This window comes from Lissotriton helveticus, chromosome 6 (genome assembly GCF_964261635.1).
Source record: "Lissotriton helveticus chromosome 6, aLisHel1.1, whole genome shotgun sequence".
NCBI classification, from domain to species: domain Eukaryota; kingdom Metazoa; phylum Chordata; class Amphibia; order Caudata; family Salamandridae; genus Lissotriton; species Lissotriton helveticus.
In genome coordinates this window covers 1,104,602,407-1,105,755,839 of record NC_136067.1, presented here as the reverse complement: position 1 = coordinate 1,105,755,839, position 1,153,433 = coordinate 1,104,602,407, and the positions used below count along the sequence as shown (strand labels likewise).

At 45.2% G+C, this 1,153,433-nt stretch overlaps 1 protein-coding gene across 1 annotated transcript; it reads right to left on the bottom strand.

Moving 5' to 3' along the window:
- Nucleotides 1-181,876: 181,876 nt before the first annotated feature.
- Nucleotides 181,877-1,150,927, bottom strand: ACOXL (acyl-CoA oxidase like). Its single transcript, XM_078648763.1, has 19 exons — nucleotides 1,150,711-1,150,927; nucleotides 930,401-930,497; nucleotides 833,063-833,146; nucleotides 757,430-757,516; nucleotides 730,580-730,678; nucleotides 698,861-698,975; nucleotides 681,989-682,075; nucleotides 662,094-662,166; nucleotides 652,501-652,633; nucleotides 635,400-635,434; nucleotides 533,733-533,849; nucleotides 532,214-532,367; nucleotides 528,879-528,968; nucleotides 502,934-503,043; nucleotides 477,979-478,090; nucleotides 397,859-397,946; nucleotides 308,915-308,985; nucleotides 279,115-279,216; nucleotides 181,877-183,364 (listed from the first exon to the last, which is right to left on the bottom strand). Exons 1-19 carry the CDS (start codon nucleotides 1,150,836-1,150,838, stop codon nucleotides 183,173-183,175), a joined length of 1,974 nt encoding a protein of 657 aa, XP_078504889.1. The 5' UTR covers nucleotides 1,150,839-1,150,927; the 3' UTR covers nucleotides 181,877-183,172.
- Nucleotides 1,150,928-1,153,433: the final 2,506 nt, after the last annotated feature.

Sequence of the window (1,153,433 nt, the reverse complement as noted above, 5' to 3'; positions counted from 1 at the left end):
GCGTGTGTCATCTCACTCTGTGCATGCCCCATCTCTCTCTTTGTGTGTGTCATCTCTCTCTTTGTGTGTCATCTCTCTCTTTGCGTGTGTCATTACACTCTCTGCCTACGCTATCACTCTCTTTCCGTGTGCCATCTCACTCTCTGCCTGCACCATCTCTCTCTTTGCGTATATCATCTCGCTCTGTTTCTGCCCCATCTCTCTCTTTGTGTGTGTCATCTCACTCAGTCTCTGCACCATCTCTCTCTTTGTGTGTGTCATTTCTCTCTTTGAGTGTGTCATCTCACTCTGTGCCTGCCCCATCTCTCTCTTTGTGTGTGTCATCTCTCTCTTTGTGTATGTCATCTCTTTCTTTGCATGTGTCATCTCACTCTGTGCCTGCCCCATCTCTCTCTTTGTGTGTGTCATCTCTCTTTTTCTGTGTGTCATCTCTCTCTTTGTGTGTGTCATCTCTCTCCTTGCGTGTGTCATCTCACTCTCTACCTGCGCTATCTCTCTCTTTCCGTGTGCCATCTCACTCTCTGCCTGCCCCATCTCTCTCTTTGTGTGTGTCATCTCTCTGTTTGCATGTGTCATCTCAAACTCTGTCTGCACAATCTCTCTCTTTGTGTCTGTCATCTCTCTCTTTGTGTGTGTCAGCTCTCTCTTTGTGTGTGTCATCTCTCTCCTTGTGTGTGTCATCTCACTCAGTCCCTGCACCATCTCTCTCTTTGTGTGTGTCATTTCTCTCTTTGCGGGTGTCATCTCACTCGGTGCCTGCCCCATCTCTCTCTTTGCGTGTCATCACACTCTCTACCTCCGCTATCTCTCTCTTTATGTGTGCCACCTCACTCTCTGCCTGCGCCATCTCTCTCTTTGCGTGTGTCATCTCGCTATGTTTCTGCCCCATTTCTCTCTTTGTGTGTGTCATCTCTCTGTTTGCATGTGTCATCTCAATCTCTGTCTGCACGATCTCTCTCTTTGTGTTTGTCATCTCTCTCTTTGTGTGTGTCATCTCTCTCTTTCTGTATGTCATCTCTCTCCTTGTGTGTGTCATCTCACTCAGTCCCTAAACCATTCTCTCTTTGTGTGTGTCATTTCTCTCTTTGCGTGTGTCATCTCACTCTGTGCCTGCCCCATCTCTCTCTTTGTGTGTGTCATCTCTCTCTTTGTGTGTGTCATCTCTCTCATTGCGTGTGTCATCTCACTGTGTGCCTGCACCATCTCTCTCTTTCTGTGTGTCATCTCTCTCTTTGCGTGTGACATCTCACTCTCTGTCTGTGTCATCTCACTCTCTGCCTGCGCTATCTCTCTCTTTCCATGTGCCATCTCACTCTCTGCCTGCACCATCTCTCTCTTTGTGTGTCTCATCTCTCTCTTTGTGTGTGTCACCTCTCTCTTTGTGTGTGTCATCTCTCTCCTTGTGTGTGTCATCTTACTCAGTCCCTGCACCATCTCTCTCTTTGTGTGTGTCATTTCTCTCTTTGCGTGTGTCATCTCACTCTGTGCCTGCCCCATCTCTCTCTTTGTGTGTGTCATCTTTCTCTTTGTGTGTGTCGTCTCTCTCTTTGCATGTGTCATCTCACTCTGTGCATGCCCCATCTCTCTCTTTGTGTGTGTCATCTCTCTCTTTGTATGTGTCATCTCTCTCTTTGCGTGTGTCATCACACTCTCTGCCTGCGCTATCTCTCTTTCCATGTGCCATCTCACTCTCTGCCTGCGCCATCTCTCTCTTTGTGTGTGTCATCTTGCTCTCTTTCTGCCCTATCTCTCTCTTTGTGTGTGTCATCTCTCTGTTTGCGTGTGTCATCTCAATCTCTGTCTGCACGATCTCTATCTTTGTGTGTGTCATCTCTCTCTTTGTGTGTGTCATCTCTCTCTTTGTGTGTGTCATCTCTCTCCTTGTGTGTGTCATCTCACTCAGTCCCTGCACCATTTCTCTCTTTCTGTGTGTCATTTCTCTCCTTGCGTGTGTCATCTCACTCTGTGCCTGCCCCATCTCTCTCTTTGTGTGTGTCATATGTCTCTTTGCTTGTGTCATCTCTCTCTTTGCGTGTGTCATCTCAGTCTGTGCATGCCCCATCTCTCTCTTTGTGTGTGTCATCTCTCTCTTTGTGTGTGTCATCTCTCTCCTTGCGTGTTTCATTACACTCTCTGTCTGCGCTATCTCCCTCTTTCCGTGTGCCATCTCACTCTCTGCCTGCACCATCTCTCTCTTTGCGTGTATCATCTCGCTCTGTTTCTGCCCCATCTCTCTCTTTGTGTGTGTCATCTCACTCAGTCTCTGCACCATCTCTCTTTGTGTGTGTCATTTCTCTCTTTGAGAGTGTCATCTCACTCTGTGCCTGCCCCATCTCTCTCTTTGTGTGCGTCATCTCTCTCTTTGTGTATGTCATCTCTTTCTTTGCGTGTGTCATCTCACTCTGTGCCTGCACCATCTCTGTCTTTCTGTGTCATCTCTCTCTTTGTGTGTGTCATCTCTCTCCTTGCGTGTGTCATCTCACTCTCTACCTGCGCTATCTCTCTCTTTCCGTGTGCCATCTCACTCTGTGGTATATAAATAAATAATACCGGATCTAGGTTTGACTGGACATAGCAATAACAGATAGCTCAATAAATAAGAGTCAAGATTCGAGGTAGTAGGAGTTTGCAGGTTTAATACAGCATAAGGACAGGAACAGGACAACCTGCACAGGAATAGGATGGCAGGGCCCTGCAGGGGGGACAGGGAATGAGCGCGCTAACTTTAATAACAAAATACAACATATATATACTAAAACAATTGCATTACAGTGAATACAGTAGGCGGAGCAGTGGGTGTAACAAGAGGCGTATACATAGACATGTGATGTAAACGTAACAGAATATGTCATAAATGGGGCGGAAACATGGAGGGGGCTACCTAAGGAGCCGGGACCTCTAACCTAATGGTGCGCGCAAACTGACAATGACTTGTTACTAGGAGAAGCTGGGGGCTATGAACTCTGTACTAGGAGCAGAGACTGAAGTCTGGAGAGTCAGGGCGACATGTACCTAAACCCTATCTAGTATCTAATGTTTAGAGGACATGTTGATATAAACTAAGAGTCAGGAGGGGAGAGGCTAACAAACTCTAAGACTGGAGCATGCATTATTCTACATGTAGTGCGTGTTGAGGAATATTAAATGACCATAAATACAGTATTTCTCTTACAGGGAGACGTAAGGGCTAGACGATGACGGAAACTATTGATGCGATTCAGTAGTTTAGGAATGCAGAGAAGGAGGGCTGGACTGATAACTAGAATCATAACATACTCTTGGTAGACTCGTAGGCAGGGCCAGGCTGAACCGGGCACTGCGAGGCAGGAAGTAAGTGAAGGGTCGAGGATACAGGTGGGGGCTGTATCGCTCCTCAGCGAGGGCTCAGGAGACAGGAGCCGAATCTGGTGTCCGGGCCCTTTTGAGGCCTAGAAACGGGGACTTTTCAATGAAATAACGTGCACATTGAGAAACGTGGCAACGTAACTTTACATAGGCCTAATACTCGTAGCTTTCACGAGAACTGGAAACTGGCATACTAGAGATGGACACAACTGTAATTGCGTCTTTAATCGAACATGGGGAATACATATGCATATTAATCATGCACACATAACATAAGATGGGGAACACGTAGGGACACAGAACATGGCAAAATTTACTTTTCCACATTCCCTCCTTGTCACTACGTTTCCATCAGGAAACATCAATATTCATGATACCATCTATTATTTCATACAGTATCATTTGCTCGTCTCGAATTTTCTTGGAACGGGATTTAGAACGGGACCTGGGACTAGGAATACAAGAGGTAGCACAAATGCCACAAATCGCAGGGCCACATTGTATACAGAGGCAGCAACTGAATATGATCGCTACTGCAATACCTAGAAAGGACAATACTTTCCATCCCCAGGCGGAAATTATATTCCAGAACCAACCGGACCATGTCCAGGTGCCTGGATCTTGGTGTAACATATGGGCAATTTTATGGAGTCTGGTTATAGCTGAATAAACAGACGGCGCGTTATTAGGAATGAAAATGCAGCAACTAGATCCGATGACTCTACATGCCCCTCCCCTATCGGCCAGTATGACGTCAAGGACGAGACGATTCTGGAGCACGACAATTCTCATAACGGATTGCTCCTCGGTTAAATTACCTAGAGCAGAAGTAGTCTCAATCACTACTGCTTTGAGTGTTCTGGTTAATCTACGTATCAGTTTACTATTCACAACAGTACCTAAATAAGGGAAGACACCTTTATTGATATCTATATATTGTTCTAGAGCAGTTTCAGTATAATCGACAATCGGGAGGTCTCTCTTGTGTCTAGTATGTACTAGGTGGGAATTCCTATGGTAGTCAGGTGGGGCTAGAAAAACTGGTGGCAGTAGGAAGGCAATGTAACAGGTTCCCTCCCAATCGAGGGACAGACGAACATATGCGGTCTGACCACAAACAAAATAAGAATGACGTGAAGCTTTGAAAATAGATTTCCTACTGTCACTATACTTGACAATAGTAGTACAATCACTATGGCCTACATGTACGGAACCATTCTTTCGGACACATAATTCACCTTTTACTGGTAATACTGACATAGCAGGTAAGTCTGGAGTAGTATCAGACTGAACATTCAGGACCATAAAATTCGAAGAATAATTACCCAAATTATAAACTTCATTTTCTAGATCTAACCCTGTTCTGTGGGGGAGACCTTGCTTGTCTGGAAAACATGTACTGTTAAGAAAAGACATATCTGTTGAGGATGACGTTAACGTGGACCATGCTCCACACGAACCATTATGTGAAAATGGATAAGGAAAGAGTGGCAGAACTCCCTTCGGTGTCTGGAAAGGGGGGAGTCGACCACACACCCAACAATTAGTGGCATTGCTGGTCTGGTGTGAATAATGTAACATGCGGATAAAGGAATTATTACGCATAGCAAGACGATATGAGAGTTCATGAGGAGGTAGATCACTAAACGTGTGCTCTACTGTAGCATTAGCAGACTCATTTTCATGAGAAACTGGAAAACACAAATAAAATGCATAACTTGTGCAGGTAATCATAAGGCTGAGATATAGCAGAAAACATAAAATAATAGTGCAACTTTTAGAGTTCTCACTAACTCTCTCTCTGTGGGGGTCTATTATATACATGTCAGAAACCGGTCTAACCGTTTCACCTAGGGGAGGACTTAGACAATCAAACTGGCTGACTTATTTTACTAGACCTTAATTTTAGCTTATACTCCTGTTGCGGAGTTTTCTCTAACAGGGAGGGATTTGTATCATTGTCTTTTGCGGGACAGTCCTTAAGAATAGTACTTTGGCAATCCTTGAAATCCTCGGAAATGTTCTTGGAAACAGTCTTTAGTCCATAAAACTTTTTCACATGAGACAGGTGGACCCAGCCCTTCCTGCCTTCCAGCTTGACGGCAGTACGGGTGGCCAGGAGGACCTGTTTTGGCTCCTTCCAGCGAGGCTCCAGCGGACTTGAACGATCAAAGTTCCTGACAAGAACCAAACATCCAGGAACGATGTCATGCGGTGCCACCTCGATATTGTCTGGAAATGCGGCAGCAACCTGTGAACGACAAGAGTGTAGGGCAGACATCAAGGAAGCTAGGTAATCTGTCAGCATATTACTTGAAACATCGGTAATACTTCGGGGTCTAGGTGTACCCCACATATTAGGGGGGCGGCCGAATACGACCTCGTACGGGGACAGACCTGATCTGGAATGTGCGACCATGCGCATATAAAACAGAGCGACTGGCAGAGCTACTAGCCAGTCCACACCTTTCTCTTTACATATTTTGGCGATGCGGATTTTCAGGGTCTGATTATGTCTCTCTACGAGACCGGCTGCTTCAGGATGGCGTACACAATGGAACTTCCACTGGTACCCTAACAAAAGGGAAATATGTTTCATGAGCTCAGATGAGAATGGCTGGCAGTTGTCAGAATATACGACCCTAGGGAGTCCGTAGCGGGGGAAGAATTCACGAACCAACTGCTTGGCAGTGGTCGTGGCTGTGTAATCTGGGACTGGATATGCTTCTGTCCACCTGGACAAAGCGCATACAACTACAAGGACATACTTGAAACCTCGACATCGCTCCATCTGAATATAATCCATCTGGAGGACTTCAAAAGGGTGGTCAGGGGGCTGGAATCCACCTTGTTCCACCGGGACACTTTTACCTGGATTAAACTGGCAACATATCATACAGGTACGGACTTTCTGCTTGGCTGCAGCTCGTAAATGCTTGTTGAACCAAATGTTCTGGATACTGTCTAACATAGCTTTTTCTCCTAAATGTGCTGGACTATGTGCGGTATTGATAATGATTTGAACCATAGAGTCGGGGAGAAACCATGTGGCTCTACCCTTCGTTACCCATCCCTGATCTGTCTGGACCCCTCCTTGTTCGGACCATTTCTGGATTTCATCGGGAGTAGCATGTAACTGGATATCTATGACGTCTTGAGTAGGGTCCTTAACTGTCATACAAGTAGTCGGATCTGGAGTATGTGTCTGTGTCGGATTAACTGAAATGTCTGGAGTCTGTGCTGTAAGCTTGGCTGTGCGATCTGCTAGATCATTACCTTGAGAAATAATGTCAGTAACTTTCGTATGTGCTTTGCATTTCATGATAGCAATAGATGTCGGTAAGTGTATGGCATCTAACAGAGCTTGAATAAGGAGACCATGCTGAATCTTGGTTCCATGAGAAGTCATGAAACCTCTCTCCTGCCAGAGCACTCCGAAGTCGTGTACGACTCCAAATGCGTAACGTGAATCTGTGTAAATATTAACTTTCAGGTTCTTGGCGTATATGCAGGCTTGTGTCAGAGCAACTAGCTCTGCTGCTTGAGCAGACAGGGTGTCAATACGGTGTGTTTCTATAACTTCAGTGTCAGTAGTCACTGCATACGCGGCTACTAGTTCTCCTGTACTTGTTCTCATACATGAACCATCCACATAAAGTGTCAGGTCGGGATCTGGTAATGGAATATCTGTCAGATCTTGTCTTGGCTTAGTCATAGTGTTAACTACTTCCACACAGTCGTGTGTGGCAGGATTCGAAATAACTGACGGTAACAGTGTAGCAGGATTTAGAACGTTGCAGCGTCTGATTTCTATGTGTGGCTGGAACAGTGTCAGTTCATAACCTGTTAAACGTGCAATTGTCAAGTGCTGAGTCTGTGTTCGGTTTAAAAGAACTTCCACGGAGTGTGGAACTTGTACTGTCAAGGAGTGTCCTAATACTATGGAATCACTTTGTCTGATAGCTAGTGCTGTGGCTGCAACTGACTTGAGGCACGCAGGCAGAGCCTGGGCTACAGGATCTAGTGTGCTCGAAAAATAAGCACAGGGCTTGTATTGTCCTGCTTGATCTTGTGTAAGAACAGATAATGCTGTACCATCACGTTCAGTGACAAAAAGTGTAAAAGGCTTACTGTAGTTCGGTGTAGCTAAAACTGGAGCTTGGCATAAAGCTTTCTTTAACTCATTGAAACTAAGTGTATGTTCAGATGTCCAAGGGAGGACAGTCGATACGGCTGCCTCCTGTGTCGTTAACTGTATCAGTGGTTTAGCTAGAAATGCATACTGAGGAATCCATTGTCTGCAGTAAGAAGTAAGGCCGATAAAAGCACGTACCTCCTTCTGGGTCTTGGGCTGAGGAAGACTCGCTATTAACTGGATACGGTCTGGTGTCAACTGCCTACCCCACTTGGACAGTAAGTGGCCTAAGTAGATCACTTGCTGGACACAGAATTGAAGCTTTGAAGGGGACACCTTGTGCCCCATCTCGGCAAGGAAATACAAGACTGTAAGTGATGCTCGCTCGCAAGCACGTTCAGAACGGGCTGTGATCAGTAGATCATCGACATACTGGAGCAGGGCAGTGTCAGTTGGCATGTGAATGTTGTCTAGTTGTCTCTTAAGTGCTTGACTGTAAATGCTAGGACTTTCCGTGAAACCTTGAGGAGCTCGTGTGAACATATAGCTCCTTCCATTTAAACAAAATCCGAAAAGAAACTGGCTGTCTGGATGAATGGGGACACTGAAAAACGCGTTCTTGAGGTCTATGACTGTAAAAAATGAGGCTTCGGAATCAATGGCTGTCAATAGGGAAGAGATATCTGGGACAACTGGGTACTGGGGAATAATACATTTATTGAGTTCTCGAAGGTCAATCACTAATCGATATACTGGGGGTGCATTTGGATCAGTACGCTTCATGACTGGAATGATCGGAGAATTACATACATTGGAGTCAGTTTCTACAACTACTCCTTGAGCCATAAGCTCGTCAATAATTTTGGATAAGGCTGCTACAGCCTCAGGTGGTAATCTGTACTGTCTGATTCGTGGTAACACTACACCTGGCTTGAGAGTCACACGATGGGGTGTGATTTGCATATAACCTACATCAGTTGGACCTTGCGCCCATAGATGCTGCGGAACATTAGACAATCTCGGATCAAAATCTCGTAATACATAGTGACCCTTGAAGTCACGTAAAAACAGTCGTATTCCCTCGGGGGAACAAGATATGACTGCACCTAATTCTTTCAGTGTTTTAATACCTAACAGATTTTCTGGACATGACTTCGTAAGTAACAGATCAGTAGTGCGGGACAATGGACCTACTTCTAGAGTAACTGGCTTAGATATCTCGTTTACAATAGGTTTTCCTGAAAATCCAAGGGAAACATTTCTAGAGCCTGAGAGCGGAGCCCCTGGAACTTCGGCGTGACTGATGGTCGTCCTACTTGCCCCTGTATCAATCAGAAACTTTCTGTCTTTCCCTAGTACTTGACTATGAACATAGGGACCTTCTTGATCTACAGGAATCTCGATGAGAGGCAAGCCTACCTCCCTCTCTAGGCTGTTTCATGAATACTGTTGATACTCTGGATACTCAGACTGGGCATACTGGTACATCTGCTGTGTAACATGCTGTGTTGCAGCAATAGGCTGCGGTGCTGGAACTGTCTGTTGTGCATTCTGTGGCTGAGAAGTCTGTGAAACTTGTTCTTGTCTAGGCGGACGTGGTCTTTCTTTAGTCTTACCAGTAGCTATATTGTGTTTCAGAACTGCACACTCGTTTATGAAATGACCTGGCTGTTTACAATAATTACATGTCCCTTTAACGGGAGCTGCAGGATGACTGGCTTGATTCGGACCCCTCTTCTGACTGTCTTGTGGAACAGATTGTGCAACTAGTACTTTCATTTTCGTGTCTTTCATACGTTTTCTCTCGTTTTCTTGCTCTTCTCTGATTCTATTCTGGTGATACTGAAGCATCTGTAACATTTGGGACGGGGTATTAGCTTGCCAGGTACTTTCGACTTTCAAAACTCGATTCTTAACTTGTGGACTTGAATTCTCGACTAATTTAGTAACAAAGAGATGAGGGTATGACTCGCTACTCGTCTTCAAGCCACTGTTTATAATAAAACATTTTTCAAATCTAGAATAAAAATCACTAGTGTCTTCGTCTTGTTTCTGTTTACAGGCTGAGATTGCATCCCAGTCTTCCTTTTTAGTGGCTAATAATCTGGGCAAAACTTGTATTAGCAATTCTGGTAATTCTTTACATTTCTCTCCAAGACCGGTACCTGGTACTCGTATCTTATCTTCAGCTTCTAGAACTGCCCAATCGATCTTTTTCTCTCCCACCTCCCATTCTTTTTCCTTGAGTTTCTCGTATACCCCTGCGGGCAACAGGACCTTTAGCATTTTAATAATATCTGGATACGTGTATTCTCCCATACGGAGCATGTCTTTTAATTCTCGGTGGAACCCTGCTGGATCTTTGTCATGACAGGGAATTAATTTCTTCATTTCTAAGAGTTCCATCTTTGTAATTGGGGTGTAAACAAATACTCTTTGCATTTCACCATCTGCTGTCCTGACTGGGTGTACTTCTCGTAACGGATTCTGTCTATCTATGTAAAACGGTTTACTTTCTGGGGGTGAGACATGAACAAAATGCGGGTTCAGGAACGTTCTATATTTGTGGCGCTGTTCTAGAATGACACTAATTAAATCGGTACCTAAACCTTTCCATCTATACTGGAGTAACTCGTTCAGGACATCATGTAACGGACCTGGATCAGAATGTTGACCCTCATACAATGTAATGAGGTGCTGAATCATATACATACCCACCAGTCGTTGCTCGGCTGGGGGCAGTTTCAGAAACATTTGTGCCACTATTTCGTCTGGAAAAGTGGTAGAATCAGTAGTCCATCGGACTGCTGATCGGACTAGTTCTTGTTCATGCATAGTACTTAATTCACTGTAACCGATTCGTGATTTCAAAATGTGATCGGTAGCTTGAAATACTTGTTCTAGAGAACCTTGTTCTGGTGCTGGGTGATGAAAAACGGACTTGTGTTCTAGGCGTAAATGGCGGTCTGGAAATCTAGATTTTCCTACATACGCTATTCTGGCGGGATTCTCGTCGTCTACCTCTTCAGTAGAAGAGTCATTCTCTTTCTCGCTTACTTGTGCTGCTTTACGTTGTTCGTGTAACTTTATTATTTCCTTACGAATTCTCTTGTACATACTCTCTATACTACTGATAGTTCTGTGTTTACCCTCGGCTATATTATCACTCCACCTTGTCAGGATTCTCATTTCGGCCGGATCTTTGGTCGGATAATCTTGTTCCCTTATTAAACAATTAATCAGAAACTTTAATATCATGAGCTGGATCTCAGCTTTCCTTTGAGACATGGCTTCACCAATACTTTCTGGATCATCCCCTGTACGGATGAAACGATAAATTCTGTCTAGATCTTCTTTCATATTCGGTAGGGTGTCCAAATACCAGGTCACCCGTCTTACACGGATCGAATATATAACTGTGCTATCATCACCTGCAACTGGATCATAGCGGCATTCAGTAAGAGCTCGTCGGATATCTGCAACGGACTTATATTTGGGCGTACGCTGTAACGCACTTTCATGTAACTCGACTAACGTTACTCGTTGGTGTGGTGGCGGGGTACCAGGAGGACCTCCTCCTGCGGCCCCTATACTGGAATCGTCGACTGATACTCTTCGTGCTGGCAGAGTGGGAAATTGTAATGTAGGCTGGACCGGGGGTACCGTGGCAGGTACTCCGGTGTCTGGAGGAGCAGGAATTGCATGATTTACAGGGACTGACGGAACAGGATTTGCATATTCTGGGACTGTGTCGTCCAAGTAGGACGAGATAAAAATATCGGCTGCGGTCGGTTTGTAACGTAGCTTGGTCGGAACTAATGGTGGCGGGAAATTACTGGATGCCTCCGGGGTCGCTTTTGGCAAGCCCTCGGCAAGAAGAGGATACATACCCTTAATGAGGGCATTCCTCTGTCTGTCTGACTGTTCGGTTTTAACTCGTTCACCTATCTCGATTAATTCCCTTTCTTGGGCTCGTTCTAAGGATTCTCTACTTAATTCTGACTTTCTGATTTCTTTTTCGGTTCTTTTATGAGATTCTTTGCGCCATAACTCGATGGCATCTTTCTGTGACTGTCTGGCTTTCTTTTTCCATAATGCTTCTTCTACTCGCATGATGCACTCGGCATCCCATGTACCCGATACGGGCCATCTATACTTTTCTTCTAACTCTTTGGTGTACTCTACCCATAAATCTAGATATAATATGGCACTTATGCCATGCTTCTGATACATAAAATGACCTGGACTGTCCCTAGGCGGGACAGGAACTGCTGCTTCTAACAGACCTTTTCTAGTTCTTAACTGACGTAGTCTGGAAAACAACGGCATGACTGGACTGTAATCTAGACACAATACAATACACAATGAACACGATAATTACACCACTCTCATACCACGACATTAAAATACATGAAGAACATTTGAAATAACAGTTCGGACAGAATACTACCTGGAATACGGAAAACAGAATACATGAATTTTCTCGAGAACAGAACTGACTAGAACAGAAACTAGATGCACTGCTGAAACAGTACGAAACTTACCGGTCTCATAAAGAGACACGTCAGGACCCGCATCCACCGAAGTGGACACTTCGTTTTGGGTCTGTGTACCACCAAAACCCACGGACCAGAGTCAATTAGATTGACCCTGTCTAGATACTACCCCAGCAACGGTACTCACCGGGCAGCAAGAACGGAAGGCCTCGGACTGGACTGGACTGCTTTGACGCCGGACGGACGGACTTCGGACTTGTCCATCTCTCTCTTTGCGTGGGTCATCTCGCTCTGTTTCTGCCCCATCTCTCTCTTTGTGTGTGTCATCTCTCTGTTTGCATGTGTCATCTCAAACTCTGTCTGCACGATCTCTCTCTTTGTGTCTGTCATTTCTCTCTTTGTGTGTGTCATCTCTCTCTTTGTGTGTGTCATCTCTCTCCTTGTGTGTGTCATCTCACTCAGTCCCTGCACCATCTCTCTCTTTGTGTGTGTCATTTCTCTCTTTGCAGGTGTCATCTCACTCTGTGCCTGCCCCATCTCTCTCTTTGTGTGTGTCATCTCTCTCTTTGCGTGTCATCACACTCTCTGCCTCCGCTATCTCTCTCTTTCCGTGTGCCATCTCACTCTCTGCCTGCGCCATCTCTCTCTTTGCGTGTGTCATCTCGCTCTGTTTCTGCCCCATCTCTCTCTTTGTGTGTGTCATCTCTCTGTTTGCATGTGTCATCTCAATCTCTGTCTGCACAATCTCTCTCTTTGTGTTTGTCATCTCTCTCTTTGTGTGTGTCATCTCTCTCTTTGTGTATGTCATCCCTCTCCTTGTGTGTGTCATCTCACTCAGTCCCTAAACCATTTTTCTCTTTGTGTGTGTCATTTCGCTCTTTGCGTGTGTCCTCTGACTCTGTGCCTGCCCCATCTCACTCTTTGTGTGTGTCATCTCTCTCTTTGTGTGTGTCATCTCTCTATTTGTGTGTGTCATCTCATGGTGTGCCTGCACCATCTCTCTCTTTCTGTGTGTCATCTCTCTCTTTGCGTGTGACATCTCACTCTCTGTCTGTGTCATCTCACTCTCTGCCTGCGCTATCTATCTCTTTCCATGTGCCATCTCACTCTCTGCCTGCACCATCTCTCTCTTTGCGCATGTCATCTTGCTCTGTTTCTGCCCCATCTCTCTCTTTGTGTGTGTCATCTCTCTGTTTGCGTGTGTCATCTCAATCGCTGTCTGCACGATCTCTCTCTTTGTGTCTGTCATCTCTCTCTTTGTGTGTGTCATCTCTCTTTGTGTGTGTCATCTCCCTCCTTTTGTGTGTCATCTCACTCAGTCCCTGCACCAGCTCTCTCTTTGTGTGTGTCATTTCTCTCTTTGCATGTGTCATCTCACTCTGTGCCTGCCCCATCTCTGTCTTTGTGTGTGTCATCTCTCTCTTTGTGTGTGTCATCTCTCTCTTTGCGTGTGTCATCTCACTGTGTGCCTGCACCATCTCTCTCTTTCTGTGTGTCATCTCTCTCTTTGCGTGTGACATCTCACTCTCTGCCTCTGTCATCTCACTCTCTGCCTGCGCTATCTCTCTCTTTCCGTGTGCCATCTCACTCTCTGCCTGCACCATCTCTCTCTTTGCGTGTGTCATCTCGCTCTGTTTCTGCCCCATCTCTCTCTGTGTGTGTCATTTCTCTGTTTGCATGTGTCATCTCAATCTCTGTCTGCACAATCTCTCTCTTTGTGTCAGTCATCTCTCTCTATGTGTGTGTCATCTCTCTCTTTGTGTGTGTCATCTCTCTCCTTGTGTGTGTCATCTCACTCAGTCCCTGCACCATCTCTCTCTTTGTGTGTGTCATTTCTCTCTTTGCGTGTGTCATCTCGCTCTGTTTCTGACCCATCTCTCTCTTTGTGTGTCATCTCTCTGTTTGCGTGTGTCATCTCAATCTCTGTCTGCATGATCTCTCTCTTTGTGTCTGTCATCTCTCTCTTTGTGTGTGTCATCTCTCTCTTTGTGTGTGTCATCTCTCTCTTTGTGTGTGTCATCTCTCTGTTTGTGTGTGTCATCTCAATCTCTGTCTGCACGATCTCTCTCTTTGTGTCTGTCATCTCTCTCTTTGTGAGTGTCATCTCTCTCTTTGTGTGTGTCATCTCTCTCCTTGTGTGTGTCATCTCACTCAGTCCCTGCACCATCTCTCTCTTTGTGTGTGTCATTTCTCTCTTTGGGTGTGACATCTCACTCTCTGCCTGTGTCATCTCACTCTCTGCCTGTGTCATCTATCTCTTATCCAGCATTGAATCCAACCATGAGAAACAATATTAAAAAAAAGAGTACCCTATAAGCAAAGAGATGCAAACTGTGAGGAGACACAGGTGACATTATAGAAAAAGGTGCAAATATAATTCCTTATTTCACACAGACACTCAGTGTGATCCTTGTCAAAAATGTTAGTCATACATTTTTCCCAAAAACATTTAGCATAGTAATTCGTTTAAGACACAGAGCACAGCCTATATCAATGACCACTACATTACAATGCAGAAACCTAACTCATTTCCAAAATACATTTCCAATATGCACCATTCATTTTTTTGGCAGCATTACATAGAAACATGAGACACAATGCAAAATGAAACAGTACCCTATAAGCTAAGAGATGCAAACTGTGAGGAGACACAGGTGACATTATAGAAAACGGTGAAAATATAATTCCTTAATTGACACAGACACTCAGTGTGATCCTTGTCAAAAAAGTTAAAGCCATACATTTTACCCAAAAACATTTAGCATAGTAAATCGTTTTAGACACAGAGCACAGCCCATTTAAATGACCACTACATTACAAGGCAGAAACCTGACTCGTTTCCAAAATACATTTCCAATATGCACCATTCATTTTTTTGGCAGCATTACATAGAAACATGAGACACAATACAAAAAGAAACAGTACCCTATAAGCTAAGAGATGCAAACTGTGAGGAGACAAAGGTGTCATCTCTCTCCTTGTGTGTGTCATCTCACTCAGTCCCTAAACCATTTCTCTCTTTGTGTGTGTCATTTCTCTCTTTGCGTGTGTCATCTCACTCTGTGCCTGCCCCATCTCTCTCTTTGTGTGTGTCATCTCTCTCTTTGTGTGTGTCATCTCTCTCTTCGCGTGTGTCATCTCACTGTGTGCCTGCACCATCTCTCTCTTTCTGTGTGTCATCTCTCTCTTTGCGTGTGACATCTCACTCTCTGTCTGTGTCATCTCACTCTCTGCCTGCGCTATCTCTCTCTTTCCATGTGCCATCTCACTCTCTGCCTGCACCATCTCTCTCTTTGTGTGTCTCATCTCTCTCTTTGTGTGTGTCATCTCTCTCTTTGTGTGTGTCATCTCTCTCCTTGTGTGTGTCATCTTACTCAGTCCCTGCACCATCTCTCTCTTTGTGTGTGTCATTTCTCTCTTTGCGTGTGTCATCTCACTCTGTGCCTGCCCCATCTCTCTCTTTGTGTGTGTCATCTTTCTCTTTGTGTGTGTTGTCTCTCTCTTTGCATGTGTCATCTCACTCTGTGCATGCCCCATCTCTCTCTTTGTGTGTGTCATCTCTCTCTTTGTATGTGCCATCTCTCTCTTTGCGTGTGTCATCACACTCTCTGCCTGCGCTATCTCTCTTTCCATGTGCCATCTCACTCTCTGCCTGCGCCATCTCTCTCTTTGTGTGTGTCATCTTGCTCTCTTTCTGCCCTATCTCTCTCTTTGTGTGTGTCATCTCTCTGTTTGCGTGTGTCATCTCAATCTCTGTCTGCACGATCTCTCTCTTTGTGTGTGTCATCTCTCTCTTTGTGTGTGTCATCTCTCTCTTTGTGTGTGTCATCTCTCTCCTTGTGTGTGTCATCTCACTCAGTCCCTGCACCATTTCTCTCTTTCTGTGTGTCATTTCTCTCCTTGCGTGTGTCATCTCACTCTGTGCCTGCCCCATCTCTCTCTTTGTGTGTGTCATATGTCTCTTTGCTTGTGTCATCTCTCTCTTTGCGTGTGTCATCTCACTCTGTGCATGCCCCATCTCTCTCCTTGTGTGTGTCATCTCTCTCTTTGTGTGTGTCATCTCTCTCCTTGCGTGTGTCATTACACTCTCTGTCTGCGCTATCTCCCTCTTTCCGTGTGCCATCTCACTCTCTGCCTGCACCATCTCTCTCTTTGCGTGTATCATCTCGCTCTGTTTCTGCCCCATCTCTCTCTTTGTGTGTGTCATCTCACTCAGTCTCTGCACCATCTCTCTTTGTGTGTGTCATTTCTCTCTTTGAGTGTGTCATCTCACTCTGTGCCTGCCCCATCTCTCTCTTTGTGTGCGTCATCTCTCTCTTTGTGTATGTCATCTCTTTCTTTGCGTGTGTCATCTCACTCTGTGCCTGCACCATCTCTCTCTTTCTGTGTGTCATCTCTCTCTTTGTGTGTGTTATCTCTCTCCTTGCGTGTGTCATCTCACTCTCTACCTGCGCTATCTCTCTCTTTCCGTGTGCCATCTCACTCTCTGCCTGCACCATCTCTCTCTTTGCGTGGGTCATCTTGCTCTGTTTCTGCCCCATCTCTCTCTTTGTGTGTGTCATCTCTCTGTTTGCATGTGTCATCTCAAACTCTGTCTGCACGATCTCTCTCTTTGTGTCTGTCATCTCTCTCTTTGTGTGTGTCATCTCTCTCTTTGTGTGTGTCATCTCTCTCCTTGTGTGTGTCATCTCACTCAGTCCCTGCACCATCTCTCTCTTTGTGTGTGTCATTTCTCTCTTTGCGGGTGTCATCTCACTCTGTGCCTGCCCCATCTCTCTCTTTGTGTGTGTCATTTCTCTCTTTGCGTGTCATCACACTCTCTGCCTCCGCTATCTCTCTCTTTCCGTGTGCCATCTCACTCTCTGCCTGCGCCATCTCTCTCTTTGCGTGTGTCATCTCGCTCTGTTTCTGCCCCATCTCTCTCTTTGTGTGTGTCATCTTGCTCTCTTTCTGCCCTATCTCTCTTTTTGTGTGTGTCATCTCTCTGTTTGCATGTGTCATCTCAATCTCTGTCTGCACGATCTCTCTCTTTGTTTTTGTCATCTCTCTCTTTGTGTGTGTCATCTCTCTCTTTGTGTATGTCATCCCTCTCCTTGTGTGTGTCATCTCACTCAGTCCCTAAACCATTTTTCTCTTTGTGTGTGTCATTTCTCTCTTTGCGTGTGTCCTCTGACTCTGTGCCTGCCCCATCTCACTCTTTGTGTGTGTCATCTCTCTCTTTGTGTGTGTCATCTCTCTATTTGTGTGTGTCATCTCATGGTGTGCCTGCACCATCTCTCTCTTTCTGTGTGTCATCTCTCTCTTTGCGTGTGACATCTCACTCTCTGTCTGTGTCATCTCACTCTCTGCCTGCGCTATCTCTCTCTTTCCATGTGCCATCTCACTCTCTGCCTGCACCATCTCTCTCTTTGCGCATGTCATCTTGCTCTGTTTCTGCCCCATCTCTCTCTTTGTGTGTGTCATCTCTCTGTTTGCATGTGTCATCTCAATCGTTGTCTGCACGATCTCTCTCTTTGTGTCTGTCATCTCTCTCTTTGTGTGTGTCATCTCTCTTTGTGTGTGTCATCTCTCTCCTTTTGTGTGTCATCTCCCTCAGTCCCTGCACCATCTCTCTCTTTGTGTGTGTCATTTCTCTCTTTGCGGGTGTCATCTCACTCGGTGCCTGCCCCATCTCTCTCTTTGTGTGTGTCATCTCTCTCTTTGCGTGTCATCACACTCTCTGCCTCCGCTATCTCTCTCTTTATGTGTGCCACCTCACTCTCTGCCTGCGCCATCTCTCTCTTTGCGTGTGTCATCTCGCTCTGTTTCTGCCCCATCTCTCTCTTTGTGTGTGTCATCTCTCTGTTTGCATGTGTCATCTCAATCTCTGTCTGCACGATCTCTCTCTTTGTGTTTGTCATCTCTCTCTTTGTGTGTGTCATCTCTCTCTTTGTGTATGTCATCTCTCTCCTTGTGTGTGTCATCTCACTCAGTCCCTAAACCATTTCTCTCTTTGTGTGTGTCATTTCTCTCTTTGCGTGTGTCATCTCACTCTGTGCCTGCCCCATCTCTCTCTTTGTGTGTGTCATCTCTCTCTTTGTGTGTGTCATCTCTCTCATTGCGTGTGTCATCTCACTGTGTGCCTGCACCATCTCTCTCTTTCTGTGTGTCATCTCTCTCTTTGCGTGTGACATCTCACTCTCTGTCTGTGTCATCTCACTCTCTGCCTGCGCTATCTCTCTCTTTCCATGTGCCATCTCACTCTCTGCCTGCACCATCTCTCTCTTTGTGTGTCTCATCTCTCTCTTTGTGTGTGTCATCTCTCTCTTTGTGTGTGTCATCTCTCTCCTTGTGTGTGTCATCTTACTCAGTCCCTGCACCATCTCTCTCTTTGTGTGTGTCATTTCTCTCTTTGCGTGTGTCATCTCACTCTGTGCCTGCCCCATCTCTCTCTTTGTGTGTGTCATCTTTCTCTTTGTGTGTGTCGTCTCTCTCTTTGCATGTGTCATCTCACTCTGTGCATGCCCCATCTCTCTCTTTGTGTGTGTCATCTCTCTCTTTGTATGTGTCATCTCTCTCTTTGCGTGTGTCATCACACTCTCTGCCTGCGCTATCTCTCTTTCAATGTGCCATCTCACTCTCTGCCTGCGCCATCTCTCTCTTTGTGTGTGTCATCTTGCTCTCTTTCTGCCCTATCTCTCTCTTTGTGTGTGTCATCTCTCTGTTTGCGTGTGTCATCTCAATCTCTGTCTGCACGATCTCTCTCTTTGTGTGTGTCATCTCTCTCTTTGTGTGTGTCATCTCTCTCTTTGTGTGTGTCATCTCTCTCCTTGTGTGTGTCATCTCACTCAGTCCCTGCACCATTTCTCTCTTTCTGTGTGTCATTTCTCTCCTTGCGTGTGTCATCTCACTCTGTGCCTGCCCCATCTCTCTCTTTGTGTGTGTCATATGTCTCTTTGCTTGTGTCATCTCTCTCTTTGCGTGTGTCATCTCACTCGGTGCATGCCCCATCTCTCTCTTTGTGTGTGTCATCTCTCTCTTTGTGTGTGTCATCTCTCTCCTTGCGTGTGTCATTACACTCTCTGTCTGCGCTATCTCCCTCTTTCCGTGTGCCATCTCACTCTCTGCCTGCACCATCTCTCTCTTTGCGTGTATCATCTCGCTCTGTTTCTGCCCCATCTCTCTCTTTGTGTGTGTCATCTCACTCAGTCTCTGCACCATCTCTCTTTGTGTGTGTCATTTCTCTCTTTGAGTGTGTCATCTCACTCTGTGCCTGCCCCATCTCTCTCTTTGTGTGCGTCATCTCTCTCTTTGTGTATGTCATCTCTTTCTTTGCGTGTGTCATCTCACTCTGTGCCTGCACCATCTCTCTCTTTCTGTGTGTCATCTCTCTCTTTGTGTGTGTCATCTCTCTCCTTGCGTGTGTCATCTCACTCTCTACCTGCGCTATCTCTCTCTTTCCGTGTGCCATCTCACTCTCTGCCTGCACCATCTCTCTCTTTGCGTGGGTCATCTCGCTCTGTTTCTGCCCCATCTCTCTCTTTGTGTGTGTCATCTCTCTGTTTGCATGTGTCATCTCAAACTCTGTCTGCACGATCTCTCTCTTTGTGTCTGTCATCTCTCTCTTTGTGTGTGTCATCTCTCTCTTTGCGTGTCATCACACTCTCTGCCTCCGCTATCTCTCTCTTTCCGTGTGCCATCTCACTCTCTGCCTGCGCCATCTCTCTCTTTGCGTGTGTCATCTCGCTCTGTTTCTGCCCCATCTCTCTCTTTGTGTGTGTCATCTCTCTGTTTGCATGTGTCATCTCAATCTCTGTCTGCACGATCTCTCTCTTTGTGTTTGTCATCTCTCTCTTTGTGTGTGTCATCTCTCTCTTTGTGTATGTCATCCCTCTCCTTGTGTGTGTCATCTCACTCAGTCCCTAAACCATTTTTCTCTTTGTGTGTGTCATTTCTCTCTTTGCGTGTGTCCTCTGACTCTGTGCCTGCCCCATCTCACTCTTTGTGTGTGTCATCTCTCTCTTTGTGTGTGTCATCTCTCTATTTGTGTGTGTCATCTCATGGTGTGCCTGCACCATCTCTCTCTTTCTGTTTGTCATCTCTCTCTTTGCGTGTGACATCTCACTCTCTGTCTGTGTCATCTCACTCTCTGCCTGCGCTATCTCTCTCTTTCCATGTGCCATCTCACTCTCTGCCTGCACCATCTCTCTCTTTGCGCATGTCATCTTGCTCTGTTTCTGCCCCATCTCTCTCTTTGTGTGTGTCATCTCTCTGTTTGCGTGTGTCATCTCAATCGCTGTCTGCACGATCTCTCTCTTTGTGTCTGTCATCTCTCTCTTTGTGTGTGTCATCTCTCTTTGTGTATGTCATCTCTCTCCTTTTGTGTGTCATCTCACTCAGTCCCTGCACCAGCTCTCTCTTTGTGTGTGTCATTTCTCTCTTTGCATGTGTCATCTCACTCTGTGCCTGCCCCATCTCTGTCTTTGTGTGTGTCATCTCTCTCTTTGTGTGTGTCATCTCTCTCTTTGCGTGTGTCATCTCACTGTGTGCCTGCACCATCTCTCTCTTTCTGTGTGTCATCTCTCTCTTTGCGTGTGACATCTCACTCTCTGCCTCTGTCATCTCACTCTCTGCCTGCGCTATCTCTCTCTTTCCATGTGCCATCTCACTCTCTGCCTGCACCATCTCTCTCTTAGCGTGTGTCATCTCGCTCTGTTTCTGCCCCATCTCTCTCTGTGTGTGTCATTTCTCTGTTTGCATGTGTCATCTCAATCTCTGTCTGCACAATCTCTCTCTTTGTGTCAGTCATCTCTCTCTATGTGTGTGTCATCTCTCTCTTTGTGTGTGTCATCTCTCTCCTTGTGTGTGTCATCTCACTCTGTTTCTGCCCCATCTCTCTCTTTGTGTGTCATCTCTCTGTTTGCGTGTGTCATCTCAATCTCTGTCTGCATGATCTCTCTCTTTGTGTCTGTCATCTCTCTCTTTGTGTGTGTCATCTCTCTCTTTGTGTGTGTCATCTCTCTCTTTGTGTGTGTCATCTCTCTCTTTGTGTGTGTCATCTCTCTGTTTGTGTGTGTCATCTCAATCTCTGTCTGCACGATCTCTCTCTTTGTGTCTGTCATCTCTCTCTTTGTGAGTGTCATCTCTCTCTTTGTGTGTGTCATCTCTCTCCTTGTGTGTGTCATCTCACTCAGTCCCTGCACCATCTCTCTCTTTGTGTGTGTCATTTCTCTCTTTGGGTGTGACATCTCACTCTCTGCCTGTGTCATCTCACTCTCTGCCTGTGTCATCTATCTCTAATCCAGCATTGAATCCAACCATGAGAAACAACATTAAAAAAAAGAGTACCCTATAAGCAAAGAGATGCAAACTGTGAGGAGACACAGGTGACATTATAGAAAAAGGTGCAAATATAATTCCTTATTTCACACAGACACTCAGTGTGATCCTTGTCAAAAATGTTAAAGTCATACATTTTTCCCAAAAACATTTAGCATAGTAATTCGTTTAAGACACAGAGCACAGCCTATATCAATGACCACTACATTACAATGCAGAAACCTGACTCATTTCCAAAATACATTTCCAATATGCACCATTCATTTTTTTGGCAGCATTACATAGAAACATGAGACACAATGCAAAATGAAACAGTACCCTATAAGCTAAGAGATGCAAACTGTGAGGAGACACAGGTGACATTATAGAAAAAGGTGAAAATATAATTCCTTAATTGACACAGACACTCAATGTGATCCTTGTCAAAAAAGTTAAAGCCATACATTTTACCCAAAAACATTTAGCATAGTAAATCGTTTTAGACACAGAGCACAGCCCATTTAAATGACCACTACATTACAAGGCAGAAACCTGACTCGTTTCCAAAATACATTTCCAATATGCACCATTCATTTTTTTGGCAGCATTACATAGAAACATGAGACACAATACAAAAAGAAACAGTACCCTATAAGCTAAGAGATGCAAACTGTGAGGAGACAAAGGTGACATTATAGAAAAAGGTGAAAATATAATTCCTTAATTGACACAGACACTCAGTGTGATCCTTGTCAAAAAAGTTAAAGCCATACATTTTACCCAAAAACATTTAGCATAGTAAATCGTTTTAGACACAGAGCACAGCCCATTTAAATGACCACTACATTACAAGGCAGAAACGTGACTCATTTCCAAAATACATTTCCAATATGCACCATTACATTTTTTACCAGCATTACAAAAAAACATGACACACAATGCAAGAATAAAGAAGCCCAATATGCTTCTTAATCTTCCCCATAGTGCATACAGCACCCTATTTACATTAAATGAATCATTACTCACCTTTAAAAATGCTTTTGGAGATTTAGAACATTGTCAGTCACACACACCAGATTTTCTTAAGCAGAATCTCTGAAATGCACCTCAGACACTGCAACCACAAATGGCCCCGATTCCCTGTAATTCTTCACACATATCCCTGGACTTAACCAATCAAAATTCTTCCCACTCTATTTCAAAACCAAACTAACATTTTAATTGGTTCTACATTTCAACACTTTCAAACTCACATAATATTCACCCATCCCCCCCAGTGCTCATTCAGCCTGTTACCATGGTAACTCCCTCCTAACTGAGCACACAGGTGAAAAGTTCATGATACTATGTTGCAAATGAACCCAGCAAGGGTGTTTGACTTCTCAATATAGCAGCTAATCCTGTGTAATGTTACTTTCAATGACTTTTTCTCAACCATTAGAATTACTTCTTTCAAAAAACAGAAGCATGCACCCTGATTTTCAGTGGAGAATTTTAAGAAACCATCAATCATTTCTTATTTTTCAAGTGCACTGAATCTCAACCACTTTTTTTTCATAACTCCTACTTTCAAACTGCCATTTCATTTCTATAACTCATCTGAATACAACCACATCTACCTTCAAGATGCCTAAAGTCTGGATTGTGGGTCATAGCTTTGTTCACTGGAGTGAAAGGTATGCAGCAAACAGAGGTATTCTCAACCTTGATTTACCAAATGTGGATATTATGTGAATTGGCCAGAGAGGATTGAGATGTCACCAATTGATACCATTGGTAAAATCCTTTATGCATCTACCACACCCTGACCTCATAATTGTGCACTGTGGTGGCAATGACCTGGGCACTTTGACTGGGGTAGGTCTGGAAATGCTTTTAAAGGACACCTTTGGGCAATTTATGTCACTTTTTCCAAAAACTGCCTTGGTATATTCTAATATATGCCAAAGGCAAAAATGGAACTGGTCCAACCAATTTTGTCCACAGATTGAGAAAGCAAGAAAACATGTGAATAAATCTGTTTCTGCTTTCCTCAGAGACTATGGTATGGGTTCTATATACCACAACAACTTGCGTTACAACATGCAAGGCATCTATAGGAGAGATGGTGTACATTTTACAGATGAGGGGAATAGAGTCTTCCTCTTGAATTTTAGACTCTGCATCGGTACCTACTTGTAGGTACAAAAAACACCCACATAACACAACAGCTCTTTTCAGAGCTACCCTACCTCTAAGCACTCTAAATTCTTTTTGTACTCTAATTTTTTTCACTGTTTTTCCCCGTGGTGCGCTCAGGGTACGCGTACCCGTAAACGCCCATGTACGCGCACCCTGAGCTTACTCCGTGAAATTTACACTTTTTTTTTTTTGCCCTTCGTGGTCCTTCCAGGGCCCCCTGAGAAAACCTAGGGTACAGGGGGTCTCTACCCTTCCCCCTTTCAACGTTTTCCCCTTTTATTTTTCACCTCTTGTCTTGTATCTCAGTTCTACCGAGACACAAAATGGCGGACTATCCGGACTGTTTCGAATGTTGACAGACACCCGAGAGCCAATCAGCTTTCCGCTCGCGCACTTCTGTGGCACGCCGGGTGCGCTTACCGGTACGCGTACCCAAAGCGCTCGGAGAGCGCATATAGATATATATGTGTTTTTGAAGTTAATTTTCATAAAAACCACTGGAGCGATTTTAACCAAATATGGAAAAGGCCCTACTATGTACCAGTCCCTACCATTTTGCCAAGTTTGGTGTAATTCCGTTCAGCCGTTCGGACTGTAGCCGTGTCTAAATGTCCCATGGAAAATTGCATGGGGAAAACACATTTGAAAGTGTTGAAATTTAGAACCAATTAAAATGTTATTTTGGATTTGAATTTGTGTGTGATGAAGTTTGATTGGTTATGTATATATGAAAAATGAGAGGGAAACACGGCCATTTTGTGATAGTACTGTCTGAGGTACATTTGTGAGGAATTTTTGGTGTTCAATTTCTGGTGTGAGATTTACACAGTACTAACTCTTCTACTGCTTTCTAAAAGGTGAGTTGTTAATTTGTAAGGGGAACTATGTTGTACACTTTAAGTTCATTGGAAAAATGTTTTCTGTTAGTTATTTACTGTCCCTTTGTTATAGTAATGGATTGAGTTAGGCTTCATCACATGCAGTGCTTTATATTTTTAGTTCCTGCCTGATACTATACACTGCCCAAAGATAACTTCACTGTTAAAAACTCAGAAGTACCTGTCTCAACTTGACCCCTACAGTGCCCTAACCCTACTGATATAGTTATATAAAGTATTTGAAAAAATGTGTGCATATTAATTTTAAAGAACTAAATACTTGATAAAGCTAGTTTTATATTATGTATTACTAAAAACGATAAATTAAAGTGATTATTTTTTTCTGCAAACTACAGCAAGAAATGTCAAAATAAAATGGATCACAATGAAGAGACCGTTGAAATTTCTTTTGAATTTTCCACTACTTTTATTGAGATTTTGAATGTCCCGGTTATTGACAGCACCAGTAATGAAGAAGTTTCTGTTGGAGGAGATGACATGAGGAATTTTTTTGATCAGTCTCTGGGCGGCGAATTTCTCGAATGTTTGGAGACCATAGAGTTCCAAGAATCATCTTTGCAGACTTTTGATGAGGAGATTCCTGATGATATGATTGATGAGGAAATTCCTGATAATGACATGTTACTAGTTCTTTTAAATTATGAAAATTCAGAAGAATACATTTATATTTAGAAATTAAAAATTGTTTGAGACATTATTCATTTTTATTTGTAATTTATGAGGTAGTAGCGAAGTGATTGTAGTATAAAGTGAGACTTATAGTATAGAGTGCAACATTTTTGTGTTACATAGTAAGTTTACTCATAGTTACTTCCCTTCTCCCACTATATTTTCTCCAATGTGTATTTGACATCTCTTCTTCATCTCCTGCCTCCTTTCTCTCACTGTCTGTTTCTGATGCACCCTATCGCCGCCATTTTGTGTAGTTTCAGAAGAGAGTGGAATGTAATAGTTGAGAACATGAAAAGGGGGCAGGGTATAGTGCCCCTGACCCCCTAGGCCTTCTCAGGGGGTCCCTAAAGGATCTGTTTCTGCTTTCCTGAGAGACTATTGTATGCGTTACAACATGCAAGATATCTACAGAGGAGACGGTGTACATTTCTCAGATGAGGGGAACAGAGTCTTTCTCTTGAATTTTAGACTCTGCATCGGTACCTACTTGTAGGTACTTAAATCACCCACATAACACAACAGCTCTTTTTAGAGCTACCCTACCTCTAAGCACTCCAAATTCTTATTTTACACTATTTTCTTTCACTGTTTTTCCCTGTGGTACGCTCAGGGTACGTGTACATGGGAACGCACCCAGCGCTAACCCCGCGAAAAAAAAAAATATATACATTTGTTTTTTTGCCCTTCAGGGTCCTTCTAGACCCCCCTCAGAAAACCTAGGGGGTCAGGGGGTGTCTACCCTGCCCCCTTTTAATCATTTCCCCCTTTTTTTTTCACCTCTTGTGTCTCGATTCTACCGAGACACAAGATGGCGGACTCTCCGGACTGTTTGGAATATTGACAGACACCCGCGAAAGCCAATCAGCTTTCTGCTTGCGCACTTCCGTGGCACGCCGGGTACGCTTACAGGTACGCGTACCCCAAAGCGCTCGGAGCGCGCATATAGATATATAACTTTCTTTGAAGTTAATTTTCGTAAAAACCACTGGAGCAATTTTCACCAAATATAGAAAAGGCACTTCTGCGTACCAGTCCCTACAATTTTGCAAAGTTTGGTGTAATTCCATTCAGCGGTTCGGGCTGTAGCCGTGTCTGAACGTCCTATGGAAATTAACATGGGGAAAACACGTTTTGGGACCCCCCTTTTTTCTTGGCCCCGCATGACGAATCCCCGCGAAACTTCCAGGGAAGGAGCGTAGCGGAGCTGGCCTACATTTTGGAAAATGACACGCAAATTCCTCAACCGGCGCCAAATTTATTCCCAATAGAATGTTGCAGATTTCCTGTGGAAACTAGGTCCTAACTACCTACTGGCGACCGCGTTTGGGTTCCGGACGCGCTGGCCTGCCTCACGGCGCTTTTCAAAATCCTTCAGATGTGGAATCGTCTGGGATCCGCCCCCCGCACTGAAAGAAGAGAGCAGTGGAGGTATTGTACCTCTCTTTTGGGCATTCTGCATTGCGGTTTAGTCCTTGCACTTTGGACTTCAGCTTTGGGAGGCTGTGGTGGTACGAGGTGGCCTGAGGGGGGCCTGGATGGACTTGGAACAATTGTTTGCTACAGCGCACCCTGCTCCTTGAGTTCCTGTTAACACGCCATACTGACTCCCCAAAGACAGTACTCACCGTCCTGTGCTGCCAGCATTACAAGGCACCCTGGGAGTGGTAATCCAGAGAATGGAGAATGGACTTCACCTGGTGAGACGTACCAACGTGGGGGAGGAGCGAACTCGATCACACCTAACAAGTGGTAACGGGAAGTTACTCTGCTGATTAGGCATTCTGGTGTTGGGCGCTGATGAAGGTACACACCGAAATGCATTCGCCGCCATCAGGGATGTTTGCAGGTCAATAAAGGCTCCCTACCTTGATCCCCTCTGGGCTTCCGCTTCTTCATTTTGTGGGGGAGCATTGTTTGGACACAATTGTGCGCTGGCCAGTAACACACGTTGGAAGCCCCTGCCACGTTTGGGTTCCGGACGCGCTGGCCTGCCTCACGGCGCTTTTCAAAATCCTTCAGATGTGGAATCGTCTGGGATCCGCCCCCCGCACTGAAAGAAGAGAGCAATGGAGGTATTGTACCTCTCTTTTGGGCATTCTGCATTGCGGTTTAGTCCCTGCACTTTGGACTTCAGCTTTGGAAGGCTGTGGTGGTACGAGGGGGCCTGAGGGGGGCCTGGATGGACTTGGAACAATTGTTTGCTACAGCACACCCTGCTCCTTGAGTTCCTATCAACACACCACACTGACTCCCCAAAGACAGTACTCACCGTCCTGTGCTGCCAGCATTACAAGGCACCCTGGGAGTGGTATTCCAGAGAATGGAGAATGGACTTCACCTGGTGAGACGTACCAACGTGGGGGAGGAGCGAACTCGATCACACCTAACAAGTGGTAGCGGGAAGTTACTCTGCTGATTAGGCATTCTGGTGTTGGGCGCTGATGAAGGTACACACCGAAATGCATTCGCCGCCATCAGGGATGTTTGCAGGTCAATAAAGGCTCCCTACCTTGATCCCCTCTGGGCTTCCGCTTCTTCATTTTGTGGGGGAGCATTGTTTGGACACATATATATATATATATATATATTGTTGCAAATTCTGTTGCTTTCGGCGATTTCCACACCACACAGAAAGAAGGACCTCCAAAAGCAGGCAAATTATCAGTGAGAAGATTTAATAGCTCGCATAAAATGGTATTCCAGGCATGACGCGTTTCGGTTATCCAGTAACCTTGATCACATAGCGACACTGCAGTTTGTCATGGTTTTAAATACTCATTTTTTCAAACATTTCGATCATGTGATTATAAACAGTGAAAAAATACTTCTGTCAACGCTATGTCTTCATACATCAATAATGTTCAGTTAAAAACATTGGATAGGTTCTTCTTGATGTTATTAAGTACAAATTTTCTGCATAAATGCATTCTCTCAAGATTTTTAATTTTGCATATTAATAATTTGTTTAAACATATATAGATGCCTATTAAGAGATTCAATTTCCATTCTCATTAGTTTTGGACCATTGCTTTTAGATGATAATATCAGCATAAATGCATTGAAATGGTTATGTGCATTCTGATGCATAGTTTATATAAGCATCTCATATTAAAATTTCTATGAAAATATTCAATATGAATTTTAAACATCTCGGCTTAAATGCCTATAAAATTAATATGTGCAAAATTACGCTTGTTAGTGCAAATCGAGTTTCTGTGCAAATTGCTGCAAATGATTAAATTTGTACCTTACAAATTATTACAATCAGAACCATTATCCCCATGTAAACTGTAATGATTATTTTCTATGAGCTAACACTGGGTTACATGATACTGAAGATCCAAGCCTGGATATCCAAGAGTCACCCCCCCTATAAACTCATAAGATATTAAAATTCATAAACTAGACAGAAAGTGCATGGTGCTGTACAAAATGAAAAAATAAGTGAATTAAATCAGAAAAGAATTCATTCGGACGTGGATGCTAATCAATGACACTCTCTTTCACGAACTCATTTTGCAAAAATGTCAGATTGAGTTATTTATCAGGAATTTCTCATAGAAATGTATGCATGCCCTCCGTGGTGTTTAAACCATTAGGAGACTTGCTATTGAGATTAAGTATATACTTAGTCTCCAGTTGTTTTAACAAGTTCTCTCTGTCTCCACCTCTTCTCGGGGTCGGAACCGCATCAATGACATAATATGATAGACACTTAAAGTCTTTGTTATGTCTCGCCTTGAAGTGTCTAGCCACCGGATAGGTGGAGTCACTGTTGATGATTGCTCTGATATGCTGCAATATTCTCACGTGCACCGGCTTGATCGTGCTGCCCACATATCTTAGGCCGCAGGTGCACGTGAGAATATAGACAGCAAACTCAGTGCGGCAGTCATAATTCCCCCTTATCTTTAGCTCATTTTTACTGAAGGGTGTATTGTATTTGCTGGTATTGACACCAATGGTACAGGCTCGGCATGTGGAGCACTTGAAAAATCCTTGCTTAACTGGCATCCACGTAGGAGCAGCTGCCCCTGCCCCCAGAGGTTGTGTCAGTTGAGCGGCCATGTTCCTACGTCTCCTAAATGTCACCTGTGGCTAATTTGGAAAATCTTCCTCTAGGGTATTGTCTGCAAGTACAATTGGCCAATTTTTGTTTATTATGGCTCTTATTTTGCGCTCCTGCCTGCTGAATGTGGTTATTAATCTTGGCGCATCTTTCTCTTTACCTGATACTACTTCAACAGTAGGCCTTCTTTGTATAGGTAATAATTCAGATCTTGATTTTGTGTCAGCTCTGTTTATGGCTTTGCTAAGTGTGTCTTCTGAATATCCTCTGGCACGCAATCTTACTATGCTCTCATCTCTGCACCTTTCATATTCTTTAGGAGAACTACAGATGCGCTTGAGTCGCAATACCTCACCATAAGGTATGCTCGATATTAGATGCTTAGGATGCGCACTTGACGCATGAAGAATTGCGTTGCCTGCTGTCGGTTTCCTATAGGCTGTTGTTGTCAGTTTGTTATTGAGGTACTGGGTTTTTAAGAACCGGCACAGAACCGGTAACCCAGCGGTGCCAGGGAATCAACACCCAGAGACCTCGGGTTCTCCTGATCCAGACCTACAGAAACTTCAGAGTCTTCGAGGTGAAGTCAAAGATTAGTTTATTGGCTGCAACCAAGGTAACAGGTGTCCTAGAAGTACAATACGGGTATGTTCTCAGGAGACTGCACACTTTCATGAAGTCAGGCTTCTCTTCTTATACACAGTTTTAGGCCCTAGACAAAACATGCCTGGTTGTAAAGTAAATAGTTAACATATTCTGGTTCAAAGAAAAAGGAGAGTCATGATGACATGTCCATATTTCACTTCGTGCTGCCGACAACAAATCATTTGGCAAGGCCCAACATTTCATCAGATAACACTGGACCCCTAATAAAAACGGGCACCTCCCCACCATAAAGTAAGTGAAGCAAAGGAGTGGAGAAAGATGTGAGCGAGATATGGCAGGTGTGCGTGCTGAAATGGTTTTATGGCTGGTTGAGCCTAGATGCTATCTTGCTCGGCCACTGGGAGGGAACTGACCTAACGAGTTCGGCCTGGGGCAATGGTTCTAACTTGTACTGAGGTCAGGGAAAAGTCGATTAAGGAGTATGTGTCCTTGTGGAATCAAATTCAACTGGATTAAGGCCTATGTAAAGGGCAATTTATAAATGGGAGCCAAGGGTTCAGAATGTAAATGACGATTTCGAGGTGAAATCGTCACTCGAACACGCCGAAAATACATGTACATGATGTACTCGTCATTCTCGGTCTTTTGATACCAAATTCGTCATATTTCGACGAAGTTTTATTTCTCGAGTCCCGAACTTATTATATGTATCCAGATTTTCAGAACCACATTATCAATTACAACAACCTGAACATCGAGAAACTCAATTTTACTAGCACTCTGATGTGAGGTAAAAAATAGGTTGTAATCATTTACATTGATTCTTTCTACAAACTCCACAGCACTTTGGGTATCTCCTCTCCAGATAACGAAGACATCATCTATAAATCGTAGCCACAAGCAAATCCTGCTAGTCATCTCATTTTGGTATTGGGCCATGAGGACCTGCCTCTCCCAGAACCCTACGTGCAAGCACGCATAGCTCGGGGAGAAGCAGGCCCCCATCGCCACTCCTCTCTTCTGTCTATAATATTCCCTGCCAAAGGCAAAGTAGTTATTTTCAAGACACCATTTGATTAATGACAATAACATTTTGTTGTGTGACACATATTCAGCTGGACGACTTTTAAGAAAATATTCTACTCCTTTCAAGCCTTGTTCGTGATTAATGCTTGTATACAAGGACTCTATATCAAGAGTTAACAGTAGCAAGCCTTCTGACCATTCAAATTCATCAATCCGAGATAAAAAGTCCCCAGTGTCTTTTAGGTATGACGGCAAATCTTTTACTAGTTCTTGTAAAAAATGATCTATATGTTCACCAATGTGCTCTGTCATACTTTTGATAGCTGATATTATAGGTCTTCCAGGTACAGGGACTTTCTCTTTGTGCAATTTGGGTAGCAAATACAAAAATGGCATCACAGGGTGGGTATTGTGCAGGAATTTAAATTCCTCAGTTGTTATAAGCCATCTGTTTTCCATTTTGATAGTTCTTTTTTGATGTTTTCCTTTGCTTTATGGTACATTTTAAGTGTTGTCTTCTCATAACACTCACCATTTTCCAGTTGCCGCTTGGCTTCAGCCTCATAGTCTATTTTGCTCCACAGCACGATATTCCCGCCCTTGTCCGATTTTTTTATTATCACATTTGGGTTCTTTTTAATTTTTTCCATCAGATTGTTGTATTCGACTTGATGCTGGTTTAAACTCAATTTCTCACGATTGGTTTGACAATGGAGTTTCTTTATTTCCTCAATTATGCGGTCGTGAAAAACGTCTATTACATCCTTTGGCATTAAAGGAACAAATGTAGATCTGGGCTTGAAGGGGCTTTCTCCCGCACCCTTCTGAAGTAGATCTAATTCTCTTAATTGCGATTGAGTTGATCTTTCAGAGTTGTTTTCTTCCTCATTGTTTAACTCATGTAATGCCCATAGTGTGGGTACATCAGAAGCTTGCAAGGTTGATTCAGCCACCGTTCGTGTTTTTGTTTTCTTATCTTCCCAAACACTTTTCATGGCAAAAAAATGTTTTAACTATAGTTTTCTTATAAATTTAAAGATGTCTATCCTGGTTGTCGCATAGTTAAAGTCTGTATTTGGACAATAGTTAAGACCCAATGCTAACAATTGTTCTTCAGCTTGTGTCAGAGTCATGGTGGTGAGGTTTATTACAGTTTGTTTATTGTTTAGTTCTTTTTGCGCCAATAGTTCTTCATCTTTTTGGATTTTGCGCCTGCGTTTCCGCCTGTTTGCACGTCTGACTGTGTTGCGCTTTTTCCGACCTGATTTCTGTCGTTGCGAGGTCTCAGGGTTTTCAGCCTCGCTTCCACCAAAAAAATCAACTTCTTCTTCCAAACTGAAGACCATATTGTCAGTGTCTTTATTACTGTTGTCACTTCTGCACTCACTGGATCCACTAGACAGTGATTCGCCATCAGTTGTATCCTCGTGTTCAGTTGCATTGGGCGCGCCGGCTTGCAGCGTATTAGGTTTTATACTCCCTTTCCCTTTCACTTTGCGAAGATTGTCGTATTTTTTAGAGAAGGTGTATATTCTCCCTCTTTGATAATCATCTTTGTCACTTGCAAATGTCTGTACCTTTCTTGTTATAATTTCGTCCTCATGCTTTTTCAGACGCTCTTTTATTTCATTCTTCTTTGTCGTTATCCAGTCTTGCTTGTCAGATTTACCTAGTTCTTTCTCAATCTCTTCAATTTCCGCTATCAAAATTGCACGGTCTATGTCTGCGTATCTTATCAAAAGGTGAATTAAATTCATTGATGCTTGTAAATTCAGTTCACCCCATTCCCGCAGCATTGCTGGATTAGGCTTCTCAAGACTCGGAGCCAGAAGTATTCTCAGCCCACGTGGGACCCTCCCTGCCTCCGCGTATTTGGAGAGGGACTTATGTTCCCACCATTTTGTAATTTCAGCCCTCATTTTTCTTTCCAGATTCTTCAACAAGGTATTTAGATCACCATTACCTCCGGCGTTCGGTTTGCTCGTGTTTTTAATTGAAGTGCTCGCTTCATTTGGAATGTCAAAGAACGCATCCGCGTTCGCCTCTCTTTCTTTAACTGCGTCGTTCAACCTTATTTTGCCTTTCCCGCAGCTGTGGGCTGCTAATTATGCCGGCACGTTATGTGTGCAATTCGGCTTGTCATGAGAGCCGACTTCCCTTTCTCAACTGCCGCTTGTACCCCTTCCTGCAAATAGCTTTATGCTTGTTTCACTCACCGATATCACGAGAACAACTTCAGCGGGTCCTCCGACTCAAGCTTCCGCGTCCTCGATTCCTCGGCTCGATGTGTTCCTGCTTCAGCTCGCTAGCAGGGGGTTTAACCAGCCAACATTTTCCCTTCGGATTCAGATATTTTCTTTGCGCTCAGCAGCCGCCGAGCAACGCCATGCTTCAGCCTCTTCCGACAGCGGTTCGTGAAAGGTGGCGATTCTTATAAATCAAGTCCAAATACCTTCGCTTTTGACGGCAGTAAAACACGAACACTCATAAACTCCAGGAAGCCTTTTTATTAAGCAGATTAAAAGGCAATCTTGCCTTTTAATCTGCTTAATAAAAAGGCTTCCTGGAGTTTATGAGTGTTCGTGTTTTACTGCCGGCAGATTAAAAGGCAATCTTGCCTTTTAATCTGCTTAATAAAAAGGCTTCCTGGAGTTTATGAGTGTTCGTGTTTTACTGCCGTCAAAAGCAAAGGTATTTGGACTTGATATATATATATATATGATATATATATAATACTTTCCACGATCACTGACAAATCTCTTCCAAACTTTATGAAACAGACACAACTGCAGGATCGTTGTTGGTGTTTCTTCCGTTTATTTGCCTTCCTCCATAACGCGTTTTGGCCGCTCAGCGGCCTATGTCATATGACATGCATGTGTCATGTCATTCATTTAACGTTCTCCAATTCATGAATAACAAAGCAAGACTTACATCATTCTAAATCATAGCGGTGCTTGTCAACGATAATTTAACATTAACCACAATTCTTTCAAAATATATACCCTTTTCATATACATAAAGTGCATAGATCACAGAGATTTTTTTATCACATTGTGTGTCGTTTGCAGGTAAAATAATTCTATAACAGTGCACATGCTCTGATATTCCTCTACATGGCCAGTGCCCCGGGGGAATTGTCATCCCAGTTTCACTGTGATACCAATTTTTATAATAAATTCTTATAATACATATTTGGGTTCATTGTTTCTCATATTGATACACATTATTTCTTTTGTTTCATTCTTTCATTCTCACATGTTTATAGTACCATTCTCTGGGGCATGGCTTGGCCACCAGCGGGAATGGACGTGTGAGCACGAAGCTCCATGCCCACCTCCTCAATTTATCCTGAGGCACCCGGCCCTGATGTCCCTGGAGGGCAGCTACTGACCGCCCCTCTCAGGGTGAGCCCTGCGGTGCGGTCCTGTGGGCTGGGCGGCGGCCTGCGGCGGTGGCGCACCGGACTCCTGGAGGACTCGCCCTGACGGCGACGGCCATTTTCCTGCGGCCTAGATGGCTGGGCGCGTCCCCGGCCTCGCGTGTTCGGTGGGCCGGGTTGAGGTGAGGGCTGCTCGGCCTTGTGTGACGGCGGACTCGGAACGCCGGAGCTGACCCGGGAGTTATACACCGGAGGCCAGTGAGACGTCGTGCTGGCAGTGCCCTGCTGGAAGCCTGGTGATACTGGATGACTGCCTTCCCCCACTGGCAGCGGACCTGTGAATTCCCCCGGCACGAGGATGGCGGCTGGTAGGGAGCTTCCCGATTCTCCCGGCTGCCCTGGTTCTGGCCCCCCTGGATGCATGGCGAGTGGCTGAATGCGGACCTGTCCGGCTGGCAGAGAGGATATTACCCTATCTAGGGTCCATGTTTGTTGCTCCCCCACCACACTGCTGTCACTGAGCCCGGGGGCCGGGTGGGGATAGTGGCAGAAGAAGACTCTGTGCTTGGCGCTGCCGGCGACGTGAGTTTGCCCACGCGGGGAGCCTGCGGACATAGTGTGCTGCACACCTCTGGAGCCAGAGAGCGTGACTCCGCCACTTGATCTGGGACACGCAAAAGGTGGCATGGCGATGGTGCTTGGCTGACCAGCCTGAAATTACGCCTGGAGTGACTGAAGTGCTGGTGGGCAAGAAGTTGGGCCTAGCTGTGGATGCCCTAGTGTTCTGTAGGACGATCTGCACGCCGCTGGAGGGGGCCTGCTGTCGCAGCTGGGGCCGCTGCTTCTGTGACCTGTGGTGGGTGCCCCCGGCGCTGGCGGACGCCTCCGACAGACCTGAGTTGGAGGGGACCCTCGCTGCCACGAGGCTTGCCCACTACCTGGGGACCGACGTCATGGGGAAACCGCGCCAGAAACCGGGGCAGGTACCTCCTGATCATGTGGGGGACCAACCTGGGGACCGAGATCCTGAGCCAATCGGGGACCCCGCGGCGGGACTGCAGCAGCACCAGATGGACCAGATCTTGAAGGCCATCACCGACACAAGAGAGGCACTGCACCAGGACATCACTCAGGTGTCCACAAGTTTGGGGCTGCTGCGGGCGGACCATGGAAAGCTGGTGGACCGAGTCAAGCAGGCCGAGGTTACGTTGGAAGTGCTGGAACCGGCCCAAAAGGCGACGGACGCCGCCCTGGAGGACTTGCAGAGGAGAGTGCTAACGCTGGAGAAGAGGGACGAGGACGCGGAGGGTCGTAACCGGCGCAACAACATCCGAGTGGTGGGCCTGCCGGAAAAGATTGAGGCGACGGATATGATCTCCTACCTGGAGACCTGGCTGCGAGAGGTGGTTGCACCAGAGGGGCTGACGCAATTCTACACACTGGAGAGCGCCCACAGGGTTCCGGCCCGTCTCCTGGCTCCTGGCCGACCCCTCGGCCTGTGGTCGCGTGCCAGCTACACTTCAAAGACAGGGACCTCATCTTACAGAGGGCGCGGACGATGGGCCCCTACCAGGTGGACAACGCTAGGGTCTTGTGAGGTAGCAAGGACCCCCTGAACAGGATAAGTTTCCTGGGTCAGGGTAAAGTAAACATTAATAAGGGTAAAGGCCCAGGCAAAGAAAATACAAAGTCTGACAAAAGCATATAAAGTTGCACACCATATGGAGAAAAGGACTCAGAAGAATTTTATATGATAAATTGAAAAATTTAATTATATTGATAAAAACTTTTTGATGTAACCATATTCATGATTAAAATAAATCAATTAAAGAAACATTTCTTTTGTTTTAAAAAAAAATGTCATACACTGTTGCTAAAATAAATATACATAGATCATAAGATTATTGTCAAAAAATGATAATGCCCAGAATTTTGTGGAGGATGCTGATTCCTGTTGACGCGTTTCGACACACCCTTTCGTGTCTTCCTCAGGACACTATCAGCAAAAAGTTCTAAAGTTTAAACAAAAAAGAGTCACTACATCTCCTATAGACACACTATAGGAGATGTAGTGACTCTTTTTTGTGTGCAACTTTATATGCTTTTGTCGGACAACGCTAGGGTCTCCATCTACCCTGATTATTCTTTCGAGGTCCAGCGCCATCGCTCCTCCTTCCTGGCGGTCAAGAAGGCACTGCGGGAGGAGGGTATCCGATACTCTCTCCTGTACCCGGCCCACCTGCGGATACTGCTGGACGGCACCTCCTCCTTCTATAACAGCCCTGAAGAAGTGTGGCACTGGTTGGAGTCTTACAATGCTGGGACGGACGGCCGAGCGGCAGTTGGGGGCGGCGCGGGAAGATGCGCCGAAATGAAAACGGGGCCAACGGCCCAGGAGACAATCTGCTACTTCTCGCGTCACCTCTGTGTCACAGACTGAGCTGGAGCGCCAGGAGGCCCTCAGGGCGGTTTCCACTATTTCAGGGGCGGCGGCCTCTGCGTCTGCAGCGGACTCAGGATCCCATGGGGGCTCGGGAGATGCGACCTCCGAGGGCTCGGACGGCGGAGGTCCAGGGCCGCCTCATGTCATGTCACTCCTGGGACTGCAGATGACCTTCTGGGCGCATAACCCCTGTGCCATTATTTTGGTGGTAATGTACAGGAGTGTGATGTCATTTGATGGGCGAGAGGAGATGGATGCATGCTGCGTCATTGGTGGCTTTTGGGGGGGTGACGATGATTGGTGTGCGTTTGTGGCGGCTGGCTGGGACCGCGGGACATCAGGGGGAATCACTTAGGAGGTGGGGTCACATACTTGCACTGACTTCGTAGTCTGCCTGTTGTGGCTCTGCACCCCCTCGATCTCACACTGGTTGTGAGACTCCGGTGGCTACCAGAGACTTTCTTTAACTGGGATTTCGAATTTGGGTGGGTTTCTGCGGTTTGGTGCCTGTTCTGGGGGTGGGTGGGATGTGGGTTGTTTGGGTTGTTTTGAAGTTCCGAGGGAATGTTGGTGCGCCTGGGGTTTTGCCAATGACTCGAACTGTATGTGTAACTTTAAATGGGGACCCTACCTGAACTGAAATGTATAACTTGGAATGTACGGGGACTGAATTCCATGCTGAAGCGACACAAAGTGCATGCCTATCTTGTTCGCAGGGGGGTCCAAGTGGCTTTCATGCAGGAAACGCATATTGACCAATCAGAGGGGAGGGCATTGCAGCGCAGGTGGCGGGGCCAACTGTTTTATACTACCTACTTGGCCTTTGCTCGGGGAGTCTTGGTTTGGGTGAGAGCAGGGGTTCCGTTTCAGCCCTTGACAACGCTGGTGGATCCTGATGGGAGGTTTGTGGCTGTTCAGGGCCGGCTTGACGGGAGGGATCTGACGCTTTGTAGTGTTTACGCTCCGAATGTAGAGCAGTCTGCTTTCTTCGCACGATTATCTGGGAAATTGGCAACAGTTTTAGCAGGCACGGTCCTACTTGGGGGAGATTTTAACTCTGTAGTAGATGTGGAGTTGGACAGATCGCACCCACCACTAGCTCACTCTGCAGTTCATAGAATAGCGAAGGGGAGACGGGATTGGCAGTGTATGTGGGGATTGGTTGATGCTTGGCGAATGCAGCACCCTACCGAGAGGGATTATTCCTTTTATTCCCCCCCGCACGATCTGCATGTCTGGCTTGACAGCATTCTAAGCTCACCAGATGTTCAGAGTTTGGTCCGCCACAGCGAGTACCTGGCAAGGACGATCTCTGACCATAATCCTTGTTTGGTGGTGGTCCAGTGGACCCGGCAGCGTCAGGCTATTCCCACTTGGCGGTTGAACACACTGGCGTTGGAGGACTCGGCTTTTAAGACCACGGTGCAGGAAGGTGTGGAGGGCTATTTTATTGCGAATGAGGGAACGGCGTCGAGTAGGGCCCTTGAGTGGGACGCCTTTAAGGCGGTAATTAGAGGGGTTTGTATCTCTGCTACGGCGGGGGCCCGCAAGACCCTCCTACATGATCTCGCGCAGAGTGAGGATCGGTTGCGTTCTGCGGAGCGGGCTAGCCATGAGGATCCCGAGTCTCACGAGGCTGTTTCGGCTGCTCGTGAGGAGGTCGCGGTACAGATGGAAAAGCTCCGCTGCTTCGACCATAAGGAATACCTTGTGCGGGCTCATGCAGAGCGCGATAAGGTGGGCTCCCTATTGGCTTGGCTAGCCAATCCTGCGGCTCGTGGCACCCCAATCTTGACCCTATCTACTGCAGAGGGTCGCTTGGTCTACACTCAGAAAGAGATCAACACCCAGTTCTTTGATTTTTATGAGCACCTGTACAGGAGTACGATGCCCAATGTGCCTGAAGAACTCGGTGACTTTCTGGACGCAGCGCAGCTGCCGCGTCTTGATCCGGACCTGGCGGACAGGTTGGGTGGGGAGATTTCAGTGGAGGAGATACGCACGGCCATTAAACACATGGCTCGCCGCAAAACCCCTGGCGTGGATGGCTTGCCGATTCAGTTCTATGCGGCTTACGTGGATGAATTGGCCCGCGGTTGCATGCTGTTTTTAGGGAGGCCTGGGATACTGGGGTTCTGCCAGCGACCACCCGGGAGGCCATTATAATACCCTTATTGAAGCGAGGGGGGATGCCAGTTCTTGCTCGGCCTATGGCCCATTATCTATGCTCACGGTTGATTACAAAATCCTGAGTAGGATCCTCGCGACGCGACTCCTTGCTCATATGCGAGCTCTGGTTCACCCGGATCAGGCGGGCTTTATTCCCCAACTCACCACTGCCACTTGTGTGCGCCGACTGCTGCGGGTCATGGGGGGCGATTTCGGAGGACTCCCGGAGGCCTCCGTACTCTCGATTGATATCGAAAAGGCCTTCGACAGTGTGGAGTGGCCGTACCTGTTCCGGGTTTTGGAAGCGTTTGGACTGGGGGAACAGTTTGTGAAATGGACTACCTTGCTCTATAATGCAGCCACGGCTAGAGTGAGAACGGGAACCATGATATCAGCCGCATACCGGGTTGGCCGCGGGACGCGCCAGGGATGTTCGTTGTCCCCCTTGTTGTTCTCGCTGGCCATTGAGCCATTGGCAGCTCATGCTCGGATGGGACGGGCTTATGAGGGACTAGTGCTGAAGTGCGAGACTCATTATATCTCCTTATACGCGGACGATTTGCTGATGTTTTTGGCGAACACCGACGGCTCGCTTCACGGAGCCAAACCCCTCCTTCATGACTTTGGCAGTCTCTCGGGATTGCGGGTCAATTGGGGGAAGTCCTGCCTTTTTCCGGTGGCCCCAAGGGATCATGGGCCCCAGGTGGAGGGGAATCTTCGGTGGGAACACCTTTGCCTCCCCTATTTGGGTACTCATGTATATCACTCTCAATTGCACTTGTTGGAGGACAACGTGAATAGGGCGATCAGGAACTTGCAGTGTTCCATGGGATTTTGGCGTGCCTTACCTTTGTCAGTAGCGGGACGGGTGGCATTGCTGAAAATGGTTGCTCTTCCTCGGTTATTGTATTTGTCCGCACACTGCCAGTATGGATCCCGGCGTTGATCTTTTGCAAACTCCGATCTTTAACCACGGGGTTCATCTGGGGACCGGGCAGGCGTCGTGTCGCTCTGACTACCTTGATGCGCCCCAGGACCGATGGAGGGCTGGCAGTCCCGGATTTTGAATGGTACTATCTTGCGGCGCAGTTACAATGGCTTACTCAAGCAGTGGCACGGGAGTTTCGTGGGCCGGAGGGGCCGCAGGGCAGACTGATTCCTAGACACGTCATCTCTTTTATAATACTAGGCCAGAAGATTGATTTAGATCAACTCACTCTCGAGGAACGCACTCTGCGTCTTTGTTGGCTTCGAAGTCACAAGCGCACGGGTACCATTCGTCCGTATGCCCCGGAGATCCCTTTGGGGATGTGTACGGCCCTCCCACACGGTGGAGATTGGTCAGCGCTGGCTACCTGGGAAGATCTCGTATGATTGGGGACCTCTACGGAGACGGGGCACTGCTGACCTTCCAGATGTTGCAGGACACCTACGGCCTCCCGAGAGGGGATTATTTGTTGCATGCCGCTCTAGTAGCCAGTATACAGAAACACTGGAGTGGGGGGCTCTCTGAACCGCCGACTTCCCTGGGTTGCCAGTATGTGGTTATGGCGGCTGGTACTGTCAAGGCCGTTACCTGCCTGTACCGGAGGCTCGCGACGGAAACCATGTCGCCCCTGGATGGTCTGCGAGTCAAATGGGAACTGGATATCGAGAAACCCATCCCTGAGACGACGTAGCCCCAGTTGGTTCGGCGCACCTGGAAGGGTACGCGGAACGCCAGATTCCAATTAGTCCAGTTTTTCACGCTTCATCGAGCGTATTTGACGCCTGTTAAGATTTCACAATACTTTGCGGGCACTACATCATTCTGTCCGAGATGTAGGGCGGATGGGGCTGATTTCCCCCATATGTTTTGGTCTTGAGCGGGGTTGATTGATTACTGGAAGGCAGTGGTGGCTTGTCTGAATGCTGTCATGGACCGGCAGATAGAAGTGGATATGGGTGTCTGCCTATTACTCTGGTTTCCTCATACCCCCCGAACGAAAGTCACTAGCAAGTTCTATGACCTGGGCTTGATTCTGGCCAAAAGGGAACTCACCATGCACTGGAAATCGAGTCAGGGCCCTAGTTATTCACGATGGAAAGCGATTCTCCGGCGCTGGCCACGGGCTGAGAGCACACTCCGACTACAACAGGCCAGGCGCCTAGATAATGACAAAGCCTTAGAAGTGGCCAGAGCGTGGGAGGCATTGGTGACAACGCTTCAGCGACCAGCAGATGGTTCAAGCGAGGGGGAGGAAGATCCAGCATAGGGTCTGTCACTCCGGTGGGTAGACTACTGCAATGGGAAGAACTGATAGTGGTGCACGGTGAAGGTAAGATTCAGGGAAGATGTCCCCCTAAGCTACTTGGCATGACGAGAATCGCTGATAGATGGAGGATACCTGATGATACTGAGTTTCTTTATGTTGGTAGTAGGCGCACCGACGGGGTGGGTGGGACTGGAGGGGGAAGGGACTAGGGGAGTTTTTCGCTTATTTTTTATAAAAGGCATGAGTATGAATGTGATGAATACTGTCGTTGACATGATCTGAAGTAAAGTACGAAATGATGTTCATTTTTGTTACAATTGCCAATAAAAAACTTGTTTACAAAAAAAAAATTATAGGACCATTCTCTATTTAACAATCTTGTCATTTCTGTGCCAAGGTGTATATAAACAATAATGTTCACTATTTCAGTTCTGGCTCATTGATAACTGGCAATAACTGGCAAGTGCTATACTACTGTATTGTTCTGCACATCACAATTTCTGTTATTACAGGCTAGTGCCTTATTCCACCAGCATCCGATCTCCCCTTTCTAAAGGAGCTTAAGTAACTGCCTAATGGGGTATAATACACCTATAATAGTCACTGACATTATATATCATTGTCATACCCCCATAAATTCTTACAATCTCCACATAATTGCTACATCTAGAATACATGTCATGAGTCCGATATAAACACTTTCCCTGCTTTCCAGAACTTTTCACATTCTAGTGTTTTAATGTCCTGAAATCTTCATCCAAATTGACCCATACTATCCAAAGATAGAAAGGACAAATACATTTCTAAATAAACAATAATTTTTAAATTAGCAGATATACCACACTAGGGGCAAAAGAGATAAAGTGGAGGACGGTATGGGAGATTGGTTGTGAACCTAACTAGATATACCAAATATATAATCTGTTTGACCATGTATTCCCTTTATCCTAATCTGTCCACCTCATTAGAGGTTTGAATGTAATTCTTCGTCATGATTCAATCCATTTGGTGTTTTGCTGTCTAATTTTATAATATATCTCATCTCCAACTCTCTTAATGGTCTTGTCCGGTCTCCTCTCCTTCCACTGGTGGGTACTGTATCTATGACAAAGTACTTGATTTATTTTGGGTCGTTCTGGTGGAACATTTCACAGTGGCGTGCCACTGGAGAAGTATCAGCACTGTTGGTAATTGCCCTCATATGTTGTAGTATTCGTTTATGCACTGGTAATGTTGTGCTACCGTCATACCTTAATTTACAGGTACATATTAGAACGTACACTGCGAATTCTGTTTTACAGTTGTACGACTCTTGATTTTTATTGCTCCTGTCACCACGGTGTCACCTACATTGAAGTGTTTTTGTCTTTAGTGCAAGTCCTACACCATGTGCATTTCCCGACAACCAGGTTGGGGGCATAATCAACTTTGTTCCTGTCATGTCTCCGGGCTACTGAGTACCACTGCATCCTTCAAAGATGGCGCCCTCCTGTATGTTATATGGGGATTCTTACATGCCAATTTGCCAACTACTGGGTCTTATCTAACGACATGCCAGTTTTTCCTCATCAATGTTCTTAATTCATTCTCTTGGATGTTGTAGGTGGTTTTGAATCTTATTGCTGCTGCTACTTCATTTATTTACTTGTTATCTTATTTAGAGAACAAGATTTCGTCTTTGGTTTTTCTAATGGCCACAATCCGCACAGCCTTCACTGCTGCAGCATTATATTCCCTCTGCTAAAACATACTCTCCATTTCATCCTGGCCTTTTTACAAATCAAAACTTGTGCTACAATTTCTTCTGTAATGTGTCATTTCACCATATGGTATACCTAAAAGTGTGGGTAGGGTGAATACTGGAGGCATGAAGGGTTGTGTTTCCTGCAGGATCCTTCCTAAGCAATCTTGTTTCCAGTTTCCCTTTATGTACATATACCTCATTGTCAAGAAATGTGACCATAGATGTACATCTATCTATCTATCTATCTATCTATCTATCTATCTATCTATCTATCTATCTATCTATCTATCTATCTATCTATCTATCTATACAAAACGTTCTCCCCAAAAAAAGGGTAATCCCCTTTCGCTCATTACTGGCACGTTACTGGAATGTTTGAAACCAATTATACTGGAGGGGCCTAGAAAAAGAGGCTGTTTCAAAACATTAATTCCGCAATGAATTACAATAGGAAAATTTCCTTTCCAATACGGAAAAAAACAGTTCAACTGAATTACACCAAATTTGGCAAAAAGTTAGAAGCTTTGTGATTTCTGTTCAGCCGTTTTTGAGACATTCACATTTAATGAGGTGCTTGAGTTGGGCTTGATGGTGTTAATAGAACAAGTTACTTACCTTAGGTGTCGCTCTTTCTGGTTCAGACTCTATCTAACTGCATATTCTTCACCTTTGAATATTTCCCAGGCATCAGACTTGATCAGTAACATTTTTCTAGCAGTAATTCTGTGCACTGATAGGTGGTGTTTGTGGCTCCGCACTGAAGCTGTACTGCTCCGGAAATGATGTGCAGAGCCCATATAGGTTATGTTATGTTAAAATTTCTTATAGAGCGCATGTACACTGATTGGTTTCTTGGCGCTGTTTCTAGGAGTTGCTGGCGCCCTATTGATTTAGTCGCATGCTTGAGTGAATAACCATGTCTTGAGAAGTCTTCCGAATCTCGTAAGGTGAGTGCAGGATCTGATGTCAAGTGGAAGGGTGTTCCAGAATCTAGGTGCCAGCACTGTGAACCTGCATCTGCCTTGTCGCTTCAGTTTGTAGGAGGGTCTGACCAAAAGGTTCATATGGGCTGAACGCAGGTTGCGGGTAGTTATATGCCTTTGAATAAGGCCAGAGATCTATTTTGGCTTGTGCCATGCAAGGACCTAAAAATAGAGCAGCCAACGTTAAAGGTGCATCGTTGTGGTATGGGTATAGGTGCCACTCCCGTGTGCTGATGTCAGTTGCTTTTGGGGCTTCTGCGCCACCAGGCGCAGAGCCCCAGCAGCAAATTGACCAGTGTACACATTCCTAGACTTGGGATTTTATTAGTGTGTAGAATTCAATACACAGAACGGGGGATGAGAGGGTTGGTGAAGAATTTGCTGTTAGATAGAGTCTACCAGAAAGAGCGTTACCGAAGGTGAGTAACTTGTTCTTCTGATAGACTTCTAACCGCAGATTCCTCACCATTTGAATAGATAGTAAGCAGTACCTATTTGGGGATGTGTCTGTGAATGGAGTCAAACCTAAAAGTCCTGAAGACTGAGCAACTAAAATGCCCCTGCCTGCAAGCCTGGCTGTTTAAACAATTGTGCTTCATGAACACATGGAGTGACGCCCACGTAGCTGCCTGGCAAATACCTAGGACAGGAATTCCTTGGGCCAATGGAGTAGCAGCAGCTTTGGCTCTGGTGGAATGAGCAAACAGTAGTTCTTTAGGTAGCTTTTTGGCTAATACATAACAGATCTTAATGCAGAGCACGATTTAGCAAGAAATGATCATTTCTGCATGGCCTTGAATTTATTCAATCCAGCGAGAGCCACAAAGAGCACATCATCCAGTCAGTGGTCTACCGTATGATTGATGTAAAAGCTCAGTGCTTTTTGGGGGTCCAAGCAAAGGAGTCTCTCTTCCTCTTTAGAAGGGTGAGCTGAAGCATAGAAATCCCACACTGCCATGGATTTGACCAATGTGAAAAAGCATCACAATTTACGGCAAGAAGGATGCTCACGTCCACAGAACAAATTTATCTGGGAAGAACGTAGTGTACGGCAGATGGACACTGAGATCTTCTAGCTTACTCACTTGCCTTGCAGATGTTATGGTGAAGAGGAACACTGTCTTAAGGGTAAGAAGCCTCAGAAGGCAGTTGTGAAGCAGCTCCAAGGGAACACATATTAAATATGTGAGGACTAATTTAAGGTCCCCATGCGGCATGACAAAGGGAGAGGGAGGAAGCAAGTGTAAACCTTTCAAAAATGCACCACAACCAGTGATTTAAATATTGAGTGTTGGTCCACCCACCATAAAAAGACAGAAAGGGCTGAAAGGTACCCTTTGACTGGGTGATGGGCACCACAGTCATGGCAGCAGGGCACCTTGCTGGGGCTGAATTGGCTGATGGTATGCGGTACCTCTATCGATGATTCAAAAGGAACAGTGCAAAACAACAGTTGATGGACAGAATGCAGAACAATGTCATACATTCACCCCAGTACAGGGATCTGGGCCTAAATCAATCATTTTTGTGCACTCCACACCACCCCAGTTCAGACATGGCCATATGCAAATCAGCCTTGACCCTGTGCCTCATGGGAACAGTCCAGCCCGAACTGCCAAACCATGTCTTTCCTGAACCGGAATCAAGCATCCTAGGACCGGTTTCTGGCTATCAGCCGTCTTCAGCCAGGATAGCTTGACTCCAGTGGTGTGGGGGCATGGGACTCACGTCTGAGCATACCCATCCCACTCGGGGTGACAAATGCAAAACAACAGTTGATGGACAGAATGCAGAACAATGTCATATATTCACCCCAGTACAGAGATCTGGGCCTAAATCCATCGTTTTTTTGCACTCCACACCACCCCAGTTCAGACATGGCCATATGCAAATCAGCCTTGACCCTGTGCCTCATGGGAACAGTCCAGCCCGAACTGCCAAGCCATGTCTTTCCTGGACCGGAATCAAGCATCCTAGGACCGGTTTCTGGCTATCAGCCGTCTTCAGCCAGAATAGCTTGACTCCAGGGGTATGGAGAGCATGGGACTCACGTCTGAGCATACCCATCCCACTCGGGGTGACAAATGCAAAACAACAGTTGATGGACAGAATGCAGAACAATGTCATACATTCACCCCAGTACAGAGATCTGGGCCTAAATCCGTTGTTTTTTTGCACTCCACACCACCCCAGTTCAGACATGGCCATATGCAAATCAGCCTTGACCCTGTGCCTCATGGGAACAGTCCAGCCCGAACTGCCAAGCCATGTCTTTCCTGGACCTGAATCAAGCATCCTAGGACCGGTTTCTGGCTATCACCCGTCTTCAGCAAGGATAGCTTGACTCCAGTGGTGTGGAGAGCATGAGACTCATGTCTGAGCATACCCATCCCACTCGGGGTGACAAATGCAAAACAACAGTTGATGGACAGAATGCAGAACAATGTCATACATTCACCCCAGTACAGAGATCTGGGCCTAAATCCATCGTTTTTTTGCACTCCACACCACCCCAGTTCAGACATGGCCATATGCAAATCAGCCTTGACCCTGTGCCTCATGGGAACAGTCCAGCCCGAACTGCCAAGCCATGTCTTTCCTGGACCAGAATCAAGCATCCTAGGACCGGTTTCTGGCTATCAGCCGTCTTCATCCAGGATAGCTGGGACTCACGTCTGAGCATGCCCATCCCACTCGGGGTGACAAATGCAAAACAACAGTTGATGGACAGAATGCAGAACAATGTCATACATTCACCCCAGTACAGAGATGTGGACCTAAATCCGTTGTTTTTTTGCACTCCACACCACCCCAGTTCAGACATGGCCATATGCAAATCAGCCTTGACCCTGTGCCTCATGGGAACAGTCCAGCCCGAACTGCCAAGCCATGTCTTTCCTGGACCGGAATCAAGTATCCTAGGACCGGTTTCTGGCTATCAGCCATCTTCAGCCAGGATAGCTTGACTCCAGTGGTGTGGAGAGCATGGGACTCACGTCTGAGCATACCCATCCCACTCGGAGTGACAAATGCAAAACAACAGTTGATAGACAGAATGGAGGACAATGTCATACCTTCACCCCAGTACAGAGATCTGGGCCTAAATCCATCGTTTTTTTGCACTCCACACCACCCCAGTTCAGACATGGCAATATGCAAATCAGCCTTGACCCTGTGCCTCATGGGAACAGTCCAGCCCGAACTGCCAAGCCATGTCTTTCCTGGACCGGTTTCCAGTCCGGGGAGGACCTGGCTTGGCAGTTCGGACTGGACTGTTCCCATGGGGCACAGGGTCAAGGCTGATTTGCATATGGCTGGGTGCAAACTGGAAAGGCATGGTGAGCAAAAAAACAATGGATTTAGGCCCAGATATCTGTACTGGGGTGAATGTATAACATTGTTCTGCATTCTGTCCATCACCTGTTGTTTTTGCTTTTGTCACCCCGAGTGGGACGGGTATGCTCAGACGTGAGTCCCGTGCTCTCCATGCCACTGGAATCAAGCTATCCAGGCTGATGAGGGCTGAAAGCCCGAAACCGGTCCTTGGATGCTTGTTTCCAGTCCAGGGAGGACCTGGCTAGGCAGTTCGGGCTGGAATGTTCCCATGGGACACAGGGTCAACACTGATTTGCATATGGCTGGGTTCAAACTTGAAAGGCATGGTGAGCAAAAAAACGAAAAAAAACGATGGATTTAGGCCCAGATCTCTGTACTGGGGTGAATGTATGACATTGTTCTGCATTCTGTCCATCACCTGTTGTTTTTGCTTTTGTCACCCCGAGTGGGACGGGTATGCTCAGACGTGAGTCCCGTGCTCTCCATGTCACTGGAATCAAGCTGTCCAGGCTGATGAGGGCTGAAAGCCCGAAACCGGTCCTTGGATGCTTGTTTCCAGTCCAGGGAGGACCTGGCTTGGCAGTTCGGGCTGGACTGTTCCCATGGGGCACAGGGTCAAGACTGATTTGCATATGGCTGGGTTCAAACTGGAAAGGCATGGTGAGCAAAAAGATGATGGATTTAGGCCCCGATATCTGTACTGGGGTGAATGTATGACATTGTTCTGCATTCTGTCCATCACCTGTTGTTTTTGCTTTTGTCACCCAGAGTGGGACGGATATGCTCAGACGTGAGTTCTGTGCTCTCCATGCCACTGGAATCAAGCTATCCAGGCTGATGAGGGCTGAAAGCCCGAAACTGGTCCTTGGATGCTTGTTTCCAGTTCAGGGAGGACCTGGCTTGGCAGTTCGGGCTGGACTGTTCCCATGGGGCACAGGGTCAAGACTGATTTGCATATGGCTGGGTTCAAACTGGTACGGCATGGTGAGCAAAAAAACGATGGATTTAGGCCCAGATCTCTGTACTGGGGTGAATGTATGACATTGTTCTGCATTCTGTCCATCACCTGTTGTTTTTGCTTTTGTCACCCCGAGTGGGACGGGTATGATCAGACGTGAGTCCCGTGCTCTCCATGCCACTGGAATCAAGCTATCCAGGCTGATGAGGGCTGAAAGCCTGACACCGGTCCTTGGATGCTTGTTTCCAGTCCAGGGAGGACCTGGCTTGGCAGTTCGGGCTGGACTGTTCCCATGGGGCACAGGGTCAAGACTGATTTGCATATGGCTGGGTTCAAACTGGAAAGGCATGGTGAGCAAAAAAACGATGGATTTAGGCCCAGATCTCTGTACTGGGGTGAATGTATGACATTGTTCTGCATTCTGTCCATCACCTGTTGTTTTTGCTTTTGTCACCCCGAGTGGGACGGGTATGCTCAGACGTGAGTCCCGTGCTCTCCATGCCACTGGAATCAAGCTATCCAGGCTGATGAGGGCTGAAAGCCCGAAACTGGTCCTTGGATGCTCGTTTCCAGTCCAGGGAGGACCTGGCTTGGCAGTTCGGGCTGGTCTGTTCCCATGGGGCACAGGGTCAAGACTGATTTGCATATGGCTGGGTTCAAACTGGAAAGGCATGGTGAGCAAAAAAATGATGGATTTAGGCCCAGATCTCTGTACTGGGGTGAATGTATGACATTGTTCTGCATTCTGTCCATCACCTGTTGTTTTTGCTTTTGTCACCCCGAGTGGGACGGGTATGCTCAGACGTGAGTCCCGTGCTCTCCATGCCACTGGAATCAAGCTATCCAGGCTGATGAGGGCTGAAAGCCCGAAACCGGTCCTTGGATGCTTGTTTCCAGTCCAGGGAGGACCTGGCTTGGCAGTTCGGGCTGGACTGTTCCCATGGGGCACAGGGTCAAGACTGATTTGCATATGGCTGGGTTCAAACTGGAAAGGCATGGTGAGCAAAAAAACGATGGATTTAGGCCCAGATCTCTGTACTGGGGTGAATGTATGACATTGTTCTGCATTCTGTCCATCACCTGTTGTTTTTGCTTTTGTCACCCCGAGTGGGACGGGTATGCTCAGACGTGAGTCCCGTGCTCTCCATGTCACTGGAATCAAGCTGTCCAGGCTGATGAGGGCTGAAAGCCCGAAACCGGTCCTTGGATGCTTGTTTCCAGTCCAGGGAGGACCTGGCTTGGCAGTTCGGGCTGGACTGTTCCCATGGGGCACAGGGTCAAGACTGATTTGCATATGGCTGGGTTCAAACTGGAAAGGCATGGTGAGCAAAAAAACGATGGATTTAGGCCCAGATCTCTGTACTGGGGTGAATGTATGACATTGTTCTGCATTCTGTCCATCACCTGTTGTTTTTGCTTTTGTCACCCCGAGTGGGACGGGTATGCTCAGACGTGAGTCCTGTGCTCTCATGCCACTGGAATCAAGCTATCCAGGCTGATGAGGACTGGAAGCCCGAAACTGGTCCTTGGATGCTTGTTTCCAGTCCAGGGAGGACCTGGCTTGGCAGTTCGGGCTGGATTGTTCCCATGGGGCACAGGGTCAAGACTGATTTGCATATGGCTGGGTTCAAACTGGAAAGGCATGGTGAGCAAAAAAACGATGGATTTAGGCCCAGATCTCTGTACTGGGGTGCATGTATGACATTGTTCTGCATTCTGTCCATCACCTGTTGTTTTTGGTTTTGTCACCCCGAGTGGGACGGGTATGCTCAGACGTGAGTCCCGTGCTCTCCATGCCACTGGAATCAAGCTATCCAGGCTGATGCGGACTGAAAGCCCGAAACCGGTCCTTGGATGCTTGTTTCCAGTCCAGGGAGGACCTGGCTTGGCAGTTCGGGCTGGACTGTTCCCATGGGGCACAGGGTCAAGACTGATTTGCATATGGCTGGGTTCAACCTGGAAAGGCATGGTGAGCAAAAAAACGATGGATTTAGGCCCAGATCTCTGTACTGGGGTGAATGTATGACATTGTTCTGCATTCTGTCCATCACCTGTTGTTTTTGCTTTTGTCACCCCGAGTGGGACGGGTACGCCCAGACGTGAACATTGCCTAAAATTTTTTTTACTGCAGCCAAGCATGGGTGCAAATGGCGACACAGGTGACAATGGCTCGCCCAATGGATTTGATTGTATCCAAGCCACAATGAATCAGGAACTTGGTTGCATCATGACCATCCTGTATGGCTTGAGTTAGGACAGGCCTGAGGTCTTGGGGATACCTGGGAGGATCTAAGCCACCGAATCCCAAAGAGCATGTAAATAACGGCCCAGTGGGCAGCTGGAGTTCACAGATCTAGGGGCAAAGCTGGTGGAAGAAAATGCTCTCTTCCCAAAGGTTTTCACATGTTTGAACTCCCTATTGGGGAGTAGTCAGAAAGGTTTTCAGGTTTGTCTGACTTTTAGATGGCTGACCACCAAACTGTCAGGGGAGGGGTGGCGTACCACGCACACTTGCATATTGTGCTACTTGAAACAAATAAAATAAAAAAATGAAAGGTGGTGTGGGTGTTTGCAGAGTGATGGTAACCCCTGGGAGTTGGGCGCAGGATATTATCAGACACTAGGCCTTGCGACCATCCCATCCCACCGTGCATGGTCAAAGGCTGTGCATAGTCTCGGGTTAGTCACCCACAGCAGGCTTGGGTGCAAAGCCTGGCCAGAGGCCCGTGAGAAGTTGGCCTCATATGGGGGTTGGGCACAGGGCCTGGCTTTGGACGGCCCTGTGGCCAACCCTCTCTACGCTTTGCTGAAGGCCGGTGGGGTGTTGGCAACTTGCTGTTGGTTGGGCGCCGGACCTGGCCTGAGGCCATATTCTGTGGCCATTCCCCCTGCTGGACTGAGTTAATGGCAATGAGCAGCAGGCATTTGCCCACCTGTGGGGTGTGGTCGGATGGGGTGGGTGTGAGTGGGCTGAGCATAGGACTTGACCAAGGCCATGCCCAAGGCCATGCCCTTCCACCTAGCCCCCACTGTGCATGGCAAGCAGCTGTGCACAGCAGGAGTTTGGCCGCCACTGCCCGCAGGAAACTTCCTGCTGCGCATGGCCACAGGCTGTACACAGCTGGGGGTTTACTACCTGTGGGAGTTTCGACGCAGGGCTTGGACTAATGATGAACCCCTGCTGCACAGGGCCAAAGCATGGCAGCGGGCGTTGGCTGTCCGAGGACTGGGTTGAGGCGGTGTGTGCTTGGGGGTCGGCCATGGCCAGAGGCTAGGCTCTGTGGCCAACTGTACAAAGTAGATAGCAGTGTGCAGTGGCGAGTTGGGGCTGGCCGCCAACAGGGTGGAATGTGTGGATAGGTTATGTTATGTTATGGATATTTGTAGAGCGCATGGCTACCCGAAGGCGTCCCAGCACTAGCCGAGAAAGAGGCAGGTCAGGACAGCTTAAGTTTTCAGAAGTTTACGGAAGGGAAGGAGATTTGGTTCCGATCGTAGGTGGAGGGGGAGCCTCTTCCAGAGCTTGGTGGAAGTTAAGCGGAAGGAACAACCACCACTTCTCCTCCTGTTTATTTTATAACTTCTGCTCTCCATGTTGCCAAACACTAAGCATAATGGGTTGTTGGCAGTCCGCGAGAAGGTTTAGCATAGGGCAGTGGAGGGCTGGCTGACTGTGGGGCTGGGGTGTGGTGGGGGCTGGGGCAGGGCCTGCTCACTGGTTATCCCTCATCTCCAAAGGCCTCAAAGTGGACAGCTGGGGTTGGTGCTTAGTCAGATGGAGGGAATGAGGGTAATTATACCGTAGTACTCTGCAGTGCCTAAAATGGAATTATCCCAGGAAAAATGGACCAAACAGATATTTTGCCAGTGCCAAAAAACTGTCTTAAATAGAAATAACACATGTAACAATGATCATAGGATAGCTCTCATAAGAGCCTTTCTGTTAATAGTGTGTTTATCTTGTTTAGGAAGATGCCGTCTCCTTCTGCTGTGAAATGTACTCCGTCCAGTCTGAGAATATCAAGCATGTCATAGCAGACTTTATTGTGCAAATTTAAGCCCATACCATAGTCTCAGGGAAATGCCAAAGTTACCTTATTGAAATGCTTCCACGATTTCTCTGAACAGAACTGGTTGGGCCACTGCAACTTTTGCCTTTGACATATGTTCAGATAGACAAAGGCAGTGCAGGTGAAGGGATTCATCAACATCCTCAAGGTTTCTTTCATTTGAGTTGATATAGCGCCCCGATGATTGTGCCCAAATAATTTCCTCTACAGTACACAATCATGGAGTAAGTGTGCTCACAATTTTAAATACTTCCCACGATAGGTACTAGTTGATGCCATTTCAACACTATGGGGCCAATCCAAGTAATGCCACTGTGGGAAACCCCAGATCTTTGTCAACTACCACACTTTTGGTCATACAAACAATCTCCAAAGACAATGGAGTGGCCCACAAGTCAGATGCTAACTATGATGCTCATATCCTAATGCAAGAGAGAGGATGTGGCCTAATGGCTAGAGCGGTCGACCTCAGAGCTGGTGAACCAGGTTCAGGTCTCGGCAGGGATGCTCAACATCCTGTGATTCTGGGCTATTCACTCAGTCTCCCCTGCCTAACAGAAATAAATGTGTCCATCTGTAACGCAACTGCTGCTCATGTGAAGCGCTCTGATACCTTTGGGTTTCGTTGGCGATATATAAAATCCCCCCCCCCCCAAAAAAAAACACAGAGAAAGAGTCTGCAACACAACAAGAAGTGTTCTGGAAGAGTACGTAATTTGAAGAGAAAAAAACGATTTTACAGTCCTAGCCTTGTGATTAGTTGCTGAGAGGTAGGAAAATTAATTAGGTAGCTAGTAACTGCAATTTATTTTGTGAATTGTCACTGGAAAATAAGTATGCTTTTGGGTTGTTTTTTTTTGTCCTCATACGCCATTAAATCTCTCCAGAGCTAGATCGATTTACTCTGCTGTCGCCCTTTTATTGGCAGCAGCAAAAGAGCTCTAATGTTAAGGGTTTGCACTTAACACAGAACCTCTTGTGATTGGTCTGTTCCAATCTTCTATCTGTAAGGCCCAAGAACTGACCCGAGTGGTTAAGTAATTCCATGTAGAGGCATAATTGTTGGACAAACATACCCCTGAATGTAAAGATTGTCTAACCAACCTATACATGGTGACCAGAAGGCCCTCTTCTTGCTTTTTTCTTTTCTTGTGGCCATGTCCAATTTCATTACATATTTAATAGAGTTTAGCTAGTCTAAAAAAGTCAGAGCGGTACATTTGATCCAACATTTACAAGTTTCTCTATGAGCTAGTAAAATAAGATAAAAACACAGCTTATTATTATCTAAGGGTAACAGTTCATAATCCAGGAGGATACCAAAGAATATTAAAGAAATGCTCACCTGAATATCAAACCCAAATATATCTTGCATACCTTTCATTACAAGACCCCAGAATTGCTGTAATCTAGGGCATCTTATAAACATATGCTCCTCGTTAGTTTTATCCTTCCGGCACTTTGGGCAGCATGGAATAGTACCCTTTGTAAACTTTGACAGTTTAAAAGGAGACCAATACACTCTGTGAAGAGAAAAGAGATGATTTCTCCTTAAATTGGCAGCTTGGACTGAAGAATCTAGTAGATCAAAAGATACTTGCCATATAGCTTCTGTGCTGATGCCGGGCAAGCACTCTCCCCACAGCTGTGATGGAAGGATAAAGTCCCCGTCTGCCAGATCCATCAGGAGCCAGTAAAGCATTGCCACTTCTTTCTTGTTCCCTTGCCTGGTTCTCAGAGCAGTCTCAAGATCATTTGTAAAACCAACCGATATACTAACCGCCTGGGACCAACTTTTTATTTGTATGTATATGAATTTAGATAATTGATTGTCTGTTATAAACTTCAAGTCTTCCCAGGCTAGCAGACATCCCTCTGGAATAAGTTGGGCCCAGCAATTTCCTCTGGCAAATTTTAAAGGTGTTACTAATGAATCTTTAGTCCACTCGGGGGAGCCTGGTGTATCTCAAATAGGCGCCATAGCGCTATAGTAGCTGATTTTAAAAAGCTTTCTGATTTTGCACCAAGTGTTTGCAAAGTCCCTTAAAGATTTCAGTCGAACTTTCTTAAAGAAGTGTGGATCTCCGATTTGTGTAGATAAGCATGTTCGGCTCCTTTTGGGTCTTGCAACATTTCCCAAAACATCCTTCCTATATCTGAGAGATTGGGCTCATTCATATGCATTTTGCCTGCCTTCATTAGGAAGAACCATGCATAAATAATGATATCAGGCACACTTAGCCCTCCCTTGTTCTTCCTTCTCCGAAGTTTCTTCCAGGAGATTCTAGTACCCTTAGAAGCCCATATAAATGAATTAATTTTTGACTGTTTTTTCCTCAAGCTTTCTTCTTTAAAGGCTAGCGGTATATTTTGAAATATTAAGATCAGTTTAGGTAAAAACATCATTTTATTAGATTAACCCTTCCTATTAGTGTTAAGGGTAAATATGCCCAGCTTTTTAGAGAATCTGAGATTTTGTTGTCAATTTTGCGTAGATTTGTGTTGGGTATATCATTGATATCCTGAGTGATTTTTATTCCTATATATCTAATTTCTTTTTTCAGTTGAAAGGAAAAGGATGTGGAATTCCAGGCCATGCACTCAGTTTTTGACTGATTAATCTCATACCCTGAGATGTTACCAAATTGTTGGGCTAGGCTATATATATTGGGAATGGTTTTCTCAAGATCTGACGTATATACCATGATATCATTGGCATATAATGAGACTTTTTTTTACCCAAATCTAAGTGGGAGTATGTCCTCATGTCTCCTGATACTTTCTGCAAAAGACTCTATATATAAATTAAAGAGCATTGGTGAGAGGGGGCATCCCTGCCTTATCCCTCTTTGCGCTTGTATTGAAGGGGAGAGATTACCATTTATCAATATTCGAACTGTCGGAGCTTGGTAGATTGACGATTACCCTACAACATTTTTACCCCAAGTTGCATTTCTCCAATACCTTAGTTAAATAAGCCCAATTAACCCGATCGAACACTTTTGTAGCGTCCATCGTGATAATGGCCAATGGTAGTTTATATGATGTTGCAAGATCAATAGCGCCAATGAAATTATAAGTTAGATCTTGGATACCTCTCCCTCTAACAAAGCCCTTTTGGTACTGATGTAATAAACCACTCATAATACCATTCGACCTCTCTGCTAAAACCTTAACAAAGATCTTATGATCAAGGTTAAGCAGAGAGATTGGTCTGTACGAGTCACACTGATTCGCAGGCTTGGATGGTTTTAAAATCAAAGCTACCGTGGCCTCATCCCATGAGGGAGGCATATTCCCGCCTTTTTTAAAAATGTGAGAAAACAATTTATCCACTACTGGAATCAAAACTTCAGCTAAAGATTTATATAGCTCGGCTGGGAGACCATCTGGTCCTGGCACCTTGTCTTTCTTGCCTGATTCTATTGCCTTCTTGATCTCAGACTGAGATATAGATTTGTTTAAAGTACTTGAGACCTCATCACTGACTTTTTTAGAGGGAAAACACTAAAGCCAAGATTCTATTATATTTTCCTGTGGGGTGAGTTCTTCTCTATAAACTTTCTCGAAATGTTTTCTGAAAGCTTCTTTGATGTCTGTGGGAGTCTGACACACTTTTCTGGTAGCATTACATACTACTTCCCTTATATTGCTTCTTGCTAGTTCTTGTTTAGTTTTCCAGGCAAGGAGCTTGCCGGAGCCTTCCCCGTATTCAAAGTGCGCCATCTTACTGGACTCCTACCTCTGTTAAGGCCTCACATCAAGTACCCCTGCCAAATCCATTCTAAGAGATAATAATCTATCAGTGATGTTCTCTTGTGTTCCATCTCCTTGAACAATGAGGTCCTGCTCTAACTCCTGAGTTTTATCCTCTATTTCCTTTATCTCTGTTTTATGTTTCCTCTGTCTAACAATCTTGATAGAAGTTATCCAGCCTCTTAAGAAAGCTTTATAGGCATCCCATGCTATTTCTATAGGCGCGCTATCAAGGTTAGTTGAGAAATGGATCTTAGTTTCTACTACTAATCTTTCTATTATTTCTTCCTCAGACAAGATAGCTCGATCTAATGTCCATCTTTTATTTGTTGGTTTACTAGGAAGTTTCAACGTTAATGTTACAGCCACATGGTCAGATAAATTACCCCCATGATGTTTCATTTCTGTCACCCAACGCCTTAGCATCACACTGATTAGAAAAAAATCCAGCCTGGACCTGTGACCGTGCTTCTTGAAACGTATAGCCTTTTCAACCTCCCTCTCTTTCTCTCGATATGTCCGTCCAACCAAGTTGTTTCATTGTATTTTTCAGTAGGTATCTTATTTTGCAATTCTGTGGTGTTTTACTAATCAGAGATCTATCCATCACAGGGTCCAGGACTAAGTTAAAGTCACCTGCCAGTATTAAAGGATCTCGGAATGACAATAACTCAGCAAATAGGCCCTTTAAAGGAGCTGGATTGTCTAAATTGGGACCATAATATCCTGCTACCGTGAATTTATGAGAGTAAAACCTTATATTTGCTATGGCCCATCTTCCCATCATATCCACTTTAGACCCTTCCACTGATAGAGCAGGATGTTTCTTTATAATTATTGCTACCCACTTAGTTGTTATTTGTGGTATAGTGCAAATAACCTCCTTGATCCAACTTTTGGTTATGCACAGACTCCTCATCTCTTTCTCAACTAGATGTGTTTCTTGGAGGATTAGGATTTGTTCTGAGACATCTTTTAAATACTGAAATATCCTTTCCATCCTGTGTTTCACCCTCAACCTGTTTAGGTTCCATGTCAACACCCTCAGATATATAGCATGATCAACTGAGGCCTGTGTCATCACTCATTAAAATAAATGGTAAACTTTTTATAATATTTTGCATGGTGAGTTGGACATTTTTTTTGGTTTTTTTCCCTGTGCTCCCCACCCAATGACCTACCCTGCTCCCCCTTCCTCCCACTCTTGTGCTCCCCTGGAGACCCCCCCACTATTTCTCGTATGGCCCTACCCTGACCTTTGAGACAACCCTCTCTTTGGTCGGGATGGTTGTTACTTTCTTAAGCTCCTTAAAAAGCTGCTAACCTATATTTATCAAATGTTAGTTTAAAGACGAGCTTCCAGATTTCCTGGTGGAGTTGCGCTGAAAACTCGAAGTGAAAGCAACTAAGTTTTTTTGTTTTTTTTCCTTTATCGAGCCATCAGTTCACTGTTCTTCACTGTGATATGGTACAAAAAGGTTTATGCCTCCTCCACCCGTCTGCATGTATGCATTTTGTTTTTAAACATCACTTTTAGTGTGGCTGGAAATTTGAGTTGAGCCGTTGCGCCTGACTGTCTAAATGGTTCTAGTAGCTTTCCTGGCTCCCACTGTTTGGATGTGGTTATAGAGGAGACATCAGACCGGATTTGAAAAGTAAACCCTTCTGCACTTAATGTGTTTAATTTTAAAGCTTTGTTTAATATTTCACCTTTCAGAGTGTATGTCAAAAAGTGAATAAAATATTTTTCTGGGTCTAGTCTTATTCGGACTCAATCTGAAAGGATCTCTATGCACCCTTTGGATGTCAGCAAGAAGGACCTGTTCTGAACATTCAATATTCGTTGTTTGCTTGATCAGCTTTACTACAAATTCTTTTATATTATCACCTTTGACTCCCTCAGGCACCTTAAGTAAGCGGAGATTGTTCCTTCATTGGGCATTCTCGATAGATTCCAGCTTATCCTTGAGGCTAGTTTCTTGTTCTTTTATTTTGTTGAGATCTTTTACATTTGCATCCACTTTTGCTGTTAACTCGGCCACCGTCGTCTCTAATGCAGTGGCTCTGACTGTTAGTGAATCCAGCTTATCTTCCATTTTTCCACAGAAAAGCTTAATTTCAGCTTGATTTTTTTCTGAGACCTGGAATCTATTCCTCATCTCATCCTTTAAAGCCTGTAGGAGATCTAAGGTTGACCGCTGAGTATTTAAGCTTCCCGCCTTTTCACTTGATGTTTCGTGTTAGTTCTTCTCCTTTCCCCCTTCTTAAGTTCTTAGGAATTGATTAAAGAGGTATCGTCTTTTTCCAGACTTGACATATTATTAGCTGTATCTTACATCCTAGAACGCCCTACTCCCTTTTCTACTGAGAGGTCTGCTAATAGCTGAAAATTGTTAGGGGTTAATATACCGTCAGAATATTGAAGCCACTCAGTAGCATCGCCCAAATTACTGCCAATGCTTTCTTTAGACATGCTCTCCACCTGTTTAAGTATCAGTGTACTTGGCACTGACTTGAAATAATCTCTTAATGAGGGTGTAGGGTTTATTATTTTTTTCCTCTGATGCTGAGTTAATAACTTTGCCTTCTTTTTTGCCTTTTGTTTGGGATTTAATTTTGCTGAACTTGTCTGGGTCTTACGGTTGGGGGACAGACTCACAAGGGGAGCTTTGCGGGCTAAAGCACTAAAATCGCCTGCTTCTGAGTCCTCTGGTGACCCAGGGAATAGGTCCCGTCCTGAACTCCTTAGAATGTATTGCGGTGGTGGTTTACCAATTAACCCCCTCTTTTTCCCTAATGGCCCTCTCTTAGACCGACCTCCCCCGCCCTGTTCGACAGATGTAACACTTACTTTTTGTTGCAAACGTGTGTCGGTATCCTCCAAGGGAGTCACTTGTGCTCCGCTTCTCCTTGTGAGTTGGTTGCTTTTAAAGTTATCACGTTTCCTGCATGTACCTCCTCTCCCCCTACCACCGTGAAGTTAGCCTTGCTGCCGCCCTCCGTCCTCGATACAATTCCAGGGCCGCCTGAGACCAGAGAGCAACCTGCTCCTCTCAAGGCTTCCCCACTCCCTCATCCAAAGAAGATGCCGCGTCCGGGTAGCTACAGCAAGCCCCGCCACCTCTGCCTCTCTCTTGGGGGAATACACTGCAGAGAAAATGCCGAAGGGCACACAGCTCGCCTCCGTTCCTTCGAAGGCGAGACCCGGACGAGACCCGATTGGAGACCTGCCCACGGATTTCGGGTGAGGTGCCTTGCAAAATTTCTCGGTTTCCTTCCTCAGAATAGTTATATTACATCCCAGATTGTACCCGCAGCTTCAAAAGAAGTTTCCACATGAATTACAGCTACTGTGCTCCACTGCGCAATGTAAAGCCCGTCCCGACCTCAGGAACCTCCGCGACCCGCTAACCGCCAGCCGCCAGCCGCCATGTTCTCCAAGAATCAAGTATGGGGTTTGTTGCTATTCGTTTAAACTAATTAGCTGAATAAGAGGAGAAGCCAATCTTAATATTTGGAGCATACTGTGCTTAGAAAAGTTTTGACCTGGAGTCAAGCTTCTAAAATGGTCTTATTCGGTTACCTAGGAAACTGGTGTACAGTAGAGTGAGATGATTGGGTATTGGTTGAATATGAAACACTCACTATAGTTTAATGAGTTTGTTTCTTTAAAGTGAAATTGCAATGTAAAGATTTTTTGAACTACATATTCATAATGAAAGTTTGAAAATGAAATAAAAGTTGGGTAAACACTGACAAAAGGAAGCCACTATTGTAAATATATCAAAAGATAAACTAGGACAACAGAGTAAGGCAAAATGGCTCTCTTGTGCAGCTACCTGAATGTTTTTCCAGTTTAACTCACCATGTGCGGTGCATACGTCCTCTATATGGCAAATGTGTATTATATTGTGCTGTGCTTATATGGCAAAAAGCTCATCTATGGTCCCTGTGATATCTCTTTGAAAACCCCATATTTTAACAGTGCACCCAAGCATGGGAAAGTGTTCACTTTAGAAACTGAGCGTACGATTGAGTCTGGTATGAAATAGCTTCAAAATTTGAGCTTTTGAGAGATCTTTACTTTTGTGTCCTGCATCTTGAGAGTGAGACTGGAGGTTAACCCACATGAAACCCTTTGAAAATATCCTTGGGAAAGTGAGTGGGTTGGTGCAGGTGTATTGAACGGCTGTAATATGAGTTTAGTTCTCGTCGAACTCCGCAGCACATCCACTCCGCCAGAACCAACAGATGCCAAAACCACAGCAAGCAACCTTCACAAATGTATCTCCAACTGTGCAGACACTCTGGCACCGCTCAAGAAGACACCAGGCAAGCAACACTCCAAGAAAGCCAGCTGGTTCATTCCCACCGCTCACAAGTCCAGATGCACCTGCAGAAGACTCGAGAAGGGATAGAGGAGCAACAAAACCCTGGAAACCCACGCAAGCTTCAAAAACGACACCAACCAACACCACCTTCTCCTCAAAACCACAAAGAAAATTACCCTCCAAGATAGAATTAACACACACAACAGCAGAGATGTCTTCGCCTACGTCAAGTAGTTTGCCAGGCCCAACAGCGGGACCACAGATGTCCCACCCTCCCAAGACCTCTGCAACAAACTCAGCACCTTCTTCCACCACAAGATCAGGCAGATCTACGACAGCTTTGACATCCAAGACCGTGCCACAACGCCCACCACCACTGCAAGCAACCATATCACACCCCAACAGATTGTGTTCAACTGGTCTCTGCTCACCACAGACAACACACTCAAGACCATGAAGAGCATCCACTCTGAAGCCCCATTTGATCAATGCCTTTACCCCATCTTCCACAGAGCAGCGTCTCTATCGCTCCGAGCTTCGCCGTACCATCAACTACTCCATCTAAACCACCACCTTCCACGATGACTGTGAGGTACTGGGTTTTTCAGAACCGGTACCAAACCGGTAACCCAGCGGTGCCAGGGTACACCCAAAGACCTCGGGTACTTTCCTGATTCAGACCACAGAAACTCAGAGTCTTCTAGGTGAAGTCAAGGATCGATTTTATTGGCTGCAACCAAGAAACAAGCGTCCTAGAAGTACAACACACAGGATGTATATTCTCAGGAGACTGCTCAAACTTACAAAGTCAGGCTTCTCTTTTTATACAAAATATTGTGCTTTAGGCAAACATTCTTCGAATTTACAGTACACTATTCACTTTTTTGCGTTACAAAGGAAAAGCAGAGTCATGATGACATGTCCATATTTCAGTTCGTCCAGCCCACAACAAATCACCCGGCAAGGCCCAACATTTCATCAGATAACGGTGGACCCCCAATAAAAATGGTCACCTCCCCTTCATAAAGCAAGTGAGAGAAAAGAGCAGGGACAGGTGTGAGCAAGATTCGGCAGGGTGTGTGCGATGAAATGGGTTTATGGCCTGTTGTGCCTTGATGCTATCTCATTCGGCCACTGGGAGAGGAACTGACCAAACAGGTTCGGCCTGGGGCAATGGTTTCAACCTGCCCAGGTCAGAGAAAAGTCAATTAAGGTGTACGTGTCCTTTTGAATTGAATTTAGCTGTATCATGAGCCTATGTAAAGGGCAACTCACAAAATGGCTGCCGTACACAAAATGGAAGCCAAGGGTTCAAGACGAAAATGACGATTTCGAGGTGAAATCGTCACTGGAATATGACGAAAATGCTTGTACATAGTGTACTAGCCATTTTCGGTCTTTTGATATAGAAATCGTCATGCTACGATGAAGTTTTATTCACGAGTTCAGATTTTTCAGAACCACAAACCCTCCTTTTGCCCTTACATAGGCAATTTAACCTAATCTCATGCTAATCTGAGTCCAGGTCTATATTCCTAAAGTCATTGAGATGTTGCTGTAACATCATTCTAGTACTTAGCTCGTCTCTTGATACAGGTTTCCTTACACATGATGCAGCACAGAGGCCACATATTGCAGGAGCACACTGCACGCACAGACAGAACAGGAAAAGAATGGCTAAGACCATCCCAATGACCATCCGAATTTTCCATCCCCAGGCGGATATCAGTTCCCAGAACCATCCCATTAAAGACCAATCTCCTTTATCCACATGAATAGATTCAGAAATCTTATGCAGTTTAGAGATGGCCTGGTACACTGTTGGAGCGTTATCTGGAATGAAAACACAGCAACTCGATTGGATCAATCTACATACCCCCCCTCGGTCTGCAAGTATGACATCTAATGCGACCCTGTTCTGAAGGGTCATAAGTCAATCCGACTGGAGCTCAGCAGTCAAGTTACTAAGGGCACCAGCAGTTTCAATCACGGTGGATTCAACCACCCTTGTCAATTGCCTTATGTTCCTGCTGTTAGCCATCGGTCCCCAGAACGGCAGAAAACCCTTTACGAAGTCCCAAATTCTTGTCCTGCAGTGTCTTCTTGACTCAAGGCACCTCTAACTATCCTTGTCTTGTGGTAATCTGCCGCTGCTGTGTAGGTGGGAGGCAACAGGAACGAAACAAAACATGAGCCCGAAAAGTCAGGGGGCAACCATGTATAGGCTCTATCATGGCAGATGAAATAGGTATGTATATAACAAATGGAGGAGTATCACCCGAAGTTGAATTGAAGGTTTACCAAGAGGGGGGTGGGGAGGAATAGTTATTCCTTTTGTAAGAAACCCCTCACTCACCACCTAGTGGTGACATGCTTCATCATCGGGGTCCACCCTGATGGCCTAGTGTCACCAGTGTGTGCTTCGACACCTGTGGTACAGTGGAGCAGGTTGTTAGTGTGGGTGCATAAAAAAGAGTGTTAAAAATTGTCCTGGTTTAACTTAAAAAATGATTTTTATTTAGAAGCAACTGGACAATATTAAAAATAAATTGCGAGATACTGGTAAGGGAGTTATGACCTAAGTATCTCTATATGTGTGAAAGTGAGTTGGTCAACATGTTTCTACCAATTGGGTTAGTACCCGGTATTCGTCAGGACCATGCACGAGAAAATGGACGGTATGGGCCCCCTAAAAGGCACACCCTATCCTAAATCCTTTGGTGCCTACTGACAAACTTGCCAGTGGCAGTGTGCTCAAAAAAGAATATAAAAGAGCAAAAATCCAAAAGAAGCAAAAACCTGTGGAAAAGAGAAAAGTGAGCAGGCGTCAGGCGCAAACATTCTTACTGGCCTGTTACGTCGTGCAGTCTCTCAGTGCTTACATACGTCATGCCACAGTGATTGTAGATGAAATTCTAGAGATCAGTGGCGTGGTAATATCGTGTCCATGCTGACTTATTTATCAGTAAGTGCGTGCTTATTCGCATGCAATATTGTTATTTTTATCGCAGTTTCATACTGTAGTTTTTTAGAAAAAAGTTTCTTTTCCAGAGTGCGATTCGTTCATAAACCAGGCAGTTGTGGTCATTCATAATAAGGGTGCAAACTATGCTCGTTGTACCAATAAAAGGGACGCACAAAGACTAACAAACATGTAACATCAAGAGGAGCTTTAGACACTGCATGGTAGGGGACAGGCTTACTTATTAAAGTGCTTTCAGATGCTTCGGCGGGCAGGGGGCAGGTTCACCTCAGGGTGCAACATATTCTATAAAAATAAATAAATAAATATAAAGCGACGTATCCCCGAGATTCAGACATAGTTAACTGCCGAAGGGCGGTATGCCTGGCCGCATCAGTAATATTTAGTTGCATAAAAAACGCCATCAGTGGAGTTCTGTGGGCGAAAAAGATGTATACTACTTACAGTTCATCGCTGAGGAGGTGGCCAAATGACCTACTACTACCTTTCGCTGCGCGGCTGGGATAGCCGTGCATCTAGCTGCTTGTTAAGCCGTGGCGATGCTTCCGGGTCTGGTCACGTGGTGACGCTAGGGAGGTTGAAATAGGTACCCTTAGATGCTAAAAACGAAGGGGAAGTCTGGGCTGCAAAAACATACGTTTTAGTGCAGATACTCCCCTAACTGAGCTCTGGGATTCGTGCCATTACCTTGCAGACACAGATGACCCTGATGGGGTACAATCCAAATCGGGGAAGATTTCTTAGCTTGCTGTTTCTCACTCAGAGTAGCTCCATATCCGGTTACATTCCATCCTATGTATACTAGTGTCTCATCTCTCGGGATAGTCTCATAAGAAATACCTTCCTTAATCATGTCTACTATACCCTTAACTAGAGCACTATTCTTAGGATTGTCTGTTACAGAACGTAGGGGGTAGACTCCATGTGCGTATATGAACATTGTTCTGTATGCCCACACAGAACCATTGTGGCTGAAAGGCAGGACCAGATAAGGGATACCTTTATCCGTTGTGTGAGGCATAAGACCACACACCCAACAGTTAGTTGTGTTCATTACAAGTTGGTGTTGGTGCAAGAGCTGAACAAAGGAGTTATTAATAAACTCTAATCTCCTAGCTGATTTGTGTTCAGGAAGGGGTTGAAAAGAGTGTGGCGAAACAGTAGAAGGAGGATGTATAGGCGATGTAGTGGGTGCAAATGTTACTCGAAAAGAGAATAACACATAACTTATTAAAAATATCATCACACTGAATAACATGAAAATGCACAATATCAAAAAGCTTTTTTTGTCATTATTTTACAAATCTTGTGTTTAAAGTTCATTTCCTTGGCAGCAGCCGCGTAGCTAGGGGGGGCGGGGGGGGCGGTCCGCCCCAGGCGGCACCTTATCTGAGGCGGCAGAGGCAGAGGCGGCGGGCCGCGGCCGCGCGGGCGGGCCGGCACTCTCACTGACTGAGTGGAGAGCCGAGGCCCGGCCCGTTGCGGCCGCGGAGGCCTGCTTCAGTGACCTGCTGTGTGTGCCTGTGACTAGGGCGGCCGCGGCGCCGCGGTCACGCGGTGCTCAGCTCTGCTTGCCTGCCTTAAGTTTACGCTGATTACACGCACCGCATACATGTCAATCATCAATCATGACAGTTACACAGAGGCACAGGCACTGCACTTCCAATTGAGACAGGGCGGCAGGCCCCACCACCACGTACCACCTCCCTCCCAGTCCCAGACTCGCTCACAGGGCCGTCAATTAGGTAGTGTGCGCGGTGCGCGCAACCAATGACATTGACGGCCCTGTAACACTTTTGGGCCAGCCCTCGCTCTCGCCGCCGCCGCGGCCGCCGCACTGGTGACGCGTTACGCGCGGCGCGCACGCCGGCCCCTCCCGTCGTGTGGAGCCTCGTGGTCCGGGTGTGGAGACAGAGACCAGCACCATCCATTTTTGCCGCCCAGGCCCAACCCAACAACCGTTGCCTGCCCTGGGGCCCTGCTGCAGGCAGCTGCCCTGTTGCTTCCTAGTGCTACAGTAGTACTGTAGAGGAGTACAGTACAGTACAGTACTGGGCTGTGGCGGTGCCGGTGGGTGGCTGCGGGCACAGGGCGGCACTCTCTCTACTCTGCGCGACTGGAAGCCTCTGCTGCCTGCTGCCATCAAGGCTCCTATCAGAGGTCAGGTCGTCACGCACAACAGCAACTACTATAATTGAGGTGAGCATCTACAATACAAAGTGTGTCCTGCCTGTCCCTCCTAAATATGAAACCCTAGCTACAAATACCTTAATTCTTTGGCACAAGAAAAATTGGGACAATTGTTTGCATGGATAATCAGAGGCGTATTTCCTAATCCCAGTAAATACTGTGTGGTCTGGTTTGTTGCAAAAGCAGATGGAGGACTGAAAGTGTTGATACCTGTCCTTCGTCTATGACCTCCCTGCCCGCAGGCGTCTGACGTCGTCACACGTGATTGCTAGGGTTGCCAATCAGATTTCACTGAAACTCTATTAAGGACAGAACCGAGAAGTGTAAAATGTCAGAAAGCCCTTGAAGCGATCAAAAGTCCCGAATTTGACTGAACCTGGCCATCCTTCATGAGTCTGAAGGACAACTTTGAAGGCTGACTTTGATTCTGGGGAACAGGGTTCGAGTCTCGGCAGAGGCCCCAAACATCCTGTGATTCTGGGCAAATCACTTAATCTCCCATTGCCTGAAAAATGAGTGCGTCCGTCCGTTGTGTGTTCAGGAGTAGGTGAGCGCCCTTTTAGATATAACATGGAGACAGGAGAGCAGTCTGTGGAAGATCATGGAAGCTTATGAGGGACAGAGCTGGGGTGTGTGGTAAGCAGACTTTGAATCATATGTATTATATCATTATTTCATTGTTTGTGATTCAAAGTGTTTTCAGCAAGGTCCTAGATTTAGTTCTTTTACGCAATTCCGGCCTAGTTCGAGACCACCACCAGCATGACTCATATTCGAGCTGTCAGATTGTATGCTGTGTAACTTGAGTAACACCGTTATTTGCGGGCAGGGTGCTGGGCAGTTAGACCCAGCTGCTAGCCTAGGGAATGAACAGAACGAGGAGAAATATATTGTAAGCCTTTGAATATATAAAGAGACAGGCTGAGCCAGCCAGCATGTGTGCTGTTGGCGAGATAACCTTTCTGCTGCAGAGGTGCCTTGTAAAACAAGCTGCCGTCTGCCTGCTTTTAGGGTAAATCAGATTGTTCGAGTCAGCAGGTTGTCAGCTGTAGACTTCCGAGTAACTAATGAGGCGACCTCCCCCTTTATCATTACTGCGTCATTGTTTTCTGTTGCTCTGTAAGGCTTGTGTGTAGGCATTGCTGTTCTCTTTACTGGCATCTAAGTCTGAGGCAAAAGATTTAAAGACATATTTTACATATTGCTTTTTTTATTCTTCGCTTTCTCTGCTGTATGCGGATGCTCTGCGACGTTGCCATGATAAGGAAAAACGCGCGATATGTTATTATATGTGGGAACGTAAAGCATTGAAGAAAGAACCAATGAAACTCATTCTGCATAAATTCAACCGAATTATGGGAAACACAATTTTTTTTGTTGCTTAAAGTGGAAATATATAGATATTATTTTTGCACTCAGTACGTTAATTCATTATAAACGTTTTTTAAACCACACATTTTCATTTGCTTTTCTGATTTCTGTTCATGCTAGATACCAGCCGTCTAGTTTAACTGTCTTTAACTATTTAGGCCATAATAGTTCAATTCTATGTCTGTAAAATTCACATGAGACGATAGATGTCACAAGCACTGGTGCTGATGCAATTTGCATAGCTGCTGGCCAAGGTTTCAAATCGCTACCTATGCTATGTGTAACAACATCTTCATAATTTCAGTATATGAGTGGCATTTCAACTACTATGAGTGACACACTGTCTTGAAAGCCATACAATGATGACAAGGGAAACGTATAAATATTTCATTTGAAATTAGACTCACTTGAGCATAGCTGCCAAGGTTTCAGATTGCATTGCTATGTGTGACATTTTCTTAATTCCAGTGAAATTATGAGTGACATTTCAATGACTATGTGTGACACTTTATAGGAAACAAAATCAAGCAAGGAAGACTAGGAAAACATAAATAATAGCAATTGCACCCATTTGAGCAACAACACTCTCTAAGAAGATGTTTAAACTGTTGGAGAAGCAAGTTAGTAGATCTTTTATGCTTAATTGGTTACAAAGTCTGCATTTCCTAATATTTTTATAGGGTTAAGGCATCTGCTTCAGAGGTGCCCAGTAACTATCAGGTAATAACAATTGGTACGATAACCCTGGAGGTTAAAGTATTTCTTGGAGAAATTTCTGTTTTGTGTAGTCTCAGATCTGACTCGAAGTAGTATAGAAGGTTAATGTGCCTGCAAAGCACATCTTGTAATATGCAGGTGACATATTTTGTTTTAATGTAGCTAGGTAAAGTTACTGTTTTTAACACAGCCAGATCCTTTTGTTACTTGCAGTTTATAAATAGTAAGCCTTTTATTATAGCACAGTGAGCTATGTAGGATATATGACTGCAACTACTTTTAAACCTCACTGACTCATGCAACAACACATCTTGTTCACTGATTTACACGCTTGCATGATTTATTTTCAATCTGTATGTGTTATTAAAATCACTCTGACACTCTGCATTGGGATGTGTAGCGTTATAAAAGACAGTAAAATAGTACTATTTAAATTGTGTGTACATACTGGGACAGACCAACACATCTGAGATACTTTCAGTACATGCACTTACATAAAGGGGCCTAACAAAGTCACTGTCAAAAGCATGCCTCTTGAGTACCTGTGAAGAGATACCCAGCTGTATGCTTTTATCTCCGTTGTATTTACATTTAAGTGTGATGTTCCAGGCCACTCGATCAGAAGGAGGCCTAATGGCCCCTTAACCGAGCTGCGCGCTCTGATAGCTGGGATGTGATGTGACGCCCCCCTCTGTATGGTACTCAACGTACAGACTGTGTCAGATAACAAGACAGTGAGGGTTACAAGGTGTAGGAGTCACATGCCCTTCTTGTCTCACTTTATTTTATTGCAATTGAAATGGAGCAGACTACAAGCTAACATTTTGAAATTGGATGTATTTATCCGTTATTCTTTTTATTAAGAATATCTTTTTCTTATTCTTTCAAGCTTAAAGATGAAGCGAATAAAAGAAAGCGGTGCAGCCTTTAGAAAAAAGAAAAAGGCTAGAGAGGAAGAATTAAAAAAGTATGAAGGTTCACTACTGAAGTACCTCAGTCACGAAACAGAAAGTACTAGTACTACTACTACTACTGTTACTGAAGCAGAAACTACTAGTACTACTATTGTTACTGAAGCAGTTTCTGATTTTGAAGTCAATCCATCATCAAAGACAAGTGATCCTTCAACAAGTGATAAGGGGTCTGATGGACAACAAATTCCAGCTGTTGACTTAAAAGTTGTTGGTCTTCGGCCAAGTAAGAAGATTAAAGATGACACACGTATCTTGCTGGTACAACAAGGGTCGTCTGTGGTTCAACATCTAGATTCTGATTTTGGTGAAACAGAAAGTACTACTAATACTACAGTTACGGAAGTAGAAACTACTAGCACTACTACTGTTACTGAAGCAGTTTCTGATTTTGAAGTCAATCCATCATCAAAGTCATGTGATCCTTCAACAAGTGATAAGGGGTCTGATGGACAACAAATTCCAGCAGTTGACTTAAAAGATGTTGGTCTTTGGCCAAGTAAGATTAAAGATGACACACGTATCTTGCTGGTACAACAAGGGGCGTCTGTGGTTCAACATCTAGATTCTGACTTTGGTGAAGTCAATCGTGAGGGTGCTTTGATCAAAGGACGAACCAGAAAACTTACACGCGAGTGGTTTTATCAAACTCTGCCAAATAATGAAAAAATGTTGAGGTCATGGTTGGTGTACTCTCCTTCAAAGAAAGCTCTTTACTGCTTTTGTTGTAGACTATTTGCTGACAGAAGTCATTCGAATTTTGATTCTGCAGATGGATTCAACACGTGGTGGAAACTGAATCCCAGAATTTTCGATCATGAATCTAGTGTTGCCCATGTTCGATGTTTCACACAATGGAAGGAGTTGGAGATTAGAATCCGATGTGGAGCTACAATTGATAAAAAGGCACAAGAACAAGTTGAAAACGAAGTAAAGAAGTGGAGGGAGATACTTTCAAGATTGTTGGATATCATTAGATTCCTAGCTAAACAACATTTGGCTTTACGGGGTCACCGAGAAGGAATTCATTGCAAGACTGATGATGAACCTGAATCAACAGGAAATAGAGGACATTTTCTAGAATTAGTTCATTTGGTGGCAAAATACGATCCAGTGCTACGTGAGCATACTGTAAGAATTAAGCTGGGAAAAAAGTATGCTAAATCATATTTGTCGCCTACTATTCAGAATGAGTTCATAGAAATTTTGGGAGAAAAGGTAAGACGCAAAGTTATCGAGCAAGTGAAAGAAGCAAAGTATTTTTCTATGATGTTCGACAGCACCCCTGATATTTCTCATAAGGATCAGATGAGCCAAGTTTTACGCTACGTTATGATCAATGGAAATAAAGTGATGGTTGTGGAATCATTTGTCGATTTCATTGAAACTAAAGGTAAAAACGCAGAGAATATTTCAACTATGATTTTGCTGAATTTAGAAAGCAACAGAATTGATATTCAAAATTGTAGAGGACAGGCATATGATAATGCTGCTGTGATGGCTGGTCAACATACTGGCGTTCAAAGACGCATCAGAGAAATTAATGGAAAAGCAGAATTTGTCGCATGTACAAATCACTCGCTGAATTTGGCTGGTTTACATGCAGCTTCTGTTGCTGTGAGTTCTGTTACCTTTTTTGGAACTGTGGAGCGTTTGTTCACGTTTTTTTCTTCCTCGACCCATCGCTGGGATATTCTGACTTCAGTCACTGGTCAGAGTGTCAAGCGTGTAATAGAAACTCGGTGGAGTGCACGTGGAGATGCTGTGAGTGTTGTAAAAAAGAATTACTCCAAAATCTTAAGTGCTGTAGAACGTTTAACTGGTGAAGAAGAAAATAGAGTTACCAGGTCAGATGCTGGTGTGCTGCTTGTTGCTTTACAATCTTTTTCCTTCCTGTGCTTTCTTGGACTGTGGGAATCTGTCCTTGTAGAAATTAACGACACTCAGGTCTACCTCCAAACCAAAGGATTGAATATACAACAATGTGACATAAAGCTCAATGCTTTAAAATCATTTCTAACTGAAAATAGGAGTGAATTAGTTAACAAATCAGTAGCTTACGCCAAAGAAATTTGTGATGATCTTGGAATAGTCATGGATCGTCGGTGTAGAAAGAAGAAACTAATGGCAGGTGAAGAATCACGAGATGCTGAATTGTCATACGAAACTGAGTTGAGGAGAGAAATGTTTTCTTCACTGGACAGAGTGATCCAAGAAATCACCACAAGATTTCAACAACTTCATGTTCTTGCTGAAAAATATGCTATCCTTACTCCATCAAATCTTTTGGATGATAAATACGAATGTCAACTAAATCATTATCATGATGACATTAACGAGGAAGAGTTCCTGGTGGAGAGAAAAAGACTTCAGAGTTTTATTTCTGTTGCTGCTACGCAAGACGAAACTGAGACATGGAAGGACAGTCCCCTTGAACTTTTGCAGTTTATACTAACATACAGTCTTGAGTACTCTGTTCCAAATATTGTAATACTACTGCGAATTTTCCTTACTATTGCTCTAAGTGTTGCTAGTTGTGAAAGGAGTTTTTCTAAATTGAAATTGATTAAGAATTACCTAAGATCTACAATGAGTGCCTTACGTTTAAGAAATCTTGCCATACTGTCTATAGAACAGCAACTGAGTGATGAACTAGACTTTGATGATGTCATCGATGATTTTGCTAATAGAAAAGCAAGAAAAATAGCAGTTTAGAAATTTTGGATTTAAGTGTTATTTGAAAATTCAACATGGTGTTTTCATTTACATTCCCATACATCATTTTGAATTTTTTGTTGTAATTTTGATGTGTATTAAGAGGGGCTGCAAACTAAACCAATATTTTTTATATTATTACAAGACCGAAGAATAAAGTCATATTAACCTTATGTGTTCTTTGTGCTGAGGCTGCTCTGAAGGAGAGATGCACTATTACAAGATGGTTTTGTGTCCCAAGAGCACACAACGTTTCATTCCCAGGGAGTTGGTTGCTGCTGCTTAGAAGTAATGACAGGGCGCGACCCCTGGTTGTTGCCTTTGGCCCACCAGAGTGGGCTGTTTATCCAGTCTGTGTTGGCAAGGTGGAGATGACTGACCCCTTTGTGCTGTGTTTAGTTCTAAGGGCGCACACAGTGAGTCAGTCCCTGTGATAATAATTAATTTGCTGTTTTTGAAAGGTAAAGAAACACAGGCTTCGACACTGTTAAGTTGGTTTTGGGTCCCCAGAGCACATCACGTTTGTGCAGATCCACACTGCTTTAATGGGGGGACTATGATGTATGGTCATTTAATGGTCAGCTGTAGATGATGGATCCCTGAACAGTGTCATGTATGTGCATGTTTGCTTTCTGCTGAGGGGTAATTGTTCACACAGCTCTCTGATGGATGTCACATGTGGTTTTTCTGAGTCCCCAGATAGATCATGCACTCTTGTGTGTTCTGTTTTGTACTGCCAGTCACCGGTGTATTCAATTGTCTAACCTTTGACCGTGTCATGTATGTGCATTTTTGCACACTTTGAACTATTTTTCCATCCTCTCAAGAGCATCCCTAGTTTACAGTATTGTTGCATTTTATGGTTATTGGTCTTGTGTTAAGTCTATGCATAAAGATATGTATTTTTTTATAACTACTTGTGTGGTGTCCCTTTGTAGTGTTCTTCACTGTGTTACTGTGTATGATCATAAATGCTTTACACACTGCCTCTGAGATAAGCCTAGCTGCTCGTGCTACGTTACCACAGGGTTGAGCAGGGGTTATCAAAGGGTGTAGCCCCCTTACTCTGACTTAGGAAGAAGGGTCCCCAGTTGGACAGTGGCCAGCCATTGCTAACTAGAGACCCCCATTTCTAACAAACAACCATTCCGATTTTGAGAGGAGTAAACATCTCAATGCCCATTAGATTGCCCATGTTACACTAATGTTCCGATTTGTTACCTTTGCCTCAAATTGTAAAGCGCTCTGATTTCACGCTATATAAAACTTTATAAATTACTAAATGTAACTTTCATGATCGAGCTAACTGTTAGCAGCAATACTACGTGTCTCTCCTCGGAGACTCTGACATCTTTCAAGTGCTCACCGTCCTTTTTCCCCAGTAGCCGCCCCCCAATTCCCCCCCCCCCCCAGGGGCGGCACTCTGAAGGGTAGCCCCGGGAGCCAGACGCTCTAGCTACGCCCCTGCTTGGCAGGTCTCTCCATCTCGAGAAACTCCATCCTCTCTAAAGTGCTGCCCGCGATGGGAGGTTGATTCTGCTAAGGAATGCTTCTGTCAGTCCAGGGCAACTCCCTTAGACCAACCAGAACTGCCGACCTAACGTCGTCAGCTGCACCCCAAAGACTTTGGGCAATCGCGGCCCTAGCAGCGGAACCCAGATGGCGGTTCGAAAAACAAAAATAAGCAAGTTTCTCAGATGGGAGAGCTGCACTTTCAAAAATAGTACTTGGAGGTGAAAATAGGTCTCGGCCTCAAATTGTAGAGCTTTTTCCCGGGTACTGTCTGATCCTGAAACAGGAGTTCAGGCTCTGTAGTGTTCAATGGAATTGACGGTGATACAGCTGGTTGCAAAAGTTTATCGCTCTCTTGTTCAGTAAGTGTTCCTTTTACTCGTGCATCACTGAAGGGCAGAAAACGTGGCACAGTTTCAGTTTCTGAGTCGGCGACACCCTTCTGGACCCACTGGTCATATGGCAGAGGCAGAGGGATCCGTTTGCAATGGATCCCGTGGATCCAGTTTGCCTTCCCCTCCACTCAAACAGCTGATCTTGTGGAAAGAAGGACGAGGTGCGGTCCGGTCCACCTGGGCTGGTCGTTTTTGGTTCGCTGGAAGTTCTTGACCAGCACCCAGGATCCAGGGTCGATCTGATGTCCTGGAGTCTCAGAGACCGGAGGCAGGGTGTCGTGAACCTGTTGATGCAAAACACGCAATTTAGCCGTCAATTCGTACAGATAATCAAGCAAAACAGGGTGTTCGAGTTCGCTGAACTTAGTGGGCCTTGGCACTCCCCATATGTTGGCCGGGCGGCCAAAGACAATCTCATAGGGACTAAGTTTCACTCATGAATGCACAGTCATTCTGGTTGATAGAAGTGCTAAGGGTAGAGCATCAGGCCATTTAAGACCTGTGCTCGCTTGAATTTTGGCCAGTTTTAACTTAAGCGTGCCATTATAACATTCTACTAATCCAGCTGATTGGGGGTGATTTGCAGCGTGGAACCTTTGTTGAATGCCTAGCCCTTCACACACTCTCTTCATCACTCGACCCACAAATTCACTCCCATTATCACTCCAGACCATTCTAGGCATTCCAAACCTGGGGAAGAACTCTTTCACAAGGGCTTTGGCTGTGGATAAGGCAGTGTTGTCTTTTAGGGGATATGCTTCCACCCATCTTGAGAAGGCACAAACAACAACGAGTACGTATTTTAAATTGTTGCACCTCTCCATGTGAATGAAATCTAGCTGCAAAACCTCGAACGGGTACGTAGGAGGTGCAAAATGACCAGCTGGCGTTGGGGTTCCCCTACCAGGATTGTGTTTCAGACACACCATGCAATTCTTGACGACATTCTCTGCACACTTGGGAATTCCTGAATTTTGCCATACTGGAGCCAACAACTTGCAAATCCCTTTCACGCTGATATGAGCCATTCCATGAGCCATTGTAACCACTGCAAGCACATATGCATCAGGTAACAACCATCTCTGATGCTCTGACAATTCAATCCAACAGCCATTTGCATCCATTCTACCCGTACTTTCTCTCCACATGCTCAACTCTTTCTCAGTAGCCTCAGCTTGAATAGACTTCACACTCTCTATCGTGTCCTCACACATTCCAACATCACCAACCCATCTTGCAGGGCCTGCAACATACATTCGGCTCATCACATTCCTTGCAGTTTCTTTCGCGATTTCGTCAGCAAATGCATTTCCACGACCAACATCATCAGTCACCTTCTTGTGAGCACTACATTTCACAATCGTCACTTGCAGAGGCATGGTCAGTGATTCAAGAAGCTCATTCACCAACTGACCATGCTGAATCTTAGCTCCATGCGAAGTCAGGAACCCACGTTCTTTCCACAATCGTCCAAAACTGTGAGCCACACCAAACGCATACTGACTATCGGTATAGATAGTCACTTTCATTCCTTTAGACAACACACATGCTCTTGTAAGTGCAATCAATTCTGCTGCTTGAGCTGAATTATGTGGAATACGTGCAGCTTCAACAATTGTATGCAAAGTCGTGACAGCATATGCTGCAGTCGTGTCACCATTCGGAAGCTTGAAGCATGAACCATCCACCCATAATGTACCATCACATTCAGCAAGAGGAGTGTCCCTAAGATCTATTCTCCCTTTCGTTTCTTCTTCTGTTCTAAGAAAACAATCATGCTGTTCTGAAGCATCTAATTCCTCTACAATTGGCAACAACGTAGCTAGGTTTAAAGTGTTGCACCTTTTTATGTGCACATGACTAGCTAACAATGTTAATTCGTAACCTGACAATCGAGCACTAGTTAAGTGCTGTGTCTTGGTTCTATTTAACAACGTGTCTACTGCATGTGGGACCATCACGACTGCGTATTGTTCATTACTAGAGCAGCAGACTGTCGAATAGAAACAGCTGCTGCCGCTGTGGCTCTTAAACAACTTGGCAACGCTCTAGCTACTGGATCCAAAGTCGACAAAAAATATGCACATGGACGCTGTTTGTCCCCAAACAACTGAGTCAACACTGACAATGCACAACCTTCCTTCTCATGGACATACAATGTAAAGGGCTTACTGTAGTTGGGGGTACCCAACACAGGAGCCGAACATAATGCTGTGCGCAATTCAGAAAAACTTTTCTGACACTCTTCAGACCAAGGAATGGAATTGGATGTATCTTTACACGTTAATGCCACCAAAGGTTTGGCTAATAACGAAAAATTTGGTATCCATTGCCTGCAATATGATGTAATGCCCAAGAAAGCACGCACTTCTCTCTGTGTCCTTGGCAAACTCAATTTCGCTATTGCCTGAATTCTTTCTGGGGTCAGTTTCCTTCCCTCCTTCGATAAGAGATGACCTAAGTAGGTCACTTCTTGTCGACAATATTGCAATTTTGAGAGGGACACTTTGTGGTGCAAATCACACAAATGACGCAACAATGACAATGTGGCTCCTTTACAGATTTCCTCAGTATCTGCAGCAACAAGTAAATCATCCACATACTGAATAAGGGTAGCACCTTCAGGTAAAACAATCGTATCAAGCTGTGTTTTTAAAGCTTGACTATATATTGATGGACTTTCACAGTAGCCCTGGGGAGCGCGTTTAAAGCGGAAGCTGCGACCTCCTAAACTGAAACCAAAAATATCCCTACTCTCCTCAGCAATCGGGATGCTGAAGAAAGCATTTTTCAAGTCAATCACCGAAAACCAGGTGGCAGAAGCTGGAATCATAGTCAATAGGGCAGTAATGTCAGGAACAACTGGAAACTGTGGCACAACTATTTTATTCACCTCTCTAAGATCAATCACAAATCTGTAAACAGGTGGCTGAGAGGGATCAGTTTGTCTTTAAACAGGGAGAACAGGGCTATTGCAAACGTTGCCTCTTGTCTCTTCAATGACATCTTTTCCAATTAGATCGTAAACGATCGCTAGCAAAGCTTTTTCACCTTCACTAGAAATTCTATATTGGGGAATTCGCGGTATTTTAATATTGGCTTTCAATGTTACAACATATGGTGGTATTTCCAAAAGACCTACATCATTAGGACCAGTAGCCCAAAGAATATTAGGGAGAGATGACAATTCTGTTGGAAGTTTATCTCTCGACAAATACATTGGAGAAACCACTTTCTTACCCAGTGTAAGTTGTACTCCAGAAGGAGAACAGTACAAAGTCGCATACAATCTTTTTAGCAAATCTAATCCTAGCAAGTTTTCACCACAACCTGTTGTCAGAATAAGTGGTGCTTCGAATTCACAAGGTCCAACAGAAAGGGACAAAGGGTCAGAAATCGGATTTCTAACTGGGGCGCCAGAAAAACCTACTGATACATTCATTTCGCCAGACAAAGGTGCGCCAGGGAGTTTGGAGTCCATAATAGAACTCTTTGTAGCACCAGTATCCAACAGAAAAGGCTCTGACACACCTGATGTAATCACCTCAACGTAAGGTCCACTCTGATCTACTGGAACTGAAACAACTCCCTCTCTTTGTCTATGGCTGTCCTAGTAATCATTACCTTCCCAATGTTCATCTTCTGCATAGTAATCATCAGCATAGTACTGGGCTGTCCTACCAGATGCGTTATTCTGCTGATCGAACCTGTTTATAGAATTTTGAGGTGGAAGAGACTGTGTGTTCTGGGGGAAATTTCCACGTCCTCTACCTCTAGACGCTTGCTGAACACCTCTACCTCTTGTGTTTGAAACACCATTCGCGCGCTGTAACAGAATAGGGCAGCTATACTTAAAATGACCCTCTTCCTTGCAATACGAACACTGGTTGGGGCCTACAGGAACACGTGGCTGAGTATACTCGACTCTTTGCGAGTTCCTCTGATACTGTTGAGGCTGCTGATAATTATTCTGATAGTTACTCTGACCACTATTATTTCGACCACCACTATTCTGGCCACCACCACCACGTGGCGGATATGCTTGCTGTAACAAAACCTTTGTTTTCAACTCTTTAGTTTTCTTTTCTGCTCTATCTTTCTCGTCTTTGTCCCGATTTTCATAATACTGTGCAGTAGCCAATATCTGTGCTGAGGAGGAAACTGCCCAAGAACTTTCTGAGTCTTTTAACTTTTTACACAACTCTGGAAGCAGATTGTGTACGAATTTATCGACGAACAAACGCTGACCACCTTCTGTGCTCATCTCTTGACCACTGTGGTCGACAAACGTCTCTTCAAACCTGGTGAAGAAATCTGAGACTGTTCATCTTTCTTCTGCTTACATGCAGACAACTTATCCCAATTTACACGTATTGCAGGCATTATCGTTTTCATGTAATCAATTATTTTACCAGGAAGTTCAGCTACTAAAGGCTCAGGCTTAGCACCACCAACTTGTCGGGCATCTGCAGCAGTAATATTAGCCCATGAGTCACCTAACTCCTGATCATGATCTGTATGACGAATCTTACCCCATAAAGGCTGTGGAACAACATTCCCAAATAACATATCGATATCGGCTAAATTCATGATACATGACCCTGCAGTCTGTGACAACTCTTTGTAATACCCTGCGGGATTTTTACGGGGATCAGGTAATGTCTGTTTAAGGGCTAAAACTTCAGCTCGCCTCCATGGGACATGTACCCACACCCGCTGGAAATGAGGCTGAATAGGTGGGTTAGCTTGTAGGTCCCCTTCCCTCCACTGTGGGGGAACCTCTCTCATGGGGTACTGTCGCGCCTTTTTCCTACCGGATGTGCCATGCTCAAATAGCGACTGAGAAGTGCCCCCCTTACTCCGAAATGACAACAATGTCTCAACCGCTCTCTTGACATCTGGACCTACGATCATGCCCTCTGCGAACTCGAACCGCACACGACACAACTTGGGCGGGTTGTATTCCAGATCATTGTCTTCCAAATCCTCACAGAGCAAAACACACATTTGTTCAAAAACATATCTCTGCTTCGGTGCTTCCCATTGACGGAAGACTTCCATGACAGACTCTACATCATACCTTACAGTGTCCATAACCCATTTATGCGCTAAACGATTCAGTAAATCTCGCTCTCGATAGTCAGGCAGTTGACTTCGCAACTGTCTTCGTTCCATGTTAGGGGTCGTAGTAGGCGACCCGAAAAGAGGTGAGAAAAGATTAGTAACAGTGTTGGCCATTCTCTGTCGAACGGAAGGAGAAACTGACGGAAGAACGGGTGGAAAAACAGGGTGAGATAAGGCAGGGGCAGAGGCAATAGCAGAGGGATCATTAGGAGAAATAGAAGGTGCACTAGGCAAAGTCGTAGAAAGCACAGGTGAAGCAGATGTGATCGGTGGGCCTTGAGGAGGCTGCACCGAAGGAGCAGGAGCCAGCTGAAGAACAGCTGGTGGGTGCTGTGGAGGAACAGGAGGCACAGGTTGCACAACTAAAGGTTGCGGAGGTGCCGTGGCATTTTGCGCATGGGGGGTGGCGAACTTAATAAATGCGACATTAAGGGATCTTTTTCAAGCCCTTTTGCTGCATCTTGCTGAGGAGGTGGCAAAACTGGATAGCATTTATCTATTACCATTTTACGTTGCCTGTGCAACTGCTCACTCATCTGTTCTTCTTCATTGTCTTTAAACTGCATACCAGCTTGCATTATCGAAATTCCCCCTTCTCTCTTATTTTTCTTCGCTAATTTAATTTCCTTCTGTTTGGCTTCCTTACGCCATAGGCGGAAAGAGTCAAACATCGCCGGCCGGGCTTTCTTTTTGAAAAGTTTAACTTCGAGGTTATCTAAGATTTTGGTATCAAAGCTACCATATTGGGGCCATTTTAAAACACCATCTTTTCTGGTGTATTTGATCCACACTTCATTGTATGTGATGGGGCCTACTCCATGTTTCACATATAACTCATAAGTTGGAGTTCCAACCGGAGGAACCGGACATGAGTCCTCCAATCGGGAGTCCCTATTATTACAACCAAGACAAAACAAATGTCCAAGTCTGCTAAGACCAGGCATCTTCGCTCACTAGTCTAGCTTCAAACTTCAAAGGATTATCGATTACGATATTTCTCGTGAATACACGAGTCCTTTGGCTTTGGCACTTGCAAGTTCCAAAAATGATCCCAAAGGGAATACCCAAACTAAGACCAACTAAGGACTGGGAGACGCTCCACTTATACTTAACTGAGATATCGATGACGTCACCAGAAGACTCGTCTTATCGTTTCGCTCTACCAAACTTCAAGGGTCCAAATCAGGGCGATAGCCAGGGCAGCAGTCCTTTGTAGCCGTCGGGAAGCGGGGAACCTCGCAGCAAAGACCTTCGGACCACGTCGACATGCAGGGGTCGATGAAGTGGTTGGCCGTCCTCCAGAATTTTCACACGAAGCTCCTCACGAACCTCTGGCTGGACTGGTACCGCTGGTATCGCCCCACGTTGGGCGCCAACTGAGGTACTGGATTTTTCAGAACCGGTACCAAACCGGTAACCCAGCGGTGCCAGGGTACACCCAAAGACCTCGGGTACTTTCCTGATTCAGACCACAGAAACTCAGAGTCTTCTAGGTGAAGTCAAGGATCGATTTTATTGGCTGCAACCAAGAAACAAGCGTCCTAGAAGTACAACAAACGGGATGTATATTCTCAAGAGACTGCTCAAACTTACAAAGTCAGGCTTCTCTTTTTATACAAAATATTGTGCTTTAGGCAAACATTCTTCGAATTTACAGTACACTATTCATATTTTTTCGTTACAAAGGAAAAGCAGAGTCATGATGACATGTCCATATTTCAGTTCATCCAGCCCACAACAAATCACCCGGCAAGGCCCAACATTTCATCAGATAACGGTGGACCCCCAATAAAAATGGTCACCTCCCCTTCATAAAGCAAGTGAGAGAAAAGAGCAGGGACAGGTGTGAGCAAGATTCGGCAGGGTGTGTGCGATGAAATGGGTTTATGGCCTGTTGTGCCTTGATGCTATCTCATTCGGCCACTGGGAGAGGAACTGACCAAACAGGTTCGGCCTGGGGCAATGGTTTCAACCTGCCCAGGTCAGAGAAAAGTCAATTAAGGTGTACGTGTCCTTTTGAATTGAATTTAGCTGTATCATGAGCCTATGTAAAGGGCAACTCACAAAATGGCTGCCGTACACAAAATGGAAGCCAAGGGTTCAAGACGAAAATGACGATTTCGAGGTGAAATCGTCACTGGAATATGACGAAAATGCTTGTACATAGTGTACTAGCCATTTTCGGTCTTTTGATATAGAAATCGTCATGCTACGATGAAGTTTTATTCACGAGTTCAGATTTTTCAGAACCACAACTGGAAACAGGCCGATATCAAACCCCTGCTGAAGAAGCCATCCGGCGACCCAGCAGACCTCCAGAACTTCATACCCATCTCTTTCTTCTGCTTCCCAGCCCAGGTCAATTAACAGACCATCAACGATCAACTCTCCGGGTACATCGAAGAGAACCATGTCCTGGACACCTCCCAATCCAGCTTCTGAAACAACCACAGCACCGAGACTGCACTCCTCTGCTCCACCAAAGACATCCGCTCCCTCCTCAAGTGGGAAAAAACTGCAGCCTTCATCCTACTGGTACTCTCAGCCACCTTTGACAACGTCTCGCACTGCACCCTAATCACAAGACTCCATGACGTCAGCATCCACGACAAGGCACTGAACTGGGTCCACTTCTTCCTCTCTGGCCGAACATAGCGAGTCAGACTACCCCCATTCCTCTCAGAACCTACAGAGATCAGCTTTGGAGTGCCCCAGGGCTCCTCCCTGAGCCTCATCCTCTTCAACGTCTACATGGCCCTTCGTGGCCATCACCACAAACCATGGACTCAACATCGTCTCCTACGCCGATGACACCCAGCTGATCCTCTCCTTTAGCTGCCAGAATCAACTTTCACAGTGGAATGAAGGCCTGTGCAACCTGACTGAAAGACAGCTGCCTCAAGCTCAACTTGGACAAGACCGAAGTACTCATCCTGGAAACAGTCCCTCAGCTTGGGATGACTCCTGGTGGCCTGCCTCACTTGGAACCCCTCCCACCCCTACAGACTACGCATGCAACCTTGGCATCATACTGGACTCCTCGCTCACAATCAACCATCAAATCAACTCAGTATCTTTATCATGCTTCCACACGCTCCGCCTGCTTCGAAAGCAGAATTCAGAAAGAAAGTCACGCACACACTTGTCACCAGGAGGCTTGACTACGCCAATGCACTCTACGCCGGCATCACCCAGAAACAGCTCAGGAAACGGCAGAATGTCCAAAACACAGCAGCCACCCTGGTCCTCGTCATCCCCCACCGCAGCCATATAACACAACACCTGTGTCAACTCCACTGGCTCCCAATCAAAAAGAGAATCACCTACAAGCTCCTCACACATGCCTAAAAAAGCTCTCCACGACGCAGGACCAGCATATCTGAACCACAGCCTCGCCTTCCACACCCAGACGGATCAGCAACCCCCTCCCACTAGGCGGCTTGAGACCGCCATGGATGAGTAACCACGCTATACAAAATCCTGATTAATTGAATAATTCAAGCTCACTTTGAACCTTAGTCATCTATTTAACAGGACTGTGATTTAAAAGTACTACAGCTAAAGTAGTAGAAACAGTACGTTTCACCTGAGGAAAAGTATATGAAATACTTTGCTTGTGTTAGACCTGGCATCCTTGGTATGGTTTACCCCACTAGTTTTTTTTCCTACAGACCTCCTGTTTTGCTGACTTAGCTTTTGCCGGCTTTATGATTCTGAACAACTGCTAACCAGTGCTAAAGTGTTTGGGTTCTCTTTAAACAAGGCAGAATTGGCTTATCCCCAATTGGCCTATTTAATTTACTTGTGAGTCCTTAGTAAAGTGGCACTACCTGTGCCCAGGACCTGTAAATTAAATGCTACTAGTGAACCTACAGCATTGATTGTGCCCCCTACTTAAGTAGCACTTTAAACATGTCTGAGGCATGCCTATTGACGACTGTGTGAGCAGTTCAGAACTGCTATTTTGAACTGGCAAAAGGACTGGTCACATGACTGGGTGTAGTTGACAATTGGGTTTTGTGTATTCCTCCTAGACAGCCAGACACACTAGAGAGCTTAGGTGTGCCTTGGTGAGCCATCACTGGCAGGATGGGAGGGTGGAGCTGGACACAGCCCTACATATACTTGAATAGGCTGTCCTATCTCTACTCAAAGGGCTGCATACCACCTATAGTTTGTTTGGAGCAAGGGCAAGGAAGGCAGGATGCCTGGGGACTTCAAAGGGAAGCTTCTAGAAGCTTCTCCAACTTCAATAGCAAAACTGGGTATAAGCATTGAACCTCAGGTGCCAACTCTTCAGTACACGTCTGGACTTGTGGATACTCTGCAGGAAGAAGGACTGCTGTGCTGCTGAAAGTTCTGCCACCCTGCTGGAATGCTGCCCTGCTGCCCTGCTGCCCTGCTGTGCCGCCTACTTGCCTGGGTGAGGAGGACTATACCTGCATCTGTTGAACCCAGGACCCCAGAGGGACTCCAAGGGCCAGTTGGCTGGCCTCCTAACTTGAGACTCAGGGACAGAAGGTACCAATAACCTCTACTCCAGCACCTGGAGTCTGCTGTCTTTAAGTCTACCCTGACAAGTGGTGCCACCCTAATCCTGAACCATTGGAAGTGGGCCTAAGGTGCTCTACCAGCCTGTGAATCCAGCAGGACTGACACATTCCTCTGCTGCTCAACACAGAGCAGAACCCACGCATCACCAATGTTGCGTAGGTGTCCTCCATCGCAAAGACCCACATAGCATTGCATCCCGCTGCCTCCTCTTAACAGCTGCTGTTCAATGCATCCTTGGCGCATGCCCCCGCATCCCTCGTGGACGGAGCCTTAACGACAGACTGCATCTCAGCCTCGAAGCTCCTCAAAACCAATGCATAGCCCCAACTGGTGACACATCCTTGCTGCCTGATTTCCCATCACAAGTCCTCATAGACGGGATCCTTGATGACGACGGAGGACTTTGCATCACAGCCACGGTGCATCTCGGAACCAATACATAACTTCGGCAGTGCGACGCATCTTCGATGCGGACCATCGCAATGCTCTGCAAACCAGGATTTAAGGTACTTTATGTAGTGGACTTAACTGGGTGTCTGTAGCAGCACCACACTCCATCGTAGTCTGCCTGAACTTGTGACCATTTCCCGGTCCAGCATACCCAGATAGCCACAGTTGCCACTATGTAGTTTTTGGCCCTATTTTCACTGAAATCTTTGAAATTGCATACCTTCAGTTCTACCAATTGGATTTTTGTCATTTTGATCTGGTAATATTTACGAAAAATACATCTATTTTTGTACTTGGTGTGGGATCCTTTATGTGTAGTGTTGAAACCTTATTAATGTTTGAAGTGTTGCACACATACTTTAAACATGCCGCTGATTTAAGACTGACTGCTCTGAGCCAAGCAGGGCTTGCTTGTGCCTTACCCTGACAAGGATTGTGGTTGCTGCTTGACCAGGGCTCCCACACCAGTCAACCAACAACCTTATTTCTTACAACTAGTAACATTCAAAATTATGCAAAATAAAGTTTGAAAATAGGTTAAAGAATTAGTTTATAACATATAATCTTTATATAGCTGAAGAATGTTAACTTCTAGTGTACACATCACAACCTCGGGTCTAAACATTTGCACATAAACCATATATTAAGAAAGAAGTGCGTTGAATGTATGGACTCTCTCAAATTTGTAATTAAGTGCAATAATAAGAGGGAGAATTATCCCTTAAGGACTAGAACCCCTCACTCGCCCGAAGGTGACATGCTTCATCATATGGGTTCCTCCTCCCAGTAGGAAATCCTAGTCCTACTGGGGGCTACAACTTCCTCACTGTGAGGAAGGAGCTCAGGGATGTTTTCAAAGAGGTTTACTAATGGGTCTAGGATGGTAAAATCACATATGTGAGCATTAAGGTGTAGTGAAAGTGCAGCGCAACAAAAAAAAATTAATAGTGACTATAAAACTGCCTAGGAAGATGCAAAAAGACTATTTTTATTGACTTGCTCTCACTGGCAGGATTAAAAAGCAGTGCAGAGAGTGGTATAGATTTCAAAACTACTCTAAAATCAGGTCAACATGTTTCAGCCTTGCGATCAGTACTCTGTATCAGTGGCTTTCTTCAGGACCAAAAAATTGTTACTAGTGCTGCTGCTGACTGAAGTTTAGTGATAAAGAAAAAGATAAAAAATAAGCGATACAACACCAGTAATCCTGCGTGGCAATGTCAGCTATTACTGGGAATATCTGTAAATATGAGAGAGAAACAAAAAACCTCGCACAAAATCAGTTCCAGTGCAACGCTGTTGACATATTCCTGTACAACATATTGTAAATAGCCATTAATATCGTATTTAAAGTTATCAAACTTACCCCCAAAAGTAGGATAATGTACCTCACCTCGACCTGGCACCAGCTCAGGGAAGGAGGCCCCGCTCTGTGGGGAACAAAATCGAATGTCACACCTGACCATTTATCTAGATGGACATTTCTTTAAAAACATGCTCTAGTGTGTGCATAACCAAGAACTGTGTCAACCTTCACCAAGAATGCAATCTTTCACATAGGGTATCAGGTATTATCATCAATAAGATATTGTGTGATACGAGTAAACTACTCTGCTTACAAAATAACCGTGGGGACTGGGAACCTCAAACACAGCTGTGCTCTTATATCCCTTACTGTCACCCTCACAAGTTATTTGAATTATATCACTCAAATACTTCAAACACTTCCAAAAATCAGTATCAAAGGGCAAGGGTCTAAAGCCTGCCTAGGAAAGTTAGTTTAAAAAGGAAGCTTAGTAAAGTCAGAAAGAGATTGTTCCCAACCCGCCTTACCTGTCCGTCGGTACCTTGTCGCGGTACAGAGCTGCCACTGGAGGTAATGGTCGGACAGGTAGGCTTGCTTTAAATAGTGTCTCAATTTCCAAACAAATCGCTCCTTCCAGGACCTTGATGGGTCTAACTCAGTGCCTGTGTTATAAATGCGAGTAACGTTACGCGCCTGTGTGGGAGATCACATTGCTTCTGAACACAAGAGCTCGTCAAAGCGAAAGCGCAAGCGGGAGATGCTAATTCCCCACCGCTGCGCATGGTATGATATCTTAAAATCGAATTTTATTTATAAATTCAAATTACTAGAGTCCAAAAAATGTTGGTCTTACCCCTGCGATCATAGTGATCTTTTTCATATGTTTTTTCACTGCCCAGTGGTCAAAGCCCTTTGGGCTCGCATTTGGTCTACACTTAACTCAATTTTGTCAACTGATATCCCCTTTGAGATTGTACATATTTTCCTGGGTGGCTCCTCTCCCATTTGGAATGTCCCATGTAATGTCCGCAAGTTTATTGACCTTTTCATTGCAATTTCTTTTCAAGTTATCACTACTAATTGGAAAGACACTTCAAAAATTGCATATAATGCTTGGTGGAACCTGCTCTGTCACCATCACAGACTTGATCGTGCATATGCCACAACTGTACCGTTATTACTCAAAAGAGATTTGTTATGGTTACCTTTAACTGATTATCTCTCTAGACATACCCCTTGATTTGTTTCTTTTTTCTTCTCTTTTTTCTTTTTGTTATTAGATACATATATATTCATATAAATATAGATTTTGAAGCTACTGTTGCTTTTTTTCCCTTTCCTTCCCCCTTTCTCCCCACTAAAATTACGCACAAAAAGCTTAGTTTATTGGTATAGTTAATGACCCTTTTTGGGGTTAATTGTCTGCTTTTTTGTTTTTTTAAAAAATGTTTTATTCGTTTTCTGCATAACCAAACCAATTACATTAGGTGTCCCATAACTGCCATTTCGCAGATGGTTCATGCCGTTATAGGATAATAAACCAGTATCAAAGGATTGGCTCTTTCTCCCTGCAGTCCAACAGCCCCTACTCCCACCCCCAACCCCCTGCCAGCGTGCCCCCCATCGGTCGAACTTAATAAGGGCATCTACCTACCCTGCTGCACATCCCACTACACAAAGAAGATGCAGGTGTAGAAACAGATCAGAGTGTCTCCATGAAGACAAATTGGTCCGCATATTCACAATGCATTCCACAAACAACACCATCCCTGGTTCGTGACAGAACGCCCCATCCACTCGTCCGTTCGTCACATCCTTGCATCATACAGTCTCTACCCGTCTGGCGCTGACGCTTGGTCCCCCCGACTAGGCCCCGTGTGTTCTCCCCCTTCCTCCTCCTCCTCAGACTCTGCAGAAGGGGCGTGGAGCTCGACCACCAAAGCGTCCCATGCCCTAACTGCTTCCAGTGCTTTTACATTAGCGGAACGCCTAGCGAGTTGCAGGCGGAGCGTCCCCTCGCTGCTCGCCCAGGTCAAAAAACGTGTCCGCCACCTCCGATAGCTAGGCCCCGATTTGGATTTCCAATGTATGGTAAGTTCCCTTTCTGCCATGATTAGTCCCAGGTCGTAGAACTTACTAGTGACCTTAGTTGCAGGAGTGTGCGGGAACCAGAGCAACAGGCAAGTCGCCATCTCCACCTCCAATGTCCGCCCCGTCGCTTGATTCAGGCATAGCACCACCCCCTCCCAGTAGGATCCCAACCCTGCACACGACCAGAACATATGCATAAAATCAGCACCGTCTGTGGCACACCGCGGGCACGTTGAGTGGGAAACACCAAAATACTGCGAGACCTTGGCCGGGGTCAAGTACGTCCTATGCAGCGTAAAGAACTGTACCAGCTGGAACCGTGCATTACGCGTACCTTTCCAGGCGCGCCGCAGCAGCTGAGGCCACGTCGTATCCGGTATGGGCCTGCCGATGTCCGCCTCCCATTTGCCCTTCAGGGTATCCAGGGGCGGAAGCTGTACACTCGACAGACGTCGATAGAGGCACGTAACAGCCTTAAAGGTGCCCACCGCCATAGTGATATATTGACAACCCGGCGAAGTCGGCGGCTCCCGCAGACCCATCTTCCAATGGCGCTGCAGCCCCCCCACCAATGCGGTGTGCAATAAATAATCTCCCCGCGGGAGCTCAAAGAGTTCCTGCAAGTCCTGAAAGGACAACAAGGAACCATCTCTGTACAAATCTCCCACCATATGGAGTCCGAGGTCCTCCCAAGCCATGAGGAAGGGCAGTGCACATGCCCAGAGGTATCTCTGGGGCGTACGGGTGAGAGCAACTCACCCGCTTCTGACTCCGATTCCAGCATAAGCGAAGAGTGCGCTCTTCAAGGGTGAGCTGGTTAAGATCAAGCTTCTATTGAAGGACTATAAATGACAAGACATGCCGAGGAATCGCCCTGTCACATGGACCTTCAGGACCTCGGAACTCACGAGCTATTGCCTGTGTGAGCCACTGCAGCTGCGCCGCCAAGTAGTACCACTCGAAGTCGGGCACCGCCAGTCCCCCTTCTGCACGCGATTGCGTCAGGGTGTTCAGTGCCACCCGTCGCTTGCCCGAGCCCCAGATAAAACCTGTGACCAAGGCCCTGAGCGTCCGGAAGATGGAGGCTGGAATCCACACCGGTAAAGTGCGGAAGTAGTAAAGCAAGCGCGGCAGCGCCACCAATTTCAGCAGTGCCACCCGTCCAGCCACCGACAAGCGGAGGGCGCTCCAGAAGTCCATGTTCCCCCGGAGGCCTCATCGCCTTGCCCACGTTACCCTCCAAAAGATCAGACTGTGTGTGTTAAATACGCGTGCCCTAATAAGATAGACAATGGGGTTCCTATCGGAAACCATCCTCCTCTGGAGGATCCCGGTTGTCTGGGGCCAAATGGAATAGAATAAACAACACAGAGGAGTACCACCAATGAGAATTCACCAGTTGCTGTAGGGGTGAATGGTTTTCGTAAGGTGGAGAAAAACTCTTTTTATTAGAAACCCCTCACTCATCACCTAGTGATGACATGCTTCATCATCGGGGTCCACCCTAATGACCTAGCGCCATCAGGGTGTGCTTCGACACCTGATTACAGTGGAGCAGGTTTTTGAGTGGTGGTGCGTGAAAAAATGAAAGGTAAGTGTGTTAAAAATTGTCCTGGTTTGAACTTAAAAAATAAAGATTTTTTATTGGTAAGCAACTGGACAATGTTAAAATCGTGGCGAGATAAAATAAGGGCAGTGATGAGCCCGTGTATCTCTAGGGTTTATGTGTTGGGTCTACATGTTTCAACCTTAGCGGTTATGGTCAACCAGGTTTTCGTCAGGACCTCAAAACCAAGTTGGTGGATGGTCTGCGTCCCCTAAAAGACGCACCCAATCCTACCACATGGGACCACTGGATGGCAAAAATGTGCCCGTGGTTTAAGCTCGCTCCACACTGGGTGAGCTGTAGAAAAATTGTTTAAAACACCTGTAAAAGAAAATGCGAACATTTGTCACAAATTGAGCGTATTTACAAGCCTGTAACGTAGTGCAGTGCTTTCAACGTTGTGTCTGCATGCTGTCACACCCCGTTACATGGTGAATTCAATGGTAGCATCCTACGTCTAGTGTTACCGCTGTCAGGCTCTACTCCAGCATACTTCTAGAGGAGGGAAGTGATAGTGAACAATGTGGGGCTGTGAAATTACCCACAACTTGCACACAGAAAGGGTGTTGTGATTATTATTCTATTCACAACTTACACGCAGTACAATGAGTCATTCCCGCGTGATACTAGCTCGCATACTGACTAGTTGGTGCGAGGCTATATCCATATGGATAGTGCATGCATTGTCAAAGTCAACTGTACAACACAGAACAAAAAACAAACACAGTACAGACACATGACTGACACAGAATATATATAATCAGGGCTCACTCTCAGTGGAGTGTTCAAGGACTTCATGGGGCAGGGGAGGTTACCCTCGAAAATAAACGTGTTCTGTAAAGGAATGGTATTATAAAACAAGATATTAATGCGGGCGAAAAAAGGCTTATGCGCATCAAAATCGTGTCCTGTGTGCGCTCGTGAAGGCGCTAGTTGAAAAGACACGGCCTCAGGGAAAGAGGGGTCCTCTACTTACAGTTTGATGCCGAGGGACTCAGCTTGTAACCTACTGCCTGCACCGCCCCGTTAGTAATGGGCTCGGTGAAGGCGGGAGTAGATAAGCTGCAAACGCTACCGTGATGGGCGTGGTTAAGCCCCGATCACGTGCGCGGGAGCCCGGCAGAGGCACTGGGACGGTGGCCTCATTAGATCAAAATGCGAACTGCATTATCGAGAGTTCGAATCCCGGGCTGGAGGCTAAAGCGGATGACGAACTCAGAGTTACTATATTGATAAAAATCAGAGGGCTAACGCATTTAGATTATATAATAACCACTAGCTAAATCCACTATCCAAATGTCAGTGATTGACTCATAATCAGAGTAAGTACCCAGACAGTTAAAGGGTGTTCTGAATTAGGAACCCTCAATGTGGGATTGTGGACGCAGCCTAATTACGCGGCTAAGACTACCAGGGAGATTGGTAAAAAGCCTTGGCTGATCATCATTATAGGGGTGTCAGGCCACTCAAATATGTACATATTCGCAGAAAGATATACAGCCCATTGGGTGGTCATAGGTAGGCAAAATGTTGTTGCAAAGACAGTAGGTGGCATCAGAGTACTGAGGCCCAGGTTACAACAGATGACGAACTCAGAGATACCACATTGATGGTAGTCAAAGGGCTGAAACATTAAGTGTTTAAATAGTAACCACTAACTCAATTCACTGTCCAATTGTCAGTGATTGACTCATAATCAGAGCGAGTAACCAGACAGCTAGGGGGTGTTCGGAAATAGGAACCCCAGTAGAACCCCCCCATGTGGGATTGTAGATGCAGCCTAATTACATGGCTATGTTTACCGGGGAGATTGGTAAAAGCCTTGGCTGATCAACAATAAAAGGGTGCCAGGCCATGTTAATTTGTACATATTTACAAAGGGATATATAGGCCAGTCGGGGGTCATAGGTAGGCAAGATGTTGCTTCAAGGGCAGTGGGTTGCATCAGAGTACTGAGGCCAAAGGGATATTATCACAGTACTGAGGCCCAAGGGATATTATCATTAAGGCCAGTGATATGAGTAGAGAGTCTATAGACCCAACGTTGTTCTTTTTCGTGTAGTACTTTTTGGGAGTTGGGTCCATTTGGAATCTGCTCGATGATGGTCCATCTCATATCGTTTAGTGTGTGGCTCGCACTCAGGAAATGGTCTGTTAACTTGGTGGCGTTCTTTGGAATAGACAAGTTTTACTCCAATTGACGCGCAAGCCTGACAGGTCCCCAAACCGCTGAAGCAGCGCTCTGGCACCTCGCAGTGACTCTCCCACTCCCGACAAGAACATCAGTAGATCATCAGCATACAGGGAAATATAATGGATCTCTACCCGCAGCGACAGCCCCTCGTACGACCTCCCCAGTCAAGCATGTGCGGCCAGCGGCTCAATCGCCAGAGCAAACAAAAACGGGGATAGAGAACAGCCCTGCCGGGTGCCCCTCCCCACCGGATATGCCGACGATATGGTCTGCCCCGTCTTGACCCGAGTGGTAGCAGATCTATACAGCAGCATGGTCCATTGTATAAACCGGTCTCCCAGGCCGAACTCCTTCAGGACCCGGAACAGATAGGGCCAATCCACACTATCAAAGGCCTTTTCTGTGTCAACCGAGAGCACAGCGGCGCGCAGGGCGGTATCGCAACCTCCCCCCATAACTCTGAGGAGCCGTCGTATGCACATCGCCGTGTTCCTAGTGGGAATAAAGCCCGCCTGGTCCGGGTGCACCAAGGTCGTCATATGTTCCAAGAGCAGGGTCGCAAGGATCTTACTGAGAATCTTGTAATCTACCGTAAGCATCGAGAGCGGCCGGTATGCGGATCGTAAGCAGGCATCCCCACCCCTCTTCAACAGCGGTATAATAATCACTTCTCTGGTGGTTGTAGGCAGCCTGCCCAATTCCCATGCCTCCTGGTATATCAATTGCAGCCGCGGCGCTAGGAGATTGACGTACTTTGCATAAAACTCTACCGGGAGACCATCGGGTCCCGGTGTCATACGTCGTGCCATGCTTTTAATCGCAGCCCTAATTTCACTCAAGGAAACAGCCTCGCCTAACTTGTCTCCCTGCGCTGGGTCCAAGTGAGGAAGCTGGGCCGCCAAAAGGAAATCATGGACCCCCTCCGGCAGATCCGGCATCGTGCTCGGGTACAGTGAAGTATAATAGTTAAGGAATTGCTCATTAATCTCCTTCTGAGAGTACACCAGGCTCCCGGTTGCTGTGGTCAGAGACAAGATCGGGGTACCCCGGGCCGCCGGGTTCGCCAGCCACGCTAGTAAAGACCCCACCTTATCCCTCTCCGCGTGCGCCCGGACCAAATTTTCCTTGTAATCAAGACAGCGTAACTGCTCGACCTTAGCAGCCACCGCTTCACGCGCTTCCGCGACCACCCCATGGCTTACTGCATCGGCATGTCCCGCCTTCTCCGCCTGATGTAACCGATCCTCCTCCCGGCCAATATCCCGCAGTAAAGTCTTGCGGACGCCCGTGGTAGAGGAGATACATACACCTCTCACCACAGCTTTGAACGCGTCCCACTCATGGGCTCTACTGGACGCCGTGTCCACATTTTCAGTGAAGTAGTGCTCTATACTATCTTGGATCTCGGTGCTAAAGACGGGTTCCTCCAGAGTCAGAGGGTTCAAGCGCCATGTGGGGATCACCTGACGCTGCGCCGTCCACCGCACCGCAATCAGACAAGGGTTGTGGTCCGAGATCGTTCTTGCTAGATATTCGCTATGGTAGGACATCCCCTGGGCTTCCGGGGAACAGAGGATACTATCAATACGCACATGCAGATCATGTGGTATCGAATAAAACGAGTAGTCTCTATCAGTCGGATGGTGTAACCGCCAAGTATCAACCAGGCCCCAAGAGGTCTGCCAATCCTTCCTCGTCTTAGCTAGACGACGAACCGCCGATTGGGCCAACGGAGGGTGCGAACGGTCTAAATCTATATCGGTAACAGAATTGAAATCACCCCCCAAGAACACTGTGCGAGTCAGGAGGGACGCCAGCTTTCCAGACAAACGTGAGAAAAAGGCCGGCTGCTCCACATTCGGGGCATACACATTGCACAGGGACACATCTCTTCCATCCAATCTCCCCTGCACCGCCACAAATCGTCCCTCTGGATCAATCATGGTAGTCAAAGGCTGGAAAGGAACACCCGCCCGCACCCAGATTAAAACCCCTCGCGCATATGCAGAATAAGTAGTATAAAACAATTGACCCCTCCATCTACGCTGCAACGCCCGCCTCTCAACCTCAACAATATGGGTCTCTTGCAAAAAGGCCACCTGGACCCCTCTGCGCACCAAATACGCATGGACCTTGTATCGCTTCCTCATGGAGTTCAGCCCCCGCACGTTCCAGGTGATGCATTTTAGTTCAAGGCGGGTCCCCATATGTAAATCCACAAAGACACAATCGTCCCCTCCTCCAAGTAGGTACGCTGGCAGTGCTCCTAGATCCCAAACATCCCCAAACAAAAAATGCAAAACATCCCCAACAGAACCTCAACCCACCCTTCCCCAGAACAGGCGCCAAACCATTGTTACCCATCCAAATCCCAACCCCCATCCAACAGGGAACACCCTGGTAGTAACCAGAGTCTCGCAGTTAATGTGAGGTAGAAGAGGTGGCTCTTCACCAACCGAGCCGAACTACAATCTCAGCGTCTCTGCGTGTCGGTTAAGCCTCGCATATAGCTCATCCCCCCCTCCCTAGCAGCGTCCCGCCCCATAGAGGCACCCCTCTACCGGTCGATCACCCCCTCCCCTCGGGCAAAAATCAAACCACCCAGCATCATCAACAAAGCCAACGCCATAACCCTCGCCAGCCCAACACAGTGCTAACTATATACCCCCTTACTGTGTACAGTCCGGAGTTCACCAAGTTCACTCGTCCAATAGAGTATCGGCAGTTCGTGGGGTAACCTGAGGTAAGTGTCCGGAGTCCTCTTCAGAACCCTCAGACAATCCTTCTTCCGATCCCCGCGGGGTTCCAGATTCCGCCAGCGAGGCCGTGTTCACAGCCCCCGATATAGCGGAGACTACTTGCAATGCTGCCTGCCTCTCCAACTCCGTCTGTGACGTCGGTGGTGATCCGTTGTTCAGTGTGCGTTTCCGGGTGCGACGGTTCCTTCCAGATCTCGGTCGAGGTTCGACCGTCTTTTCCCACTTCCTAGCACCGTCCATGCCAGCACAATATTTTTCAAGCCAGTGCCAAGCATCTTCCGGTGTGTCGAAAAAGGTCGCGGTCCCATACACCATCACCTTCAAGCGTGCCGGAAATAGAAGAGAGTACTGCACTCCCTCCTCTCGAAGGGCCCTCTTGACGGCCAGGAATGAAAAACGGCTCCTCTGGACCTCCTGCGAGTAGTCAGGGTAAAGAGAGACTGAGGCATTGTTCACTCGATACGGGCCAGATGTCCGGGCATTCCGTAGGATAAGATCACGGTCCCTGAAATTAAGCAGGCGTGCGACTACTGGGCGGGGGGACGACTCAACGCCGGAGGTCGGGCAGGCACCCGGTGGGCCCTCTCCAACGTATAGAATGACGTCAGACCTTCGGGGACCACCACAATGCTCAGACTGCAGAACCAGCGGCGTCGCACCTCACAGAGCAGTCATCCAGGGAGCGAGGGCACAAGGGGGGGCTTTGCTCCAGTGCGAGTAGGGTACCCGCAACACCCATGTCTCCAGGGTGTCTCCGCTGCCGCCCAGCCAGGTCTCCTCATCTCACGGCCAATACACAATGGCCCACCTATCCCCGACTTCCCATCAGCGCCGGGAGAGTCCCCGCAGTCAACACCGCCAGGCCCCGGCAGTAGGGCGCCGGCCCCCCAGTCCTCCTCGGCCCCCGGGGCCGTCGGCGTCCAGGAGCAGAGGCGTTCGCCCACCGCAACGACAAAGTCCGGGATGGACTCCCCGGTCCGCCGGGATTGCGTCACCCGGTCACCGCGTCTCGGTCCCTCCTCCAGCGGTCGTCGGCTACCTCCCAGTTCTGCTCCCACCGGAATCCTTACTCCTGGCTCCTGTAGCCCCGCGCCACACTGCGGCGCCGATTTCCGCCGTCCCAGGCAGTCGCTCTCCCATGATGACCTGCCGATCACGCAAGGCCGGGGATGTGAGGCCTACCGCAGGTCGTGGGTAAGATGGCCGGCTCCCTCAGGGCGGAGCTACCACGATCGTCCGCTGGGCAGCCGATAGAGTCCCCGCAACTCAGGACAGGCAACGCAGGCGCCCCACAACGCCGGGGGGCCCGTTCAGAGCGGCCACCGCCGCCAGGGGGGTCACTAAAACAGGATAATGGACGAGGCCGACACGGAGTCCTTCGCTCACGCGTCCATGCCCGGTGGTGTCCAAGCCACGCCCCCGGGGTTAATTGTCTGCTTACTATTATTTTTCAAATGTTTCTTGCTTTTTTGATACTATTTTCTTTTGTAATGATGTTTTACCTGGTTTTATCTTCATTCAACAAAGCTTTTTAAACAGAAAAATCGAATTTTATTTGAACAAACCGCGGTGTTGCTGGAAGTGAAAGTAACTGTTTCTCAAACTGGACCTGGACTAACTCCGTGCCTGTACTTTAAGTACGACTAGCAGTATTTCGTGCATTATATGAAGATCACATCGTTTGGAGAAAAGCATTCGTCAATGCTCATGCGCTAGCGGGAAATGCTAATTCCACTCCGCTACGCACGATACGGTGTCATTCAATCAAGGTTTTTTTAAACTAACTGTATTTGCTGCAAATAACACCAATCGTTTTGTTAACCTGGACATGGCAGTTCATGCAAGATAATGGCCAAAAAATGAGTCTTATTTATTGTGTTTACGGGGAGAGGTGGGGTTGGTGGATGCTGGCTCCAAAAATAAATAAATCTTGTTTATTGTGTTAAAAAGGGGAGGGGAGCAGATGTGACTTATCTTTACTTCTAATCCCTAGTTTACTGTTGTGGACATGATGTTCGAGTTCACCATATTGGTTATGTCTTCCACTTCATAAGAAGACTAAATGAATAAATACATAGAGGCAGAAGTGCATGAGTGACCATGTTTATTGATAGAAATGATGTGTGTTTGTATCCCTGCGATACATAGTATGGACGTTTAAATTCAGAATACCAGGCAGATGTTATCAGGTTCCATATTTTAGAACCAAAATTGCTACTCTTATCCAAATTCAATGGGCTCATTATTGTAATGCTAGCCAAGGTATCTCATCGTTCAATCCATTGATGTCCCTTTTCAATCTGAACACCCATCGTTGTTCACGTCGATCAGCAAACCACCATGTCTGTGTTTGGTTTTAAATAAAGCAATCTTTTTTTGTAAAGCAGCCCATTTTCCTTAAAGGAAAACGAGATGCTTTACAGAAAGAAAAATGAAAAGTTTTCTTTTCATTTTTTAACAGCAGGCAGTGGTCCGCGGGACCACTGCCTGATCTTAAAATGCTTTTACAAACATTCATAATGGGGAAGGGGTCCCCTCCCTATTTGCGAATGTCTTACCACCTACTTGAAGTAGGTGGTAAAATGCGAATGTTTTGTGACGTTATTCAGTGTCACAAAACATTCATGCATACTGTTAGGATTCGCTATTTGGAAGGGATGCACTAAACACGCCACTTCAAAATAGTGAATCACAAACCCATTTTTCGATTCGGTAACAGGTTACCGAATTGCAAAACTGGGTTTGATGCATTGCAAAAGCATTTTTTGCAATCACAAACGGGACAATTCTGCTAATCAGCCTGTTTGCAAGGAGAAAAATGCTTAGTGCATCTGGCCCAAAAAGTCCTTTAAACTATTTAATGTGTAAACAGCTACATAGTCTTAACTTCTAGTGAAAATCGCAGCAAAATTGCGTATTGAACTACTTTTTATTATTATGGCCAACTTTCCAATGCAAATCTAGATATGTGTTGGAAAGTAAATACAATAAGAACCTTTTTCTCTAGGTTTGTGTAATGAAACTAGAAGTCAGTTCTCAGAACGGGGAGGATGGATGGGGCGGTAAGGAATCTATAACTAATAAATGTCTCTTACAGATATATCATTACCGAAGGTAAGTAACTTGTTCATCTGAAAGAGACTATTAGTTATAGATTCCTTACGTTAGAATAGATACCCCATTAATGCCAACTCCGGAGAAGGGTCTGCGAACCAAGTTCACACCAGAAAGTCCTGGAGAACAGAATGGCCAAAATAGCCATCTCTCGGGATTTGGCTATCCAGGCAATAATGTTTGGTGAGCGTATGCAAAGCTGCCCAAGTGGCTGCCTGACAGATGTTAATGAGCCGGACTCCACGTCCCAAAGCGTGGCTGCCGTCGCCCTGGTAGAATGGGCGCGCAGTCCCACTGGAAGTTCCTTTTTCGCTAACGAGTAGCAAATTGTAATGCATAGGACAACCCATCTAGAGAGGGTGCATTTTTGTACAACCTGACCTTTCTTTGCGCCCACATACCCAACGAAGAGTTGATCTTAAACCCGGAAATTTTTAGTGCGGTCAAGATAGGAAAGCATACGTTTTGGGTCAAGACAGCGAAATCTCTCCTCCTCTTTGGAAGGGTGAGGGGTGGGAAGCAGGTGGGCAAAGTGATGGTCTGACCTGTGTGGAAAGAGTTAACCACTTTGGATAAAAAAGAGGGCCTAGTGCGAAGGACCACTTTGTCCGGATGAACTGCAAGGAAAGGAGGGTTTGAGGATAGAACATGAAGCTCACTCACCCTGCGAGCAAAGGTGATGGCGAGCAGATAGGCAGTCTTCAAAGTAAGGAGTCGAAAAGGACATGTATGTAGTGACTCAAAGGCAGCACACATAAGGTAAGTGAGGACAAGATTAAAGTCCCATTGGGGCATTACGAAAGGAGAAGGAGGAAAGAGATGAGTAATGCCCTTTGGAAATCTATTTGTGATAGGGGACTTGAAAAGAGAAGGCTGATCAGGAAGGTGAAGAAAGGCAGATATGGCCAAGAGGTTGCCTTTAAGAGTGCCCAAGGCAGAGCCCTGCTGGGCTAAAGCAAGGATGAACAAGAGAGCCTCAGAAAGAGCGGCAGAGAGGGATACGCAGCCTTAGCTGTGCACCATGCCACAAACTTGTTCCATCTACAGGTGTATACCTTCTTAGTGGAGGGACACCTGGCTGTCAAGATGACGTTACAGACTTTGGGTAGAAGGTCAAAAGCTGTCAACTGCCATTGCTCAATCTCCACAGCAAGGAAATGGAGGCTGGACAGGTTGAGGTAGAGCACCGTCCCATGCTGCTGCAAAAGAAGATCCTCCCGAAGTGGCAGTCTGATCAGATGATCGATTGCCATGCCCAAGAGCTCAGGGTACCAGACTCTTTGTGCCCAGTCCGGAGCCACAAGAATGACTTGGGCCTGATCTTCTTCAGCACTTGGGGCAGAAGTGGTACCGGCGGAAAGGTGTACAAGAGGCCGCAGTACAACTCGGGACAAAAAGCGTCGCTGAGAGAGTGCTGCTTTGGAAATTCCAATGCGCAGAACTGCTGACATTGCGCGTTCTCTGTGGTGGCGAACAGATCTAACTAAGGCTCTCCCCACCACTGAAAGAGACCTTGCACCACCTCTGAGTGAAGTCGACATTGGTGATCCATCATGCACCGATGGCTGAGCTCGTCTGCCCTGGGGTTCAGAGAGCCCACCAGGTGTTGAACCACCAGGGACATGCCCTGATGTTCCAGCCATGTCCAAAGGTGAAGAGCCTCTTGACAAAGGGTCCACAACCCTACCCCACCCTGTTTGTTGGAGTACCACATGGCGGTGGTGTTGCCTATGAACACCTGCACTACTTCTTTGATATAGGGAAGGAATGCTCTCAGTGCCATACAAGTCGCCCGGAGCTCCAAAAGGTTGATGTGGAGTCCAGGCTCCACCAAAGACTAGAGTCCTCTGATCTCCGCCTTTCTCATGGTGGCCGGCACCCATCCCAAGAGTGACACATCAGTCACCACTGTCACCTCTGGTTGGGAAAGGGAGAGGGATCTGCCCCTGGCCCACTGTTGGTTCGACAACCCCTCCTGCAACTGGTGTGCAGTTCCTTCTGAGATCTGGATGTAGTCAGAGAGATTCCCATGATGCTGTGCCCACTGGAACTTCAGGTTCCACTGCAGAGCCCGCATATGCCATCTGGCATGATCCACCAGCAGGATGCAGGAGGCCATGAGGCCCAGCAGCCTCACAGTCATTCTACCCTAAATCTGGGATAGAGTCTGAAACATCGGTATCATAGCCCGAATATCCCGGACTCGCTGTTCGGGAGGATAAGCCTGACACTGTACCGAATCCAGAACCGCTTTGATGAAAAGGAGCTTCTGAGAGGGAGTCAGGTGTGAATTCGGCACGTTGATAGTGAACCCCAGCGAATGCAGGAGGTCCGCTGTAGTCTGGAGGTGGGAGACGATAGCCTGGGGCGAGCCCGCCTTGAACAGCCAGTCTTCGAAACAGGGGAAGACTTGAATCCCTGATTGGCACAGATGAGCCTCGACCACTGCAGTCACTTTCATAAACACCTGAGGGGCGGTGGAAAAACCAAAGAGGAGCACAGTGAAATGCTTGTGGCCTACCGTGAACCGTAGGTGACGCCTGTGGGCTGGGAGGACGAGGATATGAAAATATGCGTCCTGCAAGTCCAACGCTGCCGTACAGTCTCCTGGGTCAAGGGCACACAAGACCTGAGCCAACATGAGCATCTTGAACTTCTCCTTCCGGAGGACGCTGCTGAGGGCCCTGAGGTCTAAGATAGGATGCAGGCCTTTGTCCTGCTTGGGTACCAGAAAGTAGTGGGAGTAACAACAACAACCTACTTCTGGAACAGGGACCCATTCAATAGCTCCCTTGGCCAAGAGAGCTGCAACATCCTGGCGGAGAAGGGCAAAGTGATCCTCCGACATACGATGGAAGGATGGTGGCATGGAGTGAAGGGGTAATCTCAAAGGGGAGGGAGAGCTCCTTCAGACTATTTGTACAACCAAACTGTCTGACGTGATGGTTTGCCAGTGGGGGAGGAGATGGCAAATCATGCCGCCCACTGGCCTCCGGTGGCCCTGAAAGTCCGGACTAGGAGGGCTTGGAGGCTGCTGCAGGGGGATATGGGTGGACTGGCCTGCCACTGACCCCTGATCCACGTCGCTGGGTCCCACGTCCGCAGCCATGCACAGGCTGGGCAGCGTGCGTGAACCGGTGGCTATATGGGGACGAATGTGGTGGGGCACCCCTTCTGTAGTCACAAAAGGGGCAAAAAGCTTCTGCGTGGGGCGAGAGGTCACCCGAGGCCCAAGGATCTGGCCATAGCCCTGGAGTTCTTAAAGCGCTTGAGTGCAGAGTCTGCGTTATTACCAAAAAAAACGTCACTCAACAAAAGGCATGTCCAGCAGTGTGAATTGGACATCCCCACAAAAACCAAACGTCCTCAACCAGGCATAGCGCCTGACGTGGAAAACATTCTGCCCAGTGAGTCGGCTGCATCCAGCCCACAACAGATTGTGAATTTTGCTGCATCTCTACCCTCAGCCACTGCACAGGAGAGAACGGCCCGGGCCTCCTCCGGACACTGAGGCGGCACCTGCGCCAGTGTATCCCACACTGTATGGGAATAACAGCCCCAGAGGCATGCAGTATTCACTGACCGCAGCGCTAAGCTGGCGAAGAAAACATCATCCCAAGATGGTCCCGCTTCGTGGATTCCCTAACTGGGGGAGCAGTAGGGAATGCACCCTTAGAGGGCGAGGCTTGGACCACCAAGCTCTCAGGGGTTGGGTGTTGGGAGAGGAAAAGTGGGTCGCCCGGGGCTGGGCGGTGGCGTCGGGCAATCATCCTGTCCACAGGGGCCCCTGTGCTGGGCTTGGACCGAGTGCCCAGAAGGACGTCCGTGAAGGCTTCATTGAAAGGCAACAGGGGTTCGGAAGAAGCTACTGCAAGTTGAAGTAACTTTGTCAGGAGGTTAGTCCTGACTGCCACTTTAGAAAGTTCCAGGCTCAAGGCCTCAGCTGCCCTACGCAACACTGCTGCATAAGACGCTCTCTCCTCCGTACCCACCATAGGGTGACAAAGCATGCCAAGGTCCAGGGAGGTAACCAGACCACTGGTGTCACCCAGTTCATCTTGCCAGTTTAGCTGGTCAGCTAAAGGGTCTACAGACCCCTCCTAGTCCTCCTCACCCCCCCTGGCTGCTAATCAGGCCTGTAGGGAACCCAGGATTAACAGTAGCACAAACGTGCCCTGTGGTGCCGGTTCTGACGTTGTCGACGTCGGCCTGGCACTGTGTCCAAGTCAGGGGTAATGCTGGGGTCGGCGCTGGTTGGGGGCGCAACCAACTCCAGGGGCATCGTTGTCGGGATCAGCGTCGGGGAAGGTACCGTGAGGTTGACCGGCGTCGATCCAGATCCAGGCCTTGATCCTTGAGGGTCCGGCGGGGCCAAAGGTGCCATCCTCGAAGTACCATGGCCCTCAACCGAGTCAGCGGGGCCCAAAGGCATGCAGGTGTAGTCAGGATGCCCAAAGATGCTATGAAGCGCTTCGTAAAAAGCTCCAAGCTGGGCAGTAGACGCTCTGGTATGGGGAAATGAAGGATAGCGCAGAGTAGTCCCTGGAGCAGGCTTTGAAGACGGAGCTGGAGAGTGATGATGCTCCGGGTCGACGCACGAGGAGAAGGCGAAGTGTGACACTGCTTCTTCGCCTTCTTCTTGTGCTTCAACTTACCTGAAGATTTCAAAGACTTTGAAGAAAAGTGGGGGTCTGTAACCAACATCAGGCGGTTACAGGCCTCGCACCACTTGAATCCGTTCCATCGATGTGATGCCCCTCGTGCACCAGCAGTCAGAAGACTCAAAAAGAAGTCGGCAAAAGTCAAAAAAAGGTTTGTCAAAAAATTACTAAGGGACAAGCTCTATCCGGATCTGTGCAAGGCTGGCGTGGAAAAAGAAAGAACCGACGTCAGCGGGCAGGGGAGGTGTCTAAATAGACACCGTTATGTCATCCCGGCAATCACGATGCCTACGACGGACGCAGAGCCGACCAACGCCACCTACCGATGCGCAGGGGTACTGATAGAGAAAAAATTATTCTCCAGATCCAGTCTGGCACCTGGGGGTAGTTCTAAGGTAAGGAATCTATAACTAATAGTCTCTTTCAGATGAGTGAACAAATTAGGCAAGTCATAAATATATCAGGAAAATAGCAGGGGGTGATAATAAGTAGCCTTGCTTTAAACCATTCTCTGTTGGAATTTTTGAGGAAAGCCCACGATCACCCCCAAGCAGGATATGGCACCATATGGAAGAGTGTAACGCTCTTATAACACTAAGTAAGGTATCTAGTATTCTCAATATACTGAGCTTGCCCAACAAGGTAGTTATCTAAGCGGTGAAAAGATGTTAAAAAGTCTATAAAAGCCACGTAGACTGATATACCCCACGGTGCAACATATTTCTCTAAAATCACCTGAAGGGCAGTGATATTGTCAAGAGTCAAACTATTTGGCTTGAAACCTGCTTGTTCCATCAGAATAATATTGTTATCTTCAGCCCATTTTTGTAGATGGTTAACACTCTTACCAAATACTTTCCTGAATGAATTGAGGCAGCCCTATCTTCTCTCTTTCTCCTTTCTTGCAGGGATATGTGAATTTTTTAGAGAAAGGGATACGTAGAGTCTGTGGACGACAATACACAGCAAGCCTTACCCCTTCCTCCTACTCTTGATCTGTTTCACTGGAGCCCCCGAAGGAGGTAATGCTGAATTCTGCTCAGCTCCAGTCTACCTCTGGTCTACCAAATGATAAACAATTGTTTGCAGAGACCAGCAGCAGGGCACTGACTGGTGCCCACTTTCCCAACTTTTACTGAGTGTGTATGTGCTAATACATGTGAAGCATACACAGCAAAAGCTGTTACAGGTACTCACACTCGAGTCTTGGAAACATGAAGGGTCGTAAACCCCCAGCGTCTCCCAGGGGGATTTTTTCCCCAATTTAGACCTTCCACTCTTACAGGGAAGAATGTTCTAATAGCCATGTAGCATGTTGTTCCCTTGGTATAGGCCCTTGACTTGGGCATATCATTCTGTAGAAGGTCTTTAACAGCTAGTATAGTTTGCTATTGCAGAGTATAATGTTATGTTTCAACATTCTGCCCTCATGGAGTGGAGTGTTCTAATAGGTTTATACCCCACTGTAGCTAGCTATTAAAGCCCTGAAAGTGTAAGTTTATGTGGACACCTGCTTCTCTCCTTCAGGGATAGAGAAGAATCCTACACTATAAATTGAGGAGTGGGCTTTTCTTCTTTATCCTAAAGCTCCTGAAGTTTGATTTGGTCTCCTCCTGATGCCATAAGTATTTCTAAATGTAATTAATCCTATCAAAAATCAAAAACTATCAGAAAAAAAGAGCAAAGTGCACTAAATAAGAGGGCTGTCAAGACTAGATTTGTAATAAGTGTAATGAGGCGGGAACTACTTCAAGATTAATTAAGGCAGTGATTGCAACCAATCATAAAAAGTTTAACTTTGAATCAAAGGTACCAAGGTACAATTTTCAGGTAGTGCAACACCTAAAACATAGAATTTCCCCAAAAACCTGCAAGATCTTTGGCTTATTTGTGCCTTAAAGCAAATCCCTAGGCTCAACGTTTAAATAAAATTACCCCTTGATAGTAAACAGACCGTTGTTTAAACATCTGGGTCCAGTGGAATCTGGAAAAGGATGTAAAGACTTGTAGTTGTGGAGTGGCACTATTCATTGGCTGCATGGGTACAACTGGAGTACCGCACTAACTATTGGAGATTAAAAAAGCGAGTTGATTGGTCAGAAATAGAATTAAGCTTAACAAGCCCACAGGTATAGAAATAACCAGGAAAAAGCTTCCAGAATAACACTTGCTATTGGTTTTTCACTGAGGAAAATAAAATCCCACTCCATCATGGCTTCTAGACAAACTGAGGATAATCACCCATCAACCAGTTCTACAATATCCACAGCACTACCATCCATTAGGCCTGAGAAATGAAATTTAATGAAAAGAACATTTATAAAGCGCATGGCTACCAGAAGGCCTCCCAGCGCTAGGCATGACTAGTGATCAGCTGGAACAGCATAGTTTAGGGGAACAGGAAGGTTTTGAGTTGTTTCCAGAAGGGAAGATGACCAGTCTCTTTCCAGAGGTGGAGGGGCATTCAGGGAGAATACTCTGCCGCCACTTCTGGCTCGTTTGATTCTAGGGGTGTCGATTAGGTGAAGTTCATCCGAGAGAAGCTCTCTCCTTGCTTTATAAGGCTGAATTACAGCAGAGAGAAGGGGAGGACCAATCTCCTGCAGGAATCTGTGAACGATACAGAGAGATTTAAAGATATTTCGCTCTTTCTCTGGAAGCCAGTGTAGGAGGCGGAGGGCAGGTTTTGCCGATAGCAATTTGGGTGTTCCCATCAACAGTCTGGCTGCGCAATTCTGGGCCATCTGAAGTTTGTTGATCACAGGGGTGGGGGCTCCCAGGTAAAGCCCATTGCCATAGTCCAACCTAGACAGTAGGAGAGATTGGACCATCATTTTCTTGGCTGGGGGGGGAGCAGGGGAAGTACTTTCCTGGCCATTCTGATCAGGCCGAAACAGGTTGCGACTGTCTTTCTAGCTTGCATTTTGAAAGTCAAAATATGGTCTAACCAGATGCCCAGACTCTTTATTTCTGGCTTGGGTGTAAGTACAAGGCCCATGCATGCTGGCCAGATGGTTTTAAGTGTCATATTGTCAAAGTTGCCCAGAGTCATAATCTCGGTCTTTTCTCCATTAAGTTTCAAATGGGATGACCCCATCCATTTAACCACTTCCGTCAGGCATGCTTTCAGGTCCGTGGAGTAATATGTAGGTTGATTTAACGCTACGACCAGTTGGGTGTCGTCGGCGTAAGTGACCATATGGATCCCAAAAATAGCCACAATCGAAGCCAGAGGGGCCATATATGCGTTGAAGAGCGTAGGGCTCAAAGATGAACCCTGCGGTACACCACACCGGAGAGCCTGAGGTTTGGAACACACGCCTTCTCCAAAAACCTGAAACGATCGTCCTCCCAGGAAGGAGCGCAGCCAACTCAGAGCAACGCAGCCAACGCAGAAGAATTCAGTCCTGTGAAAATTGTTTACACTTCCACCAGGGGAAAAAATAAAGCACCTTCTTTCACTTTCACCTTGTGCTGTCAGGTGCTGCATAGAGGAAAGTTAGAGTAGTACCCAATAGGGACATCAGAAATGTAGAAAATCTTCTTTCCCAGCACCCAAACCACATTACCTGGGCTGAGATGGAGAGACAAAAATATACTTTTATGTAAGTTAATAGTTTAAACATAATTACAGAAGAAAATACAAAAGAGGGTTCATTTATGGAAAATTGCTTGGCTATAGAGTGTGAGTATTTCATCAAAATGAGGGAAGAGGAATGGGTGTCCTATCTGTTCCCCATAACTAGGTAAATTTCATCAAAAAGGATAGGACACTTGTAACCACTTACTCCAAGAGATATATTGAAATATGATGAAAAAAAACCCTCATAAACGTTGTGTTTTTTACGAGAAGCGGTATATGTTGTTCTCCGCCCCACACAAACGTTATGGCAACAGTCATTGGGTTTTTGCATTCAGTATCTTGCCAGCCTCACCCGAGGCGATCTCTGGTTTTATCGTGGTAGTGTCCAGAGAAAGTTTGAGTGACCCCACTGAAGCTGAAAAAGTGAGTAAAATAGTTTCCAGGCGATACTGTATTTTATTCAAATCGCTGGTCCACTAATTAAAATATAAGGGTATGCTCTGGGGATAATTAGGAATCCTTAGCATAGGTCATTAGGACAGAAAAAACGTCAACATGTTTCTGCTCTCTTGGCCCGTGGGTCTAAGAGCATTCGTCAGGACAACAATAAACACACACAGTTAAAAGTATATTGTCACTATTTTGTGACAATAGTGGGTCTATACAACATAATAGTCTTACCCATGTAGGTTCTGAATAGTCACCTAGAGGATTAGAAAGGAAAAAGGGGGGGTGACAGGTGGCATTTTAACAGTTTTCTGTTAAAAAACATGGTTATTAAGAACATGCATTGTGTTTTTTCAAAGGTTATACGCTCATGTTAGAGACATATGCAAGTTTTAGGAAACAAAACAACATAAATGACATCATGGCGAGTTAAATCAAGGAGTGGTGTATCAGCGGTACGTAGTGCACAAAAAGCTAAATCATTTGTGACATTGTATAACTATTTTTGAATCATACCTCTATTTAGGGTGTACACAGAATGAACCTGGATAGGGAAAACGGAAGTATTATGAAAATACTACTCGTGCCGAGTGTTTGGTGCTCAATTACCTCATGTGAGGTCTTACCTTTAGGTAATTGTTACCAGGTCCCGTCAGGAGGTACGGACTTTAAGTCCCAGGCTCTTTACATTTGTTGCACATTTTTTCAAATAAATTTTCAAATTTTGTGCTTCCCATCTAGCGTTATGGTAATTACAAACACTTTCCCCTATTAACGCTAAAATGAAAATTATTACACTTGAAGAAAGTTAAACCGCTTAATTTTGAGTTTAATCAGGTCACTCGATCATTTGCAAAGCAGTCCTCTTTCTAGCGCAATGGCCGATAACGAAGAAAACGCCATCGGAAGCGTGCTCCCAGCGTCCAGGAGGCAGAGCCAGCACAAGACGCGGAACACGCTTCCAACGCGGGTGAGTGTTTCTCCTACCGCTCGCTGCCCCAATGCCACCGGCAGACAGCAACCTCACAATTACCCCCCTCTTGGTATCTTTATAGCCTGGGACTTAAAGTCCGTACCTCCTGACGGGACCTGGTAACAATTACCTAAAGGTAAGACCTCACATGAGGTAATTGAGCACCAAACACTCTGCACGAGTAGTATTTTCATAATACCGTTTTCCCTATCCAGGTTCATTCTGTGTACACCCTAAATAGAGGTATGATTCAAAAATAGTTATACAATGTCACAAATGATTTAGCTTTTTGTGCACTACGTACCGCTGATACACCACTCCTTGATTTAACTCGCCATGATGTCATTTATGTTGTTTTGTTTCCTAAAACTTGCATATGTCTCTAACATGAGCGTATAACCTTTGAAAAAACACAATGCATGTTCTTAATAACCATGTTTTTTAACAGAAAACTGTTAAAATGCCACCTGTCACCCCCCCTTTTTCCTTTCTAATCCTCTAGGTGACTATTCAGAACCTACATGGGTAAGACTATTATATTGTATAGACCCACTATTGTCACAAAATAGTGACAATATACTTTTAACTGTGTGTGTTTATTGTTGTCCTGACGAATGCTCTTAGACCCACGGGCCAAGAGAGCAGAAACATGTTGACGTTTTTTCTGTCCTAATGACCTATGCTAAGGATTCCTAATTATCCCCAGAGCATACCCTTATATTTTAATTAGTGGACCAGCGATTTGAATAAAATACAGTATCGCCTGGAAACTATTTTACTCACTTTTTCAGCTTCAGTGGGGTCACTCAAACTTTCTCTGGACACTACCACGATAAAACCAGAGATCGCCTCGGGTGAGGCTGGCAAGATACTGAATGCAAAAACCCAATGACTGTTGCCATAACGTTTGTGTGGGGCGGAGAACAACATATACCGCTTCTCGTAAAAAACACAACGTTTATGAGGGTTTTTTTTTTCATCATATTTCAATATATCTCTTGGAGTAAGTGGTTACAAGTGTCCTATCCTTTTTGATGAAATTTACCTAGTTATGGGAACAGATAGGACACCCATTCCTCTTCCCTCATTTTGATGAAATACTCATATTAAGCAGCGTACAGCTGCGGGAAAATAGTCTCTGACTTTTCCGTCAAGAAAATCAAGACATCCTTCTGGAAAGTCAACATGGAAGATATGAGTGGCTTGAGTTTTACGGGGAGCGACATCAGCGAGATTCTAGCAGCACAATCCTTAATTCAAAACACAGACTTTGTTCAAGTACTAGCCCAGACTGATGATTGGGACACTCTTACAACAAAAAAGCAAGAACAAATAAGGGTCGCCATCCACGGAATAATCATGACAGAATACTTACGTGCAAAAATAGCGCCTCGAGGTCTTTGGATTACCAATGCACCACGAATTTTTCTCCACGATTTGGCTTTCAGACGCGACTGGTCCGCAATCTCTTGGAAATGCACCCTTGACTATTTGGTGTTAATAGTGAAAACTGCAAAGAGATTATCAGAAGCCCTATTAACAGAAATTCAAGCCTGTGAAGCCGAACTGAAAAAAGGCATACAACCAGCAGTCTACAAAAAAAGACTAGAGGATTTAAACAAAGAAATTTCGGAGAGCGAAGATTTCCTGATGCAAAATAAACTACAAAAATTAAGCAAAGACATAAAAAAGTTCAGTCACGAAAAAATGCATCCCTACACTAAAACTGATTACAAATCAATGGATTCAAAAACAGATAACGATTCCGATGGTTGGGACTCTTCTGCAAGCTCAGACACAGGATCTGAAGATTCGAACCACAGACCAGGCAGAGGACACCTCCGTTCTCGACCACAGAGAAGAGGCAATAGATGGCCAAGACAACACTTCATGGGCCCACCCATGCCATTCTTCCAACCCTTTATGCAACCGTATACCGGATGGATGGACCCGTATAACCAAGGGTCACAGCAAATGCAGAACTTTATGGGCATACCACCACAGGGGATCAATAATCAAAATCAAGATCCTTTTTTATTGAGGGGCCAGAACCAAAGAGGAAGAAGAAGAACTGTGTCATGGCAAGACCAACAGCCGAATGTCCAAACCAGGAGCATGACATCATCCAAACCAGGAACCAGCAAAACGAGCCATTAATAGTGAACTTGAGTTCAGTCACTCTAACAAAGGAACAAGAAAAGGTCCTTAACAAAGGGCTCGGTTATGTCCCTACTCCTAACCTCGACCCCTTTAAAATCAAATGTGAACTATCAGAATTCTGTCGCACACTCAAACTTAAAGCACATTTTTCCGATTCTACACCTTCTACTAATCTCGGAGACACTACCCTCCGAAAAAAGTCGAATTTCACTCCACCGAACAACACGGTACCAGTAGAGATATTGACCTTCGAAAAGGCCCTCTTTACAGGCATTGATAATATGGCTAACAATGTTAAAAGACCCTTTCAAAACCTAACCAGGTTGGAAAGAGAAGCTTTGGAAGAACTACAGTCAAACACAAACATTGTGATCAAACCCGCAGATAAGGGTGGAGGAGTAGTTATTCTTGGAAAAGAAGGCTACAGAACCCAATGCCTTGAACTACTGGCGGATGATAAATTCTATACTAGAATTGACACGGATCCTACACCTAGATTAAAAACGACTATCGCTATGATGGTGTATGAAGCCGAAACAAATGGCTGGGTAAGCAAGAAAGAAGCGGATTGGGAGGAGCCTAGCTCGCGACCGAGATGGCCGCGCTTTAGCTCGGCTCCGTTCGCCCGCCTGGGTTTTCACATTTATCCTGCTGTAATCCTGCCCCGGGAAGCCCTGTTTGCTGCGTGGTGGTGCTACGACGCTTTGCAGGCACTTACCTCTTGTTCCGGTTCTCCTGGCTGCTGTAGATCCGGTGCAGTGCCCCCGATTGTGCTGAGGTGTCGGAGGCGGACTGGCCTGGATCTTCTTGCCGGCTCCCGGGCCAGACGGAGCCTGCGGATCTGCCCTCCGGGGCGCGGAGGAGGTGGTCGGAGGGCCGTTGTTCGTGTGGGCCGGAGGTCCTTCCTGGCCGATTCCTGTGGGGAGGAGGCCTATGGTGGAGGCGCTGCCTTCCGTGGTCGAAGCTCCTCGTGTGTCCGGCTTGCTCTCCCTTTGTTCTCCGGTCCGGCCATTTTGATTTTGCCGCCCGGACTCGGAGAACGGGACCGGCGGCGTTGGGTGGCCGGCGAATCCCTTTCTTCTGGTGGCCCCCCTTCCTGCCCGGGGTGCTCTGTTGCCGGTCAGCGGGACTTTGTTTGCCTTACTGCCGCCTCGGCGGAGATTTACAGCCGCGCTGCCTTGTCGGACTCTCAAAATGGCGGCCGACCCCGAGTGTCTTGACCGGGCCTGGGCGAGCGCTGGGGGCCCGCCGCATGGCCCGGGTGCCCGATACTGTGAATGTTTTCCTACACTTAAGGAGTTACTGGACACCCTTCTCTCCTGGCGGCTCTGTGTGACCGCGCCTATCCTAGCTTCGGAGATGGTTCCTCACGGCGGGCCTCCTGAGCCCCCACGGCCAGACGTGATTGTGCCGCCGCGGGGTGCGGCTGGATTTATCCTGGCGGAATTGGCCCCGGCTCCGACCGCGTCTGCTGCTGTACGGAACTTGATGGCGCCTCCTCCTCCTGCGCTACCTTCGTTCTCTCGGGCCCGGGAGCTGGATTTTACTTGGCCTGGCCTTCATGACTCTCCCGCTTCCTTTCGGTCGCTGCTGCCCGGTGATGTCTCCTGTGCTGGCCCAGATGGGTCGGTTCTTCTGGACATATCCTTGGACTTGTGCCTGCATCGTTTGCTACACTTCGTGACTTTCCTGGATCGTCCGTGTTCCACTTTACGTGCCTTTTCCGGACTGCCGTTGGATCTTCCTGCTGTCTGTCTCCTGTTCTTCGTAACCTGGTCCTCGCTGGATCGGACCGTTTCCACTTTGGACAAACAAGGACAGGGCTAATGTATATTGGCATCTGTGTGCGGTAGTCTTGCACTGGTTTGGATGGTCAACCTGTCCCGGTATGGTTCTGTGTGATTGACTGGTGCCCCTGGACTCTAACCCGATGTTCTTTGGCTTCCCGGGGACTTGGCTCCTCGACTCAGGCGGGTGGCTGGGTGCGTTTACTCCTGTCTCCCGGCCCTCCCCCGTGTATGTCTGTGTGTGTTTCCCATCCCTCGTTTCCTTCTCTTCCCTTCCCATTTTTGTCTTTGTTTCCGACTTAACTTTGCTCCGCTATATTTCGGGTTCTAATTAGGGCGACAGGCACGCTGCGGGGGGGTAGGCCGTAGCCTTCTGCAGGGGTGCAGGGTGGGCTTTAGGGGTGGGTTGGGGGGGGTCTGTCCGTATTGGGGGGTCTTTTTCCTCCCTTATTTCCTCTCTTTTTTGTTCTATGGCTCTTGTGTGTTCCCTTTTTCCGGGACTCCGTCTCCTCCTGTATCCCCCTGGGGAGTTTCTGTGACTTTCGTATTCCGGTATGTCTCTGATTGTAGCTCGCTGGGTAATTCGGTATCGATTTTTGCTATGTCGCTTGCCGGACTCTATTATCCTGCTTTCACTCCTGGGGGTGCGTGGTTTGGTGGGAGTCCCTTCTTTCGTTCCCTTTTTCCCTCTCCCCTTTTTCCTCCTTTATGGGGGTCCTTTTATTTTGTTGGGATGCGTATCGTATTGTCTTTTATTATGTGGGCCTTTTTGATCATGTCTCCTCATTTTGGGTGGGGGCGGCGACGGGTAGGTGCGGTTTGATTGATGCCATTGTCGTTTCTTTATATTCCGATTACGTTTATACTCTTTGATAGCTATGTTGGTATGGCCTCTTTTGTCATTCTGTGACCGTAGGATGGCGGCTTGCCGCGGCCCCTCCCTGGTTGTTTTTTGCACGGCCCATGATTCTTCTGTTCCCCCACCCCGCATTGGAAAATTAACCTTTTATTGTCCTGTTCTTGCTGATTGCTCGATGCTCCTATTGTTTCTCCTGTGCTCCTGGTGCCATATCCTGTTGAAAATTTGTTTTTCATTTACTACGTTGTCTACCATGTGGTGGCCAGCCCTCGTGGGTTGTAGGCCCGTATTTGTGAGCTTTCTTTGTAAAATAAAGGTTTTCAAAAAAAAAAAAAAAAAAAAAAAAAAAAGAAAGAAGCGGATTTCTTACTGACAGACAATCCAAAAACTCCATACTTTTACTCGCTTCCCAAAACACACAAAAACAGAACACCACCACCAGGCCGCCCGATAGTTAGCGGCATAGGATCAGTACTAGAACCCCTCTCCAAATTTGCAGACCAATTCCTCCAGCCTCTGGTCAAAAAAACTCCTACGTATTTACAAGATACTAGAGATTTGTTAAATCAACTTAAAGACCAACCTTTTGATCCCACTACGATGCTTCTAGTGGGATTAGATATTGAATCCCTTTACACTAGTCTGCCCCAAAAAGAGACACTGGAAATGTTAGAGGATGTTCTCTTCATGGAAACTTGGGATTTTAGGACACCTAGACACTTTGTCCTAGAGTGTTGCCGGATGGCACTCACCGAGAACTACTTTGAATTTGAAGAACAGCTGTTCTTACAGAGTCACGGGACTTCAATGGGGAGTGCTTTTGCCCCCTCGGTGGCAGGACTCTACGTGAGCAACTTTGAAACTAATCACGTACTGACACAAACTAACCCTTACGTTTCCAGTATACTCTACTGGAAACGTTATATCGATGACGTTCTTTTGATCTGGCACAATAACCACGACCTGAAACTATTCGTGGAGTGGCTGAACACACGCGATCCCTGGCTTCGATTTACATATATAGCTGATAAAGAAAGCATTGACTTTTTAGATCTGACTATATACTCAAAGGATAACAAAATTGAGACAAAAACATTCAGAAAACCAACGGCCAAGAACAGTTTATTGTCTTATAAAAGTTACCATCCCCAACCATTAAGGGACAATTTACCATACAGCCAGTTTTTACGTCTCAAAAGAAATTGTAGCCAAAAAACTGACTATCTTGTCCAGTCAAAGGATCTCAGCATCAGATTACAACAAAGGGAGTATAAAACATCAACCATAAAAAAGTGCCAAAAAAGAGCCCTGAACCAACCGAGAGAAAATCTACTGACTACATTTGAAAAAAGAGAAAATGCGGACCTCATGACCTGTGTGACTACGTTTGGTCCAGCATCATACCAAGTAAACAAACTCATTCAGAAGAACTGGCACATTGTAAATACAGGACAATTCAACTGGCCAAAACCACGCTTTGCCAATAAACGAACCAAGAACTTACGTGATATGTTGGTCCATACTCGCCCCAGACAAGCCATCCTAACCAAACCAATTAGGAATGCCCACATGGCCCCTGTAACAGGACATTACCCATGTGGTTCATGTTTGGCCTGCAAATCAACCACCAGCTCAAAAACATTACAACTTTCCCCCACATTGAATTGGACACAGAGACAACATAGCAACTGCAATTCATCCCATGTGATCTATATGGTCACCTGTCCATGTGAAAAGAAATACATCGGGATGACTTGCAGGAAGGTGAAATTACGAATAGGGGAACATAAAAGTAATATTCGCCTAAAAAAGAACACCACTAAACTCTGTTCCCATTTCGTTGAGCAAAATCACAGCATTGAGGACTTGAGATGGACTGTCATCGAAAAAATACCAGAAGGGACACCCAATGTTGAAAAGGTACTGTATGAAAAGGAACAACGTTGGGTTGACCGTCTGAAAACGAATCAGTATGGTTTAAATGATGAAATCTCATGGCACCACTTTGCACGTTGAAATACAACATCTAAGTGCAAGTCCAACACGAGATAACGTTTCTTTACATTTGTTGCACATTTTTTCAAATAAATTTTCAAATTTTGTGCTTCCCATCTAGCGTTATGGTAATTACAAACACTTTCCCCTATTAACGCTAAAATGAAAATTATTGCACTTGAAGAAAGTTAAACCGCTTAATTTTGAGTTTAATCAGGTCACTCGATCATTTGCAAAGCAGTCCTCTTTCTAGCGCAATGGCCGATAACGAAGAAAACGCCATCGGAAGCGTGCTCCCAGCGTCCAGGAGGCAGAGCCAGCACAAGACGCGGAACACGCTTCCAACGCGGGTGAGTGTTTCTCCTACCGCTCGCTGCCCCAATGCCACCGGCAGACAGCAACCTCACAATTACCCCCCTCTTGGTATCTTTATAGCCTGGGACTTAAAGTCCGTACCTCCTGACGGGACCTGGTAACAATTACCTAAAGGTAAGACCTCACATGAGGTAATTGAGCACCAAACACTCGGCACAAGTAGTATTTTCATAATACTTCCGTTTTCCCTATCCAGGTTCATTCTGTGTACACCCTAAATAGAGGTATGATTCAAAAATAGTTATACAATGTCACAAATGATTTAGCTTTTTGTGCACTACGTACCGCTGATACACCACTCCTTGATTTAACTCGCCATGATGTCATTTATGTTGTTTTGTTTCCTAAAACTTGCATATGTCTCTAACATGAGCGTATAACCTTTGAAAAAACACAATGCATGTTCTTAATAACCATGTTTTTTAACAGAAAACTGTTAAAATGCCACCTGTCACCCCCCCTTTTTCCTTTCTAATCCTCTAGGTGACTATTCAGAACCTACATGGGTAAGACTATTATGTTGTATAGACCCACTATTGTCACAAAATAGTGACAATATACTTTTAACTGTGTGTGTTTATTGTTGTCCTGACGAATGCTCTTAGACCCACGGGCCAAGAGAGCAGAAACATGTTGACGTTTTTTCTGTCCTAATGACCTATGCTAAGGATTCCTAATTATCCCCAGAGCATACCCTTATATTTTAATTAGTGGACCAGCGATTTGAATAAAATACAGTATCGCCTGGAAACTATTTTACTCACTTTTTCAGCTTCAGTGGGGTCACTCAAACTTTCTCTGGACACTACCACGATAAAACCAGAGATCGCCTCGGGTGAGGCTGGCAAGATACTGAATGCAAAAACCCAATGACTGTTGCCATAACGTTTGTGTGGGGCGGAGAACAACATATACCGCTTCTCGTAAAAAACACAACGTTTATGAGGGGTTTTTTTCATCATATTTCAATATATCTCTTGGAGTAAGTGGTTACAAGTGTCCTATCCTTTTTGATGAAATTTGGCTATAGAGTGTACCTAATAGCAAGTTGCTAAAAAAGGTTAAAAAAAGCAAAGACAGCGGCGTCTAGTGCATCACACTGGCTTCGGCACATTGTTGAGGTTGCGGGCCCGTGACTTTTGAAGACCTGCATACTATACTGCAGGCGCCGAGACGTCCAGACCCCGGCTACCACTACAGGCCGCAACAGGAAAGCTCAAACAAACCCACGGGCTACTGCCCCCAGTGAACTGAGCAACAAGGATATTGGGGCACTCAACTGCCGTACATTCCAGAGACGTCATACCTGATATAATCTCACAAATCACGAGACCCATCGAGACGGATAGTGGTGCGGAGGGAAAACTGACAGGCCGTGCGGGACCGAAGGCCTCGCAGCAGGCGGCGGCAATTACCAGCAGACGCAGCACTGCCAGGTCGAAGATGGGGGGCAGAGGCCTGCGCACAACCTCTCAGGTTAAGCTAGACAAATTTGCGTGTGGCAAAGACTTCCCCCCGCTGCCTGAACGCAAAGTCCTCTCTGACAAAGCCCCAGAAGAAGCAGGAGCTCCTAAGGTAACGTTGGAAGATATAATGTCAGCCCTCACTAATGTACAGTCAACTGTGGGGTCGGTCTCTGCGGATGTCACTTTCCTCCGGGCAGATTTTCAAAAGATGACCGCCAGAGTCACAGAAGTCGAACAAGTGACTAAATCTCTGACGAAGGACACTACCACTTTAATCAAAAAGGTGACTCAGCTAGAGGTAGAAAACAAATGCATGGCGGCAAAACTGGACGACCAAGGAGGGCGTTCCCGTCGTAACAACATCAGAATCATGGGCATTCCCGAAAGCGAAGGGGGCCCTGCCATGGACCTGTATGTGGAGGACCTTATAAAAACTAGATTACAACCCAGAGGACTTATCACTTTCTTCTCTGTAGAACGTGCGCACAGGGTGCCGGGAGGAAAGCCTAAACCTGGGGCCCCCCCTCAACCGGTTCTTGCTCGCATTTTCAATTTCCGTGACAGGGATGCTATACTACAGACGGCGCGGGTGGCACCGCCATTACGCATCCAAAACTCTGCAGTGTCCTTATTCCTGGACTACACAGCGGCCGTCTTGGCGTGTCGCAGGAGCTTTCTGGAGGTTAAAAAAGAACTGAGAGCCCGAGAATTGCCCTACTCAATGTTGTTCCCAGCAAAGCTACGTGTTGTGGCGGATGGAAAAACTTGGTTTTTCGAGACACCTGATGAGGCTCACGACTGGCTCGAGGGATGGCGACGAGTGGAAGGATCTAGGCGGTCAGACCGACGACAGCGACATCATAGGAAGGAGGCAGACTTCAGAGACCGAGAACAGGAGGTAGAGAGGGACCACCCGCAGCAAGAGGAGAACGAGGAGTCAGACGTTGTATGGCAGTTTCAAACCACATTATGGCAGTATGCGGAGGCGCCCAAACGGACTCACTATCGCTGAGAGATGGTAATAGAACTTTAAGTTAAGATTGTCTTTGGGGAGGGGAACGACTGCGACCATCCTCGGACTTCTCTCCCCCTACACGCAAGTAACGTTCTTAGGGTTAGGGACTGAGCACTCTGCTGAGTTGGGGTGGTGGGCAGTTTCGAGTCCGTCTGGCAGGGAGGCAGGGTGGGGGTGATGGGGATGGGATTGTTCCAATGTTTCTGTCTGTTCTTTGTTTTAGTTTCAAGTACAGCACTCCGATATGTAGCACTCGGGCACGGTACACAGCACATGCATTGCACTTACGACTCCGCAGTATGTCTTACAAGTTTCACCAGATATTGCGTTGAATGACCCACTGCACCTTGCACCAGGAATGTGTCCCTTGACTCAGGTGGCACCTCTTTGCCTGCTAAACACACAAGATGATGGGCGGAATGTTGCACAATGGCAAATCATTCACCCCCAGTCACAGACATGGGTTTAATCCATTGTTATTTTGCTCACCAAGCCACCCCAGTTCAAACATGGCCATATGCAAATCAGTCTTGACCCTGTGCCTCATGGGAACAGTCCAGACCAGCCCGAACTGTCAAGCCATGTCTTCCCTGGGCCGGAATCAAGCATCCTAGGACCGATTTCTGGCTACCAGCCATCTTCAGCCAGGATAGTTTGACTCCAGTGGCTTAGTAAGCACGAGACCCAAGTCTGGGCATACCCTTCCCACATAGGGTGAACAGCAAAACACACAAGATGATGGACGGAATGTTGCACAATGGCAAAACATTTACCCCCAGTCACAGATCTGGGTTTAATCCATCGTTATTTTGCTCACCAAGCCACCCCAGTTCAGACATGGCCATATGCAAATCAGTCTTGACCCTGTGCCTCATGGGAACAGCCCAGCCCGAACTGCCAAGCCATGTCTTCCCTGGACCAGAATCAAGCATCCTAGGACCGGTTTCTGGCTATCAGCCGTCTTCAGCCAGGATAGCTTGACTCCAGTGGCTTAGTTATCACGGGACCCACATCTGGGCATACCCTTCCCACATAGGGTGAACAGCAAAACACACAAGATGATGGACGGAATGTTGCACAAACCTCTTTCCCTGCTCACATGGAATGTACGTGGCCTGGGAGACAAAATAAAGAGGGGCTTGGTTCTGCAGTGTATCAAACGGGGCTCTCTGGCAGTAGTCCTGCTGCAGGAAACACACCTTAATGGCACCACAAGCAAAGCGATGGTCAGATGGGGGTACAAGATGATAGCGCACTTGGAATTCTCTTCAAGATCCCGGGGGTAGGCGTACTGGTTAAAAAGCAGTCCCCACTGCTAGTATACAAAACCAAAACTGATGGTCATGGGCGTTTTGCAGCCATAATTGGTCAGTGGGGGGATGATCTAGTAATATAGTCTCAGTTTACATCCCCCTGCACTACATGCGGTGACACTTCCGGCTCTTAGTGAATTTTTGCTTGACCTCCCGGAAGGGGAGCTATTGATTGGCGGGGACTTCAACACCATTATGGACGGGACTATTGACCGATACCCTGCGAAAGCGGGTGACTCGGGCGTGTCTCGCCTTAGGGGTTTTATGGATGCACATGGGCTTACTGATGTGTGGAGATGGCACCACCCAATGGCACTACAATTCACATTCCACTCTAGGGTACACAATAGCCTGACAAGAATAGATTACTTCTTGGCTTTGGCGGGTAGCATTAAAAATATTGAAAGCATAGAGATTAGACCCAGAGGTATCTCCTATCTTTACCCATTATTATTAAAATACACATACTACCACAGGACATGGCGTCGTGTCTATCCGATTTATCCGGGCTACTTACAAGTTCCCAAGATCAAGAAGGCCGTCATTAAGGCGACATACCACTATTTCCGAGAGAATGCCACGTCGGTTAGCTGTCCGACCACTCTATGGGAGGCGTATGAAACTGTCCTCAGAGGGCAGGCCATTGCTTCAATTACGGGGCACAAGCGGGAGAAGCAGCTAGAGCTGCAGAATTTAGAGCTAGAGTTACATGACGCGGAGACCCAACACACCGACGACCCTACACCTGCTACGTCCCAGAACCTGCATCTTAGACAGCGACTAAATAACAAAATGATCACCAATACTGCCACCTATTTGACCTTATTTCTTCGGGGAGGAAACGTATTAAGTTAAACAATATGTTCCATAGACCTCTTTTTCCGCCTGGAATAAATCAATTGTTTTAATTTTTCAAATCTCAAGACACAATTTTCAATTTTTTAACAAAATTCACATTTTACATATATATTGCTTACACATACCAAAAATACAGAAAATGAAATCACACATTCTAGCTTCCATTCATCACATTCATTCCATCATCCATACATTCACTATACAGTTTCAGAATAATCACAACACAATTCTATACAAATATTTACAACAACAGCATTGGGAACAAATTAAATCTTTTTCACTGAATTCACTTCATAATTCATATATTCCTAAGCTGTGCGAAGAGGTGGTCTACGCGTTTCAAAATCCCTTAGTGGGGGGAGTTCTCATCAGGACCTCGTATCTTCTACTGTTTTTACTTCTTATGTTGGCTTCCATGAGCCGTTTGTCCTCAACGTGCCTTGAAATACTAATGGGGTGGGAGTCTCTACCCTCGCCGTGATATACTGTTTTTTGATGTATGTATACGCTGTCTCGTTTCTTTTAGCAGCCGGTCATTGGTTGAATTTCTTCGGCGTTTCCAACTAAGTTGCACTCTTAATCCACCCGGGCGGAGCAGCAACCGGTAACAATCTCGGCGTTCGCTGCGTCAACGCCAGGATTATTACCGTATTTTTGATATGTGTAAGCAATATATATGTAAAATGTGAATTTTGTTAAAAAATTGAAAATTGTGTCTTGAGATTTGAAAAATTAAAATAATTGATTTATTCCAGACGGAAAAAGAGGTCTATGGAACATATTGTTTAACTTAATGCGTTTCCTCCCCGAAGAAATAAGGTCAAATAGGTGACAGTATTAGTGATCATTTTGTTATTTAATTTAGTGAGGCTTGTCCTTATTCCCATTGAGCCCAAACCCTGTTTTGGTTTCAGTTTCTTAGACAGCGACAGCACAGAGAGTATCTTAGGGAACTGACCAATCAGCAGCTAACGGCCACACAACACAAGATATACGAAAGCGGTGACAAAGCCGGAAAACTCCTGGCATGGCTAGACAAGAGGAACCGGGGTACTAGATGGATAGCGCAGATTTGAACGGAGGAGGGACGGGCGACAACGGACCGAAGGACGAAAGTGCACACACTAGTGAAACACTTTCAGAGGGTGTACACGTCAGCCTCTGAGATGACACTGGAGGAGGCGTTGACTTACATAAAAGACATTGATATGCCCAAGCTCACCCCGGAAGCGGCGCTTACGCTCGAGGCAGATCTTTCGGTGGAGCAGTTACAAGTGGCTATTGGGTCACTGCAATCTGGCAAAGCAGTAGGACCGAACGGAATACCTATTGAACTCTACAAAAAGACTGTGGGGACCATTGCACCACACTTGCTGCGCATGTTTGCCGACAGAGTAAAGGCAGGCGAACTCCCATTAGATCAGCGATTGGCCACCATAGTAGCTATTCAGAAACCGGGAAAGCCTGCTGATGAGTGCACCTCATATCGCACAATACCGCTGATTAACGCGGAAGCTAAAATCCTTGCTAAACTATTGGCGATTAGACTGACACCACACCTTGCAACCTTGATACATCCAGACCAGTCTGGTTTCATGCCAGGCAGAAATACGGCCCTAAACCTGAGGCGCCTACATGGGGTGATGGCCCATACTGCATATCTTCAGGAGCCGGCTATCATACTATCTCTAGATGCGCGAATGGCATTTGATATGGTCGAGTGGCCCTTCCTGTTTGCTGTACTCCGTCACCTGGGTTTCGGACCAAACTTTTGTGCATGGGTCCGTCTTCTCTACACTAAGCCGATGGCTCATGTTGCGGCTAACGGACACATCTCTGATGACTTCCCCCGGTGCGAGGCACGCGCCAGGGCTGTCCCCTGTCACCGCTGCTTTTTTCCCTGGTGCTGGAGCCACTGACGGCGTGGATAAGGTGGGAGCCAATGATACGGGGAATCAAATGGACAGAAGGTTGGGAGGATCGCATCTCCCTGTATGCGGACGATGTTCTGTTGTATATGGCCTCTCCTAGGTGCTCCATACTGACTCTTCTAAATATCTGCGAACTTTTTGGGCGGGCGTCTGGTTACACTATAAACTGGTCCAAATCTGTCCTGTATGTGTTACACGGCCCCCCACCGCAACTACCCGCTCCCGATTTCGGAAGGTGCATTTAAATACTTAGGTATATATGTAACAGTCAACTCTGCGGATTTCTTTAAAAGAAACCTACAATCCCCCCTATATCGCCTTAAAAGAGATGCACAATACTGGGGGCTCTTGCTATTGACACTGTTGGGAAAATCAGCACTTTTTAAAATGATGGCCCTTCCTTACTTTCTGTATGTGCTGGAAAATACACCGTACACAGTGCTGCCGAGATACTTCACGGCGATAGTGGCCCAGGTCCCCACCCTACTATGAGGCAACAAGCCGGCGCGCATAGCGCAGTTTAAGTTGGTCCGCGGTTGGTATGATGGTGGGATTGCACTCCCAAACATACAGTTATATTATTGGGCGGCGTAATTGAAGGTCATTAACCAGTGGATACACGCCTCGCAGTTAGACCCAGCATTTAAAGCAGATAGATCTGTATTAGGTACGAAAGGCACGCTGTCTGCCCTCTACAACCGGAAACTAACCAACCCCAGCATTAATAGGACCCGTGAGGCACACTGTTACCATATGGCACGCAGCACAGGCTAAATTAGGATGGCAAGGGGTCATAACCCAACTTACTCCGCTCTGGGACACAAAACGGCTGGGTAGGCTTAGGAACAGTAAGGGCAATATGAACTGGCCTCCCTCTGAACTTTTTAGATACACACAAATAAAACACGCACTGACTACGGTATTGCCACCTGGTACTGAAGTCCCGGAGGCGTCACCTCTGGAGGACAGATTATTGACAGACTGCATGTATAAGAAGGCGACATCACTTACCTACCGCAAATTGGTAAACAACCTGCCGGATCCCACCGGGTCCCTTATGGAAAATTGGTCCCATGACGTGGGTGACTTTGACGACTTGGAATGGCAGGAGGCATTGGCCTACCCACGGGAGGTGGGTATACCCTCACGACTCAGACTAGTGCAGCTAAAAAATGTACACCAATCATACTACACTAGGCACACCTTACACAGGATAGGTAAAACATCGAACCCTTATTGCTTGCGCAGTTGCGGGGATGAAGGTACCTTTTTTCACACCATATGGCAATGTCCCAAAATTATGGAATACTGGACACATGTGATGAGGACGATATCACAATCGGAGGAAGTATCACTGATACCGGAGCCAAAGAGGTGTTTGCTAAATGTATGGGAGCCCAATGACCTTACTCACCAGGCTCAGGACTGGGCCACACTAGGGATCATGGTCGCAAAATGAAACATTGCACAAAAGTGGGGGTCGTGGGAGCTACCGACACTTGCCTTGTGGTGCAGGGACATGGATGCTACCATGATAGCCGAGAGAACGGTGTTCATCAATCGTGGGTGTCCCCGGAAGTGGAGTAAAATCTGAGGGGCATGGAACAAATTTAGGGGAGACATATGTGAGCGATCACGAGACCGGGATGATGAGGGTTCTGAAGTGGACCAATAAGAATGGTCGGGTGGATAATATGTGTGGGTTTCAACAACAGCTGTGCTGCAATGCATGCTAATGGACTAATTGTGCTGACTGTGCATGATTGTATATTGAAGATTTACAATGTACTTATAAGTCACCCTGAAATTCTGTACTGTGACAATACTGAAAACAATAAAAAGTTCTTCACAAAAAAAAAGCAAAGACAAAAAAAAAAAACAATCAATGTCAGGTAACAACATGCATAAAACTAACTCTTCAGACACCTTGTTATACTGTGCAGAAGGGGTATGGTCAGGGCACAAGTAGGGGGTACACGAGGGTATGAGCCATTCACCATTTTCACAGGGTGAACACTCTCCTCCATGCCAAGAAGTTGAGCTCCATGAAGTATGGTGAACTTGTCACGGTATAATTTCGGGACACGTTCAGCAGTGCTGGCACATAGTCTGCTTTCATTGCAAGCAACAACATGCAAGCAGTAAGGGTGCAAGAATGCTTTGTAATTCTAAATTTCTGCTGGGCCCAAAACAAAGGCAGGATCTAAAGGGCCATCTTGGCCTCCTTTTGTTTGAGTATCCTGGCTGGGAGCTATCTAGAGCCTAAGACCTAGATGCAAATCTAATGGAGGAGTAAAAAAGGCACACATCTTGTTATTACTCTGCAAGTACTTAAAAGAAGGGTAGATTTTTCTTTGTTCAGTCCCTGTATATAAGAGATGTGTATGCACTGTACGAATCTCAGATGTGTTGGACTCTCCCAGTATTACACAAATAACAATTTACATACCAATATTTTGTTTTATTTCTTTTATAGCACTACTCATCCCAATGCAGGTTATCAAAGCGCCCAATGAAGGCAAAAAAAAGTGCATAACATCACACATATGTTGACAATAAATCATACAAGTGTGTAACTCAACTTACAGGATGTGTTACAAAAGACAGTGATAGTTACAAGGTAATATTATTCATAGTTCAGTGTGCTATATTAGAAGGATTACAATTTATGAACTGCATGTAACCAAAGGAACTGTGTTCAAGTAGTAACCCACTTACCTATCCACATAAATTAAAATCTGTCATCTGCATGTTACATGATGTGCTTTTCAGGAGACCCATTCACCCTCTATGCCACTTTGATTCAAAACTGAGACTAAACAAAACACACATTTCTCCTGCAAATGTGTTAACCTCAAGAGTTATCTCACCATTATTATGATTCTCTGAGACTTTCTGGGCACACAAAGAGCTCTGCAGCAGGTGCTTTAACCCATATGATATTTTAAAATGCAAACTTTACAGCCAAATAAGCAGAACAGATTTACTGCCAAATTTCTCTTTGGTGCCAATTTCTTTGTGGCATAATTTAAAAAAATGTATTGGTTGAAGCGAATATTTTGCATCAGGATTGCGTACATTTTTTGGAAGAACACTTTGTTAAATCTCGTAATGCGCTAAAAAATTTACTTATAATAGACCTGTTATACATATGTGTGAGATCTTAAGATCTGGTGTCACTTCTTGAGATGTCACTTCCTGTGCGGTCATGGGTTGTGATTCCACTTCTTGTGAAGTCACATCTTGTGATGTCACATGCGATGTCATGCAATCTAATGTCATGATGTCACTTACATACTGCCTAACTTAGTAGTCCTCTCACTTCTTTTTAGGACTTGTGCCCCAGGTATGATTGATTGCTTTTAATAGATGTAGTTAGAGACTGTTGGCCAAGCTCATTACACAGGGATAGGCCGCGTAACATGGTAGCAGCCTATCATACAACACTTCCACATTTAAAAAAATTTAAAATACAATTACAAAACCTAGTAATTTACAAAAAATGTTTTTTTAAAGTGACGCTATAGTTAGGTATAGAAAATAAACATTAGCTTGTGGTAAAAAACTAAAATCCACTAAAAAAACTAAGATGAAAGTACCTTTGTTGTTAGCTATTGTAAAAACAACTTTATTTTAAGTAGAAAGAAAATCTAGAAATGTGATGTCATAGTTGGGTGACAAAGTCACACAAAAGTTAGCATTTATAAACTGAAAAACAACTGAAATTTGACAGTTATAGTTTAGTGAGATAACTATAACGTGTCCCTCGATCATGCACTGCTTTTATCCTCACATATTACAAAACACAACATGTTAAATAGCATCCTTGAAAACATCACTGATGATATCACCAAGCTATTGATACTCAAATTACTCTAAAACATAGTTGGTTGTAAAGGAATAACACTCACATACAGCATAGATTGACTATATGCATTTATATGCATGTATAGAATATAAACAGAGTACTGTTGGAGACAAATCTGCTTCAGTTTAGCAAAAGTTATATGGTGAATATTTAACTACCAGTACAGTTTAGGTACAAACACACTTCATTTAAACAAGGCTGAAACTGAGCCCAACTAGTGTGATTTGCAGATGTACGTTTCAAATATGTCGTGGCTTAAATCAACGGCCTTTTGCCAAAAGTATGGGAGAAAGCTAAAGTTTCTGTTTACAATAAACTAATCACCTGTGGATGTCTTGGCACAAACTGACATTAAACAGTTGTTGTATAGTGCTATGGACAATTTCTATATAAATTGAAGATTTATGAGGTGCAAATACTTATTTCTAGAGGTTCCGTGAAAATTCTGAGACATTGTACATAATAGTTGAAGAATATATAATTTATGGATGGTTCACTTACTGATAGTTTACGTCGCAGTATGATTGTAAATGTTATTCTAATGGTGCTCACCATTCTGCTCATTTCAGGAATGTGTAGTGTATTTTTACAAACTACAGAGATTGTCCATATGGCCTTGCTTCAAATGCCTTATCTGTGGCTGGTGCATAGATGTGAAGCTGTTAACTTCAAATTCTATGTCAGATGGTGTATTTAACAAGCATATCTCATTACGGTAAATAATGACCAAAAACGTTTTTAGCTGGAATGTAATGCATAAGTTACTGACTGCATTAATGTTTTTAGAGCCATTTGGATTTTTACCCATTTGGAGAATTTTTTTATTACGGTCAAGGTCATACAAGTAAGTCAATGTACAAACAAAACATAGTTAACAGTGGATTATCCGCTGACTTCATTCCCTCTAGGCACATAATTATATACACATTTAAAACAATACACATTCCATTGATATGACACCGGTCTAATTCAACTACTGCCTTCGTCTAATCAATGGTGTTTCACAGATCATTCCTCTATAGTCACTCCATTTGCTCCAAATTTGTGTCTATTGGTTAGGGCAGCCTCTAGATTCATAAATCGTCTTCTCAGTAAACATACAATGGTCCATGTCCTTTTCCCATATCCCCAAGGACGGAGATTTGTGCACCCCCCCCTACATTCTGGCTATGTTCCTTTTGGCTATCATCAGCACAAGTGTCAACCATATTCTTTCTTTAGTGTTGAGGTCAGTAGGGCCCCAGATATTAAGAAGACACACCTTTATATTGCTATCTATTTGGGTACCCATTACTTCCTCCATGCTTCTAGTCACCTCAGCCCAATACCCTTGGACTACCGAACATTCCCAGAGTATATGTACAAAAGAGCCCTCCTGCCCACAATCCCTGATACAGTCCGGGTCAGTCCGACAGCCCATTTTGACTAATGTTGGTCCTGCGAGATATGCTCTGTGGAGTATTTTGAGTTGTACAAGTCTGAGCCTGGAGGAAATGGTCATTTCCCTAGGTGAAGCGAGGGCTCCGACGTCAGGTCCAGCCACATCATGATCCCATTTGGCTCTAATTCGGAGTAAAGAATCAGGCATATTATTAACTAGTTTTATATATATCAGCAAGATTGCCTTCTCAGGGCGATTCCCGTCCAAAATCCTGTCCTCGAATGGAGAGGACTCTGGTGGCACCGCCCCCTTCGCTATTACCTCATGTAACGTGTGTCTAATCTGTAGGTACCTAAATTGTTCAGTGTCGACCATATCATATTCCTCTTGCAGTTGGGTAGAAGAAATTATTCCTCCATCCCTCCATAGGTCACCGACCGTGGAAATCCCTATCTAGTCCCACCGGTCGAAGCCCTTAGTATGGTGTAGATTGCCCAATAGCGCAGCATCTCAAAGTGGGATGGCTAAGGTTATCTTATCTTTCCAGCCCAGACTCGCTGTGGCTGTTCACCACACAGCATGCCCCGTTGGTCCCGACAGCTTCAGTTTGGAGGGCTTGTCATTTAGAGCGCCCAGAAAGCTGCCCCCTGGGAGCAGCCATCTGTCCATATTGAATCCCGGATCTCCCTGTGGTCTATAATGACATTGATTTATAGCTTTGAGTTGAGTTGCCCAGTAGTATGGTTTTATATCCGAAAGGGCTATTCCCCCATCGTACCAACATCCCATCATCTTTTGTATCGATATTTGAGGAGGTTTCCCCTCCCATAAGAGTTCTCGTAGGGTACTGTTGATATCTGTAAAATAGTCTATCCTAACTGGGCATGGCGTGTTCTGCAGTGCATAGAGGAAACACGGGGGGACATCATTTTGAATAAAGCAGCACATCCCAACAAGGACAACGGAAGCGATTTCTAGTGCAAAACATCGCTCGAGAGGGGGAGAAGGGTACGTTCATAGAAGAGAGTCGGGTTCTTGGAGACCTGGATCCCCAGGTACTTGAATCCGTCTCCTGCCATGCTAATTGTGAATTCCTTAGGTAAAGTTGGCATTTTCCCTTAAGGACATACAGAACAGACTTGGACCAGTTGATGGTGTAACCCGAAAACGTTCCAAATGCTATTAGCATATATAGTGCTCTGTTCAGGGAGGCCATATATAGCAGGATATCGTCGGCATATAACGAAATTTGATCCTACCATTCTGCGGCTCGCCTGAGCCCCCTAATAATTGGGTCCCTCCGTATCCACATTGCCAAGGGCTCCAACACCAGAGAAAAGAGCAATGGGGAGAGAGCACAGCCCTGTCTGGTTCACGTCCCAGTGTAAATTTCGGGGATATTCGATTGTTAACTACTATGTGGGGATTTTTACCCATTTGAATACCACTAAAAAAGAGCACAGTATCTTCAAACTGTGGATTTTGTGACAGATGTGCTTAATCTCCTGCATGTTGCAAAATGTTATGCCCATTACCATTTGAGGTGATTGAAAACTGGGTCTAAGATGGCTTTCTGCGTATCTTCTAGTCCGAAAGGTGTACAGCCAACATTCAAATTCATTCAATGATGTTATAAGTGATGTTATCAATCATGTAATTTGAGGTGTCATCAGTGATGTCATCATTTATGTAATTTAGTAGGTCATGAGAGATGTAATAGGTGAGACCAGTGCATGACGGGGAGACAAATGATAGTTAGTTCACTGAACTATAACCAGGGCCACTGGAATTATGTGTTTCTCCAGCAGCTGCATTTTTCACATAATTATGGATTTGCTGCATAACCATCATCTGCTGGATATTTTGGAGATTTAAACCCCCAAAAATTGTTTCTAGCTCAAACGATTCACACATTACTAAAAATCTAGCCATGTGTTGCTGTGCAGCGGAAGTCACTTCTAAAGGCTGATTGCACACCTTTCAGTTACATATTGCTAGATTTTGGTGTCACACTAGTATTAATGAGGAGAAACCTTTTTCCAGACAGTGTTAAAATGTGTAAAAACAACAAAATAATGAACGGATACTACTACAAAGTGTACCGCATTATGCCGCATAATTTGCATTTTCTTGCTGCATAATTTAGTAAACCCTGATGCATAATTTGGTCCACCCTTGTTCCAGTGGCCTGACTATAGCTACTAAATTTCAGTGATTTTTCGTTTTTTAAATATCACATTTTGTGTGACTTTGTCATCTAACTGACATCACACTCCCCTTTATATTTTACAAGGTTACCTCCAATTGAGTAGAAGTTACTGGCACTTTGAAGCAGGTTGTGATGTTCAATGAAAGTTACCAGCACTCAGACGCAGGATATGCAGTTCGGTCCATTTATTTAATCCATCAACATATTTTAGGCGGTATTAAATAAATTGAATAAACTGCATATCCAGTGTCTCAGTTTCTGGTAGCTTCTATTGAGTTAGCGGTAACTCCATAATTGGAATCTGGAAATCTGTGTCGCAGCTATGACAGTGCAGAGGTGCATTAAGGAGAGGCTTAACAGAAACGATGGCTAGAAAAAATGATGTAAGGCTTCATAGAGTAATCTGATTAGCTGTATCGTGGATGATGTAATTTGCGATGTCATCAGTGATGTCATCAATGATGTTATTTTAAATACCATAAATGATTAATATGTGTCGTCATAAACCATACACAAGTTATAGTTAGTTCACTAAATTATAACCAATTAATTTCACTGTTTTTTCATTTGTTAAACATTAGTGCTTAGTGCTTATCCTACTTCACCAACTAACTGTCACGTCATATTTCCTATAATGCTACTTTAACCTTTGGTTTTTTCAGTACATTTTTAATCATATTGAAAGTTAAGCATAAACCCAACCACTTTGGACAACCTTCGGGCAAAAACTGCACAGCCTTTCCCTATGTGCAGTAGGGCTAGGGCGCAAGGGAAGACATCTGGTCATGCCCTGCACCCAACCCCACTGTAGGTGGCTAATTCACACTGCACACAGCCTTCGGACAAAGGCTGTGGCCAGCAGCTGGTTAGCCTCCTGCGGCAGAGTTCTGAGTGGTGCACAGCAGAAGACTATGCAAGGGAGGTTGGACAGCTGAGGTGAGGGTTGTCCGAAGGCTGTGCAGCGTAAAAGTTGGACACCACTTGCAGAGTTTGTTGTGTGCAAGGTCGTATGCAGTGGAGGGGCGTGGGGGGTTTCCATTTTTAAACTTTAGTTCTTATCTCAGTCCAACACCTAACATCGCTTTTTGCAGTGATTTTCTGCTCTTTTTTTTATCATATTGAAAGTTGAGCATAAGCCAAATCCTCTTGTGCAACCTTTGGCTAACGCCCCGATGTGCACGACCTCTAAAGATGAGTCATGGGGATTTGTCTGCAGGGCGATCCTCAGCTAGGCTCCAGTCCCAAACCAGACCACAGGTGCCCAATACCCCACTGGCATGGCCTTGGCCATGCGCAACAGGCACACTTGGCCAGGCCAGAGGTCAGTCCTTGTGCCCAACCCCAACACAATCAGCCAACACCCTGCTGCACGCAGCCTTCAGCCATGCTCAGCAATGGTTTGGTGACAGGGGGCTGTGCACAGTGGTGGGTTGGACAGCCGAGGTGAGGGCTGTCCAAAGGTTGTGCAGAGTGGAAGTTGGACACCTGTTGCAGGGTTGGTTGTGGCACAGTGGTTGGGTGCAAGGTTGTTTGAAGTGGGGGCAGGCTGGGCAGCTGCAGTGTGGGTTTTCCATCTTTAAACTTTAGTTCTTATCTCATTTCAACACAAACAATAACATTGCATATTTTTTTAAGTGAATTTCTTTAAAAAAAAATCATATTGAAAGTTGAGCATTTGCCACACCCTCTTGTGCATCCTCTGGCTATCGTCCCAACTGTGCACAACCTTCGCAAATGTGCAGTAGGGATTTGTCTCAAGGGCCATCCCCAGCCAGGCCCTGGTCCTCTAACCAGACCACCGGTGCCAAATGCAGCTGGGGTAGTTGGCCAGAGGACAGTCCTTGTGCCTAACCCATCACAAGCAGCCAACCCACTGCTGCACACAGCCTTCAGGGGAGACATTGTTTACTACGAATGTGCTACAACGCATTTCATTACAACGCGGTCGTTATTGGTGTCTGGGTCCCCATATTTATACTAGCAAATCCTTTGTCTCTGGAGGCAGAGAGTGTCTATGCCTAGTACAAACCAGTTCTGTGCAGTCCTGGAGGACTTTGTTGACAAGATTCCTTCTTTCCTTTGACAGTGTGGGCCAGGGACATCAGACGCACCACAGGAGTTGGAGCCAGCATTGTGGAAGGCAGGTACAGCCCTATTCAGGTCCCATGTGCAACTCCTCCCACCCATCTACATGCAGATAGCTTTAGTCAGCCCTGTGCTGACTCACCCTGTCTCTAGGAATCCCCCAGCCCCTGTCACTCAACCTCCAGACAAGGAATACACAACCTAGCAGAGGCAGGCTTGGATAGTTAGGCAAGAACATACCTACTTTCTAAAAGTGTTTTTTTCCAACACGGAATGTTAAAACCAACTTCACTAAAATATGTATTTTATCATTCTGAGTTCAGGCATACTAAACTCGAATTTCTACCTAGTTCCCTAAGTCAGTTAGGATTATAAGATGTTATAATCAAACTGTCCATTCTGGCCTATGGGGAACAGGTAGCCTTGCAATAGTGAAAAACGAAAATGGCTGTAATTCACTATTAGGACATGCCACACACACCAGGGCATGTCCTATCTTTTACCTACAATGCACACTGCCGTTGGGCCTACCATAGGGGTGACTAATATGCAGAAAAGGGAAGGTTTAGGGACTGACAAGTGGGTGCACTTGCCCAGTCAACATGTCAGTACCAGACTACACACAGGCTATGTGATAGCAGACCTGAGACACACTTTTACAGGCTGCTTCTGTGGGTGGCACAACCAGTGCTGCAAGGCCACCAGCAGCATTTGGTTTACAAGCCCTGGGCACACTCAGTGCACTGTACTAGGGTCTGACAAGTAAACTACACCAGCCAATCATGGAATCACTAATCCATACATCAATTTACCATAGGGAGAGCATCAGGGGTGTAGCTAGAGCTTGTGGCGCCCGGGGCTATCCCTCAGATTTCCGCCCCTTGGGGGGGGGGGGGAATAGGACGGTGAGCACTTGAAAGATGTCCGAGAGACTCGTAGTATTGCTAATAGTTTCCTCAATCATGCACATACATGACACGGTCAAAGGCTATACAGTTGAATACACCGGTGACTGGCTGAATACATCATATGGGACAGAATCCTCCTTGCTATGAGATAGGCAGTGTATCAAATTTCCTAGGATTCTCAGTGCTGGTGGGCCATTAACACCAGGGACGACGACCAGGCATTCCGCCGCGTCAGCCTGATGTGGGCGCTCCTTGGAGTATTGGAAAGAAAATGTAGGCACTTTATAAAATTAGGTGAACGTGACAACAGAAACTAACAAGTTCCAATAAACTCAATTGTTTTGATGTTTGGATCTAGAAATATTTTTATGTGTTGCAACAACTATGTTTTGTGTGGTATTCAGACCTATCCAGCCGGTTTCTCTTATTTCAGAAATGATGAGAGAGAGAACATAAGAGCTTATGGAGAGCGTAGTCCCTTAAAGATTTCACTTTTTGACATTTTCCCAAAAATTGCTGAATTAGCATTTTTGTAAAAATTCTGTTTTTATAAAAAAAATCCCTAAAAAGTAAACAAACAAATAGGCCCGCCCGCCCTCCTTGTATCTGCACTGCTGCTGAGTCAATCAAAGGAGCGCTAGCAGCAGGCAAGAGAGTTGTGACCTGATTCACCTCCTTCTGTCCTGTTTTACTTCTGGCCCCCATTTCTCTGCCATCACTTGTCACCTGTGTCCCACCTCCTTTGGTATCCTGTGTCTCCTCTGGCCTCCTTTCCTCTGATGTCTCTTGTGAAGTTTGAAGCCCCCCACTGCTGTCCTGTGTCACCTCTGTTAACCCTTCCTCTGCTGCCTGGTGTCTTCCATGCACAGCTCTTTGCCTCCTTTGCCCACATCCCCTGGTGGAGAAGTGTGGCTCAATGGTTAGAGCGGCAGACCCTGATGCAGAGGTCTAGCCCGGGACCAGGGTTCAATTCCCCGCCACGGCGGGTCTTGGGCTCAAAATTCCACGGACCTGATAATTCTCGCCTCGGTGCCTATTCCAATCATGGAGTCCCACTCTGCAACTCTGGGCAATAGCTTGCTTAATCTCCACAACGGCCCCCACAATGCCTCCACCTTGGGGGTGCCCAGGAGTGGACACCTCATAGGGAAAGCCAGGATGGGTTCCACAGCGGTATTCGTACAGGCGCCTTGAGACCCTTGCGGGTGAGTAGTGCGCTATACAAGTATCAATTTACATTTTTGCCCAATGCCTCCTCACCTCCTGCCCCTTCTCGACACTAAATTGTGTCTCTAACACCACCTACCCGCGTAGTTGTGTGTCTCTAGTGCCCACTTCCCATGACTCCAGTGCCCCACCACCCACCATTGCCCTGTATTTCCTGTGCCCATGTCTCTAGTGCTCTCCTCCCCCCACTGCCTCATCTAGCTCTGGCCCCGTGAAGCTCAGAGCCACAGCTGGAAAGCGAGATACCTGGTGCCCGAGAGATTGTAACCTTTAAACTGAATTCTGCCCTTTCCCTGGCAACTTACTGCCCTCCTATTGCAAGGTGTGGTGGTCCTGGAGACTATGCCAGGACATACACAGACCAAGCTGTGTTTTTGTGACAGACACGTTTTTTAGCCTGTTGCAAAAATATTGCCAATGTTGGGGTTTGTGGCCGCTACAAATTTGCAAAGTCAGACTTCAACATCCTGTGAGGTCTGTGTGGTACACATCAGGGAATGGAGCCCGTCTCACACTTTAACGACTGTGCCACAACAACGGGACTTTATTCTGCAGGAGACCGATTGAGCCAGATATCTCATATCAGTGCGCATGTAAATTTGATGGGCCAAATGGCCATTGATTTTATCCACCAAGAAAGTTTGAAGATAGTACTTCAGGAAATTGCACACCAGAGAAGGGCTTCCTTTGGGCAAAACACATCAGGCAGAGTACTTTGGCGATTACACATCAGAGAGATCAGGGTGGCGGTCGGTGGCGCAGCTTTGGGCCCCTCAGCTGCTGTAGCGCCTTGACTCTGCCCCCCAGGCGCGGAGGACGGACAGGGCGGGCCCGACACTAAGAAATGGGGAGGCTGGGTCTCCTGTCCGACCGTGGTGATGGCGGAATAGCCTCGCTGGGGTAGAGCGCTCTCCGGAAAATACATGGTGGCGGTGTGAGGGGGTCAGTACCGAGCCACGGAAGTACGATCGAGTCAGTACTCTACCAGTCGGCAAGCAGAGGACAGCACAGCTGGGTTAAGTCCACATTCAGCACAGTTTGGGTCAAATCGGGCATTTTTAGAATGAGAGAGAAAGGCCTGAGCAAAGTGTGCTGGAAGGGGGCACGAGTGGGTACAGTTTGTCATTTTCAGTCTGCGGCCACAGGACATTATAAGTGGGTAAAGTCAATACTGTTCCAGTCTGCGGACACAGGGCAGCACAAGTGCGTAAAGTCAATACTGTGCCAGTCTGCAGACAGAGGTCATCACGAGTGCGTAAAGTCAATACTGTGCCAGTCTGAGGTATCAGGACAGCACGAATGGGTAAAGTAAAGACTGTGGCAATCTACAGGCAGAAGTCACGGTTGAGTGAAATGGGTCATCACTTCCAGTCTGTTGACAGTGACTACAATGGAGTGAAATCAATCCTGCACTGTCTTGAAAACCCATGATGTCTTGCGGTCGGTTGAAAGAAGACATGATTGATAAAGGACACCATTCAATTAATATCTGTCGCTACATCAGAGGATGGACAACAGGGGTGGAATATTTATCAGTCTGTGCAGAAGGGCAGGATTAGAGACAACATCACTCCAGGAATGCAGCTTGAATGGATGATAGGGCAGCAATCACTCCCAATCTGTGGTGAGAGGGCACAAGAGAGTGGAGTTAGTCACTCCCATGGTGTGCATGCAGAGGACGTGATTGGGAAAAGTCAACCGCTTCAGTATTTTAATAAAGGAGTCCTGGGGACGAAGCCTGTCATTTCCAACGTGTGATCCTCGGCATAGACAGCTGACACACTATTGCTCTAAGGTGAGGTGTGTCATTTTCCTTGTTTGGACAGAACTCACAGTCATGATGGCCTATAAATATTGATTTCTGTATTCCCCAGCGCCTTTGGCAAAATGATGTGATGAGCTCGTCCAAAGCACCCAAAGGAGAGTCAAGTTTATCCCAAGAACCCTTTGTCCCAGGTCGGTCTGTGAATTGTAAATAGAGAGGCGCCTAGAGATCCCCTCAGGGATGATTCGTGCACCTAATAAATGAACAAATTTAACAAAAAATAAAATTGCTGGATTTAGGGTGCGGTGGAATCTTGGCTAGGAGGACCCTTTCTTTTTTACTGCTACTCTGCCAGGGACGTTTTCATGGTTTCCATTTAAACATGCACGTCTGGAAAATGAAACATGATTTTTCAGTAAATTATTATACTTGGTAGTCTACAATATATTTATTTAATAACTCTCTTTAGGCGGGAGCTCGAAAAAACAAGGCTCCTCCGCAGTCGCAGCTCGCATGACTCGCGGTTGGTGAGGGGGGTCATGCAGGGGGAATTTTGAAAAGAAAAAAGAAAATACCATACGGAAGTCGAGGCTGGGTGGGCAGGGCTAAGGAAGGGCGTCTGTTCGAAAAGGAACAGATTGTTAGGACGAACTACACTGTCCATTTGAGGATATTCTCACCATATGTGCAAACAGTGCTGTCCAAGCCAGGTAACAGACCGCGTCCAGCAACCGGCACAGGATACTGCTAACAGTCACGTGAGAAGCACGTCGTTCTTTTAGCCGCGTGCGCAATTTCTCTACTCTCAAGCCCGTCCCGCTCCGCCCCCGCCTGCCCTTACGCCTCTGATATTTGCTGCGCGTTTGTCTGGTCTGCAGAAAGATGGAAGCTGCAGGAAATTTAAAAGTCGTGGGGTGCTGGTGACCCGTGGTTGCGGCGGACTTTATAATTTATTTGGGGACACGGACTGACACTACTGTAATGACTGACAGTAGTGTCAGTGTGTCCCCAAATAAATTATAAAGGCAGTTGCAAGCAGTGCCGCGCGTCCGCCGCCCCATAAATGGTGCCGCCTGGGCCGGACCGCCCCCACCGCACCCCCCTAGCTACGCGGGTGGAGAGCATATGCACTTTAGCACTGATCAGCAGTGGTAAAGTTCCCAGAGTCATAAAACAGCTAACAACATGTCAGAAAAAATACAGGAGGAAGGCAAAAAGTTCAGGGATGACCCTGCAAAAAGGGCCAAGTCCAGCACAAAGCCTGTTAAAAGTGTTACTAAATCTGGGCCTATGTATGCCCTATGCACAACACTGGGCCCAAGTATGTTCAATTTGTCCATTACAATATTCTAACACAATTGAATATTGAGAGACAGACATGACAAGCAACACACATTTTTTCCTAGTTTGAATCAAAAAATGTAGGTCTAACATGAACATTTGTTCTTTTTTTGTTTTAAAATATTTTTATTTTTCTATAATTCTTTAGAGATTCAACTAAAAATAAAAAAAGGGCATCTGAACTTTGATCCACAAAAGAAAATATATTTTCCGCAGTTAGCAGCCAAAAGTTAGTTTCGAGCTGCTCTACTCTGTTCCCCAACACATGCAATTTTTACACATGTTGTGCAATATGAGCATATAGAGGGTTGGTATATTTGGTGAGCATGCCAACGCCTTCATCAGGGAGTGAATCACCAGGCTGGAGAGTTTGGAGCTGAGCAAACAGCCACATGCAGGTAAGACCAGTGGGGCTGGCTGGGGGAGGGAGGGGGAGGGTTTCGAGAGACGACCAGAATAGAAAATTAATTATTTATTTAATGTTCTCTCATGGTCGTCTCTTAAAATCACCACCCAGCCGGCTCCACCGCCTGAGAGCAAACAATGCTGAGACTCACTTATCTTCGTGACTTCTTCTATTGACAGCATTGTATTGAGTGGTGTGACATGCATTTAGATGCATGAAGATGCCCAACATCCCCAATTAATCAATTTTTCCAGTATACTGGGAAACGTCTCAGTGTCAAATGGTGCAATTAACCACATTGACCAACATGGTCTAGTCTCCTGGAGGTACATAAAAGAAGTCCCAAACAATGGACTGTGAAGAAGTCCTTGGCTCTTTCTCTTCATTCTGGGACTTCTCAGATTCTGCACGGACTACTCCAAATGCTGTTTTATCAACTGTAGTTGAATCCCCCCCCCCCCCAAAACAAATGGTAAAAATTACAGACATAGATAGGGCAAAGGAGGTCAAAACATTCAAGTACCACTCTCTAATAACAGTAATTGAGCGGGACCTCCTTCAAAACACATCAATACAGTGATATCAGCCAATGAGATGTAGTTTCACGGTCACACTGTTTTCAGGTCCAACGACACCTTCAAATGTTGAAATTTTACTAAAAGCTACAAGAGATCTTGGCTACTTGTGCTTGCGATGTAACCCTTAGGCTTAAAGAAAAAATAAAATGACCTCTTTATAGTAAGCACAGCTTTTTTGTTAAAATGTCCGGAAAAGGAAGTAAAGGCCCCACAGGGGAGATTCAGCACTCTCACATTGGCTCTATGGGTCCCATAGAGGTACAGTGGTTCTGTAGAGGACATACAAAAAATTCAAAGCAGCCATTTGATTGACCATTCAGGGAACCCTACCCAAAAAATAAACACATAGCCAATAGAAACACGCTCAAATGATTTTCATGAACCCCATTATCAGATTGGTGTTGAAGAGTGTCTGTTTGGTGTAAATGCATTTAAAGTTCATCATGTCCTCTGACAAATCTAGACACGAGACATCAAGCTCACCATTCAACCGGCTTATCTAAGGGGTAGTGTAAGAACATTACAACATTATTATTAGCAAGTAATCAAAGGAGAATGACTCACTCGTCCTGTTTATAACCAGGGTCTAGGGTTCTTGACATCTTTAAGCAATCCTCATTCACGTGAAAGCCTTATGTGCGGTATATCTTGATTGTCCGCAGGGATTGTTATGTGAAAAGCATCATTATCAGGTCTTTTGTTTTGCTCTCCTCTACCAGGAGGAAGACCAACTGGTATTCACAGTAGTGATCAGGGATGGTGAGGGTGAGAGTGAAGTGAGTTTAAAATATCCTCCTTCTATCGAAGTTAGGTTTTATTATGTTGATGATGTGGTAAGGCTAAAAGAGAAAGGTGGTGCGTAAATAGAACAGTCAGGTGCTGCTTAGAAAGTGTGAGTGGTTGACATGTTTCAGCCCGTGGGTGCCCGGTTAGGTTGTTTGGCTTTCTTCAGGACCATGTGGTTGCACTTTTACTGTTTTGTAATGTGTGCAGGTAATTAGTGTACTTACCCTTCTTCTTACGATTGCTTAATAGCACTGTGACTGGTTAAAGGTGTGTTGTACCTGTAACTTTTAAAATATTATCAGTCAGCTCCGTCGGGGGATGGGCAGGGGAGGATTCTCTCTTTGAGACGTCTTCCAGCATCTTGTGCTTGCTCTGCCTTCCGTGCCCCAGTCGTGCCTCACCATTCCAGATCACTACTGTGAATACCAGTTGGTTTTCCTCCTAGTGGAGGGAAGCATAACAAAAGACCCGATGATGATGCTTTTCAAGTAACAATCCCTGCGGACAATCAAGATATACCGCACCATGGCTTTCACATGAAAGAGGTTTTTTTAAAGATAGCAAAAGCCCTAGACCCTGGTTATACACAGGACGAGTGATTCATTCTCCTTTAATTTCTTGCATCGTGGTTGGAAGCCGAATGAATCTCAGCTTCTCTCTTGCTCATTTGCTAATAACATTATTATTAGTACATCAACTACATCGGCATTACAGAAACCGAGGCCTGGGAAAAACTCAAAGGTGTGGCAGTTTTTTGAGCTTCCAGCTGGCCTCCCGCCAAAAACAAATAAAATAAGGGAGTAGGAAACAGCATTTTGTGCAATCTGGTGATACATAGAGGAAAAGCTGGACAATTCCATGAAAACCAGGGGCATGTGGAAGTACCTGAGGGCTATACATGGTACAGCAGAGCTCATGCTGAGATGCAGAAGAGTCAAGCAGCTGATGATGCACAGAGGAGGCTGTAACAACGTGAGGAAAATGACGAGAAGCTGGAGCATTTTGCAACACATTGCCAGCACTGACTCAAAGTAGTGGCCTCTGCGTAAACTAATAAAATAATATTTTCAAAGGCTATAGCAGGCCATCTCCTTAGTGAACACAAACATGTGTGGAAAAATAACAATAAATACAAAATATATAAAAATTACATTTAAAAATATTTGAAAAGGTTTTTCAAAAAGTAGTTCTAAACTGTAAAAAGAAACTCAAAATAGTGTCAATAAACAAACCAAAGAAATTGGGAAAAACAGCACAAAAAATCATAAAGCAAAACTGCATCCAATCTTTTCTACACACAACCAGAGGTTGTATGCAGACAATGTGAGGTTGGATGATTTGACAGAGTTGGGCAAAGTCTAGAACTTTTGTCTAATCCTGTACTCCAAATGGCATATCCTAAATGTAGAATAGGATTAAAAAACAGAAATTCACTGAAAAAACAACGGGGCATATTATCAAGGGGGTTTATCTCTGCTTTTTTGGCTTTAAAAGCCAAAAAAGCGGAGATAAAATTATCTCCCTATTACCTAGCTGTCGCTAGCACCAGTTAGCGACAGCTAGTAGGAGATAGCGACCATCTTGGGCCCCACTTTGCATGTCAGAGAAATTTATCACTAATGACATGCAAAGTGGGCGTGCCAAGATGTTAGCGACTGGAAACAGTCGCTAACATCGCTATCTCCTATTACCAACTTTTGGAGATATTCGCGCTAAGCGCGAATATCTCCAAAAGCTAACACCTGCCCTGAGCAGTTCTTAGCCATGTTATCCAATGGGAGGTGGATAACATGGCTAAGAGCATTAGCTCGGTAATGCCTGAATATCGCTGACTTTTCATCGATATTCATGCATTGCGGCTGATTTTTATCGCATTTGCGATAAACCTTGGTAATACCAAGGTTTATCTGTGATAAAAATCGCCGCAGGTCGGCGATACATTTTTGTCTCTAACCAAGCAATAGCGATAATTATCGCTATTGCTTGGTAATATGCTTTAAAGTTTTAAGTGGTATTATAGTTACGTATGGAAATAAGACCTTAACTTTTATAAAGAAGAAAAAAAAAGAAATTTACTGAAAAACCAAAGGTTAAAGTGACTTTATAGTTAGGTGATGCAGTCACACATGATCAAGGGCCATATGTATCACCAAACTATTTTGCATTTCCTAAATAGCGAATTTTAAGGAATCGCTATTTAGGAATTGCAAAATGGTATGTATGAAAAAAATCGCTTTTTATTAGCGATTCCTTAAGCTTCCTTATTTGCGAATTGGCATTTTGCAAATTCGCAATTAAGGAATCATTTCCAATGCATTCCTATGGACCAGGAGGCCCATAGGAATGAATGCAAAATAATTCTCAAATTGCGAATTCGCAATTTGCTAATCGCAATTTGAGAATTATTGCAAGGGTGCAGGGGTGTCTCAAAGACACCCTGCTGCACCCCTGAAAAGAACATGTGTGTGCATATGGCGCACATACATGCCCTATGGGCATGTGTGTGCATCACATGGCCTCCTTTAAAAATGCCAAATTGTGCTTTTTTGGAAGAATTCGCAAGTTACCATCAACTACAAGTTGGTGGTAATTTGCGAATTCTTAACCAAAATTCGCAAGCCAAAAATGCTACATACATAGCATTTCAGGAATCGCAAAATTGCGATTCCCTAAATGCTATGGAAAAATAAGGATTCGCACAAGTTTGCAATTCCTTATTTTGGGAATGTTTCATACATCCCAAAACATGCAAAAAGGCCGTTTGCAATTCGCAAAGGCCGAAATTCTGCGAATTTCGGCCTTTGCGAATCACAAAAGGCTTGATACATATGGCCCCTAATGTTTAAAAACAAAAAAACACTGAAATGTGCCAGTTGTAGTATAGTAAGCTAACAGTAACTTGCTTACTTAGCTGATGACATCATCCAGGACAGTGTTGCTAACATTACTCCACAAACCCTTCTGTCATTCTAAAATAAGAAATTGGTAGTAAAGAGCCTTCAGTGAAGTAGAGCCTAAAATTACTCTGTATACATGTGTCAGTGGTTAGAAGCTCAAATACATTTACATTTAGAATGAACTAAGGTTACGTCCTGGCGCCAAGTGTGGCCCTGCATTACAAACGTTATATGGTACACAAATTAACTATAAGTAAAGATTCAACTATATGCAGTATCGTCTCCTTAAACAGGGTAATGACTGAATGCACATTGTATTGGTTGCAAAGGCACATATCAAAGTAGGTTTGGGCTTAAAGGTAAACCCTGCTGCCAAACATCTGCGAGAAAGTTTCTGATCACAATAGATTATCCATTTGTGGATGTCTGGGCACATGCCCATGTTAAATATATGTCATATACCTCTGCACACAAATTAGATGTAAAGTGCAGGTTTATGAGTATATTTACAGGCAGAATTTCCATAAAGATTTTGACTGCACCTCTTTGAAGGTTGATACATGTAGAAGTGACCAACTTAGAAGTGGTTTAGCTCACACTGGGGTTGTAAGCATGGCTCTATGGTGGTATGCCATTGTGTTCATATCAGTATTTTACTAAACAACAGATGAATGTCCTTGGAGTCCAGCTGAAACTGCCTTATCAGTGGACAGTGCATACTTGTCAACCTTTTGTCCCAAAATTGTGGGTCTAGTGAGGCAAGAGGGTGAACCCATTAAGCTGTATATTGAATGAGCACTGTTTGCAACAGTGTTCAAGGATTAAAAGCAAGGAGACCTCTCTGAAGTCTGTTGAGGCATTTTACTTGCTTGCTGAGGGAATACCAGTAAAAAGAGGGCAATTTCAATCAAATGTGGTTGACGTGACAGATAGGAAACCTCTCCTGCACATTTCTTTAAATATGCCCATTATTAGTTATTCCCTTTTACAATTTTAGGCACACGTAGGTTGTTGAAATATTACCATATCTCAAAACCGATTACACTACCTCAAATGATGAATGATGTCATCAATTATATCATTTCACATGTTCTGAGGGACATAATGTGTGACGTCCTAAGCAGTACATGATGGGTGTGCAGGTTATAGTTAGCTCACTGAATTATAACTTGTGAAATCCAATGTTTTTAAGTTTTTTAAATGTTAGGTCTTGTGTGACTTTATCACCAAACTATATGGTCACTTTAAACACTTTAACCTTTGTGATCTCAATATCTCTTCAGTATGAGGATATGGTGGTGCATTACTGTGTACTGAAGAGCTCTGCTCAGTCTGTACTGCCTTTTCCGTATGGACTTGCTGCTGCGTGGACAGCTGTGTACTGTGTAACTGACCTCCATACAACTGTTGTTACTGTTTAAATAACAACGTGGTTGCTATGGTAAATACAAAAATAAAAAAAACTTTAAAAAAAGCCTTTACCTTGTTTGACAAATGGAACCTATTGAATCCTGGTTTGGTTATTTATCATCTGTTAAAACAAATACACATGAAACAATAACATTGTAATTACCCCTGTTTTATATCATTATGTTTTGTACTTGTATATCTATATGTATATATTGTTCCCGGTGTAATCCATCTTAAATATGCTCCTCTCTTTCACCCCCACTTTTCCTTCCTCTTCTCAATTTCCATCACTCGCGTGCATCATAGGATGATGAATTAGGTTTCAGTGTTCTCCTGGTCCTTCAGTAAACCACAATTGACAGGTGTATCGGCATCCTTAGTGTTGCCTGTGGGGTACGTAGTTTGCTCCAGGTCGCCACACTGGTTTATGCTTCCTTGTCTCCTTTCTCTGTCTGGTTGACTCACCCTTTGCTGCCTTCCCACTGCATCCTTTTCTCCTGCCAAACTCTTTTCTTACAGTTTCCTGGCATTGCCATTTGGTGTTTTTTTGTTGATTTGTTGATCTTGGCATCTCTCCTGGTGTCACTTTCTTGGTGAATTTCCTCTTCTTTCCCAGGCATGGGCTCACGTCTTTCTTCTTCTATTTTGTCTCCATATGTTGACTCCCCCCCTCTTCCTCCAGACACAGGTTTCTGCAAAATGACCTTCTTAGGTGAAAAGGCTGCCTTTTCATGTCGGTAAGTGTCCCCCAGACACAGTTTTGCTGTAATAAGGAAAACCGAGGGGATTTTGACATGAAATACCAGAAGGATATTAGAGCTCCTGAGAGATACCAATTCCTCTGATGAGCATTATTCTTACTTTCCACAGGATCATTGGAATAGGAGATCTGACCCACACGAGCATGCTTAATCATTTTAAGGATAAATAAAAGGACAAGCTTATAAGCTAGGGTGAAGGGACAGAAAAGGATCAGGACAGAAGCAGCTCCTCCAGAAGAAAAAAGTGGCCACTAAAAACACTCAGTATGCCTCACAGAAAGACACTAGGAATGGACAATGGCCATCCCAGACAATACAGTGAAAATCACAGTAGCTAATCCGATATTCAAACCCCTCTTGAACATAGAAGAGACTAATGATTTCATCCAAGTTGAAACTCCAGATGTACATTTGAGTAAACCAGATGTCATTATGAATTTCATTCTAGGGGCTATTGGGCAGACCCTTTCAAGGACATCTGGGCTCCATTGATAGATTCCTGTGATCCAATATTAATGAAGAAGATTGTCCACTATAAGTTGTAATTAATGCTCTTGTTGGAGAAGAGGCTATAATGGGAACCTTCGCTTCACTAGTGCCCCAGCCACTTAAGGGCTACAGTTTTATATAAAAAAATCAAGCGGTTGGGCTATTGTGAAATGAACTATAGGTTTAGTGGAAATACTATAGGAGGACAAAGGCAACAAGAGACATAAAGCAAATTAGAACATTGGAATGTGGAATATGGAGCACTTCATTGAATACAATGGAGTGCTCTGTGCTTCTACGGGCCGGTAAAGGACGGCAGAGCAACATTCCAATGTTTTTTTAACAAATTTCAATCCCCCCGGGCTCGAGAGGCCTTTGTTTTATTTGTTAGAACAATTTGCCCTCTAGTGGCAGAATGTTCTAATAGCCTTTCTTAACTGGGCTATACAGGCTATTAAAGTCCCGCTCCCTTGAAAAAGGCCCTTGCCTTCGGCTTGGACCTTTAATGCTGGAGCGGGCATTTAATAGCCGGTATAACCCGCTACAGGGGCTATAAGGCCATAATATGGATGAATTGTCCAACAATGAAAACACAGACTTTTCATGTTTTGAGTACTGGCAGATCCTGGAGATTAGCTAAGGTTAATGTCACCTCAGACAACACTGTAAAATATATGCAGTACAAAGTGCTAACAGTACAGGTTTATTTATGCAACAGATCTAACCAGGGCATGCCCCTTTAATTGAAGATGCCCCAGGCCACCTCAGGGTCACAATGGCACTCATCATCGGCCAGCCAATGCCAGCATAACTCATCTGTTGTGGCATTCAGACATGCTGCTAAATGGATGGCTCCTATCCAGAAACGTAGAGCCTCCTGATGCAAGCTCTATGGCCCCTCCCTGTCATTCGTCTTGCAATACCAAAAGGTTGATGTGGAGCTGTATCTTGGCCAAAGACTAAAGGTCACTGATCTCCACCTCCCCCTGGTGACCACCCACACCTAGCCCAGACATGGATGCATCTGTCAGAACCGTGAAGTCTGGGTGGGAAGAGAGGGGCCTGGCGCAAGTCAAATTGGTGTCACCACAAAAGATCTTGAGCCATCTTCTACGAGAGTTAAAGAGGCAGTGCTGATGCTGGGGCCACTGAAACCTATGGTTCCTTTACAGCGTCCACACATGCCATCTGGCGTTTGAGATAAGGTATATACAGGATGCTAGGCATCTAAGAAGTCTCAAAATCGTCCTCACCAAGACCCAGTATTGGGCCTGCAACATTAGGATCATATCCTGAATGTGCTGAACTCATGTTGATTGCGGAAAAGCCATTAATGCCATTGTGTCTAAAACAATGGACTGGAATGTGGCCCAAATGATTGACAGTGCTTGGGGTTAATTCAAGCATCCATCCATCACCTTGTTGTTGTTGTTGCAGTTGACGCCCTCAGTGCAACATGTATGCCTGGACGTGGGGCCCTGGTTCACTGTGCCACAGGACTCAAGCTACATCTTACAAGGATGGCGAAACCGGGCTGGGGTCGCTTGTGGTCTCTTATGGAAGGAGCCTCATCTGGCAGTTTGGGCGGACTATTCTCATGACGAACAAGGTCATTTTCTGTTTTGCCTAAGGCTGGTCACTATCTAGTGTGGCATGGACGGGAGGAAAAGATGGACTGGAATGCAGCACTGAGCGATTGCCAGTGGCTGAGATTAATGCAAGCCTTCCATCCATCACCATATTGTTGTTGTTGTAGTTGATGCTCTAAGAGTGACAGGTATGCCCTAATTTAGGCCCTGTGCTCACTGCTCCGTGGGACTCAAGTTACACTCTACTGATAAGCCCCATGTTTGTTGAAACTGGTCTGGAGTTGCGTGTGGTCCCTTCTGGAAGGAGCTGCACCTGATTGTCTGGAACAAAGTCTTACCATGAGAAGCAGGGTTGGTACTGATTTCCAAAAGGAAAGTCCTTGTCTAGGGTGGCATAGTGGGTGAAAAACGATGGACTGGAATGTGGCATGATTAATTGCAAGTGGCTAAGATTATTTCAAACATTCCATCCATCTCCTTGTCGTTGTTGCCAATGTGTCTAGGACAGCCACAATGAACGACTTGCCCAGGAGAGCTGGCCGGGAGCCCACTGGAGCTGACGCCAGAGGCAAGAAGACCGGAGCGTGCAGCCCTCCCTCCCCGCAGCCCCGGTAAGGATAGGCGTTTCCGGACTGTACTCACCGAACCCAGGGGAGTACCGGAGCGGACCTGGGAGTGAGTGTGGGACCAGGAGAGGTGCGGGGGGGGCGGAGACCCTCTCCGGAGGCAGCCAGAAGAGCGTCGAAGTGCCGCGAGGATGGGTTCGACCCCTTGATGGAGGAACAGTCAGCAAGGCAACGTAGATTCGGCAGAGGAGGAGACGGTAGCAACCGACCTCCGTCATGCACCACCGCACTGGGGACGCCTGTCCTCAAAATGGTGGCCTCCCCGCAATAGTCCCAGCAAACTCGGTGCTCTCCCATTTTCAAAGTCAGCAAAAAGCACCGAAACAATGCTGACATGGAGTATGACCCCCGTGGCGGGCTAAAAGGACGTTAGGACTTGGAAAGCCTCATCGGAGGTTAAGCCCCAACTCCCTCGACTGTTAAGGGGCCGCCGGTCCACAAAATGGCCACCAATACAGATTAATCACAGAAACAAAGGACGCACTAACCCAAGATTTCCCACACATGTTCCAATCAAGGTAACACAGCCCCAGGCAGAAGTGACGTGCCTCTGGCGGCTCAGCTCTTAAGGCCTCACTTCAACGGAAAACACCCAAGCTGGACAACAGGAAAGAGGGCGTCTTTACCACAATTACCCCCGAGGACGCAGAGCCCCTAACCCACATTATTGCATAGGGGCCGCCTGACCGCAAAATGGCTGCCCATTTGTTGAAATCACTGAATACATAGATATGCTGGTGCCCGGCACATAGATATACTGGTGCCAAGCAGCTCATACACTTAGAGGGGAACATAACCATACCGCCCGCTCCCCCCTTCAGGACAATACATCCTCCTAGCAGGAGGTTTGTACCTCCGTTGGACCTATCTAGCAGGCCTCACTCTAGATTGAATACCCCAAAACGCGCCGCTAGGAAGGAATAGCCTATTGGAGCACCTGGTCTGGAAGCACTGCCCAAGTCCTGTAATAACCTCAGAGAGCAGACTCACCTCGACCCAGCAAGAGCAGGTTAGTGGGACCCTCATCACGCGGTGACCGGGGACACACAAAACTTGGAACAACTTCTGGAAGCACTGCCCAAGACCGAGAATAACCTCAGAGAGCAGGCTTACCTCAACCCAGCAACTCAGGTGAGCAGGACTCTCATCACGCGGTGCTCCCCAAAGAGGTGAGACCGAGGGCACACCACAGTAGGAATAACTTCCTCTAGAGAGTCCTCCCCTTTAACTACAACTCCCTCCACAGCATCAAACAGCTCCCCCCCTTGCACTCACCCCCCCCCACACTCGAAAGCCTCATCTCCTCCCTCAGCCTAGCCAAGATGCCACCGGCCATGCATTCGGACGACTACCCATGCCCAACCCCGAACTACCCAACGCCCCACGGTCAAAACGCTTTCGCTATAACTTGCCCCCAAAGACTCTCTGTTAAAGCGAAAATACTCCTTAAACTCAGAGTTATCAGACAATTCCCCGAAACGCTAATCGTTGATACGTACCACTGCTCATCTAGAGGGCAGCCTGAAAATGGACTTCATTTTTTACACAGACAGACCCGACCACTGGGTCAACATCCTTAACTCACACCTCCTCGTCTCCAAAACCACCATCACAGCTCACAGCCATAAACTAACTATCTCCCTACAAAAACACCAGACCCTTGCCGGCTACATCACCAGAACCATTTTCGAAAATGGCACCATCCTGATACAGGCAAATAACGATAACCCGCGAGTTCTTTGACTCCCTTTTTCTCACACTGAAGAGGACCACATCCAGTATCACACCACCCGCGCGGACATCCTAACCGGGTAAACTCCAACTCCCAGCAAGACATGGGACCCCGCACAAGCCCTCTCCTCGAGCCCCTCCATCACCTCCCAATGACATCTACCACCAAATGTCCCCAGCAACGAAGGTGCCAACCGCCGCCCAACTCTACTCCACCACCAATCATAGTCAGCACACCACAGTAGAGCCCCATTCACATTCCCACTAAAAATGGCTCCATGGCCCGCCCCCTCAACCTCCCACAGCGCAGCCTATCACCCAGCTAGAGATAGCTCTATCACTTCCCCTGAACCCTACTAGAAATAACGATACTTGCAGCTCGCCCTCCCACATCCTTCAAGACGGGTCCGTACACTCCTCCCCAATGCAGAACAACACCCTTCTTCCCCCTCCCTCCCACACAAATAACCTGGCGCATTGCTCCAGCCTTCTTGAAGCTCAGCCTGAAACCACAGAGTTAGTTCCCCCACCTCCTCCGAACCATATTAGAAACACCGATACATGCGGCCTGTCCACCATCTTTCAACAAGACAGGACCGCACACTCACCCCCAACACAGAGCACCGCACACTCACCCCCAACACAGAGCACCACCCACCCTCCCCCTCCCACTCACACAAACAACATGTTGCATCGCCTCAACCTTCTGGAAGCTCAGCTCGAAACCCTGGTCCGAGGCCTGAAAGAAATCCTATCCTCCCTAGCTAAAATGTGTTTGTCCACCCAACAGCCCACTGAACCACCTACCCCGCCCTTCCTAGAACGCCCAAATCGCCTCCCCCCAACTTCACCCCCGCTCCCCCCAGATCTCGTCCGCCCGTCACTAAACCAGAGACAGAAAAAAGAGTGGACAGACCGAGAAGAATGAAATCCTCCCTCTCCTCCCAGGAAGCGATCACACTCGCCTCATCTTATGACCACCCCACGAACCCCGACCACATCACCCCACAGCCTTCACAGAGAGGGACCCCACCTGCCTTAACACAGGACCCCTGGTTGACCTCCTCACCCAAGTCCTCGATTCAAGTAATTACAGGAGTGGGCAGGGACCATCCCCCCCTAGAATCCCCAGACCCCCGGCACACCTAACCTCCCTAACAAGAGCCCAACCCAGCAAGTCGAGGTCCGAAGAAGAACCCCTCATCAAATGCATGCTCATCAACAGCAGATCTGCCTCCAAACATGCAACAGAATTAGAAAAAGCTATCCTCTCCCATGACCTAGATGTAGCTTTTATCACGGAAACCTGGCTCAACACCTTGTCCGACCCCATCATGGACATGCTGGTGCCGCCCGGATTTTCAATAACCCACAAAGATCGACATAAGCAGAGAGGTGGAGGCTTAGCTATCATTCATAAAAGTATCTTCTCTATCACGGAAAGCTCTTCGTGCCTGTATAGCTCCTTCCAATGCCTCTCAATCAACATCAAATCATGCGCGAACAGATCGATACTATGCCATCTCTTGTACCACCCTCCAGGCAATTCCAAGGAATTCGGAGCGCAGCTCTCTGACCTAATCGCCCACTGTGCGCTCAACAACGCCAACAGCATAATCCTGGGCAATCTCAACATAAGATGGAATGAAAAAAATAACCCGCTCATCCAATCCCTCAATAGTCTTCTGCTAGAAAATTATCTGATACAACACTGCTCTGAAGAAACGCACCACAGAGGAGCGATACTGGACGCAATCATTGCGGACAAAAACACTATCACTATTGACTATATCATTCCAGTAGACTGATCAGATCATTACATTATTCTTTTCCATATCAACCAACCGGCCCTAACTCAACTCATAAAACAAGCTCCTCCCAAATGGGTCAGGAATACTGCTCAAGTCCCATGGAACAACCTTGAAGAAGAGCTAGGCACGCTCCTCCTGAACACAACGGAGCACCTCTCAACATTTGATCTCACCTCTCTCTACCATTCCAACATGACGGCCACCTTAGACCGCCTGGCGTCCTTGAAACTTAAAAAAACCAGAAACACCCCCTCCTGATCTTGGTTCACCTCTGACATCAATGATGAAAGAAGACATCTCAGATCCCTAGAAAGAATCTGGAGGAGCAATCCCTCCGCCCATCACCGTGAACAACTAAAGGCAGCACGCAGAAACTACAACAAACACATCAAGGAAAAAACAACTTCTTTCTTCTGCTCCGCTCTAGACAATGCAAAAAAAGACCCAAAGAACTCTTTAACATCATCAGAAGCCAAACATCCAAATCAAATTCATCCGAGTTAGTGGCCTCGAAAGATCAATGTGACTTTTTCAACGAAAAAATCACCAAGATTGATCTCTCTCTCAGCACAAACCCCCTTTTCATAGAGAGACCAAGACGCCAGCACTGATGGTCAGCACCCCAGTGAACCCACCCACTCACTGGTCCGTCTTCACACCCATCCAGGAAGCAGAGATAGTCAATCTGATCGCCAACGCCAAACCGTTATCCCACTCCCTAGAATAGCTTCCTACTAACGTGGCCAAAGACCTGAAACACATCCTAGCCCCAATTTGGTGCAAGATCATCAACAGCTCGCTGAGCTCGGGAAGTATCCTTGACTGCCTCAAGGTCGGCCAAGTCACGCCACTACTAAAAAAAACCTGGGCTAGACATGAAGGATATGAACAACTTTAGACCCGTGTCGAACCTACCTCTCTTATCCAAAATACTGGAAAGATGTGTTCTCCCACAGTTAACCCAGCACTTGGAGAACATAAAGCTCCTTGACCCACACCAATCGGGATTCAGAAAGGGATGCAGCACTGAAACTGCAATCCTAAACATCATAGACGATCTACACAAATCACTTGACTCAGACCAATGCTGCCTTCTCATTCTCCTTGACTTATCGGCCGCTTTCGATACAGTTGCTCACACACTGCTCCTCAAAGTCCTTCAAGAAAGAGCAGGCATGGAAATGACGGTACTAAACTGGTTCTCCTCCTTTCTACACAACCGCTCGCAAAGAATAAAAATTAAAAACTTTGAATCCGACCCACTACCCGTCATCAGAGGAGTCCCACAAGGGTCAGTACTCTCTCCCTAACTCTTCAATATCTACATGGAACCCCTCACCACACTTCTCAGGAACTCCAACATCCCCTTCCACCTCTACGCGGATGACACGCAGCTTTATCTGGAAACCACCTCCATGGATGACATGCACAAACGAAATGACACGCTCAAAGAGGTTCAACAATGGCTTTCACAGAACCACCTTAAGCTTCATCAAGAGAAAACTGAAGTTCTACTCATCTCCAATAGAGACGAAAACCCCCAAATCGAAGAATGGCTCAAAGCCGTCGAGGCCCTCAATGGCACCCTCACGCCAACTGACACGGTAAAGTCCCTAGGTATCACCCTAGACCCCAAACTAGACATGAAAAAACACATCTCTTCCTCCGCCAAAAGCGCGTTCCTCAATCTGAAACTTCTCTACAAAATAAAACCCTTCCTTCCTCTGAAAGACCTTCAACAGGCCACACAAGCACTGGTGCGCTCCAGAATTGACTATGTAATCGCAGCCCTGACCAGATCAGCCAAATCACACCTAGGCCCCTAGAAAACCACCCTCAATGCCACAGCTAGAATGATCACTGGAACCAAGAAATTCAATCACATTTCTCCCGCACTCAAGGAACTGAAATGGCTCCCAATTGAACAACGAGCCAACTTCCGAACAGCATGTCTTACGCATAAAGCCCTTCACACAGGCAAACCAGAATACCTGGCCGGGAAACTCAAAAGGGCCGGTTAGACCAGGAATCTCAGAAGCTCCAACAGGCTCCTTCTCATTCCATTGAAATCTCGGAAACGCAAAAACACAAGTAAATCCTTTGCGGGAAATGCACCCAAGATCTGGAACTCCCCCCCCCCCCCACATTAGAATGACCTCCTATTTCCCAAAATTCAAGACCCTACTCAAAGCCCTCTTCCTTGAGCGCACCAGATCTTAACGGGAAGAACACAAGACATGCTGGAAAAGCTCGACATCGCCCCACAACCCTTTTGTGGACGAAAGAGCAGTTGTCTCAGAATTTTAACCACAGAGATTCTTCCACATCTAGTCCGACTTGATGGACTCCCCTCTCACAAGCAGCAAAGGATCTCCTCCGTCTCATACCCCGCAGCCGCAACCCTCCTGTGGACCACAAGATCTGTAATGTAATGATATTTGGCGCATTATTGTACCTGATGTGAAGCGCTGATACCCTTGGGTCCAGCTAGCGCTATACAAAACGTATAATAAATAAATAAATAATAAATAAATAAATAATAAATAAATAAATATGTGGGGCATGGTAAATGACATCCAACTAGCAGTCTGCCAGATGCCCAAGACTGGCACACCACAACTCAGGGAAGTGGAAACAGTTTTATCCCTGGTACACCTTCTGGGAGCTGTTTCTTGACTGATCCAAGGAGAGTAGAATCCATCTAGAGATGGGTCTGTTCCGCAGAACTTTTCCCTTGTCCCAGAAAACCCCACAAAGATCTGATTGTCCATTGATGGTCAATGGTATAGTCATAATAAAAGCTCAGAGCTAGGGGTCTAGGTGATTAAGTTTCTCCTTCTCCTTAGATGGATGAGCGGGACAAAGAAAGCTAGCTGGGTAATGGGCTGTCCAACGTGGCAACAGCTTTTGAAAGGAAAGTCCCTTTAGCCAAGAACACCATCTTATACAGCAAGAAGGTGGTATACGGTTCCTGAACAGACATTGCTTGTGGTTCACTTATATGATGAGCTGAACACAGTGCCATGAGGAATGCTGTCTTTAAGGTGAGCACTCTAAGATGGCAGCGGTACAATCACTCAAATGGACTGACCATGAGAAAATGGGAACTAGGTTGAGGTCCCACTGAGGCCTCGCAATTGGTGTTGACAAGGACAAAGAGGTCCTCCCGAAGTTGGCATCCTCATTGGGGTAAGACAGGTCATAGTGTAGTGAAAGTGTCCCTGAATCCGAATATGCTAGCGGGTGAGATGGGAGTGACTTCAGTCGAGTTAATGCACATTGCAGATTTGTTTCTGAGACTGAAAGGACCATCAGCTTTTTTTCCGGCGCCAGCATCAACTGCTACGTCTGGAGTTATAGCATTGATCGTGGTGCTGTTTGGGGTCAAGAGTTCGGGGTCAGCCCCGGAGAAGAGACTGAACTTGGGATGGGGTTGAGGGGCACACTTGGCATTAGAACCGGATCAATCATCAGTAGACTGATTCGAGGCCCCTCCGGATCCTTAGGTCAGGAAGGGCCTCCATAGGGATCCTGTACAGTACTGAAAATTCAAAGCATGGCCTCTCTGAAGGCCTGTATCTGCTATGACATCGTCGAAGGGCCCAGCAATTTGTGCTGAATGAGCATCAAAGCAAGAACTGGCTCCTGAGTCTGAGACGGACATCATGACTTTTAGGTTCACTGGGCGTCATGTAACTCCCTGTGATGGGAATGGTGGGACAAGGGGGAACCGTTCTTCGACCTCTTATGCTTTTTCCTCTGACTTACCTGGTGATATTGATTGGGAAGAAGACCATGCATAAGATCAGCCTAGTGTACAAGAAAGGGACTGCACCCTTTTCTTTAGACGGGACTGGGCCTTTTGCATTTTCTGGCAATGCACAGTGAAGCAAAGCTTGGATGACTTTCTGATTCATTTGAGTGCATTTGTCACATAATGCCAAGTTGTGCAAAGAACACACTTCCAGGCCAATCACCGGCATTTGCTTGTGGCAGTTCCTGCAGGGCCTGAATCCTGTTATCTTAGGGGGAGTTGAGTCCCTTGCACACTGGAAAAGTTTGAAAAATCTTAAAAGTTAAGCCTGTTAGGTCTTTCAGAATTTGATGAAGTGAGCTTCAGATGCGTTTCCGAAGGTGCAGAAAGAAAGTAACTGATGTCATTGCCTGGAGGAGACGATTTTGTAGTGGACCTGACATCACTTCAGAGGCTGGATGGGTCTGAGAAGGAGCAATACGATAACCTACAGAAGCACGAAGGAATTGCTGAAGACATTCTCCAGATCCAATTTTAAGCCATGGGGAATTCACAAGGTGAGAAATATGGGGTTAGAAGTATCCAACTGAATGTGTGGGTTGCATGTTACTGGGACACTTGCATGGCTGAAAAGTTTACATGTGCACAAGATAGTGCATAGAGATATGGAGAGAATGTACAGGGAGGTTCTGATGAGAGTCTACTGTAATCAATGTGGTACTATATTAGAAGGAACTTGCAACAGGACACAGACACATACAGTGGAAGGCACAACCTTGCCATTTCATTGGGTAGATATAGTGGTAAATTTGGGTTGCTGTTACACAGGCGAAGCAAATTCAGAGATGTGTGCACATCGATCCAAGGACCACTCAACTTCAACCCTAAACACCATCCCATATACCCATTATTGCTTCACTTTGGCCAAAATAGCGTTTTCTGGAGCACACTATTTTCCCCCATAAAGGCCAATGGGTGGGAAACTTTTATCAAATGCTAAAAGCATTTGCAGATGCATGCCTTCCCACTTTCTATGAGAAAGTGGGAAGGCATGCATCTGCAAATGCTTTTATAAAGTTCTGGCGAAAAGTATCCCATGACACAAACTGGTCTGTTCACTCAACCTCCCTCACAAGCACCCTCATCATTAAATTGCATTGACCAAGCTGGAACAAATAGAGACATCCTAGGAAACTGTAAACTGTGGAACAAACCTTGATCAGAAGATCATGAAAACCCAGTCACTGCGAAAATAGACTACATTTAATTGTGATCCTCTTTCAAAATCTTTAGGACTCAATTACAAGTGCATCCTAGGGTGGTGAGCTATTTAGCACACTCTTCCCCCAAAAATATTCTGGGGTTTGGAAGTTAATGTTTGTGATAAGTAGCACCGATTACAAGATGAGGCGTCAGAAATGGAGCATAAAGTGGATTTGTGGACCGTCAAAATGTGCATGTTCTGGTATTTATGGAGCTTTTCCCCCGAATAAATTTCGACAGGTTCTGCCTGCTAAAATGTATTGGAGATGATTTGGAAGGTGTGGTCCCTATTACTCTGTAATTGCCAATAAACATTGAACCACTTGTAACTGATATCACTACACAAACCGGTGTACTCTGAAAATGTACCCATTTGCCTATAAGGATACACTTTCCTCTATTGTAATGAAAATATCTTTCCTACAAAAATATTTTACATTTTAAAAATATCTTCCTTTAGATCACAAATTTCAGCTTTTCTTTTAGTAAATACACTAGCTTGATCTCAACCCCAGTTTTTCAGTTTGATTTGTACTTGCATTTCCTCCTACCAAAAGGACAGTTACTGCCTCCGTTGCTTATGTGTCACCACCATGAGCCAGAGAGGTCCACCATCTCAGCAGTTGGCCTGAGAAGGGCACAAGATCATACACAGATAATGCTTAAATGGACAAGTTACTTACCTTTGGTAATGCCTTATCTTGTAGAGACATAATCTAGCTAGAGATTCCTTACCTTGGAACTAACATGCTGGATTCGGAAGATTTTCTTAGCAGTACCCCTGCGCGCCGGTATGTGGCATCGGTCGACGTCGCCGGCGTCGTGTTCGTCATGACGTCTGCATCATCGATATACCTGCATAGCCAGCGCGCTGACATCAGTTCTTTTCACGACTTTCCATGCCAGAAGCCCGGAATCACGAAGTGACAGACCATGGTGTGTTAAAAAGAAGCTAGGGCCCTGAAGGAGAACAACCCTGACACTAAAAAGACAATAAAAAGACAATTCCACAGTGCAGGGCGGATGGGTGAGTCGGTAAGGAATCTGTGGCTAGATCATATCTCTACCAGATAAGGCGTTACTGAAGGCAAGTAACTTGTCCATCTGATAGAGATATCTATGCGCAGATTCCTTACCTTTAAACAGATACCCAAGCGATGTCTTCCCCGGAGGTGGGACTGCAGAAAAGCTTTAAAATTCTGTAAGACAGACCGGCCAAACAGTCTCTCCCTGAGAACCTGAGAATCACGGCAATGGTGTCTGGCAAACATGTGCAGAGATACCCACGTGGCAACTTGACAGATATCAGAAATAGGAACACTACACTATAGGGCTGTGGCGGCTGCTTTCTCCCTGGTGTAATGGGCCCAAAGGCCTTCAGGAGGCTGCTTCTTTGCCAAGGCGGTACAGATTTTTATACAGAGGATAACCCAACTAGCGATGGTCCTCTTTTGAACTGCAAACCCCTTGTTTGCTCCCACGTACCCTATAAAGAGTTGGCCATCCACCCGGAACGCTTTACTGCGATCAAAGTAGAATGATAATGCTCTTTTTAGGTCCAGATGGTGGAGATGCTCCTCTTCCTTGGAAGGGTGCGAAGGTGCATAGAAAGTGGGTAGAATAACAGACTGTCCCAGATGGAAGGGAGTTAGAACCTTGGGCAAAAATGATGCTCTAGTTTTCAGTACCACTTTGTCTGGAAAGACTGTCATGGCGCGGTGACAGCGCAAGACTTGAACCCCAAGGTCTTCTTGCTGGACATCTCTAGCACACCAAAGGAGTCGACAAAAAGTCTGTCCAAAATCGATAGGGGGTAAGCTTTATTTGACGGATCTGAGCTGGATGGTGCGAAAAGAAAAGAACTGACGTCGGCCCGCCAGAGTGGCAGTTATATTGACGATGCCAATGTAAGACAACGACTAACATGACGCCGATGATGTCACGCGGAGTCGACCAACACTACCTACCAGTGCGGAGGGGTACTTCTAAGAAAAATCTTCCTGTTCCAGTCTGGGAGTTTAAAGGTAAGGAATCTCCTGCTAGATCATGTTTCTATCAGATAAGGCATTACTGAAGGTAAGTAACTTGTCCATTTACGCATTATCTGTGTATGATCTTGTGGCCTTCTCAGACCACTGCTGAGATGGTGAACCTCTCTGGCTCATGGTGGTTACACATAAGAAGGGGAGGCAGTAACTCTCCTTTTGGTTGGAGATAATGTTAGTACAAATCAAACTGAAAAACTGGGGCTGATCTCAAGCTAGTGTATTTACTAAAAGAAAACCTTACATGTGTAGTCTAAATGAAGATCTTTTAAAATGTAAAAGTAAGGAATCTGCTGCTAGGTGTCTCTATCAGAATAATATTAATATCAAAATCATTGTTAAGATATTTAACATCAGCGCACCTGCCATTAACATCTGAAAGTATAAGGGGAAAAAATGATGTCCTTCTGCCAGCTATTTCAACCTCAATATGGTAAAAAGATTTCTGACCTAGGGAGCTGGACACTAGGCGCCCACCCATTACCCATTACCAAACTTGCAGGACCTGATTCACAAAGGTATTTTACAATATTGAGGAAGTTTCCACTTTTGAGTAAAATGTGAGTTACTATTGAAAAAAAAAACAGAAGTAAGTTTATCGCTACATTTGGTCAACCACTAGTACTGCAACACCCTCCTATAGAAAATAATGGTGATAGGGACATAAAATAAAACCGATAGAAAATAATGTTACATGAATTAAATTATTTAAAATATTTAAACGTATAAATATAACTTAATGTTAAAAAATATATATAAATAGTACATATTTATTATTTAATTATGAAATACTTTAATAAACTATTTTGAATTAAAATAAATATTAAGAATGCATTTTATTAAAAAAATAAACAAATAAAAGTATTTTTATAGGTTACTTTTAATGATAATGCTTTTTACTGAAATTGTTTTCTATAAGTGGGTATTTACTTTTTAATTTAAACTTCTGAAAAATATTTTTACATTATTTTAATTGTTTCCATTATTTAAAATGTTAACTAAAAATTATTTTAATAGTGCTTATTTTGTTCTACATTTCAGGTACATATAAATAATTGATTTGTTATTATTTAACATATGTTTTTTTTTTTTAATTCATATTTATTTTTGAGTTAACTAAACGTCATTATTTTTTTTATATACTTTACCATATGGAGGGTACCAACTAGACTGTGGAGAATTGGGAACACTGAAAAATGTATTTAACAAGAAAATAAATATCAAAAATATGTTTTGCAGCTGTGTGTGCAATAAAGTATTTTTTATTTTAAACAAAAAGCACTGTCTAGACATTGGTTTACTGAGTGTTAATGTTGTGTGCTGCTGTGTTCTGAGTTTATAGCCCACAGCACCTCCCTAAGTAAACCACTGGCTGTTCATCCTAGTTACCCTTAGAGACAAGTGCTAAAAGAGACACTCTGTCCCTCTTCAAGGTTCCGGCTTCAGAGGCCCCAAGTAGAGGTGGCAGACTGCAATTGACACAGTTAGGGCAAGCAACTTCCGACTTCCTCTGGACTTCCTAGAACTGATTACTCAAATACAAGAGGAAGGAGCTTTACTTTGAGAATCCTCTGAAAAGTGTAATAGGAATGAGTTTATATCATTAACACCCTGACCAATTAATTAAGGGGTGTGTCAACTAAAACAGTGGGGGGTTTTAAATGTGAACTCTAACAACTTCAATAGGGAGAGATTTGACATTGTACACTCTCTGACAAATACAACAGGAATGACATTTACACTGAGAGCTCAATAAAAACTCATTGGGTATCGGCTTTACATTGTACACTCTCTGACAAATAAAATAGGAGGCTAGTATTAGCTTATGAACTCTGACAAAGCAACAGGGTAGTTTTACACAGCGAATTCTCTGCAAATACAGATGCTTGATCCAATTTGTTTCCCGCGCTTTCCTAGACGGCCCTGCTAGGGCTGTTGCACCTGAACAGACACAACAGGCAGTGGGATTTGTTATCAGTCTGGTCATTGTACATTCGATTATGGGCAAACACCCAACTATAAGAGAGGACATTTCCTTTTGGATTGCGCAGAAAATTGATCAACTTGATGCCGTGTTTCCACTTATGGGACCACAAGAAAAAACATAACATTTTAACTATTTGTTTACCCAATGGTTCTGTAGTCGACTGCAACACCTAGGGGACTGTTTTTGCCACAGTATATATTCTCGGTTTTGGCACACCCTGGATGGGCATTCTGCCGAATGTCCTCCAACAAATACAGAATGAACATGGAGCAGGTCCTGCCCTAGATTTGGGGATGAAACTTGTGGGTAATTTTCCAGTTGTCTCTGAAATGATTCTTTCTAATGTTAAAGGTAAAGCAGCGTCTTTGGTTATATGCCAGCGACTCAGCGTGGTGGCTATAGCAGACCGCGAATGTGAGTTTACATATTATCGTAGCTCAGGTGTGTACTTCCTTGGGACGTAATAGTTTGGGGACCAGACCTTCCATTCCACCTCTTGTCAAACCTGTTTTGGATAAGGATGCCTATCCGCGCAGTTATTTTCCTAAAAAAACATGGGATAAGTCTAAACAACTACAACAAAAAAGTAGACCTCGAGGTGGTTCGCCACCCCTGAGTTTTCTGAACAGCAATATGATTTATGTGATGGCTCTAAAATCAAGACTCCTGATTAATATTAGATTCCCGATCCCTGTTCTCCTCATTCCTTTCTGGACTCGTCTGACCAGCAGTACGACAGAGGAGGGCGATCTGTTTGCAGACCAGGAAAGTACGTGCAACCTAAACGGGAAACACAACGCTCATCTGACGCGAAGATAAAGAAAGAGGATCAACCACCTCCATATAAAGCCGCTTGTCAAAAGAAAAAAGTTGCAGCCTTGACAGCCAAATATGCCCCAGATGGTGAGAACCCTTCTCCTGGACAGGAGTTGGGCGATGACTCGCCTCTACAGCACAGCAAAAGGCATTATAGTTCGTTCAACACTCTGCCGGTCTTCTGGAGGTGAGAGCAACTGAAACTTTTGTCACTGTAGATGTAAATGTAAATGTAAATGTAAATGTAGTATACTTGTAAAGCGCACAGCTGCCCCAGCAACGGGGCGTCCCGGCGCTGTATAACTCTGGGGAACCCGTCCTGGCTTTCCCTGTGGGATGGTCCCTTGCTGGGAGTCCCCAAGGTGGAGCCAGGCATCCCCGGAATTGGTGGGGCCGTTGTGGAGATTAGGCAAGCTAATGCCCAGAGTTGCCAAGTGGAACCCCTGATTAGAGTAAGCACCGAAGCGAGAATTATCGAGTCCGCTGACCAAGGTCCACGACCCTGCCGCGTCGGGAATTGAACCCTGGTCCCAGGCTGACTTCTGCTCTCAGCCTGCCGCCTCTAACCAGTGAGCCACACTACTCCACAATACCATGGACACCGTTGTTGCACTCCCAGATAAGCTCTATCAGTTAGATATTCAAATTGAAGGTGACGTTTAACGCACCATTAAAGCTATCTTTTGATTGGCCTCCTCCTTTTTTTTTTTACTTGTCCCCAGGGTGTGGACATTATCCTCCCTTCCTTTTCGCATCTTGTCCCTTACAAAGTTAACAAGCATTTGCAATGCAACAGGTCTCGCCTCCGTTAAGAGTTAGAGCTTTTGGCATTGCAAATGATAATGCAACACCAATAGCTCTAATTTTCAGTAATGGGAGACCCAACTATGCCACTATGGCACAAAATGCACACACAGATGACAGAACAATGGGAGTACGTATTTGGTAAACAAAAGATATGTGATTATGAACTAGGCCATAGAGACAACACATATAAAAAATTACAAATACAACATAATAGAGGGTCGAAGTGTCCTTAATTATAATCCGAATGTTAATACGCCAAAGGCAGAACAGACTGCAGAAAAAAAACAGAATACATTTAATATATAAGCAGAGGTGAATGTGTGTTTACACAAATATGTATAAAAGAGGAAAACATTGCTCTCTCGTTTTCACAATAATGAGATCAGTAACACAACACAAAACCATGGGTCTTCCCTGCCTAATATGTGGGTTCCCACAGCATCCCATATCTCAAATATCTATAGGCTTTAAAAGGAATGGGGGCTCCCTGATGGGTTAGCTAAAACTGGAAACGCGGAGTCAGCAGAGGACAAGGTGCTGAAGGGATGAAAACCAAATGGTGGCATGTCATGTGTGCCACCTTCAGCAGGTGCAGGCCAGAAGGCAAATCATACCAAGGCAAGCATACTTTACAGGGTGGGGTACACAGTGCCACGAGCTAATGGAAAACGTGAAATTGCAATACCCAGGCGACAGGTGATGGTTAGAAAGAAAGACAGCAATGGCAGAAGGTGTGTACATGCCACTGCATTTGGGGCAATGTACTGGAAATACATAAGAAAAAAACACTGCATGGAATGATTAAGAAAAATCAAACACAAGCAGGGGATTGTGGGGGCAGGGAGGGGCTGTTAGACTCTGCAAATGACAAAGGAAAGGACAAATACAAAAAGGGAGTTTTCAATGTGACAAACTGGCATCAGCAAAGGAAAAAAAAACATATGTGTAAGGGCCAGTGAAACCATGAATACAATACACATTGATATTATAAGCAGGTGCGGCTGGAGAGAAGGCAGGAGCGAGATAGGTACCTGGGTAGGGGGGTGGGACAAAAGGGTAGAGTGGGTCTTGGGTAAGAGGAGCGTCATGTACCTTAAGAGGATGCGGAAGGCACAAACAGTATAGTGAAAGAGGGCGAGTGTGCAGGACTTAACAGCTGTGTGGACAAAGTGACACAGGGCGGAGGGGCAGAGAGCGAGTTGGTAAGAAGAGCTAAATATCTGGGACAGCCAGGTGAACGATAATGTAAAGTAAAATACACAACCCAGGAACGGACAGGGAGGCTGGGTGGTGGGGCATAGTTTCTTTGAGCGCAGTAGCAGATTGAATTGTCTGAAGGGTGGGCGGGTTGATTTTTAGTAGGGGACAATGTCTACTGAGAGACTCCCAGTGGCTGGGTTGCTAGCAGTGTGTGCAGGAGGGATGGTCAAGTGTGGTGAGGCACAGGCGCCAAGGGGTTCGGTGTTCTACGGAGGTGTATACAGGTCAGGTCGAAGTGCGACGGTGCATGGCAAAGAGAAAGACAGAGGTCACATTACGATGCAATAATTCCAGCCCTAGTGACTGGGGCCCAAGACAGGAGCAGTGCATGGATGAGATGGAATTAATCAGGGTCCTGGAGGGACGCAAAGTAAGGGGCAGAATCTAGAGTGCAGGGGACATTGCCTGGGGATGGACAAGCCTGGTACAAAAGGGGGTGGTGATGGACGGAGCATCTGAATCAATCAAACACTCACCCCCAGTCAACTGATCTGGGTTTAATCCATCACCGTTCTTCAGGCTGATGAGGATTATAAATCCGAAACCGGTCCCAGGATGCTTGTTTCCGGTCCATGGAAGACATGGCTTGGCAGTTCGGGCTGGACTGTTCCCATGAGGCACAGGGTCAAGACTGATTTGCATATGGCCATGTCTGAACTGGGGTGGCAGAGTGGGCTAAAGAACGGAGATGGATTAAACCCAGATCAGTTGACTGGGGGTGAGTGTTTGATTGATTCAGATGCTCCGTCCATCACCACCCCCTTTTGAACCAGGCTTGTCCATCCCCAGGCAATGTCCCCTGCACTCTAGATTCTGCCCCTTACTTTGCGTCCCTCCAGGACCCTGATTAATTCCATCTCATCCATGCACTGCTCCTGTCTTGGGCCCCAGTCACTAGGGCTGTGCCTCACCACACTTGGCCATCCCTCCTGCAAACGCTCCGTCTATCACCCCCTTTTGTATCGCGATGGACAAGCCTGGGTAAGAGGGGCCGAGCAGAGGCCGGTGAGCAGGGGTTCAGTTCAGCATCTGGGTGAATGAAGGACAGTCGGCAGCTGCCGTGGGTAAGGAGGGCGGGGCAGAGAAGAGCTGTGCATGCCAGACATACTGCACCCACCTGGATAAACTGAATGGTGAGAGCAGACTTGCCTACGCCGCCGCCGCCTCCTACCACCACCAGCCGGTACTTCTCCTGCACCAAACTATTCTTCAAGCCCACCATGCAGGAGGGAAGGCAGCCTGGTGCTCCCGCATGTGCAGGGGGATAGAGGAACGATTCTTGAAGCTGAAAAAGAAGCCGTGAGCGTGCACTTCAGCTGTCCAGGCGCACGCTGAAAGAGACGCCGTGAGCGTGCACCTCGGCTGTCCAGGCGCATGCTGAGATGCCGTGAGCGTGCACATGGGCTGTCTGGGCGCAAGCTTGAAGAGACGACATGAGCGTGCACATCAGCTATCTGAAAGAGACGCTGTGAGCGTGCACATCTCCTGTCCCCCTTCGGCAAACAAGTCTACGACAATAGAGCTCGCCAAGGAGAGAGCTACAAATGCATATCTTTTGAATGGCCCTTGCTTTGGCCCCGCTTTATAGCGCAACCACGTTGGTTGAGATAAGGGTTCCCCTTTCCATGTTATTCCTATACCTTCCATTCCACAGCCTCAGCCGCCATATCCTATTAAACGTGATGCCAAGGCATTCGTTAAAGACTTTCTTACCCAGTTAGAGTACCAGGAAATACTTGAATCATGTGTGTCTCAGATGAATAATCCTTTACTTCTGGTATTGAAACCTGTTCACTTCTATTGTGTTGTATTAGATTGAATCGTTTTGGCCACCACAAGTGTGGAAGGGTATGCTCAGATGTGAGTCCCTTGCTCACTGCACCATCAAAATTCAAGCAAGCGGGGCCGAAGACGGCTGCAATGCCAGAAACCGGTCCCCGGAAGCTTGTTTCCTTTCCAGTAAAGAATTGGCTTGGTAGTTTGGTCTGCCCTGTTCCCATGATGCACTGGGCCAGGGTCAGACTAATTTGCATGTAGCCAGGTTCTGAACTGGGATGGTGCAGTGAGCTAAAAAACGGTGATGGATCAAGCCCTGATCTTTTGACTGGGTAGGAGTGTTCTGCTTGATTCAGATACTCTGTCCATCACCACCCCCTTTTGAATCGTTTTGGCCACCACAAGTGTGGAAGGGTATGCTCAGATGTGAGTCCCTTGCTCACTGCACCATCAGGATTCAAGCAAGCCGGGCCGAAGACGGCTGTAATGCCAGAAACCGGTCCCCGGAAGCTTGTTTCCTTTCCAGTAAAGAATTGGCTTGGTAGTTTGGTCTGCCCTGTTCCTATGATGCACTGGGCCAGGGTCAGACTAATTTGCATGTAGCCAGGTTCTGAACTGGGATGGTGCAGTGAGCTAAAAAACGGTGATGGATCAAGCCCTGATCTTTTGACTGGGTAGGAGTGTTCTGCTTGATTCAGATACTCTGTCCATCACCACCCCCTTTTGAATCGTTTTGGCCACCACAAGTGTGGAAGGGTATGCTCAGATGTGAGTCCCTTGCTCACCGCACCATCAGGATTCAAGCAAGCCGGGCCGAAGACGGCTGTAATGCCAGAAACCGGTCCCCGGAAGCTTGTTTCCTTTCCAGTAAAGAATTGGCTTGGTAGTTTGGTCTGCCCTGTTCCCATGATGCACTGGGCCAGGGTCAGACTAATTTGCATGTAGCCAGGTTCTGAACTGGGATGGTGCAGTGAGCTAAAAAACGGTGATGGATCAAGCCCTGATCTTTTGACTGGGTAGGAGTGTTCTGCTTGATTCAGATACTCTGTCCATCACCACCCCTTTTGAATCGTTTTGGCCACCACAAGTGTGGAAGGGTATGCTCAGATGTGAGTCCCTTGCTCACTGCACCATCAGGATTCAAGCAAGCCGGGCCGAAGACGGCTGTAATGCCAGAAACCGGTCCCCGGAAGCTTGTTTCCTTTCCAGTAAAGAATTGGCTTGGTAGTTTGGTCTGCCCTGTTCCCATGATGCACTGGGCCAGGGTCAGACTAATTTGCATGTAGCCAGGTTCTGAACTGGGATGGTGCAGTGAGCTAAAAAACGGTGATGGATCAAGCCCTGATATTTTGACTGGGTAGGAGTGTTCTGCTTGATTCAGATACTCTGTCCATCACCACCCCCTTTTGAATCGTTTTGGCCACCACAAGTGTGGAAGGGTATGCTCAGATGTGAGTCCCTTGCTCACTGCACCATCAGGATTCAAGCAAGCCGGGCCGAAGACGGCTGTAATGCCAGAAACCGGTCCCCGGAAGCTTGTTTCCTTTCCAGTAAAGAATTGGCTTGGTAGTTTGGTCTGCCCTGTTCCCATGATGCACTGGGCCAGGGTCAGACTAATTTGCATGTAGCCAGGTTCTGAACTGGGATGGTGCAGTGAGCTAAAAAACGGTGATGGATCAAGCCCTGATCTTTTGACTGGGTAGGAGTGTTCTGCTTGATTCAGATACTCTGTCCATCACCACCCCCTTTTGAATCGTTTTGGCCACCACAAGTGTGGAAGGGTATGCTCAGATGTGAGTCCCTTGCTCACTGCACCATCAGGATTCAAGCAAGCCGGGCCGAAGACGGCTGTAATGCCAGAAACCGGTCCCCGGAAGCTTGTTTCCTTTCCAGTAAAGAATTGGCTTGGTAGTTTGGTCTGCCCTGTTCCCATGATGCACTGGGCCAGGGTCAGACTAATTTGCATGTAGCCAGGTTCTGAACTGGGATGGTGCAGTGAGCTAAAAAACGGTGTTGGATCAAGCCCTGATCTTTTGACTGGGTAGGAGTGTTCTGCTTGATTCAGATACTCTGTCCATCACCACCCCCTTTTGAATCGTTTTGGCCACCACAAGTGTGGAAGGGTATGCTCAGATGTGAGTCCCTTGCTCACTGCACCATCAGGATTCAAGCAAGCCGGGCCGAAGACGGCTGTAATGCCAGAAACCGGTCCCCGGAAGCTTGTTTCCTTTCCAGTAAAGAATTGGCTTGGTAGTTTGGTCTGCCCTGTTCCCATGATGCACTGGGCCAGGGTCAGACTAATTTGCATGTAGCCAGGTTCTGAACTGGGATGGTGCAGTGAGCTAAAAAACGGTGATGGATCAAGCCCTGATCTTTTGACTGGGTAGGAGTGTTCTGCTTGATTCAGATACTCTGTCCATCACCACCCCCTTTTGAATCGTTTTGGCCACCACAAGTGTGGAAGGGTATGCTCAGATGTGAGTCCCTTGCTCACTGCACCATGAGGATTCAAGCAAGCCGGGCCGAAGACGGCTGTAATGCCAGAAAACGGTCCCCGGAAGCTTGTTTCCTTTCCAGTAAAGAATTGGCTTGGTAGTTTGGTCTGCCCTGTTCCCATGATGCACTGGGCCAGGGTCAGACTAATTTGCATGTAGCCAGGTTCTGAACTGGGATGGTGCAGTGAGCTAAAAAATGGTGATGGATCAAGCCCTGATCTTTTGACTGGGTAGGAGTGTTCTGCTTGATTCAGATACTCTGTCCATCACCACCCCCTTTTGAATCGTTTTGGCCACCACAAGTGTGGAAGGGTATGCTCAGATGTGAGTCCCTTGCTCACTGCACCATCAGGATTCAAGCAAGCCGGGCCGAAGACGGCTGTAATGCCAGAAACCGGTCCCCGGAAGCTTGTTTCCTTTCCAGTAAAGAATTGGCTTGGTAGTTTGGTCTGCCCTGTTCCCATGATGCACTGGGCCAGGGTCAGACTAATTTGCATGTAGCCAGGTTCTGAACTGGGATGGTGCAGTGAGCTAAAAAACGGTGATGGATCAAGCCCTGATCTTTTGACTGGGTAGGAGTGTTCTGCTTGATTCAGATACTCTGTCCATCACCACCCCCTTTTGAATCGTATTAGATTACAGACATTTTGATAGTCACACACGCACATTTGCTGTGCAGAATACACATCGTACAGGCTTAATTAATTAATAATATTGTTCATAAAAAGTTAAAACTACATTGGATATTGCCAATGGTTTTTTCATTCACAATTTGGCTACAGTAGCCGTGATTGGGCTGCATTTTCTGCCCTTGGCTCCGAGAGGCGCTATGCACATTGACCTATGGCCTACAATAACAGCCCAGGTATCTTTGAAGCACGTATTGTGTTGATTCTGCATGACATTGACCCGGATGCTCTGTCCTATGACAATGATATATACTAACAGATTAATTGAATCCTCATTTAGCTAGAGTGGGTTGCAATATTACGCAATTGGCTGACTTTGGTTACAAGTTTAACTTTAAGAAATCTCACATTGCTTTTTTTTTCAGTGCCCTTTTACTTGGTTACGAATTAACCAATGAGGGTAAAAGCATAGCCCCTCACTTTTTGGAAAAATGCGCACAGTTGCAACCTCAAACTACACTTAAAGTGTTGCAATTTTGAAAGTTTCGTAGGACTTATATTCCCGATTATGCTCAACGTATGTAACCGCTCTATGCCTTGATACGTCCGGATTTTTCTGCATCCTACTGGATGCCTGATTACACTAAAATTCTCACATCTTTACGGTCTGAATTGTTTAAAACACGACATTTACATCCATGAATACAACAAATGTGGTTATCTGGATTTTACCTTGGGTTTACTTATGTCACTTTTAATGAGGTTGGAATATTTTCCATTAGTTATAAATTGCATGTATATTACCTAGTGGAAATGCCTTGTGCTTCCACTGAGAAAATACTAACTGCTGTACAGATGGTCATCGTTAAGGATCAGCCTTTTGCTCAAGGTAAACACATTGTTCTCATTTCTCCTGTGCCTGCCTTGGAGGCGGTCACAAAAGCTAGTGTTCCAAATTCTAAAGCCCTTCATCCTCTATGTATTCAATGGGCTACATCCTTAACAGCCGCTGATGTTGACTTTTTCTTTGACCCTTCTTCACAGATGCAGGAGTTTTTGCAATATGAACACGTTTATCCTATGCCCTCTTCTGTTCTTCCGCTTGAAGACTTCGAGTGTATTATTTACACTGATGGTTCAGCACAATCGCCTGTAGGTTATAAACAGCAATATTCTGCAGCATGCGCCATCGTTTAGGTCACCATGATAGATGGGGTTTTTCACCCTACACTTACTCGCACAGTCTCTGTGAGACTTGCGCAGTTGGCTAAACTGAGAGCTTTGCTTCCTGCACTTGAACATGCAGATCCCGATTCCCCCACATTCAGTATGTGATTCATTTTACTGTTTACATTCTTTTAATGATAATTTTAATTTCTGGCAACTAAATGAATTTAAGGATTCCAAGGGTAGCACAATTAGGCACAAGATGCTTTGGGTTAAGGTGGCAAATCTTAAGGATAGGTTGCCACAAACTCAGGTTATACATGCATTGAGTCATCAAAGTGTAGGAGCACACGTGGTAGAGAATTCTTTGGCTGATGAGGCGGCCAAATCTGCAGTAACCAAGTTTAAAATAGCAACAAATTACACCTTTGAAAATAATGACCTTTTGGCTGCCGTCCACGCTTTTAGAGCGGGCACCACATTACCTAAATGATATCCTTCAAAATATTCTTATTATCTAAATCACCAACATATGTGACTATTCAAGGGGTTGGAGATCGTAATATCCCCATCCTTGACCACAGATGTTCTTTAATAGTTGCCGCGCATGAAGGCATTGCTTCAACACATGCAGGAGTGGCTGCCACTATTTACCTTTTACAACAGCGTTATTGGTGACAGGGGTTGGACCAACAATTCAGAAAATATGTCTTATGTTGCACAATTTGTCAACAAATTAAGAGATCTACTGTGTCTCGTCCACCACAGACACGTGTTTATTTCTAATCAGGTTTTTGGCTGTATTTACCTAGATTATTGCGGTCGCTTGATTTCAGATACTGCTTTCAAGTTTATTTTGGTTGCAGTTGATTCTTGCTCCAGGTTCCTCTGTGTTTGGCCACAGCACTAAGCTGATGCTCAAACTGCAAGTCTTCATCAGGACTTATGCATGTCATGTATTCTACTCGGACCAAGGTCCAGCTTTCGCTTCTAAAGTGTACCGTGATTCGATTAAGCCCATGGGTGTGCAAGTGTTTTCGTCTCTGTATAGGCCCGTGGGCAATTCTGTTGAGGAAAGAACCATGACTTAAAGCGGTCCTTAATGGCTAGTATTTTAGGTGCAAGGTGTGGTTGGTTGAACAATCTCTACGGGACTCAAGGAGCAGTAAATAATCTCCCTAAAAGATCTGGGTGAGCAGACCCAGTATAAAATGCTCTTTGGCATTAAGATGTATGTTCCAGACCTCGATGGTCCAGACGCTGTGGCGGGTGCGCGGTCTTTGGTATAGATGACCACTGAACTGTCTAAAAGGATCTACAAAAGTGCAGTGACTCCCTGGTTCGTACACATGCGCCTGCAACTCTCTCGTAGAATCCTGTTACTCAAATTCCTGTATCTGGTTGACTTCCCAAAGTTGAATGCCTGGTTTGCAAAAAAGTGTCCATCAAGAAGTAATTCGGCCCAACATACCGCGCTCATGTTCCAGTCCTTGACATCCAGGGTACACAAACTGTGATTTTACCACCACTTCCAGGATATACAGGAAATTGCTTTGTACGAATGAACACGTCAAAATACACCATATGGCCGACTCTCCGTAGTATGCCCAGGAGTGGTCCCCAACAAGACCCACCTTGGCTATATGTCTGGATCGTATTTCCCTTGACTTTTTTTATTCATCTGGATTGGACTTGTGCCTGGTTTTTTTCTTTTGAACAATGACCATTACCTCCCAGAACGCACTGCTACAGAGCTGGTCGACGGGGTATTGGCCTCCCCATTCCTCCTCACATAAAATAGAGACTTGTCCCTTGTCAATATTTCTGTAGTTGCAGTAACTGATGAAATTGTCCGGGATAAAGTTCCATTTTATATTTTTGGTCCTACAGAGACCCTGCAGATACCATATGTGTTCAAAGTTTCCATGGGTGATGTAATAGTACCAGGGTTACAGTCAGATGATTGGGATGTTGACATTGTGAATTTAATGCTTTCTTAATTAGAATATTATACTTTGTTTGAACCGGAAGACCTATATCTTAATTCTGCTAATTATGTTGAGATTTTCTGCTACCCCCATTATAGACATCATTTTCTACATAGAGCAAGTGGACAGCCTCCCCATTACAATTATACACAATGTGAGCATTGTCCAACTCCCGTACAAAGAAGTTCAAAAACACAGACACACAAATTTTACAAACAATGACATATCAGAACCAAGTCATACTATTTACAATTAGTCCCAAACCCACTGAAAAAAGATATGCTTACTCAGACCAAGCTGATATATGCAGCTTCATTTGTCAACCAGCTTGCCCTTAAAGGCTATGATTATTGGAAAGATAACATTAAACTGAAATCAATTTAGGGTACAAGATGATGGCAGGTCCAGGGCACAGAAACTTTATTTTGAACCTGCCTCAGCCCCAAATTATTTTGTTAAACAAAATGATAAAACAGACTACTTGTCTGGGATTGGCAAAAATGTAAGAAATTAATACTGTGATAATTTCTTCAATTGCCCACTTTGATGAATGGCAGTCTTACATAAACTATACTGAAGCCCAGTTAAATGGTATGATACAAAACGGTACATTTAAGTCGTCATTTTGGTTATTGTGGCCAGTGGAAACAAATGGTTGTCATGCTTGTTTTCTTAACTCCACACCCAGGTTCAAATCAAGCAGACCTGGCCCACAGTATTCGCAGTCAATCCCATTTGAACATTTTTACCACCTATTCAGTGGGAAAGCTATGCCAGCAATGGTTGGAACATTCTAAGCTATTTGCAGTGAAACATCTTTCTCTTTTGTCTGAGGACATGAATCTATAAGATTTTGGGGTGGGTCCTAAGTCTCCTCGCTCTAAAAGGTTTATATATGCAGCTTATAATGACATTTGGAAACTGGGGGGCGTGGCTAAGCAAGCCACGATGGCGGCTGTGTCTAGCTGAGGCTCCGCGATCGGGCTAGCATCCTGCCCATTACCTGAGATCGCCGGGAGCCTCAACTTCCACGCATATCACCTGTGCTGACCTGGGGCATCCCCTTAGCGACCTACAGTAGCAGCTGACGGACGGCGCGCCCTGGAGAGTCTCCTACCGAAATCGAGCGCTGAGGTGACAATGGCGGACGCAGCCCCGTCTCCCGGACGCGGAACCCGCTAAGAGCCGACACCTTCAGCGACGGCCGCAGAAGATACTGCCAGCTGGCGACAGTGGGGAATCCCGGGGAAACTGTGGGTCCGACCCTCGAGGGTCCACCTTGGACGACGCTCAGTCCCACCTCTACACCCCCGGTGCGCAAGATGGCGGCTGCCTGCACCAGGGCTCCGCAACCCCGGCGCTCCTACTGCATCGAAGGCCTGATCAGGCCGTGACACCGACCGACCCGCCACAGCGAACCACGAGGGGCCGGCGAACGTGCCGCCAGAGCGGGGCTGTGCCTCCGGGGGCCCGCAACACTCCTCGAGGGCGGTGAGTGCTACCCGCTCCTCCCCCCCCCGACACCGATACCTGGCGGGACCCCCCCCAGCCTATGCGAGGCCCTGCAGGGGTGCGCAGCCCACATAGCCACCGGGCGGAGGGACCCGGAAAAGATTACGTTGGGAGCTGGGTGGAGGGCCCGAGTGCCTGACCCTAACATGGCGCCCGCGGAGGCCTAGGCGCCGGGGACGATCCGAACCTCGCCCCCCCCTGGGACGCTACCACCTGCCCCAGCCGACCGGACACTAACTCTGCAATATACATTAGCGAGGGAGAGGGCGCTCCCACGACCTCCTGGCGCCGGGCGCTGCCGGCCCTGACGAGCCACCTCTGACACCCCAGGCCGGTGGGGAGCCCCACTTGGAGCCCGGGTGGAACTGGAGAGGCCTGCCAACATCGGGATACCACCTACCCGGACGCGCGGCGAGGTGAGGGAGCCGCCCCTGCGAGAGCTGGAACGCCGAACGGGGCTTTCTTTCACCCCGGAGCCCCGGCTCCCAAAATAGCGGCCGCCACCCCGGGGCCCCGAGGCTGTGTCCCTGCCGGGAGCCTGACCGGCCCTCAGACCCAGACAGCTTGCCACCGCGAACCACAGGAGGACCGTCATTCGCACGGAGCTGAGCGCTCTGGAGGCCCCGCCATTACCATCGGTGAGTGCTGTGCTGCCGTTTCCCCTCCTGCTCCCTGAGGATCTCGGGTCAGCGCCCCGGTGGCCCCCTCTTCACACCCACCCACGAGGACAGTCACAGAGCACGCTGTCACCCGCCCGGAGCACCCAAGACTGAGCAGGCCCAACTTCAGGAACAGCCACGAGTCCCGCTCTGGGGACGAGAGCATCCCACTTACATTGGAGACATTGTCAGCGCCTCCCCCAGCTTACGCCGCCCGACCTACCGGTCGGCGCGGGCACTGGACCCCGCCCTGTGAGGTGCAGAGGCCCCCACACGATTGAATCCACCGGCCCGGTAACCGCATACCACCCTCAACGCCCTTGGTGATGGCCCCCCCAGGGTGAAACGAGCCTCGCCTTGGATCCGGCGGAACCGGAGTGGTGACCCACTCATCCACCGATACCACGTGGCGACGACCTACCACCCACAGGACTCGAGACGCCCGAGGGGAAAACCCCCCCCCTCCTCCCCTCAGCAGCACCCATGGGGAAACCGAGGAACATCCAGGGGACGGCAGTCCCAGAAACGGCTGTCGAGAAGATGCCCCAGACGAGGGCGTGGACACAATCCAATACGTCGCAAACCGACCCTACGCTATCAACAAAGCTGGACCAGGTGCTGGCAGCAATAGAAATGTCTCGCCTATCGATGGAGGAGAGGTTAGGCACCCTGGCAACAGACATTAGCCTGATCCGGGATGAACACCGTAAACTGGCGGACAGAGTGAAGGAGGGTGAGCGGATCGTGACTGAATTGCAACCAACAGTGCAATCGCAGGCAGCAGATATGCAGGAGATCCTACGCCGCGTGGCGACCCTGGAGGAACGCACAGTGGATTTGGAAGGACGCTCGAGACGCTGCAACATTCGCGTCCTGGGCCTGCCGGAAGGGATAGAAAACTCAGACCCTCTGACCTACATGGAATCCTGGACTAAATCATTCACCCCGGACTGTGACCGGTCGCCGTACTTCTCCATCGAGAGGGCACACAGGGTCCCGGCCCGGGCACCCAAACCTGGTCTTCCCCCGCGGCCTATGTTGGCCAAATTTCTGCACTTCCGGGACCGAGATGCGGTGCTTCGTGCGGCCCGGACGGCGGGCCCCCTGCAGGTGGAGGACCAACACGTTATGGTGTTCCCAGACTATGCCAGGGAGATTCAACAACGTCGATCCACGTTTCTAGAAGTCAAGAGGCGCCTCCGCGCAAACGAACTTCAATATTCCCTGCTGTTCCCTGCCCGCCTCAAGGTGATCCACAAGGGGAAAGCCCTCTTCTTCGACACGGTGGCAGACGCACAGGACTGGACCGAATTTCACTGCCCATTGCTCCCTAAGCCCGGACCCCGGAAGGCACACAATAATGACTCCAGACGGCCCAGGAGACGTGGCGCTAACCGTGAGCGATCTGGCCACCCCAAGAGCCAGGCGTCCTCCCCAGCGGGCTCGCCCGATCTCACCCAAATCATGCAGGAACGACGAGACGCCCTGCGGGCGGTCACTGAACTGCATTCGTCACCCCCTGCTTCGGACTTGGAAGGTCAGCCACACCTATTCACCCCGGAGAAAGATCGAGACAGCGATGGGACCATGTCGGGATTTGGCCCGATCTCCTCTCCCCTTGCTGTGGCGCGGCCTCTGGACGCTGCCCTCATCAGCCAACCTGTCACTTCCTCGTGAACAACTGAACTGACACCTGACATATCCTTTTCTTGATTGCCTGTGATGATGCGCGACGTCTAGAAGCCTAGACTGACCTACTAGATAATTGTACGCGCCAGCGAGCGATAGATATTTCTCCTACTAGAGCCCGAACCGCGCACAGGCCCAGCGAAGACACATGCTGCCACCCCCGCAAACTACTGTTGACTTTCTCCCCTAGTGGGACACTAGTTTGGATATGCCACCCCCAGTGACGTATCCTCAGTATTGGGACAGTTGCCCACCCGAAGTTTTAGTTCCTGTTCACACCCCCAGTTCCCCCCCCACGTTTAAGGAAGCTTGGCGCGCAGGAGCATACACGACACACACACATAGGCGACACGCGGGAACTGTGGAGGGGCCCCTCCCCCAACCAAGTCACCCTAGCAATGGCTGTCCCCCACTCTGACATTAGTATCCTTACACTAAATGTACGGGGTCTACACACACCCAGCAAGCGCTATTCTGTATACTCCTACATACGGCGCATGTCGGCCAACATAGCGTTCTTACAAGAGACGCACATTAACGCTACTGAACTCATTCGCCTACAAGCCAAATGGCGAGGGACCATCTGCGCCACACAATATTCAGCGTTCGCACGCGGCGCGTTAATCTGGGTGAGGCCTGGTACTCCCTTCCGGGCGCTCCGACGAGTAGTAGATAGGGAGGGCAGATACGCGCTTCTGGAGGGAATTCTGGATGGGCAAGGGGTACTACTGGGCAGCATATACGCCCCTAATACAGATCAGGACCGGTTCTGGGATCACCTTACGGGCGTCCTGGCCCAGTTCACCACTATCCCATGGATACTGGGAGGCGACTTTAACTGCACACTAGACCCCTCACTGGACCGTTCACACCCTCCCCCCACGCACTCCCCGGCTCCGCGGCAGGCGGCCCTCTTCAGGGCATGGACCACACACTGGGCGCTCACTGATGCATGGCGACACCTACACCCACTGGCTCGCATTTACTCCTTCCACTCGATTCCACACAATCTTCGGGTCCGCCTGGACCGTTTCCTCTGCTCTGCTCCGATCCTCCCTAAGGTTACGTCTACAGATTATCTGGGACGGATCCTCTCGGATCATGATGCCCACATACTGCGGCTTACCTGGCGCCCCCCGCATCCACCGGTCCCCACCTGGCGCCTCCCCAGAGACTGCCTAACAGACCCGGTCTTCAGGGACGCGCACAAAACCAGCATAGGCGACTACTTTATGCACAACGAGAACACTGCGTCATCGGTACTTGTGGAGTGGGACGCATATAAAGTGGTAGCGAGGGGAGAATGCATCAAACAGATAGTGGGGGTCCGCCGCACCTTAGAACGGTCGCTTTTACAGACGGAACAAACTCTAGCTGCTCTCACTAAACGGCCTGATGACTCAGAGGAACACGCCGTGCTCACGGCAGAGGCCAAAACGGAATACCAAACTGCCTGCGCTGACCTTCGTAAGTATAACTTCAGGGCATACGCCTCTCGGGTGCACAAAGACAGAGACAAAACCGGGGCTCTTCTGGCCTGGATGGCGAAACAAGACACCGAAAACAAGCCGATCACGGACATTCTCAACCCGGAGGGTGTACTGGTGCAATCGCAAGCGGAGATTCTCCTAGAATTCCAAAGCCATTATGCACGAGTATACGATGCCCCGACATGCTGTACCGCGTTTACCGTAGATCAGTTTCTGGACCCCCTGACGCTGCCCACGATATCGGATTCCGACAAGCGCACACTAGATTCCAGGATAATCCCCTCGGACATAACCCAAGCGATACGCGCCATGTCCCGAAATAAAGCACCAGGATTGGACGGCTTCCCACTAGAATACTACGCAACATTCTCTTCCCTGGTGGTTCCCCGTCTATCACGGGTGTTCGGGGCGTCACTCCACTCGGGGAAACTACCCCAGTCGCTACGGGAATCCGTGATTGTCACCTTTCCTAAGCCCCACAGGGATCCACTGCACATGGGGTCATACCGACCTATCACACTCCTGTCGGCCGACTGTAAGATCCTGGGGAAGATCCTAGCTGATCGTTATGCACAGGTCATACGCCCGCTGGTCCACCCCGACCAATGCGGCTTCGTTCCCGGGAGGAATACCTCCCAGAACCTCCGCCGGGTCTTCCATATCCAAGATCAGGTACGCGACAGATTTCCCCGCGCTGCCTGCCTCATTATGGACCTAGAGAAGGCGTTTGACACCCTCACCTGGCCCTACCTATTTTCGGTCCTGCGGCGCCTCAATCTCGGCCCGACGCTCCTGGCATACACCCGCCTCCTATACACCGACCTCACTACTCGAGTTCGTATCGGGAAACGTATCTCGCCGGCGTTTGCAGTCCGACGAGGCACAAGACAAGGTTGCCCCCTATCGCCCCTCCTGTTCGCGCTAGCGGTCGAGCCGCTGGCGGTTCGACTGCGTCAAGGGGGGATGGACTGGGGAGTGCCGCTCGCAGACGGGACCCACTGTGTGTCCATGTACGCGGATGATCTCCTCATATTTGTCCGAGACATTGAAATGGACCTAACCCCCATAGGGGCCACATTGGCGGACTTTGCAACTGCCTCGGGTCTACAGGTCAACTGGGACAAGTCCACGGTTTACCCCCTACACCCGGACCTACCCCCCCCGAGACATAGACCTTGGACCGCATAGGCTTTCATGGTCCACGGAGGCTCCCCGATACCTCGGCGTCCGCTTATACCATTCTCCGGCGGACATCTTTGAGGGCAATCACCGCAAGGTGCTCGAGAATCTGCGCCCGACGATCGCCTTCTGGAATAAGTTGCCACTGGCCCCGATTGGACGGATAGCCCTTGCTAAAATGGTGATGCTCCCCCGGCTCCTCTATCAGTTCACAAACCTGCCGGTGATACCACCCAGATCCTTCTTCCGCGACGTTGATTCCCTCTTAGGAACTCTCATCTGGGGAGCGGGCCGCCACAGAGTCGCCCTGAAAACACTTCAACTCCCCACCACACAGGGGGGACTCGGAGCTCCATCCTTCGAGGCATATTTCCTCGCAGCACAGCTCCAGTGGCTGTCCTACTGGACGGCGGACCGCTACCCTCAGGAGACGGTTACCCCTACCGGTAGAATCGTGACTCCGGAACTCACCCGTCTGCTCCTCCCGGGCACCAAACCGCGGCGCACTTACCCCCTCCAGGTGACGGTAGCGCGCCGATGTATGCTGCGGATTCACCGGCTGTCTCCCGCTAGACCCCCATACTCCCCGCTGCTGCCCCTGATAGGCGGCCCCAAGCAGGATTCCTACTTTGCGGCCCCACTACTCGCCGACTGGTCCCGCTGTGGCATCACAGATCAAGGATCACTCCTCGAGGAGGGTCAACTGAAACCGCTGGACCGCCTGGTCGCTGAATACGGGCTTCCCCCAGGCCAGTTCCTCCGGTATAGGCAACTGCTCGATGGATACCGACCCCATTTCAATCTCCAAAATGGCGAGCCAGACACGCATCCAGTAATACATACTATCCTACATATGGGGGTGGGTCGCCACCTGGTCACATGGCTATACAAATCCATCCGGGAACTCTCATTCACCCCCCTGACGACCCTGCGAGCCACTTGGGAGGAGGACATAGGTCGTGATCTACACGACTCGGAGTGGACTAAAGCTCTTGAGGCCCCTAAGCGTGTTTCTAGAAATGCCCGCTTCAAAAATATTCAATATTATATATTACACAGGGCATATCTCACCCCAGCGCGATTACAGAAATACTACCCCTCCACGCCATTCCTGTGCCCCAGATGCTGTTCCCCAGCTGCGAACTTCCGTCACATGTTTTGGGACTGTCCCAATCTCCAATCTTTCTGGCAGGAGGTACACAACACACTGCTGGAACTCACGGGTCTCACTACACTAGCCACCTGGGAATCCAGTGCATTAGGCATCCTCCACATCTCTAAACGTAAGCCGGTGCATAGGCGCTTCGTGTCCTTAGCGCTCCTACTAGCCAATAGATGTATAACCATGCGCTGGCGCTCCCCAGAGGGTCCCCCCATAGCACACTGGCAGGGGGCAGTTAAAAAATGGGCGGCAGCGGAGGAAGACGCTTTAAGGGAAGAAGAAGCCAAAGGCGCGCGCAAGCTTCCCATCTCCATGGAATGGGCCATGCTCCTCCACAGCTTCCGCCAGTCCACGCAGGCTGGAGACCCGCCTGACCCTTCCCCTCCCCCCACCCGAGACGACCAGTAGCCTTCACCGGAAGTGAGCCACCCCAGAATCGGACCCCAATAACCCCCTATATCCTAAGCGACCTCTCGCAGGTCCGGCCATCCATGGGTTTCTTTCCCCCCCCCCCCTCCCATGACACCCGCCGCCATTATCTCCCGACTCAGACCCTGCTAGCGCCTACATGCTTCCCTCCCACAGTTTTGTTACCCCCCTGGTCACTGGTAACACTGCTGTGTGCACAGTACAGATCTAGATCCGGCGCTGTAACGGCATGAAAGTACCCATCTGTTCTTATTCATCGCCCCTATGACGATACCGTCCCGTTACCTTTCAGCCTACAGGAGCCTTTACAAGATTGTAATGCACTGATTCACCGAAGTCATGTTTATGTATACCAGTTTTATATAGCAAGAAAAACGTTGCACACATAGCTGTACGTGGCTGAATGTTGAAGCCACGCCGGCGGTCTGCTTCTTCTGTACTGAAATACTTTACTGCAACAATAAAAACAAATTTAAATAAAAAAAATAATGACATTTGGAAACTGTGACAAATGGAAGCTACTCTACGTCTGAGACAAATTGATCAAGATAATTTGGAAAACATGCTTGCTGTAGTAGACAACAGTATTAAAAGTTGTCATCCCATATTTATAATTTGAATAACATTGTGTTGTCTGTTATTAATATTGTGCAGAGTGATATGTCAACGTTGTATCATGTTCAAAGTTAGCTCAGATCTATTATGCAGTTTAGCAGGATGCTTCAAACACTCAAAAATGGACATGTTCCTTGGCATTACCTGAACTGTACTGCTTAGTTTATGCTGTCCAATTTAACACACAAACAACGAACAACGGCTATGAAAGAAGCCACTTACACTATGTTACATTCAGAAAAGTTAGAACAACTCCCATTTACTCTAGCTGAAACGCCTTCAGCAGTGTGGTTAATACACTGTGTTATTTCATTGCCCATTTTGACTTTTCAGTTCACAGCTTGCATAAAATATTTTCCAATAGGTAGATAGGAACCCCTTGGGAGCAGCTACATACATGAGTTATGGTCCCTATCCTTTACCTATCGCTGTGAACGAGCTGATAGGGATGTTTTTCTTATGGAAGAGGAGTGTGACTATACTGCCAGATATTCACTTGTTTGTCAGCATGTTAAACTACACAGAGCCTGCAATGCTACAGTACCAAATTTGGCTTGTTATTTAAAAGGAGCTCCAGTTCCCACAATTCTGCCCTACGTTACAGTACTTTCAAATGGAAGCTATCTCATACTTAATAATCAAGACTGTTGTGGTATGCGGGTGGGAGCCCTGTATATTTTATCCATTTACCAGTTAGTTATGTTATGTAATGTTATTTCCATTTCTAAAGCGCGCAGCTGCCCCAGCAAAGGGGCGTCCTGGCGCTGTATCAGGAGAAGAGACACAACTCAGACAGGGCAAGAGAAGAAATCAGATGAAGAAACCCTAAGATCCAGTGGGAAAGATAAAAGTCTTAACAGCTCTCCGAAATGATAATAAGTCATCCATAGCGTGGATATGGGCAGGAAGAGAGTTCCACAGCTTGAGTGCCAGTACTCTAAAAGAGCGAACCCCAGCTCTGCTTCTCTTAAAGCGTGGGACAACAGCTAAATTCTGCCCCAAGGACCTCAGCTGCCGATGAGGAACATAAGGAGAGATGATATGCTCCAATATCTGAGGCGAAGATTGTTTCAAAATTTTAAAAGATAGACATAAAGTCTTGAATTCGATCCTCTGAATCAGGGGTAGCCAATGAAGCTTACGAATAGTTTCCTTGGCCGAGCAAAATCAAGGAAGACCCACCAGAGCCCTAGCAGCCGCGTTCTGAACGCGCTGCAATCTGGTAATTTCCGCCAGGTTAGCTCCGAGCAAGAGTGAGCTCGCATAATCGAGTCTAGACAGTATGGCAGCCTGAATAATCAGCTGTCGGGTGGGGGCGTCAAAAAATTTCAGAATCGGCCTTAGACCGCGTAAAATCCCAAAGCAGGTGGCTGCTACTTCTTTTGTATGGATGGAAAAACTAAGGGAGGGATCAAGCCACACCTTGTTGCAACGTCTTGTTTCCCCTCCTCATGGGATTGTAGACAGCTAGTTGTGGCCTTCCATTGCAACTTTGAAAGCAGAGTTTTACAAGCTAAGCAGACTCAAAGCATTATTGTTCCAACAAGAAGTGGCTCTCACATCTGCCCACAAAACCTTTAAATTGCAGGTGGCTAGAACTTCCAGTGAAATACAATCATTGTTAAATACAAATCTTCCCCTACATTTCAGAGAACTGAATGAAATATTAAATGCCTAGCCCACTTTTTAAAACTTGTTTGCTCCGGCCTCGTGACATCTTTCCAAACTATCTTTGGAATAATTCTGGCTTTTAACGCTCAATTTTTTCAGCGTGTTTGGGGGGGTTCCCATTTCTGCTGTTCCTCATTCACTGCATTCTCGGTCTGTTGCTAATGTTCCATAATGGTTGTTCCTTCTGAGGACGCCCGGGAGCTGGCATCGCTCCAACATTACCGTGAGCGTAAGCTTCAGATCTTTGGGATACTTCTGCTGCAGGCTTTGGATGAGGATTGGTGTTTAACATTTCAATATGCTTACTTCACCTGCGTGCAACCTGTGTTTCACTGCATCTGGTGCCCCTTTCAATGGGCACTGGACATATGCCTGGCTTTGCAGACCCCCGCTGCCCTGGATTTCCAACTGCTGATGAGTCCCTGAGTGGCCCATTACCAAGACTGTTTCTTGGGTTTGCAACTTAAACATCATCCAAGACTGGAGCCAATGGCCAACGAGGATTTCTGTGCAACGGCACAGCGATTACTGGATCATTGAAATCATCCCGGGTTGCCTGGTGACTGGCTCCACATTAGATGAAACTGAGGATTATTTATGCTCTTTAGAACTTTTGAATTGGGCAGTCAACCTATCCTTCTATGCGGAGTCAGACTTCGTCATAGAGTCCTTCACAATGACTGAATTCATACTGGATGCCTCCGACATGCATTGGTTGGATATTTTCATTATCAAATTGTCTTTCACATTCCCTGTTTTTTTAATTAGTTCTTGAGAACGGCTTTGAGTTTGTTTATCTTCCAAATTAGGTTAACCCTTTCCGTGCTACCTAACTGACCAAGGGGAGGGTGTCATGTGTTCAGTGAATGGCCTATTGTAGTTTTCCTGATGTTAGCCTTACTGTGCACGAAACAGGACGCATTTGATTTGTGCACATTACTACATAAACAAGTTTTCTTTGTGCCTCATTGTATTTTTACACAGGACTTGCAACAGTTTTCACGTTCTGTTCTTTCCTGGGATGGAGTTTGAACACAGCAGACAAGGTCAAACTATAATGGCCCTTGCTATTTCGTTAAGGTCAGGCACTAGTACCTAGACACAGCACATGAGTGCAGCTGTTTGTGAGCATATGTGCCTTGTCACATAGGTATGCACAGTAATGTAACTTACAAGAAAAGAGAGAGACTTTCTGAGAAGAGATCACACCTGTACCTGAGATGTAGAATGTCCATCTGTGTCTACTAAGGTACGTGGTACACTACTAGTCCTAGAGATCTTTGTAGTATAATCATTCAGCTTTTGTAGAAGTAGGCTAATTTGTCTAATAATTTGACAGGGCTTTGCATAATATATGGTTTACTGACTATGCTGATAGTATTTATGTTAAGCATTTATTATCTGATTGTGGAACGAATACTACATTCTAGAGCACGATAATTCAAATAAACATTTTAAACTTCCTTCGTGTGTCTGTTATATCTTATTGTGAACGAGTAGGAAAGGGGGTATCTGGTTACCCCATCCCTGAGAGGGTCTGGAGTGTTGTGTTCTGAGGTGTCAATTAACTTGTCTCTCTGGATATGGTTATAAGGGCAAGTGAGACACTAAAGTTAATCGGACTTGTGCTCATGGGTACAGAGGTGGTATGATGACTCAGTCCCTACCTACTCACATAATTATTTTCCTGATCAGAATCCATGCAACAATGGCACTATTAGGGGTTACAATAGACATGTCCAAAACAATATGTGCTTTGCCACTATGACACTATTAGTGGTGAAAAGGAGGGCAGTTATGACTTGGATACAGAATGCAGCCCCTGATCACGATTAGTAGTTTCAAGACATGGTGGACTGTGGAGATTAGATTGAGATATATGCTGCAACCTGCACCCTAAGGCTTGACCCACGGATTTTTGGGGCCCTCTCCAAGCATACTTAGGGCAACAGGAGACGGCTGATGATATCCACAAGGCTTAATGGATATCGCATGATGTGCCATAAAGTACATTAAGAGTTGGCTTAGGAGTAAATCAAAAACAAGGGAGACTGTGGCATCCAAACAAAAAAACAAAAACATCTGAAACCTATCATTACACTTACCTACCTTTAACGCCTTAAACGCGGCGCAAATTCCGCCGCGGTGCGGGCATTCTAAAAGGTGGGCGGGGCTGCGACGGCCGTTGGCCGTTCGCAGCACCAGGGAGGGAGTACTCCCCTCGGCCGTTGGCCGACAGAAGCATGGAACGGGTCAACACTATCTATCCCTAAACCCTAAAATTAACCATGCCTCCCTTTACCACTCCCACCCCCTAAATTTGTAAATATTCTTACCTCCCTTTATCACCGCTCACCCCTTAAAATTACCCTTACCTACCCCTATTCCTCGCTCCACCCCTAAACCCTATATTTACCTGTATCACCCTTTACCACTATCCATCACTAAACGCTAACATTGGCCTTACCTCCTTTTACCGCTTCCCAGCACTAAACCCTAAAATTACCCTCACCTACCTTGACCAACACCTGCACCCAACCCCTTTTTTTTTTAAATAACATATTAATTATGTTATTTTCAAAAATACTAACCTGTGTTGTTAAGGCATGCATGGTAAAACTACAATACAAATACCTATGGCATAGGCATTGCATGGTAAAGAACGTTGTTGCAAATGCTGTTGCCCCCTAGCCTCTATGGTACTCTGGACACCACAAAAGTCCCTGCCTCCCTTCCATAAGGCAGCATGGTCTATAGGTTTCAGTAATCATCAGGGCGAGACGTAAGCATGGGTCCAGGCCGCCGACCTTCAGAGGGGCACCAGAGCTGTTTGCAGTCATGCAGCAGACTCCCTCCGCCCTAGCTCCAAACAAAAGGATGTTTAAATGCGGTTTCTGGAACCTGTTGGTGCTCCTCTCCAAACCCTTGCTTTAAATCCCATACAGGCACTCCTTTCTTTTGTCCCCTAACCCTCCCTCTCCCAACTCCTCCACACTTCCGCCTGCCATCGTGTTGGAGACAGAGACCGACCGCAATACATGCGACGGTCCCGCACACCAAATCAAGATGCGACCCCCAACATGGCGGTCACATTTAGCATTTTAACATTGAGGCAGGTGCTCCTGACAGCAGCACCCGCCGCGAAGGCAAAATGGCCTGTAGCGCATTTCACTGTACTACGTGGCAGGCACCACATGGAGCCTGCCACTTGGTACAGCGAAATGTTCCCCCGATTGCTCCCACACCTCCCCCTAACACAAGGGGGGCCCACAACAGGCCCCAAAACCAATCTCCACCAGCCTTTCAATGGTGCATTATCCACCATGGAAAGGCTGGCTGGAGACAGCATCGTGCTCTGGCAGACGGTGCCTGCTAGGCACCGCTGCCATTTCATTGCTGCAGACCGCTCTGCCAGGCAATCGCAACAATTGCATGATGCGGTTCCGTGGAGGATGGACTTTGCGTCCGCCGCGGTCGCAGTCTGGATCCCACTGCCATCGTAATCTGGCGGGGGGAAAATCGCGGTTGGATGTGGGAAGGACCACCACCGCTGGGTTGGTGGTCCTTCCGCCACTCTAATGAGCCCCATAGTTTTTTCTGACCAGTGCTTATACCAAAAGTGGATGTCCAAAAATGGAAATATACATGTTCATGTCTCCCCTCATGAAGAGTCAGGCAGTAAGGAAGGTTTAGGAGAAGCTCAATCTCATAATAAGCAGAGTGTATTGGGTATTTTTTACCTGAAGGGTTGGTGAAGTACCCAGGGTACTAACTTATCAAAGTATAGCCCTGTTTATCATGCAGTATAAATCTTTTTTAACATTCTCGTCGTTGGAAGGAACATCTTAAAATACAACACAACCATTGGTCCTGATCCTGCAACAAAGAAATATGGTCATTCCATTTTGTATCCGCAGACACCTTCGAATATTTTTACAGTGTTGGGTCAACAGAAAAAGTCAAGGAAGAATTTGTGAGGCATGCAGGTTTCAGGAGCTGAATAGTATTTTTTTTATCTGATTTGTTACTCTTCCTTGCTGAGTGGTGGGAACAATTATAATTCTGTGGGAAACCCTCATATCAGTCAATTTAATCCCAAAATGATCAGCTGTTTTGTACACTGCTGCAGAACTGGCACTCTCGGTCTGGAGGATAATCTGAAAACAGTACAATTTGTTTGTCTGGACCAGAACTGCCATTATTTTTTATCATTTATACACAAAAGCAGAATACAGTGGTTAGAAACAATCAGTGACTTTCTGTCGATGGGCTAGGCAGGAGAAGTGTAAACCCTGCAACATGTTCCAAATATTACAACACATATATTAAAGATTTGCACCAGGGTAAAAATTGAGCAGGTCCATTTGGCACTATTTTTGGTCTCGCCCATTAAGGAATGAAAAACGAACCGGAATTGGTCCAAATATTAATGTTGTAAACCGGAGAAAATAAATATGTTGATTGATGTTTTACTATTTTTACTATATGTGTAATAAATGATTAAGAAAACAGTTTATTATTTCTTTTACCTTAGTCTAGGTAAAATAGCAAGGTTTTGTAGTGTGCGGACAAGGCAACAGACTGATTTTGCATTAGCTTGGTGTAAATCAACGGTGTGCATTTTCTTTTGCTTCAAATAGATTACATAAGACATTTCTACAAATAGATTTTACACTCTTTGAGTTCCTTATGTGACAAACACCTGATATGTGTAAATGTACACATAAGATACGTGGAATTTTAAGTCAAATTCACAAAGCATTTTTGTTAATAGGTACGCTGCAAAAATGCATACTTGTGATTTAGCAATTTTGTATAGGTTTGTTTTGTACAAATAAATAGCACTGCTTTGTAATATCGCAGGGAAAGTGAGCAAAGTCAATATCACTTATAACCAATGAATGATATCCCCATGTCTCCTCTATGTTCACCTACATAACATTTTTAAAAGGTCCAATAATGCTTGATCCATATTTTTGGTGTGCTCCCCTTCTTCAAAAATACGTTTTGAAAATTGATTTTCCCCACTTTTGCCCTGGTGTAAAACTCGGTTTAAAAGCGCTGCAGTGCAGTACAATGACCATTGCCCTGATTTGTTGTGTATAATTCCCGACAGAAAAATCATCATTTCCATGCCAGTTCATCATGATTCAGTGGTGAGGCAGGAGGCCTGGCTGGTGTAGCTTGTCGCCGCCACCTAAGAGACTCGCAGCCCGTGTCCTTTCCCTCTCACCGAGGGCGCCGCCTGGTGGTGTATGAACCGTGGCACAGGGGCATCAGATCTCAGAGCTTGGAGGCCGGCCTGTGTTGTGGGCAGCTGCAGTCTTGGCTCACAGAAGGCTGAGGGTAGTAGGCCCACATGGCGCGGGCGTTGGGGATGCCGGCAATGGGGGCCTGGATGGAGCTGTCGGGGATGTTGAAGGCAGCCACCACCCTGAGAGCGTCGTCCTTCACCGAGTGGCAGAGCTCCAACAGCTGCAAGACACAAACAGACAGAGGATTCAGGTACTCCTTGTTGCTGTGTAAACAGATCCAACTGTGCACGCACACACACACAACTGTGTCCTTCACAGTCATTAATGAAAGGAAACATACTCAAGATGTCCTCTAGCATGAGACCACCTTTAGGAAGGTGTATCTGTTGGGAGTCGAGGCCATGACACCACAAAACCATATTTCTAGCCAGACTCATAACAATAGCCGGAGTCAAGTTCTGAATATAAATATAAAACTAGAAAATATGAGAGCTACAACACGAGACAATTCAGTTGATTTTCGACATAAAGCAAGGGTATTAAATTACAAAATAATCTGTGTAACAAGACAACCAGTGTGCCTCTGTTAGAACAGATGACCTCGGAATGAAGAGTTGCAAAACAGAGGCACTTGATGACAGTGTTTGCCCAAGACCACAAACGCATGAGGAAGCAAATAGGACTTGAATTCCTTTCCTGTGAATCAAATCCAGGTGCTTCACAATAGGCTATTGCTTGTAATACTGTAATGCAATACATTGTAGCAGTGTATAAGAATGTTGTGTTAAAACACTGGAATGTTGAGAGTGCCACTGAAGACAAGTGTGTCCTGACAATAACGGCTAGTATAACCTTCTCCTCCAACATTCCAATGCTTGTCTCTCTGTTTCTCCTTTTAAATTTAGAACAGTCAACCTTGAGTGGAGGAAAGGTTCTGAAGCATAAACAGCCCCTCGCCCTTTGGCCATATTGTCACTTGATCTAGGCCTTCACTTGCTCTATGCCTTCACCTGAAGCTCAATCCTATAACTCAAGTTCAGGGCCTTTAACAACCAGAGTAACCCTCGGTAATGAACCAAAATCATATACTGAACATTGGATTGCGGAGTACTACACTGACAACAATGAAGTGACAAGGGGCCAATAATGGCTGGTACAAGACTTCTGTTTCAAAATTCCCAAATTTTGCTTTATGCTTCTACCTGTTCACCATTCTACTCTTAGTGGGTTGGATGGTCTAATAGCATTATAGCCCTTCTGTCCTCTGTTATATCAGTTGTTCAAGTCCCTGGCCCTCAGTATTTGGCCCTCAGCTGCAGCTGAAAGTTAGAACTCAGGTTGAGGGTTTTTAATGACGGTGTAGCCATCAGAAGGAGGTTATAATCCATTAATAGTTTCTCAATCACAGGGTAGTTACTTCTCATAAGAGAATACTGAAGAAAACAGGAACACAACCCTGAAGGACCAAAGACTTAAAGGGAAGATGGGCCCAGTCTGTGGTATTAGATGTAAGGACAAGATGGGTTTTGTGTGCCACGCCCTTAGGAAATAATAGGCAGGAGCAGGGTGCCAACTGCAAGTTGGCTATAAGGGACAGAAGGCTGATATGAACAACTACGAATGCAGCATAGGTTCACATTGATTAAGTACTCAATATTTTCATCATTTTTTTTACACATTTTTATGAAGAGATATTTAAACGGAGAAGTGTTAGCACACTGCACGCGCAACACCACATAGATGAAGGATATCCTTTAGAGAGAATAGAGTAGGAGGCTTCCTCAAGATAAATTTACCTTGAGCCATGGTCAGCATAGCCTACAGGACAATCAGGCAGTGCCAGAAGTGCTGGTCTGAAAGGACAGAGTGTGGGCAGATGTTTTGGCTGTTTGTGGGTCTGTTTTGCGGTGTGATGGGCACCAATTTTTACTGTTGACTTCCCTGATATTATCACAAACAATGCCTGCAACAAGTACAAATGCATGCATCCCATATATTGAAACAGCCCGTTTTCAGAGATTTAAAACTGCCCCAGTTTGCAAATGCGGACCACTTTTTTTTATTCTTAGCTATCTGATTTGCTAATCGGGTCCCCTTTAATTTTGGATCCCGGGCCTATGTCCTGTCCCAATCCGACTCTGACTTCAGCTCAACACAGTTAAACTCTGTCGTACAGTCAATAATATTCAGAGAAGAGGAAAGTGAATGATGAAATGAAGAGAAGAGTTTGCTGGGGGGTAGAGACAAGCGCGTCGGTGGAGAGAAAAGGGTGAAAAGAAAGGAGAAACTGCGAGTAGAGCATCTGTGGGATCCAATAACGAAGGGAAGAAGGGGTATAGAGAGTTATAAGACTAGGTATAAGCAGGGAACAGCAGCGAGCAAAAGGATCGGAGAAAACGATTCAGTTCAGATGGAGTTTGGACAAATGTTTTCAGTTTTCTTCGAAAAAGCAAATGGGTTCTGCATATGTCACATAGGCGGGGAGAGTTCTAAAGGAAAAGTGTTGGGTCAGCGACCAGTGAAGACTTCAGTTGCTACTTAAAGAGTTCGGTTTCTTTAGTTTCTAGACTCAGGTTATACAGGCTTCTAAGGTTGCTGAACATGCGTTGCTTTAAAGATATGCTTTTTTAACACTTTAGTCTGGCTTCAAGGGGGAGCTAGCAGAGATCCATTCAAACACAGCCTGAGTAAGGCACAGCAGGTACACAGACCTATTCCTGGCAAAAAACGAGGGGGCAGACTTCTCAAGCTGTCCCAAGTTAGGTTTCAGCTGAACAGCCAGTGATGTCTTTGAGCTCAGAGAACCTAGCACTGTTGATCATGCAACATTTATTATGGGAAAGGTCAAACTTCAAAGACCAGAGTGCAAAGGGATGAGAGGTGAAACGTCAGGACTAGCTAGAGAACTCAACTCAGAAAGTGGCCATATTAAACTTGCCTGACCCTTGCCTAGGCTGAATATGCTGTGCGTGGTGCAGGAAGCACCCTAAAATTGCACTACAATGCAATCTAAGGGCTTTTCTCTCCATGAACTATAGCAGTTTAGGGGGCTTTGTCTACATAGTGCTAAGACATCAAAGAAATAATCCAGAAAACATGAGCGGGTGGACAGGAGTGGAGGGGCATTGTTTAAATGGTATTCAACGATCTGACAGAACACTTGTTGATCCACATCGCTCTCAGCTCCTCGGCTCCCAACAGACACCCATTTCTAATGATGGGGCTCGGGCCAGAGGAGCCCACTAAAACACAGAGTAGACCACCTCTCTGCACTTGTCTCACCATGTGTGTGTAACCATTGGAAAGTCACTGTATTTCTTGCTCCTCAGTTTCTTCATCTCTCAAAAATGTTAGCTCCCATTGCTGTGTTTATTTTGTTTTATTGTAACCACACAAAACAATAAAGGAATGTAAACATAAAAATGTTAGCTCCAGTAGCCCAGCTAAATGCTGGTATGAAAGCAATTTATAGATTTGGAAAAAAAAGAGTGGATATTGCTTTTCTGGGAGTGCGGAAGAGCCAGCCTCAAATAAGGGTTTCACATAACTCAAATTTACAGTTGGATGGTGTAGCAGAAGGAACAGTCTTAGGAGTTTGGCACTTGCCCCAGAATTCAATTTTGCCTTCCTTCCCCAACAATGGGCGGTAATTTGCAGGTCTCAGCTTTAATCTGCAAAACAACCAAGGTGATGGATGCAATGCTTGAATTGATCACAGCCACTGGTGATCGCTCGGGCCGCGTGCCGGCTCATTGTTTTTCGCATAGCATAGCATGTCACTCTAGAGAAAGGCCCGCCTTATGTTAGTCAATACAGACGCATCTACTCATGGAAACAGTCTGTCCTCGGCTGCCAAACGAGGGCCCCTCCAGGAGGGACCACAAGCAGCCCCAGACCGGTTTTAGGACTCATCAGTAGGGTGTAGCTAGATCCAAATGACACAGTGAGCGCCGGACCCATGTCTGAGCATACCCGTAACACTCGGGACATAAAAAAATGATGGACTGGGATGCAGCCCAAGTAATTCCTGTGGCTGAGATTAATTCAAGCATTTTATTCATCACTTTTTTATTGTTCACTGCGATGCCCTATGGGTACGTCCACTGTGCCACCAGGCCTGAACTGGCAGTACTGGGCATCAGGTGTTTCACCAGGAGACTGGAAGGGTGGGGGCTGGCTTTATTACAGGGGACTGGTTTTGCAAGCCACCACCAGTGTCGGACTGGCCTATAGGGCAATCAGGCAGTGCTGGTCTGACAGGTCACATTGAAGGCATTTTTCTTGACCGTTTGTGGGCCTTATTTATGGTCTGGTGCAACAGTTTTTAATATTAATTTCCCAGAATTGCCACAAAGATTGCCTGTAGCATGCAAAAATCAATGCAGTCTCCCATTCCTAGCAGAAGACCTATACAGCGTGTCTTAAAAAGTTCAAAACTGACCCGATTTGCAAATGTGGGATGCTTTTTTAGCTATTTGATTCACTACTAGGTGCACCTTTTATTTTGGCACCCGGGCCTATATTCTGTCCCAGTCAGACACTGGCCACCACACTCTTTTTTTTTTTTTTTTTTTTTTTTATTAGGATTTTTATGAGTAGTACAGTAGTCATATACATCTCTTGTACCGGTCTGGAAGGCCACCACTCTATTTGCCTAACTTCCAGCCTCCCAGGGTTATTTAGTGTCAGTGCTATGCCGCCTGGCCCATTGCGAGTTACAGTCCGAATCGGCGCATGGATTGTGCAGTAGACCCAGTGAAGTTCAGATGGCAGAGAACCTATGCAAGCAGTGCAGCTACAGTATGTCCAGCGGTTCGGGTGAGTATAATTGGGTGCTAAATAATCTGCACAATCACACTCTGCTAAATATTCCCTAGGTTTGCTTGGAGTAGTGTCAGTGTCTGCTATGACTCCATGGGCACGGCTAGCACTAAGAAGCCAGACTGGATAGAGAGAGTGTATGCTAGCAGGGGCCTACGGAGCCAGACGAGCCGCTGACCAACGGTTTAATAACATGTCTGGTCATAGTTTGATTGGGTTGCACGGCAACGAATTACAGAGGGTGTCTGGTCTGCAGGGTGGTGTATGGCACTTGCTCTTCTTGGAGTGCTACTGGGGGACTGTACTACTAGACCAGAGTGAGCACACCACCTGTTTTTCTGAGTTGCGCATTTGCAGTATTTCAACCCTAGCATTCTGCACTGCACCCTGCTGGCCCATCCAGTGCATGTGCCAGTGCGCTAAAGAATGAATGGCAGGGATCCAGTCTGCCAATCTAAACAAAATCTCACTGTGTGAGTGAATGGTGCAAGGAGGGGTAGAACCTGGGGAGTGGGTGGGACCTTGAACTTATTGTCCTGCAGCAATGAAAGAGATTCGGAGGGGGGCATAGTCAGTGAGAGGGGGCGAGACTCTGTGCAGGTCACTATATGTGACCCTCGTAACAACGCCCCAAAAAAAAGCCCACAAAAGGCGGCTTCAAAGGTTGCCGCTGATGTCCCAGGGAGATTGCAAACACCCCATGGACATCAGTTGTGCGCAGCCTCAAAACAATGTAAGTTGGAAACACTCTCTATATGGGTTTCCAACTCACATTGTCTGCCACTATGTGATATCGGCTCCTCACCGGGTGGCTGAGTGAAGGGAGCCAATATCGTGCAATACATGGTGGCCCTGTATGAGTTGGCAAATCTGGTGATCTCGTGTTTTCACATGAACGCAGTGGGCACCTCATAGCGGTGTGTTGTGCCAAGGACCAAAATACTGACTATCTGATACATCATTCTTTTGAACTTTAACTGTTGCAAGCCCTCACTGCCTCCATGAGGCCTTAGCAATGGTATGCCAATTTAGAAAACAAACATGTTTTTTTTACCGGTGATGTGTTGATGCAGTTATATTTTTCGTGCAAAGTGTGAGTTGCTTATAGGTCAGTTCAGGGTGTGCCTCGGTGGGTGAGACTAAGCTCTCTAGGGTAGGCTGACGGCCATGCTAACTTCTCACAGTTCCTTTCATGGGTTACAAATATAAAGCTCATTCAGTCCTTGTCCTCTCTGAAGAGTGCACACAGTGATGGTGCTATACAGGCTAATAGCATTACAACTGTATGGGGCAATTGGGAACACTGGTGGCTTGTGTATTTTCAAAGTGGTGGGGTGGAACTTTTAAACCCGAGTATAATCAGCGAGCGAGCCCAAAGTGCAAAAGGAGGGTGCGGGGCGTTCCCTACCCCCCCCACGAACATTTTGAGAAAAATGAATCAAAATAGAAGATTTTACACCACATATACTGCACATTTTGGAATAAAGGGGATCCAAATATAGCATTTAAAGGACAAGTGTGAAGAAAACATTAGAAACAAGTAAAAAAAAAGTGCCCAAACCAGCCCACATTTGATGTTGGTAGCCCGTCCATTCCCCCCACCCCCCCTTCGCTGCTTGCCATGCTGAAATCCATTGCACAGATCCCCTCCTCCCCATACTCTGCTTTTCACTTTTTTTTGGGTGAAGTTGTATATAGCGCTAACACCACCGGAAAGTAGTGCAGCGCTTTACATTAGCACCAGTTCCTTTACACAAGGACTTATTCATTTTTATAGGCACATGGAAAATAAGTGATTTGCCCAGAATTAAGCATGTTAAGCCGACGTCGAAAGTCGAACCCGGTTCTCCCAGACCCATAGTCGGCAGCTGTGGCCCTTACACCACACCCTCTCCCAAAAGGACGCAACATCGTCTCCCTACTCTCGGCCTACGTTCCACATTTTGTGACTACAGACCAAATCAAATAGGGTTAGATGTACGTACAACTGGTCGCAAAATACTGGTCACAATTTGAGACCAGTGTGCTAATTTGTGAAGCGGTCTATGTACTAATAGGTCGTTTAGCAAGTTACTGCCTGTGATTGCTTTATATTAAAGCTATCTTTTTTTTTTCAATGCAGCCCGTTTTTAGTTAAGGAAAACAGGAGGCATTTAAAAAGAAAAAAATGAAATTTGCAGTATCATTTTTTAAGAGTAGGCAGAAGGACCACTGCCCGCTCTTAAAAAATATTTTTATTTACATTCTCAAAGGGAAGGGTCCCTGTAGAACACCTTCCCCTTTGCGAATGGGTTACCACCAGTTTTAAATGGGTTCTTAAAGTATTACTGTTTTGTGACTGTAATTTGGCTGTAAAATAGTATGACATACCACACCGATTTGGTATTAGGAAGGGATGCCCTAAACATGCCCCGTCCTAATACCAAATCGGTAAGAATTTGCAATTCCAACCTGTGATTCAGTAACATGTTACCGAATCACAATTTGGATTGAAATACACCAAAAAGCATTTTTCAGGTGGCAATAGTCCGCTCTTTATCATGTTTTATATGGCGCAGAGCTACCCAAAAGGGTTTTATGCACTAGATAAGATCTTATAAGGTTTTGGTCATAGAATTTAGACAGGTATGAAACTAGTAATAGGTAAAGAAAGAGAAACCTTAAACAGTGAGCGAAGGAGCAAGGTTAGTTCATGTAAATGAGCCAAGTCATTTCCAGCTAACTCATTTATCACCCTACGGAGTGCATGGAGGCAGCTTGGAAAAAGGGAGATGTTGAGGCTATTAGAGACAGCAGAAATTGCTGAAAAGTGTGCTGCATCTCATGTTCAAGATTAAGCAAAGAGATCATGCTGCCTGAAAGTATGACAGGAATTGTTTGTTTCGGTGCATACTTACATGAATCATGATAATATGTAAAGGGCACAACATAATTGTTTCCTAGTGCTTAACAATGGGTGGGAATTACCTTTCAGCTCAATGATACTCATGTTACCACTCGCACGAGATGGAAAGCTAAGTTTGTACCACCATGATTTGAAAGTGTCAACCTACAGCAGGTTAGACAGACCCTGCAGGAAATGTATTAAAGCCCTTAGCCATCTTATTACAATGGAGGACTTGCTTCAAAAGGCTTGTGAATACCTCAGCTCTTCAATAGTGGTGCATATGTCAGTATTTGGAGAGCTCGCTGGTGGGCTTGGTCCTGTGGTTAGATTTATAGTGGTAAATAAAATAGAGCAACATTTTGAGAGCTCTGTGGTTGTCTCAGTAATGGTATAGCAATGGAGGTCAATATAGAGGTGAATCATGAGAGCCCTGTGAATGTCTTATTCTGAGATATCTAGAAGATTAGTTTAAATGTATCTCAAGAGACCACTGTTGTTCCAATTGTTGAAAAGTATAGCAAGCTGGAACTGCTTCTTATTTGCCACTGTGGAGGGACGGGGGGAATATGGCTTCGGGCGCTTTTAGTTTTTTGGTATGTTGGCTTTTATTCAAGGATGTGACATAACAGGAAATTGGGTATATACACAAATCTAGTCTCAAATCCTTTTACAAGAGAAGCTAGGTGCCATTTCCTGGGGTGGTTAGAAGGAGGGGTACTCTGTTAATCTGTTTTCTCTCTCGTCTTCACTTCTCCTTATAGGTCTTCTCGAGGTTGTCACTGGCAGAACCCTCTGGGAAAGTTTGGAGAACAGTTGTAATGAGTATATTGTGGGTGAGTGTCCCCTATGACTGACTGCCCAGCCAAGAACCACGCATCAGGCGTAAGACTAACTAATTTTTGTGCAGGTGGCTGCATCACTGCACTAATATGCATTAGTCACGCATATAGAGCTCACTGACACACCAGGGATCATGAGGCACTCCAAAAGCAGCCCGTGCACAACGCTATTTGTGTGCAATGCTGTGCGCCTCAGCTCTGCCTGGTAATTTTGCCTGCCGGCGCTTGGGTTATCAGGTGCTATAGTGACCTGGGGCCGTGAGCTACATTGTTTCAATAACCATGCTGCGTGACAAATACAAAGTCTTCTCTCTCTGACAGCCCTGTTGGCCTCCCTAAAACACACACAGCAGGTTGCTGGGTCATCCAAGGATGTTGCAAGTCTAACCCACATCTTTCACAGGCAGGGCGCAGCAGGCAAGACCAGATCGTTCTTCGGTCTTGACCTATACTGCCACCGCACCTGCCCAGACAGCTAGTGGGGGTGCCATGAAATGGGTGCGACCCCTGATAGCATCATACAGGTGGTTGTAGTACTTAATGCGTACAAGCCGGAGTTAATTACCACTAAATGCAGAGATATCACATGATGACACTCTTAGCTCTCTACTGCTGGCTACTCGCCAGCTCGCGCAACCAGGCAATGTGTACTACAGGACCATCCAACCAGACACAGCTGACCGAGCCAAGGAGAGCTGTGCACCTGCACCGGACATTCAGAAGACCTTCATCCCAACCGAGGAGAGAGGCCGCAGGATGCAGGTGGGATGGCAGACATTTTGCCAAGGGCCGCTGCCCTGCTTATAGTGTGCTCTTTTCACTCTGGGAGGATCTGGCGGGGGCTGTTGTGGTGAGAGGTGGAAAGGGAGATTAGAGTATATTACATTTTCGAGGGCTCATGAGGGAAGGGTTATAGACTGGTGAGGAAGCATGGTGTGTGAATGAGCACTGCTGTGATTGTTTTCGTTTTATCCCAGGATTACGAAATGCCTGTTGTCAGGGTGAATCTCTGCTGAGTTTCCAGGCCCAAAATACTGTAGAGGCAGCTGTGCATTTACCAGCCACTATGTGTCAATCTTAGCTCACAACCGCCTACCGCTGCTGCAGTCTGGGCCTCCTACCCCGCCCCGCCGAAGACGGAGGTTCAAAAGGACATTCAATACATGTTCCCAAGCCAAGAGGTCAGCTGACAGCCGCAGACAACTCCTGAGTCACAAGACTTACTGTTATACACAAGGAGTGAACTTACAGTGGTAGGCAAGCCTATAATTAGCAACCAGTGCCTATCTAAGATCGATGGGGCTAGGCAGTGTCAGTGTATGTCAGTCTATGGAGCCTGACACTGCTCCTATTCTGCCTTCATTTTGAAGGTCTGGCTGAAAAGAAGCGTAGCTTGTGTCTAAATAACTCAGCCCACCAAATTTAACAGAGTCTGTTGGGCGCCATGTTTAGTTATGCCACGTGCCGCCTTCTCCTCCATAAGTTCATGGGTCCATGCAGTGCCGTCCCCCTATACAACACTCTTCAGTGAGCAACAGCTCAATGAGTAACTTAGTTCAGTAGTGGCATCGCAACGGGAATCTGTACTACCAAACCCTAGTGCGTAGACTGAGGGAGTGTGCCAGTCAGTGGGTTGGGGGGAGGGATAACGGGGAGTTGGGGGCGTTTTTCGTGTTTCAGGCTGGATTGCTTATTACAGAGTCATTACGTATGTGTATAAGCACAACACTTATAGGAATAACATTAATTGCACATGCAATAGTGATTGATTATAACAATTATAATGGAAAAATGTGTATGATACTGACCATGTTAATAGAAGACCAATTGCAGCCTACCTGTGCCCCAGATTGCAGTGAGCAGAGTCCAGGAAGTGGTAAGGAGACAGACTAGTGCTGTCTCTTCCCAAAACAAAAGTTGTTTAAAAAACGATTTTCCCTTTCTGTCATTACTGTCTTTGCATGTGGTTGTTACAGTTTAAAATTGCAGTTTTGACCTGCCTGTGATTGCATATTTTATCACCTGTTTTGTGTTTTAGACTTGTGGTTTTCCCTGCCCATGATTGCTTGCATTTAACGTGTTGAATTGTGTGATTTGCAGTCCAACCTTTGTAGTTTGTCCCTCTCATTCCTTGGTGACAAATCTGTTTCCCTCCAAATTTCTTCTTTGCTCTGTGCTAAGACCTGTGTATTAAAACAGTGCACCCCCAGCCACCATTTTGTCCCCCAGCAGGGGGAGTAAAGTTTCATTCAAACACTATTGTTAGATTTCGAGTTAGTTAAGCCTTTTCCTGCAGAAGTCCAAAGTGTGGATTGAGCCTGTCTGTCTCCTAGGAGATTCTGAATAGGAGGAGCAACTTCCAACTCCCTGGCCAGCAAACCTTGTCTGAGGTCGCTGGGACCTTATATGGTCAGCTAGTTGTTGGCACATGTGTACACTGATTGGTGGTTGTATCTGGTGTTTCTATTGGGTTAGGGTTAATGTCCTCATTGGTTGGGTATTTGAGGGTTCTGATTGGTTTCTGGGTCTGTGATTCAATCATTGTAGGGTTGGGACTAGAGCTAGGGTTAGGATTTCTATTGGAAATAGGGACTAGGGCTACCTGTACCATTGGCTGCTTGGACTTGGGTTGGGACTACTGGTAGGGCTAAGGCCTTTATTGGACGTAGAGATCAGGGTTTTTGAACTGATTGGGTGCTTGGACTAGGGCTAAGATTGGCAGTAAGGTCCTGGTCTCCTGTTGGTTCTAGATTTTAGGGCTAGTGTTGTGATTGGATAGTGTTAGGGCTAGGGTTCCCATTGGCTGAAGGGGTCACCTGATTACTAGGGGTACACAAGGCCAGGGTTAGTGGGTCTCAGCCCGGGCATCGAGGCTAAGGGCGGAGAGGACAAGGGTAGTTGCCTGTTTCAGCCTGTTCGGGACTAGGGCCAGAAATGCTGCCCTTTTTCTCATTCCTCTTCCTACTGCTAAGACCTAAAAAAAAAAAACTTTCCCTCTTTTATCCCTCCACTATCCTTTTCAATCAAATTTAACAGACTAACATGTTCACTTCTCAAATTCCATATTCAACTATACTAATATAATGCCCAAATAACCGAATAACATATCTACTACTCAAATGACTTCATATTTATACTACACTAATTTTAAACACAAATCCTGTATGGGTTCTGGAGTGGCTTGCTACTCGCCAGAAAAGCGCTTCAACACCCATCAGGGGTCCCTCTTTCTTGACAGGACTGATCTAATTTGTAAATATTTATAAAAGTCTCTATGCCTTAAATTATAGAGCCTTTGCGCATTTTCATAAGTGATGATTACCCCTGTCGGCCCTACTAGGTCTCCTATGGTTTTTACCCCTTGCCTATCCCAATCTTTCATTATGGAGTCATGGAATGTTCCTGGAAACGATGGGTTCCCATATAGTGGTGTATAACAGTTCATTCTACCCAATTTTAGCTTCTTTTTAAGGATAGACCATATGGTTATGGCAGCCCCCAGAGTTTTAAACCGTACCTTCTTGTAATAGCTTTTCTCATCATATTTAAGCAGCCAACTATCCGAGTCCTTGACCAAAAGCTCATATACATCCGGAATCGTATCCCTCCCTCTCCATTTATCTGTTATATCTCCCCCCAGCATCCCTCTTATAAATTGTAAAACTGTTGCCCAATAATAAGCTTTGAAGTCGGGGAGTGTCAGCCCACCACGTTCTCGGGGCAACGACAGAAATTTTTGGCTGCGTCGTGTTCTTCCTCCTGCCCATATGAACCTGTTTGTTACCCCTTCTAGCTCTCTGAACCATTTATTGTCAAATAGTAGGGGAATGGACCTAAAGAGATAAAGTACTTTAGGCAAGAAGGACATTTTTATCAAGTTGCATCGGCCAATTGTAGTCAAATGTAGGTTGTTTAATCGGTTAAAATCAGTTTTAGCCTTGCGTATTATAGGTTGTAAATTCTTCTCCACTATGGTTGTAATATCGGAGGAAATTGAAACCCCTAAATATATCGCAGTCTCAGTGACTCTTTGATCTACCAACGCTATTTTATTATTTATTACAACTTGTGTTTTATCTACATTTAGTTTATATCCTGATAATCTTCCATATATAGCTGCCTCTGCTTCAATTGCCCGTAATGCAGCTTCAGGGTCACAGGAGGTGACCGCCAGATCGTCCGCATACCCCAGAATTTTTGTTTCGTGTCCGTTCAGGACAATCGGCCGTATAACTATGTTCTGTTCTATTTTCCTAATAAATGCATCTATATATAGAGCGAAGAGTAGTGGAGAGCAAGGACATCCCTGTCTAGTTCCCCGCCCAATTATTATCTCATTACTCAATTCACCCATAATTCTAAGTCGGGGAGGTTGATATGCAAAAGGTAGATCTGATGGAAGACTTAAGAAAGGAGTCAGGATGCTCCATATCGCAGTTGTATGTTGAATTATGCAAATATAAGGAGGATGATTCTAAAAAAATGTTTGAGAAATGGGGAACCAAATTAGGGTTGACGGGGAATGAGGCTGAGAAGTCGTTAACAATGTCAAATACGGTGCTGAGAACAACAAATTTGCAAACCCAGCAATATAAAACATTGTATGAACTGTATCATACCCCCCACAGGGTGGCACAGTGGGGCGGAACAAGCGGGATAATCTGTCCAAGATGTCACTCTACCCAAGCTGACACGATTCACATGTTTGCTTCATGTCCTTGTTTAGATAGCTATAAACAGGATTTAGAACAATTTTTTCATACATCATTGGGAATGAATATATCACTGACAGACGAAGTTATGATTTTAGGAGTAGCTAAGGATGGCATGGTAGTTCCTCACTATGAGTTTTTGTATATAGCCATGGTATTAAGTAGATTATGTATAGCTTCGCTATGGAAAGATCCCAGTCCACCTACATTATATCAATGGATTTCTAGGCTGCTGGCGATCTTTACCTTGGAACAGGCTTTATATGAAAAAAAGGGAAGGGTAAGAAGAGAAGTTGCGAGACGAATTTGGGCTCCAATAATAGCATGGAAGCAAAAGCTGGGGGAGTTATAACTATAAGCATACAGTAATATAATTAATAATTTGCTTTAAGTATTATGTTGAATTTGTAAGAACTCGTATGTATAGAATTTACAAAATGGAAGCATGAATTTATGAACTTGTTAAGGAATTAATTTATGAATGATAGTTATCTGATTTTCTTATCCTGATGAAATACATAATGAAAATGTAATTGTAATCTTGATGATGATGAATAAAAAAAAAAAACACCCATCAGGGGTAACAAGTGCTATATGAATGCTAATCTTTCTTCCCCTTTTATCCTACCTCTATCCTTCTCACTCCAAGTAACAGACTAATATCCACCACTGAAATTACCTCATATTTCACCATAATAATTCACTTCTAATCCTTTATAGGCTTCCGGAATAGCGTGCGTCAACAAGCGATAAATAAATACAAACCTTTGTCCTCCTCTATCCTTCTGCTATCATTTCATATCCAAATAACTGACTAACCTATCCACCACATAAAATGTACTTGCATGTTTCTCTATACTAATTCAACACTAATCCTCTATGGGTCCCGGAGTAGCGAGCTACCTGCCGAAAAAGCACTTTGACGCCTCGTCAGGGGTAGTAAGCGCTATATAAATGCAATTACAATACAATACAATACTTCTGATGTGTAACACAAAGACATAATAGCTTGTACTGTTTATACGAACAACATCAATAAAATTATGTTTGAAAAGGAAATGTTTAGTTATGTTTTCTGAGCCTCACCCTTACATGTGTGTTCTGTATCTGAAGCTAAAGGATATGTTGTGGAGTTCATCATAGGGTATACAGGGAATCATCTGTGAAGCTGACAAAAGTGCAGAAAAGTAACTCTTCCCTTTCTAGGAATTTGCTACTGGTGAGCAAACACTGATATATCTGTTTGACAGAAAGATGCAAATCTGCTGTTCTTAGGGTTTTAGTCATCGCAATGTAATTTCTTCTCTTTTGACATCTTACTGATTCCTCCTTTCAGAGCCTTCTTTATGGTTCTACTCTACTATAACTATTATTAGGTGTGACTCTCAGGAATAGCCAGTTTAGACAGGAGCCAGGCGAGGTGGATCCCACGCTCTCACTGTTTCTTATCCTGTGCACAGTTCACTCAATTGATGATCTCTACAGTATGTGCCGTCCTAGGCTACCACCATTTAATTTCTCTTAGAGGCATGTTTTTCATAATTATTATTTCTGACTGACACAGGGCATGGGCTAGTCACCCCCCATGCTCCTCCAGGCCTGATGAAGACACCTTAGTTATGATTTGGGTCAAAATGGACTGGAACAGGCCAGTACTGTCACATTCTGCAAAGGCCCAGAAAAATAATATGGATTTAAAACCAACTGGTAGTTGGTCTGAATTCCTTGTGTGTCCAGAAGTTTTCATGCAACAATAAAAATGTCAAGATAACTCTGGTGAATAATGGAGTGCTGGAGCAAGATCAGCGTTTTATCTAGTGACAGTTTTCACAAAAGACCATGAATCACACATATATCCGCAAATCTGTATTTTATGAGGATTAGCTGTGGTTTTCTATTGTTTACTAGCTTAGTGCCCTTCCATTTCTGGTGCTTTGCAGCAGTTTAAATGATCTCAAAGTTTCTCGTTGCTCCAATGGGTGTAATTTTTGATATGTATATGCTTCCCTCATCTTTACTGCTTGATTTTGCTCGCAAGAAAGTGTAACTCATAGTCATTGAATGTCACTCATAATTACACAGAAATTATGAAAATGTCACACATAAGCATCTGAAACCTTAGTATCATGAACTGACATACTTTTCTGCCTTCTCCCCCCTTTTCCCTTCATCGGGCAGGTTAGTTATTCCATTCACCTCTCAACCGTGCGACAGAAGAAGTGAAAATATAAACAACTACATCCAAAATATATATATATATATATATATTCACTGAAAAAACCATAGGTTTCACACATGTTATAGTTAGGAATTAGCATTTAAAAACCCTTAGAAATTCACTGAAAAAACCATAGGTTTCACACATGTTATAGTTAGCGTGACATTTCACTCATACAAAACCTTTGAAATTCCCCCGTTGTAGTTAGTTCAGCTAACTATAACTCGCGCGCCCGCAATTCACTGCTGATGACTCGCGCGCCCGCAATTCACTCATGACATGGTCAGTGACATCACTCATGACATCAGGGCCGGACTAGGAACCAAAACCGGCCCTGGCAAAGTGCTAAGCCGGCCCCCCTGGGAGGAGGTTGGGGGTGCGACCAAGCTCTTTGCCGGGGCCAGTTTTCTGCCGATTTTGTAACAGGGCCGATTTTGCAGCTATGATGCAAAAACGGCCCTGTAACAAAAGCGGCCCCCACCCTTGCAGCCCACTGGGGGATTGCTCGGTGCCCGATACGGCCAGTCCGGCCCTGCATGACATCACTGATGACATCGCAAATGACATCCCTGATAACATCACTGATATATATATTTCTTCAACTTTCTTGTTCCCTCTGCCTTCCCCCGCCCTTTACAGAGGATCGCACAGAGTTGGCGGAGGTGTGCCAACGTAGACAACCAGTTTTCTCAAAGAATAGTAATACAATCACTCCGAGATAGATACAACACCAGTGATGGTATTTATTTCAGGTTACGCATTTCGCATTAAACGAACTTGGTCAAACAGTGAAAACGGGGTATATATATATATATATATATATATATATATATATATATATATATATATATTCACTGAAAAAACCATAGGTTTCACACCAGTTATAGTTAGGTGGAAATTTTACTCGCATAAAACCATTGAAATTCCCACGTTATAGTTAGTTGGACTCACTATAACTTGCGCGTGCAATGCACTGCTGATGACGTCACATATTACATCACTCATGACATGGTCAGTGACATCACTCATGACATCCCTGATGACATCTCAAATGAAATCACTGATGACAACATCCTTGTGACAAAGTGGCAGACCTCCTATCAGCATAAAATAACCTTTGACACACACATTCAAAAATAGAAACTAACATTTTCTTAAAAAAGGAGAAACCGATACCAATTACAACAACTTATTAGGTAATTCCAACATCTACATAAACATCCACTCATTCACCAACAGTTCTATATAGTCACTCATGCATGTACTTACTAATCATATGTACTCATACACCTATACATCCTGTTACACACTAATCCTCATCCATATAGTTACTCACACACAAATTCACACATGCAAATAAACTATCAAAAAACCATTTACTTGATTATACTGCTATATACACACCACTACACATACTTCTACAGAAACGGAAACATATTTACTCTCTTAAACAATCAATTATAAAAACACATACTCACTAACCCACCCATACACACAATCATCCACCCATACAGTCTTGCACACATGCTGTCTTCAAAATACATACAAATAGTGAGTCACTCATTCATGCATCTGTGCTCTAAGTAATATCCCCCACCGAACCATACAGACACTGATACTGATACTCAAAAAAACAACTAATAACCCATATACACACTCATGTAGCTACTCACCAACCCATGCAGCCACTTATACACAAAGTGAGACACAGATACAGATATTTAAATATTTAAACATTACTCGCTAATATGTATTCACTAAGATACATTTAATAAGTCAGTTAACCAATCAATTTTACACAAAAAAACATCCATTTAGACATTTATTTACCCATTTATTCTTCCATCAACCTTTAGATATACATATATAAAAAATATTTATTTTTCAGAAAGATACACATTCACTGGATGATGTCATCAGTGATGTCATTTGAGATGTCATCAGTGATGTCATGAGTGATGTCATTGACCATGTCATGAGTGATGTAATATGTGACGTCATCAGCAGTGCATTGCACGCGCAAGTTATAGTGAGTCCAACTAACTATAACGTGGGAATTTCAATGGTTTTATGCGAGTAAAATTTCCACCTAACTATAACTGGTGTGAAACCTATGGTTTTTTCAGTGAATATATATATATATATATATATATATATATATATATATATATATATATATATATATATATATATATAATTTCTATGGCACAATGAAACCCCTCATTTTGTTCCTTTTCAAATTAAATGTATTAAGTGTTACCAATTTATTCCAATCAAGATGACTTCAGGTGTGCCATACTTTTGTCATAAGTAAGACTGTTAGCGTTCTAGTTGTTCTTTAGAACACTCTGGGACATTCTGTCATTGGGCTATAGTTGGGCTACATCTGGCTGATATTTGGGCTACATTTGGGCTCTTTTGTCTCTGGTGGCCATCTTGGGAGACTGCATATCAGAATTTGTTTAATGAAATATAAGAGGATTTGAGAAGTCACTCAAAATGTGCCCTAATTTTTCTTTCTTCAGCACTAATCATAATTTCTATGGCAAAATGAACCCCCTCATTTTGTTCCTTTGCAAATTAAATGTTTTAAGTGTTAACACTTTATTCCAATCAAGATGACTTCAGGTGTGCCATACTTTTGTCATAAGTAAGACTGTTAGCGCTCTAGTTGTTCTTTAGAACACTCTGGGACATTCTGTCATTGGGCTATAGTTGGGCTACATCTGGCTGATATTTGGGCTACATTTGTTTTTTTTTGTCTCTGGTGGCCCTCTTTGGGCTACATTGGGCTACATTGGGCTACATTTGGGCTCTAACATATATATAGCCCAATGTAGCCCAATATATATTTTTTCAAAGTTAATTTTCGTAAAAACCACTGGAGCATATATATCTTGAGACATAGCAAAGGCACATCGGGGTACCAGTCCCTACAATTTTGCAAAGTTTGGTGGAAATCCATTCAGCTGTTCGGGCTAAAAGTGAGTCCAACCGCCCTATGGAAATTAACATGGGGAAAACACGTTTTGGGACCCCCCTTTTATCTCGGCCCCCGCTTGACGGATCCCCCCGAAACTTTCAGGGAAGGAGCAGAGCGCAGCGAGGCAAAGTTAAGGAAATTACAGACAGATCCCTCATTTGGCGCCAAAGTTATTCCCAATAGAATGTTGCGGATTTCCTATGGAAAACGATCCTAACTATAACTACCTACTGGCGACCGCCAGTAGGTAATATATATATATATATATATATATATATATATATATATATATATATATATATAAGCAAAGGTCCTTGAAGTTAAGTATACAACTTCAATAGTGATAGTGAAGTATTTTTGATATAAGTGCTTTCAGGTGCTGTTTCTAGGTTCCATAGTTTAAGTGGGTTGCCTCGTTTTCCCCAATTGAGTTTCTTTATACCAAGATTACTACGAGAAAAAATAAATGAAAGGAAAACAAAATAAAATAAAAGCAAGGAAAAAAAGTCAAAGTTTTATCACTCAGGCTTTGGGTGTAAGTGCTTTCGTTAGTCACTCAGTCGCGATGCCACAACTCTCCTGAGTTGTGACAGGCTGCTAGGCACAGACTAGCGGTGTCCACCACTCATCGCTCCACTCACTTGGGTCCTCATTTACTCCTGCATCCCCGTCAGGATCAGAAGCTACAAGCCTGTCAGGTTCCCTTTTTTACTTCCTCGGTTTTCCTGTTCGCCGTGTGTTGGTCGTTGTCCTCTCATCCCGACCCCGGTATGTTTCTTCTTTTTTCAGCTTCCTTCAACACAACATCTTCTATTGACTCCGTTCTGCTACCTCTCTCCCTGCCTCCAAGTTAGCGTCTCCCCTACCCTCCCCGTCTCCTCTCTGAGGTCCTTCTTTTCTTTGTCTCCTCGCTCCTCCCTCCACCCCCTGTAAGATAGAGCCCTTTAGTGTAGGTGTCTGACTGACTCACGGACGTCAGCCCTGCCCCTCCTCTAATGTTTTGTTTGTTCTCGCCTAGGCAGCGCTTGTACTGTTTCTTCGAGACATGCCCCACGAAGTGGGCGTGGCTTAAGAGTCCTTTTGTGAGGGCTTCGAAAATCGTACCCATGAATTCCAGAAAGCTTGTGATTTTTGCTGGTTATTTTTGGCAGCTGCATGGCAATTGGGCCTCGCATGCGTGTGTTTTTACAAGCCAGCACGCAATAGGCCATAGGCGTTAGAGTTCCTCCGCCTAGTGCATATTCCGTGCAGACACGCGCAGCAGGAGGGCAGAAGGGCATATGTCTTCAATTACCAGCTGTCAGGGCCCGCGGTAATTGAAGACAGATGCTGGGCGCGCGTGCACCAGTCTCCAGTTTGTTTTTATTTCCGCTGTGTGTGTGCGCATGCTGGCTCCCGTCCCGGCCAAATCTTGTTTGTGTAGTGGGAAGCTGAGCACGATGACTGCGCTTTCTATCCTTGCCGTACATTTTCTTTTTAATAATTAGACATACCCTTAAGCATCTCGAAAACCCGGAAGGCGCATCTACAGAGCCCCGATTTCAGGTTTTTGACCCATGCTTTACCGAGACATCTCACAAGCCTGCCCACGATCACACCGTGCACGCTCTCTGCCGTCTCCCGGAGGCCCCGAGACCCACCTGTGAGGCTTCTTGCACCGCACACCGGGCCCTCCATGAATTAAGTCGACATTTCCTTCCCAGGAGCTTTGCTGCTACAGACATTGCCTTCACTCCAGGACTTGTGCGAGTTTGTAGAATTTTCTTTCACGTAGGTACATGAAATGCAAATACATAATTTTGTGCAAAAAGTACAGAATTATGCATAATTTACAGAAGCAGAGTATTAAATGGTCTTTAGAGGTAATGGTTCGACATCATTTTGGTGTCAAGTTCTCACAGTTCAAGTGAAGGAGGCGGGGACAGCGCGCTCTCGAAAGCATCCCTCAGGGGCGTTGTAATAGGAGTCTTCCACGTGCCTCCCATTACACAGAGCGCTACAAAACTCGGCGCTATGCCCCCCTAGCCCCGTCGGGACCCCCCACTCGCAGAGTATACGGCGGTTTCCCTGGTGATAATCAGCGGGCGCGCGCTTGTAAAGTGACAGATGAAATAAACCCGGATAAGCGCGAGCGAGAGGGAGCCGCCACCTGTGAAATAATGCCCATATATCATGCGCGAGGAGCGACACCCTCCTGCCGGCCGGGGATAAAAGGAGGAGTGACGAGAAAGGCCCGGTACAGGGGATGAAACAGGTACTGACCACGAAAAGATGCAGCTGACAACCCCACAACCATCCTCTGTACACGTCCACGATGAAAGGTGATGCTTTTCTTGAAATTAGAAATGTTTAATTGCAGGAAGAAAGGTCTGCACAAAATGTTGTAAAGAAAAGTAATTCAACAGAGCTTTTGGAAATGTTTTTTTCAGCAAAATAAAGTGGGATAGAAGTGTTACGTTTTTTTTTAGCTGAAAAAAGTGCAAGTAAAATTTACGATTTTCGGAGTGAGTGCAAGTGCAGAATGACTGCAGAGTGAGTGTGACTGCAGAGTGACTGCAGCGTGAGTGTGACTGCAGAGTGACTGCAGAGTGAGTGTGATTGGAGAGTGTGTGTAGAGTGAGTGCAGGTGCAGAGTGAGTGCAGGTACAGAGTGAGTGCGAGTGCAGAATGACTGCAGAGTGAGTATGACTGCAAAGTGACTGCAGCGTTAGCGCGACTGCAGAGTGACTGCAGAGTGACTGCGACTGGAGAGTGACTGCAGAGTGAGTGTGACTGCAGAGTGCCTGCAGAGTGACTGCAGAGTGAGTGTGACTGCAGAGTAACAGTGACTGCAGAGTGACAGTGACTGCAGTGTGTGAGTGTGCAAGGTAAACAGTGTGTGAGTGCGGGGTGAACAGTGTGTGAGTGTGCAGGGTGCACAGTGTGTGAGTGTGCAGGATGAACAGTGTGTGACTATGAACAGTGTGAGTGTGCAGGGAGAGCAGTGTATGAGTGTGTAGGGGCACTGTGTGAGTGTGCAGAAGACGAACACTCAAACTAAGTCCACCACACACATACATAAGACCACACACAAAACACCACACCACACACACATACCACACTCACACACACCACACACACACACCAGCCTCTCACCAGCACACACTCATCACCACTCACCACCACACACTCACCACTGCACACTCACCACCACACACTCCCCCCCACAGACTCACCACTACACACACAACCACACACCACCAGCCGTCAGTGCACCCTTTCACCAGGCGCAAACACCACCAGCCATCAATGTACGCTTTCATCAAGCACAAACACCACCAGGCGTCAGTGCAGGCTTTCACCACGCACACAACACCAAATGTCAGTGCATGCTTTCATCAAACACACACACACACACATCACCAGCCGTCACTGCACACTTTCACCAATCACACACAACACCAGTCATCAGTGCATGCTTTTACTAGGCGCACACACCAGCAGCCAAAAGTGCACAATTTCTACAGGCACACACAGCACCACCCATCGGTGCACATATCAATTGTTAACGCATCCACAATTAACTATTGTAGCAATTGCGATATGGTGCCCTTTACTTTTATACATATTCATCTAAAGCGCAGCATGCTACCATTCCTAATATTCCAATCCAACACACATATTTCCACTACACACCACATGCATACACTCCATAACCCACGGCTAAAAGACATTGCCATTTACAATTCCATTAGCTCTAACTCAAAGAAATCCGAGACCTATTGCATTTCTAATACTTGTTTCTTCTTTTAACCTCTCATGAGGAAACCCCGTTACATGTGCTGTTACTCAGTAAGGTTTAACTACAACCTCTCAGCCCAAATTTGTTAAATGTCTTTCTCCAGCCTGCTGTTGCAGGCAGGAGAGTCTCCCACAATGCTTTTTTTTTTTTTTTCTATATAACCAGCGGGGCACGCCCCAGCTGATAGAATGGTGGCCGTGCCTTTATTTTGTTATTTGCGGCCGCATGTTTTTTTCCATCTATTTACTAACTTTTGTTACAATCTCGGCACCAGCATTTTAGCTTTGAACATCTTAAGCTAAAGCACGGGGAACCGCAATTGCTTCAAAAATAAGGAGATTTAAAAAAAATCTAATTTGTGTTTCTAATATTTTACTTTTGAAGCATTCGTGGCACCTATGCTTTAGCTTAAGATGTTTAAAGCTAAACCGCGGGTGCCGCCATTATAATAAAAGTAAACAAATAGAAGGAAAAAAAAGTCCAGCCGCCGATTTTTTTCTATTTGATTGCTTTTGTTACGCGAAACCAATGCATTACCTCTACGTCCCTCGTCCTCGACCCAGTCATCACACATGAGGTATTCCACACGACAGGAAACAAAACAGGAAACGCTTTTAGACTCCACCCAGCCTCCTGTCAGGTGCTATAATACACCTCACCACCAGAAGCATATCCTGTTTTGTTTCCTGTCGGATGGAATTCTGATGGGTGACGCTTGGGTGAGTGCCGGGCACTTACCTGCTACGCCTGTCCTGTGGTTTCCTCCTTTGCTGGGCATTGGGGGTGCTCGTGGACCTCCGTGGGATTTTGGAAGCCGGGCTGCTGGGCTTCCTGTGCTTTCCTGGATCGCAGGGGACCTGGGTTGCGGGGCCTCTCAGGTAACCAGGGATTTCCTCTTGTCTTTGGACTCCCTGGCTTCCTGTGCTGGTCGGACGTGTGTGTGCGTCCCGGGGCCGTCTCTGCTTTCTGCTGTGTTGCCTGAGGGTTCCGGTTCCTTCTTCTGCCCTGTGCCTTTAGGTGGGTTTTCGCTGCCTGGCACGCCGCGGCTCCTCGCGTCCCGGCCGTTCCTGCATCCGGCTTGTCTGCCTATAATTGCCGGGCGTGCTCGGCTCCTGGGACTCGGAGCTCGTCTTTGGGGCTGTCCGGTTTTGCCTCTGGTGTGCGGCGGCCGTTTCTGCTTGGCTGCGGGGGAATCTGGAGGCTCCGGGATGTGTCGGACTGCGGCTGGGAGGCCGCTTCCGGTTTCTGCCTCATTTGCCTGTGCAAGCACCTGGGTGGGCTCCGGGATGCTTGTCTTCCGTCTTGGATTGGACGGTGGGGGTGACGTCATCGTTTCCTTTGGAGTCGGTGCCTTCTGGGGTGTTTCATACGTCAGCCGCTGCTTCGGCCCCTCCTTCCCCCTCCTTCTTCCTCATCGGTTCTTCGCTGTGGCTCAGCTGATGGGTGAGTGAGTCTTCATTTATTTGGCGGGAATCTGCTGTTGTTTCCTTCCTTTCTGCTACTTGTGGTGCCGCTGTGTGTCCCAAGTCTGCTCTGTCTGCTGGTTTGCTGTGGCTCGTGGGTGCTGCTTTGCTATGGGGAAACACCACGGGAAGAGAAAGCATGTCTCTCCTGTTCGGTCTTCCTCTTCCTCCACGGACAGTAGGGATTCTGCTCCTGCTGCTAGGAGTGCCAGTTTGGGTGGCACTAAGCGTCTGAAGCGCCTGATTTTGGAGACGCTGTCTGATCTCAAGGCTTCCAGGAAGGGTACTGGGGGTCGCTCTGAGGCTGCTGCTTCCCTGTATTCGGATATTTCTTCCTCTGCTTCCTCGGATGAGTCTACTTTGGGCGCGGTGGATCTGAAGGGAAAGTACATTTCCAAGGACCTGATGCCTACTGTTCTTTGTCATGTTAGGGAGTATATGGGATTCCCTGAGGACTCTGTGCCCAGCACCTCCCAGGACGCTGTTCTGCGCAGTTTCGGAAGCCTGTGTCTTCTTCCATGCCCATCCACCCCTTTGTCATGGATGTCCTCCTTAAGGAATGGAAGGACCCGGACCATATTTCTATGCCCAGATTTATGTCAAAGCTTTATCCTTTGCAGGATATGGAGGTTGCCCTGCCTGATTCGCTGCAGGTGGACTCTATTGTTGCTTCTCTGGTGGGTCGGCCTTCCATGGCGAATGATAATATCCTGAAGGATGGCGTTGATAAGAAGATGGACTCTGCTCTGAAGAAGTCCTATGCTGGCTCTCACCTGGCCCTTCGGTCGGGGGTGTATGGTGCATATGTTGCGCAGTCTTTGCTGGCTAACTTCAAGACTTTGTTTTCTATTATGCAAGAGGGGGGTGCTTGCCCGGAGTTGCTGGAGTCTATGGAACGTCAAACGAAGTTCCTTTCGGACATCGCCTTTGACTCGGTCAGGGCTTCGGCTGTGTCTTGTGATTCCTCTGTTGCTGCCCATCGGAACTTGCTGCTCCGGGGTTGGAAGACGGATGCTGTGCAGCGATCTATGGCCTTGAGATTGCCGTTTTCTGGTACTCATCTTTTTGGGGACGCCCTGGAGGACAAGCTCCATAAGGTCTTCAAGGAGAGGAAGCATTTGTTGTCCTTCCGTCATACTCCTTCTCATAAGGGGTCCTCCTTCTCGAATGCCCGGTCCTTTCGCCAGCCTTCCAGATTTCAGCAGTCCTCGTTTAAGGGCCAGCGTGGTGCTCGTAGATCCTTTCCTCGGAGGTTCCAGAAGAAGCCCCCGCCGGATGGTGGGTCTGGCACTCCTCGTTCCTGACTACGCCGTTCCGGTGCCCGGTCTCGCTGGTGGTCGGCCCACGGTTGGTGGGAGACTGCGGCTGTTCCTCCATGCTTGGATGCCGACGACCTCCGACCAGTGGGTGCTGGATGTTCTTTCCAGGGGTTACCGGATAGAGTTCCTGTCTCCTCCGCCTCCCTCGGGTGTTGTGGTGACCCCTTTGCCTTCGGACCCGTCTCGCCGTCTGGCGTTGCTGGAGGGTGTTCAGGTGCTGTTCGACAAGCGGGCGATTGTCCCGGTCCCCCCCCCTGGAACGTGGGCTGGGGACTTATTCCATCGTCTTTGTGGTTCCGAAGATCACGGGGGGTTTCCGTGTTGTCATCAATCTTCGGGCCCTGAACTTGTTTGTGCGGAAGATCCCTTTCAAGATGGAGACTTTGCAGAAGGTGATTCCCCTGATCCAGGAGGGTTGGGTGTTCACCTCGCTCGATCTCCAGGATGCCTACCTTCATGTTCCGATGGCGTTGGGGGATCAGCGGTTCCTGCGCTTCTATCTGGAGGGTCGTCACTGGCAGTTCTGCATCCTTCCCTTTGGTCTCCAGTCCGCCCCCAGGGTGTTCACCAAGGTGGCTGCTCCCTCGGTGGCTCATCTCCATCTCCTGGGGGTGTCCGTGTTTCCATACCTGGACGATTGGCTGCTGCAGGCTCCGTCTCCAGAGGTCATGTCTCGCCACCTTTCCTTGACCATGCGTACGCTCGGAGATCATGGTTTCCTTATCAATCTGCCGAAGAGTCACCTGGACCCTGCGACTCGGAGGACCTTCATTGGGGCGGTGTTCGACTCTGTTCAAGGCAAGGTCTTTCTCCCGGAGTCCCGGATTCTACGTCTTCAGTGTTTGCTGAGGACCGGGTTTCGGCTCCTCTCCTTCAGTGGCTGGTGGTTCAGGGCCACATGTCTGCCACTGTGTTCACGGTGACCTGGGCCAGGGTTCATCTTCAGCCTCTGTTGTGGCATGTTCAGAGTTGTGTGCCCTTTCCTGTCCTGGACTTCTCGGTTCCTGTACCTGTGTCTCCGTTGTTGGTGTCTGATCTTCAGTGGTGGCTGGATTCTTCGAATCTGTCGAAGGGCATGTGGTTCCATCCTCCGCCCCCTTTGGTGTTGACGACGGATGCCAGTGCTTCCGGATGGGGTGCGACTCTGGGCCCTTGGGCAGTGCAGGCACGTTGGCTTCCTTCGGAGTCGCGCCGTTCTTTGAATTGGAGGGAGCTGTCTGCGGTGGAGAGGGCTCTTTGCGTTTTCAAGGATCGTCTTCTGGGGTGCAACGTGTTGGTGAGATCGGCCAACACTGTGGCCGTGGCCTACATCAACCACCAGGGCAGTACCCGCTGCCTTTCCCTGAACTTGGTGGCGTGTGCAATTGCGAGTTGGGCCGAGTGTCATCTTGTGGCCCTCTCTGCTCTGCACATTCGGGGTGTGGACAATGTGGTTGCAGATTCCTTGAGTCGGAGGTTCCCGTCCTCTCTCTCCCTGTGTCTGGCCCCTCGGATTTTCCGGTTGCTCTGCCGGAGGTTCGGGACTCCTGTGCTGGACCTGTCTGCCTCCCGGACCGATGCCCTTCTTCCCCTGTTCTATTCCAGTGTCGGGGGCTTGAGGACTGGATGCCTTGTCGGTCCTTTGGCCTCCTTGGTTCCTCTATGCGTTTCCCCCCTTTCCTCTGATCCCTGCTTTCTTGCTGACGGTTCAGTGGGTGGGGGCTCAGGAGGGGGCTGTTCTCCCTTATTGGCCTCGCCGCTCCTGGTTTCCTCTGCTGCTGAGTCTGGCGGTGGGCCCTCCGTGGATCCTGCCCCGCTACCCGTCTCCTCTGGGTTCCCCGTCTTCCTCCCTGTTGGTTCCTCTCACCTTGGAGGTCTGGAGGTTGAACGGCTGTCTCTTGGAGTCCGGGGTTTGCCCGACCACCTCATCACTGTGATGCAGGCTTCTCGTCGGAAGTCCACTCTTTCCTCCTATTCCAAGCACTGGGTTTCCTTTTCTTCTTGGTGTGCTGCCCTGGGCCTGTCCCCTGCCTCCTGTGATGTTTCTTCTGTTCTTCAGTTTTTTTTGGATGGCTTTCAAAAACGCTATGCTTTGTCCACTTTGAAGGGTCAGTGGGCTGCTATCTGGTCCACTGCCTGTTTTTTGAAGGCCGCCTTTAAACGCACTATGCCCCGCCTTTTGCAGGACTGCCCCAAAGTTGCGCGCTCCCGATGGGTTGTAAATAATTGGAATAACGGGTTCATAGGTCAGCGCAGAGATTAAACTGGCTTTAGGTTCCTTTGCAGACCATGCAGTTTACTTCATATGTAAATTTAGCCACTGCTGCACATGTCTATCCTTCCATTTATATTTGATGTAAAGAGTTTGACAGGCAGTTTCCTTACATCGGAGTACAATACAGCCTCAATGGTGCCACGTGTTACCTTTACAAATGTGACGTTTCTTGCAGAGTGGCCGCTACAGTCCTTAGTTATGACTCGTTATGTAACACACAACAACTGTGGTATGCGGGCATCTTCCATTCTGTTTACTTAAGTATCTTAAATGTAATGTTTTTTACAAACCAGCTCAACGTCATATGATCAACCAAGACCTTTAAACCTGCGGCACTAGGGGTCCTTCTCCTAGGCGCATAGCGTCAGCGCTTTAATTTGTGTGAGACCACACGGCAGTGGGAGGCCCAGAGGCAAGGATTTGGCACAAGCCGAGTCGGGCAAAAAAGGCGGGTAAATACTTTCCGACTTTCTCTAATTCTCCGTCATATTGTAATCAATCTCTCACTCACTCACTCACTCTGTTTCTCCCTCTTTTTTCTGACTCTTTACTCTTTTACATCAGCTCATGGAGTTATACATGTTTTATCTCATTCACGCTAACTGCATTAATCACCCTCTTGCAAGCGATGCCATTAATAAATGATGACACTTAAATCGCCGCACAAGGAAATGTGCATGTTAAAGGCTCCCGAGTTGTTCACGGGGGAAGGATGAGATCCGCAGTGCAAACTCTGGGCGTTAAACAAAGGTGTCTAAGGCTTGAGTGTGCCTCTAATCATTAGCAAAAAAAGTGTGGTGGTTAATGTGAGAGAGACTGTGCTAAAAAAAAATAAGGAACACAATTGCGAAATTCAGATGTAAGCTGCTAAACACGTTTAACATTCTCACTGCTACAAGCTAATGCAGCATCAGTAATCTAGCACTTTGAGGCGAGTGTAAAAAGTAATTTAGCGCTTTACAAAACATTGTAAAGAATCGAAATAAGTAACAGGCTCAGCTCCTGTCCCAAAACAACAGCAACAGGTCATAAAAGTGAAAGAGTGAGGCAGTAAGTTCCAGTCGTGGTTGTAGATGTTTATAGTGCGTTGTGTGATGACAGCCAACAGCCAGCCCCAAGTTTAGGATGAATGGTATCCTAACATCTGTTTTGCAAAGGACTGTTTTCACATTTCATTTTCGTTCCTTTGCCAGGGTTCTCTTAACACACCCCTAAGTCTTTTTTAAGCAATAAGCGCAGGTGCTTAAAAAATAAATCAATAGAAAAAAATACACTTGCAATGCAATAGCTCTTGCATTGCTGAAGGTTTGAGCTATTGCTGTTGCATTATTATTAGCAATGCCAATAGCTCAAACTTTCAGTAACGCAAGACCTATTGCACTGCAAATGCTTGTTTTTTCCTCTCTTTTAGGTGCTGCCTGCTCGAATGGAGAAGTGAGGTTGTAGCTGCCGTCAAGATGTCAGGTAAGTGTATGGGGTGGGTCAGGGCCACTTCACTAGCTTTATAGTAGACAGGCTCCCTTGTAACGCCTGTGTACTACGCACTGTAGGGAAGCTGGTCTGACAAATTTGCCAGGGCTGCTTTGGGTTTTCAGTCCGTCCCCTTGTACCACTAGAACTAAGTTGCACCCAACTAAAGACACCAAAATAGGATGGAACTGATCTTGGGTTGCTTGTGTTTTGGTTCAGAAAGAATTATGTTTAGCCGTATGGGCTGGACTATTCCTACTGGAGCAAGACCGACACTGATTTGCATAGGACTAGGTCTAATCTGAGAGGGCATGGTAGGCAAAGAAAAGACTATGATGGTTTCCAAGCAGCTACCAGTAGCTGAGATGAATCCAAGCATCCTACCCGTCAATTTTTTGTATTGTTCTCAGTTGTAATCTATAGCCTTCTGGTAACCCTTATGGCATCTCCATTAACCCCTCTTGGGATAGTGGTGGACTTGGTAAAACTGAGGAGGGTGGTGAGGTGAAGTTAAGGGTATTACACTTCATTGTGATTTAAGGACACAGAGCAGACCTCAGAAGGGCAGGGGAGGAAACAATTTAAAGCTGCCAATTTTTTTAATGCAATGTTTTATTAAAGGGGCCATCCAGTCTAAAGAAACAAGCATTTGCAATACAATAGGTCTCGCATTAGGAAAGTTTGAGCTATTGGTATTGTAAATGACAAATATTTTATTTATGTGTTGGTTTTGAAAATAGCGAAATGAATAGCTTTGTCATTTACAATGGCAATAGTTTTAACTTTCGTAAATGTGACACCTATAGCATTTGTAATGCAATTTGTGTTGTATTTACGTGACTTAGATGTATTGATATTATAAATAACAATGGCTTTTTTAAACAAAAATATTTAATACTCAAATAAAGTTATTGTAATTTATAATGGCAATAGTTTTAACTTTTGTAAATAACTTTTGTGAAGATTATGTTCAGTATATTTTATTGTGACGAAAATCCAAGAACAGAAGTGAAATATTAACATCTTTTTGTGACATTTGTAACAAAGCTTGAATCATTGAGAGAACATATTTGAACCAGTTGTTGTTGAATGGTTGCACACATTGATGCTGTGGTGGAACTGAGTGATGTGGTCGCGACGAGTGATGATGTGGCGTTCAGTGATGCTGTGGTAGCGCATAGTGATGTTGTGGTGCCCCTGAGTAATGTTGTGGTGCCCCTGGGTGATGGTGTGGTGCCCTGAGTGATTCTGTGTTGGTGCTGAGTGATGCTGTGAGGATGCGATAGATAGATAGATAGATAGATAGATAGATAGATAGATAGATAGATAGAGGGAGGGCGATAGATAGATAGAGGGAGGGCGACAGAGTGAGGGTGATAGATAGATAGAGTGAGGGCGATCGATTGGTAGATAGAGTGATGGCGATAGATCGAGTGAGTGCAATAGATAGACAGATAGTGAGGGCGATAGATAGATGGACATATAGAGTGAGGGCGATAGAGTGAGGGCGATACGATAGAGTGAGGGCGATAGATAGAGAGAGGGCGATAGATAGAGTGAGGGCGATAGATAGAGTGAGGGCGACAGACAGATAGAGTGAGGGCGACAGATAGATAGAGTGAGGGCGATAGATAGATAGATAGATAGAGTGAGGGCAATAGATAGATAGAGTGAGGGCGATACATAGAGTGAGGTCGATAGAGTGAGTTGATAGAGTGAGGGCAATAGATAGATAGATAGACTGAGGGCAATAGATAGATAGATAGAGTGAGGGCGATAGAGTGAGGGCGATAGATAGAGTGAGGGCAATAGTTAGATCGATAGATGGTTGTGTGTGGGGGGTTGTGTGTGTGGGGGGTTGTGTGTGTGGGGGGTGTGTGTGGGGGGGGTGTGTGTGGAGGGGTGTGGGTGTGTGTGTGTGTGAGTGTGTGTGGGGTTGTGTGTGTGTGTGGGGTTGTGTGTGTGTGTGTGTGGGGTTGTGTGTGTGGGGTTGTGTGTGTGTGTGGGGTTGTGTTTGTGCGGGGTTGTGTGTGTGTGTGGGGTTGTGTGTGTGGGGTGTGTGTGTGTGTGTGGAGTGTCTGTGGGGTTGTGTGTGGGGGGGTTGTGTGTAGGGGGTTGTGTGTGTGGGGGGTTGTGTGTGTGTGTGGGGGGGATGTGTTTGGGGGGATTGTGTGTGGGGGAGGACGATCAACAGATGAGAGAGAAAGGAGAGAGTGAGAGAGAGGGAGGAGAGATAGAGAGAGAGAGAAAAGGGGGGAGAGAGAGGAGAGGTATAGAGGGAGGGAGGGAAAGAGAAGGAGGGGGAAGAGAGAGCGGAAGAGAGAGAAAGAGAGGAGAGAGACAGAAAGAGAGGGAGGAGAGATGAAGAGAGAGAGGGAGGGAGAGAAAGGGAAAGAGTGAGAAAGAGAGAGTGGGGAGGGAGAGCGAAAGAGGGGAGTGGAGAGAGCCAGAGAGGGGGAGAGAGAGAAAGAGAGAGCGGGAGAGACAGAAAGTGTGAGGAGAGATAAAGAGAGAGAGAGGGAGGTAGAAAAAGAGAGATAGAAAGGGAAAGAGTGAGAGAGAGAGTGTGAGAGAGGGGGAGAGAGAGAAAGAGAGCAGGAGAGACAGAGAGAAAGAAAGCGAGAGGAGAGAGAGAGAGAGACTAAGCGCCCTGGTGGGAGCTGTGGCCACGGCAATATTTCTAAAGAATAAAGTAAAGTAATTTTAATTTCCTTCCCTATTTATAGTTATTTTGAGAATTTCCCTCTTTTTTTCTATACCGGTATTTTTCGCTGGCATATTTTTACTGTTCGTGGAGGAAGAAAGAGCTGGCGGGGATGGATGGGTGGGGAAGTGGAGAGACCGGGAGGGAAGTGGAGAGACCGGGAGGAAGGGGAGGATGAGAGTGAGCGAGCGTGAAAGGAAGAGAATCGGCGAGCGAGAAGCAGACAGACAGAGTGGAGATGGGGGTGAGGAGGGGTGAACACAAAAGGAAGAGACAGAGGATGGATGCTGGGCTGAAGGGGGAGGACGAGTGAGAGACTTATGAGGAGGACACTGGAGAAAGCGGGACAAAGTGGAGAGAGAGACTGACAGTGAGAGATACGCGATGTGAGGCTTCAAGAAGGCCATATAGTGAGAGTGGAAAGGACACATACGGCTAGGGAGTGAGAAGTGAATACCATGGGAACTGAGAGTAAGCTGCGTGCTTCGTGAACTGCGAGCCCCCCAGGAGTACAGACATCCAAGGAACCTACGACCAATGAGACTGCTGCGCACAAAATAGGAAGTAAACGACGCGCGCAGCCAGGGCACTGGCGCTGATTCAGTAGCGGGAAGGGAGCTGGGTGATGCAGTCCTTTTGAGTTTCAACAGACAGTGGCAATAGAGATACAAACCATGTTTCCCACAGTGCATTGCGCATGACGTCACCACCAATGGCTGAAAACAACTTTCGGTTGCTGTTACAGCTGTTCCTTCTGGGACTGTTAGTTTTATATTGAGTGTTCAGCCTTATGATTCAACGGCGGTTGAACTTTATTTCCCGGAAGGCAGTGACACGCTATAGCCATTTGTGGGCCTTCGGCAGTCTTAAATACTAAGGTCAAGTGGCAGTGGCAGCTCGGGTTCGTAGGTTATTAGTATACGTGTTTCCCATGCGTCAACAGCAGTCGGAGCTACTACAGTTATTATCTATGGAAGCAGTAAACACAGCAAAAGGATGATGGAAAGAAATGTGGCGGCTCCTTTGGTCAGATAAAAGTTTTGGATTTCAGTGATCGCGATCACAAAAAAAACAAGTCGGATGGGGTGGGGGGTGGGGGAGAAGGGGAGTGAGCGAGTGGGAGGGAAGCGCTGGTGAAGCGTCGTGCTTCAAGAGCCTGGTGGGGGGCGGGGGAGCCAGCGAGTGGGAGGGAGGAAAGGAGCATATGGGGATGGGATGTGGGTGAGGGGGAGCAGAAGCCTTTGATGGTGGTGTGCGAGGCCAAGCGCGCGCCTGGGGAAGCTTCATGCTCAACTGCACAACATGCATTGTAGGAAATCCGGCTTGTTCAGAGAGTTTGTTCTAACACAATAGGTTTCGAGTAATGAATTACTCAACCTAAAAAGGACAGTTCTCACCCACAACTGCACTGCTACAAGTCCCCTTCGGTTGTTGATGTCATCTTGGGTTTTAAGACATACTGTGACAATAATCCGTGGATGGCCTTTTTAACATTAACATTTGCCAGTCAGTGGCAGTAAATACTGAGAGCATCTCTTTTAGAGTAGACAACACAACATAGAAGATTACTGATCACTAACTACATGATATAACAGGATATATTTAATTATACTGAACATTTTCTAAACAAGTTAATTCTATAAAAGTTAAGAATATACTGCGAAAAGTTGTTACCAAACACCCTCCGGTGCAACACCAACATATTGCACTTTATAATGCCATAGTTTTGGATGCATAATATAACGAAACACAGCACAACCTAATTCGTCAAAAGGTTTTTTCTGACCAGGGAGTACTGGTTTACCAGGTGATGCTGCTTTGTCTGGAACTCCAATGCCTCCTTGCAGTAACAAAGAGGCCTGCCACTAAATACACGTTGTCCAATTTTATGTAATAGTACATTAAGTCCAAGGATTTACAGTAGTTTCTCATTACCATTGTCATTCAGTTAAGTGCCCTTAATGGAGAGAAGCCTGTATATGTGTTTCATCCCTAAACCCAAAATATAGCCTTAACAGTATTAGGGTAGAATTTGGTAAATGAGTGGGAATAAGTGATCAGTTTAGATTATTCTCTACAAATCTATTTTATATCTGAAGCAGATAATCTTTCTCGGACATTAAGTGTCGTAATATCTGCCCCTGTTGGGTGCCAACCGTATCACAAAATCAAAGCAATAGTTGGCGCAAATTTTCAAAATGTACTCTAGTACCGTTTGGACGGCGGAATTGCAACATTCGCAAGCTTAGTGTTAAGTGAGAGGTTGTGGGTGTTTATCTATGGGCTACCTCTACAAAAGTAGGTGAAAATCCACAAATATGACATTTTCTAGATAGTCACGACCTACAATCCCTAGAATGTAGTTTTACATCTTTAAAATATATGCACCGTCAATCCTGTCAGTGGGAGGACCAGTACACAAGATTCCAGGTTTGGAACTGGGCAGCAAAACCCACATTTTACAGAATACCACTAGAACATTTAGATGATTCACAAATATTTTGTCTCTATTTGTAAAGTGTAATTTCTGAATCTTAAAGTGCCTCCTAGTGAGACACTTGCATATTAAATACATAATCTTCATTACTTTTTCTTAAGACCTGTTTCTTGTAGTGAAGATTTACCTTAAAAACAAAGGAAGATGACACGAAACTAAAGACGAGTTCAAGAACATAGTTAGGATTATAAGAATAAGGTAGGTGACATTTTTATTACAAGAAGCACGTACTGTCAGGCTTCCTTTCTTCTGTCTGAAACGTTTATGTTTATGCGGACTGCTTTCTTTTACGAGTTAGAAATGGCGGTGTTAATAAAATCGGGTTGTTATGCTTACATGCAAGACACAGATCATGAATTGTTTATGAATGAGATTTGAAAAGTATCTGTTTCGAGTATATAGTTTTCTTTTTAAGAAACCTAAATATTCTCTGTAGTGTTGAGGCCCACTCCACATTAATGTGTACTAAAAGATAATGCCACAGATTATGCTGCTAAATTTTAACTTAATCGGATAATAGGCCATATAATTTGCTTTTCGCTGATGCAAACTTTGGCCAGCCAAAGGTGCATAATTCCAAAGGCTCACTCATGGTGAAATCACTGTGAACTCAAGCAACACCAGCTCTAATCCATATCATAGCTTGGATCTGATTTCATAGCAAAACATTTTCATAGAATACCATTTCTGAAAAAACATTTCAGCTAAACTGTTTAATGCAGTTTTTTCAGTTACATGGCAATTTACCATTAATGTAGGTATCAAACTAGCAGGTTACAAATGAGAGGGGATGTATGGCTTTTGGTAATTTGAGACCAAATGTAGTTTTGAAGGGGCAAAAAACAGTTAAAGAGACAGAAATTTGCAAAACTTCACCTTTCAACATCTCTTTAAAAGCTCCCTAATTCTAAAATGGTAATATATACACAAAAAAACTTCCCTGCCAGCACTCTTGTGCTCAGGGAATGTATGGTGTTGCAGGAGTTAGAGTCCCTGGAGCACCACAAAAGAGCCAGCCCCGGGGGCTGGGGTGTCCGACGCCACAAATAGCTCGTACCGGGGGATGGGGGAGTAAGGGGGGGGCATGCCCCTTCCCCTCAGTTTGTTAATTGGCCCTGTCTTACAGGCTAGGGGACAGGGGTCTCTCTCAGGCTTACCTTATTCTGACATTCACCACCGGGGATGGGGTCACTGGGGCCTCTTGCAGGCTCAGGGTGTGAGGCTGCATGCCGACTCGCTTTATGTGAAATATGGGCCCAGAGTATGGGATCTCCAGATCCTCAAAGAGGCTGAGGAAGGGGACTGCACGCCACCTCTCCTTATTAAATGTATCAGCTCTGGGGGATTGGATGCCAGAGTCTTGAAGGAGGCTAGGGGGTAGGTGTGCCACATGCCTTCCTCTCCTACCATTTCCCTTGCTCAATTTGCCACTGGATTCAAGCAAGCCTGGCTGAAGACGGCTGAAATGCCAGAAACCGGTCCTAGGAAGCTTGTTTCAGGTCCAGGGAAGGCATGGCTTGGCAGTTCGGGCTGGACTGTTCCCATGAGGCACAGGGTGAGACTGATTTGCATATGGCCATGTCTGAACTGGGGTGGCAGAGTGGGCTAAAGAACGGTGAAGGATTAAACCCAGGTCTGTTGACTGGGTGTGAGTGTTTGATTGGTTCAGATGCTCCATCCATCACCACCCCCTTTTGTACCGCCTAGGAAATTCCAACGCACAGAATTGTTGACATTGCGCGTTCTCTTCGGTGGTGAATATATCTAACCAAAGCGCTCCTCACTGTAGAAAGAGACTTTGCACAACCTCCAAGTGAAGACGCCATCCGTAATCCATCATGCACCTGTGGCTGAGTTCGTCCACCCTGGCGTTCAAGGAACCTTCCAGGTGTTGAACCACCAGGGAAATGCCCTGACGTTCCAGTCATGCGTAGAGGTGCAGGGCCCCCGGACATAGGGTCCATGACCCCACCCCGCCCTGCTTGTTGCAGTACCTCATGGCGGTGGTGTTGTCCGTGAACACGTGCACTACTCTTTCCTGGACAGAGGGAAATAATGCCTTCAGTGCAAGACGAATTGCCCAGAGCTGCAGAAGGTTGATGTGGAGCCTGGACTCAGCCTGAAACTAGAGGCCTCTTATCTCCACCTCTCCCATGTGGTCGCCCCATCCCAGAAGGGATGCATCCTTCACCACTGTGTAGTCTGGTTGGGGAAGGGAGAGGCATCTGCCGTTGACCCAATCCTGGTTCTATAGCCACCACTGCAAATGACGTGCAGTGCCCTCTGAGATCTGGACGCATTCGGACAGATTCCCCTGATGCTGCGCCTACTTGAACTTCAGGTCCCACTGCAGAGGCCGCATATGCCACCTGGCATGATCGACCAGCAGGATGCAGGAGGCCATGAGGCCCAGCAGCCCCAGGGTCATACTGACCGAAACCCGGGACAGAGGCTGAAAAATCGGAATCATAGCCTAAATATCCCGGACTCGCTGTTCGGGAGGATAGATCCAAAAGTGCATCGTGTCCAGAACCGCTCTGATGAAGAGAAGCTTCTGAGAGGGAATCAAGTGTGACTTCGGCACACTGATGGAAAACTCCAGCGAATGCAGGAGGTCGGCCGTAGTCTGCAGGTGGGAGACGACTGCCTGGGGCGAGCCCGCCTTCAACAGCCAGTCGTGGAGATAGGGGAAGACTGAAAACCTGATCTGCGCAGATGAGCTGCAACCACCGCCATCACTTTCGTGAACACCCGAGGGGCGTTAGTAAGGCCAAAGGGGAGTGCGGTAAACTGAAAATGCTTGTGGACTACCGTGAACCGTAGGTAACGCCGGTGGGCCGGCAGGACAGGGATGTGAAAATAAGCGTCCTGCAAGTCCAACGCTACTATTCACTCTTCCGGGTCGAGGGAAGACCAGACTTGAGCATGCATCAACATCTTGAACTTCTCCTTCCGGAGGAAGCGATTGAAGTCCCTGAGATCTGAGATAGGACGCAGGCCCTTGTCCTTCTTGGGGAACAGAAAGAAGTGGGAATAACAACCACAACCTACTTCTGAGACAGGAATGCGCTCAATGGCTCCCTTGGCCAAGACAGCCATAACTTCCTGCAGGAGAAGGGCCAGATGATCCTCCGACATGCGGTGGTATCGCGGTGGCATGGCTGGAGGCTTAGTCTCAAAGGGGAAGGAATAGCCTCTTCGGACTATTTGCAAAACCCACCTTTCTGCCGTGATGGTGCGCCAGTTGGGGAGGTGATGGTGAATCCTGCCACTCACTGGCGCTTGATGAGCCTGAAAAGTCAGACTAGGAGGGTTTGGAGGCTGCTGCAGGAGGCGGGGGGTTGATGGACTGTCTCGCCTGCTGGCCCCCTGAACCACAAAGTTGGTTCCCACGTCCCCGGCCATGCGAGGGTTGGCCAACCTGCTGCGGCCTGTGGCTCTGGGTGGGACGTAGGGGGGCACCCCTTCCGTAGCTACGAAAGAGGCAAAAAGCAGACTGTGCTGGGCGGTTGGAGAGGCCCTAGGACTTGGCCGTAGCCCATGAGTCCTTGAAAGACTCTAGAGCACGGGTACTCATAGTACCGCCCGCGGGCCGCCAGCGGCACTAAAAGGTGAAATACAACACTGCCTCATTAACATGCAAATGGTCTTTTAAAGATGTGTTAAGTGCTCGGGTCCGGCTGTGTGTGTGTGTGTGCGTGCCCGGAAGCTGTCTTAGCCCGGGCACACACAGGCAGGGTGAGATGACGGAGAGGGAAGGAGAGAAAGGGAGACAGAGGGAGAGGGAGGGAGGGAAAGAGAGGGAGAGAGAGGGGAGGGAGGGAAAGGGAGACAAAGGGAGGCAGAGGGAGGGAAAGGGGGACAGAGGGAGAGGGAGGGAAAGGGAGGCAGAGTAAGGGAGGGAAAGGGAGACAGAGGGAGAGGGAGGGAGAGTGAGGGAGGGAAAGGGAGTCAGAGTGAGGGAGGAAGAGGGAAAGGGAGACAGAGAAAGAGAGAGGGAGGGAGAGGGAGAGTAAGGGAGGGAGAGGGAGACAGAGGGTGAGATGACAGAGGGAGAGGGGGGAGGGACAGGGAGAGTGCGGGAGGGAAAGGAAGACAGAGTGAGGGAGGGAAAGGGAGACAGAGTGAGGGAGGGAGAGGGAGGGAGACAGAGGGATAGTGAGGGAGGGAGAGGGAGACAGAGGGTGAGATGACAGAGGGAGGGAGAGGGAGGGAGGGAAAGGGAGGGAGAGGGAGAGCGAGGGAGGGAAAGGGAGGGAGAGGAAGGGAGGGAAAGGGAGGGAGGGAGAGGGAGTGAGGGAGGGAGAGGGAGACAGAGAGGGAGGGAGAGTGAGGGAGGGAGAGGGAGACAGAGAGGGAGGGAGGAAAAGGGAGACAGAGTGAGGGAGACAGAGTGAGAGAGGGAAAGGGAGGGATAGGGAGACAGAGTAAGGGAGGGAAAGGGAGACAGAGTAAGGGAGGGAAAGGGAGACAGAGTGAGGGAGACAGAGGGAGAGAGAAAGTGAGGGAGGGAGGGAGAGAGAGAGAGAGAGAGAGAGAGAGATAGAGCGAGATAGAGAGAGAAAGCGAGCAAGAGAGAGATGTGTATATACCGGGTCTGGTGGCTCAGTGGATGAAGGCGTCCGCTGCAGGGACCAGAGATCAACCTCATGGTCAGTTTTTTTTGTTGCTCTAGCCCTCCCCCTCCCCCACTGGTGCGGCCCTGGGACACAAACCACACTGTAAATTTTTCCCCCGAGAGAAAGTTTGTGAGTACCCATGCTCTAGAGCGTTGTCCGCTTTGTCGCCAAAAAGACGACGGCCATCAAAGAGCATGTCCATCAAAGTGTTCTGGACATCCCCTGAAAAGCCAGTCAATCTCATCCAGGCGTAGCGACGAAGTGCTACTGACGTTGAAATTGTCCTACCAAGAGAGTCGGCGGTATCCAGCCCACAACGGATGGTAAACTTGTCCGTATCCTTCCCGGCGGCGGCAACCTGAGAGAGCACTATCGGGGCTTCTCTGGACACTGGGGCAGTGCCTGTGCAAGCGTATCCCACACAGAGTGGGAATAATGGCCCAATAGACATGCAGTGTTTACCGACCGCAGTTCCAAGCTGGCGGAAGAGAAAGTTTTTTCCCCAAGATGGTCTAGCTTCTTGGATTCCCTTTCCAGGGGAGCGGTAGGGAATGTGCACTTGGAAGAACTGGAGGCTTGGACCACCAAACCCTCCGGGGTGGGGTGTTGGGAGAGATAGGTGGGGTCACTCAGAGCCAGGCGGTGGCGTCGGACAATCATCCTAGCCATGGGTACCCCAGTGTTGGGCCTGGACCACATGCCCACATGGACGTCTGTAAGGGCCTCATTAAACAGCAGCAGGGGCTCCAAAGAGCTCACCGCCGGTTGAAGCACCTCTGTCTCGGCCACCCTATGCAACACCACTGTGTATGCCGCTCCGTCCTCCTTAGCCATGGTAGTAGGAGACAACATGCCAAGGTCAGGAAAGGTGACAAGACTGCTAGCATCCCCCAGTTCCTCTCTCCAGTCCTGCTCAGATCCCATCTGAGCAGTTAAAAGGTCACCTGACTCTGTCCAGTCCTCCTCCTCCTACTCAGGTTGCCAATCTGGGTAAAAAGGGACCCTCAGGAGTGAACAGGGGCACAAAAACCCCTCTCGGCGCCAGATCCGGCATCGGGCGATGCCGGTCCTGCTCCGGGTCTACATCGGGATGGAGGCCTGGGTCGACGCTGGCTGGGGACACGACTGGCGTCGGTTACGGTGCCGGAGGTAGCGGCGCCGGTGGAGGTGTAATCAAGTCAACCGGGTCCAGGCCTGAATCCACGGGGGCCTGGTGGAGCAGGGGCCGGAGCTGACGGCGGAGAAGGCCTAGGACCCCCAACTGAGTCAGCGGGGCCCGAAGGCATGCCGGCGGATTCGGGTCACCCAAACATGGCATGCATCGCTTCGTACAACGTACGAAGTTGGCCGGGAGTCGCTCCGGGTCCGGGGAAGGAAACCCGGAGCAGACTCCTCGGGCTCGGTGCGTGGAGCCACTGAGGGGCACTGCATGCATCCCTTGTCGTGCCCGCCAACCGACGGGGAGAAGTCGAAGAGTGACGATGCTTCTGCGACTTCTTTTTGTGCTTCGACTTACCCGACCCAGAGTGCAAAGACTTCGATGGCTTGGACGAGTGGTGATGGCTCCGCGACCGGTCCATCGACCTCCCTCGCGACTGGGACCTCGAACGGCGAAGAGCCGACTGCCAGAGATGAAGCAAGTTTCAGGACCGCTCCCGCAAAGCTTTCGGCGCCACAGACCAGCGGTCGGAGCACGACTTGGGGTCATGGTCACATTCCAGGCAGAATAGAACCCTGCCGTGTGGATCCGTAACCGACATCAGTCGGGTACAGGAACCGCAGGCCTTGAAACCAGGCATCCCTCGTGCACAAGGAGTGGGTAGACTCAGAAAAGAAGACAACAAAGTCGAGAAAAAAGGCCAGTCATAAAGTGACTAGAGGTACTGCTCTCTCTGGATCTGCGCTGGCTGGCGCGGAAAAAGAATGAACTGAGGTCAGAGCGAGAGAGCGGCGTCTAAGTAGCTACCGCAACGTCATCCCAGCTACACAACACCAAAGACAAACACGGAGCCGACCGCACCACATTCCGATGCACAGAGGTACTGCTGACGAAAAACTTTCCGGATCCAGTCTGACGCCTGGGGGGTATTCTAAGGTAAGGAATCTATAACTAACGTGTTTCTTTCAGATATATTAGTTAGGCGTTGTAATAAAAGACAAGCTAACATTCAAAAAAACAAAAACACTGAAATACATCTGTTATAGTTTAGAGAACTATATGTAAACTGTACCCTCATCAAGCACTGCTTATGACACATAAGAGAGTGGGATCTGCGCCCTGGTACACATCTGAGTTGAGGACATTGAGGAAGGGTTGCAAGAGGCTGGAGCGGACATGGAGGAAAGATTGGAGCGAAACGAGCCGGAGAGAATATCGGACGGCTCTTAGTACCTACAAATCTGCTATTCGGGTAGCTAAATCTGGATTCTTTGCGGAGAGAATTGGCTCTGCGGCCAACTCTTCGAAGGAATCATTTCGGGTCATTAAAGAACTTTTGAAAGCCCCCAAACCTCAGGTCATTCACGAGGACCCACGTGAGAAATGTTCCGAACTGGCCTCCTTCTTCAAGACAAAAATTGATAACATCCTTGCATCTCTCCCCCGGCTCACCGAGGATGTTGCCTCGGATGGTAGCCCAGGGCTTCAGCCCATGGTGCGATCGGTAGAGCTGGTTTCTCTCGGCCCTGTCACTGTGGAAGAAGTTCTCGCAGCTTTGATAACCATGAAAAGTGGTTCTTCGAAAGACCCTGCACCCATGAAGTACTTGAAGCAGGTAGCCCCCACCATCGGTCGGCCAGTGACGGACCTTATAAATCTGTCTCTTGCCCAAGGAGTGGTACCCCCTAGCTGGAAGGGAGCGGTTGTGAAGGCTCTGTTGAAGAAGCCTAACCTGGACCCAGTCGACCTCGCCAACTTTAGGCCTATCTCCCTGCTCCCCGGCCTTAGCAAGGTGGCGGAGAAGTTGGTGAATAGTCGCCTATCTGGCTTCCTGGAGTCCAACTCCCTTCTGGGCAAATCTCAAACTGGCTTTCGTCCCGGTCAGGGGACCGATACTGCCCTGCTGGCAGTCGTGGAGAGTGCAAGGAGCATTTTGGATTCAGGGGGATCGGTGGCAGTGATCCTCCTTGACCTTAGTGCTGCCTTTGACACCGTAGACCATCAGGTGCTTCTCCGTCGGCTGTCGGGGGTGGGGGTCTCCGGGATGGCCCTCAAGTGGTTCGCCTCCTTTTTGGAAGGCCGGACATTTGAGGTGTGGGAAGGCCATGAGAAATCACCCTCAGTACCTCTCCAGTGTGGTGTGCCACAGGGCTCATCGTTGAGCCCTACCTTATTTAACATTTATATGGCCCCCCTGGAGAGTGTGGTACTGCCTCTGGGTATCAAGATCATCAGCTATGCTGATGACACCCAGCTGGTGGTAGGTCTTCCCCAGGTAACTCACCATCCTGACCGGCTGCACACGTGCTTGGACAAGATCTTCACGTGGATATGTAGCTCAGCTCTTAAGCTCAACGGCTCCAAAACGGAACTGATGTTGCTTGGGAACTCCCCTCCCTCCTTACCACCTAGCAGTTGGCCCAGCTGCCTGGGACCTGTACCCACCCCCAAGCAGGAGATCAAGAGCCTGGGGGTGTGGCTTGAGCAGGACCTTTCTTTTAAAACACACGCTAAAAAGATCTCAGGCGTGTGTTTTGGCCTGCTCCAATCAGCCCGGAAGATCCTACCCCTTCTCCCAGCGGCCTCTAGGAGGTTACTTATTCAGGGGCTTATCATCTCGCGGCTGGACTTCAGTAATGTACTGTTTTTGGGCGCCCCAGAGTCCACCCTAAACAAACTGCAGCAAGTGCAGAATGCGGCCGCCAGGCTCCTGACGGACATTCCTAGGCGCCAGCCGGCTCGTCCTGCACTGAAGGCGCTACATTGGCTTCCCGTCAGAGAGAGGGTGAAATTTAAGGCACTCTGTGTAGCCCATAAGATACTACAGGGGAAAGGCCCACCCATTCTCGGGGATATGGTCCAGTCTTACAAGGCCTCCCGCTCTCTTCGCTCTGACCATCAACATCTGCTGCTGGTCATGAGGGCGAGGAAGGCAAGAACAGGTGGTAGAAGATTCTCTATAAATGTGGCCATCCTGTGGAACTCTCTCCCCCTGTACCTGCGCTCGGAAGCGAGTTGTTTACGGTTTCGTAAACTCTTAAAAACTTTCCTGTTCCCTGTCTAATTCTGGCGCTTTGTGTGGTAGTGGCCTTTCTCTGGAAGAGCGCGGGGATGCCTATTGGTAACCAGGCGCTATATTAAAACTTGTTAATAATAATAATAATAATAATATTACATCCCTCCTAAAATCTCATTTGCAGCCTCTAGCCATGCCCTGCACACAACCAGCATCAAGACGTGGACTCTGTACCTAGGCTTTGGCAAGGCCCTGCACCTAACTGTCCTCAAGCGTCAGAACTCCACTGCACACGATCTACAGCCATAATTAGGGTGCGTATTGGTGTGCAAAAGGCAAGCGTGTCTGAGGCCAGGCAAGGTCAGGAATTCTGCCTAATTTTTTACCAACCAACGTCCATCTTCTTTTGAGGCACTCCAATCCTAGAGGCCTATCTGCACTGCTCCTTGTGCGCTTTCTATCAACCCAGCAGATGAGGAAATTACATGCAAATATTGCAAATGTGCTCCTACTTTTAGACCCAAGGCAACAAACTATTCCCTAACTCAGCAGGCTGCAGCAGTATTCATCTTTTTAGAATTAACTGTGGCTCCCTGCTTAGGCACACATTTGAAATGTTCAGTTTTATTGAGGATAATGAACAGGAAGAACACGTTGCTTACCATCAGTAATGTGCTTTCTGGTAGAGATTCCTCACCTTTTGAAAATTTCTCAGGGCGTCAGACTGGATCCAGAAACTTTTCAGCAGTACCTCTGCGCGCATACTGGTGGTGCCATGTGGCTCCGCATTGATGCTCTTTCACTCTGGAAATAATGTGCATAGCCACTATAAATGCCACTCCTGAGCGCGGACGACCGTTCCTTCCTTTCCGCGCCACCGGATGGGGATCCGCAGCTATTTCTTATCTCATTCAAGACTTAGTTATCTCAAATTTGTGCAGTGTGCAAGGGAAATGTCATCTCACAAAACAACAGATTTCAACCCTTTTAGCGTTTATTTGTGAGACTCTATAGCTCGTGGTCCTGGATTACAAAGTGATGATGTTCTCTCTTTAGGTCTATTATAATTTTACTTTCTCAAGCTCCATGATATACCGTATCCTGGCCCAGACGCATATCATTGCTCCATTTTTTCTGAAATCTGCCAATTTGGCAATTAAATGCTAGTAACTACAACTGGCACATTTCAGTGGTTAGGGTTTTTTTAACGTGGGCTGTTGTCTCATTACAACATCTAACATCACTTTAACTGTTGTTTTGTGAATGGGTGGATAGCTAGATAGTGTTGAATGAATTTTCATATAAACAAAAATGTTCATTAAACAGCAATTACAAAGAAACCATTTAAAATTTTAAGTAATTTTAGATTTCGTTGTGTTTCCTTAAAACTGTTTTCCCTTATTTTCAGATCTCCTCGATGGGAATGTCTCTGGCTAGGGCAGGAGTGATGGCTTTAACCACGGCAGAAAGGTCTCTAAAACCTTTTGGAAGATCTTTCTTGGCCATAGCATAATAGGTCTTGATGTAGAAGATGATCCCTCTCAAAAGGGTTAATTTATTACACTGCTTTGTCTTTTTTGGCACCACAATATCTGATGAAGAGCTGATCATCCCGTCATATGTCCTTGGTGCGTTCGACAAAGTAGTTGACACATTTGATGTGACATAAGGCCTTACTCAAGAAGCAAAGAGGAGGAAGCAAGCGGATCAGAAACAGACTCTGCAGCTTCCGAAGCCTAAAAAAAAAAACCAGGACAGCTGTTGCTTGGGTTCTTTGCCACCACCGGCAGGGCAAAGCTGTAGGGAGTCAGCGTAGACATATTCCCAGCCTCCCATCTGCCAGTATCAGATGGATGGATTAATGCTGCTGGGGAGCTCATGCTGCGGCACAGCCTTTTATGCTCATTCTGCATGTTGTAGCCACGCCCACATCACCTGGGCACCCCAGGAAGCAGGTTAACTCAACCAACTGCTGAGGCACTGGTGAATCCGGTGGGGAGGGCATCCGCGTGGTGTTGGGTGTGGTGCTGTGAGGGGGTTTTCCCGGCTATAGAGAGACCACAGGGCCATAGGGCAGGCCGGCTGGCGTCCTCAGTGCAGGTTCAAGGACATGTTAAAAGTTGGTTTTAGCGACCATTTGACAACCACATTAATTCCAGAAGAGCAGCTGGAATGCTGGAGAAGAAAGAATCTGAGAAACACTCCAAGAAGATTTTTTGGTATTGCATTCAAAGCCTGTGATTGCCATCGATTATTGGGAAAGTTGTCACTGATGCTCGTCACAATGATAGCCAAAAGGCTACGATCAGGGAAACCGGTGGTACAGAAAGTGTATAAAAATAGCAAAATCTAACCCTCTCTAGAATGAATTAAGCCATGTTGGTATCCTAAAATGTACTGCCCCCATTCCATTGTTTTTTGTGGGAAACAAATGAGGGAATACTCTGTGCCTGACTCTAATAAACAAGATGAGTCTCTGATAGAGATGACCTCTATAATGAACAAAGAAATCTTTAAGCAACACATCGGAGAATCCCTCACACAGGAGGAACTACCTTAAGTACGCAAACTAGCAATGTAGCCATTATGCCCTTGCTTGGTAAGCAGGTTGCCCTGGGCACTCTATCTATTAAAGATTATTCATTGTCTGACATTAATGTTGAAATTCCAGATGTATTCTTACCCGAGGAGCTAAAGCGTCTTTGCAAATTAAGGCTACCCAGCAAACACCGACTAAACCGGTTTTACTGCTTTTTAGCAGCCCCCGGTTCAAAGACTCCCATGCCTTTTGTTCATTCTTCTAGCTCTGATTAAACTGTTGTTGTCTCTGTGATGTGCCTGGCGATAATGTTCAAGTCTCTGAGTCATTACAGTGCCTAGAAAGAATTCTTTCTTTGATTTTAGCAGAGTTAGAAAGATCTATGGACAACTCAGATCACGTATTAGATACTCCATCGTCAATTCTCTCATGGCTGTCTCCAAAAACGGGAGTCGTTTCTTACAATTGAAAGTGCAGCTTTGTCGGGTGAAGGAAAGACCGCGTAAGAGACCACCAGAAGTAAGGAGACTCTGATGTAGTACCGAAAAATGCAAAAGGGAAATCAAGGGGTAATCCTAAAACGGGGTGTAGACATAGAAACTAACTACTCGCATTGCAAGAAAACTGACAACAATAAGGGTAAGAAAACAAAGTAGAGCATTAGAACTTCCTCGATAAGAAATCTATTCAAGAAACCTGACAGCAGAAAAGTGAATTAAGTGATTGAAATGGAGGGGAATCTAGCTCTTTATTCCCCATTTCCCAAACAAGAAAAAATAACGCACCCCGCCCCTGGTTATTCCTGGTAAAGACGTTATTCCTTCTCTCCTTAGTAAATAAAAACATCAAAGTCGGAAGTGAAAAGGAAGAAAAAGAAAGATCACCGAATCAACAGAAAAGAAAGCAAGAAAATTCACTTTGCACCGATGTCTGCTGAAGACCCAAATAATTCTCCATCGGCTACACATGTTCTATCTTTGTTGCCTCAGCATATCTCGGACGGTGCTGACAATTACACCTCAGTAAATGATCAAGAGGAATAGCCAATCATTGTCCCCAGATGTTATATTAGGGAAGTAGGTCATGCTCTAGTAAAAAAACAAACACCTCTTCAAGCTTAAATCCCCTTATAACCCCTTTTAAGCCAGTTAAGATTGCCAATATTTCTAATAATTTCGATGCAAGGATCATTGGGAGAGACAGTTCTCATTCAATAATCAAAAGTGATACTTAAGACATCAAGACTGCCTATATTTGAGATATTATCATGTTATTTACTGAGGGAATTGGGCCGATTAACAGATTGTTTTTATTGAATTGCTTTGCTGAAATGGAAGCGTTAAGTTGGTAAAAAGTGGAAGAGTTAAAGTTGGTAAAAAGTAATAGCTCATCTCATCTTACAATACAGTGGTGGTGGGAGATCTAGAGTATATTTGTATACACTGATGGTGGCTAATTTTGTGCTTGCACATTGTGACAAAACATTTTTGTAGAGGCATCAATGTTATCCCTTTCATGCCAAAAAGTCACTAGAGCAGTTATTCTCCTAACAGATATGAGCTCAGACCTATTTTTGAAGCAATACTTTGAAAATAAAATTCATTGCTCTAGGGATTACCCCATCAATATTGCATTTATTATTGTATCTACACAGCTCTACCTGGTGGCGTTTCCTCCTGGAGGTATACTCAGGACCTATCCTCCAGAATTGCAACAAATTACGAGCTAAAACTGGGCTGATCATTATCCCCAATATTATTTTCTCTTTACATCTTTGACCTGCCAGGTCCTTTATTGAAGATTTCTGGTGACCTCTCCTATGGTTGGGGGCCGGAAACTCCCAATGTTAATGATATAGTAATTTTTGGTCTGTCCCATAGTGGTCCACAAACAAAATGAGACAGTTTAACGAGCTTCACTGAAGGCTGTTTTTAAAAAAATATACAGCTAAAAAAATAGATTTTCGTTTTTAGAGGAAAGTGCAATCAGAAAAAAATAACTTCACATGGCACCTGGGAAATGACAATTGTGCATGAGTGAAAACATACTGGTATCTGGGAAAAATGTTTAGCTCCATTTTAAACAAAAAAAACGCACATTGTACACAGGGTTCATACAACTCAGCGCCATGCGAACGCATTACAAATATTGTATAACACACATGACTGCAGATATCTCTCTTCTGTTAATGCTGTATCATGCAAAAATACCATCTTGTATTTATATGCGTCAGAGGTAATGCATAGCAAGAGTTGCCCTTTAATAGATACAAATGCGGGAATAATTCTTCATAAACTTTGCAAACTGAATACATTACTACCGACTTATGCAACCTGATTAGAATTGGGAATAATTTGTGCATGAGCTGGGAATGGCAGCTGTCTTGCAGTGTGTGTGTGTGTGTGTGTGAGGGGGTTGCTCCATGTTGATGACGATTCAGCGAGAAAACTTTTATTTATTGATATTTTCATCCTAGAGAGAACAGACATATTCCATAGGAATTTTACAGTTGCTTTAAATATACTCAATTTGCAACAGGATGTTTTTGTCTCAATGCCACGACCTGAACTAAAATAATGTCTTAAATCCTCCTGCCTAAGCCTTAGTATTCAGCGGGATATGACTTTATGTATTAATTTTCTTTTTTGTTTAAATTTGTTTATTGAGATTTTTACATTTTGTGTTACAAGTTGCTATTGCATCATTGACATGTTATAGCATACATTTATAGGCATTTAGTTATTATTGTTTTTACCTGTGTAGTCAGTGATCTCATCATACAGCAATACAACTTGGAAACGGTAGCTTACAACAGTCCGGGAGTTATCTTCTAGTTTGACTCGACATACTTTAATATGTTATGTGATGTCTTGTTGAGTACTCCCAAAACGTTGGGTGGGAGACACCAAAAACCTAGACATCAACAAACTTGAGATCCGCTGCAAATCCGACCTACCCCCCACCCCCACATCACCTTGGTCAGTGACCTCAATGATCACTACCCTGCCACAATGTCGAGCATCTTGGATGACCTAGCCCCTCTTAAACTAAAAAGAACTCAAGTCAGAGATAGAAACCCATGGTTCACTGGTTCCCTCAACGACGAGAGAAGATCCCTCCGGCAATATGAAAGAATCTGGAGACAGCACCCCTCGGCAGAACACCTAAAAGTTCTCCGCCAGGCCAGAAATACCTACAACAAGAACATCGTCAACTCAAAAAAATAATTCTTCAGAGCGGAATTAGGAAATGCCCAGAACAGACCTCGCAAACTCTTTGAGATGGTCAAACTCCAATCGAATAAACTGTCCAAAACAGCGAAAGAACCCCCCAAGTCGCTCATCTCCTCTGAGGATTTCTCCTCATTTTTCGCAAACAAAATCAAAACCTTAGATACTGAACTCAAGGCCGCCTCCTTCCCCCCTTCGAACTTTGACCTTCCGCCTCCTCCCTCCTTGCCGTCATGGTCCTTACCGAAGAATTTAGCACACTGGTCCGAATTTGCACCCTATGATGAAGTCGCTGTCGTGAAAATCCTTTCCTCCCTGAACCCCAACAACAATTTCAATTACCCGCTCCCTTCAAACTGTCTCACGACCGTTGCCAAATCCATCATTCCTAGCTGGACTGCAATAATCAACGCCTCCCTACGACAAGGATCAATACCGACCTTGCTGAAAGCAGGCCAAGTCCTACCCATTCTGAAAAAGCCATCGCTGGACCCAGCCTCCCCAGACAACTTTAGACCAATTTCCAACATTCCGCTCCTGGCTAAAGTGCTGGAAAAGTGTGTACAAATACAGGTAAGTCACCACATCAACACCTTCCATCTGCTCGATGACTGCCAATCCGGCTTCCGACCGGGGCACAGCACCGAAACCACCATGCTCCACATCGTAGATGACGCTCTTACTGGCCCTTGACCAAGACTGTCTCCTGATCCTCCTTGATCTATCATCGGCCTTCAACACGGTCAACCACGAGATGCTACTCAAACGCCTCAAACTAAGGATGGGATTAGATGGCACAGTCCTAGATTGGTTTAGCTCCTACCTCCAAAACCAATCTCCGAGATTCCTAATCAATGGCGAACTGTCCGCCCCCTCCGTTGTCACGGTGGGAGTACCTCAGGGATCAACATTGTCCCCCACCCTTTTCAATCTCTATCTGGAACCCCTTGCCGAAGTCCTGCGCACTGCAAATATTTCCTTCCATATGTACGCTGATGACACTCAGATCTACATAAAAATCTCATCTCTTGCAGAGATTCTCACCCTGAATGAGGCCCTGAAGCTGACCGTCAGATGGCTCTCCTCCAATCAACTCAAACTCAATGCTAAGAAAACGGAGTTCCTCCTAATCACCCCGCCCAAGAGCAACCCTGAGATCCAGACATGGATTAACGCTATCACAGCCTTAAACTGTTCCCTGACCATTGTGAATTCGGCCAAATCTCTGGGAATCACCTTGGATTATAACCTAAATATGCAAGACCACATCAACGCAATGGCCAAATCTGCCAGATTCCACCTGAGCTACCTATGGAAATTGAAACCCTTTCTAGACGCTCCTGACCTAAAACTCGCAGTCCAATCATTAGTTATCTCTCGACTGGAATATGGTTCCTCCACCCTCTCTGGCTTTACCCAAGTTCTCGCTGCCACACTTAAAAGCCTGCCACAACGCAGCCGCCAGACTATTTACAGGCTAAAAAAAAATTCGATCACATCACTCCTCACTTGAAAGCGTTGAACTGACTCCCCTTCGAGGCGAGGATTCACCTCAAGCTGGCATGCATCACGCACAAGGCCCTACACTCCAACTCCCCAGCGTATCTCGCACAGAAGCTTGTGTTATCCGGAGGAAACAGAAACTCACGATCGGCCAATGCCCTCCTAGTCCGGCCTGCACGCTTTAGGAAAACAAAAACCTATCGGGCTTTCGCCGGGGCTGCACCAAGAATATGGAACTCCCTCCCTCCTGACATCAGAAAAATCCCCTCCTTAGCACCTTTCAAAAAAGACGCCAAGTCCTTCCTCATGGGTAAATTCCTTGGCTAAACCCGTTCCCACATCCACCTGAGAGACTATTGCCTTATCCTGTGACCTTTTACATTACTCTTGTGATTATTGTAATATTTTGTCCCATTGTACAGCTTATCCTATCCCTCAATGTACAGTACTGTAGGATATCCTGCCCTCCTACGACCCCTTGACTCTGTAAGCTCTCTGATGTACAAATCTCCTGTATTTTGTTTTGACCTTGTATTACTTCTATGAATCTGTAAAGCGCTCTGATACCCTCACGGGTCAAGTTCGCGCTCTATAAAACCTTAAAATAAAATAAAATAAAATGTATCCCGGGGGTGTGGGCTGGTGTTTCGCCCTCACCTCTACCCTTGTAAGTTATCTCTTATAGGGTTTGTAACTGTTTTCCCTGGCTGTTGAATTTGGTTTCGGAAATGCCAAAGGGGGTAAACAAAACTGTAAACTGTGGGAGGGAAACCGGGTGTAAGGGAGAAATGGGTGTGGTCGGTTTATGCGCCGTGGCGATCAGTGATGTGACTGGCTGTGATTCAACGTGAATGGCTTTATGTATTAATAGACATAAATTAGCAGTGATTAGCTCCACTTGTAGAGTGCAACGTCACACCATATCTGGAATGGAGCCTGGAGCATGGGGTTTGAAGATCGATCCTCCTTACGAGAATAAACTTTCCCAATAAGGAGTGTACCTGAGGAATGGAAAACAGAGTATGTAAGCTAAATAACAGGGGGTGGGGTGCAAGACTTTGGCCGTGTTGTATTTGTCTAGCTTTACATGCTGCATATTCTATTAACTTAAAGCCTCTTTCTATGCAACACGGCCTGTTTTCATTTAAGATGGCATTCTCTTTTTTAACTTCACCTGAAAATGAATCTAGGAAAGCATTTTTACATTTTTTTGATTTTTTTAAAATTATATTGATTTGTGCATTTTGGAACAATTTTATATTATGTATGTTTTATGTTAAGTATACGTGAACCTCATTAAAGTTTCTAATCTTATATAATAAAAAATCAATCTAGTTGACCACCCGCCCAGAATCCAACCTAGGCTGCCGCTCCTCCTTCTTATGGGGATAGACCGGGATAAAAAGTTGAAAGGGTGATGGACTAACCCAGATGGAAAGGGGGTAATCATTTTGACAGGTAAACAGACCGGGTTCACAATACTAATTTTTCTGGTTAAAACGAGGCAGATGGGGGATGGGAGCTAAGAGTCTAACCTTTTGTCTAACAAGTCAGTATTAATAACAAGTTAACTGCCAAGCACCTCAGGCTTTAAATCCATTGAAACGTGGAGTGACGGATACCTGTGAAAAGAGTGCTGTCACCAGGTGCATGGTATGGTAGTGAAAACATGACAAGACTTTCCACATACCAACAAAATTCATAGCTGCAGGGTGTCCCATTGTTATGTGTGATACCTTCAGCTGATTCTGTGTTTTTACCCACCGACAAGTTACTGCTGAGGTTTTTGAGCTCATAGTTATAACTTTAACAGTAAAATGTCATGTTCCAGAATACAATGGGACGTCTGTTAAGTGTCAAGACTCACTTAAAGTGAAACATTTGCCATGGGGATACTTGGCCGCTATGAAATTCCACACAACAGCAGCACTAACTTCATGTAGTCAGGTAAAAGTGCAGAAAAGTGGTGAGCATGGTTAAAGCATCAGGTTTCAGGTGTCTCAGAAAGCAGAGCTACAATTTAATCTGGTATAATTCAAAATGTTAATGGTTCCACGAGCTGCTATGCCTTTGGCAGGTTGACCACCCCTACAATGTAATGATATTCAGTAAGGAGAAGGTGAATTATCCACTGCTGTGTCTAAGAAGATGTTTATGAAAACATCTGAATATAGTACTCTTACTTTTTAAATCCATTAATAGTCTTATAAACCAGACAGAGTCCAGACAATGTGTGTGCAAAAGGTAATGCAATACGAGTGTGAGTAATAGATTACACACACTTTCTATATTTAAAATAGTATAAAATACGCCTCGAACGAGCTGCGGCCTGGTCCTCAGATGCTTCGGACACAAGACTTCTGACCCGGCTCAGGTCAGAGATCAAGCAGCTATCGCTGGACGCAGCTAAATTCCTTTGGCGCTCCTCCGTGGCCAGGGTATACGGCTGGGGCGACAAGAATGGTGCACTCCTTCATAGCCTGGCTACGTACCCAAAGGCAAATCGTAAATCCCTGAAATAACGGCACCAGACGGGTCACAGTGCCTTGCCCCAATGGAAATGGCACAGGCCTTTGCCGCCTACTACCACAGGCTGTACGAGGCCCGAGCCCCAACCCTATCCCTTACGGACCTGATGGACATGGAGGGTGGCCGCCTTCCACGTGTAGATGCTGCCGTTCAAGCCGATCTGGACCGTCCCATTTCCCGTGAGGAAATTGGAGACGCAATCGCCCTTGTCTCATCTGGCAAGACACCGGGCCCAGGCGGCCTTCCTCAGGAATACTACGCCCACTACCGGGATGTTCTCATACCCCATATAGAAGCACTGTTTCGCGAAGCGGTGGAGAAGGGCTCCTTTCCCCAAGAAACTGACATAGCCACTATTGTGGTCCTTCCGAAATCTCAGCCCCCATCGCCGCAGTGTGCAGACTACCGCCCCATCTCCCTCATTTATTTTATTTTTTATTTATTTTATTTTATTTAATGCGATTTTCTATAGCGCGAACATTACCCAAAGGTGTCAGAGCGCTTTACATAAGAACTAGTTGCGATACATAAGGACTCAGGATTACGTGCGTTGCATAAAAGATACAAACAGAAAAAAATTGCAAATGTACAAGTTATCAACACTGAGGTCAAACTGTATGCCACCCTTCTGGCCCAGCGACTCAAACCCCACTTATCTACGTGGGTCCGCCCCGACCAATGTGGGTTTATGCCCTCCCACGGCACCAGTCACTGTCTTCGCAGACTGCACTCCGCCTTGGCCCATCGCCACCTCCTCACTCCTTACCTTGCGCTTCTCCTGGTAGACTTTGAGAAGGCCTTCGACTCGGTGGACTGGGGCTTCCTTCAAGATGTTCTTGACATGAAGGGACTTGGTCCCCGCTTTCGGGCCATGGTCAAAGTTCTGTACGGCATCCCGAGGGCTCACATTCTAGTTAACGGGGTCCTGTCAGAGCCCTTCCGGGTCTGCAGGGATACGAGGCAGGGTTGTCCCCTTTCCCCCCTGCTTTTTGCTTTAGTGATGGAACCCTTGGCGTCCTTGATGCGGTCTTGCAACCGGATGCGGGGATGGGAATGGCCCAGCGCTGAACCGGATAAAATCGCCCTCTATGCGGACGACGTGTCATCTACTTGGCAGACCCTAGCCGGTCTGGCCCCCTTTATCTTCGTATCTTGCAGTCCTTCGAGCGGGCCTCAGGCCTACGTTTGAATCCCAACAAATCGGTCCCGGTTTCCCTTCACCTCTCTCGGGAATGCTTTGACTGGCAGTCCGAAATACCTCTGCGCCGTCAATCATTCAAATATCTGGGGATCTGGGTGACCCAGCTGCCCGAGCTCAGCTGGGCTCTCAATGTCACTCCACTGGTGAAGCGACAAAAGGCGGATCTCCAGCGGTGGCAGTCGTTGCCCCTCAACCCCATGGGGAGGGTGGCCCTTTTTGAAATGATGGTGCTCCCCTGCTTCCTTTATATGCTTCAGAATACCCCCATGTGCTTTCCCAGGGCCTGGTTCCGTGAACTTGACGGCTTAACCAGCAAGTTTTTATGGGGAAGGGTAGGTCCAGATTAGCGCTCAGTACCTTGAAGGATCCCCTCGTTCGACGGGGGTTTGGAGATGACTCACCTTTATCTATACTACTTGGCCACGCGACTCCTCTCCATACATGACTGGTTCAATGGGGGGGGTCCGACCCGGCCTACAGGCTCGAGCTTGGGGAGAAGGGCCTCAACAGGATACAATCCTTTCTCTATAGCACCCCGATTCCATCCCGTCTTCCGGAGGTCACGCGCTCTGTATTACTGGCCTGGCAGGCTGCACTGCGGCACACCAACTGGACACACACACAGTCCCAATGTACACCCCTGCGGCACAGGACCTGGCTCAGGGAGGTGACCGGGCTTCGCGGCTTCGAGGCCTGGGACCTTATAGGCATCACACAGCTTGGGGACGTTTGGGTGGGGGATCATATGCTCTCCTTTGAAGATCTCCAAACCAGGTACTCGCTGCATCCCTCGCAATCCTTTCGCTACCTCCAGCTGCGGCATGCCCTGCACTCACACCTTGCAACAGGCACGCGGCTGCCAGATCATAGCCCGCCTGAAGCACAGATTATGTTGGGGACCTGGGGAAGGGTGGCATTTCCTGCATTTACAGCACACTGATTAACAACACCCCGACTTCCTTGGACCGACTGCGGACGCAATGGGAGAGCTGGGTGGGCCCCCTGGAAGAAGAGGACTGGCAGGACACCCTTATGACCCCTAGAACGGTCACCGCCTCCGCTAGGCTGCGCTTAGTGCAGCTCTACTATCTACACGCTGCATATCTTACCCCCGTACGCCTTCACCGCGCGGGGCTTAGTCCGTCCTCAGCCTGTCCCAGGTGTGGCCAAGACCCAGCTGACTTCCTCCACATGGTTTGGACCTGTCCCCACCTGGCGGGATTCTCGAAGGGCATCGAGGAAAAGCTCTCTGAGGTTCTGGGGTGGGGGGTTCCACACAACCCCAAGCACGCGATTTTGGGCCTCACTGATGGGCTAGACGGGTCGCGGAATGAAAAACTGTTCTTCACTACAGCCATGGTTGTAGCCAAAAGAGACATTGTAGCCTCATGGAAGTGTCCTGATCCCCCAACCATGGGGCGTTGGCGAATTGGGGTGGACTGGTGCGCCACACAGGAAAAAGTTATGTACACGGCACGTGGGTGCCCCAAGAAATACCGTAGAATTTGGGGGAAGTGGTTGGGAGGAGGGGTCAAATCACGGGGGGGGTTTAACTGTTTCCAACATATCTTTGCTTTACTAAAGTCTGTACACTGGGTGGTGGGATTCTGTGACTGTACTTTCCGATTATTGAAATATGGTGCGATCTGGCTGGTGCATTCCTCCTGTAAAATGAATAAGATTTGTTTATAAAAAAAATAGTATAAAATAAGTCCACCTGACACACTGCCAATGGGAAGACATCACATACCATACGTAACTTCGCCTTTAAATTAAATATGTGCATTATAACAATCCCTGCAAAAAAATACCATGTTTAGTAAACACAGGAAAAACAATTTTTGTGAGTGTTGGAATGGAGGCAGCTGAATAAACACTGATTTCAAAAAGTTTCGAAAATACTGAGCACTGAAATCCACAAAAAATAAACACTAAAAACAGGACAGTCTCAGTATGGCTAGATGGACTAAGTGGTTTTGGGGGCACAAACTAGTTCTGCTTTCCCAGTGAGTTAGGGGCGGAGGAGCAGGATTGATGGCTGGAGCCAAGCCTCTGAAGGGTTGATAGGTGGAGCCTTGTCTCTTACTTCTGGCACTACCCTTCACTGCCTGACCAAAGGGTTTGATTGCTGCTGGTTCTGAGGCTGGTATTGTTTCGGCTGGGGAAAGGAGAATCTTCTTGAAAAGCCACAAAAACGCTGAAATTGGCAATAATTTCAGGAAAGTGGTGGAAGCTGAAGACCGAAGGAGCCTGCTGTAGCTTTGCTGGCCATGGGCCCTTCAAATGCCGAATCTGCGTTGCCGCAAACAAGCGTGCCCCATCAAATGGTAAGTCCATTCGATTCTCTTGGAGGTCAGAAGAAAAATTAGAGATTGAGAGTCAGGCATGCCTCAGGATGGAGACTGGGGTGTCCACAGCTTGGGCCACCAAAGCAGCAATATAAGGTCCTGATTGTGATGATAAGAGGCATTCTGTCCATACTGGATCACCTCCTTGAAGTGACCTTTTACGTCATCCAGTATATTGGACAATACCATCTGAACCATTTGCCAAGGGGCTTGGGAGTAGAATGTGAGGAGGCACTTGGCGTTGATTGACTTCAGGGCCACATCAATACCAACATCTTCCCCCAAGGCTGCAGACGCTTTGATTCCCTAGCTCATTGCTTCAAAGAGCTGAATGCCTGAATGACTAAGCTCTCAGGCGAAGAATGAGCCGATAGAAAGTGTAGGTTCCTAGGAGATGAACGAGAATAGTGAGCCACAAGTCTGCTGACTGCAAGGGCAGAGGTTGGCTTTTCCCAGACTGCCATAACTGGATCTAAAAGAGCCTCACTGAAGGACAACAGGGGTTTCACAGTTGGTGCTTATGGTAACAAGACCTCGGTGAGAACGTTCGCTTTGACTGCCACTTTTGGCAACTGTAAATCTAATACCTCCCCATCTTTTTTCAACATGGCATGAAATGATTGGGCCACAAACTGAAGGAAGTCTTTGGGGCGGAAGTCTTGACCACCATTGTCACATCCCCATATGGGAAAAGATCCAATTGGCCTGAATCAGTTCCAGGCAGGTCATGATACCTATCTCTGTATTCCTCTTCTTCCAGTACTCCTTGGATACCTCTACGCGACCTGTTCTGTAGCAAGACTTCTGAAACCGGAACCTACGGCAGAGTCTGCGCAGGTGGGAGCAAAGCTGTCTAGGGCATGATTGGTTGCGGCTTCGTATGGCAGAGCACTGGGTCAAATGGATGTAAGGCTGGCATTAAGTCAGTTGGCGCAGCAACATGAAAGGTCGGAGCCATGGGCAGGAGCAACAGGAAGCTGTATGGAGTGGCAGGGCCCAGGGTACGCCAGATACTCTTGCAAAGATGCTGTGCCACGAGTTCAAGAACGCTGCAGAGTATGGGTCTGGAACTAGAAATCCAGTGAAGGCTGTAGTCTGTGCAGGAAATGGTCTTGACGCTAAAGGATCTGGGAAGGAAAATGATGGCGCCCGTGGAGGTTGATGTGGATCCTGGACTAGGTTCAATGGCGTCACCAGAGTGGGTATTCACAACAAAAAAATGTCTGAAGGTCAAAAGAAATGGGTTCAACAATGTGTGATGTGATGTGGCACAACGTACAGAAACAAAATAATGCTAGTGCAAATGTGCAACAAAAAAGCACTAAATTCCTTGGGTTGGAAAAAGTGCCCATCAGTTCCCACTCTGTACCGCCCTAGTCATCATACGGGCTCTCCATAACCCAGGAGAAAGTGCCGTCTGTCAATGGATGTTGTTGTGACAGACAATCAGTATAAAACTGAAAAGATGAGAACTTGTATTACTAGTGGGTAGTATCAAAAAGAAGTCAATACACCGGGGTAACTGAATTGCAGTGCAAGAGTGTATGGTGAAAAAATAGTGAGATTAGTAAAATTGGATAGAATTGAGTAGAGGTAAATAGTTTTAATAGTTTCTCTCAACACTCCCAACATTAAAAACAAGCATTTGCAATGCAATAGGTCTCGCATTAGGAAAGTTTGAGCTATTGGTATTGTAAATGACAAATTTTTTATTTATGTGTTGGTTTTGAAAATAGCTAAATTAATAGCTTTGTCATTTCCAAAGCCAATAGTTTTAACTTTCGCAAATGTGACACCTATAGCATTTGTAATGCAAAATGTGTTGTATTTACGTGACTTAGATGTATTGATATTACAAATAATAATGGCTTTTTTTTTAAATAATTAATACTTAAATAAATGTTATTGTAATTTATAATGGCAATAGCTTAAACTTTTGTAAATTACTTTTGTGAAGATTATGTTCAGTGTATTTTACTGTGACGAAAATCCAAGAACAGAAGTGAAATATCTCTGGAATTTTAGAAACAGCTGCGAGAGGGTGAATTCCTTATCGCCCAGTGCACACTAGACGCTGAATCAAGAATGTACGGATCTGTGAATTTTTAAGATGTAGACTGAAATCAATTCTTCACCTTAAACAAGGTACAGAGATCTCAAGGTATCGCGTGTCAGGTGCAAGTACCTCATCCAGTTTTTTCTCCACACATTTACATTAGTCCTTTACATTGTGAGAAGTGAAATGGCAGGTTTTAGAATACGGAGGCAAATTCAGAATAAAATGTTCTTCTCAGACTGGAAGCAACATTATTTAATAATTTTGACGTTCTAAAGCTACTGACGGGCAACACCAAAAACCCCTTAAATTGACATTCATCACAGATGCTCTCAATCCAGCATCCATTAGGTCCTCAAAAGCACCCAAACACCACTTAGGTGCCTTAAGATGACCAATCCTCCATTCCACACTATCCAATGCGAATATCCAAGAAGAACATCTGGATTCAATATCTAAGCATTCAGAGAAGTCTTACTAGAAATGCCAATTTTGTTTACGAAGGCTCAGGCTATAGTTTGACACAGCCCTTTGCTCTCATTGTGGTCTCTGTTTATTTATGTAGGTTCTGTTGAGAACGACTAAATAAGATTTCAGTGAAGTGCATAAGAACGAATAATTAACATAATACAATCTAATGTTGAATAAAAATAAGGCCTCATAGGTATTTTCGTTTTTAAGACAGGTGCTGTCCGGCCTGATTTAGAGCAATTGTATGAAGTGGTTATCTGCCTTTGCATGGCTCCAGGTAACTGTGCTTATATCGTGTATATATGTATATATATATATATATATATATATATATATATATATATATATATATATATATATATATATATATATATATATATATATATATATATATATCTATATCTCCTATTCATTCAAAATATCGGAAGGGCTGAGATTCTAAAGACTGCTGTTTGGCCAGAATAGATGATCTCAAACATAGAGGTTTGTTTCCTCTATCGGATGACACTGTGGTGTCCCCTGGGCTTTCAAAACTTGTAAATCTTGGCTTTCACTCTGAAAACTGGAAAATGGCACACGTGGAACGGTTTCCCCAAAAACAGCTTGGCATCTAAAAAAGTAAAAACACTTACTACTTCCCTTGTGTTTTCCCTGAAACTGGCCACTCTGACAAAGAAGGAGTTAAACTGCACTTGGGAGTGAGTTGCTCTGTTTAAGTGGCTAGCCCATGGAATCTAGTCCTAAAAAGGAAAAAAATAATCATCTCACTCAAAAATAGTATATTCTGCGGCTTTAATATTTATGAACGTTTCGTGCCTGTGTGCAAATAGGAAACAGTGCCAAACCACACTGCTCAGCACAAAGAGGCATTCATTTCCCAAAAATCATGTCACTTAGTTGGAGAGGAAGAAGAGGTGCTGTTTGCTATGAGGACCGAGAGCCTTGGTGACCTTAGGGGCTTATTTGTATGCAAGACGGCTTCCCTCTGGGCCACCGCTAAATTTGTGCTTCAGAACAGCAACAGAAAAACAACAAACCAAACCATTTAATATTTCATCGAATCGATGGAACAGCATCATCATGCATACCTCAGCCGGGAGCGTACAGATTATGTGGTAAACATGGCGGGATTATCTAATCTCACTTTATACCCAGTTCTGGATTTCTTTGCTCGGCATGCACCTCTGTAAAAATCCATGGAAGCAACACTTGCAGCAGCAATTTGGGGTGGAGTGGGGTTCATTTAACAATACCGATGCCGCAAATCAAAAGAAAATAAAGCTGAAGATCCGCTATGAAAATTTACTCACATTGTATTTTCAAGTTAGCAATTCGGAACTTCTGCTCTCTGAGGTGCAGAAACTGAAATCGTCCAAAAGTAGGTAATCCAAGAACAAAGCACTACACGAAAACATTGACATTTAAATTAGCGAGGCTTCCAATGGTTTTACTGTGGCTCAAACCATAGCACAGACGTCAGTCTGATCCATTATCGTGCTAAATGAGCGTGCTCGTTTTCAGATCGGGGCTGGGACATGGCCCTTTCTGGTCACTGAAGTTTGCGTTTTTAAGCTTTTGCGAAAATTTAAGTTATTAGGTTTGCCGCCTTCTGTGCAAAGTTTCTCTTTGCAGAGTAGGCTCATTTTCCATGGAATAGAGTGCAACCAAGTTGGAACAAGTACTAAAAACAAGTGACGTCAGGCGGTCGCACGCACTTCTGCGCAGGCGCAGAGTGTTCTTGGCCGCGTCTCCGGCTCTGACAAGTGACGTCAGGTGGGCGCACGCACTTCTGCGCAGGCGCAGAGTGTTCTTGGCCGCGTCTCCGGCTCCGCCTGCTAATGGCGTACAAGAGGTGATGGACGGCACTGGAGTACCTGGCCGTTCCTTGCCGCGTCGCCCCCGCCCGCCGTAGCAGCACTGGAGCCCCTGGCCGCATCGCACCCGCCCATCCACTGGGAGCCAGGCAGAAGGAGCCCGCAAGAAAAGAGCCTGGTGAGGTAAGGGGGGGGCGTGTGTGTATGCAGTGTGTGTGCGCGTGGGTCTGCGTGTGTGTATGCAGTGTGTGTGTGTGTGCGCGTGGGTCTGCGTGTGTGTATGCAGTGTGTGTGTGCCTGTGTATGGCTGTGTATGTGCGCATGCGTGAGTGTAGAGTGTTTGCGCAAGGGAATGTGGCACAAGAGGGGCACGGCGCCGTGCGCGCTCACGAGGTCAAATCTGAGCAACTCTGCGCTCGTGCACCCTCTTGTGTCCACATTCCCAGAAACGGGTGACAATAGATGTCTTCGCTGACTAAGCAATGCTTCGCATTGCTTATGTCTAGCTCGACCTAACAATAGAAAAAGCTAACAGATTTAACAAAATATCTGTATGCTAGTAGGGTTGACCCCGGTGTATTGACTTATTTTTGATACCACCCACTAGTAATACAAGTTCTCATCTTTTCAGTTTTATACTGATTGTCTGTCACAACAACATCCATTGACTGACGGCCCTTTCTCCTGGGTTATGGAGAGCCCGTATGATGACTAGGGCGGTACAGAGTGGGAACTGATGGGCACTTTTTCCAACCCAAGGAATTTAGTGCTTTCTTTGTTGCACATTTGCACTAGCATTTTTTTGTTTCTGTAGGTTGTGCCACATCACATCACACATTGTTGAACCCATTTCTTTTGACCGTCAGACATTTTTTTGTTGTGAATACGTACTATTAGGGCACGTGTCTGTGTTGGTCGTTAATCTCGCCCTTGGACCCTCACCTTTCCGTTTGTTTTTCGTCAAAAGAGTGGGGTCACTCACAGCAGAAAGTGCTCTCGCTATTTCGATCAACTCCAGCTCCGAGGATGAAGATTCTGTGGGAGTCAGAGGATGAGACTTACCCTTTGGAATGTTTCTTATGATTCTTGTGTTTCTTTTGCCCGCACCTCCCCAGAAGAATGTGAGGAAGGCATGCTGGAACAAGGTCTGGAACGTCTCCTACTACGCTTCACCTTCTTGGTCCTGGCCATGAAGAGTTTCACCTCGTGTTGCTTGATGGCTTTATGGAGCAAACTCTAGCAGGAGTCACAGGCACAGGAGTGGTGGTTCAATCCTAGGCACCAAAGACAGAAGGAGTGGAGATCTTTAATGAACAATTGTCCCTCACAGTCCCTACATGGTTTGAACCCTGATTTCTCGGATATAAAACATGGTAATGCATTTAAAAAAACATTTGGTGAGGAAATCTCCTCAGAGGGAGCGAGCTCCATATCAGCACCAAAGGCTCGGAAAAAAGGGAACTGATGTTGTGCCGGGTAGGTGTTATATGGCTTTGGTGTTGTCACCTGACACCACTTCCAGCATCCTAACAAAGCTAGCGACCACCACCGGCAACGTCAAAGCTTTGAAATTTCTGGATCCAGTCTGATGCCTGAGAGTTGTTCTACAGGTGGGGAATCTGCAGGTAGAAGTATCCATCAAAAATATATTGTTTAAGAATAACTTCATATCCCATGTCGTGTGTGCCTAACAGTAGGCTGGCAGGATGGCTGAGGTTGTAAGTGATTTAACGTCCTGCCACCTACTCCACTGGGAACATGCCAAATGTATTTTATGCAAGGGGAACCTGGTGTACCCCAGTAGTCGTCCCTTAGGTGGTACTGCCTACTACCTCACTAAGCACCCAGCTTAGCTTGTGTGTGTAGTTCATCCGGTCCTGTTTTTAGTATTCTGGTGATTGTGGCTTTGCAGATACAAGCATACCAATCACAGCTCGTTTGCTCTCGCCTACAGATAGCTTTAACTACTTGTCAAATGCATATTGTGGACAATACAAATACTGACAGTGGGCTTTAGGTCACCTCACTGCTAGCCATTGTATGGCGTTCTCGTCAGTCTCATTTGCTCACTTGTAATTCAAAGGCTTTCGTTCTTCATATGTTTGTCGCTCCTTTGGAACATAGCTTCTTTACCACCTGTTTCTTTACCACCTGTTTGACTGCATGACTTGCACCCTTCCATTATTATGTTTCGGGGACCATTTTTTTCTTTTCATTTCAGCAGGAATGCATGTGTGTTCTTACTCTCTTCCTCGTGTGCAGCTTCCTGCCCTCAAATCCCTACCCCTGTGTTTTCTGTTTTATTTTTCTGACCTAGCTAATGTGCGGCTTTCTCCACATCTGTGCGTTCTTTTTTTAAATTACTTTTAACCCCTTCACCCTAAACTGCCACCAGGTCACCCTGATCCCAGCTCTGGCATTGACTGCTTGCCACTATCCTCGTTCGGCTCCTCCTTTGTTTTCCCTAATCCACTACATTCTTTAAAAGAACAAAAAACTTTATTTTTTATTGTGGGAGGGCCCAGCAGCTGCAATTTCTGCAGGGCCAGCCTTTTCTAAAATAAATAAATATATAGTTAAATAAATGCTGTTTGGTACCCTTTTTAATTGTTTTAAATGTACAACTCCAAGATGGGCATCCACTATCTAGGGACTTTACAATAAAAAATAAAAAAAATGTAATGGCTGCTGCAGCATTACACAGATGTAAGTATGCATGGTGATGTTGGGCCGCTGTTGCATTATGAAGCATAAGTGCATGTGCATGGTGAAACATATGTGCCTCTGCATCATGTTTTTCATGTTAATAGTGCTGTTCAACACTGGTAATACAGCAATAATGTTTTTTTTGTTTCTGCCGATGCGGCACAAAGTTAGCAAAAAGCACTGCCAAAGTTAATAAGTTTGCTTTGGAAGGGCAGGAGTCAAGAACGCGTGTCTTTGACAATGTTTGATTTTTTATATAGCGCTTACTGTTTGGTAGCACTTTAAGCTACATATGTCACAGTTACCCAGTACCTAACCCAATGGCACTCATTTTGCAAATATCCACATAGGCGTTAAACGTGAGTCTAAATACGCATTTTCTATGACCATATTAATGTGATTGTTCACCTTTCGGGCATGGTTTCCACCACTCATCACAATGCGACAACCATCCGCGATGCTGTGTGATTTAGACCCGAATACTAGGTGTTTGAGCGAGCTGGTAGATTTGAGCTGTGAACAAAAACCCTGTCATCGAGGCGCTGCAAAGCAGACTCTTGTTCAAAGAACGTCAAATAACATAAAACTGCACTGACGTGTTGGCAATTTCCTCGCATTTCAGGTGGAAAGAATTCGATCCACGTAATTTTAATGAATGTGTCCTTCGATAATAAAAGTCTGGCATGTTAGAACTCTGGAATAATTTCAACGATTTAAGTAAGCCTTTTTAACAGCTGCTTTCTAATATTTACATTTCATAACAGTAAAGTTTGTACAAACTCGGAAGAAAAGCACACTGAATGGAGTGTGGGCAGACGCTTGAAGTGGGCTGGGTCCTGCCTGGGCTCAGCACTGACTGTTCTAAACAAGCATTGGCATAGCCAATAGGTCTCGCCTTGCGGACCTTATAAGTGTTTAGCCATGCAACAGTCAGGCGCGCAACACCCATTGGGCTCATGGGGCTTCAGCCCCCCCCCCATCGTGTGTGTCAGCCCGGGCTGACACGTCTTCGCGGGCTGGCGAGCAACTAATTGCAGCCGCACCCGAGTACTTAACAGGTCTTTAAAAGACCATTAATTGTAAATGAGGCTGTTGTTGTGTGTTCACCCATTGTTACAGCCACTCTGTCTGTGGTTGGAAGAATTAGCAACCCCCCCCCCCCCCGAAATATTGTTCAGCCCCCCCCCCCCTCTCCCCCCTCCCCCTCAATGTGGCTCTAGTTGCCCGCCTGGCAACAGTTGATGTTGTTGCACCAAGGATATTGTGCTGCATAACTAAATCCTTATAAGGTCCCAAAAGCGAGACCTATTGGCTATGCCAATGCTTCTTAATTTTCAATGTCTAACTATATAGACCAACAAACCTGCATGAGTTGGCCTAAATTTATATTTATGGCCTGGAACACAACCCAGTCATTCAAAACCATTTAGTATCCAGAAACTTATTTTGCTCCATGTTTCAAAATAAGTTGCGTTTATTGTAACTTAATATAAAACTCAAAGATACAAAATGATGTTTTATTTATGAAAGCAACACGAACCTTCTCACAAACACTGGTGTTGGCGTAAACTAGGCATGCTAGTGAAGCAAAGCAAACTAATGTCAAAGCAATCATGCCACCAGTCCCCAGCTGGGTTAACCACACACCAGTTTTATTTCACTCGAAATACTTCAGGAATATTTGTAAAATGTGATGTGCATCTGACAAAGAAAATGTTTAATTTGCAGCATACATCGAGATGTTAAACGCCTCGAATGAGGAAACGGAAGGGTGCTAAAAACCGGCATATGGATAATTGCAGGTAAGTACACAATTTAATTAATAAAACGAATTTCGTAGCGCGCACTGCATCGCAAAATGAACAAGATCTCAGTAGGAGATTGAAACGCGTTGGTGTTTTGGAGTGTTTGGAGTTGTTGAAAATAAAAACTTTGGATTAACTACAACGGATTATTGGTGTGCGACCCAACTTCTTTTCATCTGGGAAGAGAGTATTATATATATATATATATATATATCCAAAGCTTCCAAACACCAGCCGATTGCACTTGTGGGCGGGTGCACGCCAAACGGGGGTGTGCCCGTTATACAATGTCAGTTACACACATCCAAGGATCGTACATCCAAAAAGGAAAGCAGCACTCGCAGGAGGTAGTTCCAAAACCAATTTATTCGTGGCGGAACTGAACAGCAACGACGCGTTTCGCCGTAGGGCTTTGTCAAGTTGTGCGAAGAGCAGAGACGCACATGAACTTTAAAGATGTCAAAATACCATAAAGAGCAAAGAAGGACTGCATAATTTTAGGCGAAAATGGCAGCCATGTTGAAACGTTATACATTCATATTACTGCGCGTATGTTACTACCCAATAGCAGTTTACGAGTGTGCCATTACTCGCCCACTGATCAAAAGATTATAATCCAAACATAATATAGCCCTGTATGGGCAAAAGCAATCCAACTAACATGCTCAATTCAAACGAGGACTAATGTAAGCATACACTACAAAAGAAGAGAAAGTCACATAATAAAACATATGTTTAACCCCTGATCTAGTGTTACAATCGATCTAAGCGCAAATGCTTTTTGGGTGCTTTATAAACATTGACACTCTCCAAAATAGTGATAATCATACACTTGAATTACGCCCTGTATGGGCATGGGTGCATAGCCTACAAAACAAGTCCAATGACATCTCTGCCTGCAACATCTATTGGCTAGGTTAAATATTCAAAAAAGTCAAAGTTAAAGAATTCAAAAAATCCATCCAATGAATCATCATATAGAATCAGAAAGACACAATTATAATAACATGATGCAAGACGATTTATGGTAAAAAACAGACAAAGTGAATGCATTTATACAAGAATTCAAAAGGGGGGCCTATCCCAAATGTACTGATAGTTCTTCATGCATGTTCAAGCCCCTCGGGTTCTTACTCTGTAGGTCAATTATGTACCTAGATTCCAGGCGTCTGAGCTTTAAGAGGCGATCCCCTCCTCTAATATTGGCTGGTACACTATCGAGACAGGTGTATGACAACAGGTCCCTGTTGCTATTGTGCATCTTCTCGAAGTGCCTTGCCACAGGATAAGATTCATCCTTTTTGGCAATGGCACGCATGTGCTCTAAGATTCTTAATTTTACTGCATTGGTGGTGCTGCCGATGTAGTTTAGACCACACGGGCAGGTGAGGCAGTAAATCGCAAAAGGGGTGGAACATGTCAAGAATTTCGTGATTTTTTTCGGTGTAGCTAGACCAGGTATCTTAAATGTAAGCGTCCGCTTACTATACTTACAGGCCTTGCACCTACCACAAGGGTAAAAACCACTGAGAGTAGGTAATTGTGGGGCACTTGCAGGGGGAGAGAAATGACTGGAGACTAAATGATCCTTAAGGGATTTAGCCTTCCTGTAAGTGACCAACAGATTGGTCGGCAGGTCAGCTTTGATGATGTTATCAGACATGAGAATACTCCAATTCTTTTTAAGGATTTTCTTGATCTGACCAGCATTGCGCGAAAAGGTTGTGATGAGACGGAATGCCCCATTTTTAGATACCCTAGTGTGCTTAGGTTTCAGCAAATCTTTCCGCTGTGTCTTTTTTACTCTCTCAAAAGCGCGTATCAAAACCCCGTTTTTGGACCCTCTTTTCTTGAATCTTTGAAGGCTAGCAGCCATCTCAAAGTCAGCATCATTGGAATTGTTACGTCTCAACCTTAAAAGTTCTCCATAAGGGATACTTTCGATTAATTGGCGTGGATGACTGCTGGTTGCAAAAAGCGTAGAATTCCCAGCCGTCTCTTTCCTGAACAATTTAGTCTGTAAGGAACCATCATCATCAATATATACAGTAAGGTCTAAATAGTTGACAGCACTCTTGCTGATATGCCCTGAAAATTTCAGATTCATATCGTTGTTATTGAGTACCTCAACAAAGACATTAGCTGTTTCAATCGGGCAATCTAAAATGATAAACAGATCGTCTATGTAACAATGCCATCCTATAATTTTGTTGGTCCATTCCTGATTGTAGCACCAGGATGCCTGTTCTTCCCAATGACCTACAAACAGATTGGCAAAGCTAGGAGCAGAGCAAGCTCCCATAGCTACTCCGGACATCTGCTTATACAATTGATTGCTGAAAAGAAAAATGGTATTATTTAAGCTGAAATTCATAAATTCCATCAACATTTTATTGTGCTCGTAAAAACGAACAGGACGTTTCTCCAAGAAACTGGCCATAGCTCTAAGACCGTCGCCATGAGCTATACATGTGTATATATATATATGTTGAAAAATAAAATCGTAGCAGATATTTAAAGGGTTTGCAACCACAACGGGACTAATATGCACCACCCACTGGAGGGTAAAAATTAGATCAGCCATGGGCAAACCACAGGTCCCACAATGCAACCAACGAAAAAGGGAGTGAATCCAAAAGGGGTGGAGACCATCAGAAGAAAAAAAGACCTTGAAATTCTCACCTGTGGCAAACTAATGGCTGATTCGGTGGCAGGCACACCTTAGAAGAAGTTTCAAGCAGAAACGAAACATGTTGGAAAAAAGATGCCCTGTCCTGTTGCTCTGCACGAAATAAATTATTGAAGGCAAGTTGGTGTTGCGACTCGTTCATCGCCTGAGGGGGATTTGTTGTAATAGAAGTCGGCTTGGTTCTGCCGAGGAGAATAACGCACAGCCAAACGAAGCGCCAGTCAACCCCGCACCTGAACCACGAATGTTGGAACCGCTTAAACGGACTGAGGGGATTGCGGTGCTCCCGGGGACTGGACTCCGGTATTGGCCCTCCGTCAGTCCTGAAAGTTGGCTGACAGGGAGGCTACTTGAAAAATAAAATCGTAGCAGATATTTAAAGGGTTTGCAACCACAACGGGACTAATATGCACCACCCACTGGAGGGTAAAAATTAGATCAGCCATGGGCAAACCACAGGTCCCACAATGCAACCAACGAAAAAGGGAGTGAATCCAAAAGGGGTGGAGACCATCGGAAGAAAAAAAGACCTTGAAATTCTCACCTGTGGCAAACTAATGGCTGATTCGGTGGCAGGCACACCTTAGAAGAAGTTTCAAGCAGAAACGAAACATGTTGGAAAAAAGATGCCCTGTCCTGTTGCTCTGCACGAAATAAATTATTGAAGGCAAGTTGGTGTTGCGACTCGTTCATCTATATATATATGGATTCGATGACAGAAGCAGCAAAACAGAAGTTAGGCAGCACACTATGCTAAGCACAGATTCTCCGTTTACGTGTTTTTAAGCCACAACCTTAATTATATCGGAGACCCTCCAGTTTTTTCATCCCACTTAAAGCCCTGAGTGTAGGGTCGTATTTTCAACTTGCACTAATGCGACAGATTTCAATAACCTGCCACCAACTCATCTGACCAGGAAAGAAAATAACCCGTAAGAGTCTGTCGGCTCCTCCCAACAGCCTAAACAACAAAAACCAGGGCCGGACTGGCTACCGGGCAGATGTGCGTGCTGCCGAGCAGGGGGATGATTTAGTTGATGATGACAAAAACGCAAAGTAATGTGGCCCCCAAAAAAGGCACAAAAATTGACCGTAGTTGAAAACTATGGCTCTGTGAGACGCAGGAAACCGATTGTTTCTAAATGTTACAGCCATTTTATACTGGCCTTTCATTTGCCCTCGGATGGAATGCGCATCAGGAAGAGATCCCTCTAGTAGACTGCACAACGCGCAGGGATGCGTGCATGTGGAGGAAAGGGTGAACCCCGTCTAAGCAAACAAAGTCACTAGCAGGACCCAGAACACAGTCGCGAAAAAAACAAGCATTGGAAATGCAATAGGTCTCGCATTAGGAAAGTTTGAGCTATTGGTCTTATAAATGACTTTTTTTTTATTTATGTGTTGTTTTTTTAAATAGGTAAATTAATAGCTTTGTCATTTACAATGCCAATAGTTATAACTTTCGCAAATGTGACACCTATAGCATTTGTAATGCAACATGTTTTGTATTTACGTGACTTAGATGTATTGATATTACAAATAACAATTGCTTTTAACTTTTTTAAATAATTAATACTTAAATAAAAGTGATTGTAATTTATAATGGCAATAGCTTAAACTTTTGTAAATAACTTTAGTGAAGATTATGTTCAGTGTATTTTATTGTGACGAAAATCCAGGAACAGAAGTGAAATATTAATATCTTTTTTGACATTTGTAATAAAGCTTGAAACATTGAGAGAACATATTTGAACCAGTGATGCTGTGGTGATGCTGAGCGATGCTGTGGTGATGCTGAGTGATGCTGTGGTTACGCTGAGTGATGCTGTGGTTGAGCTGAGTAATGCTGTTGTTGCGCTGAGTGATGCTGTGGTGATGCTGTTGTGGTGCTGAGTGATACTGGGGTGGTGCTGAGTGATGCTGCGGTGGTGCTGAGTGATGCTGGGGTGTTGCTGAGTGATGCTGGGGTGGTGCTGAGTGATGCTGTGGTGGTGCTGAGTGATGCTGTGGTGGTGCTGAGTGATGCTGTGGTTGCGCTGAGTGATGCTGTGGTTGCGCTGAGTGATGCTGTGGTTGCGCTGAGTGATGCTGTGGTTGCGCTGAGTGATGCTGTGGTTGCGCTGAGTGATGCTGTGGTTGCACTGAGTGATGCTGTGGTTGCACTGAGTGATGCTGTGGTTGCGCTGAGTGATGCTGTGGTGGTGCTGAGTGAGGCTGGAGTGGCACTGAGTGATGCTGGTGTGGCGCTGAGTGATAATGTGGGGTGCGGAGTGATAATGTGGTGTTGCTGAGTGATGCTGGGGTAGCGCTGAGTGATGATGAGTGGTGCTGTGGTGGTGCTGAGTGATGCTGAGTGATGATATGGTTATGGTGAGTGGTGCTGAGTGATGCTGGGGTGGTGCTGAGTGATGCTGTGGTGGCGATGAGTAATGATGTGGCATTCAGTGATGGTGTAGTGGCGCATAGTGATGTTGTGGTGCACCTGAGTGATGCTGTGGTGGTGCTGAGGGGAGCGGGACAAGAGGAGAGAGGTAAGAGGGTAGAGAGTAGATAGGAGAAGAGAGGTGAGAGAGAATAAGAGAGGGGAGTGAGGAGAGTAAGGAGAGGGGAGAGTGAGGAGAGGGTTGAGTGAGGAGATGGGAGATGGGAAAGTAAGGAGAGGGGAGATGGAGAGGAGAGAGGGGAGTGAGGAGAGAGGGGAGTGAAGAAAGAGGGTAGTGAGGAGATAGGGGAGTGGGGAGAGAGGGGAAAGAGAGGGAGGGGAGATAGGGATTGGAGAGTGAGGAGAAGGGAGAGTGGTGAGAGGGGATAGTGGTGAGAGGAGAGTGGTGAGAGGGGAGAGTGGGGTTAGTGAGGATAGTGAGGAGACGGGATATTGAGGTGAGAGGGAGGTGAGAGAGGGAGGGGAGAGTGGTGAGAGTAAGGAGAGCGGAGAGATAAGAGGGGCCGCGCATCCCTCATTTCAGTTCTTCTGTTGTGGGCAGTGGAGTATCTTTACTCACTATTGTTTGGTGAGAATATTAGAGACAAAACATCTGACTGAACGATGGTCCGAGGGGACTGCATCTCATGCTGGCGAAAAGGCAAGATTTAGTAATTGAATGCTTCAAGGAAATATTGTCTACACAAGACATCTTCTACCATAATGTCGACAGTCTGAACATTGTCCACCATCTCCGAGGATTTCATTAAAGGAAATCGGACATGCTAAAGTGCTTGACGGGCACTGGCACGACGGGACTGATCATACTGTAACCAACGGACAGCAGAGGGTGACGAGACGCACGGGGAGCAGCAGCCTTTGATGTGCCGGGCAGTGAATAATTAGGGGAGGAGAAATGCCAGAGCGCACGCTGGGGGAAGCTTGCACAAAGACAATTTTCACGGACCCTTCTTCCATTTATTAAATCCGATTTAGTTCCCCAAACCTCTGCAACCCTCGGAGTGTACGACACTCCTGCGGATTCTAAGGGGACACACTGGTTTATGTTTTACTACTCCTACGGATTCCAAGGGAATACACAGGCTTATGCTTAACGCCCGAAGACAATAGATGTTCTGGTCAGTTTTTAAACTAACTAAAAAAACATACTGAAAGGTCGCACTGAAAGAACGCGTGTTTTTACGCTTTATTTATTTATTTAGAAGTGTCTTCGCTTTGGCTTTAAACTAACAAACAGAAAGCAGATTAAACAGAAAGCCTGACGCCTCGAGCCCGACTGCACTGCGATTACTCAGCAGGTCGGAAGTCTGTGGGAATAATGACTATATTTCTGAAGTCGTTATTTCATGCTTCCAATTCCCGCTCACAGCTGAGAGCCAGAGCCACCTTTCGGGATTGAAAGATGTCGGTAGCAAGGGAAGTAGAAGGAGTGGGAAAGAGCGAAATTCCACCCAGTTTGAATTTGTGCCCCTGGCAATCAGTGCCAGTGAGGAGAGGTAAAATTGCGGGCAAAGGAAGGCATCGGGATTATAAGGGAAGGGTGAGCGGTGGAGAAAGGACACGCTTAAATAGGAATAAGCAGAGGGCAATAACAGAAGAGGGTTGGGGGAGATGGGAAAAATGTAGGTAAACAATGATTATGGAGTAGTTCGGAATTGAGGTTTGGGAAACAGTGGGTGAGTCTGGGAAAGCGGACAGGATCGGGAAACAAAGGTGGTGAGGGGAGGGACTGTTAGTGAGGAGTAAAAGCCCCAATGGGTAGCATTAGCAAATGTATAGCGAGTGATTGGTGAAGAATGAGGGGGTTCATAATAAGGAGGGGGAGCGACTAACAGACAAGTAAAGTGAGGGGTGAAGAGATGGACTAATTGAGATGGTAGAGTCACTAACAGAAAACAAGCCTTGGCCACTTAAAATAAAATTTTAAAAAAGGAGACACGGCCTGTCGGCCGTGAAACTGAAAGCACGGCCGGCCGGCCGTGAAAATGCCTTTGATGCAGCAGGGGGCAATTAGGGGAGGAGAATGGCTGGCCTGAGGCAGAGCGCAAAGCCTTTGATGCAGCAGGGGGCAGAGCGGGAAGAGCTGCTGGCGGCACCAAGCTGAGGATTTGATGCTGTGCACGCGCATTTTAACTCATTGCGCTTGCGCATTGAGCTAAAAGCTCACATGCACTGCATCAAATCGCCAGTCTAGTTAAAGTCTGTTTAAGCATGCGCATTGACAGGCGAGACCTAACAACCTCCCTAAAACAGTCTCCAACCCCTAAAGCTGCGAGAAGCAAGAGGTGTAGATTGCGCAATGGCAAACTCTTTATTTTGAAATGAATATGCGAGCCTCAATTTTACAGCTTTCACGGTTTCTGCTCAGAATAAATATTGCATACATTAGAAATCATTTGAAAAACGATGGTTCGCATTAATTATTTGTTACGTTTTATCCCTTGGAAATCCTTCCACGCCCCTGTTCTTATTTCCAATAAAAACAACAACGTCGAAGACGCTGCATAAATATGGGACCATTCAGCTGTGTTTGAAAATCACAGACACACGTCCTAACCACACTTTCCAAGCTAATTTATAAACACATCTTGCGGGCCACGCTTTCACACCTCGCCAGTAAGCCAACATAACACGCTAGGAAAAATAATTATATTTTATCGATCACTGTAGGAGTAAACGTTGCATCTGGTCAAATCCGTGCCTTCACTTTAGACGTCTATTATCTTTAAAAACGGTATTGTACGGAGGGATCTTTCCAATTAGCTACCATGGCGCATCACTATATGCGGAAGGGGTTGTACAATCCGATATTTCAAACTTCAAACATGATGTTGCAACTACGAGGATCAGAGGAGTCATGACACAGCAGAAATTGAGGAATGAAGACGAACAGACACACAGGGAAGGTGAACCAACAGGGGTGAGACATAGAGGCAGGAAGTAAGTCTGTGATTAAACACCGAAGAATGAGTTGGAATCAAGACCAGGCAGCCGTCTGGCTTTAATTAAAAAAATACTGAGCCCTGCGCTAACTAACCTATTTATTTTACAAATTAATGTCAAACTACTAGATACCTTTTCTCTAGCTACAGAAGTTACCGTGACCAATAATAGATCAGAAAGAAAACAATACATTTTTTGAAGCTCAAAAGCTCATATCTGACTAATGGTTTCATCAGAAGGTGAGTCAGTCAGTGAGGCTTCCGGTCCGAGCGCGGATCAACCGGAAATTACAACAAACAGGCGCGGCCGCATGCCAGCTGGGTAATAATCAGAATCTTGGAGAGACGTGTGCAATCAAACTACGACTAAGGTGACAGTCGCGTTTATGGCCAGAGCTGGAAACTGTGGAACCATTAGTTCGAGTCTCGGCGTCTTGTAAACATCCCGTGATTCTGGGCAATTCACTTAATCTCCCGGTGTCTATAAAAACGCATATTCGCGTAATGGAACTCGTCTCCATGTAAAGAGCTCTCCCACATATTAAAGTGTTAGAAAAAAATAACAGCGATCCAAAGTTATTCTTTGATTCCAGATATGGGAACAAATAAATACGGGATTGGTTAATATAAAGATTTATTAATCTTCATCCCACCGTTCATCATGTACATCCTGTCTTTATCGCCTTTTTGTGGGCTGTTTTCCATCCCTGTCTGTTTTCTGTCTTTCTCTTCCATTCTCCCTTTTTCCGCCTTTCTCTCTCTCTCTCTCTCTCTCTCTCCACCCCCAAAAGGAGTGTGCACCTGTACTCATTAAGAACTACACCAAACAGGACAAAGACACAGAATATGCACGCAACCTACACATTCCATTCCAAGTCTCCCTATATTAGCCTGGCGACCCCCGGTTTTTTTTAACATTCAAGTGACAATATTTTATATTTCCCCCTCCTAAAAACTCACTGCATTCGAATGCAAGTTAGAACGTAAATATCTACCGGGTTCTGCTTCTAATCCTCTCTTTTGCAATGTAAACAATTGTGAACTTACCTCTTATACATTTGCATTCTTGCTAACCGTTTCTTGCATGGCGAACCCTGTTTTTCTCCACCGTGTCTATTTTGTCCCCTGGAAGATACTGCCTAAAAATAAACGTTTTGGCGGATTCAGCTAATCAAACATGTCGAAAGGCATGCTAGCGTACAGGGAGGTTAATTAATTAAATGCAAATTGGCAGGGTACAGGGAGGTTAATTAATTAAATGCAAATTGGCAGGAAACGAAATCAAACTCTAGCACGAAGTGTATTCGATAGAATACAGGGACGGATTACGTAAATTATGGATATTAACATCCCAGCAAAACCAGGATTTCTCCGTAATAAATGTTATGGTTAATGTAACCAATTTTGCAATAAATTGCCATTTCGCATCGACGAGTGGGAACACGTGGCCGCTACGGCGTCGCGTGCCTGTTTCTGTCTCGTCAGAAAAATAATAACCCAACTGCAAACAATTCACCTTCTAGTTTGTAATCGTTCATGCCAATAAAAAACGTGTCAAACCTGAAATAACGTCGCTAAAGCTTGTTCCGCGCCGGGTCCGGCTAAACGGCATTCACAGAAGCTGAACGCAGGGGCCGGTGACTAATAACCCTGGGCAAGAACGTCTTGTTCCGCGAATCCGTGAGCCTTGAAACAACTTCAAACCATGACCAGATAACGAGGAGAGATTTAATGCGCGTTTGTGTTTTTTTTGTAATCATACTTTCTTTAGATCCTGGTAATTTCTACATAATGGTTTTGTCCCGACTGCTGCGATAATAAACACTTTAACAATAAAATACATAATATGGTACAGTAATAATTAGAATTGTGTAGTAAAAGAGTTCAAAATGATCCTAAAATTACATTGTATGATGTTATAATATATTGCTAACTGATATATTTTGGGCAAAATGTGCGCACTATAGTAAACTATTACATAATCCAAACATGATGCCCAGGAATACTATATTATGTTTGCCTAAGGTAACTGTACATACACTAATGGTTCAAAACCAGAACTTCATGGGAATAACGTTTTACTCGTGAATTCTTTTCTCGAAACCACAGTAGCGTAAACCTAAAAATAAATTATTTCCACGCCTGGGAAGTCTACACAACTGTTGTTGACAAATAATATTGAAAATGCTTATAACTGTGACCAATTAGGTGTCTTCCATATAACGAAGCAAATACAGTACAATAGAACGTATCTTATTCTTTTTGCTTTGCTGAAACTTGTCCTACACGTTTCAGCAAAGCAAAAAGAATAAAATTATATAATATACTGCATATTATAAACTATAATCACAAATCCTTAATATTTTGCCTCGTGTTGAGGAGCAAGCTACAAATTGTGTTCAATGTTGCAATACAGCCAGCCATTCAGGAGCAAAGATAACTGTAGTTGGTAGGCCAGGCAGGTTTATAGAGATAAACAATTGCACACAAAAACACATAAGAAAAGTCATATCGAATGTTATATAAAATACGATAAACAAATCCCCAAAAAGGGAAATATAATTGAGACACTTAAAAAAAAAAACTTCTTAAAAATGACTATTCAGAATTTAGTGGGTGAATTAAGAACACACATAAGAGTTACATCACTAAATAAGACTTGATACAATTTTCCAAGATACTGTTGCAAGAAATCCCACTCTTTTTAGACAAACAGTAGTGTCTATTTTGCAAGAAACTGCCTTTAGTAATTATTTTATTTATTTAGGCGTGTGCTTCATTTTGACGGGAGGTTACTTCACAGGTGTTCCATGCACAGAGGAGTACTGTAGCAATTTAGGCTATCCCCTTGTCACCAAAAGACCTAGACAACAACCGTGTTAGTGTGGGCAAGGACACCTTTCCTCATGCCTCTGTAACACAAAATTAAAACCAACATGAGGCAAGTGACAGCTTTAAAACCAATAATTTTTTTGTTTTGTTGAAAAATCAGCCTTCTTGAGTGAAAGATCAGTTCTGTCTCTGCCCAAAACGTTCAGTGACTTACTTGAAACAAAATCCCTTACTTGATGAACCTCTTTTTCGTTCCACTCCTCTATTATATGATTTGGCATATTTCAGCCATAAAAGCACAAGTAAATTTGAACAATACATTAAAACATAATCAATAGCAGCATAGACGATTGCAGTTTCATTCCATTAGTGACTCAAACATTCTGGACAGGGGTCGCAATAGAAGTACAAGGGAATCGATTATAATGATTAAAATTAGTATTAAACTTAATTTAAAGCTAAGACCATAAAAACATTTTAAGAATTAACAGACAATGATTTAAAAAGAAGAAATGGAGCATCCCACTTTGATAAAAAAAAAAAAAAGTTGTGTCCAAATGAAAAAAAAAGTCACCAGTGGCTACATAACTTCCTTTAGCAAAAACGTACGTTTAAGCCACATAGAAAAAAAAATGTGAACACACCACAGCATGTACTAATGCAGTATCAGATTTCAGGATCCTTAAAAAGTCTCGATAATTTCTAATGCCCATATTTCTGCACAGTTGAATGATCCATTTTGCCCTAGTCAATTTATACTCAGGGTAAAACAACATTACGTGGGTCACTGTTTCCTCCTCAACCATGCATCCTGGGCATAAAGACTTTATACCCCCAGTCCACTTCTCTGTTACTGCAAAGAGCCGGAGTGACCCATATCTGAATTGCAGATACAGCTTCCTTGCTAGAGGAGGCTGGATCTGATCTAAAATCAGCTCGAATTGATACACTGACTTAAAATCAAGGAACACGTGTTAAACTAGTCGTTGCTACTCCCTGGATTAAGCTAGTGAGTTTGTAAGCGTTCACAGCCTTAGCTAATTGGCTTTTGGAAATCGCTGGGCATGATTTCTCAGGGGTAATCCATAGATCCTCCCTGTCCATCGCGCGAAAGGAGTCCCTGACAAACAACAGCCAGGGTATGCGACCTACAACCCCCAGTAATGACAGTACCGCTTTCAATTTGTCCCTGTAATGTCTCAATTCCAGTGTATTCCACACCCGCCGCCAATATAACAGCGGCCTTGCCGAGGTTAATTCCTCTATTGGGAGAATACCCAGATCAATTCTTAGTGGCACCAGGGGCGTACTTACTGGTAAAGCTAAAATATTTCTAATAAGCTTATTTCCGTAATTTGGAGGGATTTGGGGGAACAATGACCCCACAGCTCTGACCCGTATGTGGCAGCTGACCTAGCTTGGACTTTATAAATCTCAATCAACAGGCTTATGATCTTTGTTGCACAAGACTTGCGGACTTTCATTAAACCCCCTATAGCCTGAGTTAATTTCAACTTGGCCTTCCCAATTTGAGGGCCCCATCCCATCTTATCGTTTAATGACAGACCCAGATAATCAAATGATTTGTCTTGCTCTAATGGTCTATCATCCATCAAAGGATGTGGGCAGTTAGTGGTAGTGGCATTAAAGACCATATATTTTGTTTTGTTGATATTAACTACCAATTTTCGCTTCATACAGAACTGGGCAAACTCGTTCAACACCCTCTGCATCCCCATTGATGACTTAGAGAGGAGCAGGGTGTCGTCCGTGAACATTAGCGCGGGGAATATAGATGATGCAATTCTCGGAGCGTCCAGATCCTTGGCGGCAAGCAGATCCTCTATTAAACCATTTAAAAATAAACAAAAGAGGGTCGGGGCTAATACACAGCCTTGCCTGGCCCCCTTTCCAAGGGGGAAGGGCGCTGTTAATGAGCCGTTCTTAGTGTATCTTACCCTAGCGTATGTATTTTCATGAAGGTGTTTAAGTTGTTGGCAAAGATATGGCGGAACTCCTATGTCCAGCAGGATATTCCACATCTGGTCACGATTCACCATATCAAACACAGACTTCAGATCTACAAATGTAAGATACAAACTCCCCCCTTCCAAGACTACATGCTTCCAGTAAATTAACTGGATCCTAAACAGTTGGTCTGTAGTCGAAATTTTAGATCTGAATCCTGCTTGTAATGGGGTTAATATGTCTCGGTCTTCAATCCACTCCTGTAATCTATCCAATAGTATCCTTCCATAGATTTTCCGCGTAACATCGATAAGACTGATTGGCCTGTAATTCGCAGGCTCAATCGGTGACCCTTTTTTAAAGATGGGGACAATCTCTGCCCCTGCCCATGTCGGCGGTGCAGGAAGGCCATGGAGTATCTCATTAAAGAGTAATAGGAGGTATGGTGCACATACTATCTGTTCGTTTTTAAACAAATCCCCTGGGATCCTATCCAAACCGGTCGCCTTATTAGGCTTCAATTTTGCTAGAGCTAATAGTACCTCATCGATTGTGACTGGGGGTGTTTCCTGTATCAATTCCAAATTAAAATGATATTGGGATAAATTGCTAACATTCATGGGAGGGGATGAACCGGAATACAATTCTTTAAAATATAAGTACCAGGATTGTTCATCAATATTAGGATCAATAGTGGTCCTTCCCTCGGTTTTTCCGGTATGGACCAAATTCCAAAAAGATCTGCTATCCTTAGCATTTAGAGCAGTCTTAATGGCCTGCCATCTATCTTTCTCCCAGTCCAGTTTTGCTTGTTTAGTTATTCTTCTAAAATCAGCCCTTGCCTTCCTAATGCGATCCTTATTATTCCCCTTTAGTGCAAAGAGCAGAGCCTTTTAGCTGCCCTGCAATCCCTAACATAACAGGATTTTTTTTATCAATACCGGGTTTCTCTTTTTGTGTGCTGTTATTTGAAGAAAAAAAAACTCTCCTAAAATCTGGACCATTTCCAGGTGTATTTCCCCAAATTTAATAGTGGGGCCTAAGCTCGATCTATTCTCCATTATACCGCTGACCTTCTCCAGCAGTGGAGTAATGCTTGTGTAAAGCTTGGACAAAGTTTCCGGGGACTGATTCATTTTTGCCCACCTGATACGTCTCCCCCCTTGAGCAACTTCCAAGTTGTTACATTGCACAGACTCTCGATGAGTACCCACTCCCACCAACTGGAAATCCAGGTTCGTGATTAGTGGATTATGGTCACTTTCAGGGCGTAAATTGACTCTAAAGTCAACCACATTGTGCCAAAGCTCCAAGCTGAGCATTAAGTAATCAATTATTGATGCTACATCACCTAACTTAAAGGTGCAATTACCCGGGCTGTCTCCGGTAAACCTCCCATTACATGCCCTTAGGGAGTAGGTCAATGTTAAAGTTGTTAACTTCAAGACCAAAGGTGTCCACCCCCTGGTAGGATAAGTGTTAGGAGGGGGGATTGACCATACCGTGTCCTCATCGCTACTTATGGTTTGTGCCATACCATTAAGGGGCTCGTAGTGACAGTTGAAGTCCCCCAATGGTAAAGTGGGTGCCCCCCTCAAATGTACAGAGGAAGTTTGTCAAGGAATCTATCGTAGGGGAGGTGGCACCGTACTGTGCAGGCCTAGAGGAGACATTAATAACAGCTAGTCTAGGGAGTTTACTGTGTGACAAAAGGATGCACATAATATCAGGAGAATGCGTGTCTACACGCCTTATCTTGTATCCCAAATGGGTACCCACCCATATACAGAGTCCTCCTGATGGTCTACCCATTGGCCCCTTAGAAGCTGATTCACAGTATGCCACGTACCCTACTCTATACTGCGGGTCAATTGCCCACGTTTCCTGGAATAGGCAGATCTCGTGTCCCTCAATGAAGGCCCCCCCAGTCGGATTGGTCCATTTTGGGCACTAAACCTGCGATGTTCCAGGATAGGATTCTTAGGCCTCCTGTATCTAGACTTTTCTCCGTTGGGAATTTATCCCATACATCTCAGCCAGACCTTCAAGTATAGACACTTTTAAGCGACACAAAGAAATGACAGGTATGAAATCTATGTTTAATTAGCTGCTTGATCTGCACAGAGTATGGGCAACGCCTTAACGATCCCATGGCTCCGATTCGTAAGAGACACATTCCAAGAGACAGGACTGGGGCACTTTTATGACAACCCTGAATGTGTGTGAAAACCATTATCAAAGAGGCACATCACTCTAGGGCCATTATGCGCTACTCACAACATGAGGAGCCGGGCCTCTCATGCTTGCCTCCCGTCCCACAGCAATTTTATCTAACCTTTACTACCAATGTACAGATCGGATTTCTTTTAACCAGATTTCGATTATGCCCTTTGCACTTTCTAGTGGCATTCCCGCTTCAAATAGGGTGGGCCGATCAGCTCATGCCTGGCTCGTGTGATAATTCAGCAAACCAGAGCGCTATGCACTTTATCTTATTCTTCCCCCTACACAAAGAGGTGAGAATTTTTTTTTAGCACTACTTTTAAGGGAAATCTGTCACTGTACATATATTGATGGTTTTAACTTTCTGCATACTTTGGGCACTCCTGTTATTTGCACTGCGGTATCCGTTTTTTTTATTTTTATATTTATTTTTTATTTTTTATATATATATATATATATAATATATATAATATATATATATAAATATATATATATTTATATATATATTAAAGTTACTATGGCTATCAGAAAGCGTTACGAGCTTTAGAGGCTGAATAAGATTGTTGGAATTGCTCATTGTCCAGATTTACAGTCCTGGATTTTTTTTTTTTTTACGATCTGTTTAATACTATGTTGTCCTAAACTTTTTAACTTTATCTATTGAAATTTGAAACCACAGAATTGTAAGAATTCTTTCTTTCTTATTTTATTTCCGGTGATGTTTTACAAAGGTGTTATAAATTTCTTAAACTGTAGTGTTTTTTGTCAAACTTTTATGGGTCGCGGAACCAAAATTAAGTTATTCTTGATTTGACATTGAGTATAGTAACTATACCTTTTTTTGGGGAAATTTTGCTTATTTCAGAAATACCAGGAGATCATTTCTCTAATAATTTTTATAAGAAAAAAATTAGCATAGAACTCCACTTTGTGGTAAGGCTGTCTAAAACAGTTGCTTGGTAGTAAAGTCTGAGATGAGGCAGAGCTAAACCCCCAGCTCCTTATTTAATTGAAAAATTGAAAATTGGATGCATGGATGTTTAACCATTTGGCTGCTGTCGGCCAACTGCTGTCGCGAGCACTACCTCGGTAGTGCTGCGCACGTCCGTTGGCCGACGCGGCCCCACCCGTTTCTTAGAACGTTCCGCACTGGCACGGAATGTTCAGCGAAGCCAACGGGTTAATATTCCTAATTAATTTACTAAATAATGTATCAATATCCTGTAAATAAGTGCAATTAACCTTAATTTGACCACTGACAAACAAAAATAAGAATAATGGTAAAATCAACATTTTAATGAGGGTGGTGACAAATTAATGATAGCGGTATGGAAGACCATCTGTTGAGAGAAATTCCAAACTTTTTTTAAGCAAAACAATGTAATTCAAGTAATGTAGATCTAAAAAAATTGAGGTGATAAAAATCCCTAGATATTGAATGGCATACTGGGGAAAACAGCTATCTTAAAAGTTTCAGAAGATCACTCTTAACAGTTTTAAATAATAAAATCTCAGAATGATTAAAATTAACTCCCCACCATGGCAAACTCTTGAATTCTATCCAGGGTTCCTTGAATATTATCTTTCTCCACTTTGAAATAAAGAATAACATAGTCCACAAACAATTTAAGTTGGAACACCCACTCCAATGGTGGTAGCATTGAAGGACTGTTGCATTTTCTTAATGCCAGGGGCTTCATGAAAAATGTAAATAATATAGGTAACCTTGGACACTCCTGGTGGGTACCTCTTTTGATTGCAATAGATCCTATCTCATTTGAACTGACAGCAATTATAGCTACAACATCTTTGTAACAATTTGGATGCATTGTCAAAAAATGATAAAAAATTGCATGAGGAATTCATATTTTGCGAAAATCCAAAATATGTCCATCCATAATGAGATCAAAGGTCTTTTTGGAATCTTTCATTGCAATCACCGTTTTCGCTTTATCAGCTGAGAAAAGAGTCAATTGCCTGGACCGAAAAACGTGTATTCGCTACAATTGATCTTGATGGTAAGAACCCATTTTGGTCCTTAAGAATAATTTTCTAAGCAATGGGTGTCATGCGTGCCAACAGGATCATTCTGGTAGGATGAGTCAGTTTACCTATCTGACTGTTAAGGTACTGTTTAAGGACAAGATTTTGGGGGTCAGGAGTTCGTATAGGTTTTGATTCAAAATTTGATTCCTCTGAATTGTATGCTCGGGAAAAGCACCCAGACTAAAGCATGTCAATCATTGTTTGGGTATTCTAGAACTACACACGGCCTTCCGAAATCTACACAATATTTTATTTATAATGCTATGGGAATTGCTTCTTTTCGTTCTGCAGTGGTGGAAATCAGAAGAAACACGCACTGCTAAGCACTGGTATACTAACATGACTTGGATAAGGTTGTTTGAATATCTATATGCTTTAAGAAATAATAGCTTAGCAAAATGTCATACTATTTGAAAAGTTTCTGATCAACATTAAGGGTAATAACATCGAGATTTTGTGGATATTCGTGGTTCGATGATTTTCTAATTTTAGAAAATAACAGTGGTTTACCATTTTGTTCTTAAGCTTTTGATTGATGTGTTTTACTTTTCTTTTTTATTATTTTATTGCCGCAATGCACTTTTTCTTTGCATTTTTATACTTAAGCAGCTAATGTTTGTATTGGACTTAATAATTGTTTTTATGTTTGATGACATATTTGATTATTTTGACGCTGCTCAACAAAAATCATATTTCAAAAAAGTGTCGAGTGACAGCTTTTGTGTCTTCTGTGGTGACAAGTTCCTGCACACTTACTGTGCTAAAACTGGGTCACGTGTATTCATCACAGAAAATGGTTCCTGCTAATCTTAAAGTGCAGCTGTGTTTACATTCCCTCACACAGAAATGGGAGGGACTGGAAGAAGGATGCAGTGGATTGCCCACTTACTCCAAGACCCCATTAGAAATGTTTTTCAATGTATCCATGGCTAACCCGTGCAGCCATGGGGATTCTAGCTGATTGAAAAGTGTGTTTATTGAACATGATCGGTCAATTTGTTGGAGATCTTCAGCCTCTGAAGACCAGGCTGTGGCTGTGTTCTATTTTATGGCCTGATCAGGTTGTGCAATGGGTCATTCAGCCAGTCTAAGGCTATATAATGCTCATACTATCGACTGGCAGCTCGGGATGAGCAGTTCTTATTGGAGCAGGATCGAGTTTGATTTGCATACCTGTGATCTCTTTCTTTAGGCAGCATAATGGGAGAATATTGGCCTGGAATTCAGTCTGAGTGAGTGCCAGTGGCTGAGACTTTTGCAAACATTCTACTTACAACCATTTCGATTTCTCAGTGTGATGCCCCTAGTACAACAGCTTGGCCCAGATCTGGGTCTCGTGGTCACTGCGCTACAGGATTCATGCTAAACCTAGGTCTAAATAGGACAATACCAGTCTGAGGTTGGGTGTGTTCCCATTCAGAGGGGACCGGACCTGGAAGTTCGGGCTGGACTCTTCCTACTGGAGCAGGACTAAGTCCAATTGGCATAAGGTTGATCTGCGTCTGAGGTGGCTTTGGAGGGCGAACAACAAAGGTCTGGAATGCAGCCAGAATAACTGCTAGTAGTTACGACTTCTGCAAACATTCCATGAGTCATCTTGGTGATTTCCTGTGTGATGGGTACGCCCAGATGTAGGGCCAGTGCTCCGAGCGTTCCAGACTGAAGATGTGTAAATGATGAGGTCTAATTAGATGAAAACCGGTCTTCGGTTGCTTGTGTTTCCGGTCCGATGGGACCTGGCCTAGCAATTCCCTAGACTGTTCCTGTTGGAACAGGGCCAGGGCTAATTTGCCTTCGACCGGTCTAAGTCTGAAATAGCAGAGTGGACAACAACAATGGGATTTAATGCACCATAGCGATTGCCAGGTGTTGAGATTTAGGCAATCATTTGAAGTATTACCTCTGTCTTTTCCTCTTCATACTATGGAAAAGCTATTGCTGCACAACATTTTTATGGTAAATTATTTAATTTGGCTTATAAATGTGAGCGCAAGAAAGCATTTGACATAAAGAACTCTGAACATACAAGGACTCTTTAATCTACATCGTAGTTATAAACAACAGCAAACTGCAAGACCAAGTCTCAGCTCCTCACTGCCACCGATTCTCCTGCTTGTTATCATAAACATCCCAAGAAACAAGGTAGTAATTAGAGTTAAATAAACTGCATTGTAAATAACAGTTACCTCACACTGTTAGTTCAAGAATACGTAAACAGCCAACATCTAGTCACGCATCCTATATTGAGATGTTCTCATATTCCACACCCACCCCGCCAAGCAGTACCTCGCTCACACAAACATGCAATGCAGCTTTGTGATTGGTCTGAGCACCGTGGTTCGGCACTCAGCCAGGGAATGGGAGCCTGGGCATGTTCTCCATCCTGGGTGTAATGCAGCCTGGGTGGAGAGCATGCAAAGTGCGCATGACTAGTTGGCCGGCCCAAGACTGCTGGCCAGTCATGCACACTTAGTGTCCTCACCGCTTCTCCCCCTGCTCTGAGAGCAGAGAAGCCTCGCCCGCTCCACAAGCTGCAGCAGCATGAGAAAATAAAATGATACTAGCATCAAGTTATTATCATTTTCTTCTTCCTTTATTTTACTGTTGCAAAGCAGTGGGGCGAGTTGCCACTGTTCGACAGGCAAAATGGTACCATCAAGCTGAATCATTGAAGCAGACTACGAACAACCCCTCGGATGAGCTTGGGTCACATAGGGGCTGTACAGGTGTCAATGTTGGAACACGCACTTGGCCCAGTGCTACTCTGCCCTGCCCTTTCAAACTTCCGGATTTTATCCAAAAAACAATGCAGTGAGTTTTTCCATTGCATAAATGGACCAAACCTAATGCCACCAAATTTGCATTGTGGGGGAAGCCTAACAGCGCTATTTTCTGGTTAATGTTAATCTGGCTGCTCAAGCAAACGTGTAATAAGCTTCTCCCCAAAGTAGTCAATGGGTATTCAAAATTTTCCACTGCATCAGGACCATATCAAAGGGTCAAATCTAATTCCAGGCCAACCAACTTCTAGATTTATGCACCTGTTTCTATCCAGAACTTCTGAACCATTTCACATGTCCAATACATGTGGGTCATTGTGCCTCCCTCTGTCTCACACCACCAGCATTCGGGCGGCAAGCCAAACACTACATGAAGACGAACAAGGGTCAAATACCATCTACCATATTATATTTTATAACTATTTTTTTCATATATTGTGCATATATGGAGGATGACATAGCTCGTTCCCACATGTGGGTCTAGGAAGTTTTTATCTATTGCCGTTCCTAATCTGGTTTCTCATTTAAGGGCATAGATAGGGTGGCTTAAATTCTGCTGGCAAAATATCTACTAGCTGACAGACCTGAGTGATACCTTTTACAGTCATGTATTCCTTCAGAAAGTTTTTAAGGGGTAAGATTCCATGTGGAACCTGTCTTGAAGAGGCTCCGACTGCATACGCCACATCAGGTATAGTACTCGAGTGCTATTTAAGCCCAAATGCTGGGCGATCTCTTCAGATTGTAGAAGTTTCCCTTTAGAATATATATCCACTATGGTAGCCGTTTCACTACGGAACTCGCTATTTATAAGCCCTGGAATAAATCTGGATTAATTAGTATTGGGGTCAGCAGGAAGGATATCTTTTCACCCTATGTCTTCTGATACAAGCTGAGTAGTGAGTAGAGGTAACCTGTGTGGATTCCAATAAAACGTTATAATCTCTCTGCCTTGGTTGCAGCCATTGGAGTATGTGATTGGTTGCAAATTATCACTCGACCCAGATCTTTTGATTATACATAGTCACTAAGTCCATCAAAGGAAGGAGTTGAGCTGCACTGATATAGCGATCTATCTGTGGAAATCTCACTCCCTCCACATATTCACTTAGGAATATAATTTTGGGGGACATTCATGGAGTCTTTTCTTCCCATTAACAGTGCCAGAGTTTGGACGACATAGAGTAGTCGAGGGATGAAATTCATCTTTATGGAGGCTATTATACCAAACCAAGCAATTTCCATTCTCCCCATTTATAAATATACTTTAAGAGGACACCCAGGATGGGCGGTGTATTAGCAGTGTATAAATCTTTTCTACATGTAGAGGTAGTGACCCCCAGATGATCTATAGAATCGGATACAACCTGAATTTTTAATTTCAGCATGAGAGGTCTTCCAGCATCAGTCTTGTGGGGTAACTTCATAGCTACTACCTTAGAACCAATTTGTAGACATTTTTTCTATTGATTAACCTGAAATCGATGGGTTTGGATTTTTTTTGTACTAGGGGTCCTAGCCCCTTGGAGAAACTACAATGAGAAAGCAGACACCCCGTGTGCCTGCCCTCCTCAGGTTGATCTCAGCGTGAGTACAGTTATTTATTTTTAAACTTGTCTAGTGGGAGATTAAATTGGCCTTAATAAATTTCTTAATCCTAAAACCAATATTGGTTCTGTCAGGGACCTTGAAAATAAATCACCAGCCCAACCTGTTGAATGCCTTTTCTGCATCAAGGAGGAGAAGGATCATTTGAGCGTTCGTGTCTGAGGCCATCTGACAAATGTCCATTGCTAATCTGATATTATTACTCGTCTCCTTACCATGGATAAATCCTGACTGTAGTTTAGATTATAATGGGCCAAATTCTAAGTGTTTACAGGGAATTTTCATTAGCATTTTAGAGTCCGTGTAAAGCAGGGTAATAGGGCTGTACGCCTCACAATGTTACAAATCTTTCTTTGTCTCAGGGATTGGAATTATTTCGGATTCCATCTTAAAAACAGTTAATTCTCCCGTTTCCAGGTAAGACTAGCCCAGGTCTCAGCCAATTTCCCTCTAAATGTTTCATAAAATGTTGTCACAAACCCATCCGGGCCCATGATCTTATTGCCCTAGACCTATTTTATCACTTCCTTATCCTCTATTAGAGTTATCAGCTCATCCAAAGGGTCAATAAGAATGTCTGAGATATTTGGGACGGCCCTCCCAGCTAAAAATCGATCCAGTTCCATTCCATTAGTCAATTTAGCATCATACAGTAGAGTGCATTAGTCATGAAACACCTGTACGTGGTCAAGTGTATAATTTAGTTTAATATCTAAACTTGACTGACTACTGTGGCTTTCTGTTTCTGTTTAGGGTAAGTCTAATTTAATAAGCTAGTAATCAGCCCACTTTATTACTCTTTGTCGTATTGTTTGTTTTGTATATAAATTCTGGTGTGCCGTGTTACCCATTAAAATATGCTCCAATTCGCCTTGTGACGTTTGTAGTGATCTATGTGCCTTTCCTTATCTAGTGGCCTCATGTCTGCTCCTTAAGTAATGTATTTTCAGTTCAAGTTTTCGTTTTCTGGCCTTGTTCCGTCTAAAGAATCCTGAGAAAAAGTGGTAGATTTAGAACTAGGCAGCCAGGTGTCTGCCCACCCCTTCTGAAGCTGGTGTTTTTGGGGGGTAGGCCCACACACTTGAATCGGTCGCAGGCAGACACTGTGGGTGACACTGAAACTAATGGCTGGTGGCGGGGGTTGAGGAGACTAGCAGTGGGCCAGGCTTTGGCCAAGTTGGGTGGCCATCTGGTGCTGGGCATTGAGGAGGCTCTACTGCGGCACTTTGTTGGGACCACCTGATGAATACTGGCAGCATTCACGTGCCTTAACCCTGCTCGATAGTGCCTTATTGACTAGTGGAGTGTGCAAAAAAAGTGATTAAAGGAATGCTCGAATCAATCTCAGAGAGTGGTGATTACTCGGTGGATCTCAATTCATTGTTATTTTGCATACCATGCCACCTCACTTTGGACCCAGCCATATGCAAATCAGTCTTGACCCAGCTTTAATGGGAGCAGTCTAGCCTGAACTGCCAGGCCAGATCCTCCCTCAACCGGAAGACAAGCAACCCAGGACCAGTTTCGCTCCTATTAGTGCTCATCAGCCGGCTCTAGCTTGGTTCCAGTGGAACAGTGTGCACAGGAGCCATGTCTGGGCATAGCACTCCCACTTAGGGTGACACACTGATGTATACAAAAAAATGACGGATGGAATGCCTGAATTAATCTTAGCCAATAGTAATTGCTTGGGCCACATCCCAGTCCATCGTTATTTTGCACTCCATGCCACCTCAGTTTAAACCCAGTAATATGCAAATCAGTCTTGATCCTGCTCCAAAGGACACACACAGTCCAGTCTGCTCTGCCAGACCAGATCCTCCCTGAACCAAATACAAGTCTCGGCAATAACGCTCAACATCCTGTGATTCTGGGCAAATCACTTAATCTCCCCATGCCTAAAGAAAAAAAAATGAATGTGTCAATCTGTAATGAAACTGGTGCTCATGTAAAACGCTCTGATACCCGATTTATTGGGTCTAGTTCGTGCTATATAAAACTCTAAAAAACATAAAATAAAGAACAAGCAACCCAGGACCATTTTTACTTTTACAAGGGCTCATCAGCCAGGTATAGCATGGTTTCAGAGACACAGTGTGCTCGGGACCCACCTCTGGGCATATATGTCCTACATAAGGTGACACACTTAAGTATACAAAAAACGAGTGGGCCATGCTTGGGACACATACCACTGCATTGGGGATGGTTATTTATTTCCCCTTGCACCTTCACCTTCAGGGACTGCTTAGTTTTAAAAAAGCTGTTCACAAGTGAGGTACCAGTGTGCATTTATTGCCTTAGTTAAAGATAAGGCAGCCGCCCCACAATACAAACAACAAGCATTTGCAAAGCAATAGGTCTCGAATTTACGAGCGTTTAAGCTATTGTATTGTAAATGCAAGACCTATTTCACTTCAAACAAGTGGCCGTAATGTCCGCGGAGGCTTGAAAGTGAAAGCGTACATGGCAAGGATAGCACGTTGTGCCTGCAGAAAAAGAAAGAGTGCTTACAGATTAAATAAGACATACCGTGTCGCAACAGAGGTAAAAGGGCCAACCGCCATGGAGGTTACAAATGAAGACAAGGCGGTACCAAGGAGGGACTAACAAGCCTAATAACGACTTGCAAGCTATCATTTACGAAGGACAATGACAAATATGGGCGGAGAGTGGGCGGTGCTTTAACCGCATCGCTGCTAGAGCGATTCACCTGCTGTGCTGGACAGCAATAAAAACGGGTGTGGTCATGATGAGCACAGGAGCACTGTACTGCATGACGAGCTGAGCTCGTCATGAGCATGGAAGGGGTTAAAGCCAAACTCCAATACTGCATGCCTCGTAGCAGCGCATGCGCTGCCCGGTCTCGACCTAAAAATTGACAAATATGCTAAAACTGCAGTAGACAGTGCTACAGAGTGTCTTGGTCCTGTGCCATCCAGCGGGTTGGACCCAAGTATTGCAATGACAAATAGTACCCTGCAGCAGGGGCGGCTACGCCCTTATGGGGGTAAAGCGTCGCCCCACTGCTGATAGCCAACAGATGCAAACGTGAAAAATAAAATTATAATAAAACAATTTTAATATCATTTTCGTTTTATTGAGCCAGCCAAGTCATAGGGTGGAACAGGGCTATCCTCAGCTTCAAGGAAGAGTGGGGGGAACTGTAAGTGTTTGGATGGCTGTCTTAGGATGGCCAAACCGACGTGTGCACTTAGCATTTCTCCAACAAGAGCTGTATTGCAAGCCAGGTGGGAAACAGACACAGGCTCCCAGGCCTGGTCTGATTGTCACCTCCTGCATCTCGAGCGCACGCACAGCTGCCCCCTCCCCACACCTCTGATTAAGAAGTCAATATGTAATATTGCATGTAATGTACCATCTCTCTAGTCTTGTCCCATTTATCCCCACCTGTCTTTGTTACAACTTTGCAGCCTATGTCCTTCAACCCCACGATTTAACTAGGTAAACCCCTTCTATTCCAAAGATTGTACTGCAAATAAATACAAACAAATGACTGTCAATACATTCAAGTTCCTGAGAACTTCTGTCATCGACGAATTGGGAACAGCAATAAACGCCGAATACCACTTGCGTTAGTAATTTGAAACGCTCGTAAAAACAAACATTTATTTCGCCCATTATTCGTCCTTTCCGATGATAGAGTCTAATTGGCTGATAACACATTTAACTGCTATACCAGAAACAATGTACTGGTTCCTTGATTTTGATAGGATTCCTGTCAGTGGAGCTCAGAGATGAATTTTGCTTAAATGGCTTTTCTTTAGAATGAGGTAATTCGTTTTCAGCTCGTTCTTTCGTTTCGGGTTATAGATCGCAGCTTTTCAAAGACGGTCGCCATTTTCGCTGTGACTCAAACCCGCCCACTTTATTGGTTCCCACGAAGCCAGCGGTCACTTTTGGCTCCTATATCGACAAGCTAGATGAGGAAGAGGCGGGTGGACAATGGGAGCGTGACTGCTCCTGTCTCTAGGAATGCTGGGAAAATCGACGCACAGATGCACAAGGCAGGACGCTTTCTTATCATATCCCAAGAGACCTTGTACATTAACAGGGTAAGTCTCCGAGGCATACTCTAATATTCACAGCCTATGGCCCTGCATGCCTCGGAAGGGGAGGGGCGAGGGGGGATAATGCACACTGCGCACCTGGGGTCAGCATCACTCACAATCCCAGCGAGGCAAACTCTTCAAAGGAAGCAACGACAGCCAATCAGTGCTGGCACTGCAAACGTTATAACAACTTCATGGTTGTACAGTAATGCTTCCGGTACGACTAAACTACTTTAACTGCGTTGAAAAATACTGCTTGGGCTTTAAGGGAATTGGCGATTTGCACGTCTTCTCTAAAGTGCAGGATCACACTATTCCCTCAAAGTGCAGGATCTCACTATCCCTCTCAAAGTGCTGGATCACATTATTCCCTCAAAGTGCAGGATCTCACTATCCCTCTCAAAGTGATGGACCACATTATTCCCTCAAAGTGCAGGATCACACTATCCCCTCCAAAGATGTGTATCTGACTATCCCCTCAAAGTGCTGGATCACACTATCCCTCTCAAAGTGCTGGATCAGACTATATCCCCTAAAGTGCAGGACCACACTATCCCATCAAAGTGCTGGATCGCACTATCCCTTTCAAAGTGCAGGATCACACTATCCCCTTCAAAGATCTGGATCTGACTATCCCCTCAAAGTGCTAGATCACACTATCCCTCTCAAAGTGCTGGATCACACTATTGCCTCCAAAGATCTGTATCTGACTATCCCCTCAAAGTGCTGGATCTCACTATCACTCTCAATGTGCTGGATCACACTATTCCCTCAAAGTGCAGGATCACAGTATCCCCTCCAAAGATCATGATCTGACTATCCCCCTCAAAGTGTTGGATCACTATCCCTCTCAAAGTGCTGGATCACACTATTCCCTCAAAGTGTAGGATTACACTATCTCCTCCAAAGATCTGGATCTGACTATCCCCTCAAAGTGCAGGATCACACTATCCCATCAAAGTGCTGGGTCACACTAGCGCCTCAAAGTACAGGTTCACACTATCCCCTCAAAGTGTAGGATCACACTATTCCCTCAAAGTGCAGGATCACGCTATCCCCTCAAAGTGCTGGATCACATTAGCGCCTCAATGTGCAGGATTACACTATCCCCTCAAAGTGCTGGGTCAGACTATTCCCTCAAAGTGCAGGATCACACTATCCCCTCAAAGTGCCAGATCACACTATTCCCTAAAAGTGCAGGACCACACTGTCCCCTCAAAGTGCTGGATCACAGCATCCCTCTCAAAGTGCTGGATCACACTAGCACTTCAAAGTGCAGGATCACACTATCCCCTCTAAGTGCAGGATCAACTATCCCCTCAAAGTGTGGATCACACTATTCGCCCAAGGCGCAAGATCACACTAACCCATCAAAGTGCAGGATTACACTTTGCCGGAGAGGTGGTGCACAGTAGTGGGGAATCTCGTGTGATCAGAACTGTAGAGGACGTGCATTTCAGCACTTTAGGGGGATGGAGTGATTCTGCACTGTGGGGAGATGTGATCCAGTAATTCAGACGTGATTTGTGACATAACACTTATCACATCATGTGTGGTCCTGCACCTTGTAGGTGTGGGTGGGTTGTAGCAGGGGCAGTTTAGTGTGATTCTGCAACTTAAGAAAGACATGTCACATGGTGCGGGAGGAGGGCATTGTGTAATCAACACTGTAGAGAACGTTTAATCAAGCCTTTAGGGAGATAACGTCAACCAGCACTTTCAGGAAGTGGTGTTGCACACATAATTGATAGCCTGGGAGTCAGCACTTTGAGGCAGAGATGTTGCCCTGCACAACACAGCTGATTTGTAAAAGGAATAGTATCAAGCACTTTGGGACATGGGGTGCTATGTTGGGGGGCGCTTATGAGACTTAGCACTTTGAAAAAACGGTGGAGCACAGCTACTTGATGTGTAATTCAATATTTGTGACCCCTGTCCTCCGTGGAAGCTGTAAGACCCATTCTGTAGGGCGGATTCTGGGATATGGCATTTCTAGTGAAGATGAGAGATGCAGCGTTTGGTGAGTACTTATGGAGGGGAACGCAGTTATTTCTCTCACTAGACTCTGGACTTCATTTGAGCTAGAACGCCTAGCACTTGTTGGATAAATGTGTAATATAGCACCACGGGGAAGCTGTGGAGTCCAGAATGTATTGGATCCTGTGCAAAGAAGTGATTTGCAAATTATCAAACAGAATGCAGTGGCCAATGGGAAACTGTGCTTTTTATACTCATCAATTCAAATAAGAGAATGTAATATTGTAGTAGTGATTTGAAGAAACACATATCAGGTATGGAAATGTATAGCCCACGTTACAGATGTCACATCAATGAGAATGTTATGGTATTGCTAACTGGAGTGACTAAACCCACATGCACATAAAAAGCTGTGCACTAGAACCCACCGACTGGGCGTTTGACTCATCCATGTCACCAACACAATACCACAATCAAGAATCTCCATGGCCTGGCTGGATTCGAAAGGGGATGTACACAAAATAGCGGATCAGGAGAAATTAAACACAATTTCTTGAGATTTTCCAGCATTAGCTCTGCCTTATTTGGCTGTGAAAGAAGCAGCATTATTTCTAACGTTTTTTGAGCAAAGAATATTAATACATTTCGCATTGCCAATAGCATTTTTTTCTGAATTTGTTTGTTGTAGGTCTTTTGCTGGCAAATCTGCAACGTCAGCAAAGAGGAAAAAGATTAAAAAGGGCGTCGGAGAAATACAAGCTGTAACAGCCTGAGATGCAAATGGCAAAACACATTACAATACCATTTTATTTTCACGTTTTTTTCCAAATCCACTGAATACATAGAAACTTCACAATGCCTATGTTTATGATTAAGGGAGTTTTGGTCTACAACAAACATGCAGTTGCAAAGTCTGCAATTAGCAGAAACACAGGGTTAGTGTCACGAAAAATACCTTTTAGCAACGTATCCAAACCCCTAAACGTCTTTCTGACTCATAAAAGGGTTTTCGTGATCCATTAACACACACAAACAGGAGGAGATGTGAAAAAGGCACCTACCTTCTGTTTGGTGTTACAATAAAATCTATCATTAGTTTGTGACCGCTGTTGCATTTGCAAACTATTGAACCTGTCCCCAAGTTGAGGTGGAAAAGGATCATGTTGGCGGACTTGGGGAGCAAACAGTGATACCACTGCCGACCACAGGCAGTTCTCCCGATGTGTTCCTAAACAAATTACATTTTAAAACCAGCATCTTTCCCTTTAACTGATACAGGTTGCTTTTGTAAAAAAAATATTTCCTTTTCAAGAACGCCTGTATTCTTTCCCAAAACTGTACCTTTGTACCCACAATTGGCACATCTCTGGCCACAGGTAAGCCCCTTGTCAAAGGTAAGCTGGGCCTGTGCACTGAGAGCTCCTGACTGGGTCCAGAGAGTGGGGGTCCCTCTCCATATACTTTACAGGGGGGATCCCTTACTTTTTGTTACGCCACTGGTTGTACCTGGTGAAATACGTGAGGAAACCTGCATTGATGTTTTAGTTATCACACAACTCGAAGGGAACTACGTTAGGGCCTGATGTACTATTCCCATTCGGACACCAGGAAAGTGCAGTTGCACACCGACTGGTTTCAAAATGTTAATGCGATTTGCATTTTGACTTATGTACTAATAGTTTGCGTCACAAACTGTCCAGTTGCAGGGTTGCCATATAACTTGTCTGAAGAACATTAATAAGACAGGTCATATTATGCCGCCCCTTGTAATTGGTTGCGTGTTTTGGGTAAACAACCTTTACAACGAAACTTTTACAACGCACTACCATTACAACGCGGTCATTACAATGCAAACCATTACAACGCATTGCGCTGGGGGGCGCTCTAGGATAGGGAATAAGTTTAATTTACTATCCAACACCTTCCCTGGTGTCCACGGAGACTGGAGTTGGAATAGTAAATTAAACTATTCACTATCCAACACCCAAAAGCACTATGCGTTGTAATGGATTGCGATGTAAAAACCGCGATGTAAAGGCAGGCGTTGTAATAGCCTGCGTTGTAACGTCATACATCCCGTGTTTTGGTGCAAAGAAAAGTGAAGAGTCGACATAGCACACATCCCTGTGTGCCATGCCTGCAAACCACTGCCTGGGCCTAGATAAGTCACCTGTCAAGCAGGGTGCACTAGACCACATGTGAGGATGCTGTCGCAGGAGGAGTGGACTCCTGTCCACCCTTTTGGGTATAAAAACGACTAGTCCCAGATTCTCGTTCCTACACTTTCAAAGGAACTGAATACCTGGTTGATATTACTTGTATCAATGCAGAACCTATTGCTTTCAGAGGGGAAAGCCTTCTTTTCGAGATGGCTTCTGCATCCCCAGATAGTCCTTACCACATGCTGAAACAATACACTTCATGCAATGTAAGAACTCCCTAGGAGGCGGAATGATACAGCCAACAGCACGAGGGTGAGAAGAAATACTCCTGTGCGACGATTCATGATGTGTTTGACAAAGTCTCAAAGTAACGGCTAAAGGCGGCTGGCCCAAACAAGCAATGGCAGAAGGCAGATGACCCAAAGCCCACCCCATTTATATTGAAAAAAGCTATCCTTCATAGGTAGAAATATAGGCAATGGGGAGGAATGATTCTGAGTTGCGGAAAATTACTTAATTCCCTTTCAGAAGAATCATGGCCAGGTAGTTTGGGCTGGACTCTTCCTGATGAAGCATGTCAGAAGCTCTTTGCATAAGGTTTATGATGTCTGAAGTGACACACAGAGCAAACAATGATAGAATGAGGCCTTAGTAAAAACTAGAGCTGAGATTAATTCCATCATTTCATCCACCATCTTTTTGCTTTTCGCAGCAGCTGGTTGAGACATTCTATGAAGGCTCCTTAAGGAGAAGCTTCGATGGCGCCATCTTTTTTTAAACATTTTAAAAATGTGTCCAGAATTTTAAATGTTCAGCACAGATATTTGGGAAAAACGTTATGAGTCAAATGCTCGTCAATGATGTGATTGTAGATGCGGACGACTTAGATACTAACCACCCTGAGAAATTGACACTGCTGTTCAGTGATGGTGCTAAAGACCTCAAAAATGTAGTTGGGCCCACACTAATATTTCTGTTGGTACAGGAAACTTAGAATGACTGGTAAGTGACAGAGAACCATGTACACATATCTAAGCAGGGTACGTTTGGCATGTACAAGTTTGCATAAATTAAGAGACTCCAATGAGGTGTTTGTAATTTACTCTACCATTATCAAATGGAAGTTCATCTGAGACATGTAATAAGATGTCATCTACAATAGCATTTTGAAGTTGCACTCTGCAGAGGCAATCACATGGATAGAAAGCAACGTGAAGCTGAGGATACAAAAGTGAGATTTAATGCAGCAGCATTCAAATGACCTCATGCTGTAAATAAAATATTACCTGATTTCTAATTTTGGTACTGGTTGCTGGGGTTAGGTATTTGTGTTCTAAGTACCAAGCCCTTTCTTGAAACACCAGCTTTGTTCCATATAAAAGACAGAACTAAAGAAAAAACACAGATACAAATACATAATTAGCATAATAGAACAATAATGTATTTGGAATGGCACGTCAATATTACTGAAGCAAATTAAGGCAGTTAATCTTCTAAAATATAGAATAGAAAATAAACATTCTCCAAGATCATATGTATTCTTCCCTCCCATTGCGCAACCCTTTTAAACGGTGTTTCATCACGGAATCAAAGTACGAATAAAAGGCGTGGACAAGGATTTTCAGTGAGAAACTTCCACTTTTTAACTGTAACAGTTTCAATACAAAAAATTAAAAGGGAATGTTTCCCCTAAATATGAAATGCAATGTGGAATCTAATACAACACTGCTACGGGCATTTATTTTCCACCACCACACCATACTACAGAAATAAGCACTGGCAAAGCCAATAGATACGAAGGCAGCAATGAGAAGATGGCAACAACGAAAACTAATTGTAAGCGGCCATTCAAAAAAATAAAAAACGTATTATTGCTTTGATTATACAATGCACAGATGAGATAAAGAATTAAACATGTGATGGCAGTGCACCAAAATGGAGGCGGAACAATATACCAAAACAGCAACAAAAATAAGGCTAGACTTAATTACTCTAGTGAGCTGGTCTAACATAGATTGAAAATGTCTCCAGCCAATGGTAGAAGGTTTCTGAGCCAAAGAAGCCAATGGCTGAAGGTGGCGGAATCAAAGCCCCTTATGGTATGAACGGAATATATTATGTTTGCCATGAAAGGTACAAGAGTCATTACACCCCAAACATTTCAAGTATTAACAAGGTCAATGTCTGGCTTGCCTTTGGAGCCCTGGCTAAAACATTAAAAAGAATGCTGTGGTCCCAAAAAAAAAACCTGATTACTTTCTATATTGAGCGCATGTATGGGATAAACAATTGAAGATGTTGCAATGCAGGCACTGCAGATACGGTGGAATGATGCACACCAAATAGCCAATAGCACTGCGCATGTACAGCAAACCTGGCTGGCTCATGGTGGTAGTTAAGTAAATCCAATCAATCTTACCTCAGAGGCAGGGCACGTTCACCCTTTTTTCTTGCAGGCAGTACAACGAAAAATACGCACTGATCTCAAATCATTGTTAACATTGGCATTGTCGTCAAAGGGTTTGGGTCAAGCCAACCTTAGACGTGTAATATAGTTTTGTTTTTTTTACTTTGCAGTATTGTAAAGCAGGACTATACAGCTGAGGTTCCAGTGAGCCTTCCCGAAACCCATGGATGAACCAAATGGAAATGCAAATAAACTAAGACAGCAAAGAAATGTGAGCGCTAAAAGTAGGTAGATTTTGCAAAACAAAAGAAGAAAGGTAATGGGGAAGATAAGTGTAGTGAGGGGTCACAGGAAGAATCAAATCAAATCAAATTTTATTGGAATAGACCTCATCAGTGATCCACAATATACAAATATCATATATACATAAAATATTGTTAGTCATAGTTCAAACATTTCTAAAACAGCGATACAGTTTTAAAAAATGTAAATACTTTATAGCATACAAATTCATCCAGGGGAACTCTTATTAACTCAAACAGATCTATGGTTCTAGAGATATTATACTTAGTGCAGATAGGTTTTATAAAAAAGCTGCATGCTTCAACCAGATGTATGTTGGGAGAAATTAATAATACACGTTCCAAGTCTTAGGTTCCTCCACTACAAAGATCGCAGAGGCCAGATTTGTCAAATGTGCCCCCCAGTTTTTATTTGGATCTTTTAGTGGTAGTGTCCTCAGTCTTAACATCAGAATGGGATGCCTGACCTTATGTTCTAATGAGAAACTCAGATATTTGGGTCTGACTTTACATTCCACTGCTGCTACAAAAGGCTTATAATGAGACAGCTGAAGGCAATGAAACTTAACTACATCAAAGAACAATCTTGGGCTGGATTTTTTTCAGGAAAAGCTTCAAAAGAGCTGGTGACCAGGATTGGAGGAGTTTTATGGAGCATTGGAAATACTTCAGAGCAGTCGCTAAGTTCTCTTTATAGATATTTTTCCATGAGTCAGCCCTAAAAGTTTATTGACGTTCAAGCGCTCTCAGAGAGCCTGCGGGTGCATGTAATGAGTTATAGGCCCATCTGATAAGATTTGCCAAGGGTCTTGTATGTGCGCTAACTACATCTAGTTCTAGTCGAAGTAATTGTACAGGTGTGGCTTGGCTTGTAGATGTGATCGTACGCAGATTTCCTTCTTTAAGATTTAAAAAAAAATAATTTGTAGAGATGTACTCTAGTCCGTAGATTAGTATATCGAGTAATCTTTGTGCGATAAATTTCCAGGAGGGCAAGAAAATGTCATCTCCTCGAGGACTGATAAAACCTTTTTATTGCACTAAGGTGAGCTACTACTTTTAATGCAGTCAGTTGGAAATGCAAAGCAGTTAAAGAGACTGAGAAAAAACTCCCTCTAGATATGTATAAGTAGATACTAGTTCGACTGGTGTTCCTCCTAATTTCCAGGTGAAGGGTTTAACCTTTTTCCTTCCCCATAACGTTAATATTTTCGTTTTTTAGATATTTATTTTAATTTCTTTTATTTCTGTATAATTAAAAAGTACCTCAATGTTATGCTGAAGACAAGAAGAAGGAAGAGCCAGTCAGAAGAGAGGTAGAAAATAATGAAATGAGAGAAAATACAGGATTGAGAGTGAATGAGGTGATTAGAGTTAGATGCAGTCAGAGGAGAGTTTAACATCTCTTTTGAAATATTAATACTTTGGTATACTTCTTAGGTTTTATTACCTCTCAAGATTTTTGAGGAGAAAAACAGGCACTTAAGTTGATGACGATAGAGGCCGTTGACTGTTATACACACTAGTTTGATTTTTCCTACAATGGATGTGAAATGGTCAACTTTTTCATATCTGAAGCCTCGCAGCTGAATGAAGTAGCAGCTTGAGAGAGTCAATGTGCATTAGGCTTTTTCCATAGTCCATGCTCGAGAAGACGAATGAGCTACTAGTAGAAATTCATTTGAATGCAATAAGAATGTATATATCGCCAGTGAGTGGATAGTGGAGCTCAAAGTTCAAGTTGAACAGTCATAACGTGAAAGGTGAGTGCCCATCAAGAAGGGAAACAGCCTTTTACAACGAGGTAAATACATCGCATGCCTTTGCCTCGGATTTTTTAGCACCCATATTTTTACCGCGATTATGCATTTACAGAGCATGTCATTACTTCACTGTTGAGGGTTGCCCTGAAGTGAGCAGTAAGTGATCCCGAGAGTCATTTTTTTATTACATTTTGATTTATTTTGTCTGTGTAGCAAGCTAAATTCTGTATTTATAGTCTCGCTGTTCAAATCAGATGAAGTGCCAGCCGGAACTTGGGAGGAGTTGGCATTAGAAGTAATCGATCTGAAGAAAGTTACAACAGATCTAATCATTTAATTACTGGAAACATTCTGACCAGAAGGCTGGCGGTAACTGACAACGGTTTTGGAATTCTTCCCAAGAACCGGCAGTATTTTCTAAAGGTATATGGGACTAAGTATGAGTGCAAAGCTGTGTAAGAACTTTGCAGTAAAGAATTTGTGGTATATCATGTAATTCAAAACATCATACCATTTTTGACTAAATGCAGGCGTTACCTTTGTTCAACATTCAGTGAATGTAGTCAAGTATTTAAGTTGTTTTTTTGCAAAAGACTATGGAATTGTGCTAGCATCTTGACACCTAAACTGAGGTAATAGCAGGGCTTTAAGTGGGCCGGGTCTCACCGGTGCTGAGCACCGGCAGTTTTTTAAAGGGGGCATCGAAACGGGTTTCTATTGGGCTCTGTTTTGTGCCCTGGCGCAGGCGGTTCGCTTTTTTCCAGACTGCTGTGACCGCAGGCACATCGATGTGCGCGTGTTCACACTGCTCACTTCTCGCTAGTGGAGAAGTTACAGCATGACGTCATGTCAGGTGAGCGTTGTAGGGGAAGGGAAATCCTTTTAAGAGTCATTTTCTCCTCTGGATTTCCCTTCTCTTTTTGAAACTCAGGAGGAGCAGCATTGTCGTGGTGTCAGCAGGGCTTTAAGTGGAAGCTTTTTCAATATTATATACAAGCCATAATTGCTGTTTATTTATCTTGTATAACTAACTTTCAATGACAAAGCCAATAGTCCTGACTTGTTGTAGGTATGATGTTACTTGTTGTATCATATATCTGGATGGAATGGCAAAAACAGCAAAATATAATTCGGGCGGCTCACTATGCTAAACACAGATTTTTAGCTTATGTGTTTTTAAGCCACACCCTTAATTACATTGGCCACGCCCCTTTGAGAGCCCCCCAGTTTTTGCAACCCACTTAAAGCCCTGGGTAATAGGATCTTATCTCACAATAGGGGGGTTGGGAACAGCCAGCAGTTGGAGAGTTGAATGGGGGCAGGCTGCGGTTTCCTCAGCAAAGGCATAATTTGAACGTTTTTTGTGTGCCAGGGAAAGAATATTCTTGTAGGAACACCAGCTTTTGCCGGAGAGCTCAACATTCTTTTGGCAGTTCTTACAACATTAAAGTAATCAAGCCAGAAGTTGGGCACTATTGCTCACACCTGCGAGTGAAATTGACTGTTGATTAAACTGAATGGGCCTGATCACCATGTGGGGGTCCGCCAAGAGGGATGGGTAATTAAAAACCATTAGCACCATGCAAGGAAGGGAAGTAAGGCTGTTAACATCCCTCCCTCCCAGAAGGTGAATTCAGGAGGTTCTGTCCGGCAGCAGAAGCACAACACATGTTGGATCTCCCCTTACTTCGCGAAGGGGGACTACAAACACAAACGGCAAGCATAAAAAAACTAACATTGTTTTGTTATTGTGCTCCTTTTCAAGGCTTGTTAGGGTTTGCTTCCCCTTGAGTGAAGGAAGGGTCGTGCCAGCACCGCATGGATGAGAAAGCAGCTTCTTGTGATAAAAATAGCTGGGACTGCATTGGTCTGGTGGCCCAGCAAAGGCGTTTGTCTCCTTCCAGAGCTTGAATGAAAAAAATAAGCTTAAATCGAAGGGGAGATGAAACACCTGGACAGGACATATCACCCGTTCAGAAAGGTGGGAGCTCGGGAGCTACGGCCCACAAAGGGAGCTTTCTGAGTGGTTAGACAGCTCCTAACATTTGAAATAGAATGGTCATCTTGTTTAGGTGCTCCGTCGAGTTGGCTTGAATTTTGACCGTAAGGTACCAGGGTATTAGATAAAATTTGTCTTTGTGCCCATAGCAAATGCGTGGTGACTTCCTACGTAGTGAAAATTTGTTGATAAAGAAGTTCTCAAATTGTATGCAGATCGATTTAGAGTAAATTGGCTGAAGGTTTGTTGGAGGATTGGATTTAAAGATTACTATCTGGGCTAGTTCTTTGGGTCTGTTCATAGAGAACTGATTCTTAACCTGCAGATGTGGTGCTCTGGTGTGGATGTTTTTGAGCTTGTATTTCCTTTTTGCTTTCAGGGCAAAGAGGGTAGTGAAGGTTTTAGTTTTCTCTGCTTTGCCTCTATTTTTCAGAGTTCCTTCATTTTGAAGAACATAAAATCAGAAAACCAAGAGATTTGACTCTTCGATCTAGGCATAATTGCATTTTATGACAGACATTGGGCTGAAGTGTATTAACTTAGGAGCACCGGGCAGGCACATGGAAAGATAAAGGGGCTGATTTGGATCTGGGTGGATGGGATACTCCATCACATAAGTGTTAGATATCCCGTCTGCCGTATTACAAGTGCCACAGAATGTAATGCAGTTGTAATTCAGCGGATGGGTTTCCGTCACGTTTGTGACAGAGTATCCCATCTGCCAAGACTTAAATCAGGCCAAAGTTATCAACCACCAAATTATCATCTCCAGCCTTAGTCTACTTGAAACCTGTGTTAACTTTCCCATTATCACAATCAAAAATCACAGGCCACCTCGCACTTTAACTATACCTAATCGGTGAAACATAGTAACCATACTCAGGTAACTATTGAACCACGAGCTACTCCCACATCATCCACTCCTCTCTACACAGTCTGATGCATAACTGCAGATCTGCAATAAAGCACTGTGTGGATGTATCCAACACCATTGTTAGTATCGATCTAGATATTGTTGTTCTATAAGAATCCTAGCTTTTAGATACATTACATAACATTCTGGACGTCCTCCTTCCTCTGCATTAGTCCTTTCTCCATAGTTAAGAACTCAATTCTCTGTAGAAGACTTCCCAATGACCAATACTACTCTTTTCAATGCTTATCCCTGGAAGTTACAGCTCTCAATGCCTCAGCGATTAGATTAGATATTATCTACGACCCTCCAGGCGACAATACCACATTCATTGAGGAACATATTACGAACGATCTGACAATCTCCAAGTCAGGCAGTTTGCTTGCAGACTTAAATGTGCAATGAGGAAGTGCTAGAGAACCTGGGATTAAAATGCTCTCTTTTTCCCTTAGAGGGAATAAGGTTCTACAATACTGTCAAGGAGCATACCTCTTCCTTCCAACACCATGGAAAAAGCCGAAAGTTGGATATCTAATTATATCTTATTACTTCGATCCCCTGAAAAACAGTTTTTGCTAATCTCTCCCAAAAATGATCCAACCTGCCTGTACATTCATGCATCAATTCCTGTACTCTCCAGTACTGCAAACTATCAATTGTAGATAAAGTGAAATGCCTGGGTTTTATCACTGACAAAAGACTAAACCTACAACTGCAAATCCCTACTATGGCTAGAAGGACACATTACTTACAGTAACAACTTAACTGGTAGAGACTCTATCTAACCGAAGATTCACCATCTTAGAATATTCTCCAGGCATCAGTCTCGATTTGGAAAATCTTGTGCAGTACCTCTATGCACTGGTAGGTGGTGTCGATCAGCTCAGCGACGCAAGAGATGTTGCGGTGCCCATATAAACGCCACCCTGGCATGCAGATATCCATTTCTTTTGTGATTGTTTTTGCACCAAAAACATGAAGCCACGTTAAAACCAATGTACATGTATCAACCGGTGTGCAGAATCTAGCGGGATCTTTTGAGAAAACAGCCCAAGTCACAGAGCATGGAGGATTGGAGGGTTGGTGAGGAATCTGTGGTTAGAAAGATTTCCTACCAGATAAGGCATTACCAAAGTTAAGTAACTTTTCCACTTGATAAAGGCTACTAACCAGAGATTCCTCGCCTTCAAATAGATACCCCAGCAATACCTTCCCGGAGGTTGGTCTGCAAACTTGCTAGACCAAAAAGTCCTGGAGGACCGGGCTGTCAGGGCAGTAGTGTTTGGCAAACTTGTGCAGAGATGCTCACGTAGCTGCCTGTCAAATGTCCAGGACTGATACCCCGCATTCTAACGCAATAGTGGCAGCTTTGTTCCTATTGGAATGGGCACATGGCCCTTTTGGAAGTTCTTTTTTCACCTGATACAAAGGCCAATTCATTGGGAGATGGTGCAGTTTTGGACGGCCTTACCCTTCTTTGCTCCAGTAAACCCAATAAAGAGCTGATCATCCACCCAGTGATCTTTGGTACAATCAATGAAAAAAGGGAGCTCTTTAGGGTCTAAGCAATGGAGCCTTTTCTCTTCCTTGGAAGAGTGAGGCGGAGCATAGAAAGTAGGCAGTGATACTCAGGGTAACATGAAAGGGGGTGATCACTTTCAGAAGAAAAGAGGCATGCATCCCGAAGACCAGCTTGTATCGAAAAAAGGTGGTGTATGGAGGGTTCATGGAAAGAACTTGAAGCTTGCTCACTCTCCTGGCTGATGTGATAGTCATCAGAAAAGCAGTCTTGATTGTGAGGAACTGTAAAGGACAAGAATGGAGGAGTTCGAAAGGAGTACACATGGGGAATGTATGGACAAGATTCTGATCCCATTGTGGCATGACAAATGGGGCAGGAGAAAAAATATATGTAATCCCTTAAGGAAACGAGTCGCAACTACTGAAATAAAAAGGGAAGGATGATCCGGCTGCCGGAGGAAGGCCAAGATGGTTCACAAATAACCTTTAACAGTGCCCAAGGAAAGGCCAGGCAAGGGAAAGAACAAACAACAAAACCTCTGACAAAGGTGCAGAAAGGGGATCCACTAGGCGTGTGGAACACCATTCCATAAGCTTCTCCCAATGGCAGGTGTAGATGAATTTGGTAGATGGAAGCCTGGCTGCCAGTATAACATCACAGACTTCAGGAGGAAGAGCAAACACTCTCTATTGTCACCACTAATTCTCCACGCACAAAGTTGAAGAGCACGCAAGTTTGAAAGTAGCCCCCTACCATGTTGCTGAGGCAGGAGGTCCTACCAGAGGGGCAGCCTGATCGAAGGAGCAACGCTCATGCTCTGGATATCACACCCTATGAGCCCAATCCTGGGTCACTAGGATGACTTGGGCGAAGTCAGTCCACGTCTTCTTGAGAACTCGCCGCAGTGATGGTATTGGCAGATAGGCGTACAGAAGTCCTGAAATCCACTCAATAAGAAATGTGTCTCCGACTGAGAGCCACCTTGGAAATTCCAAAGAGTAGAAGCAATGACATTGTGCATTCCCGACGGTGGCGAAAAGATCAAGCAAAGACTTTCCTCACTCTAGAAAAAGAGTGGGTGCCATTTCCTGGTGCAGATGCCATTCATGGTCTGCCAGGCACCGCCGCTTCAGCTCATCCACCCTGACATTCAAATAACCTGCAATGTGCTTAACAACCGGAAAGATGTTCTGCCACTCCAGCCAGGTACAGATTCTTTTGCCACAGAAGTCACGGCCTCACCCTGCCTTGGTTGTTGCAATACCATTTGGTGTTGGTGTTGTCCCTGGACACCTGAACCAGCCTCCCCTTGATGGGTGGTAGAAAGACTTCCAGTTCCAGGCAGATTTCTCTCAGCTCCAACAAATTTATATGGAGCCGAGACTTCGCTGGAGACCAGAGTCTTCTGATCTCAATCTCTTTAAGATGGCAGAACAACCCAGCAGCAACACATCTGTCACCACTTCGAGATCTGGGAGGGGAAGGGAGATGGGTCTGTTGCTGACCCAACTGCAGTCAATCCACCATTATTGCAGATATTTTGCAGTTCCTCTTGATATATGGACCAGGTCGAAGAGGTTTCCCTTGATGCTGCGTCCATTGGGACTTCAGGTCCCACTGCAAAGCCAGCACATGATTTACTAACAGGATACAGGAAGCCACGAGGCCCAGCAGCCTAAGTGTCAGTCTCACCAGAATCCAAGATAGAGGCTGAAACATCAGTATCATAGCCTGAATATCTTGCATTTACTGCTCCGGAAGAATGGTCTGAAACTGCACTGTGTCTAGAATGGCTCAGATGAAAGGAAGCATCTGAAAGGGAGTCATGTGTGACTTTGGCAGGTTGATGGAAAACATCAGTGAATTCAGGAGATCTGCCATAGTCTGGAGGAGGGACGAGCATGCTTTCAACAGTCAGTCGTCAAGGTAGGGGAAGACTGGAACCCCTGACCTCCACAGATGCAATGCAACCACTGCCATCACCTTAGTGAACACCCCCGGGGCGCTGGTGAGGCGAAAAGTGACCACAGCAAACTGAAATGTTCATTTCCCATCGTAATCCGCAGGTAACGTCTGTGGGCAGGCAGGGCAAGGATATGAAAATAGGCATCCTGTAAGACTAACGCTACCAACCAGTCCGCGGTTTCCAGGGTAGACAAGACCTGAGCCAACATGAGCATTTTTAACTTCTATTTCCTCAGGAAGTAAAGGAGAAGGCACAAGTCTAAGATAGGGCAGAGGCCTCCGTCCATCTTCTGTACCAAAAAGTAGCAACCATGCCATCTCTCAGGCACCCTCTCAATGGCCCCCTTGGCCAAAGGAGCCTGCACTTCCTGGTGGAGCAAAGCAAGATGGCCCTCTGACAGCTGTTCTTGGGTTGGTGGCATGGAGCACTCACTCGTCCGATGTAATGGTGGCACATTGGGACAGGTGATGTCTGATCCTGCCGCCCACAGGGTGCGTGTGCCGGTTGGAGAGCACACTAATGAGGCTTGGGGGTTGCAGTGGCCAGGTGCAGCGTACTTGGCAGCTCACTGGGTATGGTCCCCGTGTCCTCTTTGGGCTCAGCAGCCCCTCACCCAAAAGGACTTGGCAGGCTGTTGTACCAGGTAGAGCTGGTGCTGTGGACACCCACAATTGCACCTTCTGCTGCTGCAGTGGGGATGAAAGGACTGAGGTAGGGTTAAAAGGAAGAGGCCCTAAGATTGAGCCATGACACTACTCTGGTGAAAGCATTTGGGTGCTGCTTTGACCTTCTTGCCACACAGGCAGGACCCATCCAAGGGCATGCCAATCAGAGATAACTGAACATCCTGCAATGCAAAGGCTGGTGGAAGAAAAGATGTGCTTCCTGAAGGTATCCAGCCTTTGGGATTTCTTGTCTAGTGGTGTGATAGGGAACAAGCTTGGGTCGATTTTGTCCGCATAGGCCTGGACCTCCAGGCTCTCTGGGAAAGGGTGCAAGGAAAGGAAGGCTGTGTCCCATGCGGTGGGGCGAAGCCAAAGGGCTATCATTTTTTTTAACACATTTTTTATTGTTTTACATATAGTATTACATAGGTATTTCCAAATCATGTATTGGCTTAACGTACGTACGTGGTGAAGAACAAGAACATTAGTATGTTCAATACAGAAGCTATATCTCAAATATACATAAGTATTCGTTTTTGTTACAAAGGAATCATGTATTACAGGATTAAACATATAATGTGCAGTTTGTCATCATCCGATAGTCTAATATAGCCCTATTCTCCTAATATGTCTAATCAACTACGTCATTGGGCTATCACGCAGTGCACATGGGTTCCCTATTGGTGATGTGGTAGGGAAAGTGCTTGGGTGGATTTTGGCCATGAAGACCTGTGCCACCAAGCTCCCCAGGAAGGGGTGCTGGTGAAGGAAGGCTAGGTCCCTTCGGACAGGACAATGCAGTTGGGCAATCATGCCATGCAGAGGACCCCTGCACAGTGTTTAACCCAGGCCTGCAGGAGTGTCTGTGAGGGCTTCATTAAGGGTCTGCAATGGTTCTGGGGGGTCTGCCGTTGTCATTGTTATACAGTTATACATTTTGTGCTTCAGTGAACTTTGATGAGATTTCATTGGACTTTAATTTTGTTAATATTCTGCTGTACTTACGATGGTAATGAACTGAGTTTGTATTTTAATGTGCTTTTATGTAATAATTGTGCGTATATCTTATATGGACCTATTGGAGATCCAAATTCTTAATAAATATTGAATTGAAATTGATTGAATTCTGGGGTGCCTGCCCTGGCCTGAAGAACCTTGGTCAAAACATTTCTCTTGACCTTAACAGTAGGCAGCTGAAGGTCAAGAAACTATGCAGCCCTGCGTATCACTGTGGCACATGATGCACCTTCCTCCAAAGCCTGGTCTGAAGGGGAAAGTATGCCATTATCTGGTGAAGTGTCTAGTCAATTGGCATCTCCCAGCTCATCATACAGTTTTCCCGATCAGCAGAGTCCTCTTCCAAAGGACCATACACCTCCTCCTCAGCACCTTGGAGGTCATAGGGTGACTGTAAAGGAGGAAAGTCCAGGGGGTGCTGAGCGCAGGGTGACGCCGGACTCTGCATCGACAGGTCCAGGGCAGGCACTGGGTTGACTTTGGGAATGACGAATGGCTCGGCATTGTGGTAGACACTGAACAGAATGGAACCAGGGTTGGTGGTGGTACCCAAGGCATTGTTGTCCTGGATTGGGATGGATCCTGAGGGCGCAGCAGGCATCAGGGGAGAACCCGCTGGTAGTAACCCAACTGGGCCACCTCTCGGCTCCATGTGGGCCCGAAGGTGCAGCAGAGGGAATAGGCACCCCAAAGATACCATGCATGGTGTCACAAAATTGGGCAGATATTGCCCTGGTTCCAGGAAACTCTGGGAAGTGCAGGGTGGGCAAAGACACTGGCTCCGCAGGTGGAATGAGGGAGCTGGACTTAAAAGCACGAGGTCAAGCAGATGAAGCCAAAGAACAATTCAACAACTTCTTTATGTGCTTCTTGGACATACCCAACTTCGACAAATAGGTCTTGGAACTCGAAGACGACCGTCCGAGGGAACGACTCCTGGAACGGTCTCGAGAACATTCACAGGAATGAGATCAGTACCGAAAAGGAGCCTTCTTCTGCCACGTTGCCAGGAGCTTTAGCGCCTGCTCACAAATAGCTTTCGGGTGCATGGACTTGCAAGCTTAAAAATAGAAATTTCAATGAAAAGTTAAAAATAAGTTGGCCAAAAATTGGCCAAGGTAGCTTTCCAGATCCACGCTGGTGGCACACAAAGAAAGGAACTGATGATGTCAGCATGCCCAGTGGTACTAATATGACCAACACAGCATCACTTCCGACATGTTTGACTCTGAAGCAGAGCCAATCAATGCCACTTACCGACATGTAGAGGTACTGCTCAGAATGTTTGAATATTCTAGGGTGAGGAGTCTGCAGTTAGAAGCCTTTGCAGTATCAGGCAGTTTATTTCAGAGCAAGACCTAAAGAACTTAGTTCAGGCTCTTGTAACCTCTAGACTGGGTTACGGAAACTCACTATTCCTTGGCCTACCGGTAGTTAATCTCACTCCCTTAGATTTCTGTTACATAGTACATTTCTAGAAGCATGAAATCTGACCACATCTCACCTGCTCTTTTAACAAGAGTACAATTTATGATGAACTGCATCGCATCATAGCCCTACACATGTCTCACCTTTATATGTGGCTGAGAAACTGAAAAAAAATCTGGCGGGAAATAAAGATTACGTAGTGCACAATTTATTTTACTTAAATCATCCCATAGAGCTGTCTATAAAGCAATCTTTCTCTGCACTCTAGGAGTATTAGAAATTCACTTGCACCGGCTCTATGTGCGACTCCTAGTCTTGCAACGTTTAAAAAGGAGCTCAAAACGATCCTGTTTCAAAGACATTTCGAATGAGTGAGAATAAACTCAGGCCTCTAATTTCTATGCCATCCCCTCTATGTTCTATTTTACGCTCATTTCTGCCATGGGCCCTCCCTTTTACTCGCTCTCTCAGTGGTCCAGCCTTTTCACTACACTTTCTTTAGAACATTAGTGCAGATACACTCTGACAATCCCTGGTAGTTCTTTCCTTCTTCACTGACCCTACACTGACATTCTACATCTCACCACTGGTACCAATGACCTTTTTCTGCTTGCTGTTTACTATCTAACTGCCCTCCATGGATTTTATTAACTCATGTATTAGATGTCCATGTGAGTGTGCATGATTTATCTTGTTGTCCTGTTGTCTTTGTTCCTCCTGACTGTTGCCTCTTTCATTTTTTTACCTATTTTTCACATGACTGTTTGTCCCACTGTTGCCCCTATTTGGTGGTATTCTTTTGTACCTCTGTTTGCTGGTTGTGGTTAAATATTACCAACATAGCTTCTGTAAAATGTAGTTATGTTTATTATAGGTAACTTAAATGGAACCATTGTAAAACGCATTACTCTCTTTGAACTAAGTTTAGCCATAGTGATCTTCCAGGGGTGTGTGATAAACCACATAACTCAGTAAGAGATTACCAGCTCCAATGCCTTTCTTTCAGAGTATTAGGAAAGTTTTGACCATTGTTCTACATTATGTTGACTTGATATGTTCTTTATTAAAAGGGTATGGGATAATTCTAATTACCCATTTTAGGGTGAATTCTCCACAATAAATATTTTTTGTTGGGCAGGGTTTGTTGTGCTGTGATGAAGTCTGCGAGTTTGGCATTTACGTTTTGTAAAATCTAAATGGTTGGTAGATGAGAAAAAGGCAGAGGGCTTCCCATGGAGAGGATGTCCCGGCAACCTTTAAAGGTTTAAAAGGAGCTAACATAGAAGGTGTCTTTTTCACATGAATGAGCTACAATAAACTAAGATCCATCCCCCGCATGCACTGTTTTCACTATCTTTTCTGATGATGCAAATGTGTGGTATTAAAATGTCAATTATTGTTTTTGTGATAGCTACTAAGCTAGGTCACTCTAATGAAGACAAAGTCCATATTTAAGTTGGAGGCAGTGTCACAGATTAAGGCAGGGTGGACATTGCAAGAGCAAGAGCTACAACAATTACGTAAAATCTTTATGATTCAAAGATTATCTGTGTGAAGGTTTCTGAGGTTATAGGTGAGTCTGCTATAATGTGTGAATTTTTAAAGTGTATGTGTTTATTTGGGATGAAAATGTGTTGAATATGTTTATGAATAGACATTTTTCAAATTTGAATCATTTAATTTCATTGGGGATAGAGTGTCTAAATCACACAAAACATGTGGAAGTAGATTTTCTATCATTAAGAGAGGAGCAAGCAAATGTTGATGAAAGACCCGTTGGGATGGAAGAACATATTGTACAGGTGACTGAAAAAGAGAGATCAAGAAAGAATTGATTACAGATTGCAGCACTGAAATTGAATAATGAGTTGAACATGATTATGAGGGTGTTTTGGATGATTGATCAGTCTATGTGATTACATTTAAGAATTATTTGTTCATGAGGGAAGAGTTGAGTCTGGGACCAATAATCACCAAAGAATGCTTGCAAATACACTTACCACTGACAATCACTCGGGGTAGCATTGCTACCCACAATTTTTTGTCCACTGTGCCATTGTAGAATTAGGTCTGCGTTATGCAAATCAGTAATGGCCTTGCTCCTCATGGGAACAGTCCATGCCAACATGCCAAGCAAGACCCCTTCCAGAAGGGAACAAAAGCAACCTCAGACAGTTTCAGCCTTGTGAGGCCTCATCAGTGAGGTGCCTTGATGCCCTTTGGGCTTAGTTCGCGCGTTATAAATTTCCTTTCATTTCATTTCATTTCAGGTGCTCCTTGAATCCTATGGCACCATGAGTGAATGACCCATTTAGGATGTTACATCAATCACTTTAAGGTTGATGGGAGGAATACTTATAAACAGTCAAGTTCAGATTAACAATAGATAAAAACTGTTATCACAAACATGCTCAAGAAGAGTAAAATTGCCCAATAAAAGCCAATAAAGGGCATGTTATAAGTGTTGCTTTTAGAGCTCAAGATGGGGCTTGAGGCTGGGAACAAACCAGTTCAATACTCCACCATAGCTGAGATAACCCAAAAGTGCATATGTTCCAAAGAGAGCCTGAAAAGTTAGCAGCGGCATGTATCTTACAAAGAAATAAAGTGCCTTCTGGTGGCTAAAATGCATACAAAAAACGATTTGACTGGTCATGTGCTAAAACATTCAGCAATAAAAGACATTAAAAAGCAATGGGTAAAAAAAGAGGATTGGTAGAAACCGTTAATATGAAACAAGTAGGTATTACATATTACGCAAAAAGAGGTCATTGCTTGCGTCGAGGCTTAGCTGAAATGGGATTTGTCTTTCCATACTGAACCTAGCGAGTCTTATTGAGTTCTTCAAGGGTTTCTTGCTGTAGGCTGACATATTTGCCAAATGTAGCCGCATGGCATGGCATGGCTCCATCATAGTGAAGACAGAATTTATAGTCTCATGGCAGGCTCCTAACACAATAAATATTTAAACAACTCGGTTTTATGGCCACAGAGCCTACAGTTGACTATCATGGAAAGGGAGTGCCATTTTGGATTCATTTATTTGATCTGGAGGCACATCAACCTTGCAGCCATGATTTTATTTCCAATAGAACACTGAAGGTATGGTTGTGGCCTAAACAGGAAGGGGTGCTTATTAACATATTATGTGGCACCGCTTCAATTATCGGTGGTGCTCTTTAGCTTGCCCATATCGGTTAGCATGGACAGTGAATTTGTATGCCTTTTCAAGATGGTTTTAAGAGCTTTGTGCAATGGCAGACATTTGTTCATTTCAAACCAGTCTATTTGGAGGTTTTCGAATGATTTATTTAAATAGTTGGCCCGAGGGCTCTTCTTTAAATCAAAGATGTGGCGGAGAACAGAGTTCAGTGTGTTATGTGGGGCCTTGATGATCCTATAGTAATATTGTTGGAAGGCGCCCATGTTAGACCACATTTGATCCTCCAAGCCGAGTTCTAGTCTGGTCATACAGCCTCTTGTGTACTGGGGCAGCCTAAAAATTCTCTTGTACGCTTTAAGCTGCAGTTTAACCATTATTTTACAGAGTTGCCCCAGGAAAGCTTTGTGACCATCGTTGATCGCGGGTGGAGGGAAGCACTGAGTACCCATCGTACTGGAACTGAAGAGGGGTTTTCTAAAATTGTGTTGAGCTGGCTGAGTCTGCTAATAATTAGTTTGGTCTTTGCTTTTAGGTGGCCCAAGTGAGATATAGTTCCTCCATTTGCAGTCAACCACACACCCAGATAGTTGTATGTTTTTGTCCTTTTGATTTTTAGGTGGCCCAGGCTCCAGTCTTGGTTTAATATCTTGGTTGTCCTCCTAAAGACAATAACTTTTGTCATTGTCTTGTTTGCCGTCATTTTGCTTACCTTGTTAAAGGAGGGCATTTAGAGCTTCTCCGATTTTTGGCAGGATCAGGTTGGCATGTTTTAGGGCCAAGGACATGGTATATAGATTGAATAACAAGGGAGCAAGGACACAGCCTTGCTTTAGTCCACTGTGCGTTGGGATTTTCCTTGTTGTCACCATCTGGGATAGCTTGACCTTCACCCAAGTCGAGGTGTATAATGACATTATTGCTCAGAGCAAGTTGTTCAAAATGTCCCAGTTCTGTACTTTACTCCATACATTATTCCTATCCACCAAGTTGAATGCGGTGGAATAGTCGACAACACATGCATAGAGAGGGAGCGACTTCTAGCTGGAGGCTTGGGGAATTAAGTAGGATATTGCAACTATGTTGTCCATGGTTGAGTTTGCCGTGAAGCCAGTTTGGTAGAATGGAACTATAATGCTTATAAATAGTCTAACCACTGTCAATCACTTGGGGTTGGAATGCTACCCTGAGCGATTGCCAGTGGTCAGACTATTTCAAAGCATTCCTCTGATCACCTTTGGTGTGTTAGTCTGGAACCAATTCGTCTAATGTGAGGGAACGGCTCCAATTGGAATGAGATGAAACTGAAAGAATTGGCAAAAGAAGAACATCTGGAACATCTAAATTATTATTCTAGTAAGCATAAGGTGAGTGATCTTTACTGGTGACCAGCATAGAATAAGGAGATGGCCAAACAGTGTGGCATGGGCAAACCATACCAAAGTGCAACAACCAGAGTCTCATTGTTAAAATCAGGTGAAGTTCCAGCAAAAACTTTGAATGAAGTTCTAGGAAGTTGCAGTTGTTTTACGATGTAATTGTGGATTATTGCTCAACAGGGATAGAAAAAGAGTATGTGGATAGAGTTACAGTAGATGTAATTATTTAACTTCTGGAAAGGTTATTCTGTAAAGAAGACTTTTCAGAATATATGACATCAATGTTTTTGAGTTTATAATATAATATGCAGTATTTTCTACATGTACATAGGACACAACCCACAACCTTGCGAGAACTTCGCTGCAATGAGTTTTTAAAGTGGCCATTGGTGTCCTCTAGACACCATACAAATGGTGTATAGTGACAGGATGAATTTGTATTATTCTGTAACAGATGGTAGGGGCTCCTAGGACTATCAATAATACCACTATGGGGCAGATTCTGTCTGAGGTGATGATGGGAATTATGATTTGGTGATAAGACAATCCCTGATTAATAGAGAGAAGAGGTAAGGTTGAAATGGGAGCTTCATATGCAAATATAGGCCATGGAATATGTGATGTTTACCAAGGATTAAGGAGAAAGGAGTTGAGGGAAGATGCCATGGTCAAGATTAGGGGTGTGTGAAATTTGTTTCATTTGCAAACTCAAGATTTAGTGCTCCATTTTAGAAAAAAACATGCCCTTACATCCACCTTGGAAGAGATGATGCATTTAGTGCTAACAAAACAGACTGAACAACGGCTGCTCATTTTCTGTTTGTTTGTTTTGTTCGTGTGGTACTGTGATAGCATCTTTACCACAACAGACTTGAAACAATGCGACATGATGGAAAAGTCAGAATTTAGCGTAACAAGTTGCGAAAGGCAGGAAATTTTGCCCGGGCCTGGTCAACATGTGACGGACTAAATATCATCGCTGTGGAATGTCTCATTGCTCAGGTCACTGGCCAGTAAGGAGTATGTGCAGAACAGGCGCTCATGGCAATTCGACTTTACAGGTCATGGACAGAATAAGCAGTCATTTCTCACTGATTGATACCATTACATATTCTAGTAACCTAGAGCTTTCATTATGGAGGTGACGTTTACAGTGGCACATATTTTTTTCCCGAAGATGTAGTGTGGCCCAGACTCCACTTGGCTGCTCTGTGTCAGGGCCAGACACCTCTGGCTCCATTTTAGAAAATCCCCATTTGGTTCATTAGAGATCAAAATGTTGAGGTCTCATTGTAAATCGTAGATTTCTGCCATGAGCTCCCATTAAGCCCTCCTCTTACCTTGATTGACAGACAATGTTAAGCCACACATCCACTCCCTGCCTCTACGTCAGAGTAGAACAGCCACCTGAAGGACTAAACATGGACTAATGTTAACGTTGCCTGCATTAAGGGGCAAGACCATTGCACACTTGCCCCAACTTGAGCCTATTGTCTTCTTCCCCTTTGAATGTCCCAAACTCCTAACAAGCCCACTTGAGCCTAATGTAAATGTGTACCAATGACCTCCCTTGGTAACAACTTCTCCAGTAAACTCTGTATCACCCTGTTATGATTCTTGTCATAAACCTGCAACAGCATCTTACTTCCACCATTTTACTTGTCTCCCACTATTTTCAGGCTCACAGTTTTCCCACCTCTCATATGCTACACCCCAATCTACACTCACGTCCTTACATTACAGTTTTGTATTCATCTCCCCTTTTGACCCACAACCATTCTACATTCTCCAAGCTGTCCATCCAGCCTGTTAAACGTATAACAAATCTGCAGTGTTCTGAACTACCTGTCTTTTCTCCAGATATTATATTTTTCCTCTGAAACACAAGGTGTATCCATGTACAGCAAGGACTCCTTCATCACAGACTACCAAATCCCAATCTCCAAACCTTCATCACCATTACTGTAACTTGGATCTAGAACAATGAGACAAAAAATGAAAGACCAAGACCAAACATACTTACTTAATATCTTTTATCTAAAAGAAGGCAACATCAGCCATTCTCAACAAGACCATCTACACCACCCACAGGCCCACTTCTTCAAACGACCACCTAACTCCTAAGCATCCTCATGAGCGCTCTATACTGCGGCTGGCCAACAATACACCTTTTCGGAAGAAATATACTTTAGTGGACATTCTCCTCACCAAACCACTAGCCGTCCTTGTGAAATTCGTCGCAACACAAAGGGCCCAGAGCTATCAAGGAGTGAATTCCTCATGACCTCAACATCAACTACTATTTGCTAACTTACTCTGGTGCAAAAGCCTTGATCTAACTGTCATCCTCACTCCCCTTATATAACCAACCCTTCCTCTTCATATAACTTTGTATACTAAGTTTAATTCTCCTTGAGTAAAACCAGTCTCCTTATCCACATGTCAAAGCACAAAATTCCCAACCTACATCTGATTATTGTACACCATTCACTCGCTCTGCCATCCCCATCATCTCTGAACTACCATTCTCTGAATCATTCACTACTTGACGCTGCCTACTATTCTTTTGAGCTCAACGCTAGTTCCCGTTCTGGCTTTTTGTTATGTTATGTGCATTTGTATAGTGCATGACTCACCAGGGAGAGTATCCTGGCTCTGAAAGCAGGAGCTGCATGGGCTACGCCCATATCAGGTCTCGGTGAAGAGCTGGTCTTCAGTTTCTTGGGGAATTCAAGTACTGATGAGGCTCTGGTATACAGGAAAAGGACATTCCAGGTTTTAAGAGTGAGGTAGGAAAAGGCAAGACCCCTGGATCTGGTTCTACATATGCGGGCGGTGTGTGCGAGTAGGAGTCGGCTGGGCAGAGGTGTCTGGTAGGTTTGTGGAAGTTTATGCTGTTGTTGGGGTATGGGCAGCCTATATTGTTTATGGCTTTAAATGTGTGCATGAGGAGTCTGAGAAGTGCTCATTTGTCAATTGGGAGCCAGTGGACCTCTTTGAGGTGTTCAGTGATTTCTGTGTGGGGAGGGGTGAACCTGGCCGCTGAGTTTTGCATGGACGGAAGTCTTCAAATCAGCTGAGCATTGATTCTGATATAAAGTGTGATGCCGTAGTCCAGCTTGCTGGTGATGAGGGTTAGGGTGACAGTTTTGTGGGTGTTGGTGGTGAGCCATTTAAAGACCCTCTTGAGCATGTTGAAACAGGAGACGGAGACATCGATCACTTGGCCAGTCTTGGCGAATAAGTTGCTATTACTAGATGAGGTTGTTTGTGTGGGTTTCCGGGAGGGGTGTGAGTCTGAGGTCAGCAGGCCAGCAGCTGGAATCCCAGAGCAAAGTGTCTTTATTGATTACTATTTCAGTCTTGTTTGTGTTGAGCTTGAGTTAGTTGGCTTTCATCCATCTGGCGGCTTTAGTCATTCGGGCTGAGAAATTGGTCCAGGTCTTGTTGGATATGGAATGCATGAGCTGGGTATCGATAGCATAGGATATGATGATGTTGATTTTGTGGGCGCAGATGAAGCTGGAAAGTGGCTTCATGTTGGTGTTGAATATCGTCCAACTGACTGATGATCCATGTGGAACTCTGCAGATGAGGTTAACAGAACCCAAGATGAAAGGGGTCAGGCTGACTGACAGGGCGCAGCAGGTCAGGAAGGAGTAAATGAAGCAAAGTGCGGGGACTTGGATGCTGATTTTATGCAGTGCTTGAGGGACGTAGTGTCACCTCTGTTCATGATCATCGGATGTCGTCCGTGGCAGCAATAAGGGTTGGCTCTGTACTGTGGTTGATCCTGAATCCAAATCAAGTGGTGTCATTGAGATGGCTGTTGGAGTGGCTGGCTAGGTGTTTGTTTATCATATTTTCTATGACTTTTTCCAGATTGGTATTAGGGAGATAAGCTGGTAGTTGGCTAACATCTTCGGGTCCGCTGTGCATTTGGTAAGGAGGGGAACTGCATTCAAAACTCTTCATAAAAATGCCCAGTCCCATCCAGAAATGACAATTTCTTTTGCGCACACAGTTGACACCTTTGAATCTTTCCCTTCATCACCTCATGGTCTGTAGACCTTCTGCAGCACACCAAGATTCACACCAAACCCTTTGCTACTGCCATTTCCTTGTAGTTTTTATCGAGTTGTAACCTGCTTTCTCACATTGGGGGCCAAATACTCCAGCTACATGTGATTATGTATACACCTTCAGATGAGAGGGCTGCCTTACCGGTTGTTGCACACAGCATAGTGTCACTACCAAACAGAAGTTGGGCGTCATATTTGGAGAAATCCTATGGTTGCCTTCTACAGGACGATGACTGGCAGTTGGACTGACAGCACAATCACAGTTAAGCATTCCTTTTCGTGTAGCCAATGTTGTTGATAGAAGAAGTGAGAAGGAATATGTCTGCCTCCATGGCACAGCACTGTGGTTGGCACCATCTTGCCAAAAATGAAGGGCTGTTTTGTCACATGGGGCAAAGTCAGGCATGCATTCACCATGGGTGGATATAAGGTCTTGTATTTGCACGGGGACAATGTTTTAGACCCAAGAGTATTCAAATAAAGCACAACCATACATGCATACTTCTCTTTTTTTTAATGTTTTTATTATCATTTTGTACTTTTATTGCAAGCCGTACAAGATTACTGCAACATAGCTAGTACAACAAATATACAAAAAAATAAGATTTAGCAGCAAAACAACAAATACAGGGGAACAAAAAGACACATTCCAAAAAAAACATCGTAGAATATATACTGTGACAAATTAAAATAATTAAGCCAACTCCCCCTGAATCCATTGCCGAACCGGGTCCCAGATTTTCATTCCAAAGGATCTTTTCCTTCTACCTTTTGTTCTATATATAGCTTCCTCTATATTATAAGAGGCTAAAAGACGTGCTCTCCAAGCTTCAAATGAAGGAGGAGAAGGGCTGATCCACTCTTGCGTAATAGAGACCCTAGTTATGGCCATAGATATAAATAAGAGAGCTTGTTTTCCCTCTGGTAACGTATCCGAACTTACACCAAATAAAACAAGTTCCCCCGTTAGAGTAAGTGAAAACCCCAACACTGTAATCAAGAATGTCTGAATTGCCTCTAAAAAGGGAGCTAACAGAGGACAAGCAAAAAACATATGTATCGAGTCTGCGGCCTGACAGCCACACCTATTACATGCTATGCCAACCGTCGCGCCCCATTTAGAAATTTTCAAGGGCGTATAATATAAATCATATAGGGCCATGTAGTGCTGAGTGCGCGATCTGCCAGTAATCAAGACGGTATTAGCCAAAGCGATTGATTCTTCTAGGCGGATAGTTTCAGTACCTAGCCTCTCGGCCCATCTTGCTGCATAAGCAGCTAAATCATCTGGACATGTAGCCAAAGGAACTCTATAATAATGACCGATCCGTTTTTTAATAAACAGATTGTCAATAAGTGGGATCCTGACAATGCCAGAAACTTCCAATGATGACAAAGAATTGAAGAAACTATGGATCTGTAAATATTTAAAATAGTCCTGAGTCGAAAGATTATATCTATCTGTTAATTCCGAGAAGGTAAGTAACCGACCATGATGCCATAGATCGTTCACACAATAGATTCCTTTATTTCGCCATCGAGACATAACCGAATCCTGAAACACAGGTGGAAATATTTTAAAGGCAGAGAGGGGTGAATAGATCAAAAGTTTCATAATTCCCAGTTGATGCCTAACTATCTTCCATACCCCAAAGGATGCTTTCAGCGTCTTAAATTTTGTTTTTTTGTAGTAGCTTGGTTCTGTATTTTTGAGGAAGCAGCCTCGACACTCTTCTCCCATTATAAGTTCATATATTGAAGGTGAATGACTCTGAAGAATCCTTGCTTTTTCCCCAATAATCAAAGGAGAGATAACTGTAAAACAGACGCGACATAGTAGTACAAAAAATATGGAATTCCCCACCCCCCCTAGATTTTGGTAGAATCATCTTTTTAAATGATCTACGATGTTTTTTGTAGTTCCAAAGAAACCTAGTTGTCATTCTTTCCAATTGCTTAAACAAGACCAAGGGAAACTCATGAGGGATAGATCGAAACATATAAAGAAATTTGGGAAGTATAATAATTTTTAGTACATTATTCCGGCCAAATAAGGATAAATGAAAATGATCAATCCGTTCAAGTGTAGTATTTGCCTTTTGAAAAACCAGGTTAAAATTTATGGCTGGGATATCTGATACAGGGGATGTAATTTTGATACCCAGATATGTTGCTACCGGTACTAGCGGAATCGACGGGGGAGGAGTCTGACCTATAAATAATTTTTGAGTTTTCGCTATATTCAACTTATAGCCAGGGAAAGCCCCGAAGTGAGTGGCCAAGTCCTCTATCACTGGGAGAGCTTTCTGGATACTAGTTGTAAGCACTATTATATCATCGGCGTAAGCGAGCGCTCTATAATTGGTATTGGCAACAGAAACAGGTGGTATTTCCGATGCTGAGTTCAGTTTGTTTAAAAATATATCTATATAAAGGGCAAATAAAAGTGAGGAAGAAGGACAACCCTGACGGGTACCTCTGGAAATGGAAAAAAAGGCCAGATTTTTTGGAACCGATTTTTATACAAGATGTGGGTGTCAAATAAAGAGACTTTAAAGCTAAAATTATCTGTGGGCCAAACCCTTTCATTGCTAGCATCTCCCACAGATATGACCAGGCTACCCTGTCGAATGCCTTCTCGGCATCCAACAGGGTAATGCCAAGATCGCATCTCATCACTTCGGCCCGGTCCATTAAGGTGATTACGCGCCTAACATGGTCCGAGGTATCCCGGGATGGGATGAAACCATGCTGGAGAGGCGAGACTATTGTAGAAATTGCCCCCGATATGCGGGATGCTAAGATCTTCGAAAAGATCTTACTATCCGCATTAATGAGCGATATCGGTCTAAAGGATGAGGGAAGAAGATGGGGTTTACCTTTCTTGAGGAAGGCCATAATTGTTGATTGACTCCATGATGGAGGTGCTACCGCATTTTGAGCCTCTACACAAGTCTGAAGGAGATCTTGTTTCAAGAGATGTCTAAACACCCTATAAAACTCTAAGGGTATACCGTCTGGCCCTGTAGCTTTCCCGGTGGCCAGCGAGAGAATGGCCACCTCTATTTCATCCCATGAAATTTCTGCGTCTAGTGCTGCAGATTGAACATCAGTTAACTTAGAGATATTATCAGTCCCACAAAAATTTAGCAGGGACTCCGATGAATACAATAGATTTTCCTCCGTATAAAGTTTACTATAAAATGAGCGAAAGACCTCCAGGATTTCTTCAGGTTGACTATAAATTAGTCCCGAGTCATCCTGAATCTCATTCACGGTATTAAATACTTCCTGCTGCCTGAGCCTCTTGGCCAAGATCCGTCCTGTCATTTCCCCCACTTCATGAACTTGGGAGCGAAACACTGTAGCCTGCTCAGCCAGTTTCCTCGCAAAGACTTCATGCAGCCTAGACTTATGTATAGCCAGTCTTGATTTGATATGCTCAGTGTCTTGAGCTGCAGTGATAGCTGAAACTAATTTAGCCTCCCATTCTTGTACTGCCTTATAGTAAGTAGCGAGTTTAACCAGAGAGGACCTTTGTTTATTAATAGAGTATAATAGAGTCTCTCCCCGGACCGCGGCCTTAAACGAATCCCAAACCATTTGAGTAGTAGCTGTACCTCGATTGATATCAAAAAATTCTTTAATCCATTTAGACATGTGTTCGATATACAATGAGTCTGCCAAAAGTTTGCGTTCGAATGTCCAGGAAGTTATAATCGGGGATCGGCCAGATCCTTGCTTGATCTCTATTAATATAGGATTATGGTCTGAGATTATTCTCGGGAATATCTCATAGGTGATTTTTTTTAAAAGTGTCGAAGAAATAAAAAAATAATCTAGACAAACCATTTTCTGATGTGGGGCTGAATAGAACGTATACCCAGGTGACATATCTCTTTTAACAAAACCCACATCCGATAGGCCAAACTCTATAGCTAAGCCTCTTAGTGACTTGTAAATCTTCTTCTTAAGCCCAGAATAGGGAGTCTCTGAATTTATATCAAAATCTCTATCAATATGAATATTGAAGTCCCCACACAGTACTAATGGAGTGGGCCATCCAGCTAACTCTATACTTCGAAAATTTAAAAGATCAGGATCATCGGAATTTGGGCCATACATTGAACAAATAGTTAACCGTTTACCATCTATAGAGAGTTCTATTATGACCCATCTTCCATACTGATCAGTTTTAATACGATTGCAAGACCCTAGCCCTTTCCTAATAAGCACTGCCACTCCCCTCGTAGTAGTACCTTGACTCGTGCATCCCAGGAGATGCATACCCAGATCATTAAACCATTTTCTATTATTCCAGATCAGGTGTGTTTCTTGCAAACACAAAACATCTATCTTCATACCATAAATGATTTGAGCACACATACCCCTTTTTTGCTTGTTATTCAAGCCACAGATGTTCCGAGAACATATCCTTAATTTAGCCATTTACAATTCTTTTTTTTTTGTGTGCATTTTTTGTTTTCCCCACTTCTTATATGTCTCACTTTTAGTTAGCAGCCCCCGCTTTAAACCTGTCTGATAATAACAAACAAACATGTCTTCTCCAGCTATCTTACAATGCCAATTACTTGCAATAAACCTGTACTTGCTTGCCCCACCACCACACCCCCTCCCCCTAACCCCCCTCCCACCCCCAACACCAACCCCACCCAAAGAAGGCAAAGGGACTGAGCAGTCCCTAGTAAAGATGGTCTGAGAAGCATAATGCGTCTCGCTGCGCACTCCCATCTGCTAAACAGTCATCCAAAAAAGAATTAATTTATAGAAAGAAAGAAAGGCCTAGCCACTGGAGAACCAAAGATTATAAGTCCAAGCAGGTCAGTAAACACAATAAACCCCCAATGGTTCAGCCTTGCAATCAAAAAAAGACAGAATAAGTTTGAGACATCACATTTTGGATAATAGATCCTTTGCTGCGCTCTCCGAAGTTAGAAAATGGGTTCTTTCCTTAAATATAACCTTAAGTTTCGAGGGATTAAGAAGGAAGGCTTGGGCTCCCTTTGCCTGAAATGAAGGAATAAGTTGGCGAAACTGCCAACGTTGTTGAAAATGACAGTAAAATGACAATAGTCAGGACGAACAAAGAAATCCAGACCCTTTCCCCTTCGTATACGATCTGGCCGAGCTAGATCGTACAATACTTCACGTGCCAGAAAGGTGTTCAGAGAGATCAGAATGGCTCTTGGTTGGTTGTTAGAGGCACCGCTAGAGTTCTTATTGCGTTGTAAAGGGAATCTGTGAGCTCTCAGAAGCTCCCGGCCCCACTGCCACTGGGTTAACTCCGGGAAAGCTTCAGTAAAGAGCTCAATAATAAACTGCCTGACATTGGATCCCTCACTTCCTTCGGAAATACCCAAAACGCGCAAATTATTGCGCCTAGACCTGTTCTCTAAGTCCACCAGCTTCCAATTGAAGTCCTCCTTTAAGTTAGCAAGAGTGGAAAGCTGAGAGCCTTGCTGAGTCAAGACATCTTCAATAGCAGAAATCCTCCCCTCAGCCTCCTGCACTCTAGCGGATGTTTCATTGCAAGTTTTTACTACTCGCCTTAGATTGTTTTGAAGTTTGCGTACTGCTGCTTGCGTACGCAAATTCTCAGCTCTGGTTTCTTCCCGGTGCTGCACCATCACTTGATACAGCATATCCAGGGTAGTCCCGGATGTCTGAGAACTCTGAGACGAATCAGCCAAGTCTGGAGGAATGTTCTCAGCAGAGGTAATGAGAGCAGGAGAGCCCAAATTCTTGTCAGCTTCAAGTTCTGAGGGGGAGATCCCGCTACCTGTCCCCCTAAGAACCGTGTTCTCCTCAGCCCCCCACTCCATTCGAGCAGAAGGAGAGTCGCCATTATCTGCTCCCTCTTCAATGGAAGAGCTGGATCTTTCTTGAGCCCCACCAGTTAAGCTAGAGGTGCTAACGTCATCTCTCCACTCCCCGTCCAAACTCTCCAGCTCCAATGCAGTAGATAAATCCAACATTGAGTAAAAATTCCCTGCCGAGTCAACTGATTGCGTGTCCCCGATAATATCAGCCTCCTCCTGAGAGTTAGTGTGAATAGTGCTGCCAGCAATAATAACATCCGAAGTCACGCCTTGAGGGTATGATCCCTGAACAAAGAGAGTAGCTGTGCCCTTGCTAGCAATGCTTGCGGTTTGGATGGTAGCAGTCTGTGAAACAATGCCAGAGCCAGAAGGAGGAGCCAACGCCTCCATATTCGCGCTGCCACTGACGGCCCCGGCAAGATTATCTCCAGAGTTTATCGGCTGAGATTCAGAATCGCCCAGTTGGTCGCCAGTAGTCTTCTCCTTCTCCTTATTCAATGACTTATTTCCCTTTTTAAACATGCCAGGTATTTTTTTAGGAGCAGTACCACTACAGGTCCCAGCATGCAATGGATCGGTTTCGGGCAGCTTGAGAGGAGTAGCCGGAATAGTCAGAGTACTGTCCTCCTGCACGGATTCTAAATCGATATTTACAACTTTTAAGGCAGTTCCAGGATTACCCGGCTTACCGGTAATAGTTGCTGCAGCAGTCACTGCCCGTGTTTTTGGTTTGGGACCCATCACCGGTCCTCGTCTCCGTGACCGTCTCCCCAGCGCTCCTTCGACTTTGGACTGCCCGTCAGTAACACCTGGTTTCGCCGAGGGAATCCGTGACCGACTCCCCAGCGCTCCTTCGCCTTTGGACTGTCTGCCAGTAACACCTGGTTTCGAGGAGTCCTGAGCCCAGCACAGCAGTCGTCCAGCGCCCAGCTGACTCCGCCTCAAAGACTGCCCCGAGGTACCGGCCGCCGAACGCCAAGCAATTTGCAAGTACCGGCGATATTTGTGAAGAAAATCCTGCCGCATGCTCGTGAAACTTGAGATGAAAGATCCGCCCAGAGCACTCAAGCACTTCTGTCAGTGTCCGAGAAAGGAGAGCGAGCGCCCGACAACAGCTACAGGTGAGAGCGCCTTACAGCAAGCACGGTTCTGCTGCTCACTCGGATGCGCACGCATCTGCCATCTTGCCTCCAAAAAAATCACGAGATACATGCAAACTTCTCAATTACACTTACGTTGAGTAGCTGTTCTTGTTCCAGCATCTCTAAACATGACCACTTTTGTTTGATTAACCGATCTATTGACTTATTGATATAACATGCAACCTTATCTGTCTCACCTTGTTGTAACTTCTGTGTAGTGACTAGGCAATCAACCTTCTGTATTACTGATTGCATGCTTTCCCAGAAGGCTACTTATACTGACCTGGTCACATCTCGGCCTGCCTTTCGTTGACTCTCTATTGGAAATCTGGCCAAACATCCTACCGTATGTGCCTTGTAGACATGCACCTTCTTTCCATTTGGCATTACTCTTTCTATTTCTCTCCTGCCTGCTGACCCAGAGTGTTAGGATGTCCATATCCTGGCACACTACTTATTCAGAGTATGACATATGTAGGATATCTGCCGAAAATTGATAGGTGTTCCTATTGAGAGTATATAGCTAGGTATACACAATATATTGGGCGGACAGGACATCCACAAATGTTTGGCAGGTGTCTCGGGTACGTCAAGCTTTTAATAATCCCCTTACTCGATTCCCAGATGCAACTGAAAACAACTGAGATCAAGATGCTTGACAAATTAATAAACAGACATTGCAAAATAATACTAATTACTCATGGCTGTGGGTATAGCGCGTATGAAACATTTGCGAGGTTCTCGTGACAAGCTCATTTTTAACTCCTACACCTCATAGGTGGAGTTGTTTATGTACAATTTCCCTAGGCACAATGATCTCTTCTTTTCACCAGCCTTCAGACCTGCAGTCACTTAATGTTAAGTGTCATGTAATGGTGCATTGCATTACTTATATATGCTTAATATCAGACGATGCATTATTAGACGGTATCAGTAACTAAACAAAATCTACACAGTGAAGTAAACAGTATTTCACTTTTAGTCTCTGACAGAATCTGTTTTTCATTAGCCTAAGAAAAATGGGCATTCATTTTTCTAGCTCAACAAATACACTTTAATTGTAGAAGAAAATAAAGATGCTACATAAACGTGTCAGTATGTAATACACCATAGTTCCTTCAGAATAAGGAAACTCTGAACGAAGAAATATGTGGTCAGGAAACCTGATCTTAATTTAAAAACGTTAAGGGCATAAAAAAAAATCTAAACCCACACAAACCAGCTTTAAAAAGCAGTCACCGAAAGAAGGAATTAAAAGAAACTAACAGGTGCGAGTCAAATATATTTCAAAGCAGAACTCAACACCCACTTTCCTGTCACTCTCGCACACACTGTAAACTGCTCAAGGGACAGGATTCCTCCCACACACTGCAGACAAATATAATCATGTGTTGTCAGGCGAAAAATATGTTGAAAGTACTCTTGCCCACAGTATACAGCTGTCACTTGAGCAATTAAAACAATGATCTCAGCAGCAATTAAATACATATTTCTGACATACCTCCATTAATAAAGCCTGATCCTCTGGCACAGGACAATTCTCCACAGCCAAGGCGAACTGTTCTAATGTCACTGAAACAATTACATCAAAAGGGTTAATCAAATCTCTTTACAGTATAGTGTATGCACTAACATTTTGTTTTTTATTTCCAAATATTTTATTGGCATTTAAAAGCATTAAACAGCCATTCAAATGTTACATTGCCCTTGCAAGGAATAGAAAGAAAAAATACCACAATACACAAGTCATAGAAGGAAAATATGCAGTGATCATCATGAGAGTTAGCAAACAGTTTTAGGGTATACAATATAGATCCACCTACATCGAGGATATATATATTGCCTCAGTGAATAATCACCCTTTGGGAAGTTAAGTTTCCCTAAGATAACAGACCAAGAAACAGTATATCTTATGTATTGGGTACATCTGCAATACAAAACAATATGCAAGGTACAACTAATAGCATCGGGGAAGTGGGGATTGGGCAAAACAAAGGAGAGAAAGAGGAAAGGGTAGAGGGAGAATCCAGTCCATAGGTGGTGATTTGCCTAAGGTCCTGAATGTGCTGGAGAGAAGTGCCCATGCTTATGTCCAGACTATTGAACTTGTCTAGAGAGTGCCAGACAGCGGTGGAAAACTGGAGGTGCTTCGGCTGGTTAGATTGAACCTATGAACCTCCTACATTGGACCCCGGATAAATTGCATAAACTTAACCTACGAGAAAATAATACTTGATGGAATCGCAAGGTGGGGTTGGTTCTCAACAACACGTTTTTCCAGTGCCCTCTCCTTACTCAATATTGGGATCAAATTCAGATTCATTTATCAGCTATTTCTAACACCCTGATACTGTAGGGTTTTCCCACCATGATTCTTGGCCCTGGGCTTCGAAGACTAAGCTCAAACTTCGTCACATAGACATGGCTCTACTGAATCTCCTCCTCGCGACAGCTGTAAAGGTCATTTTGGCTGAATGGAAATCCTTCAATCATCCCTCATTTCATACAAGGTGGGCTTGGGTCTCTTTCCTGAGAGGGGCACATGATTCATAATCCAACCAACTGAACTATTTCTAAATGCAGGTACTGCAGTCTTTAAAAACCGTCAACAGGAAGGAAAGGTAGAACCACACACAAACCATATTTTAGAGCAATTCTCAAGGTCATTTAGAACACAGAGATCTGCCATAATATGCCAGATGTGGACCGTGGATGCCAGAGGTGGGCCCAGATTCCAGGGATGGACTCTGCATGTCCTTGAGGATCATCCCATGGAAGAGATGCTCAACTGAAGCCAGGGGTGGGGAACTGCCTCCAGGAGTGGTCACCAGATGCTAAAGATGACCTCCAGATCCCAGTCCAGTGATGGTTGCCATATGCCATGGCATCCATATTAGAAAGTTGGGATGGGCACAATATGCCAGAGACACCCAGATGTCTACCAGACGTCACTGATGACCACTGTATGCTTAGGGTGCCAAGTAGAAGATAGAGGTGGCAACTTATACAAGGATTGGCTACTGGTTGCTAATAATGTCCACCAAAAGCCAGGTATGGAAATAATCTGACAGCGATTGTCATCATGTGCCTGGGATTTATCACATACTAATCAGTAGATCATAAATGTGTGTCATTTGCTTGGCCTCCGCACAGGCATAATAACTTCCCAGCAACCCTGCTTCCCGCGAACTGGTTTGTAATTGTATCTCCAGAGGAAGAGAACGTCAAAGTGGGAAACATGGAGAAGTGTTGGGACATGGAAGGTCAGTGTACACTCATTAATGCTCCACCCAATAATCTCCTTCCTTATCTCATTGACCATTGGCTCTTTGAGGGAAGGAGGAAGTGATCTAGGGGCTGTTCTGACCTCTTTTTAGGGTTCAAACAAGAAATGTCATTTTCTTAAGTTCTCCTGAAATGGCAGTTCTGACCGTGGTCTCTGTCCTTTGACTGAAAAACAAACACAAACATGTGCTCCTGGTGCTTCGCGAATGTGTCCTCCATCCTCCAATCTTGGGTGAGGACCTTTTTGATTGGGTGAATGCTGTGTCTGGATCACTGGGTGCTCCATGGTTACTGTGACGAGGGAGACGGACGAGGTAGGTAATAACAGATCTCACAGAGCGTTCTACAAAAACACTAATATCACAGAGCCAAGAATTGAATGCATAAGGCGATGCTAGATTGTTGTGATTATTCTGGCACCATAGCCATTCATGGTGTCTAGATAGGTCTCGACACTACTATATTAATTAACATTGTTCTAACCCGGTATTTATTTCGTTATTATAGTTTTATATTTGATTTCTCCCTGTTGAGGCACTTATTCTTAGGTTCATGTTAGTTTTCCCCTTATCATTTTCTACAAAGTTTAATTGAATAACAGAATTTCTCTGCTGTAGGGTGTCTTCGTCGATCAAATTTAGATATTTGACACACTAGCTGCACAGATCTAAGACACAGCAGTCATCCCCTTTTTCTGACATTTGTAGTTCTGTTATGTCAAGTATAGTTTTAGTCTCAACCTTATTTCGTTTTACGCCTTTATTTTTAGGCTCGTAATAATATATCTCCTCTTTTTAATAAAGTTCTATTTAAAAATGAGTCTTTCTTTTGTTGTAGTCTGTCTTCGCTGTTTGACCTTATATCAATGGCATACGCGCTCAATAAAGTAGGGACAGTAACGTCATCACGTTCGTTTCGTTGTTACGATTCAGGTACGCCCATGAGGGAGTCACATGACTGAATCCTCGTAGATTTAAACTCGGCGTTTTTTCACAACACGCTACACCTAGGAGGCCCGTTGTGCCCCAATCTCTTGGTCACTACGACGGAGTATATCAGGTATGTTTTTTGCCAGCTCAACAATTTATAGATTTCAAGTATTTTTTAGAGCAACCCCCGAGTTATTAATACCATTTATTTGGTTATTTTTAGACGTACCGTTCTCTGATGCACCAATTTTACAAAGAAACGCTACAGCAGAATATCGTCTGCTCTGTTAATCTTATCTATCAAGTAATTCACTTGTTGAATTTAGAAACTAGCGCACTTTCTTTGTGCATTATTCATTATGTAATTTCGAGCACATTTATTCATACTCCCTTCTGATTTTCGTTCTGTTTTCTATTTTCCTTATTAGTTGTTCCGTTTCGTCACCATTGTTTTTATATTTACAAGAATAGACTTTGAAGCCTTGTCTATTCAGGAGGGTCCTCTAGCGTCACTTACAATCATCTAATGGACTCAGTCTAAGAGGTAATTACTTTGGAGTCTGTTATGGGTCCCTTAGGGATATCTTTAAAAATTTTGTAACAGAACCTTACAAGATATATATGTTTTCTCTAGTCATGGGTCCTTTGTTTTGGGATTGTTGTGATCCCATTATTACTAGTTTTTAGCTTTCGTGGTTTTATACAGAATACCCTTCATATTGTTTCGCCTTATCAGTATACCAATGTAAGTGTCTATTTACTTTATTGAACTCACTTTATAAGAATGTTCAAATCGCATTATTAATGTATACGACCTTAATCGTATATGAATTCGTATATTGTTATCTATATTACAGATTATTCACCAGGAGTAGAAGGACCTATCTTAACGTCTGTCCTCTAATCTTTATAAGCGACCAACACACTACTGCGATTTAACTTCATATATGAAGTAAGTGTGTTGTCCCTTTATGCATGATTTTTGAACACCAACTATCAAATGGGGTTTTCATTTTAACCATCTGACTATATTATAGTCTTCTTTCTCTCCTTTCTCTTACTTCGACTTGTTATGAGCACTTAGACGTATGTACTATTATTTGCAGGTAATAATGTCCTGAGTTGTCTGGGACATGTGATTATATCAATTCAGGGAATTGGGTATGTACTTGGAATAATGTTTTTTGGATCATTCTGTTTAAAAACACTTTTTTGAAAAAATGGTAGCTAGTATTGTTTTTGATAATTTTATGTTGATATTTTCTTGTATTTTGAATGAGATTACTTGTACTGATGTTATTGTATGACTTTTTTTAAAAAAAAAGAAACGTCAAATATTTATTGAGTCTGAATGTTCTTTATTATGTTCCTCAGGTAAAATCAGTGGCTTGTTCCTGAAGAAGGCATTTTATTACGCCGAAACGCGCGTCGGATAGACATTAGTGATAAAGATTGCCACCTTGATACATTTGTATATTTTATCGAATGACAATGAAATGAGTGAATCTAATTGTGAAATGTATAATTATTGTTGTTTTTAACTTTGTTTTTTTATAATTAAATACACAACATTTTTCTACATGATTGTCTTGTCTACTTTTCCCTGTACTATATATTTGCACTAGTATTGATTTGCTATTATTGCCTAGGAAGTTTTTCTCTCATACTTCCTGCCGGGCGACCATCTTGGGTGAGGACCTTTTTGATTGGGTGAATGCTGTGTCCGGATCACTGGGTGCTCCATGGTTACTGTGACGAGGGAGACGGACGAGGTAGGTTATAACAGAGCTCACAGAGCATTCTACAAAAACAATAATATCACAGAGCCAAGACTTGAATGCATAAGGCGACCGAGAACAGTGGGATACAGTTTTCAGTTTCAGACCAGGGGCAGAGCACTTTTGCACTATCACAACGCGTTGGTCGAAGAACGTGCCTTTCGCTCAAGAGTCCGTGTTTACTTAAGGGAGTAATGTTTTAGACGCCTTTCCTTTATTTGCATTTATTGCCCGTCGTTCAACACATACAGCTCAAGAGTATCCAACCGCTGCGCTGCACTGCTAAATTAAAAACCGTGCATATGCACAATGTCACAGTGTGCACTGTAAACTAAGTTCACCATTCTGCGGATGCAATACAGGCAGCCACACTGCACCTTTTCCATGCATAGAACTCCGATCCAAGTGACTGCCCGGTAGTATCTTTTCTTGAAAACAAATGGACGCCCTTTGGTAAGGAGCAAATGGTCCCAAAAGGGAGGTAGTCTATGACTGGACTACATCATCACCATGATCACGGCATGAGATGGAAACAAATTGTTTGCAATACATGACTGGTGTATAACCTGCTGTCAACAAATAAAACGGAACGCTCCACCAGAATATTCTGTAATGCCCATAAGATTTCAGAAGGGTTTCACATGGCAGAGCCTTGCACTGAGAAGAATGAGTGGGTGTTGCCGTTTCACATTCCTGGTAGGAAATACGGAGGCAATGGGTCCGATGTACTAAGGACTGGGTTGCAAAGCAGTCACTGCTCTCCCTGCCCCTGATAACCCAGCTCAAATGTACACAGTGACAGCGGCCCCGTTCGGACAGCTTCCACTTTGCAAGCGGATCCAACCACTTTTCAATGCATTGCATAGTGCGAACTCCACCCGAAGGTTTACACAAGCACCAGTTGCATTACAGACGGACACGTTAATTTTTAGGCACGGGGAGATGAAGTGATTTGCCCAGAATCACAGGATGTTTGAGCGTCCATGCCGAGACTCAAACCTGATTCCCCAGCATCAAAGTTGGCCGCTCCAGCCGTTAAGCCACGACTGTAATGTCGCGATATATGATGGCGTGACTACGTCGTGACGTAGGATACACGCACTGGCCAGTTAATAAAAGGGCAGGAGCACGTCCACGTCGGCCTGTTGGCGACGGAGACAGCTACTTGCAGTTACACCTCATCCAAGGCTCCTGTGATCATTAATGTGCTAAGCCCCCAGCCCCTGACCGTCACGTCCACTTCATAGTGTCCGCACTACCCAAGTGTGGGACACAACACTGGCAACGAGGGTGGGCGTACCTTCGTGCGGTGGCGCCGCAAGTGCGCTGTGCAGCTCGTGGTGCTCGTGCCCTTCGGCTGGTGCCTGTTGCGGCCCCGGCGTGTTGCCTCCTGCTCCGGGAGCGTGATACCCCTGTGCGATGGCCCGGTGTGGCCCCGAGGTGAGGCCGCTGCGAGCGGGAACCACTGGTCACAAGCGCGACTCCCGTGCCTGCCCCTAACGACGCTCCTGCGCCCCGCGTGGTGCTCTGCCATGCCACGTGTCCCCGCCTCTCCTCACCCGGCCAAGAGTCGTCCAAGTGCGGGTGGGACAGCGCACGAATCGGCAGCGCGACAACGCACGTGGAGACGGCATTCACCGCCGCGCACCCAGTAGCATTAAAGTGGAGGCCTGGATCGGGCCGCAAATCGGCCCGCCCACTTCCGGCTTGCAATTCCTCACGCATCGGGAGGAGAGCCCGGGAGCCACGTGGGGGAAGAACTGCACCACACTGTGCTCTGCCCAGAAGCGAGTGCAGCAAGCCACACCCAACAGCAGCACCCGGGGAAGGCGACACTGAAGGAATACACCCCAACACCAGCATACAGTACCGTAGAACAAGAGCTCCTCATTCAAAACTGCCATTACCCCACAATTGCCATTGATACCTCAGGCACAGTGAGGTGCAGCGCTCGCTCAGGGCGTCATCGGCTACAGCGCTGCGGGCACATCATCCATCCTAGGACAGGAAGGCAGTTTACCTGGCAGCATGCCGGACCGACGGTGTAGGGTGCGTGTACGCAAGACATGTCGCAAATTCCCCCCATTGAGCCCTTCATAGTCGAAGGATCCCCGTCATCCCTGGCGCCTAAATGGAAGGATTGGGTCGACCGCCTAAATATCTTCTTTGAAGCCACTAAAGTGCACAAAGAACAGAAAAGAGCAATGCTGCTCCACTTAGGAGGGAAAGACATCCACAATATTGTCAAAACGTTAGTGGAAGCGACGCCAAAGAATCACCACACCTTAATAAATGCCCTAAATGCTCACTTTGAGCCCATGGCCAACCAGGACTACGAGAAATTCATTTTTCGTCAGGCCCGGCAACTTCCGGATGAATCCCTGGATACCTACCATGCCCGACTGAAAAATCTGGCCTCATCATGTGGGTTCCAGGATGAAACGGAGGAGATAAGAGGGCAAATCATTCAAGGATGTGCCTCTGCCAAGCTTAGGGAACGAATCCTTGAAGAATCGGGAAAACCGCTAGCAGAGATTCTCACTCTTGGACGCACCAAAGAGCTATCCAAGGCTCGCGCGACTCACATGGAGGCAGCCCTCCAAGCACCAGTGAAGACTGAACTGGTCAACGCAGTCACCACCAAACCAGCGTCGAGAGGGAACAGGAGAGGCCCATGCGGTGCCGCAGCGGCGCCCGCCACCACCTGTGGATACTGTTGTGGAACACCCCATCCGCCTGCGGACTGTCCCGCAAAAGGAAAGAGATGCTCAGGTTGTGGGCCATTCAATCATTTTGAAAAAGTGTGTAGAGCCAAGAAATTTCGTAAGCCGCGACCAAGGGTCAACACTGTGAGAGAGGATGACAAATCGCCAAGTGATATGGATGATGATGAGGAGGAAGAGAGGGTAGTGCAAAAGTGCACATGATTGGGACCACGACCCGCAAAGCATGGCGTCTGCCCCAATGCCATCTTCAGGTGGGGGACCAAGAGATCACTGCGGTGGTTGACACTGGAGCCACTATTAACATCATGGCAGCTGCCCTCCCCGCACCTTACGACCCACACCTCCGCTTCAGCCCTCCACAATCGTAGTGTTCGCATATGGACAGGACACTCCATTGAAGATCCTAGGGCGGTTTAAAACGGCAGTGACGCATGGAAACCAGAAAGTCCACACAAACATCTACGTCACGGAGGACGGTCAAGGCATGCTCCTAGGATGCCGCGCTGCCGAGGACCTGGGGATCGTATCCTTCTCTTTCAGCGTGCATCAAGAATCCATACAACATCTCCTGGAAGAGTTCGCAGAAGTATTTGAAGGGATCGGCAGATTCAAAGGGAAGGAAATACACCTGCATGTGGACCCCACCATCCAACCGGTGGCCTTACGGCATCGAAGAATTGCCTTCCATCTGAGACCCCAAGTGGAACAAGAACTGAAGAAACTTGAGGCTGCTGGTATCATTGAAAAGGTGACGGGACCCCCCCATGGGTCTCACCCATTGTGGTCACTCGAAAGCCCAAGCAGCCAGGGGCGGTGTGCATCTGTGTTGACATGCGCCTTCCGAATGCCGCCATAAAGCGCGAGCGACACATTACCCCTACCATTGACGACCTCATCGGAGAGATGGCGGGAGCCTGCTGGTTGTCCAAGCTTGATTTGCGATCAGGATACCATCAACTGGTTCTCGATGAGGCGTCACGCAACATAACCACATTCTCCACCCATGTGGGACTGAGACGATACACCCGGCTAAGTTTCGGAGTATCCAGCGCTGCCGAAGTGTTTCAACATGTCATACAAGAGCTGATTGCTGATTTTCCAGGAGTCATCAACGTCAGTGATGACATAATGGTCCATGCCAAGTCTCTACCTGAACACAATGCCCGTCTCACCCAAGTACTCCGAAGACTACGCGAAGCTGGTCTAACGCTCCATCGGGAGAAATGCGAATTTTTGAGGACCAAGCTGCAATTCTTTGGATATACTTTTTCCATGGAAGGCGTCAACTGGGATCCCGGAAAAGTGCGTGACATCAAGAGCACCGTTGCCCCAGCCAGTGTGACCGAGGTCCGAAGCTTTCTGGCGATGGTCAACTACTGCGGTAGATTCATCAAGGACTTGACATCGCTCATGGCGCCGCTCCGAGAACTGACTAAGGCCCAACGAATTGCAGCTTGGTCCTCAAAAATTCGCATTTCTCCCGATGGAGCGTTAGACCAGCTTCGCGTAGTCTTCGGAGTACTTGGGTGAGACGGGCATTGTGTTCAGGTAGAGACTTGGCATGGACCATTATGTCATCACTGACGTTGATGACTCCTGGAAAATCAGCAATCAGCTCTTGTATGACATGTTGAAACACTTCGGCAGCGCTGGATACTCCGAACAAGCCTTCAAGAACATCAAAAATACCCTCTCGGAAGCGACCACACTAGCCTTTTTCGATCCGGAGAAGATGACACAAATCGCGGTGGATGCTGGCCCGGTGGGTCTGGGTGCTGTCCTGCTACAGAAGCGATGATTGGAGGAAGACTGGGCACCAGTGACGTTTGCAAGCCGGTCTTTAACGGTGACCGAGCAAAGACACTCTCAGATAGAGAAAGAGGCTATCGCCATTCACTGGGGGTGTCGTCACTTTCACCTCTATGTTTATGGCAAACCGTTCACCGTCACGACAGATCACAAGCCGTTGGTGGCCCTCTTCGCTGGGACATCCACTCAACCTCCGCCGAGGATTGAAAAGTGGATGCTCCAATTGCAGGACTACAACTGCCGTGTGGAGTATCAGCCGGGGTCCCGCAACCCGGTGGACTATCTATCCAGACACCTTCGAGAAGCCACTGACAAGGAGGATGCCGCGGACACGGAGGAATACGTTCGATACATCACTGCCAGATCCTGTCCCATCCCCCTGTCGATGCAGAGCTTAGTAGAAGCCACGGCACAAGACGAGTGTCTCCAGTGGGCCAGAAGTATTCTACGGCAAGGGAACTGGCACAAAGCCAAGGAAGAGTGGAAGATCTTGACCATTCCTGCTCAAAGGATAATGGAAAGCCTGCATCATGTGAAAGACGAACTCACTGAAGATCCCACAGGTTGCTTGCTACGAGGGCACAGTCTAGTCATACCCACTGCGCTCACCACCAGATGTGTGTAACTTGCCCATGTTGGCCATCAGGGCATAGTCAAGACTAAATCACGTCTTCGTTCTAAAGTTTGGTTTCCACTCATGGATGAGCTGGTAGAGAGCATGGTTCGGTCTTGTTCAGCCTGTCAAGTCACCGGAGACCTACCTCGCCCTGCCCCGATCATGACGGAACCTTGCCCGCAGTCTCCCTGGTCCTGCGTGAGCATGGATTTTGGCAGTCTTCCAGATGGCCGGCACACCTTAGTGGCCATAGATGACTATTCCAAATACCCGGAGGTGGAAATTGTTGGGACTCTCAGTGCCAGTGAGGTAATACCCAAAATAGAGAAAATAATGGCCACTCATGGTTTGATAAAGGAACTACGGACGGATAATGGACCACCGTTTCACGGACAAGAACTATCTGAATACCTCACCAGTCTTGGAATACAGCACCGTCGAATCACGCCCCGTTGGCCTCAAGCTAACGGTGAGGCCGAACGATTCATGAGAACTCTCAATAAAGTCATACGAATTGCCCATGACAAAGGACAATCCATTGAGTTCGCCATTTTCACCTTCCTGCGTGGCTACCGGCAGAGCCCTCACACCACTACTGGGTTGGCCCCTGCCCACCTGCTGATGGGTCGGGTCGTCATGGACACCATCCCTCATCATCCTCAGTGGCAACCAGAGAGGCTCAATGACTGCCGGATTGACACGAGGCGGAAGAAAACCCATGCTCAGGTGAGCCATCGCCGCAATGCCCAAACTAGCCTGATCAAGGAAGGTGACCTGGTCCTGTTGAAAAATAGATGCCAAGGGGGAAAGTTCCAACTCCCTTATGAAAAATTGCCCTGGACTGTGGTGAGCGTTAAGGGAACCCGAGTTATTGCGACTAGGGGAAGAGAGACTGTGACTCGAAACATTTCCCACTTCAAACGAATTCACGCCACGACAATGGATCCTGATGCGACTCCCATTACTCCCCCTGTCACGAGTGTCCCCAGTGAGGACCCTGATTTGAGTGATGTCGGAGTTGGTGAAGCTGAGGCGGAGGTGAGCACTGACGCCCCCGCCGTGCCTGACTCTCCACCATCTGAAGAGGTTCCAGAGGCGGCTGATCCCTTGCTGCCTGGTCGAGGTCTGTCCCAGTTCAGTTTGCGGAGAAATCCTGCACCCTCATCACGACTGCGAGGCTATGTTATGTAAGACTGTTCCTTATTGTTTATGTTGTTCACTGAATGCCCCTGCTGCAGAAGTGGGGAAAGGATTTTTCCCTGGGACAATCATAAGTTTGGTATCTGATAGAGTAAAAAGGCATAATGTCATGTTGTTTAAAACTTTGTTGGGGAGGAATGTAATGTCGCGATATGTGATGGCGTGACTACGTCGTGACGTAGGATACACGCACTGGCCAGTTAATAAAAGGGCAGGAGCACGTCCACGTTGGCCTGTTGGCGACGGAGACAGCTACTTGCAGTTACACCTCATCCAAGGCTCCTGTGATCATTAATGTGCTAGGCCCCTAGCCCCTGACCGGCACGTCCACTTCATAGTGTTCGCACTACCCAAGTGTGGGACACAACAACGTCCTTGCAAGTGAGGAGGCCGTGTTCATACTAACCCCTGGCGTCCTTGTTTTACAATATGAACCTGCTATGTGAACATTGGAGTCACAAAGATATCTGTGGCTCACAGTGTCTCTTTTGGACACTGCGGTTGGAGTTATATACTTGCAAAGCCTGCAACTTAGTGCACCGCTCGCTCTGAGAGGAAACATCTTCCACACACCTAGCTCAAAATCATTATAAATAAACGTTAATTGGTGGAACAATATTGCTAAAGCGTATATTTTCCATTTCTCGAAGAAGTTTGAAATTCGAGTGGTATTTTGTGGAGGATTTGGTTTCTAGTTTATTACGGATTTGCCTGTTTAAAACTGGACATTGAATTATTTTCTGTTAAATGCAACCAAATCGTAATTTATGTGTTTCAGATTAAAGCTGCATAAACGATACGAAGGTGGCTAATAGGGGTACGCTACTACGCTGTTTAATTCTTATATTCGTGTATATAAGTAGTAACTGCCTGTTAAGAAATGACGCCTGAATGCTAACCATTACACATTCTGTTGTCGCTCGTGAAGACCATTTTATGTCATGATCAAGCAACGAAGGAATGCGGAAATGTTATGTTATACAGGGGTTTGTTATGTTATACAGGGGTTTTATATAGCGTGCGGCTACTCGAAGGAGTGTCCCGACGCTTTGAATTGCACACTAATCACATAACACAACAGGGAAAGTAAATAAAAGAGAAACCAGAGAAAAAGAAAACCTAATAGGGGCCAGAACTAAGAAGTAAAAAGCCAGGTTTTGAGCCCTTTCCTAAAGGCCAACAAATTAGGAATGCTGCGCAGGGACACAGGCAGTTTGTTCCACAACTGAGGCGCTAGTAGTTTAAAAGAGCGGCCACCGATGCGAGATCTCTTCACACGAGGAACCGCCGCAAGGGACAGGGCTTCAGACCTAAGCGACCTGGCAGGAAGTGACCTTGCTCCTGAAACCTTCCTGTACTTGTAGTAATTAAACCTACAAATTATCCGAAGGCTCCAGTGCGGAAAAGGATAGCTAGACTGTGGTCAAGACACATTTTTATGGATTTTCCCTTAAGCTGCTTTTGTTGAGGAAGCTTTGATCGAGGCCAGCATGAAGCGGTGGGGGGTGAGCGTGGGGGGGGGGTGGGGGGGTATATTAATTATATTTAAATTATAGACTGTGCTTTTAATGGGAATAAATAAGTGCAGGTACTCATCAAAATGAGCTTGAGGTCTAGTGAGTGGGCGGGGCAAAGAGCAAGACATGATGATACTTAACGACTTCTATTATAGTTGCAGCACACATCAACACACAAGAGAAATGCGATAATATGTTAACAATTCCTTTTGTGGCAATAGTTGCACCTTTTTAATGCCATACTGTTAATTGCTGTTGTTTGACACAATACTTTATATTTTTGAGCATGTGAGTAGGAAGAAACTGAAAATACCCCCTGTTAGATTTGGGGGTCTCTAGGTGGCACAGGTAGTTACTTGTGACAAATAGAGACCCTCTCCTCTAGTCAGGACAAGGGGATAACACTCCTAAAATAACCCCGGCTCACCCTCTAGGCTGCGTGGCGCGAGCACTCAAGGCTTATTTCAGAGGCCTTGTAAATTAAGCAGTTGTGACCACATACAGCAACCCAGTGACAACACTACAAATGGACACCACACAGGTTTTATATAAAAAATAAATAGACTTTATATAGAGTTACCACAAGACCATAAACGACAAAAATACACACTATGAATACTTTAAGATGGTAGATTTAAGCTTTGTTCAGTTCAGTTCTTAGATGCGTCAATGTACCTTAAGTTGTGTTGCGCTTCCACGACAAGCAATGTCGCAGCGATGGGAAATGCGGCAAAGTTCAGATATAAGGAAATGAAGACGTGAAGATCTTCCAGATGCGGCACGCTTCTCGGGGATGTGAGAAGTTCTCAGTTCGATGTGTGGACTGCAGCGGCGCCACCCTTACGATGCGAGAGCAACAGCTCCAGCGGTGACGCTATTCTCCACAATACGTGAAGCTTCTGCTCAATGCGACAACTACAGCGGCGACATCCAAGATGCGACGGCAGCAGCTCCAACGGCGGTACGCTTCTCGGGGATGCGAGGTGCTCTTGATCGGTGTGGTGCAATGTGACAGTTCCAGCAGCGACACCCTCCTTCCGAGTTGCGACGGCAGGGTCAGCGACGGCGACACGCTCCGACCTCGTTTCGAGATTCTTCTCCTGATCTGGTGCAGTGTGACAGCTCCAGCGGCGACACCCTCCTTCGGAGTTGCGACGGCAGCAGTAGCGATGGCGATACGCTTCCTCTTAGTTGCGGCACGCTTCTCTCCGATGCGGTCCAGTGCGACAGTTCCAGCGGCGACACCCTCCTTCGGAGTTGCGACGGCAGGCCCAGCAACGGCGACATGCTTCTTGTCGTTGAGTCGCGCTTCCAGCTCCTAGTGACACGCAGTTCCTCAGAAGGCCCAAAACAGCAGCAGGCACTTCCAAAGAACTCTGGGGAGCTAGGGAGTGAAGTCTGTTGTCCCTGAGACTTCAGCAGGAGGCAAGCTCTTTTCCAAGCCCTTGGAGATCCTTCACAAGTTGAAAGCAAAGTACACAAAGTTCCTTTCTCCTTCCTTTGGCAGTAAGGCAACCACTGCAGGCCAATCCCCCAAGCAGCACTTCAGCTTGGGAATAGTCTCTCCTCAGTTTCTTCAGGTTCCTCTCCTCAGTAAAGGTTTCTTCTTGTAGTCCAAAGTGATCTTACTTATACCCAGAAATCCTTTGTTCTCTGAGGGGAGAGGGGCCTTTGCCCAGTCCAAACCAGTTCTGAAGCACTCTGTTTACCAGACTTCTCCTTTCCTTTCACAGTGCAGGGCAGAAACATCAGATGCCCCGCAGGGGGAGGAGCCAGCATTGTGGAAGGCAAGTACAGTCCTGGGGCACTTTGTTTACAGGATTCCTTCTCTTCTTTCACTGTGCAGGGCAGTGACATCAGCCGCTCCCCAGGGGGTGAAGTCAGCATTGTGGAAGGCAGGCACAGCCCTATTCAGAGTTCAGGTGCACTCCTCCCTCCCATCTAGATGCAGATCTCTCTATTCACCACTGGGTGACTCAGCCTGTCTCCTGGAATTCCCCAGCCCTGTCACTCACAAAACCAGACATAGGAATACACAAACTAGCAAAGGCAGGTTTGAATGGTTAGACAAGCAAATACCTACTTTCTAAAAGTGGTATTTGCAAACACAGAATATTAAAATAAACTTTACTAAAAGATGTATTTTATTATTCTGAGTTCAGGCATACTACACTCGAATTTCTACCATGTTCTCTGAGACCGTTAGGATTATAAAATGTCATAACTCTAACAGCCCATGCTGGCCTATGGAGAACAGGTTAGCCTTGCAATAATGAAAACGAAAATGGCCTTAATTCACTATTAGGACATGCCACACACATCAGGGCTTGTCATACCTTAGACTTACAATGCACCCTGTCCTTGGGCCTACCATAGGGGTGACTGATATGAAGAAAAGGAAAGGTTTAGGGACTCGGAAGTGGGTGCACTTGCCCAGTCAGCATGACAGTACCAGACTGCACGCAGGCTCTGCAATGGCAGACCTTTAGACACATTTTACAAGGTTGCTTCTGTGGGTGGCACAACCAGTGCTGCAGGCCTACCAGCAGCATTTGGATTACACGCCCTGGCACACTCAGTGCACTAGACTAGGGTCTGACAAGTAAACCAAATAGCCAAACATGGAACCACTGATTAATACATCAATTTACAATAGGGAGCACTTGCACTGTGGCACTGGATAGCAGTGGCACAGTGCCCAAAGCACCTAATACCAGCAAAAACACATGAGGCAACAGCAAAAATGGAAGGGAGACCCACGCCAATGGTGCCAGGTCTAACACCCCCACTCGAACCAAAGCTCTATAGCACCAAGCAAATGAAGCAAATCATCATGACCCACCCCAGAAGATATCTCTTGTCTCTTCCATCGATCTTTCCATTCATCCTACCATTTACCTGCTGATGTCCACCAGTTACCCTTTAAATTATGTTGTCTATTCAGTTTTTCATCCATCATTCAGTTTTTCACCATTCCGTCTGTCCACCCTTCATATCCAAACCTATCCAAACCTATCCCTCCATAAACCTATTCATTCATCCTTTCACTCATCCATCTCTTCACCCACCTTTTCACTCATCCATCAATCCTTACGCTCATCTGTACATCAACACTTTCACACTTTTATACCATCCACCCTTTCATTCCATCCACCCTTTCACTCAATCCCTCCTCCTTTCACTCATCCATCATCCACCCTTTCATCCATCCTCCCTCCGTTTCATTCATCCATCCAATCTTTCACTTATCCACCCATCAGCCACCCTTTTATCCAATCATCCACCCTCGTTCACCCATCCATCCATTCACTCATCCATCATCCATTCATCCATCCATCTATACATCCCCCTGCTCACTCATCCATCCACTCACACACTCACCCACCAACCCTCCCTACTACGTTATTTATGAACCTTTGGCGCTGAGCAGATATGTACACACAAAGTGCCACCCATTTTCTTTAAAATACCTCCTGAGGGTGTCTTAATTCTCTCTCTCACTATTTTCTTACAAAAAACAGGCATATAAATTCAGGAAAACACACACACACATAAGTAGACACACAAAAGACTCTGGTATGTTAAAAGCCATGTTATACTCTTTACCACGGCTTTCGTAATTGCCATTTCCAGGGGACTGCCAAGATTCCTGTGTTTGTGCAAATGCACAGGATAGTGTGAATGTGATTGACAGCACAGGGTCTGAACGGACCCTGCTCCGTCAAACACAGCATGATGATGAGCACCAGACATTATGCAAACAAGCCCTGCTGAATAGCTCAGCTGGGGCTCAAATCAGGGCTACAGAAGGGGTGTCTTGGCTGCCAGACACGTTCCACTCCTGCTTATTAGCACCATCAGCCAATGAGCCTACCGTTTCATGAGTACTGGTACTCTCCTCGGCAGTAGAGAAGTGTCGGTACTCAGAGTGATACATTTCAGAAGTGCCGGTACTCAGTACTGGTGAGTACCGGCCCATTTAACCCCTTGCACGCTCAGGACAAGTTCAGCTCATCATGAAGTACACCTCTTGCACGCTCATGACTAGCTGAGCTCGTCATGAACCGTGGGGTTTTGAATTCTTTAGCGCACAGCGGGAAAATGAGCCGCACGCATGTGGTTAAAGCACTGATTATAGAAAAATAACTTACCTTAGCCGCCCGCTCTTGCGCAGTCTGTGCTCCTGGGCTGGGTCCCGCGCCGCCTCTGAACAGGAACAGGCTTGCTCCCTCCCCTCCTGTAAGCCAATCACAATGCTGTAATGGCAGCGTTGTGATTGGTGGGGAGTCCCAGACAGTGCCAAGCCGGGAACCTGTAGGGAGGCCATTTTGTCTATGTAGGCAGCCTACATAGAGAAAATGTAGAGTGCGCATGACTGCTTTGGGCGGCCCCAGGGCCGACCAAACAGTCAGGGCGCTCAGAGTGGTGCAAGCCACTCCTCCCCAACCCGCCCACCGCCAACCAAGCATACCCTCCTACCCACCCCCAACCAGGCATACCCCTGCCTTCTGCTTTCTCGCAGCGCGAGAAGCAGAAAATAAAATGGTATTTAAAATACCATTTTATTTAATGCTTCTCACACTGCGAGGAAGCAAGTGAGGCGTCGCTCCTACGCCCTAATGGAGCGGCCGCCACTGAACATTACTTTGCCATATTGACAAGTTTCGCTAGTGGAACCAAATAGAATATGTCATGTTTTAACTGTTTAAAACATTAGTAAAAGCTGACAAAGGAATTTGTCTAATGAGAGTAACTTGTTGTCTAACTGTTAACGTTGTTCTTTAGTCTTTTGAAACATGGAAGAGTAACGGCCCAACCTGATTGGCTGTTATTAAAAGAAAGACACACACGATAATCATGCTGCACTTTCTGTTTTTCCAAGTGAGGTAAGTATGTACCCAAGTAATGTCAATTACCTTTAGTTTAAAAAATACAGGCTTTTGCACACACATCAGTTTTGCATAGGGATATACTTCACTCCTAAATAGCACAAAATACTGTCTTTCGTTTGTAGATGTACTCTAAAAGAAATTGGGAAATACTCATGAAAATCGACCGCCAATGGACGTAATCTTTGACGACTCTACTTTTCAAATATAACTGCCCAGCTCTAAGAACAGTTAAATCATGATCCCAGGCGTGGATGCCGCAAGAGGATTGGAGCCATGGACCACATGGTAACACTGAGTAGGAGCTAAAAGAGTCGGGGGACAGGTGAAGTGGTTAAACAGGACTAACACCACAAAATAGAAGCGGTGTTGCATTGTAGCAGAGGCAGTCCGGGCACAGTTGTTTTTCTGTGTTTTATATTTTGGACATTACTAATTTTTTGCAGTTTAGTGTAGCGCGAACTTGGCAAAATAGATGTAAAGCGCTCAACATGAGCACTAAATTAAATTCACACAAACGCATTCTTTTTTTTAAGGCAGGGGTAGATTACGTGATTTGTCCAGAATCACATGATGTGTTCAGCCGACGCCAGGACTTGGACCTCCCTTCGCAGTTCCAAGGTCGGCGGCGCTTGTTGTTAGGTCATATGAGATCAGAGGCTGTGCAGCAGGTTACTTTAAGGGAACATAGCGGGGGTGTTACCGTGTAGTTTAAGGTTTATTATTGTCTGTGAGGTACGGGCATCTCAGGACCCTTATCCTATTCTGCAAGGGTCCCATCATGCTGCGTTACATCACTAATAACTGGGATGGGTCAGGAGGATTCAGAGGTTGTTGCCAAAACGGTGTAGCAGTGATTGTGTGTCGAAATCCACGAATACATCACCAGAGTGAATCTTCGCCGCGAAGATTCACCTTGGTGATATATTCGTGTAGTCTCTTAGAGGACCCCGCCTCTTGGACAGCACAGCCCCAAAGCCAGATGACCTGCCTCCCCCTTCCTGCGCGCTTACCTGAAATCCTAACGGGGTCAGTTGGATCCGCCATGGTGAAAATATATTGCTATCTGTCAACAAACGTACAATAGGGAAGAGGCACTGAGACTCCGGAGCAGAGGTACACAGGGCCGGGCCACACGGCTTTGCAGCAGGCCACACATACACTCACACAAACTAGAACAGGCGAGACAGCTGCCTGTACTAGCTTTGCAAGTGCTGCCCCGGAAGTGGATTGTGCTAGCCCTGCCTGGGTTTACTGAACATATAAAGAGCACAGCAGGAAACATCTGGGTCATTGTCAGATTAGTGGGAGGGGGGAAGGAGTACGGGAGAGAAGCAGCAGGGCTGCAAAAGATCAAAAGATCAATGCAAAGGCTTATAAAATGTATGTAAAAACAGTGATACCAGCGTGTTATTCTTCCTGAGGCGAAAAGCCGGGAAGCATTATTAATTGCACATCGGAATAGCGTGTTAAAGTGTGACTTTATTTTTCAACTGTGTTCTCTGCTTTTAAACTTTTAAAATTTGCCTATTTGCACATACTTAATTGCGACACTGTTCACACTGTTTTCTGCTCCCTCCTCGGACCGCACAGCAGATTGAACGCTGTGGCGGCTCGAACCGGGGTCAGCCGCCATCTTAGGGAGGTGCAGGGATCGCGGTCTAGGCTTTCAGACCCTCCCGCCCTCCCGGGGTATTTAAACGCTCTACTTGCACTGTCTGGTGATTGATACCAGCGTGTTATTCTTCCTGAGGCGAAAAGCCGGGAAGCATTATTAATTGCACATCGGAATAGCGTGTTAAAGTGTGACTTTATTTTTCAACTGTGTTCTCTGCTTTTAAACTTTTAAAATTTGCCTATTTGCACATACTTAATTGCGACACTGTTCACACTGTTTTCTGCTCCCTCCTCGGACCGCACAGCAGATTGAACGCTGTGGCGGCTCGAACCGGGGTCAGCCGCCATCTTAGGGAGGTGCAGGGATCGCGGTCTAGGCTTTCAGACCCTCCCGCCCTCCCGGGGTATTTAAACGCTCTACTTGCACTGTCTGGTGATTGATACCAGCGTGTTATTCTTCCTGAGGCGAAAAGCCGGGAAGCATTATTAATTGCACATCGGAATAGCGTGTTAAAGTGTGACTTTATTTTTCAACTGTGTTCTCTGCTTTTAAACTTTTAAAATTTGCCTATTTGCACATACTTAATTGCGACACTGTTCACACTGTTTTCTGCTCCCTCCTCGGACCGCACAGCAGATTGAACGCTGTGGCGGCTCGAACCGGGGTCAGCCGCCTTCTTAGGGAGGTGCAGGGATCGCGGTCTAGGCTTTCAGACCCTCCCACCCTCCTCCCGTATAAATGTGCATCATTTCCCGTCCGCGCAGCGGGCGGGCGCAGCGGGCGCGCCGATGGCGCGCCAAAGGCGTGCCCGTCTGCGCCCGTCCGCGCCCAACCGGGCCCCGGGGCCATAACCCCTGGTCCCTTTCCATCGGCTTCGCGTCCATACTCCAGAAAACAATTACTTGACTTAAGATCTGTCAATACGCATATAACGCACTCCTTTGATTTGCTCGGTAATTTTCCTCTGCACTGCCCTGATTGTCCTTTCCTATTGAATACTCCTGACTTATGTAAAAGTCAACAACACTTAGTCACCAATCCTTCTCCTGGTTTTACCTTCATCAGCCACAACTGTCGCTCTCTACCCAAACATAAACGCAATCTCTTCGATTTGCTTACTGATGAGGCGCCTGATGCACTATTCATTACTGAGTCTTGGCTCAACGACAATTCTGGCCCTGATATCGCCGAAGCATTGCCCAGTGACTATGCTATTGTCCGTTGTGACCGACCTGTAAGGACAGGTGGCGGCGTGGCAATAATTTTTAATAAAAAATACCAATGCCACGCTGATTCTATTACTTTGAGCAAATGTGAGGCTCTCCACTTCAAGCTCACTTTAAACCCCAATTTTACTATTACTGGACTTTTAATGTATTGTCCCCCTGGCACTACTAATTCCTGGTACACTCAATTCCTGGATTATATGGCTTCTGTGCTCGTATCTTCCAGTAACTTTTTTGTCATTGGGGATTTAAACTTGCATTTGGACAACCCCAATGATAAGGCTGCTGATAGCTGCATTACTGATCTTGCTGCTATGAATTTAACTCTACATAACACGGGCCCCACCCACAGGGATGGTCATCTTTTGGATCCTATTTTTTCAAACTCCTCTTTTATAACAAGTTTTCCTGCCTTACCTGTCCCTTGGTCAGATCATTATCTAGTTAAATTCACGGTAGTTTCCAATAAGATTCAGGCCACATCCAATTCCTCTTTTAATCTTAAAAGGAGAATCTGGAAGAATTTGGATATTACAGCGCTCAACGTAAAACTGCTTGATCTTTTGCCTAAATATCAACTTAACTTAGATAACATGAACTTAGCTGCTAATTCAGTGAATTCTTGGCTCTCTGATGCTATAAATATTTGTCTTCCTCTCACAGACAAGAAAAATGTTGTCCATAATTCTCCTGCCCCATGGTTTAATGAAATTCTTCGCCTTCACAAAGCCCAATGTAAGAGACTAGAACGGGCTTGGAGGAAAGATTACTCTATTGCTGCTGGGCTTACGTATAAAGCCGAATTGAAGTTATACCACAAGGCCTGTGCTCACACCAGAGCCACCTATGCCACAAATTTGATTACAGAAGCCATGAACAAATCGAATGTTTTGTTTAAAGTGGTAAAAGACCTTGCTGGCTCTCAGACAGTCGCTATACCCCCTCCTCTTTCGAGTAAGAAATGCGACGAACTTGCTCAGTATTTTACATCTAAAATTGACATAATCTATAGAGATATTAAATCTCTTGAGGAATCTACTGACTGCCCTGGGCCATCCCCTGTTAGCACTATTCCTCCCCTGGCCTCTCTGCAGACCTGGCCTGATCTTGTACCTGCCACTCTCTTAGAAATTCTAAACAACATCAAATCTGGCTCACCCATGGATCCCGTACCTATTTCGGTTCTACGCCAGCTCGAATCCTCCCAACTTGAAGTGATCTGCTCTTTGCTTAATGCTTCCCTTGCTTCTGCCACGGTCCCCCATTGCTGGAAGCATGCAATGGTTACTCCGCTCCTCAAGAAACCCACTGCAGATCCTAATGTCGCTGCCAATTTCCGGCCTATTTCATTGTTGCCAGCTTTTTCTAAAATTTTGGAAAAACACATTCATCTACATCTCTCACGTTTTGTCACTTCTAACAATCTTCTTCACTCATCCCAATCTGGCTTTCGCCAAGGCTTCTCTACAGAAACCACCCTATTAGGCGTTACTGAGAACATTCGCCAATTATTGGATCAGGGTCAAACAGCTGCACTGATTCTGCTTGATCTCAGTGCAGCTTTCGATACTGTCTCCCACAATATCCTCCTCGATAGCCTTGCCTCCTTTGGCATTTGTGACAAAGCCTTACTCTGGTTTTCGTCCTTTCTTTCCGATAGGACTTTTCAAATCTTTTCAAATACTTCCACTTCGAACATCCACTATTCCCCTCACGGTGTCCCCCAGGGTTCTATTCTTAGCCCTCTCCTCTTTAATCTGTATGTTGTTCCGTTAGCCCATGTTGCACAGCTTTCTGGTCTTAATCTTTTCACTTATGCTGATGATTCTCAGATTGTTTTTTCTTTATCTCAAGCTGATCCTTCTTCACCTTCTTCTCTGCAATCCGGTCTCAGCGACATTTCCCGCTGGATGAGCCGTAATTTTCTAAAACTTAACAGTGAAAAGACGGAGGTGCTTGTCTTCGGTAACAAGCCTGACCTTTGGAGTCCGAGACACTGGCCATCAACCATGGGCGTTTTACCTACTCCTTCTGAACGTGCTAGGAACCTCGGGGTTCTCATTGACAGAGATCTGTCGATGAAAGACCAAGTTAATAAAGTCTCAGCCACCTGTTTTACTATTCTTAGATGGCTGAGAAAGATCTTCTGGATTCTGCCATCTGACACCCGGAGATCTGTTGTGACGGCCTTGGTGACCTCTAGATTGGACTACAGTAATGTACTCTATCTGGGGGTTACCAAGGCGGTCTTGCGTCGTCTCCAATTGGTCCAGAATGCTGCTGCCCGACTCCTGTGTGGATGTCGGAAATATGATCCTATCACGAAACGAATTAAGCAACTTCATTGGCTTAATATCGAAAATCGTGTAAAATTTAAGGCACTATGCTTTATGCATAAGATTAAAACTGATGTTGCTCCTACTTATCTTCGAGCACTCGTCAAGCCTTATTTACCCATCCGCTCACTCCGTTCTTCTTCCCAACATTTGTTCTGTGTACCTAGATTCAGACTTTCTAGAATAGGAGGCCATTCCTTTGCTGTACTGGGACCCAAATTGTGGAACTCTCTTCCTATGGACTTACGAATGGAGCAGTGCCATCTCCGTTTTCGAAGAGCCTTAAAGACCTGGCTATTTGCCCAATAATTCTTCTCCTCAGGATCAACTATGTGCTTACTGTTAATCAGCGCCGGGAAACCCTTATGGGTAGCTGTCGCGCTCTATAAGATTAATTAATAAATAAATAAATAAATAAATAAAAACAAGCATGTGCAATGCAATAGGACTCGCATTTACGCAAGACCTACTTCATTGCAAACAGGATTGTGCTGGCGGGCTCCAAGACGGGGGGGGGGTGGGGGTGGAGTGGTGAGCGAGAAGGCATCGGACTGCGGGAAGAAGGAAGAAAGTAGTCTGTGCAGTAAAGGGGTCAGTAGCCATGGAAGGACACAAATGATGACATGGAAGTCATAAGGAGGGACTAACAAGCCTACAACCAATCGGAAGGCAGTATTTGAGACATAAGCGAATGAAAATGATGGACAGAGAGTGAGCGGAACTTCCACAAAGCTTCCATGCTATACTGAATACTGCATGCTTTGCAAAGCAAGCAGCGCATGCGCTGCAACGCTAGGCTCGACCTAAAAAGATATTAGTAATGGCCATTACAGAGCAGCTCACTGCCACTCTGTTGTCTTTCTCTAAAAGTACAACACAGTTTTAAGCCTGAAGTGTCTCTTATTTCCCTAGGGGCATAATATATGTCCCTCCTGACTCCCAAGCACTGGACCTCCCTTTCCTTACCAAGATCAGTTCAGGCCTCCCGAAGGAGGAAGGGGGCTGCCACTCAGTTTGATTAGCTAGGCATAGCGAGGCCCTACCCAAAACAGCCTACTGGAGGAGATTCTCCCAGTCGAAGAATTTAAACTACAAAAGCAACCAAAGTCTAGTTTCAAGAACAGACCCCACACAGTTGTTCGCAATGCTGTTTGCCTGCATGGAGTTAAACGCCATTAAAGCAAGTGTCGTCTGTAAGGTACAAATAAATGGTTATGGGCAGTGCAGGCCTCCTCGCTTAGAGAGCATGAACCCAACAGATGGGGTGCACCAGTGAACACGACTTACACACTGAAGATGTACTACATCGGGAGTAACTGTTAATTCTTTCTTGTGCATGCAGACCAGGTATGGTGTTGAAAATAGAACTTCAAGCTTCCTCAGACACAGACAGCTGCTGTGGAGGCAGCAGAAAGATACTTCCAAAGAAAGCTGTCTCCCTGTCTAACAAACAGCTTGTATAACTTCCCCACATCGCTGTAGCTCACTACCGACAGTTTCTTCAGTCCTAAAACCCCATACATCATATAGGGACGTCATTCAGGGGTCGCAGCTGCGACCCCTGGCTTTACCCTTGCGACTCCTAGCACTGGTTTTGCGACCCCCTGGCCGCAGAGGTGGTAAAAGCCGTACCAAGCCCAGAAGATAACCAGTGTTCCCATGAACACAGTTTACTTTCTGCAGATCCTACTATGATTTCATTAATTTCTTCATGATAAAGGTTTTGAGGCATCATTTCTTGGGATTCAATGTCAACCGTCACATGATGTCACTTCCTGTGATGTCACTGAAGTCAAAAAGAGTGTGTAAGGTCACTTCCGCATTCGCTAACGTGGCACCATCACAGGAGCGAGCCCAAGCCGAGTAACCTGCAAATTCAGGTTTAAGAGCCCGCCGGTCACCCAAGGAAGCCCGAGTTCGGGATTAATTAGTTATAGGTACTATTGACCTGTTATGAATTAAAAAGAAGGGTGAGTTACTTACCTGCCCTTATTGAGTACTCAAAATTAGCCATCTCTAATCTAAATAGGTCCTGAAAAAAGCACCCTGACCATTTTGGGCGAGTATAAGGCTGAAACATGTCGACCTTTCACATTGACGAAGAGGTGCTATAGAACAGTAACATTTCTTTAAGCGCACCACCCACATTTTTTAACCTTGCCTCCTCTCCTACAGAATAAAGCTTCTTTGGGAAGGAACAGGAAGCAATTTTAACTCACTATTTTTCTCTACTATCACTGATCACAACTGCTATCACCAGTTGGTCTACCTCCAGGTGGAGGAAAGCACATTGTCAAAAAGACCCAATGATGATGCTTTCACGTTCTAAGAGAAGAGGAGAATCAAGATATACCGCTTTACCACTCCTGTACGTGAATGAGGGTTTTTAAGCTGGTCAACACACCGCCCTGGTAGTACAGGTACAAGTGATCCATTCTCCCTCTGATTACTTAATCGAGATTCAAGACATCCTGCACACCACCGTACCTCAGACAGAACCTTGGCAAAGGAAGGAATGTAACATGTAATCTGGAACTGGTAAATGCATGCCTTTTTAAGCTACACAGGCATAGGGAAAAACTGGGATGTGCTACAAAATACGGAGAGTTGCTGTTAATTTGATTGCTGCTCTGGTGAGGATGGGCGGGGGTGGAGTTTTTGCTCCACTGGGGTGCAAGCAGAGGACCTGATGGGGACCTGCAGCAGCTAATATCAAGGCAGCATTTCAGGTACTCTGCTGTGTCACGCAGAGGAGGGCAGACGTGTTAGTGAAGGCAGTATTGTAGCCAGTGCGTCATGGACCCTAGTGCAAGGAAGGAAAAGGGGCCCAGGATGCTGTTTGAGTTAAAAATACATTAATAACCAGGGCTCAGTGGCTCATCAGGATTCTGGACCCCAGTGCCACTGCACATTCTGCACCAATGGAACATAGGCCTCTGAGCGAGGGCATGTCTTCACTGTCTTCTCCCTCAAACATTCCATGACTGATGGAATGTACTTGAGGTGATAACTGGTAGAGTCAAAATGAAATTGACGGTATTGCCAGTGATCTTTTGCCTCACTGGTCTTGATGAGACTTAATTAATAAAATCTCCTATGCTAATGATTCAAACCAGAGTTGCGTCAGCACTGCAGTTAGTGAGTACTCATTTTAACAAGCATTGGCATAGTCAATAGGTCTCTCCTTTGGGACCTTATAAGTGTTTAGCCAGAGATATTTGGAAAGAGAGAGAGAGAGAGAGAGAGAGTGTGTGTGTGTTTGTGTATGCATGCGTATGTGTGTATGCACTTGAGCGAGAGAGAGAAGGAGTGAAACTGAGAGAAACAGATAGTGTGTGTTACAAAGAGAGTGACCACAGAAGGGATGAAAAGAAATAGAGAATGAGTGTCTGGGTGATGGCTAGACAGAGAAAGAGAGACAGCAGATGACTAGATACAGAGATTTAAAAAGGGGCAGCAAAGAGACAAGGGGAAATGGTGAGAGGAAGAGTGGAAAGAGATAAACAGAGGAGCAGAAAAATAAGAAGAGAAAGGGTGACAGGAAGTGCGAAAGGGAGAGAAATGAATATATAGGAAAGGTGAAATGAGTAGAAAATACATGAAATCTAGCGCCCATAATTCGGCTAGAAGCCTCGTGGCCCCTCAGACGCAACACAAACTTCCCATGGGTGCGTCACAATCCCGCTGTGCTCCGCAAGTAAATGGATATAGTGTGAGGGGAGCATGATGCGCAGCAAAGAAATGACGTACCACCCCCAGTCCCACTGGACCCTCCGGCTGAACCGGTCTGCGCCGTTGTAAGGTGCCCCCCAATTACATTCTAAAACAGGTACACCAGCAGCAGGCAGCTGTACGCAGAGCACCGGTTTCACCAGGTAAAGGGGCGGTGGGGGACTTACTGGGTAAGATGCAGTTGGCAGCCCCCACTTGCTACCGGTGAACGTGTTCTTCCCCAACAAATGGCCTTATGTGAGAAACAGAGTTACCAGGGGGAGTGGGGGGGCGTAAGAGGGGCAGGGAGGTGCGATGTGGGCGAAGCAGGCATAGTGAGGGTGGGGGAGGATTCACTGAGTGTTGGATTGATGCACCAAGGGTCGGAGAGGGAACATGGTGGCCTGGGGGGGTAGGGTAGAGATAGGGTCGGACACAGGCAATGCGGGGTGAAGGTTTAGGGTCAAGGAAGTAGTGTGCAGTGCGCTTGAGTATGAGGTTCGAACCAGGCAGAGCGAGGGCTGTGAGGGTGCAATGAGGGTCGGACAGGGACTGAGTGGACTATAGTAGGTGAGGTGAGAGCTGAGGTGAGCCGGTGCAGAGATTTGTCTATAGGTTGCAGTGAAGGTTTCAGTGAGGTTTGGAGGTGAGTGTGTTGCAGTGAGAGGTTTAGTGAGTGCGTTGAGAGTGGGTGAGTTGCATTGAGTGCTGTAGTGAATGCTAGAGTGGTAGGTGTCGCAGTGAGGATTTTAGTGAGTGGTAGAGTGGGAGTGAGTTGCAATGAGTGGCTTAGTGAGTGTGGGAGGATGTGTGTGTTGTAGTGAGGGTTTAGTGAGTGCTGGAGTGACAGGGTGTTGCAGTGAGGGTTTTAGTGAGTGCTGGTGGGTGAGTACGTTGCAGTGAGGGTTGTAGTAAGTTCTGGTGCAAGTGAGTGTTTCAGTGAGGGTTTTAGTGAATGCTGGAGTGGGAGGGCGTTGCAGTGAGGGCTGTAGTGAGTATTTTAGTGGGAGTGTGCCGCAGTGAGGGAGTTAGTGAGCGCTGGATTGGTAGGGTATTGCGGTGAGGCTGTAATTAGTACTGGAGGGGTTAGTGAGTTATTGTGAAGGCTGACTTGACCACGATTGGTTTCACTGGCACCTTGTTGCATATACTAATGTGCACTAAAGCACATGTGAATGCAGCAGATTTTGGGGCTGCAGGTCTGGCACACTGTGTTATACACAGAACATGTACGTACAGTGTATGTTTTACCCTTAAGCACATGTGGTGTTGGCTGTAGCTACATTCTGATACGCAGAATATTTGATACACTAGGGGTACCCAATGCTAGCGCTTCCCAAGGCTGCTTCACGGGGGTCTACATTGTGCATGAGTAGAGTTAGATCTTGTAGTGCGTGGATACACAACTGAGTAGACAAAGTACACAACAGGGCACAGTACACGTAATAACAGGCGCTGCACAAACATCCTCATGGTGCGGATGTGCGCGCTCACAGCTATGAGTGCTGTAGGGTGGCAATGCATACTGAATGGATATAGGTATACAACAAAGCTTGGCCAAAGCTGTGCACATGTGGACGACAAATGGATGACACATATGTACTGGAGCAAAGACTCCATATACGTACAGAAAATGTACTGCCTTTTTCTCCTTTGTGTGATGGTGTAAGGTCATTTCACTGTACTCAATACTCACCCCATAGTTTACAACAGGCTGGCTGTGGATTTTGAACATGTGGCGCGAGGTGAGCTAAAATGTCTATAAGATGTTTACAGTTCACCTGTACATAGAGCACTAATTGTCAGAGTGTGTTTTCTGTGGCTGCTTGTCACAGGTTCTCTAGGGAGAGATGCGTTCTTGATGTATTCAGTGCACAGCGCTGCACCGCACGATTCGGTGCACCCTGAGACCCGCTACCACAGACTTCCCATGTCATGATGAGCTATTTTACAAAAGTGTGGTCTTTGGTGCTAAATGGGGCACATGTGGATACAAACAGCTTACTTCCAATTAAACAAATAGGCAAAGGCCCTACAAGTCCCAGAATGCGTAGTGTTATAAAATGCGAGGAACGGCTGAAGGGGAGATCACATGACAAATGAGTCGCAGGCTTTTATATAGGAAGGAAAAACAAGCCCTGTGCGTGCTGGTATTATCAAACTCACGTCGCGCTGGCGCTGGCTACTCACATGTTTGAGGGGCTGGGGAGGGACCAGTCCCCAATCAGCACCTGGAATCCTACAACAATTAGCTGAACTAAAATGGGTAGCCTCTGCTTTCTTTCAGAATCCACTAAATACCATAACAAGCACGGGCCTCCTATAAAACAAGTTTCGAGCCCATGGTAATAAAAACCAGTAAACTACCAAGCAGGCTGCTTAAGGTGCCAGGGGCTTGTGCTGCCTCACTCGATGCACAAGGAATGGTTGGGGGGAAGGAAACGCTGTGTTTATGCGCGCAGATGGTGGGGGGAGTGCTCCTGATGCAAATAAACAAGGACGCACTGCAGCTGCCGCCCTGCGCACCGCTACTCTCTCCCGAGGCAAAATGCAGTGGGAGTGAACCTTTTCAGTAGAGGTGGAATATGCACCCACCTTTAGCCATTTGCGTGCTTTCATTATAGAAAGACACATGCAAAAGCCAATCAAATGTGTGGGAGGAGTCAGACCCACACAGAGTAGCTACACGAAGCCTCGCAGAGTAGCGCATGTGCGCTGCTAGGCTCGACCTAAAAAGCCTCTATTTTTTTACATTTTAACAAAATCTATCATTTCTGTGCAACTTCCCTTTTGTTTATTTAAACATTACAAGTTACTTAACTTTCATAACTTACCTGATAGAGATTCTAACTAGCCACAGATTACTCACCTTAGAATATTCCTCAGGCATCAGACTGGATCCGGAAACTTTTAAAGTACCGGTCAGTGGTTTCATTTGGCTCTGCGTCTGGATTGTTGGTCTGGTCTGCGCTAGAAGTGACATGTGTGGTGCCTATATAGTAGCCACCCCAGCACGCTGACATTAATTACCTTTTGTGACCTTTCCATATCAGAAGCGTAGAGCCATGAAGTTTGCTGATGTACCAGTTTGCAGACACTAAGGACCTCATAAGGGGTACCCTATAAGGAATAATCTGTGTCCATATGCCAGGGGGTCGGTAAGGAATCTGCGGCTAGAAAGTCTACGCCAGATAAAGCATTATTGACGTAAGTAACTTGTTGATCTGATATAGACTACTAATACGAGATTACTTCCCTTTGAATAGATACACAAGCAAAACCTCCCCGGAGATGGGTCTGCATACAAATTACACCATTAGACCAAAATGTCATGTAGTACTGAGAGGGCAAAATTTCCGTTGTGACTGACTTGACTGTCCAGGCAGTAGTGCTTAATGAACATGTGCAAAGACGCCCACATTGCAGCCGGACAGATATCCAGGACAGGGACTCCGCGATCTAAAGCAGTGGTTGCAGCCTTGGCTCTGATGGAATGAGCTCGCAAGCCCTTAGGAGGTTGCTTCTTGGTCAATGCGTAGCTGATTTGAATCACAATCCATCATGAGATGGTCAGTTTCTGCACAGCTGTCCCATTCCCAACGGTGGCACCGGGAAATACGTCACTGGAATGAGCTATGGGGAAGGTTGCGGTCTCGCAGGCGAAGCTGTTCTGGACCTAACACCGTATCCAAGGCGCCAAACTGGCAACGAGGGCAGCCCCCTGGTGAAAATCGAGTACATGCACCCGTCGAACCCCTTGGGGCCTGAAGCTGCTCCAGAGAGGTCGGCCCGCTTAAAACTGAAATGCATGGCCTAATAAAATTCACAGACTTGGGTGCGTGTCTCTCCAGCTTCAGGAAACTCTGGGAGGCGCAAAGTAGACCCAGAGGCACGCTCCATGTGGGAGTGGGGACTAGAGTGAAGTTGTTCCATGCCTTGTCTGATGACTTGGACCAGTGCAGTGAAGTCGAAGAACGCTTAGACGACTTTTTGTGGGACTTAGCCCACGACGACTTTGAGTGTGATAACTACTCTAGGAATTGGCTCACGACCTTTAGCGTGACCAGGACCTGGATAGTCTTGAAGGTGACCGGTGTTGGATAACAAGGAACTTCAGTGCTCCCTCAGCGCTTTCGGACTCATGATGCGGTAGTCCTCAATTGAGTCACAGGGCTTAACCCCCGCAGGTTTCTTGGGGGACATCTCTAGCACATAGACAAGGGTCTCAAAAAACGTTTTGGCAAAATTTTAAAAAAAGGTCAGTCAAAAAATGACTGGAGGTTACTCTCAGCGAGTAGGGGTGGCATCCATATAGAAACTGCGCACACACTTCTGGCGCGGCAGACACGATCCGAACAACAGCACATACCGCCATACAGAGGTACTGCTTGAAATGTTTCTGGATCCAGTCTAATGCCTGGGGAATGTTCTAAGGTAAAGAATGTGTGGCTTAAAGTCTCTTATCAATATCCACTCATTACTTGCTCCACTGTCTCATAATCTGTGCTCCTGGGAACAGTGGTAGATTTCTGTATGTTATGCTATGTTAAACGTATTTATGTCGCAGAACGTTCGCCATTAGTTGGGTGCTTCACAATGCAATCTCTCTTTACTCTTTTTGAGATTCACCAAGCAGACTTCTGAAATGCCTCCCAGGAAGGTCTCTTTTTATACATTACACACAATTCACAAAAGCAAACAGGCTGGCGAAGCGCACGCCTGGGCAAGATTTGCGCTGAAATATTTTAAGTGATGTAAGCCTACAGCACATGCACATATTGCATAATTGTTATATTGGCATACCCAGGAAAGTTTCTAAGCCGTGGCCACGGGAATGCTAGGCAAATTAAGAGAGAAGCGATAAGTAGTAACTTTTGAAGTATTCCCAAAAGTGTGCAAACCTACTCCCCAAGCTCATCTGAGAAACTAACTTACAGCCAAATGGTTCATGTATGTGCGGTGCACAATGTGTGGTGCAGTAAGAGTGATAAGGTGCACCCGTTTGTACAATCTTCAAAGAGAAGGGCAATGAAGGCTGCCATGTGCAGTATACATACTTGCAGTTAAAAAAAAATGCAGGAAGAAACTGAACACCAAATCCCACATTTAATGTATGTTTAGTCTTTGGGTTGTTAAATGCACCAAATCCATGTGTTCTGAAATATATGACCATTATCTGGGGTACATTAAACGTTTTTAGAAAGTCCCCAGGCATTATCACGTGACTGCCATGTTTGCTCATGCATGAGTAATATAACAAAGGGAGTGAAAATGTTCGTTTGACTAACTTGGGATATATTGTAAAAGGAAACAATCGACTAATTCAGATCTTTCTATTTCTTGAAAAACATTTAAGTAAAAGGTTTGTTGATGATTCTGTTACATATTATACAAATGTGACACAAGATGAATTTAATATTTTTGTTATGGAGTGATTTTGCCAGTAAAATATTTGCAGACTATTAACTTAACAACATTTGGCAGAAGAGTATTTTTGATTTCAGCACATCCTAACATAATCATGTAAATCCGATTATTATTATTGTTACTATTAAACTTTAAATCACAGACCGGGATGAGGCACAAACAACCAACAGGACCACACGGCCAGCTTAGATATGTAAATAAAATTGAAATGGTGGCTATTTTACAGCTCTTCTTTTCTGTTTCAAAATACTAAGATTTTTTTTTTATTTGTTTGCGGGTAATACACAGGGAAATCAATTCGGGGTAAGCTATTTGTATTTCGTGAATTTTCAATCGGAATACAAATGTTCAGTCTAAACCTAGGAATTTATAAACTTATTGCAAAGGTGAGCACGGAGCCTGAGGTAGATAGTCCATAGGAAAGCGTTTTTAGTGCTCATCATTTTTGGTACCTTTTCGCAAATTAACACTAAAGGCTCAAAAAAATATACAATGGCTTCTACCCAGTGCATAATGGACAGGGCCACAGACTATGTCCAGCAGGTATATAGGGCAGTCATATTGGGCACTGGGAATGACGACAAGTTGGTGCACTTCTCCCTGCAGTACCTTCTGAGCAATGCCTTTGCCCAGTTGGTATTGTGCTTTGTTCTGTCCTCAGTGCCCGTACTCCAGAACTTAGAGGGCATGGCCAGTGACTCTGTCTACTGCACGATTGTCACAAGACATGCCCTTTAAGTTTTGGAAAAGGAGTGTTCTGCGCAGAACATGACACAATACCAGCACAAACTGGGCACACAAGAAAATGGGCACACAAGCAACCATAGGCTGGTGGTGGCCTTGTCTGCCTCCTGACTGAGGTGCAGCGTGAATCCTATGGCTGTCAGGGCCGGACTGGGAACCACAACCGGCCCTGGCAAAGTGCGTGGCCGGCCCCCCCTCCCCACTCGGGTGGGGGGGGGTGGGGGGGGTTTAGAGGTGCCGCCGAGAAGTTTCCAAGGGCCGGTTATCGGACGATTTTGGTACAGGGCCGATTTTGCAGCAAAATCGGCCCTGTACCAAAATCGGCCCCCAGGGGCCCAAAACCGGCCCCCACCCGTGCGGCGCACCGGGGGATTGCCTGGTGCCCGCTATGGCCAGTCCGGCCCAGATGGCTGTTCCTATAAGAACAGGAACATGTCTAATTTGCATATGGCTAGTCTCTGATGGAGTGTCACAATTGACTGCCACTAGATCACTTCAGTCAGTCACTGGACACCCATCAGGTACTGTGTAACAAGGATGGGCGGAGAAGAAACCTTTAACCCTTCAACTTATAACTATTTCTTCTGTTGTAACTGATTAGATCATTTATAATTTGAATTTGATTCAATGTATTGGAGGCTCCTGCCCTTCAGTCATGATAAAATAGTGCACATTTTCTTTAGCATTAGTGACACAAAAATAGTTAATGCATCTTTTTAAAAAGAATTGATCCCAAGAGTTTGGAAAGAGCATGTGTGATAGTTCACAGACAGATAGGTCACAGCCAGACACCACAACATAAGCGGGCTCACAGTCAAGAGAGTGCGTGACCCACACTCAGGTTTGGGGCTTGGGGGGTGCATCAAGATAGCAGACAGCTGCTCATTCACTCCCTTACCAACCTATATTCCCCAAACACTTATAAATAAAAGAGGTGTTTGGTGGACACCTGTAAGTCAGCCAGATCCTGGTGCTGCACGTGCACCAATGGGCTCCAAGCTTTCAGTTAGCATCTTGAGCCAATCAAGAAGAAGGAGCGGACAGCAGAGCGAGTATTCTTTAGCTCTGTAACAATCCGCATTAGGGATCACCGTGAAGGAAAGGACTTACAACCCAGGTCGCAACATAAAGAGAAGTAAGACAGCAGCACACAGAACCACAAGGTAGGTAGCTTGATCCTTACAGGACCAGGCAAGTGACAGGCTCTAGGATAAGGGAGACAATGATGGATTATGGATTAAATGGAAGGTGGGAAGGAAACTACATGAGTAGGAAACTTGATCCCTATGCTGTGAGGAAATTAGCTGTATTATATAGAGTGGTTGTGCAACTTCACCTTGTAAGACGCTTACTAAACTCTTTAGGGCCAGTAGATTAGTTTGTGAAACCCTTAGCTCAACCCTGGATAGCTGTGGCTCTGAGCAGCAAAGCTTACACAAAGGAGCAAGTGTTAAATATTTTAAAAGAACCAAAACAAATGAAGAAGACATACATGAGACATCCAAGAAATCCAACATCAATTTTAAAAATAGACTGTATTTGTATGTATTTTTAGGCACCACAACAGAAAAGATTCACTGGAGGGTTCCAAAGATAAAACAATTACAAGGGATAGTAAATAAGCCATTTCCACTTAACTGCGAACAAGCATACTCTAATTCAATGAAACTGACAACAACTTTTTCAGGAAAATCTTGGGTAAGTAACAATGGGGTTACTTTTAGCTACTTTAGACGACTAACTCCGACAGGGAGCTCCATAACAGTTAGCTTGGAGAAGAAGGAAGTCTTCAGCAAGTTCCAGGCACTTTATCCCTTTGCTATAGGTTCCAATGGAAGAGGTTCCTGATGCAAGGGATACATGATGCTGAAGGATGCTGTGGATGCAATGCGGTCAACTGGGGTCTTTCTGCAGCAACTCCTCGGTCCGTGAACTTGATCATGCAGTCCTGACCACAGGGGTCGACGTCCTCTTGGTCCTTGCAGACGTTCAATTGCCACTGGGCTAGCAGATGCCTGGTATCATGGTTACAGCCAAATCCTTCTCTAGGCAATTACTAGTGTTCTGGGCGAACAGTCTGCAAACTGATGTCTCTCCTGGCTCCAGCCGACTCAGAAGCAACTTTGAGCATCAGGTTCTGGTCTCTGCTGCTGTATGATGGTTAGACAAAGATCTGGGCCACTAACTTGCCCCAGGAGGCTTTTTCAGCTGTTGTGGCCCTTGCTGCAAACAGGAGTCAGCCAATTGACCCTTGGAGTATCTTGCTTCGGCTTTCCTCCAGAGATGACTTCGCCACAAGCAGGTCACAGCAGGCATTGTCCGTTTCCCTATGCTACATTCCTGTTTCAGCAAGTGCAGTTCACGCCGGTGTAGCATCACTCTGTTGGTTCCTCAGTGCAGCAGGGCAGTCGTTCTCCAGTCCTTTGAGATCTGATTCAGGGGTGCCCTATTTATGCTCAGAAAATGTCCTCTGGGTAGGATGTGGTTGGTGGCCAATGGGCAACCAGATTCCTTCCCTCCAGATGACCAATTCTTACGAAGTGTGGCATCTCACTATCCTAGGATGCACCATTCTGCCCACTTCCAACATAACGGAGTCATGTCTTTTTGATATATTCAATGCACTCTCCAATGAAACAATAATTTTGATGAACTGTCAATGATCTTAGGGTATCACCCTCTGGCCTGGGTGTAAAACTAAAACTGAGTACCGGCACTCTGCCGGTCGGGCGCTGTATCTCCCTTTGCACACCCACTTTGTTCCCTTGTGGGTTACATCCCCTTAAATCTTTTGTTCACAAAAAATCAATCTAATATAAACCAAGTTATGTCAAAGGTAAAGATTCCTTTATAAACTTTGCTTTTTCATGTTCTTTTTGCTGGCTTTTAAAGTATGCTCAATAAAAAAATAATCATCTGTATGCGAATCGATCCAAAAATTTACAATGATCCTCAGTGCATTTTGGACCTATTAGTCCTTCGACATGCAGGATCCTTTCCTGGAAGATGCCCAGTAGGAGACTGGGGTCTTTTTTTCTCATTTGAGGTTTCATACATTAACTTATCCAGTGAAAGAGCCTTTACACATATTCTTACGCTGAACGGATCACAGGATAAGATCCTTTGACATAAATTGGTTTAAATGAGATTGATTTTTTGCGAACAAAAGATTCAAGGTGATGTAACACACAAGGGACAAAGTAGGTGTGCAAAGGGAGACACAACGCCGGACGGGCAGAGTGTAGTTATTCAGAATCCCTGTCTTGCCATGCAGAGCTTCCTATGCAGAGCTCCAAAGCCCAACCCTGAGGTGTAGCTACCAAGGGGGCTGCATGCCCCTGGAAAACCGGTTTACCAACTGGTTTCCACTCTCTTGCCTGAGTGTCAGTCTGTCTATCTAAACAATAGAACAGTCCCTCTTCCAAGTGTTCCCCATTTGCTCTTCATGGGCGGCTTCTCCTTTGAAACTCGCCTTGTGGGCCAACACCTGTGTGGCTTCCTGCCAGGGAGAGGTTAACACTGCTCTCCTGCACAGGCTGCTATGGTGTTCTTTTCTGGAAGTCATTTACACGTCTCCCCAGGAGGGCAGAAAGCTGTCTTAGGGACACAACCCATGAATAACCATTAAGGGCACCGAAGACAAAGGGCAACAAAGTGCCTACTTAGTGAAAGGTGCACACTACAATAAGTTACATTAATTTAAATTTGAGTTTCAAGTCGGCCTAATGTAACAAGTTACTTGATACCTTGGAGTATAAACTTTGGCCATATCGCTCAGAAGTTAGCACAGCTGAGCTCGTAACCATGTATTCGCCAAGTGTCAGAACAAGACTTTCCACAGTTAAAACAAAATGTTCAAATTTTTGTCAGAACACGTAAAACACCTGGTCTGCTCTTGCGAAATGCAGGACCCTGCCTTAGGGCTCATTGGGCCTAGCATATGGGTGACTTACACATCTTGCAGAGGGAGGTTTAGCTTTCCCATTGCTTTGAATTGGCAGTCAGGCTAGCAGTTTAAAACTGCTCTTCTAGTCTTAAGTGGCATAATAGGAGACATGTTTACCTGTGTCATTCACAGGGTTGCACAACCAGTGCTGCAATCCCTGGAGTGACCCTCTAACTTACATTCACTGGGTACCATATACTAGGGACTTACAAGTAAGTTAACTTAGGCCAATTGGGTATAAACTAATTCAACATACACATTTTAGGGTCAGGGTGCTGGCACTGAGGTATGGATAGCAGGCCTCAGTGTACTCTGAGAGTCGAAAAATGAGCAGCATCAGTCAAAGATCTTGGGGGTGACCATACAAAAAAAGAGGAATTTCCTTACATATAGGAGCACTATTTTCCTTCTGCAGTAAGATAAGCTTCTGTCCTGAAGACACTTGCGACATAACATTATCTTAATGCAACTTGTGAATGCACTTGTATTGAACGACTTTTGTGGTTTCAAAGAGACTTGAACTGGGATGAGTCTGGGATTTGATATTACTACCCAAATGGCTACTCTGATTGATCACCGAATAAAGCTAATGTGTATCAAACTTTAGTCTGCATAGCTTCATTTACCCAACTGTGGACAGCATGGAGTACCCCTCTTCTAAAGAATTCTTCCAACCCAGATGATCCTGCAAGCGATCATACAATAGTAGGTGTATCTCCAGTTTCTAAAATCTTGGAGAAGGTGGAAAAGATGCCACTCACTCATCAACTTTGGAGTCATGCACTTTTGTACGATGGGCAGTTGGGTATCCACCTTGGGAAAAGCACAGAAATAAATCTACTGGATGTGAGAGAACATCTAGATCGTCTTCCAGATAAGGGCACCAGAGGCCTTCTCATTCTTTTACATGTATACATCCCCTTAAATACAGGAAACCATAGCGTATTTTTGGACTGTCGAGCCATGGTGGCGGGAGTTTACCATTCATCCACTGCATGGTTCAAATCGTCCTGGCATTCTGGGGGCTCCCTTCACCATTTGACACTGATAATTTTCAAAATGTATTCAGCTGCTCTACACCATGCTTGAACGTGGAAGCTCTGTGATTTCCACAGTGATGCAATGACAACCTATTCAGGTTGTTAATATATGAAGAGGCAGATACAGATGCCAGCTTATCAAACAAGCAAGGTAATAATCTCACATTGAATACCTCCAAATCTTAGCTAATGCTTCATGGCATTGAGTATGCCAAGCAGAAGCTAGATTCCTCATATGATTTGAATTCTATCAAGGTGGCCTCCCTAACTATGAATGAATGAAATTATTTGTAGAGCGCACGATGGCCAAAGCGGCTTCCTGGCGCTGAGAGCTCTAGAGGACAGAACAGACAGGGCCAGGAGGTTTAGCGGGGGTAGGCCAGGGCAAACAGAAAAGTTTTTAGCGCTTTACGAAAGTGTGAGAGAATGGGGATAGAACGCAAAGAAAGAGGAAGGGAGTTCCAGAACCGGGGAGCAAGAACAGAAAATCTAGTTCCACCAGTGCGAGATTTGTGGAAACGGGGAACAGTGAGGAGGGCAAAAGAGGATGAACGAAGAGTGCGGGCAGGGATGTGACGAGAGATCAGAGAATTGATGAAAGCCGGTGCAGAGTGATCAAGGGCCCGATAAACAAGGCACCCTAGCTTGAACAAAGATCTCTGCAGAATGGGTAACCAGTGGAGGGATTTAAGGACAGGAGTGATGTGATGGGTTTTGGGTAAGTGAAAGATGAGACGGGCAGCCTGATTTTGGATAGCTTGAAGGCGGCGGGTTTCGTAGGCAGGAATGCCTGCGAATAAGCTATTGCCATAATCCAGGCGGGAAGTGATAAGGGCAGAGATAATGATTTTAAGAGAGTCCAGAGAGAAAAAGCGGGAAATTTTTCGGATGAGCCGAAGGGAGAGGAAGCAAGAGGACACCACGGCGCTGACCTGGCCGTGCATGGACAGGTCCTGACTGACTTTGATGCCCAATGTTTTAACGGAGGGAACCGGAGTGGGAGGGGGGCCAAGAATAGGGGGCCAGAAGGCAGGGGACCAAAGCCTGGATGAGCCGCCAATCAAGACAAGCTCAGTCTTATCTGGATTGAGCTTGAGGTGGTTGGCGCCCATCCACCCAGAAATAAAGACCATAGTGGAATAGAAGAAAGATCGAGAATGAGAAGAAGAAGAAAGATCAAAGACGAGCTGGAGGTCATCAGCGTAATTATACACAGAGACCCCCAGCTCAAGAAGGGAAGAGATAAGTGGATGGATGTAAAGATTGAAAAGAAGGGGAGAGAGGGAGGAACCTTGGGGAACCCCACAGGGCACCGGGAGGGGGGGAGCGGAAAAACCGGGGAGGTGAACAGCTTGAGAACGTCCTGTCAAGAAGGACGTGATCCAAGAAAGGGCAAGGCCTTGTATGCCCGCTGCGCTGACACGGTCCAAAAGAATGTTATGGTCGACCGTGTCAAACGCAGCGGACAAGTCGAGGAGAATCAAAGCTTGGGGAGAGTTGACGTCGGCCTTGGCTTTAAGCTCGTCAAGGACGGCAAGCACCACGGTTTCGGTCGAATGACCCGAGCGAAAACCCGCTTGATGAGAAGCAAGGAGTTGGTTCTGATCGACATAGGCAGAGAGACAGGAGGTGACGTAAGATTCTAGAATTTTAGCAAGAAAGGGAAGAAGAGAGATAGGTCTGAAATTAGAGGGGAGAGAAGAATCAAGACCAGGTTTTTTAAGAATGGGGGAAACAATAGCAGATTTAAATGAAGAAGGGACCAATCCGGTGGAAAGGGAGGCATTGAGAAGGGAAAGAGGGGTGGTAGGACAGGAGGAGAAGAGAGTTTTAAGAATGCGGGCAGGGGCACAGTCGGTGGGAGAGCCGGACTTGGTTTTGGTGAGCAGAGCTAAGAAAGAGTCTAAGGAGAGGGGCGGGAAAGAGGAAAAGGAGGATTTAGGCGCAGAGGGAACAGAGTGAATTGGAGTAAAGGGAGTAGCCGAAATGTTAGATTTAATTTTAACAATCTTCTCGATGAAGAAGTTGTTTAACGAAGAGCAGAGAGCCTGGGAGGGAGTAAAGTGAGGGCAAGCACGATCAGAGGTGGCTAGATTTTTGACCAAGGAGAAGAGTTCCTTGGATTTATTGGCCGATAGGGTTACTTGATCGGAGAAATACTTGTTCTTAGTGGCCAGAATGGCCTTCTTATACTCCTTAAGAAGAGGTTTGTATTTGGCCTTGAGGTCGGGGCAGTAGCTACGGCGCCAAAGGCGCTCCGAGCGTCTAAGTTCCAATTTGAGGATCTTAAGTTCCGAGTTAAACCAACGGTGGGCCTCATGAGGACGAATGGACTTGACTAACTTAAGGGGGGCTACTAAATCGCATGCAGAGGAAAGCCAGTTGCCAACTGCAGCGGCCTGTAAATCAAGGGAAATGCCAGTAAGGTCGGGAGGAGAGGAAGCAAGGGAATGAGAGAGGGAAGACAAATCAACACGATTCCAGCTACGAGAGAAAACGTTCTTGGGACGAGGGGGTTTAAGAGGGGAACCAATGTTGATGGTAAAGGAAATGAGGGAATGATCGGACCAGGTACAAGGGAGGATGCTGGGGGGGGAAACTATGTCCTGGGATGACCAGACTTGGTCCAGGATGTGTCCAAGATTCTGGGTAGGGACCAGTACATGGGATTTAAGGTTGAGGCATAAAAGAGTGGCCGTGAGGTCCTTGGACGCTGAGTCCTCCCTGGGGTCGCCAGGCCAGTAATTAAAGTCGCCTAGCAGGAGAACGGAGGCGTTGTTGACTACAAGCGTAGCGAGAAGTTCCTGCAGGGAGGCCACAAACAGAGGCATGTTCAGGGGAGGGCGATAAACGAGGACGACCGTGAGAGGTGCAGAAAGATTAGAGGAACGGGCGACTAGAAAGTCCACTCCAGCTATAGATGATTGGGAGAGAGGCTGGAATTGGATAGTGGATCGAACAATCATAGCGACACCCCCCCCGGTCTTGCCCACAGGGCGGTCAGCCCGGAGGGCATAGTAAGAATCGGGAAGGATGGCAAGAATGTCGGGAAGAGAGGCCTCAGAAAACCAAGTTTCCGTTAAAAACAGAATATCTGGAGAGTCTGTGGTAAGAAGGTGAAACAGTTCAAGTTGGTGCTTGCCTGCCGAACGAGTGTTAAGGAGATAGGCAGAAGCAGTGTGAGGGGGTGATGAGGGTCCAAGGGGGGGAGGTCCGGAGTCCTGCGTAGGCAAAGGAGGAGTGGGGCGTGAAGGCACAGCATAATCTGAATGGGAGACATAGATATCTAATGCCACAAGATGCTGCATGAGGGTGTGGGGGAGAGGCACACGAGCGGTGCAGGAGAGGAGTTGTGCAGGCGTGTATGACAACAAAGGGGCAGGGGGTGAGGTCCCTGGTCCCGGCCCGTCGCGGACGGGCGCAGACGGGCTTGACTTAGGCGCAACTTCGGCGCGCCTTCGTCGCGCCCGCTGCGCTCGTCCGCTGCGCGGCCGGGATGGAAGTGCCATAAGTAGGGAACCGGAAGTAGCAGGGCGTGGCAGGGGGTGGAGGGACAGAGGAGCTGCCCCGCCAACCAGAGAGCAGCCCAAGATGGTCACCACGCCCGTCCCCGCCCTCGTGACCTCCCCGTCAGAGGGGGAGGGAACGCTCGGCATGGGGCGCTCTGGCGGCGACAGAGGAGGGAATCCCAAAAGGATAAGGGGTGCGCGATGACCTCGGCGCAGCCCCTGAAGCAAAAGGCAAGTGAATTAAAAGTGTCCAGGCACTGTTTTTAAAAGAGAAGTTGCGCCGCGCCTCAGCGGCGTTGTTGCTCCCGGCGAAGCCTCGGGAGATCTGTCAGTTCAGTAGAGCTAAGGCGGGACTCGCCCGACAGGAAGGTATTGCCAGGGGAAATAAAGTTTAAAATCTGGGCTTTTTGTATTCAATTGTCACCCCTTCTTGAAATGACAGATGAATATGTTAACGAAAAACTGCAGGTATTAATTTTTAAGTAATCTGGGATAGTTCCCTGGGTGCAGTTAAGGGCAACACCTGGACGTGGGATCTCGCATGCACTTCTCTAGCAGTCTAGTCATCAATGCTTCGGCAGCCTTCATACAAACTACTTACACCCAAGAGTCCTCTGCAGTTTCAGTTCATTTCAGCATGGTTTCCCTATCTTGCAAACCCCTCATTTGGGTCCCAGCAAATTTTAGAGTAATTTTCAAAGGTTTGGTGCATTTGCACAAAGCCATGTATATTGACTGAGTCATACCTCTTGGTACACGCCTACGCGGGGCCTTAAGTCAGCAAATGAATGACTGGCAAATAGTTACCATCTCAGAGAAAGCTTTTTGTGTGCAAATCATCTCCATCCACTGGAAACCACTGATAGAATGACTCCCCGCCCCCACACACCTTATAAAACAGCTGTAGACATTTAGAAAACAATTGAAAATCCATCGATTTCCAGACAGATGTGAAAATCGGTATACCGCCCCAGGAAACCTATTGTCTAGGCACTTTATAACAACATTGAATTGCACAGATTAATAATAAGAAATAGTCGACGATGATTTAATATGATCGTTTTCTAAACACTACACTGCGCTATCCTACTCAGACACCAACCCGTATCAATAACTACAAAACACAACCAAACACAATCGCCTTAGACCACCATGGCGCTGGTCAACCAGAAACCCGTAAGCATAATAAGTGCCCAGAATCCGTAAGAGTTGTGGGATCATACCAGTGGTAGAAATAAGTAACATAAATCAACAGAACATAATATAACAAAAAGGAAACATATAATTTAATCATATTAAAGGTGTCATCCAGTAAAAAACGAAAAGCCTACGAAAAATAGCCTCAGGTCATGCTCACAAGTTTAATACAAACTGCACAAACAAAAGGCATTGGTCTTTAGTATTATTGAATTATATGTATTATTGAAGTATAAATTTAAAGGGTATGAAATAATTTAAAGTTGTGAAGAATCAACTCTCTTGATCAGAGGCAGAGTGAAGCCCTTCAGTCTCCTAAAATCAATCATTTCAACTTACCACGCCTTCTGCATACTCTGAACTGCAATCCAAAACCTATTTAGTCAGATACATGTCTGAATAGTCAGAAGACCTTGCAAAATATATACCATTGTGCAGCCTTTCAAACTAATTTCCAGTGCCATAATATGCTGCATTAAGTTTAAATCTAAAATCATCTTTTGTAACTTAACTAAAAGTAGGCTGTTCACATTCAAATACAAAACTGTCATGTTGTTGTCTAGCACTTATTCGCACAATACAAGATTCTTGCTAGATGGCTTGTAGGTGGTAAATGCAGACGGTGCGCCCACACGAGGACGCAGCAAAGCATGTAGGTGTTTTCAAAGAAAGAATATGCTTTGTGGTAGTTGTTTCAAGTCGTCTGTGCAGATTCGTTTTCAAAGAACGAAAGCACAGTAACCGAACCTAAACGTTTCTTGTTAGAGATCTGTGCATGGGCTTCAACAGGGCAATTGTCAGGATTATTTCCGCACAACACAAAGAGCAGCAGGGCCAAGGCTGGTAGGGTCAATATTTAAAACAGAGAATGCTTCTTAAGAACTAATAAGGAAGTTGTAGGAAAGCACCGATTGTGTTGTGAAATGTTGTATTTGCATTACACAAACAAGTTATGAGTCTCAAAGTGCAATCACAGCCATAAAAAATGATTCACATTTCAGGGAGAATAGGCAGGCAGGAATGAGCTGTTTCAAGAAGAATATTCTCACCAGCTATAAAGTATCCTTTATCAATAGATCCCTGTATCAAAAATACATTTCTTCTAGGTGGAATAAAGGACAGTACTGACTTAAGCCTCCTGATACCACTGAGTCATCTGTGATATTGCTACTGTTGTTTCCAGTTGATGACTTTGGAAGAGCTCTGCCTGACACAATGGAAAAAATAACACACTCATAGAGACGCTCACTCCAAGACACTGCTGAAGTAGCACCACACGGTAGAAATAGAAATGAACCCAATACTTAAAAGCAGGCAAGTCGTAGCCCCAGGTTATCTGGCATCTGTTCTTCTCTTACATCCTGTGTCGAACCTGCATACCCTCAGACTACGGTTTTTACTTCAGAATTACTTCTACGGCACTCTTCTCCGAAGCATCTCCACCTCACGTGGAAACCCCTCTTCTGATAAACCCCAACAGATGGGGAACGGGTTTCATGTAACAGAGTTGATCAACTCTGAATTCTTTGTCAACCAACAGAACAGTGCTTTTTCTGTGCCACTCAACGTTTCTTGCTATCCACGTGCATATCTAAAATGACTCCTTATATTTTGACAAACATTTTTATCTCAAAAAGGTCTCATGATTTTTCACCCACTTTCCTGCATTTATTTGAGAATGGCTGGACCGCCAAACATTTATCTAAATTCATTTTCGCCTCCACTGTATAGATTTCCTCATGTTCAACCTTCACCTTGTTTCTTCAACCATGCATGTACCAGAAACGGCATGTGGATTTTCGCTCACATCTCAAAAGGAGAAAAACCTGTAATGTAACGATGAGTCAAATAGGAACCACTACATTTCTATTTAAAGCATCTCTCTTCCATACCGGTTGCCACAACTGTGAGAATAGCTTCACAAACAACTACATTTACTCTCTTTAGTAACTCATTTACTTGTGGGCACCACAGAAGTACCTTCTTCTGAATGGCAATATGGTGGATCAAATCATTTTATTGCTCGAAACGCCCCATTGTCAGTGTGAATAGGGGTAGTCTTTGCCTAAAACATCCTTCCCTCCTAATAATAAAAACACTCTCAGCTCTTGGCCAACACAGCAACCCATAGAATATCGAAAGGACCCAAAAATACAAAACCATGTGACCCAAGTAGCATACAAATAATTGTCACATGAACCATAGGCCCCATCGCGCACTTTAAAATCTTACCAAAATGTTGACACTATACAACTTCTCACAAATCCATATATTATATAATTCATGCATGGACACCCAACACACCTCCATTCTCAATCTTTGGTTTGATGTTACACATAGATGTAATTTATGAGTTTCCATCATAAATACAGAAAGCACCACATCTGGAGGCACAACTTTGTTTTCTGCTCAAGACATATTTTCAATTTAACAGCAACCATACATTGATCTTTCAAAGAGCAATGTGTCAGGCAATAGTACTATGCACCCTAACTGCTTTAAGTGTTCCTCCTCTTCACTCCCAAAACGCTAATCCTGTCCCCACATTCAAACTTTTAGTATTATTTACCAGAACTTCAAATACAAACATCTGGAGTCTTGGATTGGATATCAAATGAAGGGAGGATGCTTCAACACGATCAAACATTTAAAAGAAAATCGAATATGTATATATCACATTATGACTAGATCGTCTCTTACTATCATTGGGGTATTATAGTGCTCAGAGTTGTCCCACATATTTATAAACCTCTATTTCACCTTTTGACTTGTGTGAATTAATCTTTTCGGCATTCATTCTTAAATTATGAAGTTGATACCCAAGTAACCCTACTCCATTAGCTGCTGAAGCTTTTCCATCCTCAGTGCAAACACAATTTTATTATGTTTGGACACATTTTTTTTTTTACTTGAACTGATAAAAAAAGCTGTTTTTAAACTGGTGGGAGAACAACACAGGAGCAGAAACAACACAGGCGAGCAGGATGCAACAATGGAGCGTGAGTGCAGGGGCAGAAGCAACACTGGACGTGAGTGGGGAAACCAACATGGATTGTGCAGGTGGGGGGAAAGAGAAAGCAGAGAAAGTGGAGAACTGGGGAGCAAGCAGAAAAATAAGAGCAAAGTGGAGTGGGCAGGGGAGAAGCATACAGGCAAGAAAACAACGGGGGACTAAACGAGAGCAAGCACAACAGACATGCAGGTGGGGAGAAGAACATGGGTGACATAGCAACGCAGAGTGCAGGGGGAGAAAAGTACATGATGGAGAAAGCTGGACAACACATTCCTTCCCATGGAGTGCTTAACCTTAAAGAAAAAAAGTAGTAGATGAAGAGCAAGCAGTGGAAGTATAGAACCCAGCCAATAAAAAGGGATGGAAAAGAGGCTATGTTCCATGGAAGAGACAAATAAACCAGTTACTTACCTTTGGTAACCTCCTTTTCTGGTAGAGACTTTATCTAACTGCAGATTACTCACCTTGTGAACTTCCCCTAGCTCCCAGACTGGATCCAGAAACTTTACAGCAGTTTCATCTTGTGGCTCCAGGTTGGGTTCGCTCACTCTAGATATGACATTGGGGGTCCATATATGCACCACCCCCAAATGAAGACATCCGTTTGTTTTTCATCTCTGTATGCGCTGATGGCCGCAGAGCTATGGAAATAAGATAGTGCAGTGGGCAGAACTTTAGATTTGCATCTTAATAAGGGACAGCATGAGTCCATTCAAAAGAATGGGGAGGAAGGAGTGATGGCGAGGCCCACAGAGACATCAGAATTAAGATGATGTAAGGTTGTTCTGATGTCATCTGGAACAGCTCAGCAAGATGTCCGCCATACTGAATGGACAGCATGAGTCCACTCAACAGAATAGGGAGAATGGAGGGTCGGTGAGGAATTTGCAGTTAGGACAGGTAGAGTCTCTACCTGAAAAGGCAATACCAAAGACTAGGAAATGCTGCACAACGGATCCAGCAATGTGTCTGTCCTGCCAGACCTGGATGTCCAGACAATAATGCACCATGAAAGTGTGGCGGAATGCCCATGTTGCAGCCTGGCAGATGTCTAGAACGTATAGCGTGTGTGAGTACCTACCTAGGAGGCATGAGATGTTGACAGACTTAAGGGCGGTTCACGAATGTTTCCATTCCATCGGACTCTCTTTCAGGAGGGATCATAGAAAAGGCATTGGGGTCTGGCAACTGCTGGACACATGTACCCTAAAAGCTCCTTGGGGCGGTGCTAGAAGAGAAAATCCAGGTCCCAGGGAGTAGGTCTGTGTAGTTCTGCCACTTGCATATTCATGTGCACCTCTAGACTTCCATGCTAGTTCAGTCATGACTCGTAAAGCCAATTAAAAAAAATACGGACTGCCCTAGGAACTCATTAGGAGAATGGTCCCTAAACCTGACACCTTGCACTTTTTTATGACACCCGTCGTACCTTGTTGCACATACTGTATGCCTGTTTTTATATTCTCTTTGTAATTTTATGGATATATTGCAATTTCTAAATGAACTTAAACTAACTTTTCTATTACAAAAAGGGTTGATTTACACACTTTGCACATGTGTGTTTTTATGTACTTGATTGCAAAGGTATTTATTAATCACGCACTAAGAGACTTACTTACTTATTCACTGAGGGCTAGGTCCTGGTTTTGGCCAGGTGCCCACCAGGACGTCAATTAGGGCCTCATTAAGAGGCAATAGATGTTCAAAGTTAGGCAGAGCTGGGTTTTGAACCACAGTGAGGACCTTTTTCTATAACCTGTTGCATGGGTAGATTGAGGTCTAGCACTTGCGCCGTCCTCCTGATCACTGTAGCAAAGGAGTAGGAGTCTTCTTTTTACCATGGTCAGCTTTGGGGAGGATAATCCAATGTATATTGAGGTGTCCAGACCACTAGAATCCTGAAGGTCTTCAAATATGTTCTCCTCCTCATACATGTCGTCTCCATAGTCACCATCATCGTCAGTGTCGTCTATTGTTCAGGTACGTCTGGATATGAATGGGCATAGTCTTGGTCCATAGGGTAAGTGCAGAGCTTTGAAATCTGACAAAAAACTATCAGACCTGTGTCCAGCAACGTTGGTACCGGCGTTGAGGTTCAGGCCAGTTGCATGGGTGGCAGTGCTGGAGTTTCATCAGACATTGCGCAGAGGGCGGAGCTGGTGGCGCCATGCTCAAGGATGGAGCCAAACTTGGGGCAGATTCGCCGAAATGGTCCAAACAGGCTGCCCTAAAGAGCTCCAGCTGGATCCAGTGGGGCACCAAATATTTTCTCTGCATCCTCTTGAATCTGGCACAGTTCATCTGCTGTCGCAGTCCACACCAAGGGGTCATGAGAGTAGGAACACTGCTGGAGTCCATTCTGTGGAATGGCTCCGCATCCTGGAGGTGTCCAGGTTGTCACGCAACTTCAAATGGTGTGAGTGACTGGATGAAAGAAACAAGCTTTGACTTCTTATGCTTTTTATGGGATTTCTTCGACTTACTTGAGCTCTGCAACTTTGATTTGGTATGTTCTTGCGAGCAGCCTCGGGAACAAGAGCAAGTCCACGCCCTCGACCGGTAACACTTCTTCTTATGGAGGTAGGTGATGGCTACCTTAGCTTTACGGCTGTTGATGGCTCTGTGGTTAATCTTCGTGCAGATAGGCCATGACACCAAATCATGTGAGGACACAAGAGACAGACATAGTAGGAGACTGTCACCGACATCTTTAGTGCCCATATTCTGCACACTAAAGTATTTCAAAGGGGAAAAAGGAGTTTTCGGAGGGGAAAGGTCAGTCAAAGGACTACTGCTAGCCCCGATGCAGAGCTGTACTATGCCACCCGTAGATGCCTGGGGCAATTGCTGAAACGTTTTGCACCTAGGGGAAGTTCACAAAGTGAGGAATCTGCAGTTTGAAATCTACATCAGAAACAAATCTGATACAAGTGAGGCACCAAGCAATGGCTGGCTCCAAACCCCTGTGTGTTCTTAGAAAGTTCACAACATGACTCACAACAGAATGCATCATGTGTGCTGTCTAGAAGGTAGGACCTAAAAAAGGTTGTTTTCATTGGATTTATATAAAACAGATGTAATTTATGGATTTTTTAAATTGGATAATGCTATATAATTTCTATGCTGAATATTGAAAAAATAAATTAAAAAGAATATCATGAGAAACAGAAGATAATGCCTAAACAAGTATGGCTATCCTTTTTACAAGTCTTTCATAGAGCACCCAGGATGAGTAATTCCAACTCACTTATGCATCAAGGACGAAGATGCTCAGCAGGTAAACAGCCCTGTGTGTTTTGGGAACTTCTGACTCTCCACTGGTGCAGGGTGGGCCGGGCGCTGCGGACATCATGCTCTATGCATACTGAGCACAAGCCCAATTTCTACACTACTGGCTGCATCCCATCCTGTTTCAGCCTCATGTAGCAGTAGAGGCGTCTTTGTTGCCAGCTACACAGCACTTTTCCCAGTCCCCCGCCTACACTGCAGGCCCTCGAACACTTAATAGCTGGGCCCTCGCTGCGTAGGCTCATCACACGGCTGTACAGTACCATGCAGAACACATTCCCGGTGACAAAATCGAAAGCACTACTTGATTAGAATGCAGAACTGAACCCTCCAATTACAGATGAGCAGTGGAGGTTCTGCTGTGGCCAATTGAAGATGTTGTCCCCTAATTACAGGTTAAGGCTGATCCATTTTAAATTCTGCACCGATTTTATAGAACTCCTACCCAACTCCATCATATGGGACTCCGGCCTGATACTAGATGCTGGAGATGCAGAGCTACACCCGCAACATTTGTGCATTTGGCTTGGAGCTGCCCTCCCATTGCGACATACTCGGTAGCCATTTTCAACATGATTCATGACATTTTGGGGGTACAAGTTGAACCCACACCATTATTGGGGATCTTGGGGTACGTGAAACATACCCCGGCGGGTGCCCGGAAACTTCATGCTATGCTATTGTTATTTGCGAAAAGCAGGGTAGCCATGCACTGGGGGAAACCAAATGCCCTATCAGTTAAGACCTGGATACAAGATGTCACCTTTTGTCAGGCCCAGCTTTCTATATTCTGGGAATTAATGCCCATCACCTCCAGACCCAAAGAGATCTGGGGTCCAGTCCTGGAGTGGCTACGCACTCTCCAACCTAACGCTGTTAGCTCACCCAACCTCACAGTCCTTATTATACCCTTAGCCAGCCATGTGCCATGTAGGAGACCACAGAGATATGCTGTAAAGTAGGCTTGTGAGTCAGCTTAAACTGTACTAATTCCCCACCCCTCCTCAAGCGCCTTGAGACCCTATGGGTATGTAGCGCGCTATACAAATCTTTTTGACTTGACTTGACTACTAGGATAATTCATGATTACACTGTAGCTGGGATAATGTCTTGGTGTTCTTGAGTAATTATGTGATGGATACTCTGACAGATGTTGGCTCTGTTATGTGTGTTGCTAAGTTACAAGAGTAATATGCTACACTTGCAGGTGTCGGCCAATATTAAGCCAATATTAAGCAATGTGACAATGTTTGTATGGTGTCAAAATGCCAATAAACAAAAATATAAAAAAGGACAAAGAATCTCACCAGAATTGCCACCTTTCATAGTTCTGGAAATAAGAAAAAGTTACTTACCTCCAATAACGATTTTTCTGGAGGATACTCTACCTACCAGCAGATTCTTTACCTATAGAATAATCCCAGAAATCAGACTGGATCCGGTGACTTCAAAGCTCTCAAGTTGCAGGTATAGATGTTTGGATCATATTAAACTTCCTGTATAACAAATCTATCAAATGAGGGAGGAGGGTGAGTCGGTGAAGAATTTGCAGGTAGATAGAGTATCCACCAGAAAGATCATTACCACAGGTAAGAAACGTTTTCTTCAGACAGCCCCAGATTCCTCACCTGCAGGATACATTCCCATGCAATACCCTGGCCAGGAGAAGGACAAGGAAATCCTGTATCCTGCAAGACAGATCTCACAAAGTGGCAGTCCCTACGTGCCTCAGAGTCCATGCAGTAATGCTTGGCAAAAAAGTACAGGAACACCCATGTTGTTGCCTTGAAAATGTCTGCTATGGGCACGCCTCTCGCAGGGAGAGAAGTGGTGGACTTGGCCCTGGTGGAATGGTCTCTGATCCCTTCCAGAGGATCCTTCAGTGTAACAAGTTTGATGAAGAGCTGGATCCACCTTAAAAAAGGGCCTGCCCCTGCACCGCATTCCCCTTCTTGGCACAACAGTACCCACCGCAAAGCTTGTCATCCAGTCATGTGTCCTTGGTATGGTCCAGGTAGTAGTCGACCGCCAGCCTAGTATACAACCTATGAAACTGCTCCCCCCACTTTAGTGGACTGAGAGGGAGAGAAGAAAGAGAGAAGGGTGATGGACTGATCCAAGTGGAAGGCAGTCACCACTTTTGGACAGGAATGCAGTCCTGGTTCGCAACATCAACTTGTCAAGGGAAAAAGGAAGTTAAGAGCGGACTACAACTAGGAGCTTTTAATTCACTCTCCCATCTTGAAAAGTAATATCAACTAGAAATACAGTTTTTAGTGTCAGCATTCTTAAAAGACAACTATGCAGGGGCAAAAATGGAGTCCCCATTAGAAAATTAAACCTAAATTAAGATCCCATTGGTGTACAACAAAAGGGGTTGACATGTTTGTCAACCCCTTCAAAAAATGCATTACACTGGGACATTTAAAAAGAGATGGCTGGTCTGGCAATCAGAGTAACACTGACAATGCCGCCAAATACCCACTGATAGTGCCAATCGTACACACTCCAGTGCAAGGAAAGGCCATATTGCAGTACCTGTGAAAGTGTGGCCTGCAAAAGGTCTGCATTGTTTCTGCACACCAGCCAACAAAGTTGCTCCATCAGTAAGCTGTTTCTGTGGAGAGGCATAGTGCACATAAAAATACTTCAACCGCCTCTGGTGTTAGCTGAAAGGTGCTTACATTTCCCTGCTCAATCTCCACACAAGAAGGTGGAGGCCTCAGAGATTGTGGTGAATGGCAGCTTGAGAGAGGACAATTTGAGAAGCACAGACGTCTGCACTCTACACCCTCCTTGGCCAATCGGGGCAATGCGAATACCTTAGGCCTGGTCTTGGTGTATTTTCCTCAGAACACAAAGAATAATGGGTATTGAGGATGAACAGGGGGAACAGGTAGTGCAATGGAAAATTAAATTTCAACTAAAGACACCCCCAATGCTCCCCTCAACAGATACTGGAGGATACAGAACTACTGGCACTGAGCATTGGCTGATGAGATAAACAGGTTCACCTGAGGAGTCCCCCACTTGGTGAGGATATCCTGGACTACTTCCAGCATGAGACGGCATTCGTGTTTGGCAAGTTATGTGGGCTGTTAGCTCTGACTTTCAGAGACCGCGCTAACCAATAGGCGGTTAGCCTGATCCCTTGGTGGTGTGCCCACAGTCTCAATGCCTCCAGGCAAAAGAGATGAGGTCCTACTCCCCCTTGCTTGTTGACATACCACATCACATAGCCATCATATTGTCCATCAAGATCTGGATGGAAGGTAGGAAGGCCTTGAGCGGCTGCAGAATCGCCCACAGTTCCAACAGGTCGCTATGAAGCCCTGGTTCCTCTGGACACCTTAGGCCACTGATCTACAGATCCCCCTGGTAAGCTCTCCATTCTCAGGTGGAGGTATAATCACTACTGTAGCTGAGGTTGGGGGGAAGGAAAGCTCTTCTCAGCTGAGGTTCATCTTGTTTCCCTCACCAAACCACTACCGCTGCAGCACTGTGGGAAATCATAATAGAATCTGAAAGGTCTCCCCGTACAGTAGCCACAGCCTGTGGAGACAACACTGCAAGGCACTCATGTGCCAACAAGTGTGCATGTGTAGGAGAATGCAGGAAGCTAGAAGACCCAGAAATCAGAGAACCTTTAGAAATAGAACTTGCGCAACCAGTTGAAATGATGGAACCTTTTCCTGGATATCGCCAATGCTCTCACGAGGAGGAAAAGCAAGGCAAACGGTGGGTTCCTGTACCAACACTATGAATCGGATTTGTTGGGAGGACCACAGGTGAGGTTTGAGCTTGTTGATTGATAAGCCCAAGTTGAACAGCAGGAACACTGTTGACTGCCGATGGTGTGATACCTCCTCTGGCGACCTGGTTTTGATCAGCAAATCATCTAGGTATGGGGAAAACGGGGATGCCTGTTCTTCTGAGGTGGACTGCAACCACCGCCATCATCTTCGTGAAGACTCAAAGTCCTTACTTTAATCCAAAAGAGAACGCAGCAAATTGATAGTATAGTACATAAAATAATATGTAAAGTTCACTATAAAACACAAATACTTTCAATGGGACGTAGGATGGGGATGTGGAAAAAACACATCCTGTAGGTTGAGGGACATCAAGTTTCAACACCAGTAATATTTGAGCAAGGATCGGTATCTTCAATTTTTCTTACCTGAAGTAGAAGTTTAGATATCTGAGGTAAAAGCTCAGACGGAGACCGCTGCCCTTCTTGAGCACAAGGAACTTAAGTGTGTAACATTCCTGACTTGGGGAAGCATTCTGGGACTGCTTGCATGGTGGTGTAGGGTTATAGGAGGAGCAGGAAGAGGAGCAATGTTGGGTGGATTCACTGACATTTCACGGTTTGGTTGTTGCTGGATTTGAGGCTGGTATTGTTGCTATTGGCAAAAGGAGAATTCCCCGGGAAAAGCTGGCTAAAAGCCAAAATTGGCATTAATCTCTCATAGGAGGGCCTTGAACTTCTCGAAACCCAAGTGAGCCTTGTCTCCAAACAAGTCCACTCCATTGAAAGCAGGTCCATCACTTTCCCTGAAATTTAGGGGAAAAAATTGGATATGAGAGGAGAGGCATGCCTCCGGATGGAGATTGATGTGACCATAGCCTTGTCCACCGAGTCAGCAGTGCCCAGTCTTGATTTATTAATATGGTGGGAGGTGGTCTGAAAATTCTGAATCACCCCTTGGAAATGGCCCCTTTTATCTTCTGGCACTTGAGACACCACCATTTGAGCCATATCACATAAGGCGTGGGTATAGCATACGAGGGGACAATGAACATTAATGGACTTCAGAGCTATAATTCCTGCCAAGAATGTTTTTTTTCCATAAGGTTCCCAAGCATTTAGACTCTTGATCTGAGGGGACTACTGGAAAGGTTCTCGTTGATTGTCTTAATGAGCAGGATGCCTGGATGACAAGGTTTTCAGGTGCAGGGTGGGTTGATAAAAAGGATGGCTCACCTGGAGCCAGACGAAAATGGCGCACCACTAGACTCTTGACTGCAGGAGTGGAAGGTGGTCTGTCCCGGCTTCCTGGACTTGGTCTGAAAGGACATCATTGAAAGACAGTAGGAGTTCCACAGTAGTTGCTGTTTGCAGGGAGAACAGCAGTGAGAACATTGGTCTTAACCTCAGTCGTAGGTAGTTGTAAGTCTAAGGTTCCAGCAGACTTTTTCTCCACCCTATGAAATTACATAATTCCTGGTGTGGGTGGTCCAGTGGGAAATTCCATGTTCAGTTCTGGGAATTGTCAAGGCTGCTAGATTGTAAAAGGCCTTTTAGTAATTGTCCTTGGTCACCATAATCACCTCCATTTGGGTAAGAATTAAGAGGATCGGAGTCAATGCCAAACAGGTCACGTTTGTCTCTTCGGTTTCCTCCTCCTCTAGACTTTGGGCCTCTTTTCGCACCCTTCTCCATGGCATGACTTGGGGTCCCGCAGTGGAGGTGGTGTAGGCACCGTTGGCGGTGGTACCATCCAAAGTATAGGCGGCTATGGGATCGAGAAGCACTGCACTGGGTCAAATTAATGTGGACCAAGCATTAGACCAGGTAGAACGGTGCCGAGCGGCATCGAAACCATAGGCATAACCATTAGGAGGCTGTAAGGTGCCATGGCACAAGAAGGTGCGCCAGGTGGCGCTGATGCTCTTGCAAAGATTGTGTTCATGTGTTCAGGAATTCAGCCAGATCCAAGCCTGGAGTCTGAAATTCAGGGAAAGATGGAGTTGGCGTCTGGAACTCAGGTTGTGAAGGCCTTGGCACACGTTTCCAGAAAGGGTAGAAGCAGCACTGGTGGAAGTTGAGGCAAGGCTGGGGCTGGGTCCAGTGGAGTCACTGAAGTGGAGATGCTCGGAGAGGCATCGACTTGCTTCATGACTACTAACTCCAGTTCAGTGGATGAAGATTATGCAGGAGCAACTTACCTTTTGCATGTTTTTTTATGTTTCTTGTGTCTCCTTTCTTTTCTTCCCCCTGAAGAGTGCGAGTAGGGTGACCTGGAGCAAGGTCGTTATCATCACAGACTATGTTTTTCCTCTAAGGCTTGGGACATAAAGAATTTTGCCTCAAGCTCTTTGATTGCCTTCGAGTGCATTCTTCAGGTGATGTCAGGCATGGGCGTAGTGGCCTGATCCGAGGCTCCAGAGGAAGATGAGTGGGGGTCTTTAATGGATATCAGTCCCTCACAGCCCCTACAAAGCTTAAACACTGATTTCTCTAGAGGAGACATGATAATGCACACATGATTTTCGGTAGAGAAATTCCTCAAAGAGAGGATGCTCCAGATCCATGCCAAAGGCTTGGAAAAATGGGAACTAACGTCTTTACGCCGGGATGAGCACTATATCACTTGGGCGACACCACCTGATAGCACTTCCAGTCTATACGAAGCTAGACCCGCCTACCGGTGACGTAAGAGCTTTGAAGTGTCTGGATCCAGTCTGACACCTGGGATTGTTCTACAGGTGAAGAATCTGCAGTTAGAAGTATCCACCAGAAGTATTTTTTACAAATATTTCACTTTGTAGATCGATAGATCTATACTTTATGAAAATGACAGCATTTAACAGAATCCTATTATATTGCTATTCAACCTATGCTACTTTATTTACAAATCTTGTGAAACTGTTTCTACATGAAGTACTCTACTACCCTTTGTGCCTCTCCCTCAAGATTTAAAACTGATAATAAATAAATACAATCACCCAAGCCTTCTCCAGATTTCTACACCGGCCTCTTTAGCTTAGTACCACCTCTCTCTAGGAAGGACTCAAAGCTCCTTAGCGAACCACTTTACCGCGGATAAAAGCGACCTTATTTCACAGCAAAATAGGTTAATGGCAAAATAATGTTAATCCATGTAACCACAACGCTTTGCATGCAAGTAAACCTTTAACAACATACATATTTGGAATAGTGTTTATATGTGTGTTTTCAAAGCATGAACTGGGAACCTGGGTACGTCAGATCGCCATTCTGAATGTTATTGCTGAAAGCGTCTTTAAGGGTCAGAATAGAGAAATTAAAACTGGTGCCTAGGATGACAAGTGCGGTCTCTAAACCATACGTTAAAATCCTACTCCAAGTGTAATATATATATATACTCAGAAGGCAGTGTGAGTGATTCTGTCTATAAGTATTTTTAAGTAACCAATCAGGCCACAAAAAAGTCCAAAACAAAGTATGTTGCTAAGAATCTCCACCGGTTTCCACCACTGCTGACATTCACAGCTCTATCGTGTTTAGTAAGTTTTCGGCATTAACGAAATGTGTTCAGTATACAATTTTATATAACAAAATAGTCATTTAAAAATGTCTATATATGTTATTTATTTTGTATCAAACAGAGAACATTATAAAGACTGCATTCGTACAAAATGCTCGTTGCGCAGCACGTTTTCTGAAAATGGCAGATTTCTTGCTGCAAACACTCAAAAGAAAGGGCGTTTTTTAATGTATTTAATTGAACCAACGCGCTGGGTGTCGTAGTCACTGGTTTCTCTTGTTTTTGTAGACTCTTTGGGTTATGTGTGGGTGTCTGGTGAGAGAAAAGGTCATCTGCCAACTGTTTTTGAGAAGGCAAAGCAAGTTCCCCAATGAATGACAAAACTATACTGTGTGCTTTAAGAAATGGTGAGCAAAAGTAAAATGTGGAGGTTGCTAATGAAACTTTTCTGTAAATTAATTCTACGGAGTAATAACATGAGTAACAATAATTCCACATCTGCATAAAGAAATACTATTTATTCATGCTTCAATGTATAAGCGAGGCCTCCTCGATAACGTCTATTCTTCCACATTTTAAAAGTTTTTTTAAAAATGTTCTGGTGATAGATGCCATACCGCGCGCACATATTAACACAATTAGAAATAGGGATATCAACCACAATATAGCTTAGCAAATCCGTTACAACAACCAAAACAACTTCAACCTAAAGCGCACCATTTTACACCCCCCCTCCTCCCCAACACACACACACATTGTCCCAGCTATATTCTACAATAATATTCTGTTCATTTTATCATTGGGAACCTCTACCAATCCCAATGGAGGCAAGAGCACCCTCCTTCTCAACAACGAGAAGGATCTACCTATGTGAGGTTCTTTTACGTGAAACCCCACACTTACAAATGCAACACGGCGGCACTCCCTTGGCACTCCACGGGTACCCCCAGAACTCCCTTCAGATGCTCACGGGGGACAACTGCTCGTGGGCCCAGTACGCCGCCAATCATCTAGGGGCAACGTCATGAGGTCATCCGCCAGCTCTTCGTCCCGTCGCGTGCACGTCAGCACTATTGTCCCAGCTGGGGTCCATTAATATTATCATAGCTTAAGTCCATCTGTTTGTGTTGACCGCGCTCTAAGCCATCGCAGAGCTATAATCCTTTCTGCTAGTACCAATCCCTACAGCCGAAACTTCCAGGCCATTTTACAGTTTCTTTTCTCTTAGTGCCAATATCGGCCCACTCACCAGCCCGCTCGCAGTAACATGCATTTCGCAGAAATAAGCAGACAAGACAACTTTTTTGTTGGAGAAAAGTAGCTGCAGGTTTATTAGCATATACACAATGCCAACAAGGTGGGTTATCTTACAGGCGATCCAAAAGGCAAGCCGCCCCTCGCGACCTACCACCTGATGGGCCAATTTGCAACGTGGCCTTAGCCAATCGTTGCTTAGCGGTTATGGGAGGAGATAGCCCCTCCCAAATCCGGTGAACCATTGGTCCACCCTCTTGCTCACGCCCCCCCTCCTACGAGGGGCGGAGCGTTCAAGCGATCCCCGGTTGTACAGGTTTCCAACCGCCCGTAGGATAGCGGGGCGCCATCGTACCCCCAGGGTCCACCGCACAGACTTCCTGGGGATATTCGCCTCAGCATCCTTTGTGCTCCTGAAGAGGGTACTCCCGCGTACCTTTCCGCCTCTGGATTGCCCTGTAACTCCTCCTGCAACACAAATGAGAAAAGATTAGAAACATTTCCCCCCCACCCTGATAACGCCGGGTATGCCGAAGGGAGGGAAACGGCGTCAGGGTGAGGGGACAGCGGACAAGAGGCCGCTCGGTGGGCGGGGGAGGAATATATACTCTCCCCCGCCCATCCCAGGCAGGAAGTGACGCGCGGGACCCACCAGGGTCTCAAAGAGCTGGGCTGCCCCGTGTGCCATCTTGTGGCACTACGGTGGCCGCCCTCTTATTTGTGTCCCCTGCGGGGACGTGTCGGTCAGCCTGCATAGTGCCAATATCGGCCCACTCACCAGCCCGCTCGCAGTAACATGCATTTCGCAGAAATAAGCAGACAAGACAACTTTTTTTGTTGGAGAAAAGTAGCTGCAGGTTTATTAGCATATACACAATGCCAACAAGGTGGGTTATCTTACAGGCGATCCAAAAGGCAAGCCGCTCCTCGCGACCTACCACTTGATGGGCCAATTTGCAACGTGGCCTTAGCCAATCGTTGCTTAGCGGTTATGGGAGGAGATAGCCCCTCCCGAATCCGGTGAACCATTGGTCCAACCTCTTGCTCACGCCCACCCCCTACGAGGGGCGGAGAGTTCAAGCGACCCCCGGTTGTACAGGTTTTCAACCGCCCGTAGGATAGCGGGGCGCTGTCGTACCCCCCGGGTCCACCGCACAGACTTCCTGGGGATATTAGGCCTCAGCATCCTTTGTGCTCCTGAAGAGGGTACTCCCGGGTACCTTTCCGCCTCTGGATCGCCCTGTAACTCCTCCACAGCCCTGGGCGTGGCGACCGTCGCAGCCAGGGCCCCCCACCAAGGCCGGCATTCCTCCTAGCTGTTCCTTACTTGCTATTACTAGGGTCTCTTCCCTATTCAGAAAAAACAGGTCCATGCCAACGTGGACCGCTGACCCAAAAGTCCAGCAACACCAAGGGAGTTTGGCTAGTAGCCCACATGTAAAAGGCCAAAACTCTGCCCAAAATATTTACGCATGGCGCAGCCAACCTCGTGCGAGCCAGCTGCCTCACTGTCCCAGACAGGGCAACATGCCACTGGAGCTCGGGATAAGAAATCAGACCACAGAGCTCATCTGTCACCAACGTGTGGCCAGTTCCCCTTGTGTTCTTCCTCTAAAGTGCATGCTAGCCCCAGAGCCCAGAAAAATTAACAATACTTCTCCAAAGCTCCCCGGCGACACAGCCTGGTGTCACAGCAAGGTGGAGGGAAAGAGAGTGTGTTGCCTGTGGATAGGTACTGAAAACCTCCATGAAAGGCCAACTAGTGCAGTCTACCCTGCTTGCTGACCCTCTGACCGGACACAGAATCCCGGTCCCTGCTAACCACCCGTGTGAGCCTAGATACTTCCAGCAGGACGGTGTCGGGCTATCAGGTTTTGTGTCACCTGCTTCGCTGAGATCCCATTGGGGGATCCGCTGAGACCCATATGTGTCCCTGCAAATACTGCGTCCTGCACTAGGCCCCTAATGCCCATCTCCGTCTCACGAGGACATCTGACAGCCGGATGCCCCCTCGCAGCTTATGTTAAAGGGATAGGGCCCCGCACCCCCAGTCAGAGAATGTCACCTGCATTACTTGAAGGTGAGCAGAAAAAGGGAGTGGCTGGTCCTGTCCTGTTAAGGCCTGTAACTGGCCGTTCCCACCTAGTAGTGAATGTCGTGCCATGGGAAGAGAGACATGAGCACGGGTGTCCCGAGTACCAGCCCGGTAGGAGGGGGAACTACGAGAATGCAACTTGACCCAACTTCGGCAGTGGGAACGCCATCAAGTCAAAATGACTGACAAGGCAGATCTCGAGGATCAACTCTTTGTCCATGCCTGCCCCCATCACATAATACATTAGTTGAGCAGCCCACCGCTGGTCGCAAGCTTCTCCAACAAGCGTGTGAGGCCAGAAAGAGATTCGCGCAGGCAACATCCCTTATAACACTGTGTAGGGATCGTCTCGTGATAGACACTTGTGCGAGTCGTACCCCTGTGCCTGGCCTACGTTGTACCCTGGGAAGCTTAAACAAGCAGCCTATACAACTGTATGTGCATCCTGTGGAACTATGGGAACTAAAACTTCCTCATCTTACTACCTGGTAAGTGAACACTGCCAAGGAATACAGACTATCTTACTTGAAAACAACTAAATTGATACTGTCTGGGTGAAAAGCTTACCCAAGCACCTAGCCAAGGGCCCTCCCTGCGAGTCAACCCCTGATGAGGGACTTAGACTGAGGAAATTCCTGTCCCTTGCGGACCCTATACCAAAAGACAGCTAAAGCAATCGCCTACATGGGCTACCCAGCTTGCGCAGGCAAGGTGCTGAGACGTGCATGGTGATAGGCCGCTAAGACAAAGCCTCCCTATCCTTACTTAGAAAAGGAGCGCAACCATACAACAAGCGCAACTCATTGTATAGTCTATGCTTCATAGTGCATAAGAGAACTAAGCCACAGAATAGCTTTCTTGCATAGCCAAAACAAGAAATAGCCGCCCCGTCCATATCTGCCAAGGTGTCAACTGCTATGTGTGACATATCCATCAATACAGTGCACTATGAATGACATAAAAGGACGAGAGTAACACTTTCGTGCCAGCCATCGAACAATGGAGCTGAGTAAGCCCCAAATCAGTAAATACACCAATTGACTAACAAGAGACTCTAAAAGGCCAAGGATAAGGCTGCATAATGTCAGGAATTCCCGAGCTAGACGAGTGCCTGTGTGAAACAGAGACATATGTATGCTACTGTGGGAGTCAACGTGCCAGGCATGAAGAGAGACGCCTCATCCTGAGAACGCCAACCCAGTCTAATATCAGAAAGACGCCGACCAAGTCTAAGTCTCTTAGAATGTTCCAAACCAGTGAACGCGAAAACCCCACACCAGTGGTCGCACTACTGGCCCACAGCGTATAGACAACCGAGCCTGGTATGCCTCCCTGCAAAGCTGCACGCTGCGCCTCCAGGGAAAAGTGGTCTACTCTTAAAACCTCCATGAGGTTTCATATAGATAAAAACTGCACCCCCAAGTGGAAATTGAAAGAGTCACCGAAATATCCATGACTCTAAAGTGAGTTGCTGCGAAAAGTGTAGCAAACATGTAACCATCCCCGGATAATGTATGGAAACACATTCTGAGAAGAAAGAGTAAGCCCGGGCACTGTCAGTAACTCTTCCCATTAAGGGCGTGCCAGCGCTGGACTGTATCAAATCCAAAGCTTATCCAAACAGGGGCCCCCAACTTAGTTTCTAACCAGGACACCGATCATACAACCGCGTGTGTACTATGTAGCGTATGCACTCCTGACCTGGATAGGAAAATAAAAGAATTGCGTCCACTGAGGCGCCACCGCCCCCTAATGCGACGTGGGTAAAGATGCCGTTCACCCTGCCTGACCCTGGTGAATACAGCCCCTAGATGCCCTTGCCTGCCAGACACAGCAGTTAGCATTTCCATCCGCCTTTGCAGAGGCACCAGTTCGAGTAAAACGTGCATCACTGTCCTGGCAGGCACCCGGACACCCTTCCCCCTCTGTAAAAGTGGTAAGGAGAGCAGTTGCTTGTTCCTAAAAAGTGCATATGCATAATCCGCTGTATATTGATATCCAGGCGGCAGTTACTCAAAGAAAGTCCCAAATGACCAACAGTGTAATGCTTGGTCTGAAAGGAAAGTGAAAAATAAAGTTTTAGTCTCCCCCTGTCAAATAACAATCAAGTTGCAATCAAGGTTGCAACGGACAGAGGAAGCCACTGTCTCCCATGAGGGGGTACCCCTACAAAGTCCTACAAGCTAATGCTGTCGTCCTGAACAGGTAACCCTACCTGCTGGCCAAGGTGACCCAGGTTGGAGAACCAACCATGGCCAGGATGGACAGTGGCTCCCGAAGGTGCTGACCCATCCGACGAGAGTGAGATGGGCATGCCATCTTACTTGGAGGTACTGGTGTATGTGTGAAAATTGCACATGTGAGGTGTACCATGCCCTAGAAAACTCATGCATGGACATAGCGTGCAGAACACAGCAAGGAGCATGCTCAGGAGCTGCCCCTTGCAGAGGGAATAGAGGAGACACTTGCCAAATGAAATGCGCAGTCAGTGGAGACCGATGCACATTGGTGTGTGTGATAAAATACACCCCTTACCAAACTACCTAGAACGCCTCATCCCAGGCCTAAAAACGGACCTCAACCAAATACAACTTGATCCCTCTAATAAAAGAGGGGAGACCAGTAAAGCTAGAGCTAATCCCCTAGACTATTGAAGTGTCTTACCAGTGTGTTCTTATGCTAAGGAGTCTGCCATTTGGTGCAGTGAATGCCTTCTACCTGCGTTTGTTACTATTTGTAAAATGCAAATGTCACTTATCAGTCGTAACATACTCAGTGCTCCCTCTAAAGATAGTATATATTTTCGGTAATTGTACACATGCCACCCTAGTCTGCGGAAACTATTGTACCTGAGTTTGACTGCCTGTAAGCATAACAGAAAATACCTCTACATGAACATAGAAAGCCGCCCTGAGAGCGGTGGCTTAGCCAGTGCAACCTGCCCCGCCGTGCTGCGGACCATACATCAGGCACCCAGCTAACAGCGGCACACAAGTGCACGCACCTGAGAGAAAAGCACTTCCGGCCCCCATGCCTCAAGGAGAGGAAGGGCAACCGGTCCGGCCAACAGCAGTGGTGCCCCAGTCTAATCCCCCAGAAGTCGGGGGAAAGAACAGCACTGCCAATACTGCTCCATACCAGCAACCAGACGGAAGACATGTCCATGGCAAATGGATCAGCCTGCATATGCCGAAGTCATAACGAGAGACACACCACTCCCTGAGGACAACATCCCTCAGCGCTCACCCAGACATGGTAATTCAACATCGCAGAGCACAGTTCCGCAATAGAGTTGGACCAAGTAGAAACAGAGCTTGAAAAAACTGCCGACATTCTACTTGCCGTCTCCGCACTAAGAATCGAAATTGTCTGCACTCCCTTACATGCGGCAGGCAGGCAGGCAGGGTTGTATTGGAATGACAATGAAATTGAGCCCGGGCACGCTTGGCACGAAATAGCATCATGGATACACTCAAATCACTGCTATCAGCGTGATCTGCAAAACAACAGGGGGGCAAAACTCATCTCCTAACACCGCGAACGACCACTGCGGGCTCGCCACTTCGCCACACCCCCTGCTATGAGCGCCGACCGGGACCAGGAACGCCCCCACCCACGCTGACTAGCACAATGGAAGTGGGTAGAGCCCGGAACTCTTGACGGAAAAGTAGAAACTCAAACTGGCTGCATGCGCCACCAAACGCCTTCCTCTTCAGCACGAAGAGCTCCCACTGCGCTCCGACCTGGCTCCCCCGAGGGAAATACGTGCGCGCGCCCCTCTGCCACACACACACCAAGTGTGCAGCCGTGAACAAGGAGAGATGGACAGCAGCGGCTGCGCCAAGAGAGCCTGCCCTGCTCAAAAGTACCCAACGAATAAGCAACCCCGGGCCCCAACAGTGAAAAGGAAAGGGGCGAGCCAGGGCGTGGGAGGGTGCGAGGGTATAACGGCGATGTAAGGACAGGAGGGGGTCAAAGGAGAATATACTGACATAATGGACATCGCTCGTAAGGCATCACGAATTGGCAAGAGTCGTCCAGAAACCGCGAGAGGCGGACGCGGGCGATAGGGAAAAAACCTCCCAAAAGAGAAAACCCCCTAAGAGTCTGGGATGCGCACGGGAACCTTCGGTCGCAGAGGAGGCCAAATGGCCGGACCCTGGCACCCGTGTCCCTGTAGTCCGGAGGCTACTCGGGTCACCAAGATGGCCGCTACCTGTCGCCCTTGCCCACGAGCAGTAGCCCAACGCTGCCCTGGTCACTAAAATGGCCGCTGCCATGCGCACATGCCTCGTAAGCAGTGACCCGACGCTACACTGGTCGCCAAAATGGCCTCTACCTGGCGCCGATTACTGCGTGGTTCTATAAAGAACGGCCCGTATATTACCTAATCGATACCCCAATCATACAGGCCGCAAGCGACACTGTGACAGCAGAAAATACAGTCACCGTACCCCTTTCAGTCCCTACATGCTGAAGGGGCAGCATCGCCTGAAAACGCCCCGGACCATCAATACGCACGCGCCTATCACACAAATAGCGCTTAAAAAATGGCCGTCCACAACCGAACACTCCGAGGGTCGGACCATGATGCCATGCTGGCCCTCAAAATGGCCGCACCTGGACTTCATAAACCTCTATGCATCGGACTAATGATGCACCTCGAAATGGCCGCACTTGGACGGCATTACCACGTGGGGCAAAAGAGAAACAATCCCAAAACAGCACCTACTCTGTACTCTGACCCCGAGTCCATGTGAAAACCCCCCATTGAAAGCTGAATCAAGCTGCCTGATGAAGTCCAACTTTGACACCCCGCTGAAAGAACAGGACAAGCTCGCCCCCGTATGCTCGGTCACACACGAAACATAGAAGGAAGGCTAGCCCCAAAAACGTACTAGCCAAGGAGCTCCACGTTGTGTCACGTAACCCTGCTTCGCCAGCTATAAGTGCTTCGACGCCCCGCAATCCCCGATGCATGGACGCCTACCGAAAATATACGAAACTCACAAAAACTTAATCCATCTTCCCCGGGCAGTATCCAAAATTACAGAAACGTCTAGATACCCATACACCCTAGACAATGGACTGTTGTCCCCATCCTTGACTATGAAAACCGCTTCCAAGGACCCGGGCATACAGGGAAGCTTGGGCAGATAGAGCATATCCAGCAACACAATTGTTGGAGGCCCCACCCCGGGCTCTAAAATTCCTGCTCAGACCGAGTGTAATAAAATGCACGAGTGCCGCAAGGCTCTCAAATACAGCCCGCGCAAGGGACTGTAAGAGCTAAGAGCTGAAAGACCCTTGACTAACTGACGGACGAGGTACACCCCACAAGAAGGCCACACTGGCACGAGGCGCCCACACGTGCCAGGCGACAGCCCCGAAGGGAACACGCTAGCACCCTATGAGGGGGGGGTCGATGGTCAGCGAAAACCTGACCATAAACGACAACACAGTCTCCGCCGGGCGGAGCAAACGGGTGATGGAAAAAAGAAAAAATGCAGGGGGGGACTCCATAACTCAACGGAGTAAGAATGTTACCGAAGTATAAGCGGGGGAGCCCCGTACCACTCCAGCCCCTGCAAAACTAGGTGGGCACCCACGCCCCTCCCCAGAGAAACGAAGCGACAGACTGCCCCTAGGACACCCAAGCCCACGAGACTGGACAATGGCGCAAAGATGGCCACCGCCGGACCCCATGCCTGCGGCCGTTAGGGGGGGCAGGCAGCACCTCTGGCGTGTCCGCAAAAAGACAAAGGCACTGCGCACACTCCCACCCCCCGCCAACAGAGAATGAAGGCGCTCACATGCGACCCGCTGTCTCGCTGGAACAGCTAAGGAGCGAGACGCTGCGACGTACAAGAGGATATTAAATAGAAAATAAAAGGAATCAGAACAAGGTAGCCAAAGCCGCATGCACGGAAAATACATAAGGCCACCAGGAGATAAAGGGTACCTCAAATGAAAAAGAATGATCCCATGGCAAGGAAACCCGCCCAGTGCCCAGCCCCCGAACAAAATGACACAAAAGGAATACCGTGACAAAGCTGAAGAGGAACGTCCCCAGCTACTGGGGCCAACCATAAAGATGAGAGAGCAAAGAAACCCTCCAGGCAGCCCCATTACTCACTACGAGGAAAAACAAGCTAATGATACGCGATCAACCCGATTGATCCAAAACAACAAGCCGTACCTGGGCATAGCGCAAACCGCTATGCCAATTCACATCCGTAGTCCCCTCACCGAAAAGGAAAACACAGAAACCATCCCGAAGGGGGATGACTCACCACAAGTAACGAGACACCGTCGCCAAACAAAGCCCCCCGCCGCCAGACAAGGCCTCAGGCCGAGGCACGGAGTGCACCCCAAACGGCGTCAGGGTGAGGGGACAGCGGACAAGAGGCCGCTCGGTGGGCGGGGGAGGAATATATACTCTCCCCCGCCTTCCCCAGGCAGGAAGTGACGCGCGGGACCCACCAGGGTCTCAAAGAGCTGGGCTGCCCCGTGTGCCATCTTGTGGCACTACGGTGGCCGCCCTCTTATTTGTGTCCCCTGCGGGGACGTGTCGGTCGGCCTGCATTCTTGGGCAGCAATCCCAGTCGGAATTGTTGAATCGCACCCTGCATCTCACGGCCAGTGCAGCGTGTAAGTTTAGTCAGTACATCCGACCCAGAAACAGTCTACTCTCCAACATGGCAAGGCAAGATGCCCAACGCCCACCCGCTCCATATGACAAAATGGCAAACGGATGGAAGCCCCGGGAAAATCTACCGAGTTAAGTAAGCCATGTGTATATTGAACGAGTTTAAAGTATACATTGCTGGATACCGGTTGTACCCAAGGGCACATACTATAACATTACATATCTCTAATTATGTCCGGTACAAACTCCTGATACGTGCCCCACACCGCCTGTCTATCCAACATAACAGTCCACCCTCTCGTAGAATACCGCTTCAAATACTGATGGAAAAAATACACACACACTCTTTGCTTTACAAGGTTTAAATATTCGTTTCAAGCTTGCACAACACAGCTGAAATATTGCACTTTTATTCTTATTTTATTTTAAGTTTATTAACAAAAACACACAGTGGCAGAGAGTTTCTCCAAATACATCTTTGTTACCTTTAAATAAACGTAACCTGAGATATGGATAGCGTTGTGACTATCACAAATATGAAACAACAACCTTCTAGATTTTAAAAATACAACTTCATCAGTTCGATTTTAATGACACCTCAGTACTTTCCCCCAAACCTAAACACGGTTTGGCAAAGCCAATGGGTCTGGCTTTCATCTACTAATGGAGCCGTGCCATCATGCATTGCCACATTAAAACCAGACCGACTGGCTTTGCTAACGTTGTTTTGTTTTAAGCAACTGGATTGTGTGCCCTTATGCGTGTGTGTTTACGGTAATTAGCGTAACTACATATATTTGTGTCTGGTACACGATTTCTGTCAAAAACATTGAACCGAGCATTGGCAAAGCCAACAGGTTTCGGATTAGTAGAGCTAATGACGGTCTTTTAAGAACTGCAAACGCATGACTGCAATTGTGAATTGGGTTTTGCATTAAAAAAACACCCAAACCATTCCAGTACAGCCAAGATGTACACACATGCATTCTAATGCATGTACAGATCACATGCATACGCTTGCGTTGTAACACAGGCAGTCATTTTTCATTTGCTTTTCTAACATGGAGGAGAAACATGGGAGAATGAGAGATTAACATGTAAAACAAAAAAAAAAGGACAAATACGTGCACGCAAAGCACAAGAATGGGTGCGAGCAGCGCGACAGTACTTTGCAGCTGCTGGGCCATCATAAAAAAAATGCAAAGTATGTCCAATACGAGCCGGGAGCTGGGGGAGCATTAGAGAGCAGGGAAGGGGGGGGATGAAATGCGTCTAGGGGAGACAGGAGAAACAGGGGAGAAAGCAACGAAACACATACACTCCAATGAAGTGGGGAACATAAAATAAAACAAACAATGGCAGAACCAATAGGTGGCCTTTTCCAAAGCTGCGACCACAAGGTGCTACTAGATGCCCCATCTGAGATGGATGCAACTGCCCGAAAGCCTTTTACAAAGAAGCGGTAGTGCTAGATGTCGCTCTCAAGTCACATGCAAATGCTTGGAAAGTCTTTCACAATGCTGCAGTAACTCAAGACATTAATAGATGTCACTCTCAAACTACATGCAAGAGCATGGAATCTACTTCCCAGAGCGTCAGTGCTACAACCCGCTACTAGGTGACCCTCTCGAGTCTGATGCAACCGCTTTAAAAGTCCTTTATAAACTAGGGGTTGTGAATTCAACATATACATTTGCATATACATATTTGCAAACCTAACGATATGAACTGTTTTGTGAAGGCTAAATAAATATGAGAAAGCAGTTGTATGATCATGAGTCAATATTGTAGCTATCAATAAATGTTTGATTATTATAGTGTGATGCAGCCCTAATGTATGTAGGTTCTATCTGTCACCGGTACATACACTTGCCTTAAGTCTTGTAACTTGGGCACATTGTCTCTTTTGTGTGGATGTACACCAACTAAAAGCTGTCACAAAAAGAGAAGGCAGTTAATAGATGAAGTGACTGACCCACTGCTCTGTCCTGTGGTGGGAGGAAGCAAAATGTAAATGACATTTGAAGAGACCATGGATAAAGAGGGTTGACTAAAAGTCCCTCTAGATATGCATTTATGTATCTACTTTTATCATGATTATTTGTAAAAACATAGGAAAGGCATATTACCCAAAGCCGTCTTTAGGCTAGACCTAAAAAGAGTCCCCTCAATAAGCAGCGGAAGGTTACAATTCATCCAATCAGAACAATGTGAGACTGAAATGCTCCTGGGCAGGACAAACATAAGAACTGGGAAGAAAGACATTGAATATGGAGCATACACCTGAGATGGACACCAAAGATTCAGTCACGAGCAATGGGCTTACCCAAAGCCAGTTTCAAGTATATTGGAAACAATAGGTCTACTTAAAGACAGATACATCTGTATCGAGACCTAAAAGGCTTGCTGCAGTGAAAAAAACACAAGACTGTTCACTGTATATAATGCATGCATGAGAAACAAATTAAATGTGATGATTCAGTGTACTTTTGAAAAGAGAAAACATCCTTCTCACATTGCAGCACAAGTGCTCCATAGCAAGAGGAATTATGTATCAGACAACAGCAAGGGAGTAATACAATGCTGGGTGGAGCTACATTCCAGTTTCTGTATATTTTAAAGAATTAATAACAATAGGTCATAAGACAGCAGCACTGTAAAGCCAAATCTAAAAGGAGGGCAGGAGTAGAGGGGTGGAAGCTAAAGAATATGGTAAAATACTAGAACAGATAAAAGCAGCTTCTGTTTGCAGTTACGGATGATGATCTTTAAAATTTGTGGTGTACAATACCTGCATCTGCTCACCTATCTGAACCTGGCTCACAGAGCTTCTAGAAACAAGCATTTACAATGCAATAAGTCTCGCTTTTATGAGAGTTTGAGCTATTGGCATTGTAAATGACAATGCCCTTTATTTATGTGTTGTTTTTAAAACAGATAAATAAAAGTTATTTTCATTTCAATGCCAATAGCTCAAACTCTTGCAAATGCAAACTTATTGCATTGCAATAGCGTCCAGCGCTCGCTATAAAGATTTTTAAAAGTGTTAGGAAAGAGCGTGTTCTGCCTGCAACAGCAGGCAGGACAAAGCTAGTTGAGAAAATAGTGCTTGAAGGCTGTAATTAAAGCCTACTGAGTAACAACACATGTAACAGGGGGTGTCCTCATGGGAGGTTACAAATTGAAAGAAGGCGGTACTAAGGAGGGACTACTAAGCCTTTTGACCAATAACAAGCCACAGTTTACAGTGGACAATGAAACAAGTAAATGAAAAATATGGGCAGAGAATGGGCGGAGCTTCAAGTCCATACCTGAATACAGCATGCCTCGCAGAGCAACGCATGCGCTGCCGAGGCTGGACTTAAAAGTGGGGTTAAATACTACATTTTACAGCACGTTTCATATTAACTTGCTAAATAGCAAAGGTCCTTGATAGAGCATCCATTCAATATCCCAGTACTGTCCTTGTGTGCCAACTAATTACTGTCCTTCTTCAAGATGTGTTGCGGGTTCACTTTCCGAAGATAATTTGAGAAAGTGGTGCCAAAATTGAACTAATTTCAGCACAATTTCTCTTACATTTGTCATCCTGCCCCATCCAAGCTGACTTTCAGTCACAAGTTATGAGTGAGAATCTCCTTGAAAGGGACTGTGTGTAAAAATAAAAATATCTCAAGGTTAAGGCAGTATATAACACAGAGCCAAACAGATTTAACAGATTCCCACCGCAGTGCTAAGGCAGCAACACTGATTTCATCTCATCAAACTGCTTTAGATATATATATTTGGCAAAGCACTAATTTTGTCCCCAAACATCAGCTTGTCAGTTTATGAAAAATATCCACATTTTTGTCTAAAATACATGCTTTTCTTCTTGGGATAATAGACCTGTTTCTCTCCAACAAATTATTATTTTCAAGAAAAAAGTTTTATCCGCAAATATAATCTTTTGATTTTTAGTAAGCATATGCTCAGTGCCCAAAGAAAACGTTACTTACCTGCAATAACAATCTTTCTGGGTGAGACACTATCTACCAGCTGATTCCTTACCTATAGAATAATCCCAGGCGTCTAACTGGATCCGGAAACTTCAAAGCTCTCAAATCACTGCTGGGGGTGATGGCTTTTTATCAACATCAGAAGTAATGTCACCGAAGCCATATACCACCCACCTTGGCTCAAAAGTTTTCATCCATTTTTCCCAAGCCTTGGAGACTGGACTGGCATCAACAGCAAGTGGTGTAGTACCATCATGATTTGGAATCCTAATAAATGCTCCTTATAACACGTCTATCAAACGGGGATGCGATGATGGGTGAGGAATCTGTAGGTCTATGGAGCATCCACCAGAAAGATAGTTACTGCATGTAAGTAACTTTTACCTATGATGGAGACTTCTACATGCATATTCCTCATCGGAAGAACAGATTCCCAAGCAGTGCCCCTCTTATGAGGAGGACTGATGGATGGTTAAACGAGGAAGTCCTGCAGGACAGATCTGGCAAAGTGGCCATTTCAACGTACTTCAGAATACAGGCAGTTTCTGAAAGTGTGTAGGGATGCCCATATAGCTGTCTTGCAGATTTGTGCAACTGAAACCCATCTGGCAAGCGCCGAAATTGATGTTTTGGCCCTGGTGGATTGAGCCCTGATTCCTCTGTGGGTTTTTTCTTGGCCAAGGCATAGCAGATCTTGATGCAGAGAATGATCCGTTTAAAGAGCGTACACCTCTGGACCACTTTGACTTTCTTGGAACCACAGTATCCAATGAAGAGCTAGTCATCCAGCGGAATGTCTTTAGTGCAGTCTAGGTAAAAGCGGATCACTCACCTAGGATCAAGTCTATGAAACCGTTCCTCTTCCTTCTAGGGGTGGGGCAGGGGAAAGAAGGTCGATAGGGTGATGGCCTGGCCTAACTGAATGGAAGTCACCACTTTAGCAGCCCTGGTTTGCACCATTAATTTGTCAGGGAAAATGAAGTGAAAGACGGACAGGAACTTAAGGCCTGTAACTCACTGTCCCGTCTCACCAAGGTAATTAGCGCACAAAACACTGTTTTTAGTATTAACATTCGCGTCTGCCAACTGTGAAGGCGTCCAAATGTAGATCCCATCAAAAGTATCAAAACAAGTTAATGATCTCACTGGGGCATGACAAAAGAAGTTGGAGAGTACAAGTTAGTTAATCCCTTGAGAAATTGAATCACAATACGGCATTTAAAAATAGAAGGCTGGTCTGGGAGACAGAGGAAAATTGACAATGCAGTGAAATACACGTTTTTAGTACTGATCGCACACTCCCTATGGGCTAGAGAAAGTGCAAACTGTGGAATCTGTAACAGACAAGCGTGAAGAGGGTCTACATTGTTGTCTGAGCACCAAGAACAAAGCTGTTCGATCTCCCTCCCAGAGATTGTGGAGGGGCGACGACCTGTCAGGATTATGTTGAGTATCTCCAGTGACACCTGAAAGGAGTTTAGGTGTCCCCATTCAATCTCCAGGCAGGAATACAGAGGCCTCGGAGACTGGGTTGCCCCACTATTCTCCCGAATGGGAGAGAAAGTCTAGGCTCAACAGCAGCCTGTACAGGGGACACAGGGAGAAGGGAGAATACCACACTCTCCTTTACCTATTCGGGGCAATTAGAATGACTTGGGCCCAGCGCATCTTTTTAAATGTAGGACATGGCTTTTACTGTTTCCACTGTGCAGCTGGCTGACCGTAACGTGGATACGACGCGGAGGTGGAGGCTGACGCGGATGCTGCTCGCCGTGCGCGCACTTGCGGGAGAGTAGCGAGGGAGAGAGGTGATGCGGACTGCGAACAGCCAATCCCAGACAGCGTGGAAGCCTTCAAGGTGCCGAGGAGCCGAGGAGTGAGGTAGTGCTGCTGCGAATAACTGCCCCAGGAGGAAACCACGCCAGGACAGCACAGCACAACGCCCATGGCTCAGCAGCAAAGGTAGCGCCCTTGGCACAGCGGCAAATTGAACTCAGGAGCCAGGCGCCTGGAGAGATGAAATGAACTGGGGGTTCTTAGACTCCCAAATTCCTGTGCCCAGTTGGAAACCCAGAAGTGTTCACCGGTAGGCAGCGAGGCGATGAGGCAAAGGGCTCAAGGCGGCCCGGGGGGCACAACAGAGGAACAGAGGAGGAGCTCAAAAGAAACCACACAAGGTAAAAGAAGCCCCTGGACAGAAGCAGGGAATATGGTCAGCCAGCCAGTCAGTGCATAGTGGAGGTAAGTGGACCGGTAATTGAGTCTAGGCTATTCACTTTATATATTACTTTTTGTTCCAGTTTACAGGACATAGAAAATTGGCACCACTAATTATATACTGATAAAAGGGTGGTGGAGTTAATATACGGCGACACAATACGCTGCTAGGAAGGAGGCCTGAGTTTCATACAGCAAATTTAACATCAATTCAATTTTAAAAGTTAAAGAGTCCGGAAGGTGTCCCTGAAGCTGGCACCAAGAACGCCAAAAGTTTATAAAGGGCGAAAGATCCCGGCCACCTCATTAATGAGTCTATATCTGAAAATGGGACTTTTGTAGAGTGTTTGGAATCACCCAAGGGAATGGTAAAGAGGTCTTCCAAGAGAAACAAAAGTACAGTCGACGACATCCACTTAGGAGTGAAAGGAGGAGTGCAAGTATCCAAATCAATAAAGGACCTTGTAGGCAAGCATTTTAAAGGAATGCAAACCCCTGTTAGAACCCTGGATTTAAATAAAAAACCATTGAATGAACAAGTGTATCTGGGGGACTGTGCTACCAGCTCGGATGTATACTTTGTAATCAATTGAACTTAAGCCGAATCGATCCCATCCCGGAACCCAGATTATCTTCTTCTCCTCGGATTTTCTACCTGTCCAATGTCCTTGATAAGGATTGTGAAGGGATGACCTTAACTGGTTCAAGGAGTGAGCAGAGAAATGACTCCGCCCAGACTAGAACATCTATGACTGCCAAGAGTACGGGGAAACCCGAAATTCAAGGAACTGAGTCTATAGAATATTCAGCACGTAATATTACTCTGGGTATAGATATATCAGCCACACCTTCGGCTTCAATGTTAGACATAATGCTGATGTTACAAAAAAATCTGCAAGGGTTGCTAGAAGTGGCTGTCTTAAAAACCCATGAAATTCAATTTCAGACAATTGTAGGAGAATTGCAAGAGACCAGGGGGCTAATGCCCACGGTAGAGAGACCTGTTTAGGTCCCAGACCCCCCCCGATGCAGGGTGGTGCCAGGGACTCTGAGCAAACGACCAACCCACAGGTGGTCTATATCGCTAGAGGCCTGCTGTTGGTAAACAGATGGAGGGATCAATTGAGGTATAGGCGCTATAACCTACGGAGAGCTAAGAGAAGATCGGTGGCTCTAAAAAGAAAGCTTAAGGTTGTGAAAAAAGGGTTAAAGGAATCCCAAAGGTTGTTAAGAAAGGGGGCAGAGAAGTAGTAACCCCTAAAGTGTGCAGAACCATACTAAGAAATGGGAGATCAATGAGGGACCCTGAGAGTGCTTTAAGGGCGGGGATGTGGTAATGGAGGAAAGAAAGGACCAAGTAAAACCAGTGCCATCAAATAACCAGGAGGCCAAAGCAGCTAACTCGGGTGAAATACCCCAGGGGCGAAGAAATAAGAACCAAATTCTAGTTGGGGGGGGGGGTATCATTAAAAATAGCAAGGGAAAGGAATTTGAAGGAGGGGAGCAATTTGGTGCAATACCTGCAAAAGATATGAGTAATATGTGGTTATATTTTGAAGCAGTGGAAATAGAGAAGGGGAGGAAAACAGGTAGGAAGGGCATTCCACTAAATCATTCCCAGCTTATATTCTCCTTCTCTAAATGCCCAAGTCTGAGGGAATTTGACATGAAGGACTTAAGACAAGTAGGATTAGCCATAATAAAAAAGGGAAAGAATTTACCAAGGTATTAGTATACTCAAGTCTGGTAAAAAGAGCTATTGTAAATGCTGAAAAAGAGATAGCAAAAGAAGGGATAAGATTAATACCGGTTAGGGAACTGGAGGGGAGGAACCAGCATGACAGGGCCTTTTTGTCTTGTCATTCAGGCTTGAGGAAAAGGCAGATAAGACTGATTGTAGGTGATGGAAGGGTAAGAGAAAGTATGAGAAGTGCATTTGAGAATCACAAGTTGGGCAATGCTTGGGGTGATTGGACCCCTGATGATAGTTGGCTAAGTTCTCCCCACTGGAATCATACTGTTGCCGATCATCTCAGTGATACTAATTAGGGAATAGGGGTGTTGTATAGCATGAATTTTATATTTTGGAATGTAAATGGGCTAGGAGGGGAGACAAAAGTCAAAAGTATAAAACTACTAGCCCAGGGAGCAGAGCTAATCGGCTTACAGGAAACTTGGCTATGCGACAATACCCCTGTTTTTGAAGGCCTCGCACAACTACATAAGCCCGCAAGTAGAAAAAGGTTTGGGCATCCAGCCGGGGCATTATGAATCTCATCTCAACTAAGATTGTGAAAAAGGTGCTGTCTGTAAAAGTGACATGTAAATGGTTGTTGGTCTGTAAGGTATCCCTACTGGGTTCAGAAAGGTTGTGAGTACACTTGGTAATCGTGAATGTTTATGTACAATGGGGGACTAATGAGGAATACGAGGTGGAAATGAGACATTTCAAAGAAGATCTGGATACATTGTGTGAAAAAGTTGCAAATTATATGATCATTGTAATGGGTGATTTTAATCATAAACCGAACCCAATAAGACAAGATCCTTGGTTTAAAGAACTCTTGAGCTCAAATAATATAGCCCCAGCTGTCTTTTCAATTTGCACTATTTCCAGACAAGATGTGAAGCTGGGAAAATACTTTGGGTTAAAAGGGCTGTTCTGCTTAAACAGTAAGTGGGAGACAGACAGCCTGGCCAAACAGACCTTCAGGTTAGCTACTCAACTTTGCCCTGTCGACTATGCGTTTATCCATGCTTGAAATTTTGCCCTTATAAAAGGGTTTCAGGTAACTCAGTGCGAAGGCAGCGATCGTAACATCTTGCGCTTCGAATTAGATAGGGGGGCGTTTAGCACTAGCGAAATAGTTCTCCCCCATCAATGAGAGTATCCCAAACATTTGACAACAAGATTAACAGAGGAATATACTGAAAAGTTGGCCAGCTTTCAACAGAAATTAGGACTGGGAGATGCTACGACTAATAAAGTAGTTTGGTTTGAGGAAAAGATAGAAGAAATGGTACAATGCCTTTGAGTAGAATTAAAAAGTAAGAATTCTCACCCAAAGGTTATGCAAACTACGCAAGGCAGACAATTAAGTTGGTTTAAGGGGGAGTGTATAGTTAAGAAAAGATTATTAAGGAGAGAAGAAAGAAGTTTAAGAAAAAAATACGATCAAGTAAGACAGAAAAATCTGGCAAAATTGAGGAAGGAATATAAAACGCTAGTTAGGAACTTGAAGAGGGCTTTTAAAGAGAAATGTTGGGTAAATTTGCTGGAAATAATCGAAACAAAAAACATCCATACGTTTTGGAATCTGATAAAGAAAAGCATCTGGACAGCCCATGGGAGCTATGCCCTGTGTAGTGGAAGAATCAGCATTGGTAGAATATCTAGGAGAGCTATACAGGGCAGGTGTTGAGGCTGTTGGAGGGAATACTCATCCCTGGAGAGAGGCCGTGGAAAATCTAAAATCCCTTTTTACAGTAGAAAAGGTGAAAGACATTATAAGAAACTTAAACCTAACCAGTGCAGCAGGACCAGATAATCTCCCGGCCATCATAATAAAATCGGAGCAAAATTGGTGGGTGTAATTTTTATCTCTTATGTTCTTGGCCATATTGGACTCGGGCCTATATTCCAGAGAAGTGGAGGGGGCAGTAATCAGACCTATCCACAAGAAGGGAGATAGGAAAGTCCCAAAGAATTATAACTGATTAACTTACTGGATGTTGGGGAAAATTCTTCGCCAAAATAATCCTGGGCAGCCTGAAAGATTGGGTGGAACAGCGATCGATCATTCCAGTGGAACAAGGGGGCTTCACCGAGGGGCACTCCATGGTTGACCACTGTTTCGCACTCTGGGCTGTGGCGCAGAAGTCTATGGAACATCAAAGGAAGTTGTGCTGCTGCTTCGTTGACGTCCGTACGGCATTTGACCTAGTGGACAGGAGGTGCCTCTGGGGCACCTTAAAGAAATACAATATCCCGGATGGGCTCCTGGCAATTATCCAGGAGTTACATAGCTATAACTGGGCGCAAGTCATTAAGGATACAGCCGGGGCCTTGACACCGAAAATAATTATCAAGAATGGTCTACGGCAGGGCTGTGCATTAGCCCCCCTTCATTTTGCTATATACCTGGCTGATCTGCTATCTATTTTGAAGTTGAATCGAAGTTCTAGCCCAAAAATGAATGGGAAACAACTTTCCTGCCTACTGTATGCCGATTATTTGGTAATCCTCGAACAGACAGAGATGGGATTACAGAGGAAGTCAACTGCTTTTAATGAATATTGTGTGGCTAAGAGACTGATTGTAAATATGGACAAAACTAAAATCTTATGCTTTGGGGAAAAAGTCCAGAGTTTTAACTGGTATCTGGGCTCAACCAAATTGCAAAATGTGAACGAGTACAGATATCTCGGTACCTGGTTTGAAAAGTCTCTAAAATGGGACACGCATTTGGCGGCCCAGAATGCTAAAGCCCATACATCAGTGAATGGGTTAAAACATTTTTACCGTATCTATGGGGATATGTCTCACAGACCACTGTTGAAAGCATATAATGCAATGATACCCCCACAATTGCAGTACGGAGCTGAAGTCTTGTGCCTAAGTGGGAAGACTAGTTGGGACATTGAAGAAGGAAAATGTCTAAAACCATTGATGTCATTACCTGGCTCCTCTATGATCCAGGCAATCAGATTGCAGCTGGGCTTGACATCATGGAAGTATAGGTGCAAGTGGCCCTTCTGAGATTCTGGAAAAGATTGGGCTCTGGGGAAGTCATGAAAGTATCACAATGGTGCAAGTACGAAGCTTTGAATAGTGACCTAAAATGGGCAAAGAGGTCAGAAAGAAACTGCTCTCCGTTTGTAAAAATCTAAAATCGAAAAGCCGTTCCTCCTAGTAGAAGCAACAAATGGTGAACTTAGAACAGTAGGGAAGGAAGTATCCAGGATAGAAGATTTGGGGTACCTGAGAAAGAAAGAATCTGTTCATTTTATGATGGATATGGGGAGAATGAAATTTGGTACCACTATCTGGATACACTACCCAACCTAGGCCTTAGAGCCGAAGTGATTGGATGGAGAATAGGCATTAATCCTTGTGTATCACATGTGATTAGAAAATCAGTAATGATACGACCTGGTGGCAAATGTTTCTGTGGGTTGGGCAAAAAATTTGATAATTTACATATTAGAATGGACTGTCAAAAATGTTTACCTCAGCGGAAATTGTTTTTACGACCCATCTTTCTAAAATATGGAATGACCTTGACAGGGTGCTTATAGCCCTCCGCAAGTCTGTCACCTTTTGGAACACGCTTCCCCTCTCTCTCATGGGACGGTTGGCGGTTGCCAAAATGGTGATGCTCCCTAGAATCCTATATGTTTTACAGAACACCCTATGTCCGTTGCCTCCCCGAGTGATTCGCACTTTAAACTCGCTCCTCACTTCCCTGCTCTGGGCGGGTGGGCGCAGCAGGGTAGCTTTACGTACTGTAGTGCGCTCCTGGGAGGAAGGAGGCCTAGAGGCCCCAAGATTCGACCTATATTACTTTGCGGCGCAACTCCTCCCAGCGGCGAGGTGGTTCGCGGAGGAACAGAACTGGGAACTGGCACTGCTGGCCGGTACGGCTAATGAAAGGGTTCTGAGAGAAGCCCTGATGCAGGGCCGAAGCGCTGATGACACTTTACCGTATGTGGTGCGCCACACAGCCGACATCTGGCAGCGGTTTGTTGAAAAGGTGTTGAGGCGAGCGCCGTTTCATAGGGAACTCCCGATATGGATTTTGGCCCCGGTACTCCGGTTGGAAGAAGCTATGTCCTACCGGGAGTGGCGCTCTGGTGGATGTGAGACGCTAGCGGATCTCTACCCAGACGACACTTTCCTATCCCTTGAACGAGCCAGGGAGACCTTTGAGCTGGGGAGGGGCAATACCTCCACTATCAGAGCCTCCAAGATGTGGCCAAAACTACGTGGCCCCAGTACCCAGAGGCCCCTCCAGTTACGCATACTCTTGACATCATCTTGTCCTGTGGGCGAGGCAAACGACTGATCTCCCTTCTCTATTCGGCCATGCGCCGTGATTCAACCCCCCCGACGGCGACGGCTTGGGCGGCTTGGGAAATGGACCTAGGGGTGTCGCTGGAACCGGACCAGCGGAAGCGCATAGGGCTCTTAACTCACAAGGTCTCCTGTAATGCGCGTTTCAAACGTATACACTTTAACTTTCTCCACCGAACCTATATGACCCCTGTCTCCTTGCATCGTATCTCGGCGGATAGACGACACACTTGTCCACGGTGTGGAGCGCAGAGAGCGGGCTTTCTGCACTTAGCGTGGGTCTGCCCCCCGGTTCAGGACTTTTGGAGGAAAGTGGTGCCCCACATTGCCCGGGCCACGCATATCAAGCTCCTGTTAGACCCGCTCCATTGTCTCCTGGCGCTGATACCCAAGCCCAGGAAGAAAAAGCTGTCTTACAAATTCTTGCAACTTTTATTAGTCCTAGCGAGGAGACGAGTGGCCATCACGTGGATTGGCCAAAGGGCACCTGATCTTTCCCTTTGGTTGAGAGATGCGAAAGAATGGGATCTAGCTGAGGAGACGCACATGCAGCGCACTCGCAGAGATGAGAAACTGCAGGATGATCTGCTTGCCTGGAGGGTGCTGTGCATGGAGGGGCTAACGGAGGATGAATCAGATGCCACCAGCGCTGAACTGTTTACTCCCACTGATCCGAAGTCCGACTGTGCTGGGGAGGGTTCGGAGATGGGGGGTCTAGATCAGGTGTAGGAGCCCATTGTACCCACGCCGGGTTTCCTTCTAATGTCTGATTGTGCACAGCGGTGATCCCCATGGGTCCAATCTGCTTCATAAGGTCCATGCCTTAGCTGGTCCCCACACTTGTGAATTACTTCCTTAGAATCTGTACTACTGATGCCTTTGTGTTCCGTTTCTGGTTTTTTTTTTTGGTTATTGTTGAAATGTTATATGCAACAAGAATTCAGAAAGTGAAAATCAGCGAATGTATTGATGGCTTGGTATCCTTAATGCACAAATGCGCCTTTCTTATCCTCCCTACATGCTTTTCTCTTACGCCGCCCAGCCTCCGGGATGTGGGCTGTATGTGGCTGTGTACTGTTCTAGCGACGGCATGTTGTTATTCCACTCACCTATGAGATCTGGGTGTCATTGTAAGTTGTGCATGCTTTATATTTTCGCAATAAAAACATATTTTCTAAAAAAAAAAAAATATGGAATGACCGAGCGTCTATTAGCGATTAAACTTCTTAACGACATGTAAAAACCTCGATATAGCAATTGCCATTGCAAAATACATGAAGGCGTTAAAAAGGTCCATGCTGGAAATAGAAATGGTTGGTTGAGAATTAGCTTAGAATCGAGGATGGTCATTGCTCCAAATAAATTTGTTAGGGTTTAGCATTAGTTTAAAGATATATTTTTAGATAGACTTTTATCATTTAGAATATTAAGGGTGTTTTTATTCATGACGTGTTGTGTAAGCTGAAGGATTGAGGCAGGAATTGCTTCTTCCAAGGTGTCGCTGAAACTTTGTATCGTATGTTTTAAATTATTTATTGTAACATGTTTTTATGTTGTTTAAAGACTATGGTCTAATAAACATATTTCTAAACTGAAAACAAACCTTCAAAAAATGAGGAATCAAGGGTATAGGTATCCCTTGACGGTGTGCCCAAGAGCACAGCCTCAAAGTCTCTAAGGAAAGGAGTTGAGATACTACTCCCTCTTGATTGTACCATATCGCAGTCGTACTGTCCATCAACATCTGGACAGAATACAGATTGATCATGGATGGAGGAGAGGAAGGCCTTGAGCACCAGTCAAACTGCCTGCATGTCCAGCCGGTTGATGTGAAGTTTCTGATCTTATGGAGACCAACGGACCTGATCTCTAGGTCCTGTAGAGGAGGACCCCACTATAGGGTGAAGGTCTCCATTACTCCCATGGGCATCGTCAGAGGACTGAAGGCCATCTTACGGTGCAGATTCATCTTATTCCCCCACCAAACCATATCAGCTGCAGTGCTCATGAGGCTATGATAGAATGCGACAAATCACCCTGTGTTGGAACCACTGCCAGTGGAGGCATCATTGCAGAGGTCTCATATGCCAATGTCCATGCATGCCCGGGAGAATGCAGGAAGCCATCATATCTAGCAAGAGTAGGACCTTCACGACTGGAACACACATGTCCTCCAGAAAAGATGGGATTATCTCCTGGATGTTGACAATTCTCTGATGCTGAGTGAAGGCACGGACGAAGGTAGTGCCCAGAACTGATGCTATGAACTGGAGTTGCAGACAGGGCTTTGGGTGAGATTTGGACCTGCTGACTGAAAAGCCCATTCTGAACACTGGCGAAACTGTCAACTGCAGGCGATGCGTCACCACCTTCAGCGAACCAGCTTTAATCAGCCAGTTGTTCAGGTACGGGTAGAGCGGTTTGTTCGACCTTCTGAGATTAGCCGCAACAACCACCACTACTTTTGTGAAGACTCAAGGAGGTGATGTCAAGCCAAATGGAAGTACCACAAATTTGTAGTACATACAACCCACCGCAAAACCAAGTACGTCAGATAGGACCGCTGGACTGCAATGTGAAAATATACATCCTGAAGGTTGGGTGACACCATCCAGTCTCCAGCTTCCAACACCAGCAACACCTGAGCTAAGGTCAGCATCTTGAAAGTTTCCTTCCTGAGGAAGAAATTCAAGCCCCTGATGTCCAGGATCAGACGTAGATCGCCATCCTTAATGGGAACAAGGAAATATCCGGAGTAACATCCTGGACCAATTTCAGCTCTGTCACTAACTCCACAGCTCCTTTCAGGAGAAGTGCGGCAACGTCTTGCTGAAGGATGGAAATATTGCATGGCAGAATAATAAGGCATAAGGGAGGGCTGGGGGTTGGAGCCTGAAGAAAGTGTAGGTCTTTCTATGGTCTGAAAGACCCACTGGTCTGAAGTAATGGCCCTTCCAATTCAGTAGGAAGGAGGACACCCATGCCAACCACCCCAGAGACTCAGCATGGGCTTAGAGAAGCAAATTAGACCTGCTTTTCTGGTGGGGAGGAGGAGCAAAAGGAGGATTACGCTAGCTGTGTACCTAGATTGATTGACCAGCAGAATCTAGGATTACTGGGTTTAGGGATGGAAGGGCAGACAAAGGTGAATCCTTTTGAGAACCCCTCAAAAGTGCTGAAACTGACTATAGTCTGTGGTAGGTTGAGGCTGCTGGGGTTCCAAAGATTAGGCTGTGGCTTTGCTTGCATTTAAAAGTTCCAAAGCAGAGTCAGGTTTTTCTACACAGTGTACTTCATTGAGGTGTAGCTTGCAAATGCAAGGAGAAGCCAGAGGTTTGAAGCCAGGCATGTAGCCTCAGAGAAACAGAGTTACCCCTGCCATGTGCCACAGAGCTGGTGGTGTCCAGGTCAGATTTTAAGATGTTATGAAACGCATTTTTTCCATTTCTCACATCCTCCTGCAAGTGGGTCCTCGTCCTCTTGGATTCCGAGAGTAACCAGCTGGGCCATGTCCAATAATGCATGCCTTTATCGCACAAAGAGAAAGGTGGCATTGAGGGGTTTAAGTGCCATGCTGCCGGCTGAAAATGTTTTTATCCACCACTCTTCCAGATGTCTTGACTCCCTGTCTGCAGGGAGCAAAGGGAAGATGCCATCTGACTGTAAAAAGGAGCATAATGTTTAAATAACCAAGATGTCTGGTGACAGGTGTGTGAAAAGAAAAAGGTGAATCCCCAGGTATGGGACTGTAGTGTGGTGCCACCAGCTGGTTGACTGCCAGTGCTGAGGTTGACTTCCTTCAGGCTGCTGTGACCGGGTATAGCAAGACTCGTTGAAGGGCAAAGTGGCCCTGACGTTGGTGCAGCTGGAAGGAGAACCTCGGTGAAGACATTCATTTTGACATTCGCCACCTGGAGCTGCCGCTCTTGTACTTTCAATAAATACAGTGTTACCACACTAACACAGTAAATAAATGCAAAGACCAGGGTTTTATATTGTCTGAAGATTATTATTTGTTTTCAAGACAAAGAATCTTTTTATAAAAAAGAAGAAAACATTCTTATAAAATAGGGTACATACATAGGTATTAGTTAGATATTCAAGGTGTAGGTTATTTCCTCCTTTGATATATCTAAGCAAAAAGTCCAGACTGCTAACACAAAAAACAAAGATGATACAATGGATCACATGCAGAATTCTGACTATCCAGTCCAATTCTGCATGTGATCCATTGTATCATCTTTGATTTTCTTCTGATTTTTAGTTGAAATCATTGTGTTATTTTGTGTTAGCAGTCTGGACTTTTTGCTTAGATATATCAAAGGAGGAAATAACCTACACCTTGAATATCTAGCTAATACCTATGTATGTACCCTATTTTATAAGAATGTTTTCTTCTTTTTTATAAAAAGATTCTTTGTCTTGAAAACAAATAATAATCTTCAGACAATATAAAACCCTGGTCTTTGCATTTATTTACTGTGTTAGTGTGGTAACACTGTATTTATTGATCTTTTGTGACTCTTTGTCTGAAGTTAATGATTCACTACAGCTACTGACTAAGAACAGTTTTAGGAACCTTGATTTTCAGAACAGGCCCTAACAACGCTGACAAATAGTAATAGAACAAAATCCCTTGCTGGCCTTTTTTTTTATAACAAGTATTGCCCGAGCCCGCAAGGGTATATTGGGTTGCTCACCTACATATCTTGGCTCTTGTACTTTAGCATCTTTCTTACCCACTGTGTGAAAAGTCAATACTGCTGGGGTGGGAGATTCTGGTTGGAACTCTATCTTCATCTTTGGGAGGTGTCCAATCCACTGGTCGATGAAGGGCCTCCCAACTGATAGGTTTGATCTCCCCCACCATCATTACAGAAGGCATATAGATTCAAAGTATCAAAGTCTGATTCAAAAAGGTAATGGGCCTTGTCCCTGGACTCTTTCTCATCCAAAAGTCTATGAGCCTCTCCCCTAAAACTACTCTGAGGTAAAGTCTGAGGAAAAGAAAGACGCAGAACCAATGGATCTGTATGCACTGCCAGAGGAGGCAGCGTTGGTTGCTTCTGTGGCAAAGCTGACCACAAACTGGATGAATGTGGCATGGTATAGCAGAGTGCCGGAGAGAAAAATGGAGGATCCAGCACTGCTGCCAAAATAATGGAGGCTCAATACAGTTTTGCAACCCCATTTCTATACAAGAAAGGGTTGTTCAATAGACCTGCTTTTCCCATATTGAAAGAATGTGAGGCGGTGCTCTAACAATTCATAGCACCTTTGATAAGGACACAAAACAGACAGACTACCCCATAATGTCTCGCCAGAATATATGACGTATATTCAGTGGTCCTGAGGAAGGTGGTTGTTACATATATTCTTTTACCACTGAAACGTACGTCGACTGTATGTTGGGATACCCTAGCTCACACCAATAAAAATACCCCTGGATTTAATCGAAGCTGTATGTGAGATAAGTCTGGTGTATGAATGTGAGTCTATAGTGTGAATGTGCACGTATGAAGTAAAGAGTGAGAGTTGCTATGGGGTAACAAATGTTAAATTTGGTGATGAAATATACGCTAATTTTATTATATAATACCCTGTATTCTTTGATAAAATTGTGAACTATGTATTTACATCTCTTTGGAGAAAACAAATTAATTTGATATACAAGATAAGAGAAAAATGCTTATGGATAAAAATAAAAATATATTAATTCTATAAAATTGTGTTGTACATAGCATGGGTTGATGGTCGAGATGTAAGGCATTAAGAGCCATTCCTGAAGAAATACAGGTCAAGTGGGAACTTTCATACATATTTGTACACAGCCGAACTGTCTTCAAGTCAGAGACAATGGCATAAACACGGGCTAGTCATAAAGTGTCATTGACCTCGAGTGTGCGCCAGATGGCCTTGTGGCCCTGCCAAAATTGCATGCATGGCAAAAAAGAATGCACCAGGTCCGAACCTTGCTTCAAGAACTCCAGGTAAGATGATGTGGGCACTGGGAATTCCGGGAATGATGTAGCCCACACCGTTAGAGCTGGGTGCACTACAGGAGGTGCAGGATGTGATTGAGTTGGTTCCGAGTCCTGTGGCTCTCGAAGGAAGTTATACTGGCACCAAAAAGACCTACTCTGGCTCAGAGGATACCAAAACTACTTAAAATTAAAAAGTTGTTAGGCTGACTGTATATTTCGGCCTCCTAAGGGGCAACCGAAGGAAATTATCTGACAGGGTGTGAATCACTGGGGCAGTCATACAGGAACTCCAACCCCATACTTCTGATCTTCATAAACAGGCGCAGGATTTCACGGGTCATGTGTGCTTCCTAAAAGGGAGGGTTGAGGCAATTAAAAGGAGATCCAGTTGGAACAACATCTGCATCATAGGATTGCCAGAAGCCATGGAGGGCAATAACCCTAATTGTTACATCGAGAACTGGTTCTCTGATTCTGTCGCTCCCCGCAAACCTTCAGCCTGGTTAACAGTTGAGAGGACTCACTGGGGCCTGGCAAGACCCCTCGCTCCTGCTGCACCTTCCACACCTGTGGTTTCCAAAATCCTTAACTATAGGGAACATGATGTCATCATCCAGAGAGCACGGCAGAAACAACACTTTGAAGTGGAATCTGGAAATGTGATGAACTCTCCCGATTACATGCTGGCTGTACAACAGCGCACAACTAGCTTTGCAGAAGTTAAATGCATACTCCGCACAATGGGTCTCAGCTAAGCCATCCTATTCATGACCAAATTAAAGACCATAGGCAACCCACGTTCCTTCTTTTTCACTGAACTTTCGGAGGCTTGGCATTCGGCTGAACAACATGAAGTATCAGATGCAGAATCAGGCTTTGGGACACCGAGAGCTCAAAGAGACCCTTCTGGGCACCAACGGAGGGGACACGGAGTGGACTATAGGATACTAGGCAAACTGTTACCTAACAGACTACTTCCATATGTGATGACTCTTGTCCTTGTTGACCAGGGTGGGTTGATCCCAAGTCGTAACACTTCTTAAAGTATACGACAACTGTTTCAAATAACTGAGATGGCCCCCAAGACATGGCTAGATATAGCGGCGTTGTCGGTCGACTTGGAGAAAGCATTCAACTCCCTCAGTTGTAGATACCTGCACAAGGTGCTGGATTGTTTCAACCTCAACTGGATATTTCATTGATGGTTAGAGTTCTCTGTACCTCGCTGACAGCATGTATACACACTGGCCAGGGGCTTATGGAGCAATGGTAAGTGAATAGGGAACAGTACAGGGTCACCCCACCTCCCCTTTACCTGCTCTTGTGATCAAACTCTTTGCAGTGCATCTCCGACTGAGTAGCATGGAGTGGGGAATCTTGAATGGAGTCACCCATGATATCGCCTCACCCTATGCTGATGATTTGCTGTTGTATATGCGGAGGGCAGAAGTCAACATAGGGGGTATGATTAGGTAACTGCACACCTTTGGTAAACTATTCAGACTCAGGGTGATTTGAGACAGATTTGTATATACCCACTGAGGTGCAGGGTGCCATTGGGCTGAGATATTGCCCCTCCTCTTCTCCCAATAGGAAATCATCACCATTAGGTATAGTGGCGTCCAGATCTAATACTCAGACGTGGATGTATCAGAAACGGTAATATCAGCAGGGTAGTGAGATTCCTCTGTTCACAGGTGATTTTCTAGCGCTCACTTCCACTCACGGCTGCCAGCCGGAAAGCGTTGTTGAAGATGATAATGATACCTCGCCTCCTCTATTACTACACTAATATCCCATTCATTCTGCCCAGAAAGTGCTTTAAAGAGCAAGATAGTCTCTAATTGGGCCTGATTTGGAAAGGCAGTCACCACAGGGTGTACCTTGGGACTCTAAAATGGCATGTAGAGCCGGGTAGAAGGGGATCCCTGTATTCAAGCTGAATCACCTGGCAGCCTAAATACAGTAGCTAAGCCGTTGATTGGCAAAACTGAATCTCAATGAAGTGTCATATGACACATCGCAGTCAAAGATAACACATCTTGCTCATTGGATCCTACAACTGACAAGACCTCGACTACCACACCCTGAACCACACCCTGGCTTTTAATGGTAGTGCAATATTGTCATTGGAGATCGTTTAATTGGACCAAGAACTCCATTTCCTATGCCCCCAACATACCTCTAGCAATATTCGATGCCGGAATGACAAGGATTGGCAGCAGAACTGTGGCACAATAGGAACAGGCAGGCCTAAGAGATTTATTTAAAAATGAATTGACACCCTCCTGCTCTACTCAACACACAGAACTACCCCCTCCCCCCAGGTTCCTTTCCAACACATAGGGCGGAGCTGGCACAAATGCGTACCTTGGGGCACATGACTGACTCTGAACCTCAGCCACACAGTTACATGCAGACCCTCTTTGAAAAGGGCTCAGGGTGCAGACTCATCACATGGCTCTGTAGATTACCACAAGTTTTACATTCCCCACCATTATCTACACTTAAAATTCTCTGGAAAGCTGATTTAGGTCACCCCCTAACAGAAAAGGAATGGAACAAACTTCTAGACTATCCTAGAAAAGTGTCCCGCAATGCGTGGCTACAACAAATCCAATACTATGAAACACACACAGATTACTTGACCCCCCACGCGATTAGCAAAATTCAACCCATTGGGATGGAATCCTGCCCCTGTTGCCAAACAAATGGTGCTGATTTTTTTAATATGATGTGGAGCTGCGCAGTAGTGTCCTCATTCTGGCACGTGATCAGTATACATTAATGCAGGCGATAGGGAGCGAGTGCTATACTGCCACTAAACCCGTCCTATTGGGCCGCCCCCTGCCCTAAACATGTTATACTGCCCCTAACGTCGACATTTTGAGCCTGGCCCCCTGCCCTAAACAGGGTAAGACAGGGAATAAATTAGCTGATCTACTGCGTTTCTAGTTAAAAAGTGCTATCACCATGTATTGGACATCTGCTATTGGTCTCCATATTATTCCTTGGGAGGTAGCATTGTGAAGAGAGGAAGTGCTCAGATTACGTAAATACTCAATCACCAGCGACTAGGATAAAATAAGTGCAATATTCGCCAAACACCGTAAAGACGACACTCCATTTCCCTGAAATTTTGGGCAGGCTACCACATATACCTCGACTCTATGAGGTATTGCAATACTGACACCAAGGTGGAGATAGGACATTACCTTCCCATAGAAAGCACTTGACCTACGATAATGCTGTCCCCTGATACTTGAGAATCCGTATTTTCACGGCATCTCCCTTCTCCTCGATCCTTACCATATGCGAAAATAACGTGCCTTTGATTTCATACCATGACCCACATTCGCCTTCCCTAACCGGGCCAACAATGGTTTGTACTAGTTGACGTTCTTTACTTGGTAATAATGTAAATTTGAGTTTCACTTTATTAAAAATGGGTGCTTATCGACAACACAGTGGGGTTGACCTGGGGAATCAAGACTCGGTTGACAGCTAACCACGTAATCAGCTATAACGACTAGCAACACTGTATACCCCTGTCTATATTAATATCCTCCATTGATGAGTGATATGATGACTATGATGTATGGGGAAAACCTGTGGAATTGTACCTGGGGTTGGGATCACTGTACTTGTCTTCTTGCACTGCAATTGTCGAAATGCCAATAAAAATCATCTTAAAAAAATAGACGACATTATTGAGAAAATGGAGTTACAGTAATATCACAGTGGTGTGACAAGTTTGGATTGGAAGTAGAGGCTTAATATTGAGGAAAGGTTAGAGAAACCAACATAAAATCCTGTTGCCATCCAACCTAAAGAAACACCTGAAATATATCACAGGAAGGAAATATTGAATTCTTGATAGATCAGTACAATGTAGTTGAAGTGGTAAAAGTATGTTTTAGATGTGGCAGGTTTGGCACTTTAACTGATTTTATTGCACTTTTTCACATTTTCGAAACTCTTTAAAAAAGGATGTTTGCTATAATACCAGCCATACAGCGGAAGAATGGGGTAGCCATAGCAAATAATTTTTTTTATTAGGTATACTATAGTACAGATGGATGTAGCTATAGTTTGTGTGTCATATGCAGACTTTTATCCGATAAAATTGGCCAAATCATTATTGACATGGAAGGTAAAGATTTTAACTTTGATAACTTGTGGGAAGCACAAAGGGCATAGTCTGTGCAAAAAAAAATACATTTTACACACAAAAGGTCGATGTGGCACACTAAGGAAAATTGTTCTGTGAGCATATCTACATCTCTGAGTAATCGAGTGTGCAAGTACTCTGAACTGTAATATAATGAATATGGATATCTGAAGGCTGGATATGGACAAAAGAATACGGTACACAGCTCTTTAACCCCTTCCATGCTGCCGTCGGCAACCTCACTGGTGCTGCCGTCGGCCAGTGGCCGACGCGGCCCCGCCCGTTTTGCGGAAGTGCCGCACTTCCGCAAAATCGCGGGCGAATGGGAGGGGTTAACACATATCAGTACTACGAGGTTGAGATAAACAGATGTCTGGATGGTAATGTTCAATTCAAGAACTAAATGCATATAATATTGCTCCTTCAGTTATATGAGCAGCAAAGCAGAGAGAATGTAAAAAAGGGTGGGGTGTAAGTGTAGCTCTGTCTTGCGTCCTCCGATTAGGTAGAAAAATAGAAGTGGTGGGAATGATTGGCAGCGCACAGATAGTGAATAAGAATTCTCATTGCGGAGATTCCGCCCCGAGTGCGGATACTCCCTCACGACTGCGGGGCCTCCACTACGAGTGTGTAGGTCCTTTGTGAATCAGGCCCCAGGTGTCCTCTCAATCTTCCACGATTTTGGCTAGTAAGACACAACTGATGTCCATACAACAGAATAAAAATAAGGATCACAAAACACTGAATATTAACAGAGGAGGGATAGGAGTAGTTGTGTTTGAGCATTAATAGTATGGCGCTTAGAGTTCACAGCTAATATCTCATCTTGTCAGATGAAAAATTTTCTAGCATGCAAAAACAGACACCACTTGGCCAATGTTTTCCCAAACCTTCAAACGTTTGCCAATTGCCTTCATGTTTACTATTTATAAAATATCGTGACTGACCTCTGTGAATATGTGCCAAAGCTAAGGTTGCAACATGATGAAGACATGAGTTCCATGCACTGAAAGATTCTTCCTTTTTAGCCATTATCTAAAATTAAGAAAAAAGAGTGATTAGAAATCAACATTTCAACACATTCTAATATTTGGAGCTGCAACTCTGCTTGTACCAAGATAATAAGTCTTTCGAAAAACAGATCATCGCACAGTGAAAAAAAATACTTTTAGCCATGAGATTACAACCTAAAAAATATTGCTAGTACAAAGCACAATGTCAAGTGGCAGCCCTCAGAAAAGCAGCGCACAGCTTCAACTCTGTAAAAAGTCTATAGGAAGTGGTTTAAATCACATCGAATAAATGTATTTGTAACTAATATAAATAGAACATATTTACTTTGCCAATGGTTCACCTGAAATTCTGGAAGAGATGCAGCTTATTGGACCCACAGTAGATAACCCTGGTTTACAGGTAGTGTAATTTACAGGATCCTTTCATTATTCGGCAACAATAATAAAAGTTAAACTATTCATTTGGAGAATGCCAGCGTCAATTCTAATACCATTGTCTTGCAGAAATAAAACCACAAATACTTTCTTATTCATTCATCTGTTGAGCCTTTGCATATCATAGGTAAGTATTCTGCTCACATTCATACAGTAACCTCAGACTTGAAATCCCACTCTCTTTAATCACACGCTAACCTCATTAGAAGGTAGAACAAGCATTGGCATAGCCAGTAGGTCTCGCCTTAGGGGCGTTATAAGTGTTTAGACAGAGCTATTGGCTTTGTTAAGGTTTTTAATATGTGTTGTAGAGCATTGTGAATGTTGTGCAGCATGTTGAAAATGTTATAATAAAAAAAGTGTTATAACTATTTCTGTCACCTTTTATCTACTCGAAAAAACTTTATATACAACTGAAGTATTGTATTAAAAACCACAATTAATTAAAAAAATGTGTTCTAGTTCATTTGTTTATGCAATGCTGTCAAATTTTCCTTGCTTGTTGTAATTAATTTTTGTTATAGTTTCTATTGTTAGGTGTGGGATATATAAACAACGGGAGGGTGGATGTTGTGAAATAGTATTTTAATTAGATAGGAGTAGTGGAGAGTTATTTGTGGAGAATTAATAGATGTCACATTTTTATGCCAAACTGAAGTGGTGTGGAGTGATGCTGAGGTGGTTGTGAGTAGTGGCGGAGGTGATGCTCAGGTGATCCGGAATGATATTGAGGTGATGCTGAAGTGGTGGTGCGCTGGTTCCGAGGTGGTGCTTATGTGTTGCTGAATGATACATAGGTGGTATCAAGTGATGCTGAGGTGGTGCTGAGTGATGTGGTGATGAGTTATGCCGATGTTGTGTAGCTGAACAAGTGCTTATGTGGGGCCAAGCGATGTTGTTTTTGTTCTGAAAAATAAAATAACTGTGGCAGCGTGGCCTGTTAAGGGTTTTAACGTTCCTGGAGTTTAACAGAGCCTAAACACTTACGTGTGTTGCACCAATCTTGGGGAGGCAACAGTGGGAGGGAGAGAAGGGAAGAGTGAAGAGGGCGGGTGAGGAACCAGTGAAGGGGGATACATTGCAGCGATAAGAAACAATACACAGACTGTTTACTGTATAGTCGTCTGTTGGAAGTGTGGGAGGCGTGGTGAGTCTGCCTTCTGTTACAGTGGCGGTACTGGTGTGCTTCCTGTCTGGGCAGCACAGGGGCACAAATGTTGCTGATGATGATTTAAAAATGAACAAATAGTGTAATAAAGGGAAATAATGTCAATGCTAAAGTTGCTAGGAATAATAAAAATGTATAATATTATCATACTATCACAGCATTTTGAGGCAGAGTAGGCTGTCCCTCGGCCGGGATGGAGAGGACGCGCCTTGTTAGGAAAGCTGCAAGGTCCAGCTGCAAGGTGTTTCTGTCAGGGCGCTTTATAATCCAGTTTATTGCGGTGGGGTCTATCCCTCGGAGGGGTCGCGCCTTGTATGAAAAGCTGCGAGGTCCAGTGATTTCACAAATGCTAACACGGGAAACCTGGGCACCTGTGTGTGAAATTTGTTTAGTAAACAGATAACGAGAGAACCACATGGGTGTGATGGAGGGGGCACGTGCAGTGGGGTGAAGGAAACACACACCACAGCTGTGCACTGTGCAGTGGGGTGAAAGGAAGTATGCACCACAGCGGTGCACTGGGGTGAAAGGAGGCACACACCACAAATCTGCACTGTGCAGTGTTGTGGAAGGAAGCATGCTCCAATGCTGTGTAGTGTGAGGTGAAAGGAAGCACTCGCCACAGCTGTGTACTGTGCACTGGGAGGAAAGGAAGAACGCACCACAGCTGTGCACTGTGCAGGGATGTCAAAGGTAGCACGCACCACAGTTGTGCAGAGGTGTGAAAGGAAGCGTGCACCACATTGCTGAAAAAATGTGAATGTTAAAAGGTGCAGTTAATTTTTAAGCTGTGTACTGTGCAATAGGGGAAAGGAAGTGCGCACCACAGCTGTGCACTATGCAGAGATGTCAAAGGTAGCACGCACCACAGCTGCGCAGAGGTGTGAGAGGAAGCGTGCACCAAGCTGCTGAAAAAACGTGAATGTTAAAAGGTACGGTCAATTTTTAAGCTGTGTACTGTGCAGTGGGGGAAAGGTAGCCCGCACCACAGCTGTACACTGTGCAGAGATGTGAAAGGTAGCACGCAACACAGCTAAGCAGAGGCATTATTTAGCAGCCGGTGCCAGCAAGCATGCACAAAAAGCAAGTGCTAATAATTAAATGCCCATGTGCGCACCGGCAGACACCGGCTCAAATCAAGCCCCCAGCAAGGGCCTGCTCTACGCCCCTGGATCGAGCGAGCACCAAAAGCAATGTGGGGAAAGAAAACATGCACCACAGCTGTGCACTATGCAGAGATGTCAAAGGTAGCACGCACGACAGCTGCGCAGAGGAGTGAAAAGAAGCGCGCACCACGGTGATGAAAAAACGCTAATGTTAAAAGGTGCAGTTAATTTTTAAGATGGTACCAAAAAAGAGGCAACTATAGAGGCCAACTACAGAGTACAGCATATGTCTTGACAATAACATACTAATACAAAGATAATGGTGCAGGAAGAGAGTGCTGAAATAGATGAAATGCGAGAGCTGGAAAAAGAAGCGCACACTCTTGTGGCAGTGGGGTCTCTCCCTTGGCCGGGGTGGAGAGGATGCGCCTTGTCAGTATCTTATTGTCATGAATGAGAGTGCTGGAAAAGAAGCGCGTACTCTTGTGGCGGTGTGGTCTGTCCCTTGACCGGGGAGAGGGGACGTGCCTTGTAAAGAAAGCTGCAAGGTCTTGAAATGAAACATGATCCACAACAGATGGCACGCTGCGCGTCGCTGCTCACTCCTGACAGCTAAACACTGTGGGAATAAACATTTTCAGAAAAGGTGAGACATGCACCCGCCTTTGGCCAATTGCGTGCTTTCATTTTTGAAAGCCACATGCAAAGGCCAATAGCATGTTTGGAAAATCCGATCAAACACCACACGCACGACTTTGCAGAAAGTCTGAAGTGATTCCAAGAGGCCTTCTCCTAGAGCAGCGTATGCGCGCTGCGCTAGGCTCGACCTAAAAATTGACTTCTAGTGCAGAAAAGCAGACACTTATCTGGCAAAAAAGACAATTATCCTACCACTATATACTCTTGAAATAGTATTTTACGTTCTGCTTTATAGTGCAGAAAAGCAGACACCTATCTGGCAAAAAAAGACTATTATCCTACCACTATATACTCTTGAAATAGTATTATACGTTCTGCTAGCGATCGCAGACCCTTTTCCCATTTCGTACTTCACATGTGTGTTGGACTACCAGAGATATCTTGAGCAAGGCCTGTGCTTTTATGAATATGTGCCTGATTTAGAGTTTGGTGGATGGGTCACTCCATCACAAATGTGACTGACAGCCTGCCCACAGTATTATAAGTGAAATCCATACTAATATTATAAAGAGGGAGCCCAAACTTTCGAGGCGGGTAATCTCAGTAACCACAGCACCAATCACGACACCCAATACAGCGTTGGAAAGGGCAGTTGCAGCAGAAGGACATAGGCTATGCAGACAACCACCATATTTATTTATTTATTTATTTATTTATTTGCAGAGTTTTATATAGCGCGAACTTGACCCAAACTGAATCAGGTATCAGAGCGCTTACATAGCACCAGTTACGTGACATGAGGACACACATTCATTTTTGTTAGGCTCGGGGAGATTAAGTGATTTGCCCAGAATCACAGGATGTTTGGCGTCGTTACCAAGACTCGAACCCAGATCCCCTGGTCCGAGGTTGAGCGCCTTAGCCGTTAGGCCAACTCCTCTATACATTTAAAAGGTAAAAGAACCGTGCCAGCAAAGTAGTCCCTTGTGGACGTGTCTGCGTTGTGCTGTGGGCGTGGGCTGGGGGCGTGACTAACGCAGGGGGCGTGTGGTAGGGCCATCACATCGTGGGCTGTGGGCGTGTGCTGGGGGCGTTACAAACGCTAGGGGCGTGACAATCGCTGGGGGCGTGTGTCCACCCTTCATGCCATGTGAGTTGTACATACAGGCGCCAATTACGTTGCTGCGCAGCATCAAGGGGCACGCTGGGGGTGTGACACGCTGAGGGTGTGAGAAACGCTGGGGGCGTGTGTCCGGCCTTCATGCCATGTGAACGCAATTGCGCCGCATCTAGGGGCATGCTGGGGGCGTGAGAAACGCTGGGGGCGTGTGCTACGTTCCGCCCATCATGCCATGTGGGTCGTCCATTAATCAGAAGATCGTCTGCTGTGGCCGTGTGCTGGAGGCGAGACAAACGCGTTCAACTGGAGGCCTGGTAAGTAACGTTACTGCAGCCTCTCCTGCGCGCTGTTACTGGACTCTCGCATTCAACGAGATTACACGCGCCTGCTACCATCAACCAGGGCTCTAGCCGGGCTCAGGTGGCGGATCAGTACACTAATTACACGCACCTGATAACATCAACCAGGACTGCAGCTGGGCCTCAAGCGAGGGAACACGCGCCTGCTAACATCAAACAGGCCTGCATCTGGGCCTCAAGCGGGGGAACACGCAAATGAGCGTGTCTGCGGGGACAATTACTGCAGCCTCTCCTACTCGCTGTCACTCAACTCTCTCATTAAACGGATTTACCCGCGGCTGATAACTCTCTCATTCAACGACATTACACGCGCCTGCTAACATCAACCAGGGCTGTAGCCGGGCTCAGGTGGCAGATCACTACACCAATTACACGCGCCTGCTAACATCAACCAGGGCTGCAGCTATTCTAATGAACAAAACATGTTGTCTACCGCAAGATTTTAAAATAAATTGCCCTTGCCAAATACACACATTCTATTTCATACCCGGACAACGTCGGGACGGGCTGCTAGTTAGATATAATGCACTTGTAATAGGGCGAACAGGATGTCCGTCATGTTTGTTATGGAATAACCTGCCCGCTGAACTCAAAATCAGACCTTAAGATTCCCATTTCTAGTTTGGTTTTAATTCTTAATGGAAGGCAAGTCCATACAATCTTGATAAAGTAATAACAACTAAAATACTGATACAATGAATCTATCTATAGGCTCAGTGTGAGTGCCAAGAGCATAAAACAGGCTGTCAGGTAGAGCAAGGTAGTAATAATAGAAAATGCAAAGGGTGACTGATTATACTAAGATGAGAGACTGCAAGATCATAATAATGTCTGGTGACTTAGGAACACAATGCTGGAAATAGATGAGACCATGCCAAATTTCTCCAATCTCATCCCCTTTTTTCAATGGACACAGAAAAGGGGAAGCAGGGAACCAAATGTCAAGGAAGATAAACATCCAAGAATCAGATAATTGGCTAAAAATGCAAAGAAGCCAAATACTATTGCAACAACTGCATTGAATGGGTCAGCAACTGGCTCTAATTGGTCATAACTAAAAGAACCATGTTAAAATCTAAAAAACAAAAATCCAAGAGTCTCATAACATTTGAACCATTAACCAAAAAGCCATACAATATCATGGAAGCAGCATTTCATAGTTTCTGTATGTCACTGAGGTAGCAAGTAATCCGGATTTAAGGCTCAAGCAACTCACCAGTCTTCAAATATAATATTGTCCATAACTTTGTGTAACATGAAGCAAGGCAAAGGCGCGCATCTCATACAAAATAGATCAACTACTGATTTCATTTCAATCATCAGTCATGGTATGCACTGCCTTGCCAGTAAGAAAGGTTGGCCATGACTTAATCCTCTTAAGGAAAATGTTAAATGTCACTCACGTGGCTTTACACAATAGGCTCAATTTATTTGTGCTTCCATAAAGGCGCAATCTTGAAGGAATAGATGTGTTAGCCCCCGCACAACAAAAGAGGAAGCACAAATCATAAAAATTTAAAGTATCTCACACATGGTTTACCCCCCCAAAAAAGAAAAACAGCTACTCATCGCATAGAATACCAGCAGTGCAAAAACAGTGAGTAATGTAAAAGCCCATAGATGCTTCTAAGCATCTCCAAATACAATGAGAAAAGTAAACCCCTAATTGAAATAAATGGATAAATAAAATGGCCAACCAATTCTGTGCCAACGGTCTTAGAAGGAGATTTCCTTTTGCTTCACTGCACTACAAAGCCCTCTCAATTTATAAAAAATTAGAAAATCCAAGATTTAAGTACCAGCAATTACAACCCATTTGTGTGGTCACTTGGAAATGACCACACTGCCGAATGCATCTTTCTGACAGATTAGAAATCCCAAAGACATTCTATCATAGAGTCAGAGAAAGGAATTTAAGGAGATAATATCACTCACTCCATCTGACAACAAAAGGTTCAAATGGATCATTAATCTAACTTACCATTTAGCTTCACATTATGAATCCCAAAACAAAGAGCAATTCATAGTAAGATTATTTTAAACTACGCAGTGTGTGTCCCTAACCATGGAGGACGTATGCATGAGGATGTCAGTAGTGGTCATTGACCATTTTTAATAGAGCCACATTTAGATAATCCTGTGGGAAACCTCAACCAACAAAACTGATATATGCACTCTATCGCACTCAGACTACCATCATGTTAGCTCCGTCTAGAGTTCCTCAAAAGATGAATGAGGCTGCTCTTCTCCACCCCATAGAGGGATAGAAACAACAAAAATAGCTTAGACCACAGAAAATAATGGATCTTTTCTTTCACTTGAATTTAATAAAGTCTACCCTATTATGAGAACCAATGTCATGGTAGGGCAAGTCTGTTCTGTAGAAGAGTATTTCTAAAGGATTACCTAATTAAGACTATTAAAAACACTGATCACTCACTACCCCTTCTCACGTGTACAGCCATCAAAATCATCATAAAGTAGTACACCATGGTGAGAAATACTCTAAATATTCTGGGATTTGAAGTGTGATGCGAAGACGATATGTGGGACTGATGCTTCGTTTGAACTTTTAACTGTTAGTTGGAGAGAGAGAGCACAATACCCAACTTGCACAAGGCATGCATGTACTAATTAGCTATCTCAATATGCACCCACATCTCAATTCCAAGCAGGCTGAGAGCCACCATTTATCACAGAATTTCAAAAGCACACCTACTTCTGGACTACCAAGTGTTCTCTACAATAAGTCTAAATCAAACTAAAGAACAAGTTACTTACCTTTGGTAACATTCTTTCCAGTGGATACTCCATCTAACTGCTGGTACCTCAACTTTAGAATCATAACCAGGTGCTAGGCTGGATCTCAACGCTTTCATAGCTGTTTTTCTCATGCGCTGCAAGCTGGCACAGTGCGGCTCCACATTGTCCTCATTCCACCCTCTAAATGACAGAGCAGAGCCACATTTAAGCACCACTCCTTCCCACTGACATCAGTTTCTTGCTTTACTCTTTCCACACTCTCAGACGCAGGGCACAAAACAATTGTCAGTTGGGACGAGTGTGCAGATATTTAATTTAGTGCATTTTTTAGATACTGGAAAGAGGCCATTCCACATAACAGGGAGGTAGGGGGCATTGAGGAATCTACAAATAGACAGAATTTACACCAGACAGTTACCTAAGGTAAGTAACTTGTTCTTCTGATGGATAATTCTAGTCACATATTCCTCACCTTTAGTATACATACCAACGCAGTACCTCCTGAAGGTGGATGGTCTGTAGATTGGGCTCAGACCAAGAAATCCTGTGGGGTCAAATGGGCAAAATGTCCTTCCCCTTGGACCCGACTGTCAAGGCAGTAGTGCTTCGCAAACATGTGCACCAGCATCCACGTCGCAGCTTGGCAGTTGTCAAGAACAGTAACAACAAAAGGTGGAGTTAGGGTCCTAGGTAATCTGGTTTATAGACCTGCGAGGAGAAATTTCCCCTTAAACATGATAAACCACACACTATCACCTCGGGTCTAAGACACGCACTATAGGGGCCTATAGTAGGCAAAAAGGGGGTGTGATCTATGTCCAAACTCTCTCATTAAACATTATTTACAGTGTAGCCTAAAACAACTTTTCTTTTCTAACACTGTATATAGTAGCAGCCGCAAATGCAATATTCTATTACTTTTTGGTCCTGAAGAAAGCCACCGATACAGACTCCTGATCAAATGGCTGAAACATGTCGACCTTTTTTCAATAGTAGTTATAAATCCATACCACTTATTGAACTGCTTTTTAATCCTGCCAGGGAGAGCACGTGAATAAAATTAGTTTTGTGCATCAATCTAGGCAGGTTTAACATACACTATATTTTTCATCACATCACTCTTTTTTGCGCTGCACCCTCACTACACCATAAGCCTCACATATGGGATTTTAGCATCCTATCCCCGTAGTTATAAACTAACGAAAACATCTCTGAGCTCCTTCCTCACAGTGAAGAATTTGTAGCTCCCAGTAGGACTAGGTTTTCCGACTGGTAAGGAAGAACCCATATGATGAAGCATGTCACCCTTGGGTGAGTGAGGGTTCTAGTCCTTAAGGGATAAATTCCCCCACCTTTATTGTTTTAGGCTACACTGTAAATAATGTTTAATTAGAGAGTTTGGACATAGATCACACCCCCGTTTTGCCTACTATAGGCCCCTATAGTGAGTGTCTTAGACCCGAGGTGATAGTGTGTTGTTTATTAAGTTGTCAAGAACAGCCACTCTGTGCCAACACAATGATAGCACCCTTATTCCTGGTGAAGTTGGCGCTCATAACGTATGGAGGCTGCTTTTTGGTCAATGCATAGCAGAGCTTAATGAGGAGGACTATCGTCCTCAACAATGTCCTTTTCTGCTCAGTGTTTCCTTTTTACTTGCCCCGGAGAAACTCACAAAATAATGATTGTCCACCCTGTGATCCTCAGGATAAGCTATGTAAGAGCTTAAGGCTCTTTTGGGGTCTAGCTGTTGGAGTCTCTCCTCTTTTGAGTGGTAAGGTGACGCAAACAATGATGGGAGGGTTACGGACTGACCAATGTAAAAAGAAGTGATGACTTGTGGCAAAAAGGCTACCCTGTTCCTCAACTCCAGTTTCTCTAGGAAGAAGGTGGTGTAATGTGGACGCACTGAGAGCCTGGAGTTCACTCACACTACAAGCTGAAATGATCGCACTGAGGAAAGCATTTCTGCGAGTCAGAAAACACAATAAGCAGCTGTGCATTGCCTCAAAAGGGGTGCGTATGAGGAATGTCAGGACCAAATTAGGATCTGGCTGTGGCATCACAAATGGTTTGGGAGAGAACTTATGTCAAACCTTTAATAAACCGAACAAAAACAGGTGATTTAAACAAGAATGGTAGTTTGGGCAAACACAAAAATGACAACTAACCTTTAACAGTGCCCATTAGAAGACTTTTCTGTGCTAAATACAAAGCAAACAGTAAGTAACATTTCCAATAATTTAGCTTGAAAGGGGTCTGTGTTGTGGACATACATTTGCCCCAGAGCTTTGCATAATGGACTTTGTAGAAGGACACCAGACGCGAGGATGATATCCAAAACCGCAGGTGGTAGATTGAACGCAGTCAACTACCACCCCTCAATCTCCACATATCGAGGTTTAGGTTGCACAGGCTCAGGTGTTGAATCACTGCACTGCTGCTGCAACAGAAGATTCTCTTGAAGCAGTAGCCTGATCGAAGGTCAGATGCTCTTGCCCAAAAAGTCCCAAGCATCTCACTCTCCTTGTTCAATTCGAAGCCACTAAGATGACAAAGGCCTGGTCGTTCCTGATCTTTGTTCAGAACTCTCTACAGCAGAGGCGGAGTTGGAAAGGAGTGCAGGAGTCCTGTGCTCGACTCTAGTCTGAATGCATCTCGTATTGAGAGCTCTCTTAGGAACTACAAAGTGCAGCAGAGTTGATACTGCACATTCCAGATTGTGGCAGAAAGATCCAACCATAGCTTTCGCCTTGTCAGAAGCTACCCTGCACCACTTCAGAGTAAAATCACCATTCATAATCAGGCCAAAGCCAGAGAAGCAGAGCCTCTTGGCACAGGACCTAGGACCCCACTCACCCCTGCTTGTTGAAGAACCACATGGCTATGGTGTTGGTCGTTAGAACCTGCGCCAGCCTCCCCTTAATGATTGACAGGATCGCCTTCAACACCGGACGAATGGCCTGCAACTCCAACAGATTGATGTGGAGCCAGGATTCCGTCGGAGACCAGAACCCTCTATTCCCCACCACTCAAAGATAACCTCACTAACCCAGCTATGATGCATCCGTCACAGCCGTCAAGTATGGATGTGGAAGGGAGAGGGGTCTGTTGCTGGTCAAGTTGAAGATGAGCTGCCACCACTGCAGATATTGTGCAGTCTCTTCCGAAACCTGGATGACATCTAATAGATTTCCTTGGTGCTAGGCCCACTCAGACTTCAAATCCCACCGCAAAGCCTGCATATGCCACCTGACAAAGTAGACAAGCAGGATGCAAGAAGCCAATTGGTCAAGAAGCCTCAGAACTGCTCTCACAGAGATCCAGGGCGGAGGCTGAAACATCAGGATCATGGTCCAAATGTCCTGGACTCTTTTCATCGGAGGAACAACCTTGAATTGCACTGTGTCTAAGACAGGTCTTACAAAAAGTTGTCTTTGAGAATTGATCAAGTGTGACTTAGGCTTATTAACTGATTATTGCATGCCCGCCTTCAACAGCCAGTCATTAAGCTAGAGGAAACTTGTTATCCCAAACCTCAGAAGATGTGCAGCAACCACCACCTTTGTTGTAGAGATTACATTTAGTCTTCATTTTAGCTTTACTTTTTAACTTCGCATCTTTTTCTAATTGTGGTTTGCGCATGGTTTCCCCTAGTACTAGAAAGTGCCATGCACGCATTTATTCCTGGTAGACATTGGCACCCAATAGTCTGCACAATTAGTTCCAAGGTCACACATTAGAACATGATGCCCTTGTTTTATTTTTGTGCTCGTAGAAGATGTCTTTTTCTCTCCAGACTAACTAAAGCTGTTGGTCTGCGCACAGTATGATATAAGGATAGTGTTTTATTATTTAAAGAGCGGCCATGCTGAATTCAGCAATCGACACTTCACACCTGAGTTATATTGGAAGCTGCTGTGACTGCAATGCAGCTCTGCAGGCCCAACCTTCATCCTGATGAAGAAGATACCCGCGCAAGCAGAAGTGTGTAGGCCTGCACACTCAGACAGGTGCATTCGTTAATGCACTGATGTCGGCTTCCTGGCACATCGTACCAAGGTATGAGGTTAGATCATTCCAACAGGTCTGGCAGACGGGTACTCCAGACATGCTCTCGCTAGTGTAGAGTTATTAGTGATAGATAGGAGTAACATTAAGAACAATTAACATGGTTCAATTGTTCGTGCTTTTCACTATTCTAATAATGCTTATAACAATGATGTGCCTCATTCGTCTCATAATTACACTTCATGTTTTATTTACAAGGATGATCTCTTTTCAATAAACATTTGAAAATGTATTATCGTATCTTTTCTTTGTGACACCTTGGGCATGCAAAATTGACAAAGGAAAGGGTTAGATCTGTTTCCACAAATTCCTTGGGAATCAAAGTGGTCATGTTCAAGGTTACCAACAAACATCTACAACTCTAGAAGTTTAGGAGGTTAAATGTGGTACTGTGAGCTAGCCAAACCAACATTTACTGATGATATAAGACGACTTAGTCTCGGTATTATGAAGTTTTGTTGATCTAATACAAAGTTTTACTAAATTCGAAGGAACCATATAACACCATCACTTTCACGAACATCTGAGGGGAGCTGGTAGGCTGAAGGGGAGCACAAAAAACTGAAAATGCTCCTGGCCAACTTTGAACTGCAGGAATCACCTATGGGAATGCAGGCCGGGCATGTAGAAATACACGTTCTGTAGGTCCAAGGCTTCCATCCAGTCGCCCGGATCCAGGGCAGACAGAGCCTAGGCCAGTTTGAGCATTTTGAAATAGTTCTCCTTCATTAATGCAATTAGAGGGTGATGATCTAGGAAAAGATAGATACCTCCATCCTTATTCTGTGAGAACAAAATAGTAGAAGTAACACCCTGTCCCTATTTCAGTGTCAGGAGCCTTCTTAATGGCCCCTTTGGACAGTAGAACTTGCACTTCTTGAAATAAGATGGATAGGTGCTCCTCTGAAAGCCGCTCTGATGTGGGCGATGCTAACGGTGGGTCAGAAGGGAAACAGGTCTTAGCCCTGTTGGATGATCCAGAGGAGGACTCATCTAACGGACGTAATGGATTGCCACCACAAGAATTAATTCTTGATCCTGCCTTCCACATGGTGGTTGTATGTCTCTAAGGGCAATCAAAAGGAGCATGTGGGCTGATGCTGCAGGAGAGGGGGACTAGGAAGAACAATGTCCCTGGTGATCAGCATGATATCTGCTTGATCCCAGTCCCCGGACACAAAAGGACTTGTGTGGCTGTTGCAAGGGATTGGAAGCCTGCCGTTGTCTGTACGCCAACCCTCTGGAGTAGCCTCAGAAGTTCAAAACTGATGAGGAAATTGTCTGGCAGGGATAGATAGGCCAAGAAACCTGCTCTGGCTCTACTTTCCTCAATGTACTCAAGGGCAGCATCAGCCTTTTCACCAAAAATGTTTGAATGAGGGTAGAGGTGGTTGTGTGAGAGATGACAGGTGGTCTGGCATAAAGGCAGGAGTACATGTATATGACTGACCCTATTCCTCTTCCAAAAAAATATCTACCTCCACTCTCTGACTCATTCCAAATCTCGTCTACTACTATAAACTCCCAAACAACTCTTTCCAATCTCTTCCCCCCTTTCCATCCGTTATCCTATTCATCCAACTAACCGGCTCTCTGACGCATCCTAAACCTCTTTTACTACTATGAACTATTAAAAAATAGTTTCTAAACTCTTACCTTCTCTATCCATCCTTCCTCTATCCTAGTCATCCAACTAACAGACTCACATGTCTACCACTTCCACCATTCCCTATAACAATGTATATTTCTCCCTACTGATAGTTCACCGATCCACCTATGGGTTCCAGAGCAGCTTGCTACTCACCAAAATGTGTTTCAACGCCATGTCAGGGGTAGTTAGTGCTATATAACTACAATTACAAATAGATATACAAAAAATGCTTGATCCTTTGAGAGAAATGTCTATATGAGATACCTACACAGCTCCAAATAAGCCGGTAGATCTCACTGACACATGGCGAAGGAGCACCACACTAGTGTCAATCTCTCGCCCCAAGCAATTGGTAGTATCTGGATAAGTCTGAATCACATATTTGGCTGCATCCTGCCCATCTTGAATGGTTTGAGTCGAGGAAACTCTAAACTCATCTGAGATTGCCATCTAGATCTTGCTGGCCATGCCCGAGTGGGTATGGGTATAACAGCCTTTTAAGCAGACTCTGTTGACTGCCCTTAAGGCTAAGCTGACCAAAGAGAAGATTTGTTTCCCAAATGTCTCAGTACTTTTAGATTCCGTCTGGAGGGGTTGTGTAAATCCAGGTCACTGGACATTGGTCTGTGGTGTCTGACCGGTGGACAAGATCAAGGCTTAGACCAAGTGCCTTCAAAGATGAGAGTTAGGGCTTCATTGAATGGAAATAAGGGTTCAGATAAGGCTGTCTGAGGGTGTAATCGGCCACAGCCGCTGCAGGTTGGAGCAGTGGGGCCAGGCAAGACAGGATTTCGAGAGCCGACCATGAGGGAAAATTAAATAAATAATTGATTTTCCCTCATGGTCGCCTCTCGAAATCCCCCTCACCTGGCCCACAGCCCCACCACTTTTACCTGCAGTGGCCGCGGCTGGGTGCAATATCTCAGGGCATTTGTCCTGACTTCAACAGAAGGCAACTATATGTTCAGCACCGCAGATGCTCATCTAAGTACAAATGCAAAAGAAACTTTCTTCTGTTGAGGGTCCGAAGGGCAAAATCATTGCTGTATCAGGAGAAGTATTAAGCTCACTGGCCTGCTCTAAGTCCATGTGCAAACGCTCATCATCACAATGGGGGGTGGGGGGGGGGGGTGGTTGTAGATCATCCCCATTGTCATCCCCAAGTGGCGTGATATTCTGGACTGAATTAAAACTAAAAAGCTTATAAGGTCTCTGATATTGGTTCCTCTGTAGCGTAAGAGTATTATCGGAGTCAGACTATATGAGGATCAGGTGTGCTTGAGTGAATGTGAGATGAATTTGGCTCAGGATCAGACAATGAAACCAGACCCGGATCTCTCTCTGGCAACATCAAAACTGGCACAAGTTGGGAACCAGAATGGAGTCAGCAACGGGGTCAGTGTGGAACCTGAGGCAAGTTCTAGGGGCTCACACAGCACCAAGGATGGATCTGCTGGTGATAACCCGAGTATAGACACCTGTTGGTCCTCTGGGCTCGAAGGCACACTCGATGGAGCCCAAAGAGTGCCAAAAATATTAAGCATGGACTCCTTAAGGGCCTTGACCTGCTGCGACGTCACAGAAGGTCTAGGAAATTCGGTCCACAAAGGGACCAGGTGCTAGATTGATTGATTGATTGGCACTTTGACACCCTTACAATTGTAGACCGTGGCAAAATGGGGCTCTTCTTATGCTTCCTCTTTGACCTCGAAGAAAACCTGTCATGGGTACCCTAGATCTGGAGCAGGTCTTACGCGTGGTCTGTGACTTCTTTTGATGTTCGGTGACGCACAGCTTTACTTCATGGTCCTAGATTCACTGTGGGTGCACAAGGACACATTATTTGCGCAACTTTGAGTGGTACTCCAAGCCCAAGAAAGAAAGGCATACCTCATGAGGGGCCATACCAACATTTGTTAGTCACACCTAGGTTTAAACTCTGTAGCTTTCAGTGGTGGCGTCTTTGCTCAGTGCGCTGGAATTTGATTTGATCCATGTCTTAAGATGCTGAAAGAAAGGAACTTAAGTTGGCGTGCAGTGGTGTTGATTATATTTGGCTCAATTCCGCGATTTCAGGGGCACAACAATGCTGTGTGGGAGCACTGCTCTGAATTTTCCAGATCCAGCCTGGCAACTGAGGAACATTCTAAAGTTGAGGAATCTGTGGTTAGAAGAATCCATCAGAAACTAGAAGTAATGGCTTGCAAAACAAGAGGAATCTCCTGTCCCACAACTGGCTGAAATCTCTTGAAGCACCTGTAAGCTGACTTGCAAGTTAAAGTCAAAAACTCTGGCATTCTGCTCGGCATTCTGCTCAGATCTAAGCTTTCCTTCTCTGTAAGGTTTAACTTGGTAGTATAGGGGATAGTTTATGACACACACGTATAATTACCTACACTCACAAATGTATTTATGTGTCCTTAATCCAACAATCATAGGACGCTCTCCGCAATGCTCTTAATGGCATACATTGTTTCATATGCAAGGGCGTACTCAAAAACAAATCTCCAAAGCATACAAACCCTTGAAGGCACCTCATGCCTTAACTTGAAAAACTCAATCTCTACATACACTCATTATGAAATACAGGGCACAATTCAAAGTAATACAGGGCACCATCCACAAGGACCGCTGGGATACGGGCTCTGGCAACCCAAAAAATGTGCTGTCCCAAGCACCTCCACAACATGTCGTTCAATTGGTCAAGCCAAGTTTACAGACAATAAACATGGAGTCAAACTGTTACTGTGTAGGGCCATAAATGCTGGAATGGTCGGACCAAAAATGGAAATCTTTATAATTTTAATGGTTAACTGTAATAACGGTAATGATGTCAATAACCAAAATAACCATAATCACAACAATGCTGGTAACAACACCAAGAATAATATCAATAACACTAAACATCTGTTTATTTTGCATTTCCTACCTCACTCCTGCTATTTGTAAGTACTGTAGATAACAAGTATTTGCGTAACTTATTTGAAGGCACACAATATTCCATTCTCAGAAGGATGAAAGTTAGAGCTGGTGTTCCTGTGACTGCAAATCACTAAAGGCATCAGTGAGGAGCATACGTTCAATGAGCTACCTTGTGGACGGTTGAAAAAATGACTGTCCTCGTAAGGGGGATAGGCTGATTGGATCATCCAGTGACCCGCTCATCTGTTAACCCTCTCAGCTATCTTGCTGATTGTCCTAAGAAGTCTCTCCTTGATTTAGAATGCATAATTACAGCCTTGGAGACCATTTTATATTTGAGTAATAACTTATTGATGGATGCAAGGTCTACAACACAATGGCATCAACCACCATTTTGGAGGATGGCAAAGTATGTTGTGAAGCAAATGATATTCCCAATTAGATGGCCTTAGGCTAGTGCACCTTCCTATCTACATGAAGAAGTAGCGACCCCAGATGGGTTGGTGATTCCTTTGTCTCCAAGACTTCACTAAGCTAAACTGCTACTACTCCTTGAGTTATCACTACGATGTGGGCTATAAATCAATTTACAGTTTGTTTTAATATTTTGTATTAACTTTGTTTATTTCAAGTCAAGTCAAAGATGCTTTATTCGGTATGTAGAAATACAACCATATAGCAACATACATAAAAAATAAATACAACTTTGTTTATTTAATTACAGCTAATACCACAACTTAACAAGGTACACTGATCAACGAAAGACTAAAGCAATAAAGGACATATATTTTATTAGCCATTCCATAATATTCCTTAATAATGAATCGGTAATTGAGATTCGTTATTAAGGAATACCTAGCCATTCATTCCTATGGGCTAGGAGGCTCATAGGAATGAATGGGAAGATATTCACTATTTGCGATTCGGTATTACAGAATCGCAAATAGCGGGAGCTAATCAAAGGGTGCCAGGGTGTCCAAAGGACACCATGTTGCACCCCAGAAATGTGCATGTGTGCACATGTGGCGTACATACATGCCCTAAGGGCATGGATGTGTGCCACAGGGCACTTTAAAAAAAGCAAAAAAGTGCTTTTTTAAAGGAAATCGCTACTTACCACCAACTTGAAGTTGGTGGTAATTAGCGATTCCTTAAGGCTGAAGTGCACTTTTTTTTAGTGCTACTCACATTGCATTTAAGGAATCAGTATTTCTGATTCCTTAAATGCAAGAGCAAAATAAGGAATCACAATTTTGCGATTCCTTATTTTGCAAGTAGGTTTAAACTCACCTACATTGCCCTCAGCAAATACCGGTCGGTAACGCAGAAATTCTGTGAATTTCTGCCTTACCGCTCGGTATTTGGCCACCTACATCTGGCCCTTAGTGCTTTAGAGCGGCTATTCTATTTACCTCAGCCATCCATACTTCAATAAATGTAGTGGTGAGGTGTCCTCTTCAACTGTGGTTAGATAAACGTTTGTCAAGTAAGTGAGAGCTGAGGTTGCAGCCTCCAGCCATTGCTGAGTCACTGAAGTAACCCTTGATCAGGATGGCCATCCACCCTGTATTTGCTGGATCTTTGCCCATTCGTCAGAATATATGCGCTAACCGTGTTCTCAACAATTCATTCTACCCGTGGCCAGCCACTTACAAGGATCGCATATTTTTTACTTTCTTCTTATTAGCGCTTCAAAGCAACTGAATGGTGCTTTACAAAAACTAAATAAATAAATGTCATCCCATTCTGCTTTTGGCATGAATTTCAGAGCTTCATCACGAATAATACATTCTCGAATGCTGTAGACCTTTTACATCTGAAGTTGGCATAGTGAATCTGGACGGGAACCAACCTTAGCAACACGGCCGTAAGCACGTGTGCCGTTTCCCCGCAAGCTGAACAACTCTCACCTTAAGCACAGGCATTCAGCATTCTTTTTAATTTCAAAGTATTCTATTACATTTTTTATAAATACAGTTATCATCGCTTTATCATTACAGGGTGACAGCCCAAACTGGCTGTATTTGTCAAGGATCGAGGTAAGTGGTATATAACCGTCTCAACGGATAGGAGAGGAACCAGAACGCATGCGGCAGGAAGGACGGACTTGGGCATGGCTAGGTAAGTTGGGCTGGTGCCGGGTGGGGGTAGGTTTTAAGGGGTGAGGGCTGGTTTTAGGGCTAAGGGAGGGGGCTGGGGTCAGAATATTTTTTGGGGGTAGACTTAAGGGCTCAGGGCAGGAGAGGGGTAGTTTTCAGGCCTAGGGCAAAAACAACAGTTGATGGACAGAATGCAGAACAATGTCATACATTCACCCCAGTACAGAGATCTGGGCCTAAATCCATCGTTTTTTTGCCCTCCACACCACCCCAGTTCAGACATGGCCATATGCAAATCAGCCTTGACCCTGTGCCTCATGGGAACAGTCCAGCCCGAACTGCCAAGCCATGTCTTTCCTGGACCGGAATCAAGCATCCTAGGACCGGTTTCTGGCTATCAGCCGTCTTCAGCCAGGATAGCTTGACTCCAGTGGTGTGGAGAGCATGGGACTCACGTCTGAGCATACCCATACCACTCGGGGTGACAAATGCAAAAACAACAGTTGATGGACAGAATGCAGAACAATGTCATACATTCACCCCAGTACAGATATCTGGGACTAAATCCATCGTTTTTTTGCACTCCACACCACCCCAGTTCAGACATGGCCATATGCAAACCAGCCTTGACCCTGTGCCTCATGGGAACAGTCCAGCCCGAACTGCCAAGCCATGTCTTTCCTGGACCGGAATCAAGCATCCTAGGACCGGTTTCTGGCTATCTGCCGTCATCAGCCTGGATATCTTGACTCCAGTGGTGTGGAGAGCATGGGACTCACGTCTGAGCATACCCATCCCACTCGGGGTCACAAATGCAAAACAACACCAGTTGAGGGGGCAGTTGGGCTGGGGATGGTGGGAGGTGGGAGTAGGTTTTAGGGGGTGGGGACTGGTTTTAGGGCACAGGGCAGGGGGCTGGGGTCAAAGTAGCTTTTCTGGGGGCTGTGGTTTAGGGCTCAGGCAGGAAAAGGGTCCCTTCAGGCCTAGGGGGAAGTCTTAAGGCATCAGGGCGGGCAGGAAAGGGGCTGTTTTCAGAGCTAGGGGGCAGTTTTAAGGGATCAGGGCAGGGTGGTAGGATAAGAGTAGTTTTTTGTGGCTGTGGGGTTTGGTTTTAAGGCTCAGGATAGGGGGTCGGGGTAATGTATAGGGCTGGGCAGGTAGAATACTCCGCAGGAGGGCCAAATTTTAGGGCTGAGGGCCGAGGGGCAGGGGTGTGATCTTTACCATACATGTATTTACCAGGAAATTGCATGGTAAAAGGCATGCGTGGTAAAGGCATGCATGGTAAAGATGTGGTCGTAGTTGAGACCACGTGGTTCAGGCATGATTTGTTCCATAACACAACCAATCCGGACGTTTGAGGGAAACGCACAAATGGCAGATTATCTCTCCTACAGAAGTTAAGTGGGCATCAATGTCAGAGGTCACACATAAGCGACATTTGTACCTTCCATGATGTAAACACTGTAGATCTGCAAATGTTGCTACATAGATGGTAAATGAGAAGCATAGCACCTTCATGAAGACACAGGTAGACAGTCAAAATAATACGACAGGGGTCCTGCAAGTCTTTGCCATCACTCTTGTTTAACATGCCTGTAAATATTACAGAATTAATGCAGTTGAAACAGTCTGGACCATTTGAAAGACTCAATGACTTCTCAGAAACCTAGCTGGTTCTTTTACTTTCATGCCTCATATTTGTTTTGAAGTAAGAGGTTTTTTTTGCACTGAGTTTGCTAATCTCGGGTACGTTTTGACTCACTTTGTCAAGAATGAAGGCATAGCCCACCTTCTATGGTCACAGACCTGGCTACCGAATCCACAGTTCCAATCCTACATATGTTGTTTGGTTTCTCACCACCAGCCCACTTTAGCACCTGAGACGCTGCATTTGGAAAGCAGAGAAAGTTGGAACAACTAGGCTTGAAGCCAGATTAGATTAAAACTGTTGGGTATAGGAGAGCTAAAAGCTAAAGCAGTACATTTGCTGTCTATGATACAAGCGCATGGTACTCACTTCTGATTTAACAGTAATTTCCAATTTTTTCTCTACATCCCAGTTCATACGGTGTATCACTGCTGCCTTGTTCAAGGGTACCTATGTAGATGCCACCTCGGAGCACTGATGTCAGTTACTTTTGTGACTTTCCATGCCAGAAGCCTGGGGCCACGGTGAGCCCTGACCACTGGTGTGACAGATTAAGGCCCTTGAAAGGCTGGTCCCTACAATGTAATTGTTTTGCCGAGCAGGGAGGATCTGTAAGAAATCTGTAGCTACATGGAGTCTCTACCAGACATGGCATTACCGAAGGTAAGTAACTTGTTTATCTGATAGAGACTTCTAGCTGCAGATTTCTTATCTTAGGATTGATACCCAGGCAATACCCCCTGGAGATGAGACTGAGAAACCAATCAGATTAGAAAGTCCTGCAGGACCAAACAGTCAAAGTGCCTGTCACAACGGACATGACTGTTCAGGCAGTAGTGCTTGGTGACAGTGTGCAGTGAGGCCCATGATGCTGTTTGGCAGATGTCCAGTATCGGGATACCGTGAGCTAAAGCAGTGGTCGCAGCCTTGGCTCTGGTGGAGTGAGCCCGTATGCACTCGGGAAACTGCTTCTAGGTCAACATGTAGTAGATCTTAATGAACAGGACACTGCCTTGCGAGATGGTTCTCATCTATACTGCCTCCCCTTTTTTGCTCCCACAAATCCCACGAAGAGTTATCACCCACCCGGAATTCTCTTGTGCGGTCAAAGTAGAATGACAACGCCCTTTTTTATGGAGATGGTGGAGTCTCTCCTTCTCTTTGGAGGGCTGAGATGGAGCAAAGAAAGTAGACAGGGTGATGTTCTGGCCTAAATGGAATGGAGTCACAACCTTCTGCAGGAAGGATGCACATGTCCAGAGGACCAGCTTGTCCAGATAGAAAGAGTTGTAAGGAGAGTGCGCTGAGAGTGCCCGTAACTCGCTGACTCTCCTGGCTGATGTAATCAGCACTTAGAAGGCAGTTTTTAAGGTCAAGAGCCAACTCTGGAGAGGCTCAAATGGTGTACACACGAGAAAAGTAGGAACCAAAATGAGGTTCCACTGAGAAATTATGAATGGCGTAGGGGGAAAACATATGTTGCAGGCCTTTAAGGAACCTAGCCACTATGGGTGACTTAAAGAGAGATGGTAGGTATGGCAACAGCAAAAATGCTGAGAGGGCAGAAAGGTAACCCTTAACTGTGCCCAGAGCAGAGCCCTGCTGGGCCAAAGATAATGTAAGTAATAGAACTTGAGATAAGGATGCAGATAGGGGGTGAATGATTTATGAGGCACACCATGACACAAACTTCTCCCAACAGCAGGTGTATAGCAACATGGTAGAGAGATGCCTGGCTCCCAGAATAACTAAACAGACTTTGGAAGGAATGTCAACAGCTGAATCTGCAAGCATGAAGGTTTGACTTGGGCCAAGCCATTCCTGATCTTCTTGAGAACTCTGGGCAATAGTGGTATTGGCGGAAAGGCGTACAGGAGGCTGGAGACCTTGTACCGCCTCCGAATGGAGACGCCGTTCATGATCTGCTAGGCATCCACGGTTGAGTTCATCTGATCTGGCATTCACAGAGACCGACATGTGCTGAACCATTAGGGAAATGTCCTTACTTTCCCGCCATGTCCAAAGATGCAGGGCTAATTGCCAAAGGGTCCATGACCCCGCCATGTGTGCAGCAATACCACTTGGCAAAGGTGTAGTAAGAACACTTGCACCAGTCTTCCTTTGATCAAAGGAAGACAGGCTTTCAATGCCAAGTGAATCGCCCCGGGCTCCAACAAGGTGATGTGGAGCTCGGATGCTGCCGGAGACCAGAAGCCACTGATCTCCACCTCTCCCAGGCGTCCGCCACAGCCTAGGTGTGATGCATTTGTCACTACAGTCAGCTCCCGTTAGGGAAGGGAGAGGGCCACTGACCTGATCTTCGTTCATTAGCCACCACTGCAGATCTTTCGCAGTTCCCTCTGAGTTCTGAACCACGTCAGAGAGATTTCCCGAATGCTGTGCCCACTGGCACTTCAGGTCCCACTGCAGAGCCTGGGTATGCCATTGGGCACGAGTAACAAGCAGGATGTAGGAGGCAATGAGGCCTAACAGCCTAAGAATCAGTCTCACTGAAATCCAGGATAGAGGCAGAAACATCAGAATCATAGCCTGAATATCCTGGATTCACCACTCAGGAGGATGGGCCTGAAACTGCACTATGTCCAGAACGGCTCAGATGAAAAGGAGCATCTGAGAGGGACTCAGGTGTGACTTTGGCATGTTGATAGTGAACCCCAGTGAATGCAGGAGGTTTGAAGCAGTCTGAAGGTGGGAGACGACTGCTTGGGGAGAGCCCGCCTTCAACAGCCAATCGTCGAGATAGGGAAAGGCTGGAATTTCCGACCTCCGCAAATGAGCAGCAACCACTGTCATCACTTTTGTGGACACCCCAGGGTCGCTGGTAATGGCAAAACGGAGCACGGCTAACTGAAAGTGCTTGTAGCTCATCGTGAACCACAGGTAACGTCTGTGGGCGGGTGAGAAGATAATGTGGAAATATGCATCCTGCAAGTCCAATGCTGCTATCCAGTCTCCCTGACCCAGGGCAGACAGTACTTGAGAAAGTGTGAGCATTTTGAATTTCTGTTTCCTCAAGAAGAGGTTGAGAAGGCACAGATCTGGGATAGAAGGAAGCCCTCTGACCTTCTTTGGCACCACAAAGTAGCAGGAATAACAATCACAATCTACTTCTCTATGGTTTCCTTGGCCAATAGGGCCTGAACTTCTTGATGGAGCAAGGAGAGATGGTCCTCCATCGGCAAATCGTATGTGGGTGGCATGAGTGGGGGGGGTAGTCACAAATGAGAGAGAGTAGCCCAGACGTCTTCAATCTGTGGGGCCCGACCCCTAGGGGGGCCGTGGAGTCCTGGGAAGGGGGTCGCACATTCCCCAGCCTCACTTTGCCTCAATTCTAAAACAATTGCTTTGGGAAAAGGAGAGCAGTTCTGGGACAGCTTATTTCGATCATTTAAAATGCCTCGGCTGAGTCTCCAGATCCGTGAAAAGCTTTTGTGTCAGGGTGCCTGGCAGCCTGATAGAAATGCAAATGTGCCCCATTAGTTAAACTGCAACTGTAAAGGATTCTTGGGACTGGTAAATAACTCCAACCTTTGTGATGACAAAAAGTTGTTTTTTTTAGTGGTAGCTCAGAGTTAACAACTGAGCTGTGAAGTGTTTGCTTATAATAATAACTGTACTTACACCGCCCTTAGTACCCATAAGGAGGTGTTGAAGGGACAGTGATTTAAAAACAATTACATTACATAAGCCCTGGTATTCCTAGAATCTAAATTTTGGAAGAACCATTTTATTGTAAAGCTATTTTGTATCAGTCTATATACTGAGTGTAATGCAATGCAAGTATAAAATAATGACCTATATACTCACAGTGCTTTCTTTCACAGGCCGTGACCACATAGCACTAAAAATACACTATTCTCCACTACAACAACCAAGATTTAATTATGCGTCTCTCTGGTTACACACGGATCTATGCAGTGCATTAGCTAAAAGAGGTTTCATAATGTACTACAGTGCATTTCCCACTGAGTAACAACTTTTTACAATTATTTGTCATTTACACTGCCCATTATTTTATATGTAGGTACATGATGGTGAAAGACCTAAAAAACATACATAATACTTTGGGGCTTATTTATGAGAGGCTTGTGCCACCAGAGCACCAGTTTCTTTTAACGCTCTGGCGGCGCTAGCGTAACAACCATACCTATGAGGCGGCGCAAAGTCACCCTGCATGGCTTTGCATGGCCTCATGGATATGGAATAAGACAAAGCAGCACAAGTTGCTGCCTTGTCTAACTCTGCATCAAGGAGGTGTCCCATGTGCGCTGCGTGGTTGCTCCCACGCAACATCCATGGATTTTGATGCTGCCCCATATTTACAAAATCACTTAAACCTGGGGCAGCGCCAAGAACCTATGTCTCCCCAGTGAAAACGTTCTCCTCGTTTTTCCTCTTTCCATGTGTGCTGCATTCTGCAGCTCACATAGAAAGAGGAAAACTTCTCTCTGGATTATTTTTGTGAGGGAAGGTGCCCTTCCTGGATATAAACAATGCTGCCTATGTTGGTGCTAGGAAACAATTTGTGCGCCAACACAAGGGGAAAGGACAGGAATGCACCCTATTTCATAAATATGGTACATTCCTGCTTTTCCACATTGGCGTAGGGCAGCACAGCAAGAAGCCTTGCAGCACTGCCTGACCCCAATTCCTCATAATTGACGCCTTTTACTTTTAGCTACACCTTCAACTACACCCCCACACTCACTGACCTTTGGTTTGCCAAACACTGTTTAATATTATTTCCCCACTGTAAAAATTATTTTGTGTGGGAATTGGGGGTGTTTACGGTTGTCTATGATGAGGTGTACCAGGTTCTAGAAATCTTATCAGGAGGGGGTCCTTACTCCTAAAAAAGTTTGACAAGTGGGTCTCCACATCAAAAAGTTTGAAGACCTCTGAAGTAGCCCGTTCGGACGATCTGGAGAACCCAGCAGTCTGATATCGCTGACCCCAGTGGGGCAGTGGGGCAGGTGATGGCAAATCTTGCCTCCCACTGGGTGCCCACAGTAGACAGAGGGCAAACTAAAGAGGCTTGGAGGCAGTGGCTGCAGAAAAAGTGGTGAACTCACTACACCACTGGCCGCCTGTCCCACGATGTCATTGGGACGTACACCTTCGGACACGAAAAGGCTGGGAAGCCTGTTGGCTTTGGGGGTAAGGGCGTGGTTGGAGATCCCTTCCATGGCCACGAAAGGGGAGGAAGGTGGATTGGGGTTGGTGAGGGGTCATGGACATGCCCAAGGACCTGGCTAAAGCACTTCAATGCTGAATCAGCCTTCTCTCCAAAGAGGCAAGAGTCATCAAAGGACATGTCCTTGAGGGGAGACTGGATATCCCCGGAAAAAGCCAGGGGTGGTACCGCAAGGACATTGATGAGGAAAGCTCTCTGCATAGCGAGTCATTTGTGTTGAGCCCACACCTTATGGTGAACTTTGCTGCATCTCGCCCATCAGCAATAGCCTGGGTGAGTATGGCTCAGGCCTCTTCCAAAACTATAGGCAGCACTTGTGCAACTGAGTCTCATATCATATGGGAATGACCGCCCAACCACAGTGCTAGGCTGGCAGAAGAGATCCTTCTCTTTTTTTTTTTTTTTTAAGACCTTTATTGGTGGAATCATACAGTACACAGCGTTCAGCTTACAACCCGTCCGGGCCAGCCGCGTGTTATCAAAGCCATTTCACATGTGTTAGATGTACACAGCCATAAGGCCGACAACCCTCGGGTCCGGCGGCGTTTAGGTGATTGATTCAGCATTTTATAATCATGCGAACATTCAGCAATGCAATAAAATAACACGTTAAATAATGAGTGTAGGTCCGTAGGTCGTCTGTTTTCTCTTTTTGTTCATATACAAACCCATAAACACAGTGCTATGTCAGCGCTCATCGATGTCGTTCAGGGAGCCATGGCCCGCTGTAACACTGGTTGGGCACATAAAGGATAACAGGCTAGCTCACGCTCTAGGAGGGCGTGGGATAGCATTAAGGAGGGATGAGGCTGTATAGCTCCGTATGTGTGTTGGTCATCGGGTGGGTATACTGCAAAGTGGACCTGATGGAAGTGTCCGGTGTCCGTAGTCGCATCCGGGTAGGATCTCCTCGGCCCTGGCAGGTACCCTCAAAGTCCCCATGGTGTAGCGTGTATGAGAAACAGTATTAAAGGGCGTGGTCCAGAGGAAGGGGGGACCAGTAGGTCAATAACTTGTATAACAGTAACTTGAGAGATACAAATGAAGGGGAGGAGGGGAGTGGGAAAGAGGTAGCCATGTGTAAGGGGGGGGTGGTGTGTTGTCAATATGCCAGTAGTAAAATATATGGGGACCTGGGTGCGGGAGAGGCAACACGTCCATCACTACAAGACAGTCGTGTACGTGGCATACAATAGCCAAGACCTGGGAGTCATGAAGGCAGTAAGTAGTGCAGTATAGGCTATCTTCTAATATCGTAGCAGGACCGGAGAAAGGTTGAAACGGAATAAGGGAGAGATCCGTCAGGTGTAGCACGTTGTGCGGTGTCAATTGCTGTGTGGGGGAGTGGGGGTAGTCTACATCTTATCACGCGATCCCTTGCTCTACACATTTCTGCTGAAAGGATTGGAGGATAGTGTCCCAGGAACTTGCAATCGGGAATTTTCTAAGGCCCGCTGTTTCCTCTCGACGCAAGGCAGCACTTTCTGCCCGTGCCCAATTTACTAACGATAGGCTCCAGTGTCGGATGTGTGGAGGTGTGTCGGCCTTCCACCGCTTTGTGAGCAGGCGCTTGGCCGTGATAAGCCCGAGATCCCAATATCGGGCCTGGACTTTATTCAGCCGTGTACGTTTGTATAATCCCAGTATGCATGCCTCCCAAGTTTGTGGCACTCGTTCGTTAGTGCAATGAGTCAGTAACATGGTCACCCCATCCCAGTATTGTAGAAGGGTAGGACAGTGCCAGAGCATGTGTAGGAGATCCGCTCCTATCTGGGAACAGCGATTGCAGGCCGTATCCACGACAGAGAAATATCTGTTTATTTTGTCCGGAGTGAGGTATGCGCGGTGTAGTATGTAGAGTTGTATAATTTTAAAACGAGGGTTGCGAGGGACATTAACCGCGCCAGCTAGAATCATTGCCCATTCCTTATCCGTCCAAACCCGTCGTCTGTCGGTCGCCCATTTCTCCCTCAGTTGTACTGTAGTAGGATGAGTATGGAGAAGGAGAGCTTGCGCTAGCCAGTGGATTACGTGTGAGCCATTACACATGACGTGAAGGTACTGCAGGAAGAGATGGGTGGGCAATTCGACAGTTATGTCGCCCCAGGCGGCAGTCAACGTGCGGGTGAGGGACGCATGCAAGAGAAACTGTCCGGCTGGTAGTGACGTGTCATCTACGAGGGTGGCGAAGGGGAGGAGGGCGCCTTCAGAGTATAAGTCTCCCAACGTCTCCACTCCCGCTGCGGTCCAGCTGTCAAGTTGTACAGCCACTAGCATCCCTGTCGCAGTCGGGGTACCCAACATGGGGAGAATCGGGGCGTATGGCTGTATCGCCCGCGTTAGGCGTAGGCAGCGGAGGAAGCATCTGCGCGCCACCGCAAGATGTAGTTGCGACGGGGGCAGGGTCCGGGTCAGCGGGTGAAACAACACCTGGACCTGCAACTGTGTCCAGATCTCGACCTCCGTGGCTGTGTCTCCTAAGTTCCTTCCGCCGAGCCAACCTGACACCCATTGCATTTGCGCTGCCAAATAGTATAATTCCAGATTGGGAACAGCTAGTCCTCCCGCTTCAGTTGGCATATATAGTTTTGCCAGAGCGATGCGTGGCCGGCCCTTGTTCCAGAGCAGGTCGCGTAATAGGGCTTCGAGGTCCCGGAACACCCGGTTGGGGACATATGTTGGAATATTAGCAAAGTAATATAGGAGCTGTAGCAGGACGATCATTTTCGTCAGGGCTACACGACTAGGAACGTTTAGTGGCAGCGTCTTCCAAAACCCAACCTGCGATCGGATGGATGCAATCGCCCGCAGTAGATTTCCGTCTAGTATATCTGCAGGTTCCCGGTAGATATGTATCCCTAGATACTTGAATGTTGTGGGATACCACTGCAGTCTCACACCACTGATGCGTATCTCACTCTCAGGAGTATTAGGGTGAAAGGAGTAGGCTCCCGATTTGGCCCAGTTGACCCTCAAGCCGGACACTTCCTCAAAAGTGCCGAAAATGTCAGTTAGGGACTCAGGAACATCACTGAGGTCTTTCACATATAGGAGGAGATCGTCAGCATACAAGGACACTGCATGTAGGCCATCTGCCATCGGTATGCCCCACTCCGCCCCTCGGGACCTAAGTGACTCGGCCAGGGGTTCCACTGCTAAGGAGAACAACAGGGGGGACAGGGGGCAGCCCTGTCTGGTGCCGCTTTGTACAGGTATAGGGTCAGATAGTAGAGTACCAGTGCGGACGCGGACTGTAGGTCTGCGGTACAAGAGGCCAACCATGGTCATATAGTCGTCTCCCAGCTCAAATTTGTCCATGACCGCCCGCAGGTAGGGCCATTCTACGGAATCGAACGCCTTCTCCAGATCCAGTACCAGGCATCCAGCGCGCGGCCATTGCTGTGTGGCATATTTCTGAATTTGGAAGAGGCGGCGGATATTATGGGAAGTGTGGCGCGTCGGTACGAACCCGTTCTGGTCATGATGTACCAGTGCGGGTACCATAGGGGCCAGTCTACGGGCAAGCGAGGAGGCAAGTATCTTATAATCCGTGTTAAGGAGAGCTAGGGGGCGGTAGGAGCCCATCTGCTCGCTGTCTTTGTCGGGTTTGAGCAGGGACACGAGGGTAGCCTCATTAAGCGTCGGGGGTAAGCAAAAATCATCCGTCGCTGCCGCGTACATCTTCACCAGTTGGGGAATAAGGACATCAGAGGCGGCCTTGTAAAATTCGGCGGGCAAGCCATCCGGTCCCGGAGACTTGCCGTTCGAAAGGTTAGATATAGTGTCGCGGAGCTCTTCGGGATCTAGGGGTGTCCCAAGGTCAGCCGTTAACGTGGGTAGAGGTATGGGCAGGAGGTATGCGGTTATGTCGGACATCGAAGCGCTCAAACGGGAACGATACAGCCCCGAGTAGTGACTGGTGAACGCCTCGTGTATTTGGCGTTGGGTGTATAGTAAATCACCCCCCGCCGCCCGAATCGCCGAAATGGAAGACAAGCGATTCTCTTGCGCAATCAGCCAGGTTAGCAGCTTGCCAGGGTTGTCACCTTGGCGATGCATGCGGGCAGAGTGTGCCGCGAAGTTAATGGAGCATAAACGCTCTAGGAGGCGACCATGTTCTGCCGTGGCCTCCGTCAGCCGAGCGTTCACATCTCCCTCCGTAGCGCGCTCGAGGGCCAGCAGCTCAGTTTCCAGTCACGTCAGGTCGATTTCCAGTTGTCGTTTAATGTGCCCCTGTGTACCCAAACAGAGTACCCGGGTCACCACCTTGAAGGCGTCCCACTCGATCTGGGGGGAGGACGCCGTGTCAGCATTGAGTTCAAAGAATTGGGCTGTCTGTGTGAGCAGGGAGTCACGGAAGGTCGCACCTAGCAAGAGGTCAGGTTGAAGTCGCCAGGTGGGAACAGGCGGGTGTGGGTTCTCCCAAGCGATCACTAGTGTATGCGGGTTATGGTCTGAGTGCGTGCGTCCCATATATTGCGTGTCTTTGACCAGCGGCAGAAGTTCAGTAGAAATCATGTACCTGTCTAATCTAACATGTAGTGCATGTGCCCCTGACCAGTAGGAGTACGTCCGTGTAGAGGGGTTGTGAGTCCTCCATGCATCCCAGAGGTCCCATCGCATGGCCCAATTGTAAAGAGATTTCGCAGTGGAGTGTGTCTGGGCATTGGCCGTGGGTGCGGGTGATCTGTCGAATTTAACATCTAGGATGCAGTTGTAGTGGCCCCCAAGTATCCAAGGGATCCCATGCCAGGGCGCTAGTTTTGTGGAGAGGCCATAATGGAATTTACCCTGGTCAATGTTAGGGGAGTAAATAGATGCGATCACCACAGGGCGTCCATCAAATCTGCCTCGGGCAATCCCGTATCTACCCTCTGAGTCAATCTGCGTGTCCATGACCGCCCACTGGGTGCCCGGTCGGATCCATACGAGTGCCCCCCGAGCAAAGGAGGAATACTCAGTGGCGTAAAGTTGCCCGCGCCATCTGCGGCGCAGTGTGAGAACTTCTGCCTTATTCAAATGCGTTTCCTGCAATAATGCTACGTGGAATTTATGACGTTTCAAGTAGGAATAGATTTGGTAGCGTCTCGATGGTGTGTGCATGCCCCTGACATTCCAAGTGCAGATCCTGACTTCAGCCATATTCACAGTGTTGGCAAGGAGTGCCCGCCCCATCCACCCTCCGCCCCCTCGGTGCGAGTCTCCCCAGGCCCTCCAGCCCCCCCCCCCCCCGCTCAATCCAAACACAGGCTCCTGTTCATGAAGGAATAGGGTGGGTAATCCCCCGGGGGCAAGGGTAGGGGAAGAAGCAGAATAGTCAAACAATGCAAAACAATAACAAATACCATAAGGTCGGCTACGGAACATGTCGCCGTCCAAACACACCAAAGAGGCAATAAATCAGTATTCAAATCTAGGGGGTATCATGCGCTAACCACAGGGTCGGCGGGTTATACTGTCAAAAGAGGAGAGGGGGATCAATGGCCCTTCCCTGGGCCCTATGGCGATTGTGTTATGTGTTCGATGTCCGTATCCGGGGAACATCGCCGCCCCGTGCTGCATGGACTCCCGTTTGGTTAATAATGCAAGGGGAGCGCAAGCAGTTCTCACTCCCCAACACTTCAGTGGGAGAAAGTCTCAAGATGAGAGGGACTGCAAACGTGGAGGAGAGAAGGGGGAAAAACTGCAGTACGTTTCCACCACCATCTTACCTTCTCAATGTCTATGTGTCTTGGAGGAATACCCACAGTATGAAGGTCGTACCTTCCACTGCCGGGGCTGCAGGAGTCGTTCCGTCTGATGACCAGTATTTAAAGTGTCTAGCGGTCATCCCGTTCACGGCTCCATCCCCGTCACCCTGACAGGGTCCGTAATCCGTGCCTAGTTGTCCTCAGTGGAGCATGTCCGCCGTCTGCGGTGTGACATCTGGCAGTTCCACGGACACCTGGGAGTCCGGTATCCCGTAAATGGCCTCATCATCACTGGGGATCGTCTGTGGGCCATCTTCCAGGATAGCTTCCGATGAGGGCGAATTGCTCAATTGGGAGACTCTCCGGAGCGCATCCTGTTGTTCCTGAATCATTTGGTCTGCTGGCGGGGAGTGGCGTGATACTTCCTCCGGGCGTTGGGCCTGCTGGCCTCTGTTTCTGCGGCGGCGCCGCGGCCCGCGTGAGCGCGGCCTCACCTCATTGCCCTGCGCCTGTCTGGGCGCCGTGTCCGTACCGCTGTCCAGCCACTCGCCGACCTCCTCTGGGGTGTTAAAAAACTAGGTCTTGTCCCGCGCCACCACTCTCAATTTTGCAGGAAAGAGGAGGGAGTACTTTAGGCCTGCAGTGCGGAGTCGCCGTTTTGCCTCCAAGAAATCGTGCCTTTGACGTTGCACTTGTACAGTGTAGTCCGGGAAAAACATTATAGTGGCATTGTCTATACGGATTTCTCCGAGCCGTCTGGTTTCCCGCAGCACCGTGTCTCTGTCTCTATAGTTCAGAATCCTGAAAAGGAGCGGCCTCGGGTTTGCGCCTGTGGTGTGGGGCCTCATTGGAACCCGGTGTGCCCTCTCCACTACGAAGTACGGCGAAAGCGTACCTTCAGGCAGCAGGTCTCTGAGCCAGTCCTCCACGCGTTGGGCAGGTCGATTCCCTTCCCATTTTTACGGGACCCCCACAAGTCTAATGTTATTGCGTCTCGCCCTCCCTTCCGCGTCCTCAGCACGGTCTTCTAGGAAGTCTACCCTGTTGAGGAGGTCCTGCACTTGCTTGTCCGACTGGGTGACCTTGGGTTAGAGTTCTTTCACTGCTCCCTCCAGGGTCTTAGTCCGATCAGTAAGTTTCCTGTGGTCGTCTCGTAGGTGGGTGAGATCGATGGCGACACTGTCAATTTTGGACTCCAGGGAGGTTCTGGTTAGTTGACGCGACTGTTCCATGCGCTCCATAGCAGCTAGCACGCTGTCTAGCCTCGTGGTCACTTGATCGGCGGCCATCTTGCTCAGTGACTTGCCTGTTTTTCCCTTCGGCGGGGCACCTCCTGTCCCAGTACGGGTCCTCACTCCTCCGGACATGTGCAGAGCCGCCCGGCCAGCGGTATAGACTGTGCGGCAGAGGAGTAACACTTCGGCTGGTGTGCGTTTCAGGCAACGTCCGCGATGTGTAGCGCGTTCTCCGGGTGTGTCAGATCTCACGCGAGCGGCTAGTCGGCGCCCCACGCACCGCGTGTTCCAGGTCGTTGAGTAAGTGGGAGCGGTAATAACCGTAGGCGGCGTGCCGGTCGAGGGTTTTCAGTCAGGACCTCGCCTCCCTCCGACGCAGGGCCACCGCGTCGTTCTAGGTGCAATGAGGAACCGGGGCCTGGGTGGTGTGCGGGCTCTCTGGGTCCGCGTCGGAAAGGGCGCGGAGGCAGAGCAAGCCCTTCCGTAAGCCGCACGTGGAGGCCCAGGCGCCAGGCCCAAGCCGCGGCTGTTCGTGGTGCGCCTCGCCGGTCGGGCGGCAGTTAGTCCCGCAATAGGTCCGTGTGAGAGTTCTGTGCAGAGCGTGCCGATGTGGGCCCTTGACACAAGAATCGGCTAGCACGCCAAACGTGGCTGCGCATCAGTCAGCATGCGGGGTCGGGCAGCGTCGTCGCAAGCAGAGTGAGGAGCTCGCAATGCGCGGGCAGCACCAGCGGCCGCTCGGTGGTTCCTTCGTGCGGGCCCCGGGGTCCGCCACAGGTCCTCTGCGGCATTCGCTGTGGCAACGCGAGTAGGCGCGGAGGGGTCTTACTGGGTGGGTCCGGTCTCCTGGCAATGCTCGGAGGGGGGGTCCGTCAGCTGGTCCCACCAACCCGGGATGTCGCCGGTAGTATCTCCGGAGTCACAGCGTCACCAAGCGTGTCGTTGGGAGGCCAAGCAGGCGCGCCTCACGTCCGGGCCATCAACAGCGTGTCAGCCGCGGGAATGGGGCCGGGCGCCTGTTCTTCTCCCAGGTCGGGCCCCCCGCTGGTGTCCAGCAGCGTGGTGGTGAGGGTTCCGGGCAGCCAAGGAGCTTCCGTGGTTCGGTGGCGGCTGTCAGGGAGGCAGCTTCTGCTAGGGTGGGTGTCGCAGGTTGGGGCCTGTGTGCTAGGCCCGAGCCGCGCCCTCTCGTGACCCCTCCGTCGGCAGGGGAAGCCGCAGGTCTCGCAGGGGGGCCGCAGGAAAGGCCGGTGTGGACCGCGCAGGGCCACCGACTGCAAAATCCGGAGTCGCGCCGTCACCAAGCATGTCGTCGGGGAGCCAAGTAGGTGCGCCTCACGTCCGGGCCATCAGCAGCATGGCAGCCGTGTGAATGGGGCTGGGTGTCCGCTCTGTTCCCAAGCCGGGCCCCGCGCAGGCGTCCAGCAGTGTGGTGGAGAGGGTCCCGGGTAGCCAGGGAGCTTCCGCTGCTCGGCGGTAGCCGTCTGGGAGGCTGCGCCCACTAGGGTGGATGTCGCAGGATGGGGCCCTTGCGCTAGGCCCAAGCCGCGCTCTCCCGTGACTGTTCCGCCGGTCGGGAAGCTACAAGCCCCGCAGGAGGGCAGCAGGAAAGGCCGGTGCGGGCCGCGCCGGGTCTCCGACTTCAAAGTCTGTCAGAATGCCGAATACTGCTCCGAGAAGGTCCGCCTGCAATTTCGGGCGGCTACGGTTAATTTTGGCGGAGAAGCGGCCCAGGGAAGGGGAGCTCAGCACGGAGCTCTACCCTAGTGCGACCTCCGCCATTGTGTGCTTAGCCACGCCCCCCCAGAAGAGATCCTTCTCCTGCTAAAGGTTTCCAGCGTTTTGAATTCCGGGCAATCGTTCTATGCACAGGACACCTTGTGCAGGGCTTGGACCATGCACTAAGTAGAGCATCTGTCAGGCCTTCAATAAATGGAGAAGTGATTCAGAAGGAGAGACTCACGGCTGAAGCACCTCTGTCAAGATGTTCATCTTGACTTCCACTGTGGGCAACTGAAGGTCCCAAACCTTAGCCACCCTAAGCACCACCTTCGCAAAAGAGGCTCCCACCTCCGTTGCCACAGTAGGAGAAGAGACCAGGCCAGTATCGGATGAGGTGCCTAACTCATTGGCATCAGCCAATTCGTAATACCAGTTGTCCTGTTCCTGTTATTATTCAGGAAACTGGAAATCATAAGGGTCCAAAGACCCCTCCCAATCGTCTCCCACTCCAGGCCTATCAAGTAAATAAGGCACTCTCTGCTCCGGGAAGCATGGACCCGGTCAGCGTCGGAGTTGGCATCAGTCAACGGCACTCTACCTCTGTGTTGGGCGTGTGCAGGGTGGGCACTGGAGCAGCCGTCAAGGACGTTCTAGAATGGATCTAAGGGGGCCTGACTGGTGCCGAGGGCAAACGCACCAGGATGGATCCAGTCGGGGCCTCTCTAATGTCCATGAGGCGCAAAGGCACTCCAGAGGGGCTGGGCCCAGCTTTATGAGGCACAAGGCCTCATAAAACTCTTGCAGTTGGGGGGTATCTCTGGCAACATCAGGGAAAGGCGGAGCAAACCCACTTTCAGGTTCCACCGACACGCAGAGCCTGGAGTACCGACACACCATTGTTTCATCAGAAGACTTTCACAGACACGGTTAAGTCGAAGAACTGTTTGACTTCTTGGCCTTCTGATGTTTGTGGGGCTTACCAGACTTCCCCGACAATTTTGAGTGCAACAACGACTGTTGGGAAGGGCTCCACGAACAGTCCTGAGATCCTTCAGTGCAAACGGGACATCTAACATCGCAGAGTTGACTGATGTTGGATGGCAAGGAGCTTGAGGGAGCACTCCCTAAGCGCCTTGGGGTGCATGGCACTGCAATCTTTGCAGGCCTTAGAGTTGTGGTTTCACTCCAAGCACCACAAATACACCAAGTTGGAGTCTAACACTGACATCTGCCTGTGACATTCCCCACATGGCTTGAAACCAGCTTGCTTCTTAGGTGACATACCTACACACCAGGAGAAATTTCAATAAAATTTGACAAAAAGTTGCAAAAAGCCAGTCAAAAAGTGAATGAGGGGTAGTTCAGACCAGATCAGCGCTATCTAGTGCGGAAAGGCAAGAACTGACGCTGAGGAGGTGCCTATATTGGTTCCGCACATGTAACTTCCAGCTTGGACAACACCAAAGATGCCTTGTGGAGCTGAATGACGCCACCTACTGGTGCGCAGGGGTACTGCTCGAAAGTTTCCAGACCAATCTGAAGTCTGGGGTTAATTCTAAGGTAAGGAATCTGCAGCTAGAAGTCTCCATCCGATACATTTTCTGGATTTGCCTTAAAACTTTTACAGATGCTTTTGAGTCATGGGTTTGATAGTTTTTATTTTTTCTATTAAAATGAACCTGTTTATGTTTGCGGTTGATCTTTTGTATTACGAAGTGGTGGCCCTGCTCCATGCTTCTGCTGCCTATGCTAAGTACCTTAGAACAATAACTGTATTGGAGATGAGCCGTAGGTTTGTTTACACTTTCGGTCTCCTTGTAATGTTGACATCCCATAGCTACTGTACCGTTCTTTCTCTATTCTCTTTTAACGTTTGGCTTTCCTCTTCCAAGTACTCTATACTAATCCAGAACGATTAAGCACTTTTGTTGTATCCAAGAAAGAGCTCAGTAATGAATCATTAGGTTTCTAGGTATTCTTCAGCCCTTAGGCTTATTCAAGTGTATGCTATTCATATTCGAAGACTAACATTAAGTACAAAAGATTAACTAAACACATAAACATACTAGTTACTGAATACAGTTCTTACAACACAGTCCTATACTAAGAAAGAAGTTAATTCACTTCTGTCTGAACTAAAAATGTATATAAGAGAAAGCAGCAGCATGTCTGACCTTGACTATGACAGAGCCTTGCTCCTTCTGACAGCAAGGATTTGCTGACAAACAGAAAATAACCTTCAAGACAAACTGAGATCACCAAAAGAATTGTCAATATTCACTGAAAGTGGTTAACACTTAGCTTGCACTCCAAGTTGTAAGCCATGAATTCTAAGATTATACTAGTTGCTCTGAATTCTAGGTATCACTCAAGTCTAGAATGCATTTGGAAATTGAGTAAAAATATATGTCACTGCCACAAACATGTAAGCATCTTCAAAGCCAATGGGTCACACCGACGAGATGAGAGCTAATGGCTTTGTCAATGTTTAGCCATGTTGTACAGCAGTGCAGATGCCATGAAGAATGGCTTAAAGTTAACCATGACACAGACAGAACTGGCACCATCATAGCGTTTTTTTAATTGCATGGACAACAGAGGGGGTGGGGGAAGAACTAATGACAGGGCCAGCGGTGCCTGTATCATAATGCTTTTTTTTGTTATGGAGGGAGGGTAGCTGACAAGCAGCAACACTGACAAGAGAGCGACGTTGGGGCAGGGCAAGCAGGAAAACAGATGAGGGAGGGGGGAGAGGGGAACTAGACAAGCAGCAACAAAGAATAGGGAGAGAGGGTTGGGGCAAGCAGCAACACAGACGAAGTAGGAAGGGAGGGTGGGGCGAGCAGCAACATGGACAAGGGAGGGAAGTGCAAGAAGCAAAACGGACTAGGGAGGCTGAGCATGTGGAGGCAGGCAGCAACATGGACAAGGAAGGAAGTATTGGAGAAAGCAGCAACACAGGGGAGGGCAAGAATCTACATGGATGAGGGAGGGAGGACAGGCGGGAGGGGGCAATCAGCAACATGGATGAAGGGGGGAGGGCGAGTGGTGTTTCAAGCAGTAGCAAGGACAGGTGAAGGTGAGAGGAACAAGTAGGGGAGAAGTAAAAAAGGGGGTCAGCTGAAAAACACACTTGGGAAGAGTGTTTAAACACAAAGAAAAAAGTAGCGGCTAACAAAATGAGTGGTAGAAGAGGATAGGAAATGCATCCATGATCCAGAAGTGGGACAAACACATGAAGAGGTAAATCACCTACAACAGTTGACCAATAAGAATCAAGCAAATGAGAGTAACAATGCAGTTAACCAATGGTAAGCATGGTGGGCATCTAGGCCCACTGTATAAAAAGCAAAAGCTCTAGCAATCAACAACACATTTTTTAAGCAAGACCTAAAAATGGGCCCATATCCATTGGACTCCCCATTTATATAAATATTCCACCCTCTTTATAACCTCAGAGCAATTCTGGATTGATCTATCTCTATTTGTCTCTCTCTTTCTCTCAATGTACCTACCTATCTATCGGCTACTTGTATAAAATGCTCCAATTCTTTGGCGTGTCCTACAGTTAGGATCCAGCTGGAAACAGAGCCTAATTTGAGCCAGTTGTTGCAGGTGCGGCCCACTGGCATAAAAGTCATCAGACTTTGATCTAGAGCAAGAGAGAGAAATCAAATAAGGGGGAAAGGAGGAGGAAGAGAATAACGGAAAAACTGTGACAAAGAGAGAAAGCAGGAACCTTCACAAGTGAGATAAAGGGGCAGGGTGTGACTGGTGATGGATTTAAAAGGCATGAGGTGTAATTAAGACTACACAGCAGGCGCAGCCAGTAATTAAAAGCATAGGGACCCGCCCCCTCATTGCAAAACATGAAGAGTGTCTGTCAGGCTTAGCAATAGTCAGTCTGACAGACACTCATCTGGTTAGCATCAGACGGCCAGGTGCTGTACATTCGGTATATGTGCACATGCCTGGCAACCTGAGCCATGAGCCAACCTTTGCCGGACTGAAGACTTCACAGCCCTAAAGGCGTGACCTCCTAAGGCTGGCAAACCCCCATGAGGTCCTCCCCCTCATGATGAGAGAGCACACTACTTACAGACTTGGACCTGGGCACTTTCGTTTTTAAGCCTTGAAGTGCCAAGGGCTGACTGTCAATCAGTGACATCTTGTCACAGACTGGGGTGGTGTCAGCCATTCTCCCTGATCCCATCCAACGTTGTAATAGTGAAGTAAGGTCTTCATCTCTTTGGCGGACACATGGGCATCCAATGAGAGGAGGTTAGGGGATTCTCTTTTTTCCCTTCCTGAAGCATCCCTTTTTGGTGCCTTCTGCTTCCCCTCCTATTCAACTTGCCTTCACCACTGCTACTGGTGAGTAGCTTTTTTAAAAATGTTTGAGTGCATACCTTCATGTTTGAATGTATGTATATTTGAGTGTGTGCTGTGAATAGGTGTGTATGTGTGTGTGCGTATGTGCTTATGAATGGTGGGTGAATATGTGTGTGCTTTCCAATGGACTGGTGTGGATGAGTGTGCATAGGGATGTGCAAGTGTGAGCATGTGTGTGCATGTGCCTACCCCATTATTAAGCTATATTGTGGGCCACCACTGCTACCCAGGCTTGATACGTGTTGTCCAACCCTTCAATAGCGCCAGCCATGGGCATCTAAGCAAATCTTTGGGACCCAGCACGTATTCTTTTACAAACCAAGCACTGGGTGGAACCCCTAGAGAAAACATAGCAAACAGTGATCTACATTTAAAAGAGAGAACAACCAGATTTGTAATGCCTTACAAAACAGGGTCTGCCTAGATAGAAATCTAAGAGCTGCTGGAAGTTCAGTCCAAAGCTCGGCTGCCAAGTACAAACAGGTAGAACCCCCCCATAACTTACCCTCTAGACCTTAAAGACACAGAGAATATACAAAGTGGAGGAGCAAAGGTGAAGAGAGGGCACAGATGGAACAAATATACATTCAAAACACATGAGGCCAGTTCTAAGGTTAGCCTGATGGCATATATAAAGGGCCTTCAACATATACGCCCCTCTACCATGCAGTGTATTCTCACAAAAGATGTGGTTTGCGATGGCATAACTATTAATTAAAATACTATTATTTAAAATGGTATAACTGATTATAATATAAACGGTTATAAGCATAGAGAATTCATGAGTTATAGTGAATGCAGTGTGGCTACTGACTTGAATACTCTGTGTATGGAGGTGCGTAAATTATAATTTGAAGGTGTTACATAATCTATGAATTAAAGGTATAAGTTTACAATTTATTATTTTTGTGCATGGCTTGCGACCGTAGGGAATGGCCGCGGCTTAGAGGAGCTCCGGAGCCCGCCGGCACGGTCCCATAATCCTGCAGTTGAAGCACAGAGGTGCAGGGTAGCGATCACCGCGTCACCTCCGCCGCCCGACACCAGAACTGCTGCGACGAGACGCCCTGCCGATTTGGATGTAGACTGCAGGACGGGGACAGGGCCGGACTGGCTAACGGGCAGTTGTGTGTGCTGCCGAGCTAGGGGCTAATTTCTCTGTGGTGGGGGCTTATTTCGTTGATGGGGACCTGCGTGCAATTTGAAATAAAAAAAGCAAAACGAATTTAGTTTGCACACGCAGGTCCCCATCAACGAAATTAGCCCCCAGCACGGCAGCACACACAACTGCCCGGTAGCCAGTCTGGCCCTGGACGGGGATCAGGCCTGGCCTCAAAGGTGCAGCCGGGAGCCACAGTGCACGCAGCGGCTGCACGTAGCGGTGACGCAGGCGGCATATCATCGGGAGCGCGCCAGGGCTAAGAAACCGGCCCGACCTGGACGATAAAACAACATAGGCGCAGGGCTAAAACCACGAAAGACAGCGGCAGGAGCACGGAGTCGGGTTGAGTGCCACATCAGGCCCTGCAGATGCCAGAATAGCACAATTGCCTGAAAAGGTAGCAGGGCGCTTTGGACTAGGTCACTGATGCCCCACACAGTCTAGAAAGAGAGCAGAGCCATAAAGGGGCCAGTGGGGGAGGTGCAGGCTCCTATACAGCAATACCCTGATAATCCACAGAGACAATTAATAGGGACAAGCAGAGTGGTGCATATACCGGGGCCAAGGTCCCATGGACGCGGTGAGGTTGTTTAACAGAGGCCCAGGCCCTAGGTGATAGAAGCGGGCCCGTCAGTAGCAGACTATAGGACGCTTTGGACACAAGAATACCGGGTAACACTCTGGTTGGCTCGGGAGCCTGACTGGTGAACTGCCGCGGATTGGTTGGGGAGGACACTTGGGCCCAGCCACCTGGCCAGCAATAGACGCGCGCAGCGGCCCACGAAGTCATGAGTACCAGGGGATCAAGGGCGGTCCAAAGCCACCGCATTGAAAAATACACTGTCACGAAGGATCAGCAAGGGGGACCCACAATGGCGGACAGAGCCCCAAAAAACCAGCAGCAGGACACACCTAAGGAGGTGACCCTTACAGATGTAATGGCTACCCTGCTGCAAATGCAGACGTCTATTGGCTCTATATCCACTGAAGTAACATTGCTTAGGGCGGATTTTTCTAAGATGGGATCAAGAGTGGCGGAAGTAGAGACCACGACTAAGGCCCTCTCGGCAGACACTGCCACACTGCAGAGACAAGTACACCAGCTGGAACTTGCACACAAACAGCTCACAGAGAAACTTGTCGATCAAGAAGGGCGCTCTCGGCGCAATAACGTGCGCCTAGTTGGAGTTCCGGAAAGGGTCAGGGGTTTGGCCCTAGATCTGTTTGTAGAAGAGCTAGTACAGACACAGCTATGCCCTCGTGGACTCTCTAAATTCTTCTCGGTGGAGAGGGCACATAGGGTTCCGGGTGGGCGACCCAAGCTGGGAGCCCCACCTCGACCTATTCTCGTAAGAATATTCAACTTCAGAGACAGGGACGCAATCCTGCAGGCGGCCAGGACTGGCCCGCCTATCCGGGTTGAAAATAGTGAGGTGACCCTATAACCAGATTACACAACGGCCGTCTCTGCCCAACGGCGCAACTTCACCGAGGTAAAGAGAGAGCTCCGCAACAGAGAACTTAAGTATGCAATGCTCCATCCCGCCAAGCTCAGAGTCGAGGCAGAGGGAAAGACTTGGTTCTTTGCGACACCCGGAGAGGTGCAGGACTGGCTGGAAGGCTGGAGGCCGGCGAAGGGGAGTCAAAAACGAAAAGCACGGCGGCGGAGATGTTCCACACAAGGGACCGCAGACGAAACAGAGGAAACAGCGCAGGCTCTGCACAAAGAGCCGAGAAACGGTGGCGACGTTGAGTGAGTTTGGAGATGGAACTATCCTGGACCATACAGAGTGACTGAATGATGAAACGTTGGCAGGGATCTACTCTACTAAACTCCTTGGATTAACAGTGGTAGATGTCATATTCGAAGATAGAGAGACGCGACCCTAGAGGAAGGTCCACATTTAAAAGGCGCACAGCACATCTAAAGACTACAACAACAATAGGACAGCTCTTAGGGGCAGTGGTAAGGCATGGACGGACTCCCCCCCCCCCTTTTTCACGCAAGTACACAGTTATGGGACTAAAGCACTCTGCTAAGTTGGGGTGGCGGGTAGTTTCAAATCCGCTGGGCAAGGAAGCAGGGAGGGGGGTGGGGGATGGGATCAGTTTGTAGGAGGGGTTTTAGTTAGGGTAATACCCCCCATTTGTGATGTCACAGTACAGTTAACGGCAGAGATAAGCATGACAGGCTGCAACAGAAGCGCCCAGTTAAGTTGGTTCACTTTCAACCTGAATGCCAGACATGAGCCAGGGTGACAGGGACTCGGATACACATGCTCGCACCGCCCGGGGACAGACGTCTCAACTGACAGTAGTTTCCTGGAATGTAAATGGGTTGGGAGACAAAATTAAGCGGGGACTGGTGCTGCAATACCTGAGGCGGAAAAATCTGGTGGTGGCACTGTTTCAAGAGACACACCTATAGGGAACGACTGTCAAAGCCCTGAACAGGTGGGGTTTTCACAGGGCGGTACATTCGGAATTTACGTCAGGGTCTAGGGGGGTTAGGGTCCTCGTGAATAAACGCTTCCCATTCATAGTCACCAACACTTATCAAGATGACAAGGGGCGATTTGCGGCAATTGCAGGTCAATGGGACGGTAGATTGTACAATATAGTGTCGGTATATATTCCGCCAACACTACATCAAACTACTTTTGTAGACCTGGGGAACTTCCTGCTTGCACTCCCTCGTGAAGAACTGATCGTTGGAGGCGACTTCAACGCTGTTATGGACTCAACCATAGATAGACAACCCCCAAGAGATGCTAGTGGGCCGTCCTATAGACTACAAGACTTTGTGGAGGCGCTTGGACTGATAGATACATGGAGGACTAGCCACCCCCTGAACAGGCAATTTACATTTCACTCTGGGGTCCATAATTGTCTATCCAGAATTGACTACATATTCACGTTAGCCACAGGGACACAAAGCATGACAGATATCTGACACCTGCCTAGAGGCATATCCGACCACTCACCGGTCCTTATTATATATACACCCTTTGCCTCACAGCCCCGTAGGACGTTTCCAATCAGGCCGGGATACCTCCAGGACCGTAAACTGCGCAGATCATTAATTCAGGTCACAAAGAATTATTTCACAGACAATCAGCACTCAGTTCCATCACAGACGATGGTGTGGGAGGCATATAAGACAGTACTTCGTGGCGGTGCCATCTCCCTCATCACCGGCAAAAAAAGGGAACACCAGAAACACACGGATGACTTAGAGGCGGAGGTAGCGCAGGCAGAACGGACGCATGCAGCTAGTCCCACAGAGGAGACGACCCATGTGGACTGCTAGCCTGGTTGGGTAAGAAGGAGAGGGCAAGTAATTGGATAACACAGATACGAACTAAAGACGGAGATTTAGTGACTACACCACAACAAATCTCTGAAGCATTAGCGCAGCACTACAAAACAATATATACACCAGTAGCCACAGCAACGGTAGATGATAGCCTTGCATTTATACACGACATACGGTTGCCCACACTTGAGACAGATGCAATAGCTGCTTTAGAGGATGACCTCACGATAGAGGAGCTCACGCAGGCGCACTGCACACTGGAAAGGCACTAGGGCCGAACGGGATCCCAGTTGAATTCTACAAACATGGGGCCAAGCACCTGGTGCCCCACCTCCTGGCTATGTATACAGAGAGTTTTAAAGAAGGTATCCTGCCACGAGATCAGCGTCTTGCCACTATAGTCGCAATCCATAAGGCTGGGAAACCGGCGGAGGAATGCACGTCGTACAGACCGATTTCCCTCCTTAATGCAGAGCCAAAAATACTTGCGACAAACCCTGGCCACTAGGCTGCAGCCGCACCTATCAGACATTATACACGCAGATCAGTCGGGGTTTATGCCGAACTGCAACACGGCGCTCAACCTGAGGCGGTTGTTCAGTGTACTAGAACGTAGGTCAATCATAGCAGAAGACGGGGCCATACTTTCATTAGACGCGCGTATGGCGTTTGACCTGGTGGAGTGGCCTTTCCTCTTTGCGGTTCTGCAGCGCATGGGTTTCGGGCCACGGTTCTGCACATGGGTCCGTTTACTATACACACGACCAATCGCGCAAGTTGTAGTTAACGGATGTCTGTCGCAGGAATTCCCGCTGGGGAGGGGGACGAGACAGGGATGTCCACTGTCACCCCTGCTCTTTGCGATAGTCATAGAGCCGCTTGCTGCATGGATCAGACAGGACCACCAAATACGGGGTATAAGATGGGAGATTGGCTGGGAAGATCGCACCTCGCTATAAGCGGATGACATCCTTTTATACCTGACGTCTCCAGCGCGATCCATCAACTGTTTATTGGATATATGTGCGGCATATGGGCGGGTGTCTGGATACACCATTAACTGGGACAAGTCGTTGCTGTATGTTCTAAAGGGTCCCCAACCGCGGCTACCGAGGGGATGCAAACTACAGATAGCCACAACTGAGTTTAAGTACCTTGGGGTATTTATAACGCACGATCACACACATTTCATAGAACTAAATTTAACTCAACCCCTGACACGCTTTAAAAAGACGTTAAACATTGGCGCACGCTGCCCTTAACACTCCTGGGCCGAGCGGCACTCTTCAAAATGGTAGCACTCCCAAGGTTTCTGTACGCGCTACAAAACACGCCTTTCCAGGTCCCCCTGGCTTACTTCGGAGCGATAAATACAGAGCTAACAACGCTACTTTGGGACGGGAGGACACCGCGTATAGCACTGCAAAAACTCACTAGAAGCTGGTAGGATGGCGGGATTGCCCTACCAGATGTTAAAGCATACTATTGGGCTGCCCAGTTAATTGCGATTAATTCCTGGCTTCATGTTCCTCAAGAAGACCCGGCGTTCAGGCTAGACAGACATCTCCTGGCACCGACAGGGATTATGGGCGCATTATACAATAAAAAGCGGAAACAAACGATCACGGAACCGACTCTACACACAGTTAGTATATGGTTCACGGCACAGAGAGAACTAGGATGGGAGGGGGTGGTCACGAAGGCCATGCCACTATGGGACACAAAGAAACTGGGGATGCTAGGCAATACGAAAGGGTTCCGTGACTGGGACACTATAGGTATATCGACTGTCGGGGACCTGTGGCAGAAGGGAAGAGAGGTCACTTTCGCTCACCTACAGGCCACGTATGATCTTGCAGAGACTGAAAAGTTCCGATATATACAGATTAAACATGCATTACAGTCACTAATACCGCAGGACACGAACCCGGAAGACTCCTCGCCACTGGAGGATAGGCTCCTGACTGATCAACTACAGAAAAATGCAATTTCGCTAACATACAAAAAGAGAATAAACAATAGACCAGATCTTACAGAGACCCTGAAAGCTAAGTGGGAGCCAGAGGTAGGAGACATTGACGAGGAGGAATGGTCTACCAGGTTCCTACCCAGAATAGGTTTCAGTCCCTGAGTCACCTAGATCAGAACGATTGACATGATATTGAACCCCCTAGAGATCTAGAGTTTGAAGCGGCCGTTATGTTAACTAAGGAAACGAGTAATGTATGTTTGAACTGTACGTTGAATGGGGGAGACATCCTAAACTCTATACCTAACATAGAGCTTTTTAATATAGATAATAACATGTCCATACCTAGCTTGGAACTGTCAAAAGCCAGCAATGAAAGAGAGAATATAAGTTGTCATATTGCTAGCTGGAATATTGCGGGAATTGTGGCCAAGGAGGACGCCTTAGGCTGGATTGAATTTGTGCATTTGTTTGATATCCTATGTTTTCAGGAAACATGGAGTAAAAAATTCAATGGCATTGAGGGGTATGTGTCCTATGAGCTCCCAGCACTGCCCTCACCTCATGGTAGAGCTAAAGGCGGTCTGTTGGTGTTAATTTCTGTCAAATTACCAATCCATGTGAAAAGATTTGTTAACGTGGGGGCGCACTCGCAAATTTTATGGCTCACTCAAGAACCCGGCAGAAACATTCTATTGATAAATTTCTACAACAATGTATTTGACAACACTAGACATGTAGTGATTAATGAATTAGATACGGCGGTGAATAATTTCGTGAGGAATTTTAACAATGTATTTGAATTTATTTTTGTGGGGGATTTTAATGTAACTGTGTGCCCATTATCCACCCAGAAATTTTGTGGTGTATATAACCGACAGGGGGAAGCTGAAGTCCATTTCCCTCACCACACTTACGGGGAAACTTTGAATAATTTTATGATTGATTACGATTTGGAAATCTTGGATAATGCTAAAAATGACACGGTGAAAATATTCCAACTTTTAAAGGAAGGGGCGCTAATACCGTTATTGATTTTATATGTATGTCATCAACCATTGCTCCATTGTGTCCGATGCCCAATGTGATAGACATTATGTTGAGTGACCATAACTGTTTGACTACTGAACTAACCTTTTGGGTAAAAAATCATGTCTGTGAAAATAGTATTATCAATAATATTGAACCCCATAGACAGAATGGTTATAGACTGAGGTGGAAAGGAGAAAAAGCCGCTATAACTTCAGACTCAATTATATCAAGTTGTTTGACAGATATCAGGGCAATTTTAGAATGTGAAGACACCTCGTCTGACAGTATTGATCATTTTAACAATATTAACTCCATTATTAACAATATGTTTACCAAAAAGGCAGGATCTAAAGCAAGATGTCCAAGGGGCTGGTTTGATTATGCCTGTACCAATGCCCGTAAAGAACTTAAAGAGGCCCTTGCAGTCAAACCAAGGGACAAAGTTTTGGTGGTCCAACTTAGACAAGGATTTAATAATACCCTGAAACGTAGAAAAGCTGAATTACAGCAAGAGGCCTGGGATAATCTCACCCTAGCGGCGGACACAAACAATTGTACCCTGTTCTGGTCCACGGTAAATAGCCCATTCCTAAAAGATGACAAGGTTCCTGAACTCACTTCACACGTGAGCATGGACTCATGGATCCAACATTTTTCTAAAATCTTTGATTCTTGTAATTTAATAGATACCAATGGGGATAGATGGCCCATCCTTGCATTAGATTTAACCATCAGTGAAACTATGGCTAGTATTAGAGCTAGCAAAGGAGGCAAGGCACAGGGGCCAGATGGCGTTCCCATAGACGTGTACAAGACCGCCCCAGATATTTGGGGGCCATTGCTCACCAATATCTTTAATACAGCTATCGGCGGTAATATTCCGTCTACATGGGAAGAGTCAATAATCATCCCTATATTCAAAAAAGGAGACCGGGGGGACGCAAAAAATTATAGACCTATATCCTTATTGGATTCATCAGTTAAAATTATGAGTAGGGTCCTCCTTGTAAGATTAGAAGAGTGGGCAGAATCTAACGAGATTTTAAGTAATTGCCAGTTTGGCTTTAGAAAAGGCCGTGGTACTATAGAACAGTGTTTGAATTTAGAGCTATTGGTGGGAAAATATACCAAGGCAAAAAATGGGTCGCTCTATCTTTGCTTCGCCGACCTTAGTAGTGCCTTTGATCTGGTAGACCACGCAATACTATGGGCCAAATTATTGGAAATGGGTGCCCCAGAGGGAATTATTTATTTCTTAGCCCGATTGTATGAAAAACTTCGCACCAGTGTTCGCTATGGTCCCAATGGGGAGTGTACCACTAAGTTTGGGATAGGAAGGGGCATTAGACAGGGGTGCGTTCTTGCGCCCCTGCTTTTTACCCTTTTCATTAATGAAGTTGAATTTGCCCTGCAGGCAGTCGCTGCAGATGCCCCTAGAGTTAATAACTTTAACATACCAGTACTACTCTATGCGGATGACGCAGTGTTACTGTCTAGGACACCCTTGGGCCTTCAACGCTTAATGGATTGTTTTGTATCCTTCATTAAGAACAGGAAACTGGTGATTAATAAAGCTAAGACTTATGTAATGGAATGCAGCTCTGGAAAAGTCAAACGTAAAGGGAAAACCCATTATGTTATTGATGGTGAACCGGTGAAAAAAGTCGATAACTTTTGTTATTTGGGAATTACCTTTTCTCAAAATGGGAGCTGGGCAACTGAACATAAGGTGGTCAGAACTAAGATGATCAGGAGTGCCAATGGGGTCTTTCTGTTTGCCAAGAAACTTGGGAATAGACGAATTAAAGACATGTTAAATATTTATCAATCAAAATGTCTTTCTGCTGCCCTTTACGGGGCAGGAGTCTGGGGGGTGTCAACAGCCAAGAGCTTACAGGTAGAGGAGAACCTTTTCCTGAAAAGGCTCCTATGCTTACCCAGGTCTACTTCCAACTCCTTGGTTCACAATGAAACAGGGATCCAAGCCCTAAATGATCTGATCATGTTAAGGCCCATACTTCTGTGGCGCTCGATCTGGCTCAGTGATGGTACCACACTGAACAGAGCAATTATTAAGGACTGCCTTTTATTGGACCAACATCTGAAGATCCCCTGGATCAGCTACATTATTGATTGTGTACAAAATCTATTTGGAATCAATGTGGTTATGGACCCTTATGGGCTTTCGGAAATCCCCAAATCTGATGTGAAAACAATATTTTTAAATCACTGTAATGAAAGGCATCACTTAGAGGACTCTAAATTAACCACTTGTGTACTATACAATAGCTTAAATGAATTTACCGGTTTTAGACCATATTTATCACAGGTGACAAGAACCTCGCACCAGTTTGTGCTGACAAGAACGAGGATGGGTATAGCACATCATCTGGTCGCGTGGCCTAACATTAAATCGCGCCCCGTTGGTCCTTGTAAATGTGATAATAAGACTGAACAAAGCACTAAGCACTTTTTGTTAACTTGTGATTTGTACACCGAGTTAAGGAAATTCTACTTGAAGCCATTATTCATTAGATTTGGAGTGAGAGACATTGCAGAGGCTATGAACTTGATTTTTAATTTGAACCATGCGGATATCTGTTTTTTTACTGCATCATTTATATGCAAAGCAATTAGCGCCAGGAAAAGTATGTGTTTTTGAAAACAAAAAAAACAAAAAAAACTTTTGGTAAATTTTAATATTTATTCCATCCCCCTCTGGATATTTTGTAATATGCGTACCTTTTTTTTCTTTGATTGATAATGTATATATAATGTATATTATGTTTACCTCTATGAAATTGTATGATTGTCTGTATTATTTGTGCTTTTATGGACATGTCTTTTTTTGAATGTTCCGAATAAAGCTTTATGAAATGAAATGACGAGGAGGAATGGAGAGAGGCGCTTGCTTCCCCTAAGGAAGCAGCCATTCCTTCAAGGCTCCGATTAGTGCAGCTTAAAATTTTGCACCGCCCGTATTATACAAGAGTACTCCTTCACAGAATAGGGAGGTCGGATACACCATACTGTCTCAGAGAATGTGGGGAAAGGGGACCGTTCTACCATATCATATGGAGTTGCCCCAAAATAGTAGGCTACTGGATTGCAGTGATGAGAACGCTATCCCAGGTGACGAAGATCACTGTGTTGCCAAGTTCGAGAAGCTGCCTTCTCAATATATGGCACCCAACAGACTTAAACACGACGGCCCAGGACTGGGTGATGTTAGGTATGACAATTGCAAAAAGAAACATCGAGCAGCGCTGGGGTTCTCGGATTGGGCCCACCCTCGCTCAGTGGTGTAGAGACATGGACCTAGCGATGGTTGCAGAGCGGTCAGTCTATATATATAGGGGATGTCCACAAAAGTGGGAGAGGGTGTGGGGGGTTGGAACACCTACCGAGGAGGCATATGTGAACCCCCGCAACCTGAAGATTCAGATTCTGATACCAGTGTTTGAGCAAACTATGATGTATAGTCTTATGAAATGTGCCCCCCGCGGGAGAGGGAGGGTTGGAAAGGGGAAATGTGGTAAAAGTGTGGTTTTCTTTACACTATCGGCGACTGGATGAGTCTCTGGCTATAGTGTGTTTACAAGATCAGTAAAGTCTATTGTCATTGAACTGCTCTGCAAACTGTTCATTAAAAATGGTTTAAAAAAAAGAATACATAAAGGTATATTAATATAAAGGTGATGCATAATGTATAAATGTACGGTATAATTATAGAATTTGTAATGTAGGTCTATTTTAAGTTTGTTTTGTATAGAAAGAAAAAGTAAAGTTTTTCTAGTTATAATAGTTTAACCGTTGTTTTTTTCATTGAACTTCAATGTTTTTTTTTTTTTACAAAGAATGTATCCCAAATTGTAGAGTTTACTGTCATCAAGTGAATTGTCATTAAGTGGAGTGTGGTACAGTAGAGTGGAAGAGAGTGTCGTACAGTGTACTGCCGTGGAGCGGAGTGGATTACAGTGCAGTGTGGTACAGTGGAATAGCATACAGTGGAGTGTCCTACAGTGGAGAGCTGTAAAGTGGAGTGGGGTAGAGTGGAGTCGGGTAGAGTGGAGTTGGTAGAGTGGAGTCAAATAGAGTGGGGTAGAGAGAAGTGGCTTAGCATACAGTGGAGTAAATTGGTATATAGTGGTAGTGGTATGTTGCATAGTACAGTGGTGTGGAGTGCACTAGAGTGGACAGATGTAGTATGGGGTGAGGAAATTGTTAGAAATTGGAGTAGGGTCCTGTACAGGACAGTGGAGTGGTGTGTGGTAGAGTGTTGCAAAGTGTCGCAGAGTGGAGTAAAGTGTTATAAACTGGGGTGTAAGTACACAGAGGGAGGTAGAGGGATGCACAGTCTTGTACAGTGGCACAGAGTCTAGTAGAGTCTTGTAGTGTGAAGCTTAATAGAGTGGAGCAGAGTGTGGTTCAGTGGGTTGGTATAAAGTGAAATGATGTACAGTAGAATAGAGTGGGGTAAAGTGTTATGCTGTGGAGTAGAGTGTAGTGGAGTCCAGTGGAGTGACATAGCAGAGTGGAGTAGCGTGTTCTAGAGTATCGTGGCATGGAGTCGAGTAGAGTGGAGTGGCATAATATACAGTGGAGCAAGGTGTTGTAGAGTGGAGCGGTGTGTAGTACAGTGGAGTGGACTGGCGTGTCGTAGAGTGTTAGAAAGTGTCGTGGAGCAGAGTGGAGTGTCGCAGAGTGGATTAAAGTGTTGTAAAGTGTAGTGGCGTGTGGTAGAGTACAGTGCGGTACAGTATGGTAGAGTGGAGTTGGATAGACTGTCGCACCGTTGAGTAGCATAGAATAGCATACAGTGGAGTGGTACAGAGAGCAGTAGTGGAGTAGTGTGTCATGGAATAGAGTATATTAACTGGGGTGGAGAGCTGTAGAGGGCGTTTCGCACAGTGTCATGGAGTAGAGTGTTGTAAAGTGCTATGGAGTAAAGTAGAATGCTGTACAGTGCATTGAGAGTAGTACATTGTTGTACAGTGTAGTCCTATACAGTGGAGAAAAGTGTGGGACAGTAGAGGAGCGCAGACTGTTGCTGAATGAGTATAGTGCTCGAGCGGAGCATGGTGGAGTGAAGTGGATATGTGTATCTTGGAGTGGCATAGAACGGAGTAGCATACACTGGAGAGGCATAGACTGGAGTGGCATACAGGGCAATAGTGTAGAGTGGAGTGGCGTAGAATGGAGTGTGGTAGAGTGGAGTTGCGTATAGTGGAATAGAGTAGAGTACAGTATTGTACATGTAGTGGTTTACAGTGGAGTGGCCTTAACTGCAGTGGTAGAGAGTGAGTGCCGTACAGTGAAAAAGCAAACAGTGGAGTGGCATAGAGTGAAGTGGGGTAGTGTGCGTACAGTGAAACAGCGTACAGTGGAGTGGTGTACATGGGAGTAGCATAGAGTGGAGTGGCTTAGAATGGGCTGGCACAGAGTGGAGTGTGGTAGAGTTGAGTGGCGTACAGTGGAGCAGCACACAGTACAGTGGTGTAGAGGGGAGTGGTGTACACTGGAGTGGCAGAGATTGGAATATCATAGAGTGGAGTGGCATACTGTGGAAAAGCGTAGAGTGGAGTGGGGTATAGTGGAGTAGCATAAAGTGGAATAGCGTACAGTGGAGTGGTGGGAAGTAGGGAGAGCAGAGAGGCATAGAGTCAAATAGCAGAGTCGAGTGGCATAAACTGTAGTTGCCTAAAGTTGAATAGCGTATAGTGAAGTGGCATAGAGTGGATTGAGGTACAGTGTAGTGGCGTAGAATGGAATAGCGAACAGTGGAGCGTTGTAGAGTGGAGTGGCGCAGATGGAGTGGCATACAGTGGAGTTGAGAACAGTGTAGTGGCACACAGTACAATAGCGTAGAGTGGAATAGCGTGGAGTGAAGTGGAGTACAGTGGAGTGGCGTGCAGTGGAACAGCGTATAGTGGAGCGGAGTAAAATGGAATAATGTAGAGTGGAATAGCTTAGAGTGGACTAGCGTAGAGATGAGTGGAGTGGCGTAGAGTCAAGTGGCGCAGACTGCTGTACAGTAGAGTGGTGTACAGTAAAGCAGCGTAGATTGGCGTAGCGTGGAGAAGACTGGAATGGTATAGAGTGCAATAGCATACAGCAGAGTGTTATTGTTATACAGTGGAGTTGCGTACAGTGGAATAGTGGATAGGCATACAGAATAGTGGCATACAGTGGAGTAGCGTAGACAAAAGTGGCGTACATTTGAGCAGCAAACAGTGGATTAGTGTACAGTGAGTGGTGCACAGTGAAATAGCGTAGAGTGGAGTGGCGTACAGTGCACGGGAATAGAGTGGAGTGTTGTAGGTTGTACTGGCATAGAGTGGAGCGAGGTAGAGTGCTGTGGCGTACAGTGGAACAGCGGAGAGTTGAGTGGTGTGGAGTGGCATAGAGTGAAGTGGCGTACACTGCAGAGGTGTACAGTGGAATAGTGTAAATTGGAATGGGGTAGAGTGGAGTGGCAGGGAAAATAAATTAGATGTAAGAGGTAATTTTGGGTAGTATATGTGAATAGTGTAAGTAGTTTTAAAGTTATAAGTTTTAAAATGCTTAGTTACATACTATGGCACAGTATACCATGTTACAGGCAGCCGATAAGGCGGTATGTCACTTGCCAATAGCTGTATTTATTGTAAAATGCAGCCTTGTTGTTTTCAGCTAAGTTTGGCTGTGTTCAGCGTTTCACTGCGGTCTGGGTTAGGGTTTTAGATATAGGTAAGTAGTAGGTTTTATTGTTGTTGCCAACCTATTACCACGTTATTAAAAGCTTAGATAGATATAGAAATGTATCTATACTTTTCTATATATTTTACAGCAGTTTAGGGACAACTGCACACATTTTTTACACCTAGTGCAGTAGTTTGTAGGTATTACCTCCATAGTCCATTGACTTTTTTTGCATATTTAATTATGTTAAAAATAGGAAATAGACTGTAGTACTTTATATTTGTTAAATATAGGGTAGTACAGTACATTTTAATTTTGTAACAGTTTTTTTTATTTGAGCACTGCAGTATTCTGTATATTTTTATAAATATATAGAAAGGTATAAATATTTTCCTACCCAATACCACTTTAATAAAGTGGTAATAGGTAGGGAAAAATGTAAAACTTAACACCTACCTATAACTAAGGGCAAAACACAGAAAACAGTCAAAATGTACCTAAAAACAGCATGGCGGCCTTTAACTTTGTAAAAGCACTTATTAGCCAATCAAATAATGAATGCCTTGTAATCGCTATGTACCGCGGTACTTCAGAGAAATACTGTGAAATTTCAAGAAAATACTACAACACCAGATATCATGAAGTTTAAATGCCTCATAACTTACAAAATACTTACTTGAAGTGCCCAAAAGGATAATCTGTGCACCATACATGCAAGCCTGCCAAATATCATGTAAATCCATTCAGCCGTTTTGGCCTATGCAAGATTCTAAAGTCTATGGAAAATGCACAGGTGGAAAAATGTATTTTGGGACCCCATTTTTTTCATTTAAAACCCTTGCGAATGCAGAAAAAGGTATAGGTCTGGAACAGTTTGCGGAGTTTCGTCAAACAAGGGCGAAGTTATTAGTGACAAAAGTTCTGAGGTAACCCTATACCTGGGAAGCCTAACTGTAACGATAGATAGATAGATAGATAGATAGATAGATAGATAGATAGATAGATAGATAGATAGATAGATAGATAGATAGATAGATAGATAATGACCAACACTTTGAAGACGAGCTTAGAGCGCGCTGCGCTCATTATTGTTGTCCTGCCGCTTTTCATGCGCTCTTTCGTATTTTAAACATTTCCCGTTTTATATCTCATTTAACCTTGTGTTAGCCTTCTTCCCTGTTTTTAAAATCGATGCCCATTTGCCTGCACTATAATTGTAAAGCACTGCGTTTTGCGGGCCCTTGTCCTGGTTGCTCGTATTTGGCGGCCATTTTGGGTGAGTAGGACGCCTGACGGCGCCATTTAGTTTTGACGGTCTAGACGTCATAAGGATGCTAGACCTCTACATAAGGAGGGTAAATTAGGGGTCTGGCCACTTGATGACCAACACTTTGAAGACCAGCTTAGAGCGCGCTGCGCTCATTATTGTTGTCCTGCCGCTTTTCATGCGCTCTTTCGTATTTTAAACATTTCCCGTTTTATATCTCATTTAACCTTGTGTAAGCCTTCTTCCCTGTTTTTAAAATCGATGCCCATTTGCCTGCACTATAATTGTAAAGCACCGCGTTTTGCGGGCCCTTGTCCTGGTTGCTCGTATTTGGCGGCCATTTTGGGTGAGTAGGACGCCTGACGGTGCCATTTAGTTTTAACGGTCTAGACGTCATAAGGACGCTAGACCTCTATATAAGGAGGTCACGCAGACGCGCAGCGGATACGCGCAGCGGGATCGCCGGATTTCCACCGGAGTTACGCCTGAGTTCAGCCCGTCTGCGCCGGAACGGGCCCAGGGGCCATGACTTCTATATCTAGCGTGGCGGTTTGCTCCGTGCCTTCCGGAATTTACTCTTATACCGGTGAGGTTTTAAAGTCCTTACGCCCTCCTATACACTCTGACTGCACCTCCTGCTTTCCACCGATCCATAATTTTAAATGCGCAGGCTGTAATTTCTTTACTGGTAAAATGTCCAAATGTAAAGCAATGAGTCAGGTTCGAACACAAGGTAGACGGAGGAGAACAAAAAATCCTCTTAGCTGCCCCACACTCCAGTTCTGGAGTATTAATTGAAGGTCCCTCCCGAAACATAAACAAAACATTTATGACTTCCTTGTTGATGAGCAGCCTGACGCTATATTTTTCACTGAAACTTGGCTTCAGGAAAGCTCTGGTCCTGACATTGCCATTGCAGTTCCTAACAATTATGTTATAGTGAGGCAGGACAGAGACTCCGGGAAAGGGGGGGGCATTGCTATAATTTTTAAGTCTATTTATAGCTGTAAGCTTGAAGCCTTTCCCTTGTCCGGATGCGAAGCTGCTTTTTTCAAATTAGCAATTAACCCCCAATTTACCTTGTCGGGCCTCCTGATTTATCGCCCCCCCGGCAATGCTCACACCTGGACATCTTCATTTGTCGAGACCATAGTTCCCCTACTTCTCAGGGCAGCAAATTTCACCATTCTAGGTGATCTCAATTTGCATCTTGAAGATCCTTTATGCACCACTAGCAAGCACTTCCTATCTGATCTGGAGGTTCTCAATCTTTCGTTGCGTAATTCTGGATCCACTCACTCTGCTGGGCATCAATTGGATCCCATTCTTTCCAATCTCCCCTTTGATTGTTCACAGAGTGCCCGCCCGTTGGAGTGGTCCGACCACTTCGCAGTCCACTTTTCTTTATCTCATATTAAGAACTTGGTAAAGAGTGGCTGCGGTAAGGGCGAATTAATCCACCGGTGGGATAAACTTGATGTTACGAAGTTAAACCAGCACCTTTTGAACACCTGCCCTGAGGACATTGATGCTCCGGTTTTAGAATTGAACACCGCTGTATCACACTGGCTCACTAATGCTGTTACAACTCTTCTTCCTTTAACACCGAAACATTTTAAGTCTCACCGTTCCCCGGCACCCTGGTTCTCTGCTGATTTGAAGATCCTACTAACCAATTGCAAGGCTCTTGAAAGGAAATGGAGGCATTCCTACTCGGTTTCCCGGAAAATTGCCTATAAAGAGGCTTTGAAGGGATACCACTCACAATGTAAAATTGCGAGAGCTGCATACACTGTGAGTACAGTGACGCAAGCACAGAACTGACCACGTACTCTTTTCTCTGTTGTCAAGAAGTTGACAGGAGCGGATACTGTCCCGATTCTCCAGCCTTGGAGGAAGTCCAGTGTAATTCTATTGCTGAATTCTTTATTGCCAAGGTTGAGCGCATATACGACTCTATGAGCGCTCCCTTGACAGTAAATGAACACCGATCGGGACAGGTTGCGGCGACCGAACAACCGCTTCCAATGGCGAAAGTTACAAACTGGCAACTGTTTGATGATACCTCGTTCCTCTCCTGCCTGAGCAGTGTTAGATCTGGTTCACCTCGTGATCCTGTACCTACGAAAATCCTAAAGTTGCTGGACCTTGAACCCCGGCAGGTTCTCATGAGACTCCTCAATGCATCCTTAACTGAGTCTCATGTGTTACAGGAATGGAAGCATGCAATGGTTGTCCCTCTCCTAAAGAAGGCAGGAGCCGATGTGTCCAACCTCGCCAACTTCAGACCCATATCCTTGTTGCCTGTTCTCACAAAAGTGCTTTAAAGGCTTGTTAACACTAAGTTAAACCATCTTGTGGAAAGCTCGGGATTTTTACATTCCTCCCAGTCCGGCTTTCGAGCGCTTTATTCCACCGAGACCGCGCTCCTTGGGGTGACGGAGAGTTTGCGGCACGGTATCGACCGCGGGGAGACATCTGCACTCATCCTTTTGGATTTTAGTGCGGCGTTCGATACCGTGTCCCATTCCATCCTTTTGAATTCTCTCCGGTCCCTGGGAGTAGATGGTCCTGCGTTAGCCTGGATTGCCTCCTTTCTAAGTGAGCGCACTTTCCAGGTTCTCTCAACGAAAGCCGTATCTGCCACTTGTTCATCGGCGTATGGCGTTCCCCAGGGGTCCATACTCAGCCCCTTACTATTTAACATCTATGTTAGACCCCTGGCCACCATCGTGGAGGACGTTAGGCTGACTATATTTTCATACGCCGACGACACTCAGATTGTTTTCTCCCTTTCCAGCAGTGAGTGCAACAGTGTATCGATCTTGAAGGTCGGATTGTCACGTGTAGCTGAGTGGATGCAGAGGCATCTCCTCAAGTTAAACGGTGACAAGACAGAGATCGTCATTTTGGGGAAGAATAAAGATCTTTGGGGCCCCCAACACTGGCCCAGCGACATGGGACCTCTCCCCCAGCCGGCCTCTGTGGTTCGCAACCTCGGATTTCTTATAGACGACAAACTCTCTATGAGGCAGCAGGCCACTAAGGTGGCCGCCATCTGTTTTGCCACCTTGAGATGGCTCCAGAAAATCTTATGGATGCTGCCCCATGCCACCAGGAGAACCGGTGTCCAGGCGTTAGTAACTTCTCGCCTGGACTATGGAAATGTCCTCTATCTCGGTGCCGACGCTGCTACCATTAACAAACTCCAGGTAGTACAAAATTTGTCGGCCCGACTTCTCTGTAACATTCCGAGGAGATCTTCGGCCTCACAGGCTCTCCGTGATCTACACTAGCTTAGGCTCCCAAGCTGTATTAAATTTAAAGCCCTGTGTTATCTTTTTAAAATTAAGCAGGGCTCGGCCCCAAAATATCTACAGAGTCTTGTCCAACCTTACAAACTCAGTTGTACACTAAGATCTTCTGCAAACGGCGATTTTGTTGTTCCAAGATTCAAACTTCTAAAGATGGGGGGTCGGTCCTTCCCCCATCTAGGCCCCAAATCCTGGAACGCGCTACCTATCGCCCTGAAATCTGAGACCGACTTATTTTGCTTTCGGAAAAAACTTAAGACTCTACTTTTCAAATAGATCTATCCTGTCGCTCTAGCTGGTTCATTGTACTGTTGATGTGTCTTCTTTTTCTACTTTTGTCTATCCCTGGCGCCGGGAAACCCACTGCGGGTAGCTGTTGCGCATTATAAGTTCTAATAAATAAATAAATAGATGGATAGATAGATAGATACATTTTGCCACTAAAACAAATGGGTTCATCAAATGACATAATAGTTGGGTGCTTAAATGAGATAAAGAAACAACGTTTAAAAAATGAAAAAACACTGATATCTGCCAGTTACAGTTTAAATTATAACTTGCTCCCCATCATGATCTGCTTATGACCTCACATTACCTAATTTACTGCATGTTAAATATTATCATTAATGACATCACTGATGACATCTCAAATTACCTCATTTATGAAATCGCTGATACTAGTTCTTGGAGCAGGCAGGAAAAACAAGCACAGGTGTTCATCATGGGGATGAATTAAAACAAGGATCTCACTCGTCCTTCCCTTGTACCAAATCTGTGGTACCAGCAATAGTACATTGGATCTGGTGCCATGTTACAGAAGCTTGCAAGGAACCAGAGCATCTTGGCAGGGACGCTTGCTTTGGCCTCACTGGATTTAAGTCTAGTACCGTGGATCATGCAACAAATATATATATATATTTATTTATAACATGTCATAAGTGATGTAATATGTGAGGTCATAAGCAGTGCATGGCAGGGGTGCAAGTTGTAGTTAGCTCTGCTAACTATAACTGGTGAGTTGCTGTGTTGTTGTTTTTAGTTCAAAGCGTTAATGTTGTCACTGGCATATTCACCTTACTATAACCTTTGTTTTTTTCAGTGAAATTTTGAGGATTTTTTTTTTAACAAAAACAGATCTTTTTATCACACCAAACTAGAACGTTAATTTAGCCTAGTATTTTTCAGTGAATTCCTAGGTTTTTTTAAAACGTAAAGTCATATTTTATTACTCCACGTACAGTAAACCCCCCACCGTGCACGGCCTTTGCCTATGTGTAGTGGGGGGTTGGCCACAGGGCCATATGTTTTTTAAAGGGGAGGGGGACACAGGTTCTCCAGGGCCTAATAAGGCCCAGGGGCCACATCTACCCGGGTCTTTATTTTTTTAAAGGTGAGGGGAAACTAGATCTTTGTACGCAGATTAAGCTATCACATCCACCAGGGCTGTTTTTGTTTTAAGAGGAGGGAGACCGCACGTCCCGCTCCCCAAGCCGTCAAAAGACCTTAGGGACCCAACCCCTAAGGGCCATATCTCTTTTAAAGGGGAGGGGGAAATGTGGCCCCCTCCCTGAACCTCATTAGGCCCTAGGGACCCCGTCACAAAGGACCCAATGTATTTACAAGGGTAAAGGGGTAATTTAGCCCCCCTACCTAAGCCTTTTTAGCTCCTGGGAAACCCATCCCTGGGGCCATTTTTTTTAAGAGAGAGAAGGGCCATGCAACCCCTATCTGAGTTCATTTAGGCCCTGGGGACTCCATCCCCAAGGCCTTCTTTTTTTTTAATTGGAGGGGAGAGGGGCCATGTGGCCCCCTCCCTGAGTGCTTTTAGGCTCTCGGGACCCCATCCCCTGGGCTGTTTTTTTTTCCTTAAGGGGAGAGGGGAAGCATATTCCTCCTCGTCTAGACTTATTACGCCCTGTGGACCTTAGGGCCTTTTTAAGAGGTATCTCTGAATCTCCTCAGGCCCTGGGTACCCCATCTTCCACGGCCTTTTTAATTAAAGGTGTCGGGGGGCACATGGCCTCTCTCCCTGAGCGTTATTAGGCCCTGGGACCCCAACTACTTAAAATAAAGGTGAGGGAGCCCTGTGCCCCCCTCCCCACCCCTCTGCCGAGCATAGATATGCCCTGGGGACCCTATGCCCCTGAGCCACTATTAAAACAAGCATTTACAATGCAATGGTTTCGCCTTTGGAAAAGTTAGAGCTATTGGCATTGTAAATGACAAAATTTGTATTTATGTGTTGGTTTTGAAAACAGATAAATAAATGGCATTGTCATTTACATTGCCATTAGCTTAATCTCTCGCAAATGTGAGACCTATTGTACCCTACGGACGAGCTCAGCAGACAGCAATTACTACCACACACACACACACAGAGCCAGACACACACACACACCCAGAGCCACACACACACACTCAGAGCCACACTCACACACACACACCCAGAGCCACACACACACACACACACACACCCAGAGCCACACACACACACACACACACACCCAGAGCCACACACACACACACACCCAGAGCCCCCCCACACACACACACACACCCAGAGCCGCACACACACCCAGAGCCACACACACACACCCAGAGCCACACACACACCCACCCAAATCTGTGGTGTGACAGAGGGCCGCACTATAGCGGTAGTGGTCCTGGGTGGGTCAGTGATTGCGTAAGGACGTCTAAATGTTAAATAAACGGGCAAGCATTTATTTGCAGGTTAATTGAAGTTAAGTGGTGCAGGACACCACAGCAGTTCATTTAACCTGCAAATAAATTCTTGCCCGTTTATTTATCGTTTTTTCTGAATATTAGTGCTCAGCAAGTAAACAGCAGCTGGTGCTACTATTCACCAGAGGGCCAGATGTAAAGGTCAAGAGGGCCGCAAGCACCCACCCTCGGGCCGTACCATCACCGCTCTCAACCAACCCTGAACAAACTCCAATCAGCTGCCGGACAGTCTTCAAAAAGGAATGATACGGTCTGACGCCCAAGGAACTAGTGACCACAGCAGTCGACTAGTCCTAGAAGCTTGACTAGGAGGCCAGTCAACAAACCATCTGTCCCCCAAAGTACCACAGGTAACCAGTCGCACGGGATGGTGCTACACAAGATTCCGTTGATTTAAAAAAATGAAAAATGAAAGAGGAGAGAGGTTGAAGGACAAAGAGGGTGAAGGGCAGAGAGAGAAGGGGATAGAGAGAGGAAAAAACAAGGTGGGAGGCAGACGGAAACAGAGCTGGAACATTTGCAGGTTAATTTAAGTTAAGTGGTGCAGGACACCACAGCAGTTCATTTAACCTGCAAATAAATTCTTGCCCGTTTATTTATCGTTTTTTCTGAATATTAGTGCTCAGCAAGTAAACAGCAGCTGGTGCTACTATTCACCAGAGGGCCAGATGTAAAGGTCAAGAGGGCCGCAAGCACCCACCCCCGGGCCGTACCATCACCGCTCTCAACAAATCCCGGAACAAACTCCAATCAGCTGCCGGACAGTCTTCAAAAAGGAATGATACGGTCTGATGCCCAAGGAACTAGTGACCACAGCAGTCGACTAGTCCTAGAAGCTTGAGTAGGAGGCCAGTCAACAAACCATCTGTCCCCCAAAGTACCACAGGTAACCAGTCGCACGGGATGGTGCTACACAAGATTCCGTTGATTTAAAAAATGAAGAATGAAAGAGGAGAGAGGGTGAAGGACAGAGAGAGAAGGGGATAGAGAGAGGAAAAAACAAGGTGGGAGGCAGACGGAAACAGAGCTGGAACAAGTGAGGGGCGTCACGCGTGGTTAAAGAGAGTGGATGGAGAGAGAAGTAGTGGGAGAAGGGGAAGAGAGGTGGAAGAGACTTGGAGAAAGGTAAAGTGGGTAAGAAAAGGAGAAGGGCAGGGAAGGAGGACCGAGAGAGACAATACGATAGAGGGGCCGAGAAAGAGGTGGGCGACAGAGCCTGGGGGTCGAAGCGACTGTTAGAGAGACGTGTATTCTTTTAGCGCCTAGTGCCTTTGGCTAAGCGCTGTACACAATTACTACTGCCATTTGTGTGTTAGTGCCCCTCCCACCTCGATCCTCAGTCCCTCGGGCCTTCTGTCTGGGGTTCTAGTCTGGGGGGGAGAGGGGGCTCCGGCTCTTATATTAATTAGCCACTGACTGGGACTCCAGACAGAGTGACAGCCTCCTAGGAAGAGGGAGAGGGGTGGTGCTGGGAAGTGGGCAGAGAAGAAGCATCCTTGGAATAGAAGGCATGTCATGCCCTTCCCGTCAGCGGGTGAGCCATGCCAGGGGTGAGTCAGTGGCAGTCAGCACCGGGGCAGGCGTAGAATCTGCCTCCTTGCATCTCTCCTTCACCTCTCTGACCCGTCTCGCCTCCCCTTGTAGGTCTGGCCCCGAGGCAGCTTAATTGCGTCATGCAATAAAAAAATACATATTTACAAACATCAATTAAGTGGATTGCATCGGGCGCCTTCCTTAATTGGTCTGTACAACTGTCTTTCACGTGTTGCTCCCGCCCAACACAGCCTCGGACAATGGGCCAGTCGGTAGGTGACAGCATTCAGCCTCTTCACCTGTGCACATCCGCCTAACAAGTAGTGCACTTCACTCCCATGACTTGTCAGATAATACTTGATTCAGACAGTACTTTTTTCCCCACTTTCTATTATTTTATTAATTTTGTAGTAATTTTTTTCGCGTTTATACTGTATCTTCATCTTGCAGTAATTATTCGGGTGCAGTGGACCCCTGTTACCCGGTGGCCACTGCACCTGCTGCACAAATGATACATACACCGCAGCCGGTGCTAGCTGTAGCTCTCCTGCTGCCCAACAGAGGGAGCTTGGACTCAAGGCTGACTGACCTCGTTCTTAAAAGAGAGGGTTAGTTTGGGGATTGCTCTGAAAAAACAGAAGCGCCTGGAAGAAGCATTTATTGCAGCAAAGCGCTGGTTCTGTTGCCCCGCGGTCTTCCCACAACACCCCCCAGTTGCAGCGGGTTCTCACCTGCTGGAACCGGTCTTGGTGCGTATTTCGTTTCCATGACAGCAGGATGTGGGCAACGGCATCTGAGTTACCGCGATAAACCACGATGAGTCTGTGTGGCAGGCACCTGAACTAGTGCATTCTGGGAGTTGTATTCCCGCTTCAGTTAAACTGAACAGGTTTGACATGTACCTTAGCCAACGGGGTGTCCATGGACAGCCCCGTAAGAGCGCGAGGCCATGACACCCCTCGTGTTCCCCACTCCCAAGGGCCCCCCACTCCTGGCATAGAAACTGGCTCTTCTATTGACTGGGGAAGGGATTTTCACATCGTGGCAGGAAAAGGTGAGGGTCGAATGCCCTATCTTGCTCAGGAGTATTTTTTCACAGGGGGCAGAGCCAGGTTTTATTCACTGGACCCTTCTCGGCAGACCGAGGATGTGGTCGAGCACAGTTTTAAAGATGATGGCGCTGAGTAGAGTTTCTGTAGTGTGTTTACCTGAGTCAGAACCTGCCCTCCCTTCTTGTGCACGTGAGGTGACCTTTGCTCTTTCTGTGACCACTGACATGGGGCCTACGTCATCAGTCTCTCAGTAGAACCCCTGCTGGCAGTGTTGTTGTCACAGTAGTCTCACCCCTCCCCCACCTGATGGCTGTCCACGTCTCGACACTACCACCCCCCCACCCCCACATACGTGCAAAAACCACCGTGAGAAAAGGTCCCATGTTCCCAGTGCCTCGCCTTTCAGTGGATTCTTCTATTCGTGCCGCAACTAATACTGCCCCCCAGTGTCCGTGGCATTAAATGTGTATGTGTCCTCGGATGATGTAAGTTTTCATCTTATGCAATGATCTTTCTCAGTTGTAAAGCGCTCTAACGCTTGTGGGCAATATCCGCGCTATATAAAAATAATTAAATGAATAAATAAATAGAGGATCTCTCTTCCGGCCCACAGGCTTAGCCTCAGGGTGTAACCCCTTCACTGCTCTTTGTGGGGGCAGTGGGGCTTCTCAGACCCCACGTGCCCCCCAGTTTTGAGCTCCCCGCCCCTCGCTCTGTGGCGATCACATTTAATTTGTCTCTGTACCTCCTCTCCAGTGAACAACTCCCTTCTTCTCCTCCCTAATCCCCCCTCCCCTGGACCCCTAATTACAAGCAGCCCCACAGAGAGCTCCTTCACTAGGGGATGAGCTCATCTCCCTGCCGGGAAGGGGGGGGTCTGGCGGGGGAGCAAGAGAGAGTCAGAGAGTGAGCGCGCTCCGGGCGGCCAAGAATGGCATTTGTCAGCAAAAAACGGCTGTGTTGCTTGAAAGGAGAGCTATTTCTGTCCTGGGGGCAGGGGGCAGGGGGAGGGGCGTGGGGATTCATCCACCCACACATCCATCGAGAGGGACTGAGGCCGGCACCGTGAGTCACTCATGGAAGATGGGCTGGGGGAGCAGCCTCGTTGTTTCAGTCATCAGAGGTGGTGTCATTCATTAAAAACAAAACCCAACCAGAAGGCATACACGGACAGCGGGAGGGGGGGCGGGAACGGGAACGGGCACACGGACAGCGGGAGGGGGGGCGGGAACGGGCACACGGACAGCGGGAGGGGAGGGGAGCACTCACCAGGACTTCTTCCAGCGGCGTTCGGCCTGGAGGAATGACCCCAAAAAAAGTAAAAAAAATAAATAAATAAACCACCGCCCACCGCCGCATGACGTAGGAAAAGGGGTGGGATGAGTAAAAATCACGGGAACTCCCACGAATCTGCTCCGGCCATGACGGACAGATGTCTGTTCCAATGGCTAGCCTCCATTTATGGAGCTAGCCAATGGAACAGAGAGGCGGAACAAAGCCACACAGTGTAAGACATAAGATTTCGCTCGGCGCGAAAGTCTGCTGCGCAGCTTTCGGCGAGGCGAAACCTAAAAAGGAGCATTTTTAAAGCCACTGCCCACAAACTTTGTGTTTGCGCCTGCTTGGCAGGAGTATCAAAAATGCTCCCCCCAAGCAGGAGCAAACCCAGGTTTCCCTGCCAGCGCCAGTACAGGCAGAGAAACCGCTATGTCCTGGGGTGGGCTCCCCAGGATAAGGCTATTGAGCCAGCCCCGGGATGGGGTCCGCATGGCTTTTCCCTTTTTAAAAAGTTTCACGGCCCTGGGAGATGAGCTCTCTGGGGCCTTCAGAGGCTCGGGAGGTGGGCTGTGCAGCCCCCTTTCCATTTCTACATATTTCGGCCCTTGGGTGAGCTCCACTGCGCCTGTGATGGCTGAGGGAGAGGGGCTGCGCGACCCCTGCCCATTTTAAGACATTTCAGCCCGAGGGTAGACTCCAAGGGCCTGTGAAGTATCAGAGTACATCCTTCTCCCCATCAGAGTACATCCTTCTCCCCATATTCAATGATTTTGGCCTTATGGGTGGGCTTCCTGGGGCCAGTGATTGTTCGGGGAGGGGTGCGTGCCTCCCCCACTCCCCTTACACAATAATTTCAGCCTCAGGGGTAGGCTCCCGGGGGCCTGTAAAGGCTAGAAGGGATGGGGGTAGGGGGCACACGCCCTTCCAATAATAAAACAAAGTGACCCTGGCTGTTATTTTGGGTTTTTTCTGATTTCATTGTTTTTCGACCCAGGTGGGCCCTACCCTGCCCTCTTAGAAATGTATATATATATATATATATATATATTTTGTTTACATATTCAGTACAGGGGACTAAGTCCCTGAGCCCTTTAATGGCTGCCCGCAACATTGTACTCATATTATTTCTTTTTTAAATTGGGTTCGAAGGGCTCTCATGAGAGTCCCTCAAACCCAACCATCTTGTACCTCGGTAGAACCGAGGCACAAGAAAACAGAAAAGGAAACACACAAAACAAGAAAAGGGGGTTGGGTGAAAACACCCTGACCCTCTAGGCCTGTTCAGGGGTCCCACAAGGACCCCCAGGTCCAAAAGAAGCATTATATTTTTTTTAAAAATTGGCAAAATCCGCGGATGATCCGCAGATCCAGCCGAGAAAATAAAAAAAATGAAGCGCGGGCTCCAGCGCTTCCTTAATATTTAGCCCCTGGGTGGCAGTGAAAAAAAAGTGTGGGGGGCCCCAATTCCCCCCACATTGGCCCGGGGACCGCCACCTGCCCAGGGCTTGATTACATAGTTGGGGGGCACACAGCTCCCCCAGTCCCGGGGCTAATTTTGAAATGTGTGGGGGCCTCAAAGGACACCCAAGCCCCGGGGACCGCCACCCCCGGGGCTTTAATTGATTAATTTGCGGGGGGCTCACGGGTACCACCACCCCCGGGGCTTTTAAAAAAAAAAATAACACCTGTGTGGGGGGGGCTCAAGCCACCCCACAAGGCCCGGGGACCGCCACCTACCCGGGGCACTAATATGTTAATTTGGGGGTACGTGGTGGACCCCTGGCCCTGGGGACCACCACCTCCCCGGGGTTGTTGTAACTGGTATTGGAATGTCCATTGTTTTGAAAATGTTAGTTTCTATTTTTGAGTGTGTATATCGAAGTTTATATTAGGGTGAGAGGAGGTCTGCCACTCTATCACAAGGATGATGTCATCAGTGATGTCATTTGAGATGTCATGAGTGATGTCATTGACCATTAGCACAGTGCCATCCACGCCGAGATAGAAAAGGACAAAGTCTTTTGCCATTTCTACAGCAAAGTCTTTAAGCATAGGACTAGCACAATGCTGTCCTTGCCGAGCTGTAAAATGACAAAAGCCATTTAACACTCCAGGCACTGTATTACAGACACAAGGGAGCACCCGGTATAAGTCAAAACAAAACCCTTTCAGGCATAGAGTGATGCATAAATTATGCAAAAAGAAGGATAGGATTAGCACAGTGCCATCCACGCCGAGAAAGACTTTGCTGTAGAAATGGCAAAAGACTTTGTCCTTTTCTATCTCGGCATGGATGGCACTGTGCTAATCCTATGCTTAAAGACTTTGATAGAAAAACAGACATTTGAGGTGAGCAGATCTAGAGTGTCGCCGTGTGTTGAGAGTGCTCTAACAGGAGCTGCTTTCCACCTAAACTTGAGAACTACCCCGAGTTCTCTCCTTCTTTTTTGCATAATTTATGTGTCACTCTATGCCAGAAAAGGTTTTGAGATATATATATATATATATATATATATATATACATATACATATATATACACACATGTATGGAGGTAGATACATATAGCTATTTCTATATATATCTATTAATCTATCTCTACCTCGCTATATATATATATATATATATATATATATATATATATATAATATATATATATATATACATATACAGAGAGAGAGAGAGAGAGACAGACAGACAACAGAAAGAGAACTAATGAGAGAGAACGAGAATTGAGACAGATAGGCGAGGTGGTGGCGAGATAAAGATAGAGAGAGTGATAGAAAACATAATGAAAAGGGCTAAAAAAAGAAAGAAGGGACATGTATTGGGGAGACAGAAAACAAGAGATGGAAAGAAAATAAGAGAAAGAAGGGAGAAAAAGCAATAGAGAGAGTATGGGGGCATCAAAGGTCAAGAATGACAATCACTGAGCAGAGGCTGTCAATAAAGTAAGACTGACTAAAAGGAGGGACAGCCACAGAGTATGAGGGACACCAGATGGGGAAATTAGGGATAGGCCCAAGGACAGATGATTGTAGTGGCTTTCACAGAGAGGGGAGGAAAGAGAGGAGGATGGAAACTGCATTTTTACAGAGGGGAGAAATAGGTTACCCACAAAATGAAAAGTGGTGAAACCAACAGGGAAAGAGAGGAACGAAGGTCTGTGAGTTTAGTTTCACATACTTAAGAAAAGATTTAGGAACAAGCACCCTCAATGCAGTGTGAAGCTATGAAAATATGATCTTTGAAAGGTATTTTTATGTTGAGGAGCAGAGCTCTGAGAGCTTTCACATCTTGCTGTAGAATTTAAAACATACATTTTATGCAGTTCATTCACGTTTAGTGTCATCTGGAAAAAGCTATCCCTGTTACCTCACCCAGTTGACATTCATCATGGAGAAAAACGTAACCATTTAGAATCATCTTGGGATGGGGCAGCAAACCAGCGCTCTTTGCCAGAAGTCCACCCTGCTTCAATAGCTGGACACTGGCAATCTGAGGCTGCAGGACCACCCCCAGAGTCACTGGATCTGAACCAGGCTTGGCACTCCTCTTCATCTTCAGAAACAAATCGCATTTGCAACCCACATCTGCAGGTAAAGTAGCCCCGCTTATGGTAAGTATTTCTCAACAGCACTGTTGGGGTGATGTTACAGATGCACATCCAACCTCTACGGGTCCCAACACCTACCTCAGCAAGGTCAAAGTGGCAAAGGAGACCATCCTACCATGACCCATCAGCTGATGTCTTGCATTGTTGAAACAGTTTCCTTAGTTTAGTTCTGGCAGGAGGCCCAAAGAGCAAATCCTCCCACTCATATCTACATTGCCGGGACTGCAGGGGGCTTTTGCTACGTCCCAGGTGGGGATAGGCACAGGATGGGGAAAAAGGAATGCAACTGTGACATGATACCCATCACCCAGACCCCTGTTGATTATGTTAGTTCTCCATATGGTATAAGCATTTAATACATCAAGGTTAAAGCCAGAAACAAAAGGCCTGTAGTGCGCTGGCCCGACACATCCACTGTTCCAGCAGCACGACCCGGGTAGTCTTATTCTTTCTTGCTCTAGTGGTCTGTAAGAAGGTTACAGCAGGCATAGGTGAACCGGACAGAGACAAGGAGGCATGAAACCCAAATACAGCCCTTTTGCTCTCTGTCCCCTCTGTATACATCCTCTTCCACTGATCTCTGACCTATGGGGAAGGCTGGTTGTGGGAGGGCCCAAAGCCCTAAACTGTCATCCAGGCATCTGCAAACCTCCTCCTGAAATCAGGGGCAGCTTTAGACATGAGCACGCAGAGTTGAAGCCCAAGGCGCCTGGCTTCAGAGAGGTGCACTAAGCTTACCTAGGAAACAGTTTTTTATCATGTATTCCTAGTTGGGTAGAAATAGGATGGGTCAAAGATTTCACAACCTTCTCAACCTCTTTAGCAGAGTTTTTAGCATCAGAAACACAAGACAACTATTAACTGAATTAACCAAACTCATACAATTCAGATAGTTTAGCTCTTCCATATATCAAGAGCGGAAAGTAAAAAGGTTTATGAACTAGGAATAATGTGACTTCAGGCAGCCTTTATGTACTAAAAGCATTAAAGAAGAATTTGGCAGAATGATGAAAGGAAGGAGTTGCTGGGCATGCAGGAAAGTAGCAGGGGCTCTGCAGTAGAATGCAAAGCAGCAGCCGGGTCCAATGAAAAGCTGCAGGACGAGAGAAAGCCACTGGGTGCACTGAATGGGAGAAGGCTGTTGGAAGTCTCGGAAGATCGAGACTTTAAGGCGAGCATCTTTAGAGTCAATTTTTCATCACGTAATAGAAATGTCTAAGTATATGTTAATTAGAACGCTTGAGTGTTGTGGAATGTTCAAATAGTCTTCTGCCTCAGGCTATACTGGTTGTTAAAGGATCTCATCCTGGTTGTAGGCCCTTGCCTGTGGCTTGGGCATAGAATGTGGGTGTTGGGTTTTACAATCAGTATAGCCTCCAGCAGCGGCTATAAGGCAATAGTACCAGTAACAATAGGTCTGTGCCAGCCCTAAAAAAAATTACAACTGAGAGGCTGTCTGAAATTCTGAGGAACTCTTGACGAGTGCGGACAGATGCCTACTACGTCAAACATAACTAGTATGTGTGTTGGCCCAAAGAAATATACCACCTTAAATCCACCTCATAGGGCGTGCCAATGTCAAGGACCGGGAACGATGTAGTACAAATACAGACTTTGGTGCTTCCCAACTGGAGCTGTCACTTCTAATAGATCTAATTATTTACAGCTGCAGGTGATACACATTCTCATAAGGATGACAGACAAGGGTTGTAGTGTCAATGCTTTAAATAAGAATTAATAGGCAGATTACATAGAGAATGCCATAGAAAATCTTTAGTGGCAAAGCATACAAATCACAAGTACAAAAAAACTCAAAATTGTTCTAAATGAAATCTGGCATAGATGTGCCCCTGAGGTGGGGAGAAAGGGTTTCTCTCACTTAGAAATCTACATGTCCTTTTAGACGTCTCTAAACAAAGACATCCATGCATTCTACATGAGTTCATAATTCTCAGTTAATACGTTGTATGACAATAGATCCGGACAGTCGAAATGAGTGAGAAAAAGGTCACTGGTGTAAAGGAGTTAGCAGTCCAGTAGCTGGGGTGGGCGGAGCTAGGTGGGCAGAGGGGAAGAGGTGGGGACTGGACAGGAAAGGGTTAGACAGAGTAGGGACGGGGAACGGAGTAGACGTAGTAATAAAGGGTTGATCATAACCAAGCACGTGTCCGTGTATTATTGTAAGGGGACACTACAACTGGCGACGAGGATGGGATGGGCTTGAACCTAGCCCACAGAACCCCACTAGAGAGCCCTGTCCCCAGGCAGACTCGAGGAGAAGGAAACGCTGACCAAGGAAAACGAAGTCGCTACCTGAAGCAAGAAGCCAGTAGCAGGTGACCCTGTTCCCCCAGCAGTTGAGAGGGATCCAAGAGGGAGCCGAGGCACCGAGCGCTAAAACGCTCGAAGAAGAAGAGACCCTTTCGCGCCAAAACGCGACTCACGCAGGAAGCGTGCAAAGACTAGTGAGTGCTGGACAGTGCCGGCGAAGGAAAGCGAGAGCTTAAAGTAAGGAGGAATCGGGAGCTCACCCCGATCCTGCCTAATGCCCTGATTGCAAGAGGGCGCCTGGAGCACTGCGGAAGCCCCGTGGGTGAGCCCAGAAGCGACAGCGCTGTTCGCGCCAAAACGGAAGAAAAGCTCACCCCTGATGCGTGAGACATCGCCTGCGAGCCACGAAGTAGAATCGGGAGCTCACCTGGATCGTGTCTGACTGCTCCGGTGCCCGAGGAGCGTCTGGAGAAGTGCGGAGGGTGAGCTGCCTGAAGGAATCGGCTGCCGGTGAGTGCCGAGTGAAGAGACGTGAGTCTGGAGGCTTGAATGAGACTGAGATCTCGTGGGAAACGAGATTCCCATAGCGGCGGCCATCTTTGAGTCAGGCGGATTTCAAGGACGTACCCTGTGTGATTCATAGGCGGCCATCTTGGAGTCAGGCAGCAGCCAGAAAGTGAACAAACATTGGCCAGAACAAAGTAAACAAACATTGATAAAGGGAAGTCAACGAGCGTTGGTGCCTGCAAGGACAAGTATTAGCAAGAAACAAACGAGCATTGATAGCTACGAGAGAACAACCCTTGGAAACGCGCGCCAGTCACTGAAGCAAGAAGCAGACACAGGCACTAAGACTCACCGCCAGGATGTCTAACCCTCCCGCGCAAACAGAAGTCAAGGGAGGCACACACCTGCGAGCCCCGGAGCCACTGTCAGTCACAACAGGAAGCAGCATGGGCCTAAAATGGCAAGAATGGCTAGAGGACTTTGAGGACTACATTGAAGGGTCCAAAATAGAACCAGACAAAGACAAGATAATAGCCCTTCGCAATCTAGGGGGGCGTGAGATAAGCAAGATTGTACGAGAGATCCCGGCTGTGGACGGCGACACCTATGTCAAAGTGAGAGATGTCCTAAACAACCGTTTTCTACACAAGAGAAACGTCGACTACGAGCGACACAAGTTCCACCAGCAGCGCCAAGGAAAGGAGGAACCACTGAGCTCCTTCATACATCGACTACGACGGCAGTCCCAATATTGCGAGTTCACAAACTTCTCGCCGGATGCAGCCATTAAATCTCAAATAATCACTGGGTGTCACTCGGAATCGCTGAGACGGCGGTTGCTAAGAAAACCACAGGAACTGGCAGACATCGAAGAGAACTCCCGGCTGTACGACCAAGCTGAAGAAAATGCGGCAGAAATCGAAACCGGACCCAGAACCAGTCACGAACGCGCCAACCGTGTTACTGAACGTCGGCATGGACGACCGGATCGGCGTGACAGCGGAAGACGTCACCCGCGAGATAGGTCACGGCGCTCCAGATTCTCGCCCAGGCGACGCCCGGACTACAAAAGGAAAGACTCTGAGAGGAGGGATCGACGACCCGAACACACGAGGCGGTGTTTCCGGTGCGGATACGACTACCCTCATATCGACTCCTGCCCTGCCATGGGCCAACGCTGCAGAAAGTGTGGGCGGTTCAACCACTTTGAGGCCATGTGTGGGGACTACCACAGAGAAAGACGCAGCGATAATGACAGACGCGATGGGCCGCAACGACCCTCAAGATCGGAGGCCAAACGTCATCACATCAGAGCGGTTCAGGAAGAGCCCCCTAGATCTCCCGCGTCTTCACACTCCAGTCACGAATCTCGACGCTCCAGATGGGACCGTCGTTCTCCGTCAAGGGAATCAAGATCGTCCTCATCCAGGCGGTCGTCATACACCACTGAATACGTCAACTTTGCTGACCACGATCAGTTTAAACGCTATCCACGTCTCAACATCAAAGTGGGCAACCACGCTGCCAAGTTCGTGATGGACAGTGGAGCGTCGCTCAACTACATATCAGTTGCAGAACATGACCGCATGGACCCAAAACCTCGTCTGCGTTTCGCGCCTGTCCGTGTATTCACCTGGATGGCGAAGAAACCACTCCAATGTTTGGGCAAGTTTGACACCACCCTTACGCATGGCGACATCTCCATCCCAGCAGTCATCCACGTCATTAAAGGGCCCGAAGCCGACTGTTTGCTGAGCCTTCCCACCGCTGAACGCCTTCGGTTGGTGCACATCCTTTTCAACGTTAATGACAGCTCGGACTGCGCTGAAAAATTCCCGTCACTGTTCCAAGGATTGGGAAAATTGAAAGGACGGCAAATCCATCTGCACATCAACGAGCGAATCAAACCCGTGGCTCAACACCCGCGACGGGTGCAATTTCACTTGCAATCTGCGGTTGAGAGTGAACTGCAGGAACTTTTGGACGCTGACATCATTGAACGCACCAAGGGCCCCACTCCCTGGGTGTCCCCGGTGGTCATCGTCCCCAAGAAAGGGACCCACAACAAGGTCCGTCTCTGTGTGGACATGCGCCTACCGAACACGGCCATTGAACGGGAGAGACACCCCGGCCCACTCCTGAGCGACATGATCACAGCGCTCAACGGGGCAACAGTATTTTCTAAACTGGACCTGAACAAGGGCTACCATCAGCTCGAACTAGATGACAGTTCACGTTCCATCACGACATTTGCCACACACCTTGGTCTATTCCGTTACAAACGGCTCAGCTTTGGCGTTTCATCAGCCGCTGAAATCTTCCAGGAGGCCATACGACTCGTCATCCACCACGTACCAAACGCCATTAATTACAGTGATGATATCTTGGTCTACGGATCGGACGCGAGAGAGCATGACATCGCTCTCGATCGTGTCTGCCACGCCCTGATGGAGGCCGGTCTGACCCTCAACAAGGAGAAATGTGAATTTCATCAGTCGACCCTGAAGTTCTTTGGACACATCTTCTCGGCTAGTGGCATGAAACCAGACCCGGACAAGATCGCCACGCTCAATAACACCAAGAGCCCGGCTGACGTCAACGACCTACGTTCCTTCCTCGGAATGGCGAGCTACTGCGCCCGCTACATTCGTGATTACGCCACTGTAAGTCATCCACTGAGGCTCCTCACGAAAGCTGGCACGCAATTCAAATGGACCCCGGAGTGTGAACGTGCTTTCAAGAACATCAAACGCGCTGTGGAATCGGCTGATTGCCTCTCCTACTTCAACCCCAAGAGGAAAACGGAAATCACTGTGGACGCAAGCCCCGTGGGCTTAGGTGCCATCGTGGCACAGTACGATAATGAGTCGGATCAGAGGAGGATCATCGCCTATGCCAGTCGGAGCCTCACCGACCCTGAGAAACGGTACTCCCAACCAGAGAAGGAGAGCCTGGCTGTTGTGTGGGCGTGCGAACACTTCCACATCTTCATATACGGGAAACACTTCACACTCATAACCGATCACCAGGCTCTTGTCACGATCTATGGGAATCCCAAGTGCAAGATGCCCCCCAGGATTGAAAGATGGGGCCTACGGCTGCAAGAGTACACGTTCTCAATCATCCACAAACCGGGGAAGGCTGAGAATCCAGCTGACTATATGTCCCGCCACCCCCGAGACTCCTCAGAGACTGCGCCCTCCATCGCGGAAGAATACATTCACTTTGTGACTAGTCATGCTCGTCCACCAGCCATCCCCATGCACGCTATTCGGGAAGCGACCAATCAAGACACCATCCTACAAACAGTAATGAAGCGTACACAAACCAACAGATGGAGATACCACCCGCAGGAGGAAGAGGAAGACCCCGCTGTCAAGAAAGAACTCCAAGCCTTCCGACATGTCTCTGACGAACTCTCTGTAACCAGTGACGACCTCCTCCTCAGAGATCACAGACTAGTCATCCCAGCGGCACTGAGGCAAGGAGTAATCGACCTGGCCCACGAAGGCCACCGAGGGGTCGTGTCCACCAAAAGAGCTCTGAGAGAACGTGTCTGGTTCCCAGCCCTCGACCAGATGGTCGAAGACACATTGAAAGACTGCCACCTCGGTCAACTGACCAGCCACAGTAATCCACCCGCACCTCTACAGATGACCCCATTGCCTGATGGGGTATGGCAAGAAGTTGCCATGGACTTTTATGGCCCCCTGCAATCAGGGAAGTACGTAGTCGTCATCATGGACGAATACTCCAGATTCCCAGTGGCCCAGTTTATATCATCCACCAGTGCCGCCTGCACCCTCAAGGTACTGGAAGAAACCTTCGCGACATGGGGCGTCCCCAAGGTCATCAAGACGGACAACGGGCCCCCATTCAATAGTCATGAATTCAACGACTTCGCGAAACACATGGACTTTCAACACCGCAAAGTCACACCACTCTGGCCCCAAGCCAACGGCACTGTGGAAAGATTCATGTCCACCATTAAGAGAACATTCCAGCAAGCCACGGCCGAGAAGCTAGACCTACAGTCAGCGCTGAACGAGGTCCTCAGTGCCTACAGAACCACTCCCCACTCCACAACGGGCCAATGCCCTGCGACCCTCATGCTCGGGAGGACAATGAGAAATCGGATCCCCACATGGGACGGAGCACTGAAGAAGCCTCTTTCGGATCAACAACACAGAGACATGGCCGCAACAGATCAGCGCCGCAAAGACAAAATGAAAGAATGTGCGGATCACAAACAAAGAGCCCGGTCCCCCTCCCTGAGGGAAGGCGACAGAGTCCTTGTCAGACAGGAACAGCGCCAAAAGACTGATTGTCGTTTCAAGGATGAGCCTCTAACAATTACCCAACAAAAAGGCACTATGGTGACCGCGGAATCAGAGAACCGGCGAGTCACCCGCAACGCTTCTCATTTCAAGAAGTGCTCTCCTGAAGACCATGAAAATATAAATATGATCCCCACACCTGAAGGCCGAGACAATCCTGAATCTGTCGCATCCGACACCGGACATTCATCAGTAAAGGAACCCTCAACTGAAGGCGCCGTGTCCCCACCAGCGAGACCCCGCCGTCACGTGCAGCCTCCCAAGAGACTGATCACAGAGATGGACTAATCTCTATTTTCACTTGTTGCTTTATTAAGAAAGGGGGAGATGTAAAGGAGTTAGCAGTCCAGTAGCTGGGGTGGGCGGAGCTAGGTGGGCAGAGGGGAAGAGGTGGGGACTGGACAGGAAAGGGTTAGACAGAGTAGGGACGGGGAACGGAGTAGACGTAGTAATAAAGGGTTGATCATAACCAAGCACGTGTCCGTGTATTATTGTAAGGGGACACTACAACTGGGGACATTTCTCAGTGTATTAGTGTGAGTCTGGCAGTTCTTTATTTGGAACGAGAAGAACAACACGTTAATTTATTTGGGTCATGTTAGCACAAAATGGAGGACATAAACATGTACAAACGTGTGGGATAGAAAATATTTCAATTTGCCCCTGATGTTCTAGAAGTTTTTGCAGGCATCTTTTCATCCTTTCCATTAATAAGAAGTCATTTTTTTATTAATAAACAACAGGAACTTTTAACTAAACGGTTATGAAACAAGTCAGAGCGTTTTTCTTAAATTGAGCAATTAGGTGACTTTTCAGGAAGTTCACATTGTGTTTCTCAACTGTTAGCATTCTTTATTTTCATGGTCTTCTCCCCTGCAAGACTTTTTTTAAATCCAAAACAGAGATGAAAACGGTTAGCGGTATCAAAGCACTTTGTGCAAATTAACTCGTGCTAGGCCTTTCCCGAGTTAGAATGCAGGACAGGTAGATTGCTTTCAATGACAGTCTTAGCATTTAGCAGCTTACCGGATATGAGTACATAGGCTGTCAGAAATAAAGCAAGAACACAAAACTGCCCAGAGCAGGTTCAACTAAAATGCACAGAGTGCATCAGATATATCAACCTGCTTTTTGGTAATCTGGTACAAAAGACACTCCACCGAGTACCTCATGGAATATACCTTATTTTACTATCTGATATGGACTAGGAGTGGATACCCGCTATCAAGCACTGGATGGAAACACAGCTAAACTCTACAATGGAGAGACATGAAAGAACAGGCTCAATGTTAGATGCACTATGCACAAAATGCCAGAACACCATAGAGAAACTGCAGGAAAAAGTGGTCTGCAATTAGATAATCTGACATCTAAAACACCAGTGCACAAGTGGTCCGTGCATTTATTTTTTAGTGACTTCTGGACATATGTTAACTCGAAATATCTCTAAGTTAGTGTATTGTTTGCTGACAACAAAGCTCGAAACTGCAGAACAATAATTGCCTGTTTGTGTTTCCGAGCTCTGCTGTCAGCAAAAAGTCAACATAGATGCTTTCTGTCTCTAATCCGTGCACTCCCAAGTCAAACAGGATTGCTTTAGAAGCCATCCCAGAACCACGGGATGATCACCCAACTCATGTAGAAGTCATTTTCACACCATCAGACATCATCAAGCTCTGGAAGTCACCAGCAGAGTTCATAAACCTGGGCCTGAAGATTTGAGGATGACTTGTAAATGACTATCCGATGACTTCACAAGATGTGATTGATCCTGATGATCTGAGGATGAGTAGTTGATTACTTTTCAAGAAGACATTGTTGCGGATGATCTGAGGCTGACTAGAAAATGTGTTACTGATTATTTCACAAGCACTAACAACATGGAATAATTTGTTGAGATTCAAGGCTGATTTGCTGAAAACCTGCAAGCCTATTCACCATTTTGGCTAGATGTTTTAACATGTTGACTAGTTGGATAATATTGCAATTATTTGCTGAATACTGTACAATGAACTCATTTTAGATATTACATGATTTATAATGTATCAAACTATCACCCTTTATCAAACTAGAACAATCTTTGCAAACAACAATTTCAAGCAAGCACATATTTTTTATTTTTTTTTGCAGAGTTTTATATAGCGCAAACTAGAACCGAACCGAATCAGTTATCAGAGCGCTTTACATAGCACCAGTTACGTTACATGAGGACACACTTTCATTTTAGGCACGGGGAGATTAAGTGATTTGCCCAGAATCACAGGGTTTATTTTGGCGTCGTTACCGAGACTCGAACCCAGATCCCCAGGTCCGAGGTCGAGCGCCTTAGCCGTTAGGCCAAGAATATTGTGTTTCTCAACTGTTAGTATTCTTTATTTTCATGGTCTTCTCCCCTGCAAGACTTTTTTTAAATCCAAAACAGAGATGAAAACGGTTAGCGGTATCAAAGCACTTTGTGCAAATTAACTCGTGCTAGGCCTTTCCCGAGTTTGAATGCAGGACAGGTAGATTGCTTTCAATGACAGTCTTAGCATTTAGCAGCTTACCGGATATGAGTACATAGGCTGTCAGAAATAAAGCAAGAACACAAAACTGCCCAGAGCAGGTTCAACTAAAATGCACAGAGTGCATCAGATATATCAACCTGCTTTTTGGTAATCTGGTACAAAAGACACTCCACCGAGTACCTCATGGAATATACCTTATTTTACTATCTGATATGGACTAGGAGTGGATACCCGCTATCAAGCACTGGATGGAAACACAGCTAAACTCTACAATGGAGAGACATGAAAGAACAGGCTCAATGTTAGATGCACTATGCACAAAATGCCAGAACACCATAGAGAAACTGCAGGAAAAAGTGGTCTGCAATTAGATAATCTGACATCTAAAACACCAGTGCACAAGTGGTCCGTGCATTTATTTTTTAGTGACTTCTGGACATATGTTAACTCGAAATATCTCTAAGTTAGTGTATTGTTTGCTGACAACAAAGCTCGAAACTGCAGAACAATAATTGCCTGTTTGTGTTTCCGAGCTCTGCTGTCAGCAAAAAGTCAACATAGATGCTTTCTGTCTCTAATCCGTGCATTCCCAAATCAAACAGGATTGCTTTAGAAGCCATCCCAGAACCACGGGATGATCACCCAACTCATGTAGAAGTCATTTTCACACCATCAGACATCATCAAGCTCTGGAAGTCACCAGCAGAGTTCATAAACCTGGGCCTGAAGATTTGAGGATGACTTGTAAATGACTATCCGATGACTTCACAAGATGTGATTGATCCTGATGATCTGAGGATGAGTAGTTGATTACTTTTCAAGAAGACATTGTTGCGGATGATCTGAGGCTGACTAGAAAATGTGTTACTGATTATTTCACAAGCTCTAACAACATGGAATAATTTGTTGAGATTCAAGGCTGATTTGCTGAAAACCTGCAAGCCTATTCACCATTTTGGCTAGATGTTTTAACATGTTGACTAGTTGGATAATATTGCAATTATTTGCTGAATACTGTACAACGAACTCATTTTAGATATTACATGATTTATAATGTATCAAACTATCACCCTTTATCAAATTAGAACAATCTTTGCAAACAACAATTTCAAGCAAGCACATATTTTTTAATTTTTTTTGCAGAGTTTTATATAGCGCAAACTAGAACCGAACCAGTTACCAGAGCGCTTTACATAGCACCAGTTACGTTACATGAGGACACACTTTCATTTTAGGCACGGGGAGATTAAGTGATTTGCCCAGAATCACAGGGTTTATTTTGGCGTCGTTACCGAGACTCGAACCCAGATCCCCAGGTCCGAGGTCGAGCGCCTTAGCCGTTAGGCCAAGAATATTCAATTCTCATATGTCGAGCTAATGGAAGTGCAAACCAGCACAATTTACCTGTACCCAAGCATTGTTTATGAGTTTTTGGGAGACATCCGCGCAACCAAGCTTTTTATTGTGTGGTCAGTGTCCTAGGATTTTCTTTTACAAATCACTGTGTTTATGTATGCCTGTCCAACTTTTTAACTTTAATCAAACCGAGATTATTCCCAAAATGACTGCTTTTCAAATTAAAGTTTAGTACTGGAAGCGATGTATCCCCCACACAGTTCCTGCCCACCATCAACATGCTCCGCAGCCAGTTATGATATCCCTTGCTTACATCACTCATGTGCACAACAACACTGGCTTATTACCCTTGTTGCTTGCAACATAATTGTACAATGGCCCTCATATCATTCATAGCCTTTTACCTGTTATACCAACCAACCACAGATATTCACAAAAGTAACACCACCCTTTACTCCCTCATACACAACCTTTCACACTACCGACTCAATATACATTCTTACCTTCTGCATGTACAACATATGATTTTCAGTTGAGTTGTTACACCACTTACACCATTATCTACTCATTATATTCCCACACTGTTACACAGCATCCCTGTTCTCCTACAGACACTAAACACAAGTTTGGGAAGTGACTCCCAAGACTTCACCTCTCACCTTCAGGCAGTTACACCCCTTACTACTTTACTTGCAACTCTGTAACAACCACTGAAGCATACCACTGAACCACTTAGTGCTCACTAATATTCACTAATATTCTCCCATTTTCGAACGACTAACAAATCCAATCAGCACCACCCTTTCAACACACTAGTCACCCAAATTTTACTGCACCTACCACCTTCACCCCACATCTCCCATCATAGAAGCCACTCAACCTCATAATCACTACCTCTTTATTTGTTTACTAATGACATTGCTCACTCTCACCACTTAGTCATACCACTAGGCATCCTACATATAGTTAGCATCAACTTATAATTCCACACTCCCCTTTTGATTTGTATTCACCTCTTACAGGCCGGGACACATCTTCACTCACAGCCACACATATCACATCTCATCTTAACACAGCACAGCAACGCCACTTAACGACACACACACATCCGAATTTACCGCCTACAAAACGAGCTTCTTACATTATTTGTTGACCATCAATGTTTTATAATATTCCTCACTTCGGACACCAATTTCTTAGCACACATTATGCCACACCCACACAATCACCTGTTTACCTGAGGTCATTCCCACACCCCTATACACACTGAGCCACATGGAACACAGCTCAGACTCACATGCTTACAGCATAATCAATCTACTTGCAACGCTACATGCATGACTCATTAGCAACAACACCCACCTATCTCATTCACAGTACAACCCCGCTTTGTCAAAACACCCACTCACCCAGCCATTGAACAGACCACTTGTCCTCAGACAATACCCATCAGCCAATGATAACTCTTCACAGCAACATCACCACAAACTGGGGCTACACAAAAAATAGTTTATACCATTGATTTCCCATTATCATGTTACATCACTAATTACACCAAACATACATAACACATATAGTATCATCATTTTTTTTCATATTTTACAACGTGTACATTGTTTTAAAGTTCCAGTATTCTGCCACGTTTAGAACAAATACTTTTGCAATCTGGGAATGGTAAAACAATGACAAACTACAGAAACCATTTCACGATGGTCACCTGTATGTATTTTTAATGTTTTTCTTTTTATACTTCAAGATTCTAGTTTTCAGACCCACTAAAGAGATTGTAACAAGAATTATTACAGAGTAATGCTTACATTTTCAGAACATTTTACGCTAGTAATTTACTATGATGTTGGGCAATCCATGGTTTTACATTACCTTATTATAAAGTCTGGCCGCTAAACCTCTTTGTAGTACTCTTTCCCGAAAACTGACTGCTTTCAAAAGGAATGTCAAATTTCCAATTTTATCCACGTTAAATGCCAGAAAACTGAAAGAAATGATAGAGATGTCGTTGTTTTAATATTGTACCTTCGATTTTACAGGCTAACAGCAAAAACATGGTCACAGCGCACAAAAATAAAAGGTACATATAAAAGGCTAAAATTTGTCATGAGATAGACTTTCCGAGGCAACGCTCCGCATGAATTGTAGTTTATTCAAGTAGCGGTATGATTTAAACATTTTCTTCATGAATATTTACTCTGTCAAATTGTGTTTATACGAGACTTGGTTACAAATGCAGTTTCAACAGTTCTTCTAATGAGATGTTCTCATCTTGGATCTGGTGTTTAAGAATTTGTTGTCCTCTAGTGACATGACCAAGAAACCTTTTTGGCCAGCATTAAACCAATACTGCGAACCACATTGCCCATGATGTACTCTGGTATGTAGTAATCCACTTAAATGAACAAAGTGGCTCCGCGTGAATTAGGAGGAGTTTTAGTTTTAGATAAAAAGCAATGGAACCTAATCGCCATTGTGTGTGTCACTCTCTCAATTCTAGACCGCGAACTGACACTGACAACATAGATCTGGAACAACAAAGCAGGCACAGGCTTGCGCCCTCAGACAACATTTCAACACCACACTACAAATGTCATAGCATACAACATCTCTGCCCTTAACACAAAGTTAATGAGAATTTATAAATATCATCAACAATGCGGTTACAATCACCAAACAAATACTAAACAGAAATGTAAAAGATTTCCCTTAAGTTGTTTAACAGATGGCCAGCCATCTTGCAAGTACTGAAACACTAACCTCATAATACAAGCCTTCTCACAAACATCAATCCACACCTTTTTCAGAAATGCAGCCTTGACAGTGTTTAACAAGATCAATCATAGATACAACACATTCATGATCGAGTGAACAAGCAGCTTCCCACTCATCCTGCGTAAGGAAAACGTGACAAGCAATCAGACCTTGCGTTCGTGCCTCCAGCAATATAAACAAATTTCAAAATGACATTCCTGTTAATTTGAGAGAATACAAATTAAGCTTGAGGATACTGAATCTATACCCTTTTCACCTCACATACATGTCAAAGGCGTGTGATCAGCACACAGAATACAACTGTGTACCCTAAATGTACATCTTACACTTTTAAATGCACCAGGCACACGCCAAGGCTTCTCGTCCTAGAGTGCTGTAACTTCTTTCTGCATCCTTAAACAGTCTTGATGCAAATGAAATGGTATATTTAGAATTACCAACTCCCTGGCAGAGAACAGTTCCCAATACCAAGTACACGAGTAGTAGTAGAAATAATGCATTGATGTCCAGGAACATATGTTGTAAGTGCAAAAAAAACACTTGAGAGAAAACTTTCAAACATTTATTCTTTACTAGACCATTTAAATGTTTCCTTTTTTCTCAGCATCTTTTTGAGAGGTTCTATGATGGTGGCATATACATTGACAAAGCGCAAATAATAATCTCTAACGCGTATAAATGACTTCAGCTGATCTTTGTCTTCAGGGCGAGGAGCCTCCTTCAACACACCTTTGGTTGAATACCATCAGATGAAACCCTATGGTCTTAGGGGCTGATTACAATAGCGGGCGGACTAGGTCCGCCCACCATCATAGCAGTATTTGGGACAGCCCGCCAGACATGCGGCGGTACCACCACTGTGATTAAGATGCGCCCCCCATACTGGCTGGCGCATCCATGGCGGTGATGCTGGCTGCAGCACCGTAAGCAATGTTAAAAGTGCTTGCACTGCATTGTCCTGCACTATGTGGCAGGCACCACGCGGGGCTTGCCACTTGGTGCATGTAAATGCAGGGGGGGTACCATGGGTAAACCCCAGTGCAGCGACACTTCACCCAAACAAGGGGGGCCCACAATGGGCCCCCATCCCCGCCAGCCTTTCCGCGGTGACATCGCCGCCATGGAAAGGCCTTTCTAAACCCACATCCCATTTTAGTGGCTCTGAACCGTCCGTCATGCAATCGGTGTGATTGCCTTTAGCGGTGAAGCGGTGGACGGACTTTGCGTCTGCTACAAAACCCACTGCCATCCTAATTTGGCGGTGGGTGATAGGCTTGGTGATGGCAGAAGGACCGCCACCGCCGACGCGGCGGTGGCAGTCCTTCCGCCATCATAAAGACTCCCTAAGTCATCCACAGAATTTGGCCAAAAATTACATTTGTCATTTGAAACGGTCATTCCAAGTCCTTTAGGGATCTTTAGGGATTAGGGAATGTTTTCCAAAATGCAAGTATGTTCTTGAGCATGTGTGCACATATGAGAATGTCATACTGGAACGCTTACACTACAGGACCATTTTTTTTTTAAACATGTCTTACGATTCTACTATATTGCAGCACTACTGCTATAATTACTTAGATGCATGGCAGATCCACATCTAAACCAGGAAGTACTAAGGGAAGCTAACTTGGTATTTTTAAAAAAATACACCTTTTGTTTTGTTAACAGCATTTATAGATTTACATTCAGATTCAGTTGATTCACCAGAAATAACTCATTCTGACTCTGTTGACCTCTCAATACCCTTAGAAGTCCTGTATGTTTCCTCAAAAGTGGGACTAGCACAACACAAGAGATGGTCTTGTACTTTTTTTGATGCACAATTTAAAACAATTTGATCATTTGTGTATTGATCAACATTATTTTCAAACGTGCAAGAACTTGCTAATATTCTTAACCCCTTGGCTGCGGGGCAAATTCCGCTGCGGTGCGAGGGGGGGGGGGGCGGGGCTGGGCATGGCGCTGCTATGCTTATGACGGCTCCCGGCCGTCATAAATCACGGTGGGCATGTGCTCATGACGGCAGGGAGCTGGCCGAACTCCGCCCACTGAATAATTCTCTCGATCAGGCGGGGAATTAATACCGCGTGGACAGATCGGCAACGTTTGGACGGCTCTCGGTCGTCATGAGCACACGCCTACTGTGACTCACGACGGACGGGAGCCGTCATGAGCACTCAAGGAGTTAATGCAGCAACACTGTGATTAGTACTCTCACACAGATTGCTTTCTAGAATTAAAGTTGAAGGCCTCAACCATGACACTAAGGGGTCTATTAGAATGTCGAGCGGATCGCCACCATCCGCCCGAAATTCTCCTCCGCCCGCATGCTATTTCCCCCCGCCATATTAGAATGGCGGCGGGGACCCCGGCGGACGGAAAGACCTGATATGGTAGCGGTGTCTGCTAGACACCGCCATCCATATTATGATGGCAGGGGGAAGCAGCCTTTGGAAACGCATACGGTTTCCTCAGTTGGGGGCCTCCAGGATGTTGGGGTGATGGGGGGGGCACATGGGGGGTACCTATGGTACCCCCCTACATTTGCATGGACGAGATGGCAGGCACGCACAGTGCCTGCCATGTTGTGCATGCAAATGTGCACATGCCTTTTTTGTATTGCAGCGGGTGTTGCTGACAGCACTACCCGCCGCAATGCAAAAAATGTGGGATGTGCCTGCCAGTGTGGCGGATGCATCCTAATTGCCCATGTGGGACCGCCGGACCCTTAGCGGGCGGTCCCATTTCCTGGGGCGATGGCGGGTGGACAAAGTCCGCCTGCTATTATAATAGACCTCTAAGTTCCTCATAGAAATGTCCTGCAAGCCTTTTTTTTAACAGAGTTTTATATAGTGCAAACTTGACCCGGTATCAGGTATCAGAGCGCTTTACATAGCACCAGTTGCGTAACATGAGGACACACATTCATTTTTGTTAGGCAAGGGGAGATTACGTGATTTGCCCAGAAACACAGGATGTTCAGCATCATTGCCGATACTCGAACCCGGTTCCCCAGATTCGAGGTCGACAGCCCTAGCCGTGAGGCCAACTCCTCTCATTGAGCTACAACATAAACGTTTCTATTTCAGATGGTTGGAGTTAGGCAAATGATCGAACATATTCTGCCATTCTGTACTTAAACATTAAATAGTAAAGCAAACTTTCGAGGTGGTGAATCATTATTATCATCAATAGCCACTAAGAAGTTTGAAAAACAGAAAAACCACTGCTTCCAATGGAGGATAGGCTTCCTAGGATTCTGCAAGAAATGTGACAGCTGGTGAACATGACCACTTGCTATGTTACTGGACAAAGTGGTTCGAGTCGCCTTGCTCCAGCTCACAAAGAGTGTATTAACAATGAAGATATTGTTGATATTCATTCAGGATTTATACAGCGCGCTAATCACCCATTAGGGTATCCAGGCACTGGACCCAGGTTGCTCTGGGGTTTCAGTCGAAGAGCAAAGTCTTAAGTCTCCTTCTGAACTCCTGTACGGAGGGAGAGGTTTTCTGGTGGATAGGGAGGCTGTTCCAGGATTTCGCTGCGTGGTAGGAGAAGGAACAACCTTCACTGTTGCTGCGGTGGATGAAGGGGGTGAGAGCGAGGGAGGAGGTGGAGCGCAGGAGTCTGAAGAGTCTATGGAATCTCAAGCGGTGATTGATGTATGCTGGCCCTTGGTTGTGAAGGGCTTTGTTGGTGTGTGTCAGAATCTTGAATTGCCATCTCTTGTGTATGGGGGGACAAGTGGAGTTTCTTCAGATGGGGATGATGTAGGTAGGGGAGGTCCAGGATGAGTCTGTCCACTGAGTTCTGGATGATTTGAAGTCCCTTCAGGAGGTGTTATGTGATTCCTGCGTAAGGAGCATTGCCGTAGTCCAGGTGGCTGGTGACGAGGGCTTGAGTGACAGTATGTCTGGTGGATATAGGGAGCCACTTGAAGATCTTACAAAGCATGCCAAAGCTAAGAAGGTAGGCAGGGGAGACTGCGTTGATCTGGCTCTTCTTGGTGAGTTTGCTGTCCAGGATCCTGCTGAGTTTCCAGGCTTGGTCCTTGAATGAAGGGGGGTCCCAGGTGTGCGGGCCACCCGGAGTCATCACACGACGAGGTGTTGTCCTGAAGATCAGAACTTCCGTCTTGTATGTGTTGAGCCCGAAGCAGTTGTCTTGTATCCAGTTTGCGACACTGGTCATGCAGAGGTGGAAGTTGGCCTTTGTGGTGGGGGGTTGTTTGGAAGCGTAGGAGATGATGTTCGGTCTGTGGTTTCTGACAATGCTGGCCGGGGGTGGGGTCAGATAGGTGTTGAAAAGGAATGAGCTTTGGGGGTGTCGCAGATGATGTTTTTGGGCTCTGTGGTGAATGGGCGGAGGTGGACCCTTAGAGTTATTCCAGAGAATTAGCATGCGATCTGTTTGCGGTTTTTGTTTGGCTGCCGATCTGACGGAGCCTCTTGATTAGGGTGTGGTGGAAGACAGTGTTGAAAGCCACCGATAGGTAGAGAAGGGTCAGGGCGACATTGTCTTCTGTGTCCATGAGGGTTCTTATGTTGTCTGCGGCAGCGATCAGGGAGTTTTCAGTGCTGGGACTGGAGCAGAATCTGGAATGTGATGCGTTCAGAACATCGTTGTTCTCCAAGTATTCTGTGAGTTGGCAGTTGATGGCCTATTCGAGGTCTTTGGCAGGAAAAGGGAGCTAGGAAATCGGTTGGAGGTTTTTGAGCTCGTTGGGGTCAGCGGAAGGTTTCTTGAGGGGGGGTTTGATCTCAGCATGGTTCAAGTCATCCGGGAAGGTGGCTGATGTGATGGATGTGTTGAAGATGTCTGTGAGCTTGCCACCGATGGTGCTATTGCCGAGGCTGGACATGTGGTGTGTACAAGGGAGATCCAGAGTGGATGAAACTCATGATGTTGGCGGTGTTCTGTGTAGTGAGCTGGTTCCAAAAAGTGATCCTGTTTTGGGAGGGGGCATCTGTGGGGTCTAGGGGCGGTGGGTTGGGGTTTGAAGTTTCTGTATATGGTGGAAATCGTTTGTGGAAGAAGTCAGCTAGAGTATTGCAGAGTTCCTTGAGGGGGTGATGATGTTTTCAGTCACTGAGGGAGTGGATAACTGCTTGACGATGCTGAAGAGTTCTTTACTGTGGTTGGAGCTGGCTTCGATAACCTTGGCTAGGATGTTCCTTCTCGTGTCTTTCAGGAGTCTGTGGTACTGGCTGAGTGAAATCTTGAATGTGGTCCTGTCGGTGGATTCCTTGATGGTGTGCCATGTCCTTTCCAGTTGTTTCCAGTTGTGTCTGTGAGTTCTCAGTTACAGGGAGTACCAGCTGGTTTGTCTGGAGGGCCAGTTGGATTTAGGGGGTTTGCTGGGGGAAACTCTGTCGGCGCTGTTGGAGATCCAGATGGTGAAGTTTGTGACAGCTTGATCGACGCTCGAGGTGTTGCCGGGTTGTATGGAGTTGAGGTTGTAGGTCCATTGGCTCTCGGAAACTGTCTTCCACCTTTGGAAAATAGTTGAAAATAAATTGATCCAAGAAGAAATTCCTTGAACCGAAATAGCTACCAGATAATCTTACCACAATGTACTAAGGAGGCAGATACCCACCAAAGTCCTTTGAAGTGTGTAGACACTTCCACCACACAATTGCAGAAAAGCTAATAGAACTATGGAACACACACACACATCACTTTTTTAAATTGTGGGCATATCACAGTAGTAATGCCTCAATACATCCGTTATGGTAGCATGTTGAACAGACAGTTCGCCCCTCCAGCATTGATGTCTCAAAAGGATGATGTCTGAGCTATGCATCAGCAGCATGTTGATGTCATCTAAGGGTGGTGCCTGACTTATGCGGGCCACAGACTGTTACAACCCTACTTCCTTTGGCTCGTAAAAGACCAACATCTAGCAGTTCCAACACACATCAAGTTTTACCAGTGAGACGAAAGCACCATCAACTTCTGACGAACTGCCCGCATGACAAAATATAATCAGCCAGCTAACAATGGGCTCCACAAATCACTGAATTTTGCATCACTAATTTAGTCTCCAATATGTGCTATACAGTGATCAACGTAAATGAACAAGATGGCTCTGGCTGAATTGATAAAAGTTTTATTATATGGCAAAATGTAATAGAGCCCAATCACCAGCATGTCGCTCTCCCTGATTCAGGTTTCCAACTGACACCAACACCAGAGATCAAGTGCTAGCTCGAGCACTCAAACAACATTACAATACCATACTATATATGTCTTGGCATACGACATATACCCATGACAAACGTCCTTGTCACGCAATCAGATCTCCATTTAAGGATTTCCAAACCGAGGAATAGGATACACAAGCCTAAGACTTACGTGGCTAGAAGGGAGAAACTATATATGATAGCATGAATAATTAATGGATTGTAAGCATCTAGTTCTAGGTGCCAATGAAGGTCATATAGGGATCCGACGGCAAGCAATACTCACATGGAGGAGATAAGATGTACTTATTAGGCAAAACAATCCTGAAGCAAAGTCTGACCACAATGGGTTTCAGCACTAGAATTTGTTTTGTGACATTAAAAATGACTAAAGAAGGAAAATCAGGGTCAAAACAGATATGGTTAATCCATATTTACTAGCGGCCACAACAGGGGTCCTAAATTTAGCAAGGTCTGGGAACAACTGTTTGGAAAACTGACAATTCAACAACTGGATTCATTAAAACAATTGAAGCTGGTGTCTGAACGGGGACAAGATAGAACAAGCCATCAACCTCAAAAGAACTCAAGCGACAATACAAGTCTCTCCTGGAGAGCTGATGCAACTTCTGGTAGTGTGCCAATGGTACAATTTGGAAGGCCTGAAGAATGCCAGGAGAGGGTTTCAGATATAAATTATATGTCTTCGTTATGTCCTTTAGGGAGAAGACGTACTGGTAACAGTGACCAAGTTAGTGGAGGAGCTTTTCCGCGACAAGCGTTTGGTCTTCCGAATAACACCAAACATCCAGCAAATGAAGAAAAAAGCGGTGGCAATTTGATGATGGCAGTGGCATCACCAGGAGAGAGAGAGAGAGAGCCTATTGGTGGCAGCTATGCAGAATGAATGGATAATGCATGTGGGGTGCCACATCTTAATGTTACCTTATCTTAAAAGGGAGCTCCATGCAAGGGGAAGCTACAGAGTGAAACGTAATACATGTTCATACAAAAAGAACAAGGTAGTTCCATACTGGAAGGGGCTTAAGAACACCAAATTGGAAGACCCTTGAGCAGTCACTGTTCTGGACACATCACAATAATGTCCCTGCTGGTTTGGTCATGTACAAGACTGGAAGCACAGAACATTTTCCCTCTTTAGAGTCAGACAAAGAGTTTTAACTGTTTAGCGATTATGGTCATGTTGATTATTCTGACCTATTATTCTATTTACTCATTCTTTGTCACTCTTGTTTGTACCCTTAACTCCTCACAATCTAGTATTCTTGAAGGGAGAATGATACTTGCAGTATGTTAAGTGGTTGCATTTTAAATAAGGTTTGAGAGATGCTATCAGTAATATTTCACTTTACCTATTGTTAGACCTGTTAGCCTGGGGTGGTCTTCTTTTGCCTACTCCCTTCCTATTTTTGCTCAAATAGTTTTTGTTAGTCTAGGCCTCTATGCACTTTACCACTGCTTACGAGTGATACATTGCTTGTGCACACTCCTTAAAGTATGGTAATAATGGCTTATACCTGATTGGCATTTTTAGTTTACTTTTAAGTCCCTAGTAGTATACCATATACCCAGGGCTTGCAAATTAAATGCTACTAGTGGGCTGCAGCACTCCTTGTGCCACCCACATAAGTAGAAGTAGCCCCATAAAACATGGGTCAGGCCAGCCATTGCAGCCTGCATGCTTTTTAAAACTGCCAATTCGACTTGGCAAAAGATTCCACCTGCCAAGCCTAACACAACACAACCTAACAATTTGTATTGCATATGTCACCCAATAACGTAAGACCTAAACAGCCGATAGGGCAGGAGACATTGTAATTAAAAAGTTGGACATGTACTTTTAAGTTTGACATGTCCTGGTAGTGACAAACTCACAAATTTGTATTTCACTAACATGAGGCCTACATCTCCCATAGGATAACATTGGGGTACCTTATTACAGTCAATACGTGATAACCTCAGCCTTTATACAATCCCTGACATGGTCAGGTTGCCTGTAGATTTTATTCTTGACAGGCAGACTGTCACCAGTGTCCACCACATGGGTGCACCAGTTAGTTTGACTGGGTGTAAGAGAAAACATATGTCTATGGGCCTGCAACACCTGTCTGCAGTCCCATTGCTGCTGGTCAGGGAGGCTGCCTGCCAAGGCTACTCCATCCACTGAGCCATCATCAGGGTTCTGGGATAACAAGTCTGGGAGAGGGTCACTCTCTTCCTCCTGTTCTCCATCTGTAGCCATGAGTAAACCCATGTCTGCCCTGTCCACGTATGGTTTCAATCTGTTCACATGGAGCACCCTGTGGGGGCTCCTAGGGGTGCCAAGGTCCACCAAGTAGGTGACCTCTCCCTTTTTCTCAATTATGGTGTGGGGTCCAGACCATTTGTCTTGGAGGGCTGCTGGGGCCATTGGCTCCAACACCCACACCTTCTGCCCAGCCTGGTACTCAGTCAGGACAGCCTTTTGGTCATGCCAAGCTTTCTGTAATTCTTGGCTGGCTTCCAGGTTTTTGGATGCTTTCTCCATGTACTCAGCCATCCTGGAGCGGAGACCAAGTACATAGTCCACAATATCAAGTTTAGGCTTTTTGAGAGGTAACTCCCATCCTTCCTTCACAAGACACAATGGACCCCTCACAGGGTGGCCAAACAAAAGTTCAAAAGGGCTGTAGCCAACCCCCTTCTGTGGGACCTCTCTGTAAGCAAAGAGTAAGCAGGGTAAAAGGATATCCCATCTACGCCTGAGCTTTTCAGGTAATCCTTTTATCATTCCCTTTAGGGTCTTGTTGAATCTCTCCACAAGCCCATTGCACTGAGGATGATAGGGTGTGGTGAACTTATAGTTCACTCCACACTCTTTCCACATTGCTTTTAAGTATCCAGACATGAAGTTGGTACCTCTGTCTGAAAGTACCTCCTTTGGAAAGCCCACTCTGGAGAAAACTCCAAGTAGGGCCCTTGCCACAACAGGAGCTGTTGTGGTCCTCAGGGGAATTGCCTCTGGGTACCTGGTGGCATGATCCACTACCACCAGGATAAATCTGTGCCCAGATGCTGTTTGGGGATCCATTGGTCCAACAATGTCAATCCCAACTCTCTCAAAGGGCACCCCCACCACAGGTAGAGGTATAAGGGGGGCCTTTGTGGTGCCACCTGATTTGCCACTGGCTTGGCAGGTGTCACAGGAGCGACAAAACTCCTTGGTATCTTCTGACATGTGAGGCCAGTGAAAGTGAGGGACAAGCCTGTCCCAAGTCTTGTTCTGGCCTAAGTGTCCTGCAAGGGGAATATCATGGGCCAAGGTTAGAAGGAAGCCCCTAAATTGCAGAGGTATAACCAACCTCCTGGTTGCACCAGGCTTGGGGTCTCTAGCCTCTGAATAAAGGAGCCCATCATCCCAATATACTCTATGGGTACCTTGAGCATTCCCAGCAGCCTCAGCAGCAGCTTGCTGTCTGAGGGGTTCAAGAGAAGGGCAAGTTAATTGAGCCTGCCCCAGATCTGCCCTTGAGGGTCCCCCTGCCCCAAGAAACTCAACATGATCAGGTTCAAGCTCTTCTGGGACAGTCTCCTCTTGGATCTCAGAATCAGCCTCCTGTGAGGTCTGATCCTCAACCTGGGGCAAGTGGGAAGGCACTGCTGTGACCCTCTTGCTCTTTCTCTTGGGTTGTAGTTGGTTTATAGTTTCAAGATCCACCACAGGTTCAGGTAGGCTCTTATTAGCCTGGGACCTGGTTACAGCAAGGACATGTGCTGAAATCCCTAGCATTTCTGCATGAGTCCTGTACTCCACTTCTGACCATAAGGATTCCTCAAGATCATTGCCCAAAAGACAGTCAACTGGGAGGTCTGCACTAACAACAACTTTCTTGAGGCCAGTTACCCCTCCCCAGGAGAAGTTAACAACAGCCACACTATGTGTAGTAGTGGCATTGCTCGCATTGGTCACTAGGTAGTTCTCACCTAGTATCATCTGTACAGGGGCCACAAAGTTAGGTGTCACCATAGTGACACTGGCACAAGTGTCCCTGTAGGCCTGAGACAGTTTCTCATTAATCAAAGGTGTCTGCCTGTACTTGCCCAAAGTATTAGGACTTATAGTAGAGGACATAGCTATGTCCCCATCACAGATCAGAATTGCCTGAGTAGGAATTCTGACTAAGCCAGACTCCATCTCAGATCCCAGGGTTAACCCTACTATCCCCTTGGGTTGTGCACTGGGTTTCTCTTAGTGCATTCACTTCCCCAATGAGAAGTGGACTAACAAGTATTGCACCAAGGTTTCTTTGGGCCATCATTCTTCTTTTTCTTGTTTCCATTTTGGGAACCACCCTCCTTATTAGAATTATTTTGGGGGCCTGTAGAAGACTTCTTGTCTTTTTCTTTCTTATCTCCACCCTTCTGGTCTGCTTTCTTCTGATCACCTCCTTGGTTCTGGGGTTTCTGCTTAACCCTTGTTCTGACCCATTTGTCTGCCTTCTTACCCAATTCTTGGGGAGAGGTCAGATCTGAGTCAATAAGGTGTTGATGCAATTGCTGGTTCTGGCAGTTATTAAGGATCTGCTCTCTCATTATAAGATTGTACAATCCTGTATAGTCTGAGACGTTACTTCCCTGCAACCAACCCTCCAGAGCCTTAGTGGCACAATCAACAAAATCAGTCCAGTCTTGAGTCTGTGCTTTTTGGGTGTCTCTGAACAACAACCTGTATTGCTCAGTGGTTAGGCCAAACCCTTCAATAAGAGCACTCTTCAAGACAGAGTAGTTTTTAGCATCCTCAGGTCTAACAGTGAGGAGCTTATCTCTCCCTTTCTCAGAAAAGGAGAGCCACACGATTGCTGCCCACTGATCTTGAGGGACCTGCTGTACCATGCAGGCCCTCTCCAGAGCAGTTATCCATTTGTGGATATCATCCCCATCTCTGTAGGGGGGCACAATCTTACTCAGGTTTCTATGTTCATAGGACCTGTCTTTATCCTTAAGGATAATGCTGCCACCAGTGGGAGTCTCCCCACTCAATCTCTGTTCTCTTGACAAAGCAAGTCTAGCTTGGGCCAGGGCTACTTCCTCCCTCTCTATTTGAAGTCTAACAGCTCTCATCCTGGCCTTATGCTCTTTCCTCTGAGGGGAAGTCATTCCTCTCTGAGATTCTCTTGAGGCACTAGAAATGTGAGAATCCCTGGAAGGAGTTCTCTCTCTCCTATTGCCTGGGAGAATTCTGCTATTGGGTCTGGAGAAGTGCCCTTCTCCATTCCCATGTAAGACCAAGTTGGCTTGGCTAAGCCTTACAACTGGTACCTGGGTATCCCTCTGATCATGATCTGACTCTTCACCTTCTGATTCAGGATCAGCCTCCTCATTTTCTACTTCTGGGGAGGCGTGCTCAGTATCTGGGGGATTCACTCCTTCTCCTGACCCTGAGGGGACTGTTCTGCCTTTCTCAAGATCATCCTTCTCCAGGATGGCTATCAGGATAGGAATGATAGGGTTGTGACCCTTTTCAGCCTCCTTGCAGTGCACAAGGCACTCAAGTCCCTATGGCTGAATTTGTCATAGTCTGAGGTTGCCTGCGGAGGGTCATCCACCACAGGTAGAGAGCTTGGAGCTTCACCTGTGCCAGACATGACTCTAGTGAGGTGTAAGTGATGCACTTACCTACACTAAGTGTTTTCCTACTGTACCTTGCTAGTGAGTTGTAGTCAGGGTGTGCTAAGCCCTTCTACCTACAACTACTAAGTTCAGTAGAACTTAAATATGCTAAGCTTTGTTTATATGTACCTATGGAACTTAATGTGATCTTTCAATTTGATAAAAGATTGCAATGGTAAAACAACAGCAAAGCTCAAATCCGTACTGCTGCTCACCAATGTGAGAAGTTGGCCTGATGTATGATGTCTCCAATTCTGGGGGCACCTTATATCAGTCCAAACATTCCCTTATGGTGGTGGTTGTAAGTCAACCTTAAAGACAAGCTATCTTAGAGGTAGCATGGACTAAGCAGCCTAAAGGCTTAACTCAAGAGGACATGTGAAGCCAGCTGTTTTACCATATGCAATCCTGTAATATCAAAATGAAAGGACACCACACAAGTTATATATTATAAAAATATATGTATTTATTCTCAGAATAATCGCCAATACTCTTTGGCCGCCATAAGTGTGGCAGGGTATGCTCAGACGTGAGTCCCTTGCTCACTTTGCCACTGGGTTCAAGCAAGCCGGGCTGAAGACGGCTGGAATGCCAGAAACCGGTCCTCGGAAGCTTGTTTCCGGTCCAGGGAAGACATGGCTTGGCAGTTCGGGCTGGACTGTTCCCATGAGGCACAGGGTCAGACTGATTTGCATATAGCCATGTCTGAACTGGGGTGGCAGAGTGGGCTAAAGAACGGTGATGGATTCAACCCAGATCTTTTGACTGGGTGTGAGTGTTTGATTGATTCAGATGCTCCGTCCATCACCACCCCCTTTTGTACCGCTTTTGGCCACCATAAGTGTGGCAGGGTATGCTCAGACGTGAGTCCCTTGCTCACTTTGCCACTGGGTTCAAACAAGCCGGGCTGAAGACGGCTGGAATGCCAGAAACCGGTCCTCGGAAGCTTGTTTCTGGTCCAGGGAAGACATGGCTTGGCAGTTCGGGCTGGACTGTTCCCATGAGGCACAGGGTCAGACTGATTTGCATATAGCCATGTCTGAACTGGGGTGGCAGAGTGGGCTAAAGAACGGTGATGGATTCAACCCAGATCTTTTGACTGGGTGTGAGTGTTTGATTGATTCAGATGCTCCGTCCATCACCACCCCCTTTTGTACCGCTTTATGAGTAATGAAGCACAAGCGTTTAAACAAAAGCACAGTATAACATATACAAGTTGCACAATTATGGATGAGGCCGGTGGCCACTTAAACCATATATCAAAAAAGTGGTATAAGAATCACTAATCGATCAGGGGTAAGGCCTAGGGCCTTGGGAATCGCTGGGACTACACTGGACTAACAGCAGTTAGGACGGGAGTAGCCCGCGAGATTCGGGTGCAGTGCCTAAAGCACAAGTATGCACCAATGCAAAGTCAATGGTGCGTAAAAGTTATCGAGTTACAGTTTTAAGAGTCTTCCGACTGGACTAGAAGGACAAAACTTTAGACTTAGACACTAGAGGTGTAAACCACTACAGGAGCACCGGCGTTCAAGAGTTACCTCACCCACAGGAAGCGGGTGCACAGGTGCAAAGATGTGTCGGGTTTCGTCACGAAGATCTATGGTGCCTGAAGATGAAGATGCTGCAGGCATCCAGAAGAGAAGTGTCCGGTGTGATCCAAGGGTGGATCGAAGATGTAGAGTACCTGAAAGCAGAGGGGACAGAGTCTGGGTCACTAGCCAGTGACCAGGAAGGAACCAGGAAGGAACCAGGAAGGAACCAGGCAATGTCGGACGCAATCAGGTGCTTGTCGTGAAGCTTGTCTCCGCTGCCACGTGGTCTCTGGGGCACCGAGGATGTCCTGGAGTGAATCACGAGTTGTCCCACGAAGGCTCTCGCTGTCGGCGGTGTCGGCTTTTGGATCGGAGTCGGATGGAGAACAGGCCTTGGCAAAGGCAACCCACGCAGGATTCGAAGATCGCTTCTTACTCGGACCAGCAAGGTCTGAGCGGGTGCTCCTTTTCAGGGGAGCGAGGGCCAGTCTGGAGCAACCAGACTAGCAGAGCAAATTCAAAGGTTCGTCGGTACTGGGGCCACTAGCCAACGGGCAAGCGACCGGACCAACGCGTCGAGCAGGACAATGCAAAAGGGCCCCACGCAGCACTCGAGGAGTGTGGAGGGGTGAGCTTCGTGCAAAAGCTGCTCCGGGCTGGAGCTTCTCAAACTCCAATGCACAGCTTCGAGGGAGCCTCGGATGCTGCACGGTCAGCGCTTCGTAGTTTTTCCAAGATGGCCGGCCCCACGCTTCAGGTCGCCTCCACGGGTCTCAGCTCTGCAGGGACTGTGGATCGGGCTGTTAGAAGGCAGGCACGCTGGGTCTTGTCGATCTCTGTCGCTCGAGTTCCGGCGGGAACTGCAACAAAGCAAACGTCGAGGTGCTGGATGGTGCCTGTTTGCACAGGGTGGTCACTCCTTGACCACAAGGGAGATTCTTCAGTCTTCCACGTCGAGTGGGATGTCGAAGGGTTCAGAGTTTCGTTTCATAAGTTTCAGTCAGGATAATCTGATGTGCATCTGCACAGCTCCTACTTTTATGTCAAATCAAGGGGCTGGATTACCTGCTAGGTCCCTCCTATGGGTGAGACCCAGGAAGGGGGTGGTTACACCCCTTTCCCTTTGTCCAGTTTCGTGCCAGGACTGGGGCTGGAGTGCCCCAGAAGCAGTTTGACTGGATTTTGCCTGGGACACCTTGTGCGCCCCAGGCAGTGTCTAGTTTTTCAACCCTCCCTGCTCCAATCCACTATCTCCTGTCTGGGGTGTGTAACACCTCCCTGTGACAGGAAACCCTTTGTCCAGGCCTCCCCAGCCAAGTTTCGGTCAGCAGCAGGAGGTCAGACTTGTGTCGGGGCAGCAGCATCCATTTTGTGATGCTGAGGCTCTGGTTAGGATTAACCGCGTTTTAAGTAAAGTAACATGTCTTCTCCCTCTAGAAGGGTGGAATGCTACCCCCATCGCCAGAACTGGCGAGGGGGTAGTATTCCAAAGTGTATGACACCAAACACGACATGTTTTGATAAAGCCAAACCAAAGTTAGCATTAACCGCGAGGATTATAATGCACTTAAGAGTATATGGTATGGCAGTATCACTGGAACAGTAGTAAGGAAATGGTTCCGAACACTGCAGACAGGCTCAGCTCATGCTAGAGCACCATCTCACATAAAACCAAGCACTCTGCCTCCAGGATCGTAAAGGCCTTCCATAGGAGTAACTTATAGGTGCATATGTGTCCAGATATAGGTTTAGACATAGGTATACTATATCTATGCATGGGGTGAGTACACCACCTTGCCCCAGCTGTGTGAACAGCCAGTTGTGTCGATTTAAGTACCAGCCAGGGGTGGCAAAAGATATGCTTCAGCCCCTGGTAGGCCTTGGATGCACCTATGCCCTGGGCACCTATAGTGCATGGTACAGGGGCTGATAAGGTGTCCAGTACCAAATTGGTGGTGTACCTATAGTACATGTCTGTGAATTTAGAGAGAGAACAGCAGGCTGTGGGTCTGATTAGCAGGCCCACAGCCACATTAAGTCGAAAACCAGTAAAGCAAAAAGCAAAAATTGGGGTGACCATAGGATAGCAGACCCTACTCTCCTACAGTGACAATGCCAGACCCATGCGCCAAAAGCAACAGCCAGAGCCATTGCTTAAGTACCTCCATATTTCTCCCTACTACACATATCCAGTCAATGTACACTGGAGACATGAAACATAACTGGCGCCCACAAAGTGTCAGGAAAACAAGGAGCAATCCTGGCTTCTTGACACTTCAAATATTGTTTTCAGTAACCAGCCATGGGAACCCTGGCACTAAGTCAAGCTAACAAAACATTTGTAACTTATAAAATTCCAGGAATGTGCAATAAGGTCAGCAGCAATGCCTGACCCTAAAGCTAAACAAAATATCTCCTTCATTTATCAAAGAACACATATAAGCAAGGTAGCCACAGAACATGCATAGACTGGGTGAAGATCGCTGACAAACTGGCAGCTGCTTTGAACTCTTGCCACTGAACAAAATGCACAACTTAAATACTTCTTAAAGAATAAAGTACTGCCCAGCACCAAGAACACGAAAGCAGGAGTAAAAAAAAAGAAACTCAAAACTCAGCAAACTCAAGAGAGCCCCACACAGACGCTACTAAAGTACTATCAAGCTGTCGCCCATACTATTTAGGTTAATCAAAGTGAGAGCTGTGCTCTCTGACGGGCAAGGCTAATGTTGTATTCACTTAACACTAACAGAAGGAGAACAACTCACCAGTAATGCCTAGTGTCACCAATGAAGTATAAGTAAAAGTCATGTGCTGTTACATTAACTTGACTATAGCAATATTGGCTGGTACCGTTTGTTATTTTTTTCCAGGGCCATACAATTTTAATTTAACCTAACGCATGGCTAGCCAAACAAGAGACGTTAAAAATAGCATATGCGTCGATGATAAGGGTTGGCATTTAAAGATTATTATTTGAATGCGGGCTAAAATAGTCATGCCTTACAGGCGCTGTGGTGGCCAAAGCAGTGTAGGATGCTGTACAGTGTGTGGCTTCTTACAATATACGAACGCTTGCATGTTGAAGCCCCGGCCATGGTCAACATGTTTATTTTGGTTATAACGCTTAGAAGCTCCACAAATGGTGTCCTTAAGCAAATCCAAAGCCCGCCTGAACTAAAAGAGGTAACACAGCCTTGAGCAAAACAAAAGCACGTCATCACAGAAAAAAAAGAGTGGTGCGCGCGTGCGCTGAAAGGAATTTTAGGAAGGCAGCTGGCACACTGCGTGCCGCTGCTCACTGCGCTCGCTCCCGAGGCCCACATGCCATGGGAGTGAACGTTCAGAGAAAAGGCGGGACATACCCCGGCCTTTGGCCATTTGCGTGCTTTCATTTTTGAAAGCCACATGCAAAGGCCAATGGAATGAATGGAAGGAGTCCAATCCACACGGAAAAGTCTCTTGGAAGTCTGCAGTGATTCCAGGAGGCCCTCTCCTAGAGCAGAGCAGGCGGGACCTAAAAATTAAAGGTGCTAATGTGCAACCCTGACAAATTCCCCATGCCAACTAAAAGTGCAAAGTGCCCTGCCTATTCAGGCCATATCGTATGGAGACCTCAAGCCCCTTGTGCAAATCGTGCAGGAAAGTGACAAGTGCATTATCCACCCCCATGGAATCCAGCACAGTCCAGAGCTTCGATCTGTTGACCGTGTCAGAGGTCGTGCTGGAGTCTATGAAGGCCAGTTGGAGGGTAACTTTCTTACCTGCAGTGTACTTGTTAATCAATAGATAAAGGTTCAGATTCTGTTCAATCGTCCCCCTGCCAGGTCTAAAGCCGTATTGAATATCTGACAGTATGTTACTCGCCTCTGCCCACGCTGTTATCCCATTCAGCAGGACACTACCAATAATTGTGACTTCCGCGTCTACTCAAGAGATGGGTCTATAGCAGGCTGGATCAGCTCTGCTCCCTTTTTTATAAACCAGAACAATCTCCAATTTTTACCAAGATTAAGTAATTTGTCTACGAGGGGCCCAGTGATCCACTCAAGATGTATTAAGATCCCCGGGGACACCGTCCGTGCCTGGGGATTTCCCGGACGAAAGAGCAAAATAGCTTCTCTTACTTCCTCCCAGTTAAAAGCATCTTCCTCCTAGAGGGGTGAAAATGTGAACAGGATGAGCTTTCAGCTTCATAGATAGACTCAAAACGGGAGACTCATGCTTGAGCCTGAATAGTTAGAACCATATCCAGCGTGGTGTCCGCATGAAAAGGGGGCTGATTCAGCCCCCTCCAGAAAGCCAAGCTATCCCTAAGCGAGAAAGCAGCCATTAACTGTTCCCAGGCCTCCCGTTTAAGGGAAGCTTTTCGCTCCTTGCTGGCGACATAATACAGGTTCCTGGCCTCCTTCACTGCCACTTGGGTTCTGGGTTTTCTGATGTAGAACCTCCAGCAAATTTATGGGCCTTGGATCATTTCTTATCAAACCATTTAGGCCCAAAACTATGAGGTGACCAATATCTTTAAATGAATCCATGATATCTTGATCAAAGATCTGTCTTTAAACAGGTATCAAAATTAGGATGGCAGGTCATTACCAAGTTCTTTAAAAAATCATCTGGAATTACCTTGACCCAGTCTATTCTACAACCCTGCTCCTTTAATATGAGAGTCTCCTTACACAACGGGGATTTCTTGCCAAATGAATCATCCCATCTGAATTCTGCAAGTAACGGGTTGTGATCACAGTGGGCGCTCTATACTGATTTAAAATTAATAAGGAAGGAAAATAAGCTAGCTGACACTAAGATAAAATCAATAGTGGTGCTAAGACCTCTACCTTTAACTGTGGGCACTACACCAGCAGAATCATTTTTTAAAACGTCTTTTTACTAAACAATCACTGGTACCTCTTTACAAGGGTACAGATGCAGGGTAACATCAGGCGTTTCCGCAAGGAGGATGGCATATCGTTTACATATGAAATCACCCGAATCACCATTCCCCATTCTAGGTCCACCCGTGTCTGCATTTCTCCCTCGCCATACTGTTAATTTCTATATTTTACCCATGGGGTCCATTTCCTTTCCCATTTTGCTGGGCACCCTCTACTCTGGAATATTACATCAACAGAATTAAACTCTTCCCTAGTCAATAGATTAGGGAGGTTAAATTCCGCCAGTAAATCATTTAAAAAATCCCCCTGCCGGGAATGAGTAAAATGCATATGATCAGAGTGAGCGTAAGAGACATTGTTCCCCAAATTAGGACCACACTACATGAATGGGTGCAAATTAAAAACTCCTAATAATCAGATCAATGTAGGTTTAGACAAGACCATAAAATATTCTCCCACAAAATGTCTTAATTCTGTAACAAGGGTGCCAATAATCGAAACAGAATTGTAAACATGTATCACTAGCAGCCTGGTATTGTTGGGAAAAATTAAAAGCACACATAAAATATTAGATTAATCAAAAGGTGCCCTGAAACATCCAAAGTCTCTTGGAGGCGAATATCCATATAGGATTTCAGCAGTCTCATCTTATGCTCATCTAGCAGAATATTACCAACCCCAGCAAAATTCCAGCACAATATCCCAAGAGACCTACTGGTCAGGGACAATGCCTCACCCCCTGTGCCAGATACAGTCTTAATTCTGGCTATACGTTAGTCTCGCTCATGGAGCTGTGCTAACGGAGCAAATCTGTTACTGAGCTGGATATAAGGGCAGGGTTCTATGCAGGGCAAAGTTGGGCACCCTTCCTGCCTAAACTGGCTAGATGACGCCTCTAGATGGGACCTAACAGCCAGAGGAGGGTAAAGGAAACCCAGGGAAAGGTAAAATGTCAGTCCACATTGACAGATTAGGCCTACTGTTAAATAAGGCCTGTTCCACCAACATGGGATTTCGAAAACTGACCACGATACAGTCACCTGTGCTGGATTTAGAAAAATCCCCAATCCATCCCACCCTGCACACCATAATGATCTCTTTGTATAACAATGAGGTAAGAGAACCAGCTGAATCAAGAGACAGTGGGTTACCTTATATTTTTTGGAATGTATTTATTAGCATTTCCTTAATCACATTGCAAAGCCACATCGGATATACAAAGCATCTTGTTTCTGTTTTCACAACAGGTGGAGTGAGGTCAAACAATCTTAGCACATAAATAATCAACAACAACGAATATTGTCTGTCAACGGAATCCCTCATCTCCCCTCCCCCGTGTATCCCCTCTTTCCCCCGAACGACTGTGAATCCATGAGTGTCAGGCCATAGTAAGTAAGCCATGGCTGCCATATTTTCCCATTTTGTTTCGGGGGTTACCTTATTTTTAAGCTTGCTGTAGCTCTCTTCCACCACCCCCACCCCAAGAGGTGGCACGTTACCCATAACAAGAAAGTAGGGTGTTCAGGCAGGGAGTAAGTGCAAGTCAATCTTCGTGAGAGTTAAGGCATTAGTACTAGATATATGGGCCTGGGCAGAATTGCAATTAGAACTGTAGGGAGAACCTCCTCTAGTAGAGACAGAAGCACTAGGAGCTACAGGGGCACCTATGGGAATGTTATTAACAGAAGTAGACAATTTCTCTCTATGTTAGGCAAGATGTTAGAAAAACGAGCACCCTCCTGGGTGCTCTGGGAGGGGGCATCACATTAGATCTGAAATGGCTTTTGGAATTGGAGCACAAGGTAACCTGGTGTGCTATGAGTTGGGAACGTGTGGTGGAGTGCTAGGTGAGGGCATCAAATGACAAATTCCATGCTCCAGGTTCTCCAATAGGATAACTATGTTGCCCAAGCCCCCTTTCATTCGCTCCTTTGGATTGCTGGCGCCCCAATTGTGGAACTCTCTGCCTCTTTCACTTCGGGGAGCCACTTGCCTACTAGCTTTCAGAAAGGACCGTAAAACCTGGTTGTTCACTCAGTAGGCCTCCTTGTTTGTTTGTTTTTCTCCCTGTGATACTTTCCTTTTTAATGTGTTATGTTAGTTTTCTGCAGCCTTCTTCAATTAAAAGCGCCGGGACACTCTTTTTGAGTAGCCGTGCGCTCTACAAAAACCATTTTAACATAACATAACATAACATTTCCCCTAACCTATCCTCCAGGCTGTTCAAACAAGCACTAAGGGACTCAACAACGCCCAAAGTGTTTAAGCCAGCATCCTGTAAGAAAGTTTGAGAGCTACCAGGATCCACATATCAATTGGCTTCTTGCTTTTCTTCCCAGCTTTTTTCACCAAGGGTGGCCGAATCACAGATGGAGGGGCCTTATTCTTTGGTCTCACAGTCACATATGAAACAACGGCCTGAGTGAAAGTGGGAATAGTACGAGTCTTAGAATTTAACTCTGGCAGAGGCAGCTCTTCCCTGGGCCTACTAATAAGAGGAATATTTGACATAGCCCGGGCAGCTATACTCAGGGGCTGGACCTCATCACAGGTAGCCACGCTATTTGCATCTCAGGAAAAGGAGGCCAATTGATCTCCACAGATAAAGCCCCCACTGCATCATTAAGGAAGTTCATGATAGAGTTCTGAGTTCTGGGACTTTTATCCACCATGGTTACTGCGTCCCCTTTCTCCTACATACCCCTCTCACAGATGAATGTCAGAGAACTGGTGAATATACTGAACACCGTGCTGAAAGGCCGCAGGTAGATTAATAACAGGGAGTATTACTTATCCCAAGAAACCGATGAAAGGGAGACCCGGCCTCGGCTGGGCACAGACGGGCCCACGCTTGGCCCGTGCCTTGCCCAGGTGCGTGCCATAGTGCCTAAGCCACCAGGGCTTTTAAAGCGTGATTTCCAAAGTCTGGCCCCTCCTATGAGCAGGGGAAGCCCAATCGAATCAAACCCCTATGAAGCAAAGTTTTGCATCTTAGCTCTGATTGACTTGCCAACTACGCTAGAAGATTACCAACAAAAGCTAGCTCACACAAATCTTCTTCTTTCCATTGGGCACATCTGCCTTCAATCACGCTCTTCAATGCACAGCTGTTTATGTCTTCATCCTCGAACAGCGTATCACAGCTGATACATGTGGACCAGCTTCTATAGAACAATGCAGAAACATTGGTTTTGGAACTGTGTTGTCTAATAAGCTCCAGAAAAGTCAGTAGATTCGAGGACTGTGCCATAGCATATTTGGCCATGTCCTGTCCATCGTATATCATTTGGGACCAAGGGGCCCTAAGATCTTCCATGACCAATGGAAAGATCTCGCTGACCATGTCCCATCAGGCATATGTGGAGCGGCTTAGCAGACAAACTGCATTTACTGACTGCAGTTCTAGACTGGCGAAAGAAAACATACATTTGCCAAAAGTCTCTATCCTCCTGGATTCCCTACCTGGAGGAGTGGTTGAGAGTGTGTTTGAATTTACTTTACAGATAGAGTCCTGTACAATATGATTTTCTGGGGCGGGGTACTTGGTGAGGAACTCTGGGTCATCAGCGACTGTGATGGCTGGCCACCTGCCGATTCACTGGTGGGCAAGAACAAGGCTTGGACCAATTGGTTCCCCATTAAAAGGAAGTGAGGGCTCAGAGGTCATTGGCAGAGGCTGTAGAATTTAATTCAGAGCATTTGTTTTGTTTTCAGTGGAGGATAGGTGCAATTCTATTGCCTTAGCTGCCACAAAAAAAACATTACTGTAAACCATGTATGCTCTTTCAAAGGTGGCCAATGTGGTAAGTCAAGCTCTGTCTTGAGAACGATTTTGAGCACACTGGTGTTCTGTTAATCATTGTATAAGGCGTGAGTCAGAACCAAAATGATAATGGAGCCTCTGCTGGTAGTTACAATATGGGAGAGGCACTGCTGGTAGTTACAATGTGGGAGAGGCACTGGGTACAGTAAATTTGGGGTTTTGTAGTGCTACATGTCAGTTCGGATCATCCTACGGCATTCGGGTGACAGGAACCATGTGGATCATGCAGCCAGAGTGGGAGTATGAAGAGGAGTTGGTACAGGCCCAAAAATGGGTTCTAGGAGATAGACGGCAACTGCTGACGGTAACTTGATTTGAGACCCCAGAGGTTACTTGTGACGCAAAGTCGACCCAGCGGGATCCGGTAGTGAATTGAAAATGTTAAGCATTGCAAACCTTTAAAAGCCTCGAATTCAGGGCATGTTGGGAACAACATAGGAATTGGTTCTGTGTCCGGCGACCTTGAAAGACTTTAACTTACATTGTGATGCCCTTGCGCCTTCTCTTTGGAGTCAGACTGATGGGATTGGGTTGAGTCCCACTTTGTCTTTTTATGCTTGCGTTTAGACTTCGACCTACCTGAGGACTTCAAGCCCAAAGTTTAAGGTTCGAGGAAGCGGCCTCAGGACCATGACAGTGTCCAGTACTACGACCTAGAATGTGCGAGTGGGACCTATGCAATGGCTCTGCTGACTTCTTGTGTTCAGTGATGTACAACTTTGCCTCGAGTCTTGAATCATCTTCAGATCCATGAGGGCACACTTCTTTAGAGTTGGGTCCCATGCCCAGACACCAAAGACACCCTTTGTGCAGATCCATGACTGCTTCTGCTTCCTGCAGCGACCTGAAACCTGTCCTTTTCAGTGGGGACATAGTTTCCTAGCACTCTGTGGGATTGAGTAAAAGTCACTGGAAAACCCACAAAAAAGGGAGCGAAGCTGCAGAAAGATGTCGAAAGGAGAGGCGAGAAAGGCTCTAATGTCAGCGTACATGGGTGGCACTTCTATGCAACTCTGCTCCGTGACTTCTTCGGCAGAATGGAGCCAGCACAGAGCCACATGATCCCACCTAGTGGTGCATGGGAGCTCTGCTGTGAAAAAGTTTTCGGATCCAGTCTGTTGCTTGGTGGATATTCTATGATGCGGAATCTATGGTTAGATATATCCATCAGAACAGAATACTTCAACTAAGCATTAGCAAAAACAAAATCATTAAATATATTTTAGTAATTTTCCATAGGCTTCTTTTAGGTTGTGAAATTCTGAGCTATAGACCATGGCTTCCTCACTTTTTTCACCAATGAATTGAGTATTAACTCAATTTCATTAGGGAAACTTTAGGGAATAACATCATAACTTAAGAGTGTCCCTATAAGTCATAGGTGCCAAGTGGCTCCTTGTCATGTGTGACACCTTCAACCGGGGCCTTATTTTTTGGGTTGACGTCACTTGCACCTATGAGATTCTGCTTTCCAATGAACGCATTGGTTGAAAAAACCTCTATAGACAGTGCATTTTGGCTTAAAAGGCATGACAGGTTGAAGGTGGTGAATATGCTTAATGTGTCTTTTTACCCACAAAAGAAAAACATGTCTAAAATAGATGCTATTAGGTTTGCGCTTCATCAGTGTGGTAAAACCTCAGATTATTGAGTTTATGACATGGGCCTGCCGCCATATGTCTGCTTCACCGCATTCATAGAACAATCAACAATTGTGCAGTTAAAATATTGGTCACAAAATTCATACGGATGACCCTGAGCTCCAACAAGTAAATCCAGAAGCACTATCCATAGTTTATTCTCGGACAATATCAAACAAAAATAAATAAAAGGCACCAGTAGAGAAGTGTAAGCCAAATTAAATATCTCAAAAAACGTTACCGACTTATCCTTGCCAGAAAAATAAAGACCTAAAAATATAATTCAATTTAAATCAATTACCTGGTCCTTAAGCTATCTCCAAGAGAACTCTTCCAATTCCTAAGAAGACCAAATATTGGACTTTCTTCATATTGTCTTGTGTACTGGGCAAGAAGCTCCCGGACCACAACCTGCAGATAAAACAAAACAGTTAAACCGCTAAATATTTAACTACCCCAAGGTATTGTTCATAAAGTACTGTGATTTAAGCAGCGACCAAATAAAGGGATCAAAGGGAACAAGGAAGATGACAAGTTTTTCATTACCCTACAACATTACATATTTGGACATCCTTACACAAGCCAGAACATATTAATTTTCTACAACAGCTTTCATTTCCTGTCTCTTGTTGAGAGGTTTGCAAAGATTCGGACATCTGTTGCTAGAGTTCAAGGACATTTGTGCGTTTACACAAACCAATCAGACGGAAAAAATATTTCTGAAGATTCTGGTATGAAAGGAGAATGCTAGCAAGCAAAGCAGAATCTTTAAATCTCTAGAGAACAATTGAGATCAGGTTAGAGTTTCAAAATAAAAACTATTCGATGCACATTTTTCAGCTCAAATATATTAGCAAGGTTTAAAAAAAGAAAGTAAACAGAATATACTCACTGTATGTCAAGAGAACAATGAGTCAGCATGATGATAAATATTCAACATTCAATACAGTAGGAATGTAAGAAGTTCAAATAATTTGCTTAGATAACTGGTAAAGTCCTGTGAAGCCAGTCCTACATCAATGTAAAAACTGGCATTTATATAGCCATTGTACAGTATGTCTTCCTATTAATGTTGGGGTGTTATTTGTATTATATATTGGTTGGTCTAGATTTGGGTTTTTATATATACACTTTATAGATCTTAACACAAAGGAGTTTTACTATAAACATGAGGGGTAAAACAAGAGGCGGCTGCTCCATTTGGGCAGAGGAGCATTGCCCCCCGGCTGTGGGCACAGCAAAAGTGAAAAATAAAACGGCAATGAAGTGATTTTATGACCATTTTATTTTCCACTCTGCCAGCCGCAGGAGCTGAGTATTAGGGCAAGGCGGGTGGGGCAGTTGCTACAGTGCAGACTGTGAGCAGGGAGGAGAGGTGCCTGGCTACACCAGTTTAAACTGCTCATGTCTCTTTGGCCAGCTGTCTTGCGAAGGCCAGCATGACATGCGCAGTATAAACTTCTCCAGCCTGAGCTAACATACAGCCAGGTGGATAGACAGCTCAGGCCCCTCGTGCCACGATGAGTGGTGAGCCAGCTTGCTCCAACCAATCCAGGTGCTGCTTCCATGCTGGGTAACAGCATGAGAGCAGTGTTGGGATTAGCTAGGGGAGTTGGCTCTGGTGACGTCACCGGGCCATGCTCGGAGCTGGAGGATTCCGGCCACGTAAACTGAAGAGGAGGAGGCACTAAGAATGCTGGTGGCTCCTAAGCACTCGCCCGAGTCCATAATAAATAGAGCATCTCGCTTATTGACACTTACTGATCGCGGCCTGTAGTGGCACAGCTCTGCATGCTCGAGGCACTAGAATCGGGTGAGCATGGACGGGTTCCTAGTGGTCTACTTAATTTGCCTGGCCATGTTCTGGGGGTGCTTTCTCCTGCTCATTCTTTCAACTTGCGCATATTTGTAAGTAGCTCTTATATAGCGCGCACCTAGTCCGAAGGCAGCTGAGCGCTCTAGAGGGCCTTAAAAAAGATACAATGTGACATCACATTGAATTGTGATCACTGTTCGTCGTCTTGCCGACAGATACACGAGTTTCATCTCGCCTAGTCAAGATACTAAATGCTAGCAGCGTGAGGAATTCTGTTGCTTTTAGCTTGACGCTCATTTGCCGGAGCAGCCACATCACAGCACTGGGGGAAGGGGGTCTGCAAGTTATGGCGAGAGGCTGATTGAGAACACTTCAATCCACCAACCTTCAATTTAGCTGAAGTACTAATGAATTTCTGGCTTATCAGAAAGGCTTGACAGTGGTGCACGGCAAACTGATGTGCTTGGAGGGAGCAGCCTCGTCTCTCCTTCAGCATCTCGATCTAGTAGGCCACATGGCGTGAAGACAGCTTTTTTTCTTGGAAACAGTAGAACAGATCTTAAAATAAAACACATAATCCCACTATGAATGACATCAATGGTTGTAACAGTCATCAAAGCATATGTGCCGGGGAATGCAAGCATATCACTGTTTCCTCACCAACCACTTTGAAATGTCACCAGCTGCCACTGGGTAAAAGTAATAGCAGAAGAAAGGAGCCTAGAAAGACAGAGTAAGAAATGGCTATGTGTGAAGGGAAAGGAGTAGCAGGATATTTTGGCTTGGATTCTGACTGTTTTGTTATGTATCTTCCAGTGATAAATCACACCACCTTGTATTTTTGCTCACACAAAAAACTATCAAGCATGCATAACCGCCATCTGTTGAATAATCTGTTGAGTGAAAGTGACAGATACAAATAATGCTTTTTATTGGTGATTGACAAACTTTCATATAACACTGTAGTTCTTCACAGTCAATAAGCGATCCATTACGATGGCGGGCCCGACCGCCACTGTAATGGAATGCGGGACTGTCCACCAGGGGTGCGGTGGTCCCGCACCTGCAATTAGGATGCCACTGTGGCGATGGCATACCCCATTCCCAGCATTGTGGCAGGCAGTGCTCACAGCACCGCCCGCCACAATGCTGAGAATGCACGTTGTGCATTGGCATGCACAAGGTAACAGGCACCGCGCAGTGCCTGCCACCTTGTCCATGCCAATGCATGGGGATACCATAGGTACCCCCCCCATGTGCACCCCCCAACCCCCAACATCATGGGGGTCTGTTACGGGCCATCAACAGCGAAGACAGCATGCCTTTCAAAGGCGGCAACGCCGCCATGGAAAGGTTCATCTCCGCCCTCATCATAATTGTGGCAGTTTTCCGCCCGGTCGACGTGTCGTCCGGCAGAAAAGCGGCGGACGGTCTTTCCGTCCGCCGTGGACCCCCCAGCCATCCTAATGTGGCGGGGGTGAATCATGGACGGATGGTGGGCGGATCGCCCCTGCCAAGCCGGTAGGGGCTACCGCCGGCCCGGCGGGGGCAATAAGCCCGCCATCCTAATGGGCCCCTTTGTTTGGAAGATTCCAAAATGTACGTACAAGTTCCCAAATTAGAATTTAGCAAAAACAGTGGAGTTACGAATCAAGAGTTTAATAAATCTATGTGCACAACAGAGTTCCACCACCGATGGAGGACAGGCTATTGTTGTTTCCACTTGACACAAGTTGTATTATTTGACTGCTATAATAATGACCAACAATTGTGTTTCTTCTTAAGACACTGCATGCCTTTGTTTAAAGAAATTATAAGAGCTTTCAGGAACATGTTTGGACCCCTCTGAAAAGTCTGTAGGAATGTTTTGAAAATTGGATATCAATAAATAATTAGAGTAGCATTATTATTAAATTGCTCTAGGGTGTTTGGTTTGGTGTCGAGTCTCAGTAATTCACAGAATTCCAAAGTTTAGCTATAAGGAGTCAGGTAAATTCATAAAATCCTACAAATTATTCCTGGCTTCTTAGAAGGCACTGAACCTCCTTTATATATTTTCCTAGGGCAATTACAATGTCAAGAGTGGGCATTTCTGTTAAGAGGTTGGCCGACTGCGCCCTTGTTCTTATATCGTATTTTAAAAATATTGGACGCAGCCACAATTTCCGCTGTTCTAGTAATGTTAGGCAGTCAAGGAGCGTATGCACAAGGTCTCCTTTGGTGCCCAGATTACACCTGCAGTACCCCTTATGAGCTAACATTTTTAATTTAAGATCTTTATTTATTAACCAGGGATTGATCCCAATCCGCACCCTTAGTATCTCCTGCCTATAACAGCGATTTGGTAGGATGTCTAAATAGGGGAACCAGTTATCATTTGACCAAGCGTTCATCATAAATTCTACTGATTTTTTCTTTGCTAGATAGCCCATATCAGTCTTTCTGGATACTTCCTTCCCATTACATTTCAGCTCGCTCTTAGTATAGATTAATTGTTGTGTTTTCTGGTTCACCTCCACCTTTAGCCTTTTACAAACCTGCATCATTCTTTCCCTACACGCTTTTGCCTATTTTAGGTCACTATTTTGAATTTCTTTCCTACACCATTGTGCAACTTTTTGACCTTCTGTATCTTCCAATCGTTTCCAAAGTCTGATGACCGCAGTTTGTGCTTGTACCTCCCAAGACTTTGTGCCTATTTCTGTTCTTATTGCTTGGGCCATGGATGATTGTGGGAGAGATAAGAGGCTTTTCAGGCATTTCCCTTCCACCAAGTCCCAGACTCCCTTACCGCTCAAATAAAGGATTTCTGCTCCGTAAAGGACTTGTGGAGGTATCATTGCGTTAAAAGTATTTAGTAGAGGACGGTGCGACAAATCACCATAATCCTGATTAAACATTTTTAGACTACAGATTGAAGTATGAGCTTTTGCTTTTTGTGCTTCCAGATGCGTACGCCAGTTTAGTGTATTATCGAACCATATCTCTAGGTAACGGTATTCTTTGACCGTTTCCAGTTTAAGGTCATCTAGAGACCAATTAAACTTACTTGCCTTTTTACCAAAGCATAAGATTTTTGTTTTATCTAGGTTTACTGTTAAGAATTTGCTAGCACAGTATACATTAAATGCGTTCAGCTTTCTTTGGAGGCCTATCTCGGTCTGGTCTACTAATACCAGATCGTCTGCATAAAGTAGACAGGGCACCTTTTTTCCGTCCATTCTGGGACTTGCACTACCCTCAACCTCTAAGTAGGCAGGTAGGTCTGACAGGAATATGGAGAATAACTGTGGGGCCAAAACGCAACCCTGTCTCAAGCCGTTTGCAATGGGTATTTTTTGTGTCTTTGACCCCACAGTATCCCTGATAACTTGAGCCCAGTTTCCTCGATGTAGTTCCTTTATTATAGTCAGTAGGTCTTTGGGAATTTTTTGCTTCATTAATGTTTCCCATAGGCAGTCCCGATCTACTGAATCGAAGGCTGCTCTGAAGTCAACGAAACAACAGCATAACTTGCCATTTTGTTCCTTTGACTTCTTTGCCATTGCCCACAATGCGAAGCCGTGATCTATTGTGGAGTGCCCTTCCCTAAATCCTCCCTGTTCTATGGGTATGATTTGAGACTCCTTAGCCCATGCATTGAGTCGATTCAACACAATTTTTGAAAATACCTTCTCTTCTATATCTAGGAGGTTAATAAGTCTATAGTTCTGTGGTGCGTCCATACTCCCTTTCTTATGTATTGGCCTGATTACTGCACCCTTCCAATTTGGTGGCATTATGCCTTCTGATAGTATTATATGGAACATCTGGGCGAAGAATCTTGCCCACCACTTTACCTCTGACTTTAGTATTATTGCGGGAAGGTTGTCCGGTCCTGCCGCACGAGTTAGCGTCAGTTCTCTTATTATATGCTCTACTTGCTTTTCATTAAACTCTGATTTAAGATCTTCAGATATTTCCTGCCACTTTTGGGGCTCTACATGATCTTGAGGAACTCGTGCCCCATACAGTGCCCTTATGTACTCCTCCCAGGCTGCCTCACTGACGACACATTTCATATCGCCGTCTTTTGGACCGACGCTGCCTTTACCATTTTCCAGAATGGTCTTAAATTTTTTTCTTCAATTGCTTCTAACAGGTTTAACCAGCATTTCTCTTTATATGACCTTTTTGCATCGTTTACCATTTTTTAAAATTCTGCTTTCAGCTTGTTTATACGTTTCTGTCTCTCATGGGTGAAATTCTTTTTTTGCCTTCTTTGAGTTGCCCGTATCTCCCTTTTTTTAGATTGGCATTCGACAGAGAACCATTTTACTCGACTGTCTGGGGGTTTTGAGCTATTCTTTTTATCCTTTTTTTAATTCTATTTTTAGACACTGAACTACTTGGTCTATCTTCTCTATAAACCATTCCAAGTTTTTACTCTCTAAATCTTCTGATTCAACTTTAATTTGCAGAACCTTCATTTTTTCCTGGTATTCCTCAGTAAGTTGTGTTGTTACGCGTTTAGGGTACTCGACATCCTGTGGGATCACTTTGTCTCTAGGCATCTTGCTTCCCCCAAATATCATTAAGTAAAGTGGATTGTGGTCACTAAATTGTTTTTGATCTATCTTGAATTTCCGTACTAGAGGGAAATTCCAAGCTGGCATAAACATGTAGTCAATTGGGCAAATCTGTGAACCTATTTTAAAGGTCTTCCCTGCTGGGCAATCTGTCTTCATTCTACCATTCAGACATTGGAGACCCCTACCTCCTAGAAAATTTACTAACTCCATTTCCTGTTTCGAGGTCTCACATACTGGAAAACTCGCATGGTTTATTCCATACACCTCTAACAGTTCTCTATTCCAGAGGTCAGCCTTCTTTGGGTTTAGCGTGTGATTAAAGTCCCCCATAATTATCAATACATCCGATGCATATTTTTCTAATAGAAGGTCGACTTCCTCTTTAAAATATCCCATCTCACTCTCATACTCTGCTGCATTATCCCACTGCATATATACATTCATCACAGTCAGCATTTTGTGTTTCATTTCCAGGGTCAACAGTTCTAGTCTACAAGCCTGTAGCCATTTACATTTCATTTCTAACGATGTTACTTCTCTCAATACTTTTGTTGAGACTAGGGTCATTAACCCCCCCGATGCGCGATCAAACCTTTTTCTCGCGGCCGGACGACTCAATTGTAGATAAACCCCGATGAGTGGGGTTTCGTCGCATGTCCAAGTCTCTTGTAGGCAGGCAATTTCCACTTTGTTTACTACTTCCTTTATGTATTCTCGCTTTAGCTCATTGCCTAGGCCATTTACATTCCATGTTAAGAGACTTAGACATTGCGACACCCCCCCCATCCTATTCTACCTCACTTAAGCCACCCTCTTCTGCCCCTTCCTCCATATATCTCTCTTTGGGGTCTTCCACATAGCTGCTACTTAGAGACCAAATATCCCATGAGGCATCGTTTCCTGTATTATTTATCACTATATTCATGCGGCTACGTTCTTCTTCGTTATCTCTAAATAACTTCACTTGTCTCCTCCCTAGACCTGCGTGGCAATTTAAAAAGGTACTGCCTGACAGGACTTTTACTTCCCTCTCAGGTATTACCCTTATTCCCATTCGGGTTATTTCACTAGTAGCTTTTAGAATTGCCATTTTTACCAGGTCCGAGTGGAGTGACACTTTTGTTATTTCCTTATCATTTTTATTTTCAACAAAGCCAACTTGTCTTAGATCGTTTGTGCTGATCCCACTCAGGCTACTACATTTGGAGAATGGGGTCAGAATCTGCGCCCTATTTAGGGGGTTCATTTTTCTAGCCATCTTTCCCCTTTTCACAGCCTGTATCTGTTCCAGGTATACCCATTTATTGTTATCAAAGCTCTAATAATTTCTTGGGAGTTTCATATTTTAGCTGTCTCCCCTTCGATCTTCCTTTACTTTCCCCTGCTGCTAGTTCTCGAGATTGTGAGCTATCAACCCTTTGGCCACTTTTGGGTTGTCCTGAGGGTATCCTTACTTTCTGCTTTATGGTGTGAGTTGTTAAGGGTTTCTCCTTCGACTCCTTACTACTCCGACTTTTTCTCGGTACTATTGGAGACTTTATTATTTTAATCTCCGATTGCGAGGGTTCAATTGGTACAAAGGTCGGAGCTGATGCATTTAGGCCTGACTGTGCCTCCCCCTCCAGTTTCTTCCCTTTTCTCTTTGTTGAAAAGTTCGGGACCCGCTTCTTGCCAACCCTATTCCTAGTGGGGGCCACTGCATACACACCACGCCTTTTTATCAGCATTGGGCGTCTGGAGATATATACATTATCTAATGCCTCTACAGATTCATTCACTATACTTTGTTCTATGGATTGGGGTGTAGCTACTAGTTTTACCACATTTGTTTCTGCAGATTCATTTTCTACGCTTTCTTCTGTGGGCTGGGGGGTAACTACTGGGCTTAACATATTTGGCATTTGACTCTTAATCCCCACCAACTCCTCTTCAATCTTTTTTAAAAACAATTTCTGTGCTTTCAACACTCCATTATTTGATAGTGTTACTTCTAGAATTCCTTGTAATGTCTTCTGTAACATCAAAATTAGTTCCATCAGGGGAGATGTGGGCGTTACAGAGAGAACCGAGTCCTGTGGGTTGTTTCTTTCTGGGTTTGCTTGACTTCCAGTTCTTATAACGTCCTGCTGGGTTAGGTTTTTTTGGCCATTTAGATGCTGCAGAGATTGATCTAGCGCACCTCCTCAGACATAGCTCGGGCTCTGACTTTCATTTCCCTTTTGCCCTGCATTTTCTGAGGATTGCAGCGAATACATTTTTGGCGATGATGAAAGATGAGGCGCTGCTATTTGAAGATTTTGGCTCAGAAGGGTAAGGTTTATCAATATGGGGTCCTCCCTTCCTTCCTCTGTCTCAGGAGGTTCTTCTTCGGGGTATTCTCCCATTTCTTTCCTTATCTGGTTCTCTTCCTCTACCCCCGTCTTTTCTTTGGCCTCCGCGCCATTTTCCTCCTCGTCTTCCTCGTGTTCCAGGTTTATTACTGGCTCTATAGGTTTGTAGTGTTTCCCTACAAAGTCCTTTATTGATTTGGAGACTGCCGTGTTATCTTTCCGCTTAGCAGTTGTAGTGCAATCCCTTTTGGCTTGCGGGACATTTTTAGTTACCCTTTTAACTTTTCTTTTCTTGCGTCTCCCCTTGCTGTTGTCCATAACGAAGGCCTGGCTTTCCTGGCTCTCTTCCAGTGACATTGAGCCCTCCATTAACTTACTCCTCCCTGGGCTTTCGTCTTTGCGCAATTTTTGCCCTCTTTTCGGGGCCATCTATTAGGTTTGTAATACCCTTATCTCAAATGCTGCTGTAGTTAATTTCACGGTTCACTGTTCAAAATTAGCTTTTAAGTACGCTAATTCTTTCACTTACCTCTGTTGTGCCTTATGTCCACCAGTCTGCCTTGCCGCACTTGTTATCCTCTCCCGGGGTGGCTCTTCTGCTTCTCCCTGTGCTCAGGGCAATTAATCCCCTTTCTACTGCTTCCTTACTGCGATGATTATTTGCCCGGATTCTCGTAGCCTAAATGCAAGAATGCACCTTCATTGCTTGGCTCCTGGCTCCTCAGGTGCTATCTTGAGTGCTGTCTCGATGTTCAAACTGTACCTGACCCCCCCCCCCCCCCCCCACCCCCCGCGCTGCTGCACCGCTGTCTGGCGTGCCTCTGATGGATCCTGGCAGCGCAGAAGACTCCTATCGAGGCCCGTGCAAGCTCTCCCGTTACTTTTCTTTCGTGGAGCTGAGAGGCTAAGGGGCTGAGGGGGGCTGAGGGGTATCCCGGACTCACGATATCGACGTCTCAAAACTTGTCTGGGGCTCAGTAGCCCCCCCCGTAGAACTCACGCCGCTCCTGCCGTTTATTTTCCGGTGACCGGCGTCTAGGGTCTGGGGTCTGCCGTTCACACTCCGTGCTCGATTGCTCAGGCTGCGGCTCCGTCGTCGTCAATGGCAAGGCTAGGCGTGGCTAGGCACCAACAGAGCAAACACCTCCAACATCTATAAGGAGTCTTTGGGTAGTCCAAATGCCTTTATGTATGATAAACGTGTATCACATATTGAGCTTCTGCTTTATACTACTGTGTACCTTTCAGAAGGCTTTCTGGGTTTCTTAGCCAAGATATCATTCTACATAGACAGCTTTAGACTGCTGCCGCTACCCATCAAGGCCCAAATATAATTCTTACCCGAAAGATTTTAACCTTCATGGTTGCTTTTTGTCTGTATGATGAATGCCCACTTAAAGATGCAGAACCACTCTCACAAGAAATAAGAAAAACCGTCTTTCACAACCCTCAATTCAACACGCTATGGCTATGAGGACAAACACAATATTGACAGAAAAGATGTATACCACAGCATTGCCTCTTGCCCTATCATCGATTAGAAGCTCAGTTGGATCTGGTCTCTTGTTATGTACTTACATCGGGTAATATATAGTGACATATTTGCAAGGTGCAGTGTAATGTAGAATCATCGTGCCTTGTGTAGCTCATGCCCCTTTAGTACTACTGTATACTGCTTGCTACTAAGTAAACTCAATTGTCTCTGCAACTAGTTCTGGGTTATATACATAGAAAAAGACATAATTAAATTATAGAAATTCAAAAATGCTTTCTGGCCGAATGGCTGATTGATGTTTTTATCAGGACGGCATGTTCCTAAGAAAAAGCAAAATAACTTTTTATTGCACAACTTATGAGCAAATCGTCTCGCATGTGGACATTTTTGGGGTTTCAGCCACTGCCCATAGTAAGAACTGCTTTATTATTTTAAGATCGTGTTTTCCACACATTTAGGGAATTTCCAGTTTATTGTGTTTTTTAGGACCAAACTGAATATGCCAACCAGGGTCCCCGAACATTTTTGCGATTTCAAGAGCATTTCTTGGAGTACTATGAAAATTGCATATTTTGTAATCACACCGCTGTATTTTCCATCAAGAAATTCGAAATAAGTGTGATTCGATCCATGGAACAACCCTGAATGGTGGCTTGCTTACTTCAGAGGGATTCCATTTTTTTTCTCGCAAAAAGGACCGAGTTAATGTCCAAGCAAAGCAGTTTTCTGTTGCCTTCCAGCACAAGGACGGGGAGACGCACAAGGCTTTGGTTGTCTGTTAAGATTGCAACTTCTTCTGGCGTCTAACTTCACTTTCGTTCTAGAAGTCTATTATGCTCAGTAGATCTGGTAAGTGGGTCTTTCTGGCTTTATTTCTTCGACTGGGGGAAATCATCACCACTGAAGCCAACAGAAATCTTAGGGCAATACAAGGGAACTGCAGTGAACTAATCCTCATGCGCACCAGCAGATTCCATCACCGCTGGGTTCTAGGTAGGTAAAAATAGAAGCAGAGCTCTCACTGGAACTGGTTAGTGGATTACCTCTGCTGATTCAATCTGCTGTAGTTCCTTGGATTCTGTCCAAATGGTAAAATGCATTATTTTCTAAGGAATCTTTATATTTTCCCTAAACCTTAACCTTCTTCCTTGATGGTTGGATAAGCTTTAGTCATAAATTCCCTGGTGGGGTCATTAGTTAGAATAGCTAATTCACTTAGCATTCAGGTGCGATCCCCTCCAACATTGTGGCACCAAATTTCCTGGGATTCCTGGCATCTAGTGTGCAGGCTGGCGAGCAACTATCGAGTGAAAAGGGAGGAGCAGTGTGTGATAAAAGTTGGCTAGTTGTGGAAGAGTTTGACTTTTTGGAATCATGAGCAGTATGGTCAACCTCGGTGGTATGAGTGTGGAAGACGATTTGGGAATGGTAATCACAAGTCAAGAGTTCAATGCTTACCCCCTTCCAAAGGTAAAAGTTTTACTTTACTAGCTAAAAAGGTAGGTTTCCGGTATGTAGTAAGCAGAGAAACAAAAGTAAAGGCAACGTACTAGATATTAAAGCTGTTTGGGTATTTACAAAAACTCTAAGTGACATATTGTAACCATAAATACTCCAGATAATGATCATAATAACCCTTTGCCACATTGTTACAACAGCTTTCTCTTACAGCAATTTATACAGATGTGTCACAATTCCAGAAACTGAAAAACGTGGCATTTCACACACTTTTGCAAAAATATAAAATGTGGAAGCTTTCCTCAATCAGTTCACAGAAAGCAACGTAAGTGAAATGAGCTTCTTCTAGAGGCCTTACTAGCTACATAATTGCTGGTACATATCTACTAGCATGATGCCACCCTTTCATGTTCAGACACAACACCATCAAATACATTTCTACCTCCTCTTGCTGTTCGAGAAAAGTTTCAAGTCATCTGTAGACATCTATGTGTATCATTGAAAGCTTTATAATTCAGTTCAGTAAAGTGTAGGGTTCCAGAATACAGTACGCAGGTAACAGAAGACATGTTTTCCATGTAAACCTGTGGGTCTCTTGAGGACGGTGAGGAGGAGAGAGTAACAGTACATTCTATTTTGTCAATTTGCAGATTCAAGTGTTTTACAATGTGAAGACAAACTATCAAAAGTGTCTGGGGAAAATAAGTAAAATTCTCTTTTTGCTTGACGTGAGACCAGATTCCAAATTCTTGGAGGAGATTGTTTTTTAGGTCTATTTTAAACAAGTTAACTGAGGCAAAGGCCCTACATCCAGGGGCACTAAATTACCAGTAAGGGTACCATAATTCCCGGGGACTCTGTAACTTCCTTGCGAATCTCTGCCGGTTTTAAAGGAAGTGCCTTGCTTCACTCAAATGTTTGCTGAATTGTAGCAGACAGCGGGTGTGTGGAGAATGCTCTAAAACAATTTAATCCAGGTAAGCAGCATTAGGCACCGCCTTTATAAATAGGAAAGTACATTTAGGTCAAGCGTTTTAGTAACTTTTACCATTTCCACTTTAGACTAAGTTTAAAGAAGTGTGGAATCGGTATGGGCGTCACCTGAGCCATCTCGTGGAGTGAAATTGATTCCCCTGGCAGGTAAAACAGATTTAGAGCACTTATGTCGATTTTGAGAGGCTTTAGACATAAAAACACTTCACTAATGGAACATTGTTTTCCAACAGTAAGGCGCCAATTACTGACTACAGTCAAGCTGTCAGTACAACTTTGTAAAGTCTCTGTGTCAACTGGGATTTCTAACTAAAGGTAAAGGTCGCTCTTTACTATCCCTATAGCTTGTGAACACCAGCGCATTGTATAAATACAGCCATATGTGCGCGCAACATAATGTTTTGGTCATTACCTTGCTCCCTAGATTTTTTGTCACATTTCATGGCAAATTGAACTGTCAGGCACTTAGAAGAGGTTTCAACTATTCCTCTACACACAGGGCTGACGCACATCGCGCCGCTTTCAAGGTTCTCAATTAAATGCAGTATCTGTTGTAAATATTCTTTGGGTCACAGTTTAGGATTTATAAAATATTCACTTATGGTTTTGTTGTTTGTTATAGATATCAACCTTGTCCAAGTCCTGAGGAGAATCCGTGAATTATGTAGATTCGAAAAGCGTTGGCTCTTGTGAGCTCGGGGGATTGTGTATATATCGTGCCTTAAGGAATGTAGCAATCATTTTTTCCTCTGGTGTAGGCAATATTGTTTTGAAGACTTAACCCCCGGTCTCTTGGCCTAGGCAGGACAATTAACAACGTCTAGTTAAGAATCTAACGTCCGCTTGTTGCCTTCTGTAAAAACTAGGACTGGTGTTGTACTTTCAATGTTAATGATATTTCACACGATTGTCTAAGTTTGTTTCACTTGTCATTTTTGTCTTCGAATTCTTTTGTTTTTAAGTGGAATATACTATTGTGTATAAATGTGCTTTTGTCAATGTGGTGTTCTATAAATGGAAAGTTTCTTGTCTAAGACATGAGAAAATATTTATTTGCTTCGCTGAATCTAAATCATTTGAAAAAAGCTAAATAAAGCAATAAGAACCCTTGAATTGATGGTCTAGGGTATTCTCTTTAAAGTGTGCAAACTAGTCCTTCTGGGCACACTCTTTTCTCTTGTATTTACAGTGGTCCAGTCCAGGAGGTTTTAGGACTCGAGCCTTCTTTGTTCTCACCCTTTCATGTTCAGGCACAACACCATCAAATACATGTCTACCTCTTCTTGCTGTTCGAGTAAAGTTTCAAGTCATCTGTAGACATCTATGTGTATCATTGAAAGCTTTATAATTCAGTTCAGTAATGTGTAGGGTTCCAGAATACAGTACGCAGGTAACAGAAGACATGTTTTCCATGCAAACCTGTGGGTCTCTTGAGGACGGTGAGGAGGAGAGAGTAACAGTACATTCTATTTTGGCAATTTGCAGATTCAAGTGTTTTACAATGTGAAGACAAACTATCAAAAGTGTCTGGGGAAAATAAGTAAAATTCTCTTTTTGCTTGACGTGAGACCAGATTCCAAATGCTTGGAGGAGATTGTTTTTAGGTCTATTTTAAACAAGTTAACTGAGGCAAAAGCCCCTACATCCAGGGGCACTGCATTACCGGTAAGAGCAATTATGACCTAAAACTGAAACAACCTTCCTTCTTTCCAGAAAAAGGAAGTCGCAGGTACACGAGGAAGTGCCTCAAGTATACCGATATTTTAAGAGGATTTTGGGGAAGGCTTTCCTCTATCTGGAACTCTATGCTGCCCATGTGGACAAAAATAGAGAAAAAAGTAAACAATTTGCAAGTGAACATTTTTGCAATATTTCTTACTGCATATTACCTGCAATGCAGGCAACCCCATGAGTAAAGTGTTGGGGAGTTGGAATGCACCTGGAAATCTAAGCCTTGCATAGATTTCAAAGGTTTACTCTTTGGGAATATTGATCAAAATAATGAATTTGATATAAATGTAGACAGAAATCAAAGATGTATACACGCCTTCATTTTTTCCTTAATCAGGTCCTCAAATATTACACACTATTCGGATTGCTAAATAAATCACTATCCCAGAACTTCCACCTCTTTTTTTGCTGCTCATGGAAAATATGTGTCCTCCTCCTTGACGGGCTCTCTTGGTTTCTGTGTGTTTTTTCATGCTTTCTTTGACAATTCGTGGTAATTTATTATACTGATTGCTGACACCGTGCTGCACATAAGTTCTTCTCTACAGGTGCTTGAGTTTATTTATCAGGGTGCTAGAGAAGTCCAGTGGTGTGGTGTGGTCCGTCGACTACCGGGGGAGCTGAGGTACTCCTTTATCGCCGATCATAGAGACCGGTGTTGGATGGCGTTTGTAATGGGAGCGCAAAACACTGGACTTTCACGAAGAGAATCAAGGCCTGTTTAGCGGGCAGGTATTTTTCTTGGTTGTGGAGTTCTTGCTCTAGAATGTGTCTGTACAGACAAGGCGCGGACTAGCGAAGGCATCCGGATGGCTTATGCTAACCACTGTACTGGGAGTGTTACCAGTCTCAGCAGAGAAAGATTCTCCTTCCCTCCGGACCCTACTTTTAGTGGCATAGCACAGGCTGAAAGCCCCATGGCATGGGGCATATAAATAACTACCCAAATACATTTTAAATTGCCCAGAGACAACCAGGTTGTAGTGTCCCTCTGGATTCCCTTCTTCTCTAGCAGTCAGATTTTCAGGGGATCAACATTTGAGGGCCATGCAGAGAAGGGATCAGGTCGCCTTTGATGAGAAGGAAAAGTTCATCCCTTGGAGGAATGCGTTATCAGAGGTAGTAAATGCCTCAATTAATAAGGTAGCATCCAGTGCCTTGAAGCCTTTCAGGAGGAAATTCCTCACTTGGGCGGGGCCCTACCTGAACCCCTCCCTAGGAGGGAAGATTTGAAGCTACCTCCTGGAGTCAGTAAGCCCTTGAGGCACGAGTGCTCAAGTCACTTCAAGGCCAAAGGGAGGGCCCCATAGCAGGCTGAAGTAGGCTTTCTTGGCATGGTCCTAGGGCACACCAGGGGGTAGCTCAGGTGCGAAGAGCTCACTCCCAACCAAAAATTCTGGACTCACTCCATTCCATGCCCCAGCCATCACAATGACCCTGAAGAGATCAGATTTAGAGAGACTTTGATGATGGTTCAGAAGCCGGCAGTCTAGCAATCGTCCCAGAAACCTTAAGGTCTTATCCACTTCCGTGCTCATGACGAGCTCAGCTCGTCATGAGGCACGGTGCTCGTGTGCTCATGACGAGCTGAGCTCGTCATGACCACACCCATTTACATTAGGGCCCAGCACAGCAGGATAATCTCCCTAGCAGCCATGAGGTTAAACCAAATGAACGGGAGGATTATTTCAAGGTCCTATTTATTTTGGGCTTGGAAGATATCTTCCAACCTAGACCCTCTGAATGGGCTCCAGCCAACTAGGTAACACAATACGTGGCTGTCCGTCTGAGGAAACTCGTAAACAAGGACGTTCGGGGGATCCTCAGGGCTGAATGCCTTTGACCCACTTTAGAAGGAAAAGTGGCATCCACACCCAAAACTGACGACTGCATTGCCACATTCCTAATAACATTTGTAAAGTACCCCAAAAAGGGTACAGACCGGTTTTGGCAGGGTTGCCGGACAAACTGTTGCACGTAGCACGACTGCCAACGAAGTTGCTTGATATGGCAAGATACTGGATATGGACAAAGAGACCAAAGACTCAGGGACCCTGATCTTGCTGGAGATCCTTACTGGATGGGCCAAGAGGACGGTAATCTTCCTATGGAATGCAAATTGCATTATCTCTATGAGAGCCACAGATCACTTCTTATAAAAGTGGGACCCAAAACCTGGGATGCTGACATGATTGCCTAAGAGGGCATCTCTGTGCACCCTGTCTTTAAAGAGCTGGGCAAATATGTTTCCACCTTCCCCTCCCTCAATAGGGTGCAAGCCTCACTAAAGAAAATATTCAGCCAAAAGGTCTTCGGTGTAGCCAGAAGATGGCGCTCTTCAGGCAATTTCTCCAACCAAGGTACTTTTAGTGTACAGGCATCCCACAGAGGCCAGTGGCAGAACCAGAATCAATTTGGCAGATTATTCCCCTCCAGGGAAGCCAGCAGGAATCATGGCAGTAGAGAGCTTCAATCCTTCAAATACACACACCAGTTAGTCCGATCCATTTTTAGTTCATAGAAATAGGGTGAAGGTTTGCTTCATTTGCACACTGTTGGCGGGAACTGACAAGTGATGCCTTGTTCCTTCAAACGTTGCAGGCTTTCAGATAAAGTTTTATGGCTTGCTGTGGCAATGGCAGAGGTCGAGGCAGATTTCATTGTCAGACAGAGGTTTGGCCTTAATTGACCATTAAGTGGTAGCCTTATAAGAGAAAGGAGACATTGCTTCCATGCTGGCCTACCCTCGGGCTTCAGGTACAGAAGAAATACAACGGGCACCATCCTGTCATCTACATAAGGGAGTTTAACGAGTGGTTGGTTTTCACCACCACTTCAAGATGAAGGGTAATCATCTACTCAGGGATATGCTCCAGTTGGGTGCCTGGATGGTCCGTCTGGCCTGATGCTAACCTGACGGTGTCAATCTTTCACCCTAACCTCAGGTTCCTGAAGTTCCGATGGAAGAATCAGGTGTATGAATTCAAGACCTTATTCCTCGGTCTGTCATCTGCCTCCTGGTGCTTCACAAAGTTTTTCAGACTGGTCATATATTCTTGGTCGAGGGGAGCTCGACTGAATGTCTACCTACATGAAATTCCTGGTCATGGATGAATGCTCACTTCTTCTTAGACAATATTTTGACATGGCAGTAAACCAGTTATAGAGTCTAGAGTTCATTGAACACTAAGAAGTTGATTCTTGCTTGATCCTAGAAGCCGTTCTGGCAGTGGCAGGTGGCAGCCAATGGGGGGACGGCATTGGGTGGGCGGTTGGCATTTAGGGGTTTGAAAAAATAAATAAATAAATAAACACCTACCTTTAAAACGAAAGCCGTCTCTCCGTCATGTTGCCTCTTTTCTTGGGAGGTCCGAACCAGGAACCACCCAGGCTCCCCATAGCCAATCACAACACTGCAATGCAGCATTGTAATCCGCATGAGTGCTGTAGTTCGGCGCTCAGTCAGGGGTAGGGAGCCTGTGCATGTTTCTCACCAGGCTGTGCATTACAGCCTGGTGGGAAAGATGGAAAGTGCGCATGACTATTTGGCTGGCCCAAGATGGTCAGACAAGCAGTCCTGCACACTTGAGGGTGCAAACCACTCCTCCCCCTGTGACCCCAGCCACGCCCGCCATAACCCAGCCCCATGGCAAAGAATAATAAAATGAAAATAATGAGGTTATTATAGTTTCATATAAAAAAATCTGCTCTACAAGCAGTGGGGCAATGCTCATCCGCCTTAGTGGAGGAACCGCCCCTGCGTTCCGGTGACCGTGCAACTAACACAATCAAAGAGTGCAAAAATGAAGAGGGAGCGGAGAGAAACACTCCATATGTTGATGTTCTGGCTTCGACAAATCGCTTAACTAGTGTGGCTATTGACATCTTCCGTCCATGTGATCTTCTCTATCAGGTCATGCAGCACATTAAGGAATTGCATCTCAGAAGGAGATGCACATATTCAGAGTAAGTAACCCTGACAAACAAGGCTATGAAGGAGTTGCAATAGTGGCTCCAGCACATGGAAACCTAGAATGGCATTGCTATAATCAGATCAACCCCAAATCTGGTGATAAAGTCAGATGCCAGCAGATCAGGCTGGAGAAGCCAGATGTAGAGATTTATCTACTAGGGGAAGCTGGACAGAAGACAAATTGGCACTTCACATTCACTGCCTAGAGCTTTGAGGTGAAATGTTGGACAAACGAACAAACGACAAGGTGAAATGCTGTGTGCTGCTGAAAATGGACAACGCCCGGTTGAGAATGCTCACAGTGGTAGCCAAGGACTTCAGGGAACAAGGAAGCAGTGACAGTAGAATATCTTCCAGGTTGCCAGAGCACCACAGTGGATTGACACTCCAGAATTCGAGTGCTTGGAGGTTCATCACAAGGTAGATATTTGAGGGATCTCATACCCTTTATCTGGAGATCCACCCATGAAGTGTTGTATATGATGAAAAAACGCTAGTTATTAATTAAAAGTATTGGGTCTTGGAGGATGGCAGCTGAGTTTACAGGAAGAAAGACAGCGAAAGGCTAGAGAATCTGAATTACAGACAAGGATTATGGACCTTGATTGAGTGTTTGTAGTACTAGTGTTTACTAGTGGTTCTTGGAAAGTGTAGCTGTTTACTTTGGGCTGCTATTTACGATACAGTGAAAAATGTAGGCATAAACCTCGCCTCTGCGTCCTTAGTAAAAGTGAAAACTTTTGTTCATATCAACTAGGACATTTTATGTCCACAATCCAAAGCTAAAATACAGCCAAAGCAGAAGGTAACAAGGAGATGCCTTACATGCTTCAAAAATACTAGAATGCATAAGGGATTTCACAACCATTATCCAGGAAAATCTGACCCACATTTTTATGTATTGATTAATTGAAATCTCATGTACTGTGGAAGTAATAAAATACTTCTAGTGTTAGGATGAACATTAAGCTATCATATTAGTAACAACTGGTATTTCCTGCCAATGACTTTCCTCCATTTTATGATTTCCTCTGAAATCTTTTTTTTCATCATCTGAGGAGATCTCATTGATCCAAACTATTTGAACCATATTTCCCCTGAGTAGTTTTCAACACAGTGACCAGGTCATTAACTAGTACGTCATACATTATAGATTATCGCTTGAAATCCAGGAAAGGTAAAATCACACTTACCATGGATTTTGACTAAAGGATTACACTGAGCACATTTATTGTATTCTACTGGTTGCACCTCCAACTGTGAAAAACGACCTTAAACTTCAAATTGAAGTGAAGCCTGTCAGTTTATTCAACAATATCTGAAACGCCATTTAAATTTCTCAACTATCCTATTCAAGCACATTTTAGGTTTACCCTGCCAACAGCAAGACATCTAAAAGTATAAACTACAAGGGACAGAACGTGAAAGGTATGGTAGATAGAATTACAGTTCCAATACATTTGAAGTTTTGTTCTTTTTCTTGTCCTCACCACTAGCCGACATGCAATTATATAGTCAATGTTCCAAGCAATTCACATAAATAAGAGGCAATATACAAGTACTGAGGTCTCAATATACAATTAGGTCTCATTTTCTGTGACAATATTATAGAAGAGTGCTGAGAACCCATCTGGACCTGGCGATCTGAGAAGTTTAAGCCGCGAAATTGCAGTGACCACCTCCTCAATCCGTATTCGGTCGTCCAAGGTTTTTGCCTAGTCCGGGGTGATCATGGACATTTAAAAAAAAAAAAAAAAAAAAAAAACCACACTCTGTAAGTAAGATGTCATTTCGCGTCCGGTTGGGGTGTCCCTTGCATATAGAGTCTCACAGAACTCCCGAAAGGTCTGTGCTATCTCCTGGTCACTAGCGACTTCCTCCCCTCCCCATTTCTTAAGCGAATGTACTTTTGTGTATTGCCGTTGGGGCCGGAGTTTACATACTAGTAAATGCCCCGTCCTATCCCCCCAATGTAATAGGAGTGTTTTAGTATAATCGCTGCATACTCTGCCCTATCTAGGTCTATCCCCGTTACCTGTGCCCTTGCTGCTTTTAGCTGTCTCCATACTCTGGGCGCCCCAGTCAGGCTATGCACTCGTTCCAACTCTCAAACCGGCATAGCTAACTGCGTGCATAGTTCTTTGTGTTCTTGTTCGCCGCAGCAGTTATGTCTATTAGTTCCCCTCTTACTACCACCTTCATAGCTTCCAAAAGTTTAGTGATGGATACCCCAGGGGAGTCGTTAATGTCTAAATAGTCTTTGATGCATTTGGTGAGTTATTGTGTCACCACCTTTTTATGGAGCATATATTCTTTGAGTCTCCAACATCCTGCCCTCTTCTGTTGTGGTGGTAACTGTAGCTTAATAGTCACTGCCTCATGGTCTGAGAGAGCCGCGGGCTCTATGTCAACGTCATTCACCACTTTGCTAATTTCTGTTATTCCTAAAAAATAGTCAAGTCGAGCGTAGGACCTAAGGGCATGCGAGAAGAATGAATATTGCGATGTATGGGGATGAGCCTCCCTCCATAAGTCTACCGAACCTATTTCATGTAGCCGTTTCTTCCCCCCGTTTGATATCTCCCCCTTTTGATTAAAGCTAGTATTATACCTATCTTTAGCCTTATATAGAACCAGATTCAAGTCCCCTCCAACCAACATCATGCATGTTTGCGTAACCAGGACCTCCACAATTACCTCTCTCAGGAAACCTTCCTGCCCTGTATTGGGGCATATATTGATCCCAGCACCATGGTTTGGTCCCCAAACTGAATTGTGTATGCAAGTAGTCTCCCTTTTATTTCTGCCACTTTGTCTTTCACCTCCCCTTTACAGTGTTTGGCGATCAGAATGGCAATTCCTGGTTTCTTTTCTGCTCCTGAGGAGAAGAACGGCTGGAGGAACGCCCTCCAGTGCAGCCGATGCCAATCTTTGGGCAGTAGGTGCATCTCCTGCAGGAGACACACATCCACCTCTGAGTTTTCTGAATAGGAGATAATCGCTTGTCTTTTGATGGGGTTGTTAAGCCCCTTTACATTTAGTGTAAGGACTTTCACTACATCCCGTGACATTACAAGTGACTTCCCCCAGTGCTCATCAGGGCCCAAATTCTTGCCCCTTTTCTCCGCTCATCACCCTCTGCTTCCTCATGTTCCTTGTTAACATTTGTGAATACCTTGAGCCTCACAACCTCTGAATACCGGTTCCCCCTCCTTCCCTAACCCCAACTAGAACAAAAGTGAACATGTCCCAAAATAGCCCAGGACCCGTAGGACTAGTCTGTGTACCCTTGGTAAACCAGTTTGTAGGGTGCATACTGTGGCCAACAATCTCCCCCCCGCTCCCCTGAACACCGCCCGCCGCCCGCCCCACATAGCTATATGCACTTATCTGACCCCTGAAGCAGTTCCAATGCCATCTTTGGAGCAGAACTCATTGGATAATGATTCCATAAAAGCCTGTCTCTCTTGTGCGATCATCTCCGGATCTGGTTTTAACGCTTTATCCAAAAGTCTGCCTCCCTGAACATGTCTCCACCGCTCTCTTTGTGACGTTTTATCCCCACTCTCGGAGTCTTCCTGTTGGGGATTCTTGATACCTAGGATTCAACATGCTTCCTGTAGTGACCTAATCTGATGCAGCATGCCTTCCCATCTGAAGATAAGTCTAAAGGGGTGCCCCAATGAATATGTGATGCCTTGGTTCCGCAGGTGTGTCGTGACCTGAAGTCTCATTGTTTCTGCAGTGTATTCGTAGCCAGATCCTGGTATAAAGCAATGGTGCGCCCCTGAAATGACAGTGGTTGACTATCGCGCGCCATCCATAATATTTGTTCTTTCAACTGAAAGTATGGTAAGTATGCCAGTATACCGGGGGAGGGGCCGGGGTTCTTCTTTGCAGACCTAATTTCATAGTCCTGGGGCACCTGTAGGATGCTTCTATTCTGTAACAATATTCAAGAATTTTGGTACTGCAAAAAATTAAATGAATATAATGTTTACTCCAAGCATCAAATCCACAATATAACCAGATATTGAATTGTTTAGCCAACTCACTTATTAGATTGTTGGGGTCTCTCTGGCCTACTTTGTCTGCATACATCCCAAGCTTAAATCTTGGAAGAATATCTCTTCATGGGTATAGGAAATGTGATTATTTGTTGAAGGGGATGCCAACCCACTTCAAAGAATAATCACAATCCTTGTCAGAGTGAACCACCAAAGTCATTAAATAAACCTGGGTTTAATTAACCTTCCGGTAGATTGGAACAAAAGCAGTCAGGCTTAACTTAGGGACAATGTGAAAAATATTCATGCATCACACAAACAGTAATAAAGTGAAAAGACGACACAAGAAAACTCCAAAGTAATTTAGAAAAATAGAGAATATTTTAGTAAATAAAATGGAACTAAAACAACAAGAATCTAATCAGTAAAATCACAGTTATGAATTTTTAAAATGTAAGTATCAAGGTAGTGCCAACTGAGGGAATATAGTCATGCCCAACGGAAACAAAGTCACAAGCTCAGGCCAACCACAATGGAGCGTAGGGCAGATACAGGACCAGGTTTGTCCCACTGGAAGTTTTAACTTATGACTTTGATGCAAGGACTGTGAGGCGCAACTCAGCAGGGCTCTGTATTGCCCTGCGTCACTCTGACACAGGGAAGATTTCCATCAGGGCTGCACTGCTTTACGGGGTGTTGCATCACATCCAGTGAAGCCTTCGGCGAGGAGCGGCAAGGCACATCTCTGCGTTGTGCTCTGTTGGATCCCTGAGCCATTCATTTGGGAGCTACATGGCTCTGCATTATACTGTGCCAGATCCAGTGAAGCCTTCGATGAGAAGTGCAACAGCTCACATCTGTGGGGTCTGCGTCATGCTGTGCTGGATCCAGTGAGACCTTCAGTTAAGTAGGGGGTGGCACACTCTGACTCCAGCCACAGATCCCTGACCTTGAGTACAAGACTTGGGGGTCAGGACTCATTCCCACAGAGAGCAGTAGCGGGAACCAAGTCGGTTCCAGTTGGTCTTGTCAGCAGGAAAGCAGTAAAGGCCTCTGGAAGCTTGTTGTATCCCTACAGCTCAAACAGGTCGGCTAACTGACCCTTGGAGGCACCTCTGGAGTCCTGGGTTCCAGGCAAGCATGCCTAGTTAACCTTCAGGCTTCAGATAGCAGGGCAGTGCTTATTCTTGAGTCTTCACAGGTATAGGAATATTCTGATTTCAGGTTCTGGGGATACTACTTCTATGCCCAGTGCCATCTTATGGGTGGGGGTCAGTGGTTAATTTGTAATAAAATAAGTGTCGAGGTTCACATTAGGACGCAGGTTGCAACAACTCATTTCTCCCGTTAGGGGGCACCTAAAACAGAACCAACTACTAACCATGAAAGTAGGGAGAGGATGTGGTGTAATGGCCGACTTTGGAGCTAGGGAACCAGCTCGAGTCTTGGGTCATATCACTTAATCATCCCCTCTCTACCAGAAATAAATGTGTCCTTAACAAGTGCTCATGAAAAGCACCAGCGATGATGATCAGGTGCCGGTGTTGAGCACCGGAAACCACCAGCTCAAATTAAGCACGCGGAGTGATCCCCTGCGATATCCACAGTCTGTGACCTTGTGCCAATTTATTTACCAACCAAGGTAAACCGCGACTATTGACAATGACGCTTTCCCTATTAATTGGTGGTTTAAGCATCTTGTTTTAGATAATGCCAAAGTTACCGCTCCCCGGGCCAGCTCTCAGCTCCAATCGCTCGATTTGACCAATCGGATATACTCTTAATTATTAAATGTACGATGACAGTTTTGATCTACTCCTAAAAATAACTGTCCCTACCTATCTAAGAATCTCCCCATGCAGGTAGTACCAAATGGTTACGCTTGCCTAGGATTCAAAATTACCGTAACGCTACACTCTCTGGTTTAGCTATGTGTGCTTGTATTGGTCTTGATTACATAATATGAGGTATATCCCACTACCAATAATTATAACTCTTCTCTATTTTATATGTCTGTCCTGATGAAGACCCCACAGCAAGGGCACGACTAATCCCTGCGAACATTTGAGGGTTGAAATGTCAACAATAACTTGTTTGGTCTTCAACTTCACGCCACTATCTTTACATTTATTGTATTATGTGAAGTATGATATCTTTTGATTTAAGCTTGGAACCAATGGTCCTTTGTTTTGTATATAACTTGCCAATACTGTTTTGTTAACAGGCTGATTTTACTGTCACTAATTCCCTTCCATCACAATATCCTCACCCGATCACCTGCCCTTCCCTCCCTGGGGCACTGTTCAACCGTTTAAAATTATTGATCAGTTGTCTAGTATATTCAGTATACCTAGTCCCATTGTGAATAAAACAAGGTGGATGCATTTATTGGTTGTGTAAATAATTTTTTGAATTGTTCACATTACATCACACTTAGGCTGGGACCCCTTCCTCTTAGTACTCATATAACCCAGGTCCCAGTGACTATGTTTGGGTAAAACCCCCCATTTATACACCAAATTAAGCACTAGTCGGGGTCACAATTTTGTCTAACTCTAAAACTGGTTCTAGTCAGTTCCTCTCTTTCCCCTGGGTTGGCTCCAGCCTGACTATTGAAAAAAAGAGCAGGCAGGCCCAGGTGTGAGCTGCATCTGCAAATAAAAGGGTGGGCTTCTTCTGAAGTCAAAGGAGGCTGAGTACAGCCCCCAGGCTACCCTTTGAAATACAATCAGGGCAGGGCAGGGGCACAGCTCTTCTCCAGCCTTCCTGTCAGGGAGGTCCACACCTCCCCACGCCCAGGTCCGTTGTACACTGTCTGGGGGCAATATATATCACACCAAAATCGGTGGCAGGTCGAAATGGCAGGTTAAACTGCACAACAGGCTACAATACCAGGCTTGTCAACATGTTTGCAGTTCTACTTTAATGGGTGGCATAATAAGTGCTGCAGTCCACTTTTAGCACTTAGTTTTGCATCACTCCTAGTAATCTGGACCTTAGAGAATGAGCAATAAAACTGATTTTCCTGGAGAAACGGAAACCCCCGAATTGTTTTCCTAGCCGCTCATACGCATTACCGTTAATTTAGTAATTACAAAATATTTGATACTGTCATTGCCAAAAGATGATCATTTATTTGGGTCACTGCAATTTACTTCAGTGCTGTTACAACCCTTTTAACAAATGTGGCCAATGGAATGGTCTGCATTTTTCATGACGGAGGTTACAGCCTCTAACCTGTAGTTCATATCATGTGCCACAAGCTCCATTTAGATTATGGTACTGATCAATTTAAAAGTTTTGTGCGTAACGAATTTAAACTGATGTGATCTTTTTTTATGCTGAGCCACATAATAGAAGAAAAAACAATAAAATTGGGGATTACAGAGAACAATGCAAGACCTGAATGACTTGTAGACTACAGTGAATAATTGCATAGTGAAAACAAAAACCTAAAGTTTTCACTTTTTGCTACATATTCAGTTTTCAAATGAAACCCAGTGTTTGCAAAGACAAAATGACCAGCTTATATAAAGCAAATTAATAATTCGTTTTTTTTTCTCGATTAGTTGCTATATAAATATAGAAAGATTGCTTTAGGAGCAGAGTACAAAGAGACTTCTTTTTAGTGATTTTGCAGAGAATGTAAAGCTGAAAAAGTTATCTCAATCCTAACCTAAAATTTGTAAGAAACATTGTCTTCAAAATATGTTGTTACAAATAATTTCAGCATATCTCAATTATTTTACAATTTAAATTAAAAATAATCTACATCAAGTTTTCTTCGCACGAAGAAAATCTTAGAAAATATCCTCATTTCATCAACTTCAGAGCACATTGTTATATTTAAAGAGTGTAAATTGTACATATACCTGCAACATTACAACATTATCCCCTTCAAACGTCACAAACACATCTGAATCGCACTTCAAGCCTGGGATCCGATTTTCCATCATATAGCCCTGCAAAAAAAGTAAAAAACACAATTGACTTCACAAGAAATTTCGTAACACTATAAAAAAAAATGCCAGTCAGATAAACGTAAAGCTGAGTGTGAGGCAAACTACGTTCACAATCATGTCCATGTTGTGGATGAAGTGTATATATATGTTTTGGACATATTTGCCTTTTTGTATCCACATTGTAGGCAATCCAATTTTTTATTTTGTGTTTAGAGTATCATGTACTGGATTTTACATTCAATGTAAACACTTGAATAAAGAAAATTGAGATGAAGTTGATATACATTGCAAAACAAGAAACAATGGCAAAAGAAACAACAGACTGAATTTTAACTAGGTGCATTCGAAACCTATTTGAGCATGCAAGCTATTTAATGATCTAACCCACCCAACATTCTAATTCTTCTGAAAAAACAATGAAAATCGACAGGTAACAGGTGACAGGCATTTCCACCAACACTCAAAGTCTTATCATTCACTCACTAAACTAAATTGTCCTCAATGCCTCTATCTGACTTCTGGCCTAATTGGTGAATGTGCTACTAAATAAAAACTGCTCAAATTTGTTCAGAGATATTTATTTACAGTCTTAGTAAATAACTTGGGGACCCCCAAGCTCATTGACGGATGTGATTTAAACATTAGAACATATTAAAGATATCAACATTGGAGAACTATAGTTGAGGTAACTAATTGCCTACAGCTAGTAAAGTGTTGTTAGTTTGGTTTGGAAATAAGTCGCTTCAAGGTGTCTGGCATCATTTATATCTTCATAAATGTATCTTCTTATGGACAGATTCAATGTGTCTGACAACATTTTATCTGCACACAAATGTTTTCATATAACAATATATCTACAACACAAATGTATCAATTTTCATAAAACATCTATATATACTAAAATACTGTATCTAAAATAGAGCTTATTAAACGTTATAGTTGACTGAAAAGATAAAAAGCAAAGAAAGCCTACAAACCATTTCACTATGTCTGCCTTTAACAATTTATAACCCCTGAATACTTGGAAGGCATGGCTGAAAAATTAATTTAAAGGTTCATGTTATCAATAATCGCATTTCTTACTGGGTGTACGAAGAAGGGGAATGTGACATGTTTTTTCAGTTGCTAGATTAATTCATCCATGTTTGTAATATAATTGCAGAGAATTTACACTCTCAAGTTAGAAGGCAAGGACTTCAAGTATTACCAGGGGAGCCTGAAGAATGCAGTTGTGTGAGGAAGCGAACCCCAAAAGGTCAACATGCTGATGGCTGAACTTGGAGGAATTAGGACCAGAACAGTGGTACTTGACCAGTTTCTTCCACATTAGCGAAGATGACTGAGAGAGACGCTCACTAGCCAAGACCTTTCCCCTCTGTACCTTAATATGTCCTTGGCCTTTCTCTACCGTAGGAACGTTCTAGAGGAGCATAGGCACCAAGGAAAGAATCAAGGGCACCAGGCAGGGCCACAACCAACGACTATCAAATCAATATCAGAGCACAGACGTCTATACCAGGAAGGCAAGTTGTCCTTTCAAAGCCCACATCATTGGAATGAAACAGTATCCCTTGTTCTGTTTACCCAGACAGGATCACAGGAGGCATGAAAAGTGGGTACCCCATGCTCATACCTCACAATATTCTTTAGCTGGGCAACATTCTCTGAATTTGGTTTAGGAATCTTTTAAAATTGAAAAAAATGTGAGGGCACGCTTGTTCGGAGCCAAAAATCTTAATTAACAATCATTGGGTAATCGTGCATTTTGATGAAAAAACACTGTCAAGTGGCTATCAGAAGTAGCTAAAATAAACATCCTTAATAATGCCACATGGCCTTACATATCACTATGATACAAAAACGTATTAATATAATCCTAAAAATATTATTTCAAAAGTTAAAGAGCAACTTATCAGATAGCAGCACTAATTTGAAATGTTTAGGCCTCTGCCAGTGCTTTACTCCATCCGACTGATAGTGAAGAATTAGCCTATCTCACAGATTTGCTTACAGCAGAAGGGAACAGCTGCCTTCTTTCCCCTATTTACCTGTGAGCCAGAAACAGAGGTTCCAACAGCTGTATCACATCCCTCCTCATCTGGTTCCTGCAGTGCCTAAGTCACTCACAGCCTTGCAGTCCCAAATAAGCTCTTGGTCTGTGTCTCAGTGTGCAACATTTTACTATCATTTTTGATAATCATCAGAAATTGATGGGAGTAGTTACTGGCAAGACTTGAGACTGTGCCAAGATCCAGAGGAACTCGAGCCTCATACAGCATTAGCAAGAAGACAAGAGTTTCTGTTGCTTCGACGTCCCTATCCAGTCTCAAAACTCCTCTGTGGCCTTGGAAACATTGGTCTTGGAACCATGGTTCCTTGCAGCACTGTGGGAAAGAGAAACAATTCTTCGACCATAGTGCCGCGCCCACTTGAGTTTTAATAGGAAGCTGATTGATGCCTTTGTTGGTTTGTTCATCCAATTGGTTGGTATATACTTACAGATTCTTATCTCTGAGAAACCAACAGTAATAAATTAACCTTACCATATACTCCCTTTCTGTTGTCATTAAGATTCATCCTCAGGGTACACCTGTTATCCTCAATCATGAACAAGTTCAGAATAATCCCATAAATTACATACTTAATTGCTTGTCAACATGGATGAGGCACAATCATTCAAAATACTACTACATAATACTGATGCTCAGCATTTGTTTAGGATTTATGCGTCACATTGCACAATTGAGAAGAAGAAGAAGAAATAACTTTATTTGGATATAAAATATCCATAAAAGTACACATCAAAAAATACAGTGCAAATTATTATAAAAGAGCAAGACATAAAAACAGTTGATAGATAAAACCTCCAAGTTGCATTAGAGGACTTCAGTAGCATACATATGTTAAAAAGAGGCAAGATATGCACAACAACAATGTCAACAATGGCATTTAGACGGAAAAAGTTTGCACAATGATTGCTACTTTCTAATTGGCACAATATTAATCATCCGTTGCTATTTAACTCGTTGGATAAGATACAAAATGTATGGTCTCTTGAAACAAACTTAAGAATTGTAGTGTTCATCTGTCCAGCTGCAGTTTATTTAACAGATGCAGCCAAGTGCTTTTTTATTTTGCACTTGAACTAATATGTACAGCCTCAAATCATACACAATATTTCCTATTATGAGTCAATCACATTCTTCTTTTAGGTTCCCAGATCTTTAAATGTCTCTTGTACTCACCATCCCTCCAGTGCACTCCCTGCAATCCTGCAAACAGGCCAGATTCTCCCAAGTACTGTATGCCTTTAACCCGGCAACCAAAGCTTGCAGTGGTCGATTGTTGACAAGATCCCGGCTGTGATAGACATCCTCATCAAGAATCTCACCAGCATATCTGCAAAGGAACAAACAAAGACGAAGTACAGAAAATAAAATACTTAAGATTACTAAGGATATCACTAGCTATGAGGAAACAAGGTTTGATGATACATGAAATAAAGAACTGAATTTAATAAAAATGTATTACAAAAAAATATATATTTTTTTTCGTTTGTGTGTTTTTTAAATCATTAAAATACAGTTGGCATGGGTTTCTGACATGAATTGAAAGTGCAAGTGACAAACCTCAGTAAAATATATAGCATACAATACTAGCAGAAAAGTAAATCGAAACAACTTAAGTGAACGAGGAAATCCCAATAGTTGTCTGCTTGACAGAAAAATCATTAGGGTGGGAACTAAATAATTTAACTCAAGAAAGTAAACGGAAGGTGATTTCTGATACACCTGTCCACTATTCAAACATGTACTCAAAGGAAAGGAAATCACTATGAAATCATGCACTGGCAATTACTGAATCCTTACATATATTTTTATAGTTGGCCCTGTTAAAACAGTACATGCAAAAAAAGTGATCTGGTGGAAACCATCCTACGCAGCCATCCAATTATTTTTACCTAAACCAAAACAGATAATTAAACCTTTCTGCAATTCTAACTGTTTTAAAAACCAACAGAGAAACTCAGGCAGGGATAGAGAATACTCAAGGAGAATCATTCCGAGGGTTGAAAAAAGATCATAGCACACCGACCCCGACCAGCTACTTCAGAGCGGAGCACGGGAACCAGGTAATAAACTCATATGTGTCACTACCTATAGCCCCTTGTCTAATAAAGTTAGAAAATTGATTAATACACATTGGAAGTTCCTGAACACAGGATCACTCAGTCTAGAAAAAGTCTATGTTCTCTTTCAGAAGGGCAAAGAGTATAAAAGACCTATTTGTACGCACTAAACCTAGAAACCAAGACGAAGTTCCAAGACCAAGTACTTTATGGGACACGCCTATAGTTCCGTGTCATTTCCTCTGTGGCCAGTGTGATGTGCATCCCCTTACAAATAACGTAAAGAGAATTGATTTCGGCCTCCCAACGCCATGGAACATCATAGCAATTGGTTTCTTTCGGGGGTTTTTTCAGAATAGTTTATTAAATTCTTTAGTTAACAGATAGACAATACAAAACATATGTTAAATAAAATACCCCATATGAAGATATGACAATTATCAACATCAATAAACTTATAACAGGTACTGGGGGTTACAGGATTTGAAATATGGCAACAGCAGCAAACTAAAAAGATGAGGTTCGACACTACTAAATGTACAGATTACTTTGAAAAAAATCATTTTATAGTTTACAGAAATGCACAGAAAGATTGGTGTCAAATATTTGAAATACAAGTCTATTAAGCACCCGACCTGCTTGTGAAAGTGAGAGCTAGAGCTGTTGCAAGATGTGGCATAAGGCGCAGATACTGTGTCTGGTGATCGATAATCTTTACTTCTTCCTGGTTCCTCGGCCCGAATTGTCTTCGGCTGGGAAAAAATATTGACAATTAGTATTTGTTTAATCATTCTCTTTGCTTCTTAATGCATATAGTGTTTTTTACATACACACCCTTTTACAATGTCTTCTCGGAGGAAATGTATTTAGTTTCTTCATTACATTTCTGACACCAAGCTTAAATTTAAATTGACATCAAGACTATTACTGTAGCTCTAACTATCAGACATCCCATTCACTGAGATTAAATACACTCATTTCAAACTATATGAAGCTTATTCACCTCAGTTCTCTGGACCTAACCATCTCAACTAAACCCCCCACCTCCACGCTCCCAGAGAGTAGCGCTACCCATCTTGGCTTTTCAATTAATTGGGTTTTATATTACCCATTTCTGTGAGGCCACTGAATCCACAGATATTTTACCACTACCTGGTAGGACTCGCCATTCTGCGGTTCTGACATTTTCCTGCTGGGCTCCAGGCTAAGGGGCTGCTTTAGCACTGGATGGGCAGCCATGGCCCTCCATTCTAGACAGGGCCTCCTGCAGTGTGGTACTGCCATGCTAGCATGAACATTTCCCAGGGCTGATTTTGTTTTCCAGTCTGGCTTTCTTGGTCTATGAATCTGGATGCCCAGTAGTCCACAAATAACAGAAGTAAGTAGATCTTTAGGTGTGTAACCATAGATCATCCTTTTGAGCTTCTCACACAGTTACTCTGACAATCCTCAGAGTAACTGCCTATAGGCAATGAGCATAAAACCAACATGAACAATATACTGTAAGACATATAGAACTTCAATAAAACAATTTACTTCACAACCCAGTCTATATAGATCGATGAAACTGTACCAACAGTGTGAACATCTACAGGCACCCTAAAGTAGGATGCATATTAGACTGTATACAACTAGCAGTATTGTCGTAGAGCTCTGGACCAATGCCAGAGCAGATCTGCAAAAACAGAGGGTGCTTTGAAAATGAAGGACATGCCACCCAAGAGCATACCAGAGTGGGAGTAGGTTGAGCTGGGGAAGACCCAAGAAGATGAACCTTATGAAGTTTCTCACACTCTGCAAATTCATTATGAAAAATACATTTTACAGTTATCTACAATAGTATTCACTCAACACAGCTTGTATTTCATTATCAATATAAGCTGTTTCAGAAAATGAAGATGCTTCTTCTCTTTTCTTTAGGGCTCGATATTGGGAAAAGCCGAGTTTAAGCCAGACAAATCCAAAATTTACATAGCTGCCTTATATCATTGTTTCCAAGCATGAAGAATAAAAATTCACAATTATCTTTCTCTTTACTGTGTGATTTAAAATTGCACTGCAAAGCATTCTTGTTTCTCCCACATAAATTGCCTATCAAGGCTGTACTGCCTAATTTGAAAATATCGGGCTAAACAACAGTTTATTTACACGCAACCATTGACATGGTGGTGTGCTGACCCTTGTAGGCCACCATCATTATGATTGTGGCCAATAGCAATGAGTTGCAAATTGCGACCTACCTGATTAATATTAATCCGGCAGGTCGTTCCGAAACCCTCTATGATTCGATGTTTTGTAAACTGAGCAATCTGAATATCAGTCAGTTCGCTAAATCAGAACAGATTCACAGAAGGTGTGAGCACAATTTTATACCACATGGTGTGAATTAATTCTTAGTAAATGAAACCCTACATTTAGCGAAGCGGAAGTGTACATAAAAGTAAAAATATACTAGCTGCAACATAATTTCTTCGCCAACCAGAAAGAATGATATATGTGTAGAAAATGCAGCATGGGAGATACCACTTTACACTTTATTTTCAAGGAAAGTAGCTAGGAAGTCACTGTTAAAACATTAAGGGATTGGGAAACTTTTGAATTTGTCATTGGGATTTAATTCAGCCTTTGGACAAAAACTCCATGCAAAGCCTTTAGGTGATGTTTAGGTCTCATCTACTGCTATCTAATGGGTGTAATGCAGACCCTTGTAGCCCCTGCGGAGCAGGGGATCCAACCGTCCATAGGCCCCCCACTGAAGAATAGCCCAATGAATTTATTTGACATAAGGTAGTCTAAAGGGCACCTCAACACATTCTGCAGGGACCCCCCCCCATCATTTTGTATTATGTCACTGCTGTCATAAGTCTTACAGTTTACAGTGCCAATACTTAGCGTGTGCTTTGGGTCAGCCCACTGCTTATCACTGGTTGGCTTTCTTGTCAATCTCATTTGCTTGCTTCCTAGTCAATCGCTTCCTTTCACCTTCATCTGTTTATCCTGTCCCTAAGTAAAGCTTATTTAACATCCAATTGATAGGGTGAACTGTCTCTTTCCATGGCTGATATCAGGTGACTACAGCACTCCTTGGAAGTCGTGTGTTTTCTTGCTCTCTGCACTGTGCGCTGTTTTCTACTTCACATCTCTGCCCCCTAAATATGCTCTTCGTCTTGATCTACAATCTCTCAATTCTATCCATTGCTTTCCCGCGCCTCACCGTCCCCCACTTTCATGCACTTTTTATATTTTTATTCAAGAAAAATACATGCAAACGTCATCATGCTGCAGCTGGCCAATTTGCCTTTTTTCCCATTTTTACTGACACCGTTCAGCACTGGGAACAAGCACTGGCAACAAGCATCAACTAACATAAAATATCAGCTAACCCCTTTCAAAGGCAAGACCCAATGTCTTCGCCAATGCTCTTGCTGCTTTTTGACTGGATGTTTTTCCAATGATCTGACGTTGTCAGATGCGTTTACGCGAGTTTGACAATTTCATGAGGTACACATAACTAGGGGTGGGTGTAGTTCGCGAAGTAGCGCTACGCGTAGCTACGTGAAGTGCACTTCGCACTACGCGAGCTACACGTAGCACTACGCGAACTGCGTAGTGGCATGTTCGGACTGTGTAAGATGTCGTTTTCAATGATTGCACAGTGCGGACAAGCATCCGGCACTGTGCAATCATTGAAAACGGCATCTTGCACAGTGCGAGCTGTACTTTGCTGCCACTCGAGTAGATTTTTACTCGAGCTGCAGCTTTCTCAACGCGGACTGGTAGTTTCTCATTGCGAATAGTCGCAAGCATGTGCAACCACTCGCAATGAGAAACCTGACCTCCCCGCGTTCAGAATCTCGCTGGGAGGTTTATTTTTCAAGCTCGCGATCAGCAGCTTGATGATGCTGATCGCGAACAAGGAAAAATTCTTGCGAGGATGTCATTTTGCTTGCTCGCAAACTTGACTTTGAGGAACACGAGCAAGCAAGCAAAAAATGACCGCTGCGCTACGCTACGCATGTTTGCACTGTGCTACGTGCAGTTCGCATAGTGCGAAGTTGCGCAAACTTCGCAAATTACGCGAACGTAGCGTAGTGCTTTGTCCAGGGTTACACATAACTCAATTAAAGTACAGCAGCCCCAACCACTCACTCAAACCTCACAATGCATCCACTGGCAGCTGTGGACAGAAACGAAATGCAAATGTTCGTTTTGCTGCTCCTGACACAACGCAAGACACAGGGCCTGCTGGAAATCTTTGGAACTGCTTGAGCTCAGGTTAGCTCACACTTCCCATGTCTTCTCGCTGTTCACCCAAGACACTTTACTGACTCTCACCCAACTTCCAATTATGGCCTGTATTACTACAGCCCAATACACCATGAGGGCCGATAAAAAATTATGGTGAGAACACAGAAAAACATGGTGAGGGCATATATAATTTCAGTGTTACACACAGAAGGCAGCCATGTTTCACACTTGAACCATCATCAAAATTAGACCGCTCATAAAAACAAAATCTCACAATACTCTACGTGTCCATCTTTGATGTCCTGGTTTGCTACACAGAAGTCAAGGAATTCGAGGACACTGCAGGTAGTTTGTACATGAATTGCTTCAGAGAGAGCATTACGTGAAATAAGTTTTGCCTCAAAAAGTTGACACGAGCAGCAGATCGATTCACCGCTTCAAAGAAATAATAGCAAAAACTTCTCAGATTCTTTGATAGAAGTAGAAACTGATAAGCATAATTTTAGTGATCTTGCATACACCGTTTTACATTAAGATGTTGGAAGGATTGATCAAAACCATTGGCATTGTACTTCTGGGCAGTTTGAATCAGGCTGGACAGCTGTTACATAACCAAGAAGCCGATCAATCCTTTTCATGGTTCTGTGACATCAATAACCAGTGCACTCTCCCCTTTCCAACTGTAGCTCTACAACCCCAATCAGTGATTGGGGTTGGGGGTCTGAGATCTGCCCCCCCCGAGCACTGATGCAGTCCCATTGGCATGTTTTACTTTCACTTTAGTGTAATGACTTCAGTGCACCCTCTGCACACTAAAGACAAAAAAATACTCAGCCTGCCCAGAAAGCTCTTCTCAAGTAGCCAGACTTTAAAAATTAATAAAGGAATCTCTTCACCAGAGGAGCCTTTATATGCCTCCCTAGTGTTTATCAATGGCCGACAGAGGTAGTGGTGGTGTTGCTATTGAATGACACCCGCACGCAAAGGGTTAAAGAGACCAAAGTTATAAACAATGCAAGAAACATTTCTTCTATGGGCTAATGCAGTGGGTCTTAACCTGTGGTCCGGGGACCCCAAGGGTCACCAATGGTACTCGGGAGCTGGGGAGGGCAGGGGCCGCGACAGCACAGAAAATTAAACAGTACTCACACTAATAAATTGCATGTTAATAAAGAACCAAAATGTAAAATTTGCAACTGGAGATGACAAATTAAGTTGGCGTTCTCAGGTTGATTCTAGGGAACAGGGCACATACATCACATAGAATATAGCATGGACGATGGATGGCCTCAGTTAATATTCGAAAAGCCCCAAACGCCCTTTTACAATTTTGATTTTTTTATATTTGTTTGTACATTTTTATAAACTATTACATCGTGTGTGAATTTGTTTGATGAATGTTTCTGTATTTTTGTGTATTGCTTTGAGGTAAATATCATTGAAATTCCTTAAGCCGGGGTCCCTGGCTTTCAGAAATGAATGTGTGGGGGCGGCTAGAATTTGAATAAAGATTCCGTGGGAGTCCCTGGATTCCGGTCATGATTAAGTCAAAGTCAAACGTTTAAGAACCACTGGACTAATAGATCCAGAAATAACTATTGTATGGTTTGTACAATTAATAAAAGTTTAACTCCTGGGTGTCACCTCGCACCTTTCAACGGAAAAAAGTCAGAAATGTGATCCTGTGGGTATTCTAACAAACTAAGCAACTAATTCCCGCGCACACAGATTTAAGTATCAACAAGTTAAATACTAATATATCAAATTCACGAAGACAAAAATCCAACGTTGATTCTTTAAGTTTTGATGTGTCACTCCTTTTATTTAGATGGTCACACCAATGGAAATTGACAGCCAGCCGACACGTGTTTCGTTATAGGTCTATACAATCAAGGACACTATAACTCTTCAGGGCTCAATGGCTGAATCTTTATCTTTTAAGGCCCACATCCGGTGATAATTCCAACCCGGCAGGGTAATCTATTAGTAGACGGAGACGACAAATTGATGCCTTAAGTTTCAAATCGCCATGTATATAGAGGACGTTAGTGCCATCCAAACAGTAATTGTATAATGGTCCAACTCATATATTTAGACAAAATTTCGTCCCAAAACACCACATGGGTACGTGTGGTTTCCAAATTCTTGGTAGAATCACCCTCGTAGTAACCGTCGGGGACGGCGTCCTCTATATACATGGCGATTTTGAAACTTAAGGCATTGGTCATGACTACAAAACATAAAAAGTGGCTGTGTTAACTTTTATTTTGGCGGATCCGCTCTGTTATGTGTCCCGAGCGTAGATGACATACGACACCGAAACTCTGGCAAATAAATACAGTTTGTTTCTAAATGGGAGGCAGCAGCCCGCTTTCTTCCCTGCACGCATGGAAGTAGCCCGAGGTGTGAGGGTGGATTCCTGGTGTGCAAATACCCACCCTGAATTGTACTGACAAATTACCGTTTTTCCCTAAGGAGGGTAGCTGGTGCATTTTACAGCATCGTTTCCCAAAGCATGTGGCTAAAATACATGTTCAAACTTGCTATCTACATAATTTGACATGATTTCCTGTTATTTTGCAAACTTTGTAGAGAATCTAGTATCTGACCTGCTTCCCATTTAATTAAATGTGTCTAATTCTGACTCATTCATGTGCAATACAAGCCATATCAAAAAATTCTACATGAATAAAGTTGAGTGGGAAAAATACGCTATAACTTACATTTATACACACACACACTCCCACACACACACACACACGCGCACACATACACACATGTTAAGGACCAACTTCTGACTTCCATTAATTGCTTATTTACTATTATAACTCCACCTCTTTCCAAACCTCATGAAGTTTATACAGTGGACCCAAGTAAATGCATATAGATTGATTTATTTGAAAATCACACACTGTATAATGAACTGAATAGACGACAGATTTTGAAGATCATTCCCTAAACTACCCTATGCCCTCGCACTTCTACACACGCGCACACACACACATGCGCACACCCACACACTAGCAGTTCCTCAGTGTACATACGAGTGTCAGTGTCTCCTCTGTGCCCCTGCTACTCTGTGCTGCACTGCAGTCTCTGCACTGTCCTATGCACTCGGCCATTTCTTATACAGCTTGGGTCTGGTAGAGGGTCCAAGATTCAGTGAGTCCGAGTCAAGTTTGCAGTATGTCCTGGCATCTGCAATGGGGCAGGCAAGTGACTTCAGAAGAGAATGGACACAATGTATTTCCTGAACCTAGTATTCGGTGTCAGCACGAGGCATGTGGGGACACGAGCCCTGAACATGCCTTCACAAGCGAGCGCTGCGAGCCAGAGATGCAGGCTCAGAGGCGCTCGGCAGGTGCACAGTGATCAGCAGGTGCCCCGACCTGCACGTGCTCCAAATACACCGCTCAGAATCAGGTATATTTACTAAAATATGACCATTGTTGACAGTAAACCCATAACCCAACTGAGCGCATGCAGTCACTAATCGACTGCACTGGATGCCATCTAAGGCTCACACATGTGTGGTTGTCCCCTAGTCAGTTCACCAATCCTGGTGGGGGTGGTGCAGAGGGGGGAGGGCTGGAGACAGAAATGGTCTGTTCCTGTTTTCTAAGGGTCGCGTCATGCGAGTGTGTGGTGCTAGTGCTACGTGAGAGTTGCATTAGTGTCACCTCTGAGTCACACCGCTAACTCATATGGGTGATCCATTCAGAGGTGCCTGTTGTCAAATTTGGCCTCAGTTTTCTCTAGAATGATGTCCCAGTGTGTGTATCTGATTCCCGTTCCTCCCTCTGCCCGAGGAGCTGACAAGGCACCTATTCTAATTCTGCCACGGTCCAACGGAGCAAGTCTTACAGCCATTCCCTTGTAATCTGTGCTAATGCTGCCTTCCTACCTCTTGACCAGCACCACTGCTCGTCGTTTAAAAAATCTGCAAAGAGGTTTAGGTTTCTTTTCTTGTTGTGCTTAGCAATGCCCAGTACACATATTTGCCGAAATCACTGACACATGTGCGGCCCTGGCAACTTTCGGCAGAGAAATGATTAAAGTCCCTATTAGCAGCCACTGGATACACATATTCTTCAGGGCCCCACCGCGGCCCCTCCGCGCCCCCCCCCTTCACTCGACTGACTCTCCCTCATGTCATATGCACACACACACACGGCTGCCTGCACCTACTATTCGAATCGATTCTTCTTTGACTTCTGTGTCAGTCTATCTCGATTGACGATTTTGACTACTCTCTAAGTGCAGGACGGCGGACGTCTGCTGTGCTGCTGCTCCCTGTGTGCACGACTGCACGTGGCGAGTGGCGACCAGCGGCGACGACTTGAGACGAGAGCCCCCGCCCCCACACTAGATCATGGCGCGCGCATCCAGACTCCAGAATGGCCAATCACTGCATGGCTTCACATGCTGAAGTCACACAGTGATTGGCCATGAGCCTGAGCCTCAGCCAGTGTGCCACCCACGCGCGGCATCCAATAATGGATTGCCAGCCCTTCGGCGCGGTGGACCAGCCAATCCTGGCGCTGCGTGCAGCGCCAGGATTGGCTAGGGGGGCACACTGACTCCTCGCCCTGGCGCCTTTCCATACCACGGGGCCCGGCTACAGCAGCACCCGGCCCCTTCATTCCTGTGAGCATCTACTCTAACGCGCATGCTCGGGCTAGGTGCAGCCCGAAATTCCTCATGCGCACATACTAGTACTGCTGCTGCTGGCCTGCTGACGTCTGCAGACTGTCACTCGTCAGCAGACCAGCCAGCAAGCCAGCCCCACCCCCTGCGCACTCTCTATTCAATCGGGTGTGTCCCGCAACCGCAACCCGGATTGAAGGGCTGCGCAAATGAAATTCTAATCATTTTTGTGTATGCTGCTGCTCGAGGTGCGTCCAGGGCTTTAGTGGGGCTATGCCCCTACGCCCCAATGGACGCACCGCGGCTGTTGACAGACTAGGAATGGGGCAAGCACTTTGCTACCCACGAGAGGTCGCCATTAAGTCAGGTCTTCAGTTAGTGCAACTAAAAATATTACACCGTACATACTATACTCACCTGGATACCCTCTCGGGTGATTAGTGCGTTATACAAAACAATATAACATAACATACTGGAACCGAAATCTTCCTCATGGCCAAGGTGGAGGATGACAGGTATCTGCAGCGTTGTGGCCAGGGTGGAACGGTTTTGCAAAGCCTCTGGGACTGCCCCAGGTTATAGACATTTTGGACACAGGTGAGTCAGTGCCTCTTGGCAGTAACTGAGAAACCAGCAGAATTAACCCAGGAATTGGTGGCACTGGGGATGGGAAGACCAGAGTATGCCCAAATACCCTTTTTGTATTGTAACATTGCTCTTACAATGGCCAGGAGAGATATTGCATGAATACAGGGCAGAGGGGAGCCGCCCTCCGTGTCGCAGCGGAGGGTGGGATTGAACTGGTGTATGCAGGTCGAGGGTATAGTCTACAAGGCCTGGGGCTGTCGCAAAAACTCAACAAAGTGTGGGGTCAATGGGAGGAATGCATGGATGGATTTGGATTGATTCAAGGGGTTGTCGTTGTGTCTGCTAACTTGAGCCCTCAAGGTCTACTCTAATAGGAGGGGTGTGTCATGCCAGTGTCACATGGTTTCATGTTCAGTTGCGGAAACACAATACAAATATTTGTTTTGAATGTGTTTGCATTAAAAAAACATTTTTTATTTTTCCACAAGGTAATATTGTTCTGTCTGGAGACTCCTCTTTCTCTCTTCACCTATCAGCTTTGGAGGTGTTTTCCATCCAGTGCCGAGCTGGAAAGGCACTTCCTGTTGCGCTTGGCAAAGGTAAACTAGCAAGTGCAAATGTGCATATGGATTTGTAGGGGGAATTGCCTGAAATGTGTTGGTAAGTATACCCTTCTTTACCCTCTATTAGGAGCTTTCTGGCGGATCTTGAGGCTCTAGAGCTCTCGCAGATGATTACTTTTCCCACACATAGAGGTGGTCATACTCTTGACCCATTCTTCACAAATCTAGAAGGATTCAGAGTTCTTGGTTCCTCCCAGTTGGTCTGGACAGACCACATGCTGGTGAAAACGGCATGCTCTTTGTCTGACTCTCCTTTTCTATCTCAGGACAGACTTGTTCTTAAACGACACTGGAACAAATTAAGACTGGAGGATTTTTACCATCTGCTCGAGGAGGTTCCTTTAGGTCCGCTCACCGAGGTTGATTGTGGATACGACTCCTTCTGTGAGTGGATATCTGGTGCCCTCGATTCTCTGATTCCTATGTGTTGGTCCAAGTGTCATCGGAAGGAGCCGAGTCCTTGGTATGACACTTCCTTGGCATCTCTTAAGAGGGCCTGTAGACAGGCCGAAAGATTATGGAGGAAGTCGTACGACCCAGATCTGAAGATATGTTATCTGGCCAAGGTCAAGATCTACCACAGGGCAGTGTGTCAAACTCGCGCTTCCTTTTATGCTCAACAGTTTCAGAATTCTGCCAATCCATCGAAACTTATTTTCAAAGTATTAAAGGACCTGATGGCGAAGAGAGCAACTGCAGTGAAAATATGCTCGGACTCACATTGTGAGGGTTTGGCCTCTTTCTTCCATGAAAAAGTGCAAGCCATCTATCGCACTTTTCCAACGGGTTCCCTGTTGTTAGAGCAGGTTGGTCGCACCTTAGGTGAGGGGGAATGTCTTTCTATCTTACCCCCCTTATCTCTGGAGGTGTTTGACTCTCTCAGCGCCAAAATCAAGTCTGGATCTCCGGCAGACCCACTGAAACCGGCCCAACTCAAGACCCTGGCGCCGGTTTGCCGTACCCCGGTGCTGTCCTTGATCAACCTGTCCTTCTCTACTGGAGTGGTTCCCGTCAGATGGAAGCAGGCAGTAGTCACGCCAATTCTGAAGAAGGCGACCCTTGACCCCCTTAAACCTGAAAGCTACCGCCCTATCTCCCTTCTCCCTTGGGCCACGAAAATAGCAGAGGCCCATGTGAATGCCACTCTTACAGACCATCTTGGTAGGCTTAACATTCTCGACCCTACCCAGAACGGGTTCCGTGCGGGTCACAGCACGGAGACGGCCCTTCTCTCGATGGTCGAGCATCTGCGTTCCGTGCTGGATTCCGGTCGGACGGCGGCACTATTGTTATTAGATCTCAGTGCCGCCTTCGACACGGTCTCGCACGGGATTCTGATTCGGCGTCTTGAGGAGGTGGACGTTTCTGGCTCCGCCTTGCACTGGTTTCGATCCTTCCTTACGGATAGGTCATTCCAGGTGGCGATCCCGCCCGGTAAGTCGTCATCCTACCCGTTAGACCAGGGAGTCCCACAGGGGTCATCACTGAGTCCCACCCTTTTCAATCTGTATGTGAGACCGTTGGCTGCGGTCGTCAAGCGGTGGGGCCTGACCATGGTCTCTTACGCAGATGACACGCAGCTGGCGGTCACACTGAGTGGGGACTCAGACCTGGAGGCTCCCAGGTTCTGTGATGGTCTGCGGGAAGTGGCTAACTGGATGAATTCCAACTGTCTCCAGTTAAACACCAAGAAGACGGAGATTATGGTGGTTGGTAAACAGGTGGCTTTGTGGGGTGACAAATGGTGGCCTTCGGAGTTGGGTGTGACTCCCCTCCCAGCGGCAGAGATAAAAAACCTGGGGGTGTGGCTTGATCCTTCTCTGAGTTTCATCTGTCATACCAAGAAGGTGGCGGCTTCTTGCTATGGCATCATCAGAGGACTTCGACCCATCCTCAAATTCTTTGATGCACCCACAAGACAGCTGGTGGTCCAAGCATCAGTGCTGTCCAGGCTGGACTATGCCAGCTCCCTATTGGCGGGGGTTAACCAGTCAGAATTTCTGCGGCTCCAGCGGGTTCAAAACGCTGCGGCCCGACTGGTGACAGGTCTGCCTAGGCGGTGCTCGGTGTCCAATGCCCTGCGCTCTCTCCACTGGCTCCCTGTGCAGCAGAGGATTAGATTCAAGGTTCTCTGCCTTGCATTTAAAATCCTCAAGGGTACTTCCCCACAAATCTTGGAGAAACTGCTGATTCCCTATGTCCCCTCTCGCACTCTTAGATCGCTAGGCCAGAACTTAGCAGTGGTCCCGCGTTTTAAGTTGAGCAGAATTGGTGGCCGCTCCTTTCGAGTCCTGGCAGCGAGCTGGTGGAATTCTCTCCCTCCACAAATCCGGGCCATCGATGAGCTACTTCAGTTTAGACGGGCTATCAAGACCTTTTTATTTGTTTAGCTCATCTGTTGTGTCTCTTCTCCTTTCTGCCCGCTTTTAATGCTGTGTTGTGTTTACCTTCTCAAAGCGCCAGGACGCCCCTTTGCTGGGGCAGCTGTGCGCGGTACAAATAAAAATAACATAACATAACATAACATAACACAAACATACAAGTTTGTATATGTGTACAAACCTCTGCTAATGCACTAAACATGAAATTCCCTCACCCCTCTTTCACCAACTCTTGATTAGCTAATGTGGGAATTCCACCATAAATAGAAATTTGTAAACGGGTACGTTTCATTTCGAAGGATAAAAGTTCATAATTCCTAATTCTGTGAATCGGGAATGTGATCTAACAGTGAGATTTTATTCCATAAATGTAAGTTGAATTTAGGCTTGCAAAATCCCCAAAAATCAGCATCAAAGACATTAGCAGCTTTGCCATTCAGGAGAGTCCATCAAGAAATGCAGGATTATCACACAAGACAAATGTATATAACATCAATAGCTAATAATATACAAGAGTCAGCACAGAAAAGACTGCAGTTTGGATCCAACTAGTAATCTGCTCATCTATAAATCTGTAATAACAAAGGTTAGATGGGTCTAGATTGTCCACACATTATACCCATGTAGAGACTCAGTGTAAAGATTTGAAAAATTACACACAAGGAAGCATTAGAAATATAAAAATAGAGATAGTAGACCAGTATTTTCTGTGCAAATTCACAGCCAAGAATTAGTCAGTACCAATGTTTATTATTCTAACTAGACCAAGGAGAGATGTCTCTGAGAATCAAGACTGTGTTACATCTCTCTATGACTTATGCTGAGCACATTGCCTCGAGGACCCTAGCCACTACATACGCTACTAAGGCATTTCAATCCTTGGCCCATCACAATGTCTTTAAATGGGTTGTACAATCTTTGATTCTCTCCAAATTTGATTATGGATACTCTGCCTTGGCAGGACAGGAGTTCATATGTCCTGTCTAACCCCCATCAAAGCAGTCATGCATTCTGCTACCTATCTAATCTTCAACACCAAGATATGCGGTCATATCACCCCTGTGCTCCGAGACCTTCACAGACTCTCTCTCTCAAGGTGCATGCATTACCTAGAAAGCCTCCAACCTCAACAAACCTTCACAGACTCTCTCTCTCAAGGTGAATGCATTACCTAGAAAGCCTCCAACCTCAACAAACCTTCACAGATTCTCTCTCAAGGTGCATGCATTACCTAGAATGCTTCCAACCTCAACAATCCTTCACAGACTCTCTCAAGGTGTATGCATTACCTAGAATGCTTCCAACCTCAACAAACCTTCACAGACTCTCTCTCACGGTGCATGCATTCCCTAGAATGCTTCCAACCTCAACACACCTTCACAGGCTCTCTCTCAAAGTGCATGCATTACCTAGAATGCTTCCAACCTAAACACACCTTCACAGGCTCTCTCTCAAAGTGCATGCATTACCTAGAATGCCTCCAACCTTAACAAACCTGCACAGACTATCTCTCTCAAGGTGCACGCATTACCTAGAATCCCTCTAACCTTAACAAACATGAATGCAAGCTCTCAATCATTAAAAGATGTGGAGATAAAATTTGGAGATGCTTACAGAATCTCACTATAGAAACAAAGAGGTTTAATACCCAAAGGAAAAGAACACAGCGCACTCTTCCGGAGCTGTGACAGTGATAAGGAACTCACCGCCGGCTGGGATCAGGCTGTCTCAAGATCTACGTTTTTATTTTTTTAAACAAAAACTTCCCTGTTGCAACTCTATTTAGATAATCCTTTTTGATCTTGTTCCTACTGAATGTGAAATATCCTCTAGTTATCATTTCTTCCTCTTTTTCAGAGATTAATCACATTTACTTAACAATGAAAGGTTTAATATTTAGTGCTTCCATATTGGGTACGCCCTCTTGCTTTAAGTTGAAGTCTCACTTTGCATAGTTTTGTGTACAGTGAACTGGAACCCTCAAGTTGAGAGCGCTTTATATTGTGTAAAAATAAATGTATCAAACCAACATTTGACGTGAGGCAGCATAGCTTGGTCTGCACTTCGTTTACTTAGTCTCATTTCTGGAGCTTGGACGTGGTCTGAAGTCTCTGCGTCCACTCAGTGAGTGTCTAAGAAGAGAAGATCTAGCATTGACCGTGTTACACTGTCAAAACGTTCTATCACCGGGGCCTTGTCAGCTGATAGCTGGTCAGTTGCATATGGACGCCTCTGAAAATAGCTCCTGCTGGTGGGTTGCTCTTGCTTATAACTTCTACGTTTTTTTACTTCATTGGGGTGTCCTGGGAAGGTCCTACATTTAGCGACAAGTTAGAAGGGTTTGTCTCAGGATCTGCTCTGTCTAGTGCAAACATTTTCGCCTTTGTGCAGGCAAAGAAGCTTTATCGTATCTTGTGATAAATTGGATTTAACATTTTTTCATGGACTTCCTTGTTCTTTTCCAGTTTAATATATGTTGGGGAATAGATAGAGTATATTTGCAAGTGTGCCCCTTGCTATTGCAAAAGCTGCGACAAATGGTACACGTAAGCCTTGATGCATGATAAGGAGACCCCTGGGCAGGGGATAAAAGGCAAGAAATGGTGGGCGGGGGATAAAAGGCAAGAAATGTTGGGTGGGGGATGAAAGCCAGGAAATGGGAAATGAAAGGCAAGAAAGGGTGGGAGGGTGGGAAATGAAAGGCAAGAAAGGGTGGGAGGGTGGGAAATGAAAGGCAAGAAAGGGTGGGAGGGTGGGAAATGAAAGGCAAGAAAGGGTGGGAGGGTGGGAAATAAAAGGCAAGAAAGGGTGGGAGGGTGGGAAATAAAAGGCAAGAAAGGGTGGGAAGGCGGGAAATTAAAAACAAGAAAGGGTGGGCGGGGCAAAACGAAAGGCAAGAAAGGGCGGCGGGATGAAAGTTAAGAAAGTGTGGACAGGGGAAACAAATGCAAGAAAGGGTGCGTGGGAGGTGAATGAAATTTAAGAAAGGGCAGGCGGGTGATGAAATGTAAGAAAGGGTGGGGCCGGCAGGGAATAGAATGCAAGAAAGGGTGGGTGGGGGATGAAAGGTAAGAAAGGGAGGGCGGGGGATAAATGGCAAGAAAGGGAAGGTGGGTGAGGGATAAAATGCAAGAAAGGGAGGACGGACTGGGGATGAACGGCAAGAAAGGGCGGGCAGGGGGATAAAAGGAAAAAAAGAGGGTTGGAGGGATGGATGGATAAAAGGCAAGAAGGTGAGGGTGGTCAAGGGATAAAAGGTAAGAAAGGGAGGGCGATAAAAGGCAAGAAAATGAGGGCGGGAGGTAGTTAGAAGGGTGTGTAGGGGAACAAAAGGTAAGAAAGAGAAGACAGACGTAAAAAAATCATTCAACCAGATACATTCTTGTGAAAAGTTCAGTTAACATTTGACAAGTGTGGTCAGTTATTTGGAAATGGAAAACCCCACTTTTTATATGCTCTCAGCATGTAACTATAAGAGAGGCAATATTCCTGCATGTGTGATGGCTCATAATGATGGGTTAAATTTTGCATCTCACTCATAGCTCTCCGTCACAACTTTGCTAGTACTACAAAATATTCATTATCGCTTTACTGTGTCGGGGTTGCGTGAAGCGCGCCCAGATGGGTGTCTAGAACACTTTGCATAAGGTAGATGAAAGTAGAGATGAATATCATCGGGAAGGCGGCGAGGGGTATAATTTTCCAAAAAAAACTAAGTGTTCTGTGAACCACTGTCCCGAACAATACTAGGTCGGATTCGGAAGATATCAAACAGGATCCCAGCCTCACTGCGCTGTACATGCATTAATGCACATAGAATGGTTTGTTTCAGGATTTTGGGGAAAGAGTAGAGACTAGAGTTAACACGCTGAAAAAAAGCGTAACATTTTTTTACAACCATATAGTAAGTAAAATAAACAAGTCAAAACACCGGTGCGGACCCTCGTGTCCGAGACGTGGCCGCGGCAATGCGGGGAGAAGCAGCGGACCTCAGATACTGATCGGCAGGCTCCCGGAAGAGGGTCCGGCTCGTGGCTGGCGTCGAGCGGGGCCTCAGGGACGCGCTGAGGACGTTCCGGGTCACTGGGGGAGTTCGGGCATAGGCGTCCTGGGCAGTTCTCCGATCTCTCCCCGAGGCGGCAATGCGGCACGGAGGCGGCCTGTACACAGCGTACAGCGCGGCTCTCCTTTGTGCGGCGCGGCCTTGGGGGCAAGGGGCGGTGCAGTGTAGTACGCTGCTAGCATATTCAGCGTACGCTGCTAGCGTATTCAGCGTACTTCGAGGCACTTGGCAGGCATTGTGCGAGTCGTACGAGAGAGCAGAGGGCAAGAAAAACGAGTGAACAGAGGGCAAGAAAAACAAGTGAACAGAGTGCAGTAAAAACGAGTGAACAGAGGGCAAGAAAAACGAGTGAACAGAGGGCAAGAAAAACGAGTGAACAGAGGGCAAGAAAAACGAGTGAACAGAGGGCAAGAAAACGACTGAACAGAGGGCAGAAATTACTTTGAGAGAGGAGCGCTCCACACGACCACGTTTCTCCGAGGCGAGGCAGAAATGCCTCGGAGAAACGCAGTGTCATTTTGGGATTCGGGGGCGTGTTTTTCTTTCTCTCCTCTTCCCATTGTCTGGAAGGTAAAATTCCAGCCAATGGGAAGAGGAGAGAAAGAAAGTTAAAAACACACCCACGAATCCCAAAAACACGGGGCTTGAACGGAGTGACGCCCCTGTCCTCCAATTGCTGGCCTCCGTTTAGGAAGCCAGCCAATGGATAAGAGGGGCGGGTTCAAGCCCCACTCTCTGAAACATCCGTTTTCTCCCAGCGAGAGCTGCACAGGCGCAGCCTTCGCTAGGCGAAACCTAAAAAGGGTTGTATTTACCAAACTGAAGCCTGCAGGATTCTTGTGGCTGTATTACACATTATCACTGTTTGTGCCCGATGCACCTTTCAAAAGTTGCGCTGGGCGCAAACAGTGATAATGCGCCCAATTATGGTGTATGCGCTGCCCCCAGGGCAGCACAACCATGTGAAAACACAGAGCAGCTGCTCCGTGTTTTCACAATGCAGGCAGCACCTGCCTGCACTTTCAAAGGGGTTTAGGGATACCCTTGCAGGTGGGTGCAGTCAGTGACTGCACTCGCCTGCAAGGGGATGTCTGAGGGGTCCATGGGACACTCTTTACCCCCGTGCAGAGGGCTGCTGTCAGGAGGCACACTGACAGTGCGCCACCTTTTAAATGGCGCCCTCTCAGTGCGCCTCCTGAGGGCTGCTTTGACTCTGCGTCCGCTTCTGGAATATGGCGCAGGCGCAGAGTCAAAGGAATTCCCTCATTTGCATAGGGTACGCCCCTATGCATATGAGGGAACACCCTCTGTTTAAGTGCACCAGCGCTATCGGTATTATAGAAGGGGACGCACAAGCATGTTATGCTTTTGCTGATGCAAACAAAACTGTGCCTGGTGTGTGCTGTGCGAAACAAATATCACCAAAAGGCAGACAGGTATTTACAATGCATAAATGCATTCTTTGACATTTAGTTTTGCTTTCAACACTAAGTATGAGCTAAATAATCACTGAATACAAAGGGCAGTTTGGTGAAAAACTAAGACTTTATAAAGGTGTCACGCGGCATGGGTCCAGCCGAAAGCTGTGACTTCATAATTCTGCAAAAACATTTAAGGCCTTATTGCCACCCTGGAATTGTAGCTGGGATCAACGCACCCCTTTTCTTGACGGTCAAGTGAGAGTCTATTGACCTTTAAAAACAGGCGTGCTCAACGTGGAATACACGTTTCTCTTATTCAGGATTGCATTTAAATATATGCACTACTGACCCCATCAGAATTGCAGGGTACCTCTTAATGAGGCCTTAATATAAATAAAAGCTCAACCCTGTCATCAGGTTTCAGTATTATTAGTTGGTATTATATGAACAGGTATTTATTACAGAATGTACAATGCTGTGTTTTACGTAATCAAACATGTTTGCATATTTGTATTTTGTTGAGTAGTAAGGAGGCCTTAAAACGATTTAGTCTGGGTAGTGTAATGAAAAGCAAATATTCAAATGGAATCCTGCATTTAAAAAAACGTGTATTCCACGTCGAACACGCCTTTTTTTTTTTTTTTTTACATAGTCCAGTCACAACAGCGGCAAGTAAACAGCCGCTCACTTGACCGTCAAGATGAACTTTCTTCAGCTAATCAAATGTGTATTTTCGTAGCAACGCGTAAATAGTAACAGGACGCAGGGCTTTAAGGCATGAACTAATCCAACACAGGACACCCGCGTGAAGTCTCTCGCTGCTGGAGGGTCACAGGTGTTTGTTGATGGGACCTGTCTCATGGTGACTGGAGGGAGGAACAGGAAAAACAGGAAACAGAGCCGCCAACAACATCGACGGTCATTTGTGCTGAAGTGGAACAGTTACTTCCATGGGAAATTCCAGCCTCTTTTTATTAGCATGGAAGTGAAATAAATATACGGTATGTGCCCTCCTCAAGGATATTTTTGGAGTCACGGTGTTTACATTTATTTAAAGTGTTATGTACTGCAGGCATCAGGACGACATCAGAGCGCCTTACAATTGGCAGAGAAAACGATGATGTATGGAACGCATCAGTTCAGTATATATCGATATTCATAGCGTCAAAATGAAAGGTGTACACACACACACTGCTGTTTGCATATTTAAACAGGCAAGTGCATATTTTCTTTGGGAAGCTTTGCCAAAGGTAATAGGTCTCACCTTGTTGAACGACTATGCTAACTCCATATATCCTGCTGGACAATTTTTCACATCATGCGCATCTCCGGTCCCTCCACACTCATACAACCAAGCTCACATGCCTTCACCCCATTCTCCTCTCTTCACTTCCAACTATTCAGTCCTCTGCCCCATTTCCTCCCATCTCACCCCTTCAGCCCACATGCCTTCGTCCCACAACAGCTACCACCCCAAAACCACTGCACAATACCTGTTTCTCCCAATGAATGCATGCCCTGAGAATTTCATCTACACCACAGCAGCTCCCACACTTATCTCCAACCAACACCACTTGACCCTGCACCCTCCACCTCACAATTTAATACCCCCTCATCTCCTTACCTACCCCCACCCCACTCTGCCTCTCAAGAAGTACTCTCTTCAGAACCTGCCACCCCAACCAAACATCATGACATTCCCTACATAGCTCTGCACACCCTTGAACACAAACTAAGCCACCATATCTCCACAGTATCCCAGCTTGAAGTCACTATTTCACACTTAAGCTCTAAAATGTCCACTGTATCCGACTCCTTACTTACCTCTGCAGGAATACAATACCCCAACCACTTAAGCATTGTTCCCTCACACGCCAAAAGAGCTGCGCACAAACTCTCCCAAACTGATATTACTAATTTACTTGTTAGCTATAATACCCCTACCTTCCTCAGCATCTCCTTTCCAGTCGACACAAAACAATGCATTATACCCACCATCGCTCTGGTCCAAACCAAACACTAGTCACTTACAACCTAGGCTCTGACCTACAGGAACATTATTCTTATCACCAAAAGCCCTGCCACACCCTACACCAAAACAGTCACTCAGATCTGTGTTATATGCTTCACAACTGTAGATCTGCAACTAAACACAAGCTGGTTATCTAAGATACCTTCACTCACCACACCTTTGACCTACTAATCCTCACTGAGACCTGGTTGAATGACACTTCTCACACCATTCTCGATCTTCTGCTCCCCCCTAATTATTCCCTTATTAAGAATGATAAGCAAGGCCGAGTCGGGGGAGGTGTCGCTGCCATCTTCAGAAACTCCCTTCAGTGCATGGAATTACCCAGTAGCTCTTTTCCTACATTTGCATGCCTTACTTTGGAACTTCATGTGGAGCACAACTCCCCTATAAGGATTAACGCCATTTACCACTCCCCAGATGACAACTCCACCTTTACTGAGAAATTCATTGACTTTGCAAGTGACCAATCTTCACAATCGATAAACTGATATTTCTAGGAGACTTTAATCTTCAGTGGGGTAACTTGGAAAACTCGGCTGCCAACCAGCTTGCCACATTTCTCTTTGGAAATGATCTTTAAAAACACAACTCTAAACCGGCAAACTCCAGGGGCTCCACGCTTACCCTTATTTTCAAAGATGACCTGCTCACAGTAAATTACCTTATACCAGTATACAGGTCCAACCACTTTCTCATCCCTTCCTCATTTCACCTCTCTCATGTTGTAATCCAGGGACAATCAACAAAAGGGCAACTACCTGGTTTCGTATCTCAAAAAACATCGAACTCAACACTCTTAGGAGCACCACTAAGAAGGTACTACCAGACATCAGTCCAAACTCTGACATCAATGACCTGACTACTCACTGTTTCACCAGTCTGTCTGTCTTGACAGACAAAGTAGCTCCACTGCAAAGCAATAAGAAAAGGCCAACACCCTATGCCCTTTGGTACAATAAGTCCCTCTATCCCAAAAGGAAAGATATAAGAATCCTGGAGAAGAAATGGAGACAGTCACCTTCTGTCATTAATCTTTCACACCTCTGATATGCCGGATCGCATTACCACAAACATATCTTTAGCGAAAATACAAATCACTTTAGAACCCTCCTCGACTCTACCAAGAATAGACCAAAGGAACTCTTTGACCTAATCAAAACCACCATTAACCCCCTCCCATCTTCAACCATCAAATTTGACGATCCACTTAAGAGAGCAGAAGAATTTGTACAATTCTTTGATGTAAAAGTTAAATCTCTCCTTGATTAGGATACACATCCAATCCCACATGAGGTATGCAAACCCAAAGGGGAGAGGGGTTGGCCTAACGGCTAAGGCGCTCGACCTCGGACCTGGGGATCTGGGTTCGAGTCTCGGTAACGACGCCAAAAACCTCCTGTCATTCTGGGCAAATCACTTAATCTCCCCGTGCCTAAAAATGAAAGTGTGTCCTCATGTAACGTAACTGGTGCTATGTAAAGCGCTCTGATACCTGATTCGGTTCGGGTCTAGTTCGCGCTATATAAAACTCTGCAAAAAAAAAAAAGGCTCTTGGAACAGTTTTGATGTCATCACTAAGATGCCCTTCTTAAGAACATCTTGAAAACAAACCTTCTGGCCATCCTCTAGACCCTATCCCAAGCGGCATTGCAATAGACCTCTACACACACATACTCCCCTACTGGACAAATCTAGTTAACCTCTTTCTCAGCCAAGGATCCTTTCCTGATGCCTTCAAAACTGGTCAGGTGACCCCACTACTAAAGAAACCCTTCGCTAATGTGATTGACCTTAACAACTTTCGCCCTATCCTCAACCTCCCTTTCCTCGCCAAAATCACTGAAAGATGTGTAGCGGGGCAACTCACCCAACACAAAAAGGACAACAATCTTCTTGACAAATTTCAGTCCGGCTTCAGTCAAGGCTGCAGCACCAAAACAGCACTACTACAGGTTAGCGTTGTTACCGTTTGAGTCCTAGACTCTGAAAACTCCTGCCTTCTGATCCTTCTTGACCTTTCTGCAGCCTTTGATACTGTAAACCATCACACACTTCTTAGCACATTAAAACAAATAATGGGAATAAAAGGCATAGTACTTAAATGGTTTGAATTTTACCTCACGGGGAGATATTCGATTAATAAAATTAAAAACTGTCCCTTAACTCCTAGGGCTCTAGATCAAGGTGTCCATCAAGGCTCTATCCCTGCTCTGACCCTGTTTAATCTTTACATTGAACCACTAGAAGCCATATCAAAAGAAGCCAGGATCCTCAATCAATCTAACAGCATTTGTAAAGCGCAATACGCTCAACCCTAGGGGTATCTGGGCACTGAATCTCATAGAAGAGCCAGGTCATGAGTCTCTGTCTGAAGTCTGCCAGTGAGGGAGCTGTAGGGAGCTGGAGGGGAAGGTCGTTCCAGGTCTTGGCAGCGATATAGGAGAAGGAACAGCTCCTGCTGTGGCTGCGACAGATGCGGGGTGTGTATGCGAGGGCGAGTGAAGAGGAGCGCAGGTGTCTAGAGGGTTTGTGTCAGTTCAATCTATGGTTGATGTTGGCAGGTCTTAGGTTGTGGAGGGCTTTGTAGGCATGCGTGTGGATATTGAACTGGCATCTCTTCTGGATGGGCAGCCAGGAGAGGTCTCTCAGGTGAGGGGTAATGTGGGTGCATTTGGGGAGGAGCTGGGTGGAGATGCCGGCATAGAGGACGTTGCTGTAGCAAAGGCAGCTGATGACGAGGGCCTGAGTGACGGTCTTCCTGGTGTTGGTTACAATCCATATAAAGATTCAGCTGAGCAAGCAAAGTGTGTGGCAGCAGGAGGAGGAGACTGCATTGACTTGTCGTTTCATGGTCAGTTGGCTGTAGAGGATGATGCAGAGGTTGCATGCATTGTCAGTCGATGTGGGTGTAGGTCTGAGTTCTGCAGGAAACCAGCAGTGGTCCCATGCAGATGTGTTCTTCCTATAGATCATTACTGCGTTTTGCCGGAATTTAGTTGGAGGCTGTTGTCTCTCATCTATTTTGCTATGTTGGTCATAGCGTTGCGGAAGTTGGTCTATCACCTCTATGCTGATGACACCCAACTCCACCTCAAGGTGTCCTCCACAAAGATGTCACTTCATGCCGCCACCCTTAACTCCATCCAAGAACAGAGGATGTCTCATCACTTAAAACTGAATCCCTCTAAAACTGAATTCCTTCTTATCTTTACCTCAAACTCTCCACCTCCTATTTAATCATGGATAGATAATCTGAACGCTCTTAACAGTAAACCTACCATCGTTGACAGTGCCAAATCCCTAGGTGTCATCCTGGACAAAAGACTTAACCTCCAATCTCAAATCAACACCATGGTCAAGAATGCATGATTCCAACTGTGACTTCTCAGGGATCCAACGTTACATTCCTGAGCAAAACCTGAAAACTCTTGTCCAATCTTTGGTACTCTCCTAACAGGACTACTGTAATTCTCTACTTGCAGGCCTCCCTAAGACCCACCTATTGCTTAAAAAATCCATCCTCAACGCCGCTGCTTGTTTCATCTACGGGGCCAAAAGAAATTACCATTTCACACCTTTGTTGATAACTCTTTACTGACTTCTAATTGAAGCTAGGACCATTTAAAAGACTGCTTGCATCACCCATAAAGCCATTCACACTTCCACACCTCGCTACCTAGCAAACAAACTCAAGTTATCAGGTGGCTCTAGACCTACACGAAATGCTGAGAATCTGCTGCCCGAACCTCCAACTTTCAAAAGAGAAAGACATATGGCGCAACGTTCGCAGGTAATGAGACTAGAATTAGGGAGCCGCCACCTCTAAACCTTAGCACCACCACCTCTTTCCAGATCTTCAAAACAGACCTCAAACCTCTTCTCTTACAAAGACATTTTTCAGAATAACACTCCTCGTCAAGCTACCCACCAGGTATGCACCCTCACGTATAATGGCATGACCCTGCCTGTTACACAACACTATCGAGAGCTATAACTCTGTAATATAACTTAACTTGTATTTAACTATGTAAATATGTATCTGTGTAACCTGAATCATTTTAACTTCTCTAAATATGTAACCTGTAATAAATATGTAATTTGTAAATACGTTTTAACTTTTCCAAATATGTAACCTGTAATAAATATGTAATTTGTAAATACGTAACTCTCACCATGAGTAACCATAGTAGCTATATATATTGTCTCCTACTACCCTGTTACTCTGAATTTCTCATGTAACGTTCTTCGCTCTATTATAAAGCAGTCCGACAACTCTGGGTAATGTCCGTGCTGAATAAAATCGCACCAATAAATATAGACTTTGCCAATTTATTTTGGCAATGCAAAAAATAAGAGAGAGAAGTATACTTATGCGTCATGACGCTGCTGGGGCCACATCATTCCCTAGGCGTGCACGTGTGATGACGTATCCATCACCATTCAGGCGTGCACCTACAGAAGGAAGTTACAGCCAGATTCATCAAGCCAAAATCGGCTCGCAAAGGGCCAGATTCTGAGAATCTGGCCCTTTGCGAGCGCTATTTTTGCATTTGGGATTCATCATCCCAAATGCAAAAATCGCAATTCTAGAAATCGCTAAATTGCGAATACTTGCATTTAAGGAATCTCAATTTGAGATTCCTTAAATGCAATTCATGAACCATTTTAAAATTGCGAATTCGCAATCTGGGGCCGCTATTTATCGCGAAGTCTAACTACGTGGCAAATAGCAAAAACTTAGAAAAATGCACTTTAGTGCATTTTTCTAAATTGTATGTTACACACACACATCTCCTTTGGACATGTGTGTGCGCAACACCAGTATACATTACCATTTATGGGGTGCTACAGGGTGTCGTTTCGCAAATCGCAAATAAAGAAGCAGTAGAAATCGCAAAAAATATTGCGATTTCTACATGCATCCCGTTTTGCGAGTCTTTAATAGCAATTCCTTAAAATTCCCTATTAAGGACTCGCAAAACAGGACTTTGATGAATCTGGGGGTTAGTGCCGTTTTATTTATTTTATCGATTCAAGATCGCGGACACTTGAATATGTAAATACAGTAATACATTTTACTTGCACAAAAGTGTTTTTTTTTTTTTAACAGCGGAGCAGCCCAGCAGCAAATGTCATCTGCAAACTTCACCCAAAAATTTAAAGTAAAGCGTTTTTTGAAGCACCTGGAGGGGTGCGTATAAAAGGTGGCAGTAAGAAACGTCGAGTGACCAGGGGGAACAACAAATGAGCTTTAGGCCAAGGAGGGAATAAAACAGAATAAAAAAAGATAGAAGAAGTAAAGAATAGACGGGGTGGGAGGAGGAGCGAGAAACATGAAGTGCATGGTATGGGGGGGGGGTATTGAAAGGGAAAAGCAGCACATGAGGAAAATAACATGTGGTTGAAAAATAGAACATGAAGCTGGCGGGGAGGGTTATTTATTTAAGTGGGGGAGAAGCACACATGCCAGAGGAAGAATGCACTCCCATGGCGTGCGTACTTTCGTAAATGCAAGTAGTGGAAGGATGCAAATCAGTCAAGCAAAATTATAGTAAAAAATATGTACGTCTGGAGAGGGACAAACACTGGTAGGGGAAGGCAAACTGGAGAATAAGAAGCAAACGAGAGTGAGATTTCAGCCAACCAATGAAAATCAATGGGTGGGTTTTAAGCCTCATGTAAGTTTTTGATACTGTCCACAAGAGATCTTTTGCAAACAGACAGCTAAAAGCTGACCTTAAATATACAAAAGGTGATAAGAGGAATGATTGCAATTTGCCTAACCATTGGCAATCGCTCAGGTAGCATTCCATTCCATCGTTATTTTCCCCACCATGCCACCGTACTTTGGTCCCATCTATATGCAACTCAGGTTTGAACCAACTTCAACAGTAACAGTGCAGTCTGAACTGTGAAGCCAGATCCTCCCTGAACCAGAACATAAGAAACCCAAGGCTGGTTTTGCCCTGACAGAGGATCTTTAGTCAGGTGTAGCTTGATTCCAGAGACATTTCTCGAATGAGTGCCAGTTCAGAAGTCTTAGGACTGGTGAAATCTGATCGGTCTTTCACGTGTTTGTTACTAGTCTTGCTGCAGAGTTTAGTGCTACTTTGATGGGAGTCAAGTCAGATTTCAGTAGGCCAGTGAATAAAGCTGGTCTATAGTCCGATCTGTAGATAACTAAGGATTCGAGTAGCATTACAAGATCTTAGTCTGAGACAAAGTATTTAAGATTGTGAATGGTGCCCAATTGCCATTGCGTATATTTAGCAATGTTATAGACGTATTCTTGTAGCGAGAGTGAGTAATTTAGGAAAAAACGAGGGTTTTTTGGCTTTACTTACAATAGTTGGCTTGCTTCCTAATGAGTTTAAGTCCAGTGCACAACCCCTCACATACACAGAAAATGACAACAAAGTAGTTGCAGCCAAGCACGTTCCGTCACAAAGTAAGAGATACAGTATGGGCAGCAGCAATGTGACAAAAACTGCTATGAGGACGAGGAGGCATTTGCTAGGAGTGAAGGTATGATGCAGCATCACTTGATCAGGTAAGTAACGCCCATGTTCTAGAACATTCCACCATTATTTTAAAACCGTTCAGACAAAAAAACAACAAAGAAGAGGAACAGGAGGAAAACAACATACAAGGGCAGCAGATCAACCATGGTCTAGTGTGTGGAGACCCTCCCTCTCGACTTTATTCTTAATATCTTGTAGACTATGGGCAGGAGTTAGATCTTGGTAGACGAGTTACTCCGTCACAACAGTGACAGATGTCCCATCCGCCGAAATATAAATCCCACTATATCCTATGGGATTTACATTTCAGCAGACGAGATAGCTGTCACTGTTGTGATGGAGTAATCCGTCCCCAAAGATCTAAATCAGGCCTTTTAAGGTCTCGGCAATTATATCCCGCAGGGATTAATAAGCGAGTATATAGTAGGCGAAACAAACTCTTGACCAAGCGCAGATTACGTGCAGTTCATGTGATGCACTTGCGTGAGACGCGCGTGCACGTCAAACCCATCAGCCTCGCACCAAACACCATCTGGCTCGTATCCGACTTCAGAGGAATCCACTCTCAAGCCTCTCCCGCCCCGACCCATCAGCCTCGCACCAAACACCATCTGGCTCGTATCCGACTTCAGAGAAATCTGCTCTCAAGCCTCTCCCGCCCCTGCCATCAGACTTCAAAGAAAAGCGCTCCAGCTCCCCCGCCCCCTCCCCCAGCAATGCAAACTTCTTTGGATAGTCGCAGATACCAGCTGGCGGCCAGTGACCTACATGTCCTTACATGTTTAATTACTCCTATTGCTGATAAGTATTTGCCGCACATGGAAACGGTCCGTCTATCACTTCTCACTCACACCCCATCCTCGTTCCCTCCCACTCGCTCGCTCCCCCGCCCCCCCATCAAGCCGCAACGCTGACGTATTGTCGTTGTTTGTTTTAGTCTTTACTTCTGTATTTAAACCTTGTCTTCGTGTTACATTAGTTGAAGCCAATAGTACTGTACTTTACAGCAATAAGAATAATTAGATTTTTATTACACGAAAACGGGTACTATGTTTAGGTGGCTACATATTTTCGGTTTCAATTTTCTGACATAGGTTCGTAATATTGTAACATTTTTAATTAACCATTGCTTTCATTGGCCAGATATATTGGGTTTGCCAGTGCTTGTTCGATTTGCCAACCTTTTACAAAACTTGGAAAAGAGTTGCACAGTATGGCCATTCCTGGTCGATTCAGAAATTCTGCTTCTCAGTGACTTTGTAGGCCATGAGTTCTGCACCTGATTTGCACTTCTCTTCTGTGCACGAAGTTACGCCACCAAATTGCAAACATTACGTATTGTGGCAGCTCTCGGTTATTTCTGACTTCTTTGGATAGTCGCAGATACCAGCAGGCGGTCAGGGACCTACATGTCCTTACATGTTTAATTACTCCTATTGCTGATAAGTATTTGCCGCACACGGAAACGGTCCGTCTATTACAATTTCTTCCGGCGCATCCGCACTTCATGTCACGTTACATCCGCTCTGTACTGGGATGTGCACTAATGGATTAAAAAAACAAGTCCTTAGTTTGATCACAACGTTAGTATAGAGCCTCCAGTAAATTATCAGAGGATTGTGTATGGTTTTCATCTTGAAACTTTTAATTGTCACTGCTACTAATGAAATGATGTATATTTACTCCTGCAGGCAGGTAGCCCCTCGCTGCCCTCACACAAAACCTTTCACTTTCAAGGGATCGCTGAGTGTGGTCGAACCTTCTGTTTGTGGAGAGCCTTGCGCACAGTCTGTCGGTTCTCCCTTCACCTGGTAGTTTGGGGAGTAAAAACAACTGTTTCTAAACATGCATTAGTGGTAGACAATATTAAACTATTATTACTAACTACCTCACTATCTCTCTCTCTCTCTCTCTCACTACCTCACTCTCTCTACCTCACTACCTCACTACCTCACTCTCTCTACCTCACTACCTCACAACCTCACTCTCTCTATCTCACTACCTCACAACCTCACTCTCCCTCACTACCTCACTCTCTCTCACTACCTCAGTCTCTCACGACCTCACTCTCCATCTACCTCACTCTCTCTCTCTCTCACTACCTCACTCTCTATCTACCTCACTCTCTCTCTATCTCACTACCTCACTCTCTCTCTCTCTCACTACCTCACTCTCTCTCGGCCTACCTCACTCTCTCTCGGCCTACCTCACTCTCTCTCTCGATCTCACTACCTCACTCTCTCTCGATCGGCCTACCTCACTCTCTCTCACCCTCACTACCTCAATCTCTATCTCACTACCTCAATAATCTATCACTACCTCAATAATCTATCACTACCTCACTCTCTCTCGCACTACCTCACTCTCTCTCGCACTACCTCACTCTCTCTCTCACTACCTCACTCTCTCACACACACTCTCACACACACACACTCTCACACACACACTCTCACACACACACTCTCACACACACACTCTCACACACACACTCTCACACACACACTCTCACACACACACTCTCACACACACACTCTCACACACACTCTCACACACACACTCTCACACACACTCTCTCACACACACTCTCTCACACACACACTCTCACACACACACTCTCTCACACACACTCTCTCTCACATACACTCTCTCTCACATACACTCTCTCTCACATACACTCTCTCTCACATACACTCTCTCTCACATACACTCTCTCTCACATACACTCTCTCTCACATACACTCTCTCTCTCACACACTCTCTTACACACTCTCTCTACCTCTCACACACTCTCTCTCACACTCTCTCTCACACTCTCTCACACACTCTCTCTCTTACAGACTCTCTCTCTTACAGACTCACACACACTCACACACACTCACTCTCACACACACACACTCACTCTCTCACACACACTCAGTCTCTCTCACACACACTCTCTCTCTCTCTCTCACACACACACACACACACACTCTTTCTCTCTCTCACACACACACTCTCTCTCACACACACTCTTTCTCTCTCACACACACACTCTTTCTCTCTCACACACACACTCTTTCTCTCTCACACACACACACACTCTCTCTCTCTCACACACGCGCTCTCACACACACACACACACTTTCTCTCACACACAGTACAGCCTTCTACCGCCACCACTCTACCACTCTCTCCACCAACACTCTATCCGCCACCACTCTATCCGCCACCACCCTATCCACCACTCTATGCCCAACCACTCTAGCACCCACACTCTACCGCCACCACTCTAGCGCCACCACTCTAGCGCCACCACTCTAGCGCCACCACTCTAGCGCCACCACTCTCGTGCCACCACTCTACCCGCCACCACTCTACCCGCCACCACTCGATCCGCCACCACTCGATCCGCCACCACTCGATCCGCCCACCACTCGATCCAACTCCACCCTCCAACTCCAAAACCACTCTCCAAATCCACCCTCCAAATCCAACTCCAACCCCCCAATCCACCCTCCAACTCCAAAACCACCCTCCAACACCACCATACAACTCCACCCTCCAAACCCACACTCCTAATCCACCCTCCAACTCCACCTTCAAAATCCACCCTCTAAAACGACCCTCCAACTTCACCCTCAAAATCCACCCTCAAAATCCACAATCCAAGTACTACTACACCCTCCAACTCCACCCTCCAACTACAAATCCACCCTCCAACTCCACCCTCCAACTCCACCTTCCAAGTCCACCCTCCAACTCCACCTTCCAAATCAAAATCATATATCCAAATCCAAATCCACCATCCAACTCTACCCTCCAAATCCACCCCCCCAACTCCACCCTCCAACTCCACCCTCCACCCTCCAAATCATCCCTCCAACTCCACCCTCCAAATCATCCCTCCAACTCCACCCTCCAAATCATCCCTCCAAATCCACCCTCCAACTCCACCCTCCAAATCAAAAGCCAACTCCACCCTCCAAATCAAAAGCCAACTCCACCCTCCAACTCCACCTCCACCCTCCAACTCCAAACCAGTGTTGTTTGTAATATCAATACATGTAAGTCACATAAATACAACACATATTGCATTACAAATGCTATAGGTGTCACATTTGCAAAAGTTATAACTATTAGCGTTGTAAATGACAAAGCAATTATTTTCACAATTTTTCACAACAAAACGTTAAAATAAAATTTGTCATTAACAATAGCAAGAGCTCAAACTTTCCAAATGAGAAACATATTGCATTGCATTTTAACTCCCTGTTAACTTCAGCTGATCTGATGCTCACTTTCACCACACCTCCTTCTCTAACTCCCTATTCTATTCTCTTCTCCTGTGCTGATCTGCTGCGCTCTTCCACCCCACCTCCTTCTTTAACTCCCTATTCTCTGCTGCTGTGCTGATCTGTTCCTCTCTTCCAACAAACTCCTTCTCTAACTCCCTGTTCTCTTCTCTTCTCCCGTGCAGGACTGCTGATCTCTTCCACCCTGCCTCCTTCTCTAACTCCATGTTCTCTTCCCATGTGCTGATCTGCTCCTCTCTCTTTCAACCCGCCTCCTTCTTTAACTCCCTGTTTTCTTCTCCTATGCTAATCTGCTGTTCTCTTCCACTCGCCTCTTTCTCAAACTCCCTGTTCTATTCCCCTGTGCTGATCTGCTGCTCTCTTCCACCCACCTACTTCTCTAACTCCCTGTTCACTTCTCTTCTCCAGAGCTGATCTGCAGCTCTCTTCAACCCGCCTCCTTCTCTACCTCCCTGTTCTCTTCTCCCGACCTGTTCTGCTGCTCTCTTCAACACCACCTCCTTCTTTAACTCCATGTTCTCTTCGCCTGTGCTAATCTGCTGCTCTCTTCCACCCACCTCCTTCTGTAACTCCCTGTTCTCTTATGCTGTGCTGATCTGTTGCTCTCTTCCACCCACCTCCTTCTGTAACTCCCTGTTCTCTTCTGCTGTGCTGCTCTGCTGCTCTCTTCCACCCGCCTCTTTCTCTAACTCCCTGTTCTCTTCTTTTAGCTCTCTGCTGAACTGCTGCTCTCTTCCACCCCACCGCCTTCTTTAACTCCCTGTTCTCTTATGCCCTCTATCTATCTATCGCCCTCTATCTATCTTTCGCCCTCTAGCTATCTATCTTTCGCCCTCTATCTATCGCCCTCTATCTATCTATCTATCGCCCGCTATCTATCTATCGCCCGCTATCTATCTATCGCCCGCTATCTATCTATCTATCTATCTATCTATCTATCTATCGCCCTCCCTCTATCTGTCCATCTATCGCCCTCCCTCGATCTATCCATCTATCACCCTCCATCTATCTATCTATCTATCACCCTCCCTCTATCTATCGCCCTCCCTCTATCTATCGCCTCCCTCTATCTATCTATCGCCCTCACTCTATCTGTCTATCGCACCACCACAGCATCACTCAGGGGCACCACAGCATCACTCAGGGGCACCACAACATCACTCAGGGGCACCACAACATCACTATGTGCTACCACAGCATCAATCTGTGCAACCATTCAACAACAACTGGTTCAAATATGTTCTCTCAATGTTTCAAACTTTATTACAAATGTCACAAAAAGATGTTAATATTACACTTCTGTTCTTAGATTTTACTCACAGTAAAGTACACTGAACATAATCTTCACAAAAGTTAATTACAAAAGCTTAAGCTATTGCCATTATACATTACAATAACTTTTATTTAAGTATTAATTATTAAAAAAAATTAAAAACCATTGTTATTTGTAATATCAACACATCTGTCACGTAAATAGAAAACATGTTGCATTACAAATGCTATAGGTGTCACATTTTCAAAATGTAAACGTATTGGCATTGTAAATGCCAAAGCTATTAATTTCGCTATTTTCAAAACCAACACATGAATAAAAATGTGTCATTTACAAGACCAATAGCTCAAACTTTCCTAATGCGAGACCTATTGCATTGCAAATGCTTGTTTCTCTAGGGCTTAAAAGGCACAAGGTCCTTAAAACCCTCTAAGGCGGTCCAGGATAAGTTGGACTTGTCCAGGACACAGAATGAGGGCAGTCCCATGTTCACCTATTGAATTGGGTTTGTTACAGTGCCTTGAGAAGTGGGCATTGTGGATTCTAGTTGTCAGAAAGGGCCCACGTCAAGAGACCACTTGTGATGGGCAGGAGGACAGAATCAGGCCCCCTTGTAGCCAGGTTGCTGCTAAAAAGAAGCAGCAGCAGTACCAGAGGGCGTAGAAAAGCTGCCAGGAATCCTCACAGACACTTCTGGTGGTCAAGAGGTCCCAGACACACACCTCTCGTGGCTGGAGAATGCCACCAGGAGCAAAATGCAGCAAATCCATCTGGAATCCTTCCAGCGGGGTCCAAAGATATTAACAAAATGAGTGAGTGAGGCCTCTCCCGCCTTAAGCACAGGTGCACTGAGGGCTGGGGGCACACTCACTGACCAAAAGCATCTAGGAATGATTGATAAGCACGTTCCGTCACAAAGTAAGAGATACAGTATGGGCAGCAGCAATGTGACAAAAACTGCTATGAGGACGAGGAGGCATTTGCTAGGAGTGAAGGTATGATGCAGCATCACTTGATCAGGTAAGTAACGCCCATGTTCTAGAACATTCCACCATTATTTTAAAACCGTTCAGACGAAAAAACAACAAAGAAGAGGAACAGGAGGAAAACAACATACAAGGGCAGCAGATCAACCATGGTCTGGTGTGTGGAGACCCTCCCTCTCAACTTTATTCTTAATATCTTGTAGACTATGGGCAGGAGTTAGATCTTGGTAGACGAGTTACTCCGTCACAACAGTGACAGATGTCCCATCCGTCGAAATATAAATCTCACTATATCCTATGGGATTTACATTTCAGCAGACGAGATAGCTGTCACTGTTGTGATGGAGTAATCCGTCCGCAAGGATCTAAATCAGGCCTTTTTAGGTCTCGGCAATTATATCCCGCAGGGATTAATAAGCGAGTATATAGTAGGCGAAACAAACTCTTGACCAAGCGCAGATTACGTGCAGTTCATGTGATGCACTTGTGTGAGACGCGCGTGCACGTCAAACCCATCAGCCTCGCACCAAACACCATCTGGCTCGTATCCGACTTCAGAGGAATCCACTCTCAAGCCTCTCCCGCCCCGACCCATCAGCCTCGCACCAAACACCATCTGGCTCGTATCCGACTTCAGAGAAATCCGCTCTCAAGCCTCTCCCGCCCCTGCCATCAGACTTCAAAGAAAAGCGCTCCAGCTCCCCCGCCCCCTCCCCCAGCAATGCAGACTTCTTTGGATAGTCGCAGATACCAGCTGGCGGCCAGTGACCTACATGTCCTTACATGTTTAATTACTCCTATTGCTGATAAGTATTTGCCGCACATGGAAACGGTCCGTCTATCACTTCTCACTCACACCCCATCCTCGTTCCCTCCCACTCGCTCGCTCCCCCGCCCCCCCATCAAGCCGCAACGCTGACGTATTGTCGTTGTTTGTTTTAGTCTTTACTTCTGTATTTAAACCTTGTCTCCGTGTTACTTAGTTGAAGCCAATAGTACTGTACTTTACAGCAATAAGAATAATTTGATTTTTATTACACGAAAACGGGCACTATGTTTAGGTGGCTACATATTTACGGTTTCAATTTTCTGACATAGGTTCGTAATATTGTAAATTTTTTAATTAACCATTGGTTTCATTGGCCAGATATATTGGGTTTGCCAGTGCTTGTTCGATTTGCCAACCTTTTACAAAACTTGGAAAAGAGTTGCACAGTATGGCCATTCCTGGTCGATTCAGAAATTCTGCTTCTCAGTGACTTTGTAGGCCATGAGTTCTGCACCTGATTTGCACTTCTCTTCTGTGCACGAAGTTACGCCACCAAATTGCAAACATTACGTATTGTGGCAGCTCTCGGTTATTTCTGACTTCTTTGGATAGTCGCAGATACCAGCAGGCGGTCAGGGACCTACATGTCCTTACATGTTTAATTACGCCTATTGCTGATAAGTATTTGCCGCACACGGAAACGGTCCGTCTTTTACAATTTCTTCCGGCGCATCCGCACTTCATGTCACGTTACATCCGCTCTGTACTGGGATGTGCACTAATGGGTTAAAAAAACAAGTCCTTAGTTTGATCACAAAGTTAGTATAGAGCCTCCAGTAAATTATCAGAGGATTGTGTATGGTTTTCATCTTGAAACTCTTAATTGTCACTGCTACTAATGAAATGATGTATATTTACTCCTGCAGGCAGGTAGCCCCTCGCTGCCCTTACACAAAACCTTTCACTTTCAAGGGATCGCTGAGTGTGGTCGAACCTTCTGTTTGTGGAGAGCCTTGCGCACAGTCTGTCGGTTCTCCCTTCACCTGGTAGTTTGGGGAGTAAAAACAACTGTTTCTAAACATGCATTAGTGGTAGACAATATTAAACTATTATTACTAACTACCTCACTATCTCTCTCTCTCTCTCACTACCTCACTCTCTCCACCTCACTACCTCTCTCTCTCTCTCTCTCTCTCTCTCACTACCTCACTCTCTCTACCTCACTACCTCACTACCTCACTCTACCTCACTCTCTCTACCTCACTACCTCACAACCTCACTTTCTCTATCTCACTACCTCACAACCTCAATCTCCCTCACTACCTCACTCTCTCTCACTACCTCACTACCTCTGTCTCTCACGACCTCACTCTCCATCTACCTCACTCTCTCTCTCTCTCACTACCTCACTCTCTATCTACCTCACTCTCTCTCTCTCTCACTACCTCACTCTCTCTCTATCTCACTACCTCACTCTCTCTCACTACCTCACTCTCTCTCGGCCTACCTCACTCTCTCTCGGCCTACCTCACTCTCTCTCGGCCTACCTCACTCTCTCTCTCTATCTCACTACCACACTCTCTCTCGATCGGCCTACCTCACTCTCTCTCACCCTCACTACCTCAATCTCTCTATCTCACTACCTCAATAATCTATCACTACCTCAATAATCTATCACTACCTCACTCTCTCTCTCACTACCTCACTCTCTCTCTCACTACCTCACTCTCTCCCACACTCTCCACACACACTCTCACACACACTCTCACACACACACTCTCACACACACTCTCTCACACACACACTCTCTCACACACACACTCTCTCACACACACACTCTCTCACACACACACTCTCTCACACACACACTCTCTCACACACACACTCTCTCACACACACACTCTCTCACACACACACTCTCTCACACACACACTCTCTCACACACACACTCTCTCACACACACTCTCTCTCACATACACTCTCTCTCACATACACTCTCTCCCACATACACTCTCTCTCTCACACACACTGTCTTACACACTCTCTCTACCTCTCACACACTCTCTCTCACACTCTCTCTCACACTCTCTCTCACACTCTCTCTCACACACTCTCTCACACACTCTCTCACACTCTCTCTCACACTCTCTCACACTCTCTCTCACACACTCTCTCTCTTACAGACTCTCTCTCTCTTACAGACTCACACACACTCACACACACTCACTCTCTCTCACACACACTCTCACTCTCTCACACACACTCACTCTCTCTCACACACACTCACTCTCTCTCACACACACACACTCTCTCTCTCTCACACACACACACACTCTTTCTCTCTCTCACACACACTCTTTCTCTCTCACACACACACACACTCTTTCTCTCACACACACACACACTCTCTCTCTCTCACACACACGCTCTCTCCCACACACACACACACTTTCTCTCACACACAGTACAGCCTTCTACCGCCACCACTCTCTCCACCAACACTCTATCCGCCACCACTCTATCCGCCACCACCCTATCCACCACTCTATGCCCAACCACTCTAGCACCCACACTCTACCGCCCACACTCTAGCGCCACCACTCTAGCGCCACCACTCTAGCGCCACCACTCTAGCGCCACCACTCTAGCGCCACCACTCTAGTGCCACCACTCTACCAGCCACCACTCTACCTGCCACCACTCGATCCGCCACCACCCGATCCGCCAGCACTCGATCCGCCCACCACTCGATCCAACTCCAACCTCCAACTCCAAAACCACTCTCCAAATCCACCCTCCAAATCCAACTCCAACCCCCCAATCCACCCTCCAACTCCAAAACCACCCTCCAACACCACCATACAACTCCACCCTCCAAACCCACACTCCTAATCCACCCTCCAACTCCACCTTCAAAATCCACCCTCTAAAACGACCCTCCAACTTCACCCTCAAAATCCACCCTCCAAATCCACAATCCAAGTACTACTACACCCTCCAACTCCACCCTCCAACTACAAATCCACCCTCCAACTCCACCTTCCAACTCCACCCTCCAACTCCACCTTCCAAATCAAAATCATACATCCAAATCCAAATCCACCATCCAACTCTACCCTCCAAATCCACCCCCCAACTCCACCCTCCAACTCCACCCTCCACCCTCCAAATCATCCCTCCAACTCCACCCTCCAAATCATCCCTCCAACTCCACCCTCCAAATCATCCCTCCAAATCCACCCTCCAACTCCAACCTCCACCCTCCAACTCCACCCTCCAACTCCACCCTCCAAATCAAAAGCCAACTCCACCCTCCAAATCAAAAGCCAACTCTACCCTCCAACTCCACCTCCACCCTCCAACTCCAAACCAGTGTTGTTTGTAATATCAATACATGTAAGTCACATAAATACAACACATATTGCATTACAAATGCTATAGGTGTCACATTTGCAAAAGTTATAACTATTAGCGTTGTAAATGACAAAGCAATTATTTTCAAAATTTTTCACAACAAAACGTTAAAATAAAATTTGTCATTAACAATAGCAAGAGCTCAAACTTTCCAAATGAGAAACATATTGCATTTTAACTGATCTGCAGCTCTCTTCAACCCGCCTCCTTCTCTACCTCCCTGTTCTCTTCTCCCGACCTGTTCTGCTGCTCTCTTCAACACCACCTCCTTCTTTAACTCCATGTTCTCGTCGCCTGTGCTAATCTGCTGCTCTCTTCCACCCACCTCCTTCTGTAACTCCCTGTTCTCTTATGCTGTGCTGATCTGTTGCTCTCTTCCACCCACCTCCTTCTGTAACTCCCTGTTCTCTTATGCTGTGCTGATCTGTTGCTCTCTTCCACCCACCTCCTTCTGTAACTCCCTGTTCTCTTCTGCTGTGCTGCTCTGCTGCTCTCTTCCACCCGCCTCCTTCTCTAACTCCCTGTTCTCTTCTTCTAGCTCTCTGCTGACCTGCTGCTCTCTTCCACCCCACCGCCTTCTTCAACTCCCTGTTCTCTTATGCCCTCTATCTATCTATCGCCCTCTATCTATCTTTCGCCCTCTAGCTATCTATCTTTCGCCCTCTATCTATCGCACTCTATCTATCTATCTATCTATCGCCCGCTATCTATCGCCCCCTATCTATCTATCGCCCTCTATCTATCTATCTATCTATCTATCGCCCTCCCTCGATCTGTCCATCTATCACCCTCCATCTATCTATCTATCGCCCTCCCTCTATCTATCGCCCTCCCTCTATCTATCGCCTCCCTCTATCTATCTATCGCCCTCACTCTATCTGTCTATCGCACCACCACAGCATCACTCAGGGGCACCACAGCATCACTCAGGGGCACCACAACATCACTCAGGGGCACCACAACGTCACTATGCGCTACCACAGCATCACTGAACGCCACAGCATCAATCTGTGCAACCATTCAACAACAACTGGTTCAAATATGTTCTCTCAATGTTTCAAACTTTATTACAAATGTCACAAAAAGATGTTAATATTACACTTCTGTTCTTAGATTTTACTCACAGTAAAGTACACTGAACATAATCTTCACAAAAGTTAATTACAAAAGCTTAAGCTATTGCCATTATACATTACAATACATTTTATTTAAGTATTAATTATTAAAAAAAATTAAAAAACATTGTTATTTGTAATATCAATACATCTGTCACGTAAATAGAAAACATGTTGCATTACAAATGCTATAGGTGTCACATTTTCAAAATGTAAACGTATTGGCATTGTAAATGCCAAAGCTATTAATTTCGCTATTTTCAAAACTAACACATGAATAAAAATGTGTCATTTACAAGACCAATAGCTCAAACTTTCCTAATGCGAGACCTATTGCATTGCAAATGCTTGTTTCTCTAGGGCTTCAGGCACAAGGTCCTTAAAACCCTCTAAGGCGGTCCAGGATAAGTTGGACTTGTCCAGGACACAGAATGAGGGCAGTCCCATGTTCACCTATTGAATTGGGTTTGTTACAGTGCTTTGAGAAGTGGGCATTGTGGATTCTAGTTGTCAGAAAGGGCCCACGTCAAGAGACCACTTGTGATGGGCAGGAGGACAGAATCAGGCCCCCTTGTAGCCAGGTTGCTGCTAAAAAGAAGCAGCAGCAGTACCAGAGGGCGTAGAAAAGCTGCCAGGAATCCTCACAGACACTTCTGGTGGTCAAGAGGTCCCAGACACACACCTCTCGTGGCTGGAGAATGCCACCAGGAGCAAAATGCAGCAAATCCGTCTGGAATCCATCCAGCGGGGTCCAAAGATATTATCAAAATGAGTGTGTGAGGCCTCTCCCGCCTTAAGCACAGGTGCACTGAGGGCTGGGGCACACTCACTGACCAAAAGCATCTAGGAATGATTGATATTTTCCCCCAGGAGCCTTTTGGGAGCTGGGAACTGAGGGATCCAGAAGTGCATCAACAATAACTTAAAATATTACTCATTAGAAGCGGGGGAACCAAAGAGAACCGGTCCTACTGCCTCTGTGAGCTCTCAGGCATTACTGCAATGGCACATTGAGTGTGGGGGTCTTCATTGGTATCATCCTCTCCCTATATGGTGCACAGAGAAGTGCAGGTAAGGCATGCAAAACAGTTTCCCATCTGACTGCCAGAGGGATAGTGCTCGGTCAACGGGAAGACAGGACACTGAATGAGCCAAGGAGCTTGCCTCACAGTTCACTACAGGTGTGGTGGGTGTCCCAAAAGAAAGGCAGGAGAACTGTGTGGATCTCCAGCCAAGTGGGTCACATCAAAAACAGATTTAAGAATCAGTACAAATCAAAAAAGGAAACATCTATTGCCTGTTACATCATCAACGGGAAAATATTGCCTTGGGGAAAAGGAATGCCTCATCAGGCTTTGGGACTAGGCTAAAATGTGGACACTTGTACTGCAGTGCACCACAAAATGATATGTACATGTTCCCAGGCTGCCTGGAGTCACATCGAGTCCCACCAAGCAGGGAGAAAATTGTGATCATAAATCTCCTGGGGGAAACATTAGTGACCCTACAAGATGATCGCCTTATTTTCATTTTTCTCCCAAAGATAACATTTGATGTTGCCCTTGAAAGGTTGCACCCTTTGTGTTTTGTGTCCTGAGTGGCTGCTTGCAACCAGAGGCCGGATTACAGACAGTGCCCCAGGGGCACAAGGGGCATGTGCACCCATTTTCTGGGCCCCTGGGGCATGCTGTGCTGCAGAGGGGCTGCAGACGCAAGGGTGTCCCCTTCTGTAATATAGATAGCACTTGGGTACATACAGCATAGATGCAACTTTTTTTTTTTTTTACTTTTTATTATTGAAGTTCTTGTATCATATTCAGTTAATAAGAAGATCATACACATATTAAAAAACAAAGAGTACACAATCATAGTTTACAGAAAACATCTTCCAATATTACTCAAAATACGATTTCCAAATTTTATCAAATTTCCTTATCCCCCCCAATTCGCTGTGCATAACGAAATTCACTAATTTGAACGTTCCTCATTTTCTGAAGCCAGGTATTACACGAAGGGGTTTGTGTTAATTTCCAATTCTGGAGCACCAGAGATCTCGCTACTGCCATCATAATAAATAGTAGTTTAGCCATCTGTTCTAACAATCCCAGATCAGAATCATATCCATAAAGTATTAATTTAACATTATAAACAATCTGGATCCCACAATACTTTTGTAAATATTCGAAAATTTCATTCCAAAAAGGCAGAATTTTAACACAGTGAGCTATAGTGTGAGACCAGTTAGCAGGACTATATTGCTGACATCTAAAACATATGGCACTAACATTCACAAACATTTTGGAGATGACGGCAGGAGTTCGATAAAGGAGCCATTTACTGAAAAAAAAAATCATTCTCCTCCAATTAGATCCTCGAAGAACACTGAAATTCATCTTATTTATACATTTCCAGGTATTCAGGGTAAGAACATGATTTTCTTGATCGTACCATTTTTTAAGGACTCTTATACTGAGATCTATTTCAATATGTTGAGCTAAACATCTTTTCCATGCTCCTGGCTTATTACTCTGAGGAATCAAAAACAAATCGTCCCTCAACTGAGAAGGAGAGTCAATCATTCTTGGCTCAACTTGTCCCAATGTTTTAAAGATTGAAACATAAGAATTTAATAACATAAAGTTCCCTGAGATTAATCGCTGCATCTCTCTTGGTAACAACCAGGCCCCTTCTCTTAAGAAGTCTGACAAAGTACCAAACCCAGCCCGTTCCCATTGAGAAACAATATCTGCTCCGATTTTAATTCCCATAAAAACCAGAGCATTCCTTAGAGGAGTTCTAGAATTGAACTGCGGGAGGGAATACCTTTTTAGAAAAATATCGCGACGTTTAAAAAACCAGTACATTATTTTATACCGGGTAAGTTTTGGTGATTTAGGGATGTGCAGAGGAACTGGGGTTTGAGCCTCTTGACTGATTTGGTCAAAAAAGAAATTAATAAATAATTTTGCACGTTGCATTCCTGATTTAAATCGTTCTAAATATTGGGCGAAATATCCACTATAATAATCTCTAAGGTTGGGAACAGATAAGCCTCCCAACTCGATGTCCACATAGAGTGTCTTCATTGCTATCCTGGGGCGTTTTTTAGCCCATATAAAACTTGAAAATAGTGATTCTACTTTTGAAAAAAAGCTACTAGGTAAGTAGCACGGAATAGCTGAGAATAAGAAATTAAAAAGTGGAAGTATAGACATCTTTATAAGTGCCACCCGTCCCATGATAGTGAATGGCAATGGATCCCATCTAGTAAATAAGGATTGCACCTTCCGTAAAAGTGGATCAAAATTCAGCTTAACTAAATCGGATACCAAATTAGAAAACATAACCCCATAATACCGTTTTGGTCTTAAACTAATACACCCAACTAAATCCGCATGTAAATCCACCTCCCCCCCCCCCCACATACTAATATTTCAGTTTTTTTTTATTAATTCAGTAACCTCCTAAGGCCTCAAATTCTTCAAAAAGCTGTAAAACAGCAGTCTGAGATTGGATATCCGTCTTAATTATCAGCATGATATCATCGGCGTAGAGTTTAATTTTGGCCATAGATACAATCGGTGGAGGGATATTTACAGATTCGCGAATTGCTGTGGCTAACGGTTCAATAAAAAAAGCAAAAAGAATAGGAGATAAGGGGCAACCCTGCCTGGTGCCCCGTTGAACCGATACTGTGCCTACCATAACAGAATTAATAACTATATTAGCTCTGGCACCCGTGTATACATTTTGAATTAAACTAATAATTTGTGAAGGGATACCCAAGTGTTTTAAAATAACAAATAAAGTTGTCCACACCACTAAATCAAAAGCTTTCTCAGCATCTAATAATAAAATTAAGGCCGGGATTTTTTTAACCTGAAAATAATCTAACGCTACCGTGAGAAAATGGGTATTGGTAGCTAACTGCCAGCCTGCCACAAAACCATTCTGATCTAAGTGAAAAAGATCCGCTGCAATCGAGTTAAAACGTATTGCAAGTAATTTAGTCAGGATCTTATAATCGGTATTAAGTAGTGTGATAGGCCTGTACGAGTTAGGGTCTTTTAAATTTTTACCTTTCTTTGGAAAACTAACAACAGTCCCCTCCCCAAAAGAATACGAAACTTGACCCCCCATTAGCATATAATTAAATAATAGATCAGAAAAAATACTGAAGAAAATCTTAAAAAATTTAGCCGGAAGCCCATCGGGGCCACAAGCTTTACCAATTGGTAAATTCTTAACCACAAATTCTAGCTCTGATTTAGAAAATAACCGCCTCATTGAATCACTATCTACCGGAGTTAAAGAGGGCATATTATATCTGGATAAAAAATTTGAAAGCCTGGAGTGATCTATTATTTTCTGTTGACTATAAATCTGTTTATAATGGGACAGCATAATAGTGCCAATAGCGTCCGTCTGTGATACCTCGGCCTGAGTGACAGGACACTTTAAAGAGTGAATTAAATTTGCGGCAACCTGCTCTTTTGCCTGCCATGCGAGGAGTTTACCAGAGAAATTACTCTCCTCATAGATCCTCTGAGATTTTATCGAAAATTGCTGTTCACTCTGTGTAAAACAAACGTATTAAGTTCACGTTTAGCCTCATTTAATCTTTTTTGTACATCACTAGAAGGATTAACTTGACGCAATAGAGTAAGTGAATGGATTTTTTGGTAGAGTGAGGTTTTAGTTTGTTTAATAGTACGCCATTCTTCTGCATCTTTACTAATTATAATGCCACGAATAAAAGCTTTTAATGAATCCCACACAATGTGAAGTGGGGCTGTATCTAAGTTACGTGTTATGAACTCGGCAATTTCAATTTTTAGGAAAGAGATCCAATTATTATCCTGCAGATATATTTTATTAAATATCCACCTTTTAGGGATTTAATTTCTTCGCCTACTTCAAATTCAATTAACAACATTGCGTGGTCTGAAAAACCATTATGGAAAGATTTTTGATAGGTGAAATTTAATGATCCTGAAGCCAAAAAAAAATCTAATCGAGACGAGGATCTGTGTCTCCCAGACCAACAAGTGAATTCTTTTTTCTGTGGAAATTTGGTACGCCATGGGTCATCTAAATCTAACAATGATATATACTGCATGATGGACCTTCTTGATTTTGGTTTAGATTGTTTCCTCGACACAGCGGTAGAGTCTAATTTTATATCCATAAGGATATTAAAATCACCACCTATCACTATGTCCCCCCTAACTAACAACAAAGATTGAAATAACTCATCATAGATTGGGGCACGATCTTCCACTGGGGCGTAAAAACTAGCAAAAGTAATTGGTCTTTCCCTTTTTTTTATTAAGCACGTGACCCAGCACCACCTCCCTGCCCCTCCATTTTCAAACTGAATAATTTCTGCATCTAGATTTTGATTTAGAAAAATAGCGACCCCACTTTTAGATTCTTGAGCGCATGAAAACCCTCTATATGACGACCAGGTTTTGAGCATAGAAAAGGAGTTAATTTTGGCAGTTGAAATATGAGTTTCTTGGAGCAATACGACAGCTGGTTGCTCAGACTTGGTCCAGAGTTCAATTGCTCGCATTTTTTTCCGATTATTCAGCCCATTAACGTTGAAAGAGATCACTCTAAGCCCCGCCATAGACATCTATATAAATCATTGATACTAAGAGACACATCTTGCCAACTTATTTTTCCATCAACATCCAACAAGAACTTCATTTTTTTTTTTTTTTCCCCACCCCACTCCCCACCTCAGGTGCTCCCCTCCAGCACCTAGCCCTGTGGCCCTGCACTACACCTTCACCTCCTCCCCACGCTGGCCACCTGACACTCACCCCCCTCATGAAGGCACCTTGTTGTTGCGCCTCTAACCCTGTGACCCCCCCTGTTCCTCACTTACCCTCCCCCCATAGTCATATCTACAGTATCTTATTTAGGCTTAATTCTGCGGCAGCAGGTTAAGCATCTCACGTGCCTCATCTACATCAGTGAATAAATGAAATTTGCCTTTTATCAAAACTTTTAACTTTGCCTGTTGGGCCATTGAAGCTTGAACACTCTTATTGTTAAACAATTGCAGAATCTTTACAAATTCTTTTCTCCGTTTAGCAGCAACAGCCGACATATCGGAGAATATCCGCCATTTAGTAGTAGGATTAACATGAAATTGTCTTTTCTTAAAGGCCTGTGATAGGATTGTCTCTTTGACACGTACATCAGCAAAGTTAACAATGATTGTCCGAGGAAATGGAGAGTTAAGAAATGGACGTGCTGGGACTCGGTGCGCACGTGTGATTGTTAGGTCTCCCTTAAACTCAGGGATTACCTCTTGAGAAAAGAAGGAAATAATCCATTGCATCATATCCGAGCCTTCAATATTCTCTGGCACGCCCACCACTCGAAGGTTTGACCTTCTATTGTAATTTTCTAACTCATCCAGTTTGATTTCAAAGGCTTTTGACGATTTGCAAATAGTAGACACCTCCTTCTGCATAGTAGTCATATTGTCCACCAACCCTAAAATTCTAGTCTCGGATTCATGAAATCGAGTGGTAAAGGAAGCCATTGAATCTTCTATTTTATCCAACGATTGCTAATTACTGCCAATTCAGCCTTTTGAAATTGCTTCATCTCTCGAATTTCCCCTAATATCAAGTTTAACATGTCTTTCACTGAAATTTGAAAGTCTCCAGTAGTCTTAGTATCCATCTCCAAGATCGGGCTTTGTACCATTGCATGTGCCATAGCATCATCATTCAAATCTAATTTTGATTGTGTCAAGATAGTAGATATGACAGGAGGAGCAACCGTAGACGGAGAAGTTGAGACCTCATTCTCACTTAAAGTTGTAGTTTTTATATCTGAAGATGAAGAGTCTACTAAATTGACTACATTACTGGTTAACATTGACGCCATTGAGTCTGTAGAATTTAAGGGGGCTGAGGCCCCTGGCGTAGTTGCCCGGGTCCCAACTGTATTAGTAGTAACATGAGCTGTGCCCTTCCGCTCGAATAACGGAAATTGTTTAGACAGCTTAGAAGTAGATATTACCAGGGCACCTTTGGGTACCTGTGGATCCTGTACCCCTATAGAATTTGCACCCTGTACCATTCCTGATGATTTTTCTGCTGAACTTGACAAGGCCATGTCCAATCCAACCACGGGCAACTCTGGTGCCTCCTTACCCTTGCTAATGAGGTTGCCAAAATGTTGTTGATGAGCCAGTATTATGTTATCACTCTGGAGATTGTTTTCTCCCTCTTCAGAGCTCTCCGAATTTTCCGCAGAAGAGTTTTCCTTCTCTATAACAGATCCTGCCAGTTTAGCTTTTTCTGATTGATCTTTCAACTGTTGTCGTCTTTTTATCGCTCTGGTCTTAGCCGTCAGTTGCTTGCCCATAATCAGCGAACGAGATGAAGTATTCTCACCTCAAAGTCTCTGACCTACAGTCTTCCACTAAAGCAGAATCGATCTAGGAGACACTAAAGAAGGCCAGGGCGTCAAGAATACTAATGCTCGCAAAACATGATAATTCTCATATTTTGCGATATTTTCCAATCGTCGGCAGGACCCAATTTAATCGAAATCTTGTCCACACAGCCACCCCGCACGGCAATTTCACCACAAGCTGTATAATGAAAGCAGCGGGGCAGAGCAATCAAATTCAGATTAAGCCAGTAATTTCTCCGATCACTGGAATGCTGGGATTTGTAGTTTTTTTTTTTTTTTTAAATTATTTTATTCCCATGTCGACTCCTAAATGCTTGCAACTCCACTCCGAGATTATGCTGTATTCCAAGCCAACCCCTGAATAAAGCTTTAGATTGCTGCAGCACTAGAAAACACTGAGAGGCATCTTTTCCAGAAATAACCACAGTTCACAGTTCACAGGTCTCACTGAAAAATATCGCTCTCAGTGCTGGCTAACAACAAATTCAGCAGTTCTCATTCCAATGACATGAAACAGCCTTTCTCGGCACAGTTTAGCAGATTGTATCTTTTGATAAGCGCACAGCCTCCCCATGGCATGCACTGCAATGTCAAATGTCTTTCTCTCCGAAAATTCAAATGCAGCAGCTGCCGGATGCCAAAAACCTTATTAATTGGCTAGGAGACGAATAAAGAATTCTACTCGCAGTGTGGTCTCATCCTGCCAATCTGACTTTGCCAGCACAAGTCTGTCCTGCGCTTATATCCCACTAATTGCCACAATGTCTCTGCACTATAAAGAGGATACAAACTTCAAAAGTAAAAGCAGCTGTGGCGTTCAGTAAAAAAAACGTAGCTTCTAGCAGGTTTACAGCAGTCCGTGTAAATAAGTCATTAAGTATCAAAAAATGTCAAACGTGAAAATAAAAAATATAGTGCAGCCTGCACTGTCTCGCACCTCACTCCAGAGATATACCGCCAGCTGTATAACCGCAGGTTCCACTTCTCAGGTCGAAGGATGAAGAATCCGAATCCGATTCCTCTATATACGTCTCCCGCTCAGCTCGGCGCCAAGCTCCGCGGTTAACTCAGCTCCAGAGTATACCGCCGGCAGAGTCCTTTATTCAATGAAGGCGCAGCCACGCTCAGACATTTCGCAGCATCCAGCGATATGAGCAGCTCTTCTCCCCGTCTTAATACCTTACTCAGACACCACCATTCTGCCGAAAGGCACGAGCACCGCTATGCCGCTCAGTAATGGCTAACTGCTATCCGCCATCAGCCTCGTGTGGGGGGGGGGGGGGGGGGGGGGGGGAGCCAGGAACCAGGACGTCCAGGTGCTACGTGGAGGCGTGGAACTCCACCGTAGCGTGCTCCAATACCAGACCGGTCAGGTTTTTCTGCATAGATGCAACTTTAAGAGAACTTTCTCTCATTTGCCTCAGGTATGGGGGTACGGCAAATGAGGGAAACACTTTGCCTCTGCTCCCATGTCATATGATGGAGTAGGCACAGTGGAAAAGAAGCAGTCAAAAGGTGCACTGACTTAGAGCCACACCAAGTCAGTGCGCCCCCCTGAGGGCAGTCCTCTGGAGGAGGGAAATGGGGTCCCATGGATCCCCTAGACATCCACTTTCAGGCAGGTGAGGTGGCTCACTGCATCCACCTGAAGGGGAATTCTGTCCTCTGTTTGAAATGCAGCGGGTGTTTCTTCCATGATGAAAAACGGAGCAACTGTGCTCCATCTTTCACTAATGCGCTGCTCTGGAGGCAGTGCATTGTCAGTAATAGAACGCACCTGGGTCACCAATTTGAACTCACACCCTGGAGCATAGAGTGACAGTGCACCATATTTGTAATACAGCCCCAGGTGAAAACTTGCTAAATATTCATGTGTTACTAGAATTGTTATTGTTGTTGAAATGTTGACAGAGTCAACTGGTCAGGCTTATTGATACAGTAAGGCAAATATTATGTATTGCTGAATGAGAGACAATAAGCTTGTACTATAACATGTTTCATGTATTGCCAAAAGCTGTAGGCCTGATTTTAATATTTTAAACGCCGTTAACAAAACCAGTAGGCCTAACTATTAATAACTGCATAACCGCAAATGGTTTATTTTAGGCACATAAGGGAGTATTATGGTTTTAGACCTTAGGGCCTGCTGACGCACAAACTGTTCAAAGTGCCGCAGGCCCTCATTTGCCATCCGGCACGTGACACAACAGGATGCATGAGGCCATCAAGCCCAACAACCAGAGCACCCGCGCAACAGTATCGGAACCTAACTCTTATCCTGAGTCATATCCCGAATATCTGAGATCCTCGGGAGGAGGAAAAGCTCTCATGCAGCTCATTTACAGCACTGCACCAATAAAGGTATGAGCATGTTTGAAGTGGGACTTTCTGAAGGTTGACAGATAAGTCAAGGCAGTGGAGAATAGTAATGGTGCAGTGCAAATGGTAGGTCGCCAGTGTGGGGGATCCTGCCTCCACCAGCCAGTCATCTAAGTTGAGAAATATATGGACTCCTGACTGACTGGATGAAGCTGCTGCCACAGCCAGAACTTTGGTGAAGACTCAGAGCACACTGGTGAGGCTAAATAGTAGTACCCTGAATTGGTAATGCTGGAACCCCACTGTGACGAGGGGACCCCACTGCATGTGCAGTGCATGGAGTACCAGAAGGACCTACCTAAAGATCGGCATTTTGAATGTGTTGTGCTGAATTAGGAACTTTTGGAGCCTCCGGCCTGAAATGGGTCTGAGACTCCCATCCTTCTTGGTTACAAGTAAAGGGAGCACAGTTCCATGACCCTCTCTTCCAACGGCAGAACCTATAAGGTCCCCTTTTGTAAAAGGCTTAGAGCTTCCACCCCCAGGTCTGAGGCATGTGGCGAGAGCATTGCCTTGTAGAAGATGGATGGTCCTGAGAAAGCGGGGAAGGGAGGCTGATGAAAAGCAGCGAGACTCCAAAGACTTTCGATGCCGCTTGGTGCAAACCACCTCTAATTCACCTTAAGATTAGCGATCAAAATAACAAGGCAGGCGCTGGAATTGGAAGGCGAAGAACAGGTTTATTTCTCTAGAGGAGAACACATCACATCAGACACCGGGGCTATCGTCAGGAGGTGCTCTGCCTGCATCTCTGTGGCATGGCCTTTTATACACATTTTCGTCCATTTATTGCATGGCCAAACATTCCTGACATCAGTTTATTGCATAGTTAAAACATCTTTGGAATCCCCGCCTCAAGCTAGTTCCCACACAAGCCCAGCAGCAATCGTCCCCCACCCAGATGTAACAGATGATCGCTATCTCGCAGCTGGACATTCCGACAGGATCTAAAACCACGTGGGATTGGTCAGATCTAAGGGTTTTGGGTTATTGATTAAGTCAGGCCCCTTTGTTGGTGATACAAGCCCTGTCGTGTGTAGGCAATAAACAATGTCCACAGGGGTCGGTTAGTGCCTGGGACCGGACTGAGTGGCCAGGTGCAGGGAAGGAGGTTATAAAAGGGGGCTTGCCTGTGCATGGAGGATGAAAGGACAAATGGGTTTAGGGCTCGAAGTGGCTCCAGGCTTTGTCACGAGAACAAGGTTTTACAACCCCAGTATGTTTGGTCATGCTTAGTCAGGGTGCTGGGGATGATTGCGAGGTCAGGGTGAATCATAGGTGACTAGCAGTGAATGAAATGGCTGCGATATCTAAAATGGTTGCTGCTTACGCGCACGTAAAGGCCTTTGCTAAGCAAGATGGCGTCGGCAATGTTCATATTTGTCGTTTTATTTTCTACAAGGCCAGAAAGGGAAGTGTGCAGCCGTTGCAGATATGTTCAAGCTCCCAGTAGTAAGTTGTAATCCTCTCCTAACTGGTGGTGAAATGGGAGATCATCTACCTCTGGGAAGCAGGTGGGGTGGGGGGTGATCAAAATGATTTTGATGCAGCATATACAGCGGAGGATGGAGGTAGAGGTGGGGCTAGAGCTGCTGCTCTGGAGACGTCTTAGGCCTATCCTTCCAAGAAAGGACCAGTAGAACTGCTATGAAGACTGGTTTGGCACCAGCTGCTGTTGGAAGTCCTTTAGGTCCATCTTTCCCATGAAAGAAATGGTACAACTGCTGTGAGATCCATACTGGCTGAGAAGGTTGCTGTCATCTTGAGGGTTGACTTCTGAAGAAGCTCCAGAGACAACTTTTTTGTTGGTGAAACTGTGAAGCCAAGGAGGCATGGTCCTACAAAACTGTTGTGGCATGGCTGAGAGGAGTTGGCTTTCTCACTGAACAGCCTTTTGCCATTAAAAAGTGTGTCTGTTAGGGCTACATGGACATTGCCAGAGAAGACTGTGGAATGCATTCAGCCTTATTGATCGAGACTGACTTTCACCGCCATGGACCGGGCCATTTTGTCAGATGGATTTAGGACACATTTAAGAATCTGATTGGAGACCCTAACCCGTTGATCATCAATTGAGTGAAGGGCTTTTTACATGGTCTGGAAGACTTTAAATGGACATCCTACCAAATTCCAACAAGATGTAGACGTTGTGTCCAACGAAGCACATGAAGTTGGAAGTACAGAGGGCTTCATTGCTTCAAGTGGGTATTTTAAGGCCCATGGAGTCACAGTCTGCAGGAGCAGTGAGTATGTCTGAACCACAAATCTCTGTAGAGAATGGTATGCTGATGATAGCTCTGGAGTGACTTATGATTTCATACAATATGTCTGTGAAGTGCCAAGCATGAAAGGGTTTTCTTCCACGCAGCTAATACTGGTTCTAGCAATGCTTTGTTGAGTAGCAAAAGAGATTTCCTTGCCACCGGTGACAGTACCAGGATTTCAGGAAGTATTTTGCATTTAGACTCTGGAGATGGTAAGGGTAATTCAAGAATGCCCCCTGTCTTTTGCAGTAAATATGTAAATGAACAGACTTCCACAGAATGATTGCCAAAAATATGTGTTTCTGGAGATGTAAAGAGATCCTTAGCTTTGGTGGTCTAGGCAAAGTCTTGCAGCTGTGTGAAAGGAGGAGGCTGTCAGCTACTGAATCACCTTCCTCCATTCACCCATTGTAGGAAAATGCCCTTTTTGTATGTCCTTCCCCCAACTTGTGCTGCAATGCTGATGGCTACAACTCTGAAAGAGCACTGGAGCCTGCTGCCCAGGACCCAGTGACAGTGCCCTCTCTCTAAAACTGAAACATGTGAATTGGTAACCCCAATTGGCAAGGACTTTAACCCCCTTTTAAGTCCTCCTCCATTTAGCAGGGGTACCTACGACATAGGTGATAAAGGGGTCACCTAGGCCTGAAGCACTGGTTGTGCCACCCTACATGACCAAAGTACCAAAGTAAACTGATGACAGTAGGCCTGCTATTGCAGACTGATCAAACTCGACTTTGCCCTCACCATGTGTGGCAAAGGCAAAGCACTATTTTTAATATAAGCTAGTCACCCCTAAGGAAGGCCTTTTAAGCCCAGGAGGCAGGGTGCATTATATTAAAAGTGAGGACATATAAAGTAAAATCTTATATGTCCCTATAGTGGTCTTTACCAATAAAGGCTATTATAAAGTCAGCGGTCCATAGGACAATATGGGCTAGCCCTCAGGCAAACTCGACGCCGCCAGCTCCTTTATGGTACAGCCAAAATATGTCATGTTTGGTATTAAACAACATGACTCATCCCCCCTGACATGAATCTCGCGACATTAGAGGATGCCCACCTGCTTGCCCCAGCCATTCCTATACACTGGCTGCCAGCCTGCAGCTTCTGCCACCAAGACAGGAATCTGACCCCCAGTCAGGAGGTTTGAATTCTCTCAGGAGTCAGAAACAATGTCCTGTAAGGGAGGGAGGTCCCACCTCCCTCCCTGACAGGATGGCTATTGAAGTGGCACATCAATAAAAAGTGAGCTTCAAAGCCTTCACTGCCAGTGATATGTAACCAGGCTGCCTCCCAAAGGAGGAAACAGACTTCCCCCGCCCCAGGCATATATGCACACGGACAGGCAGGAAAAATAGATATTCGGGAGGGGTACAACCTTAGTACGCTAGCTACACCCATAGGGTGTACAACCTGGTTTTTACAGCTAAGGAAGGGTTCTGCCATTTTTAAAAGTGGCAGAATAGAGGGCTCTGGGGAAAAAAGGTGACCCACAACCCCAGATGTGGTCACCTCAGGGGTAGATAAGTCGCCAGGGCTGGTAGCCAATTGGCACCGTGCACCAACACCCCTAACGCCCCAAAATCTACGATTTAAAGGCTACCTCTGACACCAGAACCTCAGTTCCGATCCAATTTGCAACAAAAGACATAAAAGGGACCAGAATCTGTGACAACAGGAGCTACACAAACCAAAGGCATGATACTCTGTACCTGTGGCAATCTCCCTGGAACTGCACGACTGCAACTCGTCCTGGACCAAAGACCCATCCCACGGACAGGTGGGCCCCTTTCAGAGCCAAAGACAACTCAAGTCTCACTTGGACAAGTGGCACTAGCCCCTTGTAAACAGCAGGTAAAAACGCCGTACCGGAACCAGAGAATTGCTGGCTATCGGGCTCTCCAAGGGATCGCCCAAAAGTAGATGGTCCAGTGCATTGTGAGAAATGTAGTCCTGACCTCCAGCACATTTCAGGCAGCTAATGTCTTCCCTGGGACCTCTGGATGTCTAAATACCTTTCTGTTGACCTTCTAGCTGCCAAGGCTTGTTGGAGGCCAGTCCAGCAATCACCACCTTTACTCGATGTTGCACCAAGAGGGACACAGCAAAACCTTCTTCCAACGTTAGCAGTGGCTTTGTTGTCAACTTTTTGCACCAGTTTCCTCACCAGCAGGGTGTAAGGGGTAAAACCAGCTCCCCCCACAGCTCCAGCTTCAGTACCAAGGATAACCAGGACAACTCGGCGCCTGGGTTTCTCACCCCAAGTAAAATCAAACTGACTGTCGTGGTTTGGTCCTGGGACCCACATTACCTTTACCTTCCTGAGTTCCATGCAACTTGACCTGCAAGTGACTGATTGCCAATAGTGCCTTTCCTATTGTCTGTGCAATGATAAAGTTCTGCAGTATTGTTCTGCACTGATTTAATTTTGCTACTAAAATCCATAGCTCCAGTTATACTTATCCGATTGGCTTCATTTTGGTACCTACATTTATCTAAAACTCTGCTTTATTTTGTTAAGTTATTGTCAGATATATTTCGAGTTGTGTCCATTACTAATCATCCACGTTGGTACTCTGAAATGCTTAACACAAGTTTCTCTAGTAAAGCCTGAGTGCTCTTTGCCACTCTACCAGGAATGAGCTACAGATTTAATATTGTCAATACAAGGACCATCTTTGGGGTATTGTGAGAGTATTGCATAGTGAAACCTAACCAGCATTACTATATAATACTCCACCTTCATACACCCATAATCTAGGATGAACGGCTCTAATTCATCAGAATATGAGCCAAAGAGCTCTCCTTTGAGCATTACTCTTGGCTCCGGGGAGAGACTCTGCCAATAGCTGGTCCACAAAAGAAGCTTGTTTTTTTTTGTCGATCCAATAATCTCTGTTGATTCAGCTGAGGTGGTGCAGCAAATGGATCAGAGGGCAACACCAGATGGGATCATGAGGGGCACCAAGGTCTAATGGGCCGGTGCCTTAGTAGGCAAATAACTCTTTGAATCGGCACCAGGGCCAGAATCTTTGCATTTGTATAGTCAGGTGGTATTGTTGTTCGAGCTGACCAAATCGCCGAACCTGAATGATCAGGCTAACCTTAGCGAACAGGCCCAGGGGAATGTGAGGCAGCCCTGAATATTGCCAACATAATCTGTTGGAAAGCCTCAATCTAGAAGGAGTCAGCCGACAGAGCCAGAAATTCCAATGTAAGATTTCTGAGGACTGGAGACAAGGAGAAAGCAACAGGGAATCTCATTGGCAAGGAACAAAACATTACCTGGAGTGGGACCATTCCCTTCAAGAAGAAGAGGACTTATTCAAGTGGGCTTTTTTTATTGGAAAACCATTTGCTGAATCACTCCTTGTCTTAAGACTTACCTGAAGGAGGGAAGTGGGTCTGTTTAGCTGAGTCCATAAGGATCATCTCCAAGACTAACTTGGTCTGTTAACGCCTGAGAAATTAAAATGTTATATTTGATGTAGTTGCTATAAAAAACCGCGGAGGAATAATTTTTTTACCCAGTAACAGAGCTCCAGACTCACATTGGTAAAGTGCAGAAAAAGAAAAACTAACACTAATGCGTCAAAGAGCACCAGATATATTCCAGTGTCACGACCTGGGTGAACGGAGTCACGTCTGGTGTTGTGTGGCTCCACATGGCAGTGCTGGAGAGTTACTCCTGAAGAATATTCATAAAGCGACACATTTACGGGAATAATTATCCATTAGAAATTACAATACCATTCTGCGTCATGTGGAGTGCTGTTCTGAGTGGATGTGGGTTTCGAATAAACCATATCCTTAATTGCTGTGGTATGCTAAGCAGGTGTTGTCAGTTGGGAGTAGAGTTCCTTTCTGCTTGGATTTCCAGGGCTTGTGCTAGTGAGCCAGAGCTCAACTGACTTATAATGTGTGTTTCTGAAAAGCCTGGCAATAAAACAGGATGTTGAAAAAAAAGCAGATATTCAAACTAAATGTAGGTTTCATTTAACTTATTAGTGTTAGGCCAGGATCAAAAAGATCAGGTTGATTAACTGGGAGGAATTAATGTGTGCTCTGTGTGACCAATTAAAGCCTGTAGTAAATATGTATGCTCGTTTGTATTTATGTTTGTAAGTATGTATGTGGTATTTATATAGTCTGAATCTAGCCAAGGGCTGTGAGAGTGTTGCAGAGGATGAAAGGCAAAGTCAGAGGGATTAAATAATTGAAGAGGAGGTGCACATTCAGCTCTTTACAAAATTGGTGCAGGATTGGGAAAGGACCTGCAGTAAACAGGGATGTTGTTCCAGATCCTGTGAGCGTAGATGGAGAAGGAATGTTAGCTTGTTTTGTTTCTTTTTTACACTTCTTGGCCTCCAGCCTCATGATTTCCTGTACACAGGTGTTCTGTGATCCACCACTGATGGTGAGCTTGTCAGTAGGATAGACAGAGGTACTGTTTGTGATGGCCTTGGAAATGATGCACTGGCCTTGAAGAATGTGGTACGTGTAAGGGAAGCCTTAGAGGCCCAACAGAATGGTGATGATGTGATCATATGTCATCAGGCCACAGATGAGACATGCTGTGACACGTAGAATGCCCTTAAAGAGGTAGTCAAAGTGGAGTCTGTGGGACCATTGCGTAGGATGTTGCCGCCATTCAGAAGTGCAAGCATGAGAGCTTCAACACCTGTTCTGAAGTCACTTCCTGAAAGAAAGTTTTACAGTTTTACTTTCTTTAGTAAAGAGGACTAGTAATAAGCCATTTTTGTTTTCTTGCCAATGGTGTCGTTGTGGGTTTGATTCTAGTGTGTATCCAAGTGAGCTGTCAGTAGCTTTAAGTAGGGTTTCAAAGCCAGCAAGGTCTACGTCATTGAGGCAGGTATGAAGTAGTTGTTACTTGCTATTCAAGGAAAGGAACACGAATTCTGTATTGGTGGGTTGAGATTTGAGAAAATGCAGGCATCAAGATCTGAATGAGGTGCTGGCAGTGTTTAAGGCAGGTGATAGAGATCTTCTGGAACCTACAGGAACCCATGTGAGTAAACTGGAGTTCATTGCTTAAGCAGGAGGAGAACAAGTGAAGGACATTGCCAGTGAATCTTATCTGAGACCTCAGGGTGTGGATGAGGGTGAAAAGGTTGACGGTGACAAAGGTGGATGAGAGGTATAGCAATATTAGGAGGCAGGAGACATCTTCATCGGAGGCCAAGAGGGTGTCATCTACAGTGTGTCTGGTATCTACCTCTATGCCATTACGTTATCTGAAGTCAGATTGGTAGCCATGCAAGAGATAGCTGGCAATGATGTGATGTTGGAGTTCAATGCAGACTGCTTTTTCGTTGATCATGCTGTGAAGGGTAGGTGAGTTATATCCAGAAGCTGGGGCAGTCATTCAGGTATAGTATGGCAGGAACTAGCCTGCCATCAGAACTACTGGCAAGATGCCTCAAGTGAACAAATCAATGGTGAAGGTGAGTAGATCGTTGATGAAAGTGGAATGTAAGAAGTCCTCTTCATAAGAGGTGGATGCTCAATATGTTGTCAAGATCTGAAATTGACAGAACTTCAAATGATGACCACTGCAGGATGCTATGAGAGGGGGAACATGGCTGCCTGCTAAGAAGCCTGCCGATAGCTGCTCTCCACATGCCAATGGTTATGTGCTGCTATAGACATTCACCAACTTCATGACTAAGATCTGGCGCCTCGCTTCACTTACTGTAATGTAGGAATTACTTCTTGTCTGTTTCTTTTCTGTATTTTTTGCCCCCTCCGCATTCAGCTGTTTGACGGCCTCGGACCCCCCACTGATGCGCAGCAGTTCGGCTTTGCTCAAGGTTGCGGGCGCGCTCTCCGAGTCCCGAGCAGCCAATCGAGCCGTCCCCCACCCTGGAGTCCCTGGTTCTGACTCTGGGGTGAAGTCTGGCAGAGTCAGCACATGCCGCATCCTCCAGGGAGAATCAAGGGGAGGCTGCGTGGGATTTGCTGCCAGCAGTTCAGCAGTCTCGGCGGCTTTACCCTGTGGAAAGAGGTATGTTGTGGAAATCAACTACCAAACTAGTCTGCTGAAACAGGGAAAGAAAGAGAGACAGAAGTATGGTGCAGGCTCTCCATCTTTGAACTCATGACCCATCTACTTGAGGGTAAGAAGTGTGCAGTTAAGGGAGGTGGGCTAATAATAGAAAGCAAGGTAGTGGACCCTTCAGTTAACCCTTATAACAACTTATTCCTAGGTAAAAGGTATAAAATGAGACCTAATACCTTTCTTTTTAAGGAGTCTAAACCACGATTTGAATCAGCAACTAGATAGTTTCTAGCTCCCTCTTTGTGTAAAAATAAAAGTAAAAGTCCTACGGCTAAACCCCCATAACCAAGGGCCACTTCCTCAAAAGAGACAAATAAGAGACCAGTCCAAACGGGCCCAAAAGTGACACCTTCTCTCAGGTCATACTTCAAACTGAACCCTCAGTCCAATATGGAGACTGCAGAGGGGACAGCTTCTCCGTGTGAGAATGCTGCCCTCCCCTACTCAGCAATTCCTGTTACAAATAGATTCTCAATACTGAAAGACTCTGTTCCGACACCTGGTGGTAACCAACAGTTAAGGGAGAAAGAAACCCTAGGAGAACCACCTAAAGCCCATATGCAAAATCCCACATCAATCATATCTAGTAAGGAGGCTATTAAGGATGCACCAGGTCCTGACACAGTTCAAGGGATGCTGAGTCAACTTTCATCTGAAATCAAAGAACGCTTCTCCATCTCAGAGACTAACCAGAGGAGAATTCAGGATACATGTAGTAGTTTGGAGGAAAACTTACTAGAGTTAAAGCACTGCACAGAGGTACTGGAGAGTAAAGTTCAGGAGCTAGGGTAGGATGTGAAGGATAATATTCAGGAAGTGGTCAGGCTTAAGCAGAAAGAGAAAGACTTATCAGATAGGCTGGAAAGACTGCAAAACAACTCCAGATGGAATAACATCAGGATCCTGGATATTAAGGGAGGGGTGGAAGGGGATAATATCAAATCATTTGTAAAAGATCTTTTGACTAAAGCTTTCCCACACGTTGTCTCCGCTACAACTTTGGAATCTGAAATCCAACGAGTGAATCATGATCCTTTCAAATTAAACCCTGGTCGGAAGAAACCTAGAAAAATCCTGGTGAATATACAATCTAATACCCTGAAGGAAAAACTCCTGGGGGTCGCCCTTAAGCAAAAAACTATCTAGGTCCAGGCTCTAACCTTTAAAATGAGGTCTGACACCTCTCGTGTGACAGAAGATAGAAGGTGGGAGTTGGGCAAGCGAACAGACCCCTTAAAGAAAAGGGGCGCCCAGGTACAGCTGAGGTTTCCTGCATTTATTTAAGTGATGTGGGCCCATAAAATACATAATTTCCAGTCTCCAGATGAAGTGGACAGTTTTTTGGCCCTCAATAAAGCTGCTAAATAGTTACGGCACCCATTCTAAAAGTTGATTTGTGGTGATAGTCAGGTTTATCCGTAAATGTCGGTTGGTGGACAGCAGCTCAAAATGGCACCAGCCAATAGGTAGTAAGTTCCTGGGGGGGGGGGAATTAAACAAGAGAAGGAATGAGTCTAAGGAGGGAAGCAGATTTTGTCTTGTTCATATACCTTTGACTCTGCAGTTTGTATTTCAATGAAGAGGCTGATGATATTGCGCTGGTCCTCAAAGTGTGGGATAATAAGAGGGTCAGGTAGGAGGTTGATGAAGTGCTTGACAGTCTTGAAGATAATATTGCTTCTGTTGGCAGCTTATTTGATGGTGGTGGAGTAGTTTTTGGCTTCAGCTCACAAGACAAATTGTTTTCTGTGTGTTGCACTTAGGGATGTTGTAGTATGAGGTTATCCGGTGTTCTGATTTTCCTTTCATTTTCTTTCCTGGCTGTTGTCGGCACTTTGTAGAACTATGATGGAAAGATCTCAGCTTGTGCTTGTTAGTTTTAGTGTGGGATTTCACATGAGTGTTGAATGTTGTTGATGTCAGATGCAGAGTTTGGCAAGATGAGAGATGAGTTTAGGCTTTAGGCTGTCGATGGATAAGTCTTTGAAGGATTTAACGATTTGCAGCTCTCTGTGGGTTAATCTCCGGGTGCTGGCTGAACACTGAGCAGTGAAACAGGGATGGTGAAGTGATTCTTCCAGCCCTGGGGTATTTGTGGTTTGCATATATGACGAGGGGCCTTGAGAGGACAAGTTTGAGGTTGAGAGAATGAGGTTTAAGGGACTGGTTTGAAAATATAGCACAATTTACAGAAGACCCCCATCACAGTCACAGACCCGCTGTTGTCTAAATGTTGTGATTAGCCCAGAAACACCAGATGTGCACTACCCTTCTTATCTAATGTAATGCGAGAGGCAATCTCATGTCAGGCTTTCAAACAATTGTCATGTCATATCATCCCTACCTGTCACTTAACGTGATGAGAGATGGGGAAGAGCTTTCAGTGTTTGAAAGCCAGAAACACAGTAATTCAGGAAGTCTGTCTCGTCAAGGATTGCAGCTATTGCATATGTTCATGGTTGTCAGTGTCTGTAGTGACCCTTGGCTTGCTCTTTGCTACCACTGGCACCGCATTGCGACTTGTAGGCGGCAGATCACAGGGGCAGCACCAGCGGAAGGAAAGTAGACCGGAGATCAGAACTCTATAGTCCAGTTATCTTTATGTTTTTCAAGCCTCCACTAATTCTTCCTTCCCCAGTCGTTCTGTAGAAAACATGACTAATCACGGGCTAGGGGGGATCAACAATTGGGAGCTCCAACTTTGAGCTCATCCGATCTCCGCAGCGGCTTCCTATTTGAAGAAAGAGCCTATCGGGAGTGAGCAGGATTTCAAATAGTGACAATTACTCCACCCTAATGCAAGCAAGGAAAATTAACTCCTTTCAGCTATTTAGATAGTAAAAGGCAGCTATAGTCTCATATCATGGGACCCGTTGCCACTTCACCTGCTGCACCACCTAATAGACACATACCACCAGTGCTTAATTTGAGCAGGTGTTTTCAGGTGCTTAGCACCGGCACTTCTTTCACAGGGCCAGGGCTACAATTTCTGACCCTGCAGGTGGTGCTCTCAAAATTAATTGTTCAAATTCAAAATAAAAAGAATAACATACATTGCATGGTGACTGGCTGGTAAATGTTCATAGGCAGGCTGGTATACGCATGTCCAGGCAGGCATGATTGTGTATCCCCACCTTAGTGAAGATATCACGCTGATCACAAATCCAAGAAGTCATCGACAAACTATGGCTTCCATTCTATTCCCCTAGTCTGCTGCACCCTGCCACTTCCTGAGCCTCAACCTCCAATTGGATAATTGTAGCTGGGGGCTGGCTTATGACGGAGTTGAGGCAAGGAAGCACCAAGAGCGCATTTGGAACTTGGGAGTGAGTGAGGGCTCTTGAGGAAGAATAAATGAAAGTAAGTGTGGACTTTCCACTTGTTGCGTTGCCAGACTAGTATATCCGGCAGCCCTGCATTGCTGCTATCCTCAATGTGCTCGATGCGGCTGTGGCCCAACACAACTTTTGTGTGCCATGGCGTCACCTGTAGAATCTGTGCGCTGCACCCCAGCATGGTAATTGCTGAGCGTGAGTGAGTCCAGTAGGCACCACAGCCATACTTACCGGCATTGGCAGCATTACAGCTGGGGACAATGCCTGTGCTGTAACAGGCAGGGTCACAGCAAGCTAAGTAGTGGATGCCGATGCCGTCGCCATCCCTGGACCTACTAATTACAGGCAGCACTAGCAGTGACATGACCAGTGCTTTAAATGGGCCGGTACTCACCGGTACTGAGTACCGGCACCATTTCATTTTCCGGTACTCATGGGGGCCTGACTTTAACTGAGGCAGCGCTCCCTTCATCCCTCAGATGATACCAAAGCAGCTCCTTTAACAAGCACTGCACGGAATCAATCACAGGAGCTCGTCACCAGGACACAGCGTGAGCTGCTTTGTAAGTCATCAGAGCAGGGGTGTGTCTGCAGAGTCATTCACTTATCCATTGATCTTTCACTGTGGGGCTAAGAGGGGGCTGTAAAATCTAATGGCTGGCGGTGGGAGGCACTGTTCAGGACATAGCAAAAGAACGTTTGCTAATGCTTTTACGTCGCCACGCATCTAAATTGCCTTCTTGCATGTTTAAATAGGAAGGGCTCTTGTTACCAAACTCACTGATTCCTACTTTATCGACCTTGGACAGACTGTAAATCCATTAAAAAATGTGGGGATTGGCACCTGGTTCCCCAGTACAGACGTTGTCAGCTCTGGCCCTAACTCAGTTTTGCAAATGTTCCAGGAGAGACTTGTGTACTAGTCAGAGGGCTCAGTGGGCTGTAGGCCACCGGTTCGATTTAAGGCAGGCTGAAGCAGCATGTCATCCTTAGGCGTTTGATAAAATGAATGCATTTTAGTTAGATTATCGAAAAATCTGTATGCAATGGCCTCATTAGTATTCAGACCTTGAGGTTTGATACATAAACTGTCCTCATTTCTTTGGAATGCTTCGCATTACAAACTTTATTTTAAACCATTTGCAAGCACGAGTGGTTCCCTTCAAGTGGCCGAGAACAACTTCATTAGACACCTGACGGCCCTTCCCTCGAGCACTCCACTACTTCCGTTGAGAATGGACTTGGCATTGTGCCCAATTAGTGAAGAACTGAGCCTCAAGCCATTGACTTATTGGAGGCGCCTGTGGAGTAGTCAAGATTTGGGCCACTATAGAAGTGAACTACAGGAGCTCCTCAGAACGATACAAGTGTCCAAAATTCAATGGCTCAAGTATATTAGAGACATGTGTATGACCCTTGGAGTCCCAGAGCTATGGAATAATCCTGAACTAACGTCTGTAAGGCTTCCCCGGAAAGCACTCTCTAAACTTTTTTATGATTTTATGTTGCAAATTCTATCAGTTCAATCCGGGAGGGCTCTTTAACTGATATATTCACCAAAATAAAAGACTTTTATAGTTTCGAATATGTCCTTGATGCAATGTCCCCTGTGCACGTTAGAAAAATGTTCCTACAATGGAGATACAGCTCTCTACCGCTGAGGTCGCTCACCAAAAACTGGGATGGTAACCTGGCCTCACCCAACTGCCCTGCGTGTAATTACAAGTTAGAAAGTGACGTACACGTGGTCTTATTTTGCAAAGCTTATTGCAAAATTAGGAGCTATTGGCTCATCCCGTACTTAAGGAACTTGGGCTTTCGAACTTATGCCCCAGCCTACAGAGTCCTTAAAACTGACCTTGCATCTCCAACAGTGTTTGTAATGGCGAAATTTCTGACGGCAATGTGGAGAGTGCGCGCAAAAATTATAAGGAATTCTACCGTGCCACGAACAATTTGTCCCTAAATTTAGTCTAAAAATGCACTTTTGAAACCTTGAAAATGATTCTAGTTTAAAAATGCACTTTTGAAACCCAGAAAATGATTTTAGGGATTTTAACACTGATGAATTATTTTTAACACACAATTTTATTGTTAATGGTCTAATGTTTGTTTACCTGTACATCTTTTATGATCTTAACGATCGAAATAAAGATTGTTTGAATTGAATTGGTTCCCTTTAAAAAGTATTACTTCTATGTACAGATTACAAAATCGAAGCAAATGGGAAATATTTGCTGAGGTGAAATTTGTGGATGCTGTATTCAGAAAGGAATGTTTACTGAAAGTCATAGTAAGTGACAGTGGAGGCAATTTTAGGCTGAAACCTTCTAACAGTATATAAGCAGGAGTGGATGAATCTGCCTACCACCCTGAAGGAAATTGGAGTGTACAACGGTTTAACAGCAAAGATAAAGGGATTATTGAGTTGGCAAAAAAACAAATAAACTGAATTGGGAAAAAGAAGTAAGACGAGTATTGGCAAAGCAATAGGTCTTGTAATGGGACAGTTAAAAAGAAGCTTTATGAAGCGGCCAGAAGAAACGTGTAAGGAATGGCAGCGGGAGGAGGTAGAAGAAACAGGATGGGGAGAGGTGGAGGGGAGAAGAAACAAGATGGAGGAGGGCGGGGGAAGGTTAAAAAAGCGCTGTGACGTGGCCAGCGTTCACAACGTCATATCGTAAAAAAAATAAAAATGAAATAGCACCTGAATCATAGCGCGAGCTGCGGATGAACATTATTTGAAGTTCATCTGCTTTTGCTCCATCTGCTACTGAAAGAAAAGGGAGTGACGCATGGCAAACACTCCTCATTTAGAAGGCAGCAAAGAAGAGTGACAAGGCTGCAAACTAATGGGAAGCAACGAGTGGGTTCCAAGACCATTATAAAGCACAAGGTTCTCGCAAGCAAGTGTGCGAGCTCGTGCTCGTGTAGACAAGATATACAAAGGATTAGGGCCTATTGGATCACACCGTATGAAACTACAGAAATTCGTGCATACAACCTTGTTCCCGCTTAACACCGCCCTGGTGCCCGCCCTAAACTCCTTCCACTGCTCTTTTTGGTGAGTACCTGCACTTATTTTTTTCCATTTAAAGCACTGGACATAACCTGCTGTGCTCGAGCAGCCGCCTGTTCAGCAATAAACTCAGTCATACCACACTGATTAATATATGCAAAAAAGCAGTTTTATTTGGTGTACATTTTGTTTTTGCACTCGATGTAGGTAAGAAAGTAAAACACGTCATCTTCAACAGGAAAACGCAGAGTTCAAATAGCAGGCACATGTACAGGCTGACGACAGGGGTCACAGGCAGGAGCAGTGTTAGAGATGAGAGGACAAGAAACAATAAGACAGGAGAGAGATAATAGTGGAGCAAAGTAGAAGAAAAGGAGGAGCGCAAATCAGATACAAAGAGAAATCAGCCATGATGTGAAGAAGAGAGCATTAAGAAGAGAGAAGATAGAATGAAAGGATGTCGAGGAGAGGACAGAGGAAAAAAAGCAGACATGATAAAAGGGAGACACAGCTAATCACTGCTAGAGAGTGATAGTAAAGAGCCACAATCGAGAGGAGAGAGAGCAGAGCATGGATAAAAGTAAAGAGAAAAAAGGGCAGGTTAAAATGAAAAGAGGGCAAATCAGAAATACAGAGTGTGACAAAGATGACAGAAAACAATTAGACAGGTGAGAGGATAGACTCTTACAGCAAAGACTTAGGGGACAGACAACAGATCAAGGTTAGAAGATAGAGACTGAGGCAGTGAGAGTGTTGAAAGTGGGGCTCACCGGTGGAAGAAGGTAGCAGTGAGCTCCTTGGCAAAATGTTCAGCACCTGCACTTCTTTTTTTACAGCACTGCATACCACCATTCCCTCACCTGCTTCTGTACTGTTCCTGTTTCCCTTTTCGCCCATCCCATCACATGAGGAATGCAATGAAGCACTTGTGATTTTCAAATCTTTTCATTATCCATTTTTCTGCATTATAATATTTGGGTGATAAAATTATCGAATGACAGGCAAATTAAGGCATTATATTTCCAAACTGATATAAGTGATGACTTTTTGGGTCATTCTCCAATAAGCACATCTTGTGAGGTGGATGCTTCCACACTTTGTGGGGTTTGTTCTTTCATGAGTAAGCAATCCAAGAAGGCATCATGTTCTTTCCAGAGATGCTCCTTCAGAGATGTAACAGCAGAGTTCCATCAGGAACTGTAGTCAAGACGTGCCATTCCTTTCCATTAATCTCTCAATTCTAATTTCAGAAATTACACCCCCCACACCACCACAAGCAGCCTATATCTTAAGAGCCTCGCTGTCCTAGGACACTTCCCATCATATAAATATATATTAGAAGGAAATAATGACAGACAAACAATGATGGTGGTGGTTATAAGCCAGTTCAGGGGCTCCATCACTGACAGATCAGCAAATGCTCATACAATGAAGATAACACGTTCTGCTATGGCAAATGATTATGGGCCCCCATTAAGACTACGGCGGTCCATAAGACCCCCGTAGTCGCAATGGTGGTTCAAGCACAGGACCACTGCAGCCGCCGTGGATCTGTGTTCCAGAGGCCGCAATATGCTGGCGGTGCTGCTGCGGCACACTAAGCATATTACAAGTTTCCTCAACGCAACCTGTTTCATGGCAGTGAGCCCGCCATGAAATGGGTGGCAGTCAGTGGCGTATGAAGTGGGGTGCGGTGGGTGCAGGCTGCCGCGGGTGTCAGCACTGAGGGGGGTGACAAAATGGCAAAAATTTGTTTTATAATAAAAAAATTGGGGGGGGGGTGGGCGCTCACGACACTTAAAAAAAATATATATATTATTTAAAACGAGTTTAATAACTTCCTCTGACAATTAATTAACCTCAACAAGTCAACATAATACGTATTTAAACTATAAACGAAACGCAGCTGAACTCGACGCTTTGTAGTGGAGAGCGTAAGTATAAGGAAGGGGAGGGGGCATTTCTTTCCGCCAAAGTCTGTGACTCAGTTTGTACTCGAGGGAGACATAAACAACCAGTGACTCATCATCACTTAACCCGCAACCAATCCTATCCGCTGCTGTGCCGGTCAGTAACCCCAAGTCATTCTGGTGAGTTAGTTATGCATATTACAGAAGTTTATAAGTGCTGCGCTGAATTTATTTTTGTTACATTTCTAGTTCATTGATCCATTGTGATCATCCTCTTTTCTATGATATTGAGTTTGGTAAGTAACGTAAACGTTATGATGCCTGCTATTTGTTTGTATTTGTACGTTAAGCCGGGGGTGACATGAAATTTTCCGCACCAGGTACCACCTGACCTTGTACGCCATTGGTGGCAGCGAGGAAACTAAGGGGGCCCTACAGGGCCCCCTTTTGCCTCTGGGCCTGCGGGTGCAAGCAAGTGGGGCACATGTTGTGCCCCAGTGTCTATATGCACCCCCTGCTCCTGCATCACATGTTCTGCACTGTCCATGCCGTACAGGAACGTGCTTTGGCACTGCCTTTTTAAGGCTCACACATGAGCCTTAGAAAGGCACCAACGTTGAATAGTACACGTTACAATGCATGCGTGTCATTACAACAAATGTTTTACAACTCAAAATCCATTACAACGCATATTGTTACAACGCATGTCATTACAACGCATAATCCAGTACAATGCAATTACTATTCTAACTCCGCTGGGGCATTACTTTCGGGCATGCATTGTAATGGAGTATGCGATGTAATGACATGCGTTGTAATTTGTGTTGTAAACATTTGGTGTAATGACACGCGTTGCATTGTAAACGATGTTTCCTCCTGACGTTGGACTGCCAAAGCAGGACCGCCTGACTTGGATTCCAGTTGGAATCAGGAGGGCGGTCTGACTACGGGTTTGGCAGTGTGATAGCAGGGCGCTGGTATGGCGGCCTGCTGCAACACTGCCTAACTCATAATCAAGCCCTATGTCTCTTTCTCTTCTTCCCAAGTTCCACTATATGTATTCGTTATGTACAGGATGTGTACAGCCGCGGCTGGGCACTCAGTGGTCCAATGCATCCATTTCCAGACTCTCGTTGACTCGTGATCATAGGTTCAAACTCTTGTGGTTCCACTCACCCTTTCAGCCTCTTGAGATCCACAGAACAAGTAATATTGGGCTGGGCAACAATAGTACATATATGTTATCGGTTGATAAGACCTAGAGACCTCTTGGGGCTACGGAGCGCTTTACAAATACATGTTGTGTCCCACGCTGCAGAACATGAAGCCTCTGTGTGTAATTATGAGATGTGTGTTATAAAGAGTGATCAGCAATGGCAGAGCTGGCATGGTGTCAGTTTGCTTTTAAAGGTGTTGTATGCCAGCTTTTGTGCTGCATTAATCTTGGGATGCACGTTTATTTTAACTTTGAATCTTACAGAACTGATCCTGGCACACACAAACAATGTTTGCGGAATCTGCAACAACTGTAATATCGAGCATTTGTCTTTGCTGTGGTGAATCTAGTTTATTAATCTCAATCTAAACCTGGAATTTACTTATCCAGTCACACAAGGCCCTGTGATATGATTCAGGTCAAAGGCTACAGGATGTTACTCCCTGAGCTGTCGCTGGGGTCAAAGGCTGTGTGATGTCTCTAACTGTGGGGTCATTTGGTTGGTGGGGTCAAAAGTCATGTGATGTCACTTTCGCTACTCCCAGCAGTTTGGTGATTTGACATCCAAGGATTTAATACAGCAAATCCCTAATTATGGATAATTTACTACATAATCAGTGGCCATTAATGCCAGTAGACGCGGAAGAGCCAATAAGTATAACCTGGAAAACCCATGGTCAGCCTCAGCCCCCTCCTCCCTGTTACATACCACTTGGGCCACCATCAAGACTATGGTTAGGGGCTGGCTTCCAGGCAAAAAGAGAAGGTCTCCTAAATCACCCTACAGTGGAATGCACATGTGTGTGCATGTATTTACTTTAATTTGTGCATGTACCAGGAATCTTTTACAAAGTACACATTTGAAAGCTCTACTGCTTAACCAGGTAAGGAAGTCCTCCTATAAAACTGCAGGAAATAAGTCACAATGAATCAAGTGTTTCCTTTGTATAATAATCCATTTAATACAGATATATTAAGTATACATCCGAGGAAAAGGGCGAGTGTATTACTAAACTCAAAGAAGTACCACAAAACGATGGGAGAATATATGGACACCATGGTGGCGACTAAGAGCGAAACTGGGGGCGGGGGTGTGATATGTATTAGCCGTGCAGGGGGAGGAGTGGGGTCTGCAATGGATGAACAGGGCTTAAACATATTCTGTATGACAATGTCCTAGTACATAAGTATGTCCCGGGAACCACCAGCGATCTAGAGTCTCTTCCCTATTTCTCACATAGTTGTATAATTGTTGCAGTATTGCAACCTCATCATGTACGAATGTAAGTGATTCATGTAAGCTATGGATTTTTTGAGACAATTTAAAAAAAAGAGTTAAAAAAAAAAAAAAGAAGTACCACCACAAAACCTAAACCCCATATGACACACCACACTGGAGAAAGCTGACGGTCACCCATCGGCAAACAGAGCAAGCTAGCTCCCACCTACGCAGCTGATACATGGTGCATAGTAACGCGACAACTACGCATCATAAAGCGGATACACAGCAAACAAGCATTTGCAATGCAACGATCTCGCCTTTGCAAAAGTTAGAGCTATTGGCATTGTAAATGACAACATTTTTATTTATGTGTTGGCTTTGAAAACAGATAAATAAATGGCATTGTCATTTACAATGCCAATAGCCTAATCTCTCGCAAATGCGACACCTATTGCATTGGGAGCCACACAAAAGCGGATCACAAGCAGGCAACGGAGGCACACCAAAAGCGGATCAAAAGCAGGCAACAGAGGCACACGAAAAGCGTATCACAAGCAGGCAACAGAGGCACACGAAAAGCGGATCACAAGCAGGCAACAGAGGCACACGAAAAGCGGATCACAAGCAGGCGACAGAGGCACACGAAAAGTGGATCACAAGCAGGCAACAGAGGCACACGAAAAGCGGGTCACAAGCAGGCAACAGAGGCACACGAAAAGCGGGTCACAAGCACGCAACAGAGGCACACGAAAAGCCAATCACAAGCAGGCAACAGAGGCACACGAAAACCCGATCACAAGCAGGCAACAGAGGCACACGAAAACCCGATCACAAGCAGGCAACAGAGGCACACGAAAACCCGATCACAAGCAGGCAACAGAGGCACACGAAAACCCGATCACAAGCAGGCAACAGAGGCGCACTAAAACCCGATCACAAGCAGGCAACAGAGGCGCACGAAAACCCGATCACAAGCAGGCAACAGAGGCACACGAAAACCTGATCACAAGCAGGCAACAGAGGCACACAAAAACCCGATCACAAGCAGGCAACAGTGGCACACGAAAACCCGATCATAAACAGGCAAAAGAGGCACACGAAAACAGCAGATGGGTGCAGAGTATTATTTGGAGGATTGAGCAAACGCACAGGCCCTTGTGAGTGAGAGGAGAAATAACCAGAATGGGCAGAAAGCGGATCACAAGCAGGCAACAGAGGCACACGAAAAGCGGATCACAAGCAGGCAACAGAGGCACACGAAAAGCGGATCACAAGCAGGCAACAGAGGCACACGAAAAGCGGATCACAAGCAGGCGACAGAGGCACACGAAAAGCGGATCACAAGCAGGCAACAGAGGCACACGAAAAGCGGGTCACAAGCAGGCAACAGAGGCACACGAAAAGCGGGTCACAAGCACGCAACAGAGGCACACGAAAAGCCAATCACAAGCAGGCAACAGAGGCACACGAAAACACGATCACAAGCAGGCAACAGAGGCACACGAAAACCCGATCACAAGCAGGCAACAGAGGCACACGAAAACCCGATCACAAGCAGGCAACAGAGGCATACGAAAACCCGATCACAAGCAGGCAACAGAGGCGCACTAAAACCCGATCACAAGCAGGCAACAGAGGCGCACGAAAACCCGATCACAAGCAGGCAACAGAGGCACACGAAAACCTGATCACAAGCAGGCAACAGTGGCACACGAAAACCCGATCAGAAGCAGGCAACAGTGGCACACGAAAACCCGATCATAAACAGGCAAAAGAGGCACACGAAAACAGCAGATGGGTGCAGAGTATTATTTGGAGGATTGAGCAAACGCACAGGCCCTTGTGAGTAAGAGGAGAAATAACCAGAATGGGCAGAAATCTTAAAACAAAGGGGAGGCTTCGGTAACTGGGTTGGAAAACGCATTAATAATGTTATCAAAACAGTGCGCCCTGAATGTCAGACCACCTGAAGGTGATAAAATACCAGGGAAACGCTAGTGAATAGGGTCATTTAAAGGAATCCTGTATAAACACTGTGTGAAGCACAACCGTGTACAGGTGGATTTCCGTGAATAAGAGACATTAATTTTATGAGGAGGTACAAAACATCATAAGCCCACGTAAGTACGGAGTGTACCACGGCCATGCAACGTTGTGAAAAGAGAAAAGCACTGAATGCATGTGGGGTTACAGGATTAATGAGCCTTCAAGGCCAAGACAAATACCAATTGGTACGCAGGACACAATTAAGCATAGCAGAAAGAGCAGGGAAGAGAGCAGTTTAAAAAAATCAAAACTTAGTCAATGGGCCGTGTGATCAATATGCTACTTACCAGTATGCATCTGTTCTTGGCATGTAGGGCTGCTGACATTCATATCTATAGCATAGATCGCCGCCTAGTGTTTGGTCCGGATGATTGCACATTGTTGTCCTGGAAGAGTCTTCGAAGTATCACGAGATAGGTGGCTCCTCCCCTGGACTACAGTGCGCATGGGCATCGACTCCATCCCCAGATTGTTTTTAGCCATTGTGGCGAAGATGGAGTAACAGTGTGAGCGATGACCATGCTAAGAGTAAGTTTGAATTCTGCAGCCGATACAGGCGCCGGGGAGGAGGGCGGGCGATATGAATGTCAGCAGCCCTACATGCCAAGAACAGATGCATACTGGTAAGTAGCATAGTGGAATGTGAAAGTATGCATCCTTGAGATCCAAGGTTGCGAGGAAGTCTCCCTGGTTGAGCAACGGAAGAACTTGCTGCAGCGTCAGCATGTGAAAGTGTTCTGAGAGAATATACTGGTTTAGGGGTCTGAGGTCCAGTATGGGTCTGAGGGACCCGTCCTACTTCGGGATTAAGAAGTACAGGGAATACACTCCTGTGCCTTCTTCTTCCACCGGCACGAGCTCGATTGCCCCTTTTTGCAGCATGACAAGTACCTCCTGCTGCAATAAGTGCAAATGCTCTGTGGACATAGGACGGTGTTTTGGTGGCATGTTGGGTGGAGTGGACGTTAACTCCAGACAATAACCGAACTGGATAAGTTTCCTGACCCACCTGTCTGTGGTGATGGATTTCCAGACTGGCAGGAACTGCTGGAGTCTCCCCCCGACAGGTGTTGTGTGGTCGGGGGGCAGTGGCAGGGCGTCACTGTTTGGTGGTGGCGGAGGAACGGGAGTTGTTATTTCCACGGCCTCTGCCCTTGGCACTGTTGCCCCGATAGCCGCCTCTACTCTGCTTGGTGTAAGAGGACTGCGCCCCACCTTTAGTGTATTGCGTTTGCTGGGACATCTGGCCTCTGGAAACACCTCTATTGCCTGAGCGACGAAAAGTACTGCCCCGAAACTGTTGGGACTGGAGAGCTCCCATGGACTTTGCAGTCTCGGTATCCTTCTTTATTTTTTCTAGTGTGGTATCCACCTCAGGACCAAATAACCTATCGGGGTTGACCGGCTGATTGAGGATGGTGGTTTGTATCTCTGGCTTGAAACCGGAGATTCTGAGCCATGCCTGACATCTCAACATCACACTGGTGTTAATGGCCCTGGCCGCGGTGTCCGCCACGTCCAGTGCACATTTAATAGAAGCGGTGGAGATGAGCTTCCCTTCCTGAATGAGCATTTCCGCCGCCTCTTTATACTGATCGGGTAGATGTTGTAACAGGGTCTCTAGTGTGTCATAGTGCGCCCTGTCATATCTGGCCAAGAGTGCCTGAGTGTTTGAGATACGCCAGATATTGGCTGCTTGAGCCGCCACCCTTTTCCCTGATGCCTCCAGCACTTTAGATTCCTTGTCTGGGGGAGGAGCATCACCAGTGGTTTGCGAATTCGCCTTCTTCCAGGCATTAGAAACGACCAGAGAGTCCAATGGCAACTGGCCCTTAATGTAGGTAGGGTCGCCAGGTGCCGGCTTATATATTTTTTCAATTGTAGGGTTGACCACCCTGGCACGTGTGGGTTCTTTAAAGATGTCTGCCGCATGTTTGAGAACCCCTTTCAACATTGGGAGAGTTTTGACAGTCTTTTCTGCCGTGGAAAAAGTATCAAAAAGGAAGTCCACGTCAACAGGGTCAGCGTGCAGCTGGACGTCGTGGTTTTTAGCCGCCCTCTCAATGAGAGCATTAAATGCCGCAGAATCCTCGGTAGGAGATGTTTTGACATTGTACACCTGAGTGTCCGGGGCAGTGTGCGGATCGTCTGGGTCCCCTGCAGCTGCCCAAGAGTCCTGGTGATCCTCAGGATCAGTGTTGTCAGGAAAGTTATACTCTTCGTTATCACCTTCTCCAGCCTCCACATCTGAATAAGTGGGTGAGGGTGTAGCAAGTCTTGGAGTCTGTGGAGCAAGTGGCTCAACCAGAACCGGTGACTCCGTAGAAGGCTTCTTGCGCTTCAAAGGAATCGTGTAGGACTCCAGAGGCTGTGTCGCCGTGATCTTTCTCTTGTAGAGGGTAAGTTTACCGGTGTTGGCGTCGATAAAGTGTTCCGACTGCTCCTCCATCAAGGGTTGTCGATGCTTCAAGCTCCCAAGCTGCGGAGAAGGCTTTGACCCTGCAGAAGGCTTTGACCCTGCAGACCCTTGCACGGGCGCGTTGGCGACCGACCTTGGTGCAAAGGCCTTCGGTGCCACCTTCGGCGGCAACGTAAACAGGAGTTGCGTCGAAGACTTTGGCGTCTTGGCAGCCTGCTTCGGGGCGGAAGCATCCTTCGGATCGACCGCGGAAGCCTTGTTCTTGATGCGTTGCAGTGAGTCCGACACCTGCTTCGTAAAGGAAGCGGACGGTTTCGTCGACTCGACAGACGTCCTCGGTCCACCAGAGTGTGAAGACTTGAGCATCGATGTCTTGGCCTTCTACGGCCGAGGTACAGGAGCAGTTTTCTTAGGTGCGCCGTGTCCTCCTTCCGCGCCGACGGCTTTTGGCGCCGACGACTTCGGGTCGGCGGCCTTGACACCCGGGGTTGGGGCCCCAGTCTTCGGCTCGACGCCCTTGAGCGATTTTGGATCGACGCCCTTGACCGACTTTGGCTCGACGCCCTTGGTCGACTTCACCGGGTCGACAGCCTTCTTCGGCTTCGGCTGCCCCGACATATCGGAAGACGAGGAGGCGGCCAGAGGGACAGACGTCTTCTGTTTTGTCGGCGTCTCTATCACTTTCGGTTTTGTCGACACCGAGTGTTTCACTTTCGGTTTCGTTGTGACCACCGGCGGCTCCGCAGAAGTGTCCATAGCCGGGCCCGTAGGCGAGGCCGTGGATCTGGGTGCAAGGTCTTGGGTAAGGCCGTGTGGCGATCCCGCGACCTGAACCTTAGTGAGTGTTCGAACGGGGCATAGCTCTTCGCCCGAGCTATCTTCCATGGCCCCATAGGCCTCATTGTCGTCTCCTACCTCTTCGACGACTTCTTCTGCATCGAGCGCTTCGACGTCCGCGTCGTAGTCGTAGTCGATCTCCTCCGCTGGAGGTGAAATCTGCAAATGAACTTCTTGTTCGTCTGCTTCTTCTCTCTCGAAGATGTCCACCAGTGCCGGGGCCGACTGCTGGGCCTCCAGGCGCGCCACGCGCCGAAGTCGAATCGTCTTCTTCGATCGAAACCGGGAACAAGCCATACAGTTGGCTTCATCGTGGTCTGGCGAGAGGCACTTGTTGCACACTGGGTGGACGTCGATGTGGGGATACCCACACATGGGACATTTCTTGAACGGGCTCCGTTCCATGATGTGTCGTCGTAAGTCGTGTTGCGTTGACCGGGCCTGGAGCACCGAAGAGCCACACGACTCCTCGGGATGTCCGACTCGGGAACTGAGCCGGAACAGAGCTGGGACCGAGCGCAAAACAATACCGACGGTATAGGAAAAGGCCTTCAGGCCTTAAGAAAAGTCTATATCGATTCCGAACTGGAGATAACGAATATACATCCGAACCCAATGGCGGAAAAAAACAATCTAGGGATGGAGTCGATGCCCATGCACACTGTAGTCCAGGGGAGGAGCCACCTATCTTGTGATCCTTCGAAGACTCTTCCAGGACAACAATGTGCAATCATCCGGACCCAACACTAGGCGGCGATCTATGCTATAGATATGAATTCAGCAGCCCACATGCCTCGAACATGTAAGTACTAATGCTGTGTTGGGTTTGTAATCTCGCGGTGTGACCCCAGGCAAATTAATGTGGGAGTGCGGAGCTCGAGAACAGCTGGGCAAAATACCGGGAGGTCAGGGGACGTAGCAGATTGCCAAAACCATAAGCACTATGGAGGCCTAGCAGGAAAAATGAACTGAGGCCTGTGCACAAATCAAAAGGGCAAACGAGGTTGGAAATAGACTCACCAGAAGCATCGAGATGACGACTGAGTAAATCAAAAGAGACGCCGGCAAGCAAGAAGGCGGGGCTTATATGGCTGACGTGCTGGAACAAGCCAGAGGGGGAAAAAAAAAATGACGACGAATCAGTCGGTGGCAGGTGAAGTTCTGACAGCACATCCACGGTGAGTGCTGAGCACTAGTTGGCAGACTGCAAGGGACCTTCATGTTTGTCTATTATTGCGATAAACTAGTGTACGCATGAGTTCTTCTTCCATGGTTTTCACCAATGAAGATATTTTCAATAAAGTTTTTGTTTAAATAAAAAGTTCCGATGTGGGTGCACCCTTTGAGGTAGTTGCTTGCCAGTCCTGTTTATTTGTTAGTGCAGGGAGGAAGTTTCCCGAGCGGACGAGCGCAGCAAGGGGCGAAAAAAACGCACATCAGAACAGGAAGTTTGTTGGAGGCAATTTGAGCTACATTTTAGGAAGCATATGGTTACACCATGTGACTTTACGTAGTAGGCACCTAATGCAGTGAGAACAAAGACATTTCTGTGAAAAAGAAAGCATTGTCCTTTTCAAAAAACCCTGGCGTTGATGAAACTGAAAGGTCTTCTGTGATGCCATTTAAAGGAAAAGGAATGATTTAAGAACTATTTTGGAGCATTCCATTTATCTTAAAAAAGAGCAAGAGAAACAGGCTGCATTCCAATAAAAAGAAAGTCATTAAAACAGCATGGCGACAGGCGCCCCACGCTGCTAAATAATAGCACCTCTCCCGGAAAGGACCTATAATTAACGCAGCAGGTCTTCCAGGGAGGAGCACTCAAATTGAATGAACGCGCAAAAGCTGTTCATGTGAAGCACGTTCACAGACCTGCTAGTGGGAAGCGCGTTCACAGACCAAAGTCTGCTCATGCACTGGTCTGCATTACTTGGAAGGTATCACAACAAGCCATATTTGTGTGTACACTTCCATGCAGGTGAAGTGGTGTGCCTTTTTGTTCGTACCGGCTCACACAGTTTGCTACCTCTTACTTTTTGTTTGCTCTCGATACTTGCACAAGTGCCACCATTGCCTATGTAACGTTTGTTCTTGTGTTTGAGTGTCCTCCATTTATTGCAGTATTATACCTCTACTTGTACTTTGTACGCTTTTGTAACCTGCACACATGTCACTTTTTCCTCCAGTAAAGCACCGTTTGCTACCACTTGTACTTTGTTATCTCACTATTGTCACTTTTGCCTCATGTAATGTAACTTTTGCAATTTGTTAACTTGTATTGTTCTCTTATATCAGTTCTGTTCCTTTTGTAAAACGCTCTGACAACTTCGGGTACAGTGCAGTGCTATATTTAAACGCATAAATAAAAAAATACAATGGGCAGCTTGCTGCTTGACTGGGGAGGGGTGGGAGAGACGCGCACGCATTGTGGGCGTGCACATTGCCGTGGTCTGCGGCTCGTGCCCCGTGGCGGCGCCTGCAGGCTTCACCGTGCTCCGGTCGGTGGGTGCTGCGCAGCTCGGCAGCACCGTCCTCATGTCAGCTCTGCAGCCCAACATGGACACCTCTTCCCTGGCGCTGCCCTCAGACCACCAGCTGGACCAGCGGGACCGCGAGCAGCTGAAGAACGCCTGCGTGCAGGAGCAGGTGCGGCTGCGCCCCGGGCCAACGGCGCGGCGCAGACCTACGCAGTTTGAGTGCACGCCTGGGGCAGGGGCAGCACTGCCCGGGGAGGGCCATGGCTGGGGGGGACTGGGGCAGTGGTGGAAGGTGAGAAGCACCCGGGGTGGAGGGCTGCCTATTATCAAGCTGCTGGGGTTGGAGTAAATATTCGGTAAATGTGTTTAAGTGTATAGGGACACACGACACGTATGACAGGTGTCATGCACAGAATGACAGAGCAGTATTTAGTCAACTGTTTTGCATAGAGTGGACATCATCCCAAGGCATGTTTAAGTGCTTTACACCGGAAAGCATTTGTATATCTCACAGGTTAGGCGATGAGTATATATAATGCATAGTAACTTAAAAAGGAGAGAAAAATACAATCATCTAAAAAAAATGTCTAATTTGTATGTACAGTCATTTTTTCAGTACCAGCCAGTTAAAGGATGGGGCAGTCAGACGGGCGTTATAGTTTATTGTTGTCAATATAAACGTGCGTAGCTGTAAGGGAGAGTGAAGGATGGGTTTGGTGGTGGTCTGGGCGGTGTGATTATATAATGTGACTAGACTGTCCACTCAGCCTGACACATGATGTGTGGCTGGGGCGTGTTACACAACACAACACAGCACCAGGTAGGCCACGAAGCTCTAAACGCGAAGGCCTGTTTGATTTCATGCTGCACTGCAATTTCGCTCGTTCACACTGTTGACTCGAGCCAGCTGTGCACGCTTTGTGGCATGTGCGTCTTAGGTGCGCGTCCACAAACCAGAATCGCCGCGCGTGCCCCGGTCTGTCTCCCTTGAGAGGCATCTCGACGACAATAGGTCTCGAGAGCGAGACCTAAAAACAAAAGTAAGACGCCTGCTCAACAGTCTTCCAGACAGGAGCACTCACCTATAATTAACGCCCAGCAGGTCTTCCGGAAAGGACCACTCAACTTCAATTTAACGCGCAAAAGCTGTCTTTGGGAAGCGCGTTCCCATTCCAGAATCGGCTCGTGTAAGCGCGTTCACAGAGCAGATTAAGCTCGTGCACTGGTCTGTCTCAGCCGCCCTTCACGCTTGTCCTACTTTTATGTCTTTTCAGAGGCAGCCGCTTCAGCCTTCACAGCTAGTCCCTTGTCTATGTCTCTAAGGGTGTGAGCTGCCCCAGCCCATGGCTGCCAGAGAAGGTTCACAGGTCCCCGGAGAGTACTGCCTGCAGTGCCCCCCCCGTGGATAAAGCCGCTCTATGGGATCCTATAGTCAACCGCAGCAGAGGGACGTTACATCCAGTCACCAGCGGCCACTGTTTGAGGGGATGTCCTGCCCCCAGGATCCACAGTGGTGAGGTACGGGCGGATCCTCACTTTCTGTCTCACCAGGAGCCAACTATGTTTTCCTCCGGTGAGTGTCCTTTTCGGAGTGGTCTTCTGACGGGGATTTAGAGTGAAGCGTACAGTCGCCGTTAGCAGGAAGATCCAAGTTGTACTTTGCACCTGGTATTTCGTTGTGGTGGCGTTTGAAGGGGGGAGGGTCTGTTCCTCTTGTGTATTGCACTTGCTGCATGTCAATTTATAGGACTTTTCTACATAACGGAGAGTTTTTTGAGGGGGTTCCGTTCGTGTTTGCGAATAGTAGACTGCAAGGTACACTGTGCATTGCACTTTGAAGGAGTGCAGCACGGTCCTAAATTAACTCGTTTTAAAGTTCTTCAAGGCGTTGGAAGGGGGGGGAGGGGCTGTTCCTCTTGTGTATTGCACTTGCTGCATGTCAATTTAAAGGACTTTTCTACATAACGGAGAGATTTTTTTTGAGGGGGTTCCGTTCGTGTTTGTTTGCGAATAGTAGTCTGCAAGGTACACTGTGCATTGCACTTTCAAGGAGTGCAGCACGGTCCTAAATTTACTCGTTTTAAAGTCCTTCAATTTCATTAGTGATGGGGTGGAGTTCAGGTGCTTTGAAGCAACGTGCTTTGTGATGTATATGAACTTGGCATTTTGCATAGAATTTTCCAGATTTGAATATTACCTTAGGGCACAGATCCAGGTGATAAGTAACCTAGAAAGTAGGGCTATGTGAGATCAGCTAGGTCACACTTAAGGGTCAAAGTGCAGGAGTTGTATCTCTCTAGTGTTATCTCCCCCTCTGTGACAGGCAAATTACTATTTCTTTGACAAACAGTGGGTAACAATGCAGGCAAGAAAGAGCTTGTAATAGTAAATAAAGGTGTGTGCACTTTTGGAATTTGGAGGAAGGCCCCTGCGTTACACTGGCTGCTCCCAAATAATAGTTTCAGTATTTAGATAGCACGCAGTATTTAGAGGCTGCCCAGGCTGATCATAGGACTGGTGCAATCCCGTTATAAAAGCTTGTCTTGATTTTGTGTAACAATGATACAGGGCACGAGTGTGAGCATTGTTAATAATGTGACTAAAATGCGAGAACATGCAGGATGTAAAAATGGGCTGAAATCTCGGTGCACGGGATAAAAGGAAATAATGAAGTGACGACATAAGCAAGTGAAAAACATTCATGGCCGTGTATTAAGTTATGACTCTTTACTCGTGAAATAGCTGAAACTCTGGTAAAGAATGCAAGCAAGGACCCCACAGTGAAAACGGACCACTGTCCGTGGCTGCTGAGTTAATTGCGAAAAAAGATAAGTGAACATGCGATGAACCACCGGGTGCTACGTGGCATGCAGAGACAGAACAAAACGTGAAACAAAGCTTACCAATATGTGCAAGATAGATCAGATAGAAATGCCGTACTATAGGGAAACGCCATTCGAGTGCGGAACTAGATGCGGGCATCCGTGCGCATGCGTGATACAGGCGAGCTGTGACGTATGTAGTTGCCAGTAGAAAAGAAATGACGTATTTCTAACCTCGGTCGCGGCTCTCCGAACTCGTGCCCCATGAGACGCGTGTGTTACCGGACCCCTCCACTGCCCTTCCTCGCGGAGTCGGCCATGCATAGCGACACACGCACGCCTTCTGCTCCTGAGGTACAGCTGATCAGTCGCGCCACCTAACCTTCTGGGGAGTCTGGAGGAAAAAGGGCGACAGCGCGAAGGTGAGCAGACAAGGAAGGAGGGGGTGTACGAACGAGGTGCATTAGTGGTGTCTTAAGTGTCACTAACATGCAGTTCTGCAGGCATTCAAGAGGATACACTACGGGGAGCACTGTGTAGATATAATGTGTTTGGTAAACTTCGGAATGTTCCAGAGAGTTGAAATGTTAGAAATCCGAGTAACCGTAGTTGAGAAAACACATTGATTAATATATACAGCTACCATCCAGCAAACGTATAAACTCTACGCTGCGGTACCTAGCACATTCTTTAGAATTCATTAGAGTCTACATAAACAAGAATACAATGGGCTGCTTGAATGGGGAGGGGGACGGGACGGTAGTGGGTGCGGAAATGGTCAGTGGCGCTGTGGAGTGAAGCTTCTGCGCACGCTTTGTGGCAGGCGCGTCCACAAAGCATAATCTGCGCGTGCCCCGGTCTGTCTCCCTTCAGAGGCATTTCAACCACAATAGGTCTCGAGGCCGAGACCTAAAAAGGGTTCTGACAATCGCCGAAACAGAAGGATGACTAACGTTTTATTTCGAAAATAAGCGGCACGCAGAGGGGCTTGCTCATGTTTGCATTCAAAAATAATTCGCCCAAAGTTTCCGTCAGATTTGTATTGAATGCCACGTGTTGGCCGCTGTTACACTGTTTTGGGTTGTTTTGCTTCCTGTCAAATTGTTATTTTATGTAAAAACCAGAAGCAAACAAAATCATGATGCTGAAACCACTATACTTCAAGTTTGAGGCTCGATAAATGATGGACGTCACTCTAAGAGAATACAGTTTACTGACTAGATTGCCATTTTAGGCGTAATGAACTGGAATGGTCATATGTCGAGTAACATGGAATAATTCAAAGTTTCTTATCCATTACCAACTTCGTGGGAACGCGGCAACATTATGATGGGACTGGAAAAATAGAGGTTATTCATCTGTGAAGTAGTTTCTGTACTCTAAGGGCCTTATTCAATTGCCCTACCTATGCTCAATCTCGTCCCAAGGAATTACCAATATCGGTAGAATCTGTAACTTGGGGGACAGTTGAAATAACACTGGTTTACGAGGTGCTACCTGAGGATACCCTTTGACACAAGCAATTATCGGGGCAATCAGTAATTTTGCACCCCGTTCCCCGGTAATTTCTTACTTCTCCACAGAGAATTTGCATGCTTGGGTTAAGCACCCGGATGAAACACACTGGATCCGTGGAGAAACCATGGATTCTGTAATAAAGATGGGGCCAGCAACTCCCAGAACGAGGCCCTTTGTGACTGCGTGGGGATAAGGCCTCTTTTTTTAACAGTACTAGAAAATGAGCCCAAAGCTGGGTGAAGTGAGGCCAAAGTTCACAAACTCCGTTCACTGTCCATATTCAATGCCACATTTAGTGCATTTAACACTACTGAGCCTTTGAAAGAGAAGCGTATTACAAACATGGAATATAAGATACACACAAGACAGAACAGGTAGAAAATGTATAATTGGCAACTGGCATTAGCGTTGGTAACATAAGGTAATCTTAGCAGGAATCCCGTTGACCACAAGTTCAAATGGGGCATATTGTCAGGCATGAGTTAAACCAGGGCAGGGGGTGGCTGATCATGAGCTAAGAAAGGGAATACGAGTAAGTACTTATTAAAAAAAAGGTAGCTTAAGGATTTAGGGTACTTACCTGCAGGAGGATGGCCGAAACTTGACACAAAGACATTTGTTGTACTGAAATGAAAGCAGTTAAAATGTTGCCTTTTCCCTCTGCCACACCCGAACCTTCCATAAAGTCCCTAGCAATACGTGTGACACATCAATATGCCATAAACAGACAACCAGGAATATAGATCAACATATATTCCACTGCATGCGGCCAAGAGTAACCAGTGAAGTTCGGTGCGACTTATTAGTTGATTGGCCTGATATTTTACAAGCCAACTTGTTTTGGAATATAAAAACATGGTACTTTCAATATTACTTGTTAATTGTAATATATATGTCGGGCACTGCCCATTCTGTACCTCTAAAAAAGAATAAAATCGGTTGTGAAAAAAAATATATTGCCTTTTCGATCAGAAGCCAAAGAAGTTGAGAGTATCTTAGATCAGTTGGTGGCTCAACAGAGCCTGCTCCGCTCATGAGGTCCAAAGCATTGGAAAGTACCTTAGACTAACTGAAGTCTCTTCAGAGGCTGTCCGACTGGCAAGCCCCAAAGGCTTTAAAGCACACGGAGACATGAAGACAATGGAGCAAATCTCTAGGGCTCACGCACAGCACCACAATGTCATTCATATGTGACACCTCAACCAACACTCTTTTCAGAGCATGCACAAAAAACACATTAGCTACTTACTTGACTAATCAGAAAGAACTATGGGGCCTCATCAAGGGGTGGAACAGCATTAGAGAAATTCTACAATACAATGGAATGGTGGGAAACCTATATTGGCCACCGGAGACCTCATCCTCGACTTGTGCCCTCGTTACTGATTTCTCTGTTCCTGAAGGTCTACTCGAGGGTAGTGGGATGGTGGCTAGTGTTGCTGCTTACATGGATATCAAGGCAAGATCAATGGTCTGCAAAACTATGGGAGAATGTGGGAAACTTGGTAGAGACATTGCAGGCCTACACAAAAGATTGGTCTGATCGGGAAACAACCATTATAACGCAACTTTTACAACGCACTACCATTACAACGAAACTTTTACAATGCAAAAACCATTACAACGCATGTATTTACAACGCATGTTTTTACAACGCAGGTACCTTTACAACGCATACCATTACAACGTAAGTATTGGTAAGTATATAATTATATTTTAAATTTTATATGTTTGGGTTTTTTAAGGGGTATTTTTAGGGTTCAGGGTCAGTTTTCAGTTTTTGGGTAAAGGGGCATTTTTAGGGTTCAGGGTCAGTTTTCAGTTTTTGGGTAAAGGGGTATTTTTAGGGTTCAGGGTCAGTTTTCAGTTTTTGGGTAAAGGGGTATTTTTAGGGTTCAGGGTCAGTTTTCAGTTTTTGGGTAAAGGGGTATTTTTAGGGTTCAGGGTCAGTTTTCAGTTTTTGGGTAAAGGGGCATTTTTAGGGTTCAGGGTCAGTTTTTAGTTTTTGGGTAAAGGGGTATTTTTAGGGTTCAGGGTCAGTTTTCAGTTTTTGGGTAAAGGGGTATTTTTAGGGTTCAGGGTCAGTTTTCAGTTTTTGGGTAAAGGGGCATTTTTAGGGTCAGTTTTCAGTTTTTGGGTAAAGGGGTATTTTTAGGGTTCAGGGTCAGTTTGGGGTTTTTGGGGTAAAGGGGTATTTTTAGGGTTCTGGGTCAGTTTTCAGTTTTTGGGTAAAAGGGTATTTTTAGGGTTCAGGGTCAGTTTTCAGTTTTTGGGTAAAGGGGTATTTTTAGGGTTCAGGGTCAGTTTTCAGTTGTTGGGTAAAGGGGTATTTTTATGGTTCAGGGTCAGTTTTCAGTTTTTGGGTAAAGGGGTATTTTTAGGGTTCAGGGTCAGTTTGGGGTTTTTGGGTAAAGGGGTATTTTTAGGGTTCAGGGTCAGTTTGGGGTTTTTGGGGTACAGGGGTATTTTTAGGGTTCAGGGTCAGTTTTGGGTTTTTGGGTAAAGGGGTATTTTTAGGGTTCAGGGTCAGTTTTGGGTTTTTGGGGTACAGGGGTATTTTTAGGGTTCAGGGTCAGTTTTGGGTTTTTGGGGTACAGGGGTATTTTTAGGGTTCAGGGTCAGTTTTGGGTTTTTGGGGTACAGGGATATAAGGTAAAAATAAAATACAATTAAATTTAAATTAAATCAATTAAATAAAATAAAATAAAATAAAATAAAATAAAATAAAATTAAATTAAATTAAATTAAATTATTTTAAATTATTTTAAATTTAAAAAAAATAATATATAATTACCAATACTTACGTTGTAATGGTATGCGTTGTAAAGGTACCTGCGTTGTAAAAACATGCGTTGTAAATACATGCGTTGTAAAAGTTTTTGCGTTGTAAAAAATTCGTTGTAATGGCATGCGTTGTAAAAGTATGAGTTGTAACGTCATACATCCGTCTGATCTGGTGCACCCACAGGACCCGGTGGTCAAAGACGAGCTGGCAGATGAGGCAGGGAAGAGGTGACTGCAAGGAGGGGGTACACCAAAAGCAATTACCTGCAAAGGTTTGACAGCCTAGAATTTGAGCTACGGGACTAACAAAGGCAGGGAAAATGGATCGAGCTGATAAGTTTGGAAACCTCTGGGTAGAGTAAAAAGAAATATAGCCAAGGCAGCAGAAGTCTGAATGTTGTCAGACCAAGTGGCCACGACAACAGGTTGCTGGAAAGGTGAGAAATGAAATATCAGGCAAAATGTGGGTGCACCAGCTTCTAAGTCTGTGAATCTGGAACAAAGAGTGCACAGCTGAAGATGGAGCTCCTTCATCGATCCAAGCCGGGAACCATTGCAATAACGTAAAGAGGGAAACAGAAAGATGAATAAGGCCAAATTTCAAAATGTTTTCACCCAATTGATCAGTATCCAGATGAAGATCCAGCACGACTATGTCCTTCTCAGCATGCTTCTGCAAATCGGATTTCTAGTGTTGAAAGCTCCGGGGAAAATAGGTGAAAGTGAATCACCAGTCCATAGCCACAAGGAATAATAAATAAGACAAACGGACCCCCTGCAAGTTTGTGTGGGACGCGATAGCCATCGGTGTGCTCGCTGGATAAGGGTAGGAGGGGAACATGATTGCGCATTTTCACAAGAAAGATCCCTGATTTATTTGTGGTTTGCATTAATCTAAAAAAAAAAAACAGTAAAACATAATTAAGGAAATACAGGTAAACATGGCCAATGCCATTGGTGACTCCATGTACAACAGATAGGTGGATAATTATGTACAGCATGCTACTCAATTACCAAGAAGAATTCACTTAATAAATAAACAAATAATTGAACAAACAAGTTTTGCCTTAGCGTTTAGGTTGTAGCATGTAGGTGCTGACAAACCATTAAAAAATAATCTCTCAAAAATGTTCAAGGAACTTTAAATTGTCCATTAAGAATCTTTGTAGATTAAGGTTCAACACTGATTCTGCCAATGTTGTCTCCTTTTACTAAGCACTTTGCCTGGGTCATGGAAGTTTGTCATGATATATTTGTGGATAAACGTAAAATGCTGCTATCCACCCAAACTAGTTTTACGATAGGAATGAGGGGGATGCACCATGCAGTGGCACTGGTCACTGTGACAAGAACTACACTCCTGCCAGGAGCTCCCTCCTGATTTGTTTGACTTTTCAGCAGCATTTGACATTGTAGAGCTATTTTGAATGTGGACCAAGACAACCAGCGGAGGTATAGCGGTTTTCCTGAGTAATGTCCAAATTGATTTATACATTGGTAATTGGCCTAGGTTGTGACTGTGAGGGCCGACGTGTGTCACCCTCCCCTTCCCCCTCTCCCTCTCCCTGTCCCTCTCCCTTTCCCCGGTATGCTGGATCAATTTTTATAAGTCTACATCTATAAGCAGTAACACTCCTTCGGAGCTGTGAGTAAATATAGTTATAGCTCTTCATCCCATTGTTGATCAGTGATTACATGAGACAGGATTTTAGATTTCTTTAAATGCTTTGAACTTCTAATGTCAGTGCAGTTTCCCGCAAGTCATCGCTGAAAGATACAAATCATGTCCATTGGTAAGTTTAAGTCTCACCCCTCTTAATGTAAGGGTAACCCTGGGCGAAGTTCGCATAGTAGCGCTACCCGAAGTGCAGCGCCAGGATACCCGTAGGGTGACAGTTCGCGCTATATAAGAACGAAATACAATACAATGCAATACAATACTTCGCACTACGCAAGCTACGCGTAGTTACTCGAACTGCGTAGTGCAATGTGCAAAATGCTGTTTGCCCTGATTGCACAGTGCCAGATGCTTGTCCGCACTGTGCAATCAGTGCAAACCGCATCTTGCACAGTGCAAGCGGTCGTTTTCTGCCGCTCAAGTAGATTTGTACTCGAGCGGCAGCTTTCTCAACGCGAACTGGTAGTTTTTCATCGCAAGCAGTCGCGAGCATACAGGACCACTTGCAATAAGAAACCTAACCTCCCCGCGTTGAGAATCTCGCCGGGAGGTTTATTTTCCACGCTCGCGATTGGCAACTTGATGTTGCGGATCGCGAACGAGGAAAAAGTGTCGCCGGGATAATCTTTTGCTCGCTCGTGGTTTCCAACTTGATGTTGAGGACCGTGAGCAAGCAAAAAATGCCTGCTACACTATGCGTTTCTGCACTGTGCTACATGCAATTCGCGTAGCGCGTAGTTGCGCAAACTATGCGAGCGCAGCGTAGTCCTACGCCCAGGCCTATTTAAGGGCACGGGCAGGCAATTCCGGCAGAAGAGCTTCAACTAGGGAATAATGTCATTGTTCTTTAGGGCGCATGTTTGGCTGCTTGACTTAGGTTTGAGTGTGAAATAACGGGTACAATACACAATGGGGGGCTGGAGAAGATAGCCAGCACTGCATTACGTCACTCACACAATCGCTCACCTTGGGTTTTAGTAGTACCCCTCTTCTTCATTAAAACATCCCGAGCTCCTCCCTCGCAGCGAGGGGGTTGTAGGTCGCGTCACAACTAGGCTAGTGACGCGAGGAGGTATCCCCATGATGAAGCGTAACACCTTTGGTGTGTGAGGGAAAACGTCCTTAAAAAGGGACCCCCCTACCCCGCCTTCCTTCCTACAGCACTGTTTTTCCTGTTTCTCTCACTGAGACAACCGTTAGTCAAGTTCTTGGACCCAAGGGGTGTTTGTGTTATTGAAATAACGGGTACACCTTCCGATTGCTTACTAGCAATGGCATAAACACTAGAGTCATGATTGACTACATTAATAGTGGATTGGTGGGAAACCAATATATCATGTATCTAATAGCTAGTAAGCTCAGGTTATTACTGTCTGAGTCTTCCCATTACGATATGAGCCTCTTACAATTAGGCTGTAAGAAAGCCATACCTATGGCAGTAAAGAAAGACTCAAGTGTAGTGAACTGAGCTGTCCTGGAGAAAGAAAAACCTACACTTCCTTCCGAGCAAAGGTAGAATATGGAAAGTTCCACCATTATCGAACTGCATTAGTTGCACTGGAATAACATAAGAAGTATTACAAATATACCCTTTCTTTTTTATCATTTTTACTGGTTTTATTAGCAATGCATTATAAAAACATAAGTCAAATGAAATAGATACAAAGGGAGCGGCATGCCAATTACATCTCATATGAATTGTGATGACACACAGATAGAGTGTTTAGTGGATCCAAAGAGCCACAGGTAAAGCTATGTCAAACCATGTCAAGACGTCTGTGGACCCCATGTCTTCTCAGATTTCTTTTTTAGCCTCTCCACTTATACACTGCTCACACAATAGCTCATGCCACTCTGCCATTCACCCACAGACCAAGGATCAGCCTGATGATGGTGGTGCACAATATCACGCTTGGCTATCAAGAATGCCAGCCCCTTCACCTACTTAGGGATTTACCTCACTACAGATAAGAGCCTCTCCTACCAGAGGAACATCCAACGGGTAATAACCAATTTTACAGAAGACGGACAGAGATGGAAATCCCTTCCTCTCACAATTCTAGGCCGGGCTGCCATGTTTAAAATGATCACCTTGCCCCGTTTTCTTTATGCCCTACAGAACGCATATTTCCCCTTTTCAAGACTGAATTTTCGAGCTATCGAGGCGGAATTACGCTCCCTCCTATGGCTTGGGAAACAACAAAGGATTGCTTTGACTACGTTGCAAAGAAATCAATACAATGGGGGGGATCTCGCTGCCAGATATAGAGGCCTACTACTGGGCGGAACACCTAACCCCGGTGAATGACTGGATACACGCCACGGCAGACCATCCCATCTACAGGCTGGAGAGGGAAACCAGGGCGGGTCGTACCTGCCTGCATTATCTCTTTGGGGGACGGGGTAGGGGTGACTTCTCCCGGCCACCGAAGCCACGATAGAAGCATGGGAAAGAGCAATGAGGGCAATGGGGTGGGATCGCAAACCTACTAAGCAGACGCCTGTTTGACACTGTCCCTGGCTAAAAGAAATCCCAAAACTGAGGGGCTTCAAGTGATGGGATGCCATAGGTATCTCTACCATAGGCGACATCGTAGCCAAGGGTAAACTCAAAAGTTGCCGCTCGCTGCAGACAGATTTTGTGTTGCAAAACTCCCAGTTTTTCAAGTATGCACAATTTCGGCATGCCTGGCAGGCAGAGACGTTACTCTCCTCCTCGCTACCAGACTATGCACCACTGGAGGGGCGCCTGCTACAGGAGCGCATTCCTAACTAAGGCAGTATCACTTACATACCGGACCTTGAATAATAATGCACCAGACAGGCTGGGCAGGCTGAGGGAGACTTGGGAACTGAACTTAGGCGCACTTGAAAACATAGATTGGGAAGCAGCCATGATGCACCATCGTGAGGTGGCTATTAAATTCTGTCTCTGCCTCATCCAATATAAAATATTCCATAGAGTCCATAATGACAGGGCTAGACTTCACCAAATGAGCCGAGCCAGCGACCCTAGTAGTCAGATGTGGCTATGAGCAGGAAGATTTTTATCACACCATCTGGGACTGCAGCGAAATACAGACCTACTGGAAGAAGGTATTGGGGGAATTGAGCAAGGTTCTAGAAACAACAATACCATTGGACCCTAAATTCATATTGTTGGGCATACCCGGGGATGTAGATTTGGGCCGACCGCAGCTCATTTTCGCTATGTTAGCCCTTGTGGTGGCGAAACGGGACATAGCACGATCTCGGGGGACTGCAACCGCTCCCCTGCTCCAAGAGAGAAGTCAGGAATGGATATGTACATGGCGACAGAAAGGGTCACCTATAAGGCAAGTGGGTGCCCCAGGAAATTCAGCAAGGTGTGGGGCAAATGGAGGGCATATTATGGCCAAGATGGGGGGCTGGGGGATGGTTAGTGGGCCTCTGAGTGGTCCCTTCTTTAACTCTAAACATAAGTCTTGGCTCCCTAGTTTTCAAGCATTCAAGAAGGTGTCTGAGGAGTTAAGGAGTAGGAAAGCAAACAGTCTGGAAATGTGCTTGCGTCCCAACAGTTCAAGCACTAATTTGGTCTCCAGAGAGTTAAACTAGAGAAATCCTTCTGAGCTTCATTATGTGCAGATAGTGTGTGGCAGAGCTGGAGAGATCTGAAAAACTGGGATCAGTGCGGGTTATAGGTCTGTGCAACTTGTTCAAAAGATTTTATATGGTCACCTTGCCAATGTCAATAGTCAGATCCCAGGGCAAACTGACGCAACTGAGCTCCATACCACAGAGGAGACAAATTTGTTGGTTTGGCCAGTCATTGAATGTGTCTCAGTGCCTCACCCCAGCATAGTAAGGGAACCGGAATTATTTGTGGATGAGAATGAGGGAGAGGGCAGCCGTAAGTGTATGGTGCCACCTTGATAAAAAGGTGTCGAGTTCAAGGTGCAATGCGGGTCATTCCTATCATCGAACAACCAGTCTCCTGCTAGGATCATCTGGGCTACCTAGCAGCACAGATATATAGTTTCTTATGTATGGCAGTGATTTGTCAAGGAATTTACAATTCTAATCGGCTAGTTGAAGCTGAAACTGGCGACCCCCTGTTTTCAGATGTACATTTACCTGTGACTTTTGACAAGGTAAATTAACAAATTGATCCATGTTAATCGCCTGTCCTGTGGTGCGGATTTAAATTAATGAGTGAAGCAATTAATGGACTTGACAGCAATAGACAGCATTCTGGGAGTATACAGGATGCGTGATGCTTGCCTTCGAAGGGCAGTGACTCACAAAAGGTCAACCATAGAGGCGGGCCGTCAATGGAAATGTTGGACGATGAACTTATTTTATAATGATACTTACTTAGAATTATCAGTGAACATTATATTAAGTTGTACACATGGTACAAAGAATATATTACACATATGCAAAGTATGTATTATACAAAGTTTCAGAAACCTGAAAAAAAAATTTTGAAAGGTACTGAAAGACATGTGTTAACTAGGTTATTCAGGAAGTAAGAAAATCTTCAGTATTGTGAAATGCTGATGTTAAGGTGACTACAAGGAAGGCGATATTACAGTGCACCAAGAAATACACAGTTCAAACACACCCTTAAAATCAACAACTCAATATATCACTGACACTCAGACTTATTTCACAAAGATTTTAGCAAGTTATTTACAAAATAAAATGCGATCTGTTTTAGTTGAACAAAGATGTGTAGTCTACCTTCACTGGCACCTCACTTAATATGTTCTACTGACATCCTTCATGCAACTTGTTTGGTTGCTGTAGCCCCTTCTGCTCACCACAGATGTGGTGAACATCAAAAGATGTAAAAGGTATTGCACTTACATACTTTACCACAAGGCGCGAACACCTGCACATGACATCATCTGGGGTCTATCTTAACCCAGAGCTCTAAAATCCTGCAGGTGTCATACATTAAGAAAGTCCTTGAAAGTGCGTATTGTTTCATCATTCAAAGCAGAGTACTCTCTTGATAAAGGTCTGACAATTTAGTCCTTATAGCAAATGATTTCTGACCCCAGAATGCACTCATAATACACAAATATTTTACTAGTGTCGAAGAATTGTGCATTTTTTGAAGGTATTAGGGGGCAAACAGGAGTTTCCTGCCTGGGATAGCTTGGGGCACAGGGTCACGGCTGATTTGACATATGGCCATGTCTGACCTGGGGTGGTGTGGAGTGCAAAGAAACGATGGATTTAGGCCCAGATCCTTGTACTGGGGTGAATGTATGACATTGTGCTGCATTCTGTCCATCAATTGTTGTTTCTGCATTTGGGATAGCTTGGACCCAGCAAGAGACCGAGACAGTGTCGTGGAGACAGAAAGAAAACTGCTTCCAGGAGTTTGTGTAGGGTTCCTCAATCTGGTGATGAGGAGCCTATGTCTCTCTATCAGGGAAGAACATGTTCCTCCAGAAAGATGGTCTGGCCAGGGCCAGGTCGATCATAACATATGATCACATAACATAACATGAGTATTTGTAAAGCGCATGTCCACCCCCACAGGGGCATCTTGGCGCTGAATAACATGTTTTATTGTTACCCAACTCAATGGTACTCATTTTATCCATCTCTGAAAAGATGAAAGGCTGAGTGGACCCACCGGGAATTGAACCTGTGACTATGCGGTTGAACACAGGCCCCTGCAGTGGATGCATTAATCCACTGAGCCACAAGACCCGGCCAGCAGAGACGTGACAGGAAAAACAAAAACTGACAGTACACATCTGTTGAACAAGGCATGGACTCAGTAGAGAAGAAGACTCAGGTATTCAGTTCCATCCATGGCATTTGACTCCAATTCTCAATGGCTGAGTCATTTTGCGATCACTGTCGGGGTCCTTTACAGGCACAGTGTCCCTGAAAAGTGGATCAAAGGTCGGCTATACAGTTTGGAACCAGAAGCAATGTTTGTCTCCATAGAAAGCTGCAAGGTGTGAGAGGAGTCACATGGCCCCCGGGCCACTAAAAAAGCACAGCCAGTGTGAACTGGGGGCTACAGATGTTCCACAAATCAGCTCAAGCAAGCCTCAAGGAAAGAGCAGGGAAGGGTTCTAGGTAATGACTTGAATATCTGAAAAGTGGTTCCGCCATGAGTAAGTGAGGTAAATGCAAAGAGGATGCTTCTAGACGAGGCCTGAGACCATACAGGGTCATAAACAGTCTGAGTGAAGATCAAAGAGTGTGCTGAAACAGCCCAACAGGATGCTGCTCACAGGTGCTGCAGAGCTAGAGTTTTAAGGGCTGTTGACAATAAAATATCTGAGAAAGATTAAGAATGTCTTGGGGGAAATCACACACAGGTGGATGCTCAGTCCCCTTGAGCAAAGGGAAACTCAAAACAGTTGCATATTCAATAGGGCGCTATGTGCAGGTGGTAAATGGAAGCGGGGGGAGAGAGAATGAAGGTCGCGGAACTGAAGTGAGAGGCTGGAGAGAATGTAGGGTCCGGGGCCGGCTCAGAGGTTGTTGTGGAGCGGCACAGCACCTTTGACTTCTGCCTGCCCTAGTCCTATAAGTTGTTTTACCACAGGATATATACCTGGTAAAATCGAGCCTTGTATTCATAAACTCAGCAAGCCGAGGTGTGGGAACACCGGATGTTTTGGAATTGGGTGGGGTGATATCCTCTACCCCAGGAATACCACTGCGCTCAACAAGGAATGTATCCAGGAACACACATATCAGAAATATTTATTTCTTACATGTTGTATAGAAAGGTTTTACATAAGCCAAAAAAGAGCGAGCAGGTTTAAACCTGGGACTGATGTCACATGCAACTGCTGTTGCAATGGTAGTGCTTTTCCATTACCGTCTGTGGCAAGGCCCATCACAGAGGGTTTTCTGAAAAGCACTGAGCTCATCCCAGGCTGCATACACTGATGGCAAGTAACTGAACCTCATAAGTAATACCTAACTGGTAAGGTTCCTGTTGAGTATCACACTAGATGTTTTGCTGTGGTCAGAAAGATTATAGATAGGAACTGGAAACCAAATGGACTTCTTTCAATCAGTAAATGGAGCCAAAGGTCAGATAAGAGGGACTATTGTTAAGAATTATTTATTTGAAGGCCACCAGGATCCAGATATGGAGATGGTGCATTTAAGGTGGTCTGGGACCACGGAATTAGATTATTAATTATTCTCTAACGTAAACCCATGATTGCCTGGTATAACCACAGACTGTGATACAAACAACTAACGTCTGGATGTATGCAGCCATTTTGTGGTTTCCAACCCCGCGAGTCCCAAAATCACAGGATTTGTGACTGCAAAATGGTGTTTGGACATGTACTAAATCACTTGTGATTTTGAAAAGCCTTTCAAATGTGAGTTTTGTGACTTATTCTGAATAGGCATTAAGAAGGAAACATACAAGGGGCATCCCCTTCTCATTGCAATTCACACTGAAATGTATGAATAGTTTGTGACCACAATTGTGGTTGCAAACCACTGAAAGGTTATTGACATCTCAAAGGTGGTGGTAACCGAATCACAAAGGGTACACTGGGCCCAATGGGAATAATTTCTCTCCAACCCCCAATGTCTTTCCAAACGGCAAACTTTTAAGGAGAAGTGCTGATTAACAAACAAAACTTCAAACTTTGTGAATGTGAATGTAAGGATGGGGGTATGCTGTCCCTTGCAGATCACCATCCCTGAGTCTATGGTCAATCCCAGTAGGTTGCAAAAAAACACACGACTCATTTATATTCAATGGGCCGATTGTTCTGCAACGTTCTGCAAAAGGGGAATTTTGCGATGCAGCCTTTTAGTATGAAGGTCATATCGCAATATGATTGGTGAGTCAGTCTCTGCACCCAGTATTTGCGACCTACTTCACTTTGAGAATCTGACCTAAATTCTGAAAATGTTATTGGTATGGAGTTTTGTCTGACTACCACTAAACATTTTCTTTTACTTATATAATGACTCATCATTGAATTAACATGGCTTTAAAAACTATGCTCGACTTCAATGAGAAAAAAATGAGATACCCAGGAGAATTCACCGTTGATCTAGAAAATTGCCTCAAGCAGGTCATGTAGAATCAAAAGTATAAAACAATGCAAACAATCCCACTCTAAGAGCAATTTATAAGCCATGGCCTGATGGCCATTCTGTTGAAATCTTCGAAGACACAGACGTGGAACTGTGATGCAAATCATGCACAATCCCAGGAGCAGCTTATCTATTGCATGCTAATTGTTGCATAGAACATGGGTTCTTCTGGACTCCTCAGAGGTTTTTACAAAGCTAGGCTCAATCATTCTACAGTAGGCGGACGCTGCAAATACAAGCAACATACCATACCACAACTTTTTTTTAAAGTCAATCCTATGCACATTCTGGAGCACATGCTGGTCTATCCAAGGGAAAGAGAGGTACAAAAGGTGACTGGTTGGGAAGAATGTCTAGCAGAATTGTTACTTTTTGATCATGTTTGTTAATATTTTAATAAACATTGATATGGCCTTGCTCAAAATTCTCTATTTGTTTTCTTAACAGTTTCCATATTTCTTGGTTTCTCTGCGAGATGTCCTTTGGGCCCATTTAATTGTATGCATATGTAGAATAAAAAATTTAAAAAAGAACACATTTCAACATAAATTATAAACCTGAGTTCAACAGTTATGAAATCAAAAGCAAAAACCAAGACGCAAGAATCTTTGTATCTAAATAGCAAAAGCATCAAAACCTGTCAAGGCGAATTTTACTAACCCTGAGAAACTCAGCAACCTTAACGGGTCAATGTTGACACGCTTCATCAGGAAATAACGACATTTACAAATAAAGGAAGAACATTCAAAGACAAACATGGAACTTCGAAAAAGACCCTACCAATAAGAAATTAGGGAACATGATCAAAAGTGGAAAATTGGCCAGGTAACTATTAATCGTCTTATCCCGTCTTCCTCATCCCGCTGCACAAACCAGAAGTCTCAAAAACTTGAACACTGGTTCTATATTGGTTTTGTTTTCTATTCAGGTGGATCCTCAATCATATGTTTTTTAAATGGATAAAAAAAATCCCTAATGTATTTGAGATTAGCTGTAGTCTGTGTTCTCTGTCACATTGTAGGCTCTTAAGTGCACAGCTCTTGTTAGCTTTCAAATCATAGGTACTGGTGCTACAGGGGTGTTAATGTCTAGGAAACTTGGCGCCTGTCAAGTTAGCGTCGGTATGTGCTCATCTGTAATTCATGCGGTGCAAAAGGTGAGGGAAAACCCCCTAGCACCCCCAAAATTGTTGGACCCCAGGGCCCCTCAAGTAATAAATACCCTATCCTATGCACACGCCCTAATGTTCAATGAAAGTTCATCATAGAGTTGAAGCACAAAACGAAATCAAGTAAAGTCTCTTATGGTCTTTTTCTTTAATTCAACAACACCCAGCCAACACGTGTTTCATCGTAGTGGGGTTACTCCTCGACTTCTTCAGGGCTGTCTGGTTCTGTTTGTTCTAAATTCAATCACCATACTGCCTGGTCATTTTATCCGCCTTTCCATAAAAAAATCACAATTATAATCTCCAGTGGTTTTTCTTAGCACCTCGTATTTCAGGACCGATAGTTTGTCCTGTGCATTCCTGCTTGCCAAAGACTACGCATTCTGTACCCGCTTCAAGTACAGAACACGTACTCTGTGCCAGATTTGGATGACAACGTACTTGCTACAGATTTTCCGCTTACAGTGACTCACCTCATATTGGTAGTCTAACCATCACACTCCTGCAAGTGTGACAATTCGGACTCTTTCAGGCCCCCAAAGCTATAAGAATGGCTTGGGAGGAAGAAAATAGTCATTTTTAATGTTTATTAAATTAAAAATGAACTGTTGTGATCATCTCTAAATTAGTAAATTAACCAGACAGCACCACCTTGTGGCAAAGTGTCACAAGCGCTGGTGTTGACAATTAACTGCTGGTGCCGAGCACCATAAAACACTGGCTCAAATTAAGCCCTGCAGCTGTCTAATCTTAATTCAACTTTATGCCTTACACTTTACACTTTGGGTCGGTATCTCGCTCTTGCTGGTCCCCTTCCATCTCTGCCCTGTGCTGTTAATCTCGCTCTTGCTCTGGGCCAAAACAGGTGTTGAAAAATAAGACCCAGCCGCCTAAAATGAGTGCCAGCGCCCAACACCCGCAACCGCCGGCAGAAAATAAGCACAGAGTAAAATCAACATACCAGCTCTAATTGGGATACAAAAATAAAATAAAATAAAAACACCTTTTCCACAATATAAAAAAAAAATCGAGTCCTCTCAAGAATTTCACTGGCTGTCTAAAATGAAGGTCTAATTTGCCACGTTCAGGAGCTGGGATTAGCATAAAAATATACCCTACATCAGGAGAATAGCACCCCCTGGTCCAATACACACACAACGACAAAGGGGGGACTTAAACTCCTTTCCAAGTAAGCACTTCCCCTCGTTGTACAGTTATAACCCTACCTGCAACTACAACACAATGCAACTGCAACTCAGACACAGGTTACAGTGCCTTTTATTTTGGTGACTTTTCTGGGCCTGATCAAACTAAAAGGCAAGTAAAATGTGTTTTCATGATCGGATATAAGCAAAAAGAGGAGTCATTCGCAAATTCTGAGGATCCTAAATTAATAGAATAATTGTTTTCTTTGCTGCAGCAAAAACACAGATACCCATTATCTGAATTTTACACCAGCACCGACGTTAAAACTAATTGTTTTGGTGACTAAACAAGAGTGTCTCTGCTCACACGGCCTGACTTGTTTTAATTGTATCAAAATGGGAGCCACGAGGCGAACGACTTGTCACATCTGAAAGTTGCAGAGAAAAACACTGATTAAAAAAAGCAATTCTGCAAGCACTTTGCCACATTCTGAAAAACACACCCACGCTGCAGGAAGTCTACCCTCTCAGCGTGGGCTCAGAAGGGGCCTTATCTCGACAGGGCGATTCTGGAGACGTCAAACACACCACCTCTGTGCTCTCTTCACGCGCAAACCTTCCAACCGAATAGAAATAATGTACACGTGGAGGTGAAGAAACCCACAGCACCGTGACAAAAGGGTTATTGCTATGGAGGGGGGAAGTCCCACTATGAACTCTCTATTTTCAAGCAGCGTTTCCATGCCTCTTCTGACTTGTTTCATTTCAATTTCAATTTCGCTTTTTTAATGTTACATTAGGGAATAAGAAGTCGGATTGGTTTCATGAAGACGGCCCTCACAGTCATCAAATATAGAATAAATGCTGACTGAACATTTTACACCTAATGGCAAAATGTGGAGAAGAGATGACATTGTTAAATATGTACCTTCCTAGGTATATTTTAAGGGAGGGTGGGTGACTCAGTCAAATGCGTTTTGTAAATTCCTGCATGCTCTAATGTAAGGTGGTGCTTTCAGGGGCCAAGGGCTGCCTTGATACCGCCCTGACAATGCTTTGAATTGCACTGTTTGGGACAATTTCCGTTTATCTTTTTATAACAATAAAGTTTTATATTTATTTTTATAACACTTTTTCACAATTTTTTTTCCATACCGCAGTATGGCAATGATATCATAAAATATATCCATACTACAATATAAACTGTACTCAGTATTTCAATGTAACCAAACTACTTGTAATCCCCAGTGTAGTATACAGGGGCGGCTCCTCCGCTGTGGCAGAGGAGCGTCGCCCCACCCCCCTTCCAGCAAAGTAAGAAAAAATTTAAATAAAAGGATAATAAACCTGGGTTTATTATCGTTTTATTTTGTTTCCCGGAGTCTTGGGGACGGGGCCAGGGGGATAACAGGCACCCACGGGCAGTGCTATGCACTGTCATCAGTGCGCATAACAGGTTTACCAGCCGTCTCAGGCCAACCAAACTGTCATGTGCACTGAAGCTCTCTCCAACCCAGCTGCGTTGCTGGGATGGTGATAGCAAGAACAGTCTCCCAGTCTCCCTGGGAGCACAAATCAGCCAATTCTGAACCGGCTCTCATGCAGGGGCGGCCTGTGCAGGTAAGAGTGGCGGGGCGGGGTGGGGTGGGGAGGGAGTCGAAAGGTTACCTGGCTCAGAAACTTAGGCTTTAGGGAGGTAACCGACCCTCTAGGAGCAAAACAGACTCACTTCTGAAACCGGCTCGCTTCTGCAAGAAAAAGACTTATGACCGAGCATTCTTAGGAGCAGCACCGAGAATTTGTAATGCACTCCCACCAAACATCAGAAGAATTACATCCATCACAACCTTCAAAAAAGGAAGCAAAATCGCATTATATGAGCAAATTTCTCCCATAAGACAATATTGTAGGACTGCTGTCTATAAACTGCTCACTTGTATTCATTGCTCCGCTAACCTGGGGATGGTACACAAATTTATCTTGTTATTTAGCTGCGCCTTGGTAATTTAACTACTGACTGTATATATGTTTATATGCTATACTGAAGTGTAAAACAGTAATGACCGTTTTTTCCTCTAATGTTTTGTTTTGTTGAAACGCCACTGTAAAGCGCTCCGATACCCTAACACTGGGTCATGTTCGCGCTATAGAAAACACTAAATAAATAAATAGACAGACGATGACAAGGAAAAATTAAATGTAAAAAACCCACTTACCTTGCATTCGCCACATCACCAAGATAGTGCAAGATAAGTGGTTTTCTTTTTTGTATTTAATTCCCCTCGTCATCTGTTGACTCCCTCCCCACCCCGCCCCACCTCTCTTACCTCCAGTGGCCGCTTCTGCTCTCATGTATGAGGGCAGCTTCAGGATTGGCCGCAGGGGAGTCTGCATGCCTGTGCCTGCAGTGGAGCCACGAGAGGAACAGAAGTCGGGCGATGCGGCAGCCTGCAGGTAAGTTCTGTTTTTTTGTTTTACCTTTTTTTTACATTGTCATCCCCCTACCCCACCCCGCCACTCTCCTCTCACACCAACCGCTACTGGTAGTAGAAGGAGCTGCATGAATGAAGAAAACTTAAAACAAACATTACTTTGCACTATGGATAGACTTAGTTTACAGTAAAACGAGAGCCAGTATTCATAGTTAAGCCAAAGTTCGAAGTCCATGTACAGGGTTGACTATGGTATCTGGTCAAACCATTCTCTAGCGTAGCGCACTGTTAAATGAGTACTGTGAGAGGCAAGAGGAAAAGCGGAACAACACACAGGAGGAGATCACGGTGGGTGAATCATAGGGAGGCAAGTTACATCTGGGTGGACAATATGGGCTGGTAAAGGGTGTAGTGGCACACAAAATGTCAAAAATGGTATGGAAACGCAATTGAACATTGGTACCTCACAGTGCAATATATAAATACCACGATGAGGAGTTGCTAATTTAAACAGTTATGTGGCCCATTTGTTTTTAAAAAGTACTGTGTCAGTTCTCCAGTGCCTAGGAATATATATTTTTTGCTATCAAGAAGGATGAGGCCATTGATCTCCGCCAGTGTGAACATGTATGTTTGACATCCGTGGTGCTGTGAAGGATGGTAAGTTTGCCACAGGATCGGAAGGTGCAGACACATCTGTTGGTCAATATGCGCCAAATGTAAGTCCAATATCATGTTGAGTTTCATCATGTAAGAACTTTGATTATAAGCTCAGGGAGGTAAGTACCCACCTCAAGTAATATTCACAATCTTTGACAGCGTACTCCATAAAAACCACTAAATCAACCTGGGCTCAGCTTTGCCGGTAGGTTTAACTTAGAAGCTATGTGTAAAGTATTTATGCCATATTAAAGCAGTAATAAAGTTGAAATTCAGAACAATAAAAACATAATAACAATAAATAGAATAACATTTAATAAGCAAAATGACAAAAACACGCCATAAATTCAATAGAGGATATGAATTTTTAAAGCTTTAAGTAGAAATAATCCCAAGACGCACAAAGTTCCAATGAAAGTCAATAGCCACTGTATTACAGGACCTAGGTGCACTTTGATGCTGATCGAAATGGAGCTTCAGTCGGCTACACTAACCAGGTTCATCCTAGTCAAAGATATTACTTTCTCTTGCTCTTCGTATTGACCCTATTTTACCTCATCTTATCGGACCTGAACAATTGGGTTTTGTGAAGGGTCGATTGTCTTCTGACAATTCTAGAGTCTTTTTTAATATTCTTTGTAAGGCTTCTTCTCTTGATTACCCTATCTCTGCTATTGCGTTAGATGCTGAAAAGGCTTTCGATAGGATTGGTTGGGAATTTATCTTTTAGGCATTAACATGGATAGGTTTACCTACAAAATAATTTTTTCTTATCTCTTTACTGTACTCCAATCCTAAAGCATCTATTTTTGTAAATGGTAAGATCTCTGATTATTTTTCACTTTCTAGAGAAGTACGGCAAGGTTGCCCACTTTTACCTCTCTTATTTATCATAGCCCTAGAACCTTTTTTGACTAAGATTAGACAAGATTCATTGATCACCGGTTTCCAATCAGGTACTGTTCACGTTAACCACATCGCTGATTAAGAGTTTCCCCTGCTGTGCTGGACAGCAACGAAAACGGGTGTGGTCATGACGAGCTCAGCTCGTCATGAGCACCTGAGAGGTATATGCCATGACGAGCTGAGCTCGTCATGAGCATGGAAGGGGTTAAATTATCTCCATATGTAGTTGAGCTTATATAGCGCACAGCTACCCGCAGTGGGTTTCCCGGCGCTTGCTTAGGGAACCCTTCCTGATATTCCCCTGTGAGATAGCAGGGTATCCACAAGGTGAAAGTCAGGCATCCCGCCGCGAGGGGCCGTTGTGGAGATTAAGCAAGCTGTTGCCCAGAGTCGCAGAGTGTGAACCCGTGAGTCGAGGAGGCACCGGGGCGAGAATTGTCGAGTCCGTGGAATTTTTAGCCCAAGACCCGCCGAGGCGGGGAATTGAACCCTGGTCCAGGACCGATCTCAGCTTCCGGGTCTGCCGCCTCTAACACCTGAGCCACACTTCCCCACATGCAGATGACATTCTTTTATACTGCTCCAATCCAGTTTCCTCTATTCCAGCTTTCCTTAATCAGGTTGATTCTTTCTCATGCTTGTCCGGGTATCGTTTAAATTCTGATAAGTGTGAGATACTTCCACTTAACGTGACATGTCTCAAACATGATTCTGCCCCCACTGGGTTTTCCTGGCAACCTACCAAAATAAAATATTTAGGCTTGTGGTTTTCTTCTGCCATTCCAGATACCCTGAAACTTAATTTTGACTCCATTAACAAAACTTTAACCAACAACATAGAACGTTGGCATCCGCTCTTTCTTTCTTGGTGGGGCAGATTGGACCCTATCAAAATTATGCTTTCCCCGCTGATATTATATATGCTCTCCATGATTCCAGTACACATCCCTGGTTTCTATTTTAAGAAAATAGATTCTTTACTTTCAAAATTCCTCTGGAAAGATAAATCACCCCGTATTGCATTATCCTCTTTAAAAGCGGATAAATCATCTGGTGGTCTTAAATTTTCAGATTTTAAATCCTACCATTATGCTTTTTCTTTAAAACAATCCTCTCGTTGGCTTTCCACGGAACACGAACCACATCCTCCTATTTGGATTTCTATAGAACAATCTTTTCTTCTTCCTTTTGATTTTACTGAATCTCTTTCTTTTACAACTCCGATTCCATCTTTCCGTTCTCCAGTCATCTCTCATACTCGCAGACTTCTTCTTCCACTTTTACCATCATCGTATCCTTCTTCTTCCTCCTTGGATCGACAACCCATATGGCATAATACTCTCTTACGTATTAAGAATAGTACCATTTATTGGAAATCCTGGAAATTTAGGGGATTATTTTGGATATCTCAATTATTATTACACAATGTTCCTTTGTCCTTCCCTGACCTTCAGAAGAAATTCTCACTACCATCTTCTTTCAAGCGTCAATATGCCCTTCTACTACCCTCGCTTCTTCAATACCTTAATCTTTTCCTTCCTCTCCAGATTTACCCTCTAGATGCTCTACTCTTTTTCCTATATTAACCTCTTCTCCCTCAGCCTCTTCTTTATATAAGACTCTTCTTCTTCCTTCTGGTAGGAATAAAACTAAAACCGAATTGGCTTTGGAAACGGATTTATCAGAATGTTGGTCGACACTTGTTTGGGATAGGTTATGGCTTACAATTCATAAAACATCCCGAGCTGCTAACACCTCTCAAACTCTTTATTTTGTTTATCAACGACTTTTGTTTACTCCGGCTAAACTGGCCACTTTCTCCTCAGATTCTACATCTGCTTACTGGTCCTGTCCTTGCACACATGCTGACTTAAAACATATGCTATTTGAATTCCCCTCTATATCTTGCTTCTGGCAATTAGTTTGGTCCCAAATTACCAAAATATTTAACTCCTCGGTTCCCTTTTCCCTCTCCAATATCTTCTTAGGTTCCTTATCCCCTCATTGGCCCAATTCCCCATCGAATGTTAAACTAATAGACTTATTTTTAGCAATAGCACTCCACCTCATTACGTCCAACTGGAAACAATCAGATAAGGTCACTTTTAGAGCTTGGTGGAATGCTGTTTGTTTCCATCATAGACTAGATACCAATTACGTCCCTCCAATTTCCCTGTCTATTAAAATGGATCTTTTGTGGCTGCCTTTAACTACGTATCTTACCCTGATTTCTCCTATCACCACTGCTGATGAAGTTCGTAAACCTCCATAAAGGGTTATGTTATCTTGTTATATTCTTTTACTATTTGAATTTTCTCACAATACAGGTTCCTTATGTTTTATATATCATATTGAATTTCATTACACGTCAATGGTTTGCATCCAGTGAAATTCTTGCAATGTGTTACTTGCTTTATAGATTTGATGCCTTATGACTTGTACCTTCCATGTTTCCCTGTTTTTTCTCCCTCATCTCCCCCCCTTCTTCCCTCCCTTACCTTTCCCTTTTTCTTCAGGTAACATTTCCTATAATCATTTTCCTATGTTTTGTATTCTCTTGCAATTGTAAAGTTTTCTTTTTGACTCTATGATATAATAAACTTCAAACTTAAAAAAAAAAAGATATTACTTTCTGACTTTAGTCCTGTAAGTCCCTATCGACCAAAGAAATACACTCCTAAAGTCCACCAGGACCTCAGAGGAGGCAGTTAGAGATTCTCAGGTTGGCAGACAGACGCCAACTGCAGGGTCCACTTACCTTTCCCCTGGCTGGGTCTTTTCTGCTCCTGCTCTCCTGACTCTGTCACAAACAGGAAGCAAGCAGCCAATCACAACGCAGCAAGCAGCTTTGTGTTTGGTCGGGACACCGCCCAGCCAGGGGCTGATGGGGAGGCCATGTTCTCCATGCAGGCTGCATTGCAGGCCGCATGGAGAAAGGCAGGGTGCGCATGACTGGTTTGAGCGGCCCCAGTGGGCCGACCAAACAGTCTTTTAGCACTCAGGAGTGAGCACACCACTCCTCCCCTGCTCGCAGAGCAGCCCCACCCACCCGCCGGCAACCAAACATAAAATGATAATAAATTAAAGCAATTACCATTTTATGTTTCTGCTTCTTGCACTGCGAGAAAGCAGTGGGGCGACACGCATCCGCCCACGTGGAGGAGCCGCCCCTGCGAGGTGAAAAAGAACCTGTCTGAATGCGATAGAGAGAGGAGTGTAGGACGGTGGAAGACGGAGGCGTGGGGTAGAATCATGCCTGGGCAGCTTTGGTGTTCAACTACCCGATATTTATTGCGATTATTATTTTTACAATGTAAACACCATATTGTGTTCTATACAGTGTGTGCCGGTTTTGAGCATTTGCTGGGGTACGTTTTGGTTTATAGCAGGACTGGCACGTGGCCTCGCCGGAATTACGTTATGTTAATGTACAATCACCATTACACTCGGTGTATGCAACTTTTTCACGACAACAACACTACTCCACAAAGACACTGTTAGTCATAAACACGAATCTTCACCCGAATGCGAATCTAGTGCATGCTGAGTTCAGGTACAAATTGCTTTCACCCTTAAAATAATGCACACATATGTATTAGAAACATCAAAACCATGTTTTAAGGTATAATATGTTAGTACACAAATTTGCGCACAATAACTGGCTGTTAAATACAGAAGGGTCGCAAATGAACGCAGGGCTTGCAGTGGGCAATAGTTATCAAAATGTCGTTGCATATATAAAAAATCATCCAGCCAACACAAAATAACAGCATATAAAAAACTAACACGAAATTGAGTCCGTGCATCTGAAATCAGGACTACCAATGTGTGTTACAACAAACACAGAAACATTAGTAGTACCATCTGAAGGGAAAGCGAGCCTCTTGTATATGTTCCATGCGCCGACAGCGACCTCCAGTGGTCAAAATTCAGCGTCAAATACTATGTTGCCGATTCACACGTTGCTCTAATTTAAAACCACATTAGTGCCAGAAATAGAATAGACGTACAGAGAAGTATGGTGACCACAATAAACAACTTTATTCAAAAAGTGGAACTGGTTAAAAAAGGCTTACCTGTGGCTATATCGAATGGATATCGTCAACCCCAGCTGCAAGTAAAAAGAAGCGTGTTTGTGATCACTGAAGGGTGCTAGAGCATAAAAAATACCAACAAAAAGCTAAAAATGCAGCCTATGACGTAGATGACAGACAGAACGTCTTCCGTGATTATTCACATTGTAGGATAGAGTGCATTTTACTTTAAAAGACAAAAGGGCAATGTTTCTACGTTACATTCCAAAACATGGTTGCCATTCGATGAGTGGTACGCTCGGGGTTTTACCCGAATTTAAATACAAAACAAAAATGACTCATCGTCGCTTTGGAAAGTAGGTATCTGCCTGTGCGTGGGAACACTTTCGACTGCAAAAGATTCGGTTTATGTTTGCACTTAAAAACCTCAATAAATATTTTGCATCAGAACACCAGGAAATACTGGTTTACATCACTTGCACATACTGGGGCTTAGTCACAGAGGCATTCTGAAGTCAGTCCTGCCAAGTATCACGCATCGGGCGTGATACCAACGCATTTCAATGTGGTAATCCGCATTACCGCACTGAAATGATTTGTCACGCATATCAATCTGTGTAGTGCCGACGCAGCTTTCACTGATAGGGCCAATGCAGAGACAGCGCACTGCCCGTGGCAGGTGCCCTGCGCAAGCTGTGCTCCCGTAGGTGTTGGTGCAGCTAAGGCAGTACGGGCAGTCAAACACAAAAAGTAAAAACTGAACTACAATGCCAGATGTACCATGGATTAGATCAGATTCCCCATAGCGAGGCTGAATGGCAGTGTGCAGTCATGATTCAAGATAATGTCCGGTTGTTCCTAATTGCGCCGCAGGGGACGTCACTTCCGCTTGACAGGAAGCGGGAAGTATTGAGGAGGGCGCGGCTTTGCGCTTGCTGGTTTGCGGTCCGCAATCACAGAATGCAAGCAATAAAGAAACCTGTTGGGAAGATATTGTCTCGCATTAACCTTAACCAGCAAAACGTCCTAAGCTCTGACAGTATCCAACTGGAAAAGTCGATGAAAATGGGTTTACGGCGCGCGACTGATACCAGGCAGAAAGTTGTTTAATTTTGCTAAATACCAAATGGGTTCCCTAACTATCGAAACTGCTGCCAACCATAGCGGGACACTCCTCAGAAGAGGAGACCTATCTGCGACCCTCCATCTCAAAGGCTCAAGATGTGTAAACAAAGCTGCTGGCCGAAGCGCTCAGCTTTGAGCCCCCAGGCACGTGTGGAGTGGCAGCAGGAAGGTTAGTCACCCGCTGTGCCCTGTGTTAGTTAATTTGATACCGGCAACATGTACAGTACTTAACTGTAGTAGGTTAAAACAAGTGAAATGGCATAAGTATACGAGACGTGCTCAATGATAATTTCTTTACCTTTATGTTTTGTGCACATTTTATTACTGTATCCATTGCAAATTGCATTCTATTTAAAACAGCTTTAAAGTTAATGCCAGATTTTACTGATTTCCTCCTTCTGCGGCTATTGGTCAATATCAAACATTTAATTTGGTCTTTGCAATGGAGCATATGAAACATTTTGAGAACTTGCACGTGCAGCCATGAATAATTTCTACCTGTGTTTCTTGTTGGAGTGAATCTTGAGAGAGATGTTGCAGATAAAGTTCCACTCTTTCTGGATGTTACTCATGAGCTACTGTCTCTTTCATCCTGCTTGGCTTACAAGTTTTGATGATGTTAATTTACGTGTAGTAACTGAACACCCTACTCTCATCATGCTTACCCATAGCGGTCTCCACAGTTGTATCCTTCAGACAAGCACAATTGCTATTACATTTCTGATTGCAACAATGTGATATTGGTGCCCTAAACAGTTGTCTCATTGGTATCGGATCTTTGCCTTTTATTTCAGGGGTTTTGAGCAGTTCCCAGTATTTTAGGGCTTCCCATTGACATAAAAGGCTGTAATTTCTAATATTTCGCTCTTTCCATGCACTTAATTTTGCTCGTGAGAAAGTGTCACTCATAATTTTTGAATGTCACTCATAATTACACTGAATTTATGAAGATGTCACACAGAGCAATCTTAAACCTTGGCAGCTATGTGAAGTAAGTAAAGAAGTGCTCCTGTGAGAAGTCTTTTATGTGGTGTACACTTACACGCTTTTGTGGATTCGCCCCAAAAACATATAAAATGGGAATATTCATATACATTTTGTACAAATAGGAAGGACTGTCCCTTCTTTGAACTTTTACTAATAGGGTGGTGGTAGAGCAATTAAAAGAGTACTCCTGTAATACTAACCATACCCATAAATGCTTCTTTGAATTAGCCTCTATACATACAGCCTTAAACCTACTGGTAGTGCAGTCCCAGGGTTCACAGACCTACACATACACACAAATATAATGGACACAGTTAACTACAAAAAAAATCACACTTTTCAATAGCACCGCAAGGTCTGCCAAGTGTAGTGTTGGTGTGCGTAGGGGCCTGTGGAAGGCCTATTCATGCCCTGGACGCTTGCGCAGGGGCAGGTCGCGCTCCAACAGCGACTCACACACACCACTCGGGGTAGTCGGAAGTGACGTGCACGAGCGTCCGCCTTCCTTTTATTCAGCCCCGCAGGCCACGCCTGGCCTGCGGATGTAGGGGTGCGTGTGCGTGCGTAAACTAGCAAGTTACAGCATTACATCCCTATCCAACTATATCAAATTTCACAGCGTCTAGGCATTGGGCGCAACAAGACTTAAAGTTCAAAACAAAATGTCCCTGTACTTGTGTGTCCCGTGGTGGCATCTTCAGGGTCTCAGCAAGCAGGCATAGTCTTTTAATTTCTGGCTTGGGGGGGGATTAGGCCGCAGGTTGTACCTCTGGATGTTTCCCCCTGCCACATTCCCAGGGGTGAGGTGTGTCTCTGATGGTGTTTGACACGGCAGGGGATACACACTCCGGCTCGGGTCTCTCCGTGGGGGTCCCTGCTGATGGGTTGCTTTCGTCCTCATGGGTCGTAGCCGCAGGTGGTTCACTGTTGTCGTCCGTCGTTTCCAGACTTGGTCTTGGCCCTGGTTTTATCGCTTTAAACCAGGAGATGTTTCGCGATACCTCCTCCTCACCCCTCCTTGCAGTAATCATAGTGCCTTTTGTGGCCGTTATGGTCCAGGTGCCTGGTTCATAGCGAGTCTGGAATTTCCCTCCAGGGCGTCTGTTGCGCATAATCACTCGGGCATAGCCGCCTTGGCGTGGCTCTCCGCCGTCGGCTCGCTCGCTGGTTGTTGTGTCGTCTTCGTTCTTGGGTATCGTCTGGGTTGGCCACGTCTGGCACCCCCCCGGGACGGTGGGAAGGAGATCTCGGCGTTGTCCTTGGAACATGAGGGTCCAGGGGCTCCTCTGTGTGGTGCAGTGTGGGGTTCCCCGATATTACCGCAGAAAATCATGCAGTCTCTGTTCGGGGTCAGCTTGTTCTACCACCGCTATCCGGAACATCTTATTGAGGGTCCGCATAAATCTCTCCACTTCCCCGTTGGCCTGGGGCCATTGGGGAGTGATGCGTCGGTGTAGGATGCCCCTGGCTTTGAGGAATGTGGCAAATTCCGCCCCTGGAACGGCGGTCCGTTGTCGCTCCGTATTTCCTCGGGGTATCCGAACATGGAGAACATCTTTTCTAGCGCCGGACCTACGTGGGTGAACGCCGTGGAGATGACCTTCTCGACCAACGGGTACTTGGAGTAAGAGTCGATGGCCACCAGTGTGTGTCCTTCTCCTGGGAAGCTTCCAAAATCTATGCTGACCTTGGTCCATGGGGTCGTACATGCTTCTTCCGTGATTATTGGGACAGGTCTTTCGGGATCACTTGTCAGCTGGCAAGACATGCAGCTTTGCACGTAGTCCTCCACCATGGTTTCCAATTCAGGAAACCACACCTTCTCCCTCATGCGCGCCTTCATTTTCGTCGTGCCTTGGTGGCCACCGTGGGCAAGTTGCGTGGCCCGGTACCTGAGGCTCTGCGGTATCACCAGACGAGACCCTCTCAACAGCACTCCGTCTTCCGTGGCACTGAGTTCATGTCGAACATGCCAGAATTTCGTGAGTGCCTCTTTGTCTGCGGCGGTCCAGGAGTTGGGTGGATGTAGGTAGTTAGCCCAGGAACCCTCTCGAACGGCTTGAAGCGATCTCGTGTAGATGTTGTCATCAGCGGCTGCTTCCTTGATTTCCGCGATCGTCATGCATTGTGGGCATGAGGTGAGGGCCACCCACCGGGCGTACTCCTCGCAGTCGTCATCTACTGGTGCAGGCTCCTGTGGTGAGGGGTGGTGCGACAGATAGTCAGCAGGATTTTTGGCCCCTGGGCGATATACCACCTCCATTTCGCATGGTTGCAATTGAATCACCCACCGTTCAATGCGCGGAGGCGGGTGAGGGGCAGTTCCCTTAAAGAGGGGTACTAGGGGCTGGTGGTCTGTGACCATGACGAATGGGTGACCTTGTAGATATAAGTGAAAATGGCTGCAGGCCCACTTGATGGCGAGAGCCTCTCGCTCTAGCTGGGCGTATCTGGTCTCGGTTGGGGTCAGGGCCTTGCTGGCAAAGGCTAGTGCTGTCCATTGCCCGGGTTCATGTTCTTGGGTCAGGACGGCTCCCAGGCCCACCGGGCTGGCGTCAACAATCACCTCGGTGCGTTTCAAAATAAGATAGAGTTGCTTTTTCCAGGAGGGCATCCTTGATTCCTTGAAATGCTTCGTTTTCTTTCGGGTCCCACTGCCACGCGGCATCTGTTTTGGTTAGTGCCCGCAAAGGTTCGCTCCGAGTGGCTAGGCCCGGAATGAACCGGCCACAGTAAGTGGCCATCCTGAGGAAACTCCTCACTTCCGTCGGGGACCTTGGCGCTGGGGCGTCCTTGATGGATTTGGACTTCCTCGGGTCAATCTGAATTCCCTCCTGGTTGAACACATATCCAAAGAACTCAATGGAAGGTTGGAAAAACTGACATTTGTCTTTGTGGAGCGTCGCTCCATAGGTGCTCAGTCTCTTCAGGACATCCCGAAGGTGCTTGTAGTGTTCCGACGCGGTGGCAGAGTGAATCAAAATGTCGTCGCTGACATTTATTACCCCCGGTAATCCAGACAGGAGTTCTCTGATTGTGTTCTGGAATACCTCTGCCGCTGAAGAGATACCGAAGTTTAGACGTTTGTAGCGCCGGAGGCCAAGATGGGTGCTGAACGTGGTGATAAATCGGCTCTCTTCTGCAAGTGGCAACTGATGGTAACCAGCATTGAGGTCAATTTTGGAAAACCACTTCGACCCATTTACATCGGCCACTATGTCGTCCATCGTGGGAGTCAGATGTCTCTCCCTTCGGATAGCCGTGTTTGGTAGCCGCATGGCGATGCACAGGCGAATTTCACCCGGCTGCTTAGGCTTCTCGACAATGACCATGGGCGAAACCCACGGGGTGGGTCCGGTCACTTTCTTGATGACACCTAGGCCCTCTAGTTTTTCTAGTTCCTTTTCCACCAGCGGGCGAAGGTGAAATGGTATCCGGCGGTGGCGTAGTGCTGTGGGAGCGACAGATTTGTCAATGTGGAGTTTGATAGGTTCGCATTTTATGCACCCAAGGCCTCTGAACAGTTCAGGAAATCGTTCCAGCAACTCATCCACCTGGTGCGCTCGGATGCGGTTGGCAAATGCTATCAGTTTCAAGTCCTCCGCTGTGTGACTACTTAGCAATGTGTCCGCTTCTCGGTCAATTATGTGAACCGTCGCCAATATTTCCGACTCGTCAGCCTGGATGGGTATTATGATTTTTCCCTTGAGGGGTAGCGGTGTGTCCGCTCCATAGGCGAAGATTCTTGTCTTGGATGGTAGTACCTCCGGCCGTGGGCGTAATTTGTTGAACTGCTGCAGACCCATGACATTAACAGTGGCGCCCGTATCAATGACCGCCTTCACCTCGTTTTGTCCCATCTGCACGACGCATGTAGGTTGCGGCCGTCGTCTTCGCTTGAGCTCCCGAGTGAAGGAAATGACATATGCCTCCTCATCCTCCGAGTCTGAGTCATCGTATACTGTGGGTAGGTGTTTTTCTGCCCTCGCCAGGGGTGGATCGGTCAGCGACAACTGGCGAACGGCCTTGGCGGGCGTCCATGATCTCTTGGAATTCTTGGACTGGTTTTTCCTGCGGCAGACCGATGCAAAGTGGTTTGGGATCCCACAGCTCGCACACGTTTGCCCCTGGGCCGGGCAGTCCTTGGCCGCATGTGGTTCATGGCCGCAGTACCCGCAACGGGCTTGAGGCAGGTCTCTCCGGGATCCTTTTTGCGCCGGACCACGTGGTCGGGATCGCACAGCATCTGCGCGTTCCACCTTGATGGTTTCAGTTTTGACTGGGGCTTTATGTAGGGCCTGTTCCATGGCCGTCGCTCTGACGTTTGAGAGCTCGTGGGATCTGGCCAAGATAAGGATGTCTTCTAGTGAAATCCCTGGTTTGCGTAGGATTAGTCCTCTCAGTGTCTTGTCCCGACACCCCTGAATGATCTGACTTCTTATGGCCCTCGGTTGATCCTCATCGGTGGAGCTGGCCAGCTCCCTGACACGGGTGTGGAACTGATCCATTGATTCACCTTCCCGTTGGCGTGCTTGCCCCAACTTGAATACTTCAAAGTCCACGTTTAACTGGGGATCAAAATGGCCGTTGAGGGCAGAAACCGCTGCGTCGTAGCTGTCTGCTGCCCCCGTATTGAGTAGGTGTTTGAACAGTCTAAAGATCTCATCCCCCGCGTAGAGAAGTAGCAGTGACATCTTCACAGCATTATTCGTCTCCCTCGTGACTACGAAGTAGTTCTCTAGTCTCTCGAGCCAAATCTTCCACCGCGGCGAGGCCGTGGACGGGTCTACCGCCTCGCTGAATGGTGGCAGCACCCCGGTCGCGGCGTGCTGAAAAGGGATGTTGATGACGGGTGCTGGTGGATCACCATCCCCCATGATGATGAAACCTCTGTGGGTAGGTGAGGTGCGCCCGGAAGATCTTTTGTCCCCTTACTGGTCGCAGCGGAGTGCGTTCTGTCCTGTATTCCCTCTCTTCTCCCGCTCTTTTGTGGCACCACGTGACAGTTACGTCGCTTACTGTGGTTCCGCCTCGCGTTCAGAGGGTCGTCGGCGGTGCGAGGGTCGTGCACCCCTCCGGGGTCCCCAGCCAAGCAGCCTGTGCGCCGAATACGTCCTCCTCCCCGATGCAGCAGCGACCTCCAGGCCTACCATAGGCCGAAAACGCGTTGCACGCGAGATGCATGAGGTTTCGCAGGGTCTTTTCCGCCGCTCACGCGAGATGCGTGAGGTTTCGCAGGGTGCGGCAACGGCCGCGGAGCACGCAGGAAGCGTGACGGATGGCAGCCAGTCGCACTCTGCGGGACACTCTGAAACAGCAGTAGCGGCGATCTCTCCCCCTATGAAGCAGATGTGGGGAGGACACCTATGCCCAGGCGAGGGGGGCAACAGGGGTGGAAGAGGGAGCGCGCCGGCTCCGAGGATGTAGGCTCTGCGGCCCGGGGACACGCGGCAGGCGCCGCGGACGGGAGCAGGAGGCTCCGTCAGACCTCCGGTGAACGGGCGAGGGTTGGGCCTCCTCCGCTCGTCGCCAATGTAGTGTTGGTGTGCGTAGGGGCCTGTGGAAGGCCTATTCATGCCCTGGACGCTTGCGCAGGGGCAGGTCGCGCTCCAACAGCGGCTCACACACACCACTCGGGATAGTCGGAAGTGACGTGCACGAGCGCCTGCCTTCCTTTTATTCAGCCCCGCAGGCCAAGCCTGGCCTGCGGATGTAGGGGTGCGTGTGCGTGCGTAAACTAGCACGTTACAGCGTTACACCAAGGAAGGCCAAGTGGGGCGTTTATTATATGACTAGTATTTAATTAATAATTAAAGTTGGCGGGGATATCACAGGAGCTGTTACAACGTGTTTTAAGGAGAGAGACATAACCCGTCAACTTGTCCGAGTGCCAAAAAAACACAAGGCATTTGTACCTCTGTTGCTGCTTTTGTCTTTGGTAATGAAGCAAAAATTTGCTCCAGTCTATTTCTCATTTTGCAACAGGGCAAAAATGAAGCCGATTGTAAGTGTGCTATCTGGGGAGGACCAGGCTGTAGTAGTGGCTGAAATAATGGTGTTCGGTAATATTGATGAATGGGGAGTGTTTGATGTCTGCTGTAACCCAGATTCTGGGTGATAAGAAGTGTTAGATGCATGTGGTAGGGACTGTATTTAATGTAAAAAAAAAAAAAAAAAAATATATAAGCTTTATTCGATTTATCCAGAAAATCATAAAAGCGTACAAGTACAGTTTATACAATAAATCTAAAAACAGTTTAAACGTAAACAGGAAGTATATAAAACATTTTTCAAAAATTAAGAAACTGTTGTAAACATTTGAACAGCGGGCCTCATTTTACAGTATTCAGTTAATTTGAGCGTGTAAAGGTTAAATCATAGAGTTTCTATACTTCATCACTGACATTAAAAAGCGAGAAACAACAAAGATGACGTGCTCCTCATCCAGCAAGAGTAATTTCAGATATGCAGATTTACATGTTCTTATCCCCCAGTGTTTAAGTAGTGGTAAAAGAAACAATTTCCTCGGGGTAGCGTACAGGTTACAAAAGAACATGATATGGATGTTGCTCTGTGCTGAATGATCATCGCATGGGCAGATTAAATTCAAAGAGGCCCAATCATTCTGTTTTGGGAAGGTGACCATGCGAAAGAAAATCCCTAAGCGCAACCTAGTAAGGAGCATGCGAGGATAGGGGGCAGTTTCAGTCCTGAGATAAAGTTGAAGGCCTTCAGTGGGAGTAATTTGCTGGTAGCTCAGGGTGGTATTTTTAAGTTTCTCATTGTTCCATCTAGCACTTTCTAGGTGTATAATTAAAAGTTTTTTAAGAGCCGGCCTAGACAAGGTTACTAAGGACTCTGGATCATCATAAAATTCGGGGTGTCCAATAGTAGAGAACATTATCTGGACGTATCGTAACCATTTAACCTTTGATACACCATCCAAAGTCAAGCAGTCTTTGATAAGCTCTCTATTTAATTGGCATTCCACGGTAGTCCAAATTTTATGCCAAAGCAGACAGGGTGATATCTTTATAATGTCACTGAGGTAGTTAAGGCCAGCCTCAATGTGGATCTTAAAAGTCGAAGTGGTTTTGTGCATGCCTAGTAAGTAGCAGATAAAAATGTTCTCGCAAGTTTGTAGTGAGGAGACATTCTCGAAACCCCATAGACCCGCTCCGTAGGTGGCCGTCGCTATACACTTTGCCCGGTAGATCTGTAACATCTCAGCGATAGGTTTACCCCCAATTTTGGCTGCAAAGGTTCGTAGGGCCCCTATAGCTCGGGTGAAAGCAAGTTTCCTAGCGGATACTGCATGTTTCCACCTTCCTCTCCTATTGAAAACAACGCCCAGGTAGCAGAAGGTGTCCGTGATCGCAATTTTTTTCTGCTCCAAATATATTGAGCATTGTGGTGTCTTGTTTTTTTGGGAGCAGGACATGGAGAAAGTCTTAGAGATATTCACCCTCAGGTTTCTTTTATCCATGTAGGATGAAAATTCAGTTACAGCTCTCTGCAAACCCACCTTTGTCCTAGACATGATTGCCGCGTCATCGGCATATAAAAGAATGGGTACAGGCCTACCATTGACAGCTGGGTAATCACTTGGCAAGTTTATTAAGTTCTCTGCGATGGAGTTTATATAAAAACTAAACAGCAGGGGCGCAAGTATGCAGCCTTGCCTGACCCCTCTGTTTATGGCAAATTTTTTAGTGCATTGCCCCTGGGTCCCGAACCTCACTCTTGCCCCGGCATCTCTGTATAATTCTTTTATGAATATGATAATGATTGGATCCACCCCGATGTGTTCCAATGTTGACCAGAGCTGCGCATGATCCACGCAATCAAATGCGGAGCTAAGGTCAACAAAGGTAACAAACAGGTCCCCTTTCTTGGCCTCAGTGTATTTAGAGACCAATAAAGACAGGTTTAAGCATTGTTCCTGTGTCCCCAATCCCTTTCGGAACCCATATTGGAACTCCGAGATGACCTTTTTCTCTTCTTCCCAGTACTGAATCCTTTTAAGGACGATCCTTCCTGCAATTTTCATGAGTCCGTCCAATAACGATATTGGACGGTAGCAAGCAGGATCGTCCCTGTTCCCCTTTTTAAAGATGGGCACTACGATTGCATCTGACCAGGTATTAATAAAGCCACATTTGTTTCCCATATTTAAAACATTGGTTAACAATGGAACCCAGAAAACCAGATTTGATTTATAAACATCCACTGGTGTCTGATCAGGGCCAGGAGCTTTCCCTGTCGGGCTTTCCCTGAGGGCATCTTCCACTTCAAGAGTGGTAAAAACCAGTTCGATTGGATAGGGGGATGCTGGGAAGGCACTTAACGGGTGATCCTCCGTTGTTTCACCCAAGGATGAGGTCGCCTTATGTTGATTCTGGGTGTCACCCTGGCTGTTGGTATAAAGGTTGCCATAATGTTCTACCCAGAGCTCTGCCGTAATTGCTACGTCTATGGAATTTTCACTATCTTTTAGGCTATATACAGATCTTATAACTTTCCAAAAAAGATTAGTGTCCTTGTTCCTAACAGCTTCACCCAGGGATTCCCAGGCCTCCTTTTTCAATTTCGCCCTGCGCTGGTTAATTGCCTGCTTGTACTCTTGTCTCGCATGGGAAATTTGAACCCTGTCTTTTGGGATAGCAGATAAAGCTTTCTTTAGTTTTTTCAGGGCAGCTGTACACCTGGAGTCAAACCACCCGCGTTTGTGCTTCCCATTCTCTTTGTGACTCCTGGTTAGTGCATCTTTTATGTATTGCTGGATATTAAAGAAAGCAGTCATAATGACCTTTGGGTCAGTGTCTTCTTCTAAACAGACAAATATGTCTGTAGAGCAGGACGATATGAAGTCCTGGAAGAAAGTTGTAGGATTCATTTTTTCCCATTTTATTACATACCCATTGGTCTTTGTTAGGGTTACCTCAAGTGGATAAAGAGCCCCGCTAGGTTCCTTTGCTATCCCCTCTGTCAACCTTACCCCGAAGGTGATAGGATAATGATCGCTTATTGGGATATCCCCAATCTCCCAAAAAGTTATAAAGTTGGGATTAGTGGGCGATATTAGTGCAAAATCGATTGTAGTTTCACAGCCTCTTCCAATATATGTTGGGGCAAAAGCAACCGGGGGGGAACGTGCCTGGTTGATAAAAGTGAGGTCAAAAGAGAATATGATGTTGTTGAGAAGAGTCCCCAAAATGGTGTGAGAGAAGTGAAAAGGACCATCCTCCCCGAGGTCTGAAAGGCCGCACAAACCTAACTCAGAAGACGGACAGATGGTACAATTAAAATCTCCCACCCACAGTACTACGTGGTCCCCCGTGCTTTGATCTCTCAGATTGTGAATATGGTGAGTCATTTTATTCAAGATCAATTCCACTTCCTTAGGTGGCATGTTGTTATAAAAGTTTACTAATATCACCTTTTGTGTGGTGCCCCATTTAAATGAAATAATTTGGAAATACTGATCAGAATGAAAATTATGTACTTTTACGTCCCCTACATTCGAGATGTATATGCACAGGCCCCCTTTATTGCGACCCTGGGGTGATGGGGCAGCGGGTGAGTGAAATGTTCGGTAGCCCTGGATATGAGTTTCCTCCATAAGCCAGGTTTCTTGCAGACAAAGAATGGCATACTTCTTCACAATCTCCAACCACGGTTTATGGCTGATCTTACTACCCAAGCCTGCTACATTCCAGGATAGGAGAGAGTGCATTGAGCTTCTGTTTTTCTGATAAAGCTGACCCTCATTCCCCATTGTATCCTTCAGATCTAGGGAGTGTGCCATCTCTATCTGATGTGTGACCAGTACAGGAGGGGCATGCTGTTCAGGGCGGGACTGATCTACCCCCATTATGGTTGAATTTTTGTTAATGGGCAATAATTTATCATTCCTAATGGGATCCATTGGGTGGTTATGGGTACTAGAAGGGGATGAAGGAACAGTAGTTCCCAGTCAATCCACCTGGTCTAGGCATTCAAACCTATTCCTAGTGGGTGCTCCTTCCCACCAGTTGTTAGTGAGTTGCCATCCGTGCCCCTGACCCTTCCATCTGTGGTTGTGGGCTGTAAACCAGGCCCCAGGCGGCTCTGCAATCTGTTTAGGAGGGTAAAAGAAAGTGAGGGGTCTGGTGACAATAGATTGGTCAGTAACATATGGATCCCATGCGGTGATAAGTTGGGCTGTATGGGGGTCTGCAAATGAGACCACAATACAGTCTCCAGGTATGAATTTATGAGTGCGACCCACCCAAGGGACTCGCCTGACCATTAGGACCCCGCTCCTGGAGGTGTTAGAGAGCTGCCTGTTGGCGTTTAGCCAGTGGATCACCTTATTCTTTAGAGACCACTGGGTCTCCACAGAATGAGGATCGAGTGGAGGTACCCCAGCCAGGATGACAACATAGGGCCCGGCATCAGGGGGGAGATCAATGTAGCCCCCCCGAAAATTCTGGTGACTTTGGTGTTGGTTGACTATACGCCGAGAAAGAGGGCTGGTAATCTTGCTCGGCTTATGGGCTGCCCTGAAATTGTTTTTTGGCTGTATCTGTTTATTGGGGGGTTTTAAGTCTGATTTTAATGAGTTTGATGTGGGGGCAACAAAAACGTTTGGAATTGTCCGAGGTTTGGGAATTGGAGTAGGTTTTGATAGTGGTGGGAGCAAAGTTGGATGAATATGGGGGGCAGCGTTAGAGTCTGGAGCCGGTTGGATGCCAGCGTTAGGGTCTAGAGCCGGTTGGATGCCATCATTGCTTTCCTGGGGGACACCCTCAGCGAAACGGGGATATGTGGCCTCCAGCTGTTTTAAGCTAAGGGTGGCCAGGGATACTAAGGTCTTATCCATCTCAAGGAGATGGTTCTCAATACGTGACAATCTTAATTCAAAAGGTGACAATAGTTGTTTTAAAGTAACCCAGACTGTGTTGAGAAAGTCTTCATCGTCACCCGCCTTATCAATATCCCTCCCTAGCTCATTTTGCCCTCCCCCTAATAAGTTCTCTCCACAAACTGGGAGGTGCTCTAAAACAGGGGCGAGAGTGATGTTTGAATGGTTGTGTTCACTATTTCCCCCTGTTAGCTGGATGGCTAGATTTGATGTTTGTGTGAGCTCCCCTGTATTGGGCAGTGTTCTTCTGTGATTGAAAAACTGCTGCCTTGCAATTTTTGCTTTTTTACGGGCGTAAGCAGATCTTGCATAGTTTTTCTTTTTCAGGGCTAGGCCATCTAGTTTTTTCCTTTTTACCACAGAGAAGGAGGGGGCAGGGGTAGGGATGTCCGGGCGAGTGATAGTGATTCCAGGTCCAGGGGGCACATGTCCCTCAGATGGTTTAGAGAGCATGGAGGTAAAGATAGAGGTGGGCTCTGGTGGGAGTGATGAAGAGGGGGAAGGGTGAATATCGGCGTGAATTATCAAAGGAAGAGGGCACGAGGTGTGTTGTGGAGATGCAGCTGACGCAATTTTTCCCAAAGAAGATTTTTTGGAGTTTGCAAAAGTTTGGGAAAGCCTGCGCGCAGCATCTAGCTCAATTGAAACCCTCTTCTGCATTTTAATAATTTCGGCGTCAATTGCCAAATTTGTTTTCACAAGAAAATCATCCAAAGTCCCATTTGGCTTGCTCAATCCCAGTGCGGTCTTGCTGCAACTACCCCGAGAGCACATGATGTATGGTAGTTACGATTCCAGTGGAGTACTCACTGGGATCGATGTGGAGGCACAATGACGCGAACCAAGGGGGGGTGGGCCAGGCCAGTCCTCTTAGGCCTCGAACGGCCTCAAACGGTCCCGCCCTTGTCCCGGGCTTCTCCCGGCGCCCTCCCGCGCGCTCCCGCGCAGCGGTAGCTCTTGAGTGAATTATAAGGATTAGTCGATGGACAGGGGGGTGTGGCCAGCGGGGAGAGCAGCCCAGGTGTGGAGAATGGGCGCGCAGGGGCTCCTGGAGACTGGAGTCCCTGCCTGTGCTCGCAGCCCCGCCGGCTCTTCTGCCTGCCCGCACCTCCGCTGGTAGCTCCTCACAGGGGCAGCAGCCTTCAAGTTCAAGGCGCTGCGGGACCCGCGAATCGGGTCCGGCGAGGTCGGGAAAGCCTTCAAGGGGTTTAGAAGCAGGAAACAAGATTCCCTCAAAGAGGTCAGCGACCCACAGACAGTTCGGCAGTGATCCACAGGTCTTTGGATGTAGCCCGGTTTTTCTGCACAGGAGCGGGGGGCGTGGCCAGCGGGGAGAGCAGCCCAGGTGTGGAGAATGGGCGCGCAGGGGCTCCTGGAGACTGGAGTCCCTGCCTGTGCTCGCAGCCCCGCCGGCTCTTCTGCCTGCCCGCACCTCCGCTGGTAGCTCCTCACAGGGGCAGCAGCCTTCAAGTTCAAGGCGCTGCGGGACCCGCAAAGCGGGTCCGGCGAGGTCGGGAAAGCCTTCAAGGGGTTTAGAAGCAGGAAACAAGATTCCCTCAGAGAGGTCAGCGACCCACAGACAGTTCGGCAGTGATCCACAGGTCTTTGGATGCAGCCCGGTTTTTCTGCACAGGAGCGGGGGGCGTGGCCAGCGGGGAGAGCAGCCCAGGTGTGGAGAATGGGCGCGCAGGGGCTCCTGGAGACTGGAGTCCCTGCCTGTGCTCGCAGCCCCGCCGGCTCTTCTGCCTGCCCGCACCTCCGCTGGTAGCTCCTCACAGGGGCAGCAGCCTTCAAGTTCAAGGCGCTGCGGGACCCGCGAAGCGGGTCCGGCGAGGTCGGGAAAGCCTTCAAGGGGTTTAGAAGCAGGAAACAAGATTCCCTCAGAGAGGTCAGCGACCCACAGACAGTTCGGCAGTGATCCACAGGTCTTTGGATGCAGCCCGGTTTTTCTGCACAGGAGCGGGGGGCGTGGCCAGCGGGGAGAGCAGCCCAGGTGTGGAGAATGGGCGCGCAGGGGCTCCTGGAGACTGGAGTCCCTGCCTGTGCTCGCAGCCCCGCCGGCTCTTCTGCCTGCCCGCACCTCCGCTGGTAGCTCCTCACAGGGGCAGCAGCCTTCAAGTACAAGGCGCTGCGGGACCCGCGAAGCGGGTCCGGCGAGGTCGGGAAAGCCTTCAAGGGGTTTAGAAGCAGGAAACAAGATTCCCTCAGAGAGGTCAGCGACCCACAGACAGTTCGGCAGTGTACAAATTAGAATGATACGTGGTCCATCTCTAGGCTTGCTGGTTTGTACATCTATAAATATGTAATTTTTCCAAACAGAGCATGTCAGGCAAAATGAATGCAAACTTGCAGATTTAGGGCGAGATTACAAAATCGTATGTTTGCGATTTCCTAATAGCAAATTCTAGCGCAAGCTGTGATGTACAATAGTGTGTTTGACACTGTTAGCGATTCACAGTGGGACGCAAATGGACTACCTCATCAATATTCATGAGGCAGGTCGCAACTTGCGACCTATTGTGTATGGCTATAAACACAGGGATGGGGTCCTGCTGGGGTCCGCAGACCACCACGTCTATGACTGCTTTTTAAATAAAGCAATTGTTTTTTGTAATGCAGCCCGTTTTCCTTAAAGGAAATCGGGATGCATTTCAAAAAGAAAAATGAAAAGCCACATTTTCATGTTTTAAGAGCAGGCAGTGATCCGTGCGACCATTGTCTTCTAGTAAAAAATGTTGGTGCCTACATTCACAAAGTCCCTTGGGCTCCCCTTCCCGTTTGCGAATGGATTACCACCAACTTGAAGCTGGAGGTAACTGTGAATGTTTTGCGACTGCATTCCAAGTAGCAAAACATTCATACCTACCAGTGTTATTCGGTATTAGGAAGGGACACTATAAACACCCCCCTTCCTAATACTGAATTGCAAAAGCAAAATTTCGATTCAGTAACAAGTTACTGAGTCGCATTATGCCTTATGTACATGGCAAAAATACATTTTACCGATTTTAAACGGCCCAATCGGCCATCTAAAATGCTTCGTACATCTGGCACTTAGAATCATCAAAAACCGAGTTACAAGAGGGAAAGCAACTGGTGCAAACAGAGTATGACTTGGAGCTTTACATGTAGAGTAATATGAGATTAGCTAGGGAAAAGCCCATGCTGCGTTAACTAAGAACTGAGATAATCCTTCGGACTCAGGATTTATACTTTAATGCCGTCTTTTTTTAGGGGAAAGGACAATTCAATTTGGTGTGCCTTTTTCACACCTTTCATATGGATATGACCCCCTCCTCACAAGTTTATGTAATATATGAATTGAAGTGAGGGTGTTGCCACTAATATTATCCCATATAATTACAAATTTGAGAGTCGGAATATCCCCGAATCATAAATTAGAGCAGGGGTCTCCAAAATAGTTCTTGCAGGGCCGGATCCATGCCAGATTTTTAGCAGATCCCCATTTACTTAAATGTATTTATCTTAAAAATCTGGCATGGATCCGGCTATCCAGGACCGACTTTGGAAAACCCTGAATTAGAACATTAATGATTGTACACAATCGTTCCAGACCGCAAAGAGACACACTTACTTCCCAGGAGGAAAGTGCTACAACCTCAAGAGAATAGAAAATATCCATTTCATCTATCAGGACCACTGATGCTCCAATTTATGACTAAGGAATATTCTTAAAGGCATTAGACAAAGCCAGGTTAATTACAAGGACCACTAACGCTGCCTTCAGAAACCACTGTCTATCAAAGCCTTGAAAAAGCCCCAGTACTGCGCGCCATGATGGAGCGAAACATGAGCTGGATGGAGACCTCTAAATTTAGGGATAGAGCCTACAGGATGGAAGCACCTTTACTTCACCGCTTGCCGAAAACGTCTATACCAATCGAGCTCTACAGTTTGACTGTGGCTGATGACTTTATTTAGTGCGTATCATGTGTTTTACTGGTGCAGGGCTACGGATTCCACGTTATTAGTTTTTTTATAACAGCAAACCTCAATAACAATATAGTTCAACAAACAAAATGTAATATTTGTCATTATTAACAAATTCATGAGGAGCAGTCTTCTATACCAAGCCCCCCAGAAATCTAGTTGGCTGATACATACCTTCATGGCACCTAACGCTTGAAACGTTAGTGCTAATCTGGTTGGTGTCAGAGCTGCCAACATTGCATTGAACCTGGCGCTTTTATTCTTGATGGATGAGTGGTATTGCCCATCTGGAGACACGGATCCAAATCTTAAGAACAAAAAAAGCATGTTTACATTACCTGTAGTGTTTCATTGCAATGTCAATACGCTGCATAAGTTTGTGACATTCTATGAGGCTTCTGGGGGTACTGTATTGTCTTCTACCCATTTCCAGCAAGACTACATAATCCAGTTAAAATGCATTAATAAGAGTGGCCACCTCCCCTGTAAGTAGTTTCATATACAAGTGTATACCCACAGTCAGAGTGGTATTTCATTACAGGCCAAGCTCAGTGGAGAAGCCCAGGAGTTATCCACAAAGCAAATTGTGATCATACATTTTTGATGTTCTATCGCTGTCTATCTTTACTCTAATTTTATATAGTAATAAACATTTTACAAGTTACTTATCTTTCGTAACACCATTTTTTATTTAACCCACGATTTCTCACAGATTATCCCTCAGGCGCCAGACCGGATCTGCAGAATTTTCCAACAGTGCTTCAGCACGCCGACGTGTGGTGTAGTGTGGCTCTAAGCTGACTCTATATGGACTCATAAGTGATGGAGCAGAGCCCCATTAAAAGGCCGCTCTTGCACGCTAACATCAGTTTGTCTTTTTCCTTTGTGCGCCCTCAGATGTAGAGCATAAAGAACACGTTTCTTACCTTCGGTAACACTCTTTCTGGTGGATATTTCATGTAACTTCAGATTCTTCACTTTAGAATACTTCTCCATGCACCAGGCTGGATCCGGAAACATGGTACTGTAGCGCCACTCGGTTGACAAGGGCAGCTCTGTGTTAACTCCAAACCACCCCGAAGTGACGGAGCTGAGCTACATATGAGCACACAACTTTCCCTTTCTTTGACCCAGAGAACCTCAAAAACAGCTGATCGACCAGATGGTATTCCTTGGCACGATCACCATGAAACCTTAAAGCCCTTTCAGTATACAGCTGATGAAGCCTCTCCTCTTTCAAGGGGTAAAGAGGGGCAAAGATCGAGGCACAGTGATGGACTGCCCAACGTGGAAAAGATTTACAACTTTAGGTAAGGATGCTGTGTAGGTTCTCAATACCAGTTTGTCTGGAAAAAGGTCGTGTAGGCATGCGGCACCGACAGATCGTAGGGCATCCACAAGAGAAACATTAATACCAAATTATGGTCCCACTGTGGCATTACAAAAACAGTTTAAGAGAAAACGTGTGTCAAGCCTTTTATAAACCTCATCACAGTAGGCGATTTAAACAAGGACGGTTGGTCCGACAAGTATAAAAAGGTTGAAGGGGCCAACAAATAGCCTTTAATAGTGCCCACTCAATGGCCTTGATGGGCCAAAGACAAACCAAAGACAAGAACATCCAACAGCTTGGATTCTAAAGGGTCAGTCTTGCTGTTACCACACCAAGACTCTAACCTTTTCCATCACCCAGCATAAATGGGCTTTGTGGGTGGGTCTCTCGTGGCAAAGATGGCACCACCACTTCTGTCGGTAGATCAAGTGTAGTCAACTGCCACCGATCAGTTTTCACACATGGAGGTATAGCTTGCATAGATTCAGGTGGCAGACCCTGCCCTACTAGTGAGACTAAAGATCTCCCCAAAGTGGCAGCCTATCAGAGGGTTGGTGCTCATGCCCAGAAGCTCTGGGCACAACACTCTACTGGCCAATCTAAAGTCACTCTGATGACTTGGGCCCTGTTCTTCATGATCTTTTTCAGAACTCAGCCAGGAAAGGCAGAGGAGGCTCATAGGAGTCAGAATTCCATTCCAGTCATAAAACCTCTACTGTGAGTGTTCTTGCAAAAACTCCAATACACAACTTTTGACACTTAACGTTCTCGATGGTGGCAATAGATCTAGCCACACCCTGAACTGTACTGTATCCAGTCCAGCTCAATAAAAGGAAGCCTCTACGAAGGAGTGAGATCTGACTTCAGCTCATTGTTTGTGAACCCCAGTGATATCAAGAGGTTCACTGTCATCTGGTGGTGGTCTACATTTGACTGTGGCGCATAAGCTTTAAACAGCAAGGTGTTGATGAAAGGGTAAACTGGTTTTCCAATCTCCGAAGATGGACCAATGCCATCTCTTTTGTGAACATCCGAGGAGCAGTGGTGAGGCCGAAGGGGAGCACATCAAACTGATAATGCTCCTGGCCTACCTTGCACTGCAGGTATCATCTGTTGGACTGCAGGACGGGTACACAAAAATACATGTCCTCCTGGTTAAAGGACACTAGCCAGTAGCTTGGCTCCAGGGCAAACAGGATCTGGGCCAGCATTAGCATTCTGAATGGGTTGCTCTGTAGGAAGGCAGTCATGGGGGGGAGGGTGAAGTTCCAAGATAGTGTGGTCTGTCTTTTTTTCTGGAAGGAGGAAATAGCAAGAATAACAACCTCCACCGTTCTCCTGATCTACACCTATTCTATGGCATACTTAGAGAGTAATAGGTGTACCTTCTGCAGCAAGATGGACAGATGCTCTACTGAAATTATTTGTTGTGGAGCAGGAGGAACATTGGATGTAGAAGACAAGAATGATAGGCCGTAACCCGTAAAACAATCTCCAAGGCCTATTTGTTGGATGTGATGGATTTGTCAACCCAGAAGGAACTGCTAAATTTTGCCTCCCTACAGGTTGGAAGTGAGCAGCTAAGGACGAACTAAAGTGGCTTGTTGGTTGTTGTAGCAGGGGGAATGGAGTTGGAGTTCTGATGCCCCTGCTGGTCTGAGCGATGCCTGCTGGTTTTAAATCAGTGGCCCTGCATGGATTACGCTGCCTGTCTCCTCACTAGCTTGGAAGGCTGTTACTGCCTGTACTCTAGCCTCCTAGAGAACCCCTACATTTGCAGAACTGATGGGGCTTCCCCAAGGGACAAGCTGTGGCCCTACTATTCCTATCACATTCCAGCATGGAGTCCACATAATCTCCAACGAGGATGTCCATCAGTGATGCCCCCCCCCAGCTCCACAAAATCTGGTTTACTACATCCAGGTGTGTCTGCAAAGCACAACACTGGTACTGACTGCCCTTCTAAAGGAATCAGAGATATTTAAGCCTGTGTGGATTACTTTTTGCCGATTCCTGCTCAAAATATTTAGTCTAAGCCAAAGATGCCTTAAGATCCTCTGGTACCATCTGCAAGTTCTCACTGGCCATGCCCCATAGGGCATGTGCCTGTATCATCCCAACAGACAGACTGCATTTATGGACCTCAGTCACAAGCTGGCAGAAGAAAATATTTGCTTGCCATAGGCACTAATTCTTTTGGATTGTGTAAATCGGGCATTGGTTGAAATTGATTTAGGATTCGCTTTATTGGTTGAAGCTAGCACAATGAATCTTCCCAAAGCAGGATGCTTAGTAAGGAAAATCTGGATCACCAGGCACTGGCCTATGTCTCCTTGTCACCTGCCAGGTAACAGATGGACAAGAACATGGCTTCGATCATGCACCCGTCAAGGCTTCCATGAGGGTGTCATTGATGGACGCAAAGGCCCCAATGTTGCAGGGTCAGGCTGCAAAATCTGTCAATAAATGTTTCGTCTCAATGGAGGGTAGCTCTAATCCTAGCAACACAGCAACTCAGCTGCCCTTTGAACCATCATTGCAAGCTCTATTTCATGAGAGGTGTCAAGCCCACTGGAGTTTTGTATAACAAGGTATAAAGCCTCATCAGTATACTGAAGCGAGAGCAAGCTATCCCCCTCACCATAGTCATCATCAGTATTCTGGGGTGAAGCCTGTTCTAGCACAAGAACAGAGTCAGACCCAAAAAGAAAATAGAACCTGTGTTTTTGAGGCACTGGATTAGAGTAGGGCTGCATGACAACTGGTTGCGCTTTTGTGATTTTGTAGTGCTACCTCGGTTGAGCTTGGGTCAATACCGGCTTGAGGTCCAACAGGCTTGAGATCAGCACCAGGTCTTCATCCAGCAACAGTGGAGTAAATAACGGTGTTGGGGCGGTGTGGAGCAAGATTGCTCTCAGGAGTCAGAGTGGGAAGCTGTACCAGAATTGGTACAGGTCCATTATTTGGTCTCACAGGAACAGATTGTGCCTGGGGAAGGACCTGCAACCGGTAACCCAACTGGAGGCCGTTGTGGTTCCGTTAGGCCTGATGGCACACCAGTGGCAGCATAAGTGCATAAAAGAATTGATGCATGGCTTTCTTGAAGGCCTTGATTTACTGTGGAGTTGACGTCAGCCTGGGGAACTCGGTCGTGTACTGAGGTATAGGTTCTGTGGCAGGTGACCTCAGAAAGGGACTCATATCTTGACCGATCTATTCTTCCTGGAGTTTCAGCCTGACTTGAATCCTCTTGTTTTTGGCGTGGGCATCGTTTACCAGCACACTGTGGAAAAATATAAGGAGTCGCCACAAGACAGACAAAGCTGGGAGTGGAACTCCAGAGGTATGTTGGAAGGCATAGAAAGAAAGGGACTATATTAATCTAAACAAAGCTTTGTTGCTCAACCTGACGTTACCAACACCAGAAATGGACACAATTGGGACATTTACCCGATTTCAACGGGCTCAGAAGGATATCAGATACCTGGGCATCAAGCTGCCACTCAAAATATCCGGTCTATACCGTGCCAATTATCCACCATATTGCAACAATAGAAAAATGATCTTAAAAGATGGGCGCCCATGTACATCTCCTGGCTAGGTAGAATCCATGCCATTAAAATGACTGTCTTACCCAAGCTGAGTCTGGCGCATAGGCCTTGCCCTCATCCAAAAACTGATTACGCACTACTTACCGCATCGGCATCTCAGATCTAGCTCAAAATTTCTGTTGAAAGCGGTCCCAGTTAAAAAAGCCAGATGGGGCGGAAGATCCTTCACTCATCTGGTTCCGATGCTTTGGAACAGCTTAGACCCAGAGATCCGTCTCATTGAAAATGAACTGGCTTTTAAAAAAAGGCTCAAGACCTGGCTTTTCCTGTTGGATTAAGTGTTGACGGTCTTTACCTTATCTGTTAGCGCTGAGATGCCCAAGGGTGGGCACGCGCTTTATAAATCCCACAAACATAAACATAAACATACTTTACCTATTCCAGGGGTTCACTATCGCGCTGGATCGCGGGTACCTGTCAGCCTTGCGCTCTTTGTGATCCGATTTATTTGGAAAAAACATAGGGCTCGCCTTTCATACAAACTGTTGCGATTATCTAAATCTTCAAGGAGTTTGGCCCTGGCAGGCTTGCATCTCTACTATAAAGCAGCCCAATTGAGAGTGATCCCTGAATGGAATGGTCAGCACTTGAGTCAGACAAACACTGGCTCCATGTGGATAGAGCAGTGGCAGGGAGATACACTTGGGGCTTATAGTGGAAGCGAAAAGCGGGCCGCCCCCTCAATGCCTACCTGAGCACACCCACACAGGCTACTCTTAGATTTTGGGATGAGGTGAACAGAATGGCTGACTAGACCACTTTATCCTCACCATTTACCCTGATTCATTATAACCCTGCGCTTGCCCCAGCCTTTCAGATTGGCCTCTTTGATTCTTGGAGAATAGGGGGTTGCCTTACTATCTCAGACTTATTCCATAACTGGGACAGCTTAACTTTTGAGAACTGCCAAAGGGACTTTCACATCCTGGCCTCGGAACACTGTCATGAGTGCTCCACCAGATGCAACGGCGGCAGTTGCTAGAGAGCTTATGCTTATTGGAAGATTTGGTAGAAGTGGGAGTGGATCCAAGCGAAGTATTTTGTTTCTTAACTTGCTCCTATTTGACACTACGAATACCCCGCAGCACGCCATAGGGCCTTCTGGGAACAGACATTAGGTGGCACCATACTAGAAGCTGGTTGGTCCAAAGTACAGAAAGATAGTCCCATATTCAATCATTTGGTGGGAATGAGGGAGGCTCATTGTAAAGTACTTTTTGATCGGTACCTTACCCCACCAAACTTAAAAAAATCTTCCCTAACACATCTGAATTCTGTTGGAGAGAGTGTGGTATGTTGGGCGACTTCAGACACATCTAGTGGGACTGCCGAACTAGTCGACTTTACTGGTCGGAATTCTTAGGCCAAATGAAGGAAATTCTGGGGTACCCGATTCCAGATAGCCCTGGCTTCGTGCTTTTGGGGTTGAGAGACGACTCTCTCAAATGGTTGGGGTTCAGATGATAATAAAGCTCTGTTTGGGTGCCGCAAAGCTTGTGGTGGCTGCTGCCTGGAAACAGAAGGAGGTGCCCTCTGTGTCACAAGGGCATGCAAGACTCTGGCAAGCAGTTACGATGGAGTGATTGGCAGATATTCTCTCTGATACATACAGAAACTTTGAGTATAAATGGGATGCCTTGCTGACTTACCTCTCTAACTGTTTACCTTTGTCTGCTTGAGCAGCCCGGACAAGGGCGCAACATCTCTTCCAATTCTAACAAGTCAAATCTCCCATAGACCCCAGAGAGACGAGACTCTAGACCATGCTGTACTTCCGACCCCTGCCTGTTCCCTTTGTGGGAGGCAACATGCTAACCTGTTCGCTTAGAGTTGACCCCGTTTATCATCAGTTAATGGGTTATTGCTTGGGGGTTGGGAGAGGGTACCAAGGGAGTAATGTTTTGAAACATCTGTTTGTTGACAGTACAAAAGCATGGCATCACAAATGTACTTGCTTAATTCCACTCAAAGACAGAAACTGGTATTCCTGATAGCTATTGTATATTGTTAACTAGGGTTAATGCTGAATACTTTATTGCACTGTATGTTTCTGGGAAAATCAATAAAGAACATTTTGACCCAAAAAAAAGAAGAAACTAGTGAGTGCAGAGGGGTGGCACTTATATGCGCCTCCAACCTGTCACTTCCAGGGTAGTATGCAGTCAGCGCAGAACCACACAACACCACCTGTCAATATGCAGGAGCATTGCTGGAAAATTCTCTGGTTCCACTCTGGTGACTGGGGAGTATTCTAAGGCGAGGAATCCGAGGTTAGAAGTATCTTTCAGATTAAGAATACATATTTGACCAAAAAACAAATAAAACTGAAATGTGAACAGGCTTAAAAGATGGTGACCCTGTGGTAGACGAGATGCCACCAAAGAATGACCAGTTGTAGATCCTGCAGAGGCAATCTGCAATTCCCCCAACCCTAAATGAAATGGAAAAACATGTAGTTTGGTGGGGTGGGAGAACCTACAATTTAGGGTTGTTCTCCCATCCTGAAAACTCTTAAAAGACACTCCTGTCTAATGTAGTTCTGTACTCAAAACAGACATGAGAAAAGAGGGCCAATGTGAATGTCAAATTGCTCAACAAACATTCCTAGAATAAGGGTTATGAATGTATAACAGGCTTCGGGAGATTTAAATGTAAGAGTAAGTGGGATAAATCAGTTGAAAATCCGTGCACCCCAGCTCTCTGAAACAGAATTTCTTATACAGGATCCTATGCTTTGAATACAATTAATCAGAGACTTGCTGCATGGACATCAAGTAAGGGTGTCCAGGTTGTCCGTATCTTTTTAATTTCTGGGGGCAGGTGTTTCGGTTCTTAAGCCAACAGGTCCAGATCAACTTACGTCCAGATCCTCAAGGGGCTTTATTTGGTTTCGTTCCACAAACCAATATCACTGTAAGTCAGCAAGTGTGTGTAATTATTGCACTGGTGATTGCCAGATCACTAGTTTTGGAAAACTGGAAATCTAAGGTGATATTCGCTTTCACTCAATGGTTCGCCAAGCTACAATGGGCCTCCATGCTGCTAGAATTGGTTCTACACAAAATGTTTTAGAAACCTGGAAATATGTTCCCAATTCAAGAGACTAGCTGTTGTATCTCAAAGGTTTCAGGTTTATGCACTGTATATTTTAATTTGTAAGGACTAATTATTTTGTATTTATAATGTGGACGTGGAAAGGGTCAGTGTATCTATTCCAGTTTTTGGTGCTTATATTTCTGGTACTTATATTTCTATCTGTAGTTGTATTTCTATTGTATTTCAACCAGTCTTTTGTATTTACATATGGTAATTATGCGTTATTGATGTTAAACGGCTCTTCTACTTAATACGAATATTTCTTTTTTTTTAAAAAGGGTATCCAGGGGTAGAGGCTGGTCCTTCTGGCATTCCGTTGGTAATACTGGCACTCCCCTTGCCACCGCGGTTTCAGGGACATGAAGGCAGTGGGAGGATAAAGATATAAAGAAGGGTGTTGCCGCTGGTGCTTCGTATCACCGAAGCGCCTCACAACGCCGGAGAAGAGTGTCGCCGTCGCAGCAGACGCCGTCGCATCACCAGAGAAGAGCGTCGCAGGGCATGTCGCGGCTCAGAAGATTCGTTGAGTCGCCACACGGCCATCGGGCGTGCACGCATCGGTGTCGCATCAAGAAGAAGAAGCCATTTTGTTTCATTGCACCGGATCTTCATCGCATTGGCGTTGCGGGTGGCATCACCACGGAAGCGCAGTAAGAAACCGATGCATCACCGTCCTCTACGCAGCAGTAGGGAACCGACGCATCACCATTCTTGTGTGTGAGGAACCGACGCATCACCTTCCCTGCAACACTTTCGTTGTATAGTGTTACGCATCCAAATGTACGTTGAACTCAAAGTGTCGCATTTACCATCTAAAGAGAACTAAGCTATTTCTACCATTTTTAAAGTACAGTATTGTGGATTTTTTTTGTTTGTGGTCTTGTGTTAAGTCTATATAAAAATACTTATTTTTATACTACAACTTGTGTGGTGTCCATCTGTAGTGTTGTCACTGTGTTACTGTGTGTTCACAAACGCTTTACACACTGCCTCTGAGATAAGCCTGCCTGCTCGTGCCAAGCTAACAAGAGGGTGAGCAGGGGTTATTTTAGGAGTATACCTCCTTACCCTGACCAGACGCAAGGGTCCCCATTTGGTCAAAGGTATCTACCTCTGCCAACTAGAGACCCCCAAATCTAACAATGCCCATTTACCGCCATCCAACGTCTGCAGATTTGACCTCATATCTTGCACTTTTTATGAATTTCCATGGTACCCTCTGAGAGGGCAAGATGGGTATGTCTAGTACTATTTATTTGTCCTGCACAGGTCCAAGACCATTCTGCAGACCCTCTTTCATTCAGAACCATCTGGTTAAAAAGATGAGGCAATGAATCCCACAGCTGTACAATAGGTTGGGAGTCCCTACATCAAACTCCCATGAATAGAAATCTTATTTGTCATTTACACACCGCCAAAGAATGCAAGTCACCTCTGGTGCTAGAGTTAACTCCATCCACATAAGGTTTCTCCAAGATAATATTAAGAAAAAAGATAGCAAAATACAAATGTACACGAGCAAAACACAAAACCTCTACACAAGAATACGCTGTGATTATGATATAAGATTTGTACAGTAAAGCTTTCCAGAGCCACCATTAAATGTCCATGCATGGTGCTAGAAACTGCACATTAACATTTGAAGACTTTAAATTCTAATCAAAACAGAACTTTAAAGGGCAATTCCTGATGCCTTTGGTAATTTAGATAGACAAAAATATACTAACTTATCCAGAAGATTTTGTCTTGGAATTCGTACACTGTCGAATCTTAATATTCCATTGTCAACACCATGCAGACCTGGGTTTAAAAATAATAAAAGGTAAAGGCTCTTTACTTAAAAGAACTTTATTGTTATGGTAATAAATGGACATAAATGCTAAATGTGAATAGCTTTCATTCATAATATTTCAACACATAGACAATGAATACACATTTTTTAATGAAGTACTTGTAATAAGCAAGTTATGATAATACAACACTATTTCTTATAAAGATTAATTTCTTGATTGTAGAAACATAATATGATTTTGAGAAAATCCAGAATCTTTCCTCAAGGAAAAAGGAAATGGTACAACCCCCACATGCCCGCATCATTTGCCGCAGTAGCTACAAATATATGGTATAGTGACACCTCGCTTTAAAATCTGCTTGCAGAGAACCAAGAAAGACTGAATCCCCATAAAGAAGCAAGTAAGGTTTGGAGTAAGTAAATAAAAAAAAACCAGATCTAACAAAGATATTTCTGGGTGGATTGTAATTTTAGAATGTATGACGTTACAACGAATTCCGTTGCAACGCATGCCTTTACCACGCATGCGTTACAACGGAATTCGTTTTCCACGCTTAACCTTTACCACGCATACATTTACAACGTTTTTCGTTGTAAATGTATGCATGGTGAGGGCATACTCTTGATAAAGGTTATAAATCTCCCCTTAAATGCCCCCTGCCTCCACTCCTTATATTTACCCCTGCCCTTAACCCTTAATATATTTATATATTTATTTTACTAATATGCCCCTTACCTTTTAACTCGCCTTCTCTCCTTCTTCTTAGGTTACGTCGCTCGTACGTCGTTGAGAGGAAGCGGAAGTTACTTTCCGTTTCCTCTCTAACGACGTCGATTGCTTCAGCTTCGTCTTCACTTTGGCTCTTCAGGTAAGTTTTGTTTTTTGGGGGGGAGACCCCCACAGCCCCCCTTTTTATCCCAACGCTTTTTTTTTATGGGGGAGACCCCCAAACCCCCCCTTTTTTTTTCATTTACCACACATGCCTTTACTACGTATTTCGTAGTAAAGGTATGCGTGGTAAAGCCCCTCGTTGTAACCACGCATGCGTTGTAAAGCATGCGTGGTAAATGATTTCGTGGAAACGGCTTCGTTGTAGAGGCCGTTTCCCGTAATTTTAAGACTGGCTTATAGTCAGATAAAAACAAATCAGGTGCTTTTACTCAAAAGGTCAAGTAACGACTACATCTCACATACAGGTTTGCGCTACAAACAAGGCACTGTCATTGGATCAGTCAATGGTGTTAGGAGAAGAGGTTAATAATACATTCTTAAAATGTGGTAAGAAGAGCCATCCAGGTACATATTGAAACTATCATGTTGACACCAGAAAAGTGAACATTTTAAGTCTGTTTTTTCATGTGTCAATGTGTTTTTTGTTTTTTAAATACCACATTTTTATATCCATTTGTGGTAACATTTTTTCTAATTTATTAGATGGAACACTCATGGCATATGAATCAGTGTCTTGTGCCAATATATTCTTTTCCTTTCTTTTGTATTAATTGTAATGAGTTTTACAAGAACACCACCCATCATAAATTAAGACAGGTCTGAAATTACAGAAAAGAAAAGGCAAAGATTGCTATAATCAATAATATTTCTCTGTCTACTTCTCAGTTGGTTGTATGTGATTTAATAGAAAAACGATTTCATGGAATACAATTATTGAGAAACCATTTCACCAAAACGTGTTAATGGAAATTTTCGGAATGAATGGCATTTACCATTTCATAGATACCAATTCATAGATTATTTTTTTTGTTCTAAATTGGCTTTTGCATGCTTATTATTTAAGGTGTAAATACAATGTTTGCAGGGGGGACCTTAATTGCACGTTCGAACCGCTTAGTGCTGATGATTTCTTGGGTACTGCTGAAGAGGATGCAAAATGGGATATTCCTTCTCTTTAAGAAGTGGTCTCAGAGGGCCATCCAAATCAATCCCCTCGCTCTGGAATTCAATTTAAGAGCTGTTAATGGGAGAACAAGCTCCGATTTACATGGGGTAAATACCTTTAATAGGATAAGCTCCCTGTCCAGAATAAACTACATTCTTATTGATGTCCGACTATGGAGAGACCTGTTGGACATGGTAGTCAAACCCTCCATAGATAGTGATCACAATCCCCTTTGCTTAGAAATTAACAATGTCTGGCGATCGCCTGGTGCAGACCCAGTCATGTCCACTAGAGAGGTAACTCCTACTAATTGTAATAGATGCCTCAAATGGCTTAAAGTTTCCAAGCAGGAACATAAACTGGAAAGCATTAAGGAAGTTCTAGAGGTCAAGAACAAGGAACTTGCGGTGCTTTCTAGGGAAATGGGGGTCCAGTCCAACCTCCATTTGATTTATCAAGAATCAATTGATAAACTGAGCTCATTTTCTATTGTTGAGGGGAAAGCAGGCTCAAAACGTGACCAGGCAAGGCCTTCTAACCCTTGGTACTCCCAGGGCTGCAGGGAAAAGAGGGTGGCCCTATCTCTTGCAGTTAGGAAAAAAGATTCCTTAGCAATCAGAATAGGAAGGAAGGAGTAGTCTAGGGCACAGGTGGAAGCCAAACGAAATTGGGAAGAGAACCACTGGCAGGAATTAAAGCATGCCTCTACGCAGAGGGACTCAAAATACCTTTGGGACTTAATTAACAGTAGGACTAGAAGTAGCTCTGTCCCAATCCCTAATCATATCATGTCCCGACAATGGCAGGACCATTTTTCCAATCTTTATTCGGGAGATGAATGCCCTCTGCCTCTAGCATCTGACCATCCCCCTAATTTCCACTGGTCCCGATCTCATCTCAGACTGCTTCCAGCTCCAAGAGGTGGAGCTAGCAATAAACAGCATTGCTCCCGGCAAGGCGGCGGGCCCGGACGGCCTTCCCGGCGACCAGCTTCTGTATGATCCTAAGCCTTGGGCCCTTTTCATCTTATTGATAAGGAATTTAATAGCGAGGGGATCACCTGTCCCAGACTCTTGGAAAAGAGCTGAGGTTGTTCCAATCTTCAAAAAGGGGAATAGGGAGGACCCTGCCAACTATCGACAGATTAGTTTATTCGATGTGATACAGAAGGTGGTTGGCAGGGTCCTCCTTGCTAGGATTGGAACATGGATGGAGGACGGTAGTATCTTGTCCCATTATCAAGAGGGGTTTAGACAAAAGGTGGGAACAATGGACCAGGTGTTCAGATTCTTCATGATCTACTGGAAAACAGTAATTCTAGGGAAAGGTAGTTTGTATTTGGCCTTTATAGATCTGAAGACTGCGTTCGACCTGGTGCCCCGGGCAAAACTCTGGCATGTCCTTCAACAACTAGGTATCTCCCCCCTGGTTCTTGATATTATACAACGCTTGCACATGGACAATTATGCAAAAATCAGGTGGGGATCACTGGGGCAGTTGACAGAGAGGATTGTGGTGAACAGGGGGTCCGCCAGGGATGAGTGCTGGCACCCACCCTGTTTTCTTTATACATCAACGGGGTGGTTGATTTTTTAAGGCAAGAACCAGCAGACGCTCCCATCTTGGCGAGGGAGAAGACACCGACCCTCCTGTTCGCCGACGACACCCTTTTGATCTCTAAATCGCTGGGCGGACTCCAGAAACTTCTGAACGGGTTTGGCCACTTCTATAATTCTCTGGGGTTGATAATTAATACGACTAAAACAAAACTTATGACTATCAACCCATCCAAACGTTTTAGAAACGGCATCACCCTGAATGATTTCCCTTTGGAAACTGTTGAGTCTTTTGACAACTTGGGATCCGCGTCTCTAAGAACATGAGGTGGGGCTCCCATCCAGCCAAGATGCTCTTAAGTCATAAGCGGGTCTCTGGGGCTATCATTAGAGAGCAACATCTATCTAGGAGTAGGCCAGTAGCCCCTGCGCTTGCAGTCTATGACGGCAAAGCACTCCCTTCGGCCCTATATGGGTCCGAACTCTGGGGCTTTGAGAACGTCAGTGAGCTTGCCAAATCTGAAAATAAGTTCATGAGAGATCTCATCTCCCTCCCTGCCTCGACCCCCTTGAAACCTTTATTTTATGATATGTGAAGGCGTTCCATTCAGGACATTGTACGATTGTGTCCCCGTCTCTTCTGGGCACGTATAAGAAGGGCCGCCGAATTGTCCAACTATGAGGCAGCTCTTGATGAACTGATATTAGCTGACACTGGGAACAGGATTAAATGGATAACTTTTAACAGATATAGGTCTTAGGGAGGTCTGGGTTAGCCAGGTCCCCCCCCCACAAAGCAGGATTTGAAGCGGGCCTACTGGGATTGGGTCCAGACACATGAGATTTTGAACCCCAAAATAGGGAAACTTACTGAGGGGTTCTTTGAACATAAATTTATCTGTAGACTGGAACCCTACCTGGACTTCATACAGGTCCCTAGGGATAGGGCACTGTATATGAAGCTGAGACTAGGGACTCTTCCCACCAGCAGTGTGACTGTTTCTTGGAAAGGGCCAAATACGACATCTATGCCCTGCCAGGTTGCGCCTACCACAATGAGTCAACTGCGCACCTTTTATTAGTCTGTCCAGCCTACAGATCGGCCAGAGCCAAGTGGCTCAAACCGGTCTGTCAATTGATTGGCCCAATGAACCCCTGTGCCGCACTCCGCATCTTGTGTACAGATACATCATCATTGACATTGATTTGCAGAGTGGCTAAGTTTTTAGGCTCTGCATGGCTGATAAGAAATAAGATCTTGGCAAAAAAGGCAATATGCCCCACCAGCTCCGTCACGCTATGAGAACAGAGATTGGGCTTAGAGTGCCCTATGTTTAATCTAATTGCTGCTATATTTCTGCTACAGTGTTTTAGCTTGTGAAATGGTCTACTTTTAATCTTTTGTACCTGTTAAATGAATGGATTTTAATATGTAAATTACAGTGTAAAGTATAGTATGATGCATGTCGTATCTTAAATTGCTGTATATATATTTTTTTAACATTTTAACTTTCTTAAAATTGTATATGCTTTTATGATATTTTATGTATCGAATAAAGCTCATACTACTACTACAATGTTTGCAGGTTATGTTATGCAGATTTGTAGAGCACACTATCACCTGAAAGGCTGGCTTGGCGCAGAGCAGGAGTGAGTCTAGGCACACCTTGGGCGTAGTGGGACTACTTGCAGAGACAGAACTTCAGATTTTTGTGGAATTCAAGAAGTGAGGAGGAGGCGTTTATGTGTAGTGGCAGGTCTTTCTATGCTTTAGGAGCAATGTAGGAGAAGGTTCAACCACCGGATCTGCTTTTCCGTATGCGTCTTACTTTCAGAAACAGTTTTGTTTGAGGTATTTTTTTCAGTGGTTTACTTCAGGGGTCATTATTTCAGATTTATATCTTTTATATTGACAATTACTTTGGATGCTTTTAATTCGCTGGCTCCTCACCACTTCTAAACATCATTCATCCCTGTCTCCTCACAACTCCAAAACACCACCAATCCCTGCCTCCTAAAACTCCCTTAATACACCTAAAGTACACCCATTCCTGAACCCTAGAAGCCCTTTCTACCCCATTCTCCACCCATCCCAGAAGCCAAAAAAAACCTCACTACATCGTCCCTGGCCCCATTCAGGAACCCTAAAAGCCCTTTATACCCCTAGACGCCACTCATCTCTGAACCCTAAAGCCTGTCAGTACCCCTAAACTACACCTATTCCAGTACCCTAAAAAAAGCTTTCTATGCCTAAACCCCACGCAACCATAAACCCTTAAAACCCCTCAACACCTCTATACTAAACCTATTCCTGAACTCTAAAAACATCTTTCCACACCAAGCTCCAACCAATCCTGAACCCTAAAAACTCTTCAGCACCCTTATCGTCTACCCATCACTGAACCCTAAAACATTGAAAAACACAGCTACACTCCACCCATCTCTTAACCCTATAAACACCTCACACCAATAAACTCCACTCATCCATGAACATGAAAAACACCTCATCTCCACTAAACTCCGCCCATTTATGGTACCTAAAAAACCCTCATCAACCCTAAACTTCCAAAAATCCCTAAACCATAGAAACCCCTTTCTGTGCCTAACCTCCACCCATTCATGACCCCTAAAACCCCCTCATTCCCCTTACACATTACCCATCAATGAACCAAAAAAACCCGCACTGGTCCTAAACTCCACCCAAGTTTAATGTAATTTTAAATGTGTCCTTAAAATTATTTTTCCTTTAAAATGTTTCCTTTCATTTTCGATTCATTTGTATTTCATTAAAATTGTCTTGCTTTAAATGGTTTTTCCTTAAATTTTGTTTCCTCCAATGTGGTTTCTCAGTTTTTGTTTTTCCATCAATTCACAAACATAATTTACTTATACCTCACAAGGGTGCGCACACAGATATATTGGAATATATAGTCTCAACTTGTTATCATTCTTATCAGTAAAGCTCTTCCAACTGAAACTAGATACCATAATGAAGAGCCTTAGTCTCTCTGTTGAAGAAACTAGAAATAGACGGATAATAATATTAGCTGTAAGAAAATGATAATTTGTGTTGTCACCATGTGCAAGCAAAGATGATATTGTTATTAAACTAACTCATAGTTAAGCCTCCAAAATTACAAAGTCTCAAAGTGCCCTTTAAGATGTTGATTCTATAAATACATAGCCGTACTGAAGAAATATGTTCTAGAATTATCCTTGAGGATCAGCATGTGGTACTTCTAATGATACTATTTCAAAAATATTTTTGTTTTGTAAATAGTAATCTTAGATCCTCCTTGATGAGTGTATTACTATAAATTCTGTCAATGTTCCTTTAATGAAACTCTAATTCTAAATTATCAACTAATCATTCTTAACCTTTTCAAAAACATGTCAATGTGTACTTTCAATGGTGATGGATGCATAGATGAAAGTCAATCATTACAAAACAATCTGCAATGCTCAGTTATTTTACTGATTAAGACATCCCGGGTGTGGACTCATGCTTAGACTCTCTGACTGCGATATTTGGAATGCCGGTGCGAGTCTTTTATTAGACCCGATCGTGGCTATTACCATTGAACTGTTAGTTCTTTCATTTACCTATTTTAGAGAAATATAATTTGACTATCTAGCGTTTTTGGTATTGTATGTTAAAGTAGACTGTATTGGCAAGTATGTTTTGGTGAAAGTATACCAGCTTCTTAGGCCAATGATGTCGGTATACCGATTATATTTTAAAAATGTACCGACTTATTCCGTGAGAATGTGCATATTGTGACAATTACACAATATCTCACTTAATACCTGTCTCATTTGATTATTGGATTAGAATATTGGTGAATTACTGTCTTATTTAACTTAGTAAGTGTAATAGACTAATTATTTAGCCACTACAAGATGGCGGCCAAGTCCAAACTCCGGACCGGGGGACATGGCGCGTCTGTTGAACGCCAGATTTTGGTGTGACTGAAGCACGGACATACTCGGAACCGGTAAGATGAGCGCTGTTGAACAGTTTTAGTTATATATTACAGGGTGTGTCAGGGAATCAGTAGCGTTGCTAACCCCGTGATCCCTTCTTCTTCTTTTCCTGATAGAGGAACACGTAGTCGTGTTTCGAATTCTTGACTCGATTTGAATACAACATATCATTACTATTGCCCATGGTGGGACTTTAAATGATTATCACCTCGTGCAGATGACTTTGCTGCAAAAGGAGGTGAGTTTTGTTTGCGGCAGTATATTGGGCTCACTTATGTATTTGATATATCTTTTTATAGTCGGTCTTTTTGCACTTTTTGTTTACAGATTTCAACAAAAAGAGATCTTATTGAATTAATACTGGTAAAAAGGATTACCTCTGAGGAATATTACAATTACCATATACTGGATATAACGAAACTGTTAGAGGAGACTCCTGTTTAGTGAGTATTTATTTGGGTTAGGATTATAGGTTGGTTTACACAGATTCGTGTTAGGATATATTTTAGGATATATTTTGAATGCGGAATTCCTTTATTTCAGAATTTGGTTTCTCACATTATTTGTGACCATATATACAATTTTATGGCACATGGATTACCAGTTGAGGTAATTTTTATTTAACTTATTTTTCTTTATTGGCATCTTGGTCCTTCCATAGACACTGTGGGGTACACTTTAATTTTGGTTTTTCTTAAGTGACCGTTTCACAACTTTGGGACTATATTCCTTACCTTTTACAAGGTTGTTTATTACTCTTCCTAATTTCACGTTCTTACATTATGGAGGTGATGTTAAAACTTATGGAAGAATGTCTAATAATTATATTTCCTAATTACTTCCTCTTGGGTTGCAGCCCTAATGAAGTCATTGAGGCATGACAATAATGCTTGACGAAACACGTGTTGGCTGCTGAGAATATTATTTGCTGGGAGAATAAACAATAAATCTCACTTGGATATACTACCAGGATTGAACATTGAGCCCCAGTGTCTTTTTACCTCAAGATTACAATCGAGTGGATATTATCTCGATAAGGACTATTGGATGACGTGATCTTTATTGACAATCGGATGTTGTGACCTTACAATTTGAACTTGTTACAATCAGAATAATTTTTAATTATAACACATATTGTGGAGTGCTCAGTGAGAAATTATATAATTATGTTTGTGTCTGTTACCATAGGCAGAATGTTGCTGGATCTTTAAGTGATTATAATACTGCATCGCAAACACATAAGATGATGGATGGAGCGCCGAAACTTTTCAGACACTCAACCCCAGTCACAGATCTGAATTTAATCCATTGTTCTTCTGCTCACTAAGCCTCCCCAGTTTGGACCCAGCCATATGCAAATTAGTCTTGACCCTGTTCCTCATGGGAACAGTCCAGCCGGAACTGCCAGGCCAGGTCCTCCCTGGACCGGAAACAAGCATCCTGTGACCGGTTTCGAGGTGTCACCCATCATCAGCCAGGCTAGCTTGAATCCAGTGGCAAAGATAGCAAGTGACCCAAATCAGGGCATATCCTGGCCCCTTAGGGTGAACATAGCAAACATAATAAGTTGATGGACGTAGTGCTTAAACCTCTCAGACACTCACCCTGTCACAAATCTGGGTTTAATCAATCATCGTTCTACTGCTCTCTAAGCCTCCCCAGTTTGGACCCAGCCATATGCAAATTAGTCTTGACCCTGTTCCTCATGGGAACAGTCCAGCCCGAACTGCCAGGCCAGGTCCTCACTGGACCGGAAACCAGCATCCTGGGACCGGTTTCGGGGTTTCACCCCATATCAGCTAGGCTAGTTTGAATACAGTGCCAAAGTGAGCAAGGGACCCACGTCTGGGCATTCCTTGGCCACTTAAGGCGAGCAAAGCAAACACAATAGGATGATGGACAGAGTGCTGAAACTTTTCAGACACTCAACCCCAGTCACAGAGCTGAGTGTAATCCATCATCGTTCTTCTGCTCACTAAGCCACCCCAGTTTAGACCCAGTCACATGCAAATCAGTATTTATCATGGGAACAGTCCAGCCCTAACTGCCAGGCCAGGCTCTCCCCTAATACTGCATCAACAGAACCTATTTGTGGAAATGTGCGGGACATGACTGATGGCTGTGACCAAGATTTCCATCACCATTTCAAACACACCTGGAGACAAGGGCAACCAGTGCCCCATAAAGTCCTCCAATTAAGAGAGTCTAAAATGACTGTGAGGGTTATGAGAGCTTTCCATTCATGTACAATGTTGAAAACATCTTCCTAAAGAAATTTCTAAAACCACATTCTTCAACTATATATGACACACTGTATGTGCCCTGCACTCTGAAGTTACCATGCCATAAAGCAGTGCTATACAAAAATCCTCAATAAATAAATACACATGAATACACATAAGTCATTATAAGGCCCTTTATGCATCAAAACATATGACTGCTGTTAGTTAAAGCTACCATGCTAATAAGCTTATTAAAGATCTCTTTAATGGTACTTCTCTTACAACTTTCTCCACTTCAGATGCTGATTTTTCAGCTAGTAAGGAAATTGCTAAATTAACCAACAAGCATGGTCTATAATTGCCTCTTCTGTGTCGTAACATGATTTGAAACTGGCTAGACATGACACTTCCAAATAATTTATTAACAATGAATTGGAGATAATACCACTGAAACATGTTTAGACAGCTCAGAAATGAAGAAATTAGCTGTGAGAATTTCAATTGCCAACCTGCTCACTTCGCCGTCTTCAATCAACAATGACAAATTAGGTCAACACAACCAATTGTGGTATTATGCAGTGTCTGATTAGGGCTTTCAATACAAATTCTGAAGTAGCACCATTCCTCATATCACAGGATTCCCTTTCTTACCACGTGGTTAGTTAATTACACAAGTTTGAACACATTTCTTATAAATATACATATATACATATGCAGCATAATAGACTGGGACTCCATATGTCCCAAGCAAATGGAAGAAGTGTGCACTTTGCTCTAGACCCCCACTTAAGATACACACCCAACTCATAAATCTCCTTCTTCATTTAAGGCCAAACTCTAATGGCCATTAATTAAGTTTTTTATTTATAGTCAATATGAGACCCCAAAGATTTGCAGATGTCTGAAGTATCTTCTCAATGGCTTATGGGTAGAAGTTCACCCTGTTTGACAGCACAACTTTGAAATACTATGCTTTAGGCCTTTCTTTCTCTAATATATCAAATTCTCATTGGCAGTCTTTAAAGTGATTGTATCCTGTGTGAACTAGTAAACCTCATTTAACCACTTGGATGCTAAGGCCCTGGAAAGATTTATTAACAATTTCCATTGAAATCAATGGAAACTCCATGACGAGCTGGGCTCGTCATGAGCGTCGAAGGGGTTAACTTATACAACCCCACTCTTCCCATGCCTGAAATATCCACACATTGTCTCAAGGAACACATCTGAATTCCTGCAACTTTTTAAATGCTAAAGGCAATGAGGTCAATCACATGTTAAAGGTGCCTGCCCCAAATTTCCAACTGGTGTGTAACTAGGCGGCTTTTGTAAACTAATTGTGATTGATGGAATTTCAATAGACACATCATATCTCTAAGAGGCTTTCTACTTTCTTCCAATCCATTGGCTACAATTGTTTAGTTAAGTATCTTTACTTATATTCATTCAGAATTTGAAGTTGCACTTTTTCAAAGTTAAAAGGGAATATTGTGAGAAAATACTTCCCCTTCCACTTAAGATGAGAATTTTCCTGTGGTCTATAAATACTTTAATATATTGTTCAGAAAGTTATTCACTGTTTAGTCAAATGTGCGGTCATCTATTTCAGGTATGTGCCTGGTGCCTAGTAAGATCCAGTTTGTATCTGCAATATCCTGGCATTCTGCCGCATTATGTACATAGCCCATAGGATCTTGCACTGGATCCCTGCAAACTATAGGAGCTAGTGGAGTGCTTTTAGGCTGTTTTTAAATGGCAGCACTATAGACAATTTGAAGCCTTTACAGCCAGTCAACGTGGTTATTCAGGATTGTTGCAAACCTAACGCTAGTTTATTTGGAGCAGTGGAAAGGTTTCATACGTTAATGATTGATGCAGGGTGATATCCTTGACCACAGCTTTGTTTTGGGGGCAAGTGGCAGCTCAGAGTCAAACAGGACTTTCATGTGTCTTAAATTCTGTGAGGTTGATGAAGGTGTTCCTGAGTTTGGTGGCAAAATGAAAGACATTAGAAAGAGCTCTCTATGATCAGAAACTCAATATTGGCTCCATTCATTCATAAGGAGCTATTTTCCATCCAGTGGAATATGAAGTCCAGATAACACCTCATTCCCAAGTTTTATTGCAAACAGCAGTAGACAGTAATGGGAGTGACACCTGTGGCACTACACAAGACACAATCTGGGAGGTCAATACCACTGACTTCATCCACCCTTATTAGATGCCTATGGACATTTAGAGTCAAATCCAAACCAAGACAGGTATAATTATACAATCCCATTGTTTCAGCCGTGCCAGTAGTATGGCACTGTGTGCCGATTTGTGTAACACTTTATTGAGATCGACAATATAGGCCTACAAAAATATAGCATTCATGACATCACCTACCACTGCATCATCAAAGGAAGGATATATTTATCTTTTCTGACTTTGCATCTGCGCGCATAGACTTAACCTGGAAAGTATTGATTAGGTTGATGTAGCAAATACAATATCTTTATCAAGTGAAATATAGAGCAAACAATACAGTAAGGGTATACCACTGTGTCCTAAGTAGCTGACAAGTCAGGAAGCATTAAGGGTGAATTTATTCCTTTATTCAAGCACCGGAGATGCTCTACATTGTGTGTGCCAAGTCTGTGTCTCTGGTGGGCTTACATACTAAATGATGTTCGAGAATATGGTGGTTCAGGACTATATATTTTTGAAGTCCTCTTGTTTCATCCAATTCCATAATTTTACTCATGTGGGACTGGTCAATAGATAGCCAGAAACACTGGGTCAATTTTTCAAGAGATAAGGGATTGCCTCTGATTAGGAATGAGATATTTTCGATGGAGGTTAAGTTGGAAATGTAGATATTTTTCATACACCAGGTTAGGCTGGTCTTCTAAGGCAAGTTGGGTAATTTTCTTTCAGGGACAACCTCCGCATCTACTCTGTCTCTAAAGGCTGGATAATGGCGAATTGAGACTGTAGCTCTGGTAAAGCAATGGAGATAAGATGAGGGGATTTTTAGTACTTTTATATAGAGCTGGAGATTTTGGTTACTCAAACTTGAAAACATCCAGTCAAAGTGATGCTGGAATATAGGTACGTCTTGGTGGGCCAATACATAATAGATATTGAAAGTATACTCTTTCTGATATGGTGCCTTTCCTAATGCCATTTGCAATGACGCTCTCAACACCCTCATCTGAGTCTCTCCTATATCTTTTGCAGAAGAGGATGCCTTTTTCTGGTAGTCTCTTGAGCATCGGCATACCATGATGTAACTGAGTTGTTTTATCTTGGCCAACTCCTTATTTTACCAAATGTTGGTGAATTTGAATCTAGTGGCCAATACGTAAGATAAAGTGTTGTGGAACTATTTTAAATCACCACCAGGGTCGGAGGCTTTAAGAGGGTTTATTTGATTTCTCTGTATGCTGTTTTAAACTCCTCAGTGGTTATGTATTTATAGATCCTGACGGGTTTGGTCTCGTCTGGCAGCTAGGGTTGGAGAAGGATGACAGGATGGAGAAGGATGACAGGTTTGAGAGATGGACGGGTATATAAGAATGATCCAACCAAATCTGCAGTGCCACCAACATAGTACAGATTTCTGTTACATATTCCTACTCAGTTGCAGCATGTGCCTGACTGTTCGTGTTTGGCAGACATGACATTTTTGAAGGCCATGGCTTGCAAGTTTTCAAGGAATTCCATAACTGTGCTATCTTTCCCTATACTGATTCTGCCCCACCAGCAGTCAGCTAAGTGGGTCTCATTGACCAGACCCGACTTAATGGGGTGAAATAGAGAACCACATTATGTAAATAAGACTAATCATCAGCTATATTTATTCACAATTACTGCTGACTGAGAAATTTTATGGCACTGGTGAGGTTGGTGCAGTTAAGAATCAAATATTTTTTTAACATTCACTTTAAACCATGATAACAGTAATGTAGAATACCTCTGCAATTCTTTAAGGTTAATACATGTTTCTTATTGGAACGCCTTCTACGCCGGAATCAAAAAAACCCTGCTACACAAGCTTCAAGCCATCCAGAACACCGCAGCCAGACTCGTCCTCGGAACCCCAAGACAAGAGCACATGACCCAGCACCTACAAGACCTCCACTGGCTCCCCATCGAGAAGAGAGTAACCTTAAAGCTACTCACCAACGCCTACAAATCCCTCCACAACATCGGACCCAAATACCTCAATGAAAGAGTCTCCTTCCAAGTACCCAAAAGGAACCTCCACTCCACCGACCTCGCCCTGGCAGACACCCCATGCATCCGCAGAACCAGAGCAGGCGGAAGAGCCTTCTCCTATGTCGCAGCAAAGACCTGGAACAAGCTTCCAGTCAACATCAGACGCTCCCCCACTCTGCACACCTTCAGGAAGAGGTAGAAAATATGAGAGGTACCCCTTAACAAAAATCAAGGGAAGTAGGGTTAACCAACCAATAAAAAGGAGAGATTCCCTTGAGAAAAAGTACCATTTATATGGCTTTATGGGCAAAAACAATTACAAGATTCACATATGAGAAAAAAGACCACCGTTTATTGATCATACAGTAATTAAAAAACTGGACAGAAAAAACCACTTGACACAGATTTAAAACAATTTAAACCATAAAAAACCTAAAACAACTGACATTCAATGTTGACCAGCAAGATTGATACGTGAAGACAGAAAACAGTAAGACATAAAACTTGTACAGTACTAAGTGTATATCCAAACTCTATTTCTGACACCAACTCTATTTCTGACACCAATGTTATGTACACAACAACAATACAGTGTATCCACAGGGATATCCGAGTCAAGGATTATACTGGAGAATGCGTCGATGCGTTTCGGTGGTTTCTCACAATTCTATCCACCTTTGTCAAGACTAAAAATGATATCTGTCGTAGTTCAGGGGTCAATATAATCTCCCTTTAAATCCACTTTTGGATGTTGTCAGATTTCCATTATTTTAAAATATGGTATAGGCCACGAAATGTTGGCTTCATATATCCGTTTTAACATTGCATCTCTTCATCGAGCTACAGGTAGAGGTCCTGTTATTAGAGCGCTAAACACGAGCAGTAATCGTATCCAGTAATCGTATCCAATAGTTAAGCCTCATAGAGCGCTTTTCTTTCCATTTAAAAAGGAACCAGGGGCGCTTACGTCATGTCCTTGCGGTAGAAACGATTGTTTCACAGAAAAACCGCAAAGGACTGCCTACTTCTCTGGTTCTGTGGCTCTCACCGCCACAGAACCAGAGAAGTAGGCAGAAGTAGGCAGTCCTTTGCGGTTTTTCAGTGAAACAATCGTTTCTACCGCAAGGACATGACGTAAGCGCCCCTGGTTCCTTTTTAAATGGAAAGAAAAGCGCTCTATGAGGCTTAACTATTGGATACGATTACTGCTCGTGTTTAGCGCTCTAATAACAGGACCTCTACCTGTAGCTCGATAAAGAGATGCAATATTAAAACGGATATATGAAGCCAACATTTCGTGGCCTATACCATATTTTAAAATAATGGAAATCTGACAACATCCAAAAGTGGATTTAAAGGGAGATTATATTGACCCCTGAACTACGACAGATATCATTTTTAGTCTTGACAAAGGTGGATAGAATTGTGAGAAACCACCGAAACGCGTCGACGCATTCTCCAGTATAATCCTTGACTCGGATATCCCTGTGGATACACTGTATTGTTGTGTACATAACATTGGTGTCAGAAATAGAGTTTGGATATACGCTTAGTACTGTACAAGTTTTATGTCTTACTGTTTTCTGTCTTCACGTATCAATCTTGCTGGTCAACATTGAATGTCAGATGTTTTAGGTTTTTTATGGTTTAAATTGTTTTAAATCTGTGTCAAGTGGTTTTTACTGTCCACTTTTTTAATTACTGTATGATCAATAAACTGTGGTCTTTTTTCTCATATGTGAATCTTGTAATTGTTTTTGCCCATAAAGCCTTATAAATTGTACTTTTTCTCAAGGGAATCTCTCCTTTTTATCACCTTCAGGAAGAGCCTCAAGACCTGGCTTCTCGACTGATCCGCAGCTGCATCCCCCAGCGCCTTGAGACCCTCACGGTGTGTAGCGAATTTTATAAACCCCTGATTGATTGATTGATTGATTGTACCAGACAAAGTAGGTTATCCTTCCTTCAATGTTGGTAAAGCATTTAGCTTGTAAATTGCATAGTAAAGTGGAGAATGAGAAAACAAACAATGGGAGAAGAACTAGGGATATTTTCCCTCCGATTGACAGGGATAAAGTTATGCTCATATAGTACCAAAATATCTTCTGTTACCCCCGATCCCTACATAGCTTTTAGAGCGTATGGTATAACAAGCCTGAAGAATTCCTGAAAGAACTGTAAGAGTGGTAATAAATAACAGAGTCTCGATATTAAGTTGGTGATTACATCTAAAGTCTACTTTATATTGTCTCGACCGGTTATAAAGAATAGAGCCTTATCATACAGATTTAATCTAGCCTTACTATTAATTGATGGTATAGTTGTCTGAGAAGTCTGAATTGCTAACACAAATGTATCCAGAGGCATATCACTAAGAATGTGTGAGAGAGGGCACCCTTGTTGTTTACTTCCAGTAAGTTACACGGATGCTGCAAACTCTTAAGTTTATTATAATTGAAGCAGACATGCCTGGGTAGAGTGATCTTATTAACCTTGTGATATGCGGTGGAAGATTAATCCTTATTCAGGATGAGGAAGGGACAGTCCACCCCATGACAGCAGAAGCCTTCTCTGCATCCGATAACAGGACCACTGCAGTGGCTTCCCGTACAGTGAATATATCTATGGGTTTGCTTAAATATGGCATTTCAGTAAGGATATTTAATTTAGGAATAATACATTTTTTATCTAACCACCTCAGACATGTATGGTGTTAGCCTACTGGTTATTAAATTAGCCAAAAATGTATAATTGATATTTAAAAGTTTGATCAGCCTATCATAAATAATAATATTTTCTGGCGGTTTACCAAGTTTAAAAAGCTTATTAACACCCCAATTTTCAATGAGAAAGGAACATCTCCACCCATTAAAAGGCGATTAACCATAAGTTTTAATGGGTTGACTGGTTGTGTAGCAAATGGTTAAAAAAACTTGGCTGGAAGGCCATCATCCAAATGTGCTTTACCATTGGTGAGATCAGCTATCATGTCTATAATTAAATTATCTGACAGAGGCTACATCAGGAAGCTACTAGTTTCTGCAGGGAAATAAGGAATTGTAAGTTTATCTTGAAACTTCTCGATTTCTCTAATGTAAATTAGGTGATTTGATTGGTAAAGAGTGTCATTATAGTGTTAGAACATAAGCACTATGGGCCAGATGTAGGTAAATACTATTTACCTATTCTTAATTACCGAATTATAACGATTCGGTATTTAAGAATAGGTAAATAGTATGTCGGTAATTTTTCGGTAAATTTTACAGAATCTGTAAAATTCGGTATTTACCGAATCGGTATTTACTGATTCGGTAATTGCCATTTATTCCTATGGGCCTGGAGGCCCATAGAAATTAATGACAATTACCGAATCGGTAAATACCGATTTGCTAAAAGGGGGAAAACATTGAAGGGTGGCAGGGTGTCACTTTGACACCCTGTTGCACCCCTTAATTGTGAATGGGTGCACATGTTGTAGACATACATGCCCTAAGGGCATGTATGTCTGCAACATGGCACTGTTGGAAAAGCAAAAAAGATGCTTTTTCAAAGGTTTTCATTATTTACCACCAACTTGTAGTTGGTGGTAAATAACGAATCCTTAACTGAGGAATGCACTAACTTGAGTGCTCCCTACATCCTGGATTCGGCAATTTACTGAATCGGTATGTTAAGAATTCGGTATTTTACCGAATCCTTAAATTACCGATTCGGAAAAAAATACCGAATCCTACAAAAATGCCACCTACATCTAAAAAGCCCAATACCGGTCGGTAACGGCCGAAATTCGGTAATTTGGGCCGTTACCGACCGGTATTGAGCGACCTACATATATTTCCTAATTCTTTAACCAGGAGGGCACTGATGGAATTGATTATAGCATGTATTTCATTTCTGGTCGTCCTCTCTTTAGAAGTTCGGGCAAGCAATATGTCTATTTGTTCCCCTTCTTCATACCTTTTTTCACTATTGTAACTACTTTCACACTACTGTTGCATATAATGACCTCTTAGCGTTTATTTGGCTTTGTTCCTACTGTGCTTTGTCCTCCTTACTACCACATCAAATAAACCCCTGTTCAGAAGGCATAAATAATATTTTTCTGTGTATTGTTAAGGACATTTACATTTTAAGAAATAATTTTCAGTGGACCCATCTAAAATGTCTATACACAGAATAAAGGGAGGTAAAAACCTGAGCGCCCTGAGTTCAAGATTCTCTTTAAAACATGGAGGCTCTTTAAGCCCACGTTTGCCACAGTTTCACTAATCATCAAAATACAAAAAATCCAGTTTTTTTTTTTACTTTTTCTATACTGACCTCCACATAACCTCCCTTGTTCTCACTTCTTGTGCTACCCAACATCCCTCCTAAACAGTGCCCCCCAAGTATTTATTCAAACGTTGCAACAGATTCTGTTAAAAGATGCTTTGGACCTAAGCAACTTATCATACACTATTGATAGGCAGGTGCTCAAGCCATGTTGGTTAAACAGTCAGAAATTAACATTCCGGCTTAGGAGAAGATTGAAATATTCACCACTACCTCTGAAGCAAAGGAGTTTTTGAATATACTGAATACATCTTGAAAAGTTAAAAACCACCAGAAAAAGCAGAATGATGAAAATAGTACACAATATTCCATCTTGTTCTGTTATCGTGCTATGGGTGCAGGAAGGGGGAAAGGCTGATGGCTGCACTGAGGATAGGATGGACTCTCAGAATCATACTACAAGTGCTATTTGATGGCATATTTTAGGAAGGGAGGGCTTTGGGGTGGACATGGGGTAGTATGTACCCAGAATCCAGGCACAGGGTGGGTACTCCAGGGGAGTGGGTTCTAAGGATAGGCTGATATCTCTGATGAATGCCTCAACCAAGATCTTCAAAGAGAAAATATTGGTTGAAAAAGAAGCTCCCATTGAGAAAAGGGAACATGCGACCGAACACTGTTCAGTCGCACTGTAATGAGCTGATAGGAATCGCCGACTTGGTGTTGATCGTGCCCAGGACTGAGTCAGTGTCGGGCGGAAGCAACTCCGCTCGACATTGAAATCAGCCTCTTAATGTCAATACAGAAGCAAGTATCAGGTTTGAGAATGCCAAAAATTATGCACGCCCCTTTCCTGCCATAAAAGGCTGTGTCCTGAGTCCGATTTTATTAATATTTGTGTTAATGATCAAACAGAGCTCCAAAGCCACAATTAATGATGCCAAAATTAGCAATGGAGGAATACATATTCTTTGATATTGCTGTAATATTGGCACACACCCCCAATGGACTGTGAAGACAACTATGTATAGTAAGATCTGGTGATCAATTAATAACAATTTAAAAGTCCTATTTGTGGTCCAAGAAAGATTGCTTCAGATTTTTGGGAATATATTCTAAGAGGTATTATACCCTATTTTTAGTAAGTTTGATAATATTCATATTAATTTTCCCATGTAGAAATTATACACACTTTTTCTGGACTCTTGGCATTGTTACAAAATAAACATTATCACCAGTATTCTTACTATCACTACTCTGCCCATACTTCCCAGGTTTCTGACTCTCGGCTAGCGCTATGAGACCTACGGGTGATATATGCGCTCAATAAATCCCAATACATAGACATAATACTACTGCTACTACTACCACTACTGATAATAACAAGAACAAAAAATCCAAAGGAGAGCGAGAATTAACATTTCCTTTTTTTCCAATGTATGTTAACAAAGAATACCCATGAAAGGGTGCATGTAATATACTAGCACATTATGCGGCTTAGACTTGTCCATATTCTAATTATTTACCAAACAATATACTCCTGACAAAGAGTGCATTTGGATTAAACTGTCACGGTAACACTCCCTTTCTTTCCATGAAACATGTCTCCTCGCCTGCCGACCATATCCTCATAGTAACATTTCCATGAACAGTAATAACTTATTTGGCCAAATTGCTTGTTTTATGAGCACTTACCTTCTTTATATAGCATATCAACAGCCGTCACACCAGCATACATGTTACCATTGTGGTCCCTAATCGGAACAATAAAGCAGTGAGGACCTAAAGAGAAGAAAACAGGATATTGCTTGTGTGAGGTGGCACTATTAATAGTTCTTCATAACAAATAACTACAAATCTTACCATAGTTGGTCTCAGTCTGGTGTACATATGGCAAGTTAAAACACACCTTGAACATTTAATAAGAAGGATTAATAACAATAGATTAATGTTGTGGATTTCACAGAATCCTTTTAGCTACCACAATGTGAACAATTCTTAATAATTCTGGTCAATTTTCTCAGATAGCACAATTTAAAAGAATAAAGATAGCTACTGTGCCCTGGTTGCCCTTTCTGCATTGAGCCTCACCCTTTCTCAATTTGTGGGTATGATCTCACATTGCAGAATGCCAGGAAACACACCACCCCACACACACCCCATACACACAACCCCACACACCCAACACTTAACCCCACACACCCCACCACACCCCCCCCACACACCCCACACACACACCCCCACACACACACACACACCCCACACACACACACCCCACACACAGAGGTCCCGATTCACAGAACTAACTTAAGACAAAATCCTAAACGTACTACTTTTGGTATTCACAGAAGTTAGGATTTTGTCTTAAGACCGACTTAAGACCGACTTAAGTTAGGATTTTGTCTTAAGTCTGTCTTAAGTTTGTCTTAAGACAAACTTAAGACGAAATCTTAACTTCTGTGAATACCAAAAGTAGTAAGTTTAGGATTTTGTCTTAAGTTAGTTCTGTGAATCGGCCCCAGAGACTTGAGGGGCACTGTTAAAGGGTACTAGTGAGGGAATCTGTGGCGGAGGTGGCCTTTCCCTCCAACTGTCTTCCTTCATCTGTCTCCCTCCCTCTCTGTCTCACTCCCTCCCTCTCTGTCTCACTCCCTCCTTCTGCCCCGATGCAGTTAAGAGCAAGGGTTTCCTAATTGCAAGGAAGATTGTGTTCCTCGGACGAGGCCCTGAGCAGGATAAAGCTTTTTTGGGTGCTGTATGCAGACATGGCCTTTTATCATGGCATGAAGAGGCGATAGCCACTGGTAGGACAAGGCCCTTAATGTAAAGACACGATGTGGACTGAAGGTAGTACTGTGAAAACATTGTACTCGTGCTAAAAAAAATAGAGCAAACACATTTTGCTACTTTTTCCACATATGATAGTGATGTGCGATGTTGCAAACAGTGGCAGTGCGACCTTTCACTTATCCAGTCCCAGATGGGAGGCAGTCATCCACAAACAAACTTAAATCAAATTCATTTCCCACTGCAAAGTGGGGGCGCATGAAATTTGATAATCGTGAAGCAGTAGGAACCAGGGTGAAAAGCAAACCTGTGACCCCAACTCATAAAAGAAAGGTTTGGTGGAGTGAGGGAGTGGTTGTTTCTTGCACAAAAGGAACCATAGCACTGAATGTAGTCTATTCCCAGCCCAGAGAAGGAAATAAACAAACACTACCCAGTGCTGCTTATGCTGGTGTTTGCCCACCCAGGCCTGTAGATACAATGGAAACACTGCACCTCATCTCATGTCATCTCAACATTTTCACGAAAGGTTGATGAGAAACGTAGTCATTTCATTATACTTTGATAAAACTAAACATCAGTTGCAACCCTCCAGAAGGTAGCGCTATTTGATTACGCTACTCCACAACAACTGCATTATCTCATGCAATTGGGACGAGAAATATGGCGATGTAAAATACAGTAATACATAAACCAAATACGTTTAACAGCTTGCACTGGCTCACTAAAATCTAGTCAGTCAAAGGATTGCTGGCGTTACTTACTGTGAACAGAGGATCATCAAAGTATGTCCCTAAGAAGCATGAATCTCCATTCACCCATTTTAGTTGATCTGTAAATAAATTACTGTGGTGTGGAGGAAAGGTGAGGCAGGCTCGCACTTAGTAAGTGTAAGTTTGAGTGAAACATTTTACACCCGGACGCTGTTGTAAAACCCGGACATTTCTCCCCCCCCCCTCCCCCCCCCCGCCGTCGTGTGTGGCAGCCCGGGCCCGCTCACAGCCCCATCCGAGCACTTCACAGGTCGTTAAAGACCTTGTGCATGTGAATGAGGCTTTGTTGTTGCTTCGCCCCTTCAAAGAGCCCCTGCAAGAGCCCATGCAGCTCCACTCTGCCGATTGCCGGCAGAAGTCATTTTATCTCATCCCGTGACACACCTACGGCTGGGGCGCGACACGGTAATGTGTCGCGCCACACATTTTGGAAAGCCATGTTCTACACCCTCATATTCCAGCCGGGCCATGACAAAAGCTGCTTTAAGCCAGTCCTCTCTTTTCGGGGGGAGGGGGTCTTTCCATCTCCTGCAGATTTCTCTCCTCGCCAATAGGATCATATATAATAACAGACTTTTATCCTGTCACGAAGCAGTCTGACAAAAAAGACCATCATCTCCAAATAAGACCAGGGAGAGATTTACCTCCACTCTGGTCTTGAAAACTCCCAACAGGGTGTCCCCCACCCCTTCCCAAAAATGTTCCAACTCTGTACATTCATAAAAAAATATGTATGTCGTTGGCTAATGAGGTATGACATCTCGGACATTTAGGTGGAGGTTGGGGCAAATTTTGCTATTTTATAAGGTGTATAATAGAGTCTATTGATGACAAAAAAAATGTTCTTTTTCAAGCAGGCAGGTTTTATAAACTTATAAAGTGTCTTTAAAGATGGTTCAAAGAGGGTGTCTGCCTGCAGTGCCATGGGGGATTGGCTCCATGCCGCCTCTGAGGGTGGGATCACAAGATCTTCAGCCTTTAATAAATGATTATACCACATAGATATTTCCTTTTTAACTTATATCTTTGAAATGACCAATGCGCTAGTTGGTGTTTGTTTTTGACTGATGACTGACTGATTCATAAGTAGGTATTGATAATCAAAGAGAGTCTACAGGCTAGGGGAAAGGTTCTCAATTTAAAGGTCATGCTTCCTTACTTCTAAGCCCCGGCTCGCTCCTCTTCTTAAATTGTGGCAAAAAGGGCAGGGTAAGTATCAGAAGGCTCTAAAAGTAGGCAGCTTAGCCAAACAGAGTTCTCAGAACCTCCTCACTAAAATGTTCATTGCTTTGGGAAAAATACTTCACAGCATTATTCCTTAAAAATATATTAAGAGTGGCCCATGTAGGTGCTTTGTACATCTCACTCTGTCAGGAACATGACTAAAGAAAGGCAATGAAAATCACTTAGCTATTCTGGAGTATGCTCGGACACCAGAGAGAGGAAGAGTTCTGTCCTCAATGTAGTATTAGACTACAGAGGAATCACTCGATATATCGATGGAGGGTTTAGTACCTGCTCTACTGACATCACAACCCCTTCCCACATTTATAAAGAGTTAGACTGCACACTGTAGGGCCTTAGTGCACGTTAGGCATCAAAGACTATGTTCCTCAACTACGGAAGTGCATTGGTGCAAAAAAGTAGATGGGGACATTCTTTGTTTAGGTAAAATTTAAAGACAACTTTGAGAATGACCACAGACTAAGGGGCTGATATAATTTTGGGCAGACGTCCCATTGTTCTGTCAGGGCAACGGAGTAATTTACTCTGTCACCCTGGTCGTGGGACCGCCTGCCAAATTTATAAGTGACTGCCAAGTTGGCAGTCATTTATGATGCATTGGCAGGAAAACCTTCACAGCAGTTCCTGTCAATGCATTTTTTCTGTTTGGTGTAGGGCTTTGTCATCGGCTCTACACAGTAGTCTTGGCTAATTAATTGTGTCCACCAAACCACTGTAAGGGGACGAGCCCCTGAATTGGGACAAGAAGGCATCCCATCAGGGAAACCCTTGTAGAAGGCCACTGCACCATACAGTGATCAACCAAGCTAGGCTTGCACCTGACCAGTCTACCTACTGTCAGTGCAAGTCTTCCTTAGTCAGTAAGGTCTAATCACAAAAAATAGTACACCAGAACGGGAAGCCTGTGAAAAAAGGTGAGATGTCCAAGATGTCTGTGCACCAGTGCACTTAATTCATGAGCCACTTTGCAGTACTGGAATTGAGCAGACATAAGCCTGTCACCAAGAACCACAAATCAAACTATGGGACTCATTTCAATGGCGGACGGACCGCCACTGACAGGCGGTCGGTGGAAGTCCCCCTGACATCCAGGCCATTGGTTGGACCCCCGGATTTCAAGAGTGCAGAGGTCAGGGGGAAAGACCGCCGCCTACGACAGTATCCAGGATACCGTTGGGGTGGCAATTGGAATCCTATCGCAGAATGGCTTTAGACCCAGCCGCAGCACTGAGTCAGTCTTGCTGGCAGTGACTTAATATTTGCGGATTGGATGATTCTTCTTGACCTCAGTGCCACATTCGACACTGTATCTTCTAAAATCCTATTGCAACGTTTACAAAAGATTGGCTTAGGGGACATCGCTCTCAACTGGTTTGTATCCTTTGTATCAGGCAGATCTTTTTAAGTGATCCCACCTCCCTACGGCTCCCAGAAGCAGCTCGTACATCACAGGGTTCCACAGGGCTCGGTCCTGAGCCCAATATTATTTAATATCTACATTCAACCCCTGGTGGGAGTTGCAAAAAGTAGGGGCCTCTCCATGGCCTCATACGCCTATAATACTCTGCTTGTGATCTCTTTATCCAACAGCTCTGACCAACACATTGCCAAGTTCCGAAATGACATGATGGCCATCGTGGAACGGATGACAGCCAAGTGTCTTCAGCTGAATGCAAGCAAATCCAAGATTCTCGTTATAGGAAGGGACACACATTTTTGAAGTGATCATTGGTGGCCTGCCGCTTTGGGAACTTCCTCTACCTCGAAGGAAACTGTAAAAAACCTGGGCGTTTGATTAGCCGGTGCACTTACTTTTCAGGCACAGACAAAATCAGCGGTGGGTAGTTATTTTGGACTGAAGCCAATTATTGGGTTCTTTGATGCTCAAACATGCTAGACCATTATCTAGTCTACTATCTGCTCTAGACTGAACTATTGCAACTCTCTGTAGTTGGATGCTAATAAAGCAGGCATCAATCGCCTTCAGAGGGTGTAGAACGCCATGAACCGGAACCTCGTCGCCGTCCCGAAATCTTGCCCTACTTCCAAATTCATACATAAGCTACACTGGCTTCGGGTAGAATGGAGAATTCAATTCAAGTCCTTGTGTATCTCTCAGAGAATTTTCCATGCCTAAGCCCCCGTTTTTTTAGCCAACCTTCCCATTCCCTATGTACCTGAATGCTCCCTCCGCTCCTCTAATCAACATCTGCTATGGTCCCCGTGTTAGAAGAGCTCGGGCGGGAGGCCGGTCGTTACGGGCTTTAGCGTCCTCACTCGAACACCCTCCCAAGCAATATCAGGAGCATACAGGATCATAGGGTTTTCAGGAGGGCAGTTAAGACCTGGCTCTTCAATGAATAATCCTTTGTTTCACTTCTCTCTTTGGTTGGTATCTGCGGATCTAGTGCCGGGACGCCCCATCGATGGGGCAGCCATGCACTTTACAAATTCGATATCATAACATAACATATCGCTACAATGGAGGCAGTGTCTGTATAGGCACCGTTGTAGGGATTAAGATGTCCCTTTCCGACCGCCTTTTCATGGCAGTCCCACTGCCATGAAAAGGCAGACGGAAACGGACTTTGGGGGCCGGTGGCAGGCCCGTCCCCCATGGGCAAATGCTAAGTGGCCTGGGGGGGCACACCACACATCCATGTACTCTGTGCCATATGGTGCCTGCCACACAGTGCATGACTTTGCACAAAGTGGTTTTTTTCCATTGCAGTTTGTGCGGCAGCCCTTTTCCTGGGCTGCAGCAATTGTTGCAGTAGTAGAAAGCACTTTTCGACTGCTGTGCAAATTTGGCAGGTGGGCCCGCCGACTCATTGTCGGATGGTCACCTGCCCCATGTGATGGCAGTCAGTGGTCTGATCGATCACCATAGTAATGAGGCCCAATGAAAGGCAGCTTTGATTAACGTGAAAACAGGACCAGCATGTCAAGAATCCAATGAAATGTCACAGAAGAGGAAACAGCCTATAGAGAAGAAAAGTCTGTGATCACCTTTACAACTAGAACATGAGCACGGGACAGGCTTGCACTTGGAAAAATAGTGTCCGGGCTCCTCAGCCTGAGAAAAAGGTCAGACAAATAGAAAACAACACGTGTGCTGGGGTATGGGGTCCGAAAGTTTTTTTACTTTTTAATTTGCAAAAAACCTTCGATCTCCTCCTGTAAGCGTCATCTACCTTGAGGAAATGTCTGCTAGACAAGCAAATTTCACTGCAATGCTCCTAAATAGGGTTCCTTTTGTCACTGGAAGTTCCAAGCAAGCCCACAGAGACCTGTGTGAGCATCCTTCAACTGCCATAGCAAAAATCTTCTTTTTGTACATGTCATGTTGGTCGATTAACATTTGTTGCAAATGTGTCATTTTGCAAAGAACTACTTTAGTAATGGATAACAGGATGTCATGGGTTTGAAATAGATGTACATTAAATGCTGATGAATTACTATCACCCTGACTCATATTAACAGAAAGGAAGACAGGCTGTGCAGTTATCCTGGACAACAAGCCAGATATTTAGCCCAAAACATAGGTGATAAAAGCCTCTAAAGCCAATCAAGGCATTTCTTTATATTGGGTCTTCAACGCTACCATAAATCAACACCATAGAAAAGTAAGTTAATCTATCGATCACAGAAATCCTGTTTATTAAATGAATAAAATAAAAGGGAACTTTCCTAATAAAACTGTAGGTCCATGATTTTGTATTCGTGATAATATATATTCTCACATTACTATGCTGTGGCATTAAGGGTGGGGGTGTATTAATTACAATTGATAGATCACATAGAAGTTCTAAAAAATGTCCGAATAACTGTTCTTGGAAAAACTTCCATCCAGTTGAAAATAATGTATAGATTTTGTACAGTATCAAGTGTAGTTTTTTGTTAGCTACGCCAGAATAGATTCACTTTCAGAGGACTTTAACTTAACTTGGCTAAGGACATTTCATAGTAGCCATAGGAAGCACCAATATCCTAAATACAATATACAAGCAGCTATGGATCTTACGTTATGTTATTATCATTTATATTGCACACGGCTACTCAAGAGTATCCCGGGGTGGAAGCCAAATGAAAACAAGGGAGGAGCTGGAAACAACTGCGGATTAGGTGAACAGCAAAGTTTTTAACAATTTCCTGAAAAGCCTAGGGTCAGGAGTGTTCCGCAATTCGAAAGGGAGGCACTTCCAGGTTTTAGCCGCCATGAAAGAAAGGGAGCTGCCCCCCCCCGCTCTTGCAAGACGAAATCGCTGGATCACTGCCAGACACTGCGAAGCTGAACGCAGTTGTCTTCGTGGCACATAAAAGCTAAAACGATTCCTAAGATAGAGCGGGCCTGATCCATGACGGGCTGCATGGGCAAGAGTGAGGGCCTTAAATTTGACTTGTTGAGCCATGGGAAGCCAATGTAAATCATACAAATGCTGCTTTGCGCTATCCCTTCCGGGAATGTTAAGCAGAACTCTGGCTGCAGCATTTTGTATAACCTGCAATTTCCTCAGCTGGTATCCGGGCAGGCCTATGTACAGTGCATTGGCATAATCCAGGCATGTGAGAATCAGGGCACGGATAACCATTTCCTTAGCTGCCCTGGGAATACAGTGTATCAATATGAAGTATTCTCCACTAACTGGACACACTATAGCATAAAGATGCCCTATATATCACTTTGTAATTAGATTTTTTCAGTATCTGCTGTTTAAATCACAGTGGTAACTTTTGAGTGTTGCAGACCACACAAAAGGACAAATTCAGGATGCTCCCAAAGACTTAATAACAAATTTGATTAAGAATGGAATGAACCTGCAAAACACATCTGAGAGGAGAATGAGCACTAACCTTAGCAAATACTTATTTTAATAATTCTGTTTATGGAAATCTCAGGTTGATGGTCCAAATTCCAATGCACAGCAACACTGTGTTGATTAATCTATTAAAGCGATTCTATGTCAGGACAGGAGGCGAGGATAATGCTCTACTTTCTTTATTTTCCTTTATAACAGAGTTCAACTTTAATAAACAGAGAAAACTATCTTTCCCATAGATCATAGGGAAATGTAAACAAAGGTAAACCAATGAGCATGCCCAGTCGACAACAAAGGCACACACCTACTAGGTAACATCCTCTTCCTTTTCCTCCAGCAGTTAAGTTACTACATTTTCGTTCTCAGCTGTGATGTTGTGCTGTGTTGGGTTTGATTTGTGGCAGTTTGTAGCTATTGCTTGTATGCTTTGCGGCGCCTTCGCCGTGTCGGTTTGAGCCGTGGGAGCGTTCCTCATCGCTCCAATCCCAGTGCCGATCACCAGTCTCGGGCTGCATTGATGGGGTGGGGGCCGCGAGCCGCTAGAGGGCGCACTGACAGAGTGCGAACCTCATCTCGTTGCTCTGCAGGGGACACGCTTCCTTTGTCAGTTTCAGGGTAATCTGACAGAAATGCATGCCCGCAGAGCCTGTGCCCGAGCCGCCTGGAAGCCGTGACACCCGTGTGTTCACAGGTTCCTATTCAATTTAACGAACAGCCTGATGCCCGCTACTGAGCTGGGTAAGTAAATCTTCTTCAGGTCTCCGACCCTGCTTCTCTTCCTGAGGGCGAAGCTCCTGCCAAGGCCAAGTGCCCATTTTGTAACGATAAGGCAGTTGCTGGGGACCGGCTGAGGCCAAAAGGATACCCATCAGCGCTAGGGTGAGTCCGTCCCGGGGATCTGCACCTGTATTTCGTGCATTGCGTACAAATTTGAGAGCTTCAAGGTCGCCAAAATAGTGTGGCAGTGCGATTAAAAAAGCTAGGCACATACTGTAGGCTGGTAGCACTGTTCAGGGGTATTTTCCTTGCGCAGCATTCATTACCTTGTGGGGTCCGACATGGAAGGGGATTACGTTGAAAAGGAGTCCTTGTAGGTCCTCCTCTAGACGACAAATTTTGTGATTCGATGGATCCCTCCATCCATTAGGCAGTTGCGGCAGCCATGGGCCCCTTGGAGCGTCGCCTCATGGAGATTGCGTATGCTTACATCGAGAACACCCCTTCAAGGGGTACCCCCCCACCCTTACAAGCTCCCCTAAGCGCAAGTCTGATTCGGCCACTGACCGTGGCGCATTTGAACGCCTTAAGAAGGCCTTCCTGGCCCTCCCTTCCCATAACGCAGTAGGTGTTGCAGATGCATTGTCCCCCCAGGGCGGGTGGGGGGACGAAGGGGACAAGGAATGCCCTAGCGAGTCTAATGATGAAGCCAGCCTTTCCAGGCCCTGGCACCCCCGCAGGGTGTGTGGAAGCCCTTTCAGATATTTTGGTCCCAGAGGACTTTCTGCACCCCGCGCTCTGCGGAGTGGGCCCCTGTGAATAAAGTCGCCCAGTTTGTGGCGTCACCTTAGAAAACCTTTGGAGAAGGAGGTCAGGGCCTGCCTTAGGGCGGAGTGCCCATGCCCCTCTCTCTCGGGGAAGGCGGCGGTCACCCCTGAAATATATACTCAAATGGCCACGTTCTTACAAAAATATATATGTGACCCCAAGAAAGGGATAGACAGGTCCTGGAAGGCATGCCAAGACAAACTCCTAGACGTCTGTGACGCACTCACCAAAATCCTAGACCTAGATGAGGAGGCAAAGGCCACAAACTCCCCCCTCAACGTGCAATAGTGTTCCCAAGTAACGGTAATTGCGAACTCTAGACAGAGAGGAGACCCTTCTTCCTACTGAATGTTGACTTAACCTCGGGGGCCTCGCTTCATCAGAGGCAGGCGCGGTCGCTCAAGGTGGGATCTTTAGTGAACCGTTTGTCAAAGAATTGAGCAAGTTTGTCGCAACCTTCATCTTCCTGGACAAGGCGCAACCTTCAATCAAGAAGATTTTTCGCCCGAAGATTTTTGTCAGGGCAGTCCTGGCAGGGGGCGCCCAGTCGGCCGCTTCTACACCCAAGGCCCTGCCAGGAACTTCAAGAAAGTGCAAGAGCAGCCAAAACAAGGAGAGTTCTTCCAGGCCAGGAGATGCTACCGAGGTCGGGACTGCCGAGGCGCTTCCAGGGCACGCTTCCAGGCTCAACCATGTGAAACTTTCCCTCCCCTCCATGGGCAAGTAGGTGGCAGACTAGCTTTGTTGGCGCATAATTGCGAGTGCATTACTTTGGATCCATGGGTCCTTTAGACCTTCAGAGAGTTCCACATAAGAGTTTTACGTGTGCCAGATGGAGGAGTTTCGCCCTTGCATGCTCGTTTTTACCAAAGCCCAAGCTGCCCTGGTAGACAAGGAGGTGGTGGATCTCCTGCGCAAAAGGGCAATATCCCGTCCTTCCTCCATCCAAGGGATTTCCTAAGAAATGTTTTTTTGGTGGACAAGACCGACGGGGGCCAACGCCCGGTCAACAACTTACAGTAGTTCAACAGCTGGTTGGTTTACTGCCATTTCAAGATGGAGGGTATCCACTTGCTGAGGGACCTCCTGTGCCCAGACGACTGGATGGTGCGCCTGGATTTGAAGGACGCCTACTTGGCGGTTCCTATTTTTACCCCTCACTGCAGGTTTATTCAATTCCAGTGGAAGGATCAGGTGTACAAGTTCATGACTCTCCCTTTCAGTCTCTCCTATGCGCTTTGGTGCTTCACCAAGGTCCTCGAGCCGGTGGTAGAGTACCTCAGGGCTCAAGGTTTACGTCTTATCATATAACTCGACGACCTCCTCCTCTTGGGACAGTCCCCAACTCTACTCGCGGAACAGCTGCAGATGGCAGTGAACCTATTGCGGAGCTTTGGTTTAGTCATAAACGAAAAGAAATACCTGCTTACCCCGGAGAAGAGGACCACCTTCCTCGTGTTCATCATAGACTCATAGCACAAGACTTTGTGCTTGTCGGTACAGAGGATTTCCAGGATCCGCAAGGTGTAAAGAAGAACCCTAGCCAGGCCCACTACTTCCCTCAGGCAAATAGCCAGCGTGTTGGGTCTTCTGTCATCCTTCATACATGCCCTCTTTCCGGGCCCTTTCTACTACAAAGCCCTCCAACGCCTCAAGGCCACCCACCTGAAGAGGGGTCTGCAATATTCCATGGAGCTCCTGCTCAGACAGGAAGTGAGGATGGAGATGCAGTGGTAGTTGGACCACATGGAGGAACGGAAGGTCAGGCCATATTTGTTTCCTTCCTGGATATGGTTATAGAGTCGGACATCAGTAAATCAGGTTGGGGAGCGTGCAGCGAGGACTCCTTTACAGGAGGAAAGTGGTCCGCAGACGAACAACTCCATATCAATGCCTAATGTTGATGGCTGGCTCATTCACCATCAAATGTTGGACGAAGGACAAGGTCAGCTGCAGCTCCTCAAAATGTACAATGTCTCAGCAGTTCGCTATATAAACCACCTAGGTGGCACCAAATCCAAGGTGCTGGCGGACCTGGCCAAGGACGTTTGGACATTCTGTCTCAACCGCAATATCTCAGTGTTGGCAGAGTACCTTCCCAGGGCATCCAACGCGATCGCGCACTGGTGCTCCAGGACATGGGCCGATATGAGCCTTTGGCAGTTGGATCCTCAGGTTTTTCGGAGGTTGCAATCCCTTTGGGGCCCATTCTCTGTGGATCTTTTTGCCTCCTGCCTCAACCACCAACTTCTCAAATCCTTAATTTTATTCATTTATTTTGAAAGTTTTATAGAGCGTGGACAAGACCCTTGCGGGTATCAGAGCGCTTTACATTCAGTGTGTTTAGATATATCAAACATTAAAGATAAGCAGGACAGAAATAAATAGCATCAAAAAGCATAACATAGAGGGGGAGGAGCCAAGATGGCGATCGGGACGGACGCGTAGGCTCCCGGCTCCGTGAACCTCCGAGCCCCGCACTCCTCTCCTGTCATCATCCTGATATTGCGCTTCAATTTGGTGTTGGGGAATGAGCGCTGAAACCGATAGCGCGATCCCGAGACCCCTGCCAGCCTCATAACCGGAGAAATCTGCGACGGCAGTCGGCGGCCCTACACGACTTTGGAACCGGGGCGTCTGCTGCTAAGTATGGCCGGGTGCTGATGCAACAACAGCGGCCATCTGTTCTGGGGCAGAGTCGGTCTACTGGAGCGCAGTGTCCATCGGTCGGATTTTTACCGCAGGCGTCCTGCTTGACAAGCAACGCGGCTGTGGAGCACCCCCGAAGCGATGGCCTGGTGGAAACTTTATATGTATGAGGAACGCAGATGGTAGCTGCTCCGACGCTGTTTAAGATTCGGCCCGGTTCTTGCGGGCCGCTCCCGAATTTTCGGCTGGCGCTGAACCGGAGCGCAGATGACCGCTGCAGGAGACCGTTCCTTGGAGGTCTGCCATCCCTGTCTCCGTGAATCGGATAGTTGTCGCATCGAGCTGGACTCGCCTTTGACCGACTCCCAGTCCCCATTTGAGATGGAAACACCAGAATGCCGCCTGGGTGAGATGGAGAATGTCATCCTGGCTACCGGGGTACAGCAAGAGGTGGAGTGTGTACAGTCATGTGGCGCTACGATATGTGAGAAAAGGGCTGCGCTGTTCTGCGGTGACATACTTGCTGCTATTGGTGACTTTCGATCTGCCTGGGAACATTGTTCCCGTGAGCTGGGGAAGAAGCTGGATGGTGTCACGCTCATGCTGGGACACTCACGGTCGGACGACTTCTTGGTGCACAAGGCTCTGCCCCGAACTGTCTCCGAGGGGGGTGCCGTGACCGCCCATGTATGCGGAGGGGTACCGGTGCTAATGGACTATGCTGTGAATCGTGGACAGCTATCCGTGGCTTTGGACTATTCTGATGGTTCCCTTTCACAACAGATGTTGGCGGCTCCGTATGCTGCTCCGCTGCCGACGTCCTTTGCTTTGTCACAGCGACGGCTGGTTCCCATGCCTGCTTCCTCCGTTTTTGTCCTCGCATCCCTGCCGTGGAATACGTGTCCTGGGACTTTCTTGGGGAAGATGGCCGTATGGGCCGATGAATCTGCTGGTGGCCAGCGACGTCCATCTTGTATGCTCGTGTTGCTCTCCGGCCTTGTTTGGACACTTTGTTTCCTTATATCGGCTGATGCGGGAATCGATCGGCAGACGTGCCTCCGGGGACTTGCAAGGACTGGCCAAGGCTAAGATGTATCCCTTAAAATGTTGACAATCAGGTGGCTGGCGGGGGTAGGGGGCGCGTGTTATTCTGCTACGCTTCTTAATGCAATATGTTGATAATTCTCCCCATTACTGATTGACTCGATCGATTACTGTTGTGGATTATGTATCTTGGGGAGGAGTGTATTTTGCGGGAGGGGGTGGCCGGGAGCCCGTACGGATGGCCCTCCCCCAGTTTTAAACAGCAAAAATATAAAACTAACTTTTTTCCTTCTCTTTTCTGTGACTAAATTTCGGGTATTCTTCGTGGGCGACAGGCACGCTGCTAGGGGGGGGGGGGGGGGGGGTAGGCCGTAGCCTCTGCAGGGATGCAGGGTGGGGGGTTGGGAGTGTTTTTTTTTTTTTGTCCTCTCTCAGTTTCTATGGGCCTCTTTTTTGTCTTTTCTCTTTTCTTTTTCTTTGTCTTCTCTATCTTTTCTTTCCTTTCTGGGTCAACATGATGGTTAGATGTCGCGCCTTTTGCTATTTTTCATCCTGATAAGTACACTTCAGCACCGATACTTCGATTATGATTCTCCGTTCTGTTGATATTCTGTTGTATGCATCGCCCACTATATATCCTTGGTTGATCGTATTGCATTTGATCCTTTTTATTTTGTATTATTAAAATTAACCTTATTAAATCCTGTAACTCAGCGGTCACGTTAAACTGAAGTACTTTTTTGGGGAAACTGTCGCATTTCGTACCGGGGAGACTGCTGAGTGACTTTATTATTGACTGGTACGCTAAAATTGCTTTCGAGGCCGGCCAGGGTGGTTGTAGGCCCGTACATGTATGCTATTGATGCACAATAAAGGTTTTAAAAAAAAAAAAGCATAACATACAAAAGGACAAATCAAACATGATGCAGAACGGGAGCGGCCTGATAGGTCATGGTAGTACAGTAATGATAAGAACGTCAATTATATAGAACAACTGAGCATACAAAAAGCAAAGCAGTGATGTGCAGAGCAAGGGCGAAACATACGAATCATGGTAATGGCAAAAATATAGATTAGGATGATAAGTATGATGAAGGGAATGGAGGTTCTCACAGACACAAGAGGCTATGTTTACGTGAATTTTGCCATAAGGATGCCTTTAATTTCCAGTTTGAAGGAAGAGGTGGAGGGGTTCAGTCTTATTTCCGGTGGAAGGGCATTCCATATCCTGGGTGCCATTCCTGTAAAGGATCGATTATAAGTTTTTTTCTTGTTGAATTTTTGTGGTTTCAGAAGGAGGTTTTCCGCACTTCTTGTTGTTCTTGTCCCTCCAGATATTGCGAGTTTTTGTGAGAGATAGCTGGGTGCATTATGATGCATTACTTCAGCTGGAAACCAGACCCTCTGGCAGCAGCGACAGATGCCTTCCTCCAGGACTGGTTGAGGGAGGTGGGTTATGCCTTCCTGATGTTCGCTATGATAATAAGCCTCTCAGCCCAGATATGCCAACAACAGGTGAGAGTGGTTCTTATCACGCCCTATTGGGGTCGGGTGCCCTTCATGGCCTGGCGGATTTCAGGCAACGTTGGAGACTCCGAGGCCTTTCATGCAAGGCTCAAAACATTTTGGCAGCCGCAAGGGCAGAGGGCACCAACAAGCGCTACAAAGCGGCTTAGTCCAGATGGGTGGTTTAGTGTCATAGGAACGATCAGGATCCCGTGGGGTGCAAAGTGGTCCACATTCTGAATTTTCAGGCTTCTCTAGCATCGGAGGGGTTGGCATATCATACAATTCATTGTTATAAGTCAGTGATATCTGCGGGCCATACCCCCATTCAAGGGGACGCAGTGAGCGAGCACCCTTTGTATGCAAACTTATGAGAGGAATTCGCTTGTCACTTTCCCCGCAACCCAGATCCTCCAAACTGTAGGACATTAACAAGGTTTTATCTCTCTTTAAGTCATGGCAGTCAAACAAATATTCGTCAAGGAAGGCGTTATCAGCGAATCTTGCCATGCTCGTGTGCCTTATTTCATGTCGGAGAGTGTCCGACGTGCAAACTTTTGACATCTCTGGTCGGGTCTTTACCTCCCAGGGGGGAATCTTTCATATCTCTAGGCGCACCAAGTTGGGTTCTGGTTGGTGTCGTTTCCTGCTTTTGATAAACACCCTAAGGTGTGTATAGTTCGCTGCTTTAAGGTTTACAATAGTATGACAGAAGAGCACCGTCCTCAAGGGGAACGTCAGCTGTTGATTTCCCTCAGGAAATCTTTCAAAGTGGCCTCTCCTCTCACCATAGCCAGATGGATCAGATGGGTCAATCAAGAGGTGGGCACTGACATCTCGCAAGTTGAGCCCATTCGGTCAGAGGAGCGATGGCCTCTAAGGCATTTTGTCTCGGGGCTCGCCTCGATGATATAATTATTGCAGTGGACTGCTCTTCAGATTCCATGTTCAAAAGATTCTACTTCAAACCAGTTGTGGGCATGGCTTCCATGGTGGTTGACAAGCTTTGAACAAGCATAATCGCCGCATCCGGTCCTGAATGAAAAATATCCTAGTAGACATGAAGGAAAGTTTAAATTCTATTAAGGATGCAGATTTTTCCCTCCAAGGGTTTCTTGAGGCTATCCGTCACCACCCCACCCACAATAAGGGGACAGATGATTGGGAGTGTTCCAGCTCATCGTATGGCATAAGTAGGATCTCAAGCTTTTTTCCTAAGATATTAGGTACTCATCCATGTTATTTGCTGAAGCAGCACTGTGTAGGAAACTGTTAAATGGTGTTTTGTGTTACTTTGCCCAGGTTTTTCTTTTGTTGGGTGAGTTCAGGGTATAGACGTTCAGGTTAGAGGATTTTCAGTTCCTTGTAAACTCTTAATTTGGCCCTAAGACTTTAAGCACTTTAGGTGCCATCGCTTTACTATTGCAAAAAGTGAAGAGAGAATTTAACACTTTCTATAGACTGTGCGGTTCGCCATTATATGAACCACAGAAAGACTTGTTGCAAAAACATGATATTCAGGGAGTTAGTTGCTCACACCTGTTGCTTACTTGGAAAGTTTCAGTTCATTAATACAGTATAGAATATTGGAGTAAATAAGCTGCCTTGTGCACACACTATGCTATCCACAGGTATGTGGTAATTTTGCAATAAAGGTGCAGCAAAGACTAACCTGGACCAGAATAGATTTCTCAGTATTAGGCCAAAAATAGCCTCTATCAAAGAATGCATTGTGTTTGGTGGCGAATATCTAAAGTTTCCCAGAGTTTTGCCACATCGATTCTGTTAAACGCCTTTTGTAGGTTCCAAAACACTACACTATAAATAGTGAGAATCTTTTCAGCTCAATAGACTTCTTTAATACAGTGTGAAATCTAAATGCCTGATTTTTTGGTTCCCCATTAGAAAACTAACCTGAAACAGTGAGAGAATAGTGTCCACTTCTGCTCATATTTGCACAAACTCAAGCTGTAGTTTTCAATAACTTTTAGGGAACAAGTCCATAAAGCAGATTTGCCGTCTGTTAGCTGTTTTTATGGTAAATGGAATAATAGTGAGCAGTTGTGACTGGCTTCTGGGAGATTACATATGAATGCCGGAAATGTTTTAAACCTCGAGCTGCCCATCCAAAATCCAATGTCCTACCATACAACATAAAAAAAACAAGAACGAAAAAGAAACAGTTCTTAAGCACATACCTTGTGATTTGCCATTTATGATGAGTTGTGCAAATACTGCGGCATAATTCCCTTTCATTGCATTCCCAATGTACATCTTTTCAGCATTTTCACATTCGGTATCAATGATAAACTCCTGCACAGGATAAGTAAGACAAAATTCATTTTTTGGACCTAAAGTTAAGATGCTGCAAAACAAGCAGCCTACCTGACATTTTCAACAATACATGTATGTGGTTTGGTAGAACTAACTATTTACAAGGCAGGGTTCAATAAATTACATTTGTAACAGTACTCTTATTGTTACCACAGGGTAAAGCACTGATGTAGCCAAATATGACTTATGTGTAGAGAAATAGTAATTATTTAATGTTTAGTGCTTTAAAGATACCTTCAGTAAGAGATAAAACCACAAACAATTTCTGACATTGAATGACAGACAAAAGGGGAGTGTACATATATTGTTTCAATCTACAAATGGACAAATGGGATGCGTGCAATTATCACGTTGAGAAGGCAGCTAAAATCATATTTTGTAGTAGGCTATGAAGAGAATGAATTTACCAAAGGCCAGCCAATGGGTAAATGTTAGACCTAAATTGATTTTGACCTTTTTCTATAAAACAAATAAAGTGCTGTGAACAAAAAAGGATAAATTCTAAAGATGTTTTTGTTGTATATAAATTAGATATAGTTAGGACCGTGTTTCCATGGGAAATGCCGTTTTGGTGTTGCTAATAACTTTGGCGCCATTTGAAGAATCTTCATGAAACTTTCCAAAAAAGGGCTACCTTTTGCCTAGTTCATGCATGGAAAGTTTCAGGGTGATTATCAAGCGGGGGCATTTATTTTTCGATGCGAACTTTGGACACAGCTACAACCCAAACAGTTGAAAGGATTTACACCCAAATTTGGCAGAAAGCTTGATCTTGGTCTAGAAACCTTGTTTTTTATGACTTGGTGTAAGTCTTTCCAGTAGTTTTTGAGCAACTAATGCTCATCAACCAGGATGTGGCAGCTGTCATCTTAGTACTTGGGAACTCCGGCTTAAAAAAAAGGTAAAAAGATTACATAAGGGGGAGGGTAGGGATACCCTGAGCCCCCTAGGCCTAATGGGGCCAAAACTGTTATTTTTATAATTTGGCACAAATTCACAGAGCACTTGCAAATCTGTTGCAATTTTCTTTTAAGTGCTAGCCGCCACACTTCTCTTGAAACCCGCCAGGGGATGGTCCAGGCCTGGGGGCAGCCAACAATATGCCTTTAGTGGAGAAAGGATATGTAACTCCCCTCCCTGAGCATCTGCGAGGCCCCTGGGACCCCATGTTCCAGGGTCAGTGTGTTTAATAAGCTTATGGGGGCAGGTGGCGCTCCTCCCTGAGCTTTAACATGCCCCGAGGACCCCCATCCTCGGGTGAGCAAAAGGGGAAGGGGGGTCATGCTGCCTCCCCTCCCTGAGCCTAAAGGGATCCCTGTTGGGGTGTCCCGGGGAGCCGGCCCCTGGGACACAGTAGTTTCCCAGAAAGCATTTGCACGGGCAGGGAAATATATGTTTGCTTCCACCTCGCAGGAGCATTCTTAAAGCTCCTGCTGGGTGGCAGCAGACATGCCTTCCCTACTTGCAGCAGTGCGAGCAGGGAAGGCATATCTGCTCTCAGTCGACAGGAGCTTTAAAACTGCTCCCGATTGGTGGGAGCAGACTTTTGTTTCCCTGCCCGCTCTCCAGCGGACAGGAAAACACACAATCCTTCCACCCGGTCGGACCAAACTAAAATAGCACATAGGCAGACAGCTGAGGCCAGAGGGGGCCTGTGGCTCCCCCGCACTCCCAACTTATAGTTTGATGGGTGCCACTCTGGCTGTTCTTTCACAACCTTCTCTCACAATGGCCAAGGTACTTTTCCAAACCATAGCCCGACTTCTCTCCGCCATGAGCACATTTGACCACATCAATCTTCAGTGACTTTCACTGGCTTACTGTTGATACCCGAATTAAATTAAAAATCTCCTGTGTAACATATACACTTCCAAATCTGAGAAATCATCCTACCTGGTCAAGGTATTACTCTCTCTGGCTAGACAGCAGGGCCTCAGGATTAATGACATATTACATCTGGAAACCCAGAACATCAAATGCTCTCTAACATTTAAACAATCTTTTACTGAAACTGCAACTACCCTTCAATAAGGCCTTATCCTACCGCAAAATGCACCAAATCTTCTTTCAGTTAGGAAATTGCTGCAAGCCCATCTCTTCGGCCTCCAGCTGAACTAATTCCAAACTCTTAAGTTACACTGGTTCCTCTCTTCTTTAAAATAATATATGCCACTTACTACTATACATTTGATTTAAATCTTTACTCTTGCTTACTGTAATTTTCACTATTGCCTTTTCAGTGAAAGCATATGCTAGAATAAATAAATTGGTAATCAGTACTGACCCTTTCATAGGAGCTAACCACCCTATTGTAGAAACTATAGCATCTTTGTATGGCTTGTTTCGGTATCCTTTGAAGAGAAGGAATTCAGGGTGCCGTGAAGCACCATCAGTGCCTTCACAAAACTCCTGCACTATACCAGCAGCTTTCAGAACTTCAGTCCTTCTTCCTACAATGGAACAGGCCAGAAATACATAATGCCAATCTAAAGGGGTCTCCCCTGCTCCTACTTACAGTTCCTAAGACGGGCATTAGTTACACAAAATGTACATAAATCTTAGGTAACTATCTATTACAAATCCAGGTTGACATCAATTGAGGCATTTCATGCAGTGAATAGGCAGACTGAATAGTGATATATTTGAAGAAAATACATATTTATTTATATGAAACACTCATTATATATTAGTTAAATAGTTTGACCAGGATTTAAAAAGTATCTTCATTTCATTATTGTTTCAACCATACATTCAATTCGAGCCCTATCATTCATCCACACTATACATCCAATCACAAACATAAGGCAAGGTGCCTTAATTACAGGAAAGTAAGATTGTTAATATCTTTTTTCTTTTCCTTACTTTTTACACAAACAATAATAGATATGTCACAATTAAACAAATTAATATCACAAACAGTCATTTCTACATCGTACTATTGTGTTTTTTGGACATTAACCATTTTAGTCGGGTCGGTGGCTGTGTCACTTGACAGTAGGGGAAATAAGGACGAACGGTGGGAAACTTTCCTTTACTGGTATATCTGATCAAGCTTCTTAAATATTCATGGAAAATGCAATGGTACTTCCTAATATTTCAGAAGCCGCTCTAACCAAGTAAAAAATTCAATATAAACAGGTTCTTGAGTAAGTCTTTACCAAACTGCTTGTTTGAACATTAACTTGTGTTAAGTGTGTGTAGTGGCCTACACAGCAGCATTACAGATGACGTCCAGAAGTACCAGGCGCAGGGAGGCCACAGAACTCAACATACAAATAATTGAATGCTACTAAAAGAAAGACCATTTACATATCTGGATGAAGAAAGTCGCCCTTTATACAATAAATTGATTAGATAACTGTTTTTCAAGAGAGAGACCTTCATGGTTAACAAGAGTCTGTGTGATGAGCTAATGTTATTTGTACACTACAGATAAAAACAAAGGGCCTGAAATACATTCAAAATGATGGGAGGGTAATTTGATGTAGGAGCTGGGGCAAACAGCGATACAGATCTTATGTTTGATACGGCAACGTAGCAGTGTTATCGTTTGAAGCATGGGATCAAAACAAGTTGTTCAAAAGAACTGTAGTCAGAAAAGGAAAAACCCAATTCAAGACAATCTTCCATGAAACTAGCTGGAAGTCACTGGAATGCCATGAACACATCTAGCTCATAAATCAAACGTGCCTGTGAACTTGGGAAAAAAGATGCAACAACCCATCGAAAATATGTCTAACAACAGCATTGTAAAGATAATGACTTTCCAGTTCTGAATTCCTCTAGGAACCAACAGGCCCTAGAGTTGTCCTAAAAGTCCAACTGGATACCAATCTCAATCTATGTGTGTCAAATAAAAGAAGTAATATTCCTTCTAGCCTTTGAGCTAATAAGCTTCATGGGTATAGGTGCTGTATAAGTTACCCATGTCATTCATTCAATCAACAGGAGAAATGATTTACCTTCTTTTACACACATCAGTGATAAAAATGCATGCATGTGCCCTGATATTGTTTATGAACAGATGATTTTCTGGCCATACTTTGGATATCTAACCTTCCCTACCACAGGCAAAGGTTACCCATAGATTAACTCTTCAGGCACTAGTTCGCCAAGCTCATAGATTGAGAGAAAGGCCGAAGCATCATCTGTTTTTATTGTGACACAAGACTCCTATCTGAAAAAGAAGAAGGCAACAACTCAGCTCCAACTCAGAGTTCCCAAAACTAGGTGGCCAGTGTGTGCAAACTGAATCACCGTGCAAACTATGCTCCCTAAACCTTTTAAACACCACTGAGAATGAGAGTAGAAGAGGTATATAGGAATCTGGGACTCTAGCTTATAACAGACGTGACTCCCACGGGCAGGAGACACGCCAATGCAGGACTCGAACAGCCTCACTTTGTGTTAAGTGCACACTCCCAGGAAGTGTTGTCGACTCATCATATGTGTGACTGAAGGGCAGTTGGTCTCCAAAATGTTATGTAAATAAGGTAAAACAAAATCAAATAACTACCCTGGCCACTGTATCTACATTACCCTAGTTTGCTTAATTCTCTTGCACAAAATAATAGCCACAATTTCCCTACCACTTTTAGTCTTTTTAATATTCTTGTAGTCTATATTTGCGAAATCATTATTATGTCCCAGAATAAATTTTTTCAATATAAACATCGCTCTAACCTATGGTGTTAAAGCGAAATTTAAAATTACTCCATCAAACCTGATTTTTGAAGATCTAATTGTTTACTGAACTGAAAAGTCTATTTTTGAATTTTATATACACCATTGTGGCTCAAGTATCTTCTATAATTAAGATATTAGCCTCCGTCTCTTAAACAAAATGGCTGAAAGTGTAAATGCTGGCTCCATAGCAAACACTTAAATAACACTGCAATAACTATATACATTTCAGGCTTAATTACTCAATTTCCAAAGTGTCTGGAACAACGGTATTACAGCACTATATAGAACCCAACAACTACTCTACATCCAGGTGTACATTATCCACTTCAATGTTTGATAAACGACTATCCCATTCTTACCTCTTTCACTTAATTATCGAACTTTGGTCTAACAAATACCTTCATCTTTTAAAGCCTCCACTGCTGCATTGGGTGATTGGGAGTCACACTAACCTTTCTGTTGAGTAGGTTCGAGCCTCTACGTCTTGCGGTTTAATCATTTTGTGTGGAGTGAGTTTTGTTCCCTTCTTAAACAAACACATCTAAATGAAGTCATGGCTTGCCTTCTTGTTCTCAGATATTGAGTTCCTTACAGGTGCCTCAGCTTAAAACACCCCCGTATGCACCTTAATGACTTCCCTAGAGCATTATCCCAATCTGTCTCAGCAAGCAGGGATGGCTATTTTATAACGTCCATGTTTGATCTTTCCCCTGGGAGTATGCAAATGCAGACTTACTAATAACACAGTCTCTTTTCAGGGTATGCTGCACCATCTGTCTAGGACAACTTCTCCTTTTCCACAGGATTTATGTCCTCAGCTCAGCAAGTTTTTGAGCACAGGATCAGCATATGCACTGTGGGTACACACAGGGGTTAGAAGAGGAAATGCAAGCCTCACACACTCGCAGCCCGCTCACTCATTATTGCACCCTCTGGTGAGTAATGGTAAATCTGTGGTAATGGTTGCAGGAGACAGAGTTGGTGCATGCCCCCATATGTCATTGTCTTCATGGGTGGTTTTTCTGAACTCCCCTCTAAACATAGGAACTAACGGAAAGAAACAGAAAATTGGTATGCCTCAAATATAGCCTACTCTTGCTTGAATAAATGTACAATAGAGGTCAGACGTCGGGTCAGGGCTAGATCTGCCTGCCTGTTGGTTCAGATTATCTACAGCAACTATTGGAGAGGATGACCGTGTAATGGCAGATTCCAGCATTTATGCAACCATTAAGAGCAATAAAGCATTGGGTGACCGGGAGGCAAGATGCTCCCACTGCTGTGTAGGAGCCTTAGAAGAATTGGTTGAGGGGCAGAGGGTGTTAGTTTAGGAGGGAGGTAAAGCTGGGGAAGGAGGATAACTGAAGATACTGACATCCCCTCCCTATCCATGGCCTGGCCCCACCCAAATGATGGCGGTCAGACGATACCTTATTACCTTAAACACCCCTGTCACTGCAGATTATAAATTCCCCATCACATTATCTTTCTGCAACCCAGTGCACCAACAGTGGTCCTGGAACATACCTTCTATTACTGCTGGTCGATTCGGGATAATATGTGTGTGTGAAAGAAATATTGTAGAATAAATAATTTGAGCTATAATGGTGTTCTTCGATTGGGCTCCTGGTATTTGGTTAATGCTATTTTTAGAACACAGGTTTTGGCTGGAGTGCTTTACAAAAGCAGTACCTCAGTTATGATGGAATTACAAGCATCGCAGGAGTTACTTCACAAAATCTGCTAAAATGGTTAGGGCCAACAGAAACACTAAATCCACAGTGAAGTTCAATTGTAAAGCTGTTCCCACAATGAACTGTGCAAGAAGGAAGAAGGGGGAGCTTGTACAAGTTATTCACCTTACTGTTGTGCTCCTAGTTCTGTGGGCACCATCCATTTTCCTCAAGATTAATGGGAGGTTTCTCCATACATAGGAATGGACTGGAGATTTTTTCTAATAGCACACAGATTATCAGATTGAACACTGAAAACCCCTTGCTGTGACCTCCCCACTGAGGGACCAATTTCCAACATCGATCTGGAACTGGGACGTCCAACCTTTGTCGGCGGTCCCAAACCAGCAAGTAGGAAGCGACCAAACAATGTTTGGTTGCACTCCTATTCTTAACAATGGGAGCATGCAATCCGACCAGAATGCATGCTCTCATTGGAAAGAGCTGAGGTGCAGTTCATCCCTGCACCCGGGTGTAGGCACTTCCAGGTGCCTGCCACTGGGATCAACAGGGGCGGCCGCCATCTGTAGACCTTGCACCCATGGGGGACCTGCTGGGGACCCCAAAGTTGAATTCCCACAACCTTTATGTGTCAGAAAGGCCAGCACAGAAAGGCTGTCGGAATCCGACATTGCAATCTCTCGGGCAGAATGTGCTGCACTTGGGATTACAGGAGGCTATTTGGATTCATTTTCGACCAACTCCATCAAACTGGGTCGGTCGGGAATCGATCCAAACAGGTGATTATGATGCCGTAAGAACGTCTCCGGCCGAGGGTAGGAGCTGTTTCCATCGTAATCAGCCCCTAAGTGTCAAACTCAAAAACTCAAAAACTCAAACTAATGCCTAGATGCATCAAACAGAATTGCATTCGCAAACGGTGCGAATCGCAATTTTCGGCCATTTGCGAATGCAATTGACTAATTTGGAATCCATCATGCATTTTGCAATTTTAGGAATCGCAACCATGTTGCGATTTCTAAAATTGCGATTGCATTTAAGAAATCGCAATTTGAGATTTCTTAAATGCAATGCATGATTATTTTTGAATTGCGAATTTGCAATTTGGAAGGGGTAAAATAGCATGAAATTGAACTTCATGCTAATTTACACAAAACTATCAAATATGCACAAATTGGATTTCTGGAAGTTTAAATTTACACACACACATGCCCTTGGGGCATGTGTGTGTGTAAATTGCATTTAAAGTTACATTTCAGGGGTGCAGGGAGGGGTTCTTTGGACCCCCCCCTGCACCCTTGAAATTGCATTCACATTTTGCGAATCGCAATTTGAAATTCGCAAAATGTGATTGCCTTCCCATTCATTCCTATGGGCCTTTTAGGAATCAATGGGAAGGCTTTTCCTTAATTGCGATTCGCAAATTGTGAATCGCAATTAAGGAAAAATACCGAATCGCAAAAATAAATGCGAATTGTTCATGCATTGCCGTTTGCGATTTCTAAATTGCGATTCCTTAATTTTCGCAATTTAGAAATCGCAAACGGCATCAATGATGCATCTACCCACTAGTGTCTTCTAGTTTCTATTAACTACAATTCCTTTGTATTCTATTCTTGCTGTAGACACCAACGTGTAGTTTGGATTGTGAATAGTGTTGGGTTTCAGATTTGTGATTTGGGAGAAACTCCAATGGTTAATTGTGGAAGGCTACATTTCCAGTTATTGTGATGTGAACTGACGGGCGGGCGGATCACTCTACCGCAAGTATTTTCAGCATTTTAGGGGGGAGAGAAGCACTCTGCCAAGTTTGGGGGTGGGTAGTTTTGAATCCACGGGCAGGGGGGGCAGGGAGGGGGAGGGGGAGGAGGTTGAGGGGGGAGGGGATGGGAGGTGTTTCAAGGTTGATTGGTTTATTGGTATGATGATTGGGCCAATGATCCTTACAAGTGACTTAAGCATAGGGCGGCTTATTAATATGCAACGTGCTGTAGTGTATCAATGATGTAATGTAGTCATAATGAACGGTGGACGACAATTGCGGGGAAAACAGATGTATGTTCTTTCCTACACAGCTATGATCCGAATATGGGAACGGGGGGAGGTACACAAATATGGAGCAGGATAACAAACGATCCCTGGCTATAATGTCCTGGAACGTGAATGGGATGGAAGACAAGATAAAGAGGGGAATAGTCCAACAATACCTGAAGAGACACTAGCCAGATGTGATCCTGTTGCAGGAAACGCATTTAGCAGGTCAGAAATCCAAACGTCTGGTGCACGCAGACTACACCACGGGCTCAAGGGGCACAGCTATAGTAGTGAAGAAAACAACACCCCTTATTGTTCACAAGATGTGGGCTGACACGTGAGGCCGGTTTGCGGGGGTCGAGGCCCAGTGGGATGGGAAGGGTATTAATATACTCTCTGTCTATTTACCGCCCGCAATGGGCAAGGCGGCACTAGAGGGCCTAGGTAATAAGCTGACGGGACTCCGGGAGGGCATACTGATTATCGGGGGAGACTAGAATATGACCATAGACGATACAGTAGACCGCCACCCCCCAAAGTCAAAAGAAAAATCTAACAACCCCATGGCCATCTTTGTCAAAGCGCCGGGTCTGGCAGATGTGGGTCAGATACTCCATCCCACCGAAAAATTGTACACGTTCTTCTCCGGTGCCCACCGTAGTTTATCACGTATTGACTATTTCCTTACGCATTTGTCCACAATAGGTAACTTCGCCCAATAAGGAGTCCTGCCCAGAGGGATTTCGGATCATTCCCCGATCTGGATGGAATATACGCAATGGGAGCGCCAACCACGCACCACAATTGTAATTAATCCATGGCTCCTACACATTCCACACATTAAGAACGAACTCCGTACACAGAGAATTATTTTACTGAAAATGTGGGCTCTGTCGACTCCACACAAACAATTTGGGACGCATTCAAAGTGGTAATCAAAGGTCAAGCTCGGTCGTTAAAGACGGGCTATATCGCCAAAAAGCAAGAACTCCTGACCAAAATAGAATCTGATCTTCTTGAGCTAGAGCGCGAACATTCGCAAGATCCCTCGCCTGACACTAGTCATAGACTTCTCCTGAAATAAGATGAATATAAGATAAAAACCAGGAAACAGATGGTAGCAAAGCAGCGTGCAACCCAACACAGACTCTACGAGCTTGGGGACAGGGCGGGCAGGATGCTGGCGTGGTTGGAGAGACTGGAGCAAGGCTCCAGATGGGTGCATAAATTGACGACATTTGGCAGTGAAACAGTGACGCACCTGAGGGATATAGCGGGAAAATTCGCCGATCACTTTGAAACGTTGTACTCCCCCTCTACACACTACACAGCAGAGGACTCTCGCCAGCTCCTCATGGACAGCAATGTGCCAAGCCTCTCGGAGGCAGATAGAGAAACCCTGGACGCAGACCTATCGAACGAAGAAATAAGTAAGGCCCTGGGTCAGCTTAAATCAGGAAAGGCGATGGGGCCAAATGGCATCCCAGTGGAGTTTCTGAAGGCAACAGCCTCTTTGACCTTACCACATCTGAAAGCCATGTATGAGGAGGGCCTGGAGGGGGTTCAGCTACCACTAGATCAACGGTTGGCCACTATTGTAGTCATTCATAAAAAGTATAAGAGCCACCAGAGTACTGTGGCTCTTATAGGCCAATCTCGCTGATTAATGTAGAGACGAAGGTATTGGCAAAAGTCCTGGCTATTAGATAGGCAACAGTTATTATCTCATTGGTCCATCCAGCCCAATCTGGTTTCATGCCGGGGAGCAATACGGCCCTCAACCTTCGCCGTCTACGCAATGTAATGGCACGTAGACAATACATTGAAGAAGACACGGCTGTGCTGTCCCTTGATCCCTCTATGGCGTTTGACTCCATAGAATGGCCATACCTATTTGAAGTGCTGAAGAAGGTGGGGCTGGGACCTAAATATGTAGCCTGGTGAGGCTTCTGTATACGGGTGTGCTGGGACAGGTGAGAGCTAATGGGTGTACATCCCGGACATTCGAGCTGTGTAGAGGTGCGAGGCAGGAATGCCCGCTGTCCCCGCTAATCTTCGCTCTCGTACTGGAGCCACTCGCGGCCTGGGTGCGTAGAGACGTGATGGTGCATGGAACGCGCTGGGCAATCGAAGTTGAAGACCGCATATCGCTTTATGCAGACGACATTCTGCTCTATCTAGCATCCCCATATAGATCGATCAGTGTGGTGGATATATTAACGAATGTTGGTAAATATTCGAGCTATGCAATTATTGGCACAAGTCAGTGTTGCTTATGCTGAGAGGCGATGTGCCTCGCCTCCCGACAGAATGTGCGATAACGGTCGCTACGGAAGGTTTTCGCTACTTGGGGATTTTTATCACTTCAGACCCAGCCTGTTTCTATACCTCTAATCTGGACCCACCCGCCTTTAGCTGGATTACAAGCGGATGTGAAGCATTAGAGGACCAGCCCTTGACACTGGTGGGGAGGGTGGCACTCTTCAAGATGCTGGCCCTTCCTCGCTTTCTCTACGTGTTACATAACTGTCCTCACAGAGCCCCAGACTCGTACTTCAGAGCTGTTAATGGAGAGGTTTGCAGGCTGCTGTGGGATGGTAGGGCCCCTAGAATTGCAAGGCTGTAACTGAAAAAAAGCTGGTACGATGGGGGCATCGCCCTCCCTGATCTACAGCAATACTACTGGGCGGCCCAATTGGTGATCGTCAATCACTGGATATATCACCCCCCAGATGACCCAGCGTATGCTCTTGATAGGTGCCAAACTGACCGGTCTGGATATCTGGGGGCCTTGTACACCTGAGATAGGAAAAATAAGGGGAAGTTCTTCAGATCGACCAAACACACGCTGGAAATCTGGCGTATTTTTACCTCTGGGTTAGGTTGGACAGGCACTCTCTCGCTAGCCACACCACTGTGGTTTACTCAAAAACTGGGAATGCTGGGCTACCAGCCCAGATTCAATAAATGGGACCTTATTGGGGTGTCAACAGTGAGGGATTTGGTTAAGAAGTGGGCAACATTGACCTTTAGTGAGCTCCAGAAGCAATATCAGCTGGCACATGGAGATATGTACAGATACTTGCAAATCAGACATGCGCTACAGGCAGCGTTTCCGTCTCCTAGAGACATACCGGAGTCGTCACCTCTGGAGGACCGCCTGCTTGATGGGCCTCTCAACTCGAAGGCAATATCTTTAACTTATAAGAAGCTGAGTAACAACCTGCCAGATGCTTTCCCGAAGCTCAGAGAGCGGTGGCAAGACGACATAGGACCTATAGAGGACGAAGACTGGCAGTTGGCGCTAATGTCCCCGCGTGCTGCTGCTATCACCCAGAGATTTCGACTAATTCCGCTTAGAATACTCCACCTATCGTACATTGCAGGGACAGTTCTTGCTAGGATAGGGTCTAGCCCTGATGACCGGTGTATGAGGGGCTGTGGTCAGAAAGCCACATTTTATCATACATTGTTGTCTTGTCCCATGATATGCCCCCTGGGGGAGGGAGCCACGAATCACATGTGCACAGCCCTGGAGAAATCTATAGTACTAACCCCACAGTTGGGAATATTAAACATTTGGGAGGCTTCTGACCTAATTGAAGTCGAACAGGAATTTACAACACTGGGATACACGGTAGCAAAGAGAGAATTGGCTAAGGGTTGGGGGAGTATAAACCTGCCTTGTGTCACCCTATGGGTCACAGAAATGGACAGATGTATGCTGGCAGAGACAGAGGTCTACAAGGCTCGGGGATGCCCCGAGAAATGGGATTGGAAGTGGTCACAGTGGAATAAATATAGGGGAGATCTCTGTGTTTCGCCTACTGTTGAAATGGAGATGCGTAGACAAGCGAAACTTATAGGAGATATGTAATGTGTACCCATAATTAATGTTTTGCAGGATCATTTGGCTGAGAACATGCACTATGTCGTCTAATCATGTAATGTATGATTGTGATTTAAACCAATAAACAAAGTAAAAAAAAAAAAGAAAAAAAAAGAAAATGTTGGGTCTTTGTGTTTATAGTTGAGTTTAGTTTAAGGTAAACGTATGCATAAAAATACAAGACCTAGATATATTGGTGAATTACTAAAAGTTTTTTTTGACTGTGTATTAACCTGGATTATAATTTGTTTATTCTTTGGTGCACAGGAGTAAATGTGCTCCCAAGAGTGGATTAACCACTGGCCACAAACATGCATTAGTGCGACTTATACTGCAGCAAAGGTACTAATCCCTTTCCAATTAGTGGAGGTTGACTTCCATTTCTTTCTTCCTTCCTATTTAGGCTAAGCAGACAAGAGATTGATTTGTTTTTTGTTTTTTTGTTTGTGGTCTGAAAAGTTTTGCATTTTAGTGAATTGTGGTGTGATTGGCAAGTTGTTAGAGCCATACAGACAATCCATTGACTGTCACTATAAAGTTGCGTTGGAATTGATAAGTATCATAGCGAGTCGTGCGGTCACTGGTGAGTTGCCGTTGTAGGTTGTGCTTTGATTAGTTGACATTTACCACAACCATGCTGTGATCGGTATTTTGTTTATTTTTTAGTGGTTTGAGTGCAATTAGTTTGAGAGAAAATAGGTAATAAGCTTAAAAAGTCCAAAATTCCTCGGATTAAGGGAGAAAAGATTCTTCCAGAAGAGCAAGAACAATGTAAATCTGTAACTGATACTGATTGACCTAACAATGTAAATTGATTTCTGTTGAATCCTGTACAGACAACATTGAGTGCGCTTAGAGAACTTCTAGAAGAAATATATGGCATGGCATTCAGGAGAAGGGCATCTAGCAAGAAATTCTGACTGTGTGTAGATTGGGAAGGTCTTGATCTGCCAGGGGTAAGGGTGACCCAATGGTCTATGATCAACATAGATTCCAATTTTGTTTAAGCAGAAGTCTAAGCATTCCATCTCAGACTAGTTGAACTATCACTTCTGAAGTTTACAAAATGTAAATGTAAATGTAGTTGACTGACACGCTTATGATGAAAAAGTGGGTCCTTAGAAAAAAAACAATATGTCATCCAGATAGATAACAACAAATTGGTTAAGGAAGGCTTCAAAGACGTGGTCCATAAAGTGCTGGAAGTTCCCTGGAGCATTAGTTAACCCAAACATCATTACATGATATACGAAGTGCCCACAGTGGGTTCTGAAGGTCGTCTTCCATTCATATCTCTTTTTGATTCATAAGAGGTGATATGCCCAGTGAAGGTCTAGCATAGTAAAAATCTTATATTCCTGGATAGATTTCGGTATATCCTTGATTAAAGGTAAGAGGTACCTGTAATTGATGGTAGTCTCGTTAAAACCTATGAAGCCAACCAGAGTCTCAATTTGTTTAACTTTTTTGGGTCAAAGAACTCTGAGGCTTCAGCAGATGAAGATGAATGTTATTATAAAACTAGAGTCGGTTGGAAAATGTTTGAGAAATAAAAAACACAGTTCAAGGCCCTGAATGAATGGGATCCTGTTGCAATGGAAAAGCAGTGCAAAAGACTGAAAAGTATGTTAAAAGGCTGTGAGTCAATGGCTTGAAACAAAATGGTGCATGCAAAACAGAAAATGGTGTTAGTATCTTTGGGGTATACCGTGAGTCGACAGGTTTAGATCCCCTAACCCTAAAACATGAGCACTTAGTTCAATGTGGAATTAATATATATATATATATATATCAGGAGAACAGATCTAGCACAGCCCCGAATAATGGGAAAGAAGGGCTTTCTGCTAAATAAACAATATCTTTGTTGTCCAGGATGCATTGATAATTGAGAAACCCACCTTTTGTGCTTGGAATGTCACACTCAAGCATCTATAATAATAATGACACAATGTATGCTGAAAAACATTTATTCCCGTAACTTGCTACTTAGTATATGCATTGTGACCACAAGACATATACAGCATATTGCTGTTATCAGGGTTACTACTAACATTTCTACGCTGTTTCACAATAATTTGTTTCCTATAACCAAAATCCCACTATTATCACTACTCTGAGAGCAAGAAAAACTAAGGGTGCCTAAAGAAGAATACTTGGATTGTGACTCTGCATACTTCAACACATTGTGCCTCGGTGGCTATTAGCCTCTCATCTAGAGCAGAGGGAACGTTGGGCCTGTTCTCTCAATGAAAACATGCTCTATGGCAGCGAAGCGAGGCTGAACTCGTCTTCTGTTCCATGAGCCCAACCTTAGTCCAAGAGCTTCAGCATACAGCAGTCTGGAATCTGACCTCTTTCTGGGGACTTCTGCGGCAAAGGCATCTCTCCCTCAAACCGTCAAGCCCTCGGTGTTTATATAACAAAATGATAATCTAGCTAATTATGAGTGAAAAAACAAGGCAGAAATGTTGTGGAAACATCCCGCAGGAACCGGTGTTCATAATATGAGTCACCTCTGTGCACATAATTCTATATCTTGGTGTCTGTATCAGGCGACCCTGAGAAGTAGATATTCAGGGCAAAGTTGGCCAGACTCGAGTCCTTTTCTGCTGACACTCAAACAAGAAGCTGTTGTGCAAACTGAATGTGCCTGCAAGTCATGAAATGTGCAGTCAGCTCTGTTGTGGTGGACAATGGAACACTAAATGATTTAAAAATGGAGTCAGACTCAGAAATCGATATCAATGGAATGAGGACACTATGTTGAGTGTAGGTGTGTTCCCAGAAATTTTGAAGGGATTAAATAAAAAGTAAATAATGACAGAAATGATGAAAATAAAAATGACAGAGTCCGAAATTTTGTTTTTCTTTAGGAGGATAATTTCTTAGGTGATATATTAGACTCCAGACCTCCTGCTTATGATTTGCAAACACCCAGACCACCTCACAATATGGAATCGGGAGAGTCCAGCATGAGTACATTTCCAGCACCTACTGTTACACCTGAAAATGTAGCGGGTACTAGTAGAATCATTTTGGATCCTATTGCTGATATGTTGCTCCTGATATAGTTACTACTGTGACTGCAATTCAACCAGCTGAACCTGAAAGGAGAACATTTGATGTTCTCAGATTGAATTCGTAGAAACTCTGTAGGGTACAATCAGCAAAGAGAAATTGATTTAATATAATATAGCTCATTCCATTCTCAGAAATTGAGATTTCTGAGTAAGGACGGAGCTGGATGTACATGTGATGCACATGAGTAATTTGAGTAGTTGGCAGAAGAGCATTACGTCTCTCTATACAATAGAAAAGAATGGCACAGGAACTATAGAATAGATCTGGATGATGATGGTGTGAATGAAATGGGTTTGAGTGCTATAAGTGCACACATTAGAGAATGAATAAATAGTATCAAACTTTTGTCAAATTAAAAAAGCATTGGCTAAAAAAGGGCTAAGTAATGAGGTGGTAGAGGTGTGGCTAACCGCCAACCAAGATGGCCGCACACTGAGACAGCTTTGTAGCTGCCAGTGATTAATCCCTTCCATATCAGTGCAAAATCTGTATAGTGCCAGCACAAAATAGCTTTCCTGGACGGAACTTTGACTGAGGAGTGCACTGCGGCCGATTCTGGTGCCGGACAGGTCCGGCGCAGTGCAAACCCAAAGGGAGCTCGGGAGCCTTGTGGAGGCGAGAAAATGGCCGACCAGGCTGCGGAGGCGTGATCGTGGCTGAAGGTGCTGCTGCATGGCACCTTCGGTGACAAACTGTGGCCCCCTGCTGGTGCCCGCAAAAAAAGGGCTGTTGGAGGTGCCGGATGGAGGTGCACTTGGGCGAAGCTCACAACAGGAACTTAGTGGGAGATGGGCAAATTGAAGCGGACTGCTGCTGCGTTGAGAGACGTGTGAGGCGGTTGGGGGGCGGCGATCAGGAGGAGCGAGCTGGCCCGAGGCCCTCTGATCCTTGAGGTGAGCAATTGCTATCCTGACTGTGGATGTTTGCAGAGGCAGTCCGTCACTGGACCGAGACATCTTATGCGCTTTTTTACTGACGAGGACTCAGCGCCATTGGGAACAGGGATCTTCTGACCAGTCATGCTCAGTTCTTTTTAAAGTCTACAACCACACGCATATCCTGATTCACTTTCAGGAGGAGATTCTTTGAACTCCCTCAACTTGCTAATTCAACTCTATTTATGAGTAACATACCGGGACTTAACCGCAGATCAGAATAGAATTCCTCGAACTTATAGCTACAATAATTACAGAAATATGGAACACTGTTGTCTGCCTGTCATCACTCCCAGGATTCCAGTACTCTGTGCAACATCGTCCGGACAAATGTCCTAGCTATTAAATCAAATAATGGTCAGCGAAATCATACTTAGAGATACGCTTTGCCAGCCCTAAATGAGATTGTGAATCAATCCCTATATATTGACTCTGTTCTAATAACTGGGATCTTAAAAGACCGCGCAGATCTATGGATTGAACACATGCGCCCTGATGAAGGACCCTTTTTAAATAATTTTCTTTTTCCTAAACGCGCGTCAGCGCTTTTCCTGTGTTATATGGTGTGTTGATGTTTTGATTGAGTGTAAATATAGGGTTTGTGTGATAGAGAGCTTGTGGATGACTGATAGAATTACTGAACTGTGTGTCATGCTTTTATTTTTCTATTAGTGTTTGGGCTGATGTTTACTTATGATTGTACAATTCAATGAATGTTTGTGTAAAAGAAGCTGACCTAAATCACTTATGGTCTTGAGAAACTTATCGAAAATTATTATCTAAAAATACATTTTTCTAAAATAATTGCAGCTGTTCTTTGGGTGTTTTTGGTTGAATTTGATTGTATGGTTCTTTATTTATCGGGGAAGCCCCTTTTCATGTTTTTTATAGTATGCTTTTGGCATACCTAGAACAAGATAAAAACTGGGTTTGTATTAAGGAGCCTCTGATTTAACATTATCTCGCCACACTGCAATAAAGGTGTACATGCCCAGAGGACCTTATTGATGGGAGATAAGTGAGGCCTAAGAGGTGGGGGTCCTGTTCCACACCCCCTGGGTCTGAGGCAGAGGAGTGTAGCTATGCTGATGCCCCCCACCCCTAAATGCACCTACCTCTGGAGTGATCTATGTGTGTGCCATGCTAGGAAGCAAGGAGGATTAGGTAATAACCATCCTCACTGTAATGCCTGGCACAAAGGGTACTCAATAATCTCATCAGCAACCAACTCACAGCGCTATAATGATAAAAGTGCTTCTGGCAGATTGCTGGAAGGTGAGAAGTAGGGGTACATGGTCCGGAACCACAGGCCTAAACCCACGCAATCCAACAATTTAGACAAATACGCTATAGTAATGTCCACCTCAGGTGGGGCTTCGCAGAACATACCCGGGCAAGACACACACACTAGCCAGCCTACGGAAGAAACATCCCTCAGATAAATGATGGCTGCGATCCAAGCCATATGGAACACAACTGAGCCAAAATTAGATGCAGCCACTATAGATGTTAACCTCCTGAGGGCGGATTTCGGTAATATCTTGGCGGGGTGAAGACTGGGGAATCCCAAAACAACGGACTACAATCAACAACGAAGAGGCTTGAAGAACAGGTACAAAACTTTGCACAAAAAAATGCAATCATCATGGCCAAGCTAGAGGACCAGGAAGGAAGATCCAGAAGAAATAACATTAGAGTGGTGTGGGTTCCAGAAGGGGCAGAGGGTCCTAGTGCTGACCTCTACTTGGAAGATTTGATCCTCAACACCCTCAGACTAAAGAGACTGTCTAAGTCAGGGGTCTTCAAACTGGGGGGCGGGCCCCCCTAGGGGGGCCCTAGGTGATCCCAGGAGGGGGTGCCAGGCTCTGACCAAAAGAACCATTATGCGGATAGCAGTGCTTTGCTTTAAGCAGGAAAAAAATAAGCAGCAGTGAGCCACTCTGTAAAGGCCATTACTAACATCTATTGTCATTTATATCCTAGCTGGGAGTGTGTCAAAAGGGAATAGACCCCAAATACTCTTCAAAACCCCTAACCAAATTTCTAATAATCACACTATGGGTACTTTTACACATTAGTAAGGCCTGCCTGACCAGAATAGTATGTTTGGCAATCATGAATTTGGTTACATTTTTAAAACCATAATAGAATTTAACTGCAACGTTTAAATATGTCTTGTGTTTAAATAAGTCAAGACATATTTAAACATTGCCAATTTAATAGAATGTGAAAAATTCTGAGGGGGGCCCAATGAATATAATTTTTTCATTGGGGGCCCAGCATGAAGTTTGAACACCACGGTCTAAGTTCTCTTCAACTGACTAGACACACCAAGCGTTAGGCCCCATCAAAGCCAAAGCTCCACAACCCACTATTATAGCCAGAATTATCAATTACAGGGATCGAGAAGCAATGCTCCAAGTGGCTAGAGTGCATAGAGACATCTGTATAGATAATAAGACTATTAGATTCTTCCCTGACTTCACCTTGCAAGCGCAGCAGCAGACATGGTGCTTTGAACAGGTAAAAAGAGCACTGTGAGATAAAGAGATAACTGCATGCCATTTCAGAGAGCAAGACACGGCACTTTACCACCCCTGAAGCGGCATGGAGCTGGATCTAGGGCTGGCGAACCATGTGATGGAGAGGGTCAAAGGTAAACAATACTAGGTGCCATGAGGCAGAACAAGATTCAAGACAACCTGCCTCTCCAGGACGACAGCGACAACAAGAATCTGATTTGGCCACGTGAGCATGAGTCTGGGGGGATGTGGGCCTTACAATACTATTTCTGAGGAGGTTGATGATGGGCTAAATGATGTACCTTCAACTCGCTATTGGTGGGAATGGTTGTGGCGGGCAGGTTGGAAGGAAATGACCAAAATCAGTTGGGCCTAAGACGTCATTTAAATGCGGCATTGGCACTGCACATTTATGATGCATTTAATGTGAAGGCATCGCATAGTGAAGGCATGGGTCTGTGCACTTAAAATGGTGGCGAGAGCAGCCCACCCACATTTTTAGTTGTTCAACCGGGGCGACAGGTACTCTGCGAGTTGGGGTGTTGGCCCGTTCTAAGCTCACAACGCAGGGATGCAGATAGAGGGAAGTTACGGGATTTGTTATTTGAATTTTGGTGTTTTCTGCTGTTGCTTGAGCAACCGCCACGCCTAGATAGGGGACATTGTGGGGTTTCATGTTTGTGCATTTTGTTTACTGCTATGTCAATTATATAAGTTTATTTGCTCATCTACCAAAGGTTTGAATACATTGCGACAACTCTAAGAGTCGTGAGATGGGGTGGAAATGCAAAGCAGACAGAGGGGAGGGGATGGAGGGCCTTAGGTAGGCAGAACTCTTACTTATGGTTGGCTGTAGTAAGAATGAGTTAAATATCTGGACCTGGAACGTTAATGGTCGGGAAATGAGATAAATCATATGTTATTGCTTCAACAAGTGTGCAGACATGCCCCAAACCTCATCCTATCCAGGAAACACATCTTGGGGGAATCTATTTAGAGCTCTCAATAGATTTTGCTTTAAATTAATTGCACATTCAGAATATACAACTGACTCCAGAGAGGTTGGAATTCTACAATAAGTGCTCACTTCCTTTTCTGATAGACCGCACAAGGCAGGACCCCAGTCACTATGTCTGATGATAACTATTTAATTGCGGAAGAACCCATATTTAGAGGAATTTATTATGCTTGTGGTAAGAATGTCTATTTTAATCTACCACGTAATTGGGTGGAAAGCCTCTATCTTGCTGTTGTATTCCCTCAAATTTACCATGTGAATGAAATTAATTATGTTGTTTTAAAAAGGGAGAAACATGTTTTTCGGACAAATTGTGTTAGATGTGCTTGGTGGCTTTGAATGGTCTGAAATTTAAGACATTGTCTACACTTGTATATCGCATACTGTGCTATGATTATGTAAAATCGTGTTACTTCAAACATTTTGCTCACTGAAGAGGGCAATGTCTGTTGTGTCTTGAAAACACAACAGTGCTGTACTTTCATCCCTGATAACAACAAGCTTAATAATGAATATACAAGTCATATTGTTTAATGCTTCACGCAAGGTAAAGGCTCTTCAGGAGCAGGGTTTGTGGGAATTCATTTGTTTTTCGTTTAGTGAGATCAAAAAGGGATTTGCAAAGGTTGTGGAGTGGTTTGGCAGTATAGGTTGGAGTTTATTTCACACAATATTAACACCTGTAATTATGACATTAATTTGTGTGATTGGTCTTATTATTTTGCTGAAAATATTTGAAGGAATATGTTACAAAAGGGGACTAAATTGTGGGTGTTAAAAAAGGTGTTGGCAACATCTGCAAATAAGAGGAAGCTCAATAAATATGAAATGGAAGATATCAAACAATGACATTGGGTCAGACGATAGTCGTTTTTATTCATTTAAGGAGACATTGGTAGGAAGGTGTAATTATAGGACGTTTTTTGTAATGCTGTATTATGATTTGATAATATGTTGATACATTTGTTCACCCCATGCTGCCTGTGCGATTTTCATTGTTATCTATGGTGCATATTTCTATAAATTGTGTTTTGGGGGGTGAGCAAGATCTTTCTAGTCTTTTCCCAGTCTCTAGGGATGCGGTACCATTTTCTATTGATTTGCTGCATATTCTAGACATAGACTATTTCCCAGATTAGGCTCATACTGCTAATTTCATATGACTGATTTATTATGCATTCAAACTGATTTTGAGACATACTATATTTTTGCCTTCTGTATTGCACTCTAATATTTTAATAAACCTTTGTGGCTTCCAATTACTGGTCTCAAAGCTGTGACTTATTTTATTGATTGGCATTGAAATGCTGTTTTGAATTTTATCTTTCGGACACATTGCTTTGTTTATTTTTGAGGACACATTGTCCCCGACCACGCTCTATTTCTAAAATATCAAACTATCAGAAACAACGTTAATAGTTTCATAAGAGGACAGTGACTGCAGCTCGTTTGTAAAATCTGGTCTTCTACTAAAACAGTTTGATATCACTTCATGTGATGGGTTCAAATAGGTTCTGAGGTCAAATAGCTACCCAATGCATAGCTACAAAATATGATGGAGTCTCCAAACACGGGAGGTGGAGGAGATAATCAACATTTAGTTTGGCCTCAGTAAATACTATTTATTGCGTGAATTTGAACATGTGCTACTATCTATCAGAGATCAAATGTAGGATTCTCAAAATGGCCAAGTGAGAAATAATGACAAAACAGTTTTTTGTTTGTTCTTATGACAGAACCTAGGTATGCTGTAATTTCTTAGGGACATGCAGATCTAGATAGCTGTAGCCAGTTGTCTTGGAAACAAGATGGCTAAGCCTGGTGAGGGATGGAAGGCAGGGTGAGCAAGGATTACTTCTGTGATAAAAGATCACACCTCCTGGGTACTTGGGTTGTGGGTTCTGAAACACCCATGAAGTCAATAATCAAAATCTGTTGGACCACACATGCACAGACAGAGCTAGCATCAAGAACTTCTCTGAAATGTGTGGAGCAGTTTAATGACAAGGAAACTGAACGGAAGGCATACGGAGCTTGAATTCATCAGACAATTAGGAATAAAGCTCCTAAAGGATAAGGTTATCTACGAACCCACTAGGTAAAGGAGATATATTTCACATTTTCTTTGGAAGTAAAGAAGCCAATGGTCCGCAAGTGCATTACCATCACTTTGGTATGCTGAGCTCATTCATTAGGTAAGTAAATCAGCTATGGCATCTATCTCAAATGTATATATTGATTTAATATCATAAAGAGTTCAAATAAAACTCCATGACAATCTGCCAACTGGGAGGATTACTTTGAGAACATTCATATAAAATGCATATGCTTCATACTATCCAAATGTTGTCATGACCTTGACAGGCCTGAAGCCGGTAAACCCCTTTATGGCTGAGAAGGTTGTGTTGTCTATTGTTCTGTGAAGCAGACGAATCAGAGAATTCTAAACTATTAAACAGCAGCATTCTCTCCATTGCTGCCTTAGTGTGGGAAACTCTAGCTCCAAGAAAGCCACCATCACACACTATGCCTCTGTGGATACAGCAGTGAGTTTCCTCTCACCTCCAAAATTAGAGAGATGTGCTGGCCCCCCTTAACATTTAAAAGACATTAATCTTCCTTCCCTCAATGGCTCTAGATAAAGATACAAAGTACATAGATGACATTGTCAATATAGTCTACTACAAGGCTTCTTTGCGTATGTACAAAGTCAACCCAGATTACGTCCTGATGTGCCATAATCTACAAGAGTGGAACCGTTCTGGGCAGTTTGCCCAGTTGAATCTGAAGGCTGACTAAGGCTTGACAAACTGACATGAAAGTGCTCAGACTGGATTTGATAACGAGGATATGGGAGCAACATTTCTTCATTAGCCATGGTGCACAGACCCGCCCATTTGCACACCATGTGCATGGTGTCAGAGGCACCAAAGGAGGAGATAGTTCTACATAAATTGGCTGCACATGCAGTATTTACATAGGGTAACAGGAGAGTTGGGGGCATGTTGACACTCTTAGACCCTTTACCGTTTATTAGGATTCACCAACTGCTGTGTTAGGGAAAACAATTCTACAGTGGGCACAGAGGAAAATACAATAATTCAAACAAAGGTTAGTTTGTCAGTAAAGCATAATAAGCAGAACTGATCGACAATGGTATGACTGTGCCTGAGTCACAGTGGTTTTAAGAACAGAGGTCCCAAGGAGGGGAGAACTGGGTGAAAAGCTTTTCCAGTAATGGACTCTGTGAGAGCGAATGTCGAAAGTTAAAAGTATCAGCGGCCTAATCCCATCATTTTTCCTCTGACAGCAGAGATTCCCCTGCATTTTTTTTATTTTCTGCTCAGTATAAGGGGTCCCTCCTCTAAATGACTCCCAGGACATTCTTGGTTACCTCCCAAGCAAGGGAGATCCTACTTGGTATGCCCACCCCATTATCTAGATTGAAACCTCCCCAAAGCCATGTGCTATAGGACCTGGCTGGATAGAGAATAATTATATATTTGGGCTGCAGTAGCTGCAAGCAAGAGTAATGCCTACCAGCCCCTCGAGCAAGTCAAGTCCATGGACTCTGTTAACTTTGGTTTATTTTCTTGATTGAATTTACAATGTCTGATAATTGTATGTCTGTGAGCAGTATACTGATTAGGATCTTTGAAAGATTACAAGAAAAAAAGTGATTGTGAACATCTGTGGTGCACCTGCAGTTAGAGTTAACATAGGTGACCAGGAACATATTTTGTGCAAACAGAATATGCATGATGGAGAATGGATACTGCCACAAAAACAAAGACAGCTCACATCCAACTTCTTTCACAAGGACACCCAGTGTTAAGAAAAGTGCAGAAACAGGAAACTGGGCCAACCTGAAAGTTAGGGGATGAGTCTCATTTGATTGACAGTGGGCTCTTGCTCCCCTCCCGTATCTCCTGATGGATAGAGGGGCATGGAAGCTCTATGTTTCGACTTGCCTTATTGTAGATTCTGATGTTCCCAATCAACCAATGAAAACCCTAATAAGTGCACCAAAATCGATTGCGAATTATATTCTGTGCACACAGGTACAAATGTTTGGGTCAATTACTGCAGGAGCTATGAATATAATGTTTACAGACACCCTGCTTCAGTAAAAAAAAAAATCAGGTCATAAAAAAACAAGCACGAAAAGCGAATGGATGTGTGGAGAAAGACAGAGGCAACTTTTTGAAAGCTTGGCGACCAGTGCTGTTTTATATGGACGATGAACGAGAGCTGTAACCTTCCCACCTAGAATACGTGCATTAAGACTATTGACTGGGGGGTGTGGCAACGTGTTGGACAAAATGGACGCCCATTAGAGAGGCTCTGCAACTCTCTAACCTCCACCGCTAACTAATCCACCCAAAACATCAGTTTCATGTAGCGGAACATGAGGCCATCGTTCAATTGACACTAGGAGTGTGCTCTATTATAGCGCAGAAATCCCAACTACGGAGCACACTGGGAGACGCATCAGGGCCTAATCCTGCTGGAAGCTGCTGGTTTGAGTAGCGGACTGAATCATGCAGAATTAGAGGAAACTGGCGGGGCAGGTAGTTCAAGGTGAGAAGAGGGATCTGTCAACAAGCAACAGCTTTGACGTCCGAAGGACTGCCCCAGGGTGCCGCGGGCGCGAAGCGAAGTTACTACTAAGCGGCGCATGTGAGGCAGATGAAGATTGCTTAACAGTGACGAGAGGGTGCTGTTAGAAATGGGGGTCTCTAGTTGGCACTGGCTGGCGCCACTGTCCAAATAGGGACCCTTCTTCCTAAGTCAGGGCAAGTGGGTCACCCTTTTGATAACCCCTGCTCAACCCTGTGGCAACGTAGCACGAGCAGTTAGGCTAATCTCAGAGGCAGTGTGTGAAGCGTTTATGACCACATACAATAAGACAGTAATGACACAACTCAGGTAGGTATAGAAAAATAATATCTTTATCTAACAGTTTAACTCAACTCTCAAAGCGCTTCAACAACGACAATTCATGTTAACCCGTAAGGACTCAAAGGGATAACAACATATCCACCAAAGCTTAATACTGGATGAGTTCAGGGACGGAGCCTACGCGACCCGTCTCGCACCAGGTACCTGTCGTTGAAAGGGGAGACAGCACGCAGCTTCTCAAAGAAGCAGAGACGGTGACAGACGGTCTCCCAGCGACCACAATACGGGGCGGCAGAGGTCCGCAGCATGCACCCACACTGACTCGGGTACTCGGGGGCAGGCTGGCTCTCAGCAGCAGCAGCACGCGGCTGCGGTGGCCAGGGTTGGGGGAGGCGAGACTCTTGTCATGCAGCTCTGTGGTGGGCGAACAGCGGCAGCAGCTCTCTCTTAGCTGCGGCGGCCCACAGGACAATTCCAGAGGGAATGCAAGGTTGTCATGGGTGCGGGCGCTCAGTGGCTACAGCTCTCTCTCAGCTGCGGTGGCCCGCGGGACAAATTCTGATGAGGCAAATTAGTCAAGGGTGTGGACGCTTAGCGGCTACAGCTCTCTCTTAGCTGCGGCGGCCCACACAACAAAGCACGATGATGCACAATCACAAAGGGTGGTGGGTGCTCAGTGGCTCTGCAGAGACCTGGCTGCGGCGGCTCACAGTAACAAAAGGTGTGGGCACTCAGCGGCTACAGCTATCTCTCGGCTGCGGCGGCCCACAGGACAAATCACGATGGTGCACAGTAGCAAAGGGTGTGGGCACTCAGCGGCCACAGCTCTCTCTCGGCTGCGGCGGCCCACGGGACAAATCATGACGGTGCAGGTTCCGACGGATCTCAGCGGCGGCAGCTCTCCCTCAGCTGCACACGGATCTTGCGGAAAGTTGGAGGGTCTTAGTTGCAGCAGCCCGCACAGGTTCAGCAAAGAAAGGTTCAAAGGTTCAGCATCAGGCGGGCGCTCAGCGGCGGCAGTTCTCTCTGAGCTGCAGCGGCCCGCACAGGTTCAGCAAAAGTTTAGAAGATCCCAGCTCAGATTCGGGTGGGCTCTCAGCGGCGGCGGCTCTCGTCTTAGCAGCAGCATCCCGCACAGGTTTAGCAAAAGTTCAGAAGGTGCCCAGTACGCAGCCCTTACAGTAGAACTAGAGGCTCTGGATTACTCGACGGTGGCCTCTCCTGCAAGCAGAACTCCTCGCACGGGAATTCAGACGGCTGACTGGGTGAAGTTTAATGTCCCTGAGACTTCGGCAGGAGGCTCCCTCGATTTGGGCCCTCGGGTAGTTTCTTCGGCAAGATGGGTCAAAGTTCCAAAGTCCTTTCCTCTGTTCACTCAGACAGAGTTTTGTCTTGACATCCAGAAGGAACACACTTGGCCAAAATTCCAGCACAGCATTTTATACCTAAAAAGTCTTTGTTCTCTAAGGTTGCAAATCACTGACTCCAGTCAGTTCCAGTTTGGTGGGGTCAGGGAGCACTTGGTTTATGAGGTGACATCCTGCCCTTTCAGAATGAGGGGGTCTGCTATCAGACACCCAGAGGGAGGTGGAGCCATCATTCACCTTGCCTAGCACGACCCTGCTTGGATCAAATTGTCACCCCTGCCCACGCTTGGAATACTGATCTCTCTCTCCAGCCAGGTCTGACCCAGCTGGCCCTTGCTGCTCCAAACCTAGACGGCCAAAACACATACTCACAACAGCCCACAGTAAAGCTTTAAACAAGAAATGACGGCGTTTTCAGGAAAGGCATTTCACAACATAAAATACCTAGACGGTCCTTACTAAAAGGTGGCCCTCCCTGGCCTGAGCATAAACATATCAAACTCGTAGTTCCTATCGGGTTCCTAGGCCCGGATAGGGTGATAGAAAGTAATCCTTAACAAAACAGGCTATACCAATGTAAGCATTAGAGTTATCCATATTCACACAGTCATTTATATACAAGGAGCATTCGCGCTGTGGCACTGATTAGCAGTGGCACGGCGCCCAGAACATCTACATCCAGCCAACCTACAAGACAGGAAGAGTCGCAGGGGAAGGGAGACCTACGCCAATGATGCCAGGTCTAACAGGTGCCATACCATCGACGGGATCAGGCGGCGCATTCTGCGTTTACCACCGCATCTAGGGGAGTTGGAATCATGATCAGGAAAAACCTCCCGGTGGCGATCGAACATACTTGGACTGATAAACAGGGTAGATAGACTGCAGTATCGTGGAGATGGGAAGGTAGTACACTCACAATAGTGTTAGTATATGTCTCATCAGGCCTCCACACGTTAGCCTTCAAGGATTTGGGAGATCCATTGTTTTCCCTACCCGAGGGAAGGCTCCTAATAGGAGGAGATTTTATCTCGATCGTATTGGGACAACTAGACCGATGTCACCCGAAGGAAATGCCACCCTCACGGACGCACCTCAGTGACTTTATTGGAGCTATGGGGATGGCGGATACATGGCGTATTCGCCATCCCACTGAGACACAGTTTACATACCACTCTGGAGCGCACAATAGTCTTTCAAGGTTAGATTATATAATTGTACCAGCAAATCAGCTGGGACAGATCAGGGAAGTGCGTCACCTGGCAAGGAGTATCTCCGACCATTCCCCGATATGGGCCCTAGTAGAGCTGGGGGAACCACAAGCGGGAACAGTTGCTCCAATAAACCCAAAATACCTAAAGAGCCCTTCGGTAAAAAGAAAAATAACAGAAGAGATTGAACTCTATTTCCGGAAAAATCAGGGCTCGGTGGATTCCGCCCTGACGCTTTGGGAAGCCTTTAAAACAGTAGTGAGGGACCACGCAGTCTCCCTCATTGCAAGGACTCGGAAAGAGAAAAATGCAGACATCATCAGGCTAGAGACTGAAATCCTGCAATTAGAGGAGAAGGTGCAGGGAGAAGATGCAGAAGAGACCAAACATATGTTAGGTTTAAAAAAAAAGAATAGGGCACAACATAGGGCCAAGCTCTGCAGGATATACGATGCCGGGGATAAAGCAGGGTAATTACTTGCATGGCTTGATAGACGAGAACAGGCAAACAGACAGGTTACAGAATTAAGGGACGAATCATGAGGACAGTTGAGAGACTCTCAGGCAATAGCAGACGGGTTTGAAAACCACTTTAGGCAAATTTATAAATACCACACAGCCTCCTCAGAAGAGGAATCAGAGTCCTTCTTGTCAGACATGCCACTCCCTACCCTCTCAGTAGAGGACCTCTTGGCATTGGACGGTGAACTCACAAATGTAGACGTCAAACAGGCTATGAGGGACTTGCAGTCCGGAAACGCGATGGGACCCAATGGTCTACCCATTGAACTGTACAAACTAGGTCCCAGTAAAATAGCACCATACCCCATAGAAATGTATTTAGAAAGTCAAAAGCAAGGGGAACGTCCTTCTGGTCAAAGACTAGCTACCATAGTCATCCACAAGAATGGTAAATCCCAAAATGAGTGCTCCTCGTATAAGCCTATATCGTTGCTCAATGCCGAGGTAAAGATCTTAGCAAAGTTATTGGCCACGCGTCTGACAAAGGTGATCTCGATATTGGTTCACCCAAATCAGTCAGGTTTTATGCCGGCAAGGAAAACCTCACTTTTCAGATGCGTGCACGGGGTAATGGGAAGAATAGACACACTACTGGAGGATGCTGTGGTAATGTCCCTAGACGCCACTATGGCCTTTGATACAATGGAATGGCCATACCAGTTTGCAGTCCTCAGAAAAATGAGATTCAGTCCTAACTTCATGAGCTGGATTAAGCTCCTCTACAAGGGTCCGCTGGCGCAGGTAGCGGTTAATGATAGAAAATCCCGGATATTTGCCCTGGAAAGGGGAACCAGGCAGGGCTGTCCGCTATCCATGTTGCTCTTCGCACTAACGTTGGAACCGTTGGCACTGTGGATCCAAAATGACCCAATCATAAGGGGACTAAAGTGGTAGGGGGGATGGGAGGGCCATGTTTCCATATACACAGACGATATACTGCTATATCTGTCACCGGCAGCTTCCATAAATAGAGTACTCAATATTTTGACAAACTTTGGGAAATATGCTGGATACACTATAAAGTGTACTAAGTCAGTTATATATGTATTGAAGGGAGAGTTCCTACCTCTACCCAAGGGATATGTGGTAACAGAAAAGCACAAGGGATTCAAATACCTCAGCATATACGTTACTAAGGACCCAGCATTACATTATGAGCGCAACCTTTTGCCCCCATTGCCGCAGCTGAGGAGTGATGTGAGACATTGGAAGTCCCTTCCACTGTCACTAGTGGGTTGTGCCGCATTATTCAAAATGATGTCCCTACCACGTTTTTTATACTTTCTACAGAATTCACCTTGCCCAGTTTGTACTGACTATTTCAAAGCCATTGAAAGCAAACAAAGGGAGCTGCTATGGGTGGGGAAACCGCCCCGTTTAGCAACCGAAAAATTGATAAGGGGGTGGTATGATGGCAGCATAGAACTCCCAGAGGTAAGCAGATATTACCGGGCAGCTCATCTAGCAGCCATTAATCAGCACACATATAAAATGGATAGGTGGCTTCTGCCTGGTGGGAATTATGCCAGAGCACTCTACACAAAACCTGCCAAACTGCAATTAACAGGCCCAACTGGGCATTCAGTCCTGGTGTGGCACACGGTCAATAAAAGCATGGGATGGGCAGGGAAAATAATGCAAGCTACCCCCTGTGGGACAGAGAGAGATTTGAAACTATGAGAAACCCCAAGGGCTTCGATCGTTGGGACATGATAGGAATCTGCCGGGTTGGGGAATTGTGGAAAAGGGGAGCTGTGATCCCCTTGGCGCAGTTACAAGAAAAATTCGAACTGGCAAATACAGAGAGCTTTAGGTACTTACAAATAAGGCATGCCCTGCAGGCCGTTATGCCCGATCCCCTCCTGCAACTATGTGAAAATTTGGAAAAGGACATTGTAGACTTGGAGAACGATGACTGGCAGGAAGCCTTGGCTTCCCCCAGAGAAACGCAATCTCCTCAAGACTCATGCTTGTGCAACTCAAAGTACTATACTTAGAAGAATATACTTATCAGGCCCAGCACTTGTGAAAATGGGCACCAGAGAAGACTCCGAGTGTGGGAGAAGGTGTGGCCAGGAGTGTACATTCATCCATACCATCTGGGAATGTGTGCACTTTAGAAGATATTAAATAGGAGTGATTGAATATATGGAAGGAGGGCTCGGAACAAAGATAGACCCCAAGATTGGGTTATGCCTATTAAATATCTGGGAACCAACAGACCTAAATAGTAAAGAGAAAACCTGGGTAACGTTGGGAATGATTGATGGAATAGATATATGGGTTGGTGTATGTTAATGGAAAAGACAATATGTAAATCAAGGGGTTGTCCCAAAAAGTGGTCACACGTATGGGGAAAATGGAATGCTTACAGAGGAAATATTTGTGCACCCCTGCTGGTAACTCAACTACCCACCTCAATCATAGAGTGAGCAACACAGGATAGGAACAGTAACACTATAAGGAAGGAGCTAGAAAAAGATGTGATAAATCATGGCTTACTGTGATGGCATTGAAGCTGTATGATGATATACAACAATGATTGTAAAATGTAATCGTCATCATCAATAAAAATATTTATAAAAAAAAATATATATATATATATATATTTGGATGAATTTAATCAGTAAGACTAGAGCTATATTCTGACTCAACGGCTAGAGAAAGATGAAACCATAATGAAGTTTTCAAATATTAGTAATGTGTAATTCCTAGGAAAACAGGATGCTCATAGCTATCTGTCCGGGGAGGTGAGGGGAGCAGGTTTACTACCTTTTTTTACATGGGTTTCTTATAGTGAGAACTATAAGGTAATACAATCGTTTTATATTTGTGAAAATGTTTATAAAATGCATTTTCAAACAAAAGAAGATCAATTTGCCCCAAGCCACAGGACTTAATGGAGAAGCCAATGCCAGAAGGCATCCCTTCTGGGTGCAGATCCTATGCTCCAAAAACGTTCAATGATTTCTAACAGCAAGGTCTGTGTAACTAGATGTGAGGGGGTTATCCCCTCAAGAATAAAGGGTAGGGGCACCAATAAAGGGTAACCCCAATCTCAGGGAATACCAATGCGTCTGCTTCAGTAGCACTATACTTGCAATTTGAGGGGACCTTCAGGATCAAGGGACCCATAAATTGTGCCAAAATTAGAAATGTGCAGAGATCCACAGGACAAAGAGAAATATGGAGGGAATTACTTTTGTTTGGCCATTTTGTCCTTACAACTGCATTTCATAGGACAACATGTGGTGAAATAAGGTAAGTGGATTAGGTCCTTGAAAGGCCCTAGTTGTAAACCTGCTTCCTGGATCTTTTTAGACTTATTTTTCCTTTGTGTGAGACACACAGCGGGCTCACCTACTTTCTTCTTAGGAGTGAACGACTTGTTTGAGTAGAGGTAATCCTGACAGCCTTCAGAAACTAACAGACACTTCTATTTTAGATGCAATAAATCCAAGGGGGAAATATGTGTCCCTAGTCATGTGTTTAGCCCTACACCAATGACAGAAAGTCAGTACCAAGCTGTGCTATTTATGCATTTTCACCCAGTCAATTGCAGATATAATGTGACTTGGTAGTATTGACAACATTTTAATGAGAATTTTATACACCAGCCAAATACATTGAACTGATTTGCCTTACATTAAACATATTAAATGTTCAGAGTGTCAGATGTACCCTTCAATGTTATACCTCAGAACCAGTGGTTCAGTGTTTACCTGTGCAGCAGGATCAAACGTTGCTTTCGTCAGAATCCCTCTCACGTTGCTTCCATGTCCCCGTTCAGTCATTGCAAACATCCCTGTAAATTTCTGTTCCTACAACAAATAATAAAATAATTTGCATTTCAATATAATCTGAAAATGTCAATATTTTCCATTTTAAGACGTAAAACAACCACTCGCTTGAAGATGCATTAGCATACTTTATCGGACGCATAAGAAGATAAGAGAGCATTGAAGAATTCAAAGGGTTAAAGCCAATTTCTGTTCCTACAACAAATAATAAAATAATTGGCATTTTAACATAATCTGAAAATGTCAATATTTTCCAGTTTAAGACGTAAAACAACCACTCGCTTGAAGATGCATTAGCATACTTTATCGGACGCATAAGAAGATAAGAGAGCATTGAAGAATTCAAAGGGTTAAAGCCAAGACGAAAGTAACGGCCTTGACGGGTTTCAAACTCTTTGCGCCTTACATAGCACATGCACCTATCGCTCCGTGTAACAGTTTTGTCCTGGTTTCGAGACCCATCACCTTCCGAAGTTCTGATTCTGCAGATATTGACTGAAACTTTAAAACATCAACTGGAAACACAACACAGGGACAAATCTGATTCAGAAGGTCAAAGGGAAAAAGTGGAAATTGCTCAAGGTGGACGTAATGTATTTGAAGCAATATCATTCATTATTTTGTACAATATTTATATTGTTGTGGGCACACACACAGGCATAATACATGGAGATTCGGTTTGTGTGGCCTCTACAAGATGATCCTGTCGGGTGAGTCAGCGTTTGGGACATCTCTAGAGTCATCCTTGAAGGCGACCTATTACGTTCATCATCAGTGACCCTGTTGCTCTAAGGTCATGATCTTTATATAAGTCTGAACTATTACTCTGAAACGGATCAGCATCTTGGCTTTGAGAACTGAATGAATACATTAGTCATGTAAAAACTATTACATATCTTAAAATACAAGAGTCACAGGATCCGCAGCAGAACAATTCTGCAAGGAGAAAGCTACGTGCGTCAAATCCACTAAATCAATGACAATGAGGAAGATGGATAAAAGTTAATTAAAAAATAAAGCCTTCAAGTCTGTTCTAAATAGATGGTTTGTAAACAATTTGGAGAGTATATCAACCCTCTTGTTGGTGAACTGGGTTAGGAGATGAAAAAACCACACACTATTGCAGGGCTCGAGGGATGTTTATAGACCAAGCCTAAGTATTATCCCCCACTGGAAGTTTAGGCTTGGTCTATAAACATCCCTCGAGCCCTGCAATAGTGTGTGGTTTTTTCATCTCAAGAGCAGCGTGCAGCTGCGGGCTTTAAGGTTTGATCACAATAAAAGTGATCATCTCCATTCTAGTAATAAGAATTGGTTTACATACTGACATAGGCCTATAGGTTTCTTTTGCCTTTTGTCCTGCCTACTGATTAGCTATAATGGCTGAACGTCACGGTTTAGCCTATGATGACTCGATGTACCACTCCATCTTAGATAATATGCCGAGCATTTTAGAAACACTTCCTACACCAACAGTTAATACGACTGATGACTGGACCAAAGTCCTAGCATTGAAAAAATCGCATTCTCGGACTCAGACCCATGGGATCATCATGGCAGAATACATGAGAGCAAGTTGCGCACCTCCCGGGCTCATAGTTACCAATGCTCCACGACTTTTTCTCAATGACAAACCATTCCTGAAGGATTGGTCGATGATAGCCTGGCGTTGCACCCGTGACTGGCTAATACTTATTATTAGTACAGCCAAACGGGTAGCAGACACAATCTTGGTCCAAATACAAGTTCTAGAGGGACAAATCAAGGCAACCGTCACCGCCAATTTTAAAAAATACAAAGAAGAATCAGATAAAACTAATAAAGAATTTGCTGATTCCATACTTCAGACTAAACTAGAGAAATTCAAGAAAGATTTGGCTAAGTTTAGTTTAGAAACTGTATATCCCTACACTAGTGATAACTACAAAGCCCCAGACTTTAATAAGCGAGGGAGAGCATATGGATCCAACTACTCAGGATCTAGCTTGGACACAGGAAGTGACTCTGAGGCCAATAACCAGCCACCTAATGCCGGAATCATTCGAGGTAGAGGAGGCAGATATCAAAACTATAGGGGTCAATACAATATGCCAGGTCAATCTTGGTGGCCACCGGGACCCTGGGGATATCCAGAAAATTTTCCGCCACCTATGGCTCCATTTCCCGGGTTTCAAAACTTTAATAATCAGCCTTTTTTAGCGCATGGCCCCAGACGGTCACGGGGCAAAAGAAGACCGACACAAGGACAACCTCAGGTCCAATGGGAGGATACTACAGGCCCCCACGCAGGAACTCGGAGCCAAACGAGAAGGAGTGCCCAAGAACAATGAATATACCTGAAAATAGTTTGGTAGTTAATTTAAGTAAAAGAACTCTATCAGACATTGAAGAAGTTGTGCTGAACAAGGGTCTGGGTTTTGTGACGACTGATGAGGGTGATCCATTTGTACTTCAAATTGAACTAGCCCAGTTTTTTCGCAAACTAAGGCTCCACTATTTCTTTAAGAACAAGAATACTGAGGAATCAGAACATGATAGAGATACCAACACAGGCTTGAGGATTAAATCAACTTTCTCACCTCCAGCACATGTCATGCCACCTCAGATACTCACGTTTGAACAGGCAGTTAAAAATGACATAGATCAAATACAATATTGTTCGAGATCTTGTTACAACAACCTGACCACTGCTGAGAGACAGGCACTAAAAACTTTGACCCGAGATGGGACTATAATTGTGAGGCCCGCTGATAAAGGGGGCTCCATTGTTGTCCAAGATATAGAAGCATACAGGACTGAGTGTCTCCGCCAGTTGAGCAATAACAATGCATATCGACCCTTGACTATTGATCCCACTCCTAGATTGATGAGTGAAATCCAAGTCCTGGTTGAAGAGGCCCTTGGAGAGGGTTGGATTACCCCTTTAGAGGCACAATTTCTGCAGGCTAAGCATCCCACTATGCCCTATTTTTACACCCTACCGAAGGTGCATAAACCCCAGAGACCACCACCGGGAAGGCCCATAATATCTGGCCGGGGTTCGCTTCTAGAACCTCTCTCTGCCTTTGCGGATTACTTCCTCAAACCCTTGGTACACACAATGCCTACGTTTCTCAAGGACACCACTGATGTCCTGAGAGTAATCCCTGACATAGTCTTTGATCGAGAGACTGACTATCTAGTCTCTCTCGATGTAGAATCCTTGTATACCTCCATTCCCCAGGATGCCACTCTGGACACCATCAGATCCATCCTGGAGGAATCGGAACTGGACTCCATCACCCCGGTGCCGTTCATTATGGCCCTGGCTACTATAGCCATGAAAGAAAATTTCTTTATGTACGAGGACCAGATATATCATCAAATCTCTGGGACCAGCATGGGCAGTATTTTTGCCCCTTCCCTAGCGAACCTATATGTTCATGAGTTCGAACAAACCATAGTACTGCATCCCACCAATCCTTTTTTTCCATCGATAATTTGGTGGAAAAGATACATAGATGACATCCTTATGGTTTGGAGAGGGACCAGTGAATCGGCCCTCTTGTTCCATCAATGGCTCAATAGTCAGAACAACTACCTCCGCTTTACCATAGAAATGAGTAAAGAGAGGCTTCCTTTCCTGGATCTCTCGATCTACAGTACCGAGAGTGGCTTAGAGAGTGAACTATACCGCAAGCCCATGGCAAGAAATTCCCTTCTCTTGTATGAAAGCCAACACCCTAAGTCTCTGAGGGATAATCTGCCCTTTGGACAGTTTCTTCGAGTTCGTCGAAACTGTTCTACTCCAGAAACTTTCAAACGCCATGCAGGTGACCTATCTAAGCAGTTGACCGCAAGACACTACCCCAAAAAACTAGTCCAGCGTTCATATAAACGAGCAGCGAATAACCACCGTGCTGCATTACTTGAACCTCGCTCAGAGAAACCACCTTTGGATCGCCTGACATTAGTGAGTACATTCAACACTAAGTCCAATTATGTTCAGAAAGTGATTAAGAAACATTGGCGAATTCTGAACAGTGGCAAAGAGAAAATTGATTTTCCGCTCTTTGCCTTTAAACGCTCCAGAAACTTAAGGGACCATCTGGTACACACTCGCCCTAGAACTACACCAAGGAGAGAGATAGGCACCTTATGGGACCTACCTCCTGTGGTGGGTCACCATCCTTGCGGAGGGTTTTCTGTCTGCCCTTTGACTACTAAAATCACAAGTGTGGACATTGGTACTGACCGGCCTTGGGAACTGCGGCAGTTCTCCAACTGCAATAGTACCAACCTGATCTACCTTATAACTTGCACGTGCAATGAACGCTATGTGGGTATGACCACGAGAAAGGTGCGCGTGAGGATGCAAGAGCACAGAAGCACTTTTCGGTGTAAAAAAGATATTTCGAAACTCACCAAGCACTTCATAACACACAATCATGCAGAAACAGACTTTAAGTGGCATTTCCTGGAAAAAACGTTTATTCCATCACATGTGAGTGATGTGTCTAGGTTTCTGTTCTTGTGTGAACAAAAGTGGGTTTTCAAATTGGGTACAGACAGACGAGGATTGAACGATGATATACCCTGGCTCAATCTGTCTTAAATATACATGAAGGTAGCCGAGAGTTGTGTGACCTCCATTTGAGAAGCCCATTGCTGGCTAAATAATGGTGGTGACTACATCCCCTATATATATGACTGGAAGAAGAACAATATGGGGAGTCACTTATATTATGCCGCATATGTGCCATAGAGTTCTTTAGTGATCAACCTTAAATCAGCGGGTGTGGACACTATGGGGGGTCTTACAGGTGAATGCATTATATCGTCGCTCGTGGGTGGGGTTTGACTAATAAATCATACACGAGTTATGCCTATCACTTTGTAATCTCACTCTCGTTTTTGCCTCCAGTAAATGCTTTTATTTTGGCACTGCATATATTTTGAGATGCGATCTAAACATTCTGAGAAGGCATGCAGGGTAATATCTTTATGGATGCATCCCCTTAGGAACTACCGATTGATTGAATATCGCGTCATTTGGTAGTCCTCTCTCCAGCCTGTGATTTCGCCTCAGAAGGCGGAAGCTTCATTAATAAACTACACTAGCCCGAGGCGTGACATCATTTTGTAGTCCCACACGTAGTATCCTCGCGATACCACGTGTGGAAGTCCTGTAACAAACCGTAGGCAGTCTGTGACACATACCAGCCTTCCGCGGTTACTAATTTATCGCTGACATAAGCGTTTGATGAGAGATAAGGTGACGGACAATCCCAGCCTACCGGCACAGCCCCCCTCCCCTGGTGGTTCCGATTGGTTGTGTTGTGTATACCGGAATAGTGAAATGGGAGGAACGAAGGCTTCTCGGTGCCTCCCCCTGACTCAGTCACATTCAGAGACAACGACGGACAGGTAGGAACACAGCTCCGCCGTTCTTAACCTAACAGCATTGTATCTAGGCTGTTTTTCAGTTTGCCTATCGTCGGTTGACTTCTGACTTAGTGACAATAATGTCAACATTGATTCAGTCTGTAGCTAGTGGTGGAATGGATAGTAGGTGTAGTGGGAACCGGTTGGCAGATGTTAGATAACTCCAAGGAGAGAAGACTTTGTGACTCCGTATTGTGTACATTGCCAGAGTAGATCAACGCTTGATCCCTCTGTCCTTTGTATTTACGCAGTCGGTTTCTGTTCTTGTAGAGCGGGGTCTCACATATCCTGAGCCAGGTCCAGGAAGAGGTGAGGTCCACTCCCCGGACACCCTGGGTGAGTAACGAAGTTGTATATATTTGAGAAACGATGTATCTCTTTTAACAGACCATGAAAGCTGATTGTGATTCACTTGTACGTTTGTCCCCAACATATAGTACTAAGTTAACCAGGTGCCGAAGAGAGGAGTTCATACAGTTGAAGGAACATTATATCCTTTACTGGTTTTCACTTGTGTGTTTTTTTGTATAGTTTTTTCACACTTTACTCACTCATAAGCAGTAGCATATATATAGAACAGAGACCCTGACGAAAGCCTGGGAACTATCCCATTGTGGCTGAAACATGTTGGTCTCTTCGCAGCTATTTGTGTGGACTGCGATGACGATGTTATACTGTTCTTGTTTTTAAAGGGGAAGGGGCTAACGTCTATTAAAACTGGTTTTTGTTAAGTTCCCTATCCTGTTTTAATCACCACTTATTCGTTTTTGCACTGCACTTCCCATCATATCAACATCATGTGGTAGTACCAAGTGATTGTGGGTCGCTACCCCGAACTGGCTATCAGGGTATGCTGGTCTCAATGATCAAGAGACACAATACCCGATAAGGATTACCAAATGAGAATATTGATTCATACAAGACTTTTGATGGGAATCCTGAACTAGGGGTGACTTACGCTTACTTGTGCTTCACATTTTGGTGATATGGTTTGTTAGATCTACTGTGCTTGTCCCCATGTACAATAGACATGGATACAAAAGTATAGAATCACTATCGGAGTTCTAAATTAGACCCCTAAGTTGGTTGTTTATTAGTTTGAACTGGGTTAGGAGGCAGCTGAGTGATAAGTGTAATGAATAATGGTAAACGGAGTTCATTTAGAGAAAGGAGGTTCATCGGTGGCCATATTACATATGGGGTGCACTGTCCCACTCTGCGCCATTGGGTACTCTTGACGAGGGGCGCCGGGTACAGACCAGAACAAAGCATCATTCAGAGTACCGCTGGGAACTTGCAGCTGCTCCCTGAATAGCATACTAGTGAAATGCATTGACAATCCTGCCAGGCAACATCAAGAGAAGAAGACAGTGATTTTAAGGGACTACTCTGATTTTCTTTAAACCGGTTTTAATTTTTTCAATCTAAGCAGAGCACCCAAGCATGAGCTACACAACAATCATGGTATCCTGAGGCATGTGGTAATCAGGTCAAACGGTATAAGGGTAAACAACACATACTGAATTACCAATGTCGTTACTGATGCACGGCCAACACAAAAAGAACACAATACAATGCTAGGAGCCAACACCAGGCATCCTATGAGATGAATATTCTTAATGGATGAGTTGGATGTGGTGGGTATGTAACAAGAGAGTATATTGAAGGAGTGCTTTAAACATAAAAAGATGTGTAAACCTCTCCCCCAATCAACTACCCATCAGTTAGTCATACTGAGGAGGAAGGGCGGGTGTCATTTCTCGATGGGTGGGGGGTGCATTAATTGAGGAGTTTATTCCCTGCTCAGTGTGTTCTTGTTTAATCACTCTGAATCGGGGGCCCGGTGTTTGAATGTAATGTTCCAGTAGGAACTATACTTCATCTATTGTGCTGGTGGCCTCAAAGGTGGACATCTAAGATTTCCCTGTATAAACCCCGTTTTTCCTGCTAAAACCGACTAAACCTTTGATTGTGGTCTAACTCTTCACCTCTCTACTCCAGTGGAGATGTTGGGGATCACAAAGTCATGGCAATAGAACTTTTGGCAAAAAGCAATGGCAAGTCAAGAAATGTGTTACTTGCTGCATTTTACTTGGGGTGTCGGACAAAAAAAAACAAGAAACAGTGTCCTGGACAATGAAGATCTGTCCTTCCCAGGGCTGTGTCCAGGGAAGACATGGCTTGGCAGTTCGGGCTGGACTGTTCCCATGAGGCACAGGGTCAGACTGATTTGCATATAGCCATGTCTGAACTGGGGTGGCAGAGTGGGCTAAAGAACGGTGATGGATTAAACCCAGATCTTTTGACTGGGTGTGAGTGTTTGATTGATTCAGATGCTCCGTCCATCACCACCCCCTTTTGTACCGCTCCAATACAGCAGTGACATCCCTCTATTACCTATTTACTACATACCAGTCCCAAACCAAATGGAAAAGGACTGCATCTATATGGGCACATCTGGGGCAGGAAAACATTATCTTGCATGTATGTTACTAAGTCGTTTGGGGTGAGGCTGGTCCTAAGTGTTAAGTTAAATTACATGTATTTGAGGCAGGTACTTCTGGAGACTTTGCAGACACATTTAAGCACTTTCCTCTTTTTCAAATCGTCAAGACTCGGCCCAGGTCTATTCTTGACTTATCAAGTTGATTGTCATCATGAATTGTAAGACCTTGTATTGTATGAGCACGTAGCTTGCCTCCTACACTTATCTATGTACATAGTTCCTGGAGTCTGTGGTTCTGTGTTGCCCATGCCCCAATTCGAAAGCAGGGTTTTGAACTGGGAACCATATGATATGAATTGTCCAGGAGGAACGCCTCCGTTCTCCATTAAATATTGTAATGATTTAATATTCTCTAAGGCGTAGTAAAGCCCACTCTCTACACCCCTGCCTTGTCCTGACCAGTTATGATGAATTCATGGGATTTTGGTAAACCCACCAATGCAAGGGATGGAGCAAATGCTGGGCTCGGGTAGGCTAACACCAGGCTTCTCCAGCACTTCAGAGCTACTTGGAGCAGTCTATTTCCATTTCTGGGTGTGAATCCCTTGCCCAGAAGAAGTTTCATCAAGATCCCCCTACCTGATATCGATCCACTGGGCATACCAGTGTCATATTAATGGGCACCTTCAAAATCTGGTGTCTATTCTCCCTCCATTATAAACAGTTACATTTTTTCTAGCGGAACCTATAGCCTGCTAGATCCCCAGATCAAGGAGACCAGAAGGGTGTTGAGATCTCTAAAGACCACTGGAGGGATCCATATAAGAAGGGAAGTAACGAAGTACGGGAGGAACGCCATCTTAGACAGTGTTATGATGCCCATTACTGAGATGACCACTGTATTCCATAAATCTACACATCCTCTCAGTAACTACAAGGTCCTTCCCGAATTCCCGCCAACAACTCGTCCTCAGAATGATACACATGAACTCTGATGTAGCTGAAGGAACTTGTTCCCTGGCCATAACTATGTTTACCTGGTCAACAGGACCATCACTCACTAACCACTGAAGTGGAAAGGCACACGTCTTTCCACAGTTCATGAGAAGCCCTGAAAGGCAACCAAAATCCCAAAGGTACTTGGTCACCGGTCGTAGATCATTATGCCAATTCAGCACAAACAGTAGTAGGTCACCTGTGTACAGGGAAATGACATGTAGGCTCCCCACCAAGGCTATCCATCTCTCCCAAAATTCCTTTCTCATTTTGCTGAAAAAAGGCTCCACTGTGAGGGTGAATAACATGAGAGACAATAGCATTCCTGTATCATATCCCGAAATACCTCCAAGGATGGAGAACAGCTTTGTCCGTTTACACTCTAGCAGTAAGTTTGGTATATAACAAGGAGAGCCAGTGAAGTATCTCACTGCCAAAACCCATGCAGCGGAGCACTGCAAACATCCATCACCAGCCTAACGTGTTGAAAGCCTTCGCCAGGTCTATCGACATAACCATCGCTGACGTACCTGTGGGCCTTCCAATAGCATATGAAAACAAGCATTTACAATGCAATAGGTCTTGCATTAATTAAGTTTGAGCTATTGGCATTGCTAAATATTTCAACACCAATTGCAACAAAAGTCTAAATTGTAGGCCAAAAAAATGTGTATTTATTTTTGTAGCAATGGTGGCATGCTGTGCTTTAAATGAATATGTTTAAAAGTAAAGTGTGCCATACTGTAATTGCTACAATAGTTAATTGTGGATGCATTAACAATTGATGTGTGCACTGATGGCTGGTGGTGTGTGTGCCTGTAATAAATGAGCCACTCTTGTGATTTTGGCACCCTATGATGACTCTCACCACCACCATTTTAATTGATTTTTAGTGTGTTCCTTAATGTAGGATGGTCCTGCATTTGCCTGCTTCTCTTCTGTTCTGTAATCTTGCTGTCTTTCAGTGGGAGCTGTTACGGAGTGGGTCAGTTTTACCAAGAGCAGAGCGTCTGGGATGTGTATTTGAAGGTGTGCAGGAATGTGTGTGCATTGGTGAGAATTAGGAGTTCTTACTATTGGCTTTGACCATTCTGTTTTCTGACTTTACCTTGCTTTATGGCAGTGCTGACTATTGCCTTTGACATGCTCTCATGTCATCTTGCTTTTCAATTCCATCTTGCTTTGGGCCTTTCTGTCCTGCACGAAGCTGCAGAGCTGAAGAGGGAATGCTTTGCTTTCCTCCTGTTTTTCTGACTAGAGAAAACCGGTTCAGACTCCTTCTCAAAGTCATAGCAAAGGCCTGAACAACCGATGCTGTGTCCTTGGCACGGAGTGGTACGGAATCTGATGGGAAAAGGAGGCGAGGCTTGCTAGAAGCTTCGACCAACGTTTCCACTTGTATTAAAAGGGGGAGCCTCCACTGGTCTGGTGGAAGTGGAAGTTTGGGAGTTTGGATTCCGAGTGAGGGCAGACGTGTCGATCTCAGATTGAACCCTGATTGCGGAGCTCTGATCCCCGGCTGTGTAAAGACTTCCCCCCCCCGGCCAGAAGTGGGCAGTGTATGTATCAGGTGATGTATTGAGGTTTGTGATTATTGCCATTGTGATGTGAACCAGTGGCTGTGATCGTTTGAGGTGTTTTCTTTGTGGTGTGGGAGGTGCACATCCAGAGTGATCCTCTACTCTGTATATATATCTTTCTGATCTCTTGCAGGACGTCCAGTGTATCTCATCTTATATCAGTTATTGCTTGTTTATTAATCAGTATTATAGTTTGCTCAGTTATTGATTCATGCCTTTAGATCATAAGTTTGCTACATGTATTTGAATCTAATGCATTTGGTATCTGAGACAGCCTTTGTTTAGAGAGAATTATGTAATAAACCCCAAGCCTTATTCTAAAAGTGATAGTCTTCGCATTTTGTTGAATAAAACTCCTTTTCAAAAGGTGCTGTTTGTTTTGTGTTGCAGTCTTGCTGTGCCAGGGGTGGTAAGACATGCTTAAAAGTGTATATTATTCAAAGGTGTAATGATATATTTGCCTCCCAGGTGGGAGTGCAGTGATTGTGTGTGGCTTATTGGTGAGAAGCCACATTCAAAACAGTGCGTGTAGAAATTGTGCATTGATGCTGTTTGATTGTGGTTGTGTGTGTGTGGTTGTGTGTGTGTGTGTATGGTTGTGTGTGTGGTTGTGCGTGTGGATGTGGTTGTGGATGTGTGTGTGTGGTTGTGTATGGTTGTGTGTGTCGTGTGTGTGGTTGTGTTTGGTTGTGAGTGTGGTTGTGTGTGTGTGTGTGTGGTTGTGTGTGTGTGTGTGTGTGTGGTTGTATGTGTGTGTGGTTGTGTGTGTGGTTGTGTGTGTGTGGTTGTGGGTGTGTGTGGTTGTTGGTGTGTGTGTGGTATGGGTGTGCTTGTGGTTGTGTGTGTGCTTGTGGTTGTGTGTGTGCTTGTGGTTGTGTGTGCGCTTATGGTTGTGTGTGGTTGTGTGTGTGTGGTTGTGGGTGTGTGGTTGTGTGTGTGTGTGTGGGGTTGTGTGTGTGTGGTTGTGGGTGTGTGCTTGTGTGTGTGATTGCGTGTGTGCTTCTGGTTGTGTGTGTGCTTGTGGTTGTGTGTGTGCTTGTGGTTGTGTGTGTGTGGTTGTGTGTGTGTGGTTGTGTGTGTGCTTGTGGTTGCGTGTGTGGTTGTGTGTGGTTGTGCATGTGGTTGTGTGTATTTATGTGTGTGTGGTTTTGTGTGTGTGGTTGACTCTCGCTGCGCAAACACTGCTGCGCAGTGTATCGCGCTAGCCGCGAGACCTAAAAACACACTACATTAAAATAACACGCTCATCAGATAGAAGTGTGAAGACAGAAAAGCGGGTCACACTTGTAAGAATAGTCTAAAATCATATATAACAAAAGGGATTAATCCAAGTATATTTCAATCTCATAGCAGCTTTTAATAAATATAGACGACGTTACAAATCATATGTTCATCAGATAAAAGCTGTAAAAAAACAAAAGAGCAGGTCGAACTTGTGAGAAATTCAGAGGTTTCAACAAAGGAATAATAAACATTCACCAAAGACAGCAATTCTATCTTTGCAGAGTTCTAAGCAAAAATGTGTGTATTCTTGCCCAGAGATACTTATTTTATCAACGTCTGAAGAAAGAAATCGAGTTTAGTCTCTTTATAATCGCTATGGCTCACAGGTTGTGCATAGCTCTCATCCGCAGGCACATTTACTCGCTGAGCAATTTTTCCATATTATGCCATGTGCACCTCACACACTCATACCTCACTCACATCACTCTAGCAGGGATCAGTGTGATTGTAAAAAAAAAAAAAAAAAAAACACGCCCGCGAGTGGTGCGCACACGCCACTGCGAAACATATGTTTTCAATTATCGCGCCCGTGTCTGGGCACGATAATTGAAAACATATGGGCTTTGGTGTGCGTAACATGGGCGGAGCTACGTGACCGCCTATGGTCTATTGCGTGTTCTTTTACAAAATAACACGCACTACAAGCCCAATCAAAATGGACCAAAGGAAATGAACACGCACGAGCGTGTGGAATTTCCTGGTCCATTTTGAAAACCCAGACAAAAGGACTCTTGCTGCGCAGCACTGCTGCACAGTGCAACGCAGGGCGCGAGCCATAAAATGGTGGAGATTTAGGGAGGCTTTGAGTTTTAGTATTAAAAAAATCTTCTAGAGTGGGCAGGGTTAGTCTGTGTTTAGCATAGGGAAAGGTCCATATGATGCTGGAGTTTGAAAGGGTTTAACCCCTTCGATGCTGATGACGGCCCCCAGCCGTCATGTATCACGGGGCTCGTGTGCTGATGACGGCTGGGGGCCGTAATGATCCCGCCCACTTCGAAAAACGCCGCACAGGCGCAGAATCGCGGACGCGCCCAAGGGGTTAAGCAAGGAGACCACGAGTGCCTCCCTGGTGGGTTCTGAGAGGGTACCTAAATAAAGAACCAGTCATGGTCCCAATGTCTTGCATACATGTTATAGAATTCTACAGAAGACTATCTGGCCCAGTGGCCTACCTGTAGCCATATCATGTATAAGGGATCCTTGATGACTTCCCAAATGGGAAGCTTTTTTTATATTTTTCACTGCACCTGTACATTTAATGAACTTGGGCTGCTTTAAAAACAAACAAAAAAAGTTTTGAATGCAAATGCAAGGATGGGGTTCTGACGTTGCTTGCTGGTCACGTCCCTCCATTTGCCGCCATTCACAGGGGGTCTCAAATTGCAGCCTGTCTAATTAATATTAATTAGGCAGGTCATAGTGTAATCCCCTGCAAATGTGCCATACAACCTACAGGCAGAAGTTGCATGGTAAAGTTTGCGAACGGGTAGTAGAACATAAAGCTCAAAGTGATACACTAATAAGAAAATGTCTGCAACTCACCTATGGTAATTATGTGCGTGTCTGACTCTCTACACTCCTTGGTCCCTGATTCTCGCCTCCTCCTCAACCCCTTCCCCGCCTCTCATTCTGCGTCTCCCCTTTTCTTCACTCCCCTCAATCAATCAATCAATCAATCATAACATTTATATAGCGCACTACTCACCCGGAGGGTCTCAAGGCCCCTCTCCCTCTGAACTTCAACACCCCCACCCCCTATTGATCTCCATCGCCCCTAAACACCCAGCACATTCTATTACCCTATTTGCATTTAATGCACATTGTTTTACTTTATTGTAATTGTTTACCTATCTTGTAAAGCGCTCTGATACCCCCGGGTCCAGTAGCGCTATATAAAACCTTGGAAATAAAATAGTTCTAATCAAGCAGTGGACACACAAATGTTTTTGGGCTTCTGTATAGCAAAAATATGTTTGCAAGGTTGAGTAAAAACCAAAAGGGGTCACATGGTCAGGAGTAGCAAGGGAATGCTCACTTCCCCACATATCGGGAGGTTTGCACTGGAGATGCCCATGCTATAGCGTCGGTGAATACCTTTCTCGCTACATAAAAGCCACAAACATTGACTCAATCGAGGGAACGGGTGGACTGGTGATGCAATAACAGTTTGGGTGCAAGTGTACACGCTCAGGCCTCAGTCACTACAGCTGTCTCACAGGTTACCCCGCAGATGTCACTGTTGTGACAGCCTTGGACTCTAAAGTTACTTTTACTGCACTTACATGGCCGAATAAACATAACGTGGATCAATTAAAATAATTGTCGAGGGTCACACGTGCCAGCAAGGAACAGTGATCTCATAAAGCAAAGCGCAAACTCTGCGCTGCTGTCCGCGCTGCAGAGCCTCTGGGCAGTGGGATGAATGTTCTGCATTCAGAGTTCATTTCGATTGTTTGATTACGCGTTTTGTTTTGATTTATGAAGCAGATGTCGCCACCATTCCCTTCAGTACAAACTGTCGCACTCATAGCCTCTCGTTAATATTTCCTCTGTCTCTTCGTCTTCCTTGGCTTCTCACTGTTTGCATCTCTCTCACTGACTGTCGTTAATCCCAAAGGTGTTCGGAAGGGGGTGCGGGTCTTTACACAAAATGTCCTCCTAAATACGTCTCCCGCCTTTTCTACCCCCTCTTTTCTTTCTCCCCTCTTTTCTTTCTCTCTTTTCTTCCCCACTCTTTTCTTTCTCCCCTTGTTGCTCTTTCCCCCTCTTTTCTTCCTCCCCTCTTTTCTTCCCCGCCTTTCCTTTCTCCCATTGTTGTTCTTTCTCCCCTTTCTTACCTTTCCCATCTTCTCTTCCTTCCCTCTTTTCTTTCTTCCCTCTCTTTTCTTTCTTCCTTCTTTTTTCTTTCTCTTTTCGCCCCTCTCTTTTCTTCCTCCCCACTTTTCCCCCTCTCTTTCCTCCCCCCTCTCTTTCCTTCCCCCCTCTCTTTCGTTCCCCCTCTCTTTTCTTTCCCCCTCTCTTTTCTTTCCCCGTCACTTTCCTTTCCTGAGGAAATGCAATGCAGCGGCTGGAAGTGCTGTATAAAACATACATTTGTTTTCTGCAGTTGTGTATGGAACTGGCTAAGAGCGGTATTTATTATTAGGGAGTTCACTCTTTGCTATGGTGATTCTTGCACGCCTATCTATATGGCAGTAATAACCCCCGTTGCTCGTCCTCCCCAATCCCGGAGAGCTCATATTTCAGTATTACATCTTCACTTTGAGTTAAGAAGGTGAAAGCTCACTTGGTTAATGTACCTAAAGTCAGAATTTCGTTGTTATCACTAGGAATGTTCATAACACCTTGGTTACATAAAAAACAAGCATTGGCATAGCCAATAGGTCTCACCTTTGGGACCTTATAAGTGTTTAGTTATCCAGCACAATATCCTTGGTACAACAACATCAAGTTTTGCATGGCTAAACACTTATAAGGTCCAAAGGCGAGACCTATTGGCTAATCCAATGCGTGTTTCCTATGTCTTGGGGATTTTAAAGGTTTGTGGATTACCATGGACGGAACATAGAAAATAAACAAAATTAGCATAATAGTTTTGGGTTTTTTCGGAAAAATAGAATAAAGTTCTTGATTTTCCAAGAACCCATATTTTCAGCTTTCAGGAACAAGGCGAGATGTTAAAACAAAAAAAAACAACCGCACTTTTTACCATTGTTTTTGCATTTTTTTAACCAGTGGTTAATTTCTCCTATTTCCTCTGGATTCATGGACACAGTTATGAAATCCATGGGTAAGGTATTTTTGAAAAATAGGCAACACTCCAATTTCAACAAAAGACAACAATAAGTGAAATAAAAAAAATAAAGAAAATAAGTAGGAAAAAAAGCAGTTGATAGCAATGTTTACATCTGTAATTTTTTTTGTGAGGGCGATTTGCAAAAGTAACGTACCGTTACATCTGTCAGACCCTTCTGGTTGCAGGAATATACAGTGTTTGTTGGTGGCCCAAAAACACGCAATACCATTAGCCAACAACTGAGCTGCAAATTACACTTATTTTTCATTGTGTACTGACCATGCAGCAAATCAGTTGGCAAAATCTACCATAGTGGAAATAGGTATGAAGTAAACCTGCATATTTCTTAAATGTGCATAAGACACTGCATTTAGGAATGATGGATATTTGCACATTTCTGAATCTAGGATTACCCACACTATCATGTGATTCAGAGGGGCCTTATCAAAAATTCTTCTTTCTCGCACACTAACTAACATTTGGAAGCCAAAAATGGGGAGCTAGCAGATCGGCAATAATATATTTTCTCCTATTACGCGTTTCAACACTTCTGATAAAAACGGTAGCCCATTTGTTTGGCTGGGTCTAGTACCCGCAAAACAAATTGCCTCAAAATGCAGCATGGAGACATCATATTTATGAAAATATAAAGTGCGATCAGAGAACTGATGGCATCCCTTGGGGCACACTGTTGGGCGATTCTTGCCTTCACCATTCAAAAAACATGATTGTGTTCATGATCAATAAAACGTGTTTATTCCATGGTATTCAGTCTGGATAATGTTAATTCACATATTCGTGGCAATGATATGTTCCACTCTTTTTACATATTACTCCACATATTGCTCCAATGCATTTCGGACAATAGTCCTTCGTCGTGGAGCACCGATGGTGGTAGGTTGGATACACGTCGGTTAGAAAACCACAATCTTGACATCATATTTATGGCATTAAATACTACCCATTTGACAATCTATGTAGCTGTAGAATTTGGACCCGGAGCTAAATCACCACTATCGGAAACCTACCAAACCTAGACATTTCTGATAACTAGACACACAATACCAGTCAAATCTCACACTTTGACTAAAATCCAGCTTTCTCCTCACATTTCTGTAAATGAAGATATTGGAATCTGTGGGGATCCACAAAATGTCTACCATCCTGCGTTCCCACACTTCTCCAGCTAAAAGTGGTTCTCGTTTGTGTGGATGGTCCTAGTGTCGCTACTGGAAAGGCTCCAAAATGCGTGAACAATGACCGCTTATTGGTGATGTTGGTACCTGTTGAATTTGAGACCAGGATCAGCTGCCTCCTAAGAGAACTTCTAAACCCAGACATTTCTGAAAACTACACATACAGGGGAGACCAAAGTGATATGAATTGTATGACTGCCACTAACTTACCTTACTCGCAATGCAATGCAAACATCAAAGTTTGGCTAAAATTGTACATTTTCTAGCTCACATCTCTGTGGGGATCTAAAAAATTCCTATAACACAGCGTTTCCATTCTGATAAAAATGGTACCCCATTTGTGAGTCTGAGCCTAGCAACTACAACAGGAACAGATCAGCCTATTTACTTGTGGTAGAGAATAGCAATATAATGTAACCTTTCTTCCCTTCAGCACCGATTTCATTCACGAGTGGCAGTATAAGATACAGATATTGATGAACAGGGGCAATGAAAGAGGGGCCTGGCAGGCTGGAATTCAACCTTAGCATGCTTATGTCAAGTTGGTTGCACCAAAGGATTTAGGGTCACTTCACATTACACTTTTTGGGAAAGATGTAGTACTTCTCCCATACCAACTCACCTCACTGAGACTTTTGAGTCAATGTCTAATTCTACATACAAATCCTTTCCGGCTATTTTCAAATCCTTCCACAATGCTGAATTGAATATTGATCTATGTATCTTATTCTTAAATCAACTGACAATTCTGAGGCAACCATAAGCTCTTTCAATTCAATTCAAAGATAGCTTTATTCGATTTTTGAAGATAAAAAAACCATAAAAGCACATTTAAATACAATTTGTAAAAACATTTCCATACATTTAGTACGTTATACATGAGGTTAAAATTTGTATAATTAATAAGAACCAGTTATAAAATCTTTCCAGAAAATAATATATAAAAAATAGTTGATAGGAAGTATTCAGTCCATCGACGCTCTACATTTTACTGCATACTTCAGAAACTTAGCTACTGCTGTCACAGTGACTTCATCTTTTAACATATATAATTTAATCAAGGCTGGTCTGCATTGCCTAAGGCCCCATAATTTTAGCAGCGGAATCAAATACCTCTTTCTTCCCCATTCGTAATATTTACAGAATAAAATGCAATGGATATTTGATTGATTTGAGGTATCGTCACATGGGCAATTAATCAATTTGGCAGACCAATCATTTACAGTGGGGAATGTTATCAGTCTGAAGAAGCAGTCAGTCCTCATCCTTGTTAATAATAATCTTGTATAGGCGGAGTATAATGGTGATAGGTATAGTTGAATACCTGCTCCGCACAACAGGAGGTGTTGATGGGAAATAGTTGGCTTGTTTCCCTCTAAATAAGAGCGCCTATCTTCCAACAAACCTAGGCAACATTGTTTGAGGGCCTTTTTCGTAATTAAAAAACATGAAGTAGGATATTCAAACAGTTCAGCGTGGCCTATAGAGTTTAGAAATTTACTAACATAAGAAAGCCACGGTATATTTCTTGTGGTGGCTAGACCCATACAGTCTCTAATAACATCCTTGCTAAAGTCTGTTTCACTAGAGGTCCATATCTTATGCCAAAGCAATATTGGACTTATCTTAATTACGTCAGTGATATGGACCCGAGCAAGTTCGTTGTGGCAGATGGTAGTAGAGATAGATCTAGGTACTGCTAATAAGTATCTCAAAAAAGCATTCTCACTAATTTGGATCTCTCGACAGTCCGCCATGCCCCAGATTCCTGCGCCATAGGTCGCAGTAGAAACGCATTTCGCTGCGTAGATATTGAGCAGGATCTGGACCGGCTTACCGCCCAATTTTTTAGCAAATTTCTTCAAAGCGCCTATTTCGCGACAAAAGGCCAAATTGCGTGCGTTGATGGCTGTGTTCCATGATCCCCAACTATTAAAAACAATACCCAAATAGGTAAAGGTCTTTGTCAAGCTTATCTTTGATTGATTTAAAAAAGTATTGCAGACTACTTTATTTTTTAACGTGGAACACATGGTAAAGGTTTTTCCCACATTTATGCTAAGTCCTCTAGAACCCATAAATGAGGAAAAGCCAGTCAGTGCTTTCTGCAGACCTAGTTGTGTTCTTGACATTATGACAGCATCGTCTGCATAAAGTAATATTGGTACTGCCATGCAATTAATTTTGGGGTAATCTACTTCCAATTTAGCCAGATAATCTGCCACTCCATTTATGTATAAATTAAAAAGAAACGGGGCAAGGATGCAGCCCTGGCGGACACCTTTTTTTATAGGGAATTTCTTAGTGCATTTTCCGTTTTTTCCATATCGGACCATTGCCCCCGCCCCTCGATATAATTCCTTTATGAATTCAAGTATGTTTAAATCAATTCCTAGCTCTATAAGGGTGCTCCAAAGTACGCTGTGGTTGAGGCAATTGAATGCTGAACTTAAGTCAACAAAAGTCATGTATAGATTGCTCTTTTTTACCACAGCGTACTTAGTTGTAATCAAGGCCAGGTTGAGACATAAGCTCTTAACTCACCATAAGCACCGATACCTCTAACCCTGTCATGAGAGGGCACTAGCAAAGAGTAATGTGAAGTGACCCTAAATCCTTTGAGGGGGCGTGGACTAAGGTGACGTGTGCAAACACGCCCTGTGGCGCATTTTAAGTTGGGGAATTAATTCCCCTTCAATCCTGAGGGCCCCTGGGGGCCAACTAGCCCGCCAGGTACCTCAAATAAGCGCCACAGGCCTCCGTTGCAGAGTGGTGGTCCAGGCCATGCCCCTTTTTACACCTCTCTGCAAAGCAGCTCTGTGACGCTTACTGGAGGTACCTCGTGGGCTAGATGGACCCCAGGGACCCTCAGGATTCAAGGGACTTAATCCCCCAACTTAAAACGCACCATGGGGCGCGTTTGCACAGTGGTGAAGGGAGGGGGCGGAAACACGCCCTGTGGCGCATTTTAAGTTGGGGAATTAATTCCCCTTCAAGCCTGAGGGCCCCTGGGGGCCAACTAGGCCACCAGGTACCTACAGTAAGCACCACAGACCTGCGTTGCCGAGAGGTGGTCCAGGCCACGCCCCTTTTTACACCTCTCTGCAACGCAGCTCTGTGGCACTTACTGAAGGTACCTGGTTGGCTAGTTGAATCCCAGGGACCGTCAGGATTCAAGGGGACTTAATCTCTCTACTTAAAACGGCCACAGGGAGTGTTTGCACACGTCACATTCAGGCCCCCCTCCCTTCACCACTGTGCAAACGCGCCCCGTAGCGCGTTTTAAGAGGTAGTTATAATCCCCCTGCCCTAATATGTACTAAGGCCTTACAGAGGAGGTCATGCTAATCACAGGGGTACCCCAATGCATAGTGTTCCCTAGTGAATGTAGGTGTTTTCACTGTATTCTAAGTGTCTTTTAGCATTGCACTGGCTTTAGGCCTGGTTAGTCAGAGTCAGTTACCACCAGTACCCGTCTGAAAAAGTTGTGGGCACAGGATGATTTTGCAACAAGGCCTCTTTCTGCTCCTCTGTTGATTCTTGCTGCACGTCTTGCTTCTTCCTGCACTTTTCTTCGTCTTTATGGACTTCTGTTGCTTCTTTCTGTGTATTTTTTTCTTCTTTCTTCACATGTCCTACCTCTGTAGGCATAGTTAGAAACTAGCATTTGAAAAACCTTTTAAATTCACTGAAAAAACCATAGGTTTCGGGCATGTTATAGTTAGAAATTAGCATTTAAAAAACCTTTGAAATTCACTGAAAAAACCATAGCTTTCAGACACGTTATAGTTAGAAATTAGCCCTCAAAAAACCTTAGCAATTCACTGAAAAAAACATAGGTTTTAGGGAAAGGTATAGTTAGTTGGAAATTTCACTCGTACAAAACCATGGAAATTCTCCGGTTATAGTTAGTTCAGCTAACTATAACTCGTGCCCCCGCAATGCACTGCTGATGACATCACATATTACATCACTCATGGCATGGTCAGTGACATCCCTGATGACATCTCAAATGACATCACTGATGACATCATCCATGTGATAATTTGATGCATCTTCTCACACCCTAATATAACATTTGATACACCCACTCTAAATTGCAGCCCATTCTCAAAACCATAGACACTCCAACACAATAACTACATACATACTCACTGATTCTTAGGTTTACAAACACATCCACTCACTCACCCGTACAGTCACTCATACTTATGGTCACTCAGTACAGGACTATCATATGCACTCATACACCTATATAGACACACACACCACCACTCATCCATAGAGGTACTCACACACCTAGTCAGTCAAGCAAATAATTAATCACACTGCCATTTACTCACCTATACAGTTATACACACACCAGCTCAATTACTCATACAAATACTAGCACATGCTTACGCTCTTATACAATCACTGATACAAGCACACACTCATCCATACAGCCACTCTCATAATCCGACACTCTCACTTATAGCCATTTATGTACTCCAACACACATATATCCTGGGGGCACCCAGGAGACATGGCCAGCCCCTAGGCTTACTTGCTACTATAGGGCGAAACAAGTGTTGGCTGACCCTCAATAACTTCACAAAACAACCTGGTCTTGTTCAAGTACACCGGAAATTGAGGACCCTGGAATGAACACTTTTATCTTCCTGAACCAAGGAGAGGGCCATGGGATCTTACGCCCCATTTAGCCTCAGTTTCCTTCTTTGTTTATCGATCCTGGCCAAAGGGGAGAGAGGGGGTCTAGGTGAAAACAAACTCGATGTACAGCTCTGGGTCAATGCAGATTTTGGCACATACTGTGGGGATACTGCCTTTGCCGGGTCTGATATGCGGTTCAAGTGCGCTAAGCAGTGGCGGCTGCTATCAATTACAAGTGGAGGGGCTGGAGTGATGGGGATGCAGGGGGGAAGGGGGTAAATACAAAAAATAAAAAATTAAAAAACTACTTACTTGCCCCTGCCGGCCGCTGTTCTTCTGACATGGTCCCTACGGCCTGGTGCACACTGCGCAGGCTCCCAGATGCCAATCAAGACACTGCTCTCTGTCTGGTAATACTATGTACCGGCATGAGAACAGCACCTTGACTGGCCTGAGCCGGCTAATTTTACGCTCACTCGGGGCCTGGGGAGCCTGTGCCTCTTCTCCACCCAGCTGTGCAGCACAGCTGGGTGGAGAAATCTAAGTGCACATGTAGGTTTGGTTGTGCTTCGACAGCCGGGCAAACTGACGTGCACACTTAGGTGTGCCCTACTCCTCCTCCCCCTGGTGTCATCATGGCCCGCCCCAGACTCTACTGGCTCTAGCGCCGAACAAAAAATAAAGTAATAATAAAATGGTTTTATTATCATTTTATTTTTCACCTTTCCCTCTGCTGGCTCTCAGCGGGGGTGGGTGACGCTCCTCCACCATAACACAGGAGCCAGCCGCCGCTGGAACTAAATTTTGTAAAATAATAAAAACAATGTTACACATAAAATAAATAACCTGTTCTTTATGGAGTCTATCTGTACAACTTTCAAAATCACTATAGAATAACAATTGAATAAATAGTATTGGAGATTTAGTGTATATATATATATATATATATATATATATATATATATATATATATATATATATATATATATAACCTACTGGCAGTCGCCAGTAGGTATATATAGTTAGGATTTTTTTGAATAGGGATTTCTGAAAATTCTATGTTGAATAACTTTGGCGTTGATGGACGGAATTGGCTGAAATTTTCAGGAAAATGTCACATTTTGTTTCTGAGCGTCCCCTGAAAGTTTGGGGGGGGGTTTCGTCAAGCGGGGGCCGAGAAAAAAGGGGGGTCCCAAAACGTGTTTTTAACATTGAGTTTTCCTTAGGGCGGTTGGACTCACTTTTAGCTCGAACGGCTGAATGGATTTCCACAAAACTTGGCAAAATTGTAGGGACTGGTAGCCCGATGTGCCTTTGCTATGTCTCAAGATATATGCTCCAGTGGTTTTTACGAAAATTAACTTTGAAAAATATATATTGGGCTACATTGGGCTATATATATGTTAGAGCCCAAATGTAGCCCAATGTAGCCCAAAGATGGCCACCAGAGACAAAAAAAAACAAATGTAGCCCAAATATCAGCCAGATGTAGCCCAACTATAGCCCAATGACAGAATGTCCCAGAGTGTTCTAAAGAACAACTAGAACGCTAACAGTCTTACTTATGACAAAAGAATGGCACACCTGAAGTCATCTTGATTGGAATAAAGTGGTAACACTTAATACATTTAATTTGAAAAGGAACAAAATGAGGGGTTTCATTTTGCCATAGAAATGTTATATATATATATATATATATATATATATATATATATATATATATATATATATATATATATATATATATATATATATATATATATATATATATATATATATTACCTACTGGCGGTCGCCAGTAGTTATATATAGTTAGGATTTTTTTGAATAGGGATTTCTGAAAATTCTATGTTGAATAACTTTGGCGTTGATGGACGGAATTGGCTGAAATTTTCAGGAAAATGGCACATTTTGTTTCTGAGCGTCCCCTGAAAGTTTGGGGGGGGGGGGTTTCGTCAAGCGGGGGCCGAGAAAAAAGGGGGGTCCCAAAACGTGTTTTTAACATTGAGTTTTCCATAGGGCGGTTGGACTCACTTTTAGCTCGAACGGCTGAATGGATTTCTATGAAACTTGGCAAAATTGTAGAGACTGTTTGCCCGATGTGCCTTTGCTAGGTCTCAAGATATGTGCTCCAGTGGATTTTGAGAAATTAACGTTCAAAAAAATATATAGATCTGTGACAGCGTCCCGGTTGTTGTGTTGTGTGGGTGATGTAAGTACCAACATGTAGGTACCAATGAAGAGTCTAAAATTCAATGTACACCGTCTCCTCTGTAGATATTTTGTATGTTCTAATATGGGTTATTTAAATGTAAATGTGTGGAAAAGCACTTCATGCTTTAAAGCAATTGTATTTTTGAACTGATTGTTCTTTCCTCTTAGTACTACTCTTTGGTTTTTTTTCCCCACACTCTTCTTCAGCATGATAGTTGATAAATTCGTTCCCTCAAAAAATTTATATACATAAACAAATTATATTAAATACATATAAAATATATTTTTTCTTTAAAAGAAGAATACATTTTACAGCTTTTGATATTTGCTATTAAAAAACCATTGAAATTCACTGAAAAAACCATAGGTTATAGACCATATATAGTTAGGAATTAGCATTTACAAAACCTTGAAATTTCACTGAAAAAACCATAGGTTATAGACCATATATAGTTAGGAATTAGCATTTATAAAACCTTATTTTACCCACACAAAACCATTGAAATTCGCATATATAGTTAGTTGCACTAACTATATATCGCGTACCCGCAATCCACTGCTGATCATGTCACATATTACATCATTCATGACATGGTCAGTGACATCACTGATGACATCACTGATGACATCTCAAATGACATCACTGATGACATCACTGATGACAACATCCAGTGACTGTATGTTTCTGTAAAGTTAAAATATGTCTTACATATTGAAGAATGAGTGGATGTATACCGTATTTTCTGGCGTATAAGACGACTTTTTAACCCTTGAACATCTTTTCAAAAGTTGGGGGTCGTCTTATACGCCGGTGTCATTTAATAAGCAAGTGAATATAGCCCAAACTCTACATTTTAAAAAGAAAAGTAGGGGGTCGTCTTATACGCCCAGTCGTCTTATACGCCAGAAAATATGGTAAGTGTCTGGATGAAGGATTTAGTAGGTGCATGACTGACTGTATGAGTGAGTGATTAAATGTGTCTCACTGAGTGCATGGGTTAGTGACTAAACTGTCTTAATTTGTGCATCATTATGTCTGTTGTTCTGTAAACTGCTGCATGTGTTGATCAGTAGCTATATGAGTAACTATATGGGTTATTGATTGGTTGCCCAAGTATTTGTATGGGAGACTGAGTGTGTGTGTGGGTGGCTGGGAGGTGTATGACTCTGTGCATAGATGTGTGAGCAGTTGATTCACTAGATGTATGGGTTCAAAAGTGCATGTGGAAACAGCTGTATGGGCGGTTGACTGTGTGCATGAGTGTATTGGTGAGTGAATAGATATCTCAGTGCTACATGTCAAAGTAAGTACATATGTAAAACACAGTACATGTGAGAGTTGACATATATAAATAACTGTGCATAAGAGCCAGTGAATGTGTGAGTGGCTGTATGGATCATTGTGAACTTGTATCAGGGATTGTATAAGAGAGTAAATATGTGTTAGTATATGTTTGAATAAGTAAGGTGTGTATAACTGTATAGTTGAGGAAATGGAGGTGTGATTGATTATTTGCATGACTGACTAGGTGTGTGAGTAACTCCATGGATGAGTGACAGTCTGTGAGTGTCTGTTTACACTGAGTGTATCTAAGGTTATATTAGAGTCTGAAGAGGTTCATCGTATTATCACATGAATGATGTCATCAGTGATGTGATCAGTAATGTCATTTGAGATGTCATCAGTGATGTCATCAGTGATGTCATTTGAGATGTCATCAGTGATGTCATCAGTGATGTCATTTGAGATGTCATCAGTGATGTCATCAGTGATGTCATTTGAGATGTCATCAGTGATGTCATCAGTGATGTCATTTGAGATGTCATCAGTGATGTCATCAGTGATGTCATTTGAGATGTCATCAGTGATGTCATCAGTGATGTCACTGACCATGTCATGAATGATGTAATATGTGACATGATCAGCAGTGGATTGCGGGTGCGCGATATATAGTTAGTGCAACTAACTATATATGCGAATTTCAATGGTTTTGTGTGAGTAAAATAAGGTTTTGTAAATGCTAATTCCTAACTATATATGGTCTATAACCTATGTTTTTTTTCAGTGAATATATATATATATATATATATATATATATATATATATATATATATATATATATATATATATATTTATATATATACACATAACAATGGACTATGGCATTATCATTTATATATAAACCTTAGGTACGATTTTACCTATCATTTTGTAATATTTAATATGCATATACATTCTGTCATTAGTAAAACTCCTGGATGGGACAATAAAGGAGAAATGGTAGGTAGGGACACAGACAGCACTCAAGGGCACTACATAGTGGCCTTTGCAGGCGTAATACAGAAGATGTGTCTCTTAAGTCCATGTGTTTTTGTAATTGGTCACGCTACTGCATTGTAGGACCGGAGAACAGACATTGCTGGGACAGGACAAAAGGTAAGTAGTAGGGAAGGCACACAGCAGGCACAAAGGAACAGATATAATTTCACTGTGCATCTGTTTTCACTTGTGACACGGGCATCACTCATAAATTCACTTCTAGACAGAACAATTTCACATTTCCACTATTACACGCTGCAAGCAGATCCAGCAATGACTTCTAGATTGTGAACGCCACTTGCATAAAATGGAGCATTGTCCTGAATGGATGCCTTAAAGTCCATGGGATGCAAGGAAAGCATCTTTTTGATGTACAGAGCATTGTTTTTCAGCAGTCCAGGCAAAATAGCTTTTGAGCAGCTGAAGCATGCTCCTACACCAAATGAAATTCAATTTTCGAGCCTCTTATCAGTAACCTGGCTCCACCACAAGGTGGAGCCCTAAAGCTCCTTTCTTTCCTTGTCAGAAGGAAACAGAAACCCTTTTTTTGGCAGTGTACAGATGTGATGAATCAAAAAATTTTGGGATTAATCCACCAGCTACTATCGGCCAAGGAGGCAATTTTTTGAAAGCTAAACTATAATACTTTTCGATATGCGGTCCTAAATCACCACTACATTAGGACATATAAAAAGGATTAATCTTCAATTCTGGGAGCATCTGGCAGTGGAATATGCCTATGGGAGGAATGTTTGAACCATATACTGATATTCAAAAGGCAACATTAATATTTCTGGAACAAGCACTGGCCAATATTAACTTCAGCAATACTGAAATCTGCTTATAAAAACCTAAAATATTACCTTCAGTGGTTGAAACCATTTCACTATGTGCTCTGGACTTCCAAGGTTCGTGACAGCTCCTCCAAATAGCAAGCACACTACACCAATCTGTAAGAAAAATATCAGGCAATAAGGACAGTGATTTTGAACGCTGGGTGTTGCGTGCGTTGCATGTCGTTTCAAGACAAGAACGTACACAAAACCTATATGTAGCCTATATAAACAAAACTAGCAGTACATCCAAATCTGTTAGCAAAGGCTGTTGATAGTGTGCAACACCCTCTATTTTGGGCCTAAAGCATAGTTCTTCACTTCAGTATTATTTGTTTCTTTGCTCTAATGTCATCTCTAAAGTGTATTAATGAAAAATGGCAGGCATCCTGTAGTAATATAAACACATACACACTATGGGACTCATTTCGCAGGTCGGAGGCTTTCAGAGACTCATTGTGGGTTCCACTTTTGACCGTTGCATTACGATGTCAGTTGGAGGCCTGACCGTAATAACTATGGACAGCGGTTCTGCCGTAGGGATTATGATGGCGGTTTCCAACAGGCTTTCCATGCCAGTCAGAAAGTGACTTTGGGGGCCTCAGTAGAGCCCCCTTAACCCTGCGGCACCTATGGTGCCCCCCTATTAATCCCTGCATTGTCTCGCGCACGTTTAGGGGAGGATGAACAGATTCTCCCATTTCTCTATGGGAGCTTGTGCTACGGCTGGTTTTCGGCTGCAGCACAAGCTCCCATAGAAAAATGGGACTATGAGACCGCATCAGGTGCAGTCGCATTGTAATGCTGTGGCCAGGACCACCAACCAGTGGGTCGTTCGGCCGGAGTGTCCGGTGGACGCGAGTCTGCCCAACATCGTAATAAGGCCCTATGTATACACAGCTGGTAAGGCTGAAAAAAAAAAATAATTCTAAAACAACGGCTGACTAATAACAGAATAAGGGAGGCGAACATTGACAATGTCAATAGTTAGGGCATTTTAATATTAAAAATCATTGCTCAAGCTGCACTTGGGACATGTACAGCATGGGAACGAGCATGCACATATTAGGTACAATACTGAGAGCAACACCTCTCAGTATTGGGTGGATGATGGCCCAGTGTCGTATATAAAAATATATTATTACTACTGAAGGCATCACGATCAAGAAAGAATAATAAGGTCACCTTAGTGAGGATCTTTACCATCTCTCGTCCGTGTGTTCCCAGAAGTACTAGTCGAGTGTATGTTTATTTTGGGAGCTGTACTCTAGGTTGCATACTTTTTTGTGAGTAACATTTAATTAATCTCACTAGAAGATGTAATTTCAACAAACAAGGATGACTAAAACATACAAAGCATAAAGAATATATAGAAAAGTGCATTGCACCACCATCCCTGGCACTAAAGTGGATTTCCTTTTAGGCAGATGAGCTAATGTGGTCAGGATTATGCCTTCACTCACAGTGCAAGAGAGCCAAGGCTGAAGTGGGCTGACCTTGTTCCCATGCTGTATGCTGCGGTGGGGGAAAGGAAAATGTGAATGACAGTTGAACACTAAGTGGATTAAGGGAGCTGACACAAAGCTTCATTATGTACAAGTATTCATTTGTCTTTTATGCATATTTATAACTATAGGAGGCTGGTGAGACAGCTAAAGCTGTATCTAGGATAGAGCTAAACAGGGACAAGAAAATGTCTACACAGGTGAGTCTAAAATACCTACCTATTCTGGCAACCTGCAGTGGTTATAATGAATAGAAATAACTAACTGAGGGCTAAAAATCAGAGAACAGGCGCATTGGCTGAGGTCTGAAATATAATGGTTGCGGGACATGGCCTCTGACTGAAGGCTTAAAACGGTGCCACTGGTTGGTGTATTAAATGTGGGTGACATAGCAGGGCAGCTTTTGTCTCTCCTAAGTAAGTAAACAATGACTGGGAGTAGCAAATGTCTAAAAAGAAGCCTTTCTTCTGTATACTGTTAACTGTCAAGTCATTCAGTTTATTATATTTATTCTGATTTGGAAACATGTTTGCTTTGTAACTGGTAATCTTGGGCAACATGACAATACCTGGTCCACACAATGAACGCAAAATCAGGCTTCAGAATTGCACATGAAGAACTCAGTGCTTCAGTTCAAGGAAATGCACTACATCAAATTCATCAGAGCTCTTTCTATTGCAAAATAGATCAGATGATTTACTCCTCTCAGACATACCAGATACCCTTTTTACTGTCCCAGTTTCTTCAATTCATTTGCTGAAGTCTGATCCATAGTATGGACTGGATTAATGACGCATCATACACAATTCACCCTTTCTCTCTTGTTCAATTTTCAATCTTGGATGGAAATTTGAGGACCTACATTTTTACTCAGCCTTAATGTGTTCTCTAATTTTCTTCTCATCCTTCCAGTCTCCCAAAATCTTCTCTCTCCTCTCATTATATATTTTAACAAATTCACACTCTTCTTTACTTAAAACTACACACATACTCAGTTTGTTTAGTGTTAGGGTTATTTAATAAAGCTGTACTCAAATATCTACTCTAGGTTATCCTAGTCCCAGTATCCTCAAAAATAGGAAGGTCCTCCAGCGAAATGCTGAAATTCAACAATTATGGCGACAGAAACTCTTGCTTATTAAAAATACTAACAGAAACATTACAAGAAAACCTGGAGAAAATTGGTAGCAGTAGATAGGCATCACTCTCACCTGAAGAAGGGAGGAAAGTTTAAATCACACAATCCTCGACCTCTATAATGTTAAAATTTTCACCCCAAATGTTCGCATGGATATTATCCTTAAAACCACTAACTAAACTTTCCCTATGTGTCAATGTGTTATGTTCACTTTCATAATGTACTGTAGTCGATTCAACCTGTTTGGAAACATATCCAACCAGAGAAACTAGGCACAACAATAGGCCAATTATTTCTATTAGTCACACTACTGGGGAAAACGTACCAACAATTTCACAGCATCTGCTGTATACCACAATTAAAAGAAATCAGGACTCAAAAATTAGTCTTCTGGGAAACTTTTCTTTTTCAAAACAATAATAAATCATTTTTCTTTTCTTTTTTTAACACTAATCAAAAACAAAACAAAATCAGACATTGAACAAGACAAAGAAGCAGCCAGGGATTAGATAGCCGCACCACCTGAGATCGTCACATAAAATATACTACAAGTGCAAGTTGCCCACTTCAATGCTTATCAGACACAAACGTTTTTCCCCCCCAATTTGTTCAGTTCTTTTGTTAACTTCAAAAAATTCAGACATTTGGATACTTTGCAAAGTCCATTCAAGTGAAGCATACGTTCTGTTCGGGATTCTCTTGCTTGTTGGAGATAGGTGACCTCATCCATGTACTTTTGTATTTTTACTTGTGACTGCTGCTGAGTCGTCTTTACACACAGATGAGCATGTGCTTTGACCAGCATCAGCAGCTCAACTCACTATGAACTGTTTTCTTTCCCTTGCGGTTCTCAAGACTTGAACTTTCTGCTTGATCTTTTCAACAAGTTGGATTAGAGACTATGTTTTGTTGCTGCTTGTGGCTTTGCAACAGGTCTACCTTTTAAGTCTCAAATTGAAACTGGTTACTGGTACCCTTTGCCAGGATCTTCACCTTTGTAGTCATCAGTAACTTAACCTACTTCCTTCTCCAGCTTCTCAGCCCCTGGATCCGGGCTGTGAAGTTAACTCTGTAAATCAGTGGTTGTTGTCACCAGCTCTTCATCCACCATCTTTAGCTTCTCATGTCAGCTGTGTGGATCCACAGCAGAATTCCAGTGCACTTTACAGCAGTGTTAGAGACAAGCACAACATGATATGGACCTTGTCAACAGAATTCAAGGGAGCTTTTACAGACATGCTTCTTCACCAGGATCCAGTCTCTGGCTTGCAGTGGATGGCACTGAGTGTATTTTGTCAGTTCTGTTGCCAATTTGAACCTAATCAGAGACAGACTTCACCAAATCAGCCAGACCTTTGAAATATTCTAACACCATATCATCAGTTATTGATATATGTTGTGCTGAAGGAATATATGTGATCCTCATGGCTCTGTCCATTAACACTTTAAGGGGCAAGAGTCCAGTCTTACACTTGGGGACTACTAATGCTTATGAGAACCATAGGAAGAGCACCAGGTCATTTCAGATTAGTGGTTGCACATTCTTTGGACAGCTTGTTTTTGATGGTCCTGTTCATTTGCTCTAAGATGCCAGATGATAGAGGACAATAACTACAGTGGAAATGTTGCTCAATCTCTTAGAGCTGTACAAATCAATTTAAGGGAACAAGTTCCACGGTGTAATTAATTCTCTCAACAAGAGTTTGGCAACTGTCATACAGTCACATCTCCAAGATGGATAACCTTCCACCTATTGAGAGAACAAGCAGACAATCATGAGAACATATCTGAACCTATTGTAAACAGGCATCTCAATGACGCCTTCTTGAAGTCTAGTAAACGGGCCCTCAGATTTTCTATACAATTCATAATAACAATGGTTCTCTTTCCCTAATTATTCCGCTGATAAATGACACATCCCTGACACAAATCTTCTGCAACATACCTGAATTTTGTAGTGAACAAATCCTTTCTGAATGTCCTGGTCACTGAATCCCTCCCTACATGCGTTTGGCCATGCAAATAGCGGGCCATAGAATGTAGCATGGAGTCCTGAAGTTCACATTTGTGAGGAGGAGTCACCCAAACATTATTAAAGCTCTTTGTGCAACCAGCTAATTCCCATTTCTATCTTTCATCTTTCAGTACCTCCTCCTGGAAATCTCCCAGTTCACTTAATGTGGTCTGTATTGGGTTTGAGACAAAACAATTTACATATTTTGCATTTTTTGCAGTATTTGTACTGGGTTCATTCTGTCCTGATTCTTGCACCATGATTTAGTCATTTGATCTCACAGTTTCTTTCTCAAGTGCTCAATACTTTGCCACTTGGTCAGAATATTTATTTCCTATTGTGACCAGGGCTAAAAAAATCACTAGCCCACTCGCATTTGCGATTCAGATTCAATAAGGACGAGCTATTTTTAGGTCCTACTCGCCCTTACTGGTGAGTAGGAAGACAAACTGACACTTGACCTCTGCCTCTGAAAGCAGAGCAAATGTGACAAGATAGAAATATTTAAAAGCATCTTTATTGCTCACAAAGTTAATGAGCAATACAAATGTGTTTAAATCTTGTTAACTTGTCACATTTGCTCAGAGCCAGAGATAAAGTGCAGTTCAGTTAGGTGAAGTACGTTACTAGACCTGCAGGTCTAGTGCAATTTGTATTATTTTTCGAGCCCTGGTAACTATGTTGTCACCAACCTTATAGGTCATGCAGTTAGCCATAATCATTTCTTTAGGTTGTTGTCTTACTCCCAAAAGATCAGGAATATAGGCACCATTCCTGATGGGAGTACCATGGGATGTCATAAAATACTTTTGTAACCAAAGCTGCCCATAATCACATACTACTCCAAATATATACTGGCTGACTGTGTGAATTGTCACAGTCAATTCATCTGCAAGTCAACAAGTCCTTGCCAGTGCAATCAACCCTGCGACTTGTGCTGAAGCTATGTTAGGCAGGTATGATATTTTCATAATTTTAGAAATGGTACACGATGCATTGGCAGCTTTTAGTGCTCCAAGATGGTCTCAAAGAAAAGAACAATCTACAAACACAGTCAGATCAGCCATTTCAAGAGAAACATCTGTAATACCAGGTATTGGCTAGGAACATAATTCTGTAACAGTCACACAATTGTGATCTGGATCATCATCATTATTTTCTCCATTGCTGTCTGAAACAGGTAACAGCATTGCAGGGTTTAGAGAATGACAGCTTCTGATCAAGATGTTCTCAGTTGGCAGCATGATTTGCACATACCTTGTGAGACAACGGTTTGTCAGATGCGGAGTTCTGGTACAGGGCAGCAAAATGTAAACTGAATGAGGAACAAACGCAATGAGCATCTGTCCCATTACAATCCCTTCATTTTGTTCAACTGCAGAGCAAACAGCTGCAACCACCTTTAAATACCAGGAAGAGCAACAGCTACTGCATCTAACACAGCAGAAAAAGAAGCAACTGGTTGCATCACCCCTTCATGTTTTGGAGTCAATATTAAGAGTAAGCACCCACTCTTCTCAAGGCAGAAAAGAAAATATTCCTTACCACAATCAAGAACTTCGATGGCGGATACACTACACAAATGTTCTCTTAATTCTCAGGCCGTCATACATTTGTCATAAAATGGCACTGTATCCTTGATATCACTATGAGTCAGTTTTATTAAAGGCTTGGCAGTCGGCGAAAAGTTTGGAATCCACTGATAGTAGCCAACAATCCCCAAGAACATCATCACCTCCCCTGAGTGGCTGGAGTATTCATCTTTAGGATTGCAGAAATGCGTTCTTTCCTTGCTCGTTTTTCTATGAAATGAGCAAGATAAATCAATTCTTTTTTTACAGTACTGCATCTTTGAAGTGAAGATGAGACCCTGTGTCCATTGTTAGCAAGATTATTCATAAGTTGTATCTAGTTCGCAGTCTTCTTTTGACTTTGATACCACTAATAGGTCATCAATGTGTTGGACCAAAACTGAATTTCAAGGTACCTGCAAACCTTCCAAATCTTTCTTCAGAATCCAACAAAAAATTGAGACTTCCAATACCCTATGGAATTCAACAACACCCAAATTCTTTATTTTGGAACTGAAATGCAAAAACATATTGACTATCCTCATGCAGAAGAATGGAGACAAATGCTTGGCATAAGTCGATGACTTTACCATTCTTCATTAACACAAATTTGAAACAGTTTTTCTGCAGGATTCAGCATCATCGGACAAAATAGGATCACTATCTGGTTTATTTTTCAAGGATCCCACACTATTCTCTACTTACCTCTCAGGTTTTTTTAAACCCATCATACAAGAGTTGCAAGGACTACCAAGCACCTCCTGTAGAATACCTGGTTCTATCATTTTTTTTTCTATGACAGGCCTCGTTCCTTCTGTTTCTTTTGAAGGTTTATATTGCCTAATTATACATGAACGTCATTAGGACTGACCAAAATCCTGAATAGTTTTGCACTTTTTATCAATCCTATATTTTTTCTATAAAATCTTATGCCTCTTCTTTGACAGTATGTCTTAAATCTAGAGGCAAGTCGCTTTTGTGAAAACTGGAAACAGTTGAACTCTCGGATCCTGAGATTTTATTAAAAAAAAAACAATCTTCATCTAGAGTTTAGAATGCAACTCCATTTGGTGTGCAGTAAATTAAGCAGTTAATCTTGCAAAGCAAGTCCCTGTCATATAAATTAACATGACTTAAATCACACAATATGAACTGATGATGAGCCGCCATTGACCGTATTTTAACTGGAGCATCTGTTGTAACTTGATTAACAATCTGTTTATTGCTAATGCCTACAACCTGGACTTCTTTTAATGAGAGGGGCAGGTTAGTGCCCCCCACAGAATGAACTGTACAGTGGGTAGCACCAGTATCGATAAAGAATGATACAGGATCACGGGCGTGGCTACGCAGCGTGTTGTGCAATGGCCGCTGTTCTGTAAAGCTCCGGAGCCTCCAACCTACCCCACAAATCCGCGACACTTATAAGAGTACTCTGCGGAGAGAATTAGCAACCGGAAAGTGATCTAACTCCGCGGCCGAAGAGACGGGACCTGCGGCTGCATTCTTAGCCGAAATATCCTCATCAGAAGAGCGTAGCCCGCAGCTCAAGGAAAGCCGGCACCTCGAGTACCGAGAGCCGGAGTGTGCATGGTGACGCCAGCGGCAGGGCTGTGAGCGCGACTCTGGGTGGATCATTTCTAACCATCCCCCCACACAGTTATTTGACCAAGGCGACGGAGGCTCCTCGGCGGAACTGTGGACCTTGGCGAGGAACTAGAACTGCAGATTTTAGCACAACGGACCGGTGGACCGGTGTGAAGGGAGTAGTGCGCCCAACACCAAGATTTTGACCAGATTAACATCCTGAGCTCAGTGCAGCGGGAGAGACGCCCCCCCTACTGCTCCGTGCAAGACAGTGAACGCTGGGGACAGCATAGTAACTTCGAGGGGGGCACCTTGAACGCCAAACTGTCACAGGAATATATAAGTGGGACCCCCCTCTAGCGTGTGGGGGCCCAGCTTTAAGTTCCAGTCATTGGAGCCCTGACAAGAGTCAATCAAGTGGGGAACTGTGTGGAGATGGACCCACTCTGAGTCTGCAGTCACTGATTGCCTGAGACACTTTGCTGGATTCCCACAACCACGGACCAGATTTGGAGCCACGCTGAACAGAGCAGTAAGGCGCCACAGGAAACTAAAATGGAGACCACACAGGGCCTCAAAACAGTACAATCCAACAAACTGGAAAAATAAGCATTCCAGAAAGAATGCATCTCGGAGCCTTCACCTAAGCATAAAGCAGCAGGGGAAAATGTGAGCCTGGGCAAAGAACCCACCCTGAAAGTTGTTATGGCCGCTATAGCCGATATAAAACCCTTACTTGAACATAAAATGGACACCATAACTCATTCGTGCAGATCTCAACAAAAACAATGAACGACAAACAAGTGGAGCTCAAAACTAACAGCCTGGTAGAGGACGCTTCACAAACACAGACTGATATTACCGAACCTAAGCCCTTCAGAAAGTTCGCAGAAAATAAACTGGACGATTATGAAGGGCGCATCAGACGCAATAGCATGCGTATATTAGGGGTTCCCGAAAAAGCAGAAGGCGAGTCAGTAGATCTGTTCGTGGAGGATCTCATTATGCGACATCTCAAACCCAAGGGCCTAAGTAACATCTTCATCATTGAATGAGTTCATATAGTCCCAAGCGGTCGCCCAAAGCACGGGGCCCCCCCACGCCCGATCCTAGCCAGGATCCTCAACTACCAAGACGCAATACTTCAACGCGCCAGAACGGGTATCCCGCTCAGGCTTGAGATCGCTAAAGTCACCTTTTTCCCAGACTTCACTCAGATGGTCCAGAAACAGCGGAGATCCTTTCTAGGAGTCAAGAGAATGCTCAGGGACAAAGGCCTCAAATACGCAATGCTTTTTCCAGCCAAACTCCGCGTGGAAGCAGACGGGAGAGCTTGGTTCTCTGACCACCTGGAAATGGCTGCTAACTGGCCGGAGAACCGGAAAGCATGAGGCCAGGATAATACCATTGGAAATAGGAGGTCCAGAGCTATGTGGGAACAAGTAGAACCTTGGGAGACGCCGGACCCACACGAGTTTCGCAAGAGGATTATCGGTAGCCGCCGATGAACCGGATGGAAAATTACAAGACCAGTAACGGGGAAGCACTAGACCTAGTACCAGAACACTCGATGACACTCTTTATTCACCCGCAGGGATGTATAACTTGTTTTATTTGGGGGCGGGAGGGGGCGACGGGGCACCACGCATCCTGCCTTTCTACTATTAGTATTGAAGTTGGGCGACAGGCACCCTGCCAGTTTAGAATGGGCTGTTGGGAGGGGGTGTTGTATTTGTTTTTTGTTCCAGTTGTTACATCGACAAGCACTGTAATTGGCATGACTGAGGCTATTGATTTCTCCATTAGATTTGATGCCTACGCAGTGGGATAAGAACACCAGAATCCTGAGCTGGAATGTCAACGGGCTTGGGGACAAAGTTAAGCGCAGTATAGTTCTTTAGTATATCAGGAAACAGGCCTCTGATGTTGTTCTGCTTAAGGAGACGCACTTGATAGGTAGTTCGTGAAAGGCTAGGTGCAGGTTGGGATATAAGCTTGTGGCACATGCTGGGTTCACAACGAATTCAAGAGGAGTGGGTATTATATTAAAATATAAATTCCCCCTTAGCGTAGATTTTACTTGAACCGATGACAGGGGCCACTATGTAGCTATCACTGGGTCCTGAGAGGGATGAACCATAACGTTAGTGTCTGTTTATGTCCCACCGGGCCTCCAAGCCACGACATTCCAAGACCTGCGTACCACTCTCCTTTCATTGCCAGAGGGAGTTTTGTTGCTGGGAGGTGATTTCAATTCCGTGGGATCGGGTATACTGGATCGCCACCCACCACGTGAGTTAGGGCCTACTAATAGATGGCTGTCGGACTTTCTGGAGGCCATGGGACTGGTGGACGGGTGGCGTGCCTTCAACCCTGACAGTATACAACACACTTCCAAATCAGGGGCCCAGGGCAGCCTGTCAAGATTAGGCTTTATACTGTTCCCTAGCCCCTAAGCCTCACATATTCATGAAATAAGACCCTTAGCTAGGGGCACATCCTACCACTCCCCAGTATGGGTATATATACTCCTGGATCAGGTGAGGGTGGGCAGAGTGGTCCCCATTAATCTCTGGTATTTGCGAAACCCCAAAATCCGTAAGGAACTCGCTAGGGCAATGGCCACGTATTTTAATGAAAACTCTGGTACACTAGACTCCTCCCAAATACTCTGGGAAGCCTTCAAGCCAGTGATTAGGGGGGAAGCTCTATTCCTAATTTCGGGACAAAAGAAGGAACAACAAAAGGAAGTGTCAAGTATATAGGGTGAGATTTATCAACTAGAGAGAGACACGTAAACAATGACCACACCAGAGAAGATACATCTGCTACGTCTTAAACAGGAGGAATACAGGGCACTGGTAACGGAGAAAGCTAAAGCCCCGGGGAGAGAGAAACGTTGGAGAATTTATGACCAAGGGGATAAAGCCAGAAAACTGATAGCCTGGCTTGATAAACGTGAGTGGGCGAACAGATTGGTCCCAGTACTGCACGACGCTAATGATACTAACATTACTGACCCTCAGGAAATAGCTAATCAAATTGCAAGATATTTTCGTGGGGTGTATACTGCGGCAGCACCCTATACCGAAGAAGACTCTGCTGAATTGTTAAGGGATATTGCACTCCCCACCGTTTCCACGGCGGGCCAGCAATTATTGGACAGCCCTTGACAACAGACGAAATAGCGCAGGCGATCAGGTCACTAAATTCAGGGAAAGCCCTTGGCCCTAACGGCATTCCGATCGAACTTTATAAACTTAACCCTGATAAATTGTCTCCTTATCTCAAGAACATGTTTGAGGAAAGCAGAGAAGTGGGTGAGCTGCCAGTGGACCAACGCATAGTCAACATAGTAACCATACATAAGGAAGGCAAATCCAAAATGGATTGTGCCTCATATAGGCCGATCTCCCTCCTTAATGCTGAGCCCAAGATCCTTGCCAAAGTCTTAGCTAACCGTCTAATAAAGATAATCTCAGACCTGGTACACCCAGACCAATCCAGTTTTATACCACACCGGTATACAGCGTTAAATTTGCGCCGAGTACATGGGGTCCTAGGTAAGGTGGACACGATCCTGGAACCGGCTTTCCTTGTCTCCTTGGATGCCACCATGGCATTTGATACTATTGAATGACGCTTTCTCATGGCAGTCCTTCGAAAGCTGGGTTTCGGCCAGAAATTCCTTCAGTGGATCCGCCTCCTGTATTCAAAGCCTCTGGCACAAGTTGTGGTTAATAATAAAAAGTCAGACACATTTGTCCTGGGCCGGGTACTCGTCAGGGATGCCCGCTCTCCCCCTGCTATTTGCTCTAGCTTTGGAACCCCTGGTGGCGTGGATCAGCCGAGATCCAGTTATTCATGGTATGAGTTGGTCACCTACATGGGAGGACCGCATCTCGCTCTACGCGGATGACATTTCACTCTATTTAACTCACCCGAAAAAATCTCTAATTGCAGTTTTAGACATTTTAGCAGAGTTCGGCAGATATTCTGGGTTTAAAATTAATTGGACTAAATCCCACCTATACGTCCTTCAGGGGGGCCTCCCCGCCCTGCCCAGTAACTGTCCAATGCAGATCAATACCAGGGTTCAAATACCTGGGTATATTTCTCTCCTCGGACCCTACACTTCACTTCGAAAAAACCTCCTTCCTCCAATGCTTCGCTTAAAAAGAGATAAAGCCAGGTGGAAATCTCTTCCCCTCTCTCTTTTGAGCAAGGCAGCTCTTTTTAAAATGATGTCCCTCCCCCGTTTTCTCTATGCCCTTCAAAATTCCCTTGACCCTGTCCCCCTGAAATATTTTAAAGAAATTGAACACCTTCAGAGAGACTTACTGTGGAATGGTGCGCCACGCATAGCCTTGAATAAACTCATACTAAAATGGTACGATGGTGGCATCAGTCTCCCAGACATAAAGAAATATTATTGGGCTGCACACCTAGCAGCTATCAATCATGGCACATACGGTGGCTTTAGTGACCCTGGCTACCAGATGAACAGATGGCTCCTCCCGGGAGGAAAATATAATAGATCACTTTATTTGAAACCCGACTGGTCTAGACTGACATGTCCTACTGGTCACTCAGTCACTGTATGCCACGCTGCAAATAGGTCCCTTGGATGGGAACGTAAACTGACACTCGCCACCCCCCTATGGGATTCTGCACAATTGGGTAATCTGTGGACATCAAAGGGATTTGATGTGGGACTTAAATGGCATCTCACAAATTCAAGATATTTGGGACAGAGAGGGGCTGAAATCTTTTGCCACTCTCCAGAGTCAATACGATCTAGCTGACACTGAGCTTTTCCGCTATAGACAGATTAGATATGCACTACATTCTCTCATCACAAAGAACACGTCCCTTCCTGAATCATCCCCGTTGGAGGATAGAATACTGGATGGCCACATCCCAGATAAGACTATTTAATTAATTTATAATAAATTAATACACAACATGGAAAACCCTCTCACAGTATTGCGACAGAAATGGGTGGCAGATGGCACAGAAATAGATGGCGAGGAGTGGCAGGAGGCGATATCTTCCTCCCTGGTTGTGTCCATTCCAGCCCGACTAAGGCTAGTTCAGCTTAAGATCCTACATAGGATATACATGACCGGCCCCCGGTTGGTGCTGATGGGGAGGGCAGGGTCAGGGGATTGCTGCAGAAGATGCGGACAAATTGGAACATTTATACACCTTTTATGGGAGTGCACTTTCATTCAATTATATTGGAGAGAGGTACATACAGTGATGAAAGCAGTCCTTGCTGTTGACATTTTCCCTGAAGCACGCAGATGCTTGTTGAGTTTATGGGAGCCGACTATTCTTAACATTCATCAAATGCAATGGGCTACTTTGGGATTCATGATCGCCAAAAGAAATATTGCACAGGCCTGGGGAGCAGCAAACCCACCCCCTCCCCCCCCCCCCACACTGGGGGTATGGGAGACAAGTATGGACTGGTGTATGTTCAGAGAAAAGACAGTGTATACTGCCCGAGGCTGTCCAAAAAAGTGGTCCCGCATATGGTCACTGTGTTACTCATGTCATGGAGACATTTGCACCCCCCACAGAGTACTGAACCAGATGATTTGCTTCCGCCTTGAAAGATCCATACTGTGTACAATGTGAAGAGATACCTCTATTTGTCATGCCTGTACTGATTTTAAGCTGATTTGCTTATTGCTTATATGTGGATGTTTATTAATAAAAAGATTTATAAAAAAACAAAAATGATAGAGGATGATCATTCACCATGCCATCTACATATGGACCACTCTGGTCTACTTCTTGGACTGCACCAAGCATTTCAATCCTCCTCCCCGCACAGGCACCATCATTATGAAATAGTCTGTAGCAAAAACTGAGGAAAATCATTGCTCAGAGTCAATGAATTCTTTTGGTACCCCAAATTGTAGGGCATCTAGTTCCTCGCGTTTTGATGCATTACTGGAGCCACTGGCATATTTGAATGGAAATGCCCTTGACTTTGCACATTCTGCCCAGTAGCCGATTGGACTGCGGCACAATTTGACATCTAGGTATGGGTTGTATTTTGCTGCATATGGAGAGTAAATTCATTCTGGATTCAATCTAGATTATGTCTATACCCATGTAGCCAGTGTGCCTGGTCTACCACAGAAATGACAGAGTTGTCATTCAGCAAATAAATATTTGCATTCTGCTCAGTACTGTTCACATTCACCTGACCTTTGTGTACGCATCATCTCATTCCTCACTCCAACAACTTGCATGCATTGCATCCCACTCAGTTCAGAATTGTTGGGTTACACAAAATCTGAATCAAACACCATTATCCGATTTCGTTTGCATCTCTGAAACTGTTTTGTCTGTGCAGTCAGCAACTTCTCTTTAATCTTTTTCAGCTTCATGTTAAAACACTCACTGTAATATTTGGCATATTTCAAAATTGTATCTGTACTCTTGGTCTGCCAGCACGTCACACTCTACTGAATATGAGAACTAAGCTCCAGATGCAAACCCAGAACAAAAGCCAAAACAAATCTGCTGGCTCTCCCACTCCACTGTACTTACAATGAATCTGCATAAGAATCTCATTTATAAGCATGTTCTATATTTGATAATAACCACCTCAGCTGGTGCATTAAAGGTGCAACTCTAGTTGGTTCCTCTGTTGGTCAAACACCACTCTGTCCATAATTCACTAGGAACAACAATTTAAAAAAATGCATCCAAATGAGTCCCAAGCATCTTAGAAATCGTCATCAGTCTATGAACCTCTTTGTACCACTTGTCAGGTTCCTCTCTCGGTTTTGGAAAATTAGTCATGAAAGCATAAAGGTGACCACTAGTCCAAGGTATGTGCACTTAATTCCCTTCATGCACTTCTTTTAAAGGAAATGTTGACAGTCCTGCATTCTAGATCTGCAGCACGACTTTGCTCCTGCATGATAAAAGTAGAGTGATGGATGAGTCTCAGCTGTCTCAAGCTTAATGCAGGTAAAACCGAGGTCCTCATCCTAGGCAAACACCCGTCTATTTTGTCTACGGCTTGGTGGGTGGATACATTGGGACCTCTTCCAACGCCCAAGCCAAAAGTGAAAAAAATGTAGACATCTAGTTTTATTCCAAAATATCATTCGAAAACCAAATCACAAGCCTAGCAGGACAGTGTTTTGGGATCTTAAAGTCCCTCCCCCCCCAAAAAAAATCCTTGCATACCTGCGAGAGGCAGTCAGAAAGACAGTGGTTCAGTCCCTCATCATGTCTAATATGGGACTTCTGCAATGTAATATATTTAGGAGATGGTTTATATAATGCCAACATTATAATAGCAGGAGACTTTAACACCTGTTTTGAGCCCCTGGGTACAGTAGATGATAGCTTGAGTAATGAGGTGGATGAGCACTGGGGTGTGCCCCAACTGGCTGTCCCACTTATTAAGAAATGGTCTGAGGCCGCCCTCCAACTCAAAGGGCTCTGCTTAGAATGGGGCCTTAGGGTGGTTAACGGTAGGACCGCGTCCGATGCACAGGGGGTGCCGACTTTTGATAATGGGCGCTTCAAGAGTCGCATTGATTACATCCTAGTGATCGTTAAGTTGTGGACACTGGTTCTGGATATGGTAGTTCAAAGCCGTCCAGAGAGTGACCACAACCCACTGGTTCTTAATTGGAATGATAAGAGCTTTTGTAGCAAACCACTAATGGAGGACACCACATGCCCCCCCAAATAGTTGTGGCGAATGATTTGCGAAGGGTTCGGTGGGTGAAGGTAGCACTTGATGAAAGCAAAGTTCAAGGGATTCGGACCCTAAATCTGGGGTCATTAAAGGAGCTAAATGAATGCAGTAACCAAGGGGCCCTTAATATTAATTTACCCAAGATGTATAACAAGTTATTTGTTGGATTAAAGGAGTTCTTCATTAATAGCAAGCCAACTAGGAAGAATACCAACCATAAACCTAAAACTTGGTATAACGACGCCCATAAGGCCCTAGTTGAAGCTATTAAAAAAGGAATTATAGCTCTATTAAACAGTCGAGGATTGCCTATAAATCTACCCTCCACATGGCAAAGAGACTCTGGGATGAGGAGCGCTGGCAGGATTTACTTGCTGCTTGTAAAGGCAGGAATATGACCCAGTTTTGGGAATTGATAAAATGGGGAATGGGCAAAGGACTAATGTTCCCTCTAATAATGTGGAACCGCAGCAGTGGGTTGCATATTTTGAATCACAATTTAAGAAGGGAACAAGTATTGAGATCCCCGTCCCACCATTAAGCCCAAACACAACTTTGCTATTTAATACCAAAGACGTTGAGGTAGTCTTAGAGGCTATTCCCAACGGCAAGGCTCCTGGGCCGGATGGGATTCCAGCCGACTTGTTTAAGCAGGAACCTGATCTTTGGATCCCGTACATCACAAATCTAATTAATGCAATTGCAGGGGGAGCACCAATTCTAGCATCCTGGTGTGGAGCCGAAATAATTCCAATTTATAAGAAAGGTGACCGTTCCATGCCGGCTAACTATAGGCCTATCAGCCTTATTGATGCTGTACAGAAGATGATAGCAAGAGTTATTCTGGGCAGGATCCAGTCTTGGATGCTTGATGAGAACATCCTTACCCCGCTGCAGGCAGGGTTTCGGGCCCATATGGGGACCCTTGACCAAGCTTTTAGATTTGTTTTGTTATACTGGAAGGAGGTCTTGCTGGGAAAAGGTATGATTTTCGCGGCATTCGTAGATTTAAAATCTGCGTTTGACCTGGTCCCAAGATCAAAATTGTGGAATGTTTTGCTAGGGCTGGGGATGCCTAAAGAATTGGTTTCCTTGTTGATAAGTCTTCATAGTTCTAATTATGCTCAGGTCCGCTGGGGTAGACCAGGGGAGGCCACCGAGAAATTTGCTGTAGGGAAGGCCGTCCGTCAAGGGTGTATGCTGGCCCCTACATTATTTTCTTTATTTATTAATGGGGTCGTGCGCTACTTTGAAAATTACCCTACGGACGCGCCCATGCTTGCCGGCCATAGGGTACACCCCTGCTCATGTTCGCAGACAATACCTTGATTTTAGCCAAAACGAGGCAGGGGCTCCAACTGGCCCTGTCTCGTTTTGAGGAGTTCTGCAGTGATCATGATTTGGTGGTCAATGTAGAGAAGACTAAATTTATGGTCTTGCACTGGGCTAGGCCCGTAACTTCAAGAGTCTTCATGAGCGGTAGGCTCTTGGAGCAGACAAATGTGGGCGTTACCTTTGGCGAAAGATTGAGTTGGTCGCCACAATTGAAGCTAATGGCGCTCAAACACTCACAATTATCAGGCGCTCTAATCAAGGAACATAGGCAGTCACTTACTAAGCCTATAGCCCCGGTTGTTTAAGTGTACAATATGAAAATAATCCCCGCAATTCTTTATGGGGCAGAGTTATGGGGAGTCAGTAACCTGTACCCACTTGCTCTAGCTCAGAGTAAATTCTTAAGATCAATTGTGGGCCTCCCAAAATCGACCCCACGCATCCCGCTTCTGTTAGATCTGGGTTGTCGTGCTAAAGAGGACATTGCACGATACAGGATGTTGGCTTTCTGGAGAAGGCTCTGGATAACCCCAGAATTATTTTTATTTGCAAAGGGTTTGTTAGAAGTTAGGGGACTGGTTGGCTCGAACAAAATCGCTTGGTTTGTTAGCATTACATCTTTACTTACAGATATGGGGATGAGGGACCTTTGGGATTGTCCAGAGTCCGCTGCATTTCCATCTAAAGAAATGTTTAGAGCAGCGTACTGGAATCTCATTAAAATTAGGAGGCTCTCTGCTTTGGTTAGCTCCTCCCTGACTAGTGAATTCTGTGAGTTTAAAGATTAACCTAGAATGGAAATCTACTGGGATTTAATAACGAAACCTAGGGATCGTAAGCTTTACCATCAGTTTCGAGTTGAGTCTCTACCATTAAAGAAGTTCACGTGTAACTGGGCAATGGGTTCAGGGGACAAATGCCGGTTTTGTCCTGAATACATTGAAAATATTGGGCATCTCCTTTACGCTTGCCCTGCTTACCATGAACCATGTAATAAGTGGCTTAAACCCCTTTGCAGATCACTGGGAACCAGCTCAGCCCTGTATGCTAAAAGGCTGTTGAAAATTGGCTGTAACGACATTCTAGTTGTAGGGGTTGCTAAATTTTTGAGTTGGTCTTGGTCCATTCGGGAGAAAAATAGGGGGGCTCTTACTGTTGGGTTGATCAATTTCTGAAAATGGTATTTTATGAATTGATGTATTGGTTTTAACATAAGCTTTTAAACAGGAAAGTCCATGAATGCGATATATTTAATCTGGTCTTATTGAATATTTTAATATGTAATTCTTGCTATTTATATTTTTAGTGTGAATAGGTATTTTTTTCCTAGTGATTGAGGTATATTATATGAAATATGTACCTGTATTTTTGTATGTCTTTTAAGATGAAAATCGCAATAAAGACTTTTTTGAATTGAATTGAAATTGATATTTAGGAGTCTCACATGCACGCGTTATGCGACTCCAGCTGATGAAGGACATAGCAGAAAGCGTACTGCTGAATTTACCTAGACACTCCTCCTCAGCTACTGCCTTAGCCAAACTGCCCTGGCTCCCTTTGAAAGAACGAGTCTCCTTTAAAGCTCTCTTCCACTGCCACAGAATCCTCAATGGCAAAGGCCCTAGTTACCTCTGTTTTATGGTTTCAGCCTACTCCCCTTAAAGATCTCCAAGATCATCCAATGCCTTTGTAGTATTCACCCTTAGAATAAAAAAAAGTGCATCGGAGGATGCTCTTTTAGCTTTTTAACAGCCAAACTGTGGAATTCACTACCTCTTCCACTGAGACAGGAGAAACCAGAGACCTCTTTCTGCAAAAAACTTAAAACATGGCTCTTCAGATCCATTCAGCCTTGCTCTCTAGTTTTTTGATGCTCAGTACGTAGTGTAGGGAACCTTTGTGCTGGGACACGCGTACTGACGTAACTGTGCGCTTTACATAACACCTTATTATTATTAGATCACTCTCACTCATTTTTGTTTTCTTCCGTTTAGGTATTTTTAGAAGTAACTTTCTTTTTCCAATTATCTCTGTAATTCTTTAAGCCTCCTCAGTCCTTAGTTTTCTCAGCTAAATCCTTAATCTGAGCTTGCAAAATGACAAAAGCCCATTCCTCCTGTACATTTTTTGTTTCACTGATATAACCTCATATTTATCTGCTACTTCCTCAACTTTATTATGTGCTTCATTCGCACATCTTGCTGATTCTCAGATCAAGTATCCCTATTCATGTAAATTTTATGACTTCAATCTATCTAAACCAACTGTTACCTGTGAAAATTCTCTAAATTCAATCTTTAAGAATTCAAACCTCCATCTCAATAATAAGTACAGTAGATTCAGGAGAGGCAAGAGCAATAATAGGGACAGTAGTAGGATCAGTATTAAGAACAGTAAAAACAGTAGGGGGCGTGGCCAGCAGCCGAGCATGGCGGACGCGTGCTAGGAGAGCTCCGGACTCGAGCCTCCAAAATCCTGAATATATCTGCCTAAATTATAACAACCGACTGCCTACGGCTGTGGTATAGGGAAGAACGGACAGAGCGGAATGCTCAGAGCCGCTCCTGAATGAAATAAGTGCTGTGGAAGGTGGGGAGCGTTACAGCCTTGTGCAGACTGCGGAGGCCGTGTGCTGGGCAGTAGTGTAATCCTGCAGCCGCGACACCGGAGGACAGCCGCTCGGGGACAGAAGCGGTAGTGGAGGGCAACAAAGCACATTGGCAACGCACAACACGACAGGGTAGATCGACCAGTGCTTGCAATCGCTCCAGCTCCTGTGGAAGGTCCGGTGACCGGGAGCCGGGGCACGCACTCTGGAAAGACCGGGGATGAGGTGAGGCCTACTCTCCCACGGTGGTGACCCCTGGGTGAGTGCGACCATTGCAAGGGAGGACTACGGTGCGATACCCTGCTGAGTCCAGCAGACGAAGCAGGCTGAGACAGAAGACCCAACCCCTACCCGGGAGCAGAGTGTAGAGGACGAGGGCTCGCCAAGATGGCGGCGGCCATTTGCCTCTGATCGAGACGCCGATACTTATGAACAGTGACCGCGGGGAGCAGACTCCTACATGGTCGTGATTGCCTGGACTGCTACCAGACGTGCACAGCAAGTAATATACCTCAGCGAGGGCCGGACCATTGGTGTGAGGTGGCGATTCTTAAGCGGAGGGCAGAAGCTCCCCCCCCCGTATCTCCTATTCGGAGACTGGAGCCGGTATGTCGACTGAGGGGAGGCGCCAGAGACACACTCGGTGAGGCCTTACGACGGTGCTGAATCCTGTGGATTGTCAGGGCCCTGATGAGGTGGGATTTATTGGACGGCGCACTCTCTGCGGGCGCTACTGTCTTCAACATTGCCACTCGTGCTGAGGCGCGCTGAACAAGGCCATTGCGCACACACCTTGAGAGGAACTGTCTTCTGCTGCGGCTGGTGACTGCTCATTGGGGGACAAGAGAGCGCCGCTGTGAGGCTGTGGGGTTTGGAGAGACGTCATCGGGGCGCTATACCTGTGAAGTTGGGTCCTGGCAGGATCAGTCGGCTGTGGCGTCCTCGCCAGTCCCCTACTGCAGCATTGAAGGAGTAAATTGCACGAGTGGCTCGGGGCAAGATTAGAAAAGTGCCCGCTGTGACCTGTGCTTTCACTGGGACACGCTTCCTTAGTGGACAATGGGTAAAGTGGGACGCACCAAGCCGAAGATGCCAGAACTACGGGGTGCTAACCAGTCCCAAGGAGAGCCGGAGAGCACGGATGAGGCGCTGGGCTTTGGATGCGTACCCCCAACAAAGAAACCCACCTCGGAGGACAAACTGGACCTCATCTTACGGGAGGTGCGAGACACGCAGAAGGCACTGGAGCTCCAAATAGGGTCCCTGTCCACGGAGCTGAACCTGCTTAGGGCGGATCATGTCAAGACAGCAGAGATGATCAAAGAGCAGGGGATAGCATTGGCGGAACTCTTGCCCAAGCAAAAGCAAACGGATTCTGACGTGAAGCAGCTGTAAACTCAGGTAGCCACATTGATGGACAGAGTGGAGGATGCAGAAGGGAGGGCACGCAGGAATAATGTCCGCGTAATTGGCCTGCCAGAGAGAAGCGAGGAACCGGATGAGGTGGGGTACATGGAATAATGGTTTAAAGATAATGTAATAACAGAGGGGCTATCTGCGCAATACTGTATGGAGAGGGCGCACAGAATACCAATGGGACGGCCGAAACCAGGCGCCCCCTGAGACCCCTTATAGGAAAGTTTCTAAACTACCGCGACAGGGATGTCCTGCTCCAAAAAGCCATAACGGCGGCGCCGATCAATTTCGAGAACGTGCGAATCTCGCTGTTCCCGGACTACACGATGATGGTGCAAAAACAGAGAGCCTCCTTCATGGCAGTGAAGAGACGACTTTGTGATTTGCAGCTACAATATGCACTCTTGTTCCCAGCACGCCTCAAGATCATTCACGACCAAAAATCGTACTTTTTTGAGAGTCCTGGAGATGTCGAGGATTGGTTGGAAGTAATGGAACTTACTAACGCGGAGGAGAAGGCTCTGCTCTTGGAGGAGAGGCGAAAATCAGTGGCGGCTCCAACGACTAGACGCAGAGGCCGTAGACTGAGGAGGACCAACGAGAGCATGCGGGTCACTTCGCAACAGATAAAACAGACCAAACAATAGGAGGTGCTGGCCACAGCGACCTTTATGAACGCACAGAGATCGGTGCATAAATCCTCCTCGGAAGAAGATGACACTCATGAATCAGACTCTGAGGGCAGTGTAGCGCTATTTCCCTCAGCAACGCCGCAGCTGATTGCGAACCTGTTTGGCTGATGGACCCACACAAGTATTGTAGACTCTAAGTGATTTCTTTTTACGCTGCGGCTGCGATGATCCCCTCTCCTAGACAGCGTAATTCTTTTTTCCCTTTTAATCAGGCGCCAGGTATTAGCGCTCTTGAGCCGTAGTAGCTCAACCTGGCAGATGTTTGACACGTAATAGAATATGCAAGGCGCAGGCACAACCCCCCAAATGTCTAAAGCGCAATGTAAATTCTTTCATTTTTATAACTTTATGTTCATTCAGTTTATAGATTACGTGAGGATCCTTAATTGTAAGTTGGATCAGTTTGCGGGAGTTTTGGTCTGATGTTTGTTTCAGGTTGGACCGCGTATTGTGGGGGGGAGGGTTGGGTTACGGACTTGGATTGTCTGCTACTGTTGATCTCCAAATCTGCAGATCCATACTGTTATGTCATTACATGATATGCTCTATGATTAAATGCATACACCTGGAAAGTATAAAATTAGAACGTGGAATATAAGGGGTATGGGCACGGTGCAAAAACGGCACACGATACATGCTCAGCTACAGCGCCGCAAAGCGCAAATAGTCTACTTACAAGAGTCACATTTGATAGAGAACGAAGTTGCGAAGCTCAGGAAAAGATGGAGGGGACAAGTGTTTTACACTGTGTATTCTAATTACGCTAGGGGAGCCACGATCTGGGTTAGACATGGGGTACCCTTTGCAGCCCAGGAACAGAGAATTGATAAACAGGGTAGATATGTGTTTGTTAAAGGGTTCTGGATGGCCAGCTGGTAGTACTGGGAACTTTTTACGCCCCTAATTATGAGCAGGAACACTATTGGAGTAAACTGAGCGGGGCATTAGCGGGATGGGAGGCCTATCCCTGGATGTTTGGAGGGGACTGTAATGTAGCATTGGATGTATTGTTGGATAGATCACACCCACCATTGCAGGGCACTACTGTGTTGAGACAGACTGAGGCATTATCACACTGGATGGAGGGTTGGGATCTACAGGATGTGTGGCGAATGCGACACCCCCTTCATAGAGAATACTCATATTATTCTGTAGTACATGACCTCCACACGAATATAGATAGGCTGCTCTATACGGGTAGGATAGCTATGCAAGTGCTAGACTCCTCTTACCTTCCTAAAACCTTTTCTGACCATAACCCGTTGGAAACCGTAATCGCATGGGGTAGGATACCCATGCCGGTCCCCACATGGCGTCTCTGGCCGCAGCTCTTGGAGGATCAAGTCTTCCATAGTGCCCTATCCAATACTATCGAACATTATTTTGTGGACAACGGCGGCACAGCCTCCAATAAACTGAAAGAGTGGGATGCTTTTAAGGCAGTGGTGCGGGGCGGGGCCATAGGTACGACGGTAGGAGCAAGACAGGAATTGCATAAATCACTAGTGGAGGTGGAAGGGACAATGGGCACACTTGAGAAAGAGGCACTCACAGATGAGGGGGGAAAAGGAGCCTCTACAGGAGGTGCGGATCCGTCATGCAGAACTGTTGGAATCTTTGAGAGTAATGGATTACGCAGCATTCACACAATGCGCTCACAGCGAGGCGGACAGGGAGGGAGCCTTACTGGCTCGCATTCTGCGAGATGCCCCTCCGTCTGTGGTCATACCCCGACTTATCACAGATACTGGTGACATAATCACCACTCAAGGGGAAATTAATACGGCATTCCGTGACTACTATGCTACGTTATACAGGGCATCTGACGGCCCTACTGGGCCACACACGGAAACCTTTCTATCTGACCTAACATACCCGAAGATCCCAGAACGGGTGCAGAAGGGACTTATAGGCAACATTACATCACAGGAGATTAGAGTGGCTATGAAGGGACTGCCACGCAACAAAACGCCTGGCATTGATGGATTTCCCATTGAGTTCTATGATACTTATGCGGAGACTTTGGTACCCCAGTTGGTGGACTTGTATATGGAAGTGTGGGAGAAGGGCTCTCTGCCTACTACGATGGCACAAGCACTGGTCATTGCGCTCCCAAAGCCGGGTAGGGAACACACTGATATGGCGAATTATCGACCTCTGTCGTTGTTGTCTACAGAATAAAAAATATTAAGTAAGGTGCTCGCAAATAGACTGGTTCCACACTTATCAAAGCTGATACAAACTGACCAAACAGTTTTTTTGCCTGCAAGTACATCTCTAAACACAAGGAAATTGCATTATTTATTGACGGAGGCCCCGAAAAGTTGTCCATATGCGGGTTGTCTTTCACTTGACCTATGGCAGGCTTTTGATTCCATACAGTGGGAGTATATGTTCCAAGCACTGGGAAAATTTGGCATCCTGGAAGACTATATTAAATGGGTGAGAATATTATACGATGCCCCTATGGCGCGTACTAGGACGGGAGGACACATACCATACATAAAGGCACAAGACAGGGATGTCCGTTATCCCCCCTTCTTTTTATTTTAGCCTTGGAGCCGCTAGCTATACAACTGCGACGGGATTCTCTGGATCTGGGGATACATTTGGGTAATATGACTTTTGTATATATATCTGACCTTCGCACCCCTCTGGTCACATTATTTGAGGCGTTTCATAGGTTCGAGCGTATATAGGGACTGGCTTTAAACACTACTAAGACGCACACCTTTTTCTTTACGGATGGGATGGGCACTACTGAACTGGATATTGGTGGCACCACAATTCAGGTCACGCCTTCGACATTTAGCTACCTAGGCATACAAATCTATAGGAAGCATGACGACATGTTGGAGGGTAATCTGAATAAGGCAATCAGGGCGCTGAGAGCTAGTCTTGAGTTCTGGATGGCGTTGCCGCTTTCTATTACAGGCAGAGCAGCTAACACTAAAATGGTTGTGTTGCCTCGTTGGCCTAACGGCTGGGGCGCTCGACCTCGGACCTGGGGATCTGGGTTCGAGTCTCGGTAACGACGCCAAAAACCTCCTGTGATTCTGGGCAAATCACTTCATCTCCCCGTGCCTAAAATGAATGCGTGTCCCCATGTAACATAACTGGTGCTATGTAAAGCGCTCTGATACCTGATTCAGTTCGGGTCTAGTTCGCGCTATATAAAACTCTGCAAAAAAAAAAAAAAAAATTACTTCACGAATCATCCTTTGTTAGTACCACAGCACACCTTTAACTTACTGAACACTCTGCTAATTGATCTTATCTGGGGTAAGGGCAGACAGCGCATTAGTCTCAAAAACTTCAAGTTGGGACTGCGGCAGGAGGCCTGGGAGTGCCAGATTTTCGCGCTTATTATTATGCATGTCAACTACAATATCTGTCCTACTGGACAGCGCGTCGTAATTTACATGAAATTGATTGCACGGTTACAGACTTGGATAACGGCAAGATACATGCCTTATTACCGGGTAGTAGGATCCCAGCGGAGCTTCCCCTACTGCTGCAGACGGCTCTACGGTGCTGGAGAGCGGCGCTAAAATACACACGCACGGGGCATAGATATGCAGGGAATATACCATTGCTTGGGATAATGCTGGCGAGTGGGAGGCTAACGAAACGCACACTTACACCCTGGTTGGAGGTTGGTATAAGTACGGTAGCTGATTTGTTTGAGGAGGAAACACTAATGGACCACAATACCTTCGTACGCCACACTGGCGCCCCGGCATTTATGTTTCTAACGCACACGGCACTGATTGGGTTTATCAAAAAGACTTGGGCTCCTCAGAGGACACCCCCCCTGAGAATGAATTGATTAAGATGGTGTATTATATGGGTGGCGGACGTCATTTGATCAAATGGTTGTATACTGGCATTTGTGCACACACGAGGGTTTCCCTGGAAATGTTGAAGACTCACTGGGAAGCGGAAGTAGGGAAAGAATTGTCCGATAGGGAATGGGCGATAGTACTGGAACACCCTAGGAAGATCCCTCGGAATGCTAGATTCAAATTATACAACTGATGGTGTTGCATCGTGCTTATTTAACCCCGCATAGACTAGATAGGATGTTCTCCCAAACACAGCACTACTGCCCGCAGTGTCTTTTAGAGGGAGCAAGTTTTATACACATGGTATGGGGCTGCCCACGGCTACGGGGGTATGGGGAAACGGTACGACAAATGATAGGATCTTCCACGTAGCTAGTCATTACTGATACAGCAGTGGAGTGCATCCTGGGGCTCCATTCTCAGATCACTACTCACAAAGTGCAATACCGATTTTTAAACCTTGCATGGTTATTAGCTGCTCGAAATATAACTAGGAAATGGAAATCTCGCAAACCTCCTGAAGTAAATGTATGGCATGCGGAATTATTAAGATGGGGCGGAGCGGAAGGCGCGACATTACACAGAGAAGAAATTAGAGGCCTACGTAAGACCCCAATCTTGCTTGAATGGGGGGTTATGTTGGAAGGGATGAGTATTCAGGACTTGGATTTGATGTCTTAAGACAAGATATTGTGCGTTGGGGACTCGGCGTAGTTGGCTGTTTGGCCTGGATGCCACTAGGGCACTGCTCACCCATCAGATATACCGGTAGTATGGGCGCTAATTGGACACTGACCTTTGGGGAGGGGGGTGGGTGGGATTTAGGTTTTCTTTTTCTTCTTTAACACTTTATTGTAAATACAACACTCTATTCAACTGCTGAATTTACCTGAAATGTGGAATATATAATGTACAGTATTAGACTGCTTATTTGTATGTCTCTGACAGTAAGATGACAGCTTTGGAGTGCATTATTTTGACGGTTGGGCTAACAGCGGGACTACTATGTAAAGAATTGTACACAATATACTGTGGAATGTATGAACGGTAAATTCAATAAAATATGTTTAAAAAAAAAACAGTAGTATTTTCAGGCACAGCATGTCCACTCAATGTAAGACTTTCACTTGTTACTGTAAGCACCGTCAACCCCTGTGCACTCGTACTCTGTTTTCCTAATGTGCCATGACCAGTACCAAGATAGAGAGCACTTGTTCCAGTGTACACGAAGATGGCCTAGAATTCGACAGATCAATTAAAAAGATATCCTGCTCTTCTGAATCTTTTTCATCGCTTTGTCTCTCATGGTCACCCTCATTAACTTTATTTTTGTCTGTTTCATTAACTACTGCAGGAAAAACTCTCACACCATCTACCATTGCGTTTCTCCCGAATCTCGCCTTATGATCCCATTCGTTTTAGAACTATCGCAATAAGCCCTTATACTGTTTCTTAATTTGCTTTGTCTCTTTCTCCCATTTAGTCAATGCTCCAATGGTACCCTTTAAAGGAAATTGCAAGATTTTGCCACCAGACATATTCACGCCAATCTCAAAACTATGTACATAGTTGTGTAATGCATAAAATCAGTCAATATTTTGAATGCAGGTGAACTATCTGGACTTTTGTCCCTTGTACCAACTATGCTAGGAGCTTTAGGTTTTTTCAACATAGCATCTATTCTTTTTCCTCACAATAATCCCAAACCACACAGTGCAGCTATGCTTAAGGTCAAACAATCACAGTGCTAACTAGTTGCAACACAGCTTTTTCAGTGAAAGGAATAACAATACACAACACTTCTCTCACCAAACACACACAAATAAACAAAATACATTTTGTCTGCTAAACCTAAAAAGGAGAAAATCAGCATGTTTAAAAAAAAGAATCTAGGAAACAATAGAAACAAAATGAATACCCCTGCAGCACTTGTCAATTCACACTCAGCAGCAATCCATCCCTGGTAAATGTGCTTACTCCTCTGCACCAAAGAAAAAATAACACCAACCTAAGGTAAGAATACAAAACCTCTGAGAAGAATTATAAAATAAATCGCTATCTGTGTGAATGCAGAGCCTTGTAAAAAACACTACCAAAAAGTTCAACAACAATATCTTAAAATTTTGGATTACCACAAATCTGATTACCTAGTCCACAAGATCATAAAACTATAACCTTAAACACAAATTAGAAGTAAAACAAGCACATCAAAATCCCAGTAATTAAAACACCAATTGACCCAAGATTCAACATCACATAACCAAAAATCTCGCATGCAACATAACAATCTATCACTCGGCCAAGACTGCATTCTCAACTACAACTCTCAGAATGCATTATTGGCACACCAAAATACTCTCAAATCAAGACTCACTCCGCTCTCCTAACACTTACAATAATCCTTTTGCCCAGTAACACCCACAGTGCTGTCAAGAACTCCATAAGGAAATTCTACTAGAAAAATCCACTACGAAATCTACAGTGAATTTGGGAATGTAGACAGAAAGAAGTCTAGGGATTGGCAAAAATATGTAGGTACCTTTTTATCTCCTAACCATCCTCTGCTACCAACGTTTGTGGGTGCTAGGAACCCCAAAATATGGCACCATAAATGCCACCTCGTTAGCATGCCTATGGGGGGATGGATTGGGAACGGTGTTAAATCTCAATTTCATGAGGCAATGTGTTCCAAGACAAGGTACAGAAACAGAGCATCAACAATTCAATCACCTGAGGTAGGACAGACCCAATAAATGAGTTCTAGGGTGGAATTACAACATTCAGAGAGATTCAAAAGATGAAATACAGAATCTGTAGGTGCAGACACAAAGTTATTGCCATGAAGGCATGGAAATAGGCAAAGTCAAAAATTATTCTAAGCCCCAAAAGATCAGCAAAATCAGAAAGAAATCTGACAGCATCCCAAGTAGTGTAGGGAAGGCATCCCTAGGATTCTGGCTTACCCCCAAGATGGAGGGTTTAATTTGGAAATCTTCTCACAAAACAGATTAAAAAGTGCAAATTCATCAAGGCGTGAGCAAAAGAATACAATTTCAGCAAATCCAAGCACAGACAATTAGAGTGTCAAACTGCCTTATCATCTAAGCACTATCCCACTACATGAATATTGATTCAGCCCCTCCATGTTAATGTCATCTGAAGATGGAAGAACAAATTAGTTCCTAAACAACAGTGAACTAGTGTGAATGAATGTAATCTAGCAAGCAGGTGGAAGCAATCTTCATGGTTGCAACATTATGGTGCTCATGTTAGAGAGATTTCATTGAGAACAGCTTAATTTGCATATAAACAAAGATGACTCTGCTTGACTGTGTGCAGCAGAAATAATAAACAGTGAATAGGCAGAGTGAGACATCCATTCGAAAAAGATAGTGTTGAGGCCTTGTTGCAGCCTAGGTAGCATAAGGCAAGAAAAGGCACTTTTACAAGTCATATTAAAATTGTTGCAAAGACAATAACATCATAGAAGTATGTGCATGTACATTTGAGGGTAGATCCATATCCTGCACAGTTATATAAATGCACAAAACGTGTACAAGTTTATAAAATATAACTTAAAATTGTAACCAGTCATTAGTGAAAACACAAACGTAGGCTGCCTTATGTCACGGCTTGCTCCCTACATTCTCATGTCCACCACCAGGGGGCTGAACTGTGGGACTCTCCAGTGGTATAGTGAGCTATAGTTATTCTTTGTTCTTGTTCCTGAGCTTCAGCTATTTCTTGTTCCTGATTTGCACTGCTTGCAGTGCTCTCTTGACTCCTTTTCCTGAGCTGTAACTATTTCCTGTTTCCTTGAACTAGCACTGCCTGCAGTGCTACCTCGACCCCTGAGCTTTAGTAATTTCCTTTTCCTGAACTAGCACTGCCTGCAGTGCTACCTTGGCTCTTGAACGTTTGCTAAATTCTTGTTTTCTTGACTCCTGATTCAATTCTATTCTAGTGTACCCTTGTAGGCTCTCCTTCTCAATTAACCTTTTTTCCAGTCACAGCCCTTCTCATTTCCTTGGTTCCAGTTCCTAGTTTACTGTTTTTCTATTCCTGTTGTCTTGATTCTATTACCTTGTATGTTTGTTACCTGCTTTCTGCCAAGTGTGCCCTGTGATTTCTTTCCTTTCCTGTTAAGCACTCCTTGCTAGCTCCTTGTCTGTTGTGCTGGTGTTTAGTTCTACCCCCTTGCAGTTACCTCCTTGTGTGTTGCTGTTTGATTGCCAGGATCCGTGGGCACAGCTGACTACCCAGGTTGTGTTTCTTGCTCACTGTGAGTATTGTCTTTGAGTTACATTTATAACATCACCATTGGTATCAGCTTCACAGACCCTGCCTTTTCATGCATATCCTATATGTGGGTATTTGCAGTCAGTATCTGTAACAGCAATTGTGGGGGAGGAACTTACTGAGCTTCAGTCTTACCGTGTGGAGCTCCTGAGTGCTTTAACCCACATTCCCTTTATTGTTAATGTTTTTTATATAAGTGCATTGCGCATCCGTCCTGGGTGTAGTGATTCTGAATGCTGAACCGCCTCATGAGTGCCTGTCCTTTCTGAGTCTCAGCCATCTTTTTCACTTGTACAGGCTTCCCCTTTGGATCCCTTTTTCTCCTCTGACTTCCTGTATGATCCTGGGCAGACCTGTTCTACTCTTTCTGTGTACGTTTTCTACCCAGTTCCCAGTCCTTGCCCAAGTCCCTGACTGTGTTCCCGACATAGGGCCCGATTAGGATGGTGGACGGACCAGCGTCCGTCCGCCACCCCCGAGGTGGAGTGACCGTCCGCATGGGCTGCGGCGTTCCCTCCCTTGGAATTAGGATGTGACCGCCACCCTGGCGGTCACATCCCCTATATTTAACATTGCGGCGGATGCTGCTTCAAGCAGCACCCGCCGCAAGGTTAAATGTGCATGTTTTCCTTTGCATGCACGAAGCGGCAGGGGGTGCCTGCCGCTTCGTGCATGCAAAGGCAGGGGGGTACCATAGGTACCCCCCATGCGCAACCCCACCCCCCACCACCCACCACCCCTGGGGGCCCGCAACGGGCCCCCATACTCAAACTACACATGCTTTTCTACGGTGGAAAACCCGCCGTGGAAAAGCATGTCTCCGCCGGCATCCTAATTTGGCTGGCGGTGTCTGATAGACACCGCCACCATATTAGAGCTTTTCCGCCACGGTCGGAAGGCAACCACGGCGGAAAAGCGGCGGACGGAAAAATGACCCCCCAGCCATCCTAATTAGGCAGGGGGTCTTTTCTGTGTCCGCGCGGTGAATCTGCATCCTCCGGGCCGGCGGTGGCTTCCGCGGGCCCGGAGGATGCGGATTCACCGCGATCATAATCGGGCCCATAGTCTTGACAGTCCCTGACACCTTAGCTCTCCCTGAGATTATCAGAATTAAAAATCTCCTGAAAATCCTAGAGTACTTCACACCTTCTCGCTTCGTCCAGAGTAACCACTTCACACGTTATGAATATAAAGTCCTTTATGTTCTTTCTGGGAACAGACTAGCCTTAGTGACAGCACCTAGCATGGGAACCCTTTCTTCTTTTCTCTGACTTGCATGTGGGATCCCTCAGAAGCACTGGAAGTATTAGAACAAACAGGCAGAGACGTTCTTGCCCCGAGGGCAGGCTTTCATCTAACCTGGAATTACATGAAATCACACACAAGACTTTATGTATGGGTCGGAACATAACTTAAGCTACAATTTGCTGAAGTCACTATTCTGGAGAAGTAGGAGTATGTTTGTTAAACACAGATTTTCATTGCAGTACTGCAGGCTTATGAAATGTGCCAATAGAAAGAGGTGACCTACATAAGGCCTCATGACTAGTGCCTCAGTAGCACCACTTTATTGAGACTTTACTGATACTGGAGGTATTAATAACACTATGGCCCTCTTTACGCATCAAGGGTTAAATTCCAATTCCAGTAGAAACACATGTTTTTCACAGGGATCGCAGTTATGAGTTTTATGATAATTATCACATCCTTACAATTTCACCATGTCAAATTCTGATAGATCAAACCAGCTGAAATGCATTGGGAGAAAAGACCTGGATTAAAGGTAAAATATGCAGGATTCAGTTTGTTAAAAATGATTCTGCAGATAATGCCCCATTTTCCTTTTAAAAACTCAGAATATGAGGTATTTACCACAAATAATAATTACACAACCCTGTTGTTATGGTATTTACCAGGTGTGGTACTTACCCCACCTAGGGTGACCAACCATCCATAATTTTCAAGGACTGTCTATAAATTTGCCCTAAAGTCCGATGTAGGTGACTGATGTCTTAATGGACGGCATTTGTAGGTAATTTAAGCCGTTCAGCTAAAGTACAAAAGTTCACTTCTACAATTTAACTCCCCAGCTGAAGTGCAAGAGAAGCAAACTCCTGTGCTGCATTCTGGAGTGAGGAGCAGACAGCTTAAAGAAAAGAAATCTTCTAGTCAGGGTGTCTTCTTCTCTAAAGTAATGTAAATGTGTCCCTAAAGTAATGCAAATGTGTGCAATTGGTTAATTGGAAAATGGAAGGGCTGCCTGAAAGGTGTTAATTGATGGAATCACTTAAAAGCCGGTGCAGACCAGCAAGGTCTGAGAAACTTCTCCTTTGCAGGGAAGTTGGAGCAAGCCTGGAGCAACCAGGAAAGCAAGTTAAATTCAAAGAAAAGTCTTCGGGGGGGCTCACTAGCCAATGGGCAAGGAACCACAAAGACGCGTCGAGCTGAAATGCAAAAGCGAGCCCACGGGACACTCGTGGAGTGGGGGCCTCTGAGCTTCGGTGCAAATGGTGCTCGGGTCTGGGGCTTCAAGCACCCCAATGCACAACTTCGAGATACCTCATGAAGTAGGTGCAGCTTGCAAAATGCAGGATGTCCAGGAGATCCGGTCCCACTTCTCTCGTGTCCGCCACGGGTCTCAGCTTTGCTGTGAGCGAAGGTCGGGGTCAGAGATGTCTGGAAGTCCGTGTCCTGTGTCGCGGATTCTTCGGGATCCGGCGGGATCCTTGAAAATGCAGACCGGCAAAGTTGCTGTTGTGGCCTGTTTGAACAGGGTGGTCACTCCTTGACCACAAGGGAGATATATTCCATATTCCAGTCGAAATAGAATGTCGAAGGTCCAGGATATATGTTTCAGAGTTTCGTCCAGGGTAATCTAAAGTCCTAGGGACTGGGTTCCTATACTTATATTACATTTAGGGGCTGGACTATCTTTAAGGTCCCTCCTATGGGTGGACCTGGGGTGGGGGTGAATACACCCCTTCCCCTTTGTCCAGTTTCGCGCCAGAGCTGGGGCTGAGTTCCCCAGCAACCGGTTTGAGCTGGGAAATGCATGGTGCACCTAGTGTGCCTCAGGCAGTGTCTGGAAAGCATTTATTGATTGCAGCCCTCCCTGCCCCAATACACAAAGAGCCTGTCTGGGGAGGTGCCAGCCCCTCCTTGGGCAGGAAACCTATGGTCCAGGCCTCCCCTGCCAGAGTTTCATCCAGCAGCAGGAGGGCAGACTTGTGTCTGTGGCAGCAGCATCCATTTTGTGATGCTGAGGCTCTGTTTAACTTTAACCGGGTTTACCTGTAACTACATGTCTTCTCCCTCTAGAAGGGTGGAATGCTACCCCCGCCGCCAGGACTGGCGGGGGGGGGGGAGTATTCCAAAGTGTTTGACACCTTACACGACATGTTTTGACAAAGCCAAACCAAAGTTAGCATTAACCGGGAGGAATATAATGCACTATGCACTTAAGAGTATATGGTATGGCTATATCATAGAACATCTATAAGGAGATGGTTCCGAAAGCTGCAGAGGGGCTCAGCTCATGCTAGGCCACCCTCTCACATAAAACAAACCAAGCACTCTACCTCCAGGATTGTCGAGGTCTGCCTTAGCAGTGGTTTCTAGGTGTATATGTGTCTATATAGGTATATAGATATAGGTATACTATATCTAAGTAAGGGTTGATTACACCATTACCCAGGCTGTGTGAACAGACCTGTGGTGTCAGTTTGGAAGGCAAACCAGGGGTGGCACAATACATGCTGCAGCCCCTAGTAGGCCTAGGGGGGCACCTATGCCCTGGGTACCTAGGGTACACTCTACAGGGGCTCACAAGGGTGACCCAGTAACCAATCTGGTATGTACCTAAAGTACATGGTATCAAGTTAGAGAGAGAACAGCTAGGCTGTGGGCCTGATTAGCAGGGCCAGAGCCAGACTAAAGTGAAACAAATATAGAATCACAGCAAAAAGTGGGGGTAACCATAGGAAGCAGACCCAACACTCCGACACAACCCTCCCTCCCCCCCAAACGCAGGGACATTAAACTAAACTTGACCAGTTGAGTCTTCATGTTCTAAGTGGAAATATCTGGAGTGTCCATCCGTATTGGCATGGTTACTCCCAGGTCTATGTTCCACTGTAAAGTCCACCCCCTTTAGGGAAATGCACCACCTGAGCAGTTTGGGATGTTCACCCTTCATCTGTTTTAGCCACAAGAGGAGCTTATGGTCTGTCTGAACTTTAAAGTGAGTACCAAACAAGTATGGCCTCAGTTTCTTCAGGGCCCAAACCACAGCAAAGGCCTCCCTCTCAATAGCTGACCAACGTTTCTCTCTAGGGGTCATCCTTCTGCTAATATAAGCTGCTGGCTGGTCTTGACCATCTTTATTCAATTGTGACAGCACAGCCCCTACCCCCAACTCAGAAGCATCTATTTGAACAATGAATTCTTTGGAGTAGTCTGGACTTTGCAGAATTGGGGCAGTGCACATGGCCTGCTTCAGGTCATCAAATGCCTTTTGACAGCTGACTGTCCACTGAACTTTCTTAGGCATTTTCTTGGAAGTTAAGTCATTAAAGGGTGTCACAATGGAACCATACCCCTTCACAAATTTCCTGTAGTACCCAGTCAGGTCCAAGAAAGCTCTGACCTGAGTCTGGGTGGTTGAAGCAGTCCATGTCCATTATGGTCTGGATTTTGCTCTGCAATGGCTGAACCTGACCTCCACCTACAAGGTGGCCCAGGTATACAACCTGACTCTGCACTATCTGACACTTGGTAGCCTTGATAGTTAGGCCTGCCTTTTGAAGGGCCTCCAAAACATGTTTCAGGTGGATCAGGTGATCTTCCCAGGTGGAGCTAAAGACAGCAATATCATCTAGATAAGCTGCACAGTAGTCATCCAGGCCTGAGAGGACTTGGTTCACTAACCTTTGAAATGTGGCAGGTGCATTTTTCAGACCAAAGAGCATTGCCACAAATTGATAATGTCCACCAGGGGTTGAAAATGCCCGTCTTTGGCTTTGCATCATCAGCTAGTCTGATCTGCCAGTAGCCAGCTGTCAGGTCAAATGTGCTCAGAAATTTGACAGATGCCAACCTGTCTATGAGCTCATCTGCCCTGGGTATTGGATGGGCATCTGTCCTAGTGACAGCATTGAGACCACTGTAGTCCACATAAAACCTCATCTCTCTCTTACCACCCTGGGTGTGAGGTTTAGGCACAAGGTCTACTGGACTGGCCCAAGGGCTCTCTGAGGGTTCAATGACTTCCAATTCCAACATCTTCTGGACTTCTGTCCTGATACAGTCCCTGACATGATCAGGTTGCTTGTAAATCTTACTTTTAACAGGCGCACTATCCCCAGTGTCTACTTCATGAGTGCACCAGGTAGTCTGACTTGGAGTCAGTGAAAACATATGTCTGTAGGCCTGCTGAACTTGTCTGCAGTCATACTGCTGTTGGTCAGTGAGACTGCCTGCCAAGTCTACACCATCAACTGAACCATCATCAGGGTTCTGAGAGAGCAGGTCTGGGAGAGGGTCACTCTCTTCCTCCTGTACTTCATCAGTAGCCATGAGCAAGCCCCTGTCTGCCCTGTCAACATATGGTTTCAGTCTGTTGACATGAAGCACCCTGTGGGGGCTCCTGGGAGTTCCAAGATCAACCAAATAGGTGACTTCTCCCTTCTGTTCAACAAAAGTGTCCACTTGTCCTGGAGAGCTGCTGGGGCCAAAGGCTCCAACACCCTCTCTTTCTGTCCTGGCTGGTAAACAGTCAGTACAGCCTTTTGGTCATGCGAGGCCTTGTGCAATTCCTGACTAGCCTCAAGGTTTTTGGATGCCTTTTTCATGTACTCTGCCATCCGGTAGCAGAGACTAAGTACATAGTCCACTATGTCTTGTTTGGGAAGTTTGAGAGGTAACTCCCATCCTTCCTTCACCAGACAAAGGGGTCCTCTTACAGGATGCCCAAACAAAAGTTCAAAAGGGCTGTAGCCAACCCCCTTCTGTGGAACCTCTCTGTAGGCAAATAAAAGGCAGGGTAGTAGGATGTCCCATCTCCACCTGAGCTTTTCAGGGAGACCCGTAATCATGCCCTTTAAGGTCTTGCTGAACCTTTCAACTAGACCATTGCATTGTGGGTGATAGGGTGTGGTGAACTTGTAGTTCATTCCACACTCCTTCCACATTGCAGTCAAGTAACTAGACATGAAGTTTGTACCTCTATCTGATACCGCCTCCTTAGGGAATCCCACTCTTGAGAAAACTCCCAAAAGGGCTCTTGCCACAACAGGTGCTGTAGTGGTCCTAAGGGGAATAGCTTCTGGGTATCCGGTGGCATGATCCACTACCACCAGAATAAACCTCAGATCTGCCCTGGAACCTGATCAGGCGCAAGTTCTTCTATGAGAGTTCCTTCTTCAGGCTCACAATCAGCTTCCTCAGAAGGCTGATCCTCATCCTGAGGCAGGGGGGAAGGCACAGCCTTAACCCTACTGCTCCTTTTCCTGGTAGGCAACTGGTCAATTATTCCAGAATCCAGTGCCTGTTCAGTGTTGCAATTTTTTTTGACCTGTGACCTAGTCACAGCAAGCACGTGTGCTGAGATGCCTAATATTTCTGCATGTGTCCTAAAATCCACTTCAGAGACCAGGCAGAAGTCTCTAGGTCATTGCCAAGCAAACATTCTACAGGGAGGTCTGAGCTAACAACAACCTTCTTAAGGCCAGTTACCCCTCCCCAGGAGAAATTAACAACTGCCCTCATGTGTGGTAGTGACATTGCTAGCATTGGTCACTAGGTAATTTTCACCTAGTATGATCTGTCCAGGGTTCACAAAGCTGGGTGTCACCATTGTGACACTAGCACATGTGTCCCTGTAGGCCTGAGCTACTTTATCATTGATTAAAGGAGATTGTCTGTACTTGCCCAAGTTATTGGGACTCACAGTAGAGGACATGGCTATGTACCCATCACAGATCGAACCAGCTTGAGTTGGTACTCTGACAAGGCCAGAGTCCATCTCAGTTCCCAGGGTTAACCCTACTACACCCTTCTGTTGAGAACCACCACTTGGAGCTGAACTAGGGGGAACAGTTGCTTTAGGGGCAATGGTGGTTGGAGCTGTCTCCTTCTTGGTGCAATCACTGGCCCAGTGAGAATTTACTTTACAAACTTTGCACCATCGTTTTATAGGACCTACTTTCTTTTTGGATTGTTGGGCACCCCCACCATTAGAAGTTTTTGGGGGACCTTGAGAAGACTTTGCAGGCCAGCTCCAAAGCAGTTATCCACTTGTGGATGTCATCTCCAATCTGATAGGGAGGGACAATCTTGTTCAGGTTTCTATGGTCATTAGACCTTTCCCTACCACTAGGGATGTTGCTGCCACCAAAGGGCTCTAGCCCACACAATGTTCTCTCTCTTTCAAGAGCCAGGATCTCTTTGGCAAGGGCATTTTCTTGCTTCTTGATCCTAAGCTTGACTTATTTCATTCTAGCTTTGTGCTCTCTTCTCTGAAGGGAAGTCATTCTCCTTTGAGCTGAGGCAGAGGACCCTACTGATGAGTCAGAATGTCCAGATTCATCTGAAAGAGATCTGTTTATTCTGGGCACATCATTAGGCCTACGTGGAGGGATAGAGGGAGGCCTACCTAGGCCCTCTCCACCCTCAGGTAGTCCTGTATTTCCCAGGTCAGGTTCTTTAACCTCATCCTGGCCTTCATCCTCCTCCTCATCATCCTCCTGGTGGGGAACCCCACTAGGATCCTCTTCTGATGAAGGATGGCCCCCCCTCTCTACTACCCTGATTATCTGGATCTGATGTTTTTGCTACATCATCTATCGCTAAGATATCTACCAGGTGTTGAAAGGTTGGACTCTGTCCTTGCTTTAACTTTCTTGTGACACACAAGCTTCTCAGTTCTTGAAAAGTGAAGGAGTCATTGTGAGAAGTCAGCCTGGCATATGATGTCCACTAGTTCTAGTGGGCACCTTGCACCAGTCTAATCTACCCTTATTGATGGTGGTTGTAAAGTCAACCATTGACTTTCTATGGGAAACAAACAAGTTACAAATTTACAATTTAAGGACACTTCTAAATAAACTAAGATGGAACCCTTTTGGACTTAGACACTAGGAGGGCTAATACCCTCGAGACTACCAGAGTACTCGTGTTACCTCACCCACGTCGAGCTGAAATGCAAAAGCGGGGAACATGGGGCACTCGTGGAGTGGGGGCCTCTGAGCTTCGTGCAAATGGTGCTCGGGTCTGGGCCTTCAAGCACCTCAATGCGCAATTTCGAGATACCTAGTGAAGTAGGTGCAGCTTGCAAAATGCAGGATGTCCAGGAGTTCCGGTCCCACGTCTCTCGTGTCCGCCTAGGGTCTCAGCTTTGCTGTGAGCGAAGGTCGGGGTCAGAGATGTCTGGAAGTCCGTGTCCTGTGTCACAGATTCTTCGGGATCCGGCAGGAGCCTCGAAAATGCAGACCGGGAAAGTTGCTGTTGGTGCCTGTTTGAACACGGTGGTCACTCCTTGACCACAAGGGAGATATCTTCCGTCTTCCAGTCGAAATAGAATGCCGAAGGTCCAGGATATATGTTTCAGAGTTTTGTCCAGGGTATTCTAAAGTCCTAGGGACTGGGTTCCTATACTTACACTAAGTTTAGGGGCTGGACTATCTTTAAGGTCCCTCCTGTGAGAAGTTGGCCTGGTATATGATGTTCACTATTCTAGTGAACACCTTGCACCAGTCCAAACAACCCTTGTGGTGATGGTTGTAAGTCAACTTATAGACCAGCTATCCTAGTGGTAGCGTGGACAGAACAGTCTTAGGCTAAAAGACTCTTGAGGGCGTGTAAAGCCAGCTGTTTTACCATATGTAACCCCTTGAATATCAAATGAAAGAACACCACACAGGATATATATAAAATATATATGTATTTATTTACTAACACACTCCTCTGAACTCGTTATGAGACCAGAGGCAAAAGCACATAAGTTACTTAATCGGGATACGTTAAGTTGCACAATTTACAGTTAGGTTCTAGGGGCGAAGCAAACCATATATTAAGAAAGTGGTATAAGTACCACGTCATGAGAAAAGGAAAGGCCTAGGGCCTAGGGAATCGCTGGGGCTACACTATTTGAACCTTAGGTTAGAAGTAGGAGGCCCACAGGCGGCGCGTGCAGTGTCTTTACACACACGCGAGAGTCAATGTAAAGTCAATGGGAACTTAGAAGTTAGATAAAGAAGGATTTAGGACACTTCCGGTCTAGCTAGGAGGAAACAACTAAAAACCTAGACACTTGGATAGTCACTACCCTTGGGAGCACCGAAGTACTCGCGTTACCTCACCCACAGGAAGCGGATGTATAGGTGTGAAGATGTGTCGGGTTTCGCCGTTGAAGTCTATGGAGCCTTTGAAGAAAGATGCTGCAGGCGACCAGGAGGAAGATGTCCGGGTGGATCCAAGGGTGGATCGAGGATGAAGAGGACCTGATAGCAGAGGGGACAGAGTCTGAGTCACTAGCCAGTGACCGGGTGGAACCAGGAAGGAATCAGACGACGTCGAGGAGCAATCAGGTGCTGTCTTGAAGCTTGTCTCTTCAGCCACGCGGACCAGGAGGCGTCGAGGACGACCAAGTGCTGGAGGCAAGCTGTCCTACGAAGGTTCTCGCGGATGGAGGGGTCGACAGCTGGATTGGAGTCAACAAGCCTTGGCAAAGGCAACCCACGCAGGATCCAAAGAAGGCTTCTGGTGCAGACCAGCAAGGTCTGAGGTGCCTCACCTTTGCAGGGAGGCAAGGGCCAGTCTGGAGCAACCAGACCAGTGAGTTGTTTCAAAAGGGTTGTCGTCACAGAGGCTACTAGCCAACGGGCCAGCAACCGGACAACGCGTCGAGCAGAACACAAGCAGAAGGGCCACCACGCAGAACTCGTGGAGTGTGGAGGGATGATCTTCGGTGCAGGTGGAGCTCGGATTCGGGGCTTCTCAATCCCCAGTGCATAGCTTCGAGGATACCTCAGGGGCTGCACAGTTAGCAAGTTGCAGGCTTTTCAAGATGTTCGGTCCCACGTGTCTCGTCGCCTCCATGGATCTCAGCTAGGCTGCAGACGTGAATAGAGGGTCAGAGAGGTCTGGAAGTATGGGTCTTGCCAGGCTCTGTGCTTGGGTTCCGGCGGGAATGTCGACAAAGCAAGCCATTGATTTGCTGGATGGTGCCTGGTTGCCCACGGTGGTCACTCCTTGGCCACAAGGGAGATTCTTCAGTCTTCAGCTTCAGCAGAATGTCGAAGGTCCAGAGTTTCGTGTCAAGTTTCGATTCCAGGATTAATCTAAAGTCTCAGGACTCAGCTCCTACCTTTATACAACTAAAAGGGGCTGGATTACTTTCTAGGTCCCTCCTATGGGTGGGACCAGGAAGGGGGGTGGTTACACCCCCTTTCCTTTGTCCAGTTTCGCGCCAGAGCTGGGGCTGGAGTGCCTCAGCAACCGGTTTGAACCGGGGTATGCATGGAGCACCTAGTGTGCCCCAGGCAGTGTCTCAATCTAGTCAGCGCTCCCTGTCCCAATACACAAAGTCCTGTCTGGGGTGGTGCTCGCACCTCTCCAGGCAGGAAGCCTATTGTCCAAGCCTCCGTGACTGGAAGGACTCCCAGCAGCAGGAGGTCAGACTTGTGTCTGTGGCAGCAGCGTCCATTTTGTGACGCTGGGGCTCTGGTTAACTTTAACCGGGATAGTCAGCAGCAACATGTCTTCTCCCTCTAGAAGGGTGGAATGCTACCCCCGTCGCCAGAATTGGCGAGGGGGTAGTATTCCAAGGCGTATGACACCTTACACAACATGTTTAGATAAAGCCAAACCAAAGTTAGCATTTAACCGCGAGGTTCATAATGCACTTAAGAGTATATGGTATGGCAATATTATAGAACAGCTATAAGGACATGGTTCTGAAAGCTGCAGACAGGCTCAGCTCATGCTAGAGCACCATCTCACACATAACCAAGCACTCTGCCTCCAGGATTGTTAAGGCCTGCCATAGGAGTGACTTATAGGTTACTGTGTGTCTATATATAAGGGTAGATCTAGGAATACTCTATCTAAGCAAGGGGTGATTACACGACCTTGCCCCAGCTGAGTGATCAGCCAGTTGTGTCAGTTTGAGTGGCCAGCCAGGGGTGGCATAATACATGCTGCAGCCCCTGGTAGGCCTTGGTTACACCTATGCCCTGAGTACCTAAGGTACACTTCTACAGGGGCTGACAAGGTAAACCAATTCCCAATTGTGGATGTACCTAGAGTACATGGTGTAAATTAAGAGAGAGTGCATCTGGGCTGTGGGTCTGATTAGCAGGCCCACAGCCACATCTAAGTCGAAAACCAGTGAAGCAAAGCAAAACGTGGGGGTGACCATAGGAAGCAGACCCTACTCTCCTACACCTCCTATGGGTGGACCTGGGGTGGGGGTGGTTACACCCCTTCGCCTTTGTCCTGTTTCGTGCCAGAGCTGGGGCTGAGTGCCCCAGCAACCGGTTTGAACTGGGAAATGCATGGAGCACCTAGTGTGCCCCAGGCAGTGTCTGGAAAGTGTTCACTGAATGCAGCCCTCCCTGCCCCAATACACAAAGAGCCTGTCTGGGGAGGTACCAGCACCTCCCTGGGCAGGAAACCTATTGTCCAGGCCTCCCCTGCCGGAGTTTCGTTTAGCAGCAGGAGGGCAGACTCGTGTCTGTTGCAGTAGCATACATTTTGTGATGCTGAGGCTCTGTTTAACTTTAACCGGGTTTACCAGTAACTACATGTCTTCTCCCTCTAGAAGGGGGGAATGCTACCCCCGCCACCAGGACTGGCGTGGGAGGGGGTAGTATTCCAAAGTGTTTGACACCTTACACAACATGCTTTGATAAAGCCAAACCAAGTTAGCATTAACCGCGAGGATTATAATGCACTTAAGAGTATATGGTATGGCTATATCATAGAACAGCTATAAGGAGATGGTTCCGAAAGCTGCAGAGGGGCTCAGCTCATGCTAGGGCGCCCTCTCACATAAAACCAAGAACTCCACCTCCAGGATTGTCGAGGACTGCCTTAGGAGTGGCTTATAGGTTTATATGTGTCTATATAGGTATATAGATATCGGTATACTATATGCAAGTAAGGGGTGATTACACCACCTTCCCCAGGCTGTGTGAACAGACCTGTGGTGTCAGTTTGGAAGGCAAACCAGGGGTGGCACAATACATGCTCCAGCCCCTGGTAGGCCTAGGGTGCACCTATGCCCTGGGTACCTAGGGTACACTATACAGGGGCTCACAAGGGTGACCCAGTTACCAATCTGGTATGTACCTAAAGTACATGGTATCACTTTAGAGAGAGAACAGCTAGGCTGTGGGCCTGATTAGCAGGACCACAGCCAGACTAAAGTCGAAAAGCGAGAGAATCACAGCAAAAAGTGGGAGTAACCATAGGAAGCAGACCCTACTCTCCTACAAAATGTATAAAAGGAAAAATAAGGAAAAAATCTCAATAATATGTATGTCTTTTAAAAACCTTTTTTGATACTACAAATGAAAATAAGTATACATTTCCCCCAAAAAATGTATAAAAATGTTTTTGATTAAATGATGATGTTGTATATAACATGTCTCAGTATATATATATATATTGATAGCCAATTGGAGCAGATTTAGCTCAAAGTCAAAGAAATAGAGGTCAAGTGGGAGTTTTTTTCTGATGCAATGGTCCATAGCTACAGTTTGGGGATCTGTAGCCCTTTCTTCCACTGATCTGGCATTATTGTTAATTTGGCACAGAACTCAGTTAACCTATGTCTTACTTGGGTCGCCCAATTCAGTTTGCTGTTCTCTATCTCCACTTTGCAGAGATGTGATATTTTCGGAGTTTCATCCCTATTTAGTCTCTGCCAGAATATCAATTTAGCTAACACCCCCAAATAGCTGTAATCTGTAAGCTGGCATTCTACCCTTATGGCCTGGATCACAGTTGAAGGTGGTAATGCAAGGAGCCTTTTCACACATTTACCCAATCTGATTTGCCACTTAGGTTAGCACTTCCACCGCAAATTGGAATTGAGGGCGAGCCATTGCATTAAAGATTATTGGTCCAAATTAAAATAACCAGAGGAAGTGAATCCTTCCAGAGCAGCTTAATATTGGGTTTTGCTAGAAGAAGAGCCAGGTCAAAGAACTTTGTGGAGGGTTTCTCGCACTTAGGGAGGGGGAATACACCCAATAGGTCCACCTCTGGGGAATTTGTTAGTACACAGCCCATTGTGGTCGAATACACCTCCAGAACTCTTTGCCAGTATGAAAGGAACTTGGGGAGAGACCAAAGCTTATGAAACAGTTCGACATCCAATTGCAGACAGCAAAGACATACAGCTTCAGCTCCCAGGTATATTTTGTTAATGTGAGCCAGTGCAAGGTAGACTCAGTCAGAATATTAAATTGAATATACTTGAAATGACAGTTGTGGAATACTTTGTGGGGATATTTCAATAGGGTTAGCCCAGTCTACATCATGCAGAGGTTTGGCCATGTCAGTCTTCCAGTTAGCACAGAGAGAAACCCTATAGTGGCCCCCATGTTGCAGGAAAGCTCTGTAGACCCATCTTATCAGTTTGTCGCCAGTCCTATGGTGTAGAGCATCACTGGTACACTTCATGTGGGGTTGGTGCTAGGTGGTGGATATGAAATAGGGCATTAAATTATTGTGTAAGGTGTTCGTAATGAAGGAGTTGACAAAGTGTAGAATCTAGCCGGCCATAAGGGTCTGGACATCTAGTAGCTCACAGTCAACAAACACATACCCCAATTTCGAGAGGCCTTCAACATGCCCCTGATAGACTTGCCCTGAGCAAAACCATCCTGTGCGAGTAGGGAGGTCTAGCATTGGTATTGCCGGAGCATAGAGTTTCTTGGTGTTAGTGAGTTTACAGGTTCTAGTAGGCTAAGAGAAAGCAAGTTACAATAACCTTGGGTGGAACTGGTTAGAAACAATGAGTACTGCAGTATGCCATAATCTAAGTCTTTATTGGTAAACCCCATCTTATGCAGGGGGCAGCCAAACAGCCAGAGAAACACCCATTGGGGCTGTGCAGCTAAATAATGGCATTTTGAACCCAGGAAGGCGAATCCACCCACTGTAATAGGTGGCTTTAGAGTGAAAGGAGCTACCCGGCGGCACCAAGCCCCCAAATCAGGCATGGAACGTGTCAATGTGTCTGAAGAAAGTACAAGGGATGAGCAGGTGAAGGTTGGCAAAAAAATACAATAACTTGGGTAGCACCACCATCTACAGTACCACTATGTGGCCCATTACTTAAAGTGGAAGAGGAGGCCAATAAGTAAACTGGGCTCAGAGGGACCGTGTCGCACTACCTAGATTTCCATCCTGCAAATCAGTGGAGTAATGGTAGATATTAATCCCTTAGTATCGGAGGGTAACTGATTTCCAGTTCAATCTGGGGTATAGTTGTATATAAAGGGGAAAACGCTACCATATGGGTAAAGAAACACTTCTTACATTATACAATCTTCATCACATTCTTACATTTTGCTTGTGTAATTTACATCCCAAATATTTTGAATATTCAGCATGTGCTTTGGCACTTAAGGATGAGCCAGATCACTGGTTCGGGCTTGGTTTGACTGCAGAACCGTTTTAAGACATGGAAAGAGTGGCCAACTGCCCGGCACAACCTTCCAAGGGGTCTGGCCTCTGCTCACCCATCACAAGCACAACCAGAGGAACATTGTATCAGCAGAGCTTGCCAGGGTGTGTCAGTACTGCTTGTTCACCCACTTGTCTGATATTAGGAATTGATCCACCTTGTTCTTCTCTTCCTTATTTGTCCGGTTCTTAGCAACAATCCTCTGAATCAGTTGCTGTGGATCTGTCATCTGATCTTGATTTCATCTTGCTCTTTACTTCTATTTGTCTTCTATTCTGGGCTCCCAGTTCAGAGATAAAGATGGGAGTCCCGGTAGCACACTCTAGTGCTGTGATACTACAGACAAGTTGTGGGTACATAACATCCTGACATCATCAGTGAAACTGTTTCCCCACACCATCTGCTCTGCCTTGTTATTTTTTTTTGTTTAACATTCACTGGAGGTTGAGGTGTACCAGATGTTTATGTTCAAGGTGTCTAAATTAGCAGATGGTCACTAACCTTAATGTTTCCCTGTTTTCCATAGGTTTTAAAATGTTTAGTAACTTAATAAAAATGTTGCTGTTGCTTTCTTTGCAAGGAAGTTTGGGTAAATCTAGATAGGGTTAATACCTTCAACACTGCACTCAAGGGCATTAATTTAAGATTGGTCAAGGACATAATGTTGACAATACAATAACTTGGGTAGAACCACCATCTAAACTACCACTAGTGCTGGCTTTACGAAGTGAGAACGCCGGAGTATACGGGGTGACTACAGCTATACTGCCTACCCAGATGTTCTGCGGCTAAAATAGACGCAAAAATAGACTAGCTGCCCTCCTCTTTGAATTCTGGGCTTGCAAAGTTAATACAAGACTAACTGAGATGAGTTCCGGTTTTTGATTTATTGAGTGAAATGATATCCGCCTGCCTCTTTGACTAAACCAAGGAAGGTGACTAGCTGGATGATTAACTAAACAAGTAAATGGTGTTCTTGCTTAAACGACAGAACAACCACACAAAGCGACTAAAAGAAAAAATTAGTACACCTCGTCACACATACGTGGTAGCCTCACCAACCTGAGTGCAGTTGCACTGGTCCCTATACATCCATGACCACCGAAACACGTTGATGCAGTGGTGTTTGTTAAATTTGAGGTGTGGCAGTGGCCATTAAGACAGAGAAGGTCTTACCCTGCTAAGTGTTGTCATAAAACGGTTCAAATTGATGATTCAAAGGCAACATTCACTGTCCTGTGTAGTTTTCTTGCCAGGGTGTTTGTCCATTTTATGAATTTGTATTCACTGAGTTAGTCAGGAGTTTTAAACTTTTTATTGGGTGTTTTGGTTATGTTGCCATACAATGTGTATTGTACTTTTTAATGTATTTTTATGATTTGATGTGAACAATTTTTATATTTGATGTAATAAAATGTGTGCATAAGTACTTCCACATCTTGAGCTGAGTACCTCTACTTATAAATGATGTTGACTGTCGTGGTTTGATGTCGTATGCTTGATATAAGGGTAATAAGTGCTACCATCTCTAAAAGTGATACATTGAATTGTTCCAAAGGGAATCTTGTTTTTTAACTACAAGGACATAATGTGCCACCTGAATGTAGCATACCTAGAGGCAATCACATAAAGACCATAGTTTATAAATAGTGCTATGCAGAAAGCAGTAAATAAATGCACTGATAAAGTAGTGAGGTATGGCCTCTCCTTGGATGTGTCTGTAACATTGACTCTTTGGCCTACTTTTTTGTCCTGAATTTTGACCCTGTGTCCTGAATTTTCATCCTGAATTTTGACACTTTGTCCTGAATTTTTAACAGTCCTGTCCAGAATCTGCCTTATTGTCAGGTGGTCACCCTATCCTCGCCCTATTCTGACAAAGTCGTAATGAGGGAGTCGAAGAGGGCATTTGTGGAACTACGGGCTGGAGCCTACGGTTCTCAGAAAAGAGGAATTATCAGGGCAAGCGAGAAAACTGCTCCGATCCCCCAGGTTACTCCTCCATTTTGCCTACAGCTTCAGCCGAACATTTCAGCTGTCTTTTGCGGAACTCATAATCCCCACATCAGAACTAAAAGAGCACTATTAATGAAGCCCTAAATATCTTGCTGGGGGCCGATCGATTATCGTACCTGTTCTTCACAATGATTACTAACTAAAGGGGACTGTTTTGCAAAGAGGCGGTGGGGATGAATCCTCTCTACGACAACTTAGTCAGTTGCTCCCCAAAGTAGCCGTAGGGCCAATGAGGTACCCTACGCTCTACTTTGCATTGGAAGGCGTCTAGTTTGCACTCAAAATGAAAACCTTCAATGAGCACAGAAGTACCACGAAAGAGGGATGTTAGGCGCTTTCCGGATAGCTTGAGTCTCAGAGTTTCCCAGTGCCTGAAACTCAGTGCCAGCATACATATTTGAAAGCCCACAATATCACCATCAATCAGGTGTACCCACCAAAGTAAATTGAGTTCCTCTAGAGGGCACTTGATGATACTATTTTCATTACCGAACATTTCCATAATTTTCCAGAGAACTTTTGTTTCTGGGTCTGTGAGGGGTAGTAAATGGGTAAACGTTGTTTATGTGCTGCCATACCTGGCGTGTCACGCAGTTTGGTGCTTACTTTCCCTCCATGTTAAAGAACAGTAGATGTTTCAGCACCCAGGCTAATCTGCTGCATAGCTAAAATACTTATAACGTCCCAAAGGCGAGACCGATTGCATATGCTGCTGTCTAGCTGGTAGTGACAACCCCAAAGAGGAATATATAGACCCAGGGCAGGATCCCCCAGTGAGAGGCAAGTAGTAGGAACACATTTAAATGCTGGCAATCTCTCCTCACACGCGCAGCATCCTGCTCTTTGCTTGGCAGCTGGCATTCTCAGCTTCTCCTGGTGCCAGCAGCGGGCCTTGTGGTAGCAATGGGGTCTCAAGATGAGGAAATCAGACATCATGTGAACACTCACCACCTCCAGTGACAGACAGATTGAATCAATTCATCGCCACTGTAGCCACGGCCTGATTCCATCAGCCTCAAGGAGCACTCATCCACAGACACATCATCCAAAGCACATCTACTGATCAATCAAAGTGCCCTGGCCTAGCCCGCTCAAAGTATTTAGAGGCTTGGCTGCCACTCATTGTGCTCAAGAGCGCTGTGGTCAAACAGCAATTTCATACAGCAGAAGACAGCAGTAGACCCAAGAAGGCCAGACTTGTGAGATTTTCAGAATAACCCTCTACCATGTGGACGAGTTTAGGATATTTGAGTAGGATAGCCTAAAAACCTGGTAAGGATGCAGCCTTCTTGCACCGCTCCAATAAACACTCTTAACAATAGTAAGTTGCCATGACTACAAGACATGGACGATCTTGTGTGAAATAACCTTCGCACAGCTTTACACCTCTACAACTGATGAATCACGGATCTACAATCATACTTTGTACTTCTGTGAGAGGGTCCTGCGACACTCATGTTCCAAATTTACTAAGCAGATAGCTTCTGGATTTTTTAACTATTATCACAACCACCGGGATCAGAATGGAGAATTGCCATTGACCAAAGTCCGAACTCCTTGCTTATGTTCCGGGGATCTAAACTCTCAGACAAGCAGTATTTAATGCCAGGGGACATCATTGGAAAAGTGGACTCCTTCCTTCTAGTTCCTTCGACCGAAGTACAGCAGTTTTACTGAGTTGCGATGGATGACTAAAGCAGTCACTAATATTATTATTAAACATTTATAGAGCGCGACATTGACCCAATGCGCATCTTTGCACTAAAAATATAGTAGCAAGATAGTTGCAGGTAATAAGCAATCCTCGAAAGTCTACATTATTTCTTCAAGTTCTAAAAGTTTTTCTGCTCCTCTGAGTTAGGCAACCTCCCTTTAGAGCCTGCAAGAGTTCAGGCCTGAGCCCACTGCTCGGTCCTACAGTCATGAGAACTCATTACATAGACTGCTAATTTCCCACACGCTCGCCCATCCTTCATAGCGACTGTCCCATACCCATCACCTTATGTATACAATAATGCAGACAATCTCCCACAGTCGAGTCCTATACATCATTAAAAACATTAGGGCCAGACCTAACATCTATATGGAAAAAATACGAAACTTAAATGAGTAGCTACTCAACATCTGGACATTTCTATCATTTTTCCCGTTATGACTGTATTGATTCACATATTGTACACAAGGGTCCACTTTTATCCTGTAGCTCAGGGTACTCTGCGTGAAAGTGCCCATCCTTAGTCGATATTCAAGTGCTAATCACTACTTTGTATACCGATGCCCATACATTCTCTGAATACGTCCCATCCCTATTCTGTTGTGTTGAAGACTATTCGCAGGTTCCTGATCAACCAAGGATCACAACTCGAAGCCAATGGCACGGTTCCCATTCATGCATGGCTGGTCGCGAGGTTACCCAAAGGTACTCAGGCCTTGCAAACTGACCTTTGGTTCATCACTAGGACACTATATGTCAAAGAATTCAAGCCAGCTAGAACTCACTCCTACACCCTGTGCGACTCAAGGAGGAATTATCACTTTCCCGAAGAGGACTTCAAACTCACTTGCTCTGCACAATCTTCTGACATCCTTGAAGTGACCCTCTCTACCATCAAATCAAAACTTGTTTCTATACCTCTGCCATCCCATCAGCCTGTCTAATGCCTCAGACAGGCCTCTAGATTCTTGAAACTGATAGGTAAGCCAAGAGGCATTTTCATTATCCCATGAACAAGGCATGACTTCCTCATCACGAAGATCACACGGAGGCTCCTAGAATGACGGAGGGGCAAGACTTATTGGCCATCAGGACTGGCATTGAACAGGTCATCCTACCTAATGGGCCTGCAAACACCAACTGACACTCTCACACACTAACTAAAGTGCTTGGAAGCTGCTGGACAGTGGCACAAGGTGCGTAACAAAGGCTTAAAATAAATGCTAGGGGAAGACACACCTATGAATAACAGATTCGCACAGTTACATTGATTGAGAGGAAACAGATCTGGAGTCTAAGGATTGTGATGTATTATAGAGCAACATACAGCTCCACAAACCTCTTGCTTTGTGTGCCAAATTAACCCATGTTCACCTATGCAGGTGTAGGCACAACTTCAAAGAATGGGATTGACGCGTGTCAGCAAGGCATGGAGGGCGGAAATATGTACTGTTAACATTCCTGTCCTTGTTCTTCTCCGTACAGATCTACTCAGTCTTTCTATAATTAAAAGGAATTACATTTAATCCAACCCCTCAGGTCCTCGAACCTTTTTCATTTAATGAACCTGCTGACTAGGCCATCAAAAATGAATCCAACCCAGGCTATTCCTGTAAGCAATATTTCAGTATTCTTCTGTAGTTTACCTCAATTCACATGTTTGCTGCCTCTTGCCTTCGATTGTTTGCCATCCCACACTGGTAGGGTGCTGACTGGTCTTGTAACTTTTTATAAGCTTGCGTCATGCAAGGAGGTTTATCGATCTACACAGAGTGATCCAAAGTGGTAAATACGGTACAGAACAAGGGCTGGTCTTGTAGCACAGTATAGAAGGGGATGCAGAAGATAACAGTGTGTAGGACCTTGTTATATAGAATTATGGGTAGAGAGAAACATACACAGTAAATATACACCCTGCAGAGGCTCTCAATACAAATGCTGTGCCACCCCATCAGCAACAAGCCTGATCTCTACTATAGAGTTACAAATGGACAAAATGGAAGAAAGACTCACAGAGCTCCCGCTCCGGCAGGAGTACTTCTTCACTGTGGATACACATGCTGAGGGATGTACATAAAATAGATCCAAGGGGGCATGAGTTTATGTTGCTGTTAAAAGTAATGTTCATGTGCAACACGCTGACCCAAAAAAATAAAAAGGTAAGTGCATTCAGGCCCAAGTTGTGTTTGTGGCTTTAATGTTTACTACACTAAACACGGTGTAGTGTCCTGTGGGACACGTTCTAGTGTTCAAGATATGGAGGGTATACACTTTACACCCAGTAAAGTTGGCGAGGCAGCGCGTGCAATGGAATTCGTTTTATTGATATAATTGTCCACTTACTTGCATTCATCCGTATTCCGGTGTTTACTACCCACCCCGCCCCACATCACCGCCCAGTAGCACTCGCACCAGGAGCCGCTACTGTGTTTAGCTTTGGCCTAACAGGTCTAAATACATTTGACTATCATGCTATTCCCACTTTGGAGAGAGCCCAGCCATGTGTGGTTTGGCTAAGGAGATAACGAGCTTCTGTGTCTTACGAAAGGTTTTTGTCCTGTAAATGTAATACACGAGGGCTCATTAAACATCTAGTGTGTGAAGATCCCTCTCTGCCATGGACTCTGGATACGGGAAGAACACAGGGAGTTCAATCATTCAACTGAAGTGGAAAGAAGAGACCACCTCAGGTAGAAATGTGGTATTTGTCCTAAGCACTAGACTAACGGTATGAACTTGAACAAAGGAATCTTATAGTGTAAGAGCCTGAAGCTTACTCGCAAGTCCCAGGGAGGTGATTGCCATTATGATAGCTTCCTCCCAGGAAAGGATCTGTACGGGGCATGAGTGAAGTAGTTCAAAATGAGGAGCCATAAGTCTGGTAAGGACTATGTTGAGATAGCAGGCGGGGACAGGAGGCAATGTAGATGACTCTTAAGTCCTTCCATTGAAGCTTTAATGATTGGAACCCTGAACAATGATATGTGTTCTCTTTTCTGAAGGGAAGCAGGAAAAGCAGCTAAATGAAGTCCACGGGAGGTGTGAGCGAGGCCTGATGTGGCAAGTGGAGCATGTAATAGACAATGTCTTGGACTGCTGCGAGAAGAGGATTGATGTGTCAAAAATACACAAGTGTACAAATCTTTCCATTTGTAGGAATTGCAGGCGCTCATTGAAGACACGTGGGCCTCCCTCGGGATGGTCATACACTCTTTCAGTAAGTTAAGGTAGTGAAATTCTAAGACCCCATGAGCCAAATCTCAAGGCTTAGCTGCTTGGGGTTCGGGAGTGTCAGCGTGGCATTGCTCTGCGTTAAAAGGTCTTGACTGCTGAGCAGCTTCTTGTGAGGCACTAGAAAGAGGTAGAGGAGAATGGTGAACCAAGGCTATTTGGCCAGAGTGGGAAGAACAAGGGCTAGGTGGCCTGGGTGGGGTCCGCTAGGGTGAGAGAGGAATGTTTGTTGAAGTATAATATGAGCCACAAATAGAAGAAGTCACAGAGACGAAAAAATTATGCAAATATCCCATACCTGTTCATCCACGGTGCATTGCCCAGGGGCAGTGGATGTGCATACCTGGAAGCAAAGTTTGGGCGTTTTTCGTTTTTGGCTGTGACAAAAAGGTCTACATCAGGGAACCTCCACTGACAGGAGTAGGACTTGTGGGTGGAGTTCCTAATTATGGACTTGTTGCTGAGCAGGTCTGCAAAATTGGTGCCAGCACCTGGTAGGTACTCCGTCAGCATAGAGACCATGTGATGGAGTACCCACCGACAAATGTTCTGGGCTAACAGACAGCTGTGGAGAGTGCGTGCAGCCCTGCTTTTGTAGGTACAAAATGGTGATCATGTTGTCTCTGCAAATGAGGACAATCTTGTAATGGTGACAGCGAAAAGCCTTAAGGACTAGCTGGATGGCTAGCAGCTCCAGGCAGTTTATGGGGAGACCCTACTGATGGTGTCTACATTCCTTGAATGGTCAAATCCTGTAAATGCGGTACCCGCTCTGAAAGGGAAGCGTCAATTGTGATGGTTACCTGGAGAATTTGGTGCGAAAGGGCCGGCCTTGCACCAGGTTATTGCTAGCTCTCCAGTGAACCTATGATTGTAACCATTGTGTAGCTAAGCACTCCAGCAACGGGTGTAACCTGGAATGGGGAACCATGGCAATTCAATAGGCCATCATGACAAGGAGGAGCAGGACCATCCTGACCGTTACTTGATGGCCTAGCAGAAAAGGAGGAGCTTGCACCCTTGCAGGCCTGAGGTAGTGTTTTCCAGTGACAGAGTTGAGTATCGCCCCCAAGAAGGACTAGGTTTGAAGGGGCTGGAGGTGGGCTGTTGTGCCACTGATAGTAAATCCAAAATCCTATCGGATTTATGACCTGGCCTGTATGTGAGTGAAGCACTGCTCTTCAATGCGCTCTTGAGCAGTCAGTCATTTAAGTAAGAGAAGACATGGCTGCTGTTCCTCCTGAAATGAGTGGCTACCACAGCAAGACACTTTCTGAACTCGCTGGGGGCTATAGTGACGCCAAATTGATAATGCAGGCCACATACCACAAAGCAGAGGAACCGATGATGTGCAAGATGGATGGGGATGTCGAAGAAGGTGTCCTTCAGGCCAAAGACAGTCATGAAGTCGCCTTGCCGTCGTAGACATATGACATCCTGGAGTTTCACCATGTGGAAATGCTATGGCAGGATCTATTTGTTGAGGTGCCTGAGGTTAAGTATGAGACTGAGAGACCGGTCCTTCTTGGGAATGAGGAAGTACATGAAATACACTCCCTTGCCGCAGAGGCGGAGCAGCACAAACTCTATGGCCGCTTCACGAACTAAGTGCCTCCATTTCCTCTTGAAGGAGGTCCTGATGTTCTGGAGGGAGGGTGTGTTTATGGGGACGGATGTTTGGTGGTGTGTTTGTGAGCTCCAAACAGTAACCCTTTGTTTATTATGTTGAGGAACAGAAACTCCTTTAGTCTTCCCCCAACAGATGGTATGTGTTCGGGGGGGCAGGACTGCAATCACTGGTTTGCAGGGGCGGCCTCCTTGGTGGGACCACATGTTAGAAATGGGATTTTTGGTAGGCTAGGGCATGTGCCAAAGCCAGGCAGAAACCAACACTCTAGTCAGGATAAGGGAGTTACACTCTTAAAATAACCCCTGCTCACCCCCTTGGTAGCTTGGCACGAGCAGTCAGGCTTATCTTAGAGGCAGTGTATAAAGCATTTGCACATAACCAAAAGTAATACAGTGTAAGCACTACAAAAGGACACCACACCAGTTTAGAAAAATACCCAGTATTTCTATATACTTAGGACGAGACCAAAAATGATAAAAATCCACAATACAGTACTTACAAATCCACAGTTATCAAAATACACTTTTTTTGATACACTTTTTGATTCCTTGATGTTGATAGCTCCGCCTGGGGCTATCACGGCATCGTGAGCAAACAAATCCAAACACTTCTGGCTGACCACGGTGTCGCGGGTCACCTACGGTGTCAGGAAGACCCGCAAACAGTACCTTTTAGAAATGCAGGACGTCGCCGACCTCTCCTTGAGCTTCCGAAAACACGGCGCCGCAGGCGTCGGTGCAGGAGTCGTCAGAGCCTTCAAAGTCACAAACGTTGCAGGTCGGTCTCCTCTCTGTTGGAGTCAGGAGCGCTGGCGTCAGCAGGCGTTGTGTGCTGCGGTGCGAAGTGCAGCGGTGCATCGTGCGGTGCCCTCAGGTCGCGGTGCGAGCAGCGGCTCGGTGGCGGCATCAGATGGCGTCGTCGGTGAGACCAGGGTCGCGATGCGAGATGAAGGCGGGGCTCGCCACGGTGCTAGCAGGTCACAGTGCAAGCGGCGGCGTTCCTGAAGCAATGTCGTCGGTGATAAACTGGAGTCGATGGAGCCGGCGTTGGAAGGCCAAGGCAGCAGTGCAGGATGAGGGGGTGCGTCATGTAACTTTACGAGCGGTGCTCTCGAACCACGGAGCAAGCAGCGGTGTGGATTTCAGCGTGGAGCGGCGGCGTCGGGGAGGCCAAGGCATAGTCATGAAGCGAGGCGGTGCAGAGTGCGGTGCAAGCAGCGGCGGCGTCAGCAGGCGTAGTCAGTGAGACCTGGGTCGCGGTGCGGCGTTGTGGCGGGGTCCTCTGCGATGCCTTAAGGACATGGAGTCAGGAGCGGCGTCGTATATGTCATTGGGTTGCTTTTCTTCTGTTGCAGCACAAAACACACAGTCCCCAGTGCTGAGGGCAGAAGACCTTGAAGTCTATGCTGTTCCGGAGACTTCTTGAACAGGGGGCAAGCTCTACCTCAAGCCCTTGGAGAAACTCACAAAAGTAGATTGCAGAAAGTTCAGTTCAGTCCTTTCACTGCCCAAGACAGAAGCAGCCACTGCAGGATAACACAGCAAAGCACACAGCAAAGTGGTAGTTCCTCCTCACAGCTTCTCCAACTCTTCTTCTTGGCAGTCTTCTTGATCCAAAAGAGTTCTAAAGTTTAGGGGTCTGGGCCCCAATATTTATATCCAAAATCCTTTGATCTCATAGGCATAGAGTGTCTGTGCCCAGCCAGAAACAGTTCTGCCTTCTCTGGTGTGATTTCCTGGCAGAGGGTGGAGACGGCATTGTGAGAGGCAGACCAGGCCCTTTGAAGTGCAAGGTAATCTCCTCCCCCTTCCCCCATCACAGCCCAGGTCTATTCAGCCCTTTCCTGACCCACCTAGACTATCTGAAGCCACTCCTGCTCGCCAGACTTCTGTCATCCAAAACCCAGACAAGCAATCCACATTCCAGCAGAGGCACCCGGGAGGACTGAGCAAAGAAATACCTACTTTCTACAAGTGGTATTTTTAAACACAGAATGTAAAAATCACCTTCACTAAAAGATTCTGAGTTCAGGCATACAAAACTTTATTTTCCTACTTAGTTCCCAGGGTCAGTTATGTTTATAAGAGGTTATAAACATACTTCCCATTCTGTCCTATGGGGAACAGGTAGCCTTGCAATAGTGAAAAACGAAATGGACTGTAATTCAGTATCAGGATATGCCACACACACCAGTGCATGTCCTACCTTTCACATATACTGTACCCTGCCCACAGGGGTACCATGGGCCTTCCTTAGGGGTGCCTGATATGTAAGAAAAGGGAAGGTTAGGGACTGGCAAGTGTGTGGACTGGCCAAGTCGACATGGCAGTTACAAACTGCAATGGCAGGTCTGAGTTACCTTTTTAGGGATACTCATGTGGGTGGCACAATTAGTGCTGCAGACCAACTAGTAGCATTACAGGCCCTGGCACACTCAGTGCACTTTACTAGGGAATAACAAGCAAATCAAATAACCAATCATGGAAACACCAATCCATAACACAGAGAGCATTTGCACTTTAGCACTGATTAGCAGTGGTAAAGTGCCCAGAGTCCTAAAAACAACCAAACCGGTCAGAAGAAAATAGGAGGAAGAAGCAAAAAGTTTGGGGATAACCCTGCAAAAAGGGCCATTTCCAACACACCACCTCTGCCTCTGCCCCTAGATTAATTGGCCTTATAAACCCCTCTGTAATAGCCCCTGGGAGAGGTCTGCTGAGGTTGCTGTCATAAGATATGGACTGACACTTCGGTAGGGGCGATCTTGGAACCCCTGCAGGACTGAGACAGACAAAAATAACTATGAGTAGAAGGTGTATGCAGTGCTCCCATGGCGTTCGTGGTATCAGAGTCCTTTTTTATCTTTTAGAGCATCACTCCAACCTGTGGTCCAAAGAGTTGATCCCCATCAAAGGGCAGGTTGAGCAGGTGCTGGTTGACTTACGTTTGAAGCTGAAAAACACGGTCTCAGGCATGTTGGCAATGGACACATGACTTTATCCCACAGACTGCGATGTCAGCAGCATCAAGAGCACAGTGAATATTGGTGTTGGAGATGAGCTTGTCCTCTGCCACAAGTTCAGGTCCATGTTTCTTTGTACTTGTCCGGGAGGTGCTGAAGACGCTCCCCCATTTCGTCGGTGCTCAACCAGCTCTGCAATTATCTGTACTGGGATATATGTTCTTTACCCTCTTTCGAAAAACCTCTTCCTGAGATTACTCGTTCACTACCCCACAGCACCCTTAGTAAGTATCTGATATTTTCTTTATTTGCAGCCTCTCCCTCCATCATCCTCACCTCATGACTTCTGTTTCCTGCCCTCTGCCCTTTCTTTTTCCCACAGCTCTCGAATTGTGAGTGTTTGATTAGCTAGAGGGAATGGCAGCACTTCTCCAGTTTTGGGTAAAACATGCTGGCAGTGTCCATTCCGAAAGGCTTAACTGTCCAAATAAACAATTTATTCACCTTCTCTAACACTTTTTCTGGTGTATACAGTATCTGCATGTGGATTCCTCAGGTTTTGAAGATAAGGAAGACTCATTGAATGTCATGGGCCATGGCTCTGATAATCCTGAAGATGGTTCTACTGACTCACCCCTCAGCTTACCCCCTAGCGGGGTTGTCATTGCCCACCAGGCACAAAACCATTGACACATTCTATACTTACAAATGCTCTAGCCTAAGCTTCAGTGGACCTTGATATCCTTCCCAACAGAAGTCCAACGGAATAAGGAGAAAGTAGCAAAAAGGTCACCAGAACAATTTCAGATTCTGAATTTTACATCGTTTGAGTGGCTCTTCAGTTGAAGGACTAAGATGATTTTCTAATCCTCCTCTTTCAAAAATAACCATGAACCTGAGGCACTGCAAGCATCCATATTGTACGTCGGCCAGCCAACAGTTTTGGCTGACTTCACTATTGTATACCTTTTTAGGTCTCGCCTAGACGAAAGCAAAGCGAAGCTTTGCTGTCTAGGGCGAGACAACTTATGTTGTTACTTCTGGGGGAATGTGGACAGCAAAGTGCCACGCGCTTTTTCTTGCCGAGATTGTACCTCGTGAGCGCGCACGTCGCCGTGCCTCATATTCCCATGCACAAAGAAAGCCTCACTCACGCATGCGCACATACACAGCCATACACACACTGCATAAACACACGCACCCCCCCTTAAACAGACACACGCGCACACAGACAGACAGACGCACGCACAGACACACTCAAACAGACACACGCGCGTACACCCCACCCCCACTCACCCCTCCTGTCCCTCAACACACTCACCGGTTCTGGCGGTGCTCGGCGGCGGTTCTGCCTCTCGGGCGGCGGTAGCGCTTTGCGGGGCTCTCTCACCACATGAGAGCCCCGCCTTCCCCATGCGCCCGGCCGCTCTTCACCCGGTCCCCCATCTCGGGACCGGGACTCAATCAGGAGCCTTTGTGGCTCCTCGGGCAGCTCTCTCTCTCTCTCGCCGCGATGGGGCGGGACTTCCGGTTGGGGCCGCGATGGGATTGGCCGGCTGCCCAACCGCTTCCGGGTGGTCGCAGGCAGCGCGGCGGCCCGGCGGGGACTTGAACAAACTCCTGGGCTGCGGTGGTGAATTAAGTGCACACGAGGGGTGGGCTCCCTCCCTAATTTAAATATGCCGCGAGGAATGGACTCGCTCGTTTTTTTTGTTGCTTTTGCGATTGCTTGTCTTGTTTTTGTTACTGAGATCAAAATGAAACACTATGCTGTGACTTTACTGGGAGCTGAACACAGCGTACTCTTCAGGGGCATTTCTGTCCTAACGACAGCCGTGTAAGTTACTAACAGAATAGCAAGATAACACAAGTTGCTTGAAACAGATATACTCGAAAGAGGTATACTTTTGGATGAAGGCTTCAAGCCTACAATGCTGATTACAGGAGACCCTCGCCATTCAAGTGGCCACAGTAACAAGGCAGTACTCCAACTTCAGTAAAATCAGTAAAAATTCTTGGTGTGTGGTCCAACACAGACCTTTTGTCAGAAATGTCAGCAGTTGTAAAATGTACCTATTGCCAGGTTATGATAGATGCTGAGAAGCATTGTGCCTCTTCTTAAGGTAAGACAGTATTGAATTGGGGTCACCAGGGATACTACCCACCAAAATGCAATCCATATCTCACTGAAGCCCCACTTTGAGGAGCCAATGCTCTCACTTGGAAGGTCCCCCTATTTTTACTACCTCACAGAGAAGGCATTTTAAATATGGCCTGCATATCTGTCAACACCCGAGTACTACGTAACAATAGTATACAAAAAAGTAAAGTAATAGTGAACTTCTGCTTCCAGTAGCACTTTACTACTCACAAACATGGCTTGGAGATTTCATGCACAACTTTGTAAATTCTTCAATGGTAATTTTTCATGACCAAAATATCGACTTTTAATAATAGTAATATTATTAATATGTGCATTTAATTTATTTTCTTGTAGTATTTTTTAATTGCGAGCCTGCCTCCAGAGAGCAGGGGGCGTTGTACATAGTAACAGGATTTGTAGTCAACATGTAAACAAATAAATTCATCCCTGATGGGTGCAGATATAGACTGCCATTCAGGAATGTCAAAAAATAAAACGACACCGGGGCTTTACTGGGCGGGTCCCACAAAGTCTCAGACTCATCTGTAATACATGCATTTGGAATGCAATAGGTCTCATATTTGTGAGAGTTTAAGCTAATAGCATTGTAAATGAGAATGCCCTTTATTTATGTTTTAAAAACCAAAACACAACCAAAACATTAATAAATGGCATTGTCATTTACAATGCCAATAGCTCAAACTTGTGTAAATGCGAGACCTATTGCATTGCAAATGCTTGTTTCTAACATGGGCATTTTTTTCATACTGGTTTTTAAAAAACATCATAAGGTATAATTTGCAAGAGTACATAAATCCGGTTCTTCAACTGAAAACAATGTAATATCATGCCAAATGATATACAAAACAACAGGAACATATGACAAAATATACAATGTGCACATAATGAGGAAAGGTTCACTAAATCTCCTCAGCAAATACAAAAAATAATTGGAGAAATTCTATGGAAACACAGAAGAAATGTAGTTCCCTGTAAATTTCCCTGTTAATATAATACTTCTGTAATTATTCATCTACTGTATACGCAACTCCACAGTGAGTTTTTATTTTTCCAATTCTATTATGAACAACTTTCCAGCAATAAACCAAGAAAATAACCAAGGCTTCTCCACTCTAAGCCAGCCCAGATAATGATTACAATTGTTTTTTAAGTGTTTGCAATAGAAAGAAGTCTTGTAAAATGTACATTGAAAGCCATGGCCAAGAAATTATATCCTTTTAACAAAGGACATTTGAAACTTTTTTGGTTGTTCACAGTTTACCTGAACAGATTAACAATCATTTGAGACACAGGTGCTGAATGGTAACCTGGTGTTAACATCCATGCATCAAAAATATAGTTTTGAGGAGAGATCTGCTCTTCCCAATGCTCTGGTTCACTCAGGCGGATCTCTCAGTCCAAAGCCTAGTGGTTAGGTCAATACCTCATTTGCTCTTTCTCCAGCCAAAGCATCTCTCTCCTCATGACCACACTTTCCTGTGCTAGATACCTCAAAGGTGTGAAAATCTAGGGCATTCCATCACCGATAACGCAGCTGATGGATAGGTCTCATGGTAGAGTAACACTTCTTAACGCGTTGCCATATTCTGACGGCTTATGGCAAGACCAAAAGGATGCTCTCAATTCTTTGCCAGTCTAGCTTCCAGATTGCACCGAGAGTGCCAGGTAGAGGAACTTCCTTGCTCTCTGTTCTCACTTGTTCTTTGTTCCACAAAACAGCTCGTACCTTGCACATCAAATGCAAACTAATGAGGGGAGTATTCATTGTTGACAATTCTAGCATTAACACCCTGTTCAGACAAAAAGAAAATCCCATGGGGCCCTGCTGAGACTCTCCTAGCGAAAGAGCAGTTTCAGAGGTTATTCACACCTAATCACTGTGAGTCTCACCTTAAGTGAAAGGTGTGTCTAGATGACTAAGTAGTCTCCAAATTAACCTAGGAGAGTTCATCGTATGGTGCGTGGCTTGCTCCAGCTAATTGCATTTTTGGGGCCATGTTATCTAGATCAAACCCCTCATGAAGACTACCTTGTGTGCGATACACCTGCAGGTCTTTATCTGAGCCCTTCTACAAATATCTACCAACATTTGCTGGATTGCAGACAACTAGCTGGTTTTATAGCTCAATGATGGGCTGATGCCCGACTACAAAGATTTGAATGTAACATGAAAATGAAAGGTTTGGATTCCTTTAGGAATGATTGAATCGTTAATCATACTGAGGTTGACAAAACATTAGGCAACACTGAATTAGAAAATAGTGCAATAGCACTAATTATGTACTTGCCAGAAGACAGTTCAGTTTAAGAGGTGTACCTAATAAATGTTTAGTATAATTATATCTCACGTTTATTTCACTAGGCACTCCCAAAAACTAGGCACCTGGCGTTCAGTCTACAGACATGATGACACAACAAGAGCAACCAACAATAGCCTGTTAGATTACAAGGTTGTGTTGTGCTGCCTCTTTTTCTGAATATGTGGGTTTTGTTTTTCATCTTAAATGCCCTGATGCCCTTAAGCGAATCACTGTGAAAAACAATCAGAGTCAATCAATGAATCGATCAATCAGGTTTGGTGATGCGCAGCTACTCACCCGAATGAGTCTCAAAGCGCTGAGGGGGTGTGTGCGCTGTTCCTCTGTACTCAGGGGTCCTCTGTACTCCCTGTCCTATCAGGTACGTGCGGGCCGGGCGCTCATGGTAATTTATCAAAAAGCCAGGTCTTGAGGTCCTTCAGGAACTTGGACGGAGTTGGTGTCTGGCAGAGGTGGAGAGGGAGGGAGTTGCATGCCTTAGCCGAGAGGTAGGAGAAGGAGCGTACTCCTGTTCTGGTCTTCTTGATGCATGGTTCTGTTGCGAGGGAGAGCTGGGCTGAGCGTAGGGATCTTTGGGGTGCGTGGAGCGAGAGGCGATGATTCATGTAGGCAGGGCCGGTGTTGAAGAGGGCTTTGTGGGCGTGGGCGAGAAGCTTGAAGGTGATTCTCTTCTCGATGGGGAGCCAGTGTAGTGCCCGCAGGTGTTGGGTGATGTGGCAGTGGCGTGGTAGGTTTAGAACTAGTCTGGCAGCGGCGCTCTAGATTATCTAGATCTGCGGGTGAGGTGCTAGTTGATCCCAGCGTAGAGTGTGTTGCAGTAGTCAGTCTGCTGCTGATGAGGGCGTGGGTGGCGGTTTTCCTGAGTTCGAGAGGGATCCAGTTGAAAGTTTTACGTAGAAGGCGGAGGGTGTGGAAGCAGGAATAGGTGACAACGTTAATCTGGCGGTGCATTTTGAGTTTGAAGTCCAGGATGATTCAAAGGTTGGGTGCATGGCCTTTGGGTGTGGGTGGTTTCCCAAGCGCTGGGGGCCACCAGGTATCGCCCCATGCATCGGGATGTGGGCCTATGATGAGAACTTCGGTTTTGTCTGTGTTCAGTTGCAGGCAGCTATTCTTCATCCATCTGGCCACTGCTTCCATTTCTTCTTGAAAGTTGTGTTGCGAGATGTTGGGTTAGTTGGATAGTGAGAGGATGAGTTGCGTGTTGTCTACGTACGATACAATGTTGAGTCTGTATGATCGGACGATGGGAGCAAGAGGAGCCATGTAGACGCTGAACAATGTAGGGCTGATGAATTATCCTTGGCAGACCCCGCAGGTGATTAGCGTGGGCTCTGAAAGGAGGAAGTCTGACCCGCTCTGTTCTGTCAGAGAGGAATGAGCAGATCCAGTTGAGGGCTTTTGGATTCCTGCATTGTGGAGTCTGAGGGCTAGGGGATGGTGCGAGACTGTGTCCAAGGTCACAGTGAGGTCCACAGTCTCACCTTTGTCGAGGAGGGAGAGGATGTCGTCAGTTGCAGCGATGAGGGCGGTCTCTGTGCTGTTTTTTTCTGAAGCCTGATTGGGAGGAGTCGAGGATGTTGTTTTCGTCGATGAAGGAGGCGAGTTGGCTCTTGACTGCTTTTTCGAGAACTTTCGCCGGATAGGGAAGTAGGGAGATCAGTCTGTAGTTCTTGAGGTCGGTGGGAACCGCCGTTGGCTGCTTTAGGAGAGGGCTGACCTCGGCGTGTTTCCAGTTGTCGAGAAAGATGGCTGTCTTGAAGGATTGATTGATGATTCTTTATAGCTCGGGAGATGATATCTGCGGCAATGTGGTAGATGTGGTGTGGCAGGGGTCCGTGGGGGCCCCTGAGTGGGTGGTCTTCATGGTCTTTAGGGTGTCTTGGATGCTGAGAGTGGTCCAGCTGTCTAGCGTCGGCTAAGCGGTGCTGAAGGTGGTGGGTGTGGGTTCCTCGTGGAGGTTTTTGTTGTCAAAATTGTCGTAGATGATCTTGATTTTGTGATAGAAGAAGGTGCTGAGTTTGTCGCAGAGGTCCTGGCAGGGTGGGATGTCGGTGGATTCGCTGTTGGTTTGGGGTAGCTCTTTGATGATGCAGAAAAGTTCCTTGCTGTTGTGCGCGTGGGCAGAGATTCGGCCTTGGAGTGCCTTCTTCCTTGAATGTCTGATTAGTTTGTGGTGGGCAGTGGTGGCTGTTTTATAGTTGTCGAGGTCTGCTGGTTTTTGCAGTTCCTCCATATTTTTTCGAGACATCTGCAGGTTCGTCTGTATTCCCGGAGTTTTGTGGAGAACCAGCTGGCCCTCTTGGCGCTAGGGGTGGAGGATTTCTCAAAGGGGGCGATGGTGTTTGCGCAGCCGGTGATCCATTTGTTTATGGTGCGGGTGGCTGTGGTGGGGTCGTTGTCTGAGGCGGTGGGCGTGGAGTCGCTGAGGGTGGTGGTCAGTTGCTCGTCTGATATTTTGCTCCAGTTTCTGCGTTGGAGCTGGAGTGGGCATCTGCGGGGGAGCTTTGCTTTCCTTTGTAGGTGAAGTTGGAGCAGTGGTGGTCCGTCCAGGGGAGTTCAAAGGTGTGGCAGAAGGAGATGGAGTGTCCTGCTGAGAAGATACGGTCGAGGGTGTGTCCTGCTGAGTGTGTAGGTTCTGGTAAGATCTAGTTGAGTCCGATGACGTGGAGGTTGTCCAAGAGAGAGATGGAGTTACGGTCTTGGTGGTTGTCGAGGTGGAAGTTGAGGTCTTCGAGCAGTATGTAGTCTGTGGAGGTAATGGTATGGGGTGTGATTAAGTCAGTGATGGAGTCTGAGAAAGATGAGCGGGGTCCGGGGGGGTCGGTAGATGAGTGCCTAGTAGGGTGGTGGTCAGGTTGACCTGTATTTTGTAGTGGAGGTGTTCCATAAAGTCTGTGGGCCTTTCGGTGAGCGTGCTCAGGCAGAGGTGGGCCTTGTGGGCGATGGCGATGCCGCCTCCAGGGTGGTTTGGGCGGTCCTGCTGGGTGGTTTTGTATCCTTCGGGGATGGCAATCGTGATGTCGGAGCCCGAGGTGGCGCTTGTCCATGTTTCAGGGAGAAAGGCAACGTCGGGAGAGCTGCTGTCGAGGAGGTAAAAGATTTCCGTGGCGTGTCTGTGGAGGGAGCATACGTTGAGGAGGATGCATCGCAGGGTTTGGTCTGGGGTGAATATGTTGCTGGTCGGTGGAGGAGTGTCCTGGGTATTGAAGGAGTGATGGCAGTTCCAGCAGGTGAAGGGGCGAAGAGAGCTTGCAGTTGTTGTTCTTCTTGCTGCCATTGAGTGCGTGGAGATAAGCAGAGCTGTAGCGTGGGGCAGTCGAAGGACCAGGGCTACTGGCGCTGGTGGCTGTCGGTTCACGGATGGGTGCAGACAGTCTTGCCTTTGGCGCACTAGTGGTGCGCCCGCGCAGTGGCATCCATAAGTAGAGGTCGGGGGAGGTACAGCTGGGCGGCGGAATCAGTGTAAGACGTTGTAGCAAGAGGGGCCCCCGTAGGCAGGGGCGGGCAGCGAAGAATAGAACAGGGGTGAAAATAAGGAAAGCAAAGGAGGGAGAAAAGTACAGCAGGAATTGAAATAAAAATAAAAATGAAGAGATGAAGAAATTAAGGCAGCAGCAGGCGAGGACTGGGGCGAGTACCACGGTCCGAGGCGGATAGAAGCACAGGCAGAGTGCTGCCTAAACTATGGAGCTGTGCGCTGGGAGAGCTGGCACCCGAGGGGCTTAGCTCAACTCCGCATGTAGCGGCCTCCATTAAGTAGAGATAGGGGGAGGGCGGGACAGCTGGGAGGCGGGAACGTTGGTAGTCGCAGGAGCGGGAGGGGCTGCGAAGGGAAGCTGTGGCGGGAAGCGCAGAGAATAGAACAGGGTAAAAATAAGGAAAGCGAAGGAGGGGAAAAAAGTCCAGCAGGAATTGAACGAAAAAGAAAAATGAAGAAATTAAGGCAGCAGCAGGCGAGGGCTGGGGCGAGAACCGCGGTATGAGTCAGACAGAAGCACGGGCGGAGTACTGCCTGAGCTATGGAGCTGTGTGCTGGGAGAGCAGGCACCCGAGTTTATTTTACAATCACTTATCAAACCCCTTAAATCACTGGAAACTCACATTTTCTCAGATGACCTTTACAACCTAAACCCCACAAACACACCCTTCCCAAAATCCCAATCCAGGTGTCCCTTAACTCCAAGCAGCCTCTCTGCATACACATAACCAAACTTGGATTGCCTGGTATTAACAGATGTTAGGCAGCTCTCATCATGAACAATAAAATGTGTAAAGTCTATTACACAATACATTCAACATACAAAGTTCTATCATATGCAAATAACAAAACACTCAGAAATGGAAAAAAATCGGTCAAATGTGTCCAAACACTGCAACATTTTAGTAAAAAGAAAGGCAGATTACAACAAAGATGTCCACCACCAGCACTCGGCTGACATTAGTCCAACACATTTTTTACTCTTAGTTAGGCATGCCTATTTTTTGCATCTCTTCTCATTAGGAGATTGCTCTAATTGTAGCTGAGAGTAGCCTTAGACTCTTTGGCTAGGAGCTGAAACCAAGAATGACTATTTCTCCCATGGTTCCGAGGAATGTATTTTAAACTACTATTCCCTCACACTTTTGAACACCCCAAAAATCTAAACAAGTTTCCTATTGGGTCTGAAATTTCTCCAGTAACTTTCCCAGCTGTAAATCCTTATCTGATTCTAAACTAAAGCTCACTTTTCCAGTTTCGCTCTCGCTCCTGGCTCTATTTTATGAGTATTACTATTGCAGTCTAAGTAACAATCACAACCCATGTCAGGGTGAACCGATAAACCCACTAACTTAACCTGACCTCAACACCTGATAGCTATGGCACAGAGAAGATAGGCTTAAATTATAGCAATATAAAAAGTATTTACGCATTACCAAAACAGTAATACAATCAAAATGTAAAACAATAAAAATCTCAAGAGTACAATTTAATAAACAAAATGACACCAAAATGACTAAAATCCAAGAAAGGCAACCAAAGACATGAATTGCCAAAAATGTAATTCGAAATAGCACCAAAAATCGTGCCAATGATAGTCACTGGCTCCGGTAGACCGGGACCTAGCCACAATTTGAGGCAGACGGCAATGGAGCGCGGTGAGATTCACCAACCAGGTTTGTCCTGGTCAAAAATGTTACTTTCTGACTTAGGGCCATATGTATCAACATTCCGTTTTGCTATTCCTAAATAGCAATTTTTAAGGATCGCTATTTAGAAATCGCAAAATGGTATGTATGTATAAATTCGCTTCTTTTTAGCGATTTCATAAAATTCCTTAATTGCGATTAGCAAATTGCTAATCGCAATTAAGGAATAATTTCCCATTCATTTCTATGGGCCAGGAGGCCGTGTGGGTGGCCTTACTGTGCACCAGGTCAAATGGCAGCAACGGAGTAGGAGCAGGGTGGGATGGAGTGTACCTCCTCTTCACACAACCGGCACTCACCAATGTGCCCGGGCGGCCGGTGTCCCCCCGCGATGGAGGCCCGAAGTGGGAGTCACGTGCCTCCAGCCACTGTTAGCAGACCTCCCAGCTCGACTGGTCGCTTGGTTGTCTCAGATCACCCCGGTCTACCTGCGATATTGCCATCTCCGCCCCCTCCAGTTCTAACAGCATTATCTCCCAGTCTTGCGCTATGGGATACTTCCTTTGTCCTTTCTCCTCTTCCCGTCTCAACACCATACCCTCTGCCCTGCCCCACTTCACCAGTACAGACTGCCACATAGATATTCTGGGTGATCTGGGTGACTTCCACCTCATCGTTATAGCTCTGATTGCTAATAATAGGGCCAGATCTAGGAACTTCAATTTAGCTTTCTGTTTCTTAGAACATTTACGGGACCCCACCAAGCAATATAGGGCATCTTCTGGCACCGGCAGGGAGGTTACTGTACGTAACATCTGGCAAATCCCTCCGCAGTAACTATGCAGTTGCGGACATGCCCACAGCATATGGAGAAAGCCAGCTTCATCCGCTTTGCAACGTGGACAACAGTGGGGGGAATCAGGGAACATTCTATGTAATCTCTGTGGGGTAAGGCACGCCCTATGAAGCACCATGACCTGTATGAATTTAAATTTAGCGTTCCTCGACACCCTCTTGGGATGCTCAAGAACCATCTGCCAAGCCTTATCTGATAGCACCTCTCCTGTGTCCTGTACCCATGGGTCTCTATGTGTGGTGAGTGGAATCGCTGCGTGTTCCCTAATCCCCGTGTATAGCCACCGTACTAGGTGGCCACCTGCTCCCATATGATATAGCAAGTGGACCAATTCATGTTGCGTAGGTTTAAGTCTCTGTGGAGCCCAGTTGTGTCTTATGTAGTGGGACACCGCAGCATGTAGCAGATACAGTCTCTGGAGAGCACCCGTGACCTGCAGAAAGGAGTCCTGATCCATCAGGGTGTCATCCCCAAAGAAGGCGCCCACATCTTCCACCCCAGCTTCTACCCAGGGTCGTAATCTACGCTATGTGAGTCTGCCCTGGGGTGTTGGGATGCCTAACAGGGGGACGTTCTCCGCAAAGGGCGCTCTGTTAGATGTATATGGCAGTGCCTTCCTCCACCACGTCAGGGCCGTGCTCAAAAGAGGGTGGCAATCCGGGGGGAGCCTGCTCCTGGGCAACAGCAAGGTGTGCAATTCTCCCCGCGCCAGCCGGTCTGCTGTGAAGTCGATTTCGTGTAGGTTCCTACCCGCTACCCATCGTGCAAGCCACTGAAGTTGACTGGCGTAGTAATACCCTCTAAGATCAGGCACCCCTAGGCCTCCCAGTCTAGTCCACAATTGGAGCTTTCGAAGGCTGATACGTCTGCGTCCAGAACCCCAGATGAGATTTATCAGGATCGTATTCAATGTGTTAAATATCTGTTGTGGAAGAATGACTGGCAGATTAACGAAATAATATAGCATGCGGGGGAGCAGGACCATCTTCGAAATGGCAATTCTACCTATACCGGATAGGGGTAAGGACGTCCAAAACCCCACACTGCTGCAGAGGCTAGTGATGGCTCTCCTGACATTGCCCTCGATCTGGTCCTCTGGCAGTCTATACACTTGTATGCCCAGGTATCTGAACGTAGTCTGGGTGACCGGGATCTGGTATCTCCCAAATTGGAGAAGAGGAGGGTGTGGTAGGTCTCTAAAATAAAAACCAGTGGACTTTCCTGGGTTAATGGCTAAGCCGGACACCTCCTCAAATCGGCTAAAAACATCATCTATATTCGAAAGGTCCTCCCCAGGTCACGAAAGTACAGTAAGATGTCATCTGCGTATATGGATATTAGGTGATGTGTACCCCCTATCGAGATACCCATCCGTTCTCCATGGGCCCGAAGGGTCATGGCTAGAGGCTCTAGTGCTAACACAAACAAAATTGGAGATAGAGGACAACCCTGTCGGGTGCCTCTGTATATTGGGTAGCTGTCTGAAATGTACTGACCTGTACGTGCACGAGCCGAGGGGTCCGTGTATAGTAGTCTTACCCATATCAGCAAGGTATCTGGGAAGCCAAAGCGCCGCAAAGTTTGCCCAAGGGTGTTCCTGCGGTGTGGCAGTCATGAGGGCGTGGAGTCGCCGCGTGTTCTTGGATGTACTCCTTCCTGGGAGAAAACCACATTGGTCTGGGTGAACCAGGGCAGAAAGATGGGGCTGTATCCGTAAGGCAATGGCCTTACTGAGGATCTTGTATTCCGTGGAGAGCATTGACAGGGGTCTATAGTTAGTCAGTTCGAGTGTATCCCTTCCCGGCTTGGGTATGGATGTGACCAGGGCTTGCATCGTTGATGCGGGCAATCGACCATCCTCAAACGCCGCCTTATATACCTTTTCTAGGACAGGTACTAGGGTTTCGGAGTAGGTCTGGTAAAACTCTACTGGTAGCCCGTCCATACCCGGCGTCTTGTTTTGGTTAAGGGACCGTATGGCAGCCCGAATTTCCTGTTGTGTTATGGGGTCATCAACTTCTTTCTGGACAACATTAGACAGGGCCGGAAAAGGTAGATCATGGAGAAACTCCTCCAATCAGTCTCGCACCAGGCGGGCCAATAAGGTACCTGACCTGTCAGCTTCGGTATGTTGCTGGCGTAGGTATTCTTTATGATCGATGACCCTCAGTGTTTCCAGTACTTCTCCATGGTCAATGTTCCCTGCCTGTAGGTGGCCCTGTTTCTCTGGGTCTATGCTTGCCTCCCTCTCCAGTCGGTTCTCTACTTCACAGAGTCGCTTATGGGTTTCTTGCCGGGCCTCTACTAGCTGCCCAATGGCGGCACCCCGCATTACCACTTTCATGGCATCCCACACCACCAGGTTGGACGTTGCAGAGTCCCAGTTTTCGAGAAAATAATTATTTAGAGCATCGGACAGAGATGTTCGAAAGAGTCCATCTTCCAAGAGTAGTGGGTTAAGTCTCCAGGTGGGCATCGGGGACGGTACCCTGCCCCAGAGGAGGTCAAGTGTCAGAGGTCTATGATCAGAGAAAGTTTTGGCTAGGTAATCCATGTTACCAGCCCTCGGCATTAAGGAACTGGAGCATAGAAATCTATCTATCCGTGTATACAAGTTATGTACAGGGGAATAGTAAGAATACTCCTTGTTAATCGGATGTAACTCTCGCCATGCATTAACCAGTCCCCAGCCCAAGCCGCAAACACCTCAGTCAATTTTTGTTACCCCAGCCATTTGTAGAGGGGGGTGTGATCTTCCAGGTTCATGTCTAAGATCATGTTCCAGTCACCTCCCAGAATCCAGGGAATATCAATCCTAACAATCAAAACTATGAGGGATACTAACTTAAATATGCCCAAATGTCCGCCTTACCACCTAGCCATATCGCTTAACAAAGGGAAATCTATGTTTTTCGGTATAGTAAGAAAGAGGATTCGTTGAATGTGTAAACATGCACGCATTCCAACGAACACGGCCTTCCATAGCGCCATTGTGAGAGAAAAAAACCGAATACAGTGAAAGCATAAAACACTCATCACAAAGAATAGACACACATGATTGCGCATGCGCGTATTATAACCAGAACGCTTACATAGGCGCATGCGCAAAAGAAAGAAACAAACGCGCACATAGGCGCATGCGCGATCTGAACACAGTTCCTCATTTAGTCGCGAGCAGAACCGACAAATACCCTTATATGAGCATAAGGAAACCGTAATCATTCAATCAAACAATTAAGTCTACCGCGGGAAAGGTATATAAAACCCGGCCTCGAGACTCCTTCTGACATTATCGCCGGAGCCACGAAGGGATCGATCGGGAGGGATTTCCTTGCAGAAATCGTGAGTAGTATGGTTTGAAAAACGCGACTAATGTCACCACTACGTTAGTGTAAGTGAAGTGAGGATCTGAATGTCTCTTTCTTTACCAAACAGGTGCTAGTTAGCACACCAGATCTTGACGCTTGGCTCATGAAGCATTTTCATCAACCCCAAAACAGTATGTTGTGAATATGTAAAAGCATGAAACATTTCCTCTTTTCTTGACAGGGGCACAATACAATCTTGCTCTCATTTTGCTTGCCATCAATGGTGTTACGCTCAGAAAACAAGTTAAAAAATCAGAACTAAGTTTAAAAAGTGTGTGTTTTATGTTTAATGTCAGTGTGTCTAGTGTGTTTTTTGTAAACTTTTATCCCACTGTAGGCACATTTTTGCAGCTATAGTTTGTCACCTGTAACCACTGGTCATTTTTCCTATGGTTGTGGAGAAGTAGACTACCAGAAAAAAAAAATTGTTGTCTTTTCTTTACAGGTTGATCAACGGACAACGTTTTTGCTAGGTACATTGTTTTACCTGCACTATAGATTTTCTCACTTTTTATTAGAAATTCTGATGAGTTAGAGAAACGTGAGTAAGGTGAGGATTTGTGCACCCCGTCCTGAAGAAGGTGTTTTTTGGCACCGAAACATGTTGACGCACACAGAGAGGAGGTAACACACATTATCAGCGCAGCAACCTCCCACACTTTATTTTAATAGCACCAGCCCGGAGGCTTTTTAAATATTCTTTAGTCACCCCACGAGCCAGGTCCTTTTTAACCTTCACTATTTTCTAAACCCCACTTAACACTCACATACAAAAAAAACCCTCATCCACACCACACATAGTCTACCAAGTGCTCCCGCGTATTCGTAGGTCGCAGCACGCCATACCCCGTAGAGGGGTACGATGACCCAGATGATGAAGCATGACACCAAGGGGCCTGTTGGTGTGTGAGGGGACCTAAAAACAAGAAGGGTGTTCCCCACTGTGGAGGATACACCTAAAACCCAAGGAGTGGATTCTGTTTGTTTATTTCTACTTTGAGCCAGGGGCATTGTTTTCAGGAGCCTATTCTTAGTTACCGACTGGAGGTCCTTGGAAAGGGGGTACATGAACCTATCGGGGTGCAACGAGCCAGGATGGCCCCACCCTCGGAACTCACGATACGGTGAAGCGAGCCCTCCCCAAGCCCCACCCCCTACAATCAGGTAAATACAGTTCCCCAGCCCCCCCCGGTACCCCCCTGTGTGTTAAAGTTACAAATAACATCTATTTGTCACCAAAAAGATATCAAATGTCATCAAGTAATCTGTCCGGTGCAAGCCGGGCCCTGCATCTTCTTAGTTGTCCAGCAAATCATCTGCCGCCCTGGGCGTGACGGTATGGAACAAGACCATACTATGTTCCAAGTCAGAGTGGATCGTGCGGTCATCCGTGTCAGTGTTAATTTTCTCCTAATCCTCGCGAAAGTTGCCCACCATTTCAACGACTTCCAGCTGGTCTTCCCTCTGTTGCTCCCGTGACGGGCCGCGTCGCCCAGGTCTACTTCCTGGGGCAGGAGTGTCCCTGTCGGCATGTCCCGAACCCCTCCCCGAGCAATTTGTGGGTGTGTCCCGGGTAGCATCTTGGCTGCCACCATTCCTCCACGTCCGCGGGGCTCTCAAAGAAATGCGTCTTTTTTTCATACACAATCTTCAGTCGAGCTGGGAACAACAGCGCATATTTTAACTTGGCCTTTTGAAGTCTCTTTTTCACCTCCTGGTATGAGGAGCGATGCTTTTGTACTACGTTGGTATAGTCTGGATAAAGAGATATTCGACAGTTCTCATATTGTATTAGAGACTTCTCTCTCGCTTTTGGAAGGAGGGCATCCCTGTCCCGGTAGTCTAGTATTCGCACAATCAGGGGGCGAGGTGGGCGGCAAGGCCTAGGCCTCCCAGTGGGGATGCGGTGCACTCTCTCCACACAGAAGTGTGACGATAGACCCTCCGCAGCGACATGGTCCTGGAACCATTGCTCCATGAAGTCCGCTGCGTGGACCCCCTCACAGCGCTCCGGAAGGCCAATGACGCGGATGTTATTGCGTCGATTGCGGCCTTCCGCATCCTCCACGCGGTCCATCAGTGAGGCGACCTGCTGCTGCAGCTGCTGGATAGACGTTGTGTGTTTTGCCACCGTCGGGGTAAGGTCAGCGACCGCAAGGCCGTGATCTTTAACCTTGTCAGCCACTTTATTGTGGTCTGCCTTTAACAGGGACAGATTGGTGGTGAGAGCCCCGAGCTGCAGCTCCATTGCCGTTCTAGAATCCCTGATCTCCTTCAGTATCAGATCTAATTTATCCGTTTGTTGGTCCCCAGCAGGGTTCAAACCATTGGTTCCGGACAGGGCCCCTTCCTCCTCAGTGGCCAGGGCATGCTGCGCAGCAGTTGGGCCCTCCCGGCCCTCCTGTGTCCTCATCCCCTTTCGGACCATGGCGAGAGAGGCCAGCGACCGTCCAACTTCTTTCAGTCTCAGCTAGAGCTCTGCAGCAAAGGCCTCCCCAACCCCCTCCAACGACGAGGCCGCCCCCTAGTTTCGACAGTCAATTCCATTCATGATCCTAATTCAATGTTTGTTAAATGAATCCGCACTTCTCTTGTATTATTTCACAGGACTAATAAGTCCCCTGATGAAGGGCACATGCGCGAAATGCATTGGGCATAATCGTAATGAAACTTTTCAAACGTCTTATGAATGAATAACACGCATCAAAGAATATAAGAAATAAACAAAACTGAAGCATCAATTACATTTGTTGAAAGAACTTTATTGAACGAATGAGATGAACACTAGCACATGAGTGCTTCGAAGGGACGTCACTCCTGAGGGAAGTGCCGCTTTGTGGGGAAAAAATCAGTGCTGCAGCTAAACATCTTACCATTATCATTATTATATTTTTGTGTTAAGCGTTAATTTAAACGTGAGCAGTTTGCCAACTGTGTGGTCTAGCACCTGAGCATTTCCCCCTAAATTTAACCGCATGCGTGCGGGCGGAATTCCGCCCGTACGCTGAGTTTTTTTAAATCGCATGTTACGTGACGAGCTGGGCTCGTCATGAGCGTGCGAGGAGGCTACCTCATGACGAGCCCAGCTCGTCATGAGCGTGGAAGGGGTTAACTCTTGTGTGCAGGCCCATTTTGTAATCTTCTTCAGCAACTGTCTTTCTTTTGAAGATAGTGTAAAGGTGCCCACATTTTCCAATATTCTCCTGGTGTTCATTAAAATGTCCAAGTTATCAATATTAAAAGATTCTTAGGACCATGGGGCTGTGAGGTATAAGCGCCCTTTTTCCAGAAGACCACAGGTTATAGCTTCCAGGACTGTCATCACAACACTGTGAAACTGATTAGACAGGAGAAGGTAACGTAACACAGAGTGCAGACTGGTTCTAAAGCATGTGTGACCTCTGACAAGAGACCATAAGGGGCTGTCCAAACTAGTGTTGATCGTTGTAAAGTCTAACATTGCTCTATAAGGAGTGGGCTATAGCTTTCATGAAATAACCTGAGACAACACACTCTTTCAGTCTACACAACATGTTACTTTCCATTTGCTTCAGATGTTCTCTAATAATATTGTTTTCTAGATCTCACTACAGATCTCACTACAGTGCCACCATGAGCTTCTTAAGTGACATATTCTATGTCATGCAATTGCAACACTTCACTTTAAAAAATATATTTCACTTCATTTTCACATAAGTGCCACAGAAACGCTGGCAGCTCATGAAAATATTTACAAATAAATCTTCATAGGCTAAAGCAGTCATTCGTTTTTGCCAGAATTAAAAGTGTCTTAAGGGCGTGTTATGTTAGAGGGCTAACTTTAAGCCCCCTTAATAGGAACATCAGAAATAACTTTTTATAGTAGTTTGCTGAGCAGAGCCATAGGTCTAAAGTGGGAATTGATGCAAAGCAATCGGACGATCTCCATGACTGTTTTTAGATATTGTATATTTTTGAATAACAAAGCGGAAGGCCGCGTGTCCTCGCCAGAGTCTCACAATTAGTGTTTCTTAAAATGCAGTGGACCTCAGAAAGAAGTAAACATCTGACTTCTCATATACACTTGAGTGGGATCCCATGGTGGTCTCTGACTCTCCATGGTGCTATCTGCTGACACATACATACATATACCTTTTTCACTTGTCCTGCCCAGAGGTATTGTGATGCTGGGTGTGGTTTATTAAACACAATAAAAACTGTATTAAAAGAAAAAATAGGTTTTTAACACTAGATTAGCTATAGAGAGTTGGAATGATTTGGTCGAAGATGGTTGCCCGTGGTGTCCTAGTTATGATCAACATATGGTAGATCACACCACAGAGAAACAGGCGGAAGCTACGGCTGTGGGATTATTAGACAAAGCCTGGTAAACATAGGGCACCCGTATAGCTTCAACAAAGACGGAGTTCTGCAACGAGACATGAGGCGAATATGTTTTTTAAGCACAAAAACAGCTCTGCAGAAGGATCATTGAGGCTAAAAGGGAGCACATGAAACAGGTGCAATAAACCTCACGCGCAGTGGAAAGATGACTGTGTGATGGGGCAGAGTTGTAAAACAATCCAGATACAAGAAAATATAGTCCAAGAGAAAGCTGCCTAATTACATCCTAGGGAGGGCCACTTTTAGAATCCCAATGGCCTGGTTCTAGAGGAGGTTTCAGTGCGCTCACAAACAGGGTCAGGAAGAGCATGAGATGAGTATGAGTGACTCGCAATGGACCAAATTCAGAAAGTGAAGAGTTTTGCAATACTTTTGGATCCTAACAAGAATTAAATTGCCCTAAAATAACACCAACTGTAAAAAAAAAACCTACGCCCTTCTATGTTTTTTCCTTTAAACCAATCTCAGGGTAATAGTTGGAATCCCAAAAGGGTGGCTTGCATTTTATCACTACAATGATGCACTACTTTAAGTCCTCTTCCCCTGCATCTCAAATCAATTATTTTTTAGAGAACCCATTATTTGCCCTTCTTGACTGCACAATCCAAACTATACGCATAAAGTACTTCGGTTAAAAAAGAAGATGCTTTAAATATGGCTGGGTACAATACTCGTGAACCAGTGTTTCGGGTCCGCATGCAGATTTTGGAACGTAGCCACATAGTGAATCTTGATGATCATTAAGAATTGAAAAATCAGGTGGGGAGCACTTTGAAATTAGATGAGACAGTGCCTGGACCTTGCCTCAAACGGGTGCAAAGCTTACCCTCCTGAGACTGACTTATCAAGGAAATGTACCTTTTCCATCCATGAGAGGATAACAGACTAAAGCACAGGCACAGCCATGCAGGCAGTAACGGGAAAACCCAATTCATACCTGATGATGTAAGGTTGTACATCTAAAAGGTTTTTGGAAGTGTTGCAGAAGAGGCAGAGAAGAGCAGAGGAACAGGGGGGGAGAGCAAAGGACAGTGAAGGCATGGGAAGAGGAGCGGATGGTGGGGAGAAGTATAGCAGATCAGAGGAAATCAAGATGGAGGGGAGCATAGAAGAGCAGTGTACAGCGAGCAGGAGGAGGAGCAGACCGCGCAGAGTGTGGAAGAATCATCAAGAGGAGACTGGAGAACTAACAAGCTCTTTAGATCTAGCAGCGACCAGGAGAAAAAAAATCTTCTTTTATCATTTAAACCAATAAACCACTATGCTTTGCCCTACATAAGTGTTTTTTTTCCTTCTTAACCCACCACTCCGCTCTTCTTAAGGTTGCCATAACCATGGAATTAACCGGCTGAGAATCAACAGTGCAAGACTAGGCTCTTAGAGGATTCCTCCAACATAGGATATTTACATACTGATAAATCAAAAATATACAAAACAATTACAGTTCTTACCTTTACGCCTGTTGTCATGTCCGCTGTGCACAGAACTTCTCCAATGATAAGGCTTTTATTGATAAAGTTCTTCTTTCTGTCCAACTGCAAGATGACATTTGTTTAGCACTAAAGAAATGTACAAAACAATCCACCTGTATAGTAACAAAGTCTACAAAAGCCATCACAACACTTTAAGTGAAATAAACAAAAAACATTCAAGGATTCTGGCAAAAAAACAACCCACTTCATCCCTCAACATATCTACACTACTCTGGGGCTCTGGTTCAGTGGCATCTCTCCATCTGATGTAGTAACAGCCCGTAGAGGTTTGATGGGACCGACGGTATGCCTTCTACGCGACAGATCCTTCTGCCGCCTGTCTTTCGGAATATCACTAAAATGAGTCTGAGAGCAAGCATGATGCAAGCTGCATTTTAATACACTGGTATACTAAGCAAGGTGTTTAAAATACTCTATGTGGGGAAAAAAATCAAGGCACAGATCAGAAACACTACTTCAGTTTATAATTTACTCTCTTAATTAATACCACTAAATGAATCAAAATAAAGAAATCCCGGGGGAAAAAAATCAAGGCACAGATCAGAAACACTACTTCAGTTTATAATTTACTCTCTTAATTAATACCACTAAGTGAATCAAAATAAAGATAAGATGGGAAAAACTTGCCTCCAGTACCGAAAAGTTAGCCGCCCTCTATACTGGGATCATTCCCATTCTAGATGAGGCTTTTGAGTTATGGCGCCTTAACTCTACAAAAGATATTAGCGAGGATATAGCTCAGTTACATCTAAATCTAACCAAGAAGCTTGAGGCTGATTTTCTAAGCATTGGACGTCCAAGAGCGCAGGGCGTACCCAAAAATACCTGGTATAATAACACCTGTAGACTGGCAAAGCGGGACCTCTTAACCATGATAAAAGAGGGGGGTTCAAGGGAGGAAATTCGACTCAAAAGGAGGACCTACAAATCACTCATAACCAACGCTAAAATTGAGTGGGACGTTCAGCATTGGGAGAATCTATCGGAGTCCCTAGCTGAAAGGGATTCCCATAGATTCTGGAGAATTATAAACCACGGAAGTGGGGATCTCCCCTCGGCTGTGGAACCAAATATTGCTCCAAACGTCTGGCAGGACCATTTCCAGCAGCTATATTCCTCTGACAACGAGGAGATACCAATAATTAAACCCTCTACTCATAACACGCATAGTGCTGTCCCTTTTACCATTAAAGACATAAGGGTGGCATTAGCAGGGCTGTCCTCTGGAAAGGCCCCAGGACTTGATGGGGTGCCGGGTGATCTCTTTAAACAAGAACCTGATATTTGGGCACCCTATCTGTTGATATTGTTTAATGCAGTCCTGGGGGGGATGAGAATACCGGACACTTGGCTGGGAGCGGAGGTGGTCCCTATATTCAAAAAGGGGTCGCCCCTGCTTCCAGCCAATTACCGTCCAATTAGTCTCATCGATGTGACCCAAAAGTTGTTCGGTAGACTAATCCTTGATAGGCTCCAAAACTGGATGGATGAGACAGATATTTTAAGCCCTCTTCAGGCAGGATTTAGGAGGGGAGTCTCAACAGTCGATCAGCTACTTAGACTTAACATTCTGTACTGGAAGACAACACACCTAGAAGGGGGGTCACTGTATGCGGTTTTCGTTGATCTCCGTGCCGCCTTCGACCTGGTCCCACGGGCCAGGTTGTGGGCAGTACTGGCGGATATGGGTATCCCCGGCGATATTCTGCACATTTTAATAAGGCTACATACAGATAATTACGCCCGTGTAAGATACGGAAAGGGTGGTAGGCTGACAGATAGGTTCCCTGTCCAACGAGGGGTAAGGCAGGGATGCGTGTTGGCGCCGACTCTTTTCTGTCTTTTTACAAATGGGGTAATAGAAAATCTGAGTAGGATCCCCAACGTTGATGCTCCACAATTAAACAACAGCAGGGTGCCTGCGATTATGTTCGCCGACGACACCCTGCTGTTGGCAAAAACACCAATGGGGCTGCAGAGAATTTTGGACGGTTTCTTGGACTTCTGTAACAAAAGGGGTCTAGAAATAAACCCCTCCAAGACCAAATTCATGATTCTCAGCAAAAAACCCCAAAATTGCCCAAATCCCCGTCTGGGATCTGTAGTTCTAGAAAGAGTTCAAGTAATCGAGTACCTGGGCATTACACTTAATCAGTCTCTGACCTGGCAGCAACATAAATCAAAGGCCACTATAAAATTAATTCAGAGGGCGGGAGCTATTTCCAGAATTGCCAAGAAATCCTATCTTCGACCTCTGACACCGGCAATACACATCTATAAAGCGCAAGCTAGAGGAGGTATTGCCTACGGGGCAGAGCTATGGGGACACACATCACTACAAAATATCCAGGTCGCTGAAAATAATTTTATAAGACAGCTAGCGGCTCTTCCATCGAGTAGCCCCCTCCTCCCCTTGAGAATGGACTTGGCACTCCGCCCAATTACTGAAGAACTGGGCCTAAAACCTTTGACTTACTGGAGACGTCTGTGGAGCAGCCAGGATCTGGGCCACTACAGAAGCGAATTACAGGAGTTGCTCAGGCTAATACATGTGTCCAAAATTCCTTGGTTAAAGTATATCCGGGACATGTGTACTACACTTGGAATCCCTGAGTTGTGGTGTAATCCTGAAACAACTGCCACAAACCTCCCAAGGAAAGAACTCTCCAGACTGTTTTACAATTTCATGCTCGAGAAAGCTCTGGGTTCAATCAGAGAAGGGTCTTTAAGTGACATTTTTACGAAAGCAAAAGACTCCTACAGACCTGAGTATGTTCTGGATGCCATGACCCCTGTGCATGTAAGAAAGATTTTCCTGCAATGGAGATATGGCTCGCTACCACTGAGGGGCTTCACCAAATCCTGGAATGGTAACCTTGAGTTGGCCACATGCCCAGCATGCAATTACAAGCTGGAAAGTGAGCTACACGTGGTTTTCTTTTGTAGAGCGTACAGCAAAATTAGGAGCTACTGGTTGGCTCCATACTTAAAGAACTTGGGCTTCCGAACCTATGCCCCAGCATATAGAGTGCTAAAAACAGACTTATCACCTACAACCGTCTTTGCCATGGCCAAATTTCTGACGGCAATGTGGAGAGCACGCGCAAGAATTATAAAAGACTCCAATATGGCATTTTCTACTAACTTTTAACCTTAAATCATACATTTTTTTAGATTCCAATCATGGCTTTTTAAAAAAAAAAACCTGTAATACAGAAATCGTCTTAATGTTTTATTGTATGCTTATGTGTTTATCTTTTATGATCTGAAATGATCGAAATAAAGATTATTTGAATCAAAATAAATAAATCCTGAGCCATAGCAAATGCACCCATGCTCTTTTTTTTTATCAGAACGCTTTATATGGTTGGTTGTACGTACATACCACAATAATCCCACAGGGGAACAAGCATTATGCAAGCGAAGGAACTGAGACTCTGTGATCACAGAGGTGTTTCATACCCAGGGGACTGGGCTAGTTATGAAGCACCATGTCCCAGCTGTTTTTTTGGGAAAGCGAGAAAATTCCAGCAGTGAAGAATTACGAGAAATATGTTTTTGGGAAGCAGAAATGGGTGGTGAAGCTAAGGGTTAGTTGTTTCTTTTGTTTGCTGAAGCAGGCCCTTGAATAATAGCTGTACATACCCGTAAATGTTTTTTTAAGATGATGACGATGAAAATAAAGACAATTAATGCTTTTGGGTCGGTATTTCTAGACCAGATTGTTAAGGAATCTACTCTTAGATGGACTGACAAATCTAGTCACACTATTTAGCATTTCTGCATTCTGGCAATGTTCTTTTTAAACAAACCTGCAAGCAGCATCGTGCAAGAGTCCGCTTTTCTTTGACTACTGTACAGTTGGCATGTCTTGTGATAATAAAAATAGAGGATAAATAACCTTGTTAAGCTTGCTCTGAATTTAGCATCAAGCCATACTAATGGGACTGTTACACTACAACAAATACTTTCTAAAAATAAGCCTTAGTGTTATAGCCAAATCCTCACAGTAGGTTCATGGGTATGTATGCATGTCTGAAGTCTAGGATTTGTCATATAAAACGAGCATTCTGTAAACAGGTATATAGCCATCTTAAAAAGAACAGCAACAAAACAATCAATCTTTCTAGCGGAGTGAAGCCGTTTGCTGGTTCAATAGCAGCAGCTACTTTTCAGATCTCGCCTAGGCAGCGCTTGTGCTGTCTCTTCGAGACATGTTGTATTCAGGAAATGGGCTTCAAGCTCCGCCTATGTATTTTATTGGCTCTTGTCAGTGTCTTTTAGAATTGTTTTTATTTAATTGGTTTATTTGTTTAATAGTCCCTCCTTCTCCCTCTTTAGTACCTCTTTCTCTTCAGTTGTGACCTCCCAGAAGGACAGCTCCTCTTACATGTGACTTTATTCTGTATGTTTTATTTTCACTTTCTCAGCACTTTTTCCTTAAAAAATTCTTCAACGTAGCTGGAGTGCAGGCACAACAGCCTCCTTCCCGCCACACAAACCTGGTCTTCGGGCTGCAGCTCCAGTCTCCTTCGCCCTCCTGCTTGTTAATATTTATATATATATATGCCCGCCCTGTTTTTCTTTTCTATTTATTTACTTTATTCAGGATATGGACTTTAAGCTTTCTTTTCTATTTATTTACTTTATTAACATTCACACGTTTAAAGCTAAAGTACGGCATGCCGCAACTGCTACAAAAGTAAATAAATACAAAAGAAATACTGGTGGCCGCCGTCTTTCTTATTTATTCATTCACTTTTGTAGCATTCGCGGCGCGCCATGCTTTTGCTTCACATGTTTAAAGTTATAGCGCGCCGTGTAGCAATTGCTAGAAAAGTAAATAAACAGAAAAAAGGCGGACAGCTGCCTTATCATCGTTGTTGGCTTTACCTGTCAAACATGGCAGCAGCCCGCCTTTCTTTTCTATTTATTTACTTTTCTAGCATTAACAGCACGGCACGCTTTACCTTTAAACATACAGGCATACAGCAAAGGCTTCAAAAGCCTATAAAAAATTATCACTCTTAATCATGCTCCCCGTAATTATATTCATTTTAAACATGGCGGCCACATGTCATTAATTTCTATTTAGTTACTTTAACAGCATTAGCAGCATGACCTGCTTTAGCTTTAAACATATGAAGTTAAAGCGCTGTGTGACGCAAAAGCTACGCAAGCTCAAATATTCTTTTAGCTCTCGTTCCTTGTGCCACTGCGCAATTCTATTAGCATAATAGGTCTCGAGGAAATGTGCAGTACCGCCAGCTGTTACTAGGTATCCCTGTGGAGTTGTATAGTACTGCACCCTTAATGCAAATATAAATTGATAAATTACAGTTGTGCATACGTTTTAACTTGTTTTTATTGTGAGTGAAATTTTGTTAGCCTGCGTTTTTAAAAATGCACTATTGTTTATTTAGCATTATTTCACAAACAAAAATAAATAAACAACAACGATGCATTTTTAAAGTGCAAGCTAACAAAAATCCTACCTTCAATAAAAACAAATGAGAACGTGTGCTCAGCAGCAATCTTTCTCTTTATAGTTGCATTAACGGTGCAGTGCGTTATGTGGCTAATAGAGGTCCATTTACAACTCCACAGGGACACCTAGTAACAGCCTCTGGTACTGCACTCTTTCCTTCATTTGTGGATTTCTTTTATTACTACTTATGCTACTGATAGGATATTTTTAGACAAAAACAAATAGCATTTGCAACGCCAATTGTTCATAGTTTCACTAATGCGAGACCTACTACTGTTTTGGAAATGCTTATTTATTTTGCCCAGTAGGGAGACTCTCCCTCCACCCTTATTTCCCCGAGTAGAAAGCTTTTTAACCCAGATGCAAAACTTAAAAATCGCATTTGTTTCCAATTTACGTAACTTCGCAAATGTAATACATGTGATGCTGCAATGAAAGTAATTTTAAAATGTGCATATTTTTCAAAAATAGATTACAGTAAAATATATTATATAATGTGTATCTTCCGAAAATATTTTTGGCTTTCAATAATAGGAAAAGGCATGAACTTCCTCCTAGTTAGCCCATCAGATCCCTATTATGTACAAATGAACAAGTTATGAGCTTGCTTATATTTCACGCTCTCCCTATAATACACACCGAATCTACAAAGGAAAAACGTATGAGGTGCTCCATATCATCCAAAACACAGAAATGGCATGATGCCCTTTTAGCGTCTTCCAAACCATCCCACATTCTCTCACACCGTCTACATTCCATGAACAAAGGCACGCAAAGGAACAAGGAAGCAGCTCTCCGCAACATCACCCCCTAAATGCCCAATCACACAAACACACACGAATGCATGCACAAAACCATTCATGTAAACAGGAAACACAACATAAGCCTCTTGCACATCACCCCTATCATCATATTGCTCTATGCATATATCTCTTTCTGTCATATACACGTACGAGAACATGGCTAGAGCTATCCTCCACATGAGCCATTCTTACTAGCCCTCACAAAATATTTACGAATTTCCTCCCTCTACATTTTACCATTCTCACCCACCTACTGGTTCAGAAACAATCCCAGAGTAACACAGAGAACTCTTTGACAATTCCTTCCTACTGATGTGCATGATAATCTTAGACTTGGTGCCAAACAGGTAGAATACTGCAGAATGGACATTTCACTTTGAACTGCAAGCACAGTATGACAGAATTTACACATTTTTAAATACTGGTGTTCTTAGTCAAGAGACTGGTCGGAAGAAGATGAAGTACTCAAGTCATCACCCTTACCAAAAGCTGAAGGGTGCCAGAGTACAGAAGAAGAGAGGGTAATACTCAGAATAATGGTAAAGGAGATACTTCATTACTGGGTGACAAGAAGAGACACAGAGTCACTTGAGAGTACAGCAGAAAGGAGGTATTGTAGCGATAACACTAATTTGAAATATAGTTGGGGGTTCTGATGTTGTGCCACTACCAGAGTATGGTGGTGGCAATGCTTTCAACTCACAGGGATAGCTACGACGTTGGCCAAGACGAGGATCAAGAGGCCACTCACTGGAATCCATATGCGCTGGAGAGTATAAAATGTCACATTTCCCATTTGCCTTGCAAAGCAATAGTAGCTTGAAGGTGTGCTGTAATGAAGGTCATCTGCAATGGAGCTCTACAGAGCATCAAATTGTATCAGTTTCCTGGTGACATGTTAGAAACCATGCAAAGATGAATAGCAGAAAAATATTACTAAAACTCAAGACTATTATTTTGATTACAAATATGAAAAATGCAGCTTTAATAAAAAAAATAAAAAAGCCAGTGGTCATAAGTAGCTGGTAGGTGTCAGTATCTCATATATAGACGTGTACATAGATAAGTAGTGATTTTGAGAGTAGTCAGTAACGGTGCCCTTTCTCTGTGAGGGAGGTTTTCCACTGAGTCCAGGGGCCAATATCTGTAGTAGTGACATCCAGGTGACCAAACACAAAGCTAACTGGAGTTTTCTGATAGTGTGTTAGTATTTTTTCCTGTTGCTGTGTGCGCAAGCACTGGCATTCTAAAAAAGAAATGATCTTTGGATAAAGGACTCTTTACCATCTCCTTTTGCCTAAAAGTTGAATGTTTAGACTTCCTTTTCCACCTCAGTGAAAAATTACAGAAATCATCTCATGACTGAGACAACAAGCCTCTTGGTACATTGTCTTGTAGAAGCCATAACATACAGGTATTCTTTTTCGTGGGGGCACTAAAAAGAATGAAGATGTTAGGCGTTTATCGAAATAAGAGATCCTCTGAGGATCTATCAGAGAAAGATTATGAGCTTGACTCATGTATGGATAAAACTTGAAAACATTGTGTAAGACAGCAGTGGATACATGCACTTAAATGCTTGGAGAATTAGCCTTCTCACCTCTGTGTCGGAGAGAGGGATGGTATTTAACAGATTTTCTGTGGTGCTATATCCATTCGTATATGTTATGTTATATAATTTTCTAATGTGCACAGCGTCCCGGCGCTAATATATAACTAGGGCTACCGGTTTTATGGTATTAATTTTTTTGCCATTTCCGTCTGTATTTATCCATATTTATTTTTTGGGCATTTTATCTGTATTTATCCATATTTATTTTTCCCACAAGTAAAAGACGACGCTGCAGCTAGTATTTTTCCACATTTATTTAAATTGATAATGCACACATGCACTTGTTGGTTATTGGTGAACACAATACATTCATCTGAAAACTTTGCCATTCACAGAATGTCCCAAATACGCCTAAAAGTGCTATCAAAAGCCATTTGTCTCAGAGCCTTGCAGTTTCTGTCCTCGGCACAGAGTGCCACATCGTCTCCCACACTGAACACCATAGGGCCCCACTGAGAAAAACTCACACTGCCTTCAGCTACAACCCAACTGTGCCCAGCTATAAACACCTGGAAGCAACTCAATTCAAATTATGCAGTAGACAAGAGTAATATGCGGCCTGAAAAAGCATGCCTGTCTGTGCCCAACACTGCTTTCTAAATTGCATGTTATCATTTTTTAATTTGGAAGAATATCTGGATTTTCCTAACTGACACAGATTGCACAGTGAGGGTGGTTTTCACTTTACTGTTTCCTTATAATTCCAAAAAACAAAAAAAACAAAAATCACCATATATCCTTGTGCATCAAACCCATTCTGCCGCTCATACCTCTCCCATATCTCTCCATATAACTTCAATCTCCCTCCCAAACTCTCATCTTGTCCATCTTCTCATTTTACTAATGACGCTTTCAGACTTTCACCCCTCTACTGTCATTTGAGATGTCATCAGTGATGTCATTTGAGATGTCATCAGTGATGTCATCAGTGATGTCACTGACCATGTCATGAATGATGTAATATGTGACATCATCAGCAGTGGATTGCGGATGCGCGATATATAGTTAGTGCAACTAACTATATATGGAATTTCAATGGTTTTGTGTGAGTAAAATAAGGTTTTTTAAATGCTAAGCCCTAACTATATATGGTCTATAACCTATGGTTTTTTCAGTGAATTTTCAAGGTTTTTTAAATGCTAATTCCTAACTATATATGGTCTCTAACCTATGGTTTTTTCAGTGAATTTCAATGTTTTTTTAATAGCAAATATCATAAGCTGTCGAATGTCAAGTACGTGGTAAGTAAAAACATTTTCGTGTTTATGCACACTGATCTGCTTTGAATGCTGCCCCCCCCCTCCCCCTCATTTCTATTAGGAGTACTCTCTCTTTGCAGATAGTGAAGGGTAGTTAACGCAGGCCTTTGCCCCCGTTGTAATCCGTCGTGCCTGCTTCTCTCTCCATTTGATTGATTGTTATCCAAGCATTTACTGTTTTAGAATTGGTTCTCTTTGGTTCATTCTCTATTTACAAACAAGCACAGAGTCGCAATACTCTGTTTAGTCTTTGCAGATAGCGAAAAATCGTGTAAAAAAACAAAAGGAATCGAGCAAAATCAGTAGGCCACTAATGGGATCTGTTTTTGACCTCGCTAAAATAGAAACATTAGGAACAACCCCTCATGACAAACACGAAACTATTGAGATGAACTGAACTCCACACCATGATGGCTGCAATACAGCTCGGCTCCGCCACCCACCCCGCCCAAAATAACGATAAACTCTATGCAAATATTACAAATATATACAACACACCAGCAAAGTAACAGGGTAAAACATTTAATTAAACAACTATTTACATAACTATTTTATACTTTTTGTTGCCCAATTCGGCTAGCTCAATCGATCGAGCATGAAACTCATGCACTCTGATGGTTCAAAGTTTTGAGGAGTGCTTGTAACACTGTCTGAAGCCTATTTGCACTTGCTTCAGCTTCACTATTGTCAAAGTAAAGTGGGGACTGTTTGAGGACGTGACTGCATTTGTGAACAATGTAATGCGGTGCCACCCTGAACCGCTTGACTGAGGCCCCCGAGGGACGGTGTGATGGCGCGGACTCGGAGGGGGCGCTTGGCTCCGGCTCCCTCCCCAAGTCGTGTTCTCCTGGTGTAGCCTGAGATCGCCCCCGACATAGGTGGCCGGCTCCCGGGATCAAGCGGAACTTTTTGCCTTTTGGTAACTCTTCCATTCTTGACCTTGTCCCACAATCCGTTTCACCTAAAGACACGCTGTAGTGGGGCGCCCCTTTACCATTTCAGTTGCCATTCCGCCCGCTTTTGCTACACTGTGCCTCTTCCGCTATTCAGCTGTTTACCGCCCGCTCTTTCGACTACAGCGTCTCGCTCACCATGTAGTTAAGTTGCTCCCGCTCTTGCGGTGCAGCGATAGCCGGCTGCCACAGTACTCTCAAAATGGCGGCCGGCTCTTCAGATTTGGGCGTGGTCCACTAAAATTGCCCTGCGACACCTTGGAACTCGGACGCTTGTCTGCTAGAGATTGGGCTCCATTCTCGAAAGCGTCCCCTCAGCCTTGAAGATTCTACAAAAGTCTTGGGGGCCCCCGACTCCCGCAGGCTTCTGGTGGAGAGCGGCTAGCATTATTGCTCGTCGAATGGCCACGACGGAGCTACGAAATGGTGGTGCTCTCATGCTAACGCCAGCTTCAGTCTGAAACATCCAGAAACACTGTAGACTACCAATTCGATCAGTTCCGGTAGCGCCCCAACGTGACCCGGTAGAGAAGAACTAGCCCTCCCCTCTTTGACTGATGGTTCTTGTTGCCTGTCCCTTCTGTTGTCATTTAACAGAACTATTTAGCCTGCTGAAAGGGGTTGTGTTCCGACCGCTGGTTGGTGGAGACATTTTGACTATATTCTAGACCTGCGTTGTCGCGTAATGCGTCATATGACGCGCCGCGTTAGCGCATCCGGAAGTGATCCGGGGCGCGACGCGCAGCGCGTAACGTAAGCATAACAGGTCATATGACTTGTTAATAAAACTTTTCATTGGTTCATTTTACTTTTCTTATTCTAATGATGCTTTCGAACATTATTTTTTCTTAAATATATGTTATAATGTTCCAGGCTAATGTACTTTCCCGGAAAATTTACAACTGTCCTGCAAGTAAAATATATTCCTTTTTCGAGAAAAAGGGCGTTTCTTCGTCCCATGACGGAGCAGTTGAGCAAAAGAGGGTCGGCCTGCTGTCTTAGTCGCCGATACGCCTGAATATCAGATTCTTATCGATCACTTTATGTTGCAGGAGTAGAAAACACAACAGCCCTTGACCATTTATCTTTACTGCGTTCCTGCGTATTATACCTTTTACCCTTCATGTAATTGGACTGCTTTATTTCACTTGCCTTTTACTGATTCGAAAACAGTGACTATTATTAAAAACTTTACCAATGTATATACTACTACCATGTTTTCTTTTAAAAACCTTTACTGTGAAAATGTCATTATACAAATACGGGCCTATAACCACGTGGGCCGGCCACGGAGCAAACTGTAATCGTATATGATGAGTAGACATTTACACTGTAGAGGAACGTAACGGGCGGGCCATTAGGTTGCAAGAACTAAAGTGTCTAACAGTTGCGGAATCGGTGGACGTACATTTTATAATTAAAATACGACAGGGCCACTTACAATAAAATTATCTAGATATACATTTGCGGGCAAGTACCATGGGTGACGTTAATTCGAACTTTCAATAGTACAGTAATCAATAACACATCAGAACTTAATATCAATAGGGATATCGAAATATTCAATCTATTCTCGTCCCCGCCCGCCATGTGCTTCAAAACTGCATACGTATCTCGTGATATCAAGGTTGTGCAACCAGTACACAACAAGGAGTTACGAGTCCCATTTATTCCGGCGCCATTTTGGGCGAGGACGGGCAGGTCCAGGATATAGTCAAAATGTCTCTACCAACCATCGACTATGATGATGTTCATATGCTGTATTTATTAGAGTAACACTCATCTGTCCACATGAAATTAATTTGCCACAATCTAAACATGTCATTTTAATCTTTCCAAAGTTCTTCTAAATATTTGGGACCATTTCCCTTGCCTCTGATGCTGTCAGTGCCACTTCTTTGATGAATGTACTGGCAGGTCGGGGGTTCTCCTCCAAATCTCTCTTTTATGCAGCACTATAATTAATCGGTGCCACCTCTCCATATGACGATGCATGGTATAATTACCATAACTATATTTTTTTTCGGTTCCTCTGGAGAGTACATCGTGGCAGATGAAGCGTGTAACGTACCGGGCATTTACCTTTTTTTGCATGTAGAGGAAAGGAAAAAAAATTCGAGCGTCCGAGTTCTAAGGTGTCCCAGGGCCATTTTAGTGGACCAGGCCCAAATCCAAAGAACAGGCCGCCATTTTGAGAGTCCTCTTGCAGCCGCCTGTCGCTGTAGCATCAAGAGCGGCCGAAACGCAGCTGAATGGCAACTGAAATGGTAAAGGGGCGCCCCACTACAGCAGACGAGCCTCCACCTAGGAAGGCCCGTTCACGCCGCCTCCCCCCTTCGGGCACCCCATGCCGTTATTCGGAGCAGGATTATAGGATGGCCACACCAGTACGGCAACTTGCTAGACACCACCTCGGTGCCTACCGAATCTCAGCGCCTTGTGGTGTCTTCTATTCAGAAAACATTGTTGTGCTGCCTTCGACCTATTCGCCGCAAGTGCGCACGCAACTCAGCTGCATAGCTTGCTAGACACCACCTCGGTGCTAACCGAATCTCAGCGCCTTGTGGTGTCTTCTATTCCAAAAATATTGTTGCGCTGCCTTTGGCCCCATTCGCACATCGGTCCGCTACTGACGCCATCTCACAGGCCAACGGGGCGCCCCACGCCGACTTTCAGCATTGTAGGATGGCCACACCAGTGCGACAACTTACTAGACACCACCTCGGTGCCATCCGGATCTTGGCATCTCAGCGCCTTGTGGTGTCTTCTATTCAGAAAATATTGTTGCGCTGCCTTTGGCCCCATTCGCACATCGGTCCGCTACTGACGCCATCTCACAGGCCAACGGGGTGCCCCACGCCGACTTTCAGCATTGTAGGATGGCCACACCAGTGCAACTTACTAGACACCACCTCGGTGCCATCCGGATCTTGGCATCTCAGCGCCTTGTGGTGTCTTCTATTCAGAAAATATTGTTGCGCTGCCTTTGGCCCCATTCGCACATCGGTCCGCTACTGACGCCATCTCACAGGCCAACGGGGCGCCCCACGCCGACTTTCAGCATTGTAGGATGGCCACACCAGTGCACCTTACTAGACACCACCTCGGTGCCATCCGGATCTTGGCATCTCAGCGCCTTGTGGTGTCTTCTATTCAGAAAATATTGTTGCGCTGCCTTTGGCCCCATTCGCACATCGGTCCGCTACTGCCGCCATCTCACAGGCCAACGGGGCGCCCCACGCCGACTTTCAGCATTGTAGGATGGCCACACCAGTGCGACAACTTGCTGGACACCACCTCGGTGCCATCCGGATCTTGGCATCTCAGCGCCTTGTGGTGTCTTCTATTCAGAAAATATTGTTGCGCTGCCTTTGGCCCCATTCGCACATCGGTCCGCTACTGCCGCCATCTCACAGGCCAACGGGGCGCCCCACGCCGACTTTCAGCATTGTAGGATAGCCACACCAGTGCGACAACTTGCTGGACACCACCTCGGTGCCATCCGGATCTTGGTGCGTTGTGCTGCCTTCGGCCTATTCGCACATCGGTCCGCTACTGACGCCGCCTCACGTGCCAACGGATTTTCTACGCTTTTTATACCCTATGCCGCATAACAGGTCATGTGACTTGTTTATAAAACTTTTCATTGGTTCATTTTACTTTTGGTTTCCTAATGATGGAAGGCTTGATCATATGACCTAAAAATAACACTTTTCATTGGATGAAAACTATTTTTTTTTCCCAAACGATGAAAGCCCCACCTTGTTTCTGGATGTTTCAGACTGAAGCTGGCGTCAGCATGAAAGCACCACCATCTCGTGGCTCCGTCGTGGTAATTCCGCGAGCAATCATGGCAGCCGCTCCCCACCGGAAGCCTACAGGAGTCGGGGGCCCCCAAGACTTTTGTAGAATCCTCAAGGCGGAGGGGACGCTTTCGAGAATGGGGTCCAAGACCTAGCAGACAAGCGTCCGATTTCCAAGGTGTCCCAGGGCCATTTCAGTGGACCAGGCCCAAAAAGGAAAGAGCCTGCCGCCATTTTGAGAGTCCTGTGACAGCCGCCTATCGCTGCACCGCAAGAGTGGGCGCAACTCAGCTGAATTGCGGATTTTGACACAGTGGACCAAAAGCGGACGGAATGGCAACTGAAACGGTAAAGGGGCGCCCCACTACAGCAGACGAGGCTCCACCTGGGGAGGCCCGTTCACGCCGCCTTCCCCCCCCCCGGGGCGCCCCACGCCGTTATTCGGAGGGCGGCAACTCAGCTGAATTGCGGATTTTGACACAGTGGACCAAAAGCGGACGGAATGGCAACTGAAACGGTAAAGGGGCGCCCCACTACAGCAGACGAGGCTCCACCTGGGGAGGCCCGTTCACGCCGCCTCCCCCCCCCCCCCCGGGGCGCCCCACGCCGTTATTCGGAGGGCGGCAACTTACTGGACATCACCTTGGTGCCATCGTTCTGCTGCCTTGGAACTATTCGCACAACAGACCGCTACTGATGACCCACCCCCCGCGACGCCCCACGCCGGATACCGAAATCAGTGCGGCACCCAGGCAACATCACCTGGGTGCCGTCCAGAAATCTGGACGTTGTGCTGCCTTGGGGCTATTCGCACAACCGACCGCTACTTCCTTCTTTTTCCCTAAAAATGTTTAATGTTTTTACTGTTTTTGTTTTGTTGTATATATTTATAAGTTATTAAAGTTTTATAATCCTACTACTTTGTTGGAGTGCTATATATTTTTAATGTGACACATAATTGTAAAAACTTTGATGTACAAAGAGTCATCCCTGGAATCTTCCGCTTCAGGCTCGGTCCCCTCCCCAATCACAATACAGGATGGTTTTCAGATAGTAGGAACGCGTGTGGTGTGACGGATCTCATCGGGTGTGGGCCTTGATCTACTATAACTCCTTTGAAGAGGGGTAATTCTTTACAGCTGGGGCCATAAACTACATCTGCAGGGCTAGCTGATAGCCTGGGACCGGCCTGGACAATCGGACACAGAGGAAGAGGAGTGTCAGAGGGTGCTGTAGTGAATAGGGCGAAAGGGAGGTGTCGGGCGGGCACAGGGTGTGATTCTCAGGGAAGAGCAGCGCAGATGGGGGGAGGTTTATTGCCCATGCATAAGACAGAGAGCGGGGGTGACCAGTGCCTGGGGGAGATGCTTGCGAGGGTGGGGAGCCATGCTAAGGATCGACAGCGTGCAGAGAGTGGGTCTGGTCAAGTCATCTAAAATGGCTGCCGTGCACGACAAAAGTGTGGCATTTGAAAAAAGGCAAGATGGCGCAGACAATGTTTTTCAACACTTCCTGATTTCCTTCGAATCGAACGTTAACAGACGTTGGGGCATATTACCAAAGTTAAGCGATATTTACCCTAACGATGCTTAGCAACGAATTTTTTACCGCTAAGCATCGTCAGAAATTATCGCAGATAAACCTTGCTATTATCAAGGTTTATCGCAAATGCGATAAAAAACGGCCGCAATGCATTAATATCGCTGAAAAGTCAGCGATATTCATGCATTACCGAGCTAATGCTCTTAGCCATGTTATCCACCTCCCATTGGATAACATGGCTAAGAACTGCTCAGGGCAGGTGTTACTTTTTGGAGATATTCGCGCTTAGCGCGAATATCTCCAAAAGTTGGTAATAGGAGATAGCGATGTTAGCGACTGTTTCCAGTCGCTAACATCTTGGCATGCCCACTTTGCATGTCATTAGTGATAAATATCACTGACATGCAAAGTGGGGCCCAAGATAGTCGCTATCTCCTACTAGCGGTCGCTAACTGGTGTTAGCGACAGCTAGGTAATACGGAGATAATTTTATCTCCGCTTTCTTGGCTTTTAAAGCCAAAAAAGCGGAGATAAACCCCCTTGATAATATGCCCCGTTATCTCTCCTACACTACCGGTCCCCCTGGGCTTAAACGCCGAGATGGTAGGGACTGCATCCCGTGAAGATAGGCCGAGACGTCACTCAGCAGAAAAAAAGTTTTAAAAAAGTCTATAAACATACAATAAGTTAAAAGTCAATCATTCTTCATTCCTTGTAGTACGCTCCCCAGTCCGCTTCCCGTTACGCTAACCGGGCGCACCCCACCAAAAAAACGACGCCGGAGAACCAATCAGCTTCGCTTCACAAATCTCCGTAACGCGAAAAGTACGCGAACTGGAGCGCTGCCCGTTCCGCTGTTACAGATATATATCTTTTTTTGAACGTTAATTTCTCAAAATCCACTGGAGCACATATATTGAGACCTAGCAAAGGCACATCGGGCTACCAGTCCCTACAATTTTGCCAAGTTTCGTGCAAATCCATTCAGCCGTTCGATTATTATTATTTTTATTTTTTTTGCCCCGAGTTTTATCAGACATTCGAGGGTACACTTCCCCGACTCCTATTGCAGGTTTATCTTGAGGCTTTTGAGAGCAGGACTCTCCCGTCGAGCATGGCGCTGGGGGAAATATGTATGATCCTGAAGCCGGGGGGGATGCCTACGAGCCTTTATTGTATAAACCGATCACGATGATCAACACGGACGTTAAGATCTTGTGCAAGTTCCTGGACTCGCGCTTAGAGCCGTATATGACTCACTTGGTCCATGAGGACCAGTGCGGTTTCATACAGGACCACAATACGGCTATGAATTTGCGACGGGTGAATCACATTCTACATGAGGTGCGTGGGCGGGAGGAACAAATGGTGTTGGTGTTTATTGACCTCGCCAAGGCATTCGACACAGTCGATTGGGGTTATCTCCTCGAGGTCCTACGTGCTGTGGGGCTAGGTCCCAATTTTTGTCGCTGGATTTGCATCTTTTATACGGACCCCCGTGCCAGGGTGGAACTTGGGGGGCGCACGGTCCGAGGAGTTGTGGCTGGGAAGGGGTACACGCCAGGGGTGTCCTCTCTCGCCGCTACTATTTGCCCTAGCCATAGAGCCCTTTGCTGTCCAGGTTCGGACAGATATGGAACAGTGGGGTATCAGGGTGGGGGACATGTGCAACGTTATCTCCCTGTATGCGGATGATGCCTTGTTCTATTTGACCGCTCCCCAGGACGCATTGCCGATACTGCTGCAACACTTAGATCGGTTTGGGGAGGTGTCTGGGTTATGACTTAAACGCAGTAAGTCTCTGATCTTTCCACTAGCGGGGCTTGATTCGGTACCCTTGGAAGACCTACCAGACCTCAGGCTGCGCTGGGAACTAGAGGGGTTCCGTTACCTTGGAATAAAGGTGGCTCCGACGGACATGCAGGCGCTAGCCCGGAATGTGGATCGTATAATCACGTCCTTACAGCAGTTAGTGTCTTTTTGGAATTCTCTGCCACTCTCGTTGATGGGACGGCTGGCCGTCGCCAAGATGGTAATGCTTCCTAGGACGTTATATGTCCTCCAGAACTCACTGTGTTCGCTCCCACCACGAGTTTTCAGCACTCTCAATACGCTACTCACGTCCCTGCCGTGGGCGGGACGACGCAGTCGGGTAGCTCTTCACACCGTTGTCCGCAGCTACAAGGAGGTGGGCCTTGAAGCTCCGTGCTTCGATCTATATTATTATGCGGCCCAGTTGCAACATGCGACCCGTTGGTTTAAGATGCGGACAATTGGGAGACGCGACTCCTCTCTGGTGGGGTGGACATCCAGACTCTACAGGTTGCCCTGATGCAGGGTAGAGGGGATGGACGCGTCTCTTCCTTATGTTGTGCGACACATGGCCAGCATATGGCAGCAGTTTGTTGAGAGGGTCTTAGGGAGGGCACTCTTTCACAGGGAGCTCCCAATCTGGATACTGGCCCCCTTCATCGACATGGAGCAGCACATGTCCTTTCACTCCTGGAGGGAGGGTGGTTGCAAAGTTCTGGCTGACTTTTACCCGAACAAGTCCTTTCTTACTTATGAACACGCAGAAGACAGGGACAATATCTATACTTCCGGGGACTCCAAGATGTGGTGAAGGTCACCTGGCCCCAGTACCCAGACGCTCCACCACTGACCCACACCTTAAACATCCTTCTTTCCTGCGGCAAGGGGCGTAACCTGATTTCTCTCCTGTAGAAGGCCATGAAACAGGATTCAACCTCACCGGTGCCACCGTCCCGGGCGGCATGGGAGGCGGACCTCGGCACTCCACTGGAACAGAGACAATGGGTGCGCATAGGCTCACTCACGTGCAAGGTCTCATGCAACGCAAGTTTTAAACTAACGCACTTCAATTTTTTACACCGGACCTACCTAACCCCAGTTTCCCTGCAGCGTATCTCTGGGGATAGAGGAGATAGATGCCCTCGATGTAACGCTGAGAAAGCGGGCTTCCTACACTTAGCCTGGGACTGCCCTTTGGTCAGGCGATTCTGGGGGGGTGAGGGTGGTGGAGCGAATAGTCGCAGTTACAGGCCTTCGGATAGCACTCGAACTCCTGCATTTTCCGCTTGCGTTAGCCCGGAAACCCAAGAAACAGAAGCATTCATATAAATTCCTACAACTAATACTGGTAATAACCAGGCGCAGGGTGGCAATAACCTGGATGGGGCAGAGGGCCCCAGAGGTGACCATTTGGCTCAGAGATGTACGGGAGTGGTCCCTGGCTGGGAAAACTCACATGCAACTCACTCGGAGGGATGAGAAATTGCAGGACGACTTAATGGCCTGGCGCGTCATTGGTGCGTCGGAGCTAGCAGAAGAGGAGCTCTCCACACACGGCACGGCTGACAGTGGGGGCAGTGGGTTGGATACGCCCGTTGGGTCTGGGTCTGTCGGGGAGCGAGGGGGTGGACCCTAGTGATGTTTGCCACCTGCGTCAGCACCAAGCCTGGTTCCTTCCTCACGGTGGTTTAATTGTATGCTATTGTATCCCTTCTCCATGAGTCCGTTCCCCCCCGATGCCGCCTCTAGTCCTAAATGCCGCTAATGAGGTCGTCGATCTGCTTACATACACTGATTTGATGCCATTTGTGTGTTATTGTTTATGATGTATGAATTGAAAATAAAGTTAAAAAAAAAACTATAATTCGCGCCCTCGCCATGCACAGTTTTCTCATCAATAATTTAATTCCAAATGTTGCAGTGATATTATCAATTGTGCCATAAATTATGTCATGAGTGATGTATTACGTGGGTAGCCAGCAGGGCACGGCGATGGGGTGTGTTATAGCTACCTCAGGGTCCGAGTTATGTAACTGGTGAATTTCAACTTTTTTTTTGTTTAAATTGTTACGTTGTAACTGAACATTTCACCTAACTATAACATTACTTTAACCTTTGGTTTTTTCAATACATTTCTAGTTTTTTTTTTATTATGTAAAGTAATATGTTATTATCATACTTAGTGCCAACCCCCTGCCACGTGGGGCCGAAGGCAGGCAACCCCACACTGCGAAGCTGGCTGCAGGCAGCCAACCCCACACTGCGCATGGCCTTTGGCAAGGCACAACGGGGGGGGGGGTTGGTCACACCTGTAGCCAACCCACCAGGAGACAGCCAACTCCTTTCATTGCGTGTGTCGTGGGGTTGGCCACAGTCCAATGCCCCGCAGGCAGTCACCCGAAGGCAGGCAAACCCACGCCGCATATGGCCTTTGGTTGCGCATGGGATTGGCCGCAGGGCCTGTCTTGCAGCCTTGCCCTGCGGCTAACTCCCCAGAGGCCGCCAACCCCATGCTGTGAACGGCCAAAGGCTTGCCTGCCGCCAGGCCATGTGGCCAAGCTCCCAGCAGACTGCCAAACCTACACCACAGATAGCTTTTGGCATGCACGGTGTAAGGTTGACCTTCAGGCCTTGCGGACACTATACCCGGGGCCAAAACATATCTATTAAGGAGATAGTCCCCCTCCCAGAACCTCAATTGACCCCTGGACCTCTTACCCAGGGGCCAAATACCAATAAAAAGGGGAGCAGGCTACGTGGGCCCCTGAGTCTTAAGATGCCCTGAGGACACCTTCCACTGGGCCAAATATAATAAAAAATGTGAGGGAGACCGCTTGGCCCTCTTCCCTGAGCCTTCTAAGGCCCCAGGGACCCCAACCACAGGGCTGTCTATATTTTTATTTATTTTTTATTTGAGGGGGGACAGTGTGTCCTCCCCCCCCCCCAGAGTCTCATTAGGCCCTGGGGACTCCATCCTCAAGCGTCGTATTAATTTTAAAGGGAGGCAGCCGTGTGGATCCCCCTTCCGGAGCCTCATTAAACCCTAGGGACCTCATCCTCCAGGGCTATGTATATATTTTTTTCTTTAAATCTACTTATGGGATCAAATGTGATGAAATTTAAATATTGATCACATATTACCAGCTCAAGAACTGTACTCAAATCAACATGCTATATGTTTACAAGTAAATAACAACATACAATGGATTGCCACTACGTATTTACATGAGAAAAATGTTCTGTATGTAAAAATGAATTTCACTTTTTTCACTAAATGCGCTTCATCACCTGTAAAAAAAACTGCACTTTTTCTATGTCTATCATTCCTTCATGTATATATAATATACATATATATTTATTTTTTTTAAGGGGAAGGGGCAGCGCGGTCCCCTCGACTCCATTCCTTGGGCCGTAACTTATTTCAAAGGGGAGGCGTACCAAACCCCATCCTCTGGGGCCAGTATCAATTAGAGGGCGGTGCTCCACTGCTCACCTGCGGCACCCACCAAACACTTATTGGGGGACGTGGATGGAAGCCCCAGGGTCTCGCCAGCCCCGGCCAGCTCCCTGCATGGTGCAAGAGCCAGCATTGCTCCACCCTCAAGAAGCGGCTATTTATGCTGCTCCCTCCAGATCAAAAATCTGCTCCCAGCCAGCAGGAGCATTTTTTAAAGCTCCTGCCCGCTGGGAGTACACTGTGTTTGCTCCTGTTTGGCAGGAGATTCAAAGAAACTCCCACCAGATGGGAGAAAACACAAGTTTCTCTCCCTGCGCCAGTGTAGACTGGACTCCACTATGCCCTGGGGATGGGGGGTCGTGCTCCCCAGGACACAGCAAGAGACTTAGCCCCAGGGGATCGGGTCTCCGGGGCCACTAAAGGCTCATGGAGAGGGCTGTGTGGTCCCCCTCTCTTTTGATTCAAGTACTTATGGGAAGGGGTCCCCCGGGGCCAAATACAGCTCGGGAAAGGGGACTGCGTGCCCCCTCCCCATAGTATTTAAATGTGGTCGTGGGGATGGGGTCCCCGGGCCAAATACGCCTCTGAGAGGGAGGCTGCATGCCCCGTCCCCTTAAATAAAGAAAAAGAATTCAGTCTTGGATGCCTTTTTTTTTTTTTTTTTTTTTCCTGATCACGCTGGAGCCCAGAGGAATCATGGCAAAAATTGCCATGTTATTTTTCAATTTTGACCCAGGGTATGGAGGAAGTCCCTGTGGGTCCCCTCATGGGATCTAGGGAGGCAGGGTATCCCTACCGTGCCACCTTATATCACTTTTTTTTAAAGTTCTGGACAGGTGACTAAGCAGCTAGATTCATCATTATCCCGTTTTGCGAGTCCTTAATAGCAATTCATAAGGAATCGCTATTAAGGACTTGCAAAACGGGATTCATGTAGGAATTGCAAAAAATTATGCGATTCCTACATCTTCCTTATTTGCGATTAGCAATTTGCTAATCGCAAATAAGGATGCGATTTCAGGGGTGCCAGGGGTGTCCAAAGGACACCCTGTAGCACCCCTGAAAAGCAAATGTACACAGGTGTTGCGCACACACATGTCCAAAGGACATGTGTGTGTGTGTAACATGCAACTGAGAAAAATGCACTAAAGTGCTTTTTTCTATTTTTTCGCTATTTACCACGAAGTCAGACTTCGTGGTAAATAGCGGCCAGAAATTGCGAATTCGTAATTTGAAAAAGGTTAATGAATTGCATTTAAGGAACCTCAAATAGAGATTCCTTAAATGCAATTCCTCGCAAATATGCGATTTCGCAAATAGCGATTTGTGCATTTGGGATGATGAATCCCAAATGCAAAAATTGCGCTCGCAAAGGGCCAGATTCTGCAAATCTGGCCCTTTGTGAGGCGAATTTTCTTTGATGAATCTAGCTGTAAGTCCCCCGAGTCCTGTCATTGTGCCGAGCAACATTTTTCTGATGTTGCTGGCAGCCACTCGGAGTGCTCGCTCTCAGCGAATTGGCCCAAGGGACAAAAGCTCCCTGGGCCAATCAGAATACTCCATTTTTAAATTGGCACTCCAGCAAGACTTGCGTGACTCTCACGGACCCAACCATCCAGATATACAAATATTTTCTCACTTTAATTTCTCAAAAAGTACTGAACGTGTTTACACTAAATCACAAAAAATACAATCTGCGTACCAAGATCTAGCTTCTCGCCAAATTTGGTAAAATTCAGTTTAGCAGTTTTTGCTGTAGCCCAGCCTAAAGAAGTCTATTGAAAATAGATGAGGATTTTGAGCTTTGGGGGACGGATCAACCCAAAATTTTCAATGCACAAACTAGGCAAAAAGGAGCACCTTTGGAAAGTTTTGTGGAGATTCGTCAGCCAGTGTCAACGTTATTAGCAACACAAAAACGCATTTCCTATTGCGATGCTGACCTAACTATAATATATATATATATATATATTCACTGAAAAAACCATAGGTTTCAGGCCTTATATAGTTAGGAATTAGCATTTAAAAAACCTTGCAAATTCACTGAAAAAACCATAGGTTTCAGGCCTTATATAGTTAGGAAATAGCATTTAAAAAACCTTTGAAATTCACTGAAAAAACCATAGGTTTCAGGAGTTATATAGTTAGGAATTGGCTTTTAAAAAACCTTGGGTATACATATATATATATATATATGAATGAAAAAGGTCAGTTCAAATTCCTCCCAGCTGTTCAGCTGTTTAAACAAAGACCAACGAGTCCCAAAGTTTTTGGCAAAAGGGTTTATTCCTGCAAACTCAGCAGCGCAGTAGATGACGCGTTTCGGGCAAAAGCCCTTGATCACATCAGATTTAAATTCCCACAATGCCCTCTTTAAATACTTGTGAATACACCATGTGACTAGTGAAACTAGAAAACATACTACTAGTAAAAGTACTTATTTGAAAAGGGGTACATGGTTGTATTATTAGGATGTTCCTATGTCTTTGATACATTTTAATAACCAAGTTGACATAATACCTGCATGAATGCTGGTTAATTCAAAATTAGCTTAGAGTCCAATATGAGTTATACTCCATAAAGTGCATATTATTTACTTGCTGTTTGTATGTGCAAAATATCGCCACTCATAAATACATTACTATAAATATAAATATGAATATAAATAAACATATAAATATCATAGTACAACATTTCATATAGGTTAAAAGTAATAATGTACATACTTAAAAACCTTATATAAGATCAGTATTATATTGTGGTACAAATTATGGTACCACCTCAATGTGCAAAATAGTCGCATTTGTAAACATAACTACAGATGTGCAAATATTCGCTGGGTATATATATATATATATATATATATATTCAAACCATATGCGCTCCTTCCGAAACTTGGGACCCTTGGGAGGTGGCGTGCTCGCCGCAGAGCCAGCCAGTAATCCAATCCTGCCAAAGTTAAATAAAGCATGCTCTCAGGTGGAAGATTAAAATGTAGAAAACAATGTATTAATTATTCATAAATCCACTGTCATTGTGGCGCCTGAACAGGCATATTTATATATATCTTATCCTTCGGTCTCAATCAACAGAACGGCACTCCAGGTAGCTGATTCAAAGTTAAATGTATTCAAGGTTGGCGGACAAAATTAAAACAGCGTCAGGCACGTTTCGGCAGATAGCTTTTCTTATGATCATATATATATATTTGAATACAAAAGATAAAAGATCCAGGGGGCTGGGATACAGAATGTGAGCTCTGTTGCAGCCAAGCAAGCAGTGGCCCCATTGAAGGCATCCTGCCGAAACAGATCGGCCATGAATCTTTGTAAAATTAACTGCAATAACATGTTTAAAATGTATTAAACCGTTGAAAATGTTTATCTTTCGAGCCCCCATGGATTGTGCTGCTGTGAAACTGCCCGGAAAAAGGGAAACGGTTGGTGACCGAGATAAACAAGCATTGGAAATGCAATAGGTCTCGCATTAGAAAAGTTGGAGTTATTGGTCTTGTAAATGACATATTTTATTTATTTGTTGGTTTTTAAAATTGCTAAATTGATGGCTTTGTCATTTACAATGCCAATAGTTATAACTTTCGCGAATGTGACACCTATAGCATTTGGAATGCAACATGTTTTGTATTTACGTCACTTAGATGGCAGCTCTGGTCGTTAGGCCACATCTCTAGAGAGCAGGCGAGTGCAGCAGGGGAGAGAAGCACAGCAATGCAATAGGTCTCGCATTAGGAAAGTTTGAGCTATTGGTATTGTAAAGGACACATTTTTTATTTATGTGCTTGTTTTGAAAATAGCGAAATTAATAGCTTTGTTATTTACAATGCCAATAGTTTTATCTTTCGCAAATGTGACACCTATTGTAACACAATATGTGTTGTGAGGGTGAGTGAGGGTGAGGGGTTGAGGGTGAGTGAGGGTGAGGGGTTGAGGGTGAGTGAGGGTGAGTGAGGGTGAGGGGTTGAGGGTGAGGGGTTGAGGGTGAGTGAGGGTGAGTGAGGGGTTGAGGGTGAGGGGTTGAGGGTGAGTGAGGGTGAGGGGTTGAGGGTGAGTGAGGGGTTGAGGGCGGGTGAGGGTGGGTGAGGGTGAGTGAGGGTGAGGGGTTGAGGGTGAGTGAGGGTGAGTGAGGGTGAGGGTGAGTGAGGGTGAGGGAGGGTGAGGGTGAGGGTGAGGGAGGGTGAGGGGTTGAGGGGTTGAGGGTGAGTGAGGGTGAGGGGTTGAGGGTGAGTGAGGGTGAGTGAGGGTGAGGGGTTGAGGGTGAGTGAGGGTGAGGGTGAGTGAGGGTGAGTGAGGGTGAGGGTGAGTGAGGGTGAGGGTGAGTGAGGGTTTGAGGGTGAGTTAGGGTGAGTGAGAGTGAGGCTGAGTGAGGGGTTGAGGGTGAGGGGTTGAGGGTGAGTGAGGGTGAGGGTGAGGGGTTGAGGGTGAGTGAGGGTGAGGGGTTGAGGGTGAGTGAGGGTGAGGGTGAGTGAGGGTGAGTGGGGGTGAGGGGTTGAGGGTGAGTGAGGGTGAGGGTGAGTGAGGGTGAGGGTGAGTGAGGGTGAGGGTGAGTGAGGGTGAGTGAGGGTGAGGGAGGGTGAGGGTGAGTGAGGGTGAGTGAGGGTGAGTGAGGGTGAGGGTGAGTGAGGGTGAGGGTGAGTAAGGGTGAGTGAGGGTGAGGGGTTGAGGGTGAGTGAGGGTGAGGGTGAGTGAGGGTGAGTGAGGGTGAGGGGTTGAGGGTGAGTGAGGGTGAGGGGTTGAGGGTGAGTGAGGGTGAGGGGTTGAGGGTGAGGGGGTGAGGGGTTGAGGGTGAGGGGTTGAGGGTGAGTGAGGGTGAGTGAGGGTGAGGGGTTGGGGGTGAGTGAGGGTGAGGGGTTGAGGGTGAGTGAGGGTGAGGGGTTGAGGGTGAGTGAGGGTGAGTGAGGGTGAGGGGTTGAGGGTGAGTGAGGGTGAGGGTGAGTGAGGGTGAGGGGTTGAGGGTGAGTGAGGGTGAGTGAGAGTGAGGGTGAGTGAGGGGTTTAGGGTGAGGGGTTGAGGGTGAGTGAGGGTGAGGGGTTGAGGGTGAGGGGTTGAGGGTGAGGGGTTGAGGGTGAGTGAGGGTGAGGGTGGGTGAGGGTGAGTGAGGGTGAGGGGTTGAGGGTGAGTGAGGGTGAGTGAGGGTGAGGGGTTGAGGGTGAGTGAGGGTGAGGGTGAGGGTGGGTGAGGGTGAGTGAGGGTGAGGGTGAGTGAGGGTGAGGGTGAGTGAGGGTGAGTGAGGGTGAGGGTGAGTGAGGGTGAGGGGTTGAGGGTGAGTGAGGGTGAGGGGTTGAGGGTGAGTGAGGGTGAGGGGTTGAGGGTGAGTGAGGGTGAGGGGTTGAGGGTGAGTGAGGGTGAGGGGTTGAGGGTGAGTGAGGGTGAGGGTGGGTGAGGGGTTGAGGGTGAGTGAGGGTGAGGGTGAGTGAGGATGAGGGGTTGAGGGTGAGTGAGGGAGGGTGAGTGAGGGTGAGTGAGGGTGAGGGGTTGAGGGTGAGTGAGGGTGAAGGGTTGAGGGTGAGGGGTTGAGGGTGAGTGAAGGTGAGGGGTTGAGGGTGAGTGAGGGTGAGGGTGGGTGAGGGGTTGAGGGTGAGTGAGGGTGAGGGTGAGTGAGGATGAGGGGTTGAGGGTGAGTGAGGGAGGGTGAGTGAGGGTGAGTGAGAGTGAGGGGTTGAGGGCGAGGGGTTGAGGGTGAGTGAGGGTGAGGGTGAGGGGTTGAGGGTGAGTGAGGGTGAGGGGTTGAGGGTGAGGGGTTGAGGGTGAGTGAGAGTGAGGGTGAGGGGTTGAGGGTGAGTGAGGGTGAGTGAGGGTGAGGGGTTGAGGGTGAGGGTGAGTGAGGGTGAGGGGTTGAGGGTGAGGGGTTGAGGGTGAGTGAGGGTGAGGGGTTGAGGGTGAGTGAGGGTGAGGGGTTGAGGGTGAGTGAGGGTGAGGGTGAGTGAGGGTGAGGGGTTGAGGGTGAGTGAGGGTGAGTGAGGGTGAGGGGTTGAGGGTGAGTGAGGGTGAGGGTGGGTGAGGGTGAGTGAGGGTGAGTGAGGGTGAGTGAGGGTGAGTGAGGGTGAGTGAGGGTGAGTGAGGGTGAGGGGTTGAGGGTGAGTGAGGGTGAGGGGTTGAGGGTGAGTGAGGGTGAGGGGTTGAGGGTGAGTGAGGGTGAGGGGTTGAGGGTGAGTGAGGGTGAGGGTGGGTGAGGGGGTGAGGGGTTGAGGGTGAGTGAGGGTGAGGGTGAGTGAGGGTGAGGGTGAGTGAGGGTGAGGGGTTGAGGGTGAGTGAGGGTGAGGGTGAGTGAGGGTGAGGGTGAGGGGTTGAGGGTAAGTGAGGGTGAGGGGTTGAGGGTGAGTGAGGGTGAGGGTGAGGGGGTGAGGGTGAGTGAGGGTGAGGGTGAGTGAGGGTGAGAGTGAGGGTGAGTGAGGGTGAGTGAGGGTGGGTGAGGGTGAGGGTTTGAGGGTGAGTGAGAGTGAGGGTGAGTGAGGGGTTGAGGGTGAGGGGTTGAGGGTGAGTGAGGGTGAGGGGTTGAGGGTGAGGGGTTGAGGGTGAGTGAGGGTGAGGGGTCGAGGGTGAGTGAGGGTGAGGGGTTGAGGGTGAGTGAGGGTGAGGGTGAGTGAGGGTGAGGGGTTGAGGGTGAGTGAGGGTGAGGGTGAGTGAGGGTGAGGATGAGTGAGGGTGAGTGAGGGTGAGGGTGAGTGAGGGTGAGTGAGGGTGAGGGTGAGTGAGGGTGAGTGAGGGTGAGGGTGAGGGTGAGTGAGGGTGAGGGGTTGAGGGTGAGTGAGGGTGAGTGAGAGTGAGGGTGAGTGAGGGGTTGAGGGTGAGGGGTTGAGGGTGAGTGAGGGGTCGAGGGTGAGTGAGGGTGAGGGGTCGAGGGTGAGTGAGGGTGAGGGGTTGAGGGTGAGTAAGGGTGAGGGTGAGTGAGGGTGAGTGAGGGTGAGGGTGAGTGAGGGTGAGGGGTTGAGGGTGAGTGAGGGTGAGGGTGAGTGAGGGTGAGTGAGGGTGAGGGTGAGTGAGGGTGAGGGTGAGTGAGGGTGAGGGTGAGTGAGGGTGAGGGTGAGTGAGGGTGAGGGTGAGTGAGGGTGAGGGGTTGAGGGTGAGTGAGGGTGAGGGTGAGTGAGGGTGAGGGTTGAGGGTGAGTGAGGGTGAGGGGTTGAGGGTGAGTGAGGGTGAGGGTGAGGGTGGGTGAGGGGTTGAGGGTGAGTGAGGGTGAGTGAGGGGTTGAGGGTGAGGGGTTGAGGGTGAGTGAGGGTGAGGGGTTGAGGGTGAGTGAGGGTGAGGGGTTGAGGGCGGGTGAGGGTGGGTGAGGGTGAGTGAGGGTGAGGGGTTGAGGGTGAGTGAGGGTGAGTGAGGGTGAGTGAGGGTGAGGGAGGGTGAGGGAGGGTGAGGGTGAGGGAGGGTGAGGGGTTGAGGGGTTGAGGGTGAGTGAGGGTGAGGGGTTGAGGGTGAGTGAGGGTGAGTGAGGGTGAGGGGTTGAGGGTGAGTGAGGGTGAGTGAGGGTGAGTGAGAGTGAGGCTGAGTGAGGGGTTGAGGGTGAGTGAGGGTGAGGGTGAGGGGTTGAGGGTGAGTGAGGGTGAGGGGTTGAGGGTGAGTGAGGGTGAGGGTGAGTGAGGGTGAGTGAGGGTGAGTGAGGGTGAGGGGTTGAGGGTGAGTGAGAGTGAGGGTGAGTGAGGGTGAGTGAGGGTGAGGGTGAGTGAGGGTGAGTGAGGGTGAGTGAGGGTGAGGGTGAGTGAGGGTGAGGGTGAGTGAGAGTGAGGGTGAGTGAGGGTGAGGGTGAGTGAGGGTGAGTGAGGGTGAGTGAGGGTGAGGGTGAGTGAGGGTGAGGGGTTGAGGGTGAGTGAGGGTGAGGGTGAGTGAGGGTGAGGGGTTGAGGGTGAGTGAGGGTGAGGGGTTGAGGGTGAGGGGTTGAGGGTGAGGGGTTGAGGGTGAGGGGTTGAGGGTGAGTGAGGGTGAGGGTGAGTGAGGGTGAGGGGTTGGGGGTGAGTGAGGGTGAGGGGTTGAGGGTGAGTGAGGGTGAGGGGTTGAGGGTGAGTGAGGGTGAGGGGTTGAGGGTGAGTGAGGGTGAGGGTGAGTGAGGGTGAGGGGTTGAGGGTGAGTGAGGGTGAGTGAGAGTGAGGGTGAGTGAGGGGTTGAGGTTGAGGGGTTGAGGGGGTTGAGGGTGAGTGAGGGTGAGGGGTTGAGGGTGAGTGAGGGTGAGGGTGGGTGAGGGTGAGTGAGGGTGAGGGGTTGAGGGTGAGTGAGGGTGAGTGAGGGTGAGGGTGAGTGAGGGTGAGGGTGGGTGAGGGTGAGTGAGGGTGAGGGTGAGTGAGGGTGAGGGTGAGTGAGGGTGAGGGTGAGTGAGGGTGAGTGAGGCTGAGTGAGGGTGAGTGAGGGTGAGTGAGGGTGAGGGGTTGAGGGTGAGTGAGGGTGAGTGAGGGTGAGTGAGGGTGAGGGTGAGTGAGGGTGAGTGAGGGTGAGGGTGAGTGAGGGTGAGGGTGAGGGGTTGAGGGTGAGTGAGGGTGAGGGGTTGAGGGTGAGTGAGGGTGAGGGGTTGAGGGTGAGTGAGGGTGAGGGGGTGGGGGTGGGGGTGAGTGAGGGTGAGGGTGAGGGTGAGTGAGGGTGAGTGAGGGTGAGGTGTTGAGGGTGAGTGAGGGTGAGTGAGGGTGAGGGGTTGAGGGTGAGAGAGGGTGAGGGGTTGAGGGTGAGTGAGGGTGAGGGGTTGAGGGTGAGTGAGGGTGAGGGGTTGAGGATGAGGGGTTGAGGGTGAGTGAGGGTGAGGGTGGGTGAGGGTGAGGGGTTGAGGGTGAGTGAGGGTGAGGGTGAGTGAGGGTGAGGGGTTGAGGGTGAGTGAGGGTGAGTGAGGGTGAGGGTGAGAGGGTGAGGGTGAGGGGTTGAGGGTGAGTGAGGGTGAGGGGTTGAGGGTGAGTGAGGGTGAGGGGTTGAGGGTGAGTGAGGGTGAGGGGTTGAGGGTGAGTGAGGGTGAGGGGGTGGGGGTGAGTGAGGGTGAGTGAGGGTGAGGGTGAGGGTGAGGGTGAGTGAGGGTGAGTGAGGGTGAGGTGTTGAGGGTGAGTGAGGGTGAGTGAGAGTGAGGGTGAGTGAGGGGTTGAGGGTGAGGGGTTGAGGGTGAGTGAGGGTGAGGGTGAGTGAGGGTGAGTGAGGGTGAGTGAGGGTGAGGGGTTGAGGGTGAGTGAGGGTGAGGGGTTGAGGGTGAGTGAGGGTGAGGGGTTGAGGGTGAGTGAGGGTGAGGGGTTGAGGGTGAGGGGTTGAGGGTGAGTGAGGGTGAGTGAGGGTGAGGGTGAGGGGTTGAGGGTGAGGGGTTGAGGGTGAGTGAGGGTGAGGGGTTGAGGGTGAGTGAGGTAACCTGGCATGGTAACCTGAAAAAAATGTGGGTGTGAGCCATGTGAAGGGGTCTGCGGTGAGTGTGAGACCCGAAAAGGCAGAAGTCGGGAAGGAGAGGCTGGGGGTAAGGGTGTGCACGAAAGTGAATGTGCACAAATGGGGCCATGCGGTGGGCGACCAAAGCAGAAGCGGCTGGCAGAATAAGCGGGCCAAGGCCGAGAGTCCACTGGGTGCACACGTCCTACCCGGAAAATACTGGGGGATAGGTGGGGAATGGCATGGTAACCTGAAAAAAAGGTGGGTGTGAGCCATGTGAAGGGGTCTGCGGTGAGCGCGAGACCCGAAAAGGCAGAAGTGGGGAAGGAGAGGCTGCGGGTAAGGGTATGCACGAAAGTAAAATGTGCACAAATAGGGCCATGCGGTGGGCGAACAAAGCAGAAGCGTCTGGCAGGATGGTGGTGCCGGAATAAGCTGTGCACATGTCAGGCCATGCTTCGAGTAACTTACAGAGATGCGGCTGACAGGATAGTAGGGTTGAGAGCAAAAGCGCCGAAGGGGCGCCTGTGTATATGCTGCTAATAATTAATAAATGCATATGAGAACTGTATTATCGCAAATGATGGAAAAGATATCTCACCTGAAAGAAAAACAAGAAAGGAAACAAGACGGAGGGCATTGCTGTGGGGAGGGGGGGGGAGGAGAAATGCACACGGCGGGCAGGGGAGGGGGCGGAGCGGGGAGAGCGGCATGAGGGTGTGAAGCAGCCGGGGCCTTTGAAGTGAAGCTAAGCTTCACTTCAAAGGTGTGGGAGGAGTGCGGCTGAGGGAACAGACGGCGATTTGGTGATGTGCACGCGCATTTTAGGTCAATGCGCTTGCGCATTGACCTAAAAGCCACGGGCACAGCACCAAATCGCCGCAGTTAGGTAAACTTTGTTTAAAGCCCTATAGTCTCGCTTCTCTCAATGCGCATGCGCATTGCTAAAAAAAAATAATAAGAATTGGCATAGCCAATAGGCCTCACCTTTTGGACTTATACGTTTTTAGCTATGCTGCACCCTGTTCGACGAAAATGATGTAATAAAAAATATATAAATGCAACCATCTAAGTTTCTTCATGTCACCTCTATGAAATACAATCCATCGGATTCCCAGTTCCATCCTCGTCATTAATATCAGCAATCCAAAATGCACGACTAGTCCTGGGTAGGTAAATTAACCAATAAAGTTAAGCTTTGCCCGAAACTCTATTTTACCGAAATAGTGGTGTGGTTGAGAAAAAAACCAATAATGAACTGCAACATTTGTGGCTTATTATGAAAGAATGGAAGAACACATAAAGCATTATCATGGTGGCTGACAATTCCCATCTCCAAGAAGGAGGCTCCAAGAAGGAGGGCAGCCAGGTAAGCCCTTTTTGCTAATGATAGAGCCACTTCTGTCATTTTGTGTGTGGCTTTTTCTGTCCACAATGAACATGGGACGATGTGTGCAAGTGAAAAGTGCCCACACGGACCAGCTGGAACGGAAGTTGTGGCAATGCCTGGTATTCCAACTATGCCTCTATGCCTTTGAAGGCTTTTCAAAATAGAAGAACCTTAATTTCCTTTCTTCTTTTTATTATGATTTGTAAAATAAATGTGCGTGCCGAATACGTTATGCATTATCCCTTTGTAAATAACAATGGTCGCTGTAGTTGACATTCAGGAACCATGATAAGATGTTTATGCAAAGGATTAATTCACAGGGGCTTTACCGAAGTTTGAAGAAGCTGTAATAATTCTCTTTTTGTTGAGTTCAACGCTTGAACATTTCCTGGACTTCAAGGTATTTCACACCAATGTATTTAATTTCGATTGTTTTGACTGATATGAAAATAAATGTGTAAAATTACAAATATAACTCAGCAATAAGCAAAGAACTTTGAAAAACGGTTCTTTTCAAGCAATCATTTAAATGGAAATTCCTTGCTGCTATGACCTTTCAATATTTCTTCACATATTCCACCAACGTGTTGTATGGTTGAAAGTGCTAACTTTAAAATATGGAATTGGGGAAAAACGAGATTAAGAAATTACCAGAAGATCAGTTGGTACCGTTTTGCAGAAAATGCAGGGCTTTCAGAACATCACTCCACCCATCAGTATTTTAGGAAACGATTCATATTTAAAGTTCTATTCAATTTCCTATGAATATCTACACTGTGCCACAGTGTTGTGAAACAACCTAGAGACACAGTAGTATAATACACAAAAGGATAAAATAATTAAATACACACTATCACAGAGAATCCAGAGAGCCAAGAGCAACGTATAAACATCTGGCAATTTTATATGATTTTATGAAGCAAAGTAAGCTGTTTTGAGACATAAGTCTGCCAACAATAACATCTTCATGCAAAGCATAAACGTGACCTGCGGGTAGGCCTGGACATTGGCATGAAAATTAAACTATAGCACTAGTACTAATAAGTTGCCTCACGCTGCATCTGGCATGCATAGGTGGGTAATTAAAATGCTTGCTTGTAGTGTACACATTCAAAAGCAATAGTATGAATAAGGCATGACGGCCGGCCTGTAAGATGCAATTGTGCAGGTTTAGTTTTATTAAAATAGAATGCTGCTGACATTGCACTAATACCCAATCTGGGAGAGAAACATATTGGAATCTGGGAATTGTTTGCGGTTTCAAATCAGTTCTTGTTCTTCTAAAACCGCGCTTCTTTAATATATTTTGGAGAACAGTTTTTTTTACACTTCTGTGCGGGTGCAGCGGACATGTACCTCTTAGTACTATCAATTCCTGGCATTGACAGTGGAATACATCAGTGGGCGAGGCCGCGGTCTGAACAAATAAACAAACAGTATTGAAGCACCGGGTGGATATGGTGCCTTTAAGTTACCATTAATGACTCATCAACAGCGGGTGTCAAGCTCCATAGCCAGATGGTTTCCTTTAATGTCAGCGCGCCCGTCCAGACATTGTGGCACGTGAAAGTAAATGTTTCACAAAGCAAATAAAACAATTTGTGTTGATTGTATATTGTGACTGACACGCGTTCTCTTAGAAGAAAGTGAAAATACGGTAGCACAAACACATAGGGGCCGCCAGCGTCATGCTCTCTCCTAATTGTGATTATTCTTCATTCCTGTACGAAGCCTGCGTGTGGAACCTGTCATTCAGACGTGTGCTTTGACTCGAGGACCTCCGTGACAGCCTACGATTAAATATGCTGCCTTGGTGAAGGCCTGCAGCAGACGCACTGTGGTGACATGGAAACAGCTTTTCCGACGGCCTCTGATTTAGGAAAACCGAGTACTCGTGCATGCAGAGCGTTTGCCTTGAGGGGGCGAGCAGCGGCAGGAGCTATAATTACAAACAGATGGCGCCGCTGCTCGCTCCTGCAAGGCAAACGCTCTACATGCACAAGTACTCATTGGAAACAGTGCAAAACATGCACGAGTTTCCAAGAAAGTACAGAGCGATGCCAAGTGGTCCCTCTAAGTAGCGATTGCGTGCTGCGTAGGCGAGACCTAAAAAGCGCTGGGACAGAGAAAATGCAAGCTCTCTTGCTGGCAAACATGTCATCCTTTCTGACAGACTATGCCATTTGGGGAAGAATCCCTATAGCAAATGTGGCCTACTGTGGATGTAATAGCTAATCATACCCTTTCCAGTCACACCATTACCACAGAGAAAAAAACTAATTTACTGAATGCGAAGAAGGATTGGAATAAGGCAGATGAGTGATGGGAAACTATATATGACCTACTTCGCTGTAGAGGCTCTTTAATACTGAAGTAGCTGTGTGCTTGCAAGTTTACATTGTAAATGGTGTATGGTACAACTGAGGTCTGCTAAACAAGAAACAAGATATATAACACCCGAAAAGAGCAGCATGGTGGTCCACAATTTGTCATTACTTTCCCTAATTATCACCTTTAATAGCTTTTTTCAGCTGGGTAAAGAGGCACCTGCGTACACCTGCTATGCATTTTCCCCTCCTGTGCTGAGATTTGTATATTCCCTTTATTCATGACGAGCTGGGCTCGTCATGAGCGTGCGAGGAGGCTACCTCATGACGAGCCCAGCTCGTCATGAGCGTGGAAGGGGTTAAATGAACGCTTTTCTCAAGCACTTTAGAAAATCTGAAGCCATTTTTTTTGCAATGTTCAGTAACCAGCACTAGGTGGCGCTGTTCATCGTCAACCAGAGCTCCACGAGCCTTCGCCCGAAATTGAATTCACAAGTAGCTTCGATCACATCAGTTTTCCCCGTTTTTCTAGCGCCCCAGAGAGGTTAAGGACGCACAAAGTGGGGCAAAATTGTAATAACTATATCAAAAATCAAAGTTGCTCATATCCGCTTCAACGCCTCGTCAGGGGTAGTAAGCGCTATATAAATGCAATTACAATACAATACAATAAGGTATCTGCGAGTGCCTCAATGTCTGTCAGAAAGAACGCTTCTTTTTCTATGGATACACACTTCCATACATACCACCGCAAAAACATCCCTGCTAAGGACCTAAATATGATCTGGAGCAATCTCTATATTTAAATAATTAAGGGGGAAAAGAAGCCCAAGTAGTGGCTTGAAAATGGTGCGAGCCCATACTCCTCTTAGGAGGACAGAAGTGTTTGCTTTTCCAGTTGTCGACTGAACTCGAAATCCTGTGCGTCATGTGTGGTCTCACAAGGAAATTTGTAACAGCGTCTGAAATACAGAAATAACCACCTGAAGATCTTTTGCTTCATGACTGTCTTTCAGCTGGCGGATTTTTGGGCCTTCGACAGAGCATGCTTTGAAATCTTTGGCTTGGAATCTATGCTATGATTCTTCCATTTTTATGAGGAGTAAATAACAATGGTAGACAAATCCACTAGAACCAGGGAAACCCAGAAACATTTGATAAACAAGCATAGATCTCACCTAGGGAGAGAACTATTGGCTTTGTCAATTCTTTTTTAGACATGTTGCACAACCGAGCAACATGGCTTGGAGAATAGAAAAACACTTATTTGCAGGATTTTTTCTCCATTACGCCATTTTTTCACAGCAGCCTGTGCTGCTGTGCAATATGTCTAACAACGCGCAGCAGTAGAAAGCAAACAACAGAAGGGCGGGAACAGAAATAACAGACAACAGTCCTCACCAAGAAAGTGCGTGGAAGGAGGGAGGTTACAGCAATGGACAGCATGAGGAGTGCATGGGGGTGTTGAACTGTGGGCGGTGGGAAAGAAACAAGAGGGAGATGGCGGGAAGGAGGAGGGAGAGGCAACAGGAGGAGTGCATGGGAAAAAAAAGTACATGTAAAAAAAAATACCAGGAGGAGAGTGTGGCCTTTGGAAGGATACTGACCGCAAACAGCAAGCTGGGCTAGGTCTGTGATCCATAGCAGGGGCAGAAGCTCCAGGAGAAAGCGAGCAGCAGGGAGACAGCCGGAGGCGTAACCAATGAGAAGCATAGAAATGAGAGTGGCGTGGAAGCCAACCAATGGTAAGTATTGCTAAGCAATGAGCAGACTTTAAGTCCAATTTTAGCGTTTTTTTGTTGTTAAAAATAGATTTTGCTGACAACACATGCACACTGCTGAGATGAAACCTAAATAGGAAGGTTTTACTCTCAACCGAGCCTTATCATTTGAAAATACAGTAAAGATAGAAGAGGCAGTAAGAGCCTGCATTTTACCTTGCATTCTCCACGAAACGACGGACACCAATCTCATTCCCTCCCAAGTGAGATATTTGAGTGGCAAAGAGGGTTTGTGCTCATAAAGAGGCCCATGATGAAAGTCAAAACTAAATTAAGATCCTAAAAGGGTACCATAGAGAGTGTAGAAGAAAGACATTCCAAAAATCGAGACACAACTGAAAACTTCAACTAAACGGAGGACAAGAGTACAGTTAAACAGAGCTTGAGACCCTAGCTTTAGAATTGTCTCCACTAACAAAACTACAAACTGGAATCTGTAATTGATTTTAACGTATAGATGCATCAAAATGTAATGTGGTGACAATATATTTTAGTAGACAGATATTTAGGCTCAAGCAGACCATCCTCTCAATGTGGGGGCAGTTCATGCAAGCTGGCCTGTCCAGTTCCATGCATTAAGATGTATGTCTTTATCAAGAAGGCACTCAGCAAATGGGCTGGTATTCCCCCAACCCATGAGTTACCAATAAGCACTGGTTAGTTTAGAGGAGGGGCTATACCACCCCATTGTGATTTGGATCCAGAGGATATACTAAGAAACGAAATACTACCTGGGGAATGGGTAATTCTGTACCCTTGTGCAGCTGCAATTTTCTAGTGAAAATAAAAAAGAATCATGGTCCCTGTGGATCAAAGTGTCTATACCATTGAGCTTCATGAAGCAAAATCCAGTGAGTGAAACTTGGAGCACATCTTGGTGTTACAAGTCGCAAAGAGATCTCTGGTGTGCCCCAGACATGGAAGGTGTGTTCTTTGACTTTCTGAAGCAGTTTCTACTAGCGATACATGGAAGAAAGTCAGGCCGCTTATGAAAGCGTGGCTTTCTGAAAAACCAAAATGAGCTGCTAATAGACCCATTCCTCTGCCTATGGACTGCTCAGAGCCTTCCCCTTCTTGCTTTTTTAAATAAAACATGGTTGTAGTGTTGTCTGCCACAATCTGGACATATTTCGCTTGAAGATGCGCAAGAAAAACACTTAAGGCTAACCGGACAGCCCTCAATTCTTTTTTTCTGTACAGAAACATTCCTAATGTATTTTTGCATATGATATAGCACAAGCCAATACAAATAAAATAACAGTAGCACTCCAGCGTCAATAAAACAGATTTACACCAGTCATTCAACGTTGAGGGCTCAGACTTTTTCGACCGGCGAGGTGTACAGATTTTTGCTGTTGCTATGGCAGAATCCAGCCATAGAATTTGAAAAGCTGTTTCCTAGATGGTATTCGGTGCAGAGGTCACGAAAAGGCTTATGTCTTCCATCAAGTATGGTCTGAGAGATGTCCATTATGCCCTTTAGGTCCCATTTTTTGTCACCTCCTATCAAAAGAGAAACTTTGAGCCAGATAGGTGCCTGTAGGGGGAAGAGACTGTTTAGTGGAAGCAGTTCATGTGTTTTCTTCCAAACCTAGAACGTGTTGGATATGAGAGTGTTGTTCTTGTCTTCTTTTGGGATATTCCTAGGATAACACATTTTCAATCCCACCATGCCAGTCTGAAAGTGATTTTCAAGGAACACCCAATCCGGCATTTCTAGCTCTCTACTAAAGTAATAGGCCATTTGCGACAGGTGTTGGTCATAGTAGTATGCAGTGATGTTTGGTAGTAGGAGGCCTCCTGAAGTGGCCAGGCCTCAATTTTGTTGAAATGTAACATCTTTTATTGGGAAGACCATTATACATTGGATATCCAACAGGCGGGCCCCACTTGTCTGCAGAGAGGCATTAGTAACTACTTTCACTTGAGGCATTAGCGATCTGAAGATATCTCTTACAGCAAGTTGGGGAAATATTTCCACTACTGCAGCATGGGAAACAGATATTTCAGCTGCTAGGGAAAGTGATTCCACAGTAGACAAATTATTAATTGAAGGGGTCTCATATGCAAGCATGCAGGAAGAACCAGAATCATGCAAGAGCAAAATCCAAACTTAGCTCACATTGTGAACTTGATTCTCTGAAAACATAGTAGTGAACAGTTAAATGTTGTCCAACCTCTCAGGGGTAATCATCATTAGAGGTCGCATGTGCCTGGCCTTACTTTTTAAACTGGTTTCTGTAAGGATGACACACAAAACTTTTAACTGAATGAAAATCGATGCTCAAGCAAAAGGTTGATAAATTGTTCAAGTTCTATAGTGAACAGTCCAAGTAAGGGTAAATATGAAAGCACTGATTATATAATAAGCTACCATCGCTACCATGAATTGTGTTTCAACTTGGGCACAGAACAGTCTAAAGGGGAGAACTGCGAATTGATAAAGGTAACTTTAATAGTGTCGTGTATTTCTATAGGTTCTGAATCGATCCCCCTATTCCTGACCCTATTCTGGTTAAACTACCTAGCTAGTTAACTAACAGTCAGCCCATGAGGCAAGAAATTCCCCATGATGCAGATACCGTTATCTGATGCAGTCACACTACGGCACAGGAACGTGTTATCTGATTAGGTCATAACGCTTGAGATCTAATTAGACAAGCGATATTCCTCCAGCCCCTGATAAGGCATACGACGTTCTCATAACAAATCAAACCTATGACAACCTGGATAATCCGTGCGGCCATTGTTTTGATTTCACAGAGAACTTTAGTAAAGAATGTGCTAACGAGCAAGTCGTATGACATCTTTATTGACGTACCTATGTCCATCCTTACGTCAATCCCGGCACCTTTAAGGTATAAATATTGCCGATCTTGCCCTATGCAAAACACACGCGTGGTGACAAGACGGAGCAGCCACACTTGCCGAAGCCGAGAGCAGAAGCAGACCCCGCAGGCAGCAGCCCCGCCTTCCTGACGCGCTGAGAGACGCGCTGCTATCTCAAGCCGAGAGACCCAGCACCGGCGCTTCCGGGTAGCCCTCGCAGGCAGCCTGGAATATCGAGAGCAGAGAAAGAGATACCATTCCTCATTCATCCTAAATTCCAGGTACAGAACTGAATAACCCCTCCTAGAGAATTCTTTAGTTATTCACTTGGCAAAAACAAACTTAACTTAAACTGTAACTTTCTATTCCCGCCCACGCATTAGACTTAGGTCAGGTACACGGGGTAGGCGTATTTAGAAACACCAGTTGAGTACGTTTAGTCAAATGTATATGTGTATGTAAATATATTTTAATCATTTTAAACATCATATGGCTCAGAAACCATATCAATGTTTTTACAGTATTATTTTATACTATTGCTTTTAATGTATGCACTTTACTTAACTATAAGTATCGCAATAATATCGATCCATTTCTCTTGTACGAGAAAAGAGACTGATCAATAAATAACACCTTTTATTGAACACGCCCGTCTCTTCCTTTTTCTCTACATTCTGATGAGACTAAGAATGCACGTACTGACTGAGTAAAATAATTGCCTTGTGCTCACACGACTCTCGAGATTGACTCTTGATTAGGGGAGAGCAAAGTTGTCATGTTCTATGGTTGTCAGAAACTAAATCCCTTCTTGTCTAATCAGGGAAGTTAATCCTTCCTTGAACATTCGAGAAAGTTTCTAGCGAACTCTGAGCTTAGCTGGCAAACCCAAAAATTAAGTCTAGTATCGACAGTAGTAGACCTAGTTAACGTCTGGCCTAGGCCTTTACTGCTGTAGGTACTATTCCAATGCGCAGAGCCTATTGGGAAAATAGGAACTACACTACATGGCGCCCAACGCGTTTGGAAAGGGCGATAAAACTAACGTAAGACATTTAGAGTAACTCAGTCGTGCTTTCTCACTCAGACCCCTTTTCCCAAAATACTCCAAAGACGTCTGGAGTGGGTGAAAGGTTATTATATCCTCCAAAACCTCGCAGGAGGGAACTCCTATGTATGGTTCTTGGTCTAGTCAACGTTGAAGGATAAAACAGTTCCAGAATATTGTGCATCTAATCTCTGTTTCCATAAAGAAACCTGATCTGCAAATAAAAATAATACCATCCTGTCAGTAAAATGGGAGACAGTGATGGAGAAAGAGAGGCAATTAGATTAGCTACTGAAATAGCAGATGCTGATGCTACCATGCAAACAGTAGACCCGGATATAATACTCATCCAGGTCGCCAAAAGGAGATCTATAACCTTAAAACTTATAGAAAATGGACTGACACCTAGAGGTGGCACAGTCATATTCGTAATTGAGGCACACGAATATCGGCAGACAGAGGTATACTATACATGGATACATTTTCCAGCAGCAAATGCTGTAACAAAGTACTTCCACTATTACAAAGTAGAGGAACCTCCTGAAACGTACACTCCTTTCGAGGAGGTGGAAGTACCACTCAAATTCCAAGAGCATTTGCTCTTATTTGATGGCGCCCTAAAACATAATAATCACATTACAAGGCTCGGTCCTTTAGGAAGACCAGGAGCAACGTGGCCGGTCTTAGCCGGATACACACCACATCCAGACATCGACGAGATGACTGCACCAGAGCTATTAATACAGCTAAAACAACTACTAAAAATTCACAGACAATTAGTTCAGTATGTAATGCGGACTTCTACAATTCAGCCAGCGATTAAACTACCACAGCTGACCTCTCACCAGGGGAACACAAATAAAATTACACCACAGAACATCCAATCCTGCCTAGGTAAGGTTCCAGCTAAAAGGGAACAGATACCATTCTGGTTGGCACAGAAAATCACCCAAATAGAGGCGGTGTTTCCTGACACCACCCCGCTAGAAAAACACAGGATTCTGACTATATGTCTCCCAATGGGAATCGCACCACACATTGAGGACTGTGACACTTGGGGTACAGTCTTTGCTTCCATCTACACAAAAACGCACGGTGTTCCATCCATTTCGGTAATACCAGATGTGCTAAAACAAATTCAAGATGAATATGGTCCAGAACCTGCTTTAACTCTTGGTATGAAATTACTGAAAGACTTCAAGCAGGTCTCGGCTATATTACTAGCCAACATAAAGGGTGAAGCAGCAAACGTGGCGATCCGCCAGAGGTTAAAAGAGACAGATATAGCAGACCAACCAGCTGAAATTGCCAGAATCATAGAAAAATCCTATGAAGAACTAGGCAGAGATAGTCTAGGTGGAATACCAGTAAAACCGCAACTGACTACAAGTCCAGAAAAAATGTTTTTTAATAATAATAATAATTCACCAAAAAAGAACTGGGATGGGAACAAACAATCCAATCCTAAAGAAAAGAAATTCCAGTCCAGAGGAAGGTCTCCTAGGCGAAGAGAGAAATCTCCAAACCCGAGACAAAGGTCACCTCAGAGTGAACCCTCTGGGAATAGATATAACCTTAGAAATAGGGATAATATTAAAAAACCTGATAGATATCAAGACATTGATACACGTCCCTCTCAATCTTTTCAGAATTCCTCGCAGAAATCGGAAAGAAGAGGACGATCAGAAGAGCACGCCAAGTCCAAAGACAAGGAACCTGCTCAACTGAAAAAGAAATCACAATTTCCAAAAAAGAAGGTAGCCAGTATCAAGGTAGTTAACAATGCCGAGAATACTGAGGACACAATTGAAAAACGGAGAGTGGGCCCAGACAATGCTAGACAGCGCAGCAGAGGTGAGCATAGCTCGCAAAGTCCTTATGAATCATCTGGAGACAGTGGACACGAATGAATACCTTCAAGTGGAAACTGCAGATACCAGAGTTAGCAAGCCCCACAAAATATACGAGATAACATTACGTATAGAGGGAGATAAGACTAGGAAAATAAGGGGACTATTTTGGGATAACCTATCCAAGGGCTATGACATCCTTCTAGCTGAAAAAGACTGGCCACCGGAGTTTGTCAGGGAGTGCCCTCATGGCGAAGAAGTAATTATGCCTGCCTTCTCGAATCAAATACCGATTCATAAAAAATACACACTTGCTAGAAAGTGGGCAGTGGCCTTAGCACCTGCTTTATATAAAAATCACGTAGGAATGGGATGAGGATTCTCCTCCTCACAAAGTCCAGTTAAAATCACAACCAACTGCACAAAGGCAGTACCCAATTAAGCAAGAAGCTAAAAAACAAGTAAATGAAATACTAGATCAGCTAGAATACCAAGGGGTGATTGAAACTTGCACCTCACAAATGAACAATCCTTTGTTTCCGGTCTCCAAACCAGACAATTCGTACCGTCTAGTTTTGGATTACCGACACCTTAACACATGTTGCAAAACTTTTGCAGTGCAAAACTCACACAGTGCTGCACTAATGAATAACATAGTGCGCAAAAAATACAAAACAACCTTGGACATCTCCAACGGATTCTTTTGTCAAAACATAGCACCAGAGAGCAGATATTTAACTGCATTCTCAGTAAATGGCACTCAAAAACAATTCTGTCGGTTAGCCCAGGGGTACAAGAATAGCCCGGGGGTATTCTCAGCGAGAGTAACAGAATTACTACAACAATATGATGATGAAGCATTATCTTATGTCGATGACATTTACTTAACAGATGATGACTTGGAAACTCACTTGAAAAGAGTGAACACCATAATACTTGGTTTCGCTGCAGAGGGTTACAAATTCAACTTCAAAAAGTCCAGAATTGCCCATCTGACGGTCCTATTCTTAGGATATGAGTTATCAAGTGAAGGCAAAAGCCTGGCAGACAATTTCCTAGAGAAATGTGCCGTAATCCAAGCTCCTAAAACACTAAAAAACCTACAGTCAATTCTAGGCTTCCTAAATTTCGGAAGAACTTACATTGCTAATTACGCAGAAAGGGTCAAGCCCCTTTACGATCTAATTAAACCAGACTTTAAAAGATCCAGTTGGACTCAAACTCACACAGAAATTTTGAGATCCTTACAAACAGACATGCTAATTAAAACAAAATTAGAAACCCGTGATAATACACGCAACCTTGTGATCCGAGTCATCCCAGGGAAATGCGGATACACATACCTGACCTCTAATGAGGGAGAAAAGGTACCAATTGCATTCAAATCACATTTGTACACAAAAGCTGAACAGAGGTTCAGCAACAAAGGAAAAATGGTTCAAGCAGTTCAAACCGCAATAGCTAGAGAAAAAGACATAGCTGATGGTCGACATATCACAGTCAGAACAGCTGAATCAGCCTTCGAGGCATTAACAACACCGCGTAATTTACCAACAACAACATTGGATCCAGATTGGTTGCAATGGGTAAATTCAATCACAACGGACAAAGTATACTACTTCTTTGATCCAGAACTAGAAGAATTGAAAAATCTAAAATATGAAAAAACGTATCCTCTGCCAATCGACATTCTGCCTCTACGACATTACGCCTGTGTAATCTATACAGACGGACATGCTCAACCCTCCGTTTGGGGAGAACATGCATACAATCCCACATGTGAGATTACAAAAGAAGTGTGGCACGGAGGTAAACTAAGACCTCTATTAACAAAATCACACTCAGTAGAAACTAATTCAGAACTGCAAACTGAAATATTAGCTTTGAAAATGGCGCTAGATAATGCGGATCGCGAATTCCCGACGCTTATAGTGTCAGATTCATATTTCTGCGTCAAAGCATATAACAAGGATTTGCAGACATGGATTCAGAACGGTTACAAAGATGACACAGATGCACCAATAAAGCAGAGACTTCTCTGGGAACAAATAGCTCTTTTGAAGAAAGAACTACCAAAGACTCACGTGACTCACTCACTGAGTCATCAGCGTGATGGCGTTCACGTTGTGGGGAATTCATTGGCTGAGACAGCCGCAGCGGCAGCCACTAAATCGGCTCCCGTAGATCGAAAAAAGCGTACATTAAAATACATTGACGGCGAAACATTGCTGGCGGTGAAAACGTCATCAAAAGGCGACTGCTCAGCGTTACCGATCAACTATCCACTCAATTATACATACATAATCGATGCAAACTCCGTCCCTTTTGCTCGAATCCCTGGAGTGGGGGATAGAGTGATTCCAAACATGGACAGGAGAAACTTGTTAATCGCAGACGCACACATGGGCGAGGGTCACAGACACCTTAAATTAAAAGATTCTCTGGAAGAATTACAATCACGGTACTGGTGGCCAGGCATGAGCCTGCACTACACCATGTTTGTAAAAAACTGCCCAAACTGCAACAGAGATCGCAGTGGGGAGAGAAGCAGTTTAATACCTCGTCGTATCAAGGCAGATAACATCTCCACTAAAAAGAATGGCTTGCGATTAACATATACAGGCTAGTTCCCACTTATAATGTAGATCCACAGCACTCGGCTGACGTCCGGACTGTTATACAAGATTTGCGAGTCTAAATGGCATATACGCTAAGAGCATGCTACGTTCGACCATTTTTTTTTTTCTTTTTCTCAGGCAATCCAGCCTGGGGGGGGAAAGAATGGCCAAATGAGCACAGCCCAGCGGGAATCTTCTCACTTCCTTCCTGAGGGTATGGGATGGTGTAAAGAAAAAACCAAGACAGAAAGCAATCTATAATAGAAAGGATATTAGGTTCGGGAGCTTGGTGGGTCAAACATCTAATAAGTGTCCAACGTAGTCTAAATAACTTGCCAAGAAATTCTCTGAAGGGATTCAGTCCGTACGAATTATTATTCGGAACTAGGATGTTGATCTCTGACCTTGATAGTCAGACTTCAGTGGTAATAGAAAAAACCTTTGATGTCAAAGACCGTTTGGCTATTTTGCAGGACTTAAACAAAACAAGAAAAGACCTGAGCAACATACAGTTGAAACAACAGCCAACAACCACTGAAGAATCACCACCTGTCCCAGCAAGACCTGTCTGGATTCCAAAAGTCGGGGATCTAGTCAGGGAGAAGATCGCGGTAAAGAAGGAATTTGGGCCTTCTTACAGAAAAGCAGTTCCTGTCTTGTCTGTCAACGGGACAAGATCAGTTGTACTACCGCCACTTGCTGGAAAAAAGGAGAACCGAGTTGTATCCATCGACCTGGTAAAACCACAACATGTGGCCGATAACAAACAGTAGGCCAAGTGGACTCCCAATAAGTAGCAGAACACCAAGGTTTGCTACCAGTACAGAGGTCCTATCAAAGAGGCCCATCACATTCGAAACGCCTACAGAAGAACAACAAGGACTATGCAACAATGCAATAGAACTTAGACCTCTGAAAACCCAAATAAAGACATTTAGTAGAGACACACCAATCTATACAGAAGTACCAAGTGAAAATGCAAGAAACAAAAATCCTGAACCAATTGGAACAATTGACAGAACTGCATCCGGTTACTTCATCAACTTCGATGATTCCTCTGACGGTTTCAGCGAACAAAAGACACAGCCATCATCAAAATCCTTTAAAGACAAAGCGAAGGAACTTTTGAAACAACTAAAAGAAACATATCTGATTTCTCCATGGATTGAATTTTGGGTGGGTTTTGGTGCATTTATCCTCATACTTTGGCTCATCATGGTATTTACCTTGGGACGCTTCATTGAGGGAAAATATGCTAAAATGGACACAGCAAGTCAGAACATCAACTTGGTCCTCAAACCACACACATCTTCACACGTCGAGAAACGAGAACTTTCTTCAGAACTTTCTTCAGCCAACTTCACAGCAATTCCAATACCTGGTGGGGTAGCCTGGGACAACACTGACTATGAAATTTATGGTCCGGTCGAGATCCTGAAATATCCACACCAAATCAAGATCTCTTTGAGTGACTTTGCAAAACCAAACTCATTTGCTGATGATTGGGACTTTGAAAGTATTAACAATATGATGTCTGACTTAGTAATGTCTGCTAAATTTACAAAACATGATTATTTGCAGGGTTCTACAAATTATGATAGTATGTATTGCTATAACCACTATGGTAACCATTTCTTGCATAAATCTGCACAACCTAGAAATGTTTTAAGTTATAATCAATGGGAACATTGTGCTACACCTCCAAAAGGGAGCTCTAGAACCGTATATGACAAATATTCATATTTTTCAGGTTTTAACATAACTAATGCTGAAACATTTTATTACAAATTGTCAAACAAGACAGGGATGAAAACCATGATAACCAACACAAAATTGATATATTCCGATTCTTTCTTTGAAAAAATGAATACTTTTGGATTTGATTATTGGGACAAACATGTTGATTTGAAAAGTGTTTGGGGTACAAAAGAATGGCAAGTACAGGGTTTAGAAGCTTTGTTTAGAGCCTGCATGATCCCAGAACAAATGATATTTTTAAATGACACCGTCCAACAAACCACCTGTCTTGGCCTAGCAAAAATCAAAGATTTAAATAACCTATCTATTCCAAAACCAACAATGTTTAGCAATAACTCTGATACAGATGAAGGAATAGACATAAACCATATACTTAACCAAAACAGAACACATCCTGATTGGAAACAATGGTTGATCTGGCCCACAGATACAAATAACTGTCAAGATAGATTCCTGAATAAAACACAGGGTTTCAAAATGACCAGGCCAGACCCTAGATATCCCCAAAGACATCACCCAGGGATAATAACAACCTACAGTGTGGGCAAATTATGCCTTCAATGGCTACAAACTTCCACACTGCCTGAAATTAAGCAACACCTAACTTTACTTACTGATGGTGCTGACTTGCGTGATTTCATACTGGGACCACGCAAACAGCGTCATAAGCGTTTCATAGCAGCCTCTGTATATGCAGCATACAATGAGGCCTGGAAGGTTACTCAAATTGAGACAGCAGAAAGAATACGGGAAATTGACCGTATTAATTTGGAAAAATCACTTTCTGTAGTGGACAATGGGTTAATGACTCTGTCCTCCAGAATTTTTTCATTGGACAGCATTGTGTCTTCAGCAATCGATATATTATCGCAAGACTTACTATTATTACAACATGGTCAGTCACAATTGCGTTCTATTGTACAGCTTGGTTGGACGTTACAAAATCTGCGTTCAGGCTATGTGCCTTGGCGTTTAATCAACACAACGTCACTATTCCAAATCTTTAACCTTACTGATAGACAAATCGGTATGGCGCAGAAGGGTGCTGATTATACAATCTTGAGCATTGAAAAACTAGAAAGATTACCAATGACAATGTTAGAACGACCTGTCAGTGAATGGATAATACACGGAATCATAAATATTCCAATCTCAACCTTCAGGTTTCAATACTGCCAAAAATATATACAGGCTGGCATGTACGAGAAATTGGGAAAAGGGTACCTTAAAACAACTTGGAACCTGCCCTATTCACATGCATGTGTCAGTAACAAAGGACAGAAAGTGTTTCTTAGTGGCAACAATTGTGCTATGTCACTGAGCGGCACGCTTCTGTGTAACGGTATTAGTTTGCACGGAGCCTGTGAAGGGAATTCATACAACCTTTCATGTCACCAGCAAGGCGCACCTGCAACTGAAATAGAACCATTCTTTCAAAGACTCTATAATGGGAGTTACATTCTTATTGTAGACCGCAGATGCTGTAGTCTTATGCCCGGGACTCCTTATCTCGTCACTACGACGGCGAAGGTCAAGTGCTGTGGACGTTCTTTGTTCCCCAGCTCCTTTCCAGACAGGGAGGCAAGGGCATGGCCCGGTCTGAAAATTACTTCTATTCGAATAGACACTTTAAGCAGAATGAAAACAGTGCTTCTTCAGACGCCTACAAGGCTCACGTCATCTAAAGAAACGTATGATCTACAAGTCGCAAGGACGACTGCAGAGATACATACATTATTATCAACCAATTCCCCCGTACATTTCGCGGAAATCCTGAGCGAAATCTTAAATATTTCTGATACCACAGGGGTCTCAAAGGTATTTAAGACAGTATTTTCGATGGCATTAACACCATTCAAAGCCATACTGGGTATTTTTCCAGACTTCGTCCATTCGATTTTTGGCGGACTTCCCCTGATCCTAGGACTAATTGCAGGAATCCTATTCCTAGTCCTTATTTTTCGTTATGGCAACCCATGTCACAGAACAAAATCTCACGACAATGGAAGATACGATCCTAGCCATTGGATACCGGGACCGGATATCAAAAATCCTGGGACTCTCCCGGCTTAGAGACCTAAACATGACTTGGTTTCTATCATTTCGACCAATGTGGCAAAGGTGTGTTTTACCTGTACTAAGGTGTCTGCTATGCGGAGAAGAATGCGTGTTAGACACCTGTCTGACGCTACAATCGGATGCGCCAGTGGATGCAGATACACTGTTGGTTCCTGCCAAGGTTCACGCACTGTGCTGCCCTCAAAGGCTGCCAATTCTGATGACGGCATTCCTGGAATCTTCACCACTGCGATTGAAGAGTAGTGAAGTTCAAGATGAAAGCAGCATCGAACAGGTACGACCTTCTGTCAGCAATGCAAATCAGAATGTCAATGGAGACAATCATGCGCATGAATGCATGGTTACCCCTATTTCCGACTTAGTGGAACTTTCCCATGAAGCTGTTGACAGTTTTTTCGAAAGCCTGAATGATATGATGTTCTCTCCGGAACAGAAATAGAGACTTTTGAGTAAACTCGCACACGGCGTTCCCTGAATTCGGCCTTCAACTTTAAAAATAAAGTCACATGAACAATTACAATCCAGTTCACGGACAGCAACTTTTTTCAGCAAGCCCCTAAAATATTTTTCTATATATTTTTTCCCGGGACACTGATCTTCTGCTTAAAGTAAGAAACTATTCCTAGAGAACTAAGATTTCTATTTTTTTAGATTCTTTATAGACTTTATATAGACTTTAGCTGCCCACTGGTATGTTCACAATATATTTTATGTGATGAAATGGTTTCGACTTTTTTTCTGTATAGCCATATTAAGAGCCATTTCATGTGTATTTATCATATACCAACAAACAATAATGCATAACAATGCGTGTTTACTTTTGCATTTGATTCATAGCTTAAGTGCATACGATATATATGACTGCAATTTTTCAGTATATTTGAAAATTTCAAAATGCATTTATGTATTTTGGGGTGGTAAGGTATACACTATACTCTATAGTATGTTGTACTATGTTATACTATGCATAGATTAGTAGATATGACCATAGTTAGCGTGGAGTGGGTGTCGTGTATTTCTATAGGTTCTGAATCGATCCCCCTATTCCTGACCCTATTCTGGTTAAACTACCTAGCTAGTTAACTAACAGTCAGCCCATGAGGCAAGAAATTCCCCATGATGCAGATACCGTTATCTGACGCAGTCACACTACGGCACAGGAACGTGTTATCTGATTAGGTCATAACGCTTGAGATCTAATTAGACAAGCGATATTCCTCCAGCCCCTGATAAGGCATACGACGTTCTCATAACAAATCAAACCTATGACAACCTGGATAATCCGTGCGGCCATTGTTTTGATTTCACAGAGAACTTTAGTAAAGAATGTGCTAACGAGCAAGTCGTATGACATCTTTATTGACGTACCTATGTCCATCCTTACGTCAATCCCGGCACCTTTAAGGTATAAATATTGCCGATCTTGCCCTATGCAAAACACACGCGTGGTGACAAGACGGAGCAGCCACACTTGCCGAAGCCGAGAGCAGAAGCAGACCCCGCAGGCAGCAGCCCCGCCTTCCTGACGCGCTGAGAGACGCGCTGCTATCTCAAGCCGAGAGACCCAGCACCGGCGCTTCCGGGTAGCCCTCGCAGGCAGCCTGGAATATCGAGAGCAGAGAAAGAGATACCATTCCTCATTCATCCTAAATTCCAGGTACAGAACTGAATAACCCCTCCTAGAGAATTCTTTAGTTATTCACTTGGCAAAAACAAACTTAACTTAAACTGTAACTTTCTATTCCCGCCCACGCATTAGACTTAGGTCAGGTACACGGGGTAGGCGTATTTAGAAACACCAGTTGAGTACGTTTAGTCAAATGTATATGTGTATGTAAATATATTTTAATCATTTTAAACATCATATGGCTCAGAAACCATATCAATGTTTTTACAGTATTATTTTATACTATTGCTTTTAATGTATGCACTTTACTTAACTATAAGTATCGCAATAATATCGATCCATTTCTCTTGTACGAGAAAAGAGACTGATCAATAAATAACACCTTTTATTGAACACGCCCGTCTCTTCCTTTTTCTCTACATTCTGATGAGACTAAGAATGCACGTACTGACTGAGTAAAATAATTGCCTTGTGCTCACACGACTCTCGAGATTGACTCTTGATTAGGGGAGAGCAAAGTTGTCATGTTCTATGGTTGTCAGAAACTAAATCCCTTCTTGTCTAATCAGGGAAGTTAATCCTTCCTTGAACATTCGAGAAAGTTTCTAGCGAACTCTGAGCTTAGCTGGCAAACCCAAAAATTAAGTCTAGTATCGACAGTAGTAGACCTAGTTAACGTCTGGCCTAGGCCTTTACTGCTGTAGGTACTATTCCAATGCGCAGAGCCTATTGGGAAAATAGGAACTACACTACAATAGCAAATATTAGGAACCCCCATGTGGTATTAGCAAATAGACATATTGTAGATCCAGTGAAGTTAGCAATTCCTGGCGTTACAAGTCTTGTAGATTAACACCTTCTTGATATTTTAATTTACGGATCTATTCAAAGAGCTTAGATCCAATACTGGGGCAAGCCTTTAACTTTTTTTGGAACCAGTAGCAGTAGCACCCATTTCCTCTTCCTGTCAATACACCTTTTCATTTGTATCTTTTGCAAGTAAGAAGCAAATCTCGTTCAATAATCTCAATGTGTCAGAGGAAGTGGGGAAGGAGGAGGTGGGGCAGGTGGCGGCCTCTTCAAAGTAACCTTGGGGCGGGGTGTCCTGCAGACAGGAAATTTGATTATTCTCTAAATCTAGGAGCTTAAAAAAAGGAAGCCATCTAGCCCCCTGCAGGGAATTGTAGATTTGACACATAACAGATTTCATTTTTTTTTCATTTCCAATCTTTATTTCGACCATTAGGTCATAAAAGATATACATACAATAAAATCACATGAATTCTGTCAAATTAGTAAAACATCAATACATGATTTTAAGATCAACACACACAATAAAAACAGTTATTTTTAAAAATTGAAGCGGTTCTAAAGTCTACCCAGCATTTTTTAAAAGACAATTACGCGTATACCAAACATTCGTAAAGAATTTGGAAAGTGCAAAAACGGTAGGGCCAGAAACATCGGATTTTAAAATCCTGTACATAGGTGTGTATTCCCTGCCACCCAGATTCTTAATCAAGGGAAGCAGCCAATACTTTCTGGCTGCCTTGTAAGCTGGGCAGAAGAAGACCACATGCAGATCATTTTCCTCTTTATCAACGCAAAGAGGACAGTACTTGGTGGAAGGGACTTGTGACCAAGTGCTTGAAAAGGACCGGAAAGGCAATGTGCCGTATCTCCACTGGAGAAATAACTTTCTGGTAAGTATCGGATATATGGGATCGAAAGCCTTCTCAAATCTGTAGAGATCCTTGGTTTGCAGGAATATGGAAGAAAGGGACCCCTCTATCTGGGTAGCTAAGGCCCTTGTCCTTTTGTGTTCATGGTACAGAATCGCCAGGGATCTTTTAGAGATTCCTGGTGCTGCATTTGCTGGTTCAGTCCACAATTCAGGGAGCCCCAGATCAGTGCAAATTGACTGGATGTTTTTGACCCAGGGAATACTGAGCGCCTTGGGGTGCTTTAATAGTTCGGCCAATTCTGCCCTATAGTCGGCGAGATCATCGCCACTCCATAGCCTACGCCAGAAGGCAATGGGTCTTAAACTTATCTCGTCGGCAAGTGGCCGTATCCCTAGATCGAGCCTCAGAGGAAGGAGTGGGGTGCTAGGGGGAAGTGCGGTTATTTGTCTTATAAACCTATTTTCCGTAGAAGACAGGTTCCGACATGGGATGTGACCCCACAATTCAGCCCCGTACAAAATCGCCCCCCTGGCCTGGGCCTTATATATCTGGATTAGGGCCCCCAGTGGGCGGTAAGTCGAGCCGGTCATCATCCGGGATATACCCCCGGTAATTTGAACTAATTTAAGGTTAGCCCTGCTCTGATGGGTCACCCAGGTCATATTTTCGTTGAGCGTCACGCCGAGATATTCAAACGTGGATACTCTTTCCAGCCGCACTGCTCCCAATTGGGGTTTCGGGCGCTGTTTGGGGCTCGGATTCAATACCATATATTTGGTTTTTGTGGCGTTGATTTCCAGCCCTCTATCCTGACAGAAGGCCACAAAGGCATCGAGTATCCTTTGGATGCCCATGGGTGTTTTAGAGATCAACAGTGTGTCGTCCGCGAACATTATTGCGGGCACACTGTTGCCATTTAATTTGGGGGCATCTGTATTATCGGTAGTATTAAGATGGGCGATTACCCCGTTGACGAAGAGGCAAAACAGGGTCGGCGCCAGCACACAGCCCTGTCTTACCCCTCTGCCAACGGGGAATCTATCAGTCAGTTCCCCCAACCTCCCACACCTCACCTGGGCATAATTATTATGGTGCAGCCTCTGCAAGGTCAGTAAAATATCTGGTGGTACGCCCATCCCTGCCAAGATGATCCAAAGTTTTCCCCTGGGCACGAGGTCGAAGGCGGCCCGTAGGTCCACGAAAATCGTGTACAGACTACCGCCCTCGAACCTCACTTTCCTCCAATAAACCAGATTCAATCTGAAGACCTGATCCACAGTCGATACCCCTCTCCTAAATCCTGCCTGATAGGGACTCAGGGCGCCCACCTCTTCTATCCATTCCTGAAGCCTATTCAGGAGAACCCTGCCGAACAGCTTCTGTGCTACATCTATCAGGCTAATTGGTCTGTAGTTGGCTGGGAGGAGGGGGGATCCCTTTTTAAAGATCGGGACCACCTCCGCCCCCAGCCAAGTACTAGGGATTTCCATCCCACCGAGAATACCGTTGAAAAGAGCAGCGAGGTAAGGCGCCCAGACGGTGGGCTCCTGCTTGAACAGATCTCCAGGAAGCCCATCCAGTCCAGGCGCCTTCCCCGAAGCCAGGCCTGAAATAGCAGCAGTGACCTCACTCAATGTTATTAGGTCCGCCTGAGGGCCCAGGCTCTCAGGTTCAATTAACGCAGGAAGTTCTCCGGACTCAGCACTATATAGGGACTGGAAATGGTCCTGCCACACTCCAGGAGCTATGTTGGGCTCCACTGCCGAATGTAGACTCCCTGATCCCCCATTCACAATCCTCCAAAACAGGCGTTGATCTTGTATTGCTAAGGCCTTTGTGAGCTCTTCCCACTGGTCTTCCTCCCATTCTATTTTGGCCTGAGCGAGAAGCTTCTTGTACGCTTGCCTGCAATGCTTAAGGCGTTCCCCTCCTGTACCCTCCTTAATTGCTCCAAGGAGTTCTGTTTTGGCCCGTCTACAGGCTGCATTGTACCATTGTGTTTTACCTTGGCACCTCGCCCTTGGCTTTCGTAAGTTACGAGTGAAGTGGGGTGCCGCAACTTTTATGAGCTCCTCGTGGGCATCAAACAGTTTACTCCTTATATCTATTTTATTAGCCACACTGTCAAGATCCCCAACAGTTTCCAGGATAGGAGTAATCTCTGCATAAAACAGTGGGAGTTTATCCTTGTTTGTGACCATTTGCTCCCACCTGATTCTTTTCCTACTGTTATCTAGGAGGAGCGTGGGGCGGTTCTCTTCCTCATGGGACACTGGGGCCTGAGGTGCTGGGTGGACAAGGTCTAACTCGAGGGCATTGTGATCACTGTCCATCCTGTCTATTACCCTGAAATCCTGTATGGTTGGCCACCTCGCTAATTGGACCAGGACATAGTCCAAATGAGACTCTCTTCCCCGGCGGTTGTAAGTAATTTTACCTGGTCTGTCGGACTTGATTCGCCCATTACATGCTCTGAGTCCGAACCTTAACGTCAGGGCAGTAATTTGCAGTGCCAGTGGGGTCCAAGCTTTTGGAGATGGCACATCAACCCATGGTACTGCCCACCTGTCTTCTTCCTCTGATAAGAACCCTTCCTGGATGCCGGGGAGTGGCTCATAGTGAGAGTTAAAGTCCCCACCCACCACATAATATGAATCATCCGACAGGTCAGATAAAAAGTTCGAGAGTTCATCAAAGGTCGGTGATTCTTTTGCCCTTCCCGTCGGCCTAGAATAGATGTTAACCAGCAGGAGGTTAGCTTTATTTGGCCATGTTAATAAGACCCCGAGGATATCATCAGAATTAAATGGGAGCCGTGTAGCCACACAGCCCAGGTGAGCAGCAACCCACGTCGTGAGGCCCCCTGATGGGCGGCCTTTGCCTTCCCACCTTGCGGAAATGTAAAATGATGAGTAACCTTGGTGTTCATAGTCCTCTCTGGCCCAGGTTTCCTGGAACATACATAACAGATTTAGGATTGGGGCAGTGGAGGAAGACAAGGATGAGGATTGCAAATCTCTTTCCCTGCCATCATTTCTGCCTCTGTAATGATGAAACTACAGCTTAAGAGGTGGTTGAAACTGTAGTTGTGGCTTATTAAACTGAGGGCTGCACCACCATATATATTCAGAACTACTGATGGAACGTTTTGTAGATGTCAGACCTCCGGGTTTCAACAATTGCTTTTTTAAACAAATGTTGAAACAAGCATCTGTTTTTACATTTGGCCATTTAAGGGCGTGCCTAGAAGTCAGACCCAACTGCCTCCAGAAATACTCAACTGAATCCAGACATGCCTTCTTTCTCAATTCCAGACCTATGATCAATCATAATGGAAGTGCCACATGTACTGTTCCATACCCAATTTGCTTTGATTGATGGACTACATCCATTATGTCATGCAAAAATTCAGCCTTAAAAGCTGGGCACAGTTAAATCTGCCATCTCACCCACAGTGTGGGTTTATTTAACCAGGCGAAAAGTTTTGTAACATCGTAGTTGCATTTATGTAGAACGTCATAACTATGATGAGGAGCCATAGCACTCTAGCATTAAGGTAGCTAGCACGCTCCTCTAAATAATTTCCTAGGTTGGAAATGTGTGGTTTTTAAGTGTTGCCTGTCTAAGACGTGTTTTGGGCTGGTGAATGTTAAGAATGGTGCTATTATCGTGTGGCATGTCACTGCTGATAGTGGAGTGAAGCAGCGTGAGAGATATAATACTTAAGCTTATAGTATTGGTGTGTCTGGTTTGAATGGTGTGCATTGCAAGAGTGGTCTATCTTATAAGTGCTTTGGTGTTGTATGCGACTAGAAAGAGCTTACTCTTATCATGTTGCGGCTATTGAGCATCTGCATTTCAGAATAGTCTTGAGTGAAGAGGAGCGAGAGAGAGCTGCACATGTCATCATATTCAGAATGTTTATTTGGGATTACTTCTTCTGGGTCTTGTAAGTGTGATGCAATGTCATCTGTTGAGGAAGTGCTATCTTTTCACTGCCTTCCTGAAAAGCAGATATTCTTGGATATTTTTTGCTGGGGTGGGAATTTCATGATTTTGCTGCCTTTATGGAAAAGGAGATTTCACTGATGTATGATTTCTTGAAAAGCAGAATGGTCCGGGACGAAGCGATCTAAAGATAAGAGTTGTATTCTGAGACTATCATTGAAGTTGTATTTGAATGAAGCATGACCAGCTCCATAGACCACACTGTGGGCAAAACATCTGGCCAACGCTAGCCATTAAACAGCTTGGAGAGCTAGTGTGATTTGGTCAAATAGTCAAGATTTAGTAGCTGTCTAGCTGCTGCCATCTGCATTTTAAAAGTCTTCAGAGTAGGACACGTTGAGCCACAAGGGCAGTAGTGTTGCAACTGTGTCACCGGCCACAGTACAAGGAACAACACATAAATGGGGCTTGCTACCTCCAGTTTGGTAGTAAAATTTAGCCACAGTTAGGTAGCAGAGGGCCCCTCACACCCTTGGGTCAATATGCCACAGCACCTGCTACAATATTGATAGCAACACCCCTGCAATAGATAGAACCTGAGGCCATAATTCAGACAAGACAGAATAGCCTTTTCTAAGTATGGAAAAGTCCATCAAACGGTTACATGGTGCAGGAAGTGATTCTTGTGTCTTAGATCAACGAGGGGACGGGAAATATGCTGGAGCTGAACGGTTGATCTTAGAGCCATGACGTGATGAAAAGACATTCTAGAAACAGGTTTTTCTATATTATCTTTTCCACATACTTCCCATAATCCATTAATTCAAGCACCACTAAAGAACAGAACAGCCTACAGAGACTGCTTCGCAGAAAGTATTTTGCTCAGCCATGAGAGTCTTTTTTGGGAATGAGAACTCTGAATCCGGGGAGTTATCTAGCCCATTTGCGTTCTGTAAACACAAACATAATCTGGAATCAAAATGTATCGATGGAAGCAGATTGTCTGCAACAATAGCATGATCCTTGTTGTGAGGATGAGCGGATTCCTGGAATTCTAGTGAATCAGCATCTGACCTGAAAACGTTCTTGATTTCTGGAAAAAGACCATTGTCTAGTTGACAGTGGCATCCGAAGGCATCTCCTATGCCAGAGGATCACAAGTTGGCCAGGCCTCCTTTTGGCAGATCACAATATGAGATTTGTTTTAGTCAAAACAACATCTTCCAAGTCAGCACTGGTTAAGTGCCGAAGGTGTAGACTTCAAAGTCAATGGTGGTGCTGCAGGGACATTTGCTTTGGTGCAAACAACACCAAGCCCGAAATCACCAGCACTGCAGGGAAATTGGATGGAAGCCATTGCAAAAATACTACAAAAGCAGCTGCCTAAAGCACACCACTTTTTCCCTTTGAAGATATGTCTGGCAAAAGCAGAACGTATGCCAAAGAAGACTGACAAGCCCTCCTTGGATCATTTCCTTTTCTTCTCTTTCCTGTCATGATGGGACCACTAAGAGAACCATTTGAGTTTGCGGGTTTATCTGTAAGGTTTTTGCTGGAAAAAGGGTTATGGAGAAATCCGATGATTTGGATGGAGTAGGCGACTTCCCTTACAGAGACGCCGACGTTAACTGGCCTCTCGCTTACACAGTGTAGTTAGTTTGGTTGCACCATGTGCAATAGAATGGCAATGTTCTCAGCTGCATACGCCATAAAAGCCATAAATTGAGCTCACAAGTCATACAATGAGGCGGTATGCTACTTATTTATGCACTAACGGCAGTGCAAGTCTCTATAGCTGTCATCCTTTTTTATTAAGAAAAAGAAACAGGCATATCATTCCTACATGGATACATAACAGGAAATAGATCATGAAGGAATCCCAAAAGAACGTTTTAACAAATATCTTCTATTTTCTGTAGCAACTGTGAATTCATCTAATATACCAATGTATTTTAAAATACTGTTTCCGCAGATTTATTGTTTTGCATCCCTAGTTGGCTATTTACCTCATGCTAGAACTTCTCAATCCTAGTATGGTAGCCAAATGTTGTCAGCCACCCTCCATGTTTACATAACATATATTCAAAGGTATAACCATTTTTATTTTCAGGACCCATTCCTGACTTGAAGAGCCTTCTTTAACCTCTATTTCCGAGCAACAATAAGCTACAAAAAAAAGAAAGTCAATTTCATTATCCTTTACCATATTTTTCTGCCTACCTAGAACAGCCAAACATTGATCCACTTCTGATTTTATCTCCTGTGCTTTTACGAGATGAGTACTATATGGAGCCGTCTGTGGCAGGGAAAGAAGGTCTTAAATTATGAAGTATTTTGTAGTGATACACCTTAAAATAGAACAAGCTCCACTAAGATTTATTAATGAGCCAAGTAAATAAAAAATCTGTCAAGCTCTGGAGCTAGCATCTGCGGAGGCATAAAAAAAAAAGAATTGACTTGTCTTGTCTTTTACAGATCCACAAATGACAATGACAGCACAACCTTGAGCGGACATACACTCTGCTAAGAAGTTACAAATCCAGTCTTGAACATGGGAAGACTGTCCACGTAAAAGTCTCGACACAAGCAAGTATTCAATAAAGGAAAACTTTAGAGTGGTCTGGTACTATAATAATTGCTTGCTAATGAAAAACCTGCACTTTTATTTGTGAAGGTATGCAAAATATAACCAAATCGCCCTAAAATGTAAAACCGTCAAGCAAACACTTTTTGGTAAACCACTGAAGTTTCCAAATGATGTGTCACTGCAGCACTGGCCAGCTCCATATTGGTTAGAATGCACTTTCTCAACTCTCACCAATGTCTACAATATCTTGATAACTATGGAGCCAATCATCATTACTGGTGATCTGTTGCCAATAGTCTAGTTATACATATTTCTCCGACAACTGCAACAATCTGTATGCTTACTGTTAAAGCCTCATGGTTAAAGGTGACTCCTGGACTTGACATCCTTGGTGTGTTGTTTGCCCAACATATTGCCTTCAATCCTCCTGGTTTTGTGGACTTCGTTTTTGCTAGCCTTAGGACTCTACGCATTTACGACTGCTAACTAGTGCTCGCTCCCTAAAACATAGTAAAATCGACATATACCCAATTGGAACATTTAATGTACTTGTAAGTCCCTAGTAAATTGGTGCTGCATGTACCCAGGGCCTGTAAATTTAATACTACTTGTGGGCCTGCAGAACTTATTGGGGCACCCAAAGACGTCTCAGGCCTGCCGCTGCAGCCTGTGTGTGTAGTTTTAAACTACTGTTTCAACCTGGAAAAATAAATCTTTTGCCAGGCCTAAACCTTCCCTTTTAATACATATAACCCCACCCTAGTGTAGGCCCTAAACAGCCACTAGGCCTGGATGCATTGTATTTAAAAGGTTGGACGTGTACTTTAAAGTCTTACATGTCCTGGTAGTGAAAAACTCCAAATTCAATTTTCACTACTGCAAGGCCTACCTCTCCGATAGGATAAAATGAGGTCACATTATTACATTTATTAGGTGATCCGATTGTAAATAAAAATTCTGAAAATGCCACTTTTAGAAAGCTGAAGTTTCTTGTCTTAACTATTCCAGGGTCACATGACTAGGTTTGGTTGGCAGTAGGCTTTATATATTTGTCCTCAACAGCCATACAACAGAGAGTCTTGATGTTGGTAGGATGGACCATCTCTGGCAGGATGAGGGGTCGGAGCTGTCCCCTTCCACACTTACAATTCAAAGGGGCTACCTCAGCGCGCACACACACACACACACACACACACACACCCACACACACACACACACTAAGGACTACACACTAGCCTATTGTTCCCCCAGACAGATTAGGACCAGAGCAGGGAGACAGGAAATTCCATGCACCTTTGTAGGGGGAAACTCCAGAAGCTTCTCCCACTGCAAGGGAGGCACCATATTTAAAAAGGGGACGCTCAATACCATTCTTCATTACACTTCTGGTCTTGTGGGAGTCTCAGAAGAAGGCATACTGTGCTGCTCTGCTGCAAGAAGGATCAATCTACTGCCCTGCTACTCTGCTGTCCTGCCTCCCTGCTGTCTGTGAGGGAGAAGGACTAGAACTGCATCTTGAACAGAGGACCATCAGAGTATCTCTAAGGGCGGGTTAGCTGGCCTCCTAATCAGAGCCTCAAGGACAGAAAACACTCCAACAATCTTGAACCTTGCATCTAAACTCTGTCCTGCTGTGAGTCCTAACCCCACAAGTGGTGTATCTCCTGTCCTGGACCCTTGGAAGTGGGTCTAAAGGTGCTCTGTCAGCCCAGCTGTGGTCTCATCAGACCCAACACAGTGTGATGCAGCCTCAACGCAAGCCTGCATCACACCCTGCCCAGGATATCGTCAGAACCACCACTGCGCGAAGCATCCTCAATGCGGACCTTGCAGCCTCTCATCAGAACCAGTGCAGCGCAATGCAGCCTCAATACAAGTCTGAATCGCAGCTCTCACAGCTCATTGTAACCGTCACTGCAGGATGCAAGCCCACATTGCAGTCCTCGCAGTTCGTCAGAAACACCACTGTGCGGACCAATGCTCTACAATCTGGATTAAAGATACATTTCTCAGCAGGAGTAACTGGGTCACTGTAACCAGCCTGTTCCATCGTGGTAGGCTTGAACTCATTACTTTCTCCCGGTTCGGCACTACGAGATAACTACAGTTTGAAATTTGTGCTTTTAAACACTATTTTTACTTAAATGTTTAAAATCGCATATCTCTGGTTCAACTGATTGATTTTTGAGGTTTTGGTATCAAATCATTTTTACATTTTACTCTATTTCTCTAAATCGATTTGAGATTTTTCTTGGGTTGCGTTTTTACTTTATTACTGTTCATGTGCCGCATACATGTTTTACACATTGCCTCTAAATTAATCCTGACTGCTTTTGTGCCAAACTACCAGTGGATTAAGCACAGGTTAATCTGAGATTTGCGTATGTTGCACCCTGATAAGAAACGTGGTAGCTGCTTGAGTTTCACCCCCCTCAACCAGGAAACCCACTTTCCTACAGTAAAACACACAAGATGATGGACGGAATGTTGCACTATGGCAAAACATTCACCCCCAGTCACAGATCTGGGTTTAATCCATCGTTATTTTGCTCACCAAGCCACCCCAGTTCAGACATGGCCATATGCAAATCAGTCTTGACCCTGTGCCTCATGGGAACAGTCCAGCCCGAACTGCCAAGCCATGTCTTCCCTGGAACGGAATCAAGCATCCTAGACCGGTTTCTGGCTACCAGCCGCCATCAACCAGGATAGCTTGACTCCAGCGGCGTAGTGAGCACGGGACCCACGTCTGGGCATACCCTTCCCACATAGGGTGAACAGCAAAACACACAAGATGATGGACAGAATGTTGCACAATGGCAAAACATTCACCCCCAGTCACAGATCTGGGTTTAATCCATCATTATTTTGCTCACCAAGCCACCCCAGTTCCGACATGGCCATATGCAACTCAGTCTTGACCCTGTGCCTCATGGGAACAGTCCAGCCCTAACTGCCAGCCATGTCTTCCCTGGACCGGAATCAAGCATCCTAGGGCCGGTTTCTGGCTATCAGCCGTCATCAGCCAGGATATCTTGACTCCAGTGGCGTAGTGAGCATGGGACCCACATCTGGGCATACCCTTCCCACATAGGGTGAACAGTAAAACCACAAGATGATGGACGGAATGTTGCACAATGGCAAAACATTCACCCCCAGTCACAGATCTGGGTTTGATCCATCGTTATTTTGCTCACCAAGCCACCCCAGTTCAGACTTGGCCATATGCAAATCAGTCTTGACCCTGTGACTCTTGGGAACAGTCCAGCCTCAACTGCCAAGCCATGTCTTCCCTGGACCAGAATCAAGCATCCAAGGACCGGTTTCTGGCTATCAGCCGTCATCAGCCAGGATAGCTTGACTCCAGTGGCACAGTGAGCATGGGACCCAGGTATGGGCATACCGTTCCCACATAGGGTTAACAGCAAAACACACAAGATGATGGACGGAATGTTGCACAATGGCAAAACATTCACCCCCAGCCACAGATCTGGGTTTAATCCATCGCTATTTTGCTCACCAAGCCACCCCAGTTCAGACATGGCCATATGCAAATCAGTCTTGACCCTGTGCCTCATGGGAACAGTCCAGCCCGAACTGCCAAGCCATGTCTTCCCTGGACCGGAATCAAGCATCCTAGGACCGGTTTCTGGCTATCAGCCGTCATCAGCCAGGATAGCTTGACTCCAGTGGCGTAGTGAGCACGGGACCCACGTCTGAGCATACCCTTCCCACATAGGGTGAACAGCAAAACACACAAGATGATGGACGGAATGTTGCACAATGGCAAAACATTCACCCCCAGTCACAGATCTGGGTTTAATCCATCGTTATTTTGCTCACCAAGCCACCCCAGTTCAGACATGGCCAGATGCAACTCAGTCTTGACCCTGAGCCTCATGGGAACAGTCCAGCACGAACTGCCAAGCCATGTCTTCCCTGGACCAGAATCAAGCATCCTAGGACCGGTTTCTGGCTATCAGCCGTCATCAGCCAGGATAGCTTGACTCCAGTGGCGTAGTGAGCACGGGACCCACGTCTGGGCATACCCTTGACACATAGGGTTAACAGCAAAACACACAAGATGATGGAAGAAATGTTGCATAATGGCAAAACATTCACCCCCAGTCACAGATCTAGGTTTAATCCATCGCTATTTTGCTCACCAAGCCACCCCAGTTCAGACATGGCCATATGCAAATCAGTCTTGAACCTGTGCCTCATGGGAACAGTCCAGCCCGAACTGCCAAGCCATGTCTTCCCTGGACCGGAATCAAGCATCCTAGACCGGTTTCTGGCTATCAGCCTTCATCAGCCAGGATAGCTTGACTCCAGTGGCGTAGTGAGCACGGGACCCACGTCTGGGCATACCCTTCCCACATAGGGTGAACAGCAAAACACACAAGATGATGAACGGAATGTTGCACAATGGCAACACATTCACCCCCAGTCACAGATCTGGGTTCAATCCATCGTTATTTTGCTCACCAAGCCACCCCAGTTCAGACATATGCAAATCAGTCTTGACCCTGTGCCTCATGGGAACAGTCCAGCCCGAACTGCCAAGCCATGTCTTCCCTGCACCAGAATCAAGCATCCTAGGACCAGTTTCTGGCTATCAGCCGTAAAGCCAGGATAGCTTGACTCCAGTGGCGTAGTGAGCACGGGACCCACGTCTGGGCATACCCTTCCCACATAGGGTGAACAGCAAAACGCACAAGATGATGGACGGAATGTTGCACAATGGCAAAACATTCACCCCAAGTCACAGATCTGGGTTTAATCCATCGTTATTTTGCTCACCAAGCCACCCCAGTTCAGACATGGCTATATGCAAATCAGTCTTGACCCTGTGCCTCATGGGAACAGTCCAGCCTGAACTGCCAAGCCATGTCTTCCCTGCACCGGAATCAAGCATCCTAGGACCAATTTCTGTCTATCAGCCGTAAAGCCAGGATAGCTTGACTCCAGTGGCGTAGTGAGCACGGGACCCAAATCTGAGCATACCCTTCCCACATAGGGTGAACAGCAAAACACACAAGATGATGGACGGAATGTTGCACAATGGCAAAACATTCACCCCCAGTCACAGATCTGGGTTTAATCCATCGTTATTTTGCTCACCAAGCCACCCCAGTTCAGACATGGCCAGATGCAACTCAGTCTTAACCCTGAGGCTCATGGGAACAGTCCAGCACGAACTGCCAAGCCATGTCTTCCCTGGACCAGAATCAAGCATCCTAGGACCGGTTTCTGGCTATCAGCCGTCATCAGCCAGGATAGCTTGACTCCAGTGGCGTAGTGAGCACGGGACCCACGTCTGGGCATACCCTTCCCACATAGGGTGAACAGCAAAACACACAAGATGATGAACGGAATGTTGCACAATGGCAACACATTCACCCCCAGTCACAGATCTGGGTTCAATCCATCGTTAGTTTGCTCACCAAGCCACCCCAGTTCAGACATATGCAAATCAGTCTTGACCCTGTGCCTCATGGGAACAGTCCAGCCCGAACTGCCAAGCCATGTCTTCCCTGCACCAGAATCAAGCATCCTAGGACCAGTTTCTGGCTATCAGCCGTAAAGCCAGGATAGCTTGACTCCAGTGGCGTAGTGAGCACGGGACCCACGTCTGGGCATACCCTTCCCACATAGGGTGAACAGCAAAACGCACAAGATGATGGACGGAATGTTGCACAATGGCAAAACATTCACCCCAAGTCACAGATCTGGGTTTAATCCATCGTTATTTTGCTCACCAAGCCACCCCAGTTCAGACATGGCTATATGCAAATCAGTCTTGACCCTGTGCCTCATGGGAACAGTCCAGCCTGAACTGCCAAGCCATGTCTTCCCTGCACCGGAATCAAGCATCCTAGGACCAATTTCTGTCTATCAGCCGTAAAGCCAGGATAGCTTGACTCCAGTGGCGTAGTGAGCACGGGACCCAAATCTGAGCATACCCTTCCCACATAGGGTGAACAGCAAAACACACAAGATGATGGACGGAATGTTGCACAATGACAAAACATTCACCCCCAGTCACAGATCTGGGTTTAATCCATCGTTATTAGCATCGGTCCCAGGTTGCTTGTTTCCGGTCCAGGGCAGACATGGCTTGGCAGTTCGGGCTGGACTGTTCCCATGAGGCGCAGGGTCAGACTGATTTGCATATGGCCATGTCTGAACTGGGGTGGCTTGGTGAGCAAAGTAGCGACAGTTACCAATCAACCTCACACGAACAACCAACCTCAGCTCCACTCCTTCTGTGGCACAAAAAAGGCCACACTTAAGAAGGATGATGCACTGGCCATGCTTGATATCAGCATTGGACCTGTACCTGTGTTTCTAGAAATCTCTGCGACTTATAACACTGTTGACCTCGGCCCACCACTCCGCCCATCACTGCCACATTGAATAAGGCCCTAGGCTCTTGAAATGTTTTTTCTCCATGGTCAAATGAAGATTATCCAGGTGGAAACTTCCTCTTCAGAAAGGACCAGTGGACAGTTCATGCTTCTATTCTCGCTCCCGAATAAATTCAACATCTTGCAGACTTCTGAGTCATGTGTTTCTTGGCACAGAAATCTCTATTCACTAGTAACCCAATTTTATGACAATTATCTGCATCATGCAGATAATTCACCATGTGAGGGAATGTCATGATCAAAAACCTGAACCTACAAAAACTGAATTACTTCTTATTGCAGATCCTGCATTTCTACCACCTACACAATAATGGATTGTGTCTTACTGTCTCCATTTGGCCTTTCTCCTATGCTTACTCCCACTATGAAATCCCGAGCATGTTCACATTTTTTTCAGGATGTAATTCCATACTCAACCCCCTGGCACAATATGCAGATCATTTTATACCCCCGTTTGCGATTAACCAACCTTCGTATATTAGAGATACCATGGCGGTCATTAACAGAATAGAAGGCCAGGACTTTGATCCCACCAACAAACTTCTTGTCTCTATGGACATAGAAAGTTTGTATACGAAAATCCCTCAACAGGAGGTGCTTTTAATACTTAACACTCAATCGGAAACAAGGCCTATACCACATAAGGTACTGTGACGGGGTGGCCGTGCACGGGGTCACGAGAAGCATTGACCCTATGCCTTTCTCCAAACAGCGCCCCGAGAACTGGAGAATCGGCGACGTGACTGCACCAGGACTCGAGTACAGTCTCCCTGAGGAACACTGTTTCTTTAATTGGGCGTATCCCGAGGCTGGCCGCGCCCCCGACGACCAGGTAAAACACCAGGCACTTCCCACACAGGTGTGTTCATCACCCGGAGGCGAAGGAGGCGTTTGGAGCGGAGTGGAGAGCGACGGCGAGGACTGGAGGTTTGGAGACGGCGAGGAGTGGAAGGGCGGAGGTCGGAAAGTAGAGAGGACGAGGAGCGGAGAGGAGAATACCGGAGGAGCGTCGGGAGACAAGGCCAGAGGAGAAGGACCGGAGGAGACGAGCAGTAACATCAGCTACGTCAGGACCAGCGAGGCGAAGGGCGAGAGGACCGGAGGAGAGATCGGAGGGAGAGCAGACGACTGCAGCAACAAGCCGGGAGGCCAACGAGAAGGCGCTTCGCCCAGCCACACTTCAACCAGGGAAGTGTGGCTCTCGCAGGTACGGTCACGCTTTGCGGGCTGGGCGGAACATAAGTGTGCTAAACCCCCGTGAGGGACCTCACAAGAGTATCCACTGCACTGCCCTACCCCGTCACGGCACTACCCCCACGGAATCGTCACTGTTTGTTGAGCACGTGTGACTCCCTCACTTCCCCCCGCCCCTTGAGACGCGAAGAGTGAAGCAGGGCGCAACACTGAGTCTTTTTCCTTTTCCCTTATATGTTCCAATCTGGACTCCGACCTGGAAGACGAGGTGCCTAGTCTCCGGACTACAAGTCCCAGAAGACACCGGGAGAAAAGAACCACCGGAGCAGAAGCGGATCGGGAGCTGCCATTACCGTTCTACCGGAAGTTCATACAGAGGAAAAGAGTGTTAAAAACAATAAAACCCTCATTACCCAGAGTTCCCGTGTCCGTGAGTCTGTTCCCCTCCCCACTGGTACCAACGGACTTTATTTTGGAATGTGTACGCATTTCTCTATGTGAGAACTTCTTTCTCTTTGAAAGCAATTATTATCAGCAACAGAAAGGAGTTGCTATGGGTGCGGTCTATGCCCCAGATATTGCAAATATCTATGTTTCGGCGTTTGTAAATAAATACATTTTACACGTGTCTAATCCTTACTCAGCCAATATCACTCACTGGCTGAGATACATAGACAACGTGTTTTTAATCTGGCGAGGGTCTAAAGAACAACTAGAGGCTTTCCATATCGGGTTGAATGCAAGAAGTGCACACTTGCAGTTTACATTAGAATCCAACTCCTATAGAATGAATTTTCTAGATATTACAATCGGAAAGATGTGAGTAACCATCTATACACCACGCTATATACTAAACCAACATACAGAAACACTCTCTTAAACTACAACAGCCACCATCCACAGGCATTAAAGGATGGATTGCTATTTGGACAGTTCCTGCGACTTCGCAGGAATTGTACCTTTAAAGATGATTACTTTTTGGAAGCTAAAAAGTTAAAGGATAAGCTGAAAGCATGTGGCTATCCATCCAAATTACTAAAAAGATCCATGAAACGTGTGTGGTACAACGATTGCGAAGCTCTCCTAACTGTGAAAGAACGCCCTAAAGAACCACAATTGGTATGTGTATCCACTTTTGGCACTCATGCTAATTCCATCAAGAAGATTGTCATTAAGCATTGGAGCTTACTAAAGGGGATTTTTTTTATTTATTTATTTTATTTTTGAAGCTTGTAAAGCGCACGGCTACCCCCGATGGGGGTGTCCCGGCGCTACAGACGGCAGGCTAAAATGTAGGGTGGTGGCCACTATGGGCTAATGAACAGCCAGGTTTTCAATCTATTCCGGAACTGTGATTCCGAAGAAATGAACCTAAGGTCTAATGGGAGGCTGTTCCAAAGTTTAGCGGTCACTACTCCAAACACTCAACCCCCCATTCTGGACCGGCGAAAGCGCGGGGTAACCAGGAGGCGGAGATTGTTAGACCTCAGTGATCTGATGGAATGGACCAATTTGAGCCTTTTTCTCAGGTAACCAGGGCCAAGTCCATTAAGGGCCCTAAAAGCAAAAGTCAATGCCTTAAATTGGATACGCCAGGTGACTGGTAACCAATGTAGCTTCTTCAGGTAAGATGAAACCAAGTGGCGATACGGGATATTGCCAATCAGTCTAGCCGCCGCATTTTGTACAATCTGCAGGCGCTCTATTTGGTACAAAGGGGCGCCAACATATAAACTGTTAGAGTAGTCTGAGGTGATCAGGGCATGTATAATAGTCCTGCGGGAGTCCAGCGGAAGGTAAGGAAAGATTTTCCTGATCATGCGCAGCTTGCTGAAGCAAGCTGCCGTTACCTTGTTGATTTGGGTTTTGCAAGATAAAGAGTTATCAAATTGAAAACCCAGGTTTCGGACTGCTTGGACTGGGTCCAGGGGGGGGGGCTTAACTCTGTCGGCCACCACTGAATGGCTGGCAGTGGAGTTTTCTGATTAAAAAATAAGACCTCAGTCTTGTCAGTGTTTAGTTTAAGATGATTAGATGTCATCCAAAAAGAAATGTTGTTGAGACAGTGACGAAAATTGGTAAAATCCCAGGACTTGAACAAAAAACAATGTTCTCATTCAAAAGGGGCACAAATCTTCAAGACCGTCTAGTCCACGCTTACAGTGAGAACAAAGACAATACAGTAGATAATATGATACAACTGATACCTCTGACAGGGCACCATAAATGTAACATGTGCCTAGCATGTAATACCACTCAGACTAGAAAAACATGTGTGATTAATAACATCTCATTCACACTGAAAAAGTTCTCTAACTGCAATACAATCAACGTGATTTACTGTATTCAATGCCCCTGTGGATTGCATTATATTGGTAAAACAGTCCAAGCAGTCAAAAAACGGATTCTACAACATCAGTCACACATTAGGTGCAGAGTTGAGAATGCTCCATTAGCTGAACTTTATCTGAGATTTGGACACACAGAAAAAGAGATGCGTTGGTGGGTGATAGAAGTGATCAAACCGACTAAAAGGAAAAATAATGTTGATCAAACATTATTACTGAAATAAGGCAAATTGATCTGTCGCACTGACTTGGTTACCAGAGGACTTAACTCTGCCGCTGAATGGCATGCATTAGCATGTCTAAGATGAAAAGTTTCTAATTTATATACATAGCAGACTTACAGATAATGTGGGATCACATATGAGTAATTTAGAAAGGGTACGTTTCTTCAGATAACATGAGAATGGTTCCCCATGACATATGTGGGGTCCTTTAGATGGTAGGAACTGTACAGAACCTTAAGTACCAAGTGTTTGTTAAACGAATTATTGGTCCTTAAGTGATTCAGTGAGCAATGCATGTGCAAAAGTTTTGATAACATGTTAGTATCATGTTCAATAACCAAACCCAGAGGCTGGGAATGACTGTCTCTATAAATGTTGTTTAAAATATGATAATAAGACTGTGAATATACATAATCTGTTAAAAGAATTGTTTAAACTGTTGGAGCATTGTTGTGTATGATCAGCTAAACGAATTGTCAGAAGTTTGAATTATTGGACACAATTGCCGTTAAGTTCACATAATCATACAAAGAGTGTAATTTCTTCAAAAAAGAATATTATTATATGACTGTATATTCATTGAAAATTCTATATAAATATGGTCAATAGTGTGCCATGTTTTGTTACTATATTAATTTGAATAATTGTTGGGTTGCACTATAACTGTGAACCCCATAAAAACAGGCTATAACTGTGAACCCCAAAGAATAGCCTATACCGTATGAACGTTAAACCCTCAGCTGCGCCGCCGATTTTGCGGAAGTGCGGCACTTCCGCAAAACGGGCGGGCTGCGTCAGCCATTGGCCGACGGCAGCACCAGCGAGGTAGTGCAGCCGTCGTCTAATGGCCGACGGCAGCATGGAAGGGGTTAATTGTCATAATGAGTATTATATAACAATAACCATCTAAAAACAGCTAATATAGGCTACACACTAATGAGCTATGGTGGCCGGTACGTAGATATGAACAGTGAAGTTCACTAAATACTGTGTTTAAATATGAAACTCAATTTCGACAAAAATAAGCGAGTGGCTAGTAGTATCTAAAGATAAACATCTAATATGAGTATTGCGACAATAGTTCATTTCATTTGGTAACTAAATAACGGATCCATTACTTAACCTATTAGGACATGATAGTATGTTATGTTATATTTTATTTGTACAGCGCACAGCTACTAAAAGTGTCCCGGCGCTAACTCCCGAAAATTAGAATTTATCTACACTCCGATGTCAGGCTTAAAAAAGCAGCGTTTTTAATTTTTTATTAAAAACCAATGGGCCATGAATACTCCTCAAAGCCAGCGGTAATAGGTTCCAGGCCAGGGCAGCTTTGCGGACAAAGGAGTTACCGCCTAGCCTCTGGCGATTGAACCGAGGATTCTGCATAAGCAACTGATCCGATGAGCGCAGGTGTCGAGAAGGGTTATAGAAGGCACATCGCTTCTGCAAATAGCTAGGACCAAGTCCATACAGAGCACTGTCACGGCTGCTGGCTCCTCGAGGTCGGAACGATGCTCAAAGGGGTCCACCTCCTGACGTCCCTGCACTCTGACTATCTAGAACACCCAGAGCACTAAGGCAATCAAGCGAGGGATAGGTGGGGGTAGGAGCAGCAGGGATAGGGAGACCTGTAACAAAAGGGAATATACGTTAATACACACTCCTTCTCTTCCTGCTCTCTTGTACTGTTAATATGAGTTTCGACAGTACCTGATATTTGCTCAGGAGGTGACCCTTCCCTTTCTGAGATTCCTCTCTCATCTGCTACTTGCGTATTCAAATAATAACACGCTCACAAGTTCCCAAAAACGAAACACTGGTGCTACCATCTCTCAGTTCTCCTGGCACTGGTAAGATTACTGTTCTCAAAACCGCACCAAGGTACATTACTAGAAGAGCCAGTCATCTGCTACCTCCCACGTTGGTCTTAAGCGTAGCTCCCTCTAGATGTTTGGCATAACGAAAGAAGAAAAAATAAAGAAAACCAGATTGCCTTACCGGCAAGTTCGAGGCCCATAAGAGCTGTATCGCTGCCACTCCGCGATGTTAGTCGTAGCAAGTCTCAAAACACAGAGAAGTATATTTAAGAGTCCCAGGAGGGGGCAATCCAGCGTCTCCCGACTCTCCGTTCCCTGGATCAAACAATACTGTCCAGTAAAATGCTTGATGAGGTCAGGGAGGGGGCAATCCTGCGTCTCCCGACCGAATCTCAAGCCAAAACAAAGAATAACCCCCCCTGGATATCCGGGGTACACTCAGCCGAATGTTGGATGCTTTCCCTCTTAGTGAGGACGCGGAGGGGGAAATCCAGCGTCTCCTAGCGCCTCACAAGCTCTACGGACGCTATACTAGCCGGTACAGCTTCAGCCGATATCGTCTCTTAAGAACACTCCCAAACCTACGCTTTGCAGCCGCCAAGCGTACTCCAGGAAAAGACTCGGCAACTCAGAATTCCGCTGTAGTTCTGCGGAAAACAGGACGTCCATTACCAACAGAATCTATGAGACGAATCACGTGCAAGGTCCGCTGCCTCTCCGCACAACATATGCTTTCCTGGTCCGTCCCCCTTACCACAGTGCAGCATGGGAGATGTAGTCTTCCCTAAATTATACCTTCAGTCGGCACCGACGCCGGATTCTGACAAGCACGATGAGCCATGGAAAGCGTTTTAAATTTAATGCGAGACTCCACCGGGAGCCAATGCAGAGTACGTAAATGAATACGAACACTCTGTTTAAGAGGCAATCCCAGTAGCAGTCTAGCGGCCGCATTTTGGACCACTTGAAGTTTCCTGGTCAAATAAGCCGGGCTGCCTACCAGCAAGGCGTTAGCATAATCTAAGCGAGACAAAATCAGTGCTCTGACCACCGTCTCCTTAGCGCTAACTGGCAGCAGAGGAAGACATTTCTTCAAGATTTTCAGGGTCCCAAAACATGTCCCAGTCAACTTTTTTATCTGAGTTGAGAAGTTCAAGTCTTCATTGAACCAAACCGCAAGATTTTTGGCAGAGCCCTTGCTCACAGTAGGACGTGGGAAATCAGTGGGCCCTAGCCTATGCCTGAAATCCTCTGGGAATGAGCCATACAAAAGTACCTCCGATTTTTCTTCATTGCACTTCAACTGTGCGCCTGCCAGCTAATGAAACACCAAGGCTAGGCAATGCTGCACAGCCTCCACCGCATCCTCTCCCCTCTTCCAAGAGAACAGGAGTTGTGTGTCATCTGCATAGGCCATCACCTTAGCCCCCAGGGACTCCGCAAGGTAAATCAGCGGAGTCACATAGATGTTAAAAAGAAGAGGGCTAAGGGATGACCCCTGCGGAACACCAGTGGCCAGATGCAACGGCGTAGACGCACAGGGAGGCAGCCACACCTGCTGTGATCTGCCCTCCAAAAAAGCTCGAATCCAGCTCAAAGCCGAACCTGAGATACCAATTACCATTAGGTGATCCAAGAGTAAAGAGTGGGGCACCGTATCGAATGCCGCCGAGAGATCGAGCATAACCAGCGCGACTCTCCCGCCGGCATCCAGGCACTCACGGATCGCCTCTGTCACCTCCACAGGCGCGGACTCCATGCTGTGGGCCGCACGAAATCCCGATTGCGCTGGGTGTAACAGGCCCGCAACCTCTACATAGTTGGTAAGCTGAGATGTCACGACCTTCTCACAAACTTTAGCCAGACTTGGCAAGAGCGAGATAGGCCGATAGTTGGCAGGTGACATTGGATCAAGGGACGGCTTCTTAAGGAGGGGCAGGAATAGTGCTTGCTTCCATGGTATCGGAACACTGGCCTCGCGAAGCGACTGATTGATCACTAGTTTGACCTCGCAATTAATTGTCTCTGCCACCTCCGCTAGGAGCCTAGCGTCACAGGGGTCTTTCGGCGAGCCTGATTTGCGTGCTTTCAAAATTCTGAGCGATGTAGTTAAATCCACTGGACTAAATGCAGAAAAGGTGCCACCCCCTTCCCTCTCCTGTGACTCCAAAGGAGCAGCCAAAACTGTCTTGGGCCCACTTGTGGTATTCCATCTTTCACGTGCCATTTAGAATTGTTATGATTCTTATCTCTTGTCACATTCTTGAACGTGTAATGTTCTATCAAGCTTCAGTTGAGCTTGGGTACTTATCTGTGGTGGTTGTACAAGCTGTCTCCATGCGAATAAACTTCTTACAAGTTCTTCTTGCATCTGTGTAATTACTACACAATTTGGCGACGACCGGGATACTCAAGCATGAAGTTCAAAAGGGACCCGTGTTTTATTTGATAAAACGAGGTTTGGAGACAGCGTTCACCGTTTCACCGTTTACAGCAAGAATTCTGTGAAAGTATTTCTTAATATTTCTTTTAAGTGTTTATGATAGCACCAGCGGCAGCTTTCACCACCTTATGTGCTTTGATTGCACCTGCGGCTGTTCTCCAATTACAATTTTTTTAATGCCAAAACTCCTCTACTCTGACTGTTCTACTAATTTTATTCGTTTTTTTTTTACACTTCTGGTTCCCATATCACTGCGCGAAGCTTCGCCCTGACTTTGACTTGTCCCTGTTGTGGCTCTAGTCGTTGTTTACTCTTAATCTGTGTGAAGCATTTTTTGAAAAGAAAAAGAGACAGTACCTTTCTATCCACGTGAACGTTCTTTGCTACTGACTGTCCACCATTACGCGCCTGGATACCGCGCGCCCCACAATCCACAGCGCATTCAAGTCGCGCTCACCTCATCACAACGTTCCACAGCGCATTTGCCTAGCGTCTCAGACGAGCTTACCTCATCGCGCAACGCTGCGCTCCAGCAGCCATTTTTATCTCCATAGAAACTGAAATCGAGTCGGAAGCCGGTTTTAAACCTGCTTAACTCAATTTTATTTATTCCAAAACATTTGTCTTATCGTTGCATTCTTCAGCATCACAAGAACATCAATTAAATAACTATGCCTGTGACAACTATCTCAACTAGACGACGGTGACTACTTTTATTTTTTTTCTTTATTTATTTATTTCTATTTACTTCATTTGTATTTGTATAAAATGTCTAACAATATCGCTTCACCAGCACATTTCTTACCTTCCGCTGGTGATCCTAAAGTAGAATGGGATCTTTGGTACCCAACATTTTTAGCTTACGTAGATGTTGTAGAGGAGGATGGTTGTTCTCCAAAAAGAAAACTTGCATTATTAAAAAACTGTTTAGGCGGTGCTGGCCTCAAAGAATTAAAGAGTTTACCTCCCATTGAAAATGTAGGTGGAGGTGACATTAATGTATTTGAAGTTGTTATCAAACAACTCAACACTAGATTTGGACGGAAAATAAACACAGTTATGGAGAGATTTAAATTCTATTCTAGGATACAAAAGGAAGACGAATCTATAGAGACCTATGTAGCTGCTCTTCGTACTTTAGCTGACTCTTGTTCCTTTGAAACCATTAATTTCGATCAAGTATTGAGGGATCAAATAATGATGCGTACCAAGAGCAAAAAGATCCAAGAGCGTCTATGGATGGGTACGGAATCTTCCCTTAGTGCTGTATTAAATATCGCTAAGGGTATTGAGCAATCCGAATTGTTCGTTAATGAAATAAGAGGCCATGAAGCGAAGAGTAAGGTAATAATTCCTGAGGTTTCTTTAGTAAAGAACTCTTCCACTAACTACAGGAAACCTACTTTCTTTCCTCCCAGGAAGGATAATTTTGCCAGAGATAATAGATCTTTTCAAAAGAAACCCCAAATAACATGCTACAGATGTGGATCCAATGAACATGTAGGAAATTATGGAGGTTGTCCTGCCTGGAACAAGATCTGCATTAAATGTAAAAAGTCAGGACATTATAGCAAAATGTGTAGATCTTCTCAAAAAATTAATTACTTACCGTATGAAGATTGTGATGAACAACCCTCTGAAATTAACACCATGTTGTGTATTGGTGACACTGAATGCAAAGGTTTTCCCAGTGATATAATTCATATTAACGGAGTAGAAATTTCTATGCTCATTGACTCTTGCGCATGGTACACTATAATTGGCAAAAACATTTTTGACAAATATTGGAGTTCTACTAAACTTTTTCCACCTGATGTACGTCCAGGAGGGTATACTGGAAAAAAAATAGATCTTGAGGGTTACATGTGGGCTGACATCAAATTTAAAATTAGAACCACTAGAGGGAAGGTTTATGTTTCCGCTAAAGGCGCGTCTATCCTGTGTTGGCCTCATCAGTATGATTTGGGAATCAAACTTGACCCCAACGCTTCTCCTCCCGTTTATGTAGTCTCACCCGAAAATGATTTTGTTCTCCAATTAAAAAAGGATTTTCCTTGTATCTTCAATGATAATTTGAGGGTTTTTGCCAATTTCAAACACCGTATTGTACTCAAGGAGTCTGCCATCCCTGTCAGACATAGAGTCAGAAATGTACCCTTAGCATACCGTGACAAATTGAAGGTAATCTTGTCTGATCTTGTTTCCAAGCAAATAATTGAGCCAGTTGAGTCATCCCCGTGGGTTTCGCCTGTAGTTTTGTCCCTTAAAAGCAATGGCGAACTTCGTCTATGTGTATCTCCGCAGTTTAAACAAGGAAATCTGGATCGATAGACATCCTCTACCTCACATACATGAGCTTATTTCTACCCTTTCAGGTGCTTGTGTTTTCTCCACGCTCGATTTAACCAGTGCATACCACCAGGTGGTTTTACATGAGGATTCTAAGTTTCTAACCACTTTTATCACACCTGAGGGTATGTTTCAATACCGTAGAATGCCTTTTGGTTTGGCTAGTGCAGCGTCAGTTTTCCAACGCCTTATGAAGACAGTGTTAGAAGGTTGTGAGGGGGCAATCGCCTTTCAGGACGACATTTTAATTCATGGGAAAAATTTTGAGGAACATGATAAGAATTTGGTGAAGGTTTTAAAAAGTGTTAAAGAGTTTGGGTTGACTCTAAAACTATCTAAATGCAAGTTCAGACAGAGTAAAGTTGAATATCTTGGGCATGAGATTTCAGCTCAAGGTATTAAACCAAAACTCAACCATATTATCAGTATATCTAAAGCTCCCGCACCTATGAACAAAGATCAGTTAGTTTCTTTTTTAGGACTTACTGAGTTTTATAGTAAGTTTGTTCAGGATTATGCCTCGAAAGTACATCCCCTTAGGTCATTATTAAAAAAGGATGTTAAATGTTCTTGGAACTGCGACCAACAACGTGCTTTTGAGTTGCTTAAGCAAGAAATTATCAATGCTCCTTTTTTTTTAAGACCGTTCGATCTTGAGAAAGAATGTATAGTATGTGTAGATGCAAGCAATGTGGGGCTAGGTTCAGTTCTAATGCAAAAAGACAAAGGTGAAGAATACGCAGTTTCCTATGCTTCCAGAACCTTGCATGGAGCTGAGTACAACTATTCCACAATAGAAAAAGAGCTATTAGCATGCACTTGGGCCTCTGAACATTTTAGGCAATTTCTCTGGGGGACTAGATTTCGTTTAAGAACCGACCACAAACCTCTAATTAACATGTTGGCAGCTGGAGGTGGTAGGACATTAACTGCTCGTCTAGCACGTCTAGCCGCTAAATTACAAGAGTTCCAATGTATTGTTGAATACGTTCCTGGTCGTTTAAATGTACATGCTGACTGCATGTCCAGGTTACCTTTAATCAATTCTGTTTTTTCTGGTGTTGTAGATAATGATTCTGATGTTGTTTTCAATGTTGATGATGTCAATGATTGTTGTACTTCAAATTCTTCTAGTGGCATTACTGAGGCTGAGTGGAGAGAAGCTATGGCGAATGACTCTAGTTTGCCTTTATTGACTAGGTATTTACAGCATAGCTGGCCTCAGGAACGGAATTTGTCTGGCGATATACTTTCTTTCTTTAAGGTGAAGGATGAACTTATGTTTGACCAAGGTTTCGTTCTCCGAGGTGATAAGATTATCCCTCCTATTTCATTGAGGAGTAGAAATATTTCCATGGCTCATGAAGGACATATGGGTATGTCTAGTACTAAAAGACGCATTCGTGAATTTTACTGGTGGCCTGGTGTAGATAAAATGGTCGATAAATGGGTTAGCTCATGTTCTCCCTGTGGTAAGAGTGACAAGACTGTCAAGCCTGTTGCTGTTGACACTTTGCCCATTGAATTTGTTTCTTGTCCCTGGAAGAAGTTGGGCATTGATGTGATTGGACCTCTCAATTTATCCACCCATCAAAACGTATTTGGTTTGGTCCTCATCGATTATTTTTCAAAATGGCCAGAATTAAAAATCGTTGACAAGGTTGGGTCTACTCAAGTAGTCCAGTTTTTAGATGAAGTCTTCTGCAGAGAAGGCATACCTGCTGAAATTGTGTCGGATAATGGCCCACAGTTCATTAGCAAGGAGTTCTCCTCTTTTGTTCAGAGGTGTGGCATTGTGCACAAAAGGGTGTCCAACTACAATCCTCAGGCCAATGGTCAAACAGAACGCTTCAATAGAGTCATCAAAGAATCCATCCAGTTAGCTATTAAGAGTAATTTAGATTGGAGGAAAGCTTTGCGTTCTACCTTGTTGTCATATCGGACTTCGCCCAACTCTGTTACAGGTGTATCACCATTTGAGTTGCTTAGGGGTAGGAAACCTGGATCAAAACTTCTTCCATGGTGGATGAAAATCAAGTTTCCTGGTGAGTCTTCAGTGAATCCTGACAGTGTTAAGGACAGAGTGCTGAGATATCAAGAGAAAATGAAAGCTAAATTTTTATCAAAAAAAAATTCAGGCCAGAGGATCAAGGTGGGTGATTTTGTACGTGTCAAATTAGGCAGGGCCTTTGATAACAAGTGGAACAAGTGGTCAGACCCTTGCAAGGTTACCGAAGTATTTTCCAAAGCCGTGAGGGTTGCAGATGGGAAAGTGTGGAACTTCAGGAGGATTTCTCTATATAAGGGTTTAAATCATTCATCCTCCACTAGTGATCATCCTATCTCTAAGCCCTATGTCTTAGTCGAACAAAATGACGCATCTTATTCTCCACTGTTTGACACCTTTGACCATGAAAATCAGGATGTGAACAATCCCATTGTGAATGACAATTCGAGCAATGAATCACACATTGCTTCGCAAGTTGGAAATACCGTCATTAATGAAAATGTTCCTATGCAATATCCTGATGTTTCTAATGATAATTCTGTTCAAAGGAAAAGTGTACGAGTTAAATACGCTCCTGTTAAGCTACGTGATTATTTTCTCTAAGTTTTTTTTAATAATTTTTTAGTTTTTTTTAGGGGGAAGGTGTGTGGTATTCCATCTTTCACGTGCCATTTAGAATTGTTATGATTCTTATCTCTTGTCACATTCTTGAACGTGTAATGTTCTATCAAGCTTCAGTTGAGCTTGGGTACTTATCTGTGGTGGTTGTACAAGCTGTCTCCCTGCGAATAAACTTCTTACAAGTTCTTCTTGCATCTGTGTAATTACTACACCACTCAAAAAAGATTGCTGGATACCGACTATTTTTTCCTGAAAGAAGTTAACCAAGGTATTACACCAGGTAACAGAGGATGGTATCACCGCCGCCGGGGCACTTGGAGCCACAAAGCTCTGCACGATGGCAAATATTTCTTTGGAATTATTATTTGCCCTCTCAATAGGAGCTGAAAAATAACAGCCCTTGGCTAGGCCAATAGAAGAATAGTAAAGCTTCTGTTTAGTTCTGAGTGCCTGTTTAGCAATGGGGCAGTAACCACTGGAACGCCAGGCTCTTTCAAGGATCTTACAGGCGTGTTTCAGTGTTCTCAGCTCCGAGGTAAACCAAGGCTTAGATGGAGACTCTCTCCTGAGCTTACTATGCACCGGGATGGAGATAGCACTGACCGAGTCAGAAATCCAGTCAGCAAAACTAGCCACATTCTCTTCAAGGCTTCCCAGAAGAAGAGACCGCCCAGCAGCTAGACAGCCGCTGAGTTGCCCCGCGTCCAGTTTCATAGCAGTAGGGGGACGATGGTGACTGCCTGCCCGCAACGGGAGTTGCGCCGTCCATGAAAAAAATATGGGGAAATGGTCCAACCAAGCGACCTGTAGGGGCTTCACCGTAGATATAGGGAAATTGGTGCAGATGGGATCAAGAATATGCCCCCCTTGGTGGGTCGGATGTACCACCCATTGGGAGAACTGGGCCATCTGAAGAGTCTCAAGAAAAGTGACTGATTCCGCCAAGTCTGTAACATCCAGATGCAGTTTGAAATCTCCCAAGAGCAAGTAATTCGTAAAGCGTAGTGATCTGTCTGCCAAAGCGTCTCCATAGGAAATCAGAATCGCCTTGGCTGGCCCCGGAGGTCGATATAATAAAGAACCCCCTAAAGTGAAATGCGGAGATAATTGCAGGCAAAAGTCAAGAGCCTCGCACCCCCCCCCCCCACAAGGAGGAGGTTTCACTATGCAGAGACCAACAGTCCCTGTATAGGATGGCCAAATCCCCGCCTCTACCAACTGGGCGGTCCAGGCGATGAATTTTATAGCCCGTCGGGGTACCCAACGCAACAATCAGATTAGAGAATGTATCAAGCCAGGTAGCCGTGATGAATAGGAGATCAACCTGATTGTCGGTAATCAAGTCTGTTATATCATTAAAATGCTTCCTCATAGATCTTACATTCATGAGACAGGCATTAATGATTCCCTGAGAACCCGGGGCGGTGATCGCGGCGTCCGTGGGAAGAGTTGAGGTGGGAAGGTACCCACAATCAATGCACCCGATGCCGTTGAGGAAGCCGTTGATAACCCCTAACTGGTTGGTTATCCGAGATGGACAAATGGGAGTACTGTATGACTTGAGCACAGCGCTCAAGTACTGGGAATCCTTCTATTACTTTTATCGTGGGAAAAACCGGCAGAGAGGCTCGCCCTGTGCCCTGCCTTAGTGCTGACGGGCGCAGATGGGCTTGCCTTAGGCGCGCCCGTTGCGCGTTCTCCCAACGCACATTTATATAGGGTATGGACAATGCTGGTATGCTGCCTGAGAACAACTGGACCGCTGACCGCGAGAGACGCGTGTCACATCCAAAATAGCCGCTGCTCGACTGCAACTGTGCCGGGATACGCAGCAGTGGCGTAAAATTAGCCCACACGAGGATCCGTGCAAAAGTACCCCAACACAACACAAATTCCACAGGTAAAAGGAACAATTTCAATGTGATTCGTTTTTTTTTTTTTTATTTCATTCCCCCCTAATTCCCCATTAAGTACATAAAAGCGCTAAAGCAATCAACATTCGGAGCGTATTAAAAAAATAACCTTTCACAAGCAGCGACCGGTCCCAATGGGCTCCGTTAAATACCAAGTTAGCCCAATGCCAGTATGCTGCAGCCCAATGCCAGTATGCTGCGTGAGAACAACTGGACCGCTGACCGCGAGAGACGCGTGTCACGTCCAAAAAGGCCGCTGCCCGACTGCAACTGTGCCGGGATACGCAGCAGTGGCGTGGAATTAGCCCACACGAGGAGCCGTGCAAAAGTACCCCAACACAACACAAATTCCCCAGGTAACAGGTATACACATTGCAAATTCATACAATGAGACATCGTTCCCAGATGGCCGACATCTTTACACAGATGGATAGGGATATTTATTAACATAGTCCCGTCTTGCGTTTTGAACGTTCGTCTAACTTAGTCCTCTTTCGCGCTCCAAACAAAGTCCCTTCACGTGCTCCAAATGGAATATAAATAGGAGATCAGCCCGTCATTGGGTTGATGCAGATCTGCCAATTCTGCATGAGATTCACGAAATACCAGGTATGTCTTGAAAATAGACTGTACTAATCTAAGTGATAATCTAAAGATGCAAATGGATATACTGAGGTATTCCATATTCCATGTATATATTTTAAAGATTGAACATATATAATTGGAAACCCTCTTTGGAGAAGGAACTGAGAAACTCAATTTTAAGAGTATCGAAGATCCAGATAACTTAACCATCCCTCTGGGGATTACTCAGATATTATAAACAACAGGTACCAACATTGGAGTAAATGATATCATTCATTTAACTGTACTAATATACGTATATTTACATAGATATAATTTTTTTAAATAAATATAGGCACTGAATAACGAGTGTCTTCACCTATATACAGAAGTTAACAACAACAACTGTACTGAATTTTTGGATCGTTTAAGTAACTTTCAGGTATTTTAATGATTCTTTGAGTGAACTAGTTCATTATATCTATCTACAACCGGTAAATCTAGACCATTGAATCCATGTGAACCAATGATTCACGCTGAATCATCTATATATACACACAGGACTCTGATGAAAGATCTATCTATTTGAGGCTTTGTCCATTTCAATAATCCTAAATGAATGCAATAAGATTTAATGGTGCACAGGAATTTCCAGCACACAAATAAAAGTGATTTCATGGTAACAATATATTCTCTAGGTGTAGGCATGTAGCATATATGCACCTTGAATATTAATATGTCCGGAGCCACTAAATGTCAACATGTGTATGTATATATAGGGACAGTTGAGCATGGGTTTGAATATACACATGTCAACATGTATATATATATATGGGGACAGCCGAGCAGTAGATTAATACATACGATCAATACAATATGGAGCTTGGATAGAAATTGACCGGTACTTTGAAATGCTTTAACAGATTAAACATAATAAACTAGTGTGTTATTTTGTAAGAACTAAATAACAGGTTTGCTCCGTATACAACCTGCCTGAGACCAATGTTACCCTGATGCTTAATAAGATCAGGTACATATTGAAGTAAAAGTGTGGCTAGTATTGATTGATTAGCATTACTGCTCCAACTGAATAGACATACAAACATTAGTGCCTAGATGGCCTGGTGTAAAAAAAATCCTTGGAAATACAAATGAAGATATATTAAATATGTATTTATTAGTTTTGATGTGGATTTATTTTCAAGTATTAATTGAAGTTTATTGTCACGGGTGTAATAATTGATTTGTTAAAATTTGAATGTTATATATACTTGGTAATTACTGCTAACTCCATGTTTTAATAGGGGTCAACTGTATATTACACAATAGTCCTGAAGATGGTCTCATGGACGAATGCTTAGAGTCCGAAATGTCGACTTTATCACTTTTTTCTGGAAAATAATTTATGAGAGGAAAAGTGTATACAATTGTGACATTGAAGGACCTACCAAGTGTCTCTGTTATCCTCTTGTTAAATTATGTGCCTACATTTGTAGTACCCTTTATGAACTTTGAAAGATAACATTTCTTTTATATACACCAGTGTTTTCTGTATATCTCTTTATGTTGTGATTGAGTCGTGGGTTCTTATTCTATAAGGAACTGAGAATTCTAGAATTATATGCTGCATAAGATTTATAAAAAAAGAAATTAATTAGCAAGTTGATGGAAAACTCTTGCACTGAATAATATACTGAAATAATATAACTAAGTACTGCAAATAAACCCCTTGAAGGTACTTTTACCCGTTAATTTGATTTCGCCCAGGCCCTCAAGGGTAGACAAGGTTATCAATTTTTTTGATTGCATAGTGTAAGTGGCGTGTTTCTTGACTCAATCAACATTTTTGTCAACCAAATTGGACATCATCAGTTTAACAGGAGTAGGGACTGTTGTGCCCATATTTCAGAGTCCATTCATGCCAAACTGTCTTCCAAGATCTTCTTTGATGTCACGCAATAGCCCTGGAACCCAGTTTCTTAAAATAATCCACTTTCCACAACTTTGCCTGATTTTTACAAGTTCTCATGGATCTTGTTGAAATCATTAGTTTACAGATTACTTTCCTCTGGGACCCTTTGTATTACTTAAGATAGCTGTATTCCATGTTCTTGTGGTAGTTTCTCTACATATATCTTATTCTTACATTCAGGTTATTTTGAAATTTCTGTTTCTTCTTATTTTCCCTCCATCTTTTTATTTTCTACTGGCGTGTGTTTTGATCAGGTATTAACTGGAATTACATGTGTTTATTTGTTTGGTAATATAGAGCAGACAGTTAGCCTTTCAGACTAGACTGTGTTTTCCAAAACCTTAAAATATATAAAGTGATTGGATAACAAAAAGGTCCTCATGAATATAGTTTCAACTCACTTTACCAAAAAAAGTAACTTAAAAATCAGCTGCCTAGGAGTACAAACTGCATTTTCTCAAGAGTTGTGTAAAATACCCACGGGTTAGAATCAATTAAGTAATACGCTCTTGAACCAATAATATTTTGAATCCCTGAATGCAAAGTACTTAGATTTATTATACTTTCAGAAAGATCAATATTTGCAAAGATTAATTGTGTTCCACAAAATACAATTTTATCTCCTTGTGCTTTTCAGTTTGCTGTTTTTAATAACCCTGATTATGCCCATTCGAAATTAAACTGTTCTCACAGTTATCTGTCTCTACATTTTCATTGCCTAGGTGCCTAGGTTGTCAGGGAGAAGAATCTGTTCAGTTCATGCTCAACGAGCCATATTTCCCCTTAAGTCAACAACCCAGAAAATCAAGGTAAGCGTCACACCAGCATAGTAAAATTAAGAGGCCATTTTGAGGTCAAAAATTTTACAGCTCTGCTGAACAGACAATTAAGGGAAGAGTTATAGTGATGTGATTTTAATTAAAGTAAACGGTTGAATTATATTTGGATAGAAAGTTATATTGAAACATTTCAATTGAAAACACACTCTTTGCATCAATGAGTGCATTTGGTCTAAAGTTTTTTCTCTCAATTCTTTTCTACATAATCATGCAGTAATCATTACATGGACATGTGTAGAACTTTACGGTGGTAATACGGTGGTAAAATGTAATATGTAAATAGTTTCAGAGGTTTACCAGGCAAGCAGGCGTCACTGGGCCCAACCATCAAGGTGGTGGCCTTTTATTCCTGATATCCCAAAGCTGACCCACTATGCGTCTTGAGCAACCGTGCCAAGTAGTACCCCCTTCAGCACTTGATTCCCAGTGTTAGTGCGGAGCAAGCAGTCCAAGGCTCGTCAAGAGGGAGGTAGGTGAAAGGCATACACAGACACAAGACTCAAATCAAAACAGTAACCACAATAAGATGACTGTGTAGTCAAATATTTGCTTTTATGAAAAAAGTAGTATTTAATATATGCGGAAAAAAAGCATATAAACAACATATTAAATTATATCCACAGTCTCTTAAAGTCGGTGCGCTAGCGTCATCCTGAGCGGTATTCCAGCATCCCTCTTTCTCTTCCAGAGGGACAGCTTTTCCCCTTTTAATAAAGGAAGCTACTTTCAGATAGGGCCCACCATTGTCCCCGCACGACAAAGTCTGACTTTGGCTTTGAGAGTCATATTCAGCCGAGCTATGCAAGACTAGCAGACCTTGGTCCCTAGTTCGGGATACAGAAGCTGGAAGTCTTAGTGCTCTTCTTTCCAAGCTGGTGCACAGCTCTATTGAACAACTTGTGGGACTCATGCTTTACTCGCCTTTATAGTGTATACATAGAAATGGTTGTAATTTAGTGTCTAATCTTTTGAAATTTGTGTTGTGGGTGGCGATTCCTTTGAAGTGTCCCCTCCTCGGTACTGCTCTTTATTAAAGGGACTGTTTGCCGCAGCAGGAGCATCTCCAATCTTCACTGACCCACAACAGAGGCCAGGGAGTAACCAGGACCACATCTGGCAGTCAGCCTCTACTGCAATATGCCTCACAAAGTTTTAACGGCCTAAGACCTCTCCTCTGCTATGATTCCCTGGGGCTACAGTGCAAACCTCATCAGACCCACCATCTTTCCTGACAATGAGCCCAGGCCCCACTAACCAGTAAATCTTCCTTGAATCAAAGAGACCTCTGATCACACAGCACAGAGGATTCGCTCAGTATTCTTCCTAAAGTGCATGAGTTCCCACATCAGCCTTCAGGAATGTCCGTAATCCACATTGCTCCTGTCTGAGGGATTGTAGTCCTCACCTCCAACTAGCATTTCCAAGCCCTGGCCTTTTAAAATGGAAACTACAGGCCTTCATGTCATGTACCAGGCACAGGCAAGCATAAACAGGCATTACAAACTACACAGCGATACATACAGACATCATGTTTTCAAAAAAAAAAAATTCTTTGCTTTTTTAAAGTGCATGAACAAAACAAGCATGTCACATGAATCCATCCTCCATACTTTGCCCCCCCACCCACCCACCAGACCCATACACCCACCAGTATTACTACACTGTAATAAAAGGATGCCCCACCAGTCGCCATATTACACAAATCAGTCAGGGAACATCCCGCATGCAAACAGGATACCCAAGTGACCTGTCGTCCCACTTTCACAGTCCCCCATCCAATCCATAGTATCGCCTCCATTCCCCCCAAACTCTGGTAAACTTCTTGGGGCACCCCCTGGCCTTGTAGGTGACCCTCTCCGCTGCCATGTACATGTCCATGCCCCATTTCCAGTCCTCTAGCTGAGGAGGCGTAGGAGCGCCCCATGCCCGGGCCACGCCCCTTTTAGCCACCACCAGGGCCAACGTTACAAAAATCAGAAGTGGGCGATTCAGGTCCACATCATTAGTTATTCCCAGGAGAACCAATTTGGGCCACACCGGGAGAGCCGTCTCCAATACGTCGCTTAATTCTCTTAAGATCCTGGCCCTGTATCCCTGGATTACACCACATTCCCAGATGGTATGATAAAAGTCTCCCTTCACATGCCCGCATCTCAGACAGCTGGCATTACTAGCACGCCCCTTCTGTGCAGTCGCTGCCTATCATAATAACTCCTATGCAGAATTTTGTATTGGATTAGCCTAAGGCGGGACTTTATTGCAACTTCCCTGGGGTGCATCAGGGCCATCTCCCAGTCGAGCGTGTCCATTTCCCCCAAGTTTAGTTCCCATGCTTCTCTCAATTTCACCAGTCCATCTGGCATATTATTAATCAAAGTTTTATAGGTCAGAGAGACTACTTTGCTCGGGACGTACTCCTGCAGTAGACTGGCCTCAAGCAGGGCATACTCCGGGAGGGGACCTGAGAGCGCCTTCTCTGCCCTCCACGCATGACGCAGCTGCGCGTATTTCAAGAATTCAGTGTGATGCAGCCCATGTTCCACCCTCAGCGCCTGGAAGGACTTCAACTCTCCCCTTTTAAACAAGTCCCCAGTACAGAGATGCCAATGTCACCCCACACTTGGAACCCCATCAACTTTAGCTCCTTTAACCATACGCAGTGCCATATCGGGGTCTGTTTCGTAGGTTTGTGAGTCCAGCCAATCGCCTTTGTCGCCCTCCCCCACACCTCCACTAAAACCCGTGTTGCTGAGAGAAGTCTCTTTCCCTCTACCCCAATAAATATAATGCAAACAAGTGCGTTGAGCCATCATCCCTCTCTCCAGTCTATACGTGGGATGATCCGCCCGGGGCGTGAAGCCAGTCATTTATCGACGATAAGTCCTCTGCCCAATAATACGCTTCAATATTTGGCAAAGAGATTTCCCCATTATACTGATTCCACTGCAACGTCTCTAGGGCTATCCTGGATTGTTTCCCTAACCAGAGCAATGACCGAAGCTTGGCATTTATATTTTTAAAAACCTGTCGGGAAGAGGGAAGTATTCATTCTGTAGGGCATAAAGAAATCGCGGCAACGTTATCATTTTGAACATTGCGGCGCGGCCTAGAATCGTAAGGGGGAGAGTCTTCCATCTACTTGCATCATTGACAAAGTTTGTGAGTATTCGCAGTATGTTTTTTTTTATAGGAGATCGTTTTATCTCTTGTCACATATACCCCCAGATATGTAAACCCTTCATCTGTGACCCGAAGAGCACCGGGCAAGGGGGGCCACACCTTCCCCACTCTGGGGCTATACATAATCGATTTGTGCCAATTAATCATGTAGCCTGAATAAGAGCTATACCGGCCTAGTAGGGTAAATAGCAGTGGGATCAAAGTAGTTGGGTGGGTAACGTATAGTAGGATGTCATCTGCATAAAGCGAGATTTTCTCCTCTGAAGTATCCGTCTGGGCAATTTTAAACCCCCTTATCCCACTTTCCTGTCTTATTTCACACGCCACAATCTCTATGGTAAGGGCGAACAATAGCAGAGAGAGGGGGCACCCCAGCCGGGTCCCCCTCCGTATAGGGAAGTCTGCTGATTGCACCCCGTTAACCCTTACCCTAGCTCTCTGGTCTGTATATAGAAGGTTCACCCACTTCCTGAACTTGGGCCCAAACCCGAACTTGGTCAGTACTCCCTCAAGGAAGGGCCAGTGAACTGCGTCAAATGTTTTTTCTGCCTCCAAAGACAGGAACATGTGGGGGTCCCGTCGGTCACACACCTCCATCAGCCAGTTATGGGTTCTTCTCAGGTTTAACCTGGTTGCCATTTCTGGCAGGAAGCCAGTCTGATCCAAGTAGACCAGATCACCCGTCTTAGCCGAAGCGCCAAAATCATCGCCAGGAGTTTGATCTCCACATTCAGAAGTGAAATAGGGCGATATGACGCACAATCCTCGGGAGGTTTGTCCTGCTTGTGGACAGGAATAATCGTGGCCATACGAAGGTCCGGCGGTAGCATGCCCTCTTGGACTGCCCCCGAGAACAGGGCCAGCAGGTGGCCGCTGAGTCGATCTGCCATCTTTTTAAAGAATTCAGCGGGGAATACATTCGGGCCCGGGGATTTCCCCGGATGCAGTCTCACTAGGGCCTCCCTGATCTCCGTGGTAGTTATCTCCTCTTCCAGGCTTAACTGATCTTCCTCAGGTAGTACAGGGGTCTCAATGCTGTCTAGGTAGAGTGTTACATCTGCTGTCGCTACCAGATCTCTAGCCTTATACAAATTCTTGTAGTATTCGGCGAATGCCTGTACTATGTGGGCATCCGTCTGCCTAAGTTGGCCCTGCCCGTCAGTCACTTGTTCCATCCATCGTGCTTCCTGCTCTCTATGGCTCAACCATGCAAGAAGCTTCCCCGACTTATCCCCCACGTCATATAGTCTGTGAAGGGTAGCCTGTGCCTGAGTTTTAGCTTCCTCTGTCACTAGGGCCTTATACTGTCGCTGTGTGTACACCAATACTCTAAGAGTCTGCGCGTTACTGTCTGCCACGTACCGCCGCTCCACCTCCAGGATGCAAGCTTCCAGAGTCTGCAGTTCGTCCTGTACCTTCCTATTTTCCCCACTTCATCCTGTTCTGAGCTCTATCGCGCATGACCGTCTTAAATGCTTCCCATAAAATCACCCCCGATTGGACCGATCCTAGATTATCTGCAAAGTATACCTTTGTATCCGCCCTAAATCCCCGTTACAGACATCATGCTTAACAGGAGTGAATTAGGTACACAGCAGCAGAAATTTACAGGATTAGGCTGATAGGCATCACTCCCGTTTCACAGGTAAAAAGGCCTATTCACTCTATTGATTACTTAAAAGTTTATACTACCACTATCGCACTCGTGTCACTCAAATCCTGGCAACAACTGACTGACCATGAGACAGACTGAAGTCATGGCACACATGCATGATTGTGTTTGCCCAGGAACAAAAATCAGTGCAAGGGGTCCAGATATACATGCATCTAGGGCACTCAGGACAGGAGCACCCATGAATCACTTTTTCATCCCAACAACAATGTAGTAATGAGCTCTAAGAATAAGTATGACAGCAAAAATAGCAACTTAATAGTAATATAACAAACACAGGATCCCTGAAGATATACTCCCAATTATGAAGCTCCATTTGATTATAAGTAACTAATGATCACAATAACAACAAAATAATCTCATTGGCCGAATATTAAGTAGGTTTCCATCTCCCTGGGGAAATAAGGTGAAAAGGAGAGCCCCCTGGTCTCCATCCACAATAGCTAGTGCATCGTCTATTACGACTGAACAAACAAACTGATGATTTGATTTATGGGAGTATTTGTCTCACAATCAAATCTTTTAATCATCTATTATATTATGCCAATTTTGATTGGTAGAAACAATCATGTACAACATGAGAACCCTTTTCACATAAGAACAAAACTAAAGTTGCAAACGTTTCAACCACATTCTCTACACCATGTATCGTGCTACCCATTTAGGCCAGTGCTTTGGCGCCCTGCATTCGGGCAGTAAGCCTTATATAAATGCTACAAAACATAAATAATCAAGTCATGTTGCAGATATTAACGGGGAGGTTGCATCTGCAGCCACATTTGAATATTTGCTACATTTCAGAGAGCACTGGAGCTCACACTGCAGTTATTCCAGAACCAGCCTCCACAGAGGATCACTTTGTAAGAGATCAGCTGTTCTACTTGGCATCTGTTTCAAAGAAGTTTAATATACTTCTGGAATATCTTTTAAATTGAACTTGATTACCCATCCACAGACTCTTAATACATCTCAACACTACACAAAGATGTCCCAGTGACCTAGTCTCTCAACCGATTGAAAATCACATTGACTAGTATTTGTCAGTATAATAGCTGAGGGAAAAATATGACGAAAATTACAAATGGAAGTATTAGGAGTGAGAGGAATTCGGTGGCACTGTTGGCAGCTGAGCAAAAGCTGTTGAACCCTATAGTTCTTGCAGCGACTAGCAGGTTCATCTACTGTGAGAGTGAGTTAAAGGATCTTTCTAAAGTATAATGTTAAAAGAGGAAACTGCAAAGTTAAAATCAAATCTCTTGTTACTTGCAAAAAGCAGGCAGACTTACCCAGGATTAAGGTGAATACCTGAAGATACATATGTCTAAGATTTAGCCACCGCGTAGACAACACTTTTAGGGAAAATATTTTAGTGGAAATCTTTGGAGATCCAACATTTAAGACCCCACAGCTGACAAATACAGTACAAGTGAATCCTACTCACGTTCTGTCAATTTTGACTTTAAAATCTCAAACTGGAAACATTTTAATGGCTTAAAATCAAATCTATTGTAAACTAAATTATTTCTAAAGAAGACAATGGAACAAAGAAAATATTGCACGGAGTAAGAAGGAATTATCAAACAATGCTTACTTCTCGGACCTTGAAAATGTTAATTTCAGAAGGGGTTACGGAAATAACCCAACAAAGTTCCTATGCTTAGGGACACAAAATAAAACAAAAGTAATCATAAAAGCAAAAGGTCTGGCTTTTGAATAATGTATTTACAGAGCGAACACGGTAGAGAGGCATGGCTTCTCAAGTACAGCACACGTGCAGGCACCTAGTTACACACCAACATGCACAAATAAAGCAGAGAACCACAGGCAAACAGAGCGAAAGAGGGTGAGTCGGGAGGGAAGAAATGAGAAATAGAAGTAAATGGATATGGGAGGGAATAACAATGCATGGATGTTGGAGAGTAAGGATTAATGTGCAGTAGAGGGTGGGTGGGTGAATCAATATCTGTGAATAGATTTCACCCAAATACCCACATTTCCCAAGGCAATTGTCCCCAGCCCGACATAGCGCTGCTATTCACTGTCCCCACACTGCCTATCTGAGATCGCTGCTAATCAGACTTAACTGCTTGGAAAAGATACCTTTCTGCTGTCTGCGATGTGTAGAGGTCTATCTTGGACAGTGTACCCACTTATCAAAAGCACTCAATCAAGGTCCTGGAAAATAATTTTAAGTGGTCTATAGGGTAGGCCAGACCAGAGCACAGACTCCACTATTTTTTTCAGCTGGCGTAATAGTGGGAGCCACAGCCCGAACACATCAGTTTCCATCTAACAAGTTCGGATCATCCCAAAGGTGGTCAGGCAGCTGGTGCAGTCTCAAGTCCTCAGGATTTCCCACTGACAGATGAGCAGGCACCACTGTGTAAGCTTTCTTATCTAGCTGAATTCTGCTGTTCTTGCCTTCCCCTGGAATTCAGTCACATTGCACCCATTAAATGAGAAGCTGCGTCTGCTACACATATAATATATGTTAAAATATGAGTGCAACGTAGGGTGTATTCACTGATCTATGCTGTGCTCATGAATCTTGCATTGGACTTAGTATCGAACAGATTTAGGCACTAGCTTCCACAACCCAATGAATGTAAGCTGAACTTTTGGCTAATATGGAAGAATGGGATTCTCAGTCCCCGTAGCCCCAGGGAATGGCATGCCAACCAGCATGGGTTACTGGTCAGGTCACAGGAAGATGAAAAGCAGAGTTTCTCATTACTTAGTGACTGGGCTACAAGTTTCACAATAATAGGGTTAGTGGCATACTTAAAGAATGAGGTGAGGCTATGTGGCATAATATCTGGCATGCACACAATGCCGGCAGTAATGCATGGTCGAAATCTGTGGTCTTTCCAGGAACTTCAGACAGACAATTTTATAGATTTTTCCTGTTTAGACATGCCTTCTCCTCGTATTAAACACAACAGACAGATATACCTGATTTTAACCCTACAGAGGCAAAGGTCTTCATGGGCGAGCTGGGAGACCATAAAATCACCAAAAGGTGCAGCACACTCCTCAACAATACACCTACAGCACTACACACAACTAGAGATCAGTGGCAGCAAGACCTAGGACCCCTAGATGAAGATGATTGGGTGGAGGCATTGGAGTACCCGCGCGGTGTGGTGATTGCAGCCAGCCTGAGACTCATCCAATTCAAATATTTGCATCAGGCTTATTACACCAGATACAGATTATGGCGCGCCAGCCTGATCGCATCCCTGCACTGCCTGCGATGTGGGACAGAAGAAGGCACCTTTCTACACACGGTGTGGCAGTGTACGTTGTTGTCGAGGTTTTGGAGAGGGGTGATCACATGCATGTCAGAGGTTTTGGGGTGGGATATTCCCCTCTCTCCAAACTAGTTATGTTGCATGTAACTGAGGACCTGAGCGGCCACAGATGCAAACGCCACCTGCTATTCCTTGGCCTCACCCTTGCAAAGAGAGACATCGCCAGGGCATGGAAGGATGAATCCCCACGTCAGTGGCGGTGTGGGAAAAGGGCTTAGACTTCATCATGGGCCTGGAAATACCTGTCTTTAGTGCAAGAGGGTGCCCCCAGAAACATTTTAAAATCTGGAAGAGGTGGGCGGATTACAGAGGGTTATATTTGGAACCTGTTCCCCCTGATTCAACTATTGAAGATCAATTGACATGATTGTATTGAGCTGGGACTTAAATATTACAGATATCTACTATTGTTATGAATGGCTGGGACTAATGTATATAAGATTTATTTGTTTTTTTTGCAGATTTAGGGGCCTATTACGATGGAGGATTTTCCGCATCCTCCGGGCCGGCAGAAGCCACCGCCGGCCCAGAGGATGCGGAAAATCCTCTGCGGACCCACCAAAGACCCACCGCCACATTAGGATGGCTGGTGGGTCCTGGTTTCCGTCCGCAGCTTTTCCGCCGCGGTTGGCTTACAACCGCGGCGGAAAAGCACTAATATGGTGACGGTGTCTCTCAGACACCGTCAGCCAGATTAGGATGGGCTCTGAAACATGCTTTTCCGCGGCGGATTTTCTGCTGTGGAAAAGCATGTGTAACTTCACTGCGGGGGCCCGTTGCGGGCCCCCTAGGTGAAGGGGGGGTGGGGGGTGCACATGGGGGGTACCTATGGTACCCCCCTGCATTTGTATGCATAAAGCGGCAGGCACCGCGCGGTGCCTGCCACTTTCTACATACAAATGCAGTGCGTGCATTTTTAACATTGCTGCGGGTGCAGCTTGAAGCCGCACCCGCCGCAATGTTAAAAATAGAGGATGTGACCGCCAGGGTGGCGGTCACATCCTAATTGCACAGGAGGGAACTCCGCAGCCCATGCGGAGGTTCCCTCCTACTCTATGGTGGCGGACGGACTCAGGTCCGTCCGCCATCATAATGTGCCCCATAATGTGGCACTATTGTTGGTGTTTATAAAAAGGTATTTAGCAAAATGTTTAATCTATATAAGTTGTTACAGAAACTGTGAAAATGTTGACATAATTATTTGTGAAAAAGTTTCCGTAATACTGGTGATCCTTCAGGCACCAGGCATGTGTTGACTGTCAGCAATAAAATGACGTTGTGAAAAAAAACAATGAGATGAGACAGGTCTATTCCATATGTGTGTATAGATATAGTTCAACAATTTGGTTCTACTGACTTGTTCTAAGGGATTTAATAATAAGGATGCAAAACTCCCACCCACAGTTGTGGCAAGCCGCATCATCGGATTCTCTCTACTCGTTCAAGACCAGAGTACTGTATGAGGTGGGCTTCCTATGCACTGGAGTTTTTCACTTAATTGTGTTGCTAAAGCACAATGCACCGGGCATAATTATGGCTGTTGACCTGTGGGTTTCAGTGGGATCCATCAACTTGTAATTGCCTTGGAGGAGAGTACTGCCCTCTATATTGGTGTTTCCCTTCGACCAACAAGAGGGCTGTGTCAAAGCTACAGAGAGAGGACTGACACAGCTATCTGGCTGTCTCCTTCTTGGTGATACTATGTCCTTCTTGTTGATATCACCAAGAACGAGAGTGCTCTTTGACGACATCATAAAGTCAATAGGTCATGCGCCACTTAGGCAAAAGCCCCTTATCCCTCCACTGCTTGCATGGCATCCTTATCAGAACAAGAGGATAATGAAGCCTTGCTGGGAAACCTCATGTGTAGTCTGAGGAGAGAAGTTTAGGAGGCTGTGATTTGTCTTCTCACTTTAACAGACATTGGGCATTTACTGACCCAGGAACTGAAGAGGGCTGGAAAGGTCATCCAAGACCTTTCCTGAAGAAGTGAATGACCACCTCTCCACTTCCTAATGCCAAACTGAATGCCACTGAGATGGTGCTTTCCATATCCAGATTCAACATGCTGACTATTGTTTCCTGACAGACTGCAGGAATATATTTGCCATTTTAGCAGTAGTCTTCCTTGGTAATGCCCAGAGGGAAAGGTTATTTCTGCGGGGTCACTGTACCATCAGTCCTCAGGAATGGGAGACTGCATTATGGCCTACTCAAGATGATCAGAGTGCATAACCATATTATTTACTGGAAAGCATGCATGTAGGGTTTAATTTTATTGTCAATGTTACCATTCTCAACAGACCGGTTCCCAAAGAAAGAGAGACACAGTCATTCTTGCAGTGTTATTGCTAAAATAAAGGGCGGATAGCAGCCATGCAGACATCTACCATCTGCAAGACTGCATCAAATTCCCTCCAAGGCTAACCTTCTAGGGTGTGTAAAAGGCTCATCTTCTGCATTAATTTGTCCAAACACAGACACACAGTCTAACAGACTTTACTATCAAATGTCTTTAAGTAAAGCTGAATGATCATGCAGGGATGATGGTGAGGCATTTCCTAACACTATAAAAGATAAACCACCAAAGAGGACTTAATTGAGCTCTTTGCTGGCCTAGCTGTTAAAGACTGAACATTTTTACACAACTCTAGGCAAGGTTAGACTAGACTGAAGCATTTAGCTTAAGAGAATGACTCACTGCTTAGAATGACTGAGTCCTTCAAATCTTAAGAGCTACATAAAACAGCTCCCAATACTTCACATTGCTGTAGTCCCATAAAGGGGGAAGGGTAAGGGGACGATACAGCACCACAGTGTCTGCCACCTCCTTTAGATTTTTGCCATAATAATGTTGTGTAGTTCCCACTTATCAGTAGGACCTGCGCGTTTGTTGGACAACATAAACTTTGGGTGAGGTGCCTAGATTGATTCCGGGCAACCCTGCAGGATATGTTGGCCTAGAGATCAGCTAGCTCACAGTGCACCATAAGCCCCCCTAAATCTACCAGGGAGTGAATTGTTTTTGGCAACCACTAAACATGACAACCCTGACCCCTCAGGGACCGTGGTAAAAGATCAGAACCTTTCGCTCAGTCACTCGTCCATACTTGTTCTCAGAGAAATATACAGAGAATACACATTGGGACGCTTTCCATATATTTATTGAACTAAAGTTATTCTTATATAGAATAAATGTGCTGCGATAATCAGTAGACAAAAGCAGATGAAAGGGAGTATAAGCCCCAAAAGAGTAAATAGTAGATACAGTTCTACCATGGTGCTAAACTGTGTACATTTGGAGGCATATAAAACAAGGTAGTAATCAGGTGTTCTCCTACTATGCAAACCGTACTCTATGTGTGCCTAGAGTGTGTGTAGGTGTGAAGCTAAAAACCCACCCAAGGGACGATCCAACCCAATTACCTGGCCTAACTCTGGCACATAACAATAAAGGTTGTAGAACTGCTTTGCTTATTATGTGCATTAAGTGTATGACAAATGCAGTCAATCCAACAGATGCACTACGTTATAGATCGCTTGACCAGCCACAGTTGAAAGACCCAGGTGAAAGTTCAACAGATATTGCATATATCGCCTGGCAGATGGGAAGGATGAGGTAATCAGGTGTGAATGGCAATGCCTGCAGCATTATGATTGGTGTGTTCAGCATGAGGAGCTATCGAAGGACCTTAGGAGACTTTCCACTGCCAAACCTGGACTGAGGGGACACCTCAAATGACCATGGCCACTCCTGAAAGAGGGAGTGGACCCTCGGTAGCCGATTGGTAGATAAGCTGGAACAAAGCCAGATCTAGGCCATTAGCACGAGGACTTACTGTGCCAACTTGTGCTGCAGTCAGTCTTCAACAGATGCAAGATGGGGAAGGTGAAGGGATGTTACTAGAACCAGCCTTTGCCAATTCATGTGTAGAAAGTAAAAGGGCACTGTGCTGCAGGTTACCACGGTTTATTCTATTGTGTTGACATTTAAATAACACTGTGTACCCTTTGTGAAACCTAATTCACTTTAGCATGGTCGAGTAAGAGCCTACTCCTTTTGTTATGCATGGTTGGTTAGAGGGTGTTTTTTTTGTATGTAGCTCCTATGGTGAAACTTTTTTGACGCTGCACGTGAAGAATATTTAAATACCTCTATTATACAGTACAATATCACCAGGAAACGGTAGATGCACAAGCCATGGATACCTCAGTAAACGTCAAATGGGATCCACCCAGCAGTTGTGAAAACTCACAAGTCAAGAATATCCATAGACATTTTAGTAGAGAGTTTATGATTTACCAAGCAGAAGTAAGGGAGAAGGTGTGAGTGAAACTCCTGCAGCCTTTGGAAGGCATGAATAAAAATTCAATATATGGGCGGGAACATGAGAGAGGTTCCAGAAGAGGGTGTAATCGTGCAAAAGTAGCAGGAGATGCCAATCCACATTGTAAAAGCCACAGTATGTGAAGGCTTTTACGCAAGTCGCCTTTTAGGCAACTAACCCCAGTGAGTGAAATCAGAGCATCCTTTTTCACTGTCTAGGAGATAAGAGCTGTTCAAACATTGGTCTACAGTCATCTCAGTAAGACTCAATTCCCAACTATGAACGCTAGGAACATATTTTTCAGCTACTTTCTAGGAACAGAAAGTATTGTAGGTAGAATGCTGTAGGACTCAGGAAGGTTGGACCCCACATTGGTTCAGACACCCCTGTGCCAACTCACTGCTGCCATATCACCCCGCGGAAGGTGTGTTGCACTTCTGGGTTACAGACTACCAGAAGGGGATAGGCATCCCTGTCTGTTGTGATGGATGGAAGAGTACTACATTAAGCCAGTGTACACCACTACATCCTGCTTCAGTATTCAAAGTATAGACTGCTTATAAGTTCTCTGGGTGAAAGAGATTCTTTACCCTGCAGTTTTACATGTATGTTGTTATAAAGTGCTGATTTACAGCCGTGACAGAAACACGTGTAAATAAACTACCAGAGTGCTTGGAAAAGCTTGTAGAGTGTGTGGTGTTTTGGCAGAGCAATGCAGTAGGTAAACTGGATTTCCTGAACCTCAGTAGCTAGGTAGAGTCATTAAGTATATTCATGAGTAGCAAACAGACCAGAAACGCGAGTCTGCTCCAATAGAGGTGAGTATCAAACCCAGACGGACTCCTCGAGGGAAAAATTATGTCACAAAGAAGCAAAGCAAGTGATGCACAATCTTAATTTTAGCTTTCATACTTCAAGAGGTGAACTATCCATTACAACACTGGCATTACAACGCAATGCATTTACAACGCAGTCGATACAACGCAAGCTCCATTACAACGCATGCCATTACAACGCATATCCCTCACTGATCAGCACCTTCCCTGAGGTAAGCACCCGGTGGTGTTAGAATAGTAATTTTAGTTCTTATGGCTTGCGCGATAATGGCATGCGTGGTAATGGAAGGTGCGCTGCAAAGGAATGCGTTGTAACGTCATACATCCTTCAAGAGATGCTTAATGCTTATAGATACTCGAAGAATCTCTTCAATCTAAGAAAAGAGGGTTCCCACAAAGAAGGTTTGCAACTCTGGATTCCACCCATTAAGGACATCTGAGGAACTTCACCTTCCCATCCTTAGGAGTTAAACCTCAGATAGCAGCCATGCCCACAGACAGGACACTCTGAGAGTTAGAATAAATACCTATGAAAGAGACTCCCATCTCTCAGATGATGAAATTGGGCCGGTGTTACTATGTACCAAAAACGTTGTGTCCTAATACACTCCAAGATCGTCTTTGGTAGTTCAAAGTCTAATACAGAAACATTGATACAGATCTCGAGGGAGCATCTGATGAGGGGTCAAGGTCCATACAACAACCTAAAGTGCAAGAGCTGTAAAATGTCAAAGCAGCATGCTGGTCAATTACTTATCTGCTTCAGCAAGGAGATGTTTGCAAACATTGGCATGCATCCTGAAAAGTATCCAGGGGACAACACTGAAGAGAATATGTGTTAGATACTCGGCAAGTAAGTGCAATGATGTGTGAGACAGAAGAAACCCTGATCAGAAGACATAAACATTCAAAAGTAACTCTCATGCAGTTTTCGGGTGAGGGAATGTTTTTCTATGTTAACCTTGAATATGTAAATCATTTGACACTTATATCTAGTACAAGTTATACAAAAGGTTAAATAAATACTGGCTGCACTAATGGCACTCAGCAAGGTTTTTAGAGTCTTGTCCTCAAGTACAAGACAGTCATAATATGTTGTCTATTTTAAAATGTTTTTTAACAAAACATCACTGTATCGTCCCCATTTCTTCAATGTGTTAATAACCAGCAGGTGTACTAAAAAATAAATAAATAGTGGCAAATGCCCCTAGAAGCGCAAGAGTATAAAACCAAAATTAGGTTCTGCAAGGAAAAATAAAACAACCACACAGTGCTGAATTAAGACAAGCGAGGGGGAAATAATACAGTAAGAAAACCATAGACAGATCGAAAACAAAATTGTTTTTTGGCATCCAATTGAAATCTAAATAAAAAAAATAACACATTTTGGTTGGGTACTTATTTGGAAAAAATGAGAGGAAGTTGCAATCTTAATGTGCAGTTTGGCCTTTTCTCGACCACTGAACTGTAAAAGGGCAAGACGACCTTCAAAATACACTTGTTGCATAAAACAAAAAAAGTTTAATCTCAGAGTGCTGGGTAAAGAAATATCATGAACTGTGCAATTTGTTACACGTTAAGTTGTTATTCCTAAATTGGGAGTCGATAGCTCAAATTAAACAAGCAAATGATACCGGCTTTAAATAGCTTACCATCTCCTGAAATGCACGCTGCACTTGTGGTAAAGCCAGGGTGAATTTCACTCTTTCAAATGCCAAGTCCCTCATCTCATCCAGAGTCAGGTCATATCTGTGAGGGCCAGATGCAATGTAAAATTGGAATTAGAAAATGGGCAAATTCAGCATGGCCACAATATCTTTATTATCCAGATTTCAATGCAATAAATTAAATTCCATACCAAAATTTGTAATTTATTTGCAAAGATCAGGTAGCTGAGGTCCCATTTACAAAGTAGCACTCTCTGATAAATTTACTCATATTACCTGGGCAGCAATGAGTTTATTTCATTGAGTAGATTTTTTTAGACCATACGTGAAGTGTTTTAAGTCATCGTCGCTGGCCGTTGATGAAGTCAGATTGATATCACGTGATTGTAGAGTCTGCATAACATGTACAATTCTAGCGGCTTTCCGTGAAGATGAGGGAAGCATTTGATGTTGGAAACATTAGATTCTGAACATACTCTACATAGCTGACATGATGCCCATGCTCACTACACTATTGCCTTTAAAGTGCCCTGGGGGTCAATTCCTTGTTGCAGCCAGGTGAAAGGAGTACAAAAAGAAAAGATGTAAAGCAGCTAAGAAAATTAACTGGTCACCATTACTCTCCTCTCCTTCCCTATCTTCTTCCATTCCTGGCCAGTGTGGGCTTCCCCGCACGCCCAATAGCGGAGCAGGTAGACAAAGCCGCCACCCTCCATGAGGGCTCTTATTTGTGTACTTTCACACAGCCTCCAATCCCCACCCATCCAAAATTCTGGAAGTATCAGTACGAGTGGGGATGCGGGAGGTCCCACAGAGAGGTACCTGGAGTTCACAAACTAATCTCTGACTGATCTGGTCATCCTGATGACTTTTCACTCATTATCGTCCCCAGGATTGCAGCCTTCCCTCACCCTCTACATAATCATGTGGCCAATCAAATACCGAGACTAGCACAGAAAACCATCAAAAAAACGGACAAGATTACCACACACATTACTTGCCCAGTGAAGGTTCTGAAAGCAGTGATCATATGTTTGACTCAAGTTTCTTTTTATAGCAGTCATCCTACATTCTTACAAATAGTTTTGCAACCAAAAACATGCTTTATTGCTAAGCTAAAAAATAATTGTTGTAATTAATGTTAAATCAAAATGCACTTATCATCATACCATACACTCAAGAACACTACTTCTAGTAGTTCTGGGGTTCTGGTTGCATGGCTCAACTTAAATTGTGAATTTCAGTGGTCTCTTGGGATTTAGCCTCATAATATAACTTCCCTTAAACTATTTGTTTTAGGGGATTTTACATTTTTAATAATAATAAACATTTGTTTCTTCTGAGTATTAAAATTGAACTTCACTATAACAAACTTTTTCAGTTTTCGTTAAACAATATCCTTCAGCCCGGCAGTACACCAGTGGCGTAACGAAAGTTGAAGCCCCCCCCCCTGCAAGGTGCACAGAGCGGCCCGCTATTGATTTAATCTGGAGCTCTCAGGCCCGAGTACAGTGCTGAGGGGTCCACTGCAGATCAGGGGCCCCCTGCACAGCGGGGGCTGCAGGGGCCTATGATACACCCCTGCAGTACACACCTTGTGCCACAGTCCCTGTGCTTCCAAATCCCGCTCTGCATGGCAATTTATAGTGGACTGTAGGCACAAAGGCCTGCAACTGGTTATGTCCTGAACAACCTAGAGCAAAAAAACATTGATGGACAGAATGCATAACAATGTCATACATTCACCCCAGTAGAGAGATCTGGGCCTAAATCCATCATTTGTTTGCTCCCCATCCCATTCCAGTTTGAACCCAAATATATGCAAATAAGATATGACCCTGCGGTCAATGGGAACAGTCCAGTCAGAACTGCCAGGCCAGGTCCTTCCTGGACTGTAACTAAGCATCCTAGGACTGGTTTCGGGGTTAAACCCCTCATCAGCCAGGATAGCTTGACTACAATGTCATGAAGAGCACGGGATCCAAGTCTGGGCATTCCCGTCCCACTCGGGGTGACAAATGCAAAAAGAACAATTGATGGACAGAACGCATAACAATGTCATACATTCACCCCAGTACAGAGACCTGGGCCTAAATCCACTGGATTCAAGCTAGCCTGGCTAGAGAAGGGTGATGCCACAAAACCGGTCCCAGGATGCTTGTTTCCGGTCCAGGGAGGACCTGGCTTGGCAGTTCAGTCTGGATTGTTCCCATGAGGCACAGGGTCAAGAGTGATTTGCATATGGCTGGGCCTAAACTGGGGTGGCGTGGTGAGCAAAAGGACGATGGATTTAACCCAGATTAATAGACTGGGGGGGGGGTGAATGTTGCATTTGCTCTGCATTTCGTCCATCATCTGTTTGTCTTTTTCTGAACTAACTAGAGGCATGAGAGTGATGTCCATGCACAGGTTTGCACAATAGCTTTTCTGAAGCTATGTGGTAATTAATTCAACATAAGCAATGTGGGGAGGGATAGATAATAGTCCCTGGTGCAGTTCGAATTGACTACTGATGGATGGTAGAAATAATAATAATCCCCCATTTCTAAAGTGCAAACGTATAACCCCTAAGGGTATCCAGGTGATGGAGGAAGTCAAGGAGATTAAGTGAGCTATTGCCCAGAGTCACATGATGCTGAGCTGAGCTGCTGCCGGTGATCGATCCGTGAGCCTCGCACTCCAGAGTCCCACTCTGGCCGCTGCGCCACACCACTCCCTCTGGCCTGAAAGCTAAATCTGATGGAAATGAGACCAGCACCTACAAGCTGTTAAAATTCTTGCTGTTATGAAGCGTCCTGTGAACCACAGAAGTTGGCAAAAAAAGTATAAAGGAATTTCTCTACCAATCAAAAGAGCAGGCCTCATCTTAGGATATTTCACTATCAACTTTAATGTAAGGGGAAAACTGAATAAAATGCTGACTGCCGTTTTCTGACAATAGGTCTACAGAAAAAAAAAAAAATTCTTGGGTTGACCAGAAATCAAGACAATTCATAACTTGGTAGAGCACTGAGAGGAGTCAATGGTCTCTATAATCTTGGAAAAAGGGCCCGAAAGGACTGATCTTTGGGGAGTTCACATTCCTGAAATCACCATGAGATGGAGAAGAATATCTCTTTTGAGATGGAAGGTTTCTTCATTTACAGCTGTTCATAGCTGGCCCTACTGAACTGGCAGATCTTGCAAGGCTCTCGTTAGGAGAAAGGACAGATAAACTACATGTCTACAAGTGGCCATCAAGCTGTCTCTGACAACTCCAAGCAATATCAGTGGTGACACTTAAACACACCTTACCTATATTCATTCACTCACTCCATCCAGTTTCTCTCTCTCTCTCTCTCTCTCTCTCTCTCTGTCTACATGGTGAAAAAAACGTGGAAGCAGTTGGGTGTGGAAGGAATTTAAATGATGATTCTGAAGAGGCGAGGTTACATAAAAGATGGAGGGTTGAGTCGGAGGATTCCTTCATGAGGAGGAAAATAACTATCAGCTAGAACAACAAGCATTTGCAATGCAATAGGTCTCGCATTAGGAAAGTTTGAGCTATTGGTATTGTAAATGACCCATTTTTTATTTATGTGTTGGTTTTGAAAATAGCGAAATTAATAGCTTTGTCATTTACAATGCCAATAGTTTTAACTTTTGCAAATGTGACACCGATAGCATTTGTAATGCAATATGTGTTGCATTTACGTGACTTAGATGTATTGATATTACAAATAACAATGGCTTTTAATTTTTTTAAATAATTAATACTTAAAAGTTATTGTAATTTATAATGGCAATAGCTTAAACTTTTGTAAATAACTTTTGTAAACATTATGTTCAGTGTATTTTATTGTGACGAAAATCCAAGAACAGAAGTGAAATATTAACATCTTTTTGTGACATTTGTAATAAAGCTTGAAACATAGAGAGGATGCTTGTGGATGCCTGATGCTTGTGGACGTCTGATGCTTCTGGATGCTTGTGGACGTCTGATGCTTCTGGATGCTTGTGGACGTCTGATGCTTCTGGATGCTTGTGGATGCCTGATGCTTGTGTATGTCTGATGCTTGTGGACGTCTGATGCTTCTGGATGCTTGTGGATGCCTGATGCTTGTGTATGTCTGATGCTTGTGGACGTCTGATGCTTCTGGATGCTTGTGGATGCCTGATGCTTGTGTATGTCTGATGCTTGTGTATGTCTGATGCTTGTGTACGTCTGATGCTTCTGGATGCTTGTGGATGCCTGATGCTTGTGTATGCCTGATGCTTGTGTATGCCTGATGCTTGTGTATGCCTGATGCTTGTGTATGCCTGATGCTTGTGGATGTCTGATGCTTGTGGATGTCTGATGCTTGTGGATGTCTGATGCTTGTGGATGTCTGATGCTTGTGGATGTCTGATGCTTGTGGATGTCTGATGCTTGTGGATGTCTGATGCTTGTGGATGTCTGATGCCTGTGGACGTCTGATGCTTGTGGACGTCTGTTGCTTGTGGATGTCTGTTGCTTGTGGATGTCTGATGCTTGTGGATGTCTGATGCTTGTGGATGTCTGATGCTTGTGGACGTCTGATGCCTGTTGCTTGTGGATGTCTGTTGCTTGTGGATGTCTGTTGCTTGTGATTGTCTGTTGCTTGTGGATGTCTGTTGCTTGTGGATGTCTGTTGCTTGTGGATGTCTGTTGCTTGTGGCTGTCTGTTGCTTGTGCATGTCTGTTGCTTGTGGATGTCGGACGCTTGTGGATGTCGGACGCTTGTGCATGTCTGACGCTTGTGCATGTCTGACGCTTGTGCATGTCTGACGCTTGTGCATGTCTGACGCTTGTACATGTCTGACGCTTCTGCATGTCTGACGCTTGTGCATGTCTGACGCTTGTAGGCATAAAGTGGTGTATTTCCACATTTATTTAGCTGGTAAGCATGCACTCCTACTTTGATGCCAGTCGTATTTTAGGAAAACATATACCTGTATATAAGGAAATATCATCATGTTCAATTCCCCATGGTGTCTGTCTAATCAGCTGTCGGCCTGGAATCCATGAAAGGCCGCATGTAGAGTCCCCCCCTTCCCCCCCCCCCAAAAAAAATATTCTGTATTTTTCCATTTAAAAAAAAACAAAAAGGAAAAAAACGGAAACCAGAGAGCCTTAATTATGATTAGCGCTGTTGACAACTTGTAAAAAGGCATTTGAATATGTGGAAGGCTGTGGTCATAATGATAAACGTTTTATTTTTTAAAAATAGGAGGAATACACTTTCCCGCACGGTACCTCCAGAAAAGCCTCTGATATTCCTCAGGGTGAAGCAAACTCCTAAAGTTCACTTGGCAGTAAGTGGGTTGGGATACTGTACCCTCTTTAGTCCATCTCGTATGAGAGCCTGTAGCGCTCAAAGGCCCTTGAATTGGGTTTAGGTCTTTCTTAACTCCCGCTGTGTAGGGCAGAAGGGCGTCCTATCCTGCAAATGATTGATTATTTTTCCACACGCTCCATGTGTGCAGTCATTTCCGGTCCTTGATATCAGGTACAGACATTCTGTTCAGCGGGGTGTGTTATCAGAGCGCAAGATTCTCCGAGTAAAATTATGCAGCAAAATAAACAATAGTTTTCGTTCTCGTCGGTACAGTTATTGTACCAGCAGGAGATGGTAGTTTGCAATATGTGTGAAGTAGCTCCCAGACAGTAATTACTTCCTTACTATTGCCTTTCTCACCCGGACACACCAGCTGTGGTAGTTAAGACTGAAACAGATGTTAGTTAGTTCCTTCTAGAAGCACACATTTTTAAACCGGGTTTGTCAACCTATCTCATTTTCACAGAGCGCAAAAACCATCTCTGAAATTAACCCTAAGCTTGAAATGTGCAGTAATCGCGCACAAGAGACTGTTTCCCACAAAGGGTTGCAGATTAATTACTCTTTCACAGGCGACGTCATCTGTGTTACAGCTTGGGCCTGAATCATTACAATTTCTCTTATTTTAAACACGCGGCATTTCATTCTGGTGTGTTATGGGAACGCAGGTGGAAACTTTTTTCAGGCCACCCAGGCTCGGGCCCCGTCCACGCTGGGCTGTGCCAAGTGAAGTGTTCTCTCAGCGGGGCCCTCGGTGCGAACAGCGAGAACACGCATCTGTTCCTGTCACTGCGGACTCGCGACGCGCTTCACGGATTCCCGCCATCTGAACGCGTCTCCAGGCCCACACCACCATTGAACCATTTGAGAATGTCCATATATTTAGCTTTCTGAGTAACATTTTAATTTCCCACGCATGTTGCCCACATGGCATTTAGGGTTTCGAGGTTTTATTGATTTTTTCCTTACTTTTCTAACGTAGTTAACAAAGTTACCGAAAAGTCCAGGTTATTTTCGCACTCTCCCGTGCTTTCGTGTTTGCACAATGTAAAACAATTTGCACTTCATCTCTGCATTGCGGCCCTACTAACATGGAAAATGTTGTAGGCTTCCTTCTAAGTTTTTGGTCCATGCCAGTGAACAAAAAAAAAGTCCCCGCCGGGCCGCCGCGCTGCCTGCGACGACCCGGAAGCGGTTGGGCAGCCGGCCAATCCCATCGCGGCCCCAACCGGAAGTCCCGCCCCATCGCGGCGACAGAGAGAGAGAGCTGCCCGAGGAGCCACGTAGGCTCCTGATTGAGTCCCGGTCCCGAGATGGGGGACCGGGTGAAGAGCGGCCGGGCGCATGGGGAAGGCAGGGCTCTCATGTGGTGAGAGAGCCCCGCAAAGCGCTACCGCCGCCCGAGAGCCAGAACCGCCGCCGAGCACCGCCAGAACAGGTGAGTGTGTTGAGGGAGAGGAGAGGTGTGTGTCTGAGTGTGTGCGTGCGTGCGTGCGTCTGTCTGTCTGGGTGCGCGTGTGTCTGTTTAAGGGGGGGGCGTGTGTGTATGCAGTGTGTGTATGGCTGTGTATGTGCGCATGCGTGAGTGAGGCTTTGTTTGTGCATGGGAAGATGAGGCACGGCGACGTGCGCGCTCCCGAGGTTAAATCTCGGCCAGGGAAAGCGCGTGGAACTCTGCTGTCCACATTCCCCCAAAAGTAACTACATAAGTTGTCTCGCCATAGACAGCAAAGCTTCGCTTTGCTTTCGTCTAGGCAAGACCTAAAAACATAGTAAAATGGCCGAAAGTTCAGTCTGAAGAAAAAAACCAAAAAGGTTCATTTAAGTTCTAGGTAAAGTCTGAAGATCAATCTATTGTATCGGTGAGGTACATATGCGATGATGCTGATACAGGGGAAGAATAGCGGCACACTTTTGATCTCAACCCTCTTCTCATTTTTGTCCTTGTTCCTGTGCTTTTTGTAATGTACAAAAGAAGTAGCTTCCCAAGAAGACCCTGGTAGAGAATTGTGTACTGGAGGGCGTGAAGCTCCTTCTCTCGCTGAACTGTGCAACTTATCGGTACTAGTTGAGAGGGGCCTGGGAACTTTTGGGCTCCCAAGTGCAATTGCAATAGAATCAGGATGCACCAGGACATCGTTTAAAATTAAACACTACCTTTGATGGGAGTTATATGGCAGAGGGACTATTAAACTCTCTGTGAAATTTAGTTTGGGAAGCCCGAGCAACCCCACAGTGCTCAGTGCCTGTTCGGTGGTATTCAAGAGCACGAGTGAAGTACTGTAAAATCAAGTTTGAATAAGTTATCCAGTACCACATGGCCCAAAGGTGTGTGACTGGAGGCTAAACCATTCACAGGCACTGCACTTATGGTGCAAGTGCCCATACGTTTTGCCCCCTGAATGAACAGTTGAGGACCCCAAATCACAAACAGGGGGAGGAAATGATCACACTGCTCAAGACATGCTTTGAAGAAACAAATGGCATGCCTGTTCCTTAGTATAGTGAAATATGAAATTATTTGAGCGGTGGATATGTTAGTCTGTTATTTGGATTGAAAAGGATAGTGGAGGGATGGAAGAGGGAAGGGTTTACATTTATTTAATGCTTGCTACACCTGATGAGGTTTTAAAGCACTTTTGGCGGGTAGCACACTACTCCGGAATCCAAACAGGATAAGTGGGGAATTATTATAGGGAGATCTGATATTAATTTGAGCAGTGGACATGTTAGTCTGTTATTTGGATTAAATAGGTATAGAGGGAAGGAACGAGAAAGTTTTTTTTAGTTTGTTTAGTAGTTCATAGCAGTATGGGGTGGAATGAGTAAAGGGGAGTCAGAGGAAAGGCTTTAGAAAGGATTGTTTGGGAGATCTGAACAGTAAAAGAGATATGAGATGATGCAAGGAGGGGTAGAAAGGGTTATTTTGGGGATCATAGTAGTGGTATGGGGTTTGGGATGAATGGGAGAGTGTGGGTAGATGATATATTGATAGAGGTATAGGGTAAGAAATAGGATAGTGCAATGGAAAGAGTAGTAGAAAGAGGTTTGAGATGAATCAGAGTGGAGGTAGAGGATATACTGCAAGAGATATAAGGTGATATATATGGTAGTGCGTTGGATATGCTGAATTTGAAACAAAGTAATATTTATATAAAGATACATAAGTACATGGAAGGTATATCATAAGTATATGGAAGATATATATGCATAAGGCAGGTAATATATGTAGATTAAAGTTGCATTTAAGAAACTCAGACTTTCAAGTTTTGTATTTTGAATTAATGTATTTATTTTTATAATTAAATAGTGAAGCAGTTGTAGATAATAGTTATGATGAAAGATTTACTTATGTATGCAGTCACATATACATGTTAAACATAGACTAATGTAACTATAAGTAATATGTACATTTTTAAGCAGAACTAACAAATAACTATATCTTTAAAACATAATTATTCAACACGTTTATACAAAGCAATACACATATGAAGGTACACATCTGTAGTCCAAATACATGCTTATATACAGAGGAATATGCTGTATATTTATGTTTGAGTATGGTGGTTATGTGGGGAAAAGCCAATTCTTGAGTAGTCTTCTGAAGATAAGGTGGTTATCCGAGGATCTTATGTTTGGGGGTAAATAGTTTGATAGTTTGGCTGCTTGAACAGAAAAGGATGTGCCACCCATGTTTTTTTTCTTGTAAGGTGGGATTATGAGGCGAGGTGCCAGTCTAGAGCGGCGGTTCCTTTGTTGAATGTATTATGTGATTTCATCTTTGATGAAGAGGGGTCCTGTTCCATGTATCGTTTTGTGGGTGAGACAAAGCAGCTTGAACATGGATCTTCTGGCAACCGGCAACCAATCCATGCAGTATGCATCAGTGAAGCTCTTAGATCAAGGGGGGCTTTTAACAGTCCAGCTTGTCACTCTAAACACAGTTATTTGTGATTACATTACATTGGTTCGATATGTAAAAACACAAGAGGCCGGAGTACAAGAAGTTCCCGACCGGTGTCGATGATGCCTCTGACAAATCACTTAACACTCATTTTTCTGGTTGCAAAACTGCAATGGTTAGAGCAAAAGAAATCGAGCAGAGAATCACACTATTGCACACATGTGATACTGTGCTAAATATCACGTGGGGCAAATAAGCACTGGCCGAAAAAATAAAATAATATATTTACAGTTATAGTAGGACAATATAGTAACTGTGTGCATTCATTCTCAAAGAGACAGGACAAAGTGGAAATCTTTGCCTACTTAACCTGTGTGGTCAGCAACGGTACATGGTTTCCTTCGAAAAATTGCCACAGCTTCCTATGCTCTATGAATGATGCAGCTTGTGAAAGACTAAATCGATTATGTACAAACTGGTACCAGCTAATAAATTGTCCCATTCGCTGATTAGAGAAGTTACAGATAACAGAGTTATAAAAGATATGGTCAGGGGTTAAACTTACTTGCTCCTTTTCATATGAAACCTTTTAAAGCCACCTTTAATCTTCTGTCATTTAGATTGTTGTTCTAATCTATCTGCTGTAAAATGATGAACTTAGCCCAGTTCATTGTCAGGACTTTCATAGTATCACTTTTAAGTCATCCTTTAACATTTGTTTAAGAGAATAAAATAATCTAGATGGGAAACAACACTATAAAAATGTGCTGGATAATTACAACAAAAATATATTTAGAGTTTTGGAAGCGTAGTTTTAAAAACTCTAAACCATGCCCTTCCCATAATGCGGCGAATGAGACAGACAAACAGTTAATGCACCCCCAGCTTTGTCCCCATTTTATTCCTGATAAGCTATTCCGTGCAACTGTAGACGGGGTTGCATTTCGGATAGGGGTTTTATTTTTCATTTTCATTGCATAAGAAATCCACTTTGGGGTTTGCTTTTCGCACTTTATGTGCTGTGGAAGCAATATTCTTGTTATTGAGAACGAAATGCGTGTGACTGTGCTGCAAAATAGTTCAAACCGTTCGTGTAGAAGAAGAAGTTTGTACCAAGGATGAACCACAAGCCTCTGGTTTTCGATGCCAAAGGTGCAAAGTGGAGAGGTCAAAATGCCACAGCTAGATTGAAGAAATTAAGCTCAAAGTCCTCATTGCTGGTGGGAAAAATGCCAAGACAGAGTGTCTCCTGACTCCTGCCCATACGTAATAGTCTTAGCAGGGGTACCAGCACTCAAGAGGAATCAGAATGAGAATTGGGTGAATTTGAGAAACAAGACGGTAGACTGGCTAGTAAAGTACAGGCAATTTAACCCTGCTAGAGCAGTCGACATTTTAATGGTACGAGGGTGGGTTGGGTGGGAGGAACTAGGAAGAATATCAGGGGTGACTGTGTGGTGGTAAACTTTAGACGACCGCCGATGGTTAGGGCAATTTTGTCAAGCAAAGAAGTAATTGCTGCTGGGGACATTAATGTCAGTGTCCTGCCACTGGGGTATTTTTATCGGCCAATGGCAAGAGGAAATGCTATTGGTGCTGACCCTATAGTTCAACTGTCTAACGGTTTCGAGGCACTGTCTTCCCTAGACGACCAGGATTGACTCCCACAGTCTTCATATTGTGGGATGGATGGTCTTATACTGGCTAGAAAAAAGGATCTCTTGGTTAGGGAAAATATTACTATAGGGTCACCGATAGCGGAGGCCCCTGAGGCTGAGCCACAAAGGGAGTTGATGAATGAAGAAGCCTTTACAGAAATAACAGAGAGTATCCAGGAATTGCAGGAGGTAGATGGAGGGGGGCATATAAACACTGTAGTAGGATATAACAACATAAGTACAAGTACGGGGACCAATGGAGGAACGCCTGTGCAGTCCAGGGACTCGACTATGCCTTCAAAGTTATGCCTTACATCATGGAACATTGCAGGCCTAAAGAGGAATATAGCTGACTTAGCTTGGAACGAATACATAAAGGCTAGCGATATTACGCTTTTCCAGGAGACCTGGTTATTAGAAACAGCCCACAGAGTAGGTTTTAAAACATAGCGTGGAGGCCAGACCGTCAGTGAGAGGTAGGCCTTCGGGGGGGGGTTAGTGATATGGATACGGGTCACCCTGGAAATTAATATTGTTCCATTAAAAGTACCGTCTCGAGATATACTGGGACTAAAATTAGTTGCAAAAAACGGGGAGATCATATTTTTATTTAATATCTACAACAGACCAGGCCCCGCTCATTGTGAATCAGAAGTAATAAGTCAGCTGGAGTCCCTTTTAGATACACTGGGCCACAGACCAAACATTATAATTGGAGGTGACTTCAATTGTAATTTTGAGCCTGTGTCAGGATTTGGTAACTTGACTGAGGATGAAGATACGGCATTTAATATTCCAGTTATAGAAAGTGAGAAGGTGGTAAAGTGCACAGTTGCTGTGAGTCAATTATTAAGAATTACAATGGGTTACAGCCTGAGAACATGTAACGGGCGCTTGCCATCCGATTGGCCGAATGCATACACTTTTGGCAGAGGCAAATCCCAAACAAACATAGATTATATACTGGGGACGCTCAGACTTTGGAGCCATTTGGTTGACCTAGCAAATCGACTCTAGGACAGAGAGTGACCATCGACCGTTGAGGCTGATGATACTTTTGGATGTTTTCCTTCCCGGCCAAACGGGCGTTAAGGAAACTGGCATATTCGAAGATGGCATCATTTTAAAGAATAATAACCGAGTTGTCAAATGGCCCTATATATTAGGGAACATCAAAGCAATCACTAGTATTTATTCCACTTTTGTAGACATCACAACTCCATTTGTAGAACAAGTAACTGGCTTAATTAAGATGACTGACCTACATGGTAGGCTGGTAAATGCCATGGGTCCAGTGTTAAGCAAAATACCCAAAGTGAGAAAAGCTGGACCACCAGAGGGGATTAACGGTGACAATTCCTGGTACAATAAGAACTGTCGAGATGCCAAGACTGACTTAGTGCAGGCAATTAAAAGTGGAGATAAAGATATAATAAGGACAAAGAGACACAATTACAAACAGTCCTTAGTAGACACAAAGAGATCGTGGGATGAAGAGATTTGGTCAGGCTTAATTAGCGCGGCCAAATCTAAGGACCAGGCTGGGTTTTGGAACTTGATAGCCAAAGGGAATAGGTCGGGAAGAACGCAAAGAGACCTATTTCTCGACGAAGAAACATGGGTGAAACATTTCTCTAATCTCTACTCCGAAACTGATGGTGCCGCCTTTGTGGTAGTAGAAGAGATGATGAATACCGCCAAGGCAGCTAAATTATGTTTCAGTATTAAGGAAACCTTATTAGTTTTGGAGTCAGTCAAATCTGGTAAGGCTCCAGGGCCAGATAAAATACCGGGCGACCTTTTAAAACACGATATGAGTATATGGGGACCCTACATTAACTGTCTCTGTAATGCTGACTTTGAGTCAATACCCACATGGAAGGGTGCGGAAATAGTGAAAAATTTTAAAAAGGGTGACCGGCATGATCCGGCAAATTACCGCCCCATTAGTTTAATCGATATACCACACAATATATTTGCAAGACATATTTTACTTAGGTTAACAGCATGGATTGAGGAGGTTGACCTACTCTCAAAGTATCAAGCTGGGTTCAGGAAAAAGATTAGTACTATAGAGCAAGTCTTTAGGTTTATGTGCATCTCCTGGAAATATATAAATTTAAGGAAAAGTAGTCTATACATTGCATTTGTAGACTTAAAAGCCGCGTTCGATTTGGTACCCAGGAACTTGTTATGGGGATGCTTGAAGGACCTGGGGGTGCCAATCGAACTGCTTTTACAAATAATTAGGCTACATGAGGGAAACTATGCTAAGGTGAGATGGTGACCAGGGGGTGAGCTCACCAAAGACATATTGGAATATTGGTGACCCGGGGGATACGCCAAGGTTGCGTACTAGCGCCCACCCTCTTTAGTCTTTATGTAAACAATATCCCTCAACATCTGGAAGGCTGTAAAAATGATTCACCTAGGTTGGGTGGCGAAGTAATACCTGCATTACTCTTCGCAGATGATACTCTCTTAATTTCGCAAACCCCTAGTGGACTTCAAAACCTGATGAATTCCTTCCAGTTGTATTGTACTGACAAAGGCCTTCAGATAAATTCCAGTAAGACAAAATATATGTCTATTAATCCACATAGATCATTTAAAAAAAACCTAGAGCTAAATCCCAAAAAGTTAGAGTATGTAAACAATTTTAACTATGTTGGTATCACATTGGACACAAAATTGTCTTGGAAGCACCATCTTAATAAAAATAAAGTATTCTTGCTTCAAAACTGTACTCCTATTACCAAACAACACGGGGGGAGTACTTCTAAGGCTGTATCGCCTGCCATTGAGGTTTTTAAATTTAAGGCACCGGCAGCTGCCTTGTACGGAGCGGAGATATGAGGCCCCCAATGTAAACAAAACTTTGAAATTGGAGAAAACAAGTTTGTTCGGAAAATGCTTGCTCTTCTAATCAGGACCCTGTTGACCCCAGTAATAATGGATTTAAATCTGAAATGTACCGATAACTATGCTGCATTACACCCCCTCCTATTTTGGGTAAGAATTTGGTCCACATCTGAGCTCCTACATTATAAAAAGGGCCTACAAGAGATAATGACCATTGGATCCTTTAAAGCTATACCTTGGTTTCAACATCTATCATCTTGGTTTGAGAAAATAGGGTTATCACATTATTGGGAGGAGCCTATGGATTTAACCATGGCATGTAGCAAGATAGTAAAGACAGCTTTTTGGGCTTATGTTAATGGCAAACTGCTACATGATTCCAATCAAGGCTCGTTAACATCTTCATTTCTTATGTTCAAAAATACAGCCCGCTTTGAACCATTTTTAGATGAGGTGTGTCCACAAATTGTGAAATCAGTATACCTGAAATATAGATATGGGGTATTACAAACGAACAAAAACAAATCCAAATGGGGCAATAACAGCGCTGAAAAAGATTATGATAAATGCACGTTTTGTATAGAGGGGACCAAGGCTAAAGAAGATGATGCTCATATTTTATTTTTTTGTCCCTTATACGATAACCCAAGGAACAAATGGGTTAAACCTCTCTGCAATAACTTGAACATTAGGCACTGTAGAGAGGCGGAGCGTATAATGAGGACGGATACAACACCACTCGTGGTTTTTTGTGTAGCCAAATTTTTGCTCAGTGTGAAGATTATTAGGGATAAAACAGGGTTGAAATTGTGACAGTGGATTAAATAGCTTTGCACATTATAAATTTATTCCTGCATCCGCACTTTAAAATTGAAAGTATTGCCTATTGAACCCTCTCCAATGCTGTAATTAAATAATGGTGGCGATGTTAGATATTTAGTTTTTTAGATTGTCAACAGGATGAGGGCTATTGAGACTCTTTTTGATGATTGTTAATTTCTTTAATCGCCTTTTATATATTTAACATATTTTAATAATATTCTATCTATTGTACAGTTTTCTAAATGTATATTAGGACAGGACTATGATATTGTCACTTGAAACACCCGATTCATGTGTTAAAGCCGACTGTCGATTATGTGTATGATGAGTATGTTTTTATTTATGTGCTTTTTGGGTCTAAAAGACCGAAATAAAGTCAAATTGAATTGAATATAGTGTCTTTTTTTAGGTCAAAGCCACCAGACAGAGCAGCTGTATGGTATGCTAATGACATCTTGGGGACATTCAGAAAGCTGACCTAGGAATGCATTCCACCAGTTACTTACCATTGGCTTAGTGGTTTGTAACTCACACTTTCTTGACTTCTATTTGCTGGCTTTATTTACTTTAGGCTGTCCAGCTTGAGTTAGTCTCTCCCGTTGCCCAAATCTTGTTTTCTGTCTTCTTCAACAAACACGCTTTCTGTAAACAAGCCTTTAACTTGTCAGATTTGCTGTGCATTCAAAGACAGAGTTCAAATGTCAGTCTCTCACTTCCAAGGGAGCTTGGTGTTTACTTTTCTTTCTCGGACTTCAAAGTGAGAGAATGTGTGTGGCAATTCTGATGAGTATCCAAGTAAGAGAAGAGGGTGTAGGATAGTTTTTAGGGCTCGCCCCTCGCGATGTAGTGCGCAACACTGCTCGCGCAGGCTAGCCCTTTTGTCCTGGGTTTGAAAACGGACCCTGGAAGCGCACACGCTTGTGCATGTGCTTTTCCTTTTGGGTTCCACTATTGGGCTTTTTAGTGCGTGTTTCTTTAAAACAGAGCACGCAATAGGCCAAAGGCGGGCGCATTGCTCCGCCCATGGCCTATTGGTGTCTGTTACGTGCACCAAAGCCCATTAGTCTTCAATTATCATACACAGATATGGGCGCAATAATTGAAGACATATGGCTCGCAGTGGCGCGCGCACCACTCGGGGGCATGTTTTTTTTTTTGTTTTTTTTTACAATAGCGATCGCTTTCGCGATCACTTTCAGTGCCGCTTGTCTTTACATTGGTGCCTTTCACTTGGCTCATTCTTTCAACCTCCATAAGACCTAATCACAAAAGTGGTGAAGGTTTGTTAGCAAATCTCTTTAAAGCCACTAAATATAAATGTAAATACATATGTTTGACAAGGAAATGTGTGGTACTTTGTTAAAAGTTGTCTTCTGGACTCTTAATTACTATTTACCTTTTTGCTGAATTTGAACAAACAACTACTTCTAAGTAAAAAGAACAACCTTATTTTTTTCCACTTTCGGGAATGTTATCAGGTCTGGAGGTGGTTCTTGCAGCCCCTGCCGCACCACAAAATACAGTCACCCTGTTTGCTAACAAGGTCGTTTACACCTGAGAGCGTAGATTATGTGCCCGTTTTCTGATTAGAGCCAATGAGGAGACGGGCACTGGTTTAAGCTAGGAGTTTTAAAATAAAAAAAACAAAACTGATGCAGAATTCAATTGAAGAGCTTCATTCTTAATGTTAACTTACATACCACCAACCAATATGTAAAGAGCGCCTATGTTGTACTTAGAGCTGCAGATGCTGAGATGGAAAGAGCAAGGCAGTTGTCTGTGGTGCAGGGCCGTCCACTAAATGCACACTCTCACCGTGTGTGAAACACGTCATCATGCCGTGAAGTAAGTGCTGATTGCCGTAGATAGAAGGCTGGGTCAGCCACGGGGTGCCTTAATATGCCCCTCAAGTCCTCTGTGTGCTCGGGTTATATTTCCTCCAGCCTAGCCTCGCTGCTCTGTACCTGTTCATCACCGCACTCGGAGCGTGGGATTGTGTCCATGGGCCGCCTCCTCTTAGAATACTGAACACCGAGCTTCGAGCTGTGCACAAACGCTGAGACTGGTTCTTTCCCTTCGTGCACATCTCTCCCGTGCTCTGGGATTCCCTGGGCACACAGAATTGATTCCTGGTGTGAGCGATTGGCATTGGCTCTAGGCCTCAGCTCACTGCCTCTCCTGAGTCTGCTAAGAGTCTAGTGTCCGTGTTCAGGGCCTGTGCTCCGCCTGACAAATTGGATCAGCAACTTGTAAATACAGGAAAGTCTTTAATTATCTCGCTTAGTCTGATGCATCTCTAGTTTCAAAGACTTCCAAACGTTGTGCAGGACTCACATCTGCCTTTTGCCCTGTCCTTACTAGTCATTTCAGTGTCAGATTTCTCCATTTTATCTCAACCTTATTTAAAAGAAGCGCGATTGACCCAAAAAGTAACAGTCATATTACACTGCATCCTTTAATTGACTCATTGATTGAACGGCTGCAGCTAGATCGCTTAAGCAGGGTCAATGGATTCACGTATCATTTTGAACACCAAATGTACTCGCTCAAGGCCTTGTACAAAACATCAGTCCTTATATTTGGGATACATTGATGATATTTCTTACAATATGGGATGAACCCAGTGAACAGTATGATGGAAACACTGGGCATCCGAGCGGCGCAATGAGCACGCTAGGTTTCCATCTGTAATCATTATTTAAAATAGGGTCTGAGTCATGAAAAACAATATAACACAAGCATTTGCAATGCAATAGGTCTTGCATTTACGTGATTTTGAGCTATTAGCATTCCAAAGAACAATGCCTTTTATATTTGTTTTCGTTTTAAAAACATAAATAAAAGGCATTGTCATTTACAATGCCAATAGCTTTAACTTGTGTAACTGCGAGACCTATTGCATTGCAAATGCTTGTTTGTCTAGCACACAACTCAAAAAAATGTACAATGCTGATTTTTCAGAATATATCAGAATTAGTACAAATAAAGTACATTTCTTCGTAATCCTGAAGTGTGGTATAGACAAATATTTGAACACATCAATAGACTAGGTGAAGACATTTGCACACCTTATTTTTTGTGTGCATTAAAACAGTATTTCGGTGCAAATGTAATGGTCATTTCAATTGAAAATGTATTGTCTGTAATGGCAGTGCGCTATCACACATGCGTACTCCACACTATGGGCCACATGTTTCAAATTTAGAAATTGCGATTACCTAATTGCGATTTTCTGAGAATCGCAATTAGGTAATCGCAATTTCCTATGTATGAAACTCCATGAGTTTCATATACTGATTCCTAGTGGGTCGCAAATTGACCTACCTTAATAATATTAATGTGGTAGCTCACAATTTGGGACCCCAGAGGAATCGCTAAAATCACGGGGATGGTGGCCTGCTAGGGTCAGCAGACCACCATGTCTGTCATTACTTTTAAATAAAGCAATCTCTTTTCTTTTTTTTTAAATGCAGCTCGTTTTCCTTAAAGGAAAGGGAATGCTCCATGGGACCACTGCTTGCTCCTGGGAAGAGGTTCCTTGGAGACCCCTTCTTATTTGCGAATGGGTTACCACCTAGTTGAAGTAGTTGGTAGAATGCAAATGTTTTGCGACTGCATTTACGGTCACAAAACATTCATACATACCACTAGGATTTGCTATTTGGAAGGTATGCCCTAAACACGCCCCTTCCAAATACCGAATCGCAAACCCATTTTGCGATTCGGTAACAGGTTAGCGAAATATGAAATATGGGGGCATATGTAGGTAATTTCCATTTTGCGATTCTCAAATAGCGATTTTTAAGGAATCGCTATTTGAGAATAGCAAAATGGAATGTAGGTAATAAATCGCAGTTTTTTTGCGAATCTCTAACATTCCTTATTTGCGATTAGCAAATTGCGAATCGCAACTAAGGAATGAGTGTCCCATTCATTCCTATGGGCCAAGAGGCCCATAGGAATGAATGGGGATACATTCTCAAAATGCGATTTTCTGTGAGAAAATCGCAATTTGAGAATCGCAATTCCAAGGATGGCAGGGTGTCCAAAGGACACCTGTTGCACCCCTGGAATGTGCCTGTAAGTACATGTGGCGCACATACATGCCCTAAGGGCATGTATGTGTACGACTTGCGTTGTAAAAACCGCGATGTAATGGCATGCGATGTATTAGCATGCGTTGTAATGTCATACAACCGCTGAAATGACTTCAAAGTATTCCATCCATCACTTATAAACTTCAATGTAAAGCCCTAAGTAGAAAGGGTATGCCTAGACATGGGTCCCATGAACACTGTGGCACTGAACCCAAGCTGATGAGCCCTTAATAAGGGTGAAACTGGTACTGAATTTCTTGTGTTCAGGTACAACATGGCCTGGCAGTTCGGCTGGACTGTTCTTTTTGCAGCAGGGTCAAGAATGATTTTCATATGGCTGGGTCCAAAATGAGGTGGTATGCTGAGCAAAATAACGATGGACAGAGAAGCACCCCTGAATGATTACCAGTGGCTGGGATTAATTCAGGCATTCTATCCATTACTTTCTGTAAACTTCAGTGTAACACTCTAAGAGGGCCAAGTTTGCCCAGATGTGGGTCCCCAGCACACTTTTCCACTGGAACAAAGCTATAACTGTCTGATGAGCCCTAATATTGGTGACACCGGCCCTGGGTTGTTGTGTTCTGGTTCAGGGGGACTTTGCCAGGCAGCTCAGGGTGGGCTGTTCCTGTTAGAGCAAGGTCAGAACTGTGTTTCGGTTTGCAAATTAATGCTGGACTGGGATGTCACCAGAGTGATTACCAGTCACTTGAAATAATAAACCCAATTTGAACCCGTCCATGTCATTCACTTGTAAAATGCCCCAGGAAACCAGTGGTCTTGAGCAATCCACTCAATGTAGGCTCCACTAGTAGTTACCTGCTTGCGTCGGGGATCATGCCTCAACTTTGCCCTGGTGTGATGCCCAAGGTCCTCTCTATCCTTGTGAAATGTAGAGTCCTGACAATCACCATGTTGGGAAAGACATTCTTGTAGATTGTCGATTGCCACAAGACTACTGGTTTCGCATACTTTTGTTTTGTTTTCGTTGTTGGTTTTAGAACACTTGATGAAGCAGAAGCAAAAATTATAGGTCCTGAGTAAGGCCGCCACACCTCTTACTGAGGGAATCAGGCTGAAACATATCGACCTTACAGTTTACTTGAAACAGAAGCTGGTTATATATTGTCTCCCTGCAATAGCATTGGTTTTTAATCTTGGCCCAGCGATGCATCAATAAAAGTTGTCTGGCGTACCCTGTAACTAGTTTTAACTTTCAAATTTTTCATCACATATTTTGCTCTGTATACCTGACCACATCTAGCTCATCTGAAAGGTAATTAGTCTACCTATTTCCTCATGAAACATCCCTGAGCTGCTCCCTCTCATTGAAGGGGCTGTAGCCCGCACCTTGACTAGGCTTCACTGTGCAAGGAGGTTACCCACTAATGAAGCATGCCACCCTTGGGTGGGTGAGGGAAAGTGTCCTTTAAAAGGAATACTCCACCTTCACTAGATCATATTTGTTGTTTTTCTTCCGTATAGATACCCAACCATCAGCAGATGGACCAGGGACTGGGGCCTCGAGCCCCACGTTGGACTTTGTGCCAGATACCATGGTTGCCTTGGAGGTGGAGACTGGGTGCAAGTAAATCTGGGACTTACTCTTTGTTCTTGTCTGGTTTTGTGGCAAAGACTGGCTTATCCGGTACTCAACGGGGTTGTGAGTTTGCTTTAAATTTCTGCCCAGTGTCCACCGGCTTGGTTCTTGGGTGGGTGAGGAAAACTGTCCTTTAAAAGGAATACTTCACCTTCACTAGATCATCTTAGTTGTTTTTCTTCGGTATAGCTACACAACCATCAGCAGATGAGCCAGGTACTTGGGTCTTGAGCCCCACTTTTGACGTTGTGTCAGATACCATGGTTGCTTTGGAGGTGGAGACTGGTGGCAAGTAAATCTGAGACTTACTGCCTGTTCTCGTCTGGTTTTTGTGGCAGAGACTGGCTTATTCAGGAATCAGCAGGTTTGTGAGTTTGCTTGAATTTCGGTGCAGAGTGGCCATGGGCTCAGTTGTACAATGGATTGTTAGAGCTCCGTTTGTGCTGCCTGTGGGGACTAGTTCTTCCTAAATCAGACAGAATAATACGAGCGAATGCAGACTGAGTGAGCGTCGGGATGACATGATAGAGTTATCTAGACGAAATGTCTGGCTGGCTGGGATGGTGGTCGGAGACGTTGGTTAACCAGTTTCAGTGGAATGGTAGTGATGCTGTGCAAGTCGTGGCACACACATGAGGTGGGCATAGATAGTCGATTAGTTGCACTATTTTTGTCCATGGGTGGGAGAGGTATATTGTTTGAGTTGTTTGTGCTGTTCAAATCACCCATTTGGCTTAGTAGTCTATCAGCAGCAGGGCAGAGATGCATGGATGAGACAGAGGTACCCAATATTACACCTGATCTTAGATGGGTGAAACTATGGGCTGTTAACCTGGATAATCGGGGGACTGGGCACTTACATCAAACGCCATAGTGCACTCACCTTTATGAAATGTCCAACTTTAACATAGCCTCCCTGCAAGAAACACATCTAGATGATGCAGGCGCCTCTAGATTGGCCAAGAAATGGTAGGGCCAGGTCTACCCTTCATCCTACTCTACCTATGCTAGAGGCGTACTGATATGGGTTGCTCCAGGGGTTCCCTTCTCTCTCACATATTTGGAGGTAGATGTGGAGAGCAGGTATGTCCTAATCCAGGGCACCGCAGATGGACAAGACTTGAAGATTTTGAACACATATGCCCCCAAACTGATGACCCTACATTCTTTTACACTGTACAAGACTTGATCACACAAGAGGTTCATGTGCCCCTACTGTGGTTGGGGGACTTTAATTGCATATTGGAACCGGACCTAGATAGAACCCCCGCAAGGGTGGGAATGAAACCTCAAATGATGGCAGTGCTCCAGAGGTTATGACGAACTTAGGACTGGAGGATGCATGGCGTCAACAGCACCTGACACAGAGAGCATATACTTGTCACTCTGTGACACATAACACATACACCAGACTGGAAAGTGTTTTGGCGGCGGGGTTTCCTAGAACAGAGGCCATCAGGATAACTCATCTGGCGCGTTTCTTGTTCAATCATTTTCCCATTAGCTGCTCTGTTGTGATGGGTGGCGGGCCGCAGGGACGAGGTTCTGGCGGTTGCCAGCGGATCTCCTTGAGCATACGGTGGGGTGCAAGGCACTCTCGCAGTCCATGACAGGCTACTTTGAAATTAACTGGAGCTCCACTGGGAGTAGATCCATGGAGTGGGAGGCCTTTAAAACAGTCCTGCAGGGTGTTTGCATTGGATTGACATGCGGGGTATGGCAACAACTGCAGGCCGAATTGGCTACAGTGAAGTTGGTCCTGGCCGAGATACAGACAGTGCACCCATTTACAGTGGGCACACTCAGGGAGGAGCATACGGTTCGTATAACGGATATCTGAAAACGTCTCGATAAGAATACCTTAAAACAATATCAGCAATGACTACACCGGGAGGGCGATAAGTCTGGGTGGCTTCTGGCCTGGATCCTCCAATAAGAACATTCACTGCCACTCACAACATGAACACCCAGCCCGGGAGGTAGCTTTGTCAACTCTACTGCGGTTATTCTAGACACATTTCGCTCACACTTACAAAAGTCTATGCCACTGACCCAAATATACTGCCTCATACTTACTCTCCATTCCTGGAAGGTTTAGACCTCCCTAGACTGGGGCCGGTCGCAATAGAGGCCTTGGATGAGTCACTAGCTCTGGAAGAGGTCAGAACGGCATTGAACTCGCTTCCACAGTTTAAGACGCCTTGGAGTGATGGGTTCCTGGAGGAATTAATCAGGCATACTCGGCCCCTCTAATGCAAGGCCTCAAGGAGGCTTTCATAGAGGACATGTAGGTAGGGATACTACGTCCGCCCATGAGGGAGGGTGGAATATGCAAACTACTGTTCTATCTCTTCTCCCCCCGAGACGCCATCTTGAGATTGTTGTAGATTCTGGATGACTTTGGGATGGTTTCAGGTCTCCGGCTTAACTGCGATGAATCCCTGTTGTTTCCTTTGCCTCACTAGTCTGTACCTCCTCAATAGAATTCTTACCTGTGCTGGGGCTTCGCTGGGAGTTGTCGCAGTTCAGGTACCTTGGGCTTCAGGTAGCGCATACACGAAAGTTACAGCTACAACTAAACGTAGACAGGGTCTTGGAAGCACTGAGGTCCTCGGTGAACTTCTGGAACGCACTGACGCTCTTGATGGAGAGGATGGCCATTGTGAAAATGGTTCTCCTACCTGATGCCTGTATGAGTTGCAGAACTCTTTGTGCCCCCTCCTCTCAAGGGTTTTTAAGCAGCTAGACTCCACTCTTATCTCGCTACTGTGGGCCGGCCGTTGCAGTAGAGTGGCCTTGGTAACCATGATTCGACGGGACAAAGATGGGGGGCTGGAGGTCCGGCATCTTGATTTGTATTACAATGCTGCCCATCTTCAGTGTACGGCCCGTGGTAGGACCCGGGAGATAATTCGAAGCAATGTTTATTGACTAGCAGAAATGCAGTGTGAATGGTTGCCGGAGTTACTGATGGAGGGCGCCAAACTCCCAGCGGACATTCCCTTACATAATCTGGCAGAGGGCAACACTCTGGCAACAATTCGATCAGGTAGTCCTTTCTGTAGAGAACTAATTAAAACTAATTAAAACTGGTCCGGCAGATGATGGAGGGCATGTCCTTAAGGGCATGGTATGATGAGGGGGTACCTGTTTGGGGATCTATCTCCAGGGGAGACTTTTATCTCTTTTGAGAGCGCCTGCGAAGAATTCTCTCTCTGGTCTGGTCAATTTTTTCACCATGCTAGCCTTGCTGAAATCGGCAGAGACACCTGGACATGTTACAGCACAACGCCTGCACTTACACAAACCCTGGGAATCCTTCTATCGTGTGGCTCTGGCTGGCATTAAATTATTATTATTATTATTATTATTATTATGCGTTCTTATATAGCGCTCGATTACCCGTAGGCATCTCGGCGCTTGCCTTGGGAACCCGTCCTGGCTTTTCCCTGTGAGATACCCGTACTGTGCATCTCCAAGGTGGAAGCCAGGCATCCCGCCGCAGAGGGGCCGTAGTGGAGATTGAGCAGGCTGATGCCCAGAGCTGCAGAGTGTGAACCCGTGATTCGAGTAGGCACCGAAACGAGAATTATCGAGTCCGTGGATATTTTGGGCTCAAGACCCTGCCGCGTCGGGAATTGAACCCTGGTCCCGGGTCTGACCTCTGCTTCAGGGTCTACCTCCTCTAACCAGTGAGCCACACTTCTCCACTGTCATGCTGTTATACCGGGCCAGGCGCACAGATGCAGGGGGGCGGCCCGCACGGCCTGGGACATTGATCTAGATGTCCCCCTTGTGAACCGGAGACTGATCACCAGTTAATGAGCTTACACAGACATTATCATTGGCTTCATAGGACATATTTAACACCTAAGGAGATGCATCGCATATCCCCAACCCATGCTCATAGTTGTCCGCGCTGCGGCACAGGAGATGCAGAGTTTCCGCATTTAGCTTGGCAGTGCAGGCTGGTACAGGACTTCTGGACTCAGATGGGTGCTGACATAAATAGGGATACACATCTCTGCATGGAATGCATTCCTAAATGTTGCCTGTGGAGCAACATTAAACGCCTAACGGGCAAGAAAATGCTGTATATCTTCCTGCAATTGGTATTAGTCTTGGCCAGATGGAGGGTAGCCATCAGATGAATGGATCCGAGAGTTCCAGAGGTACCACAATGGCACAAAGATGTCATGGAGTGGACCCTGGCAGAGAAGACTCACTTTGCAGCAAAACAGGTGCAATGAAAGGGTGATGTATGGCCTAACCGAGTGGAGAGACGTGTGTACCACATTACCGGACACGAACTCTGATATAGTGACGAAATACAGAAATGGCATGAACGAATCACTGTGGTGAGGCTTGAGCTTGTGAAGAGAATGGAGGGTTCCGAATGAGGGGGTGCTGTCAGGGGTTTAGAGGAGCATGATGCCTTATCTCCCCAGGTAGGGGGCTGCTGGTAGGTTGCGCCTGTCCTAGTTTATCGTGAGGTAATATTACATTACATGTGTATGGTCTTCTACCATGCATATCACCGACTGCTGCTTTGCTTAAGTGTTGTTTTCTAAAACTGAAAAATAAAGTTTTTTTTTAAAAATGCATTCAAGTGCATTGAAAATCTTCATTAATTTTAGTTTGCTCTGGAGTCATGGATTTTAACCTTCCTCTTGAAGAATCCTTCTAGTTTTCTACCATTTGTCTGATGCCACCTGATCTCCAGGAGATTTTTTAGCATTGGAGTTTATCTGTGGAGGAAGCATTTTATTTGGTTTCTTCCTCCTACTTTGTAAATTCTTGTTCCCGTTGCTAGGAAAACCAGATAAGTGGTAGGCCGTACAGCTATGTCTAAGGCTTCTCTAAAACCGGTCGTTGACATGGGCCGACCCTCCTTTTCCATAAAGCAGGTCCCAAGGACCTAGGCCTAAGATCCTGACCTCAAAGTCTCAGGCAGTCCATTTGCACGGAATAAGCAAAGGTTGACTTCCTTGTGTAAAGTAAACCAGTTGGAGTGCCACCATTATTATTAGCCTAGTTCTGGCCTCACGCATCACAGCTACAGCAAACTGCTATACATATTCCTCAACGCAAAATACGGTCTACAAAAGTAAAAGGGAGACCTACTCGCTTTTATGGAACCCAGTGTATTTTCAGTGTTATATTCTATGGAGGAAAACCGATGTTCAGACATGAACACTATCACGTTTGAAGTTCAGACGGCTGTCCAACCAAGTCAAAATCAATCTTACTGGGCTCCCTTCACATGAAGCAGGGAGGGAGAAAGGAAGAGCACGGAGTGTCTAAGATGTGTGTTGGGGCCCCACACTTCAGATTGGCATTTGCAGGCTCCTCCTACTGGGAAGACCGTAGCAAGTCTGAATACGGGAAGGGAGGGGTGGCTCGGCTGTGATGGATGCTGAAAAGGAGTTGTCTATGTGTGTCAGAAGCCCAAAAATTCATAGACCAAGAAGTGATATCAATGAGATACAGGAAAAGCACAGTTTTTTCTGAACCATCTCCTTGCCCTGATTTAGCATACATTGGTGTTTCTCTTGAAGGAATGTAGGCAGCAGGACGATGTTGTGATCAAACTCATGTAACTGACAAAGATGTCCATTGTCACTACATTAACCAATATCATCACTAAAATAGAAAGGGTGGACTTAGGAAAAGTTAGGATTCTCCCATGACTCATGAGTATGTTTGGGGTCATTGGTGACAAAATGAACTGATGGCTTACGCAAGATAGAAGAAGCAACCACCAAAGCCAGACTTAAATACCAGTAGGGGAGCTGAGGCCTCGATTAACAAAGCCTGCAAAGCCTTCATGAGGATTTTAAAGTGCTTTCTAGAGGCATGTAGGCACTCAGCACCACAGGTAACAGTCCGGGGTCAGGGATCTGACTGGGATCCTCAATAATGTACTTCTTCCTTAAAGGCAAGCTAAGTGCGTGCAATGAGGGGTGACGTCAAAGCCCAGAATCAACAGGGTCGCAGAGACAGACATGCTCCACAGGGCATTCAAGAAAAAGAAGGGGTCAAAGACCAGGAGGGAAGACAGAAACCTAAAGTCAATTTCGGGTTCACAGGAATTAGGTACGGACTGGTTCACTTTATGACCAGCAGTGTCCTCTATGGTCTTGACTCCACGTGAAAAAGCTAGGGATAAGAAGCCCCATTAACAGATTACTCATCACCAGGGTCTGCTGGAGACGACAAGAAAACAAGGAAGCACCCATATTAATTGAACTATTGTTAGATCTGGTAAAAGGATTTTCGAAGCCCCAGGCAAAATTAAATGTTACCATTTGGTCGCTGCCTTTGTCTTAGCAACAAGGTTGCTTTTTGGATAATGTGTTGCATTCTGGTGCAGTAAGGTGCCCATTTGTGGTAGTGCCAAAATACAGCTATTTGCATTATATTGGCCTTAATGTAGCCCCAGCACTGTCTGTTGTAATGGATTTAGGATGGGAGCCACTGACCGAGATGATCAAGCAGCTGTACGGCAAAGGTGATTGTTTTTTGGGCCAGAAACTCACTCTGCCTCTCCTTCCTACTTTCAATACCTTCTTGGTACAGTCAGTTGGGAAAAAATGGCAGTGCACTCAGTGTTTGTCCCTTTCTACTTTTTACTGTAGAAATGGCCCTCTCTCACAAAACACAACCTTTTTCTTGTTGGTTTAATCTGCACCAAGGAGAAGCGACTCTTCTGTCAGTCAGACAGAGTAGTGTGAAAAAGGGTGGAACCTGTGCAGGTAATACACATGGTGCCTGCCCGGGAGGTGGGACACTTCATGTGGTGAGCAGTAGTACAAGAAATGGGCTGAGGAGGTAATGGCCTACCTGTTGGTGACACAAGCAGCCACCTACAAGAACAGAAGGGGGTGGGGTCATTTTTAACAGTTCACAAGTGCTATCACAGGCAAGAAGTGGAGCTCATCACTTGCAGAAGAGAAGGGCAGGCCCCTGGCCTAGGGGACAGTCAACTCTTTGTTTGAAAATGTGTGTTTGTATGGATATCTAAAAAGCATGCTCCCACCAGGAGAGCAGCAACCAGTTAGGAAGCCTCGATATACGATTTATGATTGTTTACAAGAAGCAGAATATTGGAGCATTCAGTGGGACACAAGAGCCGGTTGCAGAAGCCATTGTGTTTGTGTTTTTCAGCAAGAAAAGATTGACTGCTGAGACACAAAACTTCGCTATCCCTATCTGGGCCTTTCCGTGAACAAGGTCCTTCCACGGTTGCCAGTGCTTAATTTGTGCCCGTGTTTTCTGGTGCTTGGCACTGGCATTTATTGTTAAACACCAGCACTTATTTAAGAAAGTCTACCACATGGTGATGCAGTTGGTCTATATTTAAGTAGTGTTCATCAATAAAGTAGTCCAGGGCATCCTTTCAGCTTGACGTGACCTGGAATAATCTAAAACATCACATCACAGTTGTATTGTGCGATGCTTAGCAATGGACTATGTGCAGGGAGAGTGGGTGGGTAGGGCCAAGTAAGGTGGCCTCTTGAGAAATACCTTGGGCTCTGGCACTTCAACTTCTACAAGTCGACCAGCCTCCATGCCCCACATTCTCCGAAATCTCTCCTCTTTCCTCACACAGTGAATAATTTCTCCAGGCAGCAGGTCTGGTGCCATGTGACATTTCCCCACGTCGATTTAGATTTGAACAATTCCAAGAACAAGTACCAGAAAGAAGCCCAGACGGAGTCAGCAGTGAAACACTCACATTTATGTCAGCGTCTGACTAGACCTATCTGATAACAAGCATTTAGAAATGCAACGGTCTCGCCTTTGCAAAAGTTAGAGCTATTGGCATTGTAAATGCCAAAAATGTTATTTATGTGTTGGTTTTGAAAACATAAATAAATGGCATTGTCATTTACAATGCCAATAGCTCAATCTCTTGCAAATGCCACACACAAACACAGACCCACACACACATAGCCACACACACACACACACACAGAGACAGAGCCACACACACAGGCAGAGCCACACATACACAGACAGAGCCACACACACACAGACAGAGCCACACACACACACAGACCGAGCCACACACACACACAGACCGAGCCACACACACACACACAGAGACAGAGCCACACACACACACACACACACACACACAGAGACAGACAGAGCCACACACACAGACAGAGCCACACACACACACACACAGAGCCACACACACACACACACAGAGCCACACGCACACACAGAGAGACACACACACACACACACACACAGCCTACGCTAGCTGTGACCTAAAAATATAAAAAACACAGAGCCTGGCAGATCGTGTGTTGGTTGCACTGTATTCACTAGAGCACAGACATCTGGAGACATCCGAAGGGGCCAGGCCGTTGAGGGCACCGGGCAATCCCCCGGTCGGCCGCATGGATGGGGGCCGGTTTTGGGTCCCAGGGGACCGTTTTTGTTTCAGGGTCGTTAAAACGGCCCTGTAACAAAATCGTCCGACACCGGCCCTGGCAAAGTGCGCGGTCGCACCCCCTCACCCCCAACCCAGGGAGGGGGGCCCGGCCGAGCACTTTGCCAGGGCCGGCTTCGGTTCCCAGTCCGGCCCTGGAAGGGGCTGGGCTTCTTGAGAACAGAAACAGCTCGACGGTAGGTAGATAAGGCCTGTTCATCAGAAAGGCGTCTGTCTCTTGTGTGTGTACTCCTCGAGGCACGGCTGTCTCCGTCTTGGGGCACCGTCTGTAATCCGGCCTTCACCCCTTATCCCGCCACACATCTAAACCAAAACAGCCCTGTGTATGCACTTCTTTCTTTGGGGATAAACAGGCTTCGTTTAAATCACAAATCTATCACCTGCTCCGCTTCCTACCTTGCTAAGTGCCTTTCATTGTGTTTTCCTGCCTCCTCCGCTGTTAAACAAAACACCAGGAAGTTTTTAGGAATTCTTCAGGAATTTTAGGCCCAACACTTCAAGGATGTTTTATTCCCTTTGAGGCAAAAAAAATAAAGAACTAACTTTCGATAATATGGGTAAAGTTGGATATAGGCCCTGAATAAATGCTTCTGAAATTGCCGATGGACTGCATTAGCTTTGTCTTGTGCAGCTTTCACCAGACCTTCGCTGGGCCTGCCTCACCCTCAGTGTTAGGACCTGGGTGGGCCCTGGAAAGCACAGTGTAATCCCATAGAAAAGTAAATGTCTCAAAATGAACCCCTGGGTCTCGATCAGCCGTTTCAAAATGACAAGAGCTTGGAATTGTTTTGCAAAGTCGAGAATTTTCAGGAAAATGGTCTGTGTTTTCATACGCTCTCCACATGCAGATGTATCTGTTGAACACAATGAGTGCTGAAGTGGGGGCCATTGAGAGGGAAACCCGCCAGGCGAGCACCCTTCACAGAACATTCAACCCCACTCTGCGATGCTTTGTTTTCAGTCCTGGGTCTACATGCAAATCGCCTCAATGTATTTCAGCCACTAAATAGATAATGACTGCACACCTCTCACCCTCAGCTGTGCAAATGGTTTCCCAGATTCCTCATGTTTGGGGGGACAGTGTGCACTTTCGGGGGGAAAGTTTGAATTTGTCTATTCTCTCCTTTTCATATTAAATAACTTAAGCGTCATATGTGGACCCGAAAGATCATCTGTGTTTGATATTTACGTAAATATATATTGCTTTCTCCCATTTGAAAGTTTCACCTTCATTACACTGTTTTCTCTGGAGGAGAAGCGCTGTAGATACAATCCCTTAGAGTTTGCTGCCGTGTGAAACTGCCGATACTGTCCCTGGCTGTAGTTTTCATAGGGCTGGTTCTAATTTATTTGGACAAACATTGACAGTGTTTTATTCTTTTTTTCAGATTTATATAGGGCGAACTTTACCCGAAGGTATGGAGCTCTTTAGATGAGCACCAGTTACGTTACACAAGGACACCTTCATTTTGAGGAGGCGCGGGGAGATTAAGAGATTTGTCCAGAGTCACAAGATGTTGAGCAGACGCCGAGGCTCGAACCTGGTTCCCCAGCTCCAAAGTCGGCAGCTCTAAAACACTTACCAACCGTCTTGGGAGCGTTTGGGGTGCGAGATTCAGATGCGCTCTCGAGAGAGCCTGTGAGACGCTTTGCGGCTTTTTAAGCGCAAGGGTTGTAATATGCCTTTTAGGACCTTGGCACCTGCACACCGAGGTACTAAAAATTAAGTTAGGATGGCGGAGTATTGATTCGTCCTTTTTGCACATTTTCTCCCCCAGCAAAGAAAACAATGCCATATCGCGAGCCGACTGCCCGGGCTGTGACGGTCTCTGTTCAAATGTACATCTGTAAGGATAGACGCCATACTGGCGGGGGTTAGGCCACTGGAAATATATCCCATTCCCCATAGAGGGGGTACAGTATCAGTGCCCGCATGTCCAGACTCTCCGGACGATGAGTTGCAGCAGCAGACAGTCACTTCCTTTTCTAGAAAACCTATTTGAAGACTGCCTATCGTGCGAGCACATGAGTTCTGATTAATGAGCATGCATGCATGCAGTTTGAAAACAAGCATTGGCACACAGTCTGCAGCTCCGCATTTTAGCGCTGCGACCGAATGACTTTGCCAATGCTTGTTCACGAAGTTAATGTTTGCTGTGAAAACTATAAACATACGGGAATGCAAGATATTAGTAAGTATTTTTAGGTCAAGGACCGAAGGCTGCGCTTGCGCAGTCTCCGGGAGGAGATTTAATGATTTTGAGTATGGGGGCTTGAATCCGCCTCTCTCCTCCATTGGCTGGCTTCCTAAACGGAGGCCAGCCATTGGAGGAGAGGGGCATCACTCCGCTCAAGCCCCGTCTCTTTCGGATTCGGGGGCGTGTTTTTTTGCGTTCTTTCGACTGTGACGTCATCCGTCACTCAGAACGCCAATAACACGCCCCCGAATCTGACATTTTCGGATGTGTGCGGCGGCCATTTTTTTTTCTTGTTGACACTGTGCTCTGGCGCATTTCCGTGTTGGTTTGTTATGCTTCCGGTGGCCCCACAAGCAAGTCCTCCCGATCCTTTCCTTTCTTTATATCCTCTCTTAGGCAGCCACTCACAGTTTACTGCTGCCCTCGTTCGTAGGGGCCTCAGGCCTTGTGTGTCATCAGCCTCCACTCCCCAGTCGCAAAAGAATGGGCCTGCCTCCTTTGCATGCCCAAGCTGGGCGCCACTCACGCCAAGAGCGATTGCTTCCCAAGCTGTGCAGCCAGGAGCTCACCTGTGCTTCAGCAGCCCCGTTCGTTGCGGAGCTCCTCTCGCCCTCAGTGTATAGATCCCGGACCGGCTTGGTTGCTCCTCACGCAGCTCCTCACGGCATCTCCCAGTTGTGATGCGTCGCTCTCAGTGTGCTGGTCGTGGTTCCGGTGCTGACCGGTTCTCCAGGTACTCCACAGGTTGTCGGACGGATCAGCTGGGCTCACCACATGCTCGCCGTCGCTCAGGAGTTCCTGCTCCGCCTGGCCTCACACCAGCAGGAATTCTGCTCGCCTTCCTGGGCTGTCTCCTCCACTGGGCCACCTTCAGTTGTGTTGGTCGCGAACCTGGTTCCAGCCCGATTCGGCCGGGCACTCAGTGGGCTTGCTCGTCCCTGCTGCAATGCACTTCTAAATTTGCTGGACAAGAGTCTCGCTCACCAGGCTTGACTTCCGACGCTTCTCCTTTTCAGATGGCGACACTGCCTATTCCAATGTAACGGGTGGGCGTCTGCAGGAGTTGGGAGACTCCTCGTCGGATCTGGGGGCCGGGGGCGTCCAGCAGCACTGCACGGGCCGGGTGGCTCTCTGACGCGGCTGCCGCAGGAGCCGGGTGGGTCCCCAGCGGCACCGCAGGATTTGGGTTGGCCGCCTCATCCCTGCCGGAGCCGGGTGGATGCCCAGCAGCACTGCAGGAGCCAGGCGGGCTACCGACACCCCGCAGGAGCCCCGCTGCCAGGGGCAGGGTGGGCATCGGCGCCCAGGGCCCCGCAGGCCGGCCGCGCCTTCCTCCGGAGTGGGTGAGTCCAGCTGTGTGTCATGTGTGTGCCATGTGTAGGCCATGTTTCCACCCTCCATGGGCTCAGCGGCTCCTCAAGGCATTGCTGCTGCAGAAACTGATGCCCCTGGGCCCGTGAACCCTGGCCCACTGGAGCCTGTCAGTGCCCGGGGCGTGTTGGCAGTCAGGGTCATTGTTATGGTTTGTTGCTTTGGATTTATAAGTCAGCATCGCGGCACTGAGGTACTTCGACTGTGAGGTAGGAGGCAGCAGTGTTGTCAGTCCATGAGTGTGCTGCCAGTCTGTTCCTGCCTGTCATTTCAGTCTATGTGTGTTGTGTTCAGTCTGTGCTTTGCTGTCAGAGTCTATCTCGTGTTATCAGTCTGTGAAGGTGCCTCTGTCAGCCTTTATCCCTCGTGTGTTGACAGGCCTTTCCTTTCTGTGTTGTCAGTCTGTGATATTATCCTGTATGTGGAAAATTAGTACGGTTTGGTAAACATTATCTGCGCCATCTTGCCTTTCCCCCTGATGCCACACTTTTGTCGTGCGCGTCCCGCCATTTTAGGTGCCTTGAACAGAACAGCCCTTTTTGCATGCCTCTGGCCCCCGACATAGCCCTCCGCCCTCACCAAGCCTGCACGCTGACCAACCCCCCTTGCTCGCACCCGCCTTGAGTCATAAACCCCTCTCCAGCGCAGCTCTGCCTCGGAACCCCATCCTGTTCCCAGCGCAACACCTCCCTTCATTCCTTTCATGATCCCCGGCCCTTTGATGCAAACCCCCTTTTCCCCGTGTGCCCGTTTGTCTCCCTCGTCCCCAGGCCGACACCCAGCTCTGCCGATACTATTCCTTGCCCCTCCCCGTACAGCTGAAAGCTTCCCTCATCAAAAGACCCCCGAGTGATCAAAGCCCCCTCCCCATGAGATCCGATCGAACCCCACATTCCATGAATCGACGGAATACCCAGCTGTGCGATAATCATCACCTGTTGTGACTGGGGTGGGGATTTCTACTGTAAATGTGTGTGGGAACGGGCCCGAAGGGGAGATCCCGGGAATGTCTTTCCGTACATCAAAGCATTGCCATGAATATGTAAACTGTAATAAAAGCCATGAAACCTGTATATAAGGGGCCAGGCCTCAGAGGCAAGTTAGAGCACCTCATGACGATACCTGCTGTCTGTTTTGTTGTGTTCTCCTCCGGAGAGAATAAACCTTGTTTCCTGCTTTCCAGTCTCCAGCGCCTGCCTCTTCATTGATTAATAATTCGTGGGTTACAGAGGCAATACCGCCGGGCAAATCTCGATTGTCCCGCAACCTTAGATTTCACAATTGGCGTCCCAAGCGTGGGGCCCATCAGCGACTCGTGGATCCAGTGGGAGAGGTCCCGACGACAGAGTGAACGACTGCAACGATCGGGAGAGCTCTTGCCCAATAGACCCTCGTCTGGCAGCCGATCATCCGAACTTCACTAGCTCCGAACAGACCTCTCTCGAGTGATCTACGGTCCTGACTGGGAACCATTAGGAGTGCCGTGAGAAATACGAGAAAAAGAGGACGAACGGGCGCTGGATTCGGAAGACAAGAAACTGTCCATACGGTCCGGGTAAGGTCGTGTAAACACGACGAGTTGCGAAATAATTGCTTGATTGTTTAGGAAATATTAGTATTGCTCGTTATTTAACTTATTTGGAGATTCACTGTCTGCACACGGAGAAACAGTAGGCTCTTTCCCTTTTGCAAACAGTGAAGGATAGGTAACGCAGCCGTCGTGCCTATTTTTCTCCCCCATTGATTCTATTATTTATTAACGGTTTTCAGGAGATTCCCTCTCCCACACTGATTAACTGGGTTCTTTGACCCCGAACTACTGTTCACGGATTGTCTTCTGGAGATTCTCTGTCTGCAAACAGGAAATAACAGATTCCTCTTTACGGATAGTGAAAGGGTAGAGGACGCAGACTTTTGCGCCCCTGCTTACTCTCCCCATTGATTTTATTCTAGTTATTTATTATTGATTGTTCTTTATTATTGATTGTTCTTTATCATTGATTGTTCTTTATTATCGATTGTTCTTTGTTATTGGTTATTCTTTGTTATTGGTTCATGAGGTATTCACTGCCTGCAAACAACGTAGAATAGAAATATTCTGTCTAGTCTTTGCACACAGTGATAAGATAGGCAGTGCTGACTTTTTGTCCCTCGATTGCGAGCCGTCATGTCTGTCTTCTCCCCACTGATTGATAATTGGATCAGCCCGGACCGTTTATTAGAGGTGGATCATCTAGCTCCGCTGGAGGGTACCCCTAATAAGGACATGTTCATAAACTATGGATTAGTTACCATAGCCTATAATAAATTGTGGCACAGGTATACCAAAGAAAGTCAAGACAAACAGTGGCCACTGGTAGGATCCTTCGACCTTGACAAAATAGAAACGTTAGAAATAGCCCTTCGTAATAATAAGACAACGCCTATTATGCTCGACAGTCTCGGTATGTGGCGAAAAGAGGCAATGCAACGACAGAAAAAAGACGAGGACAGAGCAGGTAGAGGAACATATCAACAGGATAACCCCTGGACACCACGACCCGAAGGTTGTCCCCAGACACTACGCACAGGACGGCCAGACTTAGGACCAGACCAATGTGCTTTTTGTAGATATGTCGGACACTGGAAAGCCCAATGCCCGACTCTACTGAGCGTGAGTAGGGGCAGAGGGCCGACAGGAGTAACAGGCCGACAGAAAGGGAAAAGGCACGAGATAAAGAAGAATCAGACTCACATGGACAGACCAGATAGAACCACCATGTTCGATTATGCCCGATGGCACAGATTTCGCCAGAACAATTTCAGCGACATGTTCGAGTTTTCCTAGGTCGGACAATGTAAAGACGGGAACCCAGCCTAGCCCTAAATTAACAGACAGAAAAAGATAATTATGGCCAATAACTGTTTTTTATACTTGTCTTTGGATCTTGTATGTCATACTTTTACGGTCTCCCCGTCTGAGTTTGTGTGTACGTAATGTATGAATCTGCGTCATCCCTCTACACGTGCTTTCGTGTTACATAAACTCTGTTAACAGAAATTTAGCTTGAAACAACCTGGAAAGAAAGGAATGGGAAACGAAATCAGTAAGCCACTGATGAACACGAACTTTTATTTTTAACATGACAAGTAAGAAACAATAACGCTAGAAACAAGAACGGTAAACTGTAGAAAATGAAAGTCAACAGAACATTCGCCCCCCCCCCATTCTGGAACCTTCCAAAGTGGGGCAGGGCTACGGCTATGCCCAACCGGCGGCAACCCATATAAGGCGGGCCTTGCTGCCAGCACTTGGTCAGGAAATCTTAACGTATGGGGGAGCCGGAGGAGAGGCAGGGGCCAGCGGAGTCCGGCCACAGCGGCCCTGGGTAGTTGCAGGTAGTCCCGCCACCTGCCTCCCCGGCCCAGCCGCAACGGCCCTGGATAGTTGCAGGCAGTCCCGCCACATGTCTTCCCGGTCCGGCCACCAATGGCCAGAGACCGGGGCCAACTGAGTCCGGCTGCAGCCGATAACCTAAGGAAGCCCGGTCCAGAGAAGAACGAGACACCTTTTTCTTTTCCCCTCCGTGACAGCCGCAGCAGCTCTGGGCGGCGGGATGTCCTGCACGTACCTCCACAACAATTTATCCAAATTGGGCTGGGAGGGAGAGGCGACGCGGACGAGCCTCTCCCACCTCCATGGATAGGAGGTCTCCCAGCCCCCGGCCCAGCGCCGAACTCCTCCAGCCAGGAGGTGGTGCCAATACTTGCGCAGCACCGAACATGCAACGGTGCCAATACTTGCGCAGCACCGAACATGCAACGGTGCCAATACTTGCGCAGCACCGAACATGCAACGGTACCGATACTTGCGCAGCACCGAACGTGCAATGGTGCCCATATTTTCGGAGCACTGAATATGCAATGGCTGCGCCGATACTTGTGCAGCACCGAATGTGCGCCGCAGGTGGCCATACTCCCACAGCACTAAGCACGAGACTTGGGGAACACCGGATGTGGAGAGACCTTCGTGCAGGCCGATGGAAAAGAGCAGCATGGAGTGCACCGGGAGAAGGAGACGGCGCGAACGAGCCTCCCTCGCCCCCCAGGTGGGGGCATCACAGCCGCACCCCAGCCGAACGTTCCGCTTCCACAACACAGAGTTCCATCCCCTATTTGTCCGCAGAAAGGTCTCTTCCACTCTTGCAGACTCGACGAGAGGGGACCGCTGCAGGGCCTCAAAATGGCGTCTGGGTCCGCTGGAAGGCGGGCCTCGGCCGCCAGAGTAACTTTGACCAGCAATGTAACTCGGGCGCTTGCCCACCGGGGCACGAGCCCCCCCCACCTCCAACAACATCTCCGCAGCCTTGAAGAGTCTACAAAGGTCCCCGGCGGAGCCCTCGGCTCCTGCAGGCTTCCGGTAAGGGACAACTGCCTTGATCGCCAGCGGAATAAACATGACACTGCCACCCCTTCGGTTAGCATGAATTCTTGAACTGCCGAAAAGGACTCTGGTCCAACTGCCGGTTGTAGGAAACATTTTCCCTGATGCTACTTCCGGACTAACTCGGCCCCGCCCAAAATGGTGCCGGTATCAATAGCAACGAACGAACACCTCGTGGTGTTTCTTTTTGCTAAACAAAAAACTTGAGGTTCTGAGACATGTATATGATCCTTTGTACACTTGACGAGAAAGAAGGAGAGCTCACTCGACGAACATGTAAAAGGATCCCGTTAAAAAAAAAAATGTTGATTACAAATGTACGATGTATTATATTTTTATATAGCTGATGTATAACCTCGCTTATGACGCACCCACACGGTATGCATATAGGAAATCTGATTTCAACTAGTCTGACTATGCTTCTAAATCAGGAAATAGATGCCCCCGATTCCCCCAGCCAATTGATAGACGTTTTAATTTCCTACAAATGAGTGAATAAACCTTTCTAATGTTTTTATTGCTGCAAAACAACCCCCCACTGTACGCACTTTAGCCATTTCCGTGTCCGGCCAAACACGGCCGCACCCTCATAAACTACGTACTGAGATGATTTTGCGAAAATAAAGGTTTTCGAAACTATGAACGGGTATTACATGCTTTTTTTGAAATATGGGATCGGCGGGAGAGTTCTTTTCTGTGCACCCTACTCTGCTCTCTCTTTAAGGTTATTAGAAGATGGTTGCCCAGCCCCGGAGGAAGGATCGGATCTACGACTCGATACTCTACCTTCAAGGTACGCGACTGACTCCTGAACTCTCGCGTGGAGAAAGACTTCAACTTCTGAGGATGGGTAAACGAAACGGTATAAATGATGGAATGTAAAAGTGGGGTAAAATAAAACGATGTAAACATTACAAGGTACGACGCTCAAAGGTATTAGGGAACAGAGCGGACCAAAGAACTGAAGAACCTCAGAGCGTCACAGCATTGAAAGAGATTTAAGGTCCCCGATAGTTAAATACACCTGCCAACTAGAAACTTCGCGCTAAGTACTTCCGATTCTCTAACGTTTTCCTACTCACAGCCCATAAGGACACACTGCCCCCACCCCCCCCCTGGCTCCAGAATCCACAACCTCAGGGATTCTATCCCGAGGAGATAAGACGGGTATGAGGTAAGTAAAGGACCCTTGAATCCATGTGTTTGATATGTGCGAATGTTGTCCCCCTCCCATCCCCTCTTTTCCCTCCCTCTGCAGGTTACATCAGAGATCACAGCCGAGGTGTGGCGAAGATCTGAAGCCTTGCCATGTCTGATACACGAAGCAGACTAGCGCCGCAAGGTGGCACCTAAGCACACCCACGAACTACTAATGTAACAGACAAACCAACAAATAGTATGACTCGATGAAAAATGATCACCCTTAATCCATGATGCGTGAATGGACACATGTCGCGTGTGAACGAAACTATGAGAGAACGTTTGTGTGTGACTGAAGCGCTGACTCAAATGGTCAAAGGACCAAGAATGCAAGGAGGGCGACACGATGGTGCCCCCTCTCCCTTTTTTCTCAACGCATGTCCCCCGTACCCGACCTAATGCTCGCCCGTCCTGAACCGCATGCTTACAAAATACTAACACAGACCTGCGATGTCTTGTATCGAGTAATGCGCTGAATAATCTATCTTAAATACACGGCCGCTCCCTATGTTGCACGTGTACAATCTAGCTTATTGTTACACATCTCTCTCTCTCTCTCTCTCTCTCTCTCTCTCTCTCTCTCTCTCCTCCACACTCTCACTCTTCCAAACGACTAGCACCTAAATTGGCAAACCGCCGCCCCTAGCACACCACCCAATTGGCTTCAAATACCGCCAGTATTTGCTCAAAACTTGTCTTTAATGCAATCACCCTAACGCTGTGTCACCACCTCTCCTTTCCAAAAATTATTTCGATGAAACCGAGATTTGGCCATAAAGGAAAGGACAGGTAAGACGACTGAGGTTCCCTAATCTGACCCGTAATAAGGGAACTACAGGTCAGCGGCCCCTATGATGAAATAAAATGTCTCAGATGACGCGACCTTCCCCGTTCCGAATCGTCACAATCCCCAAACCATAAAGGTAATCGAAACCTTCCCATCTTCCCAGGACGCACCCAGTATCGTGTTCAGTTGCCCCAGATAAGAGTTTTTAACTATCCTCCACCCCCGATTGTAAAAGATGAGCCGACTTGCAACTAACGCAGGCCAGCTGTGGTTCCTAGACCCTTATAACCCAAAAGTAAGGTGATGTCCCCCCCCCACATCGCAGTTTTCCATGTCCCTAGCCAGTTTCTCATGAGACCCCTGTCTGTTCTAATTTGGTAAGCAGGCCGTGAGAGACTGCATAAGAACCAGAATGATGGTTTACAAAGTTAAAGATTAGACCGAAACGTAGAAAATCATTGCAATGAATCTTGTGGAAAGCGAAAATGTTTAGTTAAAAGGCAGGATGCATTGATAAAATGAAAAATGTTTGGCCTATGTTCGTCCCTCAGCGAGATACCTATTAGTACCATGTTGATAGCTCACAACACCCTTGTTAAATATAAACCCCTAGAAGAACGGTATAGCTTTGTCAGGCTTGTATTACGAAGGTGGGTCTCCATCAGATGAACTGTCGAAACTGTGATAAATAGTTGTAAAGGAAAGTCATAGTAAATCCAATAGGCCCATCACCGGCCACTTATATGTCACTTGTGAACCTTAATATAACGGACGTCTTCACTTCGTGCCTGGAGCTGGAAGAGAAATAGACTTATGTGTTTGCCTTCCTCTACCAATTCTCTAAAGACTGTCTTTTCGAACTCATTTAAGGGTACGACTGTCGGAGGAAAGAAGAACCGGATGTGGGAGCACGTGGCCTGACTACAGATCTTGGAACACCTGCGACGTTGGCCGAGGCGAGACCGCGACGGAAAGGAGCTGCAGGACGAGGCACTATTTCCGACAAAGTGAGGAAAGGGCTAACCTGATGCCCCTGCCTTATGTTCAAATGTGTGCCGAAAGGTCCCCGCTCCCTAAACTCGGTCATGAGCCCGCCAACCTGAAAATTTCCGTTCCCACTAGTCTGTCCTCGGTCTGGCCTTCGCTCCATCCCCCTTTTTCTCCGACCTACCCTATGGACTATTTGTACACTCTTCTTCCATCTGAACTTTCTTGACTATCGACTCCGAAAGACACAGGGCGAAAAAGACCTTTTTGACCAGAAGCGCGAGGAAAAGGTCGTGCCCTGCAACACGGGACCTAGAATAGAGCTGGACCCATAGCTCCACCGCCGGTGCTCCACAGCGCCAACAAAGGACGACAAACAGTACTGAGAACTCATTAACTTCGAACATTGACACCCTCAATCATCGTTTCTGCTACGTCTCGTTTCTTTCCCAGCCACCATTGTATTGATTATGCTCTAGCCAAATGTATGTGGAGCCCGTATATAATAACCTGTATGCAATGTACTCACTGCTCGCTACAGAATCATTTTTGTATTACATTTCTATGACTTTCCTGCAAACAAGTTTATCAAAGTTTATCAATAGGCCCGCCTCCTAAAACTAGAGATCTTAAATGTTTATGACTCCTTCATCTGGGTTCCTACTGCTTTCCTTATGCCCACCATAATAGACCCGAATAGAAAATGAACCAGCAAGATGTCTTGAATATGTTAAAGGGAGGACTGTGGAAAATTAGTACGGTTTGGTAAACATTATCTGCGCCATCTTGCCTTTCCCCCTGATGCCACACTTTTGTCGTGCGCGCCCCGCCATTTTAGGTGCCTTGAACAGAACAGCCCTTTTTGCATGCCTCTGGCCCCCGACATAGCCCTCCGCCCTCACCAAGCCTGCACGCTGACCAACCCCCCTTGCTCGCACCCGCCTTGAGTCATAAACCCCTCTCCAGCGCAGCTCTGCCTCGGAACCCCATCCTGTTCCCAGCGCAACACCTCCCTTCATTCCTTTCATGATCCCCGGCCCTTTGATGCAAACCCCCTTTTCCCCATGTGCCCGTTTGTCTCCCTCGTCCCCAGGCCGACACCCAGCTCTGCCGATACTATTCCTTGCCCCTCCCCGTACAGCTGAAAGCTTCCCTCATCAAAAGACCCCCGAGTGATCAAAGCCCCCTCCCCATGAGATCCGATCGAACCCCACATTCCATGAATCGACGGAATACCCAGCTGTGCGATAATCATCACCTGTTGTGACTGGGGTGGGGATTTCTACTGTAAATGTGTGTGGGAACGGGCCCGAAGGGGAGATCCCGGGAATGTCTTTCCGTACATCAAAGCATTGCCATGAATATGTAAACTGTAATAAAAGCCATGAAACCTGTATATAAGGGGCCAGGCCTCAGAGGCAAGTTAGAGCACCTCATGACGATACCTGCTGTCTGTTTTGTTGTGTTCTCCTCCGGAGAGAATAAACCTTGTTTCCTGCTTTCCAGTCTCCAGCGCCTGCCTCTTCATTGATTAATAATTCGTGGGTTACAGAGGCAATACCGCCGGGCAAATCTCGATTGTCCCGCAACCTTAGATTTCACATGTAGGTGTCAGGTGCGTCTGCTGTTTTGTCAGTCTGTGACTGGTCTGTGAGTCTGTGTTTTCACCCATTGTATCTTGTCATAGATTGCCTCTCCTGTATCACCAGTCTGTCTGCCTTGGTTTGTCAGTTCATTTCTCTGCTGTGTTGTTCGCCCCTGTCTCTTGTTGTTCTGTCTTGTGCAGTGTTGTTGGCCTGTCGTTTGTGTGCGCATCAGCCTCTGTCTCTCTGGCGTTGTCAGCTTGTCCCTCTTGTGTCACTCTGAATTTGTCTAATGCTGTCTGTCTGCTTGTATTGCTCATCAGCCTCTGTATGTATGTATGTCTGTCCTTTGTGTCGGTCTCTCTTGCCTCCTGACTGTCGTACTGTGCATGTCTGCATCTTTGGCCAGCTTGTGTTTTTGCTTGTCAGTCGCTCGCTGTGTGTCAGCATCTCTTGTGTGTCAGTCTGCCTTTCTGGTGCAGCTCCTGTGTGTGTGTGTGTGTGTGTGTGTGTGTGTGTGTGTCAGTCTGATCTCTTGTGTGTCTGTCTGTCTCTAGTGTTGTCAGTTTGTGTCTCCAGTTAAAGGGTTGGTTTGTGGGCACAGTGCGAGGGTCGCCTTCCCGGGATACATGAAACCACTCCCACTATTTAAAGCGCCGAGAGAAGGTTGAGTGTGCGGTGGCGCTATATAAAGAATTGTCACAGTGATGAGCATCGCCCCTCAGACCTGCAGTTGGCACTCTGTCTTCCCGACATATGCAGTGCACTCTTCACCCTCCCCCTTTCTCTTAATCCTCACCGAAACCCCCTCTCTCAAGGCGCCCTGGCTCTTCTATTTATCTTTGTGATCGATTTTAGGTCTGGCGGTAGCCATACCACATGAACTTACCAAACGTAAGTAATTTAAAGGGACTTGTGACCTGCTATCTTCAACCATTGGTCTGTTTTTGTGGCATTTACATTTTTGTTCCTCCCACTACAGCACGGGGCAATGGGTCAGCCCACTCCAGGCATTGGATAACTTCGCTTTGAGTGACGGGGTTCTTTTCTTCGTGCCAGGGGCAATATGGCAGTGTGTGTTTTTTGAGACAAACTGCTTTGCGTTAAGCCATTTTAAAAAAAAACATTTGTTTAATAAGGGCAAATGCCCCCACCTCACCCAACAATAATGTTTTACAAGAACAATAATGGAACATAACAAATAATTAAAAGCACAAGGCTGGTAGCCAATGTTAGACCGGCCGGCTTTGCCAATGCTTGTTCAACATACGATAAGGATATATTATTTCGAAGTCTGATAAAAATAGATATTTCACGAAATAGATATTTGTTAAAGTAGCAAGAACATTCTCATTAAAATCATGAATACAGAGCCATCTAAAATCGGCGTCCTTGCCTTCAACAGACACATCGTATAAGTGACACAAAGAGGGACTTTTTTTAATATTGGTGCTGTTGTATTTTATTACATCAAACGAGCCTACTGCTTTATAAAAAAAAAAACTGAAAAGCGAAGGCTTGAGCTGACGACCTTGCAAATTTACCAGTTCAAATTGCGCAAGCTATGATGGTGCAGGCATCCTTACAAAATGTATATTAAACCTCGTACGTACTTTACTTTCAAGAAATAGCAAGGACTTTCGGGCGGGTGCCTTTATAATTGTTGAACGTATTATGAAGTCGCTTTGAGATCAACCCTACGTTCACAATAGTGTGTACATTAAACTGGCAGTGGCATTCTTTGGAAGGGCAGGATTGTTCACAGGAGAGGGCTCGGAGTCAGTGCTTGAAATGGAAAAAATAAGTGCAGGTACTCATTAAATTGAGCTAGGGGCGTGGTAATGGGCAGGGTTAGAGGCGGGGTGAGACATGTTGATACAAAAACACTTCTGTTGAGTATTCATTTTGCCCTTGATAGTGGTCTCAAACTTTTCATATGTGCAGAGAAGGGCATTTACACCAGTTACAGGGCATACCAAAACATGAGAGAAATGTCGGGAAAAAACCCCAAAATGTGCTAACTCATTACACAAAATGAATGTCAAACACCACATGTTAATATTTCCTTGTTTCATAATAGTTGCAGCTTTTTAATGTCATACTGTTCCTACTTACTTGCGTTTGGCGCAATCCTTTTGTATTTAAAGAGTGCATAACATACACACAAAACAAGTATTCCACGCATTTCTTTTCAAATACCTCCTGAGTGTCCCGATTCTCTTCCACTCTGATTTCATTTCTCTCTCACACACAAAGAGGCAGGCCTACACTCTCTACCAGTTTTCACATCCCTAACCTCTCCATCCCTCCCCCTCACTTCTCTACCATTTGTATCTAACTCCGTCCCACTCTCTTTACCCTACTTGTATTCTATCATTCTCTACCATCATTCTCTCTATTACTCCGTGCCTCTCTCACTCTTTCCATAGCTTTCTCATTCGCTTCCCCATCTCTATCTGCGCTTACCCCTTCTGTCTATCTTTTCCCCTTTAAACTCTTCTCTGCTTCTTCTATATCTGTCCCTTCACTCTCACCTACTCTCACCCCATTATCCGTCCTCTGCCCTCGGCAGAAGACCTCAGGGTCGGTAAGCTTTCAGTGGCAGACTGTGACCACTGCTGTGTCGTGAGCATGTGCAGAGTCCAGAAGGGTAGAGGTCAGTGGCAGAACAATACTGGCCTCTGATGGGAAGGTCAGTAGATCGCTTCTCACCTCACCTTGGTACGAGGGAGTCCACATAAATAATCCCCACCATCTCGTCCCCGCCCATTAAACACTCAATGTCACAGCAGGCGGATGGGTCAGGGTGGGGTGGATTCCCAGGGGCAAGCGAGTCAGGGGAAAGACAGCCAGACCCCAGTGAGAAGCCAAGGGGTGAAAATGACCCTTGTTACCTGGGTTCCTAAGAGGCCACACCTGAGCAGGCTCCCCCAACCTCCGCACACACACACACCCATTGAGTCTGCACACATCACTGTGCTGCGCCCCAGGCAGAAAATGTTCCATACACCATCTAACAAGACGTCCCAGCATGGAGGCTCGGCAGGGGGCTGTTGAGGACACTGACAGCTTCCATCTGGGTGGGGAGGGAGGGAGCAGAGGCTCTCTTGCCGCAGCAGCATGCCTCCAGCAGGCCGCTCAGGCCCCATCGTGCCGCTTGTCTCAGCTGAATGACACAGACAAACGGCAAGCATACTGCTAAAACAAACAGGAACACAGCTGGCCCTCGGCATCGGCCGGTGCCCACCTTATCAATTCGACCTGGAGTACCGGTACTCTCCTTGGCAGTGGAGAAGTGCCAGTACTCAGCTCGGTAAAAACGAGAAGTGCCGGTACTCAGTACCGGTGAGTACCGGCCCATTTAAAGCACTGCTCTGAGTTCCAATTATTAAAACGGAACAGTTTGTTGTAGCTGGTGTGATAAGAAAGCAACTGTTTGCCCTGTCAGTCAGGGAGTGTTGCACTAAGACTAGAGGCGCTATGGGACATACAAAACACAGACATAAACGGCCACTACCATTCATCCAAACATTGATGGATTCCGCCAGACACCTCCTACCAGGGCCATGGTACAGAAAGACATTGCGGGGTTAGTCAGGTGCTATAGCCCATGAGATTGCCAAGAAAAGAGAATGGAGTGAAATACACGAAGGGAAGACTGAAAGGCACGTGGGAAAAGAAGGACGGAGGAGAAAAAGACGGTAAACACGTGAGGCAGTAGAAAAAGCTCCACTTCATTCTGACACCTTTCATTATTCGATTTTCTATAGCACTAAATGCCATGGGAGTGGTTACACCCATTCCTGCACTCTCACTGCGTGCTGCTGGCCCGGTGCACGTGTTGACATCCCCGGCCCCCTGCCGCTCCACATCAAGTGCCCCCGGGCCGAAGCTCCTGTTGATGAAAGTGTGAGGGCATGCTGTGGGAGAGGCATTCCAAGGGGTGTAATTATCCCTCCCCCACCCCGCGACAGGGGGAGTGAGGGGGGGACTGGTTGAACCAGGACCTTGCTGCTTGTAATTACAAGGCTCAAGGGCAGAGGCCCGGGCCCTAGTGTCTGTGGAGCGGCAGGGACGGCAATTACTGGAGCGGAGTGAGGGCAGGCCGAGTGCCGATTAGAAACTGCTGCTTGTGCCACTTGCGAGCGACAGGGTGCGGGGGTGAGGGAGCAAATGGTGAGAAATGAGGGAAAGACACCACATTCAAGAACACTCGCTTTTGTACAGCCAATTATTGAATCTATATTTGAACAATTTTCGGGGCACGGAGGGTTACCGGGCTCTTAATTGCAGAAACAGCAGTGCTCTAATTACCGTCCTTTAAGTGCCTGCCCGTCCTTTGGTGCGTTTCTAGCCTTCCCTCCTTTCTCCCTTTTAAATGAAGCTCCTTTTCATGCCGGCGGCCCTTGTGTGAAGGCGAGACAGCAATAGCCGTTTCCGTACCAGATCTAACAAGCCGAGGCTGAAACAGCCACAGAGAGATGGATAAGTTTACAAAGAAAGCACATCATTTACGGTTAAAAACAAGAGAGCAAGGAGCGCTCCACACCACCACGTTTCTCCGAGGCGAAGCAGAAATGCCTCGGAGAAACGCACAGTCATTTTGGGATTCGGGGGCGTGTTTTTCTTACTCTCCTCTTCCCATTGGCTGGAAGGTAAAATTCCACCCAATGGGAAGAGGATAGAAAGAAAACAAAAAGAAAGTAAAAAACACACCCCAAATCCCAAAAAGACGGGGCTTAAACGGAGTGACGCCCCTCTCCTCCAATGGCTGGCCTCCATTTAGGAAGCCAGCCAATGGAGAAGAGGAGCGTGTTTAAGCCCCACTCTCTAAGAAATAAAGTCTCGGAGCGAGACTGCGCAAGCGCAGCCTTTCGCTAGCCGAGACCTAAAAAGGCATACCCGCTCTTTTAGACCTTAAATAATTATTCTTTTAGCTGTTCTTAGAATTTGGGAACAACATGACATTTACTTTCTACAAGGCAAGAAATTATTTTCCAGGGCCATAATTTTACAGAACATTGATGTGTGTTATAAAAAGATGTTTCGTAGAATAAACAACGTGAAGGAACAGACTTATAAAAGAGCGAAGTACAAAACGAAGCACTGTGAAACTTCTTAAACGTAAAACTAGTTTGTGCCTTAAGGGCAATTTCAGTTGCCTAATTCAGGGTGTGAGTGTCCCGAGCTTTGTCTTCCAGAATTAAATAGGCATGCGTACAGTTTTGCTGTGATAAACACATGATTCGTTATCCAACCTATTTCTAAAAGAACTCACACACGCAAAAAAAAAACACACCCAGAAAAGCTTACAGAGTATACTAAAGGAACGGCAATCCAACACATTCCCGTTATGGCTATCAACGCCATCTTTTCAGACTAGACACCGAGAAAGGAAAACAAGAGACAAAATAACCTTTAAACTACAAACACAGAAGTCACGAGACATGAAGTTCCATGTGAAATCCGGGCAGGGTTTCATAACCGAGTGCACAGGAAACAAATGTAGCTCTGGGGCTCTTCTTTTGAATCTGCACAGAAGTGCACCCCACCTAAAACAAGTACTGGCAAAAACAACAAATTGGCCTGGCCTTCGCAGCTAGCGTTTTGCCATAGTTAATCTTTGTTTTGAAATGGTTTTTGTCAAACTATATTTTATGGGAAAGCTGCCAGGCCAAGTCACTACACAGGAATTTTGGCTAAAAGTAAACAAATGGTTATGATCTCATGAAGGCACATTGTCATGCCACTGAAGGGGCCCACTTTGAATGCAGGTGTGCGACTAGTGAAAGAGTAGAATGTCATCACTCATAGTTAGGGCAGCAAATTACTGAAGTGGGTTGCATCAAAGCCCCATTCTGCATGCTGTAGTGGCTGGAGGGCTAATGTAAATAAGACTAAAACGGATGTATGACGTTACAACGCATGCTTTTACAACGCTGTTTTCACATCGCATACCATTACAACGCATAGCGCTTTGGGGTGCTGGATAGTGAATAGTTTAATTTACTATTCCAACTCCAGTCCCCGTGGACACTAGGGAAGGTGTTGGATAGTAAATTAAATCTATTCCCTATCCTAGAGCGCCCCCCAGCGCAATGCGTTGTAATGGTTTGCGTTGTAAAAGTTGCGTCGTAAAGGCACTGCGTGGTAAAAGTTGCGTTGTAAAGGATGTTTCCCGACTAAAACAGATCAATGAATGAAGGGGGCTTGATGAAAGCCCCTATACATAACAATATCATTTTAGTAAAATCAAAAGGCCTCGGCTATTACCTGGCCTACTGAAAGCAATACAAGCAGTGGTTCAAGGACCCAAATGGGGATAGTCTCCTGTACATAGCTGAGGAGGTGTTTCAGGAGAATGCCTCTATTTAAGTCCTTCAACTGTATACACATTCCATTGTTTTAATTTTTAGCTGGAAGCTCTACTTCTGCGCAAGTTCGAAGAAATGAGGAATAACAACTTATGGGGTGTCGGGTGAGGCCCATGTCACTGCCCAGAGCAGTTCAGCCCAAGAAACGCGAATGAGCAACAAATGTCAACCTTACAAACCACAACCTCACACTAAAAAGATGCATGCAAAAAGAACATTTGATGGACGGAATGCTGAACAATGTAAAACAATCACCCCCAGTACAGAGCTCTAGGCCCAAATCCATTGTTTAAAAAATAAAAAATGTGCTCACCGTGCCGTTACAATTTAGACCCAGCCATATGCAAATCAGTCTTGACCCTGCTCCCCATGGGAGCACTCCAGCCCAAACTTCCAGGCCAGGTTCTCCCTGGACTGGAAACAATGTATCCTGGGACCGGTTTCAGGGTCTCACCCCATATCAGCCTGGCACAAGACCCACGTCTGGGCATACCCGTCCCACTTAGGGCGACAAATGCAAAAAGAACATTTGATGGGTGGGATGCAGATCAGTCTCAAACATTCACCCCAGTACAGAGATCTGGGGCTAAATCCATCGTTTATCACAATGGATTAAACCCAAATCTGTGACTGGGGGTGAATCCATCTATCATCTGTTCTTTTTACTGAAAATATGGCACAGCACCTTTAGTGGAGGAGCCCAAAATGGCAGCACTAGCTGTATCATAAACAGGGTGAGGCCGTAGGTGGCACCAGGAGTTTCCCCGGTGGGCCAGAGGGGTGGGGGCCATTTTTGTGGCCATGGGGGCTGGTTTTGTAGCAGTACTACAATATCGGCCCCCGGTAATAAAAGCGGGAGTGGTGCTTCTTACCAGAACTCTACCCCCCTCCTGCTCCCAGGGCCAGTCGGGCAGCAATCTGCCAGGGCTCGTTGCTGTTCCCAGTCCAGCTCTGATCATGAATGCGAGCACTTACCAAGGCACAGCTAGGTGCCTTTCTTTATTCAAATGCATTGTGTGAAACACAGACATTCAACTCGGAATTTCTCTTTTGGTGTACAAGCTGCTACTGCACAGGTGGGGAGAACTGAACAGTGCTCGCGTTTCAGCATTTGCTAGCTTGGTTATATGTGCATATCTGTTTTAAACTGGGCAATTATATAAGAAGGCACACAACTGTGCCCTGCAGGAGTCCACTCACTGTGATACAGCTCTTGGAATGCCTACCAGATTTTGGTCGTACACCACAGAAATTGCACAGCAAGCCCTTCTCGTGGCAGCAACTTACGCTCATAGTCCAATCCAACAAACACAAACAATCCAGGTAAAAGTTCAATGTTCTCTCCACATGTACAGAAAGAAAGTACATGTGAAGGAGAAGCCGGATAAAGAGAAGGGAAGACAACATGCTAATTCAACTCAAATAGAGCAAAGTCAGCCTTCCTAAATGGAGCTGCTACTATTAATATCCCAGAGTCAGAAAGAAGCACTAAACAAATGTAAGAAACAGCCACGTTGTTGCAAAAAAGAGGGAACTAAGTGTCACTCTGTGAATCTATGCCTTTATGATAGAGAAAATACACCAAAGAACACAAGATACAGAGCTGTCATTGGTACAAAAACTCAGTTTCTGTCAGCAAGAGTGGGGGAAATCTCCATTAGACACTGACCACTCAACACCAATCCCCGTCATGAGCTGATCTGGCATTGCATCAACAGTGCACAACGCTCACTGATCGCCCCCAGTAAACTTACTTAAATCTGCATTCTACAACCCTCCATGAGTTTACACACCAGAAGCAACAGCTGTCCCCTCGTTAGATGCCCTGAACACTTTTGGCCTCTAATCCCCTGTTATCCAACTCCGACCAGGATCCTGTCCTCTCAACTGGGATCATATTCGACTGCTGTTCTCGTCCCTCCAATCTCCTGCTTTTCAGCTCGAGATCTTCGGAGTGGGGCGTGATTGGTGTCCTGACTGAGCTGCCTTCCCCGATGCCATCTTGATTTTGGGGTCTTTGTTCTCGTTCACCATCTTACAGATCCCTGCCACAGGTCAGCACCCTTTTTCACCAAATTGACCATTCACACCCTTCTTGGCCACCTCCAGACTGTTTTGACTTACTTTCTCAAACTTTTTCTTTTTTTTGTCTCCACGGAAGTTCTATACGCCATGACTGGGCCATGACTGAACTATGACTCTGTAAATATGTAATATATAATTGTCCAAGCTTAATCGTTGTTAAAATGTAATCCTGAGTGAACTTACTATTTGTACATATGTATATATATATATATATATATATATATATATATATACATAACTCTAACCACTAGTATATGGCGCCAGGACGCCCCTTAGCTGGGGCAGCTGTGCGCCAAATAAAAGTTATTAACATAACATAACATAACATAACATATGTAGTAGACCTTTGTACTTACTGCCATTCCTATGTGATTTTAGAGTTTATAACTTGTACATTTGCAATTTTTTCTGTTTGTATCTCTTCCTTGAGTGACTTTACAACTTGTACATTTGCAAATTTTTTTCGGTTTGTATCTCTTATGTAACTCATGTAATCCAAAGTCCTTATGTAACGCAACTGGTTCTTTTGTAAAGCGCTCTGACACCTTCGAGTAATGTTTGCGCTATATAAAATTGCATTAAATAAATAAATAAACTATTTCAAATTCAACGGTGCCTCTCAACCCATCGGTACTACCTTGCCCTCATTGAGAGTTAACAGCAACCAATAACATCCACATAGAAACCTTGTTCATGCACCATCACATGGTTTCGATTTCCTTAGAGACAGGTCAGTTGCGCTCCTCTAACAGCACAAATCCAGCATAGTACAGCAGATCGTTGCCACCTGCGCAGTCTTATCCCAAAAGTAACAGGAGGTCGACTCACAGTGACTCCTCATATCAAGGAACAATTTCAAGAGCAGGACGCGTCCCAAATGATCAGCAGTTGCGAAGTACCAAAGGGCAATGATGCATCATGGTAAAATACGGAGACACAGTCTGTCCCAATTGCCTTTACTACCCCTACCATGAGTTCTTGACCAGGTGTGTCCCAAAACCTATGCTCAGTAGTGTCGCAGAAAAGATTATCCGCTAAAAAGTTCTCCAAAAGGAAGGCAAGAGCATTCTCGAAAATGTTTCCCTAAAGTTCCTCCCCCCCCCCCATCGCACCAGGGCACTTAAAGCTCCTTGAGAATGACATAACAGACTTCGAAGAACTCACTCACTGATTGTTTTATCGAAGTTCACAAAACTCAAGGAAAACAAAGCTTTTATATTACTAGTTCGAAGTGTTTCTTTTCGAAAAATAATGCAAACTTTCGTTTCCTAGTCTACTTGGCATAACATTGTAATAACACACATGCAAAATGCATCTTTTAGAAAAAAGTTGATATTTCTATCTTTCCGTGACATTATGCCTCTTTGAAATATACCTCACTTCATTAGAAAGACAGTGGACTTATGAAAAACAAACATTTTCCAGTAGCAAAGTTTGAGTGTTCTCAAATAGCATGTTGTATAATTATCCTGTATCAAAATGTAAAGCATTTTACATTTTAGAAATGCAATCTATGTCCAGCGAAATAAAGGAAACAGTGCTCTTTGCTTCAACGTTTCTCCCCATTTCTGGAGCTTTTTTGGTGTGCAGGTATGGGTTTTCAGGTCTCCTTGCAACAGGTAGGAATTCCCTCCCCAAACTCTCCAGGCCTCGGAGGTGCTGAGAAGTGAACAATATAACAGACGTCAACAAACACCCCAAGACAGATAAAAGCCACTGTGGTTTTATTTACTTCAAGAAGGGACCAGCATAATCTCATTGTGTACAACATGTTTCAGGGCAGACACAATGCTGTGTAAATTTTATATTCGGTCTTTCAGTTAAGTATATCTAGAGTACCAAATGAACCCAAATTTAGCACAAACTAGCACAACGTTTACCACAGCACCTGTAGACAAAAGGCCAGAGAACAACTGATGTTTCAATAGGAGGCAGATGATTTCAGGTACAAAGAGACCTGGTGGCTTACAGCCACGTCCAGTTTAACAGATACTACTTCATCATCAACACAAACCATCTGCATGTTTTTTTAAATTAAAGGAAGTGCTTATGGGATTGAAGGCACTAGAAGAGATATGGTTCGGGTGTTTGTCCACCCAAAAAGTAGGATTCCTACTAGTCCATGAATTTTAGCGAACACCTCAACGTACGCCGAGATTACAGGCCCACCTGGTAAGATTGCAGGCCCACCAGTTCACATGGCTGGAAACGCAAAATGTCAAGTCCCAGAATCCAAAATGGTGTTGGTGAAAGCACCTGGGCTCGATGACAGTAAATATCATGACAATGGCCTCGATAGTCATGATGATGATGTCCGCTTTGCAGTTTTGATAGATTATAACTGTGTATGCAGTCATGCCCGTGGTGCAAAGACATGCTTTTCACTCCAATACGGAAAATTATTCCTCTGTCAGTTATGTGCAAAGCCCTACTGTGCTTTCGGTGGCAAAATGCACCCCTGGTCTGTCATCACTACACTGAAAAACTAGAGTAACCTGTTAATTTCCGACTATGAATTAATGAGGCTGTTGCTAAATATACTACAGGTTTTTCAGCGGCACTGTGCCATTGGGAAAACGTTCTTTCTCTTCTGTCTAGCTCACCTCTGATGGTGAAGAGAGTGCCATTAACTCTCCTCTACAGACCGCTTTCTAGCTGGTGTCAAAGAGACCTATTATGGACAATACCAACACTAACAATGGGCTTTGAGTCAGCCCATTACATACCATTGGTTGGCTTTCTTGTCAATCTTACTTACTAGTTATTCTATGGCTGTGCTTCCTTTCCTTCCTCTTATTGTGTTCGTACCTCCCTAGAGAATAGCTTCTTTTGCATCCTTTTGAATGGATTACCCAAATCCTTCCATTGCTTAAAAATAGGGTACAACATTTTACTTTTTCCATCATTACTACTTGGAAATTCGGTATTTGGTATCAAAACTTTTATTCGGTTATCACACGACAGAGCCATAAAAAGTACATAAATACATTTGCAATACATGTTTGAATCACAATGTTATAAAACAAATAAAAACTGTTGAGCAATAAGAAACATTAGTAAAAAGCTAATTGTTAAAATGGTGTGCAAGAAAGCGTGGCATCATGTAATCAATAGGTCAAATTTTACAGCGAATTTTTAAACATGATTTTAAGAAGCAGGCTACACATTTGGCGGTGTATTGAGAATCTAGTAGCTGCAGGGCCAGGTAAGCAGGCCGACATGTTCTCAAGCCCATTTCACGAAGAAGAGGAATAATCCAGCGTTTGCGAGGTTGCTCGTAATATCGGCAGAACAAGGTTACGTGGATTGTGGACTGGGATGATAGTCCGTCGCAAGGGCATTTAATCAAATCATGCAACCAGTTCAGTACATTGGGGAAAGTAACAAGGCGAAAAAAAGAATTAAAACGAAACCAGGTCAAGACATATTTTTCATGGTTGGTTAAAAAGAAAGTTAAATATGGCTGAATACCAGGCGAGGATTGAACCATTAGGATCTGCACATTAGATGGTTTAATTACTTCTTGGGAAAGACGCAAATCTCTGACATGGTTTAAACAGAGATTTTTCAGGGCCTTCCTGGTGATATCTGATATCGAAGTAGGCTCGAAGAAGTAAGATGTGCAGTTCAAATCCTTGAAGAAATTGGAAACGTAAAATAACCAGGGAATTTTACGCCAATTTGCCAGGGATAGGCAATCGGTTATTAGTGACCGGGTTAGATGGCATTGCGGTTTATTCCAAATGCGGTGCCATAAAAGGATCGGCTGGCATCTGATGTTGTCTGTCAGGTAGTCGATGCCCAGCTCGATGTGGCAACCGTATGTTGGGGCACTTTGAGGAAGTGCCAAAATGTATTTTAAGAACCCGTTTTGAACCTTTTGTAAGTTATCTAATGGAGCGTAGCCCCAGACACCTGCGCCGTAAGTTGCTACGCTGTGGCATTTGGCATGATAGATTTTAAGCAGCTCAGCTGGGGCAGGTTTGCCCAATTTTCTCGAAAAGGAAACAAGAGCTGACGTTGCTCTCTGATAGAGCAACTTTTTACTTATCATGGCTTGTTTCCAGGATAATTGATCATCCATTAAAATTCCTAAATAGGGATATTCCCTGGTACGTTCCAATCTAACTTGTTCTATAAAAACAGGTTTTGGGTTTTTTGCCTTAGGGCCGATGTGCATAACAAAGGTTTTATTTTTGTTTACTTTCAACCCCAGGGAAAGCATGAACTGGCAATATTTATCCAACTGTTTTTGTAACTGCACTAATGTTCTAGCTAGGATTACGGAGTCGTCCGCATAAAGTAACGCGGGAATGGGGCGGTGATTGATAGATGGAAGTTCCTGACTCCCTGCTAACATGGCCGCTTCCAGCCCGTTGGTATAAAGATTGAATAAGAAGGTAGCCAGGACACAGCCCTGTCTAACTCCTTTGTTTACTGGGAAGGATGGGGATAGTTCGCCGCCAATCCCGTATCTCACGCAAGCAGTAGCGTTAGAATAGAGTTCGCGGAGAAATTGGATAAGGGGAGGATCTACCCCCACTTCACTAAGGATGGACCACAGCCTAGAATGTATCACGCAGTCGAATGCTGCGCTAAGATCGACATAAACTAGATACTTGGAAATTCATGCGTTTTTCATCCCTCTCTCGTGGGCTGTTTGCCCCACAAATCCCTGCATCCAAATGCTCCCCCTGTTGCATTTCTCCTATAAATTTCCCTGCCACTACCATCCCCGATCACTCACTACCTGGCTGTCTACTGTTTTTTTTCATTTTTAAACCCCTAAGCTCCTGTATTGCCCTCCCCCATATTTTAATTTACTGCTCCAAGATTGCTCTCTACTAGCCTGGAACAGTATTACATGCAATTTAAATAAGCCTTGGCATAGCCAGTAGGTCTCGCCTTTGGGACCTTATGAGTGTTTAGTTATCCAGCACAATATCCTTGGTGCAACAACATCAATTGTTGCATGGCTAAACACTTATAAGGTCCCAAAGGCGAGACATATTGGCTATGCCAATGCTTGTTGTTGTGTTCTAGAAAAAAAATGGTGGTAGGGGTAGGCTCACCACAGCTGCCAAATGCCCAGGTCATACGCGTGACACGTTTCGTAAGGTTTGAATCTTTACCCAAACACCAGTGGAATTCTGAGATCGTTTATTTTAGCCTTTACTCAAAGAGACTACAAGCTTCAAAATGCTACGTGACCCCCCGTCCTAAAAAAAAAAATCTAAACATGGGTGGTTTACGGTGTTAACACTTGCACCTTTGTAAAATACGGCGCTGCACCTTCATCTGCACTTTGGGGCTTATTTTATGGCTGTTGGCAGTCTAACTGAATACCCAGGCTACGGGCACGCACCTCCATGGCTGTAGCCAGAGGTGTAGGGAGATCGGGAGGAGGGTGTTTACTCAAATAATAAACTGCTGTCAAAATTCTTAGACGCTCCAGAGAAGGTCAGTTCTGCCACAAACCATCCAGCGCCTGACTCGTAAACAAAGAAACCGGAACCAGAGCCCGGGCCCAGCAGTGAGGGGGAGGGCAAAGAGGAGCACCAGGAAGCAAGGAGGATTCGAACAGAACAAAGGGGAGGCATATGAGGTAGCCTCAGAACATGGGTTCTTTTGGTGGGGGGCGGCATCAGAGCACTGCGGGTATACCATGATTTGCGGGTTCAGAGAAGGGGAGTCACAAGATGGTGGCTGGGGGTGCACATGGATAGCTGACAGAAAACAAAGTGGAGCCCTCGTGGGAGAAGGAACGGAACAATAGGAAATGGGGAATGTAATGGGGAACAGCGAGGAGTGCAGGAGCAAGAAAAAATGAAATCAGAACAAAGGCAGGTGGAGTTTGGTGTTTCGGGTTGTTGTTGAGCCTCGCTTCTATGATCCACCCTGTAGCTGAAACGAAGCTAGACCTCCTACACTCGAAGATTCACGGTAAAGTTTCACCCCCTCTAAAAACTCCGAAAGGTTTGAGACCCCCCCATTGGCAAAGTTAGGCATCCCTCACCCAAGGAGTAGGGGGTGGAGCTGGGGTTCTAAGCTATCTGGTGTTTGCTTGAACAGCCCCTTTCCTGCAGACAGGGATTTTCATGATAGACAGCAGATGTTGGGGTGCAGTCAAGCTTCAAGCCTGTGATAATGTTGGGTCAGTGAGCCCGCGAGTGGTGCGGGCGCGCTGCAAAGACGCTAGAAGAAAAGAAAAAGCCCACGAGGGGTGCGCACTGCAAAGAATTTAAGGAATGCAGCAGGCACAGTGCGGGCCGCTGCTCGCTCCCGAGGCCAGGGGAGAGAGAAGGCGGGACATGTACCCACCTTTGGCCAATTGCGTGGGGTCTTTCTTAGAAAGACGCACAAAAAGGCAATTAGCGTGTGAGCAAAAATAAAAGCACACGCGTGTGGTCAGAGTTGGAAGTCCTTACTAGAAGCCTTGCAGAGCAGCGCATGCGCGCTGGCTCAGGCGAGACCTAAAAATGGCTACTTTGGCATGATTTCTACGAATGTACATCCGTGGTGATGCTTCAACATGTACAAAGCAACCCTCTAAGTGGCTTTTATTTCGTTTTTTGAGATGTTGTTCCGTTTTATGGTCTCGCTTGACAGTACAACTGTCACCAGACAATAATGTGATTATCACTAGAATGAGGCTTTGGCTACATCCACATGTTGGTAGCGGGGAGTGCATGTTTTGATTTGGCAGACGTTGTTTGCTGCCACAATAAAAGTGATCACTAGGTTTATTTATCTAGTGCTTGAGCTTAAACTTTCAGGGATACACGCGGCACTTTAATCCTGCAAAAGTGTTTTAGAACAGAGGTTATGTTATGTTATATGCATTTATATCACGCACGACTACTCAGGAGTGTCCCGGCGGGGTACCTTGCAAGAGAGTGGGAGTCAGCCAGAAGAGATTATACAAAGAGCAGTGTTTTCAGCCGTTTCCTGAACAACTTACCATCTTGGCTACAGCGCGGTTCCAAAGGGAGTGCCACTGTTCCAGGCCACAGCAGCCTTATAGGCCAAAGAGCTACCATTCTCACCCGGCGGAAACGTGGAATCACTGCAAGGAACTGTGCCACAGACCGCAGCTTTCTTGAGGGCACGTAGAATTTAAAACACTTCCTGAGATAGCCAGGGCCAGACTGATAAAGGGCTGCGTGCATCGTGGTAAGGGCTTTAAATCTCACTCTTTCCGCAACGGGCAGCCAGTAGAGATCACGCAGATGTTGTTGTATGCTTGACCTTCGAGGGATATTCAATAAAACCCTGGCTGCGGCATTCTGGAAAAACTGAAGTTTTTTCAGCTGGTATCCAGGAATACCCACATAAAGAGCGTTCGCATAATCAATGCGAGACAGTATCAGGGCGCGGGTGACCATCTCTTTGGCCGGCTGTGGTAAAAGTGGCAGAAACTTCCTAAGTGATCTTAGGACACCAAAACATTGTCCTGCTAATTTTTTTATTTGGGTGGTGAACCTGAGATAACTATAAATTACGGTATTCGTTATTCTCTGGCAGCAGCACAGATGGCAGGACAGCAGTCATGAGAACTGCAGTACCAGTATCCTCCTGTTCCATCATTAACTTTAGACGTCACAGTGCAGATTTGTATTTGAGAGCAGTATAGGATACCCTGGCTACATTAATCTACCTGGATTTTTAGATCTCGCTTGCCAGCGCAACTGTCATCTGAACTTATGCGATTAACAAAATAAAAAGAACTTTCAGAGTCCAAATGAAAGAGGAGCATAGATTCCATCTACATGTTGGTTTCACTGTGTACAAGATTTTAATGGGTCCAAATTGTGTGCTTTTATTAAAAATACTGCTTGTATTGTTTTTTTATCATGTGTGGTAAACCACATACTCGATGCAGGCTGGAATTGGTTATGGTGGCAAGTATTAATTATGGCTACAGGTCTGATCTGTTTGCAGAATGTTATTATAAAAGCACTATTCCTTACATTCATTGTGAAAAGCCGAAAGGTAAAGTCATTAGGCAAATAAAGTATTGATTCTTATTACTCTATACTAAAGATTAAGAATCAGTATTTTGTTACATGGAATCTCACAGAATACTGTAGTGGTACATGGTTTTGGTGCTGGTTACCCTCTGTAGTAAACTATGGCTATTAGAAGGTTTGTTCTGTGAGAATCCTTGTTAGTCCCTCAAAGGGGAGATAGTATTTTGCTTAGCCAACTATTTTTTGTATTCTTTTCTAATTTTATGACTGTGTGTCTAAAGGTTGTTTGTGGAAAAGCTCACATTAAAAACTGTAGGCCTGAACTGATTATGGTGATAATCTATAGCCTGACTGGTGCACAGTGAAACGTTATGTCAAATAAAATATACTTGGTCTGCTTATTATGAAACGTTGTGGCAAAGGCCGTTGGTCCAGCTTAATAATTGTGGAAAGCATTTGTTAAACCCAGTAAGCCTTTAACAGTAGGTTGTCAAAGTCTATTTTGTTAAATGTAATCTCACAGATTACCTTGTTAAGCAAGGGTTTCGGCATTGGCTTCCCACACAAACAAACACTTGGGGGTTTCAGTGTGATGATTCTTGTTAAGCACTGTTGAGAGGGGTTGTATGCTGTTTTGCAAGCTGTATGTTATAACCTACCTGTGCTGCTACTGTCGAACATCATCAATAATAGTTAGTTGAGCTAACTTTAAATTACACCCCTGCAATGCACTGCTTATGACCTCACATATTACATCACTCATGACATGGTCAGTGACATCACTGATGACATCATCCACAGGACCTGCTGATAGAAAACTAGGGTGATCAAAATTAAACCACATAACCACTAAATAGTAGCTATATTGCACAAACGTCTCACTATTAAGAATAAAGTGCAAGTGCACAGTAAACCAATGACTATTATATAATCAGATATCACAAGATGATGAATAAAAATCCTTCTCATTGTGCAATGTTAATAATATATGGGGCTAAAACGTGTCTTAAAACCCTCCAAAACCGAGTAAAATTAGGGGGAACCCAGTAAAAACAGAGTTAAAAAAACGAGTTAAAAACAGCATTTAAAACTACATATAATGGCATCCAAATCAAAAGACTGTACCTAGAAAACCATTTTATAAAAAATTCAGAAGATCTTCTCCTGTATTCAAACCATTTGGCATCTTGCTATCTAACAGCATAATGAATTCAGATTCCAGCTGCGGAAGTCTTTTTTCTCGATTACCACCCCTGATGGATTTGGGTACTGATCCAACAACATAGTAACACAGATCATTGATGTTGTTATTATGGACAAGTTTGAGGTGTCGAGCTACCGGGTAATTTGGTTCTGAATTAACAACTGCCCGTAAGTGTTGGAGTATTCTATTAAAAACTTGAAGTTTTGTACTTCCAACATATTTAAGATAGCACGTACATTCCAATATATAGACTGCAAAATCAGTCCTGCAGGTATAATGACCATGAATTTTAACGGATTTGGAATCAAAAGCAGTGATATACTCAGTGATATTCTTACCAAATTTGCAAGCACAGCACGAGCTACATCTGAAGAATCCTGACTGTGCCATCAACCAAGTATTAGATCGAGTCACCTCTAGACTGGACTTAACTAAAACATCTCTCATCCAGGGTGCTCGTCTAAAAGTTAAATTAGGAAGTTCCGGTAATATTTGTGACATAGTAATGGGTATGTTACCTTTATAACGCAACTTTTACAACGCACTACCATTACAACGAAACTTTTACAACGCAAAAACTATTACAACGCATGTATTTACAACGCATGTTTTTATAACGTAGGTACCTTTACAACGCATACCATTACAATGTAAGTATTGGTAAGTATATAATTATAATTAAAATGTTATATGTTTGGGTTATTTTAAGGGGTATTTTTAGGGTTCAGCGTCAGTTTTGGATTTTTGGGTAAAGGGGTATTTTTAGGGTTCAGGATAAGTTTTGGGTTTTTGAGTAAAGGGGTATTTTTAGGGTTCAGGGTCAGTTTTGGGTTTTTGGGTAAAGGGGTATTTTTAGGGTTCAGGGTCAGTTTTGGGTTTTTGGGTAAAGGGGTATTTTTAGGGTTCAGGGTCAGTTTTAGGTTTTTGGGTAACGGGGTATTTTTAGGATTCAGGGTCAGTTTTGGGTTTTTGGGTAAAGGGGTATTTTTAGGGTTCAGGGTCAGTTTTGGGTTTTTGGGTAAAGGGGTATTTTTAGGGTTCAGGGTCAGTTTTGGGTTTTTGGGTAAAAGGGTTTTTTTAGGGTTTAGGGTCAGTTTTGGGTTTTTGGGTAGAGGGGTATTTTTAGGGTTCAGGGTTAGTTTTGGGTTTTTGGGTAAAGGGGTATTTTTAGGGTTCAGGGTCAGTTTTGGGTTTTTGGGTAAAGGGGTATTTTTAGGGTTCAGGGTAAGTTTTGTGTTTTTGGGTAAAGGGGTATTTTTAGGGTTCAGGGTCAGTTTTGGGTTTTTGGGTAAAGGGGTATTTTTAGGGTTCAGGGTCAGTTTTGGGTTTTTGGGGTACAGGGGTACAGGGTAAAAATAAAGTAAAATTAAATTTAAATTAAATTAATTAAATTAAATTAAATTAAATTACATTACATTAAATTATATTAATTTCAATTAATTTACAATTAAAAAATTAATATATACTTACCAATACTTACGTTGTAATGGTATGCGTTGTAAAGGTACCTGCGTTGTAAAAACATGCGTTGTAAATACATGCGTTGTAATAGTATTTGCGTTGTAAAAATTTCGTTGTAAAGGTATGCGTTGTAAAAATATGCGTTATAACGTCATATATCCATAGTAATGTCTAGCAAAAAACACACAAGGGGTACTAAAGGTCTGAAAGGCTGGCAGAGAAAGAGTCTACTTGTTAGACAACACAATTACTACCACTAAAAAGTGTATAGATAAAAGGGGAGAGGAGAGAAAGGACATAGAAATATGGAACTAAAAAAGACCCATCAGCCCACCCGGTGGCAGAGCTTCATCATTTGAGATTTTGTTCCTCACTGGTAACATCTAGAATTCTCACTAAACAATCATGAGGAAGAGCTGGCATCCAAATTACCGGTGTGTGCCGCCACAGGAAGAAGGTAAAGAGCTGTGGGAAAGGAAAAATTGCAGTGCAAAAAAGGGGTGTGGAGCAAGGATTGTGAGTGTAAAATTGCCTATGAGGATGCCAAAAGAACAATTTTATTAATAAGGCCACCCAAATGGCAAGATTAAAACGCAGAGTGTGGGTAGTATTTAACAAATATAACTACCAAGTGGTCTAATCGCTGGTCCAGCGATTAGATGTTACCAGTGAGGAACAAAATCCCAAATAATGAAGCTCCGCCAACGGGTGGGCTGATGGGTCTTTTTTAGTGGTAGTAATTGTGTTGTCTAACAAGTAGACTCTTTCTCTGCCAGCCTTTCAGACCTTTAGTACCCCCTGTGTGTTTTTTGCTAGCTAGACTTAGTGGGTAGGGTACTATTCGGTCTTTAATCATTGCTCCCCTTAGGACCCCTTTATAAAGTTTTTGTTTTGGTTACATAGTAATGTCTGACAATACTATTGGCCAGTTTCTTAGGTCGAGCCTAGAGCAGTGCATGCACAGCTTGCTCGACTATAGTAAGTGGGTTTTCGAAGTGCTACCCACAGGGTTTTGCTGGCCTAAAGCCTGCGTTCACGAGAGTGTGCACAGCTGCCATCTGGGTTTTTCTAATGGCTCATTTGCTTGCACTCCCTCTCCCCTTCTCCCCCTCCCTTCTCGTCAGCTTTAATCAGGCTCCTTTGTTTGTATTACCCCCTCCTTCTTGTTTGTTTAGTCACTGCCTTCTTCAGCAGCAGCAGCGCCTTGGATTTGTCTGGGCTGATTCCTTGCCAACTGTCCGTCATCCAGGCAAACATCTGGGGCAGAGAGTCTGTAGCCAGCAAGGCCGGAGAACCCATTAAGCATAATTCTCTTAATTGGGTTCATGCATGACACACAATGTGCATCTTTGCACCGAGTTCATTGGAACCAAATACATTCTAAAGCAATCAAAAGAAGAGACAAAGTACGCCGTCATTATGAAGCAACCCCAAACCGGCTTTGAACTGTAAGGAGCCTTTCCATGCCCCCTAGAGTGCTTAAACAATAATAAATTGAATAATAAAAAAAGAACGCTGTATTCTTTGTCGGAACCAACAGTTCAGCCTAACAAAATTCCTACAAGATTGCAGACAGGCAGAAATACAGCTGTAGGTGGTTGGACAATTGCGCTAACTCCCTAGGGGGTACTTTGCATGCAATTTTAACTTGAAAACAAAACAGCAGCCACAGAGCTCTTAAGATTCTGAGGTTATGATTTTATAATGGGATACACCGAACTACAAGTCCCAGAATGCAAAGCAATAACCTAGACTGCATGGCAATTCGAGAGCTTTGCATACATTCTCTGCCCCCCCCCCCATGTGCACCATATTTTTTTGTGCATATTTAGAGCCAACAAGCTTGACACAGCCTTGATTTTAGTTTTTCTCTAAGACCAGAACAGTATAGCTCACCACTGGCAGTGAGTTACTGTGTGACTCTGAGCAGAATCAGGTTTTTCAGCCAACAGCAGTGAGCACGGTGGGACTTTTAGGCCTATGGTTGTAAGGGTAAGTTAAACATGTATAATACTGTTGGCTGAAATCTTCACATGTGTATAACAGTTGATATGACGCGTGTTTGTTTCTTATAATACCCCTAACTACAAGAAACACCAAAAATTGCCACGCAAACATCCAACAACATAGTTGCCAAGTTTCCTAGGTGTGACTAGTTACTTAAATCCAGTTTCTTTCTTAGAAATCTGAGACTTGTAGTCCTGTTATTATAATGGGTTAAATAGGACAATAAGTACCAGAATTCTACACATTGGCAAAGACAATAGGTCGTGTCTATGAGAGCTATTGGTTTTGGCAATGTTTTGGAGCCATGCTGTAAAACAGTGCGAAGGCTTTGCAGTGTGACTAAAATTTATTTTAACAAGGCTAATGCACTTTTTTTCAAAGTGCTGTAGTGCTGGATGCATCATAGTCCTTTTTAATAATTCCTCAAATAATTGCCGTAGTCGGCAATGCCCATGCTGTACAGCAGGAACAACAAGCATTGGCATAGCCAATAGGTCTCGCCTTTGGGACCTTATAAGTGTTTAGCCATGCAACAGTTGATGTTGTTGCACCAAGGATATTGAGCTGCATAACTATATACTTATAAGGTCCCAAAAGCGAGACCTATTGGCTATGACAATGCTTGTATATAGGATCTTACGTACGTGTCTCCCCTGTTGACTATATGTCGTAATTAATGTCACTGCATTTAGTTGTTCAGTACTCTGGACGCTGGTGGTAATTTGAATCGAGGATGCACTGGTGGTAATAGTAGCTAGATATTATTCCCTGTTTTGATTATTGGCTCTGTCTGAAGCCGCCTTAAGATCTTTGGTTTTATAGCCCCTAGTGCTGAAACGTTGGAAGTCTTCTGACTGGCACTTGACTAAGTCAGCATCTGCGCTAAAAAATTCGCCGGATTCTTAGAAACTCCTCATAGGGGATACTCCGAATAAGGTGTTTGGGGTGGGAACTGCTCGCATGGAGACAGAATTTCCAGCAGTTGTTTTTCTATGGAGTTTAGTTTGGATGGAGTTACCTTCTATATACAACTCTACATCTAAAAACTGCACTCTCTCACTGTTTATATTAGGTGTAAAATTTAAATTTTAATTATTGTTGTTTATGGCATCAATTAATTGATTGACCAATTTACTAATTCCACTCTAAATTAAACAGATGTCATCAATAAACCTCCACCAATGGAGTACATGTTCGTCATACATGTCTTTGTGGACGGTCCAGAGGACATGCTCCTCTCACCAGCCAACATGTAAACACACATATAGCTGGGAGAGAAGCATGCCCCCATCGCCACCCCTTGTAACTGCTGGTAAGTCTCTTTATTGAACAGAAAGTAATTACTGGTGAAACATATCTCAATCATTCTTAAAATCATCTTGTTGTGCTCATATAAATGAATACTACGCTTATCCAAATAATCTCCGACTGCTTTCATACCGTCTGAACGGTAGATACTAGTGTACAATGAACATATGTCCATTGCTTTCAAGAGATAGTCTTCTTCCAATTGTACTGATTGTCTTTTAGATCAAAAATGACCTGTGTCTCTGATAAAAGGAGAGAGATGCTCAACAAATTCATGCAAAAAAAGTCCACATATTTTGACATGGGTTCTAAAAGACCTTTTTGTGCTGATATTATTTGTCTCCCCGGTATCGGTGTTACTTTCGTATGAATCTTTGGTATGAAATACAAAGTAGGAGTTAAAGGAAATTCATTCTTTGAAAATCAGAATTAATTTTTAGTTAGTAGGCCCATTCACTTACGTTGGGCCAATTCTTTGAAAAATAAATCTATATTTTGTCTCAGTTCAGTAAAGGAAACTTCTCTGTAACAGTCCAAATCATTTAGACGACGAGAGGCTTCTTCCATGTACATAGTTTTAGGCCACAACAATATGTTGCCTCCCTTGTCCGCCTTGTTGATGATCAGCTCATCATTGATTTGCAGCTTTCGAATTAAATTAGAGTACTATGTCTCCAAATATTTTCTTTTTCTACCTTTTCGTGAGAGATTTCTATTTAGCTTTTTTTAAATATTCGATGGCACAGACACTAAAAACGTCAATAGCTTCCTTTGGAATGAAGGTTGAAGGCGGACGGAATGGACTGATAAAAGGATTGTTGCAAGTAATACCCAATTGTCTTAGTTCATCTTGAGTGGAAGTAGATGCACTGTTATCATTATTGGCTAGAGATTGCAGTGACCTGAGCGTATTGACATCTGATGCTTGCAGCATGGAAGAAGGTCTTTTGCTTTGGATAATATTTGAGAAGCTTCTGACACATTGTTAAGTTGGAAATGCTTCTGTAGCTTCAGTTTGCTGATGAATTAAAAAACATCCACCCTTGTTTGAGTGTACTTGAAGCGATTAGAGGGACAAAAAGACTGGCCACGGGACAAGAACTATTTTTCGGCGATAGTTAACACAGTGTCCGATAGATTATTGACCGTGCTATCTTCAGTGTTTATTATTGGGGCCATTTCTTCGCTCTCCTGCCCCTGCCTCTGCCGTGGTTTCCTGACTTTTCGCCTCTCTCTCCTGAGCCGGTTTCTCCTTTTCCTAGTTTCTTCACAGGATTGCGCAGTTGCAGGGTTTGGCGTCGATCTTCCAATAAAAAATTCAACTCTTTCCAGGAGTGAAATTTATAGGTAGTGGTCCAGACATGTTGGTGCCCCTGCTGTCACTGAAATCATTACTGCGGCCTACCGAGCTAGTTTCTGAATTAGAGGATGAAGGTTCCAAACCTATTGCAGGGATTGCAGGAACTGGGATTGATGAAGTGAGTGCTTTTCTCTTGACGTTGTCAAACCTTTTAGAAAAGGTAAACATTCTCCCAGTTTCATAATCTTGCTTATCTCTGGCAAACTTAAAAGTTTTTTCTTGCTTTTATGGTATCCTCGTGTTTCCTAAGGCGTGCACCAATCTCATCACGACCTTTCTTTGTGTGCTCTTTAGACTCACATGCTTCCAGCAGGCCATTCACTACTTCAATCTCCTTTAAAATTTCCACCCTGTCGATCTCTGCATATTTTATGAGAATTAATACCATATTCATGGATGCCTCCAGGTTGTTGGTTGCCCACTCCTTCAACATAAAAGGATTTGGATTTTCAAATGACGGAGTAATCATCACTCTTAATCCCTGTGGGACCCTTCCAGCTTCCTTGTATTCCTCTAGAGATTTCTTTTCCCACCACTTCGTCATTTCCAGGTGAAGTAATTTTTCTAGTTTTTCAAATAAAGTTTTGACGCTGTTATCTGTGTTAGGATTGATATTACGGCCCCCATGTATGTCTTCTGCTTCAGGCAGGTTTTGAAATAGGGCATCCACCACGGCCTCTCTGTCCCACAGTGCGTCCACTGTTGATAACATTGTGATGCAATGCAATGATTTTGAAATGCACACCAACGTTCAAATAGCTTGTCTGTTTAAATGTTGCTTGAACATCGAACTCTCCTCCACTATCCCTACCATCCGCAACGTCGTGGAAATAGTAGGTGGACCACTTACCATTAGGAGAAACGTACGGCTGCCTCGGCGTCCTACGACTCCTCTGGTGCCACTCAAACTCCGTCAGGAAATTAGTCCACTCAACCAAAACTCTATCGACTGCGGGGGCTGACTCGGAAAATACTCATTCCGGGTTTAAACACGAAATCACTTCCACGAATATCAGCTGTATGCCGGTCATCCGCACAGCAGAGGGAGGGTCCACAAAGGCGAAGACAGCCGTACTCTGTCCCAAGTATATATGGTTAAGCACAGTCCTTTTTAGCCGAGTCCTCAGCTACAACAAAGGTGCAGACCACGTCATGGAGTTCAGGTAAAGTGCTTTCTTGCATAAAATGTGCGTCAAGAATATTAAATAAATATATATATATATAAAAACAACTCCGCTCGTACTCCTAGTAGTTTTGATAAACAGGAGCCTGGACCAGCAAATTGCGTAGCGAGTAGTTTACTGGCAGCTCTCACAGACCACAGCCATGACGCGTTTCGACCCTGTGGGGCCTTGATCACATGCTACGCCTCACAGTTGGGGGCTAGCTTTTAAACCATTGTTTTGACATTTTAAAGTGACAGGTGTTTATCGGCGTAAGGTGCAATAGCATAGAAGAAATACTCTACAGATGCGGCAGATAGATTTCAAATAGTCTTGCATTCAGGTCTAAATACCATTTGCAATTTAACTTGGTTTTTAAAGCTTTAAAAGACTGTATAAATCTAAAGCCTGCATCTGTTTAAAAACACCAATAAAGTTGTATAAAATGGCTGCTTGTCGTCTAAAACAGTGGTCCCCAAACTGGGATCCGTAACACATTCCCAGGGGGTCCGCATGCAGCAGTTTTAAAAGCACTGCAAATTTCCTTGTATAATCAGCAGTTTTTGGGCAGCAATAAAAGTGTCAAGATAACTCTAGTGATTAATGTACATGCTGGGGAGAGATGAGGGTTTTGGCCAGTGGGAACTTTGACCCATCTAAGGAAGCACAGATGGTTAATACGCCTGCTGCAAAGAATGTCTACCATGCATTTAAAAAAACAACAGTATTTTGTTTTGTGCATAGCTCAGTGGGTTCATGCTTTTGCCACAGAGATTCTTTTATTATTGTGCAGTTCACAAGTTACAATCATAATCAAGCACAGTGAGCTATAAACTGCCATCAAAGAGCTGCATGCAAACTGCATGGTACAAGTAAGTAAGTTATGATTTTTCCCCCAGTCTTTCATTATCTCGATGCTGCTAAAAAGGTTTGTTTGGGTAGAAATAAATCCTTATTATTAAAGTCAATGCTAACCCCTGTGTTATGTTCTGAATCCCGAGTTTGTGCTTCTCCAGACCAAGCACTCTTAAAAAATGCTTAACAGTATGGATGACGTGTGAATCCTACACCTTGTAGTCCCCTTTGCCTCATGTAACATTTTCTATTCACTGATCTACACATGTATGATTCATTGTCTCTGTCAGTGAGTGATGTAAAGTGCTCTGACACCCTACAGTGGTATAAGAGGTGCTATAAAATAAATTAAATACATGTGACAGTGGGGCTATGGAGAAATGAGAGGGACTGTTGGAGGGTAGTAGTGAGGGAATCATTGAAGATTGTCAATCATTGAAGATTGACAAAAGATTGTTGTATCCTGTTGCATAGTAAGGTCATTATTTACTATGCTTTAAAAGCTAATGCCATTCAATATATAATGTCAAATGTGTTGTAAAATAAACCATTTCCCCCAAATGTACTTGGGGGAGAGACCCCAAAGCCCCCTTCGTAGTGGTCAGACTCACTCGCTGCGCTTGGTGTGCACTATACAAGGACTGGTCTGACAACATTTGCCAGAGCAGCTTTAGGTTTCCAGTCCATTCTTGGCAGGAGCAGGAGCCTTGGGCAGCTAAATAAAACCAAACAATGAAAAGTTAGTCGCGAGATGTAGCAACAACCTTCTCATTAAGATTTTTCAATTTTTGCAAATATTTTAATATAAAAATACTAAAGTGTTTAGTAATTCAAGTCTAGTTTTTGTTTGATGTGCATGTGTGTTTATTTTTTTCGAATTATAGTTTTCCTGTTTGACATTTAAATCATACAAATGGCTTGGGGGACCCAGGCTTCCCGTAGTGACTCAATGGGGGTCCTCAGGAGTGGAAAGTTTGGGAACCACTGGTCTAAAATATACAGATGGTGTTTGTTGACAAAAAGCAGTCACACAGCAACATTAGACCAACATTAAATAATTAAAGTTGTAGTAAAATATGCAGTTGCTGTAAAACAGGGTATGTAAAAAGTAGGTTTAAAACAACATCACGGTTTGAATACCTAAAAACTCTCAAATAGGAATCTTAAATTGTAAAACTATAAATACATATCCATTACTAAAAAATAGTTTCAGTAGATAAGACTGCATGCCCATCTGTTTCTCGGGCGTTTCAAAAAGTGCTGGTGCAAATACATTTATTATACAACTGTAAATAGCTGGCTATGTAAACCTTACGACTTTGGATGAAGGTGCAGGTGCAAAGATGATAAGATCAAAGTGCTATGTGCATTATTCACCTCTGTGTAAAAAAAGCTAAAACCTACTTAAAATAACTGTGATGGTAGTAACTGGGGGCATAATGTGGTCTTATTTGTGCCCTGCCATTCTTGATGTTGAGTGCCCTACAACTGATGTCTCTATCTACCATAAATTAGAGGCTGGTGTATAGTCCTCAGTAGCATTCAGGCCCACTGGCTACTTGGAGTCCAAGTCCAGAATGTACAGTGTTTCCAGCCTTTTAAGGGCTTTCTCCCTGGCTCCACCTCTTTTGTTTGGTGGCACGGTATCGATTAAAAAATATCTGAGGTCTTTGGGGTCTGCACTGTGGGCTTCCTCAAAGTGTTGTGCTACCGGGTAGGATTGATCCTTATTCCTGAAAGCTCTAATGTGCTGGAGTATCTTCTTGTGGCCTTGAAAGATGGTACTGCCAACATAACGTAGGCCACACGGACTCTCGAGCACATAGATCACAAAATCTGACTTACATGTCAAAGCTTTGTGAATGGGGTTTTACTGGTCGCTGAAAGGTGTTTTGTAGGAGGACTTATTGCCCATATATATATATATATATATATATATATATATATATATATATATATATTCACTGAAAAAACCATAGGTTTCACACCAGTTATAGTTAGCTGGACATTTTACTCATACAAAACCATTGAAATTCCTCGTTATAGTTAGTTGTACTCACTATAACTCACGTGCCCGCAATCCACTGCTGATGATGTCACATATTACATCATTCATGACATCACTGATGACATCTCAAATGACATCACTGATGACATCATCAGCAGTGGATTGCGGTGCGGTGTGCCAAACTTTGGAATATTCTCCACTACTCTCTACTACTCACTCTCTACTACTCTACTACTCTCTCTACTACTCACTCCCAACTACTCACTATCTACTACTCTCTACTACTCACTCTCTACTACTCTCTACTACTCACTCTCTACTACTCTCTCTCTACTACTCTCTCTCTACTACTCTCTCTCTACTACTCACTCTTTACTTCTCACTCTCTACTACTTTCTACTACTCACTCTCTACTTGTCACTCTACTACTCTCTACTACTCACTCTACTACTCTCTCTCTACTACTCTCTCTACTACTCACTCTCTACTACTCACTCTCTACTTGTCACTCTCTACTACTCACTCCCTACTACTCTCTCTCTACTACTCACTCTTTACTACTCACTCTCTACTACTCACTCTCTACTACTCACTCTCTACTATTCACTCTCTACTACTCTCTCTCTCTACTACTCTCTCTCTACTACTCTCTACTACTCACTCTCTACTACTCTCTACTATTCTCTCTCTTCTACTCACTCTGTACTACTCACTCTCTACTACTCACTCTCTGCTACCCACTCTTTACTACTCTCTACTATTCACTCTCTACTGCTCTCTACTACTCACTCTACTACTTACTCTCTTACTTACTCTCTACTACTCACTCTCTACTACTCAAACTCTACTACTCTCTACTACTCACTCTATTTACTCTGCTACTCTCTACTACTCACTCTCTGCTACTCTCTACTGCTCTCTACTACTCACTCTCTACTCTCTATTACTCACTCTCACCTCTCTACCTCTCTACTACTCTCTACTTCTCTCTCTACTAGTCTCTACCTCTCTACCTCTACCTCTACACCTCTCTACCTCTACCTCTACACCTCTACCCCTTTCTCTACACGCACACATATACATATATATATGCATATATATGCATATGCATTTATATATATGTATGTATATATATATATATATATATATATACATACATATATAATCTGCATATCTATATAAACACAAATATAAATGCATGCATACATATATGCATCCATATGCATGTTATTTACATGAAAGTTTGAAAAACACTAATAAAAGCAAAGCTAAAAAGCCACCTCATTACAAACAGAATGGCTTTAAATGAAACGAGGGCGAGATCTATTGCATTTTCAATGCTTGTTTACTTTGGTTCCATCAAGAAGGCATTCAGATGTGTCACACATTTGCCATAAATTCTGAATGTTAGCACTCTAGTTGCTCATTAGATCACTGTAGTAAAGCTACTGCTCACCAGGGAAGTCTGCTGCTGGTATTCAAAGTGCATGTTTCAGTCTGCATGTCAGAATTTTTTTAATGAAATAGAAGAGGATTTGAGAAGTCAAAATGTGACCTAATTTTTCTTTCTTCAGCACTAATCATAATTTCTATGGCAAAATGAACCCCCTCATTTTGTTCCTTTGCAAATTAAATGTTTTAAGTGTTACCACTTTATTCCAATCAAGATGACTTCAGGTGTGCCATACTTTTGTCATAAGTAAGACTGTTAGCGCTCTAGTTGTTCTTTAGAACACTCTGGGACATTCTGTCATTGGGCTATGCTTGGGCTACATCTGGTGGATATTTGTGCTACATTTGGGCTCTTTTGTCTCTGGTGGCCATCTTGGGAGACTTATTTGTTATGAAGCTTCCTAATTTCCTCATTTACTACAGTCTCCTCAGTAGGAAATACTTTCAGTTTTCTACTTTGATTCCATCAAGAAGGCATTCAGATGTGACACACATTTGCCATAAATTCAGAATGTTAGCACGCTAGTTGCTTATTAGATCACTGTAGTAAAGCTACCTCTCACTAGGGAAGTCTGCTGCTGGTATTGAAAGTGCATGTTTCAGTCTGCATGTCAGAATGTTTTAATGAAATAGAAGAGGATTTGAGAAGTCATACTTTCTATGGCAAAATAAACCCCCTCATTTTGTTCCTTTTCAAATGAAATGTTTTCAGGCTTACCACTTCATTCCATCAAGATGGCTTCTGGTGTGCCATACTTTTGTCATAAGTAAGACTGTTAGTGCTCTAGTTGTTCTTTAGAACACTCTCGGACATTCTGTCATTGGGCTATACTTGGGCTACATCTGGGTGATATTTAGGCTACATTTGGGCTCTTTTGTCTCTGGTGGCCATCTTGGGAGACTGCATGTCAGAATTTTTTAATGAAATAGAAGAGTATTTGAGAAGTCACTCAAAATGTGTCCTAATTTTTCTTTCTGTAGCACTAATCATACTTTCTATGGCAAAATATACCCCCTAATTTTGTTCCTCTTTAAATTAAATGTTTTTAAGAGTTACCACTTTATTCCAATCAAGATGGCTTCAGGTGTGCCATACCTTTGTAATAAGTAGGAATGTTAGCGCTCTAGTTGTTCTTTAGAACACTCTGGGAAGCTGCAGAAGAACACAAAGGAATCAACTGACAGTCTCTGTCCTTGTTGGATGTACATATTTTACTGAGAATGTCAGACTTCATTCTCACATGACTGAGAAAGATAATGTGAATTTACAGAAAATATGCTTTCAGTTTAGCTTATAGATCCCCTTCCAAACCCATGTGGGAAAAGCATGAGATAATAGTTTTCTTTCAAACATGATTCATGATATCCCAGCAGAAGGCTTTTTCACATGGTAAAATCACCTTAGAACACACCACAATTCCTAAAATGAGTATGGTAACATCAACAAATGATTTATAATGTAACTAAAGTCCTAAAACCTTCTATTAACTGTAATGCTTTTTAATGAGGTGCTATCATGTATATTGGTCCCAAGATGGCTGCCAACACTTCTTGGATGAAGTGCTGACAGCCAATCAGATCTCAAGATGAGATGTATGGTTAGGCTCCGCCCAGATATATATATTTTTCTTTTGATTTTCTAAGGAACTACTGGAGGGAGTTACACCATTTAACCAAAAGGGTGATCTGCGTACCAGACACTACCATTTTCCCAAATTTGGTGTAATTCCGTTCAGCGGTTCGGGCTGTAGCCGTGTCTAATCATCCTATGGAAATTAACATGGGGAAAACACGTTTTGGGACCCCCCTTTTTTCTTGGCCCCTGCGTGACGAATCTTCCCGAGACTTTCAGGGAAGGAGCGGAGCGGAGCGGGCCATCTTCTTTGAGAAATTCGCGAAGATTCAACAACCGGCGCCAAAGTTATTCCCAATAGAATGTGGCGGATTACCTATGGAAACTAGGTCCAAACTATAACTACCTACTGGCGACCGAAAACAATGCCGTGATCAAGAACGCTGAAGTTCGAAACGCGTAGGCGATCTCAATTGTTGGAATAAAATAAACTTGCAAAATCGTCCCCGAGTGGAGTGCCATCAATTTTGGAACTTTTTGTGTCTTTATATATATATATATTACCTACTGGCGGTCGCCAGTAGGTATATATAGTTAGGATTTTTTCTCTATGGGATTTTTGAAAATTCTATGTCTAATAACTTTGGCGTTTGTGGACGGAATTGGCTGAAATTTTCAGGAAAATGGCACATTTTGTTTCTGAGCAGCCCTTAAAAATTTGGGGGGGGTTCGTCAAGGGGGGGCCGAGAAAAAAGGGGGGTCCCAAAACGTGTTTTTAACATTGAGTTTTCCATAGGGCGTTTGGCCTCACTTTTAGCCCGAACGGCTGAATGGATTTGCATGAAACTTGGCAAAATTGTAGGGACTGGTAGCCCGATGTGCCTTTTGTAGGTCTCAATATATGTGCTACAGTGGATTTTGAGAAATTAACGTTTAAAAAAAGATATATATCTGTAACAGCGGACCGGGCAGCGCTCCAGGACGCGTACTTTTCGCGCAACGGAGCTTTGTGAAGCGAAGCTGATTGGTTCTCCGGCGTCTGTCAACATTCCAAACAGTCCGTAGCGGCCGCCATCTTGTCTCTCGGTAGGATCGAGAGACAAGAGGAGGCGAAAGCAAAGGGGCAAATGACCATAAGGGGGAATAGTAGATCCTCGCTGACCCCCTAGGTTTGATGTGGAGGTTTTAAAAGGGCCCCGCGGGGCAAAAAAAAAAATGATAATAATAATCGAACGGCTGAATGGATTTGCACGAAACTTGGTAAAATATTAGGGACTGGTAGCCCGATGTGCCTTTGCTAGGTCTCAATATATGTGCTCCAGTGGATTTTGAGAAATTAACGTTCAAAAAAAGATATATATCTGTAACAGCGCTCCGCTTCGCGTAACGGAGGTTTGCGACGCTGATTGGTCATTCTGTCACTGGGCTATAGTTGGGCTACATCTGGCTGATATTTGGGCTACATTTGTTTTTTTTCGTCTCTGGCGGCCATCTTTGGGCTACATTGGGCTACATTGGGCTTCATTGGGCTTCATTGGGCTACATTGGGCTACATTGGGCTACATTTGGGCTCCAACATATATATAGGCCAATGTAGCCCAATATATATTTTTCAAAGTTAATTTTCGTAAAAACCACTGGAGCATATATCTTGAGACATAGCAAAGGCACATCGGGCTACCAGTCCCTACAATTTTGCCACGTTTCGTGGAAATCCATTCAGCCGTTCGAGCTAAAAGTGAGTCCAACCGCCCTATGGAAATGAAGGAAATGAATGGGTAATTTGTAATTAGCAAATAGCTCATCGCAAACTAGGAATGGTAAAGAATCGCTATTTATTCCTTAAAGTTCGCTATTTAGGAAATGCAAAAAACTTTGATGATACATATGGCGGTTCATCTCTAACAAGATAAGAAGCATAGGGATAGATTTATGATGACTGGCGCATCACCAGGGATGTGTTAGTCATTCTGTGCCGCTGTTCCGTCACCTATGGTGTGCTGCATTTACAATGCGGCGCATCATGGGGCAAAAACAGCACAGATGCGTGATGTATCTGTGCCGTAAAGGTGGCGCATTGCTGGAGTTGTATCGCAAGTGTGATGAAGCTCCAGCAAGGGTCGGGGGTGCCCCTGTCGCAGGGTTTCTGTTCTCACACAGAACTGTGGACAGAGGATTGGAACCTCGGCGAATTAGGGTGTCCCAAAACTCACCTTAGTAATCAAAAACCCCTTAGCAAGCTAGGTACAGTGTCACATTGGATATAACAAACTCTCAATGTTTAGACAATCCAGAATATGAACTTATAGTACCTCAGGATACGTGGAACTCATGAACAGTCGGTCGTTATATATTTCTTAGAAACCAGAACATGGAGTTAAGAAGAACACATGTGTATTTGAAATGTTTATTTACTAATGCCGTCTTCTCAGGCGTAGTATCTTAGATAATACAAGTACACATATTATCAGTAGCAAAATTACCAGCATAGTTACTAGTACATAAAAAGCGAATGGTGACAGTATGTTAACATGCTGTAAATGAATAAGAGTTAGCAACACTTATAAGCAGCCGCGGGCCGTGGAGGGAGTTACGGTGGGGCAGGGAGGCGGGGAGGGGGAGGGGCAGGTTGGAGAGGGCTCCACCCTGCTTCTCCCCCTCCCCGCCTCCCTGCCTCACCGTAACTCCCTCCACGGCCCGCGGCTGCTTATATCTCACCCTCCCTAATACACATATTATATTATTTGCTAAGAAGGTCTCTTTGTGTTGGTTTAGGGCGTGCCCATACTTTAGTGTCTTAGATTTGAAGGAATCACATCAGCATACACCAGCTCTCTCTTCATGTGAACCGCATCAAGTGTTGTGTATGTGTGTTCGGCAAAGCAATATAAAACCCGCCTCATGCCCAGAATTGGCAGAAGTTGCACTTATGTTATGAGTATGAAGTCGTGGAGATCAGACCTCATAACAATTCTGTATCGTGTTGTTCTTGAAACTTTAGCACTCGCTGTACAGATATAGTTTAACAAGCAAAGCAGATAGTAGAGCAATAACATATTATTCTCATGTAAACCACGATGAACTACTAGGTTGAAAGCTAAAGCAACAACTAAGTGTCGTGTGCAGAAGTTGCAAAAAAGGAAAAATGGCGTTTAAACCGGTAATGAGCCCATGCTAACTTAACACGGTGTAAAGATATCCAGGACCTAGATGACACCTCCCCATGATCCGGAAACGAACTGAATAAGATAATAGAAGTGCCATCTCATGAGAGCAGATTGCAAGTTTATATGTGGACGGTCCGCAAGGTAAAGCATTAAAAACTAGGAAAATTTAATGCTAAAGAAAAATAAAACAGCCAAGTACTTTATCGAGTCTTAAGCCAATAGGCAAGGTAAATAATAAAAACTTGACAAATAAGTCAATGAATTGTCAATGAAATGCTAGTACTCAGCATATCAAACATGAAAAAGGTCTATGACATAACTGTGTATGCAAAATAAGCTGCAACAGCCTCCAATAGGAAGTCACCGTCTTCATCCGAAAACAGTTCAGCCATCCAATTTAAAAGCGGAAAAGAACATACGTGCTCTCCCAGCACCGGATCCTCTATCACCATCAGAGGACAGCTCAGTGGGTTTTCAAGAAAGACTGTGTTGCCGCCAGTAAATTCCAGGGACCAATTAGTCCATGCATCAATGCCACAGCCATAATCCTTTCGCCAGGACAAACCAACTCGTGAGTAATGATAGGAGTCATCAGCTGATTAAAGTCGACGTCAGGAGAAACCGGTCCGCAGAGACAAAAATCAATGGCCCAATCGAAATCACAGGTCAGGCAGTGAAATACAGGCTGGACACAGGTGAAGTAGGAGAATCGAAAAGATAATCCATATGCCGTGCTTAATATCGCCAACGGCATTGTGCCATAATATTCTAGCATGCGATTGCGGAACAGTGTCAGCAGCTGCAGGGCGGGAGGTTGCATAGGAGGGACATCCATATTTAAAAATGTAAAAAAGCACAAGAGCGTCCGCTGGTAATGCAAGTAAAAATGGCAATCCACGAAGCAGAGTGGAAAAAATACAATGAAAGAAAGCAGGGATGACTCCAAAGATTTTCTCAAATGAAGTCACGAGACCACTGGTAACAACTTTAAAAAAGTGCGCCAGGGCCTTTGTGGAGGATGCGTTAAAGATAGTCCGAACCATCTTGCTGAAATGGAAAGGCAAATCTGAATTGAAAAGGGTCTGCACCTCTGTACGGGTGTTCGCTATGTGAAGCACGAAAGTTTCACGGGCCGAACTCAAGGCCACCTCTCTCTGAGACAAAAGAGCTCTTATTCTTGCCATGCCGTTGAAATCTGCTCCCAAGGTTGGTATTTGTGGCGAGATTGAAAACTCCCTATGTTCATGTGTGGGAGGAAATAGAACATTTCTGCAGCAAATAACCCGTTCACTTACTGTTACGATAAAAGGAATACTTTTAATTAACCCAGAACAATCTTCATTATTGAGCATCAAATAACTACCATTTTCCAACAACTTGAACGTGGGGATGATAGCAGGAACTGGCGTGCCTTGCAACACGCAAGCCATATTTGGTCGGTGTTTGTTGCATGAACCGTGTAACTGTATGTGCCTACACATTAGTGAATGATCTGGCGTCTCAGTGCATTCCTCTCCATTCAGATAAACTTCTTGATCATCTTTGAAACATCTGTATGTGTATGGAAGCGACCAGACCTCATGAAGAAAAGCACTACCTAAAGGTTCATAACGACCTATTGGTATATATTTCATACAATTTGAAAACTTATATAAAGCAAAAGGCAGCGTTATTAAACCGTGGATAAGGCACGTTGCCAAAAAACCCGCAATCCTCTGCTGATGATGTCACTGAGCATGTCATGAATGATGTAATATGTGACATCATCAGCAGTGGATTACGGGTAATAGTATCTCTAGTTTACTCCCCTATAGCTGTCTTTCTTTTAACATAAGTGTCTGTTTCCTTCCATTATACTTAGTGTTTTTGGTTCGCTTCCGGTTCGCGTACCGGCGAGCGAACTGGGAAGCGAACTAAGAGAAATAGAGGTTGGCACAGTTCCAAATATTGTACCAATTTTTTTAATAACGGGGAGGTAGTTCTGAAAAGAACTTTTTTTTTAATTGTTTTTGTTGTTTTATATTTTTTTTATTATTTTTCGGAACATTTTTTTACTTTTTTTGAATTTTTCTGAACAGTTTTATATTTTTTGGGGTTTTTCTTGGAGGGGCAATGAAAACGATTCATTGTAAAGGGCTCAACAGGAGCAACAAAACAAAAAAAAAGTATTTATTATTTTGGGCGTTTCGTACAAACTTGCATATGATAGTCAATAGCTCTGTTGATCAGAGTGATGCTTCTTTCTCCGTAGCAAATGAATCCATCGCAAAATACGCAGATGTGTTTTACTTCACCAAATTTCATTTGTATATTTGGCACCATCTCCCTGCCCTCTGGTCCCGTTACTTCCGGTACAACAGATCTTCTGGCCATAATAGGGAGATTATCTAGGTCGTTCCGAAACTGTGCAGCACTGTAGTTGTTAGGATGCCACCTAGTCATATGGCGATGCATTGTGTAGTTTCCGAAACTGTATTTTTTCTCGGTTCCTCTGGACAGTCTATCTTGACATATAAGGCAAGTTACGTATCTTGCATTTACTTTTTTCTGACCTTTGGGAATTTTAAAAAATTGCCAAATGAAGTTTTCTTTCCGGTGAGACGTCCTGGGCTGCTCAGGCAAAAACTGCCTCTCTTCGTGCTCGTCGTCCTGTTCCTCTTCTTCCTCTTCTTGTTGAATTATAACTTGAGCAGGTGGTCCACTCTTCCTTGGATGTGGTGGAGGTGGTGGGGAAGCACCAGCTGAAGCTACTAAAGAAGCCATTGCTCAGTGATCACAAAGGGTCTTTCTCTCACAATGATGAAAGTCAGAGTGAGGAAAGAAGGAGGGATTTTCATCATTTGGGAAAAACAAGAGTTCTCAACCAATGAAAAGTGTTCATTTTAGATTATATGACCTAGTCTTACATCATTAGGAAACCAAAAGTGAAATGAACCAATGAAAAGTGTTATTACCAAGTCACATGACCTGCTGTGTTTACGTTAAGCGCTTTGCAGGGCCTCCCGGTTTGCTTCCAGAAACCTGCGCTTTGCGACTCGCTTCGCGTACCAGTTCGCTAACGTAGCACGTCATATGACGTATCACGCGACAACGCGAAACGTCATGCGGACGGGAGGCGTCACGATGTTGTTTTCTAACGCGGCAGTTGCGGTAAAGAAACGTTTACCGGCTCGCGGTCTATTTCGCGGCATCAAGGTCAGCTAACGGGAAGCTTCCCGATTCGCGAAGCGGGAACGAAGAAAAAAAAATATTTTAAAAAAAAATTATTCATAAACATATAAAATATATTTTTGGATTTAAAGAAAAATAAATTTTACAGCTACAGATATTAGCTGTTAAAAAACCAATGAAATTCACTGAAAAAACCATAGGTTATAAACCATATATAGTTAGGAATTAGCATTTACAAAACCTTGAAAATTCACTGAAAAAACCATAGGTTATAGACCATATATAGCTAGGAATTAGCATTTACAAAACCTTATTTTACTCACACAAAACCATTGAAATTCCATATATAGTTAGTTGCACTAACTATATATCGCGCACCCGCAATCCACTGCTGATGATGTCACATATTACATCATTCATGACATGGTCAGTGACATCACTGATGACATCACTGATGACATCTCAAATGACATCACTGATGACATCACTGATGACATCTCAAATGACATCACTGATGACATCATGACACACCAATACCAGTTACTACATACGCACTCACTGATTCCTATGTCTACACACACATTCACTCATTCACCCATACAATCACTCATACATACAGTCACTCATTATTACAACACTATCATATGCACTCATACACCTATGCAGACACTCACACACTGCCACTCATCCATGGAGTTACTCACACACCTAGTCAGTCCTGTAAAGAATCAATCACACTTCCATTTCCTCATCTATACAGTTAAACACAGAACACCATACTTCAGTGACATCACTGATGACATCACTGATGACACCTCAAATGACATCACTGATGACATCTCAAATGACATCACTGATGACATCATGACACACCAATACCAGTTACTACATACGCACTCACTGATTCCTACGTCTACACACACATTCACTCATTCACCCATACAATCACTCATACATACAGTCACTCATTATTACAACACTATCATATGCACTCATACACCTAGTCAGTCCTGTGAAGAATCAATCACACTTCGATTTCCTCATCTATACAGTTAAACACAGAACACCATACTTTTTCACACATATACTAACACATACTTACTCTCTTATACAATCACTGATACAAGTACACATTGATATGCACAGAGTCACACACCTCCCAGCCAGCCACACACACACTCAGTCTTCCATCCATCCAGTCATTCTTCAATATGTAAAACGTATTTAAACTTTACAAAAACACACAGACACTAGATGATGTCATCAGTGATGTCATCAGTGATGTCACTGACCATGTCATGAATGATGTAATATGTGACATCATCAGCAGTGGATTGCGGGTGCGCGATATATAGTTAGTGCAACTAACTATATATGGAATTTCAATGGTTTTGTGTGAGTAAAATAAGGTTTTGTAAATGCTAATTCCTAACTATATATGGTCTATAACCTATGGTTTTTTCAGTGAATATATATATATATATATATATATATATATATATATATATATATATATATATATATATATATATATATATATATATATATATATATATATATATATATATATATATATGGGAAATTTTCGAAGGTAGCCGAGGTATCGGAGTATCTGTGACCCACCATTACGAATTGCAAAGCACCGAGGAGCGGCTACTATGTAGCGGGTCAAGACTCCTTGATAAGACGCCGCCACTGAGTTTGCGCCTTCGGACTGGGTGCCTGCAAGCAGTGATGGTTGACAGAAGGGGCCACAAGGTGAAAGAACAACGACCTTGCCACGATCTTCCTGCATGCACGGAGTTTTGCTAAGCTGCATTATGGGACTAGTAGTTCTTTGTATTGAAGCAGCGGCAGTCAAAACTCAGTGCAGGTGCGCCTCATTCCACTGTGAGGGAGGGGCCGTATGTAAAGACTGCTGTGGGAGGAACGTGACTGTTTGGATTACTGGCATTGAGAAAGGCGAAGAGCTGAAACCGGTCTGCCGCATTTACATCCAAATAAACAACCTGTGAAGCCTCTGCTGTGTCCTTTGTCCTTTTGCCGTTGGTGAAAAGGGTTTGACATATATATATATATATATATATATATATATATATATATATATATATATATATATATATATATATGTATATATATATATATATATAAATAATATAATTGCATGCTTCTTAAATTTGTCGAGGATTGTTTAACCAATAATTTTCCTCTTTCAGGAACAATTGTTTACACAGACACAGGGCACAGCCATGGGCACCTGCTTGGCCCCCAGTTATGCAAATCTTCTCGTAGGCTTGTGGGAGAAGCGGGTGGGCTGGTCGGATGCCAATGAGGAATGGACCAACAGACTTGTCAGCTGGAACCGGTATATTGATGACTTATTTATAATATGCAACGGCACAGTAGAGTCAGCCAAAGAGTTTGTCAATGTCTTGAACATGAATGACCTCAACTTAAAATTCACTGGAGAAGTAAGCAAGACAACAGTGAATTTTCTTGACTTACAGGTCTTTGTTCAGAAGGAAAGTTATGCACCGTTTTACATAGGAAGCCCAGAGGGGGCAATTCCGTTTTACATGCCAGTAGTTGCCATATGGATAAACTAATCAATAATATTCCATATGGCGAGCTGCTGAGGATAAAGAGGAATTGCACCAGAGAATTTCGATTTTCAAACAGCAGCTAATGAGAGTACAGCTAGATTCCAAACACAAGGCTATTCGAGTGAAGTTCTACTCAGGGCCAAAAAGAAAGTGGACACAAAGTTTAGAACAGAATTGGTTTGTAGGGTATCGAGGACTAAACAGAAAAAAGAGAAAGCTAGATTATAGCAAACTACAGACTGTAGAAAGTTTACCACCTACTCCAGCAATGCCAATGATCTAAGACAGATATTGAGGAAGAGCTAGCACATCCTCAAATCAGATCCGATTATAGGGGAGGATCTGGCTAGAGTCCCCCTATTGTCATTTAGGAAGGCACGATCTTTAAAAGATCAGTTGGAGCAAAATCACTATTCCCAAGGGAGAAGTGACCTATGCTTTGGCCAGATCAAAGGCTTTCCTCCTTGCAAAAAATGCAAGGCATGTAAGAGTAGTAACAAGGTTTTGTCATATGATGTACCAGGATTGAAAACTCCTAAAAAGATAGAAAAATGTATGAACTGTAACACCAGCTACACCGCATACTGTTTGGTATGTCCGTGTGGACTCCGGTACATTGGTAGCACCATACACCCTACCAAAATAAGTATCTTAGAGCATATGAGAGCCATCGTCACCAAGGATGTGACCTACCCGGGTGCTCGGCATTTTGAAAGCCATCATAGCAGCAACAGGGATCTGTTGCGCTACTTCTGTTTAGACCATGTGCCAGGTAACATCAGAGGAGGGGATAGACAACTGAAACTTCGAAGACTCAAGTCAAGGTATATCATAGATATCCAGACTAAGATACCTCAAGGACTCAATAGTGGGGAGGAACTGGCTATACATTTGTAAATAGTAGCAATAATGGACTCTTGATTGTATGTATTTGTAAATAGGCATTGTAATGAAATACACAGGTTTTTTGCTTTGCCTGTAGTTCTTTGGATATTTTCTCTGATTTATTTTCGAGGGCTTTTCTTTTTCTTTTTCTCTGGGTTCTTATCGCTGGTTAGCAGGTGGTCAGTGAATATCAAATCGATATATAATGATACAGCATTGTATAGGTGTGGCAATGGATATGCCCATTCAGGTCTTAATTATGTTTGATATCCAGAAGTGCTTATAACAATATTTTGTGCGGAATGGATCTACTATACGTTTTCATACGTTCCCATTCAGGGCAAGATATTAATTAGTGTTTATATGTACAGCTAACCATATGAATTCAGCTAGATAGACATGTAATAAATGACTGAATTTTGCACATTTAAAGATGGCCGAAATGATTTCTGTTTCTATCCAAACAGTCCTTTGTTTGTTTTGATTCGATTTGAACCACCAATGAACTGGATGTTTGTTTATTTAAATAACGCTTTCTCGGGCTGCCGTTTGACATTGAGAAAGGCAGTCGCTGAAAAAAAGTCTCTTGTGCGCTTCAATACCCAAATAAAATCGGGGTAAAAAGTTCCCCGCGAGTTCTGTACTTCTTGTACCTGGCAGCAGTGTGATATATATATATATTGCCTTGGGGTCTGTTCTGGCAATGATCAGTCTGAGTATCATTGTATCATTTACACTCTGCGTCCATCTATGACAGCATACTGCAAGGAGTAACAGTTCAGTCCACATCGGTAACTGGCTCTCTTACATTTTGATTAATGGCATTATCTGATTACATGTGTACATTCACCTGTTCATGAGTGTGCTTGAGTTTCAGGGCCAGTCGGCCAGTCCTATAGTTTTCAATTGTTTTCCAGTTTTTAGTTCCCTTTTCATTTCTTTGTCTCTCATCTTTTTATTTTCGTATTTCTTAAGACAATACTGCAGTTCTCCAGGAGTACTAAAGGGTCACTTGCTAGATGCTCATTTCATCTGCAGTGTGCCGCATCCCACGTGGCCACTTCCTCTAAACCAGGAGATCATGAGGTAACACTATTGTCCTTAGAGTATCATTTTACCATTCCAAGATGGGCAACACAATGGTTCTAAATATGGCGGCCATGCTGAATTTTTAAACAATAAGACTATTTACAAATCCTCAGCAAGATGGACACTTGCTGTTATGTTTAGTTTTATTTATTATTGCAAGCATACGCTTGCCATGTTAATCGAGCAGCAGTGTTAGAACTGGGGGTCTCTAGCTGGCAATGGTTTGCACCTTTGTCCAAATAGGGACCCTTGCTTCTAGTCAGGGTAAGGGGGCTACACTCCTAAATAACCCCTGCTCAACCCCGTGGTAGCTTGGCAAGAGCAGGAAGGCTTATCTCAGAGGCAGTGTGTAAAGCATTTGTGAACACATACAGTAATACAGTGAAAACACTACAGATGGACACAACACAGTGAAACCACTACAGACGGACACAACACATGCTTTATAAAATTAAGTATTCTTTATATAGACTTAACAAAAGACCCACACAACAAAAATCCACAATACAGTATTAAGAAAATGACTTTAAGATGGTAGAAATAGCTTAGTTCACTTTAGATAGGTAAATGTGACACGTTTCTCACAAAGTACCTTTGGAAGCATCACGCAAGATAAACAAAAGATTTGCAGGGAGAACGATGCATCGGTTCCTTGCTTCGGGGGAGGTGATGCGTCTGTTCCTTAGTGCTTGCGCAATGTAGGCGATGCGTCTGTTCCTTACTGGAGAGGAGGTGATGCGACAATCTTGAGGTGCGGCCCGGTTGCGATGCAACAAGATGGCACCTTGATGCAATGAGACGATCCGGTAAGTTGCGAGAAGATGGCGCCCTTGATGCGATGACGTGAAGACGATGCGTACACGCCCGACGGCCGTGCGGTGATTCTATAACTTTGGAGCTGCGACAGGCCCTGCAACATGCTTCTCCGGTGATGCCACGGCGACCCAGGCGGTTGCGACACGCTTCTCCGGTGATGCGATGACACACAGCTGCGACGGAGACATGCTTCTCATGTGATGCGACGGCGACCCTTGCGATGGCAACATGCTTCTCCGATGATGCGACGGCAACAGCTGCGGATGTGACGCGCTTCTTCTCGTTGAGTCGCGCTTCCAGCTCCCAGTAACACGCATGCTTCTGCAGACAGAATTCCCAGCAAGGAAATTCAGGGGGGAGCTGGTGGTGAAGTCTTGTATCCCTGAGACTTCAGCAGGAGACAAGCACAGTTAAAGCCCTTGAAGATTTTTTTCAAGAGGATGAAAGTTGCAAATAAAAGTCTTTCTGCTTTCCTTGGCAATAAAGAAACCACTGCAGGCCAACCCCAGAAAATAGCACACTGGCACTGGGGCAGTCAAACTCCTTCACATTCTCTGTTTTTTCTCCTTGGCAAAAGGTCCATCTTGATGTCTCGAAGTGATCTAAAGTTCTGGGGTCTGGGTACCGCTTTTTATACATACAAATCCTTTGTCTCTGAAGGCAGAGAGTGTCTGTACCTAGTCCAAACCAGTTCTGGGTGCATTCTGCCAGTGCACAACTTCTTCCTATGTCAGTGTGGGCCAAGGTCATCAGACGCACCACAGGATGTGGAGCCAGCATTGTGGAAGGCAGGCACAGCCCTATTCAGGTTCAGGTGCTACTCCTCCCACCACTCCCAATGCAGATAGGTCTATTCAGCCTAGTGCTGACTCGCCCTGCCTCCTGGAGCCCCCTCAGCCCCTGTCACTCACAAACCAGACATGCAATACACAACCTCGCAGAGGCAGGCTGGATGGTTTAGGCAAGAAAATGCCTACTTTCGAAAAGTGGTATTTTCAAACACAGAATGTTAAAACCAACTTTACTAAAAGATGTATTTTATCATTCTAAGTTCAGGCATACTAAATTTGTTTTTCTACCCCTAGGTCAGTTAGGATTATAAGATGTTATAATCAAACTGCCCGTTCTGGCCTATGAGGACAGGTAGCCTTGTTATAGTGAAAAACGAAATTGGCTGTAATTCACTTTCAGGACATGCTACACACATCGCAGCTTGTCCTACCTTTCACATACAACGCACCCAGCCCTAGGGCCTACCTTAGGGGCGGCTAACATGTAGAAAAGGTAAGGTTTAGGGACTGGTAAGAGGGAGCACTTACCAAGTCGACATGGCAGTACTAGACTGCACAACGGCTCTGCAATGGCAGGCCCGAGACACACTTTACAAGCTGCTTCTGTGGGTGACACAATTAGTGCTGCAAGCCCACTAGCAGCATTTGATCTAGAGGCCCTGGGCACACATGGTGCACTGTACTAGGGTCTGAAAAGTAGATAAAATAAACCAATCATGGAGTCACTAATCCATTACAATAATTTACAATAGGGAGCACTTGCACTGTGGCACTGAATAACAGTGGCACAGTGGCACAGTGCCCAAAGCATCTAACCAGCAAAAACATATCAAAAACAGAGGAGACAACAGCAAAAAATGGAAGGGAGACTCACACCAATGGTACCAGGTCTAACAAGCAGGTTTTCTTTTTTCTTTCTTGAATTCTTTTAATTTATCATGTATATTGTTAAATGTGTGTGTGTTTTATTGCAGTTGTTTTGGAGGTGAAATGCAAGAATGAGTCAGTGGATGGATGAATGGATGCATGAGTGCAAAATGAGTGACAGAGTACATATATGATGAATTATTGACTGCCTAAACCCATCAGTGACACAAGAGACACTATCAATCATAAGCCAGACCTATTGGCAATGCCAATGCTTGCAATTTTGCCAATGCACAAAAGCATCGGCAAAAAGCAGAAAGTTCGGATGATGCCTTGAAAGGTGCAACCTTTTGGCTTTGCCAGTAATTGTTTGATACATTGTTACCAATCAGTCATTAAGTCAAAACGGTTTTACAGAGCAACATCAAAACTCAGGGAGGCCCTGCCTTCCTCAAATCCTTTTCAATGTCCTTTCCAAAGGGCATGGACCACACAGCAAATGCTGACAAAGCAAAAGATGACACAGCAAAAAAAAACACAGCTGCATTTCTCGAGGTAGAATCGAGAGAGCCTTTTTGGAATTAACAGTTCAATGGTTAGCACCAATTGATAGGCTTGAAGGCAAGTCATCCTGCTAAGCGTGGTGATGTGCATTAATCAGTTTGTGGTCACACATCACTGCTTGGCTACACAAGAGTAAAGTGTATGATTTCTAAAAAGGAATTGTTTCTTGGATATAATGACGATGGATTTCTAACGCCTCCTCTTTCTCATGCCATTACAGAGCAATGCTGTGCAAATGTAGAAATCAAGAACTGCAGCTTCCTGAAGTAACCATAAACCTCTGCCAAAACCGACAATTAAATTTTTCTACATTTGAAGTTCAGATAGAGTAAGGAAAGGGTGAAAGCAGGGAAACCTTGGAGATTAAAGTGGTAATTAAGAACCCGGTGGTAATAAAGGTTGATGTGTGAGAGTCTCACACAGACATTATGCAGAGGAAAGTTGTTTTTATGTTTATTGAAATATTCATTAAAAAGTTTCTTTTACATCAAAACAGGACCTCACATATGCGAAATGGAAGGGCTTCACAGAGATCTGCAGTAATATTACCCCGTTGGCCGCTGCCGCGATATCGCGGCAGTGCGGCCGTTTTAAAAAATGGGGGGGGGCTGCGTCGGCCGTTGAACGTGCGTAGCACCAGCCAGATAGTGCTCCGAAAGTTCAACAGCAGCACGTAACGGGTTAATGAGCTCCCGCTGTGTTACAATATTGAAAACACCCATCACTATCCTTGAATTTTTAGATGTAAACAAATTTAGAATTTGGACCAGTGTGACTGTGCATTGTCAGTGACCAGGCCAAAGAGGGCATAAAAAACAGCTGAAACATGATCATAAATTCAAAGTGTTCAGGACAGGGGGCACCCAAAATTCTTAATATGTCCCTGCTGAAATTTAGAGTTAATACACTATAATATATCTGTCCACCGTTCACCTTCATGACGTTACCCTAATGCACAAACCTCACACCATTCGTATGTTCTGAATTTATATATATATATACTAAGACTAAATACTAAGACTGAATATCTTATATTGGAAGACGGTGCTTTCAGAAGGTGGTACATTGTATGCGGTCTTCGTGGATCTCCGCGCCGCCTTCGATTTGGTCCCAAGGGCCAGACTGTGGGCGGTGCTGGCCGAACTGGGTATCCCAGGAGATATTCTCCATGTCTTAGTCAGGCTGCATACAAACAATTATGCCCGTGTGAGATATGGTAAGGGCGGTAGATTGATAGACAGATTCCCCGTTCGCAGAGGGGTTAGACAGGGCTGCGTATTGGCGCCGACCCTGTTTTGCTTATTCGTGAACGGGGTGATTGAGCACTTGAATAGGATCCCTAACATCGATGCGCCACAATTGAATAACAGCAGGGTGCCAGCGATCATGTTCGCGGATGACACCCTGCTGCTGTCAAAAACACCAATGGGGCTGCAGAGGGTTCTGAATGGGTTTTTGGGGGTTTGTAATGAAAGGGGCTTAGAAATAAACCCCTCTAAGACCAAATTTATGATCCTCAATCCCAGACCTAAAAGCTGCCCAAATCCCTGTCTGGGATTCACAACCCTAGAAAGAGTACACGTAATAGAATATCTCGGCATAACCCTCAACCATAACCTGTCTTGGCTGCCACATAAAACAAAAGCAACCTCAAAACGAGTTCAGAGGGCAGGTGCCATCACAAGAATCGCCAAAAAATCACCTCTCCGTCCATTGGCACCTGCCATCCATATCTATAAAGCCCAAGCCCGGGGGGCATCATTTACGGGGGTGAGTTATGGAGACATATTCCATTGAACACTGTACAGGTTGCAGAAAATAATTTCATAAGACAACTGGCTGCACTTCCCCCGAGCACTCCTCTACTCCCCCTAAGAATGGACTTGGCATTACGACCAATCACAGAGGAACTGGGCCTCAAACCTTTGACCTACTGGAGGCGCTTGTGGAGTAGTCAAGATCTGGTACACTATAGAAATGAATTGCAGGAATTCTTGAGATCAACCTATGCCACGAAAGTCCCGTGGATAAAGTAAATTAGGGACATGTGCTTGTTTCTCGGACTTCCAGAGTTATGGTCCAACCCGGAAGCAGCGGTTGCAAGGCTTTCCAGAAAGGAACTTTCAAACCTGTTTTACACCGCCATGCTCCAGAAATCTATCAATATTATACGGGATGGATCCCTAACGGACACATTCATCAAGACCAAAGACTTCTATAGTCCCGAATATGTACTAGACGCTATGACGCCTGTGTCCGTCCGAAGCTCTTCATGCAATGGAGATATGGCTCTCTCCCCCTGAGGTCTATTACTAAATCCTGGAATGGCAATCTGGACACTGGGGTGTGCCCAGCATGCAATTACAAACTAGAAAGTGATCTCCACGTGGTCTTGTTTTGCAGAGCTTACAGCAGAATTAGGAGATATTGGCTGGTCCCCTATCTGAGGAATTTGGGCTTCCGTACTTATGCCCCGGCCTACAGAGTCCTAAAGACAGACTTATCAGCACCAACGGTGTTCGTAATGGCAAAATTCCTGACGGCAATGTGGCGGATACGTGCAATAATTATCAGGAACACTAAAGTCCCATGACCATTTCCTCCGTTTTTATATAAACTAAAATATAAATTAAAATGCATTTTTTAGTAATCTGATTGTAATCATGAGCCGGGGGAAATTCTTAAAATTTATAATATATCTTTCTTACAATGTTCTTAATGATGTAAATCATCTGTACATCTTTTATGATCTCTCATGATCGAAATAAAGATTATTTGATTTGATATATATATATATATATATATATATATATATATATATATATATATATAATACATACACATCCAGCCACACGGTATCAGCTGAAAGGTTCCATACGGATGCTATAAAGTTCACTTCCATTGTTAAACAAACGAAATAAATATTTTCAGTCACACTCCACTATCATTTATTAAATACTACATGTTGTGTGTTAATGTCAATGTGCAAAGACGTGGATGCCCGGAACTTGAGTACTGCGGATATAATATGTTACAAATAACAATTCAAAGTTGTGAATATAAAAAAAGTCTAATAAAAACGAGTTTTAAAAATGAGTCTGACAGAAATGCTTCTGTTACAAGTAAACAAAATAAACACATTTTTACTTACAAACGACTCTGGCATTGCACTTTATACCTAGTTGTAGTAGGACAACCAGCGCCAACGGGAAGCAGGGGTTTTAGGGGACAGTGCAACCCAATAATGACTGCATTTTACTACCTAACAGGGTGCAAGGGCCCAAGAAACTCTTGCTACACCGCCGCGTCCTGCCCTTCATGTTGTGTAATACGCTTCCACCTTTACACCGACCCTACTTGGTACTGGCACTGCTCAAAGTTGTATCAAAGTTCACTGCTATGTGACCTCAGAGCCTGGGACTGGCGCTACAGTGTCTGCAGCCTTTCAAACCACGCGCGGGCATGCACAGACACATGGCTCGCGGGCGTGGCCGCAAACTGCTCTCGTGCCAACACTATCCTGGCAAACGTGGATCGGCCGCGAGCCCTGCCTGGACTGGGGTTACAATAGCTAAAGGGCTTCGTGAGTCAGTAGATTCCAGCTCGTGATCGAAGTGGGCACCGCAAGCAGCGAGCAACACGTCATAACATGGCGTGTTTTAAACCCGTCTAAAATAATCTAAACTGTTAAAAAGCATCAGTTGAGAGACTGAGAAAATGAACACTTATCGTTCAAACACGGGGACAATTACATTATTTTCATGTTAACTACACAGAGTGCTCGTGAAAGGTGTTGATTTATGAGCGATACAGGTCTTGAGAGATTTTTTAGGTCTGTGTCATATTTTCGTTAGGCACTCCAATTTGTCCAAATTCCCGAACTTCGTGTGATTTTACATTTGCTAATTGACATTTTCTCGTCAAAAAAAGACATTTTCCAATGCCAGCCTTCTGCTGGTCTATTGTGACTTTTACATTAGAGGCAGACCCTTTTGAAGAAAAGCTACTCAATAAATAGACACAATGGGGCAGATTTACAAGCCCCTTCTGCCACTTTTGTGTCACTTTTTACATGGGGAAAGTGACGCAAAAGTGGCGCAAGGGGTTTGTAAATCTGCCCCTTAGTGTCTAGAAGTGGGCGAGCCAATGAAAGTTCAAAGGGAGGCCCAATCCAGACGCCTGTCACTGGCTTATCTCGAGGTCCTCTTTGACCTTAGAGCCCATAACAAGCAGAGCTTTCACGTGGCTTCCGCCTGCCACCCACGCTCTAACCTTATGAATAAAGAATCAAAAACAAACCACTGATATTTGAGGTAAAATAGGCTAAAGAGATACCCATCTAGTTTCTGATTTACACAATGTGAAACTTGAAAACCATGGACCTATGTGGGCTTCCCCGCTAAACCAAATTGTGTGATTCTTGGAAAATACTTATTTCACCAAGCTTATTATGTTAGGTCGAGCCTTCGACAGATCACTATTGCGAGACACTATTGTATGTAATAAAAAGCTTGGAATCCACCCATTGCTTAATATTTGTTGGCTTCAGCTTAACTCTTCTTTGCAGCCTCCCGATTGGCCAGCGCAGGCTAAGCAATACTTCTGTTAATTTCTGTGGAGCATTGACAAAACACAGATGTATTCCACTTAATTAGTGCCTATCCGCTGCTTGCGCTGTGAAGTACTATTTGTTCTTGTTGGTGTTATGGATTAGAGCAGGAAGCCGCCAGGATTTAAAAACGGCGATTTTTATCGCAGTTCTTTATTGCCGCAACAAAGCACAGCTAGCATGCTGGCGGAGCTCTGGGACGTATGCGGATCCTTGGAATTCGGCATTCCATTTGATGAATATACTATATAAAAATTTCTACCAGAGTTACTGCGTTTGAAGAGGAGTATCTGTGGGATCCATACAGAACATTACAAAACTCAGAAAGCAGAAGGAAGAAGGAAATCGGGATATACCTAAAAGCATTTATGAAGGTTTGGAAGATGAGGATACACATCTAGAATGGAAAGCTAAGTCTGTCAAAATCTTCCCAAGCCAACATACTACAGGAATTCTCTTGACTAGCTCCTTTTCTGCTTGTGACTGTGGAGGACGGTGGATAATCTTTATCCTCGGTCACCAATTGACATGGTTCAAACCTCTGGCTGTTAGTCGAGGTGTGAAGAAGGCTCGTACTGGCATGTTGACACAGTACATTTTAACAGAGAGACACTAATTCCAGGTACAAGATACACTGTTGAATTGCCCCTGGCTGGTCCTGATGAAGGTGGTCTTCTATGCAGTTCCTCCACCGAAACGCGTCGACCATTCCTTTATTTAGATCTAACCTTTTGGTTTTATAGTGGACAACTGGTGTAAAACAACAGGGTATTCTTTTGGCTGCAGTGGATTTATGCATGATTAGGATGTGTGAGTGAGTGTATGAGTTTTTGGTTCTTGACCATAATAACTGTCTCGTTTTAAAAAAAAATATGATATGTATGTTTATCCAGATAATGGAATTATAGATTGAACTTTTGTATATGTATTTAAAGAAAATTATATGAAATACAGTGAATAATTACCTGTTTTCCAAAAAAAGAAGAAACAAGCATTTGCAATGCAATAGGTCTCGCATTAGGAAAGTTTGAGCTATTGGTCTTGTAAATGATTTTTTTTAAATTTATTTGTTGGTTTTGAAAATAGCTAAATTAATAGCTTTGTCATTTACAATGCCAATAGTTATAACTTTCGCAAATGTGACACCTATAACCTGGGGTTGCGCTGGGTGATGCTGTGGTGGTGCTGTGGTGGTGCTGAGTGATGCTGTTGTGGTGCTGAGTGGTGCTGTGGTGGTGCTGAGCGGTGCTGTGGTGGTGCTGAGTGGTGCTGTGGTGGTGCTGAGTGATAATGTGGTGGTGCTGAGTGATAATGTGGTGGTGCTGATTGGTGCTGTGGTGGTGCTGAGTGGTGCTGTGGTGGTGCTGAGTGGTGCTGTTGTGGTGCTGAGTGATAATGTGGTGGTGCTGAGTGATAATGTGGTGGTGCTGAGTGATGCTGGGGTAGCGCTGAGTGGTGCCGAGTGATGCTGGGGTGGCGCTGAGTGATGCTGTGGTGGTGCTGAGTGGTGCTGTGGTGGTGATGAGTGATGCTGTGGTGGTGCTGTGTTGGTGCTGAGTGGTGCTGTGGTGGTGCTGAGTGATAATGTGGTGGTGCTGAGTGATAATGTGGTGGTTCTGAGTGATGCTGGGGTAGCGCTGAGTGATGCTGTGGTGGTGCTGAGTGATGATGTGGTGGCGCTGATTGGTGCTGTGGTGGCGCTGAGTGATGCTGTGGTGGTGATGAGTGATGCTGTGGTGGTGCTGAGTGATGCTGAGTGGTGCTGTGGTGGTGCTGAGTGATAATGTGGTGGTGCTGAGTGATAATGTGGTGGTGCTGAGTGATGCTGTGGTGGTGCGGAGTGCTGCTGTGGTGGTGCGGAGTGCTGCTGTGGTGGCGCTGAGTGATGCTGGGGTGGCGCTGAGTGATGCTGGGGTGGCGCTGAGTGATGATGTTGTGATGCAGAGGGCAGAAAGGCACAACTAGAGTTAGAGCTATTGGCATTGTAAATGACAATGCCTTTTATTCATTTGTTTTGAAAACCTGCAAGCAGTGCATAAACACACACTTTGTACGTATAGTCCTTGCTTACAAGAAGCAAGGCTGTCAGTAAAAGAGACTGCCAGCTTTGCTTCTCATAAGCAAGAGCTAGAAGTACAAAGTGCTTGTTTACGCACAGCTTGCAGGTTTTCAAAACAAATTAATAAAAGGCATTGTCATTTACAATGCCAATAGCTCAAACTCTCGCAAATGCGAGACCTACAGCATTGCAAATGCTTGTTAGAGTTTGGGCTACTGGCATTGTAATAGACAATGCATTTTACCCATGTGTTATGAGTGGATATACATGGAGTGAAAATGTGGGTTGGATTGGAATGGTTAGTTGTGGATTTGTGTAGTGGAATCATGACATGGTGTGGGTAGTAATTATGTGGTAGAGTTTTGAAATGATGTGGAGTGGGACTGTCATGAAGTGTAATTATGTGGAATGGTTCTTTGTGGTGTGCGGATGAATTTTGTGGCATGATGTGGAATGGATGCATGTGGCATTGTCTAATTGTTTTGAATGATCTGGTTTGGTGTTGAATTATGTGGAATGGAATTATGTGGAGTTGAATTGTATGATGTGAAACTGGTGTTTAAATGGAATTATGCAGATTTGAATCATGTGGCATGGTCTGGAGTGTATCCAAGTGGATTGTTGCTATGCGACAGTGGTTTGTGAGGTGGGTACATGTATGTTATTGAGTACAGTGTTATTATGTACAGTTGAATTATGTTGCGCTGAGTGGTATTATGTGGAGTGTAATTATGTGATGGGGAATTGTGGTGTGTCACACTAAACATCCACGTATGCTACAGAGGAATTGGAATCTTTAGATCAATCTACAGAAAAAAGGCAATCACCAACAATTCAGATTAAATAAAGATCTGGTTGGTCCCTAAAACAAACAGGCTAGCTGGCCCAGTTCATGGCTCGTGAGATACAGTGCATTTATTTGGAACTCCTAATCTTTAATAATAACAAATATTAAAGTAAACTAGGCAATTTCAATATTACTACAGAGAACGGGGAATATCTTTTGATTGTTCTTCATAATGGAATAAACCATTCCCACCATTAAGTATATATATATTCTTATGTTGTTAAGGAGCAGCTTTAACAGTAGCGAGCTGAACATTGGCTGTGTTCATGCATGCCACCCTGTTTATTATTCGAGGAGGCAAGAATAAAATAGTACATAACTAATCACATCACAGGCAGTTACCAGGTCACTTAAACAATTTGTGTAACAAGCTTTAATAAGGAAAGAGTGTGCAGTGAGCTGGAGTAGGACGATCGATGCAGGCAGAGGGAAGGCCAGGCGAGTGCAATGAGGGAAGGAACTGAAGCGGGTGAGGTTCGACCAGAGGTTGCAGTAAAGGATTCAGTGAGTTGGGGAAAGTGTTGCAGTGAGTGCTGCAGTGGTTATGTGTCTTAGTTAGTGGTGGAGTGGGAGCTTGTTGCAGTGAGGATTGTAGCGAGTTCAGGAGTGTTTCAGTGACGTTTTAGTGAGTACTTGAGTGGAGTGTGTTGCAGGGAGAGGGGGGTGTTAGTGAGTGGTAGGGCATTGTAGCGAGGGTGTGGTGAATCCTGGAAGGTTAGTGAGTCGTGGTGAGGGTGCGACTGGCCAGACTTTAGCACGATTGGTTTCACTGGCGCCTTATGCCCTCCGGTAATCTGCACTGAATGAACTTTTGGGAGAAACAGCTTTCACCCCCCTGCGTCAATAAAGATATTGCAGTTAGTAAATAGATCTGGAGCGGTCTCTCTATAACACTCAATCTTCACAGATTTAAGAAACAAAGCCAGGGACCATGATGTAGGCTCTCTCCCAAACACGCCTTGGTAACTCATCAAACAAGGTTTGTGAGACAGCATTCATTTGTGCCTGCTGCTGGCAATGTTTGAAGCCATATCAAGGAAATCAACAGAAAAAAAGGTCCACCTGGCCATAAAACAGGCCCACACACCAGCCCATCAGGCACTGTCTGATTGCCCTCTAGCCCAGCTCGACCCTGCCTTCAGGCTAGAGATGCTGCACACGGGTCCCTGTGTCACCTGACTCTGAGGTCGCGCAGCACCTTGAGGTGACATCAGACGTGCTTCTGTGAGGTTACCTGACTCCGTGGCTTGAGGTATTTGCTGGGTCCGGTAAATGCATCCTATTCCGAGTTCCATCTCAGAAAAAGTGCAGAACATGCATAACTCGATGCCTGCACGCCAAATGCCACTTGGACGAGCAATCACCAGGCTTTTTTTACCCTAGCATGTTTTACGGAATATAACAACACTGGAGAGTTTTATCACACCCGATAATCAAACGCAGTAAACTCCGCATTACTTTTAGTTCCGATTTCACTTTCCACTCGTGATCAAGGCCATGGTGTTAAACAATCGTCATGGGAACACTTGTGCTGAGTCAGGCGTTATTCAGAGATCGCCCTTTAGCACCGCTGGAGTTATTCTTTTTTTTTTTTTTGAAAATATGTTTTTATTGCGAAAACACAGATTATGCACAATACACAATGGCAGCCAGATCTTATACGTGATCGGAATAAGAGCACGCCGGTACTAGAACAATACACAGCCTGATATAGCCCACATCCCGGAGGCTGGGCGGCGCAGGGGCAAAATATGCAATGATGACAAGAAAGGCACATTTGTGCACTAAGGATACCATACATATCAATACGTTCGCTGGTTTTCACATACTGAGTTCGTACTGCAGATAACATTTCAATAACAACCAACACCCCCCCCCCCCCAGAAACAAACCCAAAGGCATCAGTAGTACAGATTCTAAGGAAGTAAGTCACAAGTGTGGGGACCGCCGCTGGAGTTATTTTTACAAGAAAAGCACTATTGATTTCAGGTCCCGGGAGTTATTGCGAGATTAAACTCAAAAACCCCGCTTCAAGGACCACAGCTAAGGACACCCTAAGTGGCACTCCTTTGCGTCCCCCTTGTGGATATTGCAGGCAGTGTGTGTGTGGGGGCGGGGGGGGCGTGGCGAGATGCCCAGAAACAGTGACTGAAGAAGCGAGGGGAGTCATCCGAGGACGGACGGGGGCCCGCCCTTTAGGGGAGCCTTGGCAGAGCTGGCTCTCATGCTGCATGATGGAGAGGGAGAGGGTTAGGCGGCCGCGTGAAAGGGAAATGAAGAGCTGAGGAGGGAGTTGGGGGGTAGGGGATGGGATTCACACAACAAACAACAATCGAACAGCTTTCCTCATGGAATAAGAGATCCAGACAGGGGCCTACTAAAAAAACTAGGCCAAGAGGCCGCACGCCTCAGCGGGTGGTGCAGGACGGGCAACAGGTGACAGGGGTCGGGCTCCAGGCCTCACACTGCAGGCTCTGTTATCCGAGCTGCGTGATCAAACTTTGAACATTGTGCTAATCCTCTTCTCTGGCACCCATCAAAGCGCCCTTTCTCTCTCTGTTCTTCTCGGCCTTTAGGGATTTTCTTCAAAAGATACGAACACTTCTGCAAACCGCAGGGAACACAAGTCGCTTGGGTAATAGACTCTTTCCCAATACCTTCCCGGGAATGATGAATAGACCGGAAGTCAGGCAGCCCTCCTCGAGACAGAGGCGGGGCCTGACCAGAAACAGGAAGTCGAGCGCGACCAGAGCTTCCCAGGAGGCAGGCTGCAGTGGCTGGCGCAAGGCTCCGGTGCAGAGAGAGGAGAGCCCTGCGTGCAGCCGGCGTCCGCCCGGGAAGCCAAGGAGCGGAGTGCCAGTGTCCCTGTGCCCGTTGACGCCGGAGGGAGCAGCCCCGGAGCGGGACCTGACTGGGCACGTTGTCTCCCCGGAAGAGTCCTGCGGAGTAGAAGTCCCGGTGAGTGGGGCTCCGTGCTTGCGTTTCTGGGGACAGGAGGTACTCTGAGCATGTTGAGGGCTGCGGGGACCATGGTATTTTGAGTCCCCAGTGTGGGAATCCAACGATAGTGCCGGCATCTCTCCAGAGCCCACGAGGCTCCCCAGGGGCACTGGCTCGAAAGCGAAACTGACGACGCACAACGACGCACCCACAGCAAGTAGCTAGGAGCGCGCTCCCGCGGTCAAAACTGCGAATGGCAAAGCGCGCGTCTGACTCCTGTCCACATTCCCAAATACGGCTCACAATAGGTTTCGAGCAGACACAAGCAAGCTTCGCTTGCTTGCATGTCTAGGCTCGACCTAAAAATTATTCAATGAATGATAAAAAAAGATTCTAAAAATAAAAATGAATAAATAACCAAATAAAAGATGTATATGTGGTTTATATATGCCCTTGCCATTAGAGGTTTTTCCCAATAGCAAAGTGGTTATAGGTCAAGAGAGAGTTCTTTTTTGTGCTTCTATTTGTTCTTTCCTCCCTTCCCTCTCCCACACAACCCAATTATCAAAATAAATCTACATTTTGCCTCCCAGACAACTCTTCCTGGTGCGTGAACTTCACCTGCAGGGCAAGGAAAAGTCACAGCCCACAGTCTCTTCCGGGATGGATATAATAGGATTTGATTCTAATTCTTACAAAAATGAGAACATTATGTGGTCTGAAATGTTGTGACTAGTGTCTTTTCGACATCTGTCAGTGTTTGTGAGGATTTTTGGAACCCCAGACACAATGGAGTCCGGTACAGGGATGGGTGTCGTCTTTAAGAAGGCGACCGGCCTCACCAACTGTTTGTACTACCTCCTTACTCACTATCTCCACTAACTCATTAATACCCTCCACAACCTCACTCAGACTCGAGCAACACTCCATTCTCAGTCTGCATAACCTTGTGCACAGGCTTCACCACTCCACTCCCAAGCTGCACCACTCCACTGCCAGAGTGCACTACTCCATTCGCAGCCTGCACTGCCTCACCTTCCTCCCCGAACGTTGTCATTGTTGCTTGCCCTCCAGAAAAAAAACGTTGTTGGTGCCTCCCGTCAAGGTTGTTTACCCAATACTTCCACTCTCATTGTTCCCAGCCTCCCTTCTGCCTCCTGTCATTGCTGCTTGCCCTCCCATTATTGTAGTTTGAATCTCCTTTAGTTGTCGTTGCTTTCCTCTTCCTCTCCTACCTCCTGTTGTTAGTGCTTGCCCTTCTGTTGATGTTGTTTGCACCCAGTCCCATCATTGTTTCTTGCTTCCACTCCCTCTCCTTCCTGTCATTGATGGTTGCCCTCAAGTCATTGCTGTTTGCCTCCCATCATTGTTGCTTGCTTTCCCTCCTTTCCCCCTACTTCATTGTTGGTTCCCCCTCCATCCCACTAGAAAAAAAAGCGATATATGTCGAGCGATGGATGCGTCATAGCACTTGCCTGCTGCCTCCAACCATTGTATCTTTCCCCCCACCAAAAAGTACTAGGACGCACCCAGCACTGGTTGCGTTATAGCACTTATTTTCAGGTTGAGCCTACAACAGCGCATGCACTCTCGCTTCTGATACATTTGTATACAATAAAGGGGTTGGAGCCCGTTCATTGCTTACCATTTGATGGTTTCAGTATCACTCACATTTTCTGCCTCTTAATTGGCAAGCACAATTCAAGCATCACTTCCATTCCTTTCTGTGGAGCATGGATACAGCACAGATTAATTCCACTTAATTTGTGCCCATGCGCTACTTGCCCTGTGATTAAGGTACTATTTCATTTTCCCGCTCCCAAATCCGCTGCCCTTGTCTGGTACACCCCGCACCTCCATCATTTTACTTTACCCATACCACCTCCTGCCGCTGTCCGTTACTGCTGCTCGCTGCCCGACCCCTTCATTTTGCTTCCCCCTCCTGTTTTTTATTTGTAAATGTTTTTAAAACACATTGCACAGCAGGGCAGGCTGGTAAACATAGCTAAAAAAAAATGTTTTTAAAAGTGAGAGATATAACGCAGTCAACGCTGGCCGCGTCATTGCGTTTTTTTTCTTTTACTTTTTCTTTTACTTTAAGACATGTTGCACAGCAACTCCCACTGCTGTGCAACATTGAGAAAGTCAAAAGATCTTGCTTAGGAGAGACCTAGTGGCTTTGCCAATATTTGTTCTTCATTATCACGTTTGAGAGAATCTTCCAATACGTGAGTGAGTTCAGGATGTGCGGTGTAGAAACACCTCTTGTATTTGGTTTAAGCAGGACACAAGTCCTAAAAAGAAGTTATGCAGTATTCAAGCAACATCATGGCGCGTGACATGACAGCACGTAACATCACTGTGCGTGACATTGTACATGGCATCACAGTAAGTGATATCACAGGAAACAACATCACAACCACGAACTCGCAGGAAGTGACATCAGATCTTAAGACCTCACATATATTTAGCAGGTCTATCAGGAGTACAAGTTAGAGTATTACAAGACAAACTAGATTTCGCATTGGGGTTGGGCTAAAAATATGACACAACTTTGAAATCTGGGCCTCAACTTGCACATGTGTTTTTTTTAACTCTGCCACAAAGAAATTGTCAACAAGGAGAAATGTGTTCTGCTTAATGGGATGAAAAGTATGCATTTAAAAATATCTTATGATGTTAATGCACCTGCTGAAGAGATCTTTGTGTACCCAATAAATCTCAGCAAAAACAATAATAATGGTAAAATACCTCTGGAGGTTAACTTATTTGCTGGAGAGATCTGTGTTTTCAATAGTCCCAGATTAAAATCAAAGTAGCATAGAGCATTAAAGTGTCTCCTGCAAAGCACATCATGTACATGCAGATGACAGATTTATCATTTATGTAGATAGGTTAGTGCTTTACTGCTTTTAGCACAGTGATCCTTTTCTAATTTGCAATACTTCTAATAAAGGACAGTGAGCTATGAAGGACATGAAACTCACTGCCTCATGCAGGCCCACTGGAATTATGTGATGCTGCTGCCACTGCATTTTTTGCATCATTATGGATTTGCCGCATTTGACAGATAATCCATCATCTGCTGCATAGTTTTCAGATTTTAACAACAAAAAATGTGTTTCAAGCTCAAACGGATCAAAAGTTACTACAAATGTGTGTTGCTGTGCACCGGAAGGCAGTTCGCAAAGGTTGACTGTTCACCTTTCAGTTGCATATTTCTGTATTTGGGTGTTAAGCTGGTAGTAATTAGGTGAAACCTTTGTCCAGACCGTTTTAAAATGTATAAATATTACAAAATAATGAACTGGCACGGCACCATCAGACAATGTACAGCATTATGCCATAGAATTCCAATGTTTCTTGCCATGTAATATAGCAAATCCTTCCATATAATTAAATCCTTCACTGTCACATAATTCCAGTGGCTCTGGTTTTATACAACACATCCTGTAAATTGATTTACACACACGTTTTATTGTCTATGTGTAATTTGTATGTGTGATGAAAAGCGCTCTGACACCCTGCATCGAGATGAGCTGTGCTATCAATAGAATAACACAAAATAGTGTTACTTAAATTGTTATTTGTGTAAATACTATGACAGATCAACACATCTGACAGTTTTACAGTGCATGCTTAACTATTATATACAGTTACTGAACCATCCCTCTGTTAAGTACCTGTGAAGTGATAACAAGCTGTGAGCCTTTGCTTCCCCTCCATTGCATTTGCATCTAAGCATGAGGCTCCAGATAGCTCCCAGCCAGGATACTGACACAAAAGGAGGCCTAATGAGGTGAGAGGAATTGGCCTAACGGCTAGGGCGGTCGACCTCGAATCTGGGGAACTGGGTTCGAGTCTTGGCAATGACGCTGAACATCCTGTGATTCTGGGCAAATAACTTAGGGGCATATGTATGAACAAGCCCTTTTGCGATTCCTTAATAGCGATTTTTAGAAAATTGCTATTAAGGAATCGCAAAATGCTATGTATGTAGGAATCGCAATAATAATTGCGATTCCTTAATATTCCTTAATTGCAAATCGCAATTCGCAATTAAGGAATACCTTCCCATTCATTCCTATGGGCTAGGAGGCCCATAGGAATGAATGGAAAGACATTCTCAATTTGTGATTCGCAATTAGAGAATCGCAAATTGAGAATGCAATTTCAAGGGTGCGAGGGTGTCAAAAGGACACTCTGTTGCACCCCTGAAATATGTATGTGTACACATGTGGTGCACATGATGCCCTAAGGGCATGTATGTGCACCACATGGCACTTTGAAAAATGCAAAAAAGTGCATTTTCAAAGAAATCGCAAATTACCACCAACCTCAATTTGGTAGTAGGATGCTATTTCTTAAGGCCAAATCACACTTTTTCTGTGCTTCATACGTTGCATTTAGCGATTCCTTAAATGCAATCGCAAAATAGAGAATCGCAAATTTTGCGATTCTCTAATTTACGATGCCTTACATCCCAAAAGGCCTTTTCCCGTTCGCAAACGGGCTGATTCTGAGATTCAGCCTGTTTGCGAATGGCAAAAAGGGCTTGATACATATGCTCCCCAATTTCACCATGTCTAACAAAAATGAATGTGTGTCCTCCTGTAACGCAACTGATGCTTGTAAAGCGTTCTGATACCCAATACCGGGTCAAGTTCACGCTATATAAAACTCTGTAAAAAAAAAAAAATGGCACCTTAAATTCGGCCCAGCAGGAATTTAAAACGTCCCCTCCCCGCCTGCACCTTGCTGCTTAGAAGGAAAGCAGGGGGTGTGCAGGCACTGCTGAAGGTGTCATGGTGTCTGAAAATTTCACCAGGACGAGTTCAGCATATTTCAGTGGCACCCAACGTCTTGGCAAGGTGGATGGCGTTCACATTGTAAAACAAGCATTGGCAATGCCAATTGGTCTCAGCATATTAATGAGTTTAGTGGTGTAGTTGCTATTATAAATATATTAATATAAGTTTGCCACCACGTACTCCGCATTCTCGAGGGGAGCAGCAGAGTGGCTCAAGAATTCTATTCCCTTTCAGATGATAGAGCAAAGAATCGACACAGAGGGTAGATATGTATTTGTGAGGGGGACGTTAGACGGCACTCATGTTGTACTAGGCAGTATATATGCGCCTAATACGGACCAGATAACATTCCTCATCACGCTTAACACAGTGCTGGCTGATTGGTCGGAGTATGATTGGTTGATAGGGGGGGGACTGTAATGCGGTGCTGGATGTATCCCTCGACCGATCCCATCCTCCTCTCCATGCAGCGGATAGTAGGAAACAGGCGGAAGCGCTAAATCAATGGGCAGACGGTTGGGATTTGACTGATGTCTGGAGGAAAAAAAATGTATTACATAGGGAATACACCTTTTATTCTCCACCTCATAAATTACACACTAGAATAGATAGAATTTTCTGCTCTAGGGCCTTGTTGGGGTCTATGGTGTCTGCTGAACACATGGGGAAGACGTTGTCAGATCACAATCCAGTAGAGGTTACGATGCATTGGGGTAAGATCCCTACTCCTATACCAACATGGCGCCTATCGCCGGAATTGTTGGAAGATACGGTCTTTAGGTCTACGCTATCGGATGCTATTACACAATATTTCCACCGCAACACTGGCACAGCTAGCTCGAGACAGGTTGAGTGGGACGCTTTCAAAGTGTCAATACGAGGCGTTGCGATGAGCACGAAAGTGGGCATGAGGCACACAGTGCTAGAGGGACTGAGGAGAGAAGAGGGGAGGCTGGCGATGCTAGAGAGCGAAGCAGCGGGCACAAATGAACAACATACGCAGCTTCAAGAGGCGCATATTCATCATGCTGAATTGCTTGAGGAATTGAGAATACTAGACTATAAAGAATACACTTGCAAACAACATGCCCAAGTGGATAGATCAGGTCCCTTACTGGCCAGATTAATAAGAGATGCACCCATATATGTTCCCATTATGGAAGTGACTGACCAACAGGGCACGCAGGTCCGGACACAAATGGGCATAAACAACACGTTTCAGGAATATTATGAGGTACTGTATGGGCGACATACGCCGTTGTCTGAGGAGCAGTTTGACTCCTTTATGACGGATCTCGATGTCCCACGACTCACGACGGAACAGAGTACTGACATTGCCCGCCCCATCACGGTTGCAGAAATAAGGCAGGCGATCCGAGCGCTACCGCGAGGTAAAACCCCTGGGACGGACGGCCTACCGGCTGTGTTTTATGGGACATATGCGGACATTTTCGTGCCGCATTTACACGTGCTTTATCTAGAGTCACTGAACACTAATGCACTCCCGCCCACGACGTTACAGGCACTGATAGTCTCCCTCTTAAAACCTGGTAGGGAGGGGCAGCACCTTGCGAACTACCGACCGCTCTCGCTCTTCAACATGGATTACAAAATTCTTAGTAAAATTCTGGCGATGAGGTTGGCCCCTTATATCCCACACTTAATACATTCAGACCAATGCGGTTTTGTCCCTGGCCGGACAACGGCGATAAACCTACGACGACTTAGCCAGATCATGCTACATGAAGACACAGAGTAGGGTGTGGAGGGATGTATATCTCTAGACTTGAAACAGGCATTTGAATCCATTAGATGGGATTACATGTTTGCAACACTAAGTAAATTCGGACTTCCGCCCGAGTTTGTGGCTTGGGTGACTCTGTTATATACACAGCCGACGGCAAGGGTACGCACTAATAAATGCATATCCCGCCCCCTTAGCATTGAAAAGGGCACCAGACAGGGCTGCCCGCTATCGCCCCTACTGTTCATCTTAGCGCTGGAACCACTATTACATAAACTCCGGACTTGTGCACAACACAGGGGCATACGGAGGGTTGCCACGACGCATATAGTATCGGCTTATGCAGATGACATCATATTATACATAGGGGACATGAGGGACAGTCTAGACCCGATACCAAACATTTTTGAGGCCTTCCGAGTAATATCGGGCCTTACGATACACAACACCAAATCATACGGATATTGGTTTGGCCCCGCGGGTCGGGACGCACGGCTGCGGTTCACCCCATACTGCTTGCAGATTGCGACAACAACCTTCAGGTACTTTGGGGTACAAATATATAGAGACACGAAAGACATGTTGGAAGGAAATCTGGGTAGAGCAATCGCCGCTTTGAAAGCGCAAGTACTGTTCTGGAACACGCTGCCGCTTTCGGTGTCCGGTAGGGTAGCCATCTCTAAGATGGTAGTCCTGCCCCGTCTTCTCTATTTCTTTACGAACTTGCCGCTTATGATCCCAGCAAGTACGTTTAAAATGATAAATACTATCTTGACAGAACTGGTATGGGACTCGGGTAGACGACGCATTAGTCTGGCCAAGCTACAATTACCGACTACCCAGGGAGGCATGGGATTGCCGGATATGTTGGCTTATAACTACGCATGCCAACTGCAATGGCTAGCATATTGGCTGGCAGGCCGCAATCTACATGAGATAAATATGACAGAAGTGGACAGGGCAAACGGCGCCATCCATAGACTGTTACTGCCGAAGGTTAAAATTTCTGACACGGCCCACTTCTACTTAAACTTGCTATTAGCTGCTGGAAGAAAGCAGTGAGATATACGAATGCGATGACATCATATGCTCCTACGATACCGCTGTTGGGGATTCCACTTGGGTTGCACGCACTTACAGACCATGACCTAGCTACCTGGCATAACGCAGGCGTCACGCAGGTGGGAGACCTGTTTATGGATGGCAACATCATGACATTTGCGGACTTTAACAGAACACATCAGACACCCGAGAGGTTATTTATACTATTTGCCAGAGTTAAACACTACGTGACACATACATGGGCACGGACTGGTACTGAACCGTCCACGAATCCATTGCTTACTATGCAATATTTAATGGGAACGGGTAGCCATTTGACTAAATGGTTAACGAATAGCATCAGGGTCGGTAGGGCCATTTCCCTTCAGCCCACACAAGAACGCTGGGAGGGAGACATGGGACGAGCCTTTAGAGACAAGGAATGGGAGAGGATTCTGCAATTCCCTAAAAAGGTTTCGAGGAACCCAAAATTTAAGTTTATTCAACTGATGATTATACACAGAGCATACCTCACTCCACATAGGATACACACCATGTTTCCTGCTGCTGCGGCTACGTGCCCCCGATGCAAGGCGGACGACGCACACCTATTGCACTTGCTATGGGAATGCCCAAAATTAGGGTACTTTTGGACTACGGTACATAAAGAGTTAGCCAGGGTGACCCCGACACGGCCGTACACCTCTATGGAATATTGTGTACTGGGACTAGGCCCAACTGAAAAGAAGAGGAGTGTAGCATCCCGCTTCGCTGATATGGCGTTATTACTAGCTAAGAGAACAATAAACATGAGATGGAAATCGGCTAGGCCACCAGAACCAGACATTTGGCGTGGAAAGGTGCTGAGATGGGGGAAGGCAGAGAGTACCGAATTACAGAGAGAGGAGCGTAGAGGTCCACGTAGGCACCCCATTTCATTGGAATGGAATGCAATACTACTAGATTTTAAATCAGGTGATGATGTCAGCCTGCCTCGCACAGCGACTACAGAAAATGACGGAGAGTAGCAAACTTAGCTAAACAGGGACTATCATCCCCTCAGCCTGTTTCCCCCCCATCTCCCCTCCCCCCATCTCCCCTCCTCCTCTCCCCCCCACCCCCCCCCATTTCCCCCGTCTTTCCCATGCTCCCCCCACCCTCTTCATCCTCCCCCCCCCTGTCCTCCCGCCCACCTCCTCCCCCTCCCTCCTCCCACCTCCCCCCCCTTTTTTCCCAGATGTTACCTATACAGAGATAACTGAGGATGTACGACCAGGTGCAGAGAGAGTCAGAATGCAAGGACAGTGCAACAAAAAGCACATGTTGCTTGTTATCATAGGGAGTGAATTGGATATGGCAGGGAACAGTTGGACATTGGAGATGTATATTGTTATTCCCCACAAGATGCTACGAATGAAGTATATGAGATTTATGACTTGACGTATGTAAGTGCCGGGGTAATTGGAGGGAGGGGGGGGGGGGAGTTGCTGTAACGCAAAAGACTTCAAAGAAAAATGCAATATTATGTATACTTGACCTTATGCCATGCACAAATTGTCGGTTCAAGATATGTGTCCGATGCAATTCACATGTTTAATGTGCTAATGCTTGAATCATTGCAATAAAAATAAATTTTCAAAAAAAATAAAAAATATATTAATATACTATGTTTAGTATCAGATGAATACGTTAGCAGGTTAGAAATGACTTCAGATGTAGCAAATTAGTAATGCAGCAGTTTTCGTAGTAAAGCAGTTACAGCATGAGCAGCGGAAGAGTCAGTGAAATGTAGGGCAGTGAGATTCTCTAGTTAAGTATAACAGACTTTCAACACGTCTAACGAACGTTAAGCAGATAACGAACTTCACCAGCACTGAGAAGAGACCTAGAGAGCAGCTACCAACACTGGGGCCTTCCTAAGACGAGAGCTAACCAGTGCATTATCAATACGTGAAGGAACGTATGGCACATGCTAGGGGCCTGGCCAGACACACTACCCTAAATTACATTTACCTTTTACATTTCAATATCTTTCTCCTTCGAAGAGTTTCTTGACACCGTGTTCCGTCCTATTAGTATCCTGGCAAAAGAGCTTACAGAGCCTGGTCCTCAGACAACAAACTGTCGAGGACAAAATCAAAATGCACATATGCCTTTTAAATGCTCCTTTTTTGTGTGCATACTGAATAAGCTTCCACTTCCCTAAGGGGGAACCAAGGAGGCTTCTTGAAGTGTGACCAGTCAAAAGGCTTTCTTTTCACTGGGGATTACTTCACTCCTCTGAAGAGGTTAAAAGTCAACGAGCCCCAGTCAAGGAATATAAACAATACCCTGAATCATATATTAATGTCATATGCAGATTTCCTGCAAGCTCTATTCTCATTCTTTGCATTTTTTCAATAATAATTCAGTACATACATATATACTGTAGCAGAAGAATCCTCTTTGAGATGCAGGGTTTGACTCAATCTGTAAGTACCCTGTGACGTGTTTCACACTTCTGCTGAACGTATTTGGGCAACATTATAAATGGGCCAACATCTGGAAAATGTAATAAAGGGTGATGGTATTTGCAGGATCTGCAAAGATACGCAAATGTGACACAATTGAGGGATACCACAGAAGGGTACTCTAAAACTAAGCATAGTGCTGTTCAGCAGTGCTGCACTAATTGAGAACCACATTGGCACATGAACCACTGATGTTCACTTCCTTTCCTATTTAGTGATGGTGCTGAAACAAATAGTTGTCACAGGCTTAATGCTGTGCGATGCACACAACTTCAGCTGTATAAATCCAAAATGTTTTAAGGTGCAGTAAAAATACTGTAGGAGGTTTTTGCTCACCGACTGCTTCGCGGCCTCACGTGCACTTTGGTCTGCAAATGAGTTACTAACCAGTATCTGAACAAAATGCATAATAGCAGGTTATTTGCAGAAACCCCAGGGTTGTTATCAGTCATAATGCAGGGGCCCTATTGCTACTCCCAGTGAATTTCTCCAAATGCAGGTCTGTGAGGGAAAGTACATTCCATAATTTGTGTGGGCAGTAATGACACTGCCTCCAAAGGACCCTACTCCTTTAGGCCATCAGAGGAAACATTCGCTGACAAAGCCCGCGTGTGTATCATGGACGAAAGCTGACGGCCCTAAATAGGGCAAACTCATAATCACCACTTAAGCCCTTTTGCTTAAATGCAAAGGTTTCAGTCACCTTTCCTTGATCCTCCTCTATCCCTAATGTATTTCCACTACAGTCTCTGCTACCTACTCAATTTGTATCCACACAACTAGCTCCAATTTCTGTTTTACTATCATGTTGACAATAATTAGATAATAGAAGTATACCCATCCACGCTTTATTACAATAACTAGCTGCCCGCCCCAACGATGTCCCGGGATGAAATAGAATCTCTGCAATGGTTGTAATAGGAAAGGCAAATTTATTTCAAAACTTGCCTGTGCGTCCGCTCAGAAGCCCTCGTTTGGTACCGCTGAAGGTGAGCGTGTGCTCTTCTGTTTGTTGTCCTTGCCGCAATATGCGAACGTGTGTGTCCGCTCCAGGCGATGCGGCAGCCGAGTACGAGTTTGTCCGCTGTAGCGCCACTTAGACGCACCACATGAAGTCAACGGCCAACAATGCCACATGCAACTCTCGCGTCTAATGGCAAATGCAACTTCCGCTTCTCGGAAGCGGTGGAATCCATGTTTGTTTTGAGGAATGCTGCACCCATCGCTGTATGCACACGTCCCCCATCGCTCTATGCACATGCCCCCAGCACAACGCTTCTCGCAAGCGGTATCATTCAGCAGGGTTGGCTTTTGGCAGGGTTGGGTTTTGACGAATGGCGCGCCCATCGCAAGCGGTATAATTCAGCAGGGTTGGGTTTTGACGAATGCCGCGCCCATCGCTCTATGCACACGCCCCCAGCACAATGCACACGCCCTCAACGGACAACTTTTTCCCAAACGTTCTTTTTCCCTTCTAATGTATATGTTGGGCTGGTGTATAGCCTATGTCCATCTGCTGATACTCTCCTTTCCAACGCTGTATTGGGTGTTCCGGTTGGCGCTGTGGTTCTTGAGCTTACCCACCTCAAAGGTTTGGGCTCTCTCTTTATAATATTAGTATGGATATGGATATGGATAATATTTTCACAAATATGTCCTCCTTTTTCCAGTCCACAACCCGAGATGTATAACATATGTCATGAAAATTTAGTACAGGCATTTGGTCTGACTTTAGGAATTCTCAGTAAAAGCAATGTAACAAAAAAAATAAATGCAATTTGATGAAAACGTGTGTTTCCCAGTCAGAAAAGTCAAACATTAACTAAATATGAGCAATCACGTAACAAGCAATATAAATCAGAGCAATTAAACCTGCAGACATATAACACGTAATAAGTATAATAAACAGTAACCAATAGAAATGCAAGCTACATAATAATGGGAAAATAACTGCCGCAAGGGGAGAAACAGAGAGAGAGAGAGAGAGAGAGAGAGAGACCAATACACTGTAAAACTACAGTGACTGCTGACACAGAGGCTTGAAGTGTATGGCTTAGGTATGGTTGCTGTGAGAAAGAACGGTACATAGAAGCGAGCATCCAGTGGAGTTTTCTGTGCTTACCAGGTTACTCCCATGCTGTTGCAGCTCTTCTTCGATTACAGCTACATCCAGAGGCCTGTGCAGTGGGAGGGTGTGGGGGCTCTATAGTGACTTTCCCGTTGCTAACTCCTGCCTGCGGCGCAGCCAATCATTTCCCCGATGCTGCCGCTGGCACTGGGAGAGGCGGGACACCTCCTCTGCGCATGCACTGTAGCTCCAACGGTGCAGCCAGGGCACTTGTGCTACGGCTACAACGTGTGGCTGGCAATGAGTCCTCTGGGATAGCGGCCAGCACCCACTATTTTAGGTCTCACTGAGCCAGCGCATGCGCAGCCCTGCGAGACATTTAGTTAGTGGATTTTCAAAACGCTACCAGGGGGGTTTTGCTGGCCTCAAGCTTGCGTTCATGCACGTGTGCACGAGAGTAATGCCATCTGCCTTTCGTCTTTCTTTCATGGCTCATTAAGCCTTACAGCATTCTCCTCCACCCCCTTGCTCTCTGCTGTCACTACCCCCTCCCACGCATCCCTCACTACCCCCTTCCACACAGCCCTCCTCCTCTGTAGTAACCCCCTTTCCTGCCTAGCCTTTCCTCATGACCAATTCATAAACACACAACCCGCCCCTGCTCCCGCGCACACACACACCCCGCCCCCCTCCCGGCCAATCACTGCCTATCAGCCTCCTCTCAGCCAGGTAGCGCGATCAGTTTCACTTTCACGCGTTCACAACCAATGTGATAAATCAAGTGCTTGTGTTCCCAATTTGGTTTTGAGTCCGTTAACAGTAAAGCGTTACGTGAGGCTGTCTTCCTAACCTACGAAAGATCGCTCGGAACTAATCATTAATAAAAAGGCCAATTAGGAGGTTTGAAAGATTTCCAGAAAAACAAAGATGAAAAACGTGCACATACAACAACGTCCGATTTTCGTCAAGCTACTACTTCCTTTCTCCTGAAATGCAGGGGGGGGGTTCGTTGAGAGGGTAGAGGCATTTCAGGCCAACACTTTACCTGAGGCACCCTCCTACTTGGCTAAAATCATGGTCTCTTTGTTTTTTAAGAGTGGTGACTTTTAAACCGTAATTGTTAGAGAACAGATTACTGTGTCGGAAATGCATGTTTCTTGAATGTTTGACAATGCTTTGTGAATGACTTGTGCTTCCTGCACTCGGCAGATAATTACTGTGTAAGTTCGAGGCTCTGCAGGAGGCACAGCGATTAGAGCTGCCTTGAAAGTTTCCAGAGGCTTCAGACGCAGAAATGCTGGCTGAGACACTCTTGGTTTCTCTGCAAGTCTGTTTGATTTTTGCCACATTTCGTCTGTCAGCCTGTTAATTTGTAAATGCATGAAGACAAGGAGGAAGGTAGGATTCTTCTTGTTTCTAATGCTGTTGCCGGCTCTACCCCAACCCCCAATGTCCGGTCCATGGCTTACAAAAGAAACAGGAGGAATCTTGCCTTCTCCCTGTCTTCATACATTTACAAATGAACAGGCTGGTGGAAGAAATATTGCAAAAATGAAACAGACTCGCTGAGTAACCAAGAGGGTCTCAGCCAGCAAGTCTGCTTTTGATGCCTTTCTCTCCCACAGGATTTTCTCCCACCCGTCTCCGTCTCACTTTTTATCCCCCAAGACCACTCGCGTTTCCAATGTTCCCATTGTCATAATGAGGGTGGCCAGGCCATCTGTATTTTTTGGGGGACTTGTTCTTTAACTTTTCTTGTTTTGTCTATACTGAGCATGCGTTTGCTGCCATCTTTGAAAACTGGGACACGTAGTTGTTTTAAAGAAATCGGTCACGATGCCAGGAAAACTGTCCAAACCCGTAATGCCGGGTCACAGAACAGTGCTGATGTACTGGTATGACTATAATGGCAGGGCTGTGTAAACGCTTTGCGATGTAATGACTTCACTAAGTAATCTTATTACTATGTAGGGGTGGTTATGTGAAGCTTGGTAAGTTTTGACTCGTCGTGCTGATTGCAGAATTCCTCACAGGGAAAACAACTCAGATACTCTAGTTTTAGTACAGAGCTTTCCAATTAAACCCTCTCGATCCACCATTGACGCTCCGTTTTATCTCCTAAAACAACGTTTTTTCAAAGTCTTTAAGGATATGGGTTAGTACAGTATTGGCATGTGATGAAAGGGTCAAAAGCTGATGTTCAAAGCTGGCATACGTTGAATAGATCGGAAGATGTGGTGAAAGGATTCAACGGTTTGTGACCTACTACACATATCACAAATTGTAATTCGTTTTATGAATTCTCCACACCATTACAAGCAGTATGTCCAATAAACTTTGTACTCAATATTGGTGTGAGAAGTGATTCTTGGTCATTAAACTTTTCAAGGATAATTCGATGTTATGTTTGTACTTCCGACACATGATACGCTCATGGCATGAGTTATAACCTGATTGAACAGATAACCAAATATGGCTGATACAACAATATTATAACACCACTGCCTGTGACCTTCCAAGAAACTTTATGTGCCAGAAGAAAGCTCCTTGCGAAGCAGCCAGAGCGAAACACGTCGGCTGCATGAACATTGCATAGAATCAGCCTTGAAAATATTGAATGACCATACAGAACCACTGCTCATATCAATCCGTATTCAATACAATGTTTACTGGATGTACTGATTTTAATGAGATGCTGGGCTCCTATAACTTGACGCACATGTAAAACCAGAACTTGAAACAAACATTCATTTCTCCAAGTAAATCTTTACAGCTTTTGGATTAGTAGAATACCATCCAGGCTATACTCCTCTTTATGAGTGAAAACCACTTGGGTCATTTTCTCCAGGGTCGTTGTTTAGTGGAGTTTGCTCTAGAGTGCCGGCCTGCAAAACGTATAGGGACCGTGATCTCGTGCCTAATGCTTTCTGTCCAAGGAGCTCCGTATGGGAGAGTTTTCTGCTGCTTTAGACTGGAGTGTTCTCTCAAGTTAATGTTCAAATCACAGACCTTCTGTTAATGGCCAAATATGGCATCCCTGACTTCTGAAATAGGGGTTCCTAAACCACTTTCAATGTGTTCTTTCATGCTTTCCTGGTAGAGATTATTCTTGTGCAAGTGGTATTCTGTTCCTGATTCTCTGATGTATGAGTTGGAAAATCAAAGCACATTTTAAACTCCGACCTAAACGGCCGTTTATAAATCAGTGAGGGATAATGCTCTCTCTTCTTCATAAAATTGCCCTTTTTGCTTATTAAGGAATCAATATATGGATAGTTGGTTTTGCAGACCATACCTTTATGAACCATACATCCTTACTTAGACTCCTAGATGATGGCATGCCCATCAAGAGTTTCCACTCCTATTCATTCCAGCTCGTCTCGTACGAGTTGCTCTTCCACTCCCTTGTTAGGCCTTGTTTACTAGACAGCGCATGCGCGGTCTGTTGCAAGACTTATTTATTAGCTTAAAGTGGGCTGAGTCCACCCATTACTTAACATTGGTTTGGTCAGTGTCATCTTATTGGTTTTTTAAACCCGGGGCAAGACATACCCAAGGATCCCTTTGTATGGATTTTTTGATAATTCAAGCATGCTTAGTTCCAAATAATATTAAATAATACATGAAAATGTCATAAACATAAGTCCTAACAAAACCTATGTAATATGTCTTGCCCAGGGCTCCACTAAACATATATAAAATGATAGTGGATAGAGAGAGTGAACGAGTTGGAGGTAGAGAGAGAGAGAGGGGTGAAGCTAGAGTAATTGACAGCAGTGAGATGAGCCAAAGGAACACTTTCCCAGGGGGTACCTTGAAATAGGGGGCCTTGGGCAATTGTGCACTTGACCCATGCTTTAATACGCCTCTGGGCTGGCTTAATTGCCGCACTCATTTGCTTGTTCTTATTTGTTTGCTTGTGTGGGCATTCCTTGCACTCCTTTTGTTTATCCCTCCCCTGGAGCATGGATGCATTATTTGTGCCCTTCCAGAGCTCATTTTTGAGGCGCCTCTTTTTGTGTACACACTCTACCAGAGTCTCCCTGGTGTGCTTCTCTTCCACCCTCTGCGCTCCTTGCTGTGCTTTCTCTTGCCCATGTGCTTCTCCCTTGCCCGTGCCTGTTGCTCTCTCGTCTGGTTACTTTGCCTCCTTCCACAATGCTTTACGTTGCTTTCTTTCCTCCCATTATTCTTAATGTTGCTACCACCATCCGTGCCCCTCATGTTGCTTTAGCCCTGCCCTCTGTGTTGCTGTTCCTGCCCTTCTGTTGTTTCCTTCCACTCCATCCTCTGTGATTCCGCCCCTCACCTCACATTGCTGTCTATCGCCAGTGTGTCTCCCTTTGCGCTTGACTCTCAGAGAAGCAGAGGATATTTGTATATGCTTCGCCATAGAGCAAATGACCTGCATAACTTTGATGGGAAACAAATACTGCAGCTCCACTTTTAAAGGCGCACAGTGTTACCAAGACCCCCAGGTTCTACAGTCGTAGGTCCCAGTGGAGGAGGTCAGGCCCCTCTGCTTTCTTTCACAAAAGTGCATGCCTCCCCCTTTGACACACACCACCAGCTATGCTGCTGCCTGCCCAGAGATGCTGCAGATTGAGTCAAGTGCCGAAGAGTAGCTAAGTGGTTGCTCTTCCTTTCTGCTACATGTTTTAGATTCGACTCCAAGGACTCCATAGTTTTACATCACAATTTTAAGGTCTCTTCTACAAGACCGCTGTTAGCTGTCTGTGAACAAAAGCCTGTTGGGGACCACAGGGCTTTAAGTGGAATGAAAACGGTGGGGCGGGATCTCTCAGTGGGGGGTGACCTATGTGCTTTTGGGCGTGGCTTAAAGCATGTGAACTACAATCCAATGCTTTACAGTTTTTTAGATCTCGCTGAGCCCAGGTCTCGCTTTTGGGACCTTTTAAGTATTTAGTTATGCAGCACAATATCCTTGGAGCAACAACATGAACTGTTGCATGGCTAAACGCTTATAAGGTCCCAAAGGTGAGACCTATTGGCTATTTCAATGCTTGTTTCCAACTTTAACACCGAGCGTGGTGTCCTTTATGCGGGCGCTGCGCAGAGTGTTAAAGTTCTGCATGATAACCCTTGGGAGGGTTGAACACCTCAGCAAAGGTCAAGCCTGTAGCTGTCAGTCACACAAAGCATCCTCCGCAGCAGCTGCACTACCCGCTCAGCTATCTCGTCAGTTTACGCTGTTCCGACCCTGACACATAACCATGGCTCAGATTCATTGCCGGCCACAATCAAGGGCTTGAGATTACGTACAGGGCTTCACTTTACTTATTTATTTACGTTTATGCATGTATACCCGAGAGAGAAAATGGATCTGGCCCCTGCCTTCCTCGTGCCCCTTTTCCACTCTGCCCGCTATAACAAATTTACCTGTCAGCTCAATAGTGCTCCGTAGGCGTGAGTAAATAAAAGCATCAGGGCTGTCTCTTACCAGGTATCTCTCCCAGGAGCAGGCGCAGCGCACACAGACGCTGCATGGTGGTAGGCGCTGTGCCAGCTGCGGTGCCCCCACAAGAGCCTTCACCGAGTCCGTGCACGCCAGGCCCTGCAGTGCCCGACCCTGGTGTATAGCAGGCTACTGAGGCTAGGCAGTGCCGGAAGGTGCCAAACGCGCGCCCAGGCGCACAGTATCCAAGGAAGTCTTCAAACACTCCAGTCTGTCTCGAGGGCCTGCCCCTTGGCACACCTGTGCCTCGCCCTGCCCCAGACCCGGCCAGACTCACAGGAAGCCGGGATGAAACACACTGCAAATAGGCATCAACTCTGGGCAGCAGCAAGGGGTTTGGACGAGGGCTCACTCGCAGGACCGTGCTGACCTGCAGCTCGGTGGATCGGTGCACCGACTGCGGAGATCAGAGGTAACACGAAAGCAGGCACTGGTGCCAATCTTCTCCGATTGTGACTTCACTCACTCGTCCCGATATGTCAGTGCCGTGGCCTTGCCTCACTGAGGCCCCCACCCCCAATGTGCCTATCCTTTCCAAAGTGTCTCTCATCATTCCCCAGTGTCTCCCCTCACCCTCCACGCTGTCGTGTCTTGACCAAAGAAAGACCGACACTTCTTTAGGTTTCATGGCGCTTTATTGTGTGCTTCCTCTTACGTCCCTGTCCCTACTCTAACTGCCCCTTTCCTGTCACTGCTCCTCCTCTTCCTCCAACCCCTGGACTCCTCCCATCCCAACTACTAGAACGTGTACATCATCACATCTCCCCCTTTGTTAACAAAAACTTTAACCATTCCTAATCCATCTCTTCAATCAGTCTCTTTGGCTTGAGTATGTCTCTTCGTGGTCGGAGACGCGTTACAGCATCTGTAGGCACATCTTCCTTTGGCCTGTCAAGTCTTAGGGTTGGACTCGGTTGACTCAGTCCGTCAACATCTCGTTGTGCTGTATCCCTATCAAGGGTCTCTTTCATTTCCCGGAGAAATGGACTTCTACCAAGTTCGTAATTTTCCACTCAGCCCCATGAGTCGGCAGACAGTCTGTTTGGGCCACATGAATGTGTCTCCATGCAAGAGCTCAGATTCAGTCCGGTCTTCAAGCATCAGTAATGTCGAATCAGTGATGGACCTGTCTTTGGTCAATCTTTCTGTTGCCTCAACACAAACATCTTTGACCACAGGAGCGCATTCTTGAAAATGTGAGACATTGTGCATGGACTGCTTGTTCTCAGATTCCACAGTTGTCCTGGTTTCTTTTTGCTGGGGGACTACTGATGTCTCAGCGTGGTAGTGGCAGTCTGTTCTCCATTGTGACACTTGTTTTCCTAGGCATCCGCTTGTGGTTTCACTTCCTTTACCCATTCGGTCAGGGGCATCAATACTCTCGTGTTCCCAGCCCTGCGTATTGGACGATAGGTCATTGCCTGATAAGACATTGTCTGCACTGAGTGTCCTGGTTCGGTTTTGGAACTCATTTGTGGGCTCTATTGGTCCTATCTGCTCCCACTCGTGTTTGTGAATGTTGAACTCTTTGAGTATTGGGGCATGAGCAAATACCGTTCCCGTCCCCTCTTGTCTTCGTGATGCGGATCCATCTTTGCCAACACACCTTGTCTTCTTGACGGAGTGAGGAGACGGTCTTTTCCCACGCCAGTGTATAATGTCCCATATGATTGTCTTTCTTCTGAAAACCCTTGGAGTCAACCTCTCAAACCCCGTCAGGGGTGACGGTACCTTCCTCAGGTCCGGATATGACTGCAACGGACAGGACAAGTTGCTTGACAGGGTGATCGATTGGCCCGAATCATCGGCGTGAGATGTGTTGCTTTGGACGGGTGGAACATTCTCTGAGTTCAATGTCCGTGCAGGTGGTCGATGCCATGGGGTTTGTCGTGAACTTGATTCCGTTGATCCGAGTGATCGTACTGACATGCCTTCTGAATCAGGGAAGTCTCTTGCTGATTTCCTTCGGGACCCTTCTTTCAAGTGTGTTTTGCCTGATACACTTCTTGAACTGGTAGACTGTGACAAACTGCTTTTAGAGTCAGAACTGTCTTTGGGACATTTCTTGGGGTATGTCTCTCGACATGTCTTCCACGCTGTTTCCGTGGAGAGATTGTCTGACAACCAAGCGTTTATTTCTTTTGTTCGATCCCAAGGCCTTTTGTCGCTGCCCCTCTCGTATGATGTTACTTGTCTCTTCTCAGTTCCCTCATTGTCACGGTTGTCCTGAGAGTGCTTGCCTATCATTTTCGGGTGTTTGAGTGAGTCACCCAGTCTTATGAGGTTTCTTTCTTTTTCTTGCTTGTTGGGGGCTCTGTTGTCCGTGTCCTGGGAGTGGTGTTTTCCTCGGCTGTATGCCTCTTCTGACTCGTCTATAAAAATCGGTGAACCGCAGGTTGCTCGGGTGTGTTTGTGTATCGGCTCCCAAAGTTGACGTGACGGGTCTGTTGTTCTGTAGCTTGTCTTTCCTTCATACTTGCTGAGCAGGCTGTCGTCGGTTCCATCCGTGTGATCTGTCCCACTTGACTCTTCTTCAGAATAGTTTGTACTATTTGTTGAGTAACTCCTTGAGGTTGAATGACTCCCTGAGGTTATGTCAGTGGGGCTGTCATGATCCTGGATCATCCCTGTCTTTTGTCTTCGAGTTGTTGACTCAAGGTATTTCATGTCACTTTGTTTCTCCTGCTGTCTTGTTTCTAGTCTGTCTTCGCCCTCCCTCTTTCTGGTTTCATTTGCCTCTTGGACTTTATGCTCTGAAATGAGGGATGTCTCCTTTCGCTTGTCTTCCTTTCTTGCATTGAAATGCAATTCCCTTGACAATTCTCTTGCTTTGGCTCGCTCTCCAGCTTCAGCCCTCCTGATGATTTTCTTTAACGAGAATTGCCTTTGAAGTATCTTGCGCTGTGCGTCTGGTTTTGAACAGCTCTCAATTGCCCGGAGACGAATCGCTTCCTCATTTGTGAATTTATTGAATTGACAGTATCGTACCAACTCTTGTAACCTCGTTATGAAGTTTGGTTATGATTCCCCTGGTTCCCGCCGTGCTGCATTGAAGACGATGCGTTCATGATCTACGTCTTCCTTTGTGATGAAATGAGCACGTATCGTCTTTTTGAGTTTTCTATATGTCCCTGTGTCCTTTGCGGAAAAGGTTCTGATTAGGCGTCGGCCTTCGTGACCCACCAGTTGAAGTAGCAGTAGTAGATGTTTGCTATCTCTTCGCTCTCCGGTTATGTCAAGAAATGCATCCAGTGATTCCAACCACCAGTTCCATTTGGGACCCAAACTCTGGTTGCCGGTCTGTGTCACTGGGGGTGGTACTCCAATGCAGGGGTTAGATTCATGTGTTTCTTCTCTCACCGACATGATGGTGGAATGTGCTGGTATGACAATGTCACAGGACTGTTCACTTTGCTTCCTGTCTTCTTTTGCTGACTCTCCTCGGCCGATAACCTTTGGTTGGTCGTTTCCTTTGATTTTGGTAAGATTTGCCGCTCCCGGGTGACTACCGTATGTTGTCCGCCCCTGGCGCGACTGTCTCGCTATGCTTCAGTTAGTTAGGCTTGGATTTCCTGAGGTCAAATGGCCACCATTCAGCTGCACCATGGGTGACTCGTGGCTCTGCGAATTCCCGCTTTCTTTTGGTGTTGCGTGCTAACTACAGGTGGTCGGTGGCGCTTCCGCACCGATACGTGGCAACGTTGATATCTTCTTCTTGCATTTTGTTCCAGACTAGTGCAGGTTGTCCAGCCACTTGGTTGATGAGAGAAGGCTTCTTTGATGTTTGTTTATTCCTGCTTCTGGAACATTTGTTTCTTAGCTTCTTCTACTTTTGGTACTTGCCTTTGTTACTAACGTCATTTCGATTCATCACACATCTTGTTGCTTGTGTCAGTGCTTGATTGTGCTCAAGGTCGTCTTTGTTCGTTACTTGTGCTTGCTCGTGCTTGGCTCTGGTGTTTGCTCGTGCTTGTTGTCAAAATACATTCGATTCATTGCATCCTTGGTTACTTGCGCTCATGCTTTACCGCTATCTTTGCTTATTTCTTGGGTTTGCTTGTGCTTGTCTTGGTTCAGGTCTTGCATTTGTCACTGCTTGTTATGTTGCTGTGGATTTGCGCTTGTCAGTGTTTGTTTACTGTAGCTTTTGCACTTGCCAGTGCTTGTTGTGTTACTGTGACTTTTGCATCTGCCATTGCTTGTTGCTCAGCTTTCTGTTGCAGTTGCCTGTGCTTGTTTCTCTCTTGTAGTTGTCTTTGCTTGTGCTTGCTATCAAAACTGGAGGTCGCCTGACTCCAAAATGGCCGCTTCTTGGCCTCGAAAGGGGATTGGTGGAGACAGCCTGACTTAAAGATGGCCGCCGTACTCGAAATCTCGTTTTCCACGAGATTTTGGCTCCCTCCACTGCACTTCAGTCACCGGCAGACTTTAGACACTCACCGAGCAGATGAAGTCCACGCCGGGTGCTGGGGCCTTCGCCTTCCACCGCTTCCCTTCGCGCAGGATCTCCTTCCAACAGGTAGGACCGGGGTGAGCTCCCGACGTCGCTACCGCGCCTGCAATTGTTCACGCATCTGGGGTAGGCACCCAATGCTAACGCTCGGCAGCGCTTCCTTCGCTGGGTCACTTCAGAGCTCGACCGCGCTTTGCTCACTGGGCTTCCTCAACACCTCACACACTCCTGAGCTACTGTAGCATCCAGGTAGGATCGGGGTGGGCTCCCGAATTCATTTCTTTTAATGGCGGGCCATTTCACCGACCGTGTGCCATGTCACACGCATCCAGGGTGAGCTCCCGATTTTGGCGCGAAGCAGCGCTTGGCTTCGGCTATCTTCAGCGCTCGACCACGCTAATCAGGCAGGGCTCCACGCGATCGATGAATCGCGGAGCTGAGGCACTTACCGCTGGCCTTTAGCTTTAGGCGGCGGCTTCAGTAGGGCACACGTGTCGCGACGGCGACTACTTCTCTCGTGCTGCCCGGGACAGGACGTTTCTCTTCATCAATTCAAGGATGGCAGGTTACAGCATCCCATCCTCGTCGCCAGCTGTCGTGTCTTGACCAAAGAAAGACCGACACTTCTTTAGGTTTCATGGAGCTTTATTGTGTGCTTCCTTTTACATCCCTGTCCCTACTCTAACTGCCCCTTTCCTGTCACTGCTCCTCCTCTTCCTCCAACCCCTGGACTCCTCCCATCCCAACTACTAGAACGTGTACATCATCACACACGCGTCTCCCCTCTTCCGCAGCGCATCTCACCTCATGTCCTAAATGTATCTTCTCGTCCCCCAAAATAGTCTCTCCTCTTCCCCAAATGTGTCTCTCATCCCCCTCAAAGTGTCTCCTCCTCCCTAACCTGTCAGAAACTAAAGTATGTTAATCCCGCAAACATGGGGCAATACATTAATCAGATTGTACGACTAACACACAGTCGTATGATCGCAGAAATACAACCTGTAGAATTTTTCATTAAAATAATTTCCCCCGTGCTGCCGCTGGCACTGGGAGCGGCAGGTCACCTCCTCTGCACATGCACTGTAGCTCCAGCGGTGCAGCCAGGGCACTCGTGCTATGGCTACAATGTGTGGCTGGCAATGAGTCCTCTGGGCTAGCGGCTAGCACCCACTTTTTTTCTAACTTTAACACCGAGCGCGGTGTCCTTTATGCAGGAGCTGCGCTGAGTGTTAAAGTTAAAAAAAATCCAAAAAAAAACCAGAGCGCATTGTCCCTGAAGTGGACGCCACGAAAACACAAATAAGAAAAAGGCAGAGGCAGACTTCAAGTTTGGACAGGTCAGGCAAAAATAAGTGCGAATGCAGGGAGCCAATGAACTGAAAAAAAGCATTTACAAATGCAATAGGACTCGTATTTACACAAGTCACGGCCAGAAAAGTCACGGACTGCGGGAGGGAGCAGGGGGGGCAGGGGAACAAAAGTGTGGCTGAAGTAAAGGGGCTGATAGCGATAGAAGGACAAAAATCACATCATGGCAGTAAGGAGGCGGAACTAATACACCGGCAACCAATCAGAATGCAGCTTTCGAGATTTGAGCCAATCAAAAGCATGGGCAGAAAATGGGTGGAGCTTCCCTCACAATACTGTTGATAGCATCTCTCCACAGGCCAGCGCATGCGCTGCCTAGCCGAGACCTAAATAGTGGGTGGACGCCATCTACTCATGTGCACCTTGGACTTGTGCCCTGGGTTTAAGGTATGATGTTACTTCAAACATAAGAAGAATCCAGACCACATATCGGGTACCAATGACGACTGACCTGCCTCTAGTTAAATAGTGGCATTGTCGTCTTGGAGGAGGGAGGGCATCAAAGTTTCTAAGTTAATATTTAAAGACTATCATTTTTAATAAATGCCCCTCAATGCATTTATGTAATCTGAAGTACTAAGGTGAAAGACTTCCGCATGTGAAATAAACTCTCTTCAGAATTAAAAAAGTGTATTGCCGAATATTTGTTGCTGTCCACGCCGAATATTTTCAAGGCGTGGCTCATGCACGGGCTTATTAGAAGCAAGTCAGAAAATGTCTTCGATTCTGACTCGGCTCCCCCTGTTAATTTCTTGGTTTGCCCATCTTCAGTAATTTGGTAAAAAAGGATGTAAATTCACTCCACACAAAAATCGGAGATTTTACACACCCGTCATACAAGGCAGTACAAATTAACGTTCCTCTGGACAGGAGAAGCCCAGATGGCAGCATTTTGTATGAAATGTGAAAATCAGACCTCTGATTGCAGAGATGTAACTCCCAAATAGATCACAATCACAGTCCAAAGAACAAAACGTAAGAAATTAAATAATGCCGCTTACTACCAAAGAAGGTTTATATTTTCCCATGCCACAAATCATCACAGGTTGAAACAAGAGCGATTACTTTAGGGGTTAGAGAGAGTGCTTCTCTTGGTTGCCTTTAGGGCCCTCCACTGACACGTTATGAGCGTCATGAATAATTATTAAGCTTAGTTTATAAACACATTCTTCGATTGAATGCTTTTTCTAAGCAATACCAGGAAGGGGTAATATGCTTAGATTAATTGGACACCAGGTTTTTACCTGACACACAGAGTTTTAACAACTTTTTAAAATTAATTGATGTAACAGTGATTATGTTTAAGTTTAGCGATTTTTTAACATGTATTGATAGTAATATGGATTTATTGTTTTAACATAGGGGGTTGTCCCAGCAACTAATTATTTTGTCCTGATGATGGTCTTCATGACGACTGCATACTAGACCGAAACGTCGACACTTCCATCATCTTGAGAAGCGTTGCGTTGGCACCAACACACGACCATTATTTATCAATGAATTTGGTTGTCTGTGATATTTACTAGGAGTTGATGTTTAGTTGTGAACTGATGAGTAATTGTTATATATACCTCTGTTCATAACTGGTATGCTTGAATTGATTTCTTTGTATCTGTCTCCCCAGATTTTCATTTGATGCTTTATCACTCAATATAAATATTCTTTGAATACGATCTACTTCCTCCGTGTGTTCTCTTTCCCTTCCCTTGATTCATTCTAGCAAAAAAAAATTAAAGTGTGATATCCTGTTGATACACTGGAGTGTGATACGTCTGTACGACTCCTTAACTGAGATTCATCTTTCTCTGAATTAAGTCCCTTGTAGCATACTTTGACCTTAAACGTCTTATGCCCAAGCCTACAAGGGTTTATTGGGTTTCCCCTGCCTATATCACACATATTATTTCAGGCAATCCCCCACCGGCCACCCTGAGTAAATATTAAAGTGTGGTCCTGAAGAAGGTGGAAATAGAAGATCCTTTCCTGTTGTAATCCTTGGTATCCTTGGTGTATGTGGGGTGTGGCTGTGATTGGTTTGAGTGGTGTATGTGTTCTGGGAATGAGTGAGAGGTGACTGATGGAATGAGGAGATAATAATCTTGTATGTAACAATGTTATATAACATGGTGCATTGCAAAAGATTTATGGAAAGTACAGAAATATGGCTTTGAGCTTTGTAAAAATGTTTTGATACACGAAGGAAAAATGTTAAGACTTAAAGATTTTGAGTATTGTAAACCATATTAAGGACATGTAAAAAAAGTATAAAAATATGTATTTATTAATGAAAAATAAAATCAAATAAAAATGATGTCAATGTTTCAGTCATACATTGCTAGAATTTGTTTTTGGTCAGACCACAACGCACTTTGAGCCACAGTATAAGAAATACAGGTCGTGTGGGATACTGTGTTCTATTTATGGTTTCAGTTTGGCCCCTGATCGCAGACCTAAAATTAACTAAGTAAAAGGCACTCAATTCTCATGTGAGGCCCAAGAGGTGAATTCACCCTTGTGTCAGAGAAAGTATCAAGGCCATTTGTCTACTGTAAGTCAACGTAAAGGCTGTCATTATCATAATCAGTCATCTTAGAGTGGTGGCAAGCTCTGGTCAGAGTCTGAGTCAAATAAACAGTGGTGTCTCTGAGAGCGCCTGTGAGGTAATGGAAGCAGGGGATCAGTCTCAGATTGGGAACTGGGTGCACTGAAGTGGAATCTTCAGGACCAGTTTCTGGAACTACTGACAAGAGTAAAATCCGGTTCCCCCTCGGACAGCTGCCCCCCCCCCACATCCTGAAAGAGTGTTTTTCCATCCACTCGGTCCCTGCCCTTACACTCTTGAATGACTCCCTGACTTCCGGCATAGTTCCTTTAGCGTTTAAAGAAGCTACGGTCATACCGCTCCTGAAAAAACCCGGGGCTGACCCAGCTTGTAAGGCTAACTACCGGCCCATTTACTTATTGCCCTATTTGGCAAAAGTCCTGGAGGCCCACGTGGCTAAATGCCTATCTAATTTCCTTGAGGAGTCTTGCTGTTTTGACCCCCACCAGGCTGGATTTCGGCCGGCACACTCTACTGAGGCAGTAGTAACCACAGTCCTGGACACGCTGCGGGACTGCGCTGATAGACGTTCCCCTCAGGCTCTGGTGCTCCTGGACCTGTCGGCCGCGTTCGACACGGTCGATCACAACATCTTGGTCGATCGTGTTGGACAGGCCGGCATACGGGACACGGCGGCCTGCTGGCTGAGGTCCTTTTTGGAGAATCGCACTCAAGCAGTACGCCTGGGAGACCTAGCTGGTGCCAAACAGTCCATTACATGTGGAGTACCACAGGGCTCCTCCCTGTCACCCCATCTATTCAATCTATACATCCTTCCTCTGATCCAGACCCTTAAAGACGAGCAGGTGAGGGTTTTCAACTATGCAGATGATTTACAGTTAATCTTCACTATCGACAATACTGAAAACTCCATCTTGCACTTCCAGTCGACCATGAGGTTCATCAAATCCTGGATGGACCATAACCAGCTGAAACTGAACCCAGGAAAAACCGAGTTGGTCCTTATGGGGGTCAGCGCCAAGCACTGGGGCCCCCACTATTGGCCATTGGAGTTAGGGCAAGCCCCGTCCCCTTCACCATCGGCTAAAATACTTGGGGTCACCGTGGACTGCGATCTCTCATTAAAAGCACAAGTGGGCCAGGTGGTCTCCAAATGCTTTTTTCAGTTAAAAAAAATTTGAAAGGTCCGGCGCCTACTCACTTTACCCAGGTCGTGATCGCCACTGTTCTGTCCCATCTGGACTACGCAAATTCTATTTATCTAGGTCTCCCCAACTATCTATCTAAACATCTCCAGATGGTACAGAACTATGCCGCAAGGTTGATTTTGAATCAACCGAGGTGGCATGCAGCCACTCCCCTACTCATGAAACTGCACTGGCTTCCTGTCACCCAACGCTGTGCCTTTAAAACAGGATGTATGATCTTTAAATCCTTGTACTGCAAAAGCCCAAAATTCATTGACCAACTAATCACCAGGTACGTACCATCTCGCAACCTCCGCTCACTCCACCAAGGTCTCCTCCAGACGCTCCCTTTCAAACTTAAGCGTTCTGGAGGCCGTAGGTTTGCAACACTTGCCCCCTGCTTGTGGAACACCTTCCCTCTTGAGATCCGGTCCTGCCAAGACCTCCTCTCATTTCGGAAAGCCTTGAAGACCTGGCTCTACAGACAAGCATTTCAATAACTCCCCACCCCTCATCCACGTTTATGTTACTGTTGATCTCAGCACCAAGAAACTAATCGGTGATAGTGCGCTTAACAAATGCCTTATTAACATAACATAACATAACATCTGAGCACGACCTTGATCGAGGTCGAGCTGATACCGGTTCAGGGTAGGACTTCGGAGTCTGGTGTTGATGGCATTGGAACCAGTGTCGATGGAGGAAGTTCCAAAGCGGATCTCGGAGCAGGAGCCAAAGCCTATAAGGGAGTTGATACCTAGGCCATGACAGGGCCAAAGGTTTAGAGTACGGATCCTCTAGCAGTAATCGGATTGTGAGCCTCTGCAGACTACAAGAGTGCCATAAATACTCAGCATGGCCTCCTTAAAGGCCTTGAATAGCGGTGGTATGGTATATGACTAGGGAAACTCAGGGCGCATAGGGATCAATTGCAGGATTAGCTCCTAAAGTCTAAATCATAGACCAGAAGCCAGATTGATTGGCAGCTTTATGCCCATGTCACTTTTCTTTTGTTAGAGTGTGGTGGGATGTGGTTGAGTCCCAAATGCTTTCTTATGCTGCCATTTGAACAGCAACCTACTGGAGGACTTTGACCGTGAAGAAGACTTCTTGCTGGAGTGGACTCCGGAGCGGAAGTACAATCAGGCGCTCCACTTGGAGTGGAAATGGGACGTAAGAAAGACCTTTGACTTCTTCCTGTGTTCTACAACATACAGATTTGCCTCACAGTCCTGGCTTGCCCTGGAGTGCACAAGGGTGCACTCATCACATGACTTGGAGTTGTGATCTGATCCCAAGTGCCAAAGAGACATCTCTTGAGCGTTCATGACCGACATTTGTTTTCTGCAATCACGTTATGGTTTGAAGTCTGTAGTTTTAGAAGGGACATCATTTCCTTGCATACTAGGCTTTATACTGGGAGGAATCCAAAGTTTGATGAAAGTGACTGTGGAGCTCTTGATACACTGCTGAATGTGCGGAAAGAAAGGAACTGGCATCAGCGCACAGCGGTAATGCTTATATGGGGAACCGCCCAATCACTTGTGAGTCGGACCGAAGTCCACGTGAAGCCATATGACACCACCTAGTGGATACTTATTAATAGGCATTTGTAAAGCACCACTCAAGAATTTCAGATATTCAAAATGAAAACAAGTAAGTGACCAGGAAATAAAAATCAACCATATATTCAAATACTGGCTTACTCTTCTTTCAAGCTTGCAGAATTGCCAATAAGAAATCACCTGAAATCATGACTGACATTCCACAACAAATACACCAGTTACAGGAAAAGAATGAATGGATTTGCTTTGGGGCTGATATATCATTGCAAACACAAGTTTGCGTGTCAGGTTGTCACGCTGATCACTGTTGGACTTGGCCTGTTTTGGCTGAAGTTCCCTAAACTTTTTGCCTTCCCCCAGACCTTTTTTCTGACATGGAGTTGCCAACTTGGATGCTTTGGGCACTTTGCCACTGCTGATCAGTGTCAAAGTGCAAGTGCTCCCTGTGTAAAGTGTAATGATAATTGGATGTCCATGACTGGTATGGTTGCCTTACTAGTAAAGTCCATAGTAAAGTGTACTATGTGTGCCAGGGCTAGTAATGTAAATGATGTGGGCCTGCAGCACTAATTGTGCCACCACATAAATAGCCCTAAACAGAGAACTCAGGCCTGCCACTGCAGTGGCTGCGCGCAGTTTGTTAAACTGCCATGTTGCCCTGACAAGTGCACCCACTTGTCAGGCCTTACCCTTCCCTTTTTATGCACATCAGACACCCCTATGGTAGGTCCAAGGTACACCCCTGGGCAGGGTGCAGTGTATGTGAAAGGTTGGACATGTACTAAGGCGTGTACCATGTCCTGACAGTGAAATACTCTCCATTTCGTTTTTCACTGCTGCAAGGCCATCTTGCCCATAGGACATAATGGAGAAGGTTGTGTAATATATTTCCAGCCTACCTTTCCATAGGCTTAAGATGGAGAGGTGAAGTTTAGTGATCCTGAACTCACAATTTAATAACGCATCTTTTTGTAAAGGTGGTTTTTGCATTGTGTGTTTAGAAACCACTCTTTTAGAAGTGGATGGGTTTTTGTGTTCTAACATTTCTGTGCGTCTCTGCCTGGTTGTGGATTGACCTTCTGGATTTGAATGTGATAGGCTCTGGATAATGTCTTGACCCAGGGGAGGAGGTGAGACAGAAACAGGCTGACCTGCACCTGGGGTGTAGGGGGGAGGAGTAGCCCCTGGAGGTGAAGAGGCCTGGGCAGCTGCCATAAAACAATGGCTCCATCTCCTGCTGAGTGATTGAGGATCCAGACCCCCACTATCTAAGGAAGAAGGTGTCACTGGCAGGGAGACACCCAGAACTGGTTTGGACAGGGGTTAGTGCACCCCTGAACACAAAGACTACGAAGACATTTAGGGGTATAACTATGAGAGCTGAATCCCCTGAACGTTGGAATGGAACTGATCAACACTGTACAGGATTGAAACTACTTTGTGGTCAAGAGGAACCTCGGCTAAGGAAGAAACAGCTGAAGAGACTGAAGGAAAGGACTGACCTTTGTTGTGTGTTCTGGGGCTGGCCTGCACTTTGCTGATTTAACCAAGGAGAGGCTAAAGGGACTTTGCTGTGTGCTGTGTCCCCCTGCTTGAAATGCCTTTGCTGTGTCCTACAGTAACTTATCCCCAAGGGCCCGAGGAGAGCTGGTTACCTGTTGGGGAAACTCAGGAACACAAAAGTTTCCAGGTGTGTCTCCACGACGCTGTGTGTGTGTGCTTTTTGCAGCCTGAGACCTTTGTGAGGATTGTCCTGTGGTAGTGTGCACCCAGAATCCAAGTAAGTCTCAGCGACGCTGGGTGCGTGTGCTTCGTGCAGCCTGAGACCTTCGGGAGGATTGCCCTGTGACCGTGCACAACCGGAGCTCAAGTGAGTCTCAGCGACGCTGTGTGCGTGTGCCCTGTTGCAGCCTGAGACCTTCGTCATAGCCATCGGCCCGGACCGGCAACCCCAGAGAAGCTGTGCTGCCGGCCCACACCTGCCATTGCCAAGGAGGGACCTCGAACCATCCCCGTCAGGGGGGCCCAAGTTCCACTGCCCAAAATCAACGAAGTCGCATTGGCAGCCCAAGTCGAGAGGAGAGCGAGGTTGCACCCCCCAGGTAATGCTCAGTGAGCGTGCGTGTGTCACTGCCTGGGGCAGGGTGCGGGCTCCGAGAGAACCGTTCTTGGCCTTTCCCATTCTCGCAGGGCGAGCCTCCCTTCAAGCTCGTATGGCGGCTCGTACTTTCGGAGGAGTGGCAGTACCAGGGCCGGAATGTGGAGCTGCACTTTTTCGGCCATACCCGTGTTGGGGGCATATTTTGGCAGTAGCTGACCGCGAGTCAGCAAGAGTGGCATAGAGACAATCCAGAGCACCGTGATCGGTGCTGTAGTACATGATTGTTGCATTACACATTGCATTATTTTTGTATAACTAACTGCCTGATTGTTGCATTACGAATCGCATTATTTTGGCATTACGAACTGCCTGATTGTTGCATAACGAACTGCATTATTTTGACATTACGAAGTGCCTGATTCTTGCATTACGAACTGCATAGCATTGCATTAGGACTGCATTGGATCATAGAGAATTGCTCATTAATACCGAAAGAACCTACAAGGGTTTGCTGACCTAATAACCGGCAAGGTGAAATATTACAAATACGCATATGTTGGATTTTTATCATGTGGTCTCATCGTATATCTTTTCTTTTATAAACATATATTAGTTATTTTCATGAAACTCGTGTGGAGTCCATTTGTGGTGTCATCATTGGGTTGCAGAGAGCGTGGTCGCAAATACTTTACAGATTTGTCTTGAAGATTAGCCTGGCTGCTCGTGCCAAGCTACCGAGGGGGTGAGCAGGGGCTATCAGAAAAGGTGTCCTTCCTTTCCCGGATTTAGAAGCAAGGGTCCCTATTTAGACTAAGGTACCTACCTCAACCAACTAGAGACCCCAAGTTCTAACAATCACATTAAAAAGTACAACTTTTAAGTAATAACAATGTAAAAAAAAGATCGCAATGTAAATGGGAGCTGGGCAGCTCTCTTGACATGGTACTCATGGCTGGCTTATAATTCTTTGTCACAGGATATGCCAGGTTCCAATTAACAAGGTGTCATTTAACAGTCTGATGCATTCTGAGGGTCGCAGTCTTGGCTTATGTCACTTTGAAACAACTGGAGAAAAGTAGCAAATTACACTAGTTTTTTTTTAATGGAACACCCAGGACCACACCTCCTGGCAGTGTTGGGCAATAAAAAACTAACTAGAAGAGGAAAACCTCTAAGGCATAGACTAGAAAAATATCTGCAAAGAATCCACCCACTTTGAAAACACCTCCACTTTAATGGAGGCTTAATATTTTATTGAACACAATACTAAAGGTTTTTTTAATTGTTCATCTCAATGCTACGCAATCCAATTAATTGTATAGACCTTTTCCCTTTTACTGTTTCCAGCTCCTTCCCTCCCTCCTTTATCCATGTCTCGCTGCACTTCACATGCTAAAATGCCACGTTATCATTTTTTAGGTCTGACAAAGGAAGCTTTATTGCCTCGCCAGCCCCATGTTTTCAAACCAAAACGCACAAACGCACACACCCACACCCCACACCCCCATGCTTCTCTCTCTCTCTCTCTCTATCCATTGGCTTTCTCATTAGTCATTGATATTGTGCTTTGAGTCATGCAGCATAGAGCATGGGGCAATGCAACAGTTCACTTCAGACAGTGGCTCTCTTTAATGCGAGTGACAGCGTTTTGCTTTGTCGACATACGCCTAAAATGTAGTCACACGAATATCTGGACTTGTGAGCCAATCTTTATCTTCATTTCTTCTTTGATTTCATGTTCTTTATTTATTTTTGCAATGGTTATTTTTATTTTTTACCCTTTTTTGCAAATATATGCAGCCTCCCTTAGACAAAGGCATTTCTACTTTTTTTTTAACTGTTAAACTTTTTAACCCAGTGGCATATAATTAAAAATAAAAACGATTAGCGAGCCTGCCAATGTTTTTTTTGTAAAATACATACAGCTCCAGCTGTTTGTCAGAGACAGCACTGTATACAATACAACACACAGTCAGTCATTGATCATAATTAGATGGCGATGTTGTCAATTTCAGTTCCCGACTTTTTGTGGGTGGGCAGTCCTCCCTTCACATCCCTGCAGAATAGCTTGGTTACCCTCGCTTTTGATTGGCTGACGTCGCATTCCGTGGTTAGTGTCATAGAACAACGTTTTTAGGTCGAGCCTGTCCCATTCCGCAGGAATGGATAGGATCGAATTCATGTCGGCAAAATCCTCTTCAAACTAAGGGGTTTCAGCCCGGCGTGTTCACGTGAACATGCACGAGCATTCACGGCCAGGGCTTCTCCTCCCCTAGCAGCACTCCTCCCACACCAGCAACTCCCCCCTCCCACACCAGCACCTCCCCTCTCTCTCCCCGCAAACACAGCCTTGCCGTAGCAGCACTCCTCCCACACCAGCACCTCCCCCCTCCCACACCAGCACCTTCCCTCTCTCTCCCCGCAAACACAGCCTTCCTTTCATTTCTCCTCCCCCTCCCCAGCCAGCTTCCCCCAGGCCGTGTTCCCTCAGATATGCTATTGCATATCGTTTGCTACCTCTTGTATTTTGTTGCTCTTGATACTTGCACAACTGTCACTATTGTCTCATGTAACGTAACGTTTGCTTTTGTAACATGCTCACTTGTAATTTTGGCTTCATGTATCTAAAAACGCCTCCCTCGCGCTCCTTTCTCCCTCTCTCCCGCTGCCTAGTCCTCCCACCCCCTCCCTCTCCAGCGCGCGCTCCACTCGCATCTGCCTGCTGCTCCCCCGCCCACCCCCCCACTCCCCCAACCAGCAATTCACACACAGCAACGCCACTCACACACGCAACGCAACTCATCCACGCAACCCCACTCATCGACGCAACCCCACTCATCGACGCAACGCCACTCACACACACAACGCCACTCACACACGCAACGCCACTCACACACGCAATGCCACTCACACACGCAACGCCACTCACACACGCAACGCCACTCACACACGCAACGCCACTCACACACGCAACGCCACTCACACACGCAACGCCACTCACACACGCCACTCACACACGCAACGCCACTCACACACGCAACGCCACTCACACACGCAACGCCACTCACACACGCAACGCCACTCACACACGCAACGCCACTCACACACGCAACTCCACTCACACATGCAACGCCACTCACACACGCAACTCATCCACGCAACCCCACTCATCGACGCAACGCCACTCACACACGCAACGCCACTCACACACGCAACGCCACTCACACATGCAACGCCACTCACACATACAACGCCACTCACACACGCAACGCCACTCACACACGCAACGCCACTCACACACGCAATGCCACTCACACACGCAACGCCACTCACACACGCAACGCCACTCACACACGCAACGCCACTCACACGCAACACCACTCACACACGCAACGCCACTCACACACGCAACGCCACTCACACACGCAACGCCACTCACACGCAACGCCACTCACACACGCAACGCCACTCACACACGCAACACCACTCACACACGCAACGCCACTCACACACGCAACGCCACTCACACGCAACGCCACTCACACACGCAACGCCACTCACACACGCAACGCCACTCACACACGCAACGCCACTCACACACGCAATGCCACTCACACACGCAACTCATCCACACAACCCCACTCATCCACGCAACCCCACTCATCGACGCAACGCCACTCACACACGCAACGCCACTCACGCAACGCCACTCACACACGCATCGCCACTCACACACGCATCGCCACTCACACACGCAACGCCACTCACACACGCAACGCCACTCACACACGCAACGCCACTCACACACGCAACGCCACTCACACACGCAACGCCACTCACACACGCAACGCCACTCACACACGCAACGCCACTCACACACGCAACGCAACTCACCCACGCAACCCCACTCACCCACGCAACCCCACTCACCCACGCAACGCCACTCACCCACGCAACGCCACTCACCCACATAACGCCACTCACACACGCAACGCCACTCACACACGCAACGCCACTCACACACGCAACGCCACTCACACACGCAACGCCACTCACACACGCAACGCCACTCATCATATTGTGCTGCAAAACTAAATACTTATAAGGTCCCACAAGCGAGACCTATTGGCAATGCCAATGCTTGTTTTTAAATGTTTTCATTTCATATCTTGTTTGGCACACAATGGCAGTGCATGTCATGGTCTTCAGAGTACACTTCCACTCTATACCATGTTCTCCTCGGTTAACCCGAGCCCTCCCCTGCCACAATTTCTCCATTACCAATACCCTAGATCAGTGATACTCAAAGTATGGCCCAGGGGGCCATATGCGGCCCTCTTAACCTTCAAATGATGTGGCCCAAAGCTGAACAACTGCACTGGGCGGCTGAGAGCAATAACAATTCCCAAAGATGTTAATTAAACCTGGAAGCGTTTATTTACACAAACTGTAATTAAAGAAAAGAAGCAAATAAGGTTTCCTGCACCATTTAACTTTATGAACACATTCATTTTTGAGACATCTTTCAACAAATGTGTAAAAATGTAATCTCTTCGAAAAATGTTAAAAAGTGTATTTCATTAACATGTCTCACCTTAGTACATCATATTATTTCAGTGCTTTGAGATTTTTTTAAAGTGACAGTTTTCAAAATGAACATAGAAACAGTCTTACCACCTACCAACCTGGCAACAATGCCAATACTGAAATAAGAAGCAAGTCAATTATCATGAGGAAGCGTCTGGGTGGTCTGGGTTGTTATTATAGATGTTTACCAAATCAAACACAAGAGAAATTGTATACAGCGTATATCTTGACCACATGTATTTCAAGCTGCTCTTATATGCCAAAATGAAGATTAAGGAGGCAAAGTGAAATTACACAATTGCTTAGGATCACATAATTTGGTCAAGTGGGGAAGCCATGAAAAATCTCATATTTGAAAGATTCACAGTGTGCAATTCTATTTCATTCCAGTGTAATAATCAATTGGCATATGTATCAAAAAAAGACTTTTGCAATTCTCAAATTGCAATTTTTAGAGAATTGCAAAATGTAGTGTATGTAGGTTTCGTAAAATATGTTGCGAATCCTACATATTTCTTATTTGCGAATCACAAATTAAGATTCGCAAATAAGGAACACCTTCCCATTCATTCCTATGTGCTAGGAGGCCCATAGGAAGGAATGGGAAGACATTCTCAATTTGCGATTACCAATTAGAGAATCGCAAATTGAGAATGCAATTTCGAGGTTGCAAGGGTGCCAAAAGGACACCCTGTTGCGCCCCTGAAATATGTATGTCTGCACTTGTGGCGCACATACATGCGCTAAGGGCATGTATATGCGCCACATGGCACTTTGAAAAATGCACTTTTGTAAATTTTTTAAAGAAATCGCAAATTACCACCAACTTGAAGTTGGTGGTAAGTTGAGAATCTTTAAGGCCAAATCGCGATTTTTCTGTGCTTCCTACATTTCATTTAAGGAATTGCAATTTGCGATTCCTTAAATGCAATCGCAAAATAGAGAATCGCAAATTTTGCGATTCTCTAATTTGCGATGCCCTTTTGGGATGATACATCCCAAAAGACCTTTTCCCGTTCGCAAACGGGTCGATTCTGAGAATCGGCCCATTTGCAAACGGGAAAAGGGCTTGATACATATGCCCCCAAGTCACATCCTTTTTTTTTGTTTAAATTTGTTTATTGGGTTTTGGTTAACATTTTACAGGTAGTATATCAGCGATAATGCAGTACAGTGGTACATATGCGTAAATACACAGTATCGATACACACCAGTAGCCTTCCCCATGCAGTGTACACGTGTCAATTAGCCCATCCAATTTGTACGGACCATTAATAATCATCACAAAGTACCCCCCTATCGTCAGGGCCCAAGTCACATCCTTGTTACACTTGACACTTCCAAGGTAGTGAGAGCAAGCAGAGAAGGCTTACACCAAGGTGCGCTAAAGGGATTGCGACTCGGATACAGCGTAACACAAGCATTGGAAATGCAATAGGTCTCGCATTAGGAAAGTTTGAGCAATTGGTATTGTAAATGACACTTTTTTTAATTTATGTGTTGGTTTTGAAAATAGCAAAAGTAATAGCTTTATCAGTTACAATGTCAATAGTTTTAACTTTCGCAAATGTGACACCTATAGCTTTTGTAATGCAATGTGTGTTGTATTTACGTGACTTAGATGTATTGATGTTGCAAATAACAATGGCTTTTAATTTTGTAAATAATTAATACTTAAATAAAATGTATTGTAATTTATAATGGCAATAGCTTAAACGTTTGTAAATAACTTTTGTGAAGATTACGTTCAGTGTATTTTATTGTGACAAAAATCCAAGAACATTGCATTTGCACCTACACACACACACAGCCACACACACACACACACACATATAGATGTGGTGGTGGTGGATCTGGGGGAGGATGTGGTGGTGGTGGTGGTGGTGGTGGTGATGGTGGATGTGGTGGTGATGGTGGTGGATGTGGGGGTGGATGTGGTGGTGGATGTGGTGGTGGTGGTGGATGTGGTGAGGGTGGAGGTGGTGAAAGTGGTGGTGGATGTGGTGGTGAATGTGGTGGATGTGGTGGTGGAAGTGATGGTGGTGGGTGTGGTGGATGTGGTGGTGGATGCGGTGGTGGATGAGGTGGTGGATGTGGTGGTGGTGGTGGATGTGGTGGTGGATGTGGTGGTGGATGTGGTGGATGTGGTGGTGGTGGTGGTGGATGCAGTGGATGTGGTGGTGGATGTGGTGGTGGTGGGTGTGGTGGATGTGGTGGTGGATGTGGTGGTGGATGCGGTGGTGGTGCATGTGGTGGATGTGGTGGTGGTGGATGTGGTGGATGTGGTGGTGGTGGATGTGGTGGTGGTGGATGTGGTGGTGGATGTGGCGGTGGATGTCATGGTGGATGTGGAGGTGATGGTGGATGTGGTGGTGGATGCGGTGGATATGGTGGATGTGGTGGTGGATGTGGTGGTGGATGTGATGGATGTGGTGGTGGTGGATGCGGTGGATGTAGTGGTGGATGTGGTGGTGGATGTGGTGGTGGTGGGTGTGGTGGATGTGGTGGATGTGGTGGTGGTGGATGTGGCGGTGGATGTCATGGTGGATGTGGAGGTGATGGTGGATGTGGTGGTGGATGTGGTGGTGATGGTGGATGTGGTGGTGGATGCGGTGGTGGTGGATGTGGTGGTGGATGTGGTGGTGGATGTGGTGGTGGATGTGGTGGTGGATGTGGTGGTGGATGTGGTGGTGGATGCGGTGGATGCGGTGGATGCGGTGGATGCGGTGGATGTGGTGATGGTGGATGCGGTGGTGGTGGTGGATGCGGTGGTGGTGGTGGATGCGGTGGTGGTGGTGAATGTGGTGGTGGATGTGGTGGTGGTGGATCTGGGGGATATGGTGGTGGTGGATGTGGTGGCGGTGGTGGATGTGGTGGTGGATGTGGTGGTGGTGGTGGTGGTGGAGGTGGTGGATGTGGTGGAGGTGGTGGTGGTGGATGTGGTGGTGGTGGATGTGGTGAAAGTGGTGGTGGAGGTGGTGGTGGATGTGGTCGATGTGGTGGTGGAAGTGATGGTGGTGGGTGTGGTGGATGTGGTGGTGGATGAGGTGGTGGATGTGGTGGTGGTGGTGGATGTGGTGGTGGTAGATGCGGTGGTGGTGGTGGATGTGGAGGATGTGGTGGTGGTGGATGCGGTGGATGTGGTGGTGGATGTGGTGGTGGTGGGTGTGGTGGATGTGGTGGTGGTGCATGCGGTGGTGGTGCATGTGGTGGTGGTGGATGTGGTGGTGGTGGATGTGGTGGTGGATGCGGCGGTGGATGTCATGGTGGATGTGGAGGTGATGGTGGATGTGGTGGATGTGGTGGTGGATGCGGTGGATGCGGTGGTGGATGCGGTGGTGGTGGAAGTGGTGGTGGATGTGTTGGATGTGGTGGTGGATGTGGTGGATGTGGTGGTGGATGTGGTGGATGTGGGGTGATTGCGGCTTGCAAGCTTATTTCGCTCACGTTATGCAGTTTCAAACATGATTGCCACTATTACTTTCAAATTCACTTGGCAGCAAACTGGTGAACTAATTAAAAGAAAGTCGTATTCAGCGGTATGGCCGGTACTTTATTCCAGCAAAGTGGCAAGCCAGTACACACCAATGAGCTAGTAAAACTAAAAACACACCACATGGCATAATTGATGGCTGAGCGAGCAGAAGTAAGCCAAACAGCTTGCCCGTAGCTAAGGAGAGCTGAGCTCTTTTTGTAGCAGCACGCATAAGGAAAGTCCGGTATTTTCACCAAAACACTCTCTGATAATGATCAGCCGAATTCAGAAGGCTTCCTGCCCTCATATATTCCCAAGAGAGCAGTAATCTTATAAGGAAATGCTGTCATCACACCTAAAGCTACCGAGAAAGGAAGTGCATAACTACACTATAGTGCTTAATGGTAAACAACAGTCGAAAGTGCCTCTGCGCTGACCCGCTGTCTTTCCTGTACACAGTGTTGTGGTGTTAGTCTTTCTGCAGGGGCTCTGCTGTCGGGTTGGTAGAGCCATGACATGACCAATTGCATAACAGTGCTGAAGACTCACCTGAAAGAAACTACATTTATGGCCAATAAACAGATTGTGCAGGGGCAAAATAAAGTCACTCAGTCGGGGGGAGCTATTGACTGAAGTTGGCTGTTCCCACTGTCCCGTGCTATATGCTATTGGGCATAAATAGGAACACACCAATGGATGAGGAGAGCTTGCTGGAAGACATTCTTTGTATATTATAGTTAAACAAACAACAACAAAAGGCAAGCCATTAAAACAAGGAGAAACACGAGAGACGGCCTGCGGCCGTCAAAGTGAAAGTACGGCCGGCGGAGGGCATTGCTGTGGGGAGGGGGGAGGAGAAATGCGACACGGCGGGTAGGGGAGGGGCGGAGCAGGGAGAGCGGCATGAGGGTGTGAAGCAGCAGCGGCCTTTGAAGAGAAGCTAAGCTTCACTTCAAAGGTGTGGGAGGAGTGCTGCTGGTGATTGACTGGCGATTTGATGGTGTGCACGCGCATTTTAGGTCAATGCGCTTGCGCATTGACCTAAAAGCGCACGGGCACAGCATCAAATCGCCAGTCAATCGCCAGTCTAGTTAAAGCTTATTTAAGCCCCTATATATCTCGCTCCCGCTCAATGCGCATGCGCATTGAGATAGGTCGCTCGACCTAAAAAAGCTCCACTGCCACCCTGCCAGCATCAATGCGACCCACGGGCACACCACAGGCCTTACTTTGTGGCCCCTGGAAAGATGTTTGTGAGTACCCATGCCCTAGATGTTATCCATGCCCTGCCTCCCCCTTTATACCCTACCTGTGGATTCTCCTTTAAGGCGCACCAAATGCTAGATGATAGCCCCAATGACGCCCTGGATATTTTCCCGCTGCACTATCCAGTGTTTCTCCTCTCCGTGGTGATAGCTGCTTTTAGCTTTGCCAGCGGCTTTTCAACCCCATTGGCGTTGACAAAGCCAACAGTGGTGAAAGTACAGGAAGGAATGAAAATGTTGTCTCCTAAACTTTCAGAATGGCCACCGCCTTGCGTGAACACAACATATACTGTAGCAACATATTGCAGCAACATGTATGATGCACAAGAATGCAAAGCACATTGCTGCCCACAACACGGGGAGCTTCTTGAAAGTACATACAACAATGTATTCATAGCTCTATAATATATTTTTAACATTGCAAGTTGGGTCTTGCAAAACCGATTGCATCACTCACTCAACACTGGCAAAGCAAGCAAACCCTGCTTTGGCAATGCTTATTTACTTCTCTGTTAACAGATGAGCCCTTCAGTGGAAACTGTAGCTCAACATCGACTTCTCAGTCAAATCACTAAAACCTTTCCCCTACAAATATATATTGCTGTATTGTGACTTTGTATTATGCTTATTTTTCCATTACAATGAGTCACACCACTATTCCTTTCATAAGCTCAATAATATTATCGGAACATGATTTCAACTCGGTTTGGGCAGTATTTCATTTTTGCGCATGCGCTTTAAGTGTTCAGTATATAAACCAGGGGGGTTACATAGCAATGAAATGCAAACGATAAAAAGGGCAGCTTCTGGTCCCAAGAAAAGGGAAGAACATTCTAGGCATCATGAAAGTTTGTGAATAAATTATGCCATGCAATGTTTGCTGCCCACTTCCCTCCCTTCTCGCCTTAGCAAAGTGCTCACCTTTCACCCAGAACGAAAATAATGAGGCACCCAGCCAGCTGTGGGAGGATTTTAAAATGAAAAAGGCTTTCTTTGGAAAGGTGGGGGGTAGCTAATCCTGTCAACTCGCGCCTGGTTACATAATGGCATCTATCTGCAGCACGTCATTGCCTGACTGACTCAAAAACTCGCAGCATGTCACAGATGTAATTAGGGCTCTTTGGCATGGAAATAATGGTCCAACTTGAGATTTCAAGAGAAGTACACTGGATACGATGAATATGGTTAACGGTCGCTGCAGAGAAATCTGTGAGCTTTAGACAAAAATATATATGTGAGAAATTGGATACCTGAATATGATGCACGCAGACTTGAGGATCATTGAGAGATATGTCGAGATGGCCAGCCGCCATGGAGTGGTAACGGGCACAAGGCAGGGATACATATTTAAGGAAGAAGTGGGTTGGCACCCAGACAAAACAAGCAGTGGTAAAGGTCATAAAGTCTGATGCTCACATTTGAGGGAGATAAAAAGCACACAATAAAAATCTTTACTGCGGTGCAAAACAATAAAAAAATGATTACTTCGTGTGCACAATGCATAGATGAGATAAAGTAATCCACTTATAATGAGAGTGTACTTTTCAGCTAAAAATAGTCCCATATATTTTCCGGTGAAGATAGCCAGAATAAAGAAAAGGGGGTTTACTGAAATACTCCCTGGCTGATTCAAGATGTGGGATGCAACTTCTCAAGCCAATGGCTGAACGTTTCTAAGCTCAAGAAGCCAATGGCTGCGGAGGCTGAACCAAACGCGCCTTACAGTATGAAAAGGGGGGGCCCTCGGCCCCCCCGCACGCATGGCGGCGCGGCGACCGTCTCTCCCCCTCTCTCCATTGTTGCCTCTCGGTGGTGGGGGCGTGCCCTGGGGGGCACGACCCACCACCGATTGGCCGGCGGCCTCCCTGACCCGGATACAAGGTAAAAGGTCCGGGTCAGGGGGGGCGGGCTACAGGAGGGGCGGGCCGGGGTGGGGGGCGTTCCCTCCCCCGCCTTGCCCCTCGGGGATAAAGAGGTGGGGAGCGCCCAGGAGACCCCCTTGTCCCTGGACGCTCCCCCACAAGACAGTGTGCCCCGCGCTCGGGGCTTCTTTGTTTTTGGTGATCTTTTGTCTTTTATTTTGCAGGTCGGGGGATCCGGGAAGAAGATGGGATCGCCCGGCGCCCCGAGAGGCAGTGTTGTTTTTCTCCTGTCCTGCAGGCCGTCGGATGTTCGGGCGAACCGGCGGGAGCAGAGGTCGTCCTGCGTTTAGCCAGCAGAGTGGGCGTTGTCCAGGGGTCAAGTTTTTTGGCGCGTCGAAAGGGTGCGGAGCTCGGGGGAAGGCTGCGCATCGGAGGAGCTGGTCGGCGTAGCTGAACAAAGGCAGGTTTGCTGGGACGTGGGGTACATGGATTGTGTGCTTCTTCGGTGCAGTGTGCAGTCGCCGATAGCAAGCCGATTATTTTGTAGATACCGAGGGGTGATATACCAGGGCGGAGGCAGGTTTGCTGAGATGTGAGGAGGATTATGTGCTTCTTCAGTGCGATTTGCAGTCACCGATATGGGTAATTGTGCATTGTAAAATCGAGAAACATATGGTGCGGTGCATACAGCATGTGAATTTTGTTGCAATAGAGACAATGATTGGAGTCGGAATCACACGCAAAGTGTCGATGGGTGAGGAGGGGAACGTTGCCTTGCTGGTGCTAGATTCTGGGCAGCTTTTTGAACATGCTTTGAATAGAGTAGGGTCTTGCCGTCGGATTGGTAGTTTCAGGTCTGGTTGTTGCTCGGGGATCCATTGGCATGGTGTGACAAGTATGTGTTCATGCACGGTAAAGGATTTCTGGAACTATTGCATTCTGCACGAGTGGTTGCTACGCAGAGAGTGGTTTTGCATACGCCTTGGTTGAAAGTTAATAGCGATTTAGATTTGTTTCGGAGGTGCTGCTTCCTTCTCTCCCATTCCTTGGCGCGAGGCATGGCATGCCCTCCAGACTGCTCGCTGGGTGAGTTATGTCGTCTGTGTCCTTTAGTCTGCGCTCACGAAGATTGGGGGGGGGGAGTGTGGACGTGCAGGGGGTCGTGGAGTGGGAGGAGGGATGAGCAGGAGCTGGTTGAGCAAATGTTTTGGAGACAGCATCTAGCGTTGGAAAGTGGTGTTCCTGTGGAAATGTGGTATAACTTAACTAGTTTGGTAACTGCACTTCTAAGCATCAGATTCGAATTGTTTGAGTTGCGACACCATTAGTTAGTGGGGTGCACCTTTGTTCATCAGGAGATCGGTATGACGCACCAGTGTGGTGTTCACCCAAGGATTTACACGTTTGACTTGTGCTAGGAGCATGGATTTATGTTTGCGTTCAACTGCTCATTCTGTCCCTTTTTTCGGTGGATGCAGTCTGCCTGCCTACAGCGGGCGAGGTGTATCTGAGGACAATTTCAAGCTGGTGTTTGTGTGCATGTGGTGCAGGATGGGTTGATTGATGACCATGGAGTAGCTGGGATTGGAGTGGTGCACATTGATGATACCACTGTTTTCTTGTGCGCGGAGACAGGGCAAGAGGGTGCTTTTGAGACTGCGTACATGTGTGTGTTTGGTTTTGCGCTTGGGATCCAGCGTCATGCCCGATCGGCTTTCCTTCTCCGAGGGATAACAAGCTGGAAATTTTGGTGTTTGGGCTGCTTTGCAAACTAGCGACCCTTGCAGGGGGGCAGCCTGTCGATATGTAACGAGAACTCTTGGTTAGAGGCAGCGGATATGTTGAGGTGTTTCCGGCTGGATGGCGCACAGTTTGTCAAATGTACTTGCCGTTGTTTCCTGTGAAGGTTGCACATCGGGTCATGTGTTGTCTTCGCCGGTCACTGAAATTTCTGCCGGGAGACTGGTTGGAGAGGAGAGTGCCTCTTTTGGACAGCTTGCATGAAGTTTCTCTCGTGCTGGTGTGCCGTCCAAGAGGTGATGCAGCACGTGCGTGGCATCCATGAGATTAGAGTGGCATGACATGTTGGATGTCATGGGCCTTAACCCATTAAAAGCATTTCACCCGGCATTAATATTAACGTGCGCAAATATGGGCTTAGTCAAAGATGTTCAATTTTGACATAATTAATATGACATTTTCCTTAAATCACGCTAGGAGGGTTGGGTCTCACCACCGTGGGAAATCTGCTGTTTATATTAGTTAGGGAGTACGTGAAGGTTTGTAAATAGGTGTGAATACCCACAAGGTTGCATCTATGCACACAGGCACTACGTTATAATGACTTGGGAAAACTGGGCACGAGGGTTGGACTAGGAGATTTCACATTGTTTACTGGGTGAACATGCCCAAGGATGAGGAATTTTTTTTTAGGCGGTTCTTTCAGAAAGACGAGAGGTGACATAGTTACCAGAATGTTTAAAAGGGACTAAAGTGGGTTTTCTTTTATTTCTCTATTCAAGAAAGGAATTTAATTAACAGAAACTACTGGGTTTAAACATTGCATTTTAGTTAGGTTCTTACTGCCTGTTCTGTAATTCTCAGCTGAGGAGCACTCTCATTGCTTGAAAGTCCAATTGGAGTCCTTCTTCTAATTTTTTGAAATGTCCCCGTTTGGGCTTTAAAATTCTGGTCACCCTAGTTTGCAGGGATGTACAATACCAAAATGTAGGGAGCTGCAATATCACAGGTGGGAATTCGGTACACACGCTCAAATACTGTGACACATTTGGTGTAAACAGAACATAGATGCACATGGGTAGTGGGCACACACGGACTGTGACAAGTCCAGAATTGAGAATAGTGCACGGTAATGATTGTAGTTTACCTTTGTGGACTAATGTTCTGTAGGAGGACAGCCCAAGCGGTTAGGACAATGCATGCATATTCCCATATAGCGGCACGGGAAAAAGGCGAAACAATGCCTCTTTTAGGCACTGGGAAGACAAGATTCAGCTGTGTGCCTTTGTTTCGCCTCCATTGTATTTACAATTAGGTGTGAGGCCCCAGATGGCTCCCAGCCAAGATACTTTGGGGAGTACACCACACAATGATGACGGTCTGGATAGCCGAAAGAGGGTTATAGGGCTGCTTTCCTAGTATTAACAGCAGTATTGAGGGCCAACGATACAAACAAGTTGGGTAGGCACCTCACCAAGGCCCCACAATTGTTAGCGTTTCCAATGGGAATCCACTGCGATTCAACGGTACAGGGCACGTATCAGAGGCAGAACGCAAACACCCTGCGTCCATGTGGGCACAACAACAGGTTTCTGAGCTGCAGAGCACAAAGAGTAGTAATTTGGGTGTTCATTCCGGGGCTTCTTCATTGATGTCCTCCAGGCACTGGCGATATTTATCCAAGCCATGATTGCTGCTGATTTATCTTACGTTAGGAACAGCCATTGACACAAGTCAAATGCTGACACTTTTGAATTACTATCATTGGCGTCTGCTGAGGGGATGGTTAGAATATTAATGGAACGATTCACGAATAGGGTGTTTCCCCTTCTCTGGGGGTCTTCCCGGGGATCAATACACATCTGAAGGTAGGGCCGGACAAGACTGAGAAAGCCAGTTTCCCAGGTTCCACATTCCGCTGCAAGCCAAAGCAGTAAGTCATACAAGGGACGTATTTCATTGAAAAGGTAACGGACATCTGAGGTGCTGTTCACCGTTCTAGGTGGGGACATTGCACCAGTCCAATTGACTATTCGTTGAGGATAGGTAAAGTCAACATTATTAGTAAGCTATCTTAGTGGTAGCTGTTTGGCGTGCTGCCTTCAGGCTAAGTCTTGTAGGAATGTAGAGCAGCTTGTTTTACCGGTCTATAATCTCATAAAAAAGAACAGGTGTATAACGAATATATGTATTTGTTCTACAACACAGCCCTTTAGTTCCTTTCCGGGGCTAAAGGCATGGAACTACAGTCAGTAAACTTATTTAACATACAAGTAAATTGGCACAATATACGTTGAGCCTATGATGAGATTAGAGGCGAATAATTACAGTGTGTAAACTTATATAGCACACAGTGATTTAGCACCATACACGTTGAGCTCTAGGGGTGTACCAAAGCCATATATCAATAATGTGGTGGGGGAACCACGAATGCCATTGAGACAGGGCCTAGAGCCTGTGGAGAGACTCTTGGGGTCCTGATAACCAGACACACCATGATGTCACACCTAAAGGGTGCCCAAGAGCCTAGGTGCGGCATCACATAGGTCTGGGGATGCATGTGATCACGTCCGGTTGGCTAGGAGGGTATTTTCCCAGAAGCCAGAGTGGTGAGCGGGAAGGGTCCTTGGGCCAGCTTATGCTCTCGCGGAGTTAGGGCTTTGCTAATTCTTTTAGCTAAAGACTGTGACGCTGCACTGTTAAGTAGACTGTTTTTGTTTTTTACACAGAGATTCTATGCATAAAGACGGGGGTAGGAAACCAGTATTAAGAGGCGAGGTCCTCGCCTACGGCACAAGTCTCTTGGGTAACGATGATTTAAAAAAAAAATAGGAAGCCAATTTACAGCCTACCATGGTTAGGGCGGCGCTGATCCTATGCTTAACGACATAGGTGCTGCACTAGCAAGCAGACAAACGGAGGCTAGGCTTAAGATTTACGGTCGACGTATTAATAGGTGGTGATACAGCACTAAGATTATGTAAAACCTAGCAACTGATGGTAATGTAAGTCTGACGCATGTACAGCAGTTATCGCCGGAAACACTAATGGTGTGTATCTATCTTTCCAAGTTATGTATGACCGGGTCCATGGTGGATATCTGGAGTGCTCCACATCTCGACTGATGCAACAGGAGGACAGCCCAAGGGGGGCTTACGTCAGTCACGGCTGGGTCCATGGCGGATATCGGAGGAGTGCTCCACACCGCAACATCAACAGCGGGTGGACGTCAAAAGGGAAGCATACGTGGAGAAAGAGGACACCAAGTGCCCAAGTATTGCCGGCAGGTGTAAGTGCTACCCATTCCCTACGGTGGGAGTGGGTATTGTCACCCAGGTTTTCGTGGTCTTTTCCTTTTTCTTGCAGTCTCTCAAACCTGTCACGCAGGGGAGGAACTCAGCACTATAAGTAGAGGAGCTACAATGGGCCAGTCAAGCAACAGGCTGGACACAGGACAAGGAAGAGTCGGTTTGAGGGTCTGTGCCATGGTCAGTTCAGGAACTTCTTTCAGGGACTTTTAGCTCAGCAGCCCGACCTCCTGTCAGTGGTGATACTTCACCTGGGGGGGACAGAATTGTCCAAATTGGTGAGGCAAATACTCATTAGGTTCATCTCCACGGTGGGTGGGTCTTCAGGATCTACCCGGGTGGCACAGTAGTAGGGTCTCAACTTATCCCGTGGGGGCAGGAACTCGGTCAGGGCGTTGAATCACTCGGTAAAGAGGATCAACACACAGAGGGACGAATTATTTCAAGCCCCCCTCGGTTGCAGATGATCCAACATGGGTGTATTTGTTCTACCTGGTGAGGGGAGTCCATTGGTCGGAGGAAGGAAGGGTCCTGTGGTCTGATGAGATTAGGGCCGGTTAGGAAGGTTTTGCTAAAGTGAGAATTTTCTAGGTAGGTCTAGGCAGGGGGAGGCCAGATCGTCGGTTAACAATGCTGGCCTGTGGCGGTAAGGTCATTATCGGTGAGCACATATTTGAGGTCTGAGGGGGCGGGCATCATCCTATGGAGGTTCCCGCCCAGGGGGAGGGGCCTGCGGGCCACTCCTAAAACTCCAGGGGCAAGGTAATGGATGCTGCAAAGCAAAGGAGCGCGGGTAGGAGTAGTTCACGCTTTCCTTAGGCTGGTAGCCACCCCGCGCGCGTGGACTCATGACGCCACCGGCGCAGAGTAAGGGCCCTCCTTTAGTGGGTAAATGGAGTTCAGGGCGTAGACCGGGCAATTCCCGGGGTAACACTGCGCATGCGCACGTCTCTAGGGGAGGCGCAGCTTGTAGGACCTGACACCGGTAGTGACCTTGCCATATGGCCAGAAATGTACAAAAATCAAGTGAGGATGTTAGACTCGGTTAGGAAACAACATGTATTAGAGTTTTGTTAAGGTCAGGCTCTCAAACTTGTTGACAATAATTTTGTATTTAATGTCCTGCTGATTTTTGTATAAATTGTTGATCATGCAATTAAAACCTTTTTTAATTTCATATCTTAATAAATACGGCCGGGCGACTAGCGCCCGCCTTCCAAAAGTAAAGACGTCTCGTGTCCACGTTTCTGGGTGTTGGGTGCCGGTTTGGGGGGGAGGCGGCAGCTAGTCGCTGACCATGTGCATAGACTCCAATATATTCAATAGGAATAGCACACGATTCTTATTAGCAAATTCACAAACAGCCCATCTAACCATCCTACATTTAAAAATTACCAATCAACGTGTGTGTGTGTGTGTCTGTGTGTGTATCACATGCTTAAAATGTTCGATTTATCATACGTTTTATTACAAATAGTTTTTTTTCTATTTTCAAATATATTTTGATATTCATTTTGTATAAACACATACAAACTAATTTTACATTTGCACATTTTAACAAAGACACATATCATGAATCTTAAACTTTGTAATGAAGACGTGCTAAACTGAACTCTGCAAATCGCATTAATGCATAAAGATCTACCCACTCAAATAATCACAACCAAACTGGCAACCCCAAATCAAACACTCTTACATCCAATAAAAACTCATCAGCCTATTTTGCATCACAGGCTGAGAAATAAAACAAAAACAATATCAAAAATAATCAATGGTACTTCGCCAATTTTTTTTCCTTAAAATATCTCATGAAAATGATAACAATTATTTCCAGGATATGTAATAACTGTGGATCATGTATTCAAATCCATGGTCCACAGTCATTATAAATGTAGGACGGTTAGGTTTAGACGGGGATGACTTCGTTAATTTGTAATTTCCACACCCTGGTACCCTATTGGCACAAGGTGTCCTTTGTTTTTATTTACAAGCACCATTAGCGGCATTACAGGTCAAACTTAAGAATAGGCTGATATTTATCATTAACTGACAGCGTACTGTCTTTAACAGATCTAAGAGGGCAAATCCAAGAGACTGCATGTTTAAATGTACCATGTATCCACTTTCACTTGGCGAGAGTTGGCAATATGGAAGGGTTACATGTTGATTAAGATTTATGCTGAAACAAATGGACCCATGAACATACTAACGTAGATGGCCTGCAAGCAGAAACCTCACACACATAAGCGGAGAGATATCGATACACTGCATGCCACAGTATAAAATGTAAGCTCGTCAGGCGATGAATAAGTGGAACCTGTGTCTTATAGCATGACATCTATATTGACATCAACGTTGTATATACTTGATGAAAACCAATAAAAAAATATTTAATAAAAATGCATAAAATTTCACTGAACTCGGGCTGGAGAGAATAATATCACAACCACATATTGAATCCAAAAATATAGGAGTGATGAGTCCGTTAAAATGTTGAATACACAAAAATTAGAAACACCCCATATCATTCCTATCTACATAGGAACGCATTCAAAAGTTTAATTTGGCATTGGTAAAGAATGCACCTAATCTGCTCATCATATTTCAAAAAGCCTAGGTCTATCAATGACCAGAAAAGAGCAAGCAAACTCCTACAGTATAACCTCAGCATGGAGATTTGGAATCTGAAAAGGTGGGAAAACAAGTTTCTCTCCTTAATAAGGATCACCAGGTTCCTATATCTGACCAATTTAGAGGTGTGTGGAATCCTTAAACAAGCTTTGGCACAACCAACGAGTCTCACTTTACTGCACCAACGCTTTTAAACATAGGCATTCACAAATGCTTTTTAGTTGTGTAGCATGCACACATGCTGTTTATCACATTTAAATCATACCCAGAACGATATCTCATTCCCAAGTAGGTTCTTATACAGAGGAATATTGCTATACCTGTTCCTTTACCAGCAATTCTTACCACCAACCTTCGAAAACTAAAGTCTCAATCTCCAAATCTCAATGCAACAAAACTTGCCTTAGCTTCTGTGGAATCATTATGGTATGATTCTAAAATCAAACTTCAGACACCAGTATCTGATTGGAATTAGGGGATAGATGCAGGTATATTTTACATTTTTGACATTTGTCACAATGTATTTTTGTATTTCTCAGATAAGCAAGTTACATTCACATTCCTACCTCTCAGTGCCATAAATATGTTCTATTAAGCAAAGCTATACTAAATGCTTATAGATTATCTATTCCTCACCCTCCCTGCTCAGATAGGGAACTTTTTAGGTCTCGGCAACGAGAACTATTGTCACCGAGTAAGCGCGCAAGGGAGTACAGAGCGGTGCACGAGCCGACTAGGGTCTGTGGCCGCGCACACACAAAGGCAGGCAGGCAGGCACACACCAGACACACACAGACAGACACACGCACGCACACACACACACACACCCTCCCTCTCTGCCCACTCCCTCTCTGCCGCCCCCCCCCCCTCTACCCCCACTCACCGGGCTCTTTCCCTCTGCAGCGGGTCAGTCACGGCAGCAGGCAGACTCGGTGTTTTCTCCGGCGATCTTCAGCTGATGTGCACGCTCACGCTGCGTCTCCTGCGCGCCCACCACGCTGTTTCGCGCCCGTTGATCCTCAGCTTGTGATTACTACTCCTTCTAACCCGGATTCTAAATTACTATTTCTTGGTTCTCTAACTCCACTCTGTTGATTCGTAACAAACTGATATTCAGCTCATTTCACAGTCTCGCTTTTGCTTCTCATAAATACAATAAGATTATTTTAAGCAATGTCTACCCTTCTTTTGGTTCTGTGCCTATTATGCTTCGGACTACAGAGTTTTAGAAAGTGTGGTGGAAGATTCCATGATATCAGTGGTGTGCACAGTGCAGAGTGAGTGTGCAGAGTGCAGAGTAGTGAGTGCAGAGTAGTGAGTGCAGAGTAGTGAGTGCAGAGTGTGAGTGCAGAGTAGTGAGTGCAGAGTAGTGAGTGCAGAGTAGTGAGTGCAGAGAGAGTGTGCAGAGAGTGTGCAGAGTAGTGAGTGCAGAGGAGTGAGTGCAGAGGAGTGAGTGCAGAGGAGTGAGTGCGCAGAGTAGTGAGTGCGCAGAGTAGTGAATGCGCAGAGTAGTGAGTGCGCAGAGTAGTGAGTGCTGAGTAGTGAGTGCAGAGTAGTGAGTAGTGAGTGCAGAGTAGTGAGTGCAGAGTGCAGAGTGCAGAGTAGTGAGTGCAGAGTGCAGAGTAGTGAGTGCAGAGTGCAGAGTGCAGAGTAGTGAGTGCAGAGTAGTGAGTGCGCAGAGTAGTGAGTGCAGAGTAGTGAGTGCAGAGTAGTGAGTGCAGAGTAGTGAGTGCAGAGTAGTGAGTGCGCAGAGTAGTGAGTGCAGAGTAGTGAGTGCAGAGTAGTGAGTGCAGAGTAGTGAGTGCAGAGTAGTGAGTGCAGAGTAGTGAGTGCAGAGTAGTGAGTAGTGAGTAGTGAGTGCAGAGTAGTGAGTAGTGAGTGCAGAGTAGTGAGTAGTAAGTGCAGAGTAGTGAGTAGTAAGTGCAGAGTAGTGAGTGCAGAGTAGTGAGTAGTGAGTGCAGAGTAGTGAGTAGTGAGTGCAGAGTAGTGAGTGCAGAGTGCTGAGTAGTGAGTGCAGAGTAGTGAGTAGTGAGTGCAGAGTAGTGAGTGCAGAGTAGTGAGTGCAGAGTAGTGAGTGCAGAGTAGTGAGTGCAGAGTAGTGAGTGCGCAGAGTAGTGAGTGCAGAGTAGTGAGTAGTGAGTAGTGAGTGCAGAGTAGTGAGTAGTGAGTGCAGAGTAGTGAGTGCAGAGTAGTGAGTAGTGAGTGCAGAGTAGTGAGTGCAGAGTGCAGAGTAGTGAGTGCAGAGTGCAGAGTAGTGAGTGCAGAGTAGTGAGTAGTGAGTGCAGAGTAGTGAGTGCAGAGTAGTGAGTAGTGAGTGCAGAGTGCAGAGTAGTGAGTGCAGAGTAGTGAGTGCAGAGTGCAGAGTAGTGAGTGCAGAGTAGTGAGTGCAGAGTAGTGAGTGCAGAGTAGTGAGTGCAGAGTAGTGAGTGCAGAGTGCAGAGTAGTGAGTGCAGAGTGCAGAGTAGTGAGTGCAGAGTAGTGAGTGCAGAGTGCAGAGTAGTGAGTGCAGAGTAGTGAGTGCAGAGTAGTGAGTGCAGAGTAGTGAGTGCAGAGTAGTGAGTGCAGAGTAGTGAGTGCAGAGTGCAGTGCAGGTATGTGCAGTGCAGTGCAGGTATGTGCAGTGCAGTGCAGGTATGTGCAGTGCAGTGCAGGTATGTGCAGTGCAGGTATGTGCAGTGCAGGTGAGTGCAGTGCAGTGCAGGTGAGTGCAGTGCAGGTGAGTGCAGTGCAGGTGAGTACAGTGCAGGTGAGTGCAGTGCAGGTGAGTGCAGTGCAGTGCAGGTGAGTGCAGTGCAGGTGAGTGCAGTGCAGTGCAGTGGAGTGCAGTGCAGTGCAGTGGAGTGCAGGCGAGTGCAGTGCAGTGCAGGTGAGTGCAGTGCAGGTGAGTGCAGTGCAGGTGAGTGCAGTGCAGTGCAGGTGAGTGCAGTGCAGGTGAGTGCAGTGCAGTGCAGTGCAGGTGAGTGCAGTGCAGTGCAGTGGGGTGCAGGCGAGTGCAGTGCAGGTGAGTGCAGTGCAGTGGAGTGCATGCGAGTGCAGTGCAGGTGAGTGCAGTGCAGGTGAGTGCAGTGTAGGTGAGTGCAGTGCAGGTGAGTGCAGTGCAGGTGAGTGCAGTGCAGTGCAGGTGAGTGCAGTGCAGTGCAGTGCAGGTGAGTGCAGTGCAGGCGAGTGCAGTGCAGGTGAGTGCAGTGGAGTGCAGTGGAGTGCAGGTGAGTGCAGTGCAGGTGAGTGCAGTGCAGTGCAGGTGAGTGCAGTGCAGTGCAGGTGAGTGCAGTGCAGGTGAGTGCAGTGCAGTGCAGGTGAGTGCAGTGCAGGTGAGTGCAGTGCAGTGCAGGTGAGTGCAGTGCAGGTGAGTGCAGTGCAGGTGAGTGCAGTGCAGGTGAGTGCAGTGTAGTGCAGTGCAGTGCAGGTGAGTGTAGTGCAGCGCAGGTGAGTGTAGTGCAGGTGAGTGCAGTGCAGTGCAGGTGAGTGCAGTGCAGGTGAGTGCATTGCAGTGCAGTGCAGGTGAGTGCAGTGCAGTGGAGTGCAGGTGAGTGCAGTGCAGTGCAGGTGAGTGCAGTGCAGTGCAGGTGAGTGCAGTGCAGGTGAGTGCAGTGCAGTGCAGTGCAGTGCAGTGCAGTGCAGGTGAGTGCAGTGCAGGTGAGTGCAGTGCAGTGCAGGTGAGTGCAGTGCAGGTGAGTGCAGTGCAGGCGAGTGCAGTGCAGGCGAGTGCAGTGCGTGCAGTGCAGGCGAGTGCAGTGCAGTGCAGGTGAGTGCAGTGCAGTGCAGGTGAGTGCAGTGCAGTGCAGGTGAGTGCAGTGCAGTGCAGGTGAGTGCAGTGCAGTGCAGGTGAGTGCAGTGCAGTGCAGGTCAGTGCAGTGCAGTGCAGGTGAGTGCAGTGCAGGTGAGTGCAGTGCAGGTGAGTGCAGTGCAGGTGAGTGCAGTGCAGTGCAGGTGAGTGCAGTGCAGTGCAGGTGAGTGCAGTGCAGTGCAGGTGAGTGCAGTGCAGGTGAGTGCAGGTGAGTGCAGTGCAATGCAGGTGAGTGCAGTGCAGGTGAGTGCAGTGCAGGTGAGTGCAGTGCAGGTGAGTGCAGTGCAGGTGAGTGCAGTGCAGGTGAGTGCAGTGCAGGTGAGTGGAGTGCAGGTGAGTGCAGTGCAGGTGAGTGCAGTGCAGTGCAGGTGAGTGCAGTGCAGGTGAGTTCAGTGCAGTGCAGGTGAGTGCAGTGCAGGTGAGTGCAGTGCAGTGCAGGTGAGTGTAGTGCAGGTGAGTGCAGTGCAGTGCAGGTGAGTGCAGTGCAGTGCAGGTGAGTGCAGTTGAGTGCAGTGCAGTGCAGGTGAGTGCAGTTGAGTGCAGTGCAGGTGAGTGCAGTGCAGTGCTGGTGAGTGCAGTTGAGTGCAGTGCAGGTGAGTGCAGTTGAGTGCAGAGTGGTGTGTATTGACAATGTAAATGACAATGCCATTTATTTATGATTTAAAGAAAAAAAAAATGTCATGAGCAATGTCAATAGCTCTACCTTTAATGATGCCGAGACCATTGCATTGTAAATGCTTGTCTTTAATATTCACTGCGTTTCAGGTCATATTGCGTCAAAAATGTATAATAAAATGTATATTTAATAACTTCTCACATAAGGAACTTGTGTGAATTTTGGAATCCTAATTAGGGCACTAAATATACCCCACTACAAATGAAGAAAATTTGGCTTTGTAATAAATCCGGCTGGATGCCTTCCTCTATTTATCTATCTATCTTATTTATATTAAATAACAGCTATTGCTCTCCTGTCAAATTATATGATGCACATTTATGTGACACTTCAGATTGTTGGCACTGTAACCTGGAACTTTAAAACATATGCTCTTTGAATGTCCGATTTTATCATACGGTTACTATATATATGTTTTGTATTATAGTTACTGATTTAATATATTTTGCCCATTTCAATGTTCTTGTACTTTTTTTTAAATCAATGAAATCATTAGAATACAAATATATAACAAACATATTGGAACAGGCGCGGTGTGGTGGGCGAAACGCGCCATCTGGTCATGTTGGCAATAAAAGTAATCTAATTACAGCACAAATCCCGGAGTCCGTGTCCTGTTTCTGCAAGGAAGTGCAGTGGGATCTAACTGTGTACATATATATATAGATATATATATGTAGATGGCAGCTTGCAGTCAGCACTCTCGCTCCCTCCCTCGTATCTCCTGTATACAACTGAGGCAGCTACCAGCCACCAGTGAATCATCATTCACTGTAAAGTTCTGAGAGTAGAGGTACCATTTTATTTTCATGTAGCTCAAGAGAGGGATTTGCGGTCTAATGACAACGACAATGGAATCCCAGCATGATGGCTAAGGGTTCCATTCCTACTGAAGGGTTTTGGTATGTCTGATGAAGCCAATAGTGAGTGTGAAAGCAGCAATTACGCATTTACTGCACGTTTAAGTTAAGGAAAACATTAAGATATGTTGTAATACAGAATCAAATTTGCTCGGATAGCTCCCTGGGCGGAAATACATTTGGCACCCTGGCTGCACAAGGAAGCAGCATGGGGCCCATTTTGTGTTTACAATTTAGCCACACATCAAAGCAGTAACTGGCCTCTGGACACAACATTTTCAGCACCTCCCCCCAAATATTCAGATTCTCTCACAGCGGTAACTTGATCACGCTAGTGCCAAGGTATTGGTGGTGCGAATGGCGTGTTGGCAGGAGGGAGATAGGTAGAAGGGGGCTGTAGAACACCTGTGGGTAGTAAAAACTGATTAAAAGCAGTCCTAATAAAATACTTTAAACCTAAAAGCAGTTTCGTCTGCATCATTGGTGTCAAGAGGGACCCTACAGTCTGCGGGACTTTCATACAGACAGCTCTATGCGCCCCTCTGAAGACTGTGGGCCTGACCTGGGCACAGCTGGCCCAAGCCATAAGCTGGCCCTGTACAGAATACAAAAGGAAGCACTTCGAAAGGTCAGAATATTTGATGAATATTTATTTTTATATCATTGTGATTGCTGCGGTGCTGTGGAGACCGCCAGAGGCCGTATACACACTTGGGACTTTGCAAAAGTTTGAAAGGAAAGTCAAGGTCAATAAGAACGTAATCGAACAGACGGTGCCACATTTGTGATAAGCTCTTGAGAGGTGTTTTCTATGTGTACTGGGAATTTACCCACTTACCACAGGTCTTAAGGCCTGTGGTGATATCGTACCCTCATTCAATACCTAAGTTACGCTTTTCTGCACCCAACTCTCCATTAGTACCCAAATCAAAAGTTAACTCTTACTCGGGGGGTGGTAGTGGGTATGAAAATCAGATACAGAATGATACAGTAGGAACTGCCAGTAAGCACAAAGTCCAGTTAAAGTTATATATTTTTAAATAAGGGAACTTAAAATTACATATGGACTATGTGTGGCAATTAAAATAAATACCATAAAAATGACAATATCCTAGGGCTTTCTTGGGTCAGGTTAGAGCCCAGAAAGTTTAACAGCACTTACTTAGTTTGGCAACGCAATCCTTCGCACAAAACTTCGGGCATCACTTTTTTCTGTTTTACAACAGCTTTCTACAGTCCCCAGTCAAAGTAAAAAAGTATAATGAAGCCAACATTTTTCTAAACGTCTGCCCTTTGTTCGAGATTTTTGATGAGTGTGTGTGCAAGGGAAGGCACTCACTCAGACAGTTGGTTGGTTAACAGAATTCCCCAAAGCCGCCAAAAAGCACAAACATATTTTAATACACACAAGCGAACTAGGATTCTGACCTACGAAACAATGTTTAAGGGTGGCAAAGTGTTACTTCAAAGTCAAAGTTTCTCTCTTCAGCTAATGGAGCTTCTGGGCTCCTGAGGTCAGTTTCAAGGGTGATAATAAACACAACACAGTGACAGACCTGTCACAGCTCTAATTTATCTCCAAAATCAAGGTTGAAATCAGTGATACGACTGGTGGTAAATGTGAGTGCTCATATTAAGACCCCTGTGTGAACAAAATTGTAATAACTTCAAATTTCAGTGGTGTTTGAAATATATAGGCTACATAGGCACCTACTGGGCGGGTTGTATTGCTATGACCCATGAATCCACCGTTTTTTCTGTTGAAATAAAATCTAAGCTCAGATTCTAGTAACGTTTTTCAGCCACAATATGACTGAAACCAAGTGGTCGAGAGTAATGATCTACATATTTCCAGAATTATAGTTCCTATGGTCAGCTACTAGGACGCTACCATATGGTCGAAAGTGAAAGGAAAAATCTCGTTTCACCCTGTGGCTTAGAAACTTCTATTAGGTAAGGCAATGGATGAATGAAGTGCCAACAATGAGATGCAGACCCACCACCCTTGCAGTACTAGAATGAGTTTTGTAGGGTCCTGAGAGTCCTGCTATCACAACCCCATAGTTTCCTTATATCTTTGTTCGGGCTTTATGGTGGCTCAGAGGGCACCTTCGGGTTATCCCTTGCTAGTGCAGCTGGTGCTTTGCTGGGCAAGAAAATATGGTCTCTCAGTGTAGGAAAGTGGAGTAATATTTGGGCTGGACATGTGTCCACCTCAAAGGATAAGTCCACCACCAGATAGATGTCACCCACATGAAATAAAATAAACCTGTGTTCAACCCCTAGTAATGTGACACAAAGCAATCAGGCTTAAATCAAATGCAATATGTAAGGCAGTACATGCACCGTCGAAAAAGTCACACATCACAATTAAATCCCATAACCAATTTTGAAAAAAGGAGACAGATTTTATAAAGAATATAATATGAAAATGAGAAAAATCAAATAAGGGAAACCACAGTAATGACTTTTTAAAGATTTATGAGAAAACAGAAGCAAAAAACACAAATCGACAATCATAGTCTATGAAAGCGGTAAAGCGAGACCTAGCTGAGGCTGACTGAGATGGAGCCCTGGTGGGATTTACCAAGAGGATTGGTCCTGGTAAAAGTCTGGAAGTCAAAAAGTTTGAAAATATGTCAAAGTCCTAATCCAAAAAGAGACCTTGTCATTTCTTTTTAACGAAAAAGTGTCTACCTGCTGGAAAAATCTAAAATTGTATCCACTGTCATAGAACTGCCAGTTGGATACCCGCCACATGTTGTTCCCGCAAAGAACCCTGGAGATTTTGAGGTTTTTGTTTGAAAAAGTTTGTAAGTCCCAAAACAAAAAGGGACTTTGTCATTTTTTCAGAGATACTGGACACTTTCAAGGGAATAAATGTGAAATTCAATTAGAAGCTGTGGAAGTATAGGAATTCCACATCCCTGCCCTTCAGATCCCAAATTGTGTTACCCCCTGTTCCTGGAATAGGTATCCCTGGAATGCGTTACTTCCAAGCAAAGGGTTCCCCCTATGTAACTCACATTCAGTAATCTGTATGGGAAGACACAAGAAAAAGGGGAGGATTAAATTACTCATAGAGAGGCTTATTGGACCCCTTCAGAGAGTCTGTATTCCAACACTGGACACTATTGTATACTCTCATATCCCAACGCAAACATGCAGCACCAGGGTGCGCACTATAACCTAATTGGTGTGGAATATAAACTCTCCTAACCTTATCGGACCTGACATTCAAAGTGGAACCATTTTCACATAATACTATTGGCAGGAGATCGTAGTTTCCTAGACCGAAGTCCAATGTTCATCCGTAGTGCTCACTCATGTTGCGCAATAAAAACAAACTCACTGAGTTTCATCTACTACAACGTTCAAACTAGCGAGATCTTGGGAGTGACCCCCTGTAGTCTAACTCTAAGAGAGAATAAAACATAGGCATAATGGAGTTAAACAGTAGCATGATATTTCGATTTGATAGGCTGAAATAGGTAATTTATCTTATCTATGCTATGATATGTATAAAATATTGGACCCCTTCGGTTGTCAACACTGACAAATACGCCCTGATTCTGCTGAAACTATGATGTATGTAGCATTATCTGTAACACTCTATTTGTAAAGCAAGTAAAAGCCCAGTTTTATGATAAGAAATACACCGTGAGACCCCTGGGGGCGATAAATAAAGTGAAAATGACCCAAGGTATTTGTGCGGTCACTCGTAGAGGAACATTCCTTTTACTGAAAATGGCCTCTAGTCGTGGTTCCATACTGCGGAACTCCGCCCCCTACTACAACTCCTTACTTCATTAAGGTGGGTGCACTGCCGGAAAAGTATCCAGTTCTTGCTGTGTAGGTCGTGGGATGCTGCTTTCCCTCTCCTTTCTTAATGGGAGGATTTCTGGACATGTGACAGGCTTCGTGTCACATGACAGTGGTGTCCCGCTGCGTCACCAGGCTTATTAGAACACTCATAGCTGAGAGATTATTCCTACTGTGATGTTTCTTTTACAACAGAAGGGGGCCACCTTTATTTACAACTGTGTTTTACAAAGGCAGTGTCAGGTCTGAATCCTTAATAGAAAAAACTCCCATGAATACCGCAATAAATATTTTTAAATGGGTATTTTATGCAGGCCCCAGGGGCTGCTTCACGAGTTTTCTTGGAATAATAATTGGTTAGATGCCATATTTCATGTCTTAATCCACAGTAGGGGCAACTTTCATTCACTTTTACATATGGAGGGTACGTGCATAGTGCTTATTAAAATGCTGGCAGGTTCCAAAACGCACCTAGAATGATTAATCATTGTCTTTTTCAATGATAGGGGCAACAGTATTAACATGCAGTGTCAGTCGATTCGGAGTCAACAAGGACTACGCTGATCGCCGTAACAAAAACAGGTGTTATTCCTGGGCGCCAGGTGCAAAGTCGGTGTAACTCTGGAATGACCATTATGTTGTTAACTTGTTCTCCTCCCAACATGGCCACCTGCTGTCATTACACCTTCCTCTATGTTCCTACCTACTAAGCCTCCCTGAAGGAAGCCGTACTAAGGTCTCTGACTTCTCCCAAGAATTTGTGGTTCAGACAAATGTTTTAGAGTATGGCATAGGGGTAGCGCTCTCAGCTAAACGAAGAGGGCCTAGATCAACCTGTAGCCTTCATAAGTACGAGGCTACTTCCGAGGGAACAGAGGTGGAGAACAATAGAAAGGGAAGCCTTTGCTGTTGCCTGGGCGCTGAAGAAGCTAAGACCATACTTGTTTGGCACTCACTTCCGGATTCAGACAGACCACAGGCCCCTCAGATGACTAATGCAAATGAGGGGTGAGAATCCTAAACTAGTGAGGTGGTGCATCTCCCTCCAGGGAATTGAATTTATAGTTTAACACCGTCCTGGAACAGATCACACCATAACCTGCTTGCCAGGCCCAATCCTTCCTTTTCATTACATATAGGTCACCCCTAAAGTAGGCCCCGGGCAGCCCATGAACAGGGTGCAGTGCATTTAAAAAGTAGGACATGTACGTTTAAGTTTTACATGTCATTGTAGTGAAAATCAAATTTGTTTTTCATTATTTCAAGGCCTATCTCTCTCATAGAATAACATTGGGATTGCCCTATTACATCCTAGAAGTGTAATTTTTAATTGGGAAGAGATAGGAACCCCCAAACCTAGTGCCTATGGAATCACAATTTAAAAACACAACTTAAGGTAAAGTTGGCTTTTAAATTGTAATTCTGAAAATGCAATTGTTAGAAAGTTGGCATTTTCTTACTGTAACCTTTTGGCGCCTTCTCCTGTCTCTGAAAACACATCTGTGGTGGCGACAGTTAGCTTTGTGCATTATCTCTAGACAGTCACGCACAAAAGGAGACTGATGCGCCATCCAAATCCTGATGGGCCATCCTGGGCAGGATGGGACAGATGAGCTGACACTTACACCTGAAAAGGCTGTGTCCTGACCCCACATAAAAGGTTGCACACCCCCATGTAGTGAGTCAGAGGTCAGGGCATGAAAGAAAGGGACTTGTGCACTTCAAAGTCATCTCTCTGGAGTCTTTCCCACTTCAAAGGCCCAACTGGGTATAAGTACTGGACCTCTAACACCAACAAAAGAGAACACTTCTGGAACGGCAGACCCTATACCAGCAAGATGGACTGCTGTGCTGCTGGAGGGGCTGCCACTTTGCTGCACTGCTTTATTGTGTTGGCCTGCTGCCTGCTTCCCTCTTGCCTGGTAGTAAGAAGCACCGGTCCTGCATCTCAACATCCCAGAACCTAAGTATCGCCAAGGGCTTATTGGCTTGCCCCCTGTTTTCTGAAGTCTCAGGGATATCAAAGACTTCTCTCTTCAAAACTGCGCTACCAAGGGGTGCCAATCCAGTCCTGGGCTCTTGGGAAGTGGGTTGAAAGTGCTGCATCTGCCAGAACCCACGCATCAACACTGTTGCACCAATTTGAACTACCACATCGCTGCTGTTGTGGGAACTAGATCGGTGCATTGCACTTGGACCCTGTAGTTTGCCTTCGGAACCAATGCATTGCTGCCACTGCATGGAGAAAAATGACGTATCGCTTCCACAGCGTGGAGAAATACAGCTCATCACATTCGGAACAACAGCATCGCTCACGAAATCGACACAACACTGCAGTTGCATGGAGAAACCCAACAATCACCCCAACTGAATTGCTCGGCTGCACCCCGCATCTCGTTATTTGTAACCAGGATCAAGGTACTTTTGCTCAGAAGGCCCTGCGTGGGTCCTGTATCTGGCCCGAGCTCCATCACGGTCGGCCTGAACTGGTGACTTTGTCCGGGCCCAGTGCGACCAATTATCTCTTTAACGCTTACTGCTTCTAAGTGCTTTTTTTGCATTAAATCTTTAAAAATTCTTATTTCGACTTCTACTGATTGGATTTTTGACATTCTGGTCTTTTTTTATTTCTAAAATTATTCTCTGTTTTTCTAAACTGATGTGGAGTCTTTTTGTGGTGTTTTCACTGTTACTGTTTGATGTGTTGTACAAATACTCAATACATTGCCTCTTAAGCTCTGTGCCAAGCTACCAGAGGGTGAGCAAAGGTTAATTTAAAGTGTGTTACTGACTTAACCTGACTAGGATTGTGGTTCCTACTTTGGCAGGGTGCTACCTATGTCAACAAGGAACCACATTTCTAACAGTTTCCTTGTACTTAGACAACCCTAGGAGTACACCTCTAAGCACCACAGGACCTTGGGGGAAAACCTAGACACTCTCAAGGAGCTAATAGGAGGTCACCAGCAATGTCCAGGAAAGATCCATGTGCCACAGGTCAGCTGGGAATAATTGGGAAAAGGCCTCTTGCAGCTTTTTAAGTCACTATAGCCACACAGGAAGTCACCCAAATGACCCTTGGAGAACATGCATTTGTCCTTGCTACAAGAAAGAGTAAGTCCAGTCCTTCAGAGCTCCTCACAGGTCACAGACAGAAGGCTCAGTCCTCTTCTGTTCTTCCACAGGTCCATAAAGTGTTAAGGACAGAGTTCCTAGGGATGCCACATTTATGCCTGGCACCAGCTACCAGGTGGGTGACTCTTGTTACTCCCTAACCAATGGGGTACATTTTGTCAGTGGAACCCTACCCACTTTTTCAGCAGTTCCTGTTTGCCTTACTACAAACAATCCAGTAATTCCCCTTACTTTTCAAAATCAAGATGAGGAAACACTTCTCCCTTTGTGCAGAGTCTGTGTGCCCATCCAGAGGGAGCAGCATCCTTCGCTTTCCTCTGTTGTCACTCAAAATCAGTACTGGGGTAGCATTCCTCCCACTGGGTTTGGTGGTGCCAGCCTGGCTTGGGGAACAAACGTGGGGGCCCTTCCAGGCGGCACTTTAGTAAAATAAGTTCCTAGGCCCACCCCAACTGGTATTCTTGCAAAGGGAAGAAAATGCCTATTCACTCCCAAGTCTTTGGCTCAGCTCTGGGAGCAGTTTTCACGCCTCCTTTAAACTTAATTCGGGATATGCAACGGCTGGACATTTGCTGGCGAGCTACTTCAAATTAGCTTCCAGAATCATTAGACAAAGTAACTGTAACTTTCTAAAAGCTGTAATTCAATTATATTTAATAAAAAATCCAACTTTACCATTAGAGTGCATTTTTATTAAATATGAAAAATAAGTCTTTGAAAGCAGTCTGTAGATGGCACAGGTAAAACATCATATTTTAAAATGTATAATTTACACTTTGACTTTCCCTACGTACCACCTACAACCTAACCCCTGAAAATGCTGATTTATGGCCTAATAGCTGCAGATTCCTTACCCTTGAATTTCCCAGGCATCAGGCTGGATCTGGAACCTTTTGCTGAGGAATACCCCTTGCGTGCCGCGTCGGGTGGCTCCATTCAGCTCAGTGTGACGTTATCGACGTCGTTTCAGATAAGGGGGTGGTGATGAACAGAGTGTCTGAATCAAGCAGACCACTCTTACCCAGTCCAAAGATCAGGGCTTGATCCAACACCGTTATTTAGCTCACTGCCCCATCCCAGCTCAGAACCTGGCTATATGCAAATTAGTCTGTCCCTGGCCCTGTGCATCATGGGAACAGGGCAGACCAAACTACCAAGCCAATTCTTCACCAGAAAGGAGACAAGCTACCGGGGACCGGTTTCTGGCATTTCAGCCTCGTCGGCCCGGCTTGCTTGAATCCTGATGGAGCAGCAGTGAGCAAGGGACTCATGTCTGAGTATACCCTGCCACACCTATAGTGGCCAAAAACGATTCAGAAAAGGGGGTGGTGATGAACAGAGTGTCTGAATTAAGCAGACCACTCTTACCCAGTCCAAAGATCAGGGCTTGATCCATCACCGTTATTTAGCTCACTGCCCCATCCCAGCTCAGAACCTGGCTATATGCAAATTAGTCTGTCCCTGGCCCAGTGCATCATGGGAACAGGGCAGACCAAACTACCAAGCCAATTCTTCACCAGAAAGCCGGGCCGACGACGCCTGAAATGGCAGAAACCGGTCCCCGGAAGCTTGTTTCCTTCCCAGTATAAGAATTGGCTTGGTAGTTTGGTTTGCCCTGTTCCCATCATGCACTGGGACAGGAACAGACTAATTTGCATATAGCCAAGTTCTGAGCTGGGATGGTGCAGTGAGCTAAAAAACGGTGATGGATCAAGCCCTGATCTTTGGACTGGGTAAGAGTGGTCTGCTTAATTCAGGCACTCTGTTCATCACCACCCCCTTTTCTGAATCGTTATCGACGTCGTTAGCATTGGTTATGATGTCATAGTTCCTACATAGGCACCACCCAGGCACTGACGTTCTTTTCTTTCTGCGCCAGCTAAGTGCCTGTCCAGAAAGAGTTACCCATCTGGCGCTTTTTGGCAGGCTCTATCTCGACTTTTGTCAAATGTATTTTGACTCCGACTTCGTGTGCAAGGGATGTCTTCGTGGAAAATCAGTTTTAAGCCATGAGGGACTTGACCTGCATGATGTTGGTCACAGATCCCTAACGCATATGTCTGTGGTGTCTTGAGCGTGACCACGATACGAAGTCGTGTTCGGACTATCGGGCGATGACTCTGAAGACTTTGAGGAAGCGGACGATGAAGTTACTTGCAGCTAGGCAGTCGACACCATCAAGCGAGACTCTGAGGAGGTCACGGTCCCAATTGAAGAAGAGGAGGCCGCTGGACCACTCACTGAGCCCCAAGTCCTCTTCCTCCTATTGGAGATCCTCAGGACACTTGGGGAAGAAGCATAAGAAGAAGTCGCGCACGCGAACTTCAACTTCACCTCAGCTGGCGTCTGTCGTCGAGAGAGGTAAGGAGCACCGACGCTCTAGGCACGGTTCCGCGGAGCCAGAGTCGACTTCGGGCCTTCCCCCCCTTTCCACGAGCCGGAACAACTGCCACTCACATAAAATTATTTTACGAGGCCAAGCGCCACGTATTTGAGCGGAACAACCCCGCTGGTGAGTCAGAATAGGCCCAATTGGGTTTGACACAGTCGGCTCCAACCACCAAGCTGGTGGGGCCCCGGGGATCCGATTTCATATCCTGTTTGACGCCAGTGGTGCCAACGCGACCTTCCCTGACGTCGAACCCGGAGTCGGTGCCTGCGACTTTACCAAGGCCTATTGGTGGCGCAATCCCCATCCTCATCCTCATCCCCGACGATACAGAGCCGGAATGGGGTTGATCGTCACCGATTCTGACGTAGACATAACGAAGAGGTTCTATGTTGTCACCGGAGCACTTTGAGGATATGCTAGGCCCGGGAGAGGAATGGGCGGGGTCTGGGGACCCTCTTGAACTCCAGGAAGTCTCTGAGGAGAATTTGGACTGATATGGGGAACTTGGGGAGGCCAGTGGACGGGATACTTCTCAAGACACTGGCATGCTCTCTCTTCCAACAGTGGCTACAGAGGAGGGGGCATCCTATGCCATAGTGGTTAGGACTGGAGCTGCCATTGGTGCAGGTCAGGACTAATCTCCTGATCAGATTGATTCAAACTGGGGCATCCACTTCAGAACCCATATTGCCCTTTAATGAAGCATTAACAGACATCCTTCTGGGAACATAGTCAAAACTTGGACAGGGGCTCCTGTGAATAGGACAACTGCACGCTGCCATCGCCCTGCGCTGGGCGACCATAAGTTTCTCAGCCAACATCCCACTCCAGAGAGTCTGGTGATGCAGGCCTCTATGTCCCAAGGCTCATTCCCTTTTGACCCTCCAGGCAGGGAATTCAAGAAGTTGGATTCATTTGGGAAGAAGTTGTTTTCTTCCTCCAACCTGGCATTGCGGTCCGTGAATACTGCATGCTTATTGGGCCATTTTTGCCACATTTCCTTTGGGAGACAGCTGCGTAAGTGTTGCCACAAGTCCCGGAGGAGGCCCAGGCTGTGCTCTCCCAAGCTTAAAAGGATGGGAGAGATGCAGCAAAAATTCACCATAAGGTGATACGACTAATTGGCTGGGTAGGGCGATTTCAACAACAGTGGCCTTGAGGCGCCACACTTGGCTTCGTACAACTGGCTTGTCAGGCGATGTCCAAGCCAATTTGATGGACATGCCCTTTGATGGAACCCACCTTTTTGGGGAAAAGGCAGACTCGCCCTGGTCAGGTTCAAGGACTAGCGGGCTATGGCCCGATCCTTGGGCCTCTCCTCCATCCCTCGTGGCTGGTCTTCCTTTCACCCCTTTCATGCCAACGGAAGGGGTTTCCAGCCACATCAACCCTATCCTAGCCACCATCCCACACAGAATGCCCAAGCTGTGCGAGGACGTGGAGACGCGATGCATTCTGAGCTTGAAATGAAGGACAGAAGTCATCGGCCACACTGCCCTCAGCAGCCGCAGCCTCCAAGCACTCCTAGGCTGATTCTGCCGGACCACACTACTCCAGTTGGTGGGAGAATTCGTCATCATTTTCCCCACTGGAGATCCATAACATTGGACAAGTGGGTCTTCCAGATTGTTCAGGAGGGCTATTCTCTGCCTTTTCTTTCCTTTCCTCCTCTCACTCTGCCAAATCAGGAACGGCTGACGGAGGATCATGTAAAGTTTTTAGAAGAGGAGGTTACAGCTCTCTTGGACAAGGGAGCTATAGAAACGGTCCCGGTTTCAGAAGTAGGCAGTGGCTGTTATTCCCACTACTTTCTGATTCCGAAGAAGAACCCGGGGCTACGGCCCATTTAAGATTTTCAGACCGTCCAGCTCTTCCTCAAAAGGGAGAAATTCAGAATGCTTACTCTGGCTCAGGTTCTGTATGCCCTAGACCAGAAGACTGGATGAGAGCGTTCGACCAGCAGGACATGTAATTTCAGTTTCTCATCCTGCCGGACCACTGGCGTTACCTGCGGTTCAAGGTAGGCCACGAGCACTTTCAGTTTACCGTGCTCCCTTTCGGCCTTACCAGTGCCCCATAGGTGTTCACCAAGGTGATGGCGGTGGTCACAGCTCATCTGCGCATGTTAGGGGTGTCAGTGTTCCCCTACCTAGACAACTGGATGTTGAAGGCTCCTCATCCCAGGCAGTTGTCTTCCCACCTTCAGAAAACAGCGAACCTTCTGCATTTGCTGGGGTTCTCTATAAAAGTGCTGAAGTCACACCTGACTCCTTCTCAGACGCTCCCTTTCATCAGGGCTGTTCTGGACACAATGCGGTTTCAGGCTCATGCTCCCGAGCAGCAAGGCCAGAATATTCAGGCTATGATTCCAATATTCCAACCTCTATCCTGGATTTTGGCGAGACGGAAACCTGAGGCTGTTGTGCCTCATGGCCTCCGGCATCCTGTTGGTAAGACCTGCCAGATGGTGTATGCAAGCTTGGCAGTGGGACTTGAAGTTCCATGGGGAACAGCATCGGGGAAATCTCGGAAGGAACTGCAAAAGATCTGCAGTGGTGGTTAACGAACCGTAATTGAGTGAACGGCAGACGTCTTTCCCTTCCCCAACCAGATCTCACAGTCATGACAGATGCGCCAATTCAAGGATGGGTCGGCCATCTGGGAGAGGTAGAGATCAGGGGACACTGGTCTCTGGCAGAATTGGGGGCTCCACATAAACTTGTTGGAGCTCCGAGCAATTCGGTTGGCATTGAAAGCATTTCTTCCCTCTGTCAAGGGAAAGGTAGTGCAGGTGTTCACAGACAACACCACCGCCATGTGGAACTGCACCAAACAGAGAGGGTCTTCGTCTTTGGACACTGCTGAAACAGCAGGGCATAAGCCTGTTGATTCAACACCTGGCAGGTTCTCTGAATGCCAGTGCGGACAAACTCAGCTGTCGATGCATTGCGGATCACAGATGGCGTCTCCAATCGGAGGTGGCGCAAGGTCTCTTTCAACAGTGGGAGAACCTTGGATAGATTTGTTTGCCTCCAAAGAGAACGTGCAGTGTCAGTGGTACTGCACACTGGAGTTTCCAAGACTGCTATTGCTCTGTAACGTCCTTCATTCCTGGCCAGGGTCCTGAAGAAGATCAGGAACAACTGGGCCCAATTCATTGTTGTGGCTCAGGACTGGGCGAGGAGAGTCTGGTATCCAGAGCTGTGGTTCTGAAGATTCTGGATTCGTGTAATCGTTCTGGACTCGAGAATTAAAACTTCGTCGAAACATGACGAATTTGGTATCAAAAGACCGAGAATGACGAGCACACCATGTACATATATTTTCAGCATATTCGAGCGACGATTTCACCTCGAAATCGTCATTCACGTCCTGAACCCTTGGCCTCCATTTATGTGTTGCCCTTTACATAGGCCTTAATCCAGCTGATTTCAATTCCACAAGGACACATACTCCTTAATCGACTTTCCTATGACCTGTGCAAATTGGAACCATTGCCCCGGGCCGAACTCGTTAGGTCAGTTCCCCTCCCAGTGGCCAAACGAGATAGTATCAAGGCTCAACAAGCCATAAAACCATTTCAGCGCGCACACCTGCTGTATCTTGCTCCCATCTGTCTCTACTCTTTGTGCTTCACTTACTTTATGGTGGGGAGGTGCCTGTTTTATTGGGGGTCCACCGATATCTGATGAAATGTTGGGCCTTGCCGGGTGATTTGTTATAGGCAGCACAACGTGAAATATGTACATGTCATCATGACTCTGCTTTTCCTTTGTAACCAAAACCTGTAAATGATATATTGCAAATTCGAAGAATGTTTGCCTGAAGCCGAAAATTCTGTATAAAGAGAGAAGCCTGACTTTGCAAATTCGAGCAGTCTCCTGAGAATATAGTTCCCCGTGTGTTGTACTTCTAGGACACTTGTTACCTTGGTTGCAGCCAATAAAATCGATTCTTGACTTCACCTAGAAGACTCTGAGTTTCTGTGGTCTGGATCAGGAAGAACCCGAGGTCTCTGGGTGTACCCTGACACCGCTGGGTTACCGGTTCTGTGCCGGTTCTTAAAAACCCAGTACCTCAGCTGGTGCCCAACGTGGGGCGATTCCAGTGGTACCAGTCAGCCAGAGGATCGTGAGGAGCTTCGTGTGAAAATTCCGGAGGACGGCCAACCACCTCATCGACCCCTGCATGTCGACGTGGTCCGAAGGTCTTTGCTGCGAGGTTCCCCGCTTCCCGACGGCTACAAGGACTTCTGCCCTGGCTATCGCCCTGATTTGGACCCTTGAAGTTTGGTAGAGCGAAACACTAAGACGAGTCTTCTGGTGACGTCATCGATATCTCAGTTAAGTATAAGTGGAGCGTCTCCCAGTCCTTAGTTGGTCTTAAATCTTGGGTATCCTTTGGAATAATTGTTGGTACTTGCAAGCACCAAAACCGAAGGACTCGTGTTTTCACGAGAAAAATCGTAATCGATAATCCTTTGACGTTTGGAACTAGACTAGAGAGCGAAGATGCCTAGTCTTAGACTTGGAAATTTGTTTTGTCTTGGTTGTAATAATAGGGACTCCCGATTGGAGGACTCATGTCCGGTTCCTCCGGTTGGAACTCCAACTTACGAGTTATATGTGAAACATGGGGTAGGCCCCATCACATACAATGAAGTGTGGATCAAATACACAAGGAAAGATGGTGTTTTAAAATGGCCCCAATATGGTAGCTTTGATACCGAAATCTTAGATAACCTTGAAGTTAAACTTTTCAAAAAGAAAGCCCGGCCGGCGATGTTTGACTCTTTTCGCTTATGGCGTAAGGAGGCCAAACAGAAAGAAATCAAATTAGCTAAGAAAAATAAAAGAGAAGGAGGAATTTCAGTAATTTATTTATGCATTTTTATATAGCGCGGACTTTACCCGAAGGTGTCAGAGCGCTTCACAAAAGGAACAGAAAAGAAACAATGAGAAACATTACAAAAGAGCAGATTACAAAAGCATACATTACGTTACATAAGGTAATAGTGACATTTGTGAGCAAACAAAATAGATGAGGTAGTAAAAATTGTGAGCAGTAATGCAAGCTGCTATGCAGTTTAAAGACAATGAAGAAGAGCAGATGAGTGAGCAGTTGCACAGGCAACGTAAAATGGCAGTAGACAAATGTTATCCAGTTTTGCCGTCTCTTCAGCAAGAGGCAGCAAAAGAGCGTGAAAAAGATCCATTAATGTCGCATTCATTAAATTCGCCACCCCCCTATGCGCAGAATGCCACAGCACCCCCGCAACCTTTAGTTGTGCAACCTGCGCCTCCTATTCCTCCGCAGCACTCACCAGCTGTTCTCCAGCTGGCTCCTGTCCCTATGGTGCAGCCTCCTCAAGGCCCACCGATCACACCTGTTTCCCCTGTGCTTTCCACAATTTTGCCTACTGTACTTTCTACTTCTCCTAATGCTCCCTCTACGATTTTGCCTAGTGCTCCTTCTATTTCTCCTGATGCCTCCTCTGCTATTGTCTCTGCTCCTGCCTTATCTCACCCCAGTTTTCCACCTGTTCTTCCTTCAGTTTCACTATCCATTCGGCAGAAAATGGCCAGCACTGTTACTAACCTTTTCACACCTCTTTTCGGGTCGCCTACTACGACCCCTAACATGGGACGAAGACAGTTGCGAAGTCGACTGCCTGACTATGAAGAGAGAGAAACATTGAATCGTTTAGCACGGAAATGGGTTATGGACACTGTAAAATATGATGTAGAGTCTGTCATGGAAGTCTTCCATCAATGGGAAGCACGGACGCAGAGATATGTTTTTGAACAGATGTGTGTTTTCCTTGGTGAGGATTTGGAAGACAATGATCTGAAATGCAACCCACAAGAGTTGTGTTGTGTACGGTTTAAGTTTGGAGAGGGCATGATTGTAGGTCCCGATGTAGAGAAAGCGGTTGAAATATTGTTATCATATAGGAGTAAGGGGAGCAGTTCTGGGTCACAATCTGAGCCTAGTGCGTCTAGTAGGAAAAAGGCGCGACAATACCCGATGAGGGAAGTTCCCCCACAATGGAGAGAGGGCGACACAACTGTTAACCCACCTATTCTGCCACACTTTCAGCGTGTATGGGTACATGTCCCATGGAAACGAGCTGAAGTTTTAGCGCTCAAACAGACATTACCTGATCCGCGTAAAAATCCTGCAGGATATTACAAAGAATTGTCACAAACTGCTGGATCGTGTATAATGAATTTAGCCGACATCGATATGCTATTTGGGAATGTCGTTCCACAGCCTTTATGGGGTAAAATTCGTCATACAGACCATGATCAGGAGTTAGGTGACTCATGGGCTAATATTGCTGCTGCAGATGCCCGACAAGTTGGTGGTGCTAAGCCTGAGTCTTTGATAGCAGAACTCCCTGGTAGAATAGTTGATTACATGAAAACGATAATGCCTGCAATACGTGTAAATTGGGAGAAGTTGTCTGCATGCAAGCAGAAGAAAGAAGAAACTGTTTCAGATTTCTTCACCAGGTTCAAAGAAACATTTGTCGACCACAGCGGTCAAGATATGACCACAGAAGGTGGTCAGAGATTATTCGTCGATAAATTTGTGCACAATCTGCTTCCAGAATTGTGTAAAAAGTTAAAGGATTCAGAAAGTTCTTGGGCAGTCTCATCTTCAGCGCAGATATTAGCTACTGCACAATATTACGAAAATAGAGACAAGGACGAGAAAGATAGAGTAGAAAAGAAAACTAAGGATTTGAAAACGAAGGTTTTGCTACAGCAAGCCTATCCGCCACGTGGTGGTGGTAATCAAAATAATAATGGCCAGAATCACTACCAGAATAATTTTCAGCACCCTCAACAGTATCAGAGGAACTCGCAAAGAGTCGAGTACACTCAGCCACGTGTCCCTGTAGGCCCCAACCAGTGTTCGTATTGCAAGGAAGAAGGTCATTTCAAGTATAGTTGTCCTGTTTTGTTACAACGTGCAAATGGTGTTTTTGGTGTAAGAGGTCGTGGTGTTCAGCAAGCGCCTAGAGGTAGAGGACGCGGAAACGTCCCCCAAAACACACGTCCCCTTCCACCACAAAATTCTATGAATAGGTTCGATCAGCAGAACAACGCATCTGACAGGACAGCTCAATACTATGTTGATGATTACTACACAGAAAATGAATATTTGGAGGGTAATGATTGCTAGGACAGCCATAGACAAAGAGAGGGAGTTGTTTCAGTTCCAGTAGATCAGAGTGGACCCTACGTTGAGGTGATTACATCAGGTGTGTCAGAACCTTTTCTGTTGGATACTGGTGCTACAAAGAGTTCTATTATGCACTCCAAACTCCCTGGCGCACCTTTGTCTGGCGAAATGAACGTTTCTGTAGGTTTTTCTGGCGCCCCAGTTAGAAATCCGATTTCTGACCCTTTGTCTCTTTCTGTTGGTCCATGCGAATTCGAAGCACCCCTCATTCTGACAACAGGTTGTGGTGAAAACTTGCTAGGATTGGATTTGTTAAAAAGATTGTATGCGACTTTGTACTGTTCTCCTTCAGGAGTACAACTTACTTTAGGTGAGAAAGTGGTTTCTCCCATGTATTTGTGGAGAGATGCGCTTCCAGCAGAATTGTCGTTTCTTCCAGATATTCTTTGGGCCACTGGTCCAAATGATGTGGGTCTTTTAGAAATTCCACCATATGTTGTAACATTGAAAGCCAATGTTAAAATGCCAGGAATTCCCCAATACAAAATCTCGAGTGAAGGTGAAAAAGCTTTACTAGCGATCGTTTACGAATTGATTGGAAAGGATGTGATTGAAGAAACACGAGGCAACGTTTGCAATAGTCCAGTTCTGCCTGTTTTAAAACGAACTGATCCTTCTAAGCCACCTGTGTACAGATTTGTGATTGATCTGAGAGAGGTGAATAAAATAGTTGTGCCACAATTCCCAGTTGTCCCCGACATTACCACATTATTGACTATGATTCCAGCATCTGCCTCTTGGTTTTCGGTGATTGACCTGAAGAATGCTTTCTTCAGCATCCCGATTGCTGAGGAAAGCAGGGATATTTTTTCCTTCAGTTTAGGAGGTCGCAGCTTCCGCTTTAAGCGCGGTCCTCAGGGCTACTGTGAAAGTCCATCAATATACAGTCAAGCTCTAAAAACACAGCTTGATACGATTGTTTTACCTGAAGGTGCTGCTCTTGTACAGTACGTGGATGATTTGCTCATAGCCGCAGATACTGAGGAAATTTGTAAAAAGGCCACGCTGTCATTATTGCGTCATCTGTGCGAACTTCATCACAAGGTGTCACTTTCCAAACTGCAATATTGCCGACAAGAAGTGACCTACTTAGGTCACCTCTTATCGAAGGAGGGAAGGAAACTGACCCCAGAAAGAATTCAGGCAATAGCGAAATTGAATGTGCCAAGAACACAGAGAGAAGTGCGTGCTTTCTTGGGCATTACATCGTACTGTAGACAGTGGATTCCAAATTTTTCGTTATTAGCCAAACCTTTGGTGGCATTAACGTGTAAAAATACACCCAATCCCATTCCTTGGTCTGAAGAGTGTCAGGAAAGTTTTCTCGAATTGCGCACAGCATTATGTTCGGCTCCTGTGTTAGGTACCCCCGACTACAGTAAGCCTTTCACATTATATGTCCACGAGAAAGAGGGCTGTGCATTGTCTGTGTTGACTCAGTTGTTTGGGGGTAGGCAGCGTCCATGTGCCTATTTTTCGTCGACTTTGGATCTGGTAGCCAAAGCATTGCCAAGTTGTTTAAGAGCCACAGCAGCAGCAGCTGTTTCTATTCGACAGTCTGCTGGTCTGGTAATGAATAATACACTAGTCGTGATGGTCCCACATGCAGTAGACACGTTGTTAAATAGAACCAAGACACAGCACTTAACTAGTGCTCGACTGTCCAGTTACGAATTGACACTATTAGCGAGTCATGTGCACATAAAGAGGTGCAGTACCTTAAACCTAGCTACGTTGTTGCCAATTACAGAGGAATCAGATGCTTCAGAACAGCACGATTGTTTTCTCAGAACAGAGGAAGAGACGAAAGGGAGAGTAGATCTATCCGATACTCCTCTTGCTGAGTGTGATGGTACATTATGGGTGGATGGTTCATGCTTCAAGCTCCCGAGTGGTGATACGACTGCAGCATATGCCGTTACGACTTTGCATACAATTGTTGAAGCTGCACGTGTGCCACATAATTCAGGTCAAGCAGCAGAATTGATTGCACGCACAAGAGCATGTGTGTTGTCTAAAGGGATGAAAGTGACTATCTACACTGATAGTCAGTATGCATTTGGAGTGGCTCACAGTTTTGGGCGATTGTGGAGAGAACGTGGGTTCCTGACGTCGCATGGAGCTAAGATTCAGCATGGTCAGTTGGTGAATGAGCTTCTTGAATCACTGACCTTGCCCCTGCAAATGGCGATTGTGAAATGTAGTGCTCACAAGAAGGTGACTGATGATGTTGGTCGTGGAAATGCATTTACTGATGAGATCGCGAAAGAAACTGCAAAGAATGTAATGAGCCGAATGTATGTTGCAGGCCCTGCAAGATGGACTGGTGATGTTGGAATGTGTGAAGACACAATAGAGAGTGTGAAGTCCATTCAAGCTGAGGCCACAGAGAAAGAATTGAGCACGTGGAGAGAAAGTACGGGTAGAATGGATGCAAATGGTTGTTGGATTGAATTATCAGAGCATCAGAGATGGTTGTTACCCGATGCATATGTGCTTGCAGTGGTTACAATGGCTCATGGAATGGCTCATATCAGCGTGAAAGGGATTTGCGAGTTGTTGGCCCCAGTATGGAAGAATTCAGGGATTCCCAAGTGTGCAGAGAATGTTGTCAAGAATTGCATGGTATGTCTAAAACACAATCCTGGTAGGGGAACCCCAACTCCAGCTGGTCATTTTGCACGTCCTACGTATCCGTTCGAGGTTTTGCAGCTAGATTTCATTCACATGGAGAGGTGCAACAATTTAAAATACGTACTCGTTGTTGTTTGTGCCTTCTCAAGATGGGTAGAAGCCTATCCCCTAAAAGACAATACTGCCTTGTCCACAGCAAAAGCCCTTGTGAAAGAGTACTTCCCCAGGTTTGGAATGCCTAGAATGGTCTGGTCTGATAATGGAAGTGAATTTGTGGGTCGTGTGATGAAGAGAGTGTGTGAAGGGCTAGGTATCCGGCAGAAGTTCCACGCTGCAAATCACCCCCAATCAGCTGGATTAGTAGAATGTTACAATGGCACTTTAAAACTTAAACTGGCCAAAATCCAAGCGAGCACAGGTCTTAAATGGCCTGACGCTCTACCCTTAGCACTCCTGTCCACTAGAATGACTGTGCATTCACGAGTGAAACTTAGTCCATATGAGATAGTTTTTGGCCGGCCAGCCAACATATGGGGAGTGCCTAGACCCACTAAGTTCAGCGAGCTTGAACACCCTATTTTGCTTAACAATCTGTATGAATTGACGGCTAAATTGCGTGTTTTGCATCAACCGGTCCACAACACCCTGCCACCGGTCTCTGAGACTCCGGGTCACGCCATTGACCCTGGTTCCTGGATACTAGTCAGAAACTTTCAAAGAACGAAGAACGACCAGCCCAGGTGGACCGGGCCTCACCTCGTCCTTCTTTCTACAAGAACAGCCGTTCGGGTGGAGGGGAAGACCAACTGGGTCCACGGGATCCATTGTAAGAAGATCCCTTTCCCTCTGCCTCCTGACCAGTGGGTCCAGAAGGGTGCCGCTGACCCAGAACCTAAAACAGTGCCACACGCAGCCCCCTTTTATGATTTGCATGTAAAAAGAACTGACTCTGAGCGAGAAAGTGAAAACATTTTGCACATGGCTGTGCCGCCACCCAATCGATTGGACACTACAGCGCCTGACCTTTTGTTCCAGGATCAGACAATACCAGGAAGACAACGATATAATTTGAGACCGAGGAAAACGAACTAGTAACACAACTTCTTTTGCAATTTGAGACCAAGATCCATGGACTAATAAATAGATATTTCTTTTTCCTCCCAAGTACTATTTTTGAAACTGCAGCTCTCCCATCTAAGAAACTTGCTTATTTTTGTTTTTCGAACCGCCATCCGGGTTCCGCTGCTAGGGCCGCGGTTGATTAAAGTCTTTGGGGTGCAGCTGACGACGTTAGGTCGGTAGTTCTGGTTGGTCCAAGGGAGTTGCCCTAGACTGACAGAAGCATCCCTTAGCAGAGGCAACCTCCCACCGCGGGCAGCACTTTAGAGAGGATGGAGTTTTCCGATGTGGAGAGACCTGCCAAACGGACGAATTTTAAGCACGAATTGTGCAACGTGATGACAAGGAAAAGTTTTATAATATTGTGTATTTTGATGCTATTTAGTGTAATGATATTTTTGATAAGTTATGTTTTACTTTCTTTTCGTGTAACATTTGCACCCACTGCATCACCCATACCTCCTCCCACTGTTTCCTCTCATTCTTTCCACCCTCTGCCTGACCACGAATCAAATAGGAGATTGGAGTTCATCAATAACTCCTTTGTTCAGTTATTACACCAACACCAACGTATAATGAACACAACTAACTGTTGGGTGTGCGGTCTTATGCCTCACACAACGGATAAAGGTATCCCTTACCTGGTCCTGCCATTCAGTCACAATGGTTCTGTATGGGCATATAGGACAATGTTCATATATGCACACGAAATCTAACCCCTGCGTTCTGTAACAGACAATCCTAGAAAAAGTGCTCTAGTCAAGGGTATAGTAGACATGATTAAGGAAGGTATTTCTTATGAGACTATCCCGAGAGATGAAACGCTATTATACATAGGATGGAACATGACTGGATATGGAGCTACTCTGAGTGAGAAACAGCAAGCTAAAAGATCGTCCCCGATTTGGATTGTACCCCATCAGGGTCATCTGTGTCTGCAAGGTAATGGCACGAATCCCAGGGCTCAGTTAGGGAAGAGTGTCTGTACTGAAACGTATGTTTTTGGATCTCAGACTTCCCCTGCGTTTTTAGCAGCTAAGGGTACCTATTTCATCTGCCACGATAGAGCCTATACATGGTTGCCCCCTGACTTTTCGGGCTCATGTTTTGTTTCATTTCTGTTGCCTCCCACCTACACAGCAGCGGCAGACTACCACAGGACAAGGATAGTTAGAGGTGTTTTGAGTGAAGAAGACACTGCAGGTCAAGAATTTGGGGACTTTGCAACGGGTTTTCTGCCGTTCTGGGGATCCATGGCTAACAGCAGGAACATAAGGCAATTGACAAGGGTAGTTGAGTCCACCGTGATTGAAACTGCTGGTGCCCTTAGTAACTTGACTGCTGAGCTCCAGTCGGATCGACTCATGACCCTTCAGAACAGGGTCGCTTTAGATGTCATACTTGCAGATCGAGGTGGGGTATGCAGATTGATCCAATCTAGTTGCTGTATCTTCATCCCTGATAACGCTCCAACAGTGTACCAGGCCATCTCCAAACTACATAAGATTTCCGAATCTATTCATGTGGATAAAGGAGATTGGTCGTTAATGGGATGGTTCTGGGAACTGATATCTGCCTGGGGATGGAAAATTCTAATGGTCATTGGGATGGTCTTAGCCATTCTTTTCCTGTTCTGTCTATGCATACAGTGTGCTCCTGCAATATGTGGCCTTTGCGTCACATCATGTATAAGGAAGCCTGTATCAAGAGATGAACTGAGTACTAGAATGATGTTACAGCAACATCTCAATGACTTTAGGAATATAGACCTGGACTCAGATTAACATGAGGATAGATTAATTGCCTATGTAGGGGCAAAAGGAGGGTTTGTGGTTCTGAAGATTCTGGATTCGTGTAATCGTTCTGGACTCGAGAATTAAAACTTCGTCGAAACATGACGAATTTGGTATCAAAAGACCGAGAATGACGAGCACACCATGTACATATATTTTCAGCATATTCGAGCGACGATTTCACCTCGAAATCGTCATTCACGTCCTGAACCCTTGGCCTCCATTTATGTGTTGCCCTTTACATAGGCCTTAATCCAGCTGATTTCAATTCCACAAGGACACATACTCCTTAATCGACTTTCCTATGACCTGTGCAAGTTGGAACCATTGCCCCGGGCCGAACTCGTTAGGTCAGTTCCCCTCCCAGTGGCCAAACGAGATAGTATCAAGGCTCAACAAGCCATAAAACCATTTCAGCGCGCACACCTGCCGTATCTTGCTCCCATCTGTCTCTACTCTTTGTGCTTCACTTACTTTATGGTGGGGAGGTGCCTGTTTTATTGGGGGTCCACCGATATCTGATGAAATGTTGGGCCTTGCCGGGTGATTTGTTATAGGCAGCACGACGTGAAATATGTACATGTCATCATGACTCTGCTTTTCCTTTGTAACCAAAACCTGTAAATGATATATTGCAAATTCGAAGAATGTTTGCCTGAAGCCGAATATTCTGTATAAAGAGAGAAGCCTGACTTTGCAAATTCGAGCAGTCTCCTGAGAATATACTTCCCCGTGTGTTGTACTTCTAGGACACTTGTTACCTTGGTTGCAGCCAATAAAATCGATCCTTGACTTCACCTAGAAGACTCTGAGTTTCTGTGGTCTGGATCAGGAAGAACCCGAGGTCTCTGGGTGTACCCTGACACCGCTGGGTTACCGGTTCTGTGCCGGTTCTTAAAAACCCAGTACCTCAGCGCTTCTGAGAATTAGTCAAAATCCTCCAATCAAGCTGCTCCTTCAGGAGGATCTTCTGTCGCAGCTGTAGGAATAGGTTCTCCACCGAACCTGTTGACTCTGCGTCTTCATGTGTGGAGATTGAGCGGCGTCAGTTGATAGCTTTTGACCTTCCTCCTGAAGTCTGTGATGTTATTCAGGTGGCCTTCCACTAAGACAGTATACACCTGCTGTTGGAAGAAATTTGTGTTATACTGTACAGAAAGGTCTATTGACCCTCTTTCTGCTTTGCTTTCTACTGTCCTTTTATTCATTCTGACCACTGCTCAGCAGGGCTCTGCTTTGGGAACTCTCAAGGGTTACCTTTCTGCTCTGTCACCTTTTTTGCAGCTCTCAGACTAGCCATCTCTCTTCAATTCTCCAATTGTAAATAGATCTCTAAAAAGGCTGGCTCACTTATTTCCACCTATGGCCCTTTGTCATGCACCAGTGGGACCTTAATTTGGTCCTTACCTATCTAATGTGTGCTCCTTTTGAGCATTTGCACAATTGTCCCCTCCGGCTATTGTGCATCAAAACACCCTTCTTGGTAGCGATCACATCTGCCCGGAGGGTGAGTGAGTTGCAGGCGTTATCTTGCTCACCTCCTTACCTTGTGTCCCTTCCGGACAAGGTGGTCCTTCGCACCAGAGCTTCTTTTTTGCTGAAGGTCGTGACCCCATTCCATCTGGGTAGAATCCAACACTTTGCCCACCTTCTTTGCTCCCCCTCATCCCTCTAAGGAAGAGGAACGTCTCCACTGACTGGACACAAAAAGAGCACTGTCGTTCCACCTTGATCGCACAAAAGAGTTCTGGGTGGGCGACCAACTCTTTGTGGGGTACATGGGAGCAAAGAAGGGAAGGGCAGTGCAGAAAATGACAATCTCTCACTGGGTCGTTCTCTGCTTCAAAATCTGTTATGCCTTGGCAAAAAAGCATCCCCCTGGGGGATTAAGAGCCCATTCCACCAGGGAAAAGGCTGTGACTACGGCCTTGTCTTGGGGTGTCCCAGTCCGCGTTCTATCAGGCAGCGACATGGGCTTCTATGCACATGTTAGCAAAACATTACTGCCTTGTTGGAAAAGTACACAGGGACGGGCATTTTGCACGTTCAGTCCTGCAAGACTTCTTAGTTTAGGATCTGAGTCTGCAAACCACCACCGGGATTGAGTACCTAATTCAAAGGTAAGGAATCTGCAGCTAGAAGTTTCTATCAGATAAACAAGTTATTTACCTTCAGTAACACATTATCTGGTAGAGGCTTTATCTAGCTGCAGATTCCTTACAGCCCCACCCATGCCTCCCTGCTTTGTGGACTGATATTGTAAGACTAGGGTTGTTTCCCCCTTTTCAGGGCCCTAGTTTTGCACATGACTACCTCAGTTACTTTGTCGCTTTGCGCTTCTGGCGTGGAAAACAAAAAGTACTGACGTCTGCACACCTGGGTGGTGCCTAGGTAGGCACCGCAATGTCATAACCGACGCCATTACGCAGAGCCGAATGGAGCGACCAGTGCCGCGAGCAAGGGGTATTGCTCAGCAAAAGTATCCGGATTCAGCCTGATGCCAGGGAAATTCAAAGGTAAGGAATCTGCAGCTAGATAGAGTCTCTACCAGATAATGCTTTGCCGGAACGGAAAGTAACTTGTTCTTTCCTACCTGTCAAAAGGCTGACTTTGACGGGTCTGTTCGGCAGAGTCCAAGCCGCTGCTGTCAGGCTACAGAGGGTAGGACTGATGTCATATTTTCACTGTAGTGGATGGCCCAATAGGTACTGCAGTCCACAAGTATCATTTAACATTCCATGCAATGGGTATATTTCTGCACATATAATATGGTCTTATAGGAAAGTTAAATATGCCAATTAGATTTTGAGAAAATGTCAACATGTTTTAGGGGTCAGAGCACATAGACAGGGCACTGATTAACAGTGCCCCACTGTTAGAGTTCAAAATTACCAGCCGGTGAGTAAAAAAACAAGAAGAAAAACTCAGGATTTACCACCCAAAAAAGGGGTCTTTTTGCAACACTCAGGCTATCAAATTCACTGAGGGAAAAATACAGGGAGGTCCAGAAAAACAAAAAGGGCAGCATGGCAAAACGAAGGACCGTTGACTGTAAAGCTTCTGAAAAAATGTTCTCCAGTCATTATTGTGTGCATATCTTCGTATATCCCATCAGATAAGTGACAAAAGCCAGTTGCATGTTTTTTTAAAAATAATAATAAATGGCAAGGAAGTGATACTGGAGCACATGCACAATTTTGTCAAAATACTTTAAGGCAGCTTTCATACTGCAGAAATTGATGGAGACCAAGTGCGATTGGCAGAGAAAGTATTAAATGCAGATAAGAGGAGATCAGACAGGTTAGGTCTACCAAATGTTAAATGCTAATAATAAAGGGCCCAGCACCAGATTCTTTTTGATTGCTCCCTATATGAAACTGCAAGGCATTGGATACATATGAAAGAAGTCATAATGAATCAGGCCCCATGGAATGTATTGTGGCTTCACAAGGTCTCTAGGCCCCCTGTCTGTTATTATTCAAAGGCTGAGCTCCCTACAATGGAGATAAAGTACTCAGTTACTAAAAGTCAGAGACTTACCTCTTCCTACGTTTCCCTATAATCGTCTTCGGCTTAAGCTAGACTTCTCGTAGGTAAGTGGCAGGGACGTTTGCCAAGTGATCACGGGGTGGGTAAGGAGTGGGTGTGGGGGAGTGAGGAGTAAGCAGAATGCTGCGAGATATGTTCCAAGGAAGTGAGATTAAAGCTTCAAAAAAGTGAAAAGGAACTTCAGGTTGGGGAATAGGGAAGCGAGGAATACTTTCAGCTGCAAAATTGGGTCTTAGCACCAAAGCACAAAGCAGCTGCCCTTAGAGCCCTTACTCCCTGGGGGGAAAATGCTACTACTCTTAGTGCGCCAAAGTCCCTAATTTCCACTATCTACTTGATGCTTTTAGATACATGTCGTGATATTCAATGGGCTTACATGAAAAGCTGGGAATGTAACAGGACGGAGGCAACATGCATATATGGTAGCCATGTCCCTTCTTACAGACCTTCTGTCATATTAGGAACATATTGAGATTACCACTGAACCCTGACCTAGCGATTATATTACAGAGCCTAAAGCCATTTGAAATTACAGGACTGACTGTAGGGGATATGAGGCTGATTATGAACATGGTTTCAGTAGCTAAACCCCTAATAGCTCAAAAAGTGTGAATCTGAAGCGATACAGACTACCAAGGAATGGTTGGGTAAATTATGGATGCTATTAGCGATGGAAACACTGAATTGGGATTTAAAAGATACGGGTGGGGGCTAAGTTTGAAAGCATATTGAAGAATTTCTTGGTTTACTTGGTGATGGGAAAACCAGCATTAGCATGTTCAAAGCAGGTCTCGAGAAATCTACTCACCCACTCACTATGGGAGTCAGATATTATCAGGGCGAGCTATTTTTAGGGACTACTGACGAGAGACTCCAGGTGACTAAGAACAGAGGTTTTTATAATTCGGAAAGTGAAAGAACAATAAAGATGCCTTTAAATCTTGTTACATTTGCAGTGTGCTCAAAGTCAGAGGTCAGATGTCAGCTTATGTTTTCTTACAGATTGTTCTTTATTTTATTCCGAAGATCATGCTTACAAAATCCTCTAGGTTTGCAGTTAGAGAAAGTAAAGTAACGTGAACTGTCTGTCAAGTATGCCGTGTGTAATGAAAGGCTATAAGGTGTCAGTATCTTTCTAAAAAAAAAAAAACATTTAAATATCTTGTAAATGAACTGTACAAATATTTAAAAGTACATTTCAGCAATTAGGAAAGCACGTTTTTAAAAATCAAAACAAATTAGAACACTTTACCTGGTAATGTGTAAATTATTAATATTTGCTGATACCCAATTTCACCATTAGCATTGGTATGCTATATAGTTTATCAGTAAAACTGCATGTCAGTGGGAAAGTCTGTAGCCATTTCAAAGGAAGTGTGCATTTATAAATGACAGTACATCCGGCTTTAGTAATATATTTATTAAAAGCGAGAGTTTTTCAAACATGAACTCAGATTTTTTTTGTTATACATTGTGCAAAAGTTTAGTCTATTAAATCAAACAAAGGAGTTTTTGTACAACAGAAATGCTGAATTAACATATTTGAAGGTGCTCTCATATTTAATAATTAAGGAAAAGGGCACTCGAAATAAAATAATTTGCCTAGGATCACAAAATGTAGAGCAGGGTATGGGTCAAGTGCATTACAGTTTGGTTGAGTAGATTATTAAAATCACTAGACCTGAAGGTCCAGTAAAATCTTTAGGATTTTATAAGGCCTGCAAAGTCACTGAGATTGAAGTTGGTATAATAGTAAATGTTATTTCATCTGGTTGGACGGTTACATAGAAGCACAGGATAGTGCAGTAGCATTTTTTGTATTTTGTTCCACATTTAAAATATATCAAATTAAGCTACTATGATATTTAACACAAAAATATTTTTACTATTTTGTTAAAAGTTTATTAAACTTTAATATTTTCCATACACTTTACTAAAATGTAACTATGGGGTTTTATTTTAAGTCCCTGCCTCCATTAATTTCTAGGGTAGGGTGGTGCAGTACCAGTGTTTGGACCTGTGTGGTGCTGGATTTATCCCAGGTCTGAGCAGAAGAACTTTTACAACAGTCTTGGCTACTTTGCGACTGTAGTTACTTGAAGTATAGTTTGTGACTAGGAGTGGACTACCTTTTTTTTGTGGGTGAATGTACATTTCTCCCTAAACCTCTCCCTAACCCGCCCTTACTCCTTCCTTAACCCTTCCCCTTTAATAGAAAGTTTGCCCCATTTTCCAGCCACTCCTCCCTGTCCCTCTCATATGTACTACTAAAATTTACATTTAAGTGTGCTGAGACTATGCTGCTGTTTTATTTACCTATTACAATATGTAACTATTATCATATCTATTTTATTCACAAGTGCCTTCACTGTTGAACTATTAAGTAAAGGGTAAAATAAAATAAATAAAAATTGAGTTAGAAAAATGCACAAATTAATTATCTCCAAGTACCGCAACATTTGACAGTCTGAGTTTATACAATACAACTTTAGTTTTCAATATATTATCTTCCTTATACATGTATACCCTTTCTATTCAGTCATGTATCTTATATTTATTACTTTACTCCTACTGTAGAAGAAAAAAAAATATTCACTCTCTCCAGTGCACCACTCTGTCTCACCCTATAGCTCTCTCAATACATCCTATACCTCCACTCTCATACTCATCTCAAACCGTATTCAACTACTATGATCTCCAAAATAACCCTTTCAAGGAGGTCGAGTGGTCGGAGGTCATACAGAGCCCAACAGAAGTAGCCATTTGGGCCCGCTTCAGACTAATACAACTTAAAATAATACACAGTTCATACACAACCAGACAGACTTTTTTGAGCGGGCAAATGTGGCTCAACTAATTGTGTAAGAGGCTGTGGAGAGGAGGGCACCTTTTTCCATACATTATGGTGGTGCCCTGTGCTGCAGAGATTTTGGAGGGGTAAGATAAAAGTGATGTCCAAGGTGGTGGAACAGGCAGTTCAGATGGAGGCTAAATGGCACCTATTAACCGTAACGGAAGTCCTGAAATGGTCACGATACACTAAATTATGGCTAATGCTAGCCAATATGGTAGCAAAGAGGAATATAGCCAGAATGTGGAATAAGACGCAGATACCTACAGTAAAGGAGTGGGACAAAGACCTGGATTGGTGTTGTGCTGCAGAGAAGGTAATCTATTAGGGGCGGGGATGTCCTGGAAATGGAATCAAGTTGGGGGAGTTGGGCGAAATACAGAGGGCTGTCAACATAAGCTGAAAAGCAGTTGATGGGGGAGGAACAGGACTAGATGGCTATAGTAGGGTGCTGGGAATGACAGCCGGTCATATATGAGGAATGTGCAACCCTCGGACGGATCAGATGATGTAGAAGTGGCAAAGAGGTGGGGGGAACCATACTGACCTATATTTGTGATGTATTGCTATGCATTGTTATACCCAATAAAATAAAAAGATATTTAAAAAATATCAAAATAACCCTTTCTGAACTCTTCCCTTCTCTATCCCTCCTGGCTCACCCAAAACCTCATAAAACTACAATTTTTTGGGGGATGTTTTTTATAGCGCAAACTCGACCGGAAGGTTTCAGAGCGCTTTACAGGAAAACCAGTTGCGGTACAGTCGGACACATTTATTTTGTCAGGCTCTGGGAGATTAAGTGATTTGTAACAATTATTGAGTTTAGACTCGCTAAACTCCAGACGGGTTCCCAATTCACAATGAAAACATGGTTTTCTATAATAAGTTCATTAGCATTTTATTTCGAATGTTCAAATTTGCCTTGATTCGTTTGTGAATTTTACAATTTCCTTCATATTAGTAACATAATCCAATTCTTATGCTACTGGCATCAATATAGATAATGCGCTATTTTAACAACACCCAATGCATTTCGGGTCGAAAATACATGACCCTTCGTCAGGGGTCTGTTGAATGAAAACAAAACAGGACCAGATTAGTCACTCTTCATATTATCTAAATATCAAATACAAAATACGTTTAACACATACGAAGCAGAATGCACAATAAAACATTCATCTGTCAAAAAATCGTAAACAGCGTTCTCAAATGATCAAAGTCAATTGTGCTCACATCGCGCTCCTCAATGGTTTACAACTCATTGTAGATCTAAACTTCCTGTTCATTACGAAAACGTTAAAGTGTAGCATATCTTATAACACAAACTCGTATGTTAACACACTAGAGTAACACTCACGTTAAGCTTGGCGCGGTTGCGCTTCCCGGTGCATTCAAAGCTATTACCTGACTACAAAGCAACAGAGCTACTCATAGGTTGGCTTGCGTTACACGTGATCGCGGTATCAACCAATAGCGTTGAAATACCGTGATCATGTGATATGAGTGCCGTGACTTCACAAACTGAAGGCGCCATGGAAGGCGACTAGAACTACATTGCCCATGATCAGTTAACTCGATTCATCATTAGAACCATGCAATGTTATTGACTGAAACAATGATTAACATGCTACTGCTTAAATAAATACCAAGATGAAAATATAAACAACAACATCTAATGTGGAAACGAACATAAAATGTTATACATTACCACCTTCTTTGGGGGAACAAAACAGAGTTGAAACGCTAGCTGTAAATTGAATTATGCTATAATACCCATGCATGCTCAATGCGATCATTTAAACCCCAAGGCAGGGTAGAATTGAGTCTCTTTATCCAGTAAAATTCCGCTCTCAGTCTCTGTTTTATCGGATCCATGTCTGGGCTCTGTGTGATCGACTCGATGACCATGAATTTTAATTGCGAGATCTGATGATTCATCTCATTCCAATGGCTTGCAACTGATGACTTGAGATTACGTTGTCTGATATTGCTTTTATGTTCCGTAATTCGGATTTTAACTTTGCGCTCAGTTTGGCCAATGTATATTTTGCCACATGGGCATTTGATCATGTATATGCAGTTGGATGTGTCACACGTACTGGAATGTTGCAATGCAATTGAAAAACCCTTAGTAGGATGAGTAAGTGTTTTACCGCAAATGACGTTATTGCAATGGATGCAATTAAAACATTTCGCCATACCTTTCCATTTGGTTTTGTCTTTGACCGGTGCATTTAACAATTCTTTTAAGTTCTTTGATCTTTGAAATGCGAAGGTTATGTGATCATCATATAATCCTTGTAATTCGGGTTCCAACTGAATCAAATGCCAATGTTTAATAATGCATTTTTTAATTCTGGCCGAGTCTGATGAATATTTGAGTACGCACACGGTTTTTTGTTGTTGAGATTTTTGCCTTCTCTGTGTTAACAGATCTATTCTCTTGATTTTGTCTACTTTCATCAAAGCATGCTGTAATACATCTTGTGGATAACCTCTTAGTTTGTACTTTGTTGTCTGTAGTTCGAAGGATTTGACTAGTTCTTGTTCTGTGGATATGATTCGCTTCAGTCGTATGTACTGAGACATTGGCAAATGTTTTTTCAATGGCTCCGGATGAAAACTTTGGAATGCCAAGCATGCATTTCTATCCGTGGGTTTATGAAAAACTTTGGTGCTGATGTCTTGATTGTTAATAGTGATGCTCACATCCAGGAAAGCTATCGTTGTTTTAGAGATGGTGTGGGTGAACTTGATTCTCTCATTCTGATTGTTCAAACACTTTATGTTATTGACCAATGTATCTTCTGTACCGTGCCATATTAAAAAGATATCATCGATGAATCTCTTAAACATGATTATACCTGCTTTCCACTCCGGATTGTCCAGGATGTAGTCTTTCTCGAATTTCTGCATAAAAATGTTCGCATATGAGGGAGTCCCCCCAAAACCCATTGATGTACCATTGGATTGGTTATAGAAACGACCATTCCACTCGAAATAACTATGGTATAATGCAAACTGCATCAACTCTAATATCAAAAGTCTCTGATATTCTTCAAGATCACTGTGTAATAAACACCATTCCAATGCTTCAATGCCTTCCCTGTGGGGAATGGAAGTGTACAGAGACACTACATCGATAGTGCATACATAATACGACTCTCCTTGTAGTAATTTGACTTCCTTCAGCATGTTCAAAAAAGTTATGGTGTCCTTGATGTATGTCTCACTGCTTTGAACTAACGGTTGCAAAAATGTATCTACAAATTTACCTACTGGTTCCGAGATTGATCCACAGGCGGAGACTATGGGTCTAAACGGCGGTTTGATGGGGTCTTTGTGGATCTTAGGCAACATATACAGTTGCGGTCTTCTTGGATATGTGATGTGAAAATAGGCATGAGTTTTCTGAGTTATCCATTTCATGGTTAAAGCATGATCCACGATTTGATATAATACCTTCTGGTATTCTTGTGTAGGATCTGAACTGAGAGGGAGGTATATGTCTTGATTAAAGACGTGCTCATTAACACTTGAGTTGTAGAATTCAGTGTCCATGACTATAAGGGCGCCGCCCTTGTCTGCTCTCTGGAAGGTTAAACTTTTGTCTTGGTTCAAATTTTTCAAAGTATTCCATTCTTTTGGATTCAGGTTGTTATGTTTCGGTTTACCGAACGGTATTTTTTGAATGTCAACCATTACCGATCTTTCGAAGGCTTCTATTGATTTGTGGGTCATAGGAGCACAAAAGGAACTTGGTGGTCTAAATTCATGGTCCCATGTGGGACTCTGTGACTGTAAACTACTCTCTTTGAAGAAGTATCTCAATTTCAAGTTTCTAAAAAACTTAAAGAGGGCTAATTCCGTTTCTCCAACATTAGATCTATATGTTGGAACAAAGGTGGTGCCCTTGTTCAGCGTATTCAACTGTGTTTGTGACAACTGTTTTGAAGATATGTTGATGACTAAGTTGTCTTCTGAACTTGACTCCGTGTCCGTTTGGCCACTTCTTCTTCTGTTTCCTTTTCTCTTTGCTCTTCTTGTCGTGACGTGGTTGGTGGAGCATTCGCTGCTGGACTGACGTCTAAAAAAGACGGCTGTTGAACAGGCACTTGACTGGTAGATGGAATCACGGATTTCTCCTTGCTTATGATGATTGGTGGCCTATTTTGGGCAACATCTGATTCCGATACCACACTTTCTTGCGAGGATGAGGCAGCCGATTGTTTCTGTTTAGGTTGAGTTTGCCATTTTCTTTGTTGATATATTTCAGCCCACGAGTATACTTCGTCTAACTTGTAGTCTAAAGTATCGCGGCGATACTTCCTTAACTTTCTCTCGTTCACTTCTTTGGCGTAACGGTCTAGTCTCTGATTTATCTCCTCTAATGTTTTGTCCAAATCCGGAATTTTATTCAATTGCTCTTTAAGATTCTTAATTTCTTCTTCCAATTCCAACAGGACTTTTGAAAGTTCCTCTACTATCAATAGCATCAAGTCCAGAGAACATTTATTCAATATTTGATACCACCTCTCTAGGAACTTTTTTCTGTTGGCGCAAAGCATTGGTTTCAGCGCTATTCTGAGGCCCCTGGGGATTCTTAAATTTTTGTGGTAGTGTATCAGCGTGGTTGCGTGCAACCTCTGGTTGACTTCTCTCTTGCTTATATATTCGAATTGTCGAAGAATTTGAGCTGTGGTTGATTTATGCGGAGTGATGCATCTGGTCTCCTGAATGAGATCATAAATGTCTTTGGCTGCTTCTGTGGAATATGCTAAAGTTTCTGCTCTGTTGGTTGTGGATTGTGCTATGTCATCCATCTTTAATTTGGTTATTGGTGCTACTAAGGATCGGGTATGACTGCAAAGTGATACTAAAAAAGAATGGTATCCCGAGCACTCCTCTTAGGTATAGATTAATACTGTTACTTTTGGTCTCCCACGTCGTCGCACACAGTCATGAGCGTGCCATACGAGTTTGTGTTATAAAATATGCTACACTTTAACGTTTTCGTAATGAACAGGAAGTTTAGATCTACAATGAGTTGTAAACCATTGAGGAGCGCGATGTGAGCACAATTGACTTTGATCATTTGAGAACGCTGTTTACGATTTTTTGACAGATGAATGTTTTATTGTGCATTCTGCTTCGTATGTGTTAAACGTATTTTGTATTTGATATTTAGATAATATGAAGAGTGACTAATCTGGTCCTGTTTTGTTTTCATTCAACAGACCCCTGACGAAGGGTCATGTATTTTCGACCCGAAATGCATTGGGTGTTGTTAAAATAGCGCATTATCTATATTGATGCCAGTAGCATAAGAATTGGATTATGTTACTAATATGAAGGAAATTGTAAAATTCACAAACGAATCAAGGCAAATTTGAACATTCGAAATAAAATGCTAATGAACTTATTATAGAAAACCATGTTTTCATTGTGAATTGGGAACCCGTCTGGAGTTTAGCGAGTCTAAACTCAATAATTGTTACTGTTCATAAGGCACGCTCATGACTGTGTGCGACGACGTGGGAGACCAAAAGTAACAGTATTAATCTATACCTAAGAGGAGTGCTCGGGATACCATTCTTTTTTAGATTAAGTGATTTGCCCAGAATCACAGGATGTTGAGCATCCCTTCCTGAGACTCGAACCCGCTTACCCAGCTTTGGGGTAGACCGCTCCAGCCGTTAGGCCACATCCTCTACCCAGAAGATCTTACAAACATCCCTTTCTAAATTCCTCCCTCATGTTCCCCTCCTTTGACACATCTCACACCTCATTTTACTATGTTGTCCATAATCCCTTTCTACAGACTATTCCCTTCTCCATCTCTCCTTTTTACTCATCTAAAACCTCATCTTCCGACCATGAGCTCCAAAATAACACTTTCTAGTCCCTTCCCTCTTCTATCTCTCCATTACCCTTTTCAATCTAACTAAAAGACTTGCATATCCACCGCTCAAATTAACTCATATTTCCCTATACTAATTCATCACTAATTCTTTTGGGTTCCGGAGTGGCATGCTACTCACTGAAAAGTGCTTTGACACCTCGTCAGGAGTTGTAAGGGCTCTATAAATACAATTATTATCGATAGTTTGATCCTCTCAATGAAAGAAATTCCCAGTAGATTAAGAGTGTAGTCTCCCTGTCATCTAACAGCTACACTCTTTCTCTCTCTCCAAAGAACCTGACATACGGTGCATCCCCTCTTTGCGTATTATATCTGGGACATGTAGTGACACCCACCATCCACCCAACTGGCCCCTTTTAAACGTTCTGAAGAGTTACCAGGCGCGCTAAAAAAAGGCAGTTTGTCAGCTAAGAATACAGTCACCTTTTACATAGCAAAGGGATGCCAAATTGTATTCCACCAAACTCCTACTGGAAGAAGAGTTCCTTTCCAATGTTGAGCTAGTGTTAGGGTAGAAGCCAGTAGGAAATACGAGATTGGTTTACCCAGTAACCTATGCTGAGGGTATATATATATATATATATAATAGGATGTTATTGAACATGACACAGATGTGTCTGGAACAGAATTTTTTTTCTTTTTCAACAATGCCATTTATCAACAGGTCAGGGGTGTGGCTATGGGAGCCTGCCTCTCCCCCAGCTACGCGTGCTTACACATGGGGCTGTGGGAGGAGCGGGTCCTTTATGGCCAACACCTGAAGATTACCAACAATAACATCATCCTCTATCTACGATTCATAGATGATTTATTTTTCATCTGGAGGGGCACCCAAGATAGTGCCATGGCATTTGTTGAAGAATTGAACAAGAATAGGATCAATTTGAATTTTACATGTAATATCAGTTCCAATTCACTGTGTTTTTTTAGATGTGGAGGTCTATGTTGACAATAATATCTTGGCAACCAAATTGTATAGAAAGCCCTATGCCGGCAACACGGTTCTACACGCTGCCAGTCACCATCTGGCACATCTGATCTGGAGCAACCTCTACGGGGAGATGCTTCGGATCAGAAGAATCTGTAGCACAGATGCAGAATGTGCAGTCGCGCAGTAAGAGAGCAGAAAACGTTTTCTGGCCAGAGGATATTCCAATGAAAGCCTTGTCAAAGCCATTAATCGTACGTTTTCTATCACTAGATATGAGGCAATGCTTCCTAAGGAAAAGGTGGATGCAGTCGAGGGCCAGATTCCTAATGTACCATCATGTATTATATTAACTTATAATCAACCAACAATGGTGAATTAAGAACGATCTTGTACAAGAATTGGAACCTGATTAAAAGCGACCCAATTATTTGAAATAAGGTAGCCAATAAGCCTCTGCTTACCTTCCGCAGAGCGCCTTCCATGGCAAAAGCTCGTTAGGAACACTCTGGAACCTAGACTTTCCACCACTTGGTTATCCCTGAGCACGGGCTTTAAGACCTGTCCTCAGTGCAAGGCTTGTAGGTATGGCAGGATTAGGACGCATTACAGCAGCCCCTTCAGACAGGAACCAATCTCAATAAACAAAAGATTAACATGCAGGACAGATTACGCAGTATATGTGTTGGAGTGTCCGTGTGGGTTGAGGTATGTTGGAAGCACCCGACTGCCCGCCCACAAACGGATACTCCAACACATACGGGCGATCGTGGGACACGACCAGGCTTACCCGGTTGCCAGGCACTTTGAATCAATACACTCAGGGAATCCCTCTCAGCTCCAATATTATTTCATTGACACAGTGGTAGCTTCTAGGAGAGGAGGAGACCGTGAGGCCAAACTCCGTCTACTAGAGACGAGATATATATTGGAGCTGAACACGAAGAATCCTAATGGATTAAATGACAGAGGATTTGCATACCTGTATATAGAATTCATCAAATAGATAGGTGCCTATCCGGGTAAGCTCTTTTCAGCAGTAGGATTTAGAATCTTTAGATATAGATAGTGGTTATGCTTGGTTAAGCTACTTATGAAATAATTGCTTTTATAATCTGTTTGTCTCTTTACTTGTATAATTTTTTCTTGCACTATTTTTTCTTGCACTTTGCACTTTACACTTGGCACTTTAACCATTCAGGGAGACTAGAATCAGTTATAGGGCTACTTGGCCTGAATGGGATTGTATAAGAACTATGACAGTGATGTTTTGCAGCTATAAATTGATGCAATGATTCATCATAGACTAGGCAACTGTGCGGCAGCGTTGTGAGAGTGGACCCATAAAAATTTTTAAAGAGCTGGCAGGTCATGCAAACAAATTGGTTTTTGACCTCATATTTATAAATGTGTAGATAGAAATTTAGTTTTAATTTGATAATAGTCACTATGGCTTTTATTAATGTTCTACACATTGCTCTTTGATGTATATAATTATAATGTTTTTTATACTCATTATGTCCCAATATGCTGTTGTTTATATAAGATATAATATTTATTTATTTGCATATTTTGCACAGTATGTTGTCTATGTTTACTGCCAATGGCTATGCACTGTCACTTTAAAAGTCTACCTACCGGGTTAGCAGTATGTCATGTGATCAAGCTTCTTCCCGAGGCGAAACGCATCATGGTGGACGCGCTGGCATTTATGGAATAAATCACTGCACCAGCTATTGAAGGGTCTGCTCTTTGTCATTTGTGGATTTTACAGCAGGAGCTGTGTGACGATTTCCAGGATATATATATATATATATATATATATGATGTGACCAAGCTCCGTCCGCGGAGCGAAACGCGTCAGGGAGGGCACTTGCTCTGGCATTAACAGAAAATAAAATTCTGCACGGCTTACACGTCATTGGTGTGATGGCGTTTTGATATCTGACAAAGAGAAGAGGAGAGGAGGTCTGCGCCCAGTAAGGTTTGATATTTTAACAAGATCAGCAGGCATTAGACATAATACCTCACTATCATCACTGCCTCCATCATAATTCTGAACTCCTAAACATGGCGCCGAGTCTGACTGGGTGTAGATACCAACATGTGAACATTTTGAAAGCACTTTCCCTGTACTGAGTGAATAAAGATATATTTTCTGCCCTATGCCATATGGCATTTCTATTGTCCCGAATAGTTCACGGTTCATTTTGCTATGTAGTTGTGCCCCGACCAAGCTCATCAATCGACTACAATGCATCCAAAAGGCCTCGGCACGACTGATCCTCGATGTACACGACACGGCCACATCACCCCCCACCTGAGAAACCTACACTGGCTCCCAGTCAACGAGAGGATATCCTTCAAGCTCCTCATCCACGCACACAAGGCAATCCACAAGACCGGCCCAGCCTACCTCAACAGACGGCTCTCCTTCTACACACCCAAGCGCCACGCCACGCCCACCTCTCACTCGCCACCGTCCCGCGCATCCGAAGAACAACCACCGGCGGGAGATCCTTCTCCCACCTCGCCGCCAAGACATGGAACACCCTCCCACTGAGCCTACGACAGACCCAAGACCTGCTGATCTTCAGGAGGATACTAAAGACCTGGCTGTTCGATCAGTAGCGGCCCCCACCTCCCCCCCAGCGCCTTGAGACCATCGCGGGTATGTAGTGCGCTTAACAAATGACTGATTGATTGATTGTGTCTTATCGCAACTGGGGTTCCAGATAAGACTACATATAACTTAGAGATCATTCTCAGTGGGGAGGTTTGCAATCAAACGAATTCAGTCGGATTAAGCACTCTGCCCCTGAATACGCCTTTCCATTGATCTTGCCCAGTGTAAAGCTTGTGCTAATCTGCAACTGTCTCTAGCGGTTAGACAGAGCTGTTTCATGCAATCAATTCTGTCCTTTAGTACTTCATCTGAGAAAAATCTTTTAAATGCTATGGTCGTGTACCATCGGTTTCGAGACGAGAGTGTCACTGATCACAGGGACAAAGTTTGGGTTATAAGATAGAAGTGTCATGGGGGCGGGCGAGGGTAAGGCTTTCACTTCTCTGTTTCGGGTTAGATTGTCCAAGTGGTCTACAAAGGTTTTTACGGCAGAAGTATGTCTTCTGACTGGCCTCTATGCTGCGCTGGAAGTTCATTAACAGACAAAACAAGGGGATAGAGTTGTAATTCTCCCTGACCTTAAGGAATTTTAGACATCACATTTATGTCTCATCTACGTTTCAGCTGCTGGAAAAAGAATAACCATTCAAAAGGAGGGGTTAAACAGATGAAACGAAAGTTCAATGTAAACAAAGTTCAAGCTGTGTGCCACTGTATGCTTAGTGTTAAATTTCACTCCTTTCTGCAGTGCCTTGTAATGAGTCAATGGCATCATAGGCTGCAAAGAGATCAAAATGACGGGTCAGTAGTCATAATAAGCTTATAGGTTTGCACTAGTCATCAAGTAAGGTATACCAGTGTAATATATACACAACTTTTTATGTATAAACTAGCTGGAGAACAACATTCTCAGAAAACTGCAGCCATGTTGATTAAAAATCACCTTTCAACATCATTGGGAAAGCTACACTGGCTACTGGTAAAAACAGTGCATCATGTTTAAGATCTTTAACAGCCGCTGAGGGGCAAATAATCTACAAACTTGAATCCAGTCTTCAAAAAAACACAAAACTATGAGAGCACTAAGATCTACAGACTCAGTGAGAATAATTAACTCCAAAATTAAAAGAGCTAGGAACAGTAAACTGAAACTATTGGTACAGAGAGCCCCACTACAGAATGAGCTTCTAAACATTCCGTAAACCATTGCAGACCACCTTCAGTTTAGAAAGATGATCAAGATGAAAGTGTTAAGAGAGGCACATCGGTAAGATGCAAATATTTCACTTTTGCCTCTGATCAATGGCTGGATCGTACAAGTGAAAACTCTGCTGCTTGAAGCAGCCCCCGGATGCATGTGTGCCGCTACCAAGCTCTGATATAATACGTAGACTGTGCTGCAGTGGTGTGCCCAAATAGTAATAGGTAGGCATGTTAGGAGTGGGAGTATTTCAGGAGGAGAGAGTGTAAGAAAGTGGCTATGTATATACTGCACCAAAGTAAGGTACAGTGTGCACAGAGTCCACAGTCCCCCAGAGGTTTGGCAGAGGTTAAAGTTAGATATAACCTTACTCCCTAAAGTGGTAGCTTGGTCGAGCAGTAAAGCAGTATCAAGCATTTGTTGTATACACTCAGTCAGCAAATGGTCTCACACACTCAAGAACTGAACTCTAGGCCAATTGTTTTGTATATAAAAATATATTGTTATTTTAGAACCACAAGTAGGTATAAAAATACTTTCTCGGAATGAGATGCTACAGTTGAATACTTTCAAATAGTAATAGATGTTCCAATTCAATAGATACAGTTGTTGCAGTATGCAACACAAGTTAAAACCCCCATTGAGCTCAATGTTATAATTGTGTTTAAGTCAAATGCAATATCAGTTACTTTATGTAGGTTTTTCTTACTCAGGGCTGGATCCTGCATTCAGCCCTGGTGCGTCTCCTGTAAACAGTTGAAAGAAAACGTTTTTGTTACACAGGCGATTTTTAAGGAATATTTGTATGTTTCAAAAATCAACACTTAAAATAATTTCTGGCAAAAACTATCCAATGTTATCCTATAGAGGAAAATCAAGTTATCGGAAAATCACTGTTGTAATTACATTTTAAGGTCAGTGCTGGGCACAAAGATCCAGCGCTGGGATCTCTCCTGGTAACAGGTGAGTAATTTCGTTTTCGTTGCTCGGATGATTTTTAGTGAATATTTCAAAGTTTCAAAAATCGACACTTAGAAGAATTTCCAAGTGAAAACCAGTCAATGTTACCCTATGGAGGAAATGTAGGTTATCGGTTTTCAGGTAAGCACTCGACTGGCGTAGTTAAGGTTCTGGGGTTAGACGCAGGGGTCTCCCAGGTTCAGGTAGTTACAGTGGTTACACCCTCAGCCGCACAGGGGCAGCCGGGTGCAGGGAGAGGAGGCCTGTGGCGGGTAATGGGCCTTTGGTTGGTGGCTGTTAGCAGGCAGGCCACGCGGCTGTGAGAGCTGAGCTCCTGGTCACTTACACAGGGCAAGTGGGGAAGTAGAATAGAACAGATGCTGCACTTCCAGTGGCACTCGGGCGGCTGGGTGCAGGGTGCTTTTGGACTGTCGGGCGCCCAATTGATTTCAATGGGAAAGCTGCAAGACGAACAAAGGCTGCAAGCTCAGGGACGGAGATTCTTCAGGTGCGACCACCACTTCGAGAGGTAAGTTGGGAAGCAGTAGGTTAGGTGGACACCCAGGAGTTGGGCACAGGGGGCCGTGGGGCGCCGGGTGCAGGGGTGTCGGGAAATCTTACCCTCTGCTGGTCGCGGTTGGATAATGTGGTGTCTGTAGATAAAATCACAAAAAGATATCTTCAAGTAGGTTCACAAGTTTATTGTAGGGAGAAACGAGCCACCGCACCTCTCACTAGTACAGAGAGGTACCAACAGCCCCATGACACAGGGAGATTCCAAAGGGAAAAACTAATAAGCACATCTAAATACAACAGAGGGGTCCCTTGTTGTGAGGCTGCAGGCGTCGTCAGGAGCGTCGAGGAGGGGCCTGGGATGCTGAATTCTGGGTCACAGTCGCCGGGGGGGACGTTCTCATGGTCTTTGTTCACTCACGCACAGGCCGGGCTCGGCGGGTGCAGAGTGTGCTGTATTCGCGGTTCCTGGTTGGCACCAGGGGTTGTTGCTGTTTGTGCAGAACCGCTGCTCGTGGGAGTCCCAGTCTTTAGATGAGCAAGGCAGTCAGGTCCTCCGGGGTTTTCGAGGTTGCTGACCACTGGAAATGCCGGGGTTTAGCAGGAGCAGGTTCGAGGGTCGACAGGCCGCGAGGGCTGAAGCCAAGTCATTTGGTGCTGTCCTCTTGTTAGCAGCTGCACGGCAGGTCTTCTTTCTTCTTGTTCTTCTTTGCAGTTTCGGGATTGGAGGAAGGAAGGCTCAGGGTGCCCCTGAATACTAAATCTAGGGGTGTTACAGGTAGGTAAAAGTCAGGGACCAATGGGTCCCTTCCCTGGGGTGAGTACACCCCCTATTTTGCCACTCTCCAGTGGGAGGGGGCAGGAGCCTGTCCCTGGTTGGCTGGGTCCCCCATCCTCAAGATGGCGGGGACTCGCGGTTGTGCTTCACTTCGCCTCCCTCACCTTAGGGGTGGAGTTGGCAGAGGTGGGCACACCTCTCTTCCTCACTTGTTTTTCCCGCCGGTTCTCCTGCCCACGGTGGGGGGTTGAACCAGTGGGGGCCAGTTGCTGAAAGCAGCAAATGGCCTGCAGAGGCTCACAAAAGGTGGCATGCCTTTGAAGGTTCCCCTTAATGAACCCTGCCTATCCTGGGGGAGGGGGCTTGGCACCTCGTCCCAGTATGTGCATTGTTTCAGGCCCCCGAGAGCAGCAAGCTCTCGACCCAGGGTCCAGAAACATGTCTGGCGGTGGCAGCCTAGGCAGCCACTCAGTCAGGTCACTTGGTCGAGGTGACCTGACCTGACCCTGGTCTGTGTGGGTCGCTCCACCCGCCGTGCGGCTCCCCCCCCCCCCCCCGAGTGCGCCCGGTGTTCCTGACTGCCTCGCTCCGTCGCCGCTGCCCCTGTGGCATAGGCTGTTGTCTTCCTTTTGTCTTTCTTGCCCTGTGACCTGTTACTGTCGTCCCCTGTGCTTGTTCTTCCTCCCTGTGCCCCCTGGTTTGCCCCCTGTTTGTGTTTTCGCTCCTCGCCCCCCGTGACCGTTTCCCGCCAGTGCCCCCTCCCCGCTCCCTGCCGCTGCTCCCCTGCGGCCCCGCCCCCTCTTTCCTTGTGTATCCCCATCCCCGTGCCACCCCACTCCCGCCTCCCAGCTGCTCCTCCCTCCCGCCGGCTATTTAGGGCCTGCCTGCGCGGCGGTGAGCGTGACCTGACCTGACCTGACCCTGGTCTGTGTAGGTCGCTCCACCCGCCGTGCGACTCCCCCTGAGTGCACCCGGTGTCCCTGACTGCCTCGCTCCGTCGCCGCTGCCCCTGTTACTGTCGTCCCCTGTGGTTGTTCTTCCTCCCTGTGCCCCCTGGTTTGCCCCCTGTTTGTGTTTTCGCTCCTCGCCCCCCGTGACCGCTTCCCGCCAGTGCCCCCTCCCCGCTCCCTGCCGCTGCTCCCCTGCGGCCCCGCCCCCTCTTTCCTTGTGAAACCCCATCCCCGCGCCACCCCGCTCCCGCCTCCCAGCTGCTCCTCCCTCCCGCCGGCTATTTAGGGCCTGCCTGCGCGGCGGTGAGCGTGACCTGACCTGACCTGACCCTAGTCTGTGTAGGTCGCTCCACCCGCCGCGCGACTCCCCCTGAGTGCACCCGGTGTCCCTGACTGCCTCGCTCCGTCGCCGCTGCCCCTGTGGCATAGGTTGTTGTCTTCCTTTTGTCTTTCTTGCCCTGTGACCTGTTACTGTCGTCCCCTGTGCTTGTTCTTCCTCCCTGTGCCCCCTGGATTGCCCCCTGTTTGTGTTTTCGCTCCTCGCTCCCCGTGACCGCTTCCCGCCAGTGCCCCCTCCCCGCTCCCTGACGCTGCTCCCCTGCGGCCCCGCCCCCTCTTTCCTTGTGTATCCCCATCCCCGCGCCACCCCGCTCCCGCCTCCCAGCTGCTCCTCCCTCCCGCCGGCTATTTAGGGCCTGCCTGCGCGGCGGTGAGCGTGACCTGACCTGACCTGACCTGACCTGACCTGACCCTGGTCTGTGTAGGTCGCTCCACCCGCCGCGCGGCTCCCCCTGAGTGCGCCCGGTGTCCCTGACTGCCTCACTCCGTCGCCGCTGCCCCTGTGGCATAGGTTGTTGTCTTCCTTTTGTCTTTCTTGCCCTGTGACCTGTTACTGCGCCGCCCTACATATGGCGGAGTCGGCACGCACGCACAGCGGGTGCGCCGAAGGCGTGCCAAAGGCAAGCCCGTCTGCGCCCGTCCGCACCTGGACCGCGCCCAGCACCAGGAACCCTGGCCCCCGCAGCTGCCAGCCCACCCGCCGGACTTACGACGCCATCACCCTCAACGCACTCAACACCGGCCGGATCCCCGCCTGCCACCGAGCCACCCCAGGACGCACCCATGGACCCTTCACCTGCCAATCCTGCAAGTTCTCCTGCACCCGGACCTGCACCGCACCCGCCAAGCCGAGCACCAGCAGCAACCACCTGAAGTGCATCCTGCTCAACACCCGCTCCATCCACAGACACACCGTCGAACTCTGGAACCTCCTCGACTCCACATCTCCAGACGTCGCCTTCCTCACGGAAACATTGATGAACGCCTCCTCAGCGCCCGACATCGCCATCGCCATCCCAGACGGATACAAGATCACCCAGAGGGACCGCGTCAACCAGACCGGAGGAGGCATCGCCATCGTCCACAAGAACACCATCCGCATCACGACCAACTCCGACGACACCCTCACAACCGCCGAACATCTTCACTTCCAGATACACACCGACCCCAAGACGCCTCTCAGAGGCACCCTCATCTACAGGCCCCCAGGACCCCGCACACAATTCAGCGAAGACATTGCGGACTTCATCAGCCTGCACGCCCTCCCCTCCGCTGACTACATCCTCCTAGGGGACCTCAACTTCCACCTGGAGAACAACAACGACCGCAACACCACCACCCTGCTGGACAACCTCGCCAACCTCGGACTCAAGCAACTGGTTACCACCCCCACCCACTACGCCGGCCACACGTTTGACCCCGTCTTCTCCTCCAGCAAGGACATCTCCTTCAGCCACACCACCGGACTCCACTGGACTGACCACAGCTGCGTCCACTTCAGCTTCAGTAGGACCACCACTCACCACCACCCGCAACAGGTTCCCCGCAGAAGCTGGAACAAGATCACCACCGACCAACTCACCACATCCCTGAGCCAGAACCCTCCCGCCAGCTCAACGAACCCCAACCAAGCCGCCGACAACCTCACAAGATGGATCACCAACTGCGCCTATGACCTCGCTCCACTGAAGACCCCCCCGTCAGACCCGGCAGCAAGAAAGCATCCTGGTTCACCGATGAACTCAAGAGCTCCAAGAAGAACTGCCGGGCCCGCGAGAAAGCCTGACACAGAGACCCCACTACAGACAACATGACCACCCTTAAGCACGCCACCCGAAAACACCACCAGCTGATCCACACCACCAAGAAAACCGCATTCAAGGAACGACTGGACAACAACGCCCACAACAGCAAGGAACTCTTCAACATCGTCAAAGAGCTCTCGAACCCCAGCGCCGGAAACAACGACATCACTCCCTCGCAAGACCTCTGCAACTCGCTCGCCTCGTTCTTCCACAGCAAGATCGCAGACATACACGACAGTTTCAGCACACAGCCGACGCACCCTACGACCGTACCAACGCCCCCACCACCACCCTCCGCGCCTGGACCACGGTCAACACCGAAGACACCATCCGCACGATGAACTCCATCCACTCCGGATCACCAACCGACCCCTGCCCTCACCACGTCTTCAACAAGGCCGACTCCGTCATCGCACCCCATCTCCGGGACATCATCAACACCTCCTTTGACACCGCCACCTTCCCAGAGAGCTGGAAGCACGCCGAACTCAGCGCCCTACTGAAGAAACCATCAGCGGACCCCACCGACCTCAAAAACTACCGCCCCATCTCGCTCCTTCCTTTTCCTGCCAAAGTCATCGAGAAGACCGTCAACAGACAGCTGGCCGCCTTCCTTGAGACGAATGGATCCCTCGACCACTCACAGTCCGGCTTCCGGGCCAACCACAGCACCAAGACCGCCCTCATCGCAGCCACCGACGACATCCGAGCCCTGCTCGACAACGGGGAAACAGCGGCCCTCATCCTCCTGGATCTCGCCGCAGCGTTCGACACTGTCTGCCACTGCACCCTAGTGCAGCGCCTGAACAACATCGGAATCCAGGAGAAGGCGCTGGAGTGGATCATCTCCTTCCTCGCCGGAAGAACACAGAGAGTCCGCCTCCCCCCGTTCAGATCCGAGGCCACCGAAGTCATCTGCGGCGTACCACAAGGTTCATCACTCAGCCCCACGCTGTTCAACATCTACATGAGCCCTCTGGCGGCCATCGCACGCCAACACAACCTCAACATCCTCTCCTACACCGACGACACCCAGCTAAACCTCTCCCTCACCAACGACCCCGCAACCGCCAGAACCAACCTACACGAAGGGATGAAAGACGTAGCCGAGTGGATGATGAACAGCCGCCTGAAACTGAACTCAGATAAGACGGAAGTCCTCATCCTGGGATCATCACCCTCCGCCTGGGACGACTCCTGGTGGCCCCCTGCCCTGGGCAGTGCACCCAAACCAACGGACCACGCACGCAACCTGGGCTTCATCCTGGACTCCTCCCTCTCGATGACCAGACAAATCAACGCCGTTTCCTCGTCATGCTTCAACATCCTACGCATACCACGCAAGATCTTCCGGTGGATCCCCACCGAAACCAGGAAGAAGGTAACCCAGGCCCTCGTCACCAGCCGACTGGACTACGGCAACTCCCTCTACGCCGGAACCACAGCCAAACTCCAGAAAAGACTCCAGCGCATTCAGAACGCCTCAGCATCACTCATCTTGGACATCCCCCGACACAGCCACATCGCCGGACACCTGAGAGACCTGCACTGGCTCCCCGTCAGCAAGAGAATCATGTTCCGACTCCTCACCCACGCACACAAAGCTCTCCACAACCAAGGCCCCAGATACCTCAACGACCGCTTGACCTTCTACACTCCCACCTGCCAGCTACGATCGACCAGCCACGCCCTCGCCGCCGTTCCCCGCATCCGAAGAGCCACAACGGGAGGAAGATCCTTCTCCTACCTGGCTGCCAAGACGTGAAACTCCCTCCCCATCCACCTCCGCCTGACCCAAGACCACCTCTCTTTCAGGAAGCAACTCAAGACCTGGCTGTTCGAGCAGTAGAGGACCCCCCCCTCCCCCAAGCGCCTTGAGACCCTCCAGGTGAGTAGCGCGCTATGTAAATGCTTGATTGATTGATTGATTGATTGGTTTTAGGGGGCATCTCTATGATGTCCTCTGTTGTGCATTTTACATTAAATCCCACACTGGCATTAGTGTGGGTTTAATGTGCTGAGAAGTTTGATACCAAACTTCCCAGTCTTCAGTGCAGCCATTATGGTGCTGTGAAGTTCGTAATGACAAGCTTCCAGCACCATATACTCTTAATGGCAGCACTGCACTTACAGTGCCCAGGATTGAACCTGGATTCTGTAGGGGTACAGGGCTCATGCACCTGTACCCTCACCACTGGCATAGAGCACCCAGCTAGAGGGGTGACTGCTGTATGCCAGGGCAGTGTTTTGTGGGCATGGCACACTGGGATGTCTGCCATGTCGACTCTTCACTTTGTTTTGCACCAAGACATGCAGCCTGCCAAGGCAGTGTGCGAGTGCCAGGGTACAGGGCCTAAGGGTGGCACAATAAGTGCTGTAGTCCTTAGAGGTCTTCCCTGGTCACAGTGCCCTGGGTACCTGTGATACCATTTATCAGGGGCTGACCTGTGGGCAGAGATGTCAATTGGGTTCGTTTTGGAGGAAGAACACAGGCCCTGGGAACCTGATTGGCAGGAACTCAGGGCACACCAAGGAAAAGTGCATCAGTAGTCTGGCAAAAAGTGGGGGGTTACTGCAATAGAAACCCACTTACCTACAGAGAGTGAATAGAGCACCATTTTACTTCAACAGTGGAGTGAATGTCTGCCTTAAGGGCATTAGGATCATACCTTAATGTAAACATGTAAGTCATAAGAGACCTGGTTTCTTCAGCCAGCGTTGAGAAGCGTTTTTTGGGGAATAGATCGCAGGGTCTGTAGAAGATGCAAGGTAGAAAGGTGTAAGTGTTTCTAAAAGTTGCAAGTCACTTCGGGATTAAGTAGGGGAGGGAGGTATTGTGATGTATTCCTATAGGTTCTGAATTGATCCCCCTATTCCTGACCCTATTCTGGTTAAGCAAACTAACAAGTTAACTAAGTAGTCAGCCCATGAGGCAGAAAACCCCCATGATGCAGATACCGTTATCTGACGCAGTCACACTACGGCACAGGAACGTGTTATCTGATTAAGTCATAACGCTTGCGATCTAATTAGACAAGCGATATTCCTCCAGCCCCTGATAAGGCATACGGAGTTCTCATAACAAATCAAACCTATGACAACCTGGGCAAAACCCTGCGGCCATTGTTTTGATTTCACCGAGAACTTCAGTAAAAGAATGTGCTAACGAGCAAGTCGTATGACATCCTTATTGACGTATCTATGTCCATCCTTACTTCAATCTCGGCACCTTAAAGGTATAAATATTACCGATATTGCCCTATGCAAACACACGCGTGGTGACGAGACGGAGCAGCCATACTTGCCGAAGCGAAGAGCAGAGCAGACCCCGCTGGCGCAGCCCCGCCTTTCTGACGCGCTGAGAGAAGCTGCTTTCTCCTGCCGAGAAATCCAGCACCGGCGTTTCCGGGTAGCCCTCGCAGGCAGCCTGGAATATCGGGACCAGAGACGAGAGATACCATCCCTCATTCAACCTAGATTCCAGGTACAGAACTGAATAACCCCTCACAGAGAATTCTTTAGTTATTCACTTGGCAAAAACAAACTTAACTTAAACTGTAACTTTCTATTCCCGCCCACGTATTAGACTTAGGTCAGGTACACGGGGTAGGCGTATTTAGAAACACCAGTTGAGTACGTTTAGTCAAATGTATATGTGTATGTAATATATTTTATTCATTTTAAACATCTTATGGCTTAGAAACCATATCAATGTTTTTACAGTATTATTTTATACTATTGCTTTTAATGTATGCACTTTACTTAACTATAAGTATTGCAATAATATCGATCCATTTCTCTTGTATGAGAAAAGAGACTGATCAATAAATAACACCTTTTTATTGAACACGCCCGTCTCTTCCTTTTCTCTACATTCGGATGAGACTAAGAATGCACGTACTGACTGAGTAAAATAAATTGCCTTTTGTTCACACGACTCTCGAGATATACTCTTGATTAGGGGAGAGCAAAGTTGTCATGTTCTATGGTTGTCAGAAACTAAATCCCTTCTTGTCTAATCAGGGAAGTTAAGTCCTCCTTGAACATTCGAGAAAGTTTCTAGTGAACTCTGAGCTAAGCTGGCAAACCCAAAACTTTAAGTCTAGTATCGACAGTAGTAGACCTAGTTAACGTCTGGTCTAGGCCTTTACTGCTGTAGGTATTATTCCAATGCGCAGAGCCTATTGGGATGATAGGAACTACACTACATGGCGCCCAACGCGTTTGGAAAGGGCGATAAAACTAACGTAAGACATTTAGAGTAACTCAGTCGTGCTTTCTCATTCAGACCCCTTTTCCCAAATACTCCAAAGACGTCTGGAGTGGGTGAAAGGTTATATCCGCCAGACCTCGCAGGAGGGAACTCCTATGTATGGTTCTTGGTACAAGTCAACGTTGAAGGATACACTGTTCCAAAATATTGTGCATCTAATCTTTGTTTCCATAAGAAACCTGATCTACAAACAAACAAAATAACCATCCTGTCGGTAAAATGTCAGACAATGAGGATGAAAGAGAGGCAGTTAGATTAGCAACTGAACTCGCAGCAGCTGATGCTACCATGCAAGACGCAGACCCGGATATAATACTCATCCCGGTCATTAAAAGAAAATCTATAACTTTAAAACTTATAGAAAATGGACTGACACCTAGAGGTGGTACAGTCATATTCGTAATTGAGGCACACGAATATCGGCAGACAGAGGTATACTATTCATGGATAAATTTTCCAGCAGCAAATCCTGTAACAAAGTACTTCCACTATTACAAAATAGAGGAACCTCCTGAAACATACACTCCTTTCGAGGAGGTGGAAGTACCACTCAAATTTCAAGAGCATTTGCTCTTATTTGATGGCGCCCTAAAACATAATAATCACATCACCAGGCTCGGTCCTTTAGGTAGACCAGGAGCAACGTGGCCGGTCCTAGCCGGATACACACCACATCCAGACATCGATGGGATGTCTGCACCAAACCTTTTAACACAGCTAAAACAACTAATAAAAATACACAGACAATTAGTCCAATATGTGATGCGGACTTCAACAATTCAGCCAGCGATTAAACTCCCACAGCTGACCCCTCACCAGGGGAACACAAATAAAATTACACCACAGAACATCCAGTCCTGCCTAGGTAAAGTACCGGCTAAACGGGAACAAATACCATTCTGGCTAGCGCAGAAAATCACCCAAATAGAGGCGGTGTTTCCAGACACCACCCCGCTAGAAAAGCACAGGATTCTGACTATCTGTCTTCCAATGGGAATCGCACCACACATTGAGGACTGTGACACTTGGGGTACAGTCTTTGCTTCCATCTACACAAAAACGCACGGTGTTCCATCCATTTCGGTAATACCAGATGTGCTAAAACAAATTCAAGATGAATATGGTCCTGAACCCGCTTTAACTCTTGGTATGAAATTACTAAAAGACTTCAAGCAGGTCTCGGCTATATTATTAGCCAACATAAAGGGAGAAGCAGCAAATGTGGCGATCCGCCAGAGGTTAAAAGAGACAGATATAGCAGACCAACCAGCTTAAATTGCCAGAATCATAGAAAAATCCTATGAGGAACTAGGTAGAGATAGTTTAGGTGGAATACCAGTAAAACCGCAACTAATTGAAAGTCCTGAAAAAATATTTTTTAATAATAATTCTACATCACCAAAAAAGAACTGGGATGGAAACAAACAAGCCAATCCTAAAGAAAAGAAATTCCAGTCCCGAGGAAGGTCTCCTAGGCGAAGAGAAAAATCTCCGAACCAAAGACACAGGTCACCTCAGAGTGACCCCTCTGGGAAAAGATATAACCTTAGAAATAGGGATAATATTAAAAAGCCTGATAGATATCAAGACATTGATACACGTCCCTCTCAATCTTTTCAGACTTCCTCGCAGAAATCGGAAAGAAGAGGACGATCAGAACAAAGAGAAGAGCACACCAAGTCCAAAGACAAGGAACCTGCTCAGCTAAAAAAGAAATTACAATTTCCAAAAAAGAAGGTAGCCAGTATCAAGGTAGTTAACAATGCCGAGAATACTGAGGACACAACTGAAAAACGGAGAATGGGCTCAGACAATGCTAGACAGCGCAGCAGAAGTGAGCATAGCTCGCAAAGTCCTTATGAATCATCTGGAGACAGTGGACACGAATGAATATCTTCAAGTGGAAACTGCGGACACCAGAGTTAGCAAACCTCATAAAATATACGAAATAACATTGCGTATAGAGGGAGATAAGACTAGGAAAATAAGGGGACTATTTTGGGATAATCTCTCCAAGGGCTATGATATCCTTCTAGCTGAAAAAGACTGGCCACCAGAGTTTGTCAGGGAGTGCCCTCATGGCGAAGAAGTAATTATGCCTGCCTTCTCAAATCAAATTCCTATTCATAAAAAATACACACTTGCTAGAAAGTGGGCAGTGGCTCTAGCTCCTGCTTTATATAAAAATCACGTGGGATGGGATGAGGACTCTCCTCCTCACAAAATCCAGTTAAAATCACAACCTACTGCACAAAGGCAGTACCCAATTAAGCAAGAAGCTAAAAAACAGGTAAATGAAATACTAGATCAGCTAGAATACCAGGGGGTGATTGAAACTTGCACCTCACAAATGAACAACCCTTTGTTTCCGGTCTCCAAACCAGACAATTCATATCGTCTAGTTTTGGATTACCGACACCTTAACACATGTTGCAAAACTTTTGCAGTGCAAAACTCACATAGTGCTGCACTAATGAATAACATAGTGCGCAAAAAAAAAAAAACAACATTAGACATCTCTAATGGATTCTTTTGTCAAAACATAGCACCAGAGAGCAGATATTTAACTGCATTCTCAATAAACGGCACTCAAAAACAATTCTGTCGGTTAGCCCAGGGGTACAAGAACAGCCCGGGGGTATTCTCAGCGAGAGTAACAGAATTACTACAACTATATGATAATGAAGCATTATCTTATGTCGATGACATTTACTTAACAGATGATGACTTGGAGACTCACTTGAAAAGAGTGAACACCATAATACTTGGGTTCGCTGCAGAGGGTTACAAATTCAACTTTAAAAAATCCAGAATTGCCCATCTGACAGTCCTGTTCGTAGGCTATGAATTATCAAGTGTAGCCTGGATTACAATCTTCTAGAACTAGAAGAATTAAAAAATCTAGAATATGAAAAAACATATCCTCTGCCAATCGATATTCTGCCTTTACGACATTACGCCTGTGTAATTTATACAGACGGACAGGCTCAACCCCCCGTTTGGGGCAAACAGGCATACAACCCCACATGTGGGATTACAAAAGAAGTGTGGCGCGGAGGTAAACTAAAACCTCTATTAACAAAAACACACTCAGTAGAAACTAATTCAGAACAACAAACTGAAATTTTAGCTTTGAAAATGGCGCTAGATAATGCGGATCGCGAATTCCCGACACTTATAGTGTCAGATTCATATTACTGCGTCAAATCATATAACAAGGATTTGCAGACATGGATTCGAAACGGTTACAAAGATGACACAGATGCACCAATGAAGCAGAAACTGCTCTGGGAACAAATAGCTCTTTTACAAAAAGAACTACCAAAGACTCACGTGACACACTCACTGAGTCATCAGCGTGATGGCGTTCACGTTGCAGGGAATTCATTGGCTGAGACAGCCACAGCGGCAGCCACTAAATCGGCTCCCGTAGTTCGAAAAAAGCGTACATTAAAATACATTGACGGTGAAACAGTGCTGGCGGTGAAAACGTCATCAAAAGGCGACTGCTCAGCGTTACCGATCAACTATCCACTCAATTATACATACATAATAGATGCAAACTCCGTCCCTTTTGCTCGAATCCCTGGAGTGGGGGATAGGGTGATTCCAAACATGGACAGGAGAAACTTGTTAATCGCAGACGCACATATGGGCGAGGGTCTCAGACACCTCAAACTAAAAGATTCTCTGGAAGAATTACAATCACGGTACTGGTGGCCAGGCATGAGCCTGCGTCACACCATGTTTGTATAAAACTGCCCAAACTGCAACAGAGATCGCAGTGGGGAGAGAAACAGTTTAATACCTCGTCGGTTTACTCCAGGAAAAATCAGGAGTAAAAAGGAAGGGTTGCGATTAACATATACAGGCTAGTTCCACTTATAATGTAGATCACCAGCACTCGGCTGACGTCTGGACTGTTATACAAAGATTTGCGAGTCTAAATGGCATATACGCTAAGAGCATGCTACGTTTGACCATTGTTTTCACTCTAGCCCAACAGCCTGAGGGGAAACATGACCAAATGAGCATAGCCCAGCGGGAATCTTCTCACTTCCTTCCTGAGGGTACGGGATGGTGTAAAGAAAAAACCAAGGCATAAAGCAATCTATAGCGGAAAGGATATTAGGTTCGGGAGCTGGGTGGGTCAAACATCTAATAAGTGTCCAACGTAGTCTAAATAACTTGCCAAGAAATTCTCTGAAGGGATTCAGTGCGTACGAATTATTATTTGGAACTAGGATGTTGATCTCTGACATTGATAGTCAGACTTCAGTGGTAGAAGGAAAAAGCTTTGATATCAAAGACCGTTTGGCTATTTTGCAGGACTTAAACAAAACAAGAAAAGACCTGAGCAACATAAAATTGAAACAACAGCCAACAACCACTGAAGAACCACCACCTGTCCCAGCAAGACCTGTCTGGATTCCAAAAGTCGGGGATCTAGTCAGGGAAAAGATCGCGGTAAAGAAGGAATTTGGGCCTTCTTACAGAAAAGCAGTTCCTGTCTTGTCTGTCAACGGGACAAGATCAGTTGTACTACCGCCACTTGCTGGAAAAAAGGAGAACCGAGTTGTATCCATCGACCTGGTAAAACCACAACATGTGGCCGATAACAAACAGTAGGCCAAGTGGACTCCCAATAAGTAGCAGAACACCAAGGTTTGCTACCAGTACAGAGGTCCTAACGAAGAGGCTCATCACATTAGAAACGCCTACAGAAGAACAACAAGGACTATGCAGCAATGCAATAGAACTCAGACCTCTGAAAACCCAAATAAAAACATTTAGCAGAGACACACCAATCTATAATGAAGTACCAAGTGAAAATGCAAGAAACAGAAATCCTGAACCAATTGGAACAATTGACAGAACTGCATCCGGCTACTTCATAAACTTCGATGATTCCTCTGAAGGCTTCAGTGAATCAAAGACACAGCCATCATCAAAATCCTTTAAAGATAAAGCTAAAGAACTTTTGAAACAACTGAAAGAAACATATCTGATTTCCCCATGGATTGAATTTTGGGTGGGTTTTGGTGCATTTATCCTCATACTTTGGCTCATCATGGTACTTACTTTGGGACGCTTCATTGAGGGAAAATATGCAAAAATGGACACAGCAAGTCAGAAAATCAACTTGATCCTCAAACCACACACATCTTCACACATCGAGAAAAGAGAACTTTCTTCAGTCAACTTCACAGCCAATCCGATACCGGGTGGGGTAGCCTGGGACAACACTGACTATGAAATTTATGGTCCGGTCGAAATCCTGAAATATCCACACCAAATTAAGATCTCCTTGAGTGTCTTTGTAAAACCAAGCTCATTTGCTGATGATTGGGACTTCGAAAGCATTAATAATATGATGTCTGACTTAGTAATGTCTGCTAAATTTACCAAACATGATTATTTGCAGGGTTCTACAAATTATGATAGTATGTACTGTTATAACCACTATGGTAACCAATTTTTACATAGATCTGCACAACCTAGAAATGTTTTAAATTATAATCAATGGGAACATTGTGCAACCCCTCCAAAAGGAAGCTCAAGGACCTTCTATGACAAATATTCATACTTTTCAGGTTTTAACACAAGTAATGCTGAAGCATTCTATTTTAAATTGTCAAACACGACAGGGACAAAGACCATGATAACCAACACAAAATTGATATATTCAGACTCATTTTTTGATCAAATGAATACTTTTGGTTTTGAATATTGGGACAAAAATGTTGAATTGAAAAGTGTTTGGGGTACAAAAGAATGGCAAGTGCAGGGCATAGAATCTATGTTTAGAGCCTGCATGATCCCAGAACAAATGATATTTTTAAATGACACTGTTCAACAAACCACCTGTCTTGGCCTAGCCAAAATCAAAGACTTAAATAAACCGTCTATTCCAAAGCCAACAATGTTCAGCAATAGCTCTACAGATGAAGAGATAGACGTAAATTATGTATTAAACCAAAACAGAACACATCCTGATTGGAAACAGTGGTTGATCTGGCCCACAGATACAAATAACTGTCAAGACAGATTCCTGAATAAAACACAGGGGTTGAAAATGACCAGGCCAGACCCTAGATATCCCCAAAGACATCACCCAGGGATAATAACCACTTACAGTGTGGGCAAATTATGCCTTCAATGGCTACAAACTTCCACACTGGCAGAAATTAAACAACACCTAACTTTACTTACTGATGGTGCTGACTTGCGTGATTTCATAATGGGACCACGCAAACAGCGTCAAAAACGTTTCATAGCAGCCTCTGTAGATGCAGCATACAATGAGGCCTGGAAGGTTACTCAAATTGAAACAGCAGAGAGAATACGGGAAATTGACCGTATTAATTTGGAAAAATCACTTTCTGTAGTGGACAATGGGTTAATGACTCTGTCCTCCAGAATTTTTTCTTTGGACAGCATTGTGTCTTCAGCAATCGACATATTGTCGCAAGACTTACTGTTATTACAACACGGTCAGTCACAATTGCGCTCTATTGTACAGCTTGGCTGGACGTTACAAAATCTGCGTTCAGGCTATGTGCCTTGGCGTTTAATCAACACAACGTCACTATTCCAAATCTTTAACCTTACTGATAGACAAATCAGTATGGCACAAAAGGGTGCTGATTATACAATCTTGAGCATTGAAAAACTCGAAAGATTACCAGTGACAATGTCAGAACGACCTGTCAGTGAATGGATAATACATGGGATAATAAATATTCCAATCTCAACCTTCAGGTTTCAATACTGCCAAAAATATATACAGGCTGGCATGTACGAGAAATTGGGAAAGGGGTACCTTAAAACAACATGGAACCTGCCCTATTCACATGCATGTGTCAGTAATAAAGGACAGAAAGTGTTTCTTAGTGGCAACAATTGTGCGATGTCACTAAGTGGCACACTTCTGTGTAACGGAATTAGTTTGCATGGAGCCTGTGAAGGGAATTCATACAACCTTTCATGTCACCAGCAAGGCGCACCTGCAACAGAAATAGAACCATTCTTTCAAAGACTCTATAATGGGAGTTACATTCTAATTGTAGACCGCAGATGCTGTAGTCTTATGCCCGGGACTCCTTATCTAGTAACTACGACTGCGAAGGTCAAGTGCTGTGGACGCTCATTGTTCCCCAGCTCCTTTCCAGACAGGGAGGCAAGGGCATGGCCCAATTTGAAAATTACTTCTATTCGAATAGATACTTTAAGCAGAATGAAAACAGTGCTTCTTCAGACGCCTACTAAGCTCACGTCATCAAAAGAAACGTATGATCTACAAGTCGCAAGGACGACTGCAGAGATACATTCATTGTTATCAACTAATTCCCCCATACATTTCGCGGAAATTCTAAACGAAATCTTAAATATTTCTGATACCAATGGGGTCTCAAAGGTATTTAAGACAGTATTTTCGATGGCATTAACACCATTCAAAGCCATACTGGGTATTTTTCCAGATTTCGTCCATTCGATTTTTGGCGGACTTCCCCAGATCTTGGGACTAATTGCAGGAATCCTATTCTTAGTCCTTATTTTTCGTTATGGCAACCCATGTCACAGAAAAAACTCTTGCGACAAGGGAAGAAACAATCCTAGCCATTGGATACCGGGACCGGATATCAAAAATCCTGGGACTCTCCCGGCTTAGAGACCTGAACATGACTTGGTTTCTATCATTTCGACCAATGTGGCAAAGATGTGTTTTACCTGTATTAAGGTGTCTGCTATGCGGAGAAGAATGCGTGTTAGACACCTGTCTGACGCTACAATCGGATGCGCCAATGGATGCAGAAACATTGTTGAGTCCGATCAAGGTTCATGCTTTGTGCTGCCCTCAAAGGCTACCAATCCTGATGACGGCATTCGTGGAAGCTTCACCACTACGATTGATGGGTAGTGAAGTTCAAGATGAAAGCAGCATCGACCAGGTACGACCTTCTGTCAGCAATGCGAATCAGAATGTCAATGGAGACAATCATGCGCACGAATGCATGATTACACCTATATCCGAGTTAGTGGAACTTTCCCAATAAGCTGTTGACAGTTTTTTCGAAAGCCTAAATGATATGATGTTCTCACCAGAGCAGAAATAGAGACTTTTGAACAAGCTCGCACACGGCGTTCCCTGAATTCGGCCTTCAACTTTAACCACTTCAGCGCTAATGACAAGGGTAACTCGTCATGGACTTTCCATTGATTTCAATGGAAAGTCAATGGAAGCTCATCAGGTGCCTTAGCAGCCAAGTGGTTAAAACTAAAGTCACATGAACAATTTTCCCTCCAGTTCACGGACAGCAATTTTTCAGCAGCCCCAAAATATTTTTTCATATTTTTCGGGACACTATCTTCTGCTTAAAGTAAGAACTATTCTTAAAGAACTAAGGTTTCTAAATTTTAGATAGCTTATAGATATAGCTTATAGACATTAGCTGCCCGCTGGTATGTTCATAAATATTTTAAATATTTTATTCTGTGATGGAATGGTCTCGAACTTTTTTTCTGTATTAAGAGCCATTTCATGTGTAATTCTCATATACAAAATAGCAATAATGTATACAAATACGATTACTTTGGCATTATTCTACAGCTTGAGTGCATACAATACATATGACTGCAATTTTTCCGTATATTTGAAAATTTCGAAATGCATTTATGTATTTTGGGGTGGTAAGGTATACACTATACTCTGTAGTATGTTGTACTATGTTATACTATGCATAGATTAGTAAATATGACCATAGTTAGCGTGGAGTGGGTGTGATGTATTCCTATAGGTTCTGAATTGATCCCCCTATTCCTGACCCTATTCTGGTTAAGCAAACTAACAAGTTAACTAAGTAGTCAGCCCATGAGGCAGAAAACCCCCATGATGCAGATACCGTTATCTGACGCAGTCACACTACGGCACAGGAACGTGTTATCTGATTAAGTCATAACGCTTGCGATCTAATTAGACAAGCGATATTCCTCCAGCCCCTGATAAGGCATACGGAGTTCTCATAACAAATCAAACCTATGACAACCTGGGCAAAACCCTGCGGCCATTGTTTTGATTTCACCGAGAACTTCAGTAAAATAATGTGCTAACGAGCAAGTCGTATGACATCCTTATTGACGTATCTATGTCCATCCTTACGTCAATCTCGGCACCTTAAAGGTATAAATATTACCGATATTGCCCTATGCAAACACACGCGTGGTGACGAGACGGAGCAGCCATACTTGCCGAAGCGAAGAGCAGAGCAGACCCCGCTGGCGCAGCCCCGCCTTTCTGACGCGCTGAGAGAAGCTGCTTTCTCCTGCCGAGAAATCCAGCACCGGCGTTTCCGGGTAGCCCTCGCAGGCAGCCTGGAATATCGAGACCAGAGACGAGAGATACCATCCCTCATTCAACCTAGATTCCAGGTACAGAACTGAATAACCCCTCACAGAGAATTCTTTAGTTATTCACTTGGCAAAAACAAACTTAACTTAAACTGTAACTTTCTATTCCCGCCCACGTATTAGACTTAGGTCAGGTACACGGGGTAGGCGTATTTAGAAACACCAGTTGAGTACGTTTAGTCAAATGTATATGTGTATGTAATATATTTTATTCATTTTAAACATCTTATGGCTTAGAAACCATATCAATGTTTTTACAGTATTATTTTATACTATTGCTTTTAATGTATGCACTTTACTTAACTATAAGTATTGCAATAATATCGATCCATTTCTCTTGTATGAGAAAGGAGACTGATCAATAAATAACACCTTTTTATTGAACACGCCCGTCTCTTCCTTTTCTCTACATTCGGATGAGACTAAGAATGCACGTACTGACTGAGTAAAATAAATTGCCTTTTGTTCACACGACTCTCGAGATATACTCTTGATTAGGGGAGAGCAAAGTTGTCATGTTCTATGGTTGTCAGAAACTAAATCCCTTCTTGTCTAATCAGGGAAGTTAAGTCCTCCTTGAACATTCGAGAAAGTTTCTAGTGAACTCTGAGCTAAGCTGGCAAACCCAAAACTTTAAGTCTAGTATCGACAGTAGTAGACCTAGTTAACGTCTGGTCTAGGCCTTTACTGCTGTAGGTATTATTCCAATGCGCAGAGCCTATTGGGATGATAGGAACTACACTACAGTATTACTGTGGCCTTGAAAGGTGTGTGAACAGTGAGAACAAAACACTATTAGTGTTCCCTATCTTAGCAATGTTATCTTGAAAGCAGTGTGACACCCTGTTGGTGAGTCTATAGGAGTAATTCATTTATCTGAATTCCGTTTCAAAAAATCATTATTTCTGAGGAAAATATAAAAGTTTTGTAGAAACCTCAGGTGACACAATCATGCATGCTTTTACAACGCATGCCATTACAACGTGGGCAATAGAACAAACGCATTGTTACCACGCATTGCATTACCACGCAAGTCGTTACAACTACTTGCCTTAGGGAAGCGCTGGACTCTGGAATAGTATATATTACTATTCCAACTCCAGTCTGTGCAATTGTAGGGAAGGTGTTGGATTTAAAATCCAACAACACGTTTCCTAATGCGAGTCATTGTTATGACTTGCATGGTAATGGAACGTGTGGTAACAACGCGTTTGTTGTATTACTTGCGTTGTAATGGTAGTTCTGGCTGCATAGTAAAGGAAGTTTCCCGATGTAAATAGTACAGTACAAAGTGGATTAAGTTTCAGTTACAGCTCTTTTGTAGGGTTCTGAGTTTGTCTTTTTTTTGCTTTTCACCATATACATTCTACATGCGAGAGATAGAAAAAAATCAGTTATTTGTTTTTTTATAACCATAAAGTGCTGTGCGTAAAATATTTCCATTTGTCATTTTCTAAATATATATGCGGCTTACAAAAGTTTAAAAATTTGCCCGAACCTTAAAATATTTTTATTTTTGCCTCAATAGGTTTCTAGATGCTAGTGCACTTCTCTTCTTGCATTCGATTTAGGTCCTTGTTGAGTGTGTTCGTTAAATATTTCTTTTTTTTTTTTACTTTTGGGATTCTTCTGAAAAGCTTTGGTTTCTATTGAAGTATTTTATTTTACATAAACCATAGATAGTTAGGCAACTAACAGACATCAAAGCTTATTACAAAATATGGCTAAGCATGTCTCTTAGTGAGAGAGCAGCACTGCCCACAGACAAAAAAACTGGGACCTACAAAGTAAATGATTTCAGTAGTATTTTGTTTTTGCAAAACCTGTCTCATTTGTAAAGTCAACAAAACAGATTACACTGTACGTGGTGTGAACGAACATGGGGGTGTGCTCAGGTTCACTTTATGTTGAGTTAGTCTACAATGGTGTAGCAGGTCAGTGTTTTAGGCGGTGGTTACAGATGAGTGGTCAGAACTAGGGTAGAGTGAGTTAGGAGGGTTAGCATTGGGACAAGTCAGTGCTCTATGGGAGGTTCAAATCTGCGAAAGTTTGAGAGTTCACAATTAGGGTAGAAGTGTTTAAAACAAGAGCTGGCAGCAACCTGAGTTTAGGAGTGTACCGTGATGTCTGTCCATACTGGTGTATTGAAGTCAGGTTTGGAATTTTACAGCAGGTAGTTAGACTAGTTAGACATATGGCTACATTACGAAGTTTAGCAATTATCCCCAAGGGACACGCAGCCTGACCAGATGAAGGAAAGCATATAACTAGCCAATGCTGCTCCACCTCTCTTGATGGAACCAAGATGGGGTTGAAGGCAGTCTCAAATGATCTACTATGTTGTGGGTTGATCAACACTGGTGTTACGGGTCGGTATTTAGGAAGGATCATGGTGGAGGGGTGAGCATTGGGATTTAGAGGAGAGGGGGTGAGACTAGGCCTGGGTCTAAAGGGGTTGTCAGCTGGCTTTTCCAGGGGAGCCATCTGGCCCACAGAAGGCCCTTTCAGAAATAGACAGGTGTCCATTTGTTTTTCTTTTAGTGTTTCATGTGTGACTGTAGCCCGTGCTTTCTACGTAATCGACTCACTTACATAGCTAGCACAGCCAGTATTTTGGAATACTTAATTTCTGCATGAATGGGCAGTCACAGTGCGGATGCAGCCAGGTCTGTTATCCCAAGGCTTATGCTGCAAGGTCCCCCCCAGAAAGGGGTGCCACTCTAAGGGGGAATACGCCTTCTTGGTTTGCTGTGGGGTTAGTGAACAGAAGCGTGTTGGATCCTTGCAGGCTATAGTCAGGGCTTTCAGTGTGGAGGTTTCTGCCATTGCTCAGACACAGCAATCATCAAAACGTACTTTGAAATGGGTCCAAGAAAGGACCATATTTTTATGTCCTTAATTTAAATAAACACACCGATCAAGTTCTCAGCAAAGACTGGAAATACATTTTCCATGTCAGTAATGCAGTCCATGTTAACATTTCACATTTCATTCCATCTTGCCTCGCCTATGGCATATTTGTTTTTTCTCGATGTGTTACAATGGTATTTTTTCATGCAACATTTAAGTTTTGTGCAGGGCCTATTGTGAACTGAGTCATATCTAGGTGTCAGGGTGAGTTTAAGGTGTCTATCGCTGCTCAAGACAATTTACAATTGAAAGCTTTGGCGTAGGCAGTGCAAGTTTCTCACACTGCATGTCAGTGGGTCATAAAAGTTTCCTGATTTCATTATATGAAATAATTAGCATCTCTAAAGGGTGCCCAGAACAATGGTCACATATATGCCAATTTTAACTGCCATTTTATGTGAACGTTAGTGAAGGGGTATACACAGCTGTGAAATAATGACAGTGCCAAAAGAAAAACAAAATACTCTGCTTGTAGGTGAGGAGAGATAGAGAAGGAGAGAGGGAGTGGTGATTGGAATAGAACACATTAAGGTGCATACAGAAGGACAGCACGAAAAGGCAGAGGTGAAGAGGAAATGTATGTATGGGATATTCAGTAGGATTATTTAAAAAAAATATGGGGAAATGTGTGAAATAAAATGATATTATGGGGAGAAAGGGAGTGTCGGAGGCATCCCAAAGGCTACTAGCATTTCCACAGGGTTTAGTAATGGTTAGTTCACAGCCGCTGATTTTCAAAACGGAAACATTTTCAATTCTGATTATTTGCTGCATTATCATTCTCACTCATGTATCTGATACGAACAAGCACTGGCAAAATACATAAGTTTGGCTTGTTTTAGACATATGGCCATAGTTGTTAGATGTTTGGTTGCAGTAATGGAGTGCACACAAGTAAACTGTTTTTTACAACAATATGTAGAAATTATCAGACCCTGGTCTAACTGGTCTTGAGCCTTCCAGTGCTCCTAAGGGGATTCCATAAAGTAGTCTACTGGCAGTGTAAAAGCAACTCCATTGGTTGGGTTCCCTTTGCTCTTGGTTGGATTCAATGAAGGAGTTACTAGTGGTAAAACAATTAAACCAGAGGTAGGCTCCCGGTGAAACTGGGTACACTCCATGAATTGGCTTACAGTGCCTATAAAGGTTAGGCTGTTTTTGTGCCAGGGTCGACTACAAATATATCCCCTTCTCTTGTCTTGCCATTCAAACTTTGGCACTCACTTTCATAAAGAATAACCAATGTCAAAGCCACTGCTAGTCAGATCACTAACAAAGACAAAGGCTCTCCTAAAATGCAACGCAAATGAAGTGAATGAAACTTTCACTCACTTTTGTAAACTGCTTTATGTGTGGGTGATACTCACAAGTTTGAACCATGCTCTCAGGGCACTCACGCACATAAAAACTCTACACCAGTGGTTCCCAATCTGTGCGCTGTGGCTCCCTGGTGTGCTGCCAAAACTAGCCTGGGGAACTGCGCACCAAGCACTTTAATGCATTTAACATTGAAGGCTTTGTTGACTTCAGTTAAACAAATTAGACTTAAACGCATGATGTCAATGATTTGTAAGTGACATGCCTAAAGCTGGAAACGTGGTGCTTAATTGATGGCATGTCGAGGGAGATGACTTCCATATTTCACTGGATCCCACGTCCTAATACTCCCAAAGTAAGTAGTAGTACAAAGCTTTATTTCGATATGAAATATCTTAAAAAGCACATTGGCAGTTAAAAATACAAATCATTTTTAAAAGACATTAAATAACACTTTTACAAAAATACAACAATAAAAGATCATTAAACCAATTACAGCTTTGGACACAGTTAAAAAGTAGTCGCCTTGTGAAATTATCTTAGGTCTTTCAGTCTGATCACCCACGCCCAGCTAAGGAATGTAGCCACCCCACAAGCTAGGGTGGTGTTAGGATCTGTCTGCAAAATTCTGAGGGCAGAAGAATGATTCTTGGTCTCAAGCTGGTGGCAAACAGGTTTTAACCATTTCGACCTAGGTTTATTATAAGCGCGACATACAAAAAAGAAAGTGTGGGATAGTTTCAGGTGCATCGGAACAAAACGGGCAATCAACAGGTGTTTGGTTGGGTGGTTTCCACTTGCAGGTGCGTTCACGAACCGGAAGAGTTCCCAGTCTGAACTAAATATAGAGTGCCCTATCTCTGGGTTTCCTAATGAAATCCAGGTAGGGTTCAAGATGTACTGTCTTGTGTAGACGGAACTCATCTGTCAACCTGCCCAGGTTGGTAGCTCTAGAATCTTGGGCATCAACCCATAACCAATAGGCTCTCTTAAATTCCAGTTTTGACACCGATACACCTGACTCCCATGCAATATTAAAACCAATAGCCAATAAAAGCTTCTTTACCCTAGTAAGCCAGACAATTTTATGGGACCCCTGCATATTCATGACTTCTCTAAGGCCATCTGCATAGCTAGATAGCTAGATAGCTCAGGTGTACGCCACAAACTGGCCCAATAGAGAAGCGGGCGCAAGATAATAAGATCTTTAATTGATCGGCGACCCATATCGCACTGAAGTGGTTTGCTTGGAGTACCCCTAGGGGTATGTAACATTTACAACGCAACTTTTACAACGCACTACCATTACAACGGAACTTTTACAACGCAAAAACTATTACAACGCATACATTTACAACGCATGTTTTTACAACGCAGATACTTTTACAACGCATACCATTACAACGTAAGTATTGGTAAGTATATAATTATATTTAAAATGTTATATGTTTGGTATTTTGGGTAAAGGAGTATTTTTAGGGTTCAGGGTCAGTTTGGGGTTTTTGGGTAAAGGGGTATTTTTAGGGTTCAGGGTCAGTTTGGGGTTTTTGGGTAAAGGGGTATTTTTAGGGTTCAGGGTCAGTTTTGGGTTTTTGGGTAAAGGGGTATTTTTAGGGTTCAGGGTCAGTTTTGGGTTTTTGGGTAAAGTGGTATTTTTAGGGTTCAGGGTCAGTTTTGGGTTTTTGGGTAAAGGGGTATTTTTAGGGTTCAGGGTCAGTTTTGGGTTTTTGGGTAAAAGGGTATTTTTAGGGTTCAGGGTCAGTTTTGGGTTTTTGGGTAAAGGGGTATTTTTAGGGTTCAGGGTCAGTTTTGGGTTTTTGGGTAAAGGGGTATTTTTAGGGTTCAGGGTCAGTTTTGGGTTTTTGGGTAAAGGGGTATTTTTAGGGTTCAGGGTCAGTTTTGGGTTTTTGGGGTACAGGGGTACAGGGTAAAAAAAAATGTTTTTAAATAAATTAATTAAATGAAATTAACTTAAATTAAATTATATTAATTTTACTTATATTACATTAAAAAATAATTATATACTTACCAATACTTACGTTGTAATGGTATGCGTTGTAAAAGTATATGCGTTGTAAAAAATTGTGTTGTAAATGTATGCGTTGTAATAGTTTTTGCGTTGTAAAAATTTCGTTGTAAAGGTAGGCGTTGTAAAAGTATGCGTTATAACGTCATACATCCACCCCTAGGTAATGAAACGAGCTCTCTAAAAAAACTTGTTTTCAGCCGTAACAAGGGGATCAACATTGTTGAAACCCCAGGGCTCAGCTCCGTACAATGCACTACCTACTACTTTTGCAGCATAAATCTCCAGTGTAGGTGCTATGGGTCTGGATGTTGAGGCTCTATGTTCCCTCCCAATGACTCCCAGAACATGCTTGTGGTTCAAAGCCATTTTCTCAATGTGTGGGTGCCATTTCAATTGATCAGATATCCTTATCCCTAGATAGTCAAATGTTTTAACACGCTCTAGGGGCACCTCGTCAAGTGTAAGCGTACAGTTGGCTTTCCTACTAGGGTTAAAATAAAAGAGCTTGGTTTTGGTTGTATTAATTACCAAGCCCCTTAAGTTGCAAAATGTACAAAAGCGATCTAAAAGCTTCTGAAGCCCCATTGGTGTTTTAGATACCAGTAGCGTATCGTTTGCAAAGAGCATAGCAGGGACTTTGACACCAGCCAAGGTAGGGGCATCAGCATCAATATCAGACAAAAATGAAACAACCCCATTAACAAACAGCGAAAAGAGGGTCGGCGCCAGGACGCATCCCTGGCGGACACCTCTATTTACCGGGATTTTGTCCGTTTTCTGCTCCTCTGTACCCCACCGAATGCATGCATAATTTCCATCATGCATACGGGCCAATAAATTCAGAATGGGCAAAGGATGGGCAAAGGAAACCCCATCTCCCGCAAAACCGTCCACAGGCGCTCTCTGGGAACCAGGTCAAACGCGGTCTTTAAGTCAATAAAGGCCAAATACAGACCGCCCTTGCCAATGGTTACTATCTACCAGTGCAACAAAACCAGCCTAAATGCCTGGTCTACAGTGCTTGTGCACACCCTAAAACCTGCCTGGACTTGGGAGATGATGTTGTTCTCCTCTGCCCATGAAAGGATCCTCTCCAGAAGGACCCTGCCAACCACCTTCTGGCCAGCATCAATGAGGCTGATTGGACGATAGTTGGCAGGGTCTCCCCTTGGTCCCTTCTTATAAATTGGGATCACCTAGGCCCCTTTCCAGGAACTCGGAACCGGAGACCCCTGAAGGAGGGCACTAATCAAAAGGGAGAAGAACTTAGTCCATTGCTCGATATTGGCACGGAATAGATCGCCTGGGATGCCATCCTGGCCCGGTGCCTTCCCAGATACAATTTTATTAATGGCTGCCTCGACCTCTTTTTGCCCTATAGGATCAATGAATGACAAAGTGTTTATCATGGGTGATGTATCGTGTCCCAGGGGCCCACTATTATCTATTACCCCTACCCCTTCATACAGACTCCTAAAGTGGTCAAACCATTCCCCATCAGTGATATGATTGGGTATTGGTTCAGTGTTGCCACCATTAGAGCTTCTGACCAAAGCCCAAAACTGCTCGCCAAAGTAAGTGGAAGATGCCTGATTTAATTTGTTAGACTCGTTGATAGTTTACTTTTTTTCCAACTGAATTTTCCACCAATGCAAGTTATCAGGAAAGTATAGATGTCCTGTCTCTCAAACACATTAAGCGTTATTAAGTTTTGACATGTGTACTTGAACCATAGGTACTTTCAGTACACATTTCTTCCAGTACACACACATTTCCAGAGAGGCCTGCTCTCTCCATGAGCACATGGAAGTAAAACACCATATATGGCATAATGCCAACAATTGAAAGCAAGAAAAAGGGACGTTATTTTTTTATTTTTTTAAATCCAAGTTCTTTTTATACTTGTATTAAATTGGAGGCAGTTTTAGGGAGGAGACAGCTAAAATAAAGCTGTATTTGGATTTTAAAATGTGTGAGTCACCCTGCTGAGACAGGTGTGTTGGCACATGTGACATGGGTAGAAATGGAAGTGCATCCAAATATTCTTCAAGCGCAGAAACACTTTGGCAATGGGGCCTTCATGCACAGGGGTGCTATATAGTACTGTGGGATACAGTGTGTGAGAGTTCTCTAAAAAAGGAATGAGCAAAGAAGTGTAACTAGGAACATTTTATTAGAGGCGCCGCCTTAGTAAGCCGGGCTTACATCCCCCCTACAACAAAAAGTAATATGGTGGGAGCCGTGGCCAACAGTCGATAGGTCAAGGGAGCCATGGGTCGAAAACATTTGGGAACCACTGCTCAACACTTTAATGGCACCGCAACCAACATCCATCCGCATTTGTGCACTATAAGATAGTGTCTGAACTAGTAGCCCACTTGGAGAGCACCATGACGCCGTAACAAGAAGTGCGAAGTGCAGAAAACAGTATAGAAATACAACAATACCAACTGATGATTAATGGTAAGGAGTCATTACAGATGGGGGGCTGTGTCAGTGTCAATCACGTCAAGGAACACATCAATGATATTTTCACTCAGCATGTCGCTGAATCAGTCTTAGCTTCTCCCCACATTCATACATGCCATCTTCATATAAAATCACCCAATTTCTAAATGCATTATAAAATAATTATCTTATCTGCTTTTCCCTGACACTCTACCAAGGTCGGATCACTGCTACCGCCCCAAGTGCTTTAAATGCAACATGTCTTTTCTTTAAATAAATATTACAACAAAAAGAAATCTTACTTAAAATTTGGTTTAAATCCTTTTATATTTTAGGCAGTTACTGTCCCAGTATGAATTAAAATGCACCATTCCCTGGTTTTCCTGAAATTCCTCAGAGGGAGCCCACACCCCCAGAACTACAAAACATTTTGCTTTGATCACTGATACTCGCCCTCACAGTTTTCAAAAGCGTCATTAGTCATTTGTGTTTTCCAAAAGTTCCCAAAGAAAACTCCTAACCCTGTGTAGAAAAGGAATTTAAATACTTTTAAACTTTTGACCAGTGACACTGCAGTAGCTACTAAACCAAAACATATACAATGGATGGTTGAAAACATTTTGGCAGCGAACCAAGTATGAGATCCTGCAAGCAGCCTTTTATCAGGGTCCACAAACCTTTCTGACTAGTGTGCTATGTAGATGGATTTGAAATAAGTGAGGAGGAAAGCTAGTTTTATCACATCCATCACAAGTTAGCAAATAAATAGTAGGAAAAGTCACAATACTCCACTACATCAAAAGACAGAAAATGCAAACCCCATTAAAAGGTAGTAGGTTGAACAAGGAGTCCTGGATTGAGTAGGTTGGTTCTAATGGTGACAGGTCGTACCCACTAGATTCAAAATTACTAAAGATGTGCTATTTTCGCTTCTTAGACATGTCCATATTTGATAGACCTTGTCACAGTGTAAACATCAGATCTCAAAAAATAGTTTGGTGATTCTTGCCTGCTGTCTTCATGCATCTTCAGGGCCACCAAGGCTTCTTCACAACCCTCCAAGATGCAGAAACATGAAGCCTGGCCTGGATTAAACTAATTAATGCATTGTGGGAGGATTAGCTGGGAAGTGCTAGTTCAATGATAAACCAAAATGGGCACATAAGGAGCCTCGGGAATAGGCTGACATGTTGCCCATAGGAGCACTTAAATTGGTCAATGCTATATGAGTGGCATAAAATCGTCCCTACTGCCTATTCTGCCACTAATACTTTCATCGAATCTTGGCATCTGTGGTGAGTCGGAGCGATACTAAGCTCATCCGCTAGACAGGCGAGTGCCAGTGAAGGGGCGTCAGCTTTGTGGATAGGAGGAGGACCAGTGGAGTGAGGAAACTGGCGCAAGATGAGTAGCAAAGTAGGTGAAAGGTCAGTTTTGATGGTTGAGACATGGTGGAAGTGTGTAAAGCCGGGGTTGGAGGTCATCGGGGCTCCGGAACAACTGGTGATGGAGTGCCTTCATGTACTCCTGTGGCTTTAATCTGGGGGTTAGCAATTAGCCCCAAGAGACATGCAGTTGGACCCGGTGAGGATGGCCGTGCAACTTCACGAATTCGCCCCTTTACGCATTACTTCCCTTCATAAACCAGGGGGACCGCTTCATTCATCCACGCCTCTCCCCATCCACACTCCACCATCCTCTGCCCCTACCCCACACACCCACACAACCCGGCGAGGTTACCTCTGCTGGAAGAGGCGGCAGCTGGCAATCTGCCTGCGCAGCTCATTCTTCATGTTCCAGAACTCGCCATCCAGGTAGCGGGACAGGGACCCGCAGGTGATGCCCGCCTCGCACTCCTTCTGCTCCATGTCTCCTTCCTACACTGGCTGAGAGCAAGCGCACCTAGAGCAGGGTTCCAGAGGGGGAGGGGCTCCGGGAAGGGGCGTGGCTGATCACTGTCAGTGTGGCCGCTCAGACCCCGCCTCCTCCGTCGTCTGTTCACTACAGAAGGCAGGAAGCAGCTGGGGCGCGCATCAGTGGCAACAGCGCGTGGCGTCATTGCGCTCGCTGTTGTGTAGCCGGTGAACGTGCCTGTACGCTCGACAGCAGCATATGTACACATCGAGAATTATGTTTGTATGGCAGTAGAAGAGGGATGTTGTGACGATGACGGTAGGGAGAAGAGCACTGTGTCGAAGGGTGGTCTAGAAAGCAGATGTGTGGCGGGCGTGCGAGAGTGGCGGTAGGCTGTTTTTAATTTATTTTTTTATTTTATTTTTTTAATGCGATTTTATATAGCGCGAACTTTACCCGAAGGTGTCCGAGCGCTTTACATAAGAACCAGTTGCAAAACATAAGGACTTAGGATTACATGCGTTGCATAAAAGATACACACAGAAACAAATTGCAAATGTACAAGATGTAAAGTCACACAAAGCCTTCTAATATATTTTCTGCAAGTTCTGAATAGGGTTTGCATTTAAAAAAAAAAAAAAAGAATATTTCGGCTATAAGTTCGGAATAGGGTCACCGCCCTTCCCATAAAAATGCCTGACACTTGTTGTTGTACAGCCTGCAAAGGCTTCAACTAAAATGTGTTCTTTTGTAACATTACTTTTTTGGCTGTGTTCAATTATCAATCAATCAATCAATCATAGGCATTTAGAGAGCGCTCTACTTACCCGGAGGGTCTCAAGGCGCTATTAGTTAAGGATTGTTAATGCAGCTCTAGAAAACATTTAAAAGTGTTTTCTATTCATATGTCTTATTTGAAGTATTCACAGGGGTGGAAATCATTATTTCATTTGTAGCGGTGCATCATAATCACGTGTAGAATGCATTCGCATATAATATTGCTATTATATCAACGTGAAGTGTTCGAATTGTGGAATGTATTAACGTAACAATGTGACATGTTTTAGGTTACTGACAAGTAACACAGAGGATTAACGCAGGACATGAATGTAACTAGCAGAAAACGTTAACATGAAGAACTTGTGTTGTGAAGTTAGCATCACTCATATACTGAATGTGTTTAACAATGTTATTTCTATAATTTGGTAAATGCCTTTGTTAACCCTATCAGTGCTGCTGGCGGCCGCTTAACGTTCGGAGCACTACCTGGCTGGTGCTGCGAACGTTCAATGGCCGCCCACTCTATAGAACGCCCGCACTGCGCCAAAATAACGGCCGCAGTAAACGGGTTAAAACGTAATAGAGTTTTGCCAACATGTAATGTTTAACACAATACACTCTTATATTAGATAAAATTGTAGGCCTGAAATGCAAGTCCCTGACAACTTTCGCTTTAGAATTAATAGTTTGAATTTCATGTGTACTGTAGAATCTGTTCATTCTCACGTTTGCATTGCAGGTGGAGAATGATCCATTAGGGAAAAGTAATGTCTTTGTTTTAGTAGCTAGGCAAGGCGAGAAGATGTTACAGTTACATGGCTTGGAGGTGGAAAAGACGAGGCAAATTCACATGGAAGAAGGCCTGGAACCAAGGACAAATTGTGGCGAAGGAGCTACATGGAGAACAGTAACCTCATGACTGTACCCATTGTGGACCATGCACACGCTATGCATTATGGCAAAAATACCTGTGGATAACTGATTGCTACAATTAGGGAAAGTGCCCCACTTCTTTATTGTCTTCGAAGGGAGAGCATCTCAGAACAAGCGCTTTCCTTTAGATAGTGGCTTTATGCCGCTTGACCCATTTTGATAGTGGAGAGGTTTCTTAGGAAGACAACACGTACCGACACCTTTCCTTTTCACTGAAAATGCTTATGTAAGGATGTAATCTTAGCGATAAAGTATGGATAGATTTAATGCTTTTCACTCATCAACTCTCGATGCAGGGAAATTTGAACTCATGCTTTCTGATTATTTGTATCTTACTTCTTGAATTGATAGTTCTGTTCATGCTGCACCATTTAAACTGGATGCATAGATTTTACTTCGTGCGGATTCCTTTGTATTTCTATAGCCTTGTGTTGAGGTGTCTCTATGTTAAGTTATTTTTGGGTTTGTAATAAATTAACTAGCCTTATATAGTTGTCTGCGAATTATTATGTATCAAGGAGAGATACAGCCTAATTGACTGTGAATTAACATTTTTTCTCCCCTTTACACTTTCATGCTGCGAAAAAGAACCGTCTGAATATGTCCTTAGAAACGTCTAGAACTAATGGGCCTGGCTTTAGGTGATTTACTTATTTGATACCAGACGGGTAATTAAAATACCAGAAGTACAGGTGTAAAATCGCTCAGGTGGCAACCCTGGTTCTGACACGAAAATTAGGTGATACATCAGGTAAAAGGCAAAAATACGACAAGACCATTTAAACTATGTTAATGTTATGTTCGAGGATTTGTTGAGTGTGACTGATGTAAGTGAATGAAAGTGGTTAAGCAGTATTTCAACCCTTTGCTGCTAGACCTTTTCCCCTTTGCTGCTA

Excerpts from the sequence above, each read along its gene's own strand:
- ACOXL (XM_078648763.1), bottom strand. The coding sequence starts at position 1,150,838 with ATGGAGCAGAAGGAGTGCGAGGCGGGCATCACCTGCGGGTCCCTGTCC. Across the intron at positions 528,969-532,213 it reads GGGAGTGCACTGGAGGGATG|GGCTATATGATGGAAAATCG; the intron begins GTGAGTACAAGA and ends CTTTTTTTGCAG. Across the intron at positions 478,091-502,933 it reads GGAGATAGCTTAAGGACCAG|TTTTCTGGCATTTAACGTGG; the intron begins GTAATTGATTTA and ends CATTTCTTTCAG.